The sequence below is a fragment of the Rhamphochromis longiceps genome, linkage group LG3, assembly GCF_057381845.1.
Source record: "Rhamphochromis longiceps isolate RC_006_pf linkage group LG3, R_longiceps_female_GT1.1, whole genome shotgun sequence".
In the NCBI taxonomy this organism is placed as follows: Eukaryota; Metazoa; Chordata; class Actinopteri; order Cichliformes; family Cichlidae; genus Rhamphochromis; species Rhamphochromis longiceps.
In genome coordinates, this window is record NC_140559.1 from 57,206,587 (window position 1) to 58,360,019 (window position 1,153,433).

A 1,153,433-nucleotide genomic window follows, 5' to 3' on the forward strand; every position below is an offset into this window, starting at 1 on the left:
GGCAATTACAAGGTTTCTTCATTATTTTCTGGGATGGCCTCCATCCATATGTTGTTAAATATGACCAGAACACCGAATGGATTAAAGCAAACAAGAGTTAGTGGGGGGGAGCAGTGTAGTGAACAGTGGAGGGGCTTATTGATTACAGAAGAATTGTTAGTCATGGAAATCAGAGTGTACTGTGTGCATAAGCCAGTGCAAGGGAGGTACGTACAGAGTCAACCCCACTGTTGTTGATGACAGTCCTGTGGATTAAAGCTGCACTTAATCAATTTTTGACTATCATCCACTATCCGCACTTTACAAAACAAGGCAGCGGTTAAAAAGGCTTTGCGATGCTCTAACCTTTAGCCATCAACCAAAATGTAACATACTAAAATTAGGACATGTAATTGTTATGACTATATTGTGTCACTGGTATGCTTACTGTTGCAGTATATTTAAAATCAGAATTAATCAGATATGTCAAAGGTTAATGAAACAACTGCAGGTACAAGCACTGACCCTAATGTCTATGTGTGCTGTTCTGTGCACTCAAAAATGCATATTGTGACTTTCAGTATAAATTATTCTACTGGGCAGACAAGTTATACATATCTTGATGGGCTAGCTTTATAGCCTCTAGTCAAGGCACTTTACCTTGTTAAAAGATCCTGTTTAATAATTGATCAAGTCCTTCAGCTTCAAAGGCAGCAATCAGTCAGTTGAGCAACTCCCTCACCTCCAGTCCTGAGGAAGCTGCAGCTTCCATGAAATCGTGTTTCCCTCTTTCCCTAATGATTTGTTCTCAGTGCTTCTTAACAAACATTCGAAGACTAAAAAGTCAAACTGCAATTATGTTGAAATGTGATGTCTGCGCTCATATTATCCTTGATCATCTGATTTCAAAGGAATAGAGGTTACACTGTGTTTTTTAATGAAAGCTGATTTGCACATATCCTTCGAAGACAAATTGAAGCAAGTTAGTGATGACTGACTTCTGTTCTTGAAAGGTCATCTGTGAGTTACTCTGCAGTAAGGACGAGAAAATAATATTGATGGTGGCGAAGGAGAAGCTGCTGAAGGACTGCTGCTTTTGTGTCAACGCTCGCTCTTGCCCTGGGGTCAGCATCAGCTACCTATATCTCTGCCTCTGGGTCTCCCCAACAATGCAAACCGGACTTTGCCCATTCTTTTTCATCCATGTGGAGCTGGCATCGTTAATCATCCGCATCATCTTTTCCAGCCCTAGCTCCTCCTGATACCCTAAGGCTTTTCTTTACCCTTTTTATTCTCGCTCAGTCGCTTCCGTTCTTGCCTGCCCTTGTTGTCTTCATCTTCTAAGTATAGACTGACTTTTAAGACTGAAATGCTTCAGTACCTCATTTGGACTGCTTACTAGTATTTTTTAACATACTTTATTTTATTTTTAATTTAACATTTATTGAACTCAATGTCTCATTTCCAAGAAAAACTTGTTCCTCCAGGTTGGATCAAACTTTTACTTGCATAATTTTGCTGGTCCACAAAAAAATATTAAGACGCTAAGCAAGCAGTTTGCATACATGCATTAAAAACAATACTTTCCATCCAAAAAATACTTGTAAGTGAGGATTCATTTAATCATTTAAGCTTCACAAGTAAACTCAAATGGTGGCAACACTTTCACTGGTTCAGATGGACAATTAGAATTAGCTGGTCAGTGAATCTTTTTTTTTTGTTTTTACTGTCCCACGCCATCAGGCTACATCAAATCAAACCCCGTTTACATTATTGCTTTTATAAAATAGTGCATACAAAGCCTTCATGGGACCCTAAGAAGAATTTTGTTGTTGTTGTTAGGTTGCAATCCACAACGATAAATGTTGTGGAATCAGACGAAGAATTTGCAAACTTGCAGAAAATCTTTTAATCAATAATACAAAAATTAACATTTGGCAAAATTAGCAACTCCCCTTACTAAAAAACTGAGCAGTATTGTTTACATCATCCTATTGTCAGCCTGGCATATTTTTACACATCTACACAAGTTGTAGTATATTCAGCTCCAAGAGTGGCATCGGAATGATTTATGCTTAATATTCAAAATGATATATTACTAACTGGGATAATGAATATTATAGACTCACAAAAAGCAACAACAGAATAAACCAGCATAAATACATTTATACATCAACTGCTTTACTATTTTTGTTTTTAAATGTAACACCAATAATTTAGTGCCACAAAGTGTGAAAGTGTGGAAAAACTGAAAATTGCTTGCTTTGAAATAATATGCATTTGTCCCAAAAATATCCGTTTTCCCTGGTTGTATAATTATATCTTATTACAGCAAATCTTAATGACATAATTTGACTAAACGTTAAATGTATATGACAGTTTTTTCCTCCTGATATGTTAGCCTCGGCTGAAGTGAGGTAGACTGGGCTTGGGCTCATTCAGTGCCTCCAAAGTACTTCAGCTGGCCTTCATTACCAGCTCATGTATGACCAAGACATGTTTACTTTCCCAGGTAATGTTAAACTGGTTGTTCACTCCTTTTAAAGTAACTGCGACTGGCCTATTGTAATACCCACGTGTACGATATGAGTTATTGCATCCCATTACCTGTATTACCATCTGCACTATATTTGTCTTTACATTGTTAGATCGTTTAAGGTTTTCTTTTACACAAATTTCAACTTGAAACTTTCAGATGTTGAGATTGAAGACTGTCAGTTATTAAATGAACATACGTTTGAATCTAGAGGCGTGTTAGATTTTTTAGACCGAACTTTTACTCAGCACTGACACACATATTGTGAGTGCTTTTCAGCATCTCAAATATCTCTTCATATTGATCGGCATACCTTAATACTCACTTGATGCACAAAAGAACATTTTTGTAATATTTATACTTAATATTTCATATTTTTCATAGCTATAATATTCACTGATGATTATTGGAAATAATAGCATAAAAGTTTAAGTCAAAACTGGAATACTTGGGATATATAGGTCCTCTTGAATATACCAAGGGTTGCAATCGTGATTATATAATAATGGGTTCATTCATTGAGACTATCAAGCCCATTTTGGATAGGCAGCTGGTCTCTGCTGGCCTGCCTCCATGGCTTCATGTTTGAGGGTGCTGATGGGAACACAGAAAGCCACAGGTGGCAGTGAACCTGGGAGACCTACATGGCAGCTACAGAAGAGAGTGATGGGAGCTGCCAGAGCAGACAGAAACTAACACTACTGTCAAGCTACCAAAAGTGGACTGGATGCGAGACGTTTGGCAGTCTTGAGACAGATGCACCTGCTTTCAGCCATTACTACAGTAATCCTTCTGTAGGTTCTTATGCATAAACCCAGTGGCTTTTATTTCCTCTACATAGATTTTGCTGACTCTGAGTTTTCTTGGCTTGAGCTGTGAGTGTGTGAGTTGGGGCGTAAAAGCAGGTGCACTTCTCTGAAGAGAGAGGCTGCACTGAATTTATAGCACAAGACAAAATAAGAGCTCTGTAGCAAAGGTGAATGCAAAAGAGTAATAATCCTGGTTTGGTTTGTTTTCATAATTGTTGGAAGTGTAAATAATTGTCACGTAAACATGTACTCTTTATACAGTGGGAGAAACTTACTGCTAAGTTTGATACTTACAAAAAAATGAAGTCTCTAATTTTAAGGTAGTTTCATTTTAATCAACAGAGACAGAACATCAAGCAAAAATCCAGAAAAAAACACATTACATAAACTTACAAATAAGTTGATCTGCATATCAATATGTGACATAAGTACTCCTGTACACCCCAGCCAGAATTCTGGCTCCCACAGATGTGCCTATGCGATACACAGATCACAATCAATCAATCAATTAATGATCTCCTGATCTCAACTAGTTATGACAATTAAACAATAGGGAACTATTATTATCTCAATTTTTACCTTGCCTTTACCTTGAAATACACCTAAATATCTAGTCAAATCAAAAATATAGAGTAAAATGAGTGATTTGATTGTATAATCTCATGTTCTTTAGAAAAGGAGGACATTTAGTCTGCTGTGTTGGAAGTCTTATAAAAAATGGAGAGTACCATAGACTATTACTGACTGTATTTTCATAAAGATTTTACTGAGTCAGCTGTAATTATTTTATGATTCTTTTCTGATTTATTGATAATAATTTTATATGCTTTAATATCCTTACATTGCCGTATAATACAGAGACCTACAAGACATTATGGGTTTAATGAATTTACCTGAGAACTGGATGTGAACAGTTTCAGTTTTCGGTAAATTAAACTATTTCTTAAGTAAATAAGCTTCAAGTATGTATTTTTCTTTACCAGTTCTATTGTCCCGTTTTTGATTCTTTGTATAAATAATACAGTCTGCACTTCACTCATTTATTATTATTTCACTGCCCAATGTTTCGCATTTAATACACAGTTGTTCCGTGTTTGTTCCATTATGTCAGGTTATGTTAGTTTAGGTGTTTTAGGTGTTAGAATAGCAAAGCTATAACATCATGATCAAAGTGGATAGCTGTGTTATTAAATTATCACTATGGTAGCAGTGGTAGGATTTCCAGCTGTCTTAATGATTCACAACAAGAGTGAGTAATCACTCCAAATATGTTACGCAAGACAAACAGTGACTAATGATTGGATTTAAATATCAGAATTAGCAATATTTAATTGGAGTTGTACTTTCTTTGTTTTCTTTTTGTTTTGTTTTTTACTCGCCCCTGCTGAAAGTATTATAATTACAGCTATTTACTACTTTTGTTATTTAAAACAAATGACAAGAATATGAAAACTCATTATCAACTAGTCACACCATCATTTCAGCTGTCCAAACACACACACTGACGCATCTGCACATATGTCATGTACTCATTTGCTATTATCAGTTCATCAGTACATCCCAGGATATTTACATCCATGCCGGCAGCTCTATTGGATGCACTCTCATGTAGCTCATATGCAATCAATTATTTAAAATCTCTTTTGTTAATTGCAGTTACACTACTTTTAATCACAGGAGAGGGTTTGGGAGGAGTTTTGTGACCCGTTATCCTGTATTCATCTTATCTTTAGTTTTATCTGTGATGTGCTGATGTGCCATCACTACTTGTGCATTGTAAAAGGCAGAAGTTGCTCTGCCGCTGATCATTTTCTTCCTGAGTTCAAATTGTTTAGCCAAGTTATTGTTAGAGCGCAAGTGATGATTTGCAAGGGCCGTGTTCCTTAATGGTTCTTTTCATGGTCGGTGTGTCACATCTTGAAGGCCTGGCTTTATTTGAGCCATTATAGTTTGTGCAATCTCCACATAATAAACTCTCATGTTAATCCCTCTCAACCCTTTTCACACCCGAGTGTGAATCGTACTTCACTTCCAGTTCTCCTCTTTCTTTTTCATCTCTTTTGTTGCTGCCCGCTGTGAACTGATGGTATAGCCTCTCCGTTTGGTTCCACTCATGTCCTTCTGTCCCTCCTCCAATTGGTCCCATGAGTTCCCAGAGGTGACAGGCAACAAATGAAGGCACTCATTCTTACGTCAGCAAGAGCAAAGCCATGAATTTTTAATCTGCTCTGACACTATTCTGTCTCTCTCGGTCTGTGTCTCACTGTCTGTCTCTCGGGTTTTTTTTATTTCTTTATTTTTTGTTGTTTTCATCAACATCCTGTCCACTGGCCACAGTTTGATTTACACCCAGCTGAGAGGCATTACACCTGGGACCACAAACCTCAAGTTCTTTCCCTGCCCCTGCGCTTGTGCGTTGCTGTGTGCTTTTGCGTGTGCAAACCGGAGACACCTCTACGATGTAGTCGTGCTTCAGGGGTTCGCAGTTTGTGTCATATGTGTGGGGGTGGGGTGGATAGGAGGGGGTCAGTTATTCACTGACCTTCAGCCTTTAGCAAAAGGCTCTTTTGCTCTCACACACTTATTGTCCACTGCATGAAACTAATAGCGCTATTACTGAAGTCCTCTGGTTGTCACCTGACAACAGTCTCATGTGCGCACAGATCAATGGGTTCATCAATAAGACACTTGGTGGATATTTAGCATCGTTGGCTGAGAAAATGAGAGGAAGTAGGCGCATCCGCTTTGCAATGGTTCTATATAAATGTAAACAGCAACAACAACACAATGTTTCACAAATATCCTAAAGTTACTGTAGCGGCGATTTAACACATATCTGACAAACACAATCAGAATAAAAACAGCAATCTCATTTGTGTTTATCATTACACAATTCTATTTTTAGCCTCGTCCATGCTCTGGGCAACTAGTCATTTATTTATAATGTTGATCACTTAACCAGATTTATAAATGCAATAACATGCCCCTTGTTCACACATGTGTGGGGACACATAATGGGAGTCATTACTCTCCTGCTCAGTGCTACATTCTAATAGGGCATTAGTATGCTCTTAGTGGCACTTTTGGTCGTGAACACTCTCTCCTTCAGAGCAAAATAACTGCTGCTGGGTCTGTTCTTGATTCCGTCCCTTTTCTCCCGCCGTTATGTCACATCACCTCTTTGGCTTGCTGATCTCTTTGTTGCTCCCTCTCTCCTTCCCTCCCTTATGTTTTCTCTTCTTGTGCTTGAAGATGGTGAATTAGCTCCAGCCTTCAACAGGGATCCTCCTGTAATGAAGCCTTTGTGTTTGTACTGTGAGCCGGCACCGTTTCGAAATTGAATTGGATGTTCTCTCCTCGCTCTGTTCCTCTTACCTTCCTGCTCCCAACATGGTTCGGGCTTTCTCCATTATCTCCCGCAATGCTTGTCACAATGCTCCACATTGTGTGCCTCAATATGCAGGCATGTTTTTTGAACGCATGCAAACGCTCCCAGGCACACGTCCAAGTCCCATCACCTGGTTTCATATTATGCTGCTCACACAAGCACACTTATATACACACATACAGCAGGAGCATTCCACAGTGTGAATTGTAAAAGTTATAAGGTATATCCAGTTAGACATGTGCATAATTCTTACTGTACTTTTGTGGTAAAAGGGAGCGCTTGTTTAAGTTCACTGATGTCGCAGTTGACACTTTTTTTTCACAATTTAGCTAGAACTTGGAACAAGTCACAACTTGGCAAGAATGTGGAGGAGGGAGTTTGGAGGGATCATTGTAGGAGATTGATAAAGAAATAACATGTGAAGAAAGATGTTTTAATATTCAGCTACAGACAATATAGTGAACCCATCTTATCCCTGTCCTCAAAGCACGCAGTTTTTAGAAAATATCATGGTAATAAATGAGATAAATGTACCTCACTTCTTACAAACATTTAAAAGATTGAGATCATGAAGTGAGTGAGTAAAGTAAGTTTATTCTGTACTCCCAGTCTGGCCGCACCCATCTTTTAACTCAACCTTCATTTTATCTCATGTTCATAGACGAGTGGTGGGCCATCTTGCAGTAAATAGCTCCATGAGTACCGGTCCAAAGTAAATGAAACTAAATGTGCAAACCCTTTATTTGACTGTGAATATGGCTGTGAATTGTTGTCACTTTAGATTCAAAGTTACTCTTTGACATTGACACTTTATGCAAGGCTTATAGAAGAAGGCTGTAAGCATGACATTTTATGCTCGCTTTGCAAAAATATGATGTTGAACGGAAAAGTCCTGCTGCAAAAGATGCACAGGCAGCATCGGAAGATTGGTGTCCAGTATATAAGTGATTGAAGAGGCCAGGAAATCCATCAAGTGTGGGTTTTTTTTGTGGTCAAAAAACTAAAAAAAACTCTAAATGTACTCTGGAAATAGCAGTCAGGCATTGGAACAAAACTTCATCATCTGTTTTTTTTAAATTATGTTCGGTTTTGTTTAAAGTCTGTGTCACCTAATTAAATAAATAAATACATAAATAATAAATAAAAATGAAAATGTCTGTTAAAGTACACATAACTCCACATTAACTCCTCTGGTTAAAGTTCTTGGCATTGGTACCAACTTTATTTCATACACACTGAGATTACTATAGTTATATTACTATAGTTACTTGGTAGCAGTGTTGGGACTAACGCGTTATTAAGTAACGCGTTACAGTAACAACGTTATTATTGTGGTAATGAGCACGGTAACTAGTTATTATGCCAAAACCAGGAACGCGTTACTCGTTACTGGGATTTAGATAGGCTCGTTATTCGTTACTTCGTGTGGTGGCTATCACGGAGCTTACACAGATTCAATAACATTAGCAAGTGGTGGAAGCCAGCAGGTGGATGAAGGAAAAGGGAGGCAAGAGGAGCAGAGACCCGAAGCGGCCGCTGGTCCGAGAGTGTCAGGTGAACTGAACTTCAGGTAAGAAGTTATGACCTGCAGTCCATCTGGGTCAGATATGAACCAAGTTTAGGTGGAGTTTATTTTCGTTATTCTGACTTTTTCGTACTGCGTGCTAGCTAGCATGACGGAGTTTCTATACAGCTGGGTGGTGCTATGTTACTGATGTTGAACTTTATTTTGTTCATATGGTTAATTATTAGAGTTGCCAACCGTCCCGTAAAAAACGGAATCGTCTCGTATTCAGAGAAAATATCATGCTTTTCGTATTGAGGTGAAAATGAACATTTTGTCCCGGACTTCAGCTACAATGAAAAAGACACAAAGCTGGAGTTACTCTGTGTTTACGCTGCACAGCTGCCTCTTCTTCTCTCATCCTCTCACCCTCCCTCTCCTGTTTCTACTTCAATCATGAAACTGATCAGTGATCAGCTGATCGGCTTTTCTCTCTTGTTTATTTATCGCCCACTTTGCGCCAGAAAGAGGAAACCACCGGATGTCGCGCTAAACAACAGCAGCACGTTTGATCAGCTGTTGTTAGAATTTATTTAATATTAATTTCTAGTATCAGCTGAAGTTTGCTGGAGCCACAGCTGCAAAAAAGCTGCTGGTCATGATGTCGGTTTGGTTATCTGGTGAGAGGGAAACATGAAGATGAAACCAGGAGATGTCCTTACTGAATCATCAGAGCTGTGATGGAGAAACAGGTTTACCTTTTAGTTAACATGAATGAGTTGAAGGGAAGTTATGAACTGTTTCTGAGAGACAAATAACACCAGGATCCTTTTCTAAGTAGCTGACAGCTGGTAACTGTGCAGGGGCGGGTCTAGCAAAGTGTTGCCAGGGGCCCAGGTAGGGTATTAACAGGGGCACAAAGAAATACTTTTCTTTCTTATTCTCATTTAAAATGTCTAGCTTTAAAAAAAATAATTATCTGAGTCTTACAACAAACAATTGATAGATTGATACATACAGTATATACCATCAGAACAGTGTACATCACTGTCACAACAGTGCTTGTTTTCATTCAAAGGCTTTATGATTTTTCCTATAATGGTGGGCCGGTCTCTAGTCAAATTCCCCGGGACGATTTTTTTTTGTCCCAGTCCAGCCCTGTATGCAGCTCATCTGCAGTCTGGTGTTACCTACATCTTCCTATTCAGAAGGCAGAATTTCAGAGTTCTGAGTACAATCGAAAGCACCACGACTGCAGTTTTTGTGTTGGATGTAAAAAGCAGTCTAGAATCATGCGGCGGTCAACGACGGTCCAGGTGTGGGATTTCTCTCGTGGAAATGTGCACATGATTTTTTTCCTTTCTATTGGTAGGTGGCACAGTGCACTGGTGGCAATAAGCAAGCTAGAAGACTGGCAAAGTTATGGAAGCAACACATTAACAAGAGAATTCTGAGTAAAACCAAAGTTACTTTCCCTAGTAACTAGTTACTCTGAAAGTAACGCGTAACTTGAAGTAACTGAGTTACTTTTGATAGAAGTAACTAGTAATGTAACTAAGTTACTAATTTAAAGTAACTTACCCAACACTGCTTGGTAGTAGACATTAACTGCTATTTATATGTTTAATATGTACACCCTCACTCATGAAGGCGTACATTGTTTTTGTTTTGTTCTGCTTTCCTGTTTCCACTGTTTTCATGTAATGAAATGTCTTATGTAAATAAAATTGCCATTGTCATGTGTGGCTCTGCTCTGTAAATTTATGCTCAGAAGACGTTGCCTACTTTTATTGCCTAAAATGAAATATTATGATAACTCTAAGTCGAAACATTATTTCACTGGCTGAAAACAATTACGTTTTTAAACCTTGTTTACAGTTTCTTATTTCTTCGCATTTTAAATGATCATTAACTGTATTTTTAATAACATTTCAATTAGTTTCCATGGAAACTTCACAGCTAAATTACAAAACGCATGACAATGTAAATGTAATGACAAAACACAAAGCATTCTACCCTTCCTACATATAGCGCATCATCATTACTTTATGCATCCAGCCAAACCCTCTTACTAAATTTAATTTCATGTTTGGCACAACAGAAGATTTCTGAGACACTGACTGCTCTGACTGAGCTCAACTCTGTAGTCGATGCACTGAAAGATGAACTAATATAAGGAGAAGCTTAATGTTAAATGAATGCAGGTAAACACATTCATTACCAATGCACTGTGCATAACAACCACTGGTATGCCAGCAATCAATAGGCTTGTATATTAACTTCATCTTAGAACAACACCATTTGAAATGACTGAACAAACTCACCTGAGACAACATTCACACCTCCTCCTAGATGGACAGATTTTACAAGGTCACCGTCAGTGCATATGGGTACTCGGTTTTGTATTGATCATTGTCCTTTAGCTTTTCCACTTGGTTTCGGCAATAAATTGCGAGGCACTGAGAGGTTTCAATTGGCCTCAGAGGCAGCCGGTGTAATATTATTTTATAGCAGGGGTCATAAATTATCCTGTCTGTAATATCCCCACTGAGGCTGTTGGTAGGATGATGCAGTTTGTCTTGCAAGTTCAGGTCGGATGCTCAAAAATTTCACTCTCCACTGTGCGAGCTTTTGTTCAGAGGGGGGGAGTGAGCATTAGCTTACATAATCAAATCCCCACTTTGTCCCCTACTGCAAAAAATACAGAAATCAGTGATTTTTAAAATAAAAAACCCGCCCTGTGTTTTTTCATCTCTTCCTTCCGAGCATACTTCTTCTCAGAGACTTGCAAATAGTGTACGTGCATTATCTGTACCCTTTTTTTAACAGCTTCCCATGCATGTCTGTGTATGTTCACACACACAAAGCTGTATGTCACCTTATATCTTTTCATACCAAATTCTTGGCACATTTTTTTTTGTCCTGAGTCACAAAGCGACATGGCATGCCTGTGCATGTTCCCGCGCTTTCACATTTAGAGCTGAACTAAAGGAGAACTGAATCAGTGTTTTCAGAGCAGTGTCACTTCCGTTTTTCATCAGTTATTCTTGGTGGTTTCCTTCATAGCTCCTCAAAAGACAAGAAAAAAGAAGTGGGTAGAGGCAGAACTGGTACTGAACTAGCACACTTGAACTGGACTACGTACTGCTTGGTGAGGTGTCTTTGTAGCACACATCTTTTTAACTATATTACCCAGATCAATATCCCAAGTGTAGTGAGTGAATTGAGAGGCCAGTAATGAGCTCAGCGAGCCTACAAGGCCTGTGAAATTAAACACATTGCTCACCTGCTGCAGATATTGGTGAGCCTTGACTCATAGTTATCATATCGGCGCACCGAGATCAGTGGAGCTCTTTTAGTTGGAATGTTGAGTAAGATGTCGTGGCTCTGGTTTATTACCTCTGCCTGTCCCCAGGTCTCTACTGTGCATGTGTTTCATTCTTCTGATTTGTGTGCAGCATCACTGATGCAGTAGCTTGGATACTGAAAAGTTTCATGTACAAATCTGCAGCTGTGGCTGTTCGAATTTTAGAGTTTGTCTTAAAAAAGGTCTTGAAGTCAACAAATAAGAAGGTGACGTCAAACAGGTTCTTTTAAATAAACTGTTGTGAATTTTATATCGTTTTTATAATAGCCAAAGTCAACCTACAGTGATTTATCTCGACAAAAGGATTACGCTTTAGAGCTTCATTATAACCTCACCTTTGTCCGTGTGAATAACACCGATGTATCGCAGAGCCTCTTTGTTTTAATTGTGGTTACATAACAGTACTTTGTTATATCAAAGGCTTCTATGCACAGCTCTATTCACCTCCTTTTCACCTGAAAATGTCCTCAGTTAGACAGCTGGCTTATGGGTACACGGAAACTGAAGGAGGTCGGGAGGTTGGCGTCTTAAAATATAGGGCAGACTTCCTAATAAGGTGCAAATATCAGGCCTGTGGCACGAGAGAAGCAAATTGCTTTTTGACAGTATATTTAAGATGGTAATCGACTGTCATTTAACACAGCCAATTCTCTCTGAATTGCCACGTGTGCCTGAGAGTTCCCACCCCTCCCTCTCTGCCTCTATCTCACTTTTACTATCAGCTGTCCCTCTCATTTCTTCTGTCCTTTACATCCATAATTCAGTGATGAGAACTGAACCCCACACCCCTGCTAACCTACCCCACCCACCACCCAAACCCTGTCTAATAAATGAAATTCAGTGTTATTAGATTTTGGCTTATATTATAGCTTAGATATAGATAATTAATTTCCTCGTCTACTCTCACATACCCACATTTTACAATTGCTGATTCTTATTGCTACAGATGAGAGCATATACCTGTTCAGCTGCTGCTGATATACTTCTTGTCACTGGCTACTCAAGAATCTGAAATGGCCTCTAATTGTGCCAGTTGTTGCCGTGCAGGAAAGATGAGGTTGCAGTCATACAAAGTTGATAATGTTTCTCTTTATTGTTGGTGCAATTTTCTAGAGGCAATGTTAGAAGCATAATGATGCTGATGTTACAAATGATGCTGTTGAAATGCAATCGCACTTTTAGTTTTATATATGCACAAGTAAAAGTCAAAATTTTTATTAAACTTTTATTTAATGGATTGCATTTATATAGCGCTTTTCTAGGCACCCAAAGCGCTTTACAATTCCACTATTCATTCACTCTCACATTCACACACTTAGTTCGTTTTTGGAAATAAACTTGTCATATGGCCAAAAAACGCAAGGTGTGCAAATTCATGGCCCACATTTATCTGTTAATCATAACTAGAGCTCTGCTGCTTACATAAGCTGAACTTTTAGCTGTAGCTATAGGAACAGAATAGTGCTTTTGCTGTTTGCCATTTTTAAGGATAAAAACAGAACATATGCACAATGTCCACTCATTTACCATTTAAATGTTTCTAATCCTGTCAGGTGAACACTTTCAGTTCCCCCATTCCTAAACAAACTTGCTGGATCTTTTTTCTTTCTAAAATTGTTCCCCCTCATCTGAAGAGAAGGAAGGCGCAAATGAAAGTGTGTGTGCAAAGAGATCAGAGTTGAATAATGATAAGTAAGCAGGCATTTGCAGAAATGCTGGCTGGTTGTAAAGTGAGTTCTCTGTTCATTCTCTTTCTCCCCCTTTCACCCTCTCAAGCCTTTCTTTGGTGTGCCTTCCAACCCACTCTGTCTTGCTGTGTCCCAACTCATGCCACCACCACCATCCCCATCCGTCTCTCTCTCTCTGTCTCCAGATAAGGCCAGTAGAGCTGCAGGCTGCTGGGCTGGTTAATTGGAACAGTAGAGTCTTGAGGCCTGGCCAGCGAGCCTTGTGCTTCCCACCAAAACATCTCCAGGCACCAAGACAACCACACACATGCTTCAGGATACACACACACACACACACTCATGCACACAAAGTCATCCGCTCAGATTCTCTCAAACCCCCCAGCAAACATTTTACACTTCACGAATGCAAAGCAGCTTAGAGCTTGTGAACAGGTAGGATTCAGTATTTTACTCAAAGAAACTAAAAGAGGAACAGTGTACTTACAAATATAACAACCTGTACATTGTAAAATGGTTTAAATAGCCTGAGCTACCTTTGTTTGTTTGTAAGAACATATCCATACATTTAGCACCAATTAGTGATCTGAAATTCACTTGTGCGCCATATGAACAGATGCCGTAATTTCCCCTTTTGGAAATCTAAGAGAAAAACATAATTGTTACCCTCTTTATTTAGTGTAACCCACAGTACTGTCCACATCTTAAGTCTGCATGCTCTTACACTTCTTGAAATGTTAGAAATAGGTGGAACCGAATTGATATTGGTGATGTGTTGGTTGTGACCAAAGTAGGGAGGGTTAGGCATAACGAGGAGGTCAGTGTCAAAGTAGGGAGGAAAAAACAGGACAGGTGATTTCCTTCTTTCAGCTCCTTTAATGAATGCTTGCTTATTTTTTGGAGAGCTTTGCATTGCAAAAGAACAATGTCAAACTATTGCCAGTGGAGGCTTTTCACAAGTCATAAGCAAATTGTCTTTTTTCCGCAAAGAATCGTTCAAACTCAGAGACGGTTCGGAGGACCACATGCCTTTTGATGTTTTGATATTTTAAAATAAGTGATTATGAGTTAATAAATGAATTGACTAAAAACACTACATGCGAGCAATAATGAATATGAGACTAATATTGATACTATAGTGTGATTATCAGTACATAAACTCTGAAACAGCATAATTGCAGGCTTAGAGTCTGCTGTGCTATTTATTGCTTTATGCTCAGTGTCTTTCTCTCTCCCTTTAATGGAGGTTTTTTTTTTTTTGGCTCGATTGATTGATTGGCTTGATTTTTCATCTCACAGAGGGCATTTTATCTTTTACCTGATATGCGATCAGCAAGAATAGCTTCAATAACCTCTCCTACACAGTACTCCCTTTAAAAAGCTTTCATATTTGACATTGGTGATTACTGAGTCACCTAATGAAAAGACTGCATGGAATAAAAGATGGTGCAGAATTTACAGACTTATCTCTAAGTAAAGGTCGATATTTTCTATTTGCTGATATATATTGGCATTCAGAGTTGATGATAAATTAAAAAAAAAAAAGAAGAAGAAAGTTAAGAGAATCATTGATGTAATTACTGTTCATGTTGCACAGTTTGTTGCACTCTCCAACTTCCTTGTTGACAACATGTGCTTGGGACACCATAAACATTACAACCAGTTGATCTAAGCCGAGTAAGGCAGAGGGTAAATTACTAATCCACAAGTTGTTTGAACAATAAAACGAGATTATTTTGAAACTACATTGTCATATTATCTTACTCATAAATAGCTATCCATCCATCTACTTCCGCTTATTTAGTTCAGGGTCTCGGGGGGACTGGAACCTATCCTAGTTACTGAAAGGCGAGAGGTGCAAACTAGACAAACTGCCACATTGTTGCAGAATCAACAAAGGGCCACTTTAGAATCACCAATTACTCTAAGCCCGCTAACAGCATGTCTTTTGAGTGTGGGAAGAAGCCTGAGTATGATGCAGAGAATATGAAAGCTCTACACAGAAAAGTCCTGGAGGGATTGATTTGAGCCCAGGGCCATCTTACTATGAGGCAACAGTGCTAACCACAGCACCACCATGCTTCCCATCATAATTAACTACACAAAACAAATTTCAGGGAAATCTGTGTATGTTTCACAATGCCCAGTCAAAATGTAAAGATTTGTGACCACAGGAAGAATAGCTGCTACACTGCTAATCTGGATCTTAATAAACCAAACTAAACCCTCTATAGCTGCCTTCTCTTTTCAACCTTACAACATTTTAGTTTGCAGAGCAAATGCATCTGTTGTCCATGATTCAGCCTGTCAAAGTGTCACAGTAAAAGGAGCAACAAGGAGTCCCACTAAAGTCATTATGAATCTGGCTGTTACAGAACTAACAGCTAGGCTAAAGCCCTTGATCTCTTTCATTAGCATCTTCTTATCAAGGCTAAACGCAGTTAGCACTAACAGCCAGAGCTAGTCACTAGTGGCTTAAAGCTGACGAGACTGATCAAAGTCAGTAGCCTGATGTTGAATAAAGAGCTACACACCTCTATTAGTTCACACCACTCACGTGACTGAAAGGGGTCTGTTCAGCATGTGCTATACAGATTCCATTAGTTTTTCTTTATTAAGCAATCATTTTGTTCTAACTTTTGTCACCAAGGTCACCAAAGGGGTTTTATATCAAAACACAGAGTATGTACGATACAATGACAGTCTGATTGATGTCTGGATAGCTCTAGTTCAATTTACAGCTTCCTTAGAAATGTCTCACTCAATGTATCAAATGAAATACAGCCCTGCCTTTTCTCCATCTCTCTTCTTTCTCCTTTAATTTTTTTAAATGACTTGATGCCAGCCATCTCTGCCTATGATTCTCTTTGCTCTTCCTTCTCATACTAAATCCTCGTGTTCCCACTTGACCAGGAATATTAAAAGTGGCTCAGCGTGCCTCTCTGGTTAATTAGAGCACAGCAGTGGCAGCAACAGCTTCATGCTGACGGATGGTACACTGCTGAGCTCCTCACAGGCCAGGATTAATGGCTCCTGCCTGACTACGATATGCCGTGTGTGTATTTGCTTATATGTAGAAGCTGTGTGTGTGATGCTTAGTGCACATGAATAGTATGAATAGTGAGTGTTTTACTTTACATGATTTTATTATATACATTTTTCTTAAGCTTTAGCTATAGAAAAAAAATCCACAGCACTGAACTCTGTGCAGGAGGAGGAAGTTGATAGCCTGGCACAGTCCCACACAACAGGTGTAATCTGGACAGCAGGGAATCTGCAGACGTGGAGCCAAGACGTAGCTCAGTGAGAGATGAATTAAACAAGAAAACTCACGTTTGCACGCGCACACAGCAAAACTAATTTTACCCTGACAAAACAACTACATTTATTTACATAAATACATATTTAAAGCTATTTTGATCCATCACACAGTTTTAGATACTGTACAATTAAAGCCCAGATAAAATAGGACTGTAACAAAAGGAATTCATTCTTGAGGAAAGTATTATTATTATTATTATATTTTTTTATATACTATATACTTTACAGAGTGCTCCTTGCATTTCGTCCTATGGCAGCTGGGATAGATTCCAGCTGTCCCCACTATCCTGAATTGGATAAGCTGAAGTGGATGGGTGACTATACTATACTGTACTATAATTTAGTTAAATGGTATAGTTTTACCTTACTGGGTGTATGTGGCATTTAAGCCCCTTGACTAGAATAGGATGGCATTCACTAAACCGGCGTCTGATAATGTCTAAAGTGAAACATTGTAGTAGAAGATGAAATTAAACAATGCTTTCACTGGGAGGTTGATAGTGTAGATAAGTCATTTTTTCCATTAGAAAATTCTGTTCAAGGCACTATTATTATAACTAGAAAGAATGGATCCTTCACTTTTGCATCAACACTTAAAATGCATATTAATCAGGTCTACTGTTTTTGCCTGACTGCCGTTGGTGATTGTAAATAGGAAATTCAGCTGTAAATTAATTTTTCACCACACTGTATTAATCCATAGTCGGAAGGGAAAGCAATGTCTAAAAGCAACCAGGTTAAGAAACCAAACTAAGCGGCTTGTTCTATTGATCTCTCTCTGCTCTGTCTCAGTGCTGTGGTATCTGTATCACAGCATGGCACCTACACGGGGATATTGTGACTTGAGTGACTGATGTCTCCCTCTCTGGCTCTCACATGCTGTCTTTCTTTCTCACTCTCTCTTACTCTCTCTCATTCTTCCAGTTGTTGTATACATTTTGGCCAATTAATCAACAGCCACATTTCTATGCTGTGCTGAGACTTGTTTGCCTTAATAAGTTGTGGTTATGGTTTGTGTTCTTTCGCCATTCAGTTTGATTCAGTACTCCAATGGAACTGGCTTGGTTTTCTGTTGTTGGTAGCTATCAAACCTTTGACTACCTTTGTAAATGTCCCAGGTGGTGGGAGCGTCACCACCTGTGGCCTCAGCAGAATGCCCAGCACTGCCCCCTTAAGCTCACTGCACCACCCCTCCCCTGCACCTGAGCCAGGGACCACACCTCCACCACAAACCTCTACTGTAGTGTGATTTAAGCCAGACACCCTTAGCAGTGCTGAGGTAGAATTTTTGTCAAGATAGTAGAAACATTCCCATGGGTTAATCTGCGAGGAAATGGGTCAGTGCTGGCTTACATGACCGTGTAGACGTTCTGGGAGTTGTAGAGGTTCTACTTTTTGTACAAATTAAGTAAGATCAGGGTGTATGAGACTTGGTACAGACTGTGTTTTAAGTCTAGTATATTGCTGTAGCTTAGTTTGGATTTTTTAGCCAGGGGGATATCAAGCAAGCATTCTATTAAAACAATAGTAAACCATATTTTTTTAACTGGAACTGACTAAGGCTGATTTTGTCTTTGTTAAAACAATGGGTTTAAGTGCCATGGAGAGAGCCACTGAGGAGTATTTGAAAAGAAACAGATGCAGGTCCCGAAATTAGTAGATTACACACACTTCAGCGTAACACTGCACAGTCACATAGGGACAGTAGCTTTGCTAAATCCAAACAGCTGCATGTGCAACCTGAATCAATCACAAGCGCATGGTACAATTCTCTGAGCTCTAGTTACCTCTTGAGACTTGCTGTGTTTCCTCAGTGTCCTTGGGATTTAACAGTACAGTCAGGCAAGCCAGCTAAGATCATATAATAAGCAAAAAGAGAAAGCGTAGAGGATATGTTGACTATCAGCGTGGTAACCTTCATAAACGCAGCAGTAAGAAATGCAAGGAATGTTTGGTTGTCTTTGGTGGTAGAAACTCTCCAACAAGACAGAAAAATCTCTTGGCCAGGAAATGTTTTTGTGCTATGTACCCATAATGGTGCACGAATGTAAACTCTCAAACTAAATATCTATTTAATGTTCCCTTGTACATGTCATTGTATAAAATGTACATATAATGCATAAATCAATTAATATACATGCTTGCACATAAGATTGTTTCTACTTCTAATAAAGTGATTATTGTGTAGTGAACATACTTATGTGTATATTCTTGCAAAAGAGAAAAGAATGTATTGAAATACTGATACAGAGCGCCGTCTCGGAGACGTTTATTTTGGTGAGACCAAAATAAACCAGCCTCAATTTATCACTCCTAGAGGGATGGTGTGCCTGCCACATACTTGTAGACATTTTGTCTCACTGTGCTTTGCATTTAACAACATCTAGACTTACAGTTAGCCATGTGTTTGGTGTCTTATGTATACATATGAGATTTGTGAAAAGCTGCAATCATAAAGCATTACGTATATCTTTAGCCTTTTCTGTCAGAAACTCATTGACATGTAAAGAAGCTCTGCACTCGACATTTTGGGCATAAATTTAGAAAGGTAGATAATAGAAAAAATAACCAAATATGACTGATATCAGAATTATGTTTTGCATGCATAACCTAGTAATGCATTGTGCTTTTTCACATATGTGATGCAATGTCCCACCCTTCCAGCGACACTTTGTAACACCCATGTTACAAATATAACCTCACAAAAGCCATCTAAAGGCAGCATTCATTTGTCGTGTTATCAGTGTGTCGTTTTCCAAACAAAAATGGTCCTGTCTTTACTTGTTTTCCTCCCTCTGCTGTATCATACAGCTCTCTTTTCCCTCTAGTCTCCCTAATCTTTTTCCACTGATGTTAAGCTTTGACCTTTGGAGATCATGGTTGTAGTGTAGCAGCTCTCCCTTTCACTGTATTTCACTCACTCTTCTTCGCTCCTCCTCATGTATGCCAATATCATCTCTGTTGTCACTTTGAAGCGAGGCAGGATAGCACAAGGGAGCACGAGCAGGGGTGAGCCTAGCTTTAATTGCAGACTGTATGAGATTGAAATTAAATCTCACTTAAGAATTAATGGCTAGGGATTAGGTCAAGCCCCAGGGTCAAGACCAGCTATTCAGATAGCTATTGACTCTCCAGCACTCCGATCTGAATTGCATTTGATTTAATGATGTGTGTGTTTGCATATGCATATCCGTAAAGTGTGTGTGCACCACTATGGGGGGCTGTGATTTATCAAATATTACCTCATTCTGTTGAAAACCTTATGTTGCGTGTGTGTTGCGTGTGGATGGCAACTTTCTTTACTGGATATCAAAGAATCAAGCAGATGAAATAAGACATTTCTTTTATTCAGGGTCTTTTGGGATGTATGGAGCCACACAATTGCTAAACTTACTTAGATGGCTGTAGGCAAACTTTTTTGAAGTGTCAGCTTTGAACTGAAAAAAAGTGTAGGGATTATTAAATATAGAATATGGTGTGCAAAACTGTAGGCAAAGCAAAAAATGAAATACCATATCAAATATCTATTAAGGCTATCAGGCTAATTGCTTACCAACTAATTTGAAATGTAAAGTGTTTGCATGTAACTGACGGTTCTGTCTTTTTGTTCTTCTTGTTTCTCCCAGATTGCCAGCACCCATCACAGTCATGGAACCCATACCTGCGTAAATCTTTGTGTTCTGTGAGTTTAAGGAGAAGAATGGCATTAAACTGAAAATGATGAGCACATCAAATGCTCAAGCAGACACCAGCAGGCTCTGATACCCGTCTACTATAAAGCTCCCTTCCTCTTTTGCTCATTTTCTTCTACTTGCTCTCCTCCTGAAGAAAGATCACAATCTTCCCCCCACCCCACCCCCAAGCTTCTGGCAGCAGCTCAAATTTCCTGGAAATTGCTCCGAGATCTGGATTTGAGAGAGGAACATTCTATTTTTGGTCCAGGATAGACAAAGAGGCTTTTGAAGAAACAACTGTGTTGAAATTATCATATTCCCCCTCTTTTATTCTCCCCCTATTCCTCAGTCCCAGAGGCACCAACTGATGGAGAGACGAAGGAGAGAATCAGGATAAGGAGAAGAATTAACACTAGAGAGAGGAGAAAAAAGTGCTTATTGGTCAGGCAAATTGTAGTAGAGCACCTGTGAGGATTGCTTACCCATTGACTTTTATAACCGAATTCAGTACTATATGATACTTCTTGTTTATATTCCTGTTTATATTACAGTCTTTTTTCCTCAGTGAAGAGAGAGCTGTTGCTCATTAGACCTACAGCATTAAGAAAGAAGGGGGACACATCAGAACTTTGAGCATGACAAGGGGGTTAAGAATCCTGTATTTGCCCGTGTGGCCTCTGGCCCTCTTCAGCCTGCTCACTACAGTGAATATGTTGGAATTCAGTGGGGCGCCTGGCCAGTGGGCACGTTATGGGCGCTGGGAAGCTGGATCAGTGGGTGAGCTGAGCTTCAGTCTCAAGACCAACATCAGCAAAGCCTTGGTACTCTACCTGGACGATGGCGGTAATTGCGACTTCTTGGAGCTGTTGATTGCTGGTGGGCGCCTCCAGTTGCGCTTTGCCATCCACTGTGCAGAGCCAGCCACCGTACACATGGAGATACGGGTGAATGACGACCGCTGGCACATGGTCTTGCTTACCCGCAACTTCCGTGAGACCATGCTAATGGTAGATGGGGAAACAAAAGTGGCAGAGGTCAAGTCAAAGAGGAGGGAAATGGCTGTGGTCAGTGACCTGTTTGTAGGTGGGATACCACCTGACGTGCGACTGTCTGCACTGACATCCAGCACAGTGAAGTATGAACCACTCTTCCAGGGCTTGATCTCCAATCTGAAGGTGGGAGAGATGCCTCCTACTTTGCTCAATAGCCAGGGTATTCAGAGCGACCTGGAGTACCTCTGCACCAAACAGAACCCATGCTTCAATGGAGGGTTTTGTTCTATTCAGTATGGAGAAGTTCACTGTGACTGCACCCACACTCGCTTCAAAGGAAAGTACTGCAAGGAAGGTAAGGCACCATCATAACTCTTGTATTTGTCTTTGTTTTATAATTGCAGTGCAAAATCTGCGGTTAGTTCAAGTCAGAGTCTTGCAGAGAGGTCTGGGACCTCATTTCACTGTTTAGGCTGTCGAAAGTCTCTTCTAACAATGTTTGATGAAGGAGGTGCTGATGCAGTGAGGGCTCAAAAGGAGGAGGGTGTGGAACTTTGTGAATAGATTTCTGAAAGTGTGCATGATCTTTCAGTGTTCTCTCATTCAGTATTTTAAGAACCTCATTTAAAGATTGAACTGCTGAAGAAGATCACTCTTTTTAGGGATTATGTGAGTCATACAAGAGTTGCAGACATGGCACAGGTGCAGCTTTGATTTCAGCAGGGACTTATTCAGAAACAATATTTAACATCAAAGCTGCTGAATATTTCACGTTTAAGATCACACATTGAAGGTCTGCTATTTCAGCTGGCTTTCTTCTCGTCTGTTTTTTAGTGAATTTCTTTCTTTCTTTCTTTCTTTCTTTCTTTCTTTCTTTCTTTCTTTCTTTCTTTCTTTCTTTCTTTCTTTCTTTCTTTCTTTCTTTCTTTCTTTCTTTCTTTCTTTCTTTCTTTCTTTCTTTCTTTCTTTCTTTCTTTCCAAGCCTGTTGTCTCTGCTGCTCTTGCTTTCATTTGCTCTTGGGATATGCTCATATGCTGTCAACTCATGTCAAATTCAGTTCTGTTTTAAACCTCTGGCTCCCTCCTTCACTGACACATCCCATTTCCATATCTATGTTTTTTCTTCTCCTTCACATTCTTCCATGTCTTTTTCTCAGCATCCAGTAGCATATCTTTCATTCACCTCCTACCACCTCTTCTCAAGTCTATCTGGACTTTCCACCTCTCATCACCCCTCTCCCCTCCATGTCTCTCTCGAATTTGCTCCCTTACTCAACTTATCTCTCTTTCACCTTTACCCGCTGTCAGCACTTCCTACTCCTGACATCCCTCCCCCTTCACTTATCTCTGCCCTATTTCTTTCATCCTGTCTGCATCTCTACACCTTGCTTGGGAATTCTCTCACTCTCTATGCAGCCATCAGAACTTATTTTGTATCTTGATCACCTGTAATGCAGGATGAGTGGTCTTCACTACCGTTATCACTATGGTCTATTATTGCTTTGTAACCTTTAAAATAATCATTTGACTTAGTAGTTTCTACCTGGTCCTGCATGATGAAATCACTTGTAATTACAGCATGTTGAAAAGGTCGATAACTGTTTTGCCAAGTTATGTGACAGTTGTTTGATGCTTTAGACTTTTGTGGTGCTCGCAGATAAGCTTTGACGGTGCTGAAAAAGGAAATCAACCCAAACAAAATGTTTTACTCGAGTCCAGCTTTTGATAGATCTGAAGTAATAAGAATAAAATTTGCATGTTAGATCAAAGCTTTTGATTTATTTTGATGTAGGGTTAGTGTAAGTTTGGAGCGGTCTCAGATAGCTTAAAAAGCTCTACTGTGCTGCTTTTGTTCTCTGCAAAAAGCCGAACAGAAGCCTTTAATTAATGCAGATGAGCTTTTGCTCTTTAGTGACCCTATAGCACAGCAAATGATGTCACTGCTGGACAGCCGTATAAGTCGGTCTGTCTCTTCCTTCCAGTCTCCCTCTCATATTTCACGGTTCCTTCAATTCTTCAAGACTTTTCTCGCTTTCTGTTTCTGTGGCCTGTGTCAGATTGCTGTTTGGTTGCAGCAAGTAGATACTGCTGCCTTGCTCTTAGCTAAATTGAGAGCAGAATACCAATGCAGTGCTACAGTGACTGCAGGAAGCATTTGTCCTTTTGAAATGGAGAGAGTAAGATAGAGGGAGAGAATAGAGATTGAGGTAAGGAGGAGAGAATCAGAACAAGGAATTTGTGGAGAGAGCGATTGCAGTCGTGAGAAATGGAGAAGAGAGCAAGAATGAGGAGCGTAACATGAAGATTTTCATTTGCTCAGGCTTAATTTATTTCCAGAGATGTTCTTTGGTTTGAGGACCGTAAATTGGGTCATTATGGCTGACTGCCAGTGCAGCGGTGTATTTACTCCTTTCATCTAACACGTGGGTGGGAATGTAAAGGTCTTTCACTCTCACTTTCAGTCAGTTTTAAGGCCCTTTTAGATGTCTGCACTAACAAATCCATGTCTCACTGTGTTAGCTCAGTGGTGAAGGGGCCGTGTCAAAGGAAAGATTTTTTTCCTTTTTTTTCTTGATATTTTAGGGAGCTGCTGTCTGCTCTCCTTAGAGAGGATGAATGTATCAATCCGTGGGAAATTTTTTAATGATAAGACATGGCACTTGCAATGCAGTTATTGGTCTAGTTGATCTGTGATGTGCTTTTTGATTATCCTCAGAACATAAAATAACCAGCACAAGATGCCAGCAATGATTCTGCACAATATTAAAACATGTAATATTGCGATCTACATTATTTAAGACAGTTAGTTCATTTCTGTTTTGCATTGGCTGCAAAGAAAACAAAGATAACATTATGGGTGAGGTTTTCCGTTACTGTTTGTCACATAGATATCTGACAAGCAAACCGTTTTAATTATGAAGCTGTTTGTGTTGTTGTAGACCATCTTAACTGTTAAACTTTTTCTCTAAGAATTGCTTCAGCTCTATCGCTATAGTTGTATTAAAGGTTGGGCAGGTTTAGTTCTGCAAAGTATGGTATTTGACAGACCACTAAATTTGGTAAAAGGAATAGAAACTAATTCTGAACTAAAAGAAATATGTTCCTTCACCTGAGACAAAAACAATCAGAAAAATTAGATGAACGCGTCCGATGATTGCGATGTGTCCAGCATTGCCCAGGGGCAGATCATCTCTCATCTATCAGCTATGTAATGCCATGCCATTGACAAGTCAACAAGTCAACACAAGCCAGCTACTCTCCAACCTGTGTTGAAGCTGAAAAGTGCAACTCAAACTGGAGACTGCCTTTAAATAAAAGTTGCACTTTTTGAAACATGTTGGCTGCAGCACTGATGTAGAACTTAAAAGGCAAGGCAAGGCAAGTTTATTTGTATAGCACAATTCAACAACAAGGTGATTCAAAGTGCAAAGTGTGCATGCAAAGTGTGCCATGTTTCCTTTTGTGGTTTGCATTGCACTTTTTCAAGTTGTACTACCAGTTGGCTAGAAGTAAGGGAGTACTTGTAGGCAAACATGAAAAACCTAAGCTAGTTATAACAATCTGCTAACAATTGCAGTAATCACTTTTTTTTTCACTGATTTTGCCTAGCAAGGCTCTTGCTAGGCAAAATCAGTGAAAAAAAAAAGAACCACTGCCAGCCAGCAGGTGAATACAGATTTTTCCCCAGCAACTGGTGATTGTATCCAGTACAGAGAAGAACTCTTGAGCAGTGTCAGAAAGCTCAATGACTGCAATGATATGCAGTGTCATATCTTGTCAAATATTTTGCAAAAATTGATATTTGAATATTCAGTGTTAACACTTTGACACCCTGTAATAATGCAGTGTGAACAAATAAGTGAAAACATTTATTATCCAGGTCTAATTCACTGCGAAAATATTCGTGCCCAGACTTTTGAATCCTTTGATGAATGTTGGTTTAAAGTTCAATCTGTAAAATCTGAAAATGAGATGTGACAGCTGAGGTTTTGTAATCCAGAAAGGTTGTGCCATTTCAATTCCCTTAAGCACAGTATGTTTTATGTTATTCCTCTGCTTTGTAGAGTCTGTATCTCCTGTTGCATTGATTTGAATACCAGTGATCTAACACAGCTCTTAGCTGCCTTCATCTACGTCTGGCACTTTAGTATTTTCACTCATTTGCATGAAAATTGTTCAGGTTAAGGTTGATCAGACAGAATGAGGGATGAAGGTGGACATCATAAAAAAACAGCCTCTTTTTTTTTTTTTTAATTGACTTGATGTCAAAGCAAAAATTCACATTTTGCCTCAAAAATGGCTTACTAAATGCTAAATACTAAGGACTGGGCTAACAAACACGCTGAAACATTTCTGTGCTTTATTCGCAGTACATAAAGGACAGAAATATACTGCACTTCCTATAATTGTATTTTATAATTTACCATTGGGGTTGTAATTAAACTGGTTTTAGAATCTGTGCTGACCTTGGCTTTGTTCGTGTGTTGACCTTCAAATGGCGTTGTAGGGCAAAAAAGCTGAGCTCACAGTAATGAGAGGTTAAATTACTTTGTGAAAATGATTGTTGTTCCATTAATTTACACAGCAAAATCTGAAGAGTTTTCAGGTTACCCTGAGACTGGATTTGCTCTTAACTTGAAAGGTGTTTGACATAGAGTGAAAATTGCTAGCTAACCTGACAGACTTAAGCTGTTAGAACTTATAAATCATAGGTGTCAAACTCTGGCCCGCGGGCCAAATTTGGCCCGCAGCCTAATTACATTTGACCCGCGAAGCCATAACAAATTACTATCAGAGCTGGCCTACTGGTATTATACAGCTAATATATACATTGTTTAGTATTAAGCTTTGCTTGTTCCATATTCAGTTTTTTAGCAAAATGTGTTTGAGTCCATAAGAAAAGATTCATTCTTATATCTGGAGGAATAAATATATTTCAATAAATATTAACGTTAGCCCGCGACTTTGTTCCAGTTTTGAATTTTGGCCCACTGTGTATTTGAGTTTGACACCCCTGTTATAAATGGACCATAGTCAGAACCCTCATTAGAATTCATTGAAAAGGAATGAATTCTGCATGGCATACATTCTTCATAAGATTCTTCCTTCTTGGAACAAACTGGACTTCAGAATAAGATCAAGCCTGTAAATAGTACAGGAATATGGAAATTATTGATCTTTGTTGCAAATGTGCCAGATAGGGGTTCCTCAGATGTCCCACTAATGGAAACACATTGCTTGTTTTTACAGCAGGTATGTACAGCAGGCTAGATAATGTGACGTGGAATTTTACACTGGCATCCTGAAGCAGTTTTGAATTTTCATGTGGATCCTTGTAGCTCAAATGTTCATGGCCTCCCTACAGTACTGCACTTGAATGCCAGTTAAATATACCAAAGAAGGACTATGTTAACTCTGCTAATGTGCTGCCTCTGTAAGTCAGATTGTGTAGATTAGGCAAAAGTTGGCAAAAGTTTGTTGGTTTCACTGGAGAAGGATGAGATTTTGATGTGAAAATGCTACAAAATTCGGCCATATGTTGTTGTTTTATTAGCCTCTGACAAGAAATGATATTTAACATCACGCAAAATCGGATGTTAGCCGTTTTTGGTAGTCAACTATACACAGCATGTGTATATACCACTCTATGTCCACATGTCTCTATTTGGAAGTGCCAAATAGAAAATTGTTGAAAAACAGCTGCTTAGATTATTACTGCTCTCTGGACTCTAATTTACCTCCATCATCACTTTTTATTATACATGTTGGATTAAAGCAGAAACCTGAGTCTCTGAGAAGCACCACAGTTAACGTGCCTGGACCCTGCATACCCCCATCTTAACGCAAGCTGTGACCTCAGGAGAGCCTCTAGCTGCAGGGTGAGGAAGAGAGAGAGAGAGAGAGAGAGAGAGCTGTGGTTAGGAAGTCAAAGAGTAAGCTTGAAACACACGCTGTCCTTTTTATAGCCCGAGGAGATGTTTTAACACTGTACCATCAGATGTGGTTTTCCCCAACAAGCCAGAATAATCTGCTTTATCAGCTGTTGCAATGAAAGATAAGGAGTCAACATCTCAACGCTGCAACACCCATGAACTTGACATTTTAATTTATCTACCACGTAAACATGTTGTTTTTTGTCTTAAATTGCATTCTGAGAAAAAGGTGAAAGTCTTGTACACTGAAAGAAAGGGAAAGCGGCCTGAAAAGTCAAAATAGTTTGACTCAAAACATTTATGAGTTTCTCTAAACTTTTGACTTTACTAAGAAAACATTGTTTGTGATAAAGTCATCAGACCTGTGGTGTAGAGCAGGGCGATATGGCCAAAAATATTTATCACGATATATATTTGAAAATTTGCGATAACGATATAACTGACGATATAATTGATGCGAGACAAAATACAACTCCACAACATTACTAGCGCAAAAAGACAACCTATCATTTATTTTCACTTAAACAAGAAGCTGGTTTTATGTACATTAAAGCTTTATAAAAATGTAACAGTGCAAATGCAAATTCCTTGCTGAAAGTTTAACCAAAAGGCATTTCCAGTAGAAATGGGCTGACATATCCTGAGCATAACCATGTATAATATCCACTGAAGTTAAAAAGAGGTGCTTTGCAACATTAAACTGCAGTGTGCAGTACGTATTTTTCGGACCATAAGGTGCATGGGATTATAAGGAACATTAAGCGAAACAAAGCAGTCAGATAAATCAAACTTTATTAAACTCATTCTTCTTGCTTCCTCCACTTCTGTATCATTGATTCATTAATGTTGAATTCTCTGGCAGCAGCTCTATTCCCATGTTGTTGCAGTATACTAATGACTAACCTCGTATTGTGGACGGATTATCTCAGTTGTTCTCCTGACTGAAGATTGGTCCTTTTACAGCATCCTGCCATGCGATTGCATTTGTCTCTAACCATGAGGAACCTTAACGTTAACTTTTATAAGTGGAAAAGTGTTAGTGTTTGTCCTCCAGCTTCACTGTTTATGTTATGCTAACATAGCTGTGTCGCTAGCGATCACGTAGCACATAATTATATACCAGCTAGCCCAACTTCAGTAACTTTACAAACATCACTGCTGTTTAGTTTTCTAACTTCATTTATGTTGGAAGTGATAGCAGAGCTGTACGTTTGATTTTTTTCAGAAATCTCTCAGTCAGAACATGCAATATCATGCTTAGGTAACTAGCGAAACTAGCGAGCTAACTTCCGCTAGCTTCCTGCTAGCTTCTAACTCCGTTAAATGTAATACATTTTGTTTTCATGGATGCCTGGAAGTTAAACTTCATAGTTACACCTGGTAAAGCAGCAATGCTGATCGTTTTATTAAAGATGAAAGAATTTAGACAGTTTTTAACTCTTAGTGATGCTGCAGTGTTCGTTTGACCTGAAGTATACGGAGTTTAGGACCCAGATTACTCCCAGATTTAAGGGCATCTTAGTCCGACAAATAGGACAATAACGATGGCCGCTTGCATGTTCTGCAAAAAAATGTGCTTTGTCGTGTATCTGACGGACAAACACCAAACCAGTTCCACATCACTGAAGTTGCACCATTTTTACAAACCAATTCTGGTTCATCTGTTTCACTCAACAATCGGCCATGTGCGTATGAAAACAAAGGCACTGCGCATGCGCGTTTTACTCACATTCTATCGCGATATTTCATTTTCCTATCGTAGCCTAACATTATACCGGTATTACCGTGAACGGTATAATATGGCCCAGCCCTACTGTGGTGAAAAGATATCTCTCCATTTATTCATTTCTTTATTTTTTGTACATTGTGCTGTCCTTCCCCTGAGTTTCTTAGTTTCACCAGCTAGACAGCGAGATAACATGCTTCAATAACCAGACTTATTTTCCTTTTTGCGCTGATTTATTGAAGAATGGCCTCTGACCATTGCCTTCTCTTTGACCATCGTAAATCTGAAAGTACAAGATACTGTATTAGCTAACTAACATTGTAAACTAGCTTGTTACACTCTTACTGCAAGCTAACAAGATAAAACTTTCAATGTACAAATTATCGTACCATTTTTACACAAAACAAAAGATGATAATTATTTTACTGTCACTCAGACTTACAGACATATCTTGTCCAAGGCAACAACATTTTAAGGTCCGTATCAGCTTAGAACGATAACATTACGGTATCACTTTCCGCCATCTTTGATTTTTTCACGTTTTCATTTTTTCTTTCCCAAAGTAGTCAAACCCATATTACAAAGCAACCACTAGGGCAGTTTACAACCGTAATATTCAGTTTAAGTTATAAAAGGCAGAACATACATTTTCTTCCCCCTAAAGAAATTTTAAGCTATCAAGAAAAACTCAACAATCGCGATATTGTTACCTATACCTATTAACCTGTGTTTGGTCATTCAAGTATATTTTCAGTGATTGGGTGAAAACGGTCAGTGATGTTACTTCAAAGGCAAAACAGAGTGTATCCGTACATACATAAAGTGAGTGTGTATCCATACAACTAGTGTGAATAAGACCAATTAAAACATGTACCATCCACTCAAGATTTACTAACAGTCAATTTGGAGGAGCACTACTCAGAATAGTATATGCACAATGCCATTATTTAAAGGTTTTCCCCTACTTCTATACTTTTTCGGACAATTATTTGGTGTAACCTAACGTAAAAACTAAATATGTGAATATTGTGAAGTGAAACAACAAAGCCTTTTCACTTTGCTCATATATGACACAGACATGTATGGTTAATGTTATTCTGAATATCTTTTCTGTACCACTGTAACAATATTAAGCCCAATCAATGTCGGTAGTGATAATGACCAAAAAATACACATCTAACCTGTAATTTTTGTCGTTTAGGATCGACATTTAAGGTACATAGGATATATATATATATTGGTGTGTTTGATCAATAATTCTATATTCCAGTTGTATTACATATTATATTGTACTGCATTCAGATCTCACACCATTCTATATGCTGTATACAATACAGGAAGGATTAATTAAAAAAATCACAGTTAAGAGCTGAGCATGTTTAGACCTTGAATTCTAAGGTAAAAGTTGTGTTTGGATGGTGACACAATGAGCCTGGAGCAAAGAGCAGAGGACATGAAAGAGAGTCATACATCATGGTGATAATTGTGCCTCCCACTGGCACACACAGAGGGATGAGGGGGAGTGAGTGTGGTTGGGATGGTGGGGGCTCACTGACTGATAATTGATATCCCAATTATCTTGTCCTGTATACATAAATAAGTATAGTGCTAATGAGAGGGCTGTACCCTGTAAGGTCGCTTGAAGAGGTTCCATAGATAACCTTATCAGGTACATGTCTAGCTGTAACAACAGAGGCTGACTAAACTTAGGCCTACACCAAACCAACAAGACTGATAAGGTGAAATGAAGCAATACATGCTTCAAGTCTCCACTGGATTTGATTGCTGAGATTTTGTTGGTGTTTATCAAAGCTGCTCTGTTGCCTCTCTGCTGTTTCTGCTGCTGCTGTGCACTGTCGGGACAAGGTCTTTGCAGAGCAGCAGTCGCTATGATTGTATCTGACTTCCTCCCCTCCACTTTGTAATTTTACTTTGTCTTGTTATTGCGATATGGACAGGTTAGATTCTAGAAATACTTTCATGTATTTTATATTGAGTTGTATTGCTTTTAGATTTAGTAAAACAAAGTTTCCTAATTACAGTGTCAATTTTCCAAAATGGCTGCAATTTCAGAAGAAGATTGTTAATGTGGACTTATTTAAAAATATCTGATAAATTGACCTGTCATTCCAGGGTCCCAAGACTTATTTTCAAATTGATAGAGCTATGGTGAATCTTTTGGCCATGCGGAGGCCAAAATAACAAGCAAACAAATTTATCTGGGAAATATAATAAAGATGACCAAATTACAATTAACGAATCAAATTATAAAACCTTACCTTCATGAAAAGGAGAAAGGAAGGTAAATCAAATGGTAATCTACCATTACAAATTCCTAAAAAATAATGGCTCTACTAACCGGATGGGAAAAACATGCAAAGGACTCAAGAATGTCTTGAGACATTTTAGGGTTTTTTTTCCCTTGCAAGCTTGTAGAGTCTACATACTTGTGCCTTTTTTCTGCACAAAAGCAGACCACAAACACATTGTGTAGACTTCTGTGGTGGAAAGAATTTATGAGCTGTTTTCTGATTGGTTACTAAAACTATTGAAACATGAAACACGATGTGGGACAGGTGTGGGCTCAGGGGGGATTCTAGGATCAGAGCTTTGGGGGTGCTGAGCACCCAGAGAGCTGCCCATCCAGGCAAGGTAAACTTTACTCATCACCATGAGACTTCTTCCCCGTCTGTCAGTCCCTGCATCCTTAAATGTCTCCAGTTGTCCCAAGTTCCCTCTGACTGTCTCCTTGGTGCATTTAAACCCCTGTTCCTCCCTGTCCTCATCGTCTGTTGTCTTCATTTCCATTATCAGTCATCATAATTTTACCCTCTCTGTGCAAGTCTGCAAATTTCTTTATTAAATCATAAGATTCTTAAATTCATAAAGTCTCTCGGTGCCTGGGTCCTCGTCACAAAACATGATATCACTGTTTTGGACATTGTAACACAATTTAATCTCCACATTTGTGAAAGAAAAGCAAAACACTTTTTTGAAAAGTCTGTAACAAAAACATCAAATCTGATAACGGTTATTTAAATGCTGCCAAAGAAGAATGGATTGGAATTTGAAAAAAAAAAATACATATCCTAACCTTAATTACTGCAGGAGAATAATGAATGATGCTCATAGTGAGTAAAAAGTAAACTGAGTGCATTTTTTGGACAGAGATTCACTTTTAAAGTGTATGTATAATACAATACAGACACATAAAAATACACTCCAACAATAGAAGAGTCCTTGAAATGTACAAAATATTATTAAAAAATTGAAAAATGGAGACACCTTGGCCTTTGGTACAATGTATACAATGTATGAAAAGATCTTTACTGCCGATACTACTATGGCTCTGCAGATTTTTCCTTTTCTTTTAACCTATGTCGCCTCACCTTGAGGTTGGTAAATCTATCACATTTTGGTGGTCAAGTCTCTCAAGCATCTCTTTCTGACATCACAGCCAGGTGCTGGAGTCTGCTTTGACCCATGGTCCTTCTCAGCCAGGTATGGAGCTGACTCAAAACACTAAAAGACCTTTCACAGCTACAGCTGCTAACTGGGTTTGTTAGGGCAACCTGAATAATAGTTTTCAGTGTGGGGAAGATCTGATTATCCAGAAGATTGTACAATGTTAACATATCTGGGATGGCACCAGCCTCTCTCTTGAGCTTCAAAAAGTTTTTGGCAACCGTGACTTCCTCTGACTGAAGTTCAATATGGTAATGCAGTGCCAGGGCTGACAACCCAGTTTGTTTTGCAGATGCTGTATAGCAGCTTTGACCAAACAGCTTTAACTATTTCCTGTCTGTTTTCTTACCTGGTTCTTCCTGATCTTGTACTTTGTCCTCATGTTCCCCTCTTTCCTCTCTCCCTCTTTGGACTGACAATCATACACAAATAGATTGTATTCAATTAGATTAAAAAACACACTATTAAGAGCACTAATAAAAGTCGTCTCTCATTGTACTTTCAACCAAAAGGCAAATAACCAAACGACATGTACATCTAATAAAAGATATAAATATTGAAGCACTGATCCAACATTATCCTTTATTGATGGATCATTTGTTCTTACACTTTTACGTGAATGTGGCTCCTTTTTTTGAAAAAAACTTCCTCATATCCATTATGAACCTGGCTGTCTCTCTGCACACACACACACACACACACACACACACACACACACACACACACACACACACACACACCAGGAGTTATAAGGTTAACGGGCATCCAGTCAGTTAGCTAGTTGGTACCTCAGGTTCAATATCGGCACATATGACAAAATAACCAGTTTCTCTCATTACATTTCAAACAGGACAGTGGTAACAACAGTAGGCTACGGACAATGTTAAGTTTTAGATTTTAAATAGGCTGTATACATTTCAATGGGAGCAACAGGACGGTCAAATATCACTGATTTTACTACAGAGCAGGACAGATTGTAGGGTAGCAAACATCGTCGGGAAACACGTTTTCAACCCGGCAGGTTACCTGGATGTAATGTTTTTCAGCTAAAAAGAAACATGGTCTGACTGCTACCTAACTATATAAAGGGTAACTGAAGGTTAAATGCAGCTAATATGTCCTGTTTTAAGCCAGGCACTTCCACCTCTGCTCCGCTGTGTCTCAGCCACCATCGCTCTGGCAGCAACGCAGCAAGAGCCAGAGTAGGGGAGAGCCAAGCTGGAACAAACCATTTTGGGAGGGGGGGTTATCTATACTTGTGTTGTTAAAATGTTATGTCTCAAACAAGTACAGTACTGTATGCTTTTTATATTTTAGAATGCTGAAGCTGTATGGGCTACTACTAATTGCTGATCCACCATGGTGCATGGTCTTTGTAGTGAATGCAAATCTAAAACAAACTAAAATTTGTTGCATCCAACTAGAAAAACATGGCAAAAGATAATAAATACAGTTTTTACCATGTAGTAATACATACTAATTAAGCATTCAACTAATTCTAAAGAAGCTGTCGCTCAATTATCATGGGTTGTGTGCAGATAGAGAGTATAGTTCACTGGATGCTTCATGTGCTAAGGAAATTGCATTTGCAGTTTGGTGCACCTCATCATCTTCCAGAAGATAGACAGAAGATGATCGAGTACAGCTTCTGTATATGCTGCACTTCGGTGTGTTTTTAGTGCACAGTAATTCCATCTACATTTGATAATTGAAAGCGGACTACAAAATGGCAAAAAAAACCCAAAAAACAATAAGATGTAGTACATACTGGATGTTCCAAACAGACCTACAACCTGATTATGCAACCTTTGACTGCAGGTATATGTGAAATCACATGTCACATTTTGAGTAAAGCCATGATGATGCTAATAAAATGAAGTATTCCAGTTGAACAATTTCAGTCACTGTGTAGAAAAATACAAGAAAACTATTATTTTGTCTTTATTTCTCCCCCATGCCTAATAATTGCTATATGAACAGAAATCTTGCCATCTTGCTTTCTTTACTGCCACATCCACCCGTGTAACCGTGCTTTTTTTCGGTCTCTGCTACTCATCCACATGTTTTTTTTCAACACTCAACTGTGTAAAACCATTTTCCTGGTTGAGCAATCCCAAGTTCAAAGGATACATGCTCCTGGGCCTGTATTCTTTGGTTGATAGATTCCCAGCTTCCTTGAATGGACAGCAAAGCAAAATTTCCCTATTTAGGCATAAGGTCCTAATATAGCTCACTTCCTTTTACTTTGAAGGATGTTGCTTATCTCAGTCTCTCTTGCCACGGTCTCTTCTTACATTTTGCTTTCATGTTTTATTTTTCCTTTTTGAGCAAAGGACCATCATATATCAGTCTGCAGTCCAATAACTGATTCTGATCCAGTGTTTAATTTGTCTTTGGTGATTAAAAATGAGAAAAAAAGGAAAATGTAGTAACAATTGCTCCAGATGAGAGATTTCCTTAAATCCCTAATCCCCTAATTCCTTCCATTTTGCGCACCGTATGAATTCCCTTATGCAGATTGCCTCTGCTTGCAGAAGCAAAAAAGCAAGCATTAAGCAAGCAAGCTGGATTAAAGTGTGAGGTTAGGTTGCCTGACTCAAAGGAGTCAGTGAGTGTTGTGCACACGCAGCTCATGTTTGTTTTGACTTGTATGATGCAGTGGGGTGGTAGATGTATATGGGGTGGGTGCAATCAGGCGAATGGTTTTCAGGGAGGATGCCACTCTGATGTTTCCAGCCCACTTTTTTCTTTGCCCTTTTCCCAGTGATCCTCTACTGGTTTGAAGGTCCCTGCCAGTATGATTGTCCATCACATGCAATTAAAGCTTGCTCTCTACCCCAGCTGTCACTGTGCGAGTACAAAATTGAGTGGGAAGTCGGGCTCACACACCCTTGTCACCTGTCACTTGCTATCCATCCCCATTATCACAGAACTGTAGAACCCAAACAAAACAAAACAAAAAAAATGTCTCTGTGAAGGTAACCTTTGCTTTTGGCTTACTGCAATAAACAATTGTTTAGTGCACTGAGTTTCCACATGTGATATACAAACATGATGTACATCATTTAGAAATAAAACAGCCATAATATGCAAAACTTTATTTGATTTTAAATTGTGTTTATATCGGGTCAAATTGAGCATTATTCACTGTGCAGTACATTCAGGCTGCTTCTCTAACACAACAACAAAGCAAATCAATAACTTGTTTTACTGTGTTGATTATCCAGTATTGTTATCCTAATGTACTCATATCAATTGCTTTAAATTTCATAAGCATAGATTTTTGAGTACTTGGGGCAAAGCTTTATGCAATTAGGCTTGATTTTCTTTCTTTTTTTCCAGCTTTAAGGTCTCCTGTCTTTGTGTAAACTGTTAATTAACAGCTTCCCAGAGGCTGAAGAATCTAGAAAAGAAGTACCTGCATCCACTCAGTCAGATATGTTGTGTCTCTGCAATTTGTCATTTGTAAACTTAGGGATGGGCGATATAAACGATATACGATAGAAACGATATAAATTTGGCCAACGATAGAGATTTTGACTATATCGCTCTATCGCGATAGCGCATGTTGATGATGTCATCAAGCTGCGCCTGTTTTGGTCGAAAGCATCGCAGCGGCTAAAACCATTATCATCTGCCAATTATGGCGGGCTACAGTCATAGCAAAGAGATGAAGCACTTTTGAAATATGGGGAAAGCCAAAAACTGCGCTTCCTCCACTTAACGTAACATTGATTCATTAATGTTGAATTCTCTCGCAGCTGTTCTGTTCCCTTGTTGTTGCAGTATATTAATAACTAACCTCGTATTGTGGATGAATGATCTCAGTTGTTCTCCTGACTGAAGTTTGGCCTGTTTATAGCATCCTGCTATGCGATTGCATTTGTCTCTAACCACCAGAATCCCTCACGTTAACTTTTATCGAGTGGAAAAAATGTTGGCTCATCCGTTCATCCTCCAGCTTCACTGTGCTAATGTTATGCTAACATAGCTGTGTCGCTAGCAATCACGTAGCACAACATTATATACCAGGCAGTCCATCTTCAGTAACCCTGCAAATGCCACTGCTGTTTAGTTTTCTGTCTTCATTTATGTTCGAAGTGGTACCAGAGCTGTGCGTTTTAATTAGTTTCAAAAATCTCTCAGTCAGAACATGGTATGAAATGTTTAGGTGGAAACTAGCGAGCTAACTTCCTGTTAACTTCTAACTCCGTTAAATTTAATAAATTCTGTTTTCATGGATGCATGGATGTAAAACTTAATTGTTACACCCGATAAAGCAGCAACGCTGATGATTTAATTAAAGATGAAAGAATTTAGACCGTTTTTAACGGCTTCAAATTATATCCCGATATGAATTTTAGGCCCTATCGCCCAGCCCTATGTAATCTGAAAGATACTGTTTGCCAACTTAAAATACATTTTTTCTTTCCTTTCTCTTTTTTATAGCAGTAGGAATGAATGCATGTATTAGTTGCGTTGTGGTACTAGTTTTACAAGTATTACAGTAATTTAAGACTTCAAATAGTTTTTTCTAAAATATAAGCTATATATCTTAATATGCCACTGTGATTATTTGCTGCTGTTGACTTCACACTCAGCAATAACAGGAGTGCAATACAACAAAGTAATTATCAATTTAAAGCTCTCTTCATATAATTTTGATCTGAAAATGGAACAAGGATTCAAAACCACGTATTTAATAATTTGGAAGACAGGGTCATTTACATGAAAAATTTACATTTGCAATAATTGATTCCTTTTAATTTCAGGTCATATTTAGTATTGAGTTAAACTCGAGTAATATTGTTTATTACAACTTTATTTGATAGATTTTGGTCATGGAATCAAAGAACGCCATAGGCCATTGATAGTGAATAATTTCTGTCTCATATCCACTTCTACTGTTGATAATTTTGACTTTATATCATTAACTTGATGTTCATATGAGTTATAGTTTGTCCTTTCAATATTTATTACTGTCCAGAACCACTTCAGCACTATCTTGTATTCTAATACAGTTGCTGATTCCACTCTCTATGCATTTTACTTCTTCCAGTTTTTACACTGGAAGAAGAAGATTCATGTTTTTCCCCCCATCAAATTCCCCACCAAGAGAAGTACACACTTACCTGTCACACTTACCTACACATAATCATCATATATTTTCCATTAATGTTTCATTAAATCATTTATCAACATTCATTTCTGGTCCTTTCTGAAAGGACTTTGTTGTGTTCATCGTTCTTGTTATTGTGGCACAGCAGCTTGATGTATTGTCAGGTTGTGCTTTCTTGGGGTCCACCGCACTAAAAACTTAAGAAACCAAACACAAGCTTGATTTATTGTACTCATGTGTTGAACGATCAAGAGAGAGACTAAAAAAAATACTGATAAAGCTGAATACTCATAGTCTCAGTCAGCCGCCTTTGTTTTGTAATCTTAGGCTGCTGGTGAAAATAATTTTGCACTGTGTTGTCGCTGATAAGAAATCCTTTCAACTACATGTATCAGATGACCCCCTGTGGCTCTGTCCTGGACATCTTGTTTGTGCATTCAGTCAGAAACATGGTGAGGCAGGGAAGGCTTTGGGAAAATGGCCATGGTAAAAAGGGTGTGAAAGTATAGATGAGTGTTTGGACCAAAGCAAGACTCAGAAGACTTTCCTGTTAACAGAGACCATGGGATCCCCTTTACTATTCCCCCACTCCCCCACCCCCTTTGAACTCCAATCAAACACCTGCCAGTTGGTCTTATAATAAACACTGTAATCTCCCTTCTAAACAAGCCAAAGACCCATGTTACTAGAATATGACAATATTGATATAAGTGGGACAGAAGGTTCTGATGCTATCTCATAGCCACAACTGAGCATGTGAGTGTAAATACAGGTGCAAATTACCCTGCACTGCACACACACATGTGAAATAGAGGCCTTGATCACAACACATGGGACCTCAATTGGCCTTTTGAGACCACCTAAATGAACTAAGGTGCCATCAGTTTGGATTTCTGCATAAGTAGGGTGACATTCGTGATTACTTTATAGATCTCTTGTGATCTGGACCAGGTCTATGACATTTATTTATTAATTTAGCCTTCCAAACAGACGGGACCGCCTATGGAGTTAATACAGCTCCGGCAACACCAAATTACTCGGAAATGAAGTCTGATTGCTGATGTGCCTGCTGCTGTAATGCCGTCACTCAAGTTGCAAGCTGTTGTTACCTGTGGCTCATCAGCACAGAATCAGACTTCATAACACAGAGAATAAAACTTGACTTTTTTAAATTCTATTTTAAGCTTCTTTCAGTTTGACACGAGGAGCGTTTAATAGAATAATTGTGCTTACTGAAGAACTGTGATAGTATGATAAAATTGTTCTGGTTCTAGAACAGCACATGAATTATAAATCTAAAAATCCTTGCACAAAATTGAATTTTGCTTTTGTCTTTGCAGCAACTTGACGAGTCTGGCTTACTTCCTGAACGTTGAAGGCTACAGGGCAGTGCTTAACTGACACAGTGATAAAAAACATGAACAAGCTTGAGCATACTGTCCTAGCAACACAAAATGTATTTTACTTGAAGGTTTATTAATTACAAAACACAGAAAAGGATACAAGGGTTAAGTTGAGTCTGTATCCATGACCTTTTAGCTGTAATTAGAACGACACGTTGACTACTTGGCTGCTTGTTGGACAGAAATATGCTTTAAGACAGTATGTTGGTGGTAGAGTCATTTTAAGATTTAAGAATGGGCTTATGTTTCTGATGAATTACCTGAGGTGATATTTGTCAAGGAAAGTGGAACAGCTTGAGGCTCACATTGTCGATGCCGTGGGGTAGCACACTATCTTTCCAGCATGTGTGTCTATGGAGATGCAGAAAACTGAGGATATATGTGGAGAGTGCGGCTCTCAGTTTGAAGCCTTTAGTGTGAATTCTGCGTTGTGGCTGACAGATGGCATGAAAATAATAACAAAATAAAAGGGACAGCAAAGGTGCAGAAGGAGTGTCTCCCTGTGTTGTTTTACTCCTCTGCCTATGTATTAGGGCTGCCACGATTAGTCGACTAGTCACGATTACGTCGACTATCAAAATTGTCGACGACTGATTTAATAGTCGACGCGTCGTTTGAAGCTTTGTAAGATCACAAAAGACGCAGGAATAAGTAGCAGGATTTAAGAGTGTAATAACAGACTGAAACAGAAGATGGCAGCACTGCATATACAAGGATGCCAGCTGCTGTTAAACCCCGAAGAAGAAGAAGAAGAAGAAGAAGCTGTGTCCCAAAATTCATAGCGCAGGACAGCTCAGTTTCCAACAATGGCGGCAGCTAGTTAGTATTAATATTAGTCTTATTATTCTTTCTGGGTCACAAAATAAACGTTTAACATATTTTCAGGCGAGAATGTAGCTGTGTAAACTTCAAATATCTGCTCAGTTTATCAAGACACCACATATGTTCAAAAGCGCTCCGACGTTTTCGGAGACGTCTGTTACCCACTAGCTCAATAGCTAGCCGGGGGCAAGGCTCACTAGAGCCCGTGAGAACACCGGACACCCGGCAAATCGTTTTCAAACCCACCGCCGTCTTTTGCTACTCAGGTTAAACATGATATATAAGTCACTTAGATAACTTAAAAATGTTATTGTTTGGCTTTTTTCAGTATTTTATTTGTTCCTGAGTAAATCTGTTTGGCTGAGATTAAAGTTATAGTTTTTACACAGCTGAATAAACATCAAGCAGACAACTGATTATCAGAAGTGTGAGATGCTCAAGAATATACTCCGGTGTCCCGTTATATTTTAGATAGCAAGGAGTTTATTAAACTTCACCAAAACAATCTGCAAATTTAATTAAAATTTAATAAACTATCATCTTGTCTTTATTTTTAGTTAGCACATACCTGAAACACTTAAAGCTGTAAGCTAATGATAGTTATATAAGAGCAGATGCATGCTGGTGCAATAAGCTGTACGTTTTACGTCGCAAAAATAATCGGTGACTAGTCGACTATCAAAACAATCGTTTGTGGCAGCCCTAGTCTGTATATCTATATGATGTAACTGATTTTGTATCATACAAGCGTGGACCGTGATGATGATTCTCAGTTTCATCAGCAACAACAGATAATGTAGGCAGGAAAACAGAATTTGCGATTTGAAGCAGTCACCACAACACAGCACCACATTTCTTCACAGACATCTTTTTTTCAGCAAAAGGACTTAATCACACATTTCCCTAAACACACAAATACATTGACACACGCAGCTCACAAGCTGAGCAGGGAAGGTAAATATTGACTCAATCTTCTCATTAAAAGACTTTTGACTATCAAAGCCTGAAAGGGCATGTACTGCAGTACTAATTTCAACTTGTAGAATACAGGGGCAATGTATGCTGGTGATAATGGCCACCCTTTATCTTTTCCCCTCTCCTGTGGATAGGCCTATTGCCAAGGGATAAGTTAGACCAGTGTTTTGAATCAGATTGGAGGTCATCCCGGATTACACAGCTTCACTGTAAATGCAGAGAACATAGTTCATGTGAAAATAGGGTTAATCTTGTTATTGCTAGGGATTCATGCCAAGTTTATACAATGGGCGCAGCTTCTAGTCCAATTTTCCCTGCCAGCTGTTGTCTCTGTATTCCACTAAGCCACTAAGTTTTTTTTCTGTCTTTTTTCTTTTTTTGAATTGTCATTACAGCTGAGATTTACAATAAACATAATGCCTTCCCCTAATGCTTGTTGCTTAGCTTTGGTTTAATTTAGGTCCTCCGTGGTAACAAAGTCAATCAAAGTCACCAATTCCAATCATGAAATATTGTAAAAGTGAGACATTATATAGGAACTGTGTAAGGAGAGTGTAAGGAGACAAGGCATAGAAAACCTGACAGTCCCAAAGAGAATATAGTGACTCAGAAGTGTATTGTTCAGCTGTCTGATCAAGCTTAAAAATGCTATTACCTTATTGTCACTGGAGCTGTTCTTCCTTGTTTAACTCCAGAAGATGCGTTGACCTTTTCAGCACTTTACCACATCAGGTCTATTACGCACCAGCAGTTCACCTCTCGCTTTTCCTTACAGGACGATAATACCAGTCCCCCCTTTTATTGTGATGAAAAAGCAGAGCTGGCTTCAGTCCCTGTGCTCATGGAGTTCTCAGACGCAGAAGCAACCACTAGGAATGGTGCTTGTGTGTGACTGAATATCAATAAATCGAGACAAATACATTTTTTTGTATTCAAATAGAAAAAAATATCAACTTGTACAGACAAAAGAGTGGATTATATCTCAGGCGGACCTTTGGTTTTGGTTACATGATCCATCCGCATAATGCAAGTCAAATATGTCATAGAAGGGACTGATTGAATTTGATACTGTAATCCCTATAATACTTTCAACATTAACATTACTTCAATCATCCATTGTCTCCCAGTTGTACTGTATAATTATGGGTTTTTACTCTTTGTCTTGTCTTTACGCACACAGATATATACAAAAAACAAAAAACCAAGCCTACACAATCACCATCTGTAGTATTCTGTCCCTGCAGTTTCCAAGACTAAACCATAATGCAAAATCTCCAAATCCTTTCCCAGGTGATTTTGTAAAGTAAGGCCAGATGGGGTAAGGGATTATTTTCATGCTTTATTTATGTTACTAATGACAAAGCGACTGTTTTGGCCCATTTACTGTAAAATGAAGAGCAATCTTGAAATGAACAGGCAAGATTTGGATGTGAAATCAGTGTTTTCCCATGATACTTCCTTGGTACACTAGTCCCACCCACATCGCTGCTAATGAATGATCAACTTGGTATTATCCTTTTATCCTCTCCCACTGTGATGGTAATGTTGAGCTATGATTGTGGGGAATTTTTAATATGACGTGTTTACTGTATAATTCAAATAGACGCTTATACTTCTTTTACACATATTCAGCAGCAGACACATCTATCTACCCTGGCAGGCACGGATTCCACGTGAACTGACGAGCAAGAGATGGATATGTTTTCTCTGTCTGTCTTCGGCCAGGTAACTACTGTGATATGGCCTGGTTTGACGTGATTTGTGTGCGGGGTTGTGTGTGTTGTCACACTGCACAGGTGGCAGGCAGCAGGGATGGGAGCAGGCCAGTGAGCAGGTAGAATACCACTGGGGTGGAAATAACAGTCTGGACTCCTCTGCTGCTCAGAGAGGCCTGACATGAAATGCTGCAGGTGGTGCTGACCGCTCACTGTCGCTCCCCCTGTGTTGGACAAAATCTGGTACAGGTGTCTCCATGTGGATTTGTATATCTGGGCAAGATATGCAGGTATTCACTGACATGGTGCAAACTAAGACAGGCAAATAAAAAAGATCCGTATAACTTTCATTAGTTACTGTTGTGTACTGGTACACTGACTGATATTCTTCTGTAATTCAGTGCAATAACAACGATCATCTAATCACAGCAATGGTCACTTGCTCTATAATCCCTTACCTTGTGAAAGTTGAATGCTTATGTGATCCTATTAATTGTTCACTGAGAGGGAGTGGTGGAACTACAGTATCATAAACTATGAGTTTATGATTTATTATAAGGGAATAAATTTACATGTTTTATTCATCCATTCATACAAGCTTTTCAAGTCCTTTCTTTGTAACATTCATACTGTGATGAATGCATCTATAGCAACTCAGGGTTCAGTATCTTGCCCACAAATACTTTGGGATGCTGACTGGAGAAGCCCGAGCTCAAACTGCCACCCTCCCGATTAGAAGATGACTTGACCTACATCTGACCCACAGCTCCCACCAATGAGAGAATGTCTCTCTTACATACAGGCAGTAAAGAAAAAGCCTTAGCTTCTTGTTTTATGCTGCTTTATGTTCCACAATTGCATGCAAAAAAATAGGAAAAGTGCCCCTGTACGTATACAGCCGGTGTTAAAGCTCACAGCCCGACACACACCAACACAACAGCATAGATGGGACAGACGTTAAGGCGGCGAGGGGTGATTGCGGGTGCTGCTCAGGTGCGTCCGCCTCCCCTGCAGCGGCGCTGCAGACCACGCCCCACCACACACATTAACCAGGTAAAATACATATTTAGGCAGAATTTTGCAAATATCTATTTTTTATCTTTTAGCAGCATAGTGCTTTTTTTCCAATTATTTTTTCAAAGTCAGGTCAAGCCTCCAAAAGCCCAAAGGCGATATAAGGGTGGCGGCTCACAACAGTTTTTGTTTGCTGGATCATTTTAGTTCAGCTGGGTGTCTTTCCTTTTGTTATATTTCTTTAAGAGTTCAAAATGTGTTAATTACATAAATAAAATGTAATTTTCTCATTAGCACTTCAAGGATTTCATAAGCAACACACCTTAGATGCTCACACAAAGCATAAAGGTAAAAAACAATATATACAGTGTTATCTTCATTTTAGATGTCAAAAAGTATTCGCGGCTTCCAGTGTTTTCGTTTGCGTGGAAACCGGCTCCAAATGGCTCTTTGGGTGTGAAAGGTTGCAGACCCCTGGACTAGACTAAACACTTAACTCCTAATAAATATTTACTTAAAACTAGGAATGGGTACCGGTATCCTGGCGACGCATAGCGTTTTTTTAAAAGCTGAGAAATGCGCCGTATTTGATAGTTTGCTGCGAGACCTCACACTGAGCACGTCTACTGCGGGTGTGGTGCCTGTTATCGGACCCAGAGTTAGCAACATCCCCCAAGAACCCAAAGAGGAGAGTCCTGGCCCCTAGCCCTGCCAGTGTCGCAGAAAGGATGACGGATGATGATGGCAGCAGCAGCCGTTCTTCTCTGTTATTAAATTAATGCATGTAAGGTGAACTAGCAAACACCGTCATAGTTACATGCGGCTGTCTTCTTGTTTGATGGCAGACAAAGTTTGTGCTTTTTCCATTGTTTAAGCACTGCTTCCAGCCAAGAGTGATACCATATATGCCCTATAGCTGCAGAAAAGGCTAACATTGTTATCTTTTTACAAAAAAACAGCTAAACATGAGAGGTTTTAGGACAAAGTTTGTGTTCTCCATTCTTTAAGCACCAGTTCGAGCTCTGTTTAAGCAGAGCTCGAACAGGTTTCAAAAGTACCGGTTTGGCACCGGTATCAGTTAAAACCTAAACGATACCCATCTCTACTTAAAACAAACCTTATTTGAAATTATTACATTCCTCGCAGGCTCCTTAACATTCTGGTCTCCCAGCAAAACATTAGAGATCTGCTTCTCTGGGAAAAATAAATCCAATGAGGCATGCAGTAGCTTTAGTTTAGTTAATGGGCATTTCTCTCTTACTGCTGTAAATAACCTGCTGCCTGTGAGTCTATTTGTATACCATCTAGTTCAGTTAAAATGACAGAGAAAAGAAAAATAGAGACCTGTTCCCTTTTTTAATTAAAGCAAGTTAGCTAAAATTTGCATAAAAAAGGAACGAAACAATGGTTTCATAGTTGTATCATTAAGCAAAGAGAACTAAGACAGCATGTCAATCTAAAAGATCCTGACTTAAACAATCTGGCATATTGCTCAAAATAGGTCCTCAGTAGTAACAAAAATACATGCAATATGACTTCTTGGCCATAAAGACATGAAAAAACATTAAAAACATTTTAAAAACTTGTAATTAGGAAAATGATAGTTGTACTCAAAATTATAGTATGCATATATGTGTATCTATATATATAGTTTCCTATTTTGTTATGAGGCTGGTTCTATATGCAACCAACAGACACTACAGCAGAAAAGCCATATTATCTGGTAATGGTAATAAATTCCAACAGTGAATCGATTAATTACACATACCCCTGATCTCAACTCGTGATATGTAAAGCTCACCTGTTCACTGAATACTTTTCTTCAATTTCAACCTTTCCACCACCATCGACCAAACAGCTTCCATGGGGTGAAAATCATAATTAGAAAGATGGTGCATCAGCTCAAAACTACAGGATGTTATCTGAAGTTAGTTGAGACCACAGCCACAAAGAACAAGATCTGCAACATTCCCGTACTGAAGAAGTCACATGTGCATCTTAAGGTTAGCTTGTGATCATCTAAAGGATTCAGAGAGGGCTTTTGAGAAGTACTGTCAAATAAAACCAAAATCCAACTCTTTGGCATCAACTTCATCCGCTGATTTAGCAAAAAGAGAAATTGTGTATGAAGAACATCATCCCCACAGTCAAGCACGGAGGTGGAAACATGGTTTGGTGCCGTTTTTCTGCTAAATGTGCAAGATGACATCACTAAGGGGCCAAATGAGTCAGATGGATGGTACCATGTACTGTACACATTGAAAGAGAACGTCGTTCCTCCGCCAGATGAATGGGTCTTCCAACATGACTATGACCCAAAATGTAGCACCGGTGTGTTCTATTTCTAGAATTTTGGTAGATATTCTGTCTTTATCGATTAAAATTAAACTACCATAAAAAATGAGAGAGTGTAAAATTCTTTGTAAGCAAGCAACCTTACAAATTCATCATGGGATCAAATAATTATATTGTAAGCTTGCATCTATCTGACCTGTATACATGATTTATCAAGGTTTGGAAAGTTGTTAAAGTGGCTACAGGGAGGAGGCAAATAGGAGACTCCCTTTTTTCTTTCTCCTCAAAAACCCTTCTTTTGTTCTTGGGGTTTTGGCAGCCAGCCTCGAGTCCAGTCAACTTTCACTGCAGTGATTTGTCTGTGACACATCAGTAGCTCAGAGAGCTGCTCAACACTCTCATCTTAGAGAGTTTAGAGGGGTGAAGTGAGGGGTGAGCATAAGCGCGAGGTATCCTGTAGGCCTGCCTTCAGTTCAAGCTGACACTTCAGAGGTAATGCTTCTCTGCAAAGAAGCCAGTTCTACGTCTTATGCTAGGAGATTCATTGTATTATACCCATAATGTATATAGCATTTGTATTCTATTTTAGTCGCTTGTATATAGTATTTTATTTTATGTTATTCTATTCTATTCTATTGTGTACAGTATCTCATTGATATCTTATTCCAGTGTTTTTCTATAATTCTTTTATGCAACTTTGCACTGTTCACTTCTGTAACAAAACAAATTTCCCACACATGGGACTAATAAAGGTTATCTTATCTTATTCACTACCATTTTAAATCGATATCAGTGAGTTAAAATATTGCTCATATATAGCATGTGTGCTGTATACAGTGGTTTCCAATTCGATATGCATGGATAATAAGTGATTTAGAAACCCTAAATAAGCAAATTATTTCTTGTGTAGCAATCAAACTGAAGCAAGACATGGCTTGTTGGATCTTCACCTGCTTAATATGCAGGATGTCAAAATATGCCTCGACCCTACACAAAAGGGGTAAAATATGGCAATAAATGCAACATTAACAGGCAGCAGGAAATAGAAACAACTTAGACACAAATGCCTTCTTCACTAATAGAGAATAGAAAAAACAACTTAATTCCTAATACAGATTTTGCTAAATGTAGAACACCGAAAGTGCTGTCAGAAAAGAATGTCTAATAATGGCCTCCAAGGACAAGGCGCCAACATGCCTGGGGTGGACTAAGACGTACAGTAGCAGCATTTTCTTTCATCACTTGAGCAATTCACTTGAATTTTTTTGAAAAATTCAAGTTTTAGAAGTAAAAAAGGGCTGTATTTATAAAAAGGAGAGCATGGCAGCATGTTTCAGGCTCACAGGGAAATGTGGTCATTGCAGTATTCTACTCTGGGTATTCAGCTCTTTTGAATATTACATTATACAAGGATAACATGGGTTTTTAGGGTTTGCTGATTTCATCAGTCTATTGTGAGTCTATGGCAGCTAAAGTACATAATTTCAATAAACCACAATGTAAATCCATTTTGTAGCATTTCAACTGTTTACTTATATTAGTAATCATAATTTTCTGTCTTTTATTCTTTTTTTTTCTTTTTTTTTTAACTCTAAGCTTTGTTATTTGTTGGTGTTTAGTAAAAAATGTTGTTACTGCATCTTCAACATTAGCAGAATCATCTGCAGCTCAACGTGGCAAAGACCAAGGAACTGATCGTGGACTTCAGGAAGACCAGGAAACACTTGACCCCTGTTTCAATTCAGGGGGTCAGTGTTGACATTGTGGAGGACTATAAATACCTTGGAGTACACATTGACAATAAACTGGACTGGGCTAAAAACACCACAGCACTTTACAGGAAGGGCCAGAGTCGTCTCTATTTTTTGAGGCGACTGAGGTCCTTCAACATCTGCCAGAAAATGCTGAGGATTTTCTATGAGTCTGTTGTGGCCAGTGCGATCCTCTATGCTGTTGCATGCTGGGGGAGCAGGCTGAGGGTTGCAGATGCCAACAGACTTAATAAACTAATCCGTAAGGCCAGCAATGTTGTGGGGATGGAGCTGGACTCCCTCAAGGTGGTGTCGGAGAGGCGGATGCTGTCCAAGATAAAGACAATGTTGGATAACACCTCCCACCCACTCCATGACATGCTGGTCAGTCACAGGAGCTCGTTCAGTGAGAGACTGAGATTACCGAAAAGCACCACTGAACGACACAGGAAATCATTCCTGCCTGTGGCCATCTCCCTGTACAACGCATCCACTTAACACACTGTTTGCTGCTACAACTACACATGTTTCTTTTCCAACTATTTATTTATGAGTGACTTATGTATGTATGTATGTATATATATGTATATATTGTACTATTCTTAGTTAGTGTATTGTCTGTCTGGTCTTAATGTTGGTTTAAAATGGAGCACTGTAACAAAAAATAATTTCCCCCAGGGATCAATAAAGTATTCTGATTCTGATTCTGACATTACAATAATAATTACACTGTCCTATTCCTGACGCATATTCTCATGGATCCTTTCTTTTTGGTGACTCACTGACCGCCTTACTCACATAGAAACCTGCACATGGTGTCTTTACATAACGCCCACAGCTAATATCGCTTCCACTCTGGTGAACAAGACTAAAACAGTGGCTTGGCATGCATATATCACCCCCTTCGTCCCCCGCTCTCTTCACTCCTAACCCCATTCTCTCCCTATGGTTCAATGAACACTGTCTCATTGAGGGATGGTAAGGAAACTGTGGCCCTGTTCCTGGTGCCATAGCCACAGAAAGGAATGAGGAATGTTTTATTTCAATATGGGACAATTAAGGGCTGCAGATGAGGTAAGGGGCTGGCATGGGACAATGATATATAAATCTTAAGCTGGAACAGGCATCCAAAATCCCTAGCAGGAGTTGCCATTTCCTTGTGGGTACAGTACTGCCACAGGCCAAAAGTCATTCATTAAACATATTTTAAAAAAATATGGTGTCCTCTGGTGAACCTGATGTAGCACGTTACACATATAAGAGAGATTAATACTTAATATTGCAGTTGCATTCATGATTGTTTGTTGTAACCAGTTGACTCAGTTTGTAGTTTCCGTGGTCAGACTGTGTCTTGTGATGTGGCTGTGAATCACTGTATAAATCCTGTCATAGGCTACGTGTACACAAAGGATTTTGGAAATTGTCTCAAGCATTTATTCCATTAGTATGCTTCACTGGGAAAGGTCAAATGTTCGATATTCTCTATTCCAACATTAAATAACTGCGCTTTGGTGGCTCAAACGATAAGTCCTGTTGCAGGAGAAAAGGTAGAAACGCAGAAGATTGGTAGATGGGTACAAACTGACTGGTGATGACATGCGATACCTCTGATTTACTTATCACTGGAAAGCTGAGCAAATCAAATTGAAAGGCGAGCCACAGTCTAGACATTTTTCTCAAACCCTGCTCTCGTTTCACGCGCTCTTCACCAACACAAAGGCCGTGGACAAGTCCGTGTTTACTCCCAAGACAAAGCAGTAAAAGGCATAATGTTATTCCCATTACTACTGTAAAATGTTCATGCATCTGTGCTTTGTCTTGATTATGAAAACATGAATATGTTTCAGAGGAGTGTTGTGCACATAAAGTTATCATTACTTGATTCCCTTTGCAACAAAAATGAGTTATGGAATGCAAAATGGCGCTTGAAGCTGCTTGAGGTAATTTACATCAGCGCTGAAAAACAATAGACTTTGTAATGGCTTTCGAGTTAAGATCTGTCTTTTCTCCTCAACGTCTATCTTCCGTGCAATATTGGATTTTCAGCTCTTTGAGAGTTGAAAACAGTGGCCCAAAGCCACAGCCATTGCCCACCTTATCCTCTTATTTTTCTGACATTAAAGGCAGTAAGATAATAGACCTCTTGCTAGGAAAGAAATGGCTAATAGGCCTCAGGGCTATTTGCTAGGCCACATAATCATTTTGATGGCTGTAATTTAGTGTGTGAACAATCCAAAAATGAGAAAATTGAAGGATTTGATAGTGAGTTTTTTTCTTTTAATTTCATTGTTTTTTTTCTTTAGTCTCTAAAAAAATGTAGATTTCAATGTAATTATTAATCCAATTTTATTATTTTGTGATTGTGCCTTGTCTATTTTCACATATTAAAGGTACAAATGCCACGCTGCTCGGTTATTCAGTGTGGTGTGAATGAGCTGGTATTTGCCTCATTTTCTCCCCATCCATAATACAGAAAGTTATTGTGCCAGATCAGACTGAGAAACATTATGTTATCTTACTCATTCAGTCCATAATGACAGTGCACATGATGAACTGAACAGGACCTTTGTAATGTTATTTAGATATTGAATCATTTATTGTTGAATTAATGTAATATAGTACAGAGCCTGTAATCGCCCTGATACTATACAGAATGTACAAAGTAGTTTTTAACAAAATGATAGACTAATTTTCTCAGTGTGGTGTACATTTTACAAGGTTTTAGGACCATACTTTCAAATAATATTTACATGTAGCCCTCTTGATCAGCACCTTGCTACTTCAGTCGGACACCTCGACCCAAAATCCATCAGCCCTGCCTGGCAGACTGTAATGTACACATTCATTCCAACATTCATCATTCCCTGACTGTAGGGAACTGAACCACTGTGGGCTCACTACCATCAGCAGCTCTTGCCTCAGAGTGGTGGCATTTTTGGAGATCTATGAGGGTGTTTATGAGCAGCTTGAAAAGGGCATTTTGCAGATTTATGGATGACAAGGCTAAATGATCTATGGAAAACAGGGAGTAGAGGAAAGAGTCATTGATGTTGATTAGAAAAAAGTGTTTTCGGTGGGTATTTGACACAGCCCCCCCCCCCCCCCCCCCCCACCACCTCCACAGACACACACACACACACCCTTTATGGCAGGGACAAAAGGAGGAGGGGGCTGGAGTTTTAAATGAATAAATAAAAAGGTCATGTCAAGCCATTTTCATAAAAGCTCATTAACTTTTATTTGCTCAAAAAGATGTCTGTGTAATTAGAATAACAGAGATTGAGGTAATAAAATTACAATAAACAGTGGTGGTGTGGAACCAAAAAATAATAAGGCAGAGCTCACACATGTCACAGACTTAATTGCATATTATTGACAGGTGACCTTTGGAGGAGATTGAGGTAGACCCTCAAATATGTTTTCTATGGTTGAAACTTAGTTTGTCTATATGACTGTATGCATATGTGTGGAATATTTGTGTTTAGGTGCTCCTTGTGTGTTTGATCAGGGGGGGATATGGTAACTTTTGGTTCTGCTTTGATCTCCAAATATTAAAATGTTATTGCCCACCAGTGAAGAATTGGAAATATATATTGAATTGTATATTATGATTGAGGAATATGTGATCTAATGTATGTTTGAGACTGGAAAATGGCGATCAATTCTCAGTCAGTTTAATTAACCACATTGGTATTATATCTGAGACATAGGCATAATGGTTTCAATTAGGGCTGCTCAATTAATCGAATTTTAATCACGATTACGATCTGGGCTTTCAACGATCATTAAAAATGACTGAGCCGATTATTAGCCCCTCCCTCATTTATCCGCGACACCTTAAAGGCCGGTCCGTGAAAATATTGTCGGGCATAAACCGGTCCGTGGCGCAAAAAAGGTTGGAGACCGCTGATTAAGAGGACCCGAGGGAAGCTCGGAAAGCTCGGAAAGCTAAGCAGAAGTTATTTGGAGAGTGACTGCCGTTGGTTGAAAAGAGAGTTTAAAAGAAAAAAACTTCAGTGGTGTTGCACACTATTTTATATTATTTTTTAAAGTCATTGTTAACCCTTTAAAGCCGGTCAGAGCTGCATGCTCCGTTTTGCGTAACTATTGTTAAATCCCTGTAGAACCTGAACCGTGTAAGCTAGCGCAATAATTTGTTTTGCATATGAAACCGGAGGAGTTGTACTTACATCTGATGCCATCAGCTTGTCCTCGGTCACGGTTTCGTTCCACATATAGCTTTGCAAAAATTGCATAAAAAGCGCTTGCAGCAACAAAAACATAATATTCCAGAAACACGCTTTGCCGTTCCTATCAGCTGTTCGTAACACTTCCCACAGTGAAATGATGCACATGCTGTTTTCTTTGCAAATTTGCATCATAGGATTGTTTTTTGTTTTTCCTGCAGTATATAAAAATTGCTGTATCTCCAAAATAAAACTATGAAGACACTCAAAATAAATTTCCTGTGGTGGGAAACTATTTTTTGCAACTTTATTGTATTTAAAGTTTTGAGGGATAAACCTCTTAAATTTCTCCAAGTAGAAATATATGTAAACAAAACAAAAGCGATTTTCAATTTTTTTTGTAGTTTATTGCACTTTTTTGCAATTTATGTAATTACTATGGACTTAATGCATACATATTATTAAAATATGGGCTATAACAGTTGTATTGATGTATAGCAACTTGAAATGCTCCCACAAATGGCACTACAGCATGTAAAAAAATAATATAAGCTCTGGTGGACTTGGTTCTATAGTAGGTCTTAAAGGGTTAAATAAATATCGTCAAATAATCGTGATCTCAATTTCAGTGAAAATAATCGTGATTATCATTTTTGCCATAATCGAGCAGCCCTAGTTTCAATCTTACAATAATTAGCAAGAAAAATGAAAGTTTTATAGGTGAAGTCATATGGATTTACTCCAAAGTCACAGCAACACCACCCATGTGTTGTTCCAATACCTCACCTTTATGACTTGCATGAAACCTGGCTCGATTCCACAGATACGAGAGAGATTTGTCAGCCTCCCTGTTTGTTCACTGCGTGTGCTGATAGCCTGGCAGCTTGTTTGTTTGTTTATTCCCCGTCTAGGTCAAAGCTGATGCCCTCTGTTTTCTTCTCTGCCTTTTTACTGTCTCAGCAAGCCCATGAATCCAAGTGTTTCGGTGTTAGTCCCCAAACACATACATGCTAATGTTGCATAATTCAGTTCTGGAGTTGGGTGCACAGATTTGAAAAAGGTTGGGAATGAAATGAACCTTGGTTTGATGTAACCTTTGTTAAAGTGAAATTGATCAGAAGATGCTATTTTTATGACTTATCAACATAAATCTAACAGCTCTTTGAGAGTTGCATGCCATGCTAACCATTGGCATGCAATGGTTAGCATGGCAATGATCCAATGGGCTGCATAGTTTTCATAAATTGCATAGTTCAGAATAGCTATAATTGTACCAGATGGTTGCATTCAGTTAAGTTGGACTAGACTGTAATACAAACCGTTCAGTTTGTCAACAATAAAACTGTCTGAAATGAGAGAAAGACTGAGTGTGAGACTTTGATATTAGATAAAATGAATATTGAAAAAGTTTACCTTTATGTACAGAATCTGAATATTGCAAAATATTTTAAAAAATTGCAATAATATCGTATCGTGCGTTAAGTATTGTGATAATGTCGTATCAGGGGATGTATGGTGATTCCCACCTCTAATGGAAAGGTGCAATCAGTAGTTCATTTGTATTTGTATTTTTCTTTTTAACATGTTTGCTCTGTTGTACTAGACCCGATCATCTCCATACAATAGAACAGCGTTATTACTGATCTCCACAGAAGAACAAGCTCTTGCTGGGCCTTGCTTCTCTAAAATACCTGATCCATTTTCAGATGTAAAATCCCACGTGGGTTACGAGAGTGTGCAGTGAAACCTACTTCAACCCAAGCAGTAGCGTGCACAGAGATAATGTAGGTCAACACACATGCACATAACTAGTTGTAATGTGCATCAGACGCACACACAGTATTGATTTACTGTCATCGCCTTCGAGGCAGGTGTGCTGCCTTCTAAAACCTTGTGTTCTCAGCAGTGTTTACTTTGTGAATTTATACTTGGGCAAAGCAGCAGTATTTTTGGCACAGCAGTGACTTAAACATGTAGCGGCACCTAGCAGGATGGTTGACTAGGTGTTGAGACCGTGACACAATCATTGTGACAAAAGCATGTTTTTTTTCATGCTTTGTGTGTGTGTGTGTGTGTGTGTGTGTTTTCAAGGTGAGGTGTTTGGGTGTGTGTTTTTGAGGGACTGTGGTGTTTAGGGAGATGATACTTATTTATTTTATTGTTTTACTTGTATTTACTTTTTATTTATAATTTTTTGTCCCATATCTGTCTGACAAAAAATAGCATTAACATATTTTACTCAGCATTGTGCTTTAATTCAGTAACTTATATGATTAGATTTTTTGATATTTTTGTTAGAAAGGTTAGCTTATTTAGAAGTTAATCAATGTGGGATTTTTCTAATGGACTCTCCAGTGTGTAGAAGTGCACATGAATGGATTGTGGTTTCCCCCACCCTTTTTTCTTATATTGTAAAAGCCAATTATATTTAATGTCATCAGTCTGCTGGCAGGTAACGCAGTTCAGCTTTCTCATTGAGTGCTTTATCATCCATAAGAACAAAGATGCATTTACTGTGACCCCACACTGCAGTACGCGGTGCTGTAAAAGTCTTTGCCTCCTTCCTAATTTCTTGGTTTGTTTTATGTTTTGTTTTGTTTATGTCTCATGTCTTAAATCATTAAACTAATTCTATTATTAGATGAGGGGAACTAGAATAAATAGAAAAATGCAGTGTTGAAGTGATTTCATTTATTAAGAGAAAAAGGCTACTTTTTACTTTTTGATACTTAGACTTTATCAAAAAGTAATTATTTTCTTCTCCAAAGGTATGAGAAGATTTTTCAGATTTGCAGAGTAAAATAAAGTATCCTAATACACATGTTATGAAAGCAAAGTTTCTAATAGTTTTTTGCTTTGTGGAATTAAAATTAGTTGCCCACTTTACCTATTTCTGTCTCAATGTATTTCAGGTAATTTTCAGGCATATCTTTGGTATTTACTCAGCACTATGCGGCACTAATCATCATTTAACTGCTGCCTTTTAAATGCCTGCCTGTGCCACTTAACACAGAACCGGTGTTCTTAGGTTCAAATAAATAAACTGATCCCCCCCTCTTCCAACTTTGTATTTAATCCTTGCACTGTGCATTGCTCTGTTTTAAAATCCCTTTGTCCTTGTAATCTAGGGATGTGCTGCTCAGCACCTTGGGGCCACACTAGGCAGTTCCAGACAAAGTCACATTAGCTCCTCTTCACCTCACAGCTGTAATCGGCTCTGGGGAGAGGCAGGTGGTTGGTGTTTTGCAAGAGTCCCATGTTTAACGATAATAGTTGTGCAAGCGCAAGGCCGAGATGGAGAGCAGGGAGGCATTCCAACAGCTTAACTGGAGATTACAGCATCAGCATTTGACTTACAATGCAACCCAAAGGATTTGACTGACATTAGCCTATGCTGACTTTTTTTAAACATTCGGGATACATTAAAGATTTGGAGTGACTTCACTGGTTAGTAATCAGAAATGCTAGGACTGAGCTTTAGCTCTCCATCTAAACACACTTTCAAGGAGGTAGACACTGTCACGTTTTTTTTGTAGAGTCGCTCGGTAAGAATGTGACATTCTGTGACATTTCAGTTTCGTTATTTCCTTTCTGTTTTGTTCTGTTATGGCAGGAGTTGGTTCATTTATTTATTTATTTTTGGAATGTGCAGGCCCATGGCAGAATCCTGCTCTGAGCATGCCAGCCCTTGTATATTTTTATTTTAGAGTGTAGAGTGAGGTGTTTTCCTTTATACTGTACATTTTGTAAAGGTCTGTTACAAAGATGGACGATGTGTAATGGGAATTGTCAGTATTATTTATCCTTTGGAAAAGTACAACAATACCAGCATGCTGTTATAAGACTAGGGAGGCTGGCTAGCTCAATCCTAACTCAATCAAGGATCATCAACAATTGTCACTAAATCAGACCCTTTAGTCTTTAGCTTCTCTTTCAATTCATTACAAGTGAATGAGTTTTTATTGGCGTGACCATTTTAACAGGGACTTGGGGAGCGTGTGGAAGCTTGTAAGGCTGGATCGACACAGGCAATTTACGAGGGGATCGACAGTCAACTTGAGGCCAGAACCAGCACAAAACAAATAGAGCCAGCGAGAGTGAGAGATTAAGAGATTTGTCAGCCCCCGTCCCCACTACCAACCCCCCCACTCCACTGTTCCTCCTTTTTATTGTCCTTCCATGTTTTTTTGTTTGTTTTCTTTTTTGCGTGTTATTTTTCCTCAGCTTGTTTGTCTTGCTGTGCTCATCTCCCTTCGGTGTTGAATTTTGTGGTCTTCCTGGCTGCTTCAAACATTTTTTTTTCTTCAGATTTTCAATGGAAGTCTTTCCCAACAAATTGTGATGTGTAATACAGCTGAGATGAATACTTAATCTCTATTATCTCATCTGTTCTTTCATTTCCCCGCATATTCTAGTATTCATAGTGTCTTGACAATCTAAATACATGTAAAATGTAAAGCAGCACTAGAAGACACATTTGAAGCTTCTTAAGCAAGTTATTAAACAAAGACATTTCAGAAAAGAGGCTGAAGCAAAAGAGGCAAGAAAAAAACCCAACAATCATATGACCCCCTATGAGCAACAGTGGGAAGGAAAAAGTCCCTTTTAACAGGAAGAAACCTCCGGCAGAACCAGGCTCAGGGAGGGGCGGGGCCATCTGCTGCGACTATTTGGGGTGATTGTTGGCGTGATTTGATTGTATGAAGACTGAAAACAAAAAGTTTCTCTGAGAGTTATCATAAATAATGTTGTCTTTTAAAATATATATATTATTTTATTTTATGGCGTGCCTATTCATTTTGTGTTTTAAAGGGAAAGATCCTGTTTGGACATTTTACCATTCGTAAGTGGTAAAATAATGATTTTAGTTTGTATTCATTCATTTTTTAAATGTTTTTTTAATTTTCTCAAATCACATTTTCCTGCGCATCACAAATAATTAAACTCCAGATTTCCAGGTAATGTGTTTTCTTTTGCTGTTGTTATTTAAATATGTTGCGTTATACTCAATAAATGAAAAGGTGGTTGGTTAAGTTTTCCCATAAAATGTAATTGTTTTTAATTCATGACTTGCATCAAATTCTGTTACTTTCCCAGTGAGCCCCCCCTTAAAAAACAGTCTTATTATCCTTCTAATTTCACATGTGTATTAATAAGCTGTCCGCCAAGCCTTTTTGCATGTCATATCGCTGTCTTCATATTAAATTCCTCTCCTTTCCTCCCACTCCTCTATTTTGCTATTATCTCCACTCACTCCCCTCTGCTCTGTCTTTCTAGCTTTGCAAAGATAAGATTTGCCCTCCCTTGTGAGTTCTTGGTGTCGATACTAATGTGCTGCTGCTATCGATAAACTGTCAGACCACCTCCTCCCTTTCTGCACCATTCCTCTCCTGACCTTCCTGCAGCAATCATACAAAATAATTAATGTGCTACGCTACGTCCCAACTACTCCGTTCATGCTTTTACCCTCTAATTCAGTTACTGTATATGGAAAGCAAATGTCCAATTGAAAATTCTGTCTGTCACGAAGTGCCAGAATTAAAAAAGAAAAAAAAGAAAAAAAGATATCTGTCAAGTTTAATTTTTTTTTAAATTTTCCTCTGGATGAAATTTAGAACATTGGGATTGCCAGACAATGTGCTCTCTGAAATCCCTTTTACAGTTTTTCTTTGGTTTAGCAGTTCGTATGCACATGACTTTATATTTGCTCTTATTTATGAACTGTGAGAGGCTAAGTGGTGTATTTCTCCAAATATTTAGCACAAATATCAATATACTTAACGTAAGTCATTGCAGACAATGCAGCGACCTCATGTATATGAGTTTGGTAGTTACTGGGCACCAATAAATGTAAAAATCAAATGTTGGGTTGGAAATTTATACACGAGCAGGTGCAAAGGATGAACAAGCTTTGATTGTGTTTACCAGATTTGTTGTTTCACACCCAGACTACTGTGTAAAGATTAGCGTACTTTGAAATAGTTGGTAATAATGTGAAAAATGCGTGAGTTTGCTTCTAAGATTCGTTACTTAGAGCCAGTTAGCACATTTGGCTAAAAGTCGCATTTTAATGCAGATTTAAAAACCGAGGCTCTGATATGACCTGTGTGGATAAGTGTATTTTTAAAACAGAGTATCTGATCTGGCATAACAGCTGTTCTGAGAAGGAGGTAAAAATAGTTTGTGTGTAGATGTGCTGTTGGCATCAACAAGCTGTGGTCTTTTCAGGCCATTCAAATACTAAAAGTTTGTTTCGATCCCTCAATTCCACAGTTCCTCATAAAATAAACAATACCTGGTCTGCGTTGTTTTTGCCAGGGGTTTTATTGAGATTTTTGTAATCATCATCATCATCATCATCATCATCATCATCATCATCATCATCATCATCATCATCAATGCCATTGTATTTTAAATGTCAACACACAATACTTTTAAATTGGCTGCTTTATATATTTTTATGGCTGGCAGCGTTGCCCAGAAACAATTGTTGCTGAAATGATTTTCTGATGCCCTTAATTACCATAGCTGTTTTGATTGTGGTCAATTTTGGATGAGATACAAGAAAATTCTTCACTGTAGACCGCTAACTCATTTAGAACATTCAGCAGATGATTCATTCCCATTTTCACGTTTTATTATAACACTGCCTGGGTTTGGTTTGAAACAAGATTGCTGGATGACATTAATATAGAAATATTTCTTATGCAAACATCTAGAGGATGATTTTAAACTGAGTGCTGTCATTAATCCAGGAAGTGACTCATTCCCTCTGACAGCAACATGAAAGATATCCAAATTAAAGTAACATTTAAGTTAGCACCACATCACCTGATGCTACATCTTTATAAATGTCAAGTCCTGCCTGCCTGTTCCCAGTTTATCTCACATTCTGTTGCATCTCCTTCTGTAGTTTTTGGTGTTATCTGTGGGTAACCTTGATTTTTGTTTGATTTGTTTTCTTTTTATTTATTTTTCCAATCAGGAGCAAGTGAAGGCAGACCCAAGGATTAAAACTTAATTTAAGTCTAAGCTTAGTCTACAGGTTGTACAAATAAGTGCTTTCATCAAGATCATAATGTTATAGAATTGATTACAGACAGCAAGAAAATAAATCAAGGAATAAAGTTGTCTAATAATTTGTGTCTATTAATAATTTTCATCAGGTAAGGGAGAACAAGTTTACACTATTAAAAAAAACTATAGTGATTCTTACTCTGCCAGGAAAGGTGACGCGAGAGTTGATCAGCAGCTAGATTTCATACCTGTTGATCTGCAATCTGCTTGGAGCAGGTTAGGTCCACAGCAGGAGTAATCGTGGCGGTGTAACCCAGTAAGAGGTGAACCACCTTCATAGTACATAAAATCCAGCGTTAAACTTAATGTTCCCTAGATAAGATGAAATTCTGCTTCATAGTCCAGGGCTCTTGAACGTGATATTCTACAGACGGTACGGATTACTGAATAATACTGTAATCAGTTCATTTGTGCATTCAGTTTTAAAAAAAATATTACTATTTACTTACATTGCTAAGTTTTGGTCTAAGTACTGCTGCCATCAAATTCCAAATTACTTAATAATTTTCTTTAAATGGTACATTTCCAAGCTTTAAACATTTGATTATATGACTATATGTTCTATTGTGACAAAAATGTAGTTTTATGAGATTTGCAAACCATTGAATTCTGTTGTTATTTACATTTTAGTACCAACTATTAGGGTTATAGTATAGTTCTTGTTTGGAGAATTATAGAGGAGTTCCAATTAGTCCAGAATTGTTTTTTCCTCCCTATTGATGTAATTAACAAAAGGCATTATATAAAACTGAGTGAAGCAGGTTAGAAACAAATCATTAGATCACACACACACACAAACAGACAGGCACAAAAAACATGGTAGGAGCAACATTAGGGCATCAGCTCACTCAGTCAGGGGTATGGTAGATGGTAGAGAAATGGAGCATCAAGCATATCACTTAATGTGTGTTGATGCAGCTTTGCTCACAGTTGCTGGGCTCAGGGGGAAGTTGAGTGGCTGCCAGCTAACAGTATGTGACATCAATGAAGTGGATCTCCAACTGCTGATTGAACCTAACTGAAAGTGTCATTCTGGTGAACTGTGTTACCACCTTATAGCATTATAAATGTGCATCGTTTTAGCTCTGGGAATCCTGGTGGAAACCAAATTTTGAACAGTGATACCATTACACTTGATCTTAGAGCCCCAAATAAATAAAACATTGCTGCTGTCGTCTTTATGGGGATACAGATTTAAGATGCTGAGTCAAAAGTTTGAAATGTCACTTGTTTTTCTTTGGACAGTCTGGAATCATATTGGAGTCGCGCTTTCTGCTTTAATAACAATTTGAGCCGCTACTTGTCAGTTTTATAAGTTTGGGCTTTATCTCATGTGCTATAAAGTAACCATGTAGAAGAAAATAGCTCATATTTAACTAGTACCTACTTCTGTGCTTCATAGCACTTTCATGATGGTTCACATTGAATTTTACTACAGCCATTGTTTCCTTGCATCAGTTGTCAACATGTCATAACTTGTTGGACTGGATTAGTTCAACATCTGGCTTTTGATTGATACCAATGTGTAGAAAAGTATGCACTGAGGCGAGCATATGAAGTAAAGGGGGAGTATAAAGTCCTGTATTAGTAGATCAAATGCTGATGAAATTGCTCTTCAGCAATCGGAACAAAACCCTGTGTGTTTTTATATTTTCTATATTTTATATTTTCATAATCATACAGCCCATGTTGTAGTGATTTGGAAGATCTGACAGAGGATTTGATAGCGAGGTACGGAAAAAAACATGATCTTTCTCTATGTTATTAGATGAGTTTGTGATCATGGAGATTTAAGGAGCAATGGACGCAAATCTCTTTTGGGTCACCTAGAACAAAAATTAGAGTACAAGAACTCATTTTAAAAATCTCTATACAATCCGGCCATCTATTTCAGAAACAGTCTATAATCATACATGAATGCACTTGTAAAATCGTTGGTTTAATTCATATATGTGTAAATGTATATCTGTACATACAATTAAATAAATAGATTTATAGGCTGAGAAAAAAAATCTTTCTGAAACAACACCAGTGAATGTCAGGTTTTAGCTTTAGTCCCCTCTGAAAAAAGTGTAATAACTTGCTAGTGCTTACTAGAGATGCCATTTTACATCATTGTTGAGCAGTCATTCAGGGAGAAAGTCACTGTAGTGTAGAAGAGGCAGAAATACCCCACTGACAGGAGCCTTATCAGATGAGAATGCCAAGCAGCCACAGGATATGTTGTGTTTGGATCGCGTGGTGCCATGCTCACTTTTAGTTCATCGGATAAAACTTTGTATGCTGAAAGGTTATTGTTTCCATATACACAGCTTACCACCTTCTCTACTGTTTGGAGCTTGGTAGATGGAATTCTGAGAAATGTAGAATCACTTACTGTGTAACAATAAAAGAAAAGAAGACCTGGATTGCTTTGCATGTAAAATGATTTCCTGCAAATGTTCCTGGTGGTTTGAATAGCTAACGTGTCCATAGCCCATAGTGTAGCCAGTAACAATATTGTAACACTGAATGACGGTTCACCACTAAAAATGGAACCACGTACTGTTAGAAAGAGTGAATTTGGGAGTTTTATGTGGTTGCCAGTAGCTAACATAACAACAGCCATTGTTGCAGTGACTCCAGTCATGCTCTGAGACAACTTTGACTATTGCATGGACATGTGCCATGTGACCGGAGGGAATTATATTGGAAGTTTTGGAAGTAAAACTTTATATTCAGCCATATATTTTAAAATTTAATGCAAGCCTCTATGTCCATTAGTGTAAAAATATTTTCAAATAAGACAATAAGATTCTTTTTGATACTCTGCATGAACAGTGATGTGAAAAAGTGTTTGCCCCCTTCCTGATGCCACAGCATCTCATTTGGATTCAGGTCAGGACTTTGACTAGCCTTTGTTTGTTTAAGCCATTCAGAAGTGGACTTGATGGTATGTTCTAGATCATTGTCCTGCTGCAGAACCCAATGTGCTTCATCTTAAGGTCATTAAAAGAAGACTGGACATGCTCCTTCTGTTCTGGTAAATAAAAAAAGCAAAAAGCCCCAGACCATTGCACCACCACCACCAGATTTTACTGTTGGTATGATTCCTTTTCTAAAATGCTGTTTTAGTTCTATTCCAGATGTAATGGGACTCAAACCTTGCAAAAAGTTTTTGTCTCATCAGTCCCCAGAATATTTACTCAAAAGTCTTGTGGATTGGCGTGACCGCAAATGTGTGAAATGTGCAAAGAGTCTTTGTGTTCTTTGTGGTCAGCAGTGGTTTTCTCTCCCATGGATGCTATTTTTACACAGTCTCTTTCTTATTGTTGAGTCATGAACACTGACCTTAACTGAGACATGTGAAGCCTGTAATGTTGTTCTGGGTTCTTTTGTGACCCCCTGGATGAGTCGTCAGTGTGATCTTGGAGTAATTTTAGGCCATTCACTTCAGGGAAGCTTCACCACTGGTCCATGTTTTTGCCACTTTTTTTTGTCAGTTTGCATCATCTTTGCTAATTTGGTTGATTTCATTCTTCTCTGACTTCTGCCCACCTTCCCCCTACCCGTGGCTGAGAAACACACCATAGTGTGATTCTGTACGTCCCTACTTCATTGTAGGAAACATATTAACATGTGATGACAGTGAGTTGTGTTTGCCACAGTTGAATTTTCTTCCTTCAGAAGCCAGTCTTTGCCACAGTTGAATTTTCTTCCTTCAGAAGCCAGTCTTTATTCCCAGTCACATCATTTCAATTCATCCATCCATCCATTTCTCTTCCGCTTATCCTTTTCAGGGTCGCGGGAGGTGCTGGAGCCTATCCCAGCTGTCATAGGGCGAAAGGCGGGGTACACCCTGGACAGGTCGCCAGTCTGTCGCAGGGCTAACACATAGGGACAGACAACCATTCACACTCACATTCACACCTAGTGGCAATTTGGATTATCCAATTAACCTATCCCCACAAGCTGCATGTCTTTGGACGGTGGGAGGAAGCCGGAGTACCCGGAGAGAACCCACGCAAACACAGGGAGAACATGCAAATTCCACACAGAAAGACCCCGGCCTGATGGTGGAATTGAACTCAGGAATTGAATTTCAATTCAATTCAATTGTATTTATACAGCACCAAATCACAACAACAGTAGCCTACATTGTAAGGTAGACCCTACAGTAATACCTACAGAGAAAAACCCAACAATCATATGACCCCCTATGACAAAGCATTTTGGTGACAGTGGAAAAGAAAAACTCTCTTTTAACAGGAAAAAAACCTCCAGCAGAACCAGGCTCAGGGAGGGGCGGCCATCTGCCGCGACTGGTTGTTGCAATTACTGACCAGCAACCTAATTGCTCCATTAATAGGTTCAAGGAGTCTTCATGCTTCCAAACTTCTACTGTCTTATGGTTATTTGGACTGTTCTCCTCTGTGAAATACTCAAAGCTTTAACATTCATTTTGTACTTATACTCCACATTTAAATTCATTCTTAAAAAACTTGCTTAGAATGTTCTTCCTTCTATAATCAGCTTTTTTGCTCCATCCTAACTTTTCATTCTGAGAAACAAACAATGAATCTAGATAGTCCAAACATAAAGTCTTCATTTAGTCAAGTTGCATTTTTTCAGTATTTATTTTAGATGAGTTTTGTGTTTTCACGTGAGTCATATTGTATATTGATTTGCTAAAATCCATTCCCCTTACAGACTTGCAGGTTTTTTTTATTGATCTATTTGACCATCAACAAATATTCTCTCATTCTTCTTTCTCTCCAGTTTACTGTAACAGTTTACTTTAACGTAACATATGTATCATTTGAACTTCTGGAAATCAAGTCTGTCTTGTTTTCCAAGTTACAATAGCTAATTATTTTTCCCTAACAAATTCATAAAAATATTAAATGCTAAAATTACTGTAGTATTATCCACTGACATGAGTCACATCACAAACTCAGCTTTACTTGTATGTTGCACACTGCAGTATACAAGTAATGATATTTATTTGCATTTTCAGTGTATGTTTTATTCCTGTCTGACCCTGTCCTTATTTGACATTACTTAGAGTCTCTGATATCTTACTCGTCCTCTGACTTTAACCCTCAGCACTGTAATGACATTGGCAGGAGAGGTAGTGCACCTCTCCTCATTTTAAGTTATTACCTTTTCCTGACCTCCCTCTGAAATCTGCTTTTGCTTTATGACTCAGCAGTGTATCAGGTTACACTCTCTGTTTTATACTACAACAGAGGACCTGTGGGTGGGTATGACTTATCTATAGGGCATATATATATAGCTGAAGAATTTTCTTAATGTAGAACATTTTTTGGAATCAGATTCATTTTTTACTCTTGAATTGGCAATCTAGACGTGAATCAGAATAGACAGAGGTAAACAGTTCATAATATAATATGTGAAAGCATAAAAACGACATATAAAATAGCTACAATGACACCGATTTTTGACCACTCGAGCCGATATTTGCAGTTTTTTCTTCTCTGTTTGGCCTGTTGTTATTCGACGTGGCTCTGTGGGTTATGTTAACTTGGATCCTTCCATACACACACACATGCACTGTATTAAATGCAGATTGCTGTATATGTTGTGTTGTTGGATAAATCAGTCAATTTCTGTATTTATTCGTTTTTTTTTTATCCGGATAAGGAAGATTCACTTATACAATCTTTGCACATTTATAAGGTGACTGCTTTGTGTTTTGCTGTCGAGATTTAGTGTGAAATCTGCCAAGGCTGTGACTTGTGGATTACCTTGTCACTTGGATAGAAAGTTTCTGAAAATGTGGAAAAGTTGAAGACAGAGCTTTCCTTTGATAAAAAAAGAAGACAAACAAAAAAAACCCGCTTTCCTATTCATCTGCCTATCTTCCCATATACTCTTGTTTCTGTTTTTCACCAGTGCTGTCATTTTCTTTCCTCTCTCTTAGCTCATGTCAGATAGCCTTAGGTGAAAAGGACTTTTGCTTTTCTCATTTGGCTTTTAACACTTTACTTACGTGTGGCATAGTGCTGGCCACAATAATGGAGTTTTAACTAGACTTACTCATGAGTTTGAAGAAAAAGCTGACAACAAAACAGAAAGACATTTAAAGTCAGCTTGCTCTATTTTATGTACAGCTCAATACAAGGTATACTAAATGTGGTACCGTGCAGTAGAGCTGCTGTCCAAAGCATTAAGACCTCTTAGCCGTTATTACCTAAAAAGCAAAGCAGCCTCACATAAGCATTGTGCATCGCAGCACTAGTCCACTCTCCTCTTGCTGTTTTATGACACATTTTATACAGAGTGAACTGGAAATAAATGGACACATTAGCTAATCAAACCACTTTGTGGTTGGAACATTTGCAAGTGTATATTTTTAGTAGGCAGATGTAATTTGACATTTCTCATACTTGCACTGGAAAAACAGCCCATATTGATATTTAAATATACAAAGTAACTATTATCTTACTGTAAAGATGATTTTTTTTGTGTGTTCACAAGAATTTAGTCAATACCGTGCTCTTGTTATCACTATAATTATTTTATTCCTTCATACATCAAGATTCCACTCCCCTGTAATAATTCATAATTACTTTCTTTTATGCATCTTAGTTATTTTAATTTGCAGTGACAGATGGTTTTGTAATTAGGTTAAAAAAAAATACTAAAAACAGAAATTTGGCATACTGCACAGAGATTCTCAGTTTCAAACCTTGGTTTTTAATGTGAATAACTGCATCTCGGTGTGGAATGAGAGTGTCCACTGCCTCTGGCCCAGTGTCAACTGGGATGGACTCCCCCCTGTGGGAGTAAAAAAAAAGTAGTTAAGAAATGCCAATTTTTTTTTATTAATAACATATGTTTATTTATTTTAGATCAGCTTTTTATTTCATCTATTCCTCCAGCCATTCTCTTCAACTTATCCAATTATATTTAGAGTTGAAGTTGAATTATATACAGTGTGTGTGTGTGTGTGTGTGTGTGTTTTAACATAAAGATTAACAAAGAACTCACTGAATGCTGCTCTGTGAACAAAAACAAAAAGCATCCTTACTGTGAATTCTCTGTAATACAGTTCGTGCAGTTTATGTTGTACACGTGTCAAGTTTGTGTGGGCACATGCGTCACTCAATGTCTGTATGAATTTTAATTAGACTTTCTGCATGCAAGTGTGACAAAGATTTACAAGCTTAACATCTTGTTGCCATAGATGTTAAGCTTGAACTCCCTCTGTGATAACTTCTTGATGTGCCTCAGCCCTTTATCTGTAATGAGAATGTTGTTCTGGAAATTTTGATAATTGGTTTTGAAACAAAGTCAGCAGTCACAATAGACGGTTTTTCTCAGGATATGCACAGTTTGATTTCCAAGACCATATTTCTTATTAACTCACTGAATGTTTGCTTTCAGAATAATGCTGAAAGTCATTCAGAAATCATGCAACACGTTTATTTTGTTTGTTTTGGGGTTTTGTTTTTGTTTGTTCTTCTGTTCGTCCAGATCAAAATAATTATATACGGTAAATCTTTTAAGCATACCTGGATTTTGAATTATTTAACATGGAGATAAATTTGTATGTTTGTAACTGTAACTGTGTTTGAACTATGATGTACAGTACCTTGTATACTTATATCAAACCAGCAGTTATGTAGCTTCCTCCATGTGCAGGGAAATAGGAAGATAGAAAGAGAGAGAGGCTGTTTTTCATTGCAGGCATGCTTTTCTCCCCTCGGTAAATTCTTTAGTTAGCTTGGTAAGGATTAGGTCTGAAAAGTCTCTCATTTGCCGCCAAAGCCCTCAGGGATTCATTGGTGAAGACATTCAGCTTCTCTACTGCTTCCCTCTGAATTTAACTTTGCCATTTATTTATTTTTATTGCAGCCCACGTCTGATTTGCGCTCTCTTTTGCATTTTGCGGCTGTCTTTATGATACATTTAAACTTTTTTCAGCTCTTTGTTGCTTGAGGTACTGTACACTAATTTAGAGATATTGGACTGTCAATTTGAATGCAAGTGTACATTTCAGCATTTGATATTTATTTTAGTTTTGTATCAGGTTTAATGAGAGTTAGTATAAAAAATTGTTCTCTTTGTTCTAGATTTTTATCCTAGATCTTATCCTGTAAGCTCCGCCTTTGCGCATGGACAAAATATGCCTAGAAAAGATTTGATCTGAAAATTGTTCACATATCCTTGTGAATTACAAGCACTTTGGAAACACTTTGGAAATACCAGCTGAGTTAAAAGCCTGAGGCTATGTGGGATACACCCTAATGGAAAACAGCTCGGGGATAAAGGTAATGGTTGGTACAGACTACAGGAAACTGTAAATGGGATAAAAGACACAAGCTCAAAAGAAAGAGGTACATTCCACCAAGTGTCTGACTGAAACCATTTTTCTTCCCCAAGGCTAAATTGTGAAATATTGCGACTTGAAGCAAAATAAATGTCAGGCACATTAGAATGAAACTTTAAATGGTATGGATAATCACCATTTCCTTTAGCATTACCTCTTAAGGCATCCTTCTTAATTTTGACGAGAGATAAGAAGAATATCAAATGTTGGAAAATATTTGATATTGATTCTTTGTGACCAACTGATGTTAATTAGAAGAAGCGCTGGAGCTTTTTGACTCATTTAAGCTGAATAAAGGTAATTGCTCGTCCTTGTAATTGCTCGAATACAAAGCTATGGCTTAACTTTGAAACAATTGAGATTTTATATATTTATATATGCTATTCCAAGTTAATTCAGTTCCAGTGCTGAACTTCGACTATATACAAATCTTTCTCATGTTTTTGAAAAAAAAAACACAGTTTCTCCTTCCCTCCCTTCTCCCACTATGTCGGTGGAATGGAGTTAAAACTTTAAGCAGCTGAGCTTAACAGAGAGAAACTCTTTCTCTCTTTGACAGAGAGAAACAGGGATGACATGACAATGCAGGATGATGGACTGTGTTCAGAGATGAGTGGAGGGTAAAGGCAGAGTCATGACCAGTGATGGTATAAATGACCTCTACTGTACATCAAACATCATTTTACTTCAGCTCAGAAGATAGACAGGAACACATGAGGATAACTTATGAAAGACAGGATGATGGGCTATGATCAGAGATGAGAGAGAGAGGAAAAGCAGGGTCATGGCCAGTGATTATATAAACAACTGCTACCCTGTTTCAGACAAACGCTGTCCCAGTGCTTAAGCTTGGCAGATGCTCTGTCATTCAAGAACAGTTTTCGGTTGCTTTGTTGGTGTGTTTGTGGAAAGTGGCTATTCTTGCTCAATCCAGTGAACTAAACTCAGGTTAATTTAGCAACAGGGATGCATAGGGAGATGTACATGAGTGTTAGTGTTAAGTAGTTGGTATCCAACCTGTTATGGGAGGTGGCATTCAAAAGAACCTTATAATTGAAGTCTAATACTAGAAGTTGTATAAATTACGTGGACTTCCATACTCATGGGTAGTGCAGAAAATAGATTTGTCCTTTGCAGTTGCGAAATTAAGCATATTTTCAGATTCTTGACCTTTTTGGTTTTTATAAGTTGTGATAGAAATTCCTGTGAAGATACTGCATGCTGCTTCTGCAACAGCTGCACATTGCTTCTGCCACCCTCAAAAAAAAAAGTGCCAGAAAACACACTGAACCACTACGTTGTTGAGTCACATTAAAATATTATCAACCAAGCTAGAAGTTAATGCAGCAATGTCACATAAAGGCCCAAGCTCACAAGCCACAAAAGCAGATCAAAATGCCAAGCTCTCCACAGGGATGCTATGGTATTAGGGGTGGGCGATATAAACGATATACAATAGAAACCATATAAATTTGGCCAACGAAAGAGATTTTGACTATACCACTCTATCGCGATAGCGCATGTTGATGATGTCATCTGTTTTGGTCAAAAGCATCGCAGTGGCTACAACCATTATCATCTGCAAATTATGCCGACAGTCATAGCAAAGAGATGAAGCACTTTTGAAATATGGGGAAAGCCAAAAACTGCGCTTCCTCCACTTCCGTAACATTGATTCATTATTGTTGAATTTTCTCGCAGCTGCTCTATTCCCATGTTGTTGCAGTATATTAATAACTAACCTTGTATTGTGGATGAATGATCTCAGTTGTTCTCCTGACTGAAGTTTGGCCCGTGTAATAGCATCCTGCTATGCGATTGCATTTGTCCCTGACCACCAGAATCCCTCACGTTAACTTCTATCGAGTGGAAAAAAAGTTGGTGTTCATCCTCCAGCTTCACTGTGCTAATGTCATGCTAACATAGCTGTGTCGCTAGCAATCATGTAGCACAACATTATATACCAGGTAGTCCAACTTCAGTAACCCTGCAAACGCCACTGCTGTTTAGTTTTCTGTCTTCATTTATATCGGAAGTGGCAGAGCTGTACGTTTTAATTAGTTTCAAAAATCTCTCAGTCAGAACATGGTATGAAATGTTTAGGTGGAAACTAGCGAGCTAACTTCCTGTTAACTTCTAACTCTGTTAAATTTAATAACTTCTGTTTTCATGGATGCCTGGATGTTAAATTTAATTGGTAACCTGGTAAAGCAGCAACGCTGATGATTTAATTAAAGATTAAAGAATTTAGACCGTTTTTAACTCTTAGTGTTCGTTTGACTTTGGGACCTGAAGAGGACGGAGTTTTGGAACCAGATTACTCCGCGAAGCTCCTCACTACGGCAGCCGTAATGCTCTGACAATCCATCAAGCAGTGCGGCTTACCAAAGTTGTACTAAAACATTTTTAACAGATTTCTGCACGCCAAAATCGGTTCGAGGTCAGTAAGCACAACCAGAATTCATACATAAGGCACACTCTCGATTTTTGAGAAAATTAAAGGATCTTAAGTGTGCTTAATAGTGTGGAAAATACGTTATACAGAAGAAAATAATATATCGTGATATATATCATTACCGCACATGCTTCAAATTAATCCCAATATGAATTTTAGGCCATATCGCCCAGCCCTATATTGTATGCTTTTTTTTTCTTTTTGGGTAGCTTCTCTTCTTCTAACTCAAGAATGCAGTTTTATTTTCTTGTTTTACAGACTGACCTCTTCTGCTCCTGAACAGTGGTTTAGTAGAACAGTCTGAGAAGGCATTGGCTGCTTTTCATTGTGTCAGTGTGTTTGCTTATTTTCCTCAGTCACATACGTACGGAAAATCCAAAAGAATAGATGACTCCAAGCAGCCAAATAGGAAATACTTTGTTCCATACTGTTAATCTTAAGTATGTCAGCTACTTATAACATTTGAAGATGCAAGCTGGTAAGAGCTACATTTAAGGTACACCTATGTTTCCTGCTCTAAGCTCCTACAAAAGCCTCCTCTCTCCTCGAGGGGCATTTAAAGTATTAGAAGATCCTTGATGATGGAGGAACGCGTGAAATTTCTGGATCACAGGAAGAAAAAAGACATGAGCAAGCATAAATTAGCATAATGAAAAGGACCTACTGTTTTTCATTTCTGAAAGCCACTGATATGAGAGGAACTGTAGGTACAGTGGACTGGTTGAAAATATTTCTGTTGGACATTTCTTGAAAAATCAATGTGCAGCTGTGGAATTATTGGGGCATCCACAGCCTTCTAAGAAAGTCAGTAGATTAAAGACTTAACCTTACATTTTCTGGGAAAGAGAGTAATACATTTTGCTGTCAAGTCTTCAAAACTGGATGTCTTTATGTTTTATCCATGTTTGATGAAATTATGGAAAAGCACGTGCTTGGAAATATAATATTGACTTCTTTCTGTTCTATTTCCCCTTTCCATGCGATCCGTGTTCACCCTGAAGCTGAAGAGTATGCTGTTGAAGGTAAGACTGATTTTTCTCTCCTAAGGTCCTCTGATGGCTTCTCTTGATGTTCTCATGGATGCTGATTCAGGTTGCTTCTAAATGCTTTATGCCATCCCTCTGTGGAGGGGCATTGTCAGTTTGGACTGCGGTTATAAGTGACTTCCAGGGGCCGTAATGAATTTTTTTCTGTATAAAATACACGTGATGGATGCGCACCTGAAACTATTCCTTATTTTTCTATTATTATTATTTTATCTTGTCTTTCTTCATTTGTTTTCTTTCTTTTTTTTATAGTTTATCTCTAGAGAATATGAACATGCTTGTATATGAAATTGTCAAGACAGCTGTTCTAACCTTGAACCAGTCTACCCATTAACAAGTTATTGTTCAAGTTCACATGCCATGACAAGGTGATGACAAGCTGCTGTCTTCACATCCTTTCCTGTCCCCTACAAAGGTGAACAAATCCTGCTGGTTTAGGCCCCAAAGGCACCACATTAGCCCTTGGGCCATGAAGGTGCGAAGCCAGTGCTGAATGTAGAAGACATTATGGATACATCAGTGTCTGCTGATCTTTCTGCAAAATGTTGCCGTCCAGAGGTTCACCCACTGGGTGACTGGATCTGTTTTTCAGTTCAATCAGACACTGAAACTGACATAAACAGGCTTTTTTTGAATATGCATCCAGATATTGGCATCTAGGTGTGTGTGTGTGTAAGTGTGTGTGTGTGTGCTTGCATGTATTCTTGTTGCATTTCCTCTGTACTGAGTTTGAGGTGATGGATTACCTATCACAGAGCTTGATCCAGCAGGGGAAATCACTATGACAAACACCCTCTAGCTTCAAGTTTTCTTTAAGCTGAAAAAGTTATGCTGCAGTTATTTCTCAATCTTTATTCTGAATCTGAGTTGTTTATCTTGTGGCATATTGGAAATATAGAAGCTCACACCATAGAGCCACTTCAGTGTTATTAGCTATCGCAGTGGGTTCTGTTAGAAATCTGGTTCTGCATGATATGCACTTGATGTGTGCACTTGTGAACAGTGTGAAGCTGACATTTTCTGTTTGTTCCTATATAATGCCAGCTTCTTGTTGTTCTGTGGGTACATGTCTATGTATGAGTGAATCTTTTCACCAGGTGACGGGTAAATGTCAGGAGGAAGGTTGCAAACAGCAGTAAATGATGGCAATCCTACATTTCCTATGGAAGCACTGTCAACACATCCTACATGAATCGACAGGTTCATGTAGGATGTGTTGAAGGACACACAAGGTTTGATTAAATGTCTTCATATGATATGAATATGTCATTTATGTTTGTATGTGTGTAAATGAAACAATGTGATGTAATTTCAGAAGCCTAAATAAGCCCAGGGTAACAAAGCTAAATATTTGTCTAGGATATTTAAAGAAGATGCAAAGATCTTTGCACATCTTACCCAGGCTTCTGAATGCTACTACCTGCACCTGAGAAATAACCTGATGTAATAGCAGAACATTTGAAGTTGGAGGAAATCGAGTTTTGCCTTGAGGTTATGAATGAGAGAAATGTAATTGGTAACTCTGATGGCAGAGAGCTTGAATATGCTGACCTATTTAAGTATGTAGACAGCTTACAGGACTCTGGGTTCTCTGCACTGTACAAGTCAGGTCAACAGCCAGTCAAATTAATTTCAGGTTAACAGTTGATGTCAAATTAACCCTTTCAGCACTGTTAGTTTGGATTTGTAAATGTCACAAGTGCTAACATAATTTGGAGTAACTGGTATAGCAGTCTACACAATCATATGAATAAGCAGATTTTTTTTGTCTTTTAGAGACTTCATAACCAGAAAAATCACATTGATGTAAACACTCTATATGATGGAAAGAGGGATGTAATGGAGGGAAGCTGGGAAAGAGGAGATGCAGAGGGTATTGAAAGGATGCTGAAGAAAGTGACTGGTTCAAGGAAAGGTTGACTCCTGTGAAGGGACTGTGGGAACTTCTGTTAACTGTCAAAAAGTTAAACAAGTGAAACCTGACTCTCACAAATATGTAGCTCGAAGTTAAAGTGCTGCCTAGTGCACAAAAGAAGCAAATAATCTGGAATCCTGTCACACCAATGTAACATAGCCCTAGCAAGCATCTGTAGTTTCACCACTCATTTCAAGTATGTGTGTGATATTTCTTTGCACAGTTGGTTAAGCATCCTTTTATTATGTTTGCTTCCAATGATTTGCGATGGAAACATTCTTGTGCAGAGTTCTGAATGTTTTCTGTAGTACTGTGACCCTAATATGAGCCATTCTTTCAGTTTTGAAGAATATAAAAAGCCTTGGAGTTTAATTTTCACTCATAACTATATCCGGGATCAGAATACATAGTTTGTTTAGATCGTTGTTAAACTGAGAAATTTTAAGTTATAAAAATCTTAATCAATTTGTCTGTCTCAGTCACTTTAATTTAAAAAAAAACAAGGAGCCCGGGGTATTGTGTAGTAACAAGACTGCCTGATAAATTCATTTAAAATAGTCTATTGTCAGAATTTTTTTCTGCTATTTTTAGGGCTTCCCTGTGACTGCACTTGGTATAATTAGTGTTGGTGACCATGGGTTAAAAGGTTGGTTGAGATTGATGATACAAAGAGACATTCAAAGCCCGGTGGGAGGCAAGTATCCCAGGAAAGGTGGATGGTGGCCCTCGCTCTTACACTGTAGGTCCTCGATTGATGATGTGTCAGCAACACTGACCTGTTTTACTGGAAAAAAGACCATCAGTGTACTCATATCCTAGCATGCCCTCCCATAGAGGACTGCATGTATGATATATTGTTTCATTATGTAAGGGCAATGTTAGCTCATCATCTGGTGCAGGTTTTCAATAGAAAGCAATAAAGAAATGGAAATTAAGTTGAAAGCTGTGGTGGTGTAATTTAGATTATGACATAGAGTTTGTCAGGGGGAAGCCAACATTTTCAAAACACAACTTACAGTGTGTCTTATTTCAATGAAATAAGCATTTGATTCCCTACAAAGCAGCCAGAATTCTAGTTCCTACAGATTGGCTATGTTCCCATGTGGTACACAGATTATAATCAATTACTTACAAATACTCTTGATCTCAACTAGTTATGATTATAAAGCACACACATCTACAGAATAAGTTTCTTCCATTCCAACCTGTTCACCACCATGGACGGGACCAATTAACCATCAAACGACGTCAGTGACAAGATTGTAGACCTGCGCAAGATTGGACTGGACTACAAGACCATCAACAAGAAGCTTGGTTTGAAGGTGACTACTTTTGGAAGAAATTCAAAATAAGCACCAGTCACCTGTTTTTTTGGTGCTCTATGCAAAATCTTGGCTTACGGGATAAAGATGACCATGAGGTACCCGATCGATCAGCCCAGAACTACATAGGATGAGCTTGTTGGAATACAACCACCAAGAATATCATTGGTAACACATTGTAATTTATTCAAATATTGCAGCACCTATAAGATCCCTCCTGCTTATGAAAGACACACGCACAGGCCCATGTTCGGTTTTTCAGTGAACATGTAAATGATTCACAGAAGGCTTGGGAGAAAGTGCTGTGGAAACCAAAATGAAACTTTTTGGTATTAGCTTCATCTGTCTTGTTTGGAGAAAAAGAAATGAGTATGACCCAAAGAACATCATCCCCACAGTTAAGTACCGACATGGAAAGATTATGGTTTGGGGCTGTTTTCCTGCTAAGATTACAGGACAAGTTCACTGCACTGAGAAATTCTTTTTACCAGATCACTGAAGATGGGTCATGGATGGTTCTTCCTGCATGACATTGACCCAAAACATACTGCCAAGGCAACAAGAAAGAGGCTAATTAAGGACATTAAGATCATGGTGGGGTCTAGACAGTCTCTAGATCTCTATCCTATAGAAAATGTGTAGAAGGAGCTGATCTTTTGTGTCACCAAGTGTCATCCATTTAACATGAACATGGTTAAGAGACAAAATAGCTCATCTACAAATGGACAGTAGCAGATCAAATGTATATCTGACCTCAGACACAGGGCTTTCCTTTCAATGCTGATATTAGACAATGTGATCATGAAAAATGATCATTTCTCCCCAGGTCATGCGGCCCTTCAACTTAATCTCACCCCTGGGGAAGGGGAATAACTACTTTTCCTCAACATAATGAATGGTTTGACGTTGGCTGGAGATACAGGATTACAGATTTAAGTTGTCCCTGTAGTTATAGGAGATTACTTTGGATCATCCAAACCAGATTATGGATTCTGTTCTTGTTTGCTCAAGAGAAATAAAACTAAATAATAGAAGAAAAACTTCTCTAAACGCGCGTGTGTGTGTGTGTGTGTGTGTGTGTGTGTGTGTGTGTGTGTGTGCGCGCGTGTATCCCAGGGGCAAAGAGACAAAAAACACAAAGTGAAGCAAATATTACATGTACCGATGTCATTGTGGTATTAACCTAGATTCATTTTATTCTCTGGAACAAATAGTGTTTCTTTTACATAATTTATATTCAAATTCCAGTTAGTAATGTTGTGCCAAGTATGACTGGCTGACTGCCTGACTAATTTTGCTATTTAAAACCCCCACAAAAAGTCACACGCCACATCTTGTGATTTTTATCAGTCAAGTTGAGTTTTACTTAAATTAAGATCAGCACAATAGCATTAATAAATTCGTGCCTATTTCCTTTTCATTTGTTTAAAATTAAATTAAATTAATATTGTCTTGCTGGTTGTCCATGCCACAGTTGCACTGCTTGTGCACACCGCAGTTTAATATATAAATTGGGACATGGCAAAACAGCAGGATTGCCGTATATGCAGATGTACACAAATATCTTCATAGTTATCTTCATTCAGTGGTTAAACAAGGCTGTTGACTTTGGAAGAATGCTATCTAGCTTATTCCTCATAATCAATCAAAAAGAAGAGACAGAAAACAAGCAAACGCAGACCCACAAAGTCAGAGTGGAAGATGACCAGTGACAGTGAGGATGAAATGGAACTAAATGGTGTCTGTCTGCTGTTGAGAAATTGCTTGGAAGCCTTAAGACAGTGGGATGCCTTGATGTTCTCTCTGCCTGCCCAGCCTCTGCCAGATGTTGCAGTAAGATTAAGCCTTCTCAGGTCCTGGAGGAGTCCAGCCATGCCTGTTCTCAAGACACATTAATTTCACCCCACACACAGCTGCCTTTTTTCCCTCTCTTTCTATTTTGCGCTTTGTGATAACAAAGTCTAAAGCGGTGGAGTGGGCATCCCCTTGTGAACAACTCCAGATGCTTCAGTGTCAGCATGCATTGCCTTAGGCAGTACTGTTTGCCAAGATAGAGAGAAATGGATTGGACAATGCATGGCCTGCTGCGCTGGTGCCGCACTGTGTTTATGCGTATACATGTGTGTTGGTGAGGATTTTTCTCCTCTGCTTGAGGTTATTTTGCTTCCCAGTCTTGTACAAAATTTGTGAAACATTTACATAACGGGTCAGATGATGATTCTGCTGTGGTGTCAAGATGTTCTGTGAATCATTACTCTGAAAAGTCCATCACCAATTCAGTACCTGACCATATGGTGATGGTCAAAATGCCCAAAATGTGAACTCACCGCCATCACATTTTAATTTAGCTTGGATTTAACTTATATAGCATCATATAGCATCTGTGTTCTTTTGAAACCTCTTAATGATTGTAATCATCATAAGAGGTCATAGAAATTAAAAGTCAATCATTTAAAGTCAAATGATTCACCAGAACTGCACTGGTTGGAATCTGCACATTAAGCACACTGGGGAAGCTATTAAGAGATTAAGATAGGTAATACAATAAAACATAAGCACCCTAGTTATTTCTGTATGTAGAGGTACTTCAAAGCATGCATTTATGCTGTGTGTCTGCTTGTGTATGTAGACTGGAATATATGCAGAAGCTGACACATTCTTATTTTCCACCTGACACTGTTGTCACTTTCGTAAACAGATTGTTCCACAGCTAAATTCAAAAGTCACTGCCTCATATATATTTTTTTCATTCTCTCTACACAAAACTTATTATTTCCAGGGTGTTAGAACATTCCTGTTGTACCTGTATCCCTTTCTGAATTCAATTAGGCCATGAAATGCCACAGACTGCAAAGCTACAAGTCCGTGCTGAGCAGGTGACACAGTGAGAGATTGCATTTTAGCAGAGCCCGGTGAAAAAGTCCATCTCCCACCCTTCCCCCAGTTGACAGAGAGTGCTATGAAAATAAAAGCACTTTAACTTCCATCTGGCTACTAAACCAAAATGGTGAGAAAATTGGTAACTGCCACATTTTTCGCCTTTCTCACAGGGGCGTGCCAGCCCTTTTTTATGTGAAAATGTATTTCCTCCAGCACAGGCTTAGCAGTACTTTTGCATGTGTATGAGATGATATACTTGTATACTGTATATTATCCCACTTATACTCATACAGGTGTTTTTCCAACACCAGGACATGACTTAGGGCCTTAGGCAACCTGGTTGCTTTGTTGTTTCCAACAAAGCAACCAGGTTACAGTCCTTACTGTAACACTAATGCATTTTCTCTGTGAAAGTTCAGATGTATTGTTTGGGGGGATCCACCTTGTATTTGTTGTTTAACATTAATTTAATAGGCCTTGCGATAAATAGATGTTGGAGGAATGAGGGCACAGTGGAGGAAAATGTCTTGTGAAGTCAGGATCAATACGCTGGTGAAATGAATGAGAGTGAGCAATAAATGAAAGGAAATGGAGAATAGAGACATTTTCTCCTTATCCCGCTCTCACTTTTATAATGAGAAAATAGTAATGCTTGAATGGGCTTTGCTTCCGAAAACCTCCTTCTACTTGAATATGAAGCAATTTTCCTTTTTTGTGTTTATCCCTTTCTCATCTTCTGTTTTTCTTTTCTTATCTTCTCCCTTTGTAGGCTCTGCAGTACAGTACAAAAGTCTGAAGTTGCCCATCATTTCTTTATCCTTTACCTCCACACAGATGTGCTTGTAATTGTTTTTGTTTGTTTGTTTATTGCTTTTTTTGTGGTTCTAAGCAATTTTCTTTGGACATGGACTACTTTTTCACTCATTTTCAATCAAATCCTTATAACTGATTTTTATCAGAAGAATATATAATTTATTTGGTTGTCTCTATAAAAAAGGCACCATAAGTCAACGACACAACACTGGATGAACCAGTGTTGTGTCTAACAGACAACTTAGCAAAGAACCTATTTTTAATTGTAGCTTTGGGTAGATATCTAGAGCTAATGACCAGTATCTGAAATTGTCTGTGAAGGTTCTCAGTCATCCAGGTCCTTGTAGTCTAAGGAGCTTGGAAAGAAAAGCGTCTGGACTTCTTTAAGATGCTTGAAGATGTTTCACCTCTCATCCGAGAAGCTTCTTCAGTTCTAAGGTCAAATGGTCCCAGATTTAAGCCCTGTGAGAGTGTCCCCCCAAGAGGGATATGGACCCCCTGTCCACCATTTGACCGTGGAACTGAAGAAGCTTCTTGGATGGGAGGTGAAACGTCTTGAAGGAACTTAAAGAAGAGCAGGGCTTTTCTTTCCAAGCTTCTTAGACTATCTGAAAGGTATGTTCCTAAGAAATAGGAAACCTGAGGGATTCAATGAAGTGTGAGATGGTCTCAGTGGAAGGCAGGAATTACACAAGATCAGTCACAATAGATCTTGTGGAGTGGTGAATCCAAATTTCCTTCAACATTATTGAAATAGTTTGGGCCCAATTTGATAAAGAATTGAACAAAAGGCAACCAACATCCAAACGAGAGCTCTGGAGTAGCCTGGAGAACTTTTCTTGAAGGCTACTTAAAGAACAGCAGCTTGCCTTAGAGATTCAGGCAGTGTTGAAGAATACCAGTGATCATACGAACTTTCCAGCTCATTAGGGCTGTGCAAACTGTAAATGTATTACTATGTATGTTTACATGGGTGGCTCAGGACTTCTGCAGAGTACTGTTCTGTTTTTCCTTGACTCAAACAGACCTTGGGCATTATGGTGTTATGGTATAACACTAACGAAGAATATTTTAGTGAAGAGCTTTTATTGCAAAATGCTAGTCTTGACTAAAGCAGCTGGTAGAACAGGTCAAGGACGGTCGCTGGTGGTAAAGGACTACCCATACCTGTAAACGTTTCAATTACAACTATGGGGTTTGTCTTGTTGCTGGCTTTAATGTCCCTCAGTTAGCCAGTCTAAAAATGTTTGGCAGTCCAGTTTAAACTCAAGGAGCTTTTGAAGGATTGTGCAAGATGTTACTGTGCCAAGCAGCAAAGAATTAAGACTGTCATGATGACTTAAGTAAGACAGACTGGAAAATAGTGTCAGAGATTAGATGTTGACTGCTTTAAGACCCTGACTGGAGACTCTGTGTGAGTATTTGACTGACAGACAAGATACAAGCAAGTGTGGAGTTCTTGTTATTTTTCTTATTGCTGGATTATATGTTTCAATTATTAACAAAAAAGGCTTCACTGGTTCAGTGGAATCTCAGGAAAAGTTTTTTTCAGCAGCGTGAGCGTATAACTGTCAAACCTTCAGAAGGTCTTCTTATACTTGGCCCATTATAGCTGCTGTGTCTTCACAGAAAGCCTGGTTTATTAAATCTGCTACACATCGCACTCAATCAAAGGCCACTCGATGGCTTTTTGATCGACTTTTAGGTTAAGAGTTAAAGTGGGATGAATGGTTGATTTTTTCTTTTTTGTGTTTTTTATGTATAGTCCTGTTTCTTGATTTTCAACATTGTTCTCCCAGTGACATCTTATTTCATCACTTATACAACACAGACAAGGCAACAGAATAAAAGTGGCTATTCATCTTCAGTACTTGTACTCATGTTTTAATCCATAAAGCTTTTAAAGAAAAGCATATGCATATAGAGACGTTTATTCTCACTGTTGAAATTTACTATTAGTAGGATTAAAGTGGACATGACAGCCATCATGACACTGAGAAACCAACTAAGGAAGTTCATTCCATTCGTGTTTGAAATTTGTCAGCTACAGTTTCGTTTTTTTGTTCTTTTTTTGTCAACAGTAGTTGTAGTTGCCCTATTAGGGCTGTTGGATATAACGATATATATCGGATGATGATATAAAAACGTCTATCGTTTCATTTTATGCTATCGTTTGTTTCGTGGTGTTGCAAAATAAACTGTTTAAGGCGATATTTTTTCACCGTTTTGATGGTCACTGTAGTGGCTATATTAATTTCTAAATTAAGTTCTCTATTTCTCTTATATTTACTATAACCACACTATGGACGGACAAGCGCCTGTTTTTATGCGTTGTCGTTAGCAACAACGACGGTAACAGCATCGTGTGTCCGCTTGCTTATGTTCCACATAAACCTTTCACAATAAAGCTCAAGATCCTGTTGAGACTTTTCAGAATAAACGGAATCACGTGAAAGAGTATGCAGAGTATTTATGGATGCGAAGCAAAAAAGAGCCATCATGTGCTAAAAAATAAACCTTAGACTCAAACGTTAGAACAGGCTTTTACACGCCGTGTAATAAATACTCACAAAGAAAACAGCGGCAGATACAACTTATGTCTAAAAATGTATAGTTTCATGCATCTTTTAAATCATTTGACTCTAGGTACACGACGCCCAGCTGGAAACACTTCAAGCTGCCCGAGATTCACAGAATTTTCAGAAAATGTATATTTCTGTAATTTATATCGTTATCGGATGATAGATGTCTTATATTGGGATATGAGATTTTGGTCATATTGCACAGCCCTATGCCCTATAGTGTAGCAATTTACACATTTGCCTGACAAGTCCAATCGCAGGAGGGGGCACAAATCCCCGTGGTGTTCAAACATGCAGAGATACCTGCTGTGGCAACCCGTTGTGAATAAGGGAGTCACTGAATGTAGCTTTTAATTATAGGATATTTCTGTTACTCTAGGCACCTCATGAAGCCAAAATTTAACTAAACACTTTTTTTTTTAAAATTATCACAGTCTGGCCCGTGCTATGTTCAGGATACGTACGTGTCTTCCATAAGGTCAAATTGAATCACACCTGTTTGTTTTTTGTTTGTTTGTTTTTTTCTTTGACGCTGTAAACCAGTAAGAACTCAAGTATGCATTTTAAAGGTTCATAACAGGAGTGAGTTTATGAAAACAAAAACCAAAGAATTTCAGTATCTTTCACTGTATTGGTTTATCTTAACTTCTTGTGGCCTCCTTTGCACAGTTACAGACTAGTTTATGATAAACTAAACAGACATCTTAGAGATAAATAAATTGTTGATCTGTCCCTTTTATAATATCCCTGCAGACAGGGCTTCCTTTTTTTTCTCTCAGCTGTCAGTGTGGCCTAACCAGTATGATGAGTTGTTATCAGAAACGCCACAAATTTGCTCAGTAGCTGCCACAAAGCCCCGCTCCCTACAGCTCTTATTTATTTATCTGTCGCCTCTCCAGTTCTCTGAGGGCCGTAGAGGAGGAATTTTAATGCCACAGACCATCAGTGCTAAGGCCTGGGTGGCTAGATTTCTCATGTGATCGCTTGAAAGAAGAGAAGTAGAAATGAAGGGTGTAAAGGGAGGACAGGGGTTACAGGGGGGTGAGGGGCAAGGAGCAAAGAGGAGGAAATATATAGGCTGGGATGTGAAAAAATGGAGATGACTGAGAAGAAAAGGGTGTTATGACCCAGTGATTTGTTTGGTGGTATTTTCCCTTTTCTTTCTTTTTCCCTCTCCTAGAAGGTGGACACCTAGGCGTGGCTGCTAAGTATCCGGGTGGAGTCTTTACCTATCCTCGGATTGGATAATTGATGGACCACCTCCAGTACTTAACGTCCGGATGACAGACACCTGACAGGGTTTTTGGGGAACCCCGTTGACTCGATCACGGAGTTGTGTGTGTGATTATTGTAGTGCAGGCTGGAGTATTCACGTGTACCTCTAGCCTTGCCATGTAAATAATTGTAAATAAGTTAACCAGTGGCGGTCACTTTTTTTGTTCCTTTGTTGTATAACTTTCACTGTCGCAGCCTAGTAGGCGTGAGAAGCCGTTTTCTTTTGTTGAACAAGTTTTCTCCTGTTTTTCGTTAGATAGATAGGTAAGTGACTTGTCTTTTGTTTTGGCTTCTTTTTATTTTGGTGTAGGGAAGACTAGGGATTGTTTTATAGGGAGTTTTGTTTATTGTTTTGGCATTGCTCACTGCTGAGGAAAATAAATGGCTGCTTAAATACTTCAAAAAGGTGTCGTTGTTGGGGTTTTTGCGTGGGTGGGAAGTGAGTGGGGCAAACTATTTGTTACGTTTATTTACTTGCCGGGACCAGAACGTAACATATTGGGGGCTCGTCTCTTTTGTGTTCTTTTTTTTTGGCTTGTTTTCTTGGTTGGCGGTTTTTTTCTTGTGTGGGGGGGTGTGTGTGTTAGGATGGAGTTTAAGTTGGAGGACTTCACTCTGAGCCCGTCTGCGGAGAAGTTGGACAGGTGTAAAAAGGCTGACCTCTTGCTTGTTGCTGAATTCTTTGATGTGACTGTGCCGTTGACTGCGAAGAAGAAAGAGCTTAGGGAGCTCCTGTGTGTCCAGTTGACGGACAGGGGGTTGTTTGGTGAGCCGGGTCCTGCAGGGGGGGTTGAGCTGGGGGCTGTTGCTGGTGTTTCTGCCCCACTGAAAAATCTCCCTGTTCCGCCTAGCCCTTCTGTGGAGGAGCTGCAGTTAACGCTGCGCATTAAGGAGGTGGAGCTAAAGAAACAGCAGTTGGAGGTGGACGCTATGCACTTGAGGATCAGGGCTCTGGAGGTAGAGAGGGGAGCCTCTGTGTCTGCCAGCCCTCCTGTACCTCGGTTAGCCCCGCAGTCACCATCCCCGCAGGTACCCTCCCCGGAGTCATCATCCCCGCAGGTACCCTCCCCGGGGTCATCATCCCCGCAGTCGCCATCTCCGCAGCCACCGGCCCCGATGCCAGGTGGTGGCTTTGATGTGAGTAAACACATCAAAATGGTGCCGGCGTTTCGGGAAACTGAGGTGGATTCGTATTTCACAGTGTTTGAACGTATCGCAGGTGCGCTGCACTGGCCAAAGGATGTGTGGTCTCTTTTACTCCAATGTAGATTGGTGGGGAAAGCTCAAGAGGTATGCACCGCTCTTTCTCTGGAGGACAGTTTTGACTATGATACGGTGAAGGCTGCTGTCCTACGCGCTTACGAGCTTGTGCCAGAGGCTTACAGGCAGAGATTTAGGGATGGGAAAAAATCCGCCAACCAGACCTATGTGGAGTTTGCCAGAGAAAAGAAAACTCTGTTTGATAAGTGGTGTCATGCTACAGAAGTAAAAACCTTGGAAGACCTGCGTGAGTTGGTGACGTTAGAAGAGTTTAAAAATCAACTACCAGACACTGTGGTAACCTACTTAAACGAACAGAAGGTTACGACTCTCGCCGCTGCTGCTATACGGGCTGATGAGTTTGTGTTGACACATAAAGTGATGTTTTCGGCTCCTGCTCACAGTTTTTCGTCTTCCGGTGGCCCGCCCCGATGGTCTCCAAGGGGCACCCGCCGTGCCATCCCCTCATCCGTTGAGAACCGCGTGTGTTTTTTTTGCCATGAGCAGGGACACCTTATTGCGGTTTGCCCTGCTCTGAAAAGAAAAGAAATGACCAGGAAGGGTGCATCTCCTTCCCCAATAAACCTTCTACAGATAAACCCTCCTCCTTTGGGGGAGGTGATGGTACCCGAAAATGATAAGGTAGATGAGGAGTTTAAGCCATTTGTGTCACACGGTTTTGTTTCCTTGATAGGGGAAGATCGGCGGGCTCCTGTCAGTATTTTGCGAGACACTGGTGCGAAACAGTCGCTCATTCGTGAGGGGGTTTTACCGTTTTCAGCTCAATCCTATTGTGGGGCTGATGTGTTAGCCTGGGGAGTTAGGATGTGTGTAATACGGGTTCCTTTACATTTGGTGCAGCTTTCGTCTCAGTTTTTGTCTGGCGAGGTTAAGCTTGGGGTGCGACCCCAGTTACCGGTGGCAGGTATTGACATCATTTTGGGAAACGATCTAGCTGGCTGCACAGTTTTTCCGTCGCCAGAAGTAGTTGATATACCACTTACAGATAATAGTGGTTTCGCTTGTGCTACATCAAATGCTGTTCCTTTGTTTCCCGTGTGTGCTGTGACACGTGCGCAGGCACGCAAACAGGGTGACGTGGTGGGTCTTAGCGACTTTTTCTTAAGCGCTTCAGACACACTGAGCTTGCAACCCGCCTGTGAAGGTACCCCTGTCTCTGTATCACTTCAGCCGGATGAGGAGACTATGACTCTGTCAGTAGATAAAGACAAGCTTATAGAAATTCAAAAAAATGATGAGAGCTTGTCATCTTGTTGGGCGTATGTGACCGAGCCTAAGAGTGGGAGATCTGCGTCCTACCTTATTGAGGATGGGGTGCTGATGCGCTACTGGACTCCCAGTTCTGGCTGCACCCATGAGGGAGTGCAGCAGATTGTTGTTCCGCAGTCGCTTCGTCCCCAGGTCCTAAGCTTGGCACATGACCACATTATGTCCGGTCATTTGGGAATCACAAAAACATATAACCGTGTCCTCCGTTATTTCTTTTGGCCTGGTCTCAAATCTGATGTGGTAAGATTCTGCCGCTCGTGTCACACGTGTCAGCTTGCCGGTAAACCAAATCAGGCGATTCCCGCTGCTCCGCTACAACCCATCCCGGTTGTTGGGGAACCTTTTGAACATGTCATTGTTGACTGTGTGGGTCCTCTTCCTAAAACACAGTCCGGAAATCAATACCTACTTACCATGATGTGTATTACCACTCGTTATCCGGAGGCCATTCCACTACGCTCATTAAAAACCCGTGGGATTGTGAAAGCATTAGTTAAGTTTTTTTCCACTTTCGGGTTGCCTAAACGCATCCAAACTGATCAGGGCACAAACTTTATGTCTAAAATCTTTGCCCAGGTCATGACAGAGCTCGGAGTCACTCATCACACTTCAAGTGCATACCACCCGGAGAGTCAGGGTGCATTAGAAAGGTTCCATCAAACCCTAAAAAACATGCTTCGCAAATTTTGCACGGAGTCTGGCCGTGAGTGGGATGAGGGGGTGCCACTACTGTTGTTTGCCGTCAGGGAGACCTGTCAGGAGTCTTTGGGGTTCAGTCCAGCTGATTTGGTTTTTGGCCACACGGTGCGCGGTCCGTTACGTCTCCTGAAAGAGAAATTTCTCTCAGATAGTCATCGGCCGAAAGAAAATATTCTGGACTATGTTAGTTTGTTTAAGGAGAGGCTACATAATGCATGTGCTTTGGCTCGTGACATGCTGGCAAAGGCTCAGGTTAGAATGAAAACACATTTTGATAAGAAGTCTGTAGTACGGATGTTCCAGTCAGGTGACCGTGTGTTGGCTTTCTTGCCGGTTGTTGGTTCTTCCCTGCAAGCAAAGTTTTCCGGTCCGTATGTCATTGAGTGCAAACTAAGTGAGACGGACTATGTGGTGTTAACCCCTGATCGTAAGAGGAAAAGTCGCGTCTGTCACATCAACATGCTAAAGGAATACATTGATCGTGACCGCTCTAGTTTGGCACCTGTTGTGTCACCTATTGTGTCGGTATCCGTTTCTCCACCCTTGTATAGTCCCGGCGATGACGGGTTGGATGACAGGCACACCTCTGTTTCGGGTGCGCGTCTTGGGAACTCTGAAATCTTGGCTGACTTGGATGCCTATTTGGCGCCCCTGTCTGATCCCGCTAAGTCTGATGTCCGTGAGCTCATTACAAACTACTCTGCTCTTTTCGGTGACATCCCCACTCAAACGCATGTATTAAGTCATGATATTGATGTGGGTGACCATAAGCCCATAAAGCAGCATGCATACCGGGTAAATCCCACTAAGCGGGCCATTATGCAGCAAGAAGTCCAGTATCTTCTTGACCACGGTTTTGCTTTCCCCAGTAATAGCTCTTGGAGCTCACCATCACTTCTCGTTCCAAAATCCGATCAAACTCCCCGTTTCTGTAATGATTTCCGAAAAGTAAATGCTGTTACGAAACCCGATTCGTTTCCTCTCCCACGTATGGATGATCTGGTCGATCGTGTGGGTTCGGCAAACTTTGTAACCAAACTTGACCTCTTAAAAGGGTACTGGCAGGTCCCCTTAACTCAACGCGCATCAGAAATCAGTGCCTTTGTTACACCCGATCATTTTTTGCAATATACCGTCATGCCGTTCGGGTTGAGAAATGCCCCCGCCACATTTCAACGACTGATGAACACTGTGTTACAGGGAGTCGTAAATTGCGAAGTGTATCTGGATGACATAGTGGCCTATTCCTCCACCTGGACTGAACACCTCAAGATTCTCAGGGAAATATTTGACCGGTTGCATGATGCCTCTCTGACACTGAATCTGGCTAAGTGTGAATTTGGAAAGGCGGTTGTAACTTATCTAGGGAAACAAGTAGGACAAGGTAGAGTCCTCCCTGTTGCTGTGAAAGTGCAGGCAATAGTAGACTTTCCAGTTCCACAGACTCGCCGGGAGCTGCGGCGTTTTTTGGGCATGGTAGGTTATTACCGTGGGTTCTGCAAAAACTTCTCTGAGGTAGTAGCCCCGTTAACCAGTCTTGCCAGTCCAAAATCGCCATTTGTGTGGACAGAGAAATGTCAGTTCGCTTTCGAAGCTGCTAAAGCTCTCCTTTGTAGTGCTCCGGTGTTGGCCGCCCCTGATTTTACACATCCGTTCAAGCTTGAGGTGGACGCCAGTGTTTTGGGGGCAGGTGCAGTGCTCGTGCAGGAGGATGACAATGGCATTGACCACCCAGTCTGCTTCTTTTCTAGAAAATTTCTAAAACACCAACTGCATTACAGCACGATTGAAAAGGAAGCCTTAGCCTTGCTATTGGCCTTGCAGCACTTTGAAGTGTACCTGGGATCTAGTCCTGTTCCAACCATTGTGTTCTCTGACCATAACCCTCTCCAGTTTCTATCTCGGATGCAAAACAGTAACCAGCGCCTTATGCGTTGGTCCCTACTCCTTCAGGATTTCAACATTGAGATCCGATATAAAAAGGGCTTAGAGAACGTTATGGCTGATGCCCTCTCTAGGGCTTAAATCAAACATCTTTGTGTGGGGTTGGATGTTTGATTTTTTTTGGGTGGGGGAAACTGTTATGACCCAGTGATTTGTTTGGTGGTATTTTCCCTTTTCTTTCTTTTTCCCTCTCCTAGAAGGTGGACACCTAGGCGTGGCTGCTAAGTATCCGGGTGGAGTCTTTACCTATCCTCGGATTGGATAATTGATGGACCACCTCCAGTACTTAACGTCCGGATGACAGACACCTGACAGGGTTTTTGGGGAACCCCGTTGACTCGATCACGGAGTTGTGTGTGTGATTATTGTAGTGCAGGCTGGAGTATTCACGTGTACCTCTAGCCTTGCCATGTAAATAATTGTAAATAAGTTAACCAGTGGCGGTCACTTTTTTTGTTCCTTTGTTGTATAACTTTCACTGTCGCAGCCTAGTAGGCGTGAGAAGCCGTTTTCTTTTGTTGAACAAGTTTTCTCCTGTTTTTCGTTAGATAGATAGGTAAGTGACTTGTCTTTTGTTTTGGCTTCTTTTTATTTTGGTGTAGGGAAGACTAGGGATTGTTTTATAGGGAGTTTTGTTTATTGTTTTGGCATTGCTCACTGCTGAGGAAAATAAATGGCTGCTTAAATACTTCAAAAAGGTGTCGTTGTTGGGGTTTTTGCGTGGGTGGGAAGTGAGTGGGGCAAACTATTTGTTACGTTTATTTACTTGCCGGGACCAGAACGTAACAAGGGGTTGAGGGGAATAGTTGAAGTGTCAAACCAGCAGGCTGTTTTAGTGGAAAGAGACATGGCCTAGATACTTCACTAGGATTCACTGTTAATGACTGGTCAGTGAGGCCATGGTTTCATTTTGTCTCCATAGCCACTATCATACACAAAATGTTTTAATATAGTATGTGGCCATGTAGGTCTGTGTGTGCATGACTGGCTTTAAGGAGATGAGTCCCTGCTTTTATTTGTGTTAATACTTTATTAAGATCAATATTTTAATAATTTAGTGTTGTTGTGAATTTGTTGGTTCTTCTTAATAGTAACAATATCATCAGGTTTAGTCCATGCTGTGTGTTCTTGTGGGGGGGAACCAATAGTTACTATGAAATCCTTTTTTTTGGCAGCCCATATGCATAATTAATTCTGAAAGGTCCCCCTAATACACCCTCTGTTGTGATTGTCACTCTTGTAGTCTTAACATTGGTCTCAAAAGCCTCAATTTGCCACAGTCTAATTGGTCAATCTAACATTATGCCGGAAATTGTTTTGTGTGTTTAAGGCTGGTTAAACCTAAAGAACTATGTTTTCTTCTTTTTAACCGACTGTTAATCTGTATATGTATTTTTCCTATTTAAATTCAGACCATGCTTTCTTGTGTAAACAAGTCCAGCAGTTTTATTTTCAGGATCGTTTGAGTCATCGGTCCTGGAAATTGAAAATGGAGAAAACAAGTTACACCAATCCGTGGTACCACAGATGGTCAGTAAGCTCGGGCTCCAGATTGGGCCTTCAAATCAGCAGTTTGATTTGTGCAGGAAAGTTTTACCAGGAAACTGAAAGACAGGCGAGTGTTTGTTTTCATGGCTTGACAATCACATATAAATGGATCCAGTCCATTCCCCAGAACCTCTTCCTTTTGGTGACTTGAGACAGACGTGCGCACATCGCTCAGACCTGCACAGAATTTGAACGATAGCCATATTACTCAGTAATAGATTGCTAGTTTGTGTTTGTGCGCGTGTCAGTGAGTGTGTGAGTGAAAGACAGTGTTTGTGCAAGTACAGGGCCCAGATTAAGCTGTTACACAGGCTGCGAGTGGTCCCAGACAGGCTGATCAATGTGGGGCCAGCTTGCAGATAATAAAGTGGTTAGGTCTCCCCTGATGCCTTTAATTGAACAAGTGTCGCTGGCCTAGCCCATCTGGACAGAAAGTATCCTGGGAATTGGGTGTGTTTTTGTGTGCGCTGTGCTTCCAGTGCCTGATAAAGAAAAGTTACTTTGGAGCTATGTGATATTGTGAGATGTGCCGTATATTTGGACAGTATTAGTCTCACGTGCTTCTTGTTGTAAACCTGCTCAACATTTGGCAATAAAACCCTTTCTGATTCTGATTCTGATTCTTCTTAACATAACTAAGTGCCACTAAATATTATTTAATGGTTGCTTAATTAATCGTGGAGGTTTATTTTCCACACTTTGTTCTTTGTTCAGTAATCTCACTTCAACATAGAGAGGGGGTCTCATTTTGTATTTTTCACCTAAGTTTTATCCAGTGTTAGCCTTTGATGGTGTGTGTGTATTGCAAGAGTTTATGCCCATGCCATATCTCTGACTCTCAGGACCAGTGTAGGTGGATTGTACTGCTGGCTGTTTAAATTGAGTCCAGCTGCTGCCTCTTGAATTGGAAGTGCTATTCCTCTTCTGTAAGAGACTCAACTTCGGGCTTAAGGAAGTCTCTAAATGTGCTGTGGCCTTAGTTCCTTAAGATATAAAAATAGAGTACTAGAGAAAATGCGTAAAAGAACATTTATTTCCATCCTGGAGGACCAAAGGCATAACCATAAACCTCCTGAGGGTGTTCCTTCTGCTTGTAGGGAGATTTCACTACAATCATGCAATTCTTTTATGTGTGCGTGTTTGTGTGTGTGTGTATGTGTGTGTGTTTTTTTACCATTTAATTCTTTACCTCTGTCAAAGGTCCTGTTCTACAATTTGGCGGCACTAGAGAGTGCAAACTGAAAAATTCAGTGCCTTGAGTGAGTGGCCTAGTTGGATAAGATAAGGTCAGGACTTCACTCCTGATCTAGAGGATACAGAGCAGTTCCCATCTGGACACTGACAACAGCAGCCTTCCTCTTCTTTCTAAGCTAAGTCAATGAAGAGACCTTCTACCTGTCTTGTTCACTGTTTCTCTTTTCTGTCAGCCAGAGCCCCTATATTCATAAACTTGGGCAGAGTGTTGTCTGACCTTTTTGCTGAAATGTTAGGGCAAATTAGTTGTCAGAGCCATGGACGTGGCAGCCATGCTAAGCCCAAGCTCTAGTCCCGTAGAGCTCCACCTCCCTACTTTATTCTGCCTTTTCACTGGATACCAACACTTTGTACTTCTGTGCCACCAGTCCCACCACTGGCATCTTCATGGAAAAGGTTTTGTTTCTCTTACCAGGCTTCTGATTGCAGACTAAGACGGGCAGACGTTAGGCTAACAGTTCAGTATGTATTCTGTATTCCCAGAAACTTTGAATAGTTCAGTCAAATACACACTTGCATTTCCCCACTCTCACAAAAATCTTATTCAAAAGCTTATCAAATGCAATCCAAAAACGCAGCTATATGGTCCACTTGTGCTGAAAGCTTCCTCCCAGGTAAGCTGCAGGTCAGTCCTTTCAATCAAAAATGAATTTGAAAAGTTCTCTACAGGACTCCACAGCGTAGCCTTTGTAAATCGCTTCTCTAATTCAGTCTATACATCACAAATCCTTGAATTACTATCACCCACTTTTCTCCTGAATATAGATCAGCTTATAATGAGCCCAAATGCAAGCAGCACCCTTTTTAAAGCTGTGTAAACACCAAGCTCACTGAGCTGCTGGCCCCTGAGTCTACGCATATTCATTACCTTACGTAATGGCTTTTTAAAATAAACACCACTGCATTCAACAAGCATTAGTTATTCCTGCATAGTAATTAGCTACCCAGGATGGGTTTTAGTATCTTACTGCTAGTGCACTTTTTCACAAAAGTAAACGTGAGTATAACCTTGTTCTTTAATCAAGAGCAAACACATTTATACTTATTTGTATGGTCTCATACTCTTTTAGATTTTTATGCTTCTGGATATAATTTCCTTGAGAAAACTTTATAAACCCGGCATTGGTGTCACCCTGTCACCTTTTCTTTAGCCATAGAAATTTATCAGGCCAGATAAAGGAGAGTTTTCCTTTCACGTTTAGTCTTGATCAAAAGTACTTCTCGTTTCCTGTATTCAGTTCTACTTGCCAGTTTGCCCTCTGGCTGAACTTGATCTTATCTTGTGGTTTATTGCTAAAACTGATCCTCTTTCCCAGTAGGCCCCTTGCCTTTACTTTCTGACCTTAGCCTGACACTGATCCTGCCTTTTGAAGACAAGTGAAGATCAAGTGCGAATCAAGGGGTTAGTCGCTCCAGTGATCCACTTTTTTTCTTTTTTTCCATCCCTGTCTGTGGTTTGTTTGTCTGTGCTCTATGGGTTGATGAGGCCTGCATGCTAAAAGTGTGCAGTAATTGGTGTGTGCCTGTTTGGAGCCTGCCCCAGCGCAACATTGAGAGGAAATCTATGGCAGGGTAATAAACATATTGCTAAGTAAGAGGACTGCAGACCCGTGAGTGTCATTGCACCAAGTACCGTGTACACAAGATGACAGTGATGTATGCAAACGAATGCATGGAGTGCTGTCATGTGAGGTCAGCTTATTCCACTGGCATGGTAACAGACTTATTACATGTGCAAAAACATTTTTTCCCTTGTTCTTATTTTTAGATTTCATATTTGCCGATTCAACCATGGACCGTCTTAACCCAATGCCAACGCTCTCACGAACAATGTATTCCAGTCTACCATGCCCAGATCTACCTTAGAGTTGTAAGCTTGAAGGTAGTCATCACTTCTCACCTTCACATAGGCAGCGAGAAAAGCAGGGAGTGCTTACATATCAGCCGAGCGGCTACAGTCACCACATCACATCCCGCCTGCCCTTGCATTTTACCGAAGGCCATGATTAAGTGCCGTGATGGAAAGCATCAACATCCATTTCATCCATATTTGATGAGTGAATGTCTCTCTCCCATTACACACAACAGGGGGAAGCTGTAATCAATGTTCACACACACTGTGAATAATTATTTACCCAGATAATGGCTATGTTTATGTAAGCACAGAAAAGGGTTGATTTTTATTTCCGAACAGGTTTTTTTTGATAAAGAGAACTCTGATTAGGTAATAGCATGACTGATTTCCTGTCGTTCGTATTATTTGCTTTGTTTCGTTTGTCTCTCGATCTGTCAACTAATGTTATTACCCCCTTGGCAGAAAAACCTTTGTCATCTCCAGGACAACAGAACCACAATAAATGAAGAGCCTGGTCTGCTGTCATTTTACCATAATAATAATAATAATATTGCATACTAACTAAATGTCTATTATTCACTCTGCTCACATATAGACTCGACAGATGTGTACATTATGGCTGCACTGAACAGTATTACATTGAGTTTCAGAGTCACCCTGTAAGCGTTAGATTTTTATGAGCTAGACCCCATTCCTGCAGGGTAGCACCACATTAAAGGGAATGTGAATCCACAAATGAGGTCAGCAGAAAGGGCTGTTGTATTAAGGGGCAGAAGACTCATACTGTCTGACTGCTACCTATTACTAATAACATGCAAAGATTAGCATATAGACACTGAGGTTCATTTTTAAATATTATATCAGGACAGGGTCATGGTAATAGTGTAACATATACCCTTTTGCAAGGTTATTAGGTACACCTAGCTAAAATATATGCAGCCCACAGTTTTGTAGTAATTCCTATCTTCATGAAGGTTAAACTGTTCAGTTTGTCTTAAAGCTATGCTTGAAACTTGCTGCTTTATCTGTGGAGTCAGTCTTTATCGGTGTAGTGTCTTCATGCTATTTAGCCTAGACTAAATCAGTTTGTTAAAGTGATGGCCTGTATGTATAAAGTGTGACAGTTTTCTTTTTTTCAACCTGTTAGGAGTGGAGCCCTTTTATAAACTGAGGAGTATCTGTCATATTTCAGGCCTGGGTGTGCATCAGAAGTTAGTGAAGGTGGTCTCCACCTATGCAGCTACCCTTGGAAAAATCTAGACACTATTCAAATGGTCGTCAAATCACACCTTTCTGTCGATATATACTGAGGTGTCAAAACTGGTCATTAAGAGCACTGGCGAGGTCGACAAATCCCTTTATGGAGGGAAGTGCTAGTGAAGTTTACACCTTTTGCAAAGAGACAGAAAGGGCATCCGTCTTTACTCTGCACTCTTTGGTAGACACTATGACAGTACTGACTGATGCAGGTCCTACAGTACTAACTTATAACAAGCAGACATACTCCCACTTTCTCTTTAGGCCCGCAACTCGCCATCCTGTTTTCATTTTCAGCAGCGAGGCTGCTATTGTTTGGTGGCAATTTCACAATTTTCACCACCAAACAAAAGGTTCTCCAACAGCATGCCACAAGTCCTGCGTATGGGGATTCATGTTGTTAGAATCATATTTCAGGGACATAATTTTGCTTATTTTTCCAACCCTCATGCTGGGTTTTAGCTCGGGGGATGTATCAGCAAAGTTAACATGTCAACTTTTTGATTTAATTTGAAATTCTTTAAAATGATATTATTCAAGTGCAGTGACTTCAAACCCTTCATTAAAAATGACCTGATATTGGAAATAAAAAACACAGTATGGACATTATTTATGTCGTATGGGGGAAAAAAGAGCCTCTGAAATGCTGGCAATTTTTTTTTACACATAACCTCTGCTCATCTTTGAACAACAGTCTGTTTTGCTACCAAGAGACAGGCAAAATAAGAGTTAGAGATTTATTTCTCAGGCTCTCATATTAAAATATTTTTACCATCTTTGTTGGTTTGACCCCTTCATGGCATCATGGCCTCTTAAGTAATCGTGTGGACCGGATGACTACAAGTCCTTGTTTTTCTCGACTGAAGCTATAATTCACTAAATTCTTACTGATTCTTGTTCTCTGTAGCATTGATCCCGGATTTTTAAAGGAACACGATACAGCTCTTTGTACTACACTTAAAAGTGCTGTGCCATTTTCTTGTCCTTGCTCTTTGCTGTCTATCCATTTCTTTTGACTCGGGGTAATCTCTGTAATGTGCAATGAAAGAACTATAGTGACAATATTTCAATGCTTACTACTCCTCTTAATTCATATCTTGGTAGTATTTTTCTCTTAGCTTTTATATTCAAAATCACGTTTACTGCTTTAAGGTGAAGACAACTGTTGACTCTTAGCAGGAATAAGAGGGCAGCTCTCAGTATTTGTTTACATGTATCAGACCATCACAATAACCATTAGTTTGATATAAGCGATTCCAAAGAACCCAAATTATCCAATTTATCTGATATTTACAGGCAAAACAATATTTAATAGGAAACGGGGGACAGCTAAAAGGCCATAACTTGTTATTCATGTTCCTCTGTAATTATCGTCATTATTTGACATGCCCACACATCCCTAGAAGAGTGTCCTGTTTGTTATGTTTTCTGTAATAAATTGGTTGATTATACCTAAATTCTTACTTTGCTTAAGCAGATATGAACAAGTAATCTATCCAGAAGTTAAAGGTGCATTATTTACAAAGTATGTCTAATATATGTGACTTTCCTCAGATGAAAAAACTTTTGCTCCAAGTTAGTATATTATCTCAGTTGATGCTCTTCATACAAAACAGACTGATTTGCAGTTTTCACTGAGGCAGTTCTCTGTTACAGCATAACATTGTTACTCCATAAATGAAAAGTATGCATGTGAGTGAAATACTTTGCTCATACTCGTTCTCTTTCTTTCACGGGTGCTCGATCGCGGCTGAAACAATGAGGTAAATAAGTAACATCATGCTGTATTTGTTCACTGGACCCTGATCAGCTTGTGTACAGCTGCTGTTGACAAAATGCACAGTGAGTAGATTTGCTTCGGTGCAGGTTCACACTGTGTTCTGACAGACCAAAGAGCTCTGAGCTGCCCCATTAAATCTGAAGCTGCTTTTAGATGACCTGAGCTGCTGTAACCTCACAGGGAAAGATCCTCTATTGTATATTTTTTGCAAGACTTTCTATGAGGGGGTGCTTGGTCGTGTCATTTTCATTATGGCGTAAATTTTCTAAAATGTTGTCATATTAGAAACCCTCAAAAACAGGCATGAGCATGTGATTCAGGATTAGTTTGTTTTCCCATTACTGGCAAATACTGTATAAAATATAGTCATCATTGTGTTGCAGCTGTTGAAAAGGTTTAGTGGATTCTAATAATTATTCCTAATTCATCGATAACCTGATATCTGGCACCTTAGTTTCCTGGAAGTATTTATTAAATAGAAAATAAATGACTTTTTTTTATGTGCAGACTTTGTTATTTTCCAATATTAAGGTGAGAAATGTTCAAAAACGTGTGAGATCAAAACTGTATTATGTACATGAATAAAGTTATGAATACTATATCTACAGCAAGTGACATGACAAATAACACGATGTAGCTTTTAACATATTTTTATTATTTATATAAATTTGAAAAGAAAATCAGCTGCACTGAAAAGTAAACGTTCCTTGACATTCAAAATTGTCAAGATGAACTGAAGAAATGTGGATGACAACAGATTTAATATCAACGTTTTTTGCTATAACACAGAAAGCAGCTGGAAGAGCAGTTTTTTTTTGGACAAACGCAATTTTTCACATGACTATATTTCCTTAAAACCATACTGCAATAATTTCAGGACTTATCATCAAAACTTTCTAAAGCTATTAATGTAACATTTCCTACCTTAGACTGATGATTTATATTTAAATACCTTTAGGACATCCATCATCATGCCACGTGTCCTTCATGTTCTTTACCCTTCCAGCTGAAGGACAAGGTTTTCCACTGGAATTAATGGTTCTGAGACCCTCTAGCTCTGCTAGTCAGAGTTTATATCCTGGAAAACTATGCACTTATAGGAGATTGATTTATGATAACCAAAAGCAGAACAAACAAAAACAGCAAAATAAACTCCTCCAATATTGAAGAAAATGCTCCTTTTAAATTATGACGTTAAATCTTAGACCTAGTCATCATGGAAGCCGGTCCTAATAAATGGACATAGACAAGATTGTTCCTTTTAGTAAGTAAATATGAGTAATATGCATATCATATCCTGTTTTCTCCTGCACAACCCAATATCCTTTTGTGACAAACAACACCATAAAAAGTCATGTTGCATTTCTTTTTCGTGTGTTTGCCCTGCCAGCATGGTAGCCCTGAACCCCGAGTGAATTAAAAAGTGTAAAAGCTGACGTCAAAGACGGGGGGAAGCCGTAACGAGATGAAAGGCGTTTGTGAACGAAGAGGGAAGCGGCAGAACACAAAAAATTGGAACTCTCCTTCTTCCTTGCTTTTTCATCCTGAGCTCTGCATGGGAATCCCACTGGTGTTTTTAGTGAAAAGAGGCATCACTCTATCACTCACAAGTCAGGATTGACATCTTCTACCTTGTGTTTTTTTTTATTTTTTATTTTGTTTGCTTGTTCTTTGCTTCCATTATTCCTTTTTGTCTTCCTGCATCTCCACCTTCTCTTTCTGTTGCAAATGACATCAGAACACTAATAAATGATTCATGATGCTACCTTAACTCTGTGCAAATAATAGATGCAGGGGAAAAAAACATAAATATGTCTCCAACCAGGAGCAGTGTGCAGTCTCCCACCTCTTGTGTTCCATTTCTTTTAACATGCTTCTTGCTTGGGAGCCCCAAGCTTGCAAAATAAGAAATAAATAGGGGTGCACTTACAGGATGCATAATACATTAAACTAAAATATCACATAATAAATACACTGATAACTGTTGTGTAGCAGGAGGTCCAAGATTTCATCTCCTTGAGGTTTTTATTGCTTAATGTGTCATGGACTGACCCTAATAAAAAACTTAAAACATGCCGAGTCTGTATACAAGATTTAGTTTCAAATAGCATTTTTATTGATTAGTATGCCTTGCAGCAAACTATGTATGCATTTGGTTGCCTTGTACCTAATTTTTAATATATTACATGTCTGTGGCTGTAAGGCATTTATTTTTTCCTCATATTATTACACTAAATCATGGAAGCATAACCCTGGTTCAAAAATAAATGTCAATTTACTTATCTGCCGTTTGTTTATCTGAAAGGGGATGGTATCATCTTGATCAATTTCTTTAATGTTTAGGTGTTTGGTGTGGTAGTTGTGCTCATCAAATATTCAGGAAATTGGGCTCGGATGTCAAATTTGTCAAAACTCAGAGACTCTTATAGGCATTTAAAGTTCACTGACATTTGATTCATGATTATCATAAGTCTCTTCTAATGACTAATACGTGATAGCTGGTGGTGTATTTTAGTTGAATATGGACATTTATCTTATCTAAAGTAGCCTAGTTACCAGGAGAAAATATTTTAATACACCTTAGTTGTTTGCAGCATGAAACGGTGGTTTATTTCATTGTTGTCATTCAACAATGTATGAGAGTCATGTGGGACATTTTAAACATAGAAAAGAGACTGAACAGGAATTGTAAGTATTGGGTTTATTTGATTCATAATTCATTCTTATTGCATGAGAAAAGACAACAAAAGACTCACAAAAGGATTGTTGCTGCATATTTTTTCCCTTTCTTTTCAGTTTAGAGAGCTGCAGATCAATGAGCAGACTGAGTACAGTTTTTCCTCAAAGCATAGACATATTTGTATGTAACAACTGGTTTGATGTGAGTAATGAAAACTAGCCAATTTATGCTGCTAGAGGTTACTTTGTCTTTTGTTGGTTTGATTCGATTTGGTTGTAAGGTTTGCAAACCCAGGGTCATTACGGGACATTTGTATTGCAGTGTTTGGCTTGTTAAATCTAAAGATAGACATAAACTGAAATGTACCCAAGACAGTGCTGTCAGCATTATCATACAGTGGCTTGCCTGTTTGCATCCATCCTTTACATTACTACCATCTGGTGGCTGCAGTCAACTGTTGCTGCTGAAACCTCAGCTTGTTTTCTACTCATAGGAAACTGTAGCTGTCTCCATTTTAAATGGTAAATAGACTGATTCTTGTATAGCGCTTTTCTACTCTCCTGGAGCTCTGAGAACTTTATACATTCACCCCAAACAAACAGGCTTTTCTATGATTAAGCACTTTCTGTCTAGCATTCACACTCTGATGGATATATCAGAGATATAACCTGCAGATAACCTGCTCTACAGCCACCCCTATTTTATATGCATGTCCAGCTCCCATCTCCCATTAACAGTGACTGGAAGTGGGCAAACTGAGGCACCAGCAGCTTTTTTCTGGTGGTTTGTGCATGTGTGTTGTGGATAAACCTCTGGTCTTTAACAGTAAACTGATGTGAGGCCAGCGTGTGAGGCAAGCTGCTTCTGGCTCTGCTTTTGTGGAAGCTTGAGTAATTTTACCATCGCAACCGAGTTTATTGTTTACTGTAGAGAAAATTGAATGTGAAAAATGTATTAAAAACTCATTCAGTATGTTGCAAAGTGAAGCCTTGATGATGATCAGGGGATGGCAGCTCTTGCCATGTCTGCTCTAATAAAACATGCAAGATGACCATGTGCAGGTTAGTTTACTGAATGTCTATTTAACCAGCTGTTTTTTTGTTTTTTTCATTAATATTTTGATTCCCCCTGTAGTTATTGACAGTTAACCATTTCACTCACTGCTCATCGCTGTGTGGTGGACAGCACTGTTGCTTCGCAACAAGAAGGTCCTGGGTTTGAATCTGGCCAGTGCCTTTCTGTGTGGAGGTTGTCTATTCTCCTCGTATCTCTGTTGTTTCTCTCTGGGCACTCTGATGCCCCCCACAGTCCAAATACACAGGGTTGATTGGAGATTCTGAATTGGCCATAGGTATGAATGTTACACAGGTGACAAACTAGTGACCTTGGCAATTGGGATAAGCTCAACCTGTGACCCTGTGAATATATTTCAATATGCTTTTTTATGTCTTTGTTTCTCAGCTCATCAACAACTTTTTCTAAATGAAATATGGTCTTTTTTTGGAGACTGCACAATTTTCGAGTAATACAGTTTTATGTATAACTGAGGTGTTAGTATAGTATATCATAGCATCATAGTATTGTACAGTATATTGTTGCTAGTTTTGCTAAGGCAAAACTTGTGATCTTCAGCTAGTTGTAAATAATTGTTGGCAATAAGGCAGATACCTGTATTTATTTAACTTTTGAAGTAATGATGTTTCACAAATCTTCAACCAGAAATTAGTACAGAAAAGTAAAGCTGTCCATCTAGAGTACAGACAGGCAGCACAAACTCTTATGTTTTAGTCTGATCAACCTTATATTGTTAAATTCTTAAATATTGGAGGAAAATGATTTTTGTTTGTGTGTCTGTCTCGTCTCTGGTTGTCGTACTGTAAAGGGAATCGCATGCCACTGGTGCATATGATCATAACATGAAAGAGAGAAAATAACTGCAGTTTTAATGCATTGCTAAATGGTATTTAAATAGTATTTTTCTATTCTTTCTGAGCACTCAAAGCACTTTTTACACTACAGATGCCACATCGACCCATTCAGTCACATTCATGCCGTTTTTTATTCTATTCACTTTAAGAGCATTTTACCTAGAGTGCATCCGGAAAGTATTCACAGCACTTCACTTGTTCCATATTTTCTCATGTCACACCCTTACCTCAAATTGAATTAAATTCATTTTCTAGCTCAAAGAGAACCTTCCATTAGGACAAATATATCTGCAGCACTCCGCCAGGCCTGGTAGAGTGGCCAGACAGAAGTCACTCCTCAGTAAAAGGCACATGAACGTTCACCTGGAGTTTGCCAAAAGGTACATGAAAGATTCTCAGATCACAAGAAACAAAATTCACTGATGGTCTGATGATATAAACATTCAACTCTGAAGCATGGTGGTGGTGGCATCATGCTCTGGGGATGTTTTTTGACAGCACGAACTGGGAGATTTGTCAGGGTTGAGACAAAGATTAATGCAGCAATGTACAGAGACATTTCTAAGGATAACCTGCTCCAAAGCGGCCAGAGCTAAGACGTGAACCCGACTGAACATCTCTGGAGAGATCTGAAAGTGGGTGTGCACCATTGATGGAGCTTGAGAGCTTCTGCAAAGTAGGATTGCTAAGATAGCAGCATCATAATCAAAAAGACTTGAGACTGTAATGGCTTCCATAGGTTTTTCAACAAAGGCTGTTTTGTACATTTCATTTTTTAATTTTACATAAATTTGCGAGAATTAACATGTATTTACTGTGAGTGGATTTTGAGGTGAAAATGAATTTAATCCATTTTGGAATAAGGTTGTAACATGACAAAATGTGGAAAAAAGTGAAGCTCAGTGGATACTTTCCAGATGAACTCACACATGCATGCATCAAGGAGAGATTTCAGGTTTAGTATCGCAACCCAGTATCATGGTAAAACTTGCAATAGACATAAATATATTATCTCCCCCTGCTGGTAATGCAGCTTCTGCATGTGAATCTATTTACAGTGGGGCAAAAAAGTATTTAGTCAGCCACCGATTGTGCAAGTTCCCCCACTTAAAATGATGACAGAGGTCAGTAATTTGCACCAGAGGTACACTTCAACTGTGAGAGACAGAATGTGAAAAAAAAATCCATGAATTCACATGGTAGGATTTGTAAAGAATTTATTCGTAAATTAGGGTGGAAAATAAGTATTTGGTCACCTCAAACAAGGAAAATCTCTGGCTCTCACAGACCTGTAACGTCTTCTGTAAGAAGCTTTTCTGTCCCCCACTCGTTACCTGTATGAATGGCACCTGTTTGAACTCATCATCTGTATAAAAGACACCTGTCCACAGCCTCAAACAGTCAGACCCCAAACGCCGCCATGGCCAAGACCAAAGAGCTTTCGAAGGACACCAGGAAAAGTATTGTAGACCTGCACCAGACTGGGAAGAGTGAATCTACAATAGGCAAGCAGCTTGGTGTGAAAAAATCAACTGTGGGAGCAATCATCAGAAAATGGAAGACATACAAGACCACTGATAATCTCCCTCGATCTGGGGCTCCACGCAAGATCTCATCCCGTGGGGTCAAAATGATCATGAGAACGGTGAGCAAAGATCCCAGAACCACACGGGGGGACCTGGTGAATGACCTGCAGAGAGCTGGGACCAAAGTAACAAAGGTCACCATCAGTAACACACTACAACGGCAGGGAATCAAATCCCGCAGTGCCAGACGTGTTCCGCTGCTGAAGCCAGTGCATGTCCAGGCCCGTCTGAAGTTTGCCAGAGAGCACATGGATGATACAGCAGAGGATTGGGAGAATGTCATGTGGTCAGATGAAACCAAAGTAGGACTTTTTGGTGTAAACTCAACTCGTCGTGTTTGGAGGAAGAAGAATACTGAGTTGCATCCCAAGAACACCATACCTACTGTGAAGCATGGGGGTGGAAACATCATGCTATGGGGCTGTTTTTCTGCCAAGGGGACAGGACGACTGATCCGTGTTAAGGACAGAATGAATGGGGCCATGTATCGTGAGATTTTGAGCCAAAACCTCCTTCCATCAGTGAGAACTTTGAAGATGAAACGAGGCTGGGTCTTCCAACATGACAATGATCCAAAACACACCGCCCGGGCAACAAAGGAGTGGCTCCGTAAGAAGCATTTGAAAGTCCTGGAGTGGCCTAGCCAGTCTCCAGACCTCAACCCCATAGAAAATCTGTGGCGGGAGTTGAAAGTCCGTGTTGCTCGGCGACAGCCCCAAAACATCACTGCTCTCGAGAAGATCTGCATGGAGGAATGGGCCAAAATACCAGCTACTGTGTGTGCAAACCTGGTAAAGACCTATAGTAAACGTTTGACCTCTGTTATTGCCAACAAAGGTTATGTTACAAAGTATTGAGTTGTATTTTTGTTATTGACCAAATACTTATTTTCCACCCTGATTTACGAATAAATTCTTTACAAATCCTACCATGTGGATTCATGGATTTTTTTTTCACATTCTGTCTCTCACAGTTGAAGTGTACCTCTGGTGCAAATTACTGACCTCTGTCATCATTTTAGGTGGGGGAACTTGCACAATCGGTGGCTGACTAAATACTTTTTTGCCCCACTGTAATACTCTGGGGAAATGAAATTCCTCAGATATAGTATCTTTAAAACAAACTTCTAGGACTATTAGAACATTTTTACAAATGTCTCTCTTTTTTTCTCTTTTCCACTGGCTAATCAATAGCTAATGGACACTAATACAACGAACAGACCAAATCTCACATGCAATGAGTGCCCAATTAGCCAGTGCTTTTAAAATCAAACCCACTTCAGTCCTTGCTGATTTAGGTCTGTGGCTTGATTATGGCAGTTATTGCCCAGTGCTCCTTCACCTAACCTCTACATGTCAAAAATCTCTTACGCTCACAAAAAGTAATGTCATATGTGCACAAACCTATAGGTCAGAACAGAGAAGAGATCCTCCTAAAAGCCCCAAAATTTCAATTGATTTAAATGATGTGAATATTCATTATGTGGCTGTGATCAGCCCACACTTAGTCTTTGAATCAAATCAGAAAATGAATTCATGTATTCTCTTTTGTGTCTTTAAAGCGTTTATTGTTGAAGTGGCTTCCTCTAATGTTTCCATGTCTGTAAGAGTAAGAGACACCCACAGTGTCTGCACCAAGTCTGACTGATTCCAATTTTCAAATTGACATATGCAGTGCTGTATCCTTTTGATTGCAACGCAAAGGCAAAAACTCATCCATATTCGTATGGTTATTCAACAGCCTTCCTGAGTGAATGTAGCTACATTTTTTAGATCTATTAAGGGCATGTCGATTGCAATGAGGCCAGACATTTTCTTCAATGTACCCACACATTTGCAACCTTGACATGTAACCCAGTTTTCTCTTTTATCTGACCAAGACTCTTAAAGCATTGAAATACAGAATAGAGCGGGGCTGGCAGAACATTGGAGAGGTTTTTTTCCACAGACGTACAGGTAAGGACACCCCTTAACATGCTTGCTATGAAAGTGATGGGAACAGAAGAGGATAAGCCTTGATGAGAGAGGCTGTGTTTGGTTTGTGGGGTGAACTGCAACCCACAGCAGGGTAATAACACTCCCACACCTTGACAAAAATCAGACCATCTTGGCAGTGTGACACACAGGGCCACAGTAAGGTCCTTACTTTGGGATTTATTCTGCCTTTGCTGTATAAACAGTTTCTTATCTTATCGCTTCCCTGCCTGCTTCAAGCCTACCCTGACAGCATGTAGCTTGAGAGGAACCATCATTAGGGAAAACTATGCTTTGTTCACACAGTGGCTAAAAGTGTCTGACCACTGATTTTGTTTGCCTTACCCTTGTATCATCGATGGGATATCTGACAGTCAGATAAGAAAAGAGCTGGAACATGAGAACGCAGTGTGTGCTTCTAAAAAAAAAAAGGCATGTTATTCATATTACACATGATGCTCTGGACATATCTGAATGGAAAACAGTAAGATTAAGATTTCACTGTCATATATAATGGCATTTACTAAAAAAAATAAATAAATAAAGTCATACATGCATGGCACAGTTGTAGCCCTCAGTGTAGTCTCATACCAAGTACTTGGACACAACTTGCTAGGGTTAAATGGTTTTGACCTGTATTAAATTGTAATACTATGAATACAAAATTAAGTGTCAGTGCAAAATGACCGAAATGCCAATCATTTCTACCTCTCTGTTGGCCAGATTCCCTGGTGTAACTGATTTAATTTTCAGTTTTCTTTCCCATCAACAAACAATTACTTAAAACTTGTCTAAGAAAATGTCATTTGAGAAAGTTGCGCAGAAGCATTCACTGTGTTAAATAAAATTTAGGGACTGAACAGGTAGGCTGCTGTCAGCAGGAATGTGTCAGTCAATTGATGTTGAAAAAATCTTTCATTTAGATGCGTATAAAAATATACGCCGGATGACTAATTTCAACACTGGAGCTTCTAGATACTAAAGACTTTGTGCCAGATTTACTACAAGGGGAAAAACATAAAAAAGGTGATTTATAAATGTTGAGCTGTTTTCTAAAAACACGTACAGTCGGTTCATTTCATTATCAAAAAGTAAGTCACCTTTTTTTAATCATTACATATCAGTTTGCAGTAAATTGCATCTTGCAAATATTAGTAAATCAATTTGTGCACTTTATTCAAATATTTTCCTCCCTATATCTTGGACCTTGAGAAAGGAACTACATATGCAACAGGGTCAGTTGCAAAACTCTCTGAGTTCCCAGCTCTTACATGCAATCTTGTTCATTCATTCTTTCTGAGAGGATGAACTCTAAAATAGGCAACTTTGAGTTTTCAGGTCCAGAGAGAATAATTAGACTTATTAGTCAGTTATGGGTAAATGAAGAGGAGAGACCCCGTTTTATTCCAGTGGAACATGGGATATCAGTGTTACCATTATTTTTAAAAATAGGAGAGTAGAAAAGAGTAATTTTATTCAGTCAGCCAGTTCTCATTTACCCAACTTAGATTTTCATTAATAGGTTGAATTTGATCTTTAAACCTAATCTAATGTAATCTCAGTCATAACCTGGAAGAGAAAAAATGTAGACGACTAAAACTGAGCATAAAAATATATTTCAAGCAGATAAGACACAGTGTACTTCTGGGCCTGTGATATTATTCAGACCCATTAAAGTCAGTTAGGTGGTTTTCAGTGTTAACAATTTTCAGGTTCAAGCTACATTGTGTTGCACATCTAAAATGTTCATCAGCAACTTTTAAAAAAACGAATTCAACATGTGAACGTTTTTCAGCATGAAATACCAAAATCCAGGCTGTCTGCAGCCTTAATTTAAAACTCACTTCAGAATTCATTCAGTCCAGTTTTAGAGTCGTAGTCATTTCAGGCTCATATTCACACAGATATTCACGTCATGTACAACATGATCCCAACTGTGACAGACATTTTTAGTTCATCCAGCTGAAGGGCTGATGAGCTTATGTCATGGGGAGGCATACATTCATCTGTCTGTCCACAATTCACATCTACGTCACTAATGTTTTGGTTCCGTCAATTACAGCACTAAAATGATTGATCATTGTTTATGTGGGTAAAGATTTATATAGATATGATTTATTTAAACAGTGAGTATTACAGTAATGTAATCTAAACGTGTCAGTGCAGGAGAGCTAATTATTGACAGTGAGCTTTACAGAGTTAGAAGGATGTAGCGTATACGTTTTATTCTGAGCTGATAAAAATATGCAAAGTAATGACTGTGCCTGTCCTTGCATTAATGAGTGACTATAAAAGTGGTACAAAAACAATGATATTAAGTCTCCCTGGTACTTCAGTATTTGTAAAAACAAAAAACTGCAAATTAATGCCCCATGATGTGAGCTTTGAGAGCAATTTTATGAATGAAGAAACAAACTGAGTGTCAGCCGGTTCAGGTGTAGCTGTGATGTGCAGTGAGGAGTTAGAAAATGATCCTGAATGGTGTTGTTTGGGCCTAAAATTGTACTGAAGTGACCAAAAATACAAAACAATTATAACATTTTAACATTCTTTGTACAAGAACTACAAATTTCTGTACACTAAGGCTGTTCCAGGTCAAAATCAGTTAAATTCAGACTGACTGTGTGGGTCAAATGATCTAAAATGTGGTGTTAGGTAGGGCTGTTTGATATAACGATATATATCGGATGACGATATAAAAACGTTTATCGTTTCATTTTACGCTATCGTTTGTTTCGTGGTGTCGCAAAATAAACTGTTTACGGCAATATTTTTTCATCGTTTTGATGGTCACTGTAGTGGCTATATTAATTTCTTAAAGTTCTCTATTTCTCTTATATTTAATATAACCACACTACGGACGGACAAGCGACAGTTACTTCAGCTTCTTCTCTTCTTGCAGTCCAAAGACTGTTGATTCTAAAGGTGGATAAAATGCGTCCACTGCATAGTGCTTGTGCTTTGCACCTGCAAAAAGCCACAATATAAGAAAAATAATCTAACAATGAACAAATTAGAATTCGTTTGATCTAACCTAACTGAGATAAGAGTGATCATAAGTGTGTTTGGGGGATCATAACATTATAAAAGCACCCGTGCTGCCATTTCAGTGAGTGTAGGAAACACATCCAATTTCTCCACACACAAGTTTTCCTCCCAGTTATTGGGATTCACAGTTTAAAATAATCAAGACGAGTGAAGTGATAGTGTTAATTAAAATCTAGTCAATATTGATCACTATAATGTTTGGTAGTCAAGCGGATTTGTTCTAGATACTGAAGTGATCATAGCGTTTAACACTTTTAATGGCTATACATGGTTAAATATTTCTAGACTAGTAGTTCTAGAATGTTCTTGCATTTCATTCTCACAAACACATACCAGGGAGTTTATTTTTACTTTGAGCAGAAGAAAAAATGGCTATACCAGCAGCCCATATCAGAATCTTCTTCACATATGGCGATTAATGATTTAGCATTCTGTAATTACTGGACGTAAGTGGATGAATGCAAGCTGAACAGCCAAACACACACACAATCTGTTTAAAAAAGTTGAGAGGAGTTAAACTAGCTTTCTCTAAATGCCTAATATGTTAGAAAAATCATACAAATAGACAGAACTACCCCCTTTCTATGTTCTCTCTTTTCTTTTTTAGACGTTGAACCATTGTAGCTGCTTTCCACATGTAAAGCCACAGTCAACGAGAGAAGAGGTACACAGATAAACATGTGTATCTATGCAAGTGTACGCCCACGCATGTCCCTATTGCAGTTGTTGGTTATGTGATGAGATGGAACTATAGGAAGGCAGCTTAACTGTAATATGAATCTAATATTAATTCAATGGATCACAGCTGAAAAAATTAGCCTTGTTTGGTGAGTTGCTGCCAGTCACTCTGATCATCGCTAGTCTCCAAGATGAGTGTCATTCATGCTATTTTGGCACCACTTAATTATTTTGAGATTTACTGTCATTACTCACTACTTTAATCACATAAAACAAAAAAAAGATGTAAGCATTATCCATGTGTAAACTGGAACTAATGTGCAAGTATAATCGATGACTAGATGATAACTATACAAAGGGCAAAAGGCTTTTTGTGGTACAAATAGTTTGGACAACTGTACAGTTGCCACACAACACAAAAATACAGTATATAAGGATGTATGGTACCCCTTAGAACATCATTCCAACAAAGCCTCTTTTTCGCATCTTGGAATTTCGAAATACTGTTATATTCCTGAAAACTCCTCATAAACCCATCACATGGATTCAAATCATTATCTTGGTGCTTTCTCGGCTCTTTTTGTTGTGTCATTAAGAGTTAAATTGTTCATTTAATTTTAAATCAAAGACTTTGCTCATTTAAATCAACCCCCAGAAATACAATTACAAAAATGCAAGGAATAATTGCTGCAGTTAGTGGAATTTTAATATGCATGAAAGCACTTCGTTTTAAGTGAAATTCTTACTATAGTATCCTATAAGCATGTGCTTGCAGCAGTTACATTTGTTGAGTGCACGTACATGCTCACATGTGGGACAGTGTTTGAGACAACTAGTTAGATAAGGACAATCAATTGAAGTGTATCGATGGATGATGGTTATTTTGTGATGTGCATTTTGCAGAAAAGTGCTACCATTAAACTGTCTTTACCTATACGAGTGAAACTCCTTATTAACGACGGCTTGAGTAAACAGATGGTAGGTTACGGTCACACATCCAGAGACGTACTAGCATACATCAGGGATTATGATGGATTCTAATGGAACTGTCTATCAAGTGAAATCAGTGATAAACATGGGATGTTTCAATCTATTCCAGCAGCTGAAGGGCTTTCAAGGAGCCATGATAAAAGTAATGAAATGTGTTCAAAATATACATTCACAAATAATGGATGTGCAAATGTGCATATCATTTTTTTTTTAGTTCTTCTAAAACCAAACATAGCAATTATTTTACTCTTTATTTATATTATTTATATTGCAAAACGCAGCAACTCTTGAAAAGATGTTTTACTGAATATTTCTTGACAAGAAAAAGGATGAAATGATGTGTGATGAGCTAAAAAGATAAAACCTATAGTCTTACGCAGGTGTGCGTTTTTTTCTGTGTGGCTTTCAATATTTGTTTATTATTCATGTGATCTGCACTGTAGAAGTGTGTGCCTGCATAGGTGTGTGTGTGTGTGTGTCTGTCTTGTGTGAGTGTGTTTCTATTGGTCTTTGCCCATATACCTGCACGTGGAAGGTAAAAGGGTTATAAATCACTGCCATTGTGTGCGAGCATATGTTTGTGTTCTTTGTGCCTTCTCGTCCTGTTATGAGAGGCTGCTCGTCCTGACAGTTAGAATGGATGGCACTCGTTATTTATGATGCCGTCCACACATCACTGTGTGTTGTCACAAAATGAGCTGTCAGCTGCCACAAGATGGTAATCACACAAATGCTATTTGGCTTGAATCTCGTGGATAAATACGTGGTAAATATCAATATGGTACGCTATACTACTTTTGTATTTGTCTCACAGAAATGTAAAGAGGCAAACCCTGGAACGAGTCTTCTCAGCTCTGATCATATACATATACTAGATTCAAGTTTAAATCTGAGTTGGCTGAGTAAGCGTCAGCCTGAGGGTGATGCTCAGCAGACTGTGGTAATGTCTCAGATAGCATTTTTCATGCTACTTTTTTTTTTTTTTTTTTTAAAGAAACACTGTGTGAAACCAGTGTAAATTGTGGCTAACTTTGCAGATACCTGCTTTTATATTGCAGTAAGCCTGTTGAAAGTGTATGAGTATCATCCACCTGTGGTGAAAACATGTAGGAATGTGCACTACTTAAAAGTCACCAACAACCGCTTAGCTAATTGAGGCATCGTAGGGGCCAAAGGCAAGGTACAGCCTGGACAGCCCAGCAGTCCCACAGGTAACACAGAGAGATAAGCAACCATTCATGCTTTTATTCAGAACCAATTTAGAACCATCAATTGACCTAACAAATATGTCTATGGACTATGGGAGGAAGCCGGAGTACCTGGAGGGAATCTGCACAGGCATGGAAGAGCATGCAAATTCAGTGCATAAAGGCTAATGGAGTCAAACCCAGGTTCTTCTTGCTTTGACGCAACAGTGCAAATCATTGCACCACTGTGCCAACACAGTCACTAACAGCAGAGAGTAGTTCACACTGGGAAGAAAATATGCTTCTAAACCTGGCGGTCCTAGATCTGAGAAATTGGTTCTGAGATCTCCATCCTGAGGGCAATGGTAAAAATAGCTCTTTGGAGGGATTAGAGGCAATTTTTTTTTAGCTATTTAGTCTCCTAGTCAGCCTGCATTTGTCATAAATATCATGTATTGCTGAAAGCTTAATGATGCACTGAGCAGTCCTGACCATCAATTGGAATACTTTCCTGTCTCCGACTGTAAAATTGATCCTCATCAAAAACTCAGTATTTAAGGATTATAATTCAGCATTTTGAGGAAGTATAATCTATGAGCGTTCCTCTGGTGGTCTCAACGGGAAGATGGAAATATAGCAGTGCACTGGAGACTTTCTAAAATTAAAGAAGTTTTTATTTTCCATTCATTTTTTTTACTTATTCAATTTGTTGTGGAAGGGCTGGAGCCTATGTTGTCACAGGGAAAGAGGCATTTCCATTCCATCACAGGGCTAACGTATATTAACAAATGACCATTCACACTCAAATTCACATCAACAACTAAAACCTCATCACCCTTACAGAGCACCTTGAGGGAACCCACACAGACAGATGACACTGGTGCAGTACCATCATGGAGGGTACTGGAAGCTTCCCTGTAATCAGTTCCGTCATAGCTTGTCACGTGTGATGTCACCTACACACTAAATTATTATATATTCTGAGCCAGTGCCTATGCCACAGCCTGAATTTTACTTCTCTCGAATTGTAAGTGGTTACACAATCAGCAGTGGTTGTCATTTTGTCATTTACTATCAATCAATACGAAGTTCTTGTGTTTTTTTTCTATCTAAATAGTGGCCCATTTTCAGAAGCTCAACATGGCCAAGCTAGTCACCCCATTTCAGGAGCAGAACAGAGCATGCTTTTCAGTTACTGAAAACAAAACTGAATGCAGACGGCTACTCATAACTGATAAATCTTTAAAGTCTAAGTTAGGTAGATTACTTATGTGGAATAACAGTAACTTTAAAAAGTTGAAATTAAAAAAGAAATGGGTTCACAAAGAGGTTTGCAAGGATTCAGACTATGTTACTGAATTGAATACTGTATTTAAACAGGATAAGATGGCATAATTTCCAACCTTAATTTCAAAAGCTTAAAAAGAATCTTTGGGCTGTTTGGAAAGCAATGCAATAATAATTGTTGTTTCTTATACTTTTCTTATACTTTTTTTTTTAAGTCTGAGGTATTCAATTCAATTTTATTTTATTTTTACAGCGCCAAATCACAACAACAGACACCTCAAGGTGCTTTATATTGTAAGGTACACCCTACAATAATACATGCAGAGAAAAACCCAACAATCATATGACCCATTATGAGCAAGCACTTTGGCGACAGTGGGAAAGAAAAACTCCCTTTTAAAAGGAAGAAACCTCTGTGGAAGAGAGCCAGAGATTAATAACAAGTAAGATTCAGTGCAGAGAGGTCTAAGACAAGCTGAGTAAGAAATGTGACTGAAGAAGAAATACTCAGTGCATCATGGGAATCCCCCAGCAGCCTACACCTATTGCAGCATAACTAAGGAAAGATTCAGGGTCACCTGATCCAGCCCTAACTATATGATTTAGCAAAAAGGAAAGTTTTAAGCCTAATCTTAAAAGTAGAGATAGTGTCTGTCTCCCAGTATATGCTTGAAAATTCACAAGCACACAAACACACATCTTGGTAATACAGCAGCTGGTTCAAAAATTTTGGTCTGTACTGACATAACAGCGTCACAGTTGCTGCAGATCTGTCAGCTGCACAAGATTTTCTATTGGATTGAGACCCGGTGATTCATGAACGAATAGATATGGCCAGCAACAATAAATGTGCCATTTAAGCAATGTTCAGTTGGTGCATCTATCTTTATAAAACCACCACCACCCTAATCCATTGATATAAGACGGGATGGATACTTTCATGGTGTTGACAACAAATTCTGACCCTGCTATCCAAATGTCACAGCAGACCAGGCAACACTTTTCTAATCTTCTGTTGTCCAGTTTTGGTGAACCCATGTGAATTGTTTTTGTTTTCTGAAAGGAGTGCCATCCACTGTGATCTTCTTCTGCTATAATTCATCTGCTTCAACATATTCAACATGTTTTCCATTCAAAGACACTCATCTGCAGACCTTGGTTGGAAGTGGTTATTTTCATTTACTGTTGCCTTCCAAACAGCTGAAAGCAGTCTGGCTGTCTGACCTCTGACATCAAGGTGTTTTTACCCAAAGATCTGCTATTAACTGGATTTTTTTTCTCAAAGCACTGTCTGATATGATTCTACAGAAATAGACTAGCTGTTTCCAAAATATTCCATATGGCACCAACAGTCATGCCATGCTCAAAGTCACTCAAGTCACCTTTCTTGTCAGTTCTGATGCTCAGTTTGAGCTTCAGCAGGTCGTCTAGATCATGTACCTAAATGCATTGAGTTGCTGTCATGTGATTTCCTGATTACACATTTGTGTTAACAAGGAGTTGAAGAGGTGTAACTAATAAAGTGGCCACTACTGGTACACTGTACAGAATGCTTTTTAATGTTTACTCTTTCAGAAAGAAACATAATTGGCAAGCATTATGAATTTAAATCCCTCCACAGAACTCCTGAAAGACCAAAAACCTTTCATTCTCTTTACTGTTTGTAGCTGATCAATAATCTATCAGGTAGAGATCAAAAAGCAGCCTATGGGCTAGGGGATGGTTCTGTATCTTCATGGTTGAAAAATATATATTCGCTATAGAACAGAAGCAGTTATCTCTTGTGTGCGCTACATCTTTAATTTGCTCTATTTAGGAAAAATGTTATCGTTTAAAGTACATTTTCTACTGTTGCAATAAATGGACCTCACTCCTCAGATATTATTACTATGTGTGCAATTGATTGTTGTAAAATATTCTTTGACCTTTGACCTTTCATATTTGGTAATTGTGTTTTCATGCATTCTCAATACATCCAAAAAGTTTTGTTTTTAAATCCAGTGTCCCGTAATTACAAGGAGGGAGAGTTCCTGCCTTTGCAACCTTACCAAGAGCCTTAGACTAAGCATTCTTTCACTGTTGGTTGCTATAGCACTGTATTTAGAAATCCTTTTTCATGTTCTAAGTGCTGTTTCACACACCACATAACCCTAAAGTAATGCATATGTGTGTATGCGGGGGGGTGCTGCAGGGAGGATGAGGTATAGCAGAAAAGATAATGGAACCCCACCAAGGTAGCGTGGCTGTTTGTTGGGCTTCAGACTCTCGCCACTTGCCGCTTTCTCTCTGCGTGTATTTCTCTCGCTTTGTCTCTCACCTTCCCCTCATGGTGACATTTTTCCAGGCTGTGTGTTGCCATGAATGACAACTAGGGGCTCTTTGGAGTGTATGTCGGCAGAGTGGCCTGGTAGAAAGAGATAAGAAGAGGAAGCCACACACATGCACACATTCCCAGACACACATGCATATTGTCCATTCCTTATTTAAAAAAAAGGGACACAGAGACCTCCATGTCTAGAATCTAAAGTGAGTCTCGGTATTATTCTGCAAGTTTCTTTGTAGCTTGTGCAATACTTACTGTATATAGAAATGTAAACCTTGTAGTGTTTACTGACATTGTTGCCAACAGTTATGCAATACCTTTGAAAGTTTAAATTAAAGTTCATTCAATTTTTTTTTTACATTGAGATGCTACAGCCCCAACTGCATATAAAGCAGTTTCCTTGACACCCATTACTTAGTTGCTGACTGTTGGTGGTTAGAGGACATTTCCGGCTCAGGAAATGGTTGGTTGCATAGGGCACACCTTGTACATTGACATTGGCTGGTCTCTGGTTGCCACACTGATGCTAGTCTCCTCGTTGTAAATGCTTAAGTATGAGTAGATCTGTTTAAATACTGGTTTCAGTATCAGTGTAAAACTGATTTAATGCTGGTTCAAACTGCAACACCCACGCATGTAAGAGCAGCACGGGGCTCCTTCTTATAATATTATAGTATAAATTGTAGCACATGTGCTCAAGGTACAACTCAAATATACATACACACATACAGAAACGTGCTACTCGAGAACTGTGCGAAAACATAAAAGCATTTTAATATGTGTGCTTCCCGTAAGCCACAGATGCTCATTAACATGTAAAACCATACCTAGTAACTCAAGCTGATATGCTTACGAACATGCAGTCATATACCACAGCAGCAACGTTGAGCGGCTGCTTGCCGCCCTGCCTCGGGGATGGTAGCGGCAGATGGCGCCTGTTCTGAAGTGCCGAGTACCCAGATTTGTTGGTTGGAGCCCCAAGAGGCAACGTTGATCATAGCAATGAAGTGGAGATGATACTGATCACTCTTCACCTCCTCCCCAGAGGTTCTGTGCTTTCAATAAACGTAGAGGTGCTGAGAGATACTTGAGGTGCAGAAAGAGTAAGGAGAACGGACGCAGTATAGGAGACGAATGCAAACAAACCACAGTCTTTGCATGGATGTCATATCCGGGGGGAATTTGAATGCAGGGAAGGCACCAATACTACCTTGTTAACTAGAAACAACAGAGAAAAAGGTTGAATTGTCAGTGATAAGCCTGAGCAAAAAAGGGGGGAAAAACACTCCTTGATTGATTTTGGTATTTCTGAGGCAGCTCTAATTATATGCTTTTGTTACTCACACTGATGAAATACTCAAACAGTTATCGATTTGGCTGCCTGACTCTTTTCCCAAAGCAGATCCATTCCACCATAGCTGGTATCAATCTTTATCCCAGTTTCAGGTGCCTTCTTTAACTGTGCAATTAGTTTTAATTATAAGAGCTTATATGGAAATTGATTCATCTCAATGAGTCTAATATGGGTTATTTTTGAGACACTTTTTTCTTTGTAGTCTATATTAAAATTTATATGTCCCATCAAATGTTTAACTTGACTTTAAATAAACACATTACATTAACAACAGTATTGTATTTTTACTCAGTTTATTGAAAACACTAAACATTTTGTCAAACTTGTTTGGATTATATTTACATGTACTTTTTCTTTTGAAACTGTCTTTGAATGCATTTATTTTGTTGAATGTAAAGAATGAACACATAAGGAAAAATATTGCAACGTTTAAACTACTGAGAATATTCTACACATATATAGGTCACACAGGTTTTTTAAAGAAGTTCATGGCCAGAGGAACGTCTCATTCAGGAACCTGCTTGCTTTTCCAGTTTTCCTTCACCTCTGGCCAGATAAAGGTCTTTCCTTTAGTCCACACTGGATAATTGCATATAATTGGATTTAGTAGTTTTGTGACATTGTGGTCAGATTGTCATCCTTGTCTGATAGAGAGAGCATGTGTTTTGCATTTTGTGAGAGTTTATGTTGTGATCATCAGTGAGTTTGGGTCAAGCTTTTGAGAGACAGCATTATCCAAACAAGCCATGACCTCTGGTGACCTAATGTCAGGTATTCATCAGTGGCTTTTAGGTTGTCCTACCACAGCAATGTGCACTGCCCTGACTATTTAACATATGCTAATGTTATTGCTTGTGGCTCTCATACATTCCTTTTTTTATACTGCCACAAAGGCTTTTAATAAATGGTAGCCTGCAGGGAATTCTAGTTCTTTGTGCCTCAAGCTGGCACATTAGCATTCGCAGAGAATACTTGGATTAGAAGTAATCCTTGGGAAGCTTGTTCTTTCTGATTTTCACAATATCTTTAGTGCTAACCAGACCAGCTTTGGTGTTTTTTACACTACGCAGGAGTTCCGTGTCAAAGAATAGATCTGTGACAACTTTTTTAACCTAGGTATAGCCCTGTGTTTTACCTTTCGGTTTCAGTCACAGTGACTCACATTTGCTGTGCTGACTTTCTTTTTATCTTCAAATCAAGTTTAGGTTGGCTAGCCTGCTTTGGGAGAATGCAAACTGGAATTTTGTTTTCAGAAAATGGGGATGATTTCCTTTTAAACAAGGCTTTTGACCCTTTATGGCATGCTGTTGCCTTCAGGCAGCAAACCAATTTTTTCAGTATTAGACTGCCACTTAACATTTTTATTTATTTATTTAAAATTAATAACACACAACATGACACTGTATGGGATGGGATGCTAGCAACTGCAAAGACTAATATCATTTTTATTCATATTTAAATTGAAATAACTGCATTAAACATATGTCAGACTGACAGAAATATATAGGCCTGCAACTGCGCATACTGACTAATCCATTCATGAATACACATTTAATTGGCTGTTGGATAAAATCCTTATATGAAAATGAACTTGATGTTTGTATAATAAATAAATAAACTGGTAGTTTCCCCCTTAATCTGCTACATGATAAAAAAAACAAAAAACAAAACTGGGATCAAATATGTTTTATCTTAAAAATAAAATAGGGGGCTAACATTTTCCTTCTGTACTGCCATATCTGCCATCTTCAACTTGTTAACTAGTGACCCCTGTGCCACTGCAAACGGGAATATTTAGGTTCTCTCTCTTTCATTTGCTTTCTGAGCTTCTTATCCAGTTTCATTTGGCCCACTGGGGATGAGTGGATCAAGGATAGACTGGTATTGAGCCACTGAGACACTGTTAGGAGCAGTTGGCATCACGAGGATAAGAGCCCACAAGTGCCAAGTAAATGGTGACTCAGGCAACACCAAACTCCTCTGATCTACTGCCAGATCCATCTATGGAGGTGGAGGTAGCGGACACAGATAGTAGGACACATCAGGGTGGGATCACAAATCAGTGAGGTCAGGCTGCCCATTTTCCAAATCTAAGTGAAAATATTGCTTTATGTTTGGAAACCTTTTCTTTGTGCTTCCTTTTCCACATTTTCTTCCTAGGAAAAAATAGCTCAGAGAACAGATTGAGTGGTTTTCTTAAAGAGCTGTTGTGGGGCTTGAAACAGCATGGTGGATCCAAGGATGAATTCGTGACAGATGGGATCAGTGGAGCCTAGCATAACAGCCTGATCTGATTAAGCAATCCTACATTTTTAGAGTGCTGGCCAAAATGATGGTGGTCTTGGTTGTGGTTTTGGCAGGACCAGTGATGACAATATTTACACTGATTCCTAGGGGCATTGGCAAAAGGTACATTTTACACACACACATCTTGTATCTTTTGTACCCGAGGTCTCAAGAAAGTTGGGAGTAGTTGGGATTATAGACTGCTTCATTGTATTTGTCTTGTAATTTACATTATTTAAATGAGCAGAGATCATTTGGAAGAGCTGAACATGCTTTATTGAGACAGAGAAATGAATCAATGCATTTGGCAATTACATTCCGATGACCCATCATGGCGGAACAGAATTCCAGTGGTGACAGGATTTAGGACAGGGCATCCCAGAGTCTAGATGCTGGTAGCGGTGAAGATGAAGATTAAGACTGAAGTGGATCTCCGAGTCACTTGGGTGAGGTAGAGGTGGGGAGGAAGTTGGTTGTAGGAATGAGCGTCTGAAACGGAGAATGACAGAGAGCACAAAATAAAACCATTCAGAGTGGTGGCTGATTGACTTAAAAAGGCAGGCAAGAAGATAATTGGACTAGAATAATGATGTAAGCATTGAGGTTGACAGCATGGGAAAGTGGTGGTGATGTAACAAACAGACTGGCAGCCAAACACCCTGCTTCTGTTTTATTTTACATATCTAGCTGATATATTTATATCAGTGAAACTGACATAAATGTGCTTCGGATAAATTAGCATAAAGTATCAGATTGGACACACCTATTTGTTCATATAGATTTACCGATGCTGTTTTTACAGACTGGGATAATACTAAACACATTAAACTTGCACACTTTTAACCATCTCGATTAGGTAATTCCAGTTACACCTGGGTCAAGTCAGTAGTCTACTGGTAAAATTTCTAGTCTTCTCAATATTTTTGAGACAGTTAACTGTAATGTACCAAGGTTGGTGCACAGCAACAACTCAACTACTTGAACAAGGCTTGCTGCCACTACCAGCGTCTAAACTCCAGAGTGCAATATTTTGACAAGAGCAACTGAACTCTCGCTGGATTTTTAAGACATAACACAACATTCTGGACCAGATATTAGTCCAATACTGACCCTAAAAGGTGGATTGGATATTGGTAACCTTTAGCCAATCTAAGGAGCTTTAAAAGAAAGCGACTGGACTTCATCTCTCATCCAAGAGGCTTCTTCAGTTCTAAAATCAAATGGTGGAGAGTTCCAGATATTTAAGAGTTGTCCCTTAAGAGGGTCGTTGACCCACTATTAATCATGTGTCTCAAAACATGAGCCAAGGTGTGAAAAAAGGTGTGGGTCATTATCACCAATGGTTTTGGGTGAAACCACTCTGGGACCTTACCTCACCCTATTATATGACCTACCGAGATCACCCGATGCAAGGTGTAAAGGTGTAAGTCTGGGTTTGAGGTGCCTGGGAAGGGATCTCAAGACAGCATTGTAGGTGGAAGACAGTTGGTGTCATAAGCCACCCCCTCTGTTAAAAAATGGTCATTCACAGTGGAAATAGCTGCTTTCACTCTTCTTCCAAACCATCTGTCTTCTCTGTACAAAATGTGAACATTGTCATCCTCGAAAGAGTGAGCTTTGTCCTTTAGATGGAGATGTACAGCTGAGTCTTGTTCTGTTGAGGTGACTCTATTATGTTGTGCCATGCGTTCATGAACTGGCTCCAGTCCTGCACTGGAGCTGCAGCTGCACTGTACAGCATGCACTATGTTGTTTAGTTTGTGTTTGGGAGTTTCGTCCTTGGGACAAACCGGTTATTGTCTGAAGGTGCGGCTGGGTCTAAAGTGCCCTGGGATGCTACATAAGAGATGACAATGTTGTTCTGTTTGTAATTGAAGGGTTCTGATCACCCCAAGTTTGGTTGCAGAGGGTGGTGGGAGTCAAAGAGTAGGTACTGGTCTGTGTTTGCGGGCTTCCAGTAAACTTCAGTGTTGAGACTTCCATTGCAGAGCGCAGTCCAGAAACAGAAAACTATTATCCTTTGTGTCTTCTGGTGAACTTTATGCTTCTCTCCACTGCACTGAGTTGACCAGGTGTCATCTACACATCTGTGCCTGTGGCTCTGTGCTCTGCCTTTGAAAGAGCCAAGAGTTTTACTTTTCACTTCTTCCATTAAAGGTTGACTCCAATGTGTGACACTGAAGAGCCATAGCACATGCATGTTTTTATCTGTAGAAACCCTTGTACTTAAAATATGTGGTGGTAAGGCAGAGGTCTAACAGTGTGCAAATCTGACTTGGGATAAAGCTGGTCCGCTTGTGTAAAGAGTTGTCTTGCTGTAGTCGTTTTGTGTCTCTTCTGCCTCAGTTGTAGGTATACAAGTGAAAAGTGAGACTACAGCTAAGGACCCTGTGGTTTAATCTGGACTTTCCTTTTCCTCGCTTACCCGTTTATTTCCACATAGTTTGTGTAGTCAGAGACACATAAGGTAGAAGCTAGAAGGAAGTTGGTCTGTGTAACAGTTGTTCAAAAACTTTTATTATACTTGCGCAGTTAGAAATTATTTCACTCCAGCTGTCTCTTATCAACTCCACATGGAACATGTCTATGTGTGAGAAAAAAGAAGAAGCTGCCACAACAGTAAATGAGAGCAGTTGGAATCAGCCTGATTGCTCTCACTGAGCTGAAAAGAGACAAGAGCACAAAATTAGCCAAATAAAAGCAGTACATTTTTTCTAGTGATATTATTTTATCTACCCTGAGCTTGTGGTCATTTATTATCATTTATTTATATGTCATTTATTCCAATCATTCTGCAGTGGCACACTATCTTATCTGGATTGAGCTTATTCAGATTCTAATTTGTTCTTTAACAAGCAAGTGATTCAAAGTGATACCTTTTGGGTATGTGTGGCCAAGAAGGACAGAGAAGGATGGCACATGTAATGAACTGGCCTCCACGGTCATCTTATCTCATATCAGCTGTTTTGGCATCCATCAAATGCTTAGTATATCCAGAAACCCCTTAATGACTCATTCTAGCTGAGAATCGGATCAAACTGGTTGAGAAAGTCTGCAAAACTGTAACAAAACATAAGCTAATATTAAGAAATTAAAATGTAAATGTTTTAATACATTCTTGTTTACTTTAAGGATCAAAATGTGCTCATGTGTTCAGTGCTGTTTCTTTTATTTTTTCATTATGGAAATTTTTTGTAATCAATTGCGTAGGCTATAATTGTCCACTTTCATTGTACTCTGTTTCTTTCTGTCCTTTGTTACTTTATTCAACTCTTTCCCCAATTGCTTTAGTAGATAGTAAATGCAATTTATTATTTTTTGCTTATTGCAAGTACAATCCGATTTAGGGAATTAACGGGCACAATTTTGTGAATAGCATGCAGATTTTACTGCGCACTTAACTACAGAATTCTTAGTTATATAGCTTTTTCAAATGTATAAGCCCCCCTTAACTTGATATTTGACTGGGTAATGTAATAAAATACACATGGCGGAACTGAAAGATAAAAGCAGGGTAGAGGTAAAGTGCATGCTACAGTGTTAAGGCCAAATTAGCAAAAGAAGAGGAGATGAAGTAGGTTTGGGAACATAAAGGAAACAGAGGAGTGCGAAGCAGAATGAGAATACACAAACGTGGCCATCATCATGTCAAGATACGAGTCTGTTGCTATGCCAACAAGGGTCAGCTTGCTACAGCATCTCATGCATTTGCCCACACAAAGCCTAAAAAGTGATAAATGACTTTAAAGAGAACCAGACTTCGGAAGAAAATTAAATCTATGTTATTAAGGGGAAAGTAATTGTTAGTGTCTTTTCTTCTTCTTCTTTCACCTCAACATTATGGCTGCAGTACCTCTATATAGTTCAGGGAAATATACAGTACAGTAGTTGACAGCTCAAGGCGGAACACATCAGTAAAGGACAAATTATTAATAAGGGCAATACTGGACTCTCCAAGCAGGCGGAAATATGGATTCTGTTTAAATTCATAAGTAGAAGAAGTCTCACCTTGCTCCACTGGTCACATTTCTGAGAAAGTCTTTCTATTAAACCCCCTTGTATTAACATTAACTGATACCCAATTACAGATACATGTGAGGCTTTTTGTTTTTGTTTGTTTTTATATATTTATTTGTTTTAAGTTTTGTGTCCATCATACGTGAAACCCCATTCCAAACAGAACAAGGCTATTTCACACCACAGCGGCACCAGACATCTCCTACATTGTGTTTAACATTGTTGAAATATTTGTTTACAAGGTTCAGTGCCATTTAATTTTCTTGTGATCAGCTCACTCTCTTCTCTCTCCCTCCCTTCAGCTCCTTCTGGTTGCTCAAACTCAGGAGCTCTTTTGTTTGAATATGCAGAGGACACTGTTATTTGTTCAGTTTGCCTAATTAGACTTTGGCAACATGAAAGCAAGCAGCAGGGCTTTTTGCTCAGCTGCTGAAACTAAACAAGATACTGTTGTATCTCAATGAAAAGGCAACTTTGGATTTGTTGTTACCTTCATTTAGGCATTTTAAGATATAACACTGGAATTAGGGCTGTGCAATATGACCAAAATCTCATATCCCGATATAAGTTATCTATCGTCCGATAACGATATAAATCACAAAAATGTAACATTTTCTGTAAATTCTGTGACTCTCGGGCAGCTCGTCTTGTGGGAAGTGTTTCCAGCTGCGCGTCATGTACCTGGAGTCGAGTGTTTTAACCGATGCATGAAACTATACATTTTTAAACATAAGTTGTAACGGCCGCCGTTTTCTTTGTGAGTATTTATTACACGGCGTGCTGCGGGGAAAAGCCTGTTCTAACGTTTGAGTCTAAGGTTTATTTTTTAGCACCTGGCGGCTCTCTTTTACTTCTCATCCATAAGTAATCTGCTCTTTCACGTGATTCAGTTTATTTTGAAAAGTCTCAACAGGCTCTTGAGCTTTATTGTGAAAGGTTTATGTGGAACATAAACAAGCGGACACGCGGTGGTGTTACCGTCGTTGTTGCTAACCACAACGCATAAAAACAGGCGCTTGTCTGTCCGTAGTGTGGTTATATTAAATATAAGAGAAAGAGAGAACTTTAAGAAATTAATATAGCCACTACAGTGACCATCAAAACGATGAAAAAATATTGCCGTAAACAGTTTATTTTGCAACACCACGAAACAAACGATAGCGTAAAATGAAACGATAGACGTTTTTATATCGTCATCCGATATATATCGTTACATCGAACAGCCCTAACTGGAATCACAATGTGGGAAAAAAAATTAAAAAAATTCTTTTTCTTGCACATGTTTTATGGTATTTTTCAGATTTCTTCTTTCTAATATTTGATATTTCCTGTGTATTGAGCTAACAAAAAGTTTTTGTTCAAGGTGTTTTTAAGGATGTGTTGAAATCTTCAATTTTAGGACAGTTGCCAGTGTAAAGGCACATTTTTAAAAAATAATTTACCAACAATCTACTGTAAACTGTTATAAGGCATAGAGACTCTGAGATTTAGACTAATTATTAGAATAAACTATTTAACACTCTTTGAATAATTCAACTTGCTAAAAAGACTGTTTAAGTACCTTTTCATTTACCATTGTGAGACAAAGAAACACATCACTATCCTGTAGTGAGTAGGGAGGATAGACCATTTGGGACTTTCCAATCTCAGTTAAATCAAGCTGCTTATCGTTTCCCACAAAGAGGATTCCAGCCTTACAAAATAGGCGCATGAATAATGAATACATTTGTTACAAAAATTTCCATGAATTTTTCGGTAATTACGCTCGCGCAAACTTCCAGGAGCACTACAGATTTGGTGGTCTAATAGTGTTTACCCGACCCAGTGAGTGAAGTTAGTGTGTTGTCTCAGTTGGAAAACATTAATTTTCCATTATGGGTTGTTGTTGTAGTTACCTGCTGAGACCCACCCCCTGACACAAGACAGGAAGTCGCTCTGACAAAAACTCACGGGCAGCTACATATTCAGGCAAAACTCATTATAACAGTTTTTTTTCCATTTCCCTAACACAAATCTACACAACACAGTGAGGGGCTGTTAGTGAAGAGAAACAGGATTGAGCTTCTAAACAGAGCCTGAAGGGAGAACATTGTCAAAATGAAACATTAAACATCAACAAATGCTCAAGGCAAGGTGTTATTTTGCGCTAACGTCCCTGTAGATCACTTTGCTTCTGACTTGAGCTTCTATAGCTCAGAGGTCCAGGAGATTTTCGTCTTGTTTTTACTGTGTGTCACTAATGTTGGATTGCTTTGCAGTAGAAATGGGACTGATATTAACAATCTCTATGAGAAACAACTTCATATACTTTTTTTTATAGATTATACTTATACTATCTATTACTGACTGATAATAATTGTATATTCTTTTATATTGTTGTCTGATGATGAAGGTGTCTTTTACTTTTAGAGGATTCTAATTGTTGTGCTATTAGCTTTTGGTAATCTTCATGTGTGTGTTAGGGTTGGGTTTTGGGCTTTTAAGAAAGGTGCTGTGGTTCCATGGCTATAATCTTCCACTTAAGGACTGGCTTCCTGCCTTCCTTTCAATACTTCTTGGCTGCTTGTTTCCCTGTCACATCTGATGTTGTAATTATAGCTTCCAAAATCCTGTGAGGAAAAGAAATGTTCAGGACAGCATGCATTTTGTGGTCCACTCTCCACTTTCAGCTTCTCTAATGTGTAGAGTCCATAAGTGGCAATCAGAGGACACTTATTCATTCTATGAATAAGTCATTCTATGATGCTGGCTGTTTAAAAAGAGGATGGATGGACTGGAGAAATGGTGTAAGGAACATCTGCAGAGTGAAAGAGGAAGGGTATATAGAAGTTTTGAGATATCCATGGGGGGGCTGGTGTTGAGTTTTGACCTCAGGAGACCTTATCTAGGACATAAGGATAGTATGTTTGCTGTAAGGCATTATATTGGTGATGGTACAGCTACTTCTTTCAAATAAAGGCAGTGGGATTTCATATAAGAGCTGCTGAAATACTGAAGCGCCTCTGACCTTGCACTGTATAATTAGGCATAAGTGAAGAAATCACCAACATCCCTTCTGTATGCTAGTTTTGATGGCTATAACATGAAATTAGTTATAAAGTTCTCCAGCTTGACATACGGAGCTCCAATTTATTTATGAACTGTTTAATTAAGGCAGATCAGTGACTGTAAGATCGTTACCCCTCACCGATCTCCAAGATGTTCTGATATATTCTATGACATAGTTGTGTTTTAATGAACAAGAAGTGGGAGTCAAAATGATTTACCGTGTCACGGAGCTGATTAGGAGATCTTGGGGAGCATGATATCTTGAGATGAAATATTTTCCATTGTGATCCTTCATTATCTTCCCACACCCAGAGTAAACTGTTATTAAGACAATAAACAACGCTCAATGTATTTGTAATATGTGTAGGCCTATGCTGAATAAAAATACACGTATTGCACTGATAGGTTTTTAGTTATGAAAAGTTGACACCTATAAATGTTGGTTATTTGGCAGTGCGTGACATAACCGCACCAGGGCTTGGTTTTAACATGGGGGGGGTTCACTAGAATCCATACCGAACACCGGGTGGCAATCAAACTCATTGAGTTTTTCCTTTCCACTCACCTTTCTCACTCACTATGAGACTAATAGACCTCTCTGCATTGAATCATACCTGTTATTAATCTCTGTCTCTCTTCCACAGCATGTCTTTATCCTGTCTTCCTTCTCTCACCCCAACCGGTCGCAGCAGATGGCCTGTTGGCCTCCCTGAGCCTGGTTCTGCCAGAGGTTTCTTCCTGTTAAAAGGGAGTTTTTCCTTCCCACTGTCGCCAAAGTGCTTGCTCATAGGAGGTCATATGATTGTTGGGTTTTTCTCTGTACCTATGAAGCGCCTTGAGGCGACTTTTGTTGTGATTTGGCGCTATATGAATAAAATTGAATTGAATTGAAACTCGTGACTCCTGCACCAAAGGTGTGTAGTCTTACCACTACACTATCTAGCTGCTCGAAGAGCAGGAGCAGCCAAGAGCTCCCACGGTCTCTTCTTCTCTTTCCAGTCAGTATTTGGTCATATAAACAGGTAGTTTCATCTTTAATAGATGAACAAAAAAAAGGTTTGGCCACCCCCGGAGTCAATGTCAAAAGTGGTACTGAGGTGTGAAGTCTACAGTATGTAATAAATTACCTCGACAAATCCCAAAGCCAAGTTAGAGCCTTATTTCCCCCTCTGTTTTTCACTTGTTTTGTATGTTTTGTTTTGAATGCTAGTAATTGTATCATGAGGGCTTACCAAAGGAAATGATTTGATTATGTTTGCTTGACTGCTTTGACAGCTTATCAAACTCAGGAATGTAAAATACTCCATGCTCATGATTTCTACCCAGCCTTCTCAACAGTTCTTAAATTTATACAGTTGCTCTGATTAGACAAAAACACCATCCTATGCTACTTACAAATACAATCTTGAAAACATCTGTTTAGAATCGTTGGGTGATGTTGCTGGTCCAGAAAAGACCTTTGACCTTTGAAGGTACACTAGCTTAATTTACGTACTAACAGAAGTTGAACCTATTGACCAGATTTTAATGAATCAAAGCTTTTCAGGTGTTCATGCAGCTATTTGATTAAGGGTCATTGCAAACTAGGGCTGCCACAAATTATTATTTTGATAGTCGACTAGTCACCGATTATTTTTGCGATTAGTCGACTAATCAGATCATGCATCCTTTGGACGTAAAATGTACAGCTTATTGCACCAGCATGCGTCTGCACTTATATAACTATCATTAGCTTACAGCTTTAAGTGTTAAAGATATGTGCTAACTAAAAATAAAGACAAGATGATAGTTTATTAAACTTTTAATAAAATTTGCAGATTGTCTCAGTGGAGTTTAATAAACTCAGCCGTCTGCTCCTTGCCATCTAAAATACAGTATAACAGAATCTCACACTTCCGTTTAATTAGTTTTCTGTTTGACGTTTATTCAGCCTGTGCAAAAAATAACTTTAATCTCAGCCAAACCGATTTACTCAGGAACAAATAAAACACTAAAAAAAGCCAAACAATAATAGTTTTAAGTTATTTAACTGACTTATATATCATGTTTAACCTGAGTAGTGAAAGTCCGCGTGGGGTTTGAAAACGATTTGCCGGGAGTCCGCAGTTCTCACCGGCTCAAGTGACCATTGAACCCCCCGGCTAGCTATCGAGCTGGTGGGTAACAGATGTCTCCGAAAACATCGGAGCACTTTTGCAAATATGTGATGTCTTGATAAACCAAGCAGATATTTGAAGTTTACACAGTTTATTTTGTGACCCAGAAAGAGTAAGATTAAAACTAAGTAGCTGCCGCCATTGTTGGAAACTGGTATTGGCTGGGCTGTGCTATGAATCCTGGGATAGGTTGGGCCATGCTGGGGAAATGAAGGACGACCGCATTTGGAGGCGTCTTCGAATTTGGAAAGCCTTCGTCACGTCGCTGTAACGTAATCGACCTACAAATGCAGCCTCCGAAGGATGCGGCCTGAATTTGGACACAGCTACGATACTGGAGTTACTTCTTCTTCTTCGGGGTTTAACGACAGCTGGCATCCTTGTACATGCATTGCTGCCATCTTCTGCTTCAGTCCGCTATTACACTCCTAAATCCTACTACTTATTCCTGCGTCTTTCAGGATCTTACAAGGCTTTAAACGACGCTTCGACTATTACATTTGTCGTCAACGATTTTGATAGTCAACGTAATCGTGACTAGTCGACTAATCGTGGCAGCTCTATTGCAAACATTAGGGAAATACACAAGGATCCCTCTCAGCATGCCTTGCCATCTCTTTTCCCACATCGAGCCAAATTTGTCTGATGTGGTCTCAAAGCAACCTAATGTTAAAGAACATACCTTTAACATATGTTTCTTCCTATTTGAAATAGGGCATTGAAAGAAATCAAAGCAGGACTGTAGAGGTGTTCTTCGCCCCTTAGCTCTTACTATCTCCATCTTTCTCTCATAGAATAGATATCCATGATTAATTATTAAAACACTTTAAATCAGCCACAGTTTAATATTACTTTAGCTGCTCTAAGATACTGCATTATACATCTGACTACTGGGAAGAATATTGTTCACGTTCAATCAGAACCATTTTCCAACATCTTTCAGCAGATGTTTTTACAAATTGCCCTAGTTTGTTTCTGAGTACTCCAGAGCCATGCCTGCACTTTTCAGAGATATAAAATAATAATCATACTGTGAAACTTTATCTTAGCCCAGGTCTAGTAAAAGCCATTGATTTGTGGACGTGTCAAATGTTTTGGATAGTGTGCACTTTTATATCGTGTGCCAAGGGTGCACTAAGCAATAAGATGCATATAAAATAATTTATTGTTTTCATTTTATATTTCAATACGTTTATACACTTTGGCTGTTTGGTTTTCGGTAATGCTTACTGAAGTCACTAATGTTATCACAGGCAGTGTCCTTGAAAATATAAAGAATACTTAACTGCTGTTTACTACTACCTTGGGATCAGCAGGTAAAGAAAAGGGGTTGTGTCAGTACGGCGTGTGCTTCCAGGAAGCACATAAACTGTGGTGGCCGTACGTGAGTGACAGTCCTCAGTGGAGGATGCTGTTTAGCATGCAATTCAAACACCACAGAGGTGGCTGGAAAGTGAACACTTCTATCTAATGAGAGTATGGATCTCCATCTAATGAACAAGGAATGGCGTGAGGGAAGGAAATTGGTAGAAAAAAACAATGAGGATGACACAAATTTTTCTATCTACCCTCCAAATGTGGCTAATGTGTTAATGCTGGTGCCCTGAGATGATTGATGACTGATGACGGTTCGAATGTTTTCAGTTGCTCAAGAAAGGTCTGGACTGCAGGCAGGCTATGAAGTCATGTTGTTTTAATAGCTGCAGTGTGTGAATTTAGAATTGTCTTGCTGAAATATGCGTGTCCTTTCCCGGTGCTCCACTGCACTGCTGCTTTGCACATGTGCAAGCTGCCAATTCCATAGGCACTGATGCACCGCCATACCATCAGGATTCAGAACTGAGTGCTGATAACAAGCTGGGTGACCTCTCTCTTCCTGAGCATCCATATTTTCCAAAACGAATTTCAAATTTAATCCTTTTTAGATAACTGAACAGTTTTCCACCTTGCCTCAGTCCATTTTAAATTACCTTTGGCCCAAAGACAATACTACCATTTCTTCATTATTTTCATATATTTCCTCTTTTTCATATTTTTACATTCAGGAAAATTATTCTGAAATCGTCAAGATTTTGTAGATGCTGTTTTTTAATCTCTTTTTAAACTTAGTCATGTTACTGTCTAGTTGCTAGTTCACCTTAATAGTGGCACAATGTTCTCCAGCTTACTTTTCCAGCAACTTTTTGCCCAGTCCAAACTTTTTTGAGACATGTTGCTGCTGTCAAATTCAAAATCACCTAATATATTGCCTGAAACTGTGAACTCTCTCAATTTAAACACTTGATATTTTTTCACATTTTTTTGTTATGACTAAACCACAAGTTTGTGAGATTTGGAAAACATTGCTTTCTGTTTTTATTGTTTACATTACCGAGTGTCACACAGCTGATTAGGAGATTACATTCTGTTTACATTTTATTTGGGGTTATTTGTTCACATGGTTCAATTGCATTAAAGTTCCATTAAAGTCTTTATTTGTTTTTAACATGATCTTTGTCCAAATTGTGTGGTGTAGTGTATTGTAGTATAGAGTAGTGTAGTGTTGGTCAGACTCTGCATCATCCAGTCACCTTCAACTGCTGCAGCTTATTTTCTGGCCTTCACTCTCCCACAGTGCCAGATCTTACACTCTGCAACTACTGTCAGTTAGTCTTGTTGCAGCCCTTAGCAGCCCTGAGATTCTGCTAACCCTGTATAACCCTGCTTTTCCTCCTTCCAGTTCCACCTCCAGCCGCATCCTTGCCCCTCTGCCACTGGCTAGCATAGCTCTTTTAGCCTACCTTCCGCCATAACCAATAAATTGTCTTGCTGCAGCAAATCAGTCTTGGTCTCTGTTCTACATTTGGGCTGTTTTAGTTTGGTCCTGATAAGAGCAAAAAAATCACGAGGTAGAAGAGAGCAGGAGGTGACAGCAGCTGGCTCATGCAGGGCTCCGCATGGAGAAGGGGAATGAGAAGAGGTCAAAAAAACAACAAACGGGAACAAGAGCATTTGGGATAAGATGCAAACGTGACTCCTTCTAATGACAGAATTATTACCCTGCTCCATCTGCCATTCAATCAAAACCACCCAATCTCAGCCATTCTCCAAACTGCGCCCGTTCCGTTAGGCACTCCCATCTGTACTCACCAAAACTAAGGATGTAATCAAATGCTCAAGGATAAAAACTCGTAGTTTGGACTGAGATGTTGTCACGTTCATAGTGTGTGTGGAGCAATGCTGCTTTTGGCTGTGGTAAATTTGTTTTGTGCTTCAATATTAATGTGAGATGGAGCGTTTTTCTTGTGTCTGTTGTTTCTGGTTATCTTAAAGTGATCAGTAATTTATTTTTTCTGCCATGCTGCTGCCTCTCTTTCAACAACTTGCTAGTGAAAGTCATTAAAACCCCAGTCGGGATCTGGCATGTTGGGAGTCTGACATTGAAGACTTGTGCTGATTTAACATGATGTGTGTATGTGGCTTTTGTGTCCTTCAATTTGGAAGAAATCTTTTACGTTTTTCTGTTTTACTTTTTAATACAATACTTTGGAATCACTGTGTCCTTTTGATTATCTTTTGGCTACATTTTGTTATCTGCACACCTGTCTCTTAATCTTTCATTCGCACAGGCTGTGAGGATGCCAGTGACACCTTGTTTTCATTTTTTTTGTCTTTTTCTGTCTGTTTTACCTCTTCTTTGCCTTCTTTTGTGTTCCTTTTCCATAAAATTGTACCACTGCTTTTTGCTCGGCTAAGCTGGATGAGGTCGGGGTGGGAGGTGGGGGGATGTATTTGAATGATTTGGTATGCAGCGACAGCACCATTCTGTTTCATTGCAGGAGCCTTCGCCTTATCTCCTTAATGGATTATGAGCAAGGGAACAAAAACAGAAGGAGGCAGAGTGAGAATGATTGAACTCCCTGCAAAAGGCCGGCAGGAAACGGACTGAAGCCAGATAAATAAAACACTCTGCCTGTATATTTCTTCTTCCCCTGAATCACAGATGTTATTAAGAAAGAGGACAATAGAAACAGCTTGTAGTGAAGAGTCATTTGAGCTTCTGTAGGCTTTGCCTTCTGATTTGTCTGCCTGCTGGTTGGTAGTGTAGATGTGTTTGTGCATAGACTAACAGCTTGCCACTTTTGACTATAAACACTTTTATTTTTGTCCAGTTTTTCTTCAAGAAAAAGCAGAAACCAAACGTTTAGAAAACTTTAGCTGTCAAACACTTCAATTAGTCACTCTTTGTGCTTAAAATTGTTACACAGACAACATTTGCTGTACGTGCAAGCTGTCTCGGCTGAGATGAGTTCTGCTTTAAAGGTTGTTGCTCTTATTTGGTACGGCTAGAGTTCTAAATCTGTGTTTTAGCACATTATTTATTTGGGAGGTTAGGTGAAAAATTGTACTGAGACTGAATGATTTCTATTTAAATGTATTCTGAATATGATCTGCAATAAGAGACACTTTTAGGAAATCATTCAAGAGAATGTGCAAAATACCAGCATGTCATAGAATCCATAGATTAGATCACTGCGGCTAACTGGGACTTGAACTTTTGTTTGTTTGCCAGATGCTTATATTAAACACAGAAGTAATGTTTAACAGTTAAAGGCTGTTGCTCTGTGTTCCCTCGATCATCAATGGTTATTTATATTAATCTGTTTGCTGATAACACCAAAAGTCTTGTGCTTGAAGTGGTATTGATCAAGAAAAGACAGGTTGAGATGAAATGATTCGACCTTCTGGGTCTTCTAGTTCAACAGACATAGTGCTGTTTGTATTCCGTGCAGCCTGGGGTTAAATCCAATTTGCTGTAGCTGTTTAGTGTATGTGGGAATAAACTCTGCTTGAGGCCATAGCGCTTCAGTCTTTTCAGTTTTATTTATCTGACTGACATGGTTTACTTCCAAGAATTCTATTGAAAAACCTGCTGCTCTATGTGTGCAGCTGATGACCACTGTCAGCTGATAGGAAGCTTACAACAGCTCTTTTCCTGTTTTTCCTTTTTTGTCACGCTTTTTCCCTTATAACCACCAGTACGATAGCTTTCCCCAAACAGGAACAATATAGTAGCTAAAAAGAGTGGGGATGTTAAAATGTTTCAGTTGGTCACCATCTGTCCACCACTGTACAATTACTAATAATATAATGCATATACGTTATACTGTGTCCATATACATTTATATTTCTCCTCTATAGTCTTTATATCGCCTGCGAGGTTCGAGTCAATAACTACAAAATGCAAGCAACTGCTTCCTGAATGACACTCTTGTGCTGTTCATAAACACCAACTCCATCCACAGAGTCTTTGACTCTAGCTGGCAGCGATATTTCTTGGTCTTCTATGCAGCCTCGGTAAGGTTAGTGTACACATGAACTGCCTGCTGGAGGTTCTGGTTAGAGAAGTAGAAGAAGAACTACTGACATTAGCTGTAGTCCAAGATTATGGAGTTGGAGTACATCCTGCTGTGGAAGTAGAGTCTACGTATGGAAAAGTTTGAAGTTCACTAAATATGTTCATCCAGTTGTGAAAACCATGAATTGTAAAACTGCTTTTCCGTGTTTGTAACTTCATTTAGTTTAGGCAACAACCTTTGACAGGTGGACACTGTTCAGGTTGTTGCTTATTTTAAAGACAGCTGGAAGCACGTTGTTGTCTTTATGTGGGGGAGTACTCTTTCTGGGATTGCATTCTCAACAGTTTTCTGTGTGTGTGTTCATGGCGTTGAATAATAATAGAGTATCTTGAACTGATCTCTGTGACTATGGCTTTTTGAAAGTTGCATAATGTAAGATTTATATTAGCTACTAGCACCAACAGGAGCTCATTGTCTCTGTTGAATCTATTGAAATGGGTGTTTGGCTAGACGTTTGCTTGGTAGCCTACAGCCAGCTTAATAACTGCTTGGAATGGTGTTCTGATAATATCTACCCACATTAGGGTGCAGAGAACGTTTGATCCTGTAGCATGTTTCCAGATTTTATCTTTGACCTCCTCTGTGTGAACCTTGCAAAGCTCTTTGTGTGTGTGTGTGAGTGTGTGTCTGGTTTGAGTACAGTTGGATATGAGATACCAGGTTCAAGCCTTTTCTGCCAAACAGTTCTCTGTGTGTTCCATAAGTACTCCAAAGGAAAAAAAAGCATTTGTGAGAGCAATAGCCTTCGGGAGTTGCGCCAAATAAAAATGCTTTTTTTTCTAACCCCCCCACCCCCCCACACACCTCACTCAAGAAGTGTTTGCTCGTTTTCCGTTACTATTCGCTCTTTCTCTCTATCTTTCTCTCTCTTTCTCGTTTTTTACCTTTGATTTGAACTCTGACATCCAAGTCTGCCCCAGGATGTCTGTCACAAACTGCAGTCCAACGTTGTGACAATGCTTTTTTTCTTCCCGTGCCTTTTATGACCTTCTTTTCTTCCTCTTTCTGTTCTTTTTTTCTGTTTTTTCCCTTTCAAGGTCTGGCGCACCTGACGTTAAACGACCAAGGTATGGGTTCATTCCTTTTTTATTTTGGTTCTGTTTTTAGAGGAACTGACTCAGCCCTCTTTGCCCCAAAACTACTGCTTTCTCTCACAGTTTCCTCCTCTGCTTTTTACCTTCCCTCTGTGCCATATCCCACCATTTCCCCCCAAATCCTCCTCTTTGGCTTTTAATCTTTTGCATCATTCTCCCCTGTTGCTGCCCCTTCTTTGTCACATTTTACTTTTTCTTTTTTGACTTTTGGTTATGCCTCCTGCTTCTCCTTCCTCTCCCTGCTGCCATATCTTTGTGCTTTTTTGTGACCGCCACCAATACGTGTCCCACCCTTTGTCCTGTCCTATGGCTCACGTCCTGGACCTTCACCTCTGACCACCTTTGACCCCGACGACCTGACCCCGGGGCTGAAGGTAACACTTTTCTGCTATCCCTTTTCTTTGGGTTTAAACAAGAATAATTTAACAAAACAAAAGGAAGAAAAAAATCCTGCTGATTCTATTGGAAATGTGTTTGTTGGTCAAAATTACAACAGCAAAATGTGTCCACACTCTCATTCACTAACACTTCAAGGTGAAAGTGTTGTCGAATGTGCAGAGTTTCTCTTCACCACTCTGCTGACATTCCCATTGTTTGGCACTCAGATGTTTTAAAGGGCAAACAGTTCAAGTTCTGATGATTCTTGAATTGTCATTGTTATTCTGTTTTGAGACAATGTGTTTTGACACTGCTATGAACACTGGATGTTATTGATGTTATTGACTGCAATGTATACACTGAGCTGCATATGTCACACACCAGCTGTTTAACCTCTGCACACCACACTTTTCTCCCTCAGTGTCTGCAAATTTTCCAGAAAGGTGTTTAATTCATGATCAAAGGTTAAATCTGAATATTTGATTGCAATTTGTGCAGCCAACATCCCTTTTAAACGACACTTAGCGGATGTTCATTAGTTCCTCAATTGTATTCATCTGACCTCCAATCTTCATTAAAAAAAAGTGTTAAGCAAAGCCATTAAAGCAAAAAATGAACAAGTGCAATGCATGTTCTGACCGTTTCTGGGGGTGGAGACGTTGCTTTCTTCTATCGTTTAAGTCCATGTTTCAAGCAGGCTTGAACTCCTTCCCTTTCTTTTTACTGTTTAATCTTACTGTCCTGTATTGATATAGAACAAATGAGAGACATGATCAAGGTTATTAAAAATGTCAAATAGGCTTTAGATTTCATCTTACCTAATATAACGTTGTTTGATGATTTGAACCAAAGTCATAGCATTCATCATTTCTGGATTTTTGCTTCACAAAGCTGAGATTAGGCCTTATATAATAATGATGAGAAATATTGCATAACTGTACCAGCTGTATTAAAGATTGATGCTGAAAATCAAAACACACTTTAAACAGACATTTAGTTTGCATTAGATGTGCGCAGATTGATTCACTATGGAGGGCAAAAGACATGCTTTTTTTGATCACTGCTCATCATCAATCAGAAGAAGTGAATCTGCTTGTTATTCAGCCCATGTGTTTCCTTTTTCATGTGCCGATTCTGACAAAACGTAAAAAAACAAAACAAAGAACTTCATTCCGTTGCTCTGCCATCTCTACATGCTGCTTCTATTTCTGCAGACCTTGCATCTCCAAAGTGTCAACAAATGTTTTGAATGGAATTATTCCTCATCTTAACTTAACTGCATAGTAAATATGTGGTGGTGTTTCACATTACAATGTTAAATGAACCGTGTTAACCCCACAAGACCACCCAGTAATACATTGTGCCTTATTTAGTAACAGGGACATACTTTTGAAGAGATATACTGGGTCAAAGTTTATGGATCGGGAACTACAGAGCAATGGAGATGCAAGGATATTGTTGGTGACAACATGCATACTTTGTGCTGACATGGCCCTGTTTGTTAACTAAAAGGGATGCACCAATGAACCAGTGTTCTGATTAGATGCACATACCTTTTCTTAAGGTATCTTCCAGTACTCAGAGCCAAGTGTGAAGTTTGAGGCAACAGTGCTAACCAGTGCACCATTGTTCCATAGAATTTGAAGGATTATAATGATTACTCAGACACATGTGGTAGATCCTATAACAAACAAACATCGGGGCTAAAAAATGCACAAAAACCCATTTCTACTTAATTCTGTGTTAATAACTATAACTGATTATTAATCAAATTGATTGTAATATTATCTACAATTGATAATGAAGAACCATAAAAAGTGTAGTATGTGTAGTATCTCATGTTATGTTACTGTTATTTCACCCTTAAAATACATGAATGATGGTCTAACTCACACAAGATTTATTGATAACCAAATACTCCACTGTGTCTCCTTAAATAGATTAAGATCATCCTGTGAAAGACAACAAGACCTGTGGAAAACAATCAAACAAAAAAAATCATACTTTAGGATCTTACTTTGTGGAAGTCGAGTCTTAGTTATGTCAAGAAACAACTGCTCTGAAAATAAATTGATGTTTACATTAATATTTGTATTCTACTTTCAGTAATTCTTTAATTAACAAATTAATAACAACAACAAACTTTGGTTGAGTGCTATCAGTAAATGCATTCAACATAACAGGCAATAATAAAACAATCTGAGTAATGTAGAAATCCCCTTAATCACACGTGAAATGCAGATTTAGCCCAGCAAATTTAGACTTAAATGTAATTCCTACAGAATAAACTTAAAAAGACTGACTTGCTTCTAGTTTACAAGAATAATGCAACCACAGAATGCTAAACACATCTTAAGCTAGAAAGACCTGCTGTGTATTTGGTCTGAAACAGCAAATCTACTCCTTTATGCATGCTCACTTAAATGACAGAAAGTCCACAAGTGTTCACAATGAAGTGAAATAATAACCGACCTTGCTCTCCCGTGTGCCACGTGCTAATGAGATCCAAAAAATAAATGTTCACTCTTTTGGAAGAAGCTTTTTCATGTATCATTCTTCCTTCAGACAAACTCTCTTCCTGCTACTGTTTGTGCTCTATTTGAATTAAAAGCATCAGACGTAATGAAGGGTAAGCAATAAACCATGCTAAAACATACAACATAATTTGTTGTTGTTGTTTTTAGGGGAAATGTATATGTTAATTTGTTTTTTTATGTTTCTTCAATTGAATTATAAGTGAATACTACAGTGATAGTACGTAAATGATCTTTACCATGTTTTTTGTTTTTCTTCATTTATTTAAGATAAGCAGAGGTTTCCATCCATAAAATCATCATACTTTTTGTGAAGTCTGATGCTTTTATTTTCAAAGGTAGATGGTAGTAGGAAAAAAAGGTTTGTTATGACAAGCAATAGCAAGTAACATTGTTAGGCTTTCTCACAGGTCTTCTGTGTTTTTAAGTGAGTGTTTGAAAGTCTGTGCTTCCTATCATGCAAATGAAAGCTGCTGCAGCTAGAATGAAATTCTTCCAAACTGCTACTCAGTCCTGCCAATATCTAATGTAGTAAGTCCATTCAACTGAACTAAATGGACTGCCTTAGATCAGCCTGATCCAGCTTTTAGAGTCTGGGCCTCAAATGCAACACTGAACATTCAATCTCCAGTCAACCACTTCAAAGGAAAACTGGGCACACCCAAAGGCGCTGGATCTTATTCATTGTTTTAGAAAAGCAGGGGTTTGGAAATGTTGAATTTAAACATTGAAAAAAAAAAGATCTACATAAATAATCTGGGAAACAAATACCATTGACTGATACAGAGATCCTAATGCACACACTAAAAACATCTTAAAAATAAAAACAAATATGCCCGTAAACACATTTTGTATAAGTGTGTTTGTGTGTACATGCACATGTACCCTAACCATGCAGATCTGGATTTTATAAATTTTATTTCTTTTAAGAAAAATTTTGGTCAGTTCTTAAGATCAGAGGCAAGCGGCACAGTGGTCATATAACCAGGCCAAGAAAATCAATGTCCATCTTCTCTCAAACCCAAGGCTGTCCTTCACAGCTGCTGGAAGGACAAACCCCAGCTTTTAGTCAGTGCCGATCTTTATCTGCCTGCCTGTAAGGCTGCTGTCAGTTCCACACATTGGGCTGCATATTTGTAAACCAAAACATAACATTTCATTTTGATTTAATTATTTAAATAAGAACAGAAGAACAGAAGTCAAATTTATGGAGTATACAATTATTAAACATTAAAAAAAAATACAATAATACAAATTGTTTTGTCATCCTGAAGACACAACTGATTGACTGATTAAACGTCAGAGCAGGTACAGTAGATGCGCATGTACATATCTCTGTATGTGTAAGTGTATATGTACCATGAAAGGACACGCACTTACTTTCCTGAACGAATTATCTAAAGCATTTAGTTTTTCCGCTGGAAACTTTATTTGCTTTGTGACACTTCACTCAGTAGCAAATCCTCTGCTGTCCAATTAATGAACTATCACATTACTGCCACATGAAACAGCTGATGCTGTGCCCCCTGCGACCCTAAGGCTTACAGCAGATCTCTAAAGCAATACAAAGACTACTAACAACAGCTACAGTCCAAGATAGTGGTGATAAGCAACAAACTGAAATCAAAATTGATACAACAGAAACTTGACCGGTTAAACACAAGATTGGAAGCTCCTGGAAAACCGATTAACAGCAACTAAACTCAAGGGAACAATGTCCACTAGCAAATTTATCATAAATGGCTTCTCTCAAAACAAACAAAACAATTGCTGAAATGAGTTACTCCACATGCCTGGGTGGCTGTTAGTCTCCTCATGAAGGGAAGACGTTTGTAATCGCTCTGTCTGTCTTTTTGACAGCAGTCTAGCATCAATAGTTTTCAAGATCTCATCTGTCTGTTGGTAGATACCAATAACAGCTCAAGCTGATTTAATTTGAGGGAAAATCAGGTCAAGGTTACACTAAATGTCAACATCAGTAAAAACCTTATATTAAACCTTATATATTTGCATATAAAACAAAAAAGTTAAATAAAATAAAGCATAAAGTTTTAGTGTGGCGCTTTGGGGGTGTCAACCTCTCTGAGTGCCAAAAAAGCATCTCTTCCATTATTACAAGACCTCCTCAAGGTAAAAGATTGTTTCTTATGAACTCTTTTAATTGCCACTGTTGTTTTATTGTGTCATTGGGCTCCCCAAACGTCATTAACAAGTTTCACAAGTACATGTATTGCCTAAATCTAACTAAATTTGGGTCAATTTTTTGATCTTTCAATTTTGTGGTCCAGGCGATGTAATTCATCTCCACATTTGAATGGAATCTGTCTCCTGTGCTTCTACCTTAAATGAAGCAGCTAATTGTTCTCTAAAGCTGGTGGGAGCAGGCACGCTCTGTTTTGCGTAACTATTTTTAAATCCCGGTAGCACTGCAACCACGTAAGCTAGCGCAATAATATTTTTTGCATATGAAACCAGAGGAGTTGTACTTACATGTTATGCCATCAGCTTGTCCTAAGTCACAGTTTCCTTCCACATATAGCTTTGCAAAAACTGCATAAAAAGCACTTGCAGCAGCAAAAACATAATATTCCAGAAACACGCTTTGCCGATCCGATCAGCTGTTCATAACACCTCCGTGAACTAGATTAGATAGAACTTTATTAATCCCTCGGGTGGGTTCCTCTGGGAAATTCGATTTCCAAAAAAGCACAACACCGACAGAAGTTACAGAGTTAGAATATTATATATATATATATATATATATATATATATATATATATATATATATATATATATATATATATATATATATATATATATACACACACACACACATATATATAAATACAGAGACAATATAAATAAAATATACGAAGGGGATAAATAGAATAAATAGGAATAAAAATAAAAATACAAGTGAATTGCACATTTCAAGTATTGAGTCTATTGCACCGTTGACTATTTACAAAAGTATTGCACAAAAGGTATTGCAGTGAGGTGAAGAGGCACTACAGCTTAGTTGTTCCCCCCTCCTTTGTCCTCCTGTTTCCCCTCCCTCTCCCCTCCAGGGAGGAGTTAAACAGTCTGATGGCGTGTGGGACAAAGGAGTTTTTAAGTTTGTTAGTTCTTGTCTTTGGGAGAAGCAACCTGTCACTGAACAGACTCTTCTGATTGTTTATGGCCGTGTGCAGAGGATGTCTGGCATTGTCCATAATGTCCATCAGTTTCTTTAATGTCCTTTTCTCTGCCACTGTCACCAGAGTGTCCAGCTTCATGCCGACCACAGAGCCAGCCTTCCTGATCAGTTTCTCCAGCCTGGATGAGTCCTTCTTTGCTGTGCTGCTCCCCCAGCACACCACAGCATAGAAAAGTACTCCAGCAACCACCGACTGGTAAAACATCCTCAGGAGCTTCCTGCAGATGTTAAAAGACCTCAGCCTCCTGAGGAAGTACAGTCGGCTTTGGGCTTTTTTATACAGGTGCTCTGTGTTGCATGACCAGTCTAGTTTATTGTCCACCCACAGCCCGAGGTACTTGTACTTGTTGACCACCTCCACCTCCTCCCCCTCTATCTGAACCGGCAGTGGACCTGCTCTAGACCTCCCGAAGTCCACAACCAGTTCCTTAGTCTTTGAGGTGTTGAGTTGCAGGTGGTTTGTGTGACTCCATGCGACAAAGTTCCTCACCAGACTTCTGTACTCCTCTTCCTGATCATCCCAGATACACCCCATAATGGCTGTGTCGTCTGCAAACTTCTGAATGTGGCATAATTCAGAGTTGTAGCAGAAGTCAGAGGTGTACAGGGTGAAGAGAAGAGGGGACAGCACAGTTCCCTGTGGTGCTCCTGTGCTGCTGACCACTGTGTCAGACGTGATGTCCTTCAGCCTGACGTACTGTGGTCTGTCGGTGAGGTAGTCGGAGATCCAAGCCACCAGGCAGGGGTCCACCTCCATCCTGTTCAGTTTTTCTTGAAGCATACAGGGCCGGATGGTATTAAAGGCACTATCGCATGTCCTCCATGTCCTGCCCGAAACCGGAAGTGACGTCATTTTGCGGAAATGTAGTTTTTTACCATCAGGGCCTATATGAGTTTATACTGGTGTTTTTAAAAGTTATGTTTGACTTTATGACTTTCTCTAAGCCTCTTAAATTTCTCTAACTAGAAATATATGTTAAAAAACAAAATCAAAAATTTTCTGTAGTTTATTGCACTTTTTTGCAATGTATGTAATTACTATGCACTTAATGCAGACATATTATTAAAATTTGGGCTATAATGGTTGTATTGATGTATAGCAACTTGAAATGCTCCCAAAAATGGCACTACAACATGTAAAAATATAATATAATCTCTGGCGGACTTGGTTCTATGGTAGGTCTTCAATTCAATTCAATTCAATTTTATTTATATAGCGCCAAATCACAACATAAGTCACTTCAAGGCGCTTCATAGATACAGAGAAAAACCCAACAATCATATGACCCCCTATGAGCAAGCACTTTGGCAACAGTGGGAAGGAAAAACTCCCTTTTAACAGGAAGAAACCTCCAGCAGAACCAGGCTCAGGGAGGGGCGGCCATCTGCTGCGACCGGTTGGGGTGAGAGAAGGAAGACAAGTCTTAAAGGGTTAATAGCTTTGTTTCTTGCCACGATTAAAATTAATAACAAAATTATATTTTACCATCCTATGTGATGATGGAACTGGACAAAATTATCTTATAGAGCTACGTGATTTATTTGCAGTGAGTTTTGTTTTGTCACATAAAGGTACTTATGAAAATAAATGAAAAGAAAATCATCATTTAATCTGTTTTGGTGAAACTGAGTTGTACATTATTGTTCATTATGATACATGGTTCATAATGAAATTCTGATTTTTAAAAATAGGGAGGCAGCCCAAACAAATTAATCATGAAAACTTTTAAAAACTAGTTTATTTCAAGCACACTGTGGTCTGACTTGATCCAGATATTTATATTACATTACCTTGAAATAATTTCTTCACAAATGCAGAAATTTAACCGTATTTGGGACCACAACATTCACAGTTGATCCTTTGGGTTCTGCAGATAGCAGAGTGGGGTTCCCGTGGATCAGCCTTGTTCCAGGGCATCCCATCAATACATGACTGGATTGAGATCTGGGGAATTTAAAAGGGCCCAGTCAGTCCCATAAGCTGCATAAATGTTAGAAATTTCCTTTTATTTTATTTGAAATAATACATTCCACTCTAGCAACAACATTAACTTATTCTATGAGTATATTCCCACTTTTGATATCCACAAATTAATGATTTAACGTGAAAATAAACAACAATGATTCGTTATATGCATGGTTAGCTTTGTCTCATGAAAGTTCATTTATAACAATATAAACAGTCCAATTCAGTGAGCAGTTTATCCTAACTAGCATTTAAATATAGATGTACCCAATTTTCTTGGTCCAGAAGTCTCCAAGGTGTTCACGTTTCACTCTAAACAACAACCCTGAAGCTATTTAAGCTTTAGCAAACTAATTAAAAGGCCCTAAATAAACTGCTGCTTTCAATAATAGAAATTTATGTGCAAGTTAATGGCTCTAAATTGTCAACATTTCCACGCCTTTGGCTTGGGAATTGCAGATGCTTTTACCCACGGACCATTTGATTTCTGTGTGAATGAAGTCCCCTGCTGCCACCACCATCTTGCCTTTTGGAGAGGCCAGCATGATGCATACTGGGAATCGAATTAACCAGGTCTCTTGGCAGGTTTAATGTAGCTCTCTGTGGGGATATTGAACAAAATAATGAAGGGAATATACAGCATGATCTGTATCTAACCTGCAATGTAATTGACTAAGTCCCAGCCAAGATAGCCATCTCTGAGCTTGCAGGGCAATTTATAGTCTGCACCATTTAAGCTATGTAGAACTATTGAATAGTGCAATGAAGCTCATAACAATTGTGAAATCTGCAGGAGATCATTTTTATACAGTATGCTTTTTAGAAACAGATTCTATTATTTTATTATGACATCAAATACTGGCTCTTAAGCAGTGGTTCTGAGCACTGTAAAATCTAATTAGTTCCCAGAACTCAAAAAAATTGAGTAAAGCTTAGCTAAAAATGACTAAATTAGGACAACTTATTTATTTTGAGTACTCTGTAAAAGCTCATTTGTTTCCAGAACTCAAAAAAATTGGATCAAGTTTACGTAAGATGACCAAGTTAGGGCAACTTACTCATTTTGAGTACACTGTACAGCCTTGTTAGTTCATTTAGAACATTTTTCAGAAACTGATTTTATCCTTAATGGCTGTGCAATTATTGTAACATAGAGTTTGCTTATGTTGTTAAATAAAGGCTAGATTTGACATTAACAGATGCCACAGATGTTCAAAAGCTGCCACAAAGCATGAAAGAAAATGGACGTCTCCGAAAACATAGGAGCTTTTTTGCAAATATGTGATGTCTTGATAAATCGAGCAGATATTTGAACTCTACACAGCTACATTCTCGCCTGAAAATATCTTAAAATTTTATTTTGTGACCCAGAAAAAGTAATAAGTTTTTTAGCCGCGCTCCTCCGCCATTGCCGTGCTTACAAGTATGCACAGGCTCCGACAACCGGGGACAAATGTGATCCTCCTTTTCCCCAGACTACCCTTTCTGGGTCACAAAATAACCTTTTAAGATATTTTCAGGCGACAATGTAGCTGTGTAATGCTCAAATATCTACTTAATTTATCAAAATATCACATATTTGCAAAAGTGCTTCCATGTTTTCGGAGAGCTCTGTTATCCACCAGCACGATAGCTGACCGGGAGGACAAGGCTTGATAGAGTCCAGGAACACAGCTAACTCCTGGCTTATTGTTTTCAACCCCCCCTGCACTCTTTTGCTACTCAGGTTAAACATGATATATAGTTAGTTAGTTATGGCTATGGATTGAAAATACCCCCCACATCCCACCCTACCCCTAAGGGCGACACCTCCCGAATAATTTTGTCTGGGCTCTTATCTTCTTATCTCACTTTTTTATTTCAAACAATCAACAGAAAATTTCACAGACATATTTTCTGTAAGGTTTTTAAGGCTGTGGTGTTAATTTTTAAGTAACATGAGCCCAGCGGCAGCAGCAACGCTAGGCTAACACTAACTAGCTAGCAAGATTATAAATCTGGTGCTAAACTAAGAGAAGCCACAAAATCAGTTTGAATAAGAGTAAACATTTACTCACCAAGTCATTGTATCAGGTAAAGATCCACAGCAATGACAATAATCTCTTGAGCTGACGCTTCTCCAAGTTTGCTCAACTTATTCCATAACAAATGCTGGCACCATGAACATGCGGACTGATCCGAGAGGGAGGAGGACGGTAGTCACGTGGCATTTTCAAAACACATCTTTCATCCTTCCGCCCTGAGAAGCGAAACTTCCAGCTTACTTAGTTTTTCTAAGTTAAGACCACTCAAATAAACTGAGTTTATCAGCATTTTTGCATAAAAAGTACTGGTAACTTATTTAAATCGAGTTCTAATAAGAAATTGTCTGTGAAAGTTCTCAGTCATCCAGGTCATCGTAGTCAAAGGAGCTTGCAAAGAAAAGCGTCTGGACTTCTTTAAGTTACTTGAAGACGTTTCACCTCTCATCCGAGAAGCTTCTTCAGTTCTAAGGTCAAATGGTGGAGAGTCCCAGATATAAACCTAGTGGGAGTTTCCCCCCACAGAGGGACAAAAGGACCCCCTGATGATCCTCTAATCGCCTGTGCCAAGGTGTGAAACTGGGTGTGGGTCCCAATCAGCCAGAGTTTCGGGTGTGTTCATTGTGAAACCTGGCCCAACCTTATCATGCGAATTCCTGAGGTCAGATGGCCCAGGATGTGAGTGGGCGTTAAGGCGTCTGCACTCTAAAAAAAGATCTGCTGGCTTAACGTAAAAAAATTAAGGTAACAATTTGCATGGATCTTTTTAAGTTACTTCAGCTTAGCCACTATAGCGTAAATGCCACAAGAGTTCTCTACTTAGGCAAACTCTATTCCTTACGTACAAACAACATGATTTGCTTTGTCCTCTACAAGCTTAATTAAGTTGAACCAACTTAATTTTAATTGTTTAAAAATTACTCCATTTAGTTATTAAAACTTATTTTTTTACTTTTATTCTACTCAGAAATATCCATGCAAATTGTTACCTTAATTTTTTTGAGTACTAATAACTTACAATAACTTATAACTTACAATTATACAATAAATTACACATTGAAATTCCAGTTTTATGATCAAACTGTTTATTAGAACACCAGTCCACCATTCCAGACTCATTGACATTTCAATAGCAGACAAAATTGTTGCCTCCATAAAATAAATGACATAAAACACCCCTGTAAATCTGTCTCAAAAAGACTAAACATTTTGACAGTCATGCTCTGATTCAAGTTTGTTTGTGTTAAAGTGATAGTTTAGGTTTTTTTAAGTACGAAGTACATTGTGAGTATATTACACACAGTAGACAACAGTCAGCACATTCCTGCCACCGACACACACAATAGGCTCAGTTTGTTTGTGTGACTTTGGTAAATCTGAACTAACCCGAACTAACACCAAAGTCACCAAATAACACAATTACACTTACTGATCAAGGCAGCAGGAGACCAAATTGCTGTTTTTGTCCATGGACGCTGGTGGGCCAGAGCGATTGAAACAACAAGCAGTAGAACTTCTCTTTCCCCACAGAAAAGGCTGTCTGATAGCAAAATAAAGCAGTAAACATATTCTTGATATTATGTACATTTAAACTGACATCAGTTTTATTAGGATGGAGGCTCATCTTGCGTGCCGGTGGCCCCCGTCTGCTTCTCCGTAGGTGGAGCTTACTGACTGCCATGTGTGTAATACACTCACTATACATATGTACCTCATACAGCCTCACTTCAAAAGACCCGAGCAATCCTTTTAAAGTGCATTATTTTGAACTAGGTGTACTTAATGCTCAACGCTCAACTTTACACCTACTGCCTACTGTACAGTATGTAACACAACACATTGCAAACAACAGTGGAACATTTCCCGTTTAATTTGAGGATAGCCTCACTCTTCACATTTTTTAGTACAACAGTTTACTTTTTAGTGACATTACCTTAGGACTGGCTTTCAGATCATCCAGCTCGAGGAATATCTTTTGAAACACTTCAAAAGTGTTTTTCAGTTCTTTTGGGTAGCTGAGGTTGAGTGCATATATCAGCCCCATTAGCAAGGCACAGGCTCTGGGTATATCCAGGTCTGCTAGGACTTCTGTTCCTTCAAGTATGATCCTTGCGCTGGCTGGATCAGACGTTGTGGCACCTCTGGTTACAATCTTCATCACTTCATTGGTAATATCCCCGCCACCATCCTGGTAGGTCAGAATCAATATAAATGTTTTAAGTAATCATACTTATACATGAGAGTAACACAAAATAGGGCTGCAACTAACAATGTTCTCGATTATCTGATTAGTTGTTTGGTCCAGAAAATGTCAGAAAATGGTGAAAAATGTCAATGTTTCTCAGAGCCCAATATGATGACCTCAAATGTCAAACATATTCAGTTTGCTGTCATAGAGGAGTAAAGAAACCAGAAACCATTCACATTTATGAAGCTGAAACCAGAGAATTTGGACTTCTTTTTCTAAAATAATTACTCAAACCGATCAATCAATTATCAAAATAGTTGCCGATTAATTTAGAAATCAATTAATAATAGATTAGATCGTAGCTCTAATACAAAGTATAGTCATGTCTGATTTACCTGCTCTTTGAAGAGATCCTCCTCCTTTTCCCTGAGATACACCACTAAGCCACGGATAGCGACCTCTCGCCTTCTCTCCACAGAATCGTCCTGTGAATAAGAAAAAGAATGTCGAACTGCTCTTCGAGGAGGATGGGTTTTTGATAATTACATCCAAAAAAAAAAGGATTGACTTTATATGGCCTGAACTGTACCAATTATAGATTTCCAGTGATAATCAAAGTAATAAATTGATCATTTCAAAGAGCTATTTCTCTGAAATGATCAATTCATGAACTTGAAAAATCCAGGTAACAAATAGAAAAACTGGAAAATCTTGCAAATTACTCTGCCAATCATGATCCACATCACCTATAATTTGTTTTATTATTAAGTATTTATAGTTTTAATTGATATTTGTGCCTCAAGCTCTAAACAATAATTTGACATAGTTGAGTTGTAAACAGCTACCTTTTAAGACTCAGTATCACCTATTGGGGAAAAAAAGTGGATTATCCTATTTGAGATAAACTACATTTCATTCATTCATACCTCTAGCAGCATGTTCTGGATGCGCCGAATGCACATTTTTGCAGCCCCTCCTCTTGAGGACCGCAAGGACATTTTCTGAGAGTACTGGTCCAACTTTGCCATGAATGTTGTCTCCAGGTTAACAGTGGTGATCCTTCTGAATTCTTGGTTTATATGTATAAAAAAAAGGCACAAACAGTTTAAATGACTTTAACTTGGGTGATTCAGAAGGCTGTAGTACAAACAACTTGTGCTACATCAGCATTATAGTAAATTTTAATTCATTGTTTTTGAATATTCAAGATGAAAAACAAGAAAAATGCTTGTAAACTACTGCAAAGAAATGGGCAAACTACACGCAATCAATATTCACACTTTTTTAACTATAGTCTTTAGTCTAATCATTATCTCACAGGAAATCCTTATGACATTAAAAGTTAAAACTATGTATATTATTTTTAGTGTTGAGTTTCTCCTAAAAGTTGCTTTATGTTTCCAAATCAAAGATATTTTTTCTCAAGTGATACAACTGCGCTTATGTATCTGCAGTTAACACACCAAAAGAGCAAAATTATATTTTATGTGCTAATGCACACTCAATGTAATGTCATTAAAACAACTAGTTTATGAATGTTACTTAAGATCTTTCCTGTGGCGTTTCTACAACATGGCGTTAGCTTCCTCGCCCGCGTTTTTTGACTGAACTTTGACACAGGCTGTTCTTCAACTAGGGCTCAATTAACAAACTTCAATCTCACATAAAAATAACTCTAGGACTTAACTTCGATGCATTTTGATGTTTAAACCGAATGTATACTCAGTAACCTACATTTGTTTAGTCATGAATGTAAAACGGCCCAGCCTTTAGCTGGTCAAACCTTCATCAACGCTGCAACGATTTCAAAGTAGAAAGAAGAAAAACGTGTATTACCCTGTCTTTGCAGAGTTAAAACTACTGCTACAGAAGCTCAGTGTCAATTAACACCATTTGGCTGCCACCGTAAAACAAAACTTAACAAAGACTTACGGTCGAATTACTTCACAAGTTAGCCAGAAGTGTAACGTTACTAGCTTATCACCACCACTCGCCGAGGAAGAGTTTAGTGTTGTGTAAAAAGGATTTCTTGCAGTGCGTGTTGATAGAGTTAAAGTTAGAGTTATTAGCTGCTGTGAATAAAACAAGGCAAAAAATTGTACTCACCACAAAGCTTTAATGTTTGATAACGTTCCGTACAAAATGGCGCTTCTCCGCTTTCTCTCTTTGCCTCCGTTTCTTTCGATCAGTGGTCTGAGAGCACAACATGTCCGGGCAAGTCAGCCTTGTACTCAGCTTTTAAAGGACGCTTACGAGATTTTTAAGTTGTATTAACTGAATACACTTTCATGTTAAGTTAACACAGAAATGTCTGTTCAAAATCGATATATTACTGAGCTAAGACTGTTTTCTTTCTTTTCATTTCAACCAACTCATTAAATTAAGTTATCAACTGATTATAATGTGTACATGCAACAAACTTAATTTTTTATGCAGAAAAAGCTATTGATTTTAAGCTCTACTTACTAACCCCATGAATCATTTTTTAGAGTGTGGGAAGGGATCTCAAAACTGGATTATAGATGGCAGAGAGTTGGTGTCGTAAACCCCCGCCTCTGTTCAAAGATGGTCGCTCACAGTGGACATAGATGGCTTCTTTCACTCCTCTTTCAAACCATCTGTCCTCTCTGTCCAAAATGTGAACATTGGCATTCTTGAAAGAGTGTCCTTTATCCTTAAGATGCAGATGGACTGCTGAGTCTTGTCCTGTGGAGGTGGCTCTTCTGTGTTGTCCTTTGTGTCTTCCCTGGTGAACTTGATGTTTTTATCCACAGCGTTAATGTGCGCAGTGAAGGATTCCACTTCTTGTGTCTTGATTTTGACCCAGGTGTCGTCCAGATATCTGTACCAGTGGCTGGGTACTCTTCCTTTGAAAGAGCCAAGAGCCTTCCTTTCCACTTCCTCCATGTAAAGGTTGGCTACAATAGGTGACACGGGGGAGCCCATGGCACAGCCATGTTTTTGTCTGTAAAAGCCTTCGTTGTATTTGAAATATGTAGTGGTGAGGCAGAGGTCTAACAGTGTGCAAATCTGATCGGGTGTGAAGTTGGTCCTGTCCTCCAAGGAGCTGTCTTCTTGTAGTCGTTTTCTGACAGTCTCCACGGCCTCCAGTTTTGAGATCCCTTCCCAGACGCCTTAACGCCCACTCACATCCTGGGCCATCTGACCTCAGGAATTCGCATGATAAGGTGGGGCCAGGTTTCACAATGAACACAAAACATAAAAATCCTCTTTGAACAGAAAGCACTTTTTAAAATACTCTACTGAGCTGAATGAAGTACGGTATAAAGTACACACACACATATATATATATATATATATATATATATATATATATATATATATATATATATATATATATATATATATACACACATATATTTAACCCTGGAGAACACATGGGGTCAAATTTGACCCCATGGTTTCCCTAGAAAACCAATGCTACCTGTATGACCCCATGGGTTCTCCAGGTATATATATATGATATGCCCATATGAGGAAACAGGGTCCCAGGAGGCTAAAAGGAAATGGGCTCACTGAATGCTCACTGAATATATATATATATATTCCACCTGTAAAAGCACAAGTATTAACACCATATGGTTCCTGTCCCCAGTCTGATTTGTCAAACAAACAAAAAAAAAACAAAAAAAAAAAAACCATTGCCCACTGCCCTTTATAATCAAACTAAATTTAAAGTCTCTGTAGTCTCTGTCATTTGAGAAACAGAAATAAGTCCTTAACTCGAAACAGAACAGTAAAAGTGTATGTATGCAAGCAATACATGCCAAATTATGCACAAATGAAAATACACTGTCACAATGTGTGCAGATGCTACTAATGCATTATTAGTAGCATCTGCAGTGAATTACTTACTAAATTATCAGTAGCTTGACATTCTGCCAGATGTTAAACAAAGATACCTGCAGTTTGCAAAACAACCTGTTAATGTTTTATGTTCATATCGCTTCATGTACCTCTGCAATAGGTTGGCCAGTCTCAACAAAACTTTGCATGAACATCATCACACATACAGTGATTGTTAACCTCTACACCAATCAGGCATAATTTTATGACCCACAATGAAAGAAGATGGTCTGGTCTGATGAATCATGTTTTACATTATGTGGATTGCTGGGACCTGTGCAGTGGTTACCTGGGGACCACCAAGGTCCACAATAGGAAGAACGCTAGCCAGCCAGATGCTTTGGTCTGTGATTTGCTGGAATAACTTGGGCCCTTCTATCCACCTGGATGTTACTTTGACAGCTACCTAAGCATTGTTGCAGACTATGTACATCCTGTCATGGAAACTGTATTTCCTGATGGCACTATAAAAGCCCAGCCACACAATAAAAATGGTTCAGGAGTGGTTTGAGGACAACGACAATGAGTTTGAGTTGAGTTGAATAGGTGTAAACTTCGCCTTCAAATCCAATCAAGCATCTATGGATGTTCTGGACAAACAAATGCGATCCATGGAGGCCCAACCTCAAAACTTAAAGGAGCTGTTGCTCTCCTTTAGAGATCATATACAGCTAAAAAAAAAAAAAATATGAAAGTAGGCAGCAATTTAAAAAATGCTCCTCTCATATTAGAAATCAGTCAGTATCAGTCAATACAATATCACTAGCAATAAAATGTACTTAATAATTTTAACACTGCAAAAATGTAATATTCTATATAATATTATATGTCCCTCTAATACTTTGATGCTCTTAGTTTACTTACTTTACTTACCTGATTGGACTAATGGCGACAATGTTGAGCTACATTAAACAGTATCTATACACCTGTTGCTGAGTGAACCAGCTAGCTAGACAACTAACATTACTTCCAGTCATTCAATGTCAGATGTGAAGAGAGGCGGTGATGACGATAAGAACAGAAGAATAGGAAGAGAAAAAAAACTCTGATGTGATAACACATTTCAGTAGTGTTGGTCATATCACTGATGATTCCTTTTAAACGTATAAATGTATAGACTGAGTTTGACAATAACACAGACGGCATAATTATAGTATCATAATGTATCATAGTTATCCAAGTATATTACTGTATAAAATAGAGAATTCACACACAGACTTTACTGAATCATTTTTGATATGCCTTGGCACAAAAAAAACTGTGACTAGTGAAACAGGCAATGAGTACAGTGAGAGAGACAACAAAGAGTGGAAGAGGCGAGGGAGAGAGAAATGAAAGAGAACACAGGTGAGGTAAAAGATGCAACACGAAGAAAAGGAGGCTGAATGAGCCCACGAGATAAAGGGAAGAGATTCAGAGGTCATCAAGCAGAACAATACTGGAGATTGTACATTGTACTGTGAATCGCTCACTGCAACATTTAACCTGATTTTCAAGTTTTACTGCTTACATCTTAAAATTGTCACATTTAGATCGAACAAAAAGAAATGAAAACTTTGTAACAAGTTCATGGACCATACAAAACTAACAAGTTCAGTTGTTTAACCTCAGCATTTCTAAATCTTCAAATAAGGCCGGCCATAGGAATAGGAAGTAAGAATTTTATTTTAGACAGTTAAGTGGTTTTCTGTTTTTCTGGTTTGTTGTTGTCTTTGCTTTTTCATCTGAAGAAGCAAGAAGAAACAATATTTTAGTTTAAATTCTTTCTCCCAGAAGATGGTTTTGTTCAGTTCTACATTTCATCGCTAAAATTCATTGCACAGAATGATACGGGTATAAAGACGACTGTTTTCATATTAAGCTACTGGAAGTGGAAAGTGTCTCTGTCCATCCATCTCCTTAAAAGCTTCACCAACTTAAAGCTGCAGGGCAGTCTGTCCCAACTGATTTGGGATAAGACTTTTAAGCGTACATCTTAGGCAGACAGTGAGACTATCACAGGGCGAATAAAGAGGACAGCTCAGAATCATCAATAAATCTAACATGCGTGTCTTTGGGAGGAAACTGATGCAGACATAAGGAGAACATGCAAACATGCAAACATGCTCTGAACCTAGAACTTTTTGGTGTGAATCACAGGCGCTAACAGCTGAGAACCACACCAACCCTGAACCTGAGTTTATATGAAGTAGTTTGAAAAAACAAACAGTGATGTGACATTTTCAAGCTATCATTTTAAACAATAATTCCAGTATAAAGATGAATATTTCCATTTAGGTTCAATTTCTTTTGTTTAGAGCCAAATCACAACAACAGTTGCCTTGTTAATTCAATAGAAGCAAAATTGACATTAGAAGAAGATTTAAAGTAGCATTCTTTGATCTTGGATTAAGATGCTACAACATTTACAAAGCATGACTTCATCCACTTAGAGTTTTTATCCTCATTGTACACCCCAAGGGATCATTTAAAATTTAGCAGTGACCTCTTTCACCCTTTTCCAAAGCCTGGGAATAAGGGGCTAGCTGGCTTGAAGCCTGCAGGGTTACTGCAGAGACATTAGGCCAGGATGACAGAAGTCCTCACACAGGCAGAAATTTCTCCTGACACAGCAGCAGGCGAAAATGGATGGAGCTCTACAGCAGCTGGAATCTGCTTCATACAGTCCCCACCGTAAAGCCTGGGATGAGTAGTTGCTTGCGTCATAAACGTTTTCTTTTTTGTATCTTCAAATAAAAAGCTGTGATAGCCGTCACAAATGGATTCTAAATAGAATCTAATTAAAACTATTCATTAAAATATTAGAATTCATAATATTCAACTGGTTAATTTGTGTTCTCTCGGTCATAAGTCATAATCACTTTCATGATGCTAATGCTAATTGACAGGGCTGGACTGAGGCTACCTTGCATGACCTTCACCGTGTCCCTTGGGTAAAGCGAATTGCAGAGTGTGAGGTGTGTGACAGTCCCAGTCGCTGTCTCCCCCCTTCAGAGATTGATTTGAGGCCTGCATTGAGTTTCCCAGGCTAATCATGCCTCATTATTGGCAGCTTCACTTAGAGAAACTGACAGGTCACATCATATGCCCAGACAACTCCCACTGTACCATGCAGTGGAAATGCTGCCTTTCATAAAATGGTGTACATGAAAAATTCTTTTATTATAAGTAATTCTTTTTTGACTATGAAATGCATGATACATTGTTACTTGGCCAACAGCAAAAGTCATAATTTTCCATGCAAAATCCGGTAAATAATATCAATATCGATAAATAATATCTTTTCAGGAAAAAAAATTGCTAAAACCAACCCTACCGCAGACATGCACGAGAGCTTCATAAAATTAAAAAGGTCTGCATCCGGCGTAGAGGAACCAGGACACCCTGACGAAAAGTGGGCTACTAGAACAAGACTGCATCGGTGGGCAAGAGATGAAAATAGGGCGCTGCTGGAATGCTACTACGCAAGTAACCCTTTCCAACGGGGTTACTTGCGGATCAGGGACCTATGGAATTTTCGATACCCAGCATCCAGATTGACAGTGAAACAACTAGTAGCTCAGTGTTCCAACATTCAGAAGAATCTCACAGCTAAAGATTATCAATGTACAACACAAATGCTACAGCAAGGGGGAGCCTGAACAAGTCAGGGGGGAGACACCAGGAACAACATTCGAGATCCAAGAGTGCAGTCCTGGGAACAGCTAAGATACTGTGGAGGACCCTCAAGCTGCCAGGCCTCTGTTAGAGGACCCAAGCTTGAAGGACAGACTACCTGCATGGGCGAGAGGGGAATTTATTAATACATATTGTAAGCCTATAAAAATGGCACATATGAAATGGTTTTAGGTTACTTTACAGATAATGCAAAACTAAAATGTAGTTTAAAAAAGGACTTTACAAAATTATATCAGAACATATAAAATAAGAACATGAAATAAACTTGACATTAGAGCTTGACAAAGCAGTGCAACAGAGAGAATTCCATCAGTTAAATGTATTTTAACAGTGCAAGTGTAGGTGTTAAACAATAATGAATGACTTTTGTGCAGCAAAAACCCCTGAAAGTAAAATATAGTAATTTAAATAAAACTTTCTCTGTTCTCTTTTTTCTCTCTGTCTCTTCCAAGTTGAACAGTTGACCTTGACTTAAATATATCTGTCTGTAGGCAGTATTCACAAGCAGGACGTTAACAGTGTGGGTTGGCTCAAGAATTCCCTCCTGTGACTTTGTAATGAAAACACAGATCAGTGCCGTATGGCAGTGCACAGTATGACACAACATGTGCCATATCTTTGTAGATGACAAAATGCAACACAATAATAGGCACAATAATAAACAGCTTTATGTAAAAATAAATACGCCTGAATTTGATGGTAACTTTTCTGTCTTTTAACCAATATATTTTTTTAGTAGGCTAGAGTATGCAACTTACTCCCTTATCTTATTCATAATATCATTCCAACCATCTTTTTTATTTCATCTAAAAGAATAATTGAAGAGATCTGTCATTTCAGATCTGGTTGGCTAATTTAATGTCAAGGCTTAGCTTCACTTATAGGACAAACAAAAGCCCATCCTAGGTCCTGTATTTGTTGTATTTCATGATGCATCAGAGAAAACAAGGTTGAAAACCACTTTATCTTTAGACTTGATAAAAAAAAAAAATGTGTAAACATGTCGTACATATATCCAATCCAATCCAACTTTATTTATAGAGCACTTTAAAAACAACATGGTTGGCTAAACTGCTTTCCAGTAAAAAAAAAAAAAAACAGCGATAAAAGTTAAAAACTATACGTTGAACAGACAAAGAAAATTAAATAACAATAAAATAAATAAATAAATGAGAAAAGATAAAAATGAATCAGTAAATATTAAAACATGAATAAAATAGACAATAATAATATACAATAATAATAAATAAATAAAAATAAATACAATAAATAAAATTAACAAAGTAAAGAAGATTAAGAGCGACTAAAAACTGACTAAAACTGCAAGCTGACTCTGGTACTATTCCTAAAATGTCTTGGAAAAAAGGTCTGCTTTTAAAAGTGATTTGAAAATTTCAAGTGTTGGGGCCAGCCTAATATGGGGGCAACTTATTCCATAATTTTGGTGCCACAACAGCGAAAGCTCGCTCCCCCCAGTATATTATACATATATGTATAATTACATAATTAGAGGGAAAAAATCATGCCCAAGGAAAACCTAATAATTGCAGATCACATGTAGTGGATTCCAAAGAGAGATAAATAGAATGCTTATATTATGCAATATCAATTCAGCTTTTATTATATAAGCACTACACACTGTAACGCAGCACCCTGCACAATGAAAGCCTGCTTAGTTTTTATATAACAAGTGCACACTACATGTTGCAGTGGAAAAGTCCCATCAGCAATTTGTGGCGGGGCAGCTGTTCTCTCTGATCACAGGTTGTTGTTTTTTTAATAAACTTTTTTAAAGCAGACAACTTTTTTTAGTGGAAATGCACAAAATGAGGTAAAGGGAAATTGATTAGTTTGTTCTTGTTTATTTTTGTCTCTGCATCACACCAAAAGAGTTCTCTAAATGCTGCACAAACACCTCAGCCATGTTGTTAATTCTTATATATAGATATGAAAGAATAGAAGCCACATTTTTTTATTCTAATTCCCAAAGTGATTATTTTATCATTAAACAAAATCAACCTGCACAGTGTCGTATTACTGACAATGATAAAAGTCTCAGGGCTACAGCCTGCTGCTAGTTCAATTAAAATCCCCCTCCAAAAGTCTTTTCAGGGAGGAACTTCTGTGGAAATATTACAAGATCACAATCCATGAAAGGTTTCTAATTGGTACAGTGCAAAGGGTGGATGCAGTAATGCAAATTCCTTATTTCAGTATGCCTGCTGACTTAATTAAATCACAGGGACAGATACAGTATGCACTGTTTATACTGCTTTGAGATAACAGGTCAAAGCTGAAAAAGCTGGCGGTTATTATCAAATACTGTTTCAAATACTATTTTGTATCCTTTACAGTTACGTGAACTTTTGTTAAAACAGTTAATTGGCATATATCGTTAGCTTCATAGCATAAGTGCCTAAGTCATTGACTTAGTCAAATGACTTAGGCAATTATGCTATGAAGCTAACGATATTGTTAAATGATGTGTACAGATAATTGTGTAAATTAAAAACTTCTAATTGCAATAATTTAAAAAAGCTTGTTATATGTAATTATAGTAAACAGCAAAACAAAGAAATGAGCAAAAAAACAGCAGAGAGACAAACATAGAGAGACACGACTTCAAGGAAATTTTTTAAAAATGATCATCTCGCCTCTACATTTCCATTTCATTCCTGTATTGAATGCTCATAGATATTACATGAAACTTTTGTATGGAGGGTTTTAATTTTAATTCAATTGAGTCCAACAGTTGGGATGTGTACATACAAACTTTGATACTAAGGCACTACAGACATCTGAGAAATGAGCTGTGGTTTGAGGACACCAAAGGTGGCTGTTTATCAAAAGGTCACTTAAGTAGTACATAAGATTTGCTATTATATCAAGAACCTCAGTATGATCTCTCGTATCAGGGAATGAAGGAGATAAAATATAGTCATATTACCAATGTACGTGCGTTGGCTTCTTTCTACAGTCCAAAGGAATTCTCATTGGATGAGAAAGTCAATGTTTTCCAATGACAGACTATCAGCCTATTCAAGGTGTACCCTGTCCCTCACCCTGCTGCTTATGTTGGATATTATGTTAATAAAAAAAGATGGACAGAGAAGCTTTACATTTCATCCAGTTTGAAATTTGTGTGTGGATCTGAAAAACAATGAATAAATTAAATTAGATTTTTTTTTTTTTTTTTCAAATCAAAGCGAGCTTCTCGTGGTAGCACAGCTGCACCTCTGCTGCTGCCCATTCAAATTACAGAAACCGATTCTAGCCTGACAGGTTGTGCAGTGGTAACCACTCATCTGTCTGATTCTTACTTCTGAGCATAACTAACAAGGCAGCATGAAACTATCCCTCAACAACACATTTGGACTGTGAAGTGTTGTAGATGAGTTGTAGATGTGTGTTAGCTCTGTGATAGACTGCCAACCTGTCTGGGGTGTATCTTGCTCTTTCCTCTGTGACAGCAGGGATTGGATCCTACCCCATCACCCAATAACTACTTAAAAATAAGATGCATTTATGGGTTGTAAAATATAGAAGAAGGTATTTGACGTTCTCATTTTCAACAGTGACTGTTTCATAGTTGCAAAAACACCAAATATGTCCATCAGCTGACCTGTAATAAATGGATGCCATTAATGTTGAGTGTAGTTGTGTGAACTTGGTAATTATTTATATGTTGGTATTAGCCTCACTTTCCCCCCTTTTTTCCTTTACTTTCATGAATCTTTGGTGTGCTTGTTATTTCCTCCAGTGGTGTGAACCTGTTGTCCCACCATCCTCTGCTGCCTGGGACTAAATTTGTTGTTCTTATTTAGAAGGGAATTTAATTGAATTTGGACCATTGGGTATTAATCTTGGGTCACTGTGGTCAGGAGCTGGAAACTGGATGCAGGTCAGGTTTTTACATGTTGTAGTTAAGGTCACCAGGGGTAAGCGAAAGGAGGAGTAAATAGGGTAGGAGGAAGGGCGCAGCGGCTAACTGAGTAGCAAAGTACTAAGTACCCTGTAAAATACCCTAAAAGGCAATAGAAAAATGATTATGTAATTAAATAATATAGGGGCAAAACAAAACAAACAAACAAAAGCAAACAAGTAAAATTATGTGGATTAAGAGTGATTAATAGGAGAATCAGTTGCTGGCACACGGCGGGGAAACTGGCAAAGTGAGCGGTATCATCGCTCTGATCGATTTTGAAAAGGTTTAGGTTTAAAATCATCAGCAAAGCACTGCAGGTGACCACAACGGTGGGAAACAAACTTGCTATTAAAACTAATTACCAAATACAGAGACAGCTAAAGACTGTCTCAAAACTGCCAGCACTAGTTTTAGCGTTAAATCAGTTTAAACTCTAGCAGCAGTCTTCTTCTCTGCATTGTTATCAGTTACCTATACTGTGAAAACATCAGACTTGTCAATATGCGATGAATAAAACTGAAATAATTTTTAAAAATAAGTTTGTTATATTTTTGTTGTGTTGTTTAACTATTTAAAATAAGCCCTGACACTTACCCTGTTATATTACCAAGAACGTCAAATGTGGAAATCCTCAGCTTCTCTCACCTTTTTGTCTTTCCATCTGTTTTCGCTATACTCATCTGCACTCAGTCAGTGAGGGAGTTGATAATGATGAGGCTATGATGGAGGCGGGGGTGGGGTTTTATGGGGAAGGAGGGGGGCAATGAGACAATCAGGTGATGAGTGTAACAGAGGGAGAATGATAATGACCAGTGAGCCGTTGCTCTTCACTGCTCTTCGTTACTACAGGTGCTGCGCTTTCATAGGGAAAATCTGCAGAGCATGCATGTACTGTAGCATCTCATCTAGTCCCTGCCTACACATGGCCTCAGTACTCTCAGTTCAACAATAAAGATACAACTATGGAACCCTCAAGGGACCAAGAATTACCACACAAAATATCAAAGGGATCCTACAGTCATAGAATTAATCATTTCCTCCTGTGACACACGCATACACGCTTATTGAGATGAAACAGTCTTGCTTCGTATCTTATTTCTAGACTCTTGCCATTGTTCTGCTGTAAAACGCTCATGAATACTCACTCTGTGATGAAAAGAAGTGAAGCTGAGGAGTTCAGAGAGCAAAGAGTTAAAACCACAGTCTTGTTCCAGAGTTTCTCTAATGTTCTTGAAGCATTTAAATGTAAACTGCAGCATATATTTAATAGTCTGCTCAGCAAAGAAAGGAAAAAAAAATAGCTCCATCTGGCTGACCAAAATGAAATGTAATGAACAAAAACAATCATTTCCTCTTTCCCGGTTCTCACTCTGTCCTGGGGAAAATGATATTTCAGCATTTAGTAAATAAAAGAAAAAAAGTGAAAGCTAATCTCTTTGGTGGGAGAGAAGGACTGACTAATGAAACATGTTGACACATGTATTAGAAGCTGCCATAATTGAATAAGGGGATTTGGAGAAGAGACAACATTATTAAGATACATGGGGATTTAAAAGTGTGGAAAACAGAGGCAAGGCCAGCTGAGTCAAACCAGTGCCCACAAGCATCTCCATCAAGCTGTCTTAAATTAAATATGCCAGATGTGTTTCGCGTTTGCCTTTGTGTGTTCATGTGTAACTGTTATGCTTAACCGATCTAAAATAAATCAATTGTAAAAAAAAAAACCCCAAAACATTTGAATATTGGTGGCAAAAATACACACATTCATTACTTAGGTAGAAGTATAAATGCATGTGCTAAAAAAAAGTACATATTGTCAACTGCCTCCATATGTCAACAGGAAAATTTGTATTTCAGCAATACATCAAGTATACATTCAATATCCTTTCAAAAATCTCTAAAAAATAAACAAGGACTTTACATGTTAGCTTTAAATTTCCAGTTGAACAAATGTCACTGAGCAGCTGTTATCTTAAAAAAATTATCTCTGCTAATCTCCGGTCCTGTATTTCCTGTACTTTCTTCATATCTCATTTTCTTCTCTCTCCGGGGAATCCAGCAGCTGTACCTTTAGCTACCTGACACACTGTGTGACAAAGTGCCCAGAAACAGCTTGTTTGGTGATATTTGTCGAGCTGTTAGAGCATTGCATTTTCTTTATGCTCGCTCCTCTTCTATAGTTAGATGCTGAAAGTACACACAACTCAAGATGATTGGTATATGATTGGTATATGTTCAGAGTCAATCAACTAAATTTAAGTTGAACAGACACCATTTTATTTTAAATCATTTTCTGAGTGTATTTATGGAAAAAGTAGCCATAAAAATAAATCCTTCTGTAAGTACAGATACCTGAAAGTTTTACTTATTGGTACTTTGTCCCACCTCTGTTTCTATACAGGTTTGTTCAAATATGTTCCAAGATATATATACCCAACAACAACAACAAAAAAAAGTTAATCAAATACTCTTTTATTAAATATTACTGTGATATTAAAGATGAATTATTAGCAAAGAAAAAGAGAAAAGCTGTGTCACAAACCTCAAATAAAAACATTGCTGTAATGCTTCAAACGGTGTGCAGTGCAGGACCTCCACAATGGACTTTGTTGTCTCAATTCCTGTTTACCTTGTGCAGATTCTGAGTCATGCCACCTGAAGAGCTAGACAGACAACTCTGCAATGATTTGATGTGTTAGTGATGGGCAGGAGGAGGAATACAGAGCACTAATGGATGATTTGGTGCAGTGGTCAATATGAATAAGACCAGAGCGTTGCTGATAGACTTCAGATGGAAAAGGACAACTACATGTCTCTTGTCTGTCTTGGGACATGACTTTGATATAGTGCAAGTACCAGGACATCCACACTGACAACAGGTTGAAATGGAAGATCTAAACACTTGCTGCACATAAAAAAGTTATGAGCAGGCTTCATTTCCTGAGGAAGCAGAGATTCTTACAGCAAAATCGGAGCTAGTGTCACTAGTGACACCATCAGATTGAATCAAAACACTGAAGGTTTTGAATCAATTCTGTTAAAACTTTAGATGTGTAGCATGGGGTCATATTAACAATCCATTAAAATTTCCCTGACATCTTCCAAGGTTTTCAAAGTCAACTTAATGTCCATTGGTTGAAAATTAACAAAAAGCCTTATAACTTAAACCTGATTCTCACAACTATGGTGTGTATTGTCAACATATTGAAAGTATAAAGATTTAAAATATCATGATACATTCTTTAAAAACCCTGCTTAAAATTCTACTGCCTTTGTTTATATTGGCAGCATTTTAAAAATGACACTGGACTATGGTGACTCTAAATATCATGTCACATTTGACCTCTGACCTCACTTTTACATTTTACATCTGCCTGTCCTTCAAGTTGATCCCAAAATTTGTTGTCTTTAAAGAAAGTATTGCCAGGAGACAGACCTGCCTAGTTAGAAATATATACTGTGGTAATAAAAATAATAATAATATTAATAATAATATTTAATGAGCTCAAGTTATTCGTGTCCAGTTATTCACAAATTCATCATTCATTTTATACTCTGACATAATGTTTGTTTAATCAAAGTAAACATCTGTCATGCTACCCTTACGTGATTTAAACTGCACGCAAAAATTAATATATGCAAAATACAATGCTATTCCATTAAACGTAAATACTGAGTAAGCTGCTTTGGCAGACGTTTGAACTCTTTGAATGCTTCTCGTTAATACTGTTGTTATTTCAGCTTTTGTAACAAAGAACTTCCCAAAAGAAGATAAATGAATTATTTCTCATCTCATCTTCATTAAATGAAGAGGGCAGATTTTATCACAGTCTAAATTCATTTTTTATAAGACGTTTTATATTGAGTTCTGGGCCATTCTTTCAGCCTGTCTCATTTAACTAGAATTCAAAACATGCATGTAATGACTCATATTCATGCACAGTGTGCTGTGTTCAGCCTCTGCTGTAGGAGAGTCGTATGACTGCTTTAGAGTACAGTCCAATATTCAAGTAAAAAAACACATTTGATGAAATGAAATGTAAAGTCAGGAGGAAAATAATTAGAAAGCTTCTTTTTCAAAGTAGGTGAAAATTCAAAATCAAATTCAAAATAGAAAAAAATGTTTAGTCTTTCTTTGTGTTTTTTTTTTGTTATTTTATTTTAAGTGCTTCAGCTCGGGAACCTGGCCCCAGCAATGCTGGATGCTTTTTCTGAATCATTTGCTTGGCATGTAATAAAAATCTTTAGACTTTTGTGTGCAGGTAATTGATTTCACATCAGAGAAGAGTTGCATAATTAACTCTCACAGTTTCCAGCAGAAGCTTCACACATTTCTTTATAAGGCTGCACCCAGGTATGGTTCCTGATGTGGTATCACGCAGGTGTAATAACACATAGTGACAAAAGATGAAAGAGCACAGTTCTGGATACAGACGTGTTCCTCCCACACATGAGCTGAGATCACAGAATATTTTACTCAAGTCTTCAGCTTTGTAACGAAGCCCCACCTGGCCTAACATGTACAATTCTCTGACTGCTCTCTCCTTCCTGCTAAGACTATTTCAGTCATGGATAATCACACTCTTTTCCAAACTTTTTCTCCCACTCACCTCCTGTTAACCCTGCACTACATGACAGTTTAATAGTAAAATATAGCAAAGGTGAGATAATTCACCTTGATGAATTACACTGTTCACTTTAGGATTGTTCTCTTAATAGCTAATGAATTTTCCATTTCTGAACCAAAGTACTAAACTGATTTACAATAGAATTCACTTGCAAGTTAGAGATGTTTTCTTATATTTCTCATATTACATTTTTTTTTAAGTACACGTTTGAAAAGATAATGCATTTCTCAAAGCAATTCAGCTGAAAAAGTGTGGATTTTAAGCAGCACAAGAATGCTTTTTTAAGCACACAGAGGGTAACATGGGGGAGTCTTTTGTGTTCTCTGCCTCAGCACTCAGTGCAGTAGTAGGTGGTAGTGACTCGGAGCATGTTTCATCATTGTGAATTTTTTTTTGTGAGCATTTTGCACAAACATGAGCCTTACGTGATCTCAAGTCCACTGCTTTCCTGACAGGAAGCAGAACTGAGCTTGTTTTCATGCTTGGGTGCATTTTGTGCAGGTGGAGCAAAAGGACTTCGCTGCTGCATCTGTCATGAGACAATGTATGCAATACTCATTTTAGACAGAAGGATTACATTCCTGGACATATGATGGAGTTCAGGACAGGGTTTCAAATATCTGTTACTGATAGCATTCCCTTGTGTGCCAGCAGCTGCTTCAGTTTCAATACTGTATTTCCCTCAGCTTGACCAGTACCTTCACTCTTCTAATATTTAAACTCTGGAATCAAGAAACATTGCTTGATGAGTCATTATACCATTTCCCACACTAGCACCTATCAAACTCTCTGTTCTTGCATATAATCACAGTAAAGACATGTAGATATGCTGTCTGACAATACCTTATAATTAATACTAAAATTAATTTTACATAAACATCAATACTGCAGTACTAACCAGATGATTTTCTTGAATCCAAATCAAATATGTGTGCATTATCAAGTAAAATATAATCTAACATTAGCTAGCATTGTTTACTTACCAAGACACTTGGCCAGCTGTTAGCTACAAGAGATATGTAGCTAGTCCATCCAACCATTCATTCTCTTCTGCTTATCCTTTTAAAGCACAAATGGGGGCTAGAGCCAATTGTAGCTGTCATGGGGCAAAAGATGGGCTGGACAGGTTGCCAGTCTTATGAAATTCATTTTGTTAATTTGTATAAAAATATAACCATTAATTACTGTTGTGCACATAATAGCACAGATCAGGTTCTGCAGAAAGAGAATCCTTTTGCTGGTCATTATCTTTCCTATCGAGGGCTACACGGTTTTAAATTTCTCTTCAAGCATTTGAGAAATTACTCACAGTGACCTTGTCCTCTGAATAACCTCTTTACATAGCAATGATCAAAGCTACCCGTCTTATGTCCAAATTGGCTTAATTGGGCAGATGATTTGTGTAGTTAAAGGTTTTTAGCATATTACTGATGCTTGGTGAACCAAAATAATTCTCTCTAGTTAAGAGTGCCAATGGTCTGGAGTGGATTTGGTGCATTTCCTCTTTACTCTCTGCAAAAAAGTGAACGCAAGATGTTAAGTCATTAGCTCCTTTTCACACAGTCTGGTATTTGGTATAATCTCATAATGCATGTTGAATAAAAAAGCGAGATTTAGCTGATGAATAAAAAAATGAAAAAATATATTCCACCATATTCCCCTGAGAGAATCCAAAGACTTTTTTTTCCTTGCAGATGAAATGGAAGCCCAGTGGGAGAGAGGTGGTCAGAGTCTTTCTAAATTAAATATTTTACACTGGGCAATATGCGCCACCTCAAATTTGCCCCTTGCTAATTTTCAGAACTCACAGGGCAGTGGGTGGTTTTGTGCTCGCCGGAGCGTACAAGCAGAGGCAATGAGGCAAGTGGAATAACATTAGAGCCCCTTATTTGAAACTGCAATCCACGGAGCAGGTAGACGGGGTGAAGAGCAGGGTGAGTGCGAACTGGAGTTTCTGTTGACGCCTCTAATCAACAGCAAAACTAATAACTGCAGCTCTAAATGTCATCAAAGATATTGGGCTACTTTGGCAAACACCTTCTGAGTTTGCACAAGAAATATCAAATTACAGAATCAGATCAAAACAAAAATGACCCTTTACAAGCACCAGAGGATGGAGATAATATAAGGACAAAGGAGGAGAGGGACTCAGGAGGGGATTTGGATGAGGGCTGTGTTTCAAAAAAGACAGAAAATAAAAGAGAACATCAAATGAAGCTGTTTGGCAGAGGACTAGGCCTTCATGTTGTCTGTGCATTTATGTCAGCGGAGAACAAAAGAGGTGCTGTGTAAGTTATATACTTGCTCAAACATTTCCATGAATAAGATATTATAGCTATTTCTCTGTGTGCATAATTTGCACTCTCAATTCCCAGTTTACAATCATTTTCCATTCCACTGATTAATCAAAAGCATTTGGTTTTGGAGAAAAAAAATAACCATTTAAAAATTACATGTGCATATTGGTATGCCTGTGACATTAAATGTGCAAACAGAATAGGCTATGAGCTGTGAGAGCTTCCCTTTCAGCTCTGATGGGGCTGTCAAAACTGATATGCACTTTTAATTTAATTTTACACTCATTCCTTTTACAAAAACAAAAACAACTTTCACTGATGGCAAACTCATGCAACAGGCCTACTTCAGCTTCCACAAGTTGTTATGCTTATTTCACCTGCACCACACAAAGCGTCTCTGTGTGAGTATAGATTTTTACAACAATGCCCTCCTGAGGAAATTCAGAGTAAAACAGTATAAGAACAGGAAGTGCTCATGCAAATTCTGTATGTATATAGTCATCAGTTATTCTTTCTATTATATTATTGTGGTTTTGATTCCACATTGCTTAATTAATATTCTTACTAGTATTCCAGTATTTACATGCACAGACACAAGTGTTTAATAGAGAAAGCATCAGTGTTCAGGCTTGGACCCATTATGTTGTTGCTTGAATTTAGGGCTTATATGCATAATATATAAATAGAATCCATCTTGATTCTCAAGTGTCAAGAAAACGCATCTTATTCCAATCTGGGTCATCAGTGTTTTTACTGTCTTTTTGATAAAGCATGTGTTGAGAAGTCTGATGATGTTCACAAGTAGCATAAGGCTTTGCAGTAGAAGTATAATCAGCAGTCTGTGACCTTTTTTGCCCTTCCCTAAAACAAATAGAGCAAAAATTAAAATTACTGACATGACATTTATTCTGGCCCTTTCTTAACTTTTTTTTGAAATTAGAAAATCATCCCTTGCCCTACTCCTACTTGTTCTTTATAATTAATCATTTCTCCACAGTAAGCCAGTTAGGATGATAAATGAGAGATGGGTTGACTGTACTGTAAAGGATTCCTACCAAGGAGATGTGGTAAAATGAAAAATGTGATCATTCTAAAGAAGCCAGGTTATGTGACTTTTTGAAGGTAGTTAAGGGTAGATGCATTCACATAATTAGAATTTTTATAGAAAAAAAATGACTGGATTTTTACTTACTGCACATTTTCTCTTAAAACTGAGGTTATATATTAATAGAAAGAGGAACTTGGATTTATCCTTGAGGAACACAAGGACTAATGAGAATACATTAAAAACATGGGATACTCATTGAAAAATGAGCATTTAATAAGCATTTAATTCAGTTAATTAGGAGAATAAATAGAATGCCCAAAATGACAGATAAGACATGTGTTATATTGTTGTTTAGAATTCTCGGGAGTTCTACAAATCATGTAACAGAACAGTTCAAGTGGCACTTAAGTGCAGCATGAAGGGATTATCATATTATTCAAAAAATGGTTGAATTGTCTTTTGTCCAAAAACACTGAAGGAGAGCACATTGTGTCTCCTTGAAAGGAAAATATTCACTTGATATAAATGAAATGAAATATGGATGACAAATTAACAGACACACATGTGAACTTTTTCTTCTTTTTTTTTTTTTTTAGCTGCTACAGTGAGGATAGGGTTTGCTTTTTTCTGCTGTGGGCAGCTTTAGCAGATTTGGGTGGATCCCTTCTCTACTCCACTTATCCTATAATTCCTGCCCTGCATCCACTTATTAATTATTCAGATACTACCCTGCACCCCTTACCCCCACCTGACCCCACTGTACTAACATCTTTTTTTGGCTTCAGGACAAGCTTATCAGGCGTAAATAACTCCAGCTTTTTCTAAACCTCAGTACACACACACACACACACACACACACACACACACACACACACACACACACACACACATATATATATATATATATATATATATATATATATATATATATATATATATATATATATATATATATATATATATATATATATATCATTAACAAGACTGGCTATGGATACCGACTACGGAACGGAGCAGTTGTCAGCCACCTCCTGTACATGGATGACATCAAGCTGTATGCCAAGAGTGAACGAGACATCGATTCACTGATCCACACTACCAGGCTATACAGCAATGACATTGGAATGTCGTTCGGACTGGAGAAGTGTAGTCAGATGGTAACAAAGAGAGGGAAGGTAGTCAGAACTGAGGGGATTGAACTACCAGAAGGCAACATTGCAGACATAGAGGACAGTTACAAGTACTTGGGGATCCCACAGGCGAATGGGAACCATGAAGAGGCCGCTAGAAAAGCTGCAACCACCAAGTACCTGCAGAGGGTCAGGCAAGTCCTGAGGAGTAAGCTGAATGGTAAGAACAAGATCCGGGCCATCAACACGTACGCCCTGCCCGTGATCAGGTACCCTGCTGGGGTAATAGGCTGGCCAAAGGAGGAGATAGAAGCCACTGACATAAAGACAAGAAAGCTCCTTACCATGCATGGAGGGTTTCACCCCAAGTCCAGCACCCTGAGGCTGTACGCTAAGCGGAAGGAAGGGGGCCGGGGACTGGTGAGTGTCAGCACCACAGTCCAGGATGAGACAACGAACATCCAAGAATACATTGGGAAGATGGCCCCAACTGACCGAGTGCTCAGTGAATACCTCAGGCAGCAGAAACCCAAGAAAGAGGAGGGAGACGAGGAACCATCATGGAACGACAGGCCCCTGCACGGTATGTACCACCGGCAGATAGAGGAGGTGGCTGATATCCAGAAATCCTACCAGTGGCTGGACAAAGCTGGACTGAAAGACAGCACAGAGGCACTAATCATGGCAGCACAAGAACAAGCTCTGAGCACAAGATCCATAGAGGCTGGGGTCTATCACACCAGGCAAGACCCCAGGTGCAGGCTGTGTAAAGATGCCCCAGAGACAATCCAGCACATAACAGCAGGGTGCAAGATGCTAGCAGGCAAGGCATACATGGAACGCCATAACCAAGTGGCCGGCATAGTGTACAGGAACATCTGTGCCGAGTATAACCTGGAAGTCCCGAGGTCAAAATGGGAGATGCCCCCAAGGGTGGTGGAGAATGACCGAGCTAAGATCCTTTGGGACTTCCAGATACAGACGGACAAAATGGTGGTGGCTAACCAACCGGACATAGTGGTGGTAGACAAACAGAAGAAGACGGCCGTAGTGATCGATGTAGCGGTTCCGAATGACAGCAATATCAGGAAGAAGGAACACAAGAAGCTGGAGAAATACCAAGGGCTCAGAGAAGAGCTCGAGAGGATGTGGAGGGTGAAGGTAACGGTGGTCCCCGTGGTAATCGGAGCACTAGGTGCGGTGACTCCCAAGATAGGCGAGTGGCTCCAGCAGATCCCGGGAACAACATCGGAGATCTCTGTCCAGAAGAGCGCAGTCCTGGGAACAGCTAAGATACTGCGCAGGACCCTCAAGCTCCCAGGCCTCTGGTAGAGGACCCGAGCTTGAAGGATAAACCGCCCGCAGGGGCGTGCTGGGTGTTTTTTTATATATATATATATATATATATATATATATATATATATATATATATATATATATATATATATATATTTACATATGTATATATATATATATATATATATATATATATATATATATATATATATATATATTTACATATGTATATATATATAAAAGTATTTATATATATATACATACACACACACACATACATACATATATATATATATATATATATATATATATATATATATATATATATATATGTGTGTGTGTATATGTGTGTGTGTGTGTATATATATATAAATACTTTTGCACACTTCTACTTTTAAAGCATTTTCTAATCGTTCAGTGGTTCTTGCGGAAACTGAAGGTGAACCATTCAGGAGTCTCAGATGCCTTACGCTGAAACATTTATTTGCAGCAAGCTCAGTCAAGGACAATAGAGTTCAGGTTGACACATGTAAAGCCACCCTCCACTGTGGAACTCATTGTGACAGCAGCACTAACCTGTTTATATGTATTACACATTTCTCTCCTTCTAAATGTCAGAGATTACATGTGACAGGTCTTAAAAAAGAGAGAAACCATGCAGCTATGCAAGGTCTGACCTGAAAAAAAGGCAACTCTGTCAGTCAGCGGCCTCTTCAGAGATTTGCTGAATCATTACATTCTTGAATGTAGGGACCCAAAATACGAAAACACTATGGGTAAACTTGGTAAACTGACTCACTCATTTTTGCATTTTTTACGTTTTTGTTTTATTTTGCTCAACTTTCTATGAAATTTTGGCTTCAAACGAACTTTCAATGGAGCTTAAAATGAGTAGGGAAATAAATAAAAAAACATCACTATAAAATATAAATAAATAAAGGGTCTCTGTCTAAAAATGTATTGCTTTACATTTAAATTGTAGCATTCATTTTTGAAGCAACTTGGCAGGTTCAGTGATTAAGACTGCAAACTAAAATATGAACTTTTGATGCATATGAATGCATATTACCAAATGAGATAAATAAAATGTAGATAAAAATAGCAGGCAATGATTTGCAAGTCTCATAAGCTTATATTTAGTTTGCAGTAGAACACAGAAAATGTATCAAATGTTTAAACTGAGCCATGTTACTGTTTCATGAAAAATATCATTCATTTTGAATTTGATGGCACCAGCACATCTCAGAAAAGTTGAGACGAGGTCAACAAAAGGGCTTGAAACACAAGTGGCACTGAAAAGAAAGAGCTGGAGCAATGTTTTGTGACTAATTAGGTGAACCGGCAACAGGTCAGGAACATGATTGGGCATAAAAAGATCATCATAGAGAGCTTCTCAGAAATAAAGATGGGGAATCTGCCAAAACCTGCATCTAGAAATTGTGAGAAAAATGTTGAAAATTTTGAAAATGACGATTTAGAATGTCTCATCATCTACAGTTCATAATATCATCAAAAGATTTAGAGAATTTGAAGAAATCTCTCTGTACAAGAGACAAGGCAGTAAATCAGTACATGCCTGTTTTTGAATACCGGCATGATTCTGTCATGGAACTTGCCGCGTGGGCTCAGGAACAAAGCAGCAAAGAAGAAGGTATTCTCTTGGTCAAAGCTCAATTAAAGTGGATGGTGACAAAGTAGAAAACTGTTTACATGTTTTATGTCTGTGAAGGTTCTCAGTCATTCAGGTCATCGTAGTCTAGGGAGCTTGGAAAGAAAAGCGTCTGAACTTCTTTGACTTGCTTGAAGACGTTTCACCTCTCATCCGAGAAGCTTCTTCAGTTCTTAAGGTCAAATAGTGTAGAGTCCCAGATTTAAACCCAGTGGGAGTTTCCCCCCAAAGGACCCCCTGATGATCCTCTACCTAATCACATGAGCCAAGGTGTGAAAGCGGGTGTGGGTCACAATCAGCCAGGGTTTCGGGTAAGCTCATTGTGAAACCTGGCCCCACCCTATCAAGCTCCCTAGACTGCATGTTTTATGGTTTAAATCAGGATTTGAAAAGATTTTTGTAGATGTAAACTCCACATTCTCCAGACTGAAGAGGAGATGGACCATTTGTTTGTTTTTTTCTCAGTGCTCAGTTCAAAAGTATGGATCTTCCATTAGTGCCTATGTCATTGCCACATTTCACATCTGGAAAGGTACGATGGATACTGAATGGTGTATATAAGTTTAAGAGCAGTGTTGGGACTAACACGTTATTAAGTAACACGTTACAGTAACTACGTTATCATTGTGGTAACGAGCACGGTAGCTAGTTATTATGCCAAAATCAGGAACGCGTTAATCGTTACTGGGATTTAGATAGGCTCGTTATTCGTTACTTCTTGTGGTGGTATCGCGGAGCTTCCACAGATTCAGTAGCATTAGCAAGTGGTGGAGGCCAGCAGGTGGAGGAGGGAAAGGGGAGGCAGGAGGAAAAGAGACCCGAGGTGGCCGTCGGTCCAAGTGTGAACTGAATTTCAGGTAAGAAGTTATGACCTGCAGTCTCTCTGGGTCAGATATAAACCAAGCTTAGGTGGAGTTTATTTTCGTTATTCTGATTTTTTCCCGTACTGCGTGCTAGCTAGCATGACGGAGTTTCTATACAGCTGGGTGGGTGCTATGAAGTTAATGATGTTGAACTTTATTTTGTTCATAAGTTATTAGAGTTGCCAACCGTCCCGTCTGGTATTCAGAGAAAATATTATGCGTTTCTTATTGAGGTGAAAAGGAACACAGTTTGTCCCGTAATTCAGCTACAATGAAAAAGACAGAAAGCTGGAGTTATTCTGTGTCTTTGCTGCACAGCTGCCTCTTCTTCTTTCATTCTCCCCCTCCCTCTCCCGTTTCTACTTCAATCATGAAACTGATCAATGATCAGCTGATCGGCTTTTCTCTCTTGTTTGTTTATCGCCCACTTTGCGCCAGAAAGAGGAAACCAGCGGATGTCGCGGTAAACAACAGCAGCACGTTTAAGCTTGATCAGCTGTTGTTAGAATTTATTTAATATTACTTTCTAGTATCAGCTGATGTTTGCTGGAGCCACAGCTGTAAAAAAGCTGCTGGTCATGATGTCGGTTTGGTTATATGGTGAGAGGGAAACATGAAGATGAAACCAGGAGATGTCCTTACTGAATCATCAGAGCTGAACAGGTGATGGAGAAACAGGTTTACCTTTTAGGTGACATGAATGAATTGAAGAGAAGTTATGAACTGTTTCTGAGAGACAAATAACACCAGGATCCTTTTTTACATAGCTGACAGCTGGTAACTGTGCAGGGGCGGGTCTAGCAAAGTGTTGCCAGGGGGGCAGGTAGGGCATTAACGGGGAAAGGGGGGCACAAGGAAATACTTTTCTTTCTTATTCTCATTTAAAATGTCTAGCTTTTAAAAAAATAATTATCTGAGTCTTACAACAAACAATTGATAGATTGATACATATATACCATCAGAACAGTGTACATCACTGTCACAACAGTGTTTGTTTTCATTCAAAGTCTTTATGATTTTTCCTATAATGGTGGCCCGGTCTCTAGTCAAATCCCCCGGGACGATTTTTTTTGTCCCAGTCCAGCCCTGTAAGCAGCTCATCTGCAGTCTGGTGTTACCTACATCTTCCTATTCAGAAGGCAGAATTTCAGAGTTCTGAGTACAATCGAAAGCACCACGACTGCAGTTTTTGTGTGGGATGTAAAAGGCGCACATGACGCTGTGACGTAGGCTAGAATCATGGCGGCGGTCAACGACGGTCCAGGCGTGGGATTTCTCTCGTGGAAATATGCACATTATCTTTTCCTTTCGATTGGTAGGTGGCACAGTGCACTTGTGGCAAGTAAGCAAGCAAGAAGACTGGCAATCTTACTGGGTATCCAGCTACAGAAGCAACACATTAACAAGAGAATTCTGAGTAAAACCAAAGTTACTTTCCCTAGTAACTAGTTACTTTGAAAGTAACGAGTAACTTGAAGTAACTGAGTTACTTTTGATAGAAGTAACTAGTAATGTAACTAAGTTACTAATTTAAAGTAACTTACCTAACACTGGTTAAGAGCAACAAATGCTCCTATCCAGACCATGTCTCTTTAAGGGAAGGCCTTGCATGTTTGAGGAAAGCAATGCTAAACTGCATAGTGCATCTATTATAGCATGGATCCATTTATCCATCTTCCACTTATCCAAATCAGGGTCACAGTTGGACTGGACCCCTTTGCTGCTGTGATAAGGCGTGAGGCAAGGTACACCATTGAAGGGTCACTAGTTTCTGGAGGGCTAACACAAAAAAACCATTCACACTCACATTCATGCCTATAACCAAATTAGACTCACCAATTAACCTAACATACATGTCTTTGGACTGTGGGAGGAAGTTGGAGTACCTGGACAAAACCCACAACGACATGGGAACATACGCACAGAAACACACCATCCATCCAGTGGTAATAACTGAAGTGTTCTTCTATTCAAACCAAACTTGTTTTTGCATACATCACTGAAACATTCTTGTAGTAGGCCATAAAACTGTATAATTTTAAAATGAAATAGATCTATAAACCATTTTACTCCCTCGTGTACAAAAAGCTCCAGTTAAGCTTCTTCATTGGTACTAGAGCCCAATCAATATAAGATTTTTAAGACCAAAAAACAAAAATTGGTGATTTAAAAATCTGATATATCAGCCAGTACTGTTTTCTTTTAAACAGAAAACATAAACAGATTTCCCTGGCATTTGTTATGTGCAGTTATTTGCAAATTTTTGCTAAGATATGTTAATGCAGTTTAAAAATATTCTTGCATTATTGTCACAAGTTGTGGATTACTTGTTTCCACCTGACTCTGCACAGTTAAGATGGCTGGTGTGTTCGTGGTGCTTCAAGTACACGTCCTCTGGTAGAAACTATGCAACAGGAACACTCGTGGCATGGTTGAAGGGTGTTCCTCCCATTTCTGACGCTGTTATATCACTAAAGTGGTTCCAAAAGTCAGAGACCGCATTGAAAATCTGTCATGTTTTTAAAGAAACGTAGACAATTCCATATAGAATGAAGAAATACTTAGGATTTATAACATTAACCATAAGGTCTTTACAAGGAGTCTGTCATATCCACAATAAAACATGAGGGTGTTAGACTGGATCCACAGTTCTATACACTACGTCTGTAGAATCCACCTTTGATTCCTTCATTTTATTCTAATGCATTATTCATAGGCAAAGGTATGGAAGCGTATTGAGAGTTCAGTATCAAGTCTTCTTTGGGTGAATACCAAATATTTCCAGCATCAGTTGGCATTAGTAAATCAGCTGTTGCAAAAAGTCTCAGTTAGAATCACTTTGACCCTGCCAATTAATTGGTAGATTAATCATATAATACTAATATTAAGTGAATAATTTAATCAAGCAGCAGGGCTTGGCAACAGTAACCACAGACCATTAACTTGGGTAGAACATTACAGTATTAGTCTAATCACATCTAACAGAACAAGCACACTAATCATAAAGGAACAGAAAGGAGGCCTTGATAGCAGGCCACTCTAGCGTTTACAAAGTACTCTTCTTAACCCCTTACAAAGCAGCAAAGCACACTGAAATGTTGCTGCTTTGTTGGACACAGGAGAGCCTTCAAAGTGTCCTTCATATTGTTATTTTACTCTTATGCACAGACAAGTCTCAATGTGCCAAATCCTTTCCCTTTTAAATACATCCTCTTCATACTATTCCATTCCTCTTTATCTGTGTTCTCGCTTCCAGACTTTCATGGCCTTTGTGGAATTGGCTGGAGAGTTTAATAAGTCTGCAGCAGGCCTTCTTAAAAAAAATGACTTTCATTGCTCCTATCAGGTGTCTTCCCTATCTATTTTGAAATGAACAGAAAGACTATAGGATATATCCAACCAAGCAACTAATTGAATGTGTTAATAATACAAATATTACACATCTTACAAACCCACTGGAAATAAAACCTGCACACATTACACTGACCAGGGTTAGTCTCAAAGGTGTTACACAATATTGTTAAGATATACTTTAAGCTGCGCACAATGCATCCGCTTAATAATATCTGCTTACGAATGTTTGTTGGCTAAATCATAAAAATGACCTAATTAGATGTTATTTTCCTTATGTTTGTCCACTTGGATAAAAATATTTTAGACATTTTAACACCGAAGCTTAGATGATGTTTGAATATGTCTTGGGTTTGCCCATTTTATCGTCTATCAGCGTATGTAATCTCAATTTTCCAAGAAAGGAAAACATTTCAATTCCTATCTAGTGTTTAGCGTCAATGTTTTGCTCTTGAGTCACACCTCCGACAGTTTCAGTGGCAGACTAAAATTACACATTGTTCTTGCAGGAGCTCTCTAATGGCAAATCGGGGAGCACTCTAGTGTTTTGCAAGGAGAAAACAAAGCATTTAATGAAATCAGCGATCAAATGCGGATGTTTTTCAGTGACAGTTTTGAGAATGGAGATATAAAATGGAACTTATTACAGAAAAAAGAGGCAGAAAGCAGACCTAAGCCATACCAGCTCAAAATGCCAATACTTCATTAACTGAAAACCTTGGAGAAAGAAATAATCCTTTACTGCAAGCCAAGAAAATGGTGTTCGGTCTGACAGCTGATAAAATAAAATCTGAATGTTGAGGCATTTTGGATTGGTTTTATTTGCATGCACGTATGGATATGTCTATTTGTATTACAAGCACGTGTCTGTCTGCATGTGTACTGTCAAGGAGCACTTGACATCATAGGAGAGGTATGGGTTGAAGGTAGCAGAAGGGGATTTGGTCAATTACCAGCCTGCAGCCTCAGCATCAAGTCCAGGGGATTAGAGCAAGGACTGGGGTCCAGGAAAGAGATGTGCAGGCACACCAAGAGAAGGGGATCAGTGTGTGTGTGTGTGTGTGTGTGTGTGTGTGTGTGTGTGTGTGTGTGTGTGTGTGTGTGTGTGTGTGTAAAGCACTGGTCAAACAGCAAAATCCAACAACGAAGAGGTATCTTGTCATATCACAGGGGAACACCCTCAAGGTCACTGAATTTCACAGAACAGGTGATGGGTTGGCACTATAGGACACTGAAAAATACACTTTTAAAGAAAACATTAGTTAATAAGAAAAGTGTGCAAGTTTACTAGACTAGCTGAAATCCTTAAACTAAATGAAGGATAGATGTTGAAGATATTGGCTGATATTGGTTTTGTCTGACATATTTTGCCTCCTGTCCTTACCCAAGATAAGATAAATAATATTTGTTTCATTGTGGAAATAAGCTGTAAAAGTACAACTGAACAATGTCAGAAGCATGATGAGTTCATTAAGCAGCATGCCGCTACCTATGTGCATTTCGCTGCATTACATGGAACTTGAAACCCATTTATTGCATATCTTTCTACTGAAACCCAATTTATTATAATATTTCTTTCTCTTCATATAGCAATCAAGTAAGGATATGATGACAGTTGTGGCAGTAAATCAGATTTTCTGGTGGGTAAGCCTTTCAAGCTGGCTGGCCTCTGAGTGTCCAAAGGACTGGTGCCTCCTCAGAAAACAACACTGGCTATCAACCCAATCCAATTGCTCAACTGTAGCACTGTTACCTGGCAACAGCTTTCTCTTGCCTCCTTTGGAGGTAGCAGGATAATATGAGATAAAGAAGAATGAATTATTTCATTATTAATAATAATTAATTATTGTACTAATTACATTTATAATAGAAAATAATTTATCTTGCACATTTTGAAATCTTTTGTAAAATGTTTTCTTGATTTATCCTTAGAGACTATATGATTATATTTGATTATACTCTTGCTATAGGGTCATTCTTATTCAAAACAAAGGAATATCCTAATGTGTTCATCTTAGTGTCAGATTATGCTAACAATATGCTTTTTTAATTTTTTTTTGCAATTTAATACACACTTCAGGTTTTTTTTTTAAATTTATTTATTATCTATGTGTTTTTGCTTAGTGCTTGCCATTTTTGCTGTTGTGTATGTCAGGCTTTCTCTTCAGAACCCTGAAAGTTCCAATTAAAAAGTTTCTTTTTTCTTCTTCTTTTTTTTCACAAAATTGTGGAGTCATGGGACCTTGCAATAGTTCCAAAAGTTAGCAACATACGCTAGGTTCTTAACATCCTATGTTTAGAAAACAAGTCTGTATGGTAGTCAAAGGAGCTTGGAGAAAAGCGTCTGGACTTCTTTAAGTTACTTGAAGACGTTTCACCTCTCATCCGAGAAGCTTCTTCAGTTCTAAGGTCAAATGGTGGAGAGTCCCAGATATAAACCTAGTGGGAGTTTCCCCCCACAGAGGGACAAAAGGACCCCCTGATGATCCTCTAATCGCCTGTGCCAAGGTGTGAAACTGGGTGTGGGTCCCAATCAGCCAGAGTTTCGGGTGTGTTCATTGTGAAACCTGGCCCCACCTTATCATGCGAATTTCTGAGGTCAGATGGCCCAGGATGTGAGTGGGCGTTAAGGCGTCTGGGAAGGGATCTCAAAACTGGATTATAGATGGCAGAGAGTTGGTGTCGTAAACCCCCGCCTCTGTTCAAAGATGGTCGCTCACAGTGGACATAGATGGCTTCTTTCACTCCTCTTTCAAACCATCTGTCCTCTCTGTCCAAAATGTGAACATTGGCATCCTCGAAAGAGTGTCCTTTATCCTTAAGATGCAGATGGACTGCTGAGTCTTGTCCTGTGGAGGTGGCTCTTCTGTGTTGTGCCATGCGCTTGTGAAGTGGCTGTTTGGTCTCTCCAATGTAGAGGTCTGGGCATTCCTCGCTGCACTGTACAGCATACACCACATTGTTAAGTCTGTGTTTTGGCGTTTTGTCTTTCGGGTGAACCAGTTTTTGTCTGAGCGTGTTGCTGGGTCTGAAATGCACCGGGATGTCATGCTTGGAGAAAACTCTCCTGAGTTTTTCTGATACACCGGCTACATAGGGGATGACAATGTTGTTGCGTCTGTCCTTCTTATCCTCCCTCGCTGGTGTCTGGTCTTCTTTTCTGTGCCTCTTTGCTGACTTTAAGAACGCCCATTTAGGATAGCCGCACGTTTTGAGTGCTTCCTTTACATGCGTGTGTTCCTTCTTTTTTCCTTCAGGCTTAGAGGGAACATGTTCTGCCCGGTGGTGTAGGGTCCTAATTACTCCAAGTTTGTGTTCCAAAGGGTGATGGGAGTCAAAGAGGAGGTACTGGTCCGTGTGTGTGGGCTTCCGGTAAACTTCGATGTTGAGTTTGCCGTTCTCTTCAATGTGCACAGCGCAGTCCAGGAAAGGCAAACAGTTGTCCTTTGTGTCTTCCCTGGTGAACTTGATGTTTTTATCCACAGCGTTAATGTGCGCAGTGAAGGATTCCACTTCTTGTGTCTTGATTTTGACCCAGGTGTCGTCCACATATCTGTACCAGTGGCTGGGTACTCTTCCTTTGAAAGAGCCAAGCGCCTTTCTTTCCATTTCCTCCATGTAAAGGTTGGCTACAATAGGTGACACGGGGGAGCCCATGGCACAGCCATGTTTTTGTCTGTAAAAGCCTTTGTTGTAATTGAAATATGTAGTGGTGAGGCAGAGGTCTAACAGTGTGCAAATCTGATCGGGTGTGAAGTTGGTCCTGTCCTCCAAGGAGCTGTCTTCTTGTAGTCGTTTTCTGACAGTCTCCACGGCCTCCGTGGTGGGTATGCAAGTCAAGAGAGAGACTACATCAAAGGACACCATGGTTTCATCTGGATCCAGGGTAAGTTTCTGGACCTTGTTGGTGAAGTCGGTGGAGTTCTTGATGTGGTGTGGGGTGTTCCCCACAAGAGGAGCAAGGATGGTAGCAAGGTGTTTAGCAATGTTATAAGTGGCTGAGTTTATGCTACTGACTATGGGTCTGAGTGGGACAGCTTCCTTGTGGATTTTAGGAAGTCCGTAGATGCAGGGTATGGCATCCCCTGGGTAAAGGCGGTGATATGTAAGGCGGTCAATGATTTTGTCCTTTTCAAAGTCTTGAAGGCAAGCTATAACTTTCTTTTTGTAGCTGCTTGTGGGGTCTCGCTTTAAGGCTTCGTAGGTATTGTTGTCACTGAGGCGAGTAGTGATCTTTGTATGGTAATCTGTAGTGTTTAGGACCACGGTGCATCTTCCCTTATCAGCTGGTAAAACAGTGATGTTGTGGTCTTTGCTCAGGGAAGCGACGGCCTTCTTTTCCTGTATTGTGAGGTTGGATGGAGGGACTTTGGCACTGGAGAGCATGGCTGAGACTTTCATCCTGATTTGCTCTGCTTCTGTCTGTGATAATTTATTAATCCATATGGCAGATTCTGTGGCTGTGATGAGGTCCACTATGGGCAACTGTTGTGGAGAAATGGCAAAATTGAGTCCTTTGGCTAATACTCTCTTTTCAGGTTCAGTGAGAATCCTGTCTGAAAAGGCGGGGGTTTACGACACCAACTCTCTGCCATCTATAATCCAGTTTTGAGATCCCTTCCCAGACGCATTAACGCCCACTCACATCCTGGGCCATCTGACCTCAGGAATTCGCATGATAAGGTGGGGCCAGGTTTCACAATGAACACACCCGAAACTGGCTGATTGGGACCCACACCCAGTTTCACACCTTGGCACAGGCGATTAGAGGATCATCAGGGGGTCCTTTTGTCCCTCTGTGGGGGGACACTCCCACTAGGTTTATATCTGGGACTCTCCACCATTTGACCTTAGAACTGAAGAAGCTTCTCGGATGAGAGGTGAAACGTCTTCAAGTAACTTAAAGAAGTCCAGACGCTTTTCTTTGCAAGCTCCTTTGACTACGATGACCTGGATGACTGAGAACCTTCACAGACAAGTCTGTATGGTATTAGCACACAGTCTAAGGAGCTTGGAAAGAAAAGCATCTGGACTTCCTTGAAGACGTTTCACCTCTCATCCGAGAAGCTCCTTCAGTCCTAAGAGCAACTGGTGGGGAGTCAGATTTTAAGAGGGTCATAGACTCCCTATTGATTCTTTACCTAATCACATGAGCCAAGGTGTGAAAACAGGTGTGGGTCACAATCAGCCATGGTTTCGGGTGAACCCATTGTGAAGCCTGGCCCCACCCTATCATGTGATTTACTGAGGTCAAATGGTCCAGGATGTGAGTGGGCGTCTGGGAAGGGATCTCAAAACTGGATTATAGATGGCAGAGAGTTGGTGTCGTAAACCACCACCTCTGTTCAAAGATGGTCGTTCACAGTGGACATAGATGGCTTCTTTCACTCCTCTTTCAATCTGGGACTCTTCACCAATTGCTCTTAGAACTGAAGAAGCTTTTTGGATAAGAGGTGAAACATCTTCAAGGAAAGTTAAAGAAATCCAGATGCTTTTATTTCCAAATTTCATAGACTATGATGACCTGGATGACTGAGAACCTTCACAGACTTATTAGCACATGCTTCAATGCATGAGCTACTTGCAGGAACTATTTGAAGGCTACATGATCCACGTGACAAATTGAAATCTGAACCCCTGCTGATATGATAACTGCTAATCCAATTCTACAGCAACATCACGCCACAATTAATCAGGTGTAATAAACCAAATTCTAGGCTTCAAAGAATGGACATTTGGATGAAATTGACAGGGATGAAAATATTTATTGGGTCTATATTATTTATTTGCTGTTTGATTTAATTTGTACTGAGACGCTGACGGCTAAAGCAAAACGATCGGACAGATGGGAGCTAAAGATTACTATAGTTGTGCTATCCAAACTTTTAGAGTTTAGAGCTGACTTATTGTTATCTCAGTTTTGAAATCCAGTCCAGTTGGGTACAGTAGGTGCCTGCAGTTCAGGTGTTTGTGAGGTATTTGTAGTTTTTTGTTTGTGGAGTCACCGTGAAGAAACAGAAAAAAAGCCTAACCCCTACAGTATATTCCTGCCATGTCATGCCCATAGCATTCTCAGTTACTGCCTCCTGGTTGCAGTATTCATGCAGCCTTTACCTAAAGCCCTATCTCCAGTGAGTCAGGTATGTTGGCTCCTTCATCAAATTACCTCAGCAGCAGGCTCGATGTGTAGATAAGGTCGGAAACCAAGGAAGTAAGGACTCCACCCTAATCACATCATTGAGATCTGCTGCTGCTTCCCATGGCAGACGTTTTAACTGGTTTTGCTTCAAGGCTGACAGCAACTTGTTCACCCTCTTTCACTCTGAAGAACAATAATCCACCTCTGAGGCCAAATATCACAGCCCACACACAGCCTGAGGGTTTGTTTTATGCCTTTACTCCTTTCAATGTTCTCCTGAAATTTCTTTGTCTGTTGCAGTACTGCAATTCTATTGAAACCTAGATACCATTGTATATATTGATAAAAATAATAATTATTTTAGGGTTTTTTTTATTTTATTTTATTTATAATAGTATTACAATAGCAGTAATGGTTATTGATTTAGTTTATGTGGATATTTTATTTTATATTTTACTATGGATTTAAGTTTATTATCAAACCACTTATAGTGTGTTAGTTGTAAATACTAAGTTGTATGAATGGCCTGCCTGTCATTTAAAAACCCCATACCACTGCTGGGGAATTACGGGTTTTTTGCTAATTACTTTTTAAATTGTCCATCCATACATTTTCTGCCATTTATCCAGGACTTATCTGACTTATGTCAGGGCAGCAGCCAAAGGAGAGAAGCCCAAACCTCCCTCTACCCAGCAAACTCCTTCATTGTAGCTGGAGGTATTCCCTGGCCAGCTAAGAGACGTATTCTTAGTGTGTCCTGGGCCTATCACAGGGCTTTCTCCTTGTAGGACTTGTCCAGAACACCTTATCCATCCTATTCTAATCTGATACACAAACCACCTCAGCTGGAGAAGTAGTGGCTATACTCTATCTCTATGATAGCCACAGTTCAAGTAAAACAGATTTCCACAATTGTATCCACAATGTTATTCTGTTGGTCAAAACCCATGCTCAGCTCTTTCATTTCCACAATGGACTGGTACAGTGTGCCCATGTCAAAGGTTACAAAGAGCAGCTATAGACACTGTCATTGTCAATGTGAATGTTAAAGACTCCAGTATGCAGTCACGATGGAGTCATCAGGTAGAGTACCCTCCAGCACTGCATCCAGAGATTCAAAGAAGGTTGGGTACTGTGGACTGTCATTTGGCATATAAGCCATGATGCATTCCACAATCCGAATACTCAGGAAAGCAATCCTGTCATCCACTGGGAAAAATACCAATGTACAGGCAGTGAGCTGTGTGATACCCACGATACCCACCCCTACCTACTGCCTCTTGCTGAGGGAAACTCCAGACTGGATCAGTCTAGCACCTCTCAAGGAAACTGGTTCCAAAGCTAGAGCCATGTGTTGAGGTGAGCCTAAATATATCTAGCCAGTAGCTAGACTCCATGTCCCAGTAGCTCTTTGTATTAACATCACCCATGATGTATTTGGTGTGGGAGAGTTTACCAGGGGCAACCCCCCCCTAACAAAATAGCCACTGGGATCAGTTGGACAAATAAACCCCTCCACCATGATAAGGTGGTAGCTCACAGATTTTTTTAATTGTGTTTTTGTCAAGTAACTGTCGACTGCAATATGGGTGAAGGGCTCACACTGATAAGTGTAGAAAAGCTGAAGAGGCAGATTGATAAGAAGGGCTCATGAATGTATCTTCATTCTTCTTTTCACTGATTCAGAAAGTGCTATTTATGCACACAACTGAAATTCTGTTTGCACTTACTCGTTTAAATGTCAAGCGTAATATTTAGGTAACATTTTACTATTAATACTGAACGAGATATATATTATATACAGCTCTTCAGCAAGCGTTTTCACCATTATTTGGTTAAAATAAATTGTTGTGAGCGGTAGCATGGCCATGCGCATTCCCACAAACAGAACTCGTGTTTCCAAATTAAAATTGTGTGCCTCAGAAGCCTCAGTTTGCCTCTGTGAAAGACACCTGTCACACCTCTCAGAAGTCGCTGTGGTGACGCAAATGGAATTTCATAACAGTATGAGCTGTGTCACATTAGTGTTTATTTTTTGCCTCCAAGCACAGAAATAAATATAGATTGTGCCAAGTTTAACTCGCATACTTTTACTCAGTCTCCAGTGCACCCGCATTCAAACACAGACAAGTCATAAAGTTAACGTGAGGATGCTATTTAAAGGCCAAACACTGAATTATTTCTTGTCGGTGACATTTTTTCTCTGTGAATGAATGAAAGTACCATTTCAAATGATTTACCCGAGGCAAATCGTGTTCTTAGCACTGAGCTGTATGAACGTTGTACCTCATGTCAAAAGCTGTGAAGCCTAAGTAACTGTAGCTTGTTAATAATTTATATTTTGCTTCTCTGAGTGGAAACTGGCGATCTCACCTTGTTCAGCCTGATATGTCTCACTGGATAGTGAACAAGTCTATGAAGCAATAATGAAAAAATGCAAAAAATAAAAAATATGCTAAAAATTAATGGTCTTTTGAATACGGTATAGATAGAGATCCTTTGATATTCTACTTTTAAGACAGTAATAGGATGATTTTATAATTGTCTGTATGTAGCTCTTAAAATAATGGATAAACTATTTCAGTCTGAGTACAGCTGCAGGAGGTTTTGGCACATCCACTGGCTAATTTGTTTAGTGCAGTTTACAAGTGATTAAAGGGACCGAAAATCCTGAGCTGAAATAGATATGTTCAGTGTGTCATCTGCATAACCACAATAGGAAATAATCAAATGGTCTTCACTGTCTGCAGTGAACCTCCTCTGTGGGGATACAGGAGGTTTTATTCCTTACAGTTGGATACATAGCCAACTATGTATATCTATTTTCCTTAATAAATGAAAATTCTTCACTAATTCTATAAGACTTCATCAAAATAGAATGCATGCTTTTTCCCTTTAGGTAAACACCAACTAATTGCAATAGTTGCATTGACACCTCTGTATGAGTAAGAATTTCCCTGCAGTCTCTCAGCAACTCACTAAATTCAAAGCCATTTGACCCATTTTAATACATTTTCCACCAAAGCCAAAGATTACTGCTCTGTGTATAGCACTGACTGACATAGTCAAACTTTTCTGGTTGTACTTTCATTGCAGGAGACCACACTAAGAAGCATTTAGTTGGTGTTTTTGTCAGTAGACAGAAGTGTGCTGGTGAGATGAAATAAATGCTGTGAAACAGTTCAACTAGGAGTCATGCTGAGTTAGTGTTTTACTGAAATCATTTATTTGTGACGGGTTGTTTATGTTGTTGTCTAACACATACCATCTCTGTTTTTTACCTCGCATGCTTTTTGAAAAGTAGCAACTCTGAAAACATAAATGATCTTTGTGGGTGTAAGTATAAAAATAGCAGCGGCTTAAAATAACTTAGAAAACTTAGAAAGGTATAACTTTAAAACTTAAGTTGTTTTGTTTTTACTTCCTGTATTTTCTAATGTAGCCAACTATTAAGATTTGTCCAATTTAATTACAGCAGAGTGAATGCATTGCATATGTGTTTGTGTAATCATAACATTTGTGTCAGAGTAGTTTGGCTTGTCAAGTGCAACTAACTCAATTTGAACTAAAAGGTTAATTGCTCAATCGCTCAGGTTTTTATCTTCCATTGTGTAGTGGTTAACACACTTGCAAGCAAGCAAAATATCACTGGTTCAATTCCAGATGATAACACAAAGCTCCTTTGGACTGGACCGGATAATCGATTCGGCATTATATAAATAATATTTACAATTTTTTTTTAAATATCATTACAGGTTAGCGGCACACAGTCACAATAGATAACGGATATATATATTACCTTAAGGTTAGACTGGATCTAAATGAAAGAGCCAGTCACAACAAGTCACAACCAAAGAAGCGAGTATCCAGAAAAATGGTTTTGTTCTACCCGAATTATCATTTTATTTATTTAATTTTTGTTTTTGAGAAACAAAAAGGTTTATTCTTCTTCTAAGTGGACACATCCCAGAAGTGCTTTTCCAGATAAAAGCTCTCTGGGCTCTTTATCCAGGAGCAGGACTATGGTACTGTAAAGAAGAGAAGCTAACCAGGATTACAGACAGACAGAGAGAAAGAGATGAAGATGAGAGAGGAAGAGGGCAACTTCCTGTGTGTGTGTGTGTGTGTGTGTGTGTGTGTGTGTGTGTGTGTGTGTGTGTGTGTGTGTGTGTGTGTGTGTGTGTGTAAAACTGTAAAAACAAACTAATGAAAACGTCCTTAAGCTTCATTTTCCAAATAAAAAAAAAAGTACATTAGAGTTTATGGTGAACCTCTTGTATTGTGATGGTTACTTTTCTTTTTTTATTTCTTTTTTTTATTAAGCTACAGTGTAAAAAAGAGAACATTTGAGCCAGGGGTCTTTAACTCACTGATCTGGGTGCATCTTTGGGGTTGTATCAGAAAAAGCATCTGGTGTTAAAATCTGTCCTGAATCGAACATTTAGAACAGGGGTCTCAAACTTATGAGCTGTGGGCCACTGCTGGCACTGTCATCTCATGTGAGGGCCACTTTAGTACAAAGACAAACAAACAAGAAAACACCCACAAATATTTCCAAAAATGCTTGCTTTTTTAAATTTCCACTATTGTATAACAAGACAAAGCTGCAGACATGAACACATTTTTTTCTCGCTCTTAATTAACTGAACCCTTTCATTAACCTACCAAATAAACAAATTGGTCTTCTCTTTCTTGCCAGACACGTGGGAGCACTTGTGCTATAATTTTGTTCGTATTTAACAAAATAAATGCAGACATTAGTCTTTGAGTGCTAGTGAAAATTGTCTCCTTTACAAATAAGTCTCTCACTGAACTAACACAGCCAGTACCTCAACATGTTTCTGCTCTCTGCTCATATCGCCTTCATATTAACTCATTTTTGGCTTTTTAAGGAACTTATTTTACCATTACAGTCAACAACAGCAAATCCTCCCTAACAAAAAAGTAACTTCAAGGGCCAAATTGCATTATATTTTGTCTCTTCAATATACGAGTAGGGGTGATGTGGGCTGCAAGCGGCACCCGGGCTGCGAGTTTGAGACCCCTGATGTATCTGAAGTGGTGATTAGTTACAGCCTAATTAAAGAATTCCTACGTAAATAAATAGTATGAAGATTCTCCTTGGATGATAAAAATGTATTTATGATTGAAAACAGAGCCTAACATGAGAAGTTTTCCATAAGGTTCAAAGGTTAGAGATAACACACAATTACACAACATGAGGAATGTTCTATTTGAAATGCACCGTGTTCCTTTCATCATTGGACAGTAACGCAAACGACAAGAAATAAAAGCTTCACTGCTTCAGTACAGTCATTCAAATATTTAACTTTATGGTTTTTAGATGATAACATTTCACATTACCAAACTGTCATGGATGTAGTTATCTAGATCAACACGTAGAGATTTGCAGGTACATTAATTTATTAAGTGGTTACAGCAGCATTCGGTTAAGAGGGTTTAAAGCTTTAGCGGAAAATGCTTGAAAGACATACGCAAAGATTTACTCGTTCATATCGAGTTTACTTGCGCACATACAATCTGTAGAGGTCAGTCCAAGTTGGTCCCATCGTCTTTTTTTATATTTGTTTCTTAAAAATGAGAACAAACAGTATCTTTTACAGTATATAAAGTCAGTACACAGTTGGTGGTGTACGTTTATCTGTGTGCAGGCGTGAGCACTGTTTCAATCTTTTGTGTGTGCCATAGACAAGAATGGTTAACAGCTAAGCAGTGCAGAGCAGGAGGTGCCGAGAGTGACATGCAGTGCAGTGTAGAAAACTTGGCTATGGTTACAAAAACCAACTCAGCTCTGGAGCTTGCTCGTACACTGTGGATCATCAGCCTTAGTCCCAGTATGTTTCCTTTATGAAATATCTTCATGAGTGCTTTACTCTTACTGGAATCCAGCTGGGGTTATTTACTGTACTACAGGGGTCACTTCTGGCTTTATGGCTCTGCCCCTGGGTCCTATCACCTCTCCAGAATGATATATCTTCACTAAAACATGATTACCCCAGCTCAGTGTCCCACACTGTTAAGAGGGCTTCCATAACTTTATATTTGTACACAGCTGCCATTACATGGTATTACACAGGAGCAAGTTTGCCACTTTGTACATCTTTATTTTTCTCACTTGTGTGCTCACTTTGGCTTGGGAAAAGTGGAAAGGCATGATAGATGAGCTGTCTCATTTGCCCAGTTCCACTGTCTTCGCCTTCTTGTCTCGAACACACACACACACACACACACACACACACACACACACACTTCTTACTTGTTCTTGTCATTGGCTACACTGCTTGTTTGAAAGCACGTTTGGCGATTGCAGAGTGAGCAGGGCAGCTGATAACACTCAGGAGCAGGAGATACACTTGTCAGAATCCAGGATATTAACAAACAAACCTTGGGAGACTGAGCCCTATTGATTGTGTTTATTCCTCTGGCACCTTTTTGCCCGTCGCCTTCATCCGCTAGTCTGGACATTTAAGCTCTGTTCCAGATCTTGTGCTGGGACCTAAAATAAAGAAAAAGGCAAAGGCCCCCACAGTCCAACTGTTCTGGCCAGGATTCCTGCTCTGCTCCATGTGTTTCAGACTGAGGAAGCTTTTTTTCACCACACACATCTAATGACAGCAATCTTGCCAATATGGATGAGAGCCTATTCTGGGCCGCTTTGTTTATAGTTGGCACCAATATACGAGAACTCTGACCAACAGCTTGTTGGACTGAGGTATAAATTGTCCTCTCTTGACTTTTTGCATTTTGAGTAAGCTCGCAAAATGTATATTTTCATGATTTTAAGAAGGCATTTTTTTAAAAAGAGAGCCCACCTATGAGGAGGACAAGACAGCTTTATTTTCTTCGGTCTTCATTTCACCCAAATAAATCTTAAAACATTTTCAAATCCTGTATGTCACAGTGTTACATATGGGCGTTAGCTTCCATAATGTTTACATTAATGTTTAGATTTCCATTTAACCCCCCCCAATTGGTCTTAGCAACTACTGTATGCTTTCTTTAATACTTAATACTTTTCTTTAATACTTCTCACCTACGAGCTAATGTAATAGCTCCACTCTTTTAATTGGAGCTTTGCCCCCACAGCATAGATCAATATTTCAAACGGAAATTATGTATGTTTTTCCCCCTCTCTCTCATTTATTTTGAATCACCTATTGAGCATTGGATCAGATCCAAAGGAGTGTGGTGATTGGTGGGTCTAATTAGTTAGTCTGTGTATAATGTACAGTATAGTTAGCATGATATGTTGGAGAGCTATGTCATTCTTTTAGCAGGTAACAAAAAGCACAAGCAAGCTCTAACTTGCTGTGATGTTGCCTTTACTAGATCTTTATTCAGATTGAAGTGTATGTGAGTCGTGTGTATGTTAGTGAACTGTTGAATACAACTATCTTTCTTTATTGTACCCATAGTTTTTTTTTAACCTCTTTGCAAGATTGCTTTTATTTAATAAAAATAGGCTTAATTGGGTGCTTTGAGAGTCAGAGATGCAGAATAAATGCAGCCAAGGAGAATCTTTTTTTTTTTTAATTAACTCGTTTTTTAAATGAGTTTGAATCCCGCTGAAGGATGAGTTATTTGCACAGGAGAAATGAAAGTGAATGTCAAGAAGTTAGCTGTTGCATGAAAGAGTCTCTTTTGACCTTTAAGACCTTTTTATAACACAATATTAATGCTGACTTTTATACAGCCTTGATAGTTGTTTTCTTCCGTCTCAATTAGCAGCCCTGTGTTAAGGCTTATGTGTGAAACAGTGCTCTGGTAGACCTCAAATGCTAATTGCATTCTGACTTTTCTTTTTTCTGTGTGCTATTATATGTCATTTTGTCTTGACTATTTTTTATGCGAGCAGGAGTACGGTGCAAGCGACATTTGGCTTTGCTGTTTAAACTGATCCATCTTTTTCCTTTTGTCTTTTCTTGTTCCTCGCTTACAGGTGATTCATCGCAAGTTGGTAAGTCAACATCTTTCTTTGTTTTTGCCACATGTACGCTCACCTCGATTCCGCGACAGTCGATCGGTTGCAGACGACCTTTATTACACAGTGTAGTCGGCTGTGTGTGAATGTTTATATCCACACAAACCACCCGCTAATTATCCTTTTGAATTCTGCACTGCTAGTGTACACTGAGCAATGAAACTGTTGAATAGAAACACATTCCTCTTCCTGCCTTTCACCCTCTCATTTATATTCTTTACACATCACACTTGTTTGATTTTGTGTACTATATTACCTTCTATAGTTGTTTGCACTGTATATTGAATGGGGATTTCTAACAGTTTACTGTGAAAAGATCAAACTCTAAATTCCTGCTTTGGGAGTCTGATGAATTGCACCGCCTTGTAATGTAGATGCAAATTTTAAAGCTCCTATTGAGTGACTAGCCAGTTTGGGAACCCAGACATAATTCTGTTTGAATAATGTATGTTACTGCACTGGCTTTCTTATCATGATATAAAATTCAAGGAGTTGTTCCTTTTTTAGTTTCAACCTCATAAAATGATTCATGCAGGGGCTCAGAGTCTGATGTATGGATTTTAGTAAAAGATTCTTGTTACTTTGGTCATGAGCTTCCATTCATTTATTACCATAGTTTAGTGCTTTCCTTTTTATAATGGGCCATTAATGGCTGCCCTTCTCTTTGCTGCCTATTGCCCAAAATTAAAAAAAAAAAAAAAAAGTTTCCTTTCAAAGTGAAGCTCTGAGAGGAAATTCAGAGTTATTGTCAAATTCTATTTGTTGTCTTGTTCTTTGCTTGGCCTGAGGTGCTCTGAGGGGTGTGCTGTGAAGCAGGATGAATGGGTTAGTGAGATATGCTGATTTGTTGCCAAGTCTCTTTTAAACTGATTGTTTTGAGCATGCAGAACAGATTAGAAAACTGCTTGGTGTGCATTGCATTTCTTTCATCGAAACACAGTGTCAGACTCCAATGCACTTCTTCAGCTGCATTTCGCTTACACCAGGTTTTATATCCTTCGTGTTTCTCCGCAACTTGTTACTCCTGACTGAAGAGTCAAATGACACATTAAATATCCTCTTTTATGTGAGTATGCATGGCACCTTAAGAAGAACGCGTGGGTTACTTTGCCTCTGATAAGGGTTTTAGGTTCTGTCCAGGAAATGCCAAGAAAAGCTGTCTTCATTGAACTCATTTAGTTCTACAGCTCTCAATAGTGTCAAATAATTTATTTTAACATAGATCGATGCTTTGTCTATAAATATGTCTTTAAATATGCTGACATGTCACAGTACGCTAGATTTCTGTAAACACTTAATTTTAAATCAATGGGCGTAAAACAGATGAAGGATTGGGATAGGGGTACGACAGCAGCCGCGGTCAGACTAATGAGATGTATCAACACCTCGCTGAAACAGTTAGAAAATGAGATGTGTGAATTTAAAAACTCTAGCTCGCAGCACTTTGTAGCAGTAAACTATTGCTTTAGTGATGTGTCAGTGTTATCACTTCCCTCCTAATAATTAGCTTTGTCTCGCTGCAGTACCCACTATGCATTATGAACCTGCAATAGTAATCTACAGCACAGCAAAATGTGTAGCATGTAATGAGAAAAATAATGTGCAGTTATTCTCACATAGCGATGATAAAGAGGTTTTTAACCCATTCTCTGGGGTGTATTTTCCCCTGTGAGTTCTGCACTGTGGTAATTGAAGCATGTCTCCTGATCCTCATGTGGTTAATGTGTGTGTGCGCGTGTGTGTGTGTGTCAAGGTTTGTCCAGCGAGTGTTTGGCCCAGAGATCTGATGCTGTCTGAATACTAATTTGAAATTTTGTCTGACTGCAGCAGCTTGGAAACTGGGTGGGGACTAGAGGTTTAGTTAGGGACAAGTTCATCCCAAGGGTTACTGTGCAGAGTGGAGAGCACATCAGGTCCTTACCACCCACTAAGAAACAAGATTCAAAGTGGGGGAAGAGATTAAAACTGATTCAAATTTGATCTGGAAAGCTGGTGCAATTTGAGTTTCGTCGTTATTTAAACCACTGGGCAAAGAACAACGCTATACTTTGTTTTGATTTGTGATATAAGCTATTTCTGCACCAGTCTGCAAAGTCAACATGGCTTTGGTCCTGTAGATATTGGAGGATTCACTAAAATGTAGCTACTCATCAGCTCATCTGGTTCTGCAGACTCTGTTTCATGCAATATTTAATTAGTGAAAAGGTTGCACTGTAGCCCATATGCCCAACCTAAATCACTCAGGCTTTCTTTAAACATAAGCTGTATATAAAATAATACTTCATTGATTACTTGATAGACACAGTCACACTGTCTTGAAAGGCAGTAACAACTTGCGATTGCAGCACTTCACATTGCAGCTTTCTAAAAGTCAGTCGATTGGTCCAAACGTACAGTGCTTGTTTTCTTCAAGTTTGTTTCAAACTTGATAAGCTGTCAGAATACTAGTGCGGTGTACAGATTTGCACATACGCTGACATCTTTCCCATGGGATTTTGTCAGAACTCATTAAGTACAGTTAAACCTATATAGGAAAGAATGTCTCATCTATCTCCACAGCCATTTGCCAGTGTTGAAATGTGTATTATTGCCACTAGTTATTGTTGTATTTTTGTACAGGGTCCAGTTTTTTGTTTTTTGTGTTTTGTTTTTCTTTTCCCTGTCAGGCTTATGAGGCAGGTTGTGGCAGAGATAATTGTTGTCCCTTAGATGTGGAGGCAGGGAGGCTGACTATAAGCAGAGATCCTTATCCTATTGCTGTATTTCATTCTGACTCAAAAAAAAAATGGCTTTGGCAGAAGCACAGACATCTTTCTGTGTACCTCGCTCTCTCTCTCAAGCCTTGTTCACCAGAGATCAGATGATTAGCATCTCTTCCCCTTTTTCTCTCTCCTCCCTTTGAATGCCAACCTCAGGCGAGTCAGAGCCAGAAAAAGCCTCTTCATGCTTGCCGATGCTGCAATGGGATTGGCCGACTCACCACACATGGTACAAAGAATGCTCGGTTAACCACACATCCACAGTTTGGAATAGAAAATGAGGGATTCAAGCTGGTGGATGGTGCCACTTAGAAAGTGGAATTTTTTGTTTGTTTGTTGGTTTTATACAAGTAAAATGTTTTATACACAAGTTCATTGAAAACTTGTTAAGGCTTTGAGTTTTTATGTTTTTGCTAAAAACATTGTGCCAACAATCAAATGCATTCAGATGTAGCACCTTTAAAACTGAAAGTAATTTGTTGTGGAATAAATTGCATGGCAGCCTAAAACTGCGTTTCTGCCAATAACTAATATTCTGATGGACCTTTTGGATCCAGATATTCAAATGAAGCATTAATTCTATTTTGACAATGAAAAACCATCATTGCATCAAAATAATGTTAGAGTCTGCACAAAACTAGGTACCTCCACCAAGGAAGTGCCTAATATATGTGGATATTCTAAAAATGACATCATGTTATTATGACCTTATGTACATTACAATAACAGGCTGTAAATGTCACGGTCTGGCTGGCAGACCGTGGGGAGATGGGGAAATAGGACCCAAACGCCGGACTCTTCAGTGCAACAGTGTTTATTTACAAGGTGGTGAAGTAAACAACAATAAATCCCCAGTTTCCCAGACTCCCGTGTAGTGTCTTGTTCCCAAAAGTCCCCGTGTAGTGCTCTCTGCCCCAGTGTCCCTGCACTCCCCGTGCTCACTGCTCCTTCTCGTCCCACACTCCTCCTGAGGGGAAAACAATAGAGGCAGCCGTTAACACTTATCCCAGCAGGCATACACTCACACTTGACTTGTTTGAAGACTGACGTGTAGTCAAACGCAATAATCCAGCGTCGGTGGAAGCTCCATCGCTCATCTAAATAGCTCCCCCGACGAGCCCAGATGAGGAGCAGGTGTGCGGCCAGGACTTCGGGTGTGGCCAGCCCTCAAGTTAGACCACGCCCCCAGGGCTGAAGGTGCCTGTAACTTGGCCACAGCAGAAAGGCAAAACACACACACACACACATACCTGCCTACATACAGATGTGCATAGGGGCAGTGCAGACAACACACCAAATAATAATAATAATAATAATAACAACAATAACAATAATAGTCACAGTCCCCACTGCCCACGGACCCCGAGTCCCCAGAGCCGGGTCCGTGACAGTAAATGTCTAAATAGCTAACAATTTAAATTTATTGCTAACATTAAAATACATTTAATGGAACAATAAAATGAAAAAATATATATAACCTTTTAACCAAACTTCACATTTTCAACGTAGCATAACTAGCATATTGATGTACGTCTGGCCTGTACAGGCTCAGTCCTCATAATAAAAGCCACATTAACTGCACAATTTGTTAAGAATGCCCCTTGTGGTTTTAATCCACTGGGGCTTCAGTTTCTCAGATGATGGAAGCACTTGGGGATTTATGCTTTTGAACATTTGAACATTTTGTAAACCATTTACTTAGTTGATACCTTGAAAGAAAGATGTGTATTTTGCACATTTCTGTTACATTTGTTTTAAAAAGCATGGCAAACAGGACAAAAATAACATTCCATTATACCTGGAAATGTAACCAATACTTAAGGTATTCCCTGCCTCCTGATAAATAACACAGGATAGGAAGAGCACAACAAAATGGGCAATCCACAATAAAAACTCAAGCCTGTGGCCAAATTTACATACTAAAGGAGAATGGTAATGAGATAGCTACCTGAGATAATTACTACTCAAGGCGTCCGGCTCTTATACTTTACCACAGGGAACCGGTTTAACTCACTACAATTAAATGGGCACTCATTTGCTCCATTTGATGCACCATTTATGCCATTTTATGCCCCACTGTGTCTTAATTGAGTGTTGATTTAATATTAAAATTTTGAGCCAACAGAAGTTTAAGGATGCAGATTTGGATATCTAATGGATGGATATTCTTCTATTTAAGATTATTAGAAAAAAAAATACAGTATTTTTTTTCTTCTTGATTTAATCACAATCACTTTCCAGTGGCGTTTTTATGGATGCACATTTGAACTCAGATTTACAGCTGTTTGTAAAACGGCTATTGACCTTATCAAAATTCTTCTTGTGTACTCCGCTCTTTAGCTCTCGTCAAATACCTTTTTTTGTGTGATTTCTACTGAGGATTATTCTTGCTGGCTAATTTTGAAAGGGATATTGTTTTTTAATACACCTGCCTAAGCTAATATGTATCCTGCCACTGCATAATATCTAATGTGGGGTCTGGCAGGGACTGGGTTATAGAACTTAACTTTTCTGACATCCACATATTCAGGCCTTTATTAATAAGTAATCAGGACAAATAAGAGTCAGCATGTATATTTAGTTTTACTGCAGTGTTGCCTAGAAATACTATTATTAACATCAATGACTTCTATAATATTCCTCTTTCTATTGGCGACTATGTAACTGCTCTGCTGACATCCAGCCTTTCTTCGGAGGCTGGAGAGATCTCTGACATGGCAATCAGTCAAACTTACTGCCATTATATTTCATCTCTGTCCTGCCTCAAACAAATAAATTAAACTGTAATATCTTGACTGCTGAGAAATTGCCTTGGATTGTTATAAATGATGGCGGGTTGATAGTGTGTGATCGTTGAACTTGCTGTATTCTGCTTAACAGTGTGAGACTACATGTTAGAAATAAGAGATGCAGAGCTCTGCGAGATGCACATTGATGCCAGCATGTGAAGATTTATGATGTCCACTTCTATTAGCCTCAGAGTAATTGTTAAGACAGCAACGAACAGTCCATAGCTCTAATCCTCAAATCAAAGAGAAGTTGCACAGACCACCAGCCCTCAGATGTGATTTCCTTCACTCCAAAGCTTTTTTCATTTTTCCATCTTGTTGAAAGATCGCAGTATAGAGGCGACTTACTCCCTGTAATTTCTAATGAGCTAGGATTTGATCAGTATTCTTGAAAGACTTTTTTCATCAGTGGAAGCTTTACTGAAGCAAAGATAATGAATTTATGACAGATATTTTGATGTTTTTTGTTTTAATGTGAGGCTGAAGGTATGTTTAACTTTTAGTGAGGGCTAACGTGCAGCAGATTGTAAGAAAAAAAACAACTGCAGTGTCTTCGGGGCTTACAAGAGCAGGTAGAAGAAAATCCTAGAAAAACAAGGATACAGAGATGAAAGGTTCAAATAAAACAATGCATTTTAAGGAGAGGACGCTAGTCTGGAAGACTCTTGAATTTTTAGTGCATGCGGTGTGAAAACACATCCAATTTATACCCCCATCATTTGTGTCAAGTCCAGGTTGATCACACATCTATTCTGTTGATCCAACTCCATGTGTGTTTAAGCAACATCTAGCATTTGAGGAGGGGAAAAGAGTAATTTGATTATATTATGGGAGCAGCAGGGGTGTTTGCTAAGTTTGGATCAGACCATTGCTGTGGATGAGCCTCTGCGTCCTGAAGCTCCACAGCTTAGAGGGTGTGTTCATTACCAGCCACAGCTTATTACAAACAGCTGGTGCTGGTTACCATCCCGGGGCCAATCGCATACATTATTACACACCATCACACATTCACATCCATGCACCTTTACTCATATGACTTTAATTTGGCAACAACACTTCCCTGTTTTTTAAAACAATTGTTCCATTCTGTATAGTGTGTGGTATTATGAGTGAGCTCAGTCAGTGGTTTGTTGCTGCTCATTTTCCTTTCATCAGATTTTTCTGCTTTTGGTGATTTTTTATTTTATTTTATTGTATGTTATTTTTTAATATTGAAAGCAGTTTAATTGAAAGGGGGCTTTAAATCAAGGATCATGACATTTTTGCTAAGAGTAGTGAAGCTTTAAACCCTGAGTGGGTTTGAAGTGGAATAACGGATTTGATGATATCCATTCCCGTAGTAAATAGAAGGAAATAAAATGAACTTTTCAACTTACCTTTTCTCATACTTGGACATGAATTTAATACCAAATGTAATTTTACTATGAAGTACTCCATTTAGGGTTAAGAGGTTCGCTTCTTTCAGCGTATTTCCCCAAATCTCAACCTTTAAATGTCAGTCCTGTTTTATTTTTCAGGCACACAAACAGGCAGACTTTCCTGTGTTTCCTCAAGGTCATGACACTACAACTGTGGGTCTGAGGAAGCGATGACAGACAGAGTTGGTGGCTAACAGTCCACTCCTGCCAACTGTAATCGACTGTGAGCACAGTCATCTCTACACAGCAGTACTGCGTAGAGATCAGGTTTTCTGAGAAGGAGGAGAGGGAAACATGAAGCCTAATTTAACAAAAGCATGAGGACAATGAGGACAATCAACACACAAACACACAATAGCAATTCACATCAGTTTCATTCAATTTTCCATTTTTTTTTTTGCCTATCTCGTTTGGTTCTTTTGCCATCAGAATTATTGTCTAAAGGCGAAGAAAGATGCCCAATGGATTTACTTTACCAAATTGACCATCCCAGCCTTGCCGTAATGGTCTATTTGATTCACCTTTTATTGTTTATTTTATTTTTAATTTTCACTTGCTAGATACGGCACAGATTTGAATGAGGAAAAGAGAAGGGAGAAAGAAAGAGGGAAAGAAAAACGGCGGAGAAGAGGGACGGGGATAAAGGGCAAAAAACAAAAACCAAGAAAATAAGCAGACAAAAAAAAACATGTATCAATCACCTGGATCACCTGTTGAGAATGAAAAAAGAAAACAAGCAGAAGAAAACGAGAGCAATAGAATAAACAACATCACGATGATCTATGCGAATATAACTGTAAATACTAAATATTAAACGTTATTGTGCTAAGATCGACGGCGCACAGTGTGCTTTGAGGTAGGAGCCAAAAAGGGTGTAGTTTGTGTGTGTGAGCACCCGTGTGTACACCTGTGAGCATGAATGCGCTTGTTTTTAAAAGGTTCCTTCATGTAATGATCTGCTAGAGGGTGTGGGGAGCCACTGCCCCGTCCTCCAGGGCATGAAGCAGGTATGGAGGAGATCAAAACTCTAGACATCCGGAGGCCCTCAGAACACAAGAGACCAAGGAAGACCAACAGAGGGGCAGCCGCACCACTGTCCCAGAAAGAGCTGAGGAGAGTCCCAGATGAGGGCTCACTCAGCAGCCGCGGAGCATAAGCCAGGGGGGGTAGCAGTGACGTGCCCGTGAGCTCCGCCGGCAGCCAGCTGCGCCAGAGTGACCGAGCCCCGGGCCGAGAGGCCGAGGGCACCCCACCCCCGAAGTGGCCCGAGCGAGCCCCAGGCTCCAGGCCCTGATAAGCAGCCACCAAGGAGTGGGCCGGTGTGTACCTGGACGCCCATCCCCGGACACAAAGAACCACCAACGCACCGATGTCTGAGGGCGTCTGCCACTGGCAGGGGAAGTGGTGGTGGGGGGAGATAGGCCTCCAAACCTTAGAGGGCCTGAGATGTCCCCAGAGAGGTGGCGTCTGATACCCGACCTGACATATAGACACAGAAATACAAGCACACACATATACAAACATCCATTTCCTCCCTCATGCTCTCATATGCAATTACTCAACACTCACCCAACGTGGAGACAGACATAAAGAGACGCTGTACACACGATCACACTCCCCAAGCGTACTCTAAGCCCCGGGTCTAGGTACCCTTGCCCCTGGAGGGGGAAACTGCACCCAGAACCAGGTGATGTTACCCTTTTCCCTGCGGTGGGGAGAAGCAGATCGCCCCGACTCCGCAGCAGCAGGGAGGCCCCACATTCCAGACCCCAGTCGGACGGCCAACTTCTCCTCCTAGCCCCGCTGAAGGGGGTTTGAAGACTCCAAACCTCCCTCCGCCCACTCATATGTAGTGTTGATACATGTGATACAGAAGACAATAGACGCCCAGGCTGAGATCTTCCTCCACCTCTCCTGTATCTCCCCCTCCTGCAGAGTGAGTTCCTGAAGAGAGGAAAGCTCCTGCAAGATGTAACAACCTCCCCCACCAGTTGAAGAGCCCCCCAGGTGGCTCGATGCACCGGCCGACTTATCATTTATCAAATAGGTGAAACCTTCGTGTCAGTAAAACAGACTATGGTGGTAGTCTTTTGGCTTTAGGTAATCCTCATTTTATTTTCATTTAACTAACTGCAGCCAACCCCATGTGGTCTCGCTCTTGCTCCTCATCGCTGTGTAGTGTCATATTGTTTCATATGTAAGCGTGGCATCAACACACCCCTTTCTCCCCCACTTGCCGTGTGACGTCTTCAGAGGCCCCACAGATCCCCATACATCCCAGCCACTGTGTATCTGTTAACGGTAACTGCTCTGAGGTTTTCAGGCTCCGGTCAGCAGCAAGCCACAGCCGACCTAATCGATAGGGAACCCAATAGGAGGAATGAGTCTCATGAATCAACCTGTCTGGAGATAAACCAATACACATGCACACTTATAGCAGGGTACATGCAGTAGACTCTGAGCTACACATATATATACACATGTGAAAGGCACGTATACTGTACACATGAAAGAAAAATTATTGTTCCTTATTAAAGTCTTAGTGGTCTACTTTTAATTGTTTAGAATAATTTCATTAGGTTAGTACTGTGCATTTAGTGCACTAAATAAAGCACCTCATTTTCTCCACTGCTTCAACAAAACCCTGAATTTCAATTAAGGTGAAGTCACATTGCTTTTGTTTTTCTTGTTTGTTTGTTTTTTTTTTTTTTGGGGGGGGGGGGGGGGGGTTTGCTTTTCATGGCCTTGTCTAAGCATTTTTAGTGCAAACAAGCTTCTACATGAGTTCATGGTTAAAGACTGGAGTGGAATTCAGGATCATCCATGCATAAACATATATGTATGTTTCTGCCTTCATGTACATGCAGTTTTTACTGGGAATCCAAGTGTGACTGAGGCTGCAGTTTCTTAAAATCTTATTATCTGTAAACACATCAAATTCTGTGTTTATCAAAGCACACCATTCACATCACTGATTCTCTGGTATAATCTGTAGAGTCAGTGCAGTCTGTCTTGCTGTAGTTTTATGGAGTACGCATATACACTTAAATTTTGGGATATTTGAGATGTTGCTTTCGACTTTAATTAAGTCCATTTCAAACTGAGTTCATTTAAAAGTACTTGGCAACTAGCAATGTAGGTTGATGTGGGATGTCAGTACAGAGGACTTTCAGTGACTTCCAAGGAAAGAAGTTGAACAGTTTACTTTGAAACTGTAGTAGAAAGTTTCCATTTTATGTACTGCACAACTCATCTCTATTACCCTGCATGATAAGACACAGAAGATTTTAAATATCTATATTCCACCATCTCAGCAGCCAGGTTTGTTATATTCCACCTCATAAAGCTACAGAAAAGAACTCCACAGCCACCGGTACAAGAGCCAGGAGTCTAGTTGGTGGTGGGACTGAGGCTGCTGCAGTGCTGCTCTGCAGTTTTATGATGGACTAGCTAGCATTGATAGCACCCTGGTCCCCGCTTGTGATCTCACACGGAGTGTGAATGTTTGCTGTGTGGATGTTTGGATGCGAGTGGATGGCAAAGGATTTCATCACATCTGCTCTTTTCTCTGCATTGACCTGTCTATATCTCTCTTGATGGTTGACAACAGGATGTTTTCCAGTGAAAGTTCATAAACCTGTGAAGGGGACAGGGCCACAACAGTGGAAAATTTACTCATTCCTCAGTTGTTGCATTTTTCTACTCTAAAATAGACTTTAATTATGAGCAAGAAACCTGGAAATATGAGGTCGGTCGTTTCTTAATTTCTGCATCCATTTTTTTAAGTGAAGCTGAATAAAGTTTCTTACTGAAAAAGCTTCCTACCATATGTAGCAAGCTGTTTCAGTAAGAAATGTACAATCTGACAAGTGATGGTAGCTACTAAGATTATCTAAAACCTACATAAACAACTAGAAGCTGTGGAGTCAATTAAAATTAAATAAAGTGTTGTTCAAACTTTTTAAAACTAGATGCTGTATTTGTAAGCTCACTTTAGATTTAGATTACTTGCAAAATCACCCAAGTCTTATAGCAAATATAACACTGATACGAATTTTAGCAATGGCTTTGGAATTCATCTAGACTCTTTTAACCTCAGAAAATGGAGAAACTGATGAAACAGAGCCCAATTATTTTTGTTTCTTTTACGCATAACTACAAGGCTAACTTTAAACAATTATTAGAAAGAATCTGTGCTTAGTACTATATAGTAAAGTGTCCTGTAAACTGGTACTTGCAGGTGATAAATGGGGAGGCCGAGTAGACTCACAGTGTTATCAGTGCTACTAAGGCCTGCAAACTAGGAAGAACACAATATTTTCTCAGGGGTAAGACAAAGCCAGGCCATGAAGCTAACATTGATCTATCGTTGTACAGTCAGATTCATGCTGTAAGGGCCTCGGTAAACAATGTTAGAACAATGTTAGAACAAGAGGGCCAGTGTATGTTCATGAAGACTGGTAGGAACTGTAATTTATGTCTCTGTCTATGCACTAAGTGTCCTCATACAGTTTGATAAGAATCACTCAGACAAAATTTTATATAGTTCATTGAGTGTAATATTACGTAAATACTGCTCTGCAGCCGAGATGATTGAGTTTTTACTAGAACCGTGTGTGTGTGTGTGTTTGTGAGTGTGTGTGTGTGTGTGTGTGCATGCGTGTGTGTGTGTGATTGATAGATGTGCTTGTAAAAGAAAAAAAGAGACATGTGGCTGTGAAAACGACCAACCAATTAAATCCAATCTGCTCCAGAGGACAGATGACATCATAAACATGCATCATCCTGCCAGTGTGTACACAATACACATACACAGTGTAATATGTGTAATCTCCCTCTCTCTCTCTCTCTCTCTCTCTCTCTCTATATATATATATATATATATATATATATATATCATAATAAATGCACACTAATAAGCATTAGTAAGGTATTACAGGTATTACATTTACAACCCATTACTCCTCCTCGGTATGTCATTTATAAATTAATATAAATGGTTTATTCTTGCATGTTACAAAAGCTCATGTGTAGCATGCTTAATAATAGTATTTTCACACATTATAAAGTATGGATTCATTATTATAAAAACAAAAGTATTACATTAATTACAAAAAAGGTATTCATGATCATTAATGAGTCATCATGTCATTTAAACAGTTTTAGTAAATAACAACAATTTAGAATGTATCCACATTTATACAGATACACATTATGAAATGAACTGTTTGTCTGGGAGTGTGCTATTACAGGATTTATAAAAACTTATTTCATGTTGTACTTCATGGCTAGTTAAGTATTTTCTATGATCTCAAGTTTGGACGATCTGTATTTATAAATCAAACTGGAAGGTCAACAGCAAGAACCTTGAGCCTTTGTTCAAGATCTTCAATTTAAAAAAAAAAACAGGCAAAGCACAAAGTGGCACAGAACATACAAATATTTATTGCAAGATGCAAAAATATCTCATATCTCAACATTTGCAGAACACTGAAATGTAAGTAGGACAGACTAGGACAGAAAGAGACATGCTGAGCAGCTACTCTAACTTATATATATATTGAAACTTTTTCATTTAAAACATGAATAAGGTCATCACAAAGCAAAGGAAATATTTCTCAGAGCTTCACACACAAGTGTAAACACCACAAATTATCAATCATATTAAACTGTGTGTGAAAAATGTCTCTAGGATGTTTAAGTACTTGGGATTTCTTTAATCACTGTCCACTCTGGTTCATGTCCAAAGCACTCCTGAATATCAAGTTGGGTCAAGTTTTCTGAAAGTCTTGTAAATACCATAACTTGAGAAGCAGATGATGTAGAATTTTGAAATTCATACCACAGATGCATCTACTGGGAGGCTGAGGGCTAGCACCGGGTGCTGCCAGGTTTGTTTTGTATTTTTATAAATTGTGCTATGTTTGAAAAACAGAATTCACTTTTTAAAACTGTCTTTATAAGTCAGGTTTATTTCTCTTTATGTGCAGGTAGCATCCCACACTGCACTGCAATTTTAGGACAGTGGATAGAATACTTAAAAGCTGAGCTTTGCCAGCCTTCCATGTTTATTTCATAAACTTTGATTCTCTTTTCTGCCATTTTATCCAGCACCGATGTAAAGTCACAGCAAAGATGTTTGGCTAGATGTAGAGTTTTGCACACACACACACCTTCACCACCACAATCTGTGTGTCTGGGATAATTGTGTTCTCTCAATGAAAGAAATTGACAGAAGGTGAAGGAGAATTATAATTAGTGTGCAAAAAGTTCTCAGTGACAGCATCTTAAAGTAGACATGCACACACACACTATATTGCCTCTGTATTTATCCAATTACTTCCTACTTCTCACCAGTTATTTTTTCTTTCACATGCAACCCACTTAGCACTAGCTCTCGGAGAGCGAGACCATCAACCAGACTAGAAACACATTTGGCACCTCCAAGGTGGGAGTGACAGAGTTGGAAACAGAATGTCAATAGCTTCAGGTGTAGGTAAAACTCTGCCTCCAGCTAAGTATTTCCCTAAAATGAATGAAATGCCTTTAATTGTAATTGGGGTTGCACTCCTACCTTAACACGGCTCATCGCTAAGGGTGAATGCAGGTGCATTGTGTGTAGTGGTGCTCGAAGAAAGGCCATTGGCGACAGTGGCAGGACAGAGTCCAATATAAATTAATGGTAAGCAACTCTATCCCTAACAGTGGTGGCTAGCACCTTATTTTTTCCATCACCAGTCAAAGAAACAAACATGAATGGCTTAAAATGAGAATCTACCTCAGTATCAGGATTCTTGTCAGGCTCAAAGAGCATTTCAGATGGAGAGGCAGTTTTAATAAGACCTGTTTCTTTTTCTTTTTTTTGCTTTGCTTTTTCTTTGGATTGCTGTACAAACAGCAATTAAATGCCCCAGCTCATGGCAATAAAAAACAGTCACGGTTTCTGCTGACCTCGTGCACTTTTTTCCAACCCAGTTATGTTGATTTTATTTTCCTTTCCTGAACTACTTTCATGTCCAGACAAACAGAGGCAGAGAACATGGTATTATGGGTTAAAGTAAACAGATCTGCTTCTCTGATGAATGATGTCACCTTTTGCTCATTTAGGCGGATAACTACCTGCTTTGGGAAATATTTATTAAACTCTTCAAGCAAAATAAGCTCTCAGGGTTTTGACTTTATCGGCCTGACATCAAATGTTTACCAAACCACAAATATCTGGTTTGGAGATTTCCCACAATTCTTAAATGTGTGCTGATAAGCCTCAGGGACAAGTTCATAAGTGTGCACCACAGTTTTCTTCACAATTTCACAGTTGAAACTGTCTTTTACTGACAAGCTTGTACATACTTCCTCACATTTGCCCTCACAGTTTAGTGAACCTGCTGTGCACTCAGAAGCACAGAAATATAAATCAGCTTCAGTTTCAGGAAATAGTGGAACTAATTATAGGTGCTGCATGTTATCAGAGCCCATAGCAGTAGTGGGTTGTGCACATGGAAGAACAGAAGCAGGTGTAAATGTGGCATATGGAGATTTGTAGCTTAGTGTGCTCCTCCACCTTCTTGCAGTGGTTCTTGATAGATCACCGCCTTCTGAGGGTCCAAGACTTTGCCGGACCCAACACCACCGATCACCTCAGCAACCTCAGACACTTTCATATCTGCTACGCCTCTGGTGTAGCCTCGGCCATGGCTTCCCTCAGGCGACTCTACAGGAAGCATGTTTTTTAACCAGCTTTGCACACAGAAGAGACTTCAGCTCTGTTTCAGAGGCACTGTAGGGAATCTGAATATCATCAAAATTGCCTACATTAAGCACATCTACATTTTAGCAATTCTCTATTTTCTCCCAAGAAGGGGAGGTCACAAAACTATCCAAAGGAAAAAAAAAAACAGCCAACCAAACACAAAGTACTTACTAAATGACCATGAAGCAAGAAATCTGAGTGCAGCCCATCTAGGGGGCCAGGACACAACATGGAAACGGCAGCTATTTCCTCAAGCACTAATGGAAAACTATTGAAGCACAATGTTCTATTTATTGTTTAGTAGATCCAATAACAAAGAAGAACAAAATATCATCAGGATGAGCTAAAGCCAAACAACGAACAAACAGAACCATTCACCAAGACAAACTCAGATGACCTACCCGAAAAAAACAAAGTACAAAAAAAAGGGGTTTACCTCAGGAGGAAATAATTACCACAAAAAAAGGACAGCCCCCGCTCTATTTGTTCCTTCTCTACTTCTAGACATAAAACATCTACAAATTACAGCGATCACTGATGTGGCTGGCTGGGTGAAAGGGGAAGCAAATGATCCTCTGTAGATGGCAGCCATCTACATGTGATGTGAATGACATAGTAAACATAAACATAATAAATTAAAATGTGCTTGTGGTTTTTCACAGACAGCTAAACACCAGCAACACCTCATATCACTGGCTGTGAGAGTTTCTCTTGTGTAAATCTACAGACTTAAATAATCAGGATACAACTTAATTTTGTGCATTAAGGATGGAGATCTACCTTTAAGACATAATCTATATTTTCAAGGAATCACTCCAGTGACATATTTATTAGTACCAATCCATGCTATGAGACAGCACAGGTGGTGTGTTTGTGTGTGGCTCAAGTGTGTGAGAGCTGAATGGTACTGAAGCCTTGGCCTTGAATACATATAACACCCAATGAAACCCCAGCGCAGCACTGAGGAGTTTGAATTAAAGTGGATTTAAGGGAGACGGGAGTTGGAAGAGAGTAAGGGTTTATAAGTCTGATTGCCTTGCCCACAACTCATAATGAGACGCATTACAGGGCTGATGTTGTAAGATTAGAGTGACTTAAGAGACACGAGCTGTCTTATAGATTAGAATAGAGCTAGAGAGAAAATGGGAGGGGGGGAGTGGCATGGAGGGGGAAAAGGAAGGATTGGCCAGTGATGTAAGGAAGAGGCAGAGACAGAAGTGGAGAAATGTAAATGAAGGAAAGAAGGGAGCCAACAATGTTTTGCAGATGTTGACATGTGGGGGAGGAAAGGCATTGAGAGTGGACAATGAAACAGGCAATTTATGAAAACTGCAGAGAAGCTCTCACTTATTAAAACACTGACAGCCAGTGACAAATATATAGCTCGATATAGTCCATCTCCACCTTGACTGGAATTCAAAACAGGCCGGGATGTCGTGTAGAACTTAGACAGGTGTTTATGTTGTCTTACAAAACTGCCAGTGGTCCAGAGAAACCGTCCAGCCATTTCCTGCAGCCCGCTTGTCTGATTTGATAGGCTCTCATATTTGGACGGTGATCAAAAGATGAAATTCTGATTCAACTCTTAAAAAATCAATAAATAAAAAGTGTGAAGTAAAACAAAAACAAATAAATCAACCAATCAATAACAAAGTGACATGAAAGTTTCACATGTTCATGCCACTTTGGTGTTCCTTTATTGATTCCTTGCAGGCCTCTTGCTTGCTAGTTTAAAAGCTTATGGATTGATTATAATCTGTGATACTGTCTCTTTAAGCGATTTTTGCAGTTATTGTTATTGACTGTTATTGTTTGATTGTTAACTGACTTGCATTTAACTAATTGACACATTCATTGTCCTGCATGAAGACACAACTAAAACAGCAGAGCCCCAATCCGAAAAAGTTGGACTTTGTTAAATGTAATTAAAAGCACAAAGAAAGGACTTCCATATACTTCATAAACCCCTATTTTATTCACAACAGATCACAGAAAACATATCAGGAATCAGGAACAGAGTTACTGTACTTTTGTATTTCCGATATACGTTTTAATCTTATTTCATTTTGATGTTTTCGTTTTACTTCAGTTTACTTCGGTTAGTTTCCAGAGTGGATTTTATTATTTCATTTGACTTTTTATTGTTGACAAATGTTCAGTTTATGTTTAGTTTTTATCAATTTCAGTGTCCGCTTTGATCTTTTTTAATTATTATTGTATGGAGGCCATATTTCAGAGGCAAGATTCTGGCAAATAATTAGAGGTATAAAAATAACACGACTGTAGAAAATCCAGTTTCCAAAGTCTACATGTTTTTACTAAAATGTTACCATTTTTAGACTACAGACTACAGTTTTAAGTCTAAGGATATTTCTCCCATATCTTTATTTTATTTTAGTTAGTTTTCCAAGTTCAAGAAATTGTTTGAGTTACCTTAGTTAGTCTAGTTTTTATTTGTATTTTAAGTAACTAAAATCTTCCAGTTTAAAAATTTGAACTTTTTTTGTTTAGTTTTAGTTAACTACACTTAACTAATATATAAATATTATAGTTAACTATAATAATCTTTTTTTTGATCAGTGGACCTAAGGGAGCAGCATAGCCAATGCAAGCTGTTATATGAGAGCAACAATATTTTGAAATTGATCCTATTTCACAGGAAGCCAGTGCAACAATTTAAGAATATGATGAAATCACGCTTCCATGTACCTGTGAGGAATCTAGCAGCATCATTGTGAGCCAGGTTCATCTGTGATAGCAGTGTTTTGCTCAGTCCAACAAAACAAACCCCCCCCCCCCCTCCCCCCACTAGGGAAGTCAGACCACAACCTGGTTTACCTACAGCCACAATACACACCCCTCGTCCAAAGGCAGCCTGTCACAACGCGCTCCATCCGGAGATGGACCCCAGAAAAGGAGGATGCTCTGAGAGACTGCTATGACACCACAGACTGGGATGTGCTCCTGAGCCCACATGGTGAGGACATAGAGGGGGCGACACACTGTCTTACAGACTACCTCAACTTTTGTGTGGACACAGTCGCCCCTGCTAAGACGGTACGGTGTTATCCTAATAACAAACCGTGGGTAACACAGGAAGTCAAAGCTGTCCTCAACATGAAGAAGAAGGCTTTCAGGAGCAAAGTGAAGGAGGAGATGAAAGCAGCACAGCGGGAGGTGAAACGCTGCCTGAGGGAAGCAAAGGACACCTACAGGAGGAAGGTGGAGCAGAAGTTGGAGAGGAACAATATGAGGGAGGTCTGGAATGGTGTGAAAACCATCACAGGCCACAACACCAAGAAAAGCACAGTGGGGGGGACTGTGGAGAAGGCAAACGAACTCAACAACTTCTTCAACAGGTTTGACCAGCCCACAACCCCCCCACCCTCACCCTCACCTTCACTACAGAGTCCTCTCCCCACTCTCCTGCCTCCCTCGCTTCCCCCCCTTCCTGACACCATGACACCCCCCTCCTCCAATCCCTCTCTCAGCAGCAAGACATCTCCCCCCCTCCCCTCCTCCCAAACATCTCCCAGTGTCACAGTGGATCAGGTCAGGAGGCAACTGAGGAAGCTTCGCCCCAGAAAGGCAGCAGGCCCAGACAAGGTGTGTCCTAGGATGCTAAAGGCGTGTGCTGCTGAACTTGGGGAGCCGCTACAACGAGTCTTCAACCTCAGTCTGCGACTGGGGAGAGTGCCCGCCCTATGGAAGACATCCTGCATCGTCCCGGTCCCCAAAAAGAACCGGCCCAATGAGCTGAATGACTTCCGACCGGTGGCACTGACGTCACATCTTATGAAGACTCTAGAGCGGCTCTTCCTCAACTTCCTCCGACCACAGGTACAACATGCCCAGGACCCACTACAGTTTGCATACAAGGCGGGTGTCGGAGTGGAGGATGCCATCCTGTACCTCCTACACAGAGCCCACTCACACCTGGATGGGGGAAAAGGCACGGTCAGGATACTGTTTCTTGACTTTTCCAGTGCCTTTAATACCATCCGGCCCTGTATGCTTCAGGAAAAACTGAACAGGATGGAGGTGGACCCCTGCCTGGTGGCTTGGATCTCCGACTACCTCACCGACAGACCACAGTACGTCAGGCTGAAGGACATCACGTCTGACACTGTGGTCAGCAGCACAGGAGCCCCACAGGGAACTGTGCTGTCCCCTCTTCTCTTCACCCTGTACACCTCTGACTTCTGCTACAACTCTGAATTATGCCATATTCAGAAGTTTGCAGATGACACGGCCATCATGGGGTGTATCTGGGATGATCAGGAAGAGGAGTACAGAAGTCTGGTGAGGAACTTTGTCGCATGGAGTCACACAAACCACCTGCAACTCAACACCTCAAAGACTAAGGAACTGGTTGTGGACTTCGGGAGGTCCAGAGAAGGTCCACTGCCGGTTCAGATAGAGGGGGAGGAGGTGGAGGTGGTCAACAAGTACAAGTACCTCGGGCTGTGGGTGGACAATAAACTGGACTGGTCATGCAACACAGAGCACCTGTATAAAAAAGCCCAAAGCCGACTGTACTTCCTCAGGAGGCTGAGGTCTTTTAACATCTGCAGGAAACTCCTGAGGATGTTTTACCAGTCGGTGGTTGCTGGAGTACTTTTCTATGCTGTGGTGTGCTGGGGGAGCAGCACAGCAAAGAAGGACTCATCCAGGCTGGAGAAACTGATCAGGAGGGCTAGCTCTGTGGTTGGCATGAAGCTGGACACTCTGGTGACAGTGGCAGAGAAAAGGACATTAAAGAAACTGATGGACATTATGGACAATGCCAGGCATCCTCTGCACACGGCCATAAACAATCAGAAGAGTCTGTTCAGTGACAGGTTGCTTCTCCCCAAGACAAGAACTAACAGACTTAAAAACTCCTTTGTCCCACACGCCATCAAACTGTTTAACTCCTCTCTGGAGGGGAGAGGGAGGGGAAACAGGAGGACAAAGGAGGGGGGAACAACTAAGCTGTAGTGCCTCTTCACCTCACTGTACAATACCTTTTGTGCAATATTTTTTGTAAATAGTCAACAGTGCAATAGACCTCAATACTTGAAATGTGCAATTCACTTGTATTTTTATTTTTATTCCTATTTATTCTATTTATCCCCTTCGTATATTTTATTTATATTTGTCTCTGTATTTATATATATATGTGTGTGTGTGTGTGTGTGTGTGTGTGTGTGTGTGTGTGTGTGTGTGTGTGTATATATATATATATATATATATATATATATATATCAATTCTGTAACTGTAACTTCGGTCGTTGCTGTGCTTTTTGGAAGTCGAATTTCCCAGAGGAACCCACCCGAGGGATTAATAAAGTTCTATCTTATCTTATCTTATCTTAAAACAAACGTTTTCTGTGGCATCAATAGAAAGAAATGTTTAACTTTAGTTAAGCATTAATTAAAGAAGTGGACTTTCTGGCTCCTGGCTTTTAAAAACTGATTTGATCCATGAGTCACATTTAAGAAAGGAATCAAAGACAACCCCAAGATTTTTTATACCTGAGGTTTACAATATGCTGCCAAGAACTCAAGATCTGAAGGGGTAACAGAAAACATCACTGTTACATTTTTTAAAAATGGCTTACAAGAAACAGCATCTTTCAACTGTTCAGTTAATGTTAATGTTCTGAAAAGTTGCCGGTTCGAGCCCCGGCTTGGACAGTCTCGGTCGTTGTGTCCTTGGGCAAGACACTTCACCCGTTGCCTACTGGTGGTGGTCAGAGGGCCCGGTGGCGCCAGTGTCCGGCAGCCTCGCCTCTGTCAGTGCGCCCCAGGGTGGCTGTGGCTACAATGTAGCTTGCCATCACCAGTGTGTGAATGTGTGTGTGAATGGGTGGATGACTGGATGTGCTTTGGGGTCCTTAGGGACTAGTAAAGCGCTATACAAATACAAGCCATTTACCATGACTGAGCATAAAAATAGCATCTTAGAGATAGAAAGTTCCTCAGAAATAAAGATGGGCATGGGTTCACCAATCCTGGAAAAACTGCATCTACAAATTGTGAAACAATTTCAGAATGATATTTCTCATGTAAAATTGTGAAGACTTTGAAAGTCTCATTATCTACAGAACATAATACCATCAGAAGATTTGTACTGCATGAGCTCAGGAACACTTCCAGAAATCATTGTCTGAACACAGTTCACAGTGCCATCAGCAAATCCAGGTTAGAGCTCTATCGTGCAAAGAAGACGCCATATGTGAACACGATTCAGAAACATAAAGCATGAATGAGAAAAAACAGGTGCAAACGAGCCTGTTGACATTCCTTCGTTGAAAATCATTTTTTTGTTTTTTAAAACCTGCAACATAGCCCAAATGTCATTTGAAAATCCCATATAGATGTGAGTTATGGTGCAGTTTATCCGTTTCACCACAAATAAATTCTACTTGTCCAAAACATTCTTTGTAATTTCTCATGTTTCCAGCTATACATTGCACAGACATTATTACAGCTGACCTCTACCATGCATTTAAGAATGAGCTCTCTCTCAAGGACAATGTGCTATCAATGAGCAACCTTTGATAAATGGGCCGTGGACTGCTGTGATTCACTGAGGGGCTCTGAGAAAAACAGCCTTTACTATGTAACATGGTTTAAAATCCATAAGAGTGGCCGACCTTCCACATGACATACACGGCGTCTTCATCATTGCAGCACCGTGTGGGTTGGGTGTTATATGGTTATGAATCCTAGTGCTCTTGGTGTGTTTTTGTCTGCAGCTCAGTGTTACAGAGTTAGTCGCAATAGCTCCTGATAAAGTTCATTTCGTTTCAGTTTACTGATATATACTGGACAAATCTACACAAAGTCCAAATATACAAAACTTTATATTTGCGTCGCACATTAAATTGCTAATACAATAAAGGTAAAAAGCAGTGGGATGTTCCCTCTGTGAGATAAGTGAAGCATGAATGTGATCTAATATTTTGAATGACACATTTATAGGACAATGCACTCCCAATTCTGCACCATCAAATGAGGTCATCAGGCTAGGTGTACAAAAATATTGCACCATTCCTGAGCACATTAAGCTAAGTGACAAATTACAGGAGCTTTTGCAGGTGACAGCAGAAACTCTCCTCAGAAGACAGGTTGCAACATTGCCTGAAGCAGAATTTATGGAAATGCAGTGTGACAGAAGTGTGCTGCCAAATATAAAGAGGAAAATAACTGAAGTATTTGGCTTTTCGTTACAATATTGCAGCGAGTATGTTAGATGATCCTTATAGTTTTGTGATTGAAGTTTTATATCTTGCTTCATCTAATTTGTTTTTTCAGCATAATGCTAAAGCACCATAGCCACCATTAGTGTCAGATGGTATCACTGCTGAAGCTAATCAGGCTACACTGAGCAATATTTGACAGTTAGCTGTTCCCTGTAGTGGCAGGCAGCATTTTCATTATTCACTAGGACAACATGCTCCTGCAGAGTGGGTGGTATCGCTCTTTTTTTTATACTGCTGCTGGCTTGCTGTCTATCTTTCCCACTGACAGCACATTTATATTAGAATAGAACCGCACTGCTGAAATAATGTGTGTGCAAAGCATCCGGTACTAATGATGAGGAAATGTGAGTTTTAAATATATTTTTTAATAATAATGGATGATGTTTTCCTGGATGGTTTGTTTCACGAGTTTTCAGTCCATGCCTCAAGTAATGGTTTGCATTGTTGGCATGAAGTGCCATAATGCACTGAGTGAATGGAAGAGTACTTTCCCTTTTTTGGCTTTGTTTTGTTGTTTATGAAGGCAACATAAAGCTACACAGGTTTTATGTTGTTATCTTCTGTGTTAAGTGAATTCCGTGTACGTATAATGACATATTCAGTAAAAATAAAATTGCTTTTGCCAAAGACAGGATGTGAGTATAGCCACAAAACAACAAAATCAAACAGAGTAATATTGCTGACAAATTAGCATCATTGCAAATTATTTGGTGCTGACTAGAATGTATAAAAATTCCCCTTTTGAGGAGGTATGGACAGTTTTTTGCTATTTAGATGCCTTCTGTTTACTTTTTTTTTAGTCAAGAGTACGGTCTGTGTCTTACTTTAAATTATATTTAGTATGCTTGGATATTTTTATGGTGCTTGAAAATGGTGTTTGTGTTTGTGTCTAATCCCTGTTTTTAACAGGTTGTAATCAGACTGACTGGGAAAGGCTAAATTTGAATCGTGTGATTGAGAATAACAACATGTCAGCCTCGGAGCTGCTGATCGCAGGGTCACCTATGGAGTCCTGTTTGTATTCCCAGAAACAGGGCATTTGAGAGTTTTATGCCACAAATTCAATGTCGAAGGACACTTTGAAAAGCAAAAAACAAGCAGATATTCTTTTCTTTCAGTAAATGTTAGACATCAAGAAGCAGCAAAGAATGCAAATAATAGGCAGGAGTGCTGAACAACAATGCACAGCTGGTTGTAATCTTACTCATTCTCAGAGAAAACCTCAGCAGCGCACTGATTTACCTTTGTTTTATTTGTTAACAGCACTTTGACAGAAACCTCAAAGCATATTCAAATATTATTTACTGATACACTAAAACACCAAAGAGAAGTTTGTCTCCACTGCTTTAATGTTGAGACTGCTGCAGATTTTTGTATTTGCTCTTTCTCAGAAATCTATAAAGATACATGCACATGTGTGGACTAAGATTGTCGCTGTTTACCTGTTTTTATGACCCATGTCAAGTGGCACTACAACCAACAGAGGTGACAGACTCATGTGCTTAATGACCAGCAGTTAGATATATTACTCACAAGCTATCAAACAAGTTGAGGTTTACAGCACTCAGAATGATCAAAATGCTGAAGTGACAGGCAACATGTTAGTCTACTATATTCTGTATTCAAATGTAGAACAAATCACAGTAGCTCCAAAGTGCTGTGATTTACATATTTGCCTAACAAGTGAAAGCTCCCGGATTTAATCCTGGGAGGAGACACAAATCCCTCTGGGATTGTGTCAAAAAGGGCATTTAGTCTAAAAAAAAAAAGAAGGAAAATCATCCCAATCAAACATGCAGAGCTACCTCCTGTGGTGACTCCATGTGAATAAGGGAGCAAGCCACATTTAAAATACTTTAAATTGCTCTGCAATACCCTCGGACTACACCTGTCAACATATGGAATATACCTACTTTTAATCATTTGTCTTAAAAACAGCCAAACACACACAGAGTATTTATTAGTTTTTGTTTTTTTACTGTTCCCTCCCTTGAAGTTGTTCACAGCAAGACCACCTCACGTGGTATCTGTCACCTAGGTACACATAAAACTCCCCCTGTGTTTGAAGCACTATTACAAGAGCCAGAGCTCACTGCCCAAAGGCTTTTAATTGTGTTAGGAAACCGTGGGCCCTTTTTTTGTACAACAGGGCTTCTGACAATACAGCTCTGATTGTGGTTTTGGACAAACAATAGTGCTGTGATTTGAGCCACTTGGCCTGTGATTGCTGCCACAAGACTTTCTGACTTCTGGCAGCGGGCGGTGTCAACATCCTCCTCATGTACCACTCTGTACGAAGGCTGGTAGTGTTTATCTTTGGGTGGGTGGGTGTTTAGGTTTTTGTTATTCTCTCAAACTCTTTCCTTCTTCCTACCAAATATATGTGTTGCCCCTCTCGTTTTTGATCCAAACAGATCCAAAGTTCTCAAGTTCTGTTTGCTTCTTTATTGGTATTTATCTTCAGGGAACACTTTGGGCCAACTTTCGTATTCAGAACTGCGTTATTTTTCATGGCAAGAGCCTGGAAATGTGACTCATTAGTCACATTAGTCACACCACCTCCTCCGACCACAACTCTTCATATTCATGAAGCAGATGTGAGGAAGCAGTTTAGGAGTCTGAATGCTCGGAAAGCTCCCGGCCCAGACGGTGTGTCTCCTGCCACCCTCAGACACTGTGCAAACGAGCTGGCCCCAGTGTTTTCTGGCATCTTCAACTCCTCACTGCAGGCATGTCATGTGCCTGCCTGCTTCAAGTCCTCTACCATAATCCCTGTCCCCAAGAAACCTAGGATCACTGGACTAAATGACTACAGACCCGTGGCTCTGACATCTGTGGTCATGAAGTCATTTGAGCGCCTAGTTCTCGCCCATCTCAAGACCCTCACGGCCCCCCTCCTGGACCCCCTGCAGTTTGCATATAGAGCCAACAGGTCTGTAGACGACGCCATCAACATGGCCCTACACTTCATCCTGCAGCATCTGGACTCCCCAGGAACCTACGCCAGGATCCTGTTTGTGGACTTCAGCTCTGCCTTCAACACCATCCTTCCAGACCATCTCCGAGGCAAGCTTTCCCAGATGAATGTGCCTGATCCCATCTGCCGGTGGATCACTGACTTCCTGACGGACAGGAAGCAGCACGTGAGGCTGGGAAAGAATGTCTCGGACTCCCGGACCATCAGCACCGGCTCCCCTCAGGGCTGTGTTCTTTCTCCTCTGCTCTTCTCCCTGTACACCAACTGCTGCACCTCCACCCACCAGTCTGTCAAGCTAATCAAGTTCGCAGATGACACCACCGTCATTGGGCTCATCTCTGACGGGGATGAGTCTGCCTACAGGAGGGAGGTTGAACGTCTGGTGTCTTGGTGCAGCCACAACAACCTGGTGCTGAATGCCCAGAAGACAGTGGAGATTATTGTGGACTTCAGGAAGCACACAGCTCCACTCCCCCCCATCATCCTGACTGACACCCCCATCACCTCTGTGGACTCATTCCGCTTCCTGGGTACCACCATCACCCAGGACCTGAAGTGGGAGCCCACCATCACCTCCGTCATCAAGAAAGCCCAGCAGAGGATGTACTTCCTGAGGCAGCTGAAGAAATTCAACCTGCCAACACGGACGATGATGCAGTTCTACACTGCAATCATCGAGTCCATCCTCACCTCCTCCATCACCGTGTGGTACGCTGGAGCCACTATCAGGGACAAACAGAGACTGCAGCGTGTTGTGCGCTCTGCTGAGAAGGTGATTGGCTGCAGACTCCCATCTCTGCAGGACCTGTACACCTCCAGGACACTGCGGCGTGCAGCCCGGATCTCAGCTGACCCTTCTCACCCTGGACACAGTCTGTTTGACCTGCTCCCCTCAGGCAGGAGGCTCCGGTCCATTCGCACCAGAACCTCTCGCCACAAGAACAGTTTCTTCCCCTCTGCTGTTGGACACATGAACAATAACCACATGACTGTCCCCGCCACTAACACATGACCCTACGCTGTGTCACTGCATCATTTCATGTCTGGCACTGATCACCACCTGCACTCATGTATATATCTTTCTACGTAGCACTCATAATTCTTATTCTCATGTATATATCTCATGTATATCTCATGCACATATCTTTCTTTCTACATAGCACTTTAATTCTTATTGTCTGCACTGAAGCACCGCGGCAATTTCCTAATGTTGTAAACCTCAACATCTGGCAATAAACCCATTCTGATTCTGATTCTGATTCTGATATTGACATGATAGCATCACATACTTCATGCATGTCCATTAAGAAAAGCACCAAACACCAATGGTAATCTACTGGATTGAGATCTGATAACTGTGGAGGCCATTTGAGTATTGTCACATTCAAGAAACCAGTTTGAGATGATGAGAGCATTGTAACATGCTGTGGGGACACTGTGATCACAAAGGGATGGACATGATTTGCAACAATGCTCAAGTAGGCTATGGCATTTAAACAATACTCAGTCGGTGTTATGGGATCCAAAGTCTGCCAAAAAAAATCCGCCACGCCATTACACCCAGATCCAGCCTGAACCGCTGATACAGTACAGGATGGATCCATGCTTACATGTTTTGTACAAATAGCAGAGATTCATCAGACCCGGCAATATTTCTCCAATCTTCTGTTGTCGAGTTTCCTGTTCCTAGCTGTCCGGAGCAACACCTGGTGCAGTCTTCACCTGCTATAGCTCATCCACTTCAAAGTTTGACATATTTTGCACGGTGTTCTTCTGCATACCTCGGTTGTTATGTGTGGTGAGTGCTGCTGTTGCCTTCTTATCAGCTCAAAGCAGGCCATTCTCTTCTGACATCTGGCTTCAGCAAGGCATTTTCGTTCAGAGAACTGTTGCACTGGATCACTGGATATTTTCCCCTTTTCACACCATACTACATTCTCAACCCTAGAGATGGTTGTGAGGGAAGGTCCCAGCAGATCAGCAGTTTCTGAAATACTCAAACTAGCAATCATATCATGTCAAGTCAGTTTAGCAGGTCAGACATGCATACAGGTCATGTGTTGATGGATCATACAAGCTACTTTGGGAAGACTGCAACATTTCATTAAAGAAAATGCACAGATTAAAAATGGTGTTTTAAAAGAAAGCACACTCAGCAGTTGCCTCACTAAGTACTGAGTTACTGGAATTTGATCAACAACCATATTAACCTCCTACGGATCCTATTAAACTCCATTTGCAATCCAAAGCTTTGTAACTTTTGAGGAAATTGAACTTTCAAATCACCACTTTAACTACAGTAATGTACAGGAAATGCATTCTGTGTTGTCACAGTATACACTGGTTGATATGTTTGGTGTTGACGTTTTGGGTCAGAAGCCGACAGATGAGACACAGCTAAGAGTGAGCGCTCGCTGTGTGGTCATCACCGGCCGCTCTACACTGACTCCACCTGAAGCAGGTGGTGTGACCCGAACACTTGATACACACTCAGTCAGACAGATTGAAAAATGACTATTGGCTTTCTTTGTCACTATGAGAACAGGCCAGTATGAAAACACACACACACAGGCACACTATCAGGGACAAAATGTCCTATCTCACACCTAACAACTGCCCCTTTGGCTCTCTCTCTCTCCCTGTTCAGCACCTTTTTTCCAGCCATTATAATCTGTTAAACACGATGAGTGGAGGTTGGAGTACAAAGTTCAAACTGTTGAGTCCATAATGGCGGCTTTAAAAAAAAAAAAAAGTAACCCACTTGATCTTAGCTGCAGCTATAATATGTTTACTAGCATCTGCCTTCTCATGGCACAAGTAGAAATCTGATCAGTTTAAATTCTGTCTTTCAGAAAAATAAATTGTAAAAGAGGAGGAAGGTGCCTCTTTGTTCAGAAAAAGTGATTATTAAAGATATTTTAATTAAAGTTGGACATTTTAAGCATTTAGAAAAAAAAAGACAGATTTATCATCAGTCAATTATCTGGCAGTGGGAGCTGCACCGAGCATGTGAATCTTCCATCTCATTTGTTTTACAGAATTTCCTGCACCTCAGCAATCTGGCAAAATGAATTGTAGCTCATGTCCGCTTTCATTTTTAACATATTTTTTTATTATACAGGGTGTATCAAAAAGAATCATTTACTTTCAAAAGGGTAACATTTTGTAAGTTATAGGCAGAGAAGCTTGCATTGAATTTTAAAATACAGGGTCGAATAAAAAGTTTTACAAAAAACAATGTAAAATGTTTCCAAGTGCGTGAAACTCATGAATATCCTCTTTCTAACAGTATGTGTGTCAGTCATTACAATCTGCATACATTTTCACAGTAATGAATATTTCTAAACCTGCATGCACTTAACAGCCACAACAGGTACAGTGCAATCAACGTGGGGTGGCTGTCGCTGTAGCTCAGGTGGTACAGCAGATCACCTCCTAATTGGATGGTTGGTGGTTTGATCCCAGTCTGCATGCCAAGCGTTCTTGGGCAAGATACTAACCCCATGTTGCTCTGTGATGCATCCATGGGAGTGTGCATGCATGTGAATGTTAAATAGGAATCATTTAGAAACAGTGTTGTGCGAATGTACAAGTTGTGTAAAGCACTTTGAGTGCTCATCTAGAGTAGAAAAGCACTAAATAAGAACCAGTCCATTTGTCATGTTCAACTGCTAATTAACCCAAATATGTAATCCACCAATCTCATGGCAGCAACACATGTACAGTAGCCCTGGTCAAGAGTGATGTTCAAAACAAGCATCAAAATGCAGGTCAATCATTCTCCAAAATACCTTATTGATGTCAGAGGAGACAGACAGCCTTTAAACTCATAGGAAGATAAAAATAATCACTTGTCACACTTCGAGGCCCTTAGTACTGAGTAAAAAATGTTTAAATCCCACAGGCTACCTGGTTATTATTGATGACCAATTTCATCATTTAAGACGTTCCAGCAGGATAATGTGCCGTGTCACAAAGCTCAAATCATCTGGTTTCTTGAACATAACGATGAGTTCAGTGAACTCATCATTAGGTTCAATCACAAGACCTAAATCCAGTGCTTTTAGAGTACCTTTAGGATGGTGGTGGCACAGGATGTATCATGGATCATGGATGCACAGCCAAGAAATCTGTAGTAACTACTGTATACAATAATATCATGTCACTATGGACCAGAATATGTAAGGAATGTTTCCAACCTTGTTGTATCTATGCCAAGATGACTTATAATAATAATTCTAATAGTAATGATGTGAAGCGTTGATGTGTTTTGGTAATAAGCTTTTTCTTTTTATCTTCTATTTCAAGGAAAAGCTGAAACTCAACCTTGCAAGCTTTAGGAATTCATCAAACAAAAATGACAATATGAACAATGTATTATACACAGGGTTAAGTGAATGATAAAACTGCATGTAGGAAGCTTGTGTGGGTGTTCAGATGGATAAGGACAGAGAAGTGGTGGAGAGAGAGGGCAGTTAAGGTAGCAACATTGCACTGGAGGAGGAGGAGGAGGTGATGGCAGAAAGGTGAAGTGGCCTTCTTCTGTTGGCAAGGTTGAAGAGGGGAGTAGAGGAGCAGGAAGGGGCTAGATGTGGGAAGGAGAGCATGCTCACTACCTGATTCAATTAACACCACACGCAGTAAACAAAGACTGCTGACTGGCCATAGATTTAGCAACATATCACTTTTGGCATTTATTCTTTTTTCAAGTTCTGACAATAGATTTAAGACATTGTGAATGAGGACAGATGCAGGAGGGAAGTAACTGACGAGGCGTTTAATTATCATATATTTGCTGTTACATTGCTAAAGTAATATGTAAGTCCTCGATTATTGTAGATCAGTTAAATACCTTGCAGGAAATGTGAAAATACTTTTTGTGTGCTTACATTTAACACACTGCATTGAATTTTTTGTTGCCTATGGAAATTGCAATACTCTCCACCATGATTTATCACTTAATGGCCAAATATGCTGGAGTTGAGCTCTTGTTGGTAATAACTACAGTAAATTTCAAATCTTTGAACGTACCAATAATACGTCAGTGATTTGCCAAATGAAACAGTCTGGGGAACACGGGACATACTGCAAATTTTTGTATGAATATGTTCATCATTATCCAGCCTGAAACAGAAAACAGTTCCTGAATATTATGTTTTCATCTCTTTACAAGTGTAATGAAAGCCAAAATAAGGCTGCCTCACAAGAAAGGGAGCCCAATGCTGCCTAATGCAGGATGTATAATGGACCTTATCATATCTCTTATTGTGTATCTGCATGCTGGGGTCTGCATTACTTTGGTGATAGTGACAGAAAAATATAGCTTTACTATGCAACATAGACGAGGGAATAAGATTTTGATAGGAGTGGTGAGAACGCAACGTCGACAACTCTCTTCATCTTCAGATTTTCATATTACCTCAAGCCAGGCTCATTCAGCTCATCAAAACAGAAAAGAGGGAGAATGTTTACAGTCTCTCTTTCTTCATTTGATTAGGTTGTTCTCAACGGCTAAATTTATCCGTAGTGTTGCGGATACTCGTCGTGGATAACTGCTTTGATTGCACTGATGATGTTCTTTTATTCATAAACATTTGGCCAATGATAGCTGTTATTATTATCCTGAGAAGGGAATGGAGGACCGTGCTGATCTTTCTATATAATTCTATAGAATTTAAGTTGGCAGAGGGTGGAGGAAAGGCATGTTGATATCAAAATTGAGCCACTGCTTTACTTTATGTTGTTGTCCTCAGTAACAGTCAGAGAAATATTACGCTCCATAGGCAAGGGAAACTTGCAACAATTATTTGGTCAGTTAACTCTGATTAGACTGGGTTAGAATAATAAATGGATGCAACTGCTATCAGCAACAACCTTTATTGTTACAAGTATTGGACCCTTGTATAAAAGGTTTAAAAAAACAAATCTCTATTTGCTTTGTCCACCTGTTGTGAATGAATGGAATAACTGATTACGGATCCTTTAGAAGGAAACACTAAACTGAAGAAAGTGTGTGTTACATTTGGAAAAGTTTGTTTCTAGCATGTGGTTTATGCATGTCATCAACATCCAAGGGACTACAGATCAGGATAACTCTGGCCCATTTACATGATGAGCCCTGCAATCATGTGAGAGGAATCTGTTTTAACTAAACGGTTCTCTAGTGTAGTTTTGGTGTGTGCACCTAACTAAAAAAGAGACTGCAAGTAATCATTTAAAAAAAATAGAATTATGGGCAAAAATAATTACGTCTTAACACAACCTCAGAAGAACAAAAACACATACACCCATTATTTATTTATTTAGCAAAAACTAAGCCAAAATGCAGAAGCAGTGTGCAAAAAAACTAAGTAAACACTAATTGCTTCCAAAGGAATCAAGAAGGCAAGTAGCAGCTAGGTGCTGAAAATCAAATGCATTTGATTAATTGATCATCAGAAAATGTGACTGAGGTTTTTGACTGGCCTGGCTCATTAATGATTGTAATGCCACAATTCCCAAGCAGGAGACACACAGGATATGATCTACATTCAGTCTGGTAAGGATTTTAATGCTGTTTCCAAACAATTTGATCATTTTAGAGTATGAACATTTTTTGCACATGGAAAAGACACAAAAGTGGTGCATGTCTTCACACGCCTTTCTCCCTAGAAGTAGACATCCAACCAAATTCACCCTAAGACAAAACCACACAATGCTTAGAAAAACTGCTGAAAACCCAAGGGCTATCAGACTTTGCAGGCCTTGGTTAATATTTTATGTTAGAACTGAGAAAAAAAGACTGAACATGTGTGGCTTGTCTGAATAAAGGGTCTTTTCTCTGTAAGGAACACTGCTGTACAGTTTAGGTTTTTCAAAGTTGCATCTAAATTTTGTTTTGTCTGTCTGAAGGCCAGGTTGAGGGGTGATTTTTGGGCTTGTTTTGCAGCCATGGCACCTGGGCACCTTGCAGTAATTAAGTTAGCACAGGCTCCTCTGTAAACCATGTCAATCAAATAAGGATCAAATGTGAGCTGGTTGTCTAACAGCAAAACCCATCTAGGAATTTGGAGGAAGCTGAAGAATTTGAAGGTAGTTCTCCTTCATTATTCCATCTACTACGTACAATCTACCATAACCACTGGCAGCAAAACAACCAGATGCATGATGCTACCACCACCACCATGCTTGACATTGTATAGGTTTTAAAAGCCTCACCTTTACTCATTATTCTGTCTCTCTGGTTATGACGGGTCATAGTCATTCATTCTATAAGTAATTGTAGCAACGTGTCAGTAAATATGTTTACTCCGGATCTTCCTATGGCAAAGCCTGCCATTTAGTGGGTCAACAGGGGAAGCACCATGTAAGAGCTCGAGCAGTGGTTTTCTCCCAGCACTCGACAGGGAAGGTCCATTTCTCTGTGTCTCTGTCAATTCCTGCGTCTGTTGCTCTTGAAAAGGCATAATCTGTAAGTGTGGCAAAATGATTGATTGTTCTCACTTATTAGTACCTTGTTCAGTGAACTGATGAGTTTCTTGTGTGTTTAGCGAGTTTGTTACATTACTAGCATAAGCTAGCTTTTCGTGCTTTGTTTAACCTGCTAGCATGAAACATACCAGCATATGGTGTTAGCTGTATTTCTTGAGATGCTATGCGGGTGTATTGTCGATGTTGAGATTGTGTAGTGACTGCTTACTCATGGCAACAATATTGAATGTAATCTTTGTGTATTTGCATGGAGACTAAATACACAGTATTCTGATTCTGTTATTACACTTTTACAAAGAAAAATAAGGATCGGTAAAGCTCTGAAGGATGCGACACGGTCTCCTGAGTGTTCACTGAAGCCATTTAACGTTTAGCTCTCTGCTTAAGCCGAATAGAGACATTCAGCTGAGGGCAGAAGACTCATACAAGCCTACCTCTTGTCATAATAGCCAAACAAGTCAATCTTTAAATCATCTGTTCATAAAACTTTTCCTTGTGCTGTCATTGCTTGTCCATGGAGGCAGCTACAAATTTCAGTCAAGCTTCAAGATGTCAGTTTTCAGTTTGAGTTTCCTGAGTAGTAGTCAATCCAGTCAAAAAAATCCTTTGTTTCTGAGAAACTACCGACTGTAGTTAATCATGATCACTATTAAGAAGTTCATAGACCTTGGCCTTGTAGTTAAGTAGAGTTAAAATGCATACAAAACTTCAATATGTCTTATAGAGATTATTGTAGAATAACACAGCTTATTTGACACAGGAGGATCTGGTCATGGATCACAAGTTAGTTGGGTCTTAAGCACTGCTAAAACTTGTGCAGCAATCAAATTATACTAATTTAGTATAATAAAGGCCAGACTCTGAAGCTCCTCCTATTGTGTAATTTCCTTTTTTTCCATGAGTATGTGAGTATACATGCACGGTTGAGCATGTTATTAATTACATTCACCACAACAACAAAAAAAAACCCCTGTGCTTCCAGAGAGCGTGAGCACAGTTCGTAGTTGGGCAAAGTATGTGTTTTCAACATGTTGCAGTGCTTCATTAAAGTAAGGGTTTGGAAGGGATGCCATTTGTTGCTTCAGAACAAACACTGTGGAAGGAAGATGCTTTTGGTGTTTGAGTTTGTGCGCGTATGTGCGCGCGTGTTCCGTTGTCATTTTGAGTTCATTTGTATGCTGTCTTGCTTCTTGTACATGCAGCTACTTTTGCAAACCTCCTCATTGCCCTCTGTGTCTGCCCATTCAGCTCATTAGGCCTAAGGGCACATCTTGACTCTGTCATCGTCATGGCAACACCGGAATTAAACTACTCAGGGCGTGTTTGGCTATTCCGGTGCCTTCGTCTCGCAGGTACTTATAAAATCATGTGGAATATGCATTTGTACCTATTGGTGCTCAGCAGAAAAAGATTTGCATCTGTATATATGCAAGGCTATGTATGCATGGCCATATATATCTGCACATGTGGAAAGAGGGTCTCTAAAGGTGGCAGTCCAAATTGATATGACCTGTGTCTGGCCCCCTAGCTAGTTATTTATTTATTTTTTTGCCTTGAAACCCTAATAGAAGTCTGTCTACAGCAGTAGCTAAGCTACTTTTCACATGATGGGATGAGAGCAAAGTGGAGCACTAATTTGTATGCACAGAAACACTCTAGCTGTCACAGGGTGATTTTACCCAGGAGATTAAGAACCCATAGAGACTTTAGTGTCAGAAAGAGATCATGTTTTGGTCTTAGTTATCAGCACTAGCTGCCACATGACAGGGTGATAAACAGGAGACTCAGATGGCACACTGTGGTTGATTTAAATGCCCCCACACATTCACCTCACTATTAACAGGGCTGTAGCTCCTTTAAAGGATGCACTTTCAATGCATGATGAAATATCTGTTAGCAAAGGCAGAGGGAGGGAGATTAGCAACATTCAGCTATTTATAAAGGAGTGAAGGCTAATTTAGTGTTGTGACCAAGAAATGTACGTAAAAAGCAAAGATTTGTACATAGATATGCTGAGTACACCTGTATATGTGTAATGTATATGCTCCAAAAAAATGAAACTCACCCAACGTATTCTCCAATATCACTTTGTGGCAGTTATATATGTGTAAAATGGGATTGTGTGTGCCCTGCATGCCCCTTCTAGTATTTAGTTTAGCTCTATGATTCATTTGCTTGTCAGTACGCCGACCCTGCTGTAAAAGACAATATTCTCAGTGTGGATGTTTTCAGCCAAGTTGGCTTTTACTACATTATTGGTGGTATTATTCAACCTGGTTTGCCAACCTTCCTTTAGGCTTCTCATGGGGAGAGATTATATTGGTTTTAAAACAGTAGCTTTGTTTTTACAGCCAGAGGGCAATGCACACAATAATTCTAATCTGCTTTTTGAACTGAATAAAAATCATTAGCTTGAGAATAGATTTGCCTTCGTATGAAGACAGTCTTTTGTGTTAACAAGTAGCTGATATTCTTTAACTTGGCTCTGTGGGATGCTTTTAAGTAGCTCTTATCCATACAAGATAACTCCTCACAGACACTGTTTTGTTTTCACAAATAGGATTCATTGTCCAGTTTTTTGTAAATCTCCATTTCTGTTAGTTGGGGAGGAACAACAAACAGCCAGTAAACTAGGACTTCAAGGCTATTACAATTATTGGATCTGGCAATGCCTGCAAGGAAAATGTATGCAGTTTATTTTGAGTAAAATATTTGCTAACTGCTTTGCACCTGATGCTAACTGGCACACAGACTAAGAGTCCTGGCACATGACTTCACAGATATTTAAGATGTAGATAAATAAAATGAGACAGAGGCATATCAGAAAAATGGAGGGGGCATCTCAGTTGGGGGGAACATAATGGATCTGAACTTAATCAACAATCAACATTAATGTTAACGCTGCTCTGTTTATTCAAATTAATCATCAAGGACAGGGCACCCCCCCCCCCCTCCATGCCAGAAGAGCGGAGAATTTGTCTCTGCAGCACCTTGCCAAGGAAATTGATGATGAATTACTTTGTTTATCAAGTCACCCCTATTAACAAGCCTGCTGACAGCCCCGTCTCCATCCCAGCGATATTTTCTTTGGCTTCAGTGGATCGTAATTTGGATCCTGAAGATTTTTTTTTCTTGTTTGTCATCTGACTGAAAAGTGAAACTGCAACAAGCACCAGTAGTAATGGCTCGGTGTGATGCATTTCACTTAACATCTCACTAGTTAGATAAGTGGATGAGTAGCAGCGGAAGGAGCAGTTATGTTGAAGTGAGGAAGGAAGAGTGTGCATAAATCCCAGGGTAGCTTCACTAGCAGCTCAGGGTAAACACAGATTAATGTCGTTCGACCGACACATCACAGAGGATGTGTGCTTAGATAAACAAGATGCACCGAGGATATTGAAGCCCTGCTTAGATAGATTCCTATCAAACTATCTCTCCTGTAATTTGGAATCAGTGCAATCTTTTACTGAAGAAAAATAAAACCAATAATAATAATAATAAAACTAATAGGAATGACGTCTCTCCCAGTACTAAAAGCTTGAGCAAGAGAAGCTCTAAAGCACCAATAAATACAAGTTAAAAGCTCAGCAAAAGCAACAAGGGCAAGAATTTCTTTAAACTACCTTTAATTCAACTGAGCAAAGGTAAAGTAATTTGGCTTAGTTCAGCAAAGATGGGTCTAACTTTTCAGGCTATAGATTGAAGCTAAATGAAAAACACTGGAGATTCATTAACCACCACCCTTCCATGAGAGATGGATGGCTGAGAATGGCAAAAAAGGTAAAGAAAATAAAAGAAGCAATCAGATGAAAGGGTGAACCAAGGCTCGTGGCAGAGGAAAAAGAAATAGAGCACATTTCTTGTGTAGGCCATTCATCATATGCAGCTGGAATAGGAGGAGGAGAATGAATGGCGGTGCGAAGGGGAGAGACGAGAGATCGGTAGGGGCTGGGGACTGATGAACAGTTGGCCTATCCCATCAAGGATGCCTTCTAACCTGTGCTACAAAAAGGGGCATCCATCACACAGGCAGGCGGTAGTGCTTTACACAAGTGCACGGGCATAGAAACACACTGCTCACGTGCTGGGCTCACACTCGCAAAGGGCACAGTGATCACAGCTAGAGGCTACTGTGCATCGCCTAGCAAACTCTATTACACTGTGAAGTGTGGAGATGTTCCATGCACCATTTTTTTAATGTGCAGGTGCAGGATTGTGTTGCTTTTCATTAACATTTTACCAATCAGTGTGTTTTGTTTAAGTACTAAAAACAATGATATAGTCTCAGTGTCTCAGACCTTTTAGCTCCTTTGTTAGTAGAACATGAAGTGGAAATACTGGTTCTCCTGTCTTTTGCTGTATGCTTGCTAAAGTCAAATTTTATACACGTTTGAGTCACAATCAAAATGTGGTTCTTCCATAATGATATCAAAAGCAGCACAGCAAACATTTGTGCCACTGCAAAGTAGGCGATGCTTAAATCCTGGCAACATGGTGATTACCCCTCCTGAATGTGAAGTTCAATTACAGTTGCTGCCACTGTTTCTCAGTCAGCAGTGGTTAAGACAGTTTATACAACACTAATTTGAGGTGACCTAGACCTCATTTAAATTGAACACAATAGCATGGTTTGTTTGCCTTGATGAGCTAATCATTGACTGGAGTGATTGCATTAAAACACATTGTTTTTTGTTCATACTTTTTTTTATAAATGCTGCTGTGACTGAGTGTTAATATGTCCACGAGGACAAACAACACAGGTTGTGTTTGTTTCCTAATTTGTGTATATTTGCATGCGATTACTGTGAGAAGTAGTTGGAAGGCAGTATACTAGCAAACCCTCACGCTTCCTGGGTGCGTTAATATGTCCGTGGGTCCACATGCACACGCACACACACTCATACATATAAACAATCATACGTAACAGCTTATATATCTGCACTTTCTGTTTCAGTGCAAGATTCACATCCTCTGAAGAGATATCACTGTTTTCTCCATACTGCAGGGCAAGCATCTATCAGTGCAGTCCTGACAGCCAGCTTTGTGTCAAATGAGTCTCGTGTGTGAATTTTGCACATGAAATACACACGCAACACTGTGTGTATGTGTGTGGAGCTTGTTTGTGACATGAGGCCACAAGTGTCGCTCCTGACTGCCAGATGTTGGTGCTCATGCCACATGACTGTTCACTCTTAATCGCAGGTGTCTCAGGTCACATACTCTGCTGCTGCTCCAGTTATGGATTAGTCTCTTCCAGCTATTGACTGCTGGTGGAGCTGGAGGCTGGGGCGAGGCTGATAAAAGACACCTGAGTGTGTGTGGCATACTAGGATTCTGGCTGTGGTTTGTATTGACTACCTGGCCTAATCAACAGTCAGAGCTGAAGCAAGAGCTTGTTAGCAGCCATGTACTGCTTAGATGTCTGCATGATGTAAGATTCTAGGGTGAGGTAGAATGGGTTTGTGGGTGTGTTTCTGTAAATGTCAATGTGAGTCAAAGGGCATACAGTAAAGCAGGGGGAAAGGTGGAAGGAATGACTTTCATCTCTTAGTTTCATCTTTCCCTGCACACACACACACACACACACACACACACACACACACACACACACACACACACACACACACACACACACACACACACACACACACACACAAAAATCATATATTGAGGAGTCTTGATTTTTAGAATAACATCGCCTTAGTTTTTTGTTTCATTTTTTTTTCTTGGAACTTTGGACTTGGTTAGACTGGTGGTAGCATTTTTGAAAGACAAAAATTTGGAAACAAAAACCCACTTTGAGCTAAAAAAAAAATCAATAATACTATCCTTCCACAGGGACTCTGCACCAAGGAAGGTTTCATTTTTTTTTCCTTTTTCAGGAGAAGTTTTACCTCTACAGAGACACGAATGTAAAAGTAATTCTCTAAACTTTCTTCTCTTCCTCCCCAGTGGAATTTCCAAACTGTTCAAATCAAAGTATAATCCTAAGTGCTGTTGACACACTTCACAGGTCTGGATTTTATTTGTGAAGACAAAGGCAAGAGAAGCAAGAAAACACGAGACTTTCGTGGGTAGACAGAAAGCGACGAGCATTATTAAAAATGGATGAAAGCATTACTTGCTTTTTCCGGTTTCTGAGTTAGAGTTAATGAGGAAAATTAGAGTGAGGGGTGGGGGGGGAGACTGATTGTACAAGGGAATGGGGAGGAAACTTGGCTGTGGTGCTTGGAGACTTTGTTGCCATGGAGATCAGTGGGGAGGCAATTAGAAATGTGCAGATCGTGTTTGAATGGTGTATGCATAATTGATTAAAATCATAGAGTGTGGTTGCGGTGGTGATGGAGATGATGATGGTGATGAAAAATCAATACCTCGTTTTGCGGTGAATATCGAAGCTAATGTGAGCAGGATGTTTCCACGTAGACCCAAAGTTCTTGTGTGTTTGTAAAAGAGAAGTATTCTTAGTTTAACACAAACCAACATGATAATAATAATCAATGTTAATATAATTCAGTGTATTGTATTTAACATAAACGCAGATAATCATTGCACTGAAGCATTAAAAAATGAAAATATAATGAATGACTCATTTGTCTTTACACAATTAAGTAGAAAACAGTGTTACAATAATGATTTAATATTATTTTGAAAGCATGCACAAACTTATAGTCCCTTGGACCTTCTTTAAACGAAACAATGTATGTTTTTTAATATTTCAGTTTTAAGTTTTTTATGAATAGATAAATATTTTGCTCCCCGTTTAGCCTTAACTTACATCCTGTGGTGTCTGCTCTATTTTAATGGTACAGGAGTGATTAGACTGTAAGTAGTGCTTCTAGTTTTGTTTTAGAAATTGTTTGTACCCTGTTGATCATAACTTTTTATGCTGCATCCTGATCTGAGGAAGAGTTTCATACTAGGCAATGGCCGAACCATACTATTGTCATGATTAGGAAGCGCTAGGCAGACTAAAAAACTTAAAAAACAAATCTTTATTTGAAGGCATGTATTGTCCACAGGGACCAAGGAAAACTAACACGGGCGACTAAGATCATGGCAACAGGCAAACAATATGACATGACTGGGGCTAGTGGGAGACACTATCAGACACACCAAGGAGCACAGCTGTAACTCACGAGGAAGAGCAAGACTGGGGAAAGTAAAACTGGAGACTAAACACATAGAACAGGGATTACCAAAGTAAAACAGGAAATAAATGCTAAAACAAGGACTCAAAAAAACAAAAGTGTATATTATGTAAAATTCATCTCTCAGTGTTCTGGTCTCTTTTTTTAATTGAAGCAAAGTAATTCTGAATATTTTACATCCTTGTGGAGTAATATTTCACTCAACTTTAATAATAACACAATGACAGATTAGTTTCCTGAAACCTCTCTCACACACAGCAGCACTTGATGACTGCTATCTTACATAAAACATTTGTCTTTGAAAGTCACTTACCAATCAGGTGTAAAGCTGTTGAGCAAATAATTTAAAAAAGGGGGGATATTTGGAAATAATCGTGAATATAAAAACTGGTAAATCACATATTTTAGGCCAATCGAGAGATAAAAATATATAACGTAGTACGATATCTATTATTGCCTAGTCTTCTCCTAGTCAGGTGCCGGTCTCCATGGTGATGGGGTGTCCATGCCACTGTCTGGCATCAGCACTCCAGAGATTTGCTATTTGCTGGGCTTCCTGCCAAGCCTTTCTCTGTGCAGGTGCCAATGGGTCTGCAAAAACTGTTAAATCCATGACTGACAGATTGTAGTGTTTGAAACTTTGTGGTGAATTTGACTGCCGACTTACGTATTTTATGAGAAACTGTGAGATAGTTTGGACGCAATGATTATAATTCATATTTTAGGTGTCCTGTTCGCAGCAATATAAATGCCTCACTTTGCAGGCTAAATCGCACAGGACACCATTCGGTGAATTCCAGACATACTTGCTGGGTGGCGTGTAATAAATCTTACAAGACACATGGCAGTCGGTGAGCTCAAACCTGTACGTATCAAACCTGAGACAGTCCACTTAGCAAACTGTATACTGATAAATATGACATACTGTATATGTTATATTTAATAACAAAGTTGTGACATATTAAATGTTTTGCACAAAGCCTGAGGAGTCTAGCAAAACAGCTTTCTTCAGTTGGGGTCTTCAGCTGCATTCAGCTTACAGTGTACTGTTGTTGCTTAGTTTCCATCTGATAAAATTGTGGCCTTGGACTTCTCTGCTACATTTGCATAGCTTCTTCTTATCCCTTTATTGAATATAGCGTATACCTTTGTTTTCTGGTTACCAAACAGTATGCTTATGTACTGAATGCAGATAGATGCACTTCACTCGCATACGAGCGTGTGTGGGAGGCTACTTTGTGTAGTTTTCCTTGTAACAAGGGGAGCTGTGCTTTGCCTTGTAGCAAAGTAACTTAATAATAGGGTTATGGCACAAAGAGGTATACACTTAATGACTACGTGCATGAAAATATGTGTGTGAGTAGAATACACAAGAGTATTGCATTTAGTTTTGCTGCATGTTTATGTATTTTGTAACTTAGTGAATTTAGAAAAAGGCTTTTGATGAAAACCCGTCGGATATAATTAAACTGTCACGTCCTCGTAAGCTAGTGTTTTAGTTATTCATTTTCATTTAGTTAATAAATTAAAATGTTGCTGTCCTCGCTGGAGCTGTAGCAGAGATTGTGATCAATGGTTTGAAATGCCTACAGCCAATAAAGCTGTGACAATATTTCATCAAACATGGAGAGCACTTGTATTTTAATGAAGGCAGTGTGAAGTCTAAGCCTTGTGTTTGGCCTTTGTCTACTGAGTTTCTTCTTGATAAGGGAATAACGACATCTTAACACACTGGCTGCAATGACACAGATTTCCACCACGCGGTAGATAAAAGGGTGTGCTTGATATTGACTCTGTGACAGTCCTATACACATTCTCATTAACAAACAAAGAATCTCTGTCTGTGTTAAAACAAATGTGTCTTCGTTGCTCTGTCTTTGACTGAAAGCGAGGCCCTTTGAATTATTCTGTAATTTATATTTTCTGCCCATCAGTCCGTGTTCAGGGTCTGCTCTGTCTCGGTTTTATTCTCTTTCCAAACAGACACATTTGTGGATGATATATCATTTGCATCACTTCCCGTAGGTTAGACAGGGAGATAAAAGAATAGGCAGAATTCCTCTCATTATAATCATGTTTTGACTTCTGACACGAGTGAAGATGACCTCAGTCTCTGTTCCATCTGTTACTTGTCTCCCTTCGTTCATTGTCTTCTTCCTCCCTCACTGCCTTCTTTCTTTTGCTCTGTGCCTGTAACTGCTGCCACACTCTGGTTGTACACATACTTTAACATTTTTGATTATAAGCCCAATGTTTAGGGCCATGCCGATGTAAATCAAATCTTCTGCAATTTGTTTGCTTGTTTGGCTGGTAAGAAATTTTATAACCAGTGGAGAACTGAAGAGGTAGTGTTAAGGTTCAAAATTGAGGAGAGAGAGTACAAACCACTCTTGGTCCAGAAGCTCTTTGGTCAAACAATGATTTTAATGAACACACGTGTGGGAAGACACTCTGTACGCAGACAGCCAGTAGTCCTCGACTTAATCAAAGCATGAACAGATATTTTATAGCATCAGGGTTTGTTTACTGACGCCCCTTCATGCGTCACCGGTACATTTTATACATAGATCAGATCAACACCAGAATGACTTTTCACCTAGAAAATCCTCTTCTATTTTCATGGCTTGGTACTTTCCGTTCTTATCTTAAAATGAATTGTTCCTCTTTCTTGTCGAGACATAACTAATCTCTCCTCTAAATAAGTCTAACTAATATGTGTGTATGTGTTGACCTCACATGCTCTTTGTGTCACCTCTTCACTGTCTGTGTCTCGTCCTCAAATGCTCCTCAAAATAACCTGCACTTAGACTCTGCTTTCGGTTTCAGTTCTGCAAAAGGCACACTCTGCAAACCTGCAACTTCCTGTCAGCCTGCAACTTAGTCTTTCTGAGAGACACACTGTTTAACCCCTGAATGCAATATAAACTCCAGATTATATTCTTAATGCAATGGTACTGATGACAATTATTTAACAATAGCAGTAAAATAATTTCCCTTCTCCACACTCCCTCTCTCGACCTCTGGAACACCAGAGGTCGCAATACATTGTGTCCTCGCTCAGACCCTCTCTGGTGGTCTCGGACCTCGAGATCTCCAGGATCCTCGCCCCTCCTGTGGTCGCCGAGATCTTCTGTAAAGGAAACAAAACACCTTTTCCTGCACCTCCCTAACTTATCCTATCTGGGACTCTTTAATCAAAAGCCTGATCCTAATTATCTTCTTAACTTATTGACTTATATTTATATATATTCTTCAACATTACTCATCCCTTTAAAACTCTTTAAGCCCTGCTTTCACGTCCGGTTGCTCGCTCTATTTTTCCCTTATCTGATCATCAACATCCTGTGCACAAATTGTCGCTGCTGCAAGTTCCTCTACTCTAAAAGATCCAAAAGAAAACAACCAACAATTCACTTTAATCAATTAAGTTTAAGCATATAAGCAATTACTCCTGCATAAATTTCATCATAGCTAAATGCTGCCTTAAAAACAACTCCTATGTGTTAACTTCATTTTAACCTCACATTTCCTATGTTATAACCCATTTTTTGGTATAGCCTTTTAATTTCATTTGCTCCCTTTAATGTAACAATACCTCCTAATTCTAATTTATCAGACTTAACCAAAATATATGCTTTCCTTCCTCTTTGGTCCTTCTTTTAAGTTCAGTTAAAAGCTAAATGAATTTTAGGCCTTTTGCCTGGAATCAATACTGTCATGTGTGTTTCTGGACTCTGTGTCTGTAAGCGTGTGCAATCCTTCATGAACTCATATTATCCTCACAGTAGATTGGCTAATCATAGCGCTAGCCAAAGGCTCGTGACCCTCCAGAGACAAATTTGAGCCACAACTCCTTTAAAAGCACAAAATGCAATATGTATAAAAATCATTTCTACGTAGAAGCTCCCCCTTTATCCTAAAGATAAACCTATGTAATATCTGTATGTGTAACTTCTGTACTTCTAGAAATCAAAAAAGAAATCAAACCTGTTCTTCTAGAAATCAAACCTCACTAATTTCTCCCCCTAAGGTTTATTCACAGCTTTGAAAAACCTGCATTGTATCTTCTAAACAGGATTCAGTTCTGTCATGGTCCTGGGCCATGTTGGCCCAGTATTCTTGGTTCCTTCTATTTTCGCTCCTTATTTAGGCCACGTTTTCTGAAGTGTCCTCTTGTGGTGTTCCCTAAGTGTTTTTTCCCTTTGTGACTCTTACCCCCTTGTGCCCCTCTGTGTATTTATGAGCTCTCATCTCTCTTTGTGTTTATTCCATGTTTCCCCCAGCCTGTTATGTCTGTGTTCTCCCCGTGCTTTCTCTCCTCCTGTCTGAACCTCTGTGTACTTCCTGTTTTACTTTGACAGTCTCTCGTCAGTATGCGTAATGTTGTGTTCACTCCTGCCCTGTCTCGTTATGTTTATCAGTATCCCCTGTGTTCCCCACCTGTGTGTAATCTCCCTGTGTTCTCTGGGTGTATTTAAGTTGTGTCTTCTGTTATGGTAGTTGCTGGTTCGTCTGTGTTGTTTCCCCTCGGTCTCCCTGCGTCTCTTGTGTATTTCCCCGGACCTCCCTGCATCCTCGTTTCTGGTTCGTGTTATTAGCTTACCCAGTTTAGGTTTCCGGTTTCTTGTTTTTCCACCAGTGCTGTTTTGTGCCCACCGTTGTAAATAAATATTCACCTGCACCAGAGCTGCCGCCTTTTGGGTCCTTTTCTACAACTCCACACGGCTTGGCCCGCAAACCGTGACAAGTTCACTTTAATCCTTTAACCTTAACTTAAAAATAACAGTTTCAGTTTTACCATATCCAAATGATCAAAAACCCAAAAGGTCCTGAAATGATCCTAAATTATTAAACAATTAAATTATTAAACCCTAAACCCCCCTTTATCTTGATACATTTCATGTGTCAAGATACTATACAAAACTTAAAAATGCTCAGTTTTCCCCACTCATGATCCAATCTATGTCATAAAAATAAACTTAAAACAGAACAGTTATCAGTCATGTGTTTCTTCAATTAATGATAACTGAGTTTCATCAAAAATATTTCCCCTTTAGCATTTGGCATTCTCCCAACAATATACTATAATCCCATAATCTAACCCCAGTCAACAAATTTTCTCTGGTAAAAACAATTGTTTGTCCACATTAATTCATCCTCACTCACATGCAGTCACACATTCACTCACATGCAGTCACACCATGTATTTGCTGATAGTGGAGCTTCCCGCACGATCAGATACTCCACCCTCAGCAAAATGAGCTCAGTCATTTTTTATTTTCCATAGGAAAATATTTCTTTATGCTTTTGGACTGGATTGACTCGCATAAAATCCTTTTTACAGGGACTTACGACCTTGATCAGTCCCCACAGGTAGCTCTCCTCAGCCAATTGTAATCTGGAAAGCCCACCTTATATTTGCTCTTCCCGATAATTTTCAGCGCCGTTATTCACTGTTGCAGGCCTGCTTAAAACAGAAATGAAAAAATAGAGCTGATTGTTAGCTCATAAAAACAAAACAAAATCACCTGACAGGTTTTCTTTAAGTGCACTGTTACAAAATAATGGGCCCCCTCTTAGACATGTCCATGTTTCCTAAAACTCCCTCTATTAAAACAAAAACAACACCCCAAACCTAACTGACAAAATCAACCCATCACCACAACAACCTCAACAACCTTAAACACACAAAAGTTTTGCCACCACATAATTTCACCTCCTCAATACACCGAAAGTCTCATTAAAACCACACAATTTGCAAACAAAAATCACCCCCTTATGCTCTTAAATTCAGCATAAGACCCCTTACGACATCATATAATCACTAAACTATAAATTCCCTACCCCAATCTGCACTTCTCGTCTGCCATGCTTCCTCTTCTGAAAGTCACTTCCTCAGTCACACACATACAGGAAGCTCCTACGTCACCACTCACTCCAACTAATGTGCATACTGAGTCATCTCTCAATGAGTTGCTGTAACAACAGAAACATATGTTTAAACATCACCAACTCATTAAATCATTTTATTTCTTTCTACAGTGATCACTGGTTTTGATCACTCAGTACGAGAGAGCACTCCTAAGTCACTCTTTTAAAACTACTTTAATCACTTTTTTGTTTTCATAACTCACTCCCTTTGTCATATGGCTTCTTCTATTCCTCAATTACAAACTCAAATGCATTTTATTAAACATTCACACCATTGTATCATTCATACAAAATAGCAAGCTGTTCTTCATTGCATATGTTTGTGTTCTTAGCCAGGTTTAATCAGTGTCTATGCATTAAACTCCATGAGCTTGTCTTGTCTTTATAAGGTTAATGCATTTTCTGTTTGTGTATGTGAATTTGCATATGTTGCTTTTGCAGTGTGTCAGACTCCTTCATAATTTTGCCTTTAAACAGTCAATTTTCTCCTCCCCAAATTTACTAACCCAAATTCTGATTTCCTACCTTAAATAGCAGCATTCCTTGTCCTCAGCCAGAAGGTAGGGCTCCACTTGCCACTTACCCCCTCTGCCTCAGCCCAGCGGCTTTACCCGTCAGGTCCCGTCTTCTTACTGAAGCCGAGTAATCGTGACTGTGCCTGCCTTAGGTTGTCCCAGGGTTTCGAGGTGGGATCTTACCCGTCATGGGCTATCCAGCCTTCCATACTCGCCTGATACGGGGCCCAAGTGGGCAGGGGAGGGAACACACTGGCTCTGGAAATTAAAGGCGTGTAAGCTGCTTCCTTCATTGCATCTTATATTAAACTATCTCACTTCTGACTCCTTCCTAGAATAATTTCACATATGGCACTTTGTGTATGTGTGTTTTCTATTCATTAATGTAATTGTCAGTTATTTTCTCTCTTCATTTTACCTTCTTTTGTTTGTTTGTGACGTTCTACTTTAGTTCTACTAAACCTTGATGTAAAAACAATACTCCCTTATTTCACGCACACACTCTGCATTTTGCCTACGCACACACTTCTCTCTCAGACTTCCTCTGTTCACACACCACCTTGCACTCACTCTACTATCAACTTTCATAGTGTTATTATTATTTAGTATTTTGTACACCTCACACAGAATCATTCAAATCGAGTACTCACAGCATTCACATCACAACCTTCAACTTTCACTTTCAATCCTGCAAGACGCAGAGATGGACATCTCCTTCACCTAACATAAAACTAAATTACCATATCAACATACAATTACTGAAATTCAAACTCAAATACACCGTCTGTTTTAATAAAGTCAAAGAGTAAACAGGTGTACCAAGTGTATGTACTTATGTGTTTTAAACTGAAAGAAAAAGAAACTCAAACTCTTATAACATCACTCATGCCTCTCTCAAATTAAAAACACTTTCAAACTTTAAAACCTCCTACTTTACATCACCAAAGAAATACCTCTCACACCTTTATTCATCATGTCAAAGCTTTCTCCATTTTGCACAGCCTGCCACATGTTTAACAAAAAAATCGCTGCCCGAGAAGGCTCCCACATATCAAGGTGGTCGTTCTCACAAATTTCCAGCAGACCCTCAAATAAACAAAAACAACGACCCAGGCAGGCTTCCAGTTCAGCCTCCTCAATTTCTATGCACACCGAAAACTCATGGGGAGATTCTTCTGTCTCCCCGTGTCCTACACAATTCACCTCCAAATGATCCCCTACAATTGAAATTTCAGTGTGGAATGACGCAGAGATTAACATTCCCTTATTTATTTACTATATGTAACCTGAATTTTTCTCTCTCTTATCAAATAACAAAGGTTATCTTTAAAATTTGTTATTGAACTACTAATTAAGTTGCTTTTTATGGTATCAATGGTAAACTACCCCTAAAAAGTCCACTTTATTGCGTGTTCATTGAGTTACTTCTATTAAGGCTATTTAACAAGTTCAATTTACACATACTCATTAATCTGTCACGCTTATTAGTGGCTCATGGTTGCTTAAAACCTATGTCTGACTTGACCACAGAGTTAGAGCATCATTCAATCCTCTCAGGATGACCACTCCACTTACTCTGCATCCAGTCAGCTCATGAATTAACAACACTTGCAGACTGTAACCCTTTTATTTTTTGTTTATGCCTTCAAATCCACCTTAAATCTTCTTACCTAAACGTTGGTTTTAAACACAAACAATTCTTATATTCTATTTTGAAACGCTGTCACCATTCATATATTTACAATGTTATTATTTACTAAGCCAGCATTTTAATCGCAGACATTTATCCACCTTTGCAAACAATAGTTATAGAGCTGAATAATCACACAAAACCGAAAGCATAGTCCTCTCATGCGCTCTGCATCAGCTGCCTCATTTGCATGCACACACACTCTCCATCTAAAAATGGCAGCAGGCAGTCAGTGCATTACTGACTCGACACACAGAGATCTCTCACACCAAATTTTCTTATTCTATTTTACAACGACGTCTTATATTTACAACCACTGTCAGATCTGTCAGCTTTAGCGCCTACACAATTTCGACAAATTTAAAATAACCGCCCAGCGGATAAACTCCCTGAGTTTTTTGCGACCAATTAACCAGTATCAAGACTTTAACTGTTTCTGGCCTCATCTCTTAAAATCCCTAAATCAATTTAAAAGTGTCCAACACCCAAGGTCCAACCTTTGCTGCCCAAAAAAGCGCAGATACCGTTCCAAACGGTAAGGAGACTCTATCTCCTAGTTATTCTGGAGTGCCCCAAGCTCCACAGTGACCAACTGACTATCCCTCTTCGAGGACAATGCCTAAGCGTCCTTGGCATTGGCAAGCGTTACCTCTGAGCACTGCGCTTCCTAGAACCCCCTCGGTTCCGTTCTAAAATAATTTATAATACTTTGAAACAACAATCAACACCCAAAACAAGTGTATAACTGAGGCAGGTGCAACCTAGTGGTCAATGGAGACTCCAACTCACAAAATGACCGCTCAGGTCCACTCTTATGACCAAATTTGGACTCTAACCAACAAAATAACCAATTCCCTACCAAACTACTTGAGACTCTAACTCAATTTCTTTGGGACTTCAACCCAGTATTTAAACTTTTCTTATCAGACTCTTAACTGCTTTCATTTCTTCTTAGCAGAACTCTAACTGCTTCAACTCATGAGATTTTCATCAAAATCAAAACAGACATCCACCAGTAACTTCAGTGAGTAGACTTAAATTTTATCATGTCCAATTTGGCACACTTTGGAAATAATTCAACAGGTAGTGCCTTACCTTTTGGATAAGCCGGCTTATGCCCACTCACTTCGACCACTGGAATTCATGTCTGCCCGTCAGACCACCTCAGAGACCACCAAATTTCTCCATCTAAACCTCCAATCCTCCCTCCTCAACCACCGGACGAAGCCCCCAAATGTTAAGGTTCAAAATTGAGGAGGGAGAGTACAAACCACTCTTGGTCCAGAAGCTCTTTGGTCAAACAATGATTTTAATGAACACACGTGTGGGAAGACACTCTGTACGCAGACAGCCAGTAGTCCTCGACTTAATCAAAGCATGAACAGATATTTTATAGCATCAGGGTTTGTTTACTGACGCCCCTTCATGCGTCACCGGTACATTTTATACATAGATCAGATCAACACCAGAATGACTTTTCACCTAGAAAATCCTCTTCTATTTTCATGGCTTGGTACTTTCCGTTCTTATCTTAAAATGAATTGTTCCTCTTTCTTGTCGAGACATAACTAATCTCTCCTCTAAATAAGTCTAACTAATATGTGTGTATGTGTTGACCTCACATGCTCTTTGTGTCACCTCTTCACTGTCTGTGTCTCGTCCTCAAATGCTCCTCAAAATAACCTGCACTTAGACTCTGCTTTCGGTTTCAGTTCTGCAAAAGGCACACTCTGCAAACCTGCAACTTCCTGTCAGCCTGCAACTTAGTCTTTCTGAGAGACACACTGTTTAACCCCTGAATGCAATATAAACTCCAGATTATATTCTTAATGCAATGGTACTGATGACAATTATTTAACAATAGCAGTAAAATAATTTCCCTTCTCCACAGTAGCTATTGATATAAAGTTAATTAATTACTTAATGTTGCTTGCACTGGTTTAACATCTTTGCACTCTGAGCATGTGTGTACACTGTATGGTTTTGCTCAGCCATACATTAGCTAATAATTAGCTGGACCTCTACACTATTTTCTGCTTTAATAATGAACTCTGTTTCATAAATAAATAACATACATCTATATCTCTTCTGTACTCTTTAGACCCCTCACAACAACATGTACCAGACATGGATGTTGAGAGCAGTTACTTTGGCTGGTATATGTATATGTCTGTTGTGACAGTTTGTTGAATGATGCAGGATGATACTCTTGACATGAAAATTGGATTTGATCCTTTAATAGCATATTGTCATGTTCAATTGGATGCAATGGCTAAATTCAGTTTTAGTCACAAAACAGCAGCTGAAATGGCTTTAAATTCTCCATCGTATTCGATTCTCATTCCTGTTAATGCCGTCAGAGCAGGGCTCAAACCTAAATGTACCTGTAGGTCAAGGCTTAAATACAAAATACAATGACAAGGGACCTGGAAACACGTAGGGAACACAGCTGAGACAAATGTACACAATGAGACAGAGGAAGCAAAACTAAACACACTGAACATGGAACACAAGACTGTCAAAAATAAAACAGAAACACAAAGACGCAGACTCACAACATGACACGGGGACAGGCAAGAGTGACAACACACCGACACCACAAAGAGGGCAAGGGGGAGTGAGTGGGGAACGCGAGGGAGAGAGCGAGAGAGAAACACGAGGGTGACATGATAGGCTGGGGAAACATTGGAATGAAACACAAGGAAGGGAAACAAGACACAAAGACTCACATACAAACCCAGGACAAAGACACAAGGGGAACCTAATAACAAAACAGGACAACCTAGGCAATATAGAAATAAACTCAAGACTTACTAAATGAACTTAACCATAAACCATAATACAAAATGACATGAAAATACAAGAACACAACACACTGGGTCAAATGACTCATGAGAAATCCTCACCTTTTGTCACCTTTTTCATTATTGCTAACAGTCTGACTGTTAGTCATCACCATCTTTCTCATTATTCAAATACCAGCACTACTAACATCATCATCATCACTGGCATTAACATAATCAATAGTTCCTTCACAGTCATTATCTTTGCTGCAGTTGTCATCATCAGGGATAAGTGAAGTGGCTGCATGTAAAAAAATGTATGACAGTAAATACAGAGGGTTCACTGCAAGGTGCAAGTCACTCATCAACCTCAAGAATAGAAAGGCTGGACTGGACTTTGCAGAAAAAGATCTAAAAAAAAAAGGCCAGGTCTTTGGACAGATGAAACAAAGATCAGCCTCTACCACAACGATGCAAGAAAAAAGTATGGAGAAGGCGTGGAACGGCTCTTGATCCAAAGCATCTGTAAAATACGTTGGTGGCAGTGTGATGGGTTGGGCGTGCGTGTCTGCCAGTGGCACTGGGACACTTTTTATTGATGATGTGGCACAGGACTGAAGCAGCCAGATGAATTCTGAGGTGTTCAGATACATACTCTCTTCTCAAATCCAGCTAAAAACAGTCAAATTGATTGGGCAGCGTTTCATAATACAGATGGACAATGACCCAAAACACAGAGCCAAAGCAACCCAGGAGCTTATTAAAGAAAAGAAGTGGAATATTCTTCAATGGCTAAGTCCGTCACCTGATCTTAACCCAACTGAGCAAGCATTTCACTTGTTGACAGAAAGGCCCACAAACAAAGAGCAATTGAAAGCTGCTGCAGCAAAGACCTGGCAGAGTATTAAAAAGGAGGAAATACAGCATGTGGACTTCAGGCTGTGATTGCCATCAAAGGGTTTTTACAGCAAACGAACATGTCATTTCCAGTTATTTAATTCGTCCAATTACTTTGGAGCTCATGAAATGAAGTGATTGTGTTAAAAATGCTTTAGTTCCTCAGATTTTTATGCAATCTTTTTGTTCAACAAATTGAAGCTTGAGAGAGGGATTTAAATCATTTGTTATCATTCATGTGTCAGCAAACACATTTGATATTTGTCTGTGGGCACAGTAGAATCTTGCAGTGGAACATAAAGCATATTGTGTACATGTCCAGATGTCTTTCTGAGAGCATTTGACTGCATGCTTCTTATCAGCAGATGTTGTGATGAGGATTTGTAAGGTTGGGGATTTATTTCATACTCATACCAAATAACATTTGTAAACTACGTGCCATGTGTGTATAATTGTGCACACCTATGTACGTGCGGCATTCTTGCATGCTGGAAACATCAGCTGTCGGTCACCTTAAAATTGTCTGCGCTTTGACAGCTCCAACTGCGATTTGTTCTTTCTGCCGTTCCCTCTTGCATCATCTCAGTGTGAGATAAGCAAGTCATTATGCACGTCTCAAACTGTGACATGCTCAGATTGTTAATGGTAAAAGATAGTTTGTGTGGAGGGCGGTGAATTGAGGGTAGAAAGTGATGGCGGTGTTTGGGGTGGGGGGTCCTCCTCCGTAAATCAAGTGTATCAAATTACAAGATTGTGTTACATGATTAGCATCGACATAATGAGAGGAGTTCATTAGCCTCCTTTATTAGCTGTGATTGGGTGTTCCGGACGCCATGTCGGAAAAGCTTACAGACTTTGGGTGCATATATGTTTATTAAGATGATGGTTTTGACATCTGCATCTCAAGGGTGCAGAAGTTTGTATGTCTGTTTTGTGATTCCTGGTATTTATTCAGCGAGTTATTTAAAGTTTAATCAATAGAAATGACAAGACACACATGCACAAATGCCTGCTTGAAGAGATGAAATACCAAATACAAACTTGCTGAATTATGCAGTTAATTGCAAGTTGTTCATAAACACGAAACCATTGGCAGCAACCTCTTGGTGAGGTTGAGCATAAATAGTGTGTTTAAGGTCATGCCAAAGCATCTTGATCAGATTTAACTCCATAATATGACTAGGCCATTTTAAAGCCTTCTTTTTCTTTTCTCTTTTTCTAATTTTTTATCTTTTTGAGCCATTCAGAGGTGGGATTGCTGGTATGTTTTGGATCATTGGGCAGTTCGCTTGAGCTTCACGGCAAAAACCGATGGCTGGACATTTCCCCCCTTATGATTTTCCAACAATTACAGCAACTCATCCAGGTCCTGAAGGAGCAAAGCAGCCCCAACATCACACTACCACCACCATGTTTGACTGTTGGTATGATATTTAATGCCAGATGTAACAGGATGTAAACTTTCTAAAAGTTTTAGCTTTTATCTCACAGAATAATTTCCCAAAGTCTTGGGGATCAGTTGGTTTTTATGCAAATATAAAATGATCCTTTGATTTCTCTGGATGCTCTTTTTGCCCAGTTTCTTTCTTGTTGTTGAATCATAAACACTGAGCTTAAATGAGGCAAGTGAGGCCTGCAGTTCTTCTGATGTTGTTCTGGTTTCTTTTGCGACCTCTTGAATGAGTCATTGATGCACTCTTGGAATCGTTTTGGAACAGTTCACCACTGTTCAACACCGAGTTGTCTCTAATTGTGAGAAATGAGTCACAAAGTCTTCGAAACAGCTTTGCTACACTTTTCAGACTCATAGACGTCAGTGATTTTGTTTCTCATCTGTTCTTAAGTTTCTTTAGTTAGTAGCAGGATGTGTTGCTCTTTGAGGTTATCTAGTCTAGTTCACTTTCTCTGACAGGTTCTATTAAAGTGAATTCTTAATTTTGCAGGGCTAGCAATTGACTGCGTGTGACTAGGGGAATTAAATATGGTTAATCACAGTTAACTTGTGATTTAACATTGGGTGGAGGGGTGGGCAAAGCAGGAAGGAGGTAGGAAAACTTTTTTTTATATGAAAGAACACAGGAGAACTCTAATTTCCTTATTTGATGCATCTAGTATTTAATGTTTTGAGTACAACTGCTCTTCATCAGACAGTAAAAAAACAGTGTGTCGTCTTCTTAAATTACCTGAACATGACCAGCTGTGATAATATCCAATCAGAACCATGTCTTATATACTGTAGGACAAACAGCTGATGAATAATCTAGAGGTAAAGTATACCGCCTTGGCATGAGCCAGAAAAATCAGAGCACAGAAAGATGAAAAGGAAACAAAAACAAATAAATTGAGATTATCTCCATAAACCCAGCAACAAACAAAAGGAAAAATATACACAATGTCTTCAGCAAATAATAATAATCATTAATCAATAATCTAATATTAAACTTTCTAAAGATTTCGATGATCTGAAAGATGTAAGCGTGACAAATATGCAAAAAGAACAAACAAATGAGAAAGAGGGCAGATACTTTTTTCACAGCAGTCACGTGTTCCTACCTTCAATGCACACACACACACACACACACACCTCCACCTGTGAAGCATCTGCTCAGTTAGGAATATATACTCACCTGCTCAGCATGCCAGCATAATCCACTGTTTCTAAATCCATTTAGTCCATATGGCTCCAGCACAACTCTTCTTCAGTGCGTGCTGTGCTCATGTGTGCATGTATAGTCTGCGTGGGTGTGTGTCTGGAGTTCCTTGTACCTGATGTTGTTTTCAAATCCTTTTCACAGGGTCATTCTCTATAAAATCTCTCCTGAGATATGTTCTTTCAGATTCTTTCTGCTTCCTGTGCCTAATTGTTGCAACAGTGTATACTAATGAAATGTGTACAATTGGAGCAGAATCATTTTGAAATGCTCCAACACCTTTTTTTTTTTGTTATTTTGTTACATGTTGTGCATTTACCTCCAGGTTTCCTACTGTACAGAAATTAAAGGATGTAATGTGTAATATCTCCAGCTGGTAATTCTGTGTATTTGTTTGATGCATCTTCAAAAATGACATTGTTCATAGTAAATCTAATCACAGTTAGTGTAGTTCACAGTCACGCTGCGTAAAGAAATAGATAAATAGATCAATCACAGGTACACACACCTACAGTAGGCATATTCCTTGAGTGCTATTTGAGACCTTTTGGGGTTTTTTTTGTTTTTGTCGCTCTGTTGGTCTGTTAACATACCCTAAGGATGAGATGAGGATGTGAAGTCGTAGGTGGTAAGACATGACCCTTCCTTCCCCTTGCACACAGGCACACAGGCACACAAATCCAGGCCGTGTGTCGGCTTGTATCTTACGCATCCTATCCCAGTGGTATTGAGGTGCTATCTCTCTCTAACCTGTCAAGGTTGTCAGGTGCTGATAGATGGCAAACAGATAGAGTGGAGGGAGAGACAGGACGTAAACAATGCTTCCTTATGCATCCTGCCCTTGCTCTGTCTCAGCCTCCACACACATCTCCCAGCGACAGTGCACGGCTCACCAGTACCCTGTCTTTAAGAACAATATCACTTTATCAGATGTCTTCGCTGTTTCGCTAGGTGTGCCTCGCTGTGCTTTTCAGACAGTGAGAGCAGCTCTGCAGTTCATATTTAGCAGGGCTTCAGCTCATTAATTGGTTTTGGTGCACTTGTGTTGACGATAGATTGCCAATATACAACATTTATGCCTATATTTCCTTGCAAAATATAAAATGTGTTCACAGTGTTCCTCTCTAAAGTGAAACACAAATGGAGACTCATACTGTTAAAATGACAGAGGCTACAACTGTAGCTGCCTCCACCAGTGTATGAATGCGAGAGTGAATGAATAGTGGCATTGTAAAGCGCTTTGGGTGCCTTGAAAAGCGCTATATAAATCCAATCCATTATTATTATTACATGATTCATTGATGATTAATGGGAGCTTCTCTTTTTTGTCATCAGCGACCCTGAGTAATGACGATGTCATAGGATATGACAAAAAATAGAGAAAGTAAAAAACTTAATACATAAAGATGTGTGATGTTATATTTATACATGCTCAGAAACATATAGAGACATGTGATCAGAATATTTTACAATCTCATAGTGAGAATTCAAGGTGTAAACCCTTTTCCGTGCATCTGCCTGTATGCGCATACAGGATCATCATGAAGCTTTCAGGGAATGGAACATGGAGACTTAGCATGCCTGTTATTTATGACATCTTGGTCTTCTCCGAGGTCAATACACACAGCGTCTTTGAAATGTAATTATGTGGCAACTGGTGAAGTATGGATGCCGGTGTAGTAATTTATGGCTGACTTAATACTAATGGTTGGCAACCCATTCATTCAACACACACACACACACAAACAAAAGCACACACAGACACACAATTCCCAAGGTCCAGGTACAGGCTAGAATAAACGAATCGGAGTGACATGGATCCTGAGGTGTTGGGTACATGGCCCAGTACAAGGAGAGGGCAGCAGAGGTTCTCTGATCTCCTGAATCAGATAGCCTAGTGGCTATCAGAAGCTTAGAAGCTAATCAAAGTTTTACAGGTTTCTGTCAAAAGGTAAGAAAGTAATTCAAGCCGATAGTGGGGCTTTGAATAAGTAGTTGTGTCTTATTTGTTAAAGCTGAAAACAACCTACAAAATAGCTATCATAATGCTTAGAGCAGTATGTAGCTTGAGAGCTTGAAGGTCACTTGCAGGGTATCATGTGAGGACCAATTCAGCATGCTAAAAGGGTGCCAGCCTAGTTTGGATTGTTTTCCTGTGGTCATAATTAACTGCGAATAGAGATTAGGATTATTTCATTTACGTAATCTGGCCCAGGAGCCGCAGCCTGTAGTGGTCGGGAAAGATAGAGGGGGATAAATTGGTAATGTCTTATAATGAGCAGCTACATCAGGCGTGCGTTGGCCTCAACCAAATAAATAAGCATGCAGTCACCCCATTGCCTTCTCCCTCCTTTGTGACAGGGCCCGGGATGGGAAATCATTTTTCCATTTATTTTTTAATCATTTCCTCAATTTCCCCCTCCCTACTGTCCATGCCGAAAGTAATTTAATCTGTGGGCCACTTCAAAAGACGTATTTTGTGCACATGCTCACACTTGGCCAAGTAACACACATGGCACGTCTGTAAACTTAGGCGGATGTACAGAACCATTCGCTCCGCTGGGGTATGGTGTCATTTAGGGGAGACTTCTCTGGCATTGTGCTACTTAGTAAATATTATTACAGTAAATAGGTTTTATGCTTAAAGAGGGTTATCTGCTGTACAGCTGCTAATGCAGTGAGAAAGCATGAACTATAGTCAAAACAAGGCTACTTTTAGTTATGTAATGTATCTTGGATTCATCATCTTTGAGCATGTTCCACCTTAACTTTGGCATATATGTTTGCTTCTTTGGTTTATTTTGTTTTTTAAATCCATAGAACTGCATCTTTACAACTGTGCTTTATTATGGCCTCCAGACCACCTGTCAGTGCACACAGGCTTAACAGTTTGCCTGCATTCAATAGACGGCTACAAATCCCAACCAAAAGTATATATTTTCTCTCAGCAATCACAGTTGAGAGGTGTCTGTCAGTTTGCGTCGCAACACTGGTCTGCTTCCCTTCTATAGACTGTGAAGATTTTTGTTTACCCTATTTAGACTGCTGGTAGCAGCAGTATAAAGAGTGCAATAACCGTTGCTGAGCAGTGGCCCTGTAATTTTCTGAATGCATGTATCTATGTAGCAGTCTTCCAGAGGCTAAATCATTTCTGCTGACAAATAATAAAGGAGATGTGGGGGATTGTAGGCACTGGTCCATAAATATTTAAGGACTGGGGGATTATTACAGGGTTGGGTTTTATGGGAAGCTTCAACTCTAATTGTAGTGGCCTGGAGGGATTCTGAATGTGTGCCTGCGAATGCATTTTTCAGCTGCCCTCGGTGCCATGCCTCATACATTTTGCCGGCGTATTTGTGTTGATACATTTGTTTGTTTTTATGATCTCTTCAGATAGCAAACAACTGTGCATCATAACTTCAGTTGCACTCTTCTGTGTGAAGTGTTTCCTGATGGAATTCCCATTTAAATCTCTTTACCCCAGGAAGTATCAGAGACAGATTAGCAAAGGTCAATTGGAGAAGTGTGTGTCAAATGTTTTGTTTTCATAGTTGTACAATGGGGGCTTTTGTTCAGTATTTAGATATTTTTCAGACTGCTGTAAGCTTTTAAGCACAAGCATTGATGCACTAAATAACTGGGGCAGAATATTATCATTAACTCCCAGAAAGACATGGTTTTACTGTGTGTTAAGGTGTGTCTTAGCTATCAATTGCCTTAGCAAGTATCAAGAGCTATCATTAAGACTGGTACGGGTAGGTTTATGAGGACTCTCAGGACGGCCTCTGTGGCCTCACTTTTCCTTCAGCCCACTGACCCTCAGCCACTCCCCAGCAGTGCAGACCACCTCGTGCCTTCCTCTGTTTGTTGGTGGATGAGGAAAAATGACTGTGACATTAGCTATCGATTCCACATTAACTCATCTGGCTCCATCGGTGCCCCAGACACATTGATTTCTATTACGGTTGTCACTGGAGAACACAAAAAAGGTGAGCCTTGCTAAGCTTTGAAAAATGGATAGGGGTGTCCTTTTTTAAATATCTGCCAGCTCTCAACTAGGTGTTTTCCCAGAGCCAGTGACATCCCGCATGGCTGAGCTTTATATGAGCATGCATGTGGGGAAGTACAAGGATTTCTTTCCCCCTCTCATTCAGCTTCAGGTCTAATTCTTCCTTGGCATGCTCAGTTCCCTAAAGAGAAAAATTGGTGCAGGCTTTTTCAATTTCAGATATGTTTGTTATAGCTGTTTGTCCTTACTGTCTTCATTTGCTGAAAATTCACAACAACACAACCGATTATTATTAATACACGCTAGGCTCAGGAATACCCGAGAATTTCAGCCAAATTTTGAATAGCGCTGCATAATGTGCCAGCTTTCAGCTGTGGAAGACCCTTTTGCATGTGTTGACATAATTAGCCAACACTATACAAATTAGTTATGTCACTGCTGAGCTGGTATCATGATCTTTGTTCAGCATCTGGCTAGTTGTGCACAGGGATGCCTGCATGATGGCAGCTGGCAATTTGTGCCCCGCATCTAAAAACCTTTCTCTGTGCAAGTTGGCAGGAAAATGTTCATACCAGGGTGGACATGGAAGAATGCACCAAGTAGTGGTGCCAGTTCTTTCAGCCACTCACTTGTGTTGGTGTGCTGGTAATGTGGCAAAGTACATCTTATTGCAAACAGTGGTGCACATAACAAACTACATTTAGAGATTTTTACGTCAGTGTTTAAGGAATTGTCTCATTTACTGCAATTGAAATTCTGTTAAAGTGCACAGCTGTTTTTTATTTGGTTGTCCATTTCTTGTTTACTTGTTTTATTACAGTATTGTTTACGATTTTGCAATGATAATCAAAAATGCATTGCTAATGGCATACCCTATAAACTCAAATGCCATTCAGAGGGACACTGAATTCTCACTCAGTATTTGGAATCTCCAAAGGGTATCAAAGGGTTGTTATTAGCAAAATGAGTTTACAACTTGTTTAGTGTTTGCTTTATTTTTATCTTCCACTGAGCGTTGTTGACACATGTTTTCACCCCTGTTAAATCATCATGTGTTTTTTCTTTTTCATGAATATTTATGAAGACAGTCATAACACTTTGCTGAAAACCACATCATTCTGCCACAGTGGTAGAAGTACAGGTATTTAAATTGATCACTGCTCGTTTTTTTTCTCTGAGCAGCACTAAATGATAGTGACTAGAAAGCACACTTGTATCCTTTTCTTCCTCACCACTGCTTCTTTTAAGCATCCCTCCATGTGATCCTTTACATTTTGGCTTCTGTCAGTTATCCACTGTCAGCTGTTCCGTCACATTATTGCGTCTCCAAAAATGTTTCCTTGGTGGTTTATTCAACTTTCATTGGTTGTGATTGTTGTTTTTTCTATCTCCATTGTGTTTCATGTGCTTTTGCAGCACCTTTCCACTTTTCCACTTGCATGTGTTTTCTTAAGATGCACTGCATTAGAAGCTGTAAAAAATAAATAACTCCAAAAATCTATGTATTTGCACAAAAACAAACTTCCGTGCTTATGTGCTTCTTTTTACTTTGACTACAGTCTGTCACTTGCATATTTGTAGATCTTACTTCTTTTCAGTTCTGAGGTAGATGGATGTCACAGGTAGATCCGTGGCTTAGCTGATGACCTGGAGTTAAGTCTCAATTTGTCTTCTAAAAAATCTCCCTACCATACTGGAAAACAGCATTTCTCAGTAAAAGATGGCAGACAATCCTGTAAAGGATGTTCTACATCTTTGTCCACGAGGATCCAGGCTGTCTTCTTAAGTAAAGTCAGAAAAGAATGAAATTTCACTAATGAGGGATATACACACTTTTTTTGTACTCTAGGGTATATTTCCAGAGTGGTCTAGCCTTCTGTTAAATAAGCATATGATTAAATGCCCTTGTCTTAAACTTTGGAATACTGTTCCTACATTTTAGTGATATTGGAGAAGAGTGTACTGAATGCAGTCTACAGTTCTTAAACTCCAATGCCAAGATGACATTGAATTTGGCACATAGGATTTACATATATGTATATATGTGTGTGTAATTATAAAGGAAAGACAGCGCAGAGATTGATGACTAAAACCTCCCTCAATCATCTCCGGCTCCTTAAGCTTCCCTTTGAGTCAACCACGTCAGGTCCACTGAGCATCAAATGTTTGTTTAGCAGTTATGAATGAGATTTACAGTATATATCATTCTGATACAGGAAGGAAGACAATGAATTTGTCATTAAACAAGATCTAAAATATGTGCTAATAAATGTTTAGTCAAGGAAAATGTGTTACCCATGTTCTCATATGTTGGCTTCTCTTCTTTGGCTTCCTAATAAACACAGACACAAGTTTAAAATCCTTCTCAGACTGCTGTGTTACTTGTGGAGTTGTAGAAAAGGACCCAAAAGGCGGCAGCTCTGGTGCAGGTGAATATTTATTTACAACGGTGGGCACAAAACAGCACTGGTGGAAAAACAAGAAACCGGAAACCTAAACTGGGTAAGCTAATAACACAAACCAGAAACGAGGATGCAGGGAGGTCCGGGGAAATACACAAGAGACGCAGGGAGACCGAGGGGAAACAACACAGACGAACCAGCAACTACCATAACAGAAGACACAAAGGGAAAAACACTTAGGGAACACCACAACAGGACACCTCAGAAAACATGGCCTAAATAAGGAGCGAAAATACAAGGAACCAAGAATACTGGGCCAACATGGCCCAGGACCATGACAGAACTGAATCCTGTTTAGAAGATACAATGCCGGTTTTTCAAAGCTGTGAATAATTCTTAGAGGGAAAATTAGTGAGGGTTGAAGGAGTAGAACAGCTTTGATTTCTTTTTGATTTCTAGAAGTAGTGGTTATAATGTAGGCTTACACATACAGATATTACATAGGAGGTATTTTTAGGATAAAGGGGAGAGCTTATAAATAGAAATGATTTTTATACATATTGCATTTTTTGAGATGAGTTATTGAAGTTATTGAAGGATTGCACACGCTTACAGACACAGAGTTAAGAAACACACATGACAGTATTGATTCCAGGCAAAAGGCCTTAAATTCATTTAGCTTTTAACTGAACTTAAAGAAGGACCAAAGAGGAAGGAAAGCATATATTTTGGTTAAGTCTGATAAATTAGAATTAGAAGGTATTGTTACATTAAAGGGAGCAAAATGAAATAAAAAGGCTATACCAAAACGGGTTATAACATAGGAAATGTGAGGTTAAAATGAAGTTAACACATAGGAATTGTTTCAAGGCAGCATTTAGCTATGATGAAATGTATACAGGAGTAATTGCTTATATGCTTAAACTTAATTGATTAAAGTGGTTGTTTTCTTTTGGATCTTTTAGAGTAGAGGAACTTGCAGCAGCGACAATTTGTGCACAGGATGTTGATGATCAGATAAGGGAAAATAGAGCGAGCAACCGGACGTGAAAGCAGGGCTTAAAGAGTTTTAAAGTGATGAGGAACGTTGAAGAATATATATAAATATAAGTCAATAAGTTAAGAAGATAATTAGGATCAGGCTTTTGATTAAAGAGTCCCAGATAGGATAAGTTAGGGAGGTGCAGGAAAAGGTGTTTTGTTTCCTTTGCAGAAGATCGATCTCGGCGACCACAGGAGGGGCGAGGATCCTGGAGATCTCGAGGACACAATGTATTGCGACCTCTGGTGTTCCAGAGGTCGAGAGAGGGAGTGTGGAGCAGGGAAATTATTTTACTGCTATTGTTAAATAATTGTCATCATTACCATTGCATTAATAATATAATCTGGAGTTTATATTGCATTCAGGGGTTGAACAGTGTGTGTCTTTCAGAAAAGCTAAAAGTCACAGGCTGACAGGAAACAGGCTTGGAGAGTTTTGCAGAAGTGGAAGTTATTTTGAGCAGCAGGCTAAGACGAGGCTTTAACAATGTAACAGATAGCTTTAAGAAGGCCTTAAGCAGTTATGACTATTTTATACACAATGCATATCTGTGCTTATTAAAGAGTTGGAGCTCGGTCAATTAATTGGGGGTCGGAAGCTTTGTTCGGCGCGATGTTCGGACAATCTATTGTGCAAGTGACTTGGAGCCATAGAAGGAATTGCAATACATGCTTACAAAACACTTATATATCAGATCATTTTATATTAAGCTTTTAAGTAGAGGTTCTTGGTTAAAACATTTATTTAGTAGAAGACATACACATAGTCTCAGTGAGCCTCTGTCCTGGTGAAAGGTCAGAAGTGCAACAGGTGAATTGAGAAAGAGCATGTGAGGTCGTGACACACACACATGAGTTAAATTTATTTAGAGGAGAGATTAGTTATGTCTCGACAAGAAAGAGGAACAATTCACTTTAAGATAACGGAAAGTACCAGCCATGAAAATAGAAGATGATCTTCTAGGTGAAAAGTCATTCTGGTGTTGATCTGATCTATGTATAAAATGTATCTGTGACGCATGAAGGGGCGTCAGTAAATCAAACCCTGATGCTATAAAATATCTGTTCATGCTTTGATTAAGTCGAGGACTACTGGCTGTCTGCGTACAGAGTGTCTTCCCACACGTGTGTTCATTAAAATCATTGTTTGACCAAAGAGCTTCTGGACCAAGAGTGGTTTGTACTCTCCCTCCTCAATTTTGAACCTTAACATTTGGGGGCTTCGTCCAGTGGTTGAGGAGGGAGGATTGGAGGTGTAGACGGTGATGTATGGTCCGTTGTGGTCAGACAGGCAGGCGTGACCCGGCAACCAAACTGAGGGGACAGGCGCCTTTAAAAAGAGGTAGGCACAGGCCTGTTGATTTTATCCGAAGTGTGCTGAATTGGATGATAAAATTAAATGTCTATTCAGTAAAAGTTGCCGGTAAATGTCTGCTTTGATTTTGATGAGAATCTCATGACAGTACTGAGGATTTAAAAGCAGTTGGACTGCTGGTAATGATTGAATGCGGTTGGACCGCTAAAAGGATTTAATACGGTTGGACCGTGGTGGTAAGCAGTTGGACTGCTCAATGATTTTAGTATCTTAGGGAATTTGGTTATTTTTTGGTTATAAGGTTGGACCTGCTTCAGTCTTACACTTTGTTGGGTGTTTTACTGTTGTTCCAAAGTATTATAAATTATCTTAGAACGGAACCGTGGGGGTTCTAGGAAGCGCAGTGCTCAGAGGTAACGCTTGCCAATGCCAAGGACGCTTAGGCATTGTCCTCGAAGAGGGATAGTCAGTTGGTCACTGTGGAGCTTGGGGCACTCCAGAATAACTAGGAGTTAGAGTCTCCTTACCGTTTGGAACGGTACCTGCGCTTTTTTGGTCAGAAGAAGTTGGACTTCGGGCGTGTAACTTTAACTTAAAACTTCAGGGTAAGCCTTGGCTGGGAAACGCCAAAAAATAGAGCTTCAGGCAAAGTTTGGGTTGGTTGACGCTTTTAAATTGAGTTAGGGATTTTAGAGATGAGGCCAGAAACAGTTAAAGTCTTGATACTGGTTAATTGGTCGCAAAAAACTCAGGGAGTTTATCCGCTGGGCGGTTATTTTAAATTTGTCGAAATTGGGTAGGCGCTAAAGCTGACAGATCTGACAGTGGTTGTAAATATAAGACGTCGTTGTAATATAGAATAAGAAAATTTGGTGTGAGAGATCTCTGTGTGTCGAGTCAGCAATGCACTGACTGCTTGCTGCTATTTTAGACGGTGTGTGTGTGAGTGTGAAAATGCAAATTAGTAAGCAGTGAACTGTTGAAACCACAGTTGGTTTTACATATACTGCTGCAAACATTGTTGAGTGTGTGTTTCAAATGCCATTTATGTTCATTAGAGGACTATAAATAAAGTTTTGAGTTGCCGTAGTGGATGTATAGTAATCGACTGAGTTTGGATGCAGATATATAAATATATTGAGAGCACTGTATATATTTAAGACTAACACATTACTTGCAGTAGTAACTTTTCTCCAGCATTAGTTGCTGGTGTGGTTTATTTTTTCAATTTCTTGTGTGTGCGGTGAGAATTAATGGAGGTTTCAATTTTTTGTTTGTTTGTTTTTGACTTGCTCTTTTTGATTATGACAAGCATGTCTAAAATACTCTTAGGGAAGTGTGTTTTGAGTTATATTCCTCAACTCTGGTCACAGTTTAAGTGTGAATGCGGTGACTAGAAGGTTTTAAATGATGAATAAAGGTGTGAGAGGTATTTCTTTGGTGATGTAAAGTAGGATGTTTTAAAGTTTGAAAGTGTTTTAATTTGAGAGAGGCATGAGTGATGTTATAAGAGTTTGAGTTTCTTTTTCTTGCAGTTTAAAAACACATAAGTACATACACTTGGTACACCTGTTTACTCTTTGACTTTATTAAAACAGACGGTGTATTTGAGTTTGAATTTCAGTAATTGTATGTTGATATGGTAATTTAGTTTTATGTTAGGTGAAGGAGATGTCCATCTCTGCGTCTTGCAGGATTGAAAGTGAAAGTTGAAGGTTGTGAAGTGAATGCTGTGAGTACTCGATTTGAATGATTCTGTGTGAGGTGTACAAAACACTAAATAATAATAACACTATGAAAGTTGATAGTAGAGTGAGTGCAAGGTGGTGTGTGAACAGAGGAAGTCTGAGAGAGAAGTGTGTGCGTAGGCAAAATGCAGAGTGTGTGCGTGAAATAAGGGTGTATTGTTTTTACGTCAAGATTTAGTAGAACTAAAGTAGAACGTTACAAACAAACAGATAAAAAGTAAAATGAAGAGAGAAAATAACTGACAATTACATTAATGAATAGAAAACACACATACACAAAGTGCCATATGTGAAATTATTCTAGGAAGGAGTCAGAAGTGAGATAGTTTAATATAAGATGCAATGAAGGAAGCAGCTTACACTCCTTTAATTTCCAGAGCCAGTGTGTTCCCTCCCCTGCCCACTTGGGCCCCGTATCAGGCGAGTATGGAAGGCTGGATAGCCCATGACGGGTAAGATCCCACCTCGAAACCCTGGGACAACCTAAGGCAGGCACAGCCACGATTACTCGGCCTCACTCAGTCCCGGTGAGCTCAGACTCACGGGTGAGATGAAGTGAAGAAGACGGGACCTCAAGGGTAAAGCCGCTGGGCTGAGGCAGAGGGGGTAAGTGGCAAGTGGAGCCCTACCTTCTGGCTGAGGACAAGGAATGCTGCTATTTAAGGTAGGAAATCAGAATTTGGGTTAGTAAATTTGGGAAAGAAACTGACGGCTTAAGTGGAGAATTGTGCAGGAGTCTGACACACTGCAAAAGCAACATATGCAAATTCACATACACAAACAGAAAATGCATTAACCTTATAAAGACAAGACAAGCTCATGGAGTTTAATGCATAGACACTGATTAAACCTGGCTAAGAACACAAACATATGCAATGAAGAACAGCTTGCTATTTTGTATGAATGATACAATGGTGTGAATGTTTAATAAAATACATTTGAGTTTGTAATTGAGGAATAGAAGAAGCCATATGACAAAGGGAGTGAGTTATGTAAACAAAAAGTGATTAAAGTAGTTTTAAAAGAGTGACTTAGGAGTGCTCTCGTACTGAGTGATCAAAACCAGTGATCACTGTAGAAAGAAATAAAATAATTTAATGAGTTGGTAATGTTTAAACATATGTTTCTGTTGTTACAGCAACTCATTGAGAGATGACTCAGTATGCAAATTAGTTGGAGTGAGTGGTGACGTAGGAGCTTCCTGTATGTGTGTGACTGAGGAAGTGACTTTCAGAAGAGGAAGCATGGCAGACGAGAAGTGCAGATTGGGGTAGGGAATTTATAGTTTAGTGATTATATGATGTCGTAAGGGGTCTTATGCTGAATTTAAGAGCATAAGGGGGTGATTTTTGTGTGCAAATTGTGTGGTTTTAATGAGACTTTCGGTGTATTGAGGAGGCGAAATTATGTGGTGGCAAAACTTTTGTGCGTTTAAGGTTGTTGAGGTTGTTGTGGTGATGGGTTGATTTTGTCAGTTAGGTTTGGGTTGTTGTTTTTGTTTTTAATAGAGGGAGTTTTAGGAAACATGGACATGTCTAAAAATTGGGCCAATTATTTTGTAACAGTGCACTTAAAGAAAACCTGTCGGGTGATTTTGTTTTGTTTTTATGAGCTAACAATCAGCTCTATTTTTTCCATTTCTGTTTTAAGCAGGCCTGCAACAGCGCTGAAAATTCTCGGGGAGAGCAAATATAAGGTGGGCTTTCCAGATTACAATTGGCTGAGGAGAGCTACCTGTGGGGACTGATCAAGGTCGTAAGTCCCTGTAAAAAGGATTTTATGCGAGTCAATCCAGTCCAAAAGCATAAAGAAATATTTTCCTATGGAAAATAAAAAATGACTGAGCTCATTTTGCTGAGGGTGGAGTATCTGATCGTGCGGGAAGCTCCACTATTAGCAAAAATATGGAGTGAATGTGTGAATGAATGTGAGGATGAATAAATGTGGACAAATAATTTGTTTTTACCAGAGAAAATTTCTGTTTTGTTTTATTAAGTGGGGTTAGATTATGGGATTATAGTATATTGTTGGGAGAATGCCAAATGCTAAAGGGGAAATATTTTTGATGAAACTCAGTTATCATTAATTGAAGAAACACATGACTGATAACTGTTCTGTTTTAAGTTTATTTTTATGACATAGATTGGATCATGAGTGGGGAAAACTGAGCATTTTTAAGTTTTGTATAGTATCTTGACACATGAAATGTATCAAGATAAAGGGGGGTTTAGGGTTTAATAATTTAATTGTTTAATAATTTAGGATCATTTCAGGACCTTTTGGGTTTTTGATCATTTGGATATGGTAAAACTGAAACTGTTATTTTTAAGTTAAGGTTAAAGGATTAAAGTGAACTTGTCACGGTTTGCGAGGCAAGCCGTGTGGAGTTGTAGAAAAGGACCCAAAAGGCGGCAGCTCTGGTGCAGGTGAATATTTATTTACAACGGTGGGCACAAAACAGCACTGGTGGAAAAACAAGAAACCGGAAACCTAAACTGGGTAAGCTAATAACACAAACCAGAAACGAGGATGCAGGGAGGTCCGGGGAAATACACAAGAGACGCAGGGAGACCGAGGGGAAACAACACAGACGAACCAGCAACTACCATAACAGAAGACACAACTTAAATACACCCAGAGAACACAGGGAGATTACACACAGGTGGGGAACACAGGGGATACTGATAAACATAACGAGACAGGGCAGGAGTGAACACAACATTACGCATACTGACGAGAGACTGTCAAAGTAAAACAGGAAGTACACAGAGGTTCAGACAGGAGGAGAGAAAGCACGGGGAGAACACAGACATAACAGGCTGGGGGAAACATGGAATAAACACAAAGAGAGATGAGAGCTCATAAATACACAGAGGGGCACAAGGGGGTAAGAGTCACAAAGGGAAAAACACTTAGGGAACACCACAAGAGGACACTTCAGAAAACATGGCCTAAATAAGGAGTGAAAATACAAGGAACCAGTGGCGGCTCCTGAAAAAAATCTCAGGGGGGGCAATTTTTATGATATCGACTAAAATGACCCATTTAATGAGTACATCAAACAACACAATTTTAATTTAAATTTAAAATGAACAACCATATTCTGGCCATTTGTATAGATTTGTAAAAATGAACATGAACAGATTTTTTTTTTTTTTGAATGAATGAAAAATAACTATTGAAAACAACAACTGTACTCACAACTCACTTTTGAACAGTATGCACGGGAAACAAAAAAGTGCATTAGCTGTTCCACAGCCTGTCAGCCACGACTTGCGCTGGAACCAACTCCGACAAAAAGTCCTGTTGTATGCTTTTGACTTCTCCTTCGTTGCCTGGGTTAGTTGAATTTCGGGCTTGTCAGGTCCCAACTCTTTAACTTGCAGTTTTTCTGCCATTGTCCTTCTGGCAAAAGGGTAGGTTAGAAGCGATCTAACCGAATTTGGGGGAGGCTGTGCCTCAACCGTTAACAATACCGCTGCCATCGTCTCTCTCTGACCTTATAGCTCACTTAGGCTACTGACTGAGGTAAAATTCTAGAACAGCAAATCTTCGCGCGTTTTCTGCAGGGGCGCAATTTTAAGCGCCCCCAAACCATTTAATTCAGCGACGCTGATAGGTCAAATATTTATCATTTTCCCCTGGCAACCATTTAATGATAGGCTATTTCGCTGCATATCAAGGGCGCTTTGACGAGCGCCCCAGAAGAAGAAAAACACCGTTTGTTGGTTGAACTTTAATGAGTCAGCTGGTGAAAATGTTAAAATACGCCTGGCTGTATATGGGCACACACATAGTAAAACTATCATTGATGAATTTTTTAAAAATATATATTTTTACTCCTCCACATTTGGGGGGGCGGAGCCCGAGCGCCCCCTATGGGCCAGCCGCCACTGCAAGGAACCAAGAATACTGGGCCAACATGGCCCAGGACCATGACAGAACTGAATCCTGTTTAGAAGATACAATGCCGGTTTTTCAAAGCTGTGAATAATTCTTAGAGGGAAAATTAGTGAGGGTTGAAGGAGTAGAACAGCTTTGATTTCTTTTTGATTTCTAGAAGTAGTGGTTATAATGTAGGCTTACACATACAGATATTACATAGGAGGTATTTTTAGGATAAAGGGGAGAGCTTATAAATAGAAATGATTTTTATACATATTGCATTTTTTGAGATGAGTTATTGAAGTTATTGAAGGATTGCACACGCTTACAGACACAGAGTTAAGAAACACACATGACAGTATTGATTCCAGGCAAAAGGCCTTAAATTCATTTAGCTTTTAACTGAACTTAAAGAAGGACCAAAGAGGAAGGAAAGCATATATTTTGGTTAAGTCTGATAAATTAGAATTAGAAGGTATTGTTACATTAAAGGGAGCAAAATGAAATAAAAAGGCTATACCAAAACGGGTTATAACATAGGAAATGTGAGGTTAAAATGAAGTTAACACATAGGAATTGTTTCAAGGCAGCATTTAGCTATGATGAAATGTATACAGGAGTAATTGCTTATATGCTTAAACTTAATTGATTAAAGTGGTTGTTTTCTTTTGGATCTTTTAGAGTAGAGGAACTTGCAGCAGCGACAATTTGTGCACAGGATGTTGATGATCAGATAAGGGAAAATAGAGCGAGCAACCGGACGTGAAAGCAGGGCTTAAAGAGTTTTAAAGTGATGAGGAACGTTGAAGAATATATATAAATATAAGTCAATAAGTTAAGAAGATAATTAGGATCAGGCTTTTGATTAAAGAGTCCCAGATAGGATAAGTTAGGGAGGTGCAGGAAAAGGTGTTTTGTTTCCTTTGCAGAAGATCGATCTCGGCGACCACAGGAGGGGCGAGGATCCTGGAGATCTCGAGGACACAATGTATTGCGACCTCTGGTGTTCCAGAGGTCGAGAGAGGGAGTGTGGAGCAGGGAAATTATTTTACTGCTATTGTTAAATAATTGTCATCATTACCATTGCATTAATAATATAATCTGGAGTTTATATTGCATTCAGGGGTTGAACAGTGTGTGTCTTTCAGAAAAGCTAAAAGTCACAGGCTGACAGGAAACAGGCTTGGAGAGTTTTGCAGAAGTGGAAGTTATTTTGAGCAGCAGGCTAAGACGAGGCTTTAACAATGTAACAGATAGCTTTAAGAAGGCCTTAAGCAGTTATGACTATTTTATACACAATGCATATCTGTGCTTATTAAAGAGTTGGAGCTCGGTCAATTAATTGGGGGTCGGAAGCTTTGTTCGGCGCGATGTTCGGACAATCTATTGTGCAAGTGACTTGGAGCCATAGAAGGAATTGCAATACATGCTTACAAAACACTTATATATCAGATCATTTTATATTAAGCTTTTAAGTAGAGGTTCTTGGTTAAAACATTTATTTAGTAGAAGACATACACATAGTCTCAGTGAGCCTCTGTCCTGGTGAAAGGTCAGAAGTGCAACAGGTGAATTGAGAAAGAGCATGTGAGGTCGTGACACACACACATGAGTTAAATTTATTTAGAGGAGAGATTAGTTATGTCTCGACAAGAAAGAGGAACAATTCACTTTAAGATAACGGAAAGTACCAGCCATGAAAATAGAAGATGATCTTCTAGGTGAAAAGTCATTCTGGTGTTGATCTGATCTATGTATAAAATGTATCTGTGACGCATGAAGGGGCGTCAGTAAATCAAACCCTGATGCTATAAAATATCTGTTCATGCTTTGATTAAGTCGAGGACTACTGGCTGTCTGCGTACAGAGTGTCTTCCCACACGTGTGTTCATTAAAATCATTGTTTGACCAAAGAGCTTCTGGACCAAGAGTGGTTTGTACTCTCCCTCCTCAATTTTGAACCTTAACAGGTTCCTAGGATATTTAAAAGTAGAATGGGAGACAGAACCTTCAGCTTTCATTAGTTATTCATTTCTGTCCCTCTGCAGCAGTGCATCTGTTGTCCTGTCTTTTTCCCGCTCACCCACATCCTGTCATGGCAGATGTCTGCCCCGCCCTGCTTCTGCCAAAGGTTTCTTCCTGTTAAAAGGGAGTTTTTCCTTCACTCTGTCACCAAGTGCTTGCTCAAAGAACTGATTGATGTTGTCTGTACTATTATAGTGTCATTACCTTACAATATAAAGCACCTTGAGGCAACTGTTGTTGTGATGTTGTGCTATATAAATAAAACTGAACTGAAAATGACTTTGAAAAAAAGAAAAAACACACAAAAAAGTATTTTTAAAACATACACACACACACACACACACACACACACACACACACACACACACACACACACACACACACACACACACACACACACACACACACACTAGTTTCCTAAGAAATGCTGTGTACTCCAAATGATTTCTAGCTTTTTCCACAAACTCCAGGCATCACTGGACTTAACTTATAAATCTTTAAAAAATGTTCTGTCAAAATATCTAACTTGTTGCTCTTGTATGTTATGTCAGATGTTATGTCAGATGTTTTCCTTAATGAAACATCATCGCAACATGTTGCAGATTAAATTAAGGGTTGATGACTACCATTGACCTGCAGTGAAAGTAAAAGAACACATTAGCGACAGCAATTACTCCCCTAGTAAAAGAAAAACCTCGGCTACAGGAGGAACAATGCGGTTTTCGTCCTGGTCGCGGAACACTGGACCAGCTCTTTATCCTCTCAAGGATACTTGAGGGCACATGGGAGTTTGCCCAACCAGTCTACGTGTGTTTTGTGGACTTGGAGAAGGCATTCGACCATGTCCCTCGGGGTGTCCTGTGGGAGGTGCTACGGGAGTATGGGGTGTCTGGCCCATTGCTACGGGCCATTCGATCCCTATACAACCTTTGCAAGAGCTTGGTTCGCATTGCCATTGAGGAGCCACCTCAGCTGGCTCCTTTCGATGTGGAGGAGCACTCCACATCGAAAGGAGCCAGCTGAGGTGGTTCGGGCATCTGATAAGGATGCCTCCTGGCCGCCTCCTGGGTGAGGTGTGACGGGCATGTCCCACCGGGAGGAGGCTAGGGGGCAGACCGAGGACACACTGGAGAGATTATATCTCTCGGCTTGCCTGGGAACGCCTTGGTGTTCCCCTGGATAGGCTAGAGGAGGTGGCTGGGGAGAGGGAGGTCTGGGCTTCTCTTCTTAGGCTGCTGCCCCCGCGACCAGGCCCCGGATAAAGCGGAAGAAGATGGATGGATGGTAAAATAAATGTAGGAACAAATGAACCCACTGGGTGCTGATGGATTTAGTTTCTCTCTGCCTTGCAGGAACTTTCAGGTCTCTCAAATGAGATCCTTTTCCCTGAAATACCAAAAGCATTTTTTTTAACCCCGCACTCATGTATGGACATCTTTCTGTAATTGTTTCAACAGTTGCTAGCTTAAGTGCAGTGAATGTTTCTGTGATCTCTGGCATGAAATTTCCGTTCAAAGGTTCCCCTCATGCTTTTAATTTTAACAGTTGCACATCTGAATTTTGCTTTTCCTTTAAAAAAATAAATATGGTTCCTCCCACTACCTTACAGTCATTGTCGAGGCATTGCTGGAGCCTCTACACAAACAGTTGGCGTTGTATCAAACCAGCTTTTTTTTTCTGAAGTCAGAGCTCATGGGCTGTTGTTTTTGATCTGGCTGATGAAACAGGTTTCTTTCTACAGAGGACTTTTTTTTTTTCCTACGCCAGTCTTCTGAAACTTATGCTTCCCTGCAGGGACAACAGAGTAGCTGCAGGACAAAACATGACAGAGCCTCACAAACTGAACACGAGAAAAACAGATTTTATCAGATTTGGTAAGGTAATTTACGTTTCCGAGCATGTCTCTCTATGACAGTATCTAAGTGTTTTAGATGAGACAACACAATCAACCATTGTGCAGTTTATAACACTCTTTTGTTACTAGGGTAGTATGTGCCACAGTCATTACCAACGAAACAAACAAATGGCGACACTGTAGAGTTTTCATTAAAGAAAAAAACTAGCTAGTGTTTGTACCCATAAATATTAGTTTGTTCACCCTCCTGAAATAGCTGTTCTCTCCTCCCTCTAACCAACCGATTTTAACCCCCCCACCAACTTTTATTTTCTACCGTGTCTCTTTTTTGTACTGTGACTTCCTTTGCAATTACCCAAGCTCACAATTCATTTTGTTGTATATACAGGGCTAAGTGATCAGGTGCTGAATTCATTTACTCATTTGCCTCTTGTTATCTTATCTGGAGAATGAATGAAGTTGGCCCTTTTAAACTCAGATGTGACAGTACGATCACGTAGGAAAGAATAAGGAGCAAAGAAATAGGAAGATGGAGGAGGAGACGAAGAGAAACAAATACAAAATTGTCAGAGAAATAGAATGAATAAACTTTGTTTTCTGGCTTAGAGGAAGGGAGATGTGGGAAGAAACAAGCTGTCATGGGGGGATGTGCGAGATATACAAGAAGAGAAGGGGGAAACATGAGGGAGGGAATGCAGGAAGAGATGTATACCAAGAAGTATGATCATTTTGATGATGATGATGGTGATGCATCTCCAGCACAGTTATAATAAAGAGAGAGATAACATGAGGTGAAGAAGGAAGAGAGGAAATGTCCATGCAATTACTGCTGCTGCCAGAAAGAGGCTAATCGAATGGCACTTGGCACAGCAGGCCTCTGTTCCACGCAGCTGGTGGAAGAAGGAGAGAATGGGCTCTGACAGAGGGGAGAAAAGATGGAACAGAGGGAGTGAAGGTTTCAGAGATGTTGGAGATGTAAAAAGAACTGTCTTTGAGGGATTTAAAATATGAGGAACTGCATCCACAACGAGGGAAAGAACACATAATCAGAGGTTTCAAATGTGAATACACACAGATGGAGGAAAGAGGGACTGAAAGATACTGGCATGGGAAGCAAATGGAGGGAAATTTAATGTACCAGAGAGGGGGAGTGGGTGAAGGTGGTGGTGGGAAGCAGGAGATGTCATGCCGGATGATGCATATAGTTAGCATTAGCATTTACACTCATAAATGTTAAGTTATTGATCAAGTAATCGGGGTGTGATTGAAGTGAAGACTTTCAAAGCAGGGTTTAACTGCATTAACTCTTTAGAAATTATGAGGAGTTTTAACGTAGTCCACCATTTTTAGAGATTCTAAAGTATTTGGATCATTTTTAAAATTAAGAATGGCTGTTAATATTTGGATAAAAATCCTTTGTAATCAGTGACAGCCTGAAGTCTAGAACCCAATGACCTCCCCAAAGGTTGTTTCCTGCCTTGAGATGTTTTGCAGGCTCTTACTGCAGCCACCTACAGTTGCTGCTTGTTTCCCTTTCCCTTTGTTTTTTGTCTTCAGTAACTTAAAAGCATCCTCTGTTGTAGCAACAAGGTGGCCAGTCAATGCTAATTTCAATAACTCTTTAATTATTGGTGTCACAGCTCCTTTGGATCATTTTCCGCTGTGTGCAAGCGAGGTAGAGAAGAGACAGCTGGAGGGAGCCAGTGAGGGAGGGCTTCTCAACACTAAAATACTAATGAAATATGAATGACTGGAGACGCAGGTATGGTGCTGGAGAAGAGACGAAGGGAGTGAGAAAACAGCGATAAAGACATCACTTCTGTAATATTGATGCTGAGAGTTTGGTTGTAACGGGAACTTTTTATGGCAGTTAGGAAAGGGAGATGGAAGGTTAAGATCTTTCTCACTTAACCATGAAGTTCTCCCTGTGTGTATCTCATCACAACCCATCTATTTTCCTGTTGTTATTTTCTACCTGTCTGAGATTATATAACATAACATTCTTTCCTTGATTTCTCTGTTGCATTTGTTTAAACTCAAGAACAGTGTAAACTTGGGATTCTTGACACGGCACATTACCATTCATTTATACTGCATACATTATAATCAAAGATGGTTAAATAATTAGGAGGCAGGAGGCTCATCAACCGCGATAGACTTTTATTGCTGCCTTGAGTACAGCTGGCATCAGGGTTTGGAGAGATCCCTGAGAAAAGCGAAGCCTCAAACAAGCTGTTTTCATTTCATTCGGAATGTGCTTGTGTGTTTTTTCTAAGGTACCACACCTAAACAAGGAGAACTGAAGTTGAAGGGAATTGGTCATGTTTGACCCCATGCATACACTTCTCAGACAAAACTTGTTCCCGATTTTCCTGCTAAGCAGCATGTCGGGGCAGTTGCTGTAGTGGCAGTTTTGAGTATCATTCCAGTGACTTTAGTTTCTGATGTCACACTCAGACAAACTTCAACTCTTCTACCAGTCATATTTTTTTGCTCTGGACTTCTTTCTGCAAGCTGAAGGGCCACTTGAAGCAGAACTTGAAGCAAGTGGTGAGCTATTGATGCTATGATATGGGTCACTGAGGCTGCAGAGCAGAACAAGGAATACCACTGTCAGTCCAAGACAGTGGAGACAGTTTCTCATTCATCCATGAGTAAGAAACAGATTGGAGAAACAGCTCTATTGTGGTTTGATTATTCCTTGTCACAAAAATGTATATATAGTAGGCTCGTCACAATACTAGGATTTCAAACTTGATAGAGAAAAATACTTGATATTCGATATCGTTTTTAATACTACAGGGACGATTTTGACCCCTTCAAGTAACAGTGAAGTCCTATCTCTACAAAGGTGCCTTGTTAATTTCCAAGTTAGATTCAACAAAGTAAATATTTAAATTACATTTGGAGTTTTCATTTGTTTTTCAAATTATTTAGACATTTTTATTACTGATTGTAAAAATTAAGCCATATTTTAGAACCTAGTAACCAAATACAGTACAAATAAACAACACAATCCCATAATAATTTAATTATTGTAGAAGAAGAGCATTATGAATAAAGAAGATATAAAAAACAAAGTACTCAGTGTAAAAAAACTGGTCACTACTTTTATACTGAAACTGAACTTAGAAAGTTTTGTAATGGTAGAAAAGTTTATCATCTTCTATCATCTGCCACCTGCTTACCACACCCGCAACCTCTCTCTCGTCCACCGCCAGTCTGTTGCTCTTTACATCCTCTGGCTCCCCTGCTGTTCTCCATGTATCGGTACTCCAGTCTGCCATGCCTCAATATCCCATCCATGATCCACTAACGACTGACTAACTACAATCCACTACTGATGATAACATGTGGCTAATTCGTCACCCTGACCCCCAACACCCTAGCATTATCATATTTTGAGTTTTACTGTGTTTTGGGGACTCTTTGCATTTTTTTTTAGTTGTGTTTGCTTTCGGGTCCACACCACCACCTCCACATAGTGGCAAACGTGTGTCAGCCAGGTTACATTTATGGTAACTGTTTAATACTTCAGGCTTGTTGAAATGGGAGCTTTACAGACCTCTGAAATTCCTCCTAAAGTGTTGCTCAGTGTTAGAAACAGTAACTACGTCAGCTCTTTCGGAGGAAAGGAGCTTTGTGTCTGACTGTCTGCAGCAGTGCTGTGCAAAATTGCTTGACAGCTAGAGGAAGCAAAAACAACACTATTGACAATTATCTTAATTCGATATTGAGTTAAGTAGATATTATTATTTGAGTATCTTTTCATGACAACCCAAATATGTAGTGGGCCTATTATTTATTTATTCATTTTTTGTGCAAAGCCATCCCCTTGCCTTTGTCATTCTGTGAAAATACTGTGTAACTTGTAACTTGTCTCATCAACTTAGAAACAACTGCACAATTCAAAACCTCATCTCTGTGGTAACAGAGTCAAGTTTACACAATTTAACCACACAATGGGATGCAAAAGTTTGGGCAACCTTGTTAATAGTCATTATTTTCCTGTATAAATCGTTGGTTGTTACTAGAGCTGGGCGATATGAGATTTTTTCATATCACGATATGTTTTTTTCATTTCAGGCGATAACGATATCTATCACGATATAAGCCAAATAACTATATTTGTAAGATTTAAATGTGCCGTTGCTCACAAGTAAAATGTGAAATAATCAGCAGCTTGTTTTTATTTAAATATTTATTTCCCATAATAAGTTCAACAGGGTAGATGTACTTAAGGAACATGAGACTTTTTCAGATAAATAAAGGCAAATATTGCAAACTACACAAAAGGCAGCCGCTAAAGCGTTTAAGTTTCAAAATAGAACAAACGAAACAGACTAAATTGTCAATTCCACTTAGAAACAAAATATTAATTCTAAAAATAAATCTTAGTTTGTTTTACAGAAGAACAGACAAAACTGACTAACTTTTGTCAATATCAAATAAACTGAGAACTAAAAGGAAATTCTCAATCTCTCCTTGTTGTATAGCTGAGCTTTTCAAACAGTTTTAACAGTTACTTTAGTCTGACAAAAGCTGAATGACGAATTAGCGCTTCCAGTCAGAGACTGAGGCTACGTCCACACGTACACGGGTATTTTTGAAAACGGAGATTTTCCGTTTTCGTTTTAAAAAATAATCCCGTCCACACATAAAGGCAGAAATGAAGGAAAACGCTGCTATGAACATGCCAAAGCAGCAGGTGGCGCTAGATTCCTAACCGTGCCGAAATGTTGGCCAATCACAAGTCTAGAAGCCTCGGTGGGAAAAAGTAAACAAAGCTGGGGCATAGAAGCAGAACCGAGTCGTATGTGTGGAGGGACAGTAACTGTGTGTATATGTAAGCATTTAAACACTGCAGAGAGTAGAATTAACAGTAACAGTATTGTAGAAATTCATTTCACCGAAACAATAACGTGGCGTGCAGTGTGACGCATGCACCAGTTTATTGTATTTCCAGACTTGCTTTCGGCACAATTTACAGTGCACGCTACTCTGTTTTTTGTCAGACTTGAAATAGCCGAAATACCTTCACACTACGGAACTTCTATGGCTCTTCCGTTCGACAATCTCTCCGGCATTGGAGCCATCATCTGTTTTCTCTTCGGTCACGCTCGGTTGATTTTTCTAGTCGGCACACTCATTTCCTCCATTACCCGCTGGCTGCTTCCCAAACAAACACACGTGCACTTGTGCTGTACGTAACAAGTCACGCGACGTGACGCTGCGGCTGTGATTGGTTCGGCTCTGCGCTACTTAATTTGGATTGGCTGACCTTTAAAAAAAAAAAAAAAAAAAAAAAAAAAGAGGACAAGAGCGGCGAGGTCTATCGCGATAGCTTAATTTCTCTATCGAGTAAAAGTTATATCGCGATACATATCGTTATCGTTCTATCGCCCAGCTCTAGTTGTTACAATGAAAAATGTCAGTTAAATATATCATATAGGAGACACACACTGTGATATTTGAGTCTGGATTGTGGTTGAAGGTATTTTGGACTATTCCTCTTTACAAAACATCTCTAGTTCATTCAGGCTTCCGAGCATGGACAGCTCTCTTTAACTCACACCACAGATTTTCAATAATATTCAGGTCTGGGGACTGAGATGGTCATTCCTGAACGTTGTACTTGTTCCTCTGCATGAATGCCTTAGTGGAGTTTGAGCAGTGTTTCGGGTCGTTGTCTTGTTGAAAGATCCAGCCCCGGCGCAGCTTCAGCTTTCTCACCGATTCCTGGACATTGAGTGGATTCCATGTGTCTCTCAACTTTGACAAGATTCCCAGTCCCTGCACTGGCCACACAGCCCCACAGCATGATGGAATCACCACCATATTTTACTGTAGGTAGCAGGTGTTGTTCTTGGAATGCTGTGTTCTTTTTCCTCCATGCATAACACCCCTTGTTATGCCCAAATAACTCAATTTTAGTTTCATCAGTCCACAGCACCTTATTCCAGAATGAAGCTGGCTTGTCAAAATGTGCTTTAGCAAACCTCACGCGTCTCTGTTTGTGCTGTGGGCGGAGAAAAGGCTTCCTCTGCATCACTCTCGCATACAGCATCTCCCTGTGCAAAGTGCCCCGAATGGTTGAACGATGCACAGTGACTCCATCTGCTGCAAGATGATGTTGTAGGTCTTTGGTGCTGGTCTGTGGGTTGACTCTGACTGTTCTCACCATTCGTCGCTTTTGTCTATCCAAGATTTTTCTTGGTCTGCCACTTCGAGCCTTAACTTGAACGGAGTCTGTGGTCTTCCATAGGGGTGGGTTTTTATAATCGATTCATCGATTAAAATCGATTCTGGCTTGGATAACGTAAAATCGATTCATTAAAATCCTGAATCGATTTTTTAATATAAATTTATTTTGTCCGAAATGCCAGAATCTCTGGTGACATCTCACAAAATTTCAAGAACCACCAAACAGTAAATGAGAGCAGGTACAGGGATTCTGCACATAGACTTAAACACACAGCGCGACCCGCGGATCAGAATCAGTTAGATGTCGCCTTTCTCACAGTCGGGGCTGAAAGCCGACAGCTCGCTGATCCGGGTCCGCGCTTTGTGTTCACGCCCTTTATGCGCTGATTCTAAAGCTGTTAGTTTGATCTCTCTCCAAACAATATTGACCGAATCAGCAGCAAAAGAAGATCCAAACGCTTCACATAAACATCGTCATGAATTCTTTTACTGTTTTGCTTCCATTGCGATGCGCAGCTCTCTCTCTCTCCCTCTCTCCCTCCCCCCCCTCTCGAACAGTTTCGCTTTCTTCATTATTCGCTTGCTTGTTACACAAGTCTACTGTTGCTTACAGCGCTGTCGGCCGCTGTTTTTTCCCCTTTTACATTCTTCCGAAAAGAAAACCTCATTTCTGCTGTTCAATACTGAACAAATTGAAACTTTTTAAAATTATTCAAAATGCAAAATGCTTAGCCGTGTGTCTAATAAAACCGCTGTAACGTCAGAGGTAATGTTGATTAATTAATGGTTTTCTTTCGTTTTTGATGTACTGCAGAATATTTTTATAAAATCCCAGGCCAGGAAAACCTTCATGTTTTTCTGTGTTTTATCTTCAGCTACTTTGACACAAAGGCATCTGCTGTGATGCTCACACCTTGGATAAAGTCTTGAGAGTGTCAGCTTCCTTTTTATAGATACAAAAATATGTAAATGTCCTGATCTGAATTATATCTCTGACTGTCAAAATTTCCCAGATTTAAATCGAATCGAATCGAATTAAATCGAATCGTGGATCGAATCGATTCGGGACCTTGTGAATCGGAATTGAATCGATTCTAGAAATCAGTGACGATACCCAGCCCTAGTCTTCCATTTTCTCAATATGTTCCTAACTGTGGAAACAGACAGCTTAAAGAATTGAATTTGTTTGTCTAAATTCTGTGAAGTCTGATAGGTAATAACTTAACTTAAACAATCTACACTGTTATGAAATGTAACTGTAGTAAATGTATCCAGATAATGTGTTTGTCTTATATTAAATTTAGCATATTTCACAGTACTGGACTTTCACTGTCTCTGACTTGTGAACAATAGCTGCAGAGGTCACAGTAAGCCCCGTGGTGTCAAACATACCTTTTTAGTTCTTGTTACCTAACAGAGTCTCGGAGAGCACTTCAGATGTCTCCTGCATTAAAGGTTGTGACACTGACACAGGAGTCACAGCGTAGTCATGTCTCATACATCTGACAAGACTGTGATGAGGCTGCCGTCATATTAAAGAGGAACACAGAAAGTGCAGCATAGCTGTCAGCGCAAAGCAAACTTGGGCAAACGGAGGGCTTCTGTTTGTGGATTATACGCTACAAAAGAAACCCAGCGATCTCTCTAAATATCCACGGGGCTGCGAAATACACACACACACACACAGCACAGAACACACATCATAAAACACCCACATACTCACGCTCAGTGACTGCCCACATCACTGTGCCAAGGAAGTGTTTGTGTGGTTTCACTGAAGCAGCAATACTCTTCTGAGCGTATAGATAGTGAGGGAGGGACAGGGGATGAGTGGGACAGATATGTCCTGATGTCTAATTAACTCTCTGCCTTCAGAGAAAGTGCGTGTCCTTACATCTGAGGCAAATGATGACCACTGGGGGTAACAAAGGAGGGGGAGAGGCATCCAGACATGGCGGTGCAGTTACTGTATGCAGAGACAGAGAGTGTTGTGACATAGAGTAGAAAGTAGCATTAGATGGGCATTCTCTGCAACATTAAAGATGAAATATTGTATCAAAACATGATGCAACTGTAGTTTGTCCATACAAACTGGAGCAACTTGGGGACTGAACATGGGGAACCCATCAAGAGCTGATTTCTGAATTAATATGATCTGTGATGTCACATCTTGTCACACATTACCTTTTTGGGGGGGGGGGGGGGGCAAGTGAAGGCAAGCACTGACTGCTCTTATGATTTAAAAAAAAACACTGTGACATATTGAAAACAAACACACCAAGACAGAAAAGACAGACAGGAAGCAATGCAGAAGCATGGACAGAGGGAGGCAGTGAATTAGAGTCTTTAATTAGACCAGACATAGAGTGCTCTCTGTGTGTGTGACACAAGCTAGGCCTGAAGGGAGAAGCATAAAGGGAAAGTCACTTTCAAGCTCCACTAATATAATGGGGCCTCTTGGGACTGAGCAGGGGGTAGATTTTTTTTCTTTCTCGTTTCTGTGTTTGCAAAGTGTGTTTTCATCTTGAAGTCTCTCGGTGTCCAACCTGTTTCAAGGTTGGCTCAAACAGCTGAAGTCATCAGTGTAGACCGTGAGGTCAATGTGTGGCTTTTTTTTTTGCCATTATCATCCTCAGCAGCAGTACAGCCACACACAAATAGAGCCTATTGCTTAGTCTGGTGTCATATCAGTCTTGTGTGGCTAAACAGGCTGTTCAGTGAGTTGTGAAATTGAAATGCAGCCTTGGTTATTAGATAAACAGCCTATCACCCATACTGCTAGTTCACTGTCAATATCCACTGTAGCGTCAACTAACAACACAACTCATTTGTTGATTAAGAAGAGCTGTGCATGTTGCGTATGCCTATATGTGCATAAGCGCTGATGCACGTTTATGGGCTTGAGCGTAGGTTTACATTTGGGAGGGTATGACTGCATTGAGGTGCCTTTGGTGTATACATCACTGAGACTACTTTAGTGCCACATATTAATCCTCAGTAGCACTACAAATGAAAACATGACTTCTGGTAAAATATTCAATTTGGATCTATTAACCCAGTGGGAGAGATAAACAAACCTGAACATGAGCGTATACATACTCTGTGTGTATACTTATGTGTATACAGTGCTAGAGGGTTAAAAGACTGCTTTACTTATGGAAACTGAGCAATTATTTATTCTTCTGCTATGCCATATTTCATACAGATTCGAGCTCTATTGCAAAAACCTTGGGTGAATAGTCACTCTACTCATTTCTTTGTTTAAGTTTAGGCTGATGGGCTGTGCACTGGCATTGTTGGTCAAACTAAAAAAGGTTTTTCTACTGTTCAGTAAAGATGACAAGTGGAAAAAGAGAAAAAAAATCGAAGGAAAAAGAATTGACTAGCTTATAGTGTCTGAATTTGATCATGTTTATTTTTATATAGAGATGCATTCAGCCAGTGTGGCAGGATGAGGTCATCTACCTGAAATGAAGCGGGGGAGCAACCAAGGGCAGAGTGATAATCATGAGGATTGGGAGAAATCCCATTGGGCTGGTAACATTTCAGAGTGATTACTCTGGTCTAACAATCTGGAGCCTTGCTGCAGGCTAAGCTGGACGGGTTCTGTGCTTGCAGAGGTAGTATTCACATACAAATAAACACACTCAGAGCCTAAACCAAATTAACAGTGACTGTGTTTGTAGTCTCTTAATTAATGAGGTTAAGGTTGACCTTCTCTGGTTTACTGATTTCTTAACTGGCATATAAATGAGAAACCTTGTCTCAGTTGTGTCAGAGTATCAGAGAAACCTGACTATCCTGACTATCTCTCCAACTTCTTGTTTTTATATGCATATATATGTGTGTGTGTGTGTGTGTGTGTGTGTGTGTGTGTGTGTGTGTGTGTGTGTGTGTGTGTGTGTGTTTGCTACTCCCTAAATTACCTAACTCCGTTTTTAGTGCTCGACCCAAAATGACTAAAGGAGAGCCTTAAGTCAACAAGATCTAGAGGAAGACGCGCTGACAAGGTTTCTCCAGGTGAACCTCTGGAAGGATTACTAACAACTGCCTGCAGCTGAAATTGCCTCTGAATTGCTAACGGTTTCTCATCCACTCCGCTTTCTGTGACGCATGACAGATGCCTGTTGGCTTCAGCTCTCTGTCACTTACCCACTGGCTACTATGCAGGTCTCCTGAGGCACATGAGTCTGCTGCTGCCTAGGGCTTTCTCAGCCCCCTAAAACCAAACACTATTAGGCATTAGTAAGATATCAATTTAGACTTAATTTATCAATTATACGCATTACTCCTCCTTAGCATGTAAGCTCATATATAACATGCTTAATGACAAAACTATTTCTTTATAAAGCATTACATCAAGTACAAACAAGCTATTTAAGAGCTGTTAATAGTTCACGGTATCACAGATTTTCCAGCTGGAAGCTGATGCACACTTTTTTGTAGTGTTTACACCCGTTTGTTTCTGATGATAATAAAAAACTTTAGCTAGCTACCTTTATGATGTTGGGCTAAATTCTGCAGCTATAACAGCTTCAGCTATTCTGGGAAGGCTTTTCACAAGGTTTAGGTGTGTTTTTATGAATTTGTTGTTCATTCATGGAGAAGCGCATTTGTTAGGTGAGATACTCACTCATCCATGTCTTTATAGACCTTGCTTTGTGCCCTGGTGGACAGTCATGTTGAAACAGGAAGGAGCCATCCCCAAACCGTTCCCACTAAGTTGGGAGCATGAAATTGTTAAAGTTTCTTGGTGTGCTGTCCAGTCGTGATGTGACTTACACCACTGTATCCCTCACTTTCCATTGTGCTTGGTGATGAGTGGCCGTGGAAACCCATTCCATGTTCTTGAGCTAATCTGACGGTCACATGAAGTTTTGAAGTGTGTTGAGATTGACTCCACTTTGTGGAGTTGCTGTTGTTCCCAGTCATTTCCACTGTATTATAATATTTTTTAATATGGTATTTATGTTTTATTTGTATTATGTCCTTAATGTTAAGCATTTTGGTCAGCACTTGCTGTTTTTGCCTTGGCTATCACTAACAGTTAGCTGTGGAATATTTACAATTGCGGAAATGTCGCGACTGGACTTACATTTCAGTATTCTGTACACATTAAGTGAGTTATGTTTGCATCGTGCATGCATGTCTTACTAATGCTTAACAGTGTGTAGTTCCATCAAGCTTAAAGTCTGCACTTCACTTGCATCTTGATTGTTTGATTTAAGATCAACCATTGCAAATTATTTAAATACAAAAGATGTGCTACTATCCTCAACCTTTACAGTGACCAGTGATTTTTTTTTATAGTGCAAGTTTGTTTGGTTCTAATTTCATGTTTCATTTTCTCTTTTCTGAAAGCTGAAATTAAGCTACAAGTTGCCATCTTTGTTTTCAAAGACTCAAGGTCTTCTAGTGTGCTTTCTTCTCATTATAGATTTAATTGTCTTTCTTCCATCATAGCATGACAGAAACAATAATGGGCAGGACAGGTTTGTTAGATGAATTCCAACTTTGTTAGAATTGTTTGTCAGGTACGCATTGCCAGTCCCTACTTTTCCTTGTTTCACAGCAGAGTCTGTGTTTGTCTGCAAAAAGCCACGTCTTCCCGCTCCTCTGGGCAGCTACACCATTTTTTGATACAGGGATCATGAGGTCAAGCGCCTTTAGCAACAAGTTTCGCTCATTAAAACGGTTTCTCAGCTGACTGGATGCATTACGCTTCAACATGATGACATTACTTATTGCCTCTCTCAACACTGGCATTTACTGTAATTTGACCCTGCAGTAAGGCTGTTTCTTTGTGTGTCTTTTCTCCCCTAAGCTGTCATTCTTACCCTTTGCAACTTCGTCCTCTTCATTTATTATTTTCCAGCGTGAACAAAGGTTCAAAGCAGACCCTTATAAGTAGACAAAATAAGCCAAAATTGTACTGCAGCAAAAGTACTGTCACTTTACGAAAAATAAATAAATACCACGATATAAAGATGCGTACTGAAATAAATGTCTATAGTAATTTTACAAAGAAATGCTAGCACAGCGCTGCAGCACACTTTCACTTTAATATAACGTTGGGCACACGTATCCTGAACTCTTTCACTCTGCTGCTGTTGATGGCATTAACATATTAAGTAAAGCAATTAACAATGAATAATTTTTCAGGCAATTTGCCAAGGATTCTCATACAATTAAAAGAACCCACATAAAACAACACCAGGCACCATTCCAAGTGAACACCACATTGTTTTTCATTTATTCTCTCCTTTATCGACAGTAATTTGTGATATAATATGCCACAGTGCAGTTCATTAAAGTTGATGTATGTTTATCTTTAGGCAGTCAGTTTATATGTTAATAAAACAGAGAGCGACTTGAGTTATGTGGTACTTGTTGACCTGTCTTTTAATATGCAGTCAAGTACCTGAGCTTAGCCAGTGTTCACTGGAGCCACTGGAGGAAGAAACGTATAAAAAAATAAGAAATTTCAAATAATAAGAAAAAGTATGCGTTGGACGTTCACATGGCTGGTTACGTGTTTGCTGTGGCAAAAGAATGTGGTCAGTAGAGAATGGTGAGTCATCTTTCTCCACTGGGAAAAGTGTACAGCTAATTTAACTTGGAAATAAGTCATATGTACGGTGGCACTGAGGTGCAAAACACAACAAAACACGACAAAACCGAAAACATTTCTTTACATTTCAATTGTTTTTGAATGCACAGACACCAAGTCATCCAAATCATTCCCTGTTTCTTTTGTACTATTTTCAGCATATATTTCACAAGATGTGCAGTTAGTGCAACATGACAATGAGGGGGCTGAGACAGCTCAAGTTGAGTGTATTTTGTGGCTCCAGCTAATAGGGCTTATTATGCACTTAGCCGGTCTTGCAGGCCCCTTAGCCATCTCCCTGTTGGCTAAGGGGCCTGCCATTCAGGACCACACAGGCCTGTTGTTAGTGTCAGTTTACTTGACATTTTCTTTCTGTCTACTTTGAGCCCAGAGACTAAGCAGCTTTCCACTGTGATAATGGTCACCTGCCACATACCCACAGTGGGAAAATGAATATGCAGAAAGAAGGAAAAAGTGCAAATCAGAAGAAGTGTAGGGGCGTCTTGAGCTTGCTGCCACTATGTCTGATGTTACAAAATAGGTTGTTTCCAAGGTGACAGACAATCAAAGTCAACCATTTTACCCCCATTACTTTCTCTATCTTCAATTAGCATCAAGACGAATAGAGGGCAGGCAGAACTGTCTCATGGAAAGGTTCAATAAAAACTTGCAGCAGTGACAGTGACAGTACTTAACAGACAATTCTGACCCAACGCACAGAAGCAGTCTCGAAGTGAAGGTGAGAATTAGTGTGCAAATAATTCTTTATTGTATTCTTACAACAGCCCTTTAGTGCCCTTCAAATACCACCAAAGTAATGACATGAAGAAATTAAATTACAACGAACCTTGCCTGCTCCAAATCTGACCTGAAGCTTTATTAAAATTTAAAAAAATCCAGTGCAGTGTTTTTATGCCAGTGTGTGCTGACTAGGTGCTAAATCATGGGCTGAATAAATGAATGAATGTCTTGTAGAAAAAACAAAACAAAAGAACAAGACAAAAAGAGTAACATCATGATCATGAAAGTACATTTGAAAGTACAAAACATAACAAAAATACGCCATCTGAATGACTGCATTTGGGGATTACACTTTCTTTCAGCTGGCCAGTCTTATTTTCAGATATATTGTCTATAACTTCTCTGGAGGAATTCTTACTACAGCCGATGATTTAAAGACTAGATAAATACATGCTATCTCCAAGTCCTGTAGCTCTTTATCCACCTGTGTTATCTCCACCAATTTTGTGGCACTATCACTGACAGCTGGATAAATATTTTGTGTTTGTAGAGCTCAAGAGGTAAACACAAAAGCTAAGAATAACTTAAATGCCTTTTTGTTCTCTTTTATTACCTCAGTGTGCACAATTCAATAGTGACACTCGTGGGTTTTTTAGCAGCATCCATCTGAGCAAAAGGAACACTGTGAATGACATAATAGCACATTCACTATGGCTCAATGAGCATCTTGCGGGAAAGGAAGGACCAAACAAAGAGCCTTGGCCTGCAGCCAACAGGCTGCAAAGACACCAAATTATAGTCCCTTCATTACAGGATTGCAATCAGTTCATGGATCGATACATACAGTAATCACTATCTGTGCAGAGAAAGTAGAGTGAAAAGGATTGGTGGAGGGAACAATGTCTCAGTATTTCAGCCTCAGCAAGAGACTGGAGAGATCCATAACTGCATTCACAAATTGCCAATTTGGCTTACTAACCACAGGCTGTATCACGACCACACAAGAGGTAGGCTTCTAGCACAGGGCTCATCCTTAAATGCTACAATTTAAGGAAGAAAGTGTTGTGCATTTCATTATCAAGTGTGCAAAAACAAGAGAATCTGCAAATACATACCCATATCTAACCAAAAATGCACACATTTCTGTTGACATGCTGCTATTTTTGTTACCCCACGAGGCCACAACGAAGTGCCAGTACATGGCTGGTTTTAGAAACATGCTTTTAAACAGTCAGAGTAATTCATTAGCTTTGGTCTGAGCTTAGAATGCTGATAGTTTTATTTAAGGACAGCTGTTCAAATGAAACCTAAAACGTGTAGGGATCACAGAGATTTGAGCGTTTCCCTGCACCTGACCTTCTGACCCTGGAACTCACCCCTCTTTTCAAAATCAGCATAACCCTCCTTCTCCTGTCAGTGTACTCTATCTTTTAGCTCTCTAAAATTCCAATTTTAATTTGTGGAATACATGTTATGAGTATAAGAGTGATGATGCGTAGGCACTGCTTCTTTATCGCTGCCTTGGAAATTGGTGTGCTCATATGTGTGTTTGCTTATGAGGTGCAGATTTCATGAGCATTTGAGCATAAGCAGGTTCTTTAAAACTGGCCAAATGTTTAATAGCCAAGCAAATGTTTTCTTCAGCACTTCACAGGCCTTGTCTTCCTTACAGCTAGCTTAGGAGACTAGCCGCTGTCTGTGGACCCAGCAGGCCTATTGGATTCATGAAGCAGCATCAAAGCTTTCATATGCCCCTTACATTTCCCACTGCTCTCTCTCATCTTGCTGCCGAATCGTTTCTCCAAAGCTGTCGGATACTCTCTCTGCAGGGTGGATGGCACTCATCGAAAACTAATAGAGGGTGACTTCATATGCACATGGCGTGTGCGTCTGTGCAAGAGCAGTGAGGTAATGTGATGTGACGAGCAGATTTGCCAGCGTGTGGTCATCGAGATTTTGAATGGTTTTGCATGCACACATGCGCGGGCGTTTATTTATTTATTTTTGTCTCGTCTTATTCCGTTCTCTCTTTGCTAATTCCCCTAAAACTACGTAATCACTTCCGATATGTAATCCAATCGGCCAAAAAAGCAGTATGTTAAGGTTCATTATGCGTTGACTAATGCTCTGCACAAGTTTGGATGAAGCTAGTCATGCAGCTCATCTTATTAAACCTGCTCTCTCTCTGTCTGAGCTGAATCCAATTTAAAAACACATGCTGCTCTGTGCTTTTATTACTGTAAAAGCCAGCAATGGTTAGCTTAAAACGGCGCTTTTGGGTCCAGCACTGACAAACGCAGATTGTATTTGCGTATGACATTTTATCACAATTTAGGATACCCTATTTTTCCAGCAAGGACAAATTTTTGAAACACTTTGGTATGACAGGCGGGCATATTCATTTAATCATACCCCGATGCTTATAAAGTAGCACTTAAGTGACACGGTAGCTGTACTGTTAAGACTGCATGTGTGGTACTGAATGTGGGTGTGTAGGTCGAAGTGTGCGATAGGCTAAGACAATGCCGTTGATTCCTCTCTGGCTGGAATTCCATCGTCTTCCTGTTTCCCTCTTCACCCTTCAGTTCACATAAATAAAGCGCACATCCTCAAAGAACACAGAAGGCCACATAGCGCAGTAAACAAACTGCTTGACACAGTGTCTGCTGCAAAGTGCTTAACTGCTGCTGCGTTGATGGTGGTTTGATTGTGACAGAGCTAGTAAGTGGGAGTTGAGGTTAGCGTGTCCATTTTTCTGCGAGGTGTAAAGTTATGTGGGAAAAAAGTAATTTTTTAATGTGTTTTAATACTTTTTTTAATACTATTTTCAGGAGAGCTTGGGGAAAAAGAGGTGGTATGATACTTCTGAACGTCATATTTTTATCAAGTCTGAGTTTGAATTTGCTTTGCACATCTTATATACTTGCATTATTTAATGTTTGAAACCACCAAGCTTCCAGTGGTGCTTCTTTCCATTGGATAGCCGGTGGATATAACAACCTGAACACCAGGAAAGGCCACTGAAGTTGCATTTGTTCATAAAGACAGATGATACGCACAATAAATCTGCGCATTCATGAAGCAACTGTTGGATGGATTGCTCTGCATAGTTGGAATGAGTGTATCACTTTGGCCCCTAAAAAAACTAGCACCAAAGGTGTTATAAAATCAAATATCAGAGGAACTCAACATTTAATTGACAAAAAAAAAAGATGTTATTATGGGTGGATAAATTTCAAATAAGTCATTTCTGTAATGTAGTAAGGGCTTCTGTGAGGTTAATTGAGACCTTGACAGCACTTTAGTCTCTTCTGCATGCTTCTGCGTCTCCTCTTTCCTCTGGCTAGAGTCTACTCTTGGGCTTTACTGCAAAAGATTTGATCAGAGTGAAACGCGTACACTTCAAGTGTGTATGTGCGCAAGAGCGCTACCATGGGAACTGGAGGACGAGATAGAGATGTAGATGTAAAATGAAAAACAGATGCATAGGAACAAGCTCATATTCACAGGAGCTGGAGTGGTCTCAGAGAAAAGTCATTCTTTATATTAGGTTTTGCGCCTAGATTGAAGCGATCGTGTCACTCCTGGGAACCGGCAGGAGAGCTTTTCCAGTGCTCCGCAGTGTGTAGGAAGATCACCCAGAGTATACAAAGGATACTGGAAATGACTTAAGCTGGCTAACATGAGAAGGATCAGTGGATCCCTGATAGCACTGCAGTTTGTTACTGACTTGCTAATGATGCTGTTTTGTTTCTTTTTTTGCTTCTACTTCTGGCTCCAAATTCTTATCCAAAAATCATATGACTGTGTTAACCTTTACATAATTTGCTGAAGGGCATTGTTGGCATCATGACCAAACTGTCTGGTGTTACAGTGAAAATCCACCCACCCATTTGTCCTCTCCTGTCACTCTCCAGCCTTATCTCCTCCCCTCAGCCTTCTGTTCATTAAACAGACATAAACAAAAGAAAGTTTTTTTGTTGTTTGTCTCTGCATTGCATGGAGCTCAGTCTCACTGAGCTCATGGAAGCACGGACAAGCTGTTTGTTGCTTACCGTTAACAGCCCATAGTATGGGAGGTGGTCCAACTTAGTACATAATTGAAAATGGTTGCTGTGGTCCATTTGCTACGCTTTTATTCCTCCTACATCAGCAACACAGGCACCGCTAGGATGCTGCTCTTGGGGGGATTTGCTTTTGTGTGTCATTTGTCCCCTCCATCTCCTTCTCTCCGCTCTTGATGCCTTTTTTTTATGACAATTCACACTTCAGTTGAGATTGCTCTAAATTTCGATTTCAGCCAAAATGCTCTTTTAAGTAGCTGTCTCTGTCTGGATGCTATTTGTCCCTCACTTCCTCTTTTTTTTTGTCACTCCTGAAATGTTTTCTTTTATGTGAGTGCATCCACCCATATTATGTGGCTGTGTTTTGTCTCAAAGTGAGCGCTATCATCTTCCTTAATGTTCCCGAAGTATAGCTGTTAGTATGTCACTTAACACGGCACTCTTTAAAGATCTCCTTTCCTTTGCTCGTGTCATCCATCCATCACTTGTTCCTCATCCACATGATGTAATGTGCTTTTTTCCTTACGTGTGCTGCCTGACACTGAAAAATCTTTGGTGATATAGGGCACTTGAGCATCAAATCGACATGCTATTATTCCCCGGCCCACCCTTCCACCACACGCTTTTCCTCTCTCACCTGCTCATGTGATCTGGCCTTTCAATCTGTCCGCCAATGGGTTGGCCGCCCCTTCTGGCCAGCCCATCCCTTCTCCTCAGGGAAATGCACCAAGGTCTTGAAGTGATTCTTTTTTTCTTTTTCCGTGTGTAATGGAACTTCAGGATAAACTAGATTTGATGATCCACCCATACAGGGTCCTCTTGGCAGTTTGACTTTGCCCTCTCCCCCTCCCTAAACCTCATTACTCAAGGCTGATTCTTCAGACCGGCGTCCTCGGGGAAACAGAAGTGTAGAAGGGCAAATGAACATAGGAAGCAGAGTGTCACTTCAGATCACAGCTCATGTCAGGAAACTAGTTGATTTGTATAAGTGCAGAGCGAGCAAGAGTTCTTTTAAACTTGAGCTCATGCTGTTGTCGGTGATGTTGTCTGTTTATACTCTTTTCTTTCTTTTGCCAAGCAGCTGAATTGCTATTATTCCCAAATTAAAATGACACAGAGTTGATCCAGCCAGGAAATGAGGTTATTGCTCTTTATAAGAGTAATGAGATTTGGGGCGACAGAAAATGGTTCAATTAAAATATTAGATATAAAATGTAAAAGGAGTAAATAAGTAGATTGCAAGTCAGAAGAAACAGTACGGCGAGCCAGATGTTACTATTTCTCCTGCTCAGTGAATCCAGCGTCCACGTCATGACTCAAGTGACGGAGGTGTCACTGTTCTCTGTGTTCTTGCTGCGTTTTTTCTGTTGTGACAGCTGCAAGTGTTTGTTCATTTCTTGACAGATGCACACAGTGTCCTCCCTGGCTGCTGTTAGGCTGCTGTTTGACATATGTCCATTGTACAAACTGTCTGTTTTGACTGGTAGTGTGTGAATAAAGCTCAATGTAGTGGAAGGAGGCCATGTGCTACAGACAGACTGGCAGGCGTTAGCAAAGTTGTCAACACCTTTTTTCCTCCCCTTCCTTCTCTCTTTAAAAAAGTGTTCTTCAGTTTCACTTTGTCTAGTCTCTGCTTTCATGTTTCTCTGTTTTGCTGTAATTCAAACACATCTTTGTATCTAATTGTAACCCAGATGTTTGCCTTGCTCTGATGAAAGGAATCCTATTTTACACAAGATGCTGTCGTGCCGCTGTGTTGTAGTGCAGATGCATCGGTCTGCACTGACGTTACTTGTTTGTGGGATTCAATTTATGAGCAAATATTGTTTTTGATCTGCAAAGCTTCCATGTTTAAAACGTTTGTTGGGGGTATAAGAGTGACAGCAACTATCAATGTTCTACTAAAATTAGTAACCTTATCAAATCAGTTGGATCTCCAAATGGGCTATATAACCTCACAATGCTTTTAACCTTCTGGAGTAAATGAACACACCAGTGCATCCAAATTACATCACCGTGTCAAGATGACCAGCAGCAAGCCGCAGCCTCACCAAGTCTCCGCTTCAACTTGTGTGGAATGAGCAGATTTGATGTACCAATCTTTACATTGGTACATTATACATTTTCGATGTATAAAAGTCCTACAGCAAAAGAAATAAAATAAAAAATGAAGCTAACAAAATAACCATGCTGATGTTGCCTTTGTACTGGACACATCTCACATGACAGAAGCTTTTTAGATATTCTGTGATTCTTGCGCTGTTAATATAAATTAAAAGAGCAAAAATGTTGTGTTTAGTGTTATATTTTAGATCACCTTAATAGATATTTAGGATATTCATTTGTTAATTTGTCATTTCTAGCTTCATATTGCAAAGCGCCATCTTTTAAATTAACCCTCTGATGTCTGTTTTTTCCCCACATAAAAAGTAAACTAATAATAGAATGACTGATATTTGAATACACACATGCTGCTAATTTCAAAGCTTTAACTCCTGAACAGAAATGTCCTTTTACTTACAGACCTACCTCTCTTTCCCCCTTACCCCCACTTTATTTTTTCCAGGCAAGGAAGAGTCAGTAGCCACCTTCAAGGGCAACGAGTTCTTCTGCTACGACCTGTCCATGACACCCATCCAGAGCAGCACCGACGAGATCACGCTTTCCTTCCGAACGCTGCAGCGCAACGGGCTCATGCTGCACACTGGCAAGTCGGCCGACTATGTAAATCTTTCCTTGAAGAGCGGCGCGGTTTGGCTAGTCATCAACCTGGGCTCGGGGGCCTTTGAGGCTCTGGTGGAGCCTGTCAACGGCAAGTTCAATGACAACGCCTGGCATGATGTGCGCGTCACCCGCAACCTGCGCCAGGTAAACACTGTCTGCATCATCCGAGGCCGCAGCAGTCAGGATTGTGCATCTGTTTGCCACACACGCTATCTTTGAATCATTGTCTTTTTTCTCTCAGCATATGGAGAATACGTTGAGTCGTTGTCTTACCTTTCTCCTCTCTTGCTTGTTTTTCTTCCTTTCTGTCATAACAGAAGTTTCTTTTTTGCAGGGTCAAGTTGAACAGGAGGACCTTTTCTATTTTCTATTACTATTTTAATGCTTTTTGTTTCAAAGATGAACCAGGCGACCAATGATACATGTCATCTTCATGCCCCTGTCATGCAAAGGCAAAAGATACGAAAAACATGTGACAGATAACATTATAGTTAACATGCATGAAATCAAAGAAATCCAAAGATTTATGCAATGTTCTTATTAATGAACCAGGAGGAGAAGTGCTCTGCTTAGTATGTATGCACATAATTTACTCAGGTACACAAATGGAATGCACCACAATTTATCAAAGGTGACAATGCTCTTAAGACCTTTCTGAACAAATTACCTAACACATCTTTGCAAACCTTTAATGGTAGCTAATGGAAAACAAAAGAACACAGGTTTGTGTGTAATCTCTGTGACATACCGTGGGTCTGTGTATGCTAGAAAGCACAAAGGACATGCATCGACAGTGAACTCTCTGAATACTGGACCCTCTGGATGCAGCAAGTCATCAATTGGCAGGTGCAGATACCAGCAGCAAGATACAATCAATTTCACTTACACCTGCCGTGCTTACTTCTTCACATTTTTGGGAGGAATTGTAATTGGAATAAATGGCTTGTCAGAACTAATAATGGGCATTGTAAGCAGTCTGGATGCAAAAAAGCCTAGCCTGAATACATTAACACAAAGATGGTGCATCAGCTTCTTTATGTTTGTCTTCAAAAATATCTGTGAAAAGCAGTCAGTAGCATTAAGCCACTTCTAGACAGTGGAGAACTTCTTGTTGTACAAAAAGCATGACAGCAAAGTGATTCTTAATGTGGAATAAGTGCTGTTAAATTATAGGGAATTTTTTTATGCTAACCACACTGCAATTTGAGTCGTATTGCAGTAATGTTCTTGGACATTTCAGTGCGGTAAGTTAGTCTGACATTTGTAAAGCTGATCTTTTTATTAGCATATGCTGTACTTGCCTTAGGATAAAGGCAAAGGATCACACACTCAGAAACACACAGGCTCCATTTAGACACCCTGGCTCAGAAATGCACACATGTACGGACAAATGTGTAATCAGCAGAGCGAGACTAATGTAATGAGTTTGGAAAGCCAACACAAGTTTAAAAATTTACAGCATGAGCCAATCCACCTACCACCTACTGCACCATAATGATCATTAGGTAAATATGACATATGCCATACACATACGCACTTGCTACACTGACAGCATTATTGTCTGTCTGGAGGTTTGTATGGTATGCCTAGACATTCATGCCTCATTATGGGCATGAATGTCATGATCAGTTTTGGCTGTTAATGATTTCTTTGAGCTGGTCTTTTTCCCGTGTGGAATACGTACATTTTTCTTTTTTTCTAATCCACACATGATCAAAAGTATAAATACAGGCTAATTAGCTTTATGGGTGTATGGTAACCTCTGATTACAACTGTATACACTGTCTACTCCTGTTCATGACGCCCATCCAGAGCAGCACTGCAGCGCAACGGGCTCAAGCTGCGCACTGGCAAGTCGGCTGACTATGAGAATCTTTTCTTGATTGGAAAAAAAACATTGAGTTATAGTCAGTCAAGATAGCCTCATAACGTATTTAATATATCTGGGTCTTGAAACTAGTAAGCATGTCTAGTGAACTAGATATTCTATGAGAACGTACATTGTTTTATTTCTATAACTTGGTGGAGAAATCTTGACACAAAACTTTTCAGATTTTTTTTTAAAATACTGAGTAATAAATATCTAGTTTTCTTCTGTTATGTAAAGTTCTACACATCTTTAATGTATAAAAACTAACAACCCACATCATGTTCTCGAGGCAGTCTCTATTGACTGACAGTCCAGACTGAATCCCCAGTGGATCTTTGTAATTGACTTAACAGGCACTCCTAATGTTGAAGAGCTCTACGTTTACACTGGACACTTCCCATGAAGAGACACTTAAACAGAGATATCAGTGACACTGACCACCTCTGACCCAGCAGATCAATGACTGCGGACATGTTTCCGTGTAGAATACAGTGGCGTGTGGCATCAGATGTTCTTACAGTCCTATTCAGTGCATTCAATTTTGAAATTTAGTCAGAAATGACCAAAGTTTTTACCATAGTCTATCAACAGTTGGCCAATTTAAGCTCAAATAATGAAGTCAATAATTTTCTTTTATAAATTTTACTTACAGTTTAATAAGTTGGACTACAATCCCAATTCCAAAACAGCTGGGACACTGTGTAAAATGTACGTAAAACAGAATACAATGATTTGCAAATCTCATAAGCACATATTTTATTCAAAAAAGAAAACTGAACGAAAAGAAACTAGAAAAAAAAACTATTAGAAAAAGGCACTGGGTCATTTTGAAGTTGAAGGCACTCACCTCAAAACATTTTTGGAAAAGTGCCATGGGTGTTCTTTATTGTAGTTTTGATGCCTCAAATGTTTTCAATTGATAAAAGGTCCTGAAGGCCAGTTCAGCACTCTACTACAGTGAAGCCATGTTGTTGTAATAGATGCAGTATGCGGTTTAGCATTTCATGCCTGAAATGCACAAGGCCTTCCCTGAAAAAGACGTCATCCTGTAAATACGTTTATGGATGTAATAATTGTATACAAATATAAAACAGTTGTCTGAGTATATGAGGATTAAGGTGAATGTTATACTCATTTGATCCTACTCACCTAATACTACTTAAAATTCCCTGCACATAACACCACGTGTGTGATTACTATTAAATAAGAATTGTAGAGACTGGTTCATCAGCATGTGCACATTTGGTGACCTTTACATAAATTAAGTTATTTAAATTATATTATCTGTTCCTTAAATGCAACTGAAAATGTGAACAGTCACTTACACAATTAAGATAAGATAAGATAAGATAGAACTTTATTAATCCCTCGGGTGGGTTCCTCTGGGAAATTCGACTTCCAAAAAAAGCACAGCAACGACCGAAGTTACAGTTACAGAACTGTTATATATACACACACACACACACACACACACACACACATACACACACACACACACATATATAAATACAGAGACAAATATAAATAAAATATACAAAGGGGATAAATAGAATAAATAGGAATAAAAAATAAAAATACAAGTGAATTGCACATTTCAAGTATTGAGTCAATTGAAACCATTGTCTTCTGCTGCCTATTGAAGCTAACATGATATATTAAAATATAGCCACCAAGCTACCAAATACTAGCTAAGGTCATCGTACTGAACCAGTGGTGTTCAAAGTCTCATCCATTATGCGTCTACTGTTCTAACGTCTCTTGCAACGTCATGCATATCTACGTCTGCATCAACAAGCTCCAAAATAAGTAAAGCCTGTGAGCTCTTACAAGCCCGGCCGTCTCTCTGACTCTCCCTCTCCCTCTGCATGTGTATATTTGCTGTCTTTCTCCACAAAACCTATGAATTTGTCAGCTTTGTGCAGGATAAAATGAAGCAGACAGAATTAGGTGAGGTGATAGGGACTTGCTGCCAAGAGAGAGAAGAGAAAGGGGAGGGGTGGGGAGAAATGGGTATACTATATGCCTAACAAGCGATCACAGCTTCAGAGCTCCCCTTGGTGGTAACCGACAGTACTGCAAGCATCTGTGAAGCGAGGGTAGTCTAATCCTAGTGGTGTATATTTGACAGACAGGTGAGTGCACTCATCTTGACCTTTCATCAGTGCAAATCTCTAAACTCAATACACAAACATGCTCACTCATACATACACTATTCACTTACACTTTGGTTTAAACAACTAGCAAGGCATCCCTCCCCCTCCCTCTGCATGGTTGCTTACCATCCTGGATTTCTGGTGACAGTTCTCTCCTGTGGGATTCCAAACACACAGCAGAAAAAAAAAGACAAAGATGGAAACACTCATGTCAAGGTGTCCTAGAAAATTATAAATATATCACACACAGCACCAAAAAAGAACTGAGAACTGAAAAAAATGGGTCAAATATTAAGTTTGCAATGCCACACTAGTCCGCAGTTTAGGCCTCTCTCTCTCCTAATGCATCCAATTTTAAATAAAACCGCTCATTTCCACTGTACCATATGGTCAGTGAGCATTGATTTTCAGATCTTTTCAATTCCTTGTACGAGTTTCCCAGAAGCCCTGCAGACATAATAGGTGCTTGCCATTTACTTCTAAATGATTGTTTCTTTCTCCTCGCTCCTTACATTACCCAGAAAGTGGTGCAAACTGCCATCATGAAAGCTGCTCCAGTGTTCCCATTTCTGCTCAGAGGAGTCTGGAGGGATCCCAGAGGAAGCTTGGGTGACAGTACATATGATTCTCTGTCTTTTACTGGACACATACACTCCTGAAGTGGGAATCTGTCTTTTATTGGTCACTGAAGGAGAATGTAGTTCAGATTCGAAGCCTAAGAAAAAGTATGGAAATTAGAGTTACAATTGGCAAAACAGTCTGTGTGTTTTACAGAGCAACAGTAGAAAATCCAGGGCTTGTGATTGGCTATGTCTTTATTTGATTGCTTTTTTTATAGCACAGAAACAGGACAGGTTAACGCTGAACAGAAAGCTCCGACAGCTGTTTACTTGCATGAGCATTATCCCCATAGATTTAAAAGTTAAACAAAAAAAGCAGTGTCAAGCATCAGCTGTAAGTGTATGATGTCTGTTTTGTTCACGCATGATAAATGAAGGACAAAGGATTAAGTGGAAGCCCAGTGTATGCAAGCATGTAAGCATTTTTCCTTAGCAGGCCCCTGGCACTTGGTGGTAAGTGCATGTTTCCATCATCTACCACACATATGCACCCATTCTGTGATTTGTTAAGAAAACTATGATGCAGTTCCAGGGAATATGTTGGACGGGCATCGCTTAGTATACTTATTTTTATTGTTGGAGGGCAAACTTTCTGTGTTGACGATTACTTGAATGATCAAAATGACCCACATACTGTAATGCTTAACAGGCATTTGGGTCCCACAGGCCATCAGAGGAAATATGAGACACATGCTGACAGAAGGAAGGAAATAAACACTTGTATTGCTGTATTTTTTGCTTGTGGGAGAGTGAAAGAGCAGTTTTGTGCACAACAGAGAGTGGGGAATGAAGTGCAGCGATGGCCGGGGGGGGGGGGGGGGCACATGAGGGGGAGACAATGGTTTGTTCTGTAGTACAAACACAAGAACAGAGGAAAGTGTTCTTTTAATTCCCCAATGTGACTTTACAATCAAAAGATTCAACATCCATTGAGTCCCAGAACTGGGTCTGTATCTTATCCAGCGCCTAGAGAGAGCGGGAGACCTTTGAACTCAATATCTCGTTTTTTTTGCTATCCCATTTTCCTTATTGTGTCACTGTCACCCTTTCCTCCCTTTTCCTCTCTCACCTTCGACATCATCTGTCCTATTCTCTTTAGCTAGGACAGAATATGACTCTCCCTTTCCGTCAGCCTTGATGTTCAAGTTTCCCATCCGTGCACCTCACCATATAACTGCAACAAAGCAGCTATAGAATTAATGAAGGGATCAAACAATTTTTTATGTTCTAGTGCTTAGTGTATAGGTCTGATGTTCAACGGCTGACCCAGAGTTCATCTTGAGCTGAAGGGCTTTGATCTGTACGAGGGTCGAGTTAAGCAAAGGTCATGTTGAATTCCAATCTTTCACACATACAGTACAGCAGGCGTTGTGCACTGCTTCACATCCTTCAGAATGCAATGAAACGACTGGGCAGATTTCTTTCCTTTTTTAAAAAAAAGTGCTATATGAAGTGCTATCTTTGAATTTAAAAAAAAGTTATAGTTAGCTTAGAAACAATGGAATCACAGCTATTATCAAATGAGAGAAAATGCAATTATAATTATTTTTCAAGGGGATTTAGTTACAAAATGTAGCCCCAAAGCCACTATGTGCAGCAGCAAACCCTTTGGGTTCTTACCAGAAACAAAGAAACAATTAAGTAACCTCAAATAAGGCACAAATCAAGGAAAACTTAGCATTGTCTTTCCAGCAGAAAGAGAGAATACACTGCCATAGTATGGAAGGTACAAACAAGCTCGCTGCTAAATGCAGCCTCTCTGAGCCTTTTTACAACAATTCCGATAATATACTGGAGATAGCCACGCTCCACAGGGGGAAGGAGTGTACCTAGATGCAGGAGGATCAAACCACAGTACTCACTAGTGCCACAAACAAACACGTGCACAGACAAACCCCATGAAACCCTGAACTTCGGCAATTTTGCATGCAAGTCCTCCGTAACGGATAGACACCGGTGCTAGCTGCATGCGTTCACATTATGCGCACAGCTCACATTATGTTTACACACATCCTTTCACTCTACCTAAGAAAGGTTTTAAATTCCAAAAGAAACAGTCGCAGTTGAATTGCTCAAAATGACTGAAAATCCCAAAGCTTCTTTGTCATTGTTTTTTGTGTTGAAAGCATTACTTCTTCTGAAATGTGGTATTGCTAAATGTACTGTAGCATACCAAAGCCATGCACTCATTTAAATGTAATGCCTGTTACTGTGACATTACAGTATGTATATATATATATATATATATATATATATATATATATATATATATATATATGTATGTATGTATATATATATATATATATATATATATATATATATATATATATATATATATACTCTAGAAAGAGAGGTCAAAATGCTGTCCCTCTCCCTTTAATCAAATCTAGATGCTAGTACACTCCCCCCATTACCTGCTCTTTGTATATCTGTCTCAGGCTTGTTAAGAGTGTTTTTTAGCCTTTTCTGTAAGGCATGATCACCTGCAATAATCTTCCCTTTTCTTCATCCTCCATCCGTCCAGCCCTCATCCACCCTCCCCTCTCATCCAACCTTCCTCAGCCAGAATTCCTAAGAGAGGGCCAATCAATTTCTCTCCTGCTCATCTTGCCCACCCTCTCTCTCTCATTTTCACTCTATCTCTCGGTTCCATTCTTTCCAGCAATTTGTCACTTAGCAACGGTGTCTGCCATGCTGTTGGGTAGTGAATCATCCCTGGCTGCAGTCCTGCATTAACCCCTTTCCTTCAGCTTAGTCCTGCCATTAAATGCTGTGATATTATTGATAAACAAGTGGTTGAAAGGTTTGGGAAATATAATGCCTTCATCCCGTGCGTGTAAGTGCAATAAGAAAAAAGAAAATGTTGCATGACAGTAGCAAATTAACTTAATGATTGACAGGTTTCTGATTGGTTCCTGATGCAACTGGAACTCTGGGCGTCCATGCTATTGCCAGCTATCTCAATAATGTCAACATATTTTAGCAAAATGAATCATCGAAGCTCTTCTAGCTAAATCAAAAATGCTATTTAGAGTGTTCGTCTATGCCAACACACACAGCACGCACTTTTATGGTGATGATAGAAATTGCTTTTCAAGACAAGCATGGGTAGTGGATTTGTTTGATGTACAAAATGGCACACTAACACCCCTGTAATCCGCTCTCCATTTTCTGCCAATGACATTTTAAGTATTTCTAATGTGTTCCAGCCATGCTGAGAAGATATGGGGGTACCGTCATCATGTGCATGTAGGAGGATGTGCATTTAGGATTTTTTTTTTTTTTTTTTAAATATCGTTGTTACTTCTTTTTTTCTCCACTGTGTCGCTTTCCCTATGCTGGTTGACACCTCAAGCACAGGTCCTATCTATGCATTTCCTAAATGACAAGCACTTCATGTTAAAACATCAGCTCAGCTGTTTGATACCAATGGGGAGGGGGGGGGTTAGTGCATTTCAGAGGGGAAGAAAACTCATTTGCATCACATCTCCACTGCATTAGCATATGAGCCTGCATTTCCACACACTCGCAGTCATCAGCCTCATTTGTCACTACCTGCTCCAGCACTTTAATGTTTATTCATCCCTCTGCCTCGGAGACCTATAATCAGAAAACAGATCTATGCACCATTAGCAAATTCAAACAGGTGGAAACAGGTAATAAAACACTGGTGAGACAGAAACAGGTAAGAGATTGAAACAGAGATTATGGTGAAACACAGGATAAGTCATGAACAAAGGAAGTGAAATAGGAGAGAGGGGCTTGTAGGAAACAATAAAACACTGGTAGTGAACATATTTGAATGACACAAAATGGGTCTGTATGGAAAACCGAGATGTGAGCATCCAAATGCATCCATATTAGGACAATGCATTGTTTTAATGCAATTAAACTTCCCATTAATGGAAGTTTTTCCTACCCACTGTCACCAAATGCTCGCTCACAGAGGGTCATTGATTGTTGGGGTTTCCTCTGTAGTCTTTAGCTTACATTGTAAAATGTGTTGCTGTGATTTGGCACTACGTACATAAAATACAATTGAACTGAATTTTAATTAGATTTTATCTGCTCTGGATTTAGCTGTCAGCTTTTAATAACATACAGTCTAATCCTGTCACAGTCTGTCGTACAGTTATTGGTGAAGAAACTGGCGTCTTTATTACGGCTTGTGTCCAGGTTGTCAACACCATGCTACTTTTTATAATTCAGTATTTGTACAGAATCCTCACTCTGAAATGACACCCTTTCACTTGAATCCTCAGGGACAAACAGCAGAGCCTCACACCTTTATAGCTGATGTCCTTTGTTGCAATTTGTTTTTTCTCCGTTCAGTTTCATTCTCGAAAGTCCCTTTTCTCATTTCATTATGCGCTCGGTTCTCTCCAGCCTAGCTGCAACATTTTATTCTTATGAAGGGTGCTCAGAAGTGCATACGAAATATAAACAATTATGAACAGCTTGAGCTACTCTCTCTAAAACATGCATATTCATGTTCAGCTGCTATAGCAGCGCGCTCACAAACTGGATCAAAACGCATTTTAAGAGTCAGAGGGAGAAATAAATGTAAACTATTCATTTCATCTTTTATTATAAATTCTTAAATTGCAATGCTTTGTTTAGTTAGTTGAGCCATCTGTCTAAAAAAAAAGAATGTGAGCATTTTCTTAGACTGAGTGGCATTTCGAGAACTGTGCCTGGCGACAACTGTGGCACAAACTTGGAGAAGAAAAGCATCCTCAGAATATTCCAATGAAACTTCAATTAGTGTTTTTGTTTTATGGAATGGATGTTCGAAGAAACATTGTAAAGTACATCTTTAAAAAACATGTGATTTTGAAACTGGAAGATTTTAAATTCTCAGCCATCACACTTGTGGATTGACCTTGAACTTTGCCTCTTTTGATGAGAATGTGATCTGAAAAGAAAGAAGAAAGACGGCGATGGGAAAAGAGAGAATTATGACCATTTACACCATGTCTGTGTTGCTCTGCTGCAATTTTCACGCACTTATACTTTCCTACACCCACATAGCTATGCAGAAGCACACACCCTCCTGCTGTTTGTTTGCAGACTTCTCTCTGCTGTAATTGGAGTGACATTTATATTTGCACCTGAAGCCTGTCTGCCAGTTTCCATTACTTGGAGCCAGACTTGGAGAGATGGAGACTTGACTGAATGCCACATGATTGGAATGAATGCAGAACCAAATGTACCTGAAAGAGCTATTTTGTATCGAAGCCCAGCTGCACGCCGTATGACAGGGTCACCTGCAGTGTCTGTGTTAGTGACGACAGCCCGATACACCACACGCGCACAAACAGCCAACTGGGCACAAAGGTGTATATAAATGCATGCGCACAGTCATGGCTGCACCCCCCCCAAAAAAATCCATGTGTCACTAGCCACTAATTCAGGCTTCAAATTCTAAGACAAACAGCACCTATTTCAACCATTGCAATATTATTGTTATTCAGTATTTTGAAAGGCTTGAATTGGAAATTTGTGCGAGAACGGTCATCAGTCTTAGAACTTTCTCAGTTACAGTGATAAATCTATCTGGCCTGGGAATCTTGGCTCCACGGCGCTATCCATTGATCATTTGCAGAGCTTTGTCATTAAATATTTATTCAGCTTATTCGCTGGTGGCCACAGTTCAGTAGTGGCCAGCATGATGAGTGTGTAAAAGATCAGCAACCAACAAAGCATCATTTTACATCTCAGCTAACTCTGGCTGGCATCCTGTTGGTTTTCTCCACACAGTGACAGAGACATGTCGACTGTTTCACCTGTAAAGTGCACCGCTACAAAGCACAGACAGTAGGTACCATGTTTATATTAACACAAGCTCATTTCTAGACCTTTCGTACTTCGGTATCAGATTTAGTACATGATTCGTCAATTCGGGGGCCCTTTGAGACAGATGCAACACAAAGTTGTTTGTCTGGGCCTGTGGTTGTTTACATGAGTGGGAGATTTATGCTCCATCAGCACATATCAGCATTCACAGTCTTTGTTTTCCCAGATGGGTCAATTACAGAGAGGGCAATGGACTGTCACAGCAGGAGCTCCAGGCATGCTGGGTTTGAAAGTTTAATAGGATGGGTAGATGAGGAAAAACACTGTAAGAGAGTCAAATTTGCATTATATAGTCTTGCATTATAGTTTTCCAAAATCCCTTGTCGACTTTAATATTTGGCAATCCCAACAGCTCAGGTATTTCTGTAACGCTATCATCACCACTGCCACTAGCGCCGACAGCCTTCTCGTATAGCAGTGTTGCAAACATTTCTAAAATGTCTCAACGCGCAACAAAGTGGGAAAATCAAGACAGAGAACCTAAAAACCAACTGGTTTCCATACCATTCTGTCTGCCACATGAGAGCAAAAGTAGAACAAAAGTTTAATTTTCTGCACGATTGATCTTGACTGTGGAACGCTAGTTTAGCAGTACTTAAGGTTGTCAAGCCTGCTGTAAAAAGTCTATACAATGGTTTTGCCTCTACACATCGACTTTCACGCTTGACTTCTAGTCTGGTAGTGTATTAATTTTGTGCTTTCCATTTATTATTATTTTTAAATCATATCACCACTCTAAATCCCGGTGTAGACTTTCTTTTGCTCAATGGTTGAGTAAACCAAAGCAAAAAAAACCCCGAAAGGTTGTAGTAGCTTGCTAAGCTTTATCAGACCACCTCAGTCATAATCTATAATCCATGACTGAGCATGGGTTGACCATGTTGGCCTAAAGTGGGCATATTATAAACCATTTTTGTCACAAATATCACAATTTATGTTTTAATTTTTAGCCCAGAAAACCACACATATGTTCAATGTACAATTCATTTACACCCATTGTGTTAGTTCTGTTCCTAACTGTGACTTTTAATGGCATTGAGTATAAGTCTGTGAACTGCTACTGTGAGTGATAGGGAGGAGCAAGGAATGGGACCACATGCAGATGACTGCAAGGAAATAAGTTAATGTGGATAAAAATGTTATTTCTACATTTTTTTGAAAAAAAAGTTCACATGTCATTTCCTTGTTCTTAATTTATATGTATATAGAGAGTGTCAAAAAGGACGTTGCAGTTCTAAAATATAGATTTTTTTTTCCATTTGTTTCCACAGTTTCTGATTGTCCCAGTATTAAAGTTTTACCTACCACCCTTTTAAGATTCAAGAGGAAAAACCTGCGCATACAGATCTGTTCACGAGACTGGGCTGTTCATACTGGTTTTGAATTCACCATCACCTTCAAACCTTAACGCAGTTGATGATCTACAGGGAAAAGAAGAGAAAGGTGGAGAGCCTGTCTTGCACTGGCAGTGACCTATGTATCGTACAGCGGTGGTTTGCAGCCACATTGTTGTTGTCATGGTTTCGTTCACGGTGGTGGAAGACTGGAGTGTGAGAGTGACAGATGGTGTTGCAGCACCTGCAGTGATGTGGATGTTGTAAGGGTCTATTGTGGTGAAGAGAGAGCTGAGTGAAGATAAAGTTGTCATTTTACTGGTACAGTAACACAAAGATGTGGTGGTGGTAGTGTGATGGTGGGGGGCTGCTTTGCTGCTTCAGAACCTGGGCAACCTGCTTTGATTTGTGGAACCATGAATTATGCTACCTACCAGAAAACTGGTGACCAAGTCTTGAAGAAGCCTAGTCTGATTAAATCTGGATTAAAACCCCTCCAATGTGCCTGATTTAAAGCAATTCTGCAAAGAAGAGTGAGACAAATTTACTCCAGTTCTTGTTGGCAGGGACGGCACGACCAGGTAATCAGTTTAGAGGACAATACTTTTTCGCATATGGCAGGTAGGTTTTTCCCCCTCGTGTGACAAAGTGTGACGAATATGCAAGAAGAAAAGAAATCAGGAAGTGGGCAAATAATTTTTACATTATGGTAGATTTACATTCCTGCCCTCAGGAAAAAAACATTTTCGTATGCAAAAAAGAAAAGAAGAGAGGCAAAAAATATCTAATTTAGTGTATGCATCATTTACAGACCTATACTCAGCTGTTAAAATTGTGTTTTGTCTACAAGTTGAGGTCCTTGTATTTCAGCATCTAGCTAGCGCTAATGAAAAGGAGCGAGCATAAAGCGGGGAACATAGTATGGCAATTTCAATTGCAGTGTTTCTCTCAGCTCAACAGGTTTTAACAAACACAGAAATAATATGTGCAGTTTGTTACACAGTGTGTCTGCTAGCTAAACATGATGTATTTCCCAGGGAGAGAAAACAGTACGAGATAACTCTACTCAGGATTAAGATGTTGGAAAAATGGGGCAGAAGAGGAAAAGAAAGATTATTTTAACAGCTAAGGGCTGCTCCGTGGCATCTGATAAACTGGAAATGTAAAGCTAACATGTGTTATTCAAAGGCTGCATGAAAACACTGGGCAGGTTAGCTTGCCAAGTATGTTTTTTGTTTAACTAGTAAAGCTCAGAGCAGCACAGGCACACAAAGAAAACCTACTAGAGCGCTTAAGAAAAAAATGATCGTTGAGTAGTGAAGAAAACGGAACCACAACTACAAAACAGTTTTACTCCCGTGTACTAATATTACTTTATAATTATGTTAATGTCGCACGTTCAGTTAGCTCTGGACAAAAATATCTGACAAGCTGAAAAAGCTTCCTTTTACTTTTCTTACTTTGAATGCATTTCAGACTTGTATTTTTTCACTTTGAATTGATTAAACTTTAAATGTTAATTAAACTTTTAACATGTTTTTTTTTTAAACAAGTGCTCTCATATTAGTAGGGTCCAGTTAAAATGGGCTAAATGTGTACCTACGATGCTTCCCAAAAGCCTCCTGGGTTAGCAGGAGGAATCCTCAGGGTAAACCCAGGATATGTTAGAGAGATTATGTATCTCAGATGGCTTGTAAATACCTCATCATCCTAGTGGAAGAGCTAGACGTGATTGCTGGAGAGAGGAAGGTCTGGGCATCTCCCTTTAAGCTGCTGCCCTGCTGACGTTCGCCCTGACAAGGGGGTAAAAACATATGTGGATAGTGTTTTATGTATGTTAAAAAAAAGCAAACAAAATAATGAAGTGAATTTTATTATACATGTCCCTTTAAAACCTTTACCTAGACCTACTCAGGAAAACTACTCTTCATAAAGCATTCCACCACCTATATTTAACCGTTTTCTATTATTTTCAAGGTCATCTGATTTTTGTGAAGGACAGACTTTTCACAACCATTCCAGGGCTGTCGAAGAACTGATAGTTCCAACAGATAAGTTAAGCATTCAAACATCAAGTACATGGGAGGGATTTAAAGCTGGCAAATGCTATCTTTTGCATTTAATAAGTTCTAATTCCTTTTCTCTTGCTGCATCACAGGTCATCTGTTTTGAAAGCTTAAGTCATTGTCACCAAGTAAATAAACCTCTGTCAGGTCCATTTTTTAAAGCCTCCTATCATATCTATAATGTTTAGTAAGTTCAGTGACAGTGTTCAGAGAGTTCATTGTGGTGCTTATATGCAAATTTACACCCACCACTGAATATTCCTTTGCCTAATTAATGGATTAAGAGAAGTCATTAGACACAGTGGGTGACTGGTGACAGCACTTTATTGTGACCCCAGATCAAAGAGTGGGTGTGCTTGAAGCTTCAGTTTGGCCAGTTACCCTCATGGGAAAGACCTTCGTCATGGTCACCACTTACATTCAGCTCCCACACAGATAGCATGAATACACAGTAATCTATCCCACACACAGACACACTTGTATCATCTACAGCACTGCTGTAGATGATACAAGGCTCACATACAAACGATGGTTGAAATTTCCATTATTTTTAATTTCTCGTCAGCATTACTTGGAGCTTTTTTTTAATATATAGTTCTTTTAATTTGACATTTTGCTTCTGGCAAGTTAATTACTCTGTGTAAAATCTGATGACCTAACTGGGATTTAAGGAGAGAAACTCCTTTTACCAGTGTGTGTGTCAGCTGCGATCCTTCACAGTAGTTAAAATGTTAAAATCAATATGCAATATGTCCACTCTGTTCGGAGGAAAAATTCCAGAACACCATTTACCTTTTTGAAGTGCTAATGCTCCACTTGCATGGTTGAGTCTTAATGCTTTATGCACGGTGTGAGAAACTGAATTTTCTGTTAATGTACAACATGAAATTAAAGCCTCAAATAATGCAAAATTTTCATAAGATCAATGACGTGACATTTAAAGACAGAAGGACACTGAATGTACAGAAAGGACTAACGCGTCATTCCATGCTCACTATTTCATTTTTTAGGGACTGCGAGCTTTCCTCTTTACAGTGGAAATGATTCAAATGACTAAACGAACATCTATCTTTTTTAGGTTGTTGCAGACACCAGAACCACAGCGAACCTTTCTGTCCTTCTTTCTCTTCCTCTCTATCCTTCAGCCTTTCTCACTCTTTTAAGTATATCCTGAATTAATTCCATTTTCCTAAATGCTTATACTGTATTTTTTCCCATAATTGAAGATTTTTTTTTATTTTACAATGGAGTAATTTCTTTTTTGTCTTCCCCTGCATACATCACAGCAGCCCTAAATGACTACTTGTGGGAATTTTGCTTATAATAGATAATTGCACCTTTTCAAGTCATCAAAAACGACACCCTACCAACAGAAAGCCCACTGAACAGATTAGTCTGCCAGAGTGAATACTAATACTGATGTACTTTTCCCTCATTCCCTCCCGCTTTCAAAATAAACCTCCCCATCAAAACTGCCCAAATCCCCTCTGTGGAAGTTGATTTGCTAACTCTTGTCTCTCTTACTAACATGGTTCAGAATTCTTCCAATTTGATTACTTTCGTGGGTGAATTTTCTTTTCCCTTACCTTTTATGATTTCAACAACTAACACTGTGTCATTCACGGAATGTAAACCATCTGTTGTTTTCTCTAATTAACTTGCGACTTACATACTAACAAATGTACTGTTATCCTTTTATACCTTTTATTTTTTAATGAATTTTATTTTGAAAATGACCCTTAAAAACGAAATAGTTGCTTACAGTTGCTTTCTTTATTTCTTTATTTGGATGTTCTACTACAGCTATATAAAAAATAATATTTTCTTTTTCACTATTCTTTTTACAATCAAATTGCCTGATTTTATCAAAGGCGATTCGTTTTTTTTTTTTCTTTCCCACTTTTTTCGGGGCTTAGGTATGTTTTGAGTTTTTTTAAGGTTTGTCATTTTTTTCTTTCTCCTCCCCCTGTTTTCTCCTGAAGCACGCAGGCATTGGACACGCTATGGTAAACAAACTGCATTATATGGTAGATATCATTCTAATTGTCTTACACTTTGGTTTGCCCTGGGTTTTCCGTTACCTCTTTCTATTCTGTTTGCTTTACTGAAACTACAATCCTCCATCAATTCCAAGGTAGCTGGAAAAACTCCACCTTTCTGTTTTTATTTTAGCCCTCTCTCTGTATTTATATATGTTAACCGCTTTTTATTGCCATCCAGTTTCCCTTTCCTGTTAAGACTTAATGTTTTCATCCAATGAGGTCTGCTCAAAAGAAAAGATATAGGGAATTATATCAGTTTTTATTTTTTATTTTTTTGGTTGTTGTTTATTTTCTTTGTCTTTTCATTTGTTCTTCTTTTTAAACACTATCCGTATGAAGAAATAAAGAATCATTACGCAAGATATTTTCTCAATTTAGCATTCTGAAATTTTGATGAGAAACTATATTTTGTTAATCCCTATTCCCTTTTTTAAATTTATTTTGTATTTTTTTAAGAAGAACCCTTGAAGTGAACGTACACAGCAGACTTTTCAAGCAGCCTACTCTGGCCATTCCAGTGAAAGGAAGTAAAAATACATTTTTCACTTTCTGTTTTTTATATCATTTTTCTCCCAATATTTTAAAAAGTGTGAGAGAAATGCCACTAAAGACACTGTTTTGCTATGGTATTTCAGTTAGACTCGTTTGGCATGTTATTGAGTGCCCTGTAATCTAGGTTTGCCGTCTTATGGTTTATAGAGTCATGAAGATTATTTACAGCTCTTGATTTATCGGTCAAAGCCCTCACTGTAAAGAAGGCTTCAAATGAGGGCTTGATCCCATTAGTGGCCTTAGGCTGATTTATGATCAACCTGGGGCTGTTCTCAGTCTTGTACCTGAACAGTCTTCCTCTCTTACACGACGATGTGCGCACGTAATAAAAGGTTTTCATGGACAGTTAGTTCCCTGAACACAGGTGCAGGGGTGATCAGACAGTTTTACACTGAATAACCAGCAAAGTGGGGAAAGTTTGGCAAAATAACTCGTAGACCTTTATATTTAAAAATACGTAAACAAAGACGGACTGACAAAAGCCTTACTGAGATCTTATTTTACTAACTCCTATTAGGCCTTAGTACATAACAGTAATGCTGCCATCAGGGTGTAGCTAGAGCCAGCCTTACTTGCTTTCACTGGACTTGCCCAATCAATGAAGGAAACTGTCTGCCCATCGATGCAGACATAAAGGGAAGTGACTGGGAAAATCTGTGTACGATCGACCCCTCATTAACACTAACACTAACTTATATTTCTTATACTTTACTGCCCTCACCCCTTGCATGAAAAGACTCCTATCCTCTTCGATCTTCTTTTTGTTGTTGTTGTTTTTTGATACAAAGATTGCATTGAGTATATATGTATATGTATATATCACGGCTAACGTATATACATACATATATCAGTTGTCCTACTAAAATCAATATGGCCATAAGACATGTTAGCCACATTCTCCTTATTGTTTTTATTTATTTTATTTTATTATACTTTGTTTTATTTCTTATATAATTTTAACTTCAAAATTAACTTACTAAAATGAATAATGACCTCACACGTTATCTTGCTAAAACAAAAAAAAGGGAAAAATAACGAGGGGAGACAGATTTTCATTTTCTGGTGAATAAAGAATTGATGCCCCAAGGAATAAATCTGGCCAATCCATCAAATCCCATGAGTTGGAAAAGAAAAGTGTCATGTGCAGAAAGCCACTGTATCTGGTAGTGACTCACTGAGACTTGGCTCAAATTTGACAAAAGTGATAAAGCAATTTTCAACTCGCATCAGAAAAGCTGTAGTGAAATTGTAGCAGAGGCATAATGAGAACTGCAATCACGAGCAGATGTTTTTGTGTTTTTTCTGTGTCCAATACCATGAAGGACGTGGACAGTGGTGAAAAGCTATTTCCTGCTATCTTTGACCAGAATTTGAACATCTTCTCTCCCATCTCAGTTTTTCCTGTTCTTTAAAAAACCCTCTCATGTACGTGGATTCCATCTGTGATTGTTTACTCCGGTCCCATTTTCTCCAACTTCCACCTCCAAACTGAGTATCCAGTGGCTGTATTCCTGCACCATGTCTGCATGATTCTATTGGCTAGAAGTGTTCACATCAGCATTCTTATAGGGTGTAAATGCTGCTGTATCCCAGCACGTGTCAGTTTGTTGTACACGTGTGTTGATGCATTTTTTTATGTTGCCTTCTTGTCTAAAACCCCGAACACTAAAAGCTCTCTTGCTTTTCCTTTTCCCATTTGTCTGGTGTCGTGATGCCCTGCGATTAAATTCGCCCATTTTGCTGCATTTTGCCAGATGGTTTATTTTATACATTTCTTTTAATAGTTGACCTTTTTGTGTTGTGTCTCAATGAATTCTTCCTCCAAGCCCATCCTTCCGGTCATCTTTTTTATTTAAGTGCATGGCTTGTGTGTCACCCTGTTAGCTTGTATGGATTCATTTTGTTTCTTCTTAATCAAACAAACCCTTGTCACTTGAAACAACACATTCAGTCCAAATGTGGATCTGGTTTGAGCAATCAAATTGCAGAGGACTTTTAAAGAATCCTCACATACTTTTTTCACTATGACTAAATTGTTACTAATCTACTGTTTGGATAAAACCTTTGTTGTAACTGTACTAACAACCATTTTTGTGTCTGACTTCCCCTTACTTACAAAAATACTAACCGATTTTGTTCACCCTCCAACCCTTTTAACTCGTTTCGGCGCATAGTTTAAAACCCCTCTCTCTTGCGCAAATGGCACTCGCCCCAAGCTTCCCAACCCTCCCCCCATGCCTTTACTAACACAGGTTAGTTCGTCACCTCAGGGTTTACATGTCAAAACTCCACATTGAAGTTCAAAAATAGGGCTCTCTCCACTTGCGACCAGTTAGGACTTTTGACTCGCTGCCAGACACCTATGGAAACCCATCGCATGGGTGGGAATGCATTCGTTTCTGTGTAATATATTGTTTCAACTACTAAAGATAACACATTGTTCCTTTTTTTAAAAGACCTGTGACAGTAATCAGATGTTGTTCCAACAAGGGTAAGTGACACATTTCTATGTAAACATGTTCCCCTGCATGGATAAGTGTATTAAAGGAGTGATGGTACTGAAAGGAAAGAAATCTCTGACAAATGGGCCTTATGAAGATTGGATGGTCAAAATAATGGCTGTTGTTGAATTTTAGGTAGAACATGAAGCAATCGTGGGCGACTGATACAAAGCGAAAATTTATTTTTCTTATATGGAAACCGTACGACTTCCATGTGTACGTAACCAGTATCGTCTAGGCACGTTCTAATGTTCTTTTTCACTTTCATTTTTATTCTGTGGGTGAGTATTGAATCATTGTTTCTTATTTTCTTTAAATGTAAGTAGTTAATGTGAATTTCTGTGTATGCACATGGCAAAAGATTGGTGACTTGGCCCTATTCAATCACAAACTGATAGCAGACTGATTCCGTCTAATTGCCATGTTATGGTCATCTTGATCAAAGTCACTTTGTAGACAGCTGACCGTGGCTGCATTTCTGGTCCCCAGCTTTGAACCATTTCCAAGTCATCCAAGTTGGAAGTTTATTGGACATAGTGGCAATACTTTTGATTGTGCCACAGTTTCCAAATACTGTTTTCCCTATTGTGACTGTAGCATAGAATTATGCTCAAAATGTCCATAGAAGCCACATCTGGTTTGGAATAGACTACATTTAAAGTCCAATTTAAAAAAAACAAAAAACAAAAACTAGTCTGTTGGTAGATGCTGATTTATCAGGAACAAGTAGACATGAGAGAGTGGCTGAAAGCAGAGGTTAATAGCTTAAAAGAATCAAGTTCAGCAGCATGCGAGTGGGTGAAATAGATTGCTTCTTATGATTTGAACCCTAGAGCTGTGCCAATCTCTTCATAGTGTATTCAGCTTTAAACATCTTCATTGTGTCTTTTATACCTGGGGCAATCAGTTCAGCAGAGTTTAGCAAGGTCTTCTTAGTTTTCTGTATGTACAGGGCTAAACAGGTATCTGGCGAGCAGCTGGGTAAAACCGAGAATCCAATAAAGGCTGCAGCTGGGGCTTGAGTTAAGTCTGTGTATTATGTGCTGTATGTGCTGCTTGTTGGAGGCACACGAGAAAGGCCGGAAGAATGACGTTCACACAATAAAGAACAGCGAAGAATGCTAGAAATGTGCGAATTAATCTGATGCAGTTTTATATTTGTCATCCTTCCTTCCTAGAATTTTCACATTAAGCTTTGTTTCAAGAAAGAAACTGTGATCACACAATTACACCAAATAATATTCAGGCCATATGCTGTGTGCACCCAGGATGCTATTTTTTCCCCAGGAGAAGAAATAACATTATGCTGCCAACAACAGCATAATTTTGAAATTGATGAGAACGTTGCATATAAAGACAAATTTTAATTGCACTATTGCAATTAAAAGTTGGTCAGTTACTTTGAATGCACGAGGAGCTGCTTGTCTAAAAAATAGACTGATCAATCCACAGAGTCTAGTTTACTTTTTTAAGTTGATCAGTACTTATGCTTATAAGTGTTGCACACTTTATTTAGTCAAAAGTCCAAATTTACATTTTTTCATTCTAATTTGAATTCAAAAACAACTCTCAGAGAGAAAAAGCAACCAGAGACTGTTCATAGAATGGGAATATTTTACTTGGCGTTTATTCAAAGAAAAGTCTAAATACATTTATAGCACATTAATTAAAATGGGAACGCATGCGGCATATTTCAACTTGCAACCTCTGATACCATCAAGCCCTTCCTTCCTTCCTTCCTTCCTTCCTTCCTTCCTGTGTGGCCAGTGATGCAAGGGCTTGCAATTTTGTCAAAGGAATGAGTGTGTATCCTGGTTGAAACACTAACTCTTATGAATTATAACAAAGTTACCTCAAAGAAAACGTTTTTTTTTTTCAGACAACCTTTAATGTGCTTATTTTAGTATTTCGACACATTGTCTACACGGGGCTTTTAATGCTGTATAAGTTAAACCTATGATCAAACAATAAATCACTAATATAACAGGATTGCTTCAGACAGTTTATTGAATAAATCACATGTGTTTAAAGCTTTTAACATATTAAGGAGTACAATCTGGGATGAAAGTGAGGGGAAGAGAAAGAACTTACACATTGCTGGGAACTCTATAGGTGTCTGGCAGCTAGTCACTGATGTTTTCCCACTATCCGAGTAAGTGCGCTGATTCACTGAGCTGTGCCATCAACAATCCCAATATTATCCCAAAACTTCCATGGGCATAGCCAATATTGGTGTTTTTCAGCACGTTTGCCAACCCCTTTATTTTAAAAGGTTTACGGGATATTTCTCTACCCTATGACATTTCCAATCTACTTTTTTGAAGAAACGGTAATACCATGGCTATATAGTTCAACCACAGTAGTAGGAACATGTTTGACATTGCCTATAGTAACAATTCCCCTCCCACCCATTTCTTCTCTATAGCCAGTAAGGTCTCGCTTGTCACTTTGGGCAAATGAAGTGTTCCTGTTGAAATCCCTATCCAAGATCTCCAAAGATGACCCCAACATACCAGCACTGTGAACTGCAGATTCATCATGCCAGATACATCTGGCCAATGTGATTCATCTTTCTCACCAAGTAGCAACAGCAGACATAAAAATGAGTTGCCCTCTTACAAAGGGAAGTACGGGAAAAAAAAAGAAAAATGTCAAGGAAAACAGAAGATAAGAACTCAGCTGGGGAGATAAAATCTTTGGAGTGCAGTTGCTAAGGTTTCTTTTTGGTTACAGTTGCCACAGCTATAGTTGTGGACCTGTATCTTAAAATAAATTTAGGCATAGTTGATGTTTTCATAGAGGATAACTGATGTTTTTGCTAACTGAATTCACTACTTTTGAATATATTTTAAAGGACATGCTAAAGGAAAGCACCATTTCTAGATCTTACTTGACAATTAACTGACCCAAATGTAAAGCTGGACCTTGATGAAATGATGAAATGTAGTGCTACTGGCACTTTGAAGTATGCAAAGGTAATGAAAGCCAGATGGTTGTGCGTGTGGCTCCCAGCAGTGCTGCATTTGTACGTTTATGCAGAATAACAGATGTTGAATCAGAGACTGGAGTGCTTCGCTTTCGCCCAGGCCAGCTCTTTTAGGATAATTAGAAGAATAAATTGGTCACTAACTGCAAAAGTCTCTCCCGAATCAAACATCAGGATCTGGCAGGGTGTTTGTATATGATCATCGCTGTCGTACCAATACTAAATCCAGTCGTGATGAAATACAATTAAGTAAATGATAGATTTGAGTATTTTTCATAAACAACTACAATTTGCTTCATTGTAATAAGTATAATGTAAAAATACAAGGGTTTTTGTGATGACTCCTTGAAAACTTGTGGAGGAGAGATGCTTTCACGTTTCAGACTAGTATATATATATATATATATATATATATATATATATATATATATATATATATATATATATATATATATATATGATTTCTTCTTTTCATTTACTCTTCAGGTATTATTTGTAAAGATGGGATAAGGTCAGGTGTAACATGAAAAGAGCTTTCTCACCTCATGTTTTAAGGACTAGTCTTACACTGTAGGAGTGGTTCCCACACATGCTGTTGTATTTCTTTTAATGATGTTCTATTAATAGCAAAACAGTAGAAGAGGGAATCAGTATTAAAAAAAACTTTAAAATGATTTGAGTATAATAGATCTCATTAAAAAAATACAAAACTTAGTAGATCCCTGGAGATGTCAAAAAAATGGGAGGCATCATTTCTACACTTCGGTTCGCACATTATCTCACACCATTAGCTTGCAGCCGTGTGTTTGATTCTGGGTTCCACCTGGTGCTTCTGTCACCAATCAAAATTCAGCAAAGAATGTATGGCCTTGTACAAAATATGAAACTGGAGGCAATTAAATATTAAAAAGGGAAGTCATTTTTACTGGTAGCTCTGTGAATGAAGTGTTACAACGTAGCTATGCCAATCTCAGGGAAAGCCCAGTTGGCATTTTAAACATGGTGCTTGTTTAAAGGTCAAGTTCTTGTACTTATGTAACTTTAAATTCATAGTGTGTGGTTTAGATAGCTGTTTTTAGTGTTCATGACTGAAATGTTAATTCTTGAGGCTGTAGATTATGGCCTTTGCACTGAGTTTGCTAAACCAGGTTAGTTATTCTACCACTGGTAGTGATGAGACATTTGGCACACTGTCGTTCCATTGGTTTACCTTTAGCAACTGCACTCTAAAGTGAAAGCCCTCAGTCTGACCAACACCAAAAAACCACCAACTGAGCGATACAATTTAAGGTACAACCCAATCAAGCGTCTGTGTTTAATCCAATTTCTTCCTTGTTTTTCCTCCCATTTCTCTTAATTTCCCTCCTTTCTTATTATTTTCTTTTTTCTGTCTATTCCTGCTCTATATTTCTATTTCTATCTGTTCCTTTCTGTCTCTTTTGGGACATGCTTTTGCCAGGTGACCATCTCAGTTGATGGTATTTTGACCACCACTGGTTACACCCAGGAAGATTACACTATGTTGGGCTCTGATGACTTCTTCTACATTGGAGGTAGTCCAAACACTGCAGACCTGCCTGGATCTCCAGTCAGCAACAACTTCATGGGCTGCCTGAAAGACGTAAGTGTAAAGTGCTTAATATTTAAACTCTTATGAACAAACCAACTGAAATTTGCATTTTTCTTTGACGAAGTAGGGTACGAGGTTGGTACGAGGTAGGTGAGTTTCCTTGAGGCTGTTTCACCTCTCACCCAAAAAGTTTCTTCAGTTCTAAGAGCAACTGGTGGAGAGTCCCAGATTAGGTAGAGGATCATTATGTGGTCCGTGACCCTCTTGGGGACATTCCCATAAAATCTGTGACTCTCCACCAATTGCTCTTAGAAATGAAGAAGCTTCTCGGATGAGAGGTGAAACGTCTTCAAGGAAAGTCCAGATGCTTTTCTTTCCAAGGTCTTCTTTGGGTGTTGGCTACCTTTTGTTCCACTGTCAAGATTATGTGTGACGTCTTGACAGAATAATGTTGAGTTCTGGTGACTAGGAAGGCCAGTCCATTGTGTAATCATTGCTAAATTTCGACAATGATCAATGGTCAAAGGGCTGTACTCTATGTATCAGGTACTTTCCAGATAGTATTGCTTGGCAAACAGTACTTTGCTGTGAGAGATCTCCCACACCATTGACTGAAATGTATAATGTAAAAATAAACCATGACAGAACCACCATCTGTTTTGCAGATGGCTGCAGAGATCTGTTGTACACTTTTGTACATCCTTCTTCACTTCCGTTGTGCATATTCATAGTGATTTGAACCAAAATTTAAAATGACCTGTTGCTAATAATTTTCAGGCCAGTTCATCTGTACTTGAGCATTTTCTCCTTGTCTCCCTTCCTTCAGAACAGGTTGGTCACGCTTTCCGTAGGACCATTTCTGATGAAGCTTTGGACATGACGTTCAGACACTGTTCGTCTGCTATTGATAGTTTTTTAAACTTGCCAGTTCTTCTTTTGTCTTGTATTTCTCCAGTTTGATTAGGTAAAATGACTGGACTGAAAATAGTAGCCAATGTCCAAAGAAAAACTGTGAAAAACCTTCAAAAAGCCTGAAGAACTATTTTTCAAGTCTTACAAAGTCTGGCTCCTCGGAAGCAAAATGTAATGAAATGAGTGGTGGCTCACAAACCACAGTATGGAATTAGAAGCATTTTTTATTGTTTTAGACAAAGCGAGAACAAATGACACAGTTTGCTGCATGGTATCATCACACATATTTACAGAAGCACATTTGTGTTGACTGACACTTTCTCTGGAGAATCATCCGTCTGGGCAGTTATAACTCCCATATGTGAGAGTAGGAGGTGTCAGACATACAGCTTCCTGAATCCCTTTGAAGCCTCTCTCTTTCTAACCACACCGCAGAACACACAGACAGATCACAATTTGTAGCACGTCCACTCATATTTGTGGATGGCTATATAGAGGACAGTTGCCTTTTAAAATTTTTATTTCAACTCAACTTTGATAAAAATTACTTTTATTTTCACCAAGGTCTTAATTCATGGCTGAACAAGCTGTCAAGAGAACCAATCACAGCTCAAAGTGCTATGCCCTTGTAAATGTAATGACTTGTATAGAGGCAACGCAACATGGTGCCATCGCATTCCCTCATAAAACCATGCTGATTGAATAAGTAATTACTTTTGCCATCACTTTTAATGGATCGCACAGTAATCACCCTATCTCTAACTTAATTATCCCTGTAGAATTACACTTTCATTATTTGGGTTGCTATCAGAAGAATCCCTTGCGGGTCTTAAACTTCCCTAGGCATTTAACAGTCCTCTGTCTCATCAAGACAAGGCTGGATTTACAGTCAGTGTAAGTGCTAGTAGTAACAAAAGAAATTGATATTAAGGAGCCAGTGTGACCAAACTTTTAGAAATGAAAAGTAAGAGCAGATGTTTTAAGACTTGATCATTTAATTTGTGTAATCTCCTGTTTAAAGATAAGGGAGAGAAGGTGTGACAGCAACAAAAAAAGTATTTCTGTTTGACTGGACTGCACAATGAAAACAACGTAAGGGGGGTAATTTAATGATAACTAGAAGGTTTTTGACAGAGATGAGATACAAAGAGATGATGAGATGATTGTACAAAGAAAAGGGAGCAAGTTCCAGACAGGTGGGAAGTGGTGTAGCCATCAGATATTGGTATTCATGTTCACCTTTGTTTTTTAAAGTAATATGTTTGTGTTTGGTTAAGCACAGCAAGAAAATAACTTTCCTTCTTTCGTGAACTCTTTGGATATTTGGATATCTGACTCCACAGTACACTTGCTATGTTTGCATCTGGGGGCTTGTGTTAGTTTTTTATGTATTTACTTTTGGACTTCTTGCCTGTAGCCCCAAGCTACATTGAATCTCCAGTGTAAAACTGGAGATAGAATGAAACTTTCCCCAGTGAGAGAAAGAAAAGCAAATCATTTAAGTGTAGTTTGCTCTACTCTTAGGGTTAGGGGAAACAATAACGTGGCGCACAGTGTGACGTCAAAAAAGGCGCACACCTTTGACGCTGCGTTTTCTGCGTTTTCTCTGTTTTTCTTGTCCACACGTAAATGCAAAAACAGAGTTTTCGAAATTATCCACCGTGGCAGGCGTTTTTAGAAATCTCCGTTTTCAGTGACCGAAAACGACGTTTACGTGTGGACGAAAGGTGCAAACGCATAGAAAAATCTGCGTTTTCAAAAATACCCGGGTACGTGTGGACGTAACCTTAGGTTGTTTTTCTAGCAGCCTTACGGTTTGTAATTTCCAGCTGAGGTCAAGACTAAACTGAGCCAGAAAAGTAACCACACCTAGAAAGCTGTTGAGAAAAGCTGCAATAAGAGCAGCTGAGAGCACCAGGTAAAGCTGTAGCAGCTAAAGAAAAAGAAAGTGAGTGGTTGGGGGTTAGGCAGTGCTTGTTCTGTGGCACATCTCGGATTATCAGTCGTGTTATGGTCCAGGGCAAGGCTTTCATGCTGCCACCGTGGTCAAATGCCTTTGATACGCTCGGCCAGCACCCTCCAGGCAGTAGAAATCCAAAGGAACAGCGCAGCAGAAGAAGAGTAAAAAGGCATCAAAAGAGACACTGAAGCCCTGTGAAGTTTTTATTTGCTCTCTGTGTATGTGCGCCTCCATGTGTTCAAAGTCACCCACATGCTATGATCATACACAGGGTGATGTGTGTTTCCTTAGGCTCCTAAACAGAGAGGTGGGGTGTGAAATCAGGTCTCTCTGCTCCTCAGCCCCCAAGTCTTGTTTCCACAGATTCCTCTCTTCTCTTCTGTATATGTCACCATCTGTCTCCCCACTGCAACCTCCACCACCCTGTGTCTCTCGCAGACAGTGACCTTGCTATCGCTCGTTTCACACCACCCTCTCCTCATGTGCTCATCTTTGTCACTCTTCCTGCCTCTCTCATAGTTTCTCTCCATCTCTTTCTTTCTGCCTCCCATCTTCCCTTTCTCAGGGGCAGCTTTGTGTAATTAAGTGTAGCACTGTAGCTCCGTTGGTACACCAATGGCTTTGCCATCCTGATGGCCAAATTAAAAATTGATTTCTTCGACTGATTCCATGTGCTGGATGAATGCGCTTGCTCTCCTCCTTGCCCTCACTTTCTTTTACGCTCTCTCTTCCTGTCCTCCCAACTTCATATTGATGCTTCATGTCTTCACCTGTAGCTTCCTCTTAGCTTCACCTTTGTTCCACAAAAGAATCTTTTAAAGTCACCCGTCACCCTAACTCATGTCCTGCCTGCCACAAGTCAATATTCACTGGCACTTTTCAGTTTTTTTTGTTTCTTTATTTAGGCAGAAGCCATTAGTGTAACGTCTGGTACTTCAGAATGCTTCATAAACTAATAAACAGTGAAAGAGACGAAAGTTTATAAATACATAAAGTCTTTAAGGTACCATTTAATTGATATCGGTACAGAAGTGATTAGTGGATGGTGTATCAACCAACATATTCAAACCGTGCGGTGTATAGTTTCATCAAATATCCACAACACCAAGTATCTGAAGAAAGTAACAAATATTTGTTCTCCAGACCTGCAGGGTTTTGAATTTGAAGAGTTTCTCAATAACAAAACAAATCAATGGAGGGACCCCTGTGGGAGGCTTTGGCCCTGCATTAGCTGCACTGCTAGAATAAGAAAGAACAAATCACTGCCACACAAGTCAGTGAATTTTAAAGTCTGACGTGATGATCAAAAATAAAGGGGAACAGTTTTAATTTGTGTAAGAACAATGCATTTTTTTTAAACTTTTGATAGCAGTGAGTTTTCAGTAAGTAGTGAGCGAAAGACAGATGGTAGGAATAAGGATGCGACGTGAGCACAAGCAGTTGTAAAGACACCTGACCCTGTCTGACTGCAGACTCTATAAGGCAGGGGTGTCAAACTCAATTGCACAGGGGGCCAAACCTCAAAGCACACTTTAGGTCACGGGCCAAACAAGATAAACATTTATTGAACACACTAAAACAATGTTTTTTAAACATAAATGTGAATACGGACAGGAATATAATTCCAGAATAAATAAACTTAAAAAAATAAACTTTAACTTTAAATATTTTTCTCTCCATAAAAATATATCCTGTCAAAATTTTGCAAGTCAGAAATATGAACATGCTGTCAAATACCCCAGAGAAAATAAAATAAAACATACACAAGGTTCGATCTGGAGCTGGGGCATTGCTTCAGGAATGGAACTAATAAACTGTGCGGGCCATTCAGTGTCGTACTTTCCCTTGAGTGTCCCATTAGAATGCAGCTCCATCTGAATCTGCACAGGTGCAGTTTCCACCTAAACTGTAAATGGGTTGTGAAGCAGCTCAAAATTCTCATTTTGTGGCTCAAAGTCACCAAAGCGCCGTGCGAACTCAGTGCGCTCAGTTTATCAGCAAAGTGCGCATCTGGGAACACTGTTGCGCTGACTTGGTTCAACATTACTTGGCAACAGGGAAAGTGAGGCAAGTTGCACTGAACATTTGTGACAGCTTAACTTGAAATGCCTTCACCGCATCATACATGCCATGTCCATGAACTGACAGATTTCCTTGCTGAGCTCAAAAACCCTATTGAGAATTTTTCCCCAACTCAGCCAACGGACCTCTGAGTGATGTGCCGTCGGCAAACTCTGAATCTATTTCCCACATAAAAGACTGAAATTGACGGTGATTTAAACCTTTAGTTCGGATAAAATTTACGGTTTGCGTCACGGTGATCATTACATGCTCCATTTTTAGGACTTTACCACACGGCGTTTCCTGGTGTATGATGCAGCATGCTGTTGACTCACTGGTACAGTTCTCCTGCATCTTTACTCACATCCTGCCGACTAGTCCACTTTTTTCACCGCACAACACCAGCGCTCCATCTGTTGTAAGTCCAACAAGTTTGTCCCAGGGCAGTTTCATGTCGGTTACACTTTGACATACGTTTCTGCTCAGGCTCTCATTTGCCAAAATCTGCGTTTTGTCTGGACACAAGACGTTGCACACCTTCATCATGCAGTTCTTCAGAAACTCTCCCTCGGTAAATGGCCGGGCTGATTTGGCTGTCTCCTCTGCTACAATAAAACTTGCTTTCACAACAGCTTCACTTTGTGATTTTGCTCTGGAGAAAAAAGTCTGCTGAAATGTTAGATTCTTCTTTAGCTCTTCTACTTTCTGTAGTTTCTGCTCGACATTTAGGTTTTTCAGCCTATTTGTCGCCTTAAATTAAATTCCTTAATTACAGCCACATTAGCTCCACTAATAAGACACACGGGTTTACCGGCAATGTTTGTAAACATATATTCAGTCTCCCACCGGTGCTGAAAGGCTCTTTTTTCAGAATCAACTTTTCTCTTCGCCATTGTGAGGGGCTAGCTTCGCAATAACAGAAGTTTGACTTGATTGACGTGGGGATGTTCCCAGCTAGCCTAGCGTTCGTCAAGGAGGCTGCAGTGCTGCATTTTGGGATCTGTAGTTTGTGTGTTATTAGCGCCTCATATCGCCGGGCCATGCATAACAATAATAATAAATCTATATAAAATGATCTCGCGGGCCGGATATAAATGTCCGCCGTGCCAGATGTGGCCCGCAGGCCTTGGGTTTGACACATGTGCTATAAGGCATTGGCTTAACTGTGAGTGATGGTATGCTTTACACGCTTTAGTGCTCCCATGTAGCCCTCTGTCCTTCTGTTACCCTCTCATTTGTCTTTCGCCACCATCTTCTCCTGTTTTCCATACTGCTTAACACCACTCTCTTCTACCGTCTTTAGCATTTTACGACATTGTGTTCCCTCTAGCTAATCTACCCCTTTACCAAAGACTGAGTTGTAGACATAACTGGCTGAAAAGATGGCTTATCTCTCAATTAATAGATAATTTCACCAAAACTAACAAGGAGTGTTTCCAACAAATGAAAATAAAATTGATTTTCACACAGGTGCTAGTATGATAAGGACGAGTTTACAGAGCATCTGAACCTAGTCAGGCATGCTAAACATGTTTGCCATTCAGTACCAGCCACCTGAACTGGCAGTTCAAAACAATTCTGCTTTTGCTGAATCACTACTGTAAGTAGTAGCTGATCTGCCACCAAGATAAATGCCTACATTCATCGTTGTTCTAACTAGTAACACCCATCCTAACCCTACAAAGGTTTTGATGTCATGTACACGTTGAAAGCTTGCAGTAATTTGTGGTTATGCTTGTAGTGTCCTGCCTCTGCCTAGCCAGGTTATTTGTTGGCTCCAAACAAATGGATACATTTGTATACTTTTTAAAAGCACATCATTAGTGACTGTTACCCTCTTTGCCATATAAAATTGGAAATATATTTTATGGCATCAGTGCTATGTTCAAGGAATCATATTCAAAAATTTTGACTAAAATTCCAGGAAACAAGAAAGGAGAAAACCACAAATATAGTAGAAATCTGGCCACCCTTACTGTTGTTATTGACTCTGAAAACCTATAAAAAGAACCCTCTAAGGGACACACTAAATTCTATGTAAGTTTGAGCACATAATAGTCTATCTGGATCAAGTAGCTGTAAAGTTAATACTCAAGAAAAAGTGATGAAAATTACCTGAAAATTACCCTTCAACACTCTGAGTGTTTAAAATATATGTTCATCTTTAAAGTAGCCAGTCAACAGTGTTGCAGACCTGTCTGTTATTGAAAATCAGTCATTGGAGTCTCTAAGCTGAAAGTCATCAGCTACAAGATGTTTATGGCTGGATTTCTTGCCTCATCTTGTCTTTTCAAACATGTTGTGTGATTCTTTATAACAAGCACAGCACTTGGTTTGTCAAGAGGTTTGGCAGGAATGATGCAAACAAAGGACTCACGGACACAAAAATAAACTAAAAAACAACCTTTTATTTGGTGGAACACCAAAGTCCATAAACAAAGAAAAAAATAGCCACACTTCACACTCACTGACAGGAACGCAGAACTGTAGATTAACACACACTCAAACAAAAGGAAAATGGGGCTATATATACATACACAAATGCACTGAGGGCTAATCAGGGAATTAGACACAGCTGTGGAACAAGGCCCAGGTGAAACTAATTAGGATAACGACACAAGGGAAATAAAGCTACATGCAAAACATAGGCGACAAATGACTACAAAATAAAACAGGAAATGAGTAAACAGGCAAAGTCAAACAACAATTGAATGATCAAGACAAAGGAAATTCTTCAAGCAGTCTCTGCAATGATGGTAATGACAGTTTTTCCTTTTTTGGATACAGAGCTGAACGCAAAACCAAGAGAAAACCTGTAAATAAATCAAAAAAAATAAAGCTTTTATTTTTTATGCTGCTTTTCCTCTCTTGCACCTATCTCTCTCTTTTTCTAACACCTTAAGCAAGAGGAGTTTACGCCTTATTTGCTGCCAATTTTAGTATTATCATACCTAATTACCAGTACTAATCTGTGCTAATGGTGACATTATGAGGTGTACAGTACATGTGGCAGCGTGGTTAATGTTGAAGATAACCAAAGGAGGCTTAAGTTTAAGAATAACCCAGCATATCTGTGTTCTTGTTGAGCATTCAGTGCCGGTGTGTAGGTGTAGCATTTGACAGAAAGGAAGAGTGAGTGGATGAGATAGTGTGCCCGTGTGCAAGAAAAAAAAAATAGGTTAGATTGGAGGGCGTTTGAAAGAGATACCATGAAAGACAATGAGGAATGACAGCAGCGGTCTGGACAAATTAGGCAGCCAAAAAAATCATGAACCACATCACAGAAGGCAAATTATACACACAAGCAAATGCAAAAACAGGCCAATGCAAATCAAAACCAAAATGTGACACAATACACACAAAATAATTCAGCAATAATAATTCTGCTCAGTAAGTTAGAAGCTTGGGTAAAAATTCTGTGAAAAACAAGAAATGAAATACAATATTCTGTACATCATATTAGTTAGGTTAAGCTGCAGTTTGGTAAAATCCATCAAACCCATCTAATCTAAGTCAGGTTACACAGCATCTAACATTAACTAGCTAAGCATTGCATCATGCTTGGCTAGACAGCTGAATAACTCTACTGGGTAAGTGAAGTACCCTTAACCAAAACCTTTCATGCTGTTTTTGCTGGGAACAAAGTATTTCCTGTTAATGATCCACTTCTTTCAAAGATCTTGGTCCTCTGCATGGAAACTGTGTGAAGTCTGCTCACCCAGACTGGTGCAATCTTCATCAAGTCTTCTTATAGCAGCCAAAACTGTACTAACTCTCCCCAGTTTCCTAGATATTGTATTTTTGTTGTTGTTGTTGTTTTTTTTTAAGTAATGCTACATAGTCAGAAAACAGAAAATTGTGTACTTTTTAGAATGGCTTACAGTCAATAATGTACATATTTTGTGAAGATACCACCAGGGCAATGCTGGTTTGTTTTCTTCCTGGACATCTCCGGATTTGTTTATACTTTTCTGATCTGGTCTGAAAAGGCACATCTACTGTTGCAGGATAGACTCAGGGCCCAGAGGCAATGCAGGAGTGTAGTTCCCTTTTGCACCAGTTATATTTTTTAATCAAGTTACGGTACTGTTGTGTACCCCAACTTTAAATGACTTTGGGATGATTAATGAAAAAAGGGACCAGATTTAAACTTAAATTTAACTTTATGATGACTCCCAACAGTATTTATTTGTTCAGCACATGCAAACAGAACGCACACAAATCAGGTAATTGGCAGTCCTTCATATCCTGTTGCTATTGAGCCACACCTTGCTCATAACCCGCCAGGGGTGCTTCCACATTTTCCCAAAGAAAACAATTAAAGCATGTAAACATTCATATATTATACTTTATATATTTAAAAATATGATCCAAACACACCCATAAATCGTGTATTTACAATTAAAACATAAAATCATACAAATCCAATACATTTCTCCCTTTTCTTATTTAGTCTCACTATTTCTATCTTGTTCCAGCACAGTTGAAGTGGAGCACCCATGATTTGGTTGTGCATGTACAATGAGCACCTAAAATACCCAAGCAAGTCCTTGATATAACTTAAACTTGGTCTCTTCCAAGAAATTGTGTCTTCTGCTGCTATAAATGAGATATGGCTACAGATGTTATAGATGTTTGGCTATAGAAGTTTAGGACAGGGTCGTATGTCTATTGTCACGGTGCGGCATGGCACACCGTGGAAGGAGTGGGGAAGGAGGACCCAGGCGCGGTGCTCTATGTATAGGCAGTGTTTATTTACAAGGTGAAAAACAACGTAACAATAACTCCCCGTATTTTCCCAGACTCCCGTGTCGTGTCTCCTGTGAATAGTCCGTGTGCTCTCTGCTCCCGTGTCAGCACCCCCCGGTGCTCGCTGCTCTCCGTGCCCTCCACGCTCTTCCTGCGGGAAACAATAACGGCAGCTGTCAGGACACTCAGATCGGCAGGCATATACTTTCAGACTTAGCTTAGACAGGGTGACTAACGTGGAGTCTCATGCAATGATCCCGCGTCGGTGGGAGCTCCAAGACTCTCTTAAGTAGCTCCCCCGACGAGGCCTGATCAGCAGCAGGTGTGTGGCTTCGGGTGTGGCCAGTCCCCTTGCAGGACCACACCCTCCAGGCCTGACGCCGCCTATAAACGGGTGCTCAGCCACACACACATATATACACACACAAGCACAGAGAAGGGAAGCAACACCAAAATACATATAATAATGATAATAATAATATAATTCATAACTGCTCAGAGATCCTGGGTCACCCAGTCCCAGGACCCTGACATCTATGCTTCCCAAACTAGAATACACTTACATAACTAGTGAATATTTTCAAGGTTTCAGTTTTTCTTAAGTATAAGATCTTCACTTCAACTTGTTATATATGTTTTTTTTTTTTTTACATGATTGAAGAAATGAAACGTGTTTCATAAATGAGAAACTTAATTCTGAAGCATAGTAAAAAGTTTTCTACCTTCATTTTCACTCTGACCTCTGTGCAATTGAAATTTCACCCTTTTCCAGTGTGGGAAGTAGTAGATATGAATAGAAGGTGATGACTGTCATTCCATCCTTTCATGAGAACAAGAATTGTACTCCAAACACAAAGAGCAGGTAGCTTTTTCTGTTTTTATACTCTCTGACAATTCAAATGAGAACATCTGCTGGCGGAATCAAACCGAACCGGAACAATCTCCTTAACCTTTCAGCTTAGACAGCAGCAGAAATCAGGGATTGAAATGAAGACCAGCTTATTTTTTCTCTGTTTTATTGTGAGCAGTGTGGTAAACAGAGAGTGCGAACAGCGCACAAATGGAGAGAGCTCTGCTGATTCACAGTATTACCTTGAGGAAGGCCTCTCACAAAGCTGTGTACAGAGTGTTCAACAAATAAAAAGAAAACTAAAACTATAAAAGACAAGAACAATTTGCTTTGCCTTCAGCAATTAATCCATTATGAATGCATACACGGAGGCACACTCTGAGCTCAAACAATAGAGCTGTATTTCATCAAAGACCATTGGAGACATTTGCATTGGAGCTGTAGGCAACGTTCGCTTTTTTTCTGTTTCTGGATATCCCCTGGAGCCTTTTTAATTTTTTCAATTTATTATGCATATTTACTCCATTTGTGAGGAATGGTTTTGTACAAGAAGAAACATTTGTATGGTTTATGGAATGAACCAGAGTTCAGGAGTTTAAACACCAGTGATGAGAGTACAATACACTCTTTAAGTTGTGGGTCCACACCTCAGTACTAGCAGACATCGGCATTCGGCCTGCTTTCATCTCGCTTCTTGGCTCTTCCTGTTTCCCTTAGCAAAACCTTTTCTCTGACCTAAAATTGTTGTTACCGGGTCATGTGCAGGAGATACTAAAGCAGCTTCTTTTCCGCTAATACTAGTTCCACACTGCAGTTCATGAAAAAGTCATGTACTTATTCAAGTTTTAAGTCATTTCCCCGTGCTCTTGAGATTCCCCGGCAGCGACTATAACTAATACTTGAAACTACCTGAAGCAATTAAAATGCATTTGCTGGCTCTCAGTATTAACAGCCATGACAACACAGACTATGCTGTTGAAACTGCATTTTGTTTTTTGAGTCACATGTTTTTAAATCATAGTCTGACTCCAAATGCACAATCATAACCTTTCAACCATTTGCTTTTCTTTTAGGTGGTGTACAAGAACAACGACTTTAAGCTGGAGCTGTCACGGCTGGCCATCGAGCGTGACCCGAAAATCACCCTGAATGGTGACCTGGTGTTCCGCTGTGAGGATGTAGCAGCCCTGGATCCTGTAACTTTTGAGACCCCCGAGTCCTACATCTCTCTGCCAAAGTGGAACACCAAGAAGACGGGCTCTATCTCTTTTGACTTCCGGACCACAGAGCCCAGCGGCCTTCTGTTATTCAGCCACGGACGGCCTCAGGGGCCTAAAGAGCAGAAGCCTGGTAGGGAGCTGAAGACTGATTACTTTGCCATGGAGCTTCTGGAGGGGTATTTGTACCTGCTGATTGATATGGGCTCCGGAAAAACAAAGCTCAAGGCCAGCAACAAGAAGGTCAACGATGGGGAATGGTGCCATGTGGATTTCCAAAGAGAAGGAAGGAAAGGTGAGGAGTGCTTTAAAACTGGGTTAGTCACTTTTTTATGTTGCATGCGATTTAAGTGCATGTGAACGGCTCACTGGATTAGGAAGACAGAAATATAGACTCTGCACGGAAAAGGGGACAGAACTGACTTTGTCATAGTCTAATACTGTTTTGTCCTTCATGACAATTCAATCATGTTGGAAGCAGAGTAGTGATTGCATATACTAACAGTATATCTATTTTTAAAAACTGTGTGATGTCTTTAAATTCCTCTGCCTTCTGGGGGTGCAAACAGGAGCATCTGTATGCTTGAGTGGGCATTGTCTGATGAATGATCTGTAGGTGGGAAAGAACCTTGGACATTATATCTCCCTCAATTGTTGCCTTATAATGAGGAAGCGTGTGAATGCGTGCGTGCATACGTGTGTGTGTGAGTGTGTATGCACGCATGGGATCTCACTGCTGCTCCTCCTGTAATTGGCTTTTAATAGAAAATTAAGATGGAGTCGTTAATCACCGAAAGAGAGAGGGCCTTTTGTTTCACCCACTCCCTGCTGCATTCTGCTTCCCTTCTCCTCCATTTAGCCTATTATAGACACATTAGACACACACACGCATATGGATGCACACTCTACTGTCATCTATTCTTTCTGTGGCGTGTATGTCCTTCTGTCTCCGTCTGTCCCTGTTCTGTTTCCCTAAATTAGCCACCTACTGCCCCTCCCACTATTCCGCTCACTCACATTTACGTATATAGACTATACACATTTTCAGTCCTGACCATCTGAATCACTTTAGTCAAGCACTAAATACAAGATGCATGCTCAGTCATGCACAGATAAGCTGGACCTATATTCATTCATGTAGCTGCAGTTAGGGTGATGTATCCAGGTGCCAGTAACATCAGATTCAAAAGTTAACATCTTGCTGCTTGTTTCTTCTTTCTTTCTGTATTTTAGGATCAATCTCAGTCAACAGCCGCAGCATGCCCTTCAGCTCCCCAGAGGGCAGTGAAATCCTGGACCTGGACACTGATATGTACTTGGGCGGGCTGCCCGAATCTAAGTCAGATCTCATCCTGCCGCCAGAAGTTTGGACAGCGCTCCTTAACTACGGCTACGTAGGCTGCGTCCGTGACCTATTCATCGATGGCAAGAGCCGGGATGTCCGCCGGCTGGCTGAGATCCAGAGTGCCCTGGGTGTCAGCAGTTTCTGCACCCGTGAGCTACAGAAACGCTGCAGCAGTGCCCCTTGTGGCAACGGAGGTCTTTGCAAAGAGGGCTGGAACCGGTACATTTGTGATTGCACTGGCACCGGATACCTTGGTACCAACTGTGAGATAGGTAAGAAGGGCCAAGAGTGAAGCTTCTTTGACCACTTAAGGATTAATTATAGAATCTGAATTCATTGTATATAATTGAATACTGACTATGATAAATATAATTGTTTTGGCTACACTCCAGAAAAGAAATGAAATGCTTTTTTATCGCATTAAAAGCAGGACAAACATATACACACAAGCAAAGATATTCCTTTATATGAGGCCCCATGCACTGCAGTAAGAATGAAAAGGAAATCATGAGAGTCCCAACACCAAACAACGAAAAGTTTCTGTTAAGTTAATGTGCTGACACATACGACAGCATTCTTCCTTGTATTGTAACCAACAAGGAGCTGTGTGTGCACCAAATGCCACCTGAGACTTGCTTGCATTCAGCCCACTGGCTGAAGTGCTGGGATGTTGGCAGGAGTGCGACAGAGCAGCCAGGCCTCCTGCCGCCATCTGTGTCAGTCACACACACACGAGTGGCCTTTGCACCACAGCGAGGCAGGGTGAGCTCATCAAACAACACCACGTCCTTCTGATTCATCCCAATTAGGTGCAGACACCTCAGCCTGCGGTTTGTCTTAGCTTGTCTGAGGGGGTGAGTGAGCCATGACGGAATGGAATTTTGAGGGACAAGGAGGGTAATGAGGGAAGGAGAAATTGGATTCAAGTCAGGACAGTCAGGGTATAGGATGAAATATCCTTATTTTGAAGGGTGATAATTTTAACAATTTACTATTTGGTTCCTCGGATGACAAGCGTGGTTTAAGTGATGTTCTTCTGCCATCTTGTGGATTTTTGTATTATTGCAGGCACACTTCTGTAATACCCAGCTAGATACACCTGTGTATATAAACTGAGTTCACAGATTAGCTGAATGACAGGAGAATCTGTGATATTGATTTGACAGGGACAGGGCCCTGCAGGTTGTAGTGATGGTGATTATGCAATAATGAATGGTCTCTTTTAGCCGTTCACTGTTTTGATAAAATAATGCAGCGGCATCACATTTTTATACAAGTGGGACTTTTGTCAAAGTACACACAGTGTGTTGTGTAGGATTTGCGAATCTGATGTGTTCTCTTGAAATAGCAGCATTTTAAGCGATTGCTGGCCTGTAGGAGGGATTTTTCTGCATCTTTTAACATCGTGTTTTTGTACACTCTAAAATCTAAATGCTTGAAGCACCCTGTGAAAGTGACTCATGTTAGCCTGTGGTGACACATATCGACCCACGCTCCAAGATAAGAGCACTCCTCTGGAACTGTCAATCTCCAACAGCGGTCTATTTATGGCAGCAGCGATGTTAGAGAAAGTAACCACGCTTCAATGTAGTGTGAACATGAAGACCGTGTTACAGCACGGACTGAGTTTTGTTTTTCTAAGCTTGGCAAGCATCTGATGTTTTTGTTAAGTCCTTTTTTTGTGGTTTCCTGTTCTTCTTGTATTAATACACTACACTTTAAAATTGTCAGCGTTTTCTTGAAATGTGGGTTCTTGTAAACAAATGTAAACATGAGATAATTATTTATCCATCCATATTTTTTATCCCCTTATCAGGGGGCTGGGTCACAGAAGCCCAGACCTCCCTAAGGCGTTCCTAGGCCATCCGATAGATCTAATTTAAGCAAATGTTATACATATTTAACAAATCCATTGTAAATGATAAGGTGTGCTAAAAGTGTACACACAGAAAAAGACATTCAGAAGATGTGCGCATTGATTATTTCTATGAAATTGTTAAATTTGAATGTCTGAGAGGTGTAACAAGATTTATATCCCCTTTTGTTTTGGTGTGACGTTTTCAGACATACATGGCTTTGATCTTGATTCATGCCGAATTTTCCCTTGATCCTATGCTGTTGATATGGCGTCCAAATACACGTCTTGTCTAAATCCTGTTTGAATTAGAGCTGTCGTCTTTGGAGAAAGCGGGACGTGAGTGATTGAAAGATTTTTCAACTGTAATTAAGCTTACGTGGATTATCACAGCTACTTTAAACTTAGCTGTGATACCGGCCCGACCTTTGTTCGGGAGACACCGTTCCCTCGATTGTTACTCGTTGCTTACTTCATCCTCTTCATCGCCCCTTTGCAGAGGCGACGGTGCTGAGTTACGACGGCAGCATGTACCTGAAGATCATCATGCCGGTCACCATGCACACGGAGGCCGAAGATGTGGCGCTGCGCTTCATGTCTCAGCGAGCGTACGGCCTGCTCATGGCCACCACCTCCAAGGAGTCAGCGGACACCCTGCGACTGGAGCTGGACGGAGGCCGCGTCAAGCTCACCGTTAACCTCGGTAGGCCCCCGTGATTCATTGTGGATGTCCCCGCTAACCTTTCCCTTGCCTCCTTCCCTGTCTCCTCACACTCACTTTGTATTTCAGCATTGTATGCCTTTGTACTCAGAATAATGGTTTGACATTTTGAGTTTCACAGCATGATTTTTTTTTTATAACATTGTCAGGTAGTTGGCTGGGGAAAAGTTTCTGAACACGTCCCTCTGTTACATCAGTAGGTTCTGGCCGTTACCTAATGTTTTTAACTGCCAACAGTGCTAAAGAGCTATTTATGTGAGAAAACTGAGGAACAAAGAGAAACTTATCCCTTACCAACTGCTAACTGTGAGAAAATGAGACAAAGTCAAAATGTAAAACTAGCTCCAGAACGCAGTCATTGCAGCCTCTGTAGGGAGACACCCTGCAGTAACTTCTCTTCAATATGCTTCGACCCCTGCCCCCACTTCCTCTGCATTCATCCCCTTCTTCTTGTACTCTGTGAAGCCCCATGGCTCCTCATCCTGGTAAAAAAGCTCCATCTCTAACAATATCACTGCCTTGACCCTGAGCCCTTGAAGGTTGCTCTTAAAGCTTCAGGGTGGGCTTGCCTCTGTCTTGCGCTTCCTAATGGTTCTTGCGTTATACCGGAGCTCTACCAAAGCTTCCCTGGTGCTGCGAGTAGGCAGGAGTCTTTTTCATAGGCCCATGTGCTGAAAGGGAGGTTTGAGGATGTGAAGCAGCCTGAGTGTTAATAGGAGAAGCTCCGTGATTTTGTAAGCTAGATGGAATCTTAGGAAGGGGATATGAATCCCCTCTAATAATGCTTCCTATTGACTTATTAAAATTTCATTGCAATGAATACCATTGCTCTGGGGAAGATGGTATGACCTTCCAGCTCTAGATACTTTAAATCTGTCCTGACCCTTTGAAGGACCACACTGTCAGCAGTGAACCAGGAGGAGCATGACAGAGGTGCACTCTGGAATATTAGAGTTTAAGCCACCTTAGAGACATGAATGGGGACAGTGGGATAAATGAAGGAGGCCATTCCCCTCTCTTTCCTCTTTCTATCTTCTTTCTCCTTCACACTCTCACTTTTTTCCATCAGTCATAAAACCCCTCCTGGCCAGGACACAAAAGATGGAACTTTTCATCCCTTCAATGGCCTGTATGTCTGCGGCCCTCGGATCAAACAGTCAGAGACCAGCTCACAGCTGTAGCTGTCGGGGCATACACAGCTGAACTTAATGTACCTAGGGCCACATCTTAACCTCTCAGCTATGCCCCCACACTTAAAGCTAATCCTCAAGATAATTTCTATACCAGCCCCTTTTCCTTCCTTTCTTACCGGCTTTTAAATGAAACTCAGCTTAGCTATGCTAATGATTTCCACTGCTCTTTTGCAAGAAAATTAATTAACAACTAAAGTGAAACAAGTCAGAAGGGAATCCTTCTGATCTGTTAAGGCCTTAATCCTTGTTAAGATAATTAAAATCCTGGTAATTAATCACTAGGAACTGCTATAATTGGGCAGATGTAGTCCTAATGATATCTTTAATGATAGAGAGTGACGGTAACATGTTCAGCCTGCGATGTGTAGGCCAGATGACAGCTGGCATGTTTTACCTAATGCCATAAATATTGTATTTATTGATTCTCGAATGAGTAATTCATGATTAGACCTCCTCTACAAAATGCTTTACACTGTTTACAATCATGAATGTCGCTTTTGTCCTGAATTAAATGTATTCGGAAAACATCAGTCGATGCTCGTGGCCCCTAAAAGCATTTTAATATCATTGTGTTTGTATGACCTCCAAATCTCTACAGAGTGATCCTGGTTCCTGGCTGTTTGTGTCCACTATTCTGTAGCGGTTGACAGCTCGAGACCACAACCCAGCCACTCTGCCACATGCACACGTAGATCATAACATATCAGCGTGTGACAGGTAGAGTGTACTAGTTCCTGTCAAAGAAATCCCTAGCTCCATTTAGAGTCGAGTCAAAGGTCCGTTTACGCTGAAGAGTCACATTGAGTTTCTTGGGCATTTACGGACACTTTGCATGATTTTAACTGAGCTTTTCTGTGCTTTAAGCCACAAGATCATATTTTTAAACCTTTTAAAATGATGAAACACTTTTTACGGCATTTTCCTCGCACCACTTGTAGCAAGTAGCACAAAATATATACAGGCCTATTTCAGTTTCTGTGCACAAGGCATGAGGTGGCTGGGATGTGCAGATCACCTTTTCGTGTCAGTTACTGTCGGGTTTGTCGAACCCAAAGTGCTGTAGAAGGCAAGTGAATCTCAAATTACCAGGAAAGGCAGCTGACGTTACAGTTGCGTGGTGCGACGTCTGCTGTAATGACGGTATTGCAGCGTTTATGTCCACAGTGTGAGGAGAATGGATCAGTTAGATAGTACTCAAACCATTTTTTTCAAACCGCGTGATTATAACCAGCACATTTAGACCATTTCTAAACAGTTTTCTAAAGGATGTTTTTTTTATTATTATTATTATGAGGAAAAAAAATCACAATAAGCAGTGGAAGAGATAAAAAGGCCATTAAGAGATTGTGCTTAATAGGAACCAAGTGAGTCCAAGCACAGAATTTACTTTAGTTTTCCTTATAATCACAAAGTAGTCTTATTAGGTATTCAGTGTCAGCAGTAGACCACTTTGTATAGTTTATTTTCATATTTGTAATACATAGATCTTATTTTGCAAGTCTGCCTTCTACTGTGCTTTGGGAGGATTGGGTGGAGCAAGGCGAAGGAAGGTTGATGGGATTGATGAAGGGAAAGGGTGATCCTGACTCAGAGCCTGTCCCCGGATGGTGGCCCCAGAGCAAAGTTTGGTTGTCTGCAGAATGTACCTTGAAGGATGTAAAAATGTCTTTTTTTTCTCTTTTATCCAATCTCTTCTTTCTATCCTTTTTCCTCCTTTTCTTTTTATTTGATCTCACCATTTCGCTCTCTCTCCCGCCAGATTGTATCAGGATAGACTGTAGCCTCAGTAAGTGGTTCTATCCATTTTTCTGACTAAAATGTATCTGTCTTTTTCATCCTGACTCTGTGCCGTGGCGCTTTCTGCTCTCTTCTGTCCACATGATTTGTTTCCCTCCGCTCATTACCCGTGTCTCTGCTCCCATATTTTCTTAGTTTTGAAAACACAACTTTTAATTTTTTCCCATCATTCAGCTTTTTTCTCCCGCCTCTATTGTATGTCTGTCCCTTTTTTTTAAATTACCTGATCTGTGTTTTTCTTATTTCCTTTTGTCACTTTAATTTCCCCTTTTCTCACATAGATTTAATTAATGTTTCACTTGCGTAATTATTAGAATTTTCCATCCCACAACCTTTCTCATTTGTCTACTCTCAGCTATGAAATTATTTCATTGCCTTCCTCCTGCTTATTCCCCATTCTAGTCATTTTCCTGTCAACCTTTTCCACAAACACATTCAGAAAAGGGCAACTTGACACTCCCCTGTTGGATGTCCCTATTTTCTATTATGCGACGCTGAGTTTGGGCTCCACATGGCTGCACACACAGGTGTTGCTTGTTTTCTTTGTGGGGGGGGGGGAACTGTAGTTTTGTCCCCCCCCCCCTTCAAAGCTAATTGCTTATCCACTGAGAGATGGCACCACCTGGTGTGTGCTTGTTTTCCGAGCAAGCTAATGTTTTTCTGCCTCATGCTGACAAAATGATAGCAAACTGTTATTTCTATCACGGTCACTGACAATTGAACAACTAGCCCACAGGTAAGTGCTGCCAGCAGTGGTGACAAAGTAGAGAAAACCTCTTGTTTGCCAATGATTGCATGTGTGTGGGTGTGTTTCTCAGTTTCGATGAAGTATTTGTGAAGGGGGAAAGGTTGGGGCATGACTTTGATCTGTGTCTAACAACAACAGCTGAGAAGGTACCAATTAATAAATCACTTCTGTTTTCTTTTGTGTATGTTTAGAGAATTGGGCATTAATTAATTTTCTACTTCGTTATTGCAGCCAGATTAATCACATTTGTCGTTACACTATGTCACTCACATCACTGCACCTAAAAGCTATTCATACAAAACTACAATGCAAAAACCTCATGAGCTTCCATCGGGTTTCGAAGTGGCCTTAGTGTATGTCGAATTATGTCCCTAAATATGTGGAAGAGACACCAGAAGAGGAAACATTTCAATTATGCTTAAAAGAGCACAATACCCTGGATTAACCACTAGATGTCAGACTAACACAAGGGTTTAGCTCGATTAAAGACTGACATACGCTTTGTTCCAACATAGCGTTCAAACATTTCACTGTGAACCTGTTTAAAACTGAACAACTTCCGTACTGAAAGCTGTGGCATCAGAGGTTCTGTATGCTTTATTGTTAAAGCTCAAAAGAAGCTGTTGAGTTTAAATATTGATTTTCTTACGCATTCTTTCTACTTAAGTAGTAATTTGTTGCAGACTTGGAATTCAGTGGTTTTGCAGGGAATATTTTATTTAACCTTTCTTTGTTTCTTTGCATGACTGATCTTGTCTGGTAATTTCCTTTTTTATGGGTAGGACTTCTCTCGGTCACACAACAGTGTGTGAGAGTTTCAAGTATATACAGTAAGTGTAACTGGATGAGAGCGAGGGACTGTGTTTGTGTGTGTGTGTGTGTGTGTGTGTGTGTGTGTGTGTGTGTGTGTGTGTGTGTGTGTGTGTGTGTGTGAGAGAGAGAGAGAAAGAGAGAGAGAGAGAGAGAGGAAGAGAAAAAGCAGTGAGGGAACAAATCAGGCAGAACTACAGACAACAATTTATTCAGTACCATGACATCTCCTGGTCGATATCGCCTCCCGAGTCCTACAAAAGCTTAAGCCTTGAATTTTAGTAAGAAAGTCAGGATTACCGAAGTGTCTGCTGGTTGGTCCACAAAGAAAGTAGCCAGCAGAACAAAGATTTTGCAGGCTGAGCATTCATTTTACATTGTAACCATAACGAAGATTCATGTATCCTCTCCTGGACACTCTGGGCAGGCCATCCGTCATGGGGCTAACACATACAGTAGAGACAGACAACCATTCACAGCCATATTATAGTCGCTAATTATTCTATCCCCATTCGTCTCTTTGGAATGTGGGATGAAGAGTATCTGGGAGAACCTGCACAGACACAGAGAGAACATGGAAAATCTACAAAGAAAGGCCTTGATTCCCACTCAGGACCTTCTTACTGTGACACTGAAACAGGGCTAACCACCACACCACCATGCAGTTAATTATGACATTAAGATATATATTCACAAGTATTTGGTAGTACCCACAAATAATGCATTTAATGGACTGCACTGTTATTGACCCGCTTTTATGTCTGGACTTTGGGCTGCCTAGTTTTGAAAGATCGGCTTTGTGTTTTATTGCAGCGTAGCTCAGTTGACTTAATGTGTCTAGATATGATACAGAGCATATCTGTAGCCCTCAGCTCTGTCCAGGTCAGGGTGTCAAGCTGATGATATCGGTTTGGAGGGTGGCCTTTCAGCCTCCAGCAGCACCTTCTCTTAGCGAGAGATGAGATGCGATTTGGCATGACATATGGCCAGCATGTGGGGTGTGAGAACTCCGTCTGCTAATGCCATAGCCTTTGCCCCATCCATCTGAAAGTGCTCACTTCAGCATAGACTGAAACGCCCAGTGTGTAGGAGACATTACAAATAACTGTTCATTAGGCAGGACTGAAAAATACAGGGTGTAGAAATCATCACAAGACTAAATGGACCTTTTAGGCTTTGTAACAAATTCATTCACTAGTTATGCACATTTGTCATTTTCCAAAAGAACATTTCAAAATAATCAAAAAGCAGCTTTAGAAGAGTTAGCAATGAAATATTGGTCAGAATGGAGAGTTGGTTAAAAAGCTGCAGTTTTATCTTAATATGCACACTTTATCCTCTCGAACATAACATTTATTTTAATGGGAAACACTTCCCCAATTCACTGCTAGCGTACTGTCGCCATACTGATATGGTAGTGAGGTCAGTGTATGTACAAGTAATTTCTCAGACTTGAGAGTTCAGCCTACATGCTGTCGTGAACACTGTTTTTTGTTTTTCTCTCTTAGATCTGTATGCTGTGAAGTAGATCTTCCTTAATGTTGTAATCTCAGCAGCCAATCAGGAGACAGCTGGCTTAAAGGGCTTTAAAGGGTGAATAACTAAAATGGCTCATGGTTGAACTGAGGTGCCGCACCAAGGCTCAATATGAGATAAAGAATGATCTCTTTTGACTGTAGCGTGCAAAGCCACTCTAGCAGAATCCAAGAATAGTAATATGGAGCTGGAAATAAGCTTAATAAGTCCACTCTCATGTGAAACCTTTTCTTTTATCACTTGTGTCTTGGGGAAACATAACATTTGCCATCTGTCAACACAGCCTAAGCTCAACTTATTTTTATAAGCAACCCCCCCCCCCTTAAAAAATGTCATTTTCAAGGTAATACTTAACTAAAATGGACCTTGTATGGTTTTAACCTTGGACATTACATTTTCTTTTGCATTCTTTCTGCCATGACACACCTTTATGTAATGTTTTCCTTATAAAGAAGCATGAGACACATGCGCAGTTGATGAATCCAATAGTAATTCTATGTGCTCGCTTATTTTTGTGCAGCATGCAGGAAGATTTCACCACTATTTTCTGATAGTGGTAGCAGTATTTTAACTCCTTACTGATCAGCTGCACATGCAGTATCCAGGTTATATTACCAGCGTGACCTGATTTCTCCAAATGTCCTGGTTTCTCAGTTGAATGTACTCATGTTGACTTTGGTTTTTATCTGTTTGAACTCACTTGGAGCAGAATATATATGCAGAATATAATATGAAAGAATGCAAGAGGAGCTATATAATGTTATCAGCACTGTAAATTACAATCGACACAAAGTCGTAAATGTTTGTACGACTACTATTCAGTACCATTGCTTAGTATGCTATTTATTATGTCCACACTCTCTTTATAACATCCACACAATTAAATACTTCTAATGAAACACTGGAATAAAGTGAGTGATTGTACAATATATCCAATAAGAAACTGGATGTGATCCACAATGGAGGAATGAAAGAATAATTCCTCCCTCCACACACACCTGAATTAAAACACATTCTGTGCTTCATCAGTGTTATGTGCAGCCTTGGCTACTGAATTAAATAGCAAAGTTGAAGAGACCTGCAACCATTTTTCCTGCAGATACAATGTATATATACAGTGGGGCAAAAAAATATTTAGTCAGCCACCGATTGTGCAAGTTCCCCCACCTAAAATGATGACAGAGGTCAGTAATTTGCACCAGAGGTACACTTCAACTGTGAGAGACAGAATGTGAAAAAAAATCCATGAATTCACATGGTAGGATTTGTAAAGAATTTATTCGTAAATCAGGGTGGAAAATAAGTATTTGGTCAATAACAAAAATACAACTCAATACTTTGTAACATAACCTTTGTTGGCAATAACAGAGGTCAAACGTTTACTATAGGTCTTTACCAGGTTTGCACACACAGTAGCTGGTATTTTGGCCCATTCCTCCATGCAGATCTTCTCGGGAGCAGTGATGTTTTGAGGCTGTCGCCGAGCAACACGGACTTTCAACTCCCGCCACAGATTTTCTATGGGGTTGAGGTCTGGAGACTGGCTAGGCCACTCCAGGACTTTCAAATGCTTCTTACGGAGCCACTCCTTTGTTGCCCGGGCGGTGTGTTTTGGATCATTGTCATGTTGGAAGACCCAGCCTCGTTTCATCTTCAAAGTTCTCACTGATGGAAGGAGGTTTTGGCTCAAAATCTCACGATACATGGCCCCATTCATTCTGTCCTTAACACGGATCAGTCGTCCTGTCCCCTTGGCAGAAAAACAGCCCCATAGCATGATGTTTCCACCCCCATGCTTCACAGTAGGTATGGTGTTCTTGGGATGCAACTCAGTATTCTTCGTCCTCCAAACACGACGAGTTGAGTTTATACCAAAAAGTTCTACTTTGGTTTCATCTGACCACATGACATTCTCCCAATCCTCTGCTGTATCATCCATGTGCTCTCTGGCAAACTTCAGACGGGCCTGGACATGCACTGGCTTCAGCAGCGGAACACGTCTGGCACTGCGGGATTTGATTCCCTGCCGTTGTAGTGTGTTACTGATGGTGACCTTTGTTACTTTGGTCCCAGCTCTCTGCAGGTCATTCACCAGGTCCCCCCGTGTGGTTCTGGGATCTTTGCTCACCGTTCTCATGATCATTTTGACCCCACGGGATGAGATCTTGCGTGGAGCCCCAGATCGAGGGAGATTATCAGTGGTCTTGTATGTCTTCCATTTTCTGATGATTGCTCCCACAGTTGATTTTTTCACACCAAGCTGCTTGCCTATTGTAGATTCACTCTTCCCAGTCTGATGCAGGTCTACAATACTTTTCCTGGTGTCCTTCGAAAGCTCTTTGGTCTTGGCCATGGCGGAGTTTGGAGTCTGACTGTTTGAGGCTGTGGACAGGTGTCTTTTATACAGATGATGAGTTCAAACAGGTGCCATTCATACAGGTAACGAGTGGGGGACAGAAAAGCTTCTTACAGAAGACGTTACAGGTCTGTGAGAGCCAGAGATTTTCCTTGTTTGAGGTGACCAAATACTTATTTTCCACCCTAATTTACGAATAAATTCTTTACAAATCCTACCATGTGGATTCATGGATTTTTTTTTCACATTCTGTCTCTCACAGTTGAAGTGTACGTCTGGTGCAAATTACTGACCTCTGTCATCATTTTAAGTGGGGGAACTTGCACAATCGGTGGCTGACTAAATACTTTTTTGCCCCACTGTATATAACTTGATCCGCTCAAGAGTTGGCAGTTCATCTTGTAATCAGAAAGTTGCCAGTTTGAGCCCCGGCTTGGACAGTCTTGGTCGTTGTGTCCTTGGGCAAGACACTTCACCTACTGCCTACTGGTGTTGGCCAGAGGGGCCGATGGCACGATAAGGCAGCCTCGCTTCTGTCAGTCTGCCCCAGGGCAGCTGTGGCCTCCACCAGTGTGTGAATGTGAGAGTGAATGACTAGTGGAATTGTAAAGTGCTTTGAGGGTCTCAAAAAGCGCTATATAAATGCAATTCATTATATATATATATATATATATGCTGTTCTGCATAGGCCTGAACCCCCTCAGTGAGATCATTAACAAGACTGGCTACGGATACCGACTATGGAACGGAGCAGTTGTCAGCCACCTCCTGTACATGGATGACATCAAGCTGTATGCCAAGAGTGAACGAGACATCGATTCACTGATCCACACTACCAGGCTATACAGCAATGACATTGGAATGTCGTTCGGACTGGAGAAGTGTAGTCGGATGGTAACAAAGAGAGGGAAGGTAGTCAGAACTGAGGGGATTGAACTACCAGAAGGCAACATTGCAGACATAGAGGACAGTTACAAGTACTTGGGGATCCCGCAGGCAAATGGGAACCATGAAGAGGCCGCTAGAAAGGCTGCAACCACCAAGTACCTGCAGAGGGTCAGGCAAGTCCTGAGGAGTCAGCTGAATGGTAAGAACAAGATCCGGGCCATCAACACATACGCCCTGCCCGTGATCAGGTACCCTGCTGGGGTAATAGGCTGGCCAAAGGAGGAGATAGAAGCCACTGACATAAAGACAAGAAAGCTCCTGACCATGCATGGAGGGTTTCACCCCAAGTCCAGCACCCTGAGGCTGTACGCTAAGCGGAAGGAAGGGGGCCGGGGACTGGTGAGTGTCAGCACCACAGTCCAGGATGAGACAACGAACATCCAAGAATACATTGGGAAGATGGCCCCAACTGACCGAGTGCTCAGTGAATACCTCAGGCAGCAGAAACCCAAGAAAGAGGAGGGAGACGAGGAACCATCATGGAAGGACAGGCCCCTGCACGGTATGTACCACCGGCAGATAGAGGAGGTGGCTGATATCAAGAAATCCTACCAGTGGCTGGACAAAGCTGGACTGAAAGACAGCACAGAGGCACTAATCATGGCAGCACAAGAACAAGCTCTGAGTACAAGATCCATAGAGGCTGGGGTCTATCACACCAGGCAAGACCCCAGGTGCAGGCTGTGTAAAGATGCCCCAGAGACAATCCAGCACATAACAGCAGGGTGCAAGATGCTAGCAGGCAAGGCATACATGGAACGCCATAACCAAGTGGCCGGCATAGTGTACAGGAACATCTGTGCCGAGTATAACCTAGAAGTCCCGAGGTCAAAATGGGAGATGCCCCCAAGGGTGGTGGAGAATGACCGAGCTAAGATCCTGTGGGACTTCCAGATACAGACGGACAAAATGGTGGTGGCTAACCAACCGGACATAGTGGTGGTAGACAAACAGAAGAAGACGGCCGTAGTGATCGATGTAGCGGTTCCGAATGACAGCAATATCAGGAAGAAGGAACACGAGAAGCTGGAGAAATACCAAGGGCTCAGAGAAGAGCTCGAGAGGATGTGGAGGGTGAAGGTAACGGTGGTCCCCGTGGTAATCGGAGCACTAGGTGCGGTGACTCCCAAGCTAGGCGAGTGGCTCCAGCAGATCCCGGGAATAACATCGGAGATCTCTGTCCAGAAGAGCGCAGTCCTGGGAACAGCTAAGATACTGCGCAGGACCCTCAAGCTCCCAGGCCTCTGGTAGAGGACCCGAGCTTGAAGGATAAACCGCCCGCAGGGGCGTGCTGGGTGTTTTTTTTTTTTTTTATATATTCAGGTGTCATGACAACTGAAAATCTGAATAGGTAGTTTGTTCAGTCTAAATTGTAGCAAATTGGGTTCTTATCTACCTCCCCTGCTTGGTCTCACTTGCCTCCGAGCAGATGGCTTTCTCTTATTTTCTCAGTGAATCACAAATATTGAATTTGAATGAGTTTCCAATCGCTCACTTAAATCATGAGTCACCATGTCTTGTCTGAGCCAAGTAGATGTCAAAGATGGAGTTGCAGTAGGCACTAAAAGTTGCCGTCAGCATTCGCAACATCCTACAGTTTGGAAAGTTGGAGCATGTATCAGAGAGAGACTGAATAAATTTTGTTTTGGAAATGCTTGGATTGGGATTTGATTTTTAAAGGCAATTTAATGCTCCAATGGAGGATGGCTCTTTTTTTCTTTTATTTAATGTTCATTGTATCTTCCAAAACTCCAGGCCAAGTGTGATGCAATGAGCCAATGAGAGAAGGTTTATTAACATAATGCCTCTGGTGCACCCTCAGGGATTGGTGCATAATTTAATATAAGCAGACTTGTGTTAAAATCAGTCATCTCGCTCAGTAAAGGACAACTGAAATGAATCTTGCATTTTTCCAGTAGTTAACACATTTGAATAAAATTAGCAGTCGTCACTGTGGAATTGGTGAAAATGCTGAACACCAGCAAAAAAACAAATGCATTAAATATATGCAGCCCTCCTAGCATTTGCGTAGGAAAAAAAAAGTGTGGTGTCACACACAAAACAGCCTGTTAAAAACTACACATAAATATCTCTGTGCAACTCTGTTTCATTTTAAAATATTTTCTCACATTTAGCTCTTTGCTTGTTTTTATGGAAACAAACCAAATGCCTCTTTAAATGTTAAACAGGCACGACTTAATAAAGAAGTTCTTTGAAGCCTTTATAAACATCAAAGGAATAAGCAATCAGAACATTTTCTAACTAAAACTGCAATGGAATGTACTAATGTGTTTGTGTGGAAACATGGCAGCATAATAAATTGTATGTGTACGCAGCTGTCTGCTAATTTACATCGGGCTATATGGTAACCTGTGTAATTATATATAGTGCTAAGGCCAGTAGCTATGAATGATTGCAAATGCCAATGATACATAACAAGATAACATAAGGCAATGCTGAAGTTTATACTTGGAAGGTGAAGAACCAGAGTTGCTGCAGTTTAAACTGAGTGAATGTGGAAGATTTAAAAAGATTCTCGCTGTGCTTTTTCTTATTTACCTCCTCCTTTTCCCTTCTCTAGCTGCTTCCTCTGAATTTAAGAACCTTGTGGCAAAGTTCTCATTGGTCTCATGTCACAAGTCTACACTCTCTACACCAAATCTAACCTCTCAAAAAATTCAGATTTGCAACTTGAGAAAACAGAGAGAGACAGATTCAGTGTCTAGCTTTCCATGTTGAAAACAGTGTGTTTAGGAATACCGTTTTTGCCCTCCTGGTCCACTGAAGAGCTTGTGGAGGTTGTTGGAAAGGAATGTGGGAAGCTTGACTTGCTCATTGACATCTTAAACCTCAGCAGTCCTTTTGGTTTCAGGGGATTCATCTTGGCAGCCAAGCGGTTAAGCCATCTTTAGCACTAACAAGTTGTTCTCCACACATATCCAGTCCCACTGCTGTCCGTCACTGATGTCTCACTGTTGTGTTGGAGTTTTGGAGTCTGGACTACGACATACCTTCTCATTCAGTTTTATTGTTTTGCTGAACAAAGTAAGAAAAGTATGTTTTAGTGTTGTTTTAAGGGGATTGGGACTTTTACATATGAACAAAAGTAGCAGCAATTTCACAGGTAAGGAGAGAATGATTGGCCTCCCCATAAAAATTTCCCATTTCCCAAGTGCTCTTTAAACAGAGCAAGGAATTTTTAAGACATCTTTTTCCAAATGTCTTTGCTTAATTTGGATTTATATCTTATTTTACTTTGCACACAGAAACAAAATCATTTCACAACACAATAATTTCAGCTGACAAAAATATGTCAACTGAATTATCCCAGCCCATTCATTTTGGCTAATATCCGAAGCTCTTTCAGATTTGTAGGTCTTCTGGTATGGACCTTAAGTTCACCCCAAAGTTTTTTCAGTGGAACTCAAGTTAAATGTTTATGCAGGCCAGTCTTTAACATTCAATTTTGGTCTTCTGGAGGTACTTCTTCGCCAAACGTGGCCTGTGTTTTAGCTTGTTGCTGTGTTGGAAGACAAATCAATCATGCAAACCAAGTTTTGCTGCTGACTACTTGAAATTTTCTTTTAAAATCTTCATACATCCTTGTTTCTTCATGATTCCTTCCACGTTGATGAGATTCCCAGTTCCAGATGCCTAAGCATTATAAGATAATGCTCCCACCACCATGCCTCACTGTGGATATCACTGTGGTGTTCTTTGGGTTGTATGCTTCTCCCTTCTTTCTCCAAACATAAGCAGCCTCTCTGTGGCTAAAAAGCTCTAGTTTCATCTCATAAGAGCAAATGATGTGTTTCCAGTATGCAAAAGCTTTATCCAGGTTGTCCTTGGCATGCTTCAGTCTGCGAGCATCTAGAAATTGATTTAGTCAAGTCGGGAATTGTACTCTCAAAGATTCTTTCACTGGTGTCTTGGCAGTGGTGTGGGGGCTTTAGAAACAACTTTCCCTTATTTTCTTTCCAGAGTCTTTAAAATCTTTCACTTCCTACCTCTGCCAGGTCCAACTGCGTAGTTCTCCTGGAATTTCTTAATAATAATTATCACTCCAGTTCATGACACTTAGAAATTCTGCAAATTTTGCGTATTCATCTCCTGTTTTGTGATAAGTTTCAATTTTTTTGGCGCGATGCTTTCTCAAGTGAAAGTTGAAATGAACTTGATTTTACATCTTTGAGCATTAAAACATTAAAGCACATCATTGCCCAGCAGTAGTTTGTGCTGTGGCTCACAAAAAAAGTTCAGTTTTTCAGAGGGTTAACAATATTGACCCTAGTAGTTTTTGCTTTATTCTGAAATAATTCTTTGGTGTGCAAATAGAAATTATTTATTATTTCTAGTTGAAAACTAGTATGTTTAGAAATCCAATGTTGAGAATCCCCTGCTCTGTTCAAAATGCACTTTAAAAAAGCACAAAAGTTTGACAAAAACTTTAAATTCCATAGTGCTTATAATAATTTTGTTCCTATCTGTATATTTAAAAAAAAAAAATAAAGTATGCAATACTGCAGTTCTCATAAATTTTTAGTGCTTCTGATCGCTGGTAATCATATGTCGGGATTAGTGATAAGTAATGAAGTAAAAAAATACTTTTCATATCCACATAGGAGTTTCATTTCATTTCAGAATTATGGTAACAGGAAAACAAAAGCAGCTTTCACAACTGATGGGATCCTGCAAATGAAATGGGCCATCGACATTGGCCAATGATTGTGTTAGAATATTTGTTTAAAAAAAAAGCATTTTATCAAACCATAGGCATTGCTGAACCACTGAAAAATGTGTGCGTAGGCCTACAGATAACAGTGTTCTTGACTTTGCCACACACAGTATGTGATATTACTGACGGATAGTGCTCCATAAACTGCCACACCTCCCCCAGGATCTTTGTCTTGAGCTGTCTTGTGGCTCCCTCAGTGGCATCACAGTAGTCCAGGTGGTCATTGTGCCTCCTTTCAGCGCTACGAGGCTTTAGTGACAGCCTACATGTTGACTCATTGCGGAGATTCTAATGAGAGAACTGGCACCAACCTGGAGCTGTCGAGACCCATGCTGTCTTACAGGACTGATGGTTGTCCCGTGGGATCAGACCCTCTTACTCCAGCATGTTGGGAAATGCGGTTCAAATCATAAATCAGCATCCCCTACGGGACCTGTGGGGAAGAGAGATGTAAAGAGAGGGAGTTAAAAAAAAATGAGAAGATGACAGGCACTGATAAGAAGCATGCAAAGGAGGGTGAGGATGAAAAGGCAAAGCAAAGAGGCAGGGCGCAGATGGCAGTACGAAAGGGAAGATGGGAGTTGCCTGTCTTTGATGCTCCAGCAGGAGCTCTAAAATTCTAGAGAGGATGGAGAAAAATGTATGATTCATTTCCTGCTTTTTGAAATCAATCAGGTGTCCTCTCAACATCTTCCTGACTCAAACACGTATTCTTGTCCATCTGCAATTCTAGAAACTATCAAGAGAAGCTATTTCATCATTCTAAAGCACCACACCTACAACCCTCCTGCAATGGGGCAAGAACAGTGGGAAGTAAAAAGTGTGTGGTCCCTGATAGCTACCAGTGAACACAAATGCCCTATGAACGAGCAAGCATCACATATTTTTCTTCAACGAAAGGAAAGTAGACACACTCCTGTACAGGCACACACATGGACACAGGCTGCCTTATCTTGGTAATTGGGACGGGGGGTCAGAGCGGCAGGCGTAGATAATCATGGCTGGGGGACATAATCTGTTTGCTGCTCCCCGCCCTGCTTTTTATTTCTCTTCTCTCCCTCCCCATCAACACACACACAAACACACACACACAGTTCTGTAGTCTATACACACACTCAGCCACCTCTCATCTTTTTGTGTGTGTGTAATGCAGCACCATGCATGAGATATTTTGGATGTGGCTGTAGGAGGGCTGTTTTGCTGTTGTGTCAGCATGCAACCATGTACTCAACTGACTACCAGACCCCCCACTTACCACTCCCCAATTCCTTCCATGCACCAACAAAACACATCCCTCCCGATTCCACAGTTCCTAACAAAAAAGTGACTCTGTCCTCGGAGCTCCTGCACACAGGGCGAGTTACTTTATGGAGTTGGGAAATGTAGTTTTGAATCAGAGAAAGGCACATAGAAATATAGGCAGTAGCTGTAACAAAAAAAAATGGGTGGGGGGGGTGGGGGGGGAGATGAAGAGGAGGATCACGATATAGATGTCTCCTTGTATTTTTATCTCTGTTTTCTGCTTATATCTTTCCATCACAGCCATCTTTGCTGTTAGCAGATGGCTGCCATTTAGATGGCATGCATGCAGACACAAATGCACACACGCATGCACAAAAATACACCCAGCTTTTCATTAGATCTGCAGCGATAGGCCTGCGCTCCTGTGAGTCACAAAATATGATATCTTAAGATAGGAGCCAAATGGCATTATCGTCAAAAGAGGTCTTATCCTGATAACACTGAAGAGCAAAATAAAACCCCTGTCTCTTGCCATAGAAACAATATGAACTTCTGGAGTCTTATGTAACTATTTCTGCTACGAGCCTTTCCTCTTACAGAAACAATATCATGTCCAAATGGATCACTTGCCCCAGTTGAAGAACCCTTGGCCCTCCTGCACACCACATCCCACCAGAGTAGAAACATTGTTTCAGCTTCCATTCCCACATTTGCTATATGTACATAATAGCCATTTAGTAAATGGTGCTTCACCAATGCCTGCAGAGCAGAAGGATATAAGGCTGTCTATCCAAACTCACATGTATAATCTATATAATATTGTGGCTCAGCCAAAATACTCCTTCCAATTTAGACATCGCATAGCTCATTTTTAAACAAGACACTTCTGCATCTGAAAGTCAATGAAGGTAGTTAACACAGTTACCAGTCATGAATCATAAAATGGCACCCCTGGGTTTCCGAATAAGGCGTCATTTGCATAGTCTTTACCTCTGTAAATTCAATTTGCACCACATATATGAGACATTTGTGGATAGCAGGGAGCAGATTTTGTGATTCAAATCTAGTAGTGCTGCATTCTGTTGCAAAAAACAAGTATGTAATGTCACTGAAAGCATTTTAAAACCACTGAACAATAATTCAGTTGTTTATGGCCTCATCATACGCTGAGTGGCAAAATGAAATTTCACGAATTATCTTTTTCCTGCGGATTTGCATAATTATTTTACTTTTCTTCTGTGCTTCTATTTTTAAGGTCGCATGATGTTGTGAAAGCAAAATAATAGATTTTTCAAAATTAGTTATCACCCATGTCTGTGGCCTGCAGTCGTTCGGTTTACATGATTATGTATGCATTGTATATAATTTAACCAAATCCACAGATAATTTAAACAGGACATAATTTAAATCATGTGCCCGTGGCTGTAATTAATAGAACATAGACTGGTGTGTTCAGTACTGCAAGATAAACAAGCAGTGCATAAAAAAATAGCACATCATGAACTATGTACTCAAATCTTTGCTCTGCAAGGCTATTTCCAAGTGTTTTACCTGCCTCGTGCCTTGTTTTATTGACAGATATATGATTACTTAAATTATCTATTTGGATATTTGCTCATTACAATTCTGTGACTATGTTAGTATTTCTCCTGTATATATTTGGTGTGCAAATGTACTCTTTAATCATCTTACACCAACAGCAGTGTAAAATGTGTTTCCCACAAGCCCGCTCTTCATTTCAATTAAACAAGCACACCTGTTCAACTTCAGAAGTCAGCTCGTCAAATTATTTTTTAACAAACTGGATATTTTTCAGACCAAGCGAGCTACAGAAACCTGTAATCAGAAGTATTCAGTTTGCAGAACAATATCATTTCTGCAAGCCACTAATAAAGAGCAATGTTAGTTTTAGCAGATTACTAATAGGTTCAAGACTTTAGCTTTCAACAAAGCAATGACCATATATATATAAATTTTATGTTTTTTTTGTAGTGAATTTGCCTCTTACCTGCACTTGGAACACTTTGGGTCGAGTGCCAACACTGGAGTCTCTCTAAGTAAAGACTAAAAGGTCTGTTTGCTTTAATACTGCCAAGTTAACTACTTTGGGGAACAGATATTTTATGCAGCGTTTGAAGTTGTGGCACTTTTTCTAAAAACTGCACTACTTCAGTGGGTGTGTAATTTCCCACACTTTATAGTAATTTCACAAATTATCCATACAGCACATTTCCTTACTTTCAAATGGAAATCAGACGGTCATCATGCAGTGCACTGCAAAGCCCACACTGAATTTTTAAAAATGCAATAGATAAAAATGTGACCTGCATAATGCAGAACACTTTTGTTCTGCTCCTCCATCTTTCAAGATGTACTTTTCTTCCTTTATTTTATGTTTTTTAAGGCACTTCTAAATCATTTCTAATGCTGTGGTCTAATAACACTGAGGATCATTTCCCATCACTTTGCACACTGTGTCCTCAAACTTCATTAACATTTCTAATGAACAAGGCATACTTATGAGAGTGGTGGCAGGAAGGGCTGTGGTGTCCCCCGCAGTCCAGACAGCAGTCGACTTGAGTAATCAAGTGTGAAGGTTGTGGGGAGCAAACAGCCATTAACCTCCCAAACACAAGCCATCATCACAGTCTGCAGAGGACCGAGGGGAGGGGGTGTGTGTGCCTCTATTGGTGTGTGAATGGGAGCAACTGCCAGGGCTGGTGAGCGTTGTATAGAATTGTGTGTCTGTCTTTTATTGCCATTTGATGAATGGACTGGATTGTGCGTGTGTGTCTGTTTGCAAATTTGTGAGTGCACAGCACGTGTCTGCAGGGGTAGAGAGCATTTTGCATGTGTGAACAGATGAGTGTCTACAGCAGTACTCTGAGCGTGTTTGAAGCCTTGACCTCAGCCTGGTCAACAGTCATTTGTTTGTGCCTTGAGACTTATACATATATGCTTAAGCATCCATAGGCATTTGTTCTGATTTGCAGGCGACTCAGGCCATGTATCGCACTCTGTCAGCCTATCCAGCATGATCTCAGTGCACATTATTCCCATATGGCGATAGAGTATGACTGTGCTTGGCATGCTCAGGCCCATGACCGCCTGTTTGACATGCCACTGTGTCGGCTGGTGATGCCATGCTGAACCATCCCATCTGCTCCAGGCTATGCTGGCACAAGGGAGGGCTCATTAGAGGGAAACATGAGGAAAAGTGCACTGAACCTGTGGTTTGGAAATGCATGGCGTCCAAGACCTCCTGAACTACTCCCCCCAAAATGCTTCTCAGAGAAACAAGGGAGTGATGGAGAACCAGGGAGTGTTGGTTTTAAGTAGAGAGTAGAATAGCAGAGACAGTGGATAAACCAGTTACACAATAGTTCACTTACAGTTGAAGTTGTTGTGTTGTTTTCCTAATGTCAGTTCATTCTGCAGAATAATACTTAAAAATACTGTAACTTGGTTATGTTTCAGGGTCAGTCACAAAAAAAATGATTTGTTAAAGACAAGTTTAAATACACATCTTTTCAATAATCACAGGATACTGTATGTGAGTTCCAAGTGTTCCGTTCAGAGTTGGATGGAAACTTTAGCAACAATGTGTCAAATACAATCATGGGAAAATGCTTTCATAGCGTCCTGTGTGAAAAAGTACACACTGCTTACTAAGAATTCAGAAGTTAAATAGGAACCAGGTGCTGCTGATTAATTGCACTTGACTAACTGATCATCACCAAGTGTGAGGATCTCCAAAGAAGCAGAAATCCTTCCAATAAACAGAGCTACATCTCGAACTCTACAGGCCTCATTTTCCATCTTAACATTGCGCCTCAACAAACCACAAACCACGAGACTTCTGAACTTCTGTTCTTTGAATAGACGAGGCCAAAGTGCAGACATTTGGTCGTAATGCGTAGCAGCATGTCCGGTGAAAAGCAAATACAGAGTAACAGCACAGACACCTCATTACAACTGTCAAACACATTGGTGGAGGGGTGATGATTTGGGTTTAAAAGAATAGAATAAAAGGGTTCCAGTTTCCCCAAAGTTCAGACCCTAACCCAGCTGAAAAGCTGTGGAGGACTCTTAAGAGAGCTGTGCATGAATGAATGCCCACAAACCTCAATGAACTGAAGCAACATTGTTAAGAATGGTGAGTCAGGATTTCTCTACAATGAAAGAAAGAAACTTAGATGCAGAAAATTATCACTTCGAATTATTGCTGCTGCAGGTAGTACGAGAAGCTACTGAAACACGGGTTGTATTTAGTTTTTAACAGGACTCTAAATGCTAATTGTAGCTTTGCTGACATAAAACAACTTTGACATTTGCTGTTAAAACTGAATTTGGCTTCAGTACTGATTTGGGGGATAGCTAATATAAGACCAATTACATTAGCATTTCATATTATCGTATGTGATATATGCGTATGGTTCACGTGTGATTACATTTATTTGTGTGCAAGTATATATAATGTTAGGCTGTGAGTGTGGGTTTTAGAACACAGATGTGCAGTATTTATAGGATTTGTTCATTTGAGTGGGAAGTAGGCTTTCAAATGTTTGAACTTAAGAGGCACCATGCTGAGAGGCTCTGTTTAAAGAAGAATCAATATCAAGTCAAGCAGATTCAGGGGAGCTGCAGTTCAGGGGGATGTTTCAAAAGCAGCGAGTTCGGGAGTTTAGGAGTGTATGGAGATTTCTAGGTAGTAAAGTCATTTTGGGGGAAAGACAACACAGTTAAAGGAAAAGGTTTGTTAGAGAGCCAGACAAGTAAGCAAAAGAGTGAGAGAGAGGGGTGGGTGGGTGGAGGAGAGTGGAGATGGGAGTGGGGGTGGTTCCTCTTCATTACCGACAGTAAGGAGCCATGCCAGGAGCACAGATGGCAAAGGAGAGAGGGGACACGGGGTTGGCACTAAACTGCGAAACACTCTAATGCACCGCACACATTGGCACACTCAAACCATCATAAAAAATATGTAAATCTAACAAATAAGTCCTCAAAGCTCAATATGTTTTCCAGATAATTGTGATATAAAGTACAGGTGGATAGACACGAACATTCGCGTACATATCGCCTCCTCCTCGCTTAGGTCACTTTCAAACACACAAACGTGTCATCAAATTATCCCGCGGCGCTCCTGTGCCACATTCTTGGCCAGAAAAAGAGCAATGCTGACACAGCATCCCGGTCATCATCTTCTGTCCACACACATATTCTGCCCTCTCATTGCCTTCGTTCCCCTCACCACCGCCAACGCCATAACCCAAGGCCTGAATTAAAATTTTAACAGTACTTCTTTGAAAATGGGTTGGTCTTACTTTCTTTCATTCTCTTTAACGGTTATCCACCCAAGCTTACACACAGAGATCCCAATCATCCAGTTAGAATACTGTTGTTGTACAGTATGAAAACAGGACAACATGTTTGTGTGTGGGAGATGTAGCTATTGTGCACAGCATGTACCGCTCTCCTCTGCAAGGTTGAACGGAAGCGTAAGCTCTCACCCGCTTCTGCTCACTCCCTCTCTCTCACTCACAAACACTCATACACGCACCTCCCACAAATGTAGGAAGGAAGAAGACCATGTAGTCTCAGTTCACTGCCTACGGTACACCTAAGAAACACCCACCAGCTTCTCATTGTTACAGCTGTAACTACTTTGGTGCACGAAAATCAATCTTTTAACACTAGCAACAAACCTGTACACATGGCTCTATATAGAGAATGAGACATCACAAGGTGAAACTGATCAAGTATACTGATTGATTGCTATTCCTGCACTGGCTAAACCAAATATTTCTAAAAGCATTTTTGGTTTATATTGCACTTTTATATTGTCTGCTTTGCCTTTTTCTTTTTTATTATTCTTAATAAATTGGAAAGCATTGCTGATCAATAGGTGGTGATTACAAGAGCAACACTGGGCTTCATCTGGTTTTTGTTTATTGTTTATTTAATAAGCTCTCGGTGTAATTAAAATTAATTAATTAGTTTTCAGTGATAACTTTTTTGTACTCGTGCTCTATTTTAGTCCAGTTTGGTTTAACAGCTGTAGTGTTACAGCGATGTTCATGTTTTTGTATAAGAGACTAAAACAAAATAGCAGGTCTGAATTAAATTGGTCTTTGTATAGTTATGCATTTAAATACTATTCCAAAAAACAACAACAAAAAAACCCCAGAACAGTTTCTGTTTGTTTATTTGGCTACAGATAATCCATCAGCAATTTGTTCCTACCTGCAAACAGTGTGTGTTCAGGCACTGTAGGCAGACCCACAGGCCCCAGTACCAGCATGATATGTAGGGCACATCTGTGGCTTGCACTTTGGGTCCACATGGATCCCAGTGGGACAGCCCTTAGTATGGGCTCCCCACACTAAGCAGAGAGTAGCAGCATACCCACAGTATACCTATATACTTGGTGTGGACTCCCCTACCCCTATTGTTCAGGGCACACATGTGCAACATGTTACATTACTGCCACCAGTTGGATGTAGTGTACATCGGAACATTAATTGGAAAAGAAAAGTAACTTCATCAAGTCAAAGTAACCAGATAGGTGACTTGGCAGATTTTTAAACCCTTCATTCCTGACAATTGCTTGACGATAGTCGAACATGTGAGCCACTTCACTATAGAGTCACTTGCCCTCAAATACACACAAAGGAAAACTCAAATCCTTTCAACCAAGATAGTCGATCATACAAAATGGAATATGTCTTTTGCTTCTTGAGTTCTTTTGCAGTTTATGAACAAGATCCAGTTTCACTTTTTATTTCCTTCAGGTTTTCAATCAATCATCTTCTCTCAGCCTTGTATTTCTGTCAGTGTATTAAAAAAATGTTCTATAGTTTCATTTTCTTCAGTAGTCACAGTTACAAACATGCTTGTGCAGGAACACAGTAGATAGGTTATCAGTAAGCTGTGTGGGCCTGGCAAACTCAGTTATCCCACGCAGGGCCCATGTAGGTGTTCCTACACAGGGCGGGCAGCAGTTTTGCCCTTTGGAATCCCAGCATGGGTTTTTATTGGCAAACCCATTTTGGCCAAAGAAAAATGTGATGGGGGGCCTTTCAGGGTAAAAGTGCTTCTGGCCCGCCTGGGCTAATTCACAAAGAGGCCAATGGAGCCCCATCTACATGTACTATGGGCAACCCACAGTGGGTTAACCACAGAATTCCCTCTTAGGGTCCTAAAAGGGCAAAACTGCTGTGTTTCCCACATGGGTATTCTGTGGTCTACTCAAAGTAGACTTGCATATAAAAATCCACGCAGGGAACCCAAAGGGCAAAACTGCTGTGGGCCTTGTGTGGGCACACCCACTTGAGCTCCATGTGTGATAAGTGTGGGTACAATCCCAAAGCTTACCCACACTTACCCAAAGATGAAAGGCCTGCACTAGTATCTTTGAAGGGTTGGTGCTTTTTCTGTACATCAATAACTAAAACCCTTTTTTTTTTTACCCATAGCTATAAGGGTGCTTTTCTTTTGTGATTTAAACTTTTTTCATCCTTTCTGTTTTACTTGTTTCACCTTCTCGCTCCCATTTATTTTTAATAAGTTTGATATTTGCTTTTGAGGACTCTTGGAGGCCCCTGTAAAGCTTTGATATTGTTTTATGCTTGCTTTCTTGTTTATGTATTGATAGGAAGACATTTAATATATCATCCGCTTTGCCCAACCCTTCCCTGATAATTTTATTTGCCTAGTGCCTCATTTATACATATCTTTAAAAAAAATCCTCGGTCTCCAAGTTGTAATTTCTTTTTAAAATTTCAAAGCTCTGTAAAGTTCCCCTGTGTATAAAATAGCTATAGGCTGTCAGCCTTTAACTAGTCCTCATAAATCTTCTCTGTTGCTCTGTTGGCGGGCAAAATCTGAGTCGTATTCATACCAGCTTTGTATTTTCACCTCCAATTCATATTTTCTTATTCCTGAAATTTTTTGAAAAAGTCAACTTTGTTCAGGGACTGTTATTTGTTGAATTATCACTTAATTATCAAATTTACTATGTTATCATTGCTTGCTATCACTATTTGGCTTTTTTTTTTGTTTTTAACATTTAGAGAAATTTTCATTTAATTTGAGAGGAATTGTTTATTTTCTCCTAGATCTCTTAGATTGGTATGGGGCAGCAAACATAGGTAGCTACTCCTGCTTAATAATGGCCCTTAGTTCATTTTAAAAGAGGAGGATGTATATCCTTTTTACCTACCTTAAAACTCTATATTCCCTTTCACAGTTCTTTGCATACTTGTGTGTGGGAAGGAGTGTGAACACTGGAGTGTGCTGAGCGCACAATGTGCTTTACCAGATGGGTGCACAAAGGGGGGTTGCCTGAGGTCTATCACCTGTTAGTGAAATGCTAATCATGAACATAAACAAGTCTTACACTTACACACACACACATATATGATTACAGCACCTGTCTGTCTTGCTAAGCAGATTTTTCAATGCCCCTCTTTACCATATGAATTCGTGAAGAAGCCAAGCATTACAATTCCCCCTGGTCAGCACTGGTTTCTCTGGCTCTGTTTTCTATACCACTTTGCATGAAAAATCAATTTCAGTCATTTGGTATCCACGATCTTCTCATTTTCCATTCGCTCCCGACTGCACAAGCCCCTCTGAGTCTCCCTTGCTCCGGCTTCGTCGGTTCAGTGACACAGAATCAGCATTTTCCTGTTTTTCCCCCTCAGAGTGGGGCTGCTGAGCCAAGAATGAAACAAATGGCAGTGGGGTTCTTTCTTGAGCTTATTTTAATTAGACTGTAGTCCGCTGTTAGATTTACCTTTTTCCCACGAGTGCTTGCAAGTGTGTGCGTTTATGTGAATGCATAAATTTGTGCATGGCTTTGCAGAAGCTCATGACCTCGAAAGTCCAGAGCAGTAGCTAGTCAGGGTTGTGCTTTCTTCCAGGGAATTAAAATCACAGAGCTTAGGCTGGTATTCGCCTCTGTATCCCATAGTTAAAGACAGCACATTCTGCCAAGCATCATAAAATGATATGATTCCTGGAGATTTAGTCTTTGGAGCTCAACCAAGATAGTAGCTCAGGTTGGCCTGGATGGTTGGTTGAGTGATGAGATAAAAAAAAAAGCGGTGTCATCAGGGAACAACATTATCCTATAATACACGCATTGCATTTACATTTATTTTTTTATGTGATAGCCGATTGGGGACTTTTCAGTGCTACACTGATACTGGAACATAAATGTTTTGCTACATTTGATGTGAATCCTGTGGCATTTTATTTATTTATTTATTTTATTTAATCTGAGTAGATCGGGGTATAAGCTGTCTTGTTAGATCAGACACACCATCACAGTCAGTTGCCCCTAGACAAATTTGACCCTTTAACTCGCAGACGCACCCTGCAGTTGCGCCTGACCCCTGCAATCTCAACACACTAACTGCATATGCTCGAGCAACCCTGATAAACGGCCTCTGTACGCTTCTCTGTACGCTTCTCTGTACGACTGCATGACTCATTGCTGCTTTCATAGTCGTCCACTGTTACACCAGCAGCAAACTTACTGCCTGTAGCCCTGTGATGGTGTGCTGTGGCGTTGTCATTTTGGCAAGCACATTTGCCCAGCAAATCTCAGACTGGCTTTGCTCCCTCTGGCCAGACTTTGGTGCACTGGTTGACTTAATAATCATGCCAGAAAGCTTGCTTGGTATACTATATATAGCCATTATTATTTGGAGCTAATTCTATGTGACAGCTAGATGTTAACAGGACCACACAAAACTCTGACATTGTGCAAAATGCAAAAGAATCTAAGTGAAACATACTATGTTTAATAAAGGGGCTTGGAGTCGTGGTGTCTGTGACAAATATGAACAGGGATAAGAAAAGTCATTAGGCAGGGCGAGATATTCAAACTGTCAGATTCTTCTTCTAGCTACACATATTATCAGTGGTCTAAGAGATATTTGGACCTCTACTATTTTGCAAAGTAAGAGAAAACAAACATTTTTCATGTTTTATTTCTTGATTGTCGTGTTGTCAGCATTGCTCGCTGAGTGATTATAAGCTATTCTCTCATAAGTTGCCGTGATCAGAGTTTAGACAAAATAATTAAACAACTGTGCTCAAGTACTTACTGTTGCACCAGCAGTCTCACAGCCTGTATAGAGGCTGATGGCAACAACCTGCAGCCATTGGCTGAGGACCTGTGTTGCATTGATCCGATTGCATTAATCAAGGTTGTTTACAGAGAGAAAACAGCAACCAATGATGGATGGCTGCTGGTAATTACGCAACAGCCCACAAGCATCACACCTCTCACTAATGGTGAGCTGACACAGTCAATGAAAGTAGTCCACAATCGTAGTTATTTTTACTCTTTTCAGTGCCTCTGTGATGCATTTAGAAGCTGTAAAGAAAAGTGGCAGGATGGAACAAAGGAATGGGAGAGATAGAGGCACAAGGAGCTTCTGTTTATATGATCACAGCCCTTTGCCCCGCTGATCAAGACAGAGTAAGAACGCACAAGTGGCAGAATGAGAATTCATTTCATTTTAATAATTGTCAGCTTCTTCATTAATGAGCCCTCTTCCCCTCCTTGTTTTTTCACCAAGGAGTACTTCTCTCAGAGAGTGGCTACATTACCAGCTTAGTGGCTCATTTAACCCCATACTGCAAGTCCTTAGTGTTGCTGTTTGCCTTGTTACCTGGGCAGTGAAGTAAGGCTTTACTTAATTTAACTGCAAGCAATATCACCACCAACTTCATCACAATCGGTTTGAGGCAGTCAGTGTTCTCCAGTGATGGGTTTAGGATCAGGACATTAAATTCTTTCAAGTTTTAGTGAAAACTGAAATGAAATGTTAATTCACTGGCACCTAATGAGGTAACATTTACATATCTAGATATTTACTGTAATTAAACCTGGTGATGGTGACATTTTAAGCATTCCCCAGTGCTGTAGCTTTACACTAAAAGGAGTAATACGTTAAGAAGAAAACACAAGTTGACATTTTATTAAAAAGCAGTCAAAAAATGTCATTGAACTTGACACTTACCGTAATTGTTTTTTTAAAAACACGTTGTTGTTTTTAACATTGAATAAGTTTGAAAAATTGAACAGGGTAGTGGGACAAGGAGGGGGAGCAGCAGTGAGCCTTTAGAGCTACATACAACAATCTATACGTCTCCAACTTCTCAGCAAGGCTAACAGCTCTGGTCACAGTGCTCTTCATTTTGGGGATTCATGATGTTTGTAGCATAAAATCAGATAATCACCGGTTACAGACTTAACCCGTCTTACCCACATAGGTATTAAACTACTTTAACTGAAAGCCTTTTTATTTTAAAATCAACAAAAGTCAGCAAAACTCGTCTTTAACCTTTGACAGTGGACTTGCATCCCCACCTTATCTGTGCTTTCCCTTCAGTGTTTCCAACTTTGACCATACAGCCTAACAGGTCCCTGGCTGCACTTTCACCACCTTCTGCCCAGAACTTTTTGTTGCTTGGCTAGCCCGGCCAGAGGAGCATACATTTTTCCTCCCATTGTTAGAGGTATTATAGCCAAATGACTCTTGCTGTGTGGGTAGCGGTGGACCTGGCTCTCCTGTGGCCTGTAGAAGCCAGGGAAAATAAATATTACATGGACTCCATTCTGAAAGTGTAGCTGTTCCCATTCATTTTTGTTGTACTTTTCTAACTTTTACACTCTTACATCAGCCAGCCAGCTCTACTGCAGCTCTGTTGCACTTTTTTTTTTCTTAGGTTTTTGTAGGGCTCTTTTTTTTCTTTCTTCGCTGTCATCCATTTTCACATTTTATCTCTGCACTCCTGCATATCTTTGTATCAGCTTTAATTTCTCTGCTTGCAACTTTCCTCCACACTTGCTTTCTTTGCATCTATATAGCAGCCTCTTCCTTTCACATATGAGGGATCAAAGTGTTTCTTTCACATTTTATGTAGCCAAAGGAAAAAAAATAATGAAAAAACAATATAATGAAAAAGGGACAGGGGTAAATGGGAAAACGGTTCTCCAGTGGGCAGTGTGTGTTCTTGCCAAGTGGGGCCATCAATTGATGGTACATTCCTTTTTTTCCTCTAGACTAAATAATTTCACACAGAACTGGGAAAGGGACCATCATATTTCACCAGGCTGTACTACATCATCCACTCGAGCAGCTGCACACTCCAGCTCCAGCCGGCTAACTAGTCAGAAGCGAGGCAGTGACCCTGGAATTGGTGTGGGGCAGCAAATATTAGACTCAAAATAAGCAAATCATCAGTGCTAATGGTGTAAGAAAGCCACAATCTTTTGATGTCATCGTGTCTCTATTGATCTGCCTCAATGGCCCTCAGTCTACTTCAGAGCCGCCTAAAAGAATGGATGAGACTGGTGTCTTTTGGCTTTCTACTATTTCAGTGTGTCCTGCTGCCACTGAGGTGAAAGTTTCCCATCATTATATTGTTGTTGACAAAAACTCTCTTCCTTCTCTCCGATCATTGATTATAATGATCACCCCAGTCCCACTACAGCTAGACCTTCATTTAGAGTCTGAATCCATGTGATATAAGGATTTTACTTTTTTTTGGCCATAGCCTTTACGCTTATTCATCTGTATTCAGTCCACAAAATTTGGCACTGCTCTTCCACACAACGTGCTCCTACCTTAACTTTTAGCGAAGAATAAAATCAGCAGATCATTGCTGCATTCATAACAGAATAAAAACCCACACTGTTTTTCTGCTGCCGGTACCTCACGCCAGCAGTTTTTTCTTATGTTGAGGAAATCAAGCTCTGTCATTGGCAGCTTATAAATAGCCTTCTCCCCACTTTGAAAACATTCTTATGTAAATATTTCTCTATAGAGCATCTTAGCAAAACCATATGCCATTCCACAAAACTGTGTATCCTTTAGTGGTAGAGCTGAGGCGATGAGAATTGGGAGTAGAGAAATGGAAAGAGAGAATTAAGGAGGAGAGTGGTGGAGGGAGGTTTTAGGAGTGAGCAGTTAAACCACCTGGTCTCCTCCACTTATGCAGCACATCGAGATGCTTTGTGAAAGCAGGACATGCCTTCATATAATGTCTGCAACTCAGCATGTGTCGGGCTAGATATTCAGTTCCTTTCATGCCTAGCATAGTGAGAAAATCAATAGCACGAATGTGTTTTGCAAACATGCAGGTTTTCTCTACCAACCCTGTCACCTACAGTGTGTGACCTGTGTGTGTGTGTGTGTGTGTGTGTGTGTGTGTGTGTGTGTGTGTGTGTGTGCTGGGGGGGGTGGCTGGGAGGTGGAGGTGGAAGGAAGGTGTTTGGGGTGGGGGTTGGTAGGCGCACACATCATCTCTGCTGTGCTGTTTTGTGATTTTAACTCCCCCTACAACAGGCAAAGGACCCGAGACGCTGTTCGCGGGGCAGAAGCTGAACGATAACGAGTGGCACATGGTGAAGGTGGTGCGGAGAGGCAAGAACCTACAGCTGTCTGTGGATAACGTCACAGTGGAAGGTTAGTTGTGATTAGGACCAGAGGCGGAGCCAGACATTTGAAACACCCGGGGCTTAGCCCAAAAGGATAGTATGCATGTGGGATTTTTTTTTTTTTTCTTTGGGGGGGGGGGGGGGGGTAGAAATGACTGAAAGATTAATTGGCTCTGTTTTGAGTTTTGTTCAAAAAAGAATGACTTCATATAGGGAAAAATATATATCACATGTGCAGAACACCTTAAACTAGTTTTTTAATTAAGCAGCAAGGCAGAACAAAATCAGGGCTGTATCAAGACACGAGGACTAAACCCCAAATCAACCAGACCAAGAACTGATCCAGAATTAAAACAGGACTACAACAGTTCAAAATCAGGACTACTTGGGACTTAACCAAGACAGAACCAGAATCAGAACTAGATGATAGTAGCACTAAAAATCATCATAGACCTGCACTACATTTATTTTTTAATTTTACCAAAGTACAATATTTAGATTGAGAAAGGTTTATATAATTATTTAGCCTTGTTGTGCAAACAAGCCTGCAGAACTTAATAAATATAGAATTTGAAAAATAACAAACCTAAAAAGAAACACTAGGTATGAGATACATGAGTACCTATGATACGGTGATACTTTTGGTAAACAACCATTTGACTAACATGTGTGTCTCACCTGCTCTTGTTCATCTCTGTTCTGTCCTCATTCTCCATCTCCCTCTCTGTTCCTCTCTCCCTCTTTGTGCTGACAATCATCAAATATACAGATATTTACAAACTCTTCAGATAAAAACACAAACACTTTTTAATTGTAACATCAAATAAGACTAAATGTTTATTTTTTTAGATTGATAAATATAAAAAACATATTTGTTAACTTTAAGAGTAAAGAGAGAAATCGTCTGTATTTCTTAATTGCAAATGGCACCAAATTGTATTCAAAATTGAGCCACACTTATGGAGCTCCACAGTTCTTTTCCTGGTGTTTTGGTTGACATCTCTTGATTTTCCCATGTCACAGAAACAGGCTCTGTGTTTTGCCTTATATGCATCCACAGCTGTGCCACCTGTTTACTCACATGGACTCTACTAACCTATCAGAAGCTTCTTCAGCTCAGAATGGAATCGTCTGGAGTTTTCTTATTAATTAACAATAAACTTAGTGTACATGTACTCCTAAATTTGATGAAAGTGATAAAAAACAGAAAGCTCTGTCTCTCTTTATTGTGGCATAGAAATATACTGAACAACATACAAAGCATAATATATAAAATAACATTTACCTGAGTTTTTCTTTGAAAGAACCCTCTAATGTCCATTCTTATATTTCAGTACATAACTGAAACCGATTTAGTCGGGGAGGGTAAGAACTGAAAATATGAAATAAACACACGTAAGCTAAGAATCTCTAAAAAAAAAATAGCATTTGTTCAGCTTTTTATTTCGCCATTTGTTGATTCACTTGAAGAGCAAGTAACGTAATATTGGTCAAGTGATCAGTTTGATATCAATCTTTCGTGATGCACCGTCATATTTACATTATTTGTACGGTACGAATGATTTGCTTTGGTACCTGGTCAAACTTAAGCTCTCCTTAGTATGGCTAGCTCCGTCTCTCCAACAGCGCACTGACGGGTAGCAGCTGCCCCGCCCCCTCGCTCAGTCGCTTAGTGCCTGAGCTCGGATCATACCAATATCAGGGGGGGATTCACGCACAGTCGTAAATTCCCACAGTGTGCACTATGTGCTTCGAATATTGTGTGTACTTTTTGTTTTATACAGTTGTCAGCCAGGCATCTAACTATGAAAAAATTGCACTCCAAAATACCCCGGGCTTCTGACAAAACAACCCGGGCTTAAGCCCAGTAAGCCACCCCCACGCTCCGCCCCTGATTAGGACACTGAGGATTCATTTGGTGTGAGATGCTGTAAATGAGCGTGGTGCTGCATTCTCAAATCCACGTGTTCTGCTGATAATGTATGTACAACAGGCTCACAGCAGCTGTTTTGCTAGTTGTCATTAAAACATCTGATTTGAGACATAAAGGTGACAAATTAGAGTTAAAATGAATGAGACATTTTTATTGTTGAACTCATATTTAGAGATAATGGCAATTCAGCTGGCAAGCGTTTATATTACAAATAATGCTAAATTTAAGATGTTTGTACCCAATTCCCAATCTCCATGACAACCTTCCAAGCATCCCACAGTGACTTACGCTATATCTAATTTTTAAAGCCCTTAAATGCCAGGTACCTTAGCTGCAAAGCCTGGCAAAGCCATAAAAATGTATAAAAAGCAAAAGGATACATACATATTTGACGCTGAATACAGACAGAGCTTTTTTGGGGATTGCTATTTTACTTACCACGAGTGAGCAAGCCAATGAACAAAGTTCAAAGAAATTGGTTCTGCCTGCATCCAAGAGAAGGATAAAAGGTCAAATACAAGGTGGCATCAGAGGCACACATAACATTGTGGCCTCAGGCGAAAGGATGGGAGGGCAAAGGCTGAGCGAAAAGGTGAGTTTGAGTGTGTGTGGTAGATGCAGAGGGGAAAAAAAAGAGTGGGCATGTCGAGACCATTAGTGAAAATCAACCCTGTGAAGACTGACATTATTCACAAACTAGTGCCTGGGAAAGAAAAAAGGAAATGATGCCAAGAGATGCCTTGCAGGCTCTTCTGGGTTTTAGTAGGGAAAGGATTTTAATCTGCAGTTTACCAAGACGATTACTCCTTATCTGTCCTGAAACACAACTGTATTGTTTAGCGTAGATCAGCAATATAACTGATTACTATACTGTAAAGATAATAATAATAATTATAAAATAAATGAATAAAGGCTAATAATAATGAAATATAGTACCATCTGCTAATGTTTTTTTTCTTTGTTATCTTTGTTATCCACAATCTTTAGGCCAGATGACTGGTGCCCACACACATCTTGAGTTCCACAACATTGAGACGGGCATCATGACTGAGCGCCGCTTCATATCCGTGGTCCCCTCAAACTTCATTGGCCATCTGCAGGGCCTGACCTTCAATAGTGTGCCATATCTAGACCAGTGTAAAAACGGGGACATCTCCTACTGCGAGCTGAATGCCCGCTTTGGCATGCGCCACATCATTGCGGATCCGGTGACATTTCGAACAAAAGGCAGCTACTTAGCATTAGCGACGTTACAAGCGTATGCCTCCATGCACCTGTTCTTTCAGTTTAAAACCACCACGCCTGATGGCCTGATGCTCTTCAACTCCGGAGATGGGAGCGACTTTATAGTTGTGGAACTGGTAAAGGGGTGAGTTTTACTTGGGTTTTTCTTAATTGTCTAAATCATTTTATGTTTTTTCATTATTGTATGCTATGCCTAAAAAAGATGATGTTGCTTTTCCCCTGCGCTCTGCAGATTTCTGTCCACCAGCCCTTGTTTTTACATAGAGCACATAAGCACATATATTTTCCCCACAGATCAGTGAGTCATTTAATGCTGCTATGAATCAGACTGGGCTCGGTGTAACTTAGTTTAGAGTATGTTTGTGAGTAATCATAATCAGTCATCTTAAAAGCTCAGCTGAAAGCTTCGCATGCTGTAGCTTGTTAGTGGTTGGTCAACAGGAAGTAGAGATATCTGGTTTTTCTCAGGTTGTTTTTTTTTTCTACAAAGACTTGACAAAGCCATCACAACCCCAAAATAAAGTGGCTGGACTTGTGAATCTTATCAACCTAAAAGCTGCTTATAATTAGGGTCTCCAAAAGAGGCTTTTGGTAGTGTTTGTCTCTTCCCTTGTGCTCTGAATTCGGCATCATTATAACACAAAAGCCTGAGCTGCTTCTACCCTGAAAAGACAAGAGGCTACATAAAGGAATTGGACTCAAGGTAGAAAAAAAATCACATACCTTGAATGAAACAAGCACATTAGCTTTAACCCACAACACAAAAGACAGCCATATTTGTGTGAAGGAGGGAACTGTGCCACCTCATCTGCCTGTGGCCAAGCACAGAGTTTTAGACAAAGTAGGTATCTATATTTACATGTTTAACCAGCCAGAAAAAACTCCAAAACAAATCACAGTTTCCAGGTACAGTTACATAAACGGTTGGTATTTTCCCCCCAAAAAATGTTCTTACAGCATCTTGGAGCATCTTTTAGTGGAATAAAAAGTGCCTGAAACAAATGAGTTTGTTTAACTCGTGCACCGCTGTTGAGTTACAAGAGTTAGGAACACAGTCCTAATCCTGACGTCTTTCTTCAAAGGTACATCCATTACGTCTTTGATCTTGGCAATGGCCCGTCGCTGATGAAGGGCAACTCAGACAAACCACTCAACGACAACCAGTGGCACAATGTGGTGGTGTCCCGGGATGCCAACAATGTACACACACTCAAGATTGACTCACGCACCGTTACTCAGCACTCCAATGGAGCGCGCAACCTGGACCTCAAAGGTAACAGCAGCACTGTAAAATCTTCCAGAAAACATTGGCACTTGCAGGAAATAACTATCCCAGTGTCATCCTTGGCCTGTCCCTTTAGTGTTGTTGGAGGATGGCCATAAACACACGCCAGCTCAAATCCATCTAAATTATAACCACTCTGAGCATCCCAGTGGCTTTTCGGAAAGGACTTCTGCATATTCATTGGTTTTCTTGAGGATTCCTTTGTTTTTGTGGGCATGTAGCACAGTTCTGGTTTGATATTCTTGTTAAATATCCATTTTCTTTCACACATATTGCACAAAAATGGCTCCAAAATCCACTTTGGTTGTGTTACCAGGTGCGTTTGTTTTTTGTTTCTTTGTCCAGGCATATGTGATTAACAGAGAAAAATAAATCTCTCTTCATCCTGAGCTTCATGTGTAAATATGCTGGCCAATCAAGAGTGGACAGTGGTTGAAATAAAAAGGCTGTTTGCTTTAAAAGGTGATCCTCCTTGTTCAGCAGGAGGAGGGCAATAACACTATCTGACCTAAATCCAACATCACACAACAAAAAGAATCATACCAGAAACAATAACTGCTCATCGCTTCTTGTTTAGACTGAAGATTTTTAAAAAACAAAAACACATAGTGAATTACTTTTACCCACAAAATAATGAGCTTATGTGATGGAGGCACCTTTTACTACTTTGACTTTTTAAATGTTGCGTCTCTGTGAATCTAAATAAAAGCCTTCAAAGGAAGGCGCTCGGCAGTTCCACAAAATGTTTTACAGCATGTGAATAATATCTTTGGTCTGCTTTAAGAATGTCAGCAATCAAAAAGTAACACGCACTTCTTGGATGTAGGGTATTAACAATGGACAGCAGAGGATAGACTGCCGTGTGACCACGGCTAGACTCTTTCAAGTGCCACCATGAACGCACATTACGTTTGACACTGGAGGAAACACTTTGATTTTGCCAGTGTTGTGTCCCAGAGCTTGGAGTGCTCCTGAGGTTACAGGGAATTTTTGTGTAAGACACATCAGAAGTCAGGGTGACTCACTGGGCACACTGATGTCTGTGAGGAGTCAAAAGATCAAAAAGCTTTTTTGGGGGGGAATGATTTATTCACAGACCTTACCCTTTTTTCCAGTTTTGTCCATTGCAGTATGCACAGTCCACCAAAACAGAATAATCCTGTGGCAGTCTGTAGAGGAAGACGTATAGAGGAATGGGAAATCCATATCTCCCCATGCACTGCATGTATACAGTATGTCTACTGTGAAGTGCGAGGCGAGCAGGTTGGATATATTACGAGTGAGATACAGAATGAGACAATCCCATTTATATTCCTATAGTTTACAAATTATTTACATTGCATGTGTTTGCATGTCTCCTCTCTGTGCATGAGAATTTGCTCACAGAGTGATCATTGTAAATATAGCTGCAACCAAAGCACAGCTGTTGTCTTGAATTTGTGTTTATGGCCATTTTTTCAAAAGATGTGGCAATTTTCTAAAATTAGTGTTTTTAACAGTGCAGAACTGGCTGCTGCTCCACAAAGTAGGCTTAATTAGCTGCATTTAAGTCGCTATTGCACACACGCTCTGTTCTGTGTTAAAAACAGAAAAACACAGAGTTTATTTGAGAATTTGTTTAATGAATATTCAGTATGTATGAGTGAAGACATGTAACACCATGACACCCACCGATACTTGTCAGAATGCAAGCGTGTGATGACAGCATGGTTATATTAATCTACACGTGGCTGTCAGATGAACTCTTCTGCAAGCAATACAACTACTGATTATGCACTGAAGTGATACCAAACTGTACTTGATTCTAATAATATGCTTCCAACTGAACATACAAAGACAGCTGCCCAGCACAGAAGTATACAGCAACAATGGCACAATTTGCATATTCAAAATTACAGACACCAAATTGATTTTCTTCTTCTTAAATGGGGCAGAAGGCATCTTTTCATTGTCCAATCAACACATTCTCAACATGGCTGGGGAATAACTCTCCATCTGTGTCGTTAATGTCCATGCTGCTGTGTTCAAAATCTATGTATTTTCAGGGTTCCTTTTCTTTATTTGAACAATTCTTGTCTGCAGGGGGTAGATATCGAAGCAGCTTGGTGCTAGTGGGAAGAATAATGGCTGTAAATATCACTTTAGAGGACTTTTGAGGGGGTTAGGGGATGTCTCTATCCTCAATTCACTTGTCAAATTGGGCATTCAAACACAGTAGAACCACAGAGAATATCTGTGACAATCCTCCTGACAAAATATTGCGCTCAAACACTGTAAACACGAGAACAAACCACCAGGGCTAAATGTGTATAGTTTCATAGGTGATGAAAGGCTCTCGAGAATTATATATATAAATATATATATTTAAATTTGATAAACAGAATATGTTTTTCCCCTTTTTTTATATACTCGTGTTACTTTTCAGTGGTTACACACAAAGCTGTGTTTAAAAAAACCAAAAAACCAGACGAAATAGCAACAATAAGACGTTCCTCTCAATCTCTTTGCTTTGCTTTAACACCATTTCAGTCTGCATTTCAAAGGGGAAAAAAAAAATCCAATTCTCCAAGCTTTATCTGTGTAATTGCACAGAGAAAATGGGGAAAATGGGTTTTGTGCTCTCTGTCTTCCTTTCCTTTGTTTTTGGACAGGCAAAAAATCTTCAAGGCATTCCTCTTTGTCAGCTAAAGTATGATGATGGAACAACACACACAGTCTCCCAAGGATAGCACTGAGCGGTTTTGTAGAGTAAAAGCAGGTCTTAGAGCAAGACCCGTTGTGATGCATGTTCAACATACATCACAAAGGGAATACGGCTGCGTCAGTTTTGTCAACATACTGCAAGTTGTTACCATATTCTTCTACTGCAATAGCTTGTTTTATTCTAGGACATTTTAAAACTATTATTATCATATGATGGCATATGATGGAAAGACCCAATAATAAGGTCAAAGAGAACACAAATCATGATGAGCTCAATATGATATCACGATGAGGGCTTATTTATGGAACGTGAAATTACACATTTATTACTTGTTTAGAATATATAATAGATAGGAAATTACAGTAAAAACAATGCAACGATTATTAATGGTTACAGATTGGTTAATAATTGGTTTGCAAACAATTATGTGGATGGTTTGAGCCCCAAACCTACTTGGTTAGACTTAGTAAGATCAAAGTTTGGGGTAAAATAATAACTATTATCATCACACATGAGGGTCATTATAAGTATTACCACTAGTTTTGTCCTATATAATCAAAAGACACAACGGAATTAATTGAAACAGTTTGTAGAATCTTTGGCTTCGTCTTGGTGTAAATTGTTATTGATTACTAACATGCCTGCAGAGTCTCTGCTTTGATCCAATAATTAATTATTAATTATTGCTACAAAATTAATTACCCCAGAATAAATAAAAATGTAAAAAAGGATTTTCTTGATTAAACACTCGCTTTATTCTCTGCAGGAATTTCATTTGATGCCTCATGCTGTGAGCGCTCCATTTGCCTCTTTCCATATTTTCCATTTTTTAACCCTAAATCTGATGGGGTGTTGGTCTATCCCCACGTTTCCTGTTTGAAATGTTTCATCTCTTAACTAATGCTGTTTTTGAGTCTTCAATAATGACATATTTTAAATGTCACAAGGTCTAACTGATATCATGTTACATTACTAATTACCTCGTTCATTTTCAGGCTTCACTATAATTATATTAACGAGACTATCACCAAGACGACAGCCTCCCCCTGGAAAGATAACAAGAACAATTAGCAGATTCTTTCGTTGTGACAGGAAGCTACAGGGTATACATGATATGTTTTCATTTCGCTTGCACCAACAACACCATTTGGGGTGGACAAAGGCTAAGAGACCCAATTTGTTTATGCTAATTATGGCAGTTATCACAATTAATTTAACAATGATATGTTGATCGTTAATTCATTAGTGCTATATAAGGACACTTACCGGTAATTAGTTTTTCACTAAAGCCAATGAGAATATGTGTCCTTTGCTACATCCTGTACACTAAATATACACATTTTTACTACTATTGTAGCAGTCATACTGTTGGATGGAGATCCATTCTTATGGATGCACGGAAATGTACTTTACTAAACACATGGTAGTTATTACATATTAAAATCTCAGTTATGCATTTTGAATTTTGGGAGAAAATTATTTAAGTTGGGAAGCTGAGCTGCCTTAAACCTCAGCACTAACGACAGATTTCATCAAAATAAAACAATAAATTCTTAAATGTAGGTCATTTGACTGGCGCTACTCAATTTGAGCACTCGAAGTGCTTTCTTAATCTCTCTATCATACACCCAGTCACACACAGATTTTCACACACAGCATTGTGTTCAACTCTGGGATCAGTAGGAGCTGCTGGGGATTGATCCACTGACCCACTCCACCACCTGAGCCACAGCTGCCCCAATACGAAGCAGATGACTGCTAGTTTAACTTCAGGCTGACTGTTATTACAGTGATGCTTTTTACCTCTTTTAAATCTGAAACTGAAGTGAACAGTGCCTGTGGAAAAGGAGGTAAACATAAACATTGATTGCCCTGAGGGAATAATTTGTTTTACTATACAAGAAACACGAGAATGTCAAAGATATTAATTGCCTTTTTTAAATACAGTGATGGGGAAATGAGGGACATTAACAACAGTAGAATAAATCTATTCAGGATGAGGAGATGAATCTAGGAGGAGCGTATTTAGACAGTATGTGTCCCTTTCTTTTGAAGATGCTAGCTAATGAGGCATATTTTTGTGGAATTGTAAAGCAATGACATTCCATTTCCCAACAAAAGCAGAACAAATTGAAGCACAATATGGAGAACAGGAGAGAAAGACAAACAGGTACACACATTTTAATGAGCTCCACAGTAAAATAGAGATTAGCCATTTGATTGACCCAAAGCTTTGCAATAATGTCAGCATCTGACCACTACCTAAAGTCTCTAACGAATACAGCCACAGCACCAAAATCCTTTTATATTTTACATAGACCAGAAGATTAATTCTTCGTGGATTTCAGTTTCTTTTTCTGTTACCATTTTTTTAGAGGCACATGCAAATGGTCAGTGGAAGTAAATACAGGATTCAGGCAGAATTCAAAAGCGTCGGTGTCGTTAATCAAAAGTTTCATGCTGCTGAGATGCCCTTTCATTTTTCTATATTCTATGTCAGCTACTTCCAAGTTAGGAAAACCTAGATCGCTACCTTCCTCTCTCCTGGAAAACTTTAGCACTCTCCTGTGGCAGTGGATAGAGTTAAAAGGCAGAATCTACTTCCCAAAACTGATAGATACTCTAAAGGTTTTCAGTTTGTCAGGAAACAGAACCATGTCATCTGAAGTGATCCCATAAAATATGGAAAGGCCGCAACTGTTCATCCATGTTCAAATGCATAACAGCGATGTGGCTACTAGGAACCATTCTGGGTTTTCAGAAAAACTGTGCTTTTCTTAGTATATCTGCTCTCTGCCAAGATACATGAAGAAAAAAATAGCAAACTAGTATATGTAAGTGGTTCAGTCATTCTTATATTATGGATTTAGGGGAATATTGTCACACTTCATAGAAATTTTTGCTTGCTTGTCCTCCCCACAGGCGAGATATATCTTTTGCCTCCCTTCTCTGTAAGAGGATCACGATGAGCAGCAGTACAGCAGCCCTGGAGCTGCTAGGAATTCATTGTCTCACTCAAGGACACAGTGGCTTCGAGTGTATTCGGTAAACAGTGTGATCGTCCCCACATTCTGAGATAAAATGAACATAACTTTAACTACCTCTGACCTTGACTCAGCCATAGTATGTGTTTTATAAACACTTGACTGTGTATATTTTCCGCTGCCCAACATCGGGCCTTGAAGGGTGTACTGTAAGGGCAACAATGCCTTGCATCAGGCGCTGGTCATGAGCAGAACATCATCGCTGCTACCGTGGGTGCCCAGCCCCGTCCTCCTGAGAACACTGTCACCACTGGTTTCACATTTCCGCTTATTCAAAGGAATCTTTTGTCAGGATGGACCTAAAACATCAAAATCTAGTCATCCTTTGATGATGTACATACACTATTACATCCCGAGGGGTTTCCTGTCCTCCCATTATATTGTATGTCATTACCATAATGCTAGGGCCCGTTCTATTATGTGAAAGGAATACATTTCTCTTCTCCATCTCTTTTGCCTCTTTTTGTCGCCCTCTTTCTGAGTGTCATGTCCATGTGAATAGCCTTTAAAGCCTGCTTCTTTGTGCCAACAGTTACAAAAGAACTGTTAAATAAAGATCTCGTACAGTGCAACAAAAAAAATGTCCAACAGTTAAAATTGAAATTACATTTGCCTGTATTTCAGGCTGTACTTGCATTTATGTAACAGCTTTCCAGCACTCAAAGTGCTTTATATGTCTTAAATGTAAATACTGCCAGTCTTCTTCTTCACCTCTATACACAATTTCAACTATTCAAATATGCTGACAGCCAACCAAAGCAATCTGAAATGTCAAGGCCAAGCCACCCTGACTGATTGCACAAACCAGTGTGGAGGTGTCATTGACTACAACTTCTCTAATGGCCACTCTACAAAGAACTATTTTTGCTTTCACTAGGTTAGGTCCTTTGCTTTTCTGGGAGCATATTAATAACTCATTGATATCTGAATTAAGAATGGCTCATGTCAAATACAGATAACTCATATCTCCTGTACCGATACCAATTAGGGCTGTTCGATGTAACGATATATATCGGATGACGATATAAAAACGTCTATAGTTTCATTTTACGCTATCGTTTGTTTCGTGGTGTCGCAAAATAAACTGTTTACGGCAATATTTTTTTCACCTTTTTGATGGTCACTGTAGTGGCTATATTAATTTCTTAAAGTTCTCTCTTTCTCTTATATTTAATATAACCACACTACCGACGGACAAGCGCCTGTTTTTATGCGTTGTGGTTAGCAACAACGACGGTAACACCACCGCGTGTCCGCTTGTTTATGTTCCACATAAACCTTTCACAATAAAGCTCAAGATCCTGTTGAGACTTTTCAAAATAAACTGAATCACGTGAAAGAGCAGATTATTTATGGATGAGAAGCAAAAAAGAGCCGCCAGGTGCTAAAAAATAAACCTTAGACTCAAACGTTAGAACAGGCTTTTCCCCGCAGCACGCCGTGTAATAAATACTCACAAAGAAAACGGCGGCCGTTACAATTTATGTCTAAAAATGTATAGTTTCATGCATCGGTTAAAACACTCGACTCCAGCTACATGACGCGCAGCTGGAAACACTTCCCGCAAGTCGAGCTGCCCGAGATTCACATAATTTACAGAAAATGTTACATTTTTGTGATTTATATCGTTATCGGGACGATAGAATTCTTATATCGGGATATGAGATTTTGGTCATATCGCACAGCCCTAATACCAATCCAATATTTTTTCCTCTTAAACAAGTAAGGTATTGATAAAGCTGTTAATAAAACAGTGTCAGTTTTCCAGACATTATCTGTGTTAGTCACTGCACACGCCTCTTTATTGTTTAAAGTGAAGCATTTACACAGGAGTTTAGAGTAATGAATCATATTGGATGTTTTGAATTACAAATTCTCGTCCAGTGATTGTGGGCGGTATGAGCCTGATTACAGCACTGACTATCAAATAAAAAATGGTCCCTCTAATTTGTTATGGAGTTGTATACAAGTCAGTTTGTTGCGTCAGGTAAAGGACAACAGCTTTTTCACTTGTCTCTATTCGTTCATTCTCGAGGTCCCAGTGGTCCTTTGGGAATTTTTAACTGTAACTGTTCTGAGCATAAACAGTGAACTTGGTGTGGATGTCTGATTTTTCTCTAGAATCTCATTTACTTTGGAAGAGAAACGTGAGAAAAACCTGTGTACCAGATGAATTACAGAACGTGCGCTGTATTCAATATCCTCTTTAACACTGCTTCACTTTGCACCTGGCATTGGATCATGAACGACAGAGAGGGAGAAGGCAATGTAATGAAGATCTGCCAAAGCAGCGCTTGGAAGCATTTGCATAATAATAACGAACAAATCATATGCTACAAATCGGATTAGCACCTGAAATCAAACAGTATAACTGTCTCGAGCTGTTTCCTCACCCGGTTGAACGGCGCATATTCCTGTGAAGCTTTAGGAAGGTGAGGACAGTGTTGGCAATCTGGGCGGGATGATTTCAGAGGCATCGCACCGTTTATTTGTCACAATCTACATCAGCAGCAGCTTAATTGATGATGCTGAGATCACTGTCCTTATCTTCCTGCTTCACTGAGTGAATGGGTCAAATGCAGAGAAAAACAAGTAATTTCCCCATGGGGATCAATAAAGTATCCATTATTATTATTATTATTATTATTCCTCATTAACGTTTACAATCAACACCTAGAATACTTTTAACTACAGTTTAATCAGCCATAGTTCCAAAACGGACATAAGCACTGATTGTAATTACAGTTTTTAGCTTATGCCCATCATCCAATAAAGAAAAGTTATTTTTTACATGGTGCTGAGACATCAGATGCCATGCGAACCCAGTATCCTCCTGTTTACTCCTGTAAAGTCTCACTTGCCATCCAGACTCCTTTTGTTTTCTTTTGATTCATTTCCCTCCCATGTCCTTCTCTACCCCCTCTATTTTCCGCTCAGTGTCAGGGCTCTCTCAGTAAATGACGGCCTAGGGAGCATGAGTGCTGCAATAGAGCAGTGTGTTTTAACTTTTTTTCTTGCTCTGACCTGTCTTCCAATACAATTTACTGTGGCATTACTCTGAGCTTTGGCCATTTTTTTCCTTCCACCCCACCTTCTTCTCTCTCCATTTCTGGCTTCTCTCTCAAAAGCTGGCTTCCTCACTGAAGGTGGAGCTGAGATAAAGTGAGCATTTCTTCTGAGAGTGTGTCTGTTTCTGCACCCTAATGCTCTTTTCTAGGCTTTTTATTCTGTGCTGTCTTACAACCTTTATGCAGACAAATGCAAAAAATGCAATGTATATTAAAGAAACAGTTTCACGATAGTTAATCGGCGTGGAAAAGCACATTTAATTGAGCTCATCAAGAAAAACACTTGAATTCTTATCCATTCAAGTAGAAGGGCAGAAAGGAGATGGCACTTGTTTTTCCACTGATGTATTTATAACATCTCTCCTGGCAGATGAGCCAGTGAAAAGAAATCTTGTTTTCCATAACTCCCAGGTGAAATGTTGAAGGACTGATGGGAGAGGAGACACAGTAAAGAGAGCCATTTCAAAAACTAAGTAAGCAATTAGTGCAGAAAGCAGAAAGTTCAGTTAATGCAGGGAAAGGTAATGGGTGACAGTTATGCAAGAACTGTAGCAAAATAATTTATTTATCTAACACCAGAAAGATTATAACTGGACTCAATTTCCTACTGTTTCAGTTATAGAACCTTTCAAATTGTCCTTCCACACGATTTTCAATTTAGACCAACAAAAAAGGTCTCTAATTCAACCACACTCAGTGTTGGTTAGTTAGCAGATAATGGAACTGCTTTTGTTCCAAATCGTCATAACTCCCTAGAGCCCCATTGGCTGGGTGATACTCACCTGCAGGTGTCTGGCTAGTAATAATGCCCCTTATGAATGCAAAATTGTCAAGGGTGCATGTGTTGTTTTCCAAACTAACAGGACCCCTTCTCCATCATGTCAGAAATACTGGGGAAGAGAGGCTGAAAGACTCCAGAATGTGCCGCTGTTACGCCATGTTTGACATTTTTGTTCAGTTACGTTTGTATTTTTTCACGATGATTAAGAATGTCTTTATTAATTAACAATTATATTACAGCCAGGATATGAATACAAGTGAAAAATGATATTTCTTTATATATTTCTTTAGATATTTCTTTTTGTATACAGCTGTATAGATTCTGCTTACATATCATTCTGCAGGGTGTCATTAATGACATACTGGTCCTGTATAACACTCTGGATTTTGATGATTTGTTACAATTAATCAGCAGATTATCAAAAACACATTCCACGTATTGTAATTGCCATCATGAAGCATTAACATCCCTTTGAAAAGAGCAACTTCCCTGGTGCTAATGTAGCATTACCAGCCAACCACAGCTCCACCTTTCTGGACCATATGATGCCATTTATCAGTAATTGAAACTATTTGCAGTGCTATGTGTATCAGTTTCCAAGCTAAACGTTTCTCTCTGTTCTTAACAAGCCTTTATCAAAGCAAATTTATTCGTGCTCGCCCAGATCTTTTAACAGTTCAGCGACTTCTTACTGGTTCTCGGGAAACCTCAGTGTTTTTTCTTTCATGCATCTTGCACGTCATTGCACTGTTCCATGTTTTATTTAATTCTCCTTCATCCACATATTGCATGACAACTGAGTCTTGCTTACAAAAACAAAACAAAAAAATCCCTTTGGCTGTGATTGATACCTTTTTTGAAGTCAGAGGAAATAAAAGAAGCAAAAAAAAATTGAATAAAAGTCACTCAATTTTCATTTTACATAAGCTGTATAATGTGGATCACAGTTTATGTAAATAGAGATATATCTGGACAATGGAAAATAACAGAAAAGAAAGAACTGTGATAGAGAAGCCAACCTTTGGTCCTATTGATCTTGTTAACACAGAATTATACATGTTTAAAATGTGTGAAATCTGTTCAGCAGAGAAAGATTGATGTGATATTGCAGACTTGTTTCATCAAAAGTAAGCTGCTAGGACACTGTGGGAGCAGCTACTGGGAAAGATATGAGCAAACTGTCTGATTCGCAGGTATCTCAAACCCTTCTGTGATTGTAACATCTGTGCTATATTAACCAGAAATTGATCAGGCACTCATTTATGGGCAAAACCAAAAGTCTTACCTAAAAGACATCATCAGTTCAAAAGTGCATGCTGTCCGTGCTCAGCTTCTGCTAGTTTTGATTGATGTAATGAAAACCAGACACTCGCATAACCAGTAAGAACAACTGACCTGTGCTGGCATTTGCACCGCATGTCAGCTGGAACTAAGTAAAGCAAAGAGACAGGGATTGTAAAAAGGAGATAAAGACAGACAAGGCAAGAATATTGTGAGTGTAAAACAGTGAGGATGGGAAATAAGAGGGCAGAGAAATGAAGACAAATACGGGCAAAATGGAGAGTGAAGAAGGGTGACTGAGCAAAGTCGAAAAAGCTGAAGTGCAATAGAGCCAAGGCAAAGCGAAAGGACATTGAATATGGAGTGACATTTCATAGAGAGAGAATGGAAGCATGAAAGTGTGTAATAATGCCTGTCTGTGTCACTATACAATCTTTCAGAAAGTGTCACAGGCAAGCACGGGCACAAATTCTGCTCAAGCCCCTTCAAGGACTCGCGTGACAACAGAGTGAGTTTGCGTCAATGTAAAGTTGCGGTTACGTGTGTTATTTCCCTTTTTGTTGTAGAAATAATGAGTTTGCCATTGTTTTCTTCTCTTTTTCTAATCTAGATATACAGCCAGTGGGGAAATTATGGGTTGGTTATAGCTTGTATAATTTTAATACCACAGGCTATGCCATAAATTATTATAGTGTATCGAGGGCTTTATTAAAAGAGAGCGCACCAGTTCCAGCGCAGCACAGACCTTATGGATGTTAACACCACAAGCAATGCTATTCTTGATGAACAAACACATTACATTACCTTATGTACTGTAATCCCATTCACTATGGTGCTAATATCAACTGAAAGGTTTGGTCATGGGACACACAACGCCTCTTGTCACCTATAAAAGAACATTTCAGTTTTCTTCTCTAGTTGACTCATAAGGCTGCGCGATATTTTATGTTGCTGTTTTGTTGATGTCACAACTAATCTACTGTGAATCAGACCTGAAATGTTTTGTACAATTACTACGTTTTTGGTATTTGCAGAAGCCACGTCTCTCTTATTAGAGTATTTAATTCAGTCATACTTTGTTTTTGTTGATGTAGATGTAGGAGCAAGAGCAAGAATGCACCTGCTGTCACAATTGTATCATATAATTACAGCTTTACTTGCCTTGAATCTTTTCTTTTTTTTTACCCCCTCAGGCAGTATTCAAAACATCTCAAAAGCACACATCCAAAACAGAGACATAACATACAACATAATTATACGTCTTATAATTTAGCATCAGCAATTAACGCACAAGCTGCGTCAACATTTATTCTCTACACCAGTCATCTTGTTGAGGCATCCTTACAGATTTTTTGAGCGTCTGTAATTAGCAATCACAGATTCCCTGCATCTTCCTGCTGGATGCCATTGTCCCAGCCAAGCCTGGAGTGCAATCCCCTCCCTCATCAAACCTCTGCAGTAACGTGCTCTGCCATTGCTAACACTCTGTATAAATGCGTGTTTTTGCATGTGTTTCTCTTCAGTGATTATTTAATCTTAGCAACTTGTAGCAAGCATAATATTGAAGCAAAAAGAAGCAACAGCCAGAGTGAAGACTTGAGAAATGCATGAGCATTCAATGAAAGTTAATGGTCAGCTTTGTGTACAGCAGGGAATCAGCAAGAAGGAGCCAGAGTGTTGTTTAGAGACCGGATCGGGCATTGTGCATTCGTTGCCTGTTGTCATTATCAGACTTTATATTATATATAGACACACACACAAAAAATATGTTTTGCAAGTTATGGGCAAAGACTGCAATACCATCACTGCACTTTGGGAGCCAATTACAGGGAGGGATGAGATACAGTTCCTGTCTTGAGCTGACGAGCCATACTGACCGCATAAAATGAACAGCTTAACATTGTTATTGGATTTAAACAACATTTTTTTCAGAAAATGAATTAAAATCTTAAACAACTATTCTATGCATATGTGTGTATCTTTGCAAGAGCTTTGTGTGGTGTGCAGATAAGTATAAAATAATAAAAGGGATCAAATTGGAGCTTTGGGACTTGTAGACAAAGCACTAAATGCGGCTATGTCTTTCAAACATTTTTTTTTATCCTGCAAACTTTGGCCATTTTTCAGACCAAAGTACACAGTGGATATACACAGACACAGCCGAAACTGTCCGGACTCATACATCTCACTGAAACAAAATTCTTCCAAAAAAAGTTGGAAACAAAAAGCTCCTTTGTCTTGCGTGCCTGCATGCTGCTGGTCTGTCATAGAATAAAACAAGCTGTGAAAAGAGCTGAATACTTTCTTATTGTGGGGACATCTAAAATTGCTTGGACAAAATTATCGCTACCCCGGTGATAAGAGGATTTGTTGTGATATTTACTGTGATATTAAACCAGACTCTCGCTTTCAATTACGGTAGAATCTTATCGTCAATCATTCTGCATATTTAAATGAGAAGGGAACCCACTGTGTTGCTTAGTGTCATTTTGTGCACCACCATGAATGTGGACAACAGAGAGAACTTAAGGAAATTCTGTGTCTGTGATGAAATTGTTTTCCATTTCTCTTCTTGCCTGGGTGATATTGCTTCGGATCCAACTTCTCAATTTATGCAAAGCATTTTTCAATGTCATGTACTACCCTCTTTGTCAGCCTTCTTGCTAACCTTCAGATTTGAAGCCGAGAAAGCCCCGGTTTTTCTTAGAAAAACAATTTAACTTCTGACAGTTTCACTTAGATCTGATGCCACGTTTCCCACTGTCACTGTGCTGTTATACGATTTTCTGCCTGAAACTTTCAGCACAGTCATATTTATAACAGCTAAGCAAATCTTTGAGTACTCTTTGAGCTTGCTTGTGCTTTACTGGAATCAATACAGCTCAAGAAAATCCAACCCTTTGAGCAAAGGAGGTAATATGGCCATTGTTTTCTTCTCTTTTTCTAATCTAGATATACAGCCAGTGGGGAAATTATGGGTTGGTTATAGCTTGTATAATTTTAATACCACAGGCTATGCCATAAATTATTATAGTGTATCGAGGGCTTTATTAAAAGAGAGCGCACCAGTTCCAGTGCAGCACAGACCTTATGGATGTTAACATCCATAAGGTCTGCAATGGAAATGTTGCTGAAATATTTTACATAATTAAGATTTTTCTTTATTTACAAATCTTCTGCTACTTTGCAGGCTTACAGTAAATTGATGGTATTCCAATGTGGGCTAAATAATAATAGATTTCAACATTGCACTTCTAAGAATATAAAATTGAGAGTTATCAAAAAAGGGTCAAGTGTTGAAGACCTTCCATTGTTCCCAAAGTGATCCATCCAAGTCCCACAAAGTCTTTTGTATGAGGTTTCACACCATGAAAGAGAAATGAAACCATTATTAAGGAGATCTATATTTTACTTTAAAACCCTTTAAAATCTTTTTTGTCTAGTGTAAACGTTATGCAGTGTGCTCTTGCACATGGTGCTGTCAGACACTCTCTAGAGCTCTGTATCCAAGCATCCCAATTCCTCCCATCAGCCCCTGAGAGGTCATTATGGTAACCGTAGAGATGTGGAGGTGGTGTTCTCCGGTGAGGTCTGGGAGGCTGTAATTGGTCCCGTCTTGTGGATGTCTTTGAGCTCTTCAGCAGAACAGCCATGCATTACTGCTGGGACAGCAGAGCCCAGACCACGACACAGTCTCTGGCTGGGAGGAAAATGGTTACTCATTGTTCTAAACTTTTGTTCTTAAACAGTCCCAAAACTGTAACAACACTGCACTCGTCATATTCAAATATTAAAGTAGGTAGTCACAACATGATAGACATCATCTCTCCAGAAATCATTTTATCCAATTCAACTCAGTTTTATTTGTGTAGCGCCAAATCACAACAGTTGCCTTAAGGCACTTTATATTGTGAGCTAAAAACCCCACGGTAATAGGGAGAAAACCCCAAAAATCAGATCACCCCCTGTGAGCAAGGACTTGGAACATAAAGAACCAGGCTCAGGAAGCAGCAGCCATCTGCCACGACGGGTTTGGGCAGACACGAAAAAAGACTCTGTCTGGAAGAGAGCCAGAGATTAATAATAACTAATAATGAAATGCAAAGTGGTGTATAAACAGAGAGTTTTGCTAAGCTCTGAACCTGACTATCAGTAGCACTGTGTGCTAAATCACAGCTCACAGCAAATTATAGATGTGATTGAAAGTAAAGTCGGCGCCTTACTTATGTTTTATGTTTTAAAAGTAAAAAAAAAAAAAAAGTTATTTTTTTAATTTTTTAATTTTTATTTTTTGCCTGTCCCATTTGGTTCTTTTGCCGTCACAATTGTTGTCTGAAGACCAACAAGGATACCCAATGGATTTATTTTGCTAAATGGATCATCGTGGCATTGCCGTATTGGTCCATTTGATCGACCTTTGTTTTTATTATTTATTTTATTTTATTTTCAGTTTTTACAGATGGGACAGACATGAGTGAGGGATAGGAAAGTGAGAAAGAAAGAGGAAGGAAAAGAAAAACAGAAGGGGAGAGGGACAGTGAGAAAGGGGAAAAATAAATAAATAAATAAAATAAAATCTCCTGGATCACCTGTTGAGAGAGAAAGAATAGAAAACAAGCAAAAAAACCAAAGCAACATACTAAACACAACACCATCACATTAATCTAGCTAAGTGTAAACAGCAGTAAATACTAAATATTCAATGTTGTTGTGCAGCACGCAGGACAGACAACGCACAATGTGCTTTGAAGTAGTAGCCAAGAAAGGTGTAATTTAAGTCTACGAACAGTGAACACCCATGTGCACACCTGTGTGGATCAGCGCGCTTGTATTCAAATGGTTTCCACATGTAATGGTCTGCAATCTGCGCTCGACTACTCCGCCTAGGCTGCACTGTCGACCCTAGGCGGAGTAGTCAAACGCAGATTCACTGAGCGCTCAACACAGACAGCATAGTCAGAAGGAAAGTTGATAAAATAAATTACAAATTTTGTATTGTTCGATACATATGCGTACCGAACCGAAAGCACTGTATCGAACGGTTCAATATCGATACGAATATCGTTGCACCCCTACTGGTTAGTACAATCTCTAACATGCTGTTGACTTCTGCAGAAATGCGTTGTTTGCTCTTTTGAGATTAATACCATACTGATAATTTCATATTTGCTAAATGGTTCTTATAGCCATGATTTCAGGACATCATTCAGTTGGACAGCTAATGCTTTCCTTGTATTGATTATAATGCCCGGGAGCCCTGGCTGGAAAATATGAAGTGTCAAGTACTCATTAATTCTAGAGACGACTTGGCAAACATCATTGACTCATTCCATTACACAAAGTCCACATATAATTGACCTTGTGGCTCATTGCTTCTCAGTTGAAAGTTATGGTTTTCAGCTGTGAAAAAATTATTATTGTAGTTTGTCCAAGTAGGAAGGTTTTCAGATGGCCTTATCTTTGTAGCAGGATCTTGCCCCTGTGTGAAAGGTTTTGCCGGATGCTCGTTTTATGCCTTCTTAAAGATAAAGCGTAAAGTAGGAGTTTTGATGATATGAAAAGCCTGAAGCATTTCAAACCGTGTTTATTCATATGCATTTACATCAAAGGCCTTTTTGTGTTTATCATAATTTCGCTTGGCATTTTCTGGAAAACTTTCCAGAACAGAGGGCTGAAATAGAAAAAGAGAGAGGGAAAATAATTGGAAGACAGAAAAAGTGATGGTTATTTCCTTTTATGTAGTAATATAAAGAGACCTTCATTTGTAGCTTTATCATTTTGCTTAGGATTCGCAAATTCTGTCTGCTTAAAGAGCTTTATATGTTTATCTTTCACTCCATGAGAGTGCAGTACACGGACATGTTGGTGGAATACGTCTGTCAGGTTTCACATGACATTGCCAATCCTTGTGGCTTGCTACTGTACAGTTTACACATGTCAACCATAAGCTGTTTCTTTGAATCGAACATGTTCTTCAGACATGTTCTTGCCGCCTCAGTGACAAGCCTTTTTTCAGAGTGACTCTCAGGAGAAAAAACCTCCCAACATTGATGGTACAAATCTTCACAGTGCACAAGCATAGTTTGGCATTCATAGGAACCCCATGTACCTACAGATGGCTTAATGATTTGCTCAAAATACCAGCAGCCACGGTCACAGTACTTGGTGTTGTTATTATGCTAACATGATGTTCAAGTTCTTTTCCATAACTGTGCTTTTCATTCAAAAACTATATTAGAGTATCTGACATTTTATACCGGCACACATACACGCAGATATTGCGATGCATTCATAATCCATTTCTGAGTTGATTACAGTCACTGAGTGATACTCCAAATATGGATGTAATTATTTGGTATGTATTTCCATCATCGCTCTATTTCTAGACCACTGAAATATTTGGCAACCTATTTTTATACTACGACCGTGTTGTATAAAAGCCTCCTATTGACACCCGTTGCTGTTAGAAATCAAAATGTAGTTTTTTTTGTTTGTTTGTTTTTAACTAAAATGAACCAGTAAATTTAAAGGATTTCTACTAATGTTAACCATTGGCTATTTCTCATTGGTCTTATTATGGGTGTGTTTTGCAGGGGAGCTGTACATCGGTGGCGTGACAAAGAGCATGTACAGCAATCTGCCCAAACTGATTGCATCTCGGGACGGGTACCAGGGCTGTCTGGCCTCTGTGGACCTGAATGGGAGACTCCCTGACCTGATCGCAGATGCCCTCCACAGGGTGGGCCAGGTGGAACGAGGCTGCGATGGTAAGTAGAAGCAGCAGCTGTCATATACTGAGCTTAATATGCAATTAAACTGTTTAAAGATAAGAAATCACTCAATCAATCATTAAATCTTACCTGTGAGTCACTAGGGGGAAATCAAATGGCAATGATTACCATCTAGTGTGGAATACACTTGTCTTAATATTAATAAGAGTCATTTCATAATAATAATGGATACTTTATTGATCCCCATGGGGAAATTACTTGTTTTTCTCTGCATTTGACCCATTCACTCAGTGAAGCAGTGGGCAGCCCACTAAGCAGGCGCCCGGGGAGCAGTGTGTAGGGACGGTACCTTGCTCAGGGGTACCTCAGGGTAGCCGTTAAGTGGATTCGAACCGCCGACCTTCCGATCATGGGGCGACCACTTTACCTACTGAGCTATCCCTGCCCCATTCAGTGAATGCCAGCTGGTCAACAGTTTCTCACTTTACATATTGACTGCAATTATGAGGAAACGATTCGGAAGTTGAGTTTGTTGTTTTGGGACATGAGTAAAAATCTTATTTCTAATAGTAACTCTGCCTTCTTAAAGTTTCATTGTGACCTGCTTTAACATAAGCCTGCTTCTTTAGCTAAGCGACCATTTAAGACACTGAAGTATAGTAACCGAGTCCATTTTCCATATACTTTATTCCCTAATATCGCCAATGGCCACGCCCAATTCTCTGAGCTCGGGACAGTTCTTACAGTCTGTCCTCTGTATATCCTCTCTATTGCACTATAAAACCTGCATGAGGGAAGCACCTCTCCCCTCTAATGTTATTGTCAGTGTGGCAAATCTCAGCAGTGCTCCACCCTTGCTGGCTTTTGCTTCATCAATCTTGCATTTGTCATGTTTTTACCTCTGCTGCGCGGGGCTGGCCACCATGTCTCAGGCTGCATGGCTATGGTGTGGGGTAGTTAATCCTGAGTATAACAGTAGATTTTGGCTATAGCATTTCCCCTTCCACACACCCCACCCTTAACTCCCCTCCACCACGTCTCAATGGCATACAGAACGTTGGAGAGCACAGACTTGATTTCCCTGAGGACCGCATTGGCCGACTAGATGCAGTAGTGATCCAGCTTTTTCTCTCTCTCTCCCCCCCCCCCCCCTTCTCTTGCTCCCTAACGCTGCTACTTCTGCCAGCCAGCCTTATTACCTGCCTACAGTTATACACCACAATTACTTCGCTCCAAACAGAGTTTAAAACTGCATTAAGCTATCATATTGAATCCCGCAGGCACCAGAAATGGATGCTAATATTAGTTAATGATTTGATGTGCCAGGGATTTGAGCAGTAGTAATTGACCAGTTTTGGAACGGTGGACTCTTTTGACAAATATTAGTATATCTAGTCCTGGGGCTGTTGCAAAACCATGTTTTCCCTTGTTGATATTGCAGGAATAGATCAAAAACTATTCTGACTGGTGATCTAATTTAACTATAATCACTTTCAGAATATTTTCCCCGAACCATATACCAGAGAGGAAGCGCTGTTTACAGTGGGGCAAAAAAGTATTTAGTCAGCCACCGATTGTGCAAGTTCCCCCACCTAAAATGATGACAGAGGTTAGTAATTTGCACCAGAGGTACACTTCAACTGTGAGAGACAGAATGTGAAAAAAAAATCCATGAATCCACATGGTAGGATTTGTAAAGAATTTATTCGTAAATCAGGGTGGAAAATAAGTATTTGGTCAATAACAAAAATACAACTCAATACTTTGTAACATAAGCTTTGTTGGCAATAACAGAGGTCAAACGTTTACTATAGGTCTTTACCAGGTTTGCACACACAGTAGCTGGTATTTTGGCCCATTCCTCCATGCAGATCTTCTCGAGAGCAGTGATGCTTTGGGGCTGTCGCCGAGCAACACGGACTTTCAACTCCCGCCACAGATTTTCTATGGGGTTGAGGTCTGGAGACTGGCTAGGCCACTCCAGGACTTTCAAATGCTTCTTACGGAGCCACTCCTTTGTTGCCCGGGCGGTGTGTTTTGGATCATTGTCATGTTGGAAGACCCAGCCTCGTTTCATCTTCAAAGTTCTCACTGATGGAAGGAGGTTTTGGCTCAAAATCTCACGATACATGGCCCCATTCATTCTGTCCTTAACACGGATCAGTCGTCCTGTCCCCTTGGCAGAAAAACAGCCCCATAGCATGATGTTTCCACCCCCATGCTTCACAGTAGGTATGGTGTTCTTGGGATGCAACTCAGTATTCTTCTTCCTCCGAACACGACGAGTTGAGTTTATACCAAAAAGTTCTACTTTGGTTTCATCTGACCACATGACATTCTCCCAATCCTCTGCTGTATCATCCATGTGCTCTCTGGCAAACTTCAGACGGGCCTGGACATGCACTGGCTTCAGCAGCGGAACACGTCTGGCACTGCGGGATTTGATTCCCTGCCGTTGTAGTGTGTTACTGATGGTGACCTTTGTTACTTTGGTCCCAGCTCTCTGCAGGTCATTCACCAGGTCCCCCCGTGTGGTTCTGGGATCTTTGCTCACCGTTCTCATGATCATTTTGACCCCACGGGATGAGATCTTGCGTGGAGCCCCAGATCGAGGGAGATTATCAGTGGTCTTGTATGTCTTCCATTTTCTGATGATTGCTCCCACAGTTGATTTTTTCACACCAAGCTGCTTGCCTATTGTAGATTCACTCTTCCCAGTCTGGTGCAGGTCTACAATACTTTTCCTGGTGTCCTTCGAAAGCTCTTTGGTCTTGGCCATGGCGGCGTTTGGAGTCTGACTGTTTGAGGCTGTGGACAGGTGTCTTTTATACAGATGATGAGTTCAAACAGGTGCCATTCATACAGGTAACGAGTGGGGGACAGAAAAGCTTCTTACAGAAGACGTTACAGGTCTGTGAGAGCCAGAGATTTTCCTTGTTTGAGGTGACCAAATACTTATTTTCCACCCTGATTTACGAATAAATTCTTTACAAATCCTACCATGTGAATTCATGGATTTTTTTTTCACATTCTGTCTCTCACAGTTGAAGTGTACCTCTGGTGCAAATTACTGACCTCTGTCATCATTTTAAGTGGGGGAACTTGCACAATCGGTGGCTGACTAAATACTTTTTTGCCCCACTGTACATGATTGATCTGTTGGTAGGTTCGATCTTTAAAATGCTGGGTTTCAAAAGAAAAAGCAAGACCGCTGAAGGTGACTTTTTTAGATGTATTATTTTCCTGGATGTGGATCACTGCCAGGGTCCGCACCAACCTGGTTCTTAGGTCATTGTTAGCTTGTGGACTGGGGATACAGAGTGGTCAGAGGTGGCTGCTGGTCTAGTCTCTCTAGAGATAAGGCCAGACAAAGGCTAGAACATTCAGCTTTCTCTTGTAACTGCATACTGACTCAGCGGATCACAACAACAAAAAACAAGATGAGGGGAGGAAGTGAAGGAGACTGAAGTCAAGGTACAAAAGCACTGTTGCTTATTCATTGTAGCTCAAGACAGGAGAAATAAGCAAAAAATGGGCAGTCTATGTCCAAGATAAATACAAAATGCTTTCAATTTACATTTTCTAATCATGCAAAATAAATAAGTAAATAATTTTAAAAAAGCATGTAATCCACATAATAATTTTTGCAAGGATTGGTGAAATATTTGCTTAAGAAACTCAATTAAGCACACTATTAGTACGTAGGCAGATGTTCAAGTTGTAACCAAGCTGCTAATCGAGCACCCGGTTGTCAACAGCAAGGTAATGGAGATATGTGCTCAGTTGCTTTTTACCTTTTCTTGAACATTTGGAGCAAACATGACAGATGAGAGTCTTATGCTCCAACAAGTTTAAGGCACCTAATAGCATGTTCTCATGAGCTCTCAGGAAGAAATGCAAAGATAACGTGAGTAATATAAAGGAAGAATGAACAAATCATTTAATGGCTTTTGCTTATGACAATATATTCTATTAGCTCCTTAAGGGAAGTTTTAATCAGTAAATAAGGACATAGTTAACACAGAAAGTGGACAATTTAAAACAATTCAATTTAATTCACTTTGAGTCATATATGGGACTTTATATTTAAGGCGAAGATCTTACAATAATATAGAGGAAAAACACCCAATCAGATGACCTCCTATGAGCAAGCACTTAGCGACAGTGGGAAGGAAAAACTCCCCTTTGATAGGAGGAAACCAGGAAGAACCAGGTTTAGGGAGGGGCAGCCATCTGCTGTGATTGGTTGGTGAGGGGAGAAAGACATGCTGTGGAGGATTATTAAAAACTAATGATTAAATGCAAACTGGCATATAAACAACACAAAATAAAACATTTCATTTTTATAAGTTTGGAGCACGCGGGTGGGGGTGGGGGGGGGTAGGGTGTCTTAATTGGACCACTTGTAAATGGCACAGTGAGATGTCTGTTTATCTTTGTGGAAACAAATTAGTCTGGCACTGAACCATGGTTCTTTAAAAATGTCTGTGTTTAATTGAGATTTTAATGAGAAACCCCACCAACACAACAGCCACCACACACATTTATTTTTAGAACCATTGTTTTCCTAACATGTGATCTGTATCCTAATCTTATAACAGTAGTTCATTGTTATTTTCTTTTGCCTTCTAGCATTATCATTTTACCATTACCATCTTTATTTTGAGAACAAGTAGTCAAAATCTATTTTTCTTGGAAAGTCGTGTCTTCTTCCATTTCAGTCAGTCAGCAAAGGCAAAACACTTGTTGAATCTTGCCAGCTGATGTGACAGTGCACTGTTGGGTCAATAGTGTGTGTAATCCACAGTGGAAAAGTCACGAATTGCTAAATGGAGCTTTAAAAATTGTCCTTTGCTCTCATTATCCAGAGTGCATGATCGTTTGCTTCTGCCTTTTGGTCTTAGAAATATTTAATTTTGAATGAGATTGAACAAAAAATGTGATGGCGTATGTTTTGGTTTTGTCTTCAGGACCCAGTACCACCTGTACGGAGGAGTCCTGCTACCATCAGGGGGTGTGTCTCCAGCAATGGGAGGGCTTCACCTGCGATTGCAGCATGACGTCCTATGGAGGCTCATTTTGCAACGACCGTAAGTCAAAGTTTTTGTTTTAATTGTTTAAAAATGGTTAGTAGGTGTGTGAGTGCAGTGAGTCAGGCGGTGGAAACATATTCAGTGTTGTTTAGTGGTTTAAAGTTAAAGCTCCACAGGCAACGTTGTAAGTCTGCTTTCAGAGTGTCAGTGAAAGAGATCTGTATTGTATTAATAAAGTGATTGGTGAGCATTCTCCAATTGATAATTTAATTTTTTGCATGAATCTTCAAGCCGTCATTTAGTAGATGGATGTTCTTGTGCTGCATTTCTACATACATGAACACATCCTCACAGATCCGGTGTCTCAGTTTGGAACTAAAAAATGTTTTTGTAAATTAGCTGCAGAGCTTGTTAACATTTGACTGCTAACAATTAAAATATCTAAACATTAGCTAATAATAATGACTTTAATTGGATAATTATAATTATTAGCTAATGTTAGGATATTTTAATTGTGAACAGTCAAATGTTAACAAGCTCTACAGCTTGCATAAACATTGTTTAACAAGGTAAAGTCATTATCGCACTTCAGTAGGGCCACACAGATTGGACTCATTCATTACTCTTCAGATGGTGATGGTACTGTCTTGTTATTCAGAGTAAAATCCTGTACAACTCTAACTTCACCATGAAATTTACCATGAGTGCTAACACATGCTGTGAGGAGAAACAGTGATCTAAGTCCCATGTACCTGCCACATAGCCCCCTGCTGGGTGGCTGGAAGCTGGGGAGTGAAAGAAAAAAGGTAGAGAACAGCGAGACACAGGTTAGTCACTTATGTGGTTTTTAGGTCAATGCTTTTCATTCTTTTTTCCTCTCGTACGTTTGTAATATTATAATCTGGTTGTGGCTAAGGCATTCACTGAGGGTGAAGTAGCTGTGCACCCTATAATTAAGTGTGAACTAGCTTCACTGAAGTGTGGAAATGACTTCATAAATATCCAGATGTCTGATGGGGAAGGTTTTATTATAAGCTATAAGAAACCTGACTGTGAGGTTTGATTTGTCATTGTTCTGGATTTAGTGTAGAAATATGCATTATGTTGTTAACTGTTAAAGCTAAGTTATGAAGCTAATTTTATACCTTTTTTAAAAAAAATAATAAATATTGCATTGTTTAAGAATCCTGTCTGTAGCAGTCTGCTGCTTGGTAACTTGGAGCGTATGTACAATTAGCATCCAGCACTCTTCACAGGCTTGATGTAAGCAAGGGCACAAGTAGGGTGACAGGCTAATAGACTTGTTTGCACAAGTCTTTGTTTGCTCATGAAGTGGTGGGTTAAGAAGTACCAGCCTCAGCTTCTTTGCTGTTTCTTTTCTTTTGTTAAACCAATCCATGTTTTATTTGAGAAAGACTTCATTTTTGTTGTGTGCTTTTTCCCTCGTTATATTGGCTGCTGGGTTAGCTATACAGAATATGACCGGGCATGATAGTAAGGAGCTGATTAGCAAGGTGTTCTTTTGGTTCCTGGAACTCTCAAGCAAGGAGGAGAAGGTGATAACTGTTTTGTCGGCATGACAGCTATGCCGAGATAAGCAGAGATCCTTCGCTGCTTGGGAGGGGAGAGCAAATGATAGAAAAGGGGAAAGGAGGCTTATTCCTGTGCTCGAGTTGTTGCCTGTGGGGCGCGTTAGCAGCTTTACTGTGCTGCTTTCGAACATGACAGGTAGAAATATAAGGAACCACTGAGTATACCAACATGTGCTCTGTAGAAGAATCTGGAAGATGTGTCTGTTTTGTGAGAATGTATAGAATGGAGGACAGGACTTCACCAGCAGCCCGATCAAATCTATTGTGTAACTGCAGAGAAAAAAACGAAGCATCTATGTAGAACAAGTTTGAGTCTGCAGTGCAGAAAAGTCTTATTAAGGATTCAGCTTTAAATCAAGCTGTGAAAATCTCAGACATGTAAGACTGTAAACACTGACATGGGCCTTTCGTCTTTTTTTTGTTTATAAAAGTGCAATTTTACAGATCTGTTGGCTGCTGGTTAAAGTTCTCTCACAACTTGCTGCAAATGATATGATGCGTTTTCAGTGAGGGGCTGACATACTAGTGTAAGATTCATAATATTCATTCATAACAGCTTAAAAAAAACTGTTGGCATCACAAATTTGTTGGTGACACAACAATGGGCTAGTTTTCACATGTCAGCATAGCTAATTAAAATTAAACTGAAAAACATTAAGGCCCTATCAGTATTTTTTTCTTGTAAGATGATACATTGAAGAACTGTTAAACAGTCTGGAATAATCAGCACAATAATCATCAACTAAGCTGATGTCGACTGACACATTATTCCAAATGTCTAACACAGCAGTATATCAGCCTCTTCCAGGTTTTCATGCATTGCTGTAGCTTGTTTTTGTTGTAGCCTGTCCTTTCTCCCCCGACAACAGCGCCGCATCTTTTGACCTGACCTTCTGCTGTCATTACCGTCTGCTTGAAACTATGAAAATCAAATTTCATCTCCTGACTTTGAGAGCTCACACTAACTTGAGCTTTTGGCTTCTTGGCTTCTGATCTTAACGTTCTTCTCTTCATACTTCTTGAATCTTATCACTATGTAAGGAAAATTTCAAACGTTCCGAACTTCAAGGATTTTTCTTTTTCTTCAGATTGCTGTGAAAAACCAAGGTAGGAAATATGATACTGGGTAGCAATGAAATGGGTGCTCCAGATCCCGAGATATTTCAACATGTTTACCTTGGATGCAGACGACTTGCAGTTGCATACTCTTACCAATAGGGTTATGGGTTGTGCAACAAAACCTATATAGATCCTGCTTGTTTGTCTTTTTGCACAATCACAATAAATCTGGGATAAACAAGTGTTTGGGTCGCCTAACTCTAACAGAAAAAGTTTAAATGCATGTGATCAATAGAAGAAATATGGTGAGCAAAAATAAATGACAAAGACCCCTCTTTATCTCGCAGTAGGAAGGAGAGATATAGCGCACGCACAATCACACTTCGGTGTTACTGGCCACACAAACAGACTTAATAAAAAAGATATGTGATTGCCACTGCTTTTCATTCTCTGTGGGGAATAAAATAATGCATAATTATTTCAGTAATCATTCTTGCGCTGTTGTTTGTAAAAGAGCTTTCTTGGTGGCCATAGCAGACAAAGCTTAGAGGGTCTTTGGGTGATTAATCACTCTCTGCATGTACACTACACTCCTCTACACAAACACATAAAACAGAGTGGTGCAAACATGCACAGTCCCACACCTACAGCTTAATTCAGTCGCACAAGAACACAGTAAGAGACGTGTTTCACGTGGTGAATATTTTTCAGTGGAAAAAGCTCGAGTCATTTCCGCAGTCCAGTCCCAGAGTCGTTTGTTTCACTCTAGGTGGAAAGGTTATCAGAATTATTGACACTGCAGTTATTATTTATGAATGCAGATTCACAGTTCACTGGAGAAGATATTACATACAGATAGAAGCGATTCCATAACAGCGTATGTGTCGTACCAGATAAAGTGAGGCTATTTGTCTCTATTGGATATTATTACCTGTTGGGCGTCAGCCAATCATATCCACTACCTGGGATGCGAGGAAGCGAAAACACAGAGAAAAAAACATTTAAAGTTAAATGTATTGTTTTTTTTCCTTTCATGTTTAATTAAATTATTGTTTTTCAAAAAAAATGTGTATTTATTGAATACTTTTAATACTTTACTTTCCCATCTGAATGTGAGAATTTTGGAACTCGTGGAGTTTTGGTGTCATGCTATCTGCAAGATGTCTCTTTATTTGTTTTGAGCGTTTCTACTAGCAATTTAGGGCAGGGTGAAGTTGGCATGTTCTTCCTGTGTCTGAGGGGGTTCTCTCTGGGTACATTGGCTTCCTCCCACAGGTTGAAGACATGCATGTGAGTTCTGCATAATTGGTCATTCAAAATTAGCCCTAAGGGTAAGTGGTTGTCTATGTCTATGTCTGTCTTCTTGCCCTATGACAGCTGGCTCCACCCCCCTCGTATGTCTCTTGATTGGATAAGAGGAAGAAAATAGATGGATGGTTTAGTACAATTGCCTGCTTGCTGAAGTTGTTTCTGTAAGTGGCACTGAAGCGATTTCATTTAGACTTAGCAGCTGACACTGATACTGATGTTATAGAAAAGAAATGTGATGCTGTAGACATTTAATTTCCCTGTGACAGAAAGTTGATATTGGATCTGGTCAATGTAGCCCGTGTTAACAATGTTTCCTGTTACCCCTACCTCACCATCCCCACACCATCCGAGGTAAGGGGATGGTCTGTCACTCAGTCATGCCGGATACATTTTTTTTTCTAGTTTGTGTGATGCAGTTCTTCTGAGCAGATATCTGAAGTAATTGAAACATTTAATATTTATAGAGCAGCTCTCATTCTGCTGAATAGTATTGTTTTTGCTTCTTCAGTGACCTTCAGTGGTCAGTTTAGTCTGGCAGGCCTACAGCACTGCACTTTAGGAAAACAGTTGGGGGGGGGGGGGGGGGTGTTAATAAATGAAATATGGCTGAAGGGAATGATGAGGTACAAATGAAATTGGCACTTGGCATTTCTCAACAGGCTTTACTTTGGAAGCACCTCTGAGACACAGGCGCTCCAACAGTGTTTTGTATCTCTTTTTTCCTACATCGCTCTTTTTTTTCTCCTGTTCTCATTAACAGTAGAAACAGACTGGGTCTGCTGTAATGCTCAAAAACACATCACATTCGTCTAGAACTGCAGGTTGTTTCCAGCACTGTAACACTATGTTTGTGCACGCAGATGCATTTGTGGAGCAGCAAATAATAAAAAAGCTCATACCCCTTCTTTCACACACACATACACGCACATACACATACCAGAGAGCATTTGTTATTCCGCTGCAGCCTGCAGTGATTGACTGGTCTATTTTTCTCTGCATAGCGTATAAGTGGGCCACTTGGTATTCTGCCTTATTCATCTGGAACCAACTCAGACAGAGATGCTGTGTAAGAGCGTGTGGAACGAGGACTTTGTTTCTCTCTTGCTCTTTCATTTTTCTGTTTATGTGAGTGAGAGAACAACGGAGAGAAAACGAGACGGAGAGGGATGGAGAGGAAGAGCCAGGGAGGAGATGCTCTGTTTGTGCAGTTCTTTGTGTGGCTATATGCACTGGTTGGGCATTAGCACAAAACTTGCATGTGTACAACGAATCCAGCTGCGAGGCCATAGTGCTGTCAGGCATACTAATCGAGCACAGAGTGCCAGTTTGTTTGCATTGCTGCTGGTTTCAATCTGCCTCCTCTCCCTATATCTCATCTCGATTTATTTTCTCCATTAACATTCCCACACGCAGCATGAAAAACGACCTCATCAGAATGCTTTTGTGGTACAAAAGATTGCCACTGAAATTGGACTTTCTATCTAGAGTCTTTGTGAACTCTGCACACAATTTGTCTTTTATTTTTTTGTTGCGTTGCTTCTTTATAATTTGTAAAATACATGTTTGCATGTAATTTCTAACAAACAATTATTTATTCCAAGTTCTGTAATCATTGTTACATTTCTTTGCACCGATATGTGAACACTATCTGGTTTTCAGCATGCATTTTTTAAATTTTCTCGAGGCTCTTACTTATATCACCATATGAGTAAGCAAATAAGTTGACTTCAAGAATTCTAAAGGGACCAAATGCAGCTCGATAAGTGTTGTGTTTCTTGCTTCAGCTAGCCTACTGTTAATGTTTGATGAGCTTGATAGGTTTAAACAAGCACTGGTCACGGCAAGTTCCTCTTGTCGTCTCTCTTTACCGAACTTTAATGAAAGCCGATCACTGAAATGCATTCGCTCTCCTCCGCTCCACCAACTCTACAGGTGATCGTTTGCTTGGTACTTCAGTCGAAAGGCAAACCAACAGCAAAAACAAAAAGCTTTAAAAAAACGAAATAAAAAAAAACCCAATGATGGCTGCTGGTCTCCGGAGCAAGACAGAATCCTGCCTCACTATGTGTAATGCACTTGGTTTAGGCTTAACATCGATTGTCATGCCACTTGTTGTGATGAAGGTCACACTACCTTCAGCATGGACAGCGTGTCCTCAACGCAGCATGGATCAGGACAGACTTAAGGGGAGGCTTTAGCCCTCTCACATTCTCATCACCAGCTAACTCAGTCCAAGCTCAGGAGGAATGAGTAAGCAGACCGGCAAAATAGAGGGGAAAAAAAGTCTACCACAAACCTCCTGATCCAACCACGGATCCAAGAAGACATCCAAAAGAAAGACATAAAAGCCAACTGCCTTTCACGTGTGACTGGGTCTCACTTTTTTTTTTTTTTTTGTTATATTCTCTGTAGCATTGCATTATCATTTAATGCTTGGATTTGGTATTCATTCCTCCCACCCCTTTCTGTGACTACCATCTTCTCTCTGCACTGTTGGCCAGCCGGTCCCAAAGTGCCGCTGTTTGGACCTCGCGATTAACCGCCACCTCATTAAGCCAGAAACACAGTGTGAATCCTGAATAATTACTTTACTTTTTTCTCTTTCGTGCCCATAAATACACACACAGAGACCCACAACAAGCTCCCTCTCCACTTTTCAGTAGTGGGCTGCTTTAAAAACTAGATGGAGAGAGACCAGGGAGGCTGCAGCTATCTTCCCATTTGCAGACACGGGGGGTGAAAGTATGGGCAGAGAAATGAAAGTATGGATAGAAAGCAGTGGAAAATAGAGTGTGAGTGAGTAATGAAATAGTGTTTGGGCATGCAAATGCTTTTTTGGCTTCTGCAAAAGAGGGCAGTGCTAAGCCCATTGGACTTTAGAAGTCACTATTTCAAGAGCTTGAAGGGGATTGGTTGAGGGTTGATGCCCACATTATGTGGCCTGTGGTGCATAAGACTTAGGTAGTGAGTGGAATACTTGCACTATGTTAATTCAAAATTTCAACGAGTGTGTAAATGTTTTAAGAACTCTGAACACGTGCAATACATGACAAAGCGTGTAGCTCGCTGTGGAGGTAGATATTAAATATTACAATGGCAGTAGTTCTCATTTAATTCATCTGTTTAGCTGTGAGCACAGTTTTAGAAAACTATTGTAGATTTTCTAAACCCTTTCTGCTAAGATCATTAACTTCAAGTTTCAGCAAACATCTCTTTTCCCCAGTGTCTGTCTGTCTGTGAGCCTGGCAGCTTTGGCAGGTAGGCCAGACTTAATATCTGTTACTTCCTTTGTTCACACTTTTTTAGTAGCGGCCAAGTGCCAATATACTGAACCTGACTGAACTGAGTGGTACAGATACAGTACACGTTCTTCCAATCAAACTGAAGTAAACTTAACTTGGAGAAATTCTCTTGTGATGTGTTCGTGAACGCTATCGCAGTTGTTAGAATTACACAGGTGCCAGTCACAGGCAGCTGCTAAAGATCTTTATGCCATGTCACTTATTGAATCCCCTTTCTACTGTATTCTGACTTGTTTTGACTCATTGTCAGATAGGATGGATATGTTAATCTGTCAAAAGATCTTTATTTCTTTTATGTGCCATTCATTGTTCTCAGCTTCGGTTTCAGTTTATGATTTTCAAACACATTCAAACATTTCAAGAAGTGTAAATGATCAGTTTCTGGAGCATAGAATGTGTTTCTGCCTTTCTGTAAATTAAGGAAATGAATGTTTGCACTGCAAACCTTTGGCCATGCAGAAGAAGCTCATCTCTGGAAGAAGATATCGTCTTCCCTGGCATGAATGACAGCTTCAGGACGAATAGATGCCCAATTTTCATCAGTCATCGGTAGTGCTGACTACCTGAAATAATAGCCAGTGCTTTAGGAGTGGCTCTGCATCCAAAATACTTGAAATATTGGACAACACTGGCAACATATTGGATTTCGTCGGAGGAAATGCTGCGATGCTAGGCGGTTTCTCACTTCCTGCACACTCACACACATGAAAACACATAAGAAACTCAGCGGAGAATGTCAGTGTTTCCTGAGGGCATCCGCACAGAGGGAGACCTTTACTCAAGCTGACATAGCAGATCATCAGGACTGACGTGTACACACACGGATGCACACGCATGCATACAAACGCACACCTTTCTTGTATTTATCCCAGTGGGGGTTGAGCTGTCGATAAGTTGAGCTGACAGTCTCCCCTTCACCTTGTCCTTCGTCTCCTTTCTCCTGTCCCTTTCCTCCACTTCTCTAGCTCCTTGCCCTTTATACCCCGTACAACCCCAATTACACTCTTTTTCCACTGGTGCTCCCCGTAGGCTGGGGAAAATCCCATGTTGCTGGTAACGGGGATTAAGCTTTTAAAGCATGAGAAAGTTAAACATTAATACTAGGATGTTAGAGTAATTGTGGTCTTTCAAGTCTATTCAACCCTGACGACTTCATTCAGGGTAAAATATGAACAAAGTTTATGGGATATATACGTGGAGGCCATCCTACCATAAACCATTCAGAATTTGTATTGTCCCCATACATTTTTAGAGATAAAGATTATTGTAATTAATTAAAAGTGAATTTGCTCAACCTTGAGTTTTACTTCTTTTGTCTGCAAAATTAACAGAAGTAAAATCGGTTTTAGAAAAAAGTAACGCAGGTTGAGCTTCTTGCTGGAAGAATCATTAGACACAGCGTGTCTTTGAACTCTTTTGGTGTCCTTGAACAAGAATCCTTTATTTGCACACTCTCCAGAAATAACAATTGATTATGTGTTAGCAAGAGGCTTAAACTGGGTTTTGAAAACATGCGCTTCATTTGAAGCCAAGATTTAACTCCTCAGACATTGTTCCCTCCTCAGTGGAAAAAAAGGGAAATGAGACATCTAGTGCATGCGTAATTGCAATAAAGGAGCAAGAGAAACATGTGCCACGAATTCTGGTATTTGTTTAGCAGTTTTGTGTCAGGTTGACTGGAATAATCACAGAAAATTACAAAAAGCACAAGAATCGCATTTAGTTTCATATTCTGATGTATTCAGGGCATGTACACAATCAAGTGTGCTGTTCATGAACTGTATGTAAATGTCTACCTACTGTCAAATGTATCACAACTGAATTAGTGGAAATAGGCCGTATTGTTCCGGTAACTGTCTTGTTATTAACAATAATGAGCTCTCAAGAACATAAGATATGTCTAAGTAGGTTTATTCCTGTGCTTTCTCAGTACAAGAGGTTTAACCTGCAAGATGTGTACATATTGAGTGAACATGCTCTTACAGTATATTCAAAGAAATCAGGAAAGTCATTGTAGCATAAACTCACTCCTACCTGAACACTGGTTTATATGTTTTGTACTCACATCTTCTCCTCTATTTCAAAACACCAGTAATAGAATTGCTCGAGCAACACAGCCCAGTAGCCATTTTAAAACCGGCCCTTAATCTGTTGCCCAGTGAGCTGATAAATGATAGTGGCCACGGAGGATGATAAATCAGGAATATCCCTCACTGCCCTTCTATTTCAGAAAAAACAGAACAAAGAAACCTGTACTTTGATGCACACTGTACAGCTTTACAGCCTTTGGAACCATATTATTAACCCCACGGTGTAATTTTATGTCATTTCATTGCTATTCTGTGCAAATGTAAAAATTCTAAAGTATTTCAGCTTAATTTATTACTTCATTCACAAACTAATTTTTCAAATCTCCAGTATATGTACGCCTGATTTCCCCGACTCAAAGTGTTCGACTCAGTGTGGTGTATGTGCTTCTATGTCCCTCTGTGTGTTTTATGTCGGTACTATATTGAGATGTGCTGTGTTGAGTCTCTCCACATTATCATACATGTTTCTTTTCGGCGTCTTTGATTTCTGTACTCTGACGGGTAACGTGGGGATGGGCCAAGTACAGATGAGAGCAAGCAAAAGACAGAGAGCATGCGAAGATGTAGACGGGGACGCCTGCAGAGAGGGAGAGAGAGATGGCACTGGTTTCAAAGCCTCCCTTTCCTTAGCTGTCGAGGGAAAGTTTGACTTTCACAGTTGGAATGTATAATCAAGTCAGCCTGCTCTTATCCTTCTAAACGAAGTCCCCTAACAATCTGACACAAGACAAATTTTGTATTTTTAAATTTCAGTTCTATATTTCATGTTCAGTACTTAGCAGGCATTGATGCTGACTTTGTAAGGCACACAAGCTTATTTTTTCTGATTTTATCTGTTGCTTTTTTAGCAAATCCAGCTCAGTAAAGCATTTGTGTCCAAGCAGAGCCCCATCATCATCATCATCATCATCATCATCATCATACCAAACTGATTAATGCATTAATTAAACCCCTTGACTCTATTTATCTTTAGATAATTATGATTCAATGTAAAGTTGTGTTTCCTGCTTCAGGAATTTATTGTGTACATTTCTAATGCATGTACTTAAGGTATAGTCACATCTAATTAGTGTTACTAGTCTGCTAATAACACACATTTCTTCACACTTGTGTCATTGTATATGCTTACTACACCCCATTGCACAGTTGTTGGTTTATTTTTATTATGATGATTTTTCTGTTCACCAGAATTTTTTATCGTCTTTATCTTTTGCGTTTCTTGACACACAAATCAAGCAGAGCAGGGCCAGGCATATGTATATAACAAAGTAGACAGGTGTCCTTGAGCAAGGCAGAAACCCCATTAATAACCCCCAATGATGACAGGCCGCTCCTCTCTGAATGCAGCCATTCTAACCCAAGTTGAAAGTATATCGCTGTAAAGTTGAGAATGCATGCATTTCAGCAAATCTGTTAGCGGCACTTCTAAGAGAATCAAGAAGAGTTTTATTCCCATTTTTGATGCTGCTGGAGGATTTGACCCATCTCCATAAATCATCTTTTGGCTGAACATCCAGCTTTGCATTCTCTCTCTGACTAGAAAAGTATTTGTCTTATGATTTCAAAAGGTTCTGTCTTCTTTTTTTTTTTGCTTTACCGGCTAAAAAGTAAGCCAGAACCTCTTCTCCGCTCTCTTGTCTCCCTGTGCTTGGCACTTCGTGTATTATTCATGGCAAGTCTGTTCTTTGTAAATAGAGTAGCTCAGGCTGCCCAGTCAGCTGGCATGTATCGGAGGGACCACAGGCAGGCCTGACAAAACATTTCTACTGTAAGAGCTTTTAAAAGCAAAGGTGGGAGGGAAATGGGCAGAATAATGACAGTGAAACAAAACGCTATATCAACATTAAGACTACACTCCCACCGCAGAAACGCACATGCACACAACCAGGAGCCTTGGTGAGCACTGGCTAAACAAACAAGACCTGAAAACTAATTTATGCCTCTACTTTTCCAAAAAGTCGAAAATGTGCTTACAGCAGCAGTACTCTTGAATAATGTATTTGCATCGTGCTTGTCAATTTGTATAGTGCTTTGTCATTCCTAATTCATTCCCTTCACTCAGTAATAGAACAAAGTATTTTCAAACTCTGGCAAATTGGAGATCGAGATATAGTCGAGTGTTTCTGAGGTATAAACATATTATGTCATTCATCACGATTATAAAGCTTACTTTTTCCTTGCACCGTCTTAAATATTTATTCCACTTTTTCTTTCCTAAACAAAATGTTTTCACCATCTGGCAGTTCAACTAGTTCATATATCAAGATATAAGTTGCACGTAAAAACAGATTAGCAAGTAATGGAAACTTTCAGGCCTCTTGTTGAAATTGCCCTGGTTGCCCGTGTGCTAAGAAATTCGCTTGCAGAGATGCACTAAATGTACAGAGTAGAGATGGCACGTTACCACTATTTTATGTCCGATACCGATATCATAAATTTGGATATCGGCCGATACCGATATGAATCCGATATAGTGTGTTTTTTAATCAATAAAACTGTTTGTTTTTTTATATCTTGCTGCATTTTGTATAAGTTCAAACTCAAATTTAAAAACAAAACAAAAGACTAAAGCTATTCTGTTATACCTGTATGCAAAAAATACACTGCACCCAAAATATTTCATAGTTCAGCAATACTGATCAATCTAATAAACTTAACCTTCTCCATCCTCCCTATTCTGGTATTTTAAAGAGTAAGCAACCTAACTAATAGGGTTGCAAACTCCCAGCAAAAAAAAAAAAATGCACAGAAATCAATTATTTTTCAAGAATAATTAAATAGATTCAACATCTTTCTTCAACAGAACTGCAGACTGCACAGATGGTATCTTCCCAAAAGGAAAAAGTACTAGCTTACTAGGGTATATTACTGCATTTCGTTGCCCTGTACCTGTGCATGTGCAATGACAATAAAGTTGAATTCTATTCTATTCTATTCTATATTAGACTTAACAGTTACTATATACAGTAATGGACTTCTATACATTTTACATCAGATTAAAACTTTGGTTGTAAGATTCAGATAATTATTTATTAAAAGCTAGACATTTTAAATGAGAATAAGAAAGAAAAGTATGTCTTTGTGCCCCCTTTTCCCTGTTCATGCCCTATCGGCCCCCTGGCTAAACTTTGCTAGATCCGCCCCTGCACAGTTACCAGCCGTCAGCTGCGTAGAAAAAGATCCTGGTGTTGAAAGTAATATTAAATAAATTCTAACAACAGATTATCAAGGTTAAACGTGCTGCTGTTGTTCAGCCGCTGGTTTCCTCTTTCTGGCGCGAAGTGGGCGGTAAACAAGAGAGACGGACTCGCGACAGAAAAGCCGATCAGCTGATCATTGATTGAAGTAGCAGCAGGAGAGGGAGGGAGAGAGAAGAGGCACTCGCTCCATATATCGGTTGTTAAGCTTAACGCTGGAATGCTTTGCAAACATTCAGAGATGAACTTACACACTTGCTTTACTTCTCTCTGGGATAACTTTCTCTGAGATGAAATGGTGTAGGTAGTGAGGCTCCAAATGCTCAACCAGACACGCCACAGCCACTCTATCATGTGAGCATAATGCTCCGACGTGCTACATTTATGAGCTGAGTTATGCTATGTCGCAAGTTTTGTGAGGTGCTTTTTTGATATTTGATATTTACATTTTTTATTTCTCTCCAATATCCGATCCAGTAATTTAGGTCAGTATCGGACCGATACCGATACGTAATATCGGATCGGTCCATCTCTAGTACAGAGGCCATTCTTTTCTGTGATCTACCTGCTTTAACATAGTGGGCTAATCAATGACATAATTCCTAATGTAGCTGCATATAAAGCCACATAAACCTAAAGACACACACCTTTAGCCAAAAGTTGTTTTACTGGTCTGTAGAAGACGTGTGGATTGACATGCCGGTGCAGTTGCTGTGATGCTATGATATGAGTGAAACAATTTATCCCTAGAGCATACTTAACCATAGAAGAGGAGGTAAAAAGTATCAATTATAACTATATTTATTATGTAAATAACTAATATTTAGGAGAAAAGAGATGAGCATGTGTCAGAGCAGCTATAATGATCCTGGTTTAAATTTTCTGTGGACTGAGACAGATGAGCGAACATCTGTGTGATCAGTGAGCAGACAGATAATCCTTAAAGGCTTTTGTAGTGGCAAAAGTTAAAGACATTCAGATCATGCTAATACAAAAGGCTCCACCTGATCTTTTCAAGCCTGACCCAAATTTTTAGAACTTCCCAGGAGATGGGCCAGCTCCCAAAATCCTTCACAAAGAGGAATGGACTTCCTCACATACCATACAGGGAATGAGTGATTGTAAATACCTCACACAAGCCAAGCAAGGTAAAAAACGAACTGCAGCTCAAAAATGAGAAAGTAAGAGTTTGTCTCCAGTGACTGCTGAATCATAAAATAAATTTGGCATGTCTGTTAAGATCACAATGCTTACATTTCCAGAAACCGGGGATGATGAGGAATATGCAACTCCCAGCCGTGTCAGTGAGTGGAACTGCGTAATTGAAGCTCTGGTCAGTGATTTGGTGAAAGTGTCTTTTGAACAAATCTTTTTAATGACCTGTTTCAAGTGAAGAAAGAAAGTGTACTTTATACAGGTCTACAGACCAGTAAAACAACTTGTGAAGCAGGACCTTTTAGAAAGAACCGCTTTGCACATCGCTACTCAGTTCTGAGATTAACCCTAAGGCTGTTTAAATGTAGCCGAGTTGCTGAGAAAGACAAGTGAGGAGTCGGAATAATTTCTGTCTGTCTCACCCCCAGCAAACCCAACAGTCACCCCATACACACAGCCATCACCACCACCACCATGGTCCCCTACAGTTAAATTTAGCTGTTCTAATTCCTGTTGTCACCTCTACAGACTCTGCCAATGGCTCTGACTTTATTTTCCTCCCACCTTAACATATCTTTGTATTTCAGCATTTCTTTTCTCTCTTTTCCCCTCATCTGGCAATGATATAAATGCTATAATTTTATTCAAAGTGTAATCAGCTTAGTGTGTTTTTCTGCAAATCACTGTTCATTAATTAAGGACCTAAGCTGCTAGGTTGACCTGAATTATTAACCTTGGATTATCAGGCTCTCTGGTGTTTTAATGGAACAAAACTTGTATATTAAAATCTTAGGAAAATAGACATTAAATAGCATCTGGGTGTTTAAATTAGACCGAGGAATGCATCCTGTCTTCTGTATCGCATCATTGGGAAATAAGGGTCGTCCTTTCCAAACATCTTTGCAGTTTCCTTGGCAGAATAAAAAAAAATTTTTTTCTGTGAAGTCTTTGTGGAAAATCATAAAGTATTACGCTATAAGAGATGCAATTCTGCTTTCCTTCAATGATTTTCTGTTTTAATGTGAGCTTGACTTTCCAATACAAGGCTTACAGACTACTAAATTGGCCTATCTTCCCAACTTGCCACAGATGGAGCATGCATGAGTTGTCTGCATGCAAGCATTAAGACTGCTTCGATCTAAAAACCCATCAGTGTGACATTCCCCATTGTGCAAATGTCTACGCATGCTCACTCCCACACCCTTCCTTTGGGCGCGCACACACGTAGTCAGGGACACACAGCCTAATAAATCTTGCCTCCCTATTTTGTGTCATTCCACTCCCTGGAGAGAGGCCTCTATCGACAAGCCAGCACAGCTTTACCTGATCAATAGTCTCTTTTCTCTCGTTCTCCCTTTTCTGTCTCCCCTTCTCCCCGCACGTCTCGCATATATCTCAACTCCCTGTTCTCCTTCTGATCTTGCAGCTGAATTACTTCAAATCTTGAGCATATATCCACAGAAACACAAAAGCTCTGATCAGCCCCGCTTGGTTTTATTTTTAATCAATTATTTTATACCAAGCAGCTGGCAGAAGGGAAAAAAGAAGCTGACAAAGAAGGGGGATGGGTGCTTATTGTAAAGCAGAGAATTTTTCACATAGCAAGGTTCACGTTGCTTCATCCCAGATGTGCACAGCCAGCTGCCATCAGCAGCACTAGAATGTGTTGCTTGGGAAAAGGCCAAAGGGTCACATGAAACCTTTTAAGTCAAACAAGGCTGAGTAAGGTTCTTGTGCTCTGCCTCTCGCTCCCTTATGAATAGTCTATAAAGCCTGGAGCCCCTTGCTTGCATACACGCACTTGCATACTGGAAATGTAGATGGCTCAGCCGGCTTCATACATATGCAGAAACAATGTGTTTGTCTTATCTCGTGATTCACATTGTGCCCGTCGGTACTGAAGTGCTTCATGATTCAGTGGAATCCATAATAACAGATGAATGAACTCTATTTATAGTGATTATTGGCAATGATATAATTAGTAGTAATACAGATGTTGCTTCCTAAGAATGAAAACAGCAACAAAAAAGAACTCCAAATTCATTTTCCGTCAATCAGATTATCTGTGAAGTTAATCTGCTTTGAAATTCGTCAACTATAAACTGTTCCCTCTAATTGGAAAATAGCAGGAAAACGTACTCCGCTTTCATGTGAGAAAATGAGAAGTTGTTTTTCTCTGCGAGTTCCCGAATTTATCGGCTCTCCGAGTGTTAAGGGCTTTTCATCGACAGCCGGTGTAGTGCTAATCAATTCCACAATAAATACACAATGAAACACGGATGCAGTCATCTAAGGTAGAGGCAAGTAACCAGCCGGTACAGGACTTTAACTGAAGCCCAACACACACATAATGATTTCATTGTCAAAATGTGAATATAGAACATGGAGAAAAAAAAGAAGGGTAAAAACTGAAGTGGAGAAACAGGGATTGGGATTGGATACAGATTGGGAACCAGTTAAAAATTCCAATGCTGTTTGCAGATTAGATTCAGTTTGACTTAGCCTAGAAAGAAATGCAGACATGAGAGAAAGAGAGAATTTATTATTTTGGCTATATAGATTTTTTTTTTCAACATAGTAGTGAATTCAAGAAATTGGCATAAAGGTAAAAGAAAAACAGAGAGAGAAAGAAAACTGTGTCTGTATATAGTTTCAGTAGCTCATTCTCCACCCACACTCATCATTGGTGGCATTTGTGGCTGTCAAGGACTGAAAGAGGGAGGAAAAATCCTTACTTTTGATGCTGGGCCTAGCTGCAGTGATAAAATATTGAAGCTGTTTTCAGCTCACAGCACAGCCCCAGCTCCTCATATATCATGATTCCAGAAAAACCCTGACCCCTCCTTTCCAGCTGCTATCCTGCCCAGCTATACCTCACCTCTACCCTTCCCATCAATTAAGAGACAATGTATGATTTTAAGGATAAGAGCATAATGAGACATGACAGTGCTGTTCAGAAGGCTTGACTCAGACAAACTTCCGTGTTCTTGCCACTGTATACATGGAGCACTTAAATACATCTTGGCTGATGTGGTTAGCTCTTAGTAAAAGTGTGGTCCACTGTAAAAACTGCCAACATACAAGACCACACCTTAGAGGACATGGGAAAGTGTAGACTGTATGAATGGTAGTGGAAATGGTAAGAAAATCGCCCCACTAGTGAACTCTGAGCATAATTCACATGAGCACGCCAAAGTAAAAGCTCTGCTTTTCAGCTCTTCATACAACTTTAGTGTTGCAAATTTTATAATAAAGTCATAAATTGTTTCTATGAATCACCTTCATTGTTTTTTGTTGTTGACGTGAATGTTTACATTGTAGGAAAACTGCACAAGATTCAAAAGCACTAAGAAAGACATCCCACATTCAAATCAATCAACAGGTCGTGTAAATAAATATGGCACTATATGTGTTTTAAAAAAACAACAACATTTTTTTTTATGTTTTATTTTCATTTATGAATCACACGATGTAGTGTCTCAAAAACAGAAGCTTGAGTGTCCTCTGGATAGAAGCTGCAGTAATCCAATCAAAAGTGGTCGTTCATAAAATGCTGCTGCAGCGAGCTGAGTGGATAAAAATGTGAAGGCAAGGAAACCACATGTGCTCCTTTTCCAGCATATAAGCTGTCATTTATTAAGTGTGTCGAGCACATAAATAATTCAGACAAAGCCTACACAGTTTTTCAGGAGATAGTCAGGTCTCGTATGACGCAGAAAGAGACGTGTGTAGATTGCATCTCTTGCTGTTTTTCATCTGCACAAGTTTCACTTTTTGTAATTATGTGCTCTAAATGTCTGACCCATGACTACCGGTGTGCTTTCTTTGTGTGGGCCTTTTGCCTCTTATTTGTATTCTGTTTGTTCTGTTTGTTTATACTTTGAACTCACAAATTAATGGCTTCCCATACATTTTTCCTTCTACTTATGTTTCCAGAACTGAGATCACAAAATCAAACACATTTCATTTGTCATATTTCATTTCAGTTTTCATAGTTTAATAATATTTATCTCAGCTGCTATTCTATGTATGTGAATAAACCGTGTTTAAGTCTTAACGTGTCTTTAAATATTAAGTGGGCTTGTGCTTAGTTTCATGATTGGAAAGAGAAGCGTTGGCTTTATAAATCTGTCAGAAATATAGCATATGCAGATTTCTGCCTTTAGGGATAAATATATCTTTATAGCTTAAGTCATGGATTTACACATTCATATTTTATGCATCTGGCCTTTAGCTTCTGGGGTGAATTGTAATAATTAGAGGTGTGAACAGGTATATCTTAGTAACAGAGCAAGGAAATGAATGCTGCTCCTTTATTTTGATTTTTTTTTGTGTGTGTACTTCAGTTTCTTAAATGCATTTTCCATCTTTCTTGAAAACACTGAAACATTTTGCATCACTGGAACCAGACCTTATTTCCACTGTTTAAATATGATGCTCTCTGTCGCTCCCTCTCCTGCCACACTCCTCCCATGTAGCAGTAATTCATCACAGCAATAAAGCAGTGAGCACAAGTCATTGGGCAGTGGTTGGTAACTACATGTGGCACCTATTTTTTTTTTTTTTTTTTTGGTTAAAAGGTATATAGAAAAGGTATGAAGGCAAAAATGGTAGACGTGGTCATTTAATTTGCTAGTAAGTTACAAGCGACCTATCAAATCAGATGGCAGAGAAACTTCCTGCCACTGCTGATACTTCTATTCATGGTCAAGTAAAGCCAGACACAAACTGCATTTTCAAGGTCCGTAAAGCATAGAAATGGAAGCAGTTGAAACAATAAAAAATTAAAGTAAGTCAATAAGGAAGTAGAAGCAAATACAAAGTTACATCCGTTTACGCCAGAGGGTATCCTAAAATGGAGTTTTTATTGTTTGGAGCAGTTGTAATTCCATTCTTTCCTTCTTTGCCTTTGTTATAGCTCACAGCATTTTCATTTTCATGTGAAAGTCTCCCCGAGGCTGACAGTCTGGGCAGGGTGAGGTGCCAGACGTCTCTGCTGCCAAAAGTTAAAGATTCCATATCAGTTCCCTGCAGTTTATGGACATTTTCCGAATCTAACCTGTAAATGCTCGTGAAGCTGAACGTAAACACTTTTTACGCAAATGTGAGACGCAAAGTGAAGTAGTCAGTTGCCGATTTATTTACTACACCTTTATTATTGGTGGACATATGCATCAATATGTCACATATACTGACTGCTATATTTATACACGCACACACAAAACTTAAACAATATATCTCATTCAGACCAGCACTTCTTTTCTGCATCTAAGTGTTTTCCATCTAAGATTTACACTCCGATGAACATATCAGGACCAACTTGGCATTCGATAAGTCATCCAGTATACTTTGGCATGCAGACTGGAGCAACAAGGGATCAAACCACCAACCTTCCAATTAGTAGATGACCTGCTCGACCTCCATGAGCCACAGCCACTCAAAATATCTTGAGATATCCTCATTGAGTTTATTGAATAAACATTCAAATGATTTTAGACTTTTTCTAGTTAAAAAGAAAAAAATATTAAGTAAGGTTTCACATACTGTTTTTGTGTTAAACTGGAGACCCTCTTTATAAATTCCATCATTTTCTTAGGTGTGATGCAAACTCAGCTATAGTTTTTCCATTATATAGGCACGCAGCCACTGTCTCCCTTCCCCCCACATCAGATATTCAAAGGCAATGAAATGTGACGACTTGGCGAACGGCTGCCATTTGAAGCAGCGTAACAGCAAGGTACTGTGACTTCATGTAATTTGCAGCAGCTATGTGTCCCTTTTTTATCTAAAAAACACAATACCAGCTAAAAATGTAAAAAATAAATGAATGGTAAGGAATTCATGTGTAGCAGCAGAACCTGCAGTACTAAATAATTAGCACATATAACATTGAAAAAGTCATGCTATGAATAATAATAATAATATGAGATCTATACTGTAGGAGGAGGAGATTGCTTCCTCGCTTCCTGCAGTCTCTAGAAAATGAACCAGCAGTGGAGCAGGAGAAAGGAGCACAAACCAGCAGAACTCTCAAACACACACACACACATTCAGATTGGTGTTCGATAACAAGCGGGGCTTTTAAACCTTCAGCAACCTTTTTCTGATTCATCCCCTCTGCTCCCCTTTTACCATCTTTCATTTCTCTGTACCTAATTTTTTATCCTTACTCCTTACTTTTTTAGATTCTCACTCCTTCCTTGTCGTCTCTCCTGTGGCTTCTCCTCTTCCTTTCCTCCACTGCTATGACTCATTTCCAGCTTTTAACACTTTCTTCCTACACTCCCCCCTTTCTATCAGCTTCCCTTCCTCTACTCTTCCTTAAATCCTCTCTTTTTCTTTTTAAATACATCTTTTGGGCCTTTTGACTTCATTAGATAGTGGAGAGTGGAGAAGAAAGGCGAGAGCATTGGGTCAAACTGGAACCTGGGCCATTGCATTTCAGCCTGCTCTCCTTCCGTCTCACAGTTTTTTATTCATTCTTTCTTTCTTTCCCATGTTCCTTCCTTTTCATCGCCACCTTCCAATCCTACATCATTTCCTCGGTTATGTCCCCACATTCGTACCATAACAGCTCCAGCCATTTTACCGAACTTCACTCACAAGTCTTTCTAATTTAACAGCGCACTGCAGCACAGGCCTCTGGAGAGCACATTGCCCTGCCCTGTTGTCTGGATGAAAAGAGGAAAAAGTAGAGCTAGGGTGTCCTCCAGGGAACAATGGCTAAGAGGGACACAGAGGCAAGAAAGAGGGTCTTTAAAAGTTTGTGCATCTTTTGATTGGTTACTCTTGATGAGATTGTATGTGTGTGTGTGTGTGTATGTGTGTGTGTGTGTGTGTGTGTGTGTGTGTGTGTGTGTGTGTGTGTGTGTGTGTGCGCGCGCACACTAGGGTAAGTTAAAAGACGGTGTGGGAAAAGATAAGAAAAGAGATCAGGTGATTTTAGTTTAAGATGCAGCCAGTATCCTCTGCTCCCAGAAATCACTCAGGCTTTGAACCCTGTCTTTACCTTAGTTTCATGCATAAAATAACGTACGTGTGTGTGTGTGTGTGTGTGTGTGTGTGTGTGTGTGTGTGTGTGTGTGTGTGTGTGTGTGTGTGTGTGTGTGTGTGTGTGTGTGTGTGTGTCACAAAGAGTTTCAGATAGAACAAGGAAGAAAGAACTAAGGGGAGGGGACCTCAGTATTCAGCTGAGCTCTTGTAAAATAAATTCTCTACTGTTTTCATATCAGTTGTTATACTCGGGAACCCCAATTCCATATATTTAGTTAAATCTAAAAAACATAGTTTGACAAATATAAAATAGTAAGAGCTATTACGCAACACCTTGGCATATCTCGGCATGGTGTGAAGTAAATGAGGAGGAAGTGAGGAAATTGGACAGGTGGAGGAAGTGGAAGAGGACAGGTCTACAAAACCTTTCTAGAGCAGATTGGCACTATCTGGGAACAAATAGGGAAAGAATTTGGCAAAGACCTGACGCAAGACCCAAGGGATGCATGTGGTCCTTCAGTTGATCCATCTACTGTTCACTGAAGCCTCGTCAAAAGTTGTCAGTGGAAGGGTGGCTGTCAAGAAGTCATTCTTAAGGGAGACAAGGCCTGACATACCTCAGGCCTTGTCTCCCTGACATACCTCAGGCAAGAATATCAGACTAAATCGGACTAAATATCAGTGAAAACTAGTTTTACCCTTTGGTCAGAAGAGAGGTACATCAGCAAGTGTTTGCAGCCATCTGTTAAAACACGCAGGAACTTCTGTCATGGCTCATGGCTGCATTTCTGTCAGTGGTTTAGGAGAACCTGTCAAACGTGATGCATCTGATTGGCAGCAGCATCATTGTTTGGCATCACAATGATGCCAAACGCATTTCTAATGAAGTAAAGGCATACCTGGATAAGAAAACGCACTATGGACTACTTCAATTGACCTCTTAGAGCCTGGACCACAAACTTATTGCAACAGGATGGTATCATATTGACAGAGAATGGAACAAAAGGCAGGCAACATTCAAAGAAAAGTATGTCTGTGAAGGTTCTCAGTCATCCAGGTCATCGAAGTCAAAGGAGCTTGTAAAGAAAAGCGTCTGGACTTCTTTAAGTTGCTTGAAGACGTTTCACCTCTCATCTGAGAAGCTTCTTCAGTTCTAAGGTCAAATGGCAGAGAGTCCCAGATTTAAACCCAGTGGGGGTGTCCCCCCCAAAGAGGGACAAAAGGACCCCCTGATGATCCTCTAATCACCTGAGCCAAGGTGTGAAAGAAAAGCTTTGAATGTCCTTCAAGATGCCTGGAGAACTACTCCTGAAGACTACTTAAAGAAATTACAACAATGCTAGCACAAGAAATTTAAGGCTGTGCACCTATTTCCCATTTTCCCAGCAAAATAAAAAAAAAAATTATATAGCACTTAAGACCTGCAGTGTAGAACACACGTATAAAACAAGAAACACTCCGAGAGCGCAAACCTCCACCTTGGCAGCTCACGCTCTTGACACCATTTCCTTTTAAAGGAAGTAGTTTTGTATTTTGTATATAAAGATGTAGGAGTAGGTAATAGATAATAGCATTGACTGATAAATAACTGGACATGATTAACTTGAGCTTATTGTATAATATTATACAAACATATGTTTCTTACTAACTAGGCAGCTCAGTCTCTTTAAGCATATTGGGATCAGCTTGAAAGCAAAGCAACTGTGAAATCTAAAAGTGAAGTCAGAGGTCAAATGTGTCATAATATTCGGATGCACACTGCAATAAAGTGATATTTAGCATTCCCATACCTCTATTGCTTCCTAAATGTTGCCATACAAACAAAGGCAGTAGAATTTTATCTTTAAAGCTATGATAAAAGACATTTTATTTTTGAAAGTTTGACCTTGAAGAAGAGGTCGGAGGTGCAAAGTAATGCCATATTCAGAATCCCCATATATCTTTGGCTATATGCTGTCAATACACAAAATGGCAGTAAGACAGCTCTATATAGCAATATTATCATTTAACCTTGAGACCAATCTATTAGGAGAGGTCAGAGGTCAAATGTGGGATGATATTTGAAATCTTTTTATGGTTCTTTCTATATATTGACAATACACACCACACACACACATACACACTAATAATTCTACTTGAAGTTAATAGGGTGATGGTAAATTTTGGACCAATAAGTCCTGCTTTGACGTGAGGCAAATTTAAATGGATTGTTAACATGTACACCTCTACAAAGTTTGATCAAAATTGACTCAGGTTATTTTGAGCTATTGTGCTTAAAGAAGAATGACATTCAAACAAATGCTACCAAAAACAGAAGTTCTTTAGAGGAGGTACCAAGTTATCTGCCATTGTCTTTGTTTCTTTGTGAAGAGTGATGACCTCCTGGCGTTCTTCTCAGGAAGTAAAATGCAATGTGACAGCTTGTCAGGTTAAACATTTAATTGATTTAATTACTATGTTTGTACTATGTTTAATTCAAAGAGATTCAGATATTTAGCTTGTACTATCTGGTCCAGGGAGAATGGAACAGTAAACTCTGGTTTCTTTTTTAGATTTGATTGAATTAACTCCAAAAATTCTGGCTTACGGGGTTTCTCTCTTGACCTAATGTTCTTATTTCTTATTTCACATTTATCACACCCAATGACTGTTTTTTAATTAAAAAATTGTTCCCCAAGGAGTACAGAGATATAGCAATTGCTTTAATTAGATATCTAAGAAGAAATAAAATGTTCCCAAATGAAATTTTGAGAAAGTAGTTCCTACAAATAGGTAAGATGTTAGCAAAAAAGAGCAAATGCCGTTGACCATTAACGTTATTTGTTTTTTGTGTGCTTTCTTTATAATAAAGGTAATTGATTTCCCCCCTACTCATTAATCAGGACAGGACTCCTCCTCTTGAGATTTTCAGAGTTACACTTAATGAAGTTCACCTTTTCACCTTCCCACTATCCCTCTGACACCTGCAGTTCCTCCCACAGGAAAATCAGTTAGTTTTGGTGGTTACCAACTTTTTTTTAGTACATTTTTCTTCTGTTCCTTTTGTCATGGTGGATGTTTGTAGCCCGTCTTTGTTCATGACAATCAGCCCTACCAGCAATTAGGTATCAGCAGGATGCCAAGCAAACAGGTGGGAAATTATTAATAATAGGCCTAAATGAGACTGCAGGAATATGTGTGTGTTTGTATGTGCACTACCTTCTTTCTACCTTCTTTTTGTGCGTTTAGTCACTGTGGGGATAATTATTTAAAAGCACAGAGATTGAAGAAACAGAGAAAATTGCTGCAGGAATAGAGAGCGATGATGATCCAGGGAAGGAAATTGGGATGTAGACAGCATGTGGAGAGGATGAATTGCATAATTAAAAAAGTAGCCAGTGCATATTGATTGCCCAGATCCTGAGATAGGATTGTGGAGGAATGTCCGGGGAGCCCAGCTGTCCCTAGGCCAGAGTGAGAGATAGCAAGGGCAAGGGGCATTGATAATGAGCTTCCACAAATGGAAGCCACTTCTCGTTTAGCACACACTTGTCTCTTATATTGTAATGGAAACGTGCAGGCGCATAAAGTCACACATGTCTATGTGTTAATCCACACTAAATGCAAATGCTGGTATTGACATGCTGCCACACAAGATTCTCAGGATACATAAACCTGCACACACACATTCAGTCTACATCTATATGGCAGACTCTAATTTTGAAGACACAGAAGCCCCACATGCACATGACCACAGACATTTAATTTGCACTTTCTGGTTAGTGTGAAAAACGTTGGCATGCTCTCCCTTTATTTTTCTGTCGCTTCCATTTTTGGCATCACAGACTGTGGAGGTGGACTAAAATAACTGTGTGTTCTCCTCAGAGGGAAAGTGGAAGTAGAGACAGGGAGAGCGAGAGGGAGTCTGGGGCCTCCTGTTCAGCTGAGTCAATTTGGTTGCTCGTTCCCTCTCGGTGTGTTTGATGTGTGTTTACTGACCCTTAGACCTTCAGCACTAACATCCATGCATGTCTTTAGATTTGCCATGCTGGATAGAGAACAAAGAAAATAGAAATGCTGAGAGAGTTAGAATAAGGCAGAGAGAAAATTATAATTTTTTTAAACCAAAAAACAAAAGGGGCTCATTCTGCAAGTGCCTACCAATAACTTTAGATTCTAGCTGAGATGTTTACATAAGCTCTTAAGGGCCAGATTTTACTAAGTGAGGCAAATTAGCTTGAGGTTGCATTTGTATAAAAAAAAAATACATACAAAGACACATCCAGTTCATTTCATGAATGGTCAGCAATCTGAATCTGCAGTGGAAATTAACAGGTTTTATGCATGTGTTTCTTTCTGGAAACACCATCGATGCTCAGATCAATGGGAGGCAGCTGAAGGAGAATCAATATGTTTGTGATATAAGGCTGTAAGGGTGAACCTTTCCTTTAGGAATTATTAAGGACAGTTTGTGGATAAATGTGTGTGATCTTTGGATAAATCTGATTGCTCAGGAGGACCGTGGGATTCATCCAGAAGAGACCTGCATTATTACAAACTGTCCACTTAACACAACTGAGATTTATAGAGTACAGCTTGCTGTAGATAGGAAAAGATACGGGATCTACCATGCACTTTTCACCCATATACGTATTAATAAAGTATTGTTACTGTGCCACATCCGTACATTTGCTGTGCACATCTTCTGTTACCCCCCCACATGCCATGTGAGGCTGCAGGTATTTATTAAAGTCTCTCATCTTAATCTCACTCTACTTGTAGATTATGTAGGGTGATAACGTCAAGTATTTCTCAGGACAAAATTGTTCAAATGGATGAACACCCGCTTAGATATGCATGTGTAGACAGCTGTTTGCTGACTGTCTCATACAAACACTCTGTCAAACACACTTGGACACTCATTCACTGCTGTGTCCTCTGACTCAGTCCTTCAGCTTGCCTTTGTTGAATTTATCAGCATAATCCTTCTGTTTTTGCTTGTTCAATAGAGAAATGGAAAAACTAAGCCAGGGTAAGGAAGACAGCAGCGAGAGAGAAACACAACCGCAAAGTAGCGGGAAAGAGACAGGACATTAAAATGCATGGGTGCCCTTGCCAGTTCCGATAAATCTCACAATACACCGGCATCAAATCTCATCAAATAGTCATCAGACCGTATATTGCATGAAGAGTTTCTTAGCACCAAATACAGAAGCCCTGTCTGCTGAGCTACATGTGCACGTATGAGGTAGAACCGATCGTATCATCGTGTGGGTAACCCTGACCTTCCTGCAGGCTGCTCCGTGTCCTCGTGTTCAGTGCTGTCACCTTTTGACCGGCACTAATTGTGTAAAGCTCTGGCCACACACCTGGTCTGTTCACACTAATGCTCAGCTCTCCAAGGTCAATCCCAAACAGCCCCACCTCCTCTTTGTCTTTGATCACCCTCCTATGGTTTCATATTCTTCCTATTGGGTAGTATACCTGTTTGAAATTTTAGAGAGGGAAACAAAAGTGTGTTTCCCTCAACACAAACACACACCAACACAGAAGAATACATTTACTTAAGCTCTGTGGACACCTTCCACTGTTTTTGATTACCCAGTCCACATATACACACATACATGATGTGTGTGGAAGAGAGGTGATGGGTGAAAAGGAAACAGGCTGTCAATAAATGCCCTGGGCAGAGAAAATGTCAATGACAGACATGGCAGATGGAGACACTGGGTGCTCTCTTTACGATATAATACCTTGATGATCGATCGAGGATGCCCGTCGGTCAACACAGCTTTAAAGTCAAAGTCCTGCATTTTCAAAATGAACCCTGCTGCGGGAACCAACCTTTACAATGCAGCTCTTAGTGTGTGAATGTTTTCTTTACAGACAAGGAGTTTATGTCTACAAGGTAAATGTGAGCTACCCTATTCTGCAGGTGTCAAAACATGCCTGAGGTGGTAGCAGTCAATCTTTGACATCAAGATTAATTTACAGTTTTTCTCAAATGCTAAAACACATGTCACAAACGTTACCACCAGGTCCCCCAATGTCCAAACACAACACCCTTCTCTAAAGCTACATAAACACAACCACACCTTCCCACTGCAAAACTCAAACTCCCACACCAAGAGAGCAGCTCGAAGCTGTCAAAACTGTAAACACTATACACAGCATTACACACTACAGCAAAACAATTGAAAACACAATGCTCAATTTGTGAGAAGGTTCTTTGTTCCATAACTGCCAATGCATATTTTAGAAACTATACAGTAACGGATCGTCGTAGATCTCTGCAGAGGATTAGGCATTTAGATTTGTGAGTTTCATATGAGTAGTATAAATCTATAGAAAATCCTGCATGTACGTACACTACTGTAACACAACTCAATGCAAAAACAGAATCTATTGCACACAACAGTAATCTTGAAAACATGAACAGGGTGTGAAGTGTATTTACGTTATTCACACCACACACACCACAATCACTGTGCGGCATCATGTCGCTGAGCTGTTGCTCGCATCTCGTCCGTAATGATGGTGCGAGGTTGTCTCGCTCTCCCTCCTGGACCTTCTCCTCTCCCATGTTGGCCTTCTCCTCTTCCTCGTTGGTCGCTCCTCTTCCTCCTCTCATTTGAACTCCTCTTCCTCATTGGCCTGCTCCTCTTCTTCCAGGGCCAGCTCTTCTCCCTCCTCTGCATCAAATTCCTCTTCCCCTGACTCTGCCTTCATCCATTGTGTTTGTTTGGAACCTTCAGCATACTGTGCACTCTGAACTTGCTTTTACATGTGGGTACAGCATTAGCAACAAGTGTCTTCAATTTTGAGTCATTGTGTGTAGTGAATGACGCCAGGTGTGTTCCCTGTGTTCAAAGATTGGTGACTGTGGCAAGCATTTTGCATCACATGGGCTTTCATTTGAGAATATGAGCAGAGTTGTTTTGCAACATGTGTTTTAGCAAGGAAAAATGTGTTTAGATTTATGAGTACAGAGGGTTGTGTTTTGTGAATTGTGTCTTCATGTGACATGTGTTTATGGTACTGGAATATGGTGGCTACATTTGGTAAATGTGTTTAGACTACTGGTCATTTGGGTTACAGGATTGGCTTTTGTGTTTTAACATTTGAGAAAAACTGTAATGTTCTGATGTCTCAGTGTAAGTGTGATTTATTTGATCTGCAAGAGGGTGAAAAAAATGCAAATTGAAAAGGATCCCCCAGCAATGCTGTATATCCAGCCCTCTACTACCTCCACTGAGACATCTTTAAGAACCAGTTGCTCCTTTAAAGGTAGTGTTCACTGCTGTATCTGAATTCCATGCCTGAACATAACTGTACATTAAAAAAGATTAGATCTAAGTAGGCAATGAATTTAGCAGGCACTTCTTCATTTGATTTTCACATATAATTAAAACAAATACAAAACAGTCATAATGGCATGATAGGAAAATGCTTTATATATCACAAACATACAAGGAAAAACCTATGAAATACAATAATAAACCGTAGACTGTATAAAGGATCAACAGAGCCTTATAACCTATGAATTATTTTCTGGATTCCACATTTGGGAGCTGCATCCATACACTGCTCAAACACAGATGCCTTGTTCGCCTTGTAATCGGAAGGTTGCCAGTTCGAGCCCCGGCTTGGACAGTCTTGGTCGTTGTGTCCTTGGGCAAGACACTTCACCCGTTGCCTACTGGTGGTGGTCAGAGGGACTGGTGGCGCCAGTGTCCGGCAGCCTCGCCTCTGTCAGTGCGCCTCAGGGTGGCTGTGGCTACAATGTAGCTTGCCATCACCAGTGTGTGAATGGGTGGATGACTGAATATGTAAAGCGCTTTGGGGTCCTTAGGGACTAGTAAAGCGCTATATAAATACAGGCCATTTACCATGTAATAGAATATTAACATTTTAGTCACTAAAACAGGAGGACAGGTTTCTTAGATGTCACATTATGACCTCTGATGGATGAAGTGATTAACACTGCTTATCTCTTTCTCATGGCCCACGTTAGTGAACATCGAATAAACATTTTGTCCTCAAAGTTGAAGCAGGAAAACTAAGGAGTTTAGCGAGGGTTAAATTATGATGGCTACAAAGTCAAAGCTAGTCGAAAGCTGCAGCTCTTGTTGTGTGTTCCCAGTCTGCAGTGGTCTCTCATGCTCTGTGGTGTTGACTTGGGTTCAAAACTCCAGATCCCAATCCAATCAAGCATCAGTGTGATATAAAAGACAAACAAGTCTGATCCATGGAGCCCTACCTTACAACTTCCAAAACTTAAAGAGACTGTTACTAAAATCTTGGTGCCAGATACAAAAGCACACCTTGGGGGATCTGGTGGAGTCCATTCCTTGATGGGGCAGGGCTGTTTTGGCAGCAAAAGGGGGACCAACACAACATTAGGTGGTCAACTGTTATGCCTGATCGGTTATGCATGATTTTACATTTGTTGTACCTCAATAAAGATCTAAAAGACGCCAACTACCACAGACACAGCGAAGAGGTTGAAGCTAAGCAAACTCCTACTAAAAACACCCTCAGCCCACATAATCAAATCAGGGAGAGGGAAGACATCCTGGGGTCACATGAGCCTCGGTTCAGCTGGCCTTCCAAACACCTACAGCTGCCAGTGTTAGCACACTTGTCAATCAATGGGACCTGACCACTCATTTTAAGTTTAAGTTGCTTAAAAAAGAAAGAAAATCAACACAGAGTTGTTATGCAGGGGGAATTCAGCTACAGAAGCTAAAAATGTTTTTGTGCAACGCTATTAACTGAAGTTATCATGGGACTCTATGGGAATTTACTAGTTTTTTGAGCCAGCTCTGAGTTGCCTTTTTAAGCCCAGGGGGATCCAATAAAAAGAGTGGGTTACACTAGCCCCAACCCAGATCTCAAAACATTCACAGCCAGACTAAGAACAGGAATCAACTCTTAGTTAGACTGTTCCTCAGTCTTTTGTCAAATATCCCATGTAGTATTTCCGGTCATATATTAAAAACCAACTTTGTGTCAATCAAATATTGCAGAAATATATGTTGAAACTATGTCCTTTCTTGTAGTATGTTTTTATTTCAAAGTTTATTTAAAGTAAGGATGCTTGGATTGTGTAAAATCTAAACTGTGAGTAAAACTCCTCAGCATTGAAGTGCATATGATCCATTATATATCTTATCTTTTGAGTAATCTGCAGAAGGTGTAGTTGTCTAATTGATCTCCTGTTGCCTTATTACAATCTAAAATGTTATTTGCTGATATTTATATCAGCAGGTTACTTTACGATGTCTTTATTTAGATCATTATTAGAAACTGTGGAATAAAATTAGAGTAATACTAGCTGTGACTTTGTCACGCAGTGACAGAGCTTCCAGAAGCTTTCTTATGTCCAATAGAAACAAGATTTTCGAGATAGTGACATTTTAACTTCGTAAATAAGATTAATAATTAGCCTGGAATCAGCAACAGGTTTTTGCCCTTTCACGGTGGCAACCAAAACACCATAAAGCTGGGGCCAAGTTCATCTGAACAGAAATACCAGAGCAAGGCAGGGGAAATGAGCGGGTTGAAATGTCTCTACACGCTCTGGCTTTTTTTTTAACTTCCATGATTGATGGTGGACATTGTTCAGTGGCTTTTAGTCACAGGCTTGTAATTGCTTTTTGATATTGTTACAAATGAGAAATTACTCTGTCCCATTACCAGCACAGGAGATAAACAAGAGGCAGGCTTCAGCAGAGTAGGATGATAAGGCAGTGTTTACAAAGGGAAAGCACCAGCATTCATATTCCATTTAATTGAAGTGAGTTACAATATACACAGAGAATGAGGGACAAATGAATGCCCTGAGAGAGTTAGATACCTTTGGTTGCAAATTACTAAGAAATTTCTGTGCTCCATCATTTTATAAAAGTACACTTACATACAGGAGCATTTAACAATACTGTCTTCCTTCGCCCAAAAAGGGACTATTTATAAAGGATGTATCCTGGTGAGAAAACAAATGTAGCATTGCTCATTTACCTCAAAGATTAAGTTCTGTCTTTAATACCGCAGAGCATTGTGTTTAGAAAAGCAATAACCATCTGTATGGACAACAGGAGTTTAAGTGAACTGCATTCAGTTCCCGTGTAAGGAATCTCAAGGAGGGAAAGTAATGTTCCCCGTCTCCACATGTCAGGCTTTGTGTAAGCAGTGTCCTGGAACATTACTCAGAGCTCCTTCCTGTCCCCTAACAAGCCCGCCAACCAAGATTCCCATCACTCCCACAACCAGCAGCAGCAACCACATAAGCAGGGAATGTTAATCTCAATGATCAGCCTAATCCTTCCTCACTTATCTATCAGTTGTTCAGTATGTGTCCTGGTGATGGGTAACAGATGAGATGGAGGTGTAAGTGTGTGTGGCCAGGTTTTCGTTTTTTAAATTAGAGCTTAGGTTGCCAGAGTGGAATTCTAACACTGTCAGGATGTGTCAGTTAGGTCAATGTCCTAATTTTATTTGTGACATTTTCAGTAAATGACTAACACAGAGAGTATTGGCCTGCGGTGAAAAACACTGTGCATATTGAGAGCCTGCGTGACAACAATCAGTTCTCAGTTGTGTTATTGATTGTCTCACTTGAATTGGCTTTGATTCCTGCTGTCATTTAGAGCATATCTCAGGAGTCACAAGTTTCCTCTGCTTAAGCCAGCTGACCTCTTTAGGGAAAGTCGTGAACAAATTAAAACATCTACAGTAAAGTGTTTGGCCTCGCTTTAATGTGAAAATAAAAAAAAACCCCTGTCTTTAATCATTGTGGCACAACTCAGAGGGGACTGCAAGAGGATTTGCTCCTTATGTCAGTGTGAAAGTGTTTGTTTTAATAATGAAACACAGCGATTCACAGTTACAGCTGTTTAATACACTTATGAAAACATTATCATCTTAATACATCCGGTGCTAATAGAACCATCTAAATCTAACCCTTGAAAATTTAGTTTTGAGGGCAGCACAGTGGTTATCGCTGTTGGCTCACAGCAAGAAGCTGCTGGGTTTGAATCCACCATCTGGGGCAGTCCTGTTTCGGAGTGTGCATGTTCTCTCTGGGCACTCCAGCTTTCTCCCATTCAGTTCTTGCAGTTAGGTTAACTGATGATTCTAAATTGACCATAGGTGTGAATGTGACTGGTTGTCTGTCTCTCGGTTTTGGCCCTGCGACAAACTGGCAAACTGTCTAGGATTTACCTCTCACCCTATGGCAGCTGGGATAAGCTCCAGCCCCCTGAATTTAATAAGCGGAAGAAAATGGATGGATGGATGGTCTTTGGTTTGATTGTAGTCCAAACCTCAAGTTCACAGATATATCACCTAAGGAGATCTCACAAGGAGATTATTCACATTTCTCATCACACTCACTCACAGAAAAACCTATAAGGCATTTTGCTGTCATTCCCAGCCGCTCTTCTTCCCATCCATTGTTCTTCTGCTGGCAAGTCTCTCTTATAATTTATCTCTCTTGCTACAATTGCAGTCTATTTTCACTACTGCAGTGCAGAGCCATATGTTTGCATTTCGTAGCTGAAGACCAGTGAAAAGACTTTGTTGAAGTCTTCTTGCTAGTCTTTGTGCTTTGATGATAGCTGCTTGATTTTGACAGATGACAATCAAACAGAGACTTTTTTTGATGTCACGTCAACAAACAGTTGGTGCTGCACAGAATTTGCATGAGAGAGTTATGTAAGCAGATGAATGCAAGTGTTTTAGGAACTTGCAGCTTTTTGCTAGAATGTTCTTGATGTATCTTTCTGAGTACTTCAGGATGTGAGGTTCAAGAAGCGCTATGCTAAATGTTATGGACCAAAGATGTCTGTATTGTGTATTGTCATAAAGGTAGGCTTAAAATCAAATTTCGCCCTGGTTAATAAATAGTAATATTTAATAATAGTTTTATATTACCCTGTTTATCCATTACAGTTTTGCTGTTTAGGTTAAAATATTAAATACACTGTGCTTTTGATTTCATCTGAAGATGATACCTTTATGTTCCCTGTATTTGTGTTATTAAAAGTTATTCGGTAGCTCCCTATAATCCCAGCCCTAGTGTTTTATTAGCATCTTTGATTCCCGCAGCTGCAAGATGTGCAAAACTTGTTTACCAGTTGTAAAAAAACAACACACCAGCTCTCAAGGGTAGCAAAGATCCCTGCTGAATATGTCCTAGCCTTAGTGATGGAGACAAGCTGGCAAGCAGTGAGTCTTTACACTCAAAACATGCTCCCTCTGTGTTTTAAGCTTCCCATATGATTCCTACCCTTGCCCTTAGACATGGAAAACAACTTCCCTAATTGATAGGAGTGTGCCATGTGATGCAGGCTGATGACTCAGATTCTGTGTTTTGGTACTTGAAGGTGGTCCTTTCCACAGTTTTTTTTTTTTAGTTGTTGTTGGGAGGGAATACGTGTTGGAGACCAGGGTAAGCTACTGATTGCATGTCAATTAGCTTGTCTGAGAGTAAACAAGAGGTCCACTACTAGTGTGTATGTGATGGCTGGGAGAGAAAGAGGGGGAATAATAGTTAGAGGAAGCCATTTTGCATTCTCCACTCATCCAAGCTTTCCAGATTTTTTCCCTCTCACGCAGAATACTAATAAATCCCACTCACTGCATAAGCAGAGCAGCTGAAGATGAAATATGAAAGTAAAGTTGTTTATTTTGGGGCCCTCAAAGTCAAGGTTGTCATTTCTTGGGCAAAGGTTCTCAGGCTTAACCGATTCTGTGTACTATGGACTCACGATCCATTAAGCGTAAAAAGTCACCACGATAAAGCAGTAAACAAGGTTAAGTGCAGCTCCATGTTGCTGTGAGGGTCGTACTCATTTTAAAAACAACAGTGACAGTGTCTTCATATTTGTCTGTGTAAACATTAATTGTGGAAAGGCTTAAAACCTCTTAATTCGGTATCATCTTGTCACAGAAGAGGTGATAATGAAACAGGAATGAATTGGAGTTGCCCCAGTAGACCTTGGATGCACTCTTGAAAATCACTGAAATGCTTTCATTTCAATGTGAAATGTGCTTGTGGAGGAGATGTGGGTGTTTGTGCTGGCTGATGCTAACACACACACACACACACACATGCACAGTTTGTAACTCACACATCAATCTTGTGTGTAGTATTCTTTGTGATCTACTCTCTAGTGAGTGCCATCTCTGAAGTGTTTAATCACTGATTATTCTGTCACTCAAGAGCAGCTGGCTCACTGAGTTTGGTCTCTTTGTCAGAGAGAGAGAGCGAGTGAGGGTTATAGAGAGAGGGGCAAGCAAGAGAGAGAGTTTGGTGGGATCAGGAGAAAACTAAAAATAAGTTGGTGGAAATTATTGACACAGAGTAAATGCATATATATAATGAGCATGTATCTTATATACAGCTTAACTTCATCCCATATAAGTACCTCATTTTAGACTATATATATATTTAGGCAGACATGGAGTTGGATGAATTGAATCTGAATTTGTCATCTCCCACATATTAGCTAGCATTTCTGTCATGTTATGGAGACCTGCACCTTAGAATTGGTGAAAATAGCACAACATATTTTAGCTGTCATTCCTCCACTGACCAGAATGTTCGTATTCATTTCATTTTTTTTTTTTTTTGGAGAAGGCATTTGACCATGCCCCTCAAGGTGTCCTGTGGGAAGTGTTTCAGGAGTATGGGGTATCTGGCCTGTTGCTGCGTTTAGCTTGGTCTGCAAAGCCAGTGGAAATGAGCGGCTGGCCTCTCCCTTGGAGATCGCATGAGGAGTTCAGCCAGCTGGGAGGGGCTCAGAGTAGAGTTGCTACTGCTCCACATTGAAAGGAGCCAGTTGAGGTGGTTTGGGGATCTGACTAGGATGCCTACTGGGCATCTTCTGCGTGTGGTGTTCTGGGAACATCCCACCGGGTGGAGGCCCTGACGCAGACCCAGGACACGCTGAAGCGATTATAGCTCTCAGCTGGCTTGGGAACGCCTTGGTAATTCCCCAGAAAGGCAAGAGAAGGTGGCCGAGGAGTGAGAGATCTGTGCTTCTCTGCTGACCTGCGACCCGGCCCTGGATAAGTGGAAATGAATGGATGGGTTGATGATTTGATTGGGGCTTTAAGTGCAAGAGACTTACATTAAACAGTGTGTAATGATATTAAAAGCAGTGGCATAACAGTTTGCCAAAAGAATGATAAGGCACACACTTTGCATTTAAAAGTCTGCATGTAAGTCATTATAGACAGCAGAAAGATATACGACCATAAATATGAGAAGAAAAAAATGTCGTCTTCACCTTGCTGCATGTTGATGTAAACAAATGATATACAGAAAAAACAGAAAAAAATAGACATCCTTATGGATAAAATTGTTATCATTAGATTAATTTACTGTCTCTTAACTCGTCTGCAGGTTGAAACTTCCACCTCAAACTGGCAGATAATGATGAGATAATGTTTCTTTTCGCTCTAATGCTAACCACCTCTACAATACTATGAATTCCATGTTGCAGCTGTAAATTATATTATTTGAACCTTAATTTAGCAAAATGTGGTTAAAAGAACTTCACTTAGACTACAGAAAACAAGTAACTTGTTGTGTGTTTTCACAGATAGAAAAACATTTTTAAATACATTTATCATATTACACACCTGCTGTTATAAATAACCTGAATTCCTTGAGAAAGATGTTCCTGTTTTGTTTGTTTTTCTTTTCCCTCCCCTTGAAAGTGAGTAACTGAGACATGCTGAACCTACCTTTAGTAGTGAAGCTGAAACGTGTCGGGAGGAGCTGTCCCTGGTGCCGTGTTTGGTTCTAAAGCTTAGAGCTTTTGTTGGGTTCAAAAAAGACAAAAGTTTAGATGATATTTGGAAGAAGATGTGAGGTGGATGAATGGCAGCATTGCATAATTCAGGCAGCAGGAGAATTGTTTGTGAAAATATTTCAGGAAAAAAAAATGAAGGATGAGGAAGCTGGGGGTGGGAGGGAGTGGAGAGCATGAGAAGAGGCAGCTACTGAAAGAAGTGTGTATGCGGCAGGAAAAGTGTGTGTTTTGTAGTAACAGTTGAGCCAGCGAGTATGTGACCTCTGCCACAGTGAAGACAGTCGCGAGGGAATAGAGCAGATGGATGACTAGCTGGTGTCTCAGCATCTCTCTTGTCCACTACTGGCACACTCTGTCCATTTGTCAGCATTAGTGGGTGGAGGAGGAGGACCATGGGGGAGGTGCAGAGGAAGCTCAGCTATGTGTTGCTATAACTATTGCTTATCTCAATCTCCTGATAGATTTTCATATCAGATAGCTGGATAAACTGATTATTAAGCATACGTGTTTTCAAGGACATTTTAAAAATGATCAGCACGCTTCTAAAACATTGCTTTGCAAAAGCTTTGAAATGAAAGGCTCCTGCTTCAAAAGGAGTAGGAGCCCAGGATGAATGCATGCAGCTCAGCATAGCAGAGACAAGATGGCAGAAAGTTGACAGAAAGTAGGATTATATTCTAAAAAATCAACCAGTGAAAAGCACTTTAACACAACAGGGAAACGTGCCTGCACTATGGTGAAAAATGAGAATAGTTGTATCGTGTCCGTTTATAGGTCAAACCCATTTGGACTTCCTTCGCGATGCAGACAGATAAAGTACCTGACTGAATATTGTATCTCTAAAGCATAAACCATGACAGAGGCCCAAAGCAACTAGCTAGATGTACAGTTTATCTGAAACAAACTAGCAGATTTAGACACAAACATGTGACACTTTGCGTTGTCTTCTTTGTTTTTCAAACTTTTCAGTAGGAGTTATGGATTTTGAACTTACTCAGCCATACAAAACAATAAATTTACTTCATCCTCGTGACAGGAGACTACTTTTTCTTTTGCTTTTTCATCGTCTTTTGAGACATCAGAAAGCTCCGCAGACACCAGCCAAGCCACACTTGTCTGATCTAGTTTAGATTTTGCTTCATGCAGTAATTAACTGACCGCAAAACAGTATAAAGCGGTTTTATCTGCCCTGGTCTTCGTTTCAGCTGGCTGTGTTGTTGATCTGCTACAGCCCTTTTTTATAAGCATCCTGCTGCACAACAGCCACAAGAGGCCGAATAACAGCAGAGGATCTCTAAGGTTAACCTACCTCAGCAAGTCAGAGGTATTCATGAGGTTCAGTCTGCCTTGGGCTGTGCTGTGATCTCAGTGCTCATTTTTGTGTGCCTCTATGTTTGTGTGTGTATGCATTGGTGTTGTATGTCAGGGCTGTGGTATTCCCTGGTCAAAAATGTATGCCAGGAGGCATTTCATTTCAGTGTCTTGAAGTTAGGTGCAGACATTGTAATGACTGTGCTACAGTAGTTATTCAACTGAAAGAATAACAGTTGCACATCAAAACAATGATGGATGCAGACAGGCGAGGTAGCATTGTCATGCCTTTAGGGTAATCAGCAACACAATGGCACAGTAGAGAAAAGCTCAAAAACCTCTTATAAACAGCCTCTAGCAGCAGGGGCAAAGTGTTTTGTTTTGTTTTACACATTTTCCTGTGCAACGCAATAACACTGTTGGCTTTGCTCTGTGAATATCTTGATCTGGTTAGTAGTTTCATATGGAGTGGTTAAAAAAAAGGAGTTTCTAGTCTTTGGAGGAGCAGAATGTTTTTCTTCTTCGTAGATCAGCCTGCAGGTTCTGAAAATGTCTTTTGTTTTTTTACATGAAGGGCTCCATTGTAGTGAAAATTACACAGGAAAAGCAGGTAAATGCAAAATCAGTCTCAGTGTCATTCTCAGGTGCACCACTGGGGACACTAAACCTGTCATGGAAACCAGGACAGCTTCCAAGATAACACATTTTGGAATTTCCAATTAGATGGGCATGTGTGTGTCTGCTATGTTTTCTACAGTGTAACCGCAACAATTTGTGGATGCAGATTCGTTTGTTTGATTACTGTCTATGTAATGGGAATTATTCATGGGGCAAAAAGTGGCATATTTCTGCTCTGCTGGTCACAGCTTTTGGTCTCACATATTGCCAACATCCTACAGAAACTTTCAGTGCAGCATTTTTCAAATGGAGAGTCATTTCTCGCTCCACATTATCGCCTCTGTGTTGTTGCAACATGACAAATATCGCTTTTCTTGACTCAGTCACAGTGTCGTGAAAGACTTTCTATTTGATACTCTGTTAAACGAAGATGATAAGAAATAAGTTGCTATGATGCACGAGATGAACTCACCAAACTGATGGCAAAAAAAGAAAATGTGAACGTATGTGGGAGGATTGTGTAAATGATTTTTTTTGTTCCTGCTACAAAAGTTTATACATAAGACTGTTCTTGTTTCTGGCTTAAATTCTGAGGAGTGGTGGTTCAAAAAGGGGTCAGAGTTTAACTTCAAGCTGTTTATGCCTTTATTTGTTTTACTCAGCTGCAAATGCACACAGTGGGTCACCTACTTAAGTTACAGGGTCAGTTAAAGAATTAGAGGATAGGTAATTACACAAAACAATAGTTTTATTCTCATAATCGAAGGTTGACTTCAGTTTCATTTTAGTTCAACAGTCACCAAACATTATCCTTACTAATGATGCAACGGAGGGTGCAGGGAGGGGCTAGTCTGACTTGTAGTAGTTAGTTCTTTGAAACATGTGCAGATTTCTTTACCGGACATTAGGACATTAGTGACCAATCACAGTGCCATCTGCTGTGGACTAATGCACCTTTTACCAGTCCTTGATTTATAATAAGCTGCTTTGTTATTTCAATTGTATGATTACTTTTCCATGAGCTGTGAATAAGTACAACACTTTAAGAACCCAAGTTAAGTTGTGTTGAGGATCTCTCCAGTAGCCTACAAACTAAAGTATAAAAGTATCAGGTGCTATTACTGGCTTGGTTGTAGAGTGCACACGTTTTTACCCTAACTACTATGAATTATTATTCTGATTAAAGGTAGTTTTACCAATTTTCTTTTGCAGAGAACAGACATCAGTTTTGTTACTCTTGAATTTTTCTGGTGTCTACCTGGTTAAGGATTGGGACCGCAGAGAGTTTGAGTGGTTGTTGAAATTTAAAACTGTAACTGACTTCTTTGTATGTACAGTAATGATGTTCAGTCAGTCAGGCATAGAGACCAGTCAGTGATACACTGGTCATTAGGGAAAGATGTGTATCCCTTTACAAGTGTTCGGTGGAGGTTCCTTTCGCTGGGTGAAATCAGGTGCAAAGAGGGTGTTTCACTAAAAAATGTCCTGTGATTGCTTTGGTTGAGAGGAGGTTGTTGCCCTGTTACATCAAACACTCGAGCTTGTCTACAAACACTTGCTAACTAACCAGCAAATGGTTGCAGAGCTTGAAAAAGTGCAACACAAACCGGGGGTGTGGGAGGGCACCTTTTTTTGAAGGTGACCAGTCTCAGTTTCCAGTTTGTGTGCCGCTCTTTACATTTTAATAATATGCTTAGCGAGTAGTTGGTGGGCCTTTGTGGACAAGTCTTCTGCACAAACTACAGCTGACAGCAGCAATCTGCTGGCAACCAAAGGAGTAACGAGGACCAGCCTGCTTTTGGAGCAATGTATGCATGCAGCCTGGTGATATTGGCGTTGTCCAATTCAAACTGTGGTGAGGACAGTCAAATCACCATATCTAATCTAGACTGATTATCATTAGAAACTTATAGATTATTGTGCTATTTCCAAGTGACAATGAAATAAACATAAATTAAAGTGATCTCTGAATTAAAGGTTAATTGCTGCCACCTTATTTTTTCTCTTGTTTCTACCATATTTTATGTCTGTGTCTTTCCTTCTGTCTTTGTTTCTGTGTCTTTCTCTCATTTCCTCTCCTCTGCTCGGGATCGATAGCTTTCACCATCCAAACCCTTCTTATTGACATTTTTGTGCTCTCAAAGTAACAGAACACTGCTCAGAAAAGAGTCGTCCTCCGAACTTGGGTTATAAATAGAGCTGTCAGTTTGAGACGTCACACAGCTATTGCAGTTACAGTGTCATGTCTCACACTTGCATTATTATGATCAGTAAATTGCCTGTCAGAGTTACTTGAGTTCTTTCAGCTTATTTAAAGGTAAGCACTTTTCCAGTTCTCCAGGGCTATTCGGACAAATGGATATTGAGCGCGTGAATATTTCTCTACTCATTCCAATGCATTTCCATATTTGCCGCTTCAGCCCTGCTAAGGGTGGATACACTAGTCATGGGATCTTAAAAACTGAAATCTGTCAGACTCATGAGCTGAAGTCAAGCTATAAAACAACTTCCTTCAATTTTCCACATTCTAATTGTTAATCATCATACTTGGCATCTTATTGCACAGTAAATATGCCCTTCTCATGGTGTGCTCTTTTCTAGTATTGCTGGTGCTTGCGAATAGACATCTTTTGACACACAAACGTGGTGTAAAGATAGCGACCATAATGGCTTCTTTAGTTGTTGGAGCGTGAAAAGTTTGGAGTGTGAAGACAGGTCTACAAGAGTGATAGGTATTCTGCAGTAGTGTCAATAAACACATCTGAGCATGATTGTCAACCACATGTAAAACTTTGAAAACTGCTTCACCTATAGCACCAAATGACGTAGTGAATGAGCTCAGAAATGGGGGCAAGGAGGGGAGCAATATGGAAGACTGCAGCGTCAGCCCAGTTAAACGAATTTTGCCTTCTACTTCTTCCTCTGTGAGAGTCCTCTTTGCTTTTCTGATTATGCCCTCCATCGCTGAGCTGAAGCTGTTTCTTTTGGACTGTGAAAGAATCGCAGCATGCTAAAATGTAAGTGGCGAGGTCAAATTTATGAATGGTCAGCTACCTCTTTTAAAAGCCCTGTAAAATCAGACAGAGAACTTAAGTCACCGTCTTTAAGGTAACCTTCAGTTTTATGTCAGTGATAAAAGTAATTTTCATAATTTCCTCAGGGACAGGCATCCACAAGTTTCATTACATGTGCAGCATCACTGTTGTATCCCGAGATAATAAAAGCATTTCTTTTGTCATGCTGAAGATTACTCCTGATATTTTGATAATTTTCTTTCATTTGTGATAATGATGTGATACTATTTCAGTGACAGTATTTCAGCTTGTCAGAAGTGACAGTTTTTTATGTTGTGTTACAAGAGAAAACCTCCTCTTTGCTCCCTCTACCCTGCTTTATCTTGAAAAATATCTTCCAGTATTTACAGTTATTAACTTTTGCTTACTCTACTTTCAGGTAGCCATGCTAAGGGATTTCCATTTATCTTTCCACAGCCTTCAGTGGAACAGACTTAAGGGTTTCAACCTGAACCTTGTTCCTTTGTCACTGATATGCATGTATACAAATTACAAGGCCTGTGCTACACTCACCGGGGCCCACCTCAATCTCCTTTCTCACGGCTTCATTTAATGACTTCATCACTCATCTAAAAGATTTTTTCTTCCTTTTCTGTCATTAGACTGGCTCTGGCCAACAACATGCCTCGGTCTGGTTTGATTTCCTTGGGCAGACAATGAATTACACAGAGGGTCTGAGTAGCAGTGGAGATCCAAAGCTCCATGATTGTCCCTTTCACTTAGGCTGAGCTGGCTGGAGTAAAAGCCCAGATCAGAGCCTCTACAAATGGGACCCTAAACGCCAGAGCTCTTCACCCTCTTTTTATGCAAGCTGCCTTACTGGCAGAAGTTAATATGTGAGATCAGTTGGACTCCACCTCTTACTCTCAACCCCATCCCATTTTTTGAATATCTATAAAGGGTTGCTGCTGAGTTGTTACTGTAGCCCAGGTTACTTTAATAGCGAGATTCATCTCGTCTCATCTTTATTTGTGGCTTGAGCATTTCTTATTTTCCTCTTGACAATGTCCCAAAGAATCTCTAAGCGGTTTGGGTCAGGAGTTGGGGTTGTGTGGCCAGTCAAGCACAGTAAAACCATAGTTTTCACACTGTGAGCTTTTGACTAATCTAATAATGTTACACCGTATTAATATTTAAGAAAAACTGCGCCAAAATGCAGGAGTAGTGTCTGAAAAACTGTTCACTCTGTTGATGCTTTGCTGCTACTTAATATCTGAGAGTAGACTAAATAGCAGTCATTGGCCTCTATGATGCTCAGTGAAGACTTGGTCGTGGAGAAAAAGTGAGGATAAATTCCAGTATGGTTATTGAGATCTAAGCCATCTTAAATCCCTCTCCGTCAGTCTGAGAGTTTCCCCTTGAGAGACTCGTCTCAAGTTAACAAGGACACTTGTGATATAAGTTCTATGTGGCAGTCAGGGGATAAAGGGAATTGAAACTGTACATACTACCTCCCTGTGGACTCAAACTAGCAGAGTCTACCATTTTTTCCAGACAGCACCTCAATACCATAAATCTTGGATGCAAGCCTAGAAGAGGCTGCTGAGTCTCCTGTGCCAGAAAGGCATTGGTGAAATGTTTTATTTATTTATTTATTTCAGCCATAGCTTTTTACCTGGTTCAGTGGTTTACACTCATCACCTTCGAGTGATGAATGTAAACCACAGTCTTATCTTCTGCCATGTTTCTTTATCTCATCTCATTTTCAGCACTTCCTCTTTATGCTGGAACACATTTTATCACTGAGAGATTGTGTCTCTGCTCGGGTCTTACTTTTGTTAAAATAGTTCAAAGCTGGGGAATGTCAGGTCACAACTGGGTTGTCACACCTTGTAGCTGTTAAGGTTGTAGGCTAGACCAGGGGTATCAAACTCCAGTCCTTGGGGGCGGGTGTCCTGAAATGTTTACATGTGTCCCTGCCACAACACACCTGAATAAAATTAGTAGGTCATTAGCAACATTCTATAGTACTTGACTGCATGCTAAGGTGGCAACAACGTAACTCTACTCAAGTAAATTTAAGTAAATGACAGTGTTTGGAAAAAGGTACTTTTATTGCACCATGTTCATTCACTCATGAGCTGCTGTAACATGAATCAAATGGCTGAACTGCCACCTCAGCATGCAGTCAATCCTATAGAGTGTTGCTATTGACCAGCTAATTTTATTCAGGTGTGTTGTGGCAAGGACACATGTAAACAGTTCAGGACACCGGCCCTCATGGAGTGGAGTTTGACACCCGTTGGCTAGACTGACAGTAACAGGGCTGCTTTGGTCTACTGGAGCCACCAACTTCTTGTAATAAGAGAGGTGGCGTTATAGCTGTACATCTGCCCCAGTGTGATGTGTTACTGAGTCATGGGTATAGTGTTCAAGTTAATATGTTGTTTGTCTTACTTAAGTTTGCAACCGAATCATAATGACCTCCCCCAATCACGTAGTGGTATAAACTCAGTATTCTGATTCCATTTCATTACTCTGTCCGTCCCATCATATCTCTCTAGCACTACTGAGCCCCCCCATCTCTTATCATCACCAACTAAATAATGAAGTTGTTTGACGCTAGCCTCTTCCCCTGGCTAACCAACCGTTGAATGTGATTACCTTTAATGGTTCCTTTCTCTCTTCAGCAACCTGTAAACCTGGGAGATAATTGTAAAGCCATTATGTGGACTCATTGTCATTATACAGGCTGCTATGGTTAACATCACCACAAAAGTACCATGACTTTTGACAATCAACATTAAAGTAAAATACTAAATCTACTAATACTAGCATTTTGGCTATGCAGATTCTTCCTTTGATGTTACTCACAGAGTCATATATAGATATAAATAATGTTATACATATGTGTTAGTTTAACTGAATTGATTAATTGAAGAATTGCAGTTATACGTAGTACTGTCAGTGTCTGTGTTTCCTCTGACATGTTTATTTTTTGTCTGGATAATTTCTACAGAAGGACTATGATTCATTTAGTTGCACAGTCTGTATATTGGCCAATTGAACGCTTTCAATTTGAAAACTCACGAGGGCATATCACCAAATCTGGAAATATCACCAAACTCATCAAAACAGCAAAATAAATACAGGTTTTTAAACCTCTCTTCTTAAACCTCAACCTTTATTACTGATGTTATTAAAGGCCCCATATCATGAAAATGTCCTTTCATAGTGTTGTCATATTTTTGAAAAGTTTTCAATAGAAAGTCTGAGCCTTAAACATCAGAAATCCTTTACAAGCATCAGTTATCACTAACAGTAAGAAAAACGTATTTTTGTTGTGCACAATGCACAACCAGTTTGTTTCTTTGTGTGGCTTTGGTATATAAATGTGTGCTAAAAGTTGCACACCAACCCTGTCTTCTCCCCAGTAAAACTACTATTATTATCAGACTTTGTGATAATAATGTGAGAGCAAGTAAAACCATGAAAATACTGTAAATGTAACCTACAAATAGCCAAACTAAAACTTCCAGGTTTTCATGTCACCTGAACGATAGAAAACCCAGATAATCTTTCTTTGGGACTTGAAAATCCTGTTGTTTCTTGCATGGCTAACATAATTGTTAGCTTTATTTGTATATTTGTATTTACATCAGAAACCAAGGGAATAACCTTTGAGGGTCTGTTAATAACAACAGAGAAGTATTGGGTGTGTGTTACTGTGTTCATGTCACTTTACTACATGTTTTCATCTGCTTGCTTCTCTTCTACCATCTATACTCACTTGCACAACATTTTAATAATACAGCCAAATTCACTGTTAATCTGTTCTCTGTGTATATTTTCTGTTCCTGTTGTCACACAAGAGAACAAGAACAAAAATATTGCTATCATGGCATTTTTAACTACAGGGCCAGAAAGTTAACACTCTCCAGCTGTTTTCCAACTATTCTGCTCCACCGAAATCCAGATGGCCTGACAATCTCTGCTTTCATAAATGTTCAGGACAGTAACTGTGCTGAGAGTTCAACTGCATTTAAACTTAAACTGATCACTGGGAGTGTCAGTGAATCTCATTCAGGTCTGAATCAGTAGCTGTGTTGTCTACTGAATAAGTTGTGCCTCACAGACCTCTTTCTGAAATGGTTGGATGTAGCAGTTCTATGGGAAAAAAATATTATCTGTGTGGTCTTTGGGGCCAAAATGTGACACATTAATATGTCATGGATTTTTTTTTAGAACCTTTTTCTTTCGAAACTGTCAGTATGCTCTCACAAATATTCACACTTACTGTACTATGACTTAAACCAAACTCCATTCATGCCCATGCCTTGCTTGCAAAGGCCCTGAAAGATGGGAATATTTACGTGTACAGACTAGTCTTTTGTGTATCGGCTTAAATAAAACACTCAAAGCTTAAAGAATGAATGACTGTAAATTCGTAACTCTCCTTATAGGAATATAGATTTGTATCAATGTATATCATAAATACAGGACTCTAAGAATTGTAGATAAATAATTCTAAATTTTAAAATTGCATTCATTATTTTCACCTTTTTAACATTTTTTTTTTCATTGGTTGTGTTTCCATGTTATTTGAGCAGTAATGGACTTAATATAACATAAAAACAATCCCATAACAAGGACCGACCTACAGAATTAATAATATTTTAGGGATTTGAAGATTTTTTTGGGTTACTTTCGGCATGGAGTTATATTTGTACTAGTATTTGCTTCGTGTGTGTCAATCTGTCAGTAAACAAGATAGAATGAATTCTGTTAAAACTTGGGGTGTAGAGTAGGATCATGTTCACAATCAATTAAAATTTGCCTTACACCCACAAGGTCTTCAAGGTCAGCATAATGATTTATTGAGATTCTAAATGTGCTGCAAAAGATTTAAGGATTTAAAATATCATGCCAAATTTGACCTCTGACCTCTCCTTCAAGGTCATGTGATTGATCTGAAGCTTAAAGTGATAATAATCCTATATGCAGCTATTTCAAACCATGTTTATTACTCTCATTGCTTGACAACATAAAGGCATATACAGTAGAGAATGACGTATAAGTATGGGGATTTTAAGCATCGCTTACTTTGGACCTCTGACCTCTTCTTCAAGATAAAATAAGGTTAATAATCTTTAAAACTCTGATTAAGATTCTACTGCCATTGTTTGTACTGGCAACAGTTTGACTTACTTTACATTACAGTAACAGCTTATAACCTTATAAATACATAACAACTTGAATACATGCACAATGCTCCTGAAAGAGATTTTCTTTTACTAAAGAAAACAAATACATATAAAGTTATATACAAAATACAAAAGTCTTCCCTTAAAAGTAAACACTGCCTAAAGAGTGAGCTGGCTCAGCGGAGGTTTGTGCTCTCAGAGTGCTTCTTGTTAGAGTTAATTCTGGTTGCTAAACAACACTTGACGTACACCACAAATAAGGTGTAAGGCATTCATTTCTGATTTGGGCTGTCGCTTAATGGGAAGGCAATACCTATGAAGTACAAAATGGAAAAAGACAGCTCTTTATTGTAAAGTCTAGCAGCTTGTTCCTAAATCAGTCATACCCTAAACATTTAAAAACTAGACAGTTAGGTAGTTAATTAGTTGCCACCGAGGGCTTTCATGCTTACTTTTATAGACATAACTCCAGAAATGGACTTTCCAGAATTGACAGGAACACAAAAAACAAGTCAAAAGACAGGAAAGCCACCATCAACCTATATGCTCAAGTTGATGGAGACCAACCTATATGCTCTGGTTGATGGAGAATTCGGTGTCAAGAACAGCCCTTCGACTCCACCCTGGAGGCCGTCGACCAGCGAGGAAAACCAAAGAAGCGGCAGATGGACGCAATCACCGAAGACATGTGCGCAATGGATCTCGCCCCAGAGGACACCCAAATGGGGAAGACAAAGCCACGCAGCAGACCCCGTGCTGGGAAGACGCTAGGAAAAAGAAAGAAAGAGATCCCTTATTTTCAACAGCTGCCAACCAAATTAAGCATTGTCTTTACTCCAAACTAAGCACATTCTGTGTTCCACCTCCACACTAATAGCTTTTCATACTACTTGCTTTAAGCCTGTAGCTTGATTTTTTTCTTCCCCTGACTCTCAGAGGCGGACAATAAATAGTGATGAACAGAGAAAGTGTTGATCAATATAATGCACTCAGTTTATACAGCAATAAAACATCCAACAAAGTATTTTGGCTGAAGAATTAATAATGCCCCCTTAACCATTTTTAGGCTATTTATTCTAAATGCTTTCTTCTGGCTCGCTGTTCAGATAGGTAAATCACAGACCTGTTGAGTTAGATGGTGCAATCAAAACCCTATTGAAGCCTATTTCACTCAACTGATTGCTCCAAATTACTAAAAACATTATCTCTGTGTGGGTCTCTGTGTTTGTTCTTTGGTAACCAGCAGAGCCTGTGATGGTTCCAAAGAAACAGAAGATGTCTGCAACACAATAGAACGCTCAATCACTTACCAGATATATCTAATACACTTAGCAGAGCATGGATGCATTGTCATCTCTAGTTCTTTTTCAGTGGATTGCAAGTTTTCAACAGTGGTTCATGTTGTCAAATAGTAATCAGTTTAGTGCAGACGTTTTCGGGGAATGATGAATTCTAACCAACAGTGCATCCGCGCAACATGCAGATATAAATCTTCTAGCTCTTAAATTCATGACAAGAAATGGCAATAAGAGGAAAAGATGGACCTGTAGCGAGTCTTCAGCTGCAAATTGGGAAAATTTAGTGAGAGAGGCATTCAGAGCTGTCACTTCTCAGAAGCACACTTCATCAGGGCAAAAACCCTGATTAGACCACAGTCTGTTTCCTTGTCTCAGCTGCGCTTTTTGGTGGAGAAAAGTTAGGAGGCATTATGATGACATGTTCGCTTACTTCACTAATTATCTCAGTGCCGTACTGTTTTGTGGATGTACACTGGGTGTAGTTCGTTTCTGTCCTATTAGCATTTGCAATTTCCATCACAAACAAGACATCCAAACAAATAACCTGAAGACTGTTTTTCAATTTCTGGGTGTATACATCTCGTTTTAACTTAATTTAAATAATAGGCCAACAAAGTTTGAACATATTGCATTTTTATTTGCAAAACGTTTTTTTTTCCCCTACCGTTTGAGTCTAAGTGAAGAACATGTTTTGGATCGACACACTCCCCATATTCCCCCGTCTCCACCGGCTTCTGTTGTTTCACTGCACCCGTTTTGTTTGATCTAAATAATTTGCAGCCGCTCTTTTTCTTGTTCCAGTTTGTCGCTTGGCATCATAAGGACTGGCCCTCTTTTGTTTTGGTGATTTACAGACATATGAAATCAGATCTGTTATGCAAATGAACAAAATAAATTGATGGATTGTTCTCACCCACAGCTCACATTCATTTTACTTCCTGCAGTGCTCTCTCGATGTGAATGCCATTATACTAGCCGGCTTGTTCCTGAGATAAAAATGCAGCCACAACAGCTGTTATAGGGTTGTATTATATGTCATTTAACATTCCTTTTATGTTACTTTATTTCATTTTATTTACTTTTTTTTATCTTTCCCTTTGAATTCCCAGACTCTTCTTGGCTCATAATATCCTTCCATCATCCACATGCTCTTGCTTGTCTCACTCTCTGGTGCGTGGCTGTCAAGACAATTTCACAGGTGCAACGTAATCTGCTCCAAAGAATAAATTATGACAAAAACAAACACAGAGCAGAAACTGAATAGGAAAAAAAAAGTATTGCAGGGAAACGAGGAGGAGGACAGTGCATTTATCCTGGTTTCATGAAGCTGACTGACACCCATTTGTGTTCTGAAGCATGCCTCGATCTGCCCTTGCTCTGTACAACACACGACAGGGATAGGCTTGGCTTTTCATACCCTATGCGTGCATGGGTGATATAATATAAGCGTACACTGTAGAGGCCCCTTAATCAATGCCAGTGCTCTCGCTGCTGATGGAGAATGACACTGCAATCACTGCCACAGCTACCATTTCACTGAACAGTGATTGCGTTAGATTAGAAGCAACGAGAACTAGAACTTTTTTGGGGGGTGGGGGGGCTGCTTCTTCTCCAGTCACTGTTGTCTATCATTAGTCCAGCATTTTCTAACCATAACATCAGTCTAGCAAATTATATGAAGAATGTGACCTATGGGTGCTACCCATAACACCCCCACATCTCTATGTAGGCCCGCTAAGGTGCGTCTTTTGAGAGCGTAATGCCAGCAGACATCATAATCATTTTACAAGTGTAGACTGCAAGCTTTAAGTTAGGGTCTCTGTAGGTTTGGACATTATGTCATCACTAAACGTTCATTTAAGGAAAAGTTCTGGGTTATAATCTAAAACATTCAAGATTCAATGAGTTGTCTTACAGTCCCTTGCTCTCAAATTGCTTGTATGTATATATCTGCTTTACTCCAATCTGCCTTCTAAGCTGTTTTTAATAGTAGGTGTTTGTGTCTTAGTCACTGTCTTGTAGGTTCGTGATGGTGTTAATCGCTTTTATAGCCTGTGTATGAATTCGATTATTGCAGAGCAGTTTGGCTCAGTGTGCCCAGTTTAGAGAGATGGACTTTTCTGTTCCTGTCAGTGAGGGATGTGATAAAAACACAGTGTAAAACGAACAAAAACTGAGCCACAACTTTGTGTCGTGAGGTCATCTGCAGATGCTAGAGAGACATTTGCTAGGCCGAGAGAAAGCCATCAGCATGAATCTGTAGCAGACCGTGAGAATCGTACAGAAGTTCTTTAACTGTGACTGATTCACAGTTTTCTAAAGTGTTGCTTACCTCTGAGTACTGCAGATGTTATTTTGATAAATTTGGTAGTGTCCTCTATGCAGTTTGAAAACACTGTCTTACTAAACAGTATCAATTTTTAATGGTGCTTTCATTTAAAAATGCTCCAAAATAATCTGAATCCTAACATGGAAGTGAACTTCATTGGCAAGTCAGTCGGTATGTTTTGCAGGGCCAGAAGACTCCATCTGCAGTTTTTGCCCATAGAGATAATTTGATACGTGATAGATTAAGCAATGGTGATGGATTCTTTACAGAAACAGTGTAAGCACGCCGCCCTGCTGTCTCTCTCTCTTCTTTGGCCTCGTGCCCTAAACCTCCCTCTGTCTGCCTATCTACTTCCCGTTCCTTACCTCTTTCTATCCCTCAACTTTTTCCTGAGGGAGTCAGGATGCTAATGGCTCTGTGCTGAGCCCTCACCATTAATCACACTCCCATTAGCCAAGCCCATACAAAACTTTGGACTAATTGATACACTGGAAGTAGCAGCGAGGAGTGTGCATAAGAGACATCACATGGAAAAGTAAAGAAAGGAAACCATGAGATGCCTGGATAACAGGATATAGATAAACTTAGTCCTTATTGTTGTAACTATTGCTTCATTTTACAGGAACATAGTGTATATGTTAGGATAGACAATTTGTTAAAGCTATTTTTTCTGTCTGTCTTCTTATCGTTTCTTAATTATTGTATTGTACTATTGCTGAACTAATTATTTCACTTGTGTAATCAGTACCCTTGAACCCTTCACCTCAGTTGGAATCTGCCTGATCAGCCAAAACGCCCTGAGCTAACTATCCCGTGATAATCTCGTAATAATGTTCAATAACAGTAGACTGTATAATTTTGCCTTTGTGCTTCGTCAGCATCATTTGGGTCCTCACAGATCTTTTTGATTAGCTTTGTTGCTCTGTGCTATGGTTCATATCTCTGTGTATATGCGTCTCGTGAAGCCATTATACTTACCTGACACAGACACACGTGTGCACGAGCGCACAGCCTTTTCCTCATTATGACTTGGAGTGATCTGCTGAGTTGGATGAATCTAGACAGCAATTATCTCAGCCAGAGAGTCAGCAAGCAGCACTACACTGGAGAAAGGGCTGTTAGACAAGACAACACCTCTCAGAGTTGGATTGTCCTCATCAGACTTTCCTCTCTTTGGTCATAATAAAAGAGAAGAGAGAAAACACTAACAGGGCCAGTTTAATAGGTTGCAAAACAAGGGTATCAGTGTGTGGGTGGAAAAGAGAAGGAGGTATCCAAAGACACTGTGGTGTGATGTATCATTCTGCCAACAATAATGGCAAGTTGGAAGCTGAAATGATGGTGCACAGCTACATCTTCAGAAGCCTCTGAGAGGCTGCCTTTTTCTGCCCTAATGGAAGAGAAAAAAATCACTATTGCTCCTTTTTTCAGCCAGCACATGTTATATTCTAGGAACCGGTGACATGTATCATCTAATGAGAGCAGATAGTAGAAAGAAAGTCACATACCCTTCAGTCTTGGGTTTCCGTGTGATACTATTACAGCACATACGGGATCTCGTGTGGTTTTTATTTTATGCTTTGCAGTGAACGCACTGACATTTATCAAAGTGCGCCGGCTGGCTGGCAATGATCAACAGTAACTTTACTTTTCAAGCAAGGCAAGAGGACATCTCTGCCCATACCTAAAACTAGTTGTTTCCCATTCCTGCAGGTTTTCCACAGTGGCTAGCCTTTCTCCTTCTTGCATGACAGACTTTCTGCCAAAGCATGAAATATATATGAGGGGGTGCGAGACGGCACGCCTTTTCAGGACCTCCCATTATGACTGTGAATCAGAGCATTCACCTCAGCCCTGAATAATTCATGCAGTGAAAGTATCTGCTTAGTCAGATTTTCTTTCTCCTACCTGATGTACGTAATGGATAAAAGCAGTCAGCCCTTGTTTCAGAGGATCCGGGGAACAGAGTGGCCACGGGGATCAAGTTCAGATCAAGGGACTTGCATATGAATACAAAATAAATGTTTAAGCTTTGCAGGTAGCAAGCGTGTGTAGATCTTGTAAAACAGAGATTGCACCAGGGGCTAAAAAAATATTCTATTTACCAGGAAGTCTCAGGATTTGGGAAGTGTTTTAATCGCTTTGCAACACGTGAGGGTGGAGCAGGATGAGCTGGGGCAGGAAGGGCTGTTCCGGTCGCCCCCTTTATTTATTCAGTGTCCCATTACTCACACAGCAGCCTGAGAGCTCTTATTCATTGAAACCTAGTTAAAGCCCTGCGTCAGCAATAGAGACGGAGGAAAGGGAGAACAGAGAGGGAGAGAAAGAGGGCAATTGACAAAACAGAGGTGAGACAAAACACTCGTCCTGCTCTCAGCCCCATTTTTCCTGAGTGTGTCTGCTGGTGGTTGCTATCCAAACCTCCATTAGCCTCCATGAATAATGAAAGTGAACAATAAGCATGTTAGCAGTGAGCTATTTCCCCCCTTCACTGCTGGGACCTACACCCCTTTGAGCAAGTGGGTGTGTATACAGGCAGACAAGGTTGAGAAATTAAAAGGGAGGAAATTAATTTTGGGAGGAGGGCAAGGAAATACTTACCTTGCACTTCTTGCGGCAGGATGGCCTTGTGTGCAGGGAGTCGATGTTTTTGGATCTCTTAGCTGTTTAAGACTTGAGGCAGAAAACGCAGGTTTTCCTGGCTTAGTTTTGATTTCGCTACACTTTCCTCTGAGTGGAGAGCCTTTGAGACTGATCTACAGCAAGACACCAGCTATCATTTCATGCATTTTAATACAAAATCATAAAAAATGCCTTACTGTCTGAATTTACTCTTATGAGTACTTAAAGAAGACTTGTTATGGTTTTACTATATATACTCTGTGAATTGTTTTGGTGGTTGAGCAATGTAAGCAAAATAAACCCTTTTGTTAAAGGAATATTTGTTTGTATTGCAACTTTTTTTAAATTTTAATTTTTTTTATTTTTTACTGGTGATATAATCTTAGCCTCCAACATATCCTCACCCACTGCTGTTTGATCCGCATCCTTCAGCTGTTAGTGTTCACAAACTCTGCCAAGACCATCACTATCTCTCCTTGTTGTTGTGAGAGCACTTGAAACGGCTCAAATAAGACAGGAACAGCTGGCCTCAGACCTCTGCTTAGAAAAAACAGAAATGTCAGGACAGACTGAGAGCAAACGAGAGGGGAGGCAGAAGTGATGGTACAAAGAGGAAGGAGATAAAGGCTGAACAAGAGGAAGCAAATGTAGTAGAGACTGGAAGAGGTAAAAAGGCCTGGCAGTGATGAAATAGAGATATGAAGGAGAGCAAAATGACAGCTTTAAGAGAGAGATACCGTGCAAAAAGACATGAGAATACAACATAGCTATCACGTGCCCTCTCGTTCGCTTCACCTCCCTGCTTTCAGCAGCCGCAGGAAGAGATGCGAGGAGGCGATGCGAACGTGTCAGACGTAACCTTTGTGTTCCGTCACATCACTTTGACGGATGTCAATCGCTTCTGACATTATAGAGCTGCATTCCCTGTCACGAGGTGGATTGTTTTGCATTCTAATATTGTTCCTACATTCGTGTTGCTGTCATTCACTTTCTATAATATAGCTAATGTTGGATGTGAAATTCTGCAGATATTTATCTTGAAGCTTTTAAATGCATGCACTGTGCTTTTTAGCAGGGACAATGTGAATAAAGACATTAGACACTAAAAGATTCATAAAACCTTCCATTAGCTAGGCTCTTTGTTTTAAATAGGCCTATAATGTCATTTAAATGCATTAAGCTTGTTAATGTTCCATTTCTGTTTCATTTGTTTCTTATATGCTGCGGCTTCAGATGCTGGTTAGGTCATGATATCAAAGAGGAAGTCAGTCTGTTTTCATACAGTTTTTGCTTTATTGTCTCAGTGTTACACTAATTGAAAGAACTCATTTTTGGGGGGGATAGTTTGGAAAAATTAACTGAGAAGTCTTTATCTAATTTGCTGCAAAAATTGTTTTCCTTGTCATGATTTTCAGCTTATTATCCATTTAACTGTAAAGTAACTATAATTGATAGTTTCATTATATAATATGAATCAAATCCCAAACCGAAATATGAGTCTTCCGGATGAATCTGCAGTAAATTATCACTCATCTGCAGCTCCCTCTCCACTCTTTAGAGCTTAATCTTGAGTTTCAGCTCATTGTTTGGCTCTCTGGCCGGCAGTGTTATTGTTTTGATTCACCCTCGTCGCATAGCATGGGTTTTGAAATATAGCAGGGGTGTCTGTTCAATATATGTGTGAGTATAGGAAAAATGTTGCTTGGCAACTCCTGGATGTGCAAGTATGCAGGTAGTCCAAAGAAAGAAATTTGCAGTTGCTCTTTCAATCAAATAGAATTAGAAAAGGTAAGCACTGGTTAAGAAATCTGCACAAATGCATAACCAAAATGAATTTCTACTGGAATTCGGATTGTCAGATTTTATTCATACCTTTTCCAAAACCGTTGTTAAATGAACTGCCTTTATGCAGCACTTTCATCAAAAGCTGGGCAATCAATGGCAGCAAGCTAACAAAGAGCAAATTTGACAATTTTGAGCACTTTGAGCCCATGTGTTGCCAAACAACAGTTGCATGTGGATAAGAGAAGACAGACGCATGAACATTCTGTCATGTTTTGCTGTGTGGCAGGCAGGATGTAGAACCCAACTGCAGGACTCACGGACACAGAATGAAACCTAAAGCAGCAGCTTTATTGGTAAATGGTAAATGGCCTGTATTTATATAGCGCTTTACTAGTCCTTAAGGACCCCAAAGCGCTTTACATATCCAGTCATCCACCCATTCACACACACATTCACACACTGGTGATGGCAAGCTATTGTAGCCACAGCCACCCTGGGACGCACTGACAGAGGTGAGGCTGCCGGACACTGGCGCCACCGGGCCCTCTGACCACCACCAGTAGGCAACGGGTGAAGTGTCTCGCCCAAGGACACAACTGAGACTGAGAGTGTCCAAGCCGGGGCTCGAACCGGCAACCTTCCGATTACAAGGCGAACTCCCAACTCTTCAGCCACGATCGCCCCTTCAGCCACGATTATTGCTGGGAAGATTCTCCACAAGAAATAAACTTCATAAAAAACAAATCAAAAATCTCGAACATTAAAACTAAATTGGACACTATAAACTAAGAAACATGAGCTGGGAACCAAACCAGGTCTGTGAACTAGAATTTCCTCAGGAATACAAAGGGAGAAACCACAGCATAGTGAGGGTACAACACAAAAACTGACAGAGACAGACACAGGACTTAAATAGATGGGGAACAGGTGGTAACAGCTGGGACAAATCAGACCTAATGAGACAAAGGAAGCAAATCAGAATACACTGACAAAGGACACAGACTATCAAAGTAAAACAGGAAGTATAACACACATAGAGACGCAGACTTGACACTGAGACCAGCGTCTCAGACAAGCGTGACAAGACAAGGAACACAAGAAGGCAAAATAACAGAAACCAAGATCCAGGACTAAAAATATAACGCAAGCAGAAACAACACCCATGAGTTATACTAATCAAAGAATACAACTAAAACACAAAAGCACTGGGTCACAGACGCAGTACCGTGACACATCAACATGGTGACTTTAGCATTAGACCCACAATGTATCAGTTGAACCTCATATACAGACTTGCTGCACACCTTGATCTTCTTCATCAGGGCTGTTTGCTGCAGTCATAGTGATTTCATGGTTAGGCTCCATGGTTCGATGTCAAGAACACTCAGTTGCTCTCATTATCCGAGTGCATTTCTTGGTTGGCCATGTGTGTTCTCTTTCAATCCATCCACCATTCCTCTCTCTCTCACACAGATTCATTTGTCATGAGGAGGGAATAGGATGGAAATGCAGGTGATGCATTTTGATAGTCACTATTGAATCATGTTTTTTTCCCCTCAATTTAGCATTTTCTTTCCTACTCCTTCCTCTGCCTTTGTACATCTGCCTCCTCACTCCAAAGCCATCGCTTTAGCTCTCTCCTTTCTTTCTATATATATCTTTTAGAATTCTTGTTTCACTGCTTCCTTGTCACACATGTTGTAAAAAAGCCCTTTGATGCTGTGCTTATGGATACATCCATTTCCAGTTTATACTTAATATTTTATTTTTTAGGCTTCAGTTATTTGGATGTTGACAGTGTGACAAAAACTCTGGTGCATAGTTTGGCTTTCGAACACCCATGCACTCGTATATGTTTGGATTAAAATGCCATCTGAGCTACTTTTTTCCCCTTTTTTCTTTTTTCCGGCACACCTCCACTCTTGGGAAATACTGTGGCGGCTGTCAACCCTTTTGGAGTTCAGCTAAGATTGTGAAGTTTGGCTTTTTGATCATTTTGTGTTTTCTTGCCAAGAAAAAGCAAGAAATTCTACGCCACCCATCAATATAAGCAGGAATATTTCCATTAAATGACACATGGGTGAAAAGCATGTCTTTCCTTGTTTTACCTGCAATATGTGGCAATGTGGCAACATGACTTTGGCTAATGTTTGGAGACATCACAGTTTTGAGACAACTTCTTTAAGAATATTGCCAGGATTTTCCTTGTTGGAACCATGTCCAGGTTACACTGTAAGATGCCTGTTTGTAATAAGAAACATCTCTCTCTCTCTCTTTCTCTGTGTCCACAAATCCTTGGCTTTATGTTCAAAGACAGAGAGGGGCAAGAAAGAATCTCTTGATTGCAGAGGGGTCAGTGATGATTGCTGCAGGTTTCAGTTCCTCAGAGATAGTGAGAAAGAAAAAGGCACAGTGTGCACCTGCCTGTGTGTGTGTGTGTGTGTGTGTGTGTGTGTGTGTGTGTGTGTGTGTGTGTGTGTGTGTGTGTGTGTGTGTCTGTCGTTTGGGGGTTCTGCAGAGTTGGGCATACTCGTGTGCCTAGGTGATGCTGAATGTGTGTTATTGTGACTCAGCTGAGAGACATGGGCAGCTATGGTGAGATCTGCCCTCAACCTTCTTCCTGCCTTAGCATTTGCTGGATTGTTGTGGCTGAGTGCTGTGGCTGGTTATTACTACCTACTGTCTTTTACTTGCAACCAATTTTACCGAATCTTTTCACAGAATGACCCAGACACACAGGGGTGGCAAATGCAACAGAGAAGGGAGGCTGACTTGTAACAAGTGTGTAGCTCTCTGCTGTAGCTTTGAATCTAATATAAAGTTGCTGGAGTTTAAAACAAAAAGCAAAACAAAAACAGCACCAACTGAATAAACAGAAGCATTGAGACAATAAGATACCCCTCAGCCATGAAAGGCAGCTGGGGGATCGTCATCACCCTGCGAGGCAGGCAGACAGAACCGCCTCTACTAAAACTCTTGAACAAGTAATTTCCCTAGGGATTAATAAAGTATTCTGATTCTGAAGTCGAATCTCAGTAATCTTGATCTGAAGGTCAGAGATCAAGTTTTCTGAAAATCTTGTGATGGAATAATTTAAGAAGGAGGTCATTTCAATTTATAGGATAGCTGCATCGATTAGGAGGCTGAGAGGTAGCACTGGCAGAATTCTTTCTTTAAATGTGATAGAGCAAAGCAAAAATGTGATTTCCAGAGGTCAAAGGGGTCGAGTCAATGGCTAAACAGCGCAGGTAGAGACAAATGATGGATGATATTTTCAACAAATTGCAAACATTCTTTGATTTTTCTTAGTTATACTTGTTTGAAGTGCAGTGCTCAACTTTTTATGTGACTGACATCCCCTCTCCTAAACCAAAATGCCCCTCGTCTTACAATTCAAGGGTGCAGACCCATTTAGATCATTGCTGCCATCAAAAATCCAGCCTGCCTTTTCAACTCACCAGTCTAATTTACAGCAATAACGATTGGGCAAATTTAAAGCCGTCGCCGTCAATGGAGCTGGCCAAGGAAAAGGTTGGAGGGTGATGGGAGACAAAGTGGGAGCTAGATGTGATTAAAGGTGTAATGAGTGGACGAAGGAGCAGGGGGGATGAGGCGTTCTTGGTACTCCGGGATGTGGTGAAATATGAAGCCCAAAAGGCAAAGTGACAGAGAAAAATGTCTCTCTCCCTTTTTACATTTTCCTCGCTTATCACCATGAATCAGCCCCATGTCGTCAAAAACTCCTGCTGGTGCATGCCACACCTAGTGAACACCGCTAAAGAGGCCTGACAGGCAGACAGGGGCAAAGTAAAAACAAAGTGATTACTTCTTGCTAGCAACGTTTAATCAGTCTCCCAGTATGCTTTAGATAACTTCTGACCCAGGCTCGATAGGAAATTAAAAGATTTTTCCGGTAATGGAGAAATCAAGGAGTACTTTCCTGAAGGACATTTGTGTCCTTAATTACATTCTGGGCAATTCTCCAATATAGGGTCAGCACAGATGCCTTGTTCAGTCAAAAACCAGGAAGTGAATTACTAGCTTTCATCTTGTTATTGGTTTTTCTGGTGCCCTGTGACATCAGCAACCTTTCGAGATACCCAAGCTGTGCCATGTATTAATGGGGGTAGTGCAAAGGGTTGTAGGTTGTTAGAAAATGTGACCTTCCACAGGTCCATTCAAAACTTTTTTACATTTGGTCTCTTACGTGAAATACCCCATTAACTTTATCTAAGAGTTTTTGTGTATTGACATAGTTGCTACAGACTGTAATTGTGCGTTGTTCTTTACAATATACGTTTTTTATCAAATGTAAGATATGACATCCATGACACACAGTCTCCCCACGGCTTTGGGGTTCACACTGTGAATGCACAAACAGTATCTTCATACACTTGCTTGCCTCTCATTAACATTCAGTCTTTGCTCTCACTTTGTTGAGTCCAGTATCTAGACAGTAATTTCATGAATAAATACAATAGATATCATCTCTATTCAGCCCCAAGTGATCTGTAAGCCCTGTACTGATATGATGAATACCATGAAAAGAAATGTTGTGGGGTACACAGTATATCTGACTTGACTAGGAAACAATGCAGTGTGTGATGGGGCCTCAGTGTCTGTCAGTATTATTCAAAGCAGATTCACAGACAACCATGCCTTTTTATGCGCTTTTGCACACTTTATCCTGCTGCATTCACACGCAGAGATGCTTTTAAGACATGAATAAATGTTATGAATCCACAGAGTGCTTATGCATATAAAGACATACAATCATGATTGGGGACAGTAATGGAAGTGGGTCAGTAAATAATTAAGAGGTATCGATTTGATCGAGCTTCAAGAATAACTGCCTCTTCAATCATTGTGTCACAGTTTAACTACTGTATGCATATTGATTTGACAGGTTTTGGTGCATGAAAACTCAACAACAGCATTTCACAATTTCACTTATGCTTAACTATATTCTGTAATATTGTAATCTCCCAAACACGGGGGTAATTTATGAGCATGACAGGAAAGGTGTTCTTCTGCCAGTGAGGCAGCAGATGGAGAAGAGAAGGACCGAGTAAGTGGAAGACAGAGTGTCACTGGTTTCAGCTGTCATGCGCACAGAACCACACCTTTTCTCTTTTCACTCAAGCTTAACCTTGTGTGACTGTATATTCAAGCCAGCATGAAATTGAAACTTATAGGTAAAGGTGGGACTTGTGAACATGTTTATATTTTTACAACATCATAAATGTGTTCAAACAAACATCCGCCATGGCCCTAAATCATTAAGTAGATCATTAATCATTAAGTAAGTTTTGAGCTATCGTGATAACAGACAGAATGTCATGCAAACGCTCCCAAAAATATCTCCTTGTTGGAGGTAATAAAGAATAAAGCACACATGTTCCTTGTTAGCAGGTCTCTGTTGTGGAGAATATTTTGTCCCCAAGTTTTTACTTATGCGTACAATTAAATAAGATAGTTTTGCTAACTTCTGCTTAGTATAGGTTCTTTATGGATTTGTTATCCATAGTTTCAGTTCCAGTCCCTTAGTTTTAGTTAACACTTCTTTGTGTTCCTTCTTTCTTTTTCCTCTGTTTAGTTTTGTCAAGTTAATCTTGTTTCCCTGCTCAGCTTTGTGTTCCTTCCTGTTTTACTTTTGTAACTCTTGTTTTTTGTGTCTTTAGTTGAATTTATTTCCCTCCTGTCTCATGATATCGTCTTCAGCTGTGTTACCTACCTGATTCCACTTCCCTCATTGCCTTGTGTTTTTGTCTTCTCTTTGTTGTGTTGTCTGCAGATGCTACCTGTTTCCCTGCACAGTGTTTCCACTGTTCTCTGCTTTGCATTCCCTGGCTCACTGTTTGTTTCTTTTGGCTTTCTAGAATCATTTTTTTTAGCTAATAAGCGGCATTAAAATCCTCATGAGTTTGACAAGATCTGTTCAAATTGCTAGACATGACAGGCACATAAAAAGGTAAAAACTGGTAATATTTTGGTCCATCACACATCTTGATCTCTCTGCTTGTCTCAGTTTTCAATCAAAAGGCTGTTTTAGGTGATTATGATTTTGAAAACAAAGATTGTTTGAACATTTCTGCACTCTGTCACACCATCTGAACTGATTTGTAAGTTCAGACGGCCAACCACAGATATGTCAGTGTGTATCAGTGTTAATTTTGAGTGCCAGTTTTGACTTACTTTAAATACTAATGTTTTGACTTTAAGTTTTATTCATAATTTTGGCATTTTAATTATTTTATTTTAGGTCAACTAAATGTCATAAGATTATTGCAGACAAGATTTAAAGTCAATTCATTTGACTTAATCATAAAGAGCAAAGGTTTGCTGTTGAGAATTGTTGACACTTGTTCCTCACATCTTATCTCTCCTATTTTAGTCTACGGTGTGTGATTATGTACAGTATGTGATTTTCTTTGAGGAAGGCTTACCTTATTTATGCATTATGGGCTTGGTGGGCATATCACATGCTTCAGTAAGTCCTATCATCCCTTGAGTAATGGTTGTCCACTGCCGAGCTCAGTTTGATTGATAATGTGATTATGAGAATACACATGCCCTGATTGATATCTTTGATAAATACTACACGTTTACCAATTGAAATGTGGCTGGCTGACCTAAAATGACTGGTTATTAATAATAATGGATTGCATTTATATAGCGCTTTTCAAGGCACCCAAAGCGCTTTACAATGCCACTATTCATTCACTCTCACATTCACACACTGGTGGAGGAAAGCTACAGTTGTAGCCACAGCTGCCCTGGGGCAGACTGACAGAAGCGAAGCTGCCATATCGCGCCATCGGCCCCTCTGGCCAACACCAGTAGGCGGTAGGTAAAGTGTCTTGCCCAAGGACACAACGACCAGGACAGAGAGCTTCCCAACCCCCTGAGCCACGGTCGCCCACAGATATTAGTGTGATGCAATGACTGCCTCTCTCAACGAAGCGCATTTTGAGATGTAAAATTAAAGAAATGAAGGGCTAGTCGAGACAACAAAACAATGAGGACAAACTGTTTTAGACTGCTAATAAAATGATGCAAATCACGTTATCAGAGCCTTATGAAGAATTCACCTCATCCCTCTCCCTATCCTGCTCCTCTGCTTCATTTGCTTATTTTTGCTCTTTCTTGCATGCAGTCTGTATTTGGATGTAAAAGATTCCGTTTGTACGCCTCCCCCAACAAATCTTCATATAGTGGATTACCTGCTGTGATATATCACATGGAGAATGAAGGGTGGAGGAAATATCGTCTCTACTCACTGAGGGATGAGAGGAGCACGGTGAGGAAATGGGCTGGAAAATTCAGAATAGCGTCGTACTATGGTGATGCCCATTTCCTGTAAAACAAGATGGAGTGCACAGAAGCCTTCAAATAATGAAGAGGGAGCTCATCTTTAGACTGATGGGGGAGTTGCGCAAATGGTCACAGAGCCAGCGCTAAAGAACAAAGGTCGCTAGTGAACCAGCATGGACACTGTTACACAGTGGAGGGAAGAAAGGATGTTTCTTTTTTTTTTTTTTTTTTCTTTTTCTAAATGACATCAGAAACAGCAGTATGCGACATTACGTGATGGCAGAGCTTCAGTTCATCCTTTGTCATTTTTTTTTTTTTTAATAAATAGGACAGGGGGAATGAATGAGAGAAAGAGGGGGAGAGAAAGAAAGAAAACCAAAGGGGAGAAGAGACGGTGAGAAGGGGGGGGAAGAGAGAGAAAAGAAAAAAAAAGAACTCCTGGGTCACCTGTATGGAGAAAAAAAAAAAACAAACAAAAAAAACAAACAGAGGAGACAGCAAACAACAAAGAGCAACATAATAATAGAGAAAACAAAGCACCATCACAATAAACTAGCTAGTCATAGATATCAATATTTACTAAATAATAAACGATACTGTGCAGCACGCAAGATAGACAGCGCACAGTGTGCTTTGAGGCAGCAGCCAAGAAAGCTTTAGTCCGCGTCTGTGAATACCCATGTGTGCATACCTGTGTGGATCAGCATGCTTGCATTCCAAAGGTTTCTCCATGTAATGATCTGCTAGGGAGTGTGGGGGGGCCACAGCCCCGTCCTCCAGGGTGTGAAGTGGGTATGGAGGAGATCAAAACTCCAGACATCCAGAGGCCCCCAGAACACAAGAGACCATGGAAGACCAACAGAGGGGCAGCCGCGCCACTGTTCCAGTAAGAGCTGAGGAGAGTCCCAGATGAGGGCTCGCCCAGCAGCCGCGGAGCAGAAGTCAGGGGGAGTTGCAGTGACGCGCCCGTGAGCTCCGCCGGCCCCCAGCTGTGCCTGAGTGACCGAGCCCCAGGCCGAGAGGCCGGGGGCACCCCACCTCCAAAGGGGCCCGAGCGAGCCCCAGGCCCCAGGCCCCGACAAGCGGCCGCCAAGGAGTGAGCCGGTGTGTACCCGGACGCCCACCCCCAGACACAAAGAACCACCAACACACCGACACCTGAGGGAGTCCGCCACCGGCAGGGGAAGTGGTGGTGGGTGGAGATAGGCCTCCAAACCTTGGAGGGCCTGAGAAAGGATGTTTCAAATACTTTTCTTTTCTCTAGGCTTGAAAGAGGGTGAGCAATCAGGGAGAGAGGTGGATGGCTTGGTGCTTTTATTGAAAACAAATGATGCCAGCCGGGTCACATTACAGTCACACTGAACTAGTAGCCAGGGCACTATGCCCACACTGTATATCAAGGAAGGTTTCAGTTTTCCTGAATCTACCACACGTGTGTGACATCATCCTCTCCGGTTCCTCAACACTTTGATCTAAGTATGCATGTGCTTTTCTTGTATAATTTGTCTACTTCAGTAAATTTCCCTTGCAGGATTTAATTTTTATTTTCTTGTTATTGTGATTATCGATCCAAAGCAGAATTTGAATCCTATATAAAACGTCACTGTGTACTAAGTCAGCATTCTCTGGTGACGCATGCAGTGTGAGATTGAAATCTGAAAGCTATTATCTAGTGAAATAGTTATCCTGAGCAATGAAGCAGCGCAGGCTAATGTGTTGAGTTGCTGATGTAGTTTTAGCTGACCATCTGGCCGCTGGCCCAGTCTCTGTCCATCTAATCAAGATAAACGTCCATGTCCCTTTAGTTAGGATAATGGCTACGGTGGGTGACAAATTCTGAGCACCCACAGATGCATGGATCTACTTTTTAAACGGCCTTATCTGTGAAGCATGAAGGCTAGTCAGTCTTCACTACAGCTGAATAAGTAAAAGGCAGAGCTACATTATATTCACTCTTCTTGATCATGTATTCAACACAGATAACTGCTCGGGCCTCAGGTCATTTCCAGATTATAGGACCTGATACTAAAATCAAATTAAACAAAATTAAAATGAGCCTTTTATAGGCCTAATGAATGGAAAATGCAATGGCTGGCTTTTGCTGCAGGGTGCCACAAAGTCATGAAGTAATGGAAAGGCCTTTATATTATAAAATCACAGATTATATCGGAGAGCAGTCCAATCATGAAGGGCACTTAGGGGAACATTAGTGAATGACCGCTGAAGCATGTTTTTGTCAGTGATAGGCATTTACAGATTACCCTTTTTTCTGAAGGCCAGATAGCAGATTGGACAAGAATTTCAGCATGTGGTTCTGCTTTATATAAATACAATGTATACTTAGAGTAGTGTGTGTGTGTGTGTGTGTGTGAGAGGATGAGTGTATGCATGAAATGCCTGGCACATTCCAACATGTCTTAATCTGTGCCAATAGCTGAAGCGAAGCCCCGCAGCTATGGTGGGCCGGTGGCTGGTTGTCTGGGAAGGAGCAAACACACGCTAACATACAAACACAGACACTGACACAACTGTGAATGCCATCTGGCTTTAGCAGGCCCCTGTGGAGGGGCCAAGCCCTCCGAGAGTCATGCTAAGGAGTGGGCGGTTGTTGGGAAAAAGGACGAGGAAGAATGTCGGGAGAAAAAGATAAAAGTGGGAAGGGTAGGAAGGATGAATTTGAACGTGCAAGATTTCTGACTGATAGGCTTCCACCTGCCCACTACTTATCACTAATTGGTCTTCAGGCTGTTGATGTTGTGCCAACACAATAGCAGGGTGCAAGAGCACAATCTGACTGCCATATTTCCCCTCTCTGCCTGCCTCTCCGTGTCTCTGTTTACTCACATGCACTTTGCTGTCCTCCCTTATCCTATCACTGCTTCTGAGTCCACAATCTATGGAGACCACATATAATGGAAGCGTAATGTGATATGAAAGCCTAAATCCTAGAGGGAGAAATAAATGCCATACAAGATAGCTTATGGTCTCCATTTTCTTCAGAGTGATGGTCCTGTGAGGCTACAATGACTCTAAACGCCCTCACCACGGGCATGAGAAATGCTCAAGTAGTACATCACCGTTGCTTTGACTTGGCACCTGGCGTCCTTGCACTAGGTTAAGAGAGCTTTTCCATGTTAAAAAAAAAAGAGAAAACAAAAACAGAATTGTTTGCTTTGCATGCTAATGAGATCTGTGCATAATACACAGGCAAGCATTCCTATCTGCAGACAGCTGCTGACTCTTCCTTCTTGGAAATACATTTGAACATTTTTTGATGTTTCAACTTTAATTGGAAACTTGGTAAGCTCTATCTGACTTTCTCTCAAAGCCTTCATTAGTTCAGCATTTTTTGTTATTCTACTGTGTGTGTGCGTGTCTGTCATTCTCATCCCAGTGCGTAAAATACTGCCGTTGTGTGAGATGCTGCTGCTGCTGCCGCTGCTGTCACAGAGATATATAGCACACCTAGAAATAGTCATCATCTTTTTAAAAAGCTACACAGTCCAGATTAGGAGGTGATGGAGTGAACCAAATTTTTTGAACCAGGAAACACAGTTTGGGCCCTCTTTGGGAGCTTAGAGTCATTTGGCTTTCTTCCCATAAAAAACTAAGAAATCACCCGGCCTACCTGAGTTAAATGTTTGTTAACCAGGTTTATATCTTGGATCATACACCGTACATTTTTCTCTTTGCTGGTTTCTTTGCTTCTACACAGAGTTATGTGGAAATAACAAGGACGATCATGTATTCTGGATTACATTTAATCATTTAATTACATTAAATAGAGTTCATTGCTATTTAAAATCAATACAATACTGGGATATCTGCTGCATAGTTTATGCACCACTAGAGACCAAGGCAATGTGATCTACAAGACATGGACTAACTAGACTAACCATAACAAAGCCCAGAGACTGTTGGTTTCTTTGGGAGCAAAATGCAATTCAGCATAAATCACAGTGTGAGTTCTAGTATGACATTGATTGGCCACTTAACTGACAGTAGTGGCAAGTGGGTTTAGGTAATTGATAGCCCTTCACGGTAGAAATAGGGGAGGAGTGGCTAGTATTAAGTTAGCATCGACTAATATAAGTGAGGAGAGTGCCTAAAGAATAATTTCCCTCAAGTCAAAGTATCTGGATTTTTAAAACAGTCTTTCTAAAAGAAAGAGACAAAGGGAAAAAATTTGCCCACGGGGAATTAAAACATCAGTCGGAAAAGTAGGCAGAAAAGGAAGGATATGATTATGTAGCTGGGCATTACAAATTGAATTATTTAAATGTGCTCACTATAATCATGGCCAAGGGAGTGAAAATAAAGTGATGAGGGAACCAAAGAACAAGGAATGAATCTGGGCAAGGGAGACAGAGGGGGAAAAAGTGTGTATGTGTTGAGATTTTCCTGCACACTGTTGCATCCATGCATGCACCAAAGCGCTCTGTCACAGACAAACTCTGAACATGATTTCAACAAAGTTATTTGAAATTCTGCATCCCCCTGTCCACCGAAGCAGAAAGGTTGTAGCACCGTGAGCCCTGACCGGATTTGATCACGTCAGCCCCACTTTTTAGTTTAAAAGACCGACTGTGTTTGGGCTACGGCAGCCATTAAAAAAAGTGCAGGGCTCAAAGAGGCTGCCGTAGCCCGGTCTAGATTCTAAATATTGCATTCACTGATTCGTTTATGTAACCTACAGTTGATGCTCGCTCGCAAACTAGCCCCACTGAGGCACAGATCCATTTCTGCCCCTGATTGAATTTCAACTCGGTCGTTTTTGTGTGCCATTAATCCTATGTGCTTTTTTTATATTACCGTTCCCTCTGCTCTTCCAATCATCCTAGATTAGCAATCCTCCATTACATGTTCCTTTCTCATTTTCATAAGCATTCATCCTCCTCGGTTACATGCTTGCAGCGGTGCGTATCTCTTGGCCAACAAAAGGACATCCCTGCCTATTTTCTATTATTAGCGTGGAAGCCTAATGACTTTATCAGACCCTGTCACAGAGTGATTCCTGTAAACCCCTGCAGTGTGTAAGTGGGACCAGACATGGAGCCGAGCTGAATAAAAAGTGTAGGGGTCTTTAATTAAATCTGTCATCTTGGCATTTGATAAGCAGCAGGGCATTATGACTGCCAGCTATAGAGCCTGATGGTGGAAAGAAGACTGAAAGCCAACCGTCCTTCTTGTGTGGATGCACACATTTATATCCTCTCAGCTTTGCTGACATGTGCAGTAAATAACTGAAAAAGTATCCATGTTAGTGAGCCAAGTGAATCTACATCAGATTTATCATGCACGGGACATTATCAGTAATAACTGAGGGTAATGCCCACACTACCAAGTGCTTATATAAGTGAAAATGTTCCGGCTAAACAGAAAGAAGAAAAAGAATGAACAACACATATCAGCAATGATTCATCATTTTTGTGGTAATGTGTGTGTGTGTTTTAATTTGTAAAAATGTGTAGCTCAGATATATTTGGTGTAACGAATATATCAGTGAATTCTGCGACTCATAGTTTATGCCTGATGTTAGTAGCACAGGAAGAACTGGCCTCTGAATAAATCAGAATTTAGGAGCAACAAGTGATGCAATGCTGTTTTTAATTTTTTAACCCTATAATCTTTTGTATTGTAGAATTATTTGCAAAATTAACTGTCTTTGTTTAGCCAGTTGTTTGGATCAGTTTTGTCTGTTACCAAATCCATATGGTGGTAAGTGGTAAGGAGCTCATTTGTACTTCATAGCTGTTCAGCAGAGGTTTCAGGGAAATCACAATAGAAATCATCAGAAAAACAACTAAAATATCAAAGCAAGTCTGAATGTTTAACAGAGTCTTCAGAAATGGATTGCACCTGGAAGGTGCTCTCACAGCCCTCTTTCAGTCTGAATTATTGAGTGCATTCATGCGATGTGTTTACTTGGCCTGTGCAGACATGAATATGTAATGCTGCATCATATAAATAGCATGTGATATGAGATAGATTGAGGTGGCATATTTCCAGTGTATTCGAACAACTTTCCTTAGAATTATGCTGATGTTGTTTTTGTATCTTTATATCTTAATTATTATGTTCATTGGATTCAGTGTTTTAAACCACCTCTCATCTGAGAAGCTTTTTCAGAGAACTGAAGAAGCTTCTCGGATGAGAGGTGAAACGTCTTCAAGCAACTCAAAGAAGTCCAGACACTTTTCTTTCCAAAAAGCTCCTTAGACAACCCTATATCTACAACAAACATGTCCATGTCACTTAGCCAGAGCATATAGGTTCACAGCACTGTGAACCTATATGCTCTGGCTGATTTCTTATTTTCTTGCATATTTGTCAAAATTACATGTTTAAAATTTTAATATTAGACAAAGATAACTTGAGTTATCTGCAGGTTTTAAATTATGATTTCATTTATAAAGGGGGAAAAAGCTATCTAAACCTACCTGGACCTATGTGAAGAAGTAATTGCCTCCTAAAGTTAATGACTGACTGTGGTTCCCTTGGCAGCAAGGACTGCAATCAAGTGTTTGCGATCACTGGCAATAAGTCTTTCCCATCACTGTGGAGGAATTTTGGCCCACTCGCCTTAGCAGAATTGTTTTAATTCACCCACCTTGGAGGGCTTTCGTGCCAACGCATCTCAACGAGATTTAGGTCTATGCCTTGATTAGGCTACTCATAAACCAAGTACACTTAAGCATAAACTGATGGCTGGACATTTGCCTTCAGTACTTTCTGCTAGAGAACACACTTCATAGTCCCATCATTACAGCCAGCTGTCCAGGTCGTGAAGCAGCAAAACAACCCTAGACTGTCACAGTACCACCACCATGTTTGACTGCTGGTGTGATGTGCTTTTTATAAAATGTTGTATTCGTTTTATGGCAGGTGTTCAGCTTTTTTCTCATCTTTCCACAGAAAGATGAGCCTTTGTGTTTTGTGTGGTTTTCACCTCAGTACTCTGTGAAACTCTTTACAAATACTTTTTCACAGGACTATCAAACATTGGACCAATCTCACCAAATAGCTGTACATTCTTAATTTAACATAAGAGCCTATTTGTCAGTAGACTTACACACACTTATACATATCTACATACATGACCTTTTACCCTTAAAACAACTCACTGCTATAGTACATTTATGAAAATGTAATAGTAGGTTAGTAGTAGGTATTAAAATATGAAATAGACACAATGTAAGTATTAATTTGCATCATAATCCAACATCAAATAAAGGAATTGAATAATTTTCAAGCTCAGGGCATCGTGCATTAGCCCTCTTCTCCCAGAGCATCTCACAGATAGAGATTGAGATCGAAAGGCCAAGTAAACAGCTTCAACACTCTGAACTGTGGCAGGCATTATTGTAATAGTAGAGGGCACAGCTGTCAGAGAATAAGAACACTTTATATTTTTTTTGGTAAAGTACAGTAACTCTCCCGTGCAATCGGAACATAATATGTGCAAAAAAAAAAGCCTTCAACATGAACCTGTGGCCAGAACACGAGTTGGCTTTCAGTGACTGACTTTCGATAGCTATCAATACACTGAATATTGGAAACATCCCCCAAGTTGTGGATAATATGTTTGTTTTTAGTAGCTGGCTCGAGATGTGTGGACATGTCTAATGCTCTCCGCTGTGATTTTTCAGTGACTGATCCTTTTCTTGGACGGCTCCTACCATGTAATTTCCTCCACATGATACTCCAACCCAGCAGACTAAATGTCAACTTGCTCCATTTGCCACTGAAGTGCTTGACAAGACGTTCTGTTTCTTTTCCCTCTCACATTTATTTCTTTTAGTGGTTAATGATGCTTCCCCAATAAAATAAAAGTACTCTGTCACAAAATCAGGAAACACCATGGTGTTAACATTAAGATAAGATAAGATAACCTAATTAAGTCACAATCGATCACAAATCACTATAAGAGCAAGTGTTTCGTAAGTTTTCATCTTGACATTTTGTTGTAAATGCTGAATAACTGATGTGTCGATGCATCCTGTATCCTTTCCTTTGACTTTTACGACAGTTTAGGCAGTGGTCAGTTGTATCTGTATCTTAACTGAAGGTAAACATTTCACCCGTATAACTGTTTGCATTGTATTCACCATCATGACTTAGAGACTGTTAGGCAGCCGCATGGCTTTGCTGTGTTTTCTAGTTTTCTTAGATACATTTCTTTTCCCTTACTCTTGCTGTCTTTCTTCATGGTGACTTGAAATGACTTCATTTAATAACCAGCCGTACCGCCACTGTAGGTCATTAAGTCTGTGAGAGAAACAGCCAATGGCTTTGTGACTAATTATTATGTTGGCAGTGTCACCTCCTGCCTCTTTGTTTGTGCTCATATCTATGCATGAAGATGAGAGAGGAGAAACATGTAAGCCTAACTTGAAAAATATATTTAACGGAATTAATTCAGCAGTTAATTACACTGATATCTTAATGTCTTATTTTGCTTCGGTGTGCTAAGCAGTTAACTCTTTCCTAATTGAAATAATCAGCCATTATTTGGCTAGTAAAATGTACAGGTCAGCACTTTATAGAATTCTGAACAGCAGTAACAGTCAGTGCAATGATGAGAAGTAATTTTCTCATTTAAAACCGCCTATTGATAACCTCGACCTGTTCGCTTTTCAACGCGGCACTTTTGCATCTCTGCAGATAAGTTCTGAAACTTGTCTCTTTTAGCTTCATTCCCTAATGAGTCCTCGTGTAGCCACGGCAGGAGGGCTGCACTTTGGTGGTTAATTTCCTCTTTTGAGCTGAAGTTGTTGTCAATGAGGTAGATAACAAGGGAGAATGGAATGATGAGAGGCAGAGAGGTGCGGAAACATCAAGGACATTCCTGGATCCCTCTCTGAAAGTGTCCGTATTTTTCCTCTTCTTTCCTACTCTCTCTTGTTTGCTCTCTCTGTCACACTGTGGAGTTATTGTAAAAACATCATGCAGTGCCTGATCCTTTTAGCTTCCTACTATTCTGCAGTCATTCAGTTACTTTACAACAATTATACATTCTCAAATTAATAGTAAAAACACTGGTTATTCTATAGTGCTTTTATACTGTCATGTCACTTTTTTCTAAGTGCTTTCTATCTAATTTCCACAATCTGATGAACACATTGGGAACAATTTTGGGTTCGGTATTTGCCCAAGGATACTATAGCATGCAGACTGGAGAAGCTGGGCATCGAAACACTAACCTTTCAATTAGTACATGACCTGCTCTGCCTCCTGAGCCACAGCCAACTCAGCAATCAATACAACCAGTATTCACCAATCTTGTGAATTCCAGCACAAGATGTGCAAGCACAAAGATGATCAATAAGCCACCAACCCTCTTATAAAATAAATGGCAAGAACACAATTTAAACAACTGGACCCTGAATATAAAACAACTTGGTATGATCGTAACTGTGCAATAAATAAAACTTTGAGACGTGCACACACACACAAACACAAATCATGAATCGGTTTAATCTCACACAGGGGGTACAGGCTGACTTTTTAAAATTAAAAACTTAACGTGTGACATGTACTTGTTTTATTAATTGAGAACAAAGAAAGAGGAAACAGGAATCAGACTCATCAGATACAATTCTTCCGAATATTTAAACCCAAGACTCTGCTAAACAAATGGTTTTCCTTTTCTATATTGCTTTTTAAATATGTACTGGGTTGCTGTGTTGCGGACAGCAGCAGCGGTGGCTTCTGTGTGCAGAGCGTGTAACGAAGGCTGACACATCGAGGAGGCAGCCGTCACCCTGTCCATTAACTCTGAAATCCTGATTCCAGTCAGCTATACAGCAGCAAAGGCTCTGCACTTTGGCTGCACTCACTACACAATACACACACACTCACATTCACAATCTGTCTCAACCTATGCAAAATTCACACAAGACATGCCCTAAAAAGGATATTTTCTGCTTGTTTTTTTGGTTTTTTTTTTTAATGTTTCTTCACAGTAAAAAGTGAAACTGCACACAGAGAGGCCTGGGACTGGGAAGAAACATTTTTCACCGAGGCAAAATCAGTGGAAAGTGTTTATTTCAAGCGTTTCTCCATCAGATAAGGATTGACACAAGAAGGAGCAAATATCTGAAGCGGGATTATGACCGATTATAAACTACCTCCTGGAGAGAGAAAATGATAAAGTGAAAAAAAGAACTGGGAGCTGGTATTCGGGGAGAGGCCTTAAATCACAAGTCTAAATATCGATACAAGATTGAGACGGACTGGCCCTGTTTCACCAGCTGAATGTATTTACTGTTTGGCATAAACAACTTTCATTCTTATGTAAATGATTCAATGTGGCCCATATAGAAAGATTTGTTCAGGAGACTCTTCAAACATTTAGTTTTAAAAAAAAACTTATTAAAGAGGAGAGGCAGGCACAAAGAGCAAGTATGGTGAGGCTGTAAAGTTACACATAGTTTCATGTTCCCACTCCCACATCAGCCCTCCACATAAGAACACACTGTCTCTGCATTAATATCAGGACCAAGACTGTCCTTGAGGGCTTTTGTAAAGGCAAATCCAAATGTTGCCAAACAGAAAGCACGTCTGCCTTTGCCCAATAGCTCCACCAGGCCCCACCAAATAGATGGATGATCTCCAACAAGCAAGTACAGACTACAGGACAGTACAGAGAAGTTTCAAAAACCTTAACTCACCAGAAACTGTTGTGACAGTGTAACATTATATCCCATTTTTCACAGTGTATGTTAATGAAGGATTGAAGCATAAAAGGACTTATCCCAGGTGAGTTAACACGTATTAGGACCTCAGACTGAGATCATGTCTTGGTGCAGAATTTTTAATTAAGTAATGCTGAGTTTTTCTCATACTGGTTGGTCTTAGCCTATGTGGATAACTCCAGAACATTTAATCAAAGCAATTTAGATGATACATCAAAAGGTAGTGCAGATAACCACGCAGCTGAATTTAAGTTGTGTAATGTGTTACAGCAGGTCTTTCTGTTATCTGTATCCTTACTAGTCTTGTACTGCAATTAATTATAAAAATACATGTTTTTGTAGATTTTTTTTGTCCACATACAGCAGCCTTTTATCATTTATGTATACATGGTTCCTGTGGTGATGTTGGTGTTGTTTACGACCCGTCATGGCACTGTTACGTTTAACTTTACTTTTGTGAGTTTAGTTAGATTTCAAATCAGGTTGCAGTATTAAACGCAAGAGTGCTTTCTTTGAGAAACCGAAACTTGGAGACCTTTACTGCAGTCACTGGTTGTTCACGGTGTTACTCTTAGCTTAGCAAATCCTCATCGAAAATATTGTCAAGCTCACTTCCACTTATGTGTGGAAACCTGAGCCCATGTGTGCGCCTCTGGTAGTGTTTAGTAAATACAACGCACAATGCTGGTGGCTTTTCTTATTATATTTGTGCATCAGCATCAATTGGTGTGGTGCAAACTATGTAGGCTCCTATCAGCAGTGGTTGAAATTGCTGCCAGAGCCGTGTATCTCTTATGCGCAGGATGAGACCAGGGGAATTCTCCCCAATCTGTTCCCTGCAGATTTCTCATTGTTGTTCTGTGTTAATCTTGGTGATAACACCAAGGACTCTGCGCTCACTATCTCGAGTTTAAATCGATAGGCACTTCCATTTATCGAACTTAGACACTAACAGAGCATAAAGAACGGCTTATGTCTTAAATAAGTTGCTGTATAGTACACCCTGTCTGTCTCTCTGTTGAGCTCTTTTTTTGCCCCCCCTGTTTCTCGTGCGCAGGCTCACTTTAACTGCTTTTCCTCTTCATGTAGGCTTTAGATAAATTAGATGTGATTCAGCAGGCATTTTAAACACTGGGGTGTCTCCTACCCTAGAGCTCTGCAATCTGGCTCCCCAGTAAGAGCTTTCTTTTTCTCATTCACAGTCCCTTTCTCCTCTATCCTCTCCTGACTTTTCCTATTGCACCGTGCTCAGTTTCCCTCTTCCTCCAGTGCTATTGTTGGCCCTTCATTGCGTATAGAAATTGTATTTAAAATCCTTAAATCCTTGTCAAAATTTCTCCCTGTGTGCAAGAGATTACTGCAAGCCAGTATTATTCTGAAATAGCTTTACTAGGCACTCTCCCTCCCCACCAATCTTTCAGCATGTACTCTGATTATTACCTTTACAATGGCATGCAGAAAAGCATCCTTTTTAGGTCCCCTAAAAACCTGTAAATCACCCACTGAAGTTCTTACAAGGCAAAGAGTAATCACTAAAAAAAATGATTGTTATGCTGCTTGTGATAATAATAATAAAGAGCTATTGCATCTTGGAGCTTTGTCACAACGACTTAGTCACACTAACACCTTGGTTGTCTGCTAGAATGCACTAGAAGCCTCTTTTTTCATATAGTTTTGGCTCAGTGGGTCTAATACACTCCAGGCCCAGTTGTCCATAGCTTGAGGTTAGGAGGCTCCTCATAGACATCATGGATGAGGGAGGATGAGATGGAGATGAGCCCATCTGGCCGAGACAGCTGGGTCCACAGCTGGAGGGACAGACAGTGACAGCTGACTCAACACACAGTGTTAGGCGGCAGGGATGGATGGATGACTGGAGGGAGAAGAAGAAAGCAGTGGAGAGACGATATGTAGAGGTGAGAAGAGATGGAAAATGCTTGCCAGGCTACCAGCAATATTCTTAGTCTGTATTTCTCTGACGGTGCAGTCGAGGTGGAGAAAGAAAACGTCATTTAGTTTATTGCCGAACAGAAATGTAGTCAAATTACCAAGGATCAGCGTGAGGGTACTTAACTCTGTAACTTTTATTTTATATTATTTTATGTTATAAGCCAACAAGATTTTAACAGTATCACACAGGATACATGCGACCTTGATGTACAGTTGTGATCAGAAGGTCCGACTTTCAAAGTGGGTGCACAAGTTTGAAGTTATTTATCCAAAATAAATTCAAACTTATGTGGCCAGTTCTTGTTTTTTTTTTAAGTCACTACCCATGACATTAATGCCCATGATGAGTGGATGTAAAGTTCTGATCTGGATTAAAAAGGAAATGTAATCATATTTGCTTGTCTGACATCAAAACATGAGCAACACGAGCAATACCAAAATAAAATTTAGAGCCTATAAACCTCTAACTTTATATTCTAATATTATGTGGACACTACTTCACAATACACAAATGTCCAATTTATGATTACAAATGAAGTAAACAGAAGAAATGAAATGCTAATAAAAAAGGAGAATAAACAGATAAGCGGTGCCATAACCTTCTGTTGATGGCTGTGTAGAGATCTATGCATGATTACCTGTTTAAAAATTAAAGAAAGAGTTTGTTTGCAGCATCCACCATCGTCTTACCACAGGGTGAATCAAGCCTCATCTGTCCCCGTGTTGTCACCAGAGTGAATGATTTTGACTGTGGGTGGAAATAAAGCTGATTCAGCGGATGAGGCAGTGTTACAGCCCCCTGAGGGCCAAGCCATACCTGCACTATTAAATATTCAACATCCCAGTTTGTAATTACCAAACATCCAATTAACAAGGACAGTGAGAGCTAACATAAGATTGGCAGACAATGTCATTCAGCGTATGATCATTAATGAAATCTTTGAAAAAAAGGTTTCTTTACAACGCAGCGGAAAGGAAGAGGGGCGGGGTGAGCGAGTGATTTATATTTTATCCTCATCTCCTTGCTGTCTCCCTATGACTCCTCTTGAGGATATATCATTTCACATGATTAAGATGTGTGCAACCTGCTCCTCCATCCAAGCGAAACAGGAGACACCCCTCTTGGTTAGTTATCTTTCCTCTCTTCTCTCTAACTGTAGCTTCTCGTTCTCCCACCACACTTTTTTTCTTTAATATCTACCCTCTAATTACCAAACAATTCCTGCTTTTTTCCCCCTCCTGTGTCTTTCAACCTGATTGATTCGTTTTATATAACCCTTCTCGTTACCGTTTTGTATTGATGTCAATGGTTTAACCCTCTGTGTTATTATCCTTTTCAGTTCCTGTTACCTTGATATCTTACACCACAAAGCAGCGTTTAAGTAGATATTCTTAGTTTTCAAAGCTATTGAAGCCACAATGCTATTAGTGAATTCCTTTGCTCATAACTCTGTGCTCTAATGTATCATCAGCTGTACAGATGACTTAATATTTTCCTCTCATTCTCCATTACACTCATTTTTTGTGGCTTACTTTGAAGGCATTGTTGGGTAAATGTATGCATCTGATTACCGACAGGATAATTGATGCTGGGTTGGTGGGAAACCAATAGATTTTAATTACAAAACCTCCCTGAGAGCAGCATATTAAAGTAAGTAAATAAACAGTATGAATCACATTACCAGCCACAAATTGGCTGCTGGCCCATGTTACTGTCTTTTCCGGCCCTAAATGCTACAGTTCTGTGGCTGCGTTATAAACCGTTAGGGCTGATGGGTCGTTTGGGTCAAGTGACACTGCTGGGAGCAGGAAAAAGCTGTGGTGTAGTAGTAGTGATTGCGTTGTCTATTAGTATTCTACTATTTAAAATGTGTTGTGTTTCTAATTATTTCTGGCTTTAAAGGCACAGCATGGTTTCCCTACACTCTGACCAAAGCGCAAACAACTAGACATGTGAAAATCAAATCACGACTCTTTTGTGTTTCACCTGTGCAATACCTAATACAATTATACAATCCTAATAACTTGTATTTTCACAAATAAATAGAAAAATGTCTTCTTAAAATGGCATCTTTTAAAAATAAATAAATAATTAAAATAATGCTTTAGTGCCTACCAGCCTCAAGATATTGTTTATAAGCCAAAACACCAAGACAAGTACAAAGATTGTCAAATAAATGAATAAATAAATAGCGAGTTACATATCAAAGAACCTTTTTTCCCTACATGTCTGTTGTTCAGATAACGTTACCTGTTAATAGCGTGCTTTGAGGATCTCCGGCATCTTTCTGAGAGGACAACTAAATATGAAAGCAGAACGGTTCATCTGGATAGTGCTCTGGAGAGCATAACACATGAAATAACAAATCGCAATTATCAGGGTTTGATTGTGAAAATGTTACATTTTACTGACGAGAAACCTTGCAGCTATTTTTCTGTCAAAGGCAAAAGTGGCTTGATACCAGCGTTGTATCTAAAAATCTTTTTGAAACTGCAAACTAGCTCACATTCATCATTTTTGTAATGGTTGTGTGGGTTTTTGGAGCACAAAACAATGTTGTACTAGTAATAGTGGCAGCAGATTAGAAAATACACAAATATGTTACACTGGAAAGCCATCACAAGCAAACTGCTAAATAGTGAAAGGAGTCTTGTCACTATATGCGGAAATCATGTGATATCCATTTGAACTGTTTGAGAGTATGCTTAAAGTTACCCAAGTACAAATTGATTAGCCAGTGTTTTCACAAAGGTAATTTGGAACATGATAGCTTACAGGTCGAAGCACTAATAACTAACTGCTTTTTAAGTGTGCCCAGTTGGAGCCCAGTGAGATATATTTATTTCCCAGTTTGCTGCATCCAGCAGTGCACTTACATAAGCGGCCAACATTGTGGCTCAGTCTGGAGGAAGTTTCCCAGCAGTGCACTTACATAAGCGGCTAACAGCGGCCTCAGTATGGGAGAAAGCTACTGAATAGCACAAACAGGAGACTGGAGTTAAAAATTGATGACTTGCTTTTTGTGTCCCCCCCCCTCGCTCCAACAAAGAGATTCAACTTGTCCTACTTTCCTGACGTCACCTAATGGAAAAATGCAAGCCTTTCTGTCTACTTCCTCTTTGGGTGTCATTGCTGCTTACATCCGTTTCATCTATCTATGCATTAACAGTGTACACATACATAATCACTATGAATGTGTTTTCTTAAAAAAAGGAAATCCACTTTCACTTTGTACTTGTGTCATATTAGCTTCTTAACATCAAGCGGTGTTTGAGGTCTAATTAATTAGGTGCATAATGGCAAGAATGTTTCCTCAGGACTTGATTGTAGCATAGAGGCTTTGATCCCATATCTGTCTGCAAACTAAGCCCACTTCCTCCTATGACCTCACTTGCCCCGAGGGATTTTAGAGTGTGTTGTTTCATGTACAGCATCTTAAGCACACATATTTTAGCCACTGGGATTGTAGGAGTGTCTGTGCATAATAGTATCACTGACATGATGACTGTGTGTGTGTGTAATACAATTAGTATGCATGCATGTGTGTCTGGAGTGATTGTTCACCTGTGTGTATTTTTGTGTTCTGTATTCCTTGTTTTTTTGTTTTTTTTTTCTGTGCCGGAGGGGAGTGCAGCAGCAGGTGTTGGCAGTCCTCTGTGTTTTTCATCATAATGAGTTCCCAGTCCACACGCCGTCCTCTGAAGGAAACATCTATAGTTTCAGTGACAGTCTCGTAATAAACCACAACACTTCCTCCATACCTTTGAATTTGCTTTTAAACAAGGTTCACGTAGAAGTGGTAATTGTCAAATTGGTATATTATAGACATACATTTCCTGTTTAATTTGTGCTTCTTATTGACCTTTTCACATTTTCCCTCTGTTTTTTGACTGCTCTAAGCATTGCCACTTTCTTTCGTTGTTGTGGATGATTTTATAGCCACAACTTAAAATTAATTTTTATACTTTCAAGACATGCATTTGTTTGACATGCAGTACCCTTAAAGACAGCAAAAAAAAAAAAAAGGGAGGGAAATTGTACAAAAACAACTTGTTTGTCTGCTTTTACCTGTGTTGTTCCATGTGGCCTTGCATGGAAAGTTCCAGGTGTGCAGCAGGAAAGAGATTAGCTAAAGTGTTTCATATGGTGTAACAAGCTTAAATGTTATATATTTGCTCATTTATGTTTACTATTTGGTGCACTGACTATTTTAGAGCAAAGCTGATGTCATATAAATGAAGTGAGTTTGTGGCAGTTTTCTACATTACTTTTAAATGAATTTGTTGTATTACAAAATAAAAGACTCTAAAAAGCTATTTAAACCTACTATGACCCTATGTGAAAAAGTAATTACCTCCTAAACTCAATAACTGTTTGTTCCATGCTTGGCACCAAGAATTACAATCAAGCCTTTGCGATAACTAGCAATTAGTCTTGCCCCACTTTTCCTTGCAGAATTGTTTTAATTCAGCTGTATTGGAGAGTTTTCAAGCATGAATGGCCTATTTGATGTCAATCAATCTGTCTGATTTGTTCACAGTTATTTGCAAACCTTCACCAATCTGTCTCATGGTGATTGCAGTCAGTCTGAATTGGACTGTGATTGTTTGGAGAAAGATTGCCTCCCAACAGGCGACCTATGCAGTCACCTTGCAATCAAAAGTGATTGCTTAGAGTTTGAGGGTGTGGTTTACCTCTGGGCAGTCAGCTGGTCACTGCAGCTACTTGCAGTTGGTCACAAAACAAAACAATAGTGGATTTTTCTTTTTCTTGGTTGCATAGAGGTTGCTATTTTTACTCTGATGTCACTGAGCCTTTACTTGACAGCATTTCATACTGCCAGATGTGATTTATCAGAGTCAGTTTACTTGCCATTCATTTTCTTTCCAGAAAGGATGTAGCTAATTGTGCATTAACCTTTGGATGTATCAGTCTCCCAATCAGTGTTGTAGAGCTTCTGTGCTTAGCTTGCAGAAGCTTTTTCGTATGTTCTTTGTAGCGTAAAGGCACTAATCATCCTGCGGTAGTGTTGCATTTTACTCTCATGTTGTCCTCGTCTTTTTCACCAACAAAGGAAAAACATTCAAATACTTCTTCGCATCTAGAAAGCGTTTCCAACACGTGGACAATGGACACTGAGACTGGTCCACAACTTAGTAGGAGCCAGTTTGTGTATTCTCTCAATAACAGGAATAAGAAGTAGTGACATTACTGTATTATTTGTGTTCTTTGACACTTGGAGGTACAAAATGTTGATTTGGCTTCATATGATCAAGATAATATTGGTAAACAATAAAATCAAATAACCTGCCAGGTTATGTCAGCATTGTTCAGTTGTTTAGTGAGATAATGATGGTAGATACTGAAGTTATGTGGTTAAGCACATTGACGTTTAATAGGCTGGATGTCGAGACAGTAGCAGAATACGGTAAGCAGCATACCTGCATTCACTTTAGCTGAACAGGCCGAATAAAGTAGGGCCATTCATTAAATAATGAAGCTGAAGGCCACCAGCTTCATTATTTAATACATGTGTGACATTTCAAAGAGACAACCTTCACTTTATGGTTTTGTTCAGACAACCATTAACTTGTCTGGCCAAAAAGCTTTTCACTCAGTGTCTTCCTTCATGTTTATGGTGAGGGAAGTTTATGAGGTATAATTTTAGCTTATTTTTGTCCCACTACAGAAAGTTTCTCAGGAAACTCTGCAGTATTTTAAGCCAGATTTTGTGCAGTATAGTAGTTGTGTAACAGCTATCAGTGCTATATCAGTGTAACACGGAGTCCTGTTTTGTCACCCTCTGGGTGCAGAGAGAGTCTGGCTAAGCACCCGTCCTCCCAAAAACAAGAGGGAAATCGAAAGTTGGTGAAGAAGTTCATGAGTTTGAGCAGAGTGTGGTTTCTTCCTCTGAGTTCAGCAGTTCATTCTTTCTGCAAGATCAGGACATGTTCCTCGGTCACCCTGGGTGTCACATCTCCCTCACGCTAACAGCAGCAAGCACAGCATCTCACATGTCCCCCGGGATGATCCCACCTGGCAGCGGTGTGTGCGTGTGCATATGTGTGTGTGTGTAGCTGTGTGTGGGAGTGAGAGAGGGAAGGAGGGAGAAAATTAGTTCTCTTCATCACTGCAAAAGACCTGCGCTGCCTTTTCCCCATCTTGGCTATTATTTTGCCTCTTGTCTCTTGCACTGAGCTCATGTCCTAACTGCACTCTCTATTGGCCATGATTTATCTGATACACAATCTCCTGAAATTTCTCTCTTCTTGCTGTATCCCTCTATCCCTGTTTTATTCATACTGCCTCTCCTCTTGCAGTAAACATTTCTTTGTACTCTGCTCCCATCTTTTTCATCCTCATTATATTGAGTCCTTTTGTTCCACCCACTTCACTTACTGTCATGTTGTCTTAACATCCCCACCTGTCACTCTCCCCCCTTCCACAGTACATACCCTGCCCTCATTTTGACATGAATAGCTGAAAGTGAGTACATGGTGTGCAGAAATGAAAAGTAATGTGCAGAGGGATAAACTGAGGTGCAGTTATAAAAGGAACGTTGATTTCAGAGAGGTTTATCTGCGTGTATGAAGTTGTATCAGTCTTTATTGTCACTTGTGGATTTATATACCTTGTTCTGGCCATGCATACTTCAGCCGATGTGCTTGCTGGCGTTGCTTTAAAAGTCACCGGCGCCTGTATGTGTGTGCAAACAACATCCATGCGTGCCTCCCATCCTTCCTGCGTGCGTGCTCTCCTCCTTCAATTCTCTCCAGTCATTCCCCTCCCACTGCCTCTCTCTCTCTCCATCTCTCTCTCTCTCTCTCTCTCTCTCTCTGCTTCAACCAGACGCACAAACACTCTCTCACTGTGTCTGCTCCGCTCTATGTATCATAGTCACCGTCTGTGCGTTCAAAGGATTCGAGTGTGTCCACCTTTCCCTCCCTTCCAGCATTATTTCTGCCCCTGACTCTTGATTTTTGCCCTGCCCAGCACGGAGCTGTGCGCGCGTGCCGCTGGGGGGGGGGGATTGGCTGACTCGATAGCAGGAAAAAGAGACGGGAGAACTGTGCGGGCAGGAAGGATGCGCTCGTTGCTGCAGCTTCTGATTCAATTAGCATGAATTTCACAGCAGAGGCAGTAGCGGCAGCATCATCACCAGACTCTCTCAGCAAGCCAGCTGCTGCACCTTGTGTCGGAGCTCTATTGAGAGGACCAGTGGCTGCTTCTAATCTGCTTCCCACCCTGGAGAGCACTGTTTAAAGGGGCAGAGAAACGGAATTTTATCCTCCAAGGTTGAAGAGCAGTCAGAAGTGGGACGGAGCGTGGTCACAAGTCCAAGGATTAGGAGCATGTTATGTTGAACTGAACATCAACCTCTCTGATGCTTTGGTTGTGGTTTAATCCTGTTAAGGTGTCTTTCTTGGTCCTGCTCTGCATTCCATGACCCATATTGATTTGTTTGTCAGAAAAAAGGAGAGAAATTCAGCAACGTCGCACTTGGAAATAGCCAATCGTTTTGCCCTCTTGTCGACATCCCTTTTTTAAATTTTTTTTTACTATCCAGTCATTTATTCTCTTTATTCATCCCTTGTTTTTCTGATTTCAGCTGCAGACTGAAAGGATTCAGAGCTCTTTCAGGGATTCGAAGCCCCAAAACAGGATTTGGCTGCTCCTTCATTGCAGCACCCTTGTCTCTGCTCTTATTTTTTGCCTCTCCAGTTTGCACTCTGATTTTACTTCTATGTATCTTTTTTTCATTCGCCTGCTCTTCTGGTCTTCTATGTTGGTTCCTAAAAGCTCAGATGGGATGGAATGAGTCTTTTTCTTTGTGATGCAGGCTTGGATTATGGGTGGAGAAGCCCTCTGAAGCTCTCCCCAAGGCAAAGGAAACCCTATCAAACAATTAACTCAAAGAGCTGTACACAAGACATTTTTCAAGGAGCTAAAATGGAGTCTTTTGTTCACTAAATCAGTGCTGCTAAGCTTTGGTTAATGGATTTAGGTTGTTCTTTAAACAAAATAGGTTAAGTTTATTATCAAAAGGTTTAAGTGTTTTGGGAGAGGAGTCGGAGTTGTTGTGGTTCTCAAGGATCAAGTCAGACGCATTTGGATATCAGCACTAGACTGTTGGAGAATTCTTGGGGTTCTTTCATTTCAGGAAGGATTTTGTCTTTTTTTTCTGTTTTTAATTCCAATTGTTTTTGGGATTTTCAAACCGGGATTTTTTTTTTTTTTTTTTTTGGCTTATATTTTTATTCTGAATTTTCCTTTCCTCCCCGGGCTGGAAGGCTGGGGATCATGGGCCCAGGATTCATTTAAGATGTTCACTTCCTGTGTGTGTCGTATGAGGGGGAGGGGCCTTACAATCCTTTCAGGCCCCACCCCTATGGAACAGGAGGTGGAAGTGGAGGTGGATGGAGGGTTACTAATGGTATCCAGGCCAAGTGCGGCATCACCTGTGGTGTGGGCTAGTCCAGCATTCCTGTTTAGGCTGGTGCTCTCTCTGGCACTGCTAGTTTTCCCGTGCCCAGCCGTGGCCGCACGAGTCTCTTCTTCCCTCAGTACCACCCACCATGTCCACCACTTCCACAACAAGCATGGCACTGTGCCCATTGCCATCAACCGGATGCCCTTTCTTACACGTGGGGGCCATGGTAAGATCATTCTCTTTCTGTTACTAATTACTGCCCTCTCAACACTTCTAAAAACTATCAGTCAAATGTTAACCAGTGATTTTCCTGAGCCATCCCAAAAAGTGCATTTTTATACCTTAAGGAATTTCTCTTCAAGAGGTTGAATTACGCTTGTAATGAGTTCCAAGCTGAGAAAACAAACCCGCACAGGGTATTGGTTTATCCCTCCATTGATTCCTGTCATCTGAGGAAAGATGAGTGGAACCAAGCCTGGGCTTCCAGTCTCATTGCTTCAGCTCCCCATAGGCCAGTGGGTGAATTCATGTCCCTGAGTTGGTGGATAAAATGTCTAGAAGCTTTTTCATGCTGGATTTGTTTTTTGTTTTTTCAGCACATCCCCAGCCAACTGTATTCTGCTACTTGTCTTTCAAATCCAGCACCCATCTTGGGTCTGCTGATTTATTGAACTGTGGCCAATTTATCTAATCACAACCTGTAGTGTAAATGTTGACATGTGATGGCAGCCACTAAAGGAGAGTGGCCTTAAGTGGTTGTGGAAATGCTAAGTTCCGTATGCCGATTGTCATGGTACATTGTGTACTTGAGAAAATCCACTGATAATTGCTTGAGCACTCCTTATTTTGTCCTACTTTCCACAGTATATGTCTTTGGCTCAGTGCTCTATGGTGCATCAGTTGCCGTGGTGTTCTTAGCCTAAGCTGTCAGGGACAAGACAGAGTTTCACACTGATGATTCCTTTGATGTTTGTCAGCCACAGCCTTTTCCACTGCAATGTTACTTCTCTTCTTTTCCGTGAATATATTTTCCTTGTTGTTTCTCAAAGCGCTGTACATACATTACTTTGACAAGAGATACTAATAGTGTTTATTGATTCCTCACCGTGTTCACACACGTGTCTTTCAATTTTCTTCTAGTTGGTTCTCCCAACAACCCTGGATCTTTCTGTAAACCAGTTTCTCTTACTAATTACTGCCCTTCTCGCTTTCTCAGTATAGCTGCAAACCGAATTAAAGCACAGGGCGATCAAACGACAAATAAGATTTCCCATTAAGTGCACTGACTTGACTTGAATTTTAAGTATTGGCTGACTTTTAGACATGTTCTACTCAATAAAAAGAAGAGAGGCACATATTGATAAAGTTTAGGTGGTTCTTTTTTGGGTTTAAATACAATTAAGATTTAGGTTATTGATGCTTTGGATTTATATTCAGTTTTATTGTGATGTAATTGGTGTCATATTACATGGAGTATTTGAAGAAGAACCTGAATCATTTTTCCCTCAGTGACGTTGCTAAAATATAGTGTTTCATCCCAATGCATCCCCATTTTTTTGACTACTGAGTAACAGGCAGTTTTTCTTCTAAAATGACAGTTTCAGCTGGTGTCTTTTCTTCATTTTCCTGCCTTCTCTTCCTTCTAGCTTAGATAATTGGATTGCCCCTTTAAAAACTTCAGTTGCTAAGCTATTTAAATTGACATAATTAACATAAAAATGTTCTCTGGCTCTCTTCCTGTGGATTTATGGCTGTCAAAGAATATTGGTCTGCCAGAGATATGGTCTGTTCGCCCTGTGAAAAGGAAAGACTACATTTCCATAGCAAACTTAGAGCTCAGGCTGGGAGCTCAACTCACACTTTATAGGTCTATTGGTCTTGTGTGTTTGTTCTCGTGTGCTGGAAGTTTTACTGTGATGTATTTTATTTTTAAAAAAAGGGGAAAAAAAGTACACATTGAGCGGAATAGCTGCTAAAGCAAGATGGGGACATTATTTGGTTCACTGGTTGGTTGTATTTGTTGTTCTTTTTTCTCCCTAGCAGTATGCTGTAGCAGTTACTAATGCACGCCTACACAGCAAACACTGCTGCTTCTCATGTGGTTTGTGTTGTTTTTAGTATCGCACTTTCAGCATTTTCATTATCCACTACAAGACAGCACACACACATTAGAACACTCCTTTCTTGTGGGGAGTCAAATACAGTCGCCATTATAAATACTTCCATTGGAGCCTGGCATATCAAGTCCTTGTCTGAAATGCCAGCTCTCCACATATTGTCAACTAAGTGCCACAGCTTATTACTAGAGCTAATACCCCACTCAGTGATAAGAGCCCACTTGCTTCAGAGCACTTTCAGTAGGCAGTTTCTCAACTGGATGTCATTGTCGCAACGCTGCAGCGGACCCTTTCCCGTCACTCATGTATTCGCTCACTAACATCATCTCGATCAGATCTTAAGTTGGCACCAAAACTCTGCAGGAGCTTTCTATCTCCCTGGAATGGTGTATGCCAAACAACTGCCAAGCTACTTCCATCTAGTAGGAAAGTAGGCACCTACAATTCATTACACTGTCAGTGTGGCCCTGTGCCGAGCTCTGGGTTTTAGCATATCAGGTCCATAAGACTCAAGGCTCAAGCACTATCTGATGTTCTCTTCCTGCTTTGTCATTATAATGCTACAGAACACCAGTCTTACACTACATGTATCTTGCAATACCATATATGGCAATTTGTTAATGTCATTTTTTTAAAATATTTTATATATATATATATATATATATATATATATATATATATATATATATATATATATATATTCTTATTATTATTTATAATATTTTTTTCATAATTGCATTTAAAAATGTAAACCTTAACATTTAGTAAAATTTTAACATTTAAAAGCCTTTTTTCATTTCAATTTTGATGATTATGGACTACAGTTTATCAAAATCAGAATTCTGGCATCTGAAATTATTTTAAAATTTCATTTTTCTTTGAGTAAATTAATGTTCAACCTGTGTAAATACTCTGTGCCTCTCAGTCTTGGCTGCTGACTTGACTCTTGACTGTTGTCCAGATGATGATCACTGATCATCAGTCTTCTAAACCAGAGAAAGTATCAAACATATTGCCTGAGCCAGAAAGAAAGAAAAAAGGACTGGTCCAAAATTCTCTTTATCGGGTGAAAGTAAATTTGATATTTCATTTGGAAATCAGCGTCTTGGAGTCTAGCAGAAAAGTAGAGTGTTTAAAGTTCAGTTGTGAAATTTCTGTGGTCTGTGATGATTTGGGGCACTATGTCATTTGCTGATGATAGATGGTCCACTGTGTTTGATGCAGAAGCTTTTACTTTGCTTTTTGCTTCTATGTACTGAGAAACTTTTATATTCTGATTTTCTGCTGACCACAACCAAATCAGCTGCCTTTAACCCCAGACTAGACTAGGTGAAGGGCACAGGTTGAAATGCTCTGCTGGCCTATATGCCTGTTAAGTGACCCCTACACATATACATTGTTTACTCAGTATCTGAATTAGATAGGGAAATTATGATTTATAAGTACAAAAACTATATGAGGCTGAATTAATATGTTTCATTTACAATACTTTTTAACGACAAGTGTGAATACGCTAGGACTGGAATTAGGGAGTGATTGCACTGAGGTATTGACATCCTGTGTCATTGCAAATAAAAGCCAATAAGGCTTGCCCAGAGCCTATTTACATGTGTGATCATCATTGATGTGCACCAGTGGCATGACCATGGTTTTGTTGTCACGTCTACCGGCTCTCACCTGTGCTTGCCGGCAGTCACACCCTTATGCACACTTTGTATGACTTTGGATTGGTGACAAAGAAAATGTTTACCATGCAGGGTAGTCCGCGCCTGAACACTTCGGTGCATAGGACTCAGGGGATTAAAAAGCCCATTTCTGTCTTTGATGTGTTTGGGGAGCCTCCAAGACATACGACTTCTGTGTAGATCAGTGGAATCTATTCACTGAGTGTCTCCAGAAGTGTGCTGGTTGTATACGTGTTACCCTGTTTTTGAAAAACTGGGGATGTGACAAAATGACTTACAAATTATATTTAATTTACTATTCAAATAAAGCCCATTTTTCATTGCCAATACTACAAAGGCAAAGGAGAAAATAATAAATGTTCATTTTGTTTAAGAAATACAGTTTAGAACAGAAGTGAGCAGACATCTGAATATGAAATTATTCAAAAATATCACGTGGCACTGCTTTAAAAATATAAACTACATTATGATGTGGAAGTGAAAGCACTACATTGATGTATTCAGAAATGCAAGTTAAAATGCCACCCTCAAAAAGGACAAGACAAATAAACAGATTCCAGAAGTCACCACCTTTTCTGGGATTCAGCTTATTTAGGAAGAACTAATGCAAGGGGAAAAATGTCCTGTGACTAGACAAATCTAAAATAAAAATAAAAAATAAGTTAAAATGTAGAAACGTATCTAAAAAGGAGAAGACCACAGGTCAAAGCCATCATATGATATAAATAAAATCAGTCCGTTTTGCTTAAAAATATTATGTAATCACTTTGTGAAAACAAATACCTGCACTAACAAAAAAAAAAGTAAAATAGTCTGCTGAACTGAAGCTTTTGAAACAGGCTGATTGAAAGAAAGCGTGGCTTCAACAAGTTGTCAACCAGTTGACATACTGGAAAGGATCATCCAGTTCCTAAATAAAAAATACAATAGGAGATGTTGGCTACTCCCAGTCAGAATTTTTCAAAATATGGAGCAAGTACAAACAAAACGATAGAACCCATCCAACCATTGCTGGGTAATCGGGGAAGCAGTTTAAGTAAACAAACCCAAACCTCCCTTTTTCCTGGCACTTCCTGCTTCAGCTATTCAGGGGGGACACGTAGGCCTTCCCAAGCCAGCCAAGAGATGCAGTGTGTCCAGCATGTTCTGGATCTGGACCTCCTAAGCAGTCAAAACAACCTGAACCTTTTGATGTAGTGGATTACTGGGTTACTTTGAGGTCCTCCCAAATGGCCAAGCTGTGTCTAAATTAGATCTCAGACATCCTTTGGCTAAAGCTCATTTCTGTTTTTGGTTTTTTTTTTTTTTTTTCTTTACATAATTGGTCTTTTGGTCACTACTCGGAGCTTGTGACCATAGGTCACAATCATTCCTGCATTCCTGGTGCCGCATCTGCAGTCATGCACCAGTCTAATAGAATAACTAATGGGTAGAGCGAGAGGCAGTGTTTGTGACACAAAGCTATAAGAACAGGGATTTACATACAGAAAACCCAAAAGAAACCAGCACCTTAACAGGAGAACTCAAAGTTAAAGTGAGCTAAAGAGGAGCAGCCATTGATGAATATCATGAATCACAGATGTGCACTGGCTAAGGAGATTATGCTTTAACTTTGGTCTGCTAGCATTTCAATGAAGCATTTTGGAATCTTTCATTTGAATTTGCTAAAGAAAACCAGCAAATCTCCCCAGTCACTTATGGGATAGGGTTGCATGCAAGGGAAAGGACAAGAGACATTAGTTTTTACCTCAATAGTAAATGCATTGGTGGATCTCAATCCAGCTGAAAATCTGTGGTGAAATTTTAAAAAGAAATAGCCTTGACAAGGCTCAGTCCTTCAAATTCACATCTGTCAACAGTGTGTGGAGAAAGATGGAACTTGAATATTATTTTCATTAGTGCTTATGTACACTAATATGTGCACTTACAAGTTTATATAAACACTATAGAATCTCTCTAAATTCTGGCTAAATTTCAGTAATGATCAGGATCATTTATTTCTTTACCTGCACTTCATAACGGTCATCTTGGAAATGAGGCCAGACTCAACCTCAGGTGTATTTGTAGGAACATAAATGGAATGTAGTCAGGAAATGAAAACTTAACCTCAATCACCCCAAGCCATCTTATAATTTGTAGTTTAGACAGGACCATAATTACAACTGCTCCACATCACCTGGGCCTTTCAACCTCGCCTGTGGTTATAGTGTGTGTGTGTGTGTGTGTATTGTGAGAAGCATATGTCACAGACTTATTTTCTTTTATGGTTAAACATGCAACCTTTCCAGCAAAAGAAAACACATTGTTTTCTCCAGGGCAGCTTTGATTATGGCATAAAGATACACAAAGATCAGCTGCAGCTAAATACCTCCAGAAGGTAAGACAGGTGCTGAGAAACCAGCTGAATGGTAGGAGTATGATCCAAGGCATCAATGCATACGCTCTGTTGGTCATCAGATACCCAGCTGGAATAATAAGCCAGCCACAGGAGGAGGTAGATGCCACTGACAACAAAACTAAAAACAATGCACAGAGTTCTGTTAGAGCCACAGTTAAGGAGGAAACATGAAGAATCCTGAATTTCTCCAGAAGACAGACACAACCAAGTGGTTGGGGTTGTGTATAGCTGTGAGCATATGGACTAGAAGTCTCCATGGGAGACACCACCAAAGGTAGTTGAGGTCCTGTGGGACTTCAAGTTCCAGACAGATATGCAGGTTCTGGCCAACCAACCAGACATAGTGGTGGTTGAAAAAGAGCAGAAACGGAAGCTGTGATAGATATGGCAATCCCACGGGACATCCACATCAGGAAGAAGGATAAAAACTTCGAGAACGGTAAATCGACTGCTACTGATGTAGTGCTTTTCTTCTCTAATACTCATACAACCAGTCACACACACATATAGTGCCCTTGAAGTAATTGATGTATTAAAGAGTCACACATTATGACCTGCTTATATAAATTTAATTGCTATATTTATCATAGCTTTACTTTTTTAATTAGTATAATATATCATAACCATTAGAATTCTAGTATCAGTCTTGGTTTTCATCATTTTTTAAATTTTAAATATATTTGTCTCTTTCTGTCCAGTCACTAGATCATAATTCTACATTACCGTTATCTGTTAGACTTATCATCCGGCAAGATTTCAAAACTCTGTTTCCCTTGGTGCCTTCTCTTCTTTTAGAGCTATAATTTCTGCACGACGCGGTCCACTTTCCCCAAAAGAACACTCACTCTTTGTAGTCCTCTGTGTGCTAAGATTTGTTTGCCTTGACCATACATGCATACCGATGAGGTCAGCTGCTGCATACACCCCTTCATCTGTCCTATCCTGGACAAGCAGGTTCACTGGCCCTCTGATTCCAAAGGCCCAATCACCATCCTTGCTGAGAACCACCCACTGTGTGGCCCTCTTGACTCGAGCCCTGTCCTTGTCTTTCACCAATGGCCTATATCACTGGTTACTGTGCTAATGACAGGCTGCTATGTTTGATAATCACCACTTTATCTCTGGGCTGCAGGGGGAGGTCAGTTGCAATGTGTGTGTGTGTATCTGTGAACTCATTTGAGCGCACTCCTTTGAGAGTCAAGTCACAGCCCTTCTCTTTCAGAGAACACTATTAGTATTCATGATTCTGCCTCCACAAGAAGTCCAAGGCACACAACCACATGCACGGACATGCGCATCGTGATGAGGAACAGAAAGAACGCCTCAGGTGTTCTGGCCAGTTAAGATAAGCTAGCTGGTTTGGCATTTTCTGTCCTTCACACACCCAGCCCCCCACCTTTTTTAACACCTGAGCTACGCTGAAAGGAAACACATAAAAGCGCCAGACTACACCTTTCCAAAAAATTTCCAAAAATCCAGCAAGCATGTAATCAACAATCAATTTTCTCACTGTTGAGCCCACCATTGCTTTGGTTAATTTAACTGTTCCCCTCAATATTTTCACTGTATCTTCAGCCATACTTCGAGATAATGTGCTTTTAACTTTTTTTTTTACATGTAGTGTCATACAGGGAAGTGCTTTTTTCAGTTTGGGCTTCCATTTTTGTATAAAACTATGTGCTGGCCGATGTCTAAAAGTGTATCTTTTGCTGTCTTTTCAGGGTATCTGAAGTTATTTTTTCATGCTCAACTATGTCTTGTGGAATTTTGTTACCCTATCGTTTTAGCTATAGATGCCAGAGTGGCACACCCCGTTATATAAATGTAAGATCCTAATGAGCACTGATAGGTAATTAGTCAGAGCTTGTGAGAGCAGACATTCAACAAGACTTAACTGCCTTTGCATGACAGCTGTGACACATTTTTAGGTAGAATTTGACTTTTGTTAAACCTGAAGAAAATTATGTAATTAGTGTTCAAATAAAAATTTAAACAGGAAACATGACATTTTACACTTGAAGGAAAGTCAACTAGTCTACTGTATTGATACATCTGCTACTTCAGCTATTTTTCAAAATACCTTTTTAACATATCATATAAAGAAATTTAAAAGTTTCCCTTCAATGAAACAAACACCCTAATTATACTCCTGTTTAAGTGGGAAACGTGATACTGCCTAGATTTTCTATTAGTTTTCTATCAAGGTACATTGACTGGCTTTCTACCACAACCATATGCCCACCCAAACATGGAAACAATAAGTCTCTTTCTTGTAAAAAAACAAACAAATCAAGAGTAGAAGTCATTTATGGGGCGGGGGGTTAAAGGTTACTTTAATGTGTGTAATAGATTTACTTATGAAAGCACTATAGATGCATCAGTGGGAGTGTGTCATGGGCAGGGGCAACGCCTTAGCTTTATAGACAGCAAAGACAAGGAAACCAGACCTGCAGAGGGTGCACTGATGTCAGCCCACTTTAATTATTTATCTTTCAAATATTAAAGCAGACAACGTGGGGTCCACGCCACGTATTTCAGTCTCTAGTGGGAGTGCTGGGCATTAATAAACAAAAGGGGCTTATATTATGCATGAAAGACACTTTGGAAAACCCTCACCTCTGCTTCTCTGCCTAACCCGACCAAACTCTAGGAGACAGATGAAGATACTTTCATGAGCTTTGCAGCTATATGAATGTGGCTCATTGTCTCATTTCTTCCCACGCAGAGAACACTGTATGGGTCATTTAACATTTATCTATAGAGCTAGCTTTTCTCTGTGGGTCTGCTGCTTGGCTTTTATCATATTTAAAAAAGCTTTTTATTGTTATGTTGCCTTCAAATATTTAAATGCAGCTTCCTTGACTGAGAAGAAAGAAAGAGTACTTTATTGGTCCCCGTGGGGAAAATCCCTCTCTGCATTTAACCCATTCACTCAGTGAAGCAGTGGGCAGCCACTGGGCGCCCGGGGAGCAGTGTGTAGGGACGGTACCTTGCTCAGGGGTACCTCAGGGTAGTTGTTCAGGGGAATCGAACCCCCGACCTTCCGATCATGGGGCCACCACTCTACCTACTGAGCTATCCCTGCCCTAGATGAGCGCACTCACAGCAAGCAGGTTGTCTTTTGTTGTCAGCTCTCATTTTTTCCATCTTATTATCTGACGACATAACCCATGGGACTGGATGATGTACTGGCTACATTTATTTTCTACCAGTTCACTTTTTTTCATGCAGTCCTTCAGGACCACACATGTTTTTGGGCCTTCATTTAATTATTTATGCATTTTGTAAACTCAATTGCGTTGTTAAAGAGGTTTGGCAAAATGTGATGTGACGCTTAAGCGGAAGCATGTATCATGACTGCAGTAATATGTCAGGATGTGAAAATAAAGATTGACTAAAGATGTTTGTCAAAAAGAAACCTCCTACTGCGTGTGTGCATACCCTGTATCGCAAACATCCACATGTACACACATGCGCACACCCACACATGTTCTGCCTGCAGAAAGTAACTTTGCAGAGTTCAAGTGAACTTCAAAGATCTCAGTATCTCCACCTGACATATCTGTGTCAGGGCTGTGATGACTGACAGACGTAACATCAGTCACCATCATCCTCCCCTGCCACTACCTCTAATGTGCCCACAAGTCATCCCTGCATGGAGCATCCATATCAGAGAAGGAGGGAGGGGAAGATGAGGTATCTGGTGGAAATGAGAAAGAATGGTGAAGAGTGGAGATTAATAGAGTATGGAAAAGAAGGAGAGCTTGCACAGCAGGGAAGGCAAATGCAGGTTGGAAAGGGAAGGAGAGAGAGAACTACAGACAGAGCTAGAGTCTTGGTACTGTGTGTTTGAAACCCTAACTCATCTCCTTGCACACAGAGCCTTGACACACTTAAATCTCCTCCCCAGGGTCTTTGGGGAGCTGTAGAGATGAACCAAGACGCTCCTGGAGCAGAACCAGCGATAGGCGAACCCCTGATACATTGCACTCTGCTCCACTCTCTACTCTGTGCTGCTGCTACGTTATCCCACCTCATCAGTCATTTCAGTGTGGAAATAGGTTATTCAGGAGTGAGCCCAGGTGACTATCCCATTTGGGGCTAACCAAAGCCAAACTCAGCTTCTGGGCAACAGAGCCTTAAACCTTTTCAGTCCACTTTGACATATGTGAAATGTGGATTGATACGTGTCCCTGTGATCTCTGACCACGCTACTGAACGCGACTAGAACTACGAGACTATCAACTATTTGTCCATTTGGCAAATAGTCTGCAATTAGTTTGTGTGTTTGTTTCATCCTTTCCAACGTGGGGTTGACTTAACTTAATCAGAACAACAAAGAAGATCACATATTGTAGCATATGGTACATTCCCATTCATCTGATTGTATGATGTGCAGATTAGGTGAGTGCTTGTTCTCTTGTGGGATGAAGGAAAAGTCCAGGTCAATACTCAGAGAGATTCAAGTGAAAGCAATAACTCGAATTGGCTGTAAACTTGATTGATTGCAGTGGAGAACAGTGCAAGTGGAACATTCATAATGGTAGTGGCACAGTGAAGGCCTATTCACCGTCATCCTGTACTTACAGAGAGAGTAGAGTCTATAATCTGTCTGCGGTGATAACTGTAATGTGGGGGCCTTTATCTGCCAAGGGGGAAACCAAGAGGCTTATCTCATGGCCTGTATGTAAGGCAAATCACTCAGTCGCCCATCCTCTACAAGCTTCACCCTATCCACCTCCTCCTCTTCGTCTTTCACATGACAGCTAATGTTTCCTCATTGGGCAGATTATTGACCGCCAATGGCAGGGAATGTGAGTGGGCTAAGAGGCTCAGTCTGGCAGGGAATTTAAAAATGGATTGTTTCCGCACAATCTCCAATTTTAAACTCTACACAAGGGTAGACTGTCTCTGTGAAAAATTTAACAGGGAGAAACATGACATTTCATCTGCTTATTTGTTTATGCTGGAGGACTAAATGGCCCCTTAGCCAAATAAATTGAAAATGGCATCGAGGACTTCTCCTAAATACTGAGAATTCACTCTTAATTTGCCTCTCCAAAGTAATTTGGGCTCCTTGAAATGTTTTCAATTAAACTCGTGTATCTCTTGTCCTGAAACTTTGGAACTCTCCTCGGTTAGTGCAGCGCTATCTGCATATTCATCTTTTGGGATAATGGCTGTCCAGTGCACATGCTCTCCTGCCCTTTTCAGCTTTCATAGAGGGCTAGGTTTACCCACAAAGCGGGTTAGATTTCAACTAACTGTCACCATGAAACAAAATCCTACGGAGGCAAAGTACTGTTGTAGTGTTAGAGGCATGGCTGGTTTGTATTTTTAGTCCTGATGGGTCTTGTAATGATCAGATTACAGGACTGCTTGATTTATAGTTACCAAAACAAACACGTTGCCGTGATGTCGAAGACAAATTACATCGCGACAGATTCGGGCGAGCGGCAAAAGTCATTTGGCATTTGAGGAATTAGAGGGACTACACCGTGGCACTGCCAAACAACCGGGTTCTACCTGTACACCATTTCTCAGATGCAGATGAATGTGCTTGACCTTCCCCTGCCCACTTGTCTCTGTGTCTGTGTCTGTCTGTATTTTAAACATTCCTTGCACAGCAGCCAGTGACTGAGTGCTGCTTTTGTACTTTTTTTATTTCAATCTTGTTACCTTGTTTCCATTATTGAGAGCTAGATAAACAGTCTGTTTGTCAATGATTGGCATCTGCTTTATGCGCAGGTGGTACCTGCATTACACTTGAGTTGAATTGGATCCCCCAGTTGAGAGTTACCCCTGTCAAGTCTTCCTGTCAGTCATTTGTCCTGCTTTGTCAGGTTCCTCCCTGCTTTCATAGTCTCCGTTTCCCTGTCTGGACTTGCTCTCTGATTTTTCATACAGTGCATAGAAACATAATGCTGCCCCGGTATTGATTGCAATTCACTCACAGGTAGAAGCTTTTGTACATAAGCCGTACTTTGGTCATCAAAAGGTCAGTGCTATTGAACAGTAATAAACAAGATTGATGCTGGATTCTGGCAGAAGCCTTTAAGTGGTAGATAATGGATGCACTATAGTTATATCATCAATAGGAATGTTTGCAACTTTTTGTTCTTGCTTTTACTTACTAAAACTTCAATTTATCTCCCTTTGTAGCCTTTCCTTTTTGGCAACACATTATTCTTTGGAGATAATTCCAATCCTTTTACAGACAGAGGTGACAAATCATCACTATTTTTATTCAGTGATGTCAGTGAGTCAGACAGGCTCAAAGTATGCAGATGATTCACAAGTTATGATGTAGAGACTGTAAATGTATTGTATCCTGTCACTCCATTATGACTCATTGCATTTGCGTAAATGTAACTGTTGGCATAAATGTAAGTGTTGTTCCAACACACATACACACACACACACACACACACACACACACCAAAAGGCTGGTTCATAAATCGAGTCCACCCACACAAATAATTTTGGGAATGGATTTTAATGGCACCGATTTTCCGTTGAAATGTTAAACACAATATCTATTAATTGTACCTTTTTAATAAGGTCCTTGTCACATTAGTCCTTCAGCAAATATATTACCACATAGTGTCATTTTTACTTGCAGAACATTTGTTCTGCGCTGTTGAAACTCCATAGCATTTACACCAGCAGCAAGGCATGGTGGCTATTTGCATATTCAGGGTGCTTTATGACTCACATTTGCTTCTTTATAAAAGTCATGAAGCAGACCTAGGCATTGTACAATCACCCTTATTTGTTCTGCATATCCAGCCAATGGGAAATTAGGATTCAAGCATATGCAGTTTGTCCCATTTCAGCCGTGAACAAACGCCCTAATAGAGAAAGGTTTACTGTTTTTTGAGATTTTTGTTGCTTTATTTTGAGGACCACAGTTAAATTTATATAAGTTAGTCTAAGTTAACTAACTCACATTTAAAAAAAGAAAGCTTGATGCAGAATGTAGAGTTTTTAACAGGAAATTCAAAGCATGTATGAAGTAAAGCCGTGGGCTAAGTTTATGGAGAGCTGATTGTTGGGTTTAAGGATTACAGTTTGAATCATAATTAAAAGACTAAACACGGAGAGAAATGCAAAAAACGTGACTGATTTACAGTGAGAAAGACATTTGAACTTTTGCTAGAAAAGCTGCATAACCAACAAGAGATTTTTCACCAAGCTTTGCATATCCAGGAATGTAGTTGTCAAGGCTAGCTATCACAAAAATGACATGATGGGGAGTTTATTAAAGAATGTTTGGTGGATGCTAATATGCCCAGAAGAAGGAAGCCCTGCTCTGGGCAAAACATTACAAGATAGAACTAGGATATTGCAGGAGTTTCAGCTTTAAAACTAGCATTTTTTTCTTTCTATCCTTGGCTCTGGAGGAGAGCTGTGACCTCAGCGACACAGCCCAGTTTCTCATCTTTGTATATGGGTTAAGGGAAGAGTTTAAGATTACAGAGAAGCTGGCAGCAATAAAAAGGACTACGAGGGGGGGAGTGATTTATTCACATAGGTAAGTTCATGCTCGGAAAGGCTTGGTTTGAAATGGTACAAACTAGTAGGTGTTACTACCGTTGGCTGTGCAAATCTGATACATTTTTGAAGCAGAAACAGACAGACAAAGTGACTACAGTGAAATTAGTATGTTTGAATTATATTATATACCAGGAGGTGTTGTGTAAGTCATTGCTAAAAATTAATCATATTTTTGATTTGTAACTAAAATATATAAGTACATCAGGGCACAGATTCACAGACTGCCTATTTCACACTTTTATTACCTAATCTACATCTAGTCTTGCCAGTAGCAGTTTATAAAGAGATAAAAATTAATACTGAGCAGAATGAATCCCAGTTTAGGCCCCAAGCTGTTGGGGCCTTCCTCCTAAGTCTAGATTTTTCATGTGGCCCCCTTTGGAAAACCCACCCCTGTCGTGGAGGATGTTGTTGGACAGTCCATATCGGCATTGGAGTCCGTTTGAACAGATAACAAAGACAGCAGTATGTGTTATGGGTACACTGTTGCTGTGTGTGTATCACACAAGGCCAGATAGATGGAAGGACGGGAGCAGAGAGAGAATTGATGAATGCATGCACAGTGGGCGAGCAGGTGAGAGATGGAGAGCTCTGGGTTTTTTCTCCCTTTCTCTTTTCTCTCAGTGCCGGGAGGTGACCTCTAGCTCCATGATATGAAGAGAATGTCACGCAACATTACCCCTCCTTTCGCCCTAGACGCAGATGAAGTTTTATTTTTGTGCTGTGCTGTGGAGAGAAAACAATTCTTTTCCTTCGTGATTAATGTCTGGTATGTGGGCATTCAGCACAGAAGGAGGTAGTGCAAAGATTCGCATCCCTTTATACATTCTCTCTCTGATCTGCCACATGTATTAATCAGACTGTTGACATGCTCAGAGGGGGAGCAGAGTATCCAGGACCCTCAGGATGTCAGCTGCAGTCCTTGCTCACTGGTTACCTGAACTTGTGCCAGAAGGTTCTGCGATTTCACACACAAACAGCTCAAGCTTTCCACTGGAAAATGGTATCTCTGTGGAGAATCTTTATGGCAGGTCCAGGTTTTATGAGAAATATGCGAAAAGCCAGCAGCCATAGTCTGAATAACTTATATGTGACCTTGTCCGGTGAGTTTAACGGCAAAATTTAGTCTGTTACCAGTAATGTCACATTAATCCATAGTCAATAGTTTGGTACGTGGAACCAAGCAGACACCAAAGTAAACTCTGAGGCTATGAGCAATATCTGTCAAAATAGCCTCAAATGTCTGTATATGATACAAAAAGTGTTTTAGTGCCATGTCAGTATATTTGATTATCAGGCAAAGATTTTCATTTTCCACATGGATGAGACACTTTGCATGACCACCCACTCACATGGTTGATTACTAAGTAAGGCACAGCCCAAGCACACCCTGGCTTTTTGTTTTTTGTTTGTTTTGTTTCTTTTACCATAACCACCGCCCAAATCAAGTGCATAATCCTAACCTGTGGCCCCCATTTGTCTCTATCTCAGTCAGGCTGCTGTTTAGCTCAGCTATTAATATGTTTCCATGTTTATTTACTCTGGAGGATGCTGTAAAACTTTTTGAAAGGAGTCTGATAAGAGTCAATGTATCAGTAAAGCTTACATATGTCTGATGACACCAATACTGAGGTGAGCTGTTGAGAATATCCTGAACCTTTCTGATGGTAAGCGTTGCTGTTTTTTCTGCTGTCAGCAGCTGTTAGCAGGAGTTAACTGTCTTTATAAATACAGGCCATTTACCATTTACCATTTCTTTGAAACGGCTCTAACATTGTTAGACTTAAATACAATGTGAGAATATAATCACACTGTTTATCAACGGAAAAGTGTGATTTTTAGGACCCTTGAGTGAAAATGAGGAGGAAGCATGAAGAGGAAGATGAGAGAGATGTACAAATACATGTACAAATGTAATATGATTATAATAAGCTAAAAAGAGGCATTTGTGATCTTGAAATTAAAATGAACTTGTAAGGCCCTCTATCTATAATGCTACATGCATAAAACACGCTCAGGCAGAATAGTAATTTTGGCCACCATATTCAAGATGGCAGAGCAATATACCAGCTTCCACAAACCAGTGGCTGCTCCTGTATATTTTTTAATGTTTTAATTCTAAGTTTGACAATATATGTATATTACAAATACAGTTAAATAACCTAAAATAACTTTGGACTCCACCTTTAAACATCCTTCCCTCAGTCTGGTCACCATGTTGTTCAAGCAAAACCAAAACATAGATGTCACAAGAGGTGATAAGGAGGAAAACGCATTAAAGTTTAAAAACACTGCACTACTACTGCATATGCACTTAAAAAACAAAGTTTTACTTGGCATTTTATATTTCATCTAATAGCAAAGAAATACTTGTTCTATCCTATAGCTGCACTCAACGGCATTGTGAATCTTAAAAATAAAAGTCATTCACACCTAAAGTAGTTTTATTTCATTTATTATGGGCCGATATTTCATTTAAGTGCTCTGCGTTTTAGAGCTGCAGCAGGTGCAGACCTGTAGTCTCTCTCCTCTCCACAGATACCAGTCAGAGAAGCCACAGTGAGTTCTGCGTGTCCCAGTACACATTCTCAAATTTGAGAAACTTTGTAAAATACAAAAGCATGAAGACTTTCTTTGATTCTAGCTACACTGTCATTCCTGAAAGTGAAGATAACCACACCTAAAGTGTGCAGCATAACCTTACATAAATTATAACAGTTACATGTAGTATATTTATAATTTACCACTATATCAGTGCCGATAAAACAAACATATTTTCTAAAATATTGTGTAAGTTGATGTTTTTCCTCCTTCCAACTGCTACCCAAATGATGCTTTGTTGCTTCTGAAATCTTATTTCGATCATATGTACAGTACAGTGTCATTTTACCACATGGCAGCCAGCCATTTTGATGAGTTTCTAATGGCCACAGTTTAATTTTCAAGAACACAAAAGCAGCCTCTTTCACTATAGTTTCCATTATCAAATTTGGCTTAAATGAACAACGATCCCATAATACACTGCGTTTGTGGTGTCGTTTCCCTGAGCTCTATTGAAAGCTTTCTGTGGCCAGTATATCGAGGAAGTGAGCCCTGTTCTCTCTTCACACACCCAAGCTGTAATACAAAGCTGCACGACATGGTTTCTGTCTAATGTTAGTCAGTGTTAGATTTGACACAAAGTACTCTCAGAACTAAGCAGATGTGGCACAAGACAGACGAGGTGACACAGGTTGTGGGTGTGTACAATTGGTGGTGGGGCTGTCCTAAGCTGGCTTTGTGTTTATCATTGACCTTGTATCCAACTCCTAACAATGGTACCAAGCAAGATGTATGAGTATGTATGTGCTAGTGCTTTACTAGGAGTGATGAGTGGAAAGTGACAGAAGGTTCCTCATACTGAAATGATTGTGTGCGTTGTATCATACACGTCTTTGCATGTGTGGAGGCAGCGTGTGTGTTTTAAGGGTGGGGGAGGTGAGACATAACAGAGGAGCTGGCATTCGAGCATCTGGAAAGGTGACTTTGACTCTAAACAAACAGTTGAAGCTGGGAGTTGATTGGCAGAAGAATATCTTGTCCTTGCATTTGCCTCTCATTGCTGTTTGATTGTGAATTAAGCCCTGCACGCTTGAAATGAGCAGGTACTTTGTTACAGGTGTAGCAAGAGATAACTGATAATCTTTTCCTGATATTTACTTGGGACTCAAGGACGTCTTATATTCTAAAGAAGCAGTAAGACAAGGGATTATTCTACAAGCGAATTACAATGTTTCTTTTATCCCAAGACCAAGACACTATTAGATAAAACTCCAATGATCTGTAACTCAGCTCTACTTTTTGATTCTGCTCATGCACTGTTGGACATGGCAGCATTACTGAAACCCATGATGTGCCTATACCCTATAGTGTGTTGACAGCTTGATGTCAGACAGGTCTTTTCTTTCTTATTATTTCTTTCAAGAATAGCTGATGGTCATTCAGCAAGAAGAATCTCTGAGAACAATATTCTAACAATATTCTTTTGTCTCTTTAACACTCATTTACGCTAAATCCAAACACAGTGGGTTGGGATGCAGGGCAATGTCCCAAACATTGCCCTGCATCGAGACATGGTTGGTGAGATTCCAGCTTTATATCTAGCGGAGGTGTGCTGGCATGGCAGACTGTTCCTGTGACATGACACAAGCCCACGGGTGACTTCCGTTGTGACTAGATCTGAAGCCAGTGTTACCTAAGCTGGACATGGCTGCCAGATTTCCAGAAAACAGCCAAATACTTTGTGGGTTTGAGGGGTGGACTAACACTTTTGGATTCAACCTCTTAAGTCACACTCCTTAAGCAAATAATCCATACAAATAACCAAATATCCCACCTACGGAAACTTGCAGAGTGCTTTTACCCAGTGTAAGATACAGTATCTCCCTTTGAAAAGCTCCAAGGTTGTTTAAGGCAAACACCTGAAAAAGAGAGGTCAGGGATTTAATTAATTTGCTTGAACTGCATCATCAACACAGCACACCACCACCCCTGCTGGTGATCTGCATCATAAGCATTATCTCAGAGGCCCCAATTAAATCCTTAGCCATTTTCAGTAACTCTGTTTAACGTACATCAAATCAGTTGTTACTTTAACTTTCTTCACCTCAGTGACTTCTTCCTGTTTTTGACAAGAAGTTGTCCGCTGTAAAAGTGAAAAATAGCAAAATATTTGTTTAGAGTGATAAAATAAGTGATGTAGTGATAAGAGGATTTGTTGTTTAGAGGAAAAAGCTTGATGGCTTGGAATGACCTCTAAATTTTACAGCTCCATCAGGCAAAAACTGTCAGTGCTAAAAGTAATTTTGTGCCACATTGCTGAAAATTCATAAAAGATATCCTTTCACCAAACCAACCTTTCTCATAGACTAAATTTTTAAAAAAGTCCATTAGTTGGTTAATCAGAAGAATAATCAGTATAACATTAGTATATTAATTTTTATGATTGATAAGATATCCAGCCAGTCATTAGATCAATCAAGTTTTATGCAACCATCTTTATTTAAATCTCTAAAACTCCAGGTGTCACGCCGTTCTCGACTTCCCAACAACAGTTCCTCTCGAATGATGTCTTGATGCTTTTAGGTTCGCCGCTGTCTTCATTGATCTTTTTCCCCCTTCTGACTCTCTGTTAAATCTCCGCCCCTCCCAGGTCATTCTGCAGTATTTCCCCATCAGTGATGTGGAGCTGGGAGGCTTTCAGGGCTGAGGCTGAAGCAGTTGTCACCAGCACAGCGGACACTCTTAATTGGCTCCCCCGGGGCAGTCCCCTTGGTGGAGCAGAGTGGGCCATATCTGTGGAGGCATGCTGATGAGATAAAAAGCCAATGCAGGCTAGTTTAGAAGTGACAAGATTGTATTACTTTAGATGACACTTTTAAATGAAGTAAGCAAATAATATGTTTGTAACTTAGAATTCTTGATTTATTACTTTCAGCTAATCTGGTTTCTTTCATGTGACAATGAAAAACAGTTGTTTGTGTATTTACACAGCAGTGGAAGCAGCCGTGCTTCTATTTTCTGTTAATAGAAGCACACACAAGCCATTCCAATAGCGACCCCCTACAACTCACAATGTCCATTCCTATTGCTGGGATCTGACTGTATGATGAGCTGTACATATTCACTAATTGAATGACATTTTGTTTTTCTTTTTATTTCAAATTGCAGTTTTTCCACATGATTTGTTCCACACTACTTTGCAGAATTGTTTTAATTCAGCCACTCTAGAGGGCTTTTGAGCTTGATGGCCTGTTTTAGGCCATGCCAAAACATCTTATTTGGATGTCTGTTCAGAAGTGGCTTTGCTGCTGTGTTTCCGATCATTATCCTGCTGCATAACTTAAGTGCACTTGAACTGCAGGGCATGAACTTATGGCCGGGCTTCCACTTTCAGGATTTTCTGGTAGAGAGCACAATTCATGGTTCTGTCAATTACATCAAGTCGTCCAGATGCTAAAAGCATCAAAGCAGCCCCAGGCCATCACACTACCACCACCATGTTTGGCTCGTGGTGTGATGTATAATGCTCGGGTAACTGTAGTTTTAAGCGAGGTGTAACAGGATCCAGACCTTCCAAAAAGTTCTGCTTTTGTCTTGCTATTCCACAGGATGTTTTAACAAACATCTTTGGGATCATTGAGATATTTTTGAGCAAATGTGAGGGAAGGTTGACCACTGTTCCAAGTTCTCTCCTTTAAACTTGGTTTGCTGGAGCCCTGAACCTTTAGACATGGCTCTGAAACCCTTTCCAGATTGACAGACGTCAGTGACTTTGTTTCTTTTCGGTTTCTTTAGAACTCAGCGATCTGAAAAATGTGGTTAAATGTGACTTAACAATTACTTTTTTTTTACACAGTGCCTGGTAGGTTTGGATGTTTTTCCCCCTCAATAAATGACATCATCATTTTATTAAAATATATTAAAATTGATTTGATGATCTAAAATACGTGAGTTAAATATGACAAAAAAAAACCCTTTTCCCACCATTGTACCTATTTCTACCCATTAGTTTCTGTTTTCCATCATTCTACTCTGTCTTGCTGGTTTTGTGCAGCTCATTGCTAGGGCAGAAGGATGAGTCAGTGAATCAGACATCTGCTTCCCCCCCCTTCCACTCCTTCATTTTTTATTCCTTGGCTCTACCATCTTTCCTGCACTGCTTCATGCCACATGGCCCTGATGCCCTCTCTCTGTAGCCTCTGCTCCTCACCATCCGTTTTACTCTCTCATTTTTCATTATCCTTCTAGTTTCCTTTTTGCTGCCATCTTTTTCCATGCTATCCATTTATCCTTCCTCTTCCTGTTTCTCTCTGTGTCCCACTGCAACAAAGAAGCTTCATCTCTATTTTCTGGTCTCCTCATTACAGCTAATGCAATTCCAGCACTTGTTTTTCCCTCTGCCTCTCATCTCCTTTAGTCCACCCCAGACAGATTTGGTGGATTTGTTATAAGGCTCCAAGCAAATACGTGTGATTCCGCTTCTTCTGCTATTAATTGAGATTCAGGTTGACAGAGGGATTGATAAATGGTGGGTTAGAACAACAACAACTGCATTCAGAAGGGACCAAAGGGGATAACTTGAGCAGCAGGACTGAATTCCACTAATGGCTATGTTTCAGATAACTCTGATATTGCACTTTTGGCAGGCGCAGTGCTTATTGGGTTTGGTTTTTTTTTCCTCCAAAGCAAGCATGGAAGCAAAGTACTTGTAGTAGCTTTCCATGCAGTATCTGAAACCCCACCCAAAACCTTTCCATTTTGACTTCACTTGTTCATTTAATTAGTCTGACTTGACAGTTTATTTCAGTAATAGTCGGGGTCACGCTGCACACCACAGCTGATTTCAGTCACATGAACAGCCTCTTAACAGCAGCAGGGCATAAGAGGCATTCCAAGAAGAACAAAGCCATGGTATATTAGCTAATGATTAACATCCTTTCACTGGTCTATTAAGTGGTGCCCAATTAGCACTGAATAGCAAGGTAGAAGCAACTTTACGGTGTGATATTTTCATAGCCTCTGGTTCTCTGGCATTTTCAACTGATTTGTTAATTAAAGTTGGTGGGGAGTGGGAGGGTGATTGACCTTTTAGCTCAATTTGTTTCCTTGCTGATGCTTGATCGGGGGTGTATTTCCGTTTCTTTTCTGGTGAGTAACCAAGCAAGAAGAGAAGGCGCTACACTGAAAAAAAGGGACTGGCCATCTCTTGGATTTATGTAAGCATCTTGCATGTATTTAACACAATTGCCTCATGTTTTAAAGATAAATGTAACTATATAGTGTAAAAACTACATGATATGCAGAAAGGGTGTATTAAATTGTTCATATCATGTTCAGGTGAAGTAAGTCAATAAGATAGCAACGTTAAATCTCGTGAAACCACGCGTGATTTCATCTCGCGGGCTTTGGATCGTGGTTTAAAAAATGCATCCATCTCAGTCAAGTCAAGCAGCCAACTCTACGTTTTTTGGTATGTCTTGATTTTTTGAATTAATGTTTACCATATTTCAGCCAAATGTAGTTAAACGTCTAAAGTGCCGCCATGTAACATGCTAAAAAAGAGCCGTTAGCTTATTTGCTGTTTTATCTGTTGTCAAAGAATTGGCGCTTTTTCATTTGAATTTGTCTTTGGCACAAGAGCCGTAATATCACATTAAACCTAATTGCGAGGCACTCATAACATAATTTGGTTTTCTGTGTGAATAGATTTGTCAACTGACTCTTCAGTTACATTGTGTATTTACTGCACCGTGGTGTTAGTGAGATTTTGGACATTGAACAGCTTTAGCTAATATCATCAGCGGTATTATGCTAGCTTACATCCCTACCCCTCCTGCCCTCACCTGCTGTCCTTTTGTTTTTGTTTTTGTTTTTGTTGATGCACATTGAGAGACCACATCTATTCTGCATTTCACCAGGAGTCAGCTGATGGATTGTGGGTTCAAGGTGTTATGGTAAGAAAGTATATTCTATTTTCGCTTAAGGTTTCTGTAACTTAATTATAATAGGTTTTTTATAATTATTAGGTGCATGCATACTCAAATAGACCACCCTATTAATACAACTGAGAAATCCAAAATCTGCCATAGGTTTAACTTATACCTGTATGTATTGTCAGAAAGGTGATTACTGGACTCACATTAATGCACACTTGAACTAAAATGAGGTTGTAACTTGTGGGTTCTTGGGTTGCAAATCAGAAATAAACATCTTTGGATTTTTTTAATCCCATAAGATCTGGAAACACAGTTTTTATTCAACAAAACATTACTGATTATTAACCAAGCACAGTGCCTGCTGTTATTTCAAAATAATTTTATGTCATTTCAGATGAAATGCAGCATTCCAGTGCATCCCAACCATGCCTTTACAGTCAAGGTTTCTGACGGAGCTGAGTTTCTCTCTGACAGTCTGCTGAAAGTGTTTGCAAAGTGATCGGGGGAACAGGGCACAAAGCTAAAGGATGTAGCTGCCATAATGACAGTAAGAACTTTAAAATTCTTTAACTACAAAGTGTATATGTATTGCATTAGGTCAGTAAAAGATTTTTATGCTGCATCCATTGAAACAGTCAACTATTACCTGTGAGTACTGATTCCACCGAAAGGATGCCATAATTTTCGTCATGCATTTACTGGCCCACTGAGAAAAATTGATCTTTTTAAAAAAATAAATGTTCTGGAAACTATATATCCATAAAGTTGATGTCAAACAGGAACTTTTGATATTGCTTTGTAGATGCTGGTGTTGCATGTTGACTGGTTTAAGTTTTTGTCTGGGATCATTTTCTTCTGTGCTACTGAAAAGTTCACAAATCTCTGTTTTCTTTGTTATAATACTTTAGGATGACATTAATGCTCGAAGGGAGTCCCTCATCAAAGTGCTCCGCATCTGTGTGAAAGACAATTGCAACATCTTGGTGCAGGAGTTCATGGTGAGTGTTTTATGAGTAGATTGTGGCTTTGCAACATTTAAAAATGCATTTAGTTATCCACTTGATCCTCATTGGACTGGTTAGGACCAGTAGTCCTCTTTAATAATTTGAAGTTCACATGAGGCCTAGTAGTGAACTCGGCCACCGGCCCTTGAGGCCCCACCCCTGTATTAGGGGTCACATCAGTGTGAAAAAACTTTAAATTTGTCATTCTAGTGAACAAAGGAAAATCCCACCAATATTTACATTAGCTTTTGTTTGAAAAAAAAAAAAAAGACCAACAGCTAACCAAATTGTGGGGCTGAAAGTCTAAATTCTAACATCTTCTGAGTGACAAAACCTGGATTTCTGATGGGCCGGTGTCTTTCTAACAAAAACTAATGTAAAATTATGTTTTTCACCCTCTCTTAGAAACTCTGTTAGACCATGAATGGCAGCATGGCAGGCCACTCTTTGGCTATAGCTATTTACTATGTTGCTTGCATTGGTTTAAATTACTCTAACATTAGAACTGGTAGATTCAAAAGAGATGAGTTTAAAAGGGAATCTTAAAAAAATGTTTTGTGTTTAACCAGGACTTGACTGAGGCCACTGCACAGATTGAGAAAACCACAATGAACATCTGTCTCCAGAGGATGCACCAGGCAATGACTTTTCTGATGTTGGCATCATCATCGAGGGTATAGTAGTTCTTCAAGATCTGGATAACGTGACCTTTGCAGTAGCCATGCTGTTTGGACCTTTTTTATTCCTTCAATATGAGTTACCCATCACAACTCTGCTACACTTTTGAGGTGATTCAAAGGGTGGTAATGGAGTTGGAAGCAACTCAGCTCTCAAGAAAAGTTCACAACTAAGACAAAACTGCTCCTGCAACGAAAGCTCACTGTTATGCATGTGAGGTGACCAGCTCTAGGTGAGAAGACATTTAAATCTCACACTTGTTCTGCTGCATTTTTGAAGCTCAATTCCAGGAACAGATCGCAGGGTTCATTTTTATATACACTGCAACTGCCATGAGGACGAGCCGTTTTTTTGTTGTTGTTGTTGTTTGTTTTTCCTTTTGCTCTGTACAAGTTTTCTGTTTGGCAGCATTTTTAAATTTCTCTTTGTATTTTTTCTTTCTTTTACTAGTGAAGAGATGTAGCATGAACAGTTATGCAGTCTAAATATCCCATATGGGCCGTGTGAAATGGTATTTTCAGTTTCATTCAGTTGAAGTAAGGAACGTTGAATATTTCTAAGTGTGCTGTTTTGAACCAAGATGTCACAGTATGATCAGTGCTGTAATTTTTGACAGTCACTGTATCAATGTTATTTTTGCATCTCTTGAATAAAGGTTTTGACCTGCAAGTGCTAATTTCTTTAGTTATTGGGGTAAAATGGGTAATGTTAATAGGAAGGTGTTTGCCAATTCAGTAACCTAATTTAATGTTAATGGAAACTAACATTACCTCAAATTGTTTAGTTATAATTGTTGTTTAACTGAATCTTGACGTCAGAGGCCTTAAATAGAATGTTTTGATTTGTTCTTTCCCAACATTTTTCAAAAGAAACAGTCTAATTTCTTTGCTGTGATTGATTCCAGAGAACACGGAAGAACTGACATTATTTAACTGTTGATTTATGTAGATTCAGTAGTGGAGTAATGTCAGTTTAATTCTTTACCTACTGTCAATGCAGTGAAATTAGACATTTTGTTTTGAAAGGTTACTGGTGGATGCCAGCAACCATCTTGGAAGAGGACAATATAATCTGTTATAAGGCCTCCATTTGAAAATTGTGTATTTGATACTAGAATATAATAGCAAAATGTAATTTGAAGATAACATGTAGTATTTAAGTGACCAAGTAGTATTGGGTAAAAGTTATTGAATGGTGTTGGGATAAAGTGAGAAAATTGTGAAGGATTAAAATATTTCAAGAGCTCAAATTACTTCATCAAAACATGTTTAAGTCACATTTTATCAACACAAATTGCACAGGTTTATTGAACATGAATAAATTGTGTTAATTTAACTCAATTGTTTAAGTTGCTGCCAAAGCAAAACATCTGTGTGCAACAAATGTCCACCATTGAATTAAGTAAATCCAACAACATATTTTTTTCAGTGTACCCTCAGGTATCCTGCAGTCTGAATTATACAGTCACTGAGCCTGGATGCTTGTACATAAGCCTTGTAAATTCACAAACGTTCATAGCACAGCAACAGCATTATGCATCCGTGTCTGTCCTTGTTAGGAAACAGTGCGCGCACAGCAGATGCACACCTGCTCTGACGCACCTGCGTTCAAACACACAATAACACATAGCTGTTATGGCAGTAATGCAAACACAGAACAATGTTCCCACTTCAGTGGATTTAACATGTGACAAGTGACAGTTGGTCCAACACTGGAAAACACTGTCACTGTGACCAAAGGGGTGTCCAATAAAGGCATATACGATTGAGTAGATGCAATGTATTTAAAAAAAAAAAAAAGAGACACTGTATGAATCATGGATAGAGTCAACATCTACTGCTGATTTCAACATACACAGAAAGATGTATGAGGGACTTGATAGTGTATGCATTGGCAGTAGCTCATAGTGTGCTATAAAAATCTTTTTGCCCGCTTCCTGATTTACTTATTGCCAATTTTTCATATTTCAGAACACCAAACTAATTCTAATATTAAAGAAAGATAATCTGAGGAAATACATAATGCAGGTTTGAAACTGTGATTTCATTTATTAAGCTACCCAAACCTACCTGACCTTGTGTTAAAAAGGATGGCACAACCAGTTATTATTTTTTTAAGAGGCAATTAGTTTTGCATAAGTTTCTTTTCCTTTAGAAAATTAAATCATAGTTTTAAAGCTTCATTTTGTATTCGCTCAGATTCTTTTTTTTCTAATATTAAAATGCGATCGATGATCTGAAACATCTCAGTGTGACAGAGTAAACTAGCAGTTTGGCTGCTCACATGAACAGTATATTAAGACTTGACTAGGTTTGTTGCAGTTTACTATTTACTTAACTTGCAAATTCCACTAAATATTAGCAATATGGCTCAGAAGGAGCACGAGAAACATGTATACTCTATATTTTGTGCCAAAATACCCCAGAAAAGTACTTTAGAGATTATATCAGGCACGGTGACCACTGACACTGATGAAACAGATGAGGATGTGAAGGGAAAGGACACATCAGATGGAATGGTGGACAAAAAGGTCAAAGTTTGGGACACAGCATGAAAGGGAATTCGAACTCGGTATGCTGTGATCAGAGGAATGAAAGCTACTTTGAAGTGGTGCCTTATGGCAGGAAAGCTTTTCAACTGTGAAGTCAACACGGTGCTTGGTAGGCGTCTAAAGAACTGAAAAACTATCGTGATCAACCCTGAGACAACATGCTGTTCATTTGTCTTAGAAGTATTTCTGATGTTTCAGAAAAAAAATTTTTTTAAGGCTATAAGATGTGTCAGTGAGCAAAGTTATATAAAGTTCATATTTGATATATAATAACTGCTCCGCACTTACTTATATAGTTAAGAAGTTGAGATTTCACTAGTGCTGAAGAGCTTTTTCAGACAATAACACGTGCAATTAATTTACAGTATGGTTATGTGTAGTTTAGACATTTTTTATGGGTATTTTTATGACTTTTTCTCTTTATCACTGATGATAAAAAGAAAAGAGATGGAGAAACAGGGACACATAATGTAGCAAAGGTCTCCAAATAAAATCAGCACATTGCAGTTACTGCCCCATACGTCACTTTAAATGGGACTTTTACTGTCACAATTGATAAGGTTCATGTTTTTCAAAGCACTTATTGTGTTCTTACACTTTTCTTTTAAAATCAATTTCAACTGAGTATAAAATGTAACTTTGAAAAAGTTGTATCTTTTATCTTATCTTTGAATCAAACTTTTTAAATATATTTATCTAAATAAAATAATAATAAACTGCATGCCCAGTCATTCATTCTATTCGATGGGGCACTGTTTTCACATACACATCACAAATGTAGAATAACAGAGACTACTCTTCAAGTCTCTCTCTTCATGTGGCCATATAAATAAACTACATCCCCATTAAAAATATATGAGGAAGACAGAAATGGAGTGTGTTGCCCTTTTGCCTGGGGACCCTTCCCTTGAGATCATGCCTTATTTCACAGAAGAGCATACATTAGTCTGAGTGCTGAAATGAAAAACAGTGCAAGAGAGGAGAATTATGTGAGGCAAACAGAGGCAAATCTGGCAGCTGTGACAAAGACGGAGAAAATAACCAGCTGGATGAATAAGAGTTGACAGTAGAAATAAGTTTACACTCTGAGTAACCTCGAGGCCACAGACGCTTGGTTGTGGCAGAGAAGGAAGAATACCAATGTTATCTCAAGAGAGAGGCAGCCAAGGAATATAACCAACTGTTGCAGCGTGCCAGTGCTCTGACCAGCATTAGCGGTCTCTAATCTTTCTGGGCAGCTCCCAGTAGAACTGTATGAATGTCAGAGTGTAGCTGTAAAAGAGCATGCATGCTCAGTTGACTGTCCTGCATAAATAAATGTTTAACAGTGGTAAAGGTCTGCAGCTCTGGTTCTAGCTTCCCAGAGGCTTAATATGCTTAATTCCAGCCAACAATATGCATGGTCTTTAACATTTGTAACCACACTTTTTTTTCCTTTTTTTTTCTATTAACAGCATAATATACATTATGATATATTTCTCTTTTGAATCATTTTTGCTCATATTTTATTTTAGGACCCCATAAAAAGTGGAATTAAATTACAAACTTAAAGCAAAGTCCCCCAAAAATGTAATCAGTGTTCTTCTTAGATTGGGATATAATAGATCCCTGCAGTAGTAGAAGGAGGTTATTTATAATTTATGTCCTGATCCTCTTATTGGAGGAAGCTATACAGAAGGATGACAATAGGAAATCAAGGACTGCATATAAATGGCATGCTACATTTCAAATGTAGTGCATTGTAACTTTTTCATGTGTCACTTACATTTTTAAACAGCAGCTGAAAAGTTAAAAGGTTGTGTTTAAGGGCAGGGTTAGGGCATTGATTCTAGGCTGAAAAGCAAAAAAATGTGCAATGATGGCCGGCAAAAATGAAGGAGTATTCTTCACTGTAGGAACATTGATATAAATATTACATGATATGGCAATCCAGTCATTAGTGGCCAGCATTTCAACAGCAGAGTGCTTCACTGTAGAATAAACAGATTAGAGAAAAATACTCCTAACTGCTTCCCTCCATGTCATATTAATGAGAGTCATGCATATAAAGACATTATCTGAGATACACATGCTAATCCACCCGCGCCCTCAGAAAGTTGACTCTGGTTTAACAGCACAAAAGCTGTTGCACGTCGACCCAAGAGAGCAAGATGGATCATCTCAGTCAAGACCTTAGACATTTCTATTCATGCCACCTCTCTCTATAGAAGCTAATGGGTTTTCCCTCCAGCACATCTTTATTGTCTAATGCACAATAATGTCTCGGATGTTTTATGAGCTCAACCTAGGAAGCAGACAGAGAAGAAAGTAACGCCAAGGCTGATCGATGGCTAGGTACTTGATGGATATAACCATATGGAACAGGAAGGTTGATGGGGAAATGGGGAAAACACAGAGCTGTGGTGCAGAAAGCTACATTAGATGCCTAATGCTGTTCTGCAGAGAGACATCTGGGCGTAATGCATTGTACAAGGATGCTGGTATCTTATCTGTGGAGAATTTAAAAAATGGATATGTGGCTTACATACTTGGATAGATTAGGACAGAAATGGGCCTTGGGGTTGTAGTAAAATCAGCTGTTTTATTTGTAGATATTTCTTCTCTGCTCTATATCATATTCGTTCTTTTTATAGGCCTATAGTGCTACTTCTTAAAATCTTCCACAAATGTTAGCTAGTTTCAGTGTCGCACAATATGACACCTTTTTAACTTGATACATGAGTTTTTGAAACCTCTACATCATTATAATAACCCAAACCTCCGTACATTTGTTGTACTTTTGTTTAATAAAAACAAGCTGCGAGCAGTAAAATTGCAAAAGAGATGCATATATGGAAACTGATGCTTAATTTCTTTTTAAAAATGTCATTAGCTTCAATAAACACAAGAGTTAAAAAAAAATAATTTCTTGGCAGTTATTTCACGGTTCATGTGGCGGGCCTTGTGAATGATGTATGGAATCAGTGAAAACTGTGTTTGCCTTAAAAAAGACAGTTAAGGAGAGCTGTGTGATGAAACTTCAAAACTAAAACTACATTTTAGTTTTGCAATGAAAAGGGCCTATCATCAAGTGCTCACAAGTGGCATAAACTGTTGATCTTTGTGTAAGGTGTGTCTTGGTGCCACATCAGTCTAATGAAACTAATTTAGAAAGCACAAAGGGAAGCTTCAAAATCTGTACAGATCTGGATCTCCTTATGCGTGTGATGCTTAGCTGCACTAAGCACTCATCTGTAGGAACACATGGGGTGTGTTGGACCACCACTGATGAGAGAATTGGTAGCAGTTCACTGTCACAAAGAGCACAACCTGCACAGGCGGGGAGGCATGTTAGGTACAAGGTAACAGGCAAACACCCACATTTAACATATCATTATGCAAACAGGCACACAAAAAGTTTCATCGTGGCAGCTGGGCAGCACACTGATTAACATGCTGAGTTTCACAGTGATACCTGGGAACAGCTCATTGAATCTTTCTAGTTCTAGACACTGCACAGCTCCCATGTCTGCTTCATTTTTCAGAGCTTTTACCCACTTTCTTCCTTTTGAATTCCACATGCGAACAAGCCACAAAGAAAGATGTCTTGCAGGAAATGCCATTTTGAAAGTTATTATCTGTTGTCTTTAAGTATAGAGTACCATCCCTATGCTAATGGTGGTATTCACTAGAAAATTATACTACCTGCGGAAATGGTATCAGAACTTAATGCGAATCACTTCCCTTGATTATTCTTTTATTGTCAAAAGACAGACAAAAAGTCCAAAGTCCCTCTGCAGCCATTATGAAGTCTTAAAAGATGAACACAGTGAGAGTACGCTGCACAAAAGAAAGATAACCTTCCTCTCTGAATGGATGAAGGCAAATGCTTTGCCTACAGATAAAGTTTCACTCAGCATACTAGCAAGCTGTTCTGTCACTGTGCTGGATAGTAGCCTTTATACTATAGCACGATTATTAACCCCAGTTCAGGTTCTCTCTCAGCTTTCCAGCTCCACTGACTTCACCCTCTCTTTCTTCCTAAAGTCCTCATCAGGGTGTTTGCAGCCTTCAAAGTCACTGGTCTTTAGCCAGCCAATCCTCTTAGCACTAGGAAGAGGATCTCCCTCTGACAAAATGCTGACGTTCACAGCATGAGACCTGTCAGATGTGTGTGAGGTGGAAGTGTGCGTGTCTCTAAGAAGTTTGCTTTTATTTGTGTATAAAAGTAATGTACGTGGCTTTCAAAGGCAAGGTGATTTCTAATTCAGACAGCTGTTGCCTCCTGAGTGTAATTAATAATATAGTATTCTACATTTGCTTTCATAATGGATAAAGCATGCTTGTGTGTGCGCTTGTTGTGTGCTTGTGTATATGAGAGTTTAACAGCTTTGTAAGTAAGTACATGCAAAAAACACTTTCAGCCACTCATCTTTGAGCAAAAACCACACAGCACTTAATGATTATGTTCATGTTTTGGCAGGCTAAATGACCACAACGTCTTCTTCAGTAGACTCAATAATCTCACTGTCATTTTTTGACAGTATTGTTGTGGCAATATTAACTCTCGATAATGACCACAAGCGAGAAGGGTTTCTATTTACGCCCTCGATAGCTGACAATTACTCTCTTGACATTTGATTTCCAAAATGTTATTTTATGTTTTGTATGACTCTAAAATACAAGGATGTTTTCATGGGTGCATCTTTGTCTAAGTGCATCTAATGGATTAAAGTGCCAGTTTGTATGATTTAATACCAGCAATTATGACTTGGGGGGGGGAGCGGTAGGCAGCCTGCGGGTGCAGAACAGAGCTGTCTGGGTTTGTGTTATCTCTGTGTCACACACAGATACATTTGTTGGATTGCTGGTAGTTCAGAGTGGAAGTTAACTCTTTGTGTGTGTGTTGGGGTGTGTGTGCATGCATGCATGTTTTTTTTTTAAAGTTTTATCCTTTCTATCTTTTTGCATTTTTGGCTCATTTATCTTAATGTGTTGGTTCTGATGCTTCCTTTAAAGATACGGAGTCTGGTGAAAGAAAAAAAATGCTGGAAGAAAGTGAGGGAGACAGAAGGTTGATATAGAGGTTGAAAACACGATAAAGTTAACTGAATGTAGCATCTACGAGAAAGACACAAGGGAATTTAAGAAAGGGAGGGTGTGGAAAGAAGTCAATGGAGAGGGAGTCGTCTTTGGTCTAATATATATAATGTTAAAATGAAAGAACCGTGGCCTCAATAAAGGCTCAATAAAGAGATTTTGGATTAATAGAGCTGTCGGGGAAAAGTAAGAGTTTCATTCATGGACTTTCCTTTCAGTTACATGGCCATCATTCATGAGTTCAACCTCAAGATCAGTTTGATTCAGACATCAAAGTTTAACAATAAGTAATGTGTCTTTACTTGATATATAATATATTGCAGTGATGTTCTGTCAGGACATGCAAGGCAGGCAATGCTTGGTTGTAAGAGAAAATTAAGACTTTACATGTTTTTGCTCCTTTCAATACAGCTTTTACATAATATGGGATAGTGGGTATCATTCTGTTGCTAGAGTCTCAGTCGTTCATTAGCAGATTTCCTGTCATCTTGGAAATATGTTAACACTATGAACTCAGTTTTTGCAGTAACACATCTGTTTTGCTTTGTACAGTATTCTTTGATTCTTGCACATGCTCGGAGAATTTTTTTTCCTTATTTTTGGCTAATTTATTTAGGATATCCACCTACGGTAGTCTTTCCCATGTGCACGCAAAGTTATGCGGTACCCAACGACATATTTTAACCCTATGGCCACTCATCTGGATTTATTTTTCAACCACTTCTGCACTATATAGTGTTGAAGTGGTTGAAAAATAAAAATAATTATTGTACAGCACATTATATTTACACAACTGCTGTTACAAATGTGATATGTTAGGGATCCAGTCTTGATCGGGGTTATAGAATGAGATCTTCTGTGCTTTGATTTTTATATATCCTTCGTTATGAGAAATTTACATTTCACGTTTTTGAAATTGCAGTTGTGTTATTTTAGAACTTGCTTTAATATATATCTAGCTAAAGTATATGTACACTCACACAAACATCCGTTTCCATCTAATATTTACATCACTTTTAAGCTTCCCTACTCCCTCAGCCAACGGGGTAGTAGCGTTGTTGTGTTCTTGGGACCGCCACATTGCTCATTAATTTCCAAGCTGTGCTTAACGCACGCGCCCCTCTGTGGGGAAGATGACATGTATATGTATGAGCGTATCAGGGTGCAGGAGAGAAGCAAGCAAGAGGGGGAGGTAGATAAGTGGGGGAGAGGAATAGAGCAGGGGCGAGAGCGAGCAGGTCATTATGCAAGAAAAGAATGAAGTTGAAGTATCACCATAGATTCAGTGGGAAAATAGAAAAATAATAAAGGGTCATTGTGGCAATCTGGAGGTATGTCTGAGAAAAGCGGGAATAAAACATGAATACCAGATGAGCTATTACATTTTGTCAAGGCAAAATGACTGTGAATGCAGCATGATTTGTAGCGTAGATGGCATATGTGCTCAGGCTTTTCCAGGCTGTGGGCGTCAAAGATGTTCACAGTTCGGTAATTGGGAAAGTACCAAAGTTGCATCACAGCATTTACTCCTCAGACCTTTTTCTTGATGGTGAAATCTTTTGACACCAATGAATGGATTTTCTCTGTGCAGAATCTTTGCTTTTTAATATGGATGTTGGAGTGGATGACCCTCTTTCACAACTAAATTCAATTTGAAAGCAGCTGTACAAAGGACAAAGAGCAGAAGTGTGCAGGCTTCTTTTCCATAAAGACAAAATCCATTTCTGTGGGTTTTATTGTAGCACACTCAAGTGCAAAGAGAGTCAAGGGCAGTTGGGGTAAAGACCACAAGTGACGAGAGAACTAGAAACATCAGTTACAGAGCTTGCATAAAATCAACTGCAAGCAAATAGGAATTAATAACTGCCAAATCGTCATTCCTCATCCTCTTTCCTCACTAACAAACACCTTTATTTTTACCATCACCAATGAATACACTTCTAATCAGCATAAAATAACATTATAGGGGCGTCATTATTTTATTTCCTATGTATTTTTTATAGGTGGAATAACCAGAATTAGAAGAATAATTTACTAGAACCTACCTGTGACCTCACTGTGTGACCTGACAGGTTTTTTTAAAATATCATATTTAACAAATTGTAAGTACTTTAGCCTTGGGCTGGGCGTCACTTCTGAGGTCCTTCTTTGAAGCAGGCTCTTCACTAAATATTTAGGCCACAGGGCTGATGATATAAATAGAGATGTTTTCTCTCCAGTAAAGCCTGCCAGGCTGTGCTTCACTCTATTACACGGTTTGGGAGTTGGGAATTCATTTCAAAAGGCTGAGAGGTCCTTATTAATATAAATTCAACCACACACGCTTTCTTGTATTTGGTCATAATAGCAGCTGCATGTACTAATTCCTAGTGTTTATTTGGAGTTTGGCATAAATACAGCAGAATTCCCGCATCACACTGTCACAAAACAGAGGAAATCATTGCCAAGGATATTTATCTTTTACTGAGCGCATTGTTCAAAAGTATGTGCTAAGATCTTTGGTTACGTTTCAGAAGTCTGTACTTTGGCTACGGCTTTTATGCTTTGTATGTTTAATACAATAACATAGCACTTTATTTATGAAGCACATAAAAATATTGCTAGACAAAAAAAAAACCCAAAGCAAACAAACATAAAAGAGAAACACAGGCCATAAAGTCAAAGATAAAGGCACAAATAAGAGCTGTAGAAGTTAACAGTATTAAGGTACATAAAAAGTGTATTAAAGAAGCCTGCCTAACAAGCGTTGTCAAATTTTGGAGCCACAGCAGCAAAAGCTCACTCAGTAGCAGGAGATGTGATCAGGATAAGTTTCCATTGTACTCCATGCATCAAACCTCGACAAAGTTTACTGTTAGCACATTGTCTTTCACTTTTTTGACTTGAGAGCATAGAAATCTGAGGACATATATTCCAGTTTACTGCTTTGCCACAGTCTCATCTCCTCACTTCTTTTGTTGACTGTAGTCAGGTGTAGTCAGGCCCAGGCCACAGGGCGGGGTCTTTCCCTGCCTTACATGTACTGATGCTACCATCTCCCGGTTGGGTAGCAGCCCCTCCTACGCCTGCTGTTCCAGCCCTGGTCAGAGGGCCCGGTGGCGCCTGTGTCCGGCAGCCTCGCCTCTGTCAGTGCGCCCCAGGGCAGCTGTGGCTACAATGTAGCTTGCTATCACCAGTGTGTGAATGTGTGTGTGAATGGGTGGATGACTGAATGTAGTGTAAAGCGCTTTGGGGTCCTATGGACTAGAAAAGCGCTATACAAATGCAGGCCATTAGCACGAAGATTGCCTCTATATCAAGTTCAGGCTTTCTAGCCATGATCCAAATTAATTGTGACAAGAATCTAATGCAGCACTGAGAAACTCGTCTTTGTTTTTGGCAGCCCGATCACCCTTATCTGATCGCTGTTTTATTTTTTCAACTTAACATAAATGTTATTTTTTTATTCCATGCTCAAATTGTTTGTCAGTATGCATAATCACGGTGTAATTTAGGATGAGCTACAAAAATCCTCTTGAGAATGTTACAAATAATGATTTTAATCTGTGTATGCTTCATGTGCATCTTACCAGCACATTATGTCTTGAATTCAAATCCATACCAGTGTTCATTGCAGCCAGAAAAACCGGCCTCTGCGTCCTTTTCATCCCAGTTCATACCAGATGTACCTGTCTGAGATTCCCAAGTGGAACCGAAATTAAGGGGAGAGATTTTTAAGTAATTCCAGGACAAATGGAAAGTGAGGAGCTTTTTAATGTTCCAGTTTTTGTTTTAGATTGCAGTTGGATTTGCTGCAGTTTTAGTTGTGCTTAAAGATTGCAAAATATGACTGGATAGCAAATGAATCACAATAGGGTGGCCAGAGAAAAGTTGGACTCCACAGTAGAGCACAGTGTGTTCAGGTCATTATTATCCATCTATATCTGCATTTTGCTGGGTTCTTAAAACCCCCTGTGTGCTGTTTTCCATTCATCCATACATTGGCTTAACTCAGCTGAAATTGATGCTAGCTCATTCCCCTCTTGCTACTGTGTCATCTCCACTCTCCTCCTGCTTCCAAATGGCTGCTTGTTTTCCGGTTGCACGGTCTGTCTGTTCAGTCATGTTGGGAGACACTTGCTAAGGCTGGAGATGATGAGGAGGAAAAGAAACGTAATAGTCGAAACGTTGAAGAGAGTTTGGCACAGTTTGGTTTAGTGTAGATGGGACAAAGAGTCCAACAGATGCTTCCAGTCTGATTACTTTTGACAGCCTGTATGAAGGAGTCAGCTGGGTATCTGTATGGTTAAACACGCAAGGGGGGGAGTTTTTCAAGGCTCTGAAAAACTCTGGATTATATGTGGATGTTGACAAAATATGCATTGTAGTTGCTTTCTTGTCTTATTTAACTTTAGTCAAGTTTGGTATGATATGTGTAACGTTGCTGTCATGCACGATATTATCAGTCTTTTTTTTTTTATATATGGGGACATATACGGATGGTTTGACTCCAGTTTATTAAGAGTCTAAAGCCCACATAGCAACAGCATTAGTGGATTTTGCTTTGGGCATAATTTAGCAGCTGCTTATGGAAATGTACTCTCCAGCTCTTTCTCTGTTTGTAAATTACTAAAATAATGTATGCAAGCTTATTTTAAAGGAACTCTCCCGTTTGGAAAACATTTAAATTATCAATCACACCTATTGGAGCCTAATCTCTGCGTGAGCTCTCAATTTAAATTCCCTCAAAAATGAAATAAACAAACAAGAAGGCAAACAGATTAATAAATAAACACATCAACATATAAATGGATAATTATCTCTGCAGCTCATTAGCATGTCGCACCCCCACCCAGTCCCCATCTTTTCTATTAATCCAGGGTTAGGAAAGGTGATGAACTATCTTTACCCCTGTTGCTTTACCAATGCACACTTATCCCCTTCTCTGTATTCCTTACCCATCCTCTCCATTCTCTCCCATTCCTTCCTACTCTGGGTGTGCTTTTACCAAACCCCACACTGATAGTGCTTGATTAAAATGAAGGTCAGTGAAAAGAGCAGAAGTATGAAAAATCCTAATGGGGAATGGGCTGATCTACACACACACGCATAACAACATAGCGTGGAATCACTCAGAGACAGCCACAGCAGGTGCTATCACGGAAACTGATGGGGTGGTGCAAGGGCGCCACGAGTCCTTTTCATGTGTCCAATTAGTGCCTGACACAGATGTCTTTTCTACTAAAGCAAGCCTATTATAGCTCGGGGGCAGTTTGAGGGTTTGAGAAGGGATGAGTGGATGTTGCATGCCTGTGTTGGGCGAGATTGTCTTTCAAGAGGCATCTCTGCTTGATAAGAATCATACGGTACATTGCATGTATTCACGTTAAAAGTTGATATGGGAATATGCATGGACATTGTATTATTCTGTGTTCTGAAACAGGATTGGTTACTTCTCAAAGCATGAGATTGGGATTGAAGCTTCCATCATTTTGATTAGCTATAATTCTTTATGGAAAAACATTGTGTTAAAACTCAATGAAGACCTTCTTGTTAGTTTAGCTTATTTCTGACCGTCTGGGAGACTTTGTTGTATTGCTGATGGACGCTTCTGCTGCTACCACCAGTAAAAAATGTGATGAAAGTCTTTGTTCTCACGAAATAGCCAAAAAGTCGAATGTCTTTCCCTGGAGGCTCTTTCGGTTGCTATCGAGCGCTGCACTGGTCATAGGTGTTGAACAGTTAGGAAAAATAAAGTTAAAAATGTAGTAAAGTTGCATTTGAGAAAGAGGAGCAGAGTTGTGGTAAGTTGCCTTGGGAATTCACCAGCAGGGGCTGTTATGCTTTGTTAACTAAATATTGGCTGAAAAAAATACTACACTGTAAAAAAAAAATTGTAATATAAAAGTTTTTTACTGTGTATTTTACAGTTTTGTACTGTTCTTCTAGAATATCATTAAATTCACATATATAGACTGATTTTACATTTCAAATGTAAATTAACGTAAAATCACTGTAAATGTAATAAAACATAATTTTCTTGTTTTTTAAATGTATTTGTCTGTACATATGCATATTTAGATTGTTAAAATACATTCACAAATGCATCATAATTTCACAAATATGTGTCCGTTATTTGAAAGATTGAACTGTTAAATTCAAATGTAATGCTATGGAGAAATATATAAAATGATTCGTATCTTAACTTTAGGAATTTTTTTCCTAACACCCACTCTCCCCAGCAGTTGCGGGTAATTACACTGTGTGTCTGACACTGGAGGAGCATCGTAGTTTCTGAACAAAAGTAAATGTTAATGCTGCTCTCACTGATTATGTATATAGTAGTAGGTTAAAGCATTTTGAGCACGTTCTGTACACTGTTTAAAAAACAAATCCTAGAAAAACAGTAATATTCTGGCAGCTGAGGCGCCAAAATAATACCAGGAAATACCAGAAAATAACTTTCCCATGAAAATACGGTTATTTTCAGTAATGACAATACAGTTTGTTGCCCTAATTTTACATGGGATTTTGCCTTTTTCAAGTGCTTTTAAACATTAAATTAGGAACAATTTAATGTGATTAAACAATGAAATTACCTATAAACAAGGTCAATGAATGTGGCAATATGAATAATAATACTTAAATGTACAGAAATATACAGTTAACAGTTGGTTTAAATAATAATGGATTGCATGCCCTGGGACAGACTGACAGAGGCGAGGCTGCCATATCACACCATCGGCCCCTCACCAGTAGGTGAAGTGTCTTGACCAAGGACGCAACGACCGAGAGTGTCCGAGCCGGGGCTCGAACCGGCAACCTTCTGATTACAAGACGAACTGCCAACTCTTGAGCCACGATCGCCCTAAATAGCAATAATAGTAATAATTATTTGATGTCAACAGAGTTTATAGGAATCATGTTATATATTTCTCCATAGCATTACATTTGAATTAAACAGTTCAATGCTTCACATAACGGACACATATTTGTGCAATCATGATACATTTGTGAAAGTATTTTAACAATCTAAATATGCACATGTACAGACAGATACATTTAAAAAACAAGGAAATTGTTTTATTACATTACAGTGATTTTACATTAATTTACATTTGAAATGTAAAATCACAGTCCATATATGTATATTTTATACTTTTTCTTACAGTGCATATATCTGCATATGTAGTATCTACTTCAGGCTAAATATATCTTTCACTTCATTTGAGTTGCAGCCGCATTCACTGTCAGGTTTGGCAGTTTCACATTTCGAACGCTGATGCACCGCACACCGTGTCTCTAGGTTACACACGGAGAAGGAACATTCACTGCATTCCGATGCCTGATCTTGGCTTCATGGTGTTGCCCACACATATTGTACGCAAGCGTACGTGCACAGTCAGGCTGGAGGTTAGATCATAATTTGCAGGCAACTTGACTGACTGAGCTCCTGTCCACAGAGCAATGAAACACCATGTCTCTCCAGGCTCTCGGCTCATTCAGTTTCTTCTCCAGCAGCTTGTTTACAGTTCCATCTTCTTTTACCCGTCTCTCTAATGGCTGTTTTTCTTTTTCCTCCCATTGGCTAAAAAGGAGATTAAAATTTAGACTTTGATAATGCTGAAAAGGTCACAAATGGAGAAAAAATTAGACTTTTATAAAACCGCATTAGTAAAATCAGTCTACTTATAACTCCAAGACTAATCTGGAAAAGAAAAACAAACTGTTTTGCTACTTCTGCAAGTGAAATATTTGCACCAAAGAAAATGTGCCAACACCGACAGATCAAGTGAGCAGCAGTGAAAAGGACTTGAAGTACTGAGGAACCACGTTAGTGCTGGGACATATCCCATAAGCAAAATGTTTTTTTAACTAATTCTAGTAAAATATGGACTTGCAAAATCATTTCATAACACCAGATGGCATATACATTTGCTTTACAAAGTCTACCAACCAGCAGCCCAGCTGGGATCACTCATTATAACCGTATAAGTAATCACCATTGATCTGGTTTTAGCTTGTGATTCTCTTCGGGAAAGTGTGTGTTTATACACATATTTATTCCAGGGCCATCAGTAATGTAAACTGCATATCATTCATTTCATTTCCTATTCAACATCTGCCTCAAAAATTAAAAACCAGGCTAGGCTTCTGGCATAAAAATTAACAGATATTTTTTTCCTTCCAGTTGTAAAGCCGTTGCGCAGTTAACCTCAACGTCCTTGACAGTGAAGATTGTCATGCTGCTCCAGCCGCACTCCGGCAGTTAAACCCTGTATGCCACGTCTCTTCTCTCAGTTAAATCAGCTACAGAACAGGATCCAGCTAAGACTTAACCTTGAATATCCCCAATGTACGCACTTACCCTGGGAGAACTATTATCAGCACACTGTGCACCACTTCAGTGGGGTGAACTTCAAACTGCCTTGAAAAGCTTTATTATCTGTTTTTTGTTTGTTTTGTTTTAAATAATAATTAATAATTGCATTGATTTCTTTGTTATTGCATTTTTGTTTTTGTCTGACTGGGTCCTTGTAAATGTTTCAGTGCTCTTTTAAATAAAGATTTTATCATCTAAATGAGAATAAATGCAAATTTAAATTGAATTATGTCACTGGAACCTTTCTTCTGCAGAAGGTCCCATTGTGGCAATGTTGGAGGGAGATTTAAATGGCAGCTGTCATAAAACGTTACCAAGAAGAAGCACAAGAGGACACTACAGTTAAGTCCTCTACTAACATACATTAAAGGAAGGAAATGCCTTTTTTCATCACCTATTTAACATAAGCCAGAGTTTTGCATTATGCAGAGCAAAAGAACAGCTTTCCCAGTAAGACTCTACTCACTCATTTCCAAGATGGAGCAGCTAGTCACATACAGGCTGAATTACTTGAATATTGGATTTGCCAGAATGCACGGTAGACTAATAGCATACATTATAATGGAGTATTTCCATGATATTGCTGTTCATTTGTTTGTGATATAGTCAGGTTGGAACCCTCCATGCAGAACCTCATCTCCCACACGTAAGTTATTACTCTAAGCGGATGCAGCCAATTTAGTCTCTGTTGTTCTCATCCCCGCGCATTTCCAGATGCATGCACTCACCCAGGCATAGTAATAAATGTCGGCTAAAGTTAAAGGTGCTATTAATTTAGAAAACTGGTATATAAATGGGTTTTTTGGCCTTGTATACCACCTACATTTTCTACTGTTTATTTTAAAGCCAGAGGCACAAATATATACAAGTACACTGACACAGTGTTCTGCATTGGAACCTTTGATGCAAATTAGAATTTATTGGCAGTTTTGATCTGTAGGAGGTATAATAGCATTAGCCCTATTCCCCAGCCTACCAGTACTTGCTGTGGTGCTGCTAGATAATGGTTGTTAAAAATGGCCCTTTTAACCAGGCAGAGGTGTTATGTGTTTTGATAAAGGCAGCAGAGGAAAATGGAGAATGTAGTTATGTGTGTGAAATGGATTCGCCCTTTGAGCTTTGCATTAAAGGGGCCTAGAACATTTGGAAAGGCAAATATTTCCTCCGTGCCAGGGTTTTATCATTCATTAGCCGTAATTCACATTAGCAGCAGCATCTAAGGAAGTTATTTCTTGGTGACAAATTCCTTTTTGGAAAATATATTTTTGCATGGTTTTTTTGTACATTTGTCCTCGCCCAGGTCCAATTTTAAATATGTTCCGGGGCTTCTGCCAGGATCCAGCCAGCACAGGTTCATCTCAGATCAGCGGTTTTTTGTTGTCAAATATTTTTCTGTTATGCTCCAGACACCAACAGTTAAATTGAGGGGAAAAAGTAAACCTGAAACACAAAAGCAGAGAAAAAAGATCCAACTTTGCTCTCGCTGCGTTTGGCACCAATATAGCTGTCATTTCTTTTTGTCCTTCTCCTCTGATAGGTCTTCTTTTCTGTCTCTCCCACCATGGTTTCAAACCTCAGGATAAAACCTGGTTATTCCTCTTGTCAAAAAAAAAAAAAATAGAAAAAGAATCCCCAGAAGGTGTTTTGTCACGATGAGCCAGTCAAATTAAGTGTCCCTGTGGTTAACAGGGCTGTTGATCAATTCAAATTTAAGTATACTGTTTTTGAACAGAACCTCTACTTGAACTTAAAATTTAACAAGCACTTTTAGCTGTTAAGTAGTGTCTTGCTGAAGACGTTCGATAAATAGCTTTAAAACATGTCTATAGTTAGACAGCATGCAGAAAAATGTACACACTATAAATATATGAATATGAAGTACAGGCACACAGTGCTCAAACAGGAGGAAATGTGTTCAGAATTAAATATATGCACTGTGATAAGCAGTGTTTCTGTTACCTACCAGGTCACATTGCCTAAGTGGATATTTGTTTTGGCCTTTCTATGAAGTGTGAATGCCGACATTAAATGTCAGGGAACTAAGAAACTATTTGCTCCAATGAATCTTCTGCTAATATACTCACGCAGCCACTCTGCCTTTGAATGTTTCTTCCAGTCCACTGCTTTGCCTGAGGGTTTTAGGCCCTTGTGGTCCTCACGTAATTGATAAGAAGAGTTCGGGACTTTCGATTTTTTTCCTCACCTTCCCCATTCCTGCCTCACTTCAAAGGCAGCCATTTTGCAAATGCACCCACGTACAGTAGAGTCCCGCCCCAAGCTGCACCCCTCTTTCACTGTGTGTCTCTTCCACATTCCACCAGCTCTCACCCCTTGTTCGCACACTTACCCTTTAACGCTAAACTTTGCTGTCAAACCTTTGCGGACCGCCAGAGCGCAAAGACAAATGTTTCCCATCGAAATGAGAATTGATTTTCCCAATGGCCTCTGCAATCAGCAGTTTGTACATTTTCATTTTGATAAAAAAGTGGTGAGGGGCATCGCTGCAGTAATGATTGTCCCTGCGGGGAACTGAAGGGCACTCGGGGAGAAGAGGGCTGAAGTGGCAGAGAGGGGATTGGTAGTGACCACAATGTTGTTAGAAGGGTTGTGTTCAAGCCGCAATCGGACTTCCTAGTGTGTGCATTTCTGACATTCTGTAGTCCGCTACATCAGACGTGAGCAGTATGAAAGCTTTACATTTCAAAACTCCGTAGAGAACAGTTGCTTTGTAGAAAAACAGCAAGTAACACTTGACTATTTATACATTTATCTATCCTGGTCCGGCCACTAACATGTAGCTCATTGGAGAACATTAATGAAGAGGACAAAAAAGGAGCAGAGAAATCTGAAAATGATCAAAACAAAAATCATATTTGTGAGAGTTTGGTTTTAGTGATTGGAGATCAGACGGGAGATAAACTTAATAGAGATGAGTGGCAAGGTAAAGGTCACATTCTGATGTACCAAGCCGAAGGCTGGCATGATCCCCTGCCAGCAGTTAGCAATCACTTTCACCTGACTTCCCCGTTCTTCTGGCTTCTACTTCTCTCATGCTGCCTGTCTTGTCGTCCCCATCGTGACTCAAACATCTGCGTTGCTGCTTTTTGATGCAGAAAAAGAAGCCCCAAACTTGATCTCAGATCACAGTTTAACCTTAGCGCACCGCATTTGACGCAAAGTATAAGACTTCATGAATAAGTACTCTTTTATCTATAAAATCAAACCTAAAAATAACACCATTTTTAAATAACCTGGAACTGACAGTTCCGTCATATCGCCCCCTGCCTGATGCTTCTATATTTACTGTCTCTCGCCATTTAAAGAAGCAAACAAAAACATCTTTTAAAGTTTATGCATGCAACATCATTACACGAATGTAATAAATCCAATGGATTGGACACTTTTATTGGCCCTCAGTGCAGCTAATTTAATTTAAAGTGCCATCTATATGCTAGTGGCAAACCTGCGCCTCCTACACATTGACGTCTGTTTAATCTGGGGAGAGGTGCAGTCAGAGGTTTGTGCCACTGCTATAGAAGGATACAGAAAAGAATGATTTATCATGACTGATGCTAAGACCTGCCGCTTCAGGTACTACACCCTTTTGGGAATCTGTTTCATTTTGAGGATATTATTTGCCCTCAGTTTAGTGTTGGCAATTATGCTACACTCCAGCCTTCACTATTTCCAACTTCCCTGTTGGCTTGGAGTAAATTACATACTTTTTCCTTCCATCTTCCTTTTGCGAGTATGAAGGTGTCTTTATGAATTAAATAGTGGAAATACGCATCTATCCTTAGTCGGATAAAGTCACACACATGTAAATGTAATTTAACAGAAATTAAAAATATATAGATGGTAAATGGACTGGTTCTTATATAGCACTTTTCTACTCTCCTGGAATACTCAAAGCGCTCTATACACACCCATTCGCACAAGCACTATTATCTATACGGTGAGTGCTTTCTAACTATCATTCAAACACATTCACTTGGGGTTAGCATCTTGCCCAAGGATATTTGTCATGCAAACTGGGGGAGCCAGGGATCGAACCATCAACCCGCCGATCAGCAGTTGACCTGCTTTACCTCCTGAGCTACAATCACCCACAGTTACAGGCATGCATCAAAACTAGGCAGTGTGTTCTGCAAAAGCACACTAACAAAGCCAAAGTCAGGTGGATTAAGATACACGATATGCGCTGTTATCACTTTTTCTGGACAATCTCAGTGTTGAAGCATTCACACTTTTCTCTAGTTCACTGATTCCCATGAATTGCAATTACTTGAGGTCAGAAAGTATAACTTTTAAATTTCAAGGCAGGGATTGCTTAGACAGCAATGGAGTGCATGTGTTGGAAGTGTGTATGTGTCTGTGTGTGTCTCTCTTAGCGCTGTTGAAAAGTGAGAGTTGGGGATCTGCTACCTCTTAGCCTTTTTATCCCTTGACATTTCCTTCACACTGGCCCAGTTTGCTTTTTCTCCTGAATATGAAGAGACACTGACAGAAAGGTTCAATGTTCTCCTTTTCCTGCTGTATTACCAGCTTAATTCCCCCACTCTCACTACAAAATGAGCTCCTTTATGGCCTTTGTAATTCTAAGCTTTACCCAGATCTATCACACTTGGAAAAATGGTGAGGACTCACCCCTGTGGCTTAATGCGGTGTATATCTGTTGGTAGGCTGGACTGCTTAGACTAATTGAAGCTCAGCATGGTGTTTGATAAACAAGCTGTTCCCACTACTGCATGCAACTAATAGAATCTTCTCAGTGGAATTAATAATGGCACGATAATTTAGTCCATGTGTGTCACTTCGAAAGGAATTGGGTGAGGGAGATAAGAGTTGCGAAAAGAAGATAAATTCTAAACATAATAATTGCATTAATATTAAACATGGAAACTGTAGACTGTATCTATTTTTATTGCGGATGCATCATTAATGGCACCTTCGCTGAAAGCATTAGTCTAATGTAACACTTTATATGATGGATGTCTGTTTGTTTCATGTTCAAAGCATGATGGGATGATTTCACGCAATGTAAACACGATGGTTTTGTTTAGCTGTGTGTTTCCCCTTTAAGAACTGCTGTTTGCAGTCATAGTGTAGCTTTAAGTGGCTGCTGTCAAGTAGCTAGTTGGTTACAGACTGCCAAGTGCCACTTCACAGATTATTCAGTGTCTGCAGTAGAGTTGCCCTGTAGCAAAGTGCAGGATAAGAGTAAAACACAATAAAAACCTGTAGCAAATGGATACATCTATTCTCAGGCTGGCAGTGAGCGTGTTTGCCGGGTTATTGCGAATATGCTGTCAGTGAAAGACCGAAGGCTGTCATTCACATTTGATTGAAGCTGACATTTTGTTGACATTCACCCTGTCGCCCTTTCTTGATACGCGAATCAAGCCTGCTTTGCTTGTCGGATGGCTTCCATTAGTTGGGCGTTTAGGTGTATTAGAGCAGCTCCCTGGTGGATTACAGTGTTGATAGTCTGTCAGTCTCTTGCACTCTAATGCCAGCCTTCAAAGATTCCTCCTCTTTGTCTTTGTTTATCATTTGCTCACTGATTGAAAGCCTTGATTGGCGACTCCGCAAGATTCATCTGTAAGCAGTCATCGAGAACCTCAAGTATGCGACTGCCAATTCCAACCTTTATTCTACATGATCGTATGTGAGATTGGATTTAAATGGGTGTTACCTGTGCTGCTAAGTTGTGTCATGATGATTGATGTGTGCACGTTATTTCAAGTCAAACTGATTAATAGCTAATTTTACCAAAAGGATGTCTGCAGCAGGGCAGCACAGTGATATCCAAAGATATGCATGGAGGTTAGGTTAACGTGTCATTCTTAATTGGCCATAGGTCTGAATGTGATAGTGATAGTATATTTCTCAAACAGAAATGTATACACAGCCGGGACCATAAATTACCCTTTATCCCTGCGACAGGCCAGCGACCTGACCTGGTGTTCCCTGCCTCTCACCCTTTGGCAGCTGGGGTAGGGTCCACCCTGCATGCAGCAGTAATTCTTCAACACTCTACTAACTGGTATAGCAGGAAACAAATGTAAAGGGCAGATTTATTGGCAGATTTGTTGGCAGCTAGCCATTACATTTGCACCAGTAACCGATTCGGCAATGCTAGACAAGGTATGTGATGTCCATCACAGCTGGCAAGGAGGCCCAGCAGTGTTTCAACAGTATTTTTGAAAATCCAATGTTTCAATCTAATGTTTCATCCATCAGACCTCACTGAGAATACGACTGCTGTATCTGTAGCACAGACTGCCAACTAGATCAAAGTTTATCCCTTGATGCAATGTAAAGGATACTTCACTATGAAGCAACAGATGCTTGAGAAATTCAGCTTTCATCTGATTCTGGTACAGAAATAGTTCCTTTTACTTGTTTTACCTCTCTTTCAGGAGCTATATTTACAATTAGACACAATAATTCAGGGATATTTATAGCAGCTCATCATGACTATGAGTATGAAGAAGAGCAAGGAACAAATGCACTGCAATGACCCAATTTGTTTGAAGATGGAAATTAATTCAGTCTTAAGCAATTCTGGTTGAGTGACAGGCCTGCGGAGAGGCCTTGATTTCCCCACAGTGCATTCACTCCCGTCTTTAAGCTAACCTCATACATAAAAAGACCACCAGTTAGGAGTTAGTCAGGGCTTACCACCGTCCTGGATTATGGTTCCATAATTGAGTGTACTGGAGGTCACTGCACTTACTCTGTCTCTGCAGGGGGGGGGTTTATTTGGAAGCAGCCTTGCCAACAGAAGGTGATGACTTGCTAATAGCTGCCAGCTACAGGCAAAATTGCCTGTCAATGAAGGTAATTGGGCACATAAGCCATTTTTTTGCACTGTCACTTTATCCACATTTGTACAAAAAGTAAAAATGCCGTTGAAGTTCACCTGACACGATGGGTGATGGAATAGCTCCCAGCCAGAGATGAATTTCAGCTGTTATTTTAGCCGCTTCACCATTTTCCACAGAATATCTCCTCTGCACTAGTCGTTGATAACGCTTTAATAGCAAATTGCACACATTTCATAGTAATAGTTGATGCTTTTCAGTTCATGGATTGGTGCAATGCACGGCAATGTATTCAACTCTTGCAGTGTCTTCAGCACACCTGTATTTCCCCAGTTTATCTACATATTTGTTCTCCTTTCTTACTTAGTTAAATTAGAAGGGTTAGCTGTCACCTGGATTCTCATATTTCTGTTTCACTCACAGCTCTTTCCGCATTCAGTTTCTGCTTATGAACTTGCATGTCTGTTACCCACTGGTGACACCAATCACGTTAGGTCTAGCAATCACAGAGTGAGGCTACTGAGGGGAAGCCGAGAATAGCACCGCGATCAATAGGCAAGCACTGAAATTCAGGAGGCGGAAGGAAATGCATAGCAAATGTAACTTAGCTTTGGAGTGCCACGAGACACAGAAGCAGAAAAGCAGCGGTATTTGAGCTCCTCCATACATTATTACACAGGTGTAGTCTATACTGTAGACAAAAAACAGCACACTGAAATTTTTGCCAAAGGTAAGAACAAGTGTTGGCTTAACACTGACTGGAAGTGAATACATTTTCATAACAGAATTTCTAAATCAAAAGCAAGCGAGACTTCCACTTTAGACCTGAAGGGAGTCTGGGCCCTTGTAAGAAAGAGGAAAGAGAGGGACTCTTCCCTTAAGCCGTACTTTACCTCCATAGCTCCCATAAACCAGGAATGTTCCAGCATACAAAAAATGAAATTGATTTACAAATGGGGGAAACTGTAAAACCGGTAGCTCTCAGCTGTGTATAAGTGTGTACATAAAATCTAGTGGGCGCCTGGCCACAGAGTTCGAAGGCGCATAAAAGCGCATTGTTGAGCTGAGCTGTTGAGAGTCCAGTCACCTCCCTCACTGTCCTCACCTCCTGCCCCCATGTTCTACTTCCATATCTCACCTCTTGTGTCTCCATTTTTGCTGTTCTCTCACTTTCATCTGGCAGCTACTTTTATTTACTATGCGTCTTTTTTTTCCTTGTTTTTTGCATGGGCCTGACCCACGAGTGTGTCAGCTCCTGATTGAAGCCTTCAATTTTTTAGCCAATTGCAACACGGTTCTGGGCAAAGTCTCCCTTCAACTACTGCCACTGACTCAACTCTGACGCTGCCTGGTGAATTATTCACGAGTGACCTCTCTCTTCCCCTTGGGTAGAGACCTGCAGAGCTGCTTTTCTTCTAAACGTGATTATTTTATGCTTTAAGGTGGCAAACAAAGCTGTAGCTAATGCACTCGCCATTGCACATTCATTCAGTTTGAGCTCCCACTGGGGATTTATGTTTCTTTCATTAGCCCAGCCTAGCAAACACAAAGCTTAAACTTATGGCATTAAAATAATTCAAGAGGTCGCCTAGATGGAGCTTCGAGTGTGGTTACCAGGCAGTAACGCATGTTAGCCGGTGTCGTAAGGCTCAAAGGGGAGACAAAGCCAAAACATAAACGATCCAAGAACAGCTCTTGGGGTGTAGGAGGTGATGGGGAAAAATAGCATGAAAAGGATATTTCGCACAGAGCTTTATAAAAGCACTACCTGGAGATTAGAAATAAAGGCAAAGTTCTCTGTAACCTCTGCGGGGGATGGCTACCACAGGAGGCTTTGTCTATAATGTCTGCTTATTATTTAAAGCCAAATCAGTCCTGGTATAGAGACAATATCAGCAGCACTTTTAAGTAGCAGTACGTAGGTGACATGGTGGTCGATGTTCACTGAGGGCTGATATAGAGATGTGTGGTGTCTGGATTTACCATTAAAGTCAATAACCAGCATGACATACTGCACAGTGCAACCTTTGTATTGCAAACCAAAGAGGCAGGCTTTTCACTTTCCCTTGGGCTCGACCGCTGTGCCTGTTATGCTGAAGAAACACAAGTACACAAACACTCGCACAGTCAGACGTGGACGACTGCATCCACCCACCCAACTGTGCTCAGTTTTTCGCTCTCTGTAGCGCATAGAACAGGCCCACACATTTCTACTATGGCTTGCTATAACATCAGTTTTACTTTTGCAGATGAGTTATAACCAAAGTACAGATCGCATCCATTCTGTTTAATTAAATAACACAGTAAAAGAGTTAATAAGGACTCGCATCGCAGCGGAAGCTGTGTAAAAAGTCTTCAGTTGTCTTCAGTATATTTCCTGGTCTTGCAAATTACTGTGTAGACAGATGATCTTTTAATGTTTGGATTAACTTGGATTAAGCTAAGCTTTGCTGTTGGTGCTACTGGAGCCACACAGTTAAACAGGTACTTTTTTTAATATTAATTCATTTATCTTTTTTTATTTTGATAAAACGGAGTTCAAGTTAGGATTTAGTTTTTCACACCTGCAGATTCAGCCACCATGTTTATCTCAGGATTTGGCAGCAAAACAAATTCTGTCCACAGGTGTCTTCCTTATTAGAAAAATGCGCCTACCAACCGGCCCGTCTGGTATTGATGTATGTGTGTGTTTATGGCTGAACTCTATGCGATTGTGCAGGATGTGCTTTGTATTCTAACCCAAAAATATAATTTATGGGCGCAGCCTTTGACCTACTTAGAAGAGAAACTTGCAAAGGAAGCTACAATAAAGCAAAACCTCATCCAGCCAGTTCCAAATCTTTCTCCACTAACTCCACCTGTGTTTAGTGAACTGTTCATTATGCAGCTCCTATTTTTCTCACTAGACACCAATCAAAACAGTGGACAGTGGACAGCTGTGATTTTCTGGCCACCACAGCTGTCCACTGTCATCACCAGTATTGACTGGGTTATTAGCTTCCCCTGACTGATGCCATCACGGCTGTAAATGATTATTGGATTGCTGTAGAGACAAATGATGCAGTGTAGCCACAGCTGCATGCGTAGGTTCTATTGACATCCAGACATTGGAAAACAAGGTAAAAGGAAAAGGTGAAAGAGTGTATCCAGTAGCAGTTTGTCAGTGTCTAAATGTGTGTTTTTCATTGCCCTAGAAACCCCTAAAATGCAGCGAATCCTGATCAAATGTGAGGTTGTATATTAATAGATTTGTGGCATGTCTGGTAATAAAAAAGAAGATACTTGCCTTTTTGTCATTTTTATTTCTCTTTAAAGACCTTCTGTCCTCTGCTCATAAGGACATTGTGGTTCCCCAAGGCAAAGACTTCCGTGTCTGTCAGTGCGTTAAATGGAAGTGGAGACGGAGAAGAGAGCACTCGGTAATTTGGCTGAGGTCATCCTGTTGTTGTCCACAGTGTAGGTACACGGCAGATGGGCTCAGCCCCTTGGTGAAATTAGCAAAGCAGTTGTCCTTGGTGACATCGACTGTCTTTCACTGACTCAGGCCTCTTTTTTTTTGGCTTGTAGTGTACAGTAGAGTACTGTCAAAGGCAAGTAAGATAGGAAAAGCACAAATCATTGCTCTTTCATTACATTTCTTTGGCTTCTTCTTCTTTTTCAGTCCTTTAGGCTAGGCTTGTCTTTTGAGTTTTGAGTTTAGTGTGCAACATTTTACACAATTAGCTATTGTGCCCAGAACTGACATAGCAGAAATCAGTTGTAGGTCTGATTAGGCCATCAGCAGTTCCTCTATCCTTAGATCACTAATAAATTAGGACTCTCCTTATGGTAGTGTCTGCTCTTTGTCCATCTCAAAAACTCTTCATTCAATCCACTGCAAAAGGAATTTGTTTTGGGTGCAATAACATGTGCCTGTGTGTCTGATTACCACTAAATTAACAGTAAGTTTTTTTGTTATTGTAAACGATGTGTTCCTTTGTATGCTCAACATCCACTCCAGTCTCCACTTAAAGTGGTTTTGTGGCACCCTGACAACGCTTCAGTACTTACACCTCTGTTTCTTGAAGAAGGCAGCCGTTATTCACTTTACGATAAGAGGCAGGTAGTCGGCAAAGCATCTGAAGTGGTTGAACAACAAATGTTTTTGATGAAGCAAATATATATATATCAAAATGAAGAATAAAAAAGACATTGAATTTAAATGTAACAATTCGTTCTACTGTATCTTTTTGTATTAAATAAGATCTGCAAAAATGCAGTGTACTTTTTCCTTTCGTGATCCCACTCTCCAGTCTGCAGCCTACCTCCTTTGGTTTCCTTAAGCGCTCTGCCCACTTCATCTCCTCTACCATGTCCTTCAGGGGAGGTGGGGGCACTGAAAGCAGAAATAGCCACTCATGCATCACTACAGTCAAACAGCCTTGTTCGTGCCTCATCTCTCACTCCATCACCCTTTTGTCTTTTAAACAAAGGGCCAGTGTAAACCCTTGGAGAGTACTGCACTGACCCACCACCTTCCAGCTCTTCCACCGTGTTCTGCTTTCCCGTGGTTAATTTTGAATTCTTTTATGGTAAAATGTGACAATAGCAGAAGAGCTTGTATGTAGCTGAAAGAGAGACTCAAGGTCTGAAAGACATAGTCTGAATTGTCCAAGGATCTTCTCTTTGCAGTTTCTCTTTCTGCTTTTCAGGCATTGTAACATGTTCTCCAGGGTCACATGAAATAAAAGAACACAGATTTTAGACACCTGCACATTGACATGGTTAAAGTTTTGAATGTCTGCTAATCTTCAGGCTGGATCTGTTTTAGTCCAAATTTACACCAGTGCCAGTTTTTTACATTTTGCAGGTTTTTGCATGTAATTAGGGTTCGACTCACTTAGAACTGCAGCTAATTACATTATCAGTAACATGAAGTTCTTTCCAGTTAATGCTGCCGCCACATTGGATTAGCTACTCAGTGAGCGTCCGGCTCCAGTTGAAGTTTAATGACCACACAGCTGCGACTCTAGGCTGCCCTTTATTTGGTGCTAGAAAATACTAACATTACAATGATTTATTGCTGGTGGGGTCTTTGTTTCGCAAGAGCTTTACTTTGTTTTACTAATTCACTGCAGGACATTTGCGTACTTTTGTGATAGAATGCATAATTTGAATTACTCATCCCCACTACAGCTTGTCTATGTGTATATTTGCACAATGGACAATGGACCCCTGCAGACTCACAAAACGCACTAAAGCATGAGATAATATCGTTTCTTGTTTTAATTTGGCCTTTAAAAGTATGTAAGCAAGGTGCACACAGTCTTCCTCTCTGCCTAGTAGATGAGTAACATGTTGCAAATGGTTACAGTAGCCAGCACGTAGCACTTTGCTGTTTTCTATTAAGTTAAATATTTTGCACTCTTAGTAACTTCAGTTTGGGGCTTGCAGCACTGAACATTACTGATTGCTCTAGAATTGTTATACTACAGGCATTTTAAAAAACCTGTTACCACAAACAATTTGTTCTCTGTTTTTGCTCGCTGACTATAATCAGAACTGAATAACCAGTACAAAAGGGGCTAATTTGCTTAATCTTCCATGAGCTTTAGCACTGCAGAAATGCAACTCACAGTGTGCTGGAGGAAGTTTTACTGCAAGAAATGAGCCTGAAATTCATTGGATATTAAAAGTCCTGAAGTTTTTTTTGTCAGAAAAGTACCCATTAAATATATTTTGGACTGCTGTATGTGCAACAATTATTATCCAAGGTTATCCCCACAACACACACACATCACAATAAAAGCTGATAGTGTATATACATTTAGTTTTCCAGCCTATAATAACTGAATTGTCTTTGAGATGAAGTTTTTTGGGTGTAGCTTCTGCCTCTGTCCTGCCAGCCGCCATGCTTTATCTGTAACTGCTGAGTGTGAGAGCAGAGAGGCAAGTCCTGTGCATTGAGATTGATAAGGTGCTGCATTAGAGCAGACAGACTACTGATTGCAGACAGTGGTGATCAGGCGTGTCAGAAACTCAGCGCAAATACCCACGTACACACATTCTAGCACACATTCACCTTGTAGGAAATGCATACGCAAAAACACAATGTGTTGCTCTCTTACTAAGGCCCGCTGACACAAAGCAATAAAATTCCTCTGAAGTGACAGATGAGGATGTGTGTTTCTTTCTCTGTTTCTTGAGGGCAACTCTTTGTCCAGCTTAGCTTTCAGTGTGCTTGGGTAAATATCTAATATCTAATATTAGAATAGTTTATCTAATATTAGACAAGCATAAGCTTAAGAAAATACAAAATGCAAGAACTCTACATTGCTGTGGAGGAGTTCTGCCCTCTCTTAGTGTTTCCATCATAACACCACTTGTTCTACTGGGGGTGTGATGGTGTGAATTGCTGTTAGTTTTTGCTGTTAAACTTTAGTTCAAGTTCAACTTTTTTCTCATCAGTCCACAGAATATTTTCCCAAAAGACTCATGATGTTTTGGTAAATGTGAGACGAGCCTGTGTTTTATTTTTGGTCAGCAGTGTTTCTCTTCTTGGATCTCTCCCATGGATGCCAGTCACTTTCCTATTGTGGAATCATGAACACTGAGCTTAACTGACTACTGCAGTTCTTAAATGATGTTTTGGATTTTTTTGTGGTCTGATTAGTTGTCAAACGTGCCCTTAGAGTCATGTTGGTAGGCTGGCTACTCCTGGAAGGTTCACCACTGTTCCAGGCTCTCTCTTTTAATGGATAATTGATTTCATTTTGGTTCACTGATGTCCCAAAGCCGTAGAAATGGATTTGTAACCCTTCCCAGACTGATAAATGTCAATGACTTTGTTTCCTATTTTGTCAGACAGAGTCTATTTAAGTAATTCCTTGATTCAACAGATCTGGCAGTAATCTAGCCTGGGAAAGGCTTGCGAAATTAAACTCAGCTTTCCAAAAATTGTGGTTAATCATAGTAAATTTATGATTTGGGTGAGCAATTACTTTTTTTTGGATAGGGCCAGGTAGATATGAGTAGGATTTTTCCCTTAAAGAGAGAATCGTCATTTAAAACTACATTTTTGTATTTAATCTTGCTATGTTGTCCTAATATTAACATTTTCTTGATGAACTGAAACATGTAGGTTTGACTAATTCATACACCAAATTATAGACACACACACAGTATGAAGTCAAGGATTGAAGATATTGTAAGAGCTAGTCAGTGAGACGTTTTTGTAAGAGAAAAAATTGAGCTCCTTATATATAATAACTCTAAACTTCTGTTTTATCATTGAATTCTGACAGTGAGAAACTCATGTCTGTGTTACGATGTGGGTCTTGTGCATACTGAAAAATGAGAAAGATAAACCATTCTTCATACCTTAACATGAGGATTAGGTTTCTTGAATTACACCATTTGTCTGCCATACTGCGTTTTAACTGCAGTAAAAGTAAGTAAATATACCATTACACCGAAGCTAATTAGTCAGTAGAGTGACAAAAGTGTCTAGGATCAACAGCACTTGTTTCTTTGCCACTCTGACTGCAATGACAATTGAAATACAGTGGTAAACAGCTGAAGAAAAAATGTGGCCGATTGAAGGTTTACCATTAGCATAAGTATAGAGGTCTGTAAAATCAGCAAACTGTCAGTTCCACTGCACAGTCTGTCTAAAGTGTTCTTACTTTAGCTACAGCTGCTTTGTAGCAGCAGAATATCTGGGTGCACTGAACTGAGTTAGGGTGAGCTCCGCTACTTCAGTGTTGTGCTTCTAATTTGAAAGGAAAATAAGCTATATCATCTAAGTTTAATACCTCCCCTCTGTCTAGATAGTCACAGCAAACGTAATCATCAAACCACACAAGCGTACATTATTTATGGGTAATATGATGCTGATGTATTCTAGAGAAGAACTCAAGTTTGTTTCAAGACATGAAAACCTCCACAATATGTTCATCACCCTTCAGTAAGGCTGTGATTTGACTTCTGCACTGTGTGCATGTGCTCTCCATCTCCAGCCTCAAATGCAGCCACAATAACAGCCCAGGCCTAATAATGATTCCTAATAGGGAGCAGTAATTGGAAATGGCAACTTCATTAGTGACTGACAGCAGCAGGTGATAAGACAGGGGAATACTGTGTAGTCAGTGATGCTAGAAACTCATTATCTGCAATGCATGCCCCACTTCTTAATTATTTGAGAGGATCTTCACACTCTTCACAGTCCCTCTCTCTTTGACTGCATATTTTTAAGTAGTTCCTTTAAAGAGAGATATTTGGGGTGCTTCTGTTATCTGTGTTTGGGAGGTGGATGGCCTTGGGATGAAAGTGATGAAACGGAAGAGGAGCTGTAATGAGAATCTCCGCGCTTCGGCCTTTGATGCAAAGCAGATGCAGCTAACCGTACTTTTTTTTTTTTTTTTTTACGGGTTAGCCTCACTGCAGGCTGCCGCAGTTGTTTGATTTTTAATATGGCCGACATTACTCACCAACGTTTTTCATTAGCAGCTTATCATTGCTACCCAAATACAATATGTCACCAACAATGCACAAGTTTAGCTTTAGTACCCAGCCAAAAGTATTCCTCCTATTCCCCCTGACAGCGCGGTTCATTAAAATAAACAATCTTGCAGAACCACAGAGCTTCCATGATTATTTTCCATTACAGCAGAAAAGAGAAAGGAGGGAGGAAAAATCAGGTAATCCTATGTATCACATGTTTGATTTCTGGGTAGAGCCAAAGCCCTGGATGAGTGTTAAATTGCCGTGTAATTGCAGTACTTATCATTTTATGTTGTCCACACCTTTAACATAATAACAATGTGGATGAAGCAGCAATACGCAAAGGCAAAGAGGCTAACCACATTGTGCATTTCCGTGCACGCTGCTATGTGATTTGATTTCTGTACAGTAGTTTTCTCTCATCAGTCACATGATTGGCCACCAATCCGGTTGTTCAGTGATGACGCGACGAATCCTACTTCCGGGTCTAAAGTAGTCTGCGTTTAATATGGCTTTTGTGTTGTTAACATGTTTAATGGTATGTATTTTCTTCTATTTTATCTCAAAAAGCTCCTAAAACAGTCAGTGATCACTGTTGACCTCCCTCGGCTTTTATTACCGCTAATCATTTATTTAAGCTCAGTTTTTAAAACCTTAGGATGTAACTACAGCCCAGCCCATGCAGCAGTATATGAATGACTAACCTCGTATTGTGGATGGATTATCTCAGTTGTTCTCCTGGCTGAAGTTTGGTCCTTTTACAGCATCCTGCCATGCGATTACATTTGTTCCTGACCACCGAGAACACTCTCGTTAACTTTTATCGAGTGGAAAAAAAGTTAGCTTGTTTATATTATGCTAACATAGCTGTGTCGCTAGTGGTCACGTAGCACATGATATACCAGCTAGCCAAACTTCAGTAACCCTACAAACGTCACTGCTGTTTAGTTTTCTGTCTTCATTTATGCTGGAAGTGATAGCAGAGCTGTACGTTTGAATTTGTTTCCAAAACCCCGCAGTCAGGACATGCTATATTGTATTTAGATAGAAGCTAGCGAGCTAACTCCCTGCTAACTTCTAACTCCGTTAAATGTCATAAATTCCGTTTTCATGGATGCCTGGATGTTAAACTCAATTGTTACACCTGGTAGAGCAGAACGCTGATCATTTTATTAAAGATGAAGGACTTTAGACAGTTTTTCAACTCTCAGTAATGCCACAGTGATCGTTTGATATATGGAGCTGCAGCGGAGTTTAGACCCAGACACGGCTAGTGATGTCAGACTGAACAATCGGATAGGAAGGTGGCGGACAATTGAAGGAGACAGCAGAGATGGAGGGAGAGGCGAAGAGTGAGAAATGGAGAGAGCACTTGAACTCTTGAGTGGCATTGTCGATTCTAATGCACTGCTCAGAATCAGAGCGAGGGAGTGGGGGAGGAAAAAGAAAATTGAAATAGTAAAAGTGATTGTAGGAAACATGGGCGTCTGCCAGGCTAATGACACTGAATAGACGAGATCATAGTGATTGAGAGAAGAGATAAGATTAGCTCGTATTATCTGCACTGGCATTAAGATCAGAGGGAGAAAAGAAACTGAGAACAAGTAAGCTCATGCTCAGTGCACGTAGAGCTGCTAGTTCTTTTAGCAGTGTTAGAAGAAGCTCTATAAATATGACCATGTGATCACAGGCATCTCCAAGGCCATACACATACCTATAAAAATACTGACATTGCTTCCACTCCTCCATGTTTAATTGAAAATGATTAGGTCTTTGCCTGCGTTGTCCTCAGACTCTTCCTCAGATGCTTTTGTGTAGATGCTGTTGGGATACTAGAAAGAGCCAATAATCTATCGATTTTTTGTATATTTGCATATTTTAATATTAGAAAAAAGATGACCCGAGTAAGTAGTAAATGCAGTTTTTTAAGTGATGATTTCATTTAATATATTTAAATCCTACTGAAATTCTTTAGCATGACTTTAAATAGTAGATTCACCCTTGAAAAGTCTCCAGCGTGACTGAATTTAAAACAAGTCTGTGAAAACAAGGAAGGTGATGTGAAAAACTCAATACCAGTTACTTTTTTCACATAGGGCCAGATTTGAATAGCTTTTTCCCTTAATAAATAAAATCATCATTTAAAAGCTGCATTTCGTATTTACTTGAGTCATGTAATCATATTCGATGCAAATATAGAAGAAATCAGGAGAGGAGGAAAAACACGTTCACAACCCTATATATCATTCAGGATTAAAAAATGATTAAGCTGAATTAATCTATTTAAGTGAAAACACATATTTGTACCTGGGGGTGAATAGCACAGTGTGACGACACACACAGAGCCCAGGTACTAATCGGTGGATGTTTTAGAGGGAGTTTCCAGCATCTTGTGGCCATCTGTGGTCGTGAAAAGACTAACAATGCTGTGTTTACTGCCAAGACCAAAACAGCGGTGGTGCTGCAGCCAAGGAACTGTCACATTCATCCTGATTGGAATTCAAATGGATCACTCTCGCTGGGATCAATACTGCATGATAATGATGTTGTGACATTCGGAGAGGAGATGTACACGTGGATGTGTGTTTACAGCCCTCATAGGCTGTCAAAGCGGAGAGTTGTCAGTGTAATGGAAGTCCTTACATCTATTTGAATTTGTAATCACATGACCCCTACCAATTTTTTGTCCAATTGCTCCTGGTAAAGCAAGATCATTTCTTTCACTAATTTATTAATCATCTAGGTGGTCTAATTTACTCACTGTAAATTTTGCCTCAGCATTCATCACCAGGGAAACTTTGATGTAGAATATTATCCAATTTCCTTTAACTGGATAAAGTAAAAAAAAAAAAAAAGAGAGAGAAGATGGTGACAGTGAATCCACTCAGAGCAAGATGTTCCCAACATTTCTCATCTTTTTTGAACTCGGAAGGAATCAAATCAGGGTTTGGCAGTGTGTTGTAAGCAGTGTTGGTCAAGTTACTTGAAAAAAGTAATCAGTAACTAATTACAGATTACTTCCCCCAAAAAAGTAATCCCGTTACTTTACTGATTACTTATTTTCAAAAGTAATTAATTACTTAGTTACTTAGTTACTTTTTACAAACACTATTTACAACCTGAATAGGTGATAAAGCGATAGATCTTTCAGCCCAATTCTACTTTTTCTGCATAATTCATCATACAGAATGTAATCAAATGGAAAAGTCTCTTTTTAAAACTTGTTTTGTTAGTTTTAGTCTTTTAACTTTATGCATCAAGCAAAAATGTAATTATATGCAACATTCTCTGACTGGAAGAAACTTGTTTAACATTTAAACCGATTTTCTGCACATTCCAGCACATAAAATAAAATAGTTTTTTGTGTTTACACTCAGTCTTTCAAATAGATGCAAGTAAAACACAGCAGAAAATAAATAAAGTCAAAGACTAGCGGTCCTGTTGCTCTATTTTCACCTGTAAAGCAGGAGTGAGTGGGTTAGGCGGAGGTTTACCCTGGTGCAGGTGTGCCGCAGCGGTCAGTTGAAGAATCCACGAGTTTCTCTGTGAGTTTCCCATTACGTGGTAGCGCACTCGGTGCTTGCTTGGAAGTTTAGGGGTTTTTTTCACTGTAAAAAGAAGTTGTCTTCCCACGCACAACGGACACTAATGTTTTGTCACTTTTTATGGAATCAAACTCAAAATAAGGTCAGTACTTCCACGCTTGAAACGCTGCACGCTCATACTCTCTCCCGCACTCGATATATTATCCATTGTTGATCTGCACACAGCCGTTGTCACGGACGTCGCACTTGCTTACGTCACTGTCATGAGACATTCGCGCCAAAAAAATCACGGTTTTAGTAACGCAGAAACGCAGCGTTCCTACGGGAAAGTAACGGTAATCTAATTACTGTTTTTGCAATAGTAATCCCTTACTTTACTCGTTACCTGAAAAAAGTAATCAGATTACAAGTAACGCGTTACTGCCCATCTCTGGTTGTAAGAGGAGAAAGTCAGCAGTTGTTTCTGGAGACTGCAGTAATAGTACTGTAACATGTTCCGGTCTCAGGTTTCTGAACACTATAATGTGAAACTTTGAAACCAAATTAAAAGCTGTTATATCATGTGAGAGCTTTGAAATCTCTTGAGAAGAACTTTGTGATTTCCTTTTTTTTTTTTTTTGCTTCCTAAATTGAATTATTTTGCTTCCCATAGCTTTTTAGCTCCCTCATTGTTGGCTACCTGACCATCAAATTCCACTGGTCTTTCCATGCTGAATTACTTTTAGTTGCAAACCGGCTTTATGAGCAGCATCAACAATCTATCAAAGACCTTGAAGACAGCTTGAGTGCCACTGATCTCTCCACCCTGAAGAATATGCATATATAACCTCTATACATCACTGGAGGATGCTTCATCATGAGATGGATGAAACACAGTGGCAAACTCTGTCTGAATTAGAGATCCTAAATATTTGTGAGGGTGCTTGCCCTGCTGATTAATGGCTTCATAAAATGTCCAGAGCTATTTTTCATCTTTTGGCAGCCTTTCAGCCGCAGAGTCCTGGCCGACAGATCTGCTTAGAGCTCTGAGAAACAATGAAACTTGAATCTGATTTGTGCTTGTTTGTTTTTGCATTGATACATTTATATCTGCATCCTCTACATCATGTGATTAGTGTCAAGAGGGGCCGTCTGGTTTACCAGACTATTTCTGTTCATCTTCCTGCTCTGTCTGTCAATATTTTTTGCTCATCCCTGCCTCCTAATCTCTCCTCTCTCCACATGCTTCCTTGTTTTTCTGCTCATCCTGTCTGTCCAGCTCCTAAAAGAGTTGGCTGCATTGTAGTGAAACTATTAATTACCTTGTCATCCCTCAACTTTTGGCAGTGACAGGTTTTAGACCAGCTCTCTGAGGAGGTGGGCGGACACCAGCGCTAAATTAAAAAGCTGGGAGAGCTTGTCATATCCTGTCACTGGTATATTTAATGAAAAGCAGAATGTATGTGTGCGTGTGTGTGTGTCTGTGTCTGTGTGTCTGTGTGTGTTTAGTCTGGTGTAAGGCAGACAGACGTGCACAGTTACAAACAGATGGGCTGAAGAAGAGACTCACACACACACACCAACGAAGCAAGAAAAGGAAAAAGCTGGTGGAAATATGGGCAGAGGTCTGGAGACAACAAAAAACGAGGCCAAAACACACAGTTTAACCATCAATTAGGGCGCTTAAGAACAGCAGCCCCTAACGTGCATAATGATATATCAACATATAATGTTGCATTTAAGCCTACAGTAAAGACTGATGCGCTCAGTCAAAGTGACATATTTGGGCTACAGTCCAAAGTGCTAAATTAGGACTTAATGCCATCAGTCTTTGTTATCAGGCTTGTTTAGCAAGTTGCATCTACAAACTGTAAACATGCAAGCTCACTGATAACTATACTTGATTCCCGTGCTAATTAGTATGCTATTAGAATTTAACCTGGAGTGCAAATGCCTTGGACAGGCTGTACATTTCAACAGACCATATTATGAAAGGAAGAAACACTGCAAACATTTTTGAGATCTAGCTCAGCGTTTAGAACTAGTTCAGGTAACACCTAGCAGACTGCCATCTCTGTATTAAGAGGGAAATTAGCAAGATGGCTTTTTAACACAGGAATTGACTCATCAGTTTTAAGTGGCCAATGAAAGAATTGCACTTTTTGGCACTTTGTCTTTTTCTTTTTATCAGTTCAGGTTCGCAGTCGAACCCTGATTCTCCAATATCCGCTTTTTTTCAAGTCCATGAGGTTGGTGCCTGACTCAGCCTCATACAACTTCCTCTTTTGCCATTCATGTCAATGAACATGTTACAACAACCCTCAAGGAGAGCAGTCTTGATGGCTGAAGTTGCTAACGTTAGGCGTCTTATGTGTTTTAAGTAATACGTCATGTTTTTAGTCAATGAATGATGCACCAAACTCTCTCATTGCCAGCATGTCAAATATGTGATGTGGGGCTTGGTCATGTGGAGATTTTTTACAGAGTTTTTACAATATTACATGTAGTCATTGTCTAACATTTGGTCAACTATCACTCTTGTTTTGTATTTAGGGTATTATATAGCTTACTATAATTTTGTGCAGTGTTTTTCTCCAGATAGATGGCGATATGTGCATTTGGTTTTTACATTTGGCACTTCACTACTTCATCTAATGGAAAAGCCATGTTATCTGTCCCTGGGTCTCCTGCATACTACAACACAACACAGCATTCATGCTGGGGATCTCTCTGCACCAGACTGCTGTGCAGAAACAGAATCCTCTGTGGTGGTGTTCATCCATGTTCAGACCTGTGCTTGGCGTAGTGAGTGTGAACAAACAACAGCAGCAACAGCCCAGCAGAGCTGTCCATGGTGCTGAAACCACGGCTCTCTCCTTCACTCCTGGGACTGCTGCTACAGTAGCTGATTAGCCACCAGAATAATCTCACCGTTGCTTTTAGACAAGGGGAAATATGAAACCTCAGTTGTTAACATTTTCTACATTTTCTACATTCTTCTAAAGCAAGGTAATTCAGTCCTATTTAATTACATTTTCCTGTCTTTTCATTTTAGAAGTGCGAATAGTTTCATCACTTTTATTACATGAACCAATCACAGTAATTTTCTTTAAGTTTGCTTCATTTGACATTTCAAGATTAATGAGCAGAAGATTGTGAGGGCTTTGTAAAAGGTCACCACTTTTATATAAAGACTTATGCTAAAATTAAGATTATAGTCCTTCAGCTATTCTTAAATCGTGCTTCGTAAAGAAAAGATCTGAACTGCAGCAATGTGACATCCCACATTACTTTGGTTTTCACTGGTCAAAAAGTGATTACAGATATTATATAGTCAAACAAGAATGTCTGGGTGTATATGCAAAACCTTGTGTTCATGTAAATGTGAGCCATCTTGTGACTGTTGTCATCACATAGGCTGATTTTGATCTAACAGCACATCTTTGTCTGATGCTGTTAAATGCAGGTTTAGTTTTAAATGTGTGAACAAAAGTTGATTGGGAAGGATCTGCTATTTTTAATCTAATGGTGAAGAGGTTATAATGTTGATGTGGTATTATATTTGGGAAAAAATGCTTAGGAAGGTGAAATAAACCAAAAAGGAAAAAAAGAGAGAGGAAGAGTGAAAGGAGCGCTGGGAAATCTCCCACCCGATCTCGCATGCTCCTCAGCTTCCTTTTTCCTTTCACTCACCTCACTGACTTTTAATCGCTGGAGCCAATTTGCTGGGAGAGAAACGCCACGCTGGCAAGAAATGAAACCACCTCAACTCCTTGACACACACCTACCCCACAGCACCGTCCTTCTCCTCCTTTCCATCCACTCATCTATTCTCCTCTCTTCAGTCTCTCAGGACATCAAAGGCCTGGAAGAGAAACACGGAGACTCTCTCGGTCGCCCTTTGCTTTTCCATCCCTCATTTTGTACTGCACCCTCACTCCCCCCTCCTCTCAATCCCAGGTTTCTGTCTTTTGCCAACTGTGATACTGAGGGGAGGGTGGGAAGATAAGAAGATAAACCATCATAGCAGTAGCAAAACTAGCTTGTAACCTCCATTGTGGGGACATTTTAGGTAAAGTCGCTCTATGGCTCTACTGTGTGAACATTGATTATCATATACATTAAATTACAGTTTACACCTTAAATAGGCTGGTCTCGTGTTTGCTTTCAAAGTTACGACACATCTAACAGTACCAGCTGTTCTGTTAAACAATGTAAATTTGCCTTACTAGAGAAAGCTACACACGTTGTCAGGTTACCTGATGTGCGCAATATGTGCGTTAAGATTAATGGTTTGCTGTTATCTTTAAGAATTTACCCAACTTTGAATGATGTTAGACATCTGTGATATCCTGACGCATCAGGAGTTCATAAAGAGTTATTTGGTTCACAACATGGAATCTAAAAAAACAACAAAAAAGTATATTCAATGTGACAGGACAGTTGTGTGTTGGACAGCATAGTCAACAGGTGAGATCAGTAGCGGGCAGAGCAGAGTTATAACCAGCTGAGAGCCAGCGGTCTACTGTCTTCACTTTGACAACTTAATCACAGTTTCATAGTTTGTCTCCAGAACTTGTGGAAAAGGAGGTAAAAAAATGTTTTAATGCATTTCATTGTGGATTGAGAGTTATACAAAGATAAAAGATAATTAAGCAAATCAGTAACATCCACATGTTGTTATCACACACTCCAGCTGTGTGCAGAGAACCCAATATCATCAGGATCACGTTTTCTGACTTATTCCTTCAAAATCTGGCATTCAAATTGTTCTTTAGTAAAGGTATAGATGTGCTAGCATCAGAGCTTTATCATCCAAATGGCCCAGGCCAGAAGCATCTGTGTTATTAGATCATAATTATTGATGATCCAATTACTGCTGGAGCTTATTTACCCTATATGGTCCTGGGTAGTTTCATCTCTAATCTTATGTCATTCTTTTTTATTTAATATATATTTTACATACATATTGTACATAGTAAAATAATGAGTAAATATGGTTTAAAATAAATCACAGTAAAAAAGTAGCAACAAAGTAACAGATATTTAAATACATTTTTAATATTTTTGTACTTCTAGTACTGAGTGAATATTACCTAGTTACATTCTACCAGTGGTTTTTCATATTAAGTCCTCTTGATCACACATTTTGACACACAGTGAATCAAAGCAGAACTGTGGAATAGGAGAAGAAAAGAGGCTTCAGGCAATGAGCAGTGAATCAATGAGCTGTGTATATCTTTATGAATAAATGAAAATTGCTATTATGACAGTCAATCATGGTTCTGCATTCACAGAATAAATCAATAAAAACTAGGCGTACTTTGAAATAATTGAAGGCTACTGCATTGACGAAATGACTGAATCATATTTTTGTATTCCTGTATTGGCTCAGTCAATCACTTCACATCGCTGTTTTTAATATGATTCTAAAAAAGATATTGTAAGTCTCTTAATGTCATAATGAAGCGACACATATTTTTCTGGTGGAGCTTTTTAGTCTTTATTGAGACAGGAAAGCTGGGAAAGAGAGACCTGGTCAAGGGGGGCTAGCAAATGGGCTTGGGCCAGATTTGAACCCGGGCCTCTGCAATCGTCTTGTGGCAAATGGGTCACCTGTTCAACAGGTCAGGCTATACCAGTGCCCATTTATGTTAACAATAGGTTGTATATTATCTTAATGGATTTCATGTCCTCACAAAGGAAGTTTGCAACCAGCATTTGCTGTTCTTTGTCATGTATTTTGGATTAGTGCTATAAGCATCAAGAGATCCGATTATAAGAAGAGAATGCACTTGGATGCATATGGGATATGCAGTTCTCTTTATATGGCTGTTTGTGATCACTTGCAATAAAACCACTCGACTGACATGGCATGTCTTGGAAAAGACATTATTATCTATTCAATACGCCTTATACACTCGTGAGAAAATGAGAGAACCATTTCTCAGAGAGAAGGAAACAGGAAATGCAGGCAGAAACTATAAAAACAAAAAGAGGCCAGAGAATAGGATTGTTTCCTTGATGCTTTCTAAAAATGTAATAAGTACAGTGGAGGCAGTGTCAGGGGTTTGAGATTGTAAATAATTCAGTGACTTACAGAACAGACACACACACACTCACTGCATTACTCAAGCTGTCATCCTCATATATACACAGACACACTTCCTGAGACCTTCTCTCTGTCCCTTTGCTCGCCTGTGCATGTATAAGCAAAGTATGTGGATTTATTTTAGTATAATCTCTTTGAGGAAGGTCAGACACATTACTATTTCATTCATTTTGTTTGTGTATTTACTTTGTGGGCACACATTGGAGAAGAGAGGCAAAATGTATTCCAGGACAAAGAAATGCCATACCTGTATCTTGTAACTACTGCACAATACAGAGGTAAAGACACTTTCCCCACATTTCTATCTCGTTTATACTCCAGTGAACTGGCAGCTTGCAAAGGTCCTGATGCATATTCAAACACTCACTACAGGCTGATCCACCCCAAAAGCTATCACCGTGCAAAGCTTAGCAATGATACCTGATTACCTCTATGTTTGTTATTATCATCCCAGCATTTAATTGCATTTTCAAAAGCCCGGTGGGAGGAGGTTGCACCATTTTACTGCTGTACTGTAATGGGTATACAGTTATTCTGTCTTTGGCATGAAAACACCATTACCTCCCTGAAGGCTTCTGCTGACATTTAACGGGGAAGTGTTCGCTGGGAGGTGGGGTTGGAGGAGTGGGTGAAAATAAAGATGTTAAAGGAAGGCACTGATGCGGGGGGGTTGGTAATGGCTGCTGTCGAATGTGGATATTCATGGAAACACACGCCAAATGTCACATGTGAACTGCATGGCAGACTAAGAAGTTAATGTCAGGGGGCGACAGACAGCTGCTGGGCAATTTCCTCATCATTAGCAAGGCACCAGTGATCTGGGGAGGTGCTGGTGACCTCGGCTGGCACACTGCAGGTGTAAACCGACTATAGATACTGTGTTTGCCCAGATTACATATTTTTGGATACCATCTCAAAGTAATGGTAGCAACTAGGCTGCTGATTAGGAATCATGTTTTTATACTATAAATACCATCTACAGGGCTTTGATTCTGCACACCCATACACGTTCTCGTGCACACAATGTAGCAGATGTCATCAAGCTTTTATTGGCCTCTTGTGCCAACCAAGTGCACACCTGCACTATTGCTGACCCACAAGAAAGGCATATAATATGCGTGGTCCTGGGGTAGCAGTTTTCTTCATAGTCGATTGTGTAATATGCAGGCTTTTCCCACAACAACTTAGCAACCATAAAACTAGCCCTGCTCTAGTAGGTCATAGCAAAAGTAGTTAAAGCTGTGCAGACCGGCGGCCGGTTTCACTGACCCTGCTGCGGCTCCTCTGTCACCAAAATGACAATAATAGACAATATTAGAAATTGCTAGCGGGGTTGATACCATCACGATGTTTTACCACATATAATAGCTTAGAGTCATTCTACTTGCACATTTGGAGTGGAGACTACATTAAAAAAATGTTTCCCCGAGCAGAGCAGCATGCCTCTGCATCTCCAGCGCGCTACACCGACAGGTTCCCACACTCCAAATTCATGCAATTACCTGTCCTTTGAAACATATTTGGTAAAGCAAATTAGTCATTTACAAATGTTTTTAGACTTACTTTGGGGGGAAATGTGTTGTATAAATGACAGTTTTTCTCTATTTGCTTCAGAAAATCTATTTATTATTTTTTAAATGAACAAGCAAAATCAGTTGCCAACACAGCAGGGGCAACACTTAGCATGAATTTCACTGTGAACACTAAACAGCATTCTGATTTGCATGCTAACAGCGCTTTTGGACTTCACTCCACCCATCTCCTCCTGTTGCCTTCTATCTAAAATGCCAGTAATGGTCGGGGGCTCTGCAGCAATCTCAGCATCCCTTATGGTCTCATGTTCCCTCCTGGCATGACACAGATGGAAAAGGCTGTGCCCCACTGGTGCCATTTTGTTTGGTGGGGTTTCACTATGATTCTGAAGCCTGTGGGTGCTGGCAGGCCACAGAGGCCTCTCCTGACATAGAGTTGTATTATCTCGGCAGGATTATAAGTTAGCACGGAGAAGTTGGGAGGAAAAGGCACGTGTGATATTATAATCTATAATGCCTTTTTGCTGGTATGTGCAGCAGAATTCAGATGATATTATAATTTAGATAGCTTATTATTATTATTATTATTATTGTTATCTATCTGATACCAGGCTCTCTCTTTTGCCTGTTTACTGGTAAATCCGACCACCACTTCTATTCCCTGCTTCTCTCCCCCTTAACATTGAGTATGTATTAATAGCGTGTCACCACAGCAGCAAACACTTATCTGCTGCCTTTGCATCCTGAAGGATACACTCCATCCCTTCCTCCCTTGATTTTACCTCCCTCTACCACTGTCCCAGCTTCATACCAGTATGTTACTAAGCAGGGCGCACACAGCCAGACAGTTTGTTTGCAATCTGATAAGAAGGATGGACCAGAGAGAGAGAGGCATTCTGGAAATATCAGCAAATTGGATTTAGCAGGAGAAAATAGCAGGTATCTGATAGCACGCAGACTTGATTCTATTAATGCAGGCGGAGGAAGGAAAGCAGGTGTCGCGTGCGAATGTGTGTTTTTTGCATGATTGCATGTGCGATGGTGTTTTTAATTAAGGGGGTCCAACATGGAATAGTTTTCCCCTCCACGCTGTCTGTGACAGAAGACGTGTTTGAAAGCTGGCATTCTCTCCGTCCCTCAACATGGCTCGTCCCTACCCCTCCTCTCTTCCCACCCCACACTCTCGACCTCCCCAAACTCTCAGTTCGCTCGCCTCGCTTCTTTTTACAAACACACACAAATGTGTCAACACCGAACCGCAACCACCCAGCTTCCCCAGCTTTGTCAACACCCCCAACAAGGCTGTCCTCTCCCTTGAAAGGAGGCCAAAACGCTCAACAAAGCATTTTTTGCTCGTTGTGTTTGATATGGAAATTTTTAAGATAGCTGCTAATAAACAATGAAGTATAACTTCCACTGGCTGCCAAATTTTCTCTTGGAGAACTGCCCCTCTCTTCTCCCCCCATTACCTTGCTCCATCTGCGTACCGTTTCAACCAATCAGTGAGAAAATGAGAAGCGTTCAACAGCCTCGAGAACAAAGACACACACACACTGTCCACACCACCACTTCCTAGCCTTTTTCTGTCTTTTTCTCTCCTGCCTTCCTTTCAGTATCTTCCTTGGTGACCTAGATAGGGAAAAGCGAAGAGATGGAAAAAAAACACGACTTCAGCAGAATCAAAATGCCTTTTAATGGTCTTGCAGACTAGCCTTTTGTTATGTAGCTCGATAGGCACTTGCATATTCTTCTCCTTCCAGATGGCAGTATTTATAGCAGGCCTTGCTGTTGTTTCCAAACACTCCTAGTTCTTTTTCCCTTTTTCTTTTCTTTTTGCCTTCTTCTAAATAAAGGAATGTCTCACTTCAGAATTCAAGGTTTTATGTATGTTTGCACAAAAACTGGGACAGAGTCGTACCTCACTTGTAACTTTACGTTGAAAGACACTGCATCTCACATTCACTGTGATTGCACCCGGAAAGCGTGAGGTAATGTTTATGCATCACCACATGCTGACTGTATGTTTCGATCCAATCTGAAATGTGGAGAAACGCTAAAAGAAATATGACTGTGCCCTGCTTATACTTGCATTGTTTCACCATTGCCAAAATAGGGCAGACGCTGGGTATCAAATATATGCACAGGGGCCGTATGCCATGAGAACATGGTAAATATGTTCCATGTCCCGAGTTTTAGTCCAATTTTTAATTTTTAGGATGTGCGAATTTTCACATTACATCTTGTGAATCTGGATTCTACTTCCTGCTCTTGATCTTTGCCTTGGATTTCTCTTTTGTCCTGGATGAATGACTTTGTCTAAAGGACGGCATTTATTACATCCTCTATAGAAAAGCCGTGGCTAAGTATGATAAATGAGTGATGAATTTATCAGCGCATGATTAATGTACAATCGCGTTGAGGTGCATTTGAACTAACCAGCTCCTCTCTTTCTCCTTCTCCTTCTCTCTCCCTCTCTTTATGCTCTCCTCCTCCCACCGATGCCTTGAAAACAACCAAATAGGTAAGTGACAGAATCCCTCTTTGAACACTAAAATGCCAAATTGAGTTATTCTGTTCATTTTCTGTGCTAGAAAGAGCTGGGTCTGTGAGATGCCAAGCTAAGGTGGCAGGTGAAGAATAAAAGCCGAATAGGCTATAAGGATTCTTCAGTAGTGAGGCATTGCCACTGCCTGATGACTTTTAATAGAATTCCTCCCCTTCTCAATGAGAAAAGGGCGTGCACATTATATCCGTGCATCTGTGTGAAAAGTGTTGGTCAAATAAATCTATCATTTAAAAAAAGAATTATTCTAACTGCCTTCCTGGCCAGTTTCTCCCATAAAAACTCTGGCACTGATTTAGGCACAGTCTGCTGCATGCTTTTAATTACATATTTAGCTCAAATGGGGGAAGCCTTTACTGTAAGATTTTTTTTAAGGGAGTTCTCTCGCGGCTTTGAATTTATCATTAAATTTTAAAAGGCATCAGATTGCAGTGGATCCTAGTTCCGTCTAACGCTGAGTCGCTTTCTACACGTTTCTCTATTTTAGCAGTCAGAGGACACTGAAATATTTATACATATGGTGATTATAAAAGGGGGGAAACTGTCATCTTTTTTTTAGAGGTAAATTACTTACTATATGTGCAAATGAGGGCAGCTTACACCACCATCTCAGTGCTGTTGATGGGCTAATTTATATCAAACCAGATGGAGCAAATGCGGCGTGTACTTCCACTTTTCTCTCTCAGTGCTGGTTCCTTTTAACAAAGTATCATTGGGGTGCTCATTAGCACCCACAGCAGACTGCATCAGAGGTGGCACATGACACTTTCCTCCTCACTAACTTCATTTTGTCCTACCCTTGTGTTCTCCTGACATTTCCATGTGCATTTTGCTGCCACCCTACATTCCCCCCCCTCACCAGCACAAAGGTAAATTGCGTCTATGCTGTTTTGGCTTCATTCCACCCTTCTGTCTTTTCATTATGCTTTTTCACTCTCCATCTCCTTTTGTCCTTTATGTAATAATGAAAACCATCATATCTGTCTTTTTTTTTTTTTTTTTTACATTACTTGTGGCTGCTCAATATAGAACGCCGGGCTTGTCGTGTGCTGTTATTAAGATCACCTTATAAGGCAGGAAGAGAGAGCGAGATGGTGCGTATGCATTGCCTCACATGAGCTCATGTGTTTCAATTTAATTTTCTCATCTGATGTTGTCAAACAGCTGTATTTGGAATACATGAGCCTGTTTAAATTCATGAGGTCTGATGGAGCGCACTCTGTAATTTGAATCATTTGCATACTTTCTTGAGAAGGCCCTCCTGGCTCATTGGTGACAACAATGTGAGCAGTGAGTGTGGGTTACACACACACACACACACACACACTTCACTGCAAGAAAATTAGGAGTAAGGTTTGTATAAGTAATCAGAAAGACACATCTGTACATAAGCACCTAAACCTTTTTTTTTTGTAAGCCCAAATTGTCCTTTAAATTTCTGAAGCATGGAATTCACAACAGTCTTATTTCTAAGAACTGACAATTTCTTTCTTTTCCTAAAAGCATTACTCCAATACTAATAATTCAGACTGTTAATTTGTTTTATTCAGGATAAATATGAAGTGTGACATCAAATTTCTTAAGCGTTTATGACTTATTATGCAGTGTCAGTGATTTACCAGGTGGTAAATATGAAGCTATCTTAAATCAATTTACAAACTGTGGATAAAAAAAAATCTTAAAAACGTGAAATACATGAAACCAGGCACATCATATGGTGACATATTATTAGAGCTGAGAAAGACAGGTAACAAGAGCTGTGGTACTTTGCCAAAAGAAGACATCTGCAACGTAGAAAAAAAAAAGATTTTTCAAGGAGAAGCGGTAAGATGAAACATTTATTTTCTAAGTGTAGAGATACTTGAACAAAAAGAGAATCCATATAAATCCATACAGATATGCTTCTTTCAGCATCGACTGCAAGAGCGCAATCAAGGCATGCAGTTATGATTACTCTTCTGCATTTAGCCAGGAGGCTCTCACCAGTGCCAGGAGAAAGAAGAGAGCGGAGCCATCATAACAGTATAAAGAGAAAAAATGTTATAATGTTATTTTGTCTCTTAAAACCACCAACCATGCTGTGTTTAGTCCAAGGTGTTGCACTGCTGCTCTTTCCAAATAATGGTACATGTGTGAGTGACAGATAGAATTGCTCGAGTCAGCGTCAAACAAGCCCCATTCAACAAAGCTGAAGATGTGCATGATTGAAGCTAGCACACTTTCAGCAGTACTTTGTTCGGTTATGGCTGAGTTATGTTTGTTTTCTTGTTTTGTAAGATGACCAACATTTATCAAACAGCATGCCCTGGTTAAAAAAAAGCCTCCTTTTTCCTTGAGAGACATCTCAATATAAACTGTTGAATGCCATCAGGGAGGATTTTGTCATTATTCAGGAAAAAGCATCTTCTGAATAAGTACTGATGCCACATCAGGAAGCGTGTAGTCATATGACTTTCATATTCTATATTTTTTGAAATAACAAGAGTCTTAAAGTGAAATAGAAAGGTTTCATTATGGGTTTGCCCTTAATAAATGCATATGTGTCATAAATATGCAAGAAGACAAGAAATCAGGGAGGAGGTAAATATTTTTTCATAGAGTTTTAAAAAAAAGTTTAAAAAGCACTAACATAGCATGATTCAGTAGCAAAAGTATTCGTGCCTTTAAAAACCAATAACACAGCTTTCCCCATAAAGTTTCAGTCATGGTTTAATTATGCTGCAGTATCTGTTAAATTACATTCACCTTGAGCATATCTGAAAACCAGCTTTTTCTCAAATTCGGCAAAATGAGCTGTGAAGATTTATTCTCCCAGACAAAGCCATCCGTCATTAGTAGTGCTTCGTTGTTGCCTTATGAAGATATCTGTCACTGGAAACGGCTCCATTCAGAATATCGGCTCTTTAATGATTAATCATGCATAGCCTATTACAGACATTGTAGGTGACAGTGAAATCCAAGTGCTTTGTTTTGATCCTCTGCCAGATTGGATTTGGCAGTATGACTGACAGTCAGAAGGAACCTTCAGGCAAATACTTACTTTGTTCAGCATTGAAAAAGTCTTGCAAAGTAAATACTTAAGAATGACAGCAACTTACTGTTTTCCCTTCATCTTCAGCACATTGTTTCCCTGTAAAGCAAGCAACCTTCGAGACGGCCCAGGACATGTTCTTTAACCCTGTTAGCTCCGATTATTCCGGCCTGTAGACTTATACAGAGTTTCTTACATTTTAGTTTGGAGAATTTTCTTCTTTTTCAGTTCAACAAAGTTTGAGTTCCATTTGAGTTAACTTCTTTGAGACTTTTTGTTTTCTTTCCAGTATATTTGAATATAAATTAGGACGGAAAAATGTTACTTGTATGACTAAAGGAAGTAAAATGAATGCAGAAAAGAGCAAAGAGGCAGGAGGAAGTATAGGGAGTCGCAGAGAGCAGATGAGTTAACAATGTGCGAACAGAGGTTCGGTGCTGCAGGGAGTGGAGCCGGTGGTTTCAGTGATGCTTTAAATGACCCTGCTATCTCTCTTGCATTAAACACACTGCCCTGCAATCTGCACTAAGCCTCAAGCCTCACCCTGTGCAATCCGCTTACCCTGAATAGCTCTAAATTAACAGTTGGCTTTTTCACTTTATGCCTCTAAAGGGCCAGAGGCGAGGGGAGACGTTTTTGATTTTTTTTATCCAGAGGTAAAGACTTAAGACAGCCTGCGGAAAAAAGTGGTTTTAATTAACTCACCTTAAGGGTGGTCCAGATCCTTGAACCTTTGATTAATTAGATAGGATGGTTTCGGATGATGCCTGCCTGTGGGTGGCCCTCAATACTTTGCTCTTTCTTTTAGGACTTTAGTGTGACACCAGTGAATTATGCCCTCCTCCGACCAAAATATTGTTAGTATCTGACGGGGAAGGTGAGGAGGTTCATATCAGATGTCTTGTGCAGTCTGATTATTTCCTCTATCAATGTTGTTAGTTCTGACACCTTATAGACCAAAACAGTTCCATAATCTTTCTTTGAATATTCCTCTGTATTTCTTACAAGCTAACTATTAAATACCACAAAAAATAGGACTGATGGCTGTTAACAAATGTCTTTAGTTTGATGTGTCTTGTGGCAATGCTACATTAAACATCCCATCTGTACAATTACAGGTATTTAATTTGGCGGTGCATCATTAGGACTTTGTTGTGCTGTCTGACCCAGTCGAGCCTCCTCCGCCAATGACAATGACCTACATTAGCAAAGATTAGATGAGAGAACTGATTGGCAAGACGACATAGCAGAAAGGTAATTGGGTTTCATGGGTGTAAAATCTCAAAAAGGGGATAAATGAAAGAGAAAGAAACATAAAATTCAAAGGAGAACACGAAAAAGGAGAAAAGTTGCACAAGACAGTTTTTAAAGTACAAATAAGTCATCCTATCAACTTAAATTACCCCTCTTGAGACACCACGGCTTTCCTTTAATTACCCACTAAAATTCAGAAAAAATTCTTCATGCCAATAAGGGATTAATAAAAAGAAAAAAAATGGAGAAACAGCACTAAATGAGTCCTCTATCCAAAGACACACCATTAGATCTTTTGCTTCTTTTGTCCCATTGGTGTACTTTAAAGTATAAAAGCATTGCAGTTCTGCTTCTTTAATAATGTAACTCACTTTATTATTCAAGTTCAGGCTGTTTTTAAGCAGCCTGCCCAATGCACCTTTTAAATTTTAATGTAGCCCCAAATATGAACCATCAGCACTGTCCAGAAGCCTCTGATGCATACGGATCTTGACCTTTGTTACTGCCACCCCTGCACCCAAACAGTCTTAAATTGATGATTTGTGTCTATTTTTTGCTAGGTAAAAACAAACTGTTTTCAGAGTCCATGATGAGTATGCAAAAAGAAAATGTTTTCATCACATTTTTATTCTCTTATATTTCTCATTCCCTTTCCAATCATAGCTCTATGTGGCCCTGGTCATTGGCAAACCATTGTAGATACAGTTAAAGAATATTTTGAAGTAGCAGAAAATGTGCTTGTTGATTTTGTGCGCTAAAAGATAGATATATGAAAATATAGGGAGTAGTGTTTCTTCAAATCACAATCATCTTGGTCTACAGTAACTGAATGCACTGATGACACCCCTGCAAAAAGGGAAATTTGATTCAGACAAATTTGTGGGGCAAAGTGCAGGAACATCCCATCAGACACAGATGTCTTTATAGGTCTTTTCAACCATTAACAAAACCCATTATCCAAATCTTAATCTAAACCTTTTATTTTCAAGCTTTCATGGTAGTTGGAGGATTTTGAAACTGTTAAAACACAGATTGTGGAAAAGGGGAGAGTGTAGAGGCCAATGGCTTCCCTTCAAAAAGGCAAGAAAGAAAAGGCAGTTTGTTAAAGCTGATCCCCAAAAGTCAAAAACAGGCACAAGAATATAGAGACATGAACAGAACAGGTACAGCAACAGTGTAATATGGCAAAGGCGGCAGAGAAAGGAAATTGCAGCCATTTGCGAGTCATAGAGGGACACCTAAATTTCTGTACCTTCTGACTTAAGATCATATCTGTCATATCTGTATTTTATCATCTAACAGTGGGCTCCCCTTCATCAAAGAAGGAAAAATGCGAAGGAAAGAGATGCGAACGATCACTGGCCTCTTAATCAAATCTTGATTAATCTGATGAGCTAGCTAAATAATAACAGTAGCTGGTTAAAAGCTAGCATATGCCAGCTAGTTGGGTTTGAGTGTCCTAAAATCACACTTTCTCTCTGGTAAACAGTTACATTTTCACATCGTATGAGAGTTTTCTTCACCAAGTGTCAGAGTATAACAAACTTTCATCCATTTCAGATAGTTTCATGCCAGCTAACAGCAACTAAAAGAGGCTAACAGTAGCTTACAGAAGCTAACAGCAGCTTACAGAAGCTAACAGCAGTCTGTTTGCAACAAATATAAAATATGAATATGTAAATATATTTAAATATACTTTTAAAGTACATTGGTGAAGTTAATGGTGAAGATCCTGTTGATTGTGGAGAAACATAGGTGGGTCTGTTGCATTAGCCAGACAAATGATCTGTTAGAAGATTAAACAACAGTAGCTATTTCAGTATCTCTTAAGTCAGTTGAACCTGTCAAAGAGACGTTGCTCTGCCTCAAACTGCTTGTAGAGCCAGAATTTGCTAAAATTATAGAATATTTTGTCTGTTCAGTGCCTGTAGAGAAGAATTAGAACCCACTCCCATCACAGGTACATGGGCATCTGCATGCTGTTTGCAGCCTGGTGAGACCAAGACAAGGGAGAACTCATGTAAACATATAGGAGAACTGACAAACAACCAAAGCTGACACCTGTGGTTTAAAAGCACTGGAGAAATGTGCACCTTATAATGCGTATAATGTTTAGCTTTTCCTTGTTAGCTCTGAGCATATGTGTTGCTTTTCGGATGTTGAGTGTTTGCATATTCTGAGTGATAGTAGTTGTAAAGAAGAACCGTATGTTCGACACACAGTGACTTCCATTTTTAAGAAGTGGCTTTGTCTTCATTCTAGACAACATGGCTTTAGGTTCAGCATCTGTGGCATTTCAAGTGAAAAGAGTAGCATCTGCACCTCCAACAGATGCCACTCACGTCTATATGCACAAGATGTTTTGCCAGATTAAAAATTGAACACCCCCTTAAAAAAATATAGAGACCCCTTGGGTACCATTGATTTCCTCACATAGCAGCCAACAGCTTGCCTCTTGTCAGAGCAAGCTTTTTAATCAGATGCATGCAGGAGTCTGTCTTTGTCAAATGAAAAGAGAATGAGGGGGCTGACTGGCGGGTTGTGGGGGGGGGAGTGAACAATTGGCATGAAATGAACTGTCGTCAAAGCCACTGCTTCGTTGAGCATAAAACAATCAGAAGGAGATGATTTATTGTCGCAGGAAGAACAAGGGCTCTACTGTGTGTGCATATTGTATGTGTTCTAATGGAGTTGTGGTGCCTATCAAGGAGCATCTCCAAAATGCAAAGTCACGATAATGCCCCAAAAAGTGGTTGAAGCTTAGAAACGGAAACTTTCCCTGCATTTTTTTCCCTCTCTACCCCGTGCTGAATCTATCCCAGTTTTTGCTGCCATTAATTCTCTCTCAGTTATCACCATCTCCTCGTGCATGTCACTTCCTGATTCACAGTCTGTTTATGTGTCTCTGCTGCCCATCGCTCTCCTTCTCTGTCAGGATGCTTGACAGCCTCTCGCTTCCTTCTTCCTTCCTTCCTCGCATATTTCCCTGTCACCCCACTCATTCACTAAGCCTCTCCCTTCCTTGAAATCAAACCAAGAGAGGTCCCTGTTCCTTTTCCCAGATGCAGGAGGAGGGAGAACGATGCAGCAGTGTAGGTGTGGGGGGGTCTTTGTAGTTAAATTGACTTGTGCCGTGTTCACCAAACGGATGAGCTGGGCAGGTCTCTGCCCGGGCTCAACAGTATGCATGACACTCTCATTTGTCATGCATTGGCCTGTACATCTACTCCTGCCAAAATGCTGTCCTGGCTCCCATCCCAACTCTCTCCTTATTCTCTCAGCACTTAGGCTTAGGGGGAAAACACAGGCACAAAATGGCTGCCACTGTCACTGCACTGTTCTCTCAGTGAGAGTGTGTATGCATTGTTTTAGAAAGAATAAAATAATGCAAGTCTTAGAGTGCAGAATGTAAAGATAATAGATTTTCATGTCATCCTGAATGTCTTATTGGCAATTAGGGACTTGGAGAGATTCACCAGTCGTGCATCTATTTTTATCTTTTTGGGGTTTATTTAGTCTTCGTTTGTTTAGTTCCATTCTTAGCTTGTTTGTTTTTCAGTGATTCCATTACTAAAACTATCAATTGGCACGTTGTGGCTCTCCAGTACCAAAGTCCCCCCCCCCCCCCCCCCCCCTAAGGTGACAGTTTAGTAACCTACATTAGTGTGACATGACTTATTGCTTTGGCCTTAATGATATTAATTCAGACATTAGTCACTTTGTCCTCAGAAACTGAGCATTGGGACTTTTGATGACGGCTTGCACACAAATTTTGGTCTAGATTAGAAGCCTCATTGCGTCATCCTCCATTTTCTCACTGGCAAAAACATCCCCATTTTGAAAAGGTCAGTGGTATGTTTTGTGTGCTCATCAGCGCAGGGTTGTCCCCGCTTTCATTCTTCTTCCACCCTTTTCTCTTTTTGTCCTCTCCCTTTCTCTCTCGCAGTAAATGTTGTGTGCTTGTTATTAAGGCCAATTTCCATCACTCCTTCTCCCCTCCTGTCACCAGTGCGCCTTCACTGGCAAAAGAGTGGATTTTAATGGGCGGTGGTTGATTAGTGCAGAGCCGAGTAGTGTGGATGGCCGTGGAGAATTAGGCGGTCTTAAAGAGGCAAAAAGCGAGATGGAGGAGAGGAAAAGGAGGAGGAATTACTTTTTAGCCATACGTGTCCCTAGAAATAAACTTTGTATGTAAAATGTGTAACGGTTATTTGTCAAACATACAATGCTTGCAAATTAAAACTTCTGGCTCACTCCGTTTGGGCATTTGTGATTTTCTGCTCTGTCATTAACAGTCGCTCATTCTGTCACCATCCCATTGTGCATGTCACTCTCTGATTTCTTTCCTGTTTGTCGCCAAGCAGGAAGCGGCCCACTCCTCTGTCTTGATTTCTCCTCGTGTGTCAGTCACCGAGTGAATGATTAAAAAAGAACTCGTTTTCGCTTTTCGCTTACATTTTCAACCAGAATTACTCGTAACTGTGGTTATCAGGTAGCGCTTTGGAGCATTGTGAAGTAGCTCATCTAATTAAATTACTCTAATTAATTTACAAGTCCCCACAACAGGCTTACTTAGCAGAGGCCGTGCCTCCATTAACCTGAGTGAGTCTTACCAGCCTCGTTCCACCTACTGCAAGTGAGAGCATGTGAAACTAGTTATTAGGCAACAAAGTGATCAAATATCATGCATTAAGCTGGAGATATTATTACATTTTTATTGCAGATATACAGGCTTTGTGTTGTTACTGTATTCACTTTAATGTTGTTAATGATAGTCAAATTATCATGTTTAAATGTTGATGCAAAAAGATGCAGTTGTTGTATTGCATGGGCAAAATCACGACTTGGGTGAATGTTTTGAAGGCTATGGGCCATTTTTTTTACTAGCAGTGAAAAAGCCTCAACAGTCTAATGATGAATCTTTTTCAACCATTTGATATTTTTAGGAGTTCTATTTTGGCTTTCAACCCACTCTGATCAAATTAGCTTTCCATCTCACCGTTTTTTCCCACCTACGGAACGATACATGACAGGAGTCTTGTCAGCAGCAGAAAGTCTTCTGGCTGTTGCTACAAACCATATGGAAATGAAAGTGTGAGCTGTGATGCATTTATTTAAGATCGCTCACTCTCTCTCTCTCCCTGCCAAGTCAAAAGTAGGTCACTGCAAAACTGCGGGCCACTGTAAATCGCTCCTTCCCAATGCTGCGACTCCTGATTCCCCAGTTTAATCTCGCATTTCTACACGAGGCTCACATTAACGATGAGCTAATGTTAATGTTGAAACATGTCAGCTCACATCCGCAGTTTTAATTAGAAGGATATGTTGCAAGAAACTGCAGTATCAGCGACCGTGACATCTAATACGACCGTTTTCCCTTTAGTCTACTGAACTGTCATGAATGGTTCTTCTTCAGTTTTGCCTGAAGACGAAGCTTCCAGTGGGTCTGGTTGCTTTGTGCAAAAGTGCTTAAATCTGTAGAGCTGTTAGCTTTATTATTTGCCTTTAGGTCAAGTGTTAAAGGGATGACTAAAGGCTGGCATGGTTAATCAAGAGAGAGTAACTTTTTGGAGCTGAGCCATAAATCTGTGCAAAGCAAATAAAGAATGCTTTCAGTCACTCGATTTGTCTGACAGCCACTACACCAGTTTACTCGGTGATCTCACTGTGCAGCCCAGCAGTTGTCCACAGCTCCTCGAGGAAGAAGTGGGAGGGGGTTTCAGTGAGAGGCATGGCAACCAGTGTTTTGAAAAATGAAATTTGAACGAATTTGAGTTGATATGCCGTATGTAACTAATTGGAAGCCAGCAAACACAGTATGCTGCACTATTACCGTCTTGCAAGCCTCTGGCAAGATTCCTGAGAACTAGTCTGGTGAGAAGTATGGGCAGCCTGGCAGTGGTGTGCAGTTAGCGTTGCTCCATTGATGTCTTATGCCAGTGCTGCGTCATCCTGGTGGAACACCAGCAGGTGAGTCTCCTGATTTGTTGTTGTTGTTGTTGTTGTTGTTGTTGTAGTCCGCCTCCCCAGCGGTCGCTCATAGACTGTAAATTCAAAGAGTTCATATCAGAGTCAACCATTCAATTAAGACGACATCTTGTAATGGACGTGGAAGAAGTGGTTTGCAGTAAAGCTGTGAGAGTGACGACTATAAACGCAACCCTCAGCTCTCCTGATTACGCCTCCTTCATTTCTCTCATTAATGTTGAATCTGTTTCCCTCAATTTCTCTCTAGACCACAGCTTCTTTGTTTCATTTCCGCTTGCATGAGCAATTCACAAAAGCCATCCCATTCAATAACTCCTACTCACATTTGTGTATTATCATGTGTATCATATAATTAAACCTTTTTTTCTTGTAATCACATGAATTCCGGTAATAAGCAAGTTTTATTTTTTTGCACCATTATGTACATGTAAATGTAAACTAGTCTTCATCTTTAAGCTTTATTTTTGTTGTTTTGAAAGCTTGGATAAAATTAGATTTTTAATTGTGATAGATTACTTATAGTGACAGCAACTGGAATCCTTTTAAAAATACATTTTCAGTTCAGTTTTATTCGTAAAGTGACGAATCACAACAAGAGTTGCCTCAAGGTGCTTACATGGACAAGAGAAAACCCCCAAAATCAGAGAACCTGTGCAAGCAATTGGGCACAGTGGGAAGAAAAACTCCCTTTTAAGAGGAAGAAACCTCCGGCAGAACCAGGCTCCGGGACGGTCAGCCATCTGCCGTGAAAGGACATTAGGACATTTTACCAGAGAATAGCTCGTTCAGATGGATGTTAGTATAGCCGTATTGCTACACTTTTAATCATAAAGGGAAAAAGAAATCTGTAATCTCAATAGTCATCCTCTCGATTGCAGGAACTTTTCAGACCTGAACAGAGAAAATCACAAATGCCCACAGTAATGGCATCTCTTCACTGTCTCCCTGTTGGAGAGATTTCATTGATCAATATTTCAAGCGCAATTAGGTCTTGCCCTCAAGTTATTTCATGTACTTGTGAACCCACTCTGAGCCAGTGTGCAGCCTCAGATCTTTAACACAAGAGAGAACTCCAATTTGGCTCTAGATTACGTGCCTGAGGACTGCATTGTATGCTCTTATTGTCCATGTGTAAGCTTAGTATTTCAGACTATTTCACACAGATGCTGCAATCAGTCAGCCTTCCCCGGTCAGAATAAAAAGCTGGACTTGCCTTGACTTGGCTGAGGTTATAAGAGGTCTTGTTCCCCTCTGCTGCTTTGCCTCTCCCTCTGTCCTGCTTCTCTTTTTCATGCTTCATCTCTTCTGTCCCTTCCTCCTAATTCCCCCCTCACATCTCATCCTTCCCCTTTTTACTCTCTAACCTTTTGCCATCCACCACTGTGTGCTAGTGTTGTTGGAGGCAAACGACAGAGTGGATTTTTAAAACTCTCACAGAGGGTGTCTCATTAGAAACAGCAAGGCCTTTTCCACATTCGTACCTGCCAGATGAGCCTACTGGCAGTGTGTGATCTGTGTCGACTTCTGCAGAGAGGTCGAGAGAAAAATGAGGCCAGAGATTGAGGGAGGTGAGGAAAGAGACAGCCAGCAAGGACAGAAGCAGCAGTTGAAGGTCAGGAGATAGAAGTAATTCTCTGCTTCCTTTTCACACTGTTTTTTACCATCTTTTGCTCTAACAATGTCAACCTCTATCCCCTCTTTCTGCTTTTTCCTGCTGCTAGCAACAGCTGTGAGAGGAAATGGAGAGCAAAATGTCATCTTATTGCTCCATCTGCACCCACAGTACATCCCCGTGTCATGGCTGACACCAGCTTTATTGTATGCTGAGAGTCTGTGCTCTTATTTTACCTCTACTGTAGGGTCATCTAGACCATACGCATATGATGGACTCGATTTTAAAAGAGTGGTCTTAACAATACATATAACTCACTGGCGACCAAAGCAGGCACATTTTAGCATCAAGCATTGGAAGCTACATGTTTCCACATTTCTTACTGATTTTGTAATTTAGAGTAAAGAATGTAATTCGTGTTGTAAGTTCAGAGTGAAAATGCTAGACCTCAGAGCATATCCTTGATGGAAATAAAGGAGTTCTACTGATAATTTCCAGTTAAGTCTAATATCATGAAGCAGCGAGATTTAACATTGCCACAGACGATGAATAGAAGTTTGGCAGTAGAACCTTTAGGTCAGTGAAACCAAAATAAATTTGTTTGGATCAGATGGTCTCCAGCATGTTTGAAGCGGACCTGGCCAGGACTGCCACAGTGACTACATATTGTGATCGTGAAACAAGGAGGTGGGAGTGCAATGCTACAGGGCTGCGTTTATATATAGATCTGTGAATCCAGTTGGATTTTTTTCTGTTTCTTTGTCTAGCGCAGTAATCGAATGAGAGTTTTTGAAAGAAGGAAAACATGGACAAATATACCCTCTGACTTATAATCAATACAACACCTTTAGAACGTTTTAAAGTAGAACGTGGGAGAATGAATCCCTGGAGCAAAGAGCAGCTCTGAAAAATATCGTGAGGTCGCTATCATCCATACTCATGATGAATCTATCTTTAAAATAAAAGGAGCAGTAATTGCGTTTATGGGCTTTTATGCTGCAGTGTCTACTTAATAGAAGACCTTTATCTGGAGCATGTTTAAAGTTGGCTCAGGGTTCGAGAGGTTCACTCTCGTTACTTTGGATTTGTGTCGTGCTCTGTCTTCGCCCTCTCTATGTCTTCTGACAATGGGATTCATTTCTTTTGCACCATTTCTGTTACCTGTTACTAAACATACTAACAAGCTATCATTAGTGCTTTTGTTTTGGTTCAGCTATCGTGGCTTCATTTTTCTGAAGGATTCCATAGTTGGAGGGAGAGGGAGTGTAATTATTCTATCACATTGGGCAGTCAACGCTTGTTTATTATGATCAGGTTAACCATCCTCCTTCTTCTCGGGCTTTAGCTAAAAACAAATTAAAACAGAATTACACTGCCTGCTTGTGTACTCAGATTTTCCTGTACATTTTAGCAGTAATACACTGTCAGAGTTTTGTAAAAGCAGGACACAATTTGTGACTTACAAGCGTCCCGGTTATTTTGTGTTACGTCAAATCTTGTATAAACTCTGCACTTTCATGGTATGAAAGCTAGCGGGGTGCCAGTTAGCTGCATCCACTGAACCTTGGCAGGATTTCAAGGGAGGGAAGAGATGATGATGTCCGTCTCTGTATTCTTAGACTGTTGTACAAGAAGTGAGCGCATCTGTAAAAACTCTTTTAATCTGTTCACTGAGAGTGAGAGCAGAGAAAGTACTACAGGAGTTTTCTGTGTACAACCTTAACCTCACTTTAGGTTTTTTTAAACTGTCCTATGAGGAGGATAATTATAGTATAATTAGCACTAATTTACAGCAAAGCTGTAGATTCGTCTTTTTACACATCCATTTAGCTAGACAAGTGGTTGTCATGTATTTTGGGGTGTTGCATTTGTGGTAATACAGTCAAAGCTTGTCACATCACCACAGAAAACCTATCAAAAGACAGCAGGATGCAGAAGTTTACCCGCATGCATCTTGAGGGCTCAGGAAGGTTGTTGTGATCACTGTAATCACCCGATCTTGTCCATGCTTTAGCAGGAAAGCTCTGCTAATTACAGAGAAAATGTTTGCTGTTTGTTTACGAGCGAGACCTGGCTGAAACAATATATTTCCTTGCCACTGCGAGGCCCCTCCAGACTGGCTGATGTGTTGACTCAAATCCAGAGTGAACTGCAGTCGTTATTTGTCTAATTTTCCTCATTAGCCACAGTGTACACACTAAATATGAACTTGGGAAATGAGTTTGGGTTGTTTGAGTTGCTGGAGTTATTGTGGTGGCGGAGATGCCACTGGAGTGTGTGGACACTGGAACGGCTGCCTCGTTTAATCAAATCACATTTCAGTTAGCGTTCAGGGGCAGCTGTGCTGTTATCTGCTTGCACTTGTTAATAAGACAAGATGAAATGAGATGTGTGCTTTATTTGCCTTCGAGCATTCCTTTCAGCCATCTTGGTTGCAATTCACTTCTATAACCTGTCTCCCTTCACTTAGAGAGAGAGCAGGAACACTCCTTTGTTACTTCAAGGCACTTGAATGAGCACGCAATGAGAACAAATGTCTTTGCGCCAGAGAAGTAGCGTTTGGTCTTTTTCAGCAGGGGGGAAAAATAAATAAATATTTCCTCTTTTACAGAATTACACCATTGTGACATTTAAGACATTTAAATGGCTTTCTAACAGTCCCAGCCCGCGTCACCAGTGCCCTAACGCACTCCAGAATAGCCTGGAGCTAAGCACTTGTGTCGGCAACCCCACCCAAACATTTTCTATCCTCTCATGAAAATGCGGTGTCTTTGTGTACATCGGCACTATTTAGGTTCAAGCAGCCCTACTGGCTTCATGCAGAGGGAGCTGCATGTGAACGATGCAGTTTGAAGGTTAGACTGCCCAGAGCGTATCAGGAAAAGTCAACAAAATCGGGGAGAGTGAACCGTATAGACACATTTGTATGTAGATGAATCTGGCCAGGGCCTTTCACTGTGGCGTCTGCGTGTTCTCCCCTGTGTTTGCATGGGTTCTCTCCGGGTACTCCAGCTTCCTCCCACAGTCCAAAGATAACTGGAGATTCTAAATTGGGAATTTATGTGTGAATGGTTGTCTGTCTCTCTGTGTTGGCCCTGAAAAAGACTTGCGACTTGTCCAAGGCGTACCCTGCCACTCACCCTACGGTAGCAGCGATAATGATAAGCGGAGATGGATGGATGAATTTGTGTAATTCAGCTAAAGCTATGAGCGACGACTGTAAAAAAATCTGTCACATAAAAACAGTGTTGCACACAAAGAGGCTTTTTGTTGGCTCACTTTGTTTGGTTTGTGCCACTTAATTTTTGCTGTTATCTTAAGTAGAGCTGGACGTTTGCAAATGAAACGTTACTGTCACGTCAATGGTTATGCTGGGTTTGAGCAGAAAAAATCCCCTTACATATGTTTGGGCAATGATTGTTGTTAAGGTAAAGCTTATTGAATGATTGTGATCACAGTAAAGGGAAATTTTACTGTCAAAAGAAAAGGGAAAGCCTGTTGCATTATCCGCCTTTTTGCTCCCAACAGGCAGTAGTCATTTTAAGTCCCTTCTGGACTGCCTTATATGAGTGCTGCGAAAACGATTGATGACCCTCTCTGCCTGATAAAACCTTGTTTGTTTTATTTCCTTTTGCAGATTTTCTTTATCAAATCAAGGTTGTTTGGGTAAACTGGGATAATGCCCTGTCTTTTTTAATATTATTATTCTAGCAACATAAAAAAAAGTTTAGTTTTATGTGTAAATTCCCATTTTTGAAAAGAAAGACACGGCTCCTATTTGCAACAACATTTTTTTGTGTCCATAAACAACACAGATAAAACCACACAGGATTAAATGTCATTGACTTAAGCAGATCATTATTAAACGCAACAGATTTTCCAGCTGGCTCCTCAGCCAACATGACACACACAAAGATGAGCGCGAGTCCTCTACGAGTAACCCCAGTTTTGTTCACCGTCTTGTTACAGTCTGTGTTTGTTTGTGCACATCAGTGTCTGCGAATTCTAATTCCCCCCCCCCCCCCCCCCCCCCCCCCCCCCCATTCAGGGCCTTATTTGCTGTTTGCACAACGGCTGCTAAGCAGTCTCTCAATACCAGCCAACAAATGGATTGTTATGTAAGAGGCAGAGCCTGCCAGAGGTGGGACCAAGTCATTGTTTTGCAAGTCTCAAGTAAGTCTCAAGTCTTTATCCTCAAGTCTCAAGTCAAGTCTCAAGTAATGTCAGGCAAGTCAGAGTCGAGTCTCAAGTCACTGGTGTAAAAGTCCGAGTCAAGTCACAAGTCTGAAACTTTGAATTTCAAGTCCTTTCGAGTCTTTAAAAAAAAAAAATGAAAAAATAATGTTGCAGTTATATGCTAAATGTAAATATTAGACCATGTAATTTTAAAATCTGTGTTTTTCTCAACACATACAAAATAGTGAACTTAGAAAATATACACAAATTGTGAAATTGCACCTCTTTAAAATGCAGCTCAATTAAACCTAGCTCCAAGAATAATTTTCACCGACAGTTCTGAGATACGCTGCATGTTATTCTTGGATGCGGTTGTAGGACCAGCTTTAAAATCGCATGACAAAAATATCATACACATTAAAAAAAACTGTATCACCAACGTAGCCTGGAAAACATTTGCTAGTTAGATGAAGTCAGCTATCTCATCTTAGCATATTTATATGCATATTTATAATTATACAGTTCTTGGAGTGAGTGCATACACTCATGAAGTTTAGTAACTTCCGGTCACTGCAACAAGCCCAGGTACAGTTTACCGACGGATGGGTGCAGGACCTTGAAATGCACCATGTAGAACGAAAGACCATCGTACGTATCATAAGTTTACCAGTCTCACAAATCGTCTTCATAAATACACATTCGTTAACCGTTTATAAATAGGACCTTTGAGCTCAACGGTAATTAATTAGTAGTGGAAATAATTTCTGGTAGCATCACAGAAATGTAGCAGTGACAATAATATTGTATGCTGTAATCGTACTGGGCAATTAGTGATACAAAAAACCTGTTTTATCCTGTGAATAAAAGTATATGTTTTTGTCAATGTACCATAATAACAGAGGCGAAAGGCAATATTGTGTCAGGACAATTCACTATTTATGCACAATAAACAAAGGAGCATAGCGCGACCATTTCTGTTCAGCGCCAGACTTACTTGTAACCTATATCACCAATTATGTTATGAAAAATGACACATTAACTACAACAGCAGACTGACCTTTGTGTAAATGCTTGGAGCAGACTAACCTGTGAGCTGGAGTGTTCTAGGACGTTATATTTGATCTTTGAATGGCTGCAATCCAGTCGCGTCTTTGTTACTTCGGAAACATGGCTCGAACAATTTCTCTTCAACGACGTAATCCGATAACAACCGATCTCTTTACCCGTCGGCTTCCCGTGGCTGTCATGCGACCGGCTATTGTAGTTAATAATACAACAGCTTCTTGACATTTTTGTGTTTCTTTTTATCGCTGTGTGACTGATTTTAATTGAAAGCCTGCGTGCGCTAGTACCGCTTGCCACGAGTTCCCAGAATCCTTTGCGGTTCTACCCGTGAATGACGTCACATTTTCAATCTCCATATAATATGCATGTTAAATTTTATATTTGGGGTAAAATATCAAGTCTTTTCAAGTAAACCGGTTCAAGTCCAATTCAAGTCCCAAGTCATTGGTGTAAAAGTCCAAGTCAAGTCACAAGTCTTAGAACATTTTTTCAAGTCAAGTCTAAAGTCATAAAATTAATGACTCGAGTCTGACTCGAGTCCAAGTCATGTGACTCGAGTCCACACCTCTGGAGCCTGCTATGTCTGACTGCCAATCTGCAAAAGAAAAACAGGCACAGTGGACAAAGGGAGGGTTTAAAATGAATAAAGCGAATGAGAAGGTGAGAAAGGGAGCGAGGAGTTAGAAAGGAACCTCTGGCTAAATGTTGTGGTTCCGGACACGGTGCAGCAAATCTGCTTTGCTGTTGCTCTTCCCCTCCTCTGTTTATTTTTGTCTCATCACCTTATTAGTCTGGCTCGGTCTGTTTTTTTTTTTTTCCATTGAAGGACTCTCAGCATTAAGCAGTCATTCATTTAGTATCTCCCATTCCTTGTCCTGCTTATCCATCTTTTCAGTCCCCACCCTACCCCATCGTCGCATGTGAAATACACGACAGGCGCACTCAGACAGCCGGCCCCATGTCCAAGAGTCCCCCCGGGCCTGAGAAGCGAGGGAGAGATGAAAAGAATACAATCAACTGTCTTTGCTTCATCCAGTCACTCGGCATCAGAACGCAGAGGATCCAGTGACATTTCAGTAGCTACCCTACTCAGAGAACTGGCATGAGGATTTTTTTTCTCTTTTTTTTTTCACAGTCACATCTGTGGGGGATAACCAATCCCTTGCATTTAGCTTTTGGCTCTTCAATAACCACCCAAGCAGTATGTAGCAGTCTCATGAGCCTTGTGAGATCAGAGGGGAGTTAGACCACCTTCGGTCTTTAAAGGTGCATGCTCACGTTTGTTCAGTTTTCCCTTCTGGGGCTAATCTGTATGGATGTAAACTCACGATAGTTTTCTGACTAGATAATGGCCATTCTGTTTGGGAAATGGACATGCAACATTGAATCCCACCCAGGCAGCTTTCACGTGTCAACAAGACTCAAAGCTTCATATGATCCCAAAGTCCTGTGTGGACTGACCTGTTCCAGCTCATCACATGCGCCCACAGTTTCACACACATACATGCAGTATCTAATGCATGCACCTCACACATCGAGCAGACTGTGTTTTTTTTCTTTCATCTCCTCTCTTCATCCGCCTCCTCCTTTGATGTGGGATACCCTGGAGCCCGAGGAATACAGTCTTGGGGAATAAAACAGAGTGGATCTGTGCTTTCGCAATAGGAAGAAGCTTCCCATTGTTCCCTTTTCATCTTTTGCACTTTCTCAGCCTCTTTTCGTTGCTTTCAATCACTCTCTCCATCCTGTCCTCCACTTTCCAGCATCTACTTCTCCAAGATGAAGGTCATTATCCTATTAGATGTACATATTTCAAACACTCTTCCACTTCTAGTGCCACAATAACAAGTTATCCAAACCCTGAAATGCTCTCAGCTCATTTCATTAAAGAACCATTTGGAATTTTGCTCCCACCTTTGGTCAAGTGTTCTGCAGGGTCCATTTCATGTTGGGCTGTAAGCTGCTAAAGTGGAGGATGATGTTGGCTTGGCCAAACTGATTGTGCAAGGTGCTGACATTCTCACTCTGATTCTGATAAGTGGTATTTCTGAGAGGCCATTATGTCCATGTAACAAGCTGGAGAGGTGAAGTCAGTGGAGGCTAATTTTACCCAGTGGTCACCAGTAGCAGAGTAGCAATTCTGCACTAGTTTAATAGTGTTTTTTTCTGCAGATTTTCCATTAAATTGGTTGTTGTGCCGTGGAATGAAGTGGTTGTTGTAAACCAAAAATTTCAGGTCGCTTTTTGGTAAAAACAAAATACTGATTTTTGTATTTCACTATTTCATGTCTCTGTTTTCTGACATCTTATTAACGTATCTGTTCAATTCTGCAGAATAATTAGCCAGAAAGGGTAATGGTTAGTTTGCTCATGTTAATAATTTCCTAGTAGCATCTGTTATCTGACAGGTTTCTGTGAAAAAAAACCCCAAAAACACAACTTTTGTATCCATGTCATTTCTCAACTTCTATGCCCTGTGAGCACGGTTCATGCAAAAACTTTTCCACTTGTGTAATTTTACAATTTGAGCCATTTTTTGTGAGCAGAATCATCTGCAGCTCAACGTGGCAAAGACCAAGGAACTGATCGTGGACTTCAGGAAGACCAGGAAACACTTGACCCCTGTTTCAATCCAGGGGGTCAGTGTTGACATTGTGGAGGACTATAAATACCTTGGAGTACACATTGACAATAAACTGGACTGGGCTAAAAACACCACAGCACTTTACAGGAAGGGCCAGAGTCGTCTCTATTTTTTGAGGAAACTGAGGTCCTTCAACATCTGCCAGAAAATGCTGAGGATTTTCTATGAGTCTGTGGTGGCCAGTGCGATCCTCTATGCTGTTGCATGCTGGGGGAGCAGGCTGAGGGTCGCAGATGCCAACAGACTTAATAAACTGATCCGTAAGGCCAACAATGTTGTGGGGATGGAGCTGGACTCCCTCAAGGTGGTGTTGGAGAGGCGGATGCTGTCCAAGATAAAGACAATGTTGGATAACACCTCCCACCCACTCCATGACATGTTGGTCAGTCACAGGAGCTCGTTCAGTGAGAGACTGAGATTACCGAAAAGCACCACTGAACGACACAGGAAATCATTCCTGCCTGTGGCCATCTCCCTGTACAACGCATCCACTTAACACACTGTTTGCTGCTACAACTACACATGTTTCTTTTCCAAATATTTATTTATAAGTGACTTATGTATGTATGTATATATATGTATATATTGTACTATTCTTAGTTAGTGTATTGTCTGTCTTGTCTTAATGTTGGTTTAAAATGGAGCACTGTAACAAAAAATAATTTCCCCCAGGGATCAATAAAGTATTCTGATTCTGATTCTGATTCTGATTTTTCATAAGGTCACCACTTCAGGGACAGGGTGGCTACACCAGCTTCAGCCTGTGTTTGTTTATGTACTGTGAAGGCCACTCCAGTGTAATTAGGATGATGTTAACACTAATTAGGCCCGTGGCTATTAAACATTATCAAGAAGTGCACACACTTGCTTGCACATTTGTACCCCCCTTGACACACGCCCACACACACATGCAAATAAATACACATGAATAAATAAATACGCACACAAGTGCACACCTTTATTCCCACCTTTATACCTAGCAGCAAAATAAATAAAAACAGTATGGCCTTTTCAGAACATCAATGCTTAACGATTCTGTATGGGAAATAAAGATCATTCTATCCAGGTCTGTTATGTTTTTTCAAGCAGCACATGTCAGTGTTCAACAGTGCAGAATATCTCTATCTCTTCAGAGCTTCCTGTTAGATTCTGTTTCACTCATCATTTTCACCAAGCGCTATCATGGCTTTATCTCTTTTTTTCTCCCTTTTTCCACCTTCTGTTAACTGTTATATTTCAGCGTAGATACCAGCCAAAGTCTTGCTACTTTGATTTTTCAGCTGTTTTCACCATATTTTTGCAGTACTAGTATTTGGTGGCGGCGGTGGGTTGTGGGTGGGGTCATTCTGCTGACGCATTCAGCGCTAAACACGGTGAATAATGAAACTAGAGCTGGGCGATATGAGATTTTTTCATATCACGATATGTTTTTTTCATTTCAGGCGATAACGATATCTATCACGATATAAGCCAAATAACTATATTTGTAAGATTTAAATGTGCCGTTGCTCACAAGTAAAATGTGAAATAATCAGCAGCTTGTTTTGATTTAAATATTTATTTCCCATAATAAGTTCAACAGGGTAGATGTACTTAAGGAACATGAGACTTTTTCAGATAAATAAAGGCAAATATTGCAAACTACACAAAAGGCAGCCGCTAAAGCGTTTAAGTTTCAAAATAGAACAAACAAAACAGACTAAATTGTCAATTCCACTTAGAAACAAAATATTAATTGTAAAAATAAATCTTAGTTTGTGTTACAGAAGAACAGACAAAACTGACTAACTTTTGTCAATATCAAATAAACTGAGAACTAAAAGGGAATTCTCAATCTCTCCTTGTTGTATAGCTTAGCTTTTCAAACAGTTTTAACAGTTACTTTAGTCTGACAAAAGCCGAATGACGAATTAGCGCTTCCAGTCAGAGACTGAGGCTACGTCCACACGTGCACGGGTATTTTTGAAAACGGAGATTTTCCGTTTTCGTTTTAAAAAATAATCCCGTCCACACATAAAGGCAGAAATGAAGGAAAACGCTGCTATGAACATGCCAAAGCAGCAGGTGGCGCTAGATTCCTAACCGTACCGAAATGTTGGCCAATCAGAAGTCTAGAAGCCTCGGTGGGAAAAAGTAAACAAAGCTGGGGCATAGAAGCAGAACCGAGTCGTATGTGTGGAGGGACAGTAACTGTGTGTATATGTAAGCATTTAAACACTGCAGAGAGTAGAATTAACAGTAACAGTATTGTAGAAATTCATTTCACCGAAACAATAACGTGGCGTGCAGTGTGACGCATGCACCAGTTTATTGTATTTCCAGACTTGCTTTCGGCACAATTTACAGTGCACGCTACTCTGTTTTTTGTCAGACTTGAAATAGCCGAAATACCTTCACACAACGGAACTCCTATGGCTCTTCCGTTCGACAATCTCTCCGGCATTGAAACCATCATCTGTTTTCTCTTCGGTCACGCTCGGTTGATTTTTCTAGTCGGCACACTCATTTCCTCCATTACCCGCTGGCTGCTTCCCAAACAAACACACGTGCGGCTTGGCACTTGTGCTGTACGTAACAAGTCACGCGACGTGACGCTGCGGCTGTGATTGGTTCGGCTCTGCGCTACTTAGTTTGGATTGGCTAAACTTTTTTTTTTTTTTTTTTTTTTATTTTAAGAGGACAAGAGCGGCGAGGTCTATCGCGATAGCTTAATTTCTCTATCGAGTAAAAGTTATATCGCGATACATATCGTTATCGTTCTATCGCCCAGCTCTAAATGAAACAACCAAGTCCCAGGCCAGAACCTGGTGCTTAAATATTCAAACATTTCTGTCTGCTGCTGGAGTTTGATCAGCATGATCATTATGAGAATGTTAATGTGAAAAAAAAACAGCTCTGTGCTCCTGCACATGCTCACACAAGTTCAAGCACATAGACTTTCTGAGGCTGGGTGTGTCAGCATGCAGCTTGGGAGAGACATGATAGCATGCAAACAGTAAAAACACAGTGAACACAAAACAACCAACCAGATTAAATTATATACAAATGGACTTCTTTATCCAGTTGGTCTGGTGTGTGCAGTCAGTTTATGATTAACACCTTTCCGGTAATCCTTCTAAATAAAAAGTCTGATTAAAGTTCTGTTTAACTGCAGAACATGTGTGTTTATTTAAAAGCCTCTAGAACTTTCCTTCAGATGCTCCGACACATTTCATGTGCAATGCAATGTTTTAAGCCTGTTTTCAAGTGAGTGCCAGAAACAAGACTAAAGCATTTGCATGTTTAAGTATTTCAGCATTGCTATTTAGACATGCTCAGGTCAAAAACAACAGGAATTCTGTCTTTTGGATGTCCTCACTTTTCTCCTCTGCACATCTTCTTAGCCACATTGATTCAAACGCCCGACTTACATAATAGCATAGCAATTTACACTAATGCCTCAGTGGTCTTGTCACGAGCAAAATGTACCCATGTAACCCGTGATTTGCTTCAAATTTTCAACTGGAAAATACAGCAGACATCTTGGTGATGATGTCACAGTGCAGACTAGGGGCGATCGTGGCTCAAAGAGTTGGCAGTTCGTCTTGTAACTGGAAAGTTGCCGGTTCGAGCCCCGGCTCGGAGAGTCTTGGTCGTTGTGTCCTTGGGCAAGACACTTCACCTGCCGCCTACTGATGATGGCCAGAGGGGCCGATGGCGCGATATGGCAGCCTCGCCTCTGTCAGTCTGCCCCAGGGCAGCTGTGGCTACAACTGTAGCTTCTCTCCACCAGTGTGTGAATGAATAGTGGAATTGTAAAGTGCTTTGAGGGCCCCAAAAAGCGCTATATAAATGCAATCCATTATTATTATAAATCCTCTTCACAAGTCTTCAGTTGTGTTGGAGAATAAACCCTCTAAGCTATAAATTTTTAGAGATATCCGCGGTTATGTGAAAATTATTTACAAACTATAAATGCGCTTGATAAAAAATAAAAAGTGTCGCTGTCTGTTTTAGCAGCTCTATTGGTCATCACTGTCTGAGCCTCACCAGACTATTGAGCAAGTTATCAGACAGAGGAGGATATTTTAGGATGATCAATAAGCTTTCTAGATGGCACATATTCAGGGTAGATGGACTGTCCTGCCTTGCAACCTTTCTAAAGACTACTCAGTTCTTATCAGAGTTAAACGGCACACACACACATATACACAGCCTTTCATACTTCTCCCACTGGAGCCCTTCATTTAAAGATATTCGGGAAAAACACAGGGGAGGGTGTCTTAGCAGCCGTGGAGTGATGTTTGTACAAAAATTGCTCTCTGATAGTAGCATCTCCTCTAGAGACGTAACAAGCATTTTGAATTGTTTCAAACAAACTTTGCCAGCACGCCATTGGTGTCAAAAGCATAATAGGAGAAACATCTGAATCCTCCCGAATTGTAAAAAGCTACAGCGGCGTATCAGGTCCCTGCTGGCAGAATCAGGGAGGGGAGTAATCAGCAGAAATCTCAAGATGACAGAAGAGATTTCTGAATAGTTTGTGGGATGATTCATCGAGATATAAAATATTTGGCATAGCTCACAATTGAAATCGTAATTTAAAGAAACTACTCCAATGTCCATGGCATTTGTACTTTTGTGATTTTAATCATTTATAAGCAAACTAAGTGACGCGAAACACAGAAACTGCTCATTTTCAATTATCTGCTCCCTACGCTTTGATCTTTAAGCTAGACAGAAAAAAATGGTGATTTTTCCAAAGTACTTTGAAGCAGGTAACAATCTGAGACTGAAAATAGTTCCATTTTGTCAGTAGCCTATAATTTAGAAAGACAGGGCAACACTGTTATTCCCCTGGCATGACTATCATTGCGGAAAAAGGCACCCATCCACAAGTTCACACCCTGACATTAAATCTGGACAGAGCTGAAAAATAGAACGGGCATTGGGCACATACATGCCCGATGCCTTTCAGCTCTCTGCATTTCTTGCAGAGATCTGAAAGGACAAAATATGAGTTTTTGGAGCAGAAGTTTATTAAATAATGGAACATCAATAACAGAGGGGTCAAACTCTCACCCTCCACTTTAGTTACTCGTGTTCAGTGTGTCATTGTGGTGCTTCGAATTTAATCATGAATTCCAAAGAATATAATTAGCTGCACTCAATCTGGGAAGGTGAGACTGTTCTCGTTCCCAAAGCACAATTTTGTCAAACAAAATGTGGCATCAGTACCATCATGCACTGTGTTTGTTTTTACGGCAGCAGTGAAATGGATTTCACTTCCAGCTTTTAGCATGTGAACATTTTTTTTGTTGCTTAAACCTAACCAGTGAGTAAAAGCAAGCTAACCAGAGAGTGAAAACAAATAGAAACAAATATCAAACACAAAGCTCCCACACAGAGCATGAACCACATCTCCTCGATGATAAACCCATGATTTATGTCAAAGCAATGACATTAATTCAGTTCAATTCCCTTTTTTATATATATAGCGCCAAATCGCAACAATTGGCCATGTCAAGTTTACTTGAATTGCATGGTAAAGACCCTTCAATAATACAGAGAAAACTCAACAATCAGACAACCCTCTATGAGCAAGCATTTGGCAACAGTAGGAAGACAAAACTCTGCTGTGACTGGTTGGAGGTGTGGGGAGAAAGACAGGACAAAAACACACTGTGGAAGACAGCCAGAGATTATAATAACTAATGATTAAATGCAAAGTGGTGTATAAACACATAGTGAGTGAAAAAAAAACACTTAGTGTTTCGTGGGAAGCCCCCAGCAGTATTTGGTATTCAGCTACACTGGTAGAATGACAGGCAGTGATGTTCTTGTGGCTGCTGTAGTGACGCCTGCTGGTGAGTCTGGATTAGTAGAAGCTTCCTTTTGGCTTCTAGCTTTGAATTTGTTTTTTATACATCTGGAATACCAATTAGGTCTTAATTACAGACACCATCAGTTGGGAAAAATCTTCAGCCTTTTAGAGATTATTCTAAATGTCTGATCTTTAAGTTTAGCCCAGTACCAAAAGCTAGCAACTCAGAATTCTCCAGGCCCAGTTGCAAAGGAAACTGAATACAGACTGATGACAGTTTTAATTATCTTAAGGTGTCAAATTAAGGTTCAAAATTCAGGGAGAAAATAGTACCAAGTCTGCATGGACACAGAGTAATTTTCCTAGTTTTTTAACAGGATTAGACGCAGCAGAAAGCTCACTATTTTCACAGCAGATTCTTTGGTAACACAAGAACAGCATAGTCTAAATAGTATTTGTGTTTTTTGGTAATTTTTTACAGGCAGAATTTCATAAATCTCTATATTTAAAACAACAGCCTTCATTATTGACCTGATGCTGAACTTTTGGAAATTTTTGGATTGTTATGAACAAGTATCATCTTACCTAACTCATGTAACAGGAGGAAGATAAATATTTTCCAACTGGATCAGGGGAAGTGATTTCCCATTTCCATTCTAGAAGTGGACAATATTTAGGATGCTTTATACTGTCATAAAGAAATAGCCATTAGGCCAATGTAGACAAGACTCTAAGATTACAAAAGAGGAGAGTTTGCAGCTAAGGATATTGATGTGTGTGCCTGCACAAGTGAGTTAAAGAGATGGAAAGATCCTAAAATGTCAGCAAAGTCTGTGCTCTTTGTCAAGTTCTTGTTGGTGTGTGTGTGTGTGTGTGTGTGTGTGTGTGTGTAAGTGCAACTGCAACTTCAAAGATCAACAGCTGTCTGAAAACTTTTGCAGAATATCTCATCTCAGCCCACTTCTCTCTCCCAGTCTACAAATCTCTTTGTAAGTGTCTCAGAAATATATGTTGTGTCTAAAAAAAAATTGAAGCAAAGGTTTCAGTCTCTTCCTTTAAAAGGAATCAATAGCGCCGTCTCTCTCCTTAACTGCTTCAAAGAATCAGTCTGTACTGATGCAATAATGTATGAAGGTTGGCGGAAGCAACTCTGTTATAAAGTTACTGTTTGAGAGGCTGTCTGGGATGTTAAAATAAGGACTGAGTATAAATGCATGCAGCATTGGTGTATCTCCATGCTTTTTGCCTCTCAAGAAGTGACTTCACCACCACCAGCAGTCCTTTTATTCCTGTGGATTTTCATTTTATCACCAGTTTATCTTACTATTTTCACGCTGTCTGCTCCCATGAGGCTTTGCAGCTGGCACAGGACATGGCAACATTGACCACAGGCCGTCTGCTTTTTCCAGTATGACCTGTTTATCCCTATGTTAGATGGCAATGGTATAAAATCCACTACTCCAAATCAATTCCTCCTCGCAGAGAGAGAGAGAGAGAAAGAAAGCATCCGGGATGATAAACTCAATCCTAAATACACTCTCCCCTCGCTTCAGTTTCGAAAAGAAAAGTAAGGAAAAGGAGAGGGGACGGAAAAAAATCTAAATCAATAGGTTTTTCATTACAGCTTTGAATCATTTCTGATTATTTTTCTACTGGATGCATGGACAAAGGAAAATTGTATTTTTTTCTTTTTGGGAGTGACTCATTCTTTAAACTGAATTACTGAGCAGTCCACGTGAATGGAAATAATAATCAATGGGTATCCTGTGATGGTTTGATTTATTCTCCGCTGGAAGAGCCACAGGTAGGATTGATCGGCCAGATCGATGGCACCAGAGCTAATTAGACAAAAGTAATAAATATTTAGCCTTCTTTTTTGATGTTTGGATGTGTGGCAAAGGAGGGGCATTTGAGAGGATTACCAGACTAGATCATAGTGAAGTAAAGGTCAAAGGAATCCATATCCAGCCAGGCTTTTGTTTGCTGACAACCTTTGAGCTAATACAGTTCTCGATAGGATGTTTTGGAGAAACCTCGTAGATGCATGAGCCTGGATTCTTCTGCTGCCTTATACACTACAGACACATTTTCACGTATAATGCAAATGCAAAGGTTTTTTGAAAGGTTTTTTCGTATTTAAATAATTTACCAGGAAAGAAAATATTTTGATGCAATTGCATAGAAAATTTACATGTAATCAAAAAACGTAAAGATAACATTTTGGACATAAATATTATTTGGAGTGTGTTGCAATGCCAGTCCAAACAACAATATAGGATATTTCACAAGGAAATACGAGTCACACACTTAAACACCAAAAACAAAAATTTTTAAGATGCCTTGAAATGCTGCAGCGTCATTCTGTTTCTGTCTTTGCTTCTAAAAGAGGATAATAACACACTTAAACACACTTTAAAGACACCCTTGCATATAGCTTCTAATTAAAGTGCCATATTAGGGATTCTTTTTTATGTTCACATTAGCTAGAAAGTTTCGATTCTTCACTGCTGCATTACATTTCACACATCACTACTGGCTGTTTCTGCAAACTTTAGATGAATTCCTAATCAAAAGTGTGATGCGGTCATGCACACTGGAGAAGTTCCAATCAGCGAATCTATTGTTTTCCTTTTTATGCATGTGTGACAAAGATCCTCTGTTGGTGGTGAATCTTAACGTGTAGAGATGTTCCCTTTTCTTGTTTTGTTTTGTGGAAGACTAGCAGGGAAGAATGTCCCCCCTCTAGACTGCTTTTATAATTGATAAACACCTTTCCGCTCACTTTTTTTCTCCCTTCAGCTGAGTGTGTGTTGCACTGCAGTATTCAGTGGATTTTACCTCTTCCAGAGCAGCAGGTGTTTGCTAGAAGAAACAGTGACACATAGATGCGCCCTGTCAGACTACTCATTAGAGACTCTGCACCTCCTTTGTCTCCTCATTTAGAGGGGAGAAAGGTGCACGTACACACAAACACATGCATCCATGTATACAAGTGCACAAAGCAGCAGGTGGCCACTTTCAGCTGGACAAATCAAAGCAGCCAAAGTCAACACCAGCTCATTAGATGGATTTAGGAACAAGAAAGACATGGAAAATATTTCCCAGTATGACTTGGGCAGAGAAGTTTTATTTTTATGTATTTATTTCATTCTCTTGCTGAGATTTAGCACTTTGTGGCTTCTGTTCGTGATATGCTAATAAAGTAAATGTGTCGATAATAAAGACGTGACAAGTGTGACAGTGACGTCAGGAATAGCAGGAGCTCTCTTGGGAAGACAAAGCATATGATAGATGCTATGCATGAGAGGGGTGTTAACTGATGAGAATTACTTCACTGTGAGTGAATACACAAGATATGCAGCGATGATACCGGCTCCAAGTCTAATTCACGATGCAAGCTAAATGAGATGTTAGGTGTGATTCAGGTTGAAAATTTGATTCAATGCCCTGTTTGCTATTTAAGTTCTGACAAGTTACGAATTTGGCTGTTTTTGCACCCTAAAGCTAAGAATACACCAACCATACAATTATATATACATTTAATTCCCTACATTTTAGGGGCCTTTTGCCTTTATTTTTCTCCACATCTGCGCCATCCCTTCCTTGCTTCTGACTGCTTGATACTTGATCATGTTGTCTGAGTGACATCAATAAAGAAACATTATTGTCTTACTGCAAAATTACATAGACAAAGTAGCTTGTTTCATGTTAAAGGGCAGCAAATTAAATATTCCTTGAAGGCTCAGATACTTCCTTTAATAACCACAATTCCAAAAAAACATATGGAGTGTGTAAAATGTCAAAGAACAGAGGATGGTGATTTTCGGATCTCATAAGAGTATAGAAAACATATCATGCATTTAAACTGGGAACATATTTGGCAGCAGGTCAGTAATTGGGTATTGGTCTGGGTATAAAAAGAGCATCTTAGAAAAGCAGAGTCAGAAGTAAAGATGGGCAAATTTTCAGAATAATGTTCCTCAACATAAAGTTGTGAAAGCTCATCGTGTGCAGATATATCATCATCCACAGCACATTACATCATTGAAAGATGTTCAGAATCTGCTGAAATCTGTGCACAAACGACAAGGCTGAAAATCAATATTGGATGCCCCTGATCTTCAGGCCCTCAGGTTCACTTCCTGAAATCATTCTGTCACAGTTCACCATACCATCCATAAACACAGATTAAAGCTACTATTGTGCTTATGCATTAAATCCTTGACATATAAGGAGTGCATCAGTGCCACTGGAATTGGCAGCTCGAACACCTGGAAAGGCACCATCAGTGCTGAAAGGTACATGCAGATTTTAGAGCAACATACGCTCCCATCCACATCATAGTAGAAGGGTTCAGGTGCTGAACCTTTCACCATTTGAAACCATCTGGCCCATCATGATATAAAAAACACGACAAAGACAGCCCAGGACTGAGGTACAGCGAAAATCCTCCATGAAACATGAATAGGGTAGCGTTCCCATTCAACAGAACTGATCTCCTCAGTTCCCCGACATTAATGGACTTTTGCTAAAGGTATGCTTCACAGATTAGCAAATCATTCCTTTTTTTATTTATATTTAGCACAATTTCCAAACGTCTTTGAATTGGGGCTGTGAAATGCAGCTCTTTTTTTGTACTTTAGATGTACTGTTCCTACTTCATAATAAGGCACATTAACAATCTAGGTCCAGTTCCTAGAAAGAAAATAGCTTTTTTCATATACTTTATTTTTATTAATCTTTAATTATTGTCCCATTATTCATGGCTTCTCAGAGTCCCTGCTAATTTCTGTGGTCCATCTTCAGCCAAAATAAAATGTAATAAAATTTCAGTACTTTCTAAGGAAATTAAGACACTTGCTACTGCTAACTGCTGTTGATCACTGCTACTCTTGTGACAGCCTTTTGTTATATGAAAAAGTGTCTGAATGGAAGCTTTTGTTGCTCCAGGATCTAACAAAACTGTTCAACAATTATACAAACTTTAATACTTTATATACCATCAGAGGAGCTAGTTTTGTTTTTTGTTTTTAACTATGTGCCAGTTCCCCCCTCTGTTTTAGACCTAAGGGTTTTGCATCCAAGATTTCCAGAAAAATTAAAAATACTAGCTTGTCAGACTTCAAGGCCGTATCTTAAATGAGCCTGGATCCACAGAAAGCAGTGGTGTCTCAGGATTATGTTTGTTTGTTTTGTTATTTGATTTGATTTTCAATTATATTTTTTTCACTGTGTAAGGCACACCTGTATCACAGCTTTTTCATTTGCAACATTGAACTGAGCTTATGGAGTGGTTTCCAGTATAAAATCAAATCTGTTTTTTAAAGATGCAGTCAGTAGTGGGTTTTTTTAGCTTATTTAACAAATTAATGCATTATCCTATTAACCTATAATTTATCCAATTAAAAATATGTAGGAGTGGGTTTGCTTCAGACTCAACTAATAAACATCATTGGAGAATGAGTAAAGAAACACAAATGTGAAGGAAATTTTCTTCCTCGTCACCTCAAGCCTCATCTCCTGAACTGAAGTCTATGAGGGGCCGTGCAAGCCAAAATTCATTCTTTCACTCTCACACACATACATTCTTCTTTCACATACATATACTTTCACTCTCACATAGTTTTATTTTAATTTTTATATTTAGATATTTTTATTCTCATGTTTACACATATTTAACACACACATTGAAATATTGTGCTCTCTTATACATGTATTTTAATGTACATATTTACAAATTTTCACTCTAACATACGTGCGTTTTCATTTATGAATTCCTACATTTTGCTCTCATTTACATCAGGGCTCTAGAGTGCGAAATAAACTGCACCCACAGCAGTGAGATGAGGGAACTTTCTAGACCAGCTAACACCCGGGTAGCTTCAACGAGCCAAGTAGCTACAAAGAGTTCGACTGGAGTGGGGCAGTCTAAAACATGAGAATAAAAATATCTAAATATAGAAATTAAAATAAAACTATGTGAGAGTGAAAGAATGAATTTTGGCTTGTACGGCCCCTCATAGAAGTCAGGGCTATAACACACAGAAACATGAGTAAGCATGCTAATGTATTCCCTATATTGTCACAATTCCTTATTGTCAGCAGGTTAGACATGTGACCCTCCCGTCTCTGGATACATGAGAAGGGCTGGTAACAGCTGGTTATAACATTCTGCCAGCTAATTTTGGGCTTGAGTGGCCTAACACTTCCCCACTGATGAAAAATTTGATTACGTTCTCACATTTTCAGTTTTGTGTCAGAGTCCAAAAAGTTTCATCCGCTCAAGGACATTTTCGCTAACAGCAGCAAAAACAGCGGTGTTACCAAGGTTCAGGATATCCTCAACAACTCATCTCATCAGTGAGAGACTCTGACTCACAAACTCCTTTCACAAAGTTTTACAACCTCTTCCAGAGTAAAGCGATGTAGGCCCCGACACTGACAGCTGAGGTAAAGAGTGCACTGACGGCTTTCCACGGATAGGGAAAAACTCTGGGGACGATCTGGTCCAAACAGTAGCAGAAACACTCTGGCCGGAAACACGTTGTAATGTTTTAGATGGCTGATGAAAACATGTTTGTCCTACAGCAGCTACCATAGATAGGATTGTGTGCTTGAACTAGGAGGGGTATAAAAACAGAACTCTGACTGATATCTCACGGCAAACACAGCGCTTTCTCTTAGTCCTCATAATATTTAATGTTTTTGTGTAGTTGATGCTTAGTTGAAGATGGTGAACCTCTTTGAAAAACTCAATTATCTTGTATTCTGTTTATTGCCAGTTATTTTACTTACTTTGCTTTTTTAAGTACAACTTTTTAAGATTTTCTTCTCCCATCCCAAATTTTCAGTCATTTTCATTTTGCTTTGATTATATTCTAAATGAATAATGTATCTTTCAAAAGAACAATAACTCTTGTTTTTAGCACCTAATTATTTTGTATCTGTACGGTTCAACTGATTATATTTTCCACAGCGTCCCAGACTTTTGGCAGACGGTGTTGTGTAGGCTCACATATGTTTGCACAGGCTGAGCAGTAATCTGTCAGACTAGAAAATTCAATGTGACACGCAAAATTAGTGACGGGTGATGAACCCTTTCTCGCCCATAAGTGCAATCGCCTACGTTAATGTACAACAACTTCCCCTACCAGAAACCATTTTCTCCTTTTCCTCACACGGCTTCAGTCTCATCTATCACAACATGGCTCCCCTCCCTCTCTGCTCGTCGGCCATTTTAGAAATCTTTTCTCCTCTTCCTCCACAGTTGCCTCTTGCCCAGTTTCTGAGAAACTATGCTGCTGCACAAATAAACACAGGAAAGAAATAAAAACGAAAGTGTCAACTTCTTCTCTTCACCATCCACAATTTGCACTTTACCCGTCTTTTCTGAGTTCCTTGCCTCAATACTCTGTCTTTCTTCAACCTCTTTTTTTTCCTCCTCCTCCTCCGGCACAAAGCTTCTTTATAGCCCTCCTTGCCATGCTGCGATAATTAGTCAGCGCTAAAATAATACAGCCTCGAGAAAACAACAAGAGCTGAGCGGAGGGCTTAGCTCTGCCGGGAAGGATGGAGGGAAGGAGGGGTGATGAGAGCCAGAAAGGGAGAGAGGAAGCGAGAGATCGGGAGGAGAGTTGTGTGTGTCAGCCGATTTCAAACGGCTACCAGCAGTTAGATAATGAAAGTGTCAGGTAGACGAGTGAGTGTGCGTGTGAGCGTGCGTGTACATTAAGGAAGCCTGCACGTGTGCATACTTGAATAGTGTTCTTCCTTGCGTAAGACATGCTGTCACTATAGCGTCTGCTTTCTGCCATCTTTGACCTGACCACACCAAGAAAGTCGTTTATGTATATTGATGCGTCCGTGGAGATGAAACCCATTGCCATGCACTTCTGTGACCATGCGTGACTCTATAGTCATGTTATTATCAAAATCATAGCAATTCCATTGATTTGTGAGGTGTCATTGGGATGGCTAGCGCTTAATTATGTGTATTAATCACTTGTTTACTTGCGTAATCTTCTTGATACAACTATGTGCTTCATATAGCAAAATATGCATGCATTAGTATGTAGACAGAGCGCCTGTGTGTATGTATATTTATGATCCTGGGAGGACAGACAGCCCACAGGGTTAAGAGCAGTTCACTGTGGTTTCATTACTCTATGCTAATCACAGCCAACGCCCGTCATTTCTCATTTACCACCAGGCTTACTGGAGCCAAGCCAAGTCCTAACCACTCTGTTACAGTTCAAACATGAAATCGCTCCATGTATGGGGCGGGTACTTTTTTAAGGCTGGAGCTTAAAGTACTGTTAAATGGTAAATGGCCTGCATTTGTATAGCGCTTTTCTAGTCCCTAAGGACCCCAAAGCGCTTCACACTACATTCAGTCATTCACCCATTCACACACACATTCACACACTGGCGATGGCAAGCTACGTTGTAGCCACAGCTGCCCTGGGGCGCACTGACAGAGGCGAGGCTGCCGGACACTGGCGCCACCGGGCCCTCTGACCACCACCAGTAGGCAAACATGGGGTTAGTATCTTGCCCAAGGATATTTGGCATGCAGCCAGGAGGCAGCCTGGGATCGAACCACCGACCTTCTGATTAGTGGCTGACCTGCTCTGCCACCTGAGCTACAGCCACCCAAGGTGTTAAGGCAAAGTTATTTTGACAGGGAGAATTTCTTTTGTTAAATTTTGAGAGATGGTAGTTCTACTGACAGCATAGCGAGCCCAAAGTTTGTCAGTTCGCCCTAGTTTGAATCCAACACAACTGCGGGCAACTGACTGCAAATGAAGCCCGCCGAATAACCATTTCAAAGGCGAGTGACATCCTGCACATACCAGGGCTCACGCTAGATATGACTTTGTGACCAAGATGTACGCTACCAGTAACATGTTTTAGTTGCATGTTTTTAACCAGACATAGTGCTTTCTCTCTGATGCAGACTTCCTCTAACTACTGACTTTCTGCTGAAACGCTATTCAATTTAAACTTGCAGAAATCAATAAAAGAATATGCAACCCATAAGAAAGCAATAACGCTAGCTGAAATGTTATTGCACCATATAATAACAAATAACAGGGAAAAAAACATAATTTTGTTGTCCATAGAGTCTGTCTTCTTTTTCTTTTTTTTCCCCAGTTTTACACAGTGGAATATATTCTGTTTGTGTTTTCAGTTCACTTAACATACTGACTTCTTTCTTATCCAGATGTTGAAGAACTAAGCCGTAATTCCCTTTTCCTCCCTGTGTTTTGCAGCTGGGACAACATACATCTTCGGGCGAGGCGGAGCCCTCATCACATATACCTGGCCACCCAATGACCGGCCGAGCACACGGGCAGACCGGCTGGCAGTGGGCTTCAGCACACAGCTGAAGGAGGCTGTTCTGGTCAGGGTGGAGAGTGCCAGGGGACTGGGAGATTACCTGGAGCTGCACATAGTAAGATACTGTACTGGGGTATTTGATGGGGGATGAAATTGTTAGGGGAATTGGAAAATACAGTGAAGGAACTGTCAGCCAGTTGAATCAGAGGAGAAAGTCCACAATAAAATGGATTAAGAAGTACTTGGGCAGGGAAGGTGAAATGGCAGAGAAGTAGGGTTCAGGGGAAAGCAGATTCCCAAGTCAGTTCCTAGAGCACTAGAGGAGAATAATCATTTAAGGTTAAACTTTTGCTCACAAAACTGGAAAACTGGACAGAACTTCTCCAGTTGTTGCAGAATTCCCTTTAAAATGCCATTTAGATTACTGCTTTGTAGTACTTGCAAGGGTCAGTGCAAGAAATTAATGTGTGTAGAATCGGGAAAATGACTGTGAACTAACATTTCTTTTTATCTACTGTCAAACTAGTTATTACCCTCATTTCTGCCTTTATTGCTTTCATATGTTAGTCTTAAAGGTCATTTAAACCCACCTCTAATGATAAATTGAAATGGCAATTAAGGGACAGCGGGAATTTAAAAAATGCTTTTACGCAGGCTCTAATTGTCTCATTGACCCCTGTGCTTCGTCTGCCCAACATTACATTCAACGCTCATAGTCAATTTGATGGTGGACTTTCCGTTAATTACCAAGCAGGACCACGCCTGATAACCCTGGTCCACTCATCATGTTGCTGAAGTCATGCACTTAAAAGCTGTGTGTAGTTAGGTTCACAGCTCAAGTGTTTTATGGTACCTGTAATGGTGATATTGCAGTATCCTACAGTTTCTTCACACTTACTTAAAATACGCTATCACTGTTATCTACGCTCAACCATTTGCGTGCATGTGTGTGTGTGTGTGTGTGATCAAACCATGCCAACATCCCAGTGACCCCAATTTGTTGTGCCTGGAAGCGACAGGAACATAGTTGACCCCGGGTCAGTTCTCATCCAGTGCTCCGTAAACTGAAAGTGACTGAGGGAGGGACAGCTGGAAAAGAGAAAGAGAGGGGTAGTTGAAAAAGTAGGGGGGCAAAGCTAGTGGATGAACTAAGTAAGTCCGGGCCAATTTAAATGCTCTTAAAATCTGTGATAAATAAAGATAATGACTGTAATGATGAAAGATTACAGTCATAAATGCAGTGTACCCAGCAAATAATGCTCAGGTTGAAGTGGGGATGTGGCAGAGTTTAACTGCTGCCGTGCCGACATTTGAAGGGCCGGTTACAACATCACAAGCAAAGCTTCTGCTGCTTTTAATAAAAGCTTTTTAACAAAAGGCTGCTTGGATATAGTCGCGCATCTCCGATAATAATATCATTAGAAGACCGTATAATAACAAGAGTCAATATCTGGCTCTATTCAAAACAACAAACACACAAACATTTGCTCTTTTACTTCTGGAGTGTTTTGCCATTCTAAATACACCACACGCCTGCCCTTCTTTTTGCAAACATATTCATAGACTACAGCTTACTTGTGGTGCTTGCTGCACTTAGAATTTCACAACATCCCTTTCCAGGAACACTTTTCCTTAGCATGTTCCACAGACTACATATTTCATAGACTACAGAGTCTTTTTTCTGTGGAAGCACTTTATACAGAAAGAAAAAGTCCTTTGGAAAACGTGGTCCCTGGATTATTTGTGTAAGAGGACTCTGTGATAAGACATTGCTGTGGAATTTTTAAATTAAATTTCCAAAGACGTGAGCACTGCAACAAAATTCCATTTACCGTCACCTCCATTTTATTGGGTATTGCAATAAATCTCCAAACGTAACTCAGCACCTGGGGAAATGAAACTATCTGTATGGCTGTGAACATCTAGAGTTTGTAATTTTGTTGAACTGATCCTTTAATTTGACTTTGCCTTTCTGTCAAACATCAGGTGAACCATGGTACATTTTTTTTACTCTAACCTAACCTAAAGGAATAGCTTCCCACTTTTTTATCTCAGCCCATCCACCACGATCCCTCATCAGTCATTCTTTTGCTTGCTCTTCTCTCAAGTGCATATTCTCTATCTAACTTCTGAGTCTTTCATTTACTCCCTCATTCCCTCATGTCTGGCCCGTTCATTTTCTCTTTCTCTCCCTCTCACACACACATCAGTGCTTCCGACACACCAGCCCGGCTCCTCTGCTCCCATTGCAATTACATTTCATTTGCTGCCGTTCCTCCCGAGTCACTCCCATAAATGACTCTGCTCAGCCCACGGTGGGTGTTTTGGTCCTGTTAATTATGCTTGTCTCTCTTTGAGGGGAGAAGTACAGGTAAATTAGACCAGAGAACCTGTGAGCCATGGCCCCATATCATCCCCACCTGATGTGGGGGCTTCCTGGTCCTAGTCAAACTACAAAATAGTGTCACATCAAACAGCGATAGTGGCCTTGAGGTCTAATACCTGGGGCCTTATTTGTTAGCTTCAGCGTTTGGTTCAAAAAACACAGCTCTTCACTTTTCACTCCAGGGTGACTTGTTCCCTAGCCTCTGGTGGGATTTTGAAGGGTCTGACATATTTAAAAACTGGTGTGCACAGTCCTGTTGGGTTTTCAACATGTTCTAAATTTCTGAATTATGAGAACTTAAACCCACCATTACTCATAAAAGTATTTATTATTTTTATTGTTAATGGTTGTTTTCACAGAATGCAATCTCAACCATTTCCTGTCCTTAGAGGATATGACACAAATCTGACTGCTGCTGTAACTAGAACTACTGACAGCAGTGTCAGAATGTGATAGAGCATTATTCCTTATCTTGCACAGACCACCCGTCTCTTTATATACCTTGCCTCTCTTACCAAGCCACCTTCTCTTTCATGCCACTGCTTTCTTCCATTTCTGTCCATTTATGTGACAGAGGGCCGGACATCACTCACTGTATCTTTCTGACTCACTGTCATCAAGCCTCAGGGTAGGAGATGTAAAGTTGAGGGTGTGGGATAAGTTGCTTAAGTTGAATTGTGCTGACCACAGTTGTTTTAAAAAGGACATGCCATATCCTCAAAAGACCTTGTGTCTTGCACCTCCCTAATTATTTACTGTAGGTGTGTCTGAAAGTGCAGAAAACTTTCTAGCTGACATTTTGAAAGTTCTAGATGAAAAAGCTTTGAAATAGATTACCTGGAAAATGCCATAGGAGTGAATCACTGCTGAGCATGCCAAACATGACTGGGTTTATTGCTGTTGCAGTGCAGTATTGCTCATATGTCTATAAAGATTCGCTATCGCCTAGGTCAGAGAATATTAAGTAGTAGTAAACAAAAGAAAAAACAATCTGAATCTAAATTTGCTTTGTAGTCTTGGAGAAAATATGCTGTTCATCTATCAGGCTTCATCAGTTCTACTGACTGGTGAGGAGTTCCTCTCTGTTTAATCGCCCGGAGAAGTTAAATACCACATAACCCCCCCAAGAGTCAGTAAAACTAATTAAGCCTCTTGGATGAGTGGTGAAACATTCTCACGAATATGAAGTCATTCCAGTCGCCTTTCACTCACTGTGCTCAGATGCATGTGACAGCTGTATCAGCAACAGCTCTAGTGATACGCAATCACTGCTGTGGGCATGATATGTCACACTGCTGTATGTGGAAAGTTATACATCTTGCCTGTTTGTTGTTGTTTGTCTTCTTTTAATTCCAAACAAAATGCTTTTGAGAGCCTTGGTTGACTTTTAATACAACAAAGTCTACTTACTTTGCTATTTTGGAAACTTTCAGTTATACTTTAAGGTCTTGTTTAGCATATGGACCTTGCTCAAAGGGTGATCAGATGACCCAAGGAGAGAAGGCACAGCATTCTCAAAGGGCCTTTCTGATAAAGCCAGTTTAAAATGGAAAACTGTCAAATAGCTGATGTATGCTATCTGGTGGTAAAGAAGCATTTAAGAGGCTTTACATAAGTAAAAGGATAGAAACAGCAGTGTAAAAGGAATAGCCTGTTACATAAATATATTTAGGCAATTGTACTCATGATAAGTTAAAGGCAGGAAATTAGTTCCCAATGACTATGTCATTAAATTATTATTACTATTAGCCCTTTTCCACTAGTACATACTCGAGTCAGCTTGGCTCAGTTTTTAGGATTTTTCATTAAGTGGTAGTACCTGGTACCAGGTACTTTTTTCACTACTTACTTGGGTCGAGAATGCATCCAACGATTGGCTACTCAGTGGTACCCCCTAATGAGTCATGAGAGAGTCTCCTTCACAGAAATCAAAGCCACCATTTTTGAAACCTGTCTGATAAAAAGAAACACCGAGCAGCAGGTATACAATTGTCCTGACGTCCTTCGTTGTTGTAGTGTTCATGATGTCACAGGACGAAGGGACTGTGGCCGCATTGATATAACGGCCACAAGTACATTAGGTGGCACTCAATTGTAATGGAAAACGACTGAAACCAACCAAGTGGGTGTTATTGGAAATCCAATTTCTTCCGCTTATGCAGTTTTGGCTTTGGGGGGGTCAGGGTGAAGCCTAACCCAGCTGTCATAGAGGGAGAGGCAGGGTACACCTGTTGTAGTGCTAACACAGAAAAACAGACAGCCCTCCCATGCACACTGGAGCCAGTTAAATTTCGAATCACCAAGTTTCCACGTAGTCGATGACCTGGTCTACCTCCTGAGCAACGGCTACTCTTATGGTGCAAACCGCCCCATTATTGTTACTAATGTTACCTGTACCACCTTTAGCCAATATTGTCTTTTTTACACATTAGACATGGTGGTGCAACACTGTGTGAGGCCAATACAGACATAAAACAGTAGTACAGGAAACACGGATGAAATGTGACAGATCTGACTGATTTCTTTGATTTCTTTTAAATTGACCAATAGTGTGTCCGTCACAGTCCATCCAAGTACCATCTGCACATTTGGTCACTCTTCTTATGAGTTACATACATATTGTAGTTCAACCAGTGAGTCCTGGTCTATTTCTTTGACTCCTTAGTAGATGGAGCTCTTTAATTCAATTCAATTCAATTTTATTTATATAGCGCCAAATCACAACAAAAGTCGCCTCAAGGCGCTTCATAGATACCGAGACAAACCCAACAATCATATGACGCCCTATGAGCAAGCACTTTGGCAACAGTGGGAAGGAAAAACTCTCTTTTAACAGGAAGTAACCTCCGGCAGAACCAGGCTCAGGGAGGGGCGGCCATCTGCTGCGACCCGTTGGGGTGAGAGAAGGAAGACAGGATAAAAGACATGCTGTGGAGGAGAGACAGAGATTAATAACAGGTATGATTCAATGCAGAGAGGTCTATTAACACATAGTGAGTGAGAAAGGTGACTGGAAAGGAAAAACTCAATCCCTGGCAGCCTACGTCTGTTGCAACATAACTAAAGGAGGATTCAGGGTCACCTGGTCCAGCCCTAACTATATGCTTTAGCAAAAAGGAAAGTTTTAAGCCTAATCTTGAAAGTAGAGATAGTGTCTGTCTCCCGAATCCAAACTGGAAGCTGGTTCCACAGAAGAGGGGCCTGAAAACTGAAGGCTCTCCCTCCCATTCTACTTTTAAATACTCTAGGAACAACAAGTAGGCCTGCAGAGCGAGAGCGAAGTGCTCTAATAGGGTGATATGGTACTACAAGGTCATTAAGATAAGATGGGGCCTGATTATTTAAGACCTTGTATGTGAGGAGCAGGATTTTGAATTCAATTCTGGATTTAACAGGAAGCCAATGAAGGGAAGCCAAAACAGGAGAAATATGCTCTCTCTTTCTAGTCCCTGTCAGTACTCTTGCTGCAGCATTTTGGATTAGCTGAAGGCTTTTCAGTGAGTTTTTTGGACATCCTGATAATAATGAATTACAGTAGTCTAGCCTGGAAGTAATAAATGCATGAACTAGTTTTTCAGCGTCACTCTGAGACAGGATATTTCTTTAGAGATGTGGCGCAGATGGAAGAAAGCAGTCTTACATATTTATTTAATATGTGCGTTGAAGGACATGTCCTGGTCAAAAATGACTCCAAAGTTCCTCACAGTGTTACTGGAGGCCAAGGTAATGCCACCCAGAGTAAGAATCTGGTTAGATATCATATTTCTAACATTTTCAGGGCCGAGTACAATAACCTCAGTTTTATCTGAATTAAGAAGCAAAAAGTTAGCAGCCATCCAGGTCTTTATGTCTTTAAGACATTCCTGCAGTTTAACTAATTGGTGTGTGTTATCTGGCTTCATGGACAGATAGAGCTGGGTGTCATCTGCATAGCAGTGAAAATGTATGCTATGTCTTCTAATGATGCTGCCTAAGGGAAGCATGTATAATGTAAACAGAATTGGCCCCAGCACTGAACCCTGTGGAACTCCATAATTAACCTCAGTGTGTGACGAGGACTCTCCATTTACATGTACAAATTGGAGTCTATTAGATAGATATGATACAAACAACTGCAGCGCAGTACCTGTAATACCTACAGCATGTTCTAATCGCTCTAATAGGATATTATGGTCGACAGTATCGGATGCTGCACTGAGGTCTAGCAGGACAAGCACAGAGATGAGTCCACTGTCAGAGGCCATAAGAAGATCATTTGTAACCTTCACTAAAGCTGTTTCTGTGCTGTGATGAGCTCTGAAACCTGACTGAAACTCTTCAAATAACCCATTCCTCTGCAGATGATCTGCTAGCTGTTTGACAACTACTCTTTCAAGGATTTTTGATATGAAAGGAAGGTTGGAGATTGGCCTATAATTAGCTAAGACTGCTGGGTCTAGAGATGGCTTTTTGAGTAAAGGTTTAACTACAGCCACCTTGAAGGCCTGTGGTACATAGCCAATTATTAGAGATAGGTTGATCATATTTAAGATCGAAGAATTAATTAATGGCAGGACTTCTTTGAGCAGTTTTGTAGGAATGGGGTCTAAAAGACACGTTGATGGTTTGGAGGAAGTAATTATTGAAGTTAACTCAGAAAGATCAATTGGAGAAAAAGAGTCTAATATAACATCAATGGTACTAAGAGTAGCTGTAGATAATATTACATCTGTGGGATGATTATTGGTAATTTTTTCTCTAATGATAAAAATTTTATTTGTGAAGAAGTTCATTGAGTCATTACTAGTTAACGTTAAAGGGATGGTTGGCTCAATAGAGCTCTGACTTTTTGTCAGCTTGGCTACAGTGCTGAAGAGAAACCTGGGGTTGTTCTTATTTTCTTCAATCAGTGACGAATAGTAAGATGTTCTGGCTTTGCGGAGGGCTTTCTTATAAAGCAACAAACTATTTCTCCAGGCTAAATGATGATCCTCTAAATTTGTGACACGCCATTTCCTCTCCAGCTTACGAGTCATCTGCTTTAGGCTACGTGTTTGAGAATTATACCACGGAGTCAGGTACTTCTGATTAGAGACCTTAGTTTTCACAGGAGCTACAGTATCCAGAGTCGTACGTAGTGAGGAGGTAAAATTATTAACAAGATAATCGACCGCTGTTGGGGTAGCGTTCAGATCGCTGCTCTGCTCTATGTTGGTACAGGGCATTGAAGATGATAACAGTGGGTGGATTATATTCTTAAACTTAGTTACAGCACTTTCAGAAAGACATCTACTACAAGTCTACTCTCCACTGCTGTGTAATCAATTATTGTAAATATAAATGTTATCAGGAAATGATTAGACAGGAGAGGGTTTTCAGGAAACACTGTTACATGTTCAGTTTCTATGCCATATGTTAAAACAAGGTCTAGAGTGTGATTAAAGTGGTGGGCGGGTTCTTTTACATTTTGAGAGAAGCCAATTAAGTCTAATAACAGATTAAATGCCATGTTGAGGCTGTTATTTTTAGCATCTACATGGATGTTAAAATCACCCACAATAATTATTTTATCTGAGCTGAGAACTAAATTAGATATAAAGTCTGAGAAATCAGACAGAAACTCTGTGTAAGGCCCAGGTGGACGATAGATGATAACAAGTAAGACTGGTTTCTGAGTTTCACAGCTGGGGTGGACGAGGCTAAGCATCAGGCTTTCAAATGAATTAAAAGTCTGTCTTGGTCTTTCATTAATTAATAGGCTGGTGTGAAAAATTGCTGCCACACCGCCCCCTCGGCCTGTGCTTCGAGGTTTCTGGTAGTTAGAATGACTCGGGGGTGTTGATTCATTTAAGCTAACATAATCATCCTGCTGCAACCAGGTTTCTGTAAGGCAGAGTAAATCGATTTGTTGATCAATTATTAAGTCATGTACTAACAGAGACTTGGAGGAGAGAGACCTAATATTTAATAATCCACATTTCACAGTTTTACTCTTTGGTTCAGATGTGGATACTGTATTGTTCTTTCTTTGTAATTGTTTATGTTTAAGTTGTTTGTTGCTGGTTTTTAGTTTGTTTTTTGTCTGTTTGGGAGCTGACACAGTCTCTATGGAGATGGGTTTTTGGGGGGGTAGCAGGAGAAGAGAAGCTGCAGAGAGGCGTGTAAGACTGCAACTCTGCTTCCTGGTCCCAACTCTGGATAGTCCTATTTTGGGGGGTTTAATAAATTTGTCCATATTTCTAGAAATGAGAGCTGCTCCATCCAAAGTCGGATGGATGCTGTTTCTCCTAACAAGACCAGGTTTCCTCCAGAAGGTTTGCCAGTTATCTATGAAGCCCACATCGTTTCTGGGACACCACTCAGACAGCCAGCAATTTAAGGAGAACATGTGGCTAAACATGTCACTCCTGGTCTGATTGGGGAGGGGACCAGAGAAAACTGGTCCGACATTGTTTTGGCAAAGTTGCACACCGATTCAATATTGATTTTAGTGACCTCCGATTGGCGTAACCGGGGTGTCATTACTGCAGACGTGAATTATGATTTTACTGAATTTACGTTTACCCTTAGCCAGCAGTTTTAAATTTCCTTCAATGTCGCCTGCTCTGGCCCCTGGAAGACAATTGACTATGGTTGCCGGTGTCTCTAGCTTCACATGTCTGAGAACAGAATCACCAATTACCAGTTTGACCCCCGGCGGGTGTGTCGCCGAGTGGGGAAAAACGGTTAGACACATGAACGGGTTGGTGGTGTACCTGGGGCTTCTGTTTAGGACTATGCTTCCTCCTCACCGTCACCCAGCCACCCTCTTTCCCCAGCTGCTTGGGGTCTGCCGGGGAACAGCTAGCGGGGCCTACGCTATCTTTGGCTGCACCAGCTACAGGGGCCTGGCTTGCTACAGGTGAATGAAGGGTGCGAAGCAGAGTCTCCAATTCAGTAATCCTGGCCTCCAGCGCTGAAAATGTGCTACATTTGTTACAGATATCATTACTGCTAAAGGAGGCCGTGGAGTAACTAAACATCTGACACAATGAGCAAGAAAGTGCAGGAGGGACAGGTGAAGTAACCATGGTGCTAACGAGTCGGCTAAGAGCTAAGCTAAGCTAGCGAAACAGTACAGAGACAGTGAGTGAATACTTTGGCTATAAATTAGGTAGTGAGTACACAGAAAGTGTGCTTCGGAGGAAGCACGTGAAGATTATACTATGAAAAAAGAATGTATTTAAAAGATTTTAATTAAATTGCTAAGCAGATAAGCTACTCAGAAACACCACTGTGTTTGAGCAGGAACAGGAAGTGATACTCTACCACAGAGCGAGCGAACACCAAGTGACAGCGCCACCTTTAAACACCATCATTGGTGTCCAAATAGCTTCGGTGAGGTAATGACACCTTAGAAAGTTCCCCAAGCTGTTCAATATTTAGAGTATTGAACAAAGAGGTGAAGAAATTCCCCACACTGAAGCAAATGAAAATGTTTTATATCTGCTAAGGTGGATTCAGTTTTTGAAGCAAAATAGACCAAACAGGAAAAAGGGGCGTTTGATTTTTCAAACTATCAAAAATCTCACTTGGTTTCATTACCTAAAACATGAAATAAAGGAGAACAGACACAAGTTTCATGTCTTAAGTTTCACTTCACTTTTTTCTATCGAAAAATTCTGTTGGGTGAGGATTTTTCGATTTACCATGGAGACACACAATGTCTCCATCAGAGCTGTTCTTTCACAGGATGTCAGCGCTACAGAAGTAAAAAATAGTCATTTAAGAGCGCAGGACATCATTTTTACCAATCTTTATGACATTTTCACCATCAGGGCCTGGGGTGCTAGATTTGGGGAATGAAGGGTGCTGACAGATATAGAAGTGTGCTGATAGCCAAATCTCCCATCTGCAGCTGCTGGAAAAGGTAGATGTCCTTGCAAGACCTTGGAAAACCAGTCATAAAAACAGGTTTATAAAAGCCTTCTTTTTGAGACTTTTTAGACAATCAACAGTTCGAAATAAGCATAGCATGTCCATCACTGGATATATATCAAAATGGTCATGTGCTGGTAATCGTCTGAAATTGCTTTTTTAGGTTAATTACACTGAATTTCCTTTATTTTGCGGGGCAGGTTTAGTGAAGCTGAAAAATATCTCCCAGTGGTTTGCATTTTAGCAGCTGTAATAAAATGTAAATACTTCCAGAGCAGATTTTCAAGCCGGTGATACAGTTTTTCAGTCAGCACAGCAGTCAGTTTGACTGCTGCAAGGATACACACCCCTCCTGTCTTAACTTTGCCAGACTTACCAGAGTGTGAAAGCTGCAGTTGCATGCCGGTGTGTGTCATATCTCAGTGCAAACAAAAGCAAAACATTCTTGTTCTGATTTGATAGTTTCAATCTGAGGTTGTCCACTTTTTTCTCTAGACAAACACTGGAACTCTGAAAAGTGGGTGAGAGGTATTGCTTTTCTCTTTAGCTAGCTGAGTCTGTCTTTCCGTTTCCTAGCTTCATGCTCCACTGTCCCTGCTACCTGGCTCAGGTGATAGCACACCGGGCAATCTCTGTAAACACACACATACCTACACACACACTCAAAAGGGGTAAAGCAAGATTAAGACGCTGTGCGTTTTGCTTTGCAGGCTGTAATATGGTGGAAACAGCTTGTGTAGAGGGAGCACAAAACTTTAACTATCTTCAGCTTTGTGACTCATCAGAAAGTAAAAGGAATTAGTATGCACGTTCAGAAGTAATAGTCCTTGCTTAAGACTTGTGAAGTCTTTTATGTTTTTACTCAAAGCAATAAAGGCACAAAAAACAGAGCAGCAAATTGGGGGTTATTTGTTATGCACAGAGGGATGAGTCATTAATGCAGAAAGGAGCAAATATCAGAGCTGTTCTTTTCACGAGCTACTCATAAACTTTCTAAATGGCCTGACAGATGGCGGAGTAAAGTTGTAGGAGTTTAGGTGCACCTTTCAAACTAGGACTTGCACAGTCTTTTTTTTTTTTTTTTTAGAGTTGTCTGTTTGTATTTATTGCTGTTCTCACACCGCTGTCATTACATTTACAGCTGGCAAGTTGTTGCTGTAACTGCTCTGTGGGAAGTGTCTCATCTGCAGTTATGGGCCAGTGCACAACGCACAGTGGGCCTCTCCGACTACCTCCATCACTGCTGTCCAGTGCCGGCTCAGAACATTAAATAAGGCCTGTCTCTGATTACCTGTTAGGGAGCCATCCTTCACCACAACTGTCTACTTTGAGCAGGAGCAGAGAGGGAGGAATGAGGGGAGAAAGCAAAAGGGACGTGGCTATATTTTCTCCTCTTGACCCCACCCTTACGCCTCTCCCAGCATGTGACAAATGCTGATGAGGAAGGAATGGAGCACGATGGCACACCCCAGTGTTCATGCTTCTGCAGGCAAGCATCCCCATGGTCAAAATGTGAAGTGCGGCATCTGACTTTATTAGCTTCCCCATGATCTCTTTTTCTTCCTCTCACTTCTGGCAAATAAGAGAAATTTAGGAAATACCACCAGCAGGACTTTTTTTCACTTTCATTTTGATGGGCACAGGTTATCTGTCAAGAGTTTAAGCCAGCAACTGTTTAATTATAGGTTGAAAAACGTGATCTGACAGCAGCCTGGGATAAGATGAGTGGTGAGGAGAACGGGGTGGATGGAGAGCTTTCAGAGTGCAATGGGGAGATGAGAGATGCTGGCGTCAGATAAAGGCAGATGGTGATGCGGATAAAACTGTCAGGGAGAGGCACAGGCTTTTATCCACTACTCCCCGCCCCCAGTAATACACACAAGGATGTGAATGCACACACATAGCCACACACACAGTATGCCTTTTTTTTCCCCTAACTAGCTGTCAGTAGCTCACAGATTTGCTCACTGCTCTCAGGTTCCAGCAGGTTTTACACAGACTTTTGCAAGGACACCTTTACGTTCACTTACTAGTATGATTAGTGCTAGTACACAGTTTAATACATGCACAGCTGCAATTTACGGGGGCAGCTCAACACAGTGGTTCTTTTGTAATTTCCTTATTTATAACTCCCACCCCTCCCACATCTTTCCTTTCTTAAATGGGTGTCATTTCTGCAACCTACTCTCCTTCATCTTGTCAGGGGGGAAAAAAGCCAAACATGCAGGGAGGGACGGAGGGACGAAGCGTGGAGAACGGTTGAGGAAGAAAGGGAGGCATTGCTTTGATGAATGCAGCTGCCTCGCAAAGGGGCGCGTGGGCCGCCATCAGTAATGAGATCGGGCCCTGGTGGGTTTGGCAGGGTCTCTCTCCTCAGCCGGCAGGAGCCTGACAGCATATCGATTAATCCTTCCTTTCGCATCACTAATTGATTGTCCTTGCAATTGGAGAAGAAGCATGGCATGAGTCCGCGGAGGGGTGGGGGGTCATCTGCAGATTCTACCTAAGAGATTCCATAATGCGTGACTAGCCTTAAATAGGTAAGTGGATTAGTACCTTCCTAAAAAGCCCACGTTCATCCCTCGAATTAAAAGAATCCTTTGAAGTCTAAACATTTATAACTGAAATCCATGCATTTTGCTGGTAATGCAGGTAGAGGGCAGGAAATGTGGCTTTATTCACTGCCAAAGAGGCCTGATTAGGAGCACAGTTTTCCATACTTCAAAGCAACACTTTTGCTTGGTTGCTTGTCTTGATTTTCAAATGTGCTCTGAATTGTCAGATGTAAGTGTAATTTAAATTCAATCAGACAGTCCTCTATGAGCAACCACTTGGCAAGTGTGGGGAAGAAGAACCCCCTTTCAAAAGGAAAACACCCCTAACCAGAACCAGGCGTCAGCTGTAGGCAGTTGGGAGTGAGGGAAAAGACATTACACAAAAGAGGAGCATATAGAGACCTTTAACAAGAAAGACGACAAAAGGTTAACTACAAAAGTTAATGTGGCATTTAAACATGTGATTAGTGAAAGAGAAGGGAATTTGTAGGTCCCCAGGAGCCTATAACAGCACAATTAAGATATGATTCAGGGTCACCAGATCTATCCCTAACTGTAACTTTTATTTAAAAATAAAGTTTAAAACCGAATTTTATAAGTAGAGAGGGTATATGTGTCCTGAACCCAAACTGGGAGCAGGCTGTACAGCAAAAGTACCTAAAAGCTGAAGGATGTAACCACTTTTGTACTCCTGGAAACACCAGGAACTCTGTTGGCATAATCGTGTGTTTAAGATTTAATTGGGTTTGATACAAAAAGAGTTTTTGAGAATTAGTAACATGTAAAAGACAGCTGAAAGAATTAACATCTGCATCAACAGTGTGAGAAAGCCCCACTAAGACTGAAACATTTCAATGTCTGATTGCAGTTATAATGTGATGATGAACTCACGCAGAGAGGAGCTCCTGCTGTATTAGAATTTACATTGTTTCAGCATCTGCTGTTAAATGTTGAAGTTTCTTCCAAATGAAAATGAAACAAGTGAAACATCGCCACTTTAGCCTAAGTGAGGCCACAAAAAGAGAGGAATGTATTACTACCGAGTAAATTGGCAGATGCTTTCCTCTAAAGTGACTTACAAATTGGAGGCATTTTAGAGTTTAGTGTCTTGTTAAAAGCCACTTTGATGTGTCAACAGAAGCGTGGGATTGAAGGCACCCAGGATTGTCTGCATCAGTCACGATTAGCTTGATTAGAAGTTACTGGTTGCACAAAACCGGTAGATTTTATCGGCCGTCACTCATTTGTACATTTACAAATTGAAAGTCACTAAGAGGAAGTATGCATTGGCCCTATGTGACTGGTTAATTTTCATTTTCTTTGTCTGTATCACCTAAAATACTCCATAGTTAATCTTTTAAGGCTATTTAAACATATTGTGTTAACAAGGTGCCTTCAATTTCAGCTGCCTGTAGGTCACTGTACCTGTAGCTCACACTAGCTATGTATCCTGTGAGATCAAAGTAGTAGAGGGTGTTTTTTCCAATCAATAAGCTATTAGGGTCCAAGAGCAGGCCTCTCTGTACGGTTAGTCCGATCTTTAATGATCACCTGGGAAGGCAAAACTAAATTCTTTCTATTCTGTCTTGTCTGTCTGCCAACTTCCACTTACCTGCTCTCTCTCGCTCCACTTTATCTCTCTCTTTCTGCATACTTGTAGGGTATACACAATGAGATGATCATTTTAGTCCAGATCAGAATCAGAATCAGAATCAGAATCAGAATACTTTATTGATCCCTGGGGGAAATTATTTTTTGTTACAGTGCTCCATTTTAAACCAACATTAAGACAAGACAGACAATACGCTAACTAAGAATAGTACAATATATACATATATATACATACATACATACATAAGTCACTTATAAATAAATATTTGGAAAAGAAACATGTGTAGTTGTAGCAGCAAACAGTGTGTTAAGTGGATGCGTTGTACAGGGAGATGGCCACAGGCAGGAATGATTTCCTGTGTCGTTCAGTGGTGCTTTTCGGTAATCTCAGTCTCTCGCTGAACGAGCTCCTGTGACTGACCAACATGTCATGGAGTGGGTGGGAGGTGTTATCCAACATTGTCTTTATCTTGGACAGCATCCGCCTCTCCGACACCACCTTGAGGGAGTCCAGCTCCATCCCCACAACATTGCTGGCCTTACGGATCAGTTTATTAAGTCTGTTGGCATCTGCGACCCTCAGCCTGCTCCCCCAGCATGCAACAGCATAGAGGATCGCACTGGCCACCACAGACTCATAGAAAATCCTCAGCATTTTCTGGCAGATGTTGAAGGACCTCAGTCGCCTCAAAAAATAGAGACGACTCTGGCCCTTCCTGTAAAGTGCTGTGGTGTTTTTAGCCCAGTCCAGTTTATTGTCAATGTGTACTCCAAGGTATTTATAGTCCTCCACAATGTCAACACTGACCCCCTGGATTGAAACAGGGGTCAAGTGTTTCCTGGTCTTCCTGAAGTCCACGATCAGTTCCTTGGTCTTTGCCACGTTGAGCTGCAGATGATTCTGCTCACACCATGTGACAAAGGAGTCGACCACAGCCCGGTACTCTGTCTCATCATCCCTGCTGATGCATCCAACCACCGCAGAGTCATCAGAAAACTTCTGAAGAAAACTGAGTACTGTATAAAGTTATGCAGAAAGTTATCACAGGCTACATAACTTTCTGCACCGACTCCATTGTTCCAGCTCAGACTGTTCATTGTTACCCAAATAACAAGCCGTGGGTGACTAAGGACATCAAAGCCCTCCTCAACAACAAGAAGAGGGCTTTCAGAGGGGGCAACAAAGAGGAGGTGAGGAAGGTCCAGGTGTTACTAAAGGACAAGATCAGAGAGGCTAAGGACAATTACAGGAGGAAGCTGGAGTGGAAACTCCAGCAGAACAGCATGAGAGAGGTGTGGAGGGGCATGAAGACCATCACTGGATTCAGGCCAACCAACAGCAGGGGAGCTGAGGGAGGTGAGAATAGAGCCGACGAGTTGAATCTGTTTTTCAATAGATTCGACACCACAGTGTCTGCTCCCACCCCCACAACCTCACCTGCAGTCAGCCTGGAATCCAGAGCCACACCACTGTGCCAGCCTCTCTCTTCACATGTTGCCTCCTGTGAGATTCCTGACACCCCTCCCCCACCCATCACCTTCACTCAATACCAGGTTGAGATGCAAATGAGGAGACTTCACTCAGGCAAGTCTGCTGGACCAGACGGAGTGAGTCCCCTTGTCCTCAAGACCTGTGCCCCCCAGCTGTGTGGAGTCTTTCATAAACTGTTTATGCTGAGTCTGAGTCTGCAGAGGGTCCCGGTGATGTGGAAGACATCATGCCTCGTCCCTGTACCAAAGACGCCTCGTCCCAGTGGCCCCCAGGATTACAGGCCCGTGGCACTGACCTCCCACATCATGAAGACCCTGGAAAGGCTCATCCTGGACCAGCTGCGACCCATAGTAAGACCACATCTGGATCCCCTTCAGTTCGCTTATCAGCCTCGTCTCGGAACAGAGGACGCCATCATCTACCTGCTCAATCGTGTCTACACCCATCTGGACCAGCCGGCGAGCACTGTGAGGGTCATGTTTTTTGACTTTTCCAGTGCTTTCAACACCATCAGGCCGACCCTCCTGGGTGATAAGTTAGCAGCGATGCAGGTGGATGCTTCTCTGGTGTCCTGGATTGTTGATTACCTGACAGGAAGACCACAATATGTACGTCTCCCACAGTGTGTGTCTGACAAGGTGATTAGCAACACAGGGGCACCACAGGGGACTGTCCTCTCCCCCTTCCTCTTCACCCTCTACACCACAGACTTCAGCCACTGCACAGAGACCTGCCATCTTCAGAAGTTTTCTGATGACTCTGCGGTGGTTGGATGCATCAGCAGGGATGATGAGACAGAGTACCGGGCTGTGGTCGACTCCTTTGTCACGTGGTGTGAGCAGAATCATCTGCAGCTCAACGTGGCAAAGACCAAGGAACTGATCGTGGACTTCAGGAAGACCAGGAAACACTTGACCCCTGTTTCAATCCAGGGGGTCAGTGTTGACATTGTGGAGGACTATAAATACCTTGGAGTACACATTGACAATAAACTGGACTGGGCTAAAAACACCACAGCACTTTACAGGAAGGGCCAGAGTCGTCTCTATTTTTTGAGGCGACTGAGGTCCTTCAACATCTGCCAGAAAATGCTGAGGATTTTCTATGAGTCTGTTGTGGCCAGTGCGATCCTCTATGCTGTTGCATGCTGGGGGAGCAGGCTGAGGGTCGCAGATGCCAACAGACTTAATAAACTGATCCGTAAGGCCAGCAATGTTGTGGGGATGGAGCTGGACTCCCTCAAGGTGGTGTCGGAGAGGCGGATGCTGTCCAAGATAAAGACAATGTTGGATAACACCTCCCACCCACTCCATGACATGCTGGTCAGTCACAGGAGCTCGTTCAGTGAGAGACTGAGATTACCGAAAAGCACCACTGAACGACACAGGAAATCATTCCTGCCTGTGGCCAACTCCCTGTACAACGCATCCACTTAACACACTGTTTGCTGCTACAACTACACATGTTTCTTTTCCAAATATTTATTTATAAGTGACTTATGTATGTATGTATGTATATATATGTATATATTGTACTATTCTTAGTTAGCGTATTGTCTGTCTTGTCTTAATGTTGGTTTAAAATGGAGCACTGTAACAAAAAATAATTTCCCCCAGGGATCAATAAAGTATTCTGATTCTGATTCTGATTCTGATATAATTGCACAGCATGATAAATGCCCATGTTCAATCCAATATGATGTATATGATTTACTTTTGTAATTTTCCTGCCCAAATTGAGTTATCGCCATTGTGATGCATTGCGCCGCTACTCTTGTCTCTATTCCTCGTGTTATTTTATTTAAGATTTAATGTCTGACGTGTGGGTCTTTAATCTTGGAGATTAGAATTTAACTCAATAAGCCTGAAATGTGATGTTTTACAACACAACTACAGGAATCAGACTGAAACCTGAGGAAAAACTGTTATATAGAGCTGAGCTACACTGTACCAGAACTTTGCAAAACAAAGACAGAGTAGCACCATGGGATGAGGAGAAAGAAGGAAAGTGGAGGGGAGGGCAGAGAGAAAAGTAAGAGCATGCACAAAGATGGAGAAGGGAAAAGAGTACATTTATCTGATCTACTTTGTCTTTAGTGTGGCGCCCCAAGGACCACTGTGAAGTCCTCTCCAAATGTCAACACTGCACATCCAGCACTCCACTCTCTCCGAATGCACTTTAGCCAGGCCTCCCCTTACTCACTGCAATAACCAATGGGCCAGACAGGACAGTCTGTTCTATTTAAAACAACTCTGAATTCATCCAGCATAATACAGGGTGAGGTTTTTCATAACAAAAAGACATACTTCTGTTTGTATTCTGATTTATCTACACCTACCGTAGCTGCTGTTGCCGTGGCAGCTATTAATAATTCTCTGTGACTAATACACTCATTTTCTGTTTGAACGCACAGGTGTCTTTACTATTCTGAAGTCTCATTAAAACTTTTCACTTCTATGATTAACTCATAATGCTGACAGATGAATTAGTTGGAGTGTGGATGTGATATCTTTAAACCAACAACACTTTCCTCCGTTGTTTGTATCGAAACTCTCAGTATTTTATAATTAGCACCTTCCCTCAGTATCTAGTTCTACTATAATTGTTTAGAGAGTATTACTGAAAGCTGGTTGATCTGATGCTTTTTGTCCTTTGGGTAACCCCTACCTATTCTTCTCTCTTTAATTCATCAGTATACTCACATTTATCCTTGCCTTTTCAGGGAAAGTTTGTCTATTGACTTTCTGTACTGTTTTAGTAAACTTTACATCTTCTATTGATTGTAAGACTGCCATCATTCCACACTCCCCTTTTAATATCTTAACCGACCACCAAACGAGCATCCTACATTACTCTTGACCCACTTTCACATTATCCATGTCTCATTGGCCAAAAATTGTGAGTATTTTTTGCTGTGAGGAGAATGAGCATAAACTGACTTTACAGTGTTGACTTCAACAGTCTGCTTTGAACTCTTTCCATCCGCATCTTAAAATGTTGGTCAGCTTAAGGCCCAAACACTGTTACTGAATCTTTTCTCACATTTATCTCAGTGCATTTGCTGACCACCTTGGGGAGGATGTTTCTACCATGGACAAAGTAGAGCACAAAGGAGAAACTGAAAGCAATGGGGAGAGAGCACGATAGGTAGAAATGGACTTAAGGGGCGGGAGGGGGGGTAGTGGCAGAGTGAGAAAAATGTACTACCAGAGAATATCTCAGAGGCCCAGAGTCAAAAAAGATGTTTGCATCTGCTCATCCGTGCAGAGTTCAAATGTCTGTTTCCAAGCCCTTGGTGATGTACTCAAGGCAGACATGATGAATGCATCTTTTACTCGGTCGCCACTCTTAACTTTTCCTGGTCTGCTGTTGACAGACTAGAAGAAAACACTTCATCATTCAGGGATTTTGTTGTTCCAAAAATGAACGCCTATTAAGAATGAATGTGTAGAGCCGTCAGCATAAATTTGGTCAAAAGTGAGAGTGAGGCTCTTAAAAAGATAAGAACACATTTTTAAAACTGTAATTTCATTTGAGGAGTAAAAGAGTTCTTAATAAATCCCACAGTCAGTGTTCTGCAGTGAGTTACGGTCCACCCAGCATCCCTCCGGGGAAGAAAATGAGACCCTTGTTTGGGCCTGGAACATGATGTGGTTTCTCCAGTTTACTGAATTTGCTGCACCTTTACATCACGGCTCTTAAAGTACATATCTAACAAATGCTACTACATGCACTGTTAACTGAGCACTTGGTCTGCTGCCAATTCATTTTTGTCGCCTGACAAGGGATGATTAAAGAGAAGATATGAAATGGATAGAGAGAGATTAAACGGGGCGCTGCAGAATCTTGTATAATGTTTCACTTCAGAAATATATAATCATTATAATTTATCTGGAATAAATAAAGTATATCTTATTTTATTAGAATCAAGGCAATATTGTTATGGTTGAGCCATCATTTCTATCTATTGAGATGAGACTAGCCATCTCATAATATTTTACTGCTCGTACACTGAGCAGTTAAACAGTGATTAAACCTCAAAGTTGAACTAATAACATGAACCTTAATCTACGAGGGATATTTAAAACAGATAGCAGTTAGTCAAACGTTGTCATTTTACTGTTTCTGTCTGTTCTGTTTCGTATTCAGGAGTTTGGTTAACCTGTATGTTTGTTTCCTCATCCCCCGTTCTCAGGTTACACTTCCCACATCTGATTTTTTTCACGATTGCTTTGTAGTTGACATGATGTAATCCCCTGAAGGGAAAAGATGACAATGTCCTGTTCTTTACATTTAGCCCATCACACTCTCCTCACCTTTCAATTTCTCCTCTATATGGGTCGAGGAGTAACTCACCAGTAATCCATCCTCAGTGATATGGGTGAGTGAAGTCTTAGCTTCGCTGCACAGCGAGAGAGCTCCACTGTCCCTGCTTCTTTTCTCTTTCTTCAAACGATGAAATCCTGTTGTCGGATAACTGAAGAATGATGGTTCCCCCGAAGGCTGTGCAGACCTGAAACCATCCTATGGTTGTTCACCTCTGAATCTTTCATACGCTGGCCGATAAGGTGCAAATAGGATTCAGTCGGGGCAGGTGCTGTGTCGCTTTGGTAAAGCTGCTGTAAAGGCTGTTTTTGGTCGGATTTCAACAGAAGGCAGTGGTCAAGGTGGAGACAGATGTGGACACAAAGAGGGGGAAAGCAGAAGGAAATGAGAACCTGTAGTGTGTTTTGAGCTGCAGATATACGAGATGCTTCATGAGTACATAATGATAGTCTGGCTTTTAAAATCTAAACAACAAAGCACAAGCACTGCAGTTGTTTAATCCATTCTATTCATGTAGTATATATCTTTTGTGTGGAAATTAGCTCTGAATTTGATCAGAACTGGAAGATTAGCATTGCTGAAAAAAATCGTAACTCTCACTCTTACTTTATTTGAGCTGCCTTTCAATCTCCCTCATGGGAGGGGGTCAGCTACAAAGGGCTTCGACAAATAAACCAGCGAAAGGCTTTTGTTTCCTTAAGCTCACATTCACAAGAGCTGTGTGAATCGAGACCTGAAGACGGGGGAGATCGTTTCTTTTGTGACACATTTATGAGAAGTGAAGAAAAAACACACACACACACACACACACACACTCGCAAACAAAACAAAACAAAAAACTGTGCCAGACTGTGAATATTCACAGATGTCAAGAATCAAGACAATTCTTAGGCTCTTTTATTCTTACCGTGCTCACATGTTCCTTCTTTATATTCATGGGAAGTAGAGCCACCAGGGAGGAACCCACTATTAAGTGATTGAAGGATTGGTGCCATCATATTGTTGTGGCACAGTTTAGAAGGTGACGGAAGCTCATCATTCATTTATCGTCTGCCGCTATTGGGAATTTGGGGTATCGTCATTTCTTCTCCTCGTCCGTTTGCATTTCAGTCAATCAGATAAAAGAATTAGCAGGCTTCACTCACCGAATCAACACAACGCCCCGATGTGTCATTTTTGCATTTTTCTGTCCTTCGTGTAGAAACTGATGAGGATCAATTTAAAGCTACTTTCGCTGGAAATAAGCAAAGACAAAGCAGAACAGCAAAAGTAATCTCCTGCAAGTAAACCATGAGCTTATATTTCATCAGCCAAGCCTGAAGTCTCCAAACACAGACATTAATCAATTTGTGTGCATCTTCCTGTTAAAACTTTCATTCAGCAAACAGAATTGAATGCTGCAGTCATGGGGTTGAGGTTATTCATATTTGTTCCCTGAATTTCTAGCTTAGCCACTTAATTCTTTTATTATATCTATTTTTTTTCTCCTCCACTCCCTCATTGCTGACTCAGTGCTTGTACTTACACCAAGCCAGGTTTTAGAATGATATGCTGAATAAGTACCCTTATATCTGAAGCTGATAGAGGAAAAGGCTGAGAAAGAGTCGGCGCAAGCGAGGGAAGGAAAAGTCACAAGTGTGACTATAATGATGCTAGTACACAATGTTTTTGTACATTATTTGCTTTTTTTATTTCACCATAGGCTATGAGGGAAGTCGTTTAGGGGCAGATGAACAAGTGTGTACACACCAGAAGTGAATCTGACATAGTCTGACGTCTATAAAGTTAAGGAAAAGACTCTGGGTTGGCCTAGGCTCATTGGAACTCTGCAAAAAGTTGATTACATGACAAAAAGTGAACAAAATGTGACTGTTATCCAGTGCCTCTTGTTTACATGGATCCTTCCCGTTCAGCTAAGACTGGGGCAGTAGCTGTCAAGCTGTTTATCTGTGGGCCAACTTGAGGGGGAAAAAAGAAGCGTCCTAGTTGGACGTCTTCCCAGAGCAATTAGCTGAAGCCACATGCCTGTTTGATTAATACACAGATGAAAATTGGCTTCTCCCTGCCACTTTGCACAGCCTAAGCCCTTTCTATAGTGACCAGGTTGGATGTCAACCTGCATAGCCTGCTACTGTTAATTCATCTCTGGGTCTTGCATAGGGTTTAACATTTTAAATAAAGTAAACTGGATCTGAATGAGCCACATTAGTGCTGCTGGTGCATGATAAATGGACGCAGAGGCAGACCACAGTCATCTGTGTTGACAAATGAAGCATTTTCCCCGTGTTGCTTACTTCCACCTGCTTACTGGTTTACACAGCCATGCAATCTTTGCTCAGTCAACAGGGGGGCAATCCATACATACCTGACAAATAGGGCACAGTTATCAAAGCTGGCAGTCTCAATAATTAGAAAAAGCCAATAGTCAAGGCCGGGGAGACCATTTCCCTGATGGATTAACAGCAGTCGCTTACAGCAGAGTCCGAAAGCTGTTTACAGTGGCAGTCATAAGGCAGATGTATTGAGCATCCATAATGCCTTTCTTTGCATCTACTTGATCAAACACAGTTGGCTAGCTAATCAACAGTGATCTGTTTCCAAAAGCAGCAGATGTATTCTCATTAGTGTAAACAACAGCCACTTCCTGCCCATCCAGGCTCTGTCTCTCTCTCCCATCAGACACACACATTGATTCCACCAGAACCATCAAGCACTGAATGTGATGGCAGCAACACAAAATAAAGGAGAACACCCAAGATCACTTCTGAGACCCCCCCAACCAATCTAAAACTCCACGATCAGTGAGCCTTTTCTGGGTCAGGTGGCCATCGGTGGCATGTCTTTGCTCTGCTGCCCCCCTGCCAGGTTTGCAGCTGTACGCGAGGTATCTAGCTACACTCTTACTTTTATGGATCTGCTAAAACCTCAATACCATCAGGCCTCCCACACACCCATCTAAAATGGAAACAGCTCAATGCTAACATTGCCACATGCTAGACTTAGATCACTGTTGACAGAGGCATCCCAGGGGTTGGAAGGTTTAGAGGAGAAGCAGGAAGGAAAGTTTTCACATACAAAACATCAGGTACGCACACAAACATGCACACAAGACCCGCGCTTCATAAATCTCTCCATGCTGGAGGCTGTCACGGCGGGATGTTGAGATGCTATGCTTGCCATGACAATTAGTTGCACATCTGGCCTGATGATTGGGAGAGTCAACCAGACAGCTGGAGCAGCACAACCAGGGTTTAATGTGTAAATCTGGAAGGTCCTGTAACACTGAGAGCAGATACAGTATGAGACAAGGGTTGACTAAGATTGCCGCCCTGCGTCTTGTTTTAAATGAATAGTATGGCAGTTAGCTGTATCCATTCGTGTAGAGAGATATTCTGCTGTAAAGTAAATGATGAGGGTGTTAGCTTAGTTTAAAAAAAACTAAATAAAATAAGTGAAAATGTATAGTTCTTTCAACCTTCCTCTATTGTTCACTAAACAAAGAGTTTGAATAATAATATGTTGAGGTAACATGTGACTAAAAAGCATCAGATCACAGGAAAACATAATCAAAGGCTAAATAACTGTAAGCAGACATTTGAGTGATTATTAGACAGTCAGTACTTTAAAGATTAACCTACATTCTAATTAGTCTCCAAAGGCTCAAACGAACTGGGAGAAATACGCAAACTCTTGTAGGCTTTGTTAATGACTAACAAAATAAAAACAATAGTGTCTTCACTCAGTCATCAAAGAGGTTACAGGTGCTTGCGCCAGTATTCAGGACACAAATTTGCCACAGTTATTAATATTTGATGAACAGATTCAGCTTTAGAATTACATCGAAAACCTTCAGTTCACTAAATGAATTTTATGAATGAAGCTTTAAATGTTTTTTTGCCAAAGAGCAAAAGGGGATTTTTTGAATGCAAAACACCCACTAGTGAGTCAGTGCTATAAAACAAAGAAACTGACCTAGAGTAACAGCAAAGCAAAGTCAGGCTCTACATTATTAAATTGCTTTACTGTTGCGGCTGATCATTTGTTCTAAATGTCCGATCAGATATTGGCACGATGCCCAACTCGGTGTTTGATATCCTTCTTCCATCTACAAGGGAGAATTTTACAATATAGAAGACGTATACAGCATCTCAAAGACATGACAGGAAAGGACACAGTCTTGGCCTGAATGGCGATTAAAAGGGCTGCTTGTGAAACTGAGAGGAGGAGAACACCCCGACACCTACTCACCCTTCCACCACCAAGGCCTGCCAAGCCCCAGACTCTTAATTATCCCCTAGAATGATGAAAATGAAAAAGAAATGGTAAAGATGGAGCCATAGCCATGACGGGTAGTGGATCATTTAGTTGAGCATTTATAAAATGAGATCCCCTGCTCGGTCTGGAGCCATATTAGAAATTCTAATGTCTGTCTGGAGAGCTAAAGAGAGTTAAGGTCGTCCTAATCTGCCAGTTATCCAAGGCGGCATATCATGGCAGGCACGGAGGGGAGGGTGTGGTCACACAGATACTGTCACCCCACTCCGGCAGTGCACTCATGCTTAAAACTCATCAGTGAGTAAGACAGAAAGCAAGAGCACCTGTGATTGTGCTTTTTGCATATTTATCTATACATCTAGTTGGCTATTTGGCCTTCTCCTTGTTTTCCTTCTTTTTGCTTTAATTCTGTGCAAAAGTATTACAAAGACTGTGGGTTTGAAGCCCTGCAGCACAGTGGCACAGCAGTTAAGAAAGTGTTGAGCTGGACTCTGAGCCTTTCTGTGTGGAGTTTGCATGTTCTCTCTGTGCTTTCTCCCGCAGTCTAAAGACATGCAAATAGTGGGGTTAGGTAAACTGATGATTCTAAACTGCCCATAGGTGTAAACGCGAGCGGTTGTCCGTGTGTTAGTCAAGTGATAGACTGGCGACCTGTCCAGGACGTACCCCGCCTCTCGCCCTATGACAGCTGGGATAGGCCTCAGCCCCCTATGACCCTGACATGGATCAGCAGAAGATAATTGATGGATAAATGCATGGAAAAATAAAAATGTCAGGAGAGTTGAACTGTGAGGTATAGTGAAGGTTGAAGGATCTTTTCCCATTTTAAGATCAACTATGCTCTGCTAACCCTTCCTTAAACAGCACCAGCTGCTCAGTCAAAATACTTCATTATGGTATCCTCAAGATACATTTCCATATACTTTAAACAAGAAATGTTACAGCAGTTTCCATTCTACCAGGATTTAAGGGCATATGTCAATCGTTTCACTTTCTTAGAGATGCAGCACTCATTTTCCACTAGCTGTTGGGTAGTAAAGGGGAGCAAGCACCAGTTCCCCGATCCAAAAAGTTAAAACGAGCTTTAATTAAACTTTAATCTTACTGCATGTGTCTGAAAGGATGCATACTATGTTGCTTTGGTGCTGTTAGTTGTCATGTAAGAGCTTTTTGGTATATCAGCATGGGTTCCATAATCACTGGCAATCACTTTGTCTTCGGACTCTGCCATTTTTTCCCAGCAGCCATTTTTCAGCAAAATGAGAAGAAGAGAAATGTCAAGAGAGTACACTTTGAAAGTGATGGCAATCGTGTAATGTCACCATGGCTGTATTCAGCAGCATCTGATAAAGCAGCAGCTCCTGGATGTATTCTCCAGTGAGAATTTGGCACCTTCTAACTTATGTGATTCAACATGTGCACAAAGAGAACCATCCATATGGATTCTTTGTTTTATCTATTTCTCTCCAGCTTTCCATCCTGCAGCTTTCCACTATGACTCGGCCAGACTGTCAAAGCGGAGATGTTACCTGTGTTTGAATGGGGCTTGATTTGAACAGTGTCTGAGCGGTGAAATATGGTGCACGTTATAGACATACAGAGACAGACAGAAGCCCCGCGCAGCCCATATAAGCATTTCCTGTCAAGTGATTGTCGTTGACCTTTATGTCACTCTGCTGTGTAACACATTCTGACCCAGAGGGTCCTCCAGCATGGCCTCATCCTCAGTCTTTCTTACCCTGTTGGTGTCACTCCACATGGGTGCGTGTCAGCTGAGGTCAGGGTGTCATGTAACAATTCGCTCCTTATCAAAGTCAAGATGGATACAATCTGCCTGGAGTTACTTACACCAACACAATGTCTTACCGCATTTTAGTCGCTTTCTTTTTGGCTCCAAATGTTTTTCTCTCCTATCACTTTTAGTCTGTTCCATCTCCTGCATTACTTCAAGGGTCTTAGTTTTCCCATCTGGGTTTAACCAGCACAGTATGTTAGTACACTGTGTTAGCCAGCTCATTGGTCTGCCTGATGTTTCTATTTAATAAAATAGTGCAAATACTCATACTTTCCATTTCATACAAAATGTAATAGTGTTATTGCATCTCTAGCTCTCTGCCACAGAGACTGAGAATGTAAACAAACTGCAGTTTACAAGCTAAGAAAAGGCAGCAGTTTTGTTAGCAGGTGGATACAACCACCACACCAGTTACACAGTAAATGCATATAATTATTTTTATGAAGATCTCCGACAATGTTCAAAATAAAACGAGTATTTTTATTGTGTGCAACAATGTGCAGTAGTTGCTTGTAATTTAATACTGTTAAACTCTTTATCCTTCTAATTACAATGTTGCACACGCTCATAAAGTTGTTTGTACTACACTTATGATATACAGATGATCATAGACAATGCTGGTACAACCCAGATAACAAATGGATTTTACTATGGCTGAGAGCGCCATACGGGATGGCGTATGGCTTCCTCTCTCTCTTTCTCCTTCTGCTTTCCTGTCAGTATTCACTGTACATATCCAATAAATCCAGTAAAAGGCCAAAAATGGATTCACCAGTGTGTTTTCTGTCACAAAACTGAGGTCTGGCCTTTGTCTTGTCACTAGTTGATCTTTATTGGTCTGCTCAATTCACCAGCTTATTGTATGTTCACCTGACATGATAAAAACAAAGCGATAGGAACAGTTGGTAAAATGTCATGGCTTTAATGTCAGCTGTGTGGTAGACTACAGTGTGACAGCAAAGATTCAAAGATGAATCGGTGGCATTTTTGTTGCATGCAAATACAGTTTAAAATGTTGTATTATTGGATCTGTGCAAAGAAGGTTTCTCACTATGAAGAAGAGAGGCAGCAGCATGCATGCTGGTCAAAGCAAGAGCAACACAAAAATATACACACAATATACAGCTATACAATATTTGCATAGTGCATGAAAACAAATAAAAACCTTTATTTTTATTTGGACTTCAACCAGTTTAAAAACGTGTCTTTGTGCCCTCCATCTCGGACTTCCTACTATCCCTCATTACTTTCTCCAGAACAGCCTCCTCATTTACTCTTTATCCCATCTTTTTTTCCTTCTTTTCTCATTCAAGTTCCCCTGAAGATAGTCAACTTAATTCATGTTCAGAAAGCCTCAGCCTTGCCATGTATTTGTTCCAGTTAGACAGGGTTTAGCCAACTCTGTAATTGGCCTGCGGTTAATCCCTGCCTTTCTTTTTAGCCACTTTCAATAGAGGGTAAATGACTTCGTCTGCCTGTGCCACAAATTGGTTTACTGAGTGTGTTGGTGTGTATGTGTGTATGTTGCGCATGGGGTAAAAGGGTCTATCAACAATTCCAGCATGAGAGTAAGCTGCAGGTTCACTCATTGCATGCAGTACAAATAGGATTCAAGCAAAAGTGAAATTGGAGTAGTGATGAAGGACTGCTGTGTATTTTAAAAAAATACATAGCTGTGAGCTCTGCTGAGACAGTGTGTCACAAACAACATGTGTGACATTTTTAACAGCTTGGGGAGCTTTGGAGTGAATGTAAAACCCATGCACAATTACACTCCTCAGGGTGAGAGGCTCCAAATCTGTTGTGGGACCTGGCTGTGTAAGGGAACCAGTTTAGAGACCCAAGTTGTATGGATCCCTGTGCCTATACCTGCAGAAAGCCAGATTAATAGTGATGGGAAGATGAGATGCCACAAAGAATTCATTATTCTCCCTCTTAAATAAATGAGCCCTGGGCTGTGACTTCACCGCTGCCATCTCAGATATAGCACACACTTTAATAGGAGCTGTCGGGAGGAGCGCGCCTTGAGCATGTGCGTGCTCATCCTCAGATGTGTATGCATGTGCAGCCCTATCGGGTTCTGTTTGCGTGTGACATGTCCATGTAAAGGAATAAGGAAGGATGGGTGTTTGGATTCAATCTTGACTATAAGCGACCTGAATGCTTAAGACAGCCGACAGGCCTGCGTTACTTCCAAGAACGCTTACAGGGCAGAGCTCGCTGCCGGCCTGCCTGGAAATGCTGGTTATAGATATCACAGTGACTTTCCCAAATGTTCACTTTATGGATTAAGCAATCATTGTCTGATGTACTGTACTATCTGTTCAAATCTACAATCTATGCATTTTTTTTTTTAAACAAACCTTGTGAGGATACCCTTCTAGTGCAGTACACTGGAAATGGCAGCTTTACAGTCTAAGTCTAGCAGTGGATATAATTTGCCTTTTTATGGTTTTGGCTTTCACTCATGCTTGCTGATTTCATTTCAGTTCAACTCAGTCTTATTTATCTATTTCCAATTCACAACGGCAGTCACCTCAAGGTGCCGTAGATGAATTTATCTATATTTTAAGTGTTGGTAATAAAGAGAAAAAATCCATACTTCAAAGACCTCTAGTGCATACGGTTGGATCTGTTTGCGTGTGTGCCAGAGCTTAGGCCCAATGACAGAGCCCTGAAGCACTGGCCTCTCTCGCACACACAAGATGAATGTGGAAAAACACAAAAGTCCAAGCTTATAAGTAACATATTGCATAAATACTTTCTCTGATACAAAATGACGTCTCTCTGCATAATATGACATTATGCGTTTTATTGTAAAAGTATTTTTAACCTAGCCAGGCAACTTCTATTATATTCTAGTCAGCTCCGTCCTGTGCTACTCCACTGTCACCCAACCTTTATCTGTGTGCTCTAAATCCATCAAGTCCATTGTAGTGATTGTGTGGTCTGTCACCGAGGCTGCATCATCTGCTCAACTGTTTCAACATGGACTCCCGCTCCCATCCCACATACTCCACACCACCCCCTCTCCCCCTTTCTGGCTCTTATTTTCTCATCATGCTGCTTGGCGCCGTCTGCCATCCTTTTGTCCTGTCCTTACTTCGAGCCAAAATGGAAGCATCTGGCTCCAGCCTATTCAGCACAGGCTGTGGGATGGTTATATTTACCAGTCCGGTAATTGGGGTTGCAAAACCTTGTTGTGTGTGCAGCAGGTGTGCGTGTACAAGTGTGTCTTGTGCAATCTTACACTTCATGGGAGCTAGCAAAAAAGTTCAGTTTGCACAGATTAAAGTGAACCAGTTTAGACAGAGAAGTCACAATTTCAAATTTCATGGCCCTGGATTTGTTTATTTTATTTACAGTTGTTTTGTTTTTTTTTAGCTCTGAGCTGTTTGTTCTCTTTCAGCAGAGAAAGAAAAAAAAACACACATCCCACCTAGCTAGAAAGTACATGCTAGCTGCATGCTGGCTCTCTTAACGTTTGTATCTTGTATCTTTTTCTGTTTTAGACATTGTTCTGGAGGATTACATGGCCTAGTCTAAAGACGTATTTTGACAACAAAGACATAATTGTCCAGACATTAATTTCCTCACTCTTTGTGCTAAGTTGAGATAGATTTTGTAATTTGGGATACAACAGATCGGTTTCAGTTCAACAAGAGCTCATTTGGTAGTTTTTATGTAGCCAAAATCTACAATAAAAATCATCAGTCACACACACAGATATTTGTTTTTTCATGTGTAGATGCCATTGTAGCTTACAGCAGATATTATTTGTATAAAAATGTGAGAATTTTTTATCCATAGTAACTGCACTGGTTCGTCCCTTCAGATCCTCATATGATCTGACTTCAGCAGTGATGCTGAAAGTCCCCGCTAGCTATAGTCATGATGAAAAGCTGCATCGTTTTTAGAGCACTGTCATTCCCCTTTTTTGTTCCCTATATCACTATATATCCCCTTTTGAACAGGTCTTGTTTGTAGTTGGGACAGAAATCTACATTTATAGCATATCAGTAATCTGAAGTCGTTCGTTTATCCTAAGATTCAGATTCACTGATGGTTTATAAGTAATCAACATAAACTGGGACACGTCTTTAATACTGAATGTTTGTCTTACCTTTACCTAGATGTATTTTGAAGATCGAGGCTACAGTAATGGTCACATTAGGTGATTCATTAAGAAAGAGAGTTTGACGAATAGCGATGGAAAGAGCATTTTGTGTTTTTATGCCCTGCTTGTTGACGACGCCTTAAGGCAATCACTCATGACTGCAGACTCAACCACTTCAGAATCGTCTTGGCAAACCATGTAGAGCAAAATAGCTCAGTAGGCCTGGGGCTATTCTGTCTGGTTCTCCTTGGACCAAAAAATGAAAACTGGAAATGATTTCACTTTTATGCAAAGATAAAATTCACCAGGATAAAGCGAAGTGCGCTGCGTGAGACTAGCACAGCATTTAAATCACAGGATTCAAGGCATTTTTAAGGAAGTAAAAATGGGAACTTCTGCTTTGTTTTCTTCACATTTTAGTGTTTTCGCTACTAATGTATGGTCTGTTTGCCTGAAAGCAAAGTGTTAGTGTGACTGATGATCGGGTTTTTGCTTTGTCATCGTTATCACCTGTCCATGCTGGCTGCATTTTCACGATGAGCCGCGAGATCACAGTTCTGTCTCTCGACTGGTCTAATTTATGTGATGACTAAGGCAGGTCAGGTGACCTGAGTGCCTGTCACTCTGTCTCTGTATCCAAAGACATATGAGTGATTTAGTTTTTAATGTCCTACTCCTGCCCTGGGCACTTTGTTCTTGATCATGTTTTTTTTCTCAGTTCCCCCACCCTCTGTCTTCCTCTCTCTCGTTACCTCTATTTTCTTCTATTTCAGCAGACTGTTCTTTCCATCTTCCCTATGGGAGACTCGAATATTTGGATCAGATTGAGTATGTCAGAGTGACATTTTGCTTGTCTCATCATCGAGGCCCACCCTGCTTCTGAGGGACATTCCGATCAGAGGGGTGCCGCTGTGCATGCCGAGCCCTAGAAAAATTCCTTGAATTTATGTTGCAGACATCGGACGACCTCCACACTTCTTTCACCAACTGAATGTCTCAGTCGGTTCATTTCTATATTGCTTTGCTTTAAATCCTATAAATCAGCCAACGAGACGACAATAATCAAGAGCGAATGCATTTCTTCACTATCATTTTCCTCAATTTAAGTTAGCGCCACACAAAAAAGCCCATGAAAAAACAAAAAGCCTCCAGGACCTTTCAATTAGTGATCACAGTTCTTTTAAATGCTCATCTCCTGCTCCCTCCCCAGCAAACATCTGGCCTGACAGCTCCTGTATGAAACGTGGGCCTCATTAATAAGCTTTATTACAGCACATTGGCATTTCAGTGATGTCTTTTTAATTACTTTGATTGATAGTTTTAGATTGAGATGAATCAGAGATGGGAGGTCAGGAGGGAATTAAGGAGAGGTGGAGCTATGACAATTCATTCAGTTGTGAATCGGTAACCTTTCCAACTCGGAGCTTAAATGTAAATGGTGCCCGGCGGGCGATTATCATAATGTATATCAATGCCATTTAGATTCACTCGGAAAACAAATGAGCCCCCACTAAGTGAATATTTCAGTTCTTCCCCATCTGGAAGTAAATATTACTTGGATTTCTGGTCAGGGAAGATAAATATGAAATGATTATAGCAACCTCTGCTTGGAATAGAACTCAAAATATTGACCGTCCATGGCCCTAAAGCTAAGCCTGTCAATTCCAGCTCCAACACAACATGACGAGAAAATCATTTTCTTTCTTTTTTAAATCAAAGATTTATCTCCTGAAAGAATTCTTACATCATTTCTTGTGCTTCAGACTTTCGTTTTTCAAATAGAAAACACTCGAACGGCACGATGAGCAGAAGACTCCTCTATTTTTACTGCATTACCACCTGAGAGGTAATGCAGTCGCAAAAACAGTCTAAATCTACTACAATTAATCAAAACACGCATCCTCTTTATTTAAGATTCCTTCTGCTACATTCAGTCTTAATCAGAGCAGGCAGAAGGCGCTTTTAGCTGAGCCATAACAGGTACAAGTTTCTGCAGCCAGCGAGTGGAAGCCAGTCTGGATGAGAGCTTTAGCTAAATGCCTGAAATGTAAATGAAGTCGTTTAGGATTCTGCTGTGTCAGTGTGCTGATATTTGCTTACAGTGCTGACCATTGCACTCATTGAATATGAGGAGCGAGGGGAGCTCTTCTCTGCCCTGCTTACTCTGAATCGCTTATCAAACAAGGCACCACGCATGTTTTGACGACGATCACAGCATCCAGATCGGTAACGACAGAGGACAGAAGAAGATTCTGGATGAAGGTGATAAAATCCCTCAGCCAGGTCAAAACATTACATAAGAGTTAAATAACAAGTTCGATTGTTTAACAGTAACTCATATCCCAGAATAGCTTGTTTAAGCACCTTATTTCCTTAAATGGCTGAATGACACGTTACATTGTTTGAGTTTCAAAGAGCTATTAGAAATTGTAAATGGGGTACACGTCAAACACAGTTATCTTTTATGATGGATTTATTTTAAAGTGTAATAAACGGATGTTCTCTCCTGTGCTTTTAATAACCTCATTAGTTGTTTTTTCCCCACACTGCACAAACTGCTTTCTGTTATTAATATCCAAGGCAAATCTGTGCTGAAGATCAGAACATAACAAATGGTCTAAAGAAATAAAACAGATGTACTGGCTAAATAAAAAGCAGAGATTTAGTCAAAATATAAACCAAAATGAAACCAAGCTTTACATTGTATGTCTTTGATCCAGTAAATTACTGTCTTCATTACCTAAGTGAGCCACATCTCCCTTCACTAAATTTGTTTGTTGGACTGGTGTGTTTGTTTGACGACATCAAACAAACGGGTTGCACTTTGGGTGACTTGATTAGCAGATTCCTTTCTTTACCACTTTGCATGCTGTTTGCATACTGCAGCGTCTTCTGTGCATAGAGAGCTGAATACATAAGACTCATCTCCTTATGTGCTGCTGTGACTCATGTTTCATTTTTCCCAGCACATTAACCCACTATACTTTCTGTAATCAGTGCGAAAGACCTAAATGTGTCTGAATTATCTAAACAATGTTTTCATTGTAAAAAAAAAAAAAGACTCATTCCACCAATCTCGATCCAAATCAAGGACATTTCCTTTCACTAACCGTGGTTTTAAATTTGTAATTTCGGCTTGGGTCAAACTTTAGAGGCTTGACCAAACAAGTCATCAGTTAGCGTATCAGTGTCAAAAGTACACTTTCCATAAATTCTGTCTACTCCCATCTTGTTCGCCATTTCTCTTTCCCATGTGCACCGCACGCCTGTGAATAATGGTTTCATTTTCACCAGCCAGTGGTGACAGCTGTGCTGACTAATTCCAACATCGTGAGCCGAGCTTATATCATATCGCTTGAACACAGCAGCTGTACTTTGCCAATTTCATTGCATAATTCATTCACAATTCATAACAGTGTTGGAAATGACATTACTGGGATTTCGAAATATTGATTTGAACATATTGGTTAGCTTTTTACGGTGGCTGCTCTCACAGGATTTCATTTGAATCACAGCAGGCTGACTGATAGAAGCTGCAAAGTTGAAACAATCACTGACTTAAAGTATCTTTATGTTCCTTTGTTCCAGTATGTTTTGGAATTGGTCGCTGATATTTGTGTGTTAAGAGTATCAAGATACCATTTCCTTTAATGGACAGAAAAAAACAGGACCCTTAAGGCAGGGTGGTAATACAAGCAATATATTCTCAGATACGAGCTAAAATATCAGCTATAGTCAACATTATATTAAGAACCATCTTAACCTTCCTCTCAGTGTGTCTGTTTACCTACAGTGTGTTTCTCTGCCGCTGGGTTTTAAACTCTCTCAGCATTTTTTCCAGGAGTCTATTGTTGCCATTCATTGTCATCGTCTTTAAATAATTTTTATTCTACATTCCCCGTGCTTCTCTCTGCTCTCTGCTGTCATGTCGAACAATGTGAGCTTCTTCAGTGAAGAGCAGTTTACTTGATTGGAGCAATAATCAAAATCTCAAGTGGCTTTGCACCTTGGTGAGAATGTGCTTCACACACAGTTTTGTCCCTAGTTTGTCCCTCTTTTCTCCTTGAGAGTCGGTATCCTTGTAGGTTGTTGAGATTTTTTTAAAGTCATCATAATTAATGATGAAGTGTGAGGCCTTTCAGTCCAACCACATAGCCCGTTAGACCCTTTGATAAGTTAGAAATTGAAATTGAAATTGTTAGAATCTCTGAAGAGTGCACTAGAATTTCTTGTCATTGATTGATTTCCCAGAAAAATAACATGGACGGCACTTTCCAGTGAGTGCATTAGCTCCTTAGCAGCATGGCCACCGTTTACTTAGTAGTTTAGGTGGTTTTTGCAGTAATCTATGCCAAACTGTTAGAACCTTAGCTCCCTGTATACCATAATGACAAAGCTCAACTATTTAGTGAGTCGGTGTAATACTGGATATTGTACCAATCGCTGCTTAAATACTGAATATAAAACAATGAAACTGCCTCTTTTCTCCCATCTGTGTTGCTCACTGAGGCATTAGTCCGTGCAGTTCTTTTCTGATTTCCAGCATTTAATTTAACTTTAATTAATACAGCAAAGCTTCAGAGTCACTCAGAGGACAGTTCAGTTTTTGCTCTGTCATTCCCTGACTCTTTAGCTGGAAAAAGTTCAGGAAGTTGCTTTAAGAGAAAGAGCTATTAGCTTAGCAAAACTTCTCAGGAGACTCCAGGTCTGTCTCTGAAGGATTCTGCATTAGTTTGTCATAAGAGCAATGAGCTCAGAGAAGCCCTTTGAACGCTGAGAGACCCCAGTCCCACAAACAAATGCAAATAACAGCTACAGAGCCACTCTGCAGTCGATGAGATAGCACATTCATTGTTGGAGCAAGGCCCTGAAAATGTTATTAGCGGTGAGATAAAGTGAACAAGATGGAGTTGAGGACAGATATCCATCTTTTATGTACATTTTCTATTTCTTCTACTGGCTCTTTAGTGGCTGAGTGCCTCCAACTGTCTAACCTATTCACTAATCCCATTTAGCAAAAGAATGTAATCAAAAAAAAGCCCACTGGAGTTTCAGTTGCCGAGCTCTTTTCCTGTGTGGGCTCAGCGGCAGACCTTTACGTCATCAGGATCCTCACTTCTCTCCTCTGGCTTTGGTAACTCTCACCTCTATTTTTTTTTTACAGACAATTACGCGTCCGTCTGTCTCTCTGTAGATTTGGCTGAACACTCATTTGTTATTGTTTCATATGCAGGGAAAGTCAGCCAAGCTTTTTGTTCTTTTTAGCAGCTCTCTGCTGTGCATTCACACACAAACACGCAGTCATTGCTACAGCTGACCAGCACACTACTTCCAGATTACTGCTGAGCAGCTCGGGTCTTATTAGTGTAATTTTGTCTGCTTTTCCGATTGGTGGTGCAAGTGGAGATTTTTACTGATCTGACCTCAAGATACAGTTGAGATAATCTTTCTAAATTGTTGCCTTGCAGAAAACCCGTTTGAACAATAAGCAGTCAGCAGAGCCCAAAAGAGATCTAATTATATTTTTGTTGTCTTTTTTAGTGCATCAAGCAAAGAATTCAGTAATGAATAACACTGTCTGTTTTTAATAAGGTGTATCTACTTTGGGATTTCTACTTTTTTAATAGACGTGATTGTGAAACTGTGCTTTCAGAGACCAGTTATTACTAATATCACTGATGCTACAATGTGCAGTAAAACTGTTTGAAATCCCTCTCTCTGCTTGTTAGTCTGTCCATCTGCCTGTCTGTCTGAGCAAGCAACCAGCCTGCGGTCTGACGCTCCCTCTCCCACTACACCACCAACCAACATTTTTTTATGGCATCATGGTGGTTTGAGGACAGCGAAGCAAGAAAGAAAACATCCTAATCTAGGGCACAAGCTGCATTCCATTAGCTAGGCCTGCCAACCCTTATCCATTGATCTGCCCGGATTTGGGAGACTTTCTAACTTTATATTTTGAGGAGTTGTGTGGAGTGGGACTAGCGCCTCACTGATCTGACAGATAAAAACAAAGATGAAAGAGCTGCATTTAGGCACAGGCCTGGGACAATAAGTAGACACGAGCGAAGGGGGAATGAGCCGGAGATAAAGGGATGAAGTGGAGGATGTAAAGGAATATGTGAAACGCAGAATTTTGCCCTCCGACACCGGTGAAGGTCACAAGGTTTAGTGTTTAAAAGCCCCAGCGGTGGCTTATACAGTGAGCACTGATAGACACCGGTGCTCAGTGTGGCACCTCCTCAGTTAATTAACTATCCAGTCAGTCCTGCATTATGTCCAATATCAGACTGCCAAAAGGCCCTCCGCGACCAGTTGTGCCACTTTCTATTTCATTTTCACTTTGACAGCTTGCACGGCTGTTTAGGTTCCTCTGGCAAACTTTCCCACACTGTTGCCAGATGACATGAAAAAGAAAAACGAAGGGCTTTGTGGTTAAAGAGAAGTAAAAAAAAGCATTCTTTGGTTTAGCATTTAGCTTAGCTTTGAAGACAAATAGAGGTAATCAAATGTGTAGAATGGCAGTGTCTTCCAGATATATTTGAAAGCACACAGAATAAGTACAAGGTTTAGGAAGATCACGTGTTTATATGTACAAATAGATGTTTTAAAGGATCTCAGTTCCTTTCTTCTCCTTCTCCTCCTCCGTCCAGTTTTCTCTCCACCATTAATTCTCTGAGCCTGATTCCAGTTGAGTATAAGTTGACCTGGAAATGCATATTTACCCAAACACAGCCTTAATTAAAAACTGTCGCTCCTTTCTTCTCGGCTCGGTGGCCCGTCCCAGCCCCTCAGCCCTCACTGACAGCCATACAGAGCAGAAAATCTGTGGACTGCATCGCCCTGCTAGCGGGCTAATCTCTCCCTCACTCCCTGTTACTGAATTAACTGTCCTCATTATCACATCCTCCCAGAAACTCTCCCTCACTTCTCTTTTTCTGTCATCCCTCTCCCTCCTTTTCTCTCCTTCTCCTCTTCCTCCCTAACCTCCTCCTTTCTCGTATAGCTCTTCCTCTCTTCCTTTCCGGCTCACCCTCAAAAAGTAGGACGGCAGGAGAGAAAGAAAGATGGCCTTTTTTTTCTTCTCCTTGCTTGCCTAAAGTTGAGAAATTCTAAATAGCATCGTGAGAGGCCACAGGCGAGAAAACGCATTTTGGTGTCAGCCAAATGATAATTGCATTTCAGCTGTGGTGGTGTTGGGAGGGAGCTCATTACATAAGAAAAACATGAGAGCTCGCCACATTTGGGACTAAAGCTGCCACAGAGGTGTTCTGAAATGTAGCCATGGGAACATGGCGGCAAGACCAGAGCCTGACTGCAAAACATTTAGAAAGACCTTATTTAAATGTCCCATTAGCAGGGCGTCAGCACGGGGTCAACCTGAAAGCATCTGAGTGCAGATTTCTTTATAGATTACCTTTTTTTTTTTACAGTATCTAAGCAGTAACTAGTTTTAAATTCCCATATGAACACTTGATTGGTTGTAATATCACCTGGAAAAAAAATCTGTCTCCTTAAATGCTCCACAGTTCACCGGTTAGTCACTAACTTTGTAAAAATGTTTCTGCAGTTTAGGCTTTTCCAATCATATCTGGCGATTCACAAGCATCCTAGCAATTACAGAAGAAAGCAGTCTGTTCTGCAAAAATAGACTTAATGCTTTAATTGTCCAATGACAACCGAATAAAGCCTTTAAATAAATAAATGCATCAACTCCCCAATTAGAGCTTAAGTTAATCAGTCATTTGGCTTTTAACACCACAAGATAGCTCAAAACTGGTCAAATTTCATGCACTTAAAGATACATTTGTATGTTTTGATGCCTGAAATGATGTCCAGAGTGACCAAGCGGCTCTTATTCTTGACATAAATGGAAGCTCTTTGTAGTGACGACAGGTGGAGCATTTATAATAGAGACCAAATGGGATTCAGCTTGCCAGGTGATCTGTCTTTTGCCAGTTCTATCCTGTCTCCTTCAGTATGATTAGACTACAATATAGGCACTGCAGGGATTATTCTCTGCAATGTGTTATATATTAACTGCAGGTTTCTGGGGAGAGGCAGCAGAGCACAATCAGATAAACCCACCAGCATGCTGGATGAAAAAGGCAGATATATATACTTAGAGAAAGATTGATTCTCAAACCATGCAGCTTCTGCATATAGATTTTATTAGCTCTGTTACTTTACAACTAGCTGAAAGATTAGGTCAACGCAGAAGAAGTTCCTGGAACAGCCTCAGCTGGCCACTCCAGGAATCTCCACAGAGCAGCTTTACAACATGAAAAGCCCATTTACAACCTGGTAGCAACAACTATGTTGATCACTCAAGTTACTTCCTCCATTAAAAAAAACTGCAAGGTCAGTATATTTTTATATCTCATCTCTTTGGATACTGATAGAACTTCAAGTTAAGGGCTTTGACTGATGTGTAGAAGGGGAGCTGTTCACTGTCTCCCCTTCGTTTAGGTCACTGAACTGAACCTCCTCACTATGTGTGTGCTGGTGGTGCCTTTTCATGTCATTTCATCACAAATAGTATGACTTGCTGTGTCGCTCGGTATATATCCAGTCTAAGAAGCTTGTGCTTCAGTTTTGGTGGGTGAAATGCTTTTATAGTCTGTTACTCAGCACTGCTCAGCAGGTGCATGTCTCTGATGCAGTTGAACAGTTTATGGATACAGCTTATCATTCCAAGCTCTCATTAAACCATCATGGTGCCGGCAACCTACCTACCATCCTTAATCCTTAAACGTCTCTCCTCATTTGTCAACTGCACACAATCAAACAAAAATGCATATTGAAAATATATTAGTATATCACATTATTTGTATTTGTCACTTTTTTTGGGACCTCAAAGAGTTTATACTGTAGAGCAGAGAAAGCTCTGGCACTGATACCACAGTACATCACTTCTCTACCACACAGCAGCAGTCTTTTTGATAGCCAACACTTAAGCAAGATAGACCAGTCCATTGCCAAGGATGCAGTTAAGAGTCTGTGAGACTGATAGACAGACACAGGATGTTGGGCTACAGTGAGCCAAATGGAGGTAGATGAAACTGAAAGGGGGGGAAACAAGGCTCAGGAGAGGAAGGGAAAGAGGTCTCAGATGAAGACCTCAAATGCTTTCATTATTGGCTGTCAGATGCCAGCATGAGATAGAGACTGGTCTCAAGACGTTGGGTCAGGACTCCAATCTCCAGCCACAGCAGATAGAGAGGAGCTGTGGAGGAAAAACAATTCACCACTGCTGACACGTAGGTGATGGAAAGAATCTCGGTTGCGTTGAAGCTCGTAAACAAAGACTTCAACGGGCTGAATTGCGATGCACAGTGCACCGGAGTGTATGTGCGCTTCTGATCACCATATAGACTCCTGGAGCAAATGGGGAACTTGCTCGGAACACTGACAAGACAAAAAACAATGGCTCTTGGCAAAATCTTCCTCAAACATATCAGTTGTTAAGTCACACGTGCACATAGCGAACACAGGACTGTCACTAAAAATAGATCTAGTGTCTTTTATTTCCTATGAGCATCATTCTAAGTGGCACATCATTGCATTCCTCTCAGGGCACTATGGCCTCTCTTTCATCTCTGAGCTAATGATGTTCCCCTGCACCATTCACCGAGGCCTTTTTAACGAGACATGTGGGGTGCGACAAGAGGGAGGGGAGCCACGTTGACCTGCCTTTTATTGAGAACAATTGGAGCCAAAATGGCTCCCATCAGCTCGAATATTTCCCAGGCGGCCGTTCATTTATCACCGGACCTGCACTTCCCAAGAGAATCATAATACAGACAGAAAAACACATTCAGCTCCGCATTAATGGCCACTCAGGCTAAGCTGAAATATCTGTGCAGGAAGAGTGGCATCAAAGGCATCCTTTTATATTTCCAGGCAGGATGCATTGTCCCTTTGTTTTACTTTAGTTAAACATTTCTCTGCTGAAATATAACTCTATAATATTCACATTGAAACCTTATTGGGTAATGCTGTGAATGGACCACAGAGTGCACAGTTTAGAGCACATGTAAACAGCATCCAGATTTACCGAATGAAATTTTATTTCAAAAATAATCCACGACTGTTGTTTTTGCTCCAGTAAACCAGGTTCAGTGATTTAATTTACTTACTCTGCATTTTAATTTTCTTTTTTGTGTCTTTTGGCTTTAAGAGTGGCACCAAATGCATCATTCACTCTGAGTATTGTGCTCGTCCTATGAAAAGATTCCAAAAAGAGAACATCAAAAGAAGCTAGCCAACATTTTACAGCTATGCTAAAATATTCACTGGGCAGGATTGCACCCCAGACAGGAGTGGGTTTATCTATTTTGTCAGTCTCCGCTTACGGCCAAGGCAGCTTTACAAAACATCTTTTACCCCTGGGGATTTAAATCCAGTGGTGAAAGCTCACTTCCTTCTTTCCCTCATTTTCTATTCCCTTTTTTGGCTCACTTTGTCAATGCAGGGCATTACTGTGTGTTTTGACGCACGACTGGTCAGTAAAGGGGCAGACTGGAGGTGTGCGCGGTGACAAAAGGCTATCTGAACCTAAATCAGCGTCTCTGCCTTGAGCACTAAATGCCCTGGGTCTGGCTGGAAGGCAGTATTACGTTAAGGAGGAACCCTCTGCATCACAGTCATGTCAAGATCACTTTGGTCCCAGCGGGAGGTGATAGGGATCACAACTTAGCCTCTTCTGAATACAAGTCATTTCATCCCTCTAGCTTCTCTCTGTCTCTGAATAACAACTCAGTAGTATGTTATTGCTTTATGCAGACAGACCATAGTTGAACTGGGACCATCCACTGTATTGCATTACAACCAGATGTTGCTAGTCGAAATTAGAAATTATCACAAACTACATATGAGCAATATTTGTTTTTCCCCACTTTTTCTCAAGGGGGGCTGTATAATCCCATTTTATCACTGAGCTATCTATGTCCCATTACCTTGGCTAGATGGCTGTCTGTTGGATATGAGAGGCTCTTTAATAGAGAGCTCAGTGCTGACGTCCAGTGGTTGTTGATAGCGTTTGATATGAGGAATCGGAGCCCTCAGGCTTAGCTTATGCACTCTAATCCTCATAGAGAGATAAGGGGAGAAGGCCTTTAATGCGACACACTCACACGGAGAAGCATATGCACACATCACAGCATGTACAGTAAACACACACACACAAACTCACGGATGCACTGATACACTGATGCATGTACATACACACAAGCCTCTGATGTTGTGTCGTCTCTGTGTTTGACGTTATCTCTGACACGAACAAAGGAGCTCACACGCGCACACACATACACACACTCATGCAGACTCTGTCATAACACTTACTGTATGGTGCCAGATCTGAGACATCTGGGTTATCTGGAAATGGGAGTTTTTATCTTGTGTTTGTCAGCACCTGACAAATGCTATATCTGTGTGTGTGTGTGTGTGTGTGTGTGTGTGTGTGTGTGTGTGTGTGTGTGTGTGTGTGTGTGTGTGTGTGTGTGTGTGTGTGTGTGTGTGTCGGGGCATATTATGAGGACATGTCATAATACAAAGCATTTACAGGTGAGTAAGTGTTACAAGGTTAGATTAATAGTTACCACCGAGGTTAGAGTCAACCTTTCTTAGCAGTTTGTTCTTGCTACATTGTTCTGAATCTGTACGTCCCAATTGTGGCTGTTGCCTAACAATGTGTGTTGCCAGGATCAATGTTCCCTCTAAGCTGCGTGCGGGCGCACTGCTGGTCTCTGCGCACAGAAAATCTGCTTTGCGCACACAAAAAAAAAAAAAATCTAACCTGAATTGAAATGAAAATAAACATGTTAACAATTCATTCTGTTTTGCAGTGTGAGTCAGTAAGTGACCGGTGACTGCCTGCTCCAGCCAATGATTCGATCCACATTCGTATATACGCATGCTAATCAACGTCGTTGACAGGCTATGACAGCGTCCTTACGTGCCGACACCGGTGTTTTAGCTAGCAAAGCGGCGTAGCTGAAGCAACGTTAATGAAAACGTGTACAATCATTGGAGATATGAGCAGGACAGACGGAAAAAAGTGTGGACTTTATTCCAGTTTTTAAATTTTAATTTTTAAATTTCCTATTGGTGGAAAAATGTACCATGTCGACCAATCAAAAAATGATATGGCAACATGGCATTTAGTTGTTTAGGAAGGGGGGAAGTTTTAGGAGTGACGCCGGTGTTTTGAGATGTGAGAGATTTGCTACGTTTAGCGTGTTTGGAGTCTAAAATTAGCGAGTTGTCTTGCGTAGCTAGTGTGTGGTGTAGTCAGTAGTTTTGTTGTGTGTGTCAGAACAATGAGGCGACTGCTGAATGTTACAGGAGTTATACATCTCCTGTTGTCAGGCAGGTATCAGACTGTTGTTCTCCTTTATCTCATAGTGGACAGAAATTATTTTTTGGAGTGGCACAAATAATTTGTGTGGCATCAAATTTGATGCAGAACAGCTGATTGTTCTGTAAATAGTTTGAAATGTTTATTTTAAAAAAACGCCTTGGCTGCATTTTTAGGTAAACAGCTGCAAAAAACTTTGTTGTTTGCAAAACTCAGTTACTTTTTTGAAGAAGTAATTATATAATTAATTGATCAACACTGGTCATTATATACTGTATTTTGCAGACAGAGAGTTACAGGACTCTCTCCCAGACCACAGACTCATAATACAAGTCAGAGCTTTATAAAAAAAAGTTATGATGCTGTAATTTGATTATTTTAATAAACCATGTAACTTGGATGGATTCGATGCTGGCGTGACCACAGTGCACAAGTCTAATGTTGCTTGGTTGGTCCAAGGGATCGCTCAGGGAGTTTGTGTGTTTGCTCAGACACATGAAAAATTAGAGGGAACATTGGCCAGGATACATTCTTAATCATGCTTTTTTTTTTTTGTTTTTGAATAGCAGCAACTATGGAGAATCAGAGGAATCGAAAAGGACTTTTCATTGCAACAAGAATATATTAGAGCCGTATAGTTGGTACAAGATCACACAGTTTGACTTGATAACAAACAAGAAGAAACAATCGACAAGCCAAAATAAATAAATCATCGCTCTGACTCAAGCGGCCTTCGCTCAGAAAATGATGGGAAAATTAAAAGACCTGCAGAGCAGCGGAACCAAAGATACTTCTCTGATAAAAATCCATTAAACCTGCAGGTGTCTTCCCCCGAAGATGTCATAATACACCAATGCGATTCACCTACTTTTAACCTCTCAATTTCCTCCAGCAGCTTTATTCTTTTTCTAATAACTCTAAGCCGTCTAAAATCATGCTCATTGTAAGGTCAGCATTTGCCTCCAGTGTTACAAGCCGTGCTGTTCAAGTGTTCCTCATTGAAAAGTCTAAGACTTGGACTTTATCGCTACTCCAGACTAGGCTAAGAGGTACACTGGGGCATAGATGAAGGCTTATATCTGGATGGTGCAAATGGTGTAACTATTAGGGTGGATGCTTAAGACTTAATGTAAGCCCTGTTAATTTTATCAGTCCCTGGAAATGAAAGAAAGTCAATGAAAAGTCCTCTGTAGTCATGGAAGCAAGACTTGTGTGTCTGTGAATGTGCATTGGCCTTCCCCTGTTGTGGTCCCGAGTCTCGTAACTCCTCCTGTCATCCTGATGACCACATGATGTTGTCTGCGTTATTTGCAATCACCGCTCGCTTCATTTCCTGTTTAGACAGATTCGAGGCAAAAGTGACAATCTGGGATTTTTCCCACTGCCTGCTACTTTTCTAAAAGTCAGTGACTTACCAAACAGGGCAGAACAGCCCGCTATTAAACATGTACGCTGAGCCGAGAGTCGCAAGCCTTTGACATGTAAACAACTCTCAATAAAGCGTTTTCAACCACGCCTTGACAGGCACACACTAACGCATCAGATCAGCTGCCTTGATCAGCGCCGCAGTAATCAATCTCCATTATGTATAATCTCAATGATCAGGGAACACACGGGCTTACACACTCGCATACACACTCATCATCATCAATTGAGCTGTGTGTTCATTAGACCAAATGAATTGTATGATGCATATTGACGCAGCAAATCTATAATCACAGGAAAGAACGTCTGTTCAGTCTGTTGATGCCAAACAAAAGCCAGACATGCTGAAAAGACTAAAAAGTCTAACTCAAATGCACTTATGGCAGGTAAATTAGCATTTTTCTAACACAAGAAAGAACATTTTCTGTCCAGGAAAGCTATTTTTAAACCCAAACGAGCAGCGCTTGAGTTATTATTTAATATTTACATTGCAGATAGACAAAGAAAGGCAAAGGAGGTGGCGGATGGAGACCCTGTGAAGAAAGATAAATGGAAGAGGACAGAGTATGATACAAACAAAGAACTACCGGCTGCATAGTATTCATGCAAATTCTGATTCGGCAATTATGAAAATGAACATGGAGAAAAAACGGAGAACTTTGAGACAAAAAAGAGAAACCTGTTTTGACATATAAACTCACTGATAAAGACATATGCATGGACACGTGTGTGCAATGGGTATCAAACAGAGCCCAGAGAAAGGTCATATATGCAATCACTAACAGTAAGGTGTGACTCTAATTTGGCCTTGAGTCAAAATGAAACATGGCCAAATCGCCCCCCAGATCTTTCTTTATAGAGATGAAATAAAATGAGTGTGTTTATTCACCAACCAATCGGATAAAAATACACGCAATTAGCCATTTCAGTGTGCCTGGAATTTGTTTGGCGCTTGCATGAAACACGCACAGGTGCAGTGAGAAACAGAGACAGGGGAGAGAAGCGAGAAGACGGGAAGCAGGCGAAAGAAAGGGAGGAGGCTCATTAGGAGAATTCCGGGCAGAAACGGTTCTGCATTTTACTTCTGCTCTGTAATTAAGAAATGGATTAATGAGAGAGAAACGCGGGGTCCAATGCTTTCACAATTAACTAGCTGAGGAAAAGTTTGTTGTTCCGTTGCTGCTTGAGAGGGAGCGCGGTCCAGTCATAGCATTACGCTCGCTGGCTTCTTCTTCTTTTTGCATGCGTTTGGCTCTGTTTATCACCCCAAACTTTCAAAGAAGCCCTTGTTTCCACTCATCCATGAAGTCTTTCCCTTCACCTTCTCCTGAATTTGTAGACTGATGGGAAGTGGGGCAGCATGCAAAATTTATCATTATGCTCTTTAATAAAGCTAAGTCTGCTCACAGTATAGAAAGACATAAATATATGAAAATAATGGCATTTTTAAATGTCAGTTCTGCAGAGAGATCTCAGTTATAGCTTCTTTTTTCCAACTATTATTTACCGTATTGTATTTAAGAGTGATAATCGTGTTATTGTACTCATACCTTTGAATTTGTGTGTTTTATAAATAGAAATATTCTTTTATTAATAATTAGTTACAAATTTCTGTGCTGTGCAGCTTCATTTATTTCTTTACAGTAACTGAGAGAGAAACCACTTCTCATACTCCAGAAGTGATTAACTTGAGACCCTTTCAGTGTCACAGAGCTCATAATTGCAGTAAACATTTAGCTACTGGGTCTAAAGTTTCAGCTTACAAAGCTAACAGCTAACGTGATTTTTCTTGCGAGTTTCTATGCAGCTTTGGCTCAGTTGGTGTTTTGGGGGGTTTTTTCGGCAGAAGGCCCTCACACGCCCGACAAAACGGTCCGTTTGTTTGTAGGCGTGTGTGTCTCCCTGTCCCTATCCATCAGTGTGTGAGTGTGAGCAGGTAGCAGGTGGTGTGTGTCACGGGTGGCTGGTGTGTTGGGGGGGCAGATGTCAGATGTGCAAGACCAGAGTGGAAGTCGAGGTGTTGTGAGGTCTGCATGTGAGATAGGCGATGATGCGTGCTGGCGGAGTTGTCTGCTCAAGTCTATTCCTGCTTTTTTTTTCTTTTTTGCTGTGTAGCACACACTCATACAGAGACACACACATGTATAGTCAGGTCTATGTTGCAGTTACGTAGCTGTCCAGGGGGGCGTGTTTCAGTGACATGAGCTGACCAGCTGTCCCAAGATAAGTCAAATTAAAGCAGAGAATTCATGATTGTATCTTCTTGTTTACATCCTGATTTTTTCCAAGCCCGTGAGCTGTGTGCAAAATGTTCTTCCAAATGATGAAATATAACCTCAGGCTTTGCCTTTCTTCGCTTCTCGTATGGTTCAGCAGTTTAGAGATTGTTCCCTGGGAATAACTGTAGCTGTTATAGTTTTTGCTATTATTTTAAAACCTTTTGCTCTTCTTTTTAAATCCTGTCACTTGTCATAGAAGCTCAGCACAGTACAGTGATGCTTTACAGCTGACATTGATCTCATTTCAGTGTGCATATCCTCCTGTAATTTTTTTTACCTACTACCACTACTAGCAAGATGCCGCCACATTACTGCCTGAGCACAGCGTTTGTATTTCTCATCTATAATAGAAGCTGCTATATTTTCGAAAATTAGGTATTCGTGGATATCTAATTGAATTACTTGTGGATGTCAGCAGAGAGCATGCACAGTGTCTGAGCTCGGAGCCTGAGCTTGACACACAGCAGTCATGTTTTCATGTTTGGCTTTCCACGCTGTGGAAATGCACAGCCCGCATTAGCACACAATCGGCTATGCACTGTCATCACAGCTGTGTTTATGCGTGTGATTTTGTGAAGTTGAAGTGTCATACAAATCCTCCGCGTGGATTATCACATATATTTGCACAATGTCAACGAAAAACAGAGCCAGGGATGAAGCGGAGACAGTTTTTTTTCTGTTTATCTTTCAGTATTATGTGGCCTTTATGCACAGAACATATACTGGGAAAGTGCTTCTGCACTATTCCTGCATGAAATAGATGATTCAGTTATATTCAGGAAAAGTGAAAACATTGTAATCTTGTTTGACTTTTGATTTTTAAACCGAAACACAACTTTTGATTCTCTGATTTCATACACACACACACACACACACACACACACACACACACACACACACACACACACACACATATATATATATATATATATATATATATATATATATATATATATATATATATATATATTTTTTTTTTTTTTTTTTTTTTTTTCTTGCTGTGTTTTGATCCCCTGTGAGCAACATGAGCAGCATTAGCTAATAAACTAGAACTGGGTTGCAGTGGATTTCAGCGAGGAAAACAAGCATAAATTAAATAAGAATGAGTGGTTTTGCTTCTCCCAAGTGGTTTCTGCTTATTTTGATAAATTTGATTTGTGATATCTATCATGGTGTGTATGTGTAAGTTTGGTGATGGAGTTTTTATTATGAATGAATGATGAATTTTTATGAATTATTATGTCTATTTTTTATGCTTAAGGACAACAGATGGAAATTAGCCCTTGGCTATAATCTGGTATGTTTACATTCATGTAATTCTTTTTTACATTCATGTTCATTAACATGCACTGTCCTAAATAAAATAAATAAAATAAATAAATCATCATTAAACGAAATGGATGTGAATGGAATGTAGTGCGTGGTAGAGCTTGAACAAAATGACTTTACTTAAAAAAAATAGCAACTCAAAAGTTGAAGATGCAACCTATCTCCGGGCACTACTGTAGAAGATGACATCATAACAGATTAAAAGTTTTTTTAACTGCCAGATATTCAAATTTGATGTGAATTCCAAAAAGTCGGAGCGAGTTTTCTGTGATGCCTTTTAAGTCTTGCGAACAATCGTCAACCTGAATTTCCGCAGTAATTTACTACTTCTTACTAACTAAAATCCCATGCCTCGTGCAGCACATTACAACTGGTTTCTTCTGAAGAACTGATCCCTACGAAGCCCCTCCTCACAACTGTAGAATCCCTGCCTGTCAGTAACATTGACCTCTCATCCCTGTTTATTCAGCATGCTTCTGTTATGCTGTGGAGTTTGAATTTTGTATATTTAGTAAAAACCAAAATGCTTATTGTTGGAAAATGAATCATCTGTTAGACAAAAGTGCTATTTTGGTATCATTGTGAAACTAAGAGTTACAGGCAGCTATGTTAACATTCAAGAATTTGAGCTTTGTGTTGCATTCGAGATCAAAACACTGCTGTGCTTCAGTTACTTTAAAGTGTCCTTCATTTTGTGTAGGAGGCTAGCACATGAGGGCTTGGCGAAAATTAAGTATTTCTCATCTTTATTGTTAGTGGACTGAAGTAAATTTTAAGAAATAATCTCCCAGAATATAGCTCTGCTCCTTGCTTTCCTTCCTTTGCTGAATTGCTCGTTTTACGATCCCTCACTTCAACCACTTTCCGTTCTTCCTTTCCACACGTCTGTCATGCTTCTGACGCTGCTGCTGAAGAAATTTATTTTCGGTGGGGTGATGAGGTGTGGAGTGTAGGTAAGGTTTGTCTGCTTGATTGGATGATAAGATGTCTGGTTAGCAGTTTTTTGAGAGGAAGAGGGCTGCGAGGATAAGAGAGTGGAAACTGTCTACTATCAAGTCAGGAGGCTCATCTGTGCACTCCCACACTCCTTAGAGTGATAATGAGAGAAGTGGAAGCCATTGGGGTGCCCTGCGATTGATATTTGGTGATTTCTGCTTTCATTCTTTTTTTTTCAGACCTCTAGCTAGCAGACTGGCACGGTGTTTATATTTTATGCCCCAGAGATCCGTGGTGAAGCTGGCGACACGCACAAGGAGTGAGAGTAAATAAGGGCTCATGTTAAATCATCCTGGATTTATAGGGAGGTGGGTTTTGTTGCTGGAGGCGGGGTTGGTGCAATGCATGCATGCACACACAAACACGCACACTCATACACACACAGATTTTGACAATACAGTAAGTGGTTCTGCCCCAGCAGTGCTAAACAAGGCCAACAGACCGCAGTTATGGACAGTAAATAGAGCAGAGTAGTACCTGTAAATAACCAACAATACTGCCTCATAAATCCTCCGTGTGTGTGTGTGTCTTTCTCATACTCACACAAGTAAACACAATCCATATGTCCACAAAGGCAGCAGTGTGTGTGTGTATTAAAGTGTGCCCACTGTGGTGTTAATTTTGGATGGACACACATGAGCACAGGCCTGCATAGTTACCAGAGGGATGTGACCTCACTCCGACCTTTATGCTTTCACCTCCTGGTCATCCAGTCATCTACACCGCTCCGTGCCACCACAGGTCATATGGGCATATGTGCGGCACAGTTAATGCTGGCATCCTTCCCAGTAACCTGTTCAAGGTGGGCTTGCCCACTGACACAGAAATCTGAAGCTGGCCACAAGCAGGGCGCACAGGCCTGCGATAATGTTTCCCATTGACACAGGATGTTGGCTGCTGAGGGTGTCTCACATGGAGAAAATGACACAAATTTCCTGTGTTTGGGCTAAAAAAAGCTAAGGAGCGTTTGCAGCTCACCAGGTCATCAAAGGGTGACGCTGCTGCACTTGCAAAAAAACAGTGACCTCTTTCAATAAATAAAACCATTTACAGAGAAGCAGCTGATGTCTTTCATAATCAACATTAAAATTAAAGCAATGTATAGTCTTAAAAAACAAACTCAGACATTGTAAACCTGGAGGATAGATGCTGCTAATTTATTAAGTACGGGCTAATTCGTCAGAGCTGGTGATCGGGGAAAAGGTTTATATGACGTCAGCAGCTAAGTTCTTTGATAATTAAGCTGAATCCTTGTGCTCTCTTTGGAAAGAGATTCCAGTTTAGTATGAATCTCTGCTGCTGTGCTGCTACCAGCTGCTCTCTGCATCTGTCAGAAAGCGACGAGCACACAGGATGAAGGAGAGACAGGTAGCAGTAACTCATCTCTGTAACTCATTACTGTAACATTGCATTACTGTAAAGCTTCCCAGCAAGTGTTCCTCCTTCTAAAAACTTAGTTTGTTTGAACAGCTAGCACTCTCTTACTGTACAAAATAAACCCTGGATGTTTTGCACTTTGGAAAGATAAGGATTGGCACTTTGTCTTCCTCTACGTAGTAAGAGAACTTGTGGATGGGTGGGGCTTGGAGATGCAGAGGGAGAGTGGGTGCAGGCTGCAGGCAAGAGGTGTTGATTGGATCGATTTAGGTATTCAAAAATTAGATGAGACAAAGACACTGTTAGGCCCAAGACATTTTGAGTTATGAAGTGATTCTTTCAGTTGAAAAAAATCTGCTCACCACAGATTAATGTGAACATTTGAGCAGCTAATCGGTCTTTAAGGTGCTTTATATTATAAAGTAAAGACCCTTCATTCTTACTTTGACTGATAATTTGTCTCCAGAAATTATGTTGTGGTCAGAAGTTTTACATACACTCAGAATAGCCATGAATGTTGTGGTAATTTTGCTTTTAATTATTTTTATGAAATGCTATACAGGTTCAAATATATACATACACCCTCACTGATGTTTGATTAAATGTCCCTTGCACCTCGACCAGATGCTTTTGGTAGCCATCAACAAGCTTCTGACACAATTCTGCCTGGAAATCTGACCACTCTTTTTGCAAGAATTGGTACAGTTCAATTAAATTGGTTGGTTTCCTGGGATGGAGCTGCAAATTTCAGTCGAGCTTGAACGAGTCTGTGGTGGAGCCAGAGTTTTAGCATCCTCTTCGGTCAATGTAAACGTCACTTCACTGTGTTCCAGCAGATTCCAGTTCATGCCAGGCTTGAGCCCTGGTGAATCTTAGGTTGTTCCTCTTTGTTCTCCTTCATATATCTTCACCGAGTTACTTGGATTTTCTCACTTCTGAGTATTTTTGTGCTGTTAAACAAATACTTTTTATGCTGGCACTAACAAGAAGTTATTAGAAACTTGGCTTGTATGCATGTGTTTGTATGTATATATTTGACCTGTGTGGATTAGAGAAAATTCAAAATGAATTTAAACTTGAGCATCAAATTCTTGTTTTCTAACATCTTTAAAGATATATGCTGTATAATCATAGATATTAATAAAAATACCAAAATTGCCATGACATTCATGCCCACAGTGAGTGTTTTAAACTTCTGACCACATACAGAACACGTGTAGTTGGTGGGCTTTAAAAGAAAGAGGGAAACAAATGCCAAACTGTAAGTGTTCAATATCACTGTCCTATCATTTTCTCACTCGTGATTCATCACGGTTGACGACCACTGCTGGCAGCACTCTGAACTGGCACGGCAGGGTTGCTATGGTGACACAGCAAGAGGGGGAAGAGCACCTGCAGTTGGCAAGACAGCAGCGTTTATCACCTGCTGGGGAAGCAGGGTCGCACCTGGCAAGCTGACCACCCACACGTGTACTAATATGCATTTATTCAGACGGAAATATCTTATAAAATCAGTCCAAGTCAAAGTTTCAGGAAGTCACTGCACCACCTCGTGCATGGGATCAGTAACCTTATCGAAACAGATTTTAAACATTTAACACCAAAGTTCCCATTTTAGCTGAGAAGCTTTTTTTTTTTATGAAATCATGAACGAAATTTAAAGAAAGAGTGAAATATCTTAAGAGCTTTTTCGACATGTCTGAGTGGTGTTTTTCCGAGAAAAACGACTATTAATTTGCTTTGCTTTAATAGGAAACAGTGGGCATGGGGTTGAAAGTCACAACTCCAAAGACAACCAGAAACACAGAATATTGTCAGACCTCTAAATATCAGACAGAAGTGCTTAATGAACTGAAAGGTGACAGCAGGTCTGTGTGTGGGTGGGCTGTCTCGCCCTCTCACGCTGTCACTTTGTGTCCTGTGTCGTTTCGGTTAGAAGACGTACAACCTGACGCGCCCCGTTATAATTCTCAGGATGAGACAGAGCACGAAACTTTTTTTTCTTTCCCTCTTTTCTTTTCATTTAGTTCAAACTGAGGTCTTTGAAGACTGCGGTGCCACCTTGTAAACAAAAACCGCACGCTGCCGTCACTGCTGGAGACAGCCTCGTGCTTTATGAGCGCCTTTGTAACAGACGCTTGTAAAGAAACAGTTTTTTTTTTCAAACCCTTGCATCCAGTCACAAACAACTTTGTTCCGCCGTGCGTAGCGCTGCCTTTAAAAAACAAAACAAGAATTGCAAATATTGCATTAATGATTTGAAAAGCGTCTATGCTTCACATCTGTGTGCTAATGTGGGCATCTAGAGTGCCCGTTATATTAATCCACAGTACGCACGCACTTGTCAGTGGAGTTGCATCAATCTGGTGTTCATTTTTCAGCCACATTACGTATGATTGTGACAGTATTCACCCCAATGAGACGCGGGCTAAAGGTTAGAAGAAAGCAATTTATACATTTAATTATTCATTATCCGTTGCAATTTGCTGCATGATAATATGTCAGTTGTTTCATTTTTAAAGTGTGCACTTCTCAGCTCGGAACCTTTAAGAGATCATTAGCAGCTGTTTAATATACAATGCACTCTTTGTTCACAGCAAACCTGCAGCTAACCACTAATGTTTCTCTCCAGGCATTTATAGGGAATTAATGAAGTGTGCACGGTCAGTTAACTTTGCTTTTGTTTTTTCTATGGCAAAATCTCACCAAAAGCTGTAATTACACCACCGCCATCGCTGAGGTAACTTTAAACTGTCCTAATTTGCGGTTTATCTTGTTACTTGGATAGATAATGGACTGTAGCACTCGCCAACTCTATCTCGCTATTCGAATGGCTCATTACATTTATCATATGCCTCTGTAGATTTTAACAAGCAATTTATTTTGATCTAGAAGCTAGAATATAAATGGTGTCATAGCATGCTGCAGCAGCGATTAATAATCATCATTTCAGTTTGCATGAAGTAATGTTCAGTAAAACGGTATCTCTTTAATGCCGTTGTCAAATTACCTTTTCCCTCTGAGCAGCATTTTAAGAATTAAATGACTTTATAAAGCAGCTGAGTTGTTGCATAGTTTATTTCCACCTCTATTTGCAAACCTAATATTCCTTATCAGATAAGAAATACGGCGCGCTAATAAGGTTTTCTCTGTTCTTTACACTTTGTCTGCTCATTCTGCTTGTTTTTACAGTGCTCGGTTTAACCCCCGTGGCTTTATTGATCTGTGCAGCAGAGTATACTGTTTAAGATCCACTGGGAAATGCACACAAACACAATTACCGAAACATTATAGGGTCATAAATCCATTCACTAATCATGGGTAACGCTGCGTTGTTGCATTGTTAATTATAAATCATTCATGTTTTGCCTAAGTGAGGAAACTTTCATAAATTCCAGCATGTGTGGACACTCAAAACCTTAAATTTATGGTATTTTTTTTCCCATGTTATAGGCTTTTATAAATGTGTAAAAAATAAAATGAAAATTAATCCGTTACACTGCAGCAGCATCTAGTGAAAAAGGTGAGTATTTGGCATTAACGGAAATAAACTCCGCTTTAAATTTAGCTTGTGAAAGTTGGGTGTGCAGCCCAGTGTAAAGTTACCTCTGAGTGTGCCAGCTCTGCCTCACTGTATAACAGGGAGATACAGAGAGCGTCTCCATCGCATAACCAGGAATAAAGCTTGTTAATTATCCTCACAACAGCTTAAACCATGCTAGAGGCCAGCCATTGGTTTCAGAGCTGTAGCATCTTTCTCCTCTTCATCAGCCGTCTTTACTTAGCTTGCAGGTGCTACTTCAAAACATGAAGGAGCAACTGACAAACACTTATCCTTTACCCTGGCACAAAATAATCGGAAAATTTAAAGGCCACTCACTCTATCATCATGCACGACACAACTATAGAATTGGAAACAGTCCACTAGACCGCAGCTGTGTGCCAAGGCACCGGACCGAGATGGAAACATTGCAGTTGCATGACTGATTTTCTTTCTGGTTTTTTTTTTTTGTTTGTTTATTTGTTTGTTTTTCACAACAAAAGGAATAGAGAAGCGCAGTATAGCATTTTTATGCTGTACTTATACTGTAGAGCAGTAACTGGCTCCGTGTGTGAAAGAGTGCCTAAATAACTGATTGACAGGCAGTAGCATAAATTACCTTGGCAGACAGCCCTGCACCTGTAATGTGCTGATGGACTAGTAAGGACAAAACGTTCTCCTCAGATCAACTGAACACAGTGAAATGCATCAGAATGTTGTGTTTTGATATTATTGTTTAGATTTTTATATGTTCCTAAGAAACCCAGCTCGACTCGTGAAAAAAGCGATTTTTAGCTGTTAATGCAGAAAGCAAATAAAATATCTTTAGATGTTTACTGCTCAGTGGCAAAATAACATCTGGATCTCTCCATTATATGAATATGGCATATTTAACAGGAAGTGATGAGGTACTTGTAATAAAGTAACTGAATATATTACTTCAGTACTTTATGGCATTTCATGCTGATATAGATTTGTGTCATTTAATGTCAGATTATTAAAAAAAAATCTTAAATGTTACTGGAATGGTTTTTGTTTTTGTTATGGTTGATTTTTTTTAAATAGTTACAATTATACCTATGTAAATAAGTGGTTTCTGGAAGCACCACATTTTCATTGATTTTTTTATTTACAGCATTATACTTTCTCTATTGCACATATTTATATGTGCAAGTGGTTAAACTGTATCTTACTAAAACCACTAAATGAAAAACAAAATGCAGATTTCATTGTCAAAGGAATTTGCATGTATTAATTTAGTGATGCAGAAAAAGAACAAACGTTGTTATCCCTGGTCGTAATCTGCACTGTCTCTTTTTTATGCTGCTGGAACTACACCTGCTGTAACACAGAACACATACTAAGAATACCTGTTCAATCAATAAAATTAATTTCACATTTATTCTCTAAGAAACTACACCAATGTCCATGTCTCCATGTTTAAATAGCTTTCGTTTAAAGTTTCAAAGTCCTAAACTGCAACTGCCACCGTAGAAATAAATAAAAATAATTACATTAAATTAGAATACTTTTTTACTACATTTTGTTTGGAATAGGAAGCACTCATAGGAATCCTTTTTGCACAGAAGAAGAATAATATGACCTGCAAAATGTCCATTTTTATTGAACATGTCCACAGTCTAAAGTTGTGGGTCCTAAGGTCTTCCAGCTTGCAATAATGCCACCAGCCATAGTTTCGTCCATACAGCATAACCCCTAATGTGGGCTACAGGTCAGGCTACAGATGTTGTACTTCCTACACTGTCACAGAATGTTGGTAATAGTGTTCAGTCTCAGTGTGACAGAGCTTTAATCGTGAACATTTACAAACTTTCGTCACCCACAAGGGAACATTGTGAGCTTCGTGGATGTCGGGTTTTGCTGCAGGCCTGTTGGTTTGGATTGCACAGGTGTACCTAATAAGCACACACTGATGTAGAAAGACACACACCAGAAAGGGATTATCAGATTTATCCCCTCACCCAGTGATTTGCTTGAAAACAACATGTGTGTGTGCAATGATTAATCAGCAGTCGGCTCTACAGCGGCAGTGCAAAGACAGGAAGGGAATGAAAGGACAACAAGGCAGACAGCCAGGGACAGAGAAGGCGATTGTGTTCACTTTATCCATGTTTGCTCAGTTTAGCACAGGGCAAATATTAGCCCGTGTACTCAGCAGCCATTCTTCTCTACTGGGCTTCAAGCTCACACTCTCCCCACAGAGGCTAAAAGGCAAAAGCATTAACTCTCCATTATAACTACACACTATTAAGCATTAGCAAGGTCTTAGTTAATACTTCATTTATAAAGCATCACTCCTCTTTAGCACGGCACTCATAAACATGAATAGAAATGGTTTAGTCTTGCTTAACATGTATAACATGTTTAATGAAAGCATTTCTATATTTTTAAATGAAGGAGAAACTATTATTAGACCGAGTACAAACAAATGATTTAGTGCTACTATTCAGAAAGTCTAATTATTAACAATATGGAGTTGCACATTTATACATATGCTGATTAGGAAACGAGTAAGTTGTTTGTTCAGGTGTTACTAGAAGTCTTTTAAATGCTTATTTTTGTTACATTTTAAGATTAATTCGGGCAGTTACTTGTTGTCAGTTCAATATTTTGTGTGAGCACAGCGGATCCCTAACTGAAAGGTCAGCAGGACCTCGAGACTCAAATATGTCTCAGCTATCTTCACAACGGGAAAAAGAAACAGTCACAATGTGACAGAGAACATGCAGATATTTATTGCATGATTAATATAACTCGCTTAACATTTGCAGAATACTGAAATGTAAGCAGGACCAGAGTCTGAGTTTGTAAGAGGGTTTAAGAGAGAAAGAGAGACGCTGAGCAGCTGGAGCCACAGGTTACTTTGGTGATGCTCACAATTATTTGTAAAGCTCTGTGAAATATTCACTACTGTTTTGTGATAACCGTATTCATGTTTTATTATTCAGCTTCAATATATTTAAGTTAAAATACCCCATTTAACTCTAAATAACACCGTGAACCATTAACAGTGTTAAATGATGTAATATTAGGGTGATGTGATCATCATATATAAAGCATGAAAATTCTGTCATTAAACATGTTACATGTGAGCTTATTAAGCAAGATTATAGAATTATATGCCCTATGAATTAAGTATGAACTAATACCTTACTAATTTTTAACACTGTGTAATTATTATAAAGAATTACCGGCAAGGGGAGAACAGGTAGAGGGCGAATGATAAAGGAACAGTTGGGGAGTTATCCTGGTAACAGAGAGAAGCGTAAGTAAGAGAAATTAAATAGAGAGCTAATGATGGCGGAGAGTAATGAGAAGAAGCTAAAAAGAGGACAGCTGAGCATCCAGCCGTCTGTGGCCCGCACCAAAAGGTTTAAGTCAGGATAGATTATATAGTTTTTTAAACTGCTGCAGGTCTTTCAGTGAAAGCACAGCTTGGCACTTATATTTCAGCTCCTATACTGTCTGCTTTTCTTTATCACACCAGGAAAAGTGCCCTGTTTAAGTCTATTCAAACCACAAGCTGCACAATATGCACCACTGCTGTTTTCAATTGAAGGAAGTTTGGAACCACAAGAGAGGGAAAGCAGCTGAAAGAAAATGGGCTGATGCTCTATTTTTTTTTTTTTCTTTCTCGCAGCTTTGTTGTGCAGTGCAAAGGAAAGAAAGTGATGGAGTGAGGAAGGGAAAATGAGGCTTGCTAGGACAGAAAGTAGAGAAAAGTGAAAACAATGAAGGCAGAAAACACTTTGCTCTTGATTTTGTCCGAAGGTCACAGTCATTCCCTTCAATTTCGGCCAGCTGCCTGCCTCGCTTTTCCTCAACAGATAGGAACACACACACACACACACACACACAAAACCCTCAAAATGAACATTAATACACGTCTCGCCCATAGCGATCCACAGCTCACACAGTCAAAGTGTGAAAACATCAAAAAGAGAGAGACAAAAAGAAGTAATCTCCCATTTCAGCTTTTTCTCGCAGTGTATACTCAGGCATGACAAATTGTATGTGCAAACTGTAGATGAAAGGAGACAGCAGTAGAGATGTTGTCTCCTCTGCTGTCTCAGTGTCTCAGCTATGTTGTTTCATTCAAACCTCCAGATATTTGCTCAAATATTTTCGCTCCCTGCAGGTTTTTACGTAGTTGCAGTCACAAACATTTTAGTGCTACAATTTATGAATGTAATGTAGCATACAGTCACATCACTCATCAAATGCATGCATGCTGAGGATGGAGTCTCACCAGGTCCACTGGGTATCTTGTAGTAAACTCAGAGTGGGACCCAATGGAGTCTAAAATTTAATGTAATATGTAATTAATATTCCACCTGGAGCTGATTAGGTGATATGTTGCACTCCTCAAATAGTTTTTTCTTTTTGTAGAAACCTTTAGGACATGTATTCTTTTCAAACACAACATCCTATATATACGTTTTCCCTGTGTTAGGACCACAGGTTTTAGGTCTAAACTCAAGAGCAGAAAAATGGAGCCACTGCAAGACTGTCAAAGAACACAGTTCCTCTTATGTGCACCGACTGGCTCCAAAAGTTAGTCAGTCTCAGTGTTAGAGTACTTAACTTTAAATGGTAAATGGTCTGTATTTGTATAGCGCTTTACTAGTCCCTAAGGACCCCAAAGTGCTTTACACATCCAGTCATTCACCCATTCACACACACATTCACACACTGGTGATGGCAAGCTACATTGTAGCCACAGCCACCCTGGGGCGCACTGACAGAGGCAATTTAAAATTGAAATTATTCTCTTTAGAACAAGTGAACAAAAAATAATATGACTGGGAAGGTTCTCAATCATCCAGGTCATGGTTGTCCAGTGAGCTTGGAAGGAAAATCGACTGGACTTCTTGAACACCTTTCATCTCAGAAGCTTCTTCGGTTCTAAGAGCAATTGCTGGAGAGTCCCAGACCCACTATTGATCATCTGCCTAATCACATGAGCCAAGGTGCGAAAACGAGTGTGGGTCACTATCAGCCACGATATCACTATCAGACCTTGTCCCACACTGTGTTGTGACTTTTTACTCTTTTGATCTCATTTTCAGCTCACCCATTTACATTCTATGAAGGCTTGAAATATGATCCAGGAGCAAGGGTAGCTTCTTAGGTCTCAGCTTACGGCATCTTTATTGTACTTGCAGTGTGTTCACCTAATTATGTCACCAGCTTTGAGATCAGCCACTTTTGCTGTTTAATAATTGATTTACTCACATTGATTTCAGGCAGGTTTTAAAGTGCAAATGCATTTTCTTGATTTATTTTTGGTCTATAATGTTTAACTTATTTCGAGGTAGACTGCTTGTCAGCATTTAAGGATTTTGAAAATAGTACTTTCATAAATATTTGATGGAATAAGTTTAAGATTTATACATTTTTTTTTAAATTAACAGCACAATTCTAATCATTATTTCATATCTTTGTACATTTTTGACCTCGTCAGAGCATCAAGTAAGAGAGATAATTAATACAGTCCCACAAAATGTACCCATACAATGTCAGAAAGGATTATTATAGTACAAAGCTACTAAACAAAAGACAGATTATGCACACTATTCAAGGACTCAGCTATCTCATTTCACAGTTTGCTGACTAGGTTTAGGCTCCCAGACAGGAATGAGCTCCAAACCCATTTTATTTGGAGTTGATGCACCTTTCTCTGTCAGACGCAAAGTACTCTCAGTGTCAGTTCTTTCTCTAAGATCATTCATGAGAGCGCATGGATCAATTGGATTCTACCAGACCCACGTTAGTAACTCCAGTCAACTCAGTAATGAGCCTCTGAGGAGTAAAAGAGCTTTTGATGAGGGCAGACAGATTAGAAAATTGAGGAAAAAAAGAAAAAGGAAGGTTAAAAGCTAAAGCGAGAGAAATGATAATTGGCGATACCGTAAGGTGAGGCAACAGTCATTGGTTCTTGTAGAAAGTTATATATAGAAAATAAGGTTTTATTGTTCTAATGGCTGAATTGCCACTATTTCACATCTGTATTGCAAGCTTTGGAGCTGGGATTACAAAGATACAATCAATAGAAATTTTATCATGATTTAATATAGAATTGAATATAGAATTCAGAAACACCTGCTTCTTTAGTTTGTCAAGTTTCTAATATCTTTACAAAGCCAAAAAAAGAAGTCATTTCAGCCATCACTTATTGCTTTGGTTTTTCCCATGAAAGGTGTTCAGTACAATGAGGTTTTGTGGCAGGGATTACTGCCCTATCTTCGAGTTAAATGAACTGATGAAGGACTGTAGGGAGCTGGTGAAAGCAAATTGAATACAAAAAAGAGACAAGAATGGAGCAATCAGTATGGATAGGAAACTTTATTGGTCTTGAAAGACCCCCGCTTCCTGGTTCCAAATTAAGTCGTCTAAACTGAAACATATCTGTGTCTGGGCCTAGCAGTGCTTGTGGTAACAGTGATGAATCATGGGTATATGGACATTGATTTCTACTGTCAGAGTAACAGAGATTCTTTTCTGGCTTTGCCTCGGGGGATCCCCACCACCACATCATCGCCCTAGCTTCACTGCTGTCACTCCAAACGCTTCATTCTTTCCTTTTCTCCAGATTCCACTTCCATTTCTTTTCATTGTCTTTTTCTTACAATGATGTTCTTTGTCTTCCTATACCTTCTTCCTCTCTCTGCTTTATCTTCTCCATCCTCCATCCATCTCTGGTTAGTGACTGGAAAAGGCCCTTGACATTGCTGTTTCAGGTGTTCCGGTTTCACTTTGGCGTCTTGATAAATTTAATCTACCTTTACACATCTCTTGGCAGCTAGAGAGACTGAGTGGTAAATGATGACTCTATTTTAGCACTAAGGTGGCATATTACCTCTGCACCGTCTCTTTGATTTATTCATTTTTTATTTGATTAAGTCGTGAAAGACAGAACGGTCACTCGTAATGGATTGTTTAAGACGATCATTTTATTTACATGTGGTGATCGGACCTGCAAAAACCCAAAAAAGGGCAATGCTTTAGTATAACAAAAAGTTCAGATGAGTTTGATGCCCTTAGGCAAGTGTACTCGTGGAGGAGGCTGATCCTGGTGCAGTCTGAAAATTACAAATTGCATCTGACTTGCTGAAGCTGCCGGAATCGATATTTAGATGCCAATTCGATCTAAGCTGAAAGGACTCAGTTATAGTGAGAAACCCAGTTTTGCACTTTTCTTCGTTGAGTGCCTCAGTAGCCTGTTGGACTACGGTTTAGATGTGCTTACTTTAAGCTGCCTCAAAACGTGATGTGGCAACCAGAGGCAGCAGGATTACAAGCAAACAAAACTGCTAGCAATGTGGAGCGGAATGTTTCTGTAATAAATTTTTTCATCATTGAGATGAGCTCAGATATATTGTTGACCTGGTTGTAAATAAATTAGTGTTACCCAATCAAATACATAGGCTGGTTCTTCTATAGTGGTGCTTGAGCATTCAAAGCACTTTATACAACAGGTTTCCATCCATCCATCTATTTGCTTCCGCTTATCCTTTTCAGGGTTGCGGGGGGTGCTGGAGCCTATCCCAGCTGTCATAGGGCGAGAGGCGGGGTACACCCTGGACAGGTCGCCAGTCTGTCCCTGGGCTAACACGCAGAGACAGACAACCATTCGCGCTCACATTCACTCGTGCATTCACGCCTATGGGCAATTTGGATTAATCAGTTAACCTATCCGCACAAACCAAGAGCCCTTGGATACACAGGTTTCATTCACACAAAACATTTTCATTGTCTAAGTGCTTTATATCTAACATCAGGTTTCAGTATCTTACCAAATGATGACATGCATATGCAGAACCCAACCACCAACCTTTGATTAGTAGATAAAGTGCTTCTGAACTACAATCACCCCTGAATCTGTCCCTCACAATAAAACAGAGCCTCCCCTTCTCTGGGGGTCAGTGGTTAAGGTGTTTGTTTTAAGTTGTCGCCCACCCTTAACTTTAGAAACACATCTGAAAATGCAATAAAATTTTAAAAAATGTGAAAAGCTGGTTTAAATTTGGTCATGTTCCCCTTTGCAATCACTCTCTCATGCAATTCTGGACAGCTTTGAAATACATGAGTTTTTTCATCACACATTTCAGATTCCCACCTGCCCCATTCGCTAGATTTGCCTCCCTGTGAGTCCTTCCTCTTCCCCAAAATGAAATTCAGGTTTAAGGGTCATGGTTTGGAAGGTAATTCCAGCCTGAATCACAGAGGCACAGGTGCAAGGGAATGGAATTAAACTCCCACTGAAGTGATCTGAAAATATTGAGAAAACAACCTTGAATCCCAAATTTACACCAGGTCGGCATCGTGGTTTTTTTGGGGCAGTACTCAGAAACTCTTGATTACAGATCCTATTTACAGTAATATCAGTAATATGGACTCACCTGATTGACATGGTGGGGGTTTTTGGTTTTCAAAAAAAATAGATATTAGTAGGAAAAGTAAAAACACAGATGCCAGTTGTAACAGAGCATGGGTACAGGGGGCGACCGTGGCTCAAGGGGTTGGGAAGCGTATCTGTAACCAGAAGGTCGCCAGTTCGATCCCTGGGCTCTCTCTGTCCTGGTCGTTGTGTCCTTGGGCAAGACACTTTACCCTACTGGTGTTGGCCAGAGGGGCCGATATGGCAGCCTCGCTTCTGTCAGTCTACCCCAGGGCAGCTGTGGCTACAACCGTAGCTTGCCTCCACCAGTGTGTGAATGCGAGAGTGAATGAATAGTGGCATTGTAAAGCGCTTTGGGTGCCGTGAAAAGCACTATATAAAATCCAATCCATTATTATTATTATTACAGTTACTTTTCAGATGTTTTGTATCGTTATTCACATCCCGATCACAAGGATAATGCAAAAAAAGTCCCCATGACAGTGTGCACGTGTATCCATGAGCTCTTGGCAGCTCTGTAAACAAGGCCGCAGTGTGTTGAGGTACCAAGCAATCTCACTCAAGGACATTCCCACGTTTGCATACAAGTGTGTGTGTGGTTTGAGGGTTTTTTTTAAGGCAGGTCAGCTGTCAGACCTAGGGATGGGTATCGTTTAGGTTTTATCCAATACCAGTACCAAACCGGTACTTTTGAAACTTTTGCTTAAAGACTGGAAAACACAAACTTTGTCCAAAAACCTCTCATGTTTAGCTGTTTTTTTGTAAAAAGATAACAATGTGTGCCTTTTCTGCAGCTCTAGGGCATATATGGTATCACTCTTGGCTGGAAGCAGTGCTTAAACAATGGAAAAAAAACACAAACTTTGTCCAAAAACCTCTCATGTTTAGCTGTTTCCCACTTTTTCTTTGGTCATTTTAGCCTTTTTGGCCAGGTTGAAGGGAGTATCTGCCATCAAACAAGAAGACAGCCGCATGTAACTATGACGGTGTTTGCTAGTTCACCTTACATGCATTAATTTAATAACGTGGTTAGCATACTCAACGTAAATTACACACGAACAACATTAAGCTACTCACCCAGAGAAGAACGGCTGCTGCTGCATCATCATCCGTCATCATTTCTGCTACACTGGCAGGGCTAGGGGCCAGGACTCTCCTCTTCGGGTTCTTGGGGGATGTTGCTAACTCCGGGTCTGATAACAGGCACCACACCCGCAGTAGATGTGTACGGTGTGAGGTCTCGCAGCAAGCTATCAAATACGGTGCATTTCTCGGCTTTTAAAAAACCGCCAGGTGTTTCATCAGATTTGAGGTGTTACCTCCTTTGCACAGTATCACAGTATCACCTTAAAGCACTTGTTGCAGGCTGCTGAGTTTGCATCTTTTGCTGTGAAGTACAGCCAGACTTTTGACCGCTCCGCCTTGGGCATTTTTAACCTGCAGCTCTGTTCTAAAAGAGCGTACGTACCTGGGCCCGCCTACTATCCTTGGAAAGGTAAAATGATTGGCTAGAATCCAAAGTGTATGACATCTCAGGAAAATAAAGCACCGAAATGTGCGCTGCTTTTTGGTCTGGTTACTACCGTTTATGTCAGAACCGGTGCCATAATGACACCGGATACCGGTACCCATCCCTAGTCAGACCTCCAAGTATTATAGTTATTTTTATCGGCAGTTTATCGGCAGCTGAGAGGAAGAGGTTGGATAAACTCATCAGGAAGGCCAGCTCTGTTCTGGGATGCACCCTGGACCCAGTACAGGTGGTGGGAGACAGAAGGACTCTGGCCAAAATAACATCTCTGATGGACAGAGTCTCCCACCCCATGCACATAAATGTTGCTGAACTGCAGAGCTGCTTCAGTGACAGACTGCTGCATCCTAGATGCATGAAGGAGCGTTTCCGCAGGTCCTTCTTCCCTGCAGCTGTCAGACTGTACAATCTGAACTGCTCCCAACAAACATAGATGTTTACATCAATGCTGTAACTGCAATAAGTTAGTTAATTAACCAATTCGCGCTACAACCTGGTTTACCTCTTACCTGTAATTGTTTTTATTTAATTTAATAACTGTACAGTACTCTCTGTTTATAGTAACCGTTGTCCTTAATGTAAATATGTAAGAAAAATTGTGTATGTTTCTGTTCTGTGTCCTGTGTCCTGTTTGTTTGTATATTTGTCTTTTTGGCTGCTGTTACAACCAAATTTCCCCTTGTGGGTCAATTAAAGGATTATTCTATTCTATTCTATTGTGCTGAAGGATGCCATCCATCAACAGTCTCAGTGGTACGGTACATGAGCAGTCATATCAGTACTTACTATATGCGAGTCAGCGTTGGTTTTGCTGAGAGTGGCAACAATCAGGGTTATAGTGGACGGTATTTTGGTTGATTTGTGTTTCTCTCCTTCTTAGTATGTTCACTGTTTCTTCCCTCTGTAGTATTTTGGCTCAATGCTGGTATGTGTGTGTACTTGGGGACAAATAGGCAAGCCCAGTGTGAGTCATGCTCTGACAAGAGATTCAGACACATCAGTGTATACTCTCTCTCTCTCACACACACACACACACACACACACACACACACACACACACACACACACACACACACACACACACACACACACACACACACATATATGTATATATATACATGCACTCACATCACATCTGTCTAAGTCATTGATTTTTCAATGAGATCTGATTCACTGTTAGAGTGGCCACTCATCATTTGCAGTGCAAATGTGCTCTCATAGCCATGACCACTGCTGGAAATAACTAGGCAAAGAAAAGAGATCGAAGAGGATATGAAGTGCCTTTAAGATGAGGTGCTCAAGGTGACTGCAAGAGACCACGGCAAGCACATACAGATGTTAGCTGAGCAGAAACCGAGAGAAGGTGTGGCAACGGAAACCATGTCTTCTTTGCAAAAGCGACTGTTTTGCCACAGCCCTCCTCTTTTTCCTAAATAAACCAAATCAAAATGACACATGCAGCTCCGTCTGGAACAGCACTATGTCATTTGAGGTGACTGATAAGAAGGGAAGACGTGAAATCTGCGCGCTACAGAGCAGTTTACTGATTCAAAATGGCTGCTGGCCCTCAACAATTCCCTCTTTCTGTCGCAGATACTCTGAAGACGTTCAGTGAACGGACAGTGGATGATTTAGCCGGCAAGAAGTCTACATGTTATGCAACCACGTATTTCTCCTTACGTAACGCTGCAGTTTCTAAGTGGAAGCTTAGCCCCACTATACTGTTCTCCTTGTAGCAGATGCCACAGCGGATCTGCGCTCGCAGGCATTATGCATACATGTTGACAAGCTGATTAGCCAGGAATCAGCGCAGGAATTAAACTCATGAGGAAGATGCAGCGATACCAAGTGATGGGGTATCAGATGGGGTATCTGTGGGATATTTTAGGGAAAAAAATCACCAGTATGAGTCGGTAACTGTAAACAGCATATGGAATTTTACATTAATGCACAGAATCTGCAAATACGTTAAAATGCTTAGCTCAAGCTGTATGAAATATTAGGCTTTCCTACACCGCATGGATGTGTCAAATATTTGTGTACATACATATATAAGAATTGATTGCTATTTCTGTGGGCGCCCAGTAAAAATCAATTTATCATTCTTTTTTTTATCCATGCTGCTCTGCTGGCTGATTCATAAGCTAATAAATACTGCAGTTCTGCACACTTTTAGTGGCATGTCAAGTTAGTCTCAAGCAGATACAGCCTATGATAGATCCAAATGAGAGAGAAGCTGATGAATCGTTTGCATTTCCAACAGCCAGAGGAGTATTAATATGAAATCTATCAAACCAGCAAATCCCTGAACTGGTCAGCCGTGTTTCAGAAACAATTTCTCCAGGCAAGTTGATACAGCAAAATGCAAAATACCTTGAGTGATTTAAACAACTGCAACTGTCTCTGCCCTAGTCTTGCTGAATCCACTTTCCAGCAGTTGCGTCTCTGTTGTTTCCTCTTTCTAACTTGCCTGTTTAGCATTTATGTATCAGATCTAAGGGGGAGATTCAGAAAGACTTTGAGGAAATGCAAATACGTCAAGTAGCAGATGTGTGTAAAGATGAAGCTGTAGGGTGTGTTAGAAAGGGAGAAGATTGAGCAGGCGAGGAGGAAATGAAACAACAAACCAAATCCTTCAAAAATGCTTTCTCATTCCCCCTTTGTCTATTTTTCCTTTTCTTAATTGAGTACCAGCATGTGAGCAAAAGAAAGAACCAGATTTTGACACCTTCAAAAGGAGCTTTGATCTCAAAGCACCTTGAGGCCCCAGAGGATCATCAAGGTTCCCACTGTCCTTTTATCACACAGTGTTTCTCTCTGCCCCTTGCTCCTCCTCCTCTCGCTCTTCCTTTTCTGCTTGGCGTGATCAGCGAGAGCTCGCTGAGGCAGCCCGATAACCCTGATACACACATACAGACTGCAGTCTCTGCCTCATTCTCATTCCACTCCCGACAGCAGCGTTTACCTCGACGTGCTCTCGCACGCCGCAAGGTCATGTTGAAATATTTCAGACGGAAATGCACTCCGTACTGCTCTTTCTCTGGCTGCCGTGCAGAATTCCAAAGGGGCGATCGTGGCTCAAGAGTTGGGAGTTCGCCTTGTAATCGGAAGGTTGCCGGTTCGAGCCCCAGCTTGGACAGTCTCGGTCGTTGTGTCCTTGGGCAAGACACTTCACCTGTTGCCTACTGGTGGTGGTCAGAGGGCCTGGTGGCGCCAGTGTCCGGCAGCCTCGCTTCTGTCAGTGCGCCCCAGGGTGGCTGTGGCTACAATGTAGCTTGCCATCACCAGTGTGTGAATGTGTGTGTGAATGGGTGGATGACTGGATATGTAAAGCGCTTTGGGGTCCTTAGGGACTAGAAAAGCGCTATATAAATACAGGCCATTTACCATTCCAAAGTCAATTTTCTTTTGTCTTTGAGAACAAGGAAGGAGAGACTCTAATGAGAAGATTACAGAAACTTTCATTTTTCTCGAGTTTTTTTTTTTGGTAGCTAAACTCGATTTACTGTGTGGGAAACTGATGAGCAGTTTGTGCAGTGGTAAACAAATCAGATATTTGGCAAGAACAGCAACTTTGTACTTAAAGTAATATAATATTTAAGAGGAAATCTTTGATTTTTCTCTTGTCCCCAGATGAAACCTTTCTCTGTAAAACTCAGAGCCTCAGAACCAAAACCGATTTTGGTTAAAGTTGAAACTTAATTCTGTCTGTAGGTATTTCGTCCAACCCCCTCCACTATTGTAGATCTTTGAATATTTAATTGAATCTCAGTAACTCAGATCCTGGCTTCTTCAGGCAGATCAGATGTAATTGAAAATACATCTGATCATAAAGTAGAGCTCCTGCCCCCCAGTCTACCGCGGACCTGCTCCCTTTGCTACCGATTTACCCGTAGAAAGAAAAGTAAGATGAGCTACCCTCTAGATAAAAGTGGAAAACGTAGCATTCTTGCTCCTGACATTAGCTGACAGCTACAGCAGATTAAGGGCTGCTAAGCAGTCATTGAGAAGCTGTGGTGTTTAAAGAGCAGCCAGGGTTTATTGTAAGTTACCTACTAGTCCCTTCATTTCAATGTTGCAGGCTTGACTGCTCCCAGTCATTCAAAGAGTTTTTCTTTTCCTTCTGTTTCCAGAGATATGTTCGCTTAAGGGAAACGGCCATTAAAATGTCATTACTGCTACACTAAAATCATTTTTAAAAAAGCACTGGTTCCCAGCGGCTTCCCACCGTAATGGGCTCGATACATTCCCTCAGCACCGGGAAGAACTCTAATGTTGCGGAACACAAATGCTAATCTCTCTGTAAATATCACTCAAATTCACTCCCTTCTGCTTTTCAGTTGTAATAGCATGGATTCATTCTGCTTCACCCTGGCAAATTGAATTAATTCTCCAAGCAAGGTGTTATGATTATTCTAAGCTTCCTAGTGCGTGGGCTGTAACGGAGATGATCCTGGCATTTCCGCTCGATCCAAAAGCATTTCACTCACCCTCTCCATTTTGTTTTTCCCCGTTGCAATATCTAAAGGGTATCAATACTGAAAGCTTTGATTAAATCGTTATTCTTGTGCACCTCATAATTACTCTAAGACTGTATTCATGCTGGTGTCGTCAAATCTGCAGCATAGTGGATTTTGGCATTCACAACGATAGCAGGCAGAAAGACTGTGAGGGTCGGTCTATAACATGAAGCCGCTGATTAAGTGGCTGAGAAGCTGGAAGCACTTTGCCATTCGAGACATCCAACGAGCCTCCTTGCAGAATGAGTCCATCTACAGAGTAGTCCATCAATTTCATACAGATCTAGCTTCATTAGGAGCATCACGTAGGACAGCTGAGCTCTGCTTCCTGTTGTGTTCCACACTGATTCCTTTTGCTTATTCTGGCTGTTCAACTGTGTCTTATGTTCTGCTGATCCCCGCAAAACATTAATCACAACCAACATGTTGCGCCACCATTTGATCATGCTCAATTAATACCCTAATCACGGCTGACATCGGTGCATGGCCGTAACGTGGCCTTGGCTAAAAACTATAACAACTTTACACAGCAGCAAAGAGCAGTTAAGATGCACATAAATGTGGCTGATTATACTGATCATTAACTTACTGTACAACCTTTGCACTTATTTACTCAATTAACTGGCTATTTTGAGATCTGTTAACATTAGGGGTGTCTTATTTTCTTTTTTAAAATACTTAATCAGCCATGAATAATGGAAAACTGCTGCAAGCAAAAGCCACAGGTTCACCCCTGAATATCTTGGCATATGGAAAGTGGCAAAATAAATGCACATACCTAATGAGGTAACGGAATCAATGAAGTTGTAGCTGCAGTGAGGAGATAGCAGTGTGCAAATGTGACCCCACCGGCAAATGAGCTTGACCTGCTGTGACAGTCAGGAAGTGTTGCTGTCTGTAGGTTGGGCAACAGCTACCAGAGCAGGGTCTTACAGCTGGGCAAAAGTGCAACAGAGGTTTTGCAGTCAGACAGACAACTTGTATGCAGTGGTGCTGTCTGATATGTCCTCTGTTTCTCCCTTTCTCTCTCTCACCCTTGTTCTATGGCTCTCTGGCAGACTGTAACTCTGTAAATGACTTTGACCTTTCCTGGGACTGAGGACAGGAACCACAGAGGGAGAGGAGAGAGATGGCGGGAGAAGAGAGTGGAGTAGGCGGCTGACTGTAATAAACTCGAAGCAGTGGGCGGCTGTCAACACTAATAGATGGGAGAGGGGAGGGGGGGTCACCCGGTTGATGAATACTAAAGGTGCCTGAGTCCTCAGCAAGTACTCTGTTCCCTTACCAGGCTTGTATGTGTGGGATCTGACGCTCTGAGTGTCATCAGACTACAGGCAGTCGGGGCTTTTTGTGTTGACTGAAGAAAAATATCTTTTGATTTTTGCCAAAGGACAACAAAGGAACAACAGTATTAGCCTATTAGCATGGATTGTTACACGGCTGGATGACTGCAGTTTAACTGTGCAGGGTAACTGCTGCTTAGTTGACAACTCAATTGCTTCAGTCAGTGTAATTCATTCTCAAACACAAAAGACATGATTTTATTTTTCTCATTATGCATTGCCAGTTGGAATCTAGCTACGCTCAACGGGGTATCTTTGGGTAACATAAGTAACAAAGACAACAGTGTTGTAAATAACAATTATCTTGAACACCAGAAAGAATAAAACGACGGAAAGCACTGGTCAAATTACAATATTAGTTGTTGGTTCATGATGGTGGATAAACAGTTGATACTATTGGGAACACTGATGTTTTTGCAGCGAGCTGAGTAGCTGTTGAGATATTTTTTCCAGGGAATCTATAAATCATCTCTAAAGACAGCTTAAATGGCACAAACTTAAACCTAAGTGACCACTTTAATAGCGTTTTTATAAAAAAGGTAAATAGACCGGTTCTTATAGATCGCTTTTTTCTACCGTATTTTTCGGACTATAAGGCGCACCGGATTATAAGGCACATTAAGCGAAACAAAATAAAGTGAAACTTTATTCAACTCTATCACAATAACTCTCAACATCGTTAAGTTTTAACACATAAAATACAGAACAGTACACTCACTTTTTCAGTTCATTCCTCTTCCACAAGTCCATCAAATTGTGATGTTGGATTATCTCACAGCTGCTTTATTCGTATGTTCAACTGCATGACTGATAGCCTAAAGTTTGAAATCCACTTCGTAAGCATGTCTCTTAACAGGTGCCGTTTTGGGGTCCTTGTACACACAGTACGTATTTCTCCGCAAGGCTCCAGACTACGGTAGCCGTAACAATCCAGCTTTGTAGCTTACCAAAGTCATACTAAAACATTTTGACTGATTTTTGACGGCCGTGTACCACATAAAATCGGTTCGAGGTCAGTAAGCACAACCAGAATTAATACATAAAGCACACCGGATTATAAAGTACACTGTCAATTTTTGAGAAAATTTAAGGGTTTTAAATACGCCTTATAGTCCAAAAAATACAGTATTCTACCTGAGTGCTCAAAGCACTTTATAAACTGTGGGTTTTTTTCAGTCATTTAGATAAAGCACTTCTCTCTTTGTCTAAGTCAGGGTTGTCGGACTCCAGGCCTCAAGGGCCGGTGTCCTGCAGGTTTTAGATCTCACCCTGGGTCAACACACCTGGATCAAATGATTAGTTCATTACCAGGCCTCTGGAGAACTTCAAGACATGTTGAGGAGGTCATTTAGCCATTTAAATGAGCTGTGTTGGATCAAGGACACATCTAAAACCTGCAGGACACCGGCCTTCGAGGCCTGGAGTTGGACGGTCTAAGTCCTTTCTATTTAACATCCACACATCGGGAGCTACTTAGTGTTTAGTATCTTGCCGAAGGATGGTTTGGCATACAGACTGGAACAGGCAGGATTGAACCATCAACCTTATGATTAGGAGATGGCCGGCTCTACTTCCTGAGCCACAGCTACCCTATCTAAAGCTGAATATTTAAAACATTTAGATCCTTTAATCGTGGCTCTCAATTCACCAAATCCATGAATACATGAATTGTACCAGATTCTGTTTGAAACCAGATGTTGGGATGGGGCAGTGGACAATGAGGGCTTAATCTTAGAAGAGACCGCGGTCAGGCTTTTCCACTAACCCGAACCCTTCATGTTATATTTTATGGGTATATGTTTGAACTTAACATATTAGTGCATGCTGGTGCATTTTTGTTGACCGTGTATTGCATCAACCTCTGTTTACAGGAACGGGGAAAGGTCGGCGTGATCTTCAACGTGGGAACAGACGATATAACCATCGAGGAGAGCGCGGTGATGGTGAGCGACGGCAAATACCACGTGGTGCGATTCACACGCAGTGGTGGAAACGCCACGCTACAGGTGGACAACCAGCCCGTCATTGAACGTTTCCCCTCAGGTAGGAACAGTGGGCTTGATCTAGGGACTGAGGGAGGGAGGCAGTATTGGATTAGATCCTTCACAGGTCTGAGTTTTCCGATAAGCCGGGCAACAAAGTGGAGAGAGAAAGAAGGAGCTTTGCAAATGAAATATTCATTATTTTAGCCCCCCCAACCTATGTGCAACTAAAAGTGATCTTTTTCTCTCTTAAAGACACACATTCTGTTTTATTTATCACAACATTCATATTTAGAGGCTGCTTGCATTATTCCTGGTGATTAAGTCCAGTTCTGGTCTAAAAGGCAGGAAGAGCAAAGCAGCCTTCCCGAGGCAAGCCGTCCTCATCTAAGTGCAACCGGCTCTCTGTGGTTAGTCTGCCATTATAGCTCCTGGCACTGTGAAGCCAGCACTGAATGGAGGCCAGCCGAACGTGAGTATGCCAGCCACGTATGGTTGGTGAGCAAGGTCTTTAGGCAGGATAAACAGGGAGGAAACCTCAAGCTGGGAAAGCGTGGAGGTGTTTTTAACTCAAGCCTTCGCTTCAAGATAAACACGGGTGCAACATCATTTAAACGAGGGCAAACTCCCGATGAGTCACGGCTGGGAGTGTGTTAATTCCCCCACTCTTTGTTTAACCATAATCATAGTATTCTATTTCAGTCTGAAATATGAAGTTATTTTTGGTTATGCTGAAGCTCCCCACGTAATTTCTCTCTCCACTGTGTTTCCCTTTTGTTCATGGTTGTTCAAAGGAAGACATTTTGTGTTCCCACAACGACTACGCAACACCACGCAGGACTGTCTCATGTTACAAACGAATAAGCAGTGTTTTTTATTCCGCACCGATGCTGTCCAATGTGCAAACCTCCACCCGAAGTCGATGCATTCTCTTCCCGTTGTCTAAAAGCACTGTCTATGTATCATCATTGTTTCAAACTGCAGGGAGAGCGCCGCTAATGTGGTCATGATATTTACTCTTGTTGACATATAGAGCAGTGGGACTGTGACATTCTCTGTCACAGCAGTGATCCCATATTTCGAAGCTTTGTTTTGGCATTGAGAGAAGCATATTCTCTTGCTCATCCATCAACACAGCAAGGCCAGACTGAGGGGAATGCATCACAGCCAGAAAAGGAAGTGCCGTGTGACAGTTCACTCTTTTCAGTTGTTATTATGATGGAAATGCAGCCCTTTTCACAACAGCGCACGCTCCAAAAAGGAGCCTTCATCTAACAATAGCGCAAACCGCTCGGAAAATAACAGCTGAGCAGCCTGTTAACATTGGCAAGTGAGTGTCATCATCCGAATCTATGTTTCGTTTCATCAAGAAACATTAATGCACATCCCATATCGTATTCTTTTTATTCCTCTTCCCTTCCGCCCTCCTCGCCGCAGTTGTTGTCCTCATCAAACATTTCTTTCCTTTTCCTGTGCTTATCAACAATTGAAGAGTGTGATTTTGTTTTTGTTTGTTAGTTTATTTGATGAGTTTTGTGCTCGGGCTGGAACTTTTAGGAGGTCACGAAGATGAGTGGGGTCGTGTGGGTGGTAGCAGGGGGGCTAAATGGCTGTAGAATAGGTTTGTTTCATTTATGTGAGCTGATTACACTCTAACTTTTTTTGGGTGCCAGCTCTGATTGCACCCATACCCACTTTGAAGGTTGTGCTCATCATCATATTGCTTGGGGAGTGGGTGGGGCTTGTCTTAGGGACATAGACATGTTACACATTAGGAAAGCAAAACGTAGGATGAGGCTTAGGTGCAGATGGGTGGAGGAGTATGTAGAGAGAGAGAGAGATGGGATTGCAACTTCCTAACTGACACATGAGGTGCATAAAGGGAGAGAGAAAGTGATGTTATATTTTTGTAGAGAAAGAAAAAGGAGGTCCCCTGTTGAAACAAGTTCCCATGACCCAGATTGGAGATTTAGACATCTTCTGATTCTCTAAATAGGACAAAATAGTTTGCGCTCACGGTTTGGGACTGTATTCAAACCTACTTCATTTTCTTGATGCTTACATTATGCAGTGTCATTGCTATGCTGTCCCAGCAGAAAACTTATGTCATCTTATGCTGTCGTTGTAAACCAGATTTCAAGAAAAATAGAACAAGTTGTCATGAAAAATGCCTGCAATGGTGCGTCTGTTGGATGGTACAGGTACCATATTTGTCTGGTCCCTCTAACAAAACAAGGAAGTGCACTTTCCTGTGAAATCCCCTTCCCCAGAGGGACTGTTGTGACCCACATCAAGCAGTCTCCTTGGTATACTTTTGCAGTTCTGAACCGTATCTGACATTCTGTGCATATTGAGAGTTACATGTGGGATACCTGGGGTCTCTGGTAAAAGCTCCCAGAGGATGAGGCCACAAGGAAGGTGGAAGTAAAACAGAGAATGTAGAGCCGTCATTCCTCGTGAAAAAGGTGGCAGATTTTCTCTCTGTATCTTATTCTGACAAAAAACACGTTTGTGTGCACTATAAGTGGCCTCAGCCCAAAATATCTGGAGATTACTGAAGATTTTGCATCGCTTTACTCACAAAGCCTTTATTAAAACCCGGGCTGGCCAGCAGCAAGCTTTTAAACAGAAGGCCATTTCGAGGTGATGATTTGGAGAGACAAGATGTTGACAGCGAATGTGGTCGTCACGGGTCAGGCACATTCAGCGGCTAAGCAACACGTCTCCTGACGTCCCACGAAGTGATGTTAGTAGTCCTCGGGGAGTCTGTGTGTCTGTGGGTGTTGTGGTCCATGTCTTATTCTACTTGTGACAGTGCATGCATCTGTCTGGGTGCATCACATAGTACAGCATGTTTGTGTGTGTCTGTGTGCATGTGCACATTGTATTTGATGGACAGAGAGCAGACAAAAAGTGTCAGAGGAACGCTCGGCCAACTAATCCAGCATGTCAGGTGTCCCCGGTGGCTCCTGCAGCAACAGTTATTGGCCCGCCCCACCTCCCATTTTCCCAAAATGGCATAGTGGCTCAATAAAAACCTCCCCGTGTCACACTGAGCACCTCAACCTTGCCTCAGAAAAACAGGCAGATGTTAGCATCGGTGCCATACGGGCTGTAATTGTACCATTTCACACTCTAGTCCCTTTATTTACTGGTCATCTGCTGTGAGAAAGGAAGTGGTCTCATGTGGTTAATAATTTTTTATCTTAAAAGGTTTGTTTGTGATTTTATGGCATTGCCCTTTAGGAATATTCATTTCTGAGTGACCAAAGTATTATTTTCTGGTTTGAGGCAATACAGAAAAATAAAGACTTAAGAATGACTGTTGCTCTGCATCAGTGTTTGTTAGCTTATGTATCATACAGTGTTTTTACAGAGCTTCACTGAACATTAATTAAAGCTAAACTGCAGCTTTTAAAAGAAGAAACACATTGTTTCTCTGGCCAATGCAAAGTTACATTTATATATAGGCTTACATGGTCTGATAATTAGGCATGCAGATGCTAGCAGACTTATAAATTACAGCATGACTAATGATAAAGAGTCATGTTTGCTCACTTCTTCATAGCTTTTCTTTATTTTTGTACTGGCATGCCATATTCCTCAAGTATATGTAACTTTGTTAAATGCTGAAACTTCCTTGGTCTAGGAACTGAGTAATGTCCATTATGTCCATAGAGCAGAGTTTTCTGATGTGAACAATGGTGCTTTTATCTTTTTTCTGAGAGGATGAATGACACATATAATGTTTTTCTCTAAAGTTACAGAAAGTTGTCTTACTGAAGTGATCTGAAGGCAATTTATAGTGTATATGATGGCACAAAATGGTAATTGAAACTTTTTTTGTCATTTGCTGTTGTTAGTTTTTATGGCTGCGGTGATTTTATTTCAGAATGAACTTGTTAATTATGCAGTGGGGACAGGACTGCCACACTTTTTACCATTGATTTTCTGTTAAAGCTCGTGTCTCTGGAGTCTTGCATAGTGTATATCATCCATCTATCCATTAATTTTCTCCTGTATATCCAATTCAGGCTTGTAGTTCTGCCTGGAGGTACACCACAAACAGCTCACCAATCCACTGTAGGGCTAGCACAGAGACACAGGCAGCCATTTATAACTACAGCCTATTTAGAATGTCAGGAGAATATGCACTTTTGCTCATTGGTGATTCAGAAGTCTTCAGTTTTTGTGGTAGTTTAATTTTATAGTGAGAGACCAAATATCAACCAAAGCCCTGGAAAAAAACTGACTTGCCTTGTCGATATATTTAGGGTCATTGTCATGCTGGAAGACCCATCCACGACCCATCTCTCATCTTCTCATCCAAGATTTTATGCAATATTGGCCCTTTGACCCCCTCAAACACAAGTAGGTCCCAGACAGGCCACCAATCCACTGTTGGGCTAGCACAGAGAGATAGACAGTCATTCATAACTGTGGCCTGTTTGACTGTGGGGATGATGTTCTTTGGGTAGATCAGGTTAATGCCAACTAGCTTTATTTTGGCTTCATTTGACCACAACACTTCATCCCAAGCCTTCTTTGAATTATTTAGATGTTCTCTAGCAAACTTGAGATGGGGCTGTATGTGTACCTTCCTAAGCAGGAGGACCTTGCAGGCAGTGCAACGTTTCAGTGCATTGTCGTGTAGTGTGGTACAAGCGGTCTTCTTGGTGACTGTGGTCCCAACTGCCTTCAGATCTTTTGTAATGCAATATTTATTTGCTTTTAGGACAAAGGGAAACTCTTATACAGCACACCACAAACATACAATATATTGGGTTTCCCAAGAACATTACCCCAAACCCTAAGTCCCTTTTCTCCCCCTCTCCACCCCCATCCTCCCTACCAACACACATTTGCAGCATAACCATGACATTCCAATGACACAACAGGTTAACATAATGAACAAGGAGAAAGGTACAATAGATCAGTGATTTAAAACAAAAAGAGAATAACATGCATTAACTCCCTATTGCACATTTCTGAGCAACCTTTTGGTCTCTCTAATTCCCTTTAGCCAGTTTTGGACTGTTGAGGGGTTTGCATGGTTGACCCTAGCTGAGGATAGTTCTAAGTACAAGATATCTAAGAAGGCATGTAACCAGTGTTTCACCGAGAGATCATGTGGTGGTAGCCACCTCTGAACCACTAGTTTTTTGGCCCCAGTTATGCCTGCCAGCCACAATTTGCGTGCTTTCATTGTCATTGGAAGCCTAGAGTCATCAAGCAGAAGATGTAGCAGTGGGTCAACAGGAAGACTGATATTTGTCAGTGATGTCAATAACTTTATTACCTTGTCCCAGAAGAAGAACACATCAGGACAGTCATGCATTAAGAGAATGCATTAAACCTTAATGCATTCTCTTTGGGATAGTAGCAGTAAGAATTAGAGGTTATTTTCATCTGGAATCTCTTCTGACCTTCAGATCTTTAACAAGCTCCTTCCATGTAGTTTTGGGCTATTCAACACTTTTTTCATGATCATCCTCAATTCATGAGGCAAGATCTTGCAAATGGAGGGTGATAATGATCATTTTAGATTTCATCTATTTTCAAATAATTGGAAATAATTGGAATTGGAAGAAAATTGCATGAGCTCCTTACTGGTGGTCTTTTAACCTTGTGCAAGTCTACAGTTATGTCCCTAGCATCTTTTGAGCGCTCTTTTGGTCTTGCCCGTGGCAGCCTGATGGTGGAGAGGTTGGAATGGAAGAAACTCATTTTGTGAACAGGTGTGCTTTATACACAGGAGTAAGATCAGGAGTATCTGTAATGGATTGATTGATTCTCCTGGGTTGTAGAGGATCAAGTGCGTATTTCTTTCAATGAAATTCAAATCATTTTTATATAAGTTTTTATATATCATTTACTTCTGGTTGATAGTCTCCAGTAAAATGAAACTCTCATTAGAGAGTCTTCATTTCTTTGTAATTGAGCAAAATCACAAGTTCAGCAGGAGATTAAATATTTTCTTTGCTTCACTGGAGTAAGGAGGATGTACTGGTCCTCCTGCCTTACACTCTTCTCTGCTGAGCCTTCTCTTGTCGCACACCAGCTCACATTCCTTGTCACATTTGATTTCCACACTGTAAAAGGTGTTCACAATATTATCCCCACGTAAGACCTCACCCAGGTTCCTCTGTCTTGCAAATGATGAGTTCTCATTTGCAGAAAGGCAGGCATAAGGAACCTGGTTATGGGCGCAGCTCTAGAAACACAGAACAGGACTACAGGCAGCAGGGACAGTCCAACATTTTGAATGCATCATGGGTGTATATCATTTTCATCAAAAAGCAGATTTAATTCTAAATTGTAGTTTAGATTTTAAAATCCTGCTCATAGATCAAATTCCACAAATGTCTTTTTTTTACTCTTTTCTTGAGTTATTCTCTTCCTGTTCTTTACTTTCTTGCCAATCAAGCTGCTGAAACACCCCAAGGAGAGGTCAGATTTAGTGAGCGGAGGCCGCTATAGCAGTAATCCCTCTCTTACAAGGAGCCAGTTGCCCTTTCAACCACTGAAACAAATTTTCCATCTTAGCTGTTTCTAAGCTGTGAAGGGAGACGTGTTGTTGTTTATATAGAGATATAGTATAGTTTTTGTAGTAAATTGTAATACGTGAATCTGTCTGATTTGTGTCATACTACTCCATCACATTAACTCTTTCTGTGAATCTAGGTGTCTGTCTGCCCAGTGACAGCTGGGCTGAGCCCCATTGGATTAGCTGGACAGAGGAAAATGGATGGATGAATGGATGGTGGCTATAGTCACAGGACACAGTGAGTTGTGACATTACAGTAAGAATTCAGCTTCAGGAAGAATCCATTCATTTTATGTGAGTTTATACCACACTTGGCATTTGGGATTCACTAAGGTGTCCCCTGAGCTTTGAATAATCATTCTGAATTTTACAACCACAGTTATATCAACACCATCACAGCATATTGGCTGCGATTACCATATTTTGCTGCCTCATAACTGTGTCATTATGACCAATGAGAGCTCACAGTGTGCAATCCTACTGTTTCCTAGTCATTGAGAGCTGTATTTACAAACAGCAGATTTACTATGGAGCTGTCACTTCACTTTAGTTTCTGACTGGAGTTGAGCAGAACTGGAAAGAAGAAGTGGCGGTTAGGGGATGGCAATGGATGCATGGATGGAGGGTCTGACGGCAGGGGGGGTAGGAAAGAGGAAAAGGAATGTGCGGCAAAGTGTAGCAAAGGGGATGCATTGCTGAAAATGTCTAATGGAGAAGAAGGAAGAGAGAGGAAGAAAGAGAAGGAGTGGTTTGGTGGGGGGAGGCGAAATCCAGTATGCATGCTGGAAGCAAGCTGCTGTTACTGCTGAGATGGATAAGGCTTCTTACTGATGGATAAAGAATGTTACTGACTAATAAGAGCTTCACAAATTGGATTGCAACACAGCGGGCAAGATTAAGATAAGATAAACTTAATTTGTCCCAGATTTGGGAAATTCTTTACATATAGCCTGTCCAATGTGATAGAGCATAAACACACCATTCACGTGCAATGTAGAGTCGTGCATGAACTTAGAATAAGTTTGTAAAACATAAATTACTTGCTGCTCCAGATAATGTTGACTTTGAGGAGTCCAGCCCAGGTCTTAATACAGATCATAAGACAAGGGCAGAAAAGAAAAGAGGAAAGATAAAGTACAAAGACAGGGCTGTTGTTATTGCGTGTTTTCACTCTGTAAGGCACTTAGAGGATCTGTGCAGCGTGAAGGCTGGCATTTATAGTCGGGGGGGGGGGGGAGTAAAGAGGAAAGACATGGATTCACAGAAGAAGAGAGACTCTTTGTACCAGCAAGGTCAGCTTCAGCTCTTCCGACTGAGTTGTTAAGATGTTCTTACTACTCAGATAAATGGTCTGAGTAAAGGGGTCAACAAAGCTCTTGGCTATGCTCTCTCCTTCCTACTTCCCCTTTTTATCTTTACCTTCATGTTGCCACGGTGCGTCGGTAACCATCTTTGTCTCTGCTACCTCTGCAGTCAGGGAGACAAAAGGGGGGCGGGGGGACTGTGGCAGCCCAGAAAATCTGCTTCCCTTTTCCCTTTAGCAAAAGCTATATGAGAGCACTCTAAAAATAGGGGTGAGCAACTTGATTAGGAAAGAAGGGTGCACTTTATACAGAGTGAGACAAATGGCTGTAGGCACAGAGACTTCAGTTGAACATGGACTAGATTTTACTTCAGCAGCTTTGGCCTCTAAACAAACAGTACTGAAGTAGACCTGCATCGCTTTAATGTTCCTCCAAGCACTAGATGACAGACGACGGTGTGGAGTGAACCACATGGTGGGATTGGCAGGAAACCATTTCAACTGTCATATGGTATGGCACCAGCAGCTTTATATACTGGAAACTAGGCTCATTCATTCATTTTCCATAACGTTAATAATTCAGTTCCATTTATACAGTGCTGAATCACAATAACGGTCACCTCAAGGTAGTTTATATTGTAAGGTAATACAATATAAACTACCTTGAGAAAAAGGTAGAAAATCAGTCAGTCGACCCCCAAAAAGACAGACTGTAGAAGAGAGACAGGAATGAATAATAACTAATGATTAAATGCAGAGGGGTGTATAAACACACAAAGAATGCAAAACCTATGGCATTTGCAGCGTAACTAAAGGAAGATCCAGGGTCACCTCATCCAGCCCTAATTAGTCTGCACTGTCGTAACAGCCCCTGCATGACATTAAGGTATAAATGTAACTTATTCAGCATTAACGCCAACACAGTACGGAGCTCCTGGAATTGAGCGCAAAATGTTTCCATTTTCTCAAAATTCTTAAAATATGCTTTTCTCACAGAAACTCTATAAACTAGTCCTTGGTTAGGACTAGTTTATAGAGTTGCGCCACAGAAGCTCTGTGTTTCTGTAATCTGCAGTCGCTAACACAAATTTCTGTTGTTCATTCGTGTTTTTTATGTTATTACTATAAGCAGGTGGAGTTTTTAAGTTCACTTTACCCTGAAAACAGCTCTTTATAATAATAATTTTAAAAAAAAAGTATTCTTAAAGCTTTACTGGGATTCGATGGGTGACAAACATTTGTCATATTTTGGGCTCTTACATTATTACATTCAAGGTACAGGTACAGCAGAAAAGCCAGTAATAGTTAATTGAAGTCAGCCAGCTTAGTCACTTGTCTCTAATGATAGTTCCCTCCCTCATTCTGCTGGTTCTTATTGGGCCTCTGGTGCTCTGTGACTTCTTGTGATTGGATCTTGCACCGTTGGAAGGTATTTCCAATTATTGGCCTGTGGCTATGTGATGATGGAGAGAGCGAGAACACTAAAACAGTCAAGGAATAATGATGAGTAGAGAAAGGGAAAGAGGAGAGACAGCTAAGTAGTGCAGATCAGGAGAGGGAAAAGATTGCTTTGGGTAATTAGAGAAGTGACAACTTTGATTTCCACACGAGTTGGGGTTGGGAAGGTGGGGGGAGGGGGGCTTTCTTTGGCTCACTTTGGCAGCCACCCTCGCACAAATCCACCGTGGCCGAGATGAAAGGTGGTAAGGATCCTGTCGAAGCAAGACGAAAGAGGGGAAGAAATGAAAACGAGCTGCTGCATTGATAACTGCTGCAAAGATGAAAGACAGATGAGCTAGCTGTTAAAACAGCGAGCTGTCTGTTTGAGATGCACGCAGACGTGAATGGTGGCTGATGTATTTACATTGAACAAAAGAGCATGGTGGGTAGGTAAATCGCTTTCTTTTCCCTCGCGTTTCACATGAAGAGACAAAACTCGTCTGCAGTCTCTGGTTTAAAAAAAAGATGGAGGAGAAAAAAACAGATCCAAAACTGCCATCTTATCGTGTCAATTTTGTCAATTTTTGACTCTTTAACATCATCTCCCAGAAAAATAGACTGAAATTTGACTCTGCACTGGCATCACTTGCCATCTTTCCCAAACACCTGTTGGAATTGCTATAAAATCACAATTTGATCACATTTGTTAATAAAAGAACCGAACAAAAGAAAAAAAAAAACAGGAGCAAGTATTTAAGAACAACACAAGAGATGCATCTAGTAGCACGAGGTTACATTACATAAGGCTGTGGTTTCCTATGCCAATCTGCTCTCGAAAACACCCAGTGGATAAGAGAGCAATCCATCTAAAGTTACCAAATGAAAAGCAGAATGAGGCGAGTTTGATGGAGAGAGGTTTCTGTGAGAGGAGGAAGAGCGGGATGGCTGCTGGCCAATCGTCTCCAATGTAATCTCCATTCTTATGGATGGATTTCCAATGTGGGTGTCCTGTACAAGGGCATCTGGCTGCCTGCAGAGCTACATGATATGCAGTTGGCTCCTTGGAGAGTTGCTACAAACACAATCGCATGTAATCACACAGACATGGACGTTTGTACTGATACGCAAAGACACAGTGTGTGATTCATATGCTGGATTATCAAAACATCCAAATCTCCGACACTCTCAGACACACTCTGCACTCCTGGCATGCTGTGCAGGTCCCCTGCCTCCCCTACCTTGCTTTGTGTCTCCCCAGGGTGCCAGTTAATCAGCGTGCCTTTGCCTTGCCCCTAGCAACACAGCTGTGATACCTACCCAAAACCAGTCTGATCATAGCTTTTAATCCCGCCAATGCTCCAGGTGGCTGAGGACAGACACGTGTCTGTCCTCAGCAGCGGTGTTTCAGGGACATGAAGAAGCATGAAGTATAGGCTTAGGCTCATATTTGACATAAAGCGCAGAGCTGTGTCTGCTAAACATTATTATTTAACATAGAAGTCAACAATAACAAATCCATTCATAGAGCCTCACTTCTGGTCCTAGTATGAACAAAGATCATGATGCATCATGAAAGTCTTTGAGTGCATCAAAGACTTTCATGATGCATCAGGGCTATTATATTGTCAAACTGTATTCCTTGCATAAGTGTGTGGACCCTTTAAGGGAATATTTCCGTATATCTGATACACTGCTTTCCATTGGTGAACATTGGCTATAAAAGGAAAAAAAATACATCCCTCAAAGTAATAGAACCACTGATTCGTTTACTAGTTTATCACTCTCTCCCTCTCTTGTATATCAGATTTTACTTGAGCACCAGGTACGAGAGCATTGTTCCTCCATCTTTCATATCAAGCGAAGAGAACAGTCCTGGGAATGGAGTGAGCGCGATAATAGTGGAGAAGGAGAGGAGAAGGGCCCAGCTGTTTACTCTATCCCCCCCTCCCCATTCTTATGCAGAGCAGGCTTCAGCTGGTAGGAGCGAGGAGCGAGAAGGGAGAAGCGTCACTGTTTCACACAGAATGACTTATTTCTCTAAGGATCCGAATACAAACAGATGCAAACACACAAGCAGGACACAGAGGAATTTGGGTTTTAGAAATTGCAGTGTAGAGGACATTAAAAAAAACCTGTCCAACAGGACGTTGTGCCACTTTTTCCCTTGCCACTGCACATATGTTTTGCTAAAATTAAATTTATAGTCAAATTTTCTTTGTTGTGGTTTCCATCAGATCCTGTTTTTTTCCTCTTGTCCCTCTTTTTTTGTTTTTGTTTCAAGTGGTTAGGTAAGAAGCCTCCTTGTTGATTTCTCTGCTGTCTTTGGTTGCTGATGAGGATGTTGTCACTCACTCCTGATCACCAGGGAAGGATACACACATTTACATACAGTACACACTCTACACTCTGAGCATTTATTACTTTGCCTGCCACACACTTAGACTGTGTGGAAGTGCCTGTGTACTACATCTAATATCCTAGTAATAAACTTGCTGCGTCGTGGGGAGATGAAGAATACAGAGGTAAAATTGAGTGAAGGTAAATAAAACAAAACAAAGGCAGGGGATTAACGGGGCAAGTGAGAGATATGTGAGAAAAGGGGAGAAGTAACGGTGAGCTTGGATGGACAAGAAATGACAGCTGTGCATAGCGAATAGAAGGAGAAAGAACAGAAAAATAGTAGCTGAGGAAGAATTTATAAAGAACGAGGGAAACGGGAGATGAAAAGAAGGGATATAGGTGCAAGGGAAGAATAGGGCATGGAAGTTATTAGCAAACAAAGACATCAAAATTAGTTTTGGCAAGGGGAGGTGAGAAAAAGGACAGCGCCAAGTGTGGCTGAAGGATTGTTTGATAATAAGGGAAGGACAAGCAGAGAAGAAGAGCAGTTAGATGGAAAGGAGCAAGCACGAGGAAATGGATAAGTGAGTAAGACAAAGGAAAGGGATTAGAGAAAGAATGATGGAAACAAGAAAGGAAAGGAACATTTTCATGGAGAGGACACAGAAGATGAGGAGGGTGAACCCATTTTTGAAGAAGCCTGCCACTAGAGGGAGAAGTACCGGTGGATGATCATTATCCACAAATTATTTGGCTGGTAAAAGGGATCTTGTATTGGATTGTGTTGCTGGAAGTGGCTGATTCAGAAGTGAAAGTTAGAGGAGGGAGGAGATTTAGTCAGGGTTTGTGGATGAGATGGCAGATGTGGCAGTAGGAGGAGAACACGCATGCACACAATTGATTCATCTCACTAAGGACTTCTGCCTCCCACAATTTTGCTTTCGCTCTGTTATTATTTTGATTTTGCCGTTTTTCTGCAACCCCCACCATCACCACCACACCCCTCTCATTTGTCCCATCTTCCCCTCGTCCCTGTCTGCTGCCAGCGGCATCTGTCTCTCCTTCTCTAATTCAGTGATTGCAACAGAGTGGCCGTGTCATTTCTAAAACCAGGGTTGTATGTGCACTCTAATTGCCGTACTGGTTTTCCAGAAGTCAGAGCTGTGCCTGGATAATCTTAAGTGCGTGTAATTGCTGCATGAGCGTTTCCTTTCAATTTAGACTAATTTCAGTTTCAGAAAGAAAACACAGATGGTCCAAATGTTAACCTGCTTAAATAGATCAGGTTCATGACTTGAGGGTCTCAAGTCACTAAAAAGATCAAAATTCCAGACAAAATTCCTATTTTCGTCATCAGTGTGCCAGCTATCATTTATCCCAGGCTTCTTCCTTCTCCGTGCGTTTTCTCTGTTCAGATTTCATTATCTTTCGGCCCTCTGCCCCACACACAAACAACTGTTTCCCTTCATATACAGTATGCACACGTGGAAACGCATCTCCTCTTGCTTATGTGAGCCATTTCTACAGAGGCAGGTGTGGGTAGAGAGACCCCTGGGGAGTAGATGTAGGTACTGCAGAACTGAGAGGTGGTCTATTTTAGATCATTGCGGCACCACAGAGGGTGGTGCTAAGGGGGGAGTTGGGGCAAAATCAGTGTATACTTGTGAGGATGCAGGATGTAGCACTCTAAGCTTAGAGTGTTTACCGTTTAGACACTGTTCCCAAACCTTCCCTGAATCCCTGACTCATCTCTCTGCAGATAATTCCATCAGCATCTCCTGTCAGTATCCTGCTATGAACTCCAATTCAATCTATGTCCACTCTTTTTTCCCCCCTCAGACTGTAGCAAGTAATGCATTTTGGACACATTCCTACATGTCATATATTTTATATGTTGGTGTATATACTACATCCATATATATATATATATATATATATATATATATATATACATATATATATATACATACACTTTCGTGATTCTCATTTTTTGGTACCACTCGCAGAACTTTATCCCTCTGCTAGGACACCAGGGGATTCCCTGACCTCATTTTAGCTAGCATAGCTCTCAGGTTTTTGACAAAGGCTGCTGTTTGACGTACATAAAACTCCTAATTAATCCTCTGACTTTACCACCGCATTAGATTTTATTAAAACCCCAAGTCTGGTCACATCAGCCCTCGTCTTCCCTAATTCCAGCTCTGTCTCTGTTGACAGTGCTATAAGAGGTACAGCGTATGACCCCGAGGTTGATTGAAGTGAAGTGAGGGATAATAAGTTTGCACAACAGCAATGAAACTTCTTTGACACGTTGATGAAGTGATGCTAATTGCCAAGTGCCACTGAGAAGTGCTCCATTAATGCATAAGAAGGAAGAAAAAAACCTGAGAAAAACTCAGTGCTGACAGTTTCACTAAATCTTTTTTCTCTTTAGTCAGAGTGGAGTAACTGGATGTAAAGTGAAGTGATGCTCCACAGGTGGAGGTTTGCTCATCAGCAATGCTTTGTGTGCGGCAGGAACTTAAATATGTCTTCCTTGGAACAACCATGAAATGTGTTTTAATTCTCTGTGATTATGTCATGCTCATGTGAAATAACAATGGGAAATCTTTTTTTCTGCTTTATTATTTCATACTGTAATAACTGTGTTGTTTACTGACTGCTGATTCTGTGACTCTGTGACAGCTATTATAATTTAGCACTTCCACAAATGTAATCATACTATATCTAAATAATTCATAAATCTGTTTAACTTGTTAGTGCATTTAAAAAAATCATTTAAAATTCAAGGTAACTAGAATGCTGTTAACTTGTCTAACCAAACAAACCAGCCCGAAAACACATCCACAAGTTCTTCCTGTCCTAACTAAAGCTGATTTAAAGTACATAACTTGCTAAACATTTGCCATGTTGCCCTTCTAACCTCTAACCTTTCAACTTCCAGATTTGTGTAACCTTTTCTTAATTTGTCTTCTCCAAATTTCTTAAAGGGAACTTTGATAATGAGCGCCTGGCTATTGCTAGACAAAGAATCCCATACCGACTTGGTCGGGTAGTTGACGAGTGGCTACTCGACAAAGGTAATAAAATCCCTTTAACTCCACTAATGATCTAACTGCCTAACCTACCGTTAACCACCACTCTGGAAGAGGTGCAGTGCCAAGCATCAAGGGTGAATACGATCTGGCTTTTTCACACGACTGTGGGTCCATTATAACCCAGTGCAGACTTTAAAAGCCTGCAAATGACTGACTGATATATAATTAGCTAATTCTTTTGAAGTTTTTCTTTATCTCCAGTGATGGGAAGCCACGCTGCAAATGAGGTATTGTCAGAAGATATTTTCTTTTCCTCTCAGTTTTATATCTAGTTGTCAGTTAAAGCTGTTCACTGTGACAAAAAATTGTCATTCCAAAAAACAATTACCTTCTATAAGTTTTCGTTCCTCTGAAATATTGATTTGGAGATATAAAAAGGACCTTATCCAAAGCACCTTAAACTGGGGCTGCATCTCTTCAGAGAAATAACTCCCGAATAACCCAACATAACCCCGTAATAACCTGACCACATGTAAACAACCTAGTGAATCCGTTTGCTTCTTTCATGTGTCTTTTGTTGGCTGAATGTGAACTTGTACTGACTAATCACTCATGAAAACAGAGCAAAAAGAAAAGAATGACTATCCTCAAGGAAAAGAATCCCCATGAAAGTCACTAAAAGTTAAAGGGACTGTTGTGTTTGTTCAGCGTGTGGGCTCCATTTCTCGCCCAACGTTACACAGAACTTGAGCCACAAGTTTGTAATGCGATGCCATGAAAGTGACAATTCTTTAACCCTTTGAGTGCTGAATGTCCCAACCTCTCTGTCTTGTGCCGCGTGTTTGTGCTGCTGAAGGTGGTTGATTCTTATTTTTTTAAAAAGAAAGAAAGAAGAAGAAGTTGAGTTTCTACTTCAAAGACAACTTTTTTTATTGGTAACTAGCGCACACAGAACTCTAGCAAACTATTAAAAAAAACAGTACAAGGATAAGAATCTAAGACTTTACAGTAACATCTGCAATAGCTTCACTATTTGCATAAGAGATGTATTGCAATTATCATGAATTAAGCTTTTGAGGCCAGATACCTTTAGGGGGGTTCCTGAAATGGAATTGTGAACGATAAAACATGCACGCATGAATTCAGAAGATGAAATTTGTCTGCGAGAGCTAAATGAAGTATTCATGTGACAGACAAACAAGATAAATGAAGTGCTTGCATATTTATTTCATGGAAACAAAACAATCCTTGCATTCATTTCTAGTTCGAGGAAAACTGACTTCTGTGCTCTCCTCTGACATGCCGGGGAATGCACTTTTGCTGAGGGTAGTTAGGACACAAATCAGAATTAAAGAGGCTTGGGAGATGAAAGTTGAATGAAAAAGTGGATCAATAAAAAATGACTTACCCACTTATGAAATGATTTGTGCATGCTATGAAACTCTAAAGAGACTGAGCATTAAACTGAATCTATTATTCTCTTTCTTCTATAGTTTGATATGAGCCTGTATCCAATCATTTTGATGAGAGCTTTTGCAGAAAGTAGGCAGGAGAAATAAACAAATAAACACCCATTAAATCTCAAGTGCAGGCTTTGATCATTTTTGGGTGCATTTTGGGGGGTAAAAATCTGCAAGGTCTTTTATTTGTTAATATTATGGGATTCATTAAAGGAACGTCTTACACACGTCACGGACTGAAGAGGAAAAGTGGCTCTGGAAGATGCTGTTTGTAACTAGATTAGATAATGAATGGGGATTAGAGGACATTGCTAAGCTCAAAGGGTTAAAGCTGTTTGTTGCTTTGATAAGGACATGGAGAGAGATTTAAGCTAAGAAACCTCTAAGCAGAATCTAACCACCTAACAGCAAATCAAACTCCACCCACACTAATCGCTGGGGGCTTCTCTCGCTGCTACGTCGTCCGCGTTCTTAAATTGAAACGATCTGACTGATTTCCCAGCTTTGCCCCGCTGGTGACAAAATTCAGAGAGCCCTCAGTTATAACCGTGTTATAAACGATGCTTAATCTTTGAACATAATTTGCCCTGGATGCTGGTATCTGGAAGAACTTGGACAGGTTACGGCAGTCGTTCGGGACAAGAACTAAATACGAAGCTAACAATGTTCTAACTCCTGCTAAAAGACACAAATCTCCAAGTGGCAACATCTTCCCGTTGTCCCCATCTTGATGTAAAGCAAAACTCAGAGGGTTAAAACACAGCAAATGACTGAAGGCCAAATTCAGCAGTGACACAGCTGCTCTGGGTCATTTCAACAAAATGTGTCTAAGCAAAAATAAATGAAGGTCCCTTTAACATTTATTGTTTTCACTCCTAAAGAGATTGATGTATTTTAATGTATCCTTCTGTGTGTATTTGCTATGCAGGGTGAGTGGTATACTTGAACAAGACTTACACACTGGTTCGTGTGTGTGCGTGTGTGTGGCAAACAGCCGGGATCATTCATTCTGAAATGGATGGCCTGTAATGGTCCAGGCTGTGTTGCCAATATGGGGTTTATGGTCTCTGGTGTCCAGTGATTTTTCTTACATCAGCGCCTCAGAGGGTCTTTACATGTTTCAGGGTTCTTGACCAGAGTGAGGAAAACAATCAGCCCCGTGGGTCTCCTCTTCAAGTGCCTTTAGTGTTTCATCAATTCTGTAAAACTCACCAAGCATGGAAAACCTCCACATCTTTCAGATCTTATAAGTACAAATCTCAACGCGTTATTACCTTAATATGTGGACAGAAGTAAAAATAAGAGAGCTAATCGCCCGCATTCGCTATCACAAATCAGTATTTTAGTCACACCGGGATATAATGGAAATCACTGGAGCCAGAAGTGTCCTAAAGGAGAGCTGGGCTGTGCCGCTGCACTGTCTCACTACATCTCATTCTGAAGCCTTTATCCCATCTCCCCAACTGTGTGTGAGGCAGATCAGAGTTAGCATCTCTGGCCAACTCGGTGCCTGCTGACTAAATCCAAAACGGCAGCCATTACAGAGACCCAGTGGAGGGGAAAAATCCCAAGTCCCAAAAGTTTGCAACAGCTCTAGCCGGGACAAAACTTCCTCACATGTGTCCCCTTATTCTTCTTCTTGTGATGGGTCTGTCATCCCAAGTTTTCTCCTCTCTGTCTGCCTATCCTAACCCTCACTCTCCCTTCTTATCCTCCTCCTTTTTCCTCTGACCACCAATGCCAACCTTACCCAAAAAAAGAAAAATACTTGGCAAGTATTCTCCGTTTTTTGGGGGGGGGGTTTTTGCTAGAAACAATAAATATGTGTTGCGGCTTCCACATCTCATCAGGGAGCTCCACTAGAAAATAAACAGTACAAATAACCGGCAAGAATCAATTTCCCGTAGGTGTTCACTTTAACAGATGCGAAAAGGAAGGAAGCAAAGCGAAAAAAGCTCCCAGAGGAATTGGAACATCTTCTTCTGGCAACAACTCTATCCCTCTAGAGCTCCCCGGCAGCCTGACAATCAAGCCTGGAGTTGAGCTACACAAGTGCAGGGAGTAGAAGAAGGGAGGAATACTAGGATAGCAGGTCTCTGCAGGCTAAAACGCTAGAACTAGGTTTAACGTTCAGTGTTTAATGGTTTGGTGCGAGCGCCCCAATTCCCAAAGTGAAAGCAATCAAGTGCCCTCCGCTTGGTGTGGTGCCAAAGCCCAAATCAAATCTCCAGGCCAGGCATTGGTCCAGGGCTGCTATTCATGATCCCAGCTTCATTTCAGAGATTTTCTCACATCTGGCAGCAGTCAATTGAGAGTAAATCCATATGAGGCTGTCTTTCAGTAACTCCATCATAAGCTTTGCATCCCGCAGAGTTACTATGTTGTTTTCTCATTTGATCTCGCTGCACTATTACAGCCATATCTGAGAGAAGTAGGGGGAGACGGAATGAATTTTAACGTGCTTGCTCATGAGAAGAGAAGTGGCAGCGAGAACACGTCTCTTTAGTCTGAAATAAGGGACTCTTTACTGTTATTTCATGGTCCCCTACCATGAAATGGCCTAAAAGCAGTACAGTCACAGCTGGAGAGAACAGGAAGAAGGAAAATTGTACCCAGCTAACCACTGTGCTATCTCTCTTTGTCTCTCCCTCGACAGTATCACTTGTTTAAGATCCACATACAGATGTAGGATCAGATATAGAGCCACATCTGATTACATCCAATCTACTGTCTCCAGAGTACTTCACTGCACCGTCACAGTCTCACTGCCCAGAGCTTCCTTCAAGGACCTCAGAGCTTCACTCTGCCTCCCAAGACTTTCTGTCTATCTTCATGCTGCATTTGGCCCCTCATCGCCATTGTCAAACACAATTAATTCATAGTGTTCTACCCGAACCAACCCAACTTCTGGGGAGTAAAAAAGCAAAACGTTCTTAATTACCAAGGAGAGCTGTGCACCAAGGAGATAACTTGGGAACGCTTCATAATCGACTTTGTCAGCATCCCACCCCGCCCCCATTGTGCTCCTGCCTTCTTCGACTTTATCCTTTCCTATCCTTTTTTCTTTGCAGAAGAAAATGAAAATGGGGGAGTTCATGTTTGTTGATACGGATACTCTAAATTCTGCAGGCGCATGAAGGATTTGTGCGCAGAAACAAATACAGACTCTGCACGCTAACGGTCCAAGTTTGCACCCTGCACGTCAAAAAGGAGCGCATTGACAGAGGTGAATTCTGGGCCATCCCTCCCACCCTGCAAGAGAAAACATTCGGAATAGAAGCTTCTTGCAACCATATGGCATGCCTCCTCTCTGTGAGATAACAGGAGTAGAAGGAGGATGAGAGAGGCGTAATGATGACGGTGGTGGGAGAGAGATACTGCTCTCTCCAGCTGCAGTGCTTTTCATATCCCCTCATATACACTTAGATCATCCTTTACCACCATCCACTCCTTTCACTCTCCGGGTGCCTCCCTCCTGCTTCAGGTCCACAGGCAGAGGAAGGGCTAAACCTGGCTAGAACACAGCGCCAGGCCGCCGTCCCCTCCCCTCCTCGCCACATACATTTTGAGGGTTGCAACAGACATGCAACCATTATTTTTCTGCCTCCGACAAGCAATCTGTGCAATAGCAATTCAAGCGTGGCCTAAAACCAGCCCACTCCCTAGTTTGGCTCAACATAGATAGTAATTACTGACCACAGCTCGTCTGTGACAAGCCATTTCTCTCTAGTTGAGGAAGACTGAAGGTAGAAATGTGCTTTTACAGCTTCAGAGCATTTTACTTTTGGTCAAAGAGGTAATCTTTATCAAAGAGAACTCAGACTGCGGTGAAACTAGTGCCCATATAAAAGATTTAAAATGTGCAATCAGGTGCTGCATTATATCTTCAGGCACACAAAGAGGATACATTTATACTTTTCATGCAAGATATTAACGGTGTTTGTAGCTATTGCAAAAATCTTCTTGAATAGATGTTTGGTTATCATTTCAGTGTGTTATTTTTAGTTCTTACTGAAGTAAAGACGCTGAGGTCCACTGCACCCAGTCTTAGAGTCAGTGTGCACATAGAATCGCTGTGTGAAATGGACTGTTTTCGGACCAGTTGGCTTTTTTTCTGGGAATTTCTTTTCACCACCGACTTTGTATTTAGCCATGTATTAGGAATATAAAAGTGTCAGTTCAATCATTTTTACCATATTATAACTAAAGAAAGACAAATTTAACACCATCTATCACTAATCACAAAATTTTACAATTCTTAGGTCCGTTTTTACAATGTTGTTTTTGACAGCTGGGTATTTTATTTTAGTATTCTCACCACCTCTGTGTTAATGTATCCCTACGTCCTCTTTATGAGCACCTTCTGTGGTCAAACAGCAGGTTTGTGGGGATACACACAGCAGGAAGCTTTGGCATTAGTCAAGGAAGGTAGATATAAAACCCTGTTATAACTAAGTTAACCATGTGATTAAGTGGCTATACTTGAAAATCAGGGTGCAAAGCTGGAGGTGACTCACTAGTGCTTCCCGTGATCATTTAATATCCATAGTAAGCACTTCACTGCACTTTCTTCTTCTTCTTTTTTCCCCCTTTCCTTTTGCCTTTCATCTCACTACATGACTTACTCTCCCTTCTGCTTGCTTCTTACCGTCTTACTCTTGTGTGTTACTGTATGTCTGTCTCTGCAGCCACTCTTTAACTGCATCATTCCTCTTGTTCTTTTTATCGAGCCTGTCATGCACTCTCTCTATCCCCACCCTTCATGCCCTCGCTCTGTCTCTTTGACATTCGGTCCTCATGCACACTTGCTCTTTCTCTGTCCTCCTCGTCTGTCATCCTCCCTCGCTTCTGTCATCTCTTATGTCCCTATTCTCCAAGACTCTGTCCAACCTGTCTTTATCATCTCTTTTTCTCCAGGCTTGGGTAGATTACTCAGGAGTTTCACTGTGGCCAGCATTATAAGAAAGTAAATTATACATGTATGGATTTTTATAATGCTAATTTACTTCAAGCATTTCTTTTTGTTTTATTAAAATATATATGCTTTGTTTGAAGACACTGCTGAGGAAAAGCCCTGTGATAATATTGCAGGCTGGGGTAAAGTGTACTATAGCAGGGAGTCCGCATCTCCTGTCATATTGATTACCTATCAGCTAAGACAGGATGAAGGGGGTTGTGATTGTTGCTTATAATACCTTTAGAAAGAGTTGTTCCCACCTTTTCTTACCCCAATCACCTGTTTAGAGAGCTGCTGCTAGGATGCTAATGATGCTGAAGAACTGGAAGAGGTTTTCCAAGATGCATCATTTCTAGTTACAGTATCCTTAGAAATGGGGAAAAAAGATATACACATCTCAACAATCTCAATGGCTAACTGCCTTGGGATTCGCATGTAATCACGATATACCTATACGGTATACGATATATATATTGTATGTATGTAACTGCTATCATAAGGCTCCTAGATCATGTTGCTTTCCAGCATATTTCTATCCATATCATTTCATCACCAACAGCTTTTTTGTTGGTATGCAACATGTCTGTAGTCTGTATTCCCCTATTTGTTCATTAAATACATAGCCTATGGATTTAAACCTAAGGGCCATTATTTACGCTAAATATAGGTATGTAGTGAAGGAAAGAATTACATCTCATCGTTCCATAAAATGATGTTGTTTTGTCTCTCAGAGTGACACTGAGAGAATACGCTAAAAACAGGCCCAAACTGGTCTGCTCTCTCAGTTTGCATTTCTTAATAAGGCACCATCTGCATTTACAAGAAATAAAGCTTTTTTTTATAGCTGCACATAAAGCTACGTAGCTAAGACTACCTTGGCAGCTATTTGTAGATATCAGGTTGAACATAGCTGAAGAAGATGGATGGTTGTGCAGATTTTTCTGCTCTGGTGGTGCGAAAACTGATCATTAAAATCAATTTCCATGTTCAATTGGTACTGAACGACTGTAGCTTTAATAGTAATGTGTGCTTTTAGCCATCCTGGTAGGGTGGCTCATTAGACAGTGTTTGTTGGTCCATCATTTTTGCCTGAGATCACAATTATCAGATGAATACCCTGTTGCCTTCGATGTGTTCTAAGAATTTTAATCCTTATTCCAGGCTGTGAAGTTTAGCAGTATAATCGGGCATGAAATAATACATAATGGTTTGAGACAGTCTTTCACCTTCAGCTATACCTTGTTTCCTGTTATCTACCAATAGCTAGCATGCTAGCAAACCAGAGACTGTACATCCAATTTGGACTGGATTTTAACATTCAGATTTTGGAGAACTGAAATGGCACATGTAGTTTATTAGTGTTAGCTAACATGTTAATACTAGCGATTCACTAACAAAACTGAAGGACAAACGTGTTGGACTTTAATTTCAATAAAAATGCTTTAAAAAGCACCAACACTACAAACATTGTTGAGAGGTACAGTTAAATAGCCTACACCTGTTAGGCTGTAGCTTTTTAATGCTGTGAAGTTTAGCATTTTAGAATGGGAATATATTGGGACGTGTCTGTCAGGCAAAGCATTTTTCCTACTTAACATCAACATGTTAGCGTCCATTAGCATCCATTACATTTAGAGACATCTTTGTCGCTAAATGTATATACAGTGCACTCATGTTTGAATATGCATAGCCGTTTATTATTTTTGCTCGTAATTCTCACACTTTAAAATCTTTAATTATTTTCAGACATATGGGTATATAAACAGATAGAGGGATAGATGTATGAACTCCGCTCAGTCTCTGCAGTAGCTGATTACAGAAGTCTGACCATTCTGGTCTCTGCATTGCAGTTAATTAAGGCTTTGTGTATGGCTGCGGATGCCCATTATAATGAAAGGCTGGCTGTCAGCCCCTCGTCCCAACACACAAACACGCACATACACACCCCAATCCATTTAGCCCCTCTAACGCCACCACCCCACCCTACAGCCACCCCTATCCAGCTGCTTCCATCGTCTCTGCCCATTAAATGCCCATCACCTTAAAATTCCTGTGGAGAGAGGCAAAACACATCCATACACACTGAAATTGGTGAAACAGAGCCTCATCGATGTGTAACCCATGTGTGCTGTGCTGCTGCCTAATACACACAAGCACACACACAGAGGGAGAGGTGTATGTAAATAAATGTTGAGGAAATAGACACTACTTGAAAAGGCCAACTATCACACACATAAAGGTCATTTCACTGACACATTTCATAAGTTATTATATACATGCACACACACCCTCTTCTCTGCAGCAGCGCCACAGCCAGCTCTGTCATATTAAGCACCATGATTGCATGTCATTGCAGAGGCTTCTCTTTCTATCTTTCCTCGCCTCCACCCCGCCCCACTTACGCCTGCCGCCAAAATTGGTTCTAAAACCACATGTCACTTTTGATTTGACCCGGCAGACCCTGAAACAATAACTTCATCAGGCCTTGTTAGAGTCTCATCCTGAGCAGACAGCTACGAAAACAAACACTGATTTCCCTTCATCTAGTCTAGAGGGCACCTTTCTTCTTGGCTTTCTTTGTCTCATATGGGATGAGCACATAAATGGCCACAGTACTCTCATGTGCTCGAGGCTTTTTTTTTTCTTTCACAAAGAGAGGCATTAAATAGGTCACCCAACGGATGCTTGGACATTTTAAGAAATATGTATGATACATGAATGCATGTGCAGTGACTCTAGGAGGTATTAATAATCCTCCTTACTCTACATCATAATCATAAGCTGCTTGTCAATATAGCTTACTTATGACTGTGTCACTGGCTCAGAGTGTAACTCTGCCACCATTACACTTAGCTCCTGCGGAGTAAATTGTCCTATCTGAACAGACCATCTTGTGACTTGGAGTTTCACACCACACACAATAGAAAAACACCATGTCTTCAACTTGTCCACACTCTATGACCCTTTCAGTCCAAGTGAAGATGTTTACAATGGAGACCTTCTGGGCTGATTTGTGAACGTGTGCGGGGTGGGGTTAATTAAGGGGGCTAAAATTTTAGTGCAAGCGTGTGTGTGTGTGTGTGTGTGTTTAAAGTGAATCTTTGTGTATACACGTGCATGTATTTTCTCCTGTATTTTCCCGGCTGATGTTCGTAGTTTAACAGTCTGTTCATCCTTTCCTGTTCTATTTATTGCAGCATCACTCCCACACTAAACATGCTAAGTAATGATATAATAGAATAAGAGTCAGATATTATGTCAACAGCGCATATGCCAGACATTAAGTCTCATTATTATAGAGTTAGGGGACAGGAGCCTAGTCCCTTGTGGGACCTTGGTCTAATGATCTGATAATAGGCTGACATGTGTAATGGCCCTCATCGAGGAAACAGATTTATGTCTTCAGCACTTCTGTAGAGTCTACGTACACACGTAGATTAAACATGCAGTTTTACATTTACGTACCAACGCAAGCATTCATTGACATAATTCCTCTGATATTCCCGCACACCTGAATCTTATAAACAGGTCAACACACCCATATAGATGAAGAGTAAATTATAATTATAGTGGTGAAGAACCCTCTCAGCTCTCCTAATTGAAAGCAAATGGGACCTGGACCTGTCCCCAGCGTCTGATGAGAAGAAAGTTGTCACCAGCTTACAGTCTGATTGAAACCATGAAACAAGCATTCAGAAAGTTATTCAGAGCATTTGTTATTTAATTGAATCACATGCAGGGAAGTCACTGTGAGAAGATTACTTGAGCAGGAGTGCCAGCAGAAGCGCTGAGGAGTAATCTCCCATACCTGCACAAGACGTAATAAATGTGCGTACATGCACACACGCAACCACATTCATAAACACACTCCCTTCAGGCCCAAGATTCGTAGCCCACCATGTCTACTGAGTCAATATTTCACTCCCAAATGCACACATTAGCGCAGTATCCCTTTCACGATCAAACACACTCTCTCTTTCCTTACAGGGATTGATTAATCCATAAAAAACCTCTTTAGCTTCTCCCATCCTTCTCCTCTGAGTAATTACCTCATAAGGACTGTTTTTAACCCACATCCTTCCAACAGTTTTCCTCTAACCTGAATATTCCCCGATGTCCATGTGAGTCTCACTAGGGGTCAAAGATTGCGTCAGTCTGAGTGTTGGGGATAAGCAGGCACAGTAGGGATGCATGCCTGTCGGAGGGGGAGGAGGGGAATAAAATAAAATCTAAACGGATGTCAGTTGGAGAAAATACAGGGAGAAAAATTATACCTTTCAGACTGCCCCCACTCTGCCCCTACACCACAAGACCTGGTGACACATTAGTATTGGACCCTGGTTAAACGGTTGACTTTGTCCTCTCTTCATCCATCTATCCATCCAGATGAATGGTAATGACCACAGAGAGGAACAGCCCCTGCTGAATTAAACATTTTCTTCCAATGAGAATCTCATTTTCCTCCTTTAGATGGCAAAGCAGGGTGATGGTTTTTCCTCTGGCAGAGATACTTTATCATTGTGCAGCTCATGTGCATTGGAGGTCAATGACATAGACCCAGCATTGTTCTAATATATTCCATCTCAGGGCAAATGAGATGCATTTTGCTGTGAACCTTCAGTCTCAGGGTCAATCCGCGACTGCTCCTGCAATCTATTTGACTGCCAGATTCAGGGTGCTTTTCTGGGAATGTGCCACGTGACTAGCTCCATAATGACTGCAACTGCAGCAAGCCAGGGTCCAATCTCCCTAAAGTGTTACCCAGGAAATCCCTTGTGATTGAAACACTCCCCCTATCTCCTCCGATTCACTGTGTTTCATGTTGAAGCTCACCTGAAGATCATGACCTGATTTGTATTCTTTGCCCCTTTCTTTCCTTCCCCTCTTTCATGACCTCTCTTCTTTCCGCTTCTCTCTCCTCCTTCTTCCCTCCGTCTTGTCATCTGTCGCATATTAGGTCGCCAGCTGACCATCTTCAACAGCCAAGCGTTCATCAAAATCGGTGGTGGAGAGAAAGGGCGCCACTTCCAGGGCCAGATCTCAGGCCTGTACTACAACGGCCTGCAGGTCCTCAAACTAGCAGCCGAGGGCGACCCCAACGTCCAGACCCAGGGCAACCTGAGGCTGGTGGGTGACGTGCCCTCGGTGCTGACTACCGACACCACCTCCACCACCCCGCTGGCTGATATGTCCACCACAATCATGGAGACAACCACCACCATGGCCACAACCACCACCCGCAAACAGCGCTCGCCAACCATGAGGGACAGTGTGACACAGGTGAGCAAAGTGAGCTAGTGATGCCAGCTTGTTTATATGATTCATAGAGAAAAATCAAAAGGCTGCTGTTTGAGTCACCGAGGCAAGAAGATGCTCTGGTGCTGTGCATTGTGATGGACCATTGCCAGTTAGTTTTAATTGGCTTTTTAAAGTTTCCCCAAAATCCTCGAACTGCTGAAAACAATATTTGAAAGATTAAACAGCATAGCCAAGTAACCAGATGGTTCTTCTTACATGAAGAGATTTCAAAAGAAATCAGATGTCAGCTACAAGGTCAAACAGTCACATTCTCAGCTCTGTGCTGTGTGCGAGTTTCCCCTTGTTAGCCATCAGCTGTATTCAGATGGTCAAACAGCCCTCAGCTGTTTGATCCATCCATTAGACCAATCAACACTGCGGTTTTGATTTTCTTTAAGAAGATGTGGCTGACCGGGATCCTAGAAATCACTGCTCGCTGGTCGAAGGCAGGACCATCTCGAGAAGGAAATCTTGCTACACAAAGAGCACCAACAATAAACTTCCATTTACGAGTCTACATCGTGCGCATGTGAGAGGCTGTGATTTATGCTCTGATGATTATCCACATGGGCTAAAGGCACATATTACCAGCACGGAAAGCAACAATTAGCAAACAGTAGGGGACCTTTTCCTTGCCCACATGCAAGAAGATGGAAGAGGCGGGCCATCATAAAAAGACCTAATAACAAGATCCAGGAGGGGAATACGCTCCAGTTCACATCCAGCATCATTAGCTATAAACTGTGTGCTGTGCAAAAAAAAGTGTGATCCAGGCCATGAGAGGAAGCGCTGAAAGCTTGTCGCCCATGCTCGTGGATGTACTGTACGTCAGCTATATTTGGCGCTGTAGAGATTTTGTACCTTAATTAGTTGAAAGCTTTAAAACCTGTCAATTCCATACTTTCAATTTCAGCTCTATGGCATACTTTTATGGTGTCGCGGAAAACACAAAAGCGCGGTGCCAATTACTAGTGCTTTCCTCTTATTCAGTTGTGTTCATTAGCACTCTTCATGTCCACAGAGGCATATCTGAGATCAGTCAGCGAGCCACTCACACTCTTCCCTGAAAACCATGATCAGCAGATCCAGAATGTGTTTAGATCTTTGTCCTTTTATCATCGTCTCAAACCTTCCTATTGTGCCTCATTTTGGTTAAATGTGGCAGTTCCAATTAGACTAAAGATAAGGTGAAGCTGTTGGCACCGCTGCACAATAGATGCAAAGTTATACTGCGAGCACCCAGATTAAAGAAAACTTTTAGTTTTGCAGCAACTGTTTTTCTTGCTTTCTTGTACATTGATAAAAGTCAGCCTTAATGAGGCCTCCACAGGCTCATCAAACTAATACTTTGATGGCAGTTGACAAAATATGAAGGTGCACTTGTCTCAGTCATGGTTATCGCTGCCACGGAAGTACAAACAAAAAGTTTTGGACCTAAAACCTGTCAGAGCTCCTTCGCAGTCAACAGCATCTTGATTGTGCCCAGTTGGCACAATCAGCTGGTCTGTGATTTAGTGTTTCTCTCTCTTCTCTTTAAACATGAGATCAGTGGAACATGGATTTAAGATGCCGCATGTACGATGCACTCGGTTCAGTGTCTCTGGCCTCCAGACTTCTTGGCGAAACCTGCTCTCCACGTTGAGCGTATAGCGAGCTTTAAAAGCATCTGTCTGTGATGTGAAATTGGCAGCCCCAGACTGCCCCGCTCGATAAATTATCCGGAAGCATTTTAGGATAGCAGAGGACTCTTGAGTGTTGTCTGCCTTTTGGTTGTTACAAGCCTTAATGTGTATTCCATTTGCTGACTTATGTTTATGTTGGGTCATAAAAAAGCACGGTTCCACCTTTAGAGTGCTTTTTATTGCTAAGACTCTATTTTTTAGATAGTGTACACACATTTTAATGGCTCCATCTTTATGATTATTATGCACCTAGCTCAACCAAGTGTATTGCCACAATAGACAAAAATAGCATTAAGGATATATGCTGGCGAATCAAAAGATGTTACCTATGAGTCACTATGCATGTACTTTAATGATCAAACAGGCATTTTTCTGTGTGTAGAAAAGCCTAAAAACATTAGCGCTGATCATACAGGTGGTCCCAGGTGTGGTACCTCCTCTGTCCCCCAACCCAAAGGAAAGACAGAATAAAGCAACAAAAGAATAACTGTGAACACAGCTGTAGTCTAGCAAAATTAGGCAAAACCTCTTGAAGGGTGGAGGATTACATTGATTTTTACAACAGCTGAGAGGCACCAGACTGTATGAAATCATTTATATTTGCTCTTTTAAACACCAGGCTCTGTCCTGGGAACGTGCCTGTGGTGAACTGGAAGTGTTGTTTGTTTTCATATTTGTGGCAGGAACAGCAGTTGAGGGGGAAATGGAAGAAAACAGTGTATTTAGTGCGAGCAGCGGTGTGTATCGAAGCTGAACAGACAAGACGGAGCAAAAACCCATACACGACTCAAACTCAATCAGAATCACAGACTATCACTGTGCCTGGCGAAAATTTGGGATACGTGAGTCACAATCTTACAGGGTATATGAAGACAGGCGTAGCCAATGTGACATTATCCATTGGTTTGTGAAGCTCTATTTTTGAAGGTCTAATTTGAAGGGGGAGGATCTGACTTAGAGCCCGTGTGCTGTTATGGTACCAACTTGTCAGTCGTCAAAGGAGCTTGCAAAGAAAAGCGTCTGGACTTCTTTAAGTTACTTGAAGACGTTTCACCTCTCATCCGAGAAGCTTCTTCAGTTCTAAGGTCAAATGGTGGAGAGTCCCAGATATAAACCTAGTGGGAGTGACCCCCCCCACAGAGGGACAAAAGGACCCCCTGATGATCCTCTAATCGCCTGAGCCAAGGTGTGAAACTGGGTGTGGGTCCCAATCAGCCAGAGTTTCGGGTGAGTTCATTGTGAAACCTGGCCCCACCTTATCATGCGAATTCCTGAGATCAGATCGCCCAGGATGTGAGTGGGCATTAAGGCGTCTGGGAAGGGATCTCAAAACTGGATTATAGATGGCAGAGAGTTGGTGTCGTAAACCACCGCCTCTGTTCAAAGATGGTCGCTCACAGTGGACATAGATGGCTTCCATCTATAATCCAGTTTTGAGATCCCTTCCCAGACGCCTTAACGCCCACTCACATCCTGGGCCATCTGATCTCAGGAATTCGCATGATAAGGTGGGGCCAGGTTTCACAATGAACTCACCCGAAACTCTGGCTGATTGGGGCCCACACCCAGTTTCACACCTTGGCTCAGTGGATTAGAGGATCATCAGGGGGTCCTTTTGTCCCTCTGTGGGGGGTTACTCCCACTAGGTTTATATCTGGGACTCTCCACCATTTGACCTTAGAACTGAAGAAGCTTCTCGGATGAGAGGTGAAACGTCTTCAAGTAACTTAAAGAAGTCCAGACGCTTTTCTTTGCAAGCTCCTTTGACTATGATGACCTGGATGACTGAGAACCTTCACAGACAACTTGTCAGTCCCAATGTACGCCCACCCAACCCTGCTTTACCATCCTTCCTGACACTGATTCAGAAAATAATTTACAAAATAAACATCACATTGTGTTCGATAAGACTCGACACTTTAGATCATAAACTCGGGACTTATTTTGCAGCCAGTTAAACCTTCAGTCCAAAGCATAGACAGCTGTATTAGAAAAGTAGCTGGTTCTTTGGTGAAACAGAAATTAAATGACAAGGTCCATACAGCAGGAAACATTGAATAATGCCACTTAAGAGTCTGTTATGTGCAGCATTAATAGCAGTTGAAAACTAAAAATCAGATAATTAAGAAAACCAACTTTTCTGGAAGAAGTTTAGATTAATTCACAAATCTTTAGGTTTTTGTTTCTGGGTTTTATTGACTAATCATTTTGAATTATATGGTGCTGTAAATCACCCAGGAGGTGATGGTAGCTTGGTTTACTTTAGCGATTTGCTTGTTTTTGTCAAAATAAAAACTTTTTTCCACCTAAAAAGAAAAGAATGCAAAAAGAGAAGGTCCTCATGGAACTACATGATTCCAGATACTCCCTGCCTGTTCAGTGGCCATGTCTGGTTCACCTATTTGAGACAGAAGAAGTGTAAGTATACAACAGTTTTATGGACTGTGCCTCATCCTTTAAACCCCAAATGTTTGTATCTACAGTAAACATTTTCTGTCAGTTAACAAAAGCTTTCATTTTTATACTTACAGTACAGTCAGAGTTCGCAGAACTTTCTGTAACTTTACACATTTATTTTTTCATAATTCAAGCCCAAAGAGTTGTGCTGATAGATTTCTTCCATTGCATTTCTTTTTCTTATATTGAAATATCTCAGTGAATAAATGTGCACTTAAACTTCTGTACGTCAGCATAAATGGAAGTTTCGCCAGTCCAGCCGCTTAAGATCGAAGTGAGCTGTATGTGGCTCATGATGTGACTTTAACATCCTTGCTCTAGATCCGTCACAGTCATGTGGTCAGATTAGGAATTGTTGCCTCGTTGTTTTTCCTGTTCTTCAGATGGATAAAAAAACAAACATGGCAATGGTGTATTAATACAGGAGTGGCAGAATCTAACTATATATGAGCAGAAACTTAAATTTCAATTTCTCCAAAAGCTCTGAGCTACCCGCCGCGCTGTAGCTTTGATCATAGTGGAATAATGTGCTTTGATGCTTAGAATAAAAGATCTACCTTTTGATGTGCATGCGGGGGTCTGATTTATTCTGCTTTTTTACCCCTTGATACTGTGGGTTTCCATGAAACAGTTGGAAGTCATCACTTGTCTCGATCTGACCCAAATTTGGTGTCAGGATGTTATAAAACTAAGATCACAAGCCTCGCCCTTGCTGCTGTCTTAAGCTGAGAGCACTCCCAGGTGTTTGCCATCTCTCTCTGATTTGTCTGGATGGATAGAAGATGGTTCAAAGTCCTTGTGGATGCTGCTTGGAGATAGTCAGCGGGGCTGTTTTGGATGTTCCAGGGGGGTCAGGTAAATTGGGGTTTAAAAGTGTGTCACAGATGTTGCACGAAATTACAGCCATCATAACTCCAGGAGGCTGAAAAAAACCTTTTGAAATTCAATCAGTAAGACATTGTGTTATAAAAACTCCTTTTTTCTTTTCTTTTAGCTTTTATGGCCACAAACACAGCCCGACGTGTGCATTTATTGATGTCCTGGTTGTTTAATTTAAAGGAGTGCACATTTTAAAGGATTCATTATGCGCTGTTTATATCGAAGCAGCTGCATGGATGGAATACGAATGTAAGTGCATGCGTGATGGAGATGTTGCTGGGAAACTGAAACGGGATCATTAGGACCATTTGACAGAGCTAGGTGATGTGAACACACACTCAAATGGACACAGCGTAATTAATAAATGATTATGCCCGTGCCATGGATTAATAACAGAGCGAAAACTCTGCGAGGCAGTGAATCAGTTATGCTGATAAAAGCCCTCCATTTTCTATCAGATGACCCCCATCTTGAATAACAACCAGAGGCTGAGAGGAGGCGAGGGCAGGATGTTTGGGTGTCTAGACACGCAGCTGTGTGAGTCATGCAGCAGTGAGGACAAACCTGGGCTACTAAATTGGAACCACCTTGTCAGATTTAATCTGCTTTCATTTCAAGACCCCCGCTGTTGTACCCGCTGTACTTGTAAACCTGGCACAACAGGCTCCATGTCTACTGCTTTCTTTATCGCCTACTTCAAATGTCTACAAGCTCAAGGTCAAAAATAATCCTATAGAGACCATAATGGAGATAATCTACTGCATGTGCTGAAAAGTAAAAACAATTGTGCAATAGAGCCTTCAATGTCTGACACTTTTGCCCACTCACTGGAGCTGACGCGCTGTTTCGACAAGCTGCACCTCTTTGATCGGCGGCGTTGGGTCAGAAAGAGATTGTTTCACTTTGGTTTCCCTCGAGCTCTCCATCTTTTGTTACATAACTACACACGGGTGCTGCTCATAAAGCACTGCCACCTCCATATTTTCAGCTCTTGTGCCACAACTGCTCAACAATAAATCTTCATGTTGTAACTGAGTTACAGATAAGAGTTTTCCCCGGAAGTTTGCTTCTCGTACTGCAGCTGCACACGCTTCTGTGAGACTAGGCATCGGTGGAGCCGAAGACCTTCACTGTGACTTCCAGAGACTCTTAATCCGCTTAGATATTCGGTGTATCCTCTACACAAATAAAATTTGTCCTGACTGTATCTCCTCCCTCTCTGTTCTTCCAGAATTCAGACGACCTCCTGGTAGCATCGGCTGAATGTCCTAGCGATGACGAAGATTTGGAGGAGTGCGAGCCTGGAAATGGTGAGTCAGCTCAGGGAGTTCTGCCTTTGTTGTGTTTTATCTGGAAACAAAGTCAGCCTGAAACACAAAAGCAGAGTTACCTAGACTACCTCAATGTCCCTTTCTCCTCTTCTAAATGATACCTTGTGACTGCGCAGCCCCCCTGTATGCAGCTCTGATTGGCCAGATGTGTACTCTCCGAGTTTTTTTTCTTGTTGCTTTTTAAAGCAGCAGGCAGTCAGCAGCATTGTGGTCTGTCAATTGCTCAGCCATGTGGTAATACCTGGCATTTTCCCAGCTGTTGCACCAATCCCCTGCCCCGATTTTAACAAGGCAGGACAGTTCCAACGTGGAAACACAGCTTGTTCTGCATGGCGCACAGCTGTAGCTTGGCAGACCTGGTGGCTGAGGCACTGTTAGTGTGAACAGAGGGTCAAGCAATGTTCTGACACCATGTCAGGAGGTGGAAGTTAAAGGCCATGTGTTTTACTCCTTGCCGCTGTGGTTTCTAGCACTAATAAGCTGGCCATATTTAAAAACTGCCAAGAACCATGCCTGTTCAGTGAAAAAGTGAGATTCAAATTACTCGTGCAGCTACAAGTCAAGGCTTCTAAAACTCCAAGAGTCAGAAGATATGCATGTCCACATTAAATTATGCAGTATTTCATCCTTAAAGATCTTGAGTGACAAGAGTTGTGTGTTTAATGGGTTCACAGATTTGACTCTGGTGTGGGTGAAACCTTTAATCAAAGCAGAGCCACTATGACGCCACTGTCAAATAATAGAAAACATTAAATTCCTGGAGCATAAAACAAGACTTGCTAGCGACTACTAGCTATAAGCTAAGTGTGGTTTTATTCAAACCTGCCTTAATGTTCTGAGATAGGGCAAACCGTTGTGTAGCTTCAGCAGAACATGCTTTATATCAGCGATCCCCAACCTTTTTTGCGCCACAGATCAGTTTATGCCCGACAATATTTTCACTGACCGGCCTTCAAGGTGTCGCGGATAAATACAACAAAATAAAACTAGTACCGGTACCGAAAAAAAGAAGATTTATTCATAACACACGTGAAAAGACCCAGGAAAACCGAGTAAACGATAAAAACGATAACAAAATAACGCTGGAAACCGATAAAAACCCTGAAAACCATACATTTCACACCCGAGCCTCAACTCTCGCGGCCCGGTACCAAACGACTCACGGACCGGTACCGGTCCGAGGCCTTGGGGTTGAGGACCGCTGCTTTATATGATGGAAAAAGGGAAAAAATGAAGAGAAATGCCATAGTGTACATTGCTTAATAATGTATCTGATGACCCGTCATAAAAATGAGAAAAAACAAATATTTTAGAAATCTGTCAAAAACACGTTTAAAACTAAAAAATTACTTTGTTATTTATTAGTCAAATAACAAACTATATTCATGTTTTTATGTCTGAATTTGAGCCGGCACACTGGGCTTTCCCAGAAATGAATCAAGGACAATATTCAACCACTAAAACTGTTCAAGAAAAACAAAGATGTGCTTTTTTGTTTGTTTCTATTTTTTCCAAAACACTAAGTTCAAATGTTAAAATATAATAATTATATTTTAGTATTAAAATATCATTTTGATTAAAGAGCCTTGTGCATACTGCTGGATAACTTTAATTTTATTTATACATTTCCAAATCACAACAACTTTTTTAAGGCAAAGACCCTGAAATAATACAGAGAAAACCCCAACAGACAATCCCCCTATGATCAAGTGCTTTGGTGATAGTGGGAAGGAAAAACACCTTTTTAACAGGACGAAACCTCCAGCAGAACCAGGCTGGGGTGATATTAGGTCTTTAAGAAAATTATTATTTTCTTGTTATAGTAATAGATCTTGTGTCATTACAGACACATAAGAAATGGTTTTGGTAATTACCAGTACTGTTAGGACAGCTGTAGCATAAACCTGGTACTGACTGGTGGTCTAATAAATTTGTTAAGCAGTGTATGTGCTCCCCGAAAAGCACTTGAGTTACCTTGAATAACTGTAAAAGTTTGTTGTAGGATTGTGGATTAGTGGTTTGACTGGTGGACTGTAAATGGCAGCAGATTACAACATTTATCAGTATGTTTGTGTTGGGAGAACCTGATCTGAACCAGTGCTGAGAAACTTGAGTGCAGCATTTTCCTGCAGTTTTCTCTGTAGGTGGTTGGGACTGAAATAGAGACTCAATACCAGAGGTGGGACCAAGTCATTGTTTTGCAAGTCTCAAGTAAGTCTCAAGTCTTTATCCTCAAGTCTCAAGTCAAGTCTCAAGTAATGTCAGGCAAGTCAGAGTCGAGTCTCAAGTCACTGGTGTAAAAGTCCGAGTCAAGTCACAAGTCTGAAACTTTGAATTTCAAGTCCTTTCGAGTCTTTAAAAAAAAAAAAAAGAAAAAATAATGTTGCAGTTATATGCTAAATGTAAATATTAGACCATGTAATTTTAAAATCTGTGTTTTTCTCAACACATGACAAAATAGTGAACTTAGAAAATATACACAAATTGTGAAATTGCACCTCTTTAAAATGCAGCTCAATTAAACCTAGCTCCAAGAATAATTTTCACCGACAGTTCTGAGATAAGCTGCATGTTATTCTTGGATGCGGTTGTAGGACCGGCTTTAAAATCGCATGACAAAAATATCATACACATAAAAAAAAACTGTATCACCAACGTAGCCTGGACAACATTTGCTAGTTGGATGAAGTCAGCTATCTCATCTTAGCATATTTATATGCATATTTATAATCATACGGTTCTTGGAGTGAGTGCATACACTCATGAAGTTTAGTAACTTCAGGTCACTGCAACAAGCCCAGGTATAGTTTACCGACGGATGGGTACAGGACCTTGAAATGCACCGTGTAGAACGAAAGACCATCGTACGTATCATAAGTTTACCAGTCTCACAAATTGTCGTCATAAATACATATTCCTTAACTGTTTATTAATAGGACCTTTGAGCTCAACGGTAATTAATTAGTAGTGGAAATAATTTCTGGTACCCATCACAGAAATGTAGCAGTGACAATAATACTGTATGCTGTAATCGTACTGGACAATTGGTGATACAAAAAACCTGTTTTATCCTGTGAATAAAAGTATGTGTTTTTGTCAGTGTACCATAATAACAGAAGCGAAACGCAATATTGTGTCAGGATAATTTACTATTTATGCACAATAAACAAAGAAGCATAGCGCGACAATTTCTGTTCAGCGCCAGACTTGCTTGTAACCTATATCACCAATTATGTTATGAAAAATGACGTATTAACTACTAAAAAACACTGACCTTTGTGTAAATGCTTGGAGCAGACTAACCTGTGAGCTGGAGGGTTCTGGGACGTTATATTTGGTCTTTGAATGGCTGCAATCCAGTCGCGTCTTTGTTACTTCGGAAACATGGCTCGAACAATTTCTCTTCAACGACGTAATCCGATAACAACCGATCTCTTTACCCGTCGGCTTCCCGTGGCTGTCATGCGACCGGCTATTGTAGTTAATAATACAACAGCTTCTTGACATTTTTGTGTTTCTTTTTATCGCTGTATAACTGATTTTAATTGAAAGCCTGCGTGCGCTAGTACCGCTTGCCACGAGTTCCCAGAATCCTTTGCGGTTCTACCCATGAATGACGTCACATTTTCAATCTCTATATAATATGCATGTTAAATTTTATATTTGGGGTAAAATATCAAGTCTTTTCAAGTAAACCGGTTCAAGTCCAATTCAAGTCCCAAGTCATTGGTGTAAAAGTCCAAGTCAAGTCACAAGTCTTAGAACATTTTTTCAAGTCAAGTCTAAAGTCATAAAATTAATGACTCGAGTCTGACTCGAGTCCAAGTCATGTGACTCGAGTCCACACCTCTGCTCAATACCCCTCTTATCAAAAGAAGAAATGAGAGTTTTTTTTGGTTGGATGCTATGTCCAGGCTTAATCTCCCATGAGGAAATGCAACTCACTATCTCTCCCTTTCTCTCACACGCCCCCACAAACACACATACGGTGTCTGACATGCTCACCTTTCCACACAGGCACTTGTCTCTCTCACTCTGTGGGTGTAAAGTTTTCTCTCTGCCTCCGACTCTCCCGAGCAACAATGAACGCGCTTGTGCGTACACGCGCGCGCGTGCTCTGTATCACACCTTCCAGATGCCACGAGAGTTCCAGCGAAGCGAGCCGGCGGGGTCGGATAAGCCTCTGTGAAAACTGTGGACGAGGAGAGCAGAATCAACATTGTCTCCAAAGCATGTTCCCCCTCCATCACTGCTGCACAAACACAGGCCTTTAGTCATTGTGTGATAGGACCAATTCCCAGTGTTTTCAATTACATGTGAGTGTTCGGCTCGCTGTTATTGAACTGCCTTCAGGAAAGAAGGAGAGAAACATTTTAAAGGCAGCTGTGGATATTCTGTTAAGCAAAGCTAGATGCAGTGGTTATGAATTGATGAGGATCGATACAACTCCTTCATATATACAACCAGCTGAGCTCCATCTGCTTACCTGCAGCTGGTAACACCACAACACACAATTCAAGAGATGCAGCTTGTTTTTTCCTTTTCCCTTTTTTCCAAAACTGCATTTGGTGGAGGAGTGTTTTGGCTGTGTCACGCTAAATGAGAGTCCTCAACGTGAAACGCTCAGACAGTGATTGAGGGGTAGCTGCTGTTGCACATTTGCTGACAAGCTCAGAGTGGATGCAAAATAGACAAAAGCACAGGGTGCAGAGAAGAAGACCTGAGGAGGAGACGAGCGGGAAGGACTGGCTTTCATTGAGATGTGCATCACGTTCCTTTGCGCTCAAAGCAGAACAGAGGAATGGGGAGAGGAGAGAAGCGGAGGTACAGAGGGAGCCTGCGAGAGAGAAGGAAGAGGAAGTGAAGGAGAGAGTGAAATTCCCATGAACGATTCCTGGCGTTCCCACCAGGCTAATTAAACTTTGACTGTTAGAGAGCCTTAATTACATCACCCAATTAGAGCTATGGTTTCGATACTTCAGTGTTTGTAATGAGTCTCTGTCAGAAGGGTGACAAGCTAGGAAATGTGGACCTCGATTACAAAGCTCAATATACCGAGCAGAAAATGAACAGACAGGAAAAAGTCTCCAAAGATGCATATGGACACTCATTTGCTACACATATAATAACTATATTTCACACTAACAAACATATTGAGATTCTATCCGTCCAACATTAAAGCTGTGTCTTTTTGTCTCCATATATCATGTTCTGTCTGTTCTCTAGCCCGACATGACCTCACTTTGCTTTTCTCCAAGCTACTTATCAGTCCCAGGATGTTGTAGGCTCTATATCGGTTTTACTCTGACAAGATCAGAGCTTTGAGGAGCTCCTCAATAATTCATCAGACAGCATGCTATAGAGACAACCTATGAATTGCTCTTCTTAGGCCGAGGAGTGAAAATAAGAGATTGGGTGATAGATGAGGGATGACCTGGAGCCTCTCGGTCCCCCTCCGCATTCAATGTGACTCAGAGCCAAGTCGATGGGTTTGGGTGTTAGTTATTTGTCAGGGTGATGCTTTATTGATCGCTCTTAGCTAGTAACAGGCCCAAGTTTATCAATATAGGTTCCACGGGTTGGATCCTGAGCAGTATGGATGCTTGAACCTGCATGACAGGATGCTTTCTAAGCGGTACATCATCCTTTCAGGGTTCAGGCAAGTGTTACTGTCCAAGCCTCTACCCCTACTGTGTCTGATTGGTCAGATTTGGAACGAGCCTTCTGATTTGATCGTTTTCTGTGGAAAAAAATAATGCAATTGAGTAAAGGTCGCATCAGCTCCATGATGAATGCTTGAGTTTGCATGAGTTATAATGAAACGTCTCCCAGCTACCATAGGGCGAGACGGGGGGTACAGCCTGGACATGTCTGTTGCAGGGCTTTAGGTGATTGTCTTTAATTAGCAGAGTTATTTTACAGTACCAAAAATATGGATCACAGTCTTAGTCGGGATACCCAGTCACTGCAGAGGTGCTCAGTCAGCCTAATCACACAAGCGAAGAATGCATTACTCAACATTATTCACATGCCTGTAACCATTTTATTTCATTACTGGTCAATGGTGCATTTTTGTCATTTACAAAAAAATTATACATATTCTGCAAACTACACAAAAGTGGTTTTTGAAATTCTAATTAGAACCAAATGTTTTAGGGAGGATGGCCTTTTTCCTTGTGTTGCATTCTGAGTAGGAAATCTGGCCGCTTTAGCTTCAGATTGTAAACAAATGCCCCGGAGCACCATGGAGAAACATGATGGTTTGCAGATTGTCTGAACCTCTGACATGGAGATTGGAGACTGGAGACTTTATTGCTGCACAATATGTGACTCTGAGTGAGATACAATATGAGCAGGGCATCATATCTTTTTTGTCAAAACAAGTCACTTCACCTGAGAACAGCAGCAGCAGTTTACAGAGCCCCGCATATAAAGAAGCAGGTTTGTTCCCTGCACCGATTATAGGGCCACCTATTGTAGCGGGATTCAGAAGCAAGAAAGGGATAATATATTATGCTCGGACACGCAGTTAGATTTTCCATCTGCAGCCTAATCTAAGCTGAATTACAGAATGCTGAAACTCCAAACAACCTTTTTGCTCTAAATATTTCAAATAGATGTGAGCGGGGTGATGTGATCAGCAGAATAACGATATTTGTCAGGAGACCGACGTGGATGCATCAGTATCCATCTGCCCTGTGCTTATTTTGAGTAAATAGGAGGGGTGGGGGTGACTCACACTGGCAACGCAGTGGAGAGGCATGTGGGTAAAGATAAAGGAATTTCATCATTGTGGACTAAACGTCTGCCTCAGCTGTTCAAATCAACAGAGTCAAACTCAATCAATCAGGCTGAATATCTGAGTCTCTCCCGCTTTAACGCTGAAATGACAGAGTGGGAATGTTAAAGAAACAGACCCCCACACGTGGGAATCATGCCTAATTTTTTTTTTTTTTTTTGGCATCAGAACTGGTCTCAGTAAATCCCAGTTTGGGTCTGATGGCTTTGATGTAAAATAATACGCATTCACCTAAATATTTTATGCTCACTTTCCTGGGTTTCCTCTGGTTTACATCAGTCTGTGGTTCTTGGCAGCTTTCAGCAGGAGAACACATGCAGGGAGATTTGTGACATGTATCCCCCACCCACCCCACCTTCCAACCTGGCTGTTAACAGCACCAGAGCTGCATACAGGGACCACACAGTGCAGTGTCGGAAAGCCAATTGAAGTTGCTGATTGGTTTTAAATATTGGTGCAGTAGGCTTAGGTCGCACAACAGGAAATGAAAAGATGTTTCACTTGATAACTGCCTGGAGGTCTGACATGTGGCTCACTCTGTGTATGAGGGCTGAGGTTCATTACTCTGCTAGGAGCTGCTGCCTGCCAGTCATATGGGATAATGCCATGAGGCCTTCAGGCTTTGGCTCCTAAAAACTAAGAGGACAGCAGAGCGATGTGGGTCACTTGCTTGAACAATCCTTTCTATGTACACTTGTGCATGATGACTCTGAGCCTCCCGTAAATATTTAATAACCATTGTAAGCGTCACTCCGAGGGGCTCCTATAAGCAGACTTTAAGCAGGGAAGCACAGTGGTCCTGATTCCTGAGGATTACATTAAATGTTTATTGTAACAGGGGCATCTATTTGCCGTGTCAGCCGCACGTACAGTAAGTAGGACGCACTGTGAGCAGAGGTAGCTTCTCAGTAATGGGCAGGCTGCACACCGAGCAGCAGGTATGAAGCTCGAAATTGCACTCGCAGCATCTGCGCCACGCAGACAGACGGCAGAGTAAAGATAGCAGCGCTAACGTCTTCTCGTCATCACCCTCACTCGCACATGCGTCCTGTATCTCTAGGAAACGATCTTCTCTGCGTTCCCAAATCGTTGGCCCCACCCCCCTCGCTGGAGCGACTTTGACGAGTTATCTTACGAAACACAAAGATTTTCTTTCTTTCTTTTGAACGCACTGGGGGAAATCCTACTCGAAGTGAATCTGCTTTGTTCCTCAAATGTGCCGCCGCACTCTGCTGTCCTCTCGCCTTCAAGGTGAAACTCATCCCTCAAACGCAGACAGAAAATGTATGGGAGAGAAATAACTTGAGCATTGCCATGGAAACTAGCCTTTCCAGTAGTGGTGGTGAAATAATAACTTAGAACGGTTGAAGAATTACTAAGTTTCTTTCTCCTTTACAGCTCTCACATTTTGCTTTATTTCAAGGAGTTTCTCTCAAGTGTGTTGTTATATGCTGATATGTCGCAGTGGCTTTGTTAACCCAATGCATTACCTTTTTTTTTAACAAAGCCTTTGCCATTCTTTAAGTGAAAATGTGGGGGTTTTGTAACTGACCAATGGGTTTGGGGGTGTTTGAGTGCTGCTGAGCTGAATAAAGGCCACAGAGGAATTCTTACAATCCCAGAACCTCCTATTAACCATCCCCTCCCTTCCCATTCATTCCTGAAACGCCTTATCCAGCCACTCTCTCCCACTGAGTCTCCCTGGTTTACCTCATCAATCGAACACAGAGCCAGAGTCATGATTTTATGCTGGTGATGTTGGCATTTCTTTGCTTATGTTTTGCTGTTACCTTCCCTTTTGTCCCCCTCCAAGATGTGTTGTAATCTAATTCACTCTGCAATACTTCTCAACTGTTTCCTTTACTGACCCTTTTGCAACACTGGACAGAAAATTGAGTGTGTAAATTTACTGCTATTAATATTCTATTTCCTGTTGACACACTCCTGATATGTCTAACCATTTCAGTCTATGATACAAGGATTCCTCTTAAATGCACCTTTTTCCCCCCAATAATCTGAACTGAAGCAAAGTCGAAGCTTATTTCGCACTGGGCTAAAATTGCATAACTGAGGCTTGAACTGAAATTCTGGCTCATTAAGACTTTTTTTTAAATGTTATTTGTGTTGATGGCTGTTTGAAAAGAACATCATTCCCCCATGTTTAACGTGTGGTGTTTGGGAGGGAAGTGGGCATGAGGGAGTCATGATAAAAAACTGAGCAGTATTATTTAATACTCTGTTACTCAGTGCGCTGTAGTGTAGTGCACTGAGAGTTTGGGTTAAGAATTAGAGGCATCAGTTTTCTGCAGCCGCTCCTGAGGGTTTGCATACAGATTAAGCTAATTAGAAATGAGCCATAGAAGCCACCATGCCCAAAAGGGGAAAATAGGATTGAGACAATTCTTCATGTGAATTTGGGGGGGGGGGAGAACAAGTGAATAATGCAACAATACATTATTATTCTTTTTTTTTTGTTACATTCTGATTATTTTTCACCCAATAAAGAGACAAAAGAGGAGAGGAGGTAAACAATGGTGGGGGTGGGGAGGGGAGTTGTTTATCACTATCCGAGAACAATCTTACACAGCTTTCTTTTTGTAATTTTTTTTTTCATGCAAAAATCATGCGGCCAATTTGTTGATGTAAGTGACCTGAACCTCGTGGTTTGCTATCTTATTTAACCAATCACAGCAGAAACATCTGAGCGTAGTCAACGTAGGTAGGACTAGAAAGGTTAGCAGTGAAGGATAGGCTGTGTAGTACAATAGATGTTACGTTGTTCAGTGTAATTTGTAGTCTGCTTTTACCTTGTGTTAGTGATATGACATGTAGGAATATGCAGCACAGCGAAATAGGTCAGAACAGTCAGGAGCAGGTGCAGGCTAGAGTATATTCTTACATCTTGTTTTATAATGCAGCTCAAAGTTAGTCAGCATATTAACTTTTTAAATAGCACAGACTAAACTTGTAGAACTAACCTCATGTTAAGCTGTAGTGCTGTTCTAATACTGGTGTTTCTGTAACATTTGAACTGTCTTTCTTCTGTTGATCTGGAAGTCGTCTCTCCCTCAGGTGGTCTCTAACACTCTTTTCCTTCGTTGTCTCTTTCTTGTCCTAGGAGGTGAATTAGTGTTGCCCATTATTACAGTGGACTCCCTAGACCCCCCATCTATCGCCACCCACTACCCAGTAATACCCCCGCCCCCCACCACTTACCGCCCTTTCCTCACCCTGCTTGAAACCACCAAAGAATCCCTCCCCTTGCCCAACGGCCGGCCCCCTTGCCCCTTGGACCAGGAGGACTGCGAGGAGACCATCGAGGTGTCGGCGTACGGCTCGGGGGAGATGACCGAGTCAGATGACGAGGACTATTACAAAAATTCCGGCCTGGTCACCGACAGGACTGTCCTCCCCCCTCCCCCGGCCGTCGAGGGTGGCGTCCAAAACCCCCGAGACCGCCATTTCTCCCACTTCCCCAACTCCCGCCCCCCTCTCTCCTCCACCCCCACAGCCAACCCCGATCAGCTGAACCCGCGCATCAAGTCAGCCGGCAGCGGCAGCAGCAGTAGTAGCAACAACATCCCTGCCGGGAAAATGAACACCCGGGACCAAGTGCTGCTGCCGCCGGCCCAGCCCTCTTTGGATCCAGGCCACCGTAGAGTCCCAGGTATAACCTATCCCCCAAATTTCCCTCATGTTCCCACTCCAGACCCCACGTCTCCAGAGAGAGGGCTCCCGGGTGCCGTAGAAGTGCAGCAGTCGAGCAGCACCACCGGGATGGTGGTGGGCATCGTGGCAGCCGCTGCCCTCTGCATCCTCATCTTGCTGTACGCCATGTACAAGTACCGCAACCGCGATGAGGGCTCCTATCAGGTGGACCAGAGCCGTAACTACATTAGCAACTCAGCCACACAGAGCAATGGGGCCCTGGTGAAGGAGAAACAGCCCAGCACTGCCAAGACGGTCACCAAGAACAAGAAGAACAAAGACAAAGAGTACTACGTCTGAGGGAGTGCCGCCGTGACACACAGGGGCAGACAGCAGAGCACTTAGAAAAGGAAAGAGACGGCGGGGAGAAGGAGGGAGAGAAGGCAGTATGTGGGAAAACTGCAAACACATCACAGTGGCTAATTCATTTCAAACTTCAAGTATTGTCAGGTGCTCATATGTGTTACCAGTTCATCTCGAATCAGAGGGAGGCAGCGAAATGAGATGGCACAGTGACATCACAGCTCTCCTCACACATTTCCACATTGCTTTGATTGATTAGACTAAACTTCAGTTGCATTCAATGCTAACCACAGTGTGGATTTAAGGAAAGGCTATTACATCTCTACACATACCGTGCCAACAACCACGTAGCAAATGCTGATAAAGCAGTGATTCATGGGTTAGCCTGAGTACTGTAGGAAAGCATCGCCATCAGTATTTGTGTCAAGGCCTGTACTTGATTCTGAGGAGAACCTGCGTCACCTTAGACAGTATCAAACAGATTTTTTTTCCAACCAGGCTCGAATTAGCAGATCAATATACTGCCAGCTTAGAGAAACACTGTGTCAAATCCAGCTCCTCCACCTCTGTAAGTGTTCGACACCTCCGATCTCTCGCCTCTCATCGGATCTCTCTCTCTCCTTCTCGTTCACCCACGAACTCTGTTTCTCTCCTTGTCTACGGTGCCCAGCAGCCGATGCGATGTAAACTCTGCCGTGTTTCAAGCATGTAGTATTCATTTACGAAAAAGAGATAAACTGTTTTTCCTTTCTGTGGAGTTTAAAAAAACAAAAAAAATATGACGCCGATGACTGATGATCGTAACAACATTAAAAGTAGCAACTACGTGAGATGCCACCGCTCCAACCTAACGGATGCTAAATTGTACGTTTAGCCGCCAAAAACTCATCGAGGCCAAAAAAAACACCCCTTTGGTCGTCCTTTGTTCCAGCAGATCTGTGTCATGTGTATCTGGGGCTCTGAGGTGCCCCCTAGTGGGCCAGCAGAGAAACTGTCACGTCCTTACAAGTTACTAATCACCGAAAAACAGAAAAAACCTCCAGCAAACAAGATGAACTCTGTTCTATATAATTATAAATATATGTATAGACGTTGCAGAAACATATGGACCTATGTGAACGAATCAAAAAGTGCGTTTGCTGAGACGTGCACAGCAAAAGATGGGATTCTTGAACAGCTTCACCGTCCAACCCCCCGTTCCTCAGACCCCTGCCCCCCACTTCATGAACAGTGCGGCTGATGGAATGCCTTGCTGCAAGACTCAGTCACTTTGGTTTGCTCTTTTCTTTTCTTTTTTTAAATTTCTTTTCATTTCTGGAGGAATGAGAGACATTTTAGGGAGATTCTGAATTCATTCGTGTTGGAGTTCCACTGTGGAGAGAGATACCTTGCAGCAGCTGAAAAAGAGCAACTGTGTCGTTCGCCCCTCTCTAGCCTGACTGGACTGACGGCAGCCCGCGGGCAAAGCGAACTTAATGGGAAGAGCACACAAATAAAAGGAGAACAGCAGTTCCCTGAAAGATGTACAACAGAACTCTAGTATTCCAATTTTCTCAAGTCTATTAAGAAAAGAAAACTGTACCATGAAAAGAAAAATTCTGAAAAAAGTTTGTGAAATGTCTAAATATTTGACTTTCATCCCATTACTAAGAGAAATGTGTTTTCCCTACTATCATTCCTGTTTGGAGAAAAAAAATAACTGATTCTGGGAAACTGAAATTTCTATGTATTTTCTTTTGGTACCTGAGCAAATATGATTTGGGTTATGAACATCAAACCATGCATTCTCCTTTTCCAGAGGAGAAAATATCCTCTTTTATCCTCCATCTGTCATCCTTAGCCTCTTTCTTTGTTCTTCATGCATTCCTTTTTCTCTGTAGAGATCGTATGTCCCCGTATCCTGTGAGGAAAGCAGGTTTTATCCATCCTCTGATTTTTATTTACTTTAATTTGTTTTATATCTATTTCTGTCTATATGGCGAGAGACAAGACGGTAGTCATTTCACTTGACGGGCTCCGTCGTTACTCTCTTCTGCCACGTTTGTCTGGTTTCTCTCTTTCTCCATTCTGAGCATACTCTCCCAGTATCTTCCTGTTCTTTCTAAATGTTATTGTAAAGTGTTCCAGTGAGATGACTCTAAATATGTGTACATTAACAGAGGGAATACACTTGGTTATATACTTCTTACTTACTGCGTTGTGTGGTCTGTTCATTGTCTCCTTATTTTCAAATTTGATTCAATCCCCAGGAGGTACTCAGAGGACTGCAAATTGCTTTGAAACAGTTGGATATTACGACATCCGATGGACCAAGTTGCTGGTGAAAGCAGCTCTAATTAGAACCGGACCATTTCTGACTCTGACACCCCGATTAAGATAAATACTCTGCAAAATAAGTCTGTAGCTGGACCCGTTTTAAAGGGATAGTCTCATTTCTCAGTATAAAGAAAAGTTATTACATCAAATAATTTGAAAGATGCTATAATCACAAAAAATTCTCCACATCACGGCTTTAAATGCTGACATATTTCATAACAGCACAGTGGCCCTAAAAGCATTAATGTGTTAATACATTTTCCAAATTAAGAAAGTAAGACGATTTCACACTTAGTTTAAATGTATCTTAATATTGTCGGAAATCGATAGAAACACAGGGAGCAATTACTCACCCAATGCCGTTTTCATTTCAGAGGAAAACTTCAGCTCCTTATCTTCACGTTGATGTGAGCGCACTTTTCTGATTTTGAGTCTATTTGGATGTCTCTTTGGATGTATTTTTTCTCCTTTCCACATTTGTCAGACTTGATTCAAGTACGTCGAGACCGCGTTTGTTTTATGTCAGTTACATTTTCATTGTAGAGCTGAGGTTTTCAAAATATGAGCCTCGGCACCCCAGGAGGGCACAAGGGGAGAGACGCGAAGCAGAGACACTGCCTGAGATCAAAGAGACGGGTGCGTATGCAGGTGGTCTGAAACAGTCGGGAAAGTTTAGACCAGAAATTTTTGTCAGAAACAGCACTCTCTCTCTCAAACTCTCCCAAACGCGACACGTGTATTTTTAGGTGTTCGGTGCCACTTCCAAAGGACAATAGAAAGAAAACACAGTCAAATATGTTCAAATTCATCCATAATGACATCCATTACATCCATATAGGGAATGGTATTTGCTTTTATTGGTGCCCATTTTCCAAGTGTAAATACAAATAAGCTCAAATATACAAAGCTCAACTCACAGTGTGCCTGCTAACATTTTACTTCCTGTATTACTAACCCCAACAGGCCTGGATGAGCTGCAGCCCAGCACCTCTGGAGCTGGTACAGTAGGGGTTCATTGTTCTGCTGAAAAATCGCTTTAGCAGCAATGAGGTGCTGCTGTCATTATGAAACAAAGGAAAACATCCTGCAGTCTTTTGTTTATTCACTAAGCTTTAACGGTCCTTCAATGGCAGAGCATTTTTTTAAAATATATACATTAATTTTGTGGCCTGCCAAGATGATCATACCTCTGTAGTATTGTTTGCTGTGATCCTGCAGGAAAATATAAAAAACATCTTTTTTATTCTGCTGCCTGAACAAATTTCAGCCATCTGTGATACATTTCTTGTGCAGCTCTTTAAGCTGTTTAAACTCACACGTGTCCCACTGAAATTACTTTCAGGTCAGTTATTGATTATTATTCTGTGAGACCTCTCTTAACGAGTCTTCATCATGAGTCGTCTTCGCTCCTCTAAAAAATCCTTCCCACAAAGTGATAAAAAAAAATCATCACAAGCAGAGCAGTATGCTAACGTCGTAATCTTTGAGAGCAATCATCAGACTCGAGCACAATCCTTAGCTCTTAAATCCAGCATGAAGTTACCGGGCTTTACTTCAGTTTAAAAAAGATGTAAATCAACTACGATGGTTTTCTATATTGGACAATCAGTTCTCAGTTGTTACACATAACTCAAACTAAATGGAAATGTCAGCATTTTCAGAAACTGCGGTACCCCTGAGAGGTCAGATGCACTTTACTCTGGATCTCTGTGCTGTTGAGATCAGAATTTGAGATTCGCATACATATTTGATAAGACACATCATACTAATAGTCCACTGGAGCATTAGGATGAATGAAAAACAAGACACAGACAGGGTGAGCTGATTGGTGAGCTGCACCGGCTAATTTTACCTTCTAAAAAAAAATGAGGAAAAACAACAGCAACATAATAAAAGAAGCAGTGCCTTACTTCCAACCCAAGCTACATTTTTGGGTGCAGCAGCATAGTGTCATCGCATGGTCCAGGGCGCTGTATCACAGAGAAAGATGAGTTGTTTAGCCAGCTATTGTCATGTCAAAAGATCTTTACACGCTGAGCACACTTCAAAAATGCAACACGATGTACGCGCAACATACATATACCACACCCACGTGACAAATGTGGGTTTTTTTGGAAAATTCATCCTCACTGTGAAAACAATGAAGTCCACATCAAGCCATGATGAGCTCATCCTGTTTCTACACAAGAAAAGGAAGAAATGGAGACTGTTGGTTCATTCGCTATTCTAATTCTCAAGAGTAGAGAGCAGTTCATTGTTTGATAAAGGAATTGATAGTATGTCAGGATGCCAGTGGGGCAGTTGGGACCACATGTGAGGAGACAGATCATTTCAGAGACCTAGACACTGACCCAGAGCCGTGTCTAGCTGTGTGTCAGAGGTAAAATAGTTTTATTTTACCATTTCCACATCATTGTGTATTCAGTACCGGTGCCCTACCAGTACTGAATACACAATGTGATCTACAAGAGTACTCGTTGCCCGGTGCAGTGGTCCGATAGGGCAGAGCTGTTTATTTGGATCCAAAACATGAGCTTGATTCGAAAAAATAAATGCCACAAATTCATCCAATGAAATTACCTGGTCGGTAATAAGATGCCCTGATTGTAACATGTGAATTAATAGGAGCATATGTCTTAGTTGACCTCTTAACAAGGAGGCGAGCTCTCTGCAGGGTGTTTGTCTAATCTCCACATTAAAGGGATAACGTTACAAGTTAACTCTTTAGTTTCACAATAATACGAGAAGACACAAAAATATTTGGTCCAAGAAGAAACACAAAAGGTGGATTCATCTATACGAGGCTTCCACTAGACTGGGATGTTGTTTGAGGGGCTCAGTGCTCGAGTACAGACAGGATGCTAAGCTGGGTTATCTACAGGCCACTGCCTCTTTGGTTATATAGGGCACTGAGGCGCTCCCTGTGCCTCCACCTTTCAGCATCCATACCAACGCCACAGAGAGTTTTTCTCCTGAGGAACGGAGCAGTAATGATGGCTCTTCCGCAGGAGGCAGAGAGGGGCTCGTCTCCAGCATTTTGTGCATTAAAAGCCTTTATACGGCTTTAAAGATAAACAGAGGATGGTCTGGGTTTAGTAAAAAAGTCAGTTTTGAGTTTTGAAAATATTTTCATTTTCTGTTCAGGTGCACTCAACTATTAAAAAAGCTATAATTATTCTTTTTAAATAGAGCAATTCAATTCATCTAGTAAAAAGAAATCCTGTAATTTTGTCATATTTTTAAAAAACTGTTAAACCACACAGTAATTAAGCTCTGCCATTGTTCTTCTCTGTATTTTTCTTTTTATGCTGTCCCTGACATCAACAGTGTTACCACATGAGACCAGCCCATAAATATCTCTCCTCTCCAGGAGGAGGAGTCCACCTATTGAAGACCTTACAACAGAAGATGCTGATTATTGCTCTGTTATTTATAAAGCTATGTCTGACATAAGACGCCGCCCTCTTTGCATTCACGAATCCTTCCATCCTTCCTTGTATTGATTTACCAGTGAAACACTGGGATTCCCTCTTTTGCTTGCAGAAAACATTTTCACTATGAGACCTTGAGAGAAGCTTGTTTATACAAGGAGAATATTTGAATAAGCATAATTTTACATTTAATTCTCTTCACTTTAATGTCCTTCACTTGCATCAAAACTCTCGTTGGGCCTCATATTGAGAGTAAGCTGCTACCAGATACAAAGTCAACCTTGGACTCCGCTCCAGATCTTCTTGATTTGTCATGCAATAAGAAGGGAGCAGGCCTCATATGGCTATGATGCTGCTTGTCAGACACAAAGCTTTTGAGTCTGTACACGGGACTACTTTGTAATCATATATTTTATTTAGAACAATGAATCTGTGTTAACTATTTCTGACCATTAATAAACACATCCTGGAGGAGTTGGACTACCATGCTACCATTAGTGACAGTGACCCTGATCAAATGCAAAACTAGAAAAACCCATCCTGCTCTAGTGCAGCTATTCTTAATTTCATTAACACCAACCTACCTGAAATTGATCGGAGCAGATTAATATCCCAGAAGTTTAATTATATTGATGCTATTCTCTGGTTAAAGTGTTCCTTTAATTATTCTGAGCGGCTTATATGATGGCTACTTTGTGGTCGGCAGGTCTCTCCTGTATTGGTGTGCATAGTGTAATTAGGGCCAAAACCACCCAACCATTTACTTCCGCTTATCCTTTTCAGGACCGCAGAGGCCTATCCCAGCTGTCATAAGGTGAAAGGCAGGGTACACCCTGGACAGGTCGCCAGGCTGTCGCAGGGCTAACACATAGACAAAGACAACCATTCACACCTATGGGCAATTTGATCAATTAAGCTATCCCACTAACTGCATGTCTTTGGACTGTGAGAGGAAGCCAGACTACCTGTGGAGGACCCAGGCAAACAACATGCAAACTCCACACAGAAAGACCCCAGCCTGGAATTGAACTCAGGACCTTCTTACTGTGCGGCAACAGTGCTAACCACCGTGCTGCAATTAGGGCGCTTTGTTAAATCCGCCCTTCATTCATGGTGTCTGGTTTCAGAAATACTAAAATGGCAAACTCAGGACTTCTACATCAGTGGAATCCCACGGGTGTCACAGTGGCTGTCTCTAACTTTTATATACAGTCTGCATTTACCAGCCAAAAGTGGCACTAATCCAAAACTGTCCATCATTCACCCTCTGCAGGAGAAAATCTGCACTCCCCCTTAATCAAGATACACACACAGCATTAATATTTCACGATCAAGTTAGTAAGAGCGATTTTGTGCTGTGCTGGCACACAGAAAAGGACTCTTCAGGTCCAAGATAAATCTTAGCTTAAAGTTGAATGAGGATTAATGCAGAAACCATGCTAGTGCTATTATTTATAAATGAGGCTCGAGCATGCATGTGAATGTAAATGCATATGACCACAGACTGGCTTTCACAGCTGCTAATTTCAACCTCAGGGTGGAAATTTTCTTGGAATTAAAAGTCAAAAGTTCCCTTCTAGTCAAAATGTCACCATAGCCAATTAGAGAACATGACAGACACTCTCTAAAACCAGTTAGCTCTATGAGATCTTGCTGTGACAAAATGTGAGTACTGTGCTGGTTTTGTATGTGTTTTATTCTTCCCCCATCCTCCGAGCACGAAAAAAGCTTTCACAGTAATCAAGTTAAAAACAGTGAGTCAAGAGTCTATGCGCCACTGCCTCTGCAGGGATTGAATCAGCTCGTGCAGAGAGACGCGGTATCAAATCAAAGGCTCTGTTTGTAAATCTGGAGCAGAGGTTAGTAAAGGTAAGGAAGGAAAGAAGAACAAGACGTCTCTGCTCCATTTTGTGTGGTGTTTCCTCCCGATGTCATCATCCAATCTTCAATCCAACTGTGAGTTGTGCCTTTTTTGGCCGCTTTTCCCGTTTACTCACCAATCTATAAAATATGATGTGCACACATGCAGGGATCACACAACGATAAGACATCTCAAATATTCCCCTGCTAAATCTGACAGCTTTCTTGCTCCTCCTACAGGGAGAGCTCTGCTCCACATTCACCCAATCCAAAACACACAAAAAAGCAGCAAAAAGCCAAAACAAAGCAGCAGCATCACTTCCCCACAGGCAGATAGCTCAGCTGTAAATACACTAGAGCAGCTTTCACAAGAAATATGACATCACTGGGTGGCTTGACAATCAACAACAACGCCGTCTCGGCAGCCACCCTCATTGCCAAGCAGGTTTACAGCGTTGTACTTGAGTCTGTCTCGCCGGTCGCACACATGGGTGCGGTGCAGCCTCAGATTCAATTTGTTTATTTGCCACTCTCTAGAGTAAAAGTTTAAATGAGCTGTGAGATGCCTGTGTGTTTGTTTGTGTGTTTAATCGGGTGTGTGATCATGCACCCCGAGGCGGTATTTATGACAGAGGAGGGGCTCCTGCAGGAACAGACGTTGTCTGAAGTCCCCAAAGACAAGCGTACAGGTGAGGTAATCCTCCTGTTCTGTCCTTGGTTTAGGACGCAGACACTTGACAGGCAAGTCCACGGACACCTGCGGGCTGAATGCTGAGTTTTGGTTCAAAGACTACAACCCTAAAATACTGATGCAGAGCTGGCTTTACTTGGGAAATAAACATAAAAGGCATGCTGTAGTGTTTCAGCTGCCAGTGGCATCAGGGAGCCTCACTGTGCCTTTTGTATTTTTCCTCTTGTGTGCTTGTTTCTGGACCTCAGCATAACAGTTTGTTCAAAAAGAAAAGTCTTTCTTTGAGCAAAGGTAACATCAGCTGCAATTGCCCTACCATATGTGTTTGTGGGGGTGTCAGCTGAGCTAAGGGGAACACAGATTTGCCAAACAAGCTGTTTCTTTTCTGGGACTTATGATGTTTTGGGGGCTTCGGAGTTTCAACCAAAACAAATATTTGTTTATTTGCCAACCACTAAAGAAAAAAATCAGTACTGGAAGTACTGTGAGATTTAATAATAATAAAAATAATAATAATTGATATTTATTATGAATCAGCATTGTTAGTAGTTATTGATAGTGTGAGTACAAGAAAATAGTTATTATAATATGATGTGTTAAATTTGTTTAGATCAGAGGAATAAGGAAGGATTTGTCTGTGTTTCAGTTTGGCTTAGCTGTAGCCTGAGAGTGTGATTGTTTAGAGGGAAAGAAATTTAATGACACTGGGGGTCTGCTGTCATAAAAGGAGACAGGAAGCCACAGTTGGGGGTTGCTGATGCTGATGCTTTAACCTGAATCTAATAAACGGTCAGAATTGTTATAACTTAGAAGTAGGTTTGCAGGAGACTCTTCACCTTATCTCTAAATGTAAGACAACAAGAGGCCAATGGCCCAGTGGATGCAGAGTGGGGGTCTCAGTGTTTGTAAACTGTGTTTTGTATGTTGTCTAAAGGAATTTGGTGTAGATTGAGTGAGGAGATTACTTTTATGACCAGCAGGAAGTCACATACACAGAGACACACACACAGTGCTTTGACTGTTACGACGCACCCACACCAACTGAAGATGAATAAAGGTTTTTGTGAAAATGACTGCCGAGTCCGGTGCCGTCTCTGGATGCCCGAGGAATAAACAGAACCGGGGTGAAACTGATTTCGTAACAATAGACAGTAGGAAATTTCTGTTTTGGATATCACAGTTCATTCATTATTACTAGAGCCCAATCGGCAGGGTAGTATTATCAGCAGATGCTTCCTGTTTGCTGATCTATGTCTCATGGTCCGCGGTGGATGGCTGGAATTTCCACAAGGCTCCTGAACCTACCTGGGACACGTCCCTGGGCAGGGCCACCTCCTCCAGCTCCTGCACACCTGGATCCAATTGCAAGTAATCATGCCAGAGTGATTTAAGCTTCACGCTGACGTTCATTCACCGCCAGTTCATCATCAACCTATGTTGGTAACCGGCATGTTTCAAGTTCTCTATGTGATTTACCTTGTTAACGAAACTTTCTTGTGCTGCAGTTTCTGGATTCACCTTGGCTCAAACCTTTGGCTCACGCTTTACACGCGGACTAAGGATTGTAGAAATCCCTTTGTGCCTCACCTGCCTGCCCTCCTGCCATCAACCTCCATCTGAAACCTCCGGATCTCAGGTCAGCCTTTCCACGCCACTCAGCTCGCCCGGATTCTTGTCTCCCCCCTCTTAACACTCTGTTCCTCCTCCTGCAAATAAGAATTGCTATACAAATTACTTTCCACTTAAGGGCTACCTCCACTAACTCCCTAACTCCGTTGTCTTCTCTCTTCAGTGTGACTGTTTCCTGCCCAGCTCCAGTCTGCATCTCAGGCCCCGTTCCCTCTCTCTAGTCCTGCATACTCCTTAGCCTCGTTACCCAGGCCACGCCACGTCAAGCTCTACGTTTTATTTGCTTTTCTCCTCGACACGTTACCAAAGTTTAAGCCTAACCAATAAAATATTGTTAAACCACCTGCTGTCTCTGTCTGGGTTTCTGCACCTGTCCAGTTTCAGTACAGACCACTCGGTCCCGTGTCAATATGCAACAGCATGTGAAATGACAACGAAACAGAATCCCTCTTTAACTGTGTTATAACATTTAGCGATTTGAAATGCAACAAACACAACACCGAGCCAAGCACAGTTGCCAGAGAGTAAACAAGTAATTCACTGATTATACATAACAAATCAATCATCAACAGAAATGAGCCTCTAATAAAGGCATCTGACCACGTGCAAGCCTCACAAGTTTCAGCTGCTATTAAAACCAAGAAAAGATATTCATCTGACTGTTGTCTTGAGGCATCCTTTGTCTCTATATATTTTTATTAGCAGTTTATTTAAATGTACAAACATGACGTGAAATCTAGCATATCGGGGAAATATGTGTTATATAGTCCGTATTTGTTATAACCACCTTTGTTCTTTCATGCAGTCTAAGCTAAGCTACACGTGAAGGCTAAAAGTAAATCCGTCTGGTTCTTTTGCTGTATTTTGTAGCAACACATACTCAGAAATAAAGCTTACTGTGTGTTGTTTTTAAAAAAAAAAAAAATTATTAGTAGGTATACCCATGAAAAACACGATTTTTTTTTAAAAGCAAAGCCCAGAAAAGGTTTAATCGTCAACAACTCAGTGAAAACACAGGTGCAGAATTTTTGAAAAGTGCTCATTGCCTCCACTAAAGGTTTATTCTCACTTAACACAACAAAATAACACATTTGTCCCCAAACAATAAAAAAAGAAGCAACATTAAATGTCTTCAATACGGACACAATCCCATCTATCCTACTACTATCCCTAACCCCCATACATACAAATGCATTAATTAATTAATAAACACAAACCTATCGAACAATAACCTTGTAGTGTTACCTCCAGCCCGGCTTACCTCCAGTACTTCAGCAAACTAGTTATGTTTCGGTTACTATTGGATGGAAAGCTGGTTCTAAATGCTTAAATACAGAATATGGACATTAGCAAACTAGCCTATGTGGGGAAACAATCATTTAAAGTATCTACAACTCCAGCACTAATCACAGGGTGAAAGCAAAAGGAAGTATCTTTCACTGGATTATTACTGTAAAGATCGGTAGTTGCCACAGACACCTTCCACAGCAGACAATCTGAAATGTCACAGCAGGTAAAGTTGTACAGTTCATACTTACAATTAGCGTCGTTACAAGGTGTGTGAGTGTTCTGGCCTTGGCACTGTGCACGCTTGCTCTTTTTCAGGGCTTACTGGGATATGTGATTGGAACAGAGCCATCACTAATGCTGTTACTTAGACCTGTGCTTTTCCAGACGCCCCGCGGCTCTTAATACATTTTCTGTTAGTTCTTTCCTGTGAACTATCTATTTTTAAGGTTAAGACTGCTGCCATGAAAAAAGTCTTTTCAGGACACTTGTACCCTTGACAGCAACCTCCAACACCTTGCGATTAAGTATTTATGGTACATACTGCTGAGTCAACCAGATATCTTATGGTTGGATAACTGGCATAAAACATGAAGGTGACTGATCAACAATGTCTGAGCTGTTAATCAGGTTTATCTGACATTAGTGCCATTTATTAGCTTCAGTTTAGTTTGCTATGTGTACTTGTTTCATTTAAGCTCAATGAGATGTGTCTTCTGCTGTTTTTTGACTCTCTGTTTCACAGTGTGTGTGTGTGTGTGTGTGTGTGTGTGTGTGTGTGTGTGTGTGTGTGTGTGTGTGTGTGTGTGTGTGTGTGTGTGTGTGTCCTCTGCTCCCCATCCTCTGTATCAAGGAGAGAAAAGCAGACACGGAGCAGAGCAGCCACACGTGATGAACATGACTCATTTTTTGTGAATTACAACAGTGAATATTTTAAATTAAACAAGATGTGTTTAAAGTGCAGATATGTTTTTAGACTTAATTCAAGGGGTTTAAAGAAAACTCCGTCACATTAGCTGTTCAGGAATTACAGCTTTGCTTTTTAAACTTGAATGGAAGTCCTTTGCAGTCAGTGACTGACTGATGACTCTAGTAATCAATTGACTGAGTTAGCCATTGAAGAATATCCAGTATGTTTGAGAAGCTCTTGTGTTACTTCCACAGTATGGCATGGGTAATTATCTATCTGTGCAATCAGTTTTTCAGCATTTTGCCTGAATCTGAGCACAAAGGGCAGCCCGGCATCACTCAGAATTCATCCTGCTACTTCTATCAGCTGTCACATCATCAATAAACATTAGGATTTAATTATGTTGGCAGCCATACATGCCCATGCATAACGTTGTGGTATAAGAATATCTTTTTTCAGAACTGCACAGAGCCTTTTGAATGTCTTCTGGCAAGATCTAATGTGCTCTTCCTGTTCTTGAGTGGTTTGCACCTAGTTGTAAATCCTCTGATTTTCCATTCATGAAGGCTTTTTTTTCATTGTAGACTTTGACACTAGTATGCCTACCTCATCAAGATGGTTCTGGGCATGTTTAGATGTTGTGCAGTGATTTTCTTAGCAATGAAAAAAAATTGCAATCATCCAGTTTGATTGTCTTCTGTGGTTTTTCAGGTCACTTGGTCCCGCTGAGCTGGCCAGTCCATTCCTTATTTTAAATAATGAACCAGATTGTTGATTTGGACACTCGTAAAGTTTTTCCTGACTCACTAAACAGTTTATTTTGATTTTTAAGCAAGTGCATTAATATCCCTGTGGACCCCATGTTCTGGTCACCAGGCACCAAATGCGAGTTCAACACTTGGACTCAGCTCACAACTTTTATCAGCCTGACTTGTCAAGAAATAAACAGAATTAGCTTTGGCTGCCTGCAATCCTCCCCATCAGTCAATTGTCTCAGTACCTTTGAAACAGTTTGATCTATGAAACTGGCTACAACTCCTTAATAGTTTATCCTTTTTTGTTAAACACCTTGAAGTAAACATAAAAGTCTACATTAGAATTGTCTGATTACCTGTGGTGGGGTATGAATTAAAATTATAAAAATGATATCCTTCCATCCATCTATTTTCAGACAGACAGACAGTCACATTCACATCTAAGGCCAATTTTGAATCACCAACTAACCTAGCCCCACTAACTGCATGTCTTGCAGAAACCAGAGTACAGGGGGAAGATGCAAACTCCACATAGAAAGGCCCCAGCCAGCTGGTGGAATCAAACCCAGGACCTTAAGTTATGGAACTAAGTGTACAAGCCAAAAACTTACTGTGGCCATATCTGGCCATCAGTGTAACCACTGCAGAGGCAGAAAGCATACTGCACTGAATCCCTGCTGCTGTTTCTGGATTGTTCTGTCATCACAGGTGAAATTAAGCTGTTATTTGTTGGACTTGGAGCTCACAACAGTTACTTTTATGGTAATACAGAGAGGAAAAAAGATTTCAGAACCAGCTCTGTCTATGCTCATATTGTGAGGGATATGGAAATGAGAAAAACCCATCACAGCTGAGCTCTGTATCACTGCAAGACGTAGTTACATTTCTGTGAAGGTGCGCACACCAGGCGCAGGATACAGCATTAGGGTATATAGCTACACCGTAGCCTTTCCCATAGATCTATGTAGTTCTATAAAATAATAGAATAGCACTGACTACTTTTAACACAGAGGTTTTGTTTGCAAAAATGCCAATTAAATTCATTCAAATTACGTGTGTGTGTGTTCTGTGCTGTGAGTAATTGTTTACATCTTTGTGTCAGTGTACATTATGCCAAGCAGGGCTGTCTAACACATGCTAGACCAGGGGTGGGCAATTCCAGGCCCCGAGGGCCGGTGTCCTGCAGCTTTTAGATCTCACCTTGGGTCAGCAAACCTGAATCACATGATTAGTTCATTACCAGGCCTCTGGAGAACTTCAGGACATGGTGAGGAGCTAATTTAGCCATTTAAATCAGCTGTGTTGGTTCAAGGACACATCTAAAACCTGCAGGGACACCGGCCCTCGAGGCCTGGAGTTGCCCACCCTGTGCTAGACTGTCAGCACATGCAGATCCTCCAGCATGAGTCCCAACACTCCCAGCATTCAACAGCTCTCTGTGGGTGATCGTCTTATCAGCGCTTATTGTCAAGGTGTTCAGCAGGTTGGAGTGGGACTTTTGTCTGATGACATTCGCACTGATCTGGGATCTGCTCTAACACCGTGGGGACCCTCTGTGTTTGGATCACCAAGTACAAACCTCCTACTTGCCACCTTCTTTTCCTCCCGAATTTACTTCACTTCCTATCACCATCTCTTTTCCTTTTCTCTGGTCCTCCTCATACTGTCGCTCTCTCCCTGCCTTCATTGCTCTCTCTCTCTCTCTCTTTTCGCTCACTCTCTCCTCACGAGAAGCGTCACGGTGTTTAGACTAATTGACAGCACCTCTTGGGCATGACACAAATAGAGCTTCAATTTACAAGTCAAATATGTATAAGGAGTGGTGCGTGAATGGAAGGGAGCCAGGCAGAGCTGCGAATGCAGCAGGAAGGGGGTAAAGAGGGTGAAGGGTGCTGAGGAATGAAGAGGGCTGGTGGAGTTGGAATAAAAAGTGGATACAGTGTGTGAAAACAGAGCTTAAGAGAGCTTGGAAAAGGAAAGCCTAACAAAAGTGTGTGTGTGTGTGTGTGTGTGTGCGTGCGTGCGTGCGTGCGTGCGTGCGTGTGTGTTTGTGAAGTTTGTCTTGTATGTATGAATGAATGAGTGTGCTTGTGTCAGCGAGAACACATGGCTGCTGATGCATGTATGTGAAAGTAAGTGTGTGCATCCACAAGAGTGAGTTTTTATACACTGAACAGTATGTGTGCAATACATAGGGACAAAAGCATTAGTGCGTGTGTGTGTGTGTGTGTGTGTGTGTGTGTGTGTGTGTGTGTGTGTGTGTGTGTGTGTGTGTGTGTGTGTGTGTGTGTGTGTATGAGCAGAGAAGCACAGCAAAGAAAAATCCAGTCTGCGGGGCAGAGAGGAGGATGATGGATGAACACAGGTAGCTGCATCCAAACCTCTGCTGCTGGAATGAAGCCATACAAACACACCACACTTAGCTATCAATCTGGCTGTCAGTGGATTACACTGTCTGACACACATACAGTATTCACTATGACAAGGTGTGGGGGAAAAAACGAGAGCAGAGCAAGCGGAAGGGGAAGAAAGAGAGCTCGAGGGAGGGATGGAAGCATGTCAGGAAGGGAGGAGACAAACGTGTTGAAAGATTGCAAAAATCACTCGGCTTCTGAGAGGGTTTGCGTGTTGATGAGCATGTGTGCCCCGAGTCGTCCCTCTTCTACTATTTTTGCCCAGTTGCCATGGCAACCACCATCCTTAAGCTTGTGTGCGTGTGTTTGGGGAATGTAAAGTCCATGCCATGGCTGGCAGAAACTGCATTGTCCACACCTCGAAGCTGCACCCCACCGCCTAGCTCTCAGCTCTATGGTGGCTGAGCAAAGCTAAAAGCACTCCCAAAAACACATTTCACCCATAATCCCCTCCTCACCTCCTCACCCAACCCCCACTGGCCTTAGATAATCGTTCACAGTTTGAGATTATTCATGGCCTCAGTTATGTGGAACAAATTAAGGACACATAGAAAGACTAGGTGCTCATTAAGGCCTTTTCCAGATAGGGCTCCATTATAGAATGCTCTAATTAAACTGCTGTGGCATCGAAGCGGCAGTCGGCTGACCTCACTGCCTCTGAAGACACTTGAGCTCTATCACGCAACCAGGAGCCACTCATTACTACATGGCACTCTATCACGGCTAATGAGTGTGTGCGTGTGCGTAACGAGTGAAGAGCTTTTAGGAAAATGGTTCAGCTTTGTACTGCCGACCTGTTTGGCTAAGAAAGAGATGTTTATGCACACTATGACATCAGCTTCTCCATTTGTGAGTGTAAGTTCCAGTAATTGGTATTTATGAGTACTGAGCAAAATTAGAACTAAATGCTGTTTTTTTTCTAACAGCTTCCAGGTCATGAAGTGTTTTGTGGCCATAAATTACTGCTGGGTGATGGGTGGCTTTTTCCCCATGGACTGTATACAAAAGATGGACATAACCTCTGGGTCACCGGTACTGACCTATCAGGGCAATGTCTTGCTCTCCCGCCGCAGGCATCTATGTTCAGTGAGAGCAGAGAGGAATGAGCAGCAGATACGCTCTGTTGTTGGTGTGGTTTGTTACCCAGACCGAGGCTCTGCATCGCCTGAGAGTAAAAATGAGACACTTTGTTGTCTCTAAGGCTTCTCCCAACAGTGTTCGCTACAAAGACATAAATATTTATTCCTTTTTGTGTTTGTTTTTTAATTGACACATACAAGGTTGACAAAGGGCTGTAGAATATATAGAGTTTTTAATGTATACCAATATATTTTCCTTAAGAAATACAGACTTGGATAACATTGTTTGTATTGATATAACTTGATGTTGCATAGCAGAGAAATAAAGCTGTGCCAGCCCCGACTTTTTCTCTACACTTCACAGTTCTTGTGCAGCACTGGAGGAAAACACAGCTTGGGTCCAGCTATTAATATCTCCAACTTTTGAGCCATGCGTTGAAGTAGTGCTACAGCTGCTTGTGTGGCAACAGTTGACAAAGTTTGTTGATTTGTGGGAGGAAAAAGGAGCCACATTACAAAAGAAATTGTTCTGCCTCACAGGTAATAAGTTGCTGGTCTCTTTTGTGTAGTATTTGTGTTGTGATTCTGACGCAACCCATTACAACACTGAAGTCACACAGTAAGACCAACTTACCAATCGGGGCGACAGCAGATGAATGACTCTCCTCTGTTTTGTCATTGTAAAGATGTCACTTCCTTGCTGTTAAACTTGTCTAAAAAGCAGAGAGCTTTCAAAACTGCACAATCTAACGGGCGAGGTTAAACATCATACATGTATATGTATGAGTGATGTGTGTTGCACTTTGCTTTGCATGTGCATGATGTCGGATTAGTTAGTTATTAGCTGGCTGGCGGTTTTCGTTTTTACATGCTATCTTCTGCATGCCTGTGCAGAATGTGGTTTCACTTTGAACATGGGATCATTCATAGGTTTAGTCACAATTGACATGCAATCACTTATTTAAATGACAAAATAAGCATTTATTTACCTGACTACCGTCTCCGGCACCGCTTAAACATGCACACCCGAAAAATATATATGGACATGATTTTTAGTCTGTGTTGCCAAGACCTATGCTAAATCTTATTCTCAGCATCACGCACTATTAAATAGCTGTCATCTATCATCCCTTTGCAATTTACTTGTTTCAGCTAGTTTGCCTTGTTTGTTGTTGGTGATGATTTACTCATGCTTGCAGAATTTTCATAAAAAATTTTTTAAATTAAGCTCTTTCTAATTCATTAAAGTTTCAAATGAACCTAATCATCAATTACAACAGCACCACTGACACAGTCTGCTGTAAACAGACTACAGGACTCAGTCGGGCATCATATCAACCCACCCCTAGGAGAAAAAGGACATGACTGGACCAGTACAGGCATGGTGAGCATCTCTGAACAAGAAGGTGGCCACAACACATTCTGTCAGATAAATGAAAAAGACTACGCCAAGCCTTCAAAGTGACTATGAGCAAACAGCAAAATCTATTAATATTTTGATGCCTAGAGTCACTCATTTCATGAATTAATTCATAAGGTAGAATTTCTCATTTACAGCTGTCTTTTGCCATTTGATAAGAGCAAGAGCAAGTGTTATGCTTTCATTAATAAGTTAATAGACTTTCATGTGAACCTCAGTGTCACGCTGCAGCTGTATCAAATCAAAACCATACTTCTACTACCGCCAGATTCTAAACATCTTGTGTTTTTCTGTATGTCCACCAGCAATTTTGCATTTAAAGGTGGTGTATTTAGCAGAGATAGCCTCCTCTGAATATCCTACTTTGTTGAGTGTGACAAGGTGAGCATAATTTTTTTAAAAGAAGAACAGCAATGAGACTTTTTCAGTATATCAGTGTTATGTATTTCTGAGTGTTGTGCATAAGAGTATGTGTGCTTATACACATATAAACATCTAAACACACGTTTATATGCACATATCAGTCGTGAAGGCCACAGTGCATGCTTGCACCTGTCACCTGTTACAGTCGATGTATGTGCGTGAATGTATCAAACTGTTCAGAAAAAGACGTAACTGCTTCAGCTAACATTTCAATAATCTTTAAGCTGTTCTCAATAAACAACACAGAGAATAAGATGAAAATGTATCCACAACACAAGCAGAAGGGAATGATGTAATTTACAGGCTGAATGGGATTGGATAGGGATAATTCTGGCGTGCCATATTGAATTACACCTTAAAAATGAGAAATCTCACTCCTGTGTTGCTCAGAATGGGATTGTTTATTACAGCATTTTGCAGAGCTCATTTCTCTGTTAGCGTTTAGTTTGCAGACTAACAGCTTTCCTTTGTCGGTTCATCATTCGGCTTAAAGTGTCATTGAATGTTTTGTTTTGTTTTTTAACCTATTTGGAGTGCCCAAAGGGAAATCTTGCAGAAAGGCAATAAATGTAAAGTCAGAAAGCATGTAGGAGACTTGATTTGAAAGAAAACATCCTCTAGTTGGGTGTCATGATGGTGTGGCTCCACAGTTGAGTTTTTGCTTTCTTCCTTGTGTGATCTGATATCCCCGTGTTGGTGCTGTTCCTACATCATAATAATAATGTTGGTCCAGGTCTTCATGTATGAGTTCTGTCCAGCTGCTTCCTGTCACACTTCAAAGCCATGCATATTAGGTTAAATTCTACATTGGCTGTAGGCATGAGTGTGAGCGTGAATGATTGTTTGTCCTGGGTGGGTGTTTGTGTGGCTTCGAGATTCTGAAACTGGGTATGCTTAAAATACAAAGTTAATCCCAGACCCAGTGTCTTACTAGTTCTTTGACCTGCCAGGTGTTACGAAGATAATGGTTTGTCACGGTTCTGGGTCAGTTTGACCCAGTATTTTGAGTTGTCATGTTTTTGCAGGTTTAGTTCAAGTTCCATGTGTCATTTTCTGTCTGTCTCTCAGTGTCGAGTCTGCGTCTTTGTGTGATGGTTTCTTGTTCCTGTTTTATTGTGAAGGTCTGCGTCTCATGTGAGTGTGTTCAGTTTTACCTCTTGTCTCGTCTCGTTGATTACTCCCAGCTGTGTCCCCCACCTGTGTGTAATCTCCCTGTGTTTCTCTGTGTGCATTTAAGTCGCGTCTTCTGTCTTTGTAGTTGCTGGTCCGTCTGTGTATTCTACCCTGCTTCAGCTGTGTGTTTCCCTGCTGTCTACCATCGTCTGCCTCTGCTCGCCCTCCTTCATGTTCGTGTTCTGGTTTCTGCGCTGTAGTTCAGTTGTTTTCCAGTATAGTTTAGTTTGTCTTCGTTTGCCATTTATTCAATAAACCACCTTCACACCTTCACCACTGCCTGCGCTTGGATCCTCCTTCATTTCTTCCACACGGCTCTTCTCACTCGTCGTGACATGGTTACCAAATTTCAAAGTGCAGTTGATTTAGCCGATGGATCACTGGATTTGAGCATCATGGTGACATGGTGCTTAGCGCTGGTGTCCCACAGCAAGAAGATCCTGATGGTCCAACACCTGGCTAGTGAAGTTTGTAAGTTCTCTCCATGTCTGCATGGGTTCTCTCCCGGTACTGCAGCTTCCTCCCACAGTCCAAAGACATGCATTTAGTGTGGTTAGGTTAACTGTGTAAATGTGAGTGCAAGTAATTGTCTGTCTCTCAGCATTAGCCATGCAACAGGCTGTGACAGGCTCCAGATGTAAGGATGGAAATAAACACAATCCCCAAGTCACCGTGTAGTCGCTGCTGAAAAATAACACCAGACTCACAATGATCTGCCCTTCAGTGATCAGCCAAACATTTCATCCAATCTGATATATGTGCAAAATTCTTGTAATTAAGACAGAAATCCTAGAGTTGTCACATTTTGTGAGGCCTCGGTGACTTTGTCCTTTGAATAAGAAAAATAAAAGGTTTATCAGTGGTTGGAAAGCAATATAATTGACAACTACTCCAGACAGAGAGGGAGAGAGTTCTCCACCAGTGCAAATAGTCAATTTTTCTTTCTGTGATATGAAAGTGAATGCAAATGCCATTGAAACCAACATAAATATCAGGGTATACACTGCAGAACAACATTAGGGAACATTCAATCATCGCAGTGTAATAACACAATGTCAGACAAACTTCAAGGATATCAATCTACCCAGTTTGGAAACATAAACTGTTTATCGTTTTCACCTGCTTTGGTGCAAAAGAAACTGGTGACAACAATATCACCCTATTTTGTGCTTCTCCCAAAATAGGAATAATTTTTCAGGTGGGGGCCAAACACCATTGCTCTTTCCTTATCCTGACTGAGTTTCTCTACTTTTGCTTTTGTTAGTATCTTTGTCACTACAGGCAGCATGACATGGCACCTATACCCGTCTATACTGCACAGTTAGTCCAACTCCTAGAAACCCTGACCCCACCCCTCCCATTTCTAGAAGAATATGCATTTTTTGCATAGTTTAGTACCCCATAGAAAACAAAAGTTAGAAGAGGGATTGTGCTTTCTCAAACTGGAGTTCCCAATTCATAAAATCCAGAATTAGGAAAATTGATGCTCTTAATCTGGCTTGATCCAAGGATGGTGCATCGTTTGGGAAAATCTGGCACACACTCCAGAAACACACAACTTCATCTCTTAGCGGCACTACATTGGTGACGGTACAAACACTAAAACCTTTATCAGTCCATGCTCCATCTCTAAAAAATAATAAATAAATAAATAGTCTGTTAGTTTTTGTTCCTTTTCCTGTTCCTTTTAACAGCCAAACATGACCTCCTTTACAAATGCAATAACTGAGACTTACCATCCCGATTAATGCTACAATTTCACTGAATTTTCAGCACTTACAGTCATGATGTGGCAATTATGGAATTAAACGTATATCAAAATGATCATTTCAACAAAACCATATATAGGAGCTATTTTTGATGTGACTGCACATTCGTGTATTTATAGCTTGCATGTGTAGAGGGTTACAAACATGGAAAACATGACATTTTTATGCTTTGTTTGCTTTTTGCATCAAACAATATTTAGCTTTAGAGTCCAGCTCTAATCGTAATATTTTTAAATAAAGAGGAATATAAAGATCAGGATGGAACTAGTCATTATTTTTCTGATTGCTCTCCAAATAACTGTGACAATAATGGAAAATCATTAAAATGTAAAAATATTTTTTCAGTCTGATGAAAACCCAGAGATTATGATTATTTTAGTATTATTCATAGACACCCCACTAAAAACATCCTAATAATTTATTGTTTATACAAAGTTAATTTCAACAGCTATTATCAGTATTATTTGCAAATACTGCACTGTTTGGATAATAGTATAATACAATGATATATAATGGTAATATATAGTATGTGCGTGCACCCAATTAGCAAAATACACTCACAAAATCGGGCAAATTGATGAAGGAATCCATCAAACAATGGACTGAATCGTCAACCATCTCAGTGTGGGAACCAGAATTTTCATAACCCACTTTTCTTCTTCCGAAGACGCCTGTACAAATCAATTTATACGAATCAGACAGCAAGTTCTGGGCAACAGAAAATAACACATTGTTTTAACCATTTCCTGAATGGTTAAAACAATGAGTCAGTGCCCTTAGAAACCATATCTTAATATGCAATTTTATAGCTATAAACAAGTTCAGAGCCTTGTCCAAAAAAGGATTTGGTATTTAAACTTTAATGGTAAATGGACTGGTTCTTATATAGCGCTTTTCTACTCTTCTGAGCACTCAAAGCGCTTTACACAACTTGTGCATTCACCCAAGCACATTGCTCTAAGTACATACATTCATACTTGGAAAGAATCGGAGAGCAATTTGGGGTTAATATCTCGCCCAAGGATATTTGGCATGCAGACTAGTGGAAGCCAGGAATCGAACCACCAATCTTCCGATCAGTAGATGACCTGCTCTACCGCCTGAGCTACAGCCACCCCCTTTAGGTATACTGGTTTCAGATGCTTGCTAATAACATGTGTAGATTTGTTTTTTACTCTGCAGTGTCTGGTAAACCCTCCTTTTATCTCCCCCACCCTGTCTTTTAATTTTGTACCTGTCTGTTATGTATGGAAATAAGCGTGAAGATAACATCACGTAGGAGCCTCCTGGGATCTCATTTGCTCGAACATTGATCATCAACTCCTGATGTTAACATGCAAGATTCACATGCTACAAAACAAGAGTGAAAGCTGCTTCATTAAAAATCCACCGTGCCAGGATTTCATCAGTCTCACTTTAATTGTGAGTTACCGCAGAACGAATATTTGTCAGACTCCTCCACCTTCTGCAAAGCAATCACCGACATGATGGATGTACAGTTGTGAGAGGTATTAACGGCAGAAAGATAATTAAAGTCACTGGAAATAAAATGACTTTTTGGGTGCTCGTAATATATTTGCCACGGTGACATATGTACCACAGACCTGATTGTTTAATGAGAGCAGTCGGCTGTCATCAGTTGCGATCTCAGAGAGGAGCATGATGTAGCACATGATGAAAATGTAGCAATAATTCTTGTCTTGTGTAGTCATTGAGGCATATCACAGTTTTCTTATTGCTCTCGCAGATCTGACAATTTTGTTTCCCAACATTTTGAACCTGTTCAGTGACATTTTGGACATACCATCCCTTTTTCTTTCACTGATTTGATATTTTTATATGTATTTTTTTCTCAGGATATTTCAGTTTCTTCATACTATTTTTGGGTTTTTTTGGTGTTGTTTTTTTCTCAAAACCCATACCCGTAGGCAAGAACCTGTGCAGCTTTTAAGCGTAATATTTAGTGTTTCATTCTTTCTTTCTTTAAGTTTGTGAAATAAAACACAGTGCTCATAATTCTTCACTGCTGCTTTTATTCACAGTTAGAACAGACCAATTCAGCTGAGATGTTGGTGTAGTCAGAGGTATATCATCCAACTAAAAAAAGAGGTGTTTTTCTTCTACAACTAAAACTTGTACTAGAATTTATCTGAATAACAATTTGTAAAGGTGACAGGTTGAAAGAATAGTCTGGCCAAAAAGGTACTTTTCTCGTGGGAAAGATATTGTCCTTATATTGTAAAGAGAGCGTTAAACATCAATGCCAAGGACAGAAAAAGACTAAAATCAGCAGGATCCAAAACAGAAGACATTACATACAGTACAGACTCTCAGTCACCAGTGGCAGCACACAGTGAGGCACTGGGATCTGCATCTGCATTACAAGCATTCAGTTCAGCTGAGGATCTAGAGTGTTTAATGTTTCAAGGTATGATTCCAACAAAATAACCTCTCAGCTTCAGGAGGATAGAGCATGGTGTTCTTCCTAACACAACCTTCAAAGAAAAATTGCTTTTAGAAAATGTGAGAATCTTTTTTAAGATGAAAAAGTGAAAGAGCTTTAAGTATTTAGATTAAATAACTATGATCTCAGCTGCAAGCAGAGTAACTGTGACTATGATTAGTCATAACTGAGCAGTCTTAAATTGTACTTAGCTGTCATAGCTTACACTATAAGCTCTGCTACATTCCATTAGCTAAAAGATTTGCTCATTTTCTCATCACTCCAAAAGCTCTGAGGACGAGGTGCAGTACAGATTCTTCAGATATATTAACCACAAGACTTTTAGCAGCTTTTCTCCTGCAACATTTCTAGTTGGAGTTGTCCATGAAGGGTAATGTTGCAAATCATTATTTGAGGTCAGCTGTGCATCTTTCTAACTCCTCATACAGGTTTTGAAATCATTTTTAAACAGGAATACTGATCTAGGTGCTGTGTTTAAATACAACCTCACCATCTCTGCACTGAGATCAGCCAGCTTGCCAAGTGCAAGCTGGGACAGTATCCAGTTCCCTCAAACAGTAAGCAGGGTAAGGAATTTTAGCACGTTTATTAGGCAGCATTTATTAGGCAATAACTGCTTTAGGTTGTTGATTTTATTTGCACACATGCATTGATTTCAGTAAGTGATAAAGATTTATCACAGATGTTCAACTGAATAGCTTTAATGTGATACCTGGAAATAGATGAGTCTGAAAAGTGGGTTCATAGAGTGGAGGAGGAGGCAGTGGGGAAGAAAGTAATGGATGTCAGCACAGTAAGCAAAGAGGTAGGTCAACTCATGAGGTCTATACAAGCCAACTCCTCCATTTATTATCTCTTAAGGGGTATGAATGGACTTCCCGGATTTCATTTGGATAAGGAATGAGGCACAGCAAAGAAAGCCCATCCATCATCATTTTTGCATGCTGTAGCTACGAATGGCTCTTAAGAACACTATTTATTAAGCCTTGTGCTCGACTGCATACCCCTGGTTCCTCTTAAAACATTCAACTGCACCGCTGCCGGTGATGAATCAAGATATGGACTCTCAAATCCCCTGGGACAAACTCTCTGGGAGAAAAATTAACTGCACCACCAGCTTTCTGCTGCAGCATGGCTGCTGATTATATCATCATATTCTAATTTCTTAGCTTTCGTCTCATTCACGTTTGTGTATGCAGGAATTTTGACTTTTTTCCCACCTTTCCTCACTTTCTTGTAGTGCTATCTGTCATTTCTGCTCTGTAAATTCATCATAAACATTTTTATTGAACTTATTCTGTATATTCACAATTAAACTGTTTCAAATTAACATTAGCATCAGCTAATTTAAAGATTAGTTGCCATTGTGGCACTTTTGAATAAAATCAAATGGATATAGAAACAATATTGCACCGCAAAAGAAAAAAATCTGGTTGCTTTTTAATTGTAAAATACTTTTATCACAAATAAAGATGAAAATATATTATTCAAGATGCATAACATTTTCAAATATTTGGAGAAATCTCCACCTGTTGATTCAGTTAGACTGAATACAGTTTTATTTATACAGTACCAAATTACAACAGTCACATTGAGTTGTTGAATACTGTAAGATAAAGACTCTACAATAATACAGAGAAAAGCCCAACATTCAGAGGACACATATGAGCAAACACTTGGCAACATCTGGAAGGACAAACTCCCCTTCAACAGGAAGAAACATCTGCTAGAACCAGGCTCAGGGAGAATCATCTGCAGTGATCGGTTAAGGGTTGAGGGGAGGGAGTGTTGGGTTCATTTTTGAGAGAGAAGACAAATATGCTCAAAGTGAATTTTCTTAAATTTAATGAGCAGTTCAAGGTTCAAGTTAAAAATGGCTGCCATGTCTCTTTGCCCGCTCAAAGAGGACCACACCCAGGCAGCAAACACTTTGAATGTTAACATGAGTCGTTGGCCTTAGGTGTTTATCAGATCACGTTTCTTCTCTCTGGATATCTCCTTGACCCTTGACCCTTTTGCAGGCAACACTCCTATTACCATGGTAACCACCTCTTATCCTCCGGTCAGGCCTATGGAGTTAAGACAGTAAGAGTTGCTAATTGATGCTAATTACGAGGTATATAGCCTTAAAGATAAAAATACATTCTAACAGGAGACAAGACCAGAGTTGGCAAAAGTACAGACATTCTGTACCTAAGTAGAAGTACAAATACTACTGTTAAAAATATTCCAGTAAAAGTACTGATTTAACTTCTTTACTCAAGTAAAAGTAATAAAGAACAGGCTCTGAAAAGTACTTAAAGTACGAAAGTAAAAAACTCTAAGGAGGATGTTTTAAATTTTCTTCAAAGCTAACTGAACCTTGTGCTATATTAACATAATGATAAATTATATGGGTAGATACACTAAAGTTTGCATCCTAACCTTTTCGACAATTGTCCTCAGCTTGAATCTGAACAAAAAGAAGAAAAAGTTGGTAATTTTCCTTCTTTTTGTTCAGATTCAAGCGGAGTATAATTGTAAAAAAAAGTTAGGTTACCTTGAATCTGAACAAAAAGAAGGTTTTTTTTAAGTTTCTGTTGCCTACATGTAGAGGGTGACTTTGCTTCTTAGCAATAAAATTAGAACGGTCAGGGGTTAAAGTGAGATTCAGCAGAAAACTCGGTGTGGGCAAAAGAAACATAACTCACAATAATTGCTATTGAGAGCTCCAGTAGATAATGTACAGGCTGTGATCAGCTGACCTGCTGCTCTAGATTTACACAATTCTACAAGATGTAAGCAGATGTTTCATGAATTATCCTGGCTGATTTCTATCCTCTACACTGACAGTATAACCATACAATATCATCACAGTACAGCAAATTAACCAGTTTATGCAACCTTCAAATAACACAGTCGGCCATAGTTTGTTTTGTATGATATGCAAAATAATGATGTCACATTTAAAAACATGAGGACTTGCATGCGAGCTTTAAATTTCCAGTTTATGAAATCCCACTGAGCAGTCCTTACTGTTAAATCTAACCTCTCTTCTCTCCTGTCCTGTCTTATCTTTCTCCATCTCTGAGTGAAGTTAGCTCACTTCCTTTTCTCTCCCTGTGAAATACAGCAGCTGGACCTTTAGCTAGCAACTGTGAGACAAACTGCACACAAACAGTTTGTGTATTTGCTGATGTTTGTTAAGCTCCTAAAAATGGTGCATTTGAAATTACCTGCCACTTTAAAAGAATAAACAGACCCATATATAACACGGCTGTGGAGATCTGTTGATATCTACCAGGTTACAGGGCTCAGGTAAGACCCAGACCCATCCAAACCAAAACTGAGATAAAATATCAGGTGATTTCTGAGGACTTGAGAGTGGTGCTGATTAAATGTCTCCTTTTATTTTTAGATTTCAATGATGATGGAGTTCCTCAGACTTCAGAAGGAAAACCAAATACCATCGAGCCTCACTGCAGAACATATGGGAGATCTTTTGGTGGAGAGGAGCAAAGAGACAGTCAGCGTGCAGTGAGTTACTGTGACACCTACAGACCATCCACCTCACACCTGAAACTGCTTCAGAAGGAAAACCAAGCCAGGGACATCAAGTTTCAAGCCCGGATGCTGCTGGGATTTCCAGAGGCCATACCTCCTAAATTTCAGTGATCACATCTGCCGTACAATCATTAACAGTCCAGCTATAGTGTTTCAATATTTCTGTGATTCTTTAAATAGGTGTAAAAGATCATTCTTATAACTTTATTCTGCAGAACACCTAAGCTCCTCAGCAATGTCAGGCAGTACATTGACCTCCTTAAAGAGAGGCAGCAGGACGCACAAACCTCCAAACTGCTCACTGCTCCAGATGTGGTGATAGAGGTGGTTCCCCGTGTCCTGCATGGCTTCTGGGAGCTTCCTCCTCACTCCCTACTGAACATGGCCTCCCAGAGATTGAGCATCCTCTCCACCAGTGTGACAAAGGCCACTTTGGATCGAGTGTCCAAATCTCTCCCAACAATGGAAAACCAGGACATCTTCTCAAGGTCCATCAGAGGTGGCATGGTGCAAAGTATCCTGTCTGAAGTCAGAGAGAAATATCCAGAACAGATTCTGCTGAACAAAATTGCAAACTTTGCACCAGAGCTGCTCAGAACAATTGCTGATGTAGCAAAGAAGAGCATATGCCAGATCTTCCAGCCCACTTGTGAAAGTCCAGTAGTGCCTGATGTTCTTCCAACTAAGAAACCTCATTCTGAAGGTCTGCCGAAGTCACATGTTCTTCCTACTAAAGAACCTCCGTTTGAAAGTTCACAAATGGCTGATGTTCTTCGTACTGAAGAACCTGCTTCCAAAATTCTGTCTGATGATCTTCCCAGTGAGGAACTCCCTTCTGTAAGTCTATCCATGTCTGAGCCAGTTGTCTCTATTACTAATAATTCAGAGAAGTCTGACAACATTCAAATAAAGGAGAAAAAGAAGAAAAGAAACGGCTTCTTCCAAAAATTCAGAGCTCTGTGCTGTTGTTGCTTCAGACCCCAAGAAACTGACTGACTTTGAGAATCCCACCTGTTTGTTCTAACTCTCCAAAATACAATAAAATCACTAATCAACATTTCTGATTAGTCTGCATCGATGATTAAAGAATATTTTCCTTCAGATGTTTATAAGAGTCTCTTAGGGTTCTCAAAATACCTCCACAAGTCCAACAATTGTTAACATTTTGTTATTGTTATTATTTTTAAGAGAATCTGAACTTATTCTTACTCTTAACATATCAACAACAGTAAATGAAACCTGGAAATTAAAAAAGTTCCCAACAATTATTAACATTGCTTTACATCTTTGTTTTTAAGGGTCCAGATACACGTTGGCACATAGCAGGACCTCAGTGTTAAAAAAAATAAATAGAGAAATAATAAATAAAAACTGTGGTGCGTACCACTGGCGGTACTTTGGCTCTCTCTGGTGGTACGCGGGAAATCTCCTTTTTTTAAGATTAAATAATATACCATTGTGGAGGTATACAAAGACGACACGAAAGTTCCCGGGGCTCTTCTGGGAGCAGGAGTCACCCAGAAAATGTCTCCCCGAGCCTAAGTCCTCATCGCCAACGGTCGCGGCCACTGCAGAGCGCTGGCGGGCTCGGTTCCCTGGTCCTTAACACTGCAAAGGCGGTACACCGCTGTCACGCTGATAGTAAAAACCAATACCAATTGGTTAAAAACACAGCCCTTTTCCACCGTGCCACGATCCCTGCCACCATCGATGAGTCGGAGGCCCCTGGAATAATCGGTGGGGTTGCGGGAGATGCCGTCGGTTAATCGAAAACTATTGCCTGGATGCCGAAGGTTCTGGTAGCCAGGAGAATGCGATCCGCTTCTTCTGCGAGTGAGCGGTAATCCTTTGCGGCCAGCAGCGGGGAGTTGGCGAGGCCAGCTCGCACCGGCACCTGCCGGAGGAAGACGTGAGTGAAGAGAAATCCGCCGTCGTTCGTTCCTAGCAAGGATAGCGTGCTCTCCATGAGATCTTTACCATCACCCAGGCCCGAGAGAGAGAGGAGTTGCTCGGCCCGCTCTGCGTCAGAGTGAGTAGCGCCGCAGCTATTTCCTGTCGTCGGCTGAAACGCCACAAAGAGCAAACTGAGCTTCCACGTGCACAAACCAGGAAGGAGGGTCGTGAAGCCAAAAGTCCGACAGCTTAACCGCCACAGCAAAAATTAAAACACACAGCCCTGCTATCACTTCAGACATAAATGGAGACAGAAAACTAAACAGCAGTGGCGTTTGCAGGGTTGCTGAAGTTGGGCTAGCTGGTATATAACGATGTGCTGCGTTGTGGCTAGCTATACAGCTATGGTTAGCATAATATAAAATGTGAAACTGGAGGATGAACGCTAACTTTTTTCCACTTGATAAAAGTTAATGTGAGGGTTCCCGGACGTTAGGGACAAATGAAACCGTATGGTAGGATGTTGTTAGCGGACCAAACTTCAGTCAGGAGATTAACTGCAATATAAGGTTAGTCATTAATATACTGCTGCATGGGCTGGGCTGCAGTTACATCGTAAAAATTAAAAAAATGAGCTTTAAAATGAACAGTGATGATAAAAACCGATCTTTTTCTATGTAATCTGAACAAGATTACATAAAAGATACAAAGCATTAAAACATGTTAAAAACACAACAGCCTTAATAAATGCAGAGTAGCTTGGACCCGGAAGCAGGTTTCATCAGGTCACTTAAAGATTGGATATCCCACCTGCTGTGAATGTTTTAATGCAATACAGTTGTTGTTATTATTATCACTTGTCACATCCTGTTCATGAGAGTTAATATAAATAACATTCACACAAGAAATAAAATTGTCTCGTGTAAACTGTATGTGGTGTTAAATAGGCCTATACTACTGTACTTTAATGTTGGTCATAAGGTACTTCAAGAGCCATATATTCTATGAGGTGGTACTCATTGTGAAAAGTTTGCGAACCACTGCCCTATACAGTTGGTATGAAGGTGGAATTCAATGAATGAATCTAAGCATAATAATGCAAAATAATGATGTCACATTTAAAAACATGAGGACCTACATGTGAGCTTTAAATTTCCAGGTTATGAAATCCCACTTACCTTTAAATCTAACCTCTCCTGTCCTGTCCTTCTTATCTTTCTCCATCTCTGAGTGAAGTTAGCTCACTTTCTTTTCTCTCTCTGTGAAATACAGCAGCTGCACCTTTACTTAGTGACACACTGTGTTCTTCTGACTGCACACAAACAGTTTGTGTGTTTCCTGGGCCCTATTTCAGGAAGCCGGTTTAGAAAACTCAGCGTGAAAAACGATACTCAGGGTTGAGTAACCCCGAACTGTCCAACTCGGAATATTCGGTTTCAGAAAGGCTGATAACAATTAGTTCAGTCAACGCGGAGTTGCTTTAACCCCAAGTTAAGCGCGCGCACGAGGATACATAAAGCCCTGATTAGTGGAGCACAGATTAAGAGAGTCACCATGGAGACGGAGGGAAAGAAGGCGCGGTCAATGTATTTTACAGCGCTTGAGGCCGAAATCCTGATGGCAGCATATGCCGATAACATGCAAATTTTGCAGAAAAAAAGTAACACAGCCTCAGCTGCAAAAGAAAGGGAGCATGCATGGCAAAACATAGCCGACAGAGTCAATGCGTGAGTGTTAAGTTAAACATTGATCTAGGGATTTCCACCCATTTAACACGTTATTTTATTATATATTATTTTATTTTTTATTTCATACATTTTATTTTGTGATGTGATGTGAGCGCAGGTGCAACCCAACAGGCCCCAAACGTTCCTGGCAGCAAGTAAAAATGAAATATAAAATATAAATATAAAAATATAGTCCAAACAGGTAAGGTGTAATTGTATTATGAGCCATAGTGCTTGGTCTGTTTGTCCGATGTAAATCAATTGCAGTTAGAGGCTACATTAATTTCCCCTCTGTAAGCACTTATTGAAATTATCTGAGCATTACAAGTACATATTTGCTTACTCTGTATGCTCAAATGTGACCCGTTATGGCCACTAGAAAAAAAGCGGAGGCCCGAAAAACAGGTGGGGGTCCTCCACCACCACCACTCACAGAGCCTGGCCACTTGGCTTCCACATTTGTGATAATGTTGGCAGCATCACATATGATCTTCACAGTGCAGAGAACACAAATTAGCATCCATTACTAATAATGAAATAATTTGTTAGTTTGAAATGCTACAGGGAACTATGTACCTGCACATTAATGCTGTGGAAAGACTTCCTGTTCACATAGTCTCCTTCATTTACTGAAGGAGCAATGATTGGAATGTGAGTGCCATCTATACAGCCAATCACGCCTGGGAACCGTGAGAATAAATGTAAAATTTAAGTAGTAGTTCAAGTATCACCACATCATGAATTAAGTTTTGTTCATCCTGATACCTGCAATTTTGTGGCATCCCTCTTTGATGAATCTTGTGGGTCTATGACCGGGGAACACCACAAACGAGTACAGGAGACGTTTCAGTGCAACTGTAACATTCCTGACTGCCCGACAGACGGTAGCCTTGGAAACGTGCTCAGCGTCACCAATATTATACAGAAAGCTCCCGTTTGCAAAAAACCGAAGTGCGATACAAATAATATGTACAGAACTGAGAGAATGTCCGCGATGTGTCACATGAGCAATATTAGGCCTGAGGATGTTATTCAAATAAATTATAGATTGTGCTGAAAAACGGTAACGTTCACACAGAAAATCATCAGGAAATGATAAAATGTCCAAACGCGCTCTAATCACTCTCTCCCGGCGGAGAGCTCTGCGGAGAATTTGGGCTTCAACATCTACTGGCTCTTCAAGGAAGGAGCACGCCATGTCTGACACTTCCTACAGTCAGGTTTCTGACAAAGAGGCGGAGAAAGTCAGGGTTAGTTGAAGTAAACCTGCTAGGGGGCAGGTTAGCTTCACGGAGTGTGTCGTCATAGTAACTCACTCAGAATTAATCTAAACTCGCTTTGGGAAACCGAAAACCCAGAGTTTTCGTTAACTCAGGGTATACTTACTCAGAGTTTGCACTAAACCGGCTTCCTGAAATAGGGCCCTGATGTTTGTTGAGCTGATAGAGGTTAGGCTCCTCTAGGCTCGCAGTGACTTGAAATAATAACTCCCCTCAAATGTTAAATCAAAAGTAACGAGCCTGGTTTGAAAATGTAGAAAGTACCGATAGTTGTTTTAAAAACGTAGGGTGTAAAAGGAAGAAGTTTTCATTTAAAAAAAAAAAACAAAAAAAAACTACTCAAGTAAATTACAGACACCTGAAAATTTTTACTTAAGTACAATAACAAAGTATTTGTACTTGGTTACTTCTCACCTCTAGAGAGAGGGCACTGAAAAATTAAAAAAAAATACCTTACTGTTGCTGTCTTATAGACATCCAGTGCCACATAAACGCAGTAACCGACAAGTAAGACAGCACAGTGGTGACATGATTACATCTTACCACAAGAGGTCGGTACAGAAAGGAAGAAACTGAACATTTAAGTCACAAATACATTAATGTAGTAGACACAAATTATGCAGGTTAAGGCATAAAAAGGTAAAACGTGAAAAGGTAAGTGAGGTAACCAGGCTGAAAATCTGTATTTTCTTATACTGCACTCAGTCCGGTAAAAAGACTATACTTAGAACAGAGTGTTTGGAATAGTCTTGCTAATTCTTCTATTTTCCTTTACCTCCAGCGATGGTTGTGTGGGAAAATCCCCGTAGATCAGCATTTTCTGAAATACTCAGATCAGCCCATTTCGCACCTGCTACCACGCTACGTTCAAAGTCCCTTAAATCATCTTTTCTTCCCACCATTCTGATGCTCAGTTTGAACTTTGATGGGTCATCATGACCGCGTCTGCATGCCTACATGCTCTTCTCCAGCCATGTAAGTGGCTGATAGATATTTGTGTTAATGAGCAGTTGAGCAAGTGTGCCTAATACAGTGGCCAGTGCGCGTATTTTAGTCATTAGGCCCTTTTAAAATGTCTTACTGCCATTTCTGTCCGACTATTTCTAGTAACAGCTGCAGTGAGTACATCAAACATGCCTACAGATGTCTTACAGCAGTCTTCACACAACAGGAGGTGTTTTAATTATGGAAATATTTGTTAGTTATGGTGGTATATTGATTTTTTTTGCCACAGACAGTGACTAAGTCTGATTTACTCCTGACCCCATGGGCCCTGATGTGAACATTGGATCTATACTTTTATACCTCACTTAATGGTTTTCGTGTTCAAATTGCCCAAATAGACTTTAAAGTTTTTGAAGAAGGTTTAGAGTATTTTTATAGAAATGCAGTAATTACAGTGTAGTACAGTGTGTAAGATATATATTGTAGAAGAAGAAGAAAAAACATCCCACAGCTTAGTGGTGCCAAACGTCAAAAACTCTATTTGGAAGTTCTGATTGGAAAAGGGAGGAAAACTTATATTCATTTTTATAGACATATTACACAGACTGTGTGCTGACTGAACAGGCTGAGGCTGAAGCCTATTTTCAAGTATCATTAAAGTTACGGTGTATAAAATCTCACCATTAGATGTCATTAGATTGCAGTCAATTCACACACACCAATCAGTTAAACTGCAGGAATGTCATAAAGACATAAAGACCTGGATGGCCTCTGATTTTCTGCTTCTAAATTCAGATAAAACTGAGGTTATTGTACTCGGCCCTGAAAATCTTAGAAAATATGGTATCTAACCAGGTTGGTTAGATACCATATTAACGTGGTTAGCTTATTAATACGTTAACGACGTGCAGCCCCACGCACATTAACTTGCTGACGGAGATTTGGCGCGTTAATGCGGTTATGGCATTAACGTCATTTTAACGAGATTAACACTGACAGCACTACTACAAACCCATCAGCATATGTGACACTTTGTTTTTACTGCATTTCAACAGTTTGAAGAATTTGATGCCGTTTTAAAAGGTGACAACCTGAGAATCAATTTAAGTAACAATGAGTAATCTCTTTTTTTTTTTTGATAGGTGTTGTTCAACATACCCATATATGATACTGTGGAGATCTGCTAGTATCCTCCTGGTTACAGGGCTCAGGTAAGACCCAGACCCATCCAAACCAAAACTGAGATAAAATATCAGGTGATTTCTGAGGACTTGAGAGTGGTGCTGATTAAATGTCTCCTTTTATTTTTAGATTTCAATGATGATGGAGTTCCTCAGACTTCAGAAGGAAAACCAAATACCATCGAGCCTCACTGCAGAAGGTATGGGAGATCTTTTGGTGGAGAGGAGCAAAGAGACAGTCAGCGTGCAGTGAGTTACTGTGACACCTACAGACCATCCACCTCACACCTGAAACTGTTTGTGCTGAAGTGTAAATATCTGAGAGAAAACTTCTCTTTTGTTTTCTTTTGAACACTTTGGGAGTTTGAATTGGAGGATTTGGAAGAAACAGAAGCCAAACCTCTTCTGAAACTGGTAAGACTAGAAAACTTTTAGTCACTTGGAGATCTTTTTTTTTCCATGATGATCACATAACCTTTCAACAAAACTGCAATGTAAACGTGCTTTCTGTTTCAGGTGTGGGCAGTGAACATAATACATAAAATGAGGGACATCAAGTTTCAAGCCTGGATGCTGCTGGGATTTCCAGAGGCCATACCTCCTGAATTAACAGTCCAGCTACAGTGTTTCAATATTTCTGTGATTCTTTAAATAGGTGTAAAAGATCATTCTTATAACTTTATTCTGCAGAACACCTAAGCTCCTCAGCAATGTCAGGCAGTACATTGACCTCCTTAAAGAGAGGCAGCAGGACGCACAAACCTCCAAACTGCTCACTGCTCCAGATGTGGTGATAGAGGTGGTTCCCCGTGTCCTGCATGGCTTCTGGGAGCTTCCTCCTCACTCCCTACTGAACATGGCCTCCCAGAGATTGAGCATCCTCTCCACCAGTGTGACAAAGGCCACTTTGGATCGAGTGTCCAAATCTCTCCCAACAATGGAAAACCAGGACATCTTCTCAAGGTCCATCAGAGGTGGCATGGTGCAAAGTATCCTGTCTGAAGTCAGAGAGAAATATCCAGAACAGATTCTGCTGAACAAAATTGCAAACTTTGCACCAGAGCTGCTCAGAACAATTGCTGATGTAGCAAAGAAGAGCATATGCCAGATCTTCCAGCCCACTTGTGAAAGTCCAGTAGTGCCTGATGTTCTTCCAACTAAGAAACCTCATTCTGAAGGTCTGCCGAAGTCACATGTTCTTCCTACTAAAGAACCTCCGTTTGAAAGTTCACAAATGGCTGATGTTCTTCGTACTGAAGAACCTGCTTCCAAAATTCTGTCTGATGATCTTCCCAGTGAGGAACTCCCTTCTGTAAGTCTATCCATGTCTGAGCCAGTTGTCTCTATTACTAATAATTCAGAGAAGTCTGACAACATTCAAATAAAGGAGAAAAAGAAGAAAAGAAACGGCTTCTTCCAAAAATTCAGAGCTCTGTGCTGTTGTTGCTTCAGACCCCAAGAAACTGACTGACTTTGAGAATCCCACCTGTTTGTTCTAACTCTCCAAAATACAATAAAATCACTAATCAACATTTCTGATTAGTCTGCATCGATGATTAAAGAATATTTTCCTTCAGATGTTTATAAGAGTCTCTTAGGGTTCTCAAAATACCTCCACAAGTCCAACAATTGTTAACATATTAGTGTTATTATTTTTAAGAGAATCTGAACTTATTCTTACTCTTAACATATCAACAACAGTAACTGAAACCTGGAAATTAAAAAAAAATCCCAATAAATATTAATATTGCTTCACATCTTTGTTTTGTAAGGGTCCAGATACACGTTGGCACATAGCAGGACCTCAGTGTTTATGAGTTTTCTTCAGGACTTTAATAAAAGGACCATCTACATGCCACAAAGCTGATCAGAACCTCAAATGTCTTCCAACATCCTCAGATTTGTGTTTTACAATTAAGAGGAACTCTTATTTTTGCCAAATGCTCAAATCCTCAAAGGTCCATTTAGGAGTAGAGCTATACTGATTGAACATTTAAAAAAGAAAAAAAAACTCATAAAAGAATATATGACAAAAATGGCTTTTTAGATTTTTAAAAATGTATGTAAGTTTGAAGTTCGGGCAGGGATAGCTCAGTAGGTAGAGTGGTGGCCCCATGATTTGAAGATCAGGGGTTCAACTCCACTGAACAGATGAGCTAGCCCTGAGAAAGGTACTGTCCCTGCACACTGCTCCCTGAGTGTTAGATTAGATAGGTAGACTGCTTCACTGAGTGAATGCGTTAAGTGCAGAGAGGAATTCAATAAAGTATGCATAATTATTATTTATTTATAGCTTATCTTTAAACATCTGTGGACATCAGCAGTTTAATCTTTCACAATCAAGCTCTTAAAATGAGAACATTTCCACCCAACCTGGGTGGGTGGGTGCTGGAGCTCCAGGAAGGAGAACTCAGAAGAAAAGAAAAAACAGTCCAAAAAAATAGTTCAGGAGGCCGACCACGTGGCCATCAGCTGAAACAAATCAGTTCATGAGGCTTCAGTTCCAGAGACTGACGACGGCGGAGAAGGTGGGAACCTTCAGGACACAGAAGAGGGAGACGACTGAGGTGGAAAGCCTCAGGTGGGTTGGGTGGTGGCCGGTGTCGGCATGGCTTAGTAGATGCTCGGCTTCAAACAATAAACCATAAATAGATCTTATTAATTTATTTTTGCATCCATTATGACAAGAAATTGTATTTGAATAAAAGTATTTCCTTTAGCCTTAATCGTGAAGTTTCTCATAAACTTAATAATAACATGTCTACCAACTATTTCATGTCCAATGAACTGCTGAGAGTTACTAAAAAAACTTTATTTAGTGGCCTCTCATTTAAATGTTTTTCTTTTTCTTTTACATGAATATCAATCACTGTGTATTTTTAACACCTAAATTTCAATGTGATGCCATTATCCTGCCTAACAACATAAAAGTCTCCAAAAACATCAAGTATGGAACATAATATGACTAGAAAATCATATGTTGCACTCTAAACACAGCAGATCTAAAGTGGCATAAAAGATATGTGCTCTGTTGCAGTTTGCAGAGTACAGGTGTAAATTTATCATTGTATAAAAAATCTAGTTCCTCTGCAGACTAATGATCAAATATAGAGACAGAGGTAGAGTTGGTCAAAGTACAGCATGTCTGGACTTAAGTAGAAGTACAGATAAAACTGTTAAAAATACTCCAGTAAAAGTTAAAGTACTGATTCAACTTCTTTAGTCAAGTAAATGTAAAAAAGTACAGGCTCTGTAATGTACTTACAGTAATAAAGTAACTGCTAGAAGAACAGTTCTACCACGTATTCTTATGTTAAACTAATTGAACCTGGTGCTATATTAGTGCAATAATAAATTATATTAGTGGATAGGAATACAAACTTTGTTTAAGTGTAAATATTAATTCTAATAAATGTACTCAGTCTGAGTCAGTTAAGTAGGACATGAGCAATGAAAAAGAACGAAAACAAAATATCTCTATTCTCTGTTGATCACATTGTAAATGGTGACTTTGCCATTTAATCAGCAAATGAAAAGTGGATTTTCTTAATGCACAGGCTGTGATCAGCTGATCGACTGATGCTGCTCCTCTGAGGTTCACGGCTCTTTGTGGATTAAACAAGTGAATTCAACAAGATGTTTCATGAGTTATCCTGGCTGATTTCCATCTTCTACACTGACAGTATAATGTTTATGCTGTCTTTATATTATACCCTATACAGTTGGACACATTTAAAAACATGAGGACCTACATGTGAGCTTTAAATTTCCAGGTTATGAAATCCCACTTACCTTTAAATCTAACCTTTCTTCTTCCTCTCCTCTCCTGTCCTGTCCTTCTTATCTTTCTCCATCTCTGAGTGAAGTTAGCTCACTTTCTTTTCTCTCCCTGCGAAATACAGCAGCTGGACCTTTAGCTAGCACTGTGTTTGTGTGACTGCACACACATAGTTTGTGTGTTTGCTGATGTTTGTTGAGCTGATAGAAATGATGCATTTGAAATTACCTGCCACTTTAAAAAAGTCACTCTCTTTATGGTCGCTCCTCTAGGCTCTCAGTGACATGAAATAATAACTCCCCTCAAATGTTAAACCAAAGGCTGGTTTGGAAATGTAGAAAGTGGAAAGTACAGATTTTAAAAATGCAAGGAGTAAAAGGAAAAAAGTTTTCATTAAAAAACTACTAAAAGTAAAGGAGAGATGCCAGAAAATTCTACTTCAAGTCAATTCAATTTTATTTATACAGCACCAAATTACAACAACAGTATATTGTAAGGTAGAACCTCCAATCATACATACAGAGAAAAACCAACTTCCATAGAGTATATTTATATAAGTAAATACTGTAGCTTTTTATTATTTTCCCTGGGCCATTCTTCTTCACAGTGGATCATTTGCATCCTCTCCTGTGGCACTAACCTCCTGCATGTTCTGCTTCATTATATCTATCACTCAGCAGTAGCACAGTTTCTACCTGGACCCTTCTGGCCAACAGCACAGCTGGCAGATATAAATTAACTGTACTGCCATGCAGTACATTCACATTTGTGAATATTTAAGCATTGTATAGTGAAAGCAATCTACAGTTTTTACCTTAATCTGAATTTGTGTGTTTTTTCTAGTTTGTGAAGTTTTCTTGTTGATCATTATGTCGATTTTATTTGTTTGTTTGTTACAGTTTCCAATAAAATTATCTAACTTGGAAATGTGCTGGTCTAAATCTTACGCTGTGTCTTTACCGTGCTAAAATTCAATGGGAGAGGTTAAGCATTCCATATACAGATATTTTGAATAGCACACCTCACAACTTTTCTTTTCAGGGTCAAATAAGGTTGAATTTTCATAAACTCCCTTTTATCATTAAAACTGTGGATTATAAATATCCCATTATAATCTGTCAAAATGTGCTATTTTTACTACACTGCAAACAAAGAGAACAAAATCAGTATATACAAAATATGATTCCCTTAAAAGGAAACACTATCCGGAGCGTGAGCCTCTTTGGCAGAGCTTTTCTCTCTCAGAGTGCCTCGTGTTTTTAACTGTAAATAAATCTGTTATCAGTTTCCTTCATTAATTATAATGTATTGAACTTGAAAATTCCAGACTGGTTGAGTCATGATGTAAATGTTTAAAGTATTGGGATAAAAAGTCTTTACCTTACAATATAAAACACAGCTGTTGTTGTGATTTGATGCTATATGAATAAAACTGAATTGAATATTTCAGTCACGCTTCATTAAAATTGCTCACTAATTTCTAAGCCCTGGTTATGGCCTTCGTAAAAATGAATGAAATGATAATAATTTGTAACAACCAAGTGCATATAAAGCACAAGCCTCGAGTAAATAACTTAAACAACATAAACTTAAAATATTTTTTCCATCCAACGTTATGGGTGTTTTTTACTGTTGAAAAAAAATCAATGTTGGTATCACCCTCAAAAATCCAGTATTTGTCATGCTCTTACTCATATTTCACACTTGATCACAGTTCATCTGCTGATTTTACACTGGAGTCGGGCTGATGATTGACCCACCTAACATCGAGTGTGAATATTGTGTTTTCTCTGAGTGCACCTGCTGATTGCTCTGGGCTCACGTCCATGATTAGGAAAAGCCTGTTTAATTGTGTCCCTGCCCTAATGACTCTGTTATTATTTCTAATAAAAATAAAAGTATGAAGATTCATTTCTTAGAAAAACAAAAAGTTAGGAGCGATTAAATGACCGTTTGATTTATAGACAGCCAACATTTTCATCATCAGCTACAGCAGAGATAACTTATGAGTCATCACAGTTCCTTGTCTTTCTAATTGTTCTGCTGTAGTTTCTGAAGGGGCTGAAGGCAAGTAAATCACCCAAAAGTGCAGCAATTAGACCAAAGCCAGTTTCCAGTGTGTCTGGGCATTTTGATGTGTCATCCTATAGCGTTACTATGCAACTAAAAGCCAGCAGCCTCCAGGAAAAGCGTACTTGCTGGCATACAGTATCCAATGAGATTTCTGCCCCCCGCTGTTGGGGACTTCTCAAGCTAATTTAGTAGCAAATAGCAACTGTTTCGGCCCATTTTTGTCACAACAATGAAGCATGTAATTGTTCTGTACACATGCACGAAGGCCAACCGCAATATTTATCCTGCAAACCACCTCTCCCTCACAAGTCTTTCATGCATGCAGGCACATTTATTCAGGGCTCTCTTATCGGGTGCCACAAAACAGGCAGGTTTTGTGCCACCGTTGTTCTGTGTAATTGTTTGCGCACTGCTGGCGTGCACTTCACAGACCTATCTCGGACATGCTCCTGTTCAAGCGGGTTAGTTGTGAAATCAAGTGAGAGGACGGTTGATTTGCTGCTTTTTTTTTTCAATGTAACAATGTAGGCCTGTCAAAAACAACCAAGAACAGCGGCCAATTTGGCACAGAGACAGGTGCGGCATGTTGAGACGAATTGCAAAATGAATTAGTGATCGGAAAGAAGCCACTGCAGCAAACATCGTCACCTCAAGGATGTCTGAAGTGATCCTCATATTCTAATATGTGTTTGCTTTCACAGTGCTCATGCAAATATGATGGCTTTTTTTCACGCTGACGTTTTTCTGTCTTTGATAATAACTCATGGACTCAAGACTGAGTAATATTTGAACTCTGAATACATTTCCATAAATACCTTTTGTCTGTAATTTCCATGATCTCAATCTGTCAATCAGCTCTCTTCAGTTACATGTGCAGTTCTGTGCAGTGGGAGGGCCCTTCTCTCCCTATAAACATCATTAGTCAGCCACAACTGTGGAGAGTTATTTCTGAAAGTAGCTCGTCAAAAGGGCTCCTGATGAGAGAGAAAAAAGGGAAACACATGCTCAGCCTCTGACCTGATGCACTGTTGATATAAAATTCCCGGCAGTGTTAAGATGGGGAAACCACGGTGGCAAAATGGCAGACTGTGAGAACACAGAATAGATTAGAAGTCTCATGCAATCATGTGCTGGAGTAGCAGCGCTTACACATTGCCCTCTGGTGGCCAGATCAGCACAAACATGACTGAGTGGATCCTTGGCCTGGTAAATGCATTAGGGAGGGGATTTATCTTTTTACATTCAGGGCTCAGCTCAGTCTGTTTGGTTTAAGAGATATGACATTTGTATTAGCATTAGCAGAGATCTATACAGCATAATAGGCAGCCACATTAATCTATTAGCTAATAGGGGCTAAATTTGGTCTGTGTTATCCTCATCTTGATATGTCTCGGTTTTCCATTATTGCAGCATTGTTCCAGCATGAATTTGCTCTAAGCCAATCTTATTATGCTACTGTTTTTCCACTCTTCTGGCTTACCCACTACCCTCAGTAGAACTTTGCATGATTTGGCTGCTGGAGCGCACAGGCTGGAGAAACAATAGACACTATGTTTTTAGGTATAGCTCTCCTACACATTGCTTAGGGGTTGTTCTTTTTCAAAATAACGCTCACACACAGAGCCAGTGGTTTTAGTTTTCAAATTTCACTGGGGATTATGTGTCGATCCTACAGATTTTATGAGATACACATCAGAGATAAAAAGGTAATAGCACATAAGATAATGCTGACAGTTCAAAAATACACATACACACACTTTGGCTAGCTGACTGCTTAGCCCTAGGATACGGGAAAGAATCACTCTTAATGCTCAAATGGCTCATTCAGCACCATCACCGTCATCATCAGTTTTCTTACCCAAGGAAACTCCTCAGTTGGATCCAAAATGATGACGCAAATGTTAATTTTGCCATTTTCAATTCAGGAAAAAGCAGCTCAGCCTCAGCAGCCATAAAAAAACATTTGTGAACCTGATTAGAACCTTTTCAAATGTTTTTGTATTTAACATGAGCTGGCTGATTGGATTAACACCGCCTACATTTGTGAGTTTGTGACCTTATGAAAATTACCTGCATTCCTGCTGGAAACACTTTACTGAGGAAACTGTATGAGCACAGAGAGCCTTAGCTTGAAAAATAAAAGGTGAAGCTTTAAATATCAGGTCCAAGCATGAAAGGACAGTTTTCTGTTCACTGACACTTCAGGGACGTTTTGCATTCAGGGCTCATTTTAGGTCATGACACAGCAGCGGGGGCTGTGGGAATTGGAGGCCAAGCAGCGTAGTTGAGTCGGTACCCAGAGAGCTTCTACCCTTTATCATCTTTATTCATCTTCTTCCTCCTCCTTCTGCTGTTTGGGCTTACTGCAGCCCCTAGGACCAGATAGTAAAATGTTGTGAAATTTGGCACACTGGCTGCGGACAGTCCCCTGATTCTTTGCACCAACTTTCATGTCTACATCTAAAGTTTACTTTAAACAAATAGTCTTTTGCTGCCGTGCTGCCTCTTTACTTTGTGTTTAAAGTAGACCTGTTGTTCTTATGACTTTTATACACTGTTACACTAATGTCACATAACAATGACGGTATTGACAAGGATTCACTGGAGGATTTTCTATGAAGAGAAAATCTGCCCTCTTAGATGATGGTGTAGGGGTTCCTGAAGTGCCAGTCCACAGCTCTGCCAGTGGTGAGGCTGGACCAGGTATGGAGGTTGCTACAACACCAGGCAGCAGGACCTCCAATGGCTGGTAGGCTGGAAAGCTGTGAAGCGAAACCAGATGAAGCTCTTGTTCTATTAGTCCCAGGGCCTGGGTCCAGCAGAACTGATGTCAGCTGGTGTAGGTGTTGTTCCTAACAATGTCAAACCACTGCTGGTCCAGGATCAACATACCAACTGCCCGATCAAAGCATCTGAGCATTAGGCAAGAATTTAGCTAATTTAGCTAATGCTATTAAAAACTATTACTACAGTTTTATTTATATATCCCCAAATCACAACACAACAACAGCCACCTAAAGGCACTTTACATTATGAGGTAAATATCCTACGATAATATAAAAATACAAGAGTCACCTAAATTTGGTTAACAGCAAATCTTGTGTAAAACCTGTGTAAATTAATAATAAATTAATAACAAAAACACATCCTTACCATATGTTCCAGAAGACATTTTTACATAAACAAAGACTGGTCAGTTGTGATGTTATTATCATTATGATGGTGCAGGAACAGCAGCAACACAGGAATATCAGATGCACCTACTTGCTATACAGGTGCTGATTAACCGAGTAATAAAAATAATAGGGAATAAAACTTAAACACAAATTTCATTTATTGTTGGCAACACAGAGAGACTTTTATGTGCCATGAATCCATGTTGTTTGGGTACAAAATTCAATTTAAAACATGCCAAACAGTAAATGGAGTGCTTCTTATACAGCCCTCTTCTACTCTACTGGGACACTTTTTTTGCAGAGCTATATCCAGATGGATGAATAATATTTATTTTGAAATCAGCCCTCTCATGTTGTTTTGAAGTGAGAAAATATCCACAGATAGGTTGTAAAACACGAGTTTCATTTCTGTAAAGATAGACATCTTATAGGGATTGACTAACTTCTGGAGTCAGCCTCCAGTGGCTGCAAGAGGAACTACAGTTTTTGGTACTTTCTGTGTCACCTGTAATCCTTAAAACAGGTCAGGAGAAGTAATATGAAATGAAATATTGCAAAAACAGTGAGCGATAAAATAAAATACATCATCTTAGTCACATCCATGCTGTTTTTATATTAAAAGCACACAAACAAGACACAGTCAGAGGAACAACTTCAAGCCTCAGAGAATAGACCCGTCCAAGAGGCACATAAATGCAGGACAGGTCACTGGATGAGAGCCTGGTGCTGCTTGAGATTTCTTCTTGCTTGAAGGGAGTTTTTCCTTCCCACTTTTGCCACGTGCTCACTCAAAGAGGGTCATCTGATTTATGGGGCTTTCTCTTTATTATTGTAGGGTACAATAGGGTACAATATAAAGGGACTTGAGGCAACTGTTGTTGGGATTTGGCGCTATATAAATAAAATTGTTCTTCAATTGAATGAGTGGATTTGGGGGTCCTAGGGCAGAGGCCATGGCACGTCTCTCCTCACAACTTGCTTTATTTTTCTTATCTTCCGATGTTCCTTCAGGATTTACCGCTTTATTTTGGTCATTGGTTGCTCAGTTTCAAAACAGCTCCAAACCTTCATTCTCCCCCCCGCCTCACACTTCTCTGCCTGAATGAGTTTGGACAGAAATCCATAGTTTCTTCTTACTCTGATAACAACGTCATTTTTCTTTGCCAAATGTTCAGCTTTGGCTCATGGCAGTGTTCGCTGGGATAAATCCAGGAGCACTTTTGTTCAATGACTGTCTCTCTGTGGACTCTGTGACAGCAGATGTTTGTACGTGCAGAATATTGCGAGACTGCAATTGCGAACGACATGCTGCTGAATTTCCTGTTTGTTCGTGTGACTTCATTGAAGTCTGTGCAGAAATCTCCTTTCTGTTGAGAGCACGTTTACTCTCTCGGTACATTTAATAGACAAGATGGCCTTCAGCTCATTTCTAAATAGTATTACTACGTAATGACTGGATTTGCTTGACATCAAGTAGCTGCTTTCATTTAAAAAATGTCCTATTGCCATAGCTACAACCGTCCATCTGTTCTTTACACATCTTGGTGAAGATGAAGGTCAGAAGATATTAATTCAGAGATACGAGCATTCAATGTATCATCAACATTTTTATAGCTGCATAAATGTACTGATATTAATAAAAGTTTTCTTCATTTGCTATGGGTGGAATGATTTAGCACAACCCCGGGCTAAATGTAACCATTCCTCTTTTGTTTGCCTCGTGTCTAATCGATTTGCGACAGATAATGAATAGTTATCGAGCTGACAGTGCTCTGATGGAGAGAGATAAAAGTGCACAAAATAATTATCATCTCTCCAGCTTCATGGAGTAATGAACATCTGAAACACTCATCTTCACTCCTTCAAGCAGCAGAATCACGTTCAATCGGCTCTTGTGGAAACATCAGGGTTTGTTTCTTTTTATTTTATTTTGCTTCACTGCCAGACCGAATAGTTTCACTTCAAAGACAGCTGAGCAGAGAGAGACAGAGAGAAGTTCATTCCCACTGTTCATTAACGCTGATAAGACATTTTCTTTTGGGGAAATAGGAGACCCTGAATAGTGGGAGACTGATTTGATTACAGAATTGAAAAATTACAACATCTGACACCCAGCTGGGGCTGGCATCTGGATGATGCTGAAAGGGATGCTTGGAGCTCTAAAGAGAAAAACAGAAAGTTAACAGTTTTATACTGAACATACAGAGGAGCTGACACAGGCACGTGACTGTTTCATGTATAATTCATATTAGAATATTTTGTTTATTTCTTTTTTATGAAGAGTTTGAATGGTTAATAGGAGGCAGAAAAAATAGAGCTGCATTATTACATTTTTGACCACACGGGGGCAACAAAACAAGAAGTGATATGAAAAAGAAAGTTTCTTTAGGACTCTATTCAGTCCTGCTTAGATGGACTCACACTTGACTCTAGAATACTTTGGACAGAGGACTTCATGCCTGACTGTGATGTGTTCGGGTCCTGTGGATCCAAAATAAGTCCAAGACATCATCGGTCCACGACCGTGCTAGACAGCTGGTATGAGATGTTTGCACGGATGCTGTGTTTGGGTTTCACCAAACGTGGTGCTGAATATTGTTCCAAAAGTCTTTGTTGTTTGCTCAGATGCAACTTTCTATATAACCGTTGAGTGTGACCTTGAATCCTCCCTTAATTATGCTCCAATAAGTCTAGGCTGTTGGACGCTCTATTTCACGCACCTTTTTTCGCTCACTATGTGTTGATACACCACTCTGCTTTTAATTTGGCTATTATTCATCTCTGGCTCACTTCCACAGCTTGTCTTTGTATTGTTTTTCTCCCCTCACATCCAAACAGTCGCAGCAGATGACTGTGCCTCCCTGAGCTTGGTTCTGCTGGAGATTTCTTCCTGTTAAGAGGGAGTTTTTTCTTCCCACAGTCACCAAAGTGCTTGATCATGGGGGGGTCATCTGATTATTGGAGGTTTCTCTGTTTTCTCTGTACAATTCTCCTATTAGGCTCTCGATCTTACAATATAAAGTGCTTTGAAACAACTGCTGTTGTGGTTTCTGTTATATAAATAAAATTAAACTGAACTGACCTGAACTGAATTGAAGAATAAATTGTATTTGAAATTTTAGACTATGATAATTAAAATGATGCAGTGGTTAACACTGGCACCTCATAGCAAGAAGGTCCTGGATTCAGATCAGTTGGCTGACATGCATAGGTAAGGTCAGAGGTCAGCAACCTGCGGCATGTGACTCACAAAACATGGGTTAGAATTAGGGTTAATGATGGTTAATGCATAAACAACATTTATTATTTTATCCTATCGTAAGTGCATCTGTCATCCGCCCGTCTGTCAGCCAATATTTTTAGATATTATTTAGCTGATGAAAAAGTCGATGTTTCCCTTGAGAGATGATGGAGAGCAGAAACCTGACTGGGGTTAAGAGGCAAATCAATATTGGACATATTAAGCAATAAATGAATGAATTAAGTCTTGATGATTATGCTGCTCAGTGTCTGCTGTAAATATGAAATTGTTTGGAAGCACAGCTCTGCTTTGCAAAGAGGCCGGAAAAAATACAGAATACATTACTGCATGTTTTTATTAAATGTTCCATTATGTTTTATTTGTGTATACATATACGTGTGTGTGTGTGTGTGTGTGTGTGCGTGTGTGTATAAAGAAGTGGAAAGGGATAGCAGAGCCACACCAATGCACTTTACAAACTCTCACTCACAGTGTCCATGGCAACAAGAGCCTTGGAGACTTGCGCCGGGATAGAGGAGGGTCAGCCATTGCAGAGTTTCTCTGTCATGTCCTCGCTGATGCTGATTCTACATTCTCTCTGTTTTTCAGTTGACTGACAGTCTTGATGAGAAGTGAGAGAGTCGTCATAAAGGGCGGCCCATCTCACCATGTCCATCCACCCAACCTGTCAACCACCCAATGCCGCTCCTCCCGCTCTCTTCAAACAGATTCATATTGGAGATGATGACCTCTCTCAGGAGACATCTGATATTTGAAGTTGGCAGTGTACACTTGCTGCTATGTTGAATTGGTTATAATCTCCTCACAGCCCTTTTCAATTCCTGACATTTTAACACAAACAAGGACGTATATCTGACAAAGACTTGCTGCAGTCTGTGCACATAAACACACCTGCAGCTTTGCAAATACTATTAAGAGTCCCTGAGTCCATGAACATCCCCTGACAAAATGATGAATAGCTTCGCTAGACCCGTATTAGGCTTGACCTTCACCATCATAACCAATAAAAAAAGATTAGATTAGAGGCCATAGAGTTCTAAAAATAGTTTTACTTGAGGTCAAAAACATCAGAAACACTCTCATTATGCATATCCATTTTGTCTTTATGTCACATGGCACATCACATGCTATAAAAGGCAGAAAAAAGTGCATGATTAGCCCAAAATTTGTGTTGTTTAGGAAAACATATACACACACTAACCTGTGCTGTCCTCACCCTATTGTGACTTTGTAAAACCAGAATATTTCCTTCTGTTTCTGGGCCAGGATTGGCATTATTTTGCCCAAACCCAAGAATGGACATTTTCTAACCTGAAAGATTTTACCAGGTTTGTCCACAACTTTATTCCTCAGTGAAATATATCTGCAACTATGTGGAACCAAAGTTCATGCAGAGATTCATTGTCCACAGGGGATGAACCTGTTTGACTTTAGTGATGCTCTGACAGTAATATTTTTAAATGTAAAGCAACTTAACTTCATGTAACTTAGTAACTATCTAGGTGACAGTCAGAGCATAGGTGGTATTGAACCTCAACAATGAATGCTATGACACCAAAGGGCACCGACAACAAAAACACAATGGAGAGTTTAAATTCCACGCCGTCTGGTAGCAGAGTTGAGTCCGTGTTGTCCGTACAGCTGTCCATGGCAGTCTTCCACGTTAAAGCACCCAACTTTACAGCATTAAAAAGCACATTTACAGCCTGGATACCTGGATAAAGTATGGGGTCACGTCTGCTTTGACTGGCATGTATCCTAACACGGACAGCTGTAGCCTCAACTCTGCTAATTGACAGCGTGGAATTTGACCTCTCCTTCACGTTTGTGCTGTTGGTGCCTTTCGGTGTATTTTACTAAAGTGCCTTACAAATAGTCGTACTTGCTGTGTGGTTCACTGTATCCAAGAAGTGTTTTTCAGTGTTCGTGGTTGAAATAGTAATATTTTATTAGATTACATAACACTAATTAGTGGGTATTAACTCAGTGGCTAATTTGTTACGTACACCTGTTCAAATGCTTATTAATACTAGTATCTAATCAGCCAATCATATGGCCATAACTTGATGTGATAAGGTTTGTAGGTTATAATTCAAACAGAGCATGGTTGCTAGTGCCAGGTTTTCTTGCACTGCCAACTCTGGGATTTACAGAGAATTTCCAAAAACTCAAAAATATCCAGTGAGCAGCAATCCTCTGGGTGAAAATATGTTGGTGATGCTGGATGTTACAGCAGTGTACTACTGCTTCAAGCACATAGCTAAGGAACATTAAATCAAATACACACCTGTTTCAACCAAAGTATGTAGAAGAACATCCCAGAATGCACAACATGTTGAACCTTGAACTAGATTGACTATAGTACCAGAGAGACCACAACAGGTGCCATTCCTTTCAAATTGTACAGGTTACCGAAACTATAAATTTCCACGGGGTTACCAAAAATCGAACATTAGAAGACTGGAAAAACATTTCTTGGTCTGAAGAGTCTCGATATCTGATCTGGATGATAAGGTCGTGCTTTCTATCAACAGTTGAGGCTGGTGGTGGTTGTGTAATGACATGGGGGTTATTTTCCAAGTGAGGATTATTTACATACAGCCTACCTGAGTATTGTTCCTGACCATGTCTGGCTTATTATGACCACACTGTGCCAGCTCCTGATGGCTGCTGTCCAAAAGTCTTGTTGCCAGGAAAATAGGAAATAGGTGCAGGGATTTACTGGAATGTGTAAAAGAAATACAGTGTATATGGCAAAAACAGTACAGTACAGTTCTAATGAGGTCAATGTGTGTATTTGGATGTTTGTTTCCTGATCCAGGCGTGTTTTTACTGAATTGACTGTGTATTTGAGATTATTGCCATGCTGAAATATGAAGCTGCTGATGATCAGATGCTTTCCATATGGTCTGCATCACGGATCGAAATCTTCCTGCACTTTCCTGCATTCATAATTCCAGAATTTTCTGCGAGATCATCAACACCATGGCTGAAAAATGCAACCCCCAAACCATAGCAGAGCCTCCAACGTTTTACAGATGGCTGCACACACTTGCTGTTGTACTTCCTTTGTCCATATTGACAATTAATCACTCCATAATATCTGTTGCCAGTGATTTTCAGTGCAGTTGCTGAGTCATTTGGGATACCTTAGCCATTCCTCAAGAATAGCTTTTTGACAGTCGCCTTTCTGCCAAGACCATTTCTAATGAAGTTTTGGCAAACAGTGGATGGATAAACGGATCCGTGTCTGAGGTCCTGTGTCACATCTTTTCTAGATTTTCTTTCTTAAAGACTTGGCTTTTCGATAGCAATCATCTGCTGGAGGTTTTAAGCCTTTAACTTCTTTTTTGGCCCCCAAAAAAGTTGGGTTTCCTCAACTTTTTTGCCTCAAATCTTTCGAAGTCAACTTGTCTGCACAAAAATACAGTTTTATGCCTGTCAGACTGTTTCCTTTGTAGCATTTGTTTTTAGAGTCAACAAAAATGGTAACAAATTATGTGTTTTGGTGACAGGTTACTAGTAAATATTTTTTTAAAGCCTAAATATAAAATTAATTTATTTAAAATCTCCAGAAAGCCAGGAGAGCTACTGTTAAAAACTGAAAACTCATTGGAAGTAAAGTATAGCAATGAAAGGTGGCGCAAAGAAGAAAAGATTCACTAGAAAATTATTTTGGTATTTTCTGTTTCTGCCTTGAACCTCGTCCTTCTGGCTAACCACGTGATTTAAATGTGACACTACAGATCTGGTTGCCATCACACACCATTACTGATCATTTAAGATTATAAGTGTGCGCGCCTGTCACCAGGTTTTTTACTATTCTTCTTTGTTCACAAAGAGCTAGAGGAAAGAAAGGTTCAAACACTCCTAAATGGCATCCAGGCAGTGAAGAGAAAGAACACCAAATATAATTGCACAAGAAAAATCACTCAAGTTCAAACATCGTCCACGATTTCACCTGGATGTCTGAACAACAATCATGTTTTTCTCTCATCAAGTTCTCTTTGTCTGTCCTTTGACATGAAAAACACCACAAACACATCACGAGTGTTACATTTTATTTGGTCTTATGTCTTTTTGAGCTTTTTTTCCTTTGTTTTTCTCCACAGGTTAAAACCCATTTTAATAGTCAAGAGAAATAAAAACATTTTCACATAACTGTATACAGAAATAATCCTCTTGTGCACAATAAAAACAGTTGATTAGGCCCAGCCCAGTGCGAGATTTCACAAAAATGCAACAAGAATGAATTTTCAAAGCCCAAGGACTGCAAAACCTCTAACTCGCAGGAGCAGAGAGTTTTGAGAGAGATGTAAAAATGACTGCCAGGGCAATGCAACAGTTGTGTTATCACATCGCCTAGGTTGTAATAAAACACACAATAGACATGGAAATGAATCCAATTACAAAAATAGCAAATAGATACAAAGGCAGAGAGGTGGTTGAGCTTGTCTGCTACCTTAAGGTACTTACAAACATTTCCTCTCCATCTAGCAGTTTTATGCACATAAAAATTCAGTATGGGTGCCCCAAGGGGACATTCGGCTGCAATTTAAGTGTAAGATTTTGCTGCAATGTACATAAGGAAAAGGAAATCGAGCTCTAACAGGCACATTTCTCAAGGCTTTTCAGTAACACAGACAAAGTACTAGGGCTTGCAGAAAAATCAGTTTCGTGCAGATTTGGCCAACTTGGTGAACGGGAACGTAACATTGATCTGTCTCATGTGAAGCACCCATACATCTTAAATACTCCAGTGAAAACCTAGAAAATGCTTTGTTCATATGAAGCAATCAATCCATCATCCTAACGTGGACTGTGTCCCTGACCATCTTGAGAATGAAATAGTTTTAATCCAGTGTGTAAAAAGATGGCCATTTATAAATATCCACATTAACCCCCCTATATAATTTATTTATTTATTTATATATATATATATATATATATATATATATATATATATATATATATATATATATATATATATATATATATATATATATATATATATATATATATATATATATATATATATATATATTAATATAAATTTTGTCAATGTCCTCAGCTGGCTGGCAGGAAACTGTCAGAATGCAAAGTCTTTTTCACAGTACTGTGAAGCTGTGAGTGGGAGAGATTTGACCACTGAGTCATGGGGATTTGTACCATCCAAACCGTTTCAAATTGCCTCTCTGGATCGTTTAGAGTTCAGCCATTTAAGCCCAACCATGAGCACCTGAAAGAGACCACCTACTGTTAAATACCCTCGAGCCTTAGTAAAAGACTTTACCGTCTTATATCTGTCTAAGGAGACGTTAATCAGGTTAAGCCTCGCCAGTTTAGTCACCTATATATCCGTTAATATTGATTTTTTTTAAAAATGAAGACGTCTTTGTTACTAAACGTGTCAGTGCTCTGCTAAACCTGCAAACATCCGTGAGCAAACATCAGTTCACTGGAACCGACTCGACCCATCAGTTGATATCACCTCTAGCTAGTGCTCAACTTTAACATTCACGCTACTGCGCATCTTGAAATGATTTATGCTTAGCTGTCCTTAATGAATGCATGATGGGGAAAAGGTGACATTTAAGGGGCTTTACCTGTAGGACTACCCCCATGAATCCAGATATACAGTAAGAGATCACATGACTAAGAAAGATCCCAAAAATATCAGCAAATGTTACAGAGAAGGCCATAAATCAATTCACACTTTCTATATTTAAGAGGGGCTGTTTACTTAACCAACTCACAAGCAGCACAGAAGCATAATTTACAGGTTGCGCGGCTCCTGTCTGAGGAAGATCACGAGGTAATTGTGTGTCAATAGCAAGACGGAACAACAATCACAACCGCAGGGCTGTTGTTTGCTGTTGAGTAGAGGGAAGGCATGAGTATGTGGGCCTTGGACTTTATAACCTCATAGATAAAGTCTGTGTTTACTTTCTGCACTGAGCGGCAGCTTTCTCCAGGAGCCATCACTGAGGTCTTGAACGTGAACTGGTCTTTCTTTCATTTCTCCTATTCACTGGCTTTTTGTTGTTACTGAAAAAGGGACAGCAGATGGTGACCTTGGATGCACAGGCTAAAAAGAATTAGGAATAATATTCACAGTTTCAGAGCCTGAGCGTTAGCTTACACACCTGGCGGCGCCTGTCACAGACACAGCTTTTGTTCCCGTCCCTATTGGGATGTGCCACACCAGTACAGTTGATGAAAGGTCATATTTGATCATTCTGTCTCGGCCTATTAAGGCCAAACAAAGGCCCAGGCAGGTGTTTCGATTTAATATGAGCCAGATCGAGCAATAATGCGTGTCTGTCACTGACAGCTAGCTGGGGGACAACTAAACAAGGGTGAAAATCAGGCATATTTGTAACATCCACTTAATTGAACACAAACAAGCAAAAGCAGCAAAGGTAAATGGAGTGAAAGCCGCTGAAATGGCAGGCCATCTATTTTGTTGTTTCAGAGTGTGCTCTACTGACCTGCCAAGGTAAAATTTCATCAATAAAGCAAATACAACACACGTTCAGCCGTAGTTTTTTTCCATCCGGCCTTATTGAACCATTCTCCAATTTGCCTGGTAACCATGAAGGAGAGAAAACATACTTTAACCGCAGCTGCAGCAATTCTTCACTGGACTTCCTGACTTTCTTCAAGTCGAACAGTGTTCTCTGCCACTGTACGTAATCATTTCAATTCAAGCCTTCAGACTGTTAAATGAGTTTCTTTTTCATGCCAGAAAACAAAACAAAACAAAGCTCCCATATTCTCCATTTAGCTTTCTTACTTTAACTAGAACAAAGTGCATTAATAACACTCAGCATTTCCCTCACTGTCACACACTAGTCATAAAAAGACAAAAAGAAGGAACACAAGTAAAGACAATATCAGTTAATATGTCCTAAAGAGTGACCAAAAAAGAGAGTTTATTCCGCAGACTGCTTGGGTGATTTGCTTCATGCCAAAGGTTAGCGTTAGCTATTAGCTACTGACGGCTAAATAGGCTGCTATTTAGTTTGTTTAACCATCTGTGTTATCAGGCTCCACCTAGCTGAGCTCACAGTCTTATCAAAATGAAGACTGAGCAGATAAAACTATTGAAAATTAAAAAGTAAAATAACTTACATTCAGAAATTAATCATTTCAGCAGCTTTTTGTTTTTGTTTTGTTGGCAGCTTTTTGTTTTTTCCGAGCTGAGCAGGAGCAACAAACACAAAAAAGCACTTTTATTTCTTTTCAAACTCGAGTTTAATCACTTCTGTCATTTCTGCAATATGTTAAGGTTTGCCAGATCATTTTATCAAGTGCTTTTTAGTGGTTTTACTTTTTTACTTTATAACCTCTTGCACAATATATTTGACTATAACTAATTTAGGGATTTTCTGGTTTCCTAATTTTGCCTTAAAGATGACAAATATATTAGCACCTGGCACTATTATTTATAAAGCTATTACAGGTGTCTCGGTCTCCCTGAATAGCATTAGTCCCATGGAAGTCTTTGCATGATTACTGCTACAGCTGAATCAATGGTTTAATCAAGGTAAATCAGATAATAAGTATGCATGTAAACACATCTGCTGCTCACAAAGCAGCCAAATTAAACCTGTGAGTGCAAGTGTAACCTGAACAAACACAAAAACAGCACATTCTACTGTTCCTCTTTCACAAAGGGTTTTGTTTTCTTTTTTTAATCTGGTTAATGGCTCTGATTTTTCACCTTTAAAATTTTAAAACAACACCACCACTCACAGGTGGCCTCTTGGCTTGATGAGGGTCAGGGCCTTAGGGGTTTCTCCACGGTGCCATCTCATTAGATTTCATTCATGTAATAGCCAGTTGCCATTCAATGATTAGGGGTAATGGTCTGAGCTTGAACTCTGAATGAAGATCATAGACTCTCGTCTGCTCGCTGCCACCGAGCGGCTCAAAGCAGCTCACTGGTGGCCAGATATAGGGCTCGCCTTTAGAGATTTCAGTTCCTTTCTCCCTGTCAGTTTGTACTCGGGGCAGTGATTTGCAATGACGGATGGGGCGATGCCTGAAAGCGCAGAGCATCACAATCAACTCATCAAGACTTTAGTATTGGAGTGCTGGCTGTCAGCTCCAGCAGATAAATGGCAGCTCTGGTTTCTAAATCTGACAGCCAAAACCGAGAATCGGATGTCTTTGTCCACAAAAGGCTTCCTAAAATGTGTCCCTTTTATCCCCTCAGCGAGCTGACTGTACATCTTTCAGATTACACATTATGAACTGAAGTAGGAGTATTTTGTCTATGAATAACAATCCAATTGCAGCCTAAATAATTCATTACCACAAAGGCTTCTAACCACCTCGAGAAATTACGAGCAGGAGTAAAAACATTGTGTCCCAGGTAATAATGTAATCATTTGTGTAAAGCACTGCAGTTATTGAAAATAATATTTTATGTCACTGTACACACACACACTTGATGGAGAAGGCCAAATTGTTCTTGTCATCATCGGGGCTGAGAGAAAATTAAAGTCTGGCTCCCAGAGAACGTGCAGACATGACGTGACTGGCAGGTTGAAGTGGATACTTCACACACGGACGATTTATGACAGAAATAACCTGCCAGACGTTTCAATCATCTCGATTTCCTTCATGTTTTTCTTTTTTTATAGTGTGGGGGCTCGCAGAGCATCTGTTGACAATAACAGATACCCAAGTGTAATTACTATCAGAAGATAGCTGTCGTGACATTGCGTGTCGACGTGAACAGACAAGGCAATAACTCGTCACTTGTCATGTCTTTAAAATGTCGGTGGGGAGGACAAGAGAGCGGAGAAAGGTGGGGAACGCTGCCGAAGGATAAACTATTTTCTATACTCATGTCCACGTCCAGGTGGTGGCAGGTGAGTTGTTCAATTGGAGAACAGGTTGACATCACGACAAGCACGCTGTCAAACACTGCTTGGGTAAACATGTCAGATTTGGAATGGTGGTGGTCTGTATGTAATCGCTTTTACTCGAGTGTTCACTGCAGTGGAACTTTGTAACCCTCCAGGTACATACCAACTACACAGTCATCTACATGACAAACTGCAGCCTCGTTAAAATCAGGCTCAAGGATTTAAAAGAAGCCTTTGTCACCTTGTCTAACAGCACTCATATCCTTCTTAACCGATTCATAATCCAATGGGTTGGTACGACTATTTTCTTTTTATTTCCTAATCAGACAATTTGACATTTACGCCCACTTTCCGCAGCAGTTGCCAGATGTGCGGAGGCGTGACAGTAGGCAGCGTTCTGAACTAGGTCTTATTTCCCTTTTTCCTTTTTTAAAATTCCTGATATGACTACCTCCATCTAATTTCAAATCGCAGAAGAGTTAAAATGTGCACTTGTGCATTTTGCCACATCTCTGTGACAGGAGGCTGTTCACTCAATCTAAAAAAATCTGCTATCAAATATAGTATAGAAGACACCCACACGTTAGCAGCTAGCACATTCAAAGAATTAAAAATGAGATCTTTACAAGCTGGCTATAGCTGGTATACACAGTAGAGGACACACGTACACGTTATTGGGCCAAAGAAGAAGACAATACACCTTTCAATTTCAAACCATAATGCCTTGGTAAAATGAGCACTCTCCTGCAAATGGACTCTGTCCTAGAACAAATGCCATCTCTTCTAGCTGCATAGAAACCTGGCTGTGACTGAACTGAACGCTCTGCTGTCAGGACAAAACTGCCCGCAAGAAAAACTTTCCAGATACGAAAGCAGTGAAGGCAGAACAAAATGAAAGGAGCAGAACTATCTCCCAAATCACCTCAGGGGTTAAGATGCAAAAAATAAAAAAAATTGAGCTTTGACAGCGAAGATGAAGTCCGGTCAGGAGCTGTAGCCAGTGGCAACAGAGAGACAAAGAAATGGAAGACAGAAAAGGCGGCTCAACCTGTCTTTGAAACTTTATGCATGTGATAGTGCGCAGCTTAAATCTACACAACTCGATATGCGGGGCATTTTTCTAATGTCGGGGCAAATTAATTAACCAAATATCTCAGCGCTTTGTTATGCTCCCTGCTCTTATCGAGAGGCTAATTATCACTATCAGCTTCCTCTGTACGTCAGTGGGATTATTAGGCTAATCACAAAGCTTTTCCCTTTGGAGACAAGGTTTTCACTCTTCGACAGAACAAAGCTGTTATTGTCCTCCAATGACACGGTGACAGCGATGAAGCGAATCAGCATTTGTACTTGAAATGTTAGAGTAAAGCCATCGTTAACAGGCTCAGAGTTTGTGCTAGGTAGGTGGGTCTCTCAGGTGCTTCCCCTGCACTGGTTTAGTTATGTTGAACCAGTGATTGAGCTGACTGTCAATTTAAAAAAAGCAAAAACACACCCTCAAAAGCTGTTGTGCATTGGTAGTCTGGAGCTATTTTGTTGCTGCAATTTTCCCACAACCTGTCTCACACCACTACATTCCTCGGGATGATTTTAGAAAATAAACTAATCCCTGAGAAAGTGTGAACATGTTACATTTAGCATGTACACTTATATACCACAACATTAAAACCACCTAATACTGGGTAGTGCTTCCGATTGCTTTCAAGAGTGCATGCAGAAACATGCACGTTTGCATGTGCTGGGAAGTTAGCAGTGGATCGTTTGGGGCTGGTGGGTTGTTCAGGATTGTTGCGGTCCATTTTGCTAATGCGGGTTTTGATCCGAGTCCAAATCAGAGCCTTCGATTTTTGAGAAGAGGGTTCTTGGTCTGAAACAATGCTAAGGCAGGTGATACGTGTCAAAAAAATCCACACATTTTACAGCAGAAAATAGCAATTTAAAAATATTGTCAGTCTTATTCACTTTCCCTCTCTGAGGCTTTAATGTTGTGGCTGATAGGTGTAGAATGTAATGTAATGATAATGAACCATGAGAAAGTTATTGCTGTAGTGCATTCTGGTGTGCTGAGGCTAAAAACATGATGTTGCCACATCTGTACAGTGAGGTTCTCCCTGTATTCCTGTTATTTTTTTTGTTATTTTTTTTTTTACCAAAACAAAAACCATTAAATTGGAGGGACGCTGCTGTTCTCACAACGCTAAAAACATCTGCTGAGCCAGGGAATATTGGACATTGCCGATCAAGAAACTTTAGCAGACATTCTGGAGAGTTAGATGAGAACATCAGTAGCACTTTCATTTCAGTGTGGAATCCATGAAGCCAGGTAAACTAAGCAAAAACAAAATTGCTCCTGTCAAAGGTAACAAGTCCATCTAGAACTTTAAGTGTCAATCAGCATTAAATTCGACTGGAAAAGCACCAAGTTCTTCTTAAGTCATCAGCTGGTAGGTTAACAACCACTGAGTGACCAGACGTCACTGCAGAGGGATAAAACAGAAAATGCTTTTTGTGTGGCCTTCACAGATCTCTGGAATGTTTTCCTTGGACTAACTTTTCCATATTGTTCCATGTTAAGCAATCTGCTTTGCGAATGAATGATAATAAGGATGGTTTCAATCTTCACATGTAACTCTCTAGGGAGGGGGGAAAATGAAGCATCTGGCTCATATTTACTCAGACATTAAATTTTGGTACATGAAGAAACTCAGAATCATGGGTTGTGAGACTGATAACGCCTACAAATTAAGCAGACTTTTTTGTAAAGTACTTTAAAACACTTTTAAAGTACTTTGTTGAACCTCTTATAGGTGGCGGTGATTAGACAGTATTTCTAACAAAATCTGAGAACCATATGTTCAAATACTCTGTGTGATTGTGTCAGTTTGCTCTGTGTTGTTCTGTTCTGGCACTTTGAGGAGGTAAAAACAATGCATTTGCAAACAGCCTTTGTCCCAGGACTTACACAGTCACAGTGGCATTCTTTGGCATATGACGGGAATGCGGAGGGCACCCCTGTCTTGTTTCCTGTGCTGTGTCGCCTGCCAGCCTGAATGAATCTGCCAATTCCTGGCATTTCCCACAGAATGTGACTGGAATGTTATCTGCTTCCAAGTGGAATGCCTGGGTCACGGTTTCATCTCGGATTTCTTGAGCGACCTAGTATCCACTCAGAGTGCTTTCTCCCATAATGCAACACGCAGACGCAGTTTAAAAAAAAAAAAACAGTAAGCTTTCCTTGAACAATGAGTCTAGACATACATGCAGACGATATTTTTCTTACACTGCAATGCTAAGCTGATTTGCAAATTTAAGCCAGATTCGTAGCATCTTCCCTACACACCAGATTAACCATTCAAAGAGCCTTGAAAAGATATATATTAAAAACACTTCACGAAATAAGGCACTCCAATTTTCCATTGTCCTGAAGGCGTTCAGTCTGCAGAGAGGTAGAGGCAGATGAAGCTGTGCAAGTCGCCTTATCCACCTCTGCATTGTCACAATGCTTCAAAGGTAAGGGGAGATGAAAGCAGTTGATATGAGCAGTCTGATAGAATCTGAAGATGGGGCTAGTGATCTGTATCCTGCTCCTTCAAAGGGATAGAGAAACAGAGGAAAAAAGAGAGAGAATGAAATGGGCACCAGCTATTGGTTCACAGGCAGCTATCCCACAATTCATTGTACCACCTTTCACTGGCTTTCTGGTTTCCAAAGCAGCAGGCTGGTGTATAAATAAGACCTGTGATGATTGGTGCTCCCAAAGGGGAAAACCTCCCTTGGTAGGTTGAGTCATGAGTGTGCATGTTTTTTTTAATTTTTTATATAACATCCGAATCCTTGTTCCGAAGTAGGACATAGTAGTGGAAACGGTCCTGGACTGTGCTCCTGCAATCAAATCCAGGCTCATATCATTGAGAATAAACCCCTTGTCGGGGCAAGGCTGGATTCAGAACCTGTCGTCTTTGAGTTGCGTCGGAGACTTGAATGGCTTGAGCCCCAGTATCCTGCGGGGGTGAGCCCTCTCTTTGGTGCCATCCAGAGGCTTGTTGCAGGCCCCGCAGCCAAAGTCAATAAGGGCCGAGTCAGCTGAGTTAATGGGTGCTATACGGAACGAGGGCAGCGTGGGAGAGCCGTTGGCAGAACATGGGGCAGAACGTGATGTGGGAAAGGGAGCTGAGAAGGGGTCAAAGGGTGAGGCACCATCCGAACCACTTGACGGATCAGCCTTGAGGGCAAAGGGGTCGCAGTCAGGAGAGGGGAAAGGGTCACAGTTGGTGAAGGGGTTGGTGGGTGACGGCTGATAGCTCAGTAAGTTGCTTTCTGAGCGGTGTGGGCTGCGCCCACCACCTGAGTTTCCACCACCTGCTGAGATAAAGCTCCAAGGGTCGATGCGGGGGCGGATGGGAGATGGGCGGGGCCGAGGAATGACGCTGACCTCCAGGCGGCGTGTTTTGGGGCTCCAGAGCGCAGGGTTGGGGTGGAGAGCCTTGTCATCAAAGTCCTGTGTGTCTTGGCACAAAGGCAGGTCTAAAACTGAAAAGCACATAAAAGGAAAGAAAAACATTAACGAGGCACTGAAAGACAGTATCTGTCCGAAAAACACTGGAAACATTTCAAAACACTGTTTTTTGTCAAGTATATGTAAGGTGAATATAATGTGGTGGGGTGTGCAATTTCAACTGTTTGCAACTGGAGTACAACATTTTGACAAGGTGCTAAAAATTCCAAGTGCACAGCAAGCTGCTGGCGACGATTCGTCGCTGAGCGCCTGACACTTTTTCAAGTCATTCAGAGTTCATAAGCAGTCAGTACAACACTGTGCTCATTACTGTCCCAGTGGACCCCAACCAACAACACACTTCCTTCACTGTTTGTACAAGTGCTGAACAACAAGTGAGCAGAAGTTAATGCTTGGAGGAACATTTTGTTCACTGTAGGTCTACCAGTTAAGAAACAATCAGTAGCAAGACCCACTTCAAGAAGGATTTTGACATTACCTCTGTGGATACTCAGTATCGTAGCAACCAGTGTCTCAACTGAAAAAATATTGTTGCAAATCTCTCTGAAAGCTCTGATTTTTCAGAAGAGATGGCAAAACTAAAAACCTTTTGGACCCCGTTGGACAGAGGCCCTAACTTAAGATGACCCTGCTGACATCATGAGCGTTAGTGAATTGAGGAAGTTGCCATTTCCTCATGCGGAGCTGTACTCTCCTTAATGGCTTAACCTTTTCACAAATACACAATATGAGAAAAAGGCTTCATATTCAACATATTAAACATCTTCATCATTTTGTCTTCAACTGTCTTGGTAGAAAAGTTTAATTGTTAATCTGCAAATGACTCTCAGAGTACTGCAGAACTGCCCCAGTGCGCTCTCAAACACTCCTCTCCAACCAAACTCTGCCAAACCGTGTGTGATGAAAGTGATCCAAACAGTAATATGAAATCGGTACATTACTGTTCCAAGAAGAAATGGAACAATTACCAGCACAGAATGCTGATGCAATTAGTTTAAATTAAGTATAACATAGTACAATGTAGCTCTTTGACAAAGCAGCAACAATGGCAAGCAGAGAGTGTAAATTAGTACCGACAGGAACATTAAACTCAGTATAAATCAGTCTGAATGAACATTTGCTAGTTCCAAATGTGATGTGTCTGCCAAATGGCATTATTTACATCAACAGCAACTCTCCAAGGCTGCTAAGCTATTCAGCTGACAAGAAAAGAGCAATCAAGAGTCACATGAGAGCAGGAACAAAAGTAAAGAAAAAAGCAGAGGAAGGAATCCTCTGAATTTGTCTCTTTCACATGCACATTCTCCGCCAATAACCTTGTGGCAGTGTGTCTATGCATCTGAGCCTGAGTCATTACAGCCAATAAACATAATAAGATGTTTAGCTAAAACACTCGCTGTTTAATTATGTGTGGCTTTTTAGCCGGATATAACGGGCGCACATGTTTCGGGAGATCATGGCTGTTAGCAACGGAGCAGGCGAGGCTCGTCTGCTCAGTACCTGCGGGTAGAGCTGGGGAAAAAAACCTCTCTGTGGAGAATCCAAGGCTTTGTGACTCAATCGGACCATATATAGAGTGTGAAATGTTACCCAGGGGCACTCTTAAAGCCTTCCTGAAGCCCACTCGCTCACAGAACAACCAATGCTCATGCCTCCGTCATTACAGATCTGAAGTGTGTCAATGTGTTTCTGATGCATATTAGCCTTCGGAGGGATAAAACAAAACGTGACTATACTGTAAAATTAAAACGCTGATTAAACACAAAGAATTCATTTAAACACAAACCACGACACGTTTCATAGAAGCGATGCTGAACTTCAGCCAAATTCCCAATCTACCCGAGCCAGTGAGGTCAAGAATAGATTAGTGGGAATTTTGAATGTGCTGCGACCTCAGCTGTGATGCCTCATGTTTCCCATTCATCTAAAGAAAAATGTCTGTCTTGGAAAGGGGTGGGCAACAAGAGAGGACTGGACGGTAGCTTTGCTTCGCAAGTATTAGCAGTGAAGGATGAAGGGCCAGCTGTTACCTGAGATATGCAAATAGGCAGAAGAAAAAGCTTTGATGTAAATGAAAAAGCTCATACAGCACTGAAGCCTCTGTTGTGCCAGAAAGATCTTGCTAAAGAAAAAATAAAAAGGCACAATAATTCTAAGGAACTGTGAGGGAACATTGTAATGCTGAGGCGGTACATTATTCAAGGCAAAGGCTGGATCAGAATTGCAGGCTGTCCTGTAGACACACTCTGAGGAATGCAGATGAATTATACAGCTAAATTAAAACAACAAACAAATTATTTTACCAATCTGGAGACGACACTGCTTTAAAAACTGCACTTTTATCAAGCAAAAATATGTACAAGATGCAATTTGCTTCCTACATGACCCATAATGAAGCTTTAACGTAAGGTCAATATGGGAGTAATCACATAATGTGTTCGGCTACTTTTCTGTTTACATGTCTAACACTTTCCCACACTGTCCATCTGATTACTGACATCATTACTCGAGTCCAATCATCTTCTCGCCTGCCTTCTTGGAACCAATCAGCCTGGTTTAAATCTGTGCTCTTGGTCATCCTCCCTTTCAGACTGTCTCCTCCCCATCTCCACCTCAGAAACCTCGGCCAGAGCTCTGCTTAAGCCTCAGTCTTCATCTTCACCACCATCAGTGTCTAGACTCCGGGGGGTCCTGTCCTAAATCCTATCACTCCTGGGATTCTATTCTGCCATGATGGGTCATCGGAGTCTAATTGCCAAATAATTAATTTCTCTCTCCCAATAAATTACGTTCAGTTCTTCCAAGTTATCTCTTCTTATTGAAAAGCAACTTAAAGAAGACCAATTATGCTTTTCTGTATTTTCTGAATATGTATAACATTATGACTAGGGATGGGTACCGATTTCACGGTAGTAATCAGACCGAAAAGCTTTATTTATGCTTTATTTCTGTGCTTTTTTTTCCCTGAGATGTCATACACTTTGGATTCTAGCCAATCATTTTACCTTTCCGAGGATAGTAGGCGGGGCCAGGTACGTACGCTCTTTTAGAGAAGAGCTACAGATTAAAAATGCCCAAGGCGAAGCGATCAATGTCTGGCTGTACTTCACAGCAAAAGATGCAAACTCAGCAGCCTGCAACAAGTGCTTTAAGGTGATACTGTGCAAAGGAGGTAACTCCTCGAATCTGATGAAACACCTGGCGACGCATAGCGTTTCTTTAAAAGCCGAGAAATGCACCGCATTTGATAGCTTGCTGCAAGACCTCACACCGAGCGCATCTACTGCGGGTGTGTGGTGCCTGTTATCGGACCCGGAGTTAGCAACATCCCCCAAGAACCCGAAGAGGAGAGTCCTGGCCCCTAGCCCTGCCAGTGTAGCAGAAATGATGAGGATGATGATGGCAGCAGCAGCCATTCTTCTCTGGGTGAGTAGTTTAATGTTGTTCCTGTGTAATTTATGTTGAGTAGGCTAACCACATTATTAAATTAATGCATGTAAGGTGAACTAGCAAACACCGTCGTAGTTACATGCGTCTGTCTTCTTGTTTGATGGCAGATACTCCCTGCACCTTGGCCAAAAAGGCTAAAATGACCAAAGAAAAAGAGGGAAACAGTTAAACATGAGAGGTTTTTGGACAAAGTTTGTGTTTTTTCCATTGTTTAAGCACTGCTTCCAGCCAAGAGTGATACCATTTATGCCCATAGCTGCAGAAAAGGCACACATTGTTATCTTTTTACAAAAAAAAACAGCTGAACATGAGAGGTTTTTGGACAAAGTTTGTGTTTTTTCCATTGATTAAGCACTGCTTCCAGCCAACAGTGATACCATATATGCCCCATAGCTGAAGAAAAGGCTAACATTGTTATCTTTTTACAAAAAAAGAAAACAAAACAGCTAAACAGGAGAGGTTTTTGGACAAAGTTTGTGTTTTCCATTGTTTAAGCACCGGTTCCAACCAAAGGAGGTATCTTGTATCAACAGAAAAGGCTAACTTGGTTATCATTTTGCAGGAAAAAAGAGACTGTTAAAAATAAAAACATAAGAGGTTTTTGGACAAAGTTTGTGTTCTCCATTCTTTAAGCACCGGTTCGAGCACAGTTTAAGCACCGGCACCGTTTCAAAAGTACCGGTTTGGCACCGATATCGGATAAAACCTAAACGATACCCATCCCTAATTATGACCAGTGACAGGTGAAGTGAATAACACGGATTATCTCTTCGTCATGGCAGCTGTTAGTGGGTTGGATATGTTAGAGAGCAAGTGAACATTCTGATTTCAAAGTTGATGTGTCAGAGACAGAAAAGTATGCAAGGGTAAGGATTTGAGCGAGTCTGACAAGCACCAAACTGTAATGGTTGGACGACTGAGTCAGAGCATCTTCCAAAACTGCAGCTCTTGTGGGCTGTTCTCAATCTGTGGTGGTCAGTGTCTATGAAAAGTGGTCCAAGGAAGGAACAGTGGTGAACCAGAGACTTGGTTACAAGCAGCCAAGGCTCACTGACACAGATGTGGTCCAATGCAACAGATGAGCTGCTGTAGCTCAGATTGCAGAAGAAGTTCATTGTAGATAGAAAGGTGTCAGAATACACAGAGCATCGCAGTTCTTTGCCAATTTTTGAAGCAAAAGGGGACTAATGCAATATTAGACAAGTGGTCCCTTTCCCACCGGCTACTCAAGCCTTTTGTTTTGAAGGCAAGCCAATCAGAAGAAAACAGATAAAAGCAAGGGGGGCTTAAAGGGAGAGGAGCTAAAAGACGGCATACGAAACAAGATAAATATAAATAACATTGATAAATATAATTATATATTAAGTGTCATAAGGACTGTTTTGATCTGTGAATCATACAGCTCTAGTCAAATCAAGAATGCATATAGCAGGTCTCCTTTAATCCAGTTTTGTTCATTCTGTACTTTCTGTCTCACAGTAATAAAAACATCTTTTTTTTTTTACTTTATTTTCTGATGGGGTTGCCTGTGTAAAACAAACTCGGACCAACCTAGCTGAGAAGCGTGCAGGCCTTGGCTGGACCTCCTCCTCCTGTCAGCTCTGTGTTCCCAGGAGTCACTGCTCAGCTCCCCGTTACTGGAACTGTAAGTGGGGGTCCACTCCCCTGGGCTGGTCCTGTCGTGCTGCATGGAGGCACTGCTGGGACTCTGCGGACTGTGTGGCGTCCGGTGGCTGCTCCTCTCGCGGGGGTTTGGTGGAGGCGGTGTCAGGGGTAAAGGCTTTAGTTCTTGGTATTGCAGCGCTAAATCCAACAGGGGTCTGGGGAGCGGCTCCGAGGTGGAGAAGGTGATGAGATCGTCCACTACTGGAGGGTCTGAAATGAGGGGCCTAGGATGAGAAATCTCAAGTTCAGAGAGGCTGCGGCCCTCTAAGCAAGGTGGGTGAGTTCGAGGTGGCACTCTTGGGGGAATATCCAGGCAGCGACCAAGTCCTATGGAGGCAAGCAGGGAGCCGCTGCCCAGCAGGGCTCGGTGGGTGCTGTTAATCAGGCCACCGAGAGGCCCCCTCTCAGGCCTTGGAGAGCTAGCTGGGGAAGAACTCCCTTCCTCACTGCCCGAGTCTCCTTGAGACAGAGGAGGCCACGGGCTATCCTTCACTGATGAGCCTGCGGAAAAAGAAAGGTTTTAAAAAGACACAAGGAGAGCCCAAAATAGAAGAAGAGGAATACTCAATGTATTTATAATTCATTTAGCTTCGATTCATAATTCACGGTCATGGCAGAGAGAATTAGAAAGGAGGCTAAGTGGAAGATAAGGTGGTAAAGCTGGTGGTGAAGGGCAGTGGATACCATTCTGAGCAGGTGTAGGGGTTGGCGTGACGGGTCGGTACTCCTCAAAGTCATCCTTGGAGTCTCCATTCTCATTGCTGTCTGCCTTCAGGAGCTTAGCTCTCATCGACAAGCTGAAAACAGGAAAGATTTCAACTTAAGCATGGTGATGGTTAAGCATATCAAATCCATACACACAGAAGGAATAAGCAATTCTGCCGTACCTGCTTTCCTGGGGACTAAGGCGCAGGACTTTAGGACTTTTGGGACTTTTGGGGCTCTGTGGCCTCCAATGAGGGCTCAACCTGAGGTCTCCGTTGACTTGTTTATGAGAAGAGGTATCCAGGGAGGGCCGGACTGGGCTGAGACCGAAAGTCCTGCTGTTGTCACTGGGTACTGCAGAGAAGAGGGGAGAGAATACAATCAGTATGAGCTCGTTTATTATCAGCTTAGTTGCGTTCTAATCGGGTGAGTACGATCATCTCTAACACAGTTGACTTTAGAGCTACAATTCATGAAACTTGAATTTAAATGAAAGTTTAAGCTCCAGCGGACTTTAAAACAGATCATGTGACCACAGCCTATACCACAACAACAGCCGAACAGTCACAGGGCAGAAAGTGTGAAAAAAGGTGCCAAAGTTATCTGGGGGGTGAGCTCCAATGCAAACTTCTGATTAAAGCTGGCACTGCACCTGCCAGACACTGGCGGCACACCAGCGGGCTCGTGCTGCTAACACAAAGTGTGTGAACAGCGCGTGAACTTTCAGCCAGCCTGGGCTCTACTGTCACAACACATATGGACTCCATCACACCCTTCCTAAGGCCTCGAGGATCCTTCTCAGCATGTCAACACCCAACAAGCCAGAAGAGCTATAAGTGGAATGGGCACCACAGTTACATACTGCACATGTCAAGGTGAAAACTTTGAAGCTGTCAGTTTATTCCATTGAGTTGTGGTTCTGTTTTTATCCCCAGTGTTTTGCGCTGCCATTTCATTTCAGCTTCAGAAATGGGAAAAGTAAATATGCTCTCTGATTGGACATGCTGTATTATGTCCTTTGGCCTGTACTGCGGCAGAGGCCTGGCTGATGCACTTTACCGCCCGTCACTCTCCAGCACTATGTTTTCAAAGCAAGCACAGGAGGCAGATGATAGTGCTGGCGTTACGATTTTATAAAGATCACACTGTGGCTCCCCATCCCCAGCCTTTTCCTCTCTGAACTCTTTTCCTTTTTCAGTGTGCCTCTATTAATATCAACATGCTTTCATAGAATATATTTTCTCATCATTTTGTAAAGCTCACAGGTTTTCTCCTCTGCCCCACGCTGATCAAATCTTTCTATTAACAGTGAAAAAAATTAAGAGAAATGCTTCTACTGTTGTTCTGACAGGAAATATATTTTGTTAACGTATTAAAAAAAATCCACACACTCCTCCACACTGATATATTTTTATTTAACAAACAAAAAGGCCAAAAAGGTAAGCCTTTTATGGTTTTTGCACACATTTCTGCAGTGCTTCGGAGCCTAGATGTAAAAGTAAATGATACATTGCTTTCAACACAAGTTGGTGACATTGTGACACCGAGTTGATAACGGAATATTCAGAAATAGAGGTGGTTTTAGGTGTGAAAGTAAAATTGTGGACATCAGGAACTCATCAGAATAGTGAGCAGCTGCCTTTTAAAAGGACACATCTCTACATATGACCGAAAAGGCTCTTTGCCTTTTTCCAGCTTGGGAGGAAAACACAGGGAACGGCGATCGCAGAGGCAACGACGTCTGCCTCGGGTAGATGTTGGAAGATGAAAATGTTTTATTGTTACAGTATATTTAACCTTTGCTACGTTGCACATTTTAAATGCTTTGGGATTTTAAGAAGCTTATGAAAGGCGTCAGTGTGATCCTGACTGGATGCTATTGTAACAAACGTTAGCTGGTTACAGGCTACAGGGCTGCTGCAACACAGCCAGCACAATCATCTTCATGCTTTTTCCTTATTAACCTGACTTCTATCAATGTTTTGATTTTGCGCAAACGACAGCGTGGCGGCGATTCCCACGCTCTGTAGCATTTAGATCATCAATTAAAAGTCCAAATTTAGCCTGCTGTACCTCAGGTACTGGAACTGGAAGAAGGAAAAGGACTAATAGAACCAAATCTAATCCTGCCCCCGCAGATAGAAAAAATAAATAAATAAATGATGACAGCAGTATCCATAAGCTGCCAACACACATGACACAGCCAACCTACTGAGATGCTAAAAACACAAACTATTACAATCTCAGAGTTCAAAAACTCTCTAAAAATAAGAGGCAGTTTAATTTTCAACATATCTATTCAGTAAAAATATGGCACAGTGGAATCTAGCTCTGTGGACTAATGCAAATCAATTTGGCAGTTCTCTAGACAAATCAGTACGGGAGGCCCTTGCAATAAATCACTGCTTGCTACCGAGAGGGCAAGCATAAATATCCACTAAACACATTTTAATGACAGGCACACTCATGGCTTAGTGACTGCCATTAAGCAGAGTCATTAGGAAGTAAAGAAAACCAGCCTGCTACTTAATGAATAAATGAAGCTGGCAGATGTTTTAGATTGACTAACCACTTTATAGATAAATGTTTCACTGCAATTTGTGCTTTTATGTTAACCCGCGGTGGTAATTGTTTTGTGAAGTCTCTTTTATTGCCTGTTGCTACACCACAAAATTTCCTTTTGGGTTGTATTAAAACGCCCCGTGACCTGCTGGCTACAATTTCCCTCCGAAGGGAAAAATCTCGGGCGTTTGTCTAAGAAGCCGACAAGCAGGCGAGCAATGTAGATCTCTGCCGCTGCTGCAACCCTTTTCTCCTGGAGCAGTGAATTCCTCCCTGCTTATTTTTAATTCAGTAAACCGCACTGTAGCCACTACATGCATATAAAAACTGTAGACGCTTAAGTGCCTGGAAAACATAGCTGAATAGCTCCCCCCACTGCAGCACTGATGTAACTGCAATCAGCAGGGGAGCAGAGCAGGGCAGCGGCGGAAAAAAAAAAAAAGCTGCTGAGAAGTGCTGAGCTGCTGAAAGGAAGTCAGATAATATTTGGACTGGAACACACTATTGAAAAGGGAAAAGGGTGTGTGTGAGAGAGACAGAGCAGTGAGGGGGAGAGAGAGAAAGGGAGCTGGGGCCCACAGGGAAATGGGAAGACAAAAAGATGAGTGGGTGGTTGAGAGCACATAAAAGGAGTAAATTTGGAAATGGAGACGAGTAATGTCGCAACAGAGTCTGTGTGTGCATGCAAGATGGTGAGAGACGTTATTCTTTTGCTTTTCTCAGCGCGTTGAGAAACGCCTCCACATACACTCGATATATATGTACGTAAAAACGACTGCACTCACACTGGATAGCGCGGAACCGCGGTCCAAAGGAAGGTGAGGAGCCCGAACCCAAATCGGGAGAGTTCCGCCTTTTCTCCAGGCCTGGGGATGCCTGCACCGTAATTTTATGTATGAAATCTGAAAGACACACAACAGGATGTAAGACATTCATAAAGTCAAGAAATGTCAGCTGTTTTTGAGGTTGCAACATTTTTTTTAGCTTCCTTATTTCTCTAAAGAAGCCAAGAGTTTGCTTTTGTAGAAATCGAGTGTTACACAAATTGTGATAGCAGTATTTCATTACATATCTATAAAACGCAGGAACTGAAGCAGACTTTAGCTGTCACACCTTCCACAGCCGATTTGTGCACTAATATGAGCCCCAACATGGCATTTCCCCCACGTTCTTTCAAATGCAATTGTATTTATCCTAGTACTCCTCATGTGTTCTTTGCAGTTATTACTGTCATAATAATTCCAAGTGATAACACATCAATTTGAAGTTTTCAGCGTTGAACCAAGCCAACCAGCAATGAAAGGACTCGTGACCATAAAAACATTTGATCTAGATAAAAAATTAATAAAAAAGAAAAGGTCAAAAATGGAAAAGGCACAAGACTGTTGAAATAGTTTTTAAAGTGAAGGAACTATTCATCCCACTGCAACCCACAGCAAATCCCAAATTCCACAGCAAATAACTTCCAACCCTCTTGAACTGAGTCCTTTTCATTAGTTTTGTATAACAGCTTTTAATACACTTTGCAGTTTGTGGTGCGTGTAAAGCTTTGTTACTGATATGGTACAGTGCTTTGTTTGAGACTGCAATCACTGTTCTCACACTTTCTGAATTTTTCCCGCTCACTAAGCAACCTAATATTTGCAGTTTAAACGTTTCCATGGTTACGCCTCCACCAATCAGGGGCATTGCTTTTTTGATTTAGGATTGTGGGTAGAGTCGTTTTTTTGAGAGAGAAAAAAAAACAAGGTTGATATCGTAGAGACCTGTGGTTTTTACAGGGGCATATATGGTATCACAGTCTCGCAGCTCACATCAAGTCTACTTTGGGTGCTTACAACATTATGGCTCATAATCAAAATCTCTCTGCAGAACACAAACAGGATTTTTATTTTTAAAATCTCACTGATGAGCTTTGATATAGGCAGATACATAATTGGAGGACTCACGAAAGACCTTACTCTTTCCATGTATCAAGCATTAAGGAAGCTACTAGTGGCAATGGCTGATAATGGCATGCTGATTAAAGTCCGTGTTTAACTACAACACTGATATTACTCAGAAAGGCCTGCAGGCCAATTAACACTATTCTATTCTACAGATAAACTGTAAAATTAATGAAAGACCTACATGTGGTGTCAGAAAGGAACTGCTACTGTTTGCTAAAGTTTGCTAGTGCATGTTGCTATGCTAATAGAGGTTAAACTAGCTAGCTAATTTAGCACATGAGGCAGCTAGCTTTAGCTAGTTAGCAAAAGTAGTGATTTTATGCAGAGTAACTGTTATGCAGTCGATAGACATGGAAGATAGGTGTATATGTTAAAAGCAGGACAAATTATTTACACTGTTACTATCCCAAAAATTTCACATTCATCTAAATTATTGCAAATCAGTCACCAATCTTGCTAGTGCTCAACTTGCTAAGGCAGCCTATCTGTTAAAAGGCCATATATGCAAAGCTTAACGAGTCTTCCTTAGTGAAGATTTTATGTTAAGATTGTATATTTCTGAAATGTTATGATTTAGATGTCTTACTTTTGTGTTTTAACACAGTTACAAAGTATCCCATGCTTTACTTTCTCAGATATTTTTGAATATGTGTGTATGTGGGGAAAAAAATATCCCAAAAAGGACACATAAGTATGTTCCAGCTACTGAACCCCCTCCAAAAAGCCCACAATATATATGTTACTGCAGGGTATAAAGTGCAAGTTTAATATAGGATGGAGAAAAAGACAATAATAATATTGGTGGGAAAAAGGGAAAAAAAGAGAAAGGGATTCAGGCACATACTGTAAGAAGGAAAATAAAACCAGTGGCCAGGGAGCTAAAGAGGAAAAGGAACAAGACAAAATGGGTGAGGAAGGTATGCTTAAAAAGAAAGAGGGAGAGAGAGGCACAGAGTGAGAGCAAGAAAGTGAGAGAGGCCAGCCAGCAGTCTGTCCATGGACAGGAAGTGTCGAGGCGTGGTTGGCTCACTCTCCCCTCTCATCAACCCCCCACCACTACCACCACATCACCGCCCTGCTGCTGCTGGGAAAGGCCTAACCACAACACACACATACACAGCGCGCATTTATGCATGCTTGCTCAGCCCAAAATACATGCTTTGAAACACTTGATGTGAACTGCTGCAGACTGTGTGACTTTGTGATAGCTCAGGACAAGAAACGGCAGTCAGGTGAGTAAGAGAAGAAAAAGAGGAGGGCAAAGTGAATCCTGGTCAGAGTAGATATCAGCAAGTCAGACCTGTGATCCACCTTTAAATTATTTATTTATTTTTAGATGGGGAGGGGAGCTGCTGAAAAAAAGATTTAAAAATGACAAACTTTTTTATAATAGCGCAAAACTGCACCTGTCTGCAGCCTCTCTTTCAAAATGTCAATCTTTACATGAGTTCAGCCCTGATAGCAATTTTCCAAGGAGCCGTGCTACAAAAATACCAGTCGTGCCACAAAAACTCTCCCTCACTTCCTTCTCACTGCTCTCTTGCATGTGTTTTTTTGGACTGTTGTTATTTTTTGCTTGTTGAGACTGACCAAGAAATCGAGTCTGATCTCTGACAGAACAAATCAAAGGTAGATAAGATGGATAGACGGATATAAGCCGACGCACCTTGGGGCATGCTGATCTTCTCGCCGTTCTTGGACTTGAGTTTGTGCTTTTTGAAGGTGCCCTTCCTCTTCTTGACATTAGGTTTCTCCTGGTTCTGGTTCAAGTGGAGGATGAGGAGGCTGAGCTCACGCTCGAACACATCCTGCTCCCACTGGGCCAGCTGTTGCTCACGCTGCCGCAGGAACTCTTCGTGAGATTTCTGCTCCAGAGCTGCTCGCTTTAGCTCCTCTTCACGGCATCGCAGCTCCTGATGGAGGGCGAAAGGCAAGTGAAAGAAAGTATTTAGAAGTGAATTAATATCAGCAGGTCTCGTGTGTGTGACTGAGGTTATGCAAATTTACAGTTTAATGAAACAAAATTCTGAGAAAATTGGTAGCAGTGAAAGCTATTATTATGCATGATGACTCACAGCTGCTCTTTGACATTTTATTTGATGGGTTTCTCCTCCTGGGATACTACACTAAATACTCTGTTAAATACTGTGCTGCTAAGAACACGGCTAGAGGGGCTCGGTGACCCCCAGGCCACAGAAATAAGGGAGAATAACAAAGACTGGCAAGACACCTCAGCTGCTGTGGCTCTTAGAGTTAGGGTGCTTTTCCAGAAACCCCTGAAACATACAATATTTGTTGAGGACTTTGGTTGTCCTGAGCTGTGGGATCTGCTCAAGCAGAGGGGATGAAAAGCCCACCTATGATGAGGCTGTGCTTAAAAACCAAAAATCCCACTATAATCCTGTTGTCATAAACAACTGTAGGCCTGACAGCTCCACCCTTCAACATTCATTGTGGAGTATATCCACTATCTCTCCTCTGCACATTTCCAAACCATCTCAACGTGAGCTGTCCGTCTGATGTACTTCTTTCTAATCTTGTCCCTTCTGGTCATCAACATCTTGATCGTCAACATCTTCAACCAGCCACCTCCAGCTCTCGCTCCTGTCGTTTTGTCAGTGCCACATGTCACAGCGGGTCTCACTACCACGTTGTAAACCTTCTTTTTCACTCTTGCTGCCATCCCTTTGTCACAAATCACTGCTGACACTCGTCTCCACCCACTCCACCCTGCCTGCTCTCTCTTTTTCATCCCACTTTTGCAGTGTCCATTCCTTTGGCTGGTTGACTCCAAGTATTTAAACTCACTGAGTGAAGTAACAAACTTACTGCCACCAAAAGACCAATTCAGAGCCAGAATAAATCTCCAGCTGATGGTGTGTTGAACCATAATAAATCAACGAAACACATTAAAAGAAAAAACTGCACAGAAATGTCAACATGAACATTAACCCGGATCATGTGGTTAATGAAACATGTTCAGTTAAATGTCAGGAGTGGGCTTTGTGGATGACTTCATTTTAATATCAGTACCATCAAGTTGTTATTATTTAAAATGACATTTTCTAAATCAGAAGCTAGCCCTGGCAAGGGCATGGCTTAGTGATTCAGAGTTGAGGGCCTCTTACCTTCTCTTTAGCCCGGAGTTCATCAAACATGTCCTGGATCTCCAGTTTCCAGTCCTCCTGCAAGGAGTGGAACGAATCCTGCGGCATCTCTTCCTTCACCTGCTGCTCCAAGGCCATCAGCTGGGCCAGGATGGAACTGAAATTGGGTCTGCGATGGGGGTCCTGGTCCCAGCACTCTGTCACACATACAGGGGATACAGTGAGTCACAGGGATGCAGTTGGTGCTACACCAAAGTGACGTGCATATGTAGCTGTCCAGAAGTAATGGACCAATCAGAAATACAGAGCGATTAGAAACGTTACAGTTGGGGGAAAAGATCAGAGGTTACTTTAACTGACAATAAGACGACAAATTTACTCATTTCTAGGACAGCTTCACATATTTTGAGCATTTTCTTAAAATCAAGGGACCTGAAAGTCCCTCATTCATTAATTTTAATCCTCAGACAAAATGAAAAAAAAAAAAAAAGAAGAAGAAGAAGAATTTCATCATCCAACTGAATGCCGTCACCTGAGATTTAAAGACTTAAAATTAGGTCAGATAACTACATGAGGCGTATGTCTTTGCACTTATTACATGTAATATTGAACAAGTAACCTGCAAAGCCTCTAACTTTTATTTACACATGTTTCAGGCACTTTGTGTGAGCACAATTTAGAGTCAAGCTGATCACTTATTCAAAGTGTCATGCTTAATTAACTTGCTGCGGGGACTTTTGCATAATTTGCTTCTAAACTTTAGGCATTACAAGAAGATCAAAAACCAATCCAATAATTAATTAATCCTCTGAGGTGGCTACTGGTTGTTTTGTGCACTGATCCTGACTTAGGAAAAAACAAAAAAACGACAAAATGACATCAAGGGAAAGGGAATCCAAGTGTCTACTTTTCTGGACCAGCTGGTAGCTTGACAGCAAGCACCCAGGTGGCATTTCTTCTTACTTTAAAACCAAAAAACAGAAGATAAATGGGCACAAATGTATTGCATAAGATGGCTTCTGCATAAAACGCTTCCTCTCAATGGCCACGTTACTGACAACATGCAGGGATTTGGGGAAATGGAAAAGAACGCGTGCTCGGGACAGCAACCTGATGGCACGCTAAAGTCCTGTCACACCACTGAATCGAACGCCAAAATTTTGTTACATTTCTGCAGGAGTGTACCACCTGACATGAGCTGCGCAAAAGGTTCGGGGCACGTGGAAGGGATGGGCAGGGTGAGCTTGTTGACGGCGACTCCATAGGCGACAGCGAGTCCATCGATCCCTCTGTAGGGTGCCTCTCCTGTTAGCAGCTCCCACAGCAGAACACCATAGCTGGAGGGGAAACAAGCCAGACAACGAGGCATGACACAGTGAGCTCGAGCCAAAATTAGACACAGGATGTTGGAACACTTCATTATGTTTACGCTGCATATACCACTTATATTTACATTTCTATGTGATATCAACCAAATTACCGTCGCATTTAAACAGCAAACAAAACCTCTAGGCTTGTGTGTTAGAAAGAAAATGATTTTTTTGCCCCCAAGCTGCCATGTGAGGATGTTTTTCTATCTGGAAGCTGTTAGTGCAAACTACATTTCATTTATAGTGATAGCGAACAACGATCAAAACAAGAAGAAGATTAAAAAACTCACAGCTAGGGTGTAAATGGACTGGTATTTATGTGCAACCCCAACTCCAAAACAGTTGACATGGTGTGTAAAATATAAATATAATACAGAATGGAGTGATTTGCAAATCTCATAAACCCAGAAAAGAGAAAATACACTAATTTAAGAAGAAAACAGTTTTTAGGATTTTATTTTGAATTTGAGTTGGGACAGAGCCATGTTTCCCACTGTGCCACATATCCTCTTCTTTTAACAACAGTCTGTAAATGCCTGGGAACTGACGAAACCAACTGCTGGACTTTTGGGGGAGGAATGTTGTAATCTTACTCGCAGTGATGACATGAGGAGACCAAACAACTAATGTCGCTGTGAGTTTGGAGTCTATTCATGAGGTAAAAGGCAGACTGACAACCCGTTCAGGGGTAACACATTCCTGCCTACGGCCAATTTAGAACCAGCAGTTTATCAAACATGCATCTATGGACTTCAGAAAGGAGCAAGCAGAGATAACCAGAGAACCCACACAGCAGGCGGGGAACTTTTCACTGCTCTTCCGATGAGCAAATGAGCTGTTCTACAAGTTGAGCTAGACTTACACTAAGTGGGATATGAACATTCAGCATTAAAGACATTTTAATCTCGTGTACCCAGACAAGCTACTCCCTGCTGCAGCCTGGAGTAGACAGGAAGAGGGAGGAGCATGTAAACGGTGTTGTGGATAAAGTGGTATAATTGAGCTATTTCGACCAGCGGTGGATAAAATCAACACACCTTCTGAGAAAACAAAATTATTTAAAGAATAATTGATTAAAATATGTTTCAGCTTCAAGAATTCAATACCAATTCAGTATACAATGACTTGCAAATCAGTGCATTCTGTTTTAATTCACGTCTCAGGAAAGAAGGTAAGAAGAAGGTAAGATGATGACTTTTAAATCCGGGTCATCTTTCATTCCAATTCATGCTTTGTACAGCAAAGATTATCTTTTATACCTTCTCTATGACAGCGGTGACAGAGAACCAAGAGGTCTTTGTGCAGTGGAATATTTCTGCTTGATGAAACACGTGCTTACATAGCACTGTGAACTCATGCATGCAAAACTTGCGCAAACACAAGTACACAAAGACACACACACACACAGGACTTTTGAGCCCACACAATGGGATCAGCCCTGTGTCCTAAGAAGATGAAGTGTGGCGTAGGACTTGGATCTCCCACACTGTCAATTAGCCCTCGCCCGGACCTGACTGAACACACACTGCAGGCTCACTAAGTGGAGAGCGCAGGCCGCAGCCTTTTTTTATTTAGTTCTTTAATTACAACTTCCACACACTGTGACTATGCAGAAACGCCGCTCGCCGGCTTGCCCCGAAGCAGTCGTCGTCTGCGCATGGTGGCTTTGGAGACGAGCGGCCGTGGACAGATGAGAAAGAATACAAAAACAAAGATTAGCCTTCATTTCTTCAGAGCGGGGCTGCCTGCCTGTTTGCTCGTTTCACCGGTTTCCAGATTCTGCAGTGAAATTTCACTTTGTGTGGGTTTGCAGTTGATGGACAAAGGCTATGGAAACTGCCTGCCTGCTGAGCTGGTTTCATATAGGATCTGTATGTAGAAGTTCACATCTATAGGATTACAATTAAACCACAGCACATTAGAGTTATCATGCTTTTTTTTTTTAATAGTTTTATCTGTTGCTCAGTGAAAACATCCCTGCTGCCTTATTCCAAATGCAAATTCATGTACTGTGCACTTCAATCACAAATCCCCTCTCAACAAATCACACAGTTGTTTAAGGCATTATTATAAAACCACAAGCCATAATCAAGGGACTCTGTGTAGATGTGGCCAGACACACACACACACACACACACACACACACACACACACACACACACACACACACACACAAAGATATTCCCAGATAAAGGGCTGCGGTTAGGTCGGGTGTGTGGCCTCCTTCTCCGTCTATACTGGAGACAATGGGACAGTGTGCAGTACACATGTCCCACAACAAAGCACAGAGCAGCTTTTTGAAGAGACGCCATCACATGGTCGTGGCAGCCTTGCTGCAATCCATCACTCTGTCCCTCCATCTCTTCATCACAGAGTCTCCCACTATCACTTCTCTGTTCTTTCACCCTCTAATTCTAACCCATCACTTTGTCCTTTGGACGACAAGTCTACATACACACAAAGCTTCAAAAGACCAATTTCAAATTCTTCAACAATACCAACAGAAAACACGGACATATATGAGCTCCTTCAGTAAAGTCACCTTGCCGATGATTAAACTGCTAACAATTTTAAGGATTTTGAGATATCTCAAGTCTCCTGATACCTCCCTTTCCTTTTACCAGTAAATTTCTTGCTGAAGCTTGCTTGAAGATTCATTAGCTAAGCTTGGCATGAAGGCTGTAAAAGCGGAAACGGCTAGCCTGGAACAATGCCAATTAATTAACAATAAGCTTTAGCCATGGTGGTGGGTGGATGTTATAAACTTTCCACAAAGCAAGGCTGGGCGCTTCCCTATCCTGTTCTCCTTTATTGCTAAGGTAAGCTAATAGCCTTCAGGCCTTCCTTTATATATACATATATATGAGTGAGAGTGGTTTCCCCTAGACTGGGTGCTTTGGGAGGATGGGTGTTACTCTTCACCTTTAGTTTTAGACAAAACAACACTTGTCAAGAAGCTTTTCTTGCACTTTAAGTTGGCCAACAAGTTGTGGGAGTCATCAACTCCAGTAACACCATCCTCTCCTCAGCTACTCCCTTCCCTGATGTGCTCCTCCCTGCCCTCTCACTGTTTCGCGCAGGGAAACAAGCCTGACAATGACTGATTGCAAAATGCAGAAGAGACTGTGACACTGTATGAAAAAGGTGAACTTTTTGTAGTAAATAAATCACTTTTTAATTTTTTGTGTTGTGTGAGTAGGCTGGATGGCGAAGGCAATGGCGGCAGACAATCTTTTGTTAATTTAATGTCTGCAGGAAAGGAAAGAATCATATTTGCTCAAATGTAAAACTATTCTTGTAAGGTGTTGAGAATTACATCATCTCTTTTCCCAGGCCACAACAGTCTTTTAATAACAAACTGTTTATAAGGACACACATTCACAGACTTACCTCCAGACATCACTGCCTTTGGAGAACGTGGAGGACTTGATGACTTCTGGGGCCATCCAGGCATAGGTGCCAGCGGTGCTCATCTTTGTGGTCTTGTGCCATTCTCTTGCCAGGCCAAAGTCTGTAATCTTCAACGTCAACCCCTCCATACATTCATTTTCTATGGGCTCAGCCAGAAGAACTTCAGGAAGACGATGTAGATGGTAGGTAGAAAGGAAAGGGGGGGGGGGGAGACAAATTAATAAAAATGTTTACTATGCAAGTCGAGAAATGTGTTTTGGTTAAAAGTCATTGAAATGCATCGCTGCAGAGATGCACTTGTCTTGCTAGTAGCAGGGGAAAAAAAGACAAAACGTCACACTAAACTGAGCAATGTCTTCAATACGCACATTCACACATTGTCAGTTTCTTTTTCACTTCCTCTTATTTTAGGCCTCTAAAATTCAAGTCGACAAACATAATTTGCTTCAATTTGACCAATCGATGGAACTACATAAACCTCTGCCTAGTTAGACTGGCAGTGGTAGGTGATTGGCAGCGTACACAATACGCTATATAGTACGTTAGCACATCAAGCTGACCTGTGCACGATTGGGAGCTGGGCCAGACTCTGTCTCCACCCTCAGCTGAACTGAGCTGTGCTGTCAGTGAACTGGCTCGACATGTTGGCCACATGAGGAAATATATAGAGGAAGCACCATTTCTAAAACAAATGTGTTCGGTGACTCCAATAAAGAAGTATTTCTTTTAGGAGCTATTATGATACCCAAATTAAAAGTCTTCCAGCCTTTCTGTTTTTAATCATCCCCCCCATTAAATTTTTTATCCTCAAACTAGCCTGTTAGCAAAATCACCACCGCATTTCTTAAGCTAGCTCAATAACTATTCTCAAATTTAGCCAGCTAGCTCCTGTTAGCTAAAGGAGCAGCAATTATATACTATATAGACTGTTTTAATAACAGTTAATGATATACACTTTAAACAATATCAAACCTCTTTAACTGTTAAACCTCGGGCAACTACTAAATGGGTTATCACACAGCCAAATACATTAAAAATACAAAATTGTTCTGTATAACCAGCTAACGTTAGCTACAGCCACTTCACTTTGATACTTAACTAATAAAAATGTTACCTATAGAAATAATTATTGGCTTATTTTATATTTACTGCATTTTATGCAGCTTCTTATTGCCAAATTCAGAATGACTTACATTTTCTGAAATCACTCACTACTCACTGTATAGAGGGCCTGGATGCATGGTTAATATTGCGATACCCTGTTAGAATCACTTATCCCACAGAGACTTCTGAAAATAATAATTTATAAATGAGCAAGGCCTTAATAGTTGCAGTAAAATGTATTTTCAATTCAATTCAAACACCCATTTCTTTTATGCTGGTGCTTTTGCCTGATGTGGATCAGTTTTAAAAGGTGCAGAAAGAAATGATAAAAAATATCTCCTTCAGCCTATTAGATGAAGCGCAGCATTTAAAAATGCCATCGCAAGATATTTATTTGCACAAACTCAACAACTCAAACTCAAAAAAAGAAACATCTTTCATCTTGCTGCCCTTACACACAGAAGAGCATTACAAGAGCTCACAGTGTGCACCCATCTCAACTGCACAAACAAACAAATATTACTGCAATATTGCAAGTAAAGCTTATTCCTGTATTCTATTTTCATTAGTGACACTCATTTTTCCAGCCTCTTATCTGGCGCCTGCAGACCGCCATCTGACTGCTGAGCTACAAGTATGTTCAAAGCAAGCAGAACCCACAGCTATAAGTCTAAACAGCTCTTTAAAAGATGTAATCTTGTGTTTTTCCTTACTGGCTACATATAGCATTACAGTGTTCATATTAAAGAGAGCCAAAGTAGATTATTGAACATTTTAGAATTTAAATAATACTCAGACGTAGGACCTGTTCCGATATTTCGTGCTTTAAAAATATGATCTTTTTTTCCCCCCATTTCAGACACACAAAAAATAAACAGATTTCCCTGACATTTATCGTGTGTAGTTATTTATTTACTCATTTATGCTGTGCCCAACTCTGGTCAGATGATTGCTGTGTTTCCAAACACGAGTGCAACCAACAGGGAAGTGGCAACGTGCCCTCTGTTAGGAAAACTGAGCAACATTAATGCTCATAATTTAAGCGGTTTACTTTTTTAATTTTTGCTTTTCAACTGTTGCAAATGCTGATACTGATAGTTCGGAAAAAGCTAATAGCAGCCGATAATATCAGACTGTCAGTAATGTCGGCGCGCTGATAAGATATTTTTTAATAGAGCCGAGAAATTTATCTTTGATTTGGTCAGTTGTAATTTGATACAGAGGAAGCTTCCAGTGGGTTCCTGTTTTTGTCCTCTCAAGTAAATTAGGTAATGCACTTTCCTGTCAATCCAACATTGATTTATTTAATATAAGGCAGCACTACTGTTCCTTATTGCATTTATCATAGTTCTGTTCATATAGCCTGTTTATACTGCGTCTACATACATATCGGCTGACATATCAAAATATCGGAGCATTGGTGTTAAAGGTTCTGGGCGATGTGGGGAATTTCTGTACATGGGTTTTAGGTATTTTCATAATGATGCTAAGGTGTAAGGTTAAAATATTAAATACTTAATTATTATTAGAAAATGGTAAAATGTATATGCTTATTTATTAAAGTATGTGTTGTATATAGATGGTGGAATTGAGGTAAACTCACCTGTGAGTAAATAATGGTTTAGTCCTATAATAGCTGAGAGTATTTAAGGCTGCCATTTGTCATTAGACACCGATTTGTGCTGCTGCTTGAAGGCTTGACCTGGCATTCATTATCCACGGAGTTATATTATATGTGGACAAATAAACACCTCTTGTTTCCAAAGTACTCTGCCTCAGCCTTCATCTCCAGCCACAAAAGGCCACTTTGTTACAATCGGTATTTGTACAGAACCTAAAAACACCCATTTCACTGGGCTCTAATTTTTAAAGCCTAAAATGTCCAGTGAATTGCTTCAATGACACTTTGTTTGATAAATTATCTGAAACTTTGGCTTTCTTTAATATGAACATAATGTAATGGTCTAAAGGTCTTTTAGTTCTCTGTTTCACATAAGTTCCTTTTTTACTTTAGATTTATGCACACCTGACAATGTTGGTAAAAAACTGTCCTTATTGTTAATGCCTGTGTGCTTATAATGACTAGTGTATGTGTGCATATATTAGAGCAGGGCGATATGACCATAAATATTTATCACGATATACATTTGAAAATTTGCGATAACGATAACTGACGATATAATTGACACTAGACAAAATACTTTACAACTCCTCAACTTTATTAGTGCAAAAAAAAAAACAAAAAAAACAAACATAAATGTATTTTCACTTAAACGAGCAGCTGTTTTTTTTATGTGCATTAAAGTTATATAAAACTTTAACAGTGCAAATGCAAATTCCTTGCTGACAGTTTAAACAAAAGGCATTTCCAGTGGAAATTGGCCGACATGTCCTCAGCATAACCATGTATAATATCCACAAAACCTAAAAAGGGGTTATGCACACACAACACGGTAATATTATGTTGAAGCACAGTACGTATCACTCCGCAAGGCGCCTGCCTACGGTAGCCATAATGCTCCGACAATCCATCAAGCGGTGCCGTTTTGTAGCTTAGCAAAGTCGTACTAAAACATTTGACAGATTTTCAAGCGCCGTGTACATAAAATCGTTTCGAGGTCAGTAAACACAACCAGAATTCATACATAAGGCACACGGGATTATAAGGGGCACTGTCGATTTTCAGAAAAATCAAAGGATTGATTTTAAGTGTGCTGTATTTTCCAAAAAACACGGTAATAACGACGGCCCGCTAGCATGCTCTACCAAAAATAGTGCTCTGTTGTGTATCTGACAGATGAAAGCCAAACCAGTTCCACACCACTGAAGTTGCAGCATTTTTACAAACCGATTCTGGTTCATCCGTTTCATTTAACGATCCACTTTCGCTCTTCTCATTCTGCGCGTTTCACCCATATTCTATCGCGATATTTAATTTTCCTATCGTTGCCCAATATTACACCGATATTACCGTGTAGCCCAGCCCTAGCATATATCTTCAGTATTGCCAGTATGAGGATATTATATTTTCTACATGCATGAATCTGAGGTATATTTACGCTTCAGGCAGGGAAGAAGGTGCTCAATCATAAGAAAGCAAATGTGTGGCAGGTTCTTATAATTGCATTCGAATGCAATTATAACATGCAGTATAATTGCATGGAGTATAACTAAAATAACATGTAAAACACTCAGTAACGCACAGCTTTTGACCTACACATTACCAGAACTCTTCATACTGGGATTGTGTGAAACTCTAAGCAAAGTCAAAGTATAAAATGCAATAAGTTCTATATTTTGTTAACCAGTCAGTGTCAGGAAATCTTGCAGCACCGAAAGCCTCCAGGCAGGTTTCTATGAAAGCAGAATATAAAGCTGAGGATTTCTGTCGCTGCAGTGTGACTCTGTATCACATGTCTCAGTGAGATCGGCAGCCGTGCCTCTCTTCCCCTTTGCTGGCAGAGTGGGCATCGCTTAGGGCAAGGCTGGCTGTCAAACTCAGGGAGGAGAAGCAGCAAAGAATTTCACTTATTATAGGGAAGTAAGACTCCAACTATTTGCAGTCACTTTCCGACTCTCTAGGCTCGGCTCTCTTTCCCTTTTTTTCCTCCCCTCGACTTCACTGAAAAATCTATTTTCTCCTCTCTCTGTTTTCTTTATCCACAAATATATGAATTTTTATCATTTTCCAGATATAAAACCGACTCTCGCCCTCCCTCTCTCCGTCTCTTTTGTTCAGACATCCTGTGCTGTGCCTCGTAGCCCAGAGGCAGCAAGTTTGACGTCACAAAGGAATGCATCACAAGAGGTTGTGTTGTCTGCTCTGTGTGTGAGAACATTGGAGGGAATAGGAGACACGGTTCTTTCATAATGTACTTGCATGACAAATTGTGCTCCCTGGTCATAGAGACACCATCCACAGCCGTGCATATTATTTTGTCCATTCTGTCTGTAAGATGATGGGTAGGTGCAAAGCAAGACGATAAGTTGAGGCTTTTACCTTATATTCTTATAGACCGAAAGCTTTTTAAATGGGGGGGGCTTTAAAAGCATGTCGACCACCAACTTTTTTGCTTAATTATCGACTTCTGCCTCACAACGAAGACCCAAACAATGAAGTAGCAAAAGAAGCCAACAGCCAAAACAAAAAAAAGCCTCTACTGCTGCACATTTAACCTTTCTGCAGAAAATCAATTTCTGTCCATTCTTTGCCTGAGTCACTGTTTCTGTCAATTCCACAGGCCACAGGGAGGGGTGGGGGTATTTACTGCAACAGGCCCTGATCCCTTGCTCTACTTCTTTTGTCCTACTGCTGGTCAGCGTCTAGTGAAAACAAGCCCTGGTCAGTCACCCCCATTTCCACCAGGATGCTCGATCTCTGTGCCATGACCCTACTTCCGGGCAGTGACGTTGATATCTGTCTATTAGCCTGCTCTAACAAGGATCTGGCTTTTTTTGAAGGGGGGAAAATAAAGTTCCCACCGACGGCTGCTTATTGCTATTTTAGTAAACAGAGGTTAAGAGGGGTCACATGGCTGCAGACACAGAGTGAGACAGAGCAGCGGGAAGTGTTGGTGCTGTGAGGGAGCGAGCAGAGGTGTCACAGAGAGAGAGAGTAGCTGACTGTTGATTGTTATCATATGATAGAGGAACATGGGGCACAGCTGTAAGTGGCTGGGCTAGAAAGCAGAGCTATAGATAACTGTGTACACACACACACACACACTACATTTGCAAAACGATGCACACACAGGCACTTAACACACATTTGCCACATTTGATTTTTAGCAATATTCCCAGATGCACACAAGCATTCAAATATGAGAAAAATGTACACACACACACACACACAAAAATTAAAAGGAAGGCATGAAAACACACCACTGAACTAGTTCACACAAACAAACCGAGGTGCAGAGTAAATCCCACGGGTGCGCTACGACAGGTGGACCAATCATCAGCTCTTGACACGACACCAGTCCTCAGAGTTGGCGGTCACAGGAATGAAGTCATTTATCCAATGGAAATGAGGGGGAAACGAGATCTATGCAACAGATCATTTATTAATAACTTTTGATGACAAGTAAAGAAATTTTTAAGATTATTCATGCGTCCACAGTTTATGAATTTGATGTCTCACTCTGTGTCACATTCACTTGAAATCACGTAGGAGCAGGTTAGCAGTAATGTTACGACTTTTACTTTACACAAATAAAAGTATAAACTATACATTTCATTCTAGATTCCCAGTAGCAGTGTCACCATTTATTATATATTGTGCAGTAGGGAGAGAAGAAGGCCAAAGAAGTAGTCATTTCCAAAGTCTGCATGTACGTTGCAGCTGCATGGACGATATGTAGAAACTTCTAGACTGTTATTTAGCAAACATTCCATCGATTATGTGATGTTAACAGGTCTGAGCACAGAGGCATTCTGTAGGGGGGGGAAAGTAGGCATGAATCCATCACAATCCTGCAGAGATTTACTGCAAAAGCCAACAGGGCCATAAATTAAAAAAATACATAAATAAACAAATAAATAAGTAAATAAACACACACACCAGAGCAGAGGTGATAGACGGTTTCATAACACACACAATAAACAAACAAAACTTATGCACATAAATGTGCTTGCACTTACAGCTATACTCAAACTCACGCGTGCACACATGCAACCACACAGAGAAACAAACACACGAAACAAAGTCTCAGCACATGTACACATGACATTCTTCTTCCACTTCCTGATCTGAGGCAGAGTGCATTCACAGTTTAGCTCCTGTTCGGCCATCCTCCTCTGACCACCACCGTCACACTGACGGCAAATGGCGTGCTAGTCAGCTGCTTACTGGACACCGTGTGGCTAAACTCCGTGTCCAAATCAGCCACTGACCCACATAATAATAATTGTGCTGCTGATATCTTCAAAACTATGTGAAGCAATAAATTCATTAAGAAAGGAAGTCTACAAATAAATTGTACTGAACTAAAATCATAACATGGAGGGATACGGGAGTGCTTTTATCTACCTCCCCTGTTGTCTCCCATATTAATCACATTTTAAGGAGGTGTGTGAACCAAAGAGGTAAAAAGAGCAGGAAATCCAGCTCTCCTTCAAAGGATAACGGCAAATATCACGACTAGATCGGGCTTGCCCAGTCAGAGTGTCTTCCTGATTGAGAGGCACGAAACCAACAATGTCACCACAAAAAACACCATGACTGTTCTCCATGGCAACGGCACTCTGTTTAGCATTGTTTGTTGTTCAGAAACAAGAGTGTGTCAGTTGCAGACATGACTCCTACCAGCGGTGGCCTAGATATGATAGCGGCTGTGGGAGTGAGTCAACTCTGCAACAGAATCCCAGAGTCATGGCTTTTTTTCAGGGGTCTTTCCAGCACTGATTAAACATGTGCTTACCTGACTGATAAAGGCAGCGGTGCCTCATGGACAAATATGGGCTATTATACATTCCCCACATTCTTCACATGGCATTTAAGAAGCAAGGCTTCTTGTTCTGCTCACATTTACTGACATTACCCCAGATTTACTGGCAAATACTAATGGGAAAGGGTCTCTTAATATTCTGTCACAGATTAACCATCAAGCCTATCAAAAAACATGTTGCTTTGACTTTTTGTTGTAGTCCAGTTTTCAGTAGAGATGCACCAGTTGCAGTTTTCTTGGCCAGTAAATTGACAGAGTATACAAACAAACATCTATTTTTATTCAATGCAGCAATATTATTTCAGATTTTTATTTTATTTTTTTAAAGGTATTAAACTTGATAATTTTACCCAAACTGCAACAAGTTATAGTGTCTAGGACTGGAAATAGAGTGCTACTGGACTCTATTACTTTATTACAAAGTTGGTGCAAAGCCTGCTTGCACCAACTTTTAGGTATATTTTACCTTATAGAAAAAAAAGCAGGTGCAACAAATTTATATAACACAAGAAATGTTGGTCAATTTATATCATTTCGATGGGCATTTATAACTTCACTGGAAAAAAAGGCCACCAAGCCTTTTCTCTTTTTTCTTGTTTTCACTCATCTCCATAATTTTCCTCCTCCCTGTTTTGATCCCTTGCTCATACCGAGGCTGCGGTTTGTGGTTGGCTAAATACACTTGTCTACCATAGCTATATGAAGCAGAATGTGTTATGAAATTTACTTTGTTTTTCATTGACAGTATTGTTTCATTTAGTTCGTTTTTGAATTTTTATTATTACACTCAAATAATGACAAAACAGGATATTATTAGTTATCCTTTATGGATCAAGTGTTTCAAAAACTACTATGAACGGAGCACATTAGATCCACCACAGCTGCTAATGTAAACTGTATTATGCGACGTTTGAAAAAAAGGACGTTTAGCAGGCATAGAAAAATTCGCTAAAGTGGACTTAAACAGTCACTGGCAGGTACTGACATACAAAAAGCAACGTCTGGCTTAGGCTCACGCCCTCGTCAAGGACACTGAACATACAGTGCATGCAGCGACAAAGGCTATAAACTTTCACATCCAAAAGTCTGCCTCTTCACTCTGCACCTCACTTAATTATCTTCTTCCCTATAATTCCAAACTGCAGCTACATCTCCATCTCTCACCACTTGTTCCTATGTATGGTAGGATTCCTCACCCCTGTTAGTTTCTGCTAGAGTTGGACTGATAATTACCCGAGGATACTAAGCCGGCATTGACTGAAAACTCGCGCCATACTTGGTGTGCATTTTTTTAAAAGGAATAATAATCTGGACAACACAAAAAAACTAATTCTTTTCAACAAAAAGCAAAAAGGTCAAATGAAAGAGTGCATAGTATCGCTCCATGGCCAAAATTATCTGTGCTGGTCTTTAAATGCCGACATCGGGTCGACCTCTGTGCTCTCTCTACCTTCCTCCCTCTCCCTCCTCCCTGCCCTGCAACCCGTAGGCGAGGGGAGAATTCCGGCAGGGTGGGGGCTTTCCCCAGGAAGAACGGGAGCTTTGTCCCCTGAGGGACGAAGCCATAGCCTGACAGACAGTTTGGCAAGCTCTGACCAGGCAGCGAGCAAAGGAGAGAGAGAGAGGGAGAGAGATCGGGTACAATCATAGTGCAGATGTCAACTCACGACGAAACTGGCGCTCATGCCACTGGAGTTTCGCCTTAGCTCAGGGGTGCATTCAAAGTTGCTCGCTGAGCGCGAGAGTTAAGCAACGTCAGCAGTTTAAACACTAGGCCACAACTAACCAATGTGTGCTGTCCGTCTGAGGCGGCACATCTTCCTTATTTGATATGTGTAAAGATAAAGTTGTGATTGATGTGCACTTTTGGTTCACACACTGCACCACAGGGCTGTCATTAGTAAAACCTGAATTCCCTGATCAGAATGCACTCATGCTATCACTCTGTATGGCACCTTAAAACATCACCCATTTCCTGTAAGACGCAAATCACGCTCAGCTGCAGAGAAATATTATATATAGTCATGATTAGTTTGACAACCTAACTGCTGTCAGAGCCTTGGTGGGGAGGATGATGTTTGCAGCAGTTTGGGGAAAATCAACCCTCGCGAACTCATCCAAGTAAGTTGGAAGATAATGTTGGTGAACCTGTTGGTTTGCGACGTTTGCCCTGTTAGACTTGTTTTATAGGGAGAGTCTTAATAGATAGATGCAAACCCTGAGAGCGGGGTGATGTAACTTCTCAGAGGGAGGCAGCCACGTCCCCTTTAGCATGTTTCTGTTTTTACTACAGGCCATGAGAAGGAGTCAGCCAGTTAGCTAGCTTAATTTGTAGTTTCATATCTAAACTGAAACTTATCCTTGTTTTACATCTGAATTTAAAAACCTTTTAACGTTTCTATTCATTGAAATTACAGAAATAAATTGTCAGAACAAAAATATCACTGCTAGCTAAAATCTTTAAATAAATATAACTTGCATTCATGAAAACTGGGTAAAAACATATCTTTGAGAGATTAAATTTTAAATTCACTAAGCCTAAATAACTTAGAAGTTGGGTTTTTTCTGGCTCACAATGGGCTATTAAGGGGGAAGACTAGGTATCTATCAATGCACCGTAGAAGCAGTAGCGCTACCAGAAATCTATCTGCCGCTACTTTATGTTCCAAGTATTTTGTGACAAATAACTGAGCAATATACAATTATTATTTTACTCATTACACCATATTGGACTGCAGTTTCTGTTCTGCAGTCCAGCCTATGAACCTGGAGTAGCTCCGCTTGCTGTAGCTTCTGGAAGTGGACCTAAAGCATTCAAAGATGGAGTACTGTCAGCAGCTCAAGCCCAAAATGGTGAAGTGTGAGTTCACCCAACAGCAGGAGGAGATCCTCTTTGGGAAAACAGCTAAATTAAACTGTGGTTGGCTGTGACAGCAAAAAATGGCAGGAGGCCAGTCAGTAGGAAAAATAAAAGCTGCAAAAGGTCTGGGGCTAGCTAGTTAGCGGCAACTGAACTTTCTAAATAAGGGCAAATAAATCCTACTAAATGGACTGCGAATGGTGCCAGTCTCTCAGACAAATAAAGAAATTGCTAAAATAAGTAAACAGATATATATATATATATAGTCAGGAAGCTGTTAATATACTTAGCCCAACAGAGTAGAGCTGATGTGCTGAAAACAAAACCGATCAACAAAACAGTGTTATGCTTGAGTAAATGAAACCCCCATTAACAAGTCTGCTTTATGCTTTTCTAACAAATGCTGGAAATCATCCACTGGCTCTGGCTAGACCTGTCTGGGAGGCACCAAAATGCATCTATGCAAAAAAAATAACTCTAAAAGAACTTCTGAGACAAACTGCTATTAATTATTAAAATGACACACACGCACACACTTTTCTGGGGGGTAAAGAAGAAGAACGCAAAGAACAAAATCTTGCCTGGCTTCTTAAGCATGTCTTTAAGCACATAAGCTAGAAGCGAATCATCATGAGAGTTTCAGTATGAAACACACCCTCCAAAACAAATACAAGGGAGTATTCTGTTTCTGGGCATCCACATTAACGCTGATGAGGGGGGTTTATAAATGATTCCCTGCGCCAGGTAACTGCCTGTGAGTGCCTGAAAGCAGTGACTTATTAACAAGCATCCAGAGGTCCATGGTGTTGAAATTTAACCTACATTACAGCCATTTCATCAGAAGCTTAAATAAGGGGTTGTTATGAGGTTGACCCCAGAGGTTTTCGGGTCAATGTAGGTGGTGGTGGGGGAAAGGAATTATGCTGGTGGTAAATTTGATTAATGAACCAGAGCCAGCTAAAAAATATATATATTATGTGGATTCTACAGTATAGATATGCATATCTATAGAGCCCCTTTTTGAAAATATTTAACAATTTAAGGACTTTTTGTTATCATTTACAGCACACGACCAATCGGAGACAGTAAACACGTCCATTGCCAAAGTATTTTCCAAGCCACAAACTGCCATTAAAGAACCACATTTAAACTGAATTCAAAACCCAAATGTAAAGATTTTGTTTAAGGGAACTAAAAGTTCTTTTAGTTGTTGAACTTTTTTCCTACCAACTATATTTTGACGGCTAGTTTAATCTCCTTTTAATATTCTAAGTATAAACTGTTGAAATTTTAGTTGTTTAAGGGAACTAAAAGTTGTTTAAGGGAACTAAAAGTTCTTTTAGTTGTTTAGTTGTTGAACTTTTTTCCTACCAACTATATTTTGATGGCTAGTTTAATCTCCTTTTAATATTTTAAGTACAAACTGTTGAAATTTTAGTTGTTTAAGGGAACTAAAAGTAGTTAAAAAAATTACTATGAGACAATGAATATAAAATGACACCAGCAGAGTTGACACTGCGACAATAAGAGCTATGGCATAGTGTTGTTCATCCCATCTTCCTGTTTTGCAGATAGAGATAGTATAGCGCAGCTAAAAACTCCAAAATTAAAGCAAGCTAGGTCATTTTAGAGCTTTTGCAAAGATTGGCGGTCAGATGACTGAGACTGTTGGGCTGAAGTGTTGAAGGCTCAAATGTTTTCAGAAGTTAACCCAGTGTTCCTGCCAAGTCCAGTGACCTGGTGTATTACAATACTGGCAACAAATTCTTCAGTGCCTTAGTCACTCACCATTAGGAAAGGGTTACATAGCCTCAAAATTATATGATGATATGAATTTGCAAAAATATTTCTCATGATATAATAATCTGAAGTGTGACTCAACATTGTAGAGCATAGTAGTATATCAAGCATCACAGTATAAGTCAATGGTAAGCACAAAGTAGTCTAGGCAGTTTATTCCTGCAAATATTAAGTAACTGTTTCGCACTTACCAATATCTGAAGAGACCTTGTAAGAGCGCATCGGATGTTAACACAGGGCTCTCAGACATTCCTGGGCTTGACTTGTTTTTGCACACATTAAAGGGATGATATTTTATATCTTGTAAAAATGGTACTAAACAGGCCTTCTGATCACAGGAACAGGGAGTGCTCTGTATAGTGCCTCACAACAGCACTATAGCAGACTGATACTGCTATACTAATTGAGTGCAATGTTGAATTCCATCATGCTGGTCAAAGACAACACAGGTAACGATATTTTAAGTGGAAACCCTGCAACTAATAAGAATTCTTTAGAACTGCAAGCCTAGATTAAAAAAAGCAAACAACATTTATGTATTATTATAAATTTAATCTTTCAATTCCTTAATTTCTTTTATCATATAAACATGTTTTAACCCATGCATTTGGTTTCTCTTCCACAAACATATCTTATGATCTGTGAGGTGAGAAAGAGGACAAGCTGAAACTATATTTCAGACTGGAGAAGGGGAAAAAACAACAACAGATTTCAGTCTGGCTGAGTGCTGGAAACATCTCTACTTCCTGTGTGTTCTGACCTTCCAGTATCTGCTTTTATTTTCTTTCTGTTTTTTCCTCTTCCTCCCCTGCAGTTCTGTTGTTTGGCCCCCCTCACTCATCCTGCTCGGACTACACACACAGAGACATAACTCTGCAGCCTTCATGACTAAGCGTGGGCGTGCAGTCATTGTGTGGGTCTGTCTCGCTTTGCACCTACAGTACGTAGTGCATAATGCATGTGAATACAGAGGTTATATGGTGCAGATATATACAGTAACAACTAAATACGAAATGCCGAAACAATGCACCGAGCAGCATTTTAATTGAGACACCTAAAACTATCTGCATACTAATTTCATATGCTACCATTCAGACCACCACACCATACAAATCATAACCTGAATATTCTGACTGCAGCTATTTATGTGCACAAAATTTATACATAAAATACTAAAAGGAGATTAAACTAGGAGTCAAAATAGTTAGTAAAAAGGTTTTAATGGCAGTTAAAACTGAAGGGCTAAGAAGAACAAAAGAAAACATACTTAATAACTAATAACTCACACAGAACACTTAATTTTAAGAGGTAATTGAACTCAGGATGTGGTTATCCTAGCTTAGCACAATTCTACATCCGTCAAAGTAACAATAAGATATTAGTGGAAGTCAGCAGTGCTAGTACTTTGCTTTTGTCAGAACAAGGCTAGCTGTTTTAATCAATTTCCAGTGTGTATGCTAAGCTAGTCTAATCAGCTCCTGACCTGAGGCCTTTCTCACTCACCATGTGTAAACAGACCTCTCTGCACTGAATCATACTTGTTATTAATCTCTGGCTCACTTCCACAGCATGTCTTTTATCATGTCTTCCTTCTCTCTCCCCAACCGGTCGCAGCAGATGGCCGCCCCTCACTGAGCCTGGTTCTGCTGGAGGTTAAAGGTCCTGTTAAAGGGCGTTTTTCCTTCCCACTGTTGCCAAAATTCTTGTTCAAAGGGGGTCATATGATTGTTGGGTTTTTCTCTGTATGTATTATTGTAGGGTCTACCTTACAATATAAAGTGCCTTGAGGCAACTGTGGTTGTGATTTGGTGTTGTATAAATAAATACATTGAAATAAATTAAAATTTAATTTAATGGATAGGATGGACATTGATAAAAATCTTACGTTGTTACATAAAATGCTCAATACTCCCCAAATAATAAGAGCCTACTTGTGGTGGTCATTTTGAGCTGCAGATCTTCGTGACCCTCTTTTTGCCCGTCATCAGAACAGAATCGCGCCTTAAGTCTTTCAAAATATTTTTCAATATTTATTTGGATGTACCATCAAAGTTAAGGAATAAAAGTTACTGTTATCTACTTTTACAGGAAATTAGCAGTAACTAATTGTTCAAACCCTGTCAACCTAACAAGTGCTTTGTGCGGTTATGTGACCAGATATGTATCAGAGATTGACAGCACAGTGTTAAGAAATGAGACATCTAAGATAATGTGACTGCATCACTTTTGGTAGTTTCATTAGCTGTCAGCGCTAACCATCTGTGAACTCACAATTGACTCCATTCAAAAATTTGACAATTTCTAGCACGCAACTGCAGTCTACAGATTTCTACAGAGTGCCATGTCACATTCGCATATAGTCTCTCTGGTGTGTGTGGGGGGAAAATGAAAGAAAGAGCAGACAAGTGGTTGTTTTAAACAGTAAAGAAAATAGAAAATGTATAAGTGGCAGTGTGTTGTTTTTATGTTGCGGCCCACATATGGTAAACAGTGGCCTGGTCATCAGATATATTTAGGAGTCCGTTAATATACCTGGGCGCCCTGCCCAAGTAAAGTCTGAGTCTGGGAAACACCGTGCCCCAACATGGCATGAATTTATTTTGAATCTCATCCGGAGGACAAGAAAATGGTCAAAATTCAACCTGGAAATGATCAGTTTCTGGAAGCTTTGATCTAAAAAAATATTCGTATTTGCTCTAGCTTGAGAAAAAAAAAAAAATTCAGCTCAAGTCTGTCCTCACATGTATGAGTCTCCAGATCCAATCTGCTCTTCATTATAAGCCTCACTGGATTGAGCAAGGCTGTTATTTCCAACAACAGCACAGGAAAACAAAGCAGTCAGGTAGCTGCCTAAACTGCGCATCGGGTTAGCCTAGCAAACTCCCCTCTGCCTTATCGCCCACTGACACGCACTCTGAGCCAGCAGCAACACAGCTGAGCTCTACCCCTGGTGACCCCCGCGCCGTTCCCAGTCAGGACGCCCCAGGCGTCCCTCGGATATGCCAGTCAGCAATTGGCACTGAAGAGGCAGCCACGTTTATGGATCCTTCAAAACGAGGCACTTTCTGCTCACTTCTGAGGTTACTCTGTCTGCTGAATAAAAACAGTTAGCATGTGCTAAATTTTCTCTTCTCGGTAAGGCAGTTAAGAGGGTTGAGTGCTAGACTCTGCAAGTAATTAAGTAAAGTTTAAAAACAGACACTGTGCAACTTACTTCACGCTATGTATTTTAATACTGAAATATACTGAAACTAAGCTGATGTGACAGCTTTGCTAAGCATCACAGATAACACACACATTTCTCATTTTTACTTTTAGATGATTATGGTTCATTGCCATTTCTATGCATTTCCCAGAGACTTTGAGAAATGAGATTTATTCTTTTCCCCTGTGTTTTTATACATATACATAAAACACTATAAATCAAATCACTATTTCTGTCAAGCTTTAGGGTTCTTTTTTATACCTGAGATAAACAGGCTATAAACACATTCTGTACATATCCTCAGTACAAATTCAATAAACCTTCAAATGTAAACAAAGAAGAACACAAACAAAACTGAAGTATTCACTGAAATGTGCTCCACTTACGCTCCAAGGGAGGGAACAAAGAAAGAAAGCACAAGAAGTGTCACACTGCTTCAATAAAGTGTGCAGTGGGCTCATACATGGATCAGACTTGCAAATTCACAACGGATCCCGTTTCAATTGTCTTTCTACTCACCGTGCAGAGCCAGGAAAAAACAACTAGGAAAAACAGATGTGGCCAATGAGGGTTAAATAATAATCAGCTGCTTAAGTCCAAAATATTTGGCTGTGGTTACTGGTATCGTTACTTGTCATAGTATTAAAGGTAACTGTGTGACCTTTTTGACTGACATTTGTACTGACACAGGGCATTCTGGGTATGTAGGTTGCGTTTGGCTAAGCCAGGGGTGGGCAACTCCAGGCCTCGAGGGCCGGTGTCCATGCAGGTTTTAGATGTGTCCTTGATCCAACACAGCTGATTTAAATGGCTAAATTAGCTCCTCAACATGTCCTGAAGTTCTCCAGAGGCCTGGTAACGAATGAATCATTGGATTCAGGTGTGTTGACCCAAGGTGAGATCTAAAACCTGCAGGACACCGGCCCTCGAGGCCTGGAACTGCCCACCCCTGGGCTAGGCCTTCCTAAGAAATGTACCTGTCCATGATGTTTGTGCTTCAGTACTGCTGAGAGAAGTTCTAGTATTTTATTAGTCTGTGAATTAGTGCGTATCGGCAGGTGGATAATCTGGACATGAAGAATCAAGTTTTTGGATGCAGGTTGTACACATCATTTTATAATACTTGGTGCCCCAGTCACGTATGTAAATACGGTCGTTTCTGGCTCCAAAAAACCAACATGGTACCAACCAAAGGACTAACATCAAAAGGTACAGTCAGCCATTTTTGAGTTTGTTGGAATGTCTTCCAACAAATTGATGCATTTTTCTAAACTGAGAATAGTAGCGGGTGCTGCTTTTCAAAGCTAACCTGTTTCAACGCCATCTTGAATACAGTGGCCAAGATGGACATCACCATTCTACCTAATCGCATTTCACGTGTGTAGCTAAAGACCAAACACATAAGTAGTATGCCCAAAGCAGAGGAGAAGAGAATTCACAGGCATCTACCTGTTGTGTCTGCAATGACAAAAACAGCAGAAATATCCTCAACAACTCACCTCAGTATCATTGTCATCAAACAGAAGTGCGTTTCAATGATTCATTAGGCCTGGATACCTGGCACAGCTGAGACAGCAGACTGACAGCCAACGCTCGCTACAGATGATTGGTGGCCAGAGTTGCTTGTCCTACAATGGCCATCCTATCAATCTGTCAATCCTTTCCGTGTCCGGGCCGGGTGAGGTTTCCCGTGTTGAGTCAAATTAAGCCGCAGGCTCCACTCCTGGATCTGAAGGTATTTTTGTTTTTTAAAACCCTGACGTCTAGCAGTGAGACTTTACGTACTTCAACTTTAAGACTTTAAAAGTGAGAAATCTCGACAAAATCAGATAAATGTCTCCAAGTCTTTTGCTGTGACAAAGTCCATTCATCTGATAGTGTCAGAAATTTTCCCTAGCTTTCTCCATCATCTCTTTCTCACTAGACCGTAAAACACAAACAACACCTCTGTAAATAACATGCAGTAAATATGTGGTAAACACTTACTGCACTCTCACACATCCAAAAGAAGCCAGTTCGCTTCCCTGACCGACCAATCAGAAAATCTAAAGTCAAACCACTGCCACACCGGAGTGTACCGAGGGAAGCATCAAATTATAGCATGCTATTAACATCACTGAGTAACTAGTTTGTGCAACGTTAGCAATACATGGTGGAGATTTGGAATTTAATCAATTATTGATTTTACTGAACTGCAGGTTAAAGTTAAATCTAGTGACAGGTCACCACTAACGGTTGAAATAAAATTGTAGAGGCTTGGTGCCATCATGTTGGCCACTGAACATTTGATTTAGTTTTCAATACTAAGGAAGACTGCACACTAAAAAGCACTAATGAGTAGCTAGCAAGTAATGTAAAACCAGTACGACGTACGTTACAGGTATTTAAGGTACCTAGAAGTGAAAGTGAAACATCAAACAAGTCCTGATTGTGTTCGACATAAATGCTTCTTTTTTAATGAGAGAGCGTGCTGTGTGTCAGTAAACTAGGGCATGGGTTAGATACAGGCATGTGCAAGTGCTGCATGATTCGGTATGACACAGCTTTGTGTGAAATTTAATCTAAATGTAATCTAATTTAATTTAAAAAATGTATGATGTAACAAAGAAGATATATTTGGTCTTCTCTGCGTGTAATTATAAGATGTGGTAATATTTGAACATGAGGAAGACTGTAAGACTGTAAAACATGTAAATGTATCTGCAATTTTGCAAGTGACAAAGTATTTTTGGAAAACAGGATGCTGGTACCACTTGTGATCTGCATGCAAGTAGCGTGCATCAAGTGCTTTAGTGAAACGGGCAACAGCTCAGAAACAGGCTCTTAGGAGCTCCAGCATCTTTCTGAGAGGATTGCCAAACATGAAAGCAGCAGGAATCACCTGGAAAAAGCACAAAATTTAGGCTCGCTTGGCAGTGAAATTATAGTGAGATTGCTCTGCATTTCAAACAGGGAACTGAGCAGCTAAAGGCAGCAAGACAAGGTGAGCAGGTAGGTGCTCAATGGGATTATCAGCCTAAATTAAAACTGTGTGAAACTGTCCTGCCGTTTTTTCCCCCATTGAACATGTAGCCTGTGGAAGCACGTCTCTGTTCACACATGCCCTACACCATGTGTGGCTCAGCTCAGCTGTGTGTAGTCGAGCAGTGATGTAGAGTGTGAGATGAAAAGGGAATTTGTGCAACAATTTAAGTAACATTTATGACAGATCAACATCAACTCAAGCTGCTACTAATTACTGATTTCAACAGAAGACAACATAAATGTTTTTGCACCCACAGGAAACCCACCGAGGCGCAGCAAGGACATGCCAGTGTCACACAGAGAGGCTGCAAAGTGACAGTGCAAACCACTGCACCTCAGATTCCTCTGTGGTTTCACCAAGAGTCGAAGATTCAAAAGTATTCACTTATCTGTAGTACAGGGGTTCGCACTTAAACCAGGGTAGGGCCTTGCTTTGTGGAGCTGGGTGTGTATATGCACTCCTGCATCTCTTTTGCTTTTACATCGCTGTTAAATAACATTAAATAAAACTTTGCACTACTAATGTGTCATATGGTGGATTTGTAGTCAGAAGATGTCAATCGCATTTAAGCATAATTATCTGAAGATCCACTAGCTAAGAGGCCGCTTATAGTCTGTCAGAACTAGATTCTGAAAAATGCATTTAACATTTTTACATTACGCTGCAAAAGTTGTTCAGACCGACGTCAAGAAGGGATTTCCCCATTGAAATTAGTCCGTAGAAATATAACACTGATTAACAGTTTCCTCTGCCTCAGGTTTGTTATTGGACAGTGAGAAATGTGCATACGTGAGCTGTCTCAGTTTCTTGAGTCATAAACAATGTTACTGAAGCCTTGCACACAGATTGCACTGAATGTGTGCAGGCACGTTCCTGTCTTTACCTCTAACATTAATCTAATTTGATAAGCAAAAGCCCTGATGTATTAAAGTGTCACATGGCAAGATGTTACTTTTTTCTCAAGACCACATTTTCCCTTCTACAGCTTGCCTTGGCAGCGAGTCCTAAAATTGCTCCATTAGGAGGCTATTATGCTTTATCAAGGGATAGGTTTCAAGCTCTGTTTGCTCTGACTGACAGGTTTGCTGGAAGTAGCTTGCTCGTTCCACCTACTGCTCCATTCTGCTGCTGTCCTTGACACAAATTAGGATAGTCTGGCACTCGCTACAGCCAAGAAGGCATCTGTGACTATAGTCTCATGAGCTGAAGTCAACAAGAAATTAAATAGCTCCACAAAATTAGTATAAATTCTTCCCACATTCCCAATAGTGAAGTGACGAGCATGCATTTAGCTAACAAAATATTTGACTGGCAAGCTTTTCTTTTCTTTTCTTTTTTTTTAAAAAAACAAAACAAAAACACAGGTGCATGTTTGGACTTTATCGCGCGCTCTCATTCCCTCCTCTAAAAATTATCTGCACCATCAGGAAAGCAGACTAAAAAGTCTAAATGGCCCTCATATGCCCTGCAGCCACAAAGAGGAACGGTGATGTGTAAATGCAGTGCTAACAGGAGTGCATTTCACTACATGCATGTAAACGCCATACACCCAGCCACCCAGCTACCCACCCACGCGCACACACACAGAGGATGTTTTGAGTGTGCTGCAGTGTGGGCACCGGGGACCCTGAATGAAAAACATGCTGGTAGAGGACATGTATCAGAGGTTTGTCCACTTGTGGAAAAAAAAACATGTTGATCAAAGATCCAACTGTGGCTTCTTCCTGAAAACGGGAACTGTGAGTTTTAGCACAGCAAATGATTAGCTTGACACTTTCCTCACCGACTCAGCTAAAGCCTCTGCAGTTTGATGGTGCGTGGTGACTCTTTGGTATATCAGTCCGCGGGTGACACTTTGAATGAGCTTCTTGAAAGCCAACAGATTGAGTTTTACTGTAGATGAAGAAAATATGTTGCTGCTTTGAAATTTTAATCACAGAAATGTTGAAACGAATCAATATTTTTCATAGAATCGGAAAAAAAAGGTTCTATGTGCAGCGTAAAGGATGTCACTCGTAATGATGAGCCCACACCCACACATTTTCGGTTAGCCATCATCCACTCTGTTCCACAAGGGTGTAGTCGTGCGGTGCCATGTTAACACTCATAACATGGTTAAGGTCCGTCTGCTGTCTCTTCTTGATTTGGTTATTATAAATACTGATAAATCAAGAAATAGCCAATATTATCCCATAATATCAACCTGCCAATAACTCGATGGGGCTCTAACTCAACAGTCTAGTAAAACAGAAAAAATGCAATAAAAGCTGCAGTGATATGAGAGGCATTGCGAACAGGGAAATAAACCCTGAAGTAAACCTTATCCAAACGGATAATCTGATAAACTGAGACCTGAATGGGACAAAAGTGTCATCCGCTGTACCGAGAATTGCAAAAATTACGAAACCCTGACACACTCAAGGGTTTTTTCTTCCTTTTTTCCAAGAGAAACGGGGAGCAGGAGAGCTAACTGTACTGTTTCCCAAAGGTAAACGGTAAAAATAAGAAAGTACTACTGCTTCCCAGGGGCAAATGCATGAATTTTATTTAGTCATCACCCTGTTTTCCTCTGGAAAAAAAAAGTTGTTGATAAAAGTTACACCTCTGACTGTTTTCTTACCAGTGGTTTTATAACGGGGCAGGTTGCGGTAATGTATCATTAATTGAGTTGTTGGTGGCTAAATAGGCAGGCGTTTTTCAAGACAAAGCTTAGAAGAATGAATAGAGGTCTTAAATTTCTCCTATTCTGTGTTCACATGTACAGGCTGGCAGCCGGGGAACAACAAACACAAACATAAACTTATGGTTCTAATTAGAGATCATGTTAGCAGTGGAAATGCAGAATAAGGAACCCACCATTTAGCAGCTAAAACGACAAATCCTGGCATTAACTAAGTTATTAAGCTGCTTAATGTGCGACTAAGTGACCGATCCAAGCCGCAAGCCGATGTTTTTGGTAGCTTAAGCAGACAATGAAGGTGTGAGACAGAGACAGGTGCTTGTTTGTAGATAAGCAGCATGGATTAGCTATAGAGCAATGTCTGCGGCTTTGAACCACTGTGCTGGTTATTAGCCAGTGATTGCTAAAGATGTCGGTTTTTTCATAAAGACTTGTATACAAAGCCCTTAAACCTAACCACAAGACGCTAAAACATCAAAGTGCAGAAGGTGTGAAAACTCTTCGGACGTGCAGACGCCAGAGTGAGAGACAGGAGATGCTGCTCCACTCTCCGGTCCCCACTTGCATTCAGTGGAATTCCAGTTATGGCCTCTGGCTCTGAGCCAAGCGCCCCACCATGAACTCTGATGCTTCTGTTAAATCAGCACCTTCCACCCTACAATTCACAACAGCGATACAGCTGCTGTTTAGAAGCCCTGCAGAGAAAACGACTATTCGCATTAATAATCCGTCACTGTAACAAATGTTAACAATTAACAATATTAAACCTTTTGCCCCCCCTTTACCATGACATCATCGTACAATGAGTTATCCTTTCCTCAGCCCACCTCAGCCTCAGTTCTTTCCTGCGTTCGGTCACTTACAGCGACATTTGGAAGCAGGCTTTTTGCCTCCTCGCTGACAGATTCCTCCCTGTTTGACTGCAGAGCGCTGGCGCAAAATGGCAGCTATAGAAAGAAGAACTTGCACCACTATTCTGAGGAACTGACACTACAATCTGAGGGCAACTGTGGATGATTTAGGACATGCTGTACCTTCAAAGAAACCGCCCCATTAAGATTTTTGGTTTATTTAACCGGCGCTCTTATCTCGGGGTGTTTTTGCACCTGTCCGTTAAACCTGTCAGAGTGGCGCTTCCAGCCATGCACATTACTGTCGAACTGAAAGAATGTCTTTTTCGAATGACCCCACCTCCCTCTCTCTCCCCACAACAGGATATTGCTCAGGAATAAGGTCGTACGGAGACATGTAGAGGCAGGCCACAGACAAAGATTCAGTGAAGAATTAAAAAACAAGAGGCAGGAGAGAGATAGGATCTCTCGGGCACACAGAGAGGGATTGTGTTCGCTCTGGCCTGTCTCCTACACAAACACTACATTAAAATAACTCCTCTGGTTTTTTTTGTGTGTGTGTGTTACAGCAGATGCACTTCCAGCTGGGAAATAACCTGACAAGGCAGATGATACGCAATAGGTGAGGGTGAGGCCATTCTGTGGAGCACTGATGATACCGACAGAAACAAAAGGCACGATGGAAATATTGATATCTTAGGATGTGCTGAATCCACTGCTATCAGCAAACCTTGAATCAAGAATATTGTCCTTTGGATGCTCCCATCCAAGGCCACACCCTAAAAAAAGTGTTGCTAGGTGATCTTTTTCTCTCGGTGTAGTTTGGTGACCGGGATCTCTAACAACACAAAGGATGAGCAGAGGAAGGGGTTTTTTTTTTTTAGGCCACAGCAGAGTTGATGGGGATTATATGCTGCGTCACAGGAATGATAATAACAGAGAGCAAGCTGCTGCACAAATTCAGCTGGCTCTCTGTTTGGGTTAAAGCTGCCGTTAGATGCTGAGAAAAGAGCTTCTTATTCTACAGAAAAAAAGGGGGGTGAGACAGAAAGCTTTATCAGTGATACATCTCCCTGCATTGTTGCTTTAATTACAAGGTCCAACCCCTACGTGTCTGCCACGAGGCCCCGAAAACACTGACGCAAGACCTTTGATGCAAGAAGAGGACAGCATTAAAGTCCAAAGTGTGAAATATAACGGTGCCGAGAAGTAAAACTCGTCCACTGCATTCTTTCACTGGAAAAACTTGGTATTCTTGTCCTATGAGCAGTATGCAAACACACACAAGCAGGCACACAAAGATGACAAACAAAAGTAAATTGACCCATGCAGTGAAGGGACCAGGAGTTATCCTGTGAGGGAATTTTGCTGGCAAGGTTCGGGTGCACATCCCCCACAAATCAATACAAAGATGTAATGAGAGCGCCCCGGAGAATGTTTTGGAAGAGTGGTGTGTTCAATCCATTCAGTGGAGCGCTGCAGACTGGTTTGGCACACACTGGCCCTGCATTACCCTAAGACACTTTATGTTAGTTTTTCCTGGTATGCATCAGCCGCCTATAGGTCTGGCCTACCTTATATAGCCCAGGAGTCACATGAAGCCTAGATAAATCTGATCTTCTTATCAATAATGATACAGAATCAGAATGAGAGACGGACTAATCTGGCAATGTGAATGATAGCTTAAAAGGCCCTCTTTGTTCTAGAAAGGCTTTGTAAACACTGAGAGATTCCTTTAGGAGCTTTACAGTACAGCCATGTTCATTAGAGCCATGAGGCTTTCCTAAGTAGAAAGCCCTGTAATTATATCCAAACCTTTGATTTCGTTGAACTAACCCCAACAGACAGACTGAAGCTATGCTGATCTGCGCTGCGGGCTTGAAGGACTTACTGTTGTTGGACTTGAGATCCCGGTGGATGACAGGGACGATGGCTTCACTGTGCAGATACAACATCCCTCTGGCTATCTGCACAGCCCAGTTGACCAGGACGTGCGGCGGTATTCGACGGCCTGCCAGAGCACGGCTCAGCGGCCCACCTGAGGCGTACTCCATGATGAGGCACAGGTTGGGCTCCTGCAGGCACACGCCCTGCAGGGCGATGATGTTGGGGTGGGTGAGCATGGAGAACAGACGGGCCTCCTGCCTCACGTTCTGCGCTGTCACACTGATGTCCTCGTCCGGGTCTTGGCGGGCGGCCTTCACCGCCACCAGCTCTCCTCTCCATGTACCACGATACACTTTTCCAAATCCCCCGACCCCAATGACCTCCTCCAGGCTCAACTCCCGGAAATCTACCTCTTCAGGTTCAAACTCACCCACCACAGCCGGAGCGAGCTCATCCACCACGGCACTGCCCGGAAGTTTTCCATATCCACTCGGCTTGAAGGAGCCGTAGTTGGATGGGAAGATACCCACCTTGTTGTTGACCTTTCCCGCCCACCAGCCCTCATCCCCTGATATCTCCGAGTCCAGAGAGAGGACTTCCACCAGATCGCCTTTACGTAAGGTGAGCTCATCTTTACAGGATGCCTCATAGTCAAATAAGGCTGTCCACACAGGGTTGGTGAAGTTCCCTTTTTGCGATTGTTCCAAATTTTTCCAGTTGGACAGCGGGCCACGGCTGAATATATTCTTCAGTGGCTCCATGGAGCCTCAAGCAGATGTTTTGACTGGATATGATTTAGCACCCCAAGGGTTTGAAAATAAAGTACAAAGGAGTACTTTATTGCGCCTCGCTCCCTTTCCTGTCTTTCTTGTTGGCTCATCAGGGACTAATGAAATGTGTTCAAAAGTTGGACCAACGAGTGGGCTAGAGGAGAGCAGTCAAAGACAACAGAAGCGCAAGTGTCTTTTATTCATCATCGCATTAAACTCGTCTCTCCATCGGATGATTCACTAGAGATTGCTTTTGTTTGATTAAGGCTAAGTGTTTCAAAGCTCAGAAAGACAGCACTGCTTCCACTGAAATTCTCTCTGTTCAAGTGATGTGGTGTGTGGTTTCCCAACACATGGTTTAAGCACAATATCATTTCACCGGCCTGTATTTAAGGGCCTCTCGAATCACCTCATTATGGCTAATTTAGCTCTTCTTCCCCCTCATTCAAAACTGCCACCTGTTGAGTCCTGACTTTGTTTTGTTTTTTTTAGAGAGGGAAAGTGTAAGAAGACGAATGAAAACTACTCCGCTTACTGCGAAACACTCCCAGGTACTGCTATTGCAACTGGTAATAAAGGTTCCCACCACACTTAACTGTCCATTTTGAGTTTTTATGTATTTTTAGCCATTAAGTGCAGTGGCCACCACAAGCAGGAAGCGCTGAAAAGCGGAGAAGAATAGCAGGAAAGGAGCATTCAGTCCAGCCAACCAGTGTTTTACGACAAGTTTCAGAGCTGTCCAGTTCGCATTAAGCCCAAAACTCCAATAACGGCGTCTCACCGCAACTTTGCGGCACTTCCGCAGGAAATCCCGCATCCCATTGCGCCAAAGTATCCATGCTCACGGTCTTATGGGAAGCACACGAATAGCCAGCCTTTACCATAACATAAAGCAAACTTGGGGACCGCCGACTTTGTAACAGGAAGAGCTCTCCAAACCTGCTCGGCTCTACTTTCCTCAGAGAAACGCAGTAAAAACAAATCCCGTTAGTTCCTGGTGGGAGTTCAGCGCGTGGCCTGGTCCGGCTCGAGTCCCCCGTTCTTACAGTCGGTATCCAAAGAGCGGAACAACTCCATCATAACTTCATATCACACTTGTCTTCCTCACGCAGAGTTCACTCGCCAGGTTGTCGAACCACTTCTACGTCTGCGCTTACGGTCAGTGGAGAGGGTGGGGTTTCAAAACTTTTTTTCTCTCCCAACAGGAAAAGAATCAGATGACAGAGCGTCGTCAAGTTACGGGAAGCGGCGTAACGCGTTCTCTTGAAACTTTCAGAATAAAACTTGTGGGCGCCTTTACGTGGTTGCTCTATAACTTAGTTACTTAGAAGTTAGAAGTGTTTAGCTGCCCAGCTATGCAGCACAATACGCTATAATACTAACTTATATCTACATTTACTGTTACTAGAACTACTACTACTACTACTATTATTATTGTTGTTGTTAATAATCTTGCTTTCCAGTGCAATGAAAACCCTGTACGAAGCCCCGTGTAATGTAATTTCAAGTATCACCCCAATCAAGTCAGTCTATATTATATACCTAATAAAAGTACCCATGTCTGAACGGGATACTATTTTGCAGCAGTAACCTGAGATAAGAAATGGTTATTATGACATGTGAGTAAAGGTAAAAGAATAAAGTTAAAGTGGTTTGTGGCCTCCTTTAAAAACATATAGTTTGTAGTTCTGATACTTTTATTTTAAAAGACTTCCGCAGTTCCGGTATTAGCTAACTTCTTGTTAGCTAACTTCACCAAATTAAGCAGCTACTTAGAAAACAACAACAAAGAGGAAGTTTTTGCCTTCGCATACATTTTTTTTAATCTAGTCCCATTAAAATGAGGTTTGACGAAATGACAATAATAGTCATTTAATGATGTGATTCTGAGATATTTGGTAGAAGAGACACATCTTTTAACCGCAGATGTTGTCTTGATCTTACGGGACAGTTTAATCTGATTTTTATTTTGAAACCACCTGGGGAAAAATAAACTCATAAATGCTGCAGTATAGTTATCAGTATGGTAGAATTTTTGGTAATCCTGGCGATGAGCCAATGGAAGTCCATTAGTGCCAAATAAAGATTATGATTTATGCAGTGAAAAGTTCAAATTGTGAGAACTACTTAAATATAGCATTTCATAATTTGGCTTTCTTTAACATAACATTTTTGATTTTGATTTTTTTTTAAATATATTTTATAATTTAATTCAATATTACATGGAACATTATGTAGTGTAGTACTAGGTCACTGAACACTGTACCAGATATTTTTTCAAGGATGTGTGTGGCAGTCTGCTGTCAGCATGTGTCCTATGGGTGGTATACAGTGAAAGGTTTTTTGCATTGCTGAAAATAAGTCAGACCATTCTTGGGTGTCGGACTTTCCCAGGCTGTCCTTTGTCACCGATTGTGTTCATAATTTCTATGGACAAAATTTCTAGTGTTCATGAGAAACGGCAGAAGGGGAAGGTGTCAGGTTCAGTGGTCTCAGGATCTTGTTTCTGCTGCTGCTGATGTGGATCTCTTGGCTTCAGCAAACCATGAACTCCAGTTTGTGCTGGACAGTTTACAGCAGCACGTGAATGAGAATTAGCACCCCTGAGTCTTGGGTCAAGGCTTTCAGTCACTCTGGGTCGAGGACTTGTTACTGCCCCAAGTAGAGGAATTTTAAGTATCAGTAAGCAGGGTGGGAGGGTGGCATCCACAACCATCCATCTGTTGTGGTGAAAAGAATAAAGTTATGAAGCTCATGATTGACTGGTCCATCTACGTACCCAACCGTGTTTTTTAACATGACGAAAACACCCACACAGGGTGCCCACCATGGTGGTGTAGTCACCTAATGTTTAAGAGTTATTTAAAAATAGCCTTCAGTAAAGACTGGAGCATATTTTAGTAATTGACTGCTGGTGTTCCCACTGATGAAGGTGCATTCTATCTATAAAAACAAAAAGACTTTATCTTGGAAAAGGTCAGGGAATTCCTCTTGGTCATATTTTCCCATGTTTGTAAGTCAGTGGCTTCTCAGGAGGTGACGGGAATCAGAGGGTCACCTCTGTCCCCGCCGGCTCCTGTGTGGAAACAGCACACTTCCTTCTGTTAGCCCTTTGATGGCTCCCCTCCCCTCCCTTCTTCCCTGCACCACGGCTGCCGTTTGTTTGAACACCAACCTCCTAAAGTCAACTACCGACACCCCATCCCACCTTCCTCCCTCTTTACCCCACATACACACACACTGAGCAAAACCCCTCCCTCCTCACAGTGCGCTGAGTCAACGCTTGTGCAGGAAGGATGCAGTTGTTTTCGTGGTCCCGGCTCTGCACTGCTTGGTCGGCTGTGTTTGGAGGTGGGGGTAAGAGAGGCGGCTGCATTTACACGACAAAGGGGACTGTTTAAAAAAAAAAAAATAGAGGCAGGAGGAAGAGGAAAGGGGGCTGGATGAACAGTCAGGGCCAAGTGTGCCAGCTACTCTGAACACAACGCAAGCCCATGATAACAATCACATCTCTCACTTTTCCACAAACCTGTACTGTCTTGCACTTTTATCTGATTAAATACCAGAAGGAGACTGCAAAGCTGCGTCTTTCAGGCTGCTTGAGTCACCGGTTGGCAGATGCACAGCATCCAAGGTAAACTGCACAATAGAAAATGCAGAGAATTCCAAAGTGCAAGGATTTGGAACTACAAAGGATGTACTCCACGCCCACGAAGGTAAAAAAATTTCAGTGGAGGGTTTTTGAAATATTAGTAAGTGTACTTTGGTTTTGCCTTTAAGCCGATATTGAATATGGAAGGTACCTTCAAGCTCTCAATTCCAATGCAGAAATCAAACCAATACAAGGACCATTTTAATTGAAATATGAACTTTATTTTACATACAAAATAAAAAGAATGTTAAAAGTTTACAATACAGTGCCAACTGTCTGTTTGCAACCATTTCATACGGAGACTGACACATAAACGGGCGCCCCAACTCTGCTTCCAATCAACACATTTAAAAGAATCTAAAAAGGGGAGGAAAACAGTCAGGATAAAGGAGCAAGTTACTCAAAATTGGAGGAGAGGCCAGAACAGAAATGAGAGAGGACAATAGAAGGGGGGGAAAAAAGCTTTTAAAAACAAACATATGGTCCAAGAGTCACAGTATACTTCAGATGGGCAATTTAAGGGTATTAAATGGTCGAGTAAAGTAATAATAATAATAATAACAAGATCCAATTGCCAAAGTAACAGACCTCTGCCAGGGTCATGAACAACAAATAATTAACTCATTAACCTGCTGATATGATTGACTTCAGAGCTGTGAAGGTTTACAGTTCTCTTGATAAAAACGTGACTTAAAAATAGAAACTCATTGAAGGGGGGGGGAGAAAAAAAAAAAAAGAGGTGTAGCTAGCTAATGTATAGTAAAAAATACACCTGCTTCCTTATTTATGTTACAGCCGGACAATTGGGCTGCGAGTTGTGACAAAGCCGGGAAGTAGAGCTCAGAGCTTAAAAGCTGTATATCACAGCCAATCTATAACATAGTCATAACACTTCAGCAGCGAGACACCAACCTTCTCGATGATCATCTTCCAAATACTGTGCTGTTGCCTTGAAAGAAAGCTTCAACAACTACTATGTACGGATTCTTTCAGCCAACCTGAGGATCTGAGTGACGACGACTGATATGTTCAGGTCTACAACAGGAAACTGAGGGGAAAAAAAAGTTCCCAAAAGAAAAGAGAAAGAAAAGAAAAAGCTGCGAGGCCCAAGCTTGTTGTGCCTGCAAAAACGGTGACGACCACCATTTTTCCTAGTCAAAAATCGAGCGACTGACTTGTTAAAAAAGATCCTCGTTGGATTCTTCTCTACAATAAAATAAAAGTTTCTTTATAAAAAAAGAAGAAGAAGAAGAAAAAGAAAATTAAAACACATAATGTACAGGCTTTGTGTCTCTCGCGGTGGTGGTGGCTCTTATAGCTGGCCGCCAAGGGCGTTTTGGTCAGCAGGCTGCAATGAAGAGTCTCTCTCTCCTCTGCTTACAGCAGCTGCCAGAAAAACAACTTAAGAATTTGAAAAATAACATTGACTGTGTGTGTGTGTGTGTGTGTGTGTGTGTGTGTGTGGTAGAAGAGAATGAGAGAGTGTGTGAGCGGAGTGCTGAGAACGAGCTAAGAGTCATAGTCTTCGTCGTCGTCATCGTCGTCCCCGTTCTTGTGCGGTGCAGGGACTGTGGGAGGTGGTGCCATGCTCATCATGGAGGCGTGTGGGGCGAAGGCCACGGTGCCCGGAGGTTGCGTCGGAGCCATGTTGCCCATTGGGACCATGTTGGCCATGTGCATATACTGAGGGGGGGTGTTGGAGCTGTGGGGGCACAGGAACAGGTGTTAACCTCTGAGGAGTCGTGTGCATTTTATGCACAAACTACCTTTTAAATTGAAACATTATTAGTCAAATTAACTGTGCACTAAAAAAAATAATGGACTATTTTAGAGTTAAGTATCCAAAATGAATCTTGATATTTACAGGGAACTCCAGGTACAACTTATTCAACTTGGGGCCAGCAAAGGTTTGTCTATCGATTCTAGTAGGAAAACAGCGCCCTCTTCCTGTTTTTGGCATAATTTCAGCCACCAGATTTCTCTCTCTTAACAGGCTACAGTAATAGTCATATATAAATATGCCTTTATGTGCTCTTAATGTGAGGCAATATAACTTTTTGAGAGAAAAAACTTTGCTTGTCTGGAGATTTTCTTACAAATGAAAAGTAAAAATGGCAGCACCTTCATGGGAGGCACAACGAAAACAGAGAGCAGCAGCTGAAAGATTATGCAAAGTAAATTGAGTGTTTATTTCTTAAGAGATCAGACAGCTTTGAACTCGATTTGCCGCTGATGTAATTACTGACCAATTAGTGCTTCTTCAGACAAGTCTTAAAATGCCATCCCAGTCAAGTGAAGAACCTAGCCTGGTGCCAGACGGAGTTCTCTGAGTATTTTGAGAAGCTGCTGATCTACTGGGCTTTTCCTGCACAATTCTCTCCGAGTTTAGAGAACAGTCCAAAATTAGAAGCTGTCCAGTTTGCAGGCAGTTCACTGGACGAAAATGTCTTGTCCAGAGAATAATGGGCAGACTGCTTTGAGCTGATAAGAAGCAACAAGAGCTCAAATAACCACTCGTTATTTGAGCGGACATCTCTGAATGCACAACACATTGAACCTTGAAGCAGATGGGCTCCAGCAGAAGACCACACCAGGTGCTGTCAGCTAGAAAGAGGAAACTGAGGCTACACTTCACACAGCCTCAACAAAATTGTACAATACAAATGGAAAAACGTTCCCCAGTCTGATCAGTCTTGATTTCTGCTGTGATATTTGGATGGCAGAGTCAGAATTTGGTGTAAACATGAAAGCATCCTGCCTTGGATCAGAAGTTCGTTCTGGTGCCATTGTTGTATGGGTGCATGGGTATTATATTGGTACACTTTGTGCTCCTTAGTACCAACTGAGCGTCATTACTAGAGTATTGTCACTAAGCATGTCCATCCCTTTATGGTCACAGCGTACCCATTTCTGATGGCTGCTTCCAGCAGAACAACGCAGAATGTCACAAAGCTCAAATCATCTCAAACTGGATTCTTGAACATGACAATGAGTCCAGTGTACTCAAATGGCCTCTACAGTCACCGCCAGTGGATGTGGGGGAATGGAAGATCACAGATATAGAGCCAAATCTGCAAAGTCGGTATCATTCTTTGATGTCAGTTTGGACTAAAATCTTAAGAATGCTTCCAGCATTTTGATGAATCTATGCCACAAAGCATTTAGACTGATCTGAAGGAAAAACGGGGCCCAACCCAGTCATTTATACCCAACAAACTGGCATGTGAGTGTAGAGTTGTATATGAGGGGAGGTCACATTGGGTTTCGAATATTATTATATCTGCTTGTAACAGTGCAATAATGGAATACAGCAATAGAAAACACTTTGAACTGCAGACATCTCAGACTCCACAAGCCTCTTAATTTTATTCTGTGCTGGCAAATTTGACCAAATTAATAAAGACTGAAATAAAACACATTTCCTACATTCTTGGTTACTTTTTCAAGTATGCTATATGGTTATTTACTGTTTTTATTACCATTTTCAATATCATAATCTCAGTTCTCAAGTAAACTCAGCATCACAAAGAGCGATTTGCTCTTCAAGCTCTGTAATCAGCAGACTGCAGAACAGTGTAACCCTAACTGCACCGAGTGAATGGTTGAAGCACAAGTCTCGTGATTTGGCTAGTGGGAAAAGCCTCATACACGTCAGGTCCCTGCTAATCATTTCCCAAATTCATATCGATGGAATTTTTGAATTGTTGTTCCATGTTTAGACGAGTCTTCTGTTTTTATCAGTTGATATAAGAATCAAGTTAAAGTGCTAATTCTGCCAGCTGTCATGTCTCACAGCACGTGTGTAGATAAATTGCTGAAAGTGTGCTAGTACAGAATAAATGGGGACAGTAGTGTGAAGAGGTTTGAATACTCAGAATACTGAAAACCAGAGATGTGCTGTATAAATGCCAGTCCACACCACTCCATGTTGTTCCAAAGCAGAGCTCACTCAGGGTGCCAGACCCAACTTGTTTAGTTTATTCTGTAATGTGTAGGTATGTAAACATGTTTATGTTGGACTAAATGTGCCTAAGTAACTACTTGCATCTTTTGCTGTATTGGTTTGCCCTCTTGTGGGCATCATGTAGTGTTTGAATGGCTCAAATGTGTGTGGGTTGTTTATAATGATTCAGCAGTTCTCATGAATTCTATGCCATTTTCTAGGCGTCTATCTCCTTTGTCATATGCTGTAAATCATTTTACATCTTTGTATCAGAGAGTCTGTTTTTCAGAGGGAAGAGCAGTGCAAGAGCTTAAAAGAAAACACGCCCTCCCTCTCTCCGAGTCTGCAGTCTGGGAGGATATTTCCAGACACACTGTCTCATGTGGATCTGGACACAAACCTGTGGAACCTGGATGGAGCCTGCAGATGTGTGCTAGACTGAGAGCCGTCCTCGTCGTCCCCGTCTGTCTCGCTGTCTTCACTGTCGTCCTGTTTCCATCACAAGGAAGACAACAGTGAGTCGTCTCCCCTCATACAGACAAACACAGTAGACAGGTTCAGGCCTCTACATGCAAATCATCTCACACCTCCTGCTCCGACTCTGTTCCAGATAACTTCTTGTCCTTGCCTTTGGCGCCAGCACCTCCGTTTTTGCGACCAGACCCTGGTTTTCGACCTCTGAGGAAGAAAAAAGATAACCGTGTAAGGAAATGTGATAACAGGTCCTACTTTAAAGTTTCAAAAGAATGTTTACGAGACAACACATGAAACAGAACGTACACTTGGGCTACTGTGGACGAGGGAACCAGAAATCAATTGTTTAACTTAGTGCACAAAAATGTTTTAAATGAAAAACATAGTAGCTAATGTGGCTTTTTTTAAAGCAGAAATTCTCTCCTTGCAACTTTAAGATAACTCCAGAGTAGAACAGTGTGACGCATACTGCTGGTGGAAATTACTCTGAGGCACTTGCTGACACCAAATGTCTAAACATTACAAGTTTTACGACCACTTTGAATTGAATATGAATCCAATCAGCCGCAGTCTGCAGAGAAAAGAAGTCTGCAGAGAAAAGAAACGTCTAATTCCCCGCCAAGCTCTCTGCTACAAATTAGCTGCGGTGCCGGCGTCTGATCTGACAGTCAATACTGCATTTTCTTGTCTACAATTCCTCAACAATTAATTTTCGCTCTGGCCAGTTCTTTCATTTTCTTCTGATAATCTAGAATCACAAAACTAAAGGAACACGGGAGTACGGTAACACTGCAAGGATTATAGACCAATTTACAGCAGTGCTCATTTCCAGAAGAAGAAAAGATAACGTACACAGATTCTGTCTGTTCGTGGAGCGAATCCTTTTTAGTTTAAACCAATGTGTGTGTGCACTTATCAGAGCTGACTGAATTACAAACTGCTTAATGAAATAAGTCCAAATTATCTGCAGCTGGATTGGCTGCCTCATATCACCCTGGAGTGTTTTGATCGTGTATGTGAAATACTCCTTCCATTTCAAAGCATCATGACTCTTTCTCTACGTGTTTGGGTGTCTGTGTGAGCGAATGTTACCTCCGTGGGACTTTCTCTCCTCCCCCCTCGGTGTGGTTCTCTTCCCCCTCTCCCTGCATGTCTGGCACCGCCGCAACCAGGTCTTTTAAAAAATCAAACTGCTGCTCCAGCTCAATGCACTGCTTTCTGTGAATAAAAATGAACAGTTTTCTCCTCAGCCTTACTTGCCAAGTGAAATATAAGCTCGTATCAAAAAGACAGCAAGCTTAATGGTAGTACATACTCATTTTAGCAACACATACAGTCTGAGTCACAGGGAAAAATTGTTTTGGCGGGCTGTCTTACTCAGGCCAGAAATACTTTCAGATACAAGGGATTCAGCAGTGTACTGCAAATGTGCTCCACAGAACTATCAGGCTCCCACCACACAGTAAATCATGCTGTGTAACAGGATGCCATTTTTTTGTAAAGACGGCTCATAATGATTTTCCTTACTTATTTATCTTTTTGCAATGTGTAGGGTTAGTCCTTGTCAGTTCATCAAATGCTTTCCCACCTCACCATCTTACCTGAAAAAACATTCCAGGTGGAGGATACACATCCTAAATAGGAATCGTGGAAAATTTGAGGTTCCGGCTGTCATTAGCTTTCTCAAAAATATTTCAAAGGATGATGGCAGGGCTGTTTTTAGACATTTTCCAACATCATTTTTGAGGGGCTACTTTAAAATGACATTATCTACTTTAAAGTGTTTTAGGCAAATTTTTCTTAGGAAGATGAGAAAGAAAACCATCACAATCATTACTTAAAAAGTCAATTTGGATTTGGTACATGTTGTCATGTAAAAACAAAATTATGCTAGGGAATTATTCAAAAACACTCCTATTTTCAACATTTCACTGAGGATTATTTTTTGAGTAAACTAATGACTGAAGTCCTGAAATTTTGCACAATTCCCATTTTGTGAAATTTGATTAAATGAGATGAAAGAACTGTTAAATGTACTGTTAAAACCAATCAGAAGAAAACTGACTTAAAAGAAGTATGTTGTGTATATTACGAATAGTCGTTATTTTTAAATGTGAATCAAGCAAAGCTACTTTAGTAAAGTCCAAGAATGAAATTATCGAGCTGGAAGTTCATCATGAGTCCACTTTAAAAATAAACAAAATAAAGGCCTGACAGCATTTCAGCTACACTCATTAAAAACAAATACTATATAATATACCAGTGATCTGAACAGCAGATGGCTTTGCCTTCCTAAGACGTTCATCTCCAACACAGTGCAACACAGACAGGGCTCTGAATGAAGACAAACACAGAACTTACAGATGTGCCGTTGTCATTGTCTTTGCATTCCTAGATTGGGTGACTTGACAAGCCTTTGTAAGCAAGGACTCCAAAAAAAGCTCCAGTGCTCTTGCTGATATCTTGGATAAGGGAAGTACAGTGAAGCAGTGGTGTGTTTGTACTTTAAATCATCAAACTACCAAACATGCAATAATAGACAACTTGACACAACAACACAACAGACTAAGGAAGCATTTTTCTCTAATTATTAAACAGTCTTTTACAATTTATAATTCAAGACAGAACTTGCACAGTGACGACTGCAGGCAGGAAGGATACATATAATAACAGGCACTGCTGCAGCCACTTTGCCTATTTCTTCATCTGTCTGCATAATCTTCTTAATCCTTGCCTGAAATGAGAAAAGGTCTATTTTTATGCATGTGTCTACAGCAACGCTTCAAATTTTCATTTTCTTAAAAAACAACAACAAACATTTTCAGTGAAAACGCGCTGAAATTCGGGGACAACCTAGTAAAGAGTTTGCAGTACAGCACATCGAATAACGTGAGGTCCCCACAAAGTAACTGCAATCATTACTATTACACTACTCACGTAGTGTGAGGATTGTAGATACATTATCCAGCTTATTACAATAAAGAATGGATTTATTCACATTTATTTACGTGCCGTTTAGCCTAGCTTGAGATGCTAAAAACAACGTCAATTAGTAGACCAACTTAAATAGCACGCCTGCTATGTGTGTACACCACCAACTAATGACATACAGGGGATGTTTGGTCACTAATTTCATGACATCAACTACTTTTCACTAAGGCACGTGCTTTGTATACTAAATGGTTTGGGAGTGTTAGATGGCTTGTATGCTCTCTAAGCAACAAAAGAGGCCGAATTCCACTTAAGCTAGTTACAGAACTTAGCTTTCCATGTTACACTTTGCTAACGTTAGCTTGCTTTGACACCGGCTCAGCACAGTTTAAACTTACCGGAGGAAATCTGGCGTTGTATTTCTTCTTTTTGCTGGGCATAATTAAATTACCTGGGTGGCTAAACTAAAATAAAATACAATATATGCTATATTCGTATTCTATTTCATACAGAAATTCGCCTCCACCGCGCGCACACCAGATAGTGGTGGCTATCCGGCTAACTAGTTAGCACATCGTCTTCGTCACTCGTTCCTCGGTGCGGTCAGTTTGTTTCCGCAGGGTCTCCGTGCCGTCAGGTTGGAGCGCTTGTCGTTCCGCAAATGCAAAGAAAAGAAATACTTTTATTTAACCATAGTAATGGAACATGTTTATTTTTTAAGCTTAACAAAATACAAATGTGGGAAACTTACATATTTGACTTGTACACATACCGAGGAACATGCAAGTTTTTTAAAAGTCGCTGAATCTAGTACAGCATAACTTATGTTTAAAATTGTTATAGCAAAACGTAAAAAATATATATTTACATCATATATTTATATTGTTGCATACGGTCGAATTTGTGGACGAGGTACGTAATTTAATTGATGTATAAATAATTATTAGTTAAACTGCCAGCCACCTGAATGGGTTTTGGCTCTTAGATACAGAGGAGCTGCTGCGCTTATGCGGAAGATCAACACTGAACAACAAACTTCGACATCTACGGCTAGAGTAAGCCTTTATGTTCAAAGTTTAACATCGGCGTGCGATTATTTACGTTTTGAATGGGAAAACTGTGAATGTTAAAGAGTCAGTTGTATTCAACAGCTGGCTAGAAATGGCTAGCCAGGACGAGTGTGTACATTTATAAAGACGACTAGCTTGTCGGCTAGCTACAACAATGCTAAAGCAGTCAGAAAGCTGTTCTGCGTGTTCTTTGACATGTCAGCTGTAGGCGGTACGCTGGGGTCGATAGCAACTTTCGTGTGAAACTGAATCAGTGGTAGAGATACGCTAACTTTCGCTGTTGTAGCAGGCTAGCTAGTAGCATTCATAAGCAATTCAGTTGTCCACTTCTGTCGAAGTTAGGCAGGGTTGTAAGCTAATAAATAACAGCAAAAGGGTTGTAAGCTAACACAGAGGCTAAACCAGTGGTTTTTTATTCAAATAATAACTGCATTCTTCAACTCAACAGGCAGGCTTCAGAACTTGTTTACTCGTGTAACTGCTATACCATTATGGAGGAAGAAGAGAGCCCTGTTGATGGCGAGATGAGGACCCCCTTTGCTGCAGAGACCTATGCTGCTGAAGCCATGGCTGCAGACATGGACCCCTGGATTGTTTTTGACTCTAGAAGAACTCCCAGATCCGAGTTTGATGGCTGGTTGGAGAGTAACAGGCCCTCCCAAGTGTCCAGATTTGGAGACGAGGAGGGTGGCGTCAGCCCTGTGGGGTGGATTGCTGTGGTGGGCCCAAACCACTGCCCCAGTGGTGCGGATGTCACAGGACTCCAGGAGAGTTGGGAGAAACTTTTGGCGAGTTCCCGGCCCGTCACCTTCCAGACAGTGAGGGAGCTGGCCCTGAACCATAGAGTACTCTCAGGCAAGTGGCTTATGCACTTGGACACTGGTTTCAAGTTGGACCACGCTTGGGAATGTGTGGCAAGAGCAGCCCTAGATGGCAAGATCTCACTCGTTAAAGTCAGCCCATTTGACCGCAAGGCAGAGGGCAAGCAGGTCATTTGTGCCTATAACCAGAACTTCACTGATGAGAATGAGGTCATGAGGCTGGATTCGGTCATTCGTGCCACAGGGGTCAAATGCCCTCTCTCGTACAAGCCAGATGTGTATACATACCTGGGAATCTATCGGAACAACCGCTGGAATGTTTGCCCCACCATATACGAGAGCAAGTTCGACCTGGAGTGTGTGCCCAGGCGTTCCCACGTCATCAACAAAGTTACCAATCTTGAGGTAACATAAGCCACTCAGACCAAGAGAGGAGTTTTGCTGTAACAGTATGTGAAGAGGTGCGTGATGATCCCAGGAGATGGGTTGGACAGTACAGTCCTCTGACTGCAACTATTTAGAACATCATTGGTTGAACTCCGATCACAAATTCATCCTTTTTTTTTTTCTAGAAAAAAAAATCCAAAACACTAAATTTGTCTCTTCTTTTTGTGTTGTAAAATTTTCTGAATGACCTGAAACACTTTCAGATTTTTTTTATTTTGTATTGAAAATATTGTATACAAGAATAGTAGTACTAACAAGATTCTAACAGGCTCGAGTGCCGGGAAGAAGACTAACATCCTTGATTTGTATGCACATTTTCAGAAGATCCACTGAAGTACTCCTTGTTGCCATTTTACATTTGTCTCTTGCGTTCGCCTTTTTTTCCCACCTTTGTACTGTATAACAGTTACAGAGTTGCAAAGTAAAATACTCTTTTGAAAATCGTCTTTATATGTTGTGGTATTTATTGCCAAAACAGTGTTTTGTATGTTGACAAAGTCTCATTCCAAAAAAAAAAGCACAATTATACTACGATCCACTTTCATAATACACGTAAAAACATAATTACATTTCAGTAAAGCACCTTACTGCAGAGTATAGCAAGTCTGAAACAGCTGAGTTAAAATGCAACCATTACTGATAAAATAAGTGTAGAAAAACTGATTACAGAGCAGTGGAAACTATTACCACAAAAAGCACAATCTCTAGTATAAGCACATATATAGTAATGTTGCTTGTTTGATAAATGTACACCTTCATTTTGTTTCCAAGACATTCAGATAGTTTGTGTTAACCTTCAGAAAACAATGGTGCAATCCAAAGAGATAATTTTTTTTTAAAAACGGACATAATCTGTGTAGACTTACCTCTAGATCTGATTACATATATATGAACCCTTTTGTATAAAGACAAAAAAAGAGACAAAAGCTGCACATTTTTGTGGCCACAGCTACCAAAATTGTTCAAATGACAGTACAAAAACATGCTTAACATGTTCCAAAAATAATCACCACACCGGATACCTTTATCAAAGTACCCATGCTGTCTGTCTTCGTAAAACATTCGCTGGAGAATCTGTCTCCACCATCAATATGTTGACAGTGACCTAAACGTTTAGTCACAGATGCTGGACATGGGTTTCACAGGGCATGAAATCTGATCACCTACATTATGGGTTTTGTAATTTATCAGACAAACTATATGACTGGGCAAGGCGTCAGACTGAATACCATAAAGTCATTGCTGGTATTTTAAGAAGTGTGTCCACAGTGAGCAGTGCTGCTACATTCGGTCTCCTCTGCCTACTTCCTTTTTTGCCTTACAATAATAAAGAAGTTTTAGTCCTGATGGCCACAGGGGAAGATACAATTGGTCTTTGGAAAAATGAAAGAAACTTTAAGTCGGGTGTCCTGACACAAACCCAGCTTGGCTTCCACTGTTAAAAATGGAAATAAGACGGTCCTCATCAGCAGACATCAACTCATCGAAGTCTTCGAGCATTTGGTTGTTATTGGGTCTGCTGTCTGTCATGATTTCGTTCTGGAGCAGATGCACAATGCTGTTGGGGTAATTCATCCAAGTGCTTCCTGGGTTGCTGGCAGGGTCAGAAGTGTTCTGAGATGCTGCACTAGTCTGGGCAGCGGTAGAGGAGCCCGAAGGGCCAGTCGGCTGACATGAAGGATGATTTACGATTTGGGGGTTCAGAAGATCCTCCAAGTCATCCATGTTGAGGCTGTCCAGGTTGACTGGGACCTGGCCTTCAGTGAAGCTAGGGAAATCTGGGATATCGTCATCAACAAGTGGTGGCTCTCCCCGGAACTGAGTGCTCTGGAGGGCGAAGGAGTTGCTTGTCTGTGAAGAGGCCAAGTTTACTTGAGAAGCTGAGGGCTCCTGCTGGGTGATAGTCGAGGAAATGTTGGGGAAGAATTCATGAAGATCTGACAGGTTGACCGTTGAGTAGTCCTGATTGGAAGTGGAAGTGATGGTAGAGGTGGCCGGTGATGGGTTCATTGAAAAGCTAGACACTGGGTTTGCTTTTGGTTGGGAGCCCAGGGCTGTCATCTTCCACTGGTTGGTAGGAGCTGCTGACATGTTGGAGGCTTCTACTTTTGTCTGCTCAGAAAATAGCTGGCCTGGTTGGAAGGGGTATTGGGGATGTGATTTTGCCCCAGTGGGACCAGTGGGCACCACAGCTGCTGCAAACACAAGCAAGTGATTTGAGAACTCACTGCAGAAAATCCTTATCACATATTTCACATACACAAAGTTCACCGCTAATGACTCAACTGCTTTAAGACAGGAAGACGAGGAGATTGAAACTAACACCAATCTAAATTACTGTTTTATTATTTAGAGTATTACTTATTATAAGCGGACATTAACTATCATCAAATTACATTTGCCAGAAATGACAATTTTTGAATGAATCCATTTGTTAGTTGGTGTAAAAGATATCAGGAAGTAAAGTAAAATGTCTTCAAATGAGTTCAAATAAGGAAGGAACATCTGCAACAGACTCACCAGCTTGTGGGTTCAGTAATTGAGGCTTGGCTGTCAGCTTTCTCCTTGATGGGTTTAGGTGCTGTCTATCTTGTGGAGTGGTCACTGAAATGTCAGAAGACGTCTTTATAATACCGTGCTTAACAACAGTGTAACCATTATCCAATTATACTATGCTCAGCTGACAGAAAAAAAAATCTTATTAACCTACCACTAGATAGCAAGGGCCCTAGCTTCAGGTTCTGGAACATATCTCCTGTCCGCTTTCTCTTCTCACTCAGCCTGTATTCATCTGCCAGGGTGGAAATGATAAAGAAGTTAAATTTGAGAAAAGTTGCACATATTCAGCACATTTTCTGCATATAATATATTTTACCTGGATCTGACGGCAGGTACTGGAAGTCCATTGGCTCACTGACTTCTCGGTCAGAGGGCCGCCGGAGTTGCATCTTGACTCTCACTGGCTCAGTGAGGTTAGTGTCACGGTAGGGCGGAGTGCGAAACACAATGGCCACCTGCCTGTGGACATCAGCTTGGGAGAAAGTGCCCTTCCCCTCCCAAGAGTCTTGGAAGAAACGCACCTCAATGTCCTCTGCAGGGAAACAGAAAATGGCAAATGTAACAACATACTGCAGCTGGTGAAGAACTCAAAAAGAATAATCAGATAATCGGGCACTAACTCGCCGGCTTCGGTGCAAAAGCAGCTCTGATGTTTTTGATTAACAGAGAAAAGACCCCGGGGGTGTTACATCACATTTGCTGCTACGCAACACTCAAGTCTAACAACAACTCAGAAGGCTCGCAGCCAGCTTCAGTTGTTAAACTTCAACCAAAAGGGTTTAATGTTCAAAGCAGATATGTGACAGCGCCGCTCGTTGTGAAAGTAGCTGTGTGACAGGCTCCCAGAGACAGCAGGACCGAGAGATGAACTAGTACAAAATTCAGCCTTCTCACGATCTTTTTTCGCAATGATGCAATTTGTATCCAGTTTAAGATGTATCAAATGATACTCAGGGGAGCACCCACATCCAAATTACAAAGCATATATGTGTGCCATGATCAAACAGCAGCAGATAAGTGAGGGAAGAAAAAAAAGGCTTGTATAATGAGCATAAAGTGATCACTTTAAAAGAAACTGTTGTACAGAAATGAAAAGAACTGGAAAAGAATGAGAAGAAGAAGAAAGCTTTAACTCAGCACAAAAACAGATTAGGTGACTGCTTTGCATTGTGTTACACACAGCAGCTTCCATGAGATGCAATGAAATCCCACACGTGGAACAAAGGCACAGTCTGAACCCAGAGGTTTCTGAAGTGCATACGTGATGCTTCAGTCAACATTTTTTTTTAAATTTCCATCATCACCTACAGCAGTTTCCTAGCAGCTAACATTAGCACTCCCTTGGAGTCATCTTTGTGTCCACCTAAATCAAGTCCTTGTCACTACTTTTCTCTCATTGCTGCTGAGACCTGCTGCCTGCTGAAAACAACCTCAGTGAGTTCAAAGTTTGCAGACAGGAAAAACCAACACACAATAAAATAATTCCTCTGATCATTTTTGGAGACTGTATTCTAGTGGGGAGGTAGAGCATACAGCCCGATCCGGCGGGGCGGTGTGGGAAGCCAGATCGAGCGCCCCCTTCTGGCTCTCCTCTCTGCACTCTCCTATCTTGTCTCTTTTGTCTTACTTCTCTCTATCACCTTTTCTATCCCTTTGAAGAAGAATCCAAGGTCCACTACTGATAATGTGTCCCAAATCTTAATATGATCATTTAGATCAGATCTCTAATCCCCCCAAAAATGTCAGATTAGCCTGGGTAAAACACCAAAGGTTTCTGGGCTGCCTTTCCTCATAACAGCCATCCCTCAAGCTTCTCGCCATTTAACGCAATGCATTATCAGGGACTACAACATCTAGTCCTTTTACTGAATTAGCAAGTTACACCTTTCCCATTTAAGACAGTCGTTTGATGAATTATTAAAGTGTAACTGTAGTGTATTATAGTGCAATATCATGATTAATGTGGCTTTAAAGTCTATTAATGGGAAGCAGTGACTAGCAAATAGAATGATCTGGGATATAGCACTACATGCTATATTACAATATTAAATCAATAAATAAATAACATAACAACAGCTGGTCGAGTTGCTGGTGTTACTTTCATTATGAGAAAAGTGCTTCATCAATTGACTTTCAAGACCGAGCCGTTATTTATCTTTCCTTGTCTACAGTTGGCCCAGACAAATTTCAGTTTTCCATATCTGTCTGACATTAGCCAACATTAATTAGCAGTCAGTGTGCAGTCATTCAAGAATATTCTCATTGACTGTACAATGGGCAGTGTTGTTGACTGCGCTGTCTAACATCTATAAGCTTAATGTTCACTACATGTTTGCTTAGAATATCTAAGTCACAGCATGCCAAAGAAGACGTAGGAGTAACACACATGGTCAAAGAGACTAGTAAATCTTTTTATTACAGGTGACCTGTATTATAATGTTCAAACAATTTCTGTGTTTATTGCTTGAGGCTTCGAGTATAGATATATCAGTATTGGCATATTTGACCTACGTATGTTCATTAAGTGGCAGCTTTGTTGGCTCTGGCATCAGCTAGCAGCCTATTCTGTATCTGAACAACAACAAAAATGATATCACTGTGTAAACTCACTGCTCTGGACAAACACAATCGTGTTATTCCTTAGTTGTTTCTCTGAAGTGGAATCTGTCAGATAATTTGGCAACAGGAAAGGCAGTGGTAGAAGTAAAACTTCCAGATAAAAAAAGCCTTTTTAAAAACCATTTTAGGGGAATGAGGGTAAAGCTGATTTAGTTCATCTGGAAAGAACAGATTTTTTCAGTGTGACCAGTCGAGAAGTTTTGTTAAGAAATACAGAACATTTTATTTGAATAACAGATCCTGAGGTTGACTGTAAGAAGACACAGTCTTGCTCTACTTAAGGTTGGCTAACCACGTATGTCCAGTAAAAAAGTGGACTTGCTGTAACTTAAAGGGGAAATGAGCACTGAAAGCCTCAGTACGTCTCTCTAACACGTGTTTGTAAGTTGCATTATGATATAGGACGGGTCAGTTTAGTGTGTAATGCCAGGTAGTCTGCATTTTCTTTTTAACTTTTTTAATATATCCATTACATGCATAATTAGCACATCTGCTGTTTTGAAGAAGGAAACTAAGCCATGACAGCTGCTGTAAAAAATGGAAACCCAGTCACCTCATATAGTATATTTTATTAAGTGAGTCACTCTTCTATTTTGAGACCACTTGCTTCTAACTTCTTCTCTTCTCACACAATCTTCTGTGGGTGTAAAGGACTTACACCGTTTCCGCTCTACGTGTATTGCAAGTTTTACATCTGCTTACTCAGTCCTGAGTTCTATTTATGGATTATTCAGTCTGAAAGTGTAGGTTTAGTTGTGCTGTGTGCCGCTGTGCTCTTTCGGTATCTGTACAGTAACACTGTACCTTTTTGCACTTTGTCACACAGCAGAAAGATTTCATCCCCTCCTTTGCAGCTTCCAGAGTTGCGGTTGACTCTGCAGATCTTTAGCTCTGCTGTGTTTGGAGCCCCTGCAAGACAGAACAAAAGCCTTTATGTGCCCATGAACACGATAGTAGTGCAACACTTAAATATCACACAAATGCTAAACGCACAGTGAGGCCCGCTCTGGCTGGCACTTCGATACTTGGGTGGCTAACGTCTCCGTTTTATTTGGCTTACTTTGTCTACTTTTTTTGTTTGTTTGTTTTTTGAAACACAGACAATTGACATTTTTCGAAAGTGAAATTAAACTTTTTCAGCTGTTTGGAGAAACACAGATGTATGTGTTTGATCCACAAGTGAGTCTGTGGTGATGTCTATTTCTTGTAAATACCTTCAAACTGAGAGGAAACATTAATTTGCAAAGAGGAACAGAGAATCACTGAGGGCATGGAAGGCTGCAGGACATTTGGAAGTTTTATAGTCGTGATTATACGTGTGAACGTGCTGGTACAGAGAGCTCAGACTGATACTCGTCTCTCTACAATGGTACAGTACTTACTATAAGCACCTCTTACCTTATATTAACATATAAGAAATATCTATATCAGCTAATTTGGTGCATATGCATTTCTGTTCACGTGTGCTGTGTTCAACTCACTGTTGTCATAGATGGGCTGTGATACCACAGGCTCCAGAGGATAGAGCTCCCCTGTAGAGAGAGTGATGGAGGCCTGGAAGCAAAGCCGGACTGAATTTAGGTCAAACTCTTCCTCCCACACCTTAGCCTCAGGAACTGCATCCAAGAAAGAGAAGGAAAAGGGCGTGGTACGCAACACACAATAAAACACTCAAGCAAACCACTGCATCCTGTCGTACTACTTTTCAGCACACAGCCACCACCCGCTATCGTCTCAGTAACAAACATGAAGTAGAATTTGCTTAGTGTTGTTGATAAGAGTTGACCATACAGAAGTTAACGCATAGCTGTTGCATGAGAAGAAGTCAGTAATCCAAATTAAGCACATGATTACAATTATCCTCCAAAATGATGTTATCATATCCTTTAAGGACAAAGGTAGTTAACATAAACAATCACTAAAATCTGTGGTGGAGACTCATCTCTAACTATGGCCACTTACTGTTAAAGGGGTTATTGTTTGTCTGCAGTCTACAAGTGATGGCCTCATTTACATCCTTCTTCTTCACACATTGTATACCCAGGTTCTGAAAACTGAAAAGACAAAAAACAAAACAACTTTTTAGACATCTAGCAACACAGTTCATGCAATCATCTTTTGACCCAGTTTACTTTTTTGGTTAACGAAATAGTAGGCATTGCACTGCTACTTCCTGAAGTATTTGCTGTTCTTGACTTCTACCCCATATCTACCCTTATTCTGGCTGCACTATAATGACTGTGTTTGAACTGCTTGTGTCCAGTACCTGCATTATACCTGCATTATAACCTAACCTAATTATTATTATTTTTTTATTATTATTATTATTGTTGTTGTTAGTCACAGTCAAATATAGTTTAACAATTAAAAGCTTGTTAGCATACAGATTTTTTTATGTACTTTTCTGGGTTATTTAACATGATGTTTCATTAATTTAGACTCCAGGGAGACTATAATTAGAAATAACAGTGTAACGGTTTCCCTTTTATAACTCGTGTGGTGATCTAGAGCAATGATCAGGATATAAACTGTTCAGTGTGAAAAACAATTGCCTAACATAAGCACGTGCAGTTGCTCATGTTGAATCACAGTGCACACATCTGTCTGCAGTACAAGCTGATTTGTTTGACTTTTGTCACTGTTTCAATGAAGACAGAAAAAAACTGTCATGTCTTGCCAGGTATATGGGTTCAGTAGGTTTCAACATATCTTATCAGTCAGTATTTCCACTTCAGAACCAAATTGGGAATGATTTGGGGTTTTTTTTCCAACTTGTGGAAATTTTGTTCTGGTTGTAATACAGAGGAAATGTTAACTCTTTTGTGCTAAAAAAAAGTATTCTGTTAAATTTTTGCTCATCTAGACACCAAGCAAGGTGACAGTACACACGTCATTTTCCAGAACCGATCAAGGGCTAATCTAGGTCAGTCACTGCAAAACTTCACTTTGCATTAGCCTGAAACTGTAGTTTTCCTCGAGACACCGTAGCGCTCTGTATTGCTTTTTTTCCTTTAGGTTTCTCTGAAGTGTCTAATTTTATCTTTACATACAAACTAGTCCTACCTGTGTATCCGTCTCTCCTGCAGGTCAGCCTCATAGTAGCCGTGTTTGCAGTCTTTTCCAACCAGCTCATGAGGATGAGGCTTGTAGGGTGAGTTCTTTGTCACCAATGAGATGCGAACACGCAGGGGGCCGCTGTAGTTGTGCACCTGTCCATAAAAAAACAGAGTTTTACTGATAGAAGGTTCAGCCATAAGGGCACTTGCATTGTCTGCAGCTAAAACAAACTCACTGCATGCAACTTGCAGAGAAGAATTACAGGTTCTGATACACAAACGTTCGTCTGATGACTTACTGGTGGTGCTGTTCATTTTAGGGTCTATGACTAAGTTGTTTGCAATGCTTCACCCCTTTAATTCAAGTTAACGAACTGGACATCTCAACTATGTTTATAGTACTGATGCCTTCTAGGACATTTTTAATATAAGTTATCTGCACTAACTGCCTGTCAGACAGGTCCATTCTTCAGTTTGGGTTTATGACTTTGTACTAACAGATGTACCTTGCAAACCAAGCTTGTTAGCGTTAGCTGATAACATCCATTCTTTCATAGTCCAGAATTAATTTTGCCGATATTGTAGGAAAAATGTATTCTTCTGGAAATTACGTTTTCAATTGAAATGATCAACACAAATATATATATGATATTATATAATATATAATATAATATTGGATTTCTTTCTTGCATCATCCATCACGCATACACAGTCTGTGTTCCTAACATTCAACAGGAAAAACAGATGTTTCAGCTGCAGAAAGCATTTTTTCAGCACTGACCTTCTCCACCATAAATGTACAGTTGACGTACATGAGTCACTGTGGAAACAGTTGCTGTGGTTGCATGCACCCGTTTTACCTAAATCTTCACCAATGTGTATATTATCTGTAATGTAAATGATATTTAATGAATCGTCGCTAAAACGCATCAGTAAGTTGTGCCAACTCACCTTGATTGCTGGGTGCGTCTTAGTGGTGTCATTGCTTTTTTCTCCGGGAATGCTGCCAGCAGACCGTCCCTCACACTTGTACCTAAATCTCATCCCCCTTTGCTTTGGCTGCTCGATAATCTCTATGTAGGGAGCTGTTGAGGAAAGCAAAGGCATTGTGTCATTGTGAAATACTGCTTTACTTGTGTCAGTGTGTCAACACAGACAGCCTCATCGATCATCACTACACCCGAGGGTAGAAATGTTTACTCATGAAATCACTGCAGAGAACATCAGTAATTCTTTTTAAAAAGGAAAGTGTGCTTACCCTGGTTGAGCGGGGTAAGGCTCCATCCATATCCAGCTGTGGTGAACAGAAACAAGAAAGGAATTTAACCAACTTATTGAGGAAAAACTGCAGGTTTTCCATCTACGACTTCCACGAGGAAGCACGCAGTGGTGGTGGAGATGACAAAAATAACAGAAAACAGATTTGTTGCATATTTGAGGTTTAGTCAGAGTTTGTCATTTGTGGTGAGGTCAGGGTGGAATTCTACAGGAGAGTGCAGCGTCCAACGGGGTCGAAGGATGCCGAGATACAAGGGCCTCCCAGCTAAATATAATCTCTGGTTGTCATAAACCACTTGCCTGCAAAGCTACCGAGAAGGAGACGAAGTGCAGAAAAAGGCAAACAATGACAGGCAGGGCTTTTAATATTGGTGTCAGGTTACCAGCTTTGTTGCTGGAAGCCTTTAGTGCAGGGTGCACTCCAGTTTCAGGCAGTAAGTAAGGTGTAACGCTGGGTGAGTCGATCAAAGCTCCACCCATCAGCAGGCAGGAAAGGTTCAGCTCAAAAGCTTGAGTAGAGTCCTTTCCATGCTGTAACATGTTCGCTTTCTAGCCTTAGCTCAAAGACATTATTCTTGCTTTTTCTGATCATACCTAAAATGCCAGAATAATACTGAATGAAGAGGCTGTGCAAAGCCCCAAAGTGAAGACTAAAAATAACAAACAAACAAACAAAAGTTGTTGTTTGTTAAAATAAAAGGATGACATGAGTCTGTAATGACTGCATTTTGACCACTTATGTGAAAGACAGTCTTTTCTACTTACTGAGTCTGGATGATGTGAAAGTGAAAGCACATACCCACAATGACCGAAAGATCATTAATGACTGAATTAAGAGCATCACAGCTGAGGCCTTCGATACTGTTGCTAGAATCACTTTCAATTTTACTGACCGAACAAAGGGACATACTTTTATGATGCTCAGTCAGATGTTGGCTGTTTGTCGTGCCAATATCGACAACCAAGACAGAGATAAGTGACACTTATCAACAAACATAATCTATTTTAAGGTTTATAACATTTGCATAAAGTGTGGCTGCACTCTAAACATAGGAAGTCAACAGAACTCCATTATAAAATCTCGTTTGTTTATGGTTTAGCCTAAAGGCAAAGGTATATATGGAATAAAATAGAAACGGAGGCGGCTGTGAAATCTTCACAGTATCTGCATACACGTGTTCTCCTGAACACAGAGCTTATTACCACAATTTCCTATCGGAACCGTTTTTGTCAATTAAAGCCGGAGTGGGCGGTTGCTAAACGCGTCGACCAATTAAATACGACTTTTTTTTTATTGAAAAGAACGTTATACGGTGATTTTAACCAGGCCGAATTTAAAATACACTATTCACTGTTACTGACAAGCTTTTGAGTGCGTGATTCACAAAGAATATTTCCACTTACATACAGAAAAACATTAAATGGCGAGAGTTCTGAACGAAGTTTCAGTGGCTAGAAGGAAATCTCTCAAGTGGACAAACCCCACAGGCCTCTTGGCAGCGCGAGACTTGTTTGGTTCGCTCCGCTCGTGCCAGTTGAGTTGTCCACAAGCTGAGAAATTCATTCAGTTAAACATCAAGTTTCTCTCGGCTATTTCACATGTATGCGATAAACCAAAGTTAAGTCAAACTTCTGTCTGTACGTTAGCTTACTATTCGGGAACAGACTCCTCCTGTTGGCGCAAAACCCAATGATAGCGGGGCTTTCCCTTGTGCGCAAAACAACTCCCTGTACAGTTTCGCCTCCCGTGTCTGAGATGAGTAAATAAAAGCAGCTCCACTTACGGTCCATGGCTGTGTCCAAGTCCAGCTCACGCTCCTCGATATCCCCCGCTGTTTCTCAATAATTTGTATCTTATTTTAAGCCAAAAAAGAGCAGGAAACACGGCACTACAGACTCCACGAAGTTCTTGACAGAGCCGCTCTGTCGCCTCCTTCGCTCCACCTACGTCTGTGTACGAGAGTGTACAGTTAGTAAAGCCACAGACATAGTTACGTTCGTGCTCACGGGTTTTCCGGTAAGGAACATCTATTTGGGAAGCGATGTGCTGCAACTTTGTTGTGCAACACGCCTCTCGCCAAGTTGCAGCAACTGCACAGTACGTGCTTTATTCTCTTCATTGTTTGATTTTTTTTTATTTGATTTGATTTTTATTGATTAGCATTCAAATATCTCAGTGAAAACAGAACAGAGATCTACCACAAAGCAAGAAAGCATGAGACAAGGCTAATCAAAAGGTATTGGCTGAAGCATTTGCTTATTACGCCAACCCTTTTAACAAAAGATCTTTTTGCATGCAGCTCCTGTGCACAGGGCTCGAAGCAAATAATAAAACAAAGCAAAAACAAAACAAACAAACAAGAAAAAAAAACTTTCCACCTTAGATAAGTAACTACATCAAAGCAAAAGAATCAAGAGGGGGTTTTTTTGGTTGTTTTTTTTTTGCTCTTTTCATTCTTGATTTATATATTTTTCTAATACTCTATTTTTAAACATATTTTTAAACAAGGAAAATGAACTACACCTTTTTAAATCACTGTCATAACTATTCCACAGGTTAACTCCTCTAATAGAAACACATCTCTGCTTTATTTTTGTCCTCATCTTGTTTTTTTTTTAAAGAAATCTGTTCCCCTTAAGTCATTGTGATGTCTTTTTCTCACACAGTAGGCATTGTTTTTGTGCCACGTTTATTACAAATGCAGAATCTGAAATTGGATAACCTTTCGCTGATAACGCCTTTTATTGACTACTTAGGCAGCTACTAGCTTTACCCCCAAATGTTAAATTAATTAATCGAATTTATAGTGAACTAAAAAAAAATCAAAACATGGCAGATTTTTTTGGGTAATTTTCAAGATAACGGAAATAGGTGTGAACAGAACAATAACTTGGTTTATTTTTTATTTTTTAAAGCCAGCCACTACCTTTACCAAGTCTCCAAAATTAACAATAGTTTATTTTCATGGTTTTCACGCTTTTTCACATTAGTATAGCAGAACTGTGGTGTAATAGGAGTAGTGTATACCAATTGTGCGTTACTTATTTTAAGACTTTCGTCTAGTTGCAAGGGACAAGCAATTGCTCATAAAATACTGCATACTTTTATTTTGAAGAGGGAAAATTGCCTCGTGTCCGGCGCTGTGGCTAGCTTGATCTAGTTGCAGACCTCTGCCTTCTCTCTGCAGTGCAACTTGCCTCCACCCACTCAAAACAGTGCGGAAATACCCAGTGACGCACTTGAAAGAAACTGAAAAATAAGTGAGTGGGAGAGGCAATAACATAACTCTTGGCTTTAGTCATAACCTGGAAGAGTCTTAAGATTAAGATCCAACTCACTTTTTTCCTGTCTGTCGGCTCTTCTCTCTGTAAACAGACACAACATACAGATCTTAAGTTTACCAGTTTCAGTGTTTTTCAGGCCAGTCCTTCACACACGGTCTTACTTTACACGTTTCTGGTCTGCTGGTTGCACTAGAAATCAGTACCTACTTAATACAGTGTGATAATAGTGACAGGGCTTCAAACGCCCTTTTTTTAAACAACGATTATTTCACCATGTTGTTTTAGTCCAGTTGAAGACAAAGTAACGTGAATAAAGGACTGATTTTGCTCTAAGAGACATATCCTGGCCAGAAGGGGGCGCTGGAGGTGAATAAATCAGGCCCTTTAAGACACCTGTCCTTTGATAGAATATGGTGAAAACGAAAACTTATTTTCTTAGTGTAAACGATGTTCCATTATAAATAGAGTATATCTAATGGTAATCTTTGCATCGTTATTATTATGATTATTGCTGTAAGAAGCACTGGATTAGCTGATGCATTCAACGCAATCGAAAATCACAGGTAAAAAGCAAGAGTGAATATGCTATTGACCATCTTTTTTTTTGGCTACCCTTCTTTTCTAATACAAATACATTTTTGTACCCTCATATCATGATCTTTATGGTTGAGCCAGGCTTTATATAGCAATGGCTGAATATGAGGATTGAATTAGAAAATGAGGAGGAAAAAAAGTATGTGAAACTTATGAGCAGGATTACTATGTTTTTAAAAAATGTCCACTGTTCTCCTTTCTGTTCTAGAAACTAAAATATCCGAGGTGTAGTTGAATGAGGCGTAATGGCCCTAAATGGGAGGCCGCGAAAGGGAGGCGGTTTCTGTGCGGTGAGGCGGTGTCTGCCCTGCCTGCTTCAGACTGCGGCGGGCAGAGCTGTTCGTTACAGAAATGGCGGAGGGGGAGTTGGACGTCGACTCGCTGATTTCCAGGCTTTTAGAGGGTGAGTTCACAACCAAGTTTTATTTGTGTATTCTTGTTTTGCCCAGTATTAGCCCCTAATACTTATTTAGGTTTTATTTTTGACAATAAAGGCCCGCTTTACGTGTTAGCGTTGCCCGGTTCTGGAGTGAGCAGGACTGGTCCTCACTGTCGTTAACAACAGGCACACCTTTTTAGTCAGCAACAGTCTTTCTTTCACGGATCTTTTTAGATTAATTTGTAATTCATTTGGATGCAACTATGTTCGAGCTTTTTTGTAAACTGCATTTTGAGGGTTTTGGTGATTAAGTGGTAAGAAAGTTCTTGCTAGTGGGCTGTTTGTGCTTCGATGGAAGATAACGTCAGACCTATCTTACTATCCATCTTAGACTAACTAGCTAATAGTATAGTAATTAAGTGCTGTCTTACTCACGTCACAGCATTTGTGTTATCACTTTGGAATGCACCAAATGAAATACTTGACAAGTTGCTTCTACTGTCTTTTAACCTATTATAGTCTCTGCTCCTTTACAAAAGCTCTGTTCAAAATACACGGTGGAGGGCGATAGCTTCAGGGGCAAATGCTCAGCAAAAGTTGACATTTCTTTAAAAATAAAGTTTAGATTGATGATTGAGTGTAGCCGAAAGTGTCCCAACAGTTGCCCGATCTACCAGGAAGCAAAATCTTGCTTCTGATTTCTAAAAATTGGGTTTGTCTTTAATTCTAAGAAAAATTCAAATTTTTTTAAATGGGATTTGGCTTAAGGGTTTCTGAGCTGAAGACTGCAGCTCTGTTGTTTTCTGGCGCATATTGCTAAGTGGCGATGTTTACACAAGCCACAGGCTTCGGTAGTATTCCCATTAAAACATACTTGTAGGAGTTCAAAACCTAAACCAAACTTTTAGCTCTACTACTCCGTGTGTTTTCTTATCCATGAACCGGTGCATATAGTTTGTTCAGCTGGCCTTTTGATCATAAAGAACACACATTTTGTCAACAGTACTACATTGAATAGGAATCTTTTCAATACTAGCTGTGGCTCAACTTTATCCAGAGAGACACTTGTTAATTCTGTATTCTGTCGTTGCTCATATGCATGTGGACTTTTCTGCTGAGCTGTTGTGTAAAAGTGTTTTTGCCTCTACTCCATTGTTATGTGTTGGCTAGCAGCAGGGGATGATTTCTTAGTGCTAAATGAGGGATTCTGACAGACAGACGAGTTGATGTCGATGAGAATTTCTTGAAAATAGATTATAAACAGGGAGATTATATCTCTCTGAGTCAGTGGTGAACAAGCATTCATGCCAGATCATCTCATGCACAGCAACTTCTGCTAATGATTGAACCCAGTGTAGATGTACAGTGCATGTCAGTATAACTTAATCATCTGGACTGACGGGAGCAGTGACATAATGGTGCTTGTTTTCTCTTTGTGCGTGATATGTAGAGTAACACAGTACTGTGCCTACAAGAACTGACTATAGTATACTCGCTTCGTGTTTAGCAGTTAACCTCATTGCAGGGGGAAAACTGTAAAAGGTATTGGATTTTCTGTTATGGATTGTAAAGAAAACCTTTACACATCAAGTGAATTTTACGTAATTGGCTTTCATAAAAATGACCAAACACTTGGTTAAGTAATGGTTAAGCACCATCAAAGAAGAAGAAAATGTGTATTCAGATTCATGCGAGCATTCACTTTTCTGTCCTTGGTATCAATCATATTTTGTGCTTTACTACAAGTAAATGTTCAAGTGTTTGTTAGCAGGCCACACGTAATTATAGCACAGTGGCAAGTATAAAAATATAATTTATGCTAATGTTAAAGTGGGACTTTAAAATCTGTTTCTTCCAAAAACAAGTGTGGTATTTAGAATTTGTTTTTAGTGTGGAAAGTTCTCACCAGCTAGTATTTTCCATTTAGGAAAAAAAATGTCCCAAAAAACACAATAGTTTGATTCAAACACTAAGACAGATTTAGGCCTAGACTGGGCAGAAATACAAGCCTGAGCACTCAGAATGTCCCTTATGGATCAGTTTGTCTTCAAAGGGTCACATTTTATTTTAAAAAGTGACCTTTCAAAAGCACAAACTCACACAACCCTTGATAATCATCATCTTTAGTTTACTTACCCAGGTTATATCTACAGGCCGCTTTCCTTTCAAAATTTAGCAAGTTACCCGTCTGTGGGTCTTTTTTTTGTTTTGTTTCCTCCCGATATTCACACAAAGAAGCTTAGAATCACCTCCACGCCAGGGAGCCGTTTCTTCTTTTTCTTTCCTGTGTGAATAAAATTAGATCTTTTTCTCAGTATAGGAAGGGATTTCCTTAAGCACTTTAAAAGTGTGATGGTTCACTTTTTCTGTGAGGGCTGGTGGCAGGCAGAGAGCCACATACTCATGCACACAGACGCACATATGGAGAGTTCGCTGATCTCCTATTAAATGTCAACAGCCACAGCTGTCCCTGGTAGAAATTAACCTACCCTCTGGGTGACACAAACATACAGGGGAGAGGGGAAAATGGCAATAAGGTGGAATTTGTTGCTGTTCTAACTCTTGAAAAATCTTCTAATTTTCCTTTTCATAATATTACATATCGCTTTTTCATTTCTTGGACATGTGTGGAATCCAACTCTTTCATTCAAGAGAGATGTTATAATATTTTTCCACATGCAGTGGCAATAAAATGCTTGTATTTTTTTAATCAAATATCTCAGTACCCTGTATTTGTTTTCCCTTTTCATGTATTTAGGATAGGGCTGTGCGATATGACCAAAATCTCATATCCCGATATAAGAATTCTATCGTCGATAACAATATAAATCACAAAAATGTAACATTTTCTGTAAATTATGTGAATCTCGGGCAGCTCGACTTGCGGGAAGCGTTTCCAGCTGCGCGTCATGTACCTGGAGTCGAGTGTTTCAACAGATGCATGAAACTACACATTTTTAGACATAAGTTGTAACAGCCGCCGTTTTCTTTGTGAGTATTTATTACATGGCGTGCTGCGGGGAAAAGCCTGTTCTAACGTTTGAGTCTAAGGTTTATTTTTTAGCACCTTTTTTTTTACTTCTCATCCATAAATAATCTGCTCTTTCACATGATTCAGTTTATTTTGAAAAGTCTCAACAGGATCTTGAGCTTTATTGTGAAAGGTTTATGTGGTACATAAACAAGCGGACACGCGGTGGTGTTACCGTCGTTGTTGCTAACCACAATGCATAAACAGTCGCTTGCCCATCCGTAGTGTGGTTATATTAAATATAAGAGAAAGAGAGAGCTTTAAGAAATTAATATAGCCACTACAGTGACCATCAAAACGATGAAAAAATATTGCCGTAAACAGTTTATTTTGGGACACCACGAAACAAACGATAGCGTAAAATGAAACGATAAATGTTTTTATATCGTTGTCCATATATATATATCGTTATATCGAACAGCCCTAATTTAGGATATCAAAGATATGGTAAATGGTAAATGGCCTGTATTTGTATAGCGCTTTTCTAGTCCCTAAGGACCCCAAAGCGCTTTACACAACCTGTCATCCACCCATTCACACACACATTCACACACTGGTGATGGCAAGCTACAATGTAGCCACAGCCACCCTGGGGCGCACTGACAGAGGCGAGGCTGCCGGACACTGGCGCCACCGGGCCCTCTGACCACCACCAGTAGGCAACGGGTGAAGTGTCTTGCCCAAGGATACAACGACCGAGACTGTCCAAGCCGGGGCTCGAACCGGCAACCTTCCGATTACAAGGCGAACTCCCAACTCTTGAGCCACGATCGCCCCAAGATATTTACTTTCTGTGCCATAATCCCTTAAAACTACAGTCATAGATGGGTTCCTTTCCACAGCCAGCTGTTAAAATGTCAAAGTGTGCCAGTTATTGTGGAAGGACGTCCCATTAAGCTGTGCCATTCACTTTCACAGGCAGTTCATTTTGAAAAACAAGCAGACCCAATAACCTTGCAAGTAATCAGCATCACATTTTCAGCTTGATAGTAGTAATCTGAGGGAAATGATGGGTGATAAGCACATTTGAGCGGTTAGGAAGACCAGGAAAATCTATACATGTCTGCCTAATCCGTTCTAAGGGTGTGTTTCAAGTATGTTTTTCTCAGGAAATGACATGGCAAGTCTAAGCCGGGGCAGGAGGATTTCTATGCCCGCACGCAAGGGCGAAATGTTTGGTCACTGTTAGAGACTGGGTGGGGACTTGAGGGGCGTCCATACAGCAGTTGAACCTCTACGAGCTGACCTGCTGGTTGTGTAGAGGAACACAAAATGTTGTCGAGTATCAAATCCTGACTGCTGTAAATCAAATTACTGCAGCGTGCCACTTGAATTAACGCACACGTGACTGAACAACCATTTATTACGTCTAGCTAATGTTCGGTGCTGCAGTTAGATATCCAGTTGTGATCGGTAGGCCTGCTTTACTGTAAAATGCAGCATTACATTGTCATATTATCAATCAGGTGTTAGTCAATCGTTCAGTACTGATCAGTCAGCTCCTCGCCATAAATGGGGTTTCCCCTGCTGCCTCTTACTCAGTCATTGTTTTCTTAGAGAGTCCTATAACATGCCTGTTAGGGTTGGACCTATGATGCATGTTTTGTGACAAAGTTAAGACCAGCATCACTCCCAGTTTGTCAAGTTTTAACCCAAACTGCATAGTTGTCCTCAAACTCATCGATCAGCTTGAAGAGAAAAAAAAAAGGAAGAAGAAAACTCTGAACTAGGAGTCTCTATCTCCTATGTTCTGTGTTCAGGCTTGTCATTTATTTCGTTTTAGTTGGTTTTCGGTATGCACAAATTTATCTGCAAATGTGTTGGTGTGTCTAAAGACAGACACACACTGAAGCTGTGCTTCAAGAGTGGTTTGGTGGAGGGGTTGACAGGAGTTTCTAGCTGACAGGCTAAACCTGATCAACTGACAGCATGACTTACATCACTGAAGCCTCCTCAGTGGCATAGCAGGCAAAGCATGCAGGTTTCTAGCCTCTCAGGTTTCATTTGTCACTGTGTACAACAATGACTTGTGATTTACTGACCTGTGACCAGTCTTCTGAGTCAGAGTAGAAAGGTAAGCAGCACAATGGTGTGTAGCTTACTTACTAAAGCTATTTGTCTGTATTAAAATGCCATTTGGAGGTCTGTGTGTCTGACAGTGGTAATGTTATGCAGTCATATTTTGCACTCCTCCCTGAGGACGCGAGAGTCCTGTCTGTCATTGTTTTGCATGTAAGAACGGTGGTATCCCAGTTTGAATGTTTGTATTAAGCCACACCAGTGTGGTCATGCAGGATCAAGCTTGTTGTGTTGCATCAGAGCCTGCATGCATATTTTATTTTTTTTAAAGCACTGCTGATTACTAACACTGCAAAGTTACCCACAGCTGCCTAATGTATTGTGTTCCTGGTTATAAAAATAAAAACAAAAACAAAAGAAGTACGGTTTAAACAGTTATGTGTCTAATCAAAGGGTGGTAATGCGGTATTATTGTGAGGTGAAAAGATCAATAGCAATGCAGCCACATTACACAGGATTGCATGACACCATGGTCTGTTTGAAATCAATCAGCCGTCTACTGTTTTTGTATGATCCACAGCAGCTCGTGTCAGATTTCGCAGCAACTCGCTGTGGTTAGTTAGATCACATCTGAATTGACCCGGAATTGTTTAGAGTTTATAGAAATCTTACATTTGCATTAACACAGTAGCAAGCAGTAGTATGCTTTAGGGCTGGGCCATATCATACTGTTCACGGTATAATGTTGGGCAACGATAAGAAAATGAAATATCGCGATAGAATATAGATAAAACGCGCATGCGTGGTGCATTTGTTTTCATACTCATCCTTTTTAAGTTTTGTGGATATTATACACGGTTATGCTGAGGATCTGTCGGCCAATTTCCACTGGAAATGCCTTTTGGTTAAACTGTCAGCAAGGAATTTGTCTTTGCACTGTTAAATTTTTATATAACTTTAATGCACATAAAAAACAGCTGCTTGTTTAAGTGAAACTACATTGATGTTTTGTATTTTGCGCTAATAAAGTTGTGGAGTTGTAAAGTATTTTGTCTAGTGTCAATTATATCGTTATCGCAAATTTTCAAAAGTATATCGTGATAAATATTTTTGGTCATATCGCCCTGCTCTAGTATGCTTCATATAAGCTGCGGTATTCCTTCCCTACATTCCTGTGCACAGTTTACTGGCCAAGCCTTGTGTTTTCTTGTTTGTTTGTTGAGTTCTCTGCACCTGCCCCTCCTCCTCTTTCTCCTCCTCATTAGTTTATAACCATTGCTGTACTGTGTCTCTGTGCTGCAATCGAGTAAAGCAGTGATTACAGGCCCCAGCTTTTCCAGCATACACATGTTAAGCCCACACTGGCTGGCCTTTAGTGACAACAAGCCCTCTGTCTGGGCTGCCAGCACAGGTGGCCCGTAGGCTTTATGTGGCACAATCAACGCCACAGCCCCATGGATCAGCCAGTAAGGGAGAGGGGAGGTAGGATGGAATTTTTATTTATTTTCTTCTTCTTTTTGGTCATCTTGGTTTATGGGCAAAAACAGCAGCCAAGTTGTTGTCAAATTGGGAACATAAAATCTCCTAAAAGGTGTTTGTGTTTAGATGTCCATGTTTCCTGAATTTGAGTCACTCCTTTACCAAGGAGCCACCATTTAGTCCTTACAGTTTTCAAAGATGACAACAGCACAATGACAAATAAGCCAAGGGGGTAAAATGCGCAGTGAGAAGAGTGTAGTGCATCTTTAATTGCATATTGTTTAGATGGCCTCTAACTGTAAGATATTTTACTGTGGTGATGATACCACATACCATATACTTTCTAGACATTTAATATGAGTATACGATAGCCTTTATGAAGGCTATCGTATGAAGCTTGAAGCTATTTTCTTTCTTTTTTTTTTTTTTTTTTTTTAAAGAAAAAGCTTTAGAAGTCATATTAAAGAAGACTTTTTGGATATAAGTCATAGTAGTCACTGACTACTGGAATTAACCGATAAATGGCTATTCTGCAATTACACTCAATAAATTACTGTCTGAGATGCTTGCATATGCCAGTCACACCTTTTCCCTGCACTGAGCAATGTGAAGTTTCCTGGATAGGCGTCAGCAATATGCTATAGATAACCGACTAGCCATACAAAAATCAAATGTCTGGCACTGTAAAGAACAAATGCAGTCATCCTGGAAGTGGATCATCATCTGCTATTTGAAAATGCTTTGGATTTAGAGCAAGTAGTGATGAAGAACAAATTCAGCGAGTGCTGTAAAGTTGCCACAAAGCAATATATAACTTATTCAAGTTCCAGAAAACACGTGACGAATCGCAGCATAACAATGGCCAAGCAAAGCAACGCAGTGGTTGCTAATGTGAGTCATTCAACATTAACTCAGACATCTTCTGAAAGACATACTGGAAATGCCAACAGCAACCTAACTATTGCTTTCCACTTGGGTAAAGATGTGTCTGATAAACACAGTGAGTAATGAAGACGGGCATGCTGTTACCCCTTGCACAAATACTTTTCTGTTGTGCAAATACCTGTACTATATGCAAAATGTCACATGGCTGTTGAGTACTTCTATGTTACTCCTCTGTGAACTAAATCCCAAAAATAACAAGTTTCAGTGGTATTGATCTCTTTTCTTATTTGCAACAATGTTGCATTTTACTGTTATTTTATTTTTTTTAAAGTATTCTCTATAGATTTTTGCGACCAGCTTTGCATCTTCTGATACCATGTCTGATTGGTGTAGACGACACTCATAGGGATCATTTTATGTTGAAAAGAGTCATGACGTGTGAAAGAGCCTGAATCAGGAAGCGAAAACGGATAGCCACCGTCGTGAGACCTGTTATCTCAAACTTGGGCATTAGGATTTTTCGAGCCAGTGTAAATCCTGACTGATATGTTTTGCTGTATTTAGCTTTGTTTTTCAGGCAGCGTGAATTTATTTTTTTCTTAATTGTTTTTACAAGGAGTTGCTTGTGTTCCTATTTTCAAAATTTCTATCGGTTTGACCAGTTCGGAGGTTTTATCATTTTAATTAGCATCTGGGTGTCTGTGTGAGGAAAGTTCATCGCCGTCTGAACTGAAATTGAAGCACTTTGACAGCCATTTAAAGTAACTTTTTTATTTTTATTTTCCTGGATTCAATTTTTATTTTACAGCTATTCATAATGCATATTTGTTTCCTCGCTGTCACCCTGCTTGTTTGTGTCAGATGTAGTCAACTGCTGCTGTGTTGCGTGGTGTTCAGGGTGCTGGCGGGGCACTCTGTTATGGAAACAACAATGGTGGAGCCTGTGTGGCGGGGAGCGTTCACCCCCTGGCACCAAACATGGCACAGAGAGCTCACCCAGGCTTTTCAGCTGCCTAGCTATAAACCCTCCCTTCTATTCAGTCCCTCGTTTGCAGGGTCTCAAGCTTCAGTGTCAGCCTACATTTTTCTCCCGTTTCTCTACTCCTCTCCATCTCTCCCACTCTCTCTGTCTATAGCTGTGTCTCCTTTTATATCTCCCCCAGTCTCTCCTCTCAATTTCGTCCTTTCTTTCGCCCCACAAAGACTGCCATTCACTGTGGCACTTAGAGACGAACAAAACGTCCTCTGAAAATCTAAAGCTTGCCCAGAAATGCCATCGCAGTTGGATTTCTGAGTTAAGAGTGGCTCCCGCTCCTCTTGCCAGAGTTACTTTGTGTTTCTCGTTCACTAAGGGGTCACTGTTTTCCATCTCTCCCGTGTGGGAGAGAGTGGGATGGAGGAGCAGTTGAGAGCTGCTGGCCTTGTGCCCAGTTGGAGTGAATGGAAGAGGAAGGCTAAAAAAGGTCTGACACGGCATCTTTTTTGGTGCTGCAGTGTCTAAAAACATGCACAGTCATACTTGCTTTAAATTCATGAGTCTACCCAGTAGAACTTTTGAATCCTTTTCTTGAAAAGGAGAGATATTCTGTTAAAGTTGAAGTTGCCAGAAAGTGGCACTAATGAACTGACAGTGTGAATTGTGACATGTGGGCATACTTACAAAACATAGACTTTGCAGTCACCTTCAGTTTTAGCTTTGCACTACCTTTCTAAGCCATAATGCTGATGTGTCATGGGTAATTTTTTTAGTGCCTTTATTTGACAGGTGATACCTTGCAAGAGAGCTAGGGTGGTGAAATTAAATGTGGGACTGTGGTGTTAGACCATCGAGTTGAAAAGCTTGTTTATGTTTTTCAAGTTGATATTGAGATGCGTACTTGCAGCATGCTACCTATTGAGTTTGAAATGGTCATGTGCCAGCTCCAGCACAGAAACCTTCCAAAAGGGCCATCCAATGTTTTGAGTGGTCTTACTACAATGCAAGTTCAACAAAGTCAAACATTCTTTGCCTTTGCAGACTTAACAAAACCAAAAACACCAGCAACAATAGGTATAATGATAATATTAATAATGATAATTATATAGATAATAATTAAACTAACCAGTGTAGAAGACCCAGAACCTAAACATATGAGGGGAAAAAAATGTTTTACTACTATCGTGAGGCCTACCTGTCTTATAGCTTCTGCTGGCTTTGTCGGCTCACCCCCTCGGCCCATGTGCATGATCTATTGGGGAAAAATTGGCTCACGCTAACACTGCAATCTTAAGAGTCCCTTAGAAACCAGACACCATTCAGAGAGAAACTTGAGCAACTTCAAAAGAGCTCCCTGTGTTGAGTTGTGTGAAAATGTCTAATAAGACATCAGTCTTATTAGAGCAGCAATACTAGTGGCATGTGCTGTGACTAATATGCTAGGTCCAGGTACTGCAAATGTGCTGTTAAAAGTTCCTTAGTGCTGTGTAGCTGTGGGCAATATGGACTTTATATTTTATGATGATATGTTTACAAACAATGTGATTTAAAACAAAAAAAAAAAACATACCATCATGACATGTTTCCTAATTTGAAGTGTGAAAACCAGGTGCCAGCAGCAGTAGCATTATAGTGGTAACACAGCTAGTCAACGTAAGAACTCAGGTGGCCTACCCTTGGAAGTATAAAATAACTGCTTAACGTTTTAGTTTAAAACTAAAATAACTAAACGGCTCTATTTTCCACCATGCAACCACATCAGTGATGTTCATCTACTGTTTGTTGCTGCTGTCTTATGGAATGAAAGTGCTCCAGCAATCCTCTGTAGAGTCAGTTGTTTACATTTGCGTCACACATCTCCAGCTGCTGGTATCTTTCCTTTATAGCCAGGCTGCATTTGACAGCATGTGTTTGTCTCAAGTAGTGAAACAAGTGTATTGTTTCCACATTTACCTGGAACAATTGTCTTGCATATTTTGCAAAGTTATGTGCTTTGTTGGAGGTTGTTTAAATAGCTACCTTTGTCACTACTACATCATCACCGGAAGCCGAGACAGGGCTCTTGTTGTCAGATATGCTTGGGCTTATCTATTGTTGCACGTACTAGGAAACGTAAACATGTGGCATTGCTGGAGCAATGTTGTGATGACATTTTTTTTCACAGACATTTATATAACTGAGTATATTTACATTTCACTACAAAGTGCACCATTTGTAAGATACTGTTTGAGTCGAGATGAGAATTGTCACAACTGGTACTGTACACTCAGTGCAACGTCGGGTAAACTGAGGCCAAGTTCACTGATGCCTGTGCCCGATTGTTCTCGGGAAACTCCGCTGTGATGAACTTGAAACAGTTTCAGTTGACAGGGAGTATTGAACAAGTTACTTAAAAAAAATAAAATTAAAACGAATTCATTGGTCAGCTAATCGGTGACTCAGCACTGATTCAAAAACACTGATTCAGTGAAACAACATGACCACTCCAAACAATCCTTTCAGACCCAGGAAAAACAAAATAATCAAGTAGCACGTATAATAACACTGGGCTATATATAGACCTATACTGAACCTGCATTAAGGATTACAAATGTAGATCTCATGGAAAAATAAGTAGAATTTGCTGACTTGGAGTAGTCACGCTTATGGTTTGCGCTGACATCTGCGCGTGTTTCTCGCTGATGTATCCTACGCAGCGCTTTTCCAGTGCAGCTGACAGCCATTATATTGTTGTGGCCCTGAGTGCGAGCTCTGGCCTGCGCTTCATTAGCCTGTTTCTATTCCCATCACATGCAGCAGAGCCTTCAAGCACTCCCTCTCTGTCCTGACTGACTACTTCCTTCATACAGCAGCGGCCATATATGGCAATGCCTTCCAGAAGGAGAATCTGTCTGTAACTAACTTATCTTTCACTCGCTCTCTTTGGCTCTTTGTTCAAGTAAGCCCTCTCTTAAATGAATGGAAAAATAGTTGACCTCTTTGACGCTTGGCAAGTCATTTACAACCAGCGAAGCAGAGGAAATCACTCTCAACCAAACCCCTTCCTTTAGAGAACGACCACGTTTTCCTTTATAGATTGAAAAAACAGTGCTTTTCTATTTCTTTTTTTTTTTCTCAGATATGAAGATGTTCACTTTTGTCAGTGGTTAATATTAGACTACCATCAATTTTGGGCAACACAGTCCACAAAGATTACAGTTGTTGACTCTGCAGATAGCTCTGGCCTTGATATGTTTGCAAAACTGTTCGGGCAAGCCTGGCCTTACTATGTAAGGTGTTTTCTCATTTCACTCTATCATAGTTTGACTGTGTACTCACACACCCTGTCACGTTGTTGCTTTATGTGGCAACACCTCTCTGGTGTGGTTTATTACGCAGCTCAATAGATGGCTGGGTTTTTCTTAAGATCCTCCCAAATATTTAATGAGTCACTGTCACAAAATGCTGGGCAGGAAGAGTTTTTATTTAACAAAAAAAACCCCTCCCAGTTTGTACCTAGAAATATGACAACCAAAGAACGTTAGGTTGTTTCTAATGATATGTCCACACAATGAGTGATGTGCTCATCACACATCTCTTTGAAGCTGAAGTGGTCCATCCAGGGTCTGGTTGCCTGGGTAACCCTGTCCTCTATTTACTACTCTGTCAATATGTGAATCGCCAGCATCCTCACCTCTCGCTGGTAGTCAATTCAGTCGTTCGCCTTCAAGTTAACAAAAACTTTCTTAGACTCACTCATTTATAGTCATTAAAATATTTTTTATGGTCTCTTGTTGCCATGTTGCTGAGCTTTACAACTTTATAGTTTATAAGTAACATTTAAATGTCTACCATTCAAACTAATTACTTTTTTAAGCAAAGGGTTCTACTAGTTAGAAGAAATCAAAATGATAACATATTTAAAACGGTAAAAACAAGCAAATGTCAATACTGTTTCAGGTGACTGGTCTCCAGTTATGTTCACTACGGGTTGGGTAAACCATTGCACAGTGTTAACAAGTTTAACTGTGGGTCTGTGCTCTGCTGCTTGCATAAACACAATCCTAATAATGTCTCTAGTATAGCCACTGGAGTTGAAGTATGGCTCTGAGTGCAACCTGTCTGGTTTTTTAATTAGTAAATGTATATTTCAGGCATGTTAGGCCACCCTGTGGAAGGGACACTGGGGGAGTGCCCTGTCCCATATCCAATGCCATATTGCAGTTTTAAGTACAGTGATCCAGAGTAGCTTTCGAATAATAGTCCTGAGAGCCAAACAGGTTTGGACTGCTGCTGGTTGGACAAAACAAGACCTCAATACAGGACTCTGGATAAATTCAGACATCTCGCAGACAATTTTTGCTTCTGTATTTTTAAAAACTTAACTATTGACAACAAGCCTTAAATCCAGAGGGTCACATTAGCTAAACTTTAATTTTTTTCCTTCAGCTTAGTGTATCATGATTTACTTTTACAACTGCATGGAAAGATTTTTATGAAATGTTGGTGAATGTATATGTTTGAAATAAAAATGAACTGAACTGAACTTTTCTAGTGAGCTGTGTTGATGCATTTAGTTTCACAGACGCTTTTTCATCCAAAATTGGTTCCCCACACTTGGTACTAGAAAGGTTCTTTGGGTTTTGGTGGTACGTGTAGATTCCCTGGCTGCATGTTTCTCAGGCTGCAGTAGGCTGAGATGTTAAGGTTTAAAAAGGCCTGTGAGCTGTCTGGTATGCACTCAGGGAGGGGTATGAGGCAGAGCTGTCCTCTGACGTCAGCACAGTTCACTGCTGAGGCGGAGGAGGGTGACCCAGAGAGTCAGCCACAGCCAGGAATGGAACTTGAAAAATAAAGATAATAAAGAGATTAAAGGAGGAAGGGGAAGGAAGAGGTAGGGCTGCTCGATTATGGCAAAAATGATAATCACGATTATTTTCACTGAAATTGAGATCACGATTATTTGACGATATTTATTTAACCCTTTAAGACCTACTATAGAACCAAGTCCACCAGAGCTTATATTATTTTTATTTATTTTTTTTACATGCTGTAGTGCCATTTGTGGGAGCATTTCAAGTTGCTATACATCAATACAACTGTTATAGCCCATATTTTAATAATATGTATGCATTAAGTGCATAGTAATTACATAAATTGCAAAAAAGTGCAATAAACTACAAAAAAAATTGAAAATCGCTTTTGTTTTGTTTACATATATTTCTACTTGGAGAAATTTAAGAGGTTTATCCCTCAAAACTTTAAATACAATAAAGTTGCAAAAAATAGTTTCCCACCACAGGAAATTTATTTTGAGTGTCTTCATAGTTTTATTTTGGAGATACAGCAATTTTTATATACTGCAGGAAAAACAAAAAACAATCCTATGATGCAAATTTGCAAAGAAAACAGCATGTGCATCATTTCACTGTGGGAAGTGTTACGAACAGCTGATAGGAACGGCAAAGCGTGTTTCTGGAATATTATGCTTTTGTTCCTGCAAGCGCTTTTTATGCAGTTTTTGCAAAGCTATATGTGGAACGAAACCGTGACCGAGGACAAGCTGATGGCATCAGATGTAAGTACAACTCCTCCGGTTTCATATGCAAAACAAATTATTGCGCTAGCTTACACGGTTCAGGTTCTACAGGGATTTAAAAATAGTTACGCAAAACGGAGCGTGCTGCTCTGACTGGCTTTAAAGGGTTAACAATGACTTTAAAAAAATAATATAAAATAGTGTGCAACACCAGTGAAGTTTTTTTTTTTTTTTTTTTTTTAACTCTTTTCAACCAACGGCAGTCACTCTCCAAATAACTTCTGCTTAGCTTTCTGAGCTTCCCTCGGGTCCTCTTAATCAGCGGTCTCCAACCTTTTTTGCGCCACGGACGGTTTATGCCCGACAATATTTTCACGGACCGGCCTTTAAGGTGTCGCGGATAAATGAGGGAGGGGCTAATAATCGGCTCAGTCATTTTTAATGATCGTTGAAAGCCCAGATCGTAATCGTGATTAAAATTCGATTAATTGAGCAGCCCTAGGAAAGGCAAATTGGTGAATAGATTTTGACAGCAGGCACTTGATTGCATGAACTCCTCTGGCATACTGTTTTAAGAGGGTGTGACCAAACTCCACTGTGGTGGCTCAGGCACATGGACCTGAGCTGACCAAATTAGGAAAATGTACTAGAGGTTTCTTGAACATTGGTAAATGTCTTGAACATGACATTTACCAAATGTTCTAAACCGTGTGTGTGTGTGTGTGTGTGTGTGAACCTCATGAGTAAATTATTTTGAGCTAAGTAATTGACCAGAATCACAAACTATGCGGATACAGGCAGGCCTGTTGTTGGGTCTCCGTCACGGCTGTCGGATGCAGCAGTGTTAGTATGCAGGGCGTGGGCTGGTGGAGGTGACACTTAATCTGCGAATCGCCTCCTTTTCCCTGTGAGATGCAGCTGCTGCTCCATTCGCCAACACCTCTCCCGCTGGAAATTGGTCTTTCTGGGTTGCCACGGTAATCAGATGTGGGTGCCACATCCTGCTCTTTCCTTCTCTTGACTGGTGAAGCTGCAGTGCACAAGTGATGGACCAAAGGATGCTGGGATACCTCCCCACAAGCTTATAATGGTACAATCTGAAGTCAAGGTCACTGGATCGCACTCTCTTTCTGTGCGAGCGTGTGCGAGCGTGTGCTTGCGTGCGTGCGTGCGTGTGTGTTTCCTGCTCCGCCTCAGCTTAACCCTGTGATGAAGGGTTATCCTCTCGGGCAGGTGCTTCTGGTTTCGTGTTTGTGTCTCCATCCTATATCGGGCCTCCCTGACCGAGCTGGAAGGCAGAGGTGTGAAATCACTCAACACTAGACACACAAACACATCTTGCTTGTGTGTGTGCTTATGGAAGGATCAGTGGCAGAGAATGTGTTTAGTATTTAAACCACGTACAGTCTTTGCATGGTATTGCTTTTCTTTTTGCTCGTTTACTAGAAAAACGTTCACCTTTTGGGCAGTCATAAAAATAGCCCTTCAAGTGGGGCGTGTGTGATCACAGGATGTATTTGGCTGCAGTGCAAGAGTGTTTATAGTCCACGCCTAAGATCTCCAGGCAGAAATGGCAGGGTCATGCAGCACATGTGCACACATGCTGCTGCTGCTGCTGCTTCTCCTTCAGGATCACAGGGATTCACCTGCAGGACACACACACGACACCTTTGATACTCAGCCCTTTCAAGCCACTTCCTCCTTAGAAAAACGAGCCTTTCTGGCTGTGTTATTGCTGCATCCTTCTGACCACATTCTTGGGATCCACTCATGGACTAGTGTTTTACACCGGCTTGGATTTCCTTCATGTTGCCGTGGTGTCACCTGACAGCAGCAGTCTTGCTCAGCTCTGGTCCTTATTGTTGCTAAGCAAGAAGAATAAATTTGTCTATGTAGTATAGGGCTGAACGATTATGGAAAATAATCTAATTGCGATTTTTTTGCCCCAATATTGCGATTGCGATGCGATATGCGATTATTTTTTAAGGTCTTTGTCTTCTGTATTATTAAACAAAGACAAGCAATACATCATATAGTATGGCCAATACTATATTACATTAATTTTAAACTGTTCTTTCCTGGAAGACAGACCTCTGTTATGATGACATGAGGTGATGCATGAATTGATGACTGACATTTTTATTTAACTTCTTCAATCACAACAGTATATTTGAACATACACAATAGTTTATTTTTAGCTTACAAACATCTGAGCATAAAGTGCTGACAAGGAACCCTGGTGTAAACATTAAAATGAAAGTCAGTACAATGTGCAGATTGCAGAAATATACATAAACAAAATCAGTGGCTTTACCACACTCAGTTTTTCGACATCTGTGAACTACTAGACAGTCATTCAATTAAAAAATAATATTAAATAAATAAAACTAATAAATAAAAAATACACACATCTTACTGATCTCTGCAGTCAGTAACATTACACATAAAGTGCAAACATAATAGCAATTGTATAAACACACACACAAACACGCCTTTAAAAATTAAAGGCGTGAAATTGGACGGTCTAGCCTTCTGATTAGCGTCACCGCTGTCTTGGTGGAGTTTAATAAACTCGGCCGTCTGCTTCTTGCTATCTAAAATATAACCAGACACTGGTGTAAATTCTCGACTGTCTCATACTTCTGTTTAATAAGTTTTCTGTTTGACGTTTAGTCAGCTGTGTGAAAACCAAGGAGGAACCCACCCGGGGGATTAATAAAGTTTTATTTTATCTAATCTAATAACTTTAATCTCAGCCAAACCGATTTACTCACGAACAAACAAAACACTGAAAAAAGCCCAACAATAACATTTTTAGGTTGTCTAAGTGACTTATATATTACGTTTAACCCGAGCAGCGAAACTCCGCGGTGATCTGAAAATGATGTGCCGGGAGTTGTGCCGTTCTCGGCCGCATCAGTAATCCTCGAGCTCCCGGCTAGCTGTCGAGCTGGTGGGTAGCAGACGCCTCTGAAAACGTCGAAGCACTTTTGCAAATATGGGATATCTTGATAAACCGAGCAGATATTTGATGTTTACACAACTACTTTCTCGCCTGAAAATATGTTAAAAGTTTATTTTGTGACCCAGAAAGATTAGTATGAGTAATTTTAAAACTTAGTAGCGGCCGCCATTGTTGGAAACTGGAGTTTGGCTGGGCCGCGCTATGAATTCTGGGATATGGTAGTAATTTGGACACCCTTATAATCGCAGTATAATCGCAGCCTTTGCGGTTAGAAAATTGCACTTGATCATGTCGCGATATTATCGCAAATGCGATATATCGTTCAGCCCTAATGTAGTAGCTGTTGATCTTTTTGTAGGAGAATGTAGGATGGCAGCAAAATGTGGAAATGCATTTCTACTCTTTAATTTATCTACGTGTGTATACATTAATTCCTGTAATCTTAAGACGGTATAGTAAGAGTAAGTGTATCATTGTGTAACAGTGTATTGTTCCAAAATAATGCTTTTTCAAAAATGATGTATTTGTATTTGATTTAATTAACAAGTCATCCTCACTTCATCTGTATGTAATATTGACCTGCTGGCTTTCATAATAGTTATGTGTACATCTGCCGATTTCACGAACTTTCAGGGCTTCTTGTCACTTGACCACTGTGACTGCCCCCCTTCCCCCTTCTCCTTCCTTCTCTTTTCTGTTACGCAACAGGAAGTGTATCCACAAACACTGACATCAACAATATCCACACAGGCTATTTCTGTCGTCCTCCTGTTGACTAAACACGGTCCTCCCATATTTAGTTTGAAGTTAATTCAAAAAGTTATTTGACAATCATAACCCTGAGGAAAAAATCAGGGGAGTCCAGTCTCCTTGGGAAAGCTTACTCCTTAAAACTGACTTTCACATCATCAGAAAGCTTGGTGTCGAAGTTTAGTTTAAGCTCACCCAGCTTTTGCTCTCCCTTCCCCAGTGCGAGGATGTCGTCCAGGGAAGATTGTCCAGATGACGGAGGCGGAGGTCCGCGGCCTCTGCATCAAGTCCCGGGAGATCTTCCTCAGTCAGCCAATCCTTCTGGAGCTGGAGGCTCCTCTCAAAATCTGTGGTCAGTACTATCAAGAACAGCAAAGGCACAAATAGTATAGAGTGTGATGCCTATTGCAAATAAACAAACAGATATAACAATGCTTATTATTACTGGAGAACGTTCCTCTTTGCCTTCTGGATCAAAGTGTTCCCCTCTGCTCCCAACCCCAGGTGACATCCACGGACAGTACACAGACCTGCTGAGGCTCTTCGAGTATGGCGGCTTTCCTCCGGAGGCTAACTACCTGTTTCTAGGAGACTACGTGGACAGAGGGAAGCAGTCTCTGGAGACCATCTGCCTGCTGCTGGCATACAAGATCAAATACCCCGAGAACTTCTTCCTGCTCAGGGGCAACCACGAGTGTGCCTCCATCAACCGTATCTACGGCTTCTATGACGAGTGTGAGCATCCTGCTCTCATAGTTACACTTTTTATTTCCTCTTAAGTTCTTTGTGGTGGCTGCCGTTCCATTGTGCGTGATTTAACACACAAACACTTTTGAGTGAAACAAAAGTGGTGATCAGGAAGCAGGCAGGCAAAAATGGTAATTTGATGGTTCATGTTCCCAATCCTATCCCCCCCCCCCCCCCCTTTTTTTTCTAGATATTTGAATTGTTTCACTATAAAATAGAAATGTAAAATTAAATGAGTGAAAGTAACTCATAAATAGAGCTCCTACTAATTCCCCTATTAACTGCATTTTATTTTATTTTTATTTATTTATTCTTTAAAGGGGTCCTGAGGCCACTTCCTGCCACTTGAACTGGTCTTGCAGGCTTTCATGAAGGAAAGTGTTTCCATGCAAATGCCACAATAACAGAGTATTTTGTGACAGATGACAGTTTTAATAGAGTCAGATGTCTCTCCAGTGAGTCGCTCATCCCACGGATGGAGTCCCTTGGTCATGGTGTTGGAAGGCAGCTAGAGATGGTAGTACTTGTTATGCTGCACAGTGGCAGACGAACCAGTTCACTCAGTTTGATGGAGAGCGCAGCGGGATTTAAGGAGGTTTAAAAAAATGGCATTCAATTCTCATCATTACTTTAAGTAAGTCAGTAAGCTGCCTCCATATTAGCCTCCGATAGCCAGTGTTTTCATTCCAACAGCAGCACCTGATGAGTAGTCACAAAGGTAGTTTTTTGTTACAAATTTTGTGTAAAGTGTACATTCAAATCTCAGATTTCCTTAAGCACAGTAGTCCTTTTACCCAAATGAAGGAAAGAAGGGACTACTTGTCTGTGAAAGCTTTTCAGCATTGAGATGGAAAAATGTTGTTACTGCAAGCAGATCTGCTGGCTTGCAAGCACTGCTCTTGGTTGACGGGCACTTGTAAACCAATAAAAATCAAAAATCGTCTGTGTCTTCCAGTGTAAAGAGGACTGTCTTAAATCTATTAAACTGGAGGCGGAGCTGGAAAACCTTTGAAACAGCCTTATATGGTCGTGCTGACACTGTCGTGTTGATGTTACAGGTAAACGCAGATTTAACATCAAACTGTGGAAAACTTTCACCGACTGCTTCAACTGCCTGCCCATCGCCGCCATCGTGGATGAGAAGATCTTCTGCTGTCACGGAGGTATTCATATTGAAACAATGTAACTACTGTTTAGTCTCCAGATTATTGCTACTTTGAAAAATACTTTAGAAAGCCCCGTTAGGAACCAGGCAGCTTTTGGGGGTAGTGGAAGGTTGAGCATATAGATGTGGAAAGACCCTCAAATATTCAGTCTTTGCATTAGTGTCACTGTGGACAATCCTACTCCATGAACATTACATGCAGGGTCCCACAGGGCTGAGTACTTGGACTTGCTGTATTTTGTTTTATCGTTTGCCACTCGGTCAGGTAAGCCAGAACAAGGCTTATGCTGATCGCTTGTTTATGCTCTGTTCAGTCAAAGGAAACACAGACAACTAGATTCTCTGCATTCCTGCATCATTGGCTTTAAGAGCTGGTGGCTTTAAATGCCTTCAACTGAAATAAGACAAAACTAAAATCCAGTCTTGCTTGGTACAATTAGAAATACTCCAACTAGTTGTGAACAGCTTATTTTTGTAGGTCATTGTGTGCATGGCAAAAGGATGCAGCGGGGACAAACTTCCTCTTACATTTAGATCATCACAATCTGTTCCCCATTTGGCATTTACAAGCCTGCCCTTATAGACGGGCTTCTGTATAATGTTTTGTCATGTTTTATCATTGTAACAACTCTTTAGTGTGACACTCTTATTTGGTCCTTGGGGCTTTGTGAAGACTGTGGGTCAGCACTGAGCTCTTCTCACATCACTTACCCAAAATGAAAGATAAAGTCCACGGCTCTCGTGAGCTTCTGGTATTTCTGGTTTACTAATCGGATGTGAAGTAAATGGTTCAAAACAAGTTTTGGCTGCGCTGATATGAGTTAATACCTCCATCCTCGCAGGAGTAGAGATTGAAGAGATTTACCCAAGGGTGTTTGTGTCGCCCACAGGCCTCTCTCCTGACCTGCAGTCTATGGAGCAGATTAGGCGCATCATGAGACCCACAGACGTGCCAGATACAGGTAGGTCAGCACACTCTCACACAGCAGGCCATTTTCTCTTCTTCTCTCTTTTGTCAGAGGAACTAATAACCCTCTGATGATTACTTTTACCCAGTGTGAAATGGACAGGTGTACATGCAGTGGATACACAACTTAAACTGACCCGCATGTGAGCCTTTTTACTGTTGTTTCTCCCGTACTAAACAGTCTAAAGGTACAAGTATATCTGGGATTTACATAAGCACATGATCACTTAAATCACACATTTAAACATGAGCAGAAGAGTTTCAGTAACATGTGTGTCTATATGCACATCAGCTACAGGGATTGATATGTTTGAACTGATGTATGACACGCACATTTAAACAGGTAACTTAAAATAACAAGGATTCAATTCAATTCAGTTTTATTTATATAGCGCCAAATCACAAAAACAGTCACCTCAAGCCGCTTTATATTGTAAGGTAGACCCTACAATAATACATACAGAGAAAAACCCAACAATCATGTGACCCCCTATGAGCAAGGAAAAACTCCCCTTTAACAGGAAGAAACCTCCGGCAGAACCAGGCTCAGGGAGGGGCGGGGCCATCTGCTGCGACCGCTTGGGGTGAGAGAAGGAAGATGGGATAAAGACATGCTGTGGAAGAGAGACAGAGGTTAATGACAGATATGATTCAATGCAGAGAGGTCTATTAACACATGTTGAGTGAGAAAGGTGACTGAAAAGGAAAAACTCAATGCATCATAGGAATCCCCCAGCAGCCTACACCTATTGCAGCGTAACTAAGGGAGGATTCAGGGTCACCTGATCCAGCCCTAACTATATGCTTTAGCAAAAACGTAAGTTTTAAGCCTAATCTTAAAAGTAGAGATGGTGTCTGTCTCCCAAATCCAAACTGGTTCCATAGACGAGGGGCCTGAAAACTGAAGGCTGCCTCCCATTCTACTTTTACACGAAAGCAGGCTGATGTCAGACTCACTGGATGTTTGGAGCCATTAACACAAAAAGCTGTGTTGCTTCAGGAGGAAAAATGAATGAGGGAAATGTTTAGACTTGGTAGTGTTTTCCAGTAAACACTGAGATGTCAGCTCTGGCCTTGTTTGGGTTTTTGTTTTCATTCACTTAAATAAAAGGATTTCCACTCTATTAATAGAGAAAAGTATCAACTGTTGCATAAAAATGCAGCTAAATGCAGGAAATCGCCAACACCTACACTGGACACTATTTATTTATTTCTGCATTTCTGCACAAAGTGCAGTGACAGCCTGTTGAAGAAGCAGTCTTCCTAAAGGTCAGACCTTCATCAAGCTTCATAAATAACCCTCAGGATATGACTGCTTGCTCTTAGCCCTCACTTTTCTGTTGCTTTATTTCTCAGTAGAGATTCTGCCACTGCTGATAAACACAGCACTGATTAAGGTCCCTGTAATCCAGTTAATGTCTGAATATTCTCTGGTCTTCATGTCAGGTCTGATCAGATCTGCTGGCATTCATCTATCATCATCACCTCATGCTCTTTGTGCTGCAGCTCTCGTTTCAGTAACTCTTTAGCTAGACTTGGGTTCAGAGTTTTTCAGAACACATGAGGCTGAGTCTCGGTGGTGGTGAGCCAAGGCAAGCAAAGCTTCTTTTTGTGCCTTTGCCCCCCTCCTCATTAAAGCTGCTGCCTCTTGTCCTTTTAAGGCAACCAGTGTTCAGACCCTGGCAGCGGCTGTCTCTCAGATCCTCTTATGGTCTTTCAGGGTGACTCTGTGTGTCTGGATGAGACATTCAGACTATAAATATGACAAAAAGTTGACTTCTGTGGTCTAAGAGAGGCTGGATTCAGAATGAAGATGAATGTGTGGCAGCTGAGATGTTTCACATTGTGAATTATCCTCTCCAGGCCTGCTGTGCGACTTGCTCTGGTCTGACCCGGACAAGGACGTCCAGGGCTGGGGAGAGAACGACCGCGGCGTCTCCTTTACCTTTGGAGCTGATGTGGTCAGCAAGTTCCTCAATCGCCATGATCTGGATCTCATCTGTAGAGCCCACCAGGTAACATGCACATCGACTTGGTATAAAAATCATTAAACCGCACAGAAAACAAACGCTCTATCCAAGAAACTTCTGGAAATGCATATCCATTAGCAACATGTGCCTCAGCTTTCAATATCTGCATAAAGTACTACAGTACTTTAAATCTGATCATGATTATGATGAGTGTTTGTATGAGGGCAGTGCCAGTTGTTCACCTTCAGGTATCTGTGTGTCTGGCACCCCCAGGTGGTAGAAGATGGTTATGAGTTCTTTGCCAAGCGGCAGCTTGTGACGCTCTTCTCAGCTCCCAACTACTGTGGAGAGTTCGACAACGCTGGTGGCATGATGAGCGTGGATGAAACCCTGATGTGCTCCTTTCAGGTATGATGACATAATACTGAATGCCAAACATGGATATAATCTGTGGTTACATCTGAGAAGCCCCGTTAGGAAGCACAGTAAAAATCATAATGTCTTCTCATCCATCCATCCTGTGCTTTTCATCCCTGTTTAATGAGTAATCAATAATTATATTAGAAGTGATGGTTAAACACAGCCAGTGAGCAGAGACAAAAGTTGAGATCACACTATGGTGCTAAATGATTCAAAGCAATTTTATTGATGTTTCCTGCTTTGCACCGTATGACTGAATAAATGACATTATCTGCAGAATTAAACACATCCACAGAATCCCCCAAACTCCAGCAACCTACCGAGGAGCTAACTGGAATATAATTGCAATATACATAGCTGTGCAAAAGTGTGGAGTCAACACTCATTTCTGTATATTTTGTTTCTAAGAAGTCAGGCTTTCCTGTTAGTTTTTTTTTTCTCAAAGATATTTTTATTGAGTTGAAGCAACAAAGAAAAGCAAATACACGCAGAATTGACAAACACCAAACAAGCAAGTTTCACAGCGACTGTTAAAACTGAAATATCAGAATACAGATTAATGACACACTCACATGTCTTATAATTGCTTCCAGCAGTTTATCCCCTACCCACAACACTTAGAACCCCTATCCCTCAGACCAGGAAGGAAAAAACCAAACAAACAAAGCAAGAAAAAAGAAGCAAACAAATAAAAACAACATCGCAGATAAATCAAGAACAAAATAAGAAAAACACACAAACGACTAACAATAAATAAATAAATAAGTAAATAAATAAAAAGAAGAAGAAGGGGGGAGGATTTACTGAGCAATGCTGGAAGTCGGGTTTGTAGCCTGGAGGCTGGAAAAGTATTTCAGGAATTGCCCCCACACCTTGTAAAACTTACCGCTGTTGTTGCTAATCGCATACCGGATCTTTTCAAGGCTCAGATAGTACATAAGGTCCCTCAGCCACTGAGCCTGGGTGGGCAAAGGGGCACCCCTCCATCTTAGGAGGATTGTACGTCTAGCTACAAGGGAGGCGAAGGAGAGCATGCAACGCTGTGACGAGGTCAACCGTGCATCAGCCTCTCCAGTGGTGCCAAAAAGCGCAACTAAAGGATCAGGATCCATATGGTGTCCAACAAGTAGGGATAAGGTCTGAAATATATCTCTCCAGAATCCTTCGAGGCTAGGGCACTTCCAGAACATATGAATAAGGGAAGCCTCCGCACTCCCACACTTATCACAGGTGGGGTCAACGTTCGGATACATACGGGATAGTTTGACTTTGGAGAGATGGAACCTATGCACAACCTTAAATTGTAAAAGACAGTGGCGGGCACATAGGGACGTGGAATTAACTAATTTGAGTATTAAGTCCCATGTATCCATAGACAGGGACTGATTTAAATCTTGTTCCCAGGCCGTTTTAATCCGATCTATCGAAGAACCGTTCATGCTCACCAGCCTGTCATAAATAAGAGAGATAAACCCTTTACGTGTTGGGATTAGGGTGAGGAGCATATCCCCTGGGCTTGCAGCTGGTGCTACCGGAAAGTTTGGAATCTGAGATTGGAGGAAATGTCCGGTCTGCAAATATCTGAAAAAATGTGTACGTGGGAGATTAAATTTTTCAGAAAGCTGGGCAAAAGATGCAAAAGTATTGTCAAAAAATAGATCATTAAAACATGTAATGCCCCTATCATGCCAATCTCGAAATATAGGATCAGATAGTGATGGCTGAAAAAGGGGGTTAGAAAAAATTGGACTTAGAAGGGAGAAACCTGTTAATCCAAAATGCTTCCTCATCTGAGCCCACACCCTCACCGTGTGCCAGACAACTGGGTTATCAATTGTCTTGTTTGGGGGAAGGGGGAGTGAAGATCCAATCAGGGCCAGGACAGAAGAGCCTGTGGGCGAGTTCAACTCCATGAGCACCCAGGATGGGCAATTACCCTTGTTGTGGAAGTAAAGCCAAGATATAATGTAGCGCATGTTTGCTGACCAATAGTAATATCGAAAGTTAGGCAGTGCCAGGCCTCCACGACTCTTGGGTTTTTGGAGTTGAGCCTTGTTCAATCGAGGGCGTTTACCCCTCCATATATAAGATGAGATAATTGAGTCCAAGGAATCAAAGAAGGATTTGGGGATAAATACTGGTAACAATTGGAAGAGATACAAAAATTTAGGAAGTATATTCATTTTGATTGAGTTGATTCTTCCCACCGAAGAGGTGGAGAGAGGGGGCCACTGTGCCAGATGTTTTTTTTTGCATTATTTAACAGAGGAAGGAAGTTCGCTTTGAAGAGACACTTATGTGTCCTTGTAATAATTACACCTAGATATGTAAATTGATTCCCTGCTATTCTAAAGGGGAGGGTAGTATAGTCAAACACTGGTGCCCCTCCATCCACAGGAAACAACTCACTTTTACATAGGTTGAGCTTGTATCCTGAAAACTGGCCAAATTGGCGAAGTATGGATAACATTGCAGGTATAGATATTTTGGGGTTTGAAATAAAAATTAAAAGATCATCGGCATACAAGGATACTTTATGTTCAGCACCTTTCCTCCGGATCCCATTGATCTCCCCACAGCTGCGGAGTGCAATGGCGAGTGGTTCTATAGCCAGATTGAAAAGAAGAGGACTTAAGGGGCATCCCTGACGGGTTCCTCGTTGGAGGTTGAAAGGCCGCGACTGTATGGAATTAGTAAAAACTGAAGCGTTAGGGCACATATATAATAACCTTATCCATGAAATAAATTTCGATCCAAAATTGAATTTATCTAGGATCGTGAATAAATATTTCCACTCTACCCGATCAAATGCCTTCTCCGCATCTAGGGAGAGAATGCACTCAGGACCCTGACTGGAAGGGGTGTATAATACATCCAATAGTCGGCGGATATTGGAATAAGAGTAACGATTCTTAATGAAGCCTGTTTGATCTTCGGATATAACTGAGGGCAAAATATTTTCCAGCCTACGCGCCAAAACCTTGGCCAAAATTTTAGTATCAACATTTAATAGAGAGATTGGCCTAAAGGATGAGCATTCCACAGGATCCTTACCTTTCTTTGGGACAAGAGCAATACTTGCCTCGTAAAAGGATGGCGGAAGTCTACCACACTTCCATGAGTCGGAAAGGGTTAAATGTAGTTGAGGTAAAAGCAAGGGTGAGAATGCTTTGAAAAATTCTACAGGAAAGCCGTCAGGGCCAGGGGGTTTCCCAGGCTGCAATGAGGAGATGGCTGCGCTCAGCTCCTCTGGCGTGATGGGTTCATCCAATCTGTTTTTACTATCAGAGGAAAGCATAGGTACATTCAAAGTCTTTAGAAAGTTATCCATTAAAGTGTTTTCCTGCGGGAATTCGGAGGTGTAAAGTTGGGAGTAAAAAGCCCTAAACGTATCATTAATTTTGGAAGGGTCCGAAGTGATATTACCATTAGCCATTCTAATCTTCGTGATATGTTGTTTTGCCTGGAAGCCCCTTAACTGGCTGGCAAGCATCTTACCCGATTTATCGCTATGAATATAAAACAAACTCTTACTCTTCAGGAGCTGACGTTCAATTGAGTGCGTTGAGAGGAGCTCAAATTTAGTCTGAAGCTCCACGCGCTTATTGTATAGGTCTGGGCTTTTTACCTTAGCATAGAGCAGATCTATTTCTTTGATTCGGTTGACTAAATCGAGTCGTTCTATACAGGCCTTCTTCTTCATATTAGCAGTATAGGAAATAACCTGTCCCCTAAGAAAGGCTTTTAGCGTATCCCGAATTATTAAGCTAGAAGTTTCTCCTACGGTATTCGTTTTAAGAAACAAGTTTATTTGTTCTTTCATGAATTCCAGGAAGTTTACATCTGCCAGGAGAGTCGAATTAAAACGCCAGTGTCGTCTGGATTGAGGGATGTCTGGGAAACTCATTGATAGCACAACAGGGGAATGGTCTGATATCACTATGGTCTGGTATTCACAGGATCGGACCCATGGAGTCAGCTGCTTATGAATAAGAAAATAATCGATCCTAGAATAAGTGTGGTGTACCTGTGAGAAAAAAGAATACTCTCTTCTGTGGGGGTGTAGGCAGCGCCAAACATCAGAGACACCACAGTTAGATAAAAAGGATTGGATGAAAAGAGCAGATTTACTGACAGTGCAGGGATTCGGGGAGGATCGGTCTAACACAGGGTCCAGCCAACAGTTGAGGTCACCACCAAGTAGAAGAGAATATGAGCTCAGATCAGGCAACAACGAGAAAGCACGCTGGAAGAAAGCTACATTATCAATATTAGGGGCATATATGTTGGCCAACACAACTTTCGTATTACAGAGTTTACCCGAAACAAAAACGTACCGGCCACTCGTATCAGAAATTACATTATGTTCCTCAAAAGGAATATTTTGGTCAATTAGAATAGAAATGCCTCTGGCCTTAGCCTGAAAGGTGGAATGAAAGTGCTGCCCTGCCCATCGGGACATAAGACGAGAGTTATCCGAATCACGGAGATGTGTTTCTTGAAGAAAGACAACAGCTGCTTTAAACTGCTTTATGTGTGAGAGCACCTTCCTTCTTTTAATAGGGTGGTTTAAACCTTTGACATTCCAGCTTACAAAGTTCAAGCGACTACCCATAGTCCTGCACTGGAAATGTAAGAAAACAGGTGCAGCTGAAAACAGAGTACAAAAAAAAATGACAAGCAAGCGACTAAAACAGAGAGTAGAATGGTTCCCGGATCCCCCAACTTGACAAAACAACATAAAACCACCCCGGCTCTGAAGGATGTCTCCCCCCATTCCCCATCCACCCCCCCACCCACAAGACAGCTGCCAAGGAAAAAAGCAGCAAGCTCTCCAAAACACACATTGTGTACCCTCCAGAACAATAAACTCTTCCTGTCTAACACTAAGAACAGACTTTAGCTCTCATAACGATGATTAGAGTAAGCACAACACTCCTCTATGAGCAGTAGAAATTTGTTAAAGCAGTCACCATAGAACCACAACAGAACCAATGATCAACTTTGGGGACAATAGAAGCAATGAGATATGAATAGCCCCCCAGCTAGTAAATAGCAGAGAAGAAGGGGGGGGAAAAAAAAAGGAGGAGACGTCGGTAATGCCTGGATATGAACGAAAGTCCTTCCACATCCCAGGAGACTAAGATAGCCAGGACAATCTACTCACAGGGCTGACCCGCGGACAAACGTCAACACCAGATAAGCAGGCTCTCAGGGTGATTCGGCTGTAGCGGGTAGGCCGTCCAAGTACCTCCTCGCTTCATCGGCCGAATGAAGCCAGCGTCTTGCGCCGTCAGGAGACGTGATGCGAAGTCGTGCAGGATACAGCAGAGCGGGCTTGAGACCCCGTTTGTACAGCTCGGACATCACTTCCCGGTACTCCACTCGCTTGCTCAAAACTTCCGGGCAGTAATCCTCCACCACGCGGATCTGCCGACCATGGTATTCTAGTGTCCCTCCTCGCCGGGCCTCCCGGATAAGAAAGTCCTTTACCTGGTACCGATGAAGGCGTATAATTACGGGTCGCGGTCTCTGACCTGGGGCTGGCTTAGCGGCAGGTATACGGTGGGCCCTGTCGATCTCCGGGCGGGTCGGGAGCCTCTCCTTCCCGAAAATCTCGCAGAGCAAACCTGCAAAGAATTCTGTGGGATGCCCACCTTCAACGCCCTCCTCGAGTCCCAGGATACGCAGGTTCTGGCGCCTACTTCGGCTATCTAAGTCCGTAACTTTAGCCAGAAGTTTAGTGTTGGATTCGCTGAGATTGGAACAAACGTCCTCGAGATCTCTAACCCGCTGGCTTAAGTCGTCCGCTGCTAGCTCTAGAGATCCGAGCCGCTGGCCATGGTCTTCCACCGCAGAGCGGACTTCGTCAAACTTCGACTCCAGTAGACTAAAAGATGTTTTGAAGTCGCTGGCCAATGCCTCCCTATGCTGCTCCAGAAGGGAGGAGATGGCCGCCATGTTCAGCTTAGGTGCGTCGTCCTCCTTTTCTGCCGCTTTAGTGCGTTTCGAGGCCATGTTAGAACGAGGAAAAACCAATTTCGGAGACCGTAAAATAAAACGTACGCAGTTCAATAGTTTTGTTGTGAATTGGCTGGTTTAGGAGTGGAAAAGGTAAAAAAGTTAGCGGAGCAGTCTTCTCCTCTACCTGCTACATCCCCCTAGCGACCGGAAGTCCTTTCCTGTTAGTTTTTAAGTGTTCATGAGCGATAGTTATCCAGTTTACTTTTTTAAAATTTAGTTCTGATTTTTAGTCCAGTTCTTATATCTGACCATCTTCAGAGGAAGGTTTGTCTTTTGAGCCGTTTCAACACTGACCTTTGAATCATTCAAACAGCCAGCTTGAACTTGTAGGCACGTTGTCACTAACGGCCAAAAACACAAATTTGCTCCTATTTATTTTAGTTGAATCTATGAAAAATATTTGACAGTCGTAAAATATATATATATATATATATATATATATATATATATATATATATATATATATATATATATATATATATATATATATATATATATATATATATAAATAACTGTAACTTCGGTCGTTGCTGTGCTTTTTGGAAGTCGAATTTCCCAGAGGAACCCACCCGAGGGATTAATAAAGTTCTATCTTATCTTATCTTAAAACACGTGGCAGGATGTCCTTAAAGGAGCCTGGAGAAGTTTTCCTGAAAACTAAAGAAATTACAAGAAGCTTCAGGCTGTGTTGAACCATAAAGATGTTCATACAAATGTTGACTTTTTCATGTTTTTCATCTTGAAAAAATAGTTTTTCACGTTGATCATCGTTCATCTGGGACAATCTAAAAATCCTATAGTGTCGTGGTTAGCGCCATCACCTCACTGCAGGAAAGTTGAAGCTAACGCTGCTCTGTTTGCGTGTTGTAGATCCTGAAGCCGTCTGAGAAGAAGGCCAAGTATCAGTATGGAGGGATGAACTCCGGTCGACCCGTCACTCCTCCCCGCACAGCCCAACCTCCAAAGAAACGATGAAGCAGAGGCACGGAGACGTCAACCACCGTTTCGTGTTTCACCACACAGAATAAGTAAAGGCAACACTTGGCAGAAGAGGAGCGGATCAGTGCAACTCTTTTAAAAGACACACCCAAATCAGACTTTCATTTGCATCCTTATTTTTCATCCCCTGAACTGCTGTCACCCTTCTTCCTCCGTGCACCCCCCCAGCCCCCCTGCATCTGTGTAACATTTTTAAAACAAAGTGTTAAGAGAAATGAGAAAACAATACAAGGGGTCATTCTGCAGCATATCGGAGTGCTTTTTTTGTTTTTGTTTTGTCCGTGTTGTTTTTCTTCTCCTTTTTTTGAGAACAGAATGACTGCTAATTTAGTTTACCACATCTCCTTACCCCCCCTGCCTGTACAGACACAACAGGTATTAATGGCAACTGCTGGGTTTTCAATAAATAATACAGGGAAGAAATGTTTGCAGGCTCTGTGTGGTTCTTGAAGTCTAACCAGCTCACGAGAGAGCCCATTAAACTCTCAAAGGGACACAAACACCACAACAAGGGAGAGATCCTCAAATTTAATATATCGGTGAATTCAAAGTTACAGCGATAGTCTATCTCGTTGGCTTAGCCAGGCTAAGGCTAACTTTTAAACTGATCTGATAATGTCTCCTGCTAAACTGGTTCTTCTAACACAGATTGTTTATTTTTAAAGAACAATGAGCTCATTTTTCTGCAAGTAAAGGCTTCTCTCAAAAGTATGAGGAACCCAAGTTTGTCTGGTATGCCACTTCTTTATCTGAAAGTTGAATTGTTGCTCGTCCTGGACTATAAAACCTTTACAGAAATATAAATATGCCTTTATTTTATTTCAGCCGTTAAAGTCAGCTCAATCTGAACGTTATCCATGAAACAAAGAACTGGTTTGTTTGTTTCAACTATTTCAGCTGAGTAAGGCATTCTTTTAAAGCCACATGTTAAACTATACCACCGAGGCCCACAGATATAATCTGACCTGGGGCCCGTTCTTCGTACGTCGCTCACTACATCCAAGATCAAATGACACATCCAAGACCAAACCATCGCGCTAACCGTGAGCTCGCTAATCCGGTTCCCCGAACACACCTGTTGTTGACGATTAGTACAGCTGGACGCAGTAATGTGACATCACTGGGTGTCGTAAAAGGGGCTACGCATCGATAGTAGAAACATTGATCGGCAACCCGCTGATTGGTCGGCGAAAATGTCGAAGGGGCGCGCTCGGTATTTTCCGGCAGCAGAGCAAGAACTCTTGATTGAAGGATTTCAGGAGTTTCAGAGTTTAATTAAAACGCAAGGGAACACTGCAAAGGCTGCAAAAGCAAGGAGAGAGGGCTGGCAGAAAGTTGCTGACAAATTAAACTCGTAAGTAATTTAATAATAACAATAATAATGGTGTAAGAGCCAAAGTCAATGTTTATGTTTTTCCTTTTTGTTTTGGTGGCACAGGTGTATAGCTTTACCTGCGTCTCAGGTGATGGTATGTGGGTGTGGTCACAGTCTATTTACCCGAGGTCGGTGTTCGCAGCAGGTGTGTTGGGTGAGTGGTTTGTGGGCAAACTTTTCTGTTGACCGTCATTTTTTGGCACACCAGTTAATCCATGCGCTAGTTGTAAATTGATTGAAAGCGCAAATGTTTGTTTTTATTTTGTTCTTAAAATAAATGCGCAAAGTACAAGTACGACTCATTATGGATTATTGGAGGCGCGTCACAGGGACACAACCAACTCAGCCGGCCGCGGCTTTATCTACGGATGAAAGTCGCAACATTTAGTCAACAGAAAATCCTTGTCTTTTATTGCACGCATCAAAACAATGAAGAGGATTTTTGGATATACGTTTTGGAGTCACGGAGCTGTCAGATGAGTGGACGCAGTTCTCAAATGAGTAATTGGAAACGGCACCGTCACACTGGCATGGTGGAACGCAGCGCAACAGACACTTCAGAAGCGGTAGGACACGCGGATTCACTCTGTGTATTATTGGATGTTTTGAACACAGTTTGTGTCATCGCTTGTCCATTGGGGACATTGGTTTGATCTGCGTTGTGTGCGTGCGTGTGCTTGATTTGGCAAGCTGGAGGACGCTGCTCTGGTTTTGACAGCCTGTGACGCTGCTGCGCAATGGTTTACACGGAAGAAAAGTATTGGCTGTGATCTATCTGTGAAGCTGTGGAATATAATGTTGTTTTGATGCATGTGAAAAAGTGACGATGAGTGAAATAAAAGAAGCCGAACATGAACTGGAAGAAAAAAGATCTGCAAAACTGACGGCTAAAGCGCTTGCTTTTAAAATGGAAACTTTGCAGAAAGAGCGAAAAGCTCATGTTAACAAGATTAAAGGGTTAACTCGTGATATTAAAGAATTGATGAACAAGGATGACAATGCAAAAGCTGTGCTGCTTAACTTGGAAAAACTGAATGATTTGTATAAAAATGCCAAAGCAGTTCATGATGCATTCATTTTATTGATTCCTAAAGATGAACAAGATGCTCATATTGACTGGTTTGGACGCATCACAAAATGTAATGATGATTTTGTTGAAGATGTGAAACAGTGGCTTCTTGAAGCTGGAAGACCTTTTATGGAAAAAGACAATGAAGCTGAGAAAGTGCCTACTGCTGTTACTTTGGATGTGCCCGTTTCTGCTGAGCCTGTTTTATCAAAGGAGACGGTTTCTTCCACAAATGATAAAAATAACATCTTAACATCCCCAAAGCAGGTTAAAACAAATTCTGACATACAAGATGAAATACAGCCAGGTGACAGTGTTTCAAACGTAGGAAGCAAAAAGAGTAAAATCAGTTCTTCAAGCTCAAACTCCAGAGCATCAAGTACAACATCAGCACGAATAATAGCTGAAGCTGAAGCAGCTGCTCTGATGGTAAGGCAAAAAGTGCTTAAGGATAAACATGCCTTGGAGGAACATGAAGCACAGTTAAGGAGACAGCGGGAGCAAATGGAGCTGGAAACAAATATAGCTGCCACGGTTGCAAAAATGAAAGTACTGAGAGGCTCAAAAGGATCCAGTATTAAAAGTAAACTATCAAAAATATCAGATGGTATGGAGTCATATTTTGAAAAGGGACAGAAGGTAACTCAAGTGCTGAATACTAGTCCGGATACTCCTGTACATGAAAGGCAACATGTGCATATCTTTAAGGAGCATAATGTTGCAGACTCACAATCTCTCTTAACCACAGGCAGAGTTCCAATACAACCTCAGACTCTTTCTGAAGATCCCTTGACATATCACTCAGACATTAGAAATTCACGTGAAAATAAACATGTATCTTCTCAACTTTCTAGTCATGAAGAAGACTGTAACATCGTATCTGTCATGAGTAAGCAAAACGAACTCACTGCTTTATTAATCCAACAACATAGTCTTTCTTCATTGCCTAAAAAGGAGATCCCAGTTTTTGATGGAGATCCACTTCAGTACCAGACTTTTATTAAATCGTTTGAACATAACATTGAAAGCAGAAATAAAAACCCTGGAGATTGTCTTTATTATTTGGAACAACACACAAAGGGTCAACCAAGAGAACTTGTAAGAAGTTGCCTACACATGACTTCAGAAGCAGGATTCAGAAAGGCAAAGTCTTTATTACGGCAGCATTTTGGTAATGAACATAAACTTGCCACGGCTTACATGAGCAAAGCACTTGCTTGGTCTTCAATAAAAACAGAGGACATGAAAGCTCTTCAAGCTTACACAATATTCCTAAGAGGCTGTTGCAATGCTATGGAAGATCTCAGTTATATGCAGGAGCTTGACATGCCTGCCAACATGTTAGCTATAACAAAGAAACTTCCCTACAGGCAGAGAGATAAGTGGAGAACTGCAGTCTGTGATTTCCATGAGAAGTGTAATCGACAAGCTACATTTAAGGATCTTGTGGAGTTTTTAGAAAAACAAGTGAAGATCGCATCTGACCCAGTGTTTGGGGACATCAAGGATATCTGCACGACAAACAGAGACACAAGAAAACTTAAGTCTCAAACTCACACAAGATTCAAAGAAAGTTCTTTTGCTACCTCTGTGATGGCATCTGAAAAAGAAAATAACAAAGTTAAGGAAAAGGAAAGAACAACACAAATGAGGAGTTGCTTGTTTTGCAAAGGTGAACATACCTTAGAAAATTGTCAAGAGCTGGAAAGAAAAACGCAAAAAGACAAAATCACTTTTCTAAAAGAGAATGGAGTCTGTTTCGGATGTCTTTCTAAAGGTCACATTAGTAGAGACTGCAAAAAGCGCCTCAGGTGCAAGACGTGTGGTTTAAAGCATCCTCAAATGTTACACATCTATCAAAAGACAATGAGTAAAGAACAAGAATCAAAGGAACAAACTCAAAATCGTGCCATAGTCTCTATTCAGACCAGTGCTCTTACTGGGGCCGGTAAAGATGAATTCAAACTTTCAATTGTGCCTGTGAAAGTTAAGGCCAAGAAAGGAAATGTAACATTGTACACCTATGCATTTCTTGACCCAGGCAGCACTGCATCATTTTGTACAGTAAAGCTGATGAATAAGCTGAAAATTCATGGAAGAAGATCCAACATTCTGTTGAGAACTATGGGACAAAATAAAGTTGTTGAAACGGATATTATTGCAGATTTAGAAGTTGCTGGACTAGACGGAAACGAGTTTTGTGATCTTCCCATTCTTTATACTCAGTTCATTATGCCTGTCCATAAAGGAAACATTCCTCACCACAACGATATACTCCGGTGGCCATATTTGAAGTCTGTACATCTGCCAGAAATTGACTCTGAAATTGATTTGCTAATTGGCTCGAATGTGCCAAAGGCTCTGGAACCACTGGATGTCATTAGAAGTGTTGGAGATGGACCGTATGCTGTTAAAACTGTCCTTGGCTGGACAGTGAACGGACCTTTGGGTGAGACTCAAACTGAAGTTCACAATCAGCCACAGATAAGTGTCAATAGAGTTTCAGTGGTGAAACTTGAGCTGTGGAATCAGCAGTTTAAAACTGATTTTCCAGAGTGTGCCAGAGATGAGAAGGAACCTTCTAAGGAAGACCAACAGTTTTTGGATAAAGTTTCCAATACTGCTAAGATACATAATGGTCATTATTATATTGGACTCCCATTGAAAGACTTAAAGGTCTGCATGCCAGATAATAAAAGTGTTGCTGTACAACGCCTTCAGAATCTGAAGAAAAGACTTATGAAGAACTCTACTTTTCTGCAGGACTATAACAGCTTTATGTCAGATATGATCTCTGAAGGTTATGCAGAAAAGGTACCAGAAGACAACTTAGAACGGACGGATGGCAGGAAATGGTATTTGCCGCACCATGGTGTTCTGCATCGCAGAAGAAAACCCTTAGAGTGGTGTTTGACTGTGGAGCCAAGTATCAAGGAGTGTCGCTAAATAGCAAGCTCTTACAAGGTCCAGACTTGACCAGCACATTAATTGGAGTTCTGACAAGATTTCATAAAGAACCTGTTGTCATTGCTGCAGACATTAAGGCCATGTTTCACCAGGTTAAAATACCAGAGGAGGATCGAGATATGTTAAGATTCCTTTGGTGGCCCAACGGAGATTACACTCAAGCCATGGTTGAATATAGGATGACAGTACATGTGTTTGGAGCAACTTCATCTCCAAGTTGTGCAAATTTTGCACTAAGGAAATGTGCTGAAGATCATAAACAACAGTTTAGCCTTCAAGCCGTGGATGCAATGTTGAACAACTTTTACGTCGACGATTGTCTCGTCTCAGCAGCCACAGAAGAGGATGCGATCAATCTCTATCATGAACTCTGTGCCATATGCTTGAAAGGAGGCTTTCCACTGAACAAATGGATAAGTAACAGTCGTAACGTGTTGGCTGTAATACCTGAAAGTAACAGAGCAAACAAAATAAAGGATCTAGACTTGATCAGTGATGAATTTCCGGTGGAAAGAGTTTTGGGCGTTCAATGGTGTGTGGAATCTGACGTTTTCAAGTTCAGAATCACTCTAAGAGATCGACCTTTGACAAGACGTGGCATCCTTTCTGTAGTCAGCTCTGTTTATGACCCCCTAGGAATGTTGGCACCAGTAATCTTAACTGCTAAAAAGATTCTGCAAAATCTGTGTCGAAAAAAGATTGGATGGGATGATGCATTACCTGATGCAGTTATACAAGAATGGACTATTTGGATGCAAGAGCTCTACAAGCTGGAGGAGTTCAAGGTTGATCGTTGTTTTAAAACCAACAGTTTTGGAACTGTGAAAACTGCTCAGTTGCATCATTTCGCAGATGCATCTGAGGACAGCTATGGAACAGTGACTTATTTGTTACTAAAGAATGAACAAGACCAGGCACACTGTGCATTCATTATGGGAAAGGCACGTGTTGCTCCTTTAAAACCAGTTACAATCCCTCGAATGGAGTTAACTGCTGCCACCTTAGCAAGCAGAATGGATGTAATGTGGAAAAAGGAGCTGCAGATGGAACTGAAGGACTCAGTATTTTGGACTGACAGCACCTCTGTACTGAAATATATCAACAATAAAACAACAAGGTTCCGCACTTTCGTCGCCAACAGAGTTTCTGAGATTGTCAAAGTTTCAAATCCTCAACAATGGAGATATGTGGACACGGATAACAATCCAGCAGATTTGGCTTCTCGAGGTTTAACGGTACAATCCTTTTTGAAAAATAAACAAACTTGGCTCTCTGGACCTCCATTTCTTCTACTACCACAAGAGGAGTGGCCTCAGAATCCTGATGAAGTGAAACAACTCTCATCAAGCGATGCAGAAATTAAAACAACAGTGAATGCTGTTCAGACGTCACAAGAAATGGATCCGGTTTCTCACTTCATTCAGTATTTTTCATCCTGGACTCGGCTGAAGCGTGCAGTAGCATGGATTCTGAGAGTTAAAAAACTGCTTCTGCATTACAGTAGAAGAAAACTACAGATTAAACATGATCCTGAACAAAATCTTGAACTTCAAATGAAGAAACACTGTCTGGACACCAGCAGTCTCAAAGTTGAGGAGCTGATTAGCGCTGAAATGGCTATAATCTCCTTTTGTCAAAGGAAGCGGTTTGCTGATGAAATCTCCTGTTTAACAAAAGGATCGAATGTTAAGAGAACCAGTCACATTTATAAACTTACTCCCATCCTGGAAGAAGGTGTGTTGAGAGTTGGTGGACGACTCAGTAGAACTGCAATGCCAGAAGAGAGAAAACATCCTGTTATTCTGGCCAAGGACTTCCACATTTCTAACCTAATCCTTCAACATGTCCATGAAGCGGTGGGTCATGGAGGTCGTAACCACATGTTATCTAAACTGCGTCAAAAATACTGGATTTCAGGTGTCACAGTACCTATAAGAAAAATTGTGGCTAAATGCATTGTGTGTCGGCGCGTAAATGCCCCACCAGGACAACAACAAATGGCAGACCTGCCCCTACACAGAGTAACTCCTGATGAACCACCATTCACGTATGTTGGAGTGGACTATTTCGGACCGTTTCTAGTGAAACGTGGAAGGACTACTGTAAAATGCTATGGTGTGATATTCACATGTTTAGCGTCAAGAGCCATTCATATTGAAATGGCATCATCACTGGACACAGACTCTTTTATCAATGCCCTTCGTCGCTTTATTGCTAGACGTGGTCAAGTAAAAGAACTGCGATCTGACAACGGTACCAACTTTGTGGGATCCCATCGTGAGCTGAAGGAAATGATAGCAGATTGGAATCAATGTCGTATACACAATACCCTTCTTCAAAAGGGCATTAAATGGACTTTCCATCCCCCAGCTGGCTCACATCATGGAGGTGTATGGGAAAGACTTATAAGATCTGTGAGAAAGATTCTTAATTCCACCTTAAGTGTACAAAGTCTTGATGAAGAGAGCCTCAGGACTGTTTTATGTGAAGCTGAAGCTATTTTGAATGGTCGTCCTATTACAAAGGCTTCTACAGATCCAAATGACCTTGAAGCACTTACTCCAAACCACCTGTTGCTTCTTAAGACTGCACCATCATTACCACCAGGATGTTTTCAAAAAGATGACATATATGCTCGTCGCAGATGGAAACAAGTCCAATATATGTCAGATTTATTCTGGAAAAGGTGGATTAAAGAATATCTTCCACAACTGCAACAAAGACAGAAATGGTGCAACCCAAAACGAAACTTCATGCCAGGAGACATTGTGATCATTGTTGATGATTCCGCACCACGGAATTCCTGGATAACTGGAAAAATAGAAGAGACAATCCAGGACAAAAGGGGATTTGTTCGTCATCTTCGGATCAAGACAAAGACTGGATTCCTAAACAGACCTATAAAATAAAGTCTGTCTTTTGCAGGAAACAGAGACTATTTAACATATTGGACTGACTGGATAATCTTTAAGTGACCTACTCCTTTTATTTATGGGTTATTAACTTCACAGATGGTGAACCACAAGTAGTAGTACTGATGCATGTTGCACTAAAGGGCGATTGACATGTTTTATGAACAAGAAAATGACGTAAGACTTGATTATTTCGTAATTATTATTTAAAAGATAATAATTAGGGGCCGGTATTGTAAGAGCCAAAGTCAATGTTTATGTTTTTCCTTTTTGTTTTGGTGGCACAGGTGTATAGCTTTACCTGCGTCTCAGGTGATGGTATGTGGGTGTGGTCACAGTCTATTTACCTGAGGTCGGTGTTCGCAGCAGGTGTGTTGGGTGAGTGGTTTGTGGGCAAACTTTTCTGTTGACCGTCATTTTTTGGCACACCAGTTAATCCATGCGCTAGTTGTAAATTGATTGAAAGCGCAAATGTTTGTTTTTATTTTGTTCTTAAAATAAATGCGCAAAGTACAAGTACGACTCATTATGGATTATTGGAGGCGCATCACAGGGACACAACCAACTCAGCCGGCCGCGGCTTTATCTACGGATGAAAGTCGCAACAAATGGAGTGGGTTTATATAGCGCTTTTCAAGGCACCCAAAGCGCATGACAATACCACTATTCATTCACTTTATTATTTATTCATAGATTTATTATATTACACTATATTATCCAATATTATATTACATTATATTATATTGTTATATTATATCCCCTTTCACATTAGAGCCACAACAGGACCCACTAGAACATGGGAACAAGTAAAAGTGAAATATAAGAATATTCTACAGAATGGTAATATTTATCACTTATATTGCTTTTCGTCTCTTGGAAAGAGACCCTGAAATAATCTGTTTGTTTGTTCATAACAGCAACCAAGAAAAGGGCAGAGGAAAAAAAAGACAGGTGGTGGTCCTGCACCCCCTCGTCAACAAGTTGGTTAAGTAAATAATACCCTCACGGGAATATCGATATCTCTCAATGAGCACACTGTCGCGCTGAGCTAAAGGATCCTGTCTGTCCCGCAATATACGCTGAATTCTGAGGACTCTCCTTATCAATCTTGCACCTTCCGCAATGGGTGGCTCGCGTAAACGGACAGGACATGGCTGCGACAGACTTCCCAAATCCACCTTCGCTTTTATAGCCGTGGTCTCTCATCTTGATTACACGAAGTGATTTGCAATTACTACTCTGAAATATGAATTACATCTGTAATAATCACATACATGTAATAGAATGTTAATAGTTCATTTCCCTTTTTTAGGAAATGACCTGTATGTATCTGTGTGACATCAATAAAAGGATCAGGTGCTGCATTATCTTTAGTTACATTGATGTTATTTATTTATGGTGAAACAGTGGTGGAATATCGCTGTTGCTTTCGTATAAATGAAGCGGACATACCTGCGTGGCCGCGATCTAATCCTGTTTACATAAAGTAAACCTGCTCCCGAGCAGGTTTACGCTTACGGCTCTGTTGCTATGACAGCAAGTCCCGGATGAGCTTCGGGGAACCGAACGATCCAAGATCAGGCGAAATCGTCAACAATCAAATCCAGCTAACTTACTTAGCGAGGTACGAAGAACAGGCCCCTGCTCTACTTTAATCCTCAATCTGAAAGACTTGAGATGCTAAAATGTAAATAAAAAGATGACTTTTTTTCAAATCTCACAAACCCTTATTTTATTATTATAACAGAAACCGCATTGGACATGTTAGCATTGTGATCTGAGAAAATGAAGCATTTTAAGAAGAAGAATGCCTCCTTTTGAATTTAATGGCAGCAATATTATCTCAATCGTTTGGTTAGCTTACCGCTGTGTAGCATCCCTTTTTTATTCTGCATGTCTGGAAACATGTTGAAGACCAGCTGCTGGGCTTTTTGCCTCGGTGAGAGAAGATGGTGTTTCTGGATCATTTTTACACATGACTCCTTTGCATGACAGAGCTTTAACCTGCATTTGTGGGTGGAATCACTGAACACTGAAGCCCTGAGCCCACGCAGAGATTTCCCTGATGGAGTCAGGCCTGTTTTTAATGAATTGTTGTCTGTGGGCCAGAAGAGCAGACATCCAATATTGGTTTTTGACCTTGTTCCTTTTGATATTATGTTCTGTAGACGATATTCAGTCTTTAAAATTTTAGACTGAGGAATTTTATTCTAAAATTATTCCACAATTTGTATACATTTTGGTGAACGTCCCTGCCATCTTTACTTCTGAGAAGCTTTGGACTTTTTTTTTTTTTTTAACCGTTTAAGAGAAGCAATCATGTTACTTACATGTTCCCAAAGAAATTTTTGAACAGACAAAACACTTACCAGCCTTTTGTTGCCACTGTCTCCAAATTCATTTGTTTTGAAGTACTAATACCTCAAACTCAAAGTGAGCTTATATTTCGCTTAAAATGGGAAATTTTTCTCAGTTTAAACATTAAATATTTTCCACATTGTTGTAAATAAAATATGGGTTCAAACTTTGCAGATGGATGCCTTGTTTGTATTTATTTTTCCACGATGTTCCTCCTTTTGTTTGGATTGTAAACTTCATGCCTCACTTGGGTTAATTTTTATCATTTACTACAAAACGTTCCTCCTTTTTCTGCCATGTGTGATGTTTAACCAGAGGACTGGTCTTGAGTCCTCCCCCAGTAGACTCCAAATCCAAATAGAGTCAGAGAGGGTTTAACAGAGCACAGACAGATGTGCTTTCATGGCACATGTAACTAATATGGAAAGACTTCCTGAATAAGCTGGATGTCATTGTTTACAGACAACCTTTATTTCCCCTGCTTCTTCCTTTTTAAAGCTCTTCTGCTGTAATGTTTATTTTTCAGTTAAAAAAAAAATTGGCTACTTTTGATTCAGTTGCTCAAACACAGGCTCAAAGTTGCCTTCACGGTCACACTACTGAGGTCCATGTTTCTTACATGTATAAATGGTTAAATAGCTAATGTGTCTTCTTCCAGACTTCAAGGGGAAATAAATAGACTTTAAAAGTGTAAGATTTATCAAGATTTATTACCACGAAGCATTGTTACAACAGACAAATAGGGACCTTGTGTGGTAGACTTACTTTTCTTTTACTACATTTACATGTACACACACTGTAGCAAATCCCTTACCTGTTATTTTGGATGTAGAAAAAGATCCTGCTGACTGTAACTGTACATACAAATGAACAATCTACACCAAACGCACAACCTGTCAAATAAGTTTATGCGCGCGCACACACACACACACACACACACACACACACACACACACACACACGAAGTCCCTTCCCTCATGTAATTCAGTAAAAATCTGTTCCTATTGAGCACATCATGTACCAATGTGTCAGAGAGAAGGATGTAGAACACAAAACCAAATGTATTGCAGAGCAGACATGAATATTTTAGAATAGCAGAGAAATACGCACGCCTTCACTTCAAGTCAGTTTAGATTGTTTATAGAAAACAGTAAAGACATTCTTGTTCTTGATTGCCACTCTTTGCTTTCCACTGCAACACAACGCACACCTGCTGAAGTGGCATTGGCGCAACGTTGCCTTATTTTAGGTTCCTATTTAAAGATGACGACACGGCCTGTGTTGGTTCATTTCCCGTCGGATGTAAATCCAGCATAAATCAAGTAAAAAAACAAAAAAAACAAAAAAAAACAAAACGTGAATATTTCTCCCAGCTTGAGCTCTCGGCCCTTCGCTCACTTTGAAACGACACACATTTCAACACATCATTGTTCTATAGTCTTCAATTACAGAAAGATAACAAAAACAGAGACTTGTCGAGCACTTCAGTGCACGTAACCCAAGTGTAACATTAATGTTAATTTTTTTTTTCCACTTCGATACATTTGAGCAAAGAGCAGTACTATAAAATCAGTGTGCAAGCGGAGCATGGCACAATCGTCTACAAAGGCCAATATCTGACCGTTCAAATTGGTAAAAAGTAACAAATAAAATGACGAATCAGCATTAAGAGTAAGTTTCTCGTCATTTCCCTAACAATCACATCTGATTCCTATGTTACAGCTACAGAAAATTCATTTACCTGAAAAAACAAACAAACAAACAAACCACCTCCCTGCCATTCAGTAGCATTTTACATCCTGATTGCAATACAGATAAGTATTTCCTATGTTTAGAACTTTTCAGGTTTGTAAGAAGGAAAAAAAAAGTCAGTTCAAACTTTTGACCAGCAGATGGCAGCATCAGCTCAAACTATGAGTTGCTGGCTTGAAGAAGAGAAACTACAGAAATAACGGAAGGAAACAAAAAAAAACTCATCAGCCAAGTCCTCAATACAAAGGAAAATATCACAGTCTCAGCTGTGGAAAAAAAAGGACCTACAGTATATCATACAAAAGTCTTTCTGACCGCCGTAAAAATTAATCTCAGTCTCCCTTTATCTACAAGTTATTGGCACAGGGTAATGCCCAGAAATAACTTTGACTGTTTTTTTTTTGTTTTGTTTTCTTTCAAACATAAATAAACCTCAAAATGTAGAAATGCACAACAGTGATCAGAAAAAAAAAAAAAAAAAAAAAAAAAAAAGACTTCCCAGGGAGGAAATGTTTCTAACCTGTTTCTCAGATTAGCAGCAGGTAACATGAGCAGCAGTTCTTTTCAGTAACATGAAGCATTTCCCTTTCTCTTTTCGAAGTGAAGCTAACAATTCCCAAACAGTAGCAGTTCTTCAGCCATGATTGTTCCAGTCTCACTGTGGGGCACATTTCCAGGCAAGCAGGAAACAGGAAGAAAAAAGAAAAAGAAAAAACAGAAAGGTCGGCCAGACGGGGGCATTCGTTTTCCTCTTCGTGTGTGTTTAACTAGATCAACTTCCGCAGGGGGAAGGACAGGGCGGCTCCTATGGACAGACCCAGAGCCAAGAAGAAGGTCATGAGGGCTCCTGCAGTCTCTGCGTCTTTAGGCTCCACCAACCTGAAGGCAGACATCACGTATTTAATCCACAGGAACCACAACAACATTGAAAAAGCACACAGTGGCTTCACTACATTCATTAGAGGACATTCAGCTTGCTGTGCCCTTTGGTCATGTGATCCAGGTACAGCTCAAGAACGCTTACCAATTCAAGTGTGCATAACGAGGTGCAATCATATTTCTGTGATTTCACCTTAAAATTTGTACTCGTATCTCATTTTTTCCTTGTTGTTATTTGTTACAGTTTTTGCTCCTGGTACACAAATAAGTCTTCATGTCTTCCTTATAGGGCTGCCACGATTAGTCGACTAGTCACGATTATGTCGACTATTAAAATCGTCGACGACTAATTTAATAGTCGACGCATCGTTTGAAGCTTTGTAAGATCACAAAGGACGCAGGAATGAGTAGTAGGATTTAAGAGTGTAATAACGGACTGAAACAGAAGATGGCAGCACTGCATGTACAAGGATGCCAGCTGCCGTTAAACCCCGAAGAAGAAGAAGAAGCTGTGTCCCAGAATTCATAGCGCAGCCCAGCGCAGTTGTCAACAATGGCGGCAGCTAGTTAGTTTTAATATTACTCTTATTATTCTTTCTGGGTCACAAAATAAACCTTTAACATATTTTCAGGCGAGAATGTAGCTGTGTAAACCTCAAATATCTGCTCAGTTTATCAAGACACCACGTATTTTCAAAAGCGCTCCGACGTTTTCGGAGACGTCTGTTACCCACTAGCTCGTTAGCTAGGCGGGGGCAAGGCTAACTAGAGCCGTGAGAACACCGGACTCCCGGCAAATCGTTTTCAAACCCACCGCCGTCTTTCGCTAGTCAGGTTAAACATATATATATAAGTCACTTAGATAACTTAAAAATGTTATTGTTTGGCTTTCTTTAGTATTTTATTTGTTCCTGAGTAAATCGGTTTGGCTGAGATTAAAGTTATAGTTTTTACACAGCTGAATAAACGTCAAGCAGACAGCTGATTATCAGAAGTGTGAGACGCTGGAGAATATACTCCGGTGTCCTGTTATATTTTAGAAAGCAAGGAGTTTATTAAACTTCACCGAAACAATCTGCAAATTTCATTAAAAATTAATAAACTACCATCTTGTCTTTATTTTTAGTTAGCACAAACACTTCAAGCTGTAAGCTAATGATAGTTATATAAGACCAGATGCTGCTGGTGCAATAAGCTGTACGTCCAATGGATGATGATCTGATTAATCGACTAATCGCAAAAATAATCGGTGACTAGTCGACTATCAAAATAATCGTTTGTGGCAGCCCTACTTCCTTACAGCATCCTCGCCACTTTCTCCACTTCACCTTAAATGAAACCCCTACATGGGTACATGAGGCGTGGCAGTATGCTGATTGCAGACACAAAGCACAAACCCGTGGATTTAGAACGACTTACTAACATAACAGCATGTTTCATAACTCAGGGGTAATTTTGCATGTGTGAACATTTCCATATGCTTCCACATACAAAGTTGTGTCCAAAACGGGCATACAGATTTGAAAGACTACACCACAGTTATGCAGATGAATTTCAGAAGCTGTAAAAGGCGATTACACTAAGCTGTTACAGACTCAAACACAGCATGAGCTCCAAAACAACACAAAAACACAACACTGTTTAATAAACTGTAAATCTTTTGGTCCCAAATTTCAATAATAAGCAACCAAAACATGTCCACATGACAAGAATCAGAACACAGTCCTGCAGCTGTCTGCGGAGTGATCGTGCAACCTCTGAATGTGTCGACGCTGTACTCACTGTGGCGCGTAGGACATGGACAGGCAGACGAAGTAGCCGCTGGACAGAGAGAAGAAAACCATGATGACAGAAAATGCTGCGTCGTGTTCAAATAAAACAGGAAGGTAGTTGCGGCTCTGGACATTACAGAACATCAGCAGAGGGATGAACCCGACTCTGGAGATCACCAGCACCGGGAAGAGACGGGACTCTTTAGAGGGCTGCAGAGGAGACATGTAGGAGAATACATGAAGACGTGAAACTGGTTAAAAAGCGTGCTAGTATTCTGATTTACGCTCATTCAGGAAATCCAAAATAATTTCACTAAAAGAGGATGCAGTGCACCTACTGCTGTCTGAAGCTTACTGGAGCAAATATGTGGCTACGTCATTTAGCACCAGTGACCAAAAACCCTAACAATCAAACGACCTCCTTTTAGCAAGCGTTTGGTGACAGTGGGAAGGAAAAACGCCCCTTTTAACAGGAAGAAACCTCCAGCTCAGGATAACACATTCATCTGGATTCAGGAGTCGCCTCAGAATGACAAGTGTTGTGGTGAGTGCGCTCTGGGCGTTTGTGCTAAAAGCTTTTGTATAACGTGCTAAAATCTACATCTAAGCACAATTTTGTGCATCAATACACAGTAAAAGAATTTCCTCCTTGTTTTTTTCATATTTGCTATATATATATATATATATATATATATATATATATATATATATATATATATATATATATATATATATATATATATATATATATATACACACACACACACACACACACACACACACACATACATGTTTGTCATATTAAAAAAAAGCAAACAATGAATGAATGAAAGAGAACAGCTCAGTTTTTTGCTGATGAAATATATAATAAGTCCAGTCTGGCATCAGACAGAAACATAAATAACATATGGAAACCTACCCAGCGTATCTTTGTGGTGATGGTCCGGCCGAGCCAGTCGTTAATATTGAAAATGAGGAAGCAGCACACCGAAATAAAATAGCTCTCTGAAGAAAGAATGAGTACAAAGATACATTTTTATATCGCGATAGGAAGGCTACAAAAGAGATGCACTGTATTTGTTGCCATCCGCTAAATGAATGTTGAGCGCAGCTGTACTGAAGCGAGTGTTCGGTCTTACCCCAGTTTTCTCCTTCGGATGTAGTTTTCACATCTACGGTGATGGCAGGGAACACAGACAGAGTGACTGTGAAAACGAAGGTGACGCAGAACGCCATCACCCAGATCTGAAAACGAGGACATGGATTTATTTATTTAGTATTTTAATATTTGCAGACAATGAACTGATCTAAATAGTTTCAACTTAAATCAAAACGACGACTAACACGAGGGTACCTTTTTAAAGACCTCTATAACAGAGGCCTTGGCTTGCCCCCTCTCAACCTGCTCCAGGGGCAGGAAGGCCTGCTTGGTTCCATCAGACCTCGGCTCGGCCTCGGAGACGCTGCTACCTTTGGCCGAGTTGCCGATTGCCGATCCGTTAACGTGCCCGGCCAGCTTGCCATTTTCCACCATGCTGCTTTCTGCAATTGAATGTATATAAAGCCTCACTTCCGCTGTTTCACTTTCACACAAAAACATTATTATTCAATATGTGCTCAAAGGTAATGTTTCAAATGTGGGATCTGGTTGAGTGAATTATGACTAATTGGACCTCTATGGGCTTTTTAGCATTCATAACAAGGCAGGAGGCTGTGTGAGCCTCACAAACCCATCTTTGTTAGGCACCGTCTAATTGGATAAACAGAGGGTAAACTGACTTAATGAGATAATGTTCCACTGAATTGATTTGATTCAACCAGACTGCGAGGGACAGAATTGTGAACTGAGTCGAAAAGCAAACAAACGTTCGCTCACTGTCACAGTAACGTCTGACAGATTTTAAGGCTTCTGGTGTTCAGCGTGTGGCGCAGCTTGGAAAGGAATGGCATTAATTCAGCGATGGTGAAGAGTTGTTTGTGTAGCTAAAGCTTACCTTTCAGCAGCTCGTCTGTGGTGTCTGCCTCGTACGTGCTGCTTTTTTTCAAATAATACTGAGCAAACCCCTGCATGAAAACAAAAACACAACACAAAAGTCAAGCAGCTGAAATATCAAAATATAATAAACATTAGGTTTTGTAATCAAGTTTATACTATAATGGATTCACTTAGGATGCCAGTGAGCACTTGTGATACAAAGTCCAAAACCACTGTGTGTTCAACATCCATCTTTATATACTTTATATATTCTGTTTACTCAGACGAGACAGTTTGCAGTCGAAAAATGCTACAAATGCCCACATCCAGGTTCATCTGCATACAAACTTATGTGTGGAGAGTTTGTATAGGTGAGGTCAGATGGATTGTGGGTAATGCAGTTATGCTGAGAGGACAGCTGACTGACCAGGCGTGGCAGCACCAAGTAGCTGAAGAGTGTGAGCAACGTCCCCACACACGGTGTGATGAAGTAACCCAAAGCTGCCGTTTCGTGGTCCGTTTTACCTGAGTGACAAACACACACAAAGCAGAGTTACTGAAGCATTCTGGGACAGAAATATAAGAGAAAAAAAAAAGCGTTCAACAAAACCAAGTGTGCTCAGGTTTCTTTGAAAGCAGTGTGCTGTGCGGTGTCATGCTGATTGCTCCCGTTGATTTTCAATGCCCTTGGTTACCAAGCAACTGAGGATTAGGAGCCCACTGGAAGCTTGTGTGGATGTAAGTGACTCACTTCCTATGGCTATTAGCATGGCGATGGCAGCGAATGTCCCAGCGAGGCCCTGGCCACTCATGAAGATGCTGCTGTACTTCTGAGGCAGCATCCCCACAAGACCGAACAGACTGCCCTGCAGCACGGCACCAAACGCTGACGAGGGAGGAAAAAAGGGGGGGCTTTTCTTGTAGCATCTTATCACTCAAACACATCTGTCTCCCACATATACATAGAAGCACACTGACTTACAGTTGATGAACCAGATAGTAGCCATGGTGACCGAGAAGAAGCAGTCTTCCTCCATGGGCACTTTGACCAAAACCGCTGTGAGGATGAAGAGCAGCAGGATGAAAACAAGGCTACCTGCGATACGTATCGCCTCCGATATCCTGAAACACACACAGTTGCAACACAGTTAACCATGAAGGATCTAACAGATCATAAAATATACCACAGAGCAACAGTCTGAGTATACGTTTACAGCGCACCATCGGGAAACAGACATCCTGTAAGGACGACGATGTGTCGAAGCAAATCAACTTCAACACATCGTCGTCCTCTAATAGGCAATAAACATCCGTCTGTTAGAGCGGCAGACATTCACGAAAAGTTCACGTGACAAATAATATAGTATAGGATCAGAGATTTCTCACGACACCATGGCAACAAGGCTTTCTGTTATCTGTTTTTTGGGCTAAAGATGTGTTCATTAATGTGACTGCATGACCTTCAGACTTGTGTTATGTTAAAAGAGAGAAACGTGTTATTAGGTATAATCAGATTCCTACTGCCATTACTTAAAGACCAATAACTAAGCTGCTGATTCAGACATAAAGGTGACATGTTCAAGTGCAGCCAGATCATCAGAAAGGATGATCTGCATGTTTGAAAGCGCTTTAACACAGTCACTGACCTCGGGTAGAGGAAGGAGTTGAGCAGGGTAAATAGCAGCAGAGGCAGCTGAGACAGCAGAGTCATCCAGTTGTTGAAGTAGTACTCTTTGCGGACGACCTCGGTCCCGTTGCTCGATTCATTTGTCTCCAGTCGACGTTGGAAGTACTACACACCACAAACGCAGGGCTTTTCATTCAAAAATACGACAACAAAGCTACATCTGACGTATAAAATACAAAATATACTATCACTGAAAACCCAGCATATGCTTCATATTGTGTCAGATTTTGTGAAGTCTTGTTTTTACCAGTGAAGCTGTCATGAAGAAATTCCATGGCAGCAGCGTTCCCAGGCCCAGAATGAAGAACATGAGTCCCACCGTGTAGTATCTGTAGATGGGGAAAAGGGATGGTGCATGAATATTGGTGAAATCTTGTGTCTCCTTATGCAACAAAACGTGTTTAGGTGTCACGCAGAAACTGTGGCTGAGAGCAAAACGAATGGGAACTGAAAGCTGCTGCTGTTTGTGTAACTCACCGGTCCTGAGGGGCGTCTGTTCGTCGTTTCATCCTGGTGTCAGAGTTTGTTTAGACTCTACGGGCAGTGGGAGAGAAAAAAGGGTCAGCCACGTTTCCAAAAGCTGTGAGGGGCTGGCCAAATACAACCGGCTCTCGAGACGCTGTATAGTACATACATGTCACACATTTACATCTTATAATTTAAGCCTTACTGACAGATTTTTTTCCATTTACTGCAGCAACATTCGGTTGACACACTTCTTTCTACCTGTGTCAGGGGTTAAATATGTAGGTAAACTTCTGTTTGTGACATAAAGCAGAGTTTCACTCCCACTTGAGATCAAAGTGGGCTGCAGCATGTAAAATGACTTTGACATTCCTCGTTACTTTCTGGGTTAAAGTTACTTTGACTTGCGTCATGTGACATAAGAATGAACCTAGCAGCATGTGGTGTAAGCAGCCATGAATGACAGGAGTGCATACATCTAATTAAACAACACGACTAAGTGCAATTTCAACGATTTTCAATAGAGGCGATGGAAACAGCAGCAGCTGGAACAAGTTCAGCCTCTCTCCAATGTGTCCACCGTTAGTCATGAATTTGACTTCACACCTTGTGTACACACAAATGACTGCAGTACAGCCTCGGGGAGGACAGACAGGTATTGAGTTCTCACTGGAAAAAGCCATTTCCACTCACTCACAGGAGGACATGTAAGGCTGCTCCACTGTTTGTTTTCTAAACTCACTTTTTTAAATTCAATAAACACAAAAAATATTAAACACAATATTCATCTCTTTTCTGTAATGGTAATGAAAATGTACTTCACTGGCTGACATAATCATTACCACATCACTCATGCCGCTACTAAATTAAAAGCAGAGCTGTAAATATTGGGCGGGCATATCCAAACGATAAAGCAACAAAGACGATACTTTATCTTTTAGATACAGTATCATTCATCATGGGAGGATAATAACAGAAACAGCACTAAAGACTATGAACCTGCTGGGATTTGCTCTTCATTTACTCTTTCCGCACCACCTGCCCACCTGGCAGTGTGACAACAGCAGCCATTTACGGCTGAGAGGTTACTGGGTTGTGATGTTCAAAGAACCAAAAAAGGATACCTCGTTTACATCAGGATATATTTGGTTTTATTAAAAGGCCGCATACTGCAGATGCCATCATATTCAGGCTTTAAAACTGGCTGCATGGGAAACTTTTTTATGAGTGTAATCAGAATGCAATAATGTTGCTTAATAAAAACACTGATAATGGCTATTCTGCTTCTGGATGACTGGCTGAATGCTTTACCCAGACCACAGAGTACATGACAAAAGCAATATGGGTCACACATTTCACATGAAGGCAGGACAATAAACTACATGTGTGACCTCTGACCTGATTCTCAGTTCCTGTTGGGCCCCTTAGGGAAGTCAGTCTAACGCCCTGTGCCTAATTAAATGCCTGTTGTTGCCGTTTGGACAGACTGTGTTTCAGTGGCCCTAAAATCTGACACTGGCATGTTTAATTTCTCTCTCACTGCCATAAATACTCGTAATGTTCCCCTAATCCAGTCTTGACTAATACTGTGTTGTATCAAGGATCAGGGTGACTTTGGCGATCCTTATGACAGGATGTCTTATTCATACAGCTATAATTCTTAGTTTTACAGCACAGTCGTATTTCTTTCTAATAAGGCAAGAGACAGATTCAGAAGCAGCTTGCGTTGATTTCCTGGAGGACCAGGCCGTTTGTTATGCAGCTGTGAAGGAGGATGTAGTATGGTCTATTCTTTCCCCCCCCCCGCCGAGTTTCATTTACACTTCTTTGTCATGGTTTGGTTTTCATCTGTAAAACTTGTTATTGACACCTCCTTCCAACAAAGGCAGGTGTGACAGACCAACAAACCACTGTTACAGTTGAGTTATAGGTCCTCACTATTATGAGTGTCCTTGATCGTCTATAAATGGCTGGGTTTATACGCCGGTCTACTCCTCGCTTTGTTAGATAAGCTAAAAATCCATGTGTGCTTCCTCCCTGGTGAGACAGTTGGTTGAACACCCTCTGCCCTCTTCCCTCAGTGACAGAGCTTTCAAAAGCCATCATTCACTAAATCAGCCTGGTCAGAGTCGTTACAGTCCAACCAAACAGGACTTTTTAAGCAGCGGAGCAGAACTAATTAAACTGAACTGGTAAATCATGAACAAGGCTAAAGTCATGGGGCCATAAAAAGCTGCCAGCTTCATATTTTCAAACATATTGCGAAAGACATGCAGGTAAAAATGCCTCAGATGATCACCATGCTGCGGTTCGACAATGACTACCTGGCGGCACCTTCAAAGTTATTTAAAAACATCTAGAGGTACAATTTACAAGTACACACTGTTCTCTGCACACTCTGTGTTGGGTGTGCCACGTGTCCCATCAAGGGCACAGTGATACAAACACGTCCAGGGGTCATTTAAAGTCGAGGCTTGAAGCAGACATACAGCAATAGGGTCACACGACCTTTTCTAGGTCTACATGTCTCATCAGCAGCTCAGCTGGTTTCATTGATAAGCTACTTCTCAGCTGCTGAAATCACGTGTATGCCCACTGTTGAGAAATTTAGTCTGGGCTGATGTTACTCGTTTCTTTAGATGAAATAATGGGGCGATCGTGGCTCAAGAGTTGGGAGTTCGCCTTGTAATCGGAAGGTTGCCGGTTCGAGCCCCGGCTTGGACAGTCTCGGTCGTTGTGTCCTTGGGCAAGACACTTCACCCGTTGCCTACTGGTGGTGGTCAGAGGGCCCGGTGGCGCCAGTGTCCGGCAGCCTCGCCTCTGTCAGTGCGCCCCAGGGTGGCTGTGGCTACAATGTAGCTTACCATCATCAGTGTGTGAATGTGTGTGTGAATGTGTGGATGACTGGATATGTAAAGCGCTTTGGGGTCCTTAGGGACTAGTAAGGCGCTATATAAATACAGGCCATTTACCATTTACCATAATCAATTTCCACAATGAGCAGGAAACAAAAACACTAGGTGGCTATCAAACGCTCCGGTCACAGGACCCGATCAATGAAGAGACTGCAGATCGCTCACAAACACGATACTGTCAGCGCCTAAACTTGTAAGACTAAGAAAGAAATTACATGTGTAGGGCGACGAAAGGACAGAAACACTTAAAAACAGCAAACATAAATAAAAGCTGGACGTCAATTAGTAAAATAATTTATAAAGCCCAAAAACAACCTAAAGAAATGTTTTGGCAGGTTTACATATAAGAGCTGACGACTCATTTAATATTCAGGTGTGCCCTCTTTCACCTTCAAAAACAAGTAGGACAAGCAGGATAAGAGGGACATTTTGCTCAAGTCGCAGACACTCCCAGGTCTGTGAACTTTAAGTAAATAACTGCCCAACACAGCTCACACACAGCTAGGCTTCAAATCCAGCAGCTACAATGAGGCAGTCACTCCCTGGGGTGAAGCTATAATTTGAGTATTAGTCAGAAGTTGGTACCAGACTCTGAGTGTTTAACTTGAGAGCTCGGAGGCATTTAAACAGGATATGAGTGTTGAAGATAACAGCTGATGTTGGCTGACAAGCATTTATTCTGCTCCTAGCAACGCCAAAGCAATATTTGTGTCCTTTTCATTTTGGGACAAAACCTAATCTGTCTCCAGATATCCAAGTTACTCAAAACACTGTAACGAAGGCTTTCCAATATACGTAATTTACTTAAGTAATGCATTCACACGCGCTTTATTTCTTTCACTGTCAGACATCAATAAACATCTTAAAGACACCTTCGGGCTAGCTATGTCGAGATGCTGGGGCACAGGAGAAGCCATGAAAAAAAGCCGTAATGGTATTCTGTCCTGCTCCTTCACACACACCTCCAGAGTTATACAGCACAAGGAGCTACTTATAAGCAACAGCTGAGGTCAGGTGCAACTAAGCTCTGTAGGTGAAATGGTGCAAGCATGAATCTTTTTTAAGTCAAGAATAGAAAAAAATGCAGCTCTTCCTTATAAATGGTCACGCTCAGTGAAAACACATCAAATAAATGAAACCAAACCAATCGGGCCAAATTAGGTCAAGACATTTGGGAACTACAGAGTCAGTTTTATTTGTCACGAGCTGCTTCTGTTGTCTGTAATAACAAATCCTAAGTCTAGACAATCTGGCCCTTAAACCTCACACAGGATAACATTCATCTGTCAAGTCTCGTCTTGTATTTAAGTGTAATCAACGTACAACAAACCCTGAGGGAACTGTATCCCTTCTGACACACAGCTCCCAAAATGTAAGAGTTTAAAAGCAATTAGAACCATAACTATGGAAAGGAAAGGACTGATGTGTCTGTCTATTGAAGTGAAGTATGTGTCTATCGAATAGGCGCATACTTCTCTTCTTCCCTGGACCTCTTCGTGTTGACTCACAGGGGAATGTAAATCATTTGGACTAAGAGCAGATTCCTCAGACAGATGAAGATATTCCACCGTCTCACCATCAGAAGCTCAGACACTAGATTCCTGCAAGGTGACCAATTGTGGTCTTTCAGGGTATCTAAAAAAAAATCTGTTTAAAAGGCTCCTAACTTAATATAAGGAAACAACAAAGACAAAAAGGGAAAACCTAATCAAACTAATACTCTCATACTAACAGTAACTGCAACTAAGAGTACTAAAGAATCCCACAAAGATGATAACACAAACTTACTAATAATCAACAGAAAAACAAACAGAGAATATTCAATTATAAAAAACTGAACAGAAAATTTCACAGTTTATTAAATGCTGACATAAGCTAACTCAAAGTAGAGACGTGCTATTTTTATGTACCCATTATTTTATTTTATTTTCAACCCAATGGGCTGAAACACAAAGCCCGAAGGTCAATACGCAGACACACTATCGCACAGTACTATAAGGTGTAACACCTACATGGCTTCCGTATTGAGTCACAGGGGCATTCTTACTGTAATCTGACCATGTGCGCACATGGCAGCAGCCATTCACACCAGAAAACCAAACGTATGTGCCCTTGTCACCCTCAACTAAGTACTACCTGGTTAAGTTCGGTTATCACGCGATAACGCAGATTCAACCACTTTTACTCAAAGACATTCAGCCCGGGTTCATTTCACTCCAGACTGTAAAACACATTTTTCTTCATTATCTGGTTCAGTAGTTACTTACTCCGCTGTAGTAACTACATTATTCAAAGAGGTAAACTCCCGTCAAATATGATCTTTACTGGACGAGGGACTCCGCTTTTAATCCCAACAGATATGAAAATACACCTGCTCGGTTTACCAGACACACCAAACGAATAATAATTTTAAGCTTAAGAAAAGATATTATGTTGAACATTGCGGTTAGTCTCGATAGTGATGCATCAGTTTGTACTCGGTAGACGCACGTTTCAAGGTGTACAAGACACAAGAGGAAAGCTGCTATCACGGCGTAACTACAGAGACTGCGAATATCACGTCTCATCACAAAACAGCAGTAAGCTAACACAGTGCCAGCTAACGTGACCTACAAGCGTGAAACACTCACCGAAAAACCGATGCTGCCGTCACGCTGTTAACATAATGTGCCTGCTGTTCGCGGAAAGGTTCAGTGAGCCAGAGGGTCCAAACATATATGTTTGCTGTCCATTCACATGGCGGGAAATGTAGAAATCGTGCCACTATGCATTTTATAGCACAATAACCGGCACAACCCGCCTCCTTAAAAAAGAGGCAAAAAGCACTTCCGGTGTGCTCTACTGCGTTTCAGCTCTACTGTTTCAGCACATTTTGTGCTGAAACTCGTTTGACACGCTGAATTAATAGTGCTGTTTTAATAAAATTAATTAAACAAAGAGGCTCAATTATTAGTGCTACTCTGATTTTTCAATTTACAACTGACTTATATTATTACAGGGTTTGTTGGGGAGGGGGGGCTAAAGCAGTCGACACAACTTTAAATCAAAGCTCAGTTTAGGGTGGATGAGAGCTTTGCAATTTTTTGAGACCGTAATATCTATTTCACGTTTATATGAATAAATGTACAGAAAAAATGACAAACACAACTGCGATGGTAACACCCAGCTCTTAGCTGATCTTTTTTTCTTCCATGAAAAGAGGAACGACATGTCCGGGTAAAGTATTATTTTAGTTTATTTCCTCTGGTTAACTTACATGCTATAGCTGAAGAGGCATGTTTTATACACATATATATATACTATCAGTCAAACGTTTGGACACCTTCTCATTTAATTTATTTTCTTTATTTACATTGTAGATTCTCAGTAAAGGCATGAAATCTATGAATGAACACCTAATTATGTAGCAAACAAAAAAGTGTGAAATAACTCAAAACATGTTTTAGATTTTCCAAAATAGCCACCCTTTGCTTTGCACACTCTTGGCATTCTCTAGATGAGCTTTTGGGGTCATTGTCCTGTTGAAAAGTAAATGATGGTCCAACTAAATGCAAACTGGATGGGATGGCATGTCACTTCAAGATGCTGTGATAGCCATGCTGGTTCAGTGTGCCTTTAATTTTAAAATTTTGAATCCCCAACAGTTTCACCAGCCTCTAAAAAAAAATAATTCCCTGTCCTTCCATGGTGGTGCCTCCTCTTCCTCGGGTTTGCCTGAGATATTCACTGAGCACGCGGTCGGTTGGGGCCATCTTACTTTGTGAATGCTTGTTGTCTCATCCTGAACCGTAGTGCTCACACTCATCAGTCCCCGGCCTCCTTCCTTCCCCTTAGCATACAACCTCAGGGTGCTGGACTTGGGGTGAAATCTTGTTCTTACTGTTCAGCTGACTTCTCAGGACTTGCCTGGCCCTCTGCAGGTACTTGGTGGTTTTTGAGCGACCTCTTAATGGTTCCCATTTGCCTGTGGGATCCTCAGGTACTTGTAACTGTGCTCTATGTCTGCAATGTTGACCCAGGCGGGTGGAGGTGGCCGGCAATGGAGATGAACCCTTTCAGGTGGCAAGGCAGGAGGCTGGAGCTGACAGAAGCAAAGGAACTTAGGTGGTCCCACGTTGGTGACAATGGAAGGTCTCCGTGTCAAGCATCTGGTGTCCGGAGTAAGTGTCTGGCCGTCTGGCATCCAGCAATGGCGTGGCAGACGACAGGTGTCTGCTGCCCGGCATCCATCAGCATGTGGCAGCCATCAGCAAGCATCATCCAGCGGCAACGCGTGGCAGGCAGTAGTAGTCCAACATCTGGCATCAGACGACATTGTGGTAGGCAGCAGGTGTCAAGCGGCTTTTGTCCTGCGTCTGGCATCGGCGTGGCAGGCAGCAGGTGCCCGGCGTCTGACATCTGGCGTCTGGCATCTGGCGTATGGCGCCTGGCATCTGGCGTCTGGCATCTGCAGGTGTCTGGCAATGGTGTGGCAAGTCGCAGGAGTCTGGCTTCTAAGATTTGGCGTCCAGCAGGTGTCTAGCGTCCTATGTGCCAGGTGTCTGAGCTACTGACAAACTGGGCATTGCCAGTGGGGAGCTTGTGCAGCTCAGTACGTGGATGCCCCATGAACAGAGCAAAGGAGTGCAGAGGAGTGAGCACACATAATCCTGATTACCCTGATGTGCATTAAAAGCTCGCCAGCAGGAGGACTGTGTTGACAGAACCAAATGAATTTAGGTGGTCTCTGGGGAAAAATAGGTGTCCAGCGTCTGCTGTCTGGAGTCCCATGATGGCGTGGCAGGCGGTAGGTGTCCAGAGGCAGGTGCCTGGCATTCAGCGACAGCATAACAGGCGGCAGGTTCCGCTGTCCGGCATAAAGCTACAGTGTGATGGGCAGCAGTGTGGCAGGTGACATGCATCAGCCATCTGGCATCTGGCCACTGAGTGGCGTGTGGCGACGACGTGGCAGGCAGCAGGTGTCCAGCTTCTGGACCTAGACCTATGGCATTTTTTGCATCAGTCAATGTTTGTCTCCGGACTGTGGAGGACCAAGGGAGAACCCACATAGGCACAGGTAGAACATGCAAAGACTACACGGACAGTCCCCAGATGTCTGCCAGTTTGAAAATAAAAATGTTAGATTTAACACCACAGAGCATGTTATAAAAGTGCACATTATCAGCATTCTCAAAACATCCTCAAAATGCTACCCTCAAAGCATCACGTCTTGGTTTAACTTCTAACTTTACAAGAACATTATCTGAAATGATAAGCATCCCTCTAGAGTACTTTGACAAATGATTAAAACTTTCAAAAATAATGTTAAAGCTCGTAGATCATGTTTGCCAGTATGGACCGGGACAAGCCTGACAATGAAAGTTCTTGAAGTCCACACAAAGTCCTTCTAAAAAAACTCTTGTTAGTAAACCAGCCTCTCACTGATTAGGTCTCAGTCCATGACCTGTTTTGTGTTTTCTACAAACTTGACCAGATATTGGGTCTCTTCCTCTGCAGGTTGTCTTGCATCAGTTATAAATCTTATTATAGTGGTGTAATCACCAAAGCATGGTTTATTGTGTTGCACATGGGCAGCAGCATCAGTAGATCTGCTGGCTGGTATGTTTAGATTCAATTGTCAAAGGAGCTTGCAAAGAAAAGCGTCTGGACTTCTTTAAGTTACTTGAAGACGTTTCACCTCTCATCCGAGAAGCTTCTTCAGTTCTAAGGTCAAATGGTGGAGAGTCCCAGATATAAACATAGTGGGAGTATCCCCCCACAGAGGGACAAAAGGACCCCCTGATGATCCTCTAATCGCCTGAGCCAAGGTGTGAAACTGGGTGTGGGTCCCAATCAGCCAGGGTTTTAGGTGAGCTCATTGTGAAACCTGGCCCCACCTTATCATGCGAATTCCTGAGGTCAGATGGCCCAGGATGTGAGTGGGCGTTAAGGCGTCTGGGGAGGGATCTCAAAACTGGATTATAGATGGCAGAGAGTTGGTGTCGTAAACCCCCGCCTCTGTTCAAAGATGGTCGCTCACAGTGGACATAGATGGCTTCTTTCACTCCTCTTTCAAACCATCTGTCCTCTCTGTCCAAAATGTGAACATTGGCATCCTCGAAAGAGTGTCCTTTATCCTTAAGATGCAGATGGACTGCTGAGTCTTGTCCTGTGGAGGTGGCTCTTCTGTGTTGTGCCATGCGCTTGTGAAGTGGCTGTTTGGTCTCTCCAAAAACTACGATGACCTGGATAACTGAGAACCTTCACAGACATATTGCCGTACATTTTGGGAGGAACACCCTTCAACTGGTGCGGGAGTATGAAAGGGAATCAAGAAAACTGACTACGATGACCTGGATAACTGAGAACCTTCACAGACATTTAGATTCAATTCAATTCAATTTTATTTATATAGCGCCAAATCACAACAACAGTCACCTCAAGGCACTTTAGATTGTATACAATAATACACACAGAGAAAAACCCAACAATCAAATGACCCCTTATGAGCAAGCACTTTGGCGACAGTGGGAAGGAAAAACTCCCTTTTAACAGGAAGAAAGGCTCAGGGAGGGGCGGGGCCATCTGCTGCGACCGGTTGGGGTGAGAGAAGTTAGACAGGATAGAAGACATGCTGTGGGGTTTGAATCCACATATATTTCCATTATACTTTCATGCAGCTGTTTTTCTTAAATTTATGGTGTACATATTAGTTATCAATGAAATTCACAGTTCTCTCTTGTTGTGCATATATATTTTTGCAGTCTCTCATAGTATTAAGTGCCTGTGACCCTTTTTCCTTTAGTTCATTTATTTTAGGCTACTGTACTGTTTTTATTTTTTTCCCTTCTGGGATCAAAAAAGGAACTTACCTCCCAGTCCAGGGGGCTCCCGGTCCATGTGTACATCATCATCATTGAAGAAGTGGCTTTAGACTGTAGGTGTAAATAGATGAAAGAGTTGTGGCCTGTGATTTGCTTAGCCAGAGATTGTTTGGTTTCCCCGATGTATACGTCGCAAGAATCCTCTTGACACTTAACCACAAACATTTTATGTTGCTCTGTTTGTGCTAGTAGACCAGATCCATGGCCTGAACTAATTTTTGTCATGAGTGATGAAAATACAGACTCTAAATGAACAGAATCATTTTGTTTTATTTTACTGCCTGAGTTTCTAACCACACATCACTCACTTTGGCGAAGCCTACCTAAAACTACTATGCCAGTACAAATAAACAGCATGTACAATGACAGAGTACAAGAACCACCTGATTCATCCTCAGATAAAGAAAGAACAAGATTACACCTAAAAGGCTTCAAGGGAAATCATCTCTTAAGGGCCAATGAGCTATCAAAAGAAGATACTGGGCATGTGCCCAGGGACCATGTCCCATCCAAAAGGCAAACAGGGCAAAATAACAGACTTTTATTCAGTCAAACTTTAGCTCTCAAAAACAATAAACTATCAAAACATTGATATATATGTTTTATCATATCAAAATATATTGTGGTTGTACAACACTCAATTCGTAGAAGATACAGTTTTCTACTTCTATGAAAAAAGGAAGGACATGCCCAGGAAACTGAGTTACTTCAGTTGATTTCCTTTGGTTAACCTAGTTGCTGTAGCTGAAGGTATAGCAAGTCCCTCAAGCTCAGGTCCTCTACCAGAGGAGTTTGAAAGTCTTGTGCAGTATCTTAGCTGTATATAGGACAAGACTGTTCAGGATGTCTCTGTCCAGTACCTGGAATCCGCTTGAGCCCCTCTTCCACTTTGGAAATTACAGCTCATAAAGCTTCTATAACCACTGAGACCACTTTGGGCCACGTCTGCTCCAGTTGTTACTTTAGTTCCTGATAATTCTCTATTGTCCCATGCTCCTTCTTCCTGTTGCTGTCCACTGGCATTGGTACATCTTGTCAACCACCATTATGTTTGGTTGGTTGGCCAGCAGCTGCATGCCCAAATGACCTTAGCCCTGGTTTTCTGAACCCCCTTTGGTGCTGTCTCCCATTGGAGCTTTGGGGACTTCTAGTCGATATTTAGCACAGATGTTCCTGTATACCAGCCACTCCCAAAGTCAAAAGTACTGTGGCCCACTTAAAAAACAGAAAAGCACATGGGGCCCATCCAATCTTAAATCTTAACAAGAAAAAGTGACGTATTTCCTTGAAAATTTTTTCAAAAAATTTGAATAAAATCTGACTCTTCACAAGGTTAACTATGGAGTTCCACAAGGACTGGTTCTTATATAGTGCTTTTCTACTCAATCTGAGCACTCAAAGCGCTTCACATAACTTGTACATTCACCCATTCCCACAAGCACTTTTTTCTAAGGTGTTTCTAAGTATCTTGCCCAAGGATATTTGGCATGCAGTGGTAGCACTTAAATGCTTCTTTAAGTGCTTGATGATTTGGTATGTGGCACGCCCCACTAGTGGGGCTCAGAATTCTGACAGGTGGGGTGCAAGTCAGCTGGCAGAAAGGTCATGCAGAACGAATGTTTAGCATTGGAATCACTTTTTTGGCAGAACTAAGAAATTCATGGCAGTTATGTGAATAATATGTGCATCCACTGAAAAGGTGCAGCCCAGTGTGTAACGCAACAGCCGCAATAAAGAAGTGTACTGAAAAGTGCGAACATGTGGTCAAGTCTGTCGGGCATCATTTGCAGTGGTGCCAAAACCCAGGACTGGGCCACTGGTTTCGGCCCAACCGAAGTTTCGACCCGACCACATGTTCACACTTTATTGCGGCTGCCAACTTACACACTGCAGCTTTTCGGCTACAGCCTACACACATCAAGAACAACAGAATCCAGTTCATTCTGTTTTAAGCTGGCGAGGCGTGATTGGGGATGGTGTTCAGGTGCATCCATCCCCTCCGCAACTGCACCGCAGACCACGCCCGACTACAGCTCTGCAGTGAAAAACAGGCTCACTGTAGCCACAAAGAGTGAATAGTACTGTCACTAAATTATATATTTTTAATCTCTGTTCACAAGTTTCTGGATTTCTTTCTTTTTTTTTTAATAAGATTAAGACTGAACTTTATTTTCCATGTTTGGAAATGTTCACATTCTGTTTAACTTGTTGCTTTTTTGAAGAAGTGGTGCAGACTAATGAAGCAGTCTAGTGACAAAAGTTACAAATAGTTGTTTAAAATGAAAGTTGTTTGTTTAAAACAAAAATTACTGAAGGATTCATTGTCAATGACTTTATCTAAATAAAGTTGCAGCTAGGCTTTTCTGTCATTGTTTTGGCTGGGCCCCACTAAAAGTTTGAACCTCAAATCTCCCCTGCTTGGCCTCCAGTAACACTGTGAGGAATCTTGTAGTCGTCTTTGACCAGGATATGTCCTTCAGTGCGCATATTAAACAAATACATAGGACTTCTTTCTTCCATTTGTATAATATCTCTAAAATGAGAAATATCCTGTCTCAGAGAGATGCTGAAAATTAGTTCATAAATGTATTACTTGGATTAGTACATAAATGTATGTTGGACTAATTCATTATTATCAGGATGTCCAAAAATCATTAAAAAGCTTTCAGTTCATCAAAAATGCTTCAGCAAGAGTACTGACAGGGACTAGAAACAAAAGAGCACATTTCTCCCAAATTGACAACTCTTCTTTGACACCCTTTGAAGTCCAGAATTTAAAATACCATCACATACAAGGTCTCAAATAATCAGCTCCTATATTGTCTTTAAAACCTCATAGCACATCGTACCCCATTAGAGTACCATGCTCTTAGACTAGTGGTTTGCTCGAGGTTGCGGTTGATGTCTCACTCAATTTTGGCATAGAGCTTGATGTCATCTATTTACAGGAGGTGGCTGATGTCACTCCACTCCTAAATCACTGCTGAATCTATATCTGTATTCACTCTTAGTGTTGAGAAGGTTTTAGGAGGTTGAGTCCTTACAGAACAGCCACAGGGTCAGTGCATCATCTTGGTATATTCCACACTTAATGGTGACTTGTGTCACTGCCTTCAAGTTGGCCTCCAGTGTTGTATTCCACAGTCCCACTGAGTTCCTGATCAATGTTATTGGCACACTATTAGCCTTATACAAGGCAAAGCACCCCAGTAACCATTTGTAGGGTATTGAGTTCTTGTAGTTGACGGTAATGCTCAGGTTGGTCTGCCTGGCTTTAGAGCTCTATCCACCAGGAGCCGCTGTTTTGACCCTTTGCTGTTATTTTCAGTGCCTTTCGGAGATGTGATCATGTTCATCTTGATTGCTACCATGCGATGAGATGAGCTTCCATGTTGTGGTGAGGCAGGCAATCTGCTGGGAGTTTGATAATGCTGTACTTTTGTGGGGATCCACCATGATTATGATTGTTCGGCCCTGTGTTAGCTAGTCTGTTGTTGGCAGCCCTCTTTGTGTCTCTAGCCAAACATGGTGTACCATTAGCTTGTTCAGCCCTTCAGACCCAGCCAATAGGTATGGATCATCAGGTCCTGGTTCTTAATTCAGGACACTAATTGTTGAATGTCTGCCTTTGTGATCTTAGGTGTTTCTTCCTCTGGGCGGTTGCTGCGGTCTTCTCTTAGGTCCACCAGCTGAAATGTGGGGGTATACAAGTGTGGCCTTAGTCTTTTTTCAGAAAACTGCAGCAGTAAAGAAGTTTGGTTAACTGTCATTAATCTATAGTTTTACCTGGCAGGTAAAACATTACTCCATTGTGACAACCAATCAGTGGACAGTCAGATCTACTCCAGGACAAAAGGTTGGGGTTTTTTTTGGTGTGGGGGGGGGGGGGTATCTAGCCAAGACTACTTGGATCATCTATCCATGGAGAAAAAAATGGAGAAATGAAGAGAAACTATGAATTTTGTAGACTTGTGATCCATATTCTGCCCCAGCAGCTTTATTTGAATCCCTGAAAATAGCAACGTCTCTCCCAGAGCTCCATTTCGGTGACCTCTACATGTAACTTGTAGAGAATCCATCACCTAACACTGCTGCCAGGATGCAAGCTTTCAAAGTACAGACAGCTAGATGTATTTTCAGTCTGGATGGGTAAAATAATGGCGCTGTGTGGGAGGTGAAGAACAAGAAATTGCTTATTTAATTAAAGCAAAGTTAAGGGCTACATATCTACCTTAAACCAACTACCACACACAAATCTTATCTTTTGTTGACTTGGACTTTGACCAGAAAAGTTCCAGTAGTATTAATTTATTACTTTAATGTCATGCCATGAGAGTTGAGTATTTTTACACTGCAAATAATTCCTACAGTTTAAAGAAGCTGCCACTGACAGAAGGGGTTATTGCGCAATTTGACCTGTAAGGGAGGTACTCTGTACTCTGGGTCCTTCTGGTAGCTGCAAATAAACATTGATGAGTGAATCTGATAGCAGAGCAACTATGTGACATTTCGACTAAGTTAATCTCAAAGACATTCAGAGGATGGTTTGAGGGCAGACCTCACTACTGTTTTTGACCGACAGGTGGGCGTGTCCCAGAAGGTCTGACATCACGTGCATACTATGGACAGAACACCTGTGTGTGTGTAGTAAACTAGCAAAGTTGTGAATAACTACATAAATAACAATAGCATCACCTTCTGCTGGGGTAGCTCATTCATCACAAGCAATATTTCAGAATGTCCACAAGAGGTCTCTGTAGACCATAAACTGGCATCCACAGGACATGGCTTACAAGGCCGTGCTGAGCGCATGGCCACTGATGCAAAGGATCTTTGGGTCTATTTGATTATTGTATATTGACGTTCTGAGGCTAAATCAAAACAGATAAATTTGCAAACCCTTCGGCACTTCAGTAAACCGACGAACATCCTTCAGGATTTCCCTGATTGTGGCTTCCAGCCTTCTCCACAGGGGCTTCGTCTATATGCATCTTTGATCTTATATATAATTGCTTCTGGGATTACTGTGGCAGTGGCCTGTATGAGCTCATTGGTTTCAGTGATACTGGTAGTTGGGATGGTTGGCCAGGTTGGCTCATGATATTTATAATGGTCACTGTTGTTCCCACTGTGCTGTAGCCTCGGGATCTCTAGCTTAGATAGTAGTTTCAGCTGATGTTGCTGAGCTAAAAGGATGCTTCTTGGCCATTTTGGATGTTTGGTTTCTACTCATCTATAGTTCTCACATATATAACCTCTCTTATTGGGTTGGCTGGCATAGTAGCATTTAACCAACTTCATATTATCAGTCCTTGTAAATATACGCCTTGTTCCAGTAGTCAACCCAACCAAAACACCTGACACAGAATTTGTTAAGCCTGGCCTATTGTTCCGAAGACAGTAATGATACCACTGCACTATCCAATTAATGCAACTTGAGTACGCCACAGCAGTACCTTAACACTCTGGCTATTGTAATAATTTGCTGTACGGCAGTGAAGGTGAAGGCATGCTACACTAGATGGCAGCAAAAACTGCAGGAATTCTTACTATTAGAGGATGTTTAAACTCCAGAAAAACTTGACCCCAACGCAAAATCTGCTCATGTTCTAAAGGAAGATATTTATGCATTGTGCAAAGAATCAAGAGTGACAACAATTGCAAAATATTGAAAATAGGTCTGCCGAAATACTTGTACTTGATTGCAATAAAATATGTGATGTAGATACACTAGAAAAGAAAATACCTTCATATAATAGTTATAAAACCCCTCATCATCAGTGGCACGCCAGTGGAGAGAGTGGACAGTTTCCGATACCTGGGTGTCCACATCACTCAGGACCTGTCATGGTCCTGCCACATCAACTCCCTGGTTAAGAAAGCCCGTCAGCGTCTCTTCTTCCTCAGAAGACTTAGAGACTTCCATCTGCCACTGAAGGTGCTCAAGAACTTTTACTCCTGCACCATCGAGAGCGTCCTGACGGCAAACATCTGCACCTGGTTTGGGAACAGCACCAAGCAGGACAGACGAGATCTGCAAAGAGTGGTGCACTCAACCGAACGCATCATTCAATCAGAGCTCCCTGACCTGCTGCCCATCTACACCAAGCGGTGCAAGTCCAAAGCTAGGAAGATTATGATGGACCTCTCCCATCCCAACAATGGACTCTTCTCACTGTTGAGGTCTGGGAAGCGCTTCCGCTCCCTTAAGGCCAAAACAGAGAGAATGAGGAGGAGCTTCTTCCCCCAGGCTATTCGGGCCCTGAACCAGGTGTAGGACTGGACTCTCCCACACACGTCACTATAAGACTGGACTCTCACACACATCACCACACGCACCACCACACATTTCCTATAATCCTATAATTCCTATAATTTATAATCTTTATAATCTTTATAATCTCTTCTGCTATTTGCACATTCTTTACTGTAAATTCCTAAGTTAATTTGTAAATTTTGTAGTAAACTGTAAATTGTAAATATTGTAAAACTTTTCTTCTGTCATTTAATGGTCGGGCATTGTACAGCTACAAGCATTTCACCCCCATGTCATACTGTGTATGGTTGTGTGTGTGTGACAAATAAAATTTGAATTTGAATTTGATTTGAATTTGATTTGAATTTGAAACCCATATAAAATATAAACCCATGCTTGTGGAACTATCTTGTGTATACTGAAAGTTAATGTCTCAAAACTGTTTCACTTTTAAGCTGACAAGCAGAACACTCTCTTCCTTGTTGCAACAGCTTTAGCCCTTGGCAGTTTTGAAACATCCTGTGGTTAAACAGCCAATACCCACATTTAAAAACAAAAACTGAAGAGTGTAAATTCTCGTCACAGTATCTATGCTAAACACAATCCAAAGAAGGAGGCTACAAATCACTGAAAATGAGAATTACCTGATTTCAGTGAATTAAGCACAATGAAATGTAGAAAGCACTCTGCTGAATCCTTTTTCTTACCATAAAAGGACCATTTGAAAACAGCTGTAAACTGCTGTTGAAAGGGCAGCTGGTAGGTGGAAAGTGTTCACATTTACCCACTGCTGTGACTCATTCACAAAAAAATATTAAAAGAGACACAATCATCTCCAATAGCTTATTTTAGGCATAATAAATATTTCCAGAGGGGAAAAGAAGGTGTAAATGTCATGACAGTCTCTTGCTGCAGCTATGAGAACTATATTTGTGACAAAAATTATATTCGTAAGCCCACTCTCTGTGTAAACTGCGCATATGACAGAATGTGATGCACCTTTTGAACTGTGAACTGCACTTCAGCTGGGACAAAGTTAACTTGAAAAAGAGCTGCTTGTGTGTCAGCACGGCTTTAGTTCTGTGGTGTTGATGCTCTTCATCTGATTTGGCTGTTGCGTGCTGCTAGATGTCGGTCTGTGGAGGTCTATTCAGGCCAAAATTATGTTTACACCATTTACTATGAGCTTCAGTTAGTCTCAATGTGTCTTTCGGCTACACGCTTCTGTGTGCCTGTTGTCACTTGACAGCGCTGTTCTGTTTGCTGTGTGCACAATTACATTCAGGACTACACAGCACACTCAGAGGGGTAGTCAGAGGGGAAGACGCATGTCAAGATAACAGATTCACAAAGAGAAACAAAATGCCCTATAAGTGGGGACAGCACGGTGGTTAGCACTGTTGCCGCACAGCAAGAAGGTCCTGAGTTCAATTCTACCATCAGGCTTTCTGTGTGGAGTTTGCATGTTCTCCCTGTGTTTGCGTGGGTTCTCTCCGGGTACTCCCTGGGTACTCCGGCTTCCTCCCACCGGGGCTTGAACCGGCAACCTTCCGATTACAAGGTGAACTCCCAACTCTTGAGCCACGATCGCCCGCTACACTATAGTGTAGTATAGTGTAGTTAGGTACTCAATTCTAATTAAAACTGGGGCGGTGTTACCTTCTAAAAAGGACCTTAGCAAAGATCCAAACAGGAAGAGTACTGACTATTTATACTCTAGTTTTAACTCTTTATATCAGCTGACTGAAAGCAGTCCTTCCTCTGTGAAACCAATCAGAATTAGCTAAATAAAAAATAAAAAAAGACTTTAAGGCAAACATTATTTCTGTTATTTGAACCTTTTCCTTCCTGCGGTGATGTCATGGATGTCTACCATTTCAAAATCCCACTGTTGCACCTCCCATTCACCACATTCATTTCCACTTCTCATTAAAAGCAATGTTGCAATGTCTATGGGGCAAGAGTCTAGACCCCACTGCGAGGGTGGGGGTAGAGGTGAGGGGGATCTTCCTGAAAAGCTAAAAGTCTCACTGCCTTCAGAAAAGGATGATGCCATAATGGATGGTCTAACAGCAAAAAACACCCTGTTTTTACAATTTTTTCAAATGTAATTTTTTTGTACTATAACCTGTTCATTCCTATTGTAATGTAATCAAAAGGAGAATATTTGTAGTTGTTCAGAGTCCCACTAAGTATTCTGAGAGGGGTTTGTAACGTACACCGGGCATCCACATTAACACAGTGGGACAGACGGCTCCTCTGCAGATTCTGTATACAGAATATAATAATAATAATAATAATAATAATAATAATAATAATAATTTATACTTTATATAAATATATATATATATACTGTACATATATAGAGGGCATGGATGGCATGTACGATCTACTGTACAATGTAAAGCACCTTGAGGTGACTGTTGTTGTGATTTGGTGCTATATAAATAAAATTGAATTGAATTGAATTGAATGAAAGTATACTCTGCGTATGTATATGTGAGTATATTTGAGTATTAATGTGTAATAGGATACTGCTTAGCAGTGTACTTAGCAGTGCGGTATGATGTGCCCGGAGCACCTCATATCACCTCACTAGTGAACAAGACCCCGAGATACTTAAACTCCTCCACTTGGGGCAGGAACTTGTCCCTGACCCAGAGTGGGCACTCCACACTTTTCCCTCTGAGGCTCATGACCTCAGATGTGGAGGTGCTGATTCTCATTCCCACCGCTTCACACTTGGCTGCGAACTGTTCCAGTGCAAGCTGGAGGACAAACTACAAGACAAAATACAGAATTACTATATAATATATACAAAGATGGAAGAATTAAGGATATATAGGTATAACATGCATGTTGCATGGTGTGTGTAATGTTCGTGGTGACTTAGTGACTTAGTGGTTTGTGGCTAAAGGGCTTCCTGTTTGTCATCACACTGACAGGCCAGAGGAGAGGACTAGGCCACTTCCGTTTGGTAGACTTTAAACTACACACTACATACATAAAGACTCTTATTTAGAGTCTTTATGAATACGAAAAGAAACAACTTCCATTTGTTATCACTTAACAGTAGAAGTGTGTATTGTTGTTTAACGTTCATGAAAGTTCCCCAATAGCGCTACAGTTTCAAGGGGACTCATATACAGACTATCTTGAACTTTGCTGCACTATGATTGTATGCTATGGAATTTACTCTTCACCTTCTGTTGTACGACACTTTTTGTTCAAATGGATCAGAAACATGTTAGTAAGAACACGTTACCCTAAAACTACCAAGTCTGGTATGATGTTTTGAAAAATGCAAATCAGTATTACAGTAAACTCACTGGATTTTCAATTCAATTCAAACCCCAACAATCACGTAAGTCTGTATGAGCAAGCGCTTTAACGACAGTGGGAAGGAAAAACTCTTTTAAACAGGAAGAAACCTCCAGCAGCAGTAGGGCCAGTAACACTGCACTCTCTGTGTTTCCAGTTTTTGCACCTTTGGATCAACATTAACTCGCCTCTGTTAAGAACCAGATTTCCTCTGATGCTGATCCTCCTCCCTGTCTCACTGCCTGTCAGAAACTTACCTGCCAACTACTGTTCCTCTTACCTCAGGTCTTCGTGGAATACGTGGAATAAGTCTGAAATCTCCATCTGCCCTTCTGGTTGCTGCAACATACCTTAGGTCTGGAAATGGAAAGGAAAGGTCAAACATCTCGTTCTACAAGTTCCATCTCTCAGACACTCACTAGGGGACCCACCCCTTTCTATGTCCTTGCATCGCACTGCTAAAAATAAGCAAACCTTCTTTCACTCCTTTTGCAATCATACTTATCTTCAACCTGAGCTCTGGAAGTAACTCATCTTCTCCCGCTATTGCAGTGGGTCCCGCTCCTGTGACGTTCTCTCTCTGCCACTCCTTGACCTTAGTGATCCTTGTGTTAATTAAAGTTTTGTCTAAAAATAAAAAGCAGTGTTTTGAGTCTGCTTTTGGGCAATGCCTTTGCACGCTGGCCACTTGGCCTTGATAGAGAGGGTGTCTGTCTCCCTGAATCCAAAATGGAAGCTGATTCACAGAAGAGGGCTTGCAAGCTGAAGGCTCTGCCTCCCATTCTACTTTTAAATACTTTAAGGGAATACATTACACACCACTTGTTACTTTTCTTAAAGATATCACAGTACGTTACTTAATTAATCACCAGAGAAAGTAATTTGTTACTTCTCGATCCATTACTTTCACGTTACTCCATAACATGACCTGAAATGCATTGTCACATAATTACCAGTTAATAGTAAAACCTGGGGCTACACATATTGATGGAAATCTCAATCCCAATGAGCATAAACACAAACCGACAACACAAAGCATTTGCAGAAAACCTGCCCAAAGAGACTTCAAAGCAATTACCATAGTGATTCTACTTTATTTATATGTAAGAGTAGGACTGAAGGCTACAAGGCTACTGGACTCCTAACTCATCAGTACTTCTGTTAAGTGCTGAAGATGAGGCTCTGGAAGCAAGACTCAGCTCAGCATACGCTCAGTTTCAACATCACTCTGGGTTCTTCTGTAGCTTCCTGTTAGCATGTCTGAAGTTGTGTTGTTTCTGTCTTGGATGCAGTTTTCATTTTACCATCCCTCTCTTGTCCGTTCTAGCCAGCACGTTCTCACAAAATAGAAGTAATGTCCATGACTGCAGCTAAAAAAATTCTTTGCTGCTCATTTTTCGAGATTCTGAGGGACAGGGTTGGGCTTTTCTTTCTTTTTTCTAGTTGATAAATGGACGAGAAAATGGCACAACAGGGATATATTTAATTAAATTCACAAGTATGCTACATAGTGCCTTAATATTTTATTAAAGACAAGTAACATACAATGGGAACAAGTCTGGAAGTTTCAGTTTACCTTCTGTATTGATCATGAACCAGCTGAGCGATGTAGCCACAGGTCAGCTAGCTTTGTCCTATGACCACAGCCTCTATAGGAAAGACACAAATTTAACATAAATATGTATGAAAAGTATGAAAAGCTCTTTTTATGTTTTAAATTTGCACTTCTCTGCACAAAGACTTCTTGTACCAAATAATTGTGACACTTTCTTCACCATCAGGTCTCCATGTAGAGTTTTATTTTCCCACACACTCTGAATACCTGATGTGTGACATGAGACAATGTACCCAGTTATTCATTGTGTTCTATATGTTTCCTGTGTACTACCTACATTAATGACCGTAAAGACTAATGGACACATTATACAGTTTAAATAAACTTACCACTTACCGTAAATATGAGATAAACTGCACAGGGTAAAACAGAAACAGTCTGGTAGTTATTTCGGTGCAAAGTGTTTTCAACATGTGTTGATGTGCAATTGTGAACGAACACTTTAAATATGTTAAAGAACACGATCTTACCTAAGCGCTAAATACAGCGCCATATAGCTGTCTGATTTTTTTGTTAATACTAATTAAAGAACAGTTTTAATGGTGTTGTCTTTTGTGTTACATTTTCTAGCCTGTGACTTTTAATCTAATGCTCCGGGGAATCTTTTCTTTTCATGTGTTTGAGTTTTGACAACACTGACAATATTTTCTTATGTACTGAATTTTGCATAACAAAATATTAATTTGATTGAGTAAAGGAAATGACATAACTGCTGTATAAAAACCTAAATTACATCTTGGGGTAGTGGGGGTGGGGAACAAAGGTGATATCTGTAACTCTCTAGGGAAGTTGTCACAAGTATCAGTATTCAACGGTGAATTGTACGAGGATGAGTCTTCTGCTGGGTCGTCTGCTACTTTTGTTCCTCCATGCCCTCTCAACTTGGTGTGAGTAAAAACATCAATATTAATGTAGGATCGTGTGTGCTTCTAAAGATGCAAACTTTAAAAACTTTAAAATTTTTAAATTAACTTGAGAAAATAAATAAAAAAATAAACCAAAGCTAGATTTCTGGGCATAATCAAAATCTAATGGGTGCTAAGCTTTCATGGAATTCTCACATAACTTGAAAACTAAAGTTTCTAAAAGTACTCAGATTATACAGAATTAATTTTTAGCATTCAAATTATTGTTGACTTTGATCATCCTACTTATAAAGCACAGGAACTGGACGAGATAAAAAAAAAAGGGGGGACCTGCTTAAACATAAAGCTTAATGAAAATAGCGAAATATAGACATAGTTGAATGTAAGTGCTTTTATGCATTTTTAAGCCCATCACTTTCATTTTCATGACAAATTTACAGGGCATGGCTAGTTCTGAGCAGGAAACTGAGTGAAGTTTAGCTGAATTCACATGAAGGAAGTGACTTCACATGTTAAGTGACTGAACATATAGTGAACCACATTAAACAACTTATGGACATCAAACAACAGTTAAAAGGAGAGTGAATAGATTTCTGACTTAGACTTTGAATGAAGAAGTTATATTTATTCAAGGTTTTTGAAACGATAGTAATAATAATAATAATAAACTTTATTTATAAAGCACACTTAAAAACCAAGGGTATGCCAAGGTGCTTAACAAGTAAAATAGAGTATAGGAGGAGGATAATAGAAATAGGACCAAAGCAAGTACTAAATATGCAAGCAGATAACTGTCACTAATACATAGGAAGGCAACAGGTACAGAGCAAACAAGAATTTAAATGAGCATAGAAGTGCATGATATAAAATCATATAAAAAAAAAAAAAAAAAAAAAAAAAAAAGAAATATTAACTAGAGGGAAAGGCAAGATTGAATAAGTGGGTTTTTAATCGTGATTTGAACAATGCAATGGAATCAGATGCGCGGAGGTCGAGAGGAAGGGTATTCCACAGTACCGGGGCAGCCAGAGCAAACGCACGGTCACCCCGGGACTTCAGTCGAGATCTGGGTTGGGTCAGAAGTAGTTGAGTGGCAGATCTGAGTGTTCTAGCAGGAGTATGTGGTTTGAGAAGTTCACTAAGATAACTTGGCGCTAATTTATTAATAGTTTTGAAAGTAAGGAGTAATATTTGATGTAGATAGATGTAAAAGACAACCTAAAAGTTGTCAGGAAGTTTATTTGAGTTTATTTTTTATGTTTCTTACCGTATTACCGTAATGCTAAGTTCTAGTGTTACTATAAATATGTCTTAGGTTTTGTCTAGTTAAAGTTTCATCCATGCTCCCTTGTTTATGTGTCGTTTTCTGTCTCTTGTCCTCTGTGCATGATTTTTAGTTATGCCTGTGCCTCGTTCCCCTTATCTCTTTCCGTGTTCCTCTCCTTGTGTATCATTCGGTCTCCCCAGTCTGTTATGTGTTTCATGTCTGCGTTTTCCATGTCATATCGTCAAGCTTGTGTTGTCATGTCTACGTCTCACGATGTTTCCTATGTTATTTTGACAGTCTGGTGTTCCATGTTCAGTGTGTTCAGTTTTGCCTCCCCTGTGGGATCATGCTCATTTGTGTCAGCTGTGTTTGCCAGGTGTTTCCACTTCCCTCAGTACTCTTCTGTGTCATGTCTCCATGTTCCAATGTGTATGTGTTAGTCCCCGTAGGGAAATTACTCCTTTGCATTTAACCCATTCACCCAGTGAAGCAGTGGGCAGCCACCAATGCAGCGCCCGTGGAGCAGTGTGTAGGGACTGTACCTTGCTCAGGGGTACCTCAGGGTAGCCGTTCAGTGGATTCGAACCCCTGACCTTCCGATCATGGGGCAAGAACTCTATCTACTGAGCTATCCCTGCCCCTGCCCACCTATTCCAGGTGTCTATGTATCCACGCCAAGTTTCACATTTAGGGTTTTTCATGCTTAGTTTTCCCAGTTTAGGTTATTGTTTATTCTCAGCTTGGTTACCTTGTGCATTGCTTTGTGTTTCTCCGTCAGCCATAATAAACGACTCGCTTTCAGTTAATATTAAGTTTGTTTCCATGATTTGTTTTGTCTGGATTTAGGTCTTCTGTTCTCAACTCCACACAGTCTTTATCCACTGCCCTTGACAAAAATGATTGTCATGTCATCTTTATTTCCAATGTGCAATCACTACTTTATATTATTTTTAAATAACTTACAATATTATGTTCCACTTTATCTCTTACAGGTGTTTCATCAGGCACATTTGTTGTGACCCAGAGTCCTCATGTTTCTGTCATGGAGGGCGAGACAGTAAACATCACCTGCTGCTGGACAGGGAAGTTTGAAAGATTTAGAGTGTACTGGCTTAAAAATCAAACAGAAATTAGGAGCGACTACTTTATTAATCAGCCTAATGCGTCTCTGAAAAAGGAAGAGAAGAAATGTTCTTTTTTGAATATCTCAAATGTTAGACCAGAGGATTCAGGGACGTACATCTGCAAGGTGACTGTGGAGATACCATCTTTAACTGAGGCTAAAGGAAATGGGACAGTTATCACAGTCAAGACGATGGGAAGAAGTGGGACATTCGACATTCAAGATAAAAGAAATCGTGAAGAAGTGAAAAAAGTGAAGAATGATGACAACACAGGTCAGCATATTGCTCGAGGTAGGTGACAAATCACCAGAATGCTGACAAACATGTTTATGTAAGCCACTGGGTTGTCTAATATAGGTTTACCGAGACATGATCAGGTCTTATGAGCAAACATCATTTAAAAAAAATATTGATTGTGTCTCGAACGTTATTAGTAATGTTTCACTAAAAACATATGAATGTACACTCACAAATCAACAGCGGTGTTATACATCTGCTCTCACATGGTTAGCAAACCGTGCACTAAGACGATGGTGGTTCATAATCCCATATGCAAATGTCTGATTGTGTAGATTTTTAAAATGGCACAAAACCGCTGTGGAACCAGGATAGCAAAAATTAAGTTCATATTTTGTCAAGTTGTGCAGAGGCAGTGTTGGGGAGTAACAGGATACATGTAGCGCCGTTACATATTTAAAATACAGAATATGGGTAACTGTATCCCGTTACAGTTACCGTTTTAAAAGGGGGTATTCAGAATACAGCTACTCTGTTGAACTAAATGGATTACGCGCGGTCTTTTCCTTTTTCATATGTTAGGCTATGCCCTCTCTATTTTTGGAAACCCAAACAAAACATGCATTAAAGAGGCTCAAATGCCTGTGTCTCAATCTCACTGCCCATGTCACCTCTACTTGCCGTGATGTCACATCGCTTGACGTGAAGAAATATTTTTAAAAATTATTTTTCAAAAAATGATTTAATATGAAGGCAATAGGCAGAGTGTTACAGGCATCACCCTAAAGAATGTAGCCTCATGGACAGTATAGTCCGTGCTGCAGGCAGAATGGACTGCTATACCCGTGATGTGTCTGTGAGTGCGAGGGAGGGAGAAAAAGGAGAGTCAAAAAGTACGAGTTGCCACCGAGCAGAAGCAGGAGCTGGAAGCATGTAAATATAATAATAACCACTGCAGCCAAGAAGAGTGCCTGACAAGCCCAGTTGTAAGTAAGCTATTAAAACTCGACTGTACTCTGTGTTCGTGTTTTCCTCTGAAAAAATAAGTTCCGTTGGAGCAGCCTTTCAACGCCTCTCTCTGTCTCTCGCTAGCAAAGTTGACCCAGGCAACAAAGTAAAGCTAGTTTTCGGCTACGAGCCCGACACGAAACCCGACATATTAGCCAGAGGTCCCTTTACGGTTTGGAGCCGCGGACCCATTTTCTATAAGCGCGGAATAGTTTTCTATTCCTGCAAAAAGCGCAGCCTTACCTAATGTCAACCTACTGTTGCGCATTTCTTATTGATATTTGAAAATCCAGTTGGTATTGTTATGTCGAATAACCTTCAGTAATGTCAGTGAAGGTTCTCAGTCATCCAGGTCATCGTAGTCAAAGGAGCTTGCAAAGAAAAGCGTCTGGGTCAAAATCAAGACACAAGAAGTGGAATCCTTCACTGTGCACATTAACGCTGTGGATAAAAACATCAAGTTCACCAGGGAAGACACAAAGGACGACTGTTTGCCTTTCCTGGACTGCGCCGTGCACATAGAAGAGAACGGCAACCTCAACATCGAAGTTTACCGGAAGCCCACACACACGGACCAGTACCTCCTCTTTGACTCCCATCACCCTCTGGAACACAAACTTGGAGTAATTAGGACCCTACACCACCGGGCAGAACATGTTCCCTCTAAGCCTGAAGGAAAAAAGAAGGAACACACACATGTAAAGGAAGCACTCAAAACGTGCGGCTATCCCAAATGGGCGTTCTTAAAGTCAGCAAAGAGGCACAGAAAAGAAGACCAGACACCAGCGAGGGAGGATGAGAAGGACAGACGCAACAACATTGTCATCCCCTATGTAGCCGGTGTATCAGAGAAACTCAGGAGAGTTTTCTCCAAGCATGACATCCCAGTGTATTTCAGACCCAGCAACACGCTCAGACAAAAACTGGTTCACCCGAAAGACAAAACGCCAAAACACAGACTTAACAATGTGGTGTATGCTGTACAACGCAGCGAGGAATGCTCAGACCAAACAGCCACTTCACAAGCGCATGGCACAACACAGAAGAGCCACCTCCACAGGACAAGACTCAGCAGTCCATCTGCATCTTAAGGATAAAGGACACTCTTTCGAGGATGCCAATGTTCACATTTTGGACAGAGAGGACAGATGGTTTGAAAGAGGAGTGAAAGAAGCCATCTATGTCCACTGTGAGCGACCATCTTTGAACAGAGGCGGGGGTTTACGACACCAACTCTCTGCCATCTATAATCCAGTTTTGAGTTCCCTCCCCAGACGCCTTAACGCCCACTCACATCCTGGGCCATCTGACCTCAGGAATTCGCATGATAAGGTGGGGCCAGGTTTCACAATGAGCTCACCCGAAACTCTGGCTGATTGGGACCCACGCCCAGTTTCCCACCTTGGCTCAGGCGATTAGAGGATCATCAGGGGGTCCTTTTGTCCCTCTGTGGGGGGATACTCCCACTAGGTTTATATCTGGGACTCTCCACCATTTGACCTTAGAACTGAAGAAGCTTCTCGGATGAGAGGTGAAACGTCTTCAAGCAACTTAAAGAAGTCCAGACGCTTTTCTTTGCAAGCTCCTTTGACAACCTTCAGTAATAGTAATACATCACGCAACAATAGTACATTCATGTAGTTGTAAAAAGCATGATAATATATTAAGTAATCCAACGTATTCAGAATACGTTACTCTCATCGAGTAACATGACGGAAAATGTTACAAAATGCATTTTGTAACATGTATTCTGTAATCTGTAGTGGAATACATTTTAAAAGTAACCTTCCCAACACTGTGAAGAGATGAGTGGTATGGACCTAAAATGCACAGGAGTGGATATAGTGAACAAAGGACAAGCCCTTTATTTGGCCAACAAGTAAATAAAAAAATATAAAAAAATATATAAAAGGGGTGTCAAATGTACGGCCTGCGGGCCACATCCGGCCTAGGAGATAATTTCATATATCTGTTATTAAAGATCCGTCGTTATGTGGGAGCCGAATCTTCAGCCTTGCTGAGAAACCGTGCATGGGAGGGTAGGACTTTATTTTAATGGGCACACCATGCGGCCAATCACATGCGAAGGCAGAGATCACACCATTATGTAAAAGAAGGAAGGGCAGCAGACATTCCTAAGACACAAAGAGACGTGAGCCAGTGTTCCAGGTTAACTGGTTTTTATCCTAGCTGGTTAGATCTGTTTGCACAGTCCATTCTCCGTGCAGCAGATGTTGGATTTTTTACTGAATAGTCTTCTCTGTCTGTCAGCGTCTCGTGGAGTTTGACAAGATTAATGACGTTGACCAAGAAAGGTCTCCATCTCCAGCTCATGCAAATATAGGCACGTATCAATATTATCCTCAGACAACAGTGAAATTATGTTAAAAAAAATTAAATCAGAAAGTCGTGCCCGTGTCTTTCTGTAACATAAATAACAAGCCGAGATTTTCCTCACAACACAACCGATGAGCTCGACTGACCGTCGGGTTTACCTGCATACATCCTGTTCACCTGTCAGCAGTTTAAAACCTGCTGATATAGGAAACACGCCCACGTTAACCGGTGACGATCACAGCTTAATATGGGCAGCTGCTGATCAATATAACGTGAAGTTATTCTGCACAAAATAAGCAAATGTATCTTTTTTCCTCAGCGTAGAGCTGCTGGAGCTTGTGCTTCCGCTCAAAGTGATTGATTGTTTCTCTTTTTCACTTTCTACTACAGACATTTCTGTTGTTTTTTTTTTTGTTTTCAAAAAACAAAACAACAACAACAGTCTGGGCAAAGACGAGAAGGCACAGGGTCATGACATTTTTAAGTCTCATGCTGACTGTTTTCTTCCTTTTCAACAGCAGCATTTTCTTCAGTATGTAGAAAAACTGTTAAATATGTAACTTCTTTACACTGACAGGAAGGAGAGTTTCACTAGTCTGGCCCACTTAAGTGGGCACCATATGGCCCGCAGTGTAAAAATGCATTTGATGCTCCTGCTTTAACTGAAACCTATACTGGGAGACTATACTAGAACATTAGGAATTGGGGACATCAGGGTGACAATACATATGATGATGAGGGGAAGTGGACATATGGGAACACAACTGAACTGAACACACTAAATGATTCAAGGGGAAGTGAAACAGAACACGATGCAAACAAGACAAGTGACTATCAACATAAAACAGGAAATAACACAGACAGCAGACAGCTAGGGAGGCAGAACACAGACAAACCAAACAGACATGTGGACACAACCAGAGAGACAGGGATCACAAAAGGGAACCCACAACCAAGGAACAAAACTACAAACAAACTCAAAAGTGTGGGGAAAACCTACAACAAGTCATAAATCCACAAAACTCAAAACACTGGCATGGAGTTATCACTCCAGCCTGTGGACTGTGTATAACCTGTGTGCACCTGATCAGATGCCTCTGTCGATGAATTTCAGAAGCCCCAAAGGAAGAAGTATTCACTTATCTCATGAGGACTCTGCCCGTCCTCGCCTTGATCACAGCCTTCTTCTGGCTCTACTATGTAGGGAGCAAAGCTCAGCAGAACTCAAAAGGTACAATACAACACAAAGCTCCAGTGACAGCCAGTTGGTTACGCTGCATAATGACCGGTTGATTGTCATATTTCAGCTTCTTCTGGAAATAAACCAACTTCAAGTCAAAAACAAGAGCAAGACGAGGAAGAGGAAGAAAGAGATGGAAGAGCAGTAGAAGCAGCAAATGAATGTTAGATTAAAGTGTCTGATAATAAAATCTGATTACAAATAGAAGAACTATATTCTTTTGTTACTGATCAGTTAAGAGTATGTATAGTTTTATTCTTCATTCATTCAAAACAACAAATGTTGGCACAACAAAAAGTGACTGCACATGTAAATAGATTGAAAAGTGAATAATACCACAACGCATGAGAAGTAAAGTGGGTAGATGGTATCTGTGTGGAAGTATTGTGTCCGAGTGACACTTGTCAGTTGACTGTTGATTCAGTGTGAAAGGTTTATCCTGTGCCCTCACATCTTGAAGTAAGTAAAAAAAAGAACCTCTTTGCTTTCAGATTTGTTCCTATTCTTTGTTTTCATGTTCAGTTAAACTTCAGGTAATTCTGCCATTAAGCTACTAAAAAAATTGGAATAAAACGTTTCTGTGTTTTCTTGCACATGTTTTAACGGCACATTTGTTGTGACCCATACTCCAAATATGTCTGTTCTACTGGAGAGAAGTCTGACAGAGTGAGTGTGAACTAGCTAAATAAGACAAAGGAAATGGTAGACATCAGAATTATAAAGATGGTAATACAGATAAGCTTGTTGCTGGGGGTAGGTAACAAAATGTCCTGCCATACTTCATGTTGATACCGTCCCGTTATGGACTGTATGATATTATCTTGCTAGTAGTAAAAGTCCGAAAAGCTCCACTTGAAATGAGCAAAAACCCATAAAAATCTAGGCTGAGCACCTGATCCTGTTTACAGTTTTAGGATTATTGTATCTGTACAAAGTTATAGACCTGATCTCAAAGAAGTCTTCTTTAGCAACTGAAGAAAATACAGTATTTAAGAGCTGCTACAGCCTGTGCAGCTATATCAGTGTCATCCATGCTTGTTGCCACTTTTATGTTTTACTTTGCAGATCACATTAGCTAAGTCTGCTAAAAACTGAACCACAGACTTGCTTGACCAGTAAGTATGAGTCTGTAAGGTGTAAGGTCCAGCCGATTGGAGCACTGGGGATAGCAGTTGTTATAATGTAGCAGTGCCTTTCAATCGTGTTTTCATCTAACAAGAAGCAGTTCTTGCTACCTGGTAGTGAATAACTTGTGTTTACCTCATCAGATGAATTTCCCAGGTAGACATGTTCATTTCAGTCCTTAGACTCTACCTATCCTTACCCTCAGCACAGCTTTCCTCCACCTAAGGAACAAAAAGCCACATAAGGCTGAAAATAAGCTAGTTTTCAATATCAAAGTGTAAATGGAAAATTTATTTATTTACTTTCTTTAGCCTTCCATCTGTAGCACTAAATGTCTGTCCTTTAACTATTTGCTCAAAACAGTATGATCTTCACTGCCCTATGCATAGCCAAGAAAACAGTCCTCATGAACTGGAAAAATAAAAATAATCTTAATTCTAACCAATATAGAAATTATCTATTAGATTACATTAGTCTTGACACAGCCTCTGCCACCACATCAGATCAATTGCTCTGGGCCCCTTTTATCAGCTCCATCACCTAGTGGGGGTGGGGGGTCATAGTTTGGTCCCGCCTTCACTGTTGTGATTGGTGAGGGGGTAGGGACAGGCTTAGGGCGTCGGGGGGTTCCCCGGAGGCATCTTCCTTGGGGGGCTCAACCCGGGGTAGCGGTCACGTCCGGTTGAGGGCTCTGTTGGCTCTCAGGTGACTGTTTCCTCGCGGCTACGTGCAGCGGGGCTAGGGGAGGGTCTGTGCTGACGGACGTGGGTTACTGACCTGGCAACCTGGCTGCCCCTGGGTGGGTCCGGGATGGGCGTGAGGTTCTGGGGGTGCTCCGTCTCTGGGCGGGGGCCCGGGCCGGGCCTCGGGGGCTCGGGTCCTGGTTGGTGTGTTGCCGGGGTTGTGGGCGGGTGGGTGCATGGGGGCCCGGCCCTGGAGCAGGGTGCCGCCGGTGCATCGAGCCGCCTGGGGGGCTCTTCAACTGGTGGGGGGGATGGTTACATCTGGCAGGAGCTTTCTTCTCTCAGGAACTCTCTGCAGGAGGGGGAGATACAGGAGAGGTGGAGGAAGATCTCAGCCTGGGCGTTTACCGTCTTATGTAGTCTGGAAGATGTGTGGTTGGTGGGGTGGGTGCAGTTTTCTCTGTGGTGGGGTTGGGTGGACTGTCCAGGGCTCTGTGGAGCCGGGGGGCGCTACTGCACTGGGCCCCGGTCTGATGGGCCTGGGCCCCCCTTCCCTGGCGGGTCGCGGAGGGTGGGAGTGCCTACTGGGGTCAGCGGGGGAGCTGGCCCCAGGGAGGGGTTACCTGCCCCTCCCTTCCTTCCCTCCCCATCTCCAGCTGCCTCCCTCTTCCCGCTCCTCCACAACCACCCACACATGCAGGGCCTTGGAGTGGGGGTATGTCACCAGGGTGCAGAGGAGGCTACCCCCCCCCTGTCCCCTTCTGGCTGCCTCTGCCTCAATTTTATCCCACATCTTAGACATTCACATTATTCACACTCTCATTACACATACATATAGGATCTTGGGGGTGGGCACAATCACGGAGTCCAAATCACCATCAGGGTGTATACCTCACCCCTGACGTCGTTGCCCACCTCTCAATTTTAAATACACTTAGTCATTGAGGGTTAGCAGGAGGGACTATGCGCTTACCTGCTGCTCCTTGGCAGGTAGCTCCATGCCCTCCTGGGTTTTAATTGCACCTTAGAACACATATGCATCAACACTACAATGAGCGGGTGGAGGGAGGTTTGGAGTCTTCTCCCACCCCCATTCTCTGCGGCCTGCTGGAGCGGGAGGGCTAGTAGGAGGAGTTGGCCGTCCGACTGCGGTCTGGGGTGTGGGGCCTCCCTGCTGCTGCGGAGTCGGGGTGGTCTGCCTCTCCCCACCGCAGGGAAAAGGGTAACACCACCTGGGTCTGGGTGCAATTCCCCCCTCCAGGGGCAAGGGTACCTAGACCCGGATTGTAGAGTACGCTTGGGGAGTGTGATTGTGTGTACAGCGTCTCTTTATGTCTGTCTCCACGTTGGTTGAGTGTGGAGTGAGTGCATATGAGAGCATGAGGGTGGGAATGGATGTTTGTGTCTGTGTGTGCCTGTATGTCTGTGTCTATATGTCAGGTTGGGTATCAGACGCCACCTCTCTGGGGACACCTCAGGCCCTCCAAGGTTTGGAGGCCTATCTCCACCCACCACCACTTCCCCTGCCGGTGGCGGACTCCCTCAGGTGTCGGTGTGTTGGTGGTTCTTTGTGTCTGGGGGTGGGCGTCCGGGTACACACCGGCTCACTCCTTGGCGGCCGCTTGTCGGGGCCTGGGGCCTGGGGCTCGCTCGGGCCCCCTTTGGAGGTGGGGTGCCCCCGGCCTCTCGGCCTAGGGCTCGGTCACTCAGGCGCAGCTGGGGGCCGGCGGAGCTCACGGGCGCGTCACTGCAACCCCCCCTGGCTTCTGCTCCGCGGCTGCTGAGTGAGCCCTCATCTGGGACTCTCCTCAGCTCTTACTGGAACAGTGGCGCGGCTGCCCCTCTGTTGGTCTTCCATGGTCTTTTGTGTTCTGGGGGCCTCTGGATGTCTGGAGTTTTGATCTCCTCCATACCCGCTTCACACCCTGGAGGACGGGGCTGAGGCCCCCCCACACTCCCTAGCAGATCATTACATGGAGAAACCTTTGGAATGCAAGCATGCTGATCCACACAGGTATGCACACATGGGTATTCACAGACGCGGACTAAAGCTTTCTTGGCTGCTGCCTCAAAGCACACTGTGCGCTGTCTATCTTGCGTGCTGCACAATATTGTTTATTACTTAGTAAATACTGATATCTATGACTAGCTAGTTTATTGTGATGGTGCTTTGTTTTCTCTATTATTATGTTGCTCTTTGTTGTTTGCTGTCTCCTCTGTTTGTTTGTTTGTTTGTTTGTTTTTTTTTTCTCCATACAGGTGACCCAGGAGTTTTTTTTTTTTTTGTCTCTCTTCCCCCCCCTTCTCACCGTCTCTTCTCCCCTTTGGTTTTCTTTCTTTCTCTCCCCCTCTCTCTCTCATTCATTCCCCCTGTCCTATTTATTAAAAAAAAAAAAAAAAAAAAAAAAAAAAAAAAAATGACAAAGGATGAACTGAAGCTCTGCCATCACGTAATGTCGCATACTGCTGTTTCTGATGTCATTTAAAAAAAAAAAAAAACAGTATGATTTTGCTGTTATGAAGAATTCAGCGAAGCGAAGGAAGATAAGCTGTGGCTTTGAACTCTGCAAAAACTGTAAAAGACGAGACTAATCTGAGCTTTGGGTGCCAATGTTTGGTGTGAATAATTTGACCACAGATGTAGGCGTCAGTTGCTATTGTTGGTTCAGTGTGAAGGAATGAAGCTTTTATTAACTGGCCTGCTGTTTTCCTGTATATGCATCCTCTCTTGGGGTAAGTAAAAAAAACCCTCGTGCATTTTCTTTTCTCTGCTTGTTTCAGAATTTTATAAATCATTTATAACGACTGGTAGTTCGGTCAGGTACTATTTAGCTGTAGTAGTGTTAAGGCTCAATTTTACAACTTATTTTTCTGTATTTCTTTGTAAAATATTGAACAATTTTACGTCTGTATGTCCAGTGTGATCTGTGACCTCCAGTATATGTTTTTCTATCCAGGTACTATTTTACTGTGTTTGCAGTGTGTTTGGAATCATTGTAATGCTGAAAAATGAAACTGTTGTCAGTCAGACACATTTCAGATGGTGCTGCATAATTGTTGGTACTTTTCTACATTTAGAATGATTATATGTCGTAATGATTTGTCCTTTGCAAAGTTGTCTGTTATGTGTAGACATAACACTTGTGTCATGTTTGTGTGCGGTGTTCAAGGGATTCAAAGGTCAGTATTAAGTGGCTCAACAAAATAAAAGCTAAACAAAACAAATAAAAAAACAAACAACATTCACCTGAAAATGGCCAGATATGAGGACTGGACTGAAAAAAATTAAATGAACTTAAAAGGAAAGAAGAAAAACTTTGAACTGTTGCTAAGACTGAGGCATGGCTCGAGTGTTTTGCACAGTACTGTACAATGTTGTTTGGTTTTTGTTCTTTGTTTTCTGTGTCTTTGTTTGTGCAGCTTTTCAGTCATCCAGGTCATGGTAGTACTGTCGTATTTCAAATGCAGTTTCATCAGCCTGAAACACACTGGCTGTTCAGATGTCTTGCTTACCTCATGGCACACAGGTTGAGAACTACTGGTCCACCAAACAATAAATCTAAATGCTAAAGGCTATCAATTGAAATGTTATAGCTTTAAGTTGCTCAGCTTTTGTTCCATTACTGGGAGAGGGAACAGCGGTGATGGCTGCTACTAAGTTTCCAGGAAGTTGGATTGTTAGCATGGTAACCCTGTAATTTAAGGTGATCAGATGAACTCTATCTACTAAATGCCAGCTTGACAGCATTTAGCTCAATTCAGTGCTGTACTAACTTTCAAATTCACACAGAGTACAGCTATGCTAGTAGCTCTTAACAGCATATCCTACAAAACACAGACTGTATATAAGATGGATTTATATTCTGATAATTTTAAGTGGGTTTTCATTAGATAAGTTGAAACCATAGGTGATAGGGAACTAGTATTTTCTTGGTACCCATGCTTAAAGGTACAGTGTGTAAAATCTCACCACTAGGTGTCAGTAGATTGCACATTGAAGTGAAGTGAGTTCTGTTTTCTTATAAGTCTATGAGAATGCATCAAATTCTTGGAAAATGTTACTCCACAGTAGACCATGTATATTCAATATTCAAAACATTTCTGACTCACTAGCGCTTTGAGGGCTCCAGAACAGTAGAAAAGCGCTATATAAGAATCAGTCCATTTACTATTCCCTAGTGATAACTGACTTGTGACTGACAAGTCACAGATGAGCTGGTTGTTACACTGTTACAAAATAACGTTGCAATTGTTACTGTACGTTCTAAAACTGATACAATTGATAACACTTTAAATAGCATTATAACTTTAGTAAAATACATGTATTTACATTGTTTTATGTTGTCACTGCAGTGTTACAATAAAGTCTTTTGTGACTATTATGTTTTTCACTTTCTTATTCATGCCTATCCTGTTGCTCACTGATGAGGTTTTGGCACTGAAAACTACTCAGCATGTAAAGCATGTAGTGTGTTGTCACTTTAACAGAGCCAATCAGGGGAATTCACAGCACACTCTAAATAACAACTCAGGTTTTTCTCTGCTTGGACTGACCCAGGCTGTGAGAGCTAGTGTGACTGGCTGCTTTGCGGTCTGGCTCAGCTCCCAACATGCAATGGCACGTATGCAGCAACTGTGCCAATCAGCTCCACCCAGCACCACAAACTGCTCCACCTTTCCTCCTGCAGGCAAAACAACAAACCACTATCACAGTTAGGTTTAAGCATAGATGCTAAAAGACACCTTGTTCTTATGTAAGCCGCACTGTTTGAAAATATGTGACTCCCTCAGAATGAGACTGTGATAGGGTAATAGAAATCTCTAGTATCATCAGGTGTGAAATCAAAACATGTGGATGTGTCGACTGCTTCAACCCCTTGGGAAACATAGTAGCAGCAAAAAGTAGCTTCAGACTCTGAGGACTTCACAGAATGACAATTCACGTCATTTATGAACTCTCAATTCACGTTTTCAGGTGACCTACATCAACTTCCTCCCGGATGTTTTCAACAAAATAATAATAATAATAGAATAAAAGCTATACCACTACAATAATCTGGCAACGTAAAACCTCCAAAACAGTGCAGTTAAAAAAATAAGTCAAATATTAAAATAAATTAATGTTAACATGTAAACTTTGTATGTATGCATGTGTGTAAACTTGCAAAGATTGACTTTCAAACTATTTTAATAACAATTCTTGAACAAAAATACAGTTTATTACATTATCTGTCCTTAATATGTATTTTATTGTGACCCCATTTCAGCATCTCTGCATGAGGATAAAAAAAGTGTCCTTTTCAGTCGGAAGAGAAAGGTCTGAGTCTTAGTCACAGCTTCTACAGTTTGTCATCTGTCTGAAGGAGGAAGCAGCAGCATCTGTGGGTTTTCACACTTCTCTAGAAAACAGAAGATCTTTGAAGAAAACATGGTGCACAGTGTGTGTGTGTGTGTGTGTGTGTGTGTGTGTGTGTGTGTGTGTGTGTGTGTGTGTGTGTGTGTGTGTGTGTGTGTGTGTGTGGTGGGTGGGACTAAGAGAAGATGTGACAGATGAAGCGATTGTAACTGTTCAGTAGTGAATCAGTGTGGCAAGATGAAGATCTTGCTAAGTAGCTTGCTTTTCGCCTCTCTCTGTACCCTGTCATCCTGGAGTAAGTAGAAACACAACTTAGCAAATTATTTAGTTTTTATACCATTCCTCTCTAAATGGAAAAGTTAAGTTTTCCTAAATTTGTTTGTGATAAGTATTCAAGCGATAAATGAATGTCTGATATTATTTCTTCTCAATATGTCAGTGTTTAAAGTTCTTAGTTCTAAGAAGTGAGACTAACTTAGATCTAGAATGATTTATAAAGATACAAGGCTTTTTAAATAACAGATGTAAAAGACAACAAAATTATTATCATGACATCTTTATTCCTGATGTGCATTTACTACCTAATATTGTTATTTGTTTTCTATAAAAATCACTATAATGTTTTTAGAAGCATGTCTGTGTCTGTGTAGGCTCTCAGCCATCCAGGTCATGGTAATCCAGGGGTGTCGGACTCCAGGCCTCGAGGGCCGGTGTCCTGCAGGTTTTAGATCTCACCCTGGGTCAACACACCTGAATAAAATGATTAGCTCATTACCAGGCCTCTGCAGAACTTCAAGACATGTTGAGGAGGTCATTTAGCCATTTCAATCAGCTGTGTTGGATCAAGGACACATCTAAAACCTGCAGGACACCGGCCCTCGAGGTCTGGAGTTTGACACATGTGTAATCTAAGGATATGGAAGGAAAAGTGACTGAACTACTTAAAGTTTCTTGAAGACATCAGAAGCTTCTCTGATGTGAGCTGAAACATCTTCAGGAAACCTAAAAAAGTTCAGTTGCTTTTCTTTTCATGCTACTTGAAAACATATCTGCATACTGTATTTGTACCAAAACCCTGATGCTTTTAGCTTTAGAAATCATGCAATATGTGTGGTCTTGTAATGACTTATGTTCCACTTTGTCTCCTACAGGTGTTTCATCAGGCACATTTGTTGTGACCCAGAGTCCCGATGTTTCTGTCAGGAAAGGAGAGACAGTAAACATCACCTGCTGCTGGACAGAGAAGTTTGAAAGATTTAGAGTGAACTGGCTTAAAAATCAAACAGAAATTAGGAGCGACTACTTTATTAATCAGCCTAATGCGTCTCTGATAAAGGAAGAGAAGAAATGTTCTTTTTTGAATATCTCAAGTGTTAGAACAGACGATTCAGGGACGTACATCTGCAAGGTGACTGTGGAGATACCATCTTTAACTGAGGCTAAAGGAAATGGGACAGTCATCACAGTCAAGACAGGCAACGATACTGGGAACAACTGGCAAAGTGCACAAGGTTCAGTATGGTGACATGTTCAAATCCCTTTTTACGAGTGTAGTTGATATTTAATCAATATCAACTGTAGACTGAAATCAACTGTACTGTCACTGTCATTTTAGGTGGCTTGGTAGTCTTAATAGACAATTAATACAGTTTTTATCCCTCTTTTTAAAAAAAAAATAAAAAAATTACACAACATTTTACCATGATAGTACCAGAAGGCATTGCATTTTTACATGAGATAGATGGATGTAATTATTATTATAATATTATTACAAATTTAACAGATTCTTTATATCCTGGGAATCCAACCAACGTGATCATTTCCCTGGCTGTAGTGGTTCCTTTGCTCCTCATCACACTCGTCTGTTACTGCACTCTGCGAAGAAAACAAGGTACCAACTTTAAATGAATACTAAAGCATCAGAGACACAGTTATGAGTGGTGGACTGAACAAAAATATTTCTTTGTTACTTGTGTTTTTGTCTATACATAAAGACACGTTGTATTTAACTCTTTTAACCAAAGAACATGACACAGGTATCACACACAGGAACACAGGTTCATTTTAAACAATAAACAAAATAATCACTTGACTATAAATGTGCAGTTGTTTTATGATGAGATAGTTCTCTGTGATATACCTCAACCTTGGCATTATTACTGGACTATATTGGAGCCAATTCAAACAAGTTAGGAGCTAATATTTCCATATACGTAATAAAAAGTTGGAGCAGGAAATGCACGAGGATTTTAAAAAAACTGTGTGAGTTTCTGTACATGCTATTTGAACAGCATTCATTTAGTACCTTCTGCAGTCCGCATTTTTCATCACGCAAAACTATTCCTGAAAAAGAAAAGTTCCAAACAATCTGCATCAAAAGCCTTGAAATTAGGACTCGTAATGTGGAGGCTGACACTTTCCTCACTAATACATTTGCACAACTGTCAGTTTGCATGGCAGCAAAGTTTAAGTGTTGTGGTAAAACCGATGAAAGAAAAATAGTAACTGAGCCACAAGGTTTTTGTACTTACATTAAACTAAAACCAGGTGTGAACAAACACGTCTGTTAAACAAAATAAAACTAGGCTTTAAAAAAGTACTAACTGAAACTATAGTGTACACTCACGAACTAGTAAGTAAAAAATAAATTAAATAAAAAATATATATGAAATGTTTTTAGCTTGATTCTTCGACCACCTGTGTTTACTGGGACTTGTTTAAGATAAAGCGCTTTGAGTTCTCAGATAGAGTAGAAAAGCGCTGCATAAGAAACAGTCCTTTTACCTGTTGGCATCTTCATGGCTGTGACTCAAAGACCTGCAAAAAGTGCTGCTTGTTTTGTAATATCTGTCACTCCTGACACACTCATTATATTAAATACAACAAAGCTGACCCTGACATGAGAACATCAAAATATTTTCAAATAAACTAACTAAAAGGAAGAAACTAACTGAATCTAAGAATCTACACTTAATGTAAAAGTTCTTTGAGGGATCAGAAAGAGTAGAAAAATGCCTTTTATTTATTTATTTGGTATCAAGTCAACTAGTATACTAAATAACAAATGTAATGGATTTTAATGCTCCTGACTGATAAGTTTTTCAAGGGTTTCATTAGAAGAAATATCTTGATACCTGGAAAATAGAATAGAACCGAATAGAATAGGACTTTAATGTCATTGTCCATGTACAACGAAATTATGGGCGTTCCACGCCAACTGTGCAGGAGTGTAGAAGACAGCAATAAATAGCAAACAGAATGATATAAACAGTGTAGATGAATACGTAATAGAAAAGCACACAATCAAAGAGCTTGGAGGTAGTTCAAAATGAAAATGGCAATTTTCAGAAAGTTCTCCTACAGGATCCTCTGTATAAACAACAACATAGACTGTCTTACAGAGCACCAAAGTCTATCATATATGTTAGTGGCGGAAAACAAATGTGAAGTATATTTGAATGTAGTTGTAAGAAACCAGTTGGAACACAATGAGATTTATCCAGGTGCTAGCTTCATCTCATCACCTTAAACAGTCAATATGAAGAAAGTAAACATCTACTTTTTTTTATATTTTAGAAAAATATTTTGACACTATCAGTTCAAATTGAATTGTCAGTTCTTGTAACCTTATATTTAAAGTATGTACCACAACGGTGAAGTTCCCATAGACTCTCTTTAAATACCAAACAGCAAACGATTGTTTGCAGCAAACAATTCTATACACATCACAACTCATGTGGCGCTCTTACAGGAAACATTAACACATTGTGCAGCACAATGTTAAACTATAATACTCTGTGCAACCCACTGTAATGAAATTGGATTGGGTAGGAGTAATCTGTAATTTTGAACAATCTGTACACGTGACAGCAGCTTTCTACTGACTGAAAGATAAAAGAGCTGCTAACAGGAGGCCTGGTTGTGATAACAAGCAGAAAACTTTGGGTTTTTGGATCACATCACTTTTTTTTTCTTTTTGTAAGTACCCTACCACTTTATAATAACATGCGTTTTTACTTTATTATATTTATAACACTGAAAACTCAAAGTCGTTCTACACTACAAGCTGCATTCATACATTCATTAATACTTGATTCACTAGGAACAATTTGGAGTTCAACCTCAAAAGAGCAAATTTCCTCTTGATAGATGATCTACTCATGAAACAAGTCTACATTGAAAAACAACAACAACATAATAGTGTTTCAATTAGAAATATTTGGGGCTGAAATTGAATAGCGTTGTGTGCCAAGGATAATGTTTTAATACACTAGGGTTGTGAAAAAGGCTGCAAAATTGTGTTATCAAATAAAGAATGCAATAGTTCAAAATGGTTTAGTTTTTAAACTGACTGCTGGCATCAGATTAAAGAAGAAGCACATGTAGATATGGGCAAATCTAAAGTCTGATTTAATTAAAAAGAGGAAGCCAGTCACTGAAGAGCAGATGGTCAATGAGCTGAGACTGGCACACGATGATAGCTGAAACAGCTGGTTCAGATACTGCTGGAGGTGAGTAATTGATGCAGATATGGAAAAACAAAACACTGTGGTTGGTGCCGTCTCCTCACAGCAGGAAGGTTCTTGGTTTGAGTCTCCACAGGTGCAGAAGTGAAGTAGATAAAGTGTGAATTATTGTAAAGTCCATTTCATCCCATAATAACAGGATGCCACAGTTTAAACACTGACAGAGATAAGTTTGTTAACATAAAATGAAAATATAAGGAGGGATGAAGTATTGTAACATGTTTGTAACATTACAGTAACAGTAACAGAGACCGAAAGGATTAAATGCGGCTCCCAATTAGGTCATTATTTTAAAAAGAAAATGCAATTTAAATCCTTGTAATCATTTCTATGTGGACGTGTGTGTTTTCAGCACTAGCAGCCCGAGTCATCTACGAGGTTCCCCACGTAGACTCCGAGATGGCAGATGCAGACAAAGACAGCACAAGCTCCTCCAGAGGCTCGTCTCAGTGGGTGAGAACGGGGTTCATTTCAGGGTGATGTTTTAGTTAGTTTAGGGGGACAATAGGAAACAGTACTGAAAATCATTTTTAAACAGTCCAAATACATGTTGATCCATTTTCACTGAGTTATTCACGGTGACTTCAACATTGAGACATCATAAAAATATAACTGACATAATGTTTCTACCTAACTATGTGTTAAACTCAGATTGCCTGTTGAGTTTTAGGTTGTGCATTTTAGGAAACACTGACCTGTGGAGCGCCTCGGTCTGTGATGTCTGACTGATGAGCTTCTTCTTTATGTCCTTCTCTTTCAGCGGCAAGTGCCTCTGTATGAATCCTTCTACTTCGAGCATGTGGATCCCAAAGAAAGTAAATGAGTGTCGGCTCCAGAGTTTTCTTGTGTACTTTCTGTCCTGTATATAGCATATTTTTCTTACATTTTTGCATGATTGCAAAAAACCCCATATGTGGTTGTAAATATGTATGTATTTTTCTATAAACTACATCTTAATTAAAATTAATTTCAGTGATGGGGTGTTAGTCCCATAAAGCCTGAATCACAAAATAATAATATGTTTATGTGTTTATTTAACCTTCTGACAAATAAAAAAATAAAATAAATGATGAATTTGCATAGTTTTTAATTTGTGGCATCTTTGCTATATTCAGGATTTTTGTGTAATTTCTTGCTTAAAAATGTTTTGTGCAATTTATTTCGGTATTTCAGGGGGAAAATCACTCTGATCATGCAGACATCATATAGGATACACCCAAAATCACAGGGTTATACACTGATAATGGTACCAGGCAGAATTTGATCGGGCTAAAACACGATCAGCAACAGTGAGGGTTAAAAATGCGACACTGAACACGCAGGTTTCGTAATGATTACAGCTTACGATTAGGATGCTGAATGGAAAGTGTGGTGTTCAGGGGTGACTGTATAGTAGGTCAGTGACAGGAAGTGGAAAGTACGCCTGTGACGGGCGAAGGTTTGCTATGTGTGTGTTTGTCGTATCAACCATACAAAACTTGTACATCTCAAATAAATCTGAGACATTAAATGCATGTCTCTGATATTATAAATGTGTCCTCATCATTCAGTACATCTTCTCTGTATTCATGTTATAAGGTCAACGTTTCAGTGTTTTCACCATGATTGAAGGCAGAATCAGACCAGTTAGCGACGAGCTCCTAAAATACCTTTTCTCTGAACACTGACCTCCAAGTTGACTTAGCAACCCATTTACATACGTGATGTTTATAACTATAAACATTTTTCTCATCCTGGTTCTTGCTGGCTCAGTGCTCCCACAGTACAAGCTACAGTCACACATTTATTCAAGCATTCAGAACAATTTGACAACAATTTAAATTTGCCCAAGGAAATCAAACCAGCGGGTTTCCTGTTTTTAGATGACCTACCTAAGCATCTGAGCCAAATGTCCTAGTAACATTTGGTGGTGAGCAAAGACTGACAGACCTCAAACTGCAACATATACTATTGCAGAAAACACGAGATGCTTACATGCAGTGCTCCGTCTTTGGGACAACGACGGCATGACGATTGTCACTGAAGCATTTGATGTGTAATTGAAGTGCAGACTTTCAAGGTTTAATTCAAACTATTTAAGAATTACACCTATGCTTTAATCCTTGGATGAACGAACAGCCAATGTCTGCCCAAAGTCTTTAGCCATTGGGCTGAATGTCTGCTTATTTGCTAAATGTTCTAACAACTGAAGTCAAAGTCAGCTATTGTCAAAGAACATATGTACAGTCATACACAAGAATTTGCTCCCATGGTCCTAAGTGTAGACTCAAACAATATAAAGATTAAAAGATGAAAAATAAAACAGGAATCTTATATAAAACACCATACAATACAATACTATCTTATATAAACAGCAGTGTCCAACTCAATCATAGTGATTGTGGGCAAGTTCGCGTGGGTGTGCAAGTGGGGGGTGGGGCAGTCAGTGAAAGGGCAATGGTGGTGGTTCAGAGTTTTATATGTTTGGGGGTTGGGGGTTTCAGAGGAACGAGGCGAATGCAGGTCTGGGGTTCATGTGTGTGACAGCAGGGAGTGAATTCAACATCCCGACAGCCTGACGGACGGAGCTGTCTCTATATCTGCTGGTTCTAGCCCGGAGGCTCTTCAGTTTCTTTCATGATGGCAGCAAACTGAAGATGCTGTTGGACGGATGAGTGCAGTCACCTGTAATACAGAGGGCTTTCCAGATTAGGCAGATGCAGTAGCTGTCCTGGAGAGAGGGAAGAGAGGTACCCACAATCCTCTCTGCTGCTCTCACTAGCCGTTGTAACTTTTCCGGAAGGACCCAGTGCAGGAGCCATACCACACAGTGATGCAGCTGGGGGTTGAGGCTCTTGCTCTCCTCAGTTTGCAGAGTCGCTGTTGGGCTTTACTGACCAGTGATGCTGTGTTTTTTGATCAGGAGAGATCTTCTGAGATGTGCACACCCAGGAACTTGGCACTGCTTACGCTCTCCACAGCAGCACCACTGATGGTTAGTGGGGTGTGCAGGTTGTGAATTCCCCTGAAGTCTATGATGATCTCCTTAGTTTTCTCCACATTCAGGGACAGGTTGTTGTTGCTGCACTACTCTGCCAGAGGGTTAACCTCTCACCTGTAGTAGGTTTTTATCATTGTGGCTGATGTGACCTACCACAGTTGCATCATCTGCAAACTTGATGAAAAGGTTGAAGTTGAGTGATGGTGTGCAGTCGTGGGTCAGCAGAGTGAAGAGGAGGGGCCCCAACCCACATCCTTCGAGAGTCCCTGTACTTGTTATTGTGCTAGAAGTGTTACTGCAGACCTTTGCTGTCTGCTTTCTTCCTGTCAGGAAACCCAGCAGCCAGTTACAGCCAGTAACTGAATAGGCCTGCAGCTGTCTCATGAGTTGGTATGAGTCAATGACCACTGCGGATATTATTCCCCTGTAAACTTTATACTTTATACCGTCCAATACCAATACATAACCCCCCCTGTACAACATTTACTGGTAACTTTGTTACTACTTTGAGTAAATGTTTTCTCATGTGATTAGTTAGAAGAAACACAAAACTACACCAATCGATGACGATGCCGATGATAAAAGGGTGTTTCCTCAGTCCTTAGTATAATGAGTAACAGTTGCACCTTGCTCCAGGCTGTTAACTCTGCCTGTGAAACCAAACACTAATATCAATAGTTTTAAAAGTTTAAACACATACATTAAGTGGTAGGAGACCAGACTTTTTGTGTCAAGTCCCTTCAAATGTTTTGTCTGTAAACCTTTTTGCATCATAAAATAAAAACAAATATGTGTCAGCACCAGAGATGGGCAGTAACACATTACTTGTTACTTGTAACTTGTAACTTTTTTCAAGTATCGAGTAATGTAAGGGATTACTATTGCAAAAACGGTAATTAGATTACCGTTACTTTCATGTAAGCACTGTGTTACTAAAACCGTGGTTTTTTGCGCGAATGTCTCGTGACAGTGACGTAAGCGAGTGCGACGTTCGTGACAACAGCTGTGTGCAGATCAACAATGGATAATATATCGAGTGCGGGAGAGAGTGTGAGCGTGCAGCGTTTAAAGCGTGGAAGTACTGACCTTACTTTGAGTTTGATTCCATAAAAAGTGACAAAAACATTAGCATCCGTTGTGCGTGGGAAGACAACTTCTTTTTACAGCAAAAAAATCCCTAAACTTCCAAGCAAGCACCGAGTGCGCAACGACGTAATGAGAAACTCACAGAGAAACTTGCGGATTCTTCCACTGACCGCTGCGGCACACCTGCACCAGGATAAACCTCCGCCTACGCCACTCCTGCTTTACAGGTGAAAATAGAGCAACAGGACCGCAAGTCTTTGATTTTATTTACTTTCTGCTGTGTTTTACTTGCATCTATTTGAAAGAGTGAGTGTAAACACAAAAAACTATTTTATTTTATGAGCTGGAATGTGCAGAAAATAAGTTTAAATGTTAAACAAGTTTCGTCCAGTCAGAGAATGTTGCATATAATAAGTATAATATAAGTCCATCCATCCATTCGCTTCCGCTTATCCTTTTCAGGGTTGCTGGGGGCGCTGGAGCCTATCCCAGCTGTCATAGGGCGAGAGGCGGGGTACAATATAATATAAGTACAATATATAAATAATAAGTTTTTGCTTGATGCATAAAGTTAAAAGATTTAAAGTTTAAAGTTTTAAAAAGAGACTTTTCCATTTGATTACATTTTGTATGATGGATTATGCAGAAAAAGTAGAATTGGGCTGAAAGATCTATCACTTTATTACCTATTCAGGTTGTAAATCGTGTTTTTAAAAAGTAACTAAGTAATTAATTACTTTTGAAAATAAGTAATCAGTAAAGTAACAGGATTACTTTTTGGGGGAAGTACTCAGTAATTAGTTACTGATTACTTTTTTCAAGTAACTTGACCAACACTGGTCAGCTCTACTTGCTCTCAGGGTTAGTGGTGTGTCACTAGTGCTATAAAATAGAAATCCATTTACTGTTATAATTTAACAAACTAGCCGTTGTATTCTGATTTACCGGCACCTTATAATCAACCTCGTCCTACTGTAGATGTGCACCCAGAGAAGTATCACCTATGGTGCAGTCGTTAATTCATTTCCAGTTTCTTTGAACCTTGACACTCTCTTAACAGTTTTTATAGTTTACAAAGGCAAAAGTAGCCCATCGTAGGTGTGATAACGAACTAGCCTATGTTTGAAGTATGGGCAGCACATACTGCCCATACTTCAAACACACGCGCCATGAGAGCTCTGTATGTGAGAGTGTGCTACAACACTGCTATAAATATATAAGTTGTAATAAGTTCTCTGAAAAAGTTTTCAAAAAGAAAAAAAAAAAGCTTTATTCACAGTGAAACAAGTGTTATTTCCTGTGGCTGTAGCTTCAGATGTGTCAGGTTAGAGAGCCACAGGCCCAATCTCACCCTTTACAATTTCACACCTCCAGTATCTTATAGTGTGATCTACCTTCTTAATCTGGAGGTTTGCTACTTGGTCATCTTTCAAAACATACTCTGTTATAAATTCCAGCAATTAAAGAAAAACAAGAAAGGCGGAAACATTTTAAAATTGGTTAGAAAGGCCTGAATGAAATTAAAAAGGAATTGGTGCAACAGCAGGTCTAAACTGTCCCATCCTTACATATAATCATTTAGGATAACTCTTTATTGTCATTGCACAGTCACACATAGTACAATAGTACAATGAAATTGGAAAACTGTCCCACGTCGGCACTACGTACAACACAACACGACACATCACAACACAACACAGTAACTTCACTTAGTAATAAAATGAACAATAAGTGCATGTGTATTGCACACTGTTATTATTGCACCTTGTCTGAAGGTTCTCAGTCATCCAGGTCATCGTAGTCAAAGGAGCTTGCAAAGAAAAGCGTCTGGACTTCTTTAAGTTGCTTGAAGACGTTTAACACAGTCATGTGTGTACAGAGTGTACAGCAGGGGACTCAGTACACAGCCTTGTGGAGAGCTGGTGTTAAGGCAACAAAGAGCAGCCCGGCGTAACGCCCCTGTTGTTCCAGGTGAGAGAAGGTAGTGTGGAGCATTGTGCCAAGGGCATCTTCAGTTGATCTGTTATCTCTGTATGCGAACTGGAGCGGGTCGAGTGTGGGTGGCAGGCGGGACATGATGTGACGTCGGACCAGTTTCTCGAAGCACTTCATTATAACAGGTGTTAGAGCAACAGGTTGGTAGTCATTGAGGCTGTCTGTACGTTTTGGCAGTGGGACAATTGTGGCCAACTTTAGGCATGGTGGGATGCAGGACTGGGAGAGTGAAGTGTTGAAGATCTTAGTGAAGACCCCAGCCAGCTGATCTGCGCATTCTTTTAGAACCCTTCCCGTCACACCATCTGGACCAGCGGCCTTCATGGGGTTCTCTGCCCTCAGTGTGCGCCTCACCTCATATCCCTTAAATTGCTGCTGCTGTCTGATGTTTTTGCTGCTGCCTCTGGTCCCTTCACCTCAAAGCGTGCAAAGCGTGCAAAGCTTGCAAAGCTTGCAAAGAAGTGTTTCAGCTCCTTAAAATTATGATATTGGATTATGCAGTTGTTTAGACATCAGTCCAAGACTCCTTCCCAATTTACATAAATCCACAATTCCTTCCTAGATCTTCACTGAGTTCCCTGGACTTTCCTATTGTTCTGAGTATTGGTCAAGCCGATAAGCGCTATAAAAAAATGCTGGCATGACAAACTACCAGTCGTACTCAATCATGTTTAGTGACAAGAAGTTAATACGCCTCGGTCTTATCAAGTTAAAACACACTAGAACTTTCAGCTCCCCTTGTGTTTCTATACTTTTGACCCCGTGTGACTTAAAGAAAATCCAAAATAAATTCAAACTTATGAAAACTTGAAAAGGAACAGTTCAAAGCAATAATTAAAACTGAAACGATGGCAGTTATGTCCACAATGAGTGATTATGAACACAACTGTAATCATATTAGAAGTAAATATTTGGTTTATAATGGTGGTCCCCCACTAATGTGTCAGTAGTTGGTATATTCCAGTTACCATTCCCTGTTTTAGGGAGTGCCGCATTCCAGAACCGTCTTTTGTTCATATGACTCAGGCAATAATCTTGTCTGAGTCATATGACTGTACATGATAAGATAAATACAATACACAGCTCCATGTGCTATAAACAGAAGCAATGCATTGTAAATGGACTGATTCTTAAATAGCAATTTTTGAGTACTCAAAGCACTTAATACAACATGCCAGATTCCCCCAAGCACTTAATTCTATGATTTTTGCCAACTTACTTCTGTCACGGTCCGACAGATCTGCCTGAGAAGTTCTGCTTTGTTCTCTCTCTCCCTCTTTCTCCCTCTCCCCCTCTGTCGCCTGGGCGGAGTTCATTGTGGGCTCCCGCCTTTGGTCTACATACCTGGGAGATGATCAACACCTCCGCCTCATTAACTGGCCTCTACTAAAGGGAAGAAGCGAGACTGCTCTTCGCTGGATCGTTGCTTGACCTGCAGTGTTGGTCAAGTTACTTGAAAAAAGTAATCAGTAACTAATTACTGATTACTTCCCCAAAAAAGTAATCCCGTTACTTTACTGATTACTTATTTTCAAAAGTAATTAATTACTTAGTTACTTTTTAAAAACACGATTTACAACCTGAAGAGGTAATAAAGCGATAGATCTTTCAGCCCAATTCTACTTTTTCTACATAATTCATCATACAGAATGTAATCAAATGGAAAAGTCTCTTTTTAAAACTTGTTTTGTTAGTTTTAATCTTTTAACTTTATGAATCAAGCAAAAATGTAATTATATGCAACATTCTCTGACTGGAAGAAATTTGTTTAATATTTAAACCGATTTTCTGCACATTCCAGCACATAAAATAAAATATTTTTTTGTGTTTACACTCACTCTTTCAAATAGATGCAAGTAAAACACAGCAGAAAGTAAATAAAATCAAAGACTAGCGGTCCTGTTGCTCTATTTTCACCTGTAAAGCAGGAGCAGGGTAGGCGGAGGTGTGCTCTGGTGCAGGTGTGCAGCGGTCAGTTAAAGAATCCGCGAGTTTCTCTGTGAGTTTCTCATTACATCGTTGTGCACTTGGTGCTTGCTTGGAAGTTTAGGGGGGGTTTTTTCGCTGTAAAAAGTTTTCTTCCCACGCACAACGGACACTAATGTTTTTGTCACTTTTTATGGAATCAAACTCAAAGTAAGGTCAGTGCTTCCACGCTTTAAACGCTGCACGCTCATACTCTCTCCCACAATCGATATGTGATCCATTGTTGATCTGCACACAGCTGTTGTCACGAACGTCGCACTCGCTTACGTCACTGTCATGAGACATTCTCGCAAAAAAATCACGGTTTTAGTAACGCAGTAACGCAGCGTTCCTACGGGAAAGTAATGGTAATCTAATTACCGTTTTTGCAATAGTAATCCCTTACTTTACTCGTTACTTGAAAAAAGTAATCGGATTACAGTAACGCATTACAAGTAACAAGTTACAAGTAACGCGTTACTGGCCATCTCTGTTGACCTGTACCCCTGGACCTGCCCTTGTTCCCTACTGAGTTTCTGGTGTGAGAGAGGAGTAAATGACTGGTGAGACGCCAAGAGAGACTGAGGAGGAGTGAGAGTGTTCCCCTGTTTTTCCCCGTGGATTCCCTGGAGCCCTGATCCCCGCATGCTTGTATATAGCACTGAGTCACTGTCACACATTTCACCTGGTGTTTGTAAATAAAACCCTCCGTTCTTCCTTTGAGCAAGGAGTCCCGCGTTTGAGTCCCCCCAGTGACCGTAACAACTTCTTACTAACTAACATTTACATACATTGATACTCCAATAGACGCACCGGAGAGAAACTTAGGGTTAATATCTAACACAAGGATATTTGGCATGGAGACTAGGGGGAGCCACCCACCTTCCTGCTACAGCCACCTTGAAGTGAAAGATTATGTTTTGTTTGTGTGTATCACAATAAGTTGTTTAAAGTGTTGATGCATTAGGTTTGCAGCCTTAAGACTTTAGTTCTCTGCACCTGTTTATCCAGTACTCCACCCAATACACCGCATCGTGTGTATACGCACACTGTTGACTTTGGCATAATGCCAGTGTACATCACACATTGAACATATTTTATGTTATATATTGTATATACCACTGTTCGTTTTTACTCCTATTTCAAGATATTGTGCTCATCTTCAGCTTCTATAAAAATAATGACAATGTTATAATATCATATATGATTTTACAATAACCAGGGAAGGCGCTCTAATTTCTTTTTAAACAGCAAAAGTCAAGGCACCGCCTTTCATAGGAACCCCCGACGGTGAATTTCCAAGAATCACTTTCATGTTTGTAGAGTTGGCATTGTTTAGCATGTCTCCAGGTCAAACTGCCTGTCAACAACACATGAATAGAGCAGAGCTTTACAGCTTACAGTCAAAATCAGTTTGGTTACCATACATGGAAAACTAACTGCTGTGCAAAGGAAAGATATTATCTCTTAGCATCTCTTTCATGTCATAGTGAAATATACTCAGTATACTCAAATGTATTTGCAGGATTTGTTGTTTAATACCTAAAATATTTGTCAAGTTTTTGTTTCACACACAGAGTTACGCATGGTGGACAATAAAAAGCATTTTCAGGGTGCAAATTTAAACAGCTGCGCACAAATAATTTAATCATCACGTTAAGGCTGAGGGATTTGGCTGCTTTAGATGGCAGACGCATATAAAAGGAGAAAAGAGCAAGAGGAAAGAACCTATAAATGGAGAGCCACGTAAAGATGTTTTATCACCTTTCACCACAGTGAAAAAAACAGTGACACAATAGAAACAGAAGCCATGAGACCAAGCTTAGTTTTCACCATGAAGCACTGAGTACTGACAATATACAATCTGTGGTATGAAAAGTCTACACCATTTGGCAAAGCTGCAAAATGTGCTGTACTGGAAAATATTTAGAAAATGGTTTAATTTTCAGGTAAACTTAAAATTGCAGTGTTTTTTACACCCTTAAAACAACTCTGCCTCAGAAAGTGATACCAACAGCTACAAGACAGATCAGTTTTAGTGTCACATTACTTTGCATTAACACATTTGGGTTTGTGATAATATCAGAAAGCGGTGATTAACATGTACTAGACGGACAAAAGCAATGCAAATATTTGACCTGTTGAGTCAGCCAGGTTCAGACTGACAGAGGGACAAACCAAACTTACAGTGTGATACTAGACCTGGCCTGCTTGCCATGATGTACCCTCCAAAACGTGTTAACCGCTACTGAATGGCCAGGTTTTTACAGTCTCAGAAGCTTTCTTCTACTTGCAAGCTTGCACCCTTGCACTTTCACCACATCCACATGCTTTGTTTTTAAAATAAAAAGTGAAATTCGAAAGTATGACTCGGGTACTCGGTCCACTGAACGCCATCATCTTTGATTCCTCCTTTGCCATCCAATCTGCATGAGGAACTTTATTTCTCATTGTGTTTGACATAATGAAGCAAGAGGCATGTTGTGACATGTTATCTGACCACAAAAATGCTTTTGATGTTTCATGCATAGATATATATATTGTAAGAGAGCACAATTTCCACAACATCATTTATGAGAGAGAACAGATTACCGCCCGCGTGTACTCAGTTTTCGTAACTTTCCTATTGTGGTTTAAATCCGACCCTACATAGACACGCAGACAGCCACCAACCACAGTAAAAGCTGCACTGACAGCAGGTTTAAACTTGTTTCATTATCGTCTTTGGATGATAACGACAACAGACTTTGCAGCTCAGCTTGTATAATAAATCAATCGCTTAGTTACTGCTTTAAATCATAGAATTTATTACCTTTGTTGTTCTGTTAATAGATCGGCCTCGCCTTAAGTCAACAAGTAAATGACCAAAGCTGCATATGGCCTTTCAGGTGATGCGAATATTGGGCGATGCAGGTCCAAGGTTGTGTTTACTAAGTTGGAGTCAAACATTTGAGGAAGCACTACCTCAGCAATAGAAGCTGGTCTTATCAGTGGTGCCAAACCTATTTTTTTAAAGGTATAAAAAGAATCCCCTCTCTAACCCTTCATTCCCTGTACAGCTACTGCTCTGTCCACCTCCAATTTTTCCTCTCTACCTGAATAACCACCTGTCAGACAGCAATCATGACACAGCTGGAGACGTCCGTGGCTTGCATGATGAAGGTCTTTGATACATATGCAGGAAAGGATGGAAAGCCGGACAGCCTAACAAAAGCCGAGGTCAAGGCTCTGCTGGAAAGCGAGCTGCCTGGACTGCTCAAGGTACTGTTCATTCCTTGCACGCATGTGCTGGGCCATGTACATGTCACCGCTGGGTACAGTGCTGATATCTGCTCAGCGAGGATCAGCCACATAGGCTTAAATTTACATAACATTATGTATTTAAGTATATTTATCAACTAAATATACTGTATGCAAGAGTTTATCATGAAGTTAGAAAACATCCTGACTCATGGTAGGAGTTCAAGTACAATAAAGACACTGAATGATTACAAAAAATTTGCATGCTCGGTTTTGGTTGGTAAAACAGTCAGCTGTTTGCTTTTTGATGTTTTTATACGGTGTTTCAATTTTTTTGAAAAGTAAAGACAATCAAATACATCTCAGGGTTGTTTGTCATCGAACTGGAACAACGTGATCTTGAAAAAGGCTAAATTTGAATAAAAATGATACTGACAACAACACTTTTGGCAGTTTAGAAAATGTAGCACTAGTGACACAATCTTTTGATTTATACAGGGAGCACAGAATCAAGAAGACCTGGACAAGTTGTTCAAAGAGCTGGACTTCAATGGAGACGGTGAGGTCGACTTCAACGAGTTCATGGTGCTGGTAGCTTCTATCACCTGCGTCTGCCACGGCCGCCCTTGCAAGAAGTGAGCGTAGTGACCACACCCTGGGAACAACAGCAGCAACTGCCTATTATCTCTGCAATGCCTCTTGTTATGTAACAGCTGAATAAAGGGATTTATCTACCTGCACATAGTTGTGATTTAATATAAAAATGCATAACCTAGAATGATATTTACACAGTGTACTTTTTTTTAAATACAGGGTTAAAAATGGTATGGCTTTTAGTGGCTTAAGTCCAGTCCTATGCAGAAGCACAGACAAATGCCAAACACAGGAAATGCAGTGGTAGAAAAGTTAAACTCATATCCAAAGCACAATGTTTATCAACAATTAAATATTCATTTAATTTTCACCAAAGTCCACTAGCAAATGACTAAAGCTGCATATGGCCTTTCAGTATTTGCATACTGGGCGTTGGGAGAATGAGGTTGTGTTCTCAGAGTATTTAACCTGATATGTGCAGCAAACACTGCCACACCTTTAGAGGTTTTGTCTTCCCAATGTGGCCAAGCCCATTTTTAAAGGTATAAAAAGAACCGTATCTCCTCTTTTCCGTCACTGCCTGCACAGGTATTGCTCTGTCGACCTTCCATTTCTTTTTCTCTACCTGTTTAATAACTACCCATCAGCCAGGAACCATGACTCAGCTACAGGTGTCCATGTGTATGCTGCTCGACACCTTTGGAAAGTATGCAAAAACTGATGGCGACCCGAACAGTCTGTCCAAATCTGAAGTCAAGACGTTGCTGGAAAAGGAAATGCCTGGAATGATCTCGGTAATGTACACCCCAGAGGGCATACCTGTGTTTTTACTATATGCTGCAAAATATACAAATTCATGTGTTGGTGATTGGTTTTGGTGGTTAACTTGCAAAATGAAAGCAGTAAGGACATATCATCCTGCAGCTGCATGCTTCTAGTTGTTTTTAAAAGTGTTTCCGACAAGTTGTGATGTTTAAAATTTAACAAAAGGTGTCAGCCTAATGGTGTTTTCAGACTGATTGTTTAACTTGAACAACAACATTTTGTTTAGTTTTAACTGTTTTTATTTGACTAAAAAGTGAGGCCCTATTTGGCAGCTTGCAGACTGTAGCTTACAGCACTGGTGTTCTGTTGGTCTTCACAGGGAGCAAAGGACAAAAAAGCAGTGGATGACCTGGTCAAATCTCTTGATTCTGATGGAGATGGCGTGGTGGACTTTAAGGAGTTTATGGCGGTGGTAGCTGTTCTGACCTGCTGCTTCCGTGGTGTGCCAACTGAGAGCAAGAAGTAGAGACCACACCCTGGGGTGGAGACAAAAGCACCAACAGCTGCATAACACTGCTGAAATTCCACTTGTTTTGTAACAGATGAATAAATTGGTTTATCTTCCTGAACATGGTTGTAAAGCGTTGTTTATATGGAATTGCAAACATTTAGAAGATTTTTACACCTAATACATGGTGTAACAGAAGTAGTAAACATTAGCTGTAGTAATAATAATAACTCAGGTCCAGCCACACAGAAGCACAGACAGCTGCAAACCAGAGTAAATGCAATGACAGAAGGTTAAAACATGATTCAGGATTATCTTGTGGCAACAAACATCAACCAGTGAAAATGGATTGACAGTGAAATTAAACCAAAATGATGGCACAGCAAGGTTTATATCTCAGCTGGCACAATTATTACCACATGTAATAATTTAATAACTATAATAACTATAATAATAATAATAATAATAATAATAATAATAACTTCATACAGAATTAAACAAATTACAGAAAATATCTCCAATAAATGCACACAAATGCAGTATATGACCTTACAGGGAATGTGCATGTAGGAATTGTAGGTTGGCACAGTCTGAAACACCAGCTGTATGAAATACTTCCGTGAGCCCTACCTGTAGAAACTTGTCTTATTGTTGGGGCCCAATTTTACAAAAGTAAGAAAACAAAAGGGACATAGCTGTGCTTCACTCTAACCACAGCTATGTCCACTTCCCATGTTTACTATTTGCTTGATTAACCTATCATGCAGTGGCATTGTCAGAGCTACAGAAACCATGAATTATGGATAAAGAAGATGTGTGATTAAATCCAGGTACATGTTTTTCAAAATGTTTTATTGAGATGTTTGAGATGTTTTTTTAGCAGTAAAGCTCAACATAACTTGTAGAGCACATAAATACAAATATGTTGTGCTGAATTTGAGTTACAAAGGACAAAAATGGACAATAACAGCTTACAATGCTGGTGTAACCCCCCCCCCAAATCGGATGTAAGAGTGGTAGCAGTAACATTTTATAAATTTTACAGCATTATACTGTAAAACTGAGTCTATACAGCAAACAAAAAGTTACGAAACAGTTTAACAATCCCAAATATTGGAAACAACAAAATGTAATTACAGTGCAGTTTCGGCTTTACATGCATTCTTTGCATGAATTCTAAACATTTAGGGATTACCAAACCTTCTCAAAACGAATTGTGCAAGTACAGGCAAGTATAACATAATCATCGAGCTTTAACTGAAGCACATTCCAGTTCCCGAAATGCATTTCCTGAAAACCTTGGGGCATTTTCTCAAGGCTCTTACAAAGGGTAAGAAAAATCAAAACCAAAAACAAGAACGGCAACGGCAGATTCACATTTCCGTATGTGTGCAGAGAAACATGACCTTTAGAAATATATCTGCAGTGGATGGAGAGTTGTTGGAAGGGACAGGAAATGACAGAGTTAAGACAGAGGTGCTTGTTACGACTTAATTTAGCAAGTCGTAACATACTTTCCACACAGACATTTGTATAGGATCGCTTCTTACATGATGGCATCTGTATTAGGGCAGATGGGGTTATTGGGGTGGCTGTGCCTTAGGTGGTAGAGCAGATCAGCTACTGACTGGAAGGTTGGTGGTTCGAGCCTTGGCTTTCCCAGTCTGCATGCCAAGTATCCTTGGGCAAGATACTAACCCCAAGTTGCTTTTCAATCCGTCCATCGGAGTGTGAATGTGTGTGAATGTTTAGATTGCACTTAAGTATAGAAGGAAGTGCTTGTATGAGTGGGTGTGAATAGGTGAATGAGGCATGTTGTATACAGCGCTTTGAGTACTCCGGGGGAGTAGAAAAGCACCATATAAGAATCAATCCATTTACCATGCCTCTGCAAGATGCAAGATGTTAGAGTGGGTTTGTGCTATTGTGATTATGTAAGATTCTCCTGTGTCACCTGATGTCATTAGACAGCAAGTCTATGAGCTTGAAGTGCTTTGATGTGATAAAATCATCTGAAGCTCAGAACCAATCGGTGACATTTTCCATGTATAAGGTTTTAAATCACGTTGCTGAGTGTAGCTTTATTAGAGTATCACCGATGCTCGGAAAAAGTACCTCTGCCAGGTACAAGCAGGGGAAGAGGACACGTTCAAAATCTCAAGCGAGTGGTCAGAGTTGCGGTTTTGGTTCTTGTGCAACAGACTTACAAGTAGACAAGCTTGTTGTCTGCTCACAAACACATTTTCAAACATGTGAGTGGTTTCAGAGTGGGCCTGTTTTGAACCTGAGTGGGAGTTTAAAACAATGCAAAAAGCAAATCACGATCTACACAAATGCTGAAAAGGCTGTGAAGCAGTTACACTGCTCACTATCGCTGACCTGCATTGTGTTTACACCCAGTCACTCAGACATCACAACAACAATTGCTGCAACAATAACAGAAGGACATGGAGCTGCAAAGATGCTGCATGGAAACGCAGCTTTTAGTTAATCCTCTGACCAGAGGCATCTTAATCCACCTCTGTGATACTTTAGGTCAGGTCATTGCTGTATCAGCCCACCAGGAAGCATAGGCCAAGTAACACACTTTCTTCAGCTACGACTGAAGAAAATGAGAGGCTCTGCTTCCCTCTAGTGGCAGAGGAACACTCTGCAACTTCACGTACACAGTACAGAGGTCATACATGTCCCTGCCCTTAACCTGACTTACATATGTCCTGATTTGTGAACCTTTCTTTTCTGTGTCAGCTGATTTTGGTCCTCAGGCTGCGCTCAAGGCCGCGCAGAGCCGTTTTTGAACCCTAGCCGACCTGTAATCCACTTGCAAGGTCATTAAACTTGAACTTGCCTTTCTTCACTTCCTCTACTCGCTCACCCTGGCCAGGGCATTATGCAGGCTTATGGGGATTAGATGTCCAGAGTGGAGGAGGATGTGGCTCTGGATTTAGGACATATAGGAGGAGAGGGAAAGTGTATTATGGGGGAGTTTACTGTGTTTGCTGAGGTTCTTGCCTTCTTTTGAAAAAACAAATCATATTATGTTTTGATTTGCATTTGTCTAATCATATACTTTTACTGCATTAATAATAATAAAACACAGACACATAATATTTATTCAATTCATTTTTATTTATAAACCACTAGATCACAACAACAGTCACCTTAAGGCAAGTGAATTGTTTATCTGAACACTGCATCTCCATATATATTTAGACACTGACACAAGTTTTTTTTTTTAACCTGTTTACTGACACATACATGTATTCCACCGACATAATGTGCAGACTCTAAGCTTTCATTTGAGGGTATCCATATTCAAACTGGATGAAGCGTTTAGGCCTTTCAGTTCTGTAACAGGGGCCACTTTTGTTTTTTTAAAGGAACTAAAAGGCTATTCAATGGACAGGTGTGGGCAATTCCTTCATTATGTCATTATTAATTAAGCAGATAAAAGAAATGGAGTTGATTTGATGTGTGGTGCTATCATTTGGAAGGTTTTGCTTTGAACAGACAACATACGGTCAATATTTTTAGTTATATATTTGTCCAGTTACATCTGAAATGAAGTGATTGGGTTAAAAAAGCATTAGTTCATCACATTTTTATGTGTTTGTTCAAACCCACTGAATTAAAGCCAAAAGTCTGCACTTCAACTGCATTTGAGTTGTTTCATTTATAATACATATTGTGCTAATATTGTGCTAATGTACAGAACCAAGATTATACATATTTATGGAGCTAACTGTTTATAGTTTTTGCCAGAGCTCAAGGACTAGACAGCTGTGATAGGGAAAAGAAATGCACACTGTGTCCACAAAACAGAGGTTACAAAGTTAGAAGGACAGCAGAAAATCTGTTTACTTTAAAAAAAAAAATACTGCAAGAGGCCATTAATTCTATATAACTAATAAGCCTACACATTGGGCCACCTGCACAACAAATTGAACGTTTAAGATGCTTTATCATGATGTGGCTTAAAGCATCTGATATGCATTGATATGCAGTGTTAAAACCACGTATTTAATGCACTGATAAAGGAATGTAACCACAATTACCAATGTGCAAACAATAACTGTATAAGATAGCATGATGTATAAAGCCAAAGAGACACAAGTGGTCTAATGAACTCAACATACACACACGTATTAATCGACTGTGAGTGCAGAGTCTGGTTGTTAACTAAAGTGATACTATACTGAAACTAGGCTGTAAATGCTGTAAAATTAAATGGTACTACAAATATAAAAAGACCATCTTAGAGAACCAGCGTTTTTCAAAAGTAAAGATTGGCGGTGGTTCACTGAACTACAAAAAAGTGCATCTGCAAACTGTGGAAAGTTTCAGAATAACATTCCTCATCATAAAATTGTAAAGATTTCATTATCTATAATACATAACATTATTAGAAGAGTCCAAGAATCTGGAAAAATCTCTGGGATGAAGGGCAATCGTTGGGCCTCTCATGCGGTACTAAAAAACAAACATGATTCTGTTGTTTACATTTGGACCAAAGCTCCTTTAAAATGGACTGAGGCGAAATGTAAAACTGTCCTGTGGTCAGACAAATTGAAATGTCTTTTTTAAAAACATGGATGCTACAACCTCCAGAGGAGACCAGAAGGACCATCTGGCTTGTTGTCACTGCTCAGCTCAAAACCTTGCGCCAAGGAACCAGAAGCGTGTACATCTGAAAATGTACCATCAGTGCTGAAAGGCGTATACAAGTATTGGAGTAACATATGCTTCCATCCTGAATGTGCATTTTTCTGGGAAGGCCACATTTCAGCAACACAGTGTTATCTACATAGTACAGCTACTACAACAGTATAGCTCCATTGTAGACAATTTTGGGTGCTGAAATGGTCTTCAGTGCAAACTTTTCACCAGCTGAAACATTTAGGGCATGTACGACTAATTAGACCCAGAACTGTTGAACTGCTAGAGTCCTCTGTGCCAGACCTGTGTTAACACAAAGTTAACCAACTTTACTTAGATGTGATCTGTTAGGTCATTTCTGTTTCTGCTGCTCCAATGTCAGTGTGCTCCAGGAATCAGCAAAAATTGGGCTAATAAACAACAGCATGCATTAATGACCCTCCAGGGGTAAATGTACACAGTTCCTATTAAACCATTTTACTAAATTCAACCTTTTACCAGCTGGGGTATATGGAGAAATTATTTGCATTTTAAGGGTTGAAATCTGTTTTGTATTTCAACGTGCGCACAGCTGCGAGGACTTTTGATTTCCAACCACTGCAAACTGACTGACTTTGCTTTATACACTCAGTACAACTGTAATATTATAATTTTGTGTCTTTTCGTCTTTGACTTTGCAGTTGTAGAAATTCATCGGGTTTCCACAATATTTAACCCCACAGCAAGAGCTTGTGAAGTTGGAGAGTAGTGTTCTCTCAGCCTTCTTCCAATGATAAATCCCCATGGCACACATGATTCTGATATTGTATATTATAGCCAAAATATTATGACATAATAATTATCCAGAAAAGCCAATCTCACTTTAATAAGATCAACAGAAGTCTCGTCCCGCCTGTCCCATCACCTCCAACCCTCCCACCCTGCCCTCACACCTCACTCATACGAATTGTAGTGACCGAAAATGAAATGAATAGTCTGCAAGGAGTTCATAGAATGCAGAGAGATGTGTGAAGTGGGCTTTTAAACCAGAGCAGTGAAAAACATGGAACGTTTCTTTATACTGGAAATGGCTGCTGAGAGAGCCTCTATAGTTATACATGGGAGGGTACCCGCGCCCCGCGCCGCGCGGGAGCCTGGGATTGTTTAGCTAAACGGCCTAAACCGTTTCCCATTCATTCTCTATGGTAGTGCTAAACCACTACGGATGTAATATATTTTTGGCCACTACGGTCTTCCGGCGCTGTTGGGAGTTTGAGATGCGGCGGCACTTTTAAAAAATCTCCTCTTTTACGTTTCGGGAGAGAAAACAAGTAACTCACCGCTCGCAACACATCCCAACGCTCCTCATTCATTGATCAAAGGTAAGAAACGTCGTTTGAAATAACAGTAAACCAACAGAATACATTTACAGGTGTATATTACAGGTAATAGGCGTGTTGCGATTGCATTTACGAAGCATCCATCGCTCAGTTAAAGACGGTGGGAGTTTGCATCTGCTGTTGTAAAGTGGCACGGTAAAAAATGAATGAACGTGATCCTTAAATAAATTGCGTGTTTCATTGACGTGTTTTGCCATTAAATAAACTTTGTAGGTTTCCGACTGCTGTGACACTGACATTACTATAATGTGGTACAATTAAATAACCAATAAGTGTCTTGTTATGAGATGACATGCTAAATGACTGAACCTGCTTTAAAAGAAAATGTATTGCTTTCATGTTGTAATGGTCAGTCACCTTATCAATGCGAAAATCTGTTTTGATATCTCTAACATGAGCAATGCCCACTCGTGTATGAATAAACACGATAGCTTAAATACATATATGTTGTTAATCTACCAGCAATTCTTATGTGCCATGACTACTAAGCAGTTACCACAAATTTTGCAGATATGCCAATAATCATTCAACCATGAAAGGTTTTTATTTACAGACAGAACAGTTTGTTATACCTGGAGTAAAAAACACTTTTATCCCAAATGTTGTCAATGTTCTTTCAAATTGTGTCTCGTTATTGTTCTCCTGCATCCTGCTGTGTAAACCCAGCAGCAAGATTATAACCTGAAATGTCTTTGTTTGTGTTTGGAATCAATTTTGTTTAATATAATTGTTTATTTTTTCACTGCTTGTCAAGATGCAGAAGAAAGTTGCGCCATATCCAGGGAAAATCTCTGTGGTGTTCCGCAAGGGGCCACTTGGATACCTTCTCCAGGACCCGTCAAAAGAAGCTCGACGGATTAAAAATGACCCCAAACTGCAGGACAAGTCTGCACCTGTGAGGGAGGATGTTTACATTGGAATGCTCTGACTGTCATCTATCAGAGAGGAGGGGATGAGTCTGACATGAAGGAAGTGCAGGGAGAGTACATTCTGCAGTTTGGAAAGCATAAAGGGAAATCTTTCCGGTGGCTTCTGGGGAATGATGTCGGGTACACCATGTACCTGATCAAAGATCTCCAGAAGGAAGAGGCTGCAGGGACCTCTGTGGAAGAAGGGCATGGCAAGGAGAGCTTGCATTCATTTGTACAGTATGCCCTCAGCTTTACAGAGATAAAGACTCTTCTGAACTACAAGACCAGCAGAGTGAGTGTTGCTGCAGAAACCTCTGAGAATGATCAGCTGGTTGGCTTTGGCTCACGAGCCAAGAGCACCTGGAAGGAGATTCAGGAGTCTCCTTTCTACGAGGCAGAGAGACAAAGATGGGTGGAAGAAAAGAGGAAATAGGGGAGAAACTGTTGATATTGTACATAAGATAGTTTTGTTCTAGTTTTGTAATGTTTATTTTGTTTATATAAATAAAAACTGATTGTAAATATAAAAATGTGAATAAATTGTGTTCTGTAAAAATAGCAGCACAGCTCTCTTCTTTATAACCTCTTAGAGTTCACCTGTATGTTTATATACCTGTGTGTGCTCACCATCAGGTAATCAGTTTTAAAAAGCTGTGAGTGCTGCCCTGAAAGCTTACATATTATTTCTAAATCACTTCATGTAATGATAACAAGCCATCCTTTCTCTAGTGGGGTCTCACAGCTTTTATCTTTATAATCTTTCTGGTTGATTTGTAATATTAGAAACATGACTGCTGTCTTTTATCTGTGTGACTATACAGCCTGTTTCAGACATGACAACCAGACAGTGTCTGAAGTTACCTTTAATACATGCAACACAGCTGGAGATAGTCCAGACACTGTCTCACTTCTGATGATAATATTTTTGGTTTAGGTATTGTTGCTTTCTGGCTTGAAGCTTATCTACAAAAGCAGTTCAATAAGGAGAGATCATGTGGAAAAACTGAACATGATTTATTGAGATACAGAAATAAATGTAACTGTTAGGCAGTTAGACTCCAATGACCCATCATAGCAGAAGAAATCTCAGCAGTGACAGGATTTTGCATAAGCCACACCCCAGAGTCAAAATGCTAGTAGTGATGAAGATGGAGGCTGGGACAGGGTTCTGAGTGACCACAGTGAGGAGGAGAAAGGAGAGGAGGCGGGCTGCATAGCTGAGGATCTGAAACGCAGAATGGCAGAAGCAGAAGAGCAACAGATTTAAAGCATGCAGAGTGGAGGCTGGCAAGAGCATGACTAGAATAAAGTAATGATGTCAGTACTGAGTTTGTGTTGGAAAATGAATAGATATAAACCAACAGCCACCAGGAAGCAGACAGATGACTTATTACAGACATGCCTTGTTTAAATTATGTACAAGCTTCATTTTCTATGTCATCAGAATGTATCTGTATTGTAGTTTTAGCTTTAGTCTTTGTATTAAAAGTTGGATGTCTGCATAATTGTAGACTATATGTCTGGTATGTATCATCTCAAAACTGTGATGATACAGTTTAGTCTGAGTTATGTACTTTGTGACAGTATAGGTACGTAATGCAGAAAAATTGCTCCACAGGCCATAACACTATATAATATAAATAAAATGATAATGAAATAAAAATTAAAAGCAAAGTGAAAAATAAATGTTATCCACAATAAGTAAATTGAAAATGGTGTTTAACTTTTGATAATGTAACACAACCTTTGTCCCAACCAGGACTCGAACCCGCGCTCAGACAGTTCAGTGTAAAAAAACCCCCATTTTTTTCCAATGCCCGAAAAGCTGCGATTTGATTGGCTGTTTCTCCGTTACACCTATACGTGATGGGCCCCCGCGAGGGAAGCTCGGAAAGCTAGGCAGAAGTTATTTGGAGAGGAGAGTGACTGCCATTGGTTGAAAAGAGAGGTAAAAAAAAAAAACTTCAGTGGTGTGGAAACATTATGCGTTTGTGGAGTGGATCAAGTAGACATAGTGTGTAAACTTTGCTACAGTGTCGTAGCTGCACCACAGAGCAACACTGCAAAGTTCACTAAACATAGATGTTTACATTTTTCATTTATTTCTTATATTGCAAACATTTGCACACTATTTTATAGTATTTTTTTAAAGTCATTATTCAATACATTGTTATTGTTAACCCTTTAAATCCCTGTAGAACCTGAACCGTGTAAGCTAGCGCAATAATTTGTTTTGCATATTAAACCGGAGGAGTTGTACTTACATCTTATGCCATCAGCTTGTCCTCGGTCACGGTTTCCTTCCACATATAGCTTTGCAAAAATTGCATAAAAAGCGCTTACAGGAAAAAAAAACATAATATTCCAGAAACATGCTTTGCCGATCCGATCAGCTGTTCGTAACACTTCCCACATTGAAAAAGCATATAAAAATTGCTGTATCTCCAAAATAAAACTATGAAGACACTCAAAATAAATTTCCTGTTGGTGTAAACTATTTTTTGCAACTTTTTTGTATTTAAAGTTTTGAGGGATAAGCCTCTTAAATTTCTCCAAGTAGAAATATATGTAAAAAAAAACAAAACAAAAACGATTTTCAATTTTTTTGTAGTTTATTGCACTTTTTTGCAATTAATGTAGTTACTATGGACTTAATGCATACATATTATTAAAATATGGGCTATAACAGTTGTATAGCAACTCGAAATGCTCCCAAAAATGGCACTACAGCATGTAAAAATATAATATAAGCTCTGGCGGACTTGGTTCTATGGTAGGTCTTAAAGGGTTAAATAAATACCGTCAAATAATCGAGATCTCAATTTCAGTGAAAATAATCGTGATTATCATTTTTGCCATAATCGAGCAGCCCTACAGAGAAATGTGGTATGTTTGGAGTAAACAGCAACTGACTGTTGTGGAACAGTCTAAGCTAACAATTGCTGACGATCAGGCTCCATTCAGGCACCTGACTGTCAGCATGTGGAATACAAGAGGCTCAAAATAAGAGTCAGTAGCAGAAAACACTGATTTCCAGAGAACATTTGGCAAGTTTCTCATGGGTGTGACCAAAAATGAATTTTCCTTACAAATGTGACACCATTTAAGGGGGGAAAACGGTATAAGGTTAACTGACAAAAAGAAATTATCAACAAAACACACGTTTCCTTACCTTTTGTGAAAATTTATTAAAACCTTTTAGTTCAGAAAGCTGATCTGTTTTAACTCATGCTCATTAATACTGCAGATGCTGAAATTGAAACAGGCTGAAATGTTTTGCGCTGTTTTCTTAAGCAGTCATAGTTTTTCTATTTGGTTGGACGCTGAAGTCAGTTGTGTTGGGGTTGTGGAAGTCCTTGGTATAACAAATGAACTGTAATGGATACCAGTGAAAAGCTTGAGAAAAAAGGGGGTTGATGCTGGTAGTAGCATGTTCTCTATTTGGCCAAATGCCATCTCCAACATACACAAAGCCTAATTACACAATGGTTGCCTGAACCTATTCTTGTTAAATGATGAAAAACTCAAAGGCACGTTTGGGCAGTGGATGAAAATGTGGGCTATTGATTCTAAAAACAGAAATCACAACAAGGTTCAACATTTACTAAAACCGCAATTCAATCATCTGACAAGCTTTACTCATTAAATTATAACAGTTAGATGAATTTATATGCAGTGATTTACTGATCAATGATCAAAGGGGAGATTTATGCCACAAGGAAGATTGTCATGAAAAGTAGGTGGCTTTGGATCTCCTGTAACCTGTTGAGCTAAGCTGTGTTTCCAGCTCCACTCTTTGATTTAAAAAACTTTATGTTGTCAAAGTTACTTGATTGCAAATGTATATTGGAAATCTCGCCATACATTTTTCAATGTCAGCAGTGCAAAAACCTGCACTGATCTGACCTAATTTCTTCCTCATCCTGATTCCTGACCTTGGAAGGGAGAGAAAAATATTTTTGTTTTGTTTTTGTTTGTCTTCTTGTTTTATTTAATTCCTTGTAGGATATGGATCCAACAAGTAAAGTATGCATATTATACACACACACAAACACACATGCAGCTATTACCCATTACTTGTATTCTTGAATAAAGCCATTGATCTGACACATCGGCAGTAGTGAAAGAAGGAGTGTTCTTCCTCCAGAAGAAGCGGAAGCGTTTTTTCTTTTTCTCCAGCTGCTTTACCACGAGCACCTTTTTCTCGAGGATGAGGATTTTCAACTCCTCGATTGTTTCTGTGTTCTCCTTCTGCAGCTTGTTGCATTTTTTCTCCACTTCTTCTATTTCAGCTTGTTTTACTTCCAACCTTTCTTTCAGCACTTTAGATGTTGCCTCCTGTTTTTGCAGTTTTTCATATAAACACAACTGTCAGCCCTTCACTTTTGGTGCCGACAACATTTTGAGCATTTTCGACAGTTTGTGAAATGGTCGTCATTGGCATTACATGCCAGTAGTGTTCGCTAACTGACTTTTTATTATGATTAGTTTCCCCACCGGAAGAATGCGACGTTCTTGCCAGAACATTCCCAAATAATTGACCACGTTTATTAACAGATTAATTTTATCCACAGTTTTAGGGTGAGCTACACTCAGAAAAATTATGGTTCTTAAATGGTTCTTCAGATGTCTTCATGGTTCTTTAAAGAACCATCATACGTCAAAGAACCTTTTTATTTTGTGGATGGTTCTTCAGCTATTACAAATGGTTCTTTAAAGAACAAAAGGTTCTTCATCCTTAGCTATCTGAGTTTGTTGGTGTAAAATGGCATAAATAATATTCACTTTAATGAGGGTTTAAATTATACTGTGTGTTTTGTTTGTGTGCGGGGGGGGGGGGGGGGGGGGGGGGGCAGATGGTGGGATACTGAATATTCAAATTAAAGTTAGAAACACTTGCTTAAAAATATTCTGATGGCAGGGGTGGGTGCCAAAGCCTGAAGACCCCCAGCACCCACCCTGCAAACCCACTGATCACAAATAATGTGGTAACAGAATATAGAATTTATTATTAAGCCGTTTATGAATATGGTGAATTTATAAATTAACAATCCATTCGGGGGATATTAGACAGATTCAGATACTGATCTATATCAGATCTCTCTCTCTTGCTCTCTCTCTCTCTCTCTCTTGCTCTCTCTCTCTCTCGCTCTTGCTCTCTCTCTCTCTCTCTCTCTCTCTATATATATATATATATATATATATATATATATATATATATATATATATATATATATCATAATGATAATACTAGTTACTGTGAACTTTACAAACCACCCAGCAGTAAATAATAATTGCACATGTGATCTGAGTACTTGTTTATCACTGCGCAATTTATTATTATATGTGTCAAGCCAAATAAATGACAGGGAGAGAGAGAGACGTTAGAACACGTAGTACAACCAAAGGGGGGGGGGCAACTGTAGGGATGCGCATGCGCACACAGATCGCGCGAGCCTTGAACTTTCTAACGGAAAGAAAACTTTCTCTCGGACGTTGCCAGTGGATAACAGTCTTCAGTACCTGCTGGTCTTTAAAGGATTCTGGATTCCTGGACTGTTGGAAAAGGTAAAACATTTTCATAAAACCTTTTTATTGTTTTGTTTTTGTTACTCGTCATTGTAGCTTGCTGTTAATGTTGTGCTAACAGTAATGGTTAGATACGTTAGCCTTTGACGTTAACGCAGTTTAGTATCTGGTATAAAGAACTGTTTTCCTAACAAAACCACTGTTACAATTAACCCCTGGAGGGTCTTAGAAAAATGCATACACTATCGGTCTTAGAGCCACAAATCGACCCAAGACTCTCCAGGGGTTAAGTGAAGGTGCTCCCAATTAATTTGGCCTGTAAAATATGTGGCTATATTGCGTGCTGCGTACATAAACTAATGTCAGGTAGACAGATATTAAAATTAATAATATGGTTAAAGTCACCAAAATGGCGCCTGAAGCCTGTTGTGTGAGCTCTGTGTCTGGTCTAGAAACTCAGAAATTCAGTAGCCTGTACTTTGAATTGTGGAGTAGCTGTATAAAATACAGCAATGCATAAGTGTTTTGAATAAACAGAAATGTGACACATGAGAAGTTGTCTTTGACTGTTACTGTATAACTTATTTTCAGAGTAGTTGACAAATTATGCTCCAGTCATTTGATGTTACCAAGATAATGTCCGTTTTTATTATAGTTAAATTTTTTTTATGTACATTTCATTTATCCAACATCATATATTAGGCAAAAAAGAGGTCATTATACTAACAAGACCAGATAATCGAAAGCATAAAATAATCAATATTTATCTGAAGAAGGCTTAAAAGTTAGAATAAACAGTGGTATAGTGGTTAGCGCTGCTGCCTCACAGCTAGAAAGACTCTGTTCAATTCCCGGGGTCAACCGGGTGCCTTTTTGTGTGGAGTTTGCATGTTCTCCCTGTTTCTGTGTGGGTTTCCACCCACAATCCAAACATACATATCTGAATGACAACCCTGCCATGGACTGGCAACCTGTCCAGGGTCTACCCCGCCTAAAAAAAACAGCTGGGATAGGCTCCAGCACCCCTCCGATCCTTATGATGATAAAGCGGCTTGGAAAATGAATGAATAAAAAATAAATAAGTTTTTGATGTCACAGAATAAAACAATGTAATGGCATTTTGTTTTGTTTTAACAGATCATGGCTCAGCAGTGGACTGTTGGAGAAGTATCTCTTTGGCTTGGGGAAAATGAATTGGCAGATTATCAACAGGTCTTTGTAGGTGAGCATTTCTATGGATGTGCCATATCAGTGTCCACAGTGCTCCACAAGAAAACCAACATATGAAAAACTGCTGAAACATCAACAGATATACCATGAAAGTGAATGTGGATTCTTCATTGTCTGCAGACTAGAAGACTGTCCCAGAAAGTTTTTGTCTGTGAAATCTTTGAAAAATCACACAAGGAAGAAACATAAATATCAGAAACAAGGATTAGAGTCTGCCCCAGACTGTGACCCTGTCATCCAGGAAACTGTTGAATTTCCCCAATCATCTGAACGAACTCTGAGTGAACTTGTAGAGAACTTTACAGAGACTGTGAGAAAACAACTGGCATTGTTTTCCTTGAATCTTCAAGAGAAAAGTATTGTAAATAGAAAAGTTCAAACATTTGTTCTTATTGAAGTAGAGTCACTTTTCAAGTATTTTATTGAAAACTATAGGGAGATATTTTCTAAATGTTTGCAGACTCTTAATTTTGATATATCAAGTTTTCATTATATTGATGACAATAGTTTGGTAGAACATTGCTTCAGTGCAGTCAGCAACACATATCAACTAGACAGATACTGTGTTGAGAAATTAAACCTGATTGAACCTGTTGAATGTATCCTGGGGATAGATCCTTTTACTGGGAAACAGGACACTTTTCAGTATATGCCACTTCTAAAAGTCTTAGAATTAATATGTAATGATCCTAACATTTTAAGACAAATTTTTAGGCCAGAATCCCGTGCTCCTGAAACCTTAACAGATTTTAGTGATGGGAAAATTTACAAAGAAAGTGATTTTTTTAACACAGACAACCCACATTTGAGAATTCAGTTGTACAGTGATGAATTTGAAGTTGCTAATCCATTAGGATCAAAGAAACGTCTACATAAAGTGTCTGCATTTTATTTTACTTTGGGAAATATTCCACCAAAAGACAGATCTGTTTTAAGACATATTCATCTGTTGATACTTGTCAAACATAGATTGGTGAAAACATATGGATTTGAGAAAATATTAGAACCATTAATTTGTGACCTACAGGTTTTGCAAGAACGTGGATTACGATTAAAATTTGAAGACAGACAGTACTGCATCAAAGGTGGTCTGGCCACAATATCTGCAGACAACCTAACCTCTCACACACTTGCAGGTTTTAGCTGCTCATTCAGTAATGGTAGAATATGCAGGTTTTGTATGTGTCATTACAAGGACCTGTCTAGGATCATTAGTGAGGGAGATTGTGTTCTTAGAACAAAGACTGTTCATGCATACCATCTGCAATGTGTTGAAGATGACCCCCACTGTAGGTCAGTGTATGGTGTAACTGGCCCATGTGCCTTCAACAAGCTGTCATATTTTGATACCACAAATGCATTCCCACCTGATGTAATGCATGATTTTCTTGAGGGGGTCATTCCTCTTGTTTTGAAGTCTGTTGTAAAAGCCTTGCACGAGGACAAAACCGTTACTATCCAAGAGGTGAATGACAGCATAAGGACTTTTAGTTTTGGACAGAATGACTGCACCTCCAAACCTGCTCTAATATCTGAGAAGGTAGCACTGGATGGAAATATCTCTGGAACTGCTGTTGAGAAATGGACATTATTTAGGACTCTGCCTTTCGTCATAGGCTCCAGGATTGAAAAGGGTAACAAGTTTTGGCAGCTTTATCTTTTGGTTCGAGAAATAGGAGAGATTATTCTTGCTCCAACCATCAGCACTGACTGGATTAGTAATCTACATGAACTGATCACTTACTTTTTGACAGATTTCATCAATCTGTTTCCTGGTGTGTTTACACCCAAGCTGCATTTTCTGCTACATTATCCTCAGCTCATCCTTGATTATGGGTCACTCCGCTCTCATTGGTGCATGAGGTTTGAAGCCAGACATCAATATTTCAAGACAGTAGCAAGAATCACCAATAACTATATTAATATTTGTCAGACTTTAGCAAAGAGGAATCAGCTTCGTCAATGCTGGGAGTGGCAGCCTGAACGGATCATCAGGAGCGATCATACACAAGCAGCAGTTAATAACTTATCACTTCAAGAACTTCCAGTGAACTTGCAGATTTGTTTGCAAAACTTGGAGACAGCCGTTACTGTGGATGAGAAACTCTGGACAAGTAAATGCATCATTTTAAACTCTGTAAAATATGCAGTTGGAGATTTCTTCATTTTGGAACTTGTGCATGCAGAGCAAATTCCACTGTTTGTGAAAATAGTCCTGATTGTGTATATCAGGGCCAACTGGTTTCTTGTTGGAAGACTTTTCACAACACTGGAGTTTATAAGACACCTTCAATCATACCACATCAGAGAGACTGATGATCTGTTGATATTCAAGCCTGGGGATGAGGTAGACTTTCATGCTTTGGACGCATACAGATGTGATGGTCAAGACTTCATTACACTGATCCACCGACCTTTTAAGGCAGTCCATACCAAAGTTAGGTAAGATACATCCTAAACCATGACTTTTTAGTTAGGAGTTGTCAACCACTGTTAAAATGATTTTAACCACTTTTTGGCTATTCCACAGGTCTGTCATCATCTATAGTCACTAATGAACTCATAGCTGTTTTTTTAGTAATGTTTTATAATATTTTTATTCTTTATCTTCGACATGCTCATTTCTGTTTTGATCGTGTCTTATTGTTTTTCTGTGCCACAGACAATGAAATCGATGGATCGACACTTCTGCAGATGACTGAAAGAATGAGTGAGCGTCTTTTTCCAAAAGTGAAAGACCAAGTGAAATTTTTGTCTGCTGTAGAGAAGCTGAAAGAGTGAGTCTTAAGTTGACTGGTTGATTCACTGAATTGTACATTCATACAATCCAGTGTTTCCCCTCCCCTAGGTTTATGGTGTTGGAGGGTGGGGGGCAAGGGGTTGACGCAAGCCCTGTTCTGTTTCTCCAGCGTTGATGTGCATCACACACCCATTTACTTTCAAATTGAAATGTCACAGCCACTCTTACTCTCTGTTATGATTCTGTTTCTGTAGTTCAGCAGCTGTTATTGTACATTTTAAATATGCGGATATTCCTGATGCAGGACACAAGGACACGTATATTCATGTCTTGTAACAAACTCTAAACATACTTCTTACTTCTTCTTGCAGTGGAAGGCAACACAAAGAAAAGCATACTGTGTCAGCACTCCAACCTATGTTTAACTGCAAAGTGCAGTTTCCTCCAGCTGTGCTCACTGCGTTGACCAATAAAGATGCAGCACTAAAGTCACCCACCAAGAACAGACTCAAAAACATGCTTATTCAAGCACTGTTTGACCACTTGAGTAATGAGACAATGTAAGTCTATATATAATTAAGATTTGATCCATTTAAAATACAGTATGTACATCAGAATTTAAGTTCATCATTCAAAATTTGCAGGTATCCCTCTCTTGTGCAGTATGTAGACCTTCTGAGGACTGTCCTTCTGAGTTTTCCTTTTTTGAAGGAGAGTTATGGCTCTGGATATGTAAGTATTCCTGAAAAGCAAACATTGATACAATTGTCCAACAAATTGTCTTTGAATTGCCCAATTATTGGCTAATGAGTGTAACATGCTAACATTTTCATTGCTACATATTCAGAGGTTATCTGTTCCCTTGTGGCCACTACAATACAAGTATTAGTATTGTGATTTTTGAGGCAGATGTCGTGCAGTATGGTCAAACAATAAATAAAATATCAATTGCTCTTTTAAATTAATTGTTTCATTTCTCTGTGAATTCTCAAGTGAATGGTGTGAAATTCAGCATTATATTAGCTCTGTTTGCCTTTGTATCAGGATAGTGTAGTTTTTGTATTTAAAAAATTAAATTTGAAAATAGGGCAGGGATAGCTCAGTAGGTAGTGTGGTTATCCCATGATCGGAAGGTCGGGGGTTTGAATCAACTGAACGGCTACCCTGAGGTACCCTTGAGCAAGGTACCGTCCCTACACACTGCTCCCCAGGCGCCTGATTAGTGGCTGCCCACTGCTTCACTGAGTGAATGGGTTAAATGCAAAGAGAGAAATTTCCCTGTGGGGATCAATAAAGTACCGTATTTCCCGGACTACAAAGCGCACCTGAATATTAGCCGCACAAGCTAAAATCAGGGGAAAATCCTGTTTTGTACATACATTAGCCGCACCTGACTAAAAGCCGCAGGTGTTTCAATGTTGACTTATCATGTAAGAGAATATGCACAAAGGGAATTGTCAGGAAAGAGATGGCTGTTTGGAGACACACCCCTTTTATTAATATTTTGAAAAACAAGTTATGGGTACATATTTGCACATGTAGTACATAACAGTAACCTACAGCACACCAGAAAAATAGATTCGGACTACCTTTTAGGCTCAGGTGCAGTGACACGGCTTTAACAAGAAGAAAAGTCAGTCATTCACCATCTTTCTCTTCTTCCTGCGCTCTAAAACCACCAAAGTCCTCTTCTCCAGTGTCGGAAACGAACAGGCTCAGGATGGCTTCGTCATCCACTCTCCGCTTCTCTCCTTCGTTGTCACTTTCAAAACCAAAGAAATCCTCGTTGTCAGTGTCAGAGTCGAACACCCTCAGAAGGGCCGTGGCGGTGTCCTCCTCTCCATCATGCAGCAGTCCAGCCCTTCAAAATCCGTTGGTGATCGTGGATGTTTTCGCACTTTTCCACGCTGTCAGAATCCACCGGTGGAGTTGGGCATAACTTGCTTTTCGCAAGTTTATCGCCGCTCGTCATCCACGCCTCCTGCTGAATGCGTAGCGCTACTTTGAAGTTTGTTTTTCGCGCTACTTCGTACGGCACTACGTTGCCTGGCGGACGGACATGTGACTAACATACCACTCTTGAACCCCGATCCTTCCGCCAGGCAACGTAGTGCCGTACAACAGCGGAACAAACAAAACAAATCGTCTTACGATATCACAAAAATCATGGAAAATCCATAGAAAAGCCGCACCTGACTAAAAGCCGCAGGGTTCAAAGCTTGTGCAAAAAGTAGCGGCTTATAGCCCGACAATTACGGTATACATTATTATTAAAAGGTAGAGGTATTAACATATAGACTGAAAGATCATGACGAGTATGCTTGTAGGACATATTGCCATTAATACTTTATCTACCTTTTATAGTGTATTTAGCCAATCTAAAGTGCTCCAAACATTTATATCATGTGTTCGATCAACTCCTAAGAGTTAAAGAAGAGATCTGTAAATAGGAACTAATTAGGTTATGACATGATTACAGCAAACCTACCAGCTTTATGTCACTCAAAGTTTTCTGGTAAATGTCTTGCATAAAGGGAGGACCTAGTTGCACCTATTTATGAATAATTAGTTACATTTTTATCATTTGTAGGATGCTCTGCATGAGTCTCTCAGGAACAAGTTTAAAAAGGAAAGAAGACCACTAGTAGACGTAGAGGAAATTGAAAAAATGAGACAGAAATACTCAGTTCCAAATTCAGGAAGAAAAAGATCATCAGATATCCAGCCCTGTATCCTTTTGAAAAAAACCAAGGCAAGTTAAATATGCTCAATGTTTGTTTGCCATTTTAAATTGTACATAAAAGTTAAAAGTATTGTTTGTTTGTTTTTTCTCTCAATATTTGCTAAACTTTTTAATAACCAGGATATCAATCCTCTTGACGATGGGGAGGATGAAAGGAGCACCGACCAACATGTATCAGTGATTAAGCAAGAGTGCCAAAAAACTAGGCCAAATGTGGATGTCATTCAAACGCACCTCAGGAAAATACAGAAGTACAGAACACACTACATTCTTCAGCATACTACTGAAGAGGTTCTACGAGAATTCCCATGTCTCACTATCCCTGTTGTGGTGAGTGTTTTATCAAAAACTGCAGCAAAAAACAACAATAACAATAGTGCACAGCAAAAACACGAATATGTACTGATGTGCTGCACATTTATACAGACTTCTAATAATCATGTACCTACAGGACAGGCAAAGTGACTGACTCAGCAGATTTCATGAGTAATAAAAGTACACTAACAGAACACTAACAGAAATTGCCACATTGACTATGTCTTTCTCTTTGGTTTTATTTTCATGCTACAGGATAATTTTGGACTAATCTGATGCCAATGATAGTTTTTTGGGAAGAATAGTCTAAACATCCCTTTTGCACAGCAATGTGTACTTGAGAATTAAAGTAAACAAATGCAAAATTATAATTTCTTCTCTAATGATAATTGATGTGTGAAATAATGATTGTTCTGGTTTGCTATATAATGGTATATATTATGGTACAAAGCTAATATGTATATGTTTATCCTTTATTTTAGCTTCTTGAAGAGGCTTCCATGTTACTTAAAACTGATGTGGACAAAAAAGTAATCCGAGGATTCAGTAAGTTGGCAGCGAAGCTTGTGTCAATAGCCCCAAACAGCAACCTTAAAAGCCTCTGCTTAAAATCTGTTGATGAGAGCCAGACAGACACTGAAAGAAAAGGTGAGGGCACTTGGCAATAATGAGCAAAAACATTTTTAACTCCTATCTCAGATACCACTTTTTAAGGTTTCACATACAGCACATTAGTAAACACAGTGTCCCTTACAACAGCGGTCCCCAACCCCCGGGCCTCGGACTGGTACCGGTCCGTGAGTCGTTTGGTACCGGGCCGCGAGAGTTGAGGCTCAGGTGTGAAATGTATAGTTTTTCAGGGTTTTTATCGGTTTTCAGCGTTATTTTGTTATCGTTTTTATCGTTTACTCGGTTTTCCTGGGTCTTTTCACGTGTGTTATGAATAAATTTTCTTTTTTTCGGTACCGGTACTAGTTTTATTTTGTTGTATTTATCCGCGACACCTTAAAGGCCAGTCCATGAAAATATTGTCAGGCATAAACCGGTCCGTGGCGCAAAAAAGGTTGGGGACCGCTGCTTTACAATATCCACAGACTGACATTTCTCCTGTCTCGTCTCTGCAATGATGTACTTTAAGATTTAACTGATATACCCTCGATGCTATATGTAGCATCGTTACATATGTAGAGTCGTTACTATACAGTTCCACCAGTTCTTTGAAGGAGAGTAGGTGTGGATTTCATCAAAAAAACGATTAATTACACCATTATTCGAATAAGTCAAGGAAATACTCTATGAAGATTTTCAGTCATTCACACAATGTTTATCCCAAAAAATGTTCAGTGGCAGCTAGACTTGCTTTGCAAGTTCTTTAGGACTCAAATTATTTAAAGCTAGCAACTTACAGAACTGAACAACATTCTGGGGGTTTTGTATAAATGCTTAACATTTACACTGAATTACACTGAAAAGTTAATTAGGTATACATTTACTGCACTAATGCTTATGTTCTGCAAGACATTCAACTCCTGATAAAGGCACTCATATGGCCTTTACACCTTTGTATTAACAAAATTGGCCAGAAAATACTTACATATTTCTCTTTATTTTTCAGGTCAGATGGTAAACACAGCTGTTCTTCTCCTGCCATCTATTTTCAAAGAAAATGCCTCTCATCTCTTCGTCATAAATAAGGTAAATTTATATATTTTTTGGTATGGTGAGAGGGGGGGGGTCTTGAACAAATCCAGTATTTTACAGGAGTTTTATACTTTCATTGGGACAGCTGTTGTTTATACTTATTTAAACTATACTCCTCATTTCAAGAATTTAATTTCTGTTTCAGGATCCACACAGCCCGATACCTACAATCGTACTCAGCAGCAGTGACGGCAAGCCCTTGAGTGATTCAACTGAGGTCAATGTCCAGATGGATGGACAAAAAAGGATTCTGGACAGTGGGGAAATGGACATTTCATTGGCGATGGGTATTGTCTTCTCCCTGTACCATGTCTACAATGTTGCCTATCCAAGTGAACTAAAAAAGACATTTTGCTTTTTGGAGGCATTTGTTCTCAACTTGGGAACTCTGACTACACCTGTACCAGTAGCTGTGCAAAGAGTGGCAAATGCATTAAATATCTCATAGATTGCCAGCATAGTGCAGGTGAGAGACTGAAATTATCCCAGTGTGGACTAACAAAGGACCATGAGTCTCACATTAAACTTAACTTACATAACTTAAGGCTGCAGTTCATTGATAATTTAAATAAAAAGATTGTTCTTGAAATAGTTTTACTGAAAATGCAAACATGCTGATGAAAATGTGTTGTTTAATTGTCTGTTATGAAAGTATTGCTATTTCTAATGTAAAAATTGTTGTTTTATCTATAGTATAATATTTATATGTATTTATAGTAAAGATATTTAATTATTACTGTTTAAATGACTTATATGCTATTATTAGTAGTGGTGTTGTGCTTAGCATTAAAATGTCTTTTTCTGTAATACAAAGTGCCAATAAACCATTAATATATGTCTATGTGCTTGTATTTATTTTACCCTACTCAAATTCAATTTATGATACATTTTATTTTGAAAGATTTAAAATGGTTCTTTAAAGAACCACTTAAAAAAGGTTCTTTAAAATGGTTCTTTTAAAGAACCATTTGAAGGATCTTTTTAAAAATGGTTCTTTGAAGAACCATTTCTTTCAGTGGTTCATTGAAGAACCTTTAAAGGTGCCCCAAAGAACCATTTCTTGATGGTTCTTTGGGGCACCTTTGAAGGTTCTTCAATGAACCACTGAAAGAAATGGTTCTTCAAAGAACTTTTGTTTGAAAGGTTCTTTGTGGCACCAAAAAAGGTTCTTCTATGGCATCAGTCTAAAGAACCACTTTTAATTCCAGTTGGCACCTTTATTTTTCTGAGTGTAGAATAGATATATGGTTTCAGTAATACGAATAAGGGCGCAACAACATAGAGACAATGACGATCACTCTCATAATTTCATTACGTTAGTGCACCCATCGCTCCGCATCCTTAACGCTACATTGATGTCAAGAGTCTCTGACACAGCTGTGCTCTGCAGCACAGACACCCTGCTTATCTGTGATTCGGCCAGACTGGTGTTGAACTCCAAAGACATGCGCGGGGTTAGGTTAGTTGGCTGTTGGTGTGAGTGGTTGTCTGAGTCTCTCTAATAACCCTCCAACAGACTGGCGACCTGTCCAGGGTGTACTTTTGCCCTATGACAGCTGGAATACAACCTGAATAAAATAAGTAGGAGAAAATGAATGATGTTTATGAACTGTAGTTAATGTAGTCAGACAATAAGTTACCGAGCAACAGGCCACAAGTCTTGGTGCAGAATCATACTAAGATTTAAAAAATAAAATGTTGGCACTGGTGTTTGAAACAGTATACTGTCAGTAAGACTGGAGCAACTGCACACATCTGGAAACTAATAACTAGAGTAGTTAAGTAACATTTTGTTACTGCATCCATTTAGCCAGGTATAATTAGCATGTCTACATACATGTCATTTCTAATGTGGTCCTATGTGGTATGTTGTAGGACAGTGAAGTGTCTGACACTGACCATGTACCAGTGCCTGAGAACACTGGTATGGAGGGGGAGAACGCACCTCTTTACTGTATTTGTCAGAAACCAAACATCAACTGCTTCATGATGTAAGTATATATCAGTTTTATATTTGCAGTACGCGCAGTAGGGGTGGGCGCTAGCTTCAGCAATGTTATCAGAGATTTTCTTTTTTAAAAATGAAGATCTTCTATTTCGAGAAAACTACCAATAAGGATATATGCACAGATATAGAAAACAATACTGTAACATTTTATTGATGCTTGCAGTTTGGAGGCAGCAGTATTTGCAAGTGTAACTAAATTCCAGGCATTTTCCATCCTTCTTTTCATATCAGATTTTTTCTAATTGTCAGTGTGAACCAAGGTGTCAGCAGCAGCATTATAGTGCAAAAGTAGTGACCCAGCATAGATCAAATGTAAGCACAAAAGTAGCCAAGGTAGTGTTTTTCCTGGAAATTTTAAGTGAAAGGATAAAGTAACTGCTTACCACTTTAGTTTAACAATGACTAATGAAATGTAACCGTGTAACTCATCAGCAGTCTGCACAGTATGGTCACATATTAAAACTGAAGAATATGTTGTACTTGTTGTAGTGTTTCATCATGGGTCCAGTTTTTACCCAGGTGCTTAAAGCCCTTCTTTACCCTCATGTAACGCCAACAGTAATTTCCAACCACTATTTCCTGTTCCTGTCAGTCAAACAAACAGACGACAAACATCTTCTATAAACAGGAATAATGTCATTTTATCGGATTAGAAAACATCTAATCTAGCGTTGATATTACACTGCTGTTTAGTGTCTGGCTAATCTCAGTGTCACCAAAATATCTGCCCTACATGTCAAACAATGAGAGAACTTGAAACGGTAACATCACCTAGCAGCTTATTTTAATTAGTGCTAACGCTTTGTTTGCTGGCTAACATTGCTATTATTATAGTCACAGTTAATTGACTTTGAATAGCTTTATTTCAAAAGTAATTTTACAATTTCACAGCCATTTAGCTGTGTTAACTGTACATGCTGTAGGTCATAAGGCGTGCATGGATCATTTTTATAATCAGCCTCTTATCTTTTGTCCACCACAGACTTTGCCATGATAAATTGGTCAGTTGACAACCAGGAGCCGTACACCTTAACCTCAGAGGCCAGGACATCCAGGGGCAGTGTGAACACGCACTTGTTTAAGTGGGACGCAAGATGGACTATAGAGGGCCAGCCCCTTGCCAGACAACCAAGTGCTGTCCCTGTCCACGGCCAGTGTGAGAAGGACTCTCACTAAAGTCAACCCACACAAAGTTGCTGGACCAGACAATATACCTGGACGCGTGCTCGGAGCCCGTGCTGACCAGCTGACTGATGTCCTAGCGGGCATCTTTAACATCTCCCTGAGTCAAGCTGTTGTGCCACAGTGCTTTAAAACCACCACCATCATACCTGTCCCCAGACCTTCCCAAAGCCTAATTACACAATGATTGCCTGAGCCTATTCTTGTTAAATGATGAAAAACTCAAAGGCACGTTTGGGCAGTGGATCTGTGTGAAATCAGCAGCTTGCAAAACTAAATCAAAATGTGTGCTATTGATTCTAAAAACAGAAATCACAATAAAGTTCAACATTTACTAAAACCGCCATTCAGTCATCTGAGAATCTTTACTCATGAAATTATAACGGTTAGATGAATGTATATGCAGTGATCAATGATAAAAGGGGAGATTTATGCAATAACGAAGACTGTCATGAAAAGTATTTGGCATCTGATCTCCTGTAACCTGCGGAGCTAAGCTGTTTTACCAGCTCTGCTCTCTGATTTTTCTTTTATGAAAAAACACAAGTTGTCAAAGTTATTTGTTTGCAAATGTATTTCAGAAATATCGACATACTTTTTTTTAATCAGCAGAAACTTTATGTCAGTAGTGCAAAAACCTGCACTGATCTGACCTCATTTCTTCCTCATCCTGATTCCTGACCTGGGAAGGGAGAGAAATATTTGTTTTTGTTTGTCTTCTTGTTTTATTTAATTCCTTGTGGGATTTGGATCCAACACGTAAAGTATGCATATTATGCACACACACAAACACACATGCAGCTATTACCCATTTCTTGTATTCTTGAATAAAGACATTGATTTGACACATTTAATTAGCAGCCAATTGTTTTTAATTGTTCAATTATTAAGAAAAAAGAGAAGGTGGGTGGGATGTAAAGGGAGAGAGGAGAGAAAACCCCAACAATCCCCTCCGAGCAAGCACTAGGCGACAGTGGATAGGAAAAACTCCCTTTAAAATTAAAGGAAGAAACCTATGACAGAACCAGGCTCTAGAGGGGGCAGTCAACTGTCGGGACTGGTTGGGGGGTGACTGTGAAGAGAGGGGAGGGAGATGGGAGAGGTGTTAGTAGTTAAGGGGGGGGGGGGAATTAAGCTGGAATAGAGGTGGGGGAAGAAGAGGTGACATTGGCAGTAGTGAGAGAAGGAGTGTTCTTCCTCGAGAAGAAGCAGAAGCGTTTTTTCTTTTTCTGCTTTTTCTCAAGGATGAGGATCAGCTCCTCGATTGTTTCGGTGTTTTGCTTCTGCAGCTTGTTGCATTTTTTCACCACTTCTTCTTTTTCGCCTTGTTTTTCTTCCAACCTTTCTGTCAGCACTTTAGATGTTACCTCCTGTTTTTGTAGTTTTTCATTTTCTCCTTCCAGCTCAGATGCTTTGAACTTCAGTTTGTTGTAAAGTTCTTGCAGGTTTTGGTTGTTCTTCTCAAACTCCTGGAGAAGAAGTTTTTCTTCTCTCTGCTTACTGACCAGCTGTTCTCTTTCTTGAAGCAGGTCTTGATATTTGTGCAGTGTCTCATTGAACTTTACCTGCAGCATCCTGTCATTTCCCTCCATGAGCTGGAGTTGGCACTCCATGTCTCCCTGCTTTCTGTCCAGCTGCTCTTTCTCTTGAAGGATTGCTTTATTTTGTCGCAGAGCTTCATCGAGCTTTCCTTGCAAGCTTTCATTTTGTTGCTTGATGCTCTGAAGATTGGAATCCATTTCTTTTTGTTTGCTTTCTTGTTCCCTTTTCTCTTGGAGGAGCTTCTCATTTGCTTGCTCTGTGCGATCAAGCCTTTTTTTGTCAACATTGTACTTTAGCTCCATGTCTCGGAGGTTGCTGTGCAGCCCTCTCTTCTTCATGCCATCTTCTTTCTTCTCTTGGAGGAGTTTTCTATTTTGTCGAAGAGCTTCATCAAGCTTTCCTTGCAAGCTTTCATTGTGTTGCTTGATGCTCTGAAGCTTGGAATGCATTTCTTTCTCTTTTAACTCCTGTTGCCTTTTTTCTTGGAGAAGCTTTTCATTTTCTAGCAGTGTGCGATCAAGCTTTTTTTTGTATACACTGTACATTAGCTCCATTTCTTGGAGATTGCTGTACAGCCCTCTCTTCTTCGTGCCGTCTTGTTTTTTCTCTTGGACAAGTTTTTTATTTTGTTGCAGGGCTTCATCAAGCTTTCCTTGGAGCTCCTGGTTCTTTTTGTCCATGTCATGGAGATCTTGTTGTTTCTCCTCAATAATAGCTTCCTTTTCTTGAAGCTGGTATGACAACTTTTTTAGCTGAGCGCTCTTTTGCTCATTTTCTTCCATCAAGAACTTAATCTTCTCGGTGTTTCTGAGCGCTTCATCCTCCATTTCTTCCAAACGCTTTTCCTCTAGTTCGACTTGGTCACACCAAGGAAGAGAGGAAAGGGAAGAGTCTAGTGGCTCATCCCAGGGAAGAGTGTAGGGGTCAACTTCTTGTCCCTTTGGATTTGTTTGAGACATCTTGGGTCTGGATACAGTTAGAATTGCAAAGGATCCAAATATTTCAAAAGGCTTTTCTGGCGAACGGTTCAATGCTGCACACATCAATGCTGCGAGAAACGGACTAAAAGTCGTTGCTCTTCACCGCTATTTATAGATTTTTGGATCAAAGGATCAAAGGATCAGAATGGTGGTAAGATTCTACATGTGTGTGACGTCATAATTCTGTAAGGCAATGAGGTTGTCACGTGATATTTTTGGAGGAGGGCATTTTTCAATTTGGACAAATTATCAATAAAGTTTCAATCTCTGTTATTTTTCCCCAAAAAACGTGTTGTCGCAATAATGTTTTCTACTGTAATTTGTGCCAACAGATGGCGCAGTTTAAAGTTGGCTGTTACTCTGCCCAGGCTGCTACCACAGAAGAAGAATGTAGACCAATAGTACTTTAACGATGTCCGCTGATCGTTTCCGTGTAAATCTTAGCATTGCTTTAGCCGTCAAGCTAAAGGTTTAGCTTCATACTGCCATATTTTCAGAGTAACAAAATATTTAAACGGTCTCAGATCATGGTGAGTATTTGAAAAAAATGTTTATTTAATGAGAAGCCTGTGATGTGGAAAGGTTAGCAAGCGTAATTTTGCCTATTGTGTTATACACGGGTGCTTACATCCGAGTATTGTTGATCTTTTCTAAGGTCCATGGGTTTATCCAACGAGCAGCTAAGTCACCGTTATATCTGTAATTTTGTGGGCAACGTCTTAATGCAAAAAAAAAAATCCCAAAGCAACGAAGCAAAGACTAAAAAACCACACAATGCGTTTTTAAGCTCTCTCTGCGTTCACTGCCTCTGCAAGTGTCAAACTTCCTCGCTTTAGCTGATGCTAACCAACATTAGCGCTTACGGTTCGTATATAACACAACTGTCAGCCCTTCACTTTTGGTGCCGACAACATTTTGAGCATTTTCGACAGTTTGTGAAATGGTCGTCATTGGCATTACATGCCAGTAGTGTTCGCTAACTGACTTTACCGGTGATTATATTTATTATTGTTATTATAATTACTATGTATTATGATTAGTTTCCCCACCGGAAGAATGCGACGTTCTTGCCAGAACATTCCCAAATAATTGACCACGTTTATTAACAGATTAATTTTATCCACAGTTTTAGGGTGAGCTAGAATAGATATATGGTTTCAGTAATACGAATAAGGGCGCAACAACATAGAGACAATGACGATCACTCTCATAATTTCATTACGTTAGTGCACCCGTCGCTCCGCATCCTTAACGCTACATTGATGTCAAGAGTCTCTGACACAGCTGTGCTCTGCAGCACAGACACCCTGCTTATCTGTGATTCGGCCAGACTGGTGTTGAACTCCAAAGACATGCGCGGGGTTAGGTTAGTTGGCTGTTGGTGTGAGTGGTTGTCTGAGTCTCTCTAATAACCCTCCAACAGACTGGCGACCTGTCCAGGGTGTACTTTTGCCCTATGACAGCTGGAATACAACCTGAATAAAATAAGTAGGAGAAAATGAATGATGTTTATGAACTGTAGTTAATGTAGTCAGACAATAAGTTACCGAGCAACAGGCCACAAGTCTTGGTGCAGAATCATACTAAGATTTAAAAAATAAAATGTTGGCACTGGTGTTTGAAACAGTATACTGTCAGTAAGACTGGAGCAACTGCACACATCTGGAAACTAATAACTAGAGTAGTTAAGTAACATTTTGTTACTGCATCCATTTAGCCAGGTATAATTAGCATGTCTACATACATGTCATTTCTAATGTGGTCCTATGTGGTATGTTGTAGGACAGTGAAGTGTCTGACACTGACCATGTACCAGTGCCTGAGAACACTGGTATGGAGGGGGAGAACGCACCTCTTTACTGTATTTGTCAGAAACCAAACATCAACTGCTTCATGATGTAAGTATATATCAGTTTTATATTTGCAGTACGCGCAGTAGGGGTGGGCGCTAGCTTCAGCAATGTTATCAGAGATTTTCTTTTTTAAAAATGAAGATCTTCTATTTCGAGAAAACTACCAATAAGGATATATGCACAGATATAGAAAACAATACTGTAACATTTTATTGATGCTTGCAGTTTGGAGGCAGCAGTATTTGCAAGTGTAACTAAATTCCAGGCATTTTCCATCCTTCTTTTCATATCAGATTTTTTCTAATTGTCAGTGTGAACCAAGGTGTCAGCAGCAGCATTATAGTGCAAAAGTAGTGACCCAGCATAGATCAAATGTAAGCACAAAAGTAGCCAAGGTAGTGTTTTTCCTGGAAATTTTAAGTGAAAGGATAAAGTAACTGCTTACCACTTTAGTTTAACAATGACTAATGAAATGTAACCGTGTAACTCATCAGCAGTCTGCACAGTATGGTCACATATTAAAACTGAAGAATATGTTGTACTTGTTGTAGTGTTTCATCATGGGTCCAGTTTTTACCCAGGTGCTTAAAGCCCTTCTTTACCCTCATGTAACGCCAACAGTAATTTCCAACCACTATTTCCTGTTCCTGTCAGTCAAACAAACAGACGACAAACATCTTCTATAAACAGGAATAATGTCATTTTATCGGATTAGAAAACATCTAATCTAGCGTTGATATTACACTGCTGTTTAGTGTCTGGCTAATCTCAGTGTCACCAAAATATCTGCCCTACATGTCAAACAATGAGAGAACTTGAAACGGTAACATCACCTAGCAGCTTATTTTAATTAGTGCTAACGCTTTGTTTGCTGGCTAACATTGCTATTATTATAGTCACAGTTAATTGACTTTGAATAGCTTTATTTCAAAAGTAATTTTACAATTTCACAGCCATTTAGCTGTGTTAACTGTACATGCTGTAGGTCATAAGGCGTGCATGGATCATTTTTATAATCAGCCTCTTATCTTTTGTCCACCACAGACTTTGCCATGATAAATTGGTCAGTTGACAACCAGGAGCCGTACACCTTAACCTCAGAGGCCAGGACATCCAGGGGCAGTGTGAACACGCACTTGTTTAAGTGGGACGCAAGATGGACTATAGAGGGCCAGCCCCTTGCCAGACAACCAAGTGCTGTCCCTGTCCACGGCCAGTGTGAGAAGGACTCTCACTAAAGTCAACCCACACAAAGTTGCTGGACCAGACAATATACCTGGACGCGTGCTCGGAGCCCGTGCTGACCAGCTGACTGATGTCCTAGCGGGCATCTTTAACATCTCCCTGAGTCAAGCTGTTGTGCCACAGTGCTTTAAAACCACCACCATCATACCTGTCCCCAGACCTTCCCAAAGCCTAATTACACAATGATTGCCTGAGCCTATTCTTGTTAAATGATGAAAAACTCAAAGGCACATTTGGGCAGTGGATCTGTGTGAAATCAGCAGCTTGCAAAACTAAATCAAAATGTGTGCTATTGATTCTAAAAATAGAAATCACAATAAAGTTCAACATTTACTAAAACCGCCATTCAGTCATCTGAGAATCTTTACTCATGAAATTATAACGGTTAGATGAATGTATATGCAGTGATTTACTGATCAATGATAAAAGGGGAGATTTATGCAATAACGAAGACTGTCATGAAAAGTATTTGGCATCTGATCTCCTGTAACCTGCGGAGCTAAGCTGTTTTACCAGCTCTGCTCTCTGATTTTTCTTTTTTCTTTTATGAAAAAACACAAGTTGTCAAAGTTATTTGTTTGCAAATGTATTTCAGAAATATCGACATACTTTTTTTTAATCAGCAGAAACTTTCTGTCAGTAGTGCAAAAACCTGCACTGATCTGACCTCATTTCTTCCTCATCCTGATTCCTGACCTGGGAAGGGAGAGAAATATTTGTTTTTGTTTGTCTTCTTGTTTTATTTAATTCCTTGTGGGATTTGGATCCAACACGTAAAGTATGCATATTATGCACACACACAAACACACATGCAGCTATTACCCATTTCTTGTATTCTTGAATAAAGACATTGATTTGACACATTTAATTAGCAGCCAATTGTTTTTAATTGTTCAATTGTTAAGAAAAAAGAGAAGGTGGGTGGGATGTAAAGGGAGAGAGGAGAGAAAACCCCAACAATCCCCTCTGAGCAAGCACTAGGCGACAGTGGATAGGAAAAACTCCCTTTAAAATTAAAGGAAGAAACCTATGACAGAACCAGGCTCTAGAGGGGGCAGTCAACTGTCGGGACTGGTTGGGGGGTGACTGTGAAGAGAGGGGAGGGAGATGGGAGAGGTGTTAGTAGTTAGGGGGGGGGGGGGGGGGAGAATTAAGCTGGAATAGAGGTGGGGGAAGAAGAGGTGACATTGGCAGTAGTGAGAGAAGGAGTGTTCTTCCTCGAGAAGAAGCAGAAGCGTTTTTTCTTTTTCTGCTTTTTCTCAAGGATGAGGATCAGCTCCTCGATTGTTTCGGTGTTTTGCTTCTGCAGCTTGTTGCATTTTTTCACCACTTCTTCTTTTTCGCCTTGTTTTTCTTCCAACCTTTCTGTCAGCACTTTAGATGTTACCTCCTGTTTTTGTAGTTTTTCATTTACTCCTTCCAGCTCAGATGCTTTGAACTTCAGTTTGTTGTAAAGTTCTTGCAGGTTTTGGTTGTTCTTCTCAAACTCCTGGAGAAGAAGTTTTTCTTCTCTCTGCTTACTGACCAGCTGTTCTCTTTCTTGAAGCAGGTCTTGATATTTGTGCAGTGTCTCATTGAACTTTACCTGCAGCATCCTGTCATTTCCCTCCATGAGCTGGAGTTGGCACTCCATGTCTCCCTGCTTTCTGTCCAGCTGCTCTTTCTCTTGAAGGATTGCTTTATTTTGTCGCAGAGCTTCATCGAGCTTTCCTTGCAAGCTTTCATTTTGTTGCTTGATGCTCTGAAGATTGGAATCCATTTCTTTTTGTTTGCTTTCTTGTTCCCTTTTCTCTTGGAGGAGCTTCTCATTTGCTTGCTCTGTGCGATCAAGCCTTTTTTTGTCAACATTGTACTTTAGCTCCATGTCTCGGAGGTTGCTGTGCAGCCCTCTCTTCTTCATGCCATCTTCTTTCTTCTCTTGGAGGAGTTTTCTATTTTGTCGAAGAGCTTCATCAAGCTTTCCTTGCAAGCTTTCATTGTGTTGCTTGATGCTCTGAAGCTTGGAATGCATTTCTTTCTCTTTTAACTCCTGTTGCCTTTTTTCTTGGAGAAGCTTTTCATTTTCTAGCAGTGTGCGATCAAGCTTTTTTTTGTATACACTGTACATTAGCTCCATTTCTTGGAGATTGCTGTACAGCCCTCTCTTCTTCGTGCCGTCTTGTTTTTTCTCTTGGACAAGTTTTTTATTTTGTTGCAGGGCTTCATCAAGCTTTCCTTGGAGCTCCTGGTTCTTTTTGTCCATGTCATGGAGATCTTGTTGTTTCTCCTCAATAATAGCTTCCTTTTCTTGAAGCTGGTATGACAACTTTTTTAGCTGAGCGCTCTTTTGCTCATTTTCCTCCATCAAGAACTTAATCTTCTCGGTGTTTCTGAGCGCTTCATCCTCCATTTCTTCCAAACGCTTTTCCTCTAGTTCGACTTGGTCACACCAAGGAAGAGAGGAAAGGGAAGAGTCTAGTGGCTCATCCCAGGGAAGAGTGTAGGGGTCAACTTCTTGTCCCTTTGGATTTGTTTGAGACATCTTGGGTCTGGATACAGTTAGAATTGCAAAGGATCCAAATATTTCAAAAGGCTTTTCTGGCGAACGGTTCAATGCTGCACACATCAATGCTGCGAGAAACGGACTAAAAGTCGTTGCTCTTCACCGCTATTTATAGATTTTTGGATCAAAGGATCAAAGGATCAGAATGGTGGTAAGATTCTACATGTGTGTGACGTCATAATTCTGTAAGGCAATGAGGTTGTCACGTGATATTTTTGGAGGAGGGCATTTTTCAATTTGGACAAATTATCAATAAAGTTTCAATCTCTGTTATTTTTCCCCAAAAAACGTGTTGTCGCAATAATGTTTTCTACTGTAATTTGTGCCAACAGATGGCGCAGTTTAAAGTTGGCTGTTACTCTGCCCAGGCTGCTACCATAGAAGAAGAATGTAGACCAATAGTACTTTAACGATGTCCGCTGATCGTTTCCGTGTAAATCTTAGCATTGCTTTAGCCGTCAAGCTAAAGGTTTAGCTTCATACTGCCATATTTTCAGAGTAACAAAATATTTAAACGGTCTCAGATCATGGTGAGTATTTGAAAAAAATGTTTATTTAATGAGAAGCCTGTGATGTGGAAAGTAGTGATGGGCAGATGAAGCCCCATGAAGCACTGAAGCTTTTCATCCAATTGGTTCACCCCAACGCGAAGCTTCATGAAGCTTCATTTGCTCTAGCAGGACACCTACTGGACGTAAAAATAATAGCTGGCATGAATTTGAAGAGTGTGGCATTTTGCACACAGCCTGTAAATGTCAACAACAAAAGGAGTGTGTAAAACACCTATAGTGTAGTGATGGCAGTATACTGTGTATATTTATGCTGGCAGTATGGAAAATGATTATTTGCGGCAAAGTTCGAACCGCTTCATGAACCAGTCACGTGGTACAGCCGGGCAGCGAGGCTTCGGACGTCATCATTTTCAGCTCCTCCCATAAATGAAGCAAGCCTCGATACGCGCTTCGCGGAAACGCCCCCTCCATTACTCGACACACGCTCCGAAGCCTCGATACAGAACGTCCCATCACTAGTGGAAAGGTTAGCAAGCGTAATTTTGCCTATTGTGTTATACACGGGTGCTTACATCCGAGTATTGTTGATCTTTTCTAAGGTCCATGGGTTTATCCAACGAGCAGCTAAGTCACCGTTATATCTGTAATTTTGTGGGCAACGTCTTAATGCAAAAAAAAAAAATCCCAAAGCAACGAAGCAAAGACTAAAAAACCACACAATGCGTTTTTAAGCTCTCTCTGCGTTCACTGCCTCTGCAAGTGTCAAACTTCCTCGCTTTAGCTGATGCTAACCAACATTAGCGCTTACGGTTCGTATATAACACAACTGTCAGCCCTTCACTTTTGGTGCCGACAACATTTTGAGCATTTTCGTCAGTTTGTGAAATGGTCGTCATTGGCATTACATGCCAGTAGTGTTCGCTAACTGACTTTACCGGTGATTATATTTATTATTGTTATTATAATTACTATGTATTATGATTAGTTTCCCCACCGGAAGAATGCGACGTTCTTGCCAGAACATTCCCAAATAATTGACCACGTTTATTAACAGATTAATTTTATCCACAGTTTTAGGGTGAGCTAGAATAGATATATGGTTTCAGTAATACGAATAAGGGCGCAACAACATAGAGACAATGACGATCACTCTCATAATTTCATTACGTTAGTGCACCCGTCGCTCCGCATCCTTAACGCTACATTGATGTCAAGAGTCTCTGACACAGCTGTGCTCTGCAGCACAGACACCCTGCTTATCTGTGATTCGGCCAGACTGGTGTTGAACTCCAAAGACATGCGCGGGGTTAGGTTAGTTGGCTGTTGGTGTGAGTGGTTGTCTGAGTCTCTCTAATAACCCTCCAACAGACTGGCGACCTGTCCAGGGTGTACTTTTGCCCTATGACAGCTGGAATACAACCTGAATAAAATAAGTAGGAGAAAATGAATGATGTTTATGAACTGTAGTTAATGTAGTCAGACAATAAGTTACCGAGCAACAGGCCACAAGTCTTGGTGCAGAATCATACTAAGATTTAAAAAATAAAATGTTGGCACTGGTGTTTGAAACAGTATACTGTCAGTAAGACTGGAGCAACTGCACACATCTGGAAACTAATAACTAGAGTAGTTAAGTAACATTTTGTTACTGCATCCATTTAGCCAGGTATAATTAGCATGTCTACATACATGTCATTTCTAATGTGGTCCTATGTGGTATGTTGTAGGACAGTGAAGTGTCTGACACTGACCATGTACCAGTGCCTGAGAACACTGGTATGGAGGGGGAGAACGCACCTCTTTACTGTATTTGTCAGAAACCAAACATCAACTGCTTCATGATGTAAGTATATATCAGTTTTATATTTGCAGTACGCGCAGTAGGGGTGGGCGCTAGCTTCAGCAATGTTATCAGAGATTTTCTTTTTTAAAAATGAAGATCTTCTATTTCGAGAAAACTACCAATAAGGATATATGCACAGATATAGAAAACAATACTGTAACATTTTATTGATGCTTGCAGTTTGGAGGCAGCAGTATTTGCAAGTGTAACTAAATTCCAGGCATTTTCCATCCTTCTTTTCATATCAGCTTTTTTCTAATTGTCAGTGTGAACCAAGGTGTCAGCAGCAGCATTATAGTGCAAAAGTAGTGACCCAGCATAGATCAAATGTAAGCACAAAAGTAGCCAAGGTAGTGTTTTTCCTGGAAATTTTAAGTGAAAGGATAAAGTAACTGCTTACCACTTTAGTTTAACAATGACTAATGAAATGTAACCGTGTAACTCATCAGCAGTCTGCACAGTATGGTCACATATTAAAACTGAAGAATATGTTGTACTTGTTGTAGTGTTTCATCATGGGTCCAGTTTTTACCCAGGTGCTTAAAGCCCTTCTTTACCCTCATGTAACGCCAACAGTAATTTCCAACCACTATTTCCTGTTCCTGTCAGTCAAACAAACAGACGACAAACATCTTCTATAAACAGGAATAATGTCATTTTATCGGATTAGAAAACATCTAATCTAGCGTTGATATTACACTGCTGTTTAGTGTCTGGCTAATCTCAGTGTCACCAAAATATCTGCCCTACATGTCAAACAATGAGAGAACTTGAAACGGTAACATCACCTAGCAGCTTATTTTAATTAGTGCTAACGCTTTGTTTGCTGGCTAACATTGCTATTATTATAGTCACAGTTAATTGACTTTGAATAGCTTTATTTCAAAAGTAATTTTACAATTTCACAGCCATTTAGCTGTGTTAACTGTACATGCTGTAGGTCATAAGGCGTGCATGGATCATTTTTATAATCAGCCTCTTATCTTTTGTCCACCACAGACTTTGCCATGATAAATTGGTCAGTTGACAACCAGGAGCCGTACACCTTAACCTCAGAGGCCAGGACATCCAGGGGCAGTGTGAACACGCACTTGTTTAAGTGGGACGCAAGATGGACTATAGAGGGCCAGCCCCTTGCCAGACAACCAAGTGCTGTCCCTGTCCACGGCCAGTGTGAGAAGGACTCTCACTAAAGTCAACCCACACAAAGTTGCTGGACCAGACAATATACCTGGACGCGTGCTCGGAGCCCGTGCTGACCAGCTGACTGATGTCCTAGCGGGCATCTTTAACATCTCCCTGAGTCAAGCTGTTGTGCCACAGTGCTTTAAAACCACCACCATCATACCTGTCCCCAGACCTTCCCAAAGCCTAATTACACAATGATTGCCTGAGCCTATTCTTGTTAAATGATGAAAAACTCAAAGGCACGTTTGGGCAGTGGATCTGTGTGAAATCAGCAGCTTGCAAAACTAAATCAAAATGTGTGCAATTGATTCTAAAAATAGAAATCACAATAAAGTTCAACATTTACTAAAACCGCCATTCAGTCATCTGAGAATCTTTACTCATGAAATTATAACGGTTAGATGAATGTATATGCAGTGATTTACTGATCAATGATAAAAGGGGAGATTTATGCAATAACGAAGACTGTCATGAAAAGTATTTGGCATCTGATCTCCTGTAACCTGCGGAGCTAAGCTGTTTTACCAGCTCTGCTCTCTGATTTTTCTTTTATGAAAAAACACAAGTTGTCAAAGTTATTTGTTTGCAAATGTATTTCAGAAATATCGACATACTTTTTTTTAATCAGCAGAAACTTTCTGTCAGTAGTGCAAAAACCTGCACTGATCTGACCTCATTTCTTCCTCATCCTGATTCCTGACCTGGGAAGGGAGAGAAATATTTGTTTTTGTTTGTCTTCTTGTTTTATTTAATTCCTTGTGGGATTTGGATCCAACACGTAAAGTATGCATATTATGCACACACACAAACACACATGCAGCTATTACCCATTTCTTGTATTCTTGAATAAAGACATTGATTTGACACATTTAATTAGCAGCCAATTGTTTTTAATTGTTCAATTGTTAAGAAAAAAGAGAAGATGGGTGGGATGTAAAGGGAGAGAGGAGAGAAAACCCCAACAATCCCCTCTGAGCAAGCACTAGGCGACAGTGGATAGGAAAAACTCCCTTTAAAATTAAAGGAAGAAACCTATGACAGAACCAGGCTCTAGAGGGGGCAGTCAACTGTCGGGACTGGTTGGGGGGTGACTGTGAAGAGAGGGGAGGGAGATGGGAGAGGTGTTAGTAGTTAAGGGGGGGGGGGGGGAATTAAGCTGGAATAGAGGTGGGGGAAGAAGAGGTGACATTGGCAGTAGTGAGAGAAGGAGTGTTCTTCCTCGAGAAGAAGCAGAAGCGTTTTTTCTTTTTCTGCTTTTTCTCAAGGATGAGGATCAGCTCCTCGATTGTTTCGGTGTTTTGCTTCTGCAGCTTGTTGCATTTTTTCACCACTTCTTCTTTTTCGCCTTGTTTTTCTTCCAACCTTTCTGTCAGCACTTTAGATGTTACCTCCTGTTTTTGTAGTTTTTCATTTTCTCCTTCCAGCTCAGATGCTTTGAACTTCAGTTTGTTGTAAAGTTCTTGCAGGTTTTGGTTGTTCTTCTCAAACTCCTGGAGAAGAAGTTTTTCTTCTCTCTGCTTACTGACCAGCTGTTCTCTTTCTTGAAGCAGGTCTTGATATTTGTGCAGTGTCTCATTGAACTTTACCTGCAGCATCCTGTCATTTCCCTCCATGAGCTGGAGTTGGCACTCCATGTCTCCCTGCTTTCTGTCCAGCTGCTCTTTCTCTTGAAGGATTGCTTTATTTTGTCGCAGAGCTTCATCGAGCTTTCCTTGCAAGCTTTCATTTTGTTGCTTGATGCTCTGAAGATTGGAATCCATTTCTTTTTGTTTGCTTTCTTGTTCCCTTTTCTCTTGGAGGAGCTTCTCATTTGCTTGCTCTGTGCGATCAAGCCTTTTTTTGTCAACATTGTACTTTAGCTCCATGTCTCGGAGGTTGCTGTGCAGCCCTCTCTTCTTCATGCCATCTTCTTTCTTCTCTTGGAGGAGTTTTCTATTTTGTCGAAGAGCTTCATCAAGCTTTCCTTGCAAGCTTTCATTGTGTTGCTTGATGCTCTGAAGCTTGGAATCCATTTCTTTCTCTTTTAACTCCTGTTGCCTTTTTTCTTGGAGAAGCTTTTCATTTTCTAGCAGTGTGCGATCAAGCTTTTTTTTGTATACACTGTACATTAGCTCCATTTCTTGGAGATTGCTGTACAGCCCTCTCTTCTTCGTGCCGTCTTGTTTTTTCTCTTGGACAAGTTTTTTATTTTGTTGCAGGGCTTCATCAAGCTTTCCTTGGAGCTCCTGGTTCTTTTTGTCCATGTCATGGAGATCTTGTTGTTTCTCCTCAATAATAGCTTCCTTTTCTTGAAGCTGGTATGACAACTTTTTTAGCTGAGCGCTCTTTTGCTCATTTTCCTCCATCAAGAACTTAATCTTCTCGGTGTTTCTGAGCGCTTCATCCTCCATTTCTTCCAAACGCTTTTCCTCTAGTTCGACTTGGTCACACCAAGGAAGAGAGGAAAGGGAAGAGTCTAGTGGCTCATCCCAGGGAAGAGTGTAGGGGTCAACTTCTTGTCCCTTTGGATTTGTTTGAGACATCTTGGGTCTGGATACAGTTAGAATTGCAAAGGATCCAAATATTTCAAAAGGCTTTTCTGGCGAACGGTTCAATGCTGCACACATCAATGCTGCGAGAAACGGACTAAAAGTCGTTGCTCTTCACCGCTATTTATAGATTTTTGGATCAAAGGATCAAAGGATCAGAATGGTGGTAAGATTCTACATGTGTGTGACGTCATAATTCTGTAAGGCAATGAGGTTGTCACGTGATATTTTTGGAGGAGGGCATTTTTCAATTTGGACAAATTATCAATAAAGTTTCAATCTCTGTTATTTTTCCCCAAAAAACGTGTTGTCGCAATAATGTTTTCTACTGTAATTTGTGCCAACAGATGGCGCAGTTTAAAGTTGGCTGTTACTCTGCCCAGGCTGCTACCATAGAAGAAGAATGTAGACCAATAGTACTTTAACGATGTCCGCTGATCGTTTCCGTGTAAATCTTAGCATTGCTTTAGCCGTCAAGCTAAAGGTTTAGCTTCATACTGCCATATTTTCAGAGTAACAAAATATTTAAACGGTCTCAGATCATGGTGAGTATTTGAAAAAAATGTTTATTTAATGAGAAGCCTGTGATGTGGAAAGTTTAGCAAGCGTAATTTTGCCTATTGTGTTATACACGGGTGCTTACATCCGAGTATTGTTGATTAGTGATGGGTAGATGAAGCTTCATGAAGCACTGAAGCTTTTCATCCAATTGGTTCATCCCAGCGCAAAGCTTCTTGAAGCTTCATTTGCTCTAGTAGGACACCTACTGGACGTAAAAATATTAGTTGGCATGAATTTGAAGAGTGTGGCCTTTTGCACACAGCCTGTAAATGTCAACAACAAAAGGAGTGTGTAAAACATGTATATTGTAGTGATGGCAGTATACTGTGTATATTTATACTGGCAGTATGGAAAATGATTATTTGGAAATGCTTAAAATGGAAATGATCATTTACTGTGAGGTGAGGTGTGGTTGGGGTGTGGACAGTGGTTGTGCTTTTGTAACGTTTAGGTATGGACAGCTACACACTGAGGCTTTGAGCCTCAGTCCTGCCTGTTCACATTTCATTCTGTAAAAACTGAAGTTTCACTGCTTTTATGACCTTTTTAGTGGGGAGAACATAGCTAGGATTTAATGATTTAACAAATCTTTTGAATCCTTTGTCCTCCACAATGCTAAATGGCTAGGAGTCCTCAATCACCATGCTAACCAGGTCTTCAGCTATTTGAGATTGTTCTCCTGAGGAAAGACAATAAAGACAAAGCACAAATATAAATATCACACACAGGGGCAGGGATAGCTCAGTAGGTAGATTGGTGGCCCCATGATCGGAAGGTCGGGGGTTCGACTCCACTGAACGGCTACCCTGAGGTACCCCTGAGCAAGGTACCATCCCTACACACTGCTCCCCGGGCGCTGCATTGGTGGCTGCCCACTGCTTCACTGGGTGAATGGGTTAAATGCAGAGGAACTATTTCCCTATGGGGACTAACACGCACACTTTACACTTTACTTTACACTTAACTTATAACAGTTGTATAATATTGTTATATCATTTAGTAACATTACGGCATGCTATATTATCATTGCATTTGATGGCTGACCTGGTCTTGCTCCACAATCGGTGTCCCCCTTATTCTCATGCAAAGCTCTGTAGTGCCTAAGCATGGATGAGGTGTTGTTGTTATATCCCAGCTCCCTGGCACATAGCAAACACTTCACCTTGTACAAAAGTCAAGACAGCTTAACATAAATTGTATTGCACCATCAGTATTATGAAAATACATCTTCTGAAATTTACATACCTTGTTGGGAGGATCAAAATGTTCCCACACAGGGGAGGACATCCTCTTCTTAGCTGGCTCCATTCTCTCCTGACTTTCTCTCCTCACTCTCATAAACCTCCAAACTGTCTCCAAACTCTCACTAACCGCAACTCTCCATCAAACACCCACATTTTTGAATGAAGTCTGAGGGGTTTATATCGCTGTCATATCTCGCGGCAAAGTTCGAACCACTTCATGAACCAGTCACGTGGTACAGCCGGGCAGTGAGGCTTCGGACGTCATCATTTTCAGCTCCTCCCATAAATGAAGCAAGCCTCGATACGTGCATCGCGGAAACGCTCCCTCAATTACTCGACACAAGCTTCGAAGCCTCGATACAGAACGTCACATCACTAGTGTTGATCTTTTCTAAGGTCCATGGGTTTATCCAACGGGCAGCTAAGTCACCATTATATCTGTAATTTTGTGGGCAACGTCTCAAAAAGTATAGAAGTTATGAGCACCAAAAGTCATAGCACACATTAGCAGAAAGAGCAGAATTTTTTAAAGTTTGAATGGCGAAAATCGGATAAAAACTGTGGGAGTAGTTGAGTGCCAAAAAGTGTACGGAAGTAACTAGTAAATAGTGGAATAAAGAACTAGAAAATTTTTCATTTCCTGCGAAAATGCTGTGTGGATGCCTTAACGTTAAAGATGTCTGCTGAAAAAAGCTGAAAAGGTTGAATAAAGAAAAAAAAACAACAACATTGCCCTGAGCAGGATTCGAACCTGGCCCTTCAGGTCTCAATGCGGCTATTCATCTCATTGCACCAAACTCTTTCTCACAAAGAAGTGGTGGAGAGACTGACAATTGTGCTGAAATTAGCAGAAGCGGCTGAGAATTGTGCTGTTAAGAGGTGAAAAGGCTGAAAACTTTGCAGAAAAGAGGTGAATCAGCAGAATTTCTGCTGAAAAGAGTTCAATTAGCAGAATTTCTGCTTAAAAGAGTTCAATCAGCACTTACACTCAATTAAATTCAGTTGAACTGCATCATATTCTCATCACTCTCTTTTAAGAACTAAACTAAATAATAAACTAAATAATGTCCCAAGCCCTGACTGCATTCTTTGTTTTCTTGAAATGTCAAACAGTGAGTTCAATAAACAAATTTTTACAGGTGCTGTACATTTTTACAGGTGTCACACGCTTTGATTTTTAACAATGGCTCAGAGATCCATGACGTCATGAAACACCTGAGCACTGCTGTTTTCAGGAAATATAATTTCAACAGGAGGAAAAACTGCAACTGGTCAGGGCTATTTTTAACAGCAGTTCGATTTAGAGGAAACAAAAAGTAAATGGTTACTTCTGACTGTAAATGGCAGTAGGTTTTGCTTAAACATCAAGTGAAGCACTCAAAGAGGACCGTTCCTGCATCAGTTTATGTTAAAAATATGTTTACGGTCATGAAGGAAAATTCCAAAATCAGACACTAGTCAAAAATTCCATTGCTATTTGAATTATATTTTTAGTACTATGTCTAATGAGTCAACACAGCAACACAGTGGCAGAGCTGACTTACTCTTGTGTCCTCTTTTGTGTCTCCCTGACTCAAGGCCTGAGGGTCAGAGTATAAAACGCTGATGTAATTCTGTCTTTTTTTTTTTTTTTGCCTCTGTCTTTTATTTGGCCAAGCTGCTTAAATGTGCCCATGTGTTCAGACCCATGGCAATTTATTTTTACCTGTTAACCAGTGAACTTTAGCAGGTTGGATGTGATTCAGCAAGCTTTTGGCCCACATTTAACATACAGATGCCATATTTGCATCTGTACTACAGGTATGTTAAGGAGGCACACTAAAAACTAAGTGGTTAGGAAACATTACTGTAAACATAGCTACTGTGACTTACAGCTTGGGTTTCAGATTTATTTCAGGACTAAACCTTCCACAGTTTGTTGACTTTTTGGCTACTCCATCGTGTTCGTGAGAGACCCACATAAATAACCATGAAAAGATACCACAAAGTCATTAACTACATAAACCATTTTGGGAGCAAAGTAGACTCAGTCCTGAAGAGAAGAGATTGAAAGCTATGACTGTCTGACTGAGTCACCGTGCTACAAATATGTGCTGTAAATACTTCAGGGATCTTAAGTATAAAATGGTTAAACATTATGACGTATTGCAAAAATGCAAACAGCATGAAGGTTCTGGGCTTGAATGCTCAAGTCAGCTGGGGCCTTTCTGTATGGCGATGTATGTTCTCCCTGTGCCCACATGGGTTTCTCCTGGGTGCTTCTGTTTTACCAAAGACATGCTAGGTTATTTGTCCTACCTTCACCTTTGAAGTATTATCACAAAGCTGACATGAAAGTTGATAATGAGTGCTCATCATTCCTCATTAAGCTTGGCTTGGTTGGTGTCTGCATGGAGTGTTCTTTGCTACTAGCTTTGTGTTAACGTGCTGCATGCTATCATGCAGGTGCTAAGTGTTAGCACCAGTGGGTAATTATTTGTGACCTGGGCCTGTCTATCACGTTCTTGTTTTATCATGCAATAAACATTAAAGAGCCTCTCATAGTAAAAGTTGTAGAGTTCTATTATTTACCTCCTTCCTTCACATGAACTAGAGTTAGGTAACTGTAGTGTGAGTTTGCAGGAAAAGGCACATCTTGTCATCTTTCTGATAACCAAAGAACTTTCGTAGCATGAGTAACAAAAAAAACACACAATAATTGTTTTGTTAGTAACTGTTGCACGATTGCGAAAGTTAGTACAGTAACACAATAATAACAAAATAATCTAAATACAACATGGTTTGTACCAAATCTTTTACTTTGTATGAAATTATGGGTAAATTTACTGTAAATCTGCATTTTCAATAATTTGTTGTTAAACTCGATCTGATCAAACAGAGCATGAAAAAGAAACTGTAAACCTGTTGAACTGACTATCAGTTTCATCATTTGCAAACAGCAGACAGGTTGACTGAGGACTGTGAGGCCAGGGCATTTGCATTGAGAGCACATTCATGCCTGTGCTGTGCTGATAACAGGCCCTCTGTGGAAAGACTGTGACCCCGTGCTGTAATCCACATTTTCATTGCTTTCACACCCATTTGCCTCTGACGTAATTAAAACCAGCAATGTATGTGTGCTTTCCTTACGTGAACAGGGCCATTCTCTGTCTTACTTGTTCATTCACTGACATGCAGCCAACCACATGACAGGAAGACCTTGTTCGCCTTTATCATCAGCGGCCCAAGAAAAACCCTTCAGCAACAAGACACATTTACACACTGTTATCTTAGCGTCACATCACTCTCAGCCAGCACATATCTCAAAGCATCCAAAACCATTAGCACACATAAAAGCCTTTAATTGTGCCTTTGCTTTCACAGTTACTCTCCCTGCAAAACATGTGCTGTGTTTAACATCTGCAGCTTAAATTCCTAGATATCATCGAAGATCATTATCTACAAAGTCCACAATCAAGAGTGAAACCATTCAATCATCAGCTTATCAATTAGCATTTGCTTGTGTGCCAAATTGTGCTGTTTTACAACACAAACTAGTCTACTGTTGATGATCAAAATGTAATAATCAATTACATTTCACCACTTCTTTAAGCACCTTAAGTTAAGGGGCTCCATGTGATCACAGGAAGAGGCCCAGAGCTGTCAGACACATTGATCTGCATTGAATGACTCACTGAGTGAGCTCTCTGGTCAAGTCATAACTGTCAATATTGCAAACAGCTCTTTAGATTATGTACTGATGAGTTTTCCTACAGCAGAAACCAGGCTGACCTTTAACATGAATGTCGTCATTACAAAAGTATCCTCAGACAGCAAACAGTCAGAGACCTACTGAAGTGCTATTTGCTGCTGCTGCTTGGCTCACTGACAGAAATCCATATTTACAAATTAACCCACGATGATATTTGGAGAGTAAAGTTATGACGTGGTCTACAGTTGCCCTGTCTCACATGTAGCACCAAATAGAGGAAGTCTGCATCAAAAGCATTCTCACTGCTGAAAATATTCTGTGTGGTTTAAGTGAGGGAGCTGCAAGGGTATTTGTGAGATAAGTAGACATATAAGGATTAATGCATTGCACCAGTCAGGAAAGTTGTTAAGCCTCCACTCAGCTAGTTTAGGTGAACTACAGGAGTTTCATCTGCATCAGTATTATTATCATCACATTTTCTTTTCAATCTCACAGCTCTTTATCAAACAAGACATAAGCAACAAAGGTCCCCATGGCAACATATATTTGGCAAAACAAAGCCCATCTATTTTACATGAATTTAAAATCAGCATTTTAATGCTAGAGCTGTTGATACATATTTGCAAGCTGAGGCATGATTACAGTAGGATGCAAGGATTCTGGATTCTGGAAATAGGAAGCTTTCCTATTTCCAGAATAGGAAAGCTGAAAAGACTGCAGTCAGCACTGCAGGTAAAACAATGACAAATCGAGAGAAGATGATGGATTTGTTTTTATTAATATCTCTGTGAATGGCCTGAGGAGAGATACAGTGTGCAGGCTGAGTGCTAGCAGGAGCATTGTGCAAGTTTGAGCACAGGAAACAAAACATCACTCAACCACACTAGTCACAGTTAGAGGAGTTGTTGTCAAAGCACAAACAAATGCATTTATGCAATTAGTGGTCAGAAAGAGCACAGACAGCGGTAAACATGTCTGGAGATGAGAAAAAAGAATTTAAGTCACATTGGTCTTCTAATTATGCTGATTGGTCTCTTTGAATAATGCATCAAGCTGTGATTGGTCTCTCCATGAGCATTTACATTCTGTAAATAGATTAGCGTTGTAAGAAGTGTGTCACCCTCACAGGAGGTGAGAATTAACTTGCCGTTTGTGGCACATGTGAGCTATAGTTTCTACAGTCAGCACTGAATCCTAACATGTGATTAGATTTTTATAATAATGAGGAATATGTTTCATAAATTCAATCCGATTATATGGATAACACATAAATAAATTCTCTGTCTGAAATAAGCCCTATAAAAGAAAAATACACTCGATACAGACAGTATCAATATGCTCTTACTGATACTTACTGAACAATAACTGACTAACTGCATTGTGCAATTGATAACAGTCCTTTAATAATACAGTTATTAGTGACATTAGTACTCAAAATAAAAATAGAAAGTATTTTACTCTACATAAATGCATACTGGTAATAAAATATAATGACTGGTGTTTCTTTTTTCTTCATTTTCCATTACTGTTTGTAGTTGTACTGGTGGATCAGGAGCTAGTAGAACTAGCTATTTGTAACCAAGCTAATACTTACTTGACCCAGTTATACCATCTCTTACCATGTGTGTTACACAAGTGCTCATAAAGCACAGATAATCTGGTTGCAGCACAGGAACTAGTTTTTATATAAAAATTTGTTTTTACTAACTACCAGATGCATTTGATGCTGGGCTGACTGCGCTAGTTAAAATTCTTTCTTATATTCTTTGCTTATTTTTGTTTACAGTATATGGAATATGATCATTAAACTATTAGTTTTGTATTTTCCATGTTTTTTTAATAATATATTTTAGTTTAGTTTCAGCATTCATTTTTTCAGAACATGGTGTGAATTTCTCAAACCTAATGAAGTCAAGTCCCTATGCTCATTGTGTTTACAGATTTGACTGAAATTAATTTTGTTTATTTTTTCACATGCTACTCTCAGCAGCAATAGCTAAGTGGCTAAATCACACAGTTAAATTAAGACATTAAGTATAAATCATTAAACTAAAAGGGCTGCACAACCCAAACTAGTTGTTACTTGAGGATTAACTGTTACTAGTATTTATTTACAAAGGAAAACTACTACTACTGTTGTGTTGTTAGTGTTGCTAGCAACAAAACTTACTTTAGCTTATTAATATGAGCTATTTTGAATAGCTTTAGGTACTATAAAATGTATAGAGTGGTTTACTGTACAACTGATAAAGTGCTACCTAATAATGACATAAACGGGGGACCTTTTCTTATACAATTTAACAACATAGCTTACCTCAAATTACAAAATATCATGACTCAATATTAGCATTGTTAGCAGGTTCGCGAGGTAAGCACAAATTTTTCAATTATTCTATATACTTTATCTGAAAGATGGTCAACTGACTTATCTTTAAAAAGCGTAAACAGAACCTCAGAAAAGCTGTAATTTCTTGAAAACCCACAAAAGTCTTTATAAAGACTGCTATACTCTCTACACTATTTTATTTGAATATCTAGGTTTTGCACAATTAATAAAATGTTGGGCCCTGAAAAATACCACAATGACATATGTCAATCTTCTAGAATATTCTCCTTAAAATACTTGCCACTTTATGCTGTAGGTGCGAAGGTTACTACAGGTGACAGCAATAATAATGGGGACTAGTCTTTGCCCTGTCTCTCTCTCATCAGCCCCAGACGGTCATGGCAGATGGGTCTCCAAGACCCTGGCTCTGCCAGAGGTTTCTTCCTGTTCAAAAGAATTTTTTTCTTCCCACTGTAGCCAAAGTGGTTGCTTATAAGGGGCCCATCTGATTTTTGTGGTTTTCTTTGTTGTCTCTTTATTATTATAGGGTCTTTACCTTACAATATAAAGCGCCCCTAACTGTTATTGTGATTTGACACTATATAGCTAAATTAAATTGAAAATACACAGCGAGTATTGACCTTTAATGAGGCAGTCAGGTGTAGTAAATCACTTCACCGAAGGGAGCTAGTTGTTTCCAAGAACGTGAAATGTATGTATCCCATTGTATATAGTTTCTTTGAATGTTCATTGAAGTTTTCAGTTGTGAGATTGTTTATATTTTTTTACAGCATGAAAATAGAGAAATTTGCAGGAAACTTCAACTAATGAGATTATATTTTAAAACTCAAATCAGTATCAGCTTTGGTTGCTCTCATGCTTGTGACAAATAAAAGGTTTGACCCACCATGTGAATGAGAACCAATTTCACTTTGAAATGCTACTGTGTGCTCTGTTGAAAAGCAAAGCTATAGCATTATGAGAAACATTTTACTGTCATAACATTGTAGTGCTATCACCCAGAGGCATACTTCCCTACCCCCACTTCCCTAACGCCTTTTGCTGAGAGGATTATGGGGCATCTTTTAACTCTGCCATCTGTTCCAAATTGACTTTCAATTAACACTGGCAAATGAGAAAGCTGTCAGAGCAAAGAGCAGAGCAGATTGAGCTGTTGCTCTGTGAATGGAGGATCCTGTACCACATCCAGTTCGTATTCAATTCAATTCAATTTTATTTATACAACGTGAAATCATAACATCAGTCGCCTCAAGGCGCTTTATATTGTAAATTAGACCCTTCAATAATACATACAGAGAAAAGCCCAACAATCATGAGCAAGCACTTTCGCGACAGTGGGAAGAAGAAAACTCCTGTTTAACAGGAAGAAGCAGGCTCAGGGAGGGGCGGGCATCTGCCGCAACCATTTGGGGTGAGAGAAGAGTGGACGATTTACTAAATTTACTAAAGAAACCAACTTGTAATAAGACAAAAATTAGGCCAAAATTGATATATATATATTTTATTACATTTGATTCTTGTTTCTGTAGATTACATTTGATTTCAATTTGCACACTGATACATCTAATTTAGACTGCCTGAGTGATTGTATTGATTAGGCTATCAGGATCTGCTAGATTTTTTTTAACCTGACTCTGTGCTTTGTATTGGGAAACTTGTGGTATTACAAAACCGTACTTTCCACAAAGCCCAACGTTGTGTATTTTAATCCTCACAAATCGTTTGGGCAGTGTATAGTTGCTGCTGAGCAAATTTGGTGATGAGATACGTGTGAAGATGTCAAACAGCCTTGAGCTAAACTGCTGCCGTGCTCATGGCTGAGGCTTTCATGAGATGTTATCATGTAACAGGAAAGGCAAAAAAAGTGAACAAAGTAAACAATGAAAAAAAAAAAAAACATCTTGAATTTGCAGTGTGCACAAAATGTTGATGCTGAAAACTTATAATACTTCATCATGGCTTTAGTCTCCAGGTGACAAAAAGTCAATATGAATTTGACTTTTTAGCCCCAGTGCTCTTGCAGACAAAACAGAAATTCATATGTGGCTGTTGTGCATTAGCTTTGCATACCTGAATTTTTACAGGACTTCCCTGGTAAAGTTATGTATTACAACACAGTTCTCCAACACGTTCAAATGGGACATTAACTTGCCAGCTGCCAAGTTCACAGTCTGATGTTGAATTGTGCTAATTTTGGAATATTGTGGTGGTGATTATTACGATGTAGTCACAGTTAGCAGTTTGGGTGCTCCCTCACCATTAGTGCTAACCTGATTGAAGCAGACTGTGCTGTGTGTGTGTATCTGCACACATGGTGGTAGAAACAGCTGGTCAATAGGCTTTGGCTCGTCTCAGCACAAAGGTCATAACCCCTGGGGTCAGATAAAGAGTGCCACACTATAGATCCTTATTAGAAGGCAGTCCATAGAACAAGCACCATCAACCCCCTCTCAAAATACACAGTCTTATGATTATGTGATTGTATTTGCCTACAGAGAGGGGATTTGTACAAACATGAGCATGCTCTCAACTGTATTGCTTAATGTGGACAACACTGCGCATTGGTTGAATACTTGATTGACACATACAGTAGAAGAGAAAAGCACAAAAAACCCATCAAAGATGAAAAAAATACAGCATGAAAACTACAGACAGTAGCTGTTTTTAACACTCAGTTTTACTTTATTACTTCATATGTTATAATTTCTCCACAGTTGGCTGATGGATTAATAACAACACATAGAAAAATATGTGGGACTGGCTGCATCACATATTTTTGACACCGCCGCCATTTCTCAACAAATGCTCTCTGCACGTAGATGGGCGATCCATAACTGCCAGTGGACACACACTACTGCCACTGAACCATAATTTTTCCTATTTGCAGTAATCTGGAGATGCTGGTTGTTCTTGTTACAAAATCCTAAATATTAAATCTTTTTCTTGTTGAATGGCAGAGCTATAAATAGTAATAGTGGTAAAAGTGACACTCAAAAGCTGCACTCAAACCAGTGATGGTAGACAGTATGAGATAAAGCTCCAGCTGTCTCATATTGATAAGAGCAAAAGGTCAAAACTGTCTGACATATGTACTTGTTTTTGTGAATCATACAGATAAATATGCTGAGCGTGGTCATCACCTGCATCAGTTCTGCATCAGTTTAGACTTAACCTGCTTTATTAAAAACATATTATGAAAAAGTGTCAAATTAAGAGTACACTACTTCATTATTGGCATTCAAATGACAACGAGACAGCATGTCACAGTGAACAATGTTATTTAATTGTACCAAAATGTGTACATGAAATTTGTTGAATAATATCTACAATTTCTTAGAACTCAGACAAGAAGGCGTCATTATTGAATGAAATTTGCATTTAACTTGTATCATCCGTTTTACTATAGGACACAGTGATTTTCTCTCTTCTTGTTTCAACTCAAGTTTGTATTCCCACGCAGTGAATGTTGGCGTTTCCTTTGTTAAAACAGCAATTTTTAGTGGGGGGACGCCGGAACTGAAACTACCCTTCAGGGGGCGTGGGGGACACCCCGTCAGACCCGCCTTTGACAGTACTAGATGGCCTTCTGATGCAATACCCCAGCGGAGGGTTCAACCCATACGAGCAGGATCAGCAGCGGTTTGCGTTGTTGCTTGGATACGAACGCAAAGGGCGGTGCATTTGGGATCCGTTTCTAAATGAAACTGCCATTACTCAGCGGACATTTTGGCTCTGCGCATTCTGTCTCGACACAGTATGACCTTCTCTGATGTTTGAGCCCGAATGACGCCAGTTTCCTTGACGCTGTTGAAGACGCACCAGACGTGAAAACAGCGCCATTTCTGTCGGCGTCCATGATAGCTATGCGACTGGAACAGATTCCAGAGCTCGAGCTCGGAACAGCAGCGGGAGAGAAATAGCCGCTCCCCTCTCGCTGCTTCTCTTAACTTCAGCCAACGGCAGGTACGTAAACCAGCGACTCACATGGAAGTTTTCTTTTCGCATTGAAATATCCTAGTTCCTACTCTGTATTTCATGCTTAAGCAGCTTACTGCTTTGCCTATATACGACGATATGACGCACAATTTTGAAGGGAAACGTCTGAAAGTCCTCTGTAGGCTACCGGGCAGGCGCTCCTCCTCCCCCTCGGTCACAACAACAAGCGTAGCTAACCTTATGTAATGGTTGTTTCGGTTTTAATAAAAACGCATCTCCGTTTTGTTTTGACTCTGTGCTTGCTATTTTCATGTGCCGTGTTACATAAAGTTGCTCAAATGTTAGCGTGTTGATATATTTAATAGAGAACTGTCAGGTCTCTGTCACCGTATAGAAACAAGCTCCGTTTACCTGCTCACCACTTCAGTAGCGTTAGTCTTCAGATTTAAAAAAAAGAAGAAACGAACCAAATCAAACAAACACTTCGTTATAATTATGTATGCTAGGTAGTAGTCGCATTAATATTAAAATCCGTCTTATGACCAAAAATGAGAAGCTGTCGGCAGCTAACTTGGCTAACGGCTTATTAGCTAAAGGTCGGTGGTCAAGCTAACCTTGCTGTTTGACTGCAAAATGACTCTTATAGCATAAGTCTGCGCAACGTTAGCTGACGCCACAGCTGTTGGCTAATGCCAGACTAAATGGTATATTGGCATGGTGATGACATTTCTGACTAATACTAAATATTCTTCTAGATTTCCCTGTAGTTGCTTTGCCGCACTCGGTAGCTCAACGGCGTGACGTTAAGTCAGTTAATATTTGCGCTAAGTCACAATAAACCCGCTAAAGCGGCACGCATTTGTTTCTCATGTGGGATAATTTGAGTACTGTTGGATAAAGTTGGTCTGGTGTCGTGCAGTGAAAAGCTAACTGCCGGCCGGAGATGGTGTGCATTTAAGAAACAGCTGGGTTGGAGATACTGGTCAGCCATATTTAGTAGTTTTCGAGCTAGCTAACCTTTCAGCTGCTGTCCATCTGCACTTCTATAAACATTCTTATACATAAAGGTGTCGGCCGCTGGAATCACGTGATGACAAGCTCTAAGGCTTCATATCTCGACCTTTTTATGTCGTAACTTATAATATACCACCGCTGAATGACGAGCACTGGAGCCAATCAAATCGCCGCAGCCTCCATTTGCTCTTCACGTCGGTGTCCTAATCCACCGCTGCTATACGAGCCTTCCCCTGCTCACTGCCCGCAGTTACACTCAGCTGTTGGATTTGTCGCTAATACAGAACTTATTGGCGATATTAGTCATGAAACAATGCGGATGTTTTGTGATCGTGATACACAAAAGTAGTCAAACAGGAAGGATTTCTTCATGCCCTGCACTACAAACATGTTTCACTTTGTCTGACACTTAAATGGCATGCAGACCTGAATAGCATGAGCATTTGAGAATTATGTGAAGGGTCACAGTCGGCTATATTTTGAGGAAATGCAACATTGCTTAAAACAAACCTTTTTATTCTGCTGAAAGAGATTGGGCATACTTGTTAAGATTTTATAGAAACAAAAAAAAAATTAAAGATTTGATTATCTGACACACATGCTACAATTGAACCTATTATAACATTAAATGCTCCTTTGTTTCCTCCATAAAATGCATCTTATATTCAGCTGAAAGGAGCAAACTTGTGTCTTCATGTATTTTTTTTTTTTTTTTTTTTTTTTTAAAAAAGGTCCTGATTCACGCTGCTTTGCTATGCTCTCTTGCATTCTACATTGAAAATATATGTGAGAAACTTGTTTACTCTGTTTCAGGTTGTGCCGGTGAAGTAAGACGTAGCCACAAAATGGACCCCTCTGACTAAAATGCAAACACGTCTTGTGTTTTGCTCAGAAGCTGAAATCTATCAGCAGCATTAAGCCATGCCTGATGAGTAACATCCCCCCTTTTTGCTCAAAGCAATAAAAAAAAAAAAACAAAAACAAAAAAACATTCTACATGTCTCCCCATGTAGTTTGTACTGCTGGAGTGACAGCCTCCTCTTTCAGATAGGTTAATCGCCTCTGCACCTTTCTCCACCAACCACCCAACAATAAATACCTGTCATAATGTTGCTCTACCCAAGAATGGCCAATACCTGAGGTCCCATGCGTCCAGTGAGCACCGATTCAGACGGTCCTGCTCCTCCTGAGAACCTCTCTTGCCCCTACCCTCTTGTGGGCCCCCTGCCTGCCTCAAAGATGTCTCTGCTTCATTCGCTGGGTCCAGTGCAAAGCTGGCTAGGCCAGGAGCTTGAGAAGTGCGGGATTGATGCCATGATTTACACCCGCTATGTTCTCAGTCTTCTCCTGCATGACAGTTATGATTATGACCTACAAGACCAGGTGAGAATTCAGAAATCTAAATAAATTTTCTTTTACCCTAAAGCAATTATTTTCATTGCTGGTGTAGGAATAAAAATGTCTCATCAGGGGAATAAGTCAGTTTGCCAGGAGAGGTTCACAGTGTGGATTTTCTTTCAACTGGCAATTGTACCACTGTTTCAATGAGGAATCTTTTGAGTTTTGCTCTTTGCCTTTACATTTTAAAATGCTTTGTGATTGACTTTTCTTGGTTTGTGTGCGAAAGGAAAATGACATCTTCTTGGGATGGGAGAAGGGAACGGGGAAGAAATGGGGCAAGAGCAAGAAGAAGGGAGGGACCGATCTGAGTCTTGAGGAAATGAAGAAGCAAGCCGCTGTGCAATGTCTCCGCTCTGCATCTGATGAAGTAAGCTTTCTTCTACTTGGCTCTTGTAATTCTGCGGTTGTTCAGCTGTTCATTATGACACAACTTAGGCTTTATTTTTAATGATTTTATTTTCTGTGGTTTAAAGTGATGAACTCAAATCACTGTTGCTTTGGAACCTGATAAACCTGTCGGTGACTGTCACTGACTCCATTTTTTTTGGGAAACTTGTGAATGAAAAGCAGTCTGAATACAAGAGACATGGTGGTGCTAATTATGTAAGGAATCTGTTACTGTAGTATTCTTGTCATTTGTTAAGGTGCAGTCATGCAGCTCCTGATTGATTGAATCGCAGTGGATAGACTGTGAATAAAGCTATGTCAGTATGTGAAGCCAAAGCAGTGTAAAATGGAGATCTGTATTGAAAATGCATAGTCACCTTTTTTGCTGGATGGTCACACCTTCTATTAGTCTGCACTAGAAGGGGTATATTACTGTCAGGAGTTAAGTTTCTATTGAACATAAAATAGTGCTATTCTGACTTCTAAATGACCTTCAAAATCAACATAATTTGTGTAAGGGGTTAAGGTATTACACAAGTATAAATTAGATTGCATTTCTATTTTTATGAAGGGGAAAAACAGCAGAAAAAAAATTGCTGGCATTTTCATGTATGGTCAGCTGTAGTAAGGGGTGTGTGCTTCAGCTGAGAATGACACAGTGTAAATAGCTGGAAGGAGAAAGGGGGAAGGATCTGCAAGGCAAGAGGGAGGAGTGTGGAGCTCCTCCCTGGGGACTGGACTCTGCACTCTATTTTTTAACTAGTACACAGTGCACGGAATTGCAGCAGAGTCTGTGGGTTGTCAGCTGACCAGCATTAGCACAATGATGCAAGAGGAAACACAGGGAGGAGAAAACTTTGGTTTCCTTTTAATGAAGTGGTATGGGAAGAAATTTTGTTGTCTGGGAGAATGAACAACAAATATGTGAAACTGTTGAGAAATGGTTGTTTTTATTTGTTTCACGCTCATTGCTCTGACTCCTTGGTTTAAGCTGGCATTTTAAACAAGTTGTTGTTTTTGTTACAGTTACTGTTTTTCACATTCTGTTCAACTGTTGAAGGAAGCAGTGTATTGTAACAGTATATGTAGCAACTGCACATTGTTAAAAACGCGTAAGTCAATTATTTATCGTTAGTGGAGGGTTTTTTTTGGGGGTTTTTTTCCATCATTTTGAAAGCATTTCTGTACCAAAGCTAAATATAGAACAATTGTTTCTGAGCATGCCTGAGCTTTTGTAATTCAGTTGGCTCAAGTTATGTCCATCTTGTGTTTTTCATTCTTTCATTTGGGTAAGAGTAGTAGTGTTAGGAACACTGCAGTCTTATCTAAGGCAGGATTGTGCTTTTTTTGTTTGTTTGTTTTCTCCCATTTTTTGTCACACTTGCATGTTGCATTAAAAATGTTGCCTCTGGTACCCTTGACAGCAAGAACTGCAGTCATTGCTGTGGACAGCTTTTGGCCCACTCTTTGCTTTAATTCAGGCAAATTAGATGGCAATGGTTTTCACCAAGGAACTTTTCAATGGGTGCCATTTTTTTTCCCACTGTCTATTTTTTATTGTCGTGAATGCCGACCATGACTCAGGCAAGTAAGGCCTGCAGTGGGTCTTAGTGTAATTTTTCTAGGCTAGCCACTTTTGGGAAGGTTATGCCTTGTTCCATGTAAGAGAGGACTCTAGAGCCTCAAAATTACATCATAATATTCCAAGAAAATGTGTCAAATATTCCAAAAATATTTTGAAATGCGTGGGAAAAATTACTGATCAACATTTTATTGATGCTTGCAGGCAGCAGGATTTATAAGTAAATGAAGAGCATTTCCCATCCTTTTTTTTTTCTAGTAACTTATTATCATTTTCTCATTTTTACCTCTTGGCCTTAAAGGCTAATGGGATATCCTTGTCACCCAACCTGGTGGGTAGATGGGAGATTGGTGTGGACACCCAAAAAATCTGAGATTTTCAGTGACCTCAACCTCGGTCAAGTTTTCTGAAAACCAAATGAATGTGATAACTTGAATGAGACACATAGGATTTTGAAATTGATACCGTAGGTGTCAAATTTTTTTTTTTTAGGATCAATTCAAATCCCAGTGACATTGACCTCAAGGTTAAGGTAATAAGTCAAGTTTTCTAAAAACTTTGTGAATGCGATAACTTGAGAATGTTGGGGATGTTGGATTTTCAATCTACTAAAAATCTGGGATTTTGAATCTCAGTGACCTCTGACTTTGAGGTCAAGGTCATGTTTTCTGAAAATCTTGTGAACTCAATAACAGCAAACCTAGATGTGTGTGCTAGCAGGCTGAGGGGTAGCACTGGCAGTTGCCAGTATTTTTATTTTTTTCTGTAAGTTTTAAGTAGAAGTATTAAAATAACTGCTTAACATTTTTGTTTAGCAATAACGAAAGGAAATCAACCTTGTCAGATGTTTCAACCACCCCTATGTTGCTACCATGCAGCTGCATTAGTAATTTCCATTCAGCATTTGCTCTTCCTGTCCTACAAATTTGAACTAGCGGGTGCTTCAACCACACTTGGTCAAATCATTTGTTTATATTTGGGTCATGCATTTCCAGCTGCTAGCATCCTCTTTCGTAGCCTGGTTGTACAACATGTTTTTATATCACGCAGTGAAATGACTTTGTGTGTCCATCTTCAGTCTTCAGCAGGAGCAATTTTTATATATATATATATATATATATATATATATATATATATATATATATATATTTCCCATTCATAGCTGTAGTATCCTGGACAGCATGCATCCAGACAGCTGTGTTTACTCTGTTTGTGGATAATGTCTCTCACCGTGGTTTGCTGGAGTCCCAAAGCCTTGTGACATGATGTAGAGTGTGTTGAGATGTTTTGGTCTACTTTGCCTTGTCAGATGGGTTCTATTTAAGTGATTTCTCAATTTAACAGGAACAGCACTAATTAGGATTCATTTGGCTACGGAACTTGGCTTTCTAAAATATTGTGGTTAATCACAGTTGATTCATAGTTTAACAAACGGGAGCAATTACTATTTTAAAAGGAGGACCGGCAGGGTTGGATGGCATTTTTTTCTTCCATCTGAATGAAATAATTAAAAAGCTATAATTTTTGCATTAATTCTGGTTACTTTATTTAATATTAAAATCTTCTTGTTTTGAACCATGTATGACAAATATTTTTTTTATAAAACAGTTTATATTGTTACTAAACAAGCAAGAAAACTGCAATATCTTGATAAATTTCATTGTTGAGATTTGCTGTCCAAAATTGGGTCGTTGTGGGAATTATTAAGTACAGTATAAAAATACGCATCTCTAATCTTTTTGTCTTTTTCATCTGTGCAGAACTCTGGAATTGAAAGCCTTGTTGAAGAGCTTTGCTCTAAACTGAAGGAGATCCAAAACAAACAGAAAGGTTTGATATCCTGTGTTATCAAATCTATAATCATTTCATTTAAAAACATTAAGTGATTGTTCTAATGTGATGTTTTGGTGTTTAATGTTTTGTGCAGAGGAAAAACAGATTAGAAGGAAATCTGATGGCTCTCAGTCTCCAGAACGTGTTGAGTCCCCCTCTTCAAAGGACCAGGTGGAAATGTAAGCTATATAATGTGGGCATTTTCATCCAAAGTGTGTGTTTTACTAAAAAATAAAGGTGACCTTTTGCAGTTGTATTTGAATTAAATTGCATGTAACTCCCATTTCCTCATCTCTTATATCTGCAGGTATTATGAAGCCTTTCCTCCTTTGTCAGAGAAATCTGTTTGTCTCCAGGAGATTATGACAGTGTGGAACAAGGCTAAGGCCTGTACGTATTCAAGCTCCTCATCCTCTGCAGCCCCACAAACTAGCACAGACACCTCTTCCCCCAAAGATTGCAACAGTGAAGGCGAGGCTGCAAAGGAGCGAAACCTAGAGGCGTGTGGTACCATCACTACTGTAACCAGCGAGAGAGGCCAGCAACGACGAGGCAAGAAGGAGAAAGAAAACAGATATCACAGTGGTGCAACAGCAGAGGAGAAACCTACTGTCCACTCTAAGAGACAGATGAGACACAGATCTGAGGGCAAATACCGACCAAGATCTTGGTCTTCTGGCTCTAGTGAGGCAGGCTCAAGCTCAAGTGGGAACCAGGGTGACTCAAAGTCATCAAGAAGCAAGGCAGTTAGAATAAGGCACAAGTCCAGGGAGGCTGCAAAGAACAGGAGAACACGCAACAGTGGGCAAGTGAAGCTGCAGGTGAAGGTTCTTGATAAAGAAGAGCGAAGAAACACTGGAGGGAGCAGTAGTGGCACCACCGGTGGCACTGCCAAGCAACCACAGCCTTACAAAAAGGGGAAGAGACCGCTGAAAGAGATTCGTAAAGATCCAGGCTGGGTGGAAGCAAAAGAGTCCGGAATTGAGGCCAGGAACAGAAAAGAATACATGGAGGAGCCACTTTGGTACACTGAGCCCATAACAGAGTATTTCATACCTTTCAGCAGCAGAGAAAGCAAGCTGGAAACAAAATATCGAAGCAAGGTAGATTCTCCTGGTGGCTTTTCCTTGTCAACCAACATGGAGAGGCTGCCGGAGAGAATCCAGGGAATCTACATCGCCAATGAGTACCAGAGAGCATACCTAGCAGCAGGCTCATTTGTGGATGGGCACTTTGTAGAAGGGCCTGGCGAAGCAGACGATGAAGCTGCTGAACTCACTGGGACCTCAAGCTGCCCTCAGCCAGAGGATAGTAGAGATTTAGATGACAAGCATCTGTCTGAATTCACTCACTTCTATGAAGTAGATATTTATCAATCCATATTGGATACTAGTGCCTCAGATTCAATACAAGAGAGTCGGATCTTAAGCATGATTCGACAGAAAAGCAAAGAGCAAAGAGACGTTGAGGCAGAATGTTGTTTAGTGTTAGATGGCCTTGAGCAGCAAGGGAAAAGTGCAATGCAGGAAGCTTCAGGATCTGTTGGATATTTAATGGAGGATCTTGAAAACATGGCGCAAGTTTGGGGATGTTATTCACCATCTACTTCAGAGGATATAGATGGAGAAAGCTTCATAGGAGACTCTCCCATCCGTCTCTCTCCTCTCCTCGATAGTGTTTCATTCACACTGAGCAAACTGTCAGGACATCTGGAGGAGTGCCCCGTTCCTGAAGCCACCAGTGAACAATCCTGCTTCTCTCTTTTCGAGCTGCAGTACGACAGTCCTACTTTTCCTTTTCCATGCGACTCACTCACCGTTGGTCACGAAAACAACACCGATTCTAGTAGCTGTCTCGACCTACATTCAAATAAACAGTCTCGTTTGCTAATATGGACCAAAAATAGTGCCTTTGACGAAACTGAACACTGTTCCAACCTATCAACGCGAACGTGCAGTCCGTGGTCTCATTCGGAGGAGACTCGTTCTGATAATGAGCAAGGAAACGTTCCAGCAGAAGATGTTGCTCAAATTGGCAGTGAAGAGATTAACTGTATAATACCTCCTCTGACTAGTACATATCTCGAGGATGAAATCTTGGATTTTTTGCAAGAAGACTCTGGCCGTAAGTGTGAGGAGGTCAGTGTTAGCACAGCATCCAATCAGACCTTCACCAAAAAATCTAAATTGGAGTCCATTTGTGGTATAGCTTTGGAAGAGGACGAGAGTAAACAGTATAGCACCGGCATGTTTTCGGACAACACAAACCAACAGAGTGATAACTACACCTCAGGGATAATAAAAGACATTTGGACTGCAATTGGAAACAGCAAATCTGTAACGTCACGTCAAAGAGCAGAAAAATCCAGTGAGGGCCTCTTCTCAGAGGAGTCAGGTGGTTACTGCTGCAGCTGTCTGGAGGTGCATGCGAAAGGAGCTCCAATTCAGGGACCTCAGAAAAAAGCAGTGCAGCGGTCAGAATACCACCTGTGGGAAGGCAAGAAAGAAGAGCAGGACTTGGCCAAAAACAAACTCTCCAAGTTAGATGGTGCTGGGGATTACATGACTCCGTCCAAGCCCTGGGACTTGAACTCTGACAAGGAAAGCACGTCGTTCATCCTAGGAGGGGTATATGGAGAGTTGAAGACACTAAGCGGTGATAAGAATTGGGCTGTTGTGCCACCAAGTAATGCCCAAGATAACTTGCTGCAGTGCGCTGCTGTAGCTGCATCTGCTTCAGGCTCAGATATGCTCACCATCACTGGCACTGATGTGTTCATGAACACAAGCAGCTGCTTTGCACCTGGGCACAGGCCCCTGTGGAGGCCACTGGTGTCCTTTGGGCAGAGTGACCAGGCCATTAGAGGAGGTGGCGATGGATTGAATAAGGGATTTTCTTTCATCTTCCATGAAGATTTGCTTGGATCTTATGGAGGCCTGCATAGTGAGGATCAAGGTTTAGAATACCCATTTGCATCCTTCAACTTGAACAGTCCCTTCTCTCAAGTCCTTCATGTTGAGTGTTCCTTTGAGCCTGAGGATATGGCGTCATTCAGTCCAGGGTTCAAGCCAAAATCTATTCTTTGCTCAGACTCTGAGAATGAAGCTTTTCACCCTCGAATATATGGCATCAATCGGACACAGTACAGGGCCATTCGTATTTCCCCCAGGACCCATTTCCGACCAATATCTGCCTCTGAGTTGTCCCCTGGTGGAGCGAGTGATTCTGAGGCTGAGTCTGACAAAGAGGAGACAAGTTTTCCCATCCTAGCACCAGTTGACGTCTTCGATGATCCTCAGGCAGACCTGAAACCTTTGGAGGAGGACGCAGAGTGCGAGGGCCCTTATTATGGAAAGTCAGAACTGGAATCTGGTAAATTCTTACCCAGATTAAAGAAGTCTGGCATGGAGAAGAGTGCTCAGACCTCTCTGGATTCACAGGAGGGCTCCAGTACCCTCCTGCCAATCGCTGAGCAAGAGATTTGCTTAGACTGCAAAACAGCAGCAGCTGTTACCAGTGCAGGTGGACAGACGGACACTTCAGTCACCAAGATTCAAAAAGACGAATCTTCAGGAGAAAAGCGGTTCTGCTCGTGTTCACCAACTGGTCACATTCCCAAGTATGGGATTGCTTACGACTTTATTGGAGATGTGGCAGAGGTAAGTCTTTATTCAAATGATTTCTGATTGTCAATTTCTACACGGTGTTTTGTCATTTGCTGTGAAATCAATCTGTTGGATGAATACGGATTTAAAAACAAACAAACAACTAACTGTGTATTTGTTTTATTTAGTTCTCTCTGTTAAATACAGGTGAACAGGAAGGAACTGGGAACCAGCAAGATGAGTGCTGGTGGCAGAACACAACTTGTTCCCCCCTCTTCCCTGGATCTCAGTGCACAGGTAAAACTTGGAAAACATTAGATCCATATCTTATTCATGCCATTATTGTGTAGAACACATGAAACAACTTTTTACCTCTCAGCTGTAAAAGTCTGATGGGGTATAGTCATCACCCCGTTGGTTGGGTGGGTTGCGTGGGCTGCTAAGTTTGTGTATAATTGAGAATGAGGCCACGTGGACAAGTTTGAATCTCAATGAACTTGACTTTGAGACAAGTTTTTTGAAGATCTTGTACAGGGGATTTTATTTTTGGGAGATTATTGGAATTAAGTTTTTCTCTCAGCATATAATTGTCTGCTTTACCGAAACTGTAGTTGTTTCTTTTACAATTTTGCTACTCTGGTATCTAGAGACATTCTGCTTGTAGCATTAGTCTAGTCTAGTTCTAGTTAAGAATCTGACCATTTTTCTTTCTGTCCTTCTCCAGGGAGCAGCAACATTTGAATATTCTACCTGTTGCAGAGAGGAAACCTTTCTTCCTCTCCTTTTGTGACTGGACCTCTCTACCAGCAATGATTCAGGGTCATCTCAGAGCTGGAAAACCTAATTTAGGCTCATTTTTTTTTCTGAGACGCCCCTCCAAATCCCACAATGCATAAACCCTGTTGGTTTTCATTTTCTAACTTTAAAAAAGGAGAAAAAAAAAAAGGAGAAAAAAAACCTTGTGTAATCAACAATCGGATCAACAAAAATAGGAAAATTAAAAAAAATATGTTCTGTGTTTGAGTGATGCCATGTGCGGATGTGCATTTTTAAGCATTTAGGCATTTTTTTTTTTTTTTTTGAATTTGTTTGGGTTGATTCTTTTGTACACTGGTCCCTTTTCAAGTCTCACAGTTATCAGGAGGGACAATCTTTTGTTCTATTGTTGTCCATTTTGTTACCACCATTTTTGCTTTTTGAATTAGGTCTCTGGTAGTTGGTGGTCTTTGAATGGTTGTTCGGTATGTTTGTCCAGCCTCACTCCTCCTTTGTAGTTGTGTGAAAACGACTGCTATCGCATCCTCTACTTACAAGATTGTGTTCAGAAAGACGATGCAACATTTTTTTTTTTTTTTCTTTGAATGACACCATAAGACTTTTAAGAGTTCAGTTTAAAAGTTTAGTTTGTTTGGATGACTTTCTGAATGTGAAGTAGAGAATGTGTGCAGCTTCATTCTGAATCTCTGTTCCCCATGTGAGAGATTTTTTTTTTTTTTTTTTTTTTGGAATGGTGATAGTCTTTTTAGAATCCAGCAGTAGATATAGTGTGGTTTGTGAGTCGCAAAAATATTAAACAAATGAATAAAAATAAGGAAATCAAATGAGTTTTTTGTTTGGCAAAAAATACTAATAATCTACTTGAAAATGCAATGCTGTAAAAGACACTGGGGGGCAACGTTTGATTTGGGGTAATAACCCATCATGATAAGACATGACTACAGTCTTTGTTTTCTTTTAATGTTTTGTTTTTCTCTCCAGAGACCTGCATTGCAATTGAATGAGATATGTTGTTGTTGTTGTTGGGTTTTTTTTTTTTGTGTTTGTTTATTTGTTTATTTGGGGTGGGAGGTTGTGTGAGAGAGCGTGTGTGGGTTTTTTTTTTTTTTTTTGGGGGGGGGGGGGTCTCTCTGTTTCTTTTGTAATTTTAATGGTACACACTATTGGTGCTATAAATACGTTCAAAATATTTTGAAGTTGCAGTTTTATTATATGACTCTTGATTTAAAGATGACAAAAATTTTATTTGTTGTCCCTCAGATAACCTATAAGAAAATTAATAGAAAACTTGCCCTTCCTAGTTAATTTGGCTGGATTTTTATTTTAATGAAACCTATCTGTTGTCTTACTCTCCTGTAACAGCAGAAGGAGAAATACTTGCAGGTAGCATGTCTTCATTTTCTATCCATCCTCGGAAAGGCCAAAACTGGTTCTCCCTGCTGCAGCTAAACAGATTGATAGCAGTGTAAGTGGTGGGGCAAATGTTCAATCTAAAAAAAGGCGTAACTACACTAAGGTACAAATGCTTTTTGTTCTCCATATGGGTTTTGTTTTTATTTTATTTTTATCTTTTGGTGTTCACTATATCATGTTGAAATGAAATATTAAGTAATGTCAGTGTGTGTGTGTGTGTGTGTGTGTGTGTGTGTGTGTGTGTGTGTGTTGACATAGAACTTGTGAAACTACTGGTTCAGAATGAGTGGTTGTTGATTTTTTTTTTTTTTTAAATATGTGTATGGTGAGCTTCACCTTCATTAATTTGGCCTAGCTTGAACTAAAACCCTGATCCAATTGGCTACCAATTTGTCGTGGCACATGTGCCTCCCTGTGTGACCTTTGCTTTTGAAACCCCAAAATATTTGCAGATAAGCATGTTTCCTAAAAGGTGTTTTTCTGTCTGATCTTTTATTGTCTTCTCGTTTGAGGATAGTAGCAGTGTGTATATATTCTTTTTATTTTCATATTTAATTATTATTTTTTTGTTGTTGTCATATCATACCCCAAACTGAAGCACAGATTACCAAAATCATCCCTCTGTCATGGGTACATGTCAGCAGTGTACACAGTAATGCACTGTCGCAGGTAAAGGTGTTTTTATTTTGGGCATGGCTTTGACATGGCTCTGTAGAAAATTAAGATTTGAAGGTCCAAAGTTTTAGTCCAATGCCGCTTGATTTTAAAAAAGGGCCCCCCAAGTAGCTGAATGGAAGGTACTTAACTTCAGGGTCTTGTCACCTTTCTTTGAGACACTCAGGAATTTTTTAATATAAGCATACTGCATAGTCTACACTCAGACCTGTGGCAGTGCATTGATGCATCAATGTAAAACATTTTCTTCAAATGTTGAACAAATTATTGACAGGAGTTCTTTCCAAACAGCAGAGGTGACTGTCATTAATTTAGAGCTGTAGTTTTAGGAAGGGGGAAAAAAGAACTAAGCCATTGTAAATTGCATAAGCAATGTGGAAGGGAGTCCCACGAGCCCCAAGTCCTATGCAATACCTTGGCGCATGGAAACATTGAAGAGAATATGGAGAAATGTCCTTTAGTTACTTTTGCATGTGGATCGCTTTTGAGTGAGGAACACATGGGACAGAAAAAACAAACTTATGGAATGTCTCTAAAAATACAGCATGCAAACATCACACTCCATCTTTTTTAGTTGGATTATTATGGGTAAAAAAAATAAACTTACGAGTGAGGTTAAAGTGATTGAAAGAATGCTATGACTGTGTGTGTGTGTGTGTGAAACTGTCAGTGAATGTGTGCAAGAAATCACAAAAAACACTTACTTGGGAGTTCTGTATTTAACTCTTCCATTTTGATAGGCTGTGTTTGAAACAAAACGTGACGAGTAAACGCATTCAGAGAGGGTTTATGTGTTCGGAGAGACTTCTTACAAGCAAACTTTCAACTGCGCTGTGTTCTGAACAGCATATCCAGCACAGAAAACCCAAGTTTTCCTCGTCTGTTCATTCCCAAGTAGATGATGCTCCTTTGCCCTCCCTCTTCTCTATGTTCCTGAACCCTATGTATCCTGCGTAGCTGTGTTCTTATTTCATGTTCACCCTGAGTAAATTATTTTTGTTTCATTGTGGATTTTCTTAACACATAATAAAGGATTAAACCAAAATGCAGTCTGTAGGTTCCTGTGTCTTTGCATTATCTAGAGCAGGTGTGGGCAATTCCAGGCCTCGAGGGCCGGTGTCCTGCAGGTTTTGAATCTCACCTTGGGTCAACACACCTGAATTAAAACGATTCGTTCGTTACCAGGCCTCTGGAGAACTTCAGGACATGTTGAGGAGCTAATTTAGCCACTTAAATCAGCTGTGTTAGATCAAGGAGCTGTGTTGGACTCGAGGCCTGGAGTTGCCCACCCCTGATCTAGAGTGTTGAAAGGAAATAGGAGCAGCGTTACATTTTAGCTCGTCAGCCTCACGGTGACACTAGAGAGCAGGTGAGGCACTGCCAACTGCTTAAGTATTTATAGCACATGTCAGACTGCAGCTTTTATTCTTGCGGACAATGTTTTTAAGATCCTGTATACTTTTGTGTACCAAAGGTGGTTTTCCAACACATTATTAGCTGGTTTTTGAAAGGCTAATATAACAGCAACAGCCTTAAATAATTTATCCATTGCACTGAAGAATTGTGACTAAATATTTAACATTATGAGATTATCCACACATACACATTAAGATTTTATATTTCTAATGTAACAGAATAAAATGAATGTGATGTTTGTGGTTGTCAAACAAACCCAATGTGTGTTAATAAGATGACCAAACGAGATAAATGATTATCCCATGTGTGAGTGTTGCTTCTGTCAGACTTGATCTGTGCCTTCTCGTTAAAATGGTGGAGGCTAGCGACATGGTGGGAGGGGTTACACCACAACAATGCAGAAAACAGGTTGATATTCCTGAGCATAGCATTTAAGTGTAGCTTTTTATAATATTGATGTCTACAATCAAAATAAAAGCTTTCATTAATAATAGTAGCAGTAATAATTAAAGTTCACTATATTACTTTATTATGATTATGCATTTGCTAACAATTTACTATGTACAGAAAACATGCTGGCATATTAGATGCCGAACCACTTCATGTGGCGGATGAGTAGCTCCTCCCGGGTGGCTGAACTCACCTTATCTCTAAGTGAAAGGCCAGCCACCTACACTTTAGATTAATTTTGGAAATTGCACTTAATAAAACTGCAATCCAAAAGTATGGACACACTTAATATTTTAACCTTGATATTTTTTGAGTTTGGATGAATAATTGCTGCTTTGCACAAAACTTTTATTAGTAATTAGAAAATCTGTTGTAAACTTATAAAACAAAAAGACGAGTAGGACTTCCAGATATTCAACAGTGTCATATTACTTCATATTAATTCTAGCTATCCCTTATTTAGACCTATAAATATGTAACGGGAATTGGGAATAGCTTGAGAATTAATGTTTATAAGAAAATATACACTTAAGTAGTTGATGATATGTTACAATACAATCCAGAATTCACAACCATGTTTTACAGGTCTTTTGTCAAGTTGTGCGGATGCTACAGAAGAGTTGGGATATGAAAATGTCATGGTGTAACCAAAGACTGGGTTTTCTATCAGCAGAAAAAAATATTTTATTAAGAAAATATTATTTTGCTACTAAAATATTTATTTAAAACAGAGGTTTGTTGTCACTACAGGATTTGTACAATTAAAAATACTACCATCAACTTTTTATTTATATGGCCTATAAAGGAATGCCACCCAAAATGGTGTAGACATATAGGAGATAACTCTGTACATTATTTTGTGTCATAACAATTATACATTTTCCCAGAGCTGCTTCTGTAGAATTCCACTTTATTTATACAGAGTATATCTTCTTAAAAGTTTCAGGCCTATAGCACTTCTAATGACAGTTTTCACAATTTGATAAGCAGGTGCTCAGTTATTATAGCAATTTGTGAAATTTCAGTTTACGATGCTATTGAATATACTTCTGTTGATATAGGCTCAATATGGTTTTAATATGAACATACATTTAATAAAATGTGTTTGTAACATTAACCCGACTTTAAAAATGTTATTTAATTGTTTATTTTGGGAGGACTACTCTTCTACGTCATACAACCGTCTATATTGTAGAAGTAACATACGGTCAGTGATATAAATAATAAGCCCGCAGGTTGCGAAGTCGATTAATAATGCCTTCAGGTCCAGACAGGTGAACCATCGACAGGGAGCACTCTTTACTCGATTAGACCGCACTCTCCGTACAAGTTTGTTTTAAAATGGCGGCAGAAGCATCGACACAGGTATGAAATCTTAACGATTCCGGAGAAACTTGAGAAATGCGCTTGCTTCTATGATTCACAAAAGAGCGGAGAAGCACTTCCTGTCCTGCTGTGATGCCGGGAAGGCTAAACCAACATGTCTCTCTCATTTTAAAAAGTGTTGGTTCCATTTGAGGAAGCGCTCGTGAAATTAGTGAGTTGGCGTCAGCGGCAAGTGCACTTGGCGAGCAAGTGCGGTTCAACACGGCGTTTGTGTGTTCACTGGCCGCATTCCGACTGAATTCCGGGGAATTTATTCGACAACAAATGAGCTGACTTCAGTGCTGTTCGTTTGGCCGAAGCTCCGCTGAGGAGGCTGGGAGTTGATGGTGGTGCAGCACTAGTCACAGCATCATCATGGACCACTCCGGCCAGCGCCTACCTGTCACCCACCTGTAGCTTTAACCGGCAGCATGGCCAACACGGCCCACGACACACAGGACCGGAGGGAGAACCACTGTGGTACGTTACTGTCGAGCACGGTCTCAGTTCTGTGTATTTATCGCGGTTAGACAACATGACATGTTCACCGTGACCCTGACACTGAGTGTGCTGCCCTCCCTGGTGACGTATGTCACACCAAACTACATTAGAAAAACTTTTAAAAATCAAAACTATGTAATATCGCGAATTTACACAGATGTTTAACTATGACCAGTTGAATAATTCGTGTTTTATAGATACGGGCATGAATTCGGCATAGATTAATTATACATTAAACAGCACTTGCACTTTTTATTTCGTCACATATCTCAAATATCAAGCGTCACTGAGTGAGTTTGCAAATTGCTATGGCTAGTCTTCAGTTCTGCACATCATTTCAGAATAAATAAAACTTGAACTTTCATTCAATTTTGTAGAAAGTGATATTGGCATGGAATAAATATTTGTAACCACTCCCGAAAACTGGAATCCTCCATATACCTGACACAGATATTTGGAATTGGGTTATGCCATAACACGTGATGTGCTTTTAAACAAATGCAGGTAAACTGAAAACTGGCTCCATTGCTTGTGAAAGTGTTGGCCCACTTTTCACAATTTCTGCTGTTAGTCAGGGATATAGTGGCGTAATATTGCATTTCCTTATGGTGTCCATAGAGTCATCATATCATGACTTGAAGAACCAGATTTGTGTGTGTGTGTGTGTGTGTGTGTCTGTGTGTGTATTCAAATAGGCGGCTAAGTTGGGCAGACAATGAAGGCAATCTTGTTGTTTCTGTTTCATTACTTTTACAAGAACAAAAAAAACTCTGGTGCGGCCGCATGCTTCACAGCTTTTACATTTCAGTGCTTAGCTGTTAAGACCTTTTAATATTTTCAGAATACATAGCAGTATTAATAATAATGACCGTAGGGTCATCATCATTAATTTGACCTCTCCTCTACTTGTATTTTGATTTCTACAGTGGCACAACCTGTTGCTGTGTTTTGGGACAAAGTCTGCCTGGCTCACATGACTACCTGCAGGTCAGGGTTTAGAGCTTGGGTAAAAATCTGGCTTCGTGTGTCAGTGCGTTGGAGAGCACTCAACTCTTTTAGGGTTTTGACTTTGAAAGGGTATTTATTTTTACTGATTAGGGCGTGGTTGGTTTAATCGTAACCTGTTTACTGTCTTAACATGCCTGTCGTTTATTTCTGTGTGATTAAATTTAGGAAGTCGGGCCACTGTGAGTTATGTAGTAGGAACACTAAACCCACCATGTGTGCTCTGAAGTTTATGAGAGTTTCCCTTGTTGCCAGAGTGCAGGAGATAACACCCCCCCTCCCCGCATCAGAATTGGTTTAATGAAAGGATTCCTGAAATTCTCTCCTGTCACTGCTAATGCAGCTTAGAGCTTAGACACACTAGCTTCTAAGCTGGGGTTGGAGCATGATGGAGCCCAGCAGAAAACATGTTCACATTACACTGCAGACTCCAGTTACAGTCGGGTTACTTTAGGATTAGTTTTCACCTAGTTAGGCTCACATGCTCGTGTATCCAATGTCAATTAGAGGAAACCTTTAATCCTGTTGTATTAAAGCTACCAATATCAATGGGATGTACAGTCAAAAATAACTTTTCTGCAGTTTTTCTGCCTAGCCCATTAATTCTAATAAAGCTGTGGTTATTTGATTGAGCAGGTGTTTATTGAAAGGTTGGATGCCCGTATTAAACATAGACAAAGTGCAAGTATACGCGTGTACAAGTAAGTCCTGTGGGCCAAAAGCTCAGACTGATCTAGACACTTCTGGGTTGTTCTTTTTCTTCTTACTCTTGGGCCTTGATGATGTCATTGAGAGGCGATATCATAGATGTGGTTATTTGAGCTGAAGGTTCTGTAAGCACAGAAGCTTCACTCACATACTGTTCAAACTTTGTTTGTGAAGGAGAGAAGTGGGATCATTTTGGCTAAAGCCCACGAATAACAACACTGAGCTGTCAAATGACCCCTATATAGCCTCTTTAAACAAAATGCAAATTAAAACATTTCAGTTATGGTGCAGTCATACTAGGGAAAACTTTGGTGTGGGACCACGACATAACCAAAGGTATTCCAACTGTGTGCAGTGAACTTGAGATTTATTTTCCTAGTTGCTTTGAAGACAGTGCAGTCAGTTGCTGTTATTAAATGGATTTTATTGCATCAAGGCGCCAATAAAATGAAAATATGATGATGAGTTTCCTATCAGTTTGCCATTGAATGGGTTTAAATTGGCATTTGTGTGCAATGCGTTTGATAAGATGGTGATTAGCTGTGACAAATCTTTGGAAACCAAAAATCTGTTGGTGTCTGTATATAGAGAAATTCACATTAAGGAAAAATGTGCATGAACTTGTATTCAGAGCGCAACCAGAACCTCAACAAGCTGAAAGAGAAATTAAGAAATTCCTCCACGAATAGGTTCTAGGTTCTTTATTATTTGTCACATGCATAGGTATGTAGATGCTGCAGGACGGTGATTTAACTGCAGAAAGTTAAAGCCATGTTCCACACAAGCTGTTTGGAGAAAGGCCGCTTCCCACCTTTGCAATCACATTTGGATCTCTGACCTCTTCAAGGTCAAATAAGGTCAAACTTTCATAAACTGTCTTATCTTTAACTGTTTAAAATTTTACTGCCTTCTGTTCATATTGGCAACATTTGAAACTGGTATATGGGGATACTAAATGTCACATTATAGTTTGCATCCAAATGCCATGTCACATTTCACCTCTGATCTCACTTTTATAATGCACTGCTTTTCTATCAATTTGACTCCATATTACATTATTCTTAGTGCTGTCAATAGAGTAAAAAAATAACTAATTAATTGCACAATTTTCTGTAATTATTCGCGATTAATTGCAATTACTTGATCAACAGCCTGGTTGCAATTACATTTTTTCAACTTTATATTTAAGCTTGTAACTGACATTTATGCAATATAATGAAGTAAATGGAGAGTAAACACAAAGAATGTATGCTTAAACTGGTTCTCACCAGTGAAATACAACTTTTTAAAAAACCTACATACTAATAGGAATGTCTTTATCCTGTTTTCCTTATCTCACCCCTTGAGCCTAGTTCTGCTCGAAGTTTCTTCCTGTTAAAAGGGAGTTTTCCTTCCCACTTTCGCCAAAGTGCTTGCTCATAGGGGGTCATATGATTGTTTGTTTGTTTGTTTGTTTTCTGTATTTGTTATTGTACGATCTACTGTGCAAGTACCTAGAGGTTATTTGGTGCTATATAAATAAAATTGAATTGAATTGAAAATTAATAGGTAATGTTTAATCCGATTCATCACAGGGTTACTCTGGATTAATTTTGATTAATCACAATTAAATACCATTTATTTTTATTCTATATTAATCACATTTAATTTTGCACGAGCAAACAGATTCAAGAAAAAAGGGAAAATATGCGTACTTAACATGTTTATTTATCTTGAACATTCATCTCCAAAAAGTTGATTCTGTTCATCTGGACGTAGCGTTTTGTGGGAGAAACGTTTCGTCACTCATCCAAGTGACTTCTTCAGTCTCAGCTGACTGCAGGTTTCCCCAATCTTATAAACAGTACATTTGCATAATGACTGAAACCAGCCCACTGAAGGACGTAGCGTTTTCTCCCACAAAACGCTACGTCCAGATGAACAGAATCTGGATGAACAGAATTTGGAGATTTATTTTCCTGGATGATTGAGAATGCATCAAGACCTTGAACATTCATGTTAACAAAAAACTCTGTAAACATTTATCCGCTCTCTCTCTGTCACTTTTGGGGAGGCTTCAAGTCCTTGAAACGAGGAACCAAAGCTATGTAAAGCGCATGTTCCCAAAGATATTAATAGGTCTGCAGTTTGTTGCAATCTGCCAATGCTCTGTGAGTGGTTTGTTGCAAGCTTGGTGACGCGTTAGTCCTAGCAGCATCCACGACTAATGTATGCTTCATGTCGATGTGATATTTTAAGATGGAAGTGCTTCGGTGAAAAGAGAATTCATTCTTTCACAATGTGCATAATACTATGTCGGTTGACTGTTCTGTCTTTTTTTTTTTTTAAATATTCAAACGTACTCAAACGTGCGTTTATCATCTTCTATATTGAGTTGTTTGGTTCAGCTGCCCGTCACTACCAGATCAACTGCACATTTGCACATGTGTGAAGGTAACTCTACTTGGACAAACTGCCCAAAATGCGTTGACAGAAACATTTCGGGAATTTTGAATCATTCTGCACTCCAGATGCATTAATAGCGTTAAAAATCTTAATCGTGTTGACCGTGATGGCGGATTACTTTGCATTAACGCTTTAATTTTAACAGAACTAATTATTTTTAACCTTAGTGTATTAAAAAACAAAGAAAGAGACCAGAGAATGAGCTGCCTTGCCAGAAGTTTGCACTCTCTGTGCTTCTTTATTTCAACAATGTAACAATGGAATTGTCACTTTTTTTTTTTTTAACGTACTTTTTATGAAAGACTACAGCAAATTGGCTCAAACTAGTTATCAGGAGGTGAATAAATATATTTATGTTGTTAAACTGAAATTTCTGTTTCCTACAGTTATGCCTGGAGGAACCATAGTGGAGAATGGCTCTGTGGTCAAAGACCCGACGGCCTCTCACCTAAATGATCACATCAGCAATCACTGCCATGAGGCCAGAGCGGCCACACACAGCAACGCCGTCCTGCCCATCTACAAGCCATCCTGCTCGCCCACTACTGTCTGTTATAGCAGCCCACAGAAAAGTTACCCAGACCTGGAGCCAGACAACCACAGCCTGACTTCCCAGGACTCTGGTATCCCCACTCTGGAGATCAATCCTCCGGAGCCCTTCCTTCACAGTCACCAAAGGCAAAGCGACGGAGGCCTTATGCTGGAATCAAGTCACGACACCCCCGCCACATTACCTCTGGACAATGGTCCCTCTGATGGCACCACTGTACGAAAATCCTCCACCTTTCCCCGCAGTGGCTATGACAACATCCGCCTCTTTAGCCCCACCCTCAGATTATCCTCCACCATGGGAGCTGGTGTTGGGGGCGGAGCATTAAACCGTAGTGATGACATCTCTGTGTGCAGCGTGTCAAGCATGAGCACAGAACTGTCGGTCTCCAACGAAGACATCCTGGATTTCACAGTTACATCTGACTCCAGTGCGATTGTCACTTTGGAGACAGCCGACAGCAGCACTAACCACTTTTCAGAAGTGGTGTTGTCGTCTTCAGCGGGAACCTCCAGAGACTTATGGGCGGCAGAAGTCATGCAGAAAGAAGAGGATGGGAGGCAGAGAAAATTGGGACCACTAGCAAGTTTATTTGCAAGGTAAGTCCATGGTTCTGTACTTTGTATTTGTAACACCCCACCACACCCCCACAGACTATCTGTTCTTGTTTAATTATGAACAATTATCATATAAGAAATAAAAAATCCTGTAAAGTCAGTACCTACATTTTGGAATATTCAATTAACAATCATTTGAAACAAATGATTTAAAATAATAATACAACTGAGAAAGTTTTTAGACTCATGTTATTATCTATTTGTCTTATATATGAAATATTTTTGAGCTGTGTTTTTATTGGATGCATTTTTATTTTTTCAAAGCCTACAGTAGCTGTTTTTTGCATATAGATAATATATTTTGATGATACCTAACCTGTATAATCCACTGTCAACGATGTACTCTACAACCTTGACCAAATCTAGGTCAATTGAATTCATGTGAGGTAATCTCAGGGTAAACATCTAAAGTTAATTACTCATTCAGGCATGTATTTATTTCATTACCATATTTATTAATGTAAATTAACAACAAACAAGAACAAATGTGATTCCATAGTTTTAAGGGTGCGGGGAATTCAACTTGTTTAAACATCAAAACAAAAACTAAGCCTAGACATAAGTCACTTTTCAAAAATCGGCAGCAGTGGTACACATCCCCACATTTTCTGTCTCTGTACCAAGATGGTGCCTGTAGCACCAAAGGACTCTGTCTCGCCCTAGCATCACCTGTCCCTCTCATCCTCATCATCAAGTCATCATATTCTGTGCTATGATTTATTTTTGTTTGTGGTCTTGCCACATGTGCCACAAACCTCATCTTAGCTGGTACATGACTCCGTTTGCAATCAGCCCTTATTGTCAACACGTAAGCCGTGACACATTTATATTGCAGCATTTTGCATCTCACTACGACAGGAAGGAGTTGTTCCTACCAATCATTTAGACGATCCCAATAACGGCTACTTTCCACTGTGTTCTTGTTAATGATAAAGTACAAATTTATTACTAAATTACTAAAATATCAATATTTTAATGTGAGAATCGATTCTAGAACATACATATCTGGTATCAGAGGAATTGTGTATATATCATAATAATAATAATGGATTGCATTTATATAGTGCTTTTCGGGGCCCTCCACTATTCCACTATTCATTCACTCTCACATTCACACACTGGTGGAGGCAGCTACAGCTGTAGCCACAGCTGCCTTGGGGCAGACTGACAGAAGCGAGGCTGCCACATCGCGCCATCGGCCCCTCTGGCCATCATCAGTAGGCAGTATGTGAAGTGTCTTGCCCAAGGACACAACAACCGAGACTGTCCGAGCCGGGCTCGAACCGGCAACCTTCTGGTTACAAGACGAACTGCCAACTCTTGAGCCACGATCGATATATGGTGTGATCCACACACCACTACTTGTAATTTAGAATCTTTTAGAGGAGTTGCAGGATTTAGGAGGGACATTTGTAGAGCTTTTCTTTGGATATTGGCTGCCTTTTGTTTTATGAAAAAGCAGCAGTTGTCCAAAGGAAAAACTTTAAAAGACCTCCAGACAGCCTGATGTCCAAGAACACTTAAAAAAAAAAAATCTAAAAAGCCTGTCTCTTTGGATGTAAACTACAAATTAAGGGCTGTAAACTTTCTTCAAGATCTTTGCACCATGCTGGAGTATAATGAAACGTGGGCAGAAATATCAGAATCAGAATCAGAATACTTTATTGATCCCTGGGGGAAATTATTTAATATAATTAAAATAAAATAAAATAAAATATTGATCTATCACAAATGTTATGAGGCCATAATAGGGCAGAAATAGAAGAAAAACAAAAAGCAGCATTGTAGCCAGCCTTACTGAGATAATACTAGATTGTCAACTTCCTCTTTGACTTGCAGAATTTGTATGCTTAAGATTGCTTCACAAACGTGCATTAAGCAAAATATCCCTCTGACCCATTCCACCACTCTTGGAAATTGCAGCTCACCCAGAACATAAAAGATCATGACCCTGACCTCTGCTTATCCAAATCATGGCCAAGCATGAGTCTGATAGCAGCTTTAAAGCACAGCAGCGACCTAGCTACCACTTACATGTTGTCTCTTGTGTTTAAGATACAGACTAGTATATGAACACCCCTGGTAAAGCCTGGTTTGCTTGTTATTCACACCTTTTGACACCAGCTCCCAGCACATCATGTTTCAATAGTACAAATGGACCAGTTAGACCAATTATTACTGATCCCAGCCTTATAACATAAATCTAAAGTTCATTCATGTATGTGCTGAAGTTGTATTTGTTGGTAAAACAATAACAAAACCATGGTGAACAAAACAGATTTAATTTAAGCTCAGTGAGAATTTGCTGCTCTAATTTATGTTCACAGTAGTTTCTCAGCACTAAGCATTGCTCTTAGAGCCACACATGCAGAGTATGTCTTTTTTTTTTTTTTTTTTTTTTTTTTTTTTTAAATAAATAGGACAGGGGGAATGAATGAGAGAAAGAGGGGGAGAGAAAGAAAGAAAACCAAAGGGGAGAAGAGACTGTGAGAAGGGGGGGGAAGAGAGAGAAAAAAAAAAAGAACTCCTGGGTCACCTGTATGGAGAAAAAAAAAAACAAACAAAAAAAACAAACAGAGGAGACAGCAAACAACAAAGAGCAACATAATAATAGAGAAAACAAAGCACCATCACAATAAACTAGCTAGTCATAGATATCAATATTTACTAAATAATAAACGATATTGTGCAGCACGCAAGATAGACAGCGCACAGTGTGCTTTGAGGCAGCAGCCAAGAAAGCTTTAGTCCGCGTCTGTGAATACCCATGTGTGCATACCTGTGTGGATCAGCATGCTTGCATTCCAAAGGTTTCTCCATGTAATGATCTGCTAGGGAGTGTGGGGGGGCCACAGCCCCGTCCTCCAGGGTGTGAAGCGGGTATGGAGGAGATCAAAACTCCAGACATCCAGAGGCCCCCAGAACACAAGAGACCATGGAAGACCAACAGAGGGGCAGCCGCGCCACTGTTCCAGTAAGAGCTGAGGAGAGTCCCAGATGAGGGCTCGCCCAGCAGCCGCGGAGCAGAAGTCAGGGGGAGTTGCAGTGACGCGCCCGTGAGCTCCGCCGGCCCCCAGCTGCGCCTGAGTGACCGAGCCCCAGGCCGAGAGGCCGGGGGCACCCCACCTCCAAAGGGGCCCGAGCGAGCCCCAGGCCCCAGGCCCCGACAAGCGGCCGCCAAGGAGTGAGCCGGTGTGTACCCGGACGCCCACCCCCAGACACAAGGAACCACCAACACACCGACACCTGAGGGAGTCCGCCACCGGCAGGGGAAGTGGTGGTGGGTGGAGATAGGCCTCCAAACCTTGGAGGGCCTGAGGTGTCCAGTTAGACCAATTATTACTGATCCCATCCTTATAACATAAATCTAAAGTTCATTCATGTATGTGCTGAAGTTGTATTTGTTGGTAAAACAATAACAAAACCATGGTGAACAAAACAGATTTAATTTAAGCTCAGTGAGAATTTGCTGCTCTAATTTATGTTCACAGTAGTTTCTCAGCACTAAGCATTGCTCTTAGAGCCACACATGCAGAGTATGTCTAACAAGAAACTCCATATTCTACTGTAGGTGCAGTAAAAGCTTCACAAGTGCTAAAACGAACATAAAGAGAAAAGGGGCGAGAGCAGCTAACAAGGAAAGTGCTGTTTTTGGAGCTTCTGGCTCATGTTAACTCACTTGACTATAGTTTGCTGTTAATTACATGAATTACTGCAAACAGACTGTGAAATGCCTTCAAACGACTGACCCTTTGCCGTCAGCTTCCTCTGTGCTGTTTCATGTAGAAGTTATGAAGTTTCAGTGGTGGTTGCACGTTGCTGCTTTCAGATGGGGCCAGTGTCAAAAAGATGTGTTACATACAACTGGTCTGTTGACCACTGTTGTTTGTGCTGATGTTAGCGACTCCTGTTTGTACTCTTCATACTGTGTTTTTGGATCTTTGGGGTTTTCTTTTTTTCTTTCTTTAGGGGGGTGAGGGGGCCGTTTGCTTCAATATTCAACAAATGCACAGCGTGACCCAAATGTGCAGTTGGAATTTTTAGAGGCCTGCAGTGGAGCATATTTGTGCTGATTCAAAGCACTCTGTCCCCTTATATACGACTATCAGATATGTGCATCCCTACCTAGTATCTCAGATCCTGAGGAATTTTCTGTTTTCTGGCAGGGAACGTCCTTAACAGCATAACTTGTCCTGAGAGAGTGTGCACTGCTTCTCTGTTTGTGAAGACGATACTGTCATGACATTGCATCTAATGGGCTACTTCCCATTTCTGAATGTGTGCAGCTAAAGGTGTGGTGCTCCTTCCTCTTCCTCCTCCTTGTGCATGTTACAGATAGAGCACCTTAGGGGAACAGCAGTTTACTAAGACTATTTAAGATGAAGTTAGAGGGTTAAGTGCACAGAAAAGGCAGCAGGATGGTGACCGTAGTCCTCGTAGTAAGTAACTAAGTTAAAAAACGCCAGCCAACAAGAACATATCAAACTACTTAATTGCCTGAAGAAAATGCTAATGAGGTTTTTGATGTCTCACTACAAGTTTCATCATCATACTCGGGTTCAACTTCTTATAAGCTGGCACAGACATGCTAAAGTTACTTTCATTTGACTTACAGGTTTTTGCACACGTTCTGAGGAACGCTTTTAGTCTACCAAGATTTCTTTTTGTATTTGACCAGGCTCTTATTTCAGATCAAGTGTGTTGTCATGGATAGCTTGCATTTAGCACTACAGATGCTGCAGAGATTGTTGTGTGCATTGAGTTTTGAAAAAGTGTAATCTCAACTGAGACCGCTTTCAGCTTGAGGCTGCTGGTGCCATTGCCACGTGTGTCAGATCGCATGGTCTCATTCTTTCTTCCTCTAACCCAGATCTACTCTGCTACCGAAATGTAACATTTCATTGATTTAGAGTCTTGCATCTGGTGCAAGACTCTGCCAAATCAAACATGTGGAACTGCCCACTGTTGTAATAGAGCAGCTGAAAGTAGCCCTTTTCTTGTTTCTGTATTTGTGTAGGAGTTCACTTGGCAAATGAAAGCTGCCAAAAATGTGATGATTTGAGATGACCTTGGTTTAAATCCTCTTTTCATCGGTGCCTGGAGGTTTTACTTAAACGTAAGCAGAGACTCTATTTTAATTTTCAGACGCTTTATTTCTTTTAGGAACTGAAGCCAAACCTGGAATTTCCGTATTCTGTTTGACTTGCAAGAAATGTACTATTCCTCTCTGCTGAATGCATCTTTCCCAATATATATTTCAGGAAAGATGCATTTGAGTCAAAACCATGAGTTTACATTTTGTTTTGGTTGTAGTTATTAGATGGGTAGGATGACGGGAATGAAATGATCCACTGCCTGCTCTGGTTTTCCTCAAATTGAATCCAAGTTCCAAACACACTCAAAATGTTTACTGACTGAATTAATCAGTTAATGAGGTAACATCAAGTGTTAAATTGGCACTCCCTCAAACTCAACTCGTCATCCCTGTTTTTATTCATTCGTCACAAGTAAAAGTTACTCATTTACTGATTGCCCTTCAGATTCCTGCTTCTCACACTCATTCCTCCTGTTCCTTACATCCCATTTGTTTAGAAGTCAGCCTTGTGACTGAGGAGGTGGGGACACAGAGGAGAGAGCAGCTCCCTCCTTTCCACTCTGCCTGAACAAAGTGGCTGTGTAGGGCTTTTTTTACACTCTGTAGTAAAAGCCGTAAATGCAGTGGGACTTGCTGATCTATGAGTTTAACCACAGGGTTTTTGCTATTTTTCTGTTCCTCTTATCGTCTTTTGAAGCTTAGACTCCAGGCTCTTGTTTCTCTGTTGTGTAATTGCATTAACAGAGCAGGATGGCAACTCCATCGCTCATGCTGTACACTGACAGGTAGGACAATGAACAGTATTTGGTGGCATAAGTTTGTCTTGATTGACATGTCATGGCTACTGTTTCCTGTTGGATTTTTTTTTTTTCTGCTTGGCAGCTTTGAGCAGTTCTTTGTCCTGGTTATTTTATGTTTTCTATGACTTGAGTCTGCTTTTCTACTTGAGATGGCTTGTGTTAATTTTTTTGAGTCATGTCTCTTTATTGTAAATTCAGGCCTGTAACCATGCTGAGACACTTTATCACCTTATTTGCAGACATCAAGGCTGAAAACCAGATTTGTGAAATGCTAAAAATCTTAAAATCCTTTGGGGAAAAAATAATCTAGTGCTATGTCTTAGCTCACACTGACCATATATAAATAAGCACTTCTGACAGTCAGTTCTTTGGTTCTTCCTAGCTGTTCCGTTTGAGTACTCGACCGTAGCCGCACCAATTCAGATGTCACGTTGAAGCAACTTTGGCCCTGACTGAATGCAAACCATGTTCCTGCAGACACGAAAGCCAAAAACAAGCAAAAACAAAACACATGGCATCCACACGAGGTGTTGAGTAATCCAGGAGTTGAAGTCAAAGTTTGCTTCTTAAAGGTGGCACCGTGTTGGCCTCTGCACTTTGATCTGTGTTGCGTTCTTTTATAGAGGCTTTCTGGGGTTACTCGTGTTCACTACTCCCTGCTGACAGTTTACTTTTTCTGGCATATCGCATATTTTCAGTATTGCTTTTGCGTTACAGATGTACAGATTCTTGTTTAAATAATTAGTTGGTTGAGCCAAAAAGTTGATTATTGACCAAGTAATGTTTTCCCAAGCTTTGAACCACATTTTAAGATTTATTAGTGGGTTTATTTTTTAGGTTGAGATGACAATAATATATTCTAGTAAGCCCTGTGATGGTGGGCATGTTTACCAAGATTTCTTAAAGGTTCTTTAATGTGCAGCTGTTACTGTTAAAATGGGAGTATAGTCTCTGCGGCATGATTGCATCATCCACTCAGATTTGGTATTCAAGTAAATTGCAAAGGATCAAGAGATGCTTTCCATTTTGATTTTAGGCCAGCCAAAGCTAGTGTGGATAGCAAGCTATCAGTTTGCTATCCACATTACCAAACTGATAACCGTGGACCAGGAATCAGTTCAATAACTTTCACAAACTATGAAATTCCTCTACTTTTCTACTTGCCATCTTTATTTGCTTGAAAAACAAGTCACTGAAACATTGTGGTTTGAGAAGTTTGAGTTTAGCCGTGTTTTCGTGAATCATCTAATCTACACTCGTGATGTTCCCTCTGGGTCTTCATCAGCTTTCGCAGGGCTCATCCACTGATGGCCTCACATTTAACTAGAATAAATTGTTACAAAACCACTGCTTGTGCTCATGTTGTTTGTTTTTCAACTACAACACTGCATTATGGTAAAACATCTCTACTTTGGATTTGTCTTTATTTCCAAAGGACATCGTTCCAAAGTTGTTCTTTTTTTGTTTTTGTTTTTTATTCAGATGCAACTTTAAAAACCTGTGTCATGCAGCCATTTTCTTTCTACAGAGAATAGGCTTCCTGCTGACAACCCTTCCAAACAAGCCATACTTTAAAAGTCTTTTTCTGAACGTTTACAAATGTCAGCATGTTAAATGTTGAGTCTGAGATGCAGTTCTTGGGGTTTGTTGCATTTAGCAGGTTCTCTAAGCATTCTCATTTTTGTGGTGAATTTGCTAGAATGTCCAATTTTGCCAAGATTGTTATTGTTGTTAATTTCTTTGGAAGCCATCAGGGTGTAATTGGGTTTTTTAAGCTGTGAATTTGTGTTTTTCACGGCTGTGCAGTGTTTTAAGATATTGTTCCACACCCTGCTTCTTGGTATTACTTCTCTAAGTCTTTGGAATTGCGATGGAGGGATGGATTGCCTATAATGGTGTTGGAGAGCCCTGTTGCATGGGTCAGCTCGTCTGTCCTCCTCACCAAAGAGAAGTGTTAAATTCTAGAACTCTTAGTAGTTTTCTATGATTAACACTTATAAATAATCCTTATTCATTTTAAGACAGAAGAATTAAACAGGAGGTAGGTTCTCATAACCAGAGAGATCAGATTCTAACGACATGTTCAGATTAACATCATTCAGAACCAAAAGTAGAGAAAAGTAGTAAAGCTGGATTCAATATATGAAACTTTGCCATGTTTGCCAGTACTCGTCTTTCTAAAAGTAAATCTATGACAGGGAGTGAGCAATGATAATAATGGGATTCTTAAGTGTAGCATTCAGTACAGCCTGTGCAAAGTCTGTGAAGCAGTTTTCCTTGAATTGTTTTGAGTTCTCCAAGCTTCAAAAGAAATCTGTTAAATAGTCCTTGTCTTTCCCCTGGTCTTTGTGGCTAAATGACTCTTTCCTCCGTCACCCCATGCGTTCCTCAGTTATCCTCTCCATCTTTTGTTTCTTTGTAATCTGAAGGCTAACGTTTCCTTCCTCTGTTTGCTGTGGGTGGAGTTAGATGGCTTTGATGTCAGTAGATATTACATCCTTAAATTGACCATTTCCTCTATATTTGAGTGTGAAATGGTGCTGTACAATTTACCGATGTCTTATGCGTTCAAGCACTTTGTCAAAATATTAAGAAAATGGCGATAGTATGGAAAATGGTGTTTTGTTTTTTTTTTGTTGTTTTGTTCACTGGTTTGTCTGTGCAATTGTGAAAATGGCAGAGAAGTTCAGCTTAAATGTCACTGTGCATTTACAGTTTGTAAAATATTAAGTGTTGGCTTTTAACGGCTTTCTTTTTTTCACCTTGGGAGTAACATTCCATTACTTTTATCTTTGTGTACTGTAGTTATCAGCAAGCAGAGCGGAAAATATGCAGGGTTGATGTGAAACGTGCAGCTACAACGAGGCAGGAATGAGGCGTTGGCATTAGAGGGTAAATAGAATGGCGACTCGCCCAGCTTATGCCTGACTGTGAACATAAATGGATTTACTTGTTAAGATCAAGTTATTTTGTTTTCAGGTTGTCACTGGAAACTGAAATGTCACCATGGTAAATCATTAGCAAAATTGTTGTTAATCTTTGTTACGTTTCATAAGCAATTACAGCTGGTTGGCTGTAAAGCTTGGCTGTTTGAAATGTTGTCCAGAGTTGCAGTGTGATGGTATTGTCATCTTTCTGTCTTGCGTCACCTTCTGATTCCTAACAGTATTAATGGTCTACAAGAAATGTTTTTTTTCCTGATATTTGCTCCTCAGACTGCTCTGTAACTCATAAAACACATTGCTTTCTGAATACTGGAAAACCTGCAGGTTATACATAAATAATACTTGTTCCCTATTAATTCTCAGCTAATATTGCTGAATAAGTTGTTCAGGCCTCAGCATTTTAGGGCTCATAGCTCATGGATTTCTTTTCTGAATTTAAAATAGAGCTTTTTAATTGGCTTCTTAAGATAATTAAAAGCTCCTGAAGAGATCAGACTTGCATAGAACAAGGGAAGTTCAGCTGAGTTAGCTGCTCAGAGGTGGTGAGCTTTATTATAGTAGTTTGGTCTCTGTGCATGTTAGTTTTGTTTTTTTTTTCTTGTGGAATATAGGTCATATTTGCAACTTGGGCTGTTTTACTGTAACTAGAAAACTGAAATATTACCAAATCATAAAAAAGGAAAATTACAAACTAATTTTAGAGCAGCTGCAAGATTTGTTTAGTAATTGAACATAAGTTATTACTAGCAGCAAAGCATTGCTTGTTTTTGATATGATGCAGCTTCTTCTTGATTAGTATTAATTGCACTTTATAATAACTTTATAACTACTGTTATTAAGCAAGATAAGAGCCAGTGTCATTTTGTTGTCCAGATGACAGGAACTGTAAGGTTTTACTGAGCACAGAACATCTTGAATGAAGCAATTTCCAAAGCAAAAACAGAAGCCCGTAGCACATGTGGTGACAGTCATTGAATGAGTCTGTCCTGTGTTTGGCAGCATGTTTCCTGTCATCACTACTCTCGAGACCAACCCACGGGGCACAGGTCAAGCTGTGCAGCACTTAAGAGGTCAGGGGTCACTGATTCAACTGAGACAACTTGTGCATTTAGACCTATTTGACCCTTCCCGGCTCTTTCCACATGTCTGTACAACTTGCTGAGAGCCAAAGCTTGAAAATGTCATATTTAGCTGACGTGTGAAAATCATTATAGAAGACCCCTTGATGAAATTCAGCCTTAGACAAACAGCAGTGTGTGGGCTCTTTGATGTTACAGCCTTCTATTGTGCCTGTTCTTGCCCTGCTTGATCAGAAGAGGCTTTTTATTTGACCAATTTAAATGTCTTTTCACAGCTTGCCTCTATTCGGGCTTTTAATTAAAGCCACCTCTAACAGCTCAGTGACATCAACGCAGTGATAAATGAATAAAAAAATAAAACCGAATAGCTGGCTAAACGGCTTAGTGAATGTTGTGGAACAAAAGAAAGCTTTTCAACGGTTTAGCAGGTAGTATTTAAACCCCAGGTGGGTTGAAACCACTGCACTTTCAATGCAGTGCAGAGGAGACTGGATACAATTCATTTCAAATGGGAATTCACAAAATTCATTGGATGAAGGTAGTATTCTTCAGTCAAAGCGGCAATAATGAGGGGAAATTTGGAACTCTGCAGTTAGGCACTGTGTGTCTCAGCACATGGCAAGCCTGCTCCGTAACTTTACATGATGTTGATGTGGTTTTTAAACACTTTAGTTTTGCAATAATACCACTTGCCGATACGAAATTTCACTCTGACTTGTTGCAACAGTGGCATCTTTTTTACTACCATACTCAAATTCAGTAAGCTCTTTAGATGACCCATTCTTTTACAAGTGCTTGAGGTTTATACACCTGTGGCAGTGGGACAAAAAAACACCCAAATTCAACCATTTCCCAATGCTTTCTTCCATATTGTGCCTAAGTCGTGAATAGGCAGACTACAATCTGGATCTGAACCCAGACCTATTACTAGATTTTGATGAACCATTTCTATTTTACGTTAGTGCCACATTTCTCACATTTATCTTATTGTTATTTTAGTATGGTCAGCCTTTTCCTTTGTCTACAATAGTCGATGTACAGTGGGGGAAATGTTCTCCTTCTGAGTTTGTAAGATCGGCCGCATAACCAAGGGGGGAACTTGGAACGCTGCAAGGTTTCAATGTGTAGTGTGTTAAAAGTGGTGTTCTTGGTGACTGTGGTCTTATTTGCCTTTACGTCATTAACAAGTGTAGCTCTAGGCTGATCCACTTTTTTTGTGATCATCCTCACCCTGTGAGGGAAGAACTCCTTCAAGGGTGACAGTTTCTTCTGAATAATTGCACGGACAGTTGTCATATTCTCACCAAGCTTCTTGCTGATGTTCTTGTAACTCATCCATGTGTAGCCCAGCGTTGTGCAGATCTGCAGTCTTGTCACGTTCTTTGATCGATCTTTGGTCTTACCTGTGGTCGTGGATAGGTTGGAATAAAAGCAAATTGATTCTGTGAAAAGGTGTACTTTATACACAACAAGTTAAGATCAGTAGTATCTGGAATTGACTGGCTATGTCCCATAATTATAGTCAATCTGTGGGGGAATCAAATTTTTATTTTACTCAGAGACATGCAAATCTATTTATTTATTACTTTCATGTAATATTTTCTTTCTGGATTTTTGGTTGAATTCTGTCTTTCTCCATTAAAATGAAATTACCATAAATGTAGATTTAATATTCTTATATAACTTCAAACTACTACTGATTCAAAAATTGGGCTACTTTATTATATATTGCATTAAATTATAATGCATTTGGAACTTTGATATTTTGGACCTTGGTTTGAGGAAATTTTCTCTAACTAGACCTTAAATTTTAATTGAATATCGCTCATATAAGGTAGGAGGTTAAATGGCTTGCGACCTATAACCCCTTGTTCTTTAAGTCAAATATACAATATGTGGCTTTACATCAGCTGTCCCCTCCAGTAGTAGAGACACACACACTACAGTGTTTCACCTCACTGATTGCTTTAGTCAGGAGGCAGGTTGTCAACGCCTTCCTTCCTTTTTGTTGCTGTTATAATGAGCTAATTATCGTCCATTCTAATTCTGTGTCATTCTCCTCTCTCAGGAGCCTGTTTGCCAGGAGAGTGAAGGAAAATCAGCCTGTGGAGCAGAAGGATCCTGGGTGGAAGCTGTTTGGGAAAGTCCCACTTCGGGAAAGCCCCCTCAAAGACCCTAAGAAAATACAAAAGGTAGAATCTGTAGTCAGACCAGGGGTTCAGCAGAACTTAAGGGGCTTTATTTTGTGTGTGGCTTGTGGCACGAGCATACCTATTGAATTGCCAGAAAGGATGGAGACGTGGGCAGTAGTTGCGTCTGCGTCAGACGAACAGCAGTCCAAGCAGTGATGTGCAGATCTCCATTTCCCCACCATACTTTCCATTCTCCAATTAATTTCTTCACCTCCCTGGTAGGACAAGCCTAAAACTCCAAAACAAGGAGGCATCCTGACGACATTCTAGAAAAGATTCCTGAACCAGGCTTCTTTCAATGTACTAGCTAGGCTTAATCTCATGTGGCATGATGTAGTGTTGCGCATCAATTTTGATGCCAGTCGGCTGCTTATGCACCTCTCAATTTTTTTTTTTAACTTGGCACGGTGCGCTGCTAGAGCTGGGTTGAAGACACATCTGTATTGGTTTTTACTGCCATTTTAATGATATTGTAGCACATGATCAGAGATGCACAGATGCAGAAAACTTGACAATTTGTGGAAAAAACTTTGCAAAAAACCTTTGACAACATCTTGGCTTCCAGTTTTGGCTTCTTTTCCTCCTATATCAACGCTTATGTGGATGTATTGTCTAAGTGGCCATATCTATAGTTCAGGAGAATACTGCGGCAGCCTCCTGTAACAGCAGGTATAAAACAAATGTCTATGAAACACAGTTGCCGTGCTGAGCGAAGTGACCGACTGTTGCAGCAGGTATATTGTAGTTTTCAGCCATCTGCTATCCTATTGTTTCAGTCCCTGCCTACAGCCTGTGGCCATAGGCGAGGGTAAGAACATAGACCAACCAATGAATTTACAGCTCTGCTGTACACTCAGCTCTTATTTTCAAAGCACACCAGTACAGTGTCTGCACCACTGCAGATGAACCTCTGCCTTCCCTGGTATGTGCCTTTAACTCTTTTCCAGATGAGAACTGTTCTCTCAGACTTGCGATGTGCCAAATTTCATTCCTGTTGCTCAGCTGGGCACCGCCCCAGTGTGAGGTGGAGGTCACTGCTCGTTTGAGAGAAAACTAATCAGAAAAGGAACTGTTTCTCCTTTACATGAAGTTTCACTGTCCTGTTTATAAACCAAGGAGAGTTTTGTCTGTTTGTAGCCCATTTGTTCAGCTCTGTGTGTGCTTTGCTTGGTTGACACACAGAACATGGCCTTGCGTACTTCAGTAGAACAAAGGATTTTTCTTCCCAGAGCAGCTGATCTTCTGTTTGTGGTGACTATGCAGAAAAATGGAAACCATCAAATAAAATTATGAAGACTCCAACAGGAAAATAACCATGAAAAGTATAATTACATTTTTAGTCTGGAGTTTGATAAAGCTGATAAGGTATCAACATCCTACTCCAGTCGGTCACTGTCCTTGAAAACCAGCCTTCAGCATGTGTGCTATGAATGGGGTTGATCTGGCCTTGGCATAGACCATCAGGAGCGGTTTATGTGACTGCAGAAGGTGCTGCCATCACAGCCCCAGTCAAACTGTACAGCCAGCTGTCTGATGCACAAACCATTGGTATTATATTCATAAGGTAACTGACGCTAATACAAGTAGGCATTGGCTCCATGATCCAGGGTCCAGCTCTGACCCAAAATGTGATCAGTTCAATTCAGAAAGTGCAGTTTTGAATTGGTGTTTCTGCAGAGTGTGCATCTGTTGTTCAAAGGCCAGACAGATAGCTTGGATTCAGTTTTAAGCAGAGCCTTAATGTTGTACCATGAGGTAAAGTACAGTAACATCATAACTACTTAAGACTGATAAAGAAGCCTTCGTCAGTAGTTGGTTCATAATGGCTCTCATCATAAGCAAGTTCAAAATACTCAGATCATGCATACAATCTGCTGTATTCTCGAACAATAAGAGTACTGAGCTGAAAAATGACATGCAGGTTCAGCTGCTATATTTAAAAAAAATACCACTTGCAGAAATTGAAGTGGCCCCTCTGTTTGGCTTCAGCAGCTCTTAGAAGTATAGTAGATGGCCCAGCAAATGTTTGACTTGAGCTATTTATTCGTTTATTCAAAGCAGGGAGCATGCACGGTCATGGTTTGGGTTTTACATGACAAGGAGAATTTTATTTGCATGGTCACTATAGCAGGAGCATGTTATTACAATACAGTGGACTTCAGGAAGACAGCTGAAGTAGTTGATAATATACTCCTTTGGGGATGTAAGTATGCTACACGTATTATCCCTGACAGACAGTGATGTTTGGTCGCTATCAGACATTCCAAGCTGCAGTTGCTCACCTCAAAGATGAAAACGATCTGTATATTTTAACTTCATATGGTCAGTGGTTATTTTTTCCATCTTTTCTTGAAGTTGCTCGATCTCATTGACTTTCTGTGGCTGCTGGTAGTTGCTTCCTTTATGGACACCCATTTGCTTTGAGCTCCAGCTTTTCGGTTATAATGAATCATCAATTCTTTTTATGGCTGCCTAAAATATTTTTTGTCTTTTGATGTAAAATGGCCAAAATAGAAGAAACAGTTGCATGTATACAAGTAGAACCTGCTAAAATATTATATATACTTATTTTTCTGTTTCTCTCTATGTGACTGGGTTTAGTGGAGAGCAAGCATAACGTGTTTGTTATGCAGTATTCAAAATGTCAAGGTCTTTGACAACACTGCCAGATAGCCAGCTGGTGCCTGAATACTTATTATTTTTTCCCACTTCCACAGAAAAGTGCCCAAGGCTCAATAAAAGCAGAGGGTCGCTCTGTGCTGATAAAATAAACTAAAGAACCAGATGCTAACATGTAATTAGAGCCATCAGAAACCTGTTATTGTGTTTCCATTTGCCCCGTTTCTGATACAAAGGAAAAAGCACTCTACAGTGATCTTTGTGCATGGGAAGCCCAGTTAAAGGTTCTGTTAATGTGTAACCTTTTAACAAGTTGGCTTTAAATTGCATGTTGATATACAAGTGCTCATGTACACACACAAGTCTGTCTGTGGCTGTAACTCTATATTGGACCTGAGGAATCAGTTAACAAGGCTCGGATTTCAAGGCTTTGTTAAGCCAGTGCTGCTGCTGTTTCACGGAGGAGTTACTGGACTCTGTGTGGACTCCTATTTGACTCTGTTATTGTTGAGCTATTATGAGACTCACTGTGCTGTTTCCACTAACAGTTTTTCCCAAAGCTGTGAATCATTATTCTGTCATGCACACCAATTCTGCATTGCTGAGAGTAAAACATCACTGTGCTCCACTGTGTTTAAAGGCCTTGTTGTGACTTCGAGTCTGATTTCACATTAATAATGCATAAAAAGAGACAAAGATAAATTCAATGAAGGAAAGAGGATTAGATTACTCGCTTATTTATTTAATCTAGTCTCAATGTGATTTGTTTTTACTGTATAATGCAGTTATTTATAGCCAGTCCCCCGCGTGTGTCCAGCACCTCGCTCACGTGTGTGAACAATATAATAATTGGAATCAAGTTACCTTTTGTCACCATAAATAAATAAAAAATAAAAGATTCTCAACAAATGTTCACATAGAAGCTGATAGCCAAACATATGTTGTCTAAATTTAGTAGCATGGTTGCAATAATTTGACTTTATTTAAAAAAAAAAAAAAAAAAATTGGTCGTATCAGCCTATAATCCTCTTAACTGCCTAGCCTTTGGTTTCCTCTGATATGTTAGCTTCCTCTAACAACTGGTTAGATGCTGCTAATGGATCTAACCAGTTTCAACATAGAAATGAATAGAATAACATTTTCAGACCCCCCCCCCCCCCTCAAGTTTTCCATCCCTCCATCTGTCCAGAGTACAGATACAATGTTGCCACAGCACCTGAAGCCTTCATTAGTTGAACTTTGTGTTTCAGCCTTAGCAACAAAAGCTTTCTGGATACTTGCGTCTTTGAAAGGCAACTGAATGTTTAGAAATGGAATCACAGCTTTCATTCAATTTTAGATCTCTTCATGTGTTGTTATGCTGTCTTTAAAAGATCTATCAGTTCTTAAGTCGCAGCTGCTCATTCTGTCCTGACTGGATTAAGAGAGTGGAGGCCAGAGTGGCTGTGAACTAATCTATTACTCGGGGTTTGATTAGAGCGCCTGCCAGAGCACAGCAGAGTGCAGAGCTCCTTCGAGCGCAGCGACACGGTGGTGCTGATTTGCTGACACACACGCAGCAGCGGCACTGACAGACTAGAGTGGATCAGTGTAGCGTCACCGCTCCAAGTGAGGGACACTGAGAGAGTGGGGGGAGGAAACAGGGTATCATGGTGCTGTATCATCTTGTAATGCGGGGTGTGTTGCTCTGTCAGCAGCCCTTCTTTTTCACCTCCTGGGTTTCCTGTTGCCAGGAGTGAGCCCTGTGGAGCAGCAATGATGCTAGGCTAGGGTTTTCAAGACGAACCCCCACCGGAGGACTGGCTGTCTGTACAGAACCGCAGCGTTCATGGTGAGTGAGCAGCTGCATTGTGAGTGTGATGACCCACTGTCTCTCGCCTTGTCTGGCAGAATCAGAGGACACTGGTAGTCAGAGGTTGAAAGAGAAGCAGCACAGGAAAAGGACATCTCGGGTATCCTGTAATAGCCTCTTTCAGGCTATTCCATAATAGCCGTAGCTTTGTGCTTTGTGTTGGGGAGCAGGGTGATGATTGCTGGAATGTCTCTAAAAAGATAATGTCTGGTTTTTGGATGTGTTGATGGTTGGTTGGCCAGCTAGGGGACAGAGCATCGCCACTGCATGGAACCTGACCTGTAGCCCTTTACCAAGTATTACCAAAGTATGTGTAGCAGTGTGGAAGTAGCATTGTCTTTTTTAATTGTAGGGACATCCAAGGGATTTCCTCCTGCTGTCACCACTGATGCAGTTAAAAAGAAACAGCTCATCTAAGACGTCTTATTGGAGTGTTTGATGCCAGTATTCAGTTCTATGTTTTTGTCTAGATATTGTTCACTTTCTGCCAGATCATTACAGACTCCTCCTCAGCTCCCCTGTGAGAACTGTTATTAATGTGTCAGCTGTCCTGTGCCAAAGACACTACATGCAGTTGGAATCCTTGTTTGAAAGCAATTCAGAAACATTTAATTACTCCAACATGAGTAAGGTCACGTGTCATAGATGATATAAATAAGCAAATGGGATAATGACAATGATGGTTGGCATTAAAAACAAAGTGACATTGTGGTTCTTGATTGTTCCTGATTTAACCTTGATTTTTTTTTTTCACCACCACAAACCTTTTAATCTGTAGGTTAATAAAAACTCAATCTGGTACTCACGCAGAATCATCCTATTGACAAACTTCTACTGACAGAAGATGAAAAAGGAGTAAAATGTTTATTTTTGTTTTTTTGTTAGGTCAAGTTTGTTTTTGTTACGCAACCAAACGTAACAGGCAGAATTTCATGTTGCTTGTGTGTCTACTATTTACATTATGGTGTTCTCATATACCAGACGTTGGTCACAACATAATAGGAGTCCATAGCAAACATTGTCAAAAAGTACCTTTTAAGTGTTAAGTACAGAACGTACAGTCTAAGGAGCTTGGAAAGAAAAGCATCTGGACTTTAAGTTTCCTTGAAGACGTTCACCTATCATCTGAGAAACTTCATCAGTTCTAAGAGTAATTGGTGGAGAGTCCCAGATTTTAAGCCCTATGGGGGTGTCCCCAAGACCAAACAGCCACTTCATAAGTGCATGGCACAACATAGAAGAGCCACCTCCACGGGACAAGACTCGGCTGCCCATCTGCATCTAAAGGACATTCACTCTTTTGAGGATACCAATGTTCACATTTTTGACACAGAAGACAGATGGTTTAAAATGGAGTGAAAGAAGCCATCTATGTCCACTGTGAACAACCATCTTTGAACAGAGGGTGGGGGCTTAAGACACCAACTGTCTGCCATCTATAATCCAGTTTTGAGATCCCTTCCCAGAGGCCTTAACACTCACTCAGATCCTGGGCTATGTGACCATTTGAAATCACATAAGGTTGGGCTAGGTTTCACAATGAGTTCACATGAAACATTAGTGGATTGTGACCTACACCATTTTTCACATGACACTCTAAGGGGGCACTCCCATAGGGCTTAAAATCTGGGACTCTCCGCCAGTTGTTGTTAATAATAATAATAATAATAATAATAATAATAATAATAATAATAATAATGATGGATTGCATTTATATAGTGCTTTTCTAGGCACCCAAAGCACTTTACAATTCTACTATTCATTCAATCTCACACACTGGTGCAGGCAGTTGTAGCCACAGCTGCCCTGGGGCAGACTGACAGAAGTGAGGCTGCCATATTGTGCCATCAGCCCCTCTAACCTACCACCTACTGGTGTTGGCCAAAGTGTCTTGCCCAAGGAAACAACGACCAGGACAGAGAGAGCTGGGGATCGAACCGGCAACCCCCTGAACCACGGTAGCCCCACGGTTGCTCTTAGAACTGAAGAAGCTTCTCAGATGAGGGGTGAAACGTCTTCCAGGAAACTTGCAGAAGTCCAGACTCCTTTATTTCCAACCTCCTTAGATTATGATGACCTGGATGAGTGAGAACCTTCAGACATACACTATTGGAGAGACAACCCCAATAGCTGTGAAATCCTCTGTGAAAAGGCAACATTAGGAAAGAATTTTACCAGGAAGAGACCTTCAGCAGAATTTACTACCTTTCTGATTAGATAACCTGTAAATTGACACACACCCCTACCTTCCTACATAACAAATGATAGAAAATCAATTAGTATTTTACTCTGTTGTATGCTTGTTGATGCCTTAAGCAGCATTTGGTGAAAAGCTGAGTTTGGCGACAAGGATAAGCAGACTGAGGTCTCCTCTCAGCTCCCAGCTTGCATTATTAGAAAGCCCTGTGGTGTTTTTCTGAGGATTTGATGCAGAGGCTATGCTCTTTGACACTGTAGGAGGACAGTTTTACAACCAGGAGTGAAATTAACCTCTTCTCAAGCAGAATTTCATTTGACTTTGAACACATATTACTGACTGACCAAATGCGAATCATTAAAGAAAATATCCTGAGGTCATCATCACAGAGCAGCTTCCTCACGTCTATAGCTTTAAATCGGAAAGACTGTGCCAGCCAGGCACCCAGAGAGCTCTTACATCACTACCAGGAAATTGGAGAACTTTACTGAAAGCCATAGTGACAAAGCAGGTTGCCTTGGCTGTAGGTTATCATGGGATCCAATTGCTATTGCAGCTAACGGGTATAACAGATGACAGATTGCCTTTATTCCCAGCGCTGAGTCTCTAAGAAATATAGCACGTTTTACAAGTGTTATTTACAGCTTTGTTCCTGTACCAGGATGACAAATGAATTGGATTTTACTATATCTTTCCACATGAAACAGTATGAAACATCAGGAGGCGTGGCACAGTCCGATAAAGCTCTGTTATTTGATTAGTGGTAAGCAGAGGGAAACTGGGGAAGAGATCTTTGATCACCTTTGCATATGAGCAGTTTGAAATCAAGCTGTATGCATCAAGCTTTCAGTATCCAAAACAAGGGCAATAAACATCAGGGTGTAGTTTTTTGTTTTTGTAAAGCAGAAGCTTTTTGTGTTGCAAAACAAGAAAACAAATGTGTTGCATTTATAATAGTGACAGAACCACAGGAGGAAGAGTTGGTAAAGTAATGTTTCATCCTTTCTGCTCATGCTTCGTCAGCTTAAGTGTTGATTAACTTGTAGCACTACCTGTGAGGTAACAGAGGAATGTGGAGTAGTGTGCCACAAAAGGTTTATTGTAATTATCTGAACATCGCTTGGATGAGTGAAGTATTTCTCCCAGATGAACAGAATAAACTTTCTAGGATTTCCTTATCTGGATGGTTGAGGATGCATCAAGACTTGGAATAGTTGGGTTACCGTTTTACTGGATTTTGTTTCATTGTCACAATGGCACAATAGCTCTTCGGCCTCACCTCCCAGATGATCACTTCAATTCACTTCAGCTTTAAGTTCAAATAAATTTTATTTATATAGTGCCAACACACAACATTCACCCCAAGGTACTTTTTATTGTAAGGTAAAGAATAATTTTGCAGTAAGTTTACAATAATAGGGAGAAAATCCCAACATTCACATCATTTCCTTTGAGAAAGCGCATGGTGATAGCAGGATATAAAAACTCCCTTGGATTTAACAGGGAGCCATGAAGAGAATCCAGGATTGGAGCCATGTCTCATCTTTTTTTTTTTTCTTTCTTTTTTTTAAATAACCTCATTAACTTTACATATTTTTCTACCTCGGGCACTTTAATACTGCACCAACACCTTCTCATCAGCACCTCAGCACTGCCACTCACACATCCTTTCTTCTTTAGTTTCACGTTGGTGCGTGTACCTGCTCTGCTGCTGAACAGATGCCAGGTTGAACAGATGCCTACTCCTCTTCAAAATCTGCTCTTCCTCCCCCTCTCTGCAGTATCCATTGATTTTCAGGCAGCACATCTCTAACCTTTTTCTTTGACCTGCAGCTGCTTGAGTACACATCATGTTTAATAAGCCATGCAGCAGCACATGACTGTTATTTCTTTATTAAGCAATTAAACCACTATGGTTGACCAGAAAAACCTGGTTAACAGAGACTTTACTATTCTAAGTTCAGTGAACAACCTGAGGATTTCATTGGAAGCATGTTTGGGAAGACTCCTAGGAGAAATATCTGACTGACAGCTAAATACTTTAAATAGCTGCTGGAATCAAAGGTGGGTGGATTAATATGACTGAATATAAATCTGTGAGTCAAGAAACCAAAACAATGAAACAGAAGATTGAAGATAAATTAGCCAGTTCGGGAGATCAGTGATCTTCAGTATGGTGCAGTTAAAGAACAGTCAAGCACAGAGTAAGTGAAAGACAGACAGATGCAAAGCAGATGAAAGAGGATATGGACAGCAACTACAGGCAAAGCAGACAGAAGTACACACAAATGGCACTGCTAAATAACCTTCTGTGTAGTACTCTCCTCTCTAACTTTCCTCAGTCACTTACAGTAGCAGAATTTTCCTCTTCCACACTACAAGCTTAGCTCATCTTATCTCCCTCCATCATGTGCATGTTTCTGTTTCAATCACCTTCACATGATACCTTAAACTCTAAAACTAGTGTTGTGTTTTATTGGTTTGTTATTTCTCTTCCATTTATTTTCACATAAGTATCTTTCCTCATGTGTTTGTTACCACTCCCCCCCCCCTTAACAGTACTTCTTTCTTTGTGACTGGGGAAAAACACAATTTCTGTGACTGCTTTGTTGTGTACTTTACTACTTTCGTCTGCACTCCATCCAGCACTGGCTCCTGATCCAATATCAGGTCATTCACTCACCTGAATCTTAAAAGACAAGCATATCTGATCTATTTCAGCTTTATTACACTTGATAACTTACTAGTTTACACTTGACCTTTATGTTAAGCTAGCTTTTTTCTAGATATAGGATATTGGTGGATTTAAACAGTCTTGCAGTGCTTTTATTTTTTATTTTTAAGTTCATGTTAGGGCAATTGTGGCTCAAGAGTTGCCAGTTCGTCTTGTAATCAGAAGGTTGCCGGTTCGAGCCCCGGCTCGGACAGTCTCGGCCGTTGTGTCCTTGGGCAAGACACTTCACCCGTTGCCTACTGGTGGTGGTCAGAGGGCTCGGTGGCGCCAGTGTCCGGCAGCCTCACCTCTGTCAGTGCGCCCCAGGGTGGCTGTGGCTACAATGTAGCTGCCATCACCAGTGTGTGACTGTGTGAATGGGTGGATGACTGAATGTAGTGTAAAGCATTTTGGGGTCCTTAGTAAAGCGCTATACAAATACAGGCCATTTACCATTTAGTCCATTTAGGTACCCTACACTTCACAGGTAGTTACTTCAATCATGTGCCTCAAAACTGAGAAACATTTAACACAGGAAGTGCACACTAATTTCACCCTTTTTTCTTAAAGGTTTTTGTAAATATTAGGTGAACATCGCATTTAGTATTACATAGTGAATTTTTTGTACACTGCTTTTGTAATGCTGCTGCATTATCCCCCTAAACAACTAAACAACAGGTGTCACCGTTCACACAAAGTGACTGACTCAGTGGTGGTGTAGGAGGAGTAGTAGTAGTAGAAAGTCTCAGCTTTAGTCTGTTGCAGCATCTCCCATATCATTAAAATTGTAGCTAAAAATTGGTGTGATCCTACATGCCATGTCTTCCACCTGGCTGTGATGGCGCTGGCTGCTGCATCACCTGTGTGAGGGGAGGAGGGGAGGGGGCGGACACCTCCCAAAAAACAGAAAGGTGTGAGACTGCCTGACACCAAAGCGTGGTGCAGAGTATGACAAGCATATTGGTGCCCCACCCCCCCACCTCAAGGAAAAATTAGGTCCAATTACCTTTATTTACTCACCCCACCCCCAACACCAATTGAGAGCAGGTGCAACAGACACAAACACAAAGAAATTAATGACACTGGCTGCATTACAAAAGTCATGAATGCACTTGTGCACACACAGTCCTGTTGAGGGAATAGATTTTCCGACTGTGTGTGTGTGTGTGTGTGTGTGTGTGTGTGTGTGTGTGTGTGTGTGTGTGTCCCATTGGTGGTATTGTGTTGTTGATTGCTTGCAGATCTCAGCCTGCATTATTAACCAACACTACACACTGGAGGCCATTTTGGTCACACTTGGGGTGTTTCTGCACTCATATTGCACTCACCCCATTTATAGCTTCCTAATTGATTAGCAGCACACCATGAGATCTATGACAGGCCTTCTCTGAATGACACACACACACACACACACACACACACACACACACACACACACCCTGTGAGTCAGCTGACGGTTGGTCTTGTGTGTAGTGTGGTCTTAGCTGTAATGACTGCCTGTCACATGGTGCTCTCTTCCTAAAAGTCCTGTATCACATTCCCAGTAGTGAAGCAGAAGCAACAGACTCGTTAAACAGCAGCTGGCAAATGTTCAGAGGCCATGTCAAGTTAACGTCATACAAATACAGAATAGTAGTCATCTCTTCTTTTATCAACTTTTTTCCCTCCATTATTAACCGGTCTGCATCAAGCTACAGCATGAACTGAGGCCTCCTGTGACCTTTGTTAGTGCTCTACCTTGTTCTGTTCTTCACTTCAGTTTAAATGCTGCAGATCTTAATGTGTGAAACTAAATATAGACCAAATGAAACTGACCTCAAAAGCAAGTTGGTTTCCCTGTGACACAGTTACACTGTTACTTTCATGTTTCTATGTCTAAATTTTCAATTTTTTTGTTGATGTCAGGAATATGAAACAAAGAGTGGCAGAGCTGGATCTGGCAACCCAACATCTCCGAGGCAGAGTGTGAGGAAAAACCTGGATTTTGAGCCTCTCTCCACCACTGCGCTGATACTAGAAGACAGACCTGCGTATGTAAACACAAACGGCGCAGTCACATTTTTCTTTCCCTCTCACTGTCAGCTGAGTTTGCTTATCAGACATAAAAGCCAATCTCCTTCTTCCTCTCATTTCTTATCAGTTCTCCTTCCCCTGCCAGGTCGTTAGGCTCTGTTCTGCATTGTTTCAGCTCTCACTGTTTCCCCGCTTGTATCGCAGATGGTAAAAGAGACGTGCTGCTGAAAGTTTAATGGCCCTCGCTGAGCTTGGTTTCATTACCCTCCCTTTTGTAATTTTTTTTTATTTTCTTTAGTATGTTGTAATGTTTTTGCATTCAGGCAGACAGACATGCCGAGCAACATCTTTGAATACTGCTGCTTAGCCATGAGCTAAGTGTATGAAAACGTATTCAGACACATTTCCTCTGTGAACACCAGGAAGTTTATTTTGACACCATGAATGGCAGAACTGCATTCAGCTGCTGCTCCCTTTGTGGCATGCAGCCTCTCATGTGTCTGCACACAAGCTCTGAACCTGCAAGAAAAGTGCAAATGATGTGTTTTATAACAAATGTGACTAAACATAGCATATATATTTTAACATTTATTTTGCTGTTAACAAAGATGGATTTATTTTAGCATTGTTACGAATGTTGTTTTTCACATTGCAATTTAATAATTGAATACGTTTGAATTTAATGCCGTTTGTATTTATGTTTATTGTCACAGTTGATAAGAGTATAACAAATATAGTCTGATGACTTTGGCACATATGTATATAGCATTTTATACACTGTTGAAAAAAAAATTAAAGGAACACTTTTTAATCGGAGTATAGGATCATGTCACTTAAGTAGCAGAGCTGCTTAATCAGTTTCGGCTGTGCTATTCGTCTCTCCCTGAGCCTGGTTCTGCTGGAGGTTTCTTCCTGTTAAAAGGGAGTTTTTCTTCCCCACTATCGCCAAGTTGGGGGCTTTTCTGTATGATTGTATCCTCTATCATACATTATAGAGCACGTTGACGCGACTGTTGTTGTGATTTCGTGTTATATGAGTAACAGTGAATTGATCTGCTTGAACTTCATGAAAGCCGTCCAAATAATGAAAGTTGTGTTGCACATTGTTAACCATATACACAGTTTTGATACGTTTTTTTTGCCATGCAGAAGACTCAAAGCAAGATAGTGGAAAGGAAAACAATCTGCACTGTAATGATTGTAAATGTTCCTTTAGTTCATTGTGTTTTCTTTTCTTTTCTCAAGGTCCGTTGTAGTACGTGCTGTGGAGTGTTTTCTTTATCAGTTAGATGTTTATGTTCCTCCTTTATGTTCTTTCCCTGAGCCTATTCCGAGTCCTTATTCCAAGAATAAACTTTGTTGCCAGGGGCTGATATATAAAGGCAAAGGTGTTGAGAAAATTTAAATGCTTATTGATTTTAACCAGCAACTAGCACGACATCAGCCAAGTGATTTAGAAAGACTGGAAAAGATGAAAAAAAAAGAAAAAAGGGTTATCTAATGTTTGTAGCATGTTAAAGAGGCAGTAAGTTGAATTTACTGGAATATAAGCAGCTGTGTTCACTCCATAAACACATGCAGCTTCCTGTCCTGATGTTCTTTTTATACACTCCAAGATTGCTCAGCATGAGTAATGCAAGAGCACATAGTTGCTAACCGTGTGTGTGTGTGTGTGTGTGTGTGTTTGCATTTGCATGTGCAGTAACCTGCCTGCCAAGCCAGCTGAGGAGGCACAGAAACACAGGCAGCAGTATGAAGAGATGGTGGCCCAGGTTAAGAAGAGGGGTGAGTTCAGTGGAGTGAACTGAGGCTGCAGCTTCAGCATCAATGTTGCTTTCTTTTTTTTTTGTCCTCCAGCCTGGCACACTACACAATAGTTCAGACTCTTATTTCTGTCCAGTCTGTTGTCCGCTCCTCTCTTTCCCATGTAATTTTATGTTTAATGACTTCTGCAGAGTTAAAAGAAGCTCAGAGGAGGAAGAAGCAGCTGGAGGATCGATGCAAGCTTGAAGAGAGCATTGGCACAGCAGCTCAGACCTGGAACCAAGACATCCTGCCTAATTGGAGTACAGTGTGAGTACAAAAAAGACTCTGGTTTGAATTATAACATATTTAACAATAACAAAGCTCATTGCTTTGCTTCGGTATATTCAGTTGTGCAGTTAGCTTCCATCCCAACAGCTAGAGTCACAACAACAAAAATGCCGTATCAGTGTTTAGCATTTGTGTTTAGGTGGCTACGAAGGTTAAGCCTGATGTTGGTCCTCGCTGCATGTTACACTGCGGGATTACATGGAGCTTTACTGCCGTTTTATTCTCAGTTTAATGCAGAACTTGCAAAATGTGCAACATGCTCAATGTGCAGTATTCCTTGGTCAACATGTACAGTATTCAGGGTTTGTACAGGTGCTTGAAAATGCTTGAATTTGACCCTGAAAAGAGCCTGACTATAGGAGTGTACATGTTGGAAGAACACGCAATAGTGTTGTTGACTTTGGACTTGAATTTTTAATAAAAAACACAGAAGTACAAGTCAGAGAAAATAATGACCAACAAATTCAACTCGCTATTCCTTTATTACCACATAGACAGTTTTACTTCTCTGCCTGCTTAAAAGTTTACTGAATCTTCAATATTTGATCCTTCTTGGGAGCATTTAGTACACTGCTGCTGTTGGCCAGCACTGCAGGGCGGAAATGCAGTATGCAGACATAAGAATATAACAAGACATAACTTGTTGTGGCGGTTAAGCTGGAAAAACACGTTCAAACCAGTGTGGTCATCTCAGGTAATCTTCATAAAAGTACCAGGCTCCTCCTGCAGGTGTACTCCTTGATTAATATGTGACTAATTCACTTCACACTACCAAACATCGCTACAGTACTGCTGCCAGATCGTTCCTTTAGTCTATTGTATCTTTATTACTACAACAATACAAACAGAAGACAGTATAGATGGTGTTAGACTGAAGGAAAGTGTTTTTCTTGCTTTCGAATCAGTGGTTTGCCAATTAGGTTATTGTTAACCTATGGCCCACTCTATAAAACATTTTTATCATAGACTCTGATGTGCTTAACATTTTTTTCCCCTCTAATCCCCCACTGCTACAGGTGTACATCTCGACGAGTGAGGGACCTCTGGTGGCAGGGCATCCCCCCCAGTGTCAGAGGGAAAGTGTGGAGCCTGGCTGTGGGCAACGATCTCAACATAACACACGGTACGTGGGAATGAGTGTGTGTGTGTTTTCTCAAGTTAAAAGATCTGTTAGCAGGCCAAACCTTAACCTAAAAACTGCCAGCTGGGTTAACTTAACCTAGCCCTGAATTATGTCTGCAACTTAAAATGTAACAGTTTCTTTAATGCGAGCGTTTTGATGCTCAAAAGTTGGTGTTCTTCTCATTGGGTGATTGCAAAAACACACATCCCCACAAAATAAGTAATAAAAGCACACACACACACACGCAGATGGGTGCACCAATTTGTCTCAGTGTTTGTAGTTGAATGTGTGGCAGTGAGATGGATAGAAGAGGAAGGAAGAGCGTGTCCATTAAGGAGCACGGTCCAATAATTCCCCCAGTACACGAGAGAATGTGCAGCATTTCAATGACTTCGCTGATCCTGCACAGACGACACACACACACACACACACACACACACACTACCCTCATCTTCCTCTTGAGAATGGAGTACAAACTGAAATTGGCATTCCTTAGACTGTGTGTTTGTGTGCATGCATGCTCAAATGTGTGTGTGTGTGTGTGTGTGTGTGCTCCTCAGCACCCTCAAGGCTGCTTGCAGATAAGCACTCTCTCTGACTGCTGAGCTGGTCTGCTCCACTTTGTGCTATTCATCGTTTTAACTGGAGCTACACTATCCTACACATCAAAACACAGACTGCAGTCACACACACACTCGTGGAGTTTTCAGTCCCTTTAAAGTAGCTGCATGGGCAGCTCAGTGACAGCACTCCCTCACTTTCACAGAAGCATTTTTATTATTGATGCTAATGCTACTACTAATGTCTTTGACTGGCTTGCAGATGAGTAATATAGCAGAGTAATAATCTGTCTTTAATGATTAGAGAAATTGTTCACTTGTCATAACGTGCAATTATTTACAGCAGCTTTAAATAAATATCAGCTGTTTTAAAACTCCGAGTTAACTTCACTAATCGGTTCCTCCAAACCATCAACGTCTCTATTAGACCAATCACCCGACAGGCTGCTTAAAGTCCTAGCATCAACTAATGCTTCAATCTGTCTTTAACGAGCTGCATACCACAGGCTAACCGATCATCAGCTTAACCTCTTCCTCCTACAAGCAGCTTGTTGTAGTTCAGATTTGACTCGAGCACTAGTGTAAATCTCCACGTCTCCTCTCTGAACGCTCAATATTAAATCTAGCATCTGAGCACCAGAGGGCAGCAGCAGTTCAAAGGAAAGGCTGCACAGCAGTGCAGTCTTCTGTAATTGGGGGACATGTTTTCTTCAGTCACCTTCACTGTTTGCTGATGCGAGTGCTTTCTGTCCATTTATCACGTTCACATTTCAGTCTTCAAACTTGTGCGTCCCTCCAATCTCTCACATTAACTTCACTGTGCTGCTGTTTGTGTGTCTGTGCAGAGTTGTATAACATCTGTCTGTCCCGGGCCAAGGAGAAGTGGAAGAGCACAGCGACACTCTTCACCGAGACTGAAAGTGAAGGTGGAGTTTCTAAAGAAACTTCTTTAATTTTATAATAATACTCATATTTTTCCAGTTTGTTTTTTTTAATGTGCTGAAATGTCTTGCAGATGTTGGTTCCTCAGACAGAGAGTCAAGTCTCGAGCTCATCAAGCTGGACATCTCAAGAACTTTCCCACAACTGTGCATCTTCCAGAAGGTCAGTGAGAGAGAATTAGAATAACGTTTCAGCACGATGTGGGTAATGGGATGCACCGAAGGAAAACGTGACTAAACTGAGCAAGACATGAAAGGAACGTCTTGCTTATTTTTGTAAAAAAATATTTGTATGATTGAAACAGGTTTTGAAAGCTTATAAATGTAAAAAGGTGTGTGTACGTTGTGCGTTTTTGGACTCATTGTTCCATTGTTTTGTTTTTCTTTGTACGTCATCAGGGTGGGCCCTATCACGACGTGCTGCACAGCATTCTGGGAGCATACACTTGTTACAGGCCTGATGTTGGCTATGTAAGTCACACATGCTTAACCAATATTACATCATGTTGTGATACTCACACCTGTGACTGGGGCATGTTACAGCTTCATGTTTAGGACAAAAACACAAAGTGCCACATGAATATCTCAAGTATAGAAAATATTGTTTAGTCATGAGATTCTTACATCTACTGGCGCTGAAATTTAGATTGATTTTTAGAGACCATAAAGAGTTTATTCATCTATATGCTCTTATTTAACAAACGAACAAATAAAACAATTTCTGTTTAATACATTTGTTCAGGTAGTAGATAAAACGGGTCATTTTTACACCACAAATATAAGTCTTGTTCCCTTGGAGTCGCTCCACGACTTTGTCTTCTTGAAACTAAAGTGACTGTTCTTGGAAATTTTAAGTGAACTTTGAGATATTGCACCTTGCAGCTCATTGTGTATTATGAAGGTTAAACAGACTTTGATCTCCCACACAACACCTACAGTAGCCTAATATTAGCTTAAAATAAGACGATTCAATTTGCACCAAGTGGGAGGTTGCTGCCACACGCGAGGAGCTGAGTGGGTACTGAATATGAAGTCGGCAACATTTTCTATGCCGGTGTGTGATACAGTTCGATACCTGGGCTCAATGTAAGTGCAGCAAAAAGGGGAAAGCACGGTAATTTACCTCAAAGTCACCAAATGAATAAGAAGACAGACAGATGGGATGACTGTCTGTGAGTACGGTTCTCAAATATTTCACCAGTCTGAAAAACAAAATCCTGCCAGAAATAATAGAATATTTAGGCCCGATTCCTTCTCATTAAGTAAATAAATGCTTTACCTGCTGTGCCATCTTTATCTTCTTACTCTTGGCGCTAAGTATTTCTTTCAAGCACTGATATTTCACTAGGTGTCCTGATATTAAAGCACTTCATACTCATTGGCTTGATTTCATGCATTTTGTCTTTTTCATATCAATTATAAAACAGTTGTGCACAACCTTCTTTAGCTCCATCATATTCTCCAGTATTTTTTCTCAAAAACCTCCCAAAAGCTGCTAATTGATTGTAAGTAAGGAATATATTGCACATGAATTACAGTTATATAAGCTTTGGTGTGGTAGTAGTACCACATGAATAGTCACTCCCCTCAATAGAATGTATTAATAGATGTGGTCTAACATTATAAAACATGACACGTATTAACATACACAGGCTTTTATTTTAATGAAATCATCAGATTCATATAGAGGATGGTCCTGTTAGCAATCTGTGTGAGCGTTTCCACCCAACTAAAGCTCTGTATGAGGAAAATGATGCATTTTCAGATTTATTACATTATGCCATAGGTTTGTTTTTAGTGTAAATAAAGGTGCTTCAGATTTCCAGTAGATACATTTGTTACTGATGCTGAGAGCTGATCTAAAAGGATAACTCTGCGTGTTTGGTATCAATCATACGAAGGACAAATGTAGTTAAGTCTCATTTGATCTGGTTTTCTGTTTGCGATCTTTTTTGGGTTTCAGTTGGGATACATCCATATGTATGCATTTCTTTTTAAGTTTCCTATTTCTGCTTGACTCACTTATGTTCCTTTTTGCAAGCTATGATGAGTAAAATGTAGGATGCTATTTACAGAATGTGGGGCTAGCCAACTGTAGAAAAGGGAGCCCGTGATTAACCTCTGCTGAATTACTTATGAACAAGACCACACGTGAAAATTTACAGAATTTTCTAAGCAAGCAAAAATTACTTGGAAATTTAGAAGGACCCTCAGGACTGAGCATTAATATTAAAAGCAAATAATTTTTCATTTCTGATAGTATTAAATATTACATTTATGATTGGCATTAGTGTGTTTAACAGGTGATGTGCTCAGAGTAATTTCTAGAATTCTCTAAGCAACAGATTCACATTTGTTTGCGCTGTTTTGTCTTTTGTGTTTTTGGGGGGATTTTTTGTGCCTCATCACCAGCAACCAGTCAAAAGATCAGTTCTGTGTGACGTTCACTAACCCTAAAATACCGTGCCCAGGAGATTGGTCAGGGGGTTTCTGCAGCATGTAGGTTCCATTTTAAAGTTAGAAGACCTCAAATATTTTCCTTCCATTCGCTCTTTTCTTCCTTTCAAGGAGACTTTGTATTGAGCCTCAGTGACGCCCTGGATTTCCGACTCTAGTTTCTCACGATGCCCTGATCCTCCCTTGTGATACTTTCATGGTTTACTTGATTCCTAGAAATCAAACTGAATTTTTTGGCTGAAGTTTTATTTATTTTTTAAACTATTATTTAATAAAATGTATGTTTTTGTTCATTCACAGTGTTGGCCTGTTAAAATATCAAACAAACCAAAAATCCATAGGGGGATGTATTCAGATTGATTCTTTATTCATTAAATCATCCAAACCTCCAAACATTGAATTTACAAGACGTGCGCAGGAGCATTAGCAAACAATCTGCACATTTACAAAGTGTGAACCCAGCGAATATTTGGGATAAAGAAGCAACGATCGCAAAGCAGTATTTTTAAAAAGTCACCCGCTACATTTTGTTTATGTTGTCAGTTGTAATGGACCTGACCAACTGTGCTCTCTGTTTTATTGTTTCTCTCAGTATCATCACTGTGTGCTCTTACAGCAAAATTGCTGCATTTGCACTAATGAGCAGTGCTGCTGTGGTTTGCCTTGCTGCTCCTACCCGCAGCCCCATGCTTTTGTCTATAGACAGGTAGAAATGACTGTGACTTCCTGCATTTGACCCCAACCCATGAGCAGCTACACATACACACACTCTCAGTCTGTGTAAGCTGTACGCAGGTTTAGTTCTTTCCATTTCTCCATCAGCATTATCATCTCTCTTCCCAGATTTATTGTCCACACTACTTGTAATACTTGCACATCACTGTCAAAGCGCCTGCACCGATTAATAGTGTCTGACTCAAATGCAAGGTTACCCGTTAATGACTTCCTGCCAGTGTTTCTGTCTAAATATTACAACATTTGACACGTACAAGCTCGCACCGTCACCGGTTTTAGGGTTGCTGTAAGTATTCGCTTGTACTGACTCTGTGTTTGTGTGTTTTTAAGGTGCAGGGAATGTCCTTCATCGCTGCTGTGCTCATCCTGAACCTGGACACAGCCGATGCCTTCATAGCTTTTGCCAACCTGCTCAACAAGCCCTGTCAGATGGCCTTTTTCAGGGTTGACCACAGCCTTGTAAGTAAACAAAGAGCATGGCAAACACGTGCGCGCCCACTTATTTCACACGCAGTACCTATAAATACACATGACTCTGAGCTTTTTTTAAATAAACATATATGTATACATATGTGTTGACTGCAAATCACCTTTTTCCGCCAAGCTCTTTGTTCAGCTGTAAAGTTGAGAACTTAACGGTTTAAAAAAAAAATCTGTTTGACTTAAAACATTTATCAGTAATACCTAATACGTCAGTAAATTCCATTACCTGTTTTACTGAATATAGCAGTGCTAGTGCTGTTATTTCTAACCACATTTATAAACTTGGTAATGTTACTGTCCCATCATCATCTCTACTGTGTTTACACACTTGTCTCCATTTAAACCAAAGTGTCTGTCATTTGTGTCTGACTCACTGAGCAAACTGTAAGTGTGGTTTGGGTTTACTTCTCTCTAAGACCACCTCCTCTCCTCTCCGCAGATGTTGACGTACTTTGCAGCATTTGAAGTGTTCTTTGAAGAAAATCTACCAAAGCTATTTGCACATTTCAAGAAAAACAACTTGACACCTGATATTTATTTAATTGACTGGTGAGTGCTTCCCTGTATTGTGCTATTGCCTCATTTTATTTTATATCTCCTGTTTTGTTTTAACAGTGAACTTGCATCTATTGATGAACATGAATTACTTGGCAGTGTGTCATTTCACTGATGCAGCAAAGCTCTACCGATTCGTCCTCCACCCACATGCACAGTGCACTTTGTACCCCGTCTTGCTGAAAACACGCTACATGCCTTCATCTCGAAACATGACACTTGCCTCACATTCAGTTTGTCATACTTTCAGTGTCAGGTGTGTTTCTGAGAAAACAGGAAAGGGGTTGTATGAGTGGTCACTGCCCATTTGAGGTAGAAATTTGTGTTTGTATCTTCACTTTAACCACATATATGCCACATAACTAGGGCAATAATATCAATCATTTATTTTTATTCACAGACTTCTGACTTTAATATTGTGAATTATTGTGTTTTTTGTTTGTTTGTAATTACACCTAAAACAGCCTTTTAGTTTTATTAAGAGCAGGTGGTAGTCAGCTCGCTTCTAAATCTCTTGAAGCTTGTAACAACATAGAAAGGAGCCTTTTTTCTTTTAAAAAGTGTTTTTGTTTTTTTATTTGCATGCGGAGTAATTCTGCAAATATTTGTGAAAGGATGGGTCGCTCTCAGGAACTCAGTGAATTCAAGCTAGGATGCACCTGTGCTACCAGTCCAGACATTTCCTCACTACTACATATTCCAGTCAGCTGTTAGTGGAATTATAACAAAGCAACTGGGAACTGACAGAAGTGGTAGGCCTTGTAAAATCACAGTGGATGCTGCGGTACAAACGTGAACAACTTCAGCTTCATGGACTGGGTTTCCATGGCTCAGCAGCTGAATCCTTACATCACCAGGCACAGTGCAAAGCGTGGGATGCAGTGGTGTAAAGTAGAGATGGACCGATCCGATATTACGTATCGGTATCGGTCCGATACTGACCTAAATTACTGGATCGGATATCGGAGAAAAATAAAAAATGTAATCCGATCCATTAAATATCACAAAAGCACCTCACAAAACTTGCAACACGCCGTAACTCACCTCAGAACGTTAGCACGTCGGAGCAGTATGCATCACGTGATAGAGCGGCTGTGGCATGCGGGACCTGTCGGTGGTCTGGATAGCATTTGGAGCTTCGCTAGCAACCCGGCATTTCATCTCCGACAAAGTTATCCCCGAGAGAAGTAAAGCAAGTGTGTAAGTCCATCTCTGAATGTTTGTAAAGCATTCCTGCGTTAAGCTTACCAAACGATATATGGAGCGACTGCCTCTCCTGCTGCTACTTCAATCATGAAACTGCTTAATGATCAGCTGATCGGCTTTTCTGTTGCGAGTCCGTCTCTCTTGTTTGTTTATCGCCCACTTTGCACCAGAAAGAGGAAACCAGCGGCTGAACAACAGCAGCACGTTTAAGCTTGATCAGCTGTTGTTAGAATTTATTTAATATTACTTTCTACTCGAGGATCTTTTTCTACGTAGCTGACGGCTGGTAACTGTGCAGGGGCGGATCTAGCAAAGTTTAGCCAGGGGGGCCGATAGGGCATTAACAGGGAAAAGGGGGCACAAAGACATACTTTTCTTTCTTATTCTCATTTAAAATTTCGAGCTTTTAATAAATAATTATCTGACACCCAAAGTTTTAATTTGATGTAAAATGAATAGAAGTCAATTACTGTACATAGTGACTATTAAGTCTAATATATATATACCCTAGTAAGCTATAGTACTTTTTCCTTTGGGAAGGTACCATCTGTGCAGTCTGCAATTTTGTTGAAGAAAGATGTTGAATCTATTTAATATTTCTTGAAAAATAATTGATTTCTGCGCATTTTTTTTCACACTGCATCAAATTAAGGTTGATTACGTTGATTAAGCATCATGAGGTGGAGCGTGAGGGGTGGTTCCCTATTTTTTATTTATTTATTTTTGTTGTTGCTGGGAGTTGGAACCCTATTAGTTAGGTTGCTTAATATTTACGCTAAGTACTCTTTAAAATACCAGAATAGGGAGGATGGTGTAGGTCTAAGTTTATTAGATTGATCAGTATTGCTGAACTATGAAACATTTTTTTTGCATACAGGTATAACAGAATAGCTTTAGTGTAGTTGTTGTTTTAAACTTGAGTATGAACTTATACAAAATACAGCAAGATATTTAAAAAACAGTTTTGTTGATTAAAAAACACTATATCGGATTCATATCTGTATCGGCAGATATCCAAATTTATGATATCGGTATCGGACATAAAAAAGTGGTATCGTGCCATCTCTAGTGTAAAGCACACTGCCACTGGAGCAGTGTGTTCTCTGGAGTGACCAATCACGTTCTGTCTGGCAATCCAAATGATGAGTCTGGGTTTGGTGGTTCCCAGGAGAACGGTACTTGTGTTACTGCACTATATGTCAAGTGTAAAGTTTGGTGTGGGGTTGTTTTACACAAGTTGGGACTGCCCCCTTTGTTCCAGTGAAAGGAACTCTTCATGTTTCAGGATACCAAGACATTTTGGATAATTTCATGCTCCCAACTTTGTGGGAACAGTTTGGGGATGTCCCAGTGCACCTCTGCAAGAATGGACAAAAATAAATGCTTTCCTAAACTTTATGTAAAAGAAGAGTTGAATCTGTTAAAGCTGCTAAGGTTTAGACATCAAATTAAACCTTATGGAATAAAAATGGGATGTCACTTAAGAAGTTCATATGCGTTTGAAGGGAGACGGATGAGTAGTTTTTACTCTATACTGTATCTTTCCTTTGTTTATCTATCAGGACGTGAGGGTAGATCTTAGAAGTTGGTACATGAAGTCAGATTTCAGCAAAGAAACTGTAACTCAGTACATGTGTTTCTTTAATATGTTAACAAAGGTCATTTCAAATTTCTGTTGCTATTAGTGACTTTGTTTTATATAGTGCTAGCTGATAATAACTTTTCCTTCCCATCTATTTGTCCCTTCAGGATCTTCACTCTGTATAGCAAGTCGCTGCCGTTGGACCTGGCGTGTCGAGTGTGGGATGTGTTCTGCAGAGATGGTGAAGAGTTCCTGTTCCGCACGGCTCTGGGATTGCTTCGCCTCTACCAGGATGTCCTGACCAGCATGGACTTCATCCACATGGCTCAGTTCCTCACCCGCCTGCCTGACCTCATCCCTGCCGACCAGCTCTTCCAGCACATTGCTGCTATTCACATGACCAGCCGCAACAGGAAGTGGGCACAGGTGGGATTTTTTTTCTAGATACTGTGTCTGAAAACATTGTTTACCCCCATCACTGCATCTTTGTTTTGAAAACCTTTTTTTCACTCCTGCTTCCTCCCCTCAGGTCTTGCAGGCGCTGACGGAGCAGAAGAGATCGGGAGCGAGGTTGCCCGGTGCTGAAGCGTTGAGCTGAGATCAGAACATAACCAGCTCAAGCTAAAGTACTCAATCAGACCCCCTCCAGCCTTTGGAAAAGCCTACACTCTTGCCCAAGCTGATGGACCTGAGAGAGATCTTCTGTCAGGTTGGGGACACGTCCAGTTGAGGCTGCAGTGATAAAGCTCTTCTCCAGAGGCATGCCACTCCTCCGACTGGAACCAGAACACTGGAGGGGGTCTCAGTGACTGAGCAGGGGTGTGAAAAAGGAATATGAGGCCTTATTTAACTTCCAGCACCCCTCCTCTGCTCAGAGGCCCAGCAGCAAACTGGAAACTTGTAGCTGGGAAAGGCTGAAGAATGTAACACACACTCCCACATATATGAACCTACCCGACTGACTCAGTTCCCCAGAGACTGAAGGAAACCACAGAGATACCAGATACTACATCAACTCCTTCACTGCTGCCAGCTCTCAGATCCTTTCTGTTTGATTCGGCAAATGAAGCTTAAATGTGTCTACAGCAATGTTCATCTCCGTAGTCAAATCTGTAAACGACATAAATATGTGAGGGGGTTCCTAGCTGTCTCTGTGCGTCTCCTTCTGTGTAGCGGCACCTTTTTTCCACTCACTTTAATTTTTCTCACATTCCTTTGTGTCCTCCATGTTTTTATTTCCTTTTGTTCTGAGTTTGCTTTTCATTGGCTTGTAATCAGGGCCAAATTGTCACCTTAGCTGTTCCATGAAGACAACTCTTCTGAACAGGGGGAGTTTTGTAGGTTATAATCCATGAAGGTATGACACAAATGCACATAAGAAAATGTGGTGTGTTTGAGAGCACCGCGTTACAGTTTTAGTTCATTAGAAGAGGTCAGAAGCTGCCTGTGTCAGCGAGACTGGAATAAATGAGGTAAAGTGTTAGATGTGGATTTCCCCTGTATTTAATATATTTGTGGTACATTAATTTGCATTAATTAATTAGCTTGTTTTTGTTATGATTTCAGATGTGTTGGTGTGAGTGTGAAGTCTTTTGTTCATTTATTTAGTATATTTAAGAAAAGGATGGATTTGGTCCAGACAAATGAAGGGTTGTCGTTGAGCTTCTGTCTGCACATTTGGAGCACTTTTAATCTCTTTTTAAACACATTCTAGATTGCAGGCTGTAACTTGAGGGGCTTTGCACGCATTTGGCTGCATAATTTGCGTGAATATGAAAGATGAAAAAAACCATCTTTTTGGACAATAGCAATCACTTCACTGATAACGACAAAGTTCAAATACTCTGAATGGTTCAGAACTTTCCACTGTAGTTATTTGACTTTGCATCCATCCTGGTACACTGTCCCCACCGGCAGTTGCCCTGATTGCATGTTTTTTAGTCATTCCTGGCAGCAGAGCGCTTCAGAGTCTTGACCCTGAGTTCTCAGGCTTAGTGAGGTACTAGTCCAGTTTATTTAAAAAAACTGTAGAGCTAGAAGGCTGTTTCTACGTGTCCACAAACATCTGTGATAGGATCTATTTAAAGCTAAAAAGCTGATGATTGTGTTTGTTTTGGCGGAAGACACTTGTGTATTCAGTGTGCTCTGAGCGGTACAAGATCAGAGCAGAATATAGTACAACTTCCATTTTGACAGTCTCATGCTTCGCCAACCATCCAAACCACAGAAATTTGGGTCAGTTTGAAGCTGAATTAATCTTTGCTCTATGCACAGGTTTGAGGTCTGTGCACGGCGTGTGTGGTCAAAGCAGGATTTCCAGGGAGCAATCTAAAAGTACTAACCACACTGGCCAATGAAATTAACTTTGAAGCATTAAGATGTGGAGACTCTGAGGAGTGTGCAGTCAGCTGTTGATGGTTTTTACTTTCAAGGCTCGCTATGCAGGAGTTTTGTTGTTGCTGTTTGCATCGTGGGTCTGTCGTCCTTGGCTTAAAAGTATTTTTTTCAATTGCCATCTGTGAAATTTAACCAAAACCTTCACTTTTTTAAATCAAGTGGCTGGGCTTTTCCACCCGGCTGTCATTGTACATTCTTAGTGACGTGCCTGGTGGACTCGCTGCACCATCTCGAGGTACAAATTTGGCTTTTCGTGAAAGAGCGGGACAACCCAGGTTTGGTTCCAGGTAATTTATGTGACAAATTAAGGATGAATGGTTTGGGCATAAAGTTTAAATAGCTACACCGCAACATACGGTGGGTCGTAAGTGGTTGATCAGAGAGATTCCTAAAGTTTAAAATCCTGCATAGATGGCCTTTAATTACTTGCATTAGCTGTGTGTAAACGTCACTGTTGCAGCTGTAGTTATTGACTGTTGGTCAGATTACTAGCCTGCAGCATCACTGTAACCATCTTACCCGTCATGTTGTGGTGCCCCTCACAGTTTTAAATCCTCCACTCTGGAGCAAAGTGCAGTATAACAGAGATTTCTTACTTTGGTTTAAAGATTTGCTGCTTTTTTGTTTTGTGGGGGCTTTAAATTGGTTGTTTTATAGAGTTTTTATTAGGGTAGCAGATCTGATTATTTGATAATAGAAGCAATATTTAGTTAGAGCCCTACACAAAGTTGGAAGAAGGAAGCGGATTGTTGGATATTGAGCGTTACACAGCCTGCAAATCTCTACTTTTAGTTTTTCATCATGAGATGACACAGATTGTGTTGTCTTTTGTGTCACAGTGGCATAGTGGAGAGAGATCTGGCCTAGATCTGCTAACTGCTGCGTGTGTCAGGGTATTGTGGCTGCTTAAAGTTGAGGTTGTCACTAAGTTGAGGCCTTGACACTGCATTCACACTGTGGTTATTGTGTCACTCCATCCTCACCAGTAGTGGGCGGAGCCAATGCTACGTTGATTGGATACACTGTGCAAAGTCAACACACTGCATTTCCTGATCTGATCTTTGTTTTGTGACAGTGATGACTTTGAAAGCCCATTGTGCACAAGCGTCATCAGAGGAATGAAAGGCCGATGTATGAGGAAATGTCTCGTCGTTCCTTGTGAAACTGCTTCACGTGCTGTGTTGTGCTGCTGAATTTGTGTGTGATGGAGTTCCAGTCGGTCTTTCCTGTTATATTAGTGAACTCAATCTCTTAACCCTCAGCTGAGGCTGTGCTTTCTTAAATCCCTGGACATTAGCTGAAGTAGAACGTTCAGTCTGGGCTTTAAAAACAGGAAGACTCCTTTCGTTTTGTAATTCATCATCGTCTCAGCCACATGGCCGCTGAAAGGGCGCCTGCTGTGTTTTTGACTCAGCACCGTGCAATACTATGTCTGATCATTCTTCTAAATGCACCCCCTCCCCCACTGTGGTGAAACACTGCAGGACTGCAGTTAAAGCTTTTTGCAAGCCATACGTGCAAGCCTTTGAGTTGTGCCTCTGATAGTCTCGTGGTTAAAAACGGGTTGTTGATTTCTCCACCTTTTTTAGGTAGCTGTTTGCAAACTGTAGTGTGTGTCTGTATGTGTATGTCTTGTTTGTGTGGTTAAGTGGTATCTTCACAATTAGACCTGTTAGTTACCAATTAATTGTTACATTTAAAGCTGGCCTGGGTATCAGCTCTACCTGTCAACACTACCGTTTGATCCTTTGTGGTCAAAAAGATTCAAACTAAATTGGGTTGAAAGATATTTTAGATGATGTACCATTGCTTGATAATCATGTTGATTTGCTGGGTGTTCTCAGTCGTTTTGCATTGTCTGACTTGTATTCCTTTTTTTCCAAGAGACTTGTGTACTGTAGAGGACTGATAGATATACATGGAGACAGCAGAAGGTCACCGCGCAACTGTTTCTCACTTGAAATGTATATAAATGATGGTTTTATTATAATAAAAAGATGTACATATTCAACCAGGAGCTAGTTTGTTTCTTACTGGATTACAACTCTCCTCCTGCCTTGTATAGATCAACAGGTGGAAGTGAATTTCCCAGAGTGCCTTTGAGCCTAACCGGAGTGAGAACACGATGGCTTATGTGGTTAGTGCAACAGTCATTGCTGCAGCAATGCGTTGTGGTGTATTTACACTTTCTTGTGAAAAGGTTGCCACACTTTTACCTGAGATAAAATCTATATGTTAGTATTGAGTGATCCGCACTTTTGCTTTGATTCTCGATGAGTGGTGATAAACCACTGATTAGTGAACATATTACATAAATATCAAATGGGGTTCTCTGAAGCAGACCTACGTCAGACAACAGTGGCCCAGTTTTAAATGTAAAAATCTCCTGGAGTCCACAAAAGCCTTTAATCACAGATCTGATCCTCATATGAGCAGAGAGTGAAGTTTTGTCTTCATCTAAAATCTGTATCTACTTCTTCAGCTTAATTCTCCAACATATATAAGTATATAATTTAAACCCCATGGCATTGTTTTGTTAGCTATCTTTGTTTCTATGTGAATATTTCATGACTATTTCTAAGTAACATGTGCAGCTGCTACAAACAATCACTGATTTGTTTTACAGCTGATATATATAAAACAAAAAAAAATAACAACAAAAACAAAAATGCGTGAATCAAAAAGGTTCTTGTTAAGATCAGATCTGCGGCCATTTTCCTATAAACACTATAACCATGATAGGGTCATATGACCACACGCTGACCACGTGACGTTTAAATGATTTGACAAATCGTATGAACAGGTCTAGAGATTGATCACCTTTTGGCAACACAAAAAAAAATGAATATTTCCCAACCAGTTGGCTGGTGGTTAGTTGAGGCTGATGCCAATCACTGTTTAAGTGCTTGTTAAAGCCGGAAAATACTCAGGAATAAATGTGTATTTCCCTCGATCGCTTTGCAAAGTAAAAAATGCATCTTTTGAAAAGTACTGGCTGCATTGCTGAAGCACAACATATAGTGTGAATGTTAACATTCTGGTTTGTGTCACACTTTCAAGTTTTAATAGTGCTCAGTTGTTAAGACAGTTAAGTTAGTTTAACAGTTAAGTTGGTTAAGTTGTGTCTTTCATGAAAACAACAGATGACTGCAGCAACCCGCAACCATAGCAATCGCAAGGACTGTTGTGGTACAGCACATGACTATATGTAGCACGAAAAAAATGATAACACACATTGTTCAAATAGATTTGTTGATTTTGAAATGTTACTCTGGCCAGCACAGTCTCATTACATTAGAAATAGCCAACAGTGATGTTCGGGGGCATTGTTTTTCTAGTGTTTTTGTGGTCATTATATTTTGTGACATATATTTTTTAAAACTTTTGGGGGGGCTGTAGAAGTTGGTTTTGTTAACAGTGTCATTCTTTGAGCTGCAGCTCTGGGCTAAACCACAGCTTCATTTCCTCTCAATGTAGCCGAGTGGAAAGTTCTGTCAGAGGCATTTTCAGCACCTTTTGAAACCACAACCACCCTCCGTCTTTCACACCAATGACACCATATGCACCTTTTTTTTTCAAAATATTGATCTTGATAAATGTAACAGCACACCACCTATTATTTAGAAGCCCTTGCTTGCGTCTGAAGAACACCTGTTGTCTTAATCTTCTTCATCATCATCAACTCCTGAGGAATCATAATGAAGACCACTCACATCCTTTTGCTGTGCATCCTTGGAGCTGCTTTGTTGTCTGCAGTTAACTGCACTAGTAAGATTACCTTTAATGTCATCATTATTAGAGAGGTTTTTTGAGTAAGTCTAATGAAACATGTTCTAATGCTTTTTCCTCAGCTGGAAATGGCCCCGACAACTGCTGCTTCAAGTTTTACCCAAGAAGAATTAAACCAAGCCTTGTGGAGTCGTATTACATGACTGATCACCGATGCCCAAAGCCTGCCGCCATGTAAGTGAAGAAATCTGGGTTTATTTTGTTTTCATAATGTTTAACACAATAACTGAAATTACTGTAATGAAAAATATCCAGTATGACCATTGTAACTGGACAGTTTTTGGACATTTTCATTTTTTTTTTCATTTCACACAGGACATCTTCTACGTTTACTTTTTATTTGAACTCATATTTGTTCTTTTAGTTTTGTCTCCTAACATTATCCTGTAGCCGTGTTTCTTTGTAGCTATTAGTTATTTTTGCTTTTTTGTTTAAAAAAACAACAACACACAATAACAGCAGCATTTCCGCCTCTTTGTTTCAGCTTCGTTACCAAAAAAGGTCGTTCAGTCTGTATGGATCCGTCTCTCTCCTGGGTCGATAGCATCATGAAAACGCTGGACGAGAGCACTTTTTAAACCAGCTGCCTGCTCATCATTTCATTTTGTTCTGCTTTATCTGCAAATATCATATCCAATGTGGCTTTATGATTTTTGTAATTAGTGCAACTCTGTCTCAACTGATCCAAAGCTAGTTATTAGCCTGAAGCAATCCACTGAAAAGTCCTTTGATTGTGTAATGTCTCTTTGCTTTGTGTTATGTGTTATCCTCCAAAATAAACACCACAAAAATACAAGCGTGTGAAACTTTTTCTTGTCTCTTCTTCATTTCTTCTAAGCTTTACGAGTTGCCAAGTCTTCCTTACATACTGTGTGAAATAACACTTTTAAAATAAATAACACATAATTTGGTCGATTCTGAAAGTATATATGCAACTGATTTGTAACTGTATGTAAATGTTTGGCTTTCCCTCGATGCACCAACTAAGAATCTTATGGTTGAGCTATCATTGGAATTTCATTTGGAATTAAAAATAAATAATTGACTCTTTAATAATAATAATTTTCTGGCCCAGTTCTGTCTTTTTCTTCTTAACTACCACTGCTTTTACAAATTGCTAATGATTAACTGGTTTCCTGTCCAAACTTCACCTCTACTGTTGCCCACTGTCAGCTGGGACAGACTTCCTGAGCTACTGGCTAGAGGACACCTTAGTTAATGCTACTCTGTCTGCTGGTCTCTGAACTTGTTGAGCTTTATTGAATGCTTGCCTGTTGACAACATATCAAGTAACTCTCACTTTAAGTAAAGAACAACAACAAAAACACCCAAACAAAGAACAACTACTTCCTTCTGTGAGTTCTGTTTTGAGTCCTTATGTAGTTTGTCAGAGATATTAGAGAAGTTATATTAAAGGAAATGGCCCAGCACTCTGTGTTAGACCTATAACTCTTGTACAATAGATTTTTTTCTTTTATATCAGTATAAATATTTCCATGGACATACAGAAAACAATGTAGCATCCAGTATCTAAAAGAAAAAGGTTTTTAGGTTTGTTTGTTTTTTAACACAAATTAACCAGCAGAGTAATTGGGCACAGTCTTGTGCTTGGTGTTGCAAATTGCTAAGTTATGTTATGGCCGAAGATTAGAACATTCATCAGAGGTCAAAATACATCCATACAACTCTTTCCTTTTCCTGTTCCTAATTTCTCTTGCAGCCATTAATTGGATTTACAATAACGTCCAAAAGTCTTGAGCCAACCTTTGTTTCTGTATACTTTGCCACAAAAATGAGAAAAAAAAGTGCAATGATGAAAATGTGCAAACATACATTTAAATAAAATTCTAGTTTGTACACTTTTATTCACCTTTAAAGTCAATATTTAAGATGATCATCATTGTTCTTTAACAACCTGAACCCTCTTAGGCAATTTCTTTGGTAATATATTTAAGTATTATTTGGAAACGATTCTCAAGAATTCTTAAAGGACATTCTGAAGCCCTTCTTCAGATATTGGCTACCTTTTGTTTCCGTGTCAAGATTATCTCCGAATGATCCCAGACTTGGATCTGCTCTCTGGGGAGGCCGATGCATGACTACATTTTTATCCAGGTGTATGTTCGCTGCATTGGCAGTGTGTCTGGGATCATTGCTCTGCTCAAAATTGAAGTACTTGCCGATTAAACACTTCCTAGGTATTGCATAGTGGGAGCTAAATTCAACTACTCCCTTATTCACAAGGGGTTACCACAACAGGTAACTCTGCATATTAGACTTGGCAAGCTTTTGCACCAGATCGTCCTGACATGGCCATAAAGGGATTCGTGACTCCTTAAGGGGTTGAACCAGCAATATTTTGCTCGTTTGGTAAATGTATAAACCACTACACTTCTTTTGTCCTCCACAGTGAGGATTCATCCTTTGAGTTAAGCACATTTTTAATGCTTAAACGATACAGAGTTAGGTGTTAGGTGATTTAACAAACAAGAAAATGCTCAGGCACAAGGACTGGACTGAAGTAAGTGAAAAAGCAGCCAATGGTAAATTCTGAAAGACCTTCAGAAAGCCTGGAGGTCTGTAGGTCAATAGCACTTTAAAAATAACAAGAGCACTCAGAAAGCACAACTCCTCACAAAGGTCAAAGGTTAGACTAAAACTTTGAGTCCTAGGAAATAAGGGAATAAAGACTTTTAGGCTGGCTTAAGGCATTTACACAGTACTGTGTGTTGACCATTGCAAGAACATTATCTTTTCATCCTCGTTCCTTTTTGTCAAGATGTGATTATAGTGCAGACTTTCATCTTGTTTTAGTGGAGCTGAGAAAAATAATGGAATGACTGAGAGTTTTTATACAAATCCATTTTCAGAGCCTATGATCAGGTAGACAGAGTCGTTCTCTACCAAATTTGACAGTAAGTGTGAAAATAAGGCACACGCACGCACGCACGCACACACACACACACACACACACACACACACACACACACACACACACACACACACACACACACACACTTCTAACTAACTGGCTTTTGGCAGTGTAGGTGTGAAAAACCACTGCCATCATCAGGTCAAACTTGAAATTGCTACATTTATGTTAAAATAAACCGAGGCTCTGTGATGACATGGCGTGCTCTCCTGGGTGCACCTACAACCATGACTGAATATGTTGCTAAGAAAATTAACATTATTATTATTTAATTATTTATTAAGTGGGTTATACACCCTGTAATGTTTATGGCTCTGAAAGAGGGGCACGTATCCAATATTCAGAAAATCAGTGGATCAGTCCCAGGTTCCTCCATTCTGCATGACAAAGTGCCCGTGGGTAAGACAGTACACGCCACCTAGCCCCCATGTTTGAAGCATTGAATGAATATGTCATGAACACTTTAAGTGCTTAAGATTAGAATATATATAAAGAAACCATGTCCTTCTAAAATATCATGGGTTAGTGCTGAAAAATTATGAAATGAATATACTACACAGTTGATTTGGGGTTCACCGGTTTTTGGAGATTTGACTTTCATTTATATTTATATGTGATCAAGTTTGTGTGAAATAATTTATACTTTTAAAAAAATAATTTATACATCATTTTACTACATATTGAAATACTTTCATTTGAAAATGCCCTAAAATAATTCATTTCAACTAAATAGGCCTATCTAGTTTCTAAACAATCCTGTAGCTGTCGTAACATCTTTGTCCCAGCAGGTGGCAGTGTGACCATGGTTTGGCCAGATGATAGCAGACAGAGGCACATGCTCCTTCTTTTCTGATAGTCTGATCATTTCTCTCCTATTTCAGCATTTTTTTTTAAAACCAAAACAGAAGCAAAAAGGGGTAATGCCTGATATATTATATAGATTACTTATTTTACATTGGAACCTGAAAGAAATTAATTCTTATTTTCTCCTTAAGTATTTAAATACCCACAGAAGATATAGTTCGGTTGTAAACTTATGGACATAAGGTCATTCAAGCCATTCAGTTTCTTGCAGCAGCTCTGCAGCTCGTGATGTTACAGTGACACAACAACCAAACACTCCTTACTGAGGAGATCAACATATGAGATATCCTTCTGGTAATGCTGGTTTCACTATTTATATCTAAAAACATAGATATCTATCATCTGTATCTATTATTATAGGATATACTGCACAACATAAAGCACCTTGAGGTAACTTTTGTTGTGATTTGGCGCTATATAAATAAAATTGAATTGAATTGTGTGAATGTTAGTTAGAAAGCACTAAGGAAATGTGTTTGTGCGAATGGGTGTGAATGGGTGAATGCACAAGTTGTGTAAAGCGCTTTGAGTGCTCAGAAGAGTAGAAAAGCACTGTTAAGAACCATTTACTGCCATCTCCTCCAGCTTGACCAGGGGAACACCAAGGCGTTCCCAGGCCAGCCAAGAGATATAATCCCTCCAGTGGTCTTGGTCTCTCCCGGGGCCTCCTCCTGGTGGGACGTGCCCGGTACACCTCACCTAGGAGCCAAGGATTTAGTCCCTACCCACATCTCATACCCATAGGTGAGGGTAGGGACGTAGATCGACCGGTAAATTGAAAGCTTTGCTTTTACACTCAGCTCTCTCTTCACCACGTACAGACAGCAACCTGAGGGGAAACTAGGATACCCACTCCAGCCCGCCTCTCACCAGGGACAACTAGACTGAGACAGAGTCCAAGCCCTCTCCAGGGGACTGGTTCCAGAGCCCAAGCTGTTGGGTTGGTTGGTCTACAGGATGATGGGCCCGTGTCACTTTTTCGGGCTGTGACCGGACGGGCCCAATGGACTAAGACCTGGCCACCAGACGCTCTCCCGCGGGCACCCTCCCCAGGCCTGGCTCCAGGGCAGGGCCCCAGTGACCCTATCCCGGGCAGGGTGAACTGTTCCCTTGGTGTTCTGCTCATAGGGGTCTTCTGAATCGCTCTTTGTCTGGTGCCTCAAAGTTCAGATTTCTAAGCTGAAAATTATGCAAATAAAGACCTTTCTCCATGTTAATTTCACCAATTTCCCTATAAATTAGAAAACATTTTAATTCAAAGAAATGTTCCTTATCTTCCTCATCATTTTGGGGCTACGCTGACTGACGGGCGGGCAGCATCAACACCCAAGTTTGTGAATCAGATAACTTGTGTAGGATTCTGAAATTGATACCACAGGTGCAGCTACTTAAAATAATGTATAAGTCTGAGTCCTGTGACCTTCTCAAGTCAAGGTGATCTCAAGGTCAGAGGTCAGGTCTTCACAAATAACAATTTTATCATTAGAGAAAAAATTACCAATAATCATCCCACAGATGTAATATTATCTACAGCTACTGTTAGTACCATTGATGTTATATTAGACTCTTTTTCTCCAATTGATCTTTCTGAGTTAACTTCAATAATTACTTCCTCCAAACCATCAACGTGTCTTTTAGACCCCATCCCTACAAAACTGCTCAAAGAAGTCCTGCCATTAATTAATGCTTCAGTCTTAAATATGATCAACCTATCTCTAATAATTGGCTATGTACCACAGGCCTTCAAGCTGGCTGTAGTTAAACCTTTACTCAAAAAGCATCTCTAGACCCAGCAGTCTTAGCTAATTATAGGCCAATCTCCAACCTTCCTTTCATATCAAAAATCCTTGAAAGAGTAGTTGTCAAACAGCTAACAGATCATCTGCAGAGGAATGGTTTATTTGAGGAGTTTCAGTCAGGTTTCAGAGCTCATCACAGCACAGAAACAGCTTTAGTGAAGGTTACAAATGATCTTCTTATGGCCTCTGACAGTGGACTCATCTCTGTGCTTGTCCTGCTAGACCTCAGTGCAGCGTTCGATACTGTCGACCCTAATATCCTATTAGAGCGATTAGAGCATGCTGTAGGTATTACAGGTGGTTTGTACTGCAGTGGTTTGTATCATATCTATCTAATAGACTCCAATTTGTTCATGTAAATGGAGAGTCCTCTTCACACACTGAGGTTAATTATGGAGTTCCACAGGGTTCAGTACTAGGACCAATTCTGTTTACACTATACATGCTTCCCTTAGGCAGCATCATTAGAAGACATAACATACATTTTCACTGCTATGCAGATGACACCCAGCTCTATCTGTCCATGAAGCCAGATAACACACACCAATTAGTTAAACTGCAGGAATGTCTTAAAGACATGCTGGGGGATTCCCATGATGCATTGAGTTTTTCCTTTCCAGTCACCTTTCTCACTCACTATGTATTAACAGACCTCTCTGCATTGAATCATATCTGTTATTAATCTCTGTCTCTCTTCCACAGCATGTCTTTTATCCTGTCTTCCTTCTCTCACCCCAACCGGTCGCAGCAGATGGCCCCGCCCCTCCCTGAGCCTGGTTCTGCTGGAGGTTTCTTCCTGTTAAAAGGGAGTTTTTCCTTCCCACTGTCGCTAAAGTGCTTGCTCATAGAGGGTCATATGATTGTTGGGTTTTTCTCTGTATCTACTGTACAATATAAAGCACCTTGAGGCGACTTTTGTTGTGATTTGGCGCTATATAAATAAAATTGAATTGAATTGTAAGTCTTAGGAATGCGATAATTTGAGAACAAGGCGCGGTGAATTTAGAAATTTATACCATTTGATTATCTACAAGTAGGACTAGCTCTGGTGGTCATCAATATTTTTTTTATTGTTATACTTTCTAAAAAGTTTGATCTTAATCCTCTTTACTCAGATGGAAATAGTCCCAACAACTGCTGCTGAAAGTTGTACCAAGAAGAATTAAAGCAAAACTCATGGAGTCATATGGACTGCTCAACGATTGTTTTAGCGTTTTTTTTGTGGTCATAATATTTTGTGACATATATTTTTTTAAAACTTTTGGGCGAGGGGGATGTAGAAGTTGGTTTTGTTAACAGTGTCATGCTTTGAGCTGCATCGCTGGGCTAAACCGCAGCTTCATTTCCTGTCAATGTAACCGAATGGAAAGTTCTGTCAGAGGCATTTTCAGCAATTTTTGAAACCACATCCACCCTCCCTCTTTCACACCAATGACACCCTATCTACCTTTAAAAAAAAGTATTGATCTTGATAAATGTAACAGCACACCACCTAATATTTAGAAGCCCTTGCTTGCATCTGAAGAGCAGCTGTTGTCTTTATCGTCATCATCATCAACTCCTGAGGAATCATAATGAAAACCGCTCAGTTCCTTTTGCTGTGCATCCTTGGAGCTGCTTTGTTGCCTGCAGTTAACTGCAACAGTAAGATTACCTTAAGTGTCATCATTAAAAGAGAAGTTTTATTTTTTGAGTAAGTCTAATGAAATGTCTTTTTCCTCAGATGCAAATGGTCCCGACACCTGCTGTTTCAAGTTGTACCCGGGAAGAATTCAAGCAAACCTCATCAAGTCGTATCGACTGACTGATCACCGATGCCCAAAGTCTGCCATCATGTAAGTGAAGAAAACTGGGTTTATTTTGTCTTCATAATGTTTAACACAAATACTGAAAATACTGTAATGAAAATTATGCAGTATGATCATTGTAACTGCAGAGTTTCTGGACAATTAAAAATTGTCATTTTACACATGATGCTCAGGACATAGTATGAGTTTGATACTTTTTATTTGAACTTGTATTTGTTCTCCTACTATTGTCTTTTAATTTTATCCTGTAAATGTTCAAGAAAAATGCACAAACTTGTTTTCATAATTTGATCAATTTTACGTGGATGTTTGGCTATTTTGCTTGTAAATTGTTTGAAATACACATTTAAGTGTTTATATTATGACATTTTGTCTACTGGTCATTTAAAAAAAAAAAAAAAAAGTACATATTCGGGCATTCGAAACCACTGAACGGCTACCCTGAGGTACCCCTGAGCAAGGTAACGTCTCTTCACACTGCTCCCCGGATGCCTGATTGGTGGCTGCCCACTGCTTCACTAGAGTGAATGGGTTAAATGCAGAGAGTAATTTCCCTACTGGGATAAATAAAGTATACTTTATTATTATTATTATTATTGTTATTTTTACAACATATTTACTGAGAGAATTTTGAAGCTTATTTAAAATTCAGATTTCTGAATTTCCACCTCTTTGTTTCAGCTTCATTACCAAAAAGTCTCGTTCAGTGTGTGTGGATGCGTCTGCCTCCTGGACCCAACGCATCATGAAAAGACTGGACCAGAGCTCTTTCTGAACCAGCTGCCTGCTCATCCTTACACATTGCTCTGCTTTGTCAGATAATATCATATAAAACGCATGCAAACTTGAGTTTTTATAATGACAGTTCTTTTACATGTGGTCCAAAGTTTATCTTTCAAGCGATTATAAGCCTGAAATAATCCACTGAACAGTCACGCCCTTTGATTGTGTAATGTCTCGTGGATGCTTTGTGCTATATATATTATGCTCCAAAATAAACACCTCACAAATACGACAGAGTCTGAAACTTTTTGTCTCTTCTTCGTTTCTTTGAAGCTTTAAGACTTGTCAAGTCTAATTTTCCTTTGATACAGTTTAAAATAAGGTTTTCTAAATAAATAACACATTTTATCAAATGTTCTGATGGAATATTTAGCAGTAATATATACAGTGATGAAGGATTGGGGCCTGTGGGGGTGGGGGATCCGGGGTAAGGGTAACATGTCCACACTCCTCTTCACACAGTCTGTGACTCACTCAAACCCACTCAACACTGGAATCCACTCATGTTCATCTAACAGGGTCCACCAGAAACAAGAAGGGGTCCAGGAAGATCTGTACAGAGAAAGGTTAGGAAAGGTTCGTTAGAAAAACATGAACAGATTCAAAAAGAGCACCGGGGCTACACTAACTGAGGTAAATGCAAAAATGCAGTGAAAAACGTCACCTCGCCGTTGGCTTACGTAGTGGCAGGAGCGTGCAAGGTGCTTTGAGTACCTGCAGTCTGACTAATCTTGTTCCAGAGTGCATCTATAGTAAAACTGACCTGTCTCATTCTTTCATTTAGAAGTTGATTTTGTGCTTTCCATAGTGCAAACTAGTGATGGCCCGCTTGAAGCTGACGCTCCGGAGCGTGTGTCGAAAAAAACAACACACTGGTTCAGAAGCACTGTGTCGAGGCTTGCTTCGTTTGGCAAAAGTCACGTGACCAGTGACGTCCGAAGCTTCATTACGCACGTAACTGCTTCGGTACCTGATTCAAACAGATATAAGGAAGTGAATCATCCACGGGATTCGTGGAGTGTGTTGATGGTGACAGATAGCGACGAGGTGATCATTCCACTGACAGATATGGAGCCAGCGAGGAAGAGAGGACGTTCTGGCGTGTGGGAATATTTTGAGTTGATTTTGCTCAATTCATTTTATCTGCCGAAGTGAAAAACTTGAAATGTCCAAAATCATGTTTTCATAATGTAAATATCATTACAGCATATGACTTTAGAAACACTTCCATGTGAATTAAAGCTGATGAAGACTACAAAAATGTATTTGACACTATACGTACATGACATTGCTACACAGTTTAGAAAATCATTTTGTTTATTGTTTTTAGGTGATAGTCTGCAGGACCCAGGAATACCTGCATATCTACCAACTTGCAGTGTAGTTCCTGCACTCCACAGCCTCTTCTGTTCCATGCAAGTGGATTTTCTTCAGGGCAGGAGAAACTATTTCTAAGAAAAGAAACAGACTCAGCCAGCGCACAGTAACACTAATCCTCTTGTTAACTGTAAATAACAAAAGGGCTACCTTACATTGATCATGTTTTTACTTTGCAAGTTCTTGATTAGGGGTGGGTTTTGATTATCGCCTTTCTGATTACAATCCATGCTAAATTGAATAAAGTGATATTGATTCATTAAAATCCCTTGTCGATTTGTAAATTAACGTTATTATGCCTGAAACGCCAGCATCTCAGGTTAAACCTCACAAACATGTCGTCAAACACCATGCAGCTAAAACAGTAACTGGGAGCAGGTTTACGGATTCTGCATACAAACGTGAACACAGAGCGCGGACCCGACCCGTCAGAGTCAGATTTTGATGTGTCGGCGGGTCCGCGCTGTGTTTGCCTCTTTTTTTCCCCGCTGGCTTCTGCAGCTGCAGGTTTCATAACTCTCTGTTTACATCTCTAATTAAGTCTCACATGTGTCAGCTTTCTTTTAATAGATACGAAATTATGGATATATACTGTTAAATGATCAGACTTGTAATATTTCTGACTGAGGCAAAACTTTCCAGATTCCAATCAAATTGAATCGGATCCTGTATCGAATCAAAATGATTCTACAAATCAGTGACGATGCAGCCGTACTCAGCTTCCTAAGCATTTTCCCTTTCCAGTTCACAATCAATCCCACCCCTAGGTCAAAAATATGTATAGGACAATTGGCCTAATCTAATATTTTGTATGAACCTGTCCAGCTGTCCAGTGATTAAACGACAAGTAGATGGAGGCAGGACTTCACAGCAGGGGCATACTCCATAATGTGCTGTGCATTATCATATGTATATTATATATATTGCTCACTTATTGTATTTACCAACATCAAGGAGTTATGAGCAAAGAAAGGCCACCATAGTGCATGTTTAAATAGGGAAAGTTTATTGATCAAAATGTATTACGCAAATACGCATTACATTTTTTTCAGCCCCCCAATCGAGAAAACAAAACCAATTACATGTTCAAAGCAACGGAACGGTGGCCCAATATCAGAGAGAACTCCACTCTTGAGTGAGCAGTGATAATTGAGCAGTCAGTTTTATTTTGCAGATTCAAGCTGCTCTTCAAAATTTTCACCACCAGATGTCACCGGAGAGGACTGTGTTGAAAAGCTTCGAGTAATGAACCGTTTTTCAATACAAGCTTCAGTGCTTCGGAAAGCTTCATTTGGCCATCACTAGTCTATAGATACCCAAAATGCAGGACTCAGACTCAGGGGATGAACTCAAAATCACAGCTTTAATTGCTAGTCACAGAAAACGAGCATACAAAATTAAACTGGGAAAATATAAACTCACACCTTGCAGAGAGGCACACGAAGAAACACACAGCTTAAGGGACGACGCAGCACTGCCTCAGAGAAACACAGGGTTTAAATACAATGGGAAGTAACGAGGGGAATGAGACACAGAAGGAGAGCACAGCTGGGAGAAATCAGAACTGACGAGACAAGGGAGCAAAGTAGGATACACTCACATGAGACACAGACCTTCAAAGTAAAACAGGAATTAGCACAGATGCAAACTAGACTAGGGGAGACAGAGCAACTAAGAAACACAGAGGGCAGCTACCAAATACTCAGAACTAAACAGAATACAAGAAAACCAAACTAAGACACTACACTAAAGAATACGCTGGGACAACAAAGAGAACTAAGAACATAATACAAAAAAACTCAGAGGCACAAGAAACTCAAAACACTGGGTCACTGACCCAGGACCGTGACAACCTGTTTATTTTTTGTTTTTTTTAAAAAAAATCATGCCCTTGCTTTGTCACACTGAATCATGTTGAAAAGATATATTTTCATGGCTCCCCCCATTACCATTTCCTTGTACTTCTTTCTACCAGTCTATTTTATTTTGTGACATTAACATCTTAAATGTACCCCACTAGTTTAATTATTAATAGCTGTGTTAGTATTTATAATGCTTTTTTTTTTTTATCATGTGCAGATCTACCAAGGGTCAGTGGCACAGTTCACCTTTTGTGGTAAGTTATAACACTTCATATGTGGTCACATAAGTAAGTTGTTTCATTCAATTCAATTCAATTCAACTTTTTCAATTCAATTCAATTCAACTTTATTTATATAGCGCCAAATCACAACATAAGTCGCCTCAAGGCGCTTCATAGATACAGAGAAAAACCCAACAATCACATGACCCCCTATGAGCAAGCACTTTGGCAACAGTGGGAAGGAAAAACTCCCTTTTAACAGGAAGAAACCTCCGGCAGAACCAGGCTCAGGGAGGGGCGGCCATCTGCTGCGACCGGTTGGGGTGAGAGAAGGAAGACAGGATAAAAGACATACTGTGGAAGAGAGCCAGAGGTTAACAACAGATATGATTCAATGCAGAGAGGTCTGTTAATACATAGTGAGCGAGAAAGGTGACTGGAAAGCAAAAACTCAATGCATCATGGGAATCCCCCGGCAGCCTATGTCTATTGCAGCATAACTAAGGGAGGATTCAGGGTCACCTGGTCCAGCCCTAACTATATGCTTTAGCAAAAAGGAAAGTTTGAAGCCTAATCTTGAAAGTAGAGATAGTGTCCGTCTCCTGAATCCAAACTGGAAGCTGGTTCCACAGAAGAGGGGCCTGAAAACTAAAGGCTCTCCCTCCCATTCTACTTTTAAATACTCTAGGAACAACAAGTAGGCCTGCAGAGCGAGAGCGAAGTGCTCTAATAGGGTGATATGGTACTACAAGGTCATTAAGATAAGATGGGGCCTGATTATTTAAGACCTTGTATGTGAGGAGCAGGAGTTTGAATTCAATTCTGGATTTAACAGGAAGCCAATGAAGGGAAGCCAAAACAGGAGAAATATGCTCTCTCTTTCTAGTCCCTGTCAGTACTCTTGCTGCAGCATTTTGGATTAGCTGAAGGCTTTTCAGGGAGTTTTTTGGACATCCTGATAATAATGAATTACAGTAGTCCAGCCTGGAAGTAATAAATGCGTGAACTAGTTTTTCAGCGTCACTCTGAGACAGGATATTTCTAATTTTAGAGATATTGCGCAAATGGAAGAACGCAGTCTTACATATTTGTTTAATACGTGCGTTGAAGGACATGTCCTGGTCAAAAATGACTCCAAGGTTCCTCACCGCGTTACTGGAGGCCAAGGTAATGCCATCCAGAGTAAGAATCTGGTTAGATACCATATTTCTAAGCTTTTCAGGGCCGAGTACAATAACCTCAGTTTTATCTGAATTAAGAAGCAGAAAGTTAGCGGCCATCCAGGTCTTTATGTCTTTAAGACATTCCTGCAGTTTAACTAATTGGTGTGTGTTATCTGGCTTCATGGACAGATAGAGCTGGGTGTCATCTGCATAGCAGTGAAAATGTATGCTATGTCTTCTAATGATGCTGCCTAAGGGAAGCATGTATAATGTAAACAGAATTGGTCCTAGCACTGAACCCTGTGGAACTCCATAATTAACCTCAGTGTGTGACCAGGACTCTCCATTTACATGTACAAATTGGAGTCTATTAGATAGATATGATACAAACCACTGCAGTGCAGTACCTGTAATACCTACAGCATGTTCTAATCGCTCTAATAGGATATTATGGTCGACAGTATCGAATGCTGCACTGAGGTCTAGCAGGACAAGCACAGAGATGAGTCCACTGTCAGAGGCCATAAGAAGATCATTTGTAACTTTCACTAAAGCTGTTTCTGTGCCGTGATGAGCTCTGAAACCTGACTGAAACTCTTCAAATAAACCATTCCTCTGCAGATGATCTGTTAGCTGTTTGACTAACAGATCAAACAGATCAAACAGCTAACAAAAATCCTCTTTCAAGGATTTTTGATATGAAAGGAAGGTTGGAGATTGGCCTATAATTAGTTTCATCAGTTGTTCAGTTCTTATAAAATGTTGTATAATTGTACCAAATCACTGAGGATACATCCAATGTGTAAATCACAATCAACAATTTTACTGTGATATTTGCTCGTGTTTAGAGAATCTCCATTATCTTTGTTACTGAGTTTCCATTTTTGTAGGGCCAAATTTGTATTAAAAATTAATATTTTCATATGATGTGAAATGACTCAATCATTTCTAATTTTTAGAAGAAACCATTCATTAAGTCCCTTAAGGTGAAGATTTCATTTATTGATAATGATAAAATTAACACAAATTAAAGGTTTCACTGATAAACATAATTTTTCCTTGCTTTGAACCCCATGTTCTATATAGATTACAGCTCTGATCTGGAGAACACTATTTTAAAATACTGTGTAGGGTTTTTGTCAAATGATTAAGAAACAGACTCTCTGTCACAAGAGACAGAAAGGTTGTATCTTAAAAGAAAAGTCTCCAAAATTTGGTAGAGTCTGATGTCATGCAGTTTCATAAACATGTATTCTCCCCAAAGAATGACACCTGAAAACTTTGCCTTAAATGAACTTTTCTTTTCCCTTTTTAGGAGGCGCCTGATATCAACGTGAAACGCACTGCAGTACTTCGTGCCCTTCCTGTATGTCTATGTCTGTGTCAATTTTGGGCTCCTGAGAGGGGTTATCATCCACTTCCTGCTCCACAAAGGCTTTGTGTGGATACTGACGCTTCACTGTACCATCCTGTCTGGCAACCTCTGCTTCTTTTCGTATTTGTTTTGCAGAAGAGATCCGCATGTTCCCTTCAATAAAACCAAGATGACGTGCAATGAATTTATCTATCCTTATAGGGAGATTTTCATGCTTGAACAGACCATGTTTAATGTTCTTGAACTCTGCTTCAACATTAGCTAAAGTTGCAGTGAGTTTTTTGCTCTGAAATAGGGGAACCATTTCTCCAGTCCAGAGTGGTAGGTATCCTCCCAATCTAATTAGGTGTGGGACGAGCTCAGGTAGATAGTGCATATTGTCTCGATCACCATGATCTTCAGCATGGCACCTGCTCCCCTCACAAATATCTGCCACCCACTGCCTTAAGTCGGTGTTTATTTCTGTGCATGGATCCAATCTAATGTCTTCTTCTTCCTTGTCATCAGAAACAGACAGTCTCATCTGCAATTTTTCTTTTCAGATTTGATTTGGACACTTCTGACATAATGAGGTTTCCAAAACTGTCACAGCCTTCTGTCTCACTTAATGCCACAATAGCAATGCTGCGTATTAGGACCTCTGCTTCTTCCAAGGATTGGGACTTGACAAGTTGTGCCATTGATCGCACATAGAAATCCCTCACCCGATGAGGCTTTTTTCCTCAAACAGTCCCACTGGCAAATCATTTTGATTAAGTGTGCCACATCCACTCTAATGAAACATTCAATTCAATTCAATTTTATTTATATAGCGCCAAATCACAACATAAGTCGCCTCAAGGCGCTTCATAGATACAGAGAAAAACCCAACAATCATATGACCCCCTATGAGCAAGCACTTTGGCGACAGTGGGAAGGAAAAACTCCCTTTTAACAGGAAGAAACCTCCAGCAGAACCAGGCTCAGGGAGGGGCGGCCATCTGCTGCGACCGGTTGGGGTGAGAGAAGGAAGACAGGATAAAAGACATGCTGTGGAAGAGAGCCAGAGGTTAATAACAGATATAATTCAATGCAGAGAGGTCTGTTAACACATAGTGAGTGAGAAAGGTGACTGGAAAGGAAAAACTCAATGCATCATGGGAATCCCCCGGCAGCCTACATCTATTGAAGCATAACGAAGAGAGGATTCAGGGTCACCTGGTCCAGCCCTAATTATATGCTTTAGCAAAAAGGAAAGTTTGAAGCCTAATCTTGAAAGTAGAGATAGTGTCCGTCTCCTGAATCCAAACTGGAAGCTGGTTCCACAGAAGAGGGGCCTGAAAACTGAAGGCTTTTATTCGATTCCATTACTGTGGGGGGGCTGGTTGACCTTTTGACCTTTACATTTTCATTAATATCTTTAAAACAGAGGCAGCACAAACCAGCACAAACGTAGCACAGTTGATTGACACCAGTTTTATTTGATTCCATTAATGTGGGGGGGCTGGTTGACCTCTGATGACCTTCAGAAATTTGTATGGATTTCTTTAAAATGATAGCAGCACAAACGTAAATTTTTGCAGCACAAACCAGCACAAACGTAGCACAGTTGATTGACACCAGTTTTGTTTGATTCCATTAATGTGGGGGGGCTGGTTGACCTCTGATGACCTCTACAAATTTTCTTGAATATCTTTAAAATGATAGCGGCACAAACAACAATTTTAGCAGCACAAACCAGCACAAACGTAGCACAGTTGATTGACACCAGTTTTGTTTGATTCCATTAATGTGGGGGGGCTGGTTGACCTTTTGACCTTTACATTTTCATTAATATCTTTAAAACAGAGGCAGCACAAACAACAATTTTAGCAGCACAAACCAGCACAAACGTTTGACATCAATTTTGTTCGATCCCATTAATGTGGGGGGGGGGCTGGTTGACCTTTTGACCTTTACATTTTCATTAATATCTTTAAAACAGAGGCAGCACAAACAACAATTTTAGCAGCACAAACCAGCACAAACCAGCACAAACGTTTGACATCAATTTTGTTCGATCCCATTAATGTGGGGGGGGCTGGTTGACCTTTTGACCTTTACATTTTCATTAATATCTTTAAAACAGAGGCAGCACAAACCAGCACAAACGTAGCACAGTTGATTGACACCAGTTTTGTTTGATTCCATTAATGTGGGGGGGCTGGTTGACCTTTTGACCTTTACATTTTCATTAATATCTTTAAAACAGAGGCATCACAAACCAGCACAAACGTAGCACAGTTGATTGACACCAGTTTTGTTTGATTCCATTAATGTGGGGGGGCTGGTTGACCTTTTGACCTTTACATTTTCATTAATATCTTTAAAACAGAGGCAGCACAAACAACAATTTTAGCAGCACAAACCAGCACAAACGTTTGACATCAATTTTGTTCGATCCCATTAATGTGGGGGGGGGCTGGTTGACCTTTTGACCTTTACATTTTCATTAATATCTTTAAAACAGAGGCAGCACAAACGTAGCACAGTTGATTGACACCAGTTTTGTTTGATTCCATTAATGTGGGGGGGCTGGTTGACCTTTTGACCTTTACATTTTCATTAATATCTTTAAAACAGAGGCATCACAAACCAGCACAAACGTAGCACAGTTGATTGACACCAGTTTTGTTTGATTCCATTAATGTGGGGGGGCTGGTTGACCTCTGATGACCTCCAGAAATTTGTATGGATTTCTTTAAAATGATAGCAGCACAAATGTAAATTTTTGCAGCACAAACCAGCACAAACGTTTGATACCACTTTTGTTGGATTTGAAGAAGGTGGGGGGGCCAACTTCACTCACATGCTTAATGGCTCAAAACACCTTATCCAATTATAAACTGATACGCACCTACTGGCATGCCCCTTTTAATTTCTTCATAAATGTTATTTAATGTTATTATTACGGCAGCACGGTGGTTAGCACTGTTGCCGCACAGCAAGAAGGTCCTGAGTTCAATTCCACCATCACGCCAGGGTCTTTCTGTGTGGAGTTTGCAGGTTCTCTCGCCATGTTTGCGTGGGTTCTCTCCGGGCTCTCTCCAAAGACATGCAGCTTGTGGTGAGAGGTTAATTGGTTAATCCGAATTGCCCATAGGTGTGAATGTGAGTGCGAATGGTTGTCTGTCCCTGTGTGTTGGCCCTGTGACAGACTGGCAACCTGTCCAGGATGTACCCTGCCTCTTGCCCTATGACAGCTGGGATAGATTCCAGCACCCCCTGCGACCCTTAAAAGGATAAGCAAATGGATGGATGGAATTTTATTAATATCTTTAAAAATAATAGCACCACAAACAAAATTTTTTGCAGCACAAACCTGTGACATCAACTTTTGTTTGATTTGGGTGATGTGGGGGGGCTGGTTGACCTTTTGACGTTTGCATTTTCATTAATATCTTTAAAACAGAGGCAGCACAAACGACAATTTTAGCAGCACAAACCAGCACAAACGTAGCACAGTTGATTGACACCCATTTTGTTTGATTTAATTAATGTGAGGGGGCTGGTTGACCTCTGATGACCTCTAGAAATTTTGATTAATATCTTTAAAATGATAGCAGCACAAACGACAATTTTTGCAGCACAAACCAGCACAAACGTTTGATACCACTTTTGTTGGATTTGAAGAAGGTGGGGGGGCAACTTCACTCACATATGTCATGTCTACTGAATTCTCATTTTTCATGCCTGTGGAGTTTATTATATGGACGTGGTGACAGTGTAAAGACAGCCTGCTCTTCTGATTTAACTTTTCAAGCATTCACACTAATTAGTGTTTAAACCTCCCATGGTTCTATATCTGGGGATGTGGCTTTGGTTTGCACTGATGAAAGCTTATAGTTGAAATGTGTTTGACGGTAAATGGTCAATAAAGAAGACAGCATTTTGTTTTGTTTTTACACAATGATTTTGTCATGTGCTGTGTGCAGGCAGGAACTGTGGACCCAATGTGCAGACACTTGGAGGTAAAAGTGTGAACTTAAAACAGCTTTAACGCTAAACACAAATATAACAAAAGCAAGAATACCAAAAGAAACTTACACAGGCAGCCAAACAGAACACACAGCATAGGATGAGGGAGATCGCGACAAAGACCAAAGAAAACTCAGGGCTTACATACCCAGAGAGAGCCATCAGGGAATGGGAGACAACAGAGAAACACAGCTGGGACAAATAAGGGTAGCGAGACAAGGGAAGCAAATCCAGATACATTAACATGAGACATGGACTTTCAAAGTAAAACAGGAAACATAACACAGACAACGCGGACTTGACGAGGGGATACAGCAGACAGGGGGAGACAGAACAACTATGTAACACAGAGACAGAAACCAGAAGACAGAACTCTAAGAAACCAAAAGACTAGAAATGATAAATAATGGCAAAATCAAAGTTCAATAATAATGTAAAACTCAAAATTTTGGGTCAACGAACCCAGGCACCCTAACAGATTTATTTTTACAGTTAATTTTTTTCTATTTAATTATTTAGTTACAGTCCACCATACCTCTGATCCCCTGTCAATCCATCCACCCCCTTTTTAATGGTGTATCTGATTCAGGGTCATGAAGGGCTGGAGCAGCTGTCACAGACTGAGCAAGGTACACCCTGTACAGGTCACCAGTCTATGGCAGTGTCCCACTGTGTGTAGCACAGATTTCACTCTCTGGCTTTATTTATAGCATAATAAGACATTTTACTTTTAAAAATCAAGGACACCAACAAGGCAGATAGGGCACATGCACTGGGGCCACAAATGTCCCAGGTTTAGTCCGTAATTCAATTCAATTCAATTTTATTTATATAGCGCCAAATCACAACAAAAGTCGCCTCAAGGGGCTTCATAGATACAGAGAAAAACCCAACAATCATATGACCCCCTATGAGCAAGCACTTTGGTGACAGTGGGAAGGAAAAACTCCCTTTTAACAGGAAGAAACCTCCAGCAGAATCAGGCTCAGGGAGGGGCGGGGCCATCTGCTGCGACCGGTTGGGGTGAGAGAAGGAAGACAGGATAAAAGACATGCTGTGGAAGAGAGCCAGAGGTTAATAACAGATATGATTCAATGCAGAGAGGTCTATTAACACAGCGGTCCCTAAGCGCCACGGACCGGTTCATGCCCGACAATATTTTTACGGACTGGCCTAGTACCGGTACCGTAAAAAAGAAGATTTATTCATAACACACGTGAAAAGACCCAGGAAAACCGAGTTAACGATAAAAACGATAACAAAATAACGCTAAAAAAACGATAAAAATCCTGAAAACCATACATTTCACACCTGAGCCTCAACTCTCAACTCTCGTGGCCCGGTACCAAACGACTCATGGACCGGTACCGAGGCCCGGGGGTTGGGGACCGCTGTATTAATACATAGTGAGTGAGAAAGGTGACTGGAAAGGAAAAACTCAATGCATCGTGGGAATCCCCGGCAGCCTACGTCTATCGCAGCATAACTACGGGAGGATTCAGGATCAGTGCTCTAAGTGCTCTAATGGGGTGATATGGTACTACAAGGTCATTAAGATAAGATGGGGCCTGATTATTCAAGACCTTGTATGTGAGGAGCAGGATTTTGAATTCAATTCTGGGTTTGAAGGGAAGCCAAAACAGGAGAAATATGCTCTCTCTTTCTAGTCCCTGTCAGGACTCTTGCTGCAGCATTTTGGATTAGCTGAAGGCTTTTCAGCGAGTTTTTTGGACATCCTGATAATAATGAATTACAGTAGTCCAGCCTGGAAGTAATAAATGCGTGAACTAGTTTTTCAGCGTCACTCTGAGACAGGATATTTCTAACTTTAGAGATGTTGCGCAAATGGAAGAACGCAGTCTTACATATTTGTTTAATACGTGCGTTGAAGGACATCCTGGTCAAAAATGACTCCAAGGTTCCTCACCGCGTTACTGGAGGCCAAGGTAATGCCATCCAGAGTAAGAATCTGGTTAGATACCATATTTCTAGGCTTTTCAGGGCCGAGTACAATAACCTCAGTTTTATCTGAATTAAGAAGCAGAAAGTTAGCGGCCATCCAGGTCTTTATGTCTTTAAGACATTCCTGCAGTTTAACTAATTGGTGTGTGTTATCTGGCTTCATGGAGCTGGGTGTCATCTGCATAGCAGTGAAATTGTATGCTATATCTTTTAATGATGCTGCCTAGGGGGTGCATGTATAGTGTAAACAGAATTGGTCCTAGCACTGAACCTGTGGAACTCCATAATTAACCTCAGTGTGTGAAGAGGACTCTCCATTTACATGAACAAATTGGAGTCTATTAGATAGATATGATACAAACCACTGCAGTGCAGTACCTGTAATACCTACAGCATGTTCTAATCGCTCTAATAGGATATTATGGTCGACAGTATCGAATGCTGCACTAAGGTCTAGCAGGACAAGCACAGAGATGAGTCCACTGTCAGAGGCCATAAGAAGATCATTTGTAACCTTCACTAAAGCTTTTTCTGTGCTGTGATGAGCTCTGAAACCTGACTGAAACTCTTCAAATAAACCATTCCTCTGCAGATGATCTGTTAGCTGTTTGACAACTACTCTTTCAAGGATGTTTGATATGAAAGGAACGTTGGAGATTGGCCTATAATTAGCTAAGACTGCTGGGTCTAGAGATGCTTTTTGAGTAAAGGTTTAACTACAGCCAGCTTGATGGTGTCATGGTCCTGGGTCGGTGACCCAGTGTTTTTGGTTATGTACTTTTACTTTTGATAGTTTTGTATTTTCTAGCATTTAGTGGTGTTCCCTCTGGTTGATGTCTTCCCTGCTTGTGCATTTCCTTAGTGTAGTAAGTCTCTGTGTTTAGTCCGCGTCTGAGTCTGTGTCATTACGTGTATGTGTTTCCTGTTTTACTTTGAAGGGCTCTGTCTTATGTCAGTGTGTTCTGTTTACGTTTCCCTTGCCTTGTCAGTTATCATGTATTCCAGGTGTGTTCCCCTCCTGTTTCCCATCCCCTGATTCCTGGCATGTGTATTTATAGTGTGTGTTACCGTGTCCTCGTTGCTGGTTCGTCTGTGTTGTTTCCCCTCGGTCTCCCTGCATGTATTTCCCCGGACCTCCCTGCACCGTCATTCCTGGTTTGTGTGTTAGTTTACCCAGTTTAGGTTTCAGTTTCATGTTCCTAGCGCCTTTGTTGTTTGCATTTTTGTTGTTAATAAACACTCACCTGCACCAGAGCTGCCGCCTTTTGGTCCTATATATATTCCACACGGCTTGCCCCCGCAAACCGTGACAGATGGCCTGTGGTACATAGCCGATTATTAGAGATAGGTTGATCATATTTAAGATTGAAGAATTAATTAATGGCAGGACTTCTTTGAGCAGTTTTGTAGGAATGGGGTCTGAAGGAAACGGCTTCCAGGGCCTAATCCGTGGATCAAGTCAAGTCAAGTCAAGTTTATTTATAAAGCACATTTAAAAACAACCGAGGCTGACCAAAGTGCTGTACAATAAAATACAAATATAAAATACAATAAAACACAAGTACATAAAACACCTCACTGATAAAACAATAAATTAAAACAATAAGTTAAACCTTGCTAAAAGCCAATGAGAAGAGGTGAGTTTTAAGAGCAATTTTAAAAGTTCCAAGGCTTGTGGAGAATCTGATGTGAGGAGGTAAACTGTTCCACAGTCTGGGTGCAGCCACAGCAAAAGCCCTCTCTTCCCTAGTCTTTAGTCTGTACCTGGGAACATCTAAAAGCATCAGGTCTGCTGACCTCAAAGATCTCCTGGGGCGGTAAATGCTAAGAAGCTCTGCCAGGTAAGGAGGTGCAGTACCGTTCAGAACCTTAAAAACCAACAGTAAAATTTTAAAATCAATCCTAAAAGCAACTGTGAGCCAGTGGAGAGAGCAGAGGACCGGAGTGATGTGGTCTCTCTTTTTGGAGCCGGTCAGCATGCGAGCAGCAGCGTTCTGCACTAGTTGAAGGCGATGCAGGCAGGAACGATCTAAACCAGCATAAAGGGAGTTACAGTAGTCCAGCCGTGAAGTAATAAAAGCATGGACCACCCTTTCTAGATCGTTCCTGGACAGGTAGGACTTGACTTTAGCTAAAATCCGTAGATGATAAAAAGATCCCTTGACTACGGAGCTGATTTGTTTATCAAATTTAAAAGCACTGTCAAAAGTAACACCGAGGCTCTTAATGGAGGAAGTACATTTGGAAGTTAGGGGTCCCATAAAATCAAAGGAAAGGTTGGGGTCTTTAGGAAGCCCAAACACAATGACTTCAGTTTTACTTTCATTTAGATGTAGAAAGTTAAGAGCCATCCAAGTCTTAATGTCAGACAAACAGGAGAATAACGGCTGCAGAGAGTCCTTACAGTCTAACCTCAGAGGGAGGTAGATCTGAATGTCATCAGCAAAGGTGTGGAAGGACACATTATGTTTGCGCAGCACATCGCCCAGAGGGAGCAAATACAGAATAAACAGCAGGGGGCCTAGAATGGACCCCTGAGGTACACCACAAGTTAAAGGAGCTCTGGGAGATGACAGGTCACCGAGGTGAACAGAAAAACTCCTGTTATCCAGATAGGACTGGAAAAACTTTAAAACAGTACCTTTCTATTCTATTCTATTCTATTCTATTCTATTCAGACCGACACAGTGTTCTAGGCGGGATAACAGTATGTTGTGATCAACAGTGTCGAAGGCTGCTGTCAGGTCTAAGGTTACTAGGACTGCAGCACAACCAGAGTCTACAGTTAAAAGCAAATCATTAAAAACTCTCAGTAAGGCGGTTTCAGTGCTGTGACGAGCTCTAAAACCAGACTGAAACTTCTCATAGAGACTGTTGTTGTCTAAAAACGACTGGAGCTGCCTGAGGACAACTCGTTCCAGTACTTTGGACAGAAAGGGCAGATTGGAAATGGGCCTATAATTGGAGAGTATAGATGGATCCAGATTAGGCTTTTTGAGAAGAGGTTGAACAACTGCATGCTTAAAAAGTGTTGGGAAACAACCAGAGCTGAGACAGGCATTGATCAGGACCAGAAGGACAGGTCCAACTGAGTCCAGGACCTGCTTCAGAAGACGAGAGGGAATAGCGTCAGTGGAACAGTTGGTAGACTTGACCTTGCAGACCGTTTCATGCAGCTGGGAAAGAGAGATTAGCTCAAACTGGTTAAAGGCAGAGTGGCACGAGGGAGAAACACGGGGGTTGAAAAGTGGAGGTGGAATGACAGACTGCAGGGAGGAAATCGTATTAACAAAGAAATATAAAAAGTCATTGCAGAGGGTGGCAGAAGGTGTGAGGCAGGTGGACGTATGAGGATTAACAATGGAGTTTAAAACACGAAACAGAGTCTGAGGTTTATGGACATTACTGCTGACCAGGTTAGATATGTAGGAGGACTTAGCCTCTTTAGCAGCTTTCTGATAAGTTAAAAGAGAGTCTCTCAGGATATTGAAGGAGATTTGCAGCTTGTCCTTTTTCCACTTTCTCTCAGCACACCTGCAGGAGCGCCTGAGAGCACGAACAGAGTCTGTAATCCAGGGTTCAGCGTGAGCTTTGGGACGGAGTGATTTTAGGGGAGCGATGGAGTCCAGAATAGAAGTGCATGTTGAGTTAAAAAGAGCAGTTAAATCTTCTGCACACAGGGAGTCAATCCAGTCCACCGTGGAGCGCTCAGAGTTGTTGAAAGCAGCAGAGAACTGGGATGGTACATGGGTATTGATGATCCGGTGGCGGCGTGAAGGAGCTTTAACTGCAGCAACAGAACAATCTGCAGTGGCAGAAAACAGAACAGGAAGGTGATCAGAGATACACGCACTCTCACAGATTTCAGAGACGTGGATACTCAGGCCGTGAGACATGACGAGGTCCAGTGTGTGACCTTTCTCATGTGTGGAGCCAGACACACACTGAGTCAGGTTAAAAGAGTCCAGCAGTGATACAAAGTCTCTAACCAGAGGTTTAGATGGACAACATACATGGATGTTCAGATCGCCAACAATAAGAAAATGATCAAAATCTACTGAAAGTCCTGATAAGAATTCCCCAAACTCACTGATAAAGTCCTTGTTGAATTTGGGAGGACGGTACACTACTGCACACAGTAATGGAGTAGATGAGTTCAATTAAAAAAGCTGCAGTTCAAAGCTGGAAAAGGAGAAAGATGAAATCTGATGACAGTCATAAACTGATTTAAAAACACAGGCAAGGCCTCCACCTTTACCAGAAGACCTGGGAGAGTTGAAAAAACAACAGCCTGGAGGAAGAAGCTCAGAGAAAGCCACAGTCTCACCGGCATGTAGCCAGGTCTCAGTCAGGAACATAAAATCCAGTTCAGGAGAAGAGAAAAAATCCTTGAGTAGAAACGTCTTATTGGAGAGAGATCGAGTGTTGATCAAAGCCATAGATAAGGTGAGATCAGTAGCTGTCATCGGGGTTGATGTGCGGCTGAGTGGGCGGAGGTTTGAAATAACGATACCAAGTCTGCGGATCCGTGGCTGGAGAGGAGCCGATGACCCAACACCCGGAACAGACGCAACCAGCGACGTACTTTGAGAGTCACGCAGGAGAGGAGCAGGCATCAGGCGCGGGCCGGAGGTGGAAGAGAGTCGCTCACCTGAGGAGGACGCCACCGCTGGCATGGTGAGGAGTGAACCAGACGACTGAAGGAAGCGCGGGCCGAGAAGCGGGCCCACCGGTGAAAGAGGAGCAGCACCAGGCGGAGTTGGAGAGACAGTGCGCACCCAGGGTCCTCTGGGTTGGAGTGAGCCTCTCACAGTGGCAGAGTAGCAGAAACCCATTTGTACAAGGAGAGGATCAGCCAGGCAAGAAAGTGACAGGAATGCCTTTGTACGAGCCAGGAGACCACTTCGCTTCCCTCGTCTTCTCCAGCGTTTTCTCCGGTGTAGCTTGGGAGGGAGGAACCAGGTGCAACGTAGGTAAGGCGGAATGCCATCGAGCGGTGGAGGCGCACTGCTTGTTTGCCCATCAAAAACAAAGGACAAAGGTGCTGTCACTGCCGAGTCTCGGATGATAAAAAGAGTTTTTCGGTCATAAGTCCGGAGCGAGTTAATTTCCACAGTTAAGGCAATGAACAGCAAACAGAAAACCAGAAAACAGGTGGAGTGACGGCGAGCCGAACATACTGGCGCCATCTTGATTATTCAGATCGGCTTCCTCCGAGGCGTGGACGTCTATCAGCAGAGAATGTACCTTCACCTATCAGCAGAGAATGTCCCTTAGTCTGTAACATAGTCAAATATATTCTCAAGTAATATTCAAGCATGCCATTCAGCGTGTTAGTACGAGCTCGGGAGCAGCTTGGGAGAACAAGAAAACAGAGACTGCTTCAGGTTGTCTTCCCAAATTGACTCAACTTTATTCACAAGTACAACAATTTATATAGAGGGTAAAATTCATGAGACAGCAGATTATCAGTTTAAACCAGTACAGACCAAGATAAGGGAGCGTCTTCCTGCCCTTGGGTGAAGAAGCACCCTTTGTATAGTTTATCAGTTCAGCTGCAATGGTGATTATCTCAGCGACATATTTTCAAGGCACGAAATAAAGAGTTCTTTCATTAGTGAATTCTGAAACAAACCATCTGGCCTTCAACAGGCGTCTCCTAAGAGATTTAGAAACTAATGTAGCTGAGGGAGTGATCTCTGTGGTATTTCAACCTTGTACCAGCCTGTGATTCTCACACATCAATTCTTGGGTCAAAGAGAAAAATAACTAAAACAAAGGGGCCTTATTGAATGACAGAGTTTTCCTGTATAATGTCACTATAAAACAATGTCCAGTAAATGCTCCCATGGTACTAAAATACCTAACAGGGTCTAAAAGACACGTTGATGGTTTGGAGGAAGTAATTATTGAAGTTAACTCAGAAAGATCAATTGGAGAAAAAGAGTCTAATATAACATCAATGGTACTAAGAGTAGCTGTAGATATTACATCTGTGGGATGATTATTGGTAATTTTTTCTCTAATGATAAAAATTTTATTTGTGAAGAAGTTCATGAAGTCATTACTAGTTAACGTTAAAGGGATGGTTGGCTCAAAAGAGCTCTGACTTTTTGTCAGCCTGGCTACAGTGCTGAAGAGAAACCGGGAGTTATTCTTATTTCCTCAATCAGTGACGAATAGTAAGATGTTCTGGCTTTGCGGAGGGCTTTCTTATAAAGCAACAAACTATTTCTCCAGGCTAAATGATGATCCTCTAAATTTGTGACACGCCATTTCCTCTCCAGCTTACGAGTCATCTGCTTTAGGCTACGTGTTTGAGAATTATACCACAGAGTCAGGTACTTCTGATTAGAGACCTTAGTTTTCACAGGAGCTACAGTATCCAGAGTCGTATGTAGTGAGGAGGTGAAATTGGGGGTAGCAATCAGATAGCTGCTCTGCTCTATGTTGGTACAGGGCATTGAAGATGATAACAGTGGGTGGATTATATTCTTAAACTTAGTTACAGCACTTTCAGAAAGACATCTACTTTGATAAAGTCTATAGTAGTGATGGCCCGCTTGAAGCTGACGCTCCGGAGCGTGTGTCGAAAAAAACAACACACTGGTTCAGAAGCACTGTGTCGAGGCTTGCTTCGTTTGGCAAAAGTCACGTGACCAGTGACGTCCGAAGCTTCATTACGCACGTAACTGCTTCGGTACCTGATTCAAACAGATATAAGGAAGTGAATCATCCACGGGATTCGTGGAGTGTGTTGATGGTGACAGATAGCGACGAGGTGATCATTCCACTGACAGATATGGAGCCAGCGAGGAAGAGAGGACGTTCTGGCGTGTGGGAATATTTTGAGTTGATTTTGCTCAATTCATTTTATCTGCCGAAGTGAAAAACTTGAAATGTCCAAAATCATGTTTTCATAATGTAAATATCATTACAGCATATGACTTTAGGAACACTTCCATGTGAATTAAAGCTGATGAAGACTACAAAAATGTATTTGACACTATACGTACATGACATTGCTACACAGTTTAGAAAATCATTTTGTTTATTGTTTTTAGGTGATAGTCTGCAGGACCCAGGAATACCTGCATATCTACCAGCTTGCAGTGTAGTTCCTGCACTCCACAGCCTCTTCTGTTCCATGCAAGTGGATTTTCTTCAGGGCAGGAGAAACTATTTCTAAGAAAAGAAACAGACTGAGCCAGCGCACAGTAACACTAATCCTCTTGTTAACTGTAAATAACAAAAGGGCTACCTTACATTGATCATGTTTTTACTTTGCAAGTTCTTGATTAGGGGTGGGTTTTGATTATCGCCTTTCTGATTACAATCCATGCTAAATTGAATAAAGTGATATTGATTCATTAAAATCCCTTGTCGATTTGTAAATTAACGTTATTATGCCTGAAACGCCAGCATCTCAGGTTAAACCTCACAACATGTCGTCAAACACCATGCAGCTAAAACAGTAACTGGGAGCAGGTTTACGGATTCTGCATACAAACGTGAACACAGAGCGCGGACCCGACGCGTCAGAGTCAGATTTTGATGTGTCGGCGGGTCCGCGCTGTGTTTGCCTCTTTTTTTTTCGCTGGCTTCTGCAGCTGCAGGTTTCATAACTCTCTGTTTACATCTCTAATTAAGTCTCACATGTGTCAGCTTTCTTTTAATAGATACGAAATTATGGATATATACTGTTAAATGATCAGACTTGTAATATTTCTGACTGAGGCAAAACTTTCCAGATTCCAATCAAATTGAATCGGATCCTGTATCGAATCAAAATGATTCTACAAATCAGTGACGATGCAGCCCTACTCAGCTTCCTAAGCATTTTCCCTTTCCAGTTCACAATCAATCCCACCCCTAGGTCAAAAATATGTATAGGACAATTGGCCTAATCTAATATTTTGTATGAACCTGTCCAGCTGTCCAGTGATTAAACGACAAGTAGATGGAGGCAGGACTTCACAGCAGGGGCATACTCCATAATGTGCTGTGCATTCTCATATGTATATTATATATATTGCTCACTTATTGTATTTACCAACATCAAGGAGTTATGAGCAAAGAAAGGCCACCATAGTGCATGTTTAAATAGGGAAAGTTTATTGATCAAAATGTATTACGCAAATACGCATTACATTTTTTTCAGCCCCCCAATCGAGAAAACAAAACCAATTACATGTTCAAAGCAACGGAACGGTGGCCCAATATCAGAGAGAACTCCACTCTTGAGTGAGCAGTGATAATTGAGCAGTCCGTTTTATTTTGCAGATTCAAGCTGCTCTTCAAAATTTTCACCACCAGATGTCACCGGAGAGGACTGTGTTGAAAAGCTTCGAGTAATGAACCGTTTTTCAATACAAGCTTCAGTGCTTCGGAAAGCTTCATTTGGCCATCACTAGTGCAAACTCTTGGGAACAAGTCTGCTTTGTCTGCATCTTTGGTTGAAATGGAGATGGTTACTCTAATCCACTAGTTTGCTTGATTCCTTTCATACTCCTGAACCAATTGAAGGATGTTCCTCCAAAAGTGCCAGGACCAATCACAAGTGATGAAAGGCAGGTGAGTAATTGCGACCAGGAGCGGAGGATCAAGGCGGGGACCATGAGCCGCACTGGCGAGAAGGAGTGAAGAGGAAGGAGGAACAACGAAAACACAACACCAGAGAGGACTGGAGGACCATGACAGTAGCATCCAGTATCTAAATATAAACAGTTTTTCCTGATTTACACTGAGCCTAAACTGACTTGCTTGATCTATATTACCGGGTCTGAACTCTGAGGAGGCCATTTCATGCCTTATGGTGTTTTATTGTGTAATTTTGTATCCAGGTGCACTTACACTGCATTGGCAGTGTGTCTGGGATCATTGTGAAAATTGAAGCCACTTGCCAATTAAACACTTTCCACATGGTAATGTATAGATGGAGTTACTCTCAGCTGATTCTTTATTCATTCACTACTGCACTCCTGTAGAGTGCAGTAGTGTTTTTAACCCAGTCCAGTTTATTGTCAAAGCGCACTCCTGTGAAATGAAACAAAGCCTCAAACCAGGACAGAAGCCCCACCATGTTTCCCAGATGTCTGTAAAAGCACATTATTGTACCTCTCTCCTGACCTGACTCTGTACATACTGACTTAATTTAAATAAAACATTTCCAATTTGCATTCATAACTCCATGAGGCCTTTTAATACTGATACTCTAGCTCTTGTGTAATTTGTCATACCTCAGCTTTTCTCCTACTTTCCTTTTCTTAAGAATGGCTTCTTGATGGCTTCACTCAGATCATTTCTGATGATGCAGTAGATGAATCGAGGGTGCAGATGCAGCACTCAGATCTTCTGTATCAAGTTTTTTTTATGCTTTTCGATTTTTGTTTTGTTCTTGTCCATTTTCATTCTTTTTTTTCAGAACACACTACTCACCATATCAAGAAATGCTAAGCTTTGACTAGTAGCTCCTTGGGAATCAGTGGGCATAAAATGCAGATTTTTTTTCCTGTCAAATTGTGTTGTTGCCCTTTGCATTTGTTGTAGTTAAAATTAAGTAAGTAAAGTAATTAAAATAAGTAATTAAAATAATAAGAACAAACGTTTGTTTTGTGACAGGCTTCTAATGACAAAGATACAATTTAAAATAGGTTCTTTGCTAAGTTGTCTGTTATTTGTACACAAAAGTGGTTCATGTCTTGAGAAAGCCTGGAGAACTGAAGCTCAAGACCACTTTAAAAATAACAAGAGCACTCAGAATGCACAACTGCCCTCGAAGGACAAGAGCTACACAAACATTTTGAGATTTTTAAATGCTTTTTATTACAACATGCTGACATCAGCCTGCTTTTATACCAGTGCCTGACCTTTGACCTATATCTCTCTGTAAAGGTTCTCAGTCATCCAGGTCATCGTAGTCTAAGGAGCTTGGAAAGAAAAGCATCTGGACTTCTGTAAGTTTCCTTGAAGATGTTTCGCCTCTCATCCGAGAAGCTTCTTCAGTTCTAGGGTCAAATGGTGGACAGTCCCAGATTTAAGCCCTGTGGGAGTGTCCCCCGGAGAGGGAAAATCAACCCCCTAATGATCCTCTACCTAATCACACGAGCCAAGGTGTGAAAACGGGTGTAGCTTACAATCAGCCAAGGTTTCAGTTGAGCTTATCATGATACCTAGCCCCACCCTATCATGGGATTTCCTGAGGTCAGATGGCCCAGCATGTGAGTGAGCCACTCACAGCTAGATGAATCGAGGGTGCAGATGCAGCACTCAGACCTTCTTTGCCAAGTTTTTACTGGATTTTTTTCTATTTCTTAACACTTTCAGATTCTGTTTATCTTCTGTAGACTGTTTTTTTATGCTTGCCGTCCAGTTTCTTTATTGTTTTGGGGGGGGGGGACACACTATTCACCATATAAAGAAATGCTAAGATTTGACAAAAAGCTCCTTGGGAATCAGTGGGCATCAGGTGACTTAACAAACATGAAAACATTTTTCTGAAAATGGAAGGTACAATGACTGGACTGAAATAAATGACAAAGTGGTGAAAGGAAAACTTAAAAAAAAAAGCCTGGAGAACTGAAGCTCAGGACCACTTTAAAATTAACAAGTGCACTCAGAAAGCACAACAACATGGTTTCTTGATATATTTTTATATTTTTCCAAGATCAACTTTTACCTTGGGTTCTAACAATGATGGTCAAGGTCAGTGCTTAGTCATCCTAGTTACACATTTCCCACAAGGCAAACTATTTTGTTGTTGTGAAGTCTGAAGTTGATCCACAAACAATTGTGGGTAATACAAAGGTTTTAATGATTAGCACATGTGGTGTGGCCATGACCGTGACACTACACTTGTACAACAGCTAAAGAGCTGTTCTGTGCTAAATGTGTTATTCAAACGACAATAAGACTAACACACACTTCTGTGTAACAGTGACTGGCTTTTGGCAGTGTGGAAGTGAAAAAACACTGCCATCATCAGGCCAAACTTGAAATTTCATAATTACTCTACAAATTTTACTCTGCAAATTGTTATTGAAGCTTTGTGATGGCAACTGTCCACTGCAGCTATCCTTGTTCTTGCTGGGTTATGGTCCACTCCCACCATGGCTGAATATGTTGTTAAGAAAATGGATATTAATACTTTTTTATATACATTATGGATTCTTTATTTCCTTGAAAGTAGAGCAGGTCATCAAATATTGTCAAATGTATTTCTATAGCACATGTAAAAATAACAGCTGTTGACCAAAGTGCTGTAAAAGAATTTTTCTACTTTTCTACTCTGGTTTAGCACTTTACACAATTTACCTCATTCACACTCATTCATTGCCAAAGTGTGTTCTAGCTAATATTCACATTCTAATTAACACATCGGAGAGAAATGTGGAGTTTGGGCATGCAGACTGAAACAGGTCTTCTGTTTTTTTTTAAACAGTAGATGACCTGCTCTCCCCTCTGAGCTACAACAACGCCTCATTTAATGATAGATAAGATATACACTCTTGTACTATACAGTGTTCGTGTGATAGATAAGGAACTCTATGAATGTTTCTTAATCACTTTAAGTGCTTTTTAATACGTTTAGAAAATACTAAATAAATAATAATGATAAATCTTCAAAGGTCCTGCCATATGCCATCTGCTTACAAACTATCAGTGGTTAGTGGTTAAAAAATTGGAGATCAGCTGGAGATCAGGGGCCTGTTCTTCGTACCGCGCTAAGTGAGTTAGCTGGATTTGATTGTTGACGATTTCGCGTGATCCTGGATCGTTCGGTTCCCCGAAGCCCATCCGGGACTTGCTGTCATAGCAACAGAGCCGTAAGCGTAAACCTGCTGGGGAGCAGGTTTACTTTATGTAAACAGGATTAGATCGCGGCCACGCAGGTATGTCCGCGTCATTCATACGAAAGCAACAGCGATATTCCACCACTGTTTCACCATAAATAAATAACATCAATGTAACTAAAGATAATGCAGCACTTGATCCTTTTATTGATTTCACACAGATACATACAGGTCATTTCCTAAAAAAGGGAAATGCACTATTAACATTCTATTACATGTATGTGATTATTACAGATGTAATTCATATTTCAGAGTAGCAATTGTAAATTACTTCGTGTAATCAAGATGAGAGACCACGGCTATAAAAGCGAAGGTGGATTTGGGAAGCCTGTCGCAGTCATATCCTGTCCGTTTACGCGAGCCACCCATTGTGGAAGGTGCAAGATTGATAAGGAGAGTCCTCAGAATTCAGCGTATATTGCGGGATAGACAGGATCCTTTAGCTCAGCGCGACAGTGTGCTCATTGAGAGATATCGATTTTCCCGTGAGGGTATTATTCACTTAACCAACTTGTTGACGAGGGGGTGCAGGACCACCACCTGTCTTTTTTTTTGCTCTGCCCTTTTCTTGGTTGCTGTTATGAACAAACAAACAGATTATTCCAGGGTCTCTTTCCAAGAGACGACAAGCAATATAAGTGATAAATATTACCAGTCTGTAGAATATTCTTATATTTCACTTTTACTTGTTCCCATGTTCTAGTGGGTCCTGTTGTGGCTCTAATGTGAAAGGGGATATAATATAACATATTATAATATAATATAATGTAATATAATATTGGATAATATGGTGTGATATGATAAATCTACCCTACCGCCTACTGGTGTTGGCCAGAGGGGCCGATGGCGCAATATGGCAGCCTGGCTTCTGTCAGTCTGCCCCAGGGCAGCTGTGGCTACAACTGTAGCTGCCTCCACCAGTGTGTGAATGTGAGAGTGAATGAATAGTGGCATTGTAAAGCGCTTTGGGTGCCTTGAAAAGCGCTATATAAATCCAATCCATTATTATTGTTATTATTAAATTACTTACGAGTTTGATTTGTCAGCAACTTTCTGCCAGCCCTCTCTCCTTGCTTTTGCAGCCTTTGCAGTGTTCCCTTGCGTTTTAATTAAACTCTGAAACTCCTGAAATCCCTCACTCAAGAGTTCTTGCTCTGCTGCCGAAAAATACCGAGCGCGCTCCTTCGACGTTTTCGCCGACCAATCAGAGGGTTGCCGATCAATGTTTCTACTATCGATGCGTAGCCCCTGTTGGGCCACCCAGTGATCTCACATTACTTCATCCAGCTATACTAATCGTCAACAACAGGTGTGTTCGGGGAACCGGAATAGCGAGCTCAGAGTTAGCGCGATGATTTGGTCTTGGATGTTTCATTTGATCTTGGATGTAGTAAGCGACGTACGAAGCACAGGGCCCTGGTTTCTAAACGGGACTGTAGCTGTCGTAACATCTTTGTACCAAGAGATGGCAGTGCGACCGTGGTTTGGCCTGACGATAGCAGTCAGAGGCCAGACTCAAACCTTCCAGGAAGGCTTTCTAGAAGCGTTAGCAGCATATTTACCGGAACTCCAACCAAAACAAAGGCTAAAGTTTGTCATACTGGGGAACTTTCGAGGGTATTAATGAGCAACATCCAGGCTTTATATTGTTTTCAATTTCATTACATTCTCATGGGGCTGTATACAGTGGCTTGCAAAAGTATTCGGCCCCCTTGAACTTTTCCACATTTTGTCACATTACAGCCACAAACATGAATCAATTTTATTGGAATTCCACGTGAAAGACCAACACAAAGTGGTGCACACGTGAGAAGTGGAACGAAAATCATACATGATTCCAAACATTTTTTTTACAAATAAATAACTGACAAGTGGGGTGTGCGTAATTATTCAGCCCCCTGAGTCAATACTTTGTAGAACCACCTTTTGCTGCAAGTACAGCTGCCAGTCAATAAAATTGATTCATGTTTGTGGCTGTAATGTGACAAAATGTGGAAAAGTTCAAGGGGGCTGAATACTTTTGCAAGCCACTGTATATATATCTATTATTTTGTCAGTTAAATGATCATCGCGTGTCCTTACATGATTTTGTAGGAAACTGTATTTCAAAGCAATGAGAGAGCAGAGGATCATCACACTTTTTTCATATCACATTCAATAAGTGAAGAAAATTATCACCTATGATCTAAGATCACCAGTCTGTCAAACTAATCAAGTTTGCAGATGACACCACCGTTATTGGACTCATCTCGGACGGGGACGAGTCTGCCTACAGGAGGGAGGTTGAACGTCTGGTGTCCTGGTGCAGCCACAACAACCTGGTGCTGAATGCCCAGAAGACAGTGGAGATTATTGTGGACTTCAGGAAGCACAGAGCTCCACTACCCCCCATCATCCTGACTGACACCCCCATCACCTCTGTGGACTCATTCCGCTTCCTGGGTACCACCATCACCCAGGACCTGAAGTGGGAGCCCACCATCACCTCCGTCATTAAGAAAGCCCAGCAGAGGATGTACTTCCTGAGGCAGCTGAAGAAATTCAACCTGCCAACACGGATGATGCAATTCTACACGGCAATCATCGAGTCCATCCTCACCTCCTCCATCACCGTGTGGTACGCTGGAGCCACTATCAGGGACAAACAGAGACTGCAGCGTGTTGTGCGCTCTGCTGAGAAGGTGATTGGCTGCAGACTCCCATCTTTGCAGGACCTGTACACCTCCAGGACACTGGGGCGTGCAGCTCGGATCTCAGCTGACCCTTCTCACCCTGGACACAGTCTGTTTGACCTGCTCCCCTCAGGCAGGAGGCTCCGGTCCATTCGCACCAGAACCTCTCGCCATAAGAACAGTTTCTTCCCCTCTGCTGTTGAACACATGAACAATAACCGTATTGTTCATGTGTTGGCCATGTTTGGCACTGATCACCACCTGCACTCATGTATATATCATGTATCTATCTACGTAGCACTTTTAATTCTTATCTTATTTTTATTTTCATGTCTATTTAAGCGTAATTTATGACCGTATGTTTGCACTGAAGCACCGCAGCAATTTCCTAATGTTGTAAACCCGCTCAACATTTGACAATAAAACCCTTTCTGATTCTGATTCTGATTCTGATGATAAAAGGCATCGCATTGTGGATGGGGAAGCACGCATATGAACAATATCAATAGATCAAATGAATGTTCAGGCAGCTTGAGAACAGTGAACTCACTGTGATGTTCAAGAATTGAGTGTATTTGTGTACAAGTGCTGGTTAATAGCACTGATGGTACATTTTGTGCTCTGGAGACCAGACACTCTGATGATCATGTGCTGTTGGTTCTTTGTGGTTAAATGAGAAATTGCTCAATCAGAAACCCACAAACACCCGCAGAGAGAGATGAAGTTATTTTAAAATATCTTAGGGCTGCTGTGCATCCTTCAGCATGTCTTTATTGCACACCATCTGTTACTGTGCTCACAGTGCCAGGTGCATGTGCAGGTGCACTATAGCAGCACACAGAAACATGCAGTGGACTCATGTTATCGTAGCTCTAATGAACATCATGTGGATTGCTTTCTTTTTACCTCCGCATCTTGTTCCAGGTAAGAGCTTTGCTTTTGGTGTTTTAAATAGAAAATGTTCATGTAAAATTATTCCTCCTATAATATATCATATTTCAAATATAATGATCGTTTTGAGGTGATGTCTTTTCATCTCCAGTGTTTGTGCAGAGAAGAGAAGAAGCACGAGCATCTCTGATGAGGAAATCCTGCTGAGAGGGTTTTGTATTCAGCCTCCACCTGACATAAACTGGATATCAAGTGTACCAGCAGTCTACATCCCTGATAATAAAACCAACTCCACCAACACAAGCTTAAAAAGTAAGCTTCCTTTCTGCTTTCATCCCTGCTCAAACCAGAATTAAGACTCTACAGAAGAGTGCTCTAGACTCCAGAGCATTCAAGACTCTGGAGATCAACATGTACCAAACCACTAACTACTGACTATTTAGTTCTATAGAAAATGGTGTCACCTTTCCTGGAATATACCATGTGTTGGAGGGCCTATAGTGTTTTTAGACATTTTAGTATATGTTTGAAAGTCCACCCAATTAAACACTGCTGTCTTGTATTTCAACCCTTAGAAGACCTGGATGAGACAACGGCAACTACTTCTCCTGTAGTGGAGCTGAAGGTCCCAGGAGTCACCACACCCTCAGAGACAGTTTCTCACAGCAGCTCTGCAGCTCCTGATGTTAGAGGTACACAACAACTGAATGCTCCTAACCAAGCAGAATATCTTCCTGGTAACAGTGAGTTAGTCCAGCAGAAGGCCTGTGTTGAAGTGGCACCTTCACACATTCTGCTGGAGGGAAATTATATAAAATACCCATTTATGTGTTATATTATGAAGGTTTGTCTACTGAGTTTTTATATAAATAAGTACATATTTATTGTGGTAGAATTTTTAAGTTGGCTTTAACAAATATTTTCCCCATCATAAACGAAGAATGTGAATATAAAATGCAGTTTTTAAAATGATTTATTATCATTAAAACACTAGCCAAAGCTACCTGAATCTTTGTGAATTGTTAAAAACAAGAAAGTTGTTTTTTGGGGTGGTTTTTTTTTTTTTGCATTATTTTCTTTGTATACAGCTAAATAGTTTTGTCCTGTATTTCAACCCTTAGAAGACCTGGATGAGACAACGGCAACTACTTCTCCTGTAGTGAAGCTCCCAAGAGTCAACACACCGTCAGAGAAGGTTTCTCACAGACGCTCTGCACATCCTTGTGATAGAGTGAAACGGCAACTGAACTTTCCTTACCAAAGTTTTCGACATAAGAGATCTAGTAAGGGTGCTGATTTCACGATATGGATGAATAGTTTGTGAATTCTTTTGTACCAGCACTAATCAATTATTGCACATTGCTCAGAATCCTCACATCATTAATATTTTCATTACTTTAGTGCCGGTTCTAAACAAAATAAAAGGTCAGGTTGCATCACCACTGCACCTCTGTCTGATCTGGAAGTGATCAATAAATGAAAAAACTTGTTTGTTTTCATATTCTGATCAGTTTTTCCGTGTTTGGATACTTTGCTTTCATCATATGTTGCACACACTAGAAGGCAGTTGTTTGAAAAAATAAAGTACATATTTATTGAGATAGAATTTTGAAGCTGGCTTTATTCAAAGTTCAGATTTCTGAACTTAAAATTATGTAAATAAAGACATATTTCCATGTTAATTTCCCCAACTTCCCTTTAAAATATAGCACTTTTGTCAGGTTCAGGAATGTTATTTTACTGTCACTGTGTTATCATTTACATACACTGTCATTATTTCATCATTATTTCATTAGTCTGCATCACTTAGTATCAGTTGATCATCAAAATTATCATGTATCATTTATCATTTATTCCAGAGCACGCAGAATAAAACACATTCCAGATAGAATATTCTATTATGCAAGAGCACCAGCATGGCTGTAGCTCCAGGCGGTCCACAGTAAGTCAGATAAGGACACTTGAACCTTTGTTGGCCTGGACCTACAATCTCACAAAACTGCACACTTGTGTACACAATTGTTTATGTTCCAAATACCGATGATGGGAAACATCTGGTGTCAAGCCTGGGAAAGGGTTGTTGTTCTGAGCAGAGGAGTTCTGGGAATTGTTCTGACGTCATAACGGCTATAAAGCTTTCTGTAAAGAGCAGAAAGGCGAAGACCGGCTTCCCACACTGTACAAGCTGTGTGTGTGTAATAAATCACTTTTTGGACACCTTGTATGTAAATGTTTGGCTTTCCCTCGATGCACCAACTAAGAGTCTTATGGTTGAGCTATCATTGGAATTTCATTTGGAATTAAAAATAAATAATTGACTCTTTAATAATAATAATTTTCTGGCCGAGGTCTGTCTGTCTTTTTCTTCTTAACTACCACTGCTTTTACAAATTGCTAATGATTAACTGGTTTCCTGTCCAAACTTCACCTCTACTGTTGCCCACTGTCAGCTGGGACAGACTTCCTGAGCTACTGGCTAGAAGACACCTTAGTTAATGCTACTCTGTCTGCTGGTCTCTGAACTTGTTGAGCTTTATTGAATGCTTGCCTGTTGATGAACTCGCTACTGACAACATATCAAGTAACTCTCACTTTAAGTAAAAAACAACAACAAAAACACCCAAACAAAGAACAACTACTTCCTTCTGTGAGTTCTGTTTTGAGTCTTTATGTAGTTTGTCAGAGATATTAGAGAAGTTATATTAGAGGAAATGGCCCAGCACTCAGTGTTAGACCTATAACTCTTGTACAATAGATGTTTTTTGGAAGGTAAAAGATGCTACTGACCTTTAATTCAGTTCAATTCAATTAAATTTTATTTATATAGCGCCAAATCACAACAAAAGTCGCCTCAAGGTGCTTCATAGATACAGAGAAAAACCCAACAATAATATGACCCCCTATGAGCAAGCACTTTGGCGACAGTGGGAAGGAAAAACTCCCTTTTAACAGGAAGAAACCTCCGGCAGAACCAGGCTCAGGGAGGGGCGGCCATCTGCTGCGACCGGTTGGGGTGAGAGAAGGAAGACAAGATAAAGACATGCTGTGGAAGAGAGACAGAGATTAATAACAGATATGATTCAATGCAGAGAGGTCTGTTAACACATAGTGAGCGAGAAAGGTGACTGGAAAGGAAAAACTCAATGCATCATGGGAATCCCCCAGCAGCCTACGTCTATTGCAGCATAACTAAGGGAGGATTCAGGGTCACCTGGTCCAGCCCTAACTATATGCTTTGGCAAAAAGGAAAGTTTTAAGCCTAATCTTGAAAATAGAGATAGTGTCTGTCTCCTGAATCCAAACTGGAAGCTGGTTCCACAGAAGAGGGGCCTGAAAACTGAAGGCTCTCCCTCCCATTCTACTTTTAAATACTCTAGGAACAACAAGTAGGCCTGCAGAGCGAGAGCGAAGTGCTCTAATAGGGTGATATGGTACTACAAGGTCATTAAGATAAGATGGGGCCTGATTATTTAAGACCTTGTATGTGAGGAGCAGGATTTTGAATTCAATTCTGGATTTAACAGGAAGCCAATGAAGGGAAGCCAAAACAGGAGAAATATGCTCTCTCTTTCTAGTCCCTGTCAGCACTCTTGCTGCAGCATTTTGGATTAGCTGAAGGCTTTTCAGTGAGTTTTTTGGACATCCTGATAATAATGAATTACAGTAGTCCAGCCTGGAAGTAATAAATGCATGAACTAGTTTTTCAGCGTCACTCTGAGACAGGATATTTCTAACTTTAGAGATGTTGCACAAATGGAAGAAAGCAGTCTTACATATTTGTTTAATACGTGCGTTGAAGGACATGTCCTGGTCAAAAATGACTCCAAGGTTCCTCACAGCGTTACTGGAGGCCAAGGTAATGCCATCCAGAGTAAGAATCTGGTTAGATACCATATTTCTAAGATTTTCAGGGCCGAGTACAATAACCTCAGTTTTATCTGAATCAAGAAGCAGAAAGTTAGCGGCCAGCCAAGTCTTTATGTCTTTAAGACATTCCTGCAGTTTAACTAATTGGTGTGTGTTATCTGGCTTCATGGACAGATAGAGCTGGGTGTCATCTGCATAGCAGTGAGGCAGGTGGAGGAGAGACTCGAGGCGGCCGCCGGTCCAGCAGTGTTTCCAACTTAGCGACTTTCTCGTTATACAAGGTTTAAAACTACTTATAAACACACACACACAAAGTAACTCCACCAGAGTGCCTATTTCGGGTCCAAGCCCGGATAAAGGAGCAGGGATGGAATTGTGACATTAAAAAAAATTGCTAAAAGAAATTTAATTTGTAGTTCTAAATAAACTCTAAATGCATTTAGGACGTATTTTACTCACTTTATGTCTCTTCCACAATGTTATTTCTCTCTCCAACAATGTAGGTTACAATTACATTAGCATGACCAATTATACAAATTAGGTGATGACGTCATTTAACCACTTTTAGGACAACTGATAGCGATTTTCCTTACTGAGGAGTTGGCAACACTGGGAGTGTCAGGTGAACTGAACTTCAGGTAGGAAGTTATGACCTGCAGTCTGTCAGGGTCAGAGATATAAACCAAGTTTAGGTGTAGTTTATTTTGGTTGTGCTGACTTTTTACAGTCAGTTAGTTGCTACATAGCTGGGTGGGTGCTTTGATGTTACCACTTTGCGCCAGAAAGAAGAAACCAGCGCAGGTCGTGTTAAACAACAGCAGCACGTTTAAGCTTGATCAGCTGTTGTTAGAATTTATTTAATATTAATTTCTAGTATCAGCTGATGTTTGCTGGAGCCACAGCTGTAAAAGCTGCTGGTCATGATATGGTTTGGTTATCTGGTGAAAGGGAAACATGCAGATGAAACCAGGAGATGTCCTTACTGAATCATCAGAGCTGAACAGGTGATGGAGAAGCAGGTTTACCTTTTAGGTGACATGAATGAGTTGAAGGGAAGTTATGAACCGTTTCTGAGAGACAAATAACACCAGGATCCTTTTTTACGCTGACAGCTGGTAATTGTGCAGGGGCGGGTCTAGCAAAGTTTTGCCAGAGGGGCCATGTAGGGCTAAAAGGGAAAGGGGGGCACAAAGAAATACTTTTCTTTCTTATTCTCATTTAAAATATCTAGCTTTTATTAAATAATTATCTGAATCTCACAACCAAAGTTTTTATCTGACGTAAAATGTACAGAAATCATACATATACCAACAAGTCAGAACATTGTAGAGGCCTAATTGACAGTATTTGGCTCTACATATCTGTGTGAGCAGATTTACTGTCACATGAATGTCCTCAGGTAGCCGTCTGAATGCTGGACACTCGGAGACCTGTGTCTCTGAGTGGGAGACCAGAGATCAGATTAACATGTGTATCCCTGTATTAACAAACATGCCATATTGGCCCAGTTTATTTTTCTTATCATTGTTGTGAGGAGACCATAAACAGCATTTCCATTTTCTGTTGTACAGTTCATTTGCTGTTATGGAGTTTTTATGTTTAAAGTGTCTTTTTTTGTTTCACAATAGCTGATAACTATTTGCTGCTAGGTGACAAAATCTGCGAACAAATATAATTCTATAAGGGAGTTTTATATAGTGTGTAACTGTTAATATAGAACGTAAATAAATGTATTGCTAATGTGATCATATGGCACACTGACTTCTGAGGAAATTTTAGATGGCACTCATCATCAGAAAGGTTGCCTACCCCTGCCTTAAGGAATTGAACCAGCAATATTTTGCTTGTTAGGTAAATGTATTCCAACAAGACAAGATTCCAACAGCACTGGCTGAAATTAAGCCTCAGACCATAATGGAGGCTCCACTGTGTTTCACGGATGTCTGTAGACGCTGCACCTCTCTCCTGACATCCTCCACACTGACATACGAAATGATCTGACCCACTTCTTATGTAATCTGGATTTTTCATCCTTTGAGTTAAGCACATTTCTAATGCTTAAATGATACAGAGTTAGGTGTTAGGTGATTTAACAAACAAGAAAATGCTCAGGCACAAGGACTGGACTGAAGTAAGTGAAAAAGCAGCCAAAGGTAGATTCTGAAAGACCTTCAGAAAGCCTGGAGATCTGTAGGTCAATGTTACGACCCGGCTCGAAATGACAGTAACAAGAGCGGGGTGTCCCGTGACTTCCCACGCCCAAACAGACACAGCCACAGCATCGGACTTTTAACAACAGTTTATTGACAACAATGGCACTCACGGTAGTGGGAGTGTATAATTTCGGAGTGAGCTAAGGCCAACACAACAAACAAAACTCAACCTAGGCTTCGGTTCCCCTCTGACCTGTTTACGGAAAAGAAAGAAATAACACAGTCTGATCTCCCTGGTCTAAAAACACAGGAGAAAAGAAGGCTTCCCAAAATAATCGGCAGCTCACCCCTACTTGCCCCACACTTCACACACATGCCCGACCTTTTAACCAAATAGCTATTGCTACGGCTGCTCCGTCTGGACCTGAGGTAAATACACAGGAAGTCTGCCACACCCCCCGCATGTCCACAGCAGGAACCAGTTACATCAGGCCGTTCCTTAGATCCACCAATCACAGCCGAGCCCCTGCACAGGTGAATTTGCATACACACATTACAGTTTTTTCTGATTGCTTAAGCACATGTTATGTAACTATTGGCTAATTTAGCAAAACTCTACACACAAATAAAACAACCTGTCACCCAATTATCCAAACATTTTAGTTCTCTTGCAAAAGCAAACACAGCTAGATTAACTCTTCACACCTTTGTAAAAATGGTGTTTCCGTATCAAACAGTACACACAAGCCATCATCTACTAAGCACACAATGCGCCAACTGCACACCGATGGTATGAATACAAAACACATCTGGCGTTTGCCTTCCCTGTGCACAAGGTAGGCTATGTCAGTTTGAGCTCATACTTCTGTCATAGATCCATAAGCATGGAGGGATCCAAACTTCAAGTACTGGTGTTTAGTCAAACACATCAAAACAAACACAAGTGTTTATTTCCAAGTATAGGATTATTTGCAATCGCCATAATGACTATATGGAAGACGAGGAGGGGGGAGAGGAAGATGAGGAGGGGGGAGAGGAAGGGTAGGAAGAGTAAGAAACAGAATTGCTGATGACATCAGAGCTACAATAGTGGACCATGTAATCAACCGTGGAATGACCCTGAGGGTAGCTGGCCAACGGGTCCAGCCTAACTCGAGCCGCTACACTGTAGCAAGCACCATAAGGACATCTTGAAATGAGAATCGGTTAGTACAGTCACTTCGCACAAAGATTTGTAGCACTGCCATATGCCAATGAGAAACACACCAATACCACTGATGTAAAAATACTGAAATTGTTACTTTACAGAATTGCTAGATGACCAGATGCTGGGGGCAGAGGAAGCATGTTCACTGCAGACCAAGTAACCCATATAGTCATTATGGCGATTGCAAATAATCCTATACTTGGAAATAAACACTTGTGTTTGTTTTGATGTGTTTGAATAAACACCAGTACTTGAAGTTTGGATCCCTCTATGCTTATGGATCTATGACAGAAGTATGAGCTCAAACTGACATAGCCTACCTTGTGCACAGAGAAAGCAAAAGCCAGATGTGTTTTGTATTCATACCATCAGTGTGCAGTTGGCGCATTGTGTGCTTAGTAGATGATGGCTTGTGTGTACTGTTTGATACGGAAACACCATTTTTACGAAGGTGTGAAGAGTTAATCTAGCTGTGTTTGCTTTTGCAAGAGAACTACAATGTTTTGATTATTGGGTGACAGGTTTTCTTATTTGTGTGAAGAGTTTTGCAAAATTAGCCAATAGTTACAAAAAATGTGCTTAAGCAATCAGAAAAAACTGTAACAATCCTGTAGCTGTCATAACATCTTTGTCCCAGCAGGTGGCAGTGTGACCATGGTTTGGCCAGATGATAGCAGACAGAGGCACATGCTCCTTCTTTTCTGATAGTCTGATCATTTCTTTCCTATTTCAGCATTTTTTTTTAACCAAAACAGAAGCAAAAGGGGGTAATGCCTGATATATTATATAGATTACTTATTTTACATTGGAACCTGAAAGAAATTAATTCTTATCTTCCCCCCTTAATATTTAAATACCCACAGAAGATATAGTTGGGTTGTAAACTTATGGACATAAGGTCATTCAAGCCATTCAGTTTCTCGCAGCAGCTCTGCAGCTCGTGATGTTACAGTGACACAACAACCAAACACTCCTTACTGAGGAGATCAACATATGAGATATCCTTCTGGTAATGCTGGTTTCACTATTTATATCTAAAAACATAGATATCTATTATCTGTATCTATTATTACAGGATATACTGTACAATATAAAGCACCTTGAGGTAACTTTTGTTGTGATTTGGTGCTATATAAATAAATTTGAATTGAATTGAAGAGATTCTGGCAAACCGTCAGACGTCTCAGGAGGGGAAAGCGGTGCTCTACCTGCACTGTGTATAGTGCTGGCGGAGCGCTGCTGACGTCGACTGAGAAAATTGTCAGGCGGTGGAAGGAATACTTCGAGGACCTCCTTAATCCCACTGACACGTCTTCCGAGGAGGAAGCAGAGTCTGGGGATGAGGGGAATGACCCGCCAATTTCCGGGGGCGAGGTCACTGAGGCAGTTAAACAACTCCTTGGTGGCAGAGCCCCTGGTGTTGATGAGGTCCGCCCCGAGTTCCTGAAGGCTCTGGACGTTGTAGGGCTGTCCTGGTTGACACGCCTCTGCAATGTTGCGTGGAGATCAGGGGCAGTACCTGTGGACTGGCAGACCGGGGTGGTGGTCCCCATCTTTAAGAAAGGGGACCGGAGGGTGTGTTCCAACTACAGGGGGATCACACTCCTCAGCCTCCCTGGGAAAGTCTATGCCAGGGTGCTGGAAAGGAGAGTTCGTCCGTTAGTCGAACCTCGGATACAGGAGGAACAATGCGGTTTTCGTCCTGGTCGCGGAACACTGGACCAGCTCTTTATCCTCTCGAGGATACTTGAGGGTGCATGGGAGTTTGCCCAACCAGTCTACATGTGTTTTGTGGACTTGGAGAAGGCATTCGACCGTGTCCCTCGGGGTGTCCTGTGGGAGGTGTTGCGGGAATATGGGGTGTCTGGCCCATTGCTACGGGCCATTCGATCCCTATACAACCGTTGCAAGAGCTTGGTTCGCATTGCCGGCAATAAGTCGGACTCGTTCCCGGTGGGTGATGGGCTTCGCCAGGGCTGTTCATAATTTTTATGGACAGGATTTCTAGGCGCAGCCAAGTGGCGGAGGGCTTTCGCTTTGGTGGCCTCAGAATCTCATCTCTGATTTTTGCAGATGATGTGGTTCTGTTGGCTTCATCGGGTGAAGGCCTCCAGCTCGCACTGGAACGGTTCGCAGCCGAGTGTGAAGCAGCGGGAATGAGGATCAGCACCTCCAAATCTGAGGCCATGGTTCTCAGCCGGAAAAGGGTGGAGTGCCCACTCCGGGTCGGGGATGAGTTCCTGCCACAAGTGGAGGAGTTCAAGTATCTCGGGGTCTTGTTCGCGAGTGATGGGAGAAGGGAGCCGGAGATCGACAGACGGATTGGGGCTGCAGCTGCAGTAATGCGGACGCTGCACCGGTCCGTCATGGTGAAGAGGGAGCTGAGTGTAAAAGCGAAGCTCTCAATTTACCGGTCGATCTACGTCCCTACCCTCACCTATGGCCACGAGCTGTGGGTAGTGACCGAAAGAACGAGATCGCGGATACAAGCGGCAGAAATGAGCTTCCTCCGAAGGGTGGCTGGCCTCTCCCTTAGAGATAGGGTGAGAAGTTCGGCCATCCGGGAGGGGCTCAGAGTAGAGCAGCTGCTGCTCCACATCGAAAGGAGCCAGCTGAGGTGGTTCGGGCATCTGACAAGGATGCCCCCTGGGCGCCTCCTGGGTGAGGTGTTCCAGGCAGGAGGCCCCGGGGCAGACCCAGGACACGCTGGAGAGATTATATCTCTCGGCTGGCCTGGGAACGCCTTGGTATTCCCCCGGATAAGCTGGAGGAGGTGGCTGGGGAGAGGGAGGTCTGGGCCTCTTTGCTTAGGCTGCTGCCCCCGCGACCCGGCCCCGGACAAAGCGGATGAAGATGGATGGATGGATGGATGAATTGAATTGTGTGAATGTTAGTTAGAAAGCACTAAGGAAATGTGTTTGTGTGAATGGGTGAATGCACAAGTTGTGTAAAGCGCTTTGAGTGCTCAGAAGAGTAGAAAAGCACTGTTAAGAACCATTTACTGCCATCTCCTCCAGCTTGCCCAGGGGAACACCAAGGCGTTCCCAGGCCAGCCAAGAGATATAATCCCTCCAGTGGTCTTGGTCTCTCCTGGGGCCTCCTCCTGGTGGGACGTGCCCGGTACACCTCACCTAGGAGCCAAGGATTTAGTCCCTACCCACATCTCAGACCCATAGGTGAGGGTAGGGACCTAGATCGACCGGTAAATTAAAAGCTTTGCTTTTACACTCAGCTCTCTCTTCACCACGTACAGGCAGCAAGCTGAGGGGAAACTAGGATACCCACTCCAGCCCGCCTCTCACCAGGGACAACTCGACTGAGACAGAGTCCAAGCCCTCTCCAGGGGACTGGTTCCAGAGCCCAAGCCGTGGAGTTGGTTGGTCTACAGGATGATGGGCCCATGTCACTTTTTGGGCTGTGACCGGACGGGCACCATGGACTAAGGTCTGGCCACCAGACACTCTCCCGCGGGCACCCTCCCCAGGCCTGGCTCCAGGGCAGGGCCCCAGTGACCCTATCCCGGGCAGGGTGAACTGTTCCCTTGGTGTTCTGCTCATAGGGGTCTTCTGAATCGCTCTTTGTCTGGTGCCTCAAAGTTCAGATTTCTAAACTGAAAACTATGCAAATAAAGACCTTTTTCCATGTTAAATTCACCAATTTCCCTATAAAGTATAACACTTTAGAAAAATTTTAATTCAAAGAAATGTTCCTTATCTTCCTCATCATTTTGGGGCTACGCTGCCAGTCGGGCGGGCAGCATCAACACCCAAGTTTGTGAATCAGATAACTTGTGTAGGATTCTGAAATTGATACCACAGGTGCAGCTACTTAAAATAGTGTATAAGTCTGAGTCCTGTGACCTTCTCAAGTCAAGGTGATCTCAAGGTCAGAGGTCAGGTTTTCTGTAAAATAAGAACAACCCCAGGTTTCTCTTCAGCACTGTAGCCCGGCTGACATAAAGTCAGAGTACTGTTGATCCAACCATCCCTTTAACGTTAACTAGTAATGACTTCATGAACTTCTTCACAAATAACAATTTTATCATTAGAGAAAACATTACCAATAATCATCCCACAGATGTAATATTATCTACAGCTACTCTTAGTACCATTGATGTTACGTTAGACTCTTTTTCTCCAATTGATCTTTCTGAGTTAACTTCAATAATTACTTCCTCCAAACCATCAACGTGTCTTTTAGACCCCATTCCTACAAAACTGCTCAAAGAAGTCCTGCCATTAATTAATGCTTCAGTCTTAAATATGATCAATAGACCTCTCTGCATTGAATCATATCTGTTATTAATCTCTGTCTCTCTTCCACAGCATGTCTTTATCCTGTCTTCCTTCTCTCACCCCAACCGGTCGCAGCAGATGGCCCCGCCCCTCCCTGAGCCTGGTTCTGCGGGAGGTTTCTTCCTGTTATAAGGGAGTTTTTCCTTCCCACTGTCGCCAAAGTGCTTGCTCATAGGGGGTCATATGATTGTTGGGTTTTTCTCTGTATCTACTGTACAATATAAAGCAGCTTGAGGCGACTTTTGTTGTGATTTGGCGCTATATAAATAAAATTGAATTGAATTGTAAGTCTTGGGAATGCAATAATTTGAGAACAAGGCGTGGTGAATTTAGAAATTTATACCATTTGATTATCTACAAGTAGGACTAGCTCTGGTGGTCATCGATATTTTTTTTATTGTTATACTTTCTAAACAGTTTGATCTTAATCCTCTTTACTCAGATGGAAATAGTCCCAACAACTGCTGCTGAAAGTTGTACCAAGAAGAATTAAAGCAAAACTCATGGAGTCATATGGACTGCTCAATGATTGTTTTAGCGTTTTTTTTGTGGTCATAATATTTTGTGACATATATTTTTTTAAACTTTTGGGCGAGGGGGTTGTAGAAGTTGGTTTTGTTAACAGTGTCATGCTTTGAGCTGCATCTCTGGGCTAAACCGCAGCTTCATTTCCTGTCAATGTAACCGAATGGAAAGTTCTGTCAGAGGCATTTTCAGCAATTTTTGAAACCACATCCACCCTCCCTCTTTCACACCAATGACACCCTATGTACCTTTAAAAAAAAGTATTGATCTTGATAAATGTAACAGCACACCACCTAATATTTAGAAGCCCTTGCTTCTAAATATTGCTTCTTTTACTCCTCTTTCAAACCATCTGTCCTCTCTGTCCAAAATGTGAACATTGGCATCCTCGAAAGAGTGACCTTTATCCTTAAGATGCAGATGGACTGCTGAGTCTTGTCCTGTGGAGGTGGCTCTTCTGTGTTGTGCCATGCGCTTGTGAAGTGGCTGTTTGGTCTCTCCAATGTAGAGGTCTGGGCATTCCTCGCTGCACTGTACAGCATACACCACATTGTTAAGTCTGTGTTTTGGCGTTTTGTCTTTCGGGTGAACCAGTTATTGTCTGAGCGTGTTGCTGGGTCTGAAATGCACCGGGATGTCATGCTTGGAGAAAACTCTCCTGAGTTTTTCTGATACACCGGCTACACAGGGGATGACAATGTTGTTGCGTCTGTCCTTCTTATCCTCCCTCTTACACTTTGAAAGGAGCCACTTGAGGCATAACGTTAAGGGGTTTCGGCCGGGCATGTCCAATCAGGAGAAGGCCTGGGGTAGACCCAGGACATACTAGAGAGGTTACATCTATCGACCGATGTGGGAACTCCTTGAGGTTTCTCCAAAAAAGATGGGTGAGGTGACTGGTGAGAGAGAGGTATTAGATCTTTTAGAGCAGTGGCCCCCAGGTTGTGGAATTCTCTCCCTCCATCTCTACGTTGCCTGGATTGTATTTATTCTCTTAAACGTCATCTTAAGACTCCTTAATTTAGACTACCTTTTAATTAGACTTGTGCTGTATATTTGATTGTACTGTTTTATGTTTATCAGTAAAGTAAAGAGGTCTAGGCTTCCCTGCTTTGACTACTACCCCACAGCACCCCGTCTGTTTGGAGTATAGGATGCAATGTTCGTAATGCATTGATGGTCCCTTTCCAAATGCGCAAGCTGACAATTCCATGAGCACTGATGAACTCCCATACCATCAGACATGCAACCTTTTGAACTGAACGCTTACAACAGTTGAGATGGTCTGTCTCATCTTTAGTCCAGAAGATACAGAATCCATCCATTCATCCATCCATCCATCCATCCATCCATTCATTCATCCAACCATCCTCTTTCATTTATCCAATTCTGATTCATGGGGACTGGAGCATATTCTAGCTACCATAGGATGAGAGTCGGGGTAGACGCTGGAAACAACCAGAAAACAGAAAGATTCCAAGACTCTAAGCATCCAATTATTTTACTTCCCTTACTGCTGACCAATCTAGAGCTGTAAGACAGCAGCGTGTAAAAGCTCAAACCTTTATCATTAAACCCAAACTTCATGTCATGAATTTCAAACAAATTTTCATTAAGCAACGTGAACTAAATCAAAATAAAAAATGGTTGTCAGGAATGGGATTTGAACTCACTACTCTATTTAAAAAGCATAAGTGACGTCAGCAGTTGTTTGCGGAGTGATTTACCAAAGCCAGCCAAAGTCACTTGGGAAGTGCAAATCCATACTTGAGTCCAGTATCTTAGACCACCTCTGACTAGTAGAACATTAATCACAAAGTAATGCCTGTTCACAAGTTTAGCTGTATTTGTAATTTGTGGACGATATCTAAGTCAAGATAAAATCCAAGTCAAACATTCAAAGTAAAGAAATAAGCATGTTTTAAATCCCCAAAAGTTGATTCTATTCATGTGGACATAGACCTCATATGTCTTACAAAATAAATTTACAGAACTTGAATAAAATTTGAAGACCATTAGCAGAGCAGAAGTTGCTTTGGTCAGGAAGGAGTGCCTCCTTCCATTCTGACAGTCTAAAAGTCCTCCACATAAAAGTCTCTCACTGTCATTTAAAAAGGTTTTTGATTAAGTTCTTTAAATGTTGGTCATCAGGCAAGACGGTAGCACATGCAAGATGAAATCATAAAATGTAGGATTTCAAACTGCACTTCATGTTATGAGTTTCAAACTTTCATCAGGAAACTTTAATGAAATCTAAAGACAAAATCTTTGTCAAAAATGGGATTTGAACCCACACCTTTCTTTAAAACACATAAGTGACCGTTGGCAGTTCTGGTGCATTTACCAAAGCTGACCAAAGCCACTTGGAAAGCTGGGGTCCATTGTGTAATGAAGTACCGTAGTCCACCTCTGACTTATGAACAACATATCCATTTACTTCATCTGGTTTACAATGCAGAGGCTCATGTCATTGCCAGAATCTCTTCCATAGAACAAATGATTCCAGTCTTTCCGCAGTTTCACTGGATTCCTCTAAAATACTGCATGGTCATCTTCTCAGAAGCTCTGCTTCTCTAAGATGCTCTTATTACCCACTCATGTCACTGATCTAGTACTATTTGTGTTAAGTGTGTAAGAGTCCTTATCGCAATTGAAAGCCAGTTTTCTTTTCCACTAAATCAGGGGTCTCCACTCCAATCCTGGAGGGCCAATATCCTGCTGCTTTTAGATGCATCATTGTTCCAGCACATCTGATTGTAACCAGGCCTTTGCCAAATGTGATGGCATAATGAAGAGGTAATTCAACCATTCTGTGTTTGCTGCAGGACAGGAACTGTCGAGGACTGAACTTGGAGACCCCTGCACTAAATCTTTCTGTTAAATGACAAAACCTTCACTCACCAAGGAGCTTGAACACACATCCATGAGGTCCATAGTCTTCCAACTGAACAAGCCAGGTGCCATTCTTCTCACAACACACAATGACAAAGCACAAATATTCCTACAATAATGTAAAGCGTTGAATTAGTTCACTTCCCTAATTCTAGACAGTAGGCTGCCTAGTCTATGTTCTAGGCAGTCTAAAGATTTACATGTAGTGTGTGTAAATCTTTATAAGAAGTATGATTTCAGCGCAAAGTTCATGTCATGAGTTTAAAACAAACTTTAATCAAGCAGTTTGAATGAAATCTAAAGACTACAGCTTTGTCCAGAGTAAGATTTGAAACCTGTATTTGAAAAGCATAAGTTCCAGTGGCTAGATTTGACGGAAAGCGTTTTTCAAAGTTCGCCAAAGTCACTTGGGAAGGAAAGGTCCATTTTCCAGTCCAGTATCTTTGACTACCTTTGACTAACAGATCAGAAGCCACAAATACACTTTAGATGTTTAGATGAAAAAGTTTACACCTTTTTTTCATCTGTGGACTGCCTTTGAATGAATGACTGCTGCACTGAAAATCTTTTAATTGGTTCTAAGCAGATTGCATGGAGACCAGCTTGTCTGCAAATACTTACTAATCTTACTAAATGCACATGGCAATAAACACTTGAAATGAAATTATTTGGTTGTGATTCTTTTTTTCTTGTGTGGAACTCTAGACATGAAATCTCAATAAAGAAACGTTGTCCAGAGGATTTGAACCTCCACCCAAACATGTAAGTGCCGCTAGCTAAAATTGATGGATGACATTTATCAAAGTCAACCAAAGTCACTTGGAAAACAAAGGTCCGTTCTTGAGTCCAGTATCTTACACCTTTATAGGTGTAAGGTTTCTCAGTCATCCACCATGTGGAAGTCTTAACCTCCTGACATCAAGGACTTACTTAACAATAACTAACTAAATGATATAGGCGGAAAACACCCTTGTCTGAAATATGCAAAAGATAAGGAATATATAATGCAGACCGGCAAGAGCTTATATAACTCGTCCACAGTTAGCAACGTCAAGGAGTCATTGCTTTCTATGTGACTGTAAGGTCCAGATAGATAACATCGTTTTCAGATTGGCAGTATGCGTGAGTATGCTAAGAAGCCCAAACCAAGGCTTTAGTCCTTCCTGTTAAAAGGGTCCTACAGACTTTTAATAAAATTCTGTGTTCAACTCCCATGCCTGGGAGTTGAACACATCAAAACATGCCTGGCAAGCTTTTGTCTCCAGATTTAAAGTTGCAATGAACTCTTGAGCCCATCAATTTAAAAGTAATTGAAATCAAAAGTAACTGATTATGTTTTGTGTTGAGCAGAAGGTAAAGTTTCATCAAACAGCTTGGATAAAATCTTTGGCAGGGGTTGGGGTTGAACCAGTGTCTCTATTTGGATGCTAGATGTCACTTTGGTCAGGAAAAAACAGATTTTTCATGCCTTAAACCACTTAGCTATCCAGACAAACAGAAAGCAAAGCTCCTACAACTCTATATGAACCTTAAATTTGCTTAGAAAGCTGCTTGCAAGTGATCTATTTCTGAATATACTTGTGTTTTGTACTTTAATTTAAAGAGACATCACAGCTAAACCTGTGCTAAACAGTCTATTGGACATATGAATGAATGCATGAATGCAAGTGTACAACATGTAAGAAAAGCTATTTGTCAGGTGTGGGATTTGAACCTATACTTATAAAATGTTGAACGAAAAAGTGGATGAGGATAACACTTTGTTAAAAACAGCACATCAAAGTGAACCAAAGCCACTTGGGTAGCCAAGCTATGCTGTACATAGATTTCAGCTCAGCATTTAACACGATCATCCCCCAACAACTGATCGGAAAGCTGAGCCTGTTAGGCCTGAACACCTCCCTCTGCAACTGGATCCTGGACTTTCTGACCGGAAGGCCTCAGTCAGTACGGATCGGGAACTGCACCTCCAGCACCACCACACTGAGCACTGGGGCCCCACAAGGCTGTGTGCTCAGTCCTCTGCTGTTCACACTGCTGACTCATGACTGTGTAGCAACACACAGTTCAAATCACATCATTAAATTCGCTGATGACACGACCGTGGTGGGTCTCATTAGCAAGAACGACGAGTCAGCATACAGAGAGGAAGTGCAGAGACTAACGGACTGGTGTAAGGACAACAACCTGTCTCTGAATGTTGACAAGACAAAAGAGATGGTTGTTGACTTTAGGAGGACACGAGGCGACCACTCACCGCTGAGCATCAACGGCTCCTCTGTGGAGATCGTTGACAGCACCAAATTCCTGGGCGTACACCTGGAGAAGGACCTCGGCTGGTCCCTCAACACCAGCTCCCTGCACAAGAAAGCCCAACAGCGTCTCTTCTTTCTGAGAAGACTGAGAAAGGCCCGGCTTCCACCACCGATCCTGACCACCTTCTATAGAGGAACTATTGAGAGCATCCTGAGCGGCTGCATCACTGTCTGGTTTGGGAGCTGTGCCATATCAGACCGCAAGACCCTACAGCGGATAGTGGGAACAGCAGAGAAGATCATCGGGGTCTCTCTACCCTCTATTGAGGACATCTACACCACACGCTGCATTCGCAAAGCCACCAGCATTGTGGCTGATCGGACACACCCCTCTCACACACTCTTTACACTCCTGCCATCTGGAAAAAGGTACCGAAGCATTCGGGCACGCACATCCAGACTGTGCAACAGCTTTTTTCCACAAGCCATCCGTCTCCTCAGCAAAAAGGGACTGACTGATAAACACGCACACACACACATACACTAACATTATCACTCAGCTTAACTCAAATACCTCAAAACATTGAGACTGGACTGACTAACCAACACAAGCGCAAACACACTGACCTACACCACCAAACCATCGCACACACCAACCTGTAAATGCTCTTTTGCACAATATTATTACTAGATATATTATATATATATATATTTTTTTTTTGCACTAACTTGTCTTGTAGCACCTTGGTTCCTGGAGGAACGTTGTTTCGCCTCACTGTGTATTTTTAAACTGTATATGGTTGAAGTGACAATAAAGTTGAACTTGAACTTGAAGCTTCAGTCTAGGTTCTAATACCACTTCTGATTAGCAGAAAACAAAAGACAATGTCACTGTACATGCAACCAAATGTGAAGAACAAGTCTATAAGTGTCTCAGTGAGAGATAGTTCATCAACATGAACTATAGTTATTTGCACTGAAGCAGTTTGGTGTCTTAGACCACTTCTGACTTGCAGCATGTTGTACAGAGCAAAGAGGAAGGTGAAATTACAGCTAGAGAAAGATATTTGGTGGGTGAACATCTCGTCTGGCTACTATACTGAAGAAGTCCTCACCATCAGAGCTCAATGAACAGTAACCTCATATACATGTGATGAAGTTGCTGAAGACTAGTCTTTACCCACTTCAGAGCACAAGTTTCAAGACTTTCAATTGTATGCTCTTTGCATATATAATGTGAGGTCTGTGGATAATAGGATGGACAAGTTCTAACTGCTGATTAAGACCCTCAGGGTTCTTCACAGGAAGATGTGCTGAATGAAATCTAAAGACAAAAGCTTTGTCAAGGGGGGGATTTGAACCCACACCTTTACTTAGAATACAAAAGTGACAGTGGTGCATTCTGATGACAGGTATTTACCAAAGACAACCAAAGTCACTTGGAAAGTGGAGGTACATTTTATAGTCTAGTATCTTAGAGCACATCTGCCTACCAGAAAGCTAACCATAACAAAGTCCCATCTAAAAAACATCAAAAGTCCTTTTAGATGTTACAAATGCCTGTTGGCAAGTTTAGACCCATTTTTCATCTGTGGATGATACCGGGTTCAAGATTCAATCCAGTTGACATCAACTCAAGTGCTTAAGTCTTTTATAGGTGAGGTCTTTCATAAACATTTGTGCCATATGCAATCCTGTATTCTAAAACAGGTTTCCAAAGTTAAAACCATAAAAGTCAAAAGCAAGCAGGTTATAAAAATCATTACCAAGTGACACAAAGGTGCCAGACTCAAGGGCAGATTCATTGCTAACTAAAGGACATCTGACTATAAAAACAGCGTAGCTTCAAATCTGACCCCTCACAAGAATTTCATGGAAATTGCATGGAAGATGCCAACTTGTCTCCAAGAACTGGTTGGTAGTGAAACTTGAGAAAATCATACGAAGTTGCTCAGACTCGAACTAATCCTTATCACCTTATCACCTGGGTTAGCCAAGCTACAGGCAATGTAAAATTTTAATTACACCATATAAGAGCTGGTTATAGGTAAAATTGTTGATTACATTTTTGGGGAGAGTAGGATTTAAAACCACACCTCAAGAGCACATATTTTTCTTTGGCTAGTTTTAATGGGAGGCATATATCAAAAATGTGAAGCTGCTGCTATCTAGATGGTAGTAAGCTTCAGTATAGTAGCCAGACGAGATGTTCACCCACCAAATACCTTTCTCTAGCTGTAATTTCACCTTCCTCTTTGTTCTGTACAACGTGCTGCAAGTCAGAAGTGGTCTAAGACACCAAACTATAGTTCATGTTGATGACCGGCTCTGCGGTGACCAAGAAAGACTGCAAAGATGCACTTAAAGAAATACGAAAGCACAAAAAGGAAGCTAAAGAGCTCCTCAAACACAAAGGGAAACTGGCCAAACAGCAGCTGAAAGAAACATTTAAAGATGCCGAGGAGCAGCTCAACAAAACCTTAAAAGAGCTGAAGGCAAAAGAAAAGCAAGCCGAGGACAGGAGGGGATTCTGGAGCCGACTGCTGAGAAAGAACTGATCCAGCAGCATCAGGTTTGAGGAGATCAATAGTTTCTTCCTCCTTCCCCCTCTCTCCACCTTTCTTTCACCCCATCCTTCTTCTTGGGATGTTTGTTTGTTTTTTAAAAACTCGAATCTGTACTGAAATACACAAATAAAATTGCCATAACTTGAACTCATGTTGCCTTCTTCTTTTCTTGTGTGTCTGTGGATGTAAAACAGTAACACACTTTCTGCTCTGTGTGTTTTTAATTGCAAATAAATGCAATATGTTTTCATTTTAAAATGCAGTGCAAAAAACTTCTGCTTTAAATCTTTTTTTTTTTTTTTTTTAGCAAAAAGCTTTTTTTTTTGCCTGTTGTGGAAGTTTTCCTTTTTTTTTTTTTTTTTTTTTGGCCTGTCCCGTTTGGCTCTTTTGCCATCAGACTTGTTGTCTAAAGGCAAAGAAAGATGCCCAACGGATTTACTTTACCAAACTGACCATCCCAGCCTTGCCGTAATGGTCCATTTGATTCACCTTTTATTGTTTATTTTATTTTCACTTACTGAATACGGGACAGACTTGACTGGGGGAAAGAAGGGGAGAAAAAAAGAGGGAAAGAGAAACAGCTGAGAAGAGGGACGGGGGAGAAGGGCAAAAGACAAAAACCAACAGAACGGGCAGAGAAAAAAAATGCATATATCAATCACCTGGATCACCTGCTGAGAAAGAAAAAAGAAAGCAAGCAGAAGAGAACAAGAGTAATAGAATAAACAACATCACAATGATATATGGGCCTAGCATGGCTCTCAGTTAAATACCTTCTCCAGGAACAAAAGGCAGTACACAGCTGTTTCACACCTTAAGGTTCACACTCCCTTGCTTCCTACCAGAGTCCTCAAAGACACAAAAGACTCTTCCTGTGGAGTTGTCTGCTTCCCCCAACTTCCTTACTAGACCCCCAGCATTTGTCTTACTGTATGAGTGTGAGACATGTTAAAATCCAGTGGCACCAAGGTATCATACAATAAAATAATGTGATTAATGCATAAGTAAAAGAAATTCCTATACATGCCCCTTCCTGATTTCTTATGTTTTAACATGTTTGTTACACTTACATGTTTCCAATTTCAAATGTTAACACAGATGTTCAGAGTAAATACAGATTGTAGTTTTTCAAATGATGATTTCATTTAGTTTGGGGAAACAGCTCTCCAACTTTACCTCATGTAGAAAAAGTCATTTCCTTCTAAACCTAATAAGTGGTTTTGTCATCTAGCAAGAACTGCAGTCAAGCATTTGCAATAACTAATAAAAAAAAAAAGCACTTGGGACAATTGTGTTGGTGACAGCTTTTGTTATAATATCAATAATATTTCTATGAATATGGGATACTGTTACATGTTTGCATAGACTTTTGTGGAATATGGAGACACTCCTGGCATTATATGAGCAAAGTGAGACTCATTTTTTAGGGTTGGTGGAGATGAGTGTGAAGATCCAAACAATCCCTGTCAGTGATGGAGAAGCTTTGATGAAAATATTTGGTAAAAAGTTCACCAGCATGAAGGAAATGAAGTTTCAAACTTTCCTTAGGAGGAGCCCAGCACGCCTGCTTAAAGAATAGTAAGTGTGGCGATGTGGATGCTTGCAGCGACTGCTGTATAGAGGCCATCCTGCTACACATGAAACACATCAGAGTCATAATTGTTATTTTAGTCACGTGTTTGTTTATTATCCTTATTGTTTTATCTGGGACTGTTTGCAGACATCTCAGAGAGAGGAGACACCAGCATCTGAACAGAGACTCAAACCAGCAACCTGCAGCTCCCTGCTTGGCTGCTCCAGTTTTCTCCTCACTCATGTTGCCCACCAGTGATTTCTAGCTGCCCACCCACACAGCAGGCTAGAATATGCGCTGAGCCTCAGCACCCAATACTTGGACATGTTTTCTTTATTAAACAATGAACCAGACCCCAAAAAGTAAACAGCTGTTATTGCTAGGCAACGGGAGCAGCATTTGGAGATGCAGCACCTGACATTCCTGACCATGTGGGCGGAGCATGCATGAAATGGAATGTTTAGTAGAACTGTGCAACACAAGCACTTAGTTCCAGCATGTTTCATTGTATCCAGACACAGCTAGAGACACATCTACAGCAGCATCTCTGTGCAGGACAAACGACAGTTGACGAAGAAACATCGAAAACTTCACTTCACTCCTCTACAAAACGTTGGTTCCTTTGTTTAAAAGGCCAAAATGAATCAAGGGAGATCGAGAAGAGGATCGGCGAGTGCTTCACCTCACAATACAGTACAGCTGATTCATTTTAAATTTCAAATGATACAGGCTGAAAATGTCAAATTAAAAGAAGAGGCAGAAAAATCAAGAGGAGAAGCTAAAAATTCAAAGTTTGAAACTGAAGTAGTATTGCAGGAATTACTGGATGTGGGTCTCAAACTTAAAGGAGAGAAGATGAGAAAACAACAGGCAGAAAACGAGAATGAAAACATGAAGAAAGAACTGTTGCAAGCTCAAAAAGCATTGGAGGAAGAGAAAAGCACAGCACAAGAAGCCAAAAATAAATATCAAACTGCAAAGAAGGAGGCAGGAAATGTGATGCAGGAATTACAGGAGGTGCAGGAAGCTTTTGAAGAGGAAAAAAGCAAAATGCAGTTGGCAACACAAGACGCTGCAAATGTAATGGCTGAAGCTGAAACACTAAGGAAGGAATTACTGCATGTGAAGCAACAACTTGAAGAGGAGAAAAAATGTAAACACGAGACAGAAAATGAGATTGAAAATATGAAGAAAGAATTGTTGGAAGCTCAAAAAGTGTTGGAGGAAGAGAAAATTAAAATACAGGAAGCAAAGAAAGAAATGGAAGATACAAAGAGTTACACTCAAAACATGAAGGAGGAACTGATGAAAGTGCAAGAGGAACTTGCAGAAGGGAAAATTGAGTTGAAGGTATTCAAGAAAGAAACGACGGTGACCAAGAAAGGCTGCAAAGATGAACTTAAAGAAATACAAAAGCACAAAAAGGAAGCTAAAGAGCTCCTCAAACACAAAGGGAAACTGGCCAAACAGCAGCTGAAAGAAACATTTAAAGATGCCGAGGAGCAGCTCAACAAAACCTTAAAAGAGCTGAAGGCAAAAGAAAAGCAAGCCGAGGACAGGAGGGGATTCTGGAGCAGACTGCTGAGAAAGAACTGACCCAGCAGCATCTTCCTCCTTCCCCCTCTCTCAACCTTTCTTTCACAAAAATCCCCCCAAACTTTACTTGGGACGTTTGTTTGTTTTTTAAAAACTATTCTGAATGCATGTACTGACATACAAAAATAAAATTGCCATAACTTGACCTCATGTTGCCTGCTTCTTTTCTTGTGTGTCTGTGGATGTAAAACAGTAACACACTTTCTGCTCTGTGTGATTTTAATTGCAAATAAATGCAATATGTTTTCATTTTAAAATGCAGTGCAAAAAACTTCTGCTTTAAATCTTTCTTTTTTTTTTAGCAAAAAGCTTGTTTTTTTGCCTGTTGTGGAAGTTTTCAATTTAAATAAAGCCTGCAGACGAGCGGTGAGCGGTAGCTAACATTCTTTAATCAAAACACACAAAGAACAGACAAGCAAGCTTGATGAAGTCCCTGCATGACCGCGGGACAGACGGTCAGCAGAGTCTCCCTGAGCCTAGCATGGCTCTCAGTTAAATACCTTCTCCAGGAACAAAAGGCAGTACACAGCTGTTTCACACCTTAAGGTTCACACTCCCTTGCTTCCTACCAGAGTCCTCAAAGACACAAAAGACTCTTCCTGTGGAGTTGTCTGCTTCCCCCAACTTCCTTACTAGACCCCCAGCATTTGTCTTACTGTATGAGTGTGAGACATGTTAAAATCCAGTGGCACCAAGGTATCATACAATAAAATAATGTGATTAATGCATAAGTAAAAGAAATTCCTATACATGCCCCTTCCTGATTTCTTATGTTTTAACATGTTTGTTACACTTACATGTTTCCAATTTCAAATGTTAACACAGATGTTCAGAGTAAATACAGATTGTAGTTTTTCAAATGATGATTTCATTTAGTTTGGGGAAACAGCTCTCCAACTTTACCTCATGTAGAAAAAGTCATTTCCTTCTAAACCTAATAAGTGGTTTTGTCATCTAGCAAGAACTGCAGTCAAGCATTTGCAATAACTAATAAAAAAAAAAAGCACTTGGGACAATTGTGTTGGTGACAGCTTTTGTTATAATATCAATAATATTTCTATGAATATGGGATACTGTTACATGTTTGCATAGACTTTTGTGGAATATGGAGACACTCCTGGCATTATATGAGCAAAGTGAGACTCATTTTTTAGGGTTGGTGGAGATGAGTGTGAAGATCCAAACAATCCCTGTCAGTGATGGAGAAGCTTTGATGAAAATATTTGGTAAAAAGTTCACCAGCATGAAGGAAATGAAGTTTCAAACTTTCCTTAGGAGGAGCCCAGCACGCCTGCTTAAAGAATAGTAAGTGTGGCGATGTGGATGCTTGCAGCGACTGCTGTATAGAGGCCATCCTGCTACACATGAAACACATCAGAGTCATAATTGTTATTTTAGTCACGTGTTTGTTTATTATCCTTATTGTTTTATCTGGGACAGTTTGCAGACATCTCAGAGAGAGGAGACACCAGCATCTGAACAGAGACTCAAACCAGCAACCTGCAGCTCCCTGCTTGGCTGCTCCAGTTTTCTCCTCACTCATGTTGCCCACCAGTGATTTCTAGCTGCCCACCCACACAGCAGGCTAGAATATGCGCTGAGCCTCAGCACCCAATACTTGGACATGTTTTCTTTATTAAACAATGAACCAGACCCCAAAAAGTAAACAGCTGTTATTGCTAGGCAACGGGAGCAGCATTTGGAGATGCAGCACCTGACATTCCTGACCATGTGGGCGGAGCATGCATGAAATGGAATGTTTAGTAGAACTGTGCAACACAAGCACTTAGTTCCAGCATGTTTCATTGTATCCAGACACAGCTAGAGACACATCTACAGCAGCATCTCTGTGCAGGACAAACGACAGTTGACGAAGAAACATCGAAAACTTCACTTCACTCCTCTACAAAACGTTGGTTCCTTTGTTTAAAAGGCCAAAATGAATCAAGGGAGATCGAGAAGAGGATCGGCGAGTGCTTCACCTCACAATACAGTACAGCTGATTCATTTTAAATTTCAAATGATACAGGCTGAAAATGTCAAATTAAAAGAAGAGGCAGAAAAATCAAGAGGAGAAGCTAAAAATTCAAAGTTTGAAACTGAAGTAGTATTGCAGGAATTACAGGATGTGGGTCTCAAACTTAAAGGAGAGAAGATAAGAAAACAACAGGCAGAAAACGAGAATGAAAACATGAAGAAAGAACTGTTGCAAGCTCAAAAAGCATTGGAGGAAGAGAAAAGCACAGCACAAGAAGCCAAAAATAAATATCAAACTGCAAAGAAGGAGGCAGGAAATGTGATGCAGGAATTACAGGAGGTGCAGGAAGCTTTTGAAGAGGAAAAAAGCAAAATGCAGTTGGCAACACAAGACGCTGCAAATGTAATGGCTGAAGCTGAAACACTAAGGAAGGAATTACTGCATGTGAAGCAACAACTTGAAGAGGAGAAAAAATGTAAACACGAGACAGAAAATGAGATTGAAAATATGAAGAAAGAATTGTTGGAAGCTCAAAAAGTGTTGGAGGAAGAGAAAATTAAAATACAGGAAGCAAAGAAAGAAATGGAAGATACAAAGAGTTACACTCAAAACATGAAGGAGGAACTGATGAAAGTGCAAGAGGAACTTGCAGAAGGGAAAATTGAGTTGAAGGTATTCAAGAAAGAAACGACGGTGACCAAGAAAGGCTGCAAAGATGAACTTAAAGAAATACAAAAGCACAAAAAGGAAGCTAAAGAGCTCCTCAAACACAAAGGGAAACTGGCCAAACAGCAGCTGAAAGAAACATTTAAAGATGCCGAGGAGCAGCTCAACAAAACCTTAAAAGAGCTGAAGGCAAAAGAAAAGCAAGCCGAGGACAGGAGGGGATTCTGGAGCAGACTGCTGAGAAAGAACTGACCCAGCAGCATCTTCCTCCTTCCCCCTCTCTCAACCTTTCTTTCACAAAAATCCCCCCAAACTTTACTTGGGACGTTTGTTTGTTTTTTAAAAACTCTATTCTGAATGCATGTACTGACATACAAAAATAAAATTGCCATAACTTGACCTCATGTTGCCTGCTTCTTTTCTTGTGTGTCTGTGGATGTAAAACAGTAACACACTTTCTGCTCTGTGTGATTTTAATTGCAAATAAATGCAATATGTTTTCATTTTAAAATGCAGTGCAAAAAACTTCTGCTTTAAATCTTTCTTTTTTTTTTTAGCAAAAAGCTTTTTTTTTTGCCTGTTGTGGAAGTTTTCCATTTAAATAAAGCCTGCAGACGAGCGGTGAGCGGTAGCTAACATTCTTTAATCAAAACACACAAAGAACAGACAAGCAAGCTTGATGAAGTCCCTGCATGACCGCGGGACAGACGGTCAGCAGAGTCTCCCTGAGCCTAGCATGGCTCTCAGTTAAATACCTTCTCCAGGAACAAAAGGCAGTACACAGCTGTTTCACACCTTAAGGTTCACACTCCCTTGCTTCCTACCAGAGTCCTCAAAGACACAAAAGACTCTTCCTGTGGAGTTGTCTGCTTCCCCCAACTTCCTTACTAGACCCCCAGCATTTGTCTTACTGTATGAGTGTGAGACATGTTAAAATCCAGTGGCACCAAGGTATCATACAATAAAATAATGTGATTAATGCATAAGTAAAAGAAATTCCTATACATGCCCCTTCCTGATTTCTTATGTTTTAACATGTTTGTTACACTTACATGTTTCCAATTTCAAATGTTAACACAGATGTTCAGAGTAAATACAGATTGTAGTTTTTCAAATGATGATTTCATTTAGTTTGGGGAAACAGCTCTCCAACTTTACCTCATGTAGAAAAAGTCATTTCCTTCTAAACCTAATAAGTGGTTTTGTCATCTAGCAAGAACTGCAGTCAAGCATTTGCAATAACTAATAAAAAAAAAAGCACTTGGGACAATTGTGTTGGTGACAGCTTTTGTTATAATATCAATAATATTTCTATGAATATGGGATACTGTTACATGTTTGCATAGACTTTTGTGGAATATGGAGACACTCCTGGCATTATATGAGCAAAGTGAGACTCATTTTTTAGGGTTGGTGGAGATGAGTGTGAAGATCCAAACAATCCCTGTCAGTGATGGAGAAGCTTTGATGAAAATATTTGGTAAAAAGTTCACCAGCATGAAGGAAATGAAGTTTCAAACTTTCCTTAGGAGGAGCCCAGCACGCCTGCTTAAAGAATAGTAAGTGTGGCGATGTGGATGCTTGCAGCGACTGCTGTATAGAGGCCATCCTGCTACACATGAAACACATCAGAGTCATAATTGTTATTTTAGTCACGTGTTTGTTTATTATCCTTATTGTTTTATCTGGGACAGTTTGCAGACATCTCAGAGAGAGGAGACACCAGCATCTGAACAGAGACTCAAACCAGCAACCTGCAGCTCCCTGCTTGGCTGCTCCAGTTTTCTCCTCACTCATGTTGCCCACCAGTGATTTCTAGCTGCCCACCCACACAGCAGGCTAGAATATGCGCTGAGCCTCAGCACCCAATACTTGGACATGTTTTCTTTATTAAACAATGAACCAGACCCCAAAAAGTAAACAGCTGTTATTGCTAGGCAACGGGAGCAGCATTTGGAGATGCAGCACCTGACATTCCTGACCATGTGGGCGGAGCATGCATGAAATGGAATGTTTAGTAGAACTGTGCAACACAAGCACTTAGTTCCAGCATGTTTCATTGTATCCAGACACAGCTAGAGACACATCTACAGCAGCATCTCTGTGCAGGACAAACGACAGTTGACGAAGAAACATCGAAAACTTCACTTCACTCCTCTACAAAACGTTGGTTCCTTTGTTTAAAAGGCCAAAATGAATCAAGGGAGATCGAGAAGAGGATCGGCGAGTGCTTCACCTCACAATACAGTACAGCTGATTCATTTTAAATTTCAAATGATACAGGCTGAAAATGTCAAATTAAAAGAAGAGGCAGAAAAATCAAGAGGAGAAGCTAAAAATTCAAAGTTTGAAACTGAAGTAGTATTGCAGGAATTACAGGATGTGGGTCTCAAACTTAAAGGAGAGAAGATAAGAAAACAACAGGCAGAAAACGAGAATGAAAACATGAAGAAAGAACTGTTGCAAGCTCAAAAAGCATTGGAGGAAGAGAAAAGCACAGCACAAGAAGCCAAAAATAAATATCAAACTGCAAAGAAGGAGGCAGGAAATGTGATGCAGGAATTACAGGAGGTGCAGGAAGCTTTTGAAGAGGAAAAAAGCAAAATGCAGTTGGCAACACAAGACGCTGCAAATGTAATGGCTGAAGCTGAAACACTAAGGAAGGAATTACTGCATGTGAAGCAACAACTTGAAGAGGAGAAAAAATGTAAACACGAGACAGAAAATGAGATTGAAAATATGAAGAAAGAATTGTTGGAAGCTCAAAAAGTGTTGGAGGAAGAGAAAATTAAAATACAGGAAGCAAAGAAAGAAATGGAAGATACAAAGAGTTACACTCAAAACATGAAGGAGGAACTGATGAAAGTGCAAGAGGAACTTGCAGAAGGGAAAATTGAGTTGAAGGTATTCAAGAAAGAAACGACGGTGACCAAGAAAGGCTGCAAAGATGAACTTAAAGAAATACAAAAGCACAAAAAGGAAGCTAAAGAGCTCCTCAAACACAAAGGGAAACTGGCCAAACAGCAGCTGAAAGAAACATTTAAAGATGCCGAGGAGCAGCTCAACAAAACCTTAAAAGAGCTGAAGGCAAAAGAAAAGCAAGCCGGGGACAGGAGGGGATTCTGGAGCAGACTGCTGAGAAAGAACTGACCCAGCAGCATCTTCCTCCTTCCCCCTCTCTCAACCTTTCTTTCACAAAAATCCCCCCAAACTTTACTTGGGACGTTTGTTTGTTTTTTAAAAACTCTATTCTGAATGCATGTACTGACATACAAAAATAAAATTGCCATAACTTGACCTCATGTTGCCTGCTTCTTTTCTTGTGTGTCTGTGGATGTAAAACAGTAACACACTTTCTGCTCTGTGTGATTTTAATTGCAAATAAATGCAATATGTTTTCATTTTAAAATGCAGTGCAAAAAACTTCTGCTTTAAATCTTTCTTTTTTTTTTAGCAAAAAGCTTTTTTTTTTTTCCTGTTGTGGAAGTTTTCCATTTAAATAAAGCCTGCAGACGAGCGGTGAGCGGTAGCTAACATTCTTTAATCAAAACACACAAAGAACAGACAAGCAAGCTTGATGAAGTCCCTGCATGACCGCGGGACAGACGGTCAGCAGAGTCTCCCTGAGCCTAGCATGGCTCTCAGTTAAATACCTTCTCCAGGAACAAAAGGCAGTACACAGCTGTTTCACACCTTAAGGTTCACACTCCCTTGCTTCCTACCAGAGTCCTCAAAGACACAAAAGACTCTTCCTGTGGAGTTGTCTGCTTCCCCCAACTTCCTTACTAGACCCCCAGCATTTGTCTTACTGTATGAGTGTGAGACATGTTAAAATCCAGTGGCACCAAGGTATCATACAATAAAATAATGTGATTAATGCATAAGTAAAAGAAATTCCTATACATGCCCCTTCCTGATTTCTTATGTTTTAACATGTTTGTTACACTTACATGTTTCCAATTTCAAATGTTAACACAGATGTTCAGAGTAAATACAGATTGTAGTTTTTCAAATGATGATTTCATTTAGTTTGGGGAAACAGCTCTCCAACTTTACCTCATGTAGAAAAAGTCATTTCCTTCTAAACCTAATAAGTGGTTTTGTCATCTAGCAAGAACTGCAGTCAAGCATTTGCAATAACTAATAAAAAAAAGCACTTGGGACAATTGTGTTGGTGACAGCTTTTGTTATAATATCAATAATATTTCTATGAATATGGGATACTGTTACATGTTTGCATAGACTTTTGTGGAATATGGAGACACTCCTGGCATTATATGAGCAAAGTGAGACTCATTTTTTAGGGTTGGTGGAGATGAGTGTGAAGATCCAAACAATCCCTGTCAGTGATGGAGAAGCTTTGATGAAAATATTTGGTAAAAAGTTCACCAGCATGAAGGAAATGAAGTTTCAAACTTTCCTTAGGAGGAGCCCAGCACGCCTGCTTAAAGAATAGTAAGTGTGGCGATGTGGATGCTTGCAGCGACTGCTGTATAGAGGCCATCCTGCTACACATGAAACACATCAGAGTCATAATTGTTATTTTAGTCACGTGTTTGTTTATTATCCTTATTGTTTTATCTGGGACTGTTTGCAGACATCTCAGAGAGAGGAGACACCAGCATCTGAACAGAGACTCAAACCAGCAACCTGCAGCTCCCTGCTTGGCTGCTCCAGTTTTCTCCTCACTCATGTTGCCCACCAGTGATTTCTAGCTGCCCACCCACACAGCAGGCTAGAATATGCGCTGAGCCTCAGCACCCAATACTTGGACATGTTTTCTTTATTAAACAATGAACCAGACCCCAAAAAGTAAACAGCTGTTATTGCTACACCCTAAAAAATTATTCAGGGGCTTAGTAAATATCATTATAATTCTAAGTTAGATGACCTTGATTAAATCTTTGAAAATCACAAACGTGTTATCTTGAGTTGAAAATACTGAAAAGAATGCTTAAATTTTCAACACCAGTTTTTGAGTTGAACTGAGTTCTTTTGTTCAAGTTTATTTAAAAGAAAAAATTCTGTATTTGAAACACAGGGTGCATTATTTAAATCTACTCAATATATCTCATAGAAAGTACTCAAAATAACTGAGAGACTGGTATTCATATTTATCATTGTCTTTAACTTTAATTATTAATGGTTCAAAATCAATATAATTTTGTCCCCCAATACTAACTTAAAACTTTGAGTAAGACTAATGACCTTTGGCATGTACCGCGCGCGAGGAGCATGGCCTCATGGGAGATTTTCTGCACGTTGAACGAGACAGACACACATCCACTGCAGACTTGGTAACGTTTTCAGGTAAGTGACCATTCTTACATTAGCTGTCTTTATCCACACCGTTCTTTTATAACATGTTCTGAAGAAAGCGTTTGTCATGGTGGCTCACTTTTCGCAGCGTGTTTGTGCACGTTAATTTAAGTTTGCAACCCGTCTTCCAGTAAAGGCGGCGGGAAACCGCGCCCTTTTATCCTTTTACGTTCTGAGTCGCTATCTGCGTTCCGGGTAATTTGACCGGAATGTCCCGGTACCAGCGACCTGACCGTTTAATCGGGGGCATTTTAGGAACCACGTGAAAGCAGGTGTGCTCAGACATTTCTAGAAAATGGCCCTGTTGAGTCACGGTGACGGGAGCTGCGGTAGTCACGCGGCCTGACTCACTCTGTCAGGTTGTTCAGGAGGAGATGAACAGACGTCATCAATGGCTTTGGTAACTAAGAAGACCTGCCCGCGGAACAGTTCATAGCAGCAACCATGCTGCTTAGCTTTCTTGTTCTATGTGGGGTCTTTCAGAGCATATAAGACGCTGCTTTCAGCTTTGTCCTGAACAGGGCCAGTTTTTGAGAGAACGCTGAGAGGACCGCCCGGGTCAGCAGATTACCTCATCCAGGGCCGGTCCAAAGTACTATGGGGCCTTAAGTAAATTTAGACTCGGGGCCCTACTTCCTTTCAGATCCCAGAAAATAATGGAAAAAAAAAAAGCTTTGGTCTTTTGGGTCAAGCCAAAAGTACCATCATTTCCAGTATAGTTACTCCCAATTTACATAAATAAATGTTTATTTCAATCCAAGCTAAAATTTCTTATAAGAGATTGATGTTATGGCAGATTACTCAGTGACATGTTTTGTAATGATAAAGTTTTGATTTGTATTTTTTCAGCACCATCTTCACCACCAGGAGAAAAAAATCTGCATCAACTACAAAGTAAAGCAGGTAATTTTACTCAGAGGACTTGATGTGTTAAATTTTGGAATGATATGATATTGTTTTATACAAGCTGAGTAGTGGATGGTGATACCACCTAAATATTTATACTGGTTTTGTGGTGGGTTATTTTAGTCATACAAATGCCAAATCTAAATTTTGAGAATTTTTCAGTTCGGTAAATATATTGATGAGTTCATGGTCTGTCATCTAGTGTCACCATACTATCTTTTTATTTATACAGCATGGTGATGTGATTCAGATTATTTCAATGTGGTTAAGTATTGTACTTTGTTCCATGTTGACTTATTTGTAAGTTGTATCCTCCACCTGAATTGGTAGTGAGTATTGGTTATTCAATCAGTTAATCATACAAAAACTGCGTAAATATGGTTATACACCATTCTGTCATCTTCATACTGTGAGACATATTTTCTCACAATTTTTTAGGTCACAGGTGATGAGATGGCAGTGTAAACTCTGCAAACATGAGGAGTCATCAAAAGTGTCACTACTCAAACATTATCGAGTGAAACATGGTACATTTGGTCATGGCTATTCCATACCCTGTCTTCATTTGAATTGTCCTTGCTCTTTTAAGACATGGGGTGCCTTACGCTCACACTTGTCTAGGTCTCACAGTTCGCATGAAACGGAAGAGTGTGAGGTCCTTCCAACTATTAGATGTAAAATCTGTGACTCTTTTTACCCAAACACAAAAGACTATTTTCAACATATAAATTCCCATTTGAAAAGCCATGAAACCATAGAGTGTGTTTTTGATGGTTGTGAGTTTAAGACAAACATTTGTGGGACTTATGCGACTCACAGAAGTCGAAAGCACAGATTTTGTTCATGGAAGCACTTTAAAACTAACTTGATTTCAAAGCAAACTGTCAGTACATCTAATGAAATCGTCTTACCAGCACTGGAATTAGAAGATCACGAGGACTTGGATGTCACCACTGAACTTGGTTGTGAAAGGGAAACAACAAATGAAATTTTGAAAAATATTGGTGTGCTCTTGTTAAAACTGGAAAGCATCTATAATGTTTCTGGTAAATGTGTGGATGACTTGGTAGAACAGCTCAGTTATATCTGCACATTATCACTTCAGTATATTCCAAAGTCAATAAGTGATATTCTTATTAAGAATAACTGTAATATTGATCAGTCTTTTGTCAGTGAATTGGCTGAAAAAATATGTCACTGTAGTCCTTTATGTGCAGCCCTTAGTCCTGATGGTCCCTTTGCTTCAAGATATAAGAGACAGAAATATTTCAAGGAAAACTTCTGTGTTATTGAACCAGTAGAATACTGTTTGGATCCAGAAAAGAATTCCACTTTTCAGTATGTGCCTATTCTTCAGTCCTTGCAGCTGTTACTGAGTAAAGAAGATGTTAACAGTATATTAACTAGACATTTGAACACTTCACAGTTATCCTCTTTCCACGATGGACAATATTTCAAGCAAAACCAACTTTGTGCTATTGAGGACTTAAGTATTTCCCTTGTTCTCAATGTGGATGACTTTGAAATTTGTAATCCACTTGGGACTTCAAGAAAAAAACACAAAGTCACAGCTGTGTACTGGGTACTTGCTGATATACCAACTGAACTGAGATCACAGCTAACATCAATTCAATTGGCTCTCCTGTGTAAGGCAAGTGATGTTAAAACTTTTGGCTATGAAACTGTTCTCGAGCCACTTTTAAAGGATCTCATAACATTAGAGAGAGACGGGATTTTTTGTTCACAGCTTGGTAGATATATCAGGGGCACTGTTTTTTGTGTTTGTGCTGACAATCTTGGCGCTCATTCTCTTAGTGGACTCGTGGAAAGCTTTTCTGGACATTACATCTGTAGATTTTGCCTTGGAGACCATTCAGACTTTCAGCAAAAAGAAGTTCGTTCAGGAGCTTTTCCACCAAGAACAAAAGAGAACTATGATCTACATGTCCAAACCATAAAGGAAAATTCCTCCTCGGTTCATTTTTGTGGTGTGAAGAAAGGTTGTCCATTAACGGGGAAATTAAAATATTTCCATTTTGTCACAGGGTATCCTCCAGATCTTTTGCACGACCTTTTTTGAAGGCATAATTCCACTAGAATTAGCATTATGCCTTCATGTGTTTATCCGTAAACGTTACTTTTCCTTAACTGAACTCAATAACTTCATAACAGAATTTCCTTACAAATGGACCGATAAAACAGATCGCCCCCAAATCATCCCCCTAAATTTTTCCACTCGCAAAAGCATTGGTGGCAACGCACATGAAAATTGGACGTTATTGAGACTATTACCTTTTATTATTGGTAAGATTCCCAAAAATGATGAAGCATGGCAAGTTCTTATGACTCTAAAAGATATAACTGAACTTGTTGTGTCCCCTAGTCACAGAGAGGAAAGTATTTGCTACTTGGACACACTTATATCTGAACATCGCAACAGGCTATTGGAGGTTTTCCCAGAGCAAAAACTAACTCCAAAACACCATTTTTTGGAGCATTATCCTGACTTGATCAGAGGATTTGGTCCATTAGTATGCCTCTGGACTATGCGCTTTGAGGGTAAACATAGTTTCTTTAAGAAGGTTGTTAAACACACAAACAGCTTCAGAAATGTACTATTGTCACTTGCCTCAAAGCACCAGATGATGATGGCATACTATTCAGATGGTAATGCATTGAAGCCATCAGTGTGTGTCACTAAAGTATCATCTCTTCCATTGGAACTGCTTGATGTAGAAATACAGCAGTGTCTCAAGGAACTTTATCCAACACAAGCCTATGTGAATTTGACCAACTCTCTGACTCATCATGGAACTAAATATGCCTCAGGAATGGTTTTGCCTCATGGATCTACTTGTGGCTTACCTGACTTTGTGGAGATTTTACAGATTGTTGTCTTAAGCAATGAATTTCTTTTCATTGTGAAGTTGCTCAACAGCTGGTATGATGAACATTTTAGGGCATTTATTCTGGATCCTTCTGGGAAAATGACCTTAATACATCCCAGAGTACTTGGTGACACTTACCCCTTAACACCATATCGTGTTGAAGGCAAGCAAATGGTGTCAATAAAACGTCACATTGTTTGTTAGTGTAAGGGGAAAGACTGAGATACCCCCTTTCTTTTTCTTTTTTCTTGTGGTTTTTATTCTGCAGATGGACTCCGTTGCCTTGAAAGTAAGTTTTGGACAACAGAGTGAGAAGCTTGTGCTCTCTTCAGGAATACCCAGGACTGTTGAGGAGTTGCATGAGACAGTGAGAGAGACATTTGGGCTAGTTGAGGATTTCATATTGCACTATTATGATGACTCATTTGGAGATTTCTTTACACTTCATTCTCCCAACCAAATCAAAGATAGGGGTACAGTCAAAGCTGTGGTCATTCCATCAGTAGTGCTTACATTGATTCCTCAGTGTGAAAATCCCTCAGATGTAAGTTCACTGAATGAAAGTTCAAGCTCTTCAACATATAAAACCACAGAGGACCAAACAGATGGATCATCTCTGTCTTCAGACAACACTGTCATACTCTCCCCTCTTCAAAGTCCTCTAAAGACTACATGGCCAGATGAAATTGTCATTCCACTTTTCTCTGTGGCAACAGAGACTGTACTGAAAAATGCCAATGAAGTCTTTGTTCAAAATGGCACTGTGCTGAACAATACTTCAGTCAAGTCAGATATAATGGAAAAATTAGCTGATTATATGTACAGCTACACAGCCTACCCTACTGGCCTTCAGATTGGAGAAGTGGCAGAGGCTCTGGTCAAAAAGCACCCGTGTCTGACAGAGCCAGGCAGTCGTAATGGCTGGATGGGATGGATGTATAGTCTTAAATACAAGATGGGAAATTACAGGTCAAAGTTACGAAGTCTTGGAGTTCCAGAGGTTACTTGCAACTCACTGAAGAACAAGCACCCTGATGACAAGGCTCCAGCGAAGAACATAAAGAAGGCGCGGAAAGGAGAAGTGCTGTTTCTGCCACACTATCCAGGACAAGATGGTAAAGAACAGCAAGAGCTGGAGCGACAACAACTGATTGATGAGTGTAAGAAGAAAAACAGCACAGCCATCAAGGATTTAATGTGCAAAACCTTTGCACATAGAAGACATGATATTATCAGCCAACAGCTGAGTGTCAGCGACATCAAGGACAGATGGCCGGCGTTGTTTGACGTCTCCCAAGTAAGTGTACATTTAAAGGGATATCCACTTGTAAATAAAATTTGGTCTGTTAGATCCCCCATCATAAGAGAAGTGAGAAAAAACATGTTGCTACCATCCTAGTGATTTTGATGATCTTGCAGCAGCCAGGTTGCTTTAATTTGTCATAAGACTCTAGAATCGCTAGGAATTTGAATCAGAATGAGGAATCTGAATCAAAACCAGAATGGTTCTTATTGAAACCATTCCCAAGCCTATGGAACGATAAATAATTTCCGTTCACTTAACTTGTTTTAGGCTAAGCTAATGTAACCTGACTGAAGAATGACTGGGCTGATTGCAAAGTGCCTTTGTCTCACTTATCTAACTCTGGAGCACATAACGACAGACTAGATTTTACTGAAGAGTAAAGAGTGAAGAGTAATTTAATATTTTTATGAAACGTTGGTTACGTATTGTAACCCCAGATTCTATGAGTATAGGCGCAGCCCTTTAAGTGGGTATTCCCCTTGTGCGCGCAGCACTGAAGTATTTTATTCCACGCCCACCTGCTGTGTGGGCCTCACCCTGGTCTAGTATAAGTTATGGTGAGACCAGGAAATCGACTCTGCCGTTTTTCTTCAGCCAGCCAGAAGATGTCCAGCGAGACCATCCGTCTGTGTCCATCCTGCCAGACCGGCTACATCATGTCGTATGACCGACATGCCGTCTGCGTGGGCTGCCTCGGTCCTCACCATGCAGACCTCGCCCTCACACCTTAATCCTATTGCCGCTCCTGTTAGCTCCTCCCGCCAGAGGAAAAGCAGTGGAGGTCAGCCTTTTTCAAGGGATGCTCATCCACCCCTGGCCTTCACATGTCGGCGAGGACGCCGCTCCCAGTTGTTGGTGCGCTGCTCCTGGATCTGCCTGGCATCATCCAGGAGGCAGCTGGTGAGAAGGGACTTTCCGTCCCTCAGCCTGCTCCACCCCCCCATTGGATGATCTGGCGGGAAGGTATGGCTCTGCTCACTCTCGTTGCCCAGATCCCATCTGGCCCCAGTTCCCGGCGGTGATGACCTACCTCTCTGAGGCAGCAGCAGAGCCAGCGAAGATTAGAGCGCGGTCTCTACCTAGGGCTTCACAGAGGGCTTCACAGACCGGAGTTTTCCGCCTGTTCCCCCTCTAGAGCCGAGCCTCGCTTCAGTTTTCGGCACCAAAATGACCAAGGTCGTTGGACAGCAACCGGCCCATCCCGCCAAACTTGACCAGCTGATAGCAAGGTTCACTGATCGCGCACATCAATGCACTGTTCAGTCAGCTGCAGTGACTAACAATACTGCCTTGCTAGCGTTTGTCATCTCCAGGAAGGTGGAGGAAGCAGAGCTGCCAGAGGAGCTGAAAGGCTTTCTCTGTAAAGCCGCTGACGCGATTCTGAATATTTGCGCCACTTCAGTGGAGGTGTGTTCCTCTCGCATCGCTGCCTGGCAGACGATGGTTCAGAGGGCAACCTGGCTCCGCCTCTTCCCTCAAAGATTATACAATCTCACAGGGAAATAGTGCAAGCAATTCATAACATAAAATTTAGAAGCTTAGTGGAAGATAATACTTTATGTTAAGGCTTTAGTCTGCATACTGAACAACTCCACTTATATGGATTTATGTCTGGATGAGTAAATTTATCTTTTGCATGTTAGAAAATAAGGTCCAGGTTGCAAAAAATGGTAGTTCCACTTAAAGATTTTTTTTTTTTTTTTGATTGAATCAGAATTTTGGCCTTCAGATTTTTTGTCCTTGGTTTTTTGTCCTCTCCCATCCAGGTCAGTGCAGAGTTTCATAGGATCACGACCCTGAACCTTGAACCAAAGTTCATGTCATCGTTGGACTTGTATTCATCCAAACTCCTGTCCTTGTTTCAAGCCAAGAAAGGTGCTGCTGGACAACGCCACAGAGCACAGTTAAACCTTCTGCTTCAGGTAAGGAAGATTGCATTTTCTAACCACAAAAACGTTCCAACACAGCATTGAAGAGGCCCTTCCACTAAAAACGGCTTTTCTTAGGTTTCTGTTCAATATTTTAGCTCCACAGGTGTTCTTACCTTGATGGTGGGTGTGAAAACAGGTCAACAACAGAAAAAAAATAGTTATGTTTAAGCTAGAAATGGTAAGTCATGTTTTAAATGTGCAAATTTTGCCTCAGTTGAGACTTCCTGTTTTACAGAGTGGAAATTCCATCGAGAAAAAACGAGAAGTCATCATCAAATGTCTCATTGACCATCTGGGAGAGGATCCAAGTGCCTTAATCAAAACCTTTGAGGTTGGCGCAATAAATCTGTTTTAGGAATATTAGTAGTTTATTTTAGCTTGTGAGATCATAGAAAAGTTTTAAGATACTGTTCTAAAGAAAAAAAGCAAACACTTCAAAGCATACAAAAGAATAGCATTTGCTCAAAGATTTTGGAGCAGTGTCCACATATTATGAGTACCGGTGATGTCATACAAATGAAACTTTTTGTTTCAATGTTTGGAAATATGTGAGCTGAAAACAGTTCTTTCTCTTTTTAAAGGACGGTGCTGATGCTGTCTTCGTTGAAGAGGCTTTGGCTGAGGAGGTGATGAAGATTTACCTGCTGCAGAATCAAGACAGGTCAGGCGAACCTACTGATGTGGGTATTGTTATTGAAGGCGTTACTGTTCTGGGCAAACTTGGGAATCTGAGCAAAGCCTGTTGCTATCTTTTGGGACTGTGCTATGCTCTGGATCTGAAATACCCCAAGAATTTCAAATGCACATTTGAAGCATTTCAAAAAGTGTTCATGGAGCTGGATCCAGGAAACCTTTCTGTCCAGGTTCAAAGACTGAAAAATGACCTCTGTTCATTGTAGACAAAATTTCACAGGGCTGTTCTTAAAGTGTTAGACTTGTTAAGTGACATGTAATGCTCATCAAAAGGTTCAGTTGCGGAATTACATTGTGTTGACATTCCTGTTCATAAATAATGTTTGTACCATAAACTGTGTTTTTGTATTAACTTTCCAGATTCACATTAAGGTGTAAATGGGAGAGTATCTTCTGTTTGTTTGTTTTTTTGTTTTTTTTAGCGCAATCCTTTTTGAAACCTTTTTATTTAAATTATGGATGTTTTTTGGTCACTCTTTAGTTATAATCTTCCCAATTTTTTGGAATCAAAATAAGATGTTCAAAAACTATGTCACAGTGCAAAATGTCTTTCTTTTTTTTTTCAGGATTTATATTTTTTTGGGATCTTAATTTTATTTTTGTCATTTGACCTTTTCTGAAAAGGTAAAGCACTGCGTTCACTTGAGCCACTTTTATTCTTTGTATGGCAGGTACATTTTTCTTGTTGTTAGCATCAATATGCCAGTTTGGATGCAATTTTATTATATAAGGCTGTTGTGACTGAAATTTTATCCAAGTTCTATCCACTGAATGTAGAACAGATTTCAGCTCACTGTGTTCAGAGAAGGAATCTGCTAAAATCTGATTCACAAAAAAGCTGTTTAAAATAAATCATTGTGAACAATGTTGAACTGACGTGGTTCTTTTTTTCCTGTGGGGGGTGTGTGTGTGTGTGTGTGTGTGTGTGTGTGTGTGTGTGTGTGTGTGTGTATGTATGTATGTATGTATGTATGTATGTATGTATGTATATATATATCTATATATATATATATATATATATATATATATATATATATATATATATATATCTATATATATATATATATATATATATATATATATATAACACTTAATTGTAATTAACGTTTTTGCTTAAGTTAACTTAAAAATATTAAGTAAATTGAACCATTATTTAAAAACAAATAATTGTAATGGTGTTGGTTAAATGTGCCAAGCATTTCAGCATTTCCTAATTAAGATTTTATGTATTTTGAACTTTTGGTTACTGTTGTTTTGACTTACATTTTCAATTGTATTTACTCAATTTTGTATGTTACTGTAACATCTTTAATTGTTCATAACAACTTATTCCATTTTAGTTGGATTTACTCAATTAATAAGGTGTATTTAAGAGATGTGATTGTTTTTGCATTTACTCATTATTTTTGAGTGTAAAAGTGTTGCACCAAAATATTTAAGTAATTATCAGTTTTATTTCTTAGAGTGTAGGCAACGGGAGCAGCATTTGGAGATGCAGCACCTGACATTCCTGACCATGTGGGCGGAGCATGCATGAAATGGAATGTTTAGTAGAACTGTGCAACACAAGCACTTAGTTCCAGCATGTTTCATTGTATCCAGACACAGCTAGAGACACATCTACAGCAGCATCTCTGTGCAGGACAAACGACAGTTGACGAAGAAACATCGAAAACTTCACTTCACTCCTCTACAAAACGTTGGTTCCTTTGTTTAAAAGGCCAAAATGAATCAAGGGAGATCGAGAAGAGGATCGGCGAGTGCTTCACCTCACAATACAGTACAGCTGATTCATTTTAAATTTCAAATGATACAGGCTGAAAATGTCAAATTAAAAGAAGAGGCAGAAAAATCAAGAGGAGAAGCTAAAAATTCAAAGTTTGAAACTGAAGTAGTATTGCAGGAATTACAGGATGTGGGTCTCAAACTTAAAGGAGAGAAGATGAGAAAACAACAGGCAGAAAACGAGAATGAAAACATGAAGAAAGAACTGTTGCAAGCTCAAAAAGCATTGGAGGAAGAGAAAAGCACAGCACAAGAAGCCAAAAATAAATATCAAACTGCAAAGAAGGAGGCAGGAAATGTGATGCAGGAATTACAGGAGGTGCAGGAAGCTTTTGAAGAGGAAAAAAGCAAAATGCAGTTGGCAACACAAGACGCTGCAAATGTAATGGCTGAAGCTGAAACACTAAGGAAGGAATTACTGCATGTGAAGCAACAACTTGAAGAGGAGAAAAAATGTAAACACGAGACAGAAAATGAGATTGAAAATATGAAGAAAGAATTGTTGGAAGCTCAAAAAGTGTTGGAGGAAGAGAAAATTAAAATACAGGAAGCAAAGAAAGAAATGGAAGATACAAAGAGTTACACTCAAAACATGAAGGAGGAACTGATGAAAGTGCAAGAGGAACTTGCAGAAGGGAAAATTGAGTTGAAGGTATTCAAGAAAGAAACGACGGTGACCAAGAAAGGCTGCAAAGATGAACTTAAAGAAATACAAAAGCACAAAAAGGAAGCTAAAGAGCTCCTCAAACACAAAGGGAAACTGGCCAAACAGCAGCTGAAAGAAACATTTAAAGATGCCGAGGAGCAGCTCAACAAAACCTTAAAAGAGCTGAAGGCAAAAGAAAAGCAAGCCGAGGACAGGAGGGGATTCTGGAGCAGACTGCTGAGAAAGAACTGACCCAGCAGCATCTTCCTCCTTCCCCCTCTCTCAACCTTTCTTTCACAAAAATCCCCCCAAACTTTACTTGGGACGTTTGTTTGTTTTTCAAAAACTCTATTCTGAATGCATGTACTGACATACAAAAATAAAATTGCCATAACTTGACCTCATGTTGCCTGCTTCTTTTCTTGTGTGTCTGTGGATGTAAAACAGTAACACACTTTCTGCTCTGTGTGTTTTTAATTGCAAATAAATGCAATATGTTTTCATTTTAAAATGCAGTGCAAAAAACTTCTGCTTTAAATCTTTCTTTTTTTTTAGCAAAAAGCTTTTTTTTTTGCCTGTTGTGGAAGTTTTCCATTTAAATAAAGCCTGCAGACGAGCGGTGAGCGGTAGCTAACATTCTTTAATCAAAACACACAAAGAACAGACAAGCAAGCTTGATGAAGTCCCTGCATGACCGCGGGACAGACGGTCAGCAGAGTCTCCCTGAGCCTAGCATGGCTCTCAGTTAAATACCTTCTCCAGGAACAAAAGGCAGTACACAGCTGTTTCACACCTTAAGGTTCACACTCCCTTGCTTCCTACCAGAGTCCTCAAAGACACAAAAGACTCTTCCTGTGGAGTTGTCTGCTTCCCCCAACTTCCTTACTAGACCCCCAGCATTTGTCTTACTGTATGAGTGTGAGACATGTTAAAATCCAGTGGCACCAAGGTATCATACAATAAAATAATGTGATTAATGCATAAGTAAAAGAAATTCCTATACATGCCCCTTCCTGATTTCTTATGTTTTAACATGTTTGTTACACTTACATGTTTCCAATTTCAAATGTTAACACAGATGTTCAGAGTAAATACAGATTGTAGTTTTTCAAATGATGATTTCATTTAGTTTGGGGAAACAGCTCTCCAACTTTACCTCATGTAGAAAAAGTCATTTCCTTCTAAACCTAATAAGTGGTTTTGTCATCTAGCAAGAACTGCAGTCAAGCATTTGCAATAACTAATAAAAAAAAGCACTTGGGACAATTGTGTTGGTGACAGCTTTTGTTATAATATCAATAATATTTCTATGAATATGGGATACTGTTACATGTTTGCATAGACTTTTGTGGAATATGGAGACACTCCTGGCATTATATGAGCAAAGTGAGACTCATTTTTTAGGGTTGGTGGAGATGAGTGTGAAGATCCAAACAATCCCTGTCAGTGATGGAGAAGCTTTGATGAAAATATTTGGTAAAAAGTTCACCAGCATGAAGGAAATGAAGTTTCAAACTTTCCTTAGGAGGAGCCCAGCACGCCTGCTTAAAGAATAGTAAGTGTGGCGATGTGGATGCTTGCAGCGACTGCTGTATAGAGGCCATCCTGCTACACATGAAACACATCAGAGTCATAATTGTTATTTTAGTCACGTGTTTGTTTATTATCCTTATTGTTTTATCTGGGACTGTTTGCAGACATCTCAGAGAGAGGAGACACCAGCATCTGAACAGAGACTCAAACCAGCAACCTGCAGCTCCCTGCTTGGCTGCTCCAGTTTTCTCCTCACTCATGTTGCCCACCAGTGATTTCTAGCTGCCCACCCACACAGCAGGCTAGAATATGCGCTGAGCCTCAGCACCCAATACTTGGACATGTTTTCTTTATTAAACAATGAACCAGACCCCAAAAAGTAAACAGCTGTTATTGCTAGGCAACGGGAGCAGCATTTGGAGATGCAGCACCTGACATTCCTGACCATGTGGGCGGAGCATGCATGAAATGGAATGTTTAGTAGAACTGTGCAACACAAGCACTTAGTTCCAGCATGTTTCATTGTATCCAGACACAGCTAGAGACACATCTACAGCAGCATCTCTGTGCAGGACAAACGACAGTTGACGAAGAAACATCGAAAACTTCACTTCACTCCTCTACAAAACGTTGGTTCCTTTGTTTAAAAGGCCAAAATGAATCAAGGGAGATCGAGAAGAGGATCGGCGAGTGCTTCATCTCACAATACAGTACAGCTGATTCATTTTAAATTTCAAATGATACAGGCTGAAAATGTCAAATTAATGGTTTCAACTTAGTTTATCTAAAACTTCAGTGCACGGTTGCAGGAATCAGCTGACACAGATCGCTGGCACAGGCTGGCTAGTTATTTAATGGTTTCGGTTTGGTTTATTTTATCTAAAACTTCAGTGCACGGTTGCAGGGATCAGCTGACACAGATCGCTGGCACAGGCTGGCTAGTTATTTAATGGTTTCAGCTTAGTTTATCTAAAACTTCAGTGCACGGTTGCAGGGATCAGATGAAACAGATCGCTGGCACAGGCTGGCTAGTTATTTAATGGTTTCAGCTTAGTTTATCTAAAACTTCAGTGCACGGTTGCAGGGATCAGATGAAACAGATCGCTGGCACAGGCTGGCTAGTTATTTAATGGTTTCAGCTTAGTTTATCTAAAACTTCAGTGCACGGTTGCAGGGATCAGCTGACACAGATCCCTTGCACAGGCTGGTTAGTTATTTAATGGTTTCAACTTAGTTTATTTTATCTAAAACTTCAGTGCACGGTTGCAGGGATCAGCTGACACAGATCCCTTGCACAGGCTGGTTAGTTATTTAATGGTTTCAACTTAGTTTATTTTATCTAAAACTTCAGTACACGCTTGCAGGGATCAGCTGACACAGATCGCTGTCACAGGCTGGTTAGTTATTTAATGGTTTTAACTTAGTTTATTTAATCTAAAACTTCAGTGCACGATTGCAGGGATCAGCTGAAACAGATCTCTGGCACAGGCTGGTTAGTTATTTAATGGTTTCAGCTTAGTTTATTTGATCTAAAACTTCAGTACACGCTTGCAGGGATCAGCTGACACAGATCGCTGTCACAGGCTGGTTAGTTATTTAAATGGTTTCAGGTTAGTTTATTTGATCTAAGACTTCAGTGCATGGTCGCAAAGATCAGCTGACACAGATCCCTGGCACAGGCTGGTTAGTTATTTAATGGTTTCAACTTAGTTTATTTTCTCTAAAACTTCAGTGCACGGTTGCAGGGATCAGCTAACACAGATCCCTGACACACGCTGGTTAGTTATTTAATGGTTTCAACTTAGTTTATTTTCTCTAAAACTTCAGTGCACGGTTGCAGGGATCAGCTGACACAGATCGCTGGCACAGGCTGGTTAGTTATTTAGTGGTTTCAGCTTAGTTTATTTGATCTAAAACTTCAGTGCACGGTCGCAGTGATCAGCTGACACAGATCGCTGGTTAGTTATTTAATGGTTTCAGCTTTGTTTATTTGATCTACAACTTCAGTCCACGTTCGCAGGGATCAGCTGACACAGATCTCTGGCACAGCCTGGTTGGTTATTTAATGGTTTCAGCTTAGTTTATTTGATCTAAAACTTCAGTGCACGGTTGCAGGGATCAGCTGACACAGATCGCTCGCACAGGCTGGTTAGTTATTTAATGGTTTCAGGTTAGTTTATTTGATCTAAGACTTCAGTGCATGGTCGCAAAGATCAGCTGACACAGATCCCTGGCACAGGCTGGTTAGTTATTTAATTGTTTCAGCTTACTTTATTTTCTGTAAAACTTCAGTGCACAGTTGCAGGGATCAGCTAACACAGATCCCTGACACACGCTGGTTAGTTATTTAATGGTTTCAACTTAGTTTATTTTCTCTAAAAATTCAGTGCACGGTTGCAGGGATCAGTTGACAAAGATTCCTGGCACAGGCTGGTTAGTTATTTAATGGTTTCAACTTAGTTTATTTTCTCTAAAACTTCAGTGCACGGTTGAAGGGATCAGCTGACACAGATCGCTGGCACAGGCTGGTTGGTTATTTAATGGTTTTAGCTTAGTTTATTTGATCTAAAACTTCAGTCCACGTTCGCAGGGATCAGCTGACACAGATCTCTGGCACAGCCTGGTTGGTTATTTAATGGTTTCAGCTTAGTTTATTTGATCTAAAACTTCAGTGCACGGTTGCAGGGATCAGCTGACACAGATCGCTCGCACAGGCTGGTTGGTTATTTAATGGTTTCAGGTTAGTTTATTTGATCTAAGACTTCAGTGCACGTTCGCAAAGATCAGCTGAAACAGATCGCTGGCACAGATCCCTTGCACAGGCTGGTTAGTTATTTAATGGTTTCAACTTAGTTTATTTTATCTTAAACTTCAGTGCACGGTCGCAGGGATCCGCTGACACAGATCGCTGGTTAGTTATTTAATGGTTTCAGCTTAGTTTATTTTATCAAAAACTTCAGTGCACGGTCGCAGGGATCAGCTGACACAGATCGCTGGTTAGTTATTTAATGGTTTCAGCTTTGTTTATTTGATCTAAAACTTCAGTCCACGTTTGCAGGGATCAGCTGACCCAGATCGCTGGCACAGGCTGGTTAGTTATTTAATGGTTTCAGCTTAGTTTATTTGATCTAAGACGTAAGTGCACGGTTGCAGGGATCAGCTGACACAGATCGCTGGCACAGGCTGGTTAGTTATTTAATGGTTTCAGCTTAGTTTATTTGATCTAAGACGTAAGTGCACGGTTGCAGGGATCAGCTGACACAGATCGCTGGCACAGGCTGGTTAGTTATTTCGTGGTTTCAGCTTAGTTTATTTTGATCTAAGACTTCAGTGCACATTCGCAAAGATCAGCTGAAACAGATCGCTGGCACAGGCTGGTTAGTTATTTAATTGTTTCAGCTTAGTTTATCTAAAACTTCAGTGCACGGTTGCAGGGATCAGCTGACACAGATCGCTGGCACAGGCTGGTTAGTTATTTAATGGTTTAGGTTTGGTTTATTTAATCTAAAACTTCAGTGCACGGTTGCAGGGATCAGCTGACACAGAATCGCTGGTAAAGACTGGTTAGTTATTTAATGGTTTCAGCTTAGTTTATCTAAAACTTCAGTGCACGGTTGCAGGGATCAGCTGACACAGATCGCTGGCACAGGCTGGTTAGTTATTTAATGGTTTAGGTTTGGTTTATTTAATCTAAAACTTCAGTGCACGGTTGCAGGGATCAGCTGACACAGATCGCTGGCACAGGCTGGTTAGTTATTTAATGGTTTAGGTTTGGTTTATTTGATCTAAAACTTCAGTCCACGTTCGCAGGGATCAGCTGACACAGATCGTTGGCACAGGCTGGTTAGTTATTTAATTGTTTCAGCTTAGTTTATCTAAAACTTCAGTGCACGGTTGCAGGGATCAGCTGACACAGATCGTTGGCACAGGCTGGTTAGTTATTTAATGGTTTCAACTTAGTTTATCTAAAACTTCAGTGCACGGTTGCAGGAATCAGATGAAACAGATCGCTGGCACAGGCTGGTTAGTTATTTAATGGTTTCGGTTTGGTTTATTTTATCTAAAACTTCAGTGCACGGTAGCAGGGATCAGCTGACACAGATCGCTGGCACAGGCTGGTTAGTTATTTAATTGTTTCAGCTTAGTTTATCTAAAACTTCAGTGCACGGTTGCAGGGATCAGCTGACACAGATCGCTGGCACAGGCTGGTTAGTTATTTAATGGTTTCGGTTTGGTTTATTTTATCTAAAACTTCAGTGCACGGTAGCAGGGATCAGCTGACACAGATCGTTGGCACAGGCTGGTTAGTTATTTAATTGTTTCAGCTTAGTTTATCTAAAACTTCAGTGCACGGTTGCAGGGATCAGCTGACACAGATCGTTGGCACAGGCTGGTTAGTTATTTAAATGGTTTCAGGTTAGTTTATTTGATCTAAAACTTCAGTGCACGCTTGCAGGGATCAGCTGACACAGATCGCTGTCACAGGCTGGTTAGTTATTTAAATGGTTTCAGCTTAGTTTATCTAAAACTTCAGTGCACGGTTGCAGGGATCAGATGAAACAGATCGCTGGCACAGGCTGGCTAGTTATTTAATGGTTTCAGCTTAGTTTATCTAAAACTTCAGTGCACGGTTGCAGGGATCAGCTGACACAGATCCCTGGCACAGGCTGGTTAGTTATTTAATGGTTTCAGCTTAGTTTATTTGATCTAAAACTTCAGTGCACGCTTGCAGGGATCAGCTGACACAGATCGCTGTCACAGGCTGGTTAGTTATTTAAATGGTTTCTGTTATGATATTTTGATACCACGGTAGCATTTACAGGATATTGTTTTATACAGGAAAACTGTTACTCAATAAGGTCCATCTACTAGTTGTTTTTCTCTTTCTCTGTGACCCAAGAATTAATGTGTAAGACTCACAGGCTGGTACCCCAAGGTCGAAAACACCACAGAGACGAGACCACTTCCTTACTCCCATCCTCCCTTCCTTATCTCTTAGAAAAAGGCTCGTTAAAGGCTAGGTGGTTTGTTTCAGAATTCACTAATGAAAGAACTCTGTATTCTGTGTATTTTGCTGGGATGATCATAAATTGTAGCTGAACTGATAAACTACACAAGGGATACTTTGCTCAGAAGGCAGGAAGACGTTTCCTTATTTGGTCTGTACTGGTTTGAACTGAGAACTTGCTGACACACGAACCTTTTTTTCCTCTATATAAGCTGTTATGTACTAAATAAACCTTTGAGTCGATTGGGAAGGCAACCTAAAGCAGTCTCTGTTTTCTTGTTCTCCCAAGCTGCTCCCGAGCTCGTACTAACACGCTGAATGGCATACCTGAGTGTTACTTTGAATAATTAGGAATCTTAGAAGGAAAGGACAAAACTCTGCTTATCGCTCACGCCACGGAGGAAACCCGGGACGGCAATTTCCTTCAGTTTCAGGTTAGTTTATTTGATCTAAAACTTCAGTGCATGGTCGCAAAGATCAGCTGACACAGATCCCTGGCACAGGCTGGTTAGTTATTTAATGGTTTCAACTTAGTTTATTTTCTCTAAAACTTCAGTGCACGTGTTGTGATATTTTGATACCATGGTAGCATTTACAGGATATTGTTTTATTGTGATATTATACAGAAAAGAGTTACTCAATAAGGCCCATTTAATAGTTGTTTTTCTCTTTCTCTGTGACCCAAGAATTGATGTGTAAGACTCACAGGCTGGTACCCCAAGGTCGAAAACACCACAGAGACGAGACCACTTCCTTACTCCCATCCTCCCTTTTTCTTTATCTCTTAGAAAAAGGTTCGTTAAAGGCCAGGTGGTTTGTTTCAGAATTCACTAATGAAAGAACTCTGTATTCTATGTCTAGGAGTGTATTTTGCTGGGATGATCATAAATTGTAGCTGAACTGATAAACTACACACAGGATACTTCTTTGCTCACAAGGCAGGAAGACGTTTCCTTATTTGGTCTGTACCGGTTTGAACTGAGAACTTGCTGACACACGAACCTTTTTTTCCTCTATATAAGCTGTTATGTACTAAATAAACCTTTGAGTCGATTGGGAAGGCAACCTAAAGCAGTCTCTGTTTTCTTGTTCTCCCAAGCTGCTCCCGAGCTCGTACTAACACGCTGAGTGGCATAACTGAGTGTTACTTTAAATAATTAGGAATCTTAGAAGGAAAGGACAGAACTCTGCTTATCGCTCGTGCCTTGGAGGGAAAACCGGGATGGACATTTTTTCCTTCAGCACGGTTGCAGGGATCAGCTAACACAGATCCCTGACACACGCTGGTTAGTTATTTAATGGTTTCAACTGAGTTTATTTTCTCTAAAACTTCAGTGCACGGTTGCAGGGATCAGCTGACACAGATCGCTGGCACAGGCTGGTTAGTTATTCAGTGGTTTCAGCTTAGTTTATTTGATCTAAAACTTCAGTGCACGGTCGCAGGGATCAGCTGACACAGATCTCTGGCACAGCCTGGTTAGTTATTTAATGGTTTCAGCTTTGTTTATTTGATCTACAACTTCAGTCCACGTTCGCAGGGATCAGCTGACACAGATCTCTGGCACAGCCTGGTTGGTTATTTAATGGTTTCAACTTAGTTTATTTTCTCTAAAACTTCAGTGCACGGTTGAAGGGATCAGCTGACACAGATCTCTGGCACAGGCTGGTTAGTTGTTTAGTGGTTTCAGCTTAGTTTATTTGATCTAAAACTTCAGTCCACGTTCGCAGGGATCAGCTGACACAGATCTCTGGCACAGGCTGGTTGGTTATTTAATGGTTTCAGGTTAGTTTATTTGATCTAAGACTTCAGTGCACGTTCGCAAAGATCAGCTGAAACAGATCGCTGGCACAGATCCCTTGCACAGGCTCGTTAGTTATTTAATGGTTTCAACTTAGTTTATTTTATCTTAAACTTCAGTCCACGTTCGCAGGGATCAGCTGACCCAGATCGCTGGTTAGTTATTTAATGGTTTCAGCTTTGTTTATTTGATCTAAAACTTCAGTCCACGTTCGCAGGGATCAGCTGACCCAGATCGCTGGCACAGGCTGGTTAGTTATTTAATGGTTTCAGCTTAGTTTATTTGATCTAAGACTTCAGTGCACGGTTGCAGGGATCAGCTGACACAGATCGCTGGCACAGGCTGGTTAGTTATTTAATGGTTTCAACTTAGTTTATTTTATCTAAAACTTCAGTGCACGGTCGCAGTGATCAGCTGACACAGATCGCTGGTTAGTTATTTAATGGTTTCAGCTTTGTTTATTTGATCTAAAACTTCAGTCCACGTTCGCAGGGATCAGCTGACACAGATCTCTGGCACAGGCTGGTTGGTTATTTAATGGTTTCAGCTTAGTTTATTTGATCTAAGACGTAAGTGCACGGTTGCAGGGATCAGCTGACACAGATCTCTGGCACAGGCTGGTTAGTTATTTAATGATTTCAGCTTAGTTTATTTGATCTAAGACGTAAGTGCACGGTTGCAGGGATCAGCTGACACAGATCGCTGGCACAGGCTGGTTAGTTATTTAATGGTTTCAGCTTAGTTTATTTGATCTAAAACTTCAGTGCACGGTTGCAGGGATCAGCTGACACAGATCGCTGTCACAGGCTGGTTAGTTATTTAAATGGTTTCAACTTAGTTTATCATAAAAAACTTCAGTGCACGGTTGCAGGAATCAGCTGAAACAGATCGCTGGCACAGGCTGGTTAGTTAGTTAATGGTTTCAGCTTAGTTTATCTAAAACTTCAGTGCACGGTTGCAGGAATCAGCTGACACAGATCGCTGGCACAGGCTGGCTAGTTATTTAATGGTTTCAGCTTAGTTTATCTAAAACTTCAGTGCACGGTTGCAGGGATCAGCTGACACAGATCCCTGGCACAGGCTGGCTAGTTATTTAATGATTTCAGCTTAGTTTATCTAAAACTTCAGTGCACGGTTGCAGGAATCAGCTGACACAGATCGCTGGCACAGGCTGGTTAGTTATTTAATGGTTTCGGTTTGGTTTATTTTATCTAAAACTTCAGTGTACGGTTGCAGGGATCAGCTGACACAGATCGCTGGCACAGGCTGGTTAGTTATTTAATGGTTTCAGCTTAGTTTATCTAAAACTTCAGTGCACGGTCGCAGGGATCCGCTGACACAGATCCCTTGCACAGGCTGGTTAGTTATTTAATGGTTTCAACTTAGTTTATTTTATCTAAAACTTCAGTGCACGGTCGCAGGGATCAGCTGACACAGATCGCTGGTTAGTTATTTAATGGTTTCAGCTTTGTTTATTTGATCTACAACTTCAGTCCACGTTCGCAGGGATCAGCTGACACAGATCTCTGGCACAGCCTGGTTGGTTATTTAATGGTTTCAGCTTAGTTTATTTGATCTAAAACTTCAGTGCACGGTTGCAGGGATCAGCTGACACAGATCGCTCGCACAGGCTGGTTAGTTATTTAATGGTTTCAGGTTAGTTTATTTGATCTAAGACTTCAGTGCATGGTCGCAAAGATCAGCTGACACAGATCCCTGGCACAGGCTGGTTAGTTATTTAATTGTTTCAGCTTACTTTATTTTCTGTAAAACTTCAGTGCACATTTGCAGGGATCAGCTAACACAGATCCCTGACACACGCTGGTTAGTTATTTAATGGTTTCAACTTAGTTTATTTTCTCTAAAAATTCAGTGCACGGTTGCAGGGATCAGTTGACAAAGATTCCTGGCACAGGCTGGTTAGTTATTTAATGGTTTCAACTTAGTTTATTTTCTCTAAAACTTCAGTGCACGGTTGCAGGGATCAGCTGACACAGATCGCTCGCACAGGCTGGTTGGTTATTTAATGGTTTCAGGGTAGTTTATTTGATCTAAGACTTCAGTGCACGTTCGCAAAGATCAGCTGAAACAGATCGCTGGCACAGATCCCTTGCACAGGCTGGTTAGTTATTTAATGGTTTCAACTTAGTTTATTTTATCTAAAACTTCAGTGCACGGTTGCAGGGATCAGCTGACACAGATCGCTGTCACAGGCTGGTTAGTTATTTAATTGTTTCAGCTTACTTTATTTTCTGTAAAACTTCAGTGCACATTTGCAGGGATCAGCTAACACAGATCCCTGACACACGCTGGTTAGTTATTTAATGGTTTCAACTTAGTTTATTTTCTCTAAAACTTCAGTGCACGGTTGCAGGGATCAGCTGACACAGATCGCTCGCACAGGCTGGTTGGTTATTTAATGGTTTCAGGTTAGTTTATTTGATCTAAGACTTCAGTGCACGTTCACAAAGATCAGCTGAAACAGATCGCTGGCACAGATCCCTTGCACAGGCTGGTTAGTTATTTAATGGTTTCAACTTAGTTTATTTTATCTTAAACTTCAGTGCACGGTCGCAGGGATCCGCTGACACAGATTGCTGGTTAGTTATTTAATGGTTTCAGCTTAGTTTATTTTATCAAAAACTTCAGTGCACGGTCGCAGGGATCAGCTGACACAGATCGCTGGTTAGTTATTTAATGGTTTCAGCTTAGTTTATTTGATCTAAGACGTAAGTGCACGGTTGCAGGGATCAGCTGACACAGATCGCTGGCACAGGCTGGTTAGTTATTTAATGGTTTCAGCTTAGTTTATTTGATCTAAGACGTAAGTGCACGGTTGCAGGGATCAGCTGACACAGATCGCTGGCACAGGCTGGTTAGTTATTTCGTGGTTTCAGCTTAGTTTATTTTGATCTAAGACTTCAGTGCACATTCGCAAAGATCAGCTGAAACAGATCGCTGGCACAGGCTGGTTAGTTATTTAACGGTTTCAGCTTAGTTTATCTAAAACTTCAGTGCACGGTTGCAGGGATCAGCTGACACAGATCGCTGGCACAGGCTGGTTAGTTATTTAATGGTTTAGGTTTGGTTTATTTAATCTAAAACTTCAGTGCACGGTTGCAGGGATCAGCTGACACATAATCGCTGGTACAGACTGGTTAGTTATTTAATGGTTTCAGCTTAGTTTATCTAAAACTTCAGTGCACGGTTGCAGGGATCAGCTGACACAGATCGCTGGCACAGGCTGGTTAGTTATTTAATGGTTTAGGTTTGGTTTATTTAATCTAAAACTTCAGTGCACGGTTGCAGGGATCAGCTGACACAGATCGCTGGCACAGGCTGGTTAGTTATTTAATGGTTTAGGTTTGGTTTATTTGATCTAAAACTTCAGTCCACGTTCGCAGGGATCAGCTGACACAGATCGCTGGCACAGGCTGGTTAGTTATTTAATTGTTTCAGCTTAGTTTATCTAAAACTTCAGTGCACGGTTGCAGGGATCAGCTGACACAGATCGTTGGCACAGGCTGGTTAGTTATTTAATGGTTTCAACTTAGTTTATCTAAAACTTCAGTGCACGGTTGCAGGAATCAGCTGACACAGATCGCTGGCACAGGCTGGTTAGTTATTTAATGGTTTCGGTTTGGTTTATTTTATCTAAAACTTCAGTGCACGGTTGCAGGGATCAGCTGACACAGATCGCTGGCACAGGCTGGTTAGTTATTTAATGGTTTCAGCTTAGTTTATCTAAAACTTCAGTGCACGGTTGCAGGGATCAGCTGACACAGATCCCTGGCACAGGCTGGTTAGTTATTTAATGGTTTTAACTTAGTTTATTTGATCTAAAACTTCAGTGCACGATTGCAGGGATCAGCTGAAACAGATCGCTGGTACAGGCTGGTTAGTTATTTAATGGTTTCAGCCAAGTTTATTTTATCTAAAAATTCAGTGCACGTTCGCAAAGATCAGCTGAAACAGAACGCTGGCACAGATCCCTTGCACAGGCTGGTTAGTTATTTAATGGTTTCAACTTAGTTTATTTTATCTTAAACTTCAGTGCACGGTCGCAGGGATCCGCTGACACAGATCGCTGGTTAGTTATTTAATGGTTTCAGCTTTGTTTATTTGATCTAAAACTTCAGTCCACGTTCGCAGGGATCAGCTGACCCAGATCGCTGGCACAGGCTGGTTAGTTATTTAATGGTTTCAGCTTAGTTTATTTGATCTAAGACTTCAGTGCACGGTTGCAGGGATCAGATGAAACAGATCGCTGGCACAGGCTGGTTAGTTATTTAATGGTTTCAACTTAGTTTATTTTATCTAAAACTTCAGTGCACGGTCGCAGTGATCAGCTGACACAGATCGCTGGTTAGTTATTTAATGGTTTCGGTTTGGTTTATTTTATCTAAAACTTCAGTGCACGGTTGCAGGGATCAGCTGACACAGATCGCTGGCACAGGCTGGTTAGTTATTTAATGGTTTCAGCTTAGTTTATCTAAAACTTCAGTGCACGGTTGCAGGGATCAGATGAAACAGATCGCTGGCACAGGCTGGCTAGTTATTTAATGGTTTCAGCTTAGTTTATCTAAAACTTCAGTGCACGGTTGCAGGGATCAGCTGACACAGATCCCTGGCACAGGCTGGTTAGTTATTTAAATGGTTTCAGGTTAGTTTATTTGATCTAAAACTTCAGTGCACGCTTGCAGGGATCAGCTGACACAGATCGCTGTCACAGGCTGGTTAGTTATTTAAATGGTTTCAGGTTAGTTTATTTGATCTAAAACTTCAGTGCATGGTCGCAAAGATCAGCTGACACAGATCCCTGGCACAGGCTGGTTAGTTATTTAATGGTTTCAACTTAGTTTATTTTCTCTAAAACTTCAGTGCACGTGTTGTGATATTTTGATACCATGGTAGCATTTACAGGATATTGTTTTATTGTGATATTATACAGAAAAGAGTTACTCAATAAGGCCCATTTAATAGTTGTTTTTCTCTTTCTCTGTGACCCAAGAATTGATGTGTAAGACTCACAGGCTGGTACCCCAAGGTCGAAAACACCACAGAGACGAGACCACTTCCTTACTCCCATCCTCCCTTTTTCTTTATCTCTTAGAAAAAGGTTCGTTAAAGGCCAGGTGGTTTGTTTCAGAATTCACTAATGAAAGAACTCTGTATTCTATGTCTAGGAGTGTATTTTGCTGGGATGATCATAAATTGTAGCTGAACTGATAAACTACACACAGGATACTTCTTTGCTCACAAGGCAGGAAGACGTTTCCTTATTTGGTCTGTACCGGTTTGAACTGAGAACTTGCTGACACACGAACCTTTTTTTCCTCTATATAAGCTGTTATGTACTAAATAAACCTTTGAGTCGATTGGGAAGGCAACCTAAAGCAGTCTCTGTTTTCTTGTTCTCCCAAGCTGCTCCCGAGCTCGTACTAACACGCTGAGTGGCATAACTGAGTGTTACTTTAAATAATTAGGAATCTTAGAAGGAAAGGACAGAACTCTGCTTATCGCTCGTGCCTTGGAGGGAAAACCGGGATGGACATTTTTTCCTTCAGCACGGTTGCAGGGATCAGCTAACACAGATCCCTGACACACGCTGGTTAGTTATTTAATGGTTTCAACTGAGTTTATTTTCTCTAAAACTTCAGTGCACGGTTGCAGGGATCAGCTGACACAGATCGCTGGCACAGGCTGGTTAGTTATTCAGTGGTTTCAGCTTAGTTTATTTGATCTAAAACTTCAGTGCACGGTCGCAGGGATCAGCTGACACAGATCGCTGGTTAGTTATTTAATGGTTTCAGCTTTGTTTATTTGATCTACAACTTCAGTCCACGTTCGCAGGGATCAGCTGACACAGATCTCTGGCACAGCCTGGTTGGTTATTTAATGGTTTCAGCTTAGTTTATTTGATCTAAAACTTCAGTGCACGGTTGCAGGGATCAGCTGACACAGATCGCTCGCACAGGCTGGTTAGTTATTTAATGGTTTCAGGTTAGTTTATTTGATCTAAGACTTCAGTGCATGGTCGCAAAGATCAGCTGACACAGATCCCTGGCACAGGCTGGTTAGTTATTTAATTGTTTCAGCTTACTTTATTTTCTGTAAAACTTCAGTGCACAGTTGCAGGGATCAGCTAACACAGATCCCTGGCACAGGCTGGTTAGTTATTTAATGGTTTCAACTTAGTTTATTTTCTCTAAAACTTCAGTGCACGGTTGAAGGGATCAGCTGACACAGATCGCTGGCACAGGCTGGTTAGTTGTTTAGTGGTTTCAGCTTAGTTTATTTGATCTAAAACTTCAGTCCACGTTCGCAGGGATCAGCTGACACAGATCTCTGGCACAGCCTGGTTGGTTATTTAATGGTTTCAGCTTAGTTTATTTGATCTAAAACTTCAGTGCACGGTTGCAGGGATCAGCTGACACAGATCGCTCGCACAGGCTGGTTGGTTATTTAATGGTTTCAGGTTAGTTTATTTGATCTAAGACTTCAGTGCACGTTCGCAAAGATCAGCTGAAACAGATCGCTGGCACAGATCCCTTGCACAGGCTGGTTAGTTATTTAATGGTTTCAACTTAGTTTATTTTATCTTAAACTTCAGTGCACGGTCGCAGGGATCCGCTGACACAGATCGCTGGTTAGTTATTTAATGGTTTCAGCTTTGTTTATTTGATCTAAAACTTCAGTCCACGTTCGCAGGGATCAGCTGACCCAGATCGCTGACACAGATCGCTGGTTAGTTATTTAATGGTTTCAGCTTTGTTTATTTGATCTAAAACTTCAGTCCACGTTCGCAGGGATCAGCTGACACAGATCTCTGGCACAGGCTGGTTAGTTATTTAATGGTTTCAGCTTAGTTTATTTGATCTAAGACTTCAGTGCACAGTTGCAGGGATCAGCTGACACAGATCGCTGGCACAGGCTGGTTAGTTATTTAATGGTTTCAACTTAGTTTATTTTATCTAAAACTTCAGTGCACGGTCGCAGTGATCAGCTGACACAGATCGCTGGTTAGTTATTTAATGGTTTCAGCTTTGTTTATTTGATCTAAAACTTCAGTCCACGTTCGCAGGGATCAGCTGACACAGATCGCTGGCACAGGCTGGTTGGTTATTTAATGGTTTCAGCTTAGTTTATTTGATCTAAGACGTAAGTGCACGGTTGCAGGGATCAGCTGACACAGATCGCTGGCACAGGCTGGTTAGTTATTTAATGGTTTCAGCTTAGTTTATTTGATCTAAAACTTCAGTGCACGGTTGCAGGGATCAGCTGACACAGATCGCTGTCACAGGCTGGTTAGTTATTTAAATGGTTTCAACTTAGTTTATCATAAAAAACTTCAGTGCACGGTTGCAGGAATCAGCTGAAACAGATCGCTGGCACAGGCTGGTTAGTTATTTAATGGTTTCAGCTTAGTTTATCTAAAACTTCAGTGCACGGTTGCAGGAATCAGCTGACACAGATCGCTGGCACAGGCTGGTTAGTTATTTAATGGTTTCGGTTTGGTTTATTTTATCTAAAACTTCAGTGCACGGTTGCAGGGATCAGCTGACACAGATCGCTGGCACAGGCTGGTTAGTTATTTAATGGTTTCAGCTTAGTTTATGTAAAACTTCAGTGCACGGTTGCAGGGATCAGATGAAACAGATCGCTGGCACAGGCTGGCTAGTTAGTTAATGGTTTCAGCTTAGTTTATCTAAAACTTCAGTGCTCGGTTGCAGGAATCAGCTGACACAGATCGCTGGCACAGGCTGGTTAGTTATTTAATGGTTTCGGTTTGGTTAATTTTATCTAAAACTTCAGTGCACGGTTGCAGGGATCAGCTGACACAGATCGCTGGCACAGGCTGGTTAGTTATTTAATGGTTTCAGCTTAGTTTATCTAAAACTTCAGTGCACGGTCGCAGGGATCCGCTGACACAGATCCCTTGCACAGGCTGGTTAGTTATTTAATGGTTTCAACTTAGTTTATTTTATCTAAAACTTCAGTGCACGGTCGCAGGGATCAGCTGACACAGATCGCTGGTTAGTTATTTAATGGTTTCAGCTTTGTTTATTTGATCTACAACTTCAGTCCACGTTCGCAGGGATCAGCTGACACAGATCTCTGGCACAGCCTGGTTGGTTATTTAATGGTTTCAGCTTAGTTTATTTGATCTAAAACTTCAGTGCACGGTTGCAGGGATCAGCTGACACAGATCTCTGGCACAGCCTGGTTGGTTATTTAATGGTTTCAGCTTAGTTTATTTGATCTAAAACTTCAGTGCACGGTTGCAGGGATCAGCTGACACAGATCGCTCGCACAGGCTGGTTAGTTATTTAAAGTTTTCAGGTTAGTTTATTTGATCTAAGACTTCAGTGCATGGTCGCAAAGATCAGCTGACACAGATCCCTGGCACAGGCTGGTTAGTTATTTAATTGTTTCAGCTTACTTTATTTTCTGTAAAACTTCAGTGCACGGTTGCAGGGATCAGCTGACACAGATCGCTCGCACAGGCTGGTTGGTTATTTAATGGTTTCAGGTTAGTTTATTTTATCTTAAACTTCAGTGCACGGTCGCAGGGATCCGCTGACACAGATCGCTGGTTAGTTATTTAATGGTTTCAGCTTAGTTTATTTTATCAAAAACTTCAGTCCACGTTCGCAGGGATCAGCTGACACAGATCTCTGGCACAGCCTGGTTGGTTATTTAATGGTTTCAGCTTAGTTTATTTGATCTAAAACTTCAGTGCACGGTTGCAGGGATCAGCTGACACAGATCGCTCGCACAGGCTGGTTGGTTATTTAATGGTTTCAGGTTAGTTTATTTGATCTAAGACTTCAGTGCACGTTCGCAAAGATCAGCTGAAACAGATCGCTGGCACAGATCCCTTGCACAGGCTGGTTAGTTATTTAATGGTTTCAACTTAGTTTATTTTATCTTAAACTTCAGTGCACGGTCGCAGGGATCCGCTGACACAGATCGCTGGTTAGTTATTTAATGGTTTCAGCTTTGTTTATTTGATCTAAAACTTCAGTCCACGTTCGCAGGGATCAGCTGACCCAGATCGCTGGCACAGGCTGGTTAGTTATTTAATGGTTTCAGCTTAGTTTATTTGATCTAAGACTTCAGTGCACGGTTGCAGGGATCAGCTGACACAGATCGCTGGCACAGGCTGGTTAGTTATTTAATGGTTTCAACTTAGTTTATTTTATCTAAAACTTCAGTGCACGGTCGCAGTGATCAGCTGACACAGATCGCTGGTTAGTTATTTAATGGTTTCAGCTTTGTTTATTTGATCTAAAACTTCAGTCCACGTTCGCAGGGATCAGCTGACACAGATCTCTGGCACAGGCTGGTTGGTTATTTAATGGTTTCAGCTTAGTTTATTTGATCTAAGACGTAAGTGCACGGTTGCAGGGATCAGCTGACACAGATCGCTGGCACAGGCTGGTTAGTTATTTAATGGTTTCAGCTTAGTTTATTTGATCTAAGACGTAAGTGCACGGTTGCAGGGATCAGCTGACACAGATCGCTGGCACAGGCTGGTTAGTTATTTAATGGTTTCAGCTTAGTTTATTTGATCTAAAACTTCAGTGCACGGTTGCAGGGATCAGCTGACACAGATCGCTGTCACAGGCTGGTTAGTTATTTAAATGGTTTCAACTTAGTTTATCATAAAAAACTTCAGTGCACGGTTGCAGGAATCAGCTGAAACAGATCGCTGGCACAGGCTGGTTAGTTATTTAATGGTTTCAGCTTAGTTTATCTAAAACTTCAGTGCACGGTTGCAGGAATCAGCTGACACAGATCGCTGGCACAGGCTGGTTAGTTATTTAATGGTTTCGGTTTGGTTTATTTTATCTAAAACTTCAGTGCACGGTTGCAGGGATCAGCTGACACAGATCGCTGGCACAGGATGGTTAGTTATTTAATGGTTTCAGCTTAGTTTATCTAAAACTTCAGTGCACGGTTGCAGGGATCAGATGAAACAGATCGCTGGCACAGGCTGGCTAGTTATTTAATGGTTTCAGCTTAGTTTATCTAAAACTTCAGTGCACGGTTGCAGGGATCAGCTGACACAGATCCCTGGCACAGGCTGGCTAGTTATTTAATGATTTCAGCTTAGTTTATCTAAAACTTCAGTGCACGGTTGCAGGAATCAGCTGACACAGATCGCTGGCACAGGCTGGTTAGTTATTTAATGGTTTCGGTTTGGTTTATTTTATCTAAAACTTCAGTGCACGGTTGCAGGGATCAGCTGACACAGATCGCTGGTACAGGCTGGTTAGTTATTTAATGGTTTCAGCTTAGTTTATCTAAAACTTCAGTGCACGGTCGCAGGGATCCGCTGACACAGATCCCTTGCACAGGCTGGTTAGTTATTTAATGGTTTCAACTTAGTTTATTTTATCTAAAACTTCAGTGCACGGTCGCAGGGATCCGCTGACACAGATCCCTTGCACAGGCTGGTTAGTTATTTAATGGTTTCAACTTAGTTTATTTTATCTAAAACTTCAGTGCACGGTCGCAGGGATCAGCTGACACAGATCGCTGGTTAGTTATTTAATGGTTTCAGCTTTGTTTATTTGATCTACAACTTCAGTCCACGTTCGCAGGGATCAGCTGACACAGATCTCTGGCACAGCCTGGTTGGTTATTTAATGGTTTCAGCTTAGTTTATTTGATCTAAAACTTCAGTGCACGGTTGCAGGGATCAGCTGACACAGATCTCTGTCACAGCCTGGTTGGTTATTTAATGGTTTCAGCTTAGTTTATTTGATCTAAAACTTCAGTGCACGGTTGCAGGGATCAGCTGACACAGATCGCTCGCACAGGCTGGTTAGTTATTTAATGGTTTCAGGTTAGTTTATTTGATCTAAGACTTCAGTGCATGGTCGCAAAGATCAGCTGACACAGATCCCTGGCACAGGCTGGTTAGTTATTTAATTGTTTCAGCTTACTTTATTTTCTGTAAAACTTCAGTGCACATTTGCAGGGATCAGCTAACACAGATCCCTGACACACGCTGGTTAGTTATTTAATGGTTTCAACTTAGTTTATTTTCTCTAAAAATTCAGTGCACGGTTGCAGGGATCAGTTGACAAAGATTCCTGGCACAGGCTGGTTAGTTATTTAATGGTTTCAACTTAGTTTATTTTCTCTAAAACTTCAGTGCATGGTTGCAGGGATCAGCTGACACAGATCGCTCGCACAGGCTGGTTGGTTATTTAATGGTTTCAGGTTAGTTTATTTGATCTAAGACTTCAGTGCACGTTCGCAAAGATCAGCTGAAACAGATCGCTGGCACAGATCCCTTGCACAGGCTGGTTAGTTATTTAATGGTTTCAACTTAGTTTATTTTATCTTAAACTTCAGTGCACGGTCGCAGGGATCCGCTGACACAGATCGCTGGTTAGTTATTTAATGGTTTCAGCTTAGTTTATTTTATCAAAAACTTCAGTGCACGGTCGCAGGGATCAGCTGACACAGATCGCTGGTTAGTTATTTAATGGTTTCAGCTTAGTTTATTTGATCTAAGACTTCAGTGCACGGTTGCAGGGATCAGCTGACACAGATCGCTGGCACAGGCTGGTTAGTTATTTAATGGTTTCAGCTTAGTTTATTTGATCTAAGACGTAAGTGCACGGTTGCAGGGATCAGCTGACACAGATCGCTGGCACAGGCTGGTTAGTTATTTAATGGTTTCAGCTTAGTTTATTTGATCTAAGACGTAAGTGCACCGTTGCAGGGATCAGCTGACACAGATCGCTGGCACAGGCTGGTTAGTTATTTAATTGTTTCAGCTTAGTTTATCTAAAACTTCAGTGCACGGTTGCAGGGATCAGCTGACACAGATCGCTGGCACAGGCTGGTTAGTTATTTAATGGTTTAGGTTTGGTTTATTTAATCTAAAACTTCAGTGCACGGTTGCAGGGATCAGCTGACACATAATCGCTGGTACAGACTGGTTAGTTATTTAATGGTTTCAGCTTAGTTTATTTGATCTAAAACTTCAGTGCACGGTTGCAGGGATCAGCTGACACAGATCGCTGGCACAGGCTGGTTAGTTATTTAATGGTTTCAGCCAAGTTTATCTAAAACTTCAGTGCACGGTTGCAGGGATCAGCTGAAACAGATCGCTGGCACAGGCTGGTTAGTTATTTAATGGTTTCAGCTTAGTTTATCTAAAACTTCAGTGCGCGGTTGCAGGGATCAGCTGACACAGATCGCTGGCACAGGCTGGTTGGTTATTTAATGGTTTCAGGTTAGTTTATTTGATCTAAGACTTCAGTGCACGTTCGCAAAATTCAGCTGAAACAGATCGCTGGCACAGATCCCTTGCACAGGCTGGTTAGTTATTTAATGGTTTCAACTTACTTTATTTTATCTTAAACTTCAGTGCACGGTCGCAGGGATCCGCTGACACAGATCGCTGGTTAGTTATTTAATGGTTTCAGCTTTGTTTATTTGATCTAAAACTTCAGTCCACGTTCGCAGGGATCAGCTGACCCAGATCGCTGGCACAGGCTGGTTAGTTATTTAATGGTTTAAGCTTTGTTTATTTGATCTAAGACTTCAGTGCACGGTTGCAGGGATCAGCTGACACAGATCGCTGGCACAGGCTGGTTAGTTATTTAATGGTTTCAACTTAGTTTATTTTATCTAAAACTTCAGTGCACTGTCGCAGGGATCAGCTGACACAGATCGCTGGTTAGTTATTTAATGGTTTCAGCTTTGTTTATTTGATCTAAAACTTCAGTCCACGTTCGCAGGGATCAGCTGACCCAGATCGCTGGCACAGGCTGGTTAGTTATTTAATGGTTTCAGCTTAGTTTATCATAAAAAACTTCAGTGCACGGTTGCAGGAATCAGCTGAAACAGATCGCTGGCACAGGCTGGTTAGTTATTTAATGGTTTCAGCTTAGTTTATCTAAAACTTCAGTGCACGGTTGCAGGAATCAGCTGACACAGATCGCTGGCACAGGCTGGTTAGTTATTTAATGGTTTCGGTTTGGTTTATTTTATCTAAAACTTCAGTGCACGGTTGCAGGGATCAGCTGACACAGATCGCTGGCACAGGCTGGTTAGTTATTTAATGGTTTCAGCTTAGTTTATCTAAAACTTCAGTGCACGGTTGCAGGGATCAGCTGACACAGATCGCTGGCACAGGCTGGTTAGTTATTTAATGGTTTCGGTTTGGTTTATTTTATCTAAAACTTCAGTGCACGGTTGCAGGGATCAGCTGACACAGATCGCTGGCACAGGCTGGTTAGTTATTTAATGGTTTCAGCTTAGTTTATATAAAACTTCAGTGCACGGTTGCAGGGATCAGCTGAAACAGATCGCTGGTACAGGCTGGTTAGTTATTTAATGGTTTCAGCCAAGTTTATCTAAAACTTCAGTGCACGGTTGCAGGGATCAGCTGACACAGATCCCTGGCACAGGCTGGCTAGTTATTTAATGGTTTCAGCTTAGTTTATCTAAAACTTCAGTGCACGGTTGCAGGAATCAGCTGACACAGATCGTTGGCACAGGCTGGTTAGTTATTTAATGGTTTCAGGTTAGTTTATTTGATCTAAGACTTCAGTGCATGGTCGCAAAGATCAGCTGACACAGATCCCTGGCACAGGCTGGTTAGTTATTTAATTGTTTCAGCTTACTTTATTTTCTGTAAAACTTCAGTGCACATTTGCAGGGATCAGCTAACACAGATCCCTGACACACGCTGGTTAGTTATTTAATGGTTTCAACTTAGTTTATTTTCTCTAAAACTTCAGTGCACGGTTGCAGGGATCAGCTGACACAGATCGCTGGCACAGGCTGGTTAGTTATTTAGTGGTTTCAGCTTAGTTTATTTGATCTAAAACTTCAGTCCACGTTCGCAGGGATCAGCTGACACAGATCTCTGGCACAGCCTGGTTGGTTATTTAATGGTTTCAGCTTAGTTTATTTGATCTAAAACTTCAGTGCACGGTTGCAGGGATCAGCTGACACAGATCGCTCGCACAGGCTGGTTGGTTATTTAATGGTTTCAGGTTAGTTTATTTGATCTAAGACTTCAGTGCACGTTCGCAAAGATCAGCTGAAACAGATCGCTGGCACAGATCCCTTGCACAGGCTGGTTAGTTATTTAATGGTTTCAACTTAGTTTATTTTATCTTAAACTTCAGTGCACGGTTGCAGGGATCAGCTGACACAGATCCCTGACACACGCTGGTTAGTTATTTAGTGGTTTCAGCTTAGTTTATTTGATCTAAAACTTCAGTGCACGGTTGCAGGGATCAGCTGACACAGATCGCTGGCACAGGCTGGTTAGTTATTTAATGGTTTCAGCTTAGTTTATTTGATCTAAAACTTCAGTGCACGGTTGCAGGGATCAGCTGACACAGATCCCTGACACACGCTGGTTAGTTATTTAGTGGTTTCAACTTAGTTTATTTGATCTAAAACTTCAGTGCACGGTCGCAGTGATCAGCTGACACAGATCGCTGGTTAGTTATTTAATGGTTTCAGCTTTGTTTTTTGATCTACAACTTCAGTGCACGTTCGCAGGGATCAGCTGACACAGATCTCTGGCACAGCCTGGTTGGTTATTTAATGGTTTCAGCTTAGTTTATTTGATCTAAAACTTCAGTGCACGGTTGCAGGGATCAGCTGACACAGATCGCTGGCACAGGCTGGTTAGTTATTTAATGGTTTCAGCTTAGTTTATTTGATCTAAGACGTAAGTGCACGGTTGCAGGGATCAGCTGACACAGATCGCTGGCACAGGTTGGTTAGTTATTTAATGGTTTCAGCTTAGTTTATTTGATCTAAAACTTCAGTGCACGGTTGCAGGGATCAGCTGACACAGATCGCTGTCACAGGCTGGTTAGTTATTTAAATGGTTTCAACTTAGTTTATCATAACAAACTTCAGTGCACGGTTGCAGGAATCAGATGAAACAGATCGCTGGCACAGGCTGGCTAGTTATTTAATGGTTTCAGCTTAGTTTATTTTATCTAAAACTTCAGTGCACGGTTGCAGGGATCAGCTGACACAGATCGCTGGCACAGGCTGGTTAGTTATTTAATGGTTTCAGCTTAGTTTATCTAAAACTTCAGTGCACGGTTGCAGGGATCAGATGAAACAGATCGCTGGCACAGGCTGGCTAGTTATTTAATGGTTTCAGCTTAGTTTATCTAAAACTTCAGTGCACGGTTGCAGGGATCAGCTGACAAAGATCCCTGGCACAGGCTGGCTAGTTATTTAATGATTTCAGCTTAGTTTATCTAAAACTTCAGTGCACGGTTGCAGGAATCAGCTGACACAGATCGCTGGCACAGGCTGGTTAGTTATTTAATGGTTTCGGTTTGGTTTATTTTATCTAAAACTTCAGTGCACGGTTGCAGGGATCAGCTGACACAGATCGCTGGCACAGGCTGGTTAGTTATTTAATGGTTTCAGCTTAGTTTATCTAAAACTTCAGTGCACGGTTGCAGGGATCAGCTGAAACAGATCGCTGGTACAGGCTGGTTAGTTATTTAATGGTTTCAGCCAAGTTTATCTAAAACTTCAGTGCACGTTCGCAGGGATCAGCTGACACAGATCTCTGGCACAGCCTGGTTGGTTATTTAATGGTTTCAGGTTAGTTTATTTGATCTAAAACTTCAGTCCACGTTCTCAGGGATCAGCTGACACAGATCTCTGGCACAGGCTGGTTGGTTATTTAATGGTTTCAGGTTAGTTTATTTGATCTAAAACTTCAGTGCACGGTTGCAGGGATCAGCTGACACAGATCGCTCGCACAGGCTGGTTAGTTATTTAATGGTTTCAGCTTAGTTTATTTGATCTAAGACTTCAGTGCACGTTCGCAAAATTCAGCTGGAACAGATCGCTGGCACAGATCCCTTGCACAGGCTGGTTAGTTATTTAATGGTTTCAACTTAGTTTATTTTATCTTAAACTTCAGTGCACGGTCGCAGGGATCCGCTGACACAGATCGCTGGTTAGTTATTTAATGGTTTCAGCTTTGTTTATTTGATCTAAAACTTCAGTGCACGGTTGCAGGGATCAGCTGACCCAGATCGCTGGCACAGGCTGGTTAGTTATTTAATGGTTTAAGCTTTGTTTATTTGATCTAAGACTTCAGTGCACGGTTGCAGGGATCAGCTGACACAGATCGCTGGCACAGGCTGGTTAGTTATTTAATGGTTTCAACTTAGTTTATTTTATCTAAAACTTCAGTGCACGGTCGCAGGGATCAGCTGACACAGATCGCTGGTTAGTTATTTAATGGTTTCAGCTTTGTTTATTTGATCTAAGACTTCAGTGCACGGTTGCAGGGATCAGCTGACACAGATCGCTGGCACAGGCTGGTTAGTTATTTAATGGTTTCAACTTAGTTTATTTTATCTAAAACTTCAGTGCACGGTCGCAGGGATCAGCTGACACAGATCGCTGGTTAGTTATTTAATGGTTTCAGCTTTGTTTATTTGATCTAAGACTTCAGTGCACGGTCGCAGTGATCAGCTGACACAGATCGCTGGTTAGTTATTTAATGGTTTCAGCTTTGTTTATTTGATCTAAAACTTCAGTCCACGTTCGCAGGGATCAGCTGACACAGATCTCTGGCACAGGCTGGTTGGTTATTTAATGGTTTCAGCTTAGTTTATTTGATCTAAAACTTCAGTGCACGGTTGCAGGGATCAGCTGACACAGATCGCTGGCACAGGCTGGTTAGTTATTTAATGGTTTCAGCTTAGTTTATATAAAACTTCAGTGCACGGTTGCAGGGATCAGCTGAAACAGATCGCTGGTACAGGCTGGTTAGTTATTTAATGGTTTCAGCCAAGTTTATCTAAAACTTCAGTGCACGGTTGCAGGGATCAGCTGACACAGATCTCTGGCACAGGCTGGCTAGTTATTTAATGGTTTCAGCTTAGTTTATCTAAAACTTCAGTGCACGGTTGCAGGAATCAGCTGACACAGATCGCTGGCACAGGCTGGTTAGTTATTTAATGGTTTCGGTTTGGTTTATTTTATCTAAAACTTCAGTGCACGGTTGCAGGGATCAGCTGGCACAGATCGCTCGCACAGGCTGGTTAGTTATTTAATGGTTTCAGGTTAGTTTATTTGATCTAAGACTTCAGTGCATGGTCGCAAAGATCAGCTGACACAGATCCCTGGCACAGGCTGGTTAGTTATTTAATTGTTTCAGCTTACTTTATTTTCTGTAAAACTTCAGTGCACAGTTGCAGGGATCAGCTAACACAGATCCCTGACACACGCTGGTTAGTTATTTAATGGTTTCAACTTAGTTTATTTTCTCTAAAAATTCAGTGCACGGTTGCAGGGATCAGTTGACAAAGATTCCTGGCAAAGGATGGTTAGTTATTTAATGGTTTCAACTTAGTTTATTTTCTCTAAAACTTCAGTGCACGGTTGCAGGGATCAGCTGACACAGATCGCTGGCACAGGCTGGTTAGTTATTTAGTGGTTTCAGCTTAGTTTATTTGATCTAAAACTTCAGTCCACGTTCGCAGGGATCAGCTGACACAGATCTCTGGCACAGCCTGGTTGGTTATTTAATGGTTTCAGCTTAGTTTATTTGATCTAAAACTTCAGTGCACGGTTGCAGGGATCAGCTGACACAGATCGCTCGCACAGGCTGGTTGGTTATTTAATGGTTTCAGGTTAGTTTATTTGATCTAAGACTTCAGTGCACGTTCGCAAAGATCAGCTGAAACAGATCGCTGGCACAGATCCCTTGCACAGGCTGGTTAGTTATTTAATGGTTTCAACTTAGTTTATTTTATCTTAAACTTCAGTGCACGGTCGCAGGGATCCGCTGACACAGATCGCTGGCACAGGCTGGTTAGTTATTTAATGGTTTCAGCTTAGTTTATTTGATCTAAAACTTCAGTGCACGGTTGCAGGGATCAGCTGACACAGATCCCTGACACACGCTGGTTAGTTATTTAGTGGTTTCAGCTTAGTTCATTTGATCTAAAACTTCAGTGCACGGTCGCAGTGATCAGCTGACACAGATCGCTGGTTAGTTATTTTATGGTTTCAGCTTTGTTTTTTGATCTACAACTTCAGTCCACGTTCGCAGGGATCAGCTGACACAGATCTCTGGCACAGCCTGGTTGGTTATTTAATGGTTTCAGCTTAGTTTATTTGATCTAAAACTTCAGTGCACGGTTGCAGGGATCAGCTGACACAGATCGCTGGCACAGGCTGGTTAGTTATTTAATGGTTTCAGCTTAGTTTATTTGATCTAAGACGTAAGTGCACGGTTGCAGGGATCAGCTGACACAGATCGCTGGCACAGGCTGGTTAGTTATTTAAATGGTTTCAACTTAGTTTATCATAAAAAACTTCAGTGCACGGTTGCAGGAATCAGCTGACACAGATCGCTGGCACAGGCTGGTTAGTTATTTAATGGTTTCAGCTTAGTTTATCTAAAACTTCAGTGCACGGTTGCAGGGATCAGATGAAACAGATCGCTGGCACAGGCTGGCTAGTTATTTAATGGTTTCAGCTTAGTTTATCTAAAACTTCAGTGCACGGTTGCAGGGATCAGCTGACACAGATCCCTGGCACAGGCTGGCTAGTTATTTAATGGTTTCAGCTTAGTTTATCTAAAACTTCAGTGCACGGTTGCAGGAATCAGCTGACACAGATCGCTGGCACAGGCTGGTTAGTTATTTAATGGTTTCGGTTTGGTTTATTTTATCTAAAACTTCAGTGCACGTTCGCAGGGATCAGCTGACACAGATCTCTGGCACAGCCTGGTTGGTTATTTAATGGTTTCAGGTTAGTTTATTTGATCTAAAACTTCAGTGCACGTTCGCAAAATTCAGCTGAAACAGATCGCTGGCACAGATCCCTTGCACAGGCTGGTTAGTTATTTAATGGTTTCAACTTAGTTTATTTTATCTTAAACTTCAGTGCACGGTCGCAGGGATCCGCTGACACAGATCGCTGGTTAGTTATTTAATGGTTTCAGCTTTGTTTATTTGATCTAAAACTTCAGTCCACGTTCGCAGGGATCAGCTGACCCAGATCGCTGGCACAGGCTGGTTAGTTATTTAATGGTTTAAGCTTTGTTTATTTGATCTAAGACTTCAGTGCACGGTTGCAGGGATCAGCTGACACAGATCGCTGGCACAGGATGGTTAGTTATTTAATGGTTTCAACTTAGTTTATTTTATCTAAAACTTCAGTGCACTGTCGCAGGGATCAGCTGACACAGATCGCTGGTTAGTTATTTAATGGTTTCAGCTTTGTTTATTTGATCTAAAACTTCAGTCCACGTTCGCAGGGATCAGCTGACCCAGATCGCTGGCACAGGCTGGTTAGTTATTTAATGGTTTCAGCTTAGTTTATCATAAAAAACTTCAGTGCACGGTTGCAGGAATCAGCTGAAACAGATCGCTGGCACAGGCTGGTTAGTTATTTAATGGTTTCAGCTTAGTTTATCTAAAACTTCAGTGCACGGTTGCAGGAATCAGCTGACACAGATCGCTGGCACAGGCTGGTTAGTTATTTAATGGTTTCGGTTTGGTTTATTTTATCTAAAACTTCAGTGCACGGTTGCAGGGATCAGCTGACACAGATCGCTGGCACAGGCTGGTTAGTTATTTAATGGTTTCAGCTTAGTTTATCTAAAACTTCAGTGCACGGTTGCAGGGATCAGCTGACACAGATCGCTGGCACAGGCTGGTTAGTTATTTAATGGTTTCGGTTTGGTTTATTTTATCTAAAACTTCAGTGCACGGTTGCAGGGATCAGCTGACACAGATCGCTGGCACAGGCTGGTTAGTTATTTAATGGTTTCAGCTTAGTTTATATAAAACTTCAGTGCACGGTTGCAGGGATCAGCTGAAACAGATCGCTGGTACAGGCTGGTTAGTTATTTAATGGTTTCAGCCAAGTTTATCTAAAACTTCAGTGCACGGTTGCAGGGATCAGCTGACACAGATCCCTGGCACAGGCTGGCTACTTATTTAATGGTTTCAGCTTAGTTTATCTAAAACTTCAGTGCACGGTTGCAGGAATCAGCTGACACAGATCGTTGGCACAGGCTGGTTAGTTATTTAATGGTTTCGGTTTGGTTTATTTTATCTAAAACTTCAGTGCACGGTTGCAGGGATCAGCTGGCACAGATCGCTCGCACAGGCTGGTTAGTTATTTAATGGTTTCAGGTTAGTTTATTTGATCTAAGACTTCAGTGCATGGTCGCAAAGATCAGCTGACACAGATCCCTGGCACAGGCTGGTTAGTTATTTAATTGTTTCAGCTTACTTTATTTTCTGTAAAACTTCAGTGCACATTTGCAGGGATCAGCTAACACAGATCCCTGACACACGCTGGTTAGTTATTTAATGGTTTCAACTTAGTTTATTTTCTCTAAAACTTCAGTGCACGGTTGCAGGGATCAGCTGACACAGATCGCTGGCACAGGCTGGTTAGTTATTTAGTGGTTTCAGCTTAGTTTATTTGATCTAAAACTTCAGTCCACGTTCGCAGGGATCAGCTGACACAGATCTCTGGCACAGCCTGGTTGGTTATTTAATGGTTTCAGCTTAGTTTATTTGATCTAAAACTTCAGTGCACGGTTGCAGGGATCAGCTGACACAGATCGCTCGCACAGGCTGGTTGGTTATTTAATGGTTTCAGGTTAGTTTATTTGATCTAAGACTTCAGTGCACGTTCGCAAAGATCAGCTGAAACAGATCGCTGGCACAGATCCCTTGCACAGGCTGGTTAGTTATTTAATGGTTTCAACTTAGTTTATTTTATCTTAAACTTCAGTGCACGGTTGCAGGGATCAGCTGACACAGATCCCTGACACACGCTGGTTAGTTATTTAGTGGTTTCAGCTTAGTTTATTTGATCTAAAACTTCAGTGCACGGTTGCAGGGATCAGCTGACACAGATCGCTGGCACAGGCTGGTTAGTTATTTAATGGTTTCAGCTTAGTTTATTTGATCTAAAACTTCAGTGCACGGTTGCAGGGATCAGCTGACACAGATCCCTGACACACGCTGGTTAGTTATTTAGTGGTTTCAACTTAGTTTATTTGATCTAAAACTTCAGTGCACGGTCGCAGTGATCAGCTGACACAGATCGCTGGTTAGTTATTTAATGGTTTCAGCTTTGTTTTTTGATCTACAACTTCAGTGCACGTTCGCAGGGATCAGCTGACACAGATCTCTGGCACAGCCTGGTTGGTTATTTAATGGTTTCAGCTTAGTTTATTTGATCTAAAACTTCAGTGCACGGTTGCAGGGATCAGCTGACACAGATCGCTGGCACAGGCTGGTTAGTTATTTAATGGTTTCAGCTTAGTTTATTTGATCTAAGACGTAAGTGCACGGTTGCAGGGATCAGCTGACACAGATCGCTGGCACAGGTTGGTTAGTTATTTAATGGTTTCAGCTTAGTTTATTTGATCTAAAACTTCAGTGCACGGTTGCAGGGATCAGCTGACACAGATCGCTGTCACAGGCTGGTTAGTTATTTAAATGGTTTCAACTTAGTTTATCATAACAAACTTCAGTGCACGGTTGCAGGAATCAGATGAAACAGATCGCTGGCACAGGCTGGCTAGTTATTTAATGGTTTCAGCTTAGTTTATTTTATCTAAAACTTCAGTGCACGGTTGCAGGGATCAGCTGACACAGATCGCTGGCACAGGCTGGTTAGTTATTTAATGGTTTCAGCTTAGTTTATCTAAAACTTCAGTGCACGGTTGCAGGGATCAGATGAAACAGATCGCTGGCACAGGCTGGCTAGTTATTTAATGGTTTCAGCTTAGTTTATCTAAAACTTCAGTGCACGGTTGCAGGGATCAGCTGACAAAGATCCCTGGCACAGGCTGGCTAGTTATTTAATGATTTCAGCTTAGTTTATCTAAAACTTCAGTGCACGGTTGCAGGAATCAGCTGACACAGATCGCTGGCACAGGCTGGTTAGTTATTTAATGGTTTCGGTTTGGTTTATTTTATCTAAAACTTCAGTGCACGGTTGCAGGGATCAGCTGACACAGATCGCTGGCACAGGCTGGTTAGTTATTTAATGGTTTCAGCTTAGTTTATCTAAAACTTCAGTGCACGGTTGCAGGGATCAGCTGAAACAGATCGCTGGCACAGGCTGGTTAGTTATTTAATGGTTTCGGTTTGGTTTATTTTATCTAAAACTTCAGTGCACGGTTGCAGGGATCAGCTGACACAGATCGCTGGCACAGGCTGGTTAGTTATTTAATGGTTTCAGCCAAGTTTATCTAAAACTTCAGTGCACGTTCGCAGGGATCAGCTGACACAGATCTCTGGCACAGGCTGGTTGGTTATTTAATGGTTTCAGGTTAGTTTATTTGATCTAAAACTTCAGTCCACGTTCTCAGGGATCAGCTGACACAGATCTCTGGCACAGGCTGGTTGGTTATTTAATGGTTTCAGGTTAGTTTATTTGATCTAAAACTTCAGTGCACGGTTGCAGGGATCAGCTGACACAGATCGCTCGCACAGGCTGGTTAGTTATTTAATGGTTTCAGCTTAGTTTATTTGATCTAAGACTTCAGTGCACGTTCGCAAAATTCAGCTGAAACAGATCGCTGGCACAGATCCCTTGCACAGGCTGGTTAGTTATTTAATGGTTTCAACTTAGTTTATTTTATCTTAAACTTCAGTGCACGGTCGCAGGGATCCGCTGACACAGATCGCTGGTTAGTTATTTAATGGTTTCAGCTTTGTTTATTTGATCTAAAACTTCAGTGCACGGTTGCAGGGATCAGCTGACCCAGATCGCTGGCACAGGCTGGTTAGTTATTTAATGGTTTAAGCTTTGTTTATTTGATCTAAGACTTCAGTGCACGGTTGCAGGGATCAGCTGACACAGATCGCTGGCACAGGCTGGTTAGTTATTTAATGGTTTCAACTTAGTTTATTTTATCTAAAACTTCAGTGCACGGTCGCAGGGATCAGCTGACACAGATCGCTGGTTAGTTATTTAATGGTTTCAGCTTTGTTTATTTGATCTAAGACTTCAGTGCACGGTTGCAGGGATCAGCTGACACAGATCGCTGGCACAGGCTGGTTAGTTATTTAATGGTTTCAACTTAGTTTATTTTATCTAAAACTTCAGTGCACGGTCGCAGGGATCAGCTGACACAGATCGCTGGTTAGTTATTTAATGGTTTCAGCTTTGTTTATTTGATCTAAGACTTCAGTGCACGGTCGCAGTGATCAGCTGACACAGATCGCTGGTTAGTTATTTAATGGTTTCAGCTTTGTTTATTTGATCTAAAACTTCAGTCCACGTTCGCAGGGATCAGCTGACACAGATCTCTGGCACAGGCTGGTTGGTTATTTAATGGTTTCAGCTTAGTTTATTTGATCTAAAACTTCAGTGCACGGTTGCAGGGATCAGCTGACACAGATCGCTGGCACAGGCTGGTTAGTTATTTAATGGTTTCAGCTTAGTTTATATAAAACTTCAGTGCACGGTTGCAGGGATCAGCTGAAACAGATCGCTGGTACAGGCTGGTTAGTTATTTAATGGTTTCAGCCAAGTTTATCTAAAACTTCAGTGCACGGTTGCAGGGATCAGCTGACACAGATCTCTGGCACAGGCTGGCTAGTTATTTAATGGTTTCAGCTTAGTTTATCTAAAACTTCAGTGCACGGTTGCAGGAATCAGCTGACACAGATCGCTGGCACAGGCTGGTTAGTTATTTAATGGTTTCGGTTTGGTTTATTTTATCTAAAACTTCAGTGCACGGTTGCAGGGATCAGCTGGCACAGATCGCTCGCACAGGCTGGTTAGTTATTTAATGGTTTCAGGTTAGTTTATTTGATCTAAGACTTCAGTGCATGGTCGCAAAGATCAGCTGACACAGATCCCTGGCACAGGCTGGTTAGTTATTTAATTGTTTCAGCTTACTTTATTTTCTGTAAAACTTCAGTGCACAGTTGCAGGGATCAGCTAACACAGATCCCTGACACACGCTGGTTAGTTATTTAATGGTTTCAACTTAGTTTATTTTCTCTAAAAATTCAGTGCACGGTTGCAGGGATCAGTTGACAAAGATTCCTGGCAAAGGATGGTTAGTTATTTAATGGTTTCAACTTAGTTTATTTTCTCTAAAACTTCAGTGCACGGTTGCAGGGATCAGCTGACACAGATCGCTGGCACAGGCTGGTTAGTTATTTAGTGGTTTCAGCTTAGTTTATTTGATCTAAAACTTCAGTCCACGTTCGCAGGGATCAGCTGACACAGATCTCTGGCACAGCCTGGTTGGTTATTTAATGGTTTCAGCTTAGTTTATTTGATCTAAAACTTCAGTGCACGGTTGCAGGGATCAGCTGACACAGATCGCTCGCACAGGCTGGTTGGTTATTTAATGGTTTCAGGTTAGTTTATTTGATCTAAGACTTCAGTGCACGTTCGCAAAGATCAGCTGAAACAGATCGCTGGCACAGATCCCTTGCACAGGCTGGTTAGTTATTTAATGGTTTCAACTTAGTTTATTTTATCTTAAACTTCAGTGCACGGTCGCAGGGATCCGCTGACACAGATCGCTGGCACAGGCTGGTTAGTTATTTAATGGTTTCAGCTTAGTTTATTTGATCTAAAACTTCAGTGCACGGTTGCAGGGATCAGCTGACACAGATCCCTGACACACGCTGGTTAGTTATTTAGTGGTTTCAGCTTAGTTTATTTGATCTAAAACTTCAGTGCACGGTCGCAGTGATCAGCTGACACAGATCGCTGGTTAGTTATTTTATGGTTTCAGCTTTGTTTTTTGATCTACAACTTCAGTCCACGTTCGCAGGGATCAGCTGACACAGATCTCTGGCACAGCCTGGTTGGTTATTTAATGGTTTCAGCTTAGTTTATTTGATCTAAAACTTCAGTGCACGGTTGCAGGGATCAGCTGACACAGATCGCTGGCACAGGCTGGTTAGTTATTTAATGGTTTCAGCTTAGTTTATTTGATCTAAGACGTAAGTGCACGGTTGCAGGGATCAGCTGACACAGATCGCTGGCACAGGCTGGTTAGTTATTTAAATGGTTTCAACTTAGTTTATCATAAAAAACTTCAGTGCACGGTTGCAGGAATCAGCTGACACAGATCGCTGGCACAGGCTGGTTAGTTATTTAATGGTTTCAGCTTAGTTTATCTAAAACTTCAGTGCACGGTTGCAGGGATCAGATGAAACAGATCGCTGGCACAGGCTGGCTAGTTATTTAATGGTTTCAGCTTAGTTTATCTAAAACTTCAGTGCACGGTTGCAGGGATCAGCTGACACAGATCCCTGGCACAGGCTGGCTAGTTATTTAATGGTTTCAGCTTAGTTTATCTAAAACTTCAGTGCACGGTTGCAGGAATCAGCTGACACAGATCGCTGGCACAGGCTGGTTAGTTATTTAATGGTTTCGGTTTGGTTTATTTTATCTAAAACTTCAGTGCACGTTCGCAGGGATCAGCTGACACAGATCTCTGGCACAGCCTGGTTGGTTATTTAATGGTTTCAGGTTAGTTTATTTGATCTAAAACTTCAGTGCACGTTCGCAAAATTCAGCTGAAACAGATCGCTGGCACAGATCCCTTGCACAGGCTGGTTAGTTATTTAATGGTTTCAACTTAGTTTATTTTATCTTAAACTTCAGTGCACGGTCGCAGGGATCCGCTGACACAGATCGCTGGTTAGTTATTTAATGGTTTCAGCTTTGTTTATTTGATCTAAAACTTCAGTCCACGTTCGCAGGGATCAGCTGACCCAGATCGCTGGCACAGGCTGGTTAGTTATTTAATGGTTTAAGCTTTGTTTATTTGATCTAAGACTTCAGTGCACGGTTGCAGGGATCAGCTGACACAGATCGCTGGCACAGGATGGTTAGTTATTTAATGGTTTCAACTTAGTTTATTTTATCTAAAACTTCAGTGCACTGTCGCAGGGATCAGCTGACACAGATCGCTGGTTAGTTATTTAATGGTTTCAGCTTTGTTTATTTGATCTAAAACTTCAGTCCACGTTCGCAGGGATCAGCTGACCCAGATCGCTGGCACAGGCTGGTTAGTTATTTAATGGTTTCAGCTTAGTTTATCATAAAAAACTTCAGTGCACGGTTGCAGGAATCAGCTGAAACAGATCGCTGGCACAGGCTGGTTAGTTATTTAATGGTTTCAGCTTAGTTTATCTAAAACTTCAGTGCACGGTTGCAGGAATCAGCTGACACAGATCGCTGGCACAGGCTGGTTAGTTATTTAATGGTTTCGGTTTGGTTTATTTTATCTAAAACTTCAGTGCACGGTTGCAGGGATCAGCTGACACAGATCGCTGGCACAGGCTGGTTAGTTATTTAATGGTTTCAGCTTAGTTTATCTAAAACTTCAGTGCACGGTTGCAGGGATCAGCTGACACAGATCGCTGGCACAGGCTGGTTAGTTATTTAATGGTTTCGGTTTGGTTTATTTTATCTAAAACTTCAGTGCACGGTTGCAGGGATCAGCTGACACAGATCGCTGGCACAGGCTGGTTAGTTATTTAATGGTTTCAGCTTAGTTTATATAAAACTTCAGTGCACGGTTGCAGGGATCAGCTGAAACAGATCGCTGGTACAGGCTGGTTAGTTATTTAATGGTTTCAGCCAAGTTTATCTAAAACTTCAGTGCACGGTTGCAGGGATCAGCTGACACAGATCCCTGGCACAGGCTGGCTACTTATTTAATGGTTTCAGCTTAGTTTATCTAAAACTTCAGTGCACGGTTGCAGGAATCAGCTGACACAGATCGTTGGCACAGGCTGGTTAGTTATTTAATGGTTTCGGTTTGGTTTATTTTATCTAAAACTTCAGTGCACGGTTGCAGGGATCAGCTGGCACAGATCGCTCGCACAGGCTGGTTAGTTATTTAATGGTTTCAGGTTAGTTTATTTGATCTAAGACTTCAGTGCATGGTCGCAAAGATCAGCTGACACAGATCCCTGGCACAGGCTGGTTAGTTATTTAATTGTTTCAGCTTACTTTATTTTCTGTAAAACTTCAGTGCACATTTGCAGGGATCAGCTAACACAGATCCCTGACACACGCTGGTTAGTTATTTAATGGTTTCAACTTAGTTTATTTTCTCTAAAACTTCAGTGCACGGTTGCAGGGATCAGCTGACACAGATCGCTGGCACAGGCTGGTTAGTTATTTAGTGGTTTCAGCTTAGTTTATTTGATCTAAAACTTCAGTCCACGTTCGCAGGGATCAGCTGACACAGATCTCTGGCACAGCCTGGTTGGTTATTTAATGGTTTCAGCTTAGTTTATTTGATCTAAAACTTCAGTGCACGGTTGCAGGGATCAGCTGACACAGATCGCTCGCACAGGCTGGTTGGTTATTTAATGGTTTCAGGTTAGTTTATTTGATCTAAGACTTCAGTGCACGTTCGCAAAGATCAGCTGAAACAGATCGCTGGCACAGATCCCTTGCACAGGCTGGTTAGTTATTTAATGGTTTCAACTTAGTTTATTTTATCTTAAACTTCAGTGCACGGTTGCAGGGATCAGCTGACACAGATCCCTGACACACGCTGGTTAGTTATTTAGTGGTTTCAGCTTAGTTTATTTGATCTAAAACTTCCGTGCACGGTTGCAGGGATCAGCTGACACAGATCGCTGGCACAGGCTGGTTAGTTATTTAATGGTTTCAGCTTAGTTTATTTGATCTAAAACTTCAGTGCACGGTTGCAGGGATCAGCTGACACAGATCCCTGACACACGCTGGTTAGTTATTTAGTGGTTTCAACTTAGTTTATTTGATCTAAAACTTCAGTGCACGGTCGCAGTGATCAGCTGACACAGATCGCTGGTTAGTTATTTAATGGTTTCAGCTTTGTTTTTTGATCTACAACTTCAGTGCACGTTCGCAGGGATCAGCTGACACAGATCTCTGGCACAGCCTGGTTGGTTATTTAATGGTTTCAGCTTAGTTTATTTGATCTAAAACTTCAGTGCACGGTTGCAGGGATCAGCTGACACAGATCGCTGGCACAGGTTGGTTAGTTATTTAATGGTTTCAGCTTAGTTTATTTGATCTAAAACTTCAGTGCACGGTTGCAGGGATCAGCTGACACAGATCGCTGTCACAGGCTGGTTAGTTATTTAAATGGTTTCAACTTAGTTTATCATAACAAACTTCAGTGCACGGTTGCAGGAATCAGATGAAACAGATCGCTGGCACAGGCTGGCTAGTTATTTAATGGTTTCAGCTTAGTTTATTTTATCTAAAACTTCAGTGCACGGTTGCAGGGATCAGCTGACACAGATCGCTGGCACAGGCTGGTTAGTTATTTAATGGTTTCAGCTTAGTTTATCTAAAACTTCAGTGCACGGTTGCAGGGATCAGATGAAACAGATCGCTGGCACAGGCTGGCTAGTTATTTAATGGTTTCAGCTTAGTTTATCTAAAACTTCAGTGCACGGTTGCAGGGATCAGCTGACAAAGATCCCTGGCACAGGCTGGCTAGTTATTTAATGATTTCAGCTTAGTTTATCTAAAACTTCAGTGCACGGTTGCAGGAATCAGCTGACACAGATCGCTGGCACAGGCTGGTTAGTTATTTAATGGTTTCGGTTTGGTTTATTTTATCTAAAACTTCAGTGCACGGTTGCAGGGATCAGCTGACACAGATCGCTGGCACAGGCTGGTTAGTTATTTAATGGTTTCAGCTTAGTTTATCTAAAACTTCAGTGCACGGTTGCAGGGATCAGCTGAAACAGATCGCTGGCACAGGCTGGTTAGTTATTTAATGGTTTCGGTTTGGTTTATTTTATCTAAAACTTCAGTGCACGGTTGCAGGGATCAGCTGACACAGATCGCTGGCACAGGCTGGTTAGTTATTTAATGGTTTCAGCCAAGTTTATCTAAAACTTCAGTGCACGTTCGCAGGGATCAGCTGACACAGATCTCTGGCACAGGCTGGTTGGTTATTTAATGGTTTCAGGTTAGTTTATTTGATCTAAAACTTCAGTCCACGTTCTCAGGGATCAGCTGACACAGATCTCTGGCACAGGCTGGTTGGTTATTTAATGGTTTCAGGTTAGTTTATTTGATCTAAAACTTCAGTGCACGGTTGCAGGGATCAGCTGACACAGATCGCTCGCACAGGCTGGTTAGTTATTTAATGGTTTCAGCTTAGTTTATTTGATCTAAGACTTCAGTGCACGTTCGCAAAATTCAGCTGAAACAGATCGCTGGCACAGATCCCTTGCACAGGCTGGTTAGTTATTTAATGGTTTCAACTTAGTTTATTTTATCTTAAACTTCAGTGCACGGTCGCAGGGATCCGCTGACACAGATCGCTGGTTAGTTATTTAATGGTTTCAGCTTTGTTTATTTGATCTAAAACTTCAGTGCACGGTTGCAGGGATCAGCTGACCCAGATCGCTGGCACAGGCTGGTTAGTTATTTAATGGTTTAAGCTTTGTTTATTTGATCTAAGACTTCAGTGCACGGTTGCAGGGATCAGCTGACACAGATCGCTGGCACAGGCTGGTTAGTTATTTAATGGTTTCAACTTAGTTTATTTTATCTAAAACTTCAGTGCACGGTCGCAGGGATCAGCTGACACAGATCGCTGGTTAGTTATTTAATGGTTTCAGCTTTGTTTATTTGATCTAAGACTTCAGTGCACGGTTGCAGGGATCAGCTGACACAGATCGCTGGCACAGGCTGGTTAGTTATTTAATGGTTTCAACTTAGTTTATTTTATCTAAAACTTCAGTGCACGGTTGCAGGGATCAGCTGACACAGATCGCTGGCACAGGCTGGTTAGTTATTTAATGGTTTCAACTTAGTTTATTTGATCTAAAACTTCAGTGCACGGTCGCAGTGATCAGCTGACACAGATCGCTGGTTAGTTATTTAATGGTTTCAGCTTTGTTTATTTGATCTAAAACTTCAGTCCACGTTCGCAGGGATCAGCTGACACAGATCTCTGGCACAGGCTGGTTGGTTATTTAATGGTTTCAGCTTAGTTTATTTGATCTAAAACTTCAGTGCACGGTTGCAGGGATCAGCTGACACAGATCGCTGGCACAGGCTGGTTAGTTATTTAATGGTTTCAGCTTAGTTTATATAAAACTTCAGTGCACGGTTGCAGGGATCAGCTGAAACAGATCGCTGGTACAGGCTGGTTAGTTATTTAATGGTTTCAGCCAAGTTTATCTAAAACTTCAGTGCACGGTTGCAGGGATCAGCTGACACAGATCTCTGGCACAGGCTGGCTAGTTATTTAATGGTTTCAGCTTAGTTTATCTAAAACTTCAGTGCACGGTTGCAGGAATCAGCTGACACAGATCGCTGGCACAGGCTGGTCAGTTATTTAATGGTTTCGGTTTGGTTTATTTTATCTAAAACTTCAGTGCACGGTTGCAGGGATCAGCTGGCACAGATCGCTCGCACAGGCTGGTTAGTTATTTAATGGTTTCAGGTTAGTTTATTTGATCTAAGACTTCAGTGCATGGTCGCAAAGATCAGCTGACACAGATCCCTGGCACAGGCTGGTTAGTTATTTAATTGTTTCAGCTTACTTTATTTTCTGTAAAACTTCAGTGCACAGTTGCAGGGATCAGCTAACACAGATCCCTGACACACGCTGGTTAGTTATTTAATGGTTTCAACTTAGTTTATTTTCTCTAAAAATTCAGTGCACGGTTGCAGGGATCAGTTGACAAAGATTCCTGGCAAAGGCTGGTTAGTTATTTAATGGTTTCAACTTAGTTTATTTTCTCTAAAACTTCAGTGCACGGTTGCAGGGATCAGCTGACACAGATCGCTGGCACAGGCTGGTTAGTTATTTAGTGGTTTCAGCTTAGTTTATTTGATCTAAAACTTCAGTCCATGTTCGCAGGGATCAGCTGACACAGATCTCTGGCACAGCCTGGTTGGTTATTTAATGGTTTCAGCTTAGTTTATTTGATCTAAAACTTCAGTGCACGGTTGCAGGGATCAGCTGACACAGATCGCTCGCACAGGCTGGTTGGTTATTTAATGGTTTCAGGTTAGTTTATTTGATCTAAGACTTCAGTGCACGTTCGCAAAGATCAGCTGAAACAGATCGCTGGCACAGATCCCTTGCACAGGCTGGTTAGTTATTTAATGGTTTCAACTTAGTTTATTTTATCTTAAACTTCAGTGCACGGTCGCAGGGATCCGCTGACACAGATCGCTGGCACAGGCTGGTTAGTTATTTAATGGTTTCAGCTTAGTTTATTTGATCTAAAACTTCAGTGCACGGTTGCAGGGATCAGCTGACACAGATCCCTGACACACGCTGGTTAGTTATTTAGTGGTTTCAGCTTAGTTTATTTGATCTAAAACTTCAGTGCACGGTCGCAGTGATCAGCTGACACAGATCGCTGGTTAGTTATTTTATGGTTTCAGCTTTGTTTTTTGATCTACAACTTCAGTCCACGTTCGCAGGGATCAGCTGACACAGATCTCTGGCACAGCCTGGTTGGTTATTTAATGGTTTCAGCTTAGTTTATTTGATCTAAAACTTCAGTGCACGGTTGCAGGGATCAGCTGACACAGATCGCTGGCACAGGCTGGTTAGTTATTTAATGGTTTCAGCTTAGTTTATTTGATCTAAGACGTAAGTGCACGGTTGCAGGGATCAGCTGACACAGATCGCTGGCACAGGCTGGTTAGTTATTTAATGGTTTCAGCTTAGTTTATTTGATCTAAAACTTCAGTGCACGGTTGCAGGGATCAGCTGACACAGATCGCTGTCACAGGCTGGTTAGTTATTTAAATGGTTTCAACTTAGTTTATCATAAAAAACTTCAGTGCACGGTTGCAGGAATCAGCTGACACAGATCGCTGGCACAGGCTGGTTAGTTATTTAATGGTTTCAGCTTAGTTTATCTAAAACTTCAGTGCACGGTTGCAGGGATCAGATGAAACAGATCGCTGGCACAGGCTGGCTAGTTATTTAATGGTTTCAGCTTAGTTTATCTAAAACTTCAGTGCACGGTTGCAGGGATCAGCTGACACAGATCCCTGGCACAGGCTGGCTAGTTATTTAATGGTTTCAGCTTAGTTTATCTAAAACTTCAGTGCACGGTTGCAGGAATCAGCTGACACAGATCGCTGGCACAGGCTGGTTAGTTATTTAATGGTTTCGGTTTGGTTTATTTTATCTAAAACTTCAGTGCACGTTCGCAGGGATCAGCTGACACAGATCTCTGGCACAGCCTGGTTGGTTATTTAATGGTTTCAGGTTAGTTTATTTGATCTAAAACTTCAGTCCACGTTCGCAGGGATCAGCTGACACAGATCGCTGGCACAGGCTGGTTGGTTATTTAATGGTTTCAGCTTAGTTTATTTGATCTAAGACTTCAGTGCACGTTCGCAAAATTCAGCTGAAACAGATCGCTGGCACAGATCCCTTGCACAGGCTGGTTAGTTATTTAATGGTTTCAACTTAGTTTATTTTATCTTAAACTTCAGTGCACGGTCGCAGGGATCCGCTGACACAGATCGCTGGTTAGTTATTTAATGGTTTCAGCTTTGTTTATTTGATCTAAGACTTCAGTGCACGGTTGCAGGGATCAGCTGACACAGATCGCTGGCACAGGATGGTTAGTTATTTAATGGTTTCAACTTAGTTTATTTTATCTAAAACTTCAGTGCACGGTCGCAGGGATCAGCTGACACAGATCGCTGGTTAGTTATTTAATGGTTTCAGCTTTGTTTATTTGATCTAAAACTTCAGTCCACGTTCGCAGGGATCAGCTGACCCAGATCGCTGGCACAGGCTGGTTAGTTATTTAATGGTTTCAGCTTAGTTTATTTGATCTAAAACTTCAGTGCACGGTCGCAGTGATCAGCTGACACAGATCGCTGGTTAGTTATTTAATGGTTTCAGCTTAGTTTATTTGATCTAAGACTTCAGTGCACGGTTGCAGGGATCAGCTGACACAGATCGCTGGCACAGGTTGGTTAGTTATTTAATGGTTTCAACTTAGTTTATTTGATCTAAAACTTCAGTGCACGGTTGCAGTGATCAGCTGACACAGATCGCTGGCACAGGCTGGTTAGTTATTTAATGGTTTCAGCTTAGTTGATCTAAAACTTCAGTGCACGGTTGCAGGGATCAGATGAAACAGATCGCTGGCACAGGCTGGCTAGTTATTTAATGGTTTCAGCTTAGTTTATCTAAAACTTCAGTGCACGGTTGCAGGGATCAGCTGACACAGATCCCTGGCACAGGCTGGTTAGTTATTTAATGGTTTCGGTTTGGTTTATTTGATCTAAAACTTCAGTGCACGTTCGCAGGGATCAGCTGACACAGATCTCTGGCACAGCCTGGTTGGTTATTTAATGGTTTCAGGTTAGTTTATTTGATCTAAAACTTCAGTCCACGTTCGCAGGGATCAGCTGACACAGATCGCTCGCACAGGCTGGTTGGTTATTTAATGGTTTCAGCTTAGTTTATTTGATCTAAGACTTCAGTGCACGTTCGCAAAATTCAGCTGAAACAGATCGCTGGTACAGATCCCTTGCACAGGCTGGTTAGTTATTTAATGGTTTCAACTTAGTTTATTTTATCTTAAACTTCAGTGCACGGTCGCAGGGATCCGCTGACACAGATCGCTGGTTAGTTATTTAATGGTTTCAGCTTTGTTTATTTGATCTAAGACTTCAGTGCACGGTTGCAGGGATCAGCTGACACAGATCGCTGGCACAGGATGGTTAGTTATTTAATGGTTTCAACTTAGTTTATTTTATCTAAAACTTCAGTGCACGGTCGCAGGGATCAGCTGACACAGATCGCTGGTTAGTTATTTAATGGTTTCAGCTTTGTTTATTTGATCTAAAACTTCAGTCCACGTTCGCAGGGATCAGCTGACCCAGATCGCTGGCACAGGCTGGTTAGTTATTTAATGGTTTCAGCTTAGTTTATTTGATCTAAAACTTCAGTGCACGGTCGCAGTGATCAGCTGACACAGATCGCTGGTTAGTTATTTAATGGTTTCAGCTTAGTTTATTTGATCTAAGACTTCAGTGCACGGTTGCAGGGATCAGCTGACACAGATCGCTGGCACAGGCTGGTTAGTTATTTAATGGTTTCAACTTAGTTTATTTGATCTAAAACTTCAGTGCACGGTCGCAGTGATCAGCTGACACAGATCGCTGGTTAGTTATTTAATGGTTTCAGCTTTGTTTATTTGATCTAAAACTTCAGTCCACGTTCGCAGGGATCAGCTGACACAGATCTCTGGCACAGGCTGGTTGGTTATTTAATGGTTTCAGCTTAGTTTATTTGATCTAAAACTTCAGTGCACGGTTGCAGGGATCAGCTGACACAGATCGCTGGCACAGGCTGGTTAGTTATTTAATGGTTTCAGCTTAGTTTATTTGATCTAAGACGTAAGTGCACGGTTGCAGGGATCAGCTGACACAGATCGCTGTCACAGGCTGGTTAGTTATTTAAATGGTTTCAACTTAGTTTATCATAAAAAACTTCAGTGCACGGTTGCAGGAATCAGCTGAAACAGATCGCTGGCACAGGCTGGTTAGTTATTTAATGGTTTCAGCTTAGTTTATCTAAAACTTCAGTGCACGGTTGCAGGAATCAGCTGACACAGATCGCTGGCACAGGCTGGTTAGTTATTTAATGGTTTCGGTTTGGTTTATTTTATCTAAAACTTCAGTGCACGGTTGCAGGAATCAGCTGACACAGATCGCTGGCACAGGCTGGTTAGTTATTTAATGGTTTCAGCTTAGTTTATCTAAAACTTCAGTGCACGGTTGCAGGGATCAGCTGACACAGATCGCTGGCACAGGCTGGTTAGTTATTTAATGGTTTCAGCTTAGTTTATCTAAAACTTCAGTGCACGGTTGCAGGGATCAGATGAAACAGATCGCTGGCACAGGCTGGCTAGTTATTTAATGGTTTCAGCTTAGTTTATCTAAAACTTCAGTGCACGGTTGCAGGGATCAGCTGACACAGATCGCTGGCACAGGCTGGTTAGTTATTTAATGGTTTCGGTTTGGTTTATTTTATCTAAAACTTCAGTGCATGGTTGCAGGGATCAGCTGACACAGATCGCTGGCACAGGCTGGTTAGTTATTTAATGGTTTCAGCTTAGTTTATATAAAACTTCAGTGCACGGTTGCAGGGATCAGCTGAAACAGATCGCTGGTACAGGCTGGTTAGTTATTTAATGGTTTCAGCCAAGTTTATCTAAAACTTCAGTGCACGGTTGCAGGAATCAGCTGACACAGATCGCTGGCACAGGCTGGTTAGTTATTTAATGGTTTCGGTTTGGTTTATTTTATCTAAAACTTCAGTGCACGGTTGCAGGGATCAGCTGACACAGATCGCTGGCACAGGCTGGTTAGTTATTTAATGGTTTCAGCTTAGTTTATCTAAAACTTCAGTGCACGGTTGCAGGGATCAGCTGAAACAGATCGCTGGTACAGGCTGGTTAGTTATTTAATTGTTTCAGCCAAGTTTATCTAAAACTTCAGTGCACGGTTGTAGGGATCAGCTGACACAGATCCCTGGCACAGGCTGGCTAGTTATTTAATGGTTTCAGCTTAGTTTATCTAAAACTTCAGTGCACGGTTGCAGGGATCAGCTGACACAGATCGCTGGCACAGGCTGGTTAGTTATTTAATGGTTTCGGTTTGGTTTATTTTATCTAAAACTTCAGTGCACGGTTGCAGGGATCAGCTGACACAGATCGCTGGCACAGGCTGGTTAGTTATTTAATGGTTTCAGCTTATTTTATATAAAACTTCAGTGCACGGTTGCAGGGATCAGCTGAAACAGATCGCTGGTACAGGCTGGTTAGTTATTTAATGGTTTCAGCCAAGTTTATCTAAAACTTCAGTGCACGGTTGCAGGGATCAGCTGACACAGATCCCTGGCACAGGCTGGCTAGTTATTTAATGGTTTCAGCTTAGTTTATCTAAAACTTCAGTGCACGGTTGCAGGAATCAGCTGACACAGATCGCTGGCACAGGCTGGTTAGTTATTTAATGGTTTCGGTTTGGTTTATTTTATCTAAAACTTCAGTCCACGTTCGCAGGGATCAGCTGACACAGATCTCTGGCACAGCCTGGTTGGTAATTTAATTGTTTCAGCTTAGTTTATTTTATCTAAAACTTCAGTCCACGTTCGCAGGGATCAGCTGACACAGATCTCTGGCACAGCCTGGTTGGTTATTTAATGGTTTCAGCTTAGTTTATTTGATCTAAAACTTCAGTGCACGGTTGCAGGGATCAGCTGACACAGATCGCTCGCACAGGCTGGTTGGTTATTTAATGGTTTCAGGTTAGTTTATTTGATCTAAGACTTCAGTGCACGTTCGCAAAATTCAGCTGAAACAGATCGCTGGCACAGATCCCTTGCACAGGCTGGTTAGTTATTTAATGGTTTCAACTTAGTTTATTTTATCTTAAACTTCAGTGCACGGTCGCAGGGATCCGCTGACACAGATCGCTGGTTAGTTATTTAATGGTTTCAGCTTTGTTTATTTGATCTAAAACTTCAGTCCACGTTCGCAGGGATCAGCTGACCCAGATCGCTGGCACAGGCTGGTTAGTTATTTAATGGTTTCAGCTTTGTTTATTTGATCTAAAACTTCAGTGCACGGTTGCAGGGATCAGCTGACACAGATCGCTGGCACAGGCTGGTTAGTTATTTAATGGTTTCAACTTAGTTTATTTTATCTAAAACTTCAGTGCACGGTCGCAGGGATCAGCTGACACAGATCGCTGGTTAGTTATTTAATGGTTTCAGCTTTGTTTATTTGATCTAAAACTTCAGTCCACGTTCGCAGGGATCAGCTGACCCAGATCGCTGGCACAGGCTGGTTAGTTATTTAATGGTTTCAGCTTAGTTTATTTGATCTAAGACTTCAGTGCACGGTTGCAGGGATCAGCTGACACAGATCGCTGGCACAGGCTGGTTAGTTATTTAATGGTTTCAACTTAGTTTATTTGATCTAAAACTTCAGTGCACGGTCGCAGTGATCAGCTGACACAGATCGCTGGTTAGTTATTTAATGGTTTCAGCTTTATTTATTTGATCTAAAACTTCAGTCCACGTTCGCAGGGATCAGCTGACACAGATCTCTGGCACAGGCTGGTTAGTTATTTAATGGTTTCAGCTTAGTTTATTTGATCTAAGACGTAAGTGCACGGTTGCAGGGATCAGCTGACACAGATCGCTGTCACAGGCTGGTTAGTTATTTAAATGGTTTCAACTTAGTTTATCATAAAAAACTTCAGTCTACGGTTGCAGGAATCAGCTGAAACAGATCGCTGGCACAGGCTGGTTAGTTATTTAATGGTTTCAGCTTAGTTTATCTAAAACTTCAGTGCACGGTTGCAGGAATCAGCTGACACAGATCGCTGGCACAGGCTGGTTAGTTATTTAATGGTTTCGGTTTGGTTTATTTTATCTAAAACTTCATTGCACGGTTGCAGGGATCAGCTGACACAGATCGCTGGCACAGGCTGGTTAGTTATTTAATGGTTTCAGCTTAGTTTATCTAAAACTTCAGTGCACGGTTGCAGGGATCAGATGAAACAGATCGCTGGCACAGGCTGGCTAGTTATTTAATGGTTTCAGCTTAGTTTATCTAAAACTTCAGTGCACGGTTGCAGGGATCAGCTGACACAGATCGCTGGCACAGGCTGGTTAGTTATTTAATGGTTTCGGTTTGGTTTATTTTATCTAAAACTTCAGTGCACGGTTGCAGGGATCAGCTGACACAGATCGCTGGCACAGGCTGGTTAGTTATTTAATGGTTTCAGCTTAGTTTATATAAAACTTCAGTGCACGGTTGCAGGGATCAGCTGAAACAGATCGCTGGTACAGGCTGGTTAGTTATTTAATGGTTTCAGCCAAGTTTATCTAAAACTTCAGTGCACGGTTGCAGGGATCAGCTGACACAGATCCCTGGCACAGGCTGGCTAGTTATTTAATGGTTTCATCTTAGTTTATCTAAAACTTCAGTGCACGGTTGCAGGAATCAGCTGACACAGATCGCTGGCACAGGCTGGTTAGTTATTTAATGGTTTCGGTTTGGTTTATTTTATCTAAAACTTCAGTGCACGGTTGCAGGGATCAGCTGGCACAGATCGCTGGCACAGGCTGGTTAGTTATTTAATGGTTTCAGGTTAGTTTATTTGATCTAAGACTTCAGTGCATGGTCGCAAAGATCAGCTGACACAGATCCCTGGCACAGGCTGGTTAGTTATTTAATTGTTTCAGCTTACTTTATTTTCTGTAAAACTTCAGTGCACATTTGCAGGGATCAGCTAACACAGATCCCTGACACACGCTGGTTAGTTATTTAATGGTTTCAACTTAGTTTATTTTCTCTAAAAATTCAGTGCACGGTTGCAGGGATCAGTTGACAAAGATTCCTGGCACAGGCTGGTTAGTTATTTAATGGTTTCAACTTAGTTTATTTTCTCTAAAACTTCAGTGCACGGTTGCAGGGATCAGCTGACACAGATCGCTGGCACAGGCTGGTTAGTTATTTAGTGGTTTCAGCTTAGTTTATTTGATCTAAAACTTCAGTCCACGTTCGCAGGGATCAGCTGACACAGATCTCTGGCACAGCCTGGTTGGTTATTTAATGGTTTCAGCTTAGTTTATTTGATCTAAAACTTCAGTGCACAGTTGCAGGGATCAGCTGACACAGATCGCTCGCACTGGCTGGTTGGTTATTTAATGGTTTCAGGTTAGTTTATTTGATCTAAGACTTCAGTGCACGTTCGCAAAGATCAGCTGAAACAGATCGCTGGCACAGATCCCTTGCACAGGCTGGTTAGTTATTTAATGGTTTCAACTTAGTTTATTTTATCTTAAACTTCAGTGCACGGTTGCAGGGATCCGCTGACACAGATCGCTGGCACAGGCTGGTTAGTTATTTAATGGTTTCAGCTTAGTTTATTTGATCTAAAACTTCAGTGCACGGTTGCAGGAATCAGCTGACACAGATCGCTGTCACAGGCTGGTTAGTTATTTAAATGGTTTCAGGTTAGTTTATTTGATGTAAGACTTCAGTGCATGGTCGCAAAGATCAGTTGACACAGATCGCTGGCACAGGCTGGTTAGTTATTTAATGGTTTCAACTTAGTTTATTTTCTCTAAAACTTCAGTGCACGGTTGCAGGGATCAGCTGACACAGATCGCTGGCACAGGCTGGTTAGTTATTTAGTGGTTTCAGCTTAGTTTATTTGATCTAAAACTTCAGTGCACGGTCGCAGTGATCAGCTGACACAGATCGCTGGTTAGTTATTTAATGGTTTCAGCTTTGTTTTTTGATCTACAACTTCAGTCCACGTTCGCAGGGATCAGCTGACACAGATCTCTGGCACAGCCTGGTTGGTTATTTAATGGTTTCAGCTTAGTTTATTTGATCTAAAACTTCAGTGCACGGTTGCAGGGATCAGCTGACACAGATCGCTCGCACAGGCTGGTTAGTTATTTAATGGTTTCAGCTTAGTTTAATTTATCTAAAACTTCAGTGCATGGTCGCAAAGATCAGCTGACACAGATCCCTGGCACAGGCTGGTTAGTTATTTAATTGTTTCAGCTTACTTTATTTTCTGTAAAACTTCAGTGCACAGTTGCAGGGATCAGCTAACACAGATCCCTGACACACACTGGTTAGTTATTTAATGGTTTCAACTTAGTTTATTTTCTCTAAAAATTCAGTGCACGGTTGCAGGGATCAGCTGACACAGATCGCTGGCACAGGCTGGTTAGTTATTTAATGGTTTCAGCTTAGTTTATTTGATCTAAAACTTCAGTACACGTTCGCAGGGATCAGCTGACACAGATCGCTGGCACAGCCTGGTTGGTTATTTAATGGTTTCAGCTTAGTTTATTTGATCTAAAACTTCAGTGCGCGGTTGCAGGGATCAGCTGACACAGATCGCTCGCACAGGCTGGTTGGTTATTTAATGGTTTCAGGTTAGTTTATTTGATCTAAGACTTCAGTGCACGTTCACAAAGATCAGCTGAAACAGATCGCTGGCACAGATCCCTTGCACAGGCTGGTTAGTTATTTAATGGTTTCAACTTAGTTTATTTTATCTTAAACTTCAGTGCACGGTCGCAGGGATCCGCTGACACAGATCGCTGGTTAGTTATTTAATGGTTTCAGCTTAGTTTATTTTATCTAAAACTTCAGTGCACGGTCGCAGGGATCAGCTGACACAGATCGCTGGTTAGTTATTTAATGGTTTCAGCTTAGTTTATCTAAAACTTCAGTGCACGGTTGCAGGGATCAGCTGACAAAGATCCCTGGCACAGGCTGGTTAGTTATTTAATGGTTTTAACTTAGTTTATTTGATCTAAAACTTCAGTGCACGATTGCAGGGATCAGCTGAAACAGATCGCTGGTACAGGCTGGTTAGTTATTTAATGGTTTCAGCCAAGTTTATCTAAAACTTCAGTGCGCGGTTGCAGGGATCAGCTGAAACAGATCGCTTGCACAGGCTGGTTAGTTATTTAATGGTTTCAGCTTAGTTTATTTTATCTAAAACTTCAGTGCACGGTCGCAGGGATCCGCTGACACAGATTCCTGGCACAGGCTGGTTAGTTATTTAATGGTTTCAACTTAGTTTATTTTCTCTAAAACTTCAGTGCACGTTGCAGGGATCAGCTGACACAGATCGCTGGCACAGGCTGGTTAGTTGTTTAGTGGTTTCAGCCTAGTTTATTTGATCTAAAACTTCAGTCCACGTTCGCAGGGATCAGCTGACACAGATCTCTGGCACAGCCTGGTTGGTTATTTAATGGTTTCAGCTTAGTTTATTTGATCTAAAATTTCAGTGCACGGTTGCAGGGATCAGCTGACACAGATCGCTCGCACAGGCTGGTTAGTTATTTAATGGTTTCAGCTTAGTTTATTTGATCTAAGACTTCAGTGCACGTTCGCAAAGATCAGCTGAAACAGATCGCTGGCACAGATCCCTTGCACAGGCTGGTTAGTTATTTAATGGTTTCAACTTAGTTTATTTTATCTTAAACTTCAGTGCACGGTTGCAGGGATCCGCTGACACAGATCGCTGGTTAGTTATTTAATGGTTTCAGCTTTGTTTATTTGATCTAAAACTTCAGTCCACGTTCGCAGGGATCAGCTGACCCAGATCGCTGGCACAGGCTGGTTAGTTATTTAATGGTTTCAACTTAGTTTATTTTATCTAAAACTTCAGTGCACGGTCGCAGTGATCAGCTGACACAGATCGCTGGTTAGTTATTTAATGGTTTCAGCTTTGTTTATTTGATCTAAAACTTCAGTCCACGTTCGCAGGGATCAGCTGACACACATCTCTGGCACAGGCTGGTTGGTTATTTAATGGTTTCAGCTTAGTTTATTTGATCTAAAACTTCAGTGCACGGTTGCAGGGATCAGCTGACACAGATCGCTGGCACAGGCTGGTTAGTTATTTAATGGTTTCAGCTTAGTTTATTTGATCTAAGACGTAAGTGCACGGTTGCAGGGATCAGCTGACACAGATCGCTGGGACAGGCTGGTTAGTTATTTAATGGTTTCAGCTTAGTTTATTTGATCTAAAACTTCAGTGCACGGTTGCAGGGATCAGCTGACACAGATCGCTGTCACAGGCTGGTTAGTTATTTAATGGTTTCAGGTTAGTTTATTTGATCTAAGACTTCAGTGCACGGTTGCAGGGATCAGCTGACACAGATCGCTGTCACAGGCTGGTTAGTTATTTAATGGTTTCAACTTAGTTTATTTTATCTTAAACTTCAGTGCACGGTCGCAGGGATCCGCTGACACAGATCGCTGGTTAGTTATTTAATGGTTTCAGCTTAGTTTATTTTATCTAAAACTTCAGTGCACGGTCGCAGGGATCAGCTGACACAGATCGCTGGTTAGTTATTTAATGGTTTCAGCTTAGTTTATTTTATCTAAAACTTCAGTGCACGGTCGCAGGGATCAGCTGACACAGATCGCTGGTTAGTTATTTAATGGTTTCAGCTTAGTTTATTTGATCTAAGACTTCAGTGCACGGTCGCAGGGATCAGCTGACACAGATCGCTGGCACAGGCTGGTTAGTTATTTAATGGTTTCAACTTAGTTTATTTTATCTAAAACTTCAGTGCACGGTCGCAGTGATCAGCTGACACAGATCGCTGGTTAGTTATTTAATGGTTTCAGCTTTGTTTATTTGATCTAAAACTTCAGTCCACGTTCGCAGGGATCAGCTGACACAGATCTCTGGCACAGGCTGGTTGGTTATTTAATGGTTTCAGCTTAGTTTATTTGATCTAAAACTTCAGTGCACGGTTGCAGGGATCAGCTGACACAGATCGCTGGCACAGGCTGGTTAGTTATTTAATGGTTTCAGCTTAGTTTATTTGATCTAAAACTTCAGTGCACGGTTGCAGGGATCAGCTGACACAGATCGCTGGCACAGGCTGGTTAGTTATTTAATGGTTTCAGCTTAGTTTATTTGATCTAAGACGTAAGTGCACGGTTGCAGGGATCAGCTGACACAGATCGCTGGCACAGGCTGGTTAGTTATTTAATGGTTTCAGCTTAGTTTATTTGATCTAAAACTTCAGTGCACGGTTGCAGGGATCAGCTGACACAGATCGCTGGCACAGGCTGGTTAGTTATTTAATGGTTTCAGCTTAGTTTATTTGATCTAAGACGTAAGTGCACGGTTGCAGGGATCAGCTGACACAGATCGCTGGCACAGGCTGGTTAGTTATTTAATGGTTTCAGCTTAGTTTATTTGATCTAAAACTTCAGTGCACGGTTGCAGGGATCAGCTGACACAGATCGCTGTCACAGGCTGGTTAGTTATTTAAATGTTTTCAACTTAGTTTATCATAAAAAACTTCAGTGCACGATTGCAGGAATCAGCTGAAACAGATCGCTGGCACAGGCTGGTTAGTTATTTAATGGTTTCAGCTTAGTTTATCTAAAACTTCAGTGCACGGTTGCAGGGATCAGCTGACACAGATCCCTGGCACAGGCTGGTTAGTTATTTAATGGTTTCGGTTTGGTTTATTTTATCTAAAACTTCAGTGCACGGTTGCAGGGATCAGCTGACACAGATCGCTGGCACAGGCTGGTTAGTTATTTAATGGTTTCAGCTTAGTTTATCTAAAACTTCAGTGCACGGTTGCAGGGATCAGCTGACACAGATCGCTGGCACAGGCTGGTTAGTTATTTAATGGTTTCAGCTTAGTTTATCTAAAACTTCAGTGCACGGTTGCAGGGATCAGATGAAACAGATCGCTGGCACAGGCTGGCTAGTTATTTAATGGTTTCAGCTTAGTTTATCTAAAACTTCAGTGCACGGTTGCAGGGATCAGCTGACACAGATCGCTGGCACAGGCTGGTTAGTTATTTAATGGTTTCGGTTTGGTTTATTTTATCTAAAACTTCAGTGCACGGTTGCAGGGATCAGCTGACACAGATCGCTGGCACAGGCTGGTTAGTTATTTAATGGTTTCAGCTTAGTTTATATAAAACTTCAGTGCACGGTTGCAGGGATCAGCTGAAACAGATCGCTGGTACAGGCTGGTTAGTTATTTAATGGTTTCAGCCAAGTTTATCTAAAACTTCAGTGCACGGTTGCAGGGATCAGCTGACACAGATCCCTGGCACAGGCTGGCTAGTTATTTAATGGTTTCATCTTAGTTTATCTAAAACTTCAGTGCACGGTTGCAGGAATCAGCTGACACAGATCGCTGGCACAGGCTGGTTAGTTATTTAATGGTTTCGGTTTGGTTTATTTTATCTAAAACTTCAGTGCACGGTTGCAGGGATCAGCTGGCACAGATCGCTGGCACAGGCTGGTTAGTTATTTAATGGTTTCAGGTTAGTTTATTTGATCTAAGACTTCAGTGCATGGTCGCAAAGATCAGCTGACACAGATCCCTGGCACAGGCTGGTTAGTTATTTAATTGTTTCAGCTTACTTTATTTTCTGTAAAACTTCAGTGCACATTTGCAGGGATCAGCTAACACAGATCCCTGACACACGCTGGTTAGTTATTTAATGGTTTCAACTTAGTTTATTTTCTCTAAAAATTCAGTGCACGGTTGCAGGGATCAGTTGACAAAGATTCCTGGCACAGGCTGGTTAGTTATTTAATGGTTTCAACTTAGTTTATTTTCTCTAAAACTTCAGTGCACGGTTGCAGGGATCAGCTGACACAGATCGCTGGCACAGGCTGGTTAGTTATTTAGTGGTTTCAGCTTAGTTTATTTGATCTAAAACTTCAGTCCACGTTCGCAGGGATCAGCTGACACAGATCTCTGGCACAGCCTGGTTGGTTATTTAATGGTTTCAGCTTAGTTTATTTGATCTAAAACTTCAGTGCACAGTTGCAGGGATCAGCTGACACAGATCGCTCGCACTGGCTGGTTGGTTATTTAATGGTTTCAGGTTAGTTTATTTGATCTAAGACTTCAGTGCACGTTCGCAAAGATCAGCTGAAACAGATCGCTGGCACAGATCCCTTGCACAGGCTGGTTAGTTATTTAATGGTTTCAACTTAGTTTATTTTATCTTAAACTTCAGTGCACGGTTGCAGGGATCCGCTGACACAGATCGCTGGCACAGGCTGGTTAGTTATTTAATGGTTTCAGCTTAGTTTATTTGATCTAAAACTTCAGTGCACGGTTGCAGGAATCAGCTGACACAGATCGCTGTCACAGGCTGGTTAGTTATTTAAATGGTTTCAGGTTAGTTTATTTGATGTAAGACTTCAGTGCATGGTCGCAAAGATCAGTTGACACAGATCGCTGGCACAGGCTGGTTAGTTATTTAATGGTTTCAACTTAGTTTATTTTCTCTAAAACTTCAGTGCACGGTTGCAGGGATCAGCTGACACAGATCGCTGGCACAGGCTGGTTAGTTATTTAGTGGTTTCAGCTTAGTTTATTTGATCTAAAACTTCAGTGCACGGTTGCAGGGATCAGCTGACACAGATCGCTGGCACAGGCTGGTTAGTTATTTAATGGTTTCAGCTTTGTTTTTTGATCTACAACTTCAGTCCACGTTCGCAGGGATCAGCTGACACAGATCTCTGGCACAGCCTGGTTGGTTATTTAATGGTTTCAGCTTAGTTTATTTGATCTAAAACTTCAGTGCACGGTTGCAGGGATCAGCTGACACAGATCGCTCGCACAGGCTGGTTAGTTATTTAATGGTTTCAGCTTAGTTTAATTTATCTAAAACTTCAGTGCATGGTCGCAAAGATCAGCTGACACAGATCCCTGGCACAGGCTGGTTAGTTATTTAATTGTTTCAGCTTACTTTATTTTCTGTAAAACTTCAGTGCACAGTTGCAGGGATCAGCTAACACAGATCCCTGACACACACTGGTTAGTTATTTAATGGTTTCAACTTAGTTTATTTTCTCTAAAAATTCAGTGCACGGTTGCAGGGATCAGCTGACACAGATCGCTGGCACAGGCTGGTTAGTTATTTAATGGTTTCAGCTTAGTTTATTTGATCTAAAACTTCAGTACACGTTCGCAGGGATCAGCTGACACAGATCGCTGGCACAGCCTGGTTGGTTATTTAATGGTTTCAGCTTAGTTTATTTGATCTAAAACTTCAGTGCGCGGTTGCAGGGATCAGCTGACACAGATCGCTCGCACAGGCTGGTTGGTTATTTAATGGTTTCAGGTTAGTTTATTTGATCTAAGACTTCAGTGCACGTTCACAAAGATCAGCTGAAACAGATCGCTGGCACAGATCCCTTGCACAGGCTGGTTAGTTATTTAATGGTTTCAACTTAGTTTATTTTATCTTAAACTTCAGTGCACGGTCGCAGGGATCCGCTGACACAGATCGCTGGTTAGTTATTTAATGGTTTCAGCTTAGTTTATTTTATCTAAAACTTCAGTGCACGGTCGCAGGGATCAGCTGACACAGATCGCTGGTTAGTTATTTAATGGTTTCAGCTTAGTTTATCTAAAACTTCAGTGCACGGTTGCAGGGATCAGCTGACAAAGATCCCTGGCACAGGCTGGTTAGTTATTTAATGGTTTTAACTTAGTTTATTTGATCTAAAACTTCAGTGCACGATTGCAGGGATCAGCTGAAACAGATCGCTGGTACAGGCTGGTTAGTTATTTAATGGTTTCAGCCAAGTTTATCTAAAACTTCAGTGCGCGGTTGCAGGGATCAGCTGAAACAGATCGCTTGCACAGGCTGGTTAGTTATTTAATGGTTTCAGCTTAGTTTATTTTATCTAAAACTTCAGTGCACGGTCGCAGGGATCCGCTGACACAGATTCCTGGCACAGGCTGGTTAGTTATTTAATGGTTTCAACTTAGTTTATTTTCTCTAAAACTTCAGTGCACGTTGCAGGGATCAGCTGACACAGATCGCTGGCACAGGCTGGTTAGTTGTTTAGTGGTTTCAGCCTAGTTTATTTGATCTAAAACTTCAGTCCACGTTCGCAGGGATCAGCTGACACAGATCTCTGGCACAGCCTGGTTGGTTATTTAATGGTTTCAGCTTAGTTTATTTGATCTAAAATTTCAGTGCACGGTTGCAGGGATCAGCTGACACAGATCGCTCGCACAGGCTGGTTAGTTATTTAATGGTTTCAGCTTAGTTTATTTGATCTAAGACTTCAGTGCACGTTCGCAAAGATCAGCTGAAACAGATCGCTGGCACAGATCCCTTGCACAGGCTGGTTAGTTATTTAATGGTTTCAACTTAGTTTATTTTATCTTAAACTTCAGTGCACGGTTGCAGGGATCCGCTGACACAGATCGCTGGTTAGTTATTTAATGGTTTCAGCTTTGTTTATTTGATCTAAAACTTCAGTCCACGTTCGCAGGGATCAGCTGACCCAGATCGCTGGCACAGGCTGGTTAGTTATTTAATGGTTTCAACTTAGTTTATTTTATCTAAAACTTCAGTGCACGGTCGCAGTGATCAGCTGACACAGATCGCTGGTTAGTTATTTAATGGTTTCAGCTTTGTTTATTTGATCTAAAACTTCAGTCCACGTTCGCAGGGATCAGCTGACACACATCTCTGGCACAGGCTGGTTGGTTATTTAATGGTTTCAGCTTAGTTTATTTGATCTAAAACTTCAGTGCACGGTTGCAGGGATCAGCTGACACAGATCGCTGGCACAGGCTGGTTAGTTATTTAATGGTTTCAGCTTAGTTTATTTGATCTAAGACGTAAGTGCACGGTTGCAGGGATCAGCTGACACAGATCGCTGGGACAGGCTGGTTAGTTATTTAATGGTTTCAGCTTAGTTTATTTGATCTAAAACTTCAGTGCACGGTTGCAGGGATCAGCTGACACAGATCGCTGTCACAGGCTGGTTAGTTATTTAATGGTTTCAGGTTAGTTTATTTGATCTAAGACTTCAGTGCACGGTCGCAAAGATCAGCTGAAACAGATCGCTGGTTAGTTATTTAATGGTTTCAACTTAGTTTATTTTATCTTAAACTTCAGTGCACGGTCGCAGGGATCCGCTGACACAGATCGCTGGTTAGTTATTTAATGGTTTCAGCTTAGTTTATTTTATCTAAAACTTCAGTGCACGGTCGCAGGGATCAGCTGACACAGATCGCTGGTTAGTTATTTAATGGTTTCAGCTTAGTTTATTTTATCTAAAACTTCAGTGCACGGTCGCAGGGATCAGCTGACACAGATCGCTGGTTAGTTATTTAATGGTTTCAGCTTAGTTTATTTGATCTAAGACTTCAGTGCACGGTCGCAGGGATCAGCTGACACAGATCGCTGGCACAGGCTGGTTAGT

At 40.4% G+C, this 1,153,433-nt stretch overlaps 22 protein-coding genes and 3 long non-coding RNA genes across 33 annotated transcripts; 19 read left to right on the plus strand and 6 right to left on the minus strand.

Annotated features, from left to right (window-relative positions):
- The first annotated feature begins 20,767 nt into the window (after positions 1 to 20,767).
- nrxn2b (neurexin 2b) lies at positions 20,768 to 676,444 on the plus strand. The gene is made up of 19 exons (XM_085400466.1): positions 20,768 to 21,610; positions 70,529 to 70,549; positions 185,416 to 185,433; positions 277,954 to 278,255; positions 301,551 to 301,712; positions 313,267 to 313,705; positions 314,644 to 315,027; positions 317,110 to 317,313; positions 346,064 to 346,183; positions 349,076 to 349,457; positions 350,416 to 350,606; positions 368,090 to 368,263; positions 373,198 to 373,317; positions 559,127 to 559,308; positions 630,639 to 630,810; positions 645,370 to 645,459; positions 656,792 to 657,114; positions 663,382 to 663,460; positions 673,399 to 676,444. Exons 1-19 carry the CDS (start codon positions 20,899 to 20,901, stop codon positions 674,286 to 674,288), a joined length of 4,965 nt encoding a protein of 1,654 aa, XP_085256592.1. The 5' UTR covers positions 20,768 to 20,898; the 3' UTR covers positions 674,289 to 676,444.
- Positions 142,253 to 145,886, minus strand: LOC146675440 (uncharacterized). 2 transcript variants are annotated; one of them, XM_085400467.1, is made up of 4 exons: positions 145,671 to 145,886; positions 144,491 to 144,633; positions 143,960 to 144,049; positions 142,254 to 143,564 (listed from the first exon to the last, which is right to left on the minus strand). In XM_085400467.1, exons 2-4 carry the CDS (start codon positions 144,590 to 144,592, stop codon positions 143,277 to 143,279), a joined length of 480 nt encoding a protein of 159 aa, XP_085256593.1. In that variant the 5' UTR covers positions 144,593 to 144,633; positions 145,671 to 145,886; the 3' UTR covers positions 142,254 to 143,276. The 2 variants fall into 2 exon arrangements, with proteins under 2 accessions (XP_085256594.1, XP_085256593.1); XM_085400468.1 differs by lacking the exon at positions 145,671 to 145,886 and having other exon boundaries at positions 142,253 to 143,564; positions 144,491 to 144,627.
- LOC146675441 (uncharacterized) lies at positions 477,084 to 480,158 on the plus strand. Of its 2 annotated transcripts, XR_014910666.1 has the most exons (5): positions 477,084 to 477,102; positions 477,523 to 477,586; positions 477,963 to 478,115; positions 478,477 to 478,566; positions 479,142 to 480,158. It is a non-coding gene; the product is annotated as an uncharacterized LOC146675441 (long non-coding RNA). The 2 variants fall into 2 exon arrangements; XR_014910665.1 differs by lacking the exon at positions 477,084 to 477,102 and having other exon boundaries at positions 477,456 to 477,586.
- A 23,506-nt stretch (positions 676,445 to 699,950) lies between the features above and the next one.
- Positions 699,951 to 709,293, plus strand: LOC146675442 (uncharacterized). The gene is made up of 7 exons (XM_085401161.1): positions 699,951 to 699,997; positions 701,196 to 701,209; positions 701,310 to 701,428; positions 701,645 to 703,484; positions 708,443 to 708,511; positions 708,612 to 708,895; positions 708,998 to 709,293. Exons 1-4 carry the CDS (start codon positions 699,951 to 699,953, stop codon positions 702,449 to 702,451), a joined length of 987 nt encoding a protein of 328 aa, XP_085257287.1. The 3' UTR covers positions 702,452 to 703,484; positions 708,443 to 708,511; positions 708,612 to 708,895; positions 708,998 to 709,293.
- LOC146675443 (uncharacterized) lies at positions 708,621 to 710,070 on the plus strand. The gene is made up of 2 exons (XM_085401162.1): positions 708,621 to 708,719; positions 709,146 to 710,070. The coding sequence occupies exons 1-2, from the start codon at positions 708,621 to 708,623 to the stop codon at positions 709,950 to 709,952; spliced, it is 906 nt and encodes a 301-aa protein (XP_085257288.1). The 3' UTR covers positions 709,953 to 710,070.
- Positions 710,071 to 727,825: 17,755 nt separating this feature from the next.
- LOC146675444 (mitogen-activated protein kinase kinase kinase 11) lies at positions 727,826 to 778,184 on the minus strand. Its single transcript, XM_085400469.1, has 10 exons — positions 776,247 to 778,184; positions 752,364 to 752,544; positions 748,792 to 748,940; positions 747,625 to 747,800; positions 746,163 to 746,409; positions 743,333 to 743,449; positions 740,168 to 740,339; positions 739,965 to 740,077; positions 739,167 to 739,781; positions 727,826 to 734,179 (listed from the first exon to the last, which is right to left on the minus strand). Exons 1-10 carry the CDS (start codon positions 777,001 to 777,003, stop codon positions 733,593 to 733,595), a joined length of 3,114 nt encoding a protein of 1,037 aa, XP_085256595.1. The 5' UTR covers positions 777,004 to 778,184; the 3' UTR covers positions 727,826 to 733,592.
- Positions 778,185 to 781,305: 3,121 nt separating this feature from the next.
- On the minus strand, positions 781,306 to 788,610 carry drap1 (DR1-associated protein 1 (negative cofactor 2 alpha)). Its single transcript, XM_085400474.1, has 7 exons — positions 788,411 to 788,610; positions 787,743 to 787,815; positions 787,443 to 787,536; positions 786,174 to 786,299; positions 785,195 to 785,285; positions 785,008 to 785,096; positions 781,306 to 782,366 (listed from the first exon to the last, which is right to left on the minus strand). The coding sequence occupies exons 1-7, from the start codon at positions 788,450 to 788,452 to the stop codon at positions 782,174 to 782,176; spliced, it is 708 nt and encodes a 235-aa protein (XP_085256600.1). The 5' UTR covers positions 788,453 to 788,610; the 3' UTR covers positions 781,306 to 782,173.
- Positions 788,611 to 788,661: 51 nt separating this feature from the next.
- Positions 788,662 to 790,762, plus strand: lg3h11orf68 (linkage group 3 C11orf68 homolog). Its single transcript, XM_085400473.1, has 3 exons — positions 788,662 to 788,924; positions 788,998 to 789,067; positions 789,531 to 790,762. Exons 1-3 carry the CDS (start codon positions 788,837 to 788,839, stop codon positions 790,315 to 790,317), a joined length of 945 nt encoding a protein of 314 aa, XP_085256599.1. The 5' UTR covers positions 788,662 to 788,836; the 3' UTR covers positions 790,318 to 790,762.
- Positions 790,733 to 801,817, minus strand: rela (RELA proto-oncogene, NF-kB subunit a). 2 transcript variants are annotated; one of them, XM_085400471.1, is made up of 11 exons: positions 801,647 to 801,817; positions 799,843 to 799,878; positions 799,536 to 799,669; positions 798,592 to 798,737; positions 797,491 to 797,582; positions 797,010 to 797,144; positions 796,333 to 796,437; positions 793,226 to 793,441; positions 793,061 to 793,141; positions 792,871 to 792,954; positions 790,733 to 792,542 (listed from the first exon to the last, which is right to left on the minus strand). In XM_085400471.1, the coding sequence occupies exons 1-11, from the start codon at positions 801,651 to 801,653 to the stop codon at positions 791,746 to 791,748; spliced, it is 1,833 nt and encodes a 610-aa protein (XP_085256597.1). In that variant the 5' UTR covers positions 801,654 to 801,817; the 3' UTR covers positions 790,733 to 791,745. The 2 variants fall into 2 exon arrangements, with proteins under 2 accessions (XP_085256597.1, XP_085256596.1); XM_085400470.1 differs by having other exon boundaries at positions 790,733 to 792,545.
- Positions 801,818 to 804,010: 2,193 nt separating this feature from the next.
- On the plus strand, positions 804,011 to 834,278 carry LOC146675448 (serine/threonine-protein phosphatase PP1-beta catalytic subunit). The gene is made up of 8 exons (XM_085400475.1): positions 804,011 to 804,144; positions 821,964 to 822,095; positions 822,248 to 822,478; positions 823,549 to 823,653; positions 824,546 to 824,617; positions 826,486 to 826,637; positions 826,866 to 827,000; positions 833,907 to 834,278. Exons 1-8 carry the CDS (start codon positions 804,093 to 804,095, stop codon positions 834,009 to 834,011), a joined length of 984 nt encoding a protein of 327 aa, XP_085256601.1. The 5' UTR covers positions 804,011 to 804,092; the 3' UTR covers positions 834,012 to 834,278.
- An 11,129-nt stretch (positions 834,279 to 845,407) lies between these two features.
- On the minus strand, positions 845,408 to 858,948 carry LOC146675449 (equilibrative nucleoside transporter 2-like). Of its 2 annotated transcripts, XM_085400476.1 has the most exons (13): positions 858,792 to 858,947; positions 853,259 to 853,315; positions 853,029 to 853,110; positions 852,741 to 852,886; positions 852,077 to 852,216; positions 851,846 to 851,980; positions 851,522 to 851,619; positions 851,114 to 851,183; positions 850,474 to 850,661; positions 850,259 to 850,364; positions 850,039 to 850,124; positions 849,130 to 849,329; positions 845,408 to 847,347 (listed from the first exon to the last, which is right to left on the minus strand). In XM_085400476.1, exons 2-13 carry the CDS (start codon positions 853,288 to 853,290, stop codon positions 847,236 to 847,238), a joined length of 1,395 nt encoding a protein of 464 aa, XP_085256602.1. In that variant the 5' UTR covers positions 853,291 to 853,315; positions 858,792 to 858,947; the 3' UTR covers positions 845,408 to 847,235. The 2 variants fall into 2 exon arrangements, with proteins under 2 accessions (XP_085256602.1, XP_085256603.1); XM_085400477.1 differs by lacking the exon at positions 851,846 to 851,980 and having other exon boundaries at positions 858,792 to 858,948.
- Positions 858,949 to 859,124: 176 nt separating this feature from the next.
- On the plus strand, positions 859,125 to 882,463 carry LOC146675450 (uncharacterized). Its single transcript, XM_085401163.1, has 4 exons — positions 859,125 to 859,377; positions 877,342 to 877,764; positions 882,170 to 882,286; positions 882,363 to 882,463. The coding sequence occupies exons 1-4, from the start codon at positions 859,353 to 859,355 to the stop codon at positions 882,461 to 882,463; spliced, it is 666 nt and encodes a 221-aa protein (XP_085257289.1). The 5' UTR covers positions 859,125 to 859,352.
- Positions 882,464 to 889,634: 7,171 nt separating this feature from the next.
- Positions 889,635 to 895,055, plus strand: LOC146675451 (uncharacterized). Of its 2 annotated transcripts, none has more exons than XM_085402545.1 (5): positions 889,635 to 889,754; positions 890,611 to 890,970; positions 891,243 to 891,350; positions 894,338 to 894,438; positions 894,746 to 895,053. In XM_085402545.1, the coding sequence occupies exons 1-5, from the start codon at positions 889,697 to 889,699 to the stop codon at positions 894,806 to 894,808; spliced, it is 690 nt and encodes a 229-aa protein (XP_085258671.1). In that variant the 5' UTR covers positions 889,635 to 889,696; the 3' UTR covers positions 894,809 to 895,053. The 2 variants fall into 2 exon arrangements, with proteins under 2 accessions (XP_085258671.1, XP_085258672.1); XM_085402546.1 differs by having other exon boundaries at positions 889,676 to 889,754; positions 890,611 to 890,961; positions 894,746 to 895,055.
- A 10,015-nt stretch (positions 895,056 to 905,070) lies between these two features.
- On the plus strand, positions 905,071 to 905,985 carry LOC146675452 (protein S100-G-like). The gene is made up of 2 exons (XM_085402548.1): positions 905,071 to 905,272; positions 905,750 to 905,985. Exons 1-2 carry the CDS (start codon positions 905,135 to 905,137, stop codon positions 905,888 to 905,890), a joined length of 279 nt encoding a protein of 92 aa, XP_085258674.1. The 5' UTR covers positions 905,071 to 905,134; the 3' UTR covers positions 905,891 to 905,985.
- A 417-nt stretch (positions 905,986 to 906,402) lies between these two features.
- On the plus strand, positions 906,403 to 907,239 carry LOC146675453 (protein S100-P-like). The gene is made up of 2 exons (XM_085402547.1): positions 906,403 to 906,639; positions 906,990 to 907,239. Exons 1-2 carry the CDS (start codon positions 906,502 to 906,504, stop codon positions 907,134 to 907,136), a joined length of 285 nt encoding a protein of 94 aa, XP_085258673.1. The 5' UTR covers positions 906,403 to 906,501; the 3' UTR covers positions 907,137 to 907,239.
- Positions 907,240 to 913,020: 5,781 nt separating this feature from the next.
- On the plus strand, positions 913,021 to 914,607 carry LOC146675454 (uncharacterized). Its single transcript, XM_085402550.1, has 2 exons — positions 913,021 to 913,135; positions 913,908 to 914,607. The coding sequence occupies exon 2, from the start codon at positions 914,117 to 914,119 to the stop codon at positions 914,495 to 914,497; it is 381 nt and encodes a 126-aa protein (XP_085258676.1). The 5' UTR covers positions 913,021 to 913,135; positions 913,908 to 914,116; the 3' UTR covers positions 914,498 to 914,607.
- Positions 914,608 to 919,530: 4,923 nt separating this feature from the next.
- On the plus strand, positions 919,531 to 929,098 carry LOC146675455 (sterile alpha motif domain-containing protein 3-like). 2 transcript variants are annotated; one of them, XM_085400479.1, is made up of 10 exons: positions 919,531 to 919,632; positions 920,731 to 920,815; positions 923,486 to 923,600; positions 923,935 to 924,123; positions 924,208 to 924,295; positions 926,154 to 926,315; positions 926,427 to 926,636; positions 927,104 to 927,269; positions 928,237 to 928,316; positions 928,468 to 929,098. In XM_085400479.1, the coding sequence occupies exons 2-10, from the start codon at positions 920,734 to 920,736 to the stop codon at positions 928,768 to 928,770; spliced, it is 1,395 nt and encodes a 464-aa protein (XP_085256605.1). In that variant the 5' UTR covers positions 919,531 to 919,632; positions 920,731 to 920,733; the 3' UTR covers positions 928,771 to 929,098. The 2 variants fall into 2 exon arrangements, with proteins under 2 accessions (XP_085256605.1, XP_085256604.1); XM_085400478.1 differs by lacking the exons at positions 926,154 to 926,315; positions 926,427 to 926,636.
- Positions 929,099 to 934,408: 5,310 nt separating this feature from the next.
- On the plus strand, positions 934,409 to 938,000 carry LOC146675456 (uncharacterized). Its single transcript, XR_014910277.1, has 3 exons — positions 934,409 to 934,564; positions 935,817 to 935,932; positions 936,932 to 938,000. It is a non-coding gene; the product is annotated as an uncharacterized LOC146675456 (long non-coding RNA).
- Positions 938,001 to 957,189: 19,189 nt separating this feature from the next.
- kiaa0232 (KIAA0232 ortholog) lies at positions 957,190 to 971,256 on the plus strand. Its single transcript, XM_085400481.1, has 8 exons — positions 957,190 to 957,551; positions 959,352 to 959,921; positions 960,166 to 960,306; positions 963,669 to 963,738; positions 963,836 to 963,920; positions 964,049 to 967,400; positions 967,535 to 967,643; positions 968,071 to 971,256. The coding sequence occupies exons 2-8, from the start codon at positions 959,685 to 959,687 to the stop codon at positions 968,085 to 968,087; spliced, it is 4,011 nt and encodes a 1,336-aa protein (XP_085256607.1). The 5' UTR covers positions 957,190 to 957,551; positions 959,352 to 959,684; the 3' UTR covers positions 968,088 to 971,256.
- A 2,132-nt stretch (positions 971,257 to 973,388) lies between these two features.
- tbc1d14 (TBC1 domain family, member 14) lies at positions 973,389 to 1,018,908 on the plus strand. The gene is made up of 14 exons (XM_085400482.1): positions 973,389 to 973,922; positions 978,488 to 979,250; positions 991,256 to 991,379; positions 1,002,666 to 1,002,790; positions 1,004,476 to 1,004,558; positions 1,004,729 to 1,004,846; positions 1,005,884 to 1,005,990; positions 1,007,396 to 1,007,476; positions 1,007,566 to 1,007,654; positions 1,007,891 to 1,007,962; positions 1,011,014 to 1,011,142; positions 1,011,606 to 1,011,715; positions 1,014,677 to 1,014,935; positions 1,015,039 to 1,018,908. The coding sequence occupies exons 1-14, from the start codon at positions 973,874 to 973,876 to the stop codon at positions 1,015,105 to 1,015,107; spliced, it is 2,178 nt and encodes a 725-aa protein (XP_085256608.1). The 5' UTR covers positions 973,389 to 973,873; the 3' UTR covers positions 1,015,108 to 1,018,908.
- A 1,633-nt stretch (positions 1,018,909 to 1,020,541) lies between these two features.
- On the plus strand, positions 1,020,542 to 1,021,475 carry LOC146675459 (C-C motif chemokine 3-like). The gene is made up of 3 exons (XM_085402551.1): positions 1,020,542 to 1,020,674; positions 1,020,758 to 1,020,869; positions 1,021,180 to 1,021,475. The coding sequence occupies exons 1-3, from the start codon at positions 1,020,605 to 1,020,607 to the stop codon at positions 1,021,271 to 1,021,273; spliced, it is 276 nt and encodes a 91-aa protein (XP_085258677.1). The 5' UTR covers positions 1,020,542 to 1,020,604; the 3' UTR covers positions 1,021,274 to 1,021,475.
- A 6,303-nt stretch (positions 1,021,476 to 1,027,778) lies between these two features.
- LOC146675460 (eotaxin-like) lies at positions 1,027,779 to 1,029,116 on the plus strand. Its single transcript, XM_085402552.1, has 3 exons — positions 1,027,779 to 1,027,934; positions 1,028,014 to 1,028,125; positions 1,028,780 to 1,029,116. The coding sequence occupies exons 1-3, from the start codon at positions 1,027,865 to 1,027,867 to the stop codon at positions 1,028,871 to 1,028,873; spliced, it is 276 nt and encodes a 91-aa protein (XP_085258678.1). The 5' UTR covers positions 1,027,779 to 1,027,864; the 3' UTR covers positions 1,028,874 to 1,029,116.
- Positions 1,029,117 to 1,042,320: 13,204 nt separating this feature from the next.
- Positions 1,042,321 to 1,047,034, minus strand: LOC146675461 (RNA-directed DNA polymerase from mobile element jockey). Its single transcript, XM_085402553.1, has one exon. It carries the CDS (start codon positions 1,044,731 to 1,044,733, stop codon positions 1,043,498 to 1,043,500), a length of 1,236 nt encoding a protein of 411 aa, XP_085258679.1. The 5' UTR covers positions 1,044,734 to 1,047,034; the 3' UTR covers positions 1,042,321 to 1,043,497.
- An 8,941-nt stretch (positions 1,047,035 to 1,055,975) lies between these two features.
- On the plus strand, positions 1,055,976 to 1,057,827 carry LOC146675462 (uncharacterized). Its single transcript, XR_014910667.1, has 3 exons — positions 1,055,976 to 1,056,564; positions 1,056,828 to 1,056,944; positions 1,057,374 to 1,057,827. It is a non-coding gene; the product is annotated as an uncharacterized LOC146675462 (long non-coding RNA).
- Positions 1,057,828 to 1,087,073: 29,246 nt separating this feature from the next.
- LOC146675463 (uncharacterized) lies at positions 1,087,074 to 1,095,146 on the plus strand. Of its 3 annotated transcripts, XM_085402555.1 has the most exons (5): positions 1,087,074 to 1,087,136; positions 1,087,995 to 1,088,048; positions 1,094,012 to 1,094,167; positions 1,094,412 to 1,094,507; positions 1,094,758 to 1,095,146. In XM_085402555.1, the coding sequence occupies exons 3-5, from the start codon at positions 1,094,063 to 1,094,065 to the stop codon at positions 1,095,073 to 1,095,075; spliced, it is 519 nt and encodes a 172-aa protein (XP_085258681.1). In that variant the 5' UTR covers positions 1,087,074 to 1,087,136; positions 1,087,995 to 1,088,048; positions 1,094,012 to 1,094,062; the 3' UTR covers positions 1,095,076 to 1,095,146. The 3 variants fall into 3 exon arrangements, with proteins under 3 accessions (XP_085258681.1, XP_085258683.1, XP_085258680.1); XM_085402557.1 differs by lacking the exon at positions 1,087,074 to 1,087,136 and having other exon boundaries at positions 1,087,994 to 1,088,048; XM_085402554.1 differs by lacking the exons at positions 1,087,074 to 1,087,136; positions 1,087,995 to 1,088,048 and having other exon boundaries at positions 1,094,010 to 1,094,167.
- Positions 1,095,147 to 1,153,433: the final 58,287 nt, after the last annotated feature.

What these genes read in the sequence shown, in the direction of transcription:
- nrxn2b (XM_085400466.1), top strand. Translation starts at nt 20,899, where the DNA reads ATGACAAGGGGGTTAAGAATCCTGTATTTGCCCGTGTGGCCTCTGGCC. An exon ending in CCAAAGAGAAGGAAGGAAAG is followed by an intron (nt 313,706 to 314,643) that starts GTGAGGAGTGCT and finishes TCTGTATTTTAG; the next exon opens with GATCAATCTCAGTCAACAGC. An exon ending in GGAGTGCGAGCCTGGAAATG is followed by an intron (nt 663,461 to 673,398) that starts GTGAGTCAGCTC and finishes TTCTTGTCCTAG; the next exon opens with GAGGTGAATTAGTGTTGCCC.
- LOC146675440 (XM_085400468.1), bottom strand. Translation starts at nt 144,592, where the DNA reads ATGGCAAAGTTGGACCAGTACTCTCAGAAAATGTCCTTGCGGTCCTCA. An exon ending in TCCAGAACATGCTGCTAGAG is followed by an intron (nt 144,050 to 144,490) that starts GTATGAATGAAT and finishes TCTTATTCACAG; the next exon opens with GACGATTCTGTGGAGAGAAG. An exon ending in AGGATCTCTTCAAAGAGCAG is followed by an intron (nt 143,565 to 143,959) that starts GTAAATCAGACA and finishes CTGACCTACCAG; the next exon opens with GATGGTGGCGGGGATATTAC.
- LOC146675442 (XM_085401161.1), top strand. Translation starts at nt 699,951, where the DNA reads ATGGTAACCACCTCTTATCCTCCGGTCAGGCCTATGGAGTTAAGACA. An exon ending in AAAGAGACAGTCAGCGTGCA is followed by an intron (nt 701,429 to 701,644) that starts GTGAGTTACTGT and finishes TAGGTGTAAAAG; the next exon opens with ATCATTCTTATAACTTTATT.
- LOC146675443 (XM_085401162.1), top strand. Translation starts at nt 708,621, where the DNA reads ATGATGGAGTTCCTCAGACTTCAGAAGGAAAACCAAATACCATCGAGC. An exon ending in TGGAGAGGAGCAAAGAGACA is followed by an intron (nt 708,720 to 709,145) that starts GTCAGCGTGCAG and finishes TAGGTGTAAAAG; the next exon opens with ATCATTCTTATAACTTTATT.
- LOC146675444 (XM_085400469.1), bottom strand. Translation starts at nt 777,003, where the DNA reads ATGGAGCCACTGAAGAATATATTCAGCCGTGGCCCGCTGTCCAACTGG. An exon ending in GGATCTCAAGTCCAACAACA is followed by an intron (nt 752,545 to 776,246) that starts GTAAGTCCTTCA and finishes GTCTTCCTGAAG; the next exon opens with TTCTTCTGGCTGAGCCCATA. An exon ending in CCCTACACCTGCTCAGAATG is followed by an intron (nt 739,782 to 739,964) that starts GTATCCACTGCC and finishes CTTTTTCCGCAG; the next exon opens with GCTCATCAGTGAAGGATAGC.
- drap1 (XM_085400474.1), bottom strand. Translation starts at nt 788,452, where the DNA reads ATGCCCAGCAAAAAGAAGAAATACAACGCCAGATTTCCTCCG. An exon ending in GGAGAGAAAGTCCCACGGAG is followed by an intron (nt 785,286 to 786,173) that starts GTAACATTCGCT and finishes TTTCTTCCTCAG; the next exon opens with AGGTCGAAAACCAGGGTCTG. An exon ending in GCTCCATCCAGGTTCCACAG is followed by an intron (nt 782,367 to 785,007) that starts GTTTGTGTCCAG and finishes GTGCCCCCACAG; the next exon opens with CTCCAACACCCCCCCTCAGT.
- lg3h11orf68 (XM_085400473.1), top strand. Translation starts at nt 788,837, where the DNA reads ATGTTTAAAATTGTTATAGCAAAACGTAAAAAATATATATTTACATCA. An exon ending in CGGTCGAATTTGTGGACGAG is followed by an intron (nt 788,925 to 788,997) that starts GTACGTAATTTA and finishes TTTGGCTCTTAG; the next exon opens with ATACAGAGGAGCTGCTGCGC. An exon ending in CTTCGACATCTACGGCTAGA is followed by an intron (nt 789,068 to 789,530) that starts GTAAGCCTTTAT and finishes TCAACTCAACAG; the next exon opens with GCAGGCTTCAGAACTTGTTT.
- rela (XM_085400470.1), bottom strand. An exon ending in CCTTACCCCGCTCAACCAGG is followed by an intron (nt 799,670 to 799,842) that starts GTAAGCACACTT and finishes TTTCCTCAACAG; the next exon opens with CTCCCTACATAGAGATTATC. An exon ending in AAACAATAACCCCTTTAACA is followed by an intron (nt 797,145 to 797,490) that starts GTAAGTGGCCAT and finishes TCTTGGATGCAG; the next exon opens with TTCCTGAGGCTAAGGTGTGG.
- LOC146675448 (XM_085400475.1), top strand. Translation starts at nt 804,093, where the DNA reads ATGGCGGAGGGGGAGTTGGACGTCGACTCGCTGATTTCCAGGCTTTTA. An exon ending in CTACGGCTTCTATGACGAGT is followed by an intron (nt 822,479 to 823,548) that starts GTGAGCATCCTG and finishes TTGATGTTACAG; the next exon opens with GTAAACGCAGATTTAACATC. An exon ending in CCCTGATGTGCTCCTTTCAG is followed by an intron (nt 827,001 to 833,906) that starts GTATGATGACAT and finishes TGCGTGTTGTAG; the next exon opens with ATCCTGAAGCCGTCTGAGAA.
- LOC146675449 (XM_085400476.1), bottom strand. Translation starts at nt 853,290, where the DNA reads ATGAAACGACGAACAGACGCCCCTCAGGACCG. An exon ending in TTATAGAGGTCTTTAAAAAG is followed by an intron (nt 850,365 to 850,473) that starts GTACCCTCGTGT and finishes CCTCGTTTTCAG; the next exon opens with ATCTGGGTGATGGCGTTCTG. An exon ending in ATCCGAAGGAGAAAACTGGG is followed by an intron (nt 850,125 to 850,258) that starts GTAAGACCGAAC and finishes TTCTTTCTTCAG; the next exon opens with AGAGCTATTTTATTTCGGTG.
- LOC146675450 (XM_085401163.1), top strand. Translation starts at nt 859,353, where the DNA reads ATGAAAAGAGGAACGACATGTCCGG. An exon ending in AAGAGGAACGACATGTCCGG is followed by an intron (nt 859,378 to 877,341) that starts GTAAAGTATTAT and finishes TATCTCTTACAG; the next exon opens with GTGTTTCATCAGGCACATTT. An exon ending in AGGTCAGCATATTGCTCGAG is followed by an intron (nt 877,765 to 882,169) that starts GTAGGTGACAAA and finishes GATGAATTTCAG; the next exon opens with AAGCCCCAAAGGAAGAAGTA.
- LOC146675451 (XM_085402545.1), top strand. Translation starts at nt 889,697, where the DNA reads ATGAAGATCTTGCTAAGTAGCTTGCTTTTCGCCTCTCTCTGTACCCTG. An exon ending in CACTCTGCGAAGAAAACAAG is followed by an intron (nt 891,351 to 894,337) that starts GTACCAACTTTA and finishes GTGTGTTTTCAG; the next exon opens with CACTAGCAGCCCGAGTCATC. An exon ending in CCAGAGGCTCGTCTCAGTGG is followed by an intron (nt 894,439 to 894,745) that starts GTGAGAACGGGG and finishes CTTCTCTTTCAG; the next exon opens with CGGCAAGTGCCTCTGTATGA.
- LOC146675452 (XM_085402548.1), top strand. Translation starts at nt 905,135, where the DNA reads ATGACACAGCTGGAGACGTCCGTGGCTTGCATGATGAAGGTCTTTGAT. An exon ending in AGCTGCCTGGACTGCTCAAG is followed by an intron (nt 905,273 to 905,749) that starts GTACTGTTCATT and finishes TGATTTATACAG; the next exon opens with GGAGCACAGAATCAAGAAGA.
- LOC146675453 (XM_085402547.1), top strand. Translation starts at nt 906,502, where the DNA reads ATGACTCAGCTACAGGTGTCCATGTGTATGCTGCTCGACACCTTTGGA. An exon ending in AAATGCCTGGAATGATCTCG is followed by an intron (nt 906,640 to 906,989) that starts GTAATGTACACC and finishes TGGTCTTCACAG; the next exon opens with GGAGCAAAGGACAAAAAAGC.
- LOC146675454 (XM_085402550.1), top strand. Translation starts at nt 914,117, where the DNA reads ATGAAGGAAGTGCAGGGAGAGTACATTCTGCAGTTTGGAAAGCATAAA.
- LOC146675455 (XM_085400479.1), top strand. Translation starts at nt 920,734, where the DNA reads ATGGCTCAGCAGTGGACTGTTGGAGAAGTATCTCTTTGGCTTGGGGAA. An exon ending in TCCTTTTGAAAAAAACCAAG is followed by an intron (nt 926,316 to 926,426) that starts GCAAGTTAAATA and finishes TTTAATAACCAG; the next exon opens with GATATCAATCCTCTTGACGA. An exon ending in GACAGACACTGAAAGAAAAG is followed by an intron (nt 927,270 to 928,236) that starts GTGAGGGCACTT and finishes TTTATTTTTCAG; the next exon opens with GTCAGATGGTAAACACAGCT.
- kiaa0232 (XM_085400481.1), top strand. Translation starts at nt 959,685, where the DNA reads ATGCGTCCAGTGAGCACCGATTCAGACGGTCCTGCTCCTCCTGAGAAC. An exon ending in ATTATGACCTACAAGACCAG is followed by an intron (nt 959,922 to 960,165) that starts GTGAGAATTCAG and finishes TGTGTGCGAAAG; the next exon opens with GAAAATGACATCTTCTTGGG. An exon ending in TTATTGGAGATGTGGCAGAG is followed by an intron (nt 967,401 to 967,534) that starts GTAAGTCTTTAT and finishes TGTTTTATTTAG; the next exon opens with TTCTCTCTGTTAAATACAGG.
- tbc1d14 (XM_085400482.1), top strand. Translation starts at nt 973,874, where the DNA reads ATGGCCAACACGGCCCACGACACACAGGACCGGAGGGAGAACCACTGT. An exon ending in CTAGCAAGTTTATTTGCAAG is followed by an intron (nt 979,251 to 991,255) that starts GTAAGTCCATGG and finishes CTCCTCTCTCAG; the next exon opens with GAGCCTGTTTGCCAGGAGAG. An exon ending in ATACTAGAAGACAGACCTGC is followed by an intron (nt 1,002,791 to 1,004,475) that starts GTATGTAAACAC and finishes TTGCATGTGCAG; the next exon opens with TAACCTGCCTGCCAAGCCAG.
- LOC146675459 (XM_085402551.1), top strand. Translation starts at nt 1,020,605, where the DNA reads ATGAAGACCACTCACATCCTTTTGCTGTGCATCCTTGGAGCTGCTTTG. An exon ending in GTCTGCAGTTAACTGCACTA is followed by an intron (nt 1,020,675 to 1,020,757) that starts GTAAGATTACCT and finishes CTTTTTCCTCAG; the next exon opens with CTGGAAATGGCCCCGACAAC. An exon ending in TGCCCAAAGCCTGCCGCCAT is followed by an intron (nt 1,020,870 to 1,021,179) that starts GTAAGTGAAGAA and finishes TCTTTGTTTCAG; the next exon opens with CTTCGTTACCAAAAAAGGTC.
- LOC146675460 (XM_085402552.1), top strand. Translation starts at nt 1,027,865, where the DNA reads ATGAAAACCGCTCAGTTCCTTTTGCTGTGCATCCTTGGAGCTGCTTTG. An exon ending in GCCTGCAGTTAACTGCAACA is followed by an intron (nt 1,027,935 to 1,028,013) that starts GTAAGATTACCT and finishes CTTTTTCCTCAG; the next exon opens with ATGCAAATGGTCCCGACACC. An exon ending in TGCCCAAAGTCTGCCATCAT is followed by an intron (nt 1,028,126 to 1,028,779) that starts GTAAGTGAAGAA and finishes TCTTTGTTTCAG; the next exon opens with CTTCATTACCAAAAAGTCTC.
- LOC146675461 (XM_085402553.1), bottom strand. Translation starts at nt 1,044,733, where the DNA reads ATGTCTCACGGCCTGAGTATCCACGTCTCTGAAATCTGTGAGAGTGCG.
- LOC146675463 (XM_085402555.1), top strand. Translation starts at nt 1,094,063, where the DNA reads ATGTCATCGTTGGACTTGTATTCATCCAAACTCCTGTCCTTGTTTCAA. An exon ending in AGTTAAACCTTCTGCTTCAG is followed by an intron (nt 1,094,168 to 1,094,411) that starts GTAAGGAAGATT and finishes CCTGTTTTACAG; the next exon opens with AGTGGAAATTCCATCGAGAA. An exon ending in CCTTAATCAAAACCTTTGAG is followed by an intron (nt 1,094,508 to 1,094,757) that starts GTTGGCGCAATA and finishes CTCTTTTTAAAG; the next exon opens with GACGGTGCTGATGCTGTCTT.